Source organism: Myodes glareolus, chromosome 7 (genome assembly GCF_982192425.1).
Source record: "Myodes glareolus chromosome 7, mMyoGla1.1, whole genome shotgun sequence".
NCBI classification, from domain to species: domain Eukaryota; kingdom Metazoa; phylum Chordata; class Mammalia; order Rodentia; family Cricetidae; genus Myodes; species Myodes glareolus.
The window spans coordinates 83,358,230-84,435,060 of record NC_142032.1 but is presented as its reverse complement, the minus strand read 5'-3'; the positions used below and the strand labels follow the sequence as shown (position 1 = coordinate 84,435,060).

Sequence of the window (1,076,831 nt, the reverse complement as noted above, 5' to 3'; positions counted from 1 at the left end):
AAAAAAACACCTAGGTTTTAAGGTGACCAACTAGTAACACTGTTGGAAAGATGGGACAGAGATCTACAATTACAAATCTGGTAGATACTAAATGCTCCAGAGAAAATGAAATAATCTGTCAGTCACAGCTAAAAACCTTGCTTTCTACACTCAGATCCTACAATTCCACCAAAGAACTGAAGATAAGATGCTTGTACAAAAAAGTGCACAAAGTAGATGCCACAGGTTATTACAAAGGAATGAGTGTGCTATGCACGTGTGCCCCTTCTAGTCCCAGCTTTTAAATTGTTGAATTGCTCAATGTAAATTAAATACTATTAGTCCAGGCACAGAGATGCTAGTATCTCATATAAGTATTATTTTGCTTTTTGAGACGGGGCCTCACTATGTCCTAGAACACTATGTAGACCCTGCTGTCCTTAAACTCACAGAGATCCATCTGTCTCTGCCTTCTGGGATCAAAGCCATTTACCACTCCACCTGGCTCTCAGAATTGAGTTCATAGTCATACATGTACATGTGTGTATAGGGCTATAGAACAGTATTATAGTTTTGATTCCTGCCGCGTAGGGGAAATGTACAAAGCTATGCATGGGATTGGAACCAAGCCTGGAATGTTGTGTGCCAAGATGTTAACAGTATTTCTCTCTGATTAGTGGAACTGGCAAATAAAATTTTACAGAATTATTTGATGTAAGGTTCTATTCTAAAAAACATCAAAAAAAAAACAAAAAACCAGGCAGGCTTGGTAGTGGTAGTGCACACACTCTGGAGACAGAGGCAGGTGGATCTGAGTTTGAAAGTCAGGTCAATCTATGTAGTGAGATCCAGGTCACCCAAGGCTACAAACCCTGTTTCCTTAGTAAAAAATAATTCAGAAAATTTGGGGTTGGGCACTTAGGACAGTGTTCAGTCCTTAAATGAAGCATCTGTAAGATTGGCCTGTAAGTGGAACCAAGCACCAGAGTTTGATTTGAGATCAACACACTGCTTCCTAAAGTCCCTCTGTCAGGAGGAAATGTGTGTTGTGCCAACTTGAGCTTCCTTTCCAGCTAAGCTCTAAAGCAGTGGAGCTCAACTGATAGCAACCTTTTGAGGCTCCTGTCCTCAAAGGCAGTTCCTCTAGTGGACATGGACAAGCCTGGGTTACAACTTCAGCTCCTGCTGAGCATTTGGGTCATTCTGAATCCATTTCCATAGCTGTATAAAATGAGGAAATATTTATTTTTAAAAATTATTAGACTTCAAAGATCTAGCTTGTGGAAAATGTCAAGAATAGTAGACTGTGAACTATTTTCCTGAAACCCTGTTTAAAATGGGGAAATCAGTAGTACCTACTTCATGGTTGTTAGGAAGATTAAATTAGCAAAAGTCCAGCATGAATTGTGCTCAGTAAGTGGCAAGCATTAGGGGACTTTGCAAAGTGTTGCAAGAAGCTATTAAGGCTTTCTGAACTCAGCAAGGCTATTTCCTTCATCATGGATGAGGCTTTCCCCCTGGGCCCCAACTGCAGAACTGAAGAAATGAACTGAGCCTTCAAGCCTCACACTTCTGCACACTGTGTTCTTCCAGCTGATGCTCCCACCTTTTGGAAACCAAAGCTGCCAACTTGGCCTCTTGCAAAACACACATTCCATTCATAAGTGCGTTTGTGCATTGTTTCTCCCACACCCTTCTAGGCAGCCAATGCTGAACTGAGCTGCCAAGGCAGCTGCCTGAGGAGCAGTCTTAGGGAAAAGGCAACTGGAGGTTTTTATGGAACTCTTGATTTGGGTTTGGAACTCCTGTGCATACTATATTGGGGTTGCTCAGAACAACACTAAAGCCACATTTGTTTTTATTTCCTTGGACCTCTGAAAATTACCTCTTAAAAAATAAATAGGGAAATCAGTGTAAATTATATCCAACCACCCAGAAGCAATGACTGACAGTATTTTACAAGCTTAGATTTTTCTATCATTATTCAGATTTTTAAAATAGCTACATGATATACTGTCATAACTCATAGTTTTTAAACGATGACTGTTGACTGAACCTTAGACCACGTTCTTGCACATACACACTCAGCAGGCATTTCTAAGAAAGCTACTGTACTGATGCATATTGATACTTAGTTCTTTTAACTACAAAATGATCCCACTGTTTACCAGCGTAATTTGTCTCAAATCTTTAATGCAGCCAGTGTGCTGCTTTAAAGAACATTTTCATATGTTTAATTACTATTTTCTTGAGTACCATTTAGATTGACATCTAACTTAGAAGCTTTTTGGCCAGATTTTCTTCAGCAGGCTGTATATTTCTGTTTTCTGGTGTGTTGGAAAGGTAACTACTTTTCCATGTTGACTTTTTAAGAGCTTCCTGTGGATTAAATGTGTTAGAAACATTTAAAGTATTTCTAGTTTGCTTTTTAAGACATAGAAATCTTGTAATTTAAAGCCCCATTGATCCAAGGATCAATGTAAATTGTCAATGGCAAGGCCTATATATCTCTAATGATTTGACCTCTATACCTCCTGACACCTCGGCATATAGTATTTTTCTCATATGTAGATAAATTTACCCAATTATCTACCTTTGCTTCTTTTATAATTTGGGTCAACACCAAGGGCTAGAGGGATAACTTCTAGAGCCAAGTCAGCTATCTGCTTTGAGGACTTGATAGGAGACAAGAATTGAAGACTCTTCTCTATCCCTCTGAACTCCTTTTTGCATACTTTCTTGGTAGAAGTCCATTCCATATGCAATTATGCTCATCTGGTAACTGTATAAAAACTATTTGCCAATCATATAATTGAAAATGGATTTTATCTGCTTGTAATCCATACAGCGCTGTTAACAGCACCCAAGTTGGCTATCTTCCATTCCACTCTGCTACTCTCCAATCAGTCAGTCCCTATCTGTGCTTAATAGAAGGGACAAAGCCCAGAAGTAGTTAATGGGAGGAGTGTGGAACAAGGGTAAAACTATACAATTTCTAGAGAATATCAAGCTTATTAAGACCTTTCTAACTGAAAAGCCTTTTCTGATCCCTATCCTGCACCTACTACATCTTAGAAGATACCAAGAGGCTAGGAACCTTTAGGAACCATTAGCACTTCCACCAAAGAAATGAGCAAGATGACTAGTCAGTGCCATTGTTGAACAGACAATAACAAGAAAGTACGAGAGAGGGACTAAGGGGCTGAAGTCTAGAAGTTAAGAATAGATGTTCTTGTTAGATTTTTCCTCTCCTGAAGACGGGAAACAAGAACCTTAAGAGATACATAAATGGACACCCCCCCCCAAGGGTAAGTAGACAAGGATCTCCTTAATAAATTGTCAGCATGAGGGGAAAGGGGAGGGTGTTAAGGGTGTGGGGAGAAAGGGAGCAGGGAGGACATGAGGGATTGGGAAGATCTGTTTGGGTAAAGGACAAAGAGGGAGAGCAAGGAAAGAGTTACCTTAAAAGAGGGAACCACTGTGGGGTTAGCAAGAAACCAGGCATTAGGGAAACTCCCAGGAATCCACAAGGATGACCCCAGCTAAGAATCTAAGCAGTCGTGGAGAGGGTACCTAAACTGCCCTTCCTCTGTAATCAGATTGATGACCACCTTAATTGTCATCATAGAACCTTCAGCCAGTAACTGATGGAAGCAGATGAAGAGATCCACAGCTAAGCACTAGGCCGAGCTCCTGGAGTCCAGTCATAGAGAGGGAAGAGCGATACTTATGAACAAAGGGGCCAAGACTATGTTGGGAATATCCACAGAAACAGCGGACTTGAGCCAGTGGGAGCTCACTGACCCCAGACTGACAGCTGGGGAACCAGCATAAGACTGAACTTTTAATGTGGGTGACAGTTGTGTGGCATGGGCAGTTTGTGGGGTCACTAGCAGTGGATCCAGTATTTATCCCTAGTGTGTGAACTGGCTCTTTGGAGCCCATTCCCTATGGAGGGATACCTTGCTTGGCCTATATACAGAGGATGCCCTGGTGTCCTGCCTCAAGTGATATGACAGACTTGACTCCCCATAGGAGGCCTCACCCTGAGGAGTGGATGGGGGAGGAGACGAAAGGTGGGGAGAGTGGAAGGACAGGAGGGAGAGGGAACTGGGACTGGTATATAAAATAAGATTTAAAAAGAAAAAATTCCTCTCCCAATTTGGCACAATAAAAGTTGAGCCCTTTTAGGGAGCTTGAGTGATGAAAGATCAAATGTAAATGCCACACACTAAACTCTGCCCCTGCCCCACAATGTACCTAACATCTTTTTGGAGGGATGGTTGAACACTATGAGGTATCATGGATGTTTCGTAGACCTTTTCTTAAATCCTAACACTGATGGATATGCCTTTAATTTGCAGATGAATAAAAAGTAAACTTAATCACTGCAAGCCTGATTAGACCTAGGGGCATACCTAGGACTCAAGATGGACTTTTTTCATGGGACTTGAGGTAAGAAAGACGATTTCAGTAACAGGGACGGTGCACGGAGATCACCTGTGTTTGGAGCTGGGCTCCTATCCTACATGGGTCATTTTCCCACACAATTAACAGGGCACACAGCATCACTGAAAAAGTCTTATAACTTATGCCTCAGAATAAATTTACTGTTTTTGTTTTCTGCAGAAATATCAATAGTCAGGTAAACAAATTTATTGAATCCAACAGCAGATAACCTTCAAAATAAAAAACAACAACAAAAACAAAAAATACTGTAGACATCAAAGACAAAAATGTGTATATCAAGTTAATATTCAGGGGCTATTTGAAGAGTGCAACAGTGCAGAGAATACAAAAGTATTACCTTTTGTCAAGTTTGTACAACCTCAGACATATGCTGATCACAAACCAAGAGGGATCCACAAAGGTGGAGGGTCACATGAGCAGTGGACTCATCACCTCAGCGGCTTAAGACAGGATATGTGTGATACCAAAATTCAACCAAGCCCTGTTTACCTATTGCTTCAAATTCCCTCTTTGAAACCTTACCCATACTCAGTGCAGCAGGGAAGAGCAGTTAATCAGATTCTGAGGACTGGGGACCAGTATTAGAGGGAAGGTACTTCTTCCATAGCAAATACAGTTGTGCTGAGAGAAAAACAGCAGCTGCTGAATGGCTTCTTCTGGCAATGCATAAGATAGATACATGATAGAATTAGGTATCTGAGAGCAGGCTGGGTTTCCAAGAGAAACAGAACACTCCACTCCAACACTAGAATCAGAACTTGATTACTCAGCTAATCACACCATCTCAGCATCTGCGCCCATTGCTTAGCATCATTCTTTTTTAAAGGTGGGGGGGAGAGGCTGATAATCATTCCCAGCATGTAGTCCTGGGCCAACTGGTATGGACTGCTATTACAGCTTACCATAGGAATGTACTCTGAAGAGGAGTGGCAAGAACTTCCCATCTACATGACCCAGAAGGGAGGATCAATGTCATATGTCCTTTAAAAAGCTCTAACAGACATATTTTGATAATTTTGTTCATTCAAGTATTAAAGCTAAATACTGCTTGAGTCCTTCAAGTAAGACCCTTGTCAGTTACCGAGATGTTCAAGTCATCACTAGCCATCCTAACATACATGGAAAAATAAGTCTAAGAAAGAAGGGGGAGAGGGAGACTTTTAACAGTAGCTTTCTCCTGTCCCTTGTGTAACTGTATAGCCGGGTCTACCTGCTGCACTGAAGACCCCACTTGAAATATAGCAAAACCATACATTCCAATATACAGACCTTTTGCTTCCTTAGTTTTTGGACTAGTCTTTATCTCAGCAACTTCCCACCAATGGTCCAAGTACATAATCTATGGGGTCCCATAACCTGATCTGGTCTGAAGACCAGGCCCTAGGAGACTGTTTCAAGCTAATACTGTGTGCAGCTTAACTCGTTACTTTGTGTCCATCCAATATGAACAATACTGTGTTGCACATTTTCTGTTATCTTTCCCTTAGCCTAAAGCTTTGGCTGAAATTTGAATTTTCAGCCAGCTCTGGAGAGATTTTCTTTTATCAGATGGGTACATACAGGCTTTTGGACCCAACAATACACATGTTGGCACATCTGCCACAGTAAAGAGAGCTGCTGAGACCACCCCTAGAAGTACAGCAAAGTGTCATTAAGAATGATACATTCAAGTTTGGCAAGGCTAGGGGAAAGAATCAATAAAGCAACCCTTTACCTCATACCAGCTTCCTAATAAATTACTAAAGAAATACCATGGGAACTCAAAAAGTCACTTGCCAAAAGTAAGCAATTTTCCAACAGAATCTGTGTAGTAATGTTGCAGAATTCCAAAATGGTACCCACATATCACACCTCCCCACATCACCCCAGTGTCACAAAGCTGGCTTACCTGAGGGGCAAACATTTGGCCTCCAGCCAGTGCTGGAGCAAGCCTATCTGAGGGTGAGTGAAACAGAGGCTTTTGTTTCTCAGAAATGTTAACTACAAACCTTATACCTCACTGTGAAACTCTTGGCAAAACAAACAAAAAACCACTGCACAGAGAACCCCAAGTCCCTCTAAATATCTGGTTTCTCAACAACAGAGCTTTATAAATACAATCACAAATAATTTCTAAATGATGGGTTGGAGAAACTGAGCATCAATCAGAATCTACCCAGAGGGAAAGAAATCTATTTCCTTGAGTCCATGGGGCCCTGACTGCTTCCCTCTCTTGGCACTTCCCTGCCACATTTACCCTTTTTTTACCTGGGACAGAAAGTCTTACCTACAACACTCCACTACTTCTTCCCTCATTGGACTTCCACCTACTCCAGCATTAGGAACGACTGGCTGGGTGAGATCTCCAAAGCCTGCTGTGTAGCTGTGCCCTAGGAAACTGTTGGGCCCCTGGATACTGACTTACTCAAGGACTTTGTCTTACTATGGCTAGAAGAAAGGATCACACCTGGCCACCAGCCTCTTCAGCCTTCCAGGACTATGTTACATCTGGGGCTGATTTTCAGGTTTCTTATCTGTGCCTCAAAAAAGGACAGTTGTCAGGCCTACAAAAACGCTCCGTGTCAATATAGTTTTAAGAAATAGGACTGTCATCACCTTAAATAATCATCTTTATAAAGACAGGAGCCCAGAGCTATAAGACTCATAAAGAACTCAAAGCATGCAACTCTTGCCCATGGTGAGAAACATATACCCAGGATTTGGGGTAGACTAATCAAGGGAGAAAATTCCAAATATTTAATAGACACTTTTCATTGTATCAAGAGTATAAATATTTTTGTAACTTTTATTAAAAGATTCCCTTTTTAATCTGTTCCGAAGTATTGGAAGCGGAACTATACAAGCTCCTACCACCCACCTTCCAGTACAATTTTTTTGAGGATATTTTTTAATAGGAAATTATCAAGAGGGTCCTCTAGTAAACTAAGTAGGACAGAGTCAGCTCCTCAAGCCCTGGTGGCAGCTTGATCAAAGCTGGCCTGGCAGAGTGAACATGTGGAGTCTAGAGAACTGGTTCCTCCTTCCTGTGAGCAAATTCATTCAAGTTTAGTGAAAATGTCCAAATTCATATACAATAGCCTCCATTTATGATGCTCCCTGGCATCTTCTTAACTACAGATCAAAGGCAGCTCCCTCTTTTATGGCCAGTTTTAGCAGACAAATAAAGGAATATAGATACATATATGTGTATATATATATATTTTATAAAGGTAAAATATATACATATCTTATATATGTATATATACAGATCTGGGGGTAAGGGAAGGAGAGGAGGGTCATGTAAACCTAAACAGTCATCACATTACCCCAAATGAGCTTGACATTAACAAAAAGATAATAAATAACTCCTGGGGGTTAAGTGACAACGTGGGCGCAGCAGAGAGGGAAAGGGCATACATTTAATGATTCAATACACTTGGATAATTTGTTTGGCAGAGTTCAGGCCAGCCTCAGGCTTCTGCACTTGCCAGACAAGTAAGCTGATGATACTCAATAAAAACTAAAGGAAAAAAAAAAAAAACAGTTTGAAGCAGAGTTCCATGCCATAGCTTTCTTGGTCAGCTAGCCGGCAGGCATGCTTTTCTCACCACCCAGAACAGAAACTTTGGCTCCAAGGCAAATGAAAAAAAAAAAGAAAAAGAAAGAAAGAAAAAAAAGCATTTCCACTCATGACATGAAAATACAAAACATCAAAGAAAACTATCAAAGAAGTCTACTTCCAGCAAAACTGAGGTAGCACTGCTTTCTCTGCATTCAACGCTTAAGTGGTTTTCAGTACAATGTGTTCTAACAAAACAAAACTGCTCACTTGACTGACAGGTACAGCATGGTGATGGATAAACTAAACATGAAATGCAATAGGTCAAAGAAGGAATGGGCAAGAAGTGAGGGAGGTAAGGGCTTTGGATAAATTAGCTTAAAGGGATGGGTGGGGCGTCAGGCTGCAAATGCTCTTGACTGGCCTTGGCCCTGGCTCTCCAAGAGCTCCAAACTGTCTGGAAATTAATGCAATGTGGCTAACAGTTAACACTGCTATTCATATCTGTGTAAATTTTTTAAAATAATTATTACAACCTAAATTCAACCATGTAAACAGCACTACACACAGTACAGACCTGCCCTGAAAAGTAATATGCAAAACTGAGATCTGGCACTGTGTCATTTGTAATGTTAACTCAACCCAACAGTCCCTCCCCACCCAGGCCTACACCCTCCCCCACAAAACCAAAACAAATCTAATACATTTGTGCAAGAAATGGCAGGCTTATTCTATCTGAAGGCTTCAAAAAAGGTACACAACATGTAGCCAGGTTCAAATATTTTGGGGGATTTCTCACCCAAAAAAGAAATAACCAAAATAACCAAAAAAATGAAGAAAGTGCCTAAAACATGATACAGCATTTTAGAGCCCTTTCAAATACAAGGCAGAGAAAGGTGTAAAGTAGAAAATATCCGGATCTTCAGTAATTTCCAGAAAGGTCCAATTCCTCACTTGGCTGCTGGGCAGCAGGCAGATCCTCAGTGCGGCTCCTCTGGACACAAGCCCTCGGGCCCTGAGCTGAGTGCACCTCTCCCCTCTGCTTCTCTTCTCCTCCGCTCCATTTCCCACTCCACAAAGGTGTCAAAGAGACTCGGCCAGGCCTCGTCTTCACTGTAGTTGCTGAGGTCAGGGCCAATCACCTGAGTGAAGTTGAGAAACATGTTCCAAGTGTCCCGGGAGATGCCCTTGATTCCCGAGGGGTTCTCTGTTAGGAAATTGAGCCATTGGTCCAATACAGGAGGATTGTTCTGGGTAAATACTAGTTTCCACAGGGCAATGGCTATTTCACGATGCAGTGACCGCTGCCCTTCTTCAGAGTCCAGGCCAAACTGAAATGTAAACCGGTAGAGATCCTTGAATTTATCTTCTTGTTTGGCTTCTGTTAAGAGGCTAGGGAACCGTGCACAGATCCCATCAATGCTGTCTGCACTTATTGCTTTACAGCCATCAAAAAACTCCTTCCTGCGACAGGTAGGAAAAGGTATGATTAATAAGTAAAAATGATGCCATATATGATGAGGCAAGACAGCACAGTAACAACAGCACAGTAACCTCCTGCCCTCAGGAGGCAGAGACAGGAGGATCTCTGAGTTTTTGGCCAGCCTGGTCTATACAGTGTTCTACAGCTAAGGCTCAATAGTCAGACCTTGCCTCGAAAATAAAGAGATAGACAGACAGAAAGAAAAAAAACAGAGCTCAAGAGATGGCAAAGTGGATTACACTGACTGCTCTTCCAAAGAAGCCCAGTTCAATTCCTCTAACCCACATGGCAGCTCACAACTACCTGTAACTCCAGTTCTGGGGGATCTCACACACTTTTCTGGCCTCTGAGGGTACCAGAAATGCACACAGCAGAAACATACAATGTAGGCAATACACCCATAAACATAAAATAGAAAGGAAAAAACAATCACATAAATGTGGCTTTGAGGGCCTGACAAGATAGCTCAGCAAGTAAACATACTTGCTACTAAGACCTGAGTTTGATCCCAAGAGCCCATAAGACAGAGAACCAACTCCCTCAAGCTGTCCTTTGGCCCCTCACACTCAAAGCATGGCATGTGTATGCACACACATACAAAACCAAAACTATGTAGTTTTTAAAACCTTTTAACTATATTTTTGTTTGTTTCTGTTGTTTTATGAGATAGGGTAGCCCAAACGAGCCTTGAATTCTTTACCCTTGCACCTCAGCTTCCTGAGGGCTGGGTTTATAGACATGTACCACCACACCCAGGTGTATGTATTTTTTATCATGTATACAGTACTTTGCAGTTTATAACATGGTTTCACACTTATCATCTCAGGGACTGTACAAGTTTCTCAAGTGTGAGGCATCTGATCTACTGAGCAGATCTACTGGCCATATGGATGAGTTTTGAAGTCCGTTCTGCCAGGGCAGGTATGATGGCTCACGCCTTTAATCCCAGCACTCAAGAGGCAGGCAGATCCTGAAGTCTGAGGCCACCTTGGTCTACATATCCAGTTCCAGGCCACTAGAGTTATATAGTGAGACTCCATCTTTAACAACAATAAAAAATAAAGTCAGTTATTATTCATAACCCTGCACTCTTCAAGTCATGGCCTGCCATGATCCTGCCATATCCTTATATACAAACAACCCCAATATGGATACATAACTATGACAATTTGTACAACTCCCTCTTGACAACTGGGGCCAGCTGCCTCGCTGCACACAGGCCTAGCTACAGAGGTATATTCCAGAAGCACTTACTAACTGTGGACACTTAATGCCCGGCAGACTACAGATAAATATCGAATGATTGAACTGACATATAAAGGAGCAAGAGACAAGTTCTGAGCAGCTATCGGTGCGGCTGAGCAGCAGCTTAGCAACAGGCTTCACACTGCTTAGTCCGTTTTAACTTCTGGCAGAGTATTGGCAGCCAGAGTTAGGCTGCCTCTTTGTCCTATGATAAATACAACTGTGACCTATCAATCAGGCAGTGTTTTATTCTATGAGGAAAAAAAACAGGACAGCACATGGTACACGTCTATAAACCCAGCCCTTGGAGGCTGAAGTACAAGGGTAAAGAATTCAAGGCTTAGCCAGGCAGTGGTGGTACATATCTGTATTCCTAGCACCAGGGAAGCAGAGGCAGGTGGATCTCTGTGAGTTCAAGGCCAACTTAGTCTACAAGAGCTAGTTCCAGGACAGCCAGGACTGTTACACAGAGAAACCCTGTCTCAAAAAACAACCCCCCCCAAAAAAAAAGGAATTCAAGGCTTTATGGAGACATAAATCCCTATTGAGAAATCTGTTCAGGAATTATGCCACAGTACCAGATTTGTGGTAAAATAATAATCCTTGGGAGAGTCTAGGGAGTTCTCTGGATCAGAACTACAACTCAGAACACTTAAGCTTTAGAGAAAATGGCCAGAAATGAGGGGAGACTTGCCCCAAACCTTTGAAGTCAGCCCAGTTCCGCCCTAACTGGTACTACTACCCAATGTCACTTTCTTTCCTCTGTTCACCTGCTGATATGGAAGCATCTGTAACTAACCTGGTGAATTTGCACATGGTAGCTGCCTGGAACTTCCAGGCCAAGAGCAGCACTCGAAATTCCGTAGGATCAACACATAGGTCATTGCAAAAGCGCTCCATGCCTTCCTCCAAGATTGCATCCTCCCGCTCGTCTTTGTAGCGCCTGAACAGTTCTTCCAATCTCTGCAGGGAAGACTCCTCAGCATTGATCTTGGACTCCCTCCCAGCATCTCCAGAAGATGTTGGCAGCTGGCAGGTCTCAGTGGCAGCCTCTGCTTTCTTGGTCCCATTGACAAGGATATCCCCAGCTGGTTTGCCACAAGGTGGCACCTGTTCCTCACGGTGGCCAGCTCCCCGCCTGCTGTGTGACTTGCTGCTAGGGTCACGGTCTCCATTCTTGCTGCCCAAGGTTGATGAAGGATTCTTGCACTTGGTGACACACTGGCCCATGGTGGTGATGGCCTGGCCTCTAGAGTGGCCCCCTCTGGATCAGATGCCCTCGTTGCTGCTGGCCCATGTACTTCAACATGCCATCAGTTAGAGGAGCCAGCCAACCTGGAAGGAAATTACATAACAGTCACCTATAGGCAGAGGAGTGGGGTAGATATACTACACTCCAGGACTGTCCACCAAAGACCACTCTATTTCACTTAGCTAACAAGGGAAAGACTGTACCCCACCCCCCACCTCTCCTATAGTTCATCTCCATGGCTTACCCTTGGAAATGGTGGCTAAGGGATGCACGGAGAACCAGCATGGGAAATTCCTAGAATCCTTAAAGTAGCATAGGTTACAAGAGGCTGATTCATTTGCAGAACATCAGAGACTACATTTCTGACAGTGTTCTGGGGATATATGTCTTGTCAACTTTGGCCTCCACATAAGAAAGTTATCTGGACCTGAGTTAAGCCAGAAGTTCATCACCTGGCTCTACACCAAATAACCTATGTGTTCAGATTTTAACAAAGATTGTTACAGTAAGTCTTTTCTTCCCAGCATAACAAAAGCAACACCTTGGAGTATAAATTATCTTGGCCTGGTAGCCATGGCAACTAATTGAGCAGAACAATACAGAAGTGGCTAAGTCTATGATAACAGTAATGGATGGAACTGATGACACTCCTTAGTAGGAGTTGAGGAGAGTTAAAGGAACCTCACAGTAGCCATCTCTTCTCTCTCAGATGCTAGCAGAAATAAGGAGTGAAAAATTAACTGAAAGCAAGACTTCAGTAAGGTACTGGAGCTGCTTTAAGGTCATTCACGCTCCTCAATAAGTCCAATAAAATACACTGTTTGGTTTGTCAGACTGGATTCTGGTGGACAGGGAGAAGAGGCCATATCCAAGCCACCTGTAATCTCATAATGGTCTAATGTTGAGGTAAAGAATTGCGATGTCAAAACTACAAGCAGGGGCCTAGCCAACCAGTCAACTGAAATGTGTCTGATCCTTTGGAGTCACACAGGTGTACCGTCCTAGCTCCGCCCTGCTCCACCCACCTATATGGAGCCTGTAGTCCAGGTACTTTCCCAACCTAGGTGTGTCTCCACACCCAGTACAGTCTCAAAGAGATACAACTGCCAGATTGAAAGGCTACACTGAGCAAATTTTTCAGTTCTTATTATTTGTTATAACTTAATTTTTATATGAACTGCTAGAAATTTGTGACAAAAGCAGAAGCAACTTCTCTAATACAGTCTACTCAGGGCTTGTTCTTAACTGTCAACTAGTTTGCTATAACAGAAAATCCATTTGCAATTTAGTACTTGCGAAACTCTGCCAACTACTAGAACAATGGCGGCCACTGACACTGCACTGTTAAAGTGTGTGGATGCGGAGCCAGAAGTGTAACAAGGAAAGCAGACATCAGACCAAAAAAAAAAAAAAAAAAAAAAAATCAATGTTGGTCTGGCATGGCCCTCCCACTTCTAAGGAGCCTCCATAGCACTTCATGGTGCAAATTCAGAGTTCTTAGGAGTCTGGTAATAGGACAAAGGGCAGTTGTTAAGAAAGGCTGAAAAAATTAAACAGCTTCTATCAACAGTGTCCAGATAAACTGGGAGTTCCCTTTAAGAGGAATTCTCTCTAAAAGGAAGCAGTGAGTGTAGTCATCTAAAAGGACCCACAACCATTCCTGTAGCTAAGGCAGACTCCTATCAGGGTGTGTCCTGTTCTCCACCCTCTGAGACAAAGACATGTCTACACATGCCCTCAAAATAACTGCGGTTTCAACTTGCTTTAAAAGACACACACACACATACACACACACACACACACACACACACACACACACACACACCCTTAAAAGTGTTTTGGCTATGAAAAGTGACAGACCCCAGCATGGTTTCTCACAGGCTGTTCATACTTTGGGCCATGTAGTAAGCCATAAGTGAAACCTATTCAAATTTCAAAAGGCAAGGGGTTAATTCTTGGAAGACCATCATACAAGAGAAGCAACTGTTCCAGCAGAATTCTCTCCAAACAAGGACTGCAGCATGTGGAGGGTCTGGTTTCCAGATTTGTGTTTCTAAAGTCTAGATTGCTGAAAGAAACAAAAGGCCCAAACTTACACAAACCCCACATGCTCACAGACTGGCTGACTCACCAGTGTTTGCTGCTCAGCTCCCGCTGCAGGAGGCCCATCACCCGGTGCGATAAGAGGATTTCCTGCCCTCCGTCTGACCCACCTACCCAGGCCATTCACCCCACCCCCACTGGACAGATGCCTCAGTACAGCAGTTCCTTCCAAAGCCTGGCACCAAGGCCTAAAGGTAAGGGCAGAACAAATGGGGCTACCATAGAGGCCTAAATCCCATTTACTCTGCTGGGTCTTCATGTAAAAGCATCTTTTGATGACCTGATACAGCGGAACTAGTTGAAGCCTGAAGGCTGTTAATATGTTCAGCAGATGAGAAAAAGAGGGGGAAATCAATGTCGGCAGATGATCAATCACCCAGTGACAGAAGGTCGGCTTTCTTCTATCATAGTTCCTTTCTTTGAAAGGTTCCCATTCTAGTGGGATGGAGTAGTGGTCTCAAGTCAGAGCTAGTATTTTCTTGTCTGCTGGTTGATACTGCTCCTGGGTTGCTTTTTGAGTCTCTGGGCTTTTCCAGGCCCAGTCACAGCAACCAGTCCTGTGTTCAAGAGGCTGTCAGAACCTTCTTCAGTCTTTCAAAGCTGAAGGTTTCACTGGCTGTTGGCTAATAGTAGCCATCAATTATAGAGCATTTGATACAGAGCCAAGCTCAATACTAAGTAAGCATTTTAAAAACATTATTAGCTCATGTGATCTCCTCACCACAATGCCATTTAAAGACAGGGAAACTGAGGCTCTGCAAACGTACAGTAAATTTATCCAACATCACAGAACAAACAGAAACTGAAATGTTTAGTTCAAGAAACCATGACCAAAAGGATCATGGGACAGCACAGTGAGTAATGCTCAGGAGCAACAATACAGCAACCTCAGAACTGCAGATCTTAACCATCAGCCACCAGAAAGAACACCACACTGTCTGCATACATACTCAAAGATATTCAGTGCGCTCCCCAGGGCCAGGCCAGCCTAGCTGCCATGGTTCCAAGTATGCTGCCCTTGGGTTCACAGCTCCCCATCCCAGGAAAGGAGGAGATGAACTAGTCCACTTGCCCTAGACCTGCTCCACATCAGTGTGGTGGAAACAACAGCCATGAAACTGAAGCCTAGCTCTGTGACCAACTGAATTTCCTATATCTACTTACATATTGCACATGATCAGTCAGGAAACGTAGATAATAGTACCTGGTACATCCAGTCAGTCCTAGCCCCAAAGTCATTAGCTCAAGTCCATCTAAAAAACAGTCTCACAAGTGCTGCTGAGATGGCTCAGTGATAAAGGTGCCTGCCACCAGGTTAGGGATAACCTGAGGTCAATCCCAAGGACCTATATGGTAGAAGGGAAAGACAGACTTCTGAAAATTGTCCCAGACCACCACACATATGCATGGTACATGAGCACACACGCCTCCCCCTCACGTAATTACAAACAATTTTACAATGTTATTAACAATAGTAATAATAAAAGGCCAGACATAGTGCTTAATCCCAGCACTTGGGAATCCCAACAGAGACAAGTGGACGTCTGTGAGTTCAAGGTCAGCCTGATCTACACAGTGAGACCCAGTCTCAGAAACAAAACCAATCTCATACCACACCACTGACTGGATTAAAAAAGCTCCAAAGCCCCAGCACACAGAGAATCAGGCTCTCCACAGGATGTGATTTCCTTGGGATTGATCCTCAGTAAAAAACAAGTTGTGTCTTGGTGAATCTTTAAATTGTTAGCCATACCCTGTTCCTAACCCGAGACAGGCTTTCCCTTTCCTCTTGCATTCACTTCTGTAGCTCTGCAAAGACAGGATCTCTAGATTTCTAGGCAATTACACTCTGTTAATGGAGGTGTCTTCCCAGGTGGCTCTCCTCTCTCCCACTGCCACCTGCGGACAGCCTCTGTATAATCTAGATACTCTAGTGCCTAGTTTCCAAAAACAACACAATTATTAGTAATGAATATCACTACCTATCTGCTAGCACATTGTAATCACAGTCATATAGAAACATAGCCTTGTGCAATAATTACTGAGTTTCAGGAAATTAAATGGCAGCACACTGAGGTCAAGGAAGCTATCTAGGAAGGGAGAAAGCACAGTAATTCAGAGACTGGTGAATCGGTGATGGCATCTATTGACCAAATCTGTCAGCAGCTCATTCCACTGCACCTCCAAGGGCTGTTGAGCAGAGGAAATGAGATAATCCACGTATTTGGTATATAGAAACATTCAATGAAGTGGCCGCCTCTCTCTGTAATCATTATTATTACTGCTATCACAAAGTCACTGACAGACTTAAGCTTCTTTCACACATAGGAAGTGTTCTTCAGTAGCCAGTCCAGCTCTACCACTGCAAGTCAAGTGTGTCTCATAAGTGACTGCTCTCTTGTTTAGCTATGTGGCACAAATGGATCAAACAGTACCAAGGACAAAGAGAGGTGGGAGAAGGGCTGGAAAAAAAAAATGGGGAGGTGGAACTATCCACATACACACTAACTGAGAAACCTACTCTAAGCCTTTATACTTTGGGTATTTATTTACCAGACAGGAACTTGGTTCAGCTTACACTAGATCAAGATCAGTCCCCAGCCTTTCTCCTTCAACCTTAGCTCCAGCTGTTCCTTACACCCTCCCTCCCTCTCTGCACACCAGCCTCCAGAGTCCTCCTTCCTCTGTGCCAACCCTGGCTGTTGTTCCTGAGCACAGGCTTGGCTGCCTGCCCAGCTCAGCCCAGTCTCAGGCCTGAAGCAGACACTGCTAGGCCCCAAGGGCCATCCTTAGAGGCCTGGAGTCCCTGGAGGTGCTCTAGCTCCAGCTGCGCCTAGCTCACTGGTAGTTCCATGAGGAACAACCAGGCAAGCCTGTCTTCAAGTGACTTACTCTTGGTTGTTGAGCCAACCCATAGTAGGACCAACCAACACTGAGCCCTGGTACGAATGGAGACAGAAAAAAATGGGAGATAAGAGAACAGCAAAGAAAATTTGAGAGGAACTCAGAAAGATAACAGTTTAGGGCCTGGGGCTACAGTTGTACTTTTATAAGATGACTAACAAGTAAATTGCTATAGCTTTTATATTAGGAAACTAGGGCTTCTTAATTGCTACACAATAGGACTACAAAATAAAATCAATCTGTCAGACTTCACTGAGAAGATTTCACAGAGACGTAGATCTTATTTGGGTTCTCAAATGGCAGTAGGCAAGAAATAAAGAAAGAAGACCAATAGGGTTGGTCTGTGTAATTAACATATAGTAATAACTATATTTTAAAAATCATTATAGGGAGTTGGGTAGTAAAGTGCCAGCCACAAAAACATGAGGATTTCAGTTTGGATCCCCAGCATCCATGTAAAAGCTGGGCATGGTAGTCCATGTCTAACCACAGTGCTGGGGAAAGATGGGGAAACTTCCAGGGGCTTCTGGGCCAGTCAGCCTAAGCCAATCAATAAGTTTCAGATTCAGTGATAAATCTTATCTCAGAAAATATATTGAGAATGACACCTGACATTGAAGTCTGACCTTCACACATGCACTTACACAAAGCATTGCATGTATTTATTGAGAATGATGTGAACTGTTACATTTAACTCACTGCATCTCTGTAAGTTAGATAACATTTTCTTCATAAAAGAAAGAAGTAAATAAAATTCAGGGAGTTGGCCTGAGGTAACCAGTCTGACTCCAGGCTCTCAAATTTCTCTTCTGATCTCTATCCTGGCCTTGCTTACTACTCTTCTCTGATATAATGTGTGCCACGGCATGCCACACTAGGATGACAATGCCCAAGAAGAAAATGTCCTTTATCACACTTTAAAGAGTATTCCAGAGGTTAGTATAAATGCAGAAGAAACTAAGGACACCTTGGTGTCTCATTTGGGACTCCCATAAACAATGTATCCCTTCAACAAATGACTAGGCCTCTCTGAGTTTCTGTGACTCCAACATTAAAATAAGAAGTCTAGATTTGTCTTTTCAAAGTATAATATTCTGGGGCTACCTTTGTCTATTTGCCATTTAAAAGAGACTTAAGTTGAAAATCTGGAACCTTCTGAAGACAAGAATTTTTCTCCTTAATGAATGGCTCCCTTGCTTCTTCTTGCTCATACTATCAGAGCCAAGCCCAAAAAAGAAGAACAATGGGTGACTCCAATCTAAACAGTGGAGTGATAGACATCATCAAGTTTGCAGCCTTCCCTTTCCTTCATTACTTTAGTTTGAACTCTTCAGGGTCAGCAATAAGACCCCAACTCATGGTAAGCAGTCGCCATGATAAGCAGCCCAGAGCAAACTGTCTCTTTGATGTAGTTGAGTCAGAAAAGCCTTCTCAGAGGAAGTGTTGGCTGCTGATAGGGACACTGTGAAATGAGAAGCTAAAAAACAGGAGGTAGATGCTATACCAAAAAAGTGTCAGCAAGGTGTGTCTGACCTTCCCAAAGACTGCCTTGACAGAAGGGAACAACCCAATCCTTCTCCATTTTGTTCCCATCTTGAGGCAGATATTCTGCAGCAAGAAGTTACCAGCACACACTGGCATTCTCACCTAATAGCAATACAAAATTCATGTTTCCAACTTCTATCTAAATAGTTTGTAGAGTTAGCTGAGTCCATGGTCTTACTTCTTACTGAATACGCCAGACATTGAAAAACAGAACATGACATCTTCAGTTTTTCATCTATAGCAACCAGAGGCTGAGGCAGCCACGCTGGCAGAAGTCACCCTCCAAGCACTAGGTGGTCTCTAGACAAGACTACAAGAGACAAGACTCCTAGTCCCACTTGGAAGCTACAGGCTCCAAATAACCTTTTCAAAAAAAGATTGAAAAGTGGGCACTGTTCAATTGTAAATTACTTCTAGAAACTTGTAGGGAATGAGGAAAGGTAGGGGACTGCTCCTTACACTTGGAACTTGGGGCTTAAAGGAAGATCACCTTCAGAGAGTAGGTCTTACTAGAGTTACTTAGTGGGGAAAGCAGTTTCCTCCACCAAAACAAACAAAACCTGTTTGTTTCCATGTTCATGTTTTTAAAGGTATCTTTGTCCTAAAAGATAATAATGTGTCCCACATTAGCACACTAAAAATACAGCACTAGTTAGGGTTGGGTAGGACTTGCTACATCAACCAATCTAAAAAATACAAAAATGACAGAGGCATGAGGAAAGGAAAGAGAAAATATTTTTAAAAGGAAATATCACTAGTTATATTTCTAGGAAAAAACCTTGGGTCACATGACTAACACCATCCAGCTTTGCACAAAGTCATTTATTTTTATTAGTCTGTCAATGGTTCTTAGGTGTCACACTTGAAATACAATCACATGCTGTATAATGACATTTTCATCAGTAATGAGCAATGATCACAATGGTGGTCCCATTAGATCACAGAGCAGTTTTTAGGCAACCATAGCCACCTTAACGCTGTGGAGAAACAGTGTTCACTTACTCATGATGTTGGCACAGATAAGTGCCCTATACTGCCAACTGAAAAGTATAGCACATACAATTATGTTCAGTATATGACGTTTAATTAAAAAAGATTACGTTACTGGGCTACATATTCACAATGCTACTTTCTGGTGTTAAAAGACTGCTGTGAAACAGCATGCTGAATGACTGGCAGCAAGCTCATACATGTCACATCTCCCCTTACTGCATCAAGATACTACATGAAGTGAATGACCTATGTGTAAGGACACTCGATGGCATCCACACAATGACAAACTCACTCAGAACCCACCCCTTAAGCAGTCCATAACTAGATACTACTGAGACTGTATATCTATTTAAGGCCCGAGGCTTAAACCGGTGTTGCTGAGGGCTACTTTCCAAATACAAGCAAGTCAACACAGATACACCAAATAAACTTTCCAAAATGAAATAAAGCATTTTGGTCTTTAGGCTTTAGAACTGAGCCACATATTTACCCAAAATAACAAAAACTGGACCTTTTCTCATGTCACTGGCCCACAACTAGGTTTTTGTTTCTTTCCCCCATCACAACTATTCTAAAGCAAAGGGGCCATTGTTAGGAAGGCAGTGGCTTTCTAGGTTGGCCACTCCGTTACTTTTCTAGCTGTTACTTCATACCTAAAGAAGAAACTTAATTGTATGAAAAACTTATTTTGGCTGGTCTAGAAGATATGGTCCACCACATCAGCGGGAGTGTGAGACAGCAGTTCCTCACATGTTGGCAGATGAGGGAATAAAGAGGTTACACTGGAATCCAGAGCACGGATCACCTTGAAGTCTTGCCCTGAGGAACTGCCTTCTGCCAGAGAGGCCACAGTCCCAAAGGCTCCACAACTTCCCTAGTCAGTGCCACCTGCTGGGCACCAAATAATCAAAAACATGACCCTGTTGGGGACAACTATAACAGTCACTCCTCTGTCACCAGCCTCCCCACCTCAGCTTTTTCAATGACATTTCTTGTTTAAAGGCAGAAGGCTGTCTTGGGTTTGTACTCCCTGGTACATAATGAGCTATACTCTGGCTCTATGTATGAAGTTTCCTTCCTTCCTTGGGATTGCACTTCAGTAGACCTCACTGAAGGTGAACTGCTGATTAGACATTAATTCGCTGCTTCCAGGTAGCATACAGATATTTGCCACCCAGGAGGTTAGCAAATCATAGCTAATTAGTCCTCAAACATCCAATTACCACATGAACTTTCTGGTCACCTTCTAAGTTCAGCTGAGAAGATAACTGGAGATGAAAGAAAGGAAATTGTGAAATGAGTCAAAAGATGAGGAAAGAATCTGATACAAAAAAATGATAAATGACTGCCTGCAAATGCCTTATAGGAATACTCGAATGATCACAAATATACCGCTGTGGTTTCTAGAGTTATGTGGTTTCTAAGTAAGCCCCAAGTTCATCACATGGTAACTGAACAATTTCCCAGTGCTTGCTCATTCTTTATAAAGAAAATCTAAATCCATTATAAGACCACACATACCAACTTCCTCCTAGAAGACCATGGTGGAGGCTGACTGCTAATGCACAGCAGACAGGAAGGAGGGACAGATAAGACCTGCACGGCAAAGAATTCTTCCTTTCAACTACATGAGTAACCTGGTCAGAAACATCTATGACTACTGCCAAATTAAAAGTACTATCTACATATTCTAAAAAGTCCAGAAAATGCAGACAAATCTGCACACACACACACACACACACACACACACACACACACACACACTTAACTTGTAAGGCTTATTTGTATCCTACTATTCAGTCTGTCAAAATTCTTGTATTGTACTCCAGAGGGAGCAAAGAGACTGAGACTCGCTGGGCTGAAGTACTGTAAACAGCTTAGTATCTCAATGAACAGGCTCCATGATTTGTTGTTTTAATTTCTTACTCTCAGATGCTAACTTGCTCTCCATAATTCACTATTATAGGCAAACTAGGGTAATAAATAGAAAATAAAGTTAAAAATCAGAACATCAATAATTATTTTGTGAGAATAAATCCCAAGAAGGGAAATTAATGGATCAAAGAATATGCAAAAACATTTATATGAAATCTATTCTAGCAATGGATGCATACTTTTAATATGCTGCATTTGTCAACTAATTCAATTTCCCTTAAAAAAAAAAAAGGCCAAAAAAATCTCCCCACAAAACTTTGCCAAAGCATGAAAGATATATCTAAAGAAAAATATCCAGGCAGCAAGTAAAGCATCAGCCTTATTGTGAGCACAAGGACTTAAGAGAGTTGTTAAATGATGGGACAAGAAACAAGAGGCTCAATATCATCTGAATTTCTCAATGTATTTTTTTTTATTTTTGTATGAGATAAACCTTACCTTTTCTACCCTCCAAAAAGTTAAGATGGTACCACCTGAAAGACTAATGCATCCTCATCCTCAGCACTGGCTGAAAATCTGGCTCTTGACTAAGCAGAGCCAGAGTGACTCATCTGCAGATGGGGCTGCAGAGCCTGGAAGCAGAGAAGGGGCCGCAGTTAGCCCACAGACCTGTCATATGGGCTTTGAGCTATAGACTGAATCAAAGGACATTACAGAACATAACAGAACCATGTATGCTTCCCCACCATCTGGCCTCTTTATCAGATAATTGCCTAAGCTTCACCAAGTAGTTCCCCTCTTCTCTCCCCAATTCCTGGTATAAGGCTGTGTGTATGTGGGATTCATATGGAACATGAGACTTAAACCCGCCACTGCCTCATACATCCCTGGTTCCAATGACTGTTACAAGGGGTACACAGGCACCTAAGCCAACCACTGAAAATGGTCACCATACCACAGTCACTAGAGAAAGTAAAATGTTTACTGAAGAAGGTAGATGTGAAGATTAAACAGACGCTCTTTACCAGGTAAGTTTCAGATCTAATGAATAGAGAACCCAAGAATGAGATTCTTAGGTGGAAGGCAATATTGAGAAATTACAAACTGGGTTTTGAAGACATCATTTATACCCAAAATCCAATAACTTCAAGAATGGAGATCAAAACCTAACCTTCATGAATACACCGATCAGTAAATCCCCTTTTCCATTCCCCAGATGTCAGCTTGTATCACCACTCAAAGAACTCAAAGAGTTCTTATAAAGACAGTTAATGCTTCTCAGATTTCCTTCTTAAGCAGCCCAGAGAGGACAAGCCAATGCTTAAGACTTCCTGATTCATGTTCCTGGACCAGCTTACGGGGCCACAATTTCAATCTAATACGTCATGGGTACTCTCAGCTGAACAACAAGAGCAATGATCCCTGGCCCATGAAAGCTGACAGATTCCATTACAACTAGGTGAGCCATTAGGATACTATTTATATAAGATGGTATGACTAACAAGCTAAAAGAACTATCTTACTCCTCTTCCAAATACACAGTGACAGAGTATTTACCCCTGCTTTCTACTGTAGAAACATTTTCTCTCACCTTCATATTCCCTTCTAATATTCAAAAGCATGTGATGGGACGGAAAGCAAACTCTCCTGGAAACCTTGTACAATAATGACATAGCCAATCTTCTTCCAGCTCAAAGGTATTTGATCTAAACCACATCCTATGAAACTGAAAAACAAGACATGACCAGAATTCTTGATTTCAATTACTATCACCCAAACAAGTTCCCTTTAAGTGCTAAGAGCCAATTTAGGAAGAATCTGGGTTTCTAAAACAGAGACTAGAAATGCTCATGGTTTGTCTGTCTTTATATATACATACAAACATCTACATATCCTATGAGGGTAATATATAGCCATGTGTCTATGTATACATATACATACATACATAAACACACAGATTAAAACTGTTTTGCTTTATTTTCTTAACAGTTATTTATTTTCACAACTGCTTTTAGGGCACATGGATACATTAACATGCATAGAGAAAAACAGATCAAGAGTGTATAACATATGATAGAAAGCAAAAAGCAACATGGTGCTGCAGGCTTTGCAAAGTAAGGTAACGCTTGCTGGTGGTACATGCTTTTAATCCCAGCACTCAGGAGACAGAGGCAGGTGGATCTCTCTGAGTTCAGGCCTAGCCAAGACTACATAGTGAGACCCTATCTCAAACAACAACAACAAAAAAAACAACAAAAAACAAACAAAAAGGAGGCTACTCTGTTCTTGTCTATTTCCTGCCCCAACAGCCATTACTTAAGAGTCAATGCAATGCTGTCTATTTTAGTTACCCTGTCAGGCCCTATTTTAGGAAAATCCAACATGAGAAAACTCCAAAGCAAAGCAGTAGGACCAAAGGCTCTTTCTTATGGTCATCAATATGTTGGACAACCTGAGAGTAGCTACGAACCCAGAATAAATTGTATCTGTGCGTGCACATACATTTTGCACTGAGTAACAGAGGGTTCAATGAGTTGCAAGCAACTTTCTGAACTACCATCAAATTTGCATGTACTTCAAGAACCACATCCAATCCCTTCACTCCTAAAGCCCTGCCTGTGCCTTCCACAAAAAACAGGCCATCTCTGTATGAAAAATAACTAGGCTTACACATCTCTATGGACACCTTGCACCTCATGTTCTCATCTTAAGTTTGAGAAAAAACAAAAGATCATTTTGTACCAGAGGTATCTCAATTCGAATACTGAGATGGACTCAACCAGTCTAAGTGCCATTGTATGCTAATTTGGAGCAACACTTTTGTTTGTTTGTTTTGTCTTAGTTTTCTTCATTTTGATCATTTGGGTTTTTATTTGTTTTGCTTTGTTGCTGTTTGTTTTGTTGTTTCGCTTTTTGAGACAAGGCATCACAATGTAGCCTTGGCTAACCTGAAACTCAAGAGATCTGCATTCCTCTGTCTACCAAGTGCTGGAATTAAAGGTGTGGGCCACCATGCCCAGCGGCTTTTCGGTTTGCTTTTATAGATATTAGAGCTGACCTTGAATTCATGATCCTCCTGCCTCAGCTTTCCAAATCTAAGATTACAGGTCTGCAACACCAGCCTGGTTTCATTCTCTGAGAATCTCATTTGTTGATTTGTCTGATCTCCAAACAGTACAAGTTTTATCCTGGGTACCTCAGTTCCTAGGCACACAGCAAGGGTTTGCTGTATATTTAACCACTGATAGTGTGGTAGTTGAATAAGAATGTCCCTCATAGACTTATATATTTGAATGCTTGGTCCCCAGCTGGTGAGTTATTTAAGAAGGACTAGGAAGTGGGGGTGGGCTTTGATGTTTCAAAACCCCACACCAGGCCCAGTATCTGTCTTTGTCTGTAATCTACAGATCAGATGTCAACTCTCAGCTACTGCTCCAGCAACATGCCTGCCTGCCACTGTGCTCCCTGGCCATGATCAGGGACTAACCCTCTGAAACTGTAAGCAAGTCCCCAATAAAATGCTTTCATAGCTGGGTGGTGGTGGCAGATGCCTTAATCCCAGCACTCGGAAGGCAGAGCCGTGTGGATCTCTGTGAGCTCAAGGCCAGCCTGGTCTACAGAGCAAGTTCCAGCAAGGCTCCAAAACTACACAGAGAAACCCTGTCTCAAAAAAGATAGATAGATAGAGACAAATAAATGAATAAATGCTTTTATCAGTTGCCTTGATCATGATATCTACTCACAGCAATAGAGCAGTAGCTAAGACAGTGAGTGCCCACGATGCACAAGGCACTAAGTCTTGAGATATTTGCTGCCACTATGTTAGTCACAGAAACTCCTTGATGCTGGGCATGGCGGTGAACAGAAAGGCAAGCAGATCTCTGTGAGTTCCACAGCAGCCAGGACTAGAGACAGAGAAAGCTTGTCTCCAAATAAATAAATAAATAAAAATTCCCCTGATGGGTGGTTTTTGACTTATCTTACTAACACATGTAGCCTGTCAAAGACAGGAAGAGACGAGGACAGTACAGTTCTACCTCTGGATTCCCCTAGAGACAATGAGTTATACTGCTTATGGCAGCAAGAAAAGACCAAGAACTATAGTCCTAAACAAAGCTTCCAAAGCCAGACATGCTTGCCAAGAAGCAAAGAGCAGATTCCACCTCCACTGGCTGGCAGGCAGGCCCACACATTCTGCTTAGCCATGTGAAACAGCAGGCTCTTGCTCTCCCCACCCCCAGGCCCACTTAGGATATTTGGGGTAGCAAGAGAATAGCAACACTGGTGACTTTTCTAGATGTTGTATAAAAATAGAGCTTCCAACTTTAGGCCAAAAGTTGAAAAGAAAAATAGCCAGAATTAGACGTTTGTTTTAACACAATACATTGAAAATTCCAAGTATTATAAGTTTAGGTGCTGGTAGCTGGGGAGGAGGTCACACCACCACAGGGCTCCTCAGTGAGTTGGCAAACAGTAAGGCTTGTTTAACAGTGCATATCTACCAGTGACAGAACTAAAAAGTCTACCATGTGGGGAGATGGAAACCAACTGACACACCTCCTGTGGTTGTCCACAGTGGCAGGGCTGACACAAATCAATCTCAGCAGCAACTTACAAGACAAAAACATTAATAAATCTTTTTTGAGGTTGGTCAAAGATGAAATGGTTTAAGCCCTGAATATTTTTCAGAAATTAAGTCAGCATAATGGAGGGGGGGGGCTTCTAAAATAATTTTCTAAACTTCAATCACTAACATTTTTATTTCCGGGTTTTGACACCCATAATTCATCAACACATCTTATGTCGAAGCAAAAGACAAATGCCTACTTTTTACAGCAAGTTGATAGCCCTTCAGGTATGAGAATCACTCAGACCAGGTGGTGGTGGTGCAAGTCTTTAATCCCAGCACTCGGGAGGCAGAGGCAGGTGGAATCTCTGTGAATTCAAGGCCAGCCTGGTCTACAGAGCAGAGCAAGAATCACTCTGGCAGAACTGGTGGAGAACAACAGAAGACCCAGAAAGAGACCATCATGATAATAAAGACTTCCCAAAGGGTTTGTGGGCACCATAAATTACATAACAAATCCATTCTGTGAGGCAGCCAGGATTAACTCCCATTCATCCCCTTATATGATTTACTTCCATGGAGTTCATGGCTCATGACGGTCAAACATAACCAGCCCAGCACTTATGAGGCTATGAGTCTGAGGCCAGTTTAGTATACATGGCAACTTCCAGAATAGCCAGGGCTACATAGGGAGATCTTGTCTTAAAAAAAAAAAGTAAATAAATAAATCGAACAAAAAACATGATCATACTCAGTATGTAGAGAAGAAAGGATACTGTCTTGGTGACAATGTCTTGACTGCAAGCCCCAGAAGGAAGAAGTGTGTGTAGTACATGACCAGGGCCAGCTGACACCCAAACATAGGTTCCTAAAGAATCCAACAGAGAGCTAGAGAGGGGAAGGAGTGGGGAAGAAAAAAAAAAAAACAACAAGAGAATACCTTCATAGAAAGTGTACCCACACATGTGACATAAAAGCACAAAGGAGACTACTTGGAAGGAAGACAGAGGATCAACAAGAGAAGGGGATGAGGGAGAGAGGGCAGATAAGGGGATAAGCAAGAACAAAGTGTAAAATGTAAAATGACATATATGTATGAAAATGCCATAATGAAACCCATTACTTCACATACTAATCCAAAATTAAAGAGGATAGCACTATATAAAAAATGAAGAATAAGTACCTACTATGTATTTGGTGCACTGTATAATCTTCCTGCATGTATTCTAGGTACTCTCCCAAACTGTCCATAAATACTTCCTTAAAGTTCACTAGATACCAAGCACTGTGTGTGAGACTTTTACACACAACTAAACAATGATAGGACACTAACTAGTATCTTGGGTATTATTCTCAGCACTTCACAGATGAGCAGACTGAGGCTCAAATTCTAAGACACTGGCCGAAGGGCCCATGTTTTACTGTTTCTTAAAAATAAGAGTAACAAGCTAGGTGTGGTGACACCTGTCTTTAACCCCAGCAGTGGCAGGTGGCTCTCTGTGCATTCAGGATCAGCATGCTGCACACAGCAAGTTACAGTGTAGCCTGAGCTACACAGTGTGAGACCCTGTCTTCTAAAAAAATAAAGGTTCTTTCACACAAGAGTGGTGTTTTATTTGGGACACCAAAGTCCCTAAGCCTCTGAGGAGAGGAGATTTGAACTTGAAACGGGGCAGCAGCTTTTAAACTTTAACTGCAAACTGCAGCAAGAAATGGATTCTGGGACTAGAGAGATGGCTCAGGGGTTAAGAGCACTGGCTGCTCTTCCAGAGGTCCTAAGTTAGATTCCCAGCACCCACATGGCAGCCTCAAAACTGTCTGCAACTCCAGTTCCAGAGAACCCTACACCCTCTTTTGGCCTCCTTGAGTACAAAGAGCACCACACAAGCAAGCACACATACATATAAATTTAGAAAAAGATTTTTCATCCTGACCTACTATTTACTCTTCTATTTAATCAGATTTTGACAAGTACTAAATAGGGGGACCTAAATTTGTTTGAAGCCAAGTATTGTATGCAAATGGTAGTAAATATGCAAATCAGAAGGGGAGGAGCTTAAGATGTGTTACAGGGAGGATAAAGTTTTCCTATAAATGGGGAGAAGGCAACTGGAAGGTTCTCACCTGTTGCATAACTTTACTAGTACTTTCTGCTTGGTCAGGCAATGACTGAGAGCTAGGTAAATGCTTTGATAAATTAAGCATCTTCTGTTTCTTGGCTAAGTAAGAGTTCAAAGTTAAGTCTTCAATTAATGTTTTTGTCTGATTTGAAACTGTCACAAAAGTTCAAGTATCCAAAATCTTGAAAAGAATTATTTTTAATTCATTTGTTGACCCTGCGGTGGTCAGAGAACAACCTCTGCAGTTGCTTGTCTCTTTCTACCACATCCTCAAAAGGTGGTCTTGTGATTTTTACATCCAACAAAAAGGGCACATTGCCTGATTTGGAATCCAAGTCTAAAATCTGCTCAGGGCTAGAGAGATGGCTCAGTGGTTAGGGCGACTGGCTGCTCTTCCAGAGGACCTGGGTTCAATTCCCGGCACCCACCTGGCAGCTCACAACTGTTTGCACCTCCAGTCCCAGGGGATCTGACACCCTAGCACAAAATATATACAGGCAAAACACTTGTATACATTAAATAAATCTTTTTAAGAGATCAAATCAAATCTGCTCAAAGGACATTTGCTTAGAGTAGATCTTAGTAGAAATGGAGATTTTTAATTCCCCAAACCTACAGCCTAGAGCCAAGGCCCTTTCCCTTTCCTAGCCTGCCTAACACAAGTCACAGCCTTTCAGGAGACAAACCAGTATGAATGACAAAATCAAAATGATATGAAGGTGGGCACCGAGCACTTGACCTCAGCTCAGCTGGGAAACACCAGAGTTTCTCATTATGAAATCATGCAGAGGGCTGCGGACACAATTCAGTGGTGGGGTTCTTGTGTGGCAGCTTGGTTGTTAAGGGCATGTGAGAGCTAATCTTGCCTGTCAACTTGACACACCAGGAAGAAGGAATCTCAATTGAGGAACTGCCTCTATCAAACTGACCTGTGGCATTTTCTTGATTGCTAGTTGATGTGGGAGGGCCCAGTTCACTAGGGGCGTGCCACTCCTGGGCAAGTTGGCCAGGTCTGTACAAGAAAGGTTACTGAAAGCCAGAAACATCTCCAGGGGTTCCTGCCTTAGCTTCCCTAGACATCAGTCTATAAAGTGTAAGATTAAATAAGCCCTTTCCACCTTGAGTTGGTTTTAGTCAGTGCTTTATTTATTACAGCAACAGCTCAAAGTAGACCATGTACTTGCTGCCACGCCTGAGCCTGGTCCCCAGAACTCACATGGTAGGAGACAACTGACTCCTACAAATTGTCCTGACTGTAACATCACACACCCACACACACACACACACAATAAACAAATAAAATGTAAGCTTTTTTAAAAGAACAAGATTGTTTGCAAAATACCAACTACTAAAGGCAGATAATAAAAGATAGTGCTAAAACATAAGAAAAAAGTCAAGGGACTATGGATAATTAAAGCTTTCTAACAAGAAATACAGACTACACCTGGATGGAGCAGCCTTCTCAGCTTCTTCTGAAATTTGAGCTTTATATGAGGTATTACTGTGGCTAAGGGTCAGTACCTTCCACAACAGGCTATGACTTCTTTTCTTTTCTTTCTTCCTTTCTTTCTTCTTTTTTTTTTTTTGAAACAGGGTTTGGAGCCTGTCCTGGAACTCCTGTAGACCAGGCTAGCCTCGAACTTACAGAGATCCGCCACCACCGGGCTCAGGCTATGATTTCTATCACTACTTATCTGCCTCTCAAGATCTGTGTGGAATCGTGAGAATGAGTAAGGTAGGAATTTTAAGTTTTGGTGCTTAACTTTATTTTAGGGCACAGTCACAGTGTCTCCTTAAAGCAGGTGCCAAACACAAGTAATGTACAGGTCACCTCTTAGAAGAGTCTAGACTTTTAAAACCTTAAATCTGGGTGTCAGATCCATGGTCAGGCTTTTTCTCCTTCCCCCAGGTCCAAAACTCACACCTTAAGAGTCCCAACATCAGAGTGAACGATAATGACAATCCTGACGGTGGGGGACCCGCTAAAGTGAAGAGAAAATGGCAATATTCACTTTTTCAAAGTGTAAAAATAAAGGCACCACTTACTAACATCTGTGATATTTAAAATTGTACACAGTGCATCCATGGGATTTGGGCAACATCTTTATTTTTAATTCTGCACAATCTATGGGTATTTCTATCAGATTTGTCAGTGTGCCGGAGTCAGACAAGTCTTTAAGTCTGCACAAACGTGGACCTGCCATTTCCACAAAGACACCATGGAGTAAGTTTTGGCTCTGCACTATACTTACTCAGTCTTTGCAGCCATCCACCCTTATTCTTTTATATGCCCATTTACCAACTGACCACCTGGTATTTTTCTTACAAACTTAAAAAAAAAAAATAGACCTGCTAAGCATAGTGTGTACTTGAGAGACAGAGCAAGTGGATGTCTGTGAATCTGAAGCCAGGCTGGTCTATCTATATACTGAGTTCCAAGCCAGTCAAAATGTGCCTTCCATTGTTCCACAGAAATTCAAGGTTTATTTGGTGGTTTTATTACAGTTGTGGTATAGCATCTCTTAAAAAAAAAAAAAGGAAAAAACATTTTCAACCATTCTTAGCATCTTTATCCATGTAGTCACAAGTGTGGCATGCTAGTTACATTGTCATACTACACATTAGAAAGTAGAACTAATAAATGAAAAGCACTCACCATGTAGTCACCAGAATCATCAGCAGTACAAGAGTACACTACTACAGTTATTTCAGCAACACATGGACATATAACCAGGGCCAGAAGACTCCTCTGCAGGGGAGGGTGCCTGCCTCCAAGCCCAATGACCAGAGTTCAATCCCTGTAACTCCCGTGGTGGAAAGGGACAACCAATTTTCTCAAGTTGTCCTTCCTGAACACACACACAAATAATTTAAAAAAAAAATTAACTAATACACAGACACACACACACACACACAGAGAGAGAGAGAGAGAGAGAGAGAGAGAGAAAATTAATCCTAATCCTTTACATCCCAGTTAAAGAAAGCACAGAGGGGATGTGACCCACATAAAGACACAGCAACGTCCACCAATGGCCCCTAGAACAGACTCTCCAGAGTCTTAGGGACCTGGCCTTACTTCATCAACAAGTGAGTCTGAAGCAGGTCTGGGCTTTTCACTCCCTCCACCCCAAACAACAGGCACAACATGGCACTTAGCAGCTGATCTGCTCAAATAATCTGGATTGGCTGAAACAAATCTGTTTCCATCCAAAGTCTCAAGAAGGTTTGTCCAACTCACTGAACTCCAAGGCATATGGCCAAAGATAAAAATGACTCCTGGATCAGCATCCCAATTTTAGACCCAACAATATCTTAGCCCTTTGTCCCTATTGCTAGATTCACATGGGCTCTAGCTCTGTAGCAACCGTTCTCAACCTATGGGTTGAGACCCTTTTAGGGGTTCAAATGAACTTTTCACCGGTGTCACCTAAAACCATGCTGCATAATCAGATATTTACATTATGATTTATAACAGTAGTAAAATTACAATTATGAAGTAGTAATGTAAACAATTTTATGGTTGGGGTCACCACAACACAAGGAACTGTATTAAAGGGTCACAGCATTAGGAAGGTTGAGAAGCACTGCTCTAGAGGATTTCAGGAGGAAGATTTTCCATATCTAATTTTTAGGGCAGCTTTGGAAACAAGTTGGAAGTTTTCATTAGAGTCACTCATGTATTTATTTCCCAGATACCCAGAGGACAGGTTTTATTTTCAAGGGATGGATAACTGTGGACCTAAGAATGTTTTACATACTCTATGTATGTAAAAGGTACATACATGGGAGGTAGAATGATATAGCCCTGTCTAGGAACTGCAATCCAGGTAAACTAAGCTACATATTCCATGCAGCTAACAACAACAACAACAATAATAATAATGCTTTTTATATGACATGTACTATATTATTCAAATGCACTAACAATCATTCCATCTATTTACTGTGATGAATTTCACCTGACACATGATGGATCTGAGTTCCAATGGCAAGTGAAGTCAGACTGACAACCAGAGTGTAACTCTAGATTTGTGCTTTTAACCAATGGTTATGTGTATCCAAACATTTTTCTTATTAAAAAGTAACATCACTTGGGCAGCAGAAGCAGGCAGAGCTCTTGAGTTCAAGGCTAGCCTAGTCTGAATAACAAGTTCCAGGAAACCCAGGACTACACAGTGAGACCTTGTCTCAAATAAACAAACAAACAAATATAATCAGAATAAGATGAAGGCTGTGCCAGCAAGTTACCTTGTTTCTAACATTAGGGAGGTCTAGCATTAGTGCATCTGTGAACTTCAGGAATACAGCACACTCTAGGAATGCTTTCATACTATACCGAGTCAGCTTCTTATAAGCCAAAACAAAGAATAGCTAGTGTTACTCCAGAATTAGTTATAGCCTACAAAATGGGAGAACAAAGCTAGGTATGGTGGGTCATATCTGTAATCCCAACACTAGTGAGGATGAGGCAGGAAGATTGTTATGTATTTGAGGCTGGACTACATAGAGAGTCTCAGGCGAGCCTAAGATACAGTTTAAAATTCTATTTCAGAAACAACAAAAACACACAATTGGATAATTAAAGTGAAATAATAATAATTGTAGATAGATAGGAGAGAGAGAGAGAGAGAGAGTTAGTTCTCTATCTCTGGTCCCTTCCAGTTTTCAAACCCTGAAGTTTCCTGACATATCTTTCATTACATGGGGGAAAGACACCTTGGACCACACCTGAGTTTAGAGGATGATCTCAGGGTGAGCTCTCAGAGGTTTCAAAGGAGAGGCTAGTTGAGTCAGGAAAACTTAAGCACTGAATTCTATTTTAGGTCCTATTTTCTCAGAGATGGGCAATGAGAGACAAGAGTTCAACCACCCAAGAGCCAATAACCATGCCTATATAATGAAATCTCAAAGGCCAGAGTAATGTCTCTGACCATGCCCAGCTAGGAAACACACACCACCACCACTGCCACCAATCAATGAGGTCTGAGATTTTCCAAGCTGGTGAGCAGAGAGACTTGCTGGGAGAGTGGTGTTACTGGCCTGCCTGGATCCCAAAGAATTAGAATTCCCTTAGGAATCTCTCTCTCTCTTTTTTTTTTTTTTTTCTTAATGGCTCCTAGGAATCTTAAAGGGGTTACCAGAGGGAAAACTTTCAGGCAAAAAAGAAACTTGTTCTAGGGAAAATTTACAACTCTTCATTTGGCTGGAGTATGTAAAAGTGAAGAGGGGACTACAACTCAGCCGGACTGTTTAGTTATGCATATCTCTGGCCTTCTATTTAATTAAAGTTTACCCTCAAATCAGGACCAATTGAACAGGGGAGAGGGGTTTTGCTGAATTTCTTTGTCCCTCTCGCAAGTGTGGCTACATTGACTAAATCTGTTTGTTTTTGTTGTTTTTGATTATTAATTTTGATCGTTTAATTAGTCTATTAGCTTGTGAGGGCACAGAAAATGTTTAAGTCCAGTAATGGTAGCACACGTCTAGAGAGAGCAATAGATACTGCACTTTCTTTCAAGTCATCTACTGCCCTCTGCATCAATGAGGCTGATCTGGAGCACCTGGGCTCAAGTCACCCTTCTGCCTCAGTCTTCTAAGAGAACTGCATAGAGAGACCAAAGCATCTGCCTCTTGCTTTGGAGGGTTGAGGAAAGCATGGGTTCGACCCAGCTTTACTGAGTAAGCAAATAAAAGCTACATCCCCAGTCCAAATTAGGTAGAATAGAAAGACAGTAAAAGTTAAAGGAATATGGAAAGGAGAAGGAGCCCTCACCCCAAAGCTTTGGATTGAGAATCAGAAACAAATAAGTAGCTGAGCTCAGTGGCACTTGCCTGGAATCCCAGTACTCCAGAAGCAAAGGCAGGCAGGAGTGTCTCTATGAGTTCAAGGCCAGCCTGACCTTGGTGAGTTCCAAGGACACCTACAACTACCTAAATAGACTCTATCTCAAAAGCCAAAATAACAATAAATATCTCACAAACTAGATTAGAAACTACATTAAAGTAAAAACATGTCTTATGGTATGTATTGTATACCACATGTTGCCTGTAGAGGTCAGAAGACATAGGATCCCCAGAATTGAAGTTAAAGACAGTTGTGAGCTCCCATATGCATATGAGTGCTGGGAACTGAGCCCTGGTCCTCTGTAAAAGCAACAAGAGCTCTGAACCACTGAGTCAACTCTCCAGCACTGACTGGTCTTTTTTTTTTTTTAATCTATTTTGTTGTTGTTGCTTTAATTTGTTTAAGTGTATGGGTGTTTGCTTGTATGCACATATGAAAACCTGTATGCCTACTGCCCAAAAAGGCAAAACGAGGAAATCAGATCACCTGGAAATGGAGTTGCAAACAGTTGTTAAGTACTAGGAATCAAACCTGGGTTCTCCAAAAGAGCAGTTAATACCCTTAACTGCAAGCTTAACTCAGAATAAGTATACCCAAACATTTTAATTTTTAAATTTTTTGAACAATGTAATTTCAAAACCACCAAAATCATATATACAGCTACTGCTGACACTTTTGGAAGACTCTCAAGAAGTTCATGGCCACACCTGTGTATATACTATCTTCCCCTGTCTCAATGCCAGTTATGGAGTCTATATTAAACTCTGTTAATAATCTAGATCTGCAGCCAGGTGGTGGTGGTACACGCCTTTAATTCCAGCACTCGGGCACCAGGAATAGGTGAATCTCTGTGAGTTTGAGGTCAGCCTGGTCTACAAGAGCTAGTTCCAGGACAGGCTTCAAGTTAACAAAGAAACCCTTTCTCGAAAAACAAAAACAAAACAAAATCTAGATCTGTTTCATACAAAAAATTAAGTTTTTGAAATTCTTTTCTGTAGCACTTGGTTTCGCCTGACCAGAGACTCCTGAAAAGAACCCTCCTGGATGCTACAGGAGCTCGTACAGGGCTGGAGCTGCTACTCCTGCTGCCACTGGCCGGAACATACTTAATTACAAGAACAAAAAACTGAAATCCTGCCAGGCCATGATGGTGGTGGACACCTTTTTAATCCCAGCACTTGGGAAGCAGAGGCAGGCAGATCTCTGTGGGTTCAAGGCCAGCCTGGCCTAGAGTTTCAGGACAGCCAGAGCTGTTATACAGACAAACCCTGCATTGAAAAGCCAAACAGGAAGAGGGGGAATCCTAATTATCATGCACTGCTTGAGTTCTATGCATTGTGCTAGCATAATGTCGAACCTGACAGGGGAGTGGCCGTGGGAACCCCTGAACTTGTAGTCTATAAGAAGTTAGGATAACCTGGGAATATCCACAGCTAGCATCTAAATGGCGCAATCTTGTAAGACTGAGTCACTGGCATGTGGGGTCTGTGCTAATTCCAGTCAGTATCAGAGCTGAGTTGCTGGACACTCAGTTACTGCCAGAAAACTGCTGGAACAATGTAATTAGTAACCTCAGAAACAGATGCACACATTAAAACCAACTTCTCCAGTGCTCACAAGACACTTTACTGCTTGCTGGAATCACAGAATCTATGCTGTCATATAGCTGTCACCAGCTCAAGTGTACTGTTTGCCATTTTCAACACTAGGAAATCAGGTATTTCAGTAAGACCCACAAGTACTGGGTAGAATAAGAAAAAAAACTAGGGCTGGAGACATGGCTCAGTAGTTTAAGAGCGTGTACTGTTTTTCCACAGGACCTGAGTTCATTTCCAACACCCACACTGGGCTACTCAGAACTGCCTGTAACACCAGCTCCAGGGACGCTCTTCCTACGTCCATGGGTGAGTGTGTGCACGCAAATGGACAATTACAGACACACATACATAAATGACAATAAACCATAGGGGGTGGGAAGCACTAAAGAACTATTTGGACCTGTCAAAGAAAACACAGATGTTGTAGAAATACAAAGTTTGAAACGATTTCCTTCAATAGCTTTGGCTGTTACTTTACATTTGTAGTAGTTCCCAGAAGGTCAGTCAGGAATTATCTCAAGTGTTCAAAAGTAACTGTTGCCGCCTCCAGAGGACTGTTGTTAAATAACAATAATCACCATGTAGTGTAGCACAATTAATAAAAACCCAGAGACAGACACTGGGGTTCAACCTGAAGGTCAGAAAATCAAAACGGCCAGCCACTGGCTCTTACCTCTACCTCAGTCTGAAAATGGTGATCCTGCCTCCAGGGATCTCAGAATGAGACTGTGAGAGCTGTCTCCTGGTTTATATTCTTCTCTAGGGCTGGGATAAAAGGCGTGCACCACTACTGCCTGGTTTCTATGGTAATCTAGTATGGCTGCTGGGATTAAAGGTGTGTCTCATCACTGCCTGGTCTGGTAAGGGTGATCAGTGGGGCTGTTTTACTCTCTGATCTTCAGGCAAGCTTTATTTATTAAAATACAAATAAAATATCACTACAACCCAGTGTCTTCTTCATTATGTACTTTATCCAGACTAAGGAGCCCAAACATACTATATATCCCATCTCACCAGCTTCTGATTTGTGAATTCAAGTTTTAAATAATAAAAATCTTTTAAAAAAAAATACATCAAGTCCTAGCCAGGTGGTGGTGGTGCATGCCTTTAATCCCAGCACTCGCCAGGGGGAGGCAGGTGGACCTCTGTGAGTTTGAGGCCAGCCTGGTCTACAGAGAGAGTTCCAGGACAGGCTCCAAAGCTACTGAGAAACTTTGTCTCAGAGGATAGGGGGAGAAAGCAAGTCCTAAATGATAAGCATAAAGGACCCAGAAACAATCCATGGCGAATGCCCAGTCAACTGTGAAGAGTAGCAGTCATGCCGGTCCCTGCGTCCCTACACTCTTCTCCATACATGTTCTCAAGGAGAGCAGGTCCCCAGCCCTCCTGGAGAGTGCTGCTCCCTGGAGTTAGACAATCTCTTCCCCACTATGCCCTTTCCATGACACCCATTTACAACCCTGGCCTCATAAATAAAGGCTTGCAACTTTACCCACCTCAGCTGAGCTATTCAATGGCTCTAGAAAAGCTTGTGGATTTCATAAAGTTAGGAAGTCCAAAGTAGAATTCTTCCCATGTGCACGAGCTTTCCAGCGACAGCTGAGTAAATGACTAGATAAGTGACTACTAATTCCAAATAAAAACTGATTTACAAAGACACAAGAACCATGAAAATACTCATAGAAATTAATAGAACTTTCACTATATAACTCACCACTCCTGAAATCACCACCACAGTTAGAAAAAAAAGTGTGTCTTTAAAGGGCTTAACAGTGTTATCATATTCCTAATCCTGCCTCCAGGACCCACGCTGCTAGTCTCACCATCTTCTCTGAGGTAGCCTGACTTCCTCCTCTTGTTTAAACAGCACCCAGTGGATAGAAAGCAAATGTAAAGGGACAGGAAGGGTATTTGTTTTTTGTGATAAGATTTTACATAGCCCAGACTGACCTCAAAAGTTCTATGTAGCTGAGGATGATCCTGAACTTCTGATCCTCCTGCCTCCACCTGAGTTGAGTACTAAAGACTACTGAACTACAAGTGTGGGATGTGAAGCCAGGTGGAAATGTTCTTGTTTTGTTTGAACAGAGTTGTGCTATATAGCTCTGCCTCCAAGCTGGACTCAAGCTTTCAACAATCCTGCCTCAGCCTCCTGAGCATGGGGATTACAAACTTGTGACACTGTGTTGACCAGAAGTCAAACACTTAACACAAAAATGATAGCTTGTATAAAAAGCATGGCTATTTGCATCAAACTGCTGTCAGGGATACATGGGCTTTCCGTTCAGATTCTACAGTGGGTCACTATATATACAACTATATCCAACTCAGCATTTTGCACAGCTATTATTAAACCATGCCCACTAGTTACATAAGAACTTAAAAGCAGAGCACAGTGATACCATACAATCCCAACATCACTTAGGAATGTGAAAGAGGAGATCATTGAGTTTGAGGTCAGCCTGGGCTACATTTGAAGACTCTGTCTCATTAAACTGAAAGAACTCAGGGTGCTGAAGTCTCCATTCCAATTTGAATATAATTTGGTCCCTTCAGAAAACAGTCTGGGAGAAACTCCAGCTTTCCATTTGAAACATCCACAACCTCTGCTCCAGTGGGAGCCCTCATTCCATTACTGAATCCTGCTTCATATATGCCACATTATAATTCTTTGAACAAAGAATTAAGAATTGGTAACAAGGGGCTGAAAAGTTGGCTCGGTGGTTGAGAGCATTTGTTTCTCTTACAGATGACCCAGGTTTGATTCCTAGCACCAATATAATAGCTCACAATGGACCGAAACTCCAATCGCAGGAGATCTGGCATCCTCTGCTGGCTGCCTCAGACAAGGAAGGGACGTGGTACACATACACACAGGTAAGCAAGACATTCTTAGGCATAAAATAATAAAGTAAATCTTAAAAAAATAAAAAGAATTGGTAACAATGCTTAGAACTAAGAAATACAGAAGGTCAAGTACCAAGAATTTAACTAGACTCAAATTCTACTAAGTGCCTATAAGGACCTAAAAGAAACCATGAAGTCAACTAAGACCAGAGAAAGTGGTCCCATAGATTGCTCTAATTTTCTCAATTTCTGTTTTCCCACTAAAAAATGTGGCCTTTCAACTTACTTTATCCTTAGACTATGAAATCGCATAGTGAAGCCCAACAGTCTTATAGGAATTTTTTGTAAAATGAAGCTTTGGGATAAAGGCAAGGCGGGGGGGAGCAAAAATGTCCTCATTTCTGTTACAGGAATACTTCTGCTTCAGGGGGATTCCTCAAACCTTAGTAAGAAAAAAGGGGGGGCATTGTTGTGGCCAGGTGGTGCATGCTTTTTTTAATCACAGTATTCAGGAGGCAGCGGAAGGTAGATAGATCCCTCTAAGTTCCAGGACAACTGGTCTGCAAACATTTCCAGGCCAAGCCATAGCTACACCAGATATTCTAAAGTTTTGCAGAGGTCAGATTTTTTTTCTTGCATCTTCCCAGACTAGATGCTGTGGGACAATGGTCTGAACCCTGTCACTTGTATTATTTTTAATAAAACGCTGACTGGCCAGTAGCCAGGCAAGTAGTATAGGCAGGGCGACCAGGCAGGAACAGAGGTGGAGCAAAGAGAATTCTGGGAAGAGGGAAGTTTCATTCTGCAGTTGTGACCCAGACGCAGAAGACTGTGACTGCCTCGCTGAAAAGTTACCAAACCACGTGCCTAACATAGACAAGAATAATGGGCTAATAAAAGTTATAAGAGTTAATAAGAAGCCTGAGCTAATGGGCCAATCAGTTTTATAATCAATGTAGACCTCTGTGTGTTTCTTTGGGACTAAATGACCGGGCAGGACAGAAAACCGATCAACAACTAGATGAAGTAGAATTAACTGCATTCAATACAGTAGATGCTTTCACTACTAAAACAAGGAACAGATCTCTCCAACACACCATCTCCTGGACTGACAGGCAGTAAGAGCAATAATGGCTACAAGATGTTAAATATCCCTAAAATGAAGTCCTGCCCTCTGCAGAGCGCTATCAGAGATCTGCCAGTAATCAGAGCTGGTCTAGATCTAACAGTCTCAGTGACAGCATTATTTCCAGTCACTGGGCCCTGAGGTTGAATGCTTCAGCAATGTGCAGCAGGACAGAAAGAGGGCATGATGATGCTTACCGAATGATGCTTACACTGCTGTACAATGTAGGCTCCTATGCTATATCTCAGTCCCAAACCAAACAATTCAAATCACAATTTAAAGAGGTGAGCAAGGTCAAACTCGCAAGGAAGCAAAAGTCATCATTTCACATGTTCCACAGTATGGTGTTTAAATAAAGTCACATTTGCATATATCTTAAGGACTGGGCATCCCCCTTTCTCGGCACAGCCTAGCTCCAGAGACTCAGTTTGCGGCACTGGTGTTATTCTCACCCAAATCTCCTTTTTGGCCTCCAAAGAAATAAAACCTTTCATTGACTAGAAAAAAAAGATACAAGAATTAGTGACACTAGATTTGAACTAAAGGACACTAAGTCAATCGACCTGGTCTGTTACAGAAAGAACTAAGGAAACTGTTCCAACATCAGGAAGAACTGATCCTGGAACACTGGTATGAACATCTGTAGACAGACACAAAGACTAATTGTAAGTTATCAAGAGGTAGGGAAACGGTAGTTACCACATAATTACCATTGTTTCAATCTGAGTTACTACTTCTTCACCTCAAAACAACTGGCAGTGTACAATTAACTCTCCTCACTACAGAACACATACCAAGACAGTAGTAAAATCAGATTAACTTAAGCCATCTAACGCAATGCAAAACAACTGACCCACAATTTCGGAGGCAAGTGGCACCAGCAGGTTTTTAGGTTTTCACCTTTCATTGGAATGTGTCAAAAATCCCCCAAACCTTAAACAAATTGACTGGCACCGTAGGTCAAAAGGCCAACGCAGCTCCAATGCTCCAAATTCACTTAGATTTAGTTCATTTCCCAAACATAATTATTGGTCAATGTAGGGGTTAAGGGCTTCTCCCAGTGTTCAAGTTCCCCCGCTTTCAAAAGGTAGGCTCTAAACTGGCTGATGAAATGTCAGCCTAGACAATATTTATGTACTTGAGTTGTAATAAACCATTGAACTGACCAGAAACAGTGGACTCCTCAACACCAAAAGCACTGCATGCCCAGGAGCAGTGCATGAAGTCAGGGGCAAGCTCTTTAACCTGGGCCTAAGCCAGAGATGTGTACCCATGCCAGGTCCTAACAGTTGCAAGTCAATGACAGTTGACATTAGTCATTTACTCGCAAAGGAGGATTTGCTGTTAGCATTCCAATAACAAGGTGTGTACCTTCCTTACCCTAGGACAACACCAAAAGCTCTACCCAAGTCAGTTCTGAGGGGCCACCGCAGGTAGTAGAGCGCTGGAGCCTAAACTAACTTCACCGTTTCTAATCTGTCTTCAACCAAGAAAAAGTTTCATTTAACATTTGCAAGACTGAGTTTACTACAGTCTAAGCAACATTTCTGTCTCTCGACAGTCTGGCTCAAAGGACTGATTTACTCAAAGAATATTCCCGTCACTTTTGTGAGGCTGAGAAGAAAAAAAAAAAATACTCTTTCCATTTTTGCCTACCGTGCTACAGCTCAGGAGGGCCAAATCAAGGCAGCAACTTGATTAGGCCTCTCAAGTGGACATCTGTCCAAGATAAGGTCGAACTGGAGATGAATGCCCCCAACTGAAAGCAAAAGTACACTACATACCTAAGTTACACGCCAATCAAAAGATGGTGACATAGTGGAAATGGGACACACACACACACACACACAAATCTAATGTGATCCAGAGGGAACTTTTAGCACCAAACTACCTCTCGGAATATTATTACTCACCAAGAGGCCCAGGCAAAAGCGGAACTATTGCAACACAAATGTTGCCTCTCCACAAAAGAAAAAAAAAATGTAAAACTCATATCTAGATGGTCAATTGTAGATCAACACATTATTAACACGTGCCCAATCCTTCAACCTTAAATTCACACAGAGATGGAAGATGTCTACACTAACACACATTTAGAGTACTTATTACACAATTTTAAATAGTAGCACGTACAGCCAAGTATTTTATGGGAACAGGTGTGCCCTCAATTGAACATCCTGCTTATTCCTAAACACATAGCCCAAGTGACCACTGCTGCTCTCTTTATTACTCTCAGCTGGGTGAGCTGCTTTTGTTTTTAATTATAATAGTTGAACAGAAACTACAAAGATAATGATAAAGGCCCCAGGAAAGGCAACAAAATGAGTTTTCTGTTTCTTCCTCCCTATCATATTTTGTCTACCTGAGTCCCGACTTCACTTCTCTGACCCTATTTCATGCAACCTTTCACTCACTGGACTTACACTCCACCCCCAGTCCCTAGAACTTGCCAAGTTCATTCCAGCCAGTTTCCTAAACCGCCAAGAGTTCTCCCTTCATCTTTGCATGGCTGGCTCCTTTTCATTTAAAGTTCTGTTTAAAGCGTCACCTTAGGAAGGTCTCCCTTCACTGCATCCCAGTCACTTTCTAGCCCATCACTCATTTTCTTCAGCATTTAATCAAAATCAGATCTGCTTGTTTATATCTCCCCAACTCCCACTCTGATAAACTCCGTGAGAGTGGAACTTTTGCTTGTGTTCACCTTTGTACATCTGGTGTCTGAAACACTGGCTAGTACTTATAGCCCGTCTTAATTGGATGAATTTTGAATTTTTCATTCAATGGCAAACTAGGTTCCAATGAATTAAAGTAAGACTAGAGGTAATTCTTCTGTTCCTATAAACCATCTAAATACCATAAGTGTACAGTTGAGGCATTAAGTATTCTGTTTGATCAGGCCTGAAGGCCCTCATAAATATGACAGGACTCTCTTCCAGCATCAGAAGAACATCTGTTATGATCACCCGAGTGATACTACACACCCAATTCAGTGACAAGGCAAAACATACGCACTTTCTAGTCAAAAATTTAGCACTATTTCTTAAAACATAAAGTTTCTTAGAAGACAGTTCCATAATCAACAGAGGACTTCTTTTTTAAAAATGTATCAGCTGCAAAAAAGAACACAACACTTCACTCTGAAATCTCTATGACAGGCTAGAAGAGGCACTACTTACTCTGTGGTGGTTTTTTGTTTGTTTTATAAACAACATGAATGAGATCTTTCCAATTATTCTTTCTTCAAACATTTGCATTTGGATTTAAATTCTGCTAAAAACAAAACTACGCACCACACTGTCTCCTATAAGACCACCTATACACAAAGCATTAGCTAAATAAGATAAAAATCAGCACAAGTCCATTGTCACCGAAGATGAGTGTGCCAGACACACAGATGGAGAAAGAGATAAAGAGCTATTGTCCAATTGTAGAAACAACAACAAAAAAAGTAATATGGGGTTTTCTGTTCTCAGAAGTGCATCATGAAGTGTGGGTGGAGAGAAACACAGAAATCCAGAATTAGCCTAACATCAAATCATTTCGGGAAAGAGTTGACAACATGTAAATTCCTCACACATAAAGTATTTGGAGCGAGAGATCTTGATTCCTGGGCTATGATGCCATTTATGCTTCCTTGCAAGAAGTCTGGAATTCCAGTATCCATAAAAGAAAACGCTCATTAGAACCGGGAGCCGGGCGGCGTTGTGAGGTACTCCCCAGTGTGACACAGACCAGAACTGAAGTACTACAAAGCTTGCAGTTAGGAGCTGGGATAGAGGCTGAACACAAAATTCAAAAGAGGTAACCAAGGTACTAAGTGCCACAAAGGGGAGAGGGTGACCAGACTGCCACTCAACCACAGAGAATTAAAGTAGAAACAGGGGTGTGTATGGGGGAGGATAAGAGGTGGGGATGGAAAAAACAATACATTTGTCACCCCGTCCCACTTCCTAAACAGGATATAGGCAAAGCCTCCAGCCCCATTACCTCAGGCACAGATGGTTATCGTTTGTAGCAAAGGTGCACAGAAAGGCCTTCAGGTCTGAGCCCCTTAATTCCAGGGCTGTTAACGATTACAGAGAAGGATGGGGGTGGGGAGGAAAATCAGGGAGGGAGCTGGAGATTCACCCGCCACCTCCCCCTTGGGCTCCTACCTCACGGCTCTTACCCAGGACTTTCAGTTCAGAGTCTGCAGCCCCTCCCCGAGCATCTACGACCCCAGGTCCCCAGGCCTTGGATTGAGGGGTCCTGGCGATGGGCAGGCAGGGACAGTAGGTAAGTTTTCTGAGCCCTGCGCGCTTGACACGCCACAGGCTCCCCTCACAGCCTCTTCTTCCAGAGGGACCAGTCCAGACAAGGCGCTGATTTGCACTCCTCCCCTTCCACCACCACCCCCTTTCTCGAAGGAACCGAACCCCCGCCCCTTCATCTCTCAATGCTCCCCCCTTTTCCTTAGCTCCCTCCCCCCCCTCCAAACTCACAGCTGCTCCAGAGGTTCCTCCAGTCAAACCCTTTCTGGAAACGACGGCGGCCCGGCGGGTCCAAACCACCTACCATCCCCGCTTGCGTTTCCAGGCTCCCTACCCCCGCCGCCGCCGCCTTTTCTGCCACCGCGGCCGCCGCCTCCTCCTCATCTGCGGCCCACCGGCGGCGGCCGCCCCGAAGCCCCGCCCCCTCCATCGCCTCCTGCATCATCACTTCCGGTAACCCCGCCGGCCGCTGGCTCCAGGAGGGAGAGAATGGGAGAGGGGCGGGGACGGGAGCGAGGCGGGTGACGTCACGACGTACACGAAGACGTCCGAAGCCGTCTCCAAGTAAGGGCAAGGAGGGGAGCGGCGGAGGGTGGGCTAGGAGGAGCTGGGCCAGGCCATTTTCTAACTGGAAATGGGGGAAGGGGCTAACGAAGGGGTGAAGGGGAAAGCAGGAAGAAGAGGTTGGCTGTTGTTGAGTGCGGCGGGGAGTGGTCTAGAGCTAGAAGTTTGGGGAGGTTTGAGACGACCTCTGACCTGGGCCTCATGCTCCCACAGCGGTCCGCCCGGTGGTTTGGCCCGGCCTGGCCTACCGGACCGGCTGGATGGAGCTCGGTGTGGCCAAGGCTCGGCAGAGCTCCTGGCACCGCCTTCTCCCAGCCCGCTCCTGTGGGTGGGGGAAGGCAGGACTGACGCAGAGTGAGTGTAAGGATGGGGACGCCGGCTCCAGTCGCGGGGGACTGGGGAAAGGGGTTGGCTCCCCTGGAGCAGAGATGAGGTGAGGGTGTGGGGTTGCTAGGAGACGCGCCTGTGTGACCCCAGCCTCGCGAGGGCGGCTCGGTGTCATCGCTGCTGGCCTCGGGAGACCTGCCTAAGGGAAGTGGCACGTGGGCGAGACCTGGCATGGGACCCTTCAGACTTTTAGAATGTAAATGGAAGGCGACAGGGGCAGTTCTGGGAGGCTGGAGTAGTTCCTGCCTTGTGAAGGGCCACCCAAACGAACCCGGATGTAGGAGTCAGACTTCAGGTGAAATGAAACCTAATTTCATTACAAATGAGCAAACGAGAAAAAGAAGGAAGCTTTGTCCTGAACTTATCCCTAGTAACTAAGTGAGCGCGAAGATAGCAGCTGCCCCGAAGGCTGGATGGAGTGGAGAGAAGGCCTTTTCGGGGTTTAAGAGGGAGAGAGAACGGGAGAAGATGTCTAGGCGGAGAAAACTGCCAAAGGGATAACGCTGGTAACAAAAGGCAGAAGAGATTGAAGCCTTTCTTGGAGTTGCAGAATAGCAAAGGGTTTGGCCTTTGTGTTACCACTTCCTGAAGCATAGTGATTGCCCAGAGCTTATTTACATTTTTTGAAATTGCTGCTGGATAGAGAAGACAATCAAACCTATTAAGAGGCTGTTGCTGATGCCATGGGAGAGGTGGCAGTGGTGTTGGATAAAGAAAATTGATTCAGAATTTATTTGGGAGCTTGCGCATGCCGGACTGACTGCTGGGTTGGATATGAAGTGTGTGGGAGAGGGTGGAACCAGAGATGTCTCCCTAGAGAAAACAGTTTGAAAAGGAATAGCTTAAGCTCTCTTGAACGTATTTCGAAAGTCATTTTACGGCCCGATTAAAGATATCCAGAAATGAGGTACACTCGTTGGAATAAAAGTCATATGAGTGGAGATAACAAATGTAGAGCTAGGAATAGGAAGTAGACAGGAGGGTTCACGACTTCCTTAGGTCTTCTTACATTGAAAGACCACCCAGAAGGGTGGAAGCCAATAGGAAACTCAGCAATAACACCTCAAACAATAGGATCAGCCCTCTCGATCAGTGAGTAATCCCATGAAGGCCTGACTCTATCTTCCTGCTCTCTCAGCTCTCAGTGCTTTTGGACTTGTATTCAAGTAATCCGTGTGCATTATCTGATTTCTTGCTAAACATTGGTTTACACGTTTGTCTTACCAAGACTGCTTCCTTTTTGTATCTTCGTGGCTCCTAACACAGAGACTTGCCCATGGGGCCCAAAAATTTTACTATATCTGGGTAGGAACACCTTATAAGACACTAGTCTCAGAATTCTTTTTTTTTTTTTTTTTTTTTTTTTTTTTGGACAGAGTTCTCTGTAACAGCCCTGGCTGTCCTAGAACTTAACTCTTTGGACCAGACAGGCCTCAAATTCAAAGAGATCCACCTGCCTCTGCCTTGAGAGTGCTGGGATTAAAGGTGTGGGCCACCACAGGTGGCTCTGCTCAACCTTGGAATCCTGTTTGTTTTTACATTCCAACCAAAGTTTCCCCTCTTCCTATTTCCTTCCCCCCACACACACACACCCAGTTTCCCCTTACACCCCATCCACTCCTCTTCTACTGTTTCTTTTCAGATATAGGCAGGCATCCCATGATATATCAAGTGAGACTAGGCCCCTCCTCTTCTATTAAGGATGGATAAGGCACTGCTATAGGAGGAATGGGTCCCAAACGCAGGTAACACAAGAGACATCCCCTACTCTTGCTATTAGGAAGTCTCTCGAGAAAACCAAGCTACACAACTGTCACATATGCAGAAGACCTAGGTCAGTCCCAGGCAGGCTCTCTGGTTGTTAGTTTCATCTCTTTGAGCCCCTATGAGCCCAGGTTTGTTGGGTCTGTGGGTTTTCTTGTGGTGCCTTTATCATCACTGAGTCCTAAAATCCTTCTCCCCCCTTTCTGCAGGATTCCCAGAGTTATGCCTAGTGTTTGGCTGTGGGTCTGCATCTGTTTCCATCAATTGCTGGGTGAAGCCTCTCTATATGAATATAGCAGAATATCCTTAGGGATCATTTTATTGACTCCCCCCCCCCCCCCCAATTGGTTCTATCTTAGATCTCTGGGATATCCCATCTCTGGGTCCTGGCCCTCTGGAAAGAGCTCCCTCTCGGCATGGATGCCAGTCATTAGTAGATCGTTCCCGGTTTCTGTGCACATTTTATAGGCAGGACAAATTGTGGGTCAAAGGGTTAGAGGCCGAGATGGTGTCCCAGCCCCTCTACTGGTTACAGGAGCTGGCTGGTTCACAGCTTTGGAAGTCTTACAAAGGGAGTTCTGTGCCTGCTGCTGCAGATGGCACTACCATTGTAATGAATCCCATTGGAAAGGGCATCAGCAGAATCAGAAGGCCTGGGTTTCTTTCTTGCATCTGCAACTAATAGGGTGGCCTTGGAAAAGGTCCTTCTCTTTGAGCTGATAGGGTTGGCCTAGATTAAAAGTTGCAGGCTGGCAAGACAGATAATGCCTGCAAGCATATTGTTCAATTCGAAGCATGATTTAAATTCTTTGTTTTTTTTTTTTAAATCTGCTTGCCGGTTTTTAAAACTTGAACATCAGAATCCAGATTGTTGGCTTCATTTGAAAAACTGGACAATCTAACACCACCAGTCTGAAGTTCCTAGAGAGCCCTCCACAGCTACAGCCAAAGCTTGCCCTTTGTGTGTGTCTTATGTCCCAAGTCGGCCAGAAGCACCTCTCCTTACTCCCACTCCCAATGTGACATTTGATTTGTAATTGACTTAACTGTGCTATCCATATGTAGCCACTAGTCACGCGTAACTAAATTTAAATAACAGTTCCTTCGACACATATTCCAGATGTCCAGTATTTAAGAACTCTGGGTGCCAATCATTCCACACAAATAAAGCCAGGCAGCCATTGTTCCTGCTCTCGGAACAGCTCAGGAACGAGCTCTTGGACCTCCTGAGTAAACTGGGAGCGTGGGGACTGTGGGAGAGAGTAGAACGGGGGGGGGGGGGGGGGGGGGGGAAGAGGGGGGGAGCGGAGAAAATTATATAGCTCAATAGAAACAATTAATTTAAAAAAAAAGAAGCTCTTGGGTCCTACAAATGAAGCTGCTCATTTGATAACTAGAGCGTCCTTGGAGAGTGCTCTGAAAACGTGGCCCCATGCACAGTACTGTTAGGTTTCTGACAGTTGGTGCAGAGTCAGGTGCGGATCTCCAGCTGTACCCGGTGCTGTCCCCCAAAGCCCTTTTAGTCTGTTTTGCTGCCAGACAAGGTTTCTCTGTGTGGCCTTGGCTGACCTACAGTTTGCTCTGTGAAGGCTGACCTTGAACTTCTGAGTGCTGGGATTAAAGGTGTGCAACACCACACCCTGCATCCACCAAAGCCTTTTTGCAGTTTTCTAATCAGTTTCTTAGAAGAATGTCACAAAGCAGGAATTTCAGTTAGTGCTCGGGCGCTCTGACTTCCCTCCTTGCTATGAAAGGTTGAAGATACTGGCTGGAGTATTATGAATGAGTCTCTAACATTGGCCTGTTCCCAGACCTCCCATATCTCTCTCACAGCTGACTTTGGGTAACTAAAAGACCTCTGGTTAACCCTTGTCTTTCTTCTTAAAATATGTTGGCACATGCCTATAATCCCAGCATTCTGGTGTAACATTTTAGTGAAGAATAATATACCCATTTATTTTGAAATGAGGAACTATAAATTGATTTCCACTTAGAATTTCTGCCTTGAATAGGAAATGGTTGATTACTATATCTCTTGCAATTTTGGGTTGTTCTTATGTGTGCATATAATCTTGGTGAGTGCTCCAGGGCTGTCATGATACACTGATGATTCCCAACATAAAAATAATTTCAATTTTTTAATGATATGAAAATGATACAAACTATACTTTGAATTTTAATCTGTTCCTGAGCTGGAAATAGTCCCAGTGTTGTTCAGCAGGCCCAGGCCGGTCCCAGTAAGGACCCAGCACTATCCGCAAGTCAAAGAACATCTGCCTTTAGGGTGCATGTTTGCCACCTATTGCTTTGTTTGGGGTAGCTCTTTTAGAAATTTTTCTGGTATGAGTATTTTAAATTTCCCCTTTGTTCTGCTGACTTCCCATGTTTTAGGATCTAACCTAAATTTCATTTTCTCTTTGATAAATGTATTATCTACCTCTTTCCCTGGACCCATCTCTTATACACCATATTCTTGTAATTTTTTGTATAAAAAAAATGCTGTTTCAGAGAATTGTTGTGGTATGAAGTACACCGAATGAACATATCCTGAGAATTGCACAACTATGTGGTATCACTTCCCTTTTCAGATTCTAATAACCAAAAGCTAAATCTAGGACAGGAAACAGTCCTCTGTGTGTGTGCGCATGTGCATGTGTGTAGGGGCTGGCAGCTGGGGGACCAGGGACCTGTGGGGCACAGTTTGGCTTGAAGATTGTTCAATTGTGACAGTAAAGTCATTCAGTGTATCAGTGTCTGACAGAAAAGCGGGGACTAGAAAAGCTATAGGAGAAAAGAGCACTGACAGTAAAGCGTTAGAGATAAAGGAAGAGACATGGGAAGGCAAGCTCAGTGTTGGCACCTGCATTGTATTTCCAGTAAGAAGCACACATTGTGGTCTGCAGATAAGCAGTGTCTACAGCAGGGTTATTTACTCATACCTAAGAACAATAGCCCTTTACTGCTCAGGGATTATTAATGATCAGAGGGAAATAGCTTTGGGAAAATCCATTATTACCACAAAGCAACAAATTCACCAACAGGTTACATACTTTTCCATTCTTTCTCTGCAGACAGAGCTTACCATAGATAAAAGGCCTCACTACTCGAATTTCCTCCTATTCAGGTAGCTTGTGTGGTTACTTCCTAGTGCTAAGTGTTTTAATGGAGTAGCTCATAAATAATCCTTACAATTCTGAAAAATGTTCTGTGGTTGCATATTATATTTTTAAGAGACCGAGGCACCAGGCACCAGTAAAGCTTGGTGGTACAAACCCATGATCTCATCTTGAGAAGCAAAAGTTCAGGGCTCTTCTTGGACTCAAGACCAGTTTGGGCAACTAGGTAAGACTGTACCTCAAAATGAAAAGAAAAAGGACACTGAGGGATATAATTCAGTATTGAAGTGTATGCCCTGTGTGTAAGGCTTTGCATATGCAATCCCTACCAAAGAAGAAATTCTTGTACACTCTTAAGAAACTGAGACCCACCGGGCAGTGGTGGCGCATGCCTTTAATCCCAGCACTGGGGAGGCAGAGGCAGGTGAATCACTGGTGAGTTCAAGGCCAGCCTGGTCTACAAGAGCTGGTTCCAGGACAGCTAGGACTGTTACATAGTAGGGAAACCCTGTCTCGAAAAACAAACAAAACAAACAAACAAACAAAAAACCTGTGACCCAGGCTGAACTCAGTGAAAGTGATTATTTGTGCATTGTCAAAACCTTTTCATGGCTGGAAATGGTGCTACACACCTTTGATCACAGCACTCGGGAAGCAGGCAAAGCTAGGGGAATCTCTGAGTTTGAGGCCAGCCAGAACATAGCTTGTTCCAGGACAGCCAAAGCTACATAACAGAGAGACCCTGTCTCAAAACAAACAAACAAAAAACAGCATTTCAGTTTCCCAAATGATAAGTGCTTTAAAGTATAGTTTTCTGGGTTGGTTCTAAAATTAGATGATTGGGTGCAATATACCTTGTAGCACAGTTAATAAAAACCCAGAGTCAGATTGTGGGGTTCAACCTAAAGGTCAGAAAATCAAAATAACCAGCCACTGACTCTTACCTCTACCACACTCCCAAATGGCGATCCTGCCTCCAGGGATCTCAGAACGTGACTGTGTGTGAGAGCTGTCTCCTCCCATCTTATATTCCTCTCTAGGACTGGGATTAAAGGTGTGCACTACTACCGTCCGATTTCTATACCAAACTGATGTGGCTACTGCGGTTAAAGGTGTGTGTCACCACTGTCTGATCTGTAAAGCTGATCAGTGCAGCTGTTTTACTCTCTGAACTTCAGGCAAGCTTTCTTTATTAAAATACAAATGAAATATGACTACAGTACCTTAGTCCCCAAAATGACTAGTTTTTTGAGGGGATAAAACAAACAAATTAACAAAAAACTTCTCCATTTCATTGATTCTAAGCTTCCCTGAAATAAGGCCTTTCAAGCTAGTGACAAACTATGGCTGGCCTTAAGGGTTGTAGCCAGGCAGGTACACACCTTTAATCCCAGCATTCAGGAGGCAGAGGTGGGCAGAGTTCAAACCCAACCTGATCTAAACAGTGAGTTCTAGAACAGCCAGGACAACACAGAGAAACCTTGTCTCAGAAAAAAAAGAGATGAGGGTTATATCATAGGTGTGAGCCTTAAAATACTCTCTTTAGAACTATAAGCCTCCCCCCAAACAGCACTGAATTGTTTTCAGTGCCCTGAAAACTTTTTGTTAAAATTAGTTTACTAGAATGTGGTAGGGCTGGAGTGTATGCAAGCCACAGCACCTATGTGGACACTGGAAGACACTGTGGAGTCAGTTCTCTCCTCTCACCTCGACGGGAGGTCCAGGGATCAGATTTGGGTTGTCAGGCTTGTACAGCAGTGTTCTTACTGCTGAGCCATCTTTCTGGCCCAAGCTCTGGGGCCTTAATTGGGACTGTTCTCCAGATGCTATCGTATATATCTCAGGATGAGAATGAATATTGCTGATGAATCATTCTTTGTCATGTCCCAGTTATGTATCAGGCCTGGAAGTGTAAGGAACGAGACTCTCTCTGGGCCTCTTGCCTTCACTGCCTTTCCCCATACAGTCACAAACAATGAGAGAAGAAAGGTCCATTCAGATAGAAAATTAGCTCAGTGTGCAAAGGCTCCTGCCACCAGCCCCAACAGCCTGAGTATCATCCCTAGGATATACATGGAGGAGAGAATTGGTTCCCACAAGTTGTGCCCTGACTTCCACGTGCACGTCAGTATGTATGTGCTACCACACATGCGTACATACACACAAAATAAATACAATAAAATCAGCTTTTAAAAACTAAAATTAGAGTGTGGTGGGTATCTGCGAGGGATGCGCCCAGGGACATTGCCATAGTCCCTGCATTAGAAAGAGGCAATGATAGGAGGCCAAGAAATAGGCAGAGAAGGCAGCAGGTGAGCAAGAAAGGGGATATTTTGGTTGTGTGATTTGGAGGCTTCACAAGGCACCTAGGGGTGCCATACCTAAAGAGGCAGAGCAGCAGAACTGGTTTTGTCTGGATAAATTTCACAGCCTTCCCTTTCCCCACCCCAAGTTATGGAGAGGGAAGTTTTGATTCTAACGTGCCGTGATGAGGGGGAAAAAAATAAATCCTAGAGTCGGGTCTTTCTTAAAAGAAATGGAATAGGCCAGGCGGTGGTGGCACACGCCTTTAATCCCAGCACTTGGGAGACAGAGGCAGGTGGATTTCTGTGATTTCGAGGCCAACCTGGTCTACAAGAGCTAGTTCAGTAGTTAGGGTTGTGACACACAGAAACCTTGTCTCCAAAAACAAAAGAAAAAGAAAAGAAGAAGAAATGGAATAGACTTTTTCCCTTTACCTCATAGGGCTTGAAAGTTAGGTTGATTGGCCCTTTCTCCTTTTCCTTTTTGTTCCTTCTGTTTGTGCTGCAGCAGTTTTTATTCAGGAGAAAGCAAAGCCTCAGAGAGTCCAGTAGCTGGAATTTTGACATTCTTGAGACCGGAGTCATACTTCTATAAACTTCATCTGCAGAAGGGAAATTGTCTTTTAGACTCCTAAATGGGAATGGAGAGATGATTCGGGTTAAAAGCATTGCTCTTGTAGGGGACCTGGGTTTGCTTCCAGTAGCCACACAACTCACAACCACCCTCAAATCTAGTCCAGGGGATCCCATTCCTCTTCTGACCTTGGGCTCCTGCACTCCCTCTGTGCACACTCACACACTCAGGTGCACACAAACACAGACTCTTTTTAAACTCTTGAATGTTCATGCTGCAGTGAGCTTCCCGAAGTGCTCCAGAGATGAAGGAAACAGCGAAGCTGATGAGACCTTGCACTAACAAACCTGTCTGTAAACTAGATAGGAACACACCCAGGGCCTAGACATGACTCAGAGGATGTTTCTGGAGCCTCCCCAGGTCCCTTGACTGTACTCAAATCCTTTACGGCCAATAGCAAAATGAGCACATGGTTTCAGGTGTTTTGTTTATTTCTTGATTGATCACTGCCCATTGTAAGTCCCCATTACTGACTCCAAAATTAAAACAGAAAAGCTTGTGGTCAGACGAGGAAATAATCACTCAGCTTTTGAGGCTCCTCATCTTGACCCTCCTGTCACTCTGCTGACATTCGGCAAATCTGACATTTCAACCTCTGTAAGAGAGATGGGCCCGGCAGTGGTGGTGCACACCTTTAATCCCAGTACACGGGAGGTGGGGACAGGAGGATCTCTGTGAATTTGAGGCCAGCCTGGTCTGCAGAACTAGTTCCAGGACAGCTAGGGCTGTTACAGAGAGAAACCCTGTCTTGAACAATGAAAAGAGAGCGAGGGACTCCTAAGTAGTTATGATACAGTTTGGCTCCAGCACATGTTTAACAATGTAAAGCAGACCTTGTTGCTCCCATTTGCTTCACATACATCAGTGTCTCCCTTTCTCTTTGACTGCAGACTTCTTCCCAGGCCTGCTCTCCCATCAGTGCTTAACTGTGTTGTCCTATGGCCTCCCAGACAAGCCCTCACTTGTATTCACATTTAACTTTGCCCTTGGCCTATCCCAGGGCCTTGCTCCTGCCACCCCTTCCCTACACCACCCTCCTTAACTTCCTGTTATTAGTCTCCTTCATGCCATTCCGAGCTCTGGCCAAATACATTGACTCCCCAGAGGTCTTCCATTTCTGTTCGTTTCATTCAAAACACATTACTGTATGAAATTATTTAGTTTTCTTGTATATCCTCTGCCTCTATCATAAGAAGATAAGATATCCCCAGACCTACATGGTCATGACATGGTAGGCATATCCAATAAATGCTGAGTGGATCAATAGATGGGATCCTTGGCAGAGGAGACGTAAGGCCTGCAGGATTGGAACAGTGCGGTGAGTCTTCATTTTCCTCTTCTGTGATGCCAGCTTCCCTTGGACTCAGAGGGATCATCACAGAAAACTGAAGAGCAGAACATTTCAACCAGGGGCACAGTCTACTTTTAAGGGAATTGGTGCATAAAAGGCTTTTAAAGAAGTAACGGGCAACTGGATATTTTATAAAACATACTAAGGTCCAAAATACTCACTTCCATGGCTCTTTGTATGGGAAGATTATAGAATTATATGGCTTATTTTAATGGAATTATTTAGCTTCCTTTGTTGTATTGACTAAGCCCTTTAAAACATGCAACAGATATCCAACAATTTATCAAGATCAAGCAGCTTATTTAGTTACTCACAACTTGGGATCTTACTCCAGATTGTAGGGTTTGAATACTGGCCTTCCCTATTTCTAGCTGTATGACTTTGGACACACTTTCCTTTGTAGACTGAGAAGTAACACCTGCCTCCAGAATTGCTATGATGTTCACAGAGTTATATGTAAAGTACCTTGTAGAGGGTGAAGCCATGGTGAATGCAAAACAAATGTAGCTATTGTTACTATAATGAACAGTACAAAGTTCCTGCTCTCCAGGAGTTAGCAGAAAAATCTAGGAAGAAAAAGACACAAAATACTGCAGAAGAGCAATCAGTGGTAACTTCTGCTAGGCCCTAGGGAGAGAGTGCTCTGGGAACATTTGGTAGTGAAGGAGCGATAACTAGCGGAAAAGGGGCATTTGAGTGGACGGGTGAGCCAAGACAGGCTTAACTATGTACCTCTGACTGACCTGGTACTCACACTGTAGCACAGACTGGCCTGAGACTTAGGACAGTCCTCCTGCGTCAGCTTCTGAATGTCAGGATTACAGGTATGCATACAGTGCTCTGGTTGGAATTTTTCTGAATACATTTATTCATAGCCTACCTACATCACACACACAAAAAATCTTTTTCATGGGTGTGTTGGATCATTCCAGTAAATATTAATGACAACTAATAAATTTATTATGTATCTAAAATCACCTCTACAATCAAATTTTTGAGATATGTACATTACGGCCTTCTCTCAACTGAGCACCAGAGGCCAAAACACACTGGCAGCAAAATGTGTGAGACTTGCACTCAATATGCGCTCAGTAGAACACGCACTCAATAATACATTTCATCGTCGTGCTCTGCGTGTGCAGGCAGTATGACTTTTACAAAAGAAGCCACCTTCCGAGTCACAACTACTCCATCACACTTACATTTTTTCCTCTTCCAGCCTGGGATTTGGAAGTTAAAGAGATGAAAAGGAGCAAATGATTTCAAGTAGTGTCAAGAATAAATGCCATAGAACTTAAAGAAATTCCTTAAGAATAATAGCCTTCCTGTCCATTTAAAGTTCTGACTTCTAAACCTTAAGTCCTTAAGGGGAATCCCCACAGACCTCACTACTGTACCCGATCAACCCTTAACCAACCAGAAAGTAAGGATAAAGGCTGCCGTATTGTATTAATCCTGAGAAGGTTGTTGGTCCCAAGCCATTAAGTCCTTGGGTAAGGAAGCCGTCAGGAAGTGGCAACCTGTATCAATGCATTGCTTTCTAAGACCAAAGAGAAAAAAAATCCCAAAGAAAAGCACTTTAATTTTTTTTAAACGTGACTGACTCAGTTTGAGAAGTTAAAGCTTGCTGTAGCATATTTCATGCTTTCAGGAAACATTTGTTGAAGTCCTAGTATGTAAGCTTCCTAGGTGCAGAGAATTCAGCAGTAAATAAGATAGTTGTAATAACTGTCCCCATACAGATTAGAGTCCACTGGAGGAAAATAGACATTACAAAGCAGAACTTGAGTGATGAGGCCTATAAAGATCAACTGTCAGGTTCAGTTCATCCCTAGCCCAGTGTGTGTGCTCAGGAGAGACCAGGGAGCATGCAGGGTTTTCTGAGACATTCGTGTTTCCATGAGGAGCTAAAGAATGAACAGAAATTGGTCAAGAAAAAAAAAAAAAAAAACAGGTCAGGCGTTGTGACACCTGTTTAATCTCAGCACATAAGAAGCAGAGGTGGGTAGAACTCTGAGTCACATGGCAGCCTGGTTTACCTAGGGTGTTTTTCTTGGTATTTTCTCACTAAAGCTGTATAGTGAGACCTTGTCTTTAATTAAAAAAGAAAAGTTAGTGAAGAGGAAGCAACATGAGTATGCCCCAAAGTCAAGAGCATCATAGTTGTCCCTGCAAAGAACTGATAGAAACCCAGTAACAAAATGATGAAAGATGCATTATTCTCTTTTTTTGATTTTCCTTCCAAGACTTAGAAGTGATAGACTAGACCTGTTCACATATTCGGTAGTAAAGACAGCTTTTGACTTTTCTCTCTGGCAGTCTTTGTGACTTGGGTTTTCTGGGTCACCTGATGTTAGAGAATTGTCACCTATCTTTCCGGATTAGTCTTTGCAAAACACACTAATTAAAGTATTTTCAAAATAGTCTTATTAAGTGTCAGTTGTTAGCACTCCTTACCCTGAGTAACCTAATTGCAGGTCTTGTGTGTCATGTTATGGCTTATGATCAGAGTTCTTAGAGTAGTAAAAGAAAACCAATTACAGTCAGGCTTTGAGAAATTTGCTAGGGTTTTAATACGCTTGACCTTCGATTTCCTCTGCCAGCGTCTGAAAGTCAGGGAAGTTTCATCTGTTAATGACAGGGAAGTAAAGTAATCGTTAGTTTGTGCTGCTGCCCCTCACAGGAACTGACTCACGTATTTTCAGATGAAACCATGGAGTTTTCGGGAGAGCCAGAAGCTCAGAAACCTGCTTCCTTACCAGGAAAAATGTCATCATCTCATCTGGGTTTTTATTACCCCACGATGTTCTCACTGGTTTTTATGAATTCCTTTTAAGCCTTTTTTCTGTGAAGCATCACTGATGGTGTTGTGTGTAACTTTGGTTCTTTAAACTTTTGGATCGGGAGAAGTGGTGTTTTCAAGCTTTTCATCAACTGGTTAAACCTTGGTTCACTCCTTGTTGCTCAAGAAAAGTCACCAGGGTCGAGTACAAAAGGAGGGGCAGTCATCTTCAAAGAAGAAATCTCTGTAAGGTGAATTCCTTGAAGGTGCTTGGAATGTCTAGATATACGTACCCAATCCTTCCATCATCTGCGGGGATTCTTAAGAGCCAAGGACCATCCTATTGCATTTCAGCCCCGGGTAGGGAGGAAATGGATTATGTGCCTAAGTGGCAGCCTTCAGCCTCCTCCCCAATCCTGATAAGCCTGTTTGAAAAAAAAATCTCTGGACTCATGGATGTGTCCAAGTACCTGGCTCTGCTGCTTACTCCCAGATCTGTCTTTCCAGCTAGTCCTCCCTTGTGTGTAAGACAACATAGTAGTCATCATTCTAAATCAGACTAAGAATTCCAAGGACTCTTTTTGGTTTTTGTTGTTGTTGTTGTTGTTTTTGGTATTTCTCACTCAATTTTTGCAGATAGAAATATAAAGAAATAGGCTAAAGTTTTGCACAAGTTATAAAAATGCCCATCAAGCCAGGTGGTAATGGCACATGCTGTTAATCCCAGCCCTTGGGAGGCAGAGGCAGGTGAATCTTGGAGTTTGAGGCCAGCTTGGTCTACAGATAGAGTTCAGAGAAACCCTGTCTCAAAAAAAGCCCAACAACAAAACTGCCCATTAACAGAACAGACAAGTGCATTGGGATTTTTTTGTAGAGTGGAGTGACTTGCAGCAATGATGTTCAGTGTGGCAATGTGGATGAATCTTGCAAGTTTAATGGGAAACAAAAACAAAAAACCCACAATTTGAAGAACCTATTATATGAAGTTCTAAACTTGTAAAAAAAAATCTCATGTATAATAAATATAAAGGATTCATAACAATGGCAAGCAGCAGTCAGAATAGTGGTGCTTTCACCAAGAGAGGAAAAGAGGGCGCTGTACATGACATGGTAATACATGCTTTAATCTTAGCACCCTGGGCAGAAGGAGGCAACTTTCTGTGATCAAGGCCAGCCTGGTCTACATAGAGAGTTCCAGGCCAGCCAATGCTAAATAGTGAGATCCTGTCTCAAAAAAAAAAAAAAAAAAAAAAAAAAAGGAAGAAGGAAGGAGAGAGAATTGATTTAGCAGGGGTCCAAGGTGGAGGGGGGCAAGTATTTCCATAATTTGTTCTTCAAGGCTTATTGTATGTAGCTATGACATTATTCTGTCCTTTGTGTCTAAAATACTTCATAAAAATAAAAGTAGCAAGAAGTTACAGAAGGTGTATACTTAGGTCAGTTCTCATTTGGCCACACCACTGGAACTAAAACTGGTGTTCATAGAAAAGGTCAGAGTGGTCAGAAGATCTTCAGCCATAAGAAAAAACTTCAGTTATATAGTTCTTATTGGTCAAGAAGGTAGTTTTGACAAATGTTTTCTAAACTAAGAGAAATTACTGATAAACAGCCTCTGGGTAAAGCTGAGACTTGAGACTGCCCCTATTTGACTTATTTGGTAACCAAGACTTAAAAAATGATAACTGTCATTTTAGGATTTCATATTAGGAAAGCATGAAATGCCACTTTTTCTCTGTAGCTTTGTAGCCTGTCCTGAAACTAGCTCTTGTAGACCAGGCTGGCCTTGAACTCACAGAGATCTACCTGCCTCTGCCTTCCAAGTGCTGGGATTAAAGTGTGCCATCACCACCCAGCAAAATGCCACTATTTTTAAAGATGTATCCCAAGCTAGCTGGAACTCATGGTCTTCCTCAGCCTCCTGAGTGCTGAGATTACAGCACGGGCCCACGCTTCCAGGCCTGGTCCTGCTACCTGCTCAGGAAAGCTGACAGCTCAATGCCCTCCTTTCTAGGTAGCTGCTGCTCAGAGATGAGTAACAAATACTCTCTTTAACTGATGGTGGAGAAGGGAGGTTCCGGGGTTAAAATCCAGTCTAGTTTACACGAGACTCCATCTGTACAAACAAGCAAGTTCTAGGCCAGCCAGGCCACATAGTGAGACCCTGTCTCAACAAAACACACTAAAATCTGCCTTCTAGGCACATAAATTTACCAGAACAGAAGCTAAAATCATTATTTCTGAGGTATTCTGGTCAGTCTGGTTTTAAAAAAATAATAAATGTAAATTTGGTCTTGCTGTGTTTGTAAAAGTGGGCTCATAGCAAAACAACAAATTAGGCAACTTTCAACTGCGGGGACAGATCTATAATCTTGGAATGCAGACGGCTGAGGCAGGATGGTTTTAAGCCAGTCTGGTTACATGTGACATTCCAGGCCAAACAGGGCTAGCTTGTGAGACTCTGTTTCAAAAATCAAAAAGATGGGAGGAGAGAGCAAAAGCGATTGATGTTTCTACTATATCATTTTGGTAATGCTACTCATAGACCTGTAAAGAAGAAACAATTATATAGAGACGAATTAAAAAAATCTTCATTCAAAAACTACATCTGCATGACTGCCCACTATCAAACTGCATTTGTATGTAGATTTTCCTCCTCTTCTGGTGAGTCTGAAGATGACAACAGCAACACGACAAGAAGTCCTTGGCCTCTACCGAAGCATTTTCAGGCTTGCACGGAAATGGCAGGCAGCATCAGGGCAGATGGAAGACACCATCAAAGAAAAACAGTATATATTAAATGAAGCCAGAACACTGTTCCAGAAAAACAAAAATGTAAGTAGGCCCCATCTGGAGAGGGCAAAGAGTAGAGACCCTTCTTGTGCTATGTGTTCATTTCTTTCCTGCCTTAACTGAAGAAGACACATCCAACTCTCAGAGCTGGACAGGGTCCATTCTATAGCTTGGGTGGGCTTGCCAGTGCAGCCAGCTACTAGAAAGTCAAGCTCAGCCCGTGTTTCTTTCTTTGGGATCAACCAGGTCTCAGTCCAGCCAGTAAATGGCTTAGCATCCTCTGAAAACCCAGTGAGCCAGGTGACAGAAGTCATGCCAGTGAAAGCTGTTCCTCACATACCGATGGCCAGCCACGCCCAGGGGTGGTTTGCAGTCAAATGCTTTTTTCTCAATTTATAAACCAATCAAAGCCTTCTGATTATAAACCCATTTATAATATGGAAAAAGACATGGACTCCTTCCATAACTTAGCTATGAACTCTTTGGCCAACAGAGTGGTACCACAGAAAATAGGGTTTCTACTATCTACTTAACACAACCAAATACCCAGACACGAGCCAGCCGCTTACGATTCATCCTGACAAACCGTCCAGCACTGGCTGCTATCCCCTTGAGAAAACTACCTGGCACTAAGGATGGAAGGTAACCGTCAGTACCTGGCTCCTCTTTGCCCACTTCTGCTTGATGCCTTCCAAACAATCTAGTCTTGTGGCCTTTCTCTCGTGTATCCTGTCTTTCTGGTTGTGTTTTCTCCACACCACCTTCCGCCACTTGCCTGCCAACGAAAAGGCAGCCTCTGTGCTGAAGCCACTTTTGAATGCCCAGACTTGACTATCTTTTCTTTCTTTTTTTCCTTTTCTTTCTTTCTTCTTTCTTTTTTTTCTTTTGTGTGTGTATTTTGTTTCTCTTTTGTGTTTTTTTTTTTTTTGAAACAGGTCTGATTAGCACTGGATGTCCTGGAACTCATTATGTAGCTGGGGCTGTCCTTAAACGCAGAGAGATTCCCCTCTGCCTTCTAGTGCTGGGATTAAAAGCTTGCACCACCAGGCCTGGCCCAGGCTTCGTTTCTGATCACCCACCTGAAGGAGCTCACCTTGGCCTAGTGATCCATTTACAAGCCCTGCCTCCTACCTACCTCCCCTTACCTTTCTCTTCCACCTGCTGCCACTGTGAAACCCTTTGTTCTTAGTCCTCATTCAAGTATCCCACTAAGTGCCAAACACTAGATTAGACATTTGGGATATATAGAAATATTAATCAAAATGAGGTTCCTCAGAGAGATTTCGGTTAGATGAAGAGTGGAATTAAAATGAAGACAAACGCCACCAAAGAAGCCCTCATACTATAAAGCACCTTTTCTTCTCGGAAGACCTGAAGCTTCCATGCTTTATTGTTTTGTTTTTAGTGTTTTAATATATTTTTTATTAAATCATATATAGACTCTCTATGTAGTCACAACTGCCCTGCAACTCAAAGAGATCCAATTAGCCTCTTCTCCCAGTGCTATGATTAAAGGTGTGTGCACCACCACACCCGGCCTTTAAAATTTCCATATGTGTACACAATGTATGTTGACAATATCCACCCCTAGCTTTTCCCAGATTCACCCTACCCACCCCAACTTCATGGCTTTTCTTTTTTGTGCTGCCCACGTACTCACGGGTGTAGAGCTGACCTATTCGGGTCACACCCTTAAAGAGAATTGACTCACATTCTGGTAGAAACCTGCCAATAGCTCCTCAGCTAGGGGCAGGGCCTTGTGAGCACCCCTCCCATCTATGCTGGAATGTTGACTGGCTTGATCTGGTTTAGGTCTTACACAGGCAAGGACAGCTGCAGTGAGTTCATGAGTGCCACAGGCCTGGCATATCCAGAAGTCACTGTTTTTAAACTCAAAATTCTTTTGTCTCTGCCTCTGAGTGTTGAAATTTCAAGCATGTGCCACCTGCCTAGCTTCCACCAGGCCTTTTTCTTGGCGTCATGTATCAGAGTTGTTATGCTCAGATAGTGTCTTTGATAGCTGAAGGCAGAGAGGACTCCATGTGTCTACCCTGGTGCTGAGGATACTGTGGCATGTACCCAGTAAACCTGTGCAGGCACAGCTGTCTGAAGACTACTCAAGACTAGGTTTTCATTTATTTCAAAATCATCCTTGAGCTTCAACCTGGATTGGCCAAGGAGGGGACAGAGGGTGGTGTGTGCATGTCACAACATCATGCAGTAGCCCGTGAACGGCTGAACTTGAAGAACTCTAGCCCAAGCTCATTTGGATGATAGCTGGAGTTCTAGAAGCCCAGCTGCGTTAGCCACAGCTTTGTCAGAGGGCTTTTCTCTCCATCCCCCCCACGCCCAGTTCCTCCTGTAGACATAAACAGTTTATTATAACCCTGCTTGCGCTCAAAGTTTAATAATCTAAAGGTATCTTATTAACTGCTATGAATCCCAGCAGACCAATGGCAACACAGATATCCATCCCAGTGTGGGCATAGCTGCTGAGACTACAGAGGTCAGGGAGTTGAGCCTCTGCCCTAAGGGACTCAGCTAAGTTCTCTGTGCTGCTGTTCCTGGAACTCCAAGAAGCACCCGGAGACAAGAACTCCCTTGGAATTTCCAGGCCACATGGGCGCAGACTTCACACTGGGTGTCATCTGAGGATGATGCAATTCTGGCACTGCCTTGAAGCAATCTCACAAACAGAAGATCTGTGTACTGGCTTTTTTATATCCCCTGAATGAAAGTTTCTCCCCTTCCCTGATTTGGCTTTCTGGGGATTTGTTTTTTGTGTCCATCCCCCCCCACACACACACAAATAAACATCTTGCTCTTTTACTTGAAAGTACATTATCACAATTTGACTGATTTGGGATTACAAAACTCCCTTTTCCCCCGTTAAATCATTCTCTGGAGTCTTACCCTTGCTGAAAAGCCAGGTTCCTTCAGAGCAGTGGTCAACCTTCCCAATGCTGTGACCCTTTTTCTCATGTTGTGCTGACCCCAACCATAAAATTATTTTGTTGCTACTTTATAATTTTGCTACTATTATTTATTATAAATATCTGATATGTGACACCCTCAAGAGGGTCGCAACCAGAGACTGAGAACCACTACTTTAGAAAGTCAGTGTTGGCAAGGTGTAACTCTCTTGTTCGGTGTTGGTGTGGGTGTGAATTTGCAGGTTGTTAGTGGGGTCATAAATTGGTGTCACCTATAGACGGTAACTTGGAAATATTGTGAGAATGAAACATGCATGAACCTATATAGCCTCTTTGTCTTAGCATCCTCGCTGTGAGAATTCATCTTAGATACATTGGTATGTGAGCAAAAAACTGCATAAAGATCTGTAGCGCAATTGTTTATGGTAGCAAAAGGCTGGAAGTAGCTGGGATGCCCGTCACTAGCAAAGTGGTTCTGATAGTCTTCAGGAAGAGTGACTCGATGTCTAAATACCCAAAGAGCTCCAAACTATGTTAATGAAGAAGCAAAACTTAGAGATTAAGATATTTGTATGAGAGAAACCTAGGGCCAGTGAGACAGCTCATTGGGTAAAGGAATTGAGCACAGAGGCCTAACAAGTGAATTCCATCCCTAGAACCCACCTAAAGGCAGGAGAAAACCAACTCCAGAAGCACCATAGTATGTGTTCTATGGCACATGCACACCCCCACCATACACACAAAATAATAACATGAGAAATAATTTTAAAAGACTAATTCTCTGTATTTGGGTTTATATATTCATAGACTAACTTTGGAGGGGCACATAAGGAGGTTAACTGGAAGATAAGAGTAGGAGAGAATTTTATTTACCAATATTGAGTTTCCTGGGTAGTGAACTAAAAAGTTTAAGAAAATCTGTACTATATTTTATATACTATTATCAAGATACTAAATGCCTCATTTACTTTTCCCTTACATAGCTCACGGACCCGGACCTGATTAAGCAGTGTATAGATGAGTGCACAGCCAGGATTGAGATTGGACTGCATTACCAGATTCCTTATCCAAGGCCAGTAAGTATGGTTGCAGTGAACAGGTGCTGGATACTTAGCCTTGTCAACCCAGTTATTTCTAAGAATGGATATCATGAGGGCTAATACTTGATGAGGAGCTGGGACCCACTGTAGGAAGCATGTTGGAAGTCAGTTATCCTTGTATGCCTCCAACCCATCACAATAAATCACTATGCCAGTGAACATCTGGTCTCTTCTTGTGCAGCTTCCCACTAGCTGGAAGGGAAAACCAGTGCATGTTTATAAAACTTTACTTTGGGCCTTTACTCATTTTTATGAAATGCTTTTATTTTTCTTATTATAAAAGTTAATATTTTAAAATATTAAAAAAGTAAACAATGCTGGGCGGTGGTGGCGCATGCCTTTAATCCAAGCACTTGGGAGGCAGAGGCAGGTGGATCTCTGTGAGTTCAAGGCCAGCCTGGTCTACAGAGTGAGTTTCTGGATGGTCTCCTAGCTACTGAGACACCCTGTCTCGAAAAACAAAACAAAAGAAAAGTTAACAAAATATTTAAAGGTTACATAACATTGTCAAAAATTCTCACCTCATGGAAGAGATCACTATAAATTTTAAATGACCAGTTTTCAACTCTTTGGCTTAGAAAAGCAGCGATTTGATATTTAATCAGTGCAAGCCAATTATCTGATAATGTATTATTAGTTTTTTGTTTTGTTTTTGTTTTGAGACAGGGTTTCTCTGTGTAACAGCCCTAACTGTCCTGGAACTAGCTCTGTAGACCAGGCTGGCCTCGAACTCACAAAGAACTGCCTGACTCTGCCTCCCAAGTGCTGGGATTAAAGGCATATACTACCACTACCTGGCATATATTTGACACACACATGTGCACACACATTCCTTTATACATGGAATTCTAGGTATTCTGTTTTTATTACCTACTTATTTCCTACATTCTGAGCATCTTTGTGTACAACTCTACCCCAATCCTAAATGTTTGCATTGTGTGATATTATAAGAATGTGCTAGCCAGGCAGTGGTGGTGGCACATGCCTTTAATCCCAGCGCTTGAAAGGCAGAGGCAGGTGAATCTCTGTGAGTTCGAGGCCAGCCTGGTCTATAAAAGGACCAGGACAGAAACCCTGTCTTAAAAAAACCAAAAAAAAAAAAAAGCCATCATTGTACAAGTCAGGGTTCCTCAGAGAAATAGAACTAATAGGAAGGAGGTGAGAAGATACATATGGATGGATGGGTGAGTGGATGGGTGGGTAGATGGGTGGATGAAAGAATAGGGTGAGAGGGTGAGTGGGCAGATGGTGAATAGGGATAGACAGACAGGCTTTATAAGTCTGGATATATAAAGAATGTTTCTTGTAAGGAATTGGCTCATACAGTTATGAAGGCTTAAGATCCAGGAGAATATCAGTGGCACAAGTCAGTCTGAGCCTGAAAGCCAAAGAACCAAAAGGGCTGATGGTAGAAGTCTGTGGAGGAGGCAGGGGAAGATGGAGTGTCTCAGCGCTCAAAGAAGGTGAGCAAGAAGCAAAAGAAGTGAATTTATCCTTTGCCCTTTTTGTTTTCAAACCCTACTAGAATGGAGGATGCCCCTCCACATTGGAGAGGGCAGTGGGTTGAATCCAAGAATTCATATACTGATCTTATCTGGAAATACCCTCACACATATACCCAAAAATGATTGTTAATGGGGGTCAATCAGATTTACTCATAAAATTAGCTGTCACAGCCATAATGTAAGCAACTTTCTACCTCCATGGGCATTTGAGTTGGCACCAATGCCCATCATGCACTGGACAGTTTAGTGGACAAGCAGCTTTTTTCGTCTTTCTTTTTTTGATGCCCATTTTTGCTGAATGGATTTGTAGTTCTTTTCCTATGTCCAGGCACAATGGCATAGATGAGAATAAATTCTAAATTAGATTCTGGCTTCAGATCCAGCTCCATCACTTAATGTGTAACCTCGAACAAGTCAGTGTTTAATTTCTCTAAGCCTCCATTTTTTTCCAACTATAAAAATTGTAATTCCTAATCAGGAATTACAGGTGGTGCATGCCTTTCATCCTAGCATTCGAGAGGGAGAGGCAGGCAGATCTCTGGGAGTTCAAGGCCAGCCTGGTCTACAGAGCAAGTTCCAGGACAGCCAAGGCTAACCCCTGTCTCAAAAAAAAATTATAATTCCTTAAAAAGTTATCATAAGGATAGATTAATGGATGCAGAAATATAAACATTGAGTCTGTGGTAGATTTAGCACTTAGAAATAGTAAATCATCGATGAATATAAGCTGCACTAATAATTATGATTCTTCATGTCATCATTCTCACTCAGATTCATCTGCCTCCAATGGGTCTCACCCCGCTACGAGGCCGGAGACTACAAACCCAGGAGAAACTGAGAAAACTTTCCAAACCAGTGTATCTGCAGTCTCATGATGAAGTTTCCTAATGGAAAGGACAGTTGGCTTTTGAGAAAGGTGAGAGGACTCGGTTTTGAATGTAAATCAGGCAGCTTGCCCTTCTTGATTAGAAGCAAAACCAACACTTCCTTAAGACCTCCGGAGTTGGTCCTCACCTATGGTATGTGGCTGTAAGCATCCCTAGGATTTTTGGTGGCCTTGCTGATGCCTAAGCTGATGATGGCATTGGCTCTAGAAGACATGGACCTTACATCTTCACTGAAGTCATCCTTGGGAGCAAGTCTAAGGCTTGTGGAGGAAGGCTGAAGGCAGTTGCTGGGACCGCCATTCAACACACATCAACTGATCAAAAGGGGTTAACTGGTTGCTGTGAATTCACATGGCTACCAAACTCTGTTGCTCCCAAAAGACTTAGTAGAGGTTTGTCTACAAGTTATTCATTTGCTTAAAAGTGGTTTTTGTATAGGCATTTTGTGGTCTCCTGACTCTCGTAATTTCCATATATACCCCATTAGAAAGGGCAGCTTTGGATTGATCATACTTTGTTTTGTTTGGGTTTTTTTTTTGTTTTGTGGTGGGCGGGTGTTTGAGACAGAGTTTTTCTATGTAACACTTGCTGCGCTAGAATTCCCTATGTAGACCAGACTGGCATTGAACTTGTGTTGTTCCTCCTGCTTCAGCTTCTCAAGTGCTGGAATTACATGATCATATAGTCTTTTTAATGGAAATATGGTATGGCACCCTTCTCCCTGTTGATAATTGGAACTCCATGCCTTAGTTCTGTTTACCTATCTTAAGTGTGATTACTTAAAATGCACTTAGGATCTAAAAGCTTCTTTGACATTTATCCTGCATTTCTTTTATTCTACTTTAACCTAATTTAAAAGCGCAAGGTCTAGCTGACTTCCAAGTTATATGCAGACAGAAATGGGACAGAGAGCATGTGTGGAGTCAGGTGGGAGTTCACAGCAAGCTGTTTGCACACCAGCAGAGAGTGGACCTCACTAATAAAGATAAGTCTCTACTTATTTGGGCCTCTTTGTGTTCTTTTCTGTAATGGGTTTGTGATCCTTAGAAACAGCACAAGGGCTGTGTCTCGTGTGAGGAGAAGCATCCTTCTTATGTTCAAGGAAAGTACTTCAGGGATTGGCAATAGCAGGGAGAACAAATTGTATACTGTGTCAGTCAGTGAAGTAATAAATAGTACGTGCGTATTCAATACAAATACAGTGATAGGCCTTGGCGAGGAAAGAAATGTCAGTGTGTTAGCGGGCGTATTGGCTATTCTGAGGACATACCCCAGACTAGCTTGAACTGGAAGAAAGCAATCTGCCATCTCTTTGGTTCCTCTTCTTCCAGAAAATCTCAGTGTAAAAGCATTGCTCTGATGGAGAATGACTTAATGTTGAAGTATCTCCCATGAAGATGGGGTATGTAAACTCCAGCAATTCAACTTCATGTGGTAATCATTCAGTGGGACATCAGAAGAAAGCTGGGTGTGCTGAACCAAGTGAGACCCAACTTGCCCATCTCCATCATGTGCCCTTTCTAAGTGACTCAAGGAGACAAAGTGATTTTGACTATGTGCAATTTTGCCTTATTCTACTGACCATTAGGAATTACCCTTCCCACCAACCTTTTTTTCAGTGGAACACTGCTTAATTGCTATGCCAACCTTTGAGAATCTTTAACATGACAGGAAGCTTTAATGTGAATTTTTTTATATCTAGCTTCTTTTGCAAAGATGTATATACAATTATATAAAACATCAGTTTGCTCTAATCTACATGGGAAGTAAAAAAAGATAAGATTTCCTGAGTAAAGTGGGAACATGGGGATCATGGGAAAGGGTAGAAGGGGAGGGGGAAGGAAAAGAGGGGAGCAGAGAAAAATGTAGAACTCAATAAAAACAAAAACAAAACAAAAGACTCAGACTCATCTGATGCACCTTGAAAACAATCAATTTGCTGTCAAACTATATAACATGTTTGCATTGATGGATGGATGGATGGAATATGAGGTAGGTTCACTTTGTAGCCCAGACTGCCCTTGATTGAACTCAAGGTCCTCACGCCTGTCCTAAATGCTAGGATTATAGGTGTGCACTACCATGCCCAGATTATATGTCTTATATGTCTTACTCTCAATATCATTTCCCCCGCTTTCTCTCCAAGTTCATTAAATTCTTGCATTCTGTCTCCAAAAGCCAGAAACTACCTCCCTATGTCCCCGCCCTCAATGAAATTCTTTCCTGTCACTAACAGAACTGAATGTAACTGCTCAATAGCTAAAAAATTCTAAGGTCCAGGACTAGCCTGGCGATCAGGTCTGAGATCCATTCTTGGTGTCAGTTTGACCACATCTGGAACGAACTAAACCCAAGCATCTGGGTACCTGTGAGGGAGTTTTCTTTTTCTTTTATTTGGTTTTTTTTTGAGACAGGGTTTCTCTATGTCACCCTGGTTGTCCTAGAACTCACTCTGTAGAGCAGGCCAGCCTGGAACTCAGATCTGCCTGGCTCTATGTCCCAAGTGCTAGGATTAAAGGCATGGGCCACCATACCCAGCTGAGGGATTTTCTTAATTAAATAATTTGAAGTGGAAAGATATTCCTTTTGAGGTGGGAAGATCCACCTTTAATCTGGGCCACACCTTCTTGTAGCAGCCCATGTAGAAGGACATGGAAGAAGAAAGCTTTTACTCTTTGTCTGCTTGCCCTCACTCTTTTTTGCTGGCTTTAGAGCCTATGTCGTTGGGATTCCAGCATATACTGAAGACCATCTGAGACAACCATCCAGCCTCATGGACTGAACAGCTACTGGATTCTCAGACTTTCCATTCATAGACAGTCATTGTTGGGCTAGCTGACCCACAGCCTGTAAACCGCTCTAATAAATACACACAGATATGTGTATATGAGTGTATATACATATGTATATATCTATCTATATACATCTATATATATCTTTATATACATATGTATAGATCTGGATTTATTGTATATACAGAGAGAGATTAATTCATTCTATCAGTATTGTTCCTCTAGAGATCCCTAGCTAATATACCAGGTTTGCCTGATGTCATCTGCTAGCTATTTCTAAGCAGAGCTTACTGCTTCTCAGTGAGTTGAATTCTGACCACCTTTGCCCAAGACTCTAGTCTCTAATTCACCATGATTTCTGAAGGACATTTTCCCTTTCCCAGGAGGAAACATCATTACCACATTGACCCCAACTGAAAGTGACCTCAAATTTAAGGCAATCTTTGTTTTCAAAGCAGAGGAAATATTTTACATTTCAAAAATAATCATCCATCATGCAAAAACATTCTGTCCCTTGACCCCTGAGGAATGAGACAGCCCTTGCCTCTCTTAGCTTTTTGGTGCTGAATAAAGTTGGAGTTGGAGATCTATAATTAAAATTCATTTGTTCTCTTAGCAGTCCCTCGTGCCAGCTCTTCTGCAGCCTGCAATATGGCTGAGCTACCCTCCCAAGAGTTATGGGTTTGGGTCCTAACCATCTTACTGTCTCACATGACCGACTGTATTATTTGGAATGATACAGTCCTAGCTATCAGTTCATTCTGATTTATCTACATATTGGCAAGGATTATACTTCTTTCCTTAAAAATCCCTTTAGTGACCTACTTTGAGTAGGAGTGTACTTTCTCACTTTACGATACACATACTCTTTCTGGGCACTTGGCTAGCTTGCTCATCTCAGAATTTGCTTGGCACCATGAAGAAATTGAAACTAACGTTTTCTGGAGTACCTTTATTTCATTCTCGGAGGCTCGCCACATTCAGGAAAAGTCATAGGGCCTGAATCAAGGCATTTGTTTCTAGCAAAGAGGCAGGAAAGCCACACCATACAACCCACATCTGCTCCACTCTCCTCACCCCGAATAAAGCCACTTAGAGCCTAAAGCTACACGAGAGAGTCAGGGAAGAATATCAGGAATTCGATGTTTTTGTCTCTTTCCAGAGAGAAACTAGGGATGGAAATTCCTTGGACACAGTCATGCGGCTGGAACTAGTCTCTTCCAACTCGTTGGCGTGGAGGCCGCATGTAGCAGTGGAGCAGACATGGATTCAAGAGCCAGGGAACCTCCACCTGGCTGTGCAGTGCGGAAGAGTCGTGTTATTCTTAGGCAGGCTTTGTCCTCTTCCCCAGCAACCAGGTGGTGGGGACAATTATTTCCAGCGCACAGGAGTGAGCAAGTTAGCCAAAGGCGTGGGCACAAAACCTGCACACGATAGGCAAACAACAAATAGGCTACTCTCATCTCTCCGGGGTGAAGTTAGCCCATCCACGTGACTGATAGAAGAGCAGCTGAAGCTTAGCCAGGAACTGGAGTTCAGCAGAGTGCTCACCTAGAGTGATTAAGGCCATGGGCTCCATCCTTGGCACCAAGCAGTAGCTGAACTTCTACCACTGACTGACTGGAACCTAATTTGCACCAGTAAAGTAGAAGTGATGATAATCCTTACCACCTAAGGTCGTTGTAGGGGGTGTGGTTAAAATACAGCAGGTGAAGCCTGGTGTGACTCAGTGGTTAAGAGCACTTGTTGCTCCTGCCGAGGACCTGGGTTCGTTCTCAGAACGCACGGAGCAGCGCTCAAGTGTTTGCCACTCTGTTTCCAGAGATCTGATGCCCTCTTCTGACCTCGAGAAGTGGCACCTGAACTCACATGTACATACCCACATTCAGACACGTCCACACAAAATAGTCTTTACAAAATATACCAAGAGCCTTAAAAAAATATTCAAGCCATTCCAAATCTCTAATGGGGCCTTGATGGCTGTGCAAGTCAGGGAAAGCAGTGACTGAAATTGTGTGACAGTTACAGCCAAACCCAAAGTAAATATTAATAACTCTAAGCAAGCTTAAGTCAAATGACCAAAAGCTTAGGTGGAGAATCACACTACCTGTGTTCCAATGTAGTAAGTCTCTGATATCTGATGTGGAGGAATTACCTATCTTCTCTGCAGCCATAAAAAAAGTAAGAATAATAATGATAATAACCTGCTTTATATGGCTGCTATAAAATTTCCACCTCCATTGATGTAATTATTGCATCATCATCACCTTCATACTATACAGCTGAAGAAAGAAAGGCTGTCTTGTAATGGAGAATAAAATGCCATTTACTCTCGATTTTAAGACCCTTGCCGTCAGTTATCCAGCTGACACAATGAGGCCACGCCTCGGTTTATCCAGTGTTTCTGGGGCAAGTCTGTCGGAAGTTCAATGGACAGGACGTAGTTAGTAGAGTGGCCAGTGGTCGAGAGGGTCCCTCTCCGGGCACTTGTCTTATATACTGGACACACATAAATGTCCTGATGCAGGAATGAGGCACTATCTCCGGGTTTCAGCCAAATGATGGGTAAGGGGTCATAGAGGATTTTGGGGAAAGATTCTCCAATCTGCATCATTTTCCTGTCCCAACGGGCACCTTCAAGGAAAAGCCCTTTGATGTAGGCCCCATCTTCTGGGCTATTCTCCATAGCTGTTTCCTGTGTGGTTACCTGAAAGAATGGCAAGCTGTGAGTTTCATAACCTGCTTGTTTCCATACACATGGTAATAATAAGAACTGCCTAGCTGCCAGGTCCAGCTCTACCAAGAACTGGGGTGTCTGGAATGAATCTTATCAGCTGGAAGCCAAGTTTGGTTCCTAGGCAGCTTCCTGGTGTTCTATATGGTGGGCACAGAGAATGCAATAAAGTCGGAGTCAGGAGGCAACTCCTATTTACTTCATGACCTTCCACAATTGCTTCTCCCTTTGGGGACCTAAATATAGGAAATGCATGGTTAGATTCTGAATCAGAGGCAAGTTGATCAGTTCTGGGGTGAGGTGAAGTGGAGGAATAAATTTTTGATGTACTTTTTAAAAACACTAGTTTCTGTGGTTTAAAGCCTTGCCCCGACTGAGAACCAGCTCCTAGAATACCTGAAAACGCAGAGGACTGGCTCTGAGGGGTTGCTACATTGGGCTGGCCTGTGAGCATGTCTGTGAGGGACTCTATTGTCTTAATAGAGGTGGGAAGGCCACTGAATGCATGCAGCACCATCTTATGGGCTGGGTCCTGGACTGTCGAGAAGACTTCAAACTCAGAGGTCCTCCTGCCTCTGCCTCCCAGGTGTTGGGATTAGTTTGGGGTCAGCCTGGTCTACAGAGTGAGTTCCAGGACAGCCAGGGATACACAGAGAAACCCTGGTTTTTTTCTGGGGGCGGGGGAGGTGGGATAGCAGTGGAGGATCTGAGTACTAGCAAGCAGGCCAGGATCCATGTGTTTCTCTCTGCCCTTGACTGTGGGTGCACTGCTATCAGAATTGCTTAACCTGTGGGTCTCCGCCCCTTTGGGGGGGTCAAACAACCCTTTCACAGGGGTCACCGAAGACCATCAGAAAACACAAATATTTATATTATGATTCATAACTAGCAAAATTGCAGTCTAAGGTAGCAACAAAAATAATTCTATGGTTGGGGGTCACCACAACATGAGGAACTGTGTTAGAGCACTGCAGCATTAGGAAGCTTGAGAGCCACTGTCTTTAAGTTCCTGCCTTGACTTCCTACAGTAATGCACTAGAACTTGGAACTATGAGCCAATCAACCCTTCCTCCGCAAAGCCTGCCTTGCTTGGGGTGTTTTGTCACAGCAACACCTGTGACAGAGAGGTGGTTCCTCAGAGTTCTCCCTGTAGAGCAGAAAGTGGTCCAAGGATAGTAGGGAGTGATGGAGACCAAAATGAACCAGAGGTTTGCAAGCTCCGTCTGTCATCATTCTCAATCTAACTGTAATCGTTTTTGTTGTGAATGGAATGGTTTTTCCATTTCTAGGGTCTATCTAAGGACATTAGCATTCTTCCAAGTGAGGATGCTGAACGGGGAGGGGGGGAGACTTTCATTTTCTTGACATGATGGTGACAGAATTTTCCTTTGGAAAGATGAGTTTTTAAAAAATATGTATTTGTTATTGTGGTGTGTGTATGTGTGTGTGTGTGTGAATGTGGATATCAAAGGCCAACTCTGCAGAGTCGGTTCTCTCCTCTCAGATCCGCTTGGTCTCCAGGAATCAAGCTCAGGTTACCAGGCTTGCACGTAAGCCCCTTTGTCTGCTGAGCCATCTCACTGGCACCAAATTCCTTCCTCTTTGCACAGGACAGCGGCTTGGGAGTGCTGTGACCATGTCAAAAATAGCTTCTGGAGCCACCGTAAGCCATGCTAAACTCTTTACTTGTTCCACTTCCGAAGCATTTGTCCCTCCACACAAACAAGTATTTGCAGATAGATGGGAACCATTTTCTTAGGCTGATCCCTTGAGCTGTCCCAGTTCGCAATATCCCTACCTCAAATTCAAATCCGATGTGGTCAATGGGGATGGTGTATTTCCTGGCATAATTCTGAGAAACTCCCGTCAAGAAAGACTGTGTAAAGTAGAATCCAGAGATCCAAAAGACCACAGGGGGGCCTTTAATGATCCATTCCTATAGAGTCATAGAAATCAAAACTGAGAATCTACAATGCATCAATAATAGGTTAAAATGAGGTAAGCATGGGATGAGAGAGATGGCTCCGAGATTAAGAGCACTCGATGCCCTTGCATAGGACCAGAGTTTAATTTCCAACACCCTGGAACAGTCATCTCCTGGACTGAGTTCCATATTCCAGCACCTGTACACACATATGCGTATCAGACAAACAACACACAACACATACATGTGCATAACAGACACACACACACACAAGTATTAAATCTGTTTTTTTCTTTTCTTTCTTTCTTTTTTTTTCTTCAAGACATTTCTCTGTGTAGCCCAGGCTATCCTGAACTCACTCTGTAGACCAGACTGGCCTTGAACTCAGAGATCCACCTGCCTCTGCCTCCCAAATATGGGAATTAAAGGCATGTACCCCCACAACCTGGCAAAATTTTGTGTATATGGGGGTTTTGGCTGCATGTCTATCTATTTGTGTCCCACACATATGTGACTGGTGCTTGAGGAGACCAGAGAAGGTGTCAGATTCCCTGGTGCTGGAGTAACTGACAGTGTGAGCCACTATGTGGGTGCTAAGAATCAAATGTGGGTCCCCTGGGAGAGCAACTGGTGTTCCTGAACCATCTCTCCAGCCCAATAGAATACATCTTAAAAGAACTAAGAGGAGCATGGAAATGAGCCTCACAAAAAAAATATTCTTTTTCTTTCTTTCTTTCTTTTCTCTTTTTTAAGCAAAGAGTCCTCTTGGATTAACTTACACTTCCCCTCTTCTGAAATGAAGGTACAATGGGTTTCTGCTCTAAACATGGGTCCAAAGCTGATCCTGGGAACACAGTAGGGAGTGGTAAAGACTCTAGCAGGGCAAGCCATGTCACCTCTGTACTGAGCAACAGCGGCCATCCCCACAGTGGCCATGCAGTGACGCTCGTCTTTGACATTTTGCAGGACAAACATCTAGACTTATCCACCCCCACCCCTGCCAGTCTGGTCTTTTTTGTTTGTTGGTTTTTCTTTATTTTTCCCTTACTAGAGATTGAATTTAGACCTCACAAATGCTAAGCAAGTGTTCTACCATAGAGCTATAACCCAGCCCCAATGTGTAAAAAAATCCAATGTTTATGTATCAGTTCAAAAAATTTCGTGCTCCTAGACAGTTTTAATAAGTATATCCATTGGCCAGTTGTGCCCATAGGCCTCCAGCTTGTGATTTTTTTCCCCTAGTTTTTACTCCTACCTCTATAAATAATACCTCCAAGGAAGGACTTGGAAAAGCCTCTCCCTCCCCGCTGACCCAGCTCTGGAAAGGCCAGTCCCAAATATCCAACCCAGGATGCTACACAGCTGCCAACCCTCCTCCCCAACTGCTACCTCAGAATGTCATCTCCACCTGAGTGAACACCCCAGGTAGCCAATTCCCCAGACTCCCAGGTACCTGGAAGAAGGTCAGACGGGCCAATAGGTCAGCCACGTAGCCCCCCAGTGGCTTCAGTGATGGGTAGGACTTGGCTGCCCACATGGCTGGCACTTTACCCACAAGCATACTATTGAAGACTTCCTCCAGCTCTGAGGACATTAGGACTTGTCCTTTGATGGCACGGCCAAGATCAATAAGGCTTCTGCGAACCACTTTGGTCAGCCTGCAAGGATAAAGGAGCAGGCTGAGCCCAGCTTTGCGGGGGTCCTTTCTGCTCAAGTGCACCAAATGCGCTCCTTTTATCATGCTCTCCTTTCAAAGGTCAATGATCCGTAACATTGCCACCTAAAAATAACTTTAGTGTATGCCTTTCTCGTTTTCTTTAGAAACACAAATCAGGTTTTAAATGAAGTCATTCTGTATCATCTTTTGGAATCTGTCTTTTGTTCTTAGTCTTTTGCCTCAGCCTCTCAAGTGCTGGAATTGCAGGCAGGTACCACTACAACACAGTTCTAAGTTGTCCTGTTGCTGTTTTGTGTGTATGTGATGCAGCCCAGGAGTGTGAATGTGCACGCATGTGTAGAAGCTAGAGGCCGACTCTGGGTGCTTTCCCCTATCCCTCTCTACCTTATATTTTTGAAACAGGGTCTCTCACCTGGAGCTCATTGATTGCTTAGACTGCCTGGTCATTGAGCACAGGAAGTCCCTGCTCCCCTGTGCTGGGATTCCAGCTGTCCATCACCAGGCCCAGCTTCTGAGGTACTGGGAATCCAAACACGGGTCCGCATGCTGACACAGAAAGCACTGAGCTATCTCCCCAGCCCCCAAATTATCCTTTTTGTTTGTTTGTTTCGTTTTGTTTTTTTGTTTTTTTTTCAAGACAGGATTTTCTGTAACTACCCTGGCTGGCCTAGAATTCACTTTGTAGACCAGGCTGGTCTCGAATTTACAGAGACTCACCTACCTTTGCCTTCTAACTGCTGGAATTAAAGACGTGAGCCATTATGCTGTCTAAATTGCCCTTCTCAGTGACTGTACAGCGTTATATTTTATTCAACTATTTTCCTTCCATTGAAATATTATTCTTAAGCTGGGCATGGGGCTACACACCTTTAGTTCATAGACTCAGAAGTCAGAGGCAGGTGGATCTCTATGAGTTCAAGGCCAGCCTGGACTACATAGTGATTTCTAGGCAACCAGGGCTACAAAGTGAGATACTGGAGAGAGAGAGAGAGAGAGAGAGAGAGAGAGAGAGAGAGAGAGAGAGAGACAGAGATAGAGACAGAGACAGAGACAGAGACAGGAGGGAGGGAAGAAGGAAAGAAAAAGGAAAGAAATAGTCTTTCGACTATTTGTAGGTTGTTGTCAAAGTTGTCCTTTCTACAAACTATGAGGCGTATACCTGAGAAAGGGCAACTAAAGGGCAGCTTGCAAGTGGGCAAGACCACCTGCCTCTTTCTGACCTCTCCATTCTGAGACCTGGCTCAGCCCGGAGGAGTTCTGTTGAGTGTAAAAAGAAACAAAAAGCAAAACCCTGCCACCATGACTAGCTTGTCGAATCTCAACCCAGCAGGCAAGAGTATGAGCAAATGCAGAATTTCATAGCAGGAGGGAGTCACGATTCAGATCAGATGCACGTGCCTGCCTAGGAGGCAAGAGAGGAACCATTGCCTGAGGGACTGTATCGCCGTCCATAGTACACCTGAAAGACGCAATCACTGTTTTCCTATTGTCCTGTTCTTGCAACTATAACCTTTGTTAGGCTCAAGGTTTTAGTACCTAAGGAATACTTTCCCAAGAAGACACAAGTCACAGACCCTTGAATCAGAAGCTAAACTGTCACCTAACCATTTTGGACTTCCCCTGCCACCAGCTGGATGCACGGAAACAGGGAATGTGGAAGGATGCTAGAATCCTACTGAAAAATGGGGATTTGTTGTTGCCCTGTCCTCTGCCATGGGAACAGCCACTGATAGGGCCAGTGAAGATCCTGGCAGTCATTAAAGAGTGGCCCCAGTGGTCACTGAAACACGAAAGGGAAGGCGCTAGAGCTGGTGTCTGGATCAATGAGGACTTTGCTCATCTCGCTGAGTTTTCTCATCTGTAAAGTGGTGGTAGAAATGAACAATGTCATAGCACGCTCATTGTGTACGGTTCTATTGAGAGCTCTGAATAGCGTTTGGAGCCATACCTGGCATTAGAAGCTCATTCAAAATAGCTCCAATGACTTCTTCCACTATTATCTACGCTTGGCATTGGTTTGAACTTGATAGAGTCATGGGAATGACGGAGAGAGGAGTGGGAGTGATTTAATGCGTGATCAACAATGCTGGGGGCTCTGCTTTTACGGCTCTCTCCGTGGGTAGGACAAACAGCTACCTGCACAGCAGTTATCTTATCAAGTGTCCTTCTTAGTTCCTACTGCACAGGCTCCCACTTTCCAAATTCCCGCCAGATCATTAGGCCCACCTGTTGAATCTGATGAGCTCCTGCCTTAGGACGGTATTCATAGACTCCTCATAGACCACGGGGTACATCTTCATTACCTCTTCAAGGTTAAAGTCGCTAGGAAGCTTGGACAATATATCCTGGGCCAGCTCTTCAACCACTTCCTTTAAGTACAGACAAGAGAGAGCGACTGAGAAGTGATGCCAACAGACAGGATACTTTATTTAGGGACATTCGATGTAAACATTGGCCCTTCCTAGCCTAAGGGCAGCACAGACCCGCTGACCCCTTCAAGGTCACTCCCAGTAAGAATCCCCCACAGCTCCCATAGTTGGGAACTCTTTCTCAATACCAGGGGCACTTGGGAAGGCAGTAGGTCAATCTTTACTGTTGAGCAAGACAAGCCCATGGCACTGGGATTAGCCAAGTAGGGAAGGGAACAAACCCCCAAAGGACAGATTGTGAATATGACAGAGCCGCACAGCTCCCCCACCCAGTGGGGCTGATTTGCTGAAAAGCGGTTCTTCCCCTACCCCTGTATTCGGACACCAACCAGGCTGGTGACCATTCCAATTACCCCTTAGAGTAAATGAACCCAGTTAGCAAGGTCAAATCTGGCAAATGTTGAATGAGGCAGCTCAGAAGGAGGGGGGCAGGGGGGAGATTGAGAGATTCATGGAGTCAGACAAGAGACACAGTTCTGAGTCTGGTTCTCCCATTGATTTTATGAAGGACGTGAAGCCGGCTGGTCACTTTTCTCAAGGTTCGCTGAAGAGAAGGTTTTGTTTGGGTTTTTTGTTTTATTTTTGTCACTTATACACGGACTATCATAGTCTTGGCCGGTGTGTGTACTGGGACTGCTAGAAGAACTATGGTTGTCTCCAGAGCCCAGAATAAACAATCGTCGATTACATGGTGGGAAAATTACTCTTTTCAAGTTTTGATGCCTTTCTCTTTCCATTCCTTTCGAGCAGAAGGTCTCAGATTGGGGCTAATGTGACAGTTCTCTAACCCTCACAGATTCCTCCCTCCCTTTAGCAAGAAGCCACCAAGGCTTCAGCTCTAGGACTTTGGCTAGTAGTATCACTCAGGAAGAACCCACAACATAGTTGGTCTTCTTCTCTTCCTTCCTTTCTTCTGTCCCAATCACAACTTAATGGAAATTATATTAGGTCTCCACTTATGATTTGACTTGCAATTGTTAGAATAAATATTTCTAAGCAAAAGTACATTTAGTAATAGGGGATATATGATATAGAAAAATTTACGAACTTTTTTTTTTACAGAAATAACCAGAATTTTGGAAACTGCTTTTTGTGTTCTGTATTTGAGTACCTGGCAGTAGGCCAAAGTGCCTTACCCCAGAGATCTATGCCGCCAAGGCCTCCATGTTGTTGCCTTTCTGCTTACCACCCACAGTCTCAAAGGCCTGCTAGATGGAAGCCTGGTTACCTGAGGGGACTTTCCACTCCCTCCCGATTGTCTCGGCAGGGTCAACAGCACTCCTTGGAAGAGTTGGTTGGTTTCCTGGTTGTCCTTGGTGATGTCAGCATTCTCATGGAGCCCGAATACTTCCGGGTGTGCTGTGATGGGGAGGGTCCTGAGGTACTCAATGTAGGACTGGAAAGGAAATCTTCAATTGGTATCAGGGCAGGGCCCCTGGGGTCCCGCAGGTGACTCTGCATGGCTAAGCCCATCTCAAAAAGAAATCACATTATTTCAGTGGCATTGCCTTCACTTCCCAGCCAGGACGGCTGAGCAAACCCAGGGCTATTCCTCCTATATGGAGAGTCTCAGAGCAGGCAGGCTTGAGCGTTCTCCTCCCACCTTTGGCCTGCTCTCTGTTCCTAAGGAGCTGACTTTACAGTTACATAGATCTGAGATTGGATCCTAGTTCACCTACAACCCCAATCCCATTATCTGTAAGTGGGGAAAGGACAAGCTCAGAAAGAAGGCTCATAGCAGGGAGTGTAGGGTCTTTTGCATCCTCCCTCCACAGTTCCTGTTTTCACATCTCCTCTTCTTTCCTTATCTAGTTGTTCTGTCCTTCCTCTTTAGCCATTGTTTTTTAAAGATAGGGTCTTAAGATGTAGCCCAAATTGGCCTCTAGCTTTAGAGGTCCTGCTTTAGCGTACTGGGGGCTGGGATTATGGCTTTGCACCACCACGCCTGCCCAACTTTTCTGTTGTCACCTTTTGGGTGGCATTGTTTTATCTTCTTTTTGTTAGCATAATATTTTTTCACTTATTTGGAAATCTCACATAAACACCCCAGTCACCCTCACCTCCCATTCCTCCCAATCCCTCCCATCCTTTTGACCCCCACCCCCCCCAAAAAAAATAGATTTTAAAAAAGTTCAGTTTGTATTGTCCATATAATTACTGGAATGTGGTCAAGTTCTCAGTGGTCAGCCCCCCAAAGAAAAGCGAGTCCCTCCCCACCTACACTCCAATGGTAGCCATCAGTTGTGGAGAGTTACACCCCAGCATCCCTATCCCAGTTTTCAAGAGTTCTCCTTGATGGCTTCCTGTCTAGACTGCTACCCTTTCTCAGGGTGAGGTGGGGGGAGTAGGGGTTGCCACAGAAGCCCTCCATATCTCTCCTCAACTGCTGTTGTTACCTTTCAAATCCTTATTTGAGCTGTATTTATCAACATGTTCACTACTAAGTCTTTAACTTCGTGTGTGTGTGTGTGTGTGTGTGTGTGTGTGTGTGTGTGTGTGTAGCACGTGTGTATGTTTGCATGTAAGTACAGGCATGTATGTGCCATGGAGTGTATGTGGAGGTCAGACAACAATCTTGGGTGTTGGTCCTCATCTTCCACCTTCTTTGAGTCATAGTCTCTTTGTTGTTAATCACTGTACAGCAGGCTTGCTGGTCCACAGGCTTCCAGGGATCTTCCTGTCTCTGCCTCCATCCTGCCCTATGTGTGCTATAGGTCTATGTACACCTTCATATGTAGATTCTGGATGATCCAAACTCTGATCCTTACACTTGCGTGTCAATCTCTTTATCCACCGAGCACTTCCCAGTCCCCACCAGCCTTCATCGTAACTGTCCCTTCCTCCCCGCCACCCACTAATCCAGATAGAATCCATATCTTAAAGACCCTATCTGTCCCAAATACCCAACATTCATTAAACAACATCATTTCTCTCGAAGGCTCCATGGAATAGTAGGAACAGATTATGGACCCAAATAAAGAAGCCCAAGGCTGAATAGCTGGGCTTTCCATGGAAATACTGTAGGCTCTAGCTGTAGTCTGTCTGAGAGCAAAGACAGGGCATCCTTTACCTGGTAGGTGCCAAAGGGAGGGATGTAGTAAGTGTCTCCAGGAGCAATGTAGTAGCGATCCGTCTCAATTTCCTTACAGTAGAATGTGGACAGGAGGGACAGCAGGAGACGCCTGTCTTTGTCGTCAGTCACTCTGCCCCCATAATTACATTCCCCTGGGGACAACATGAGCAGAGAGCGCTGAGCACAGGGAAAGCCGCCGCAAACTTCTGCATTAGCTCTGAGCAGTGGTTTCTTTTAGCCACGCATCCCTATTTTAGCACAGGTGGTCCAGGGACACAGGGTTGCTGACACCATACCCAGCATGGCTGGAAAGGCCTTTTGTGTATTATAGTGGTTATCAAAAGTAATACACATTCCCCATATCGAGAATTAGGAAAGAGAGTCTATCTGGAAGAAACTGATATAATTATTAAAAATTCTACCAAAGATTCATCTTAAAGAATCTTCCAGACAACTCCCCCCGAGTATTTAAATATGTATATATGAAATATGATTTAAGCCAAAGGCTTTGGAATGAGATAGTCATGAGTTCTAATTCCATCTTGACACTTAGTAGCTTTTTCTTAGGTCAGAAGCAATGATAACTGGAGGACCCAGTTTATAAAGCTGTGGATAAGAAGAGGTGGCCCTTACAAATACATACTTCAGAAAGACATTATCTTCTGCACATACTCTTTTGAGGTCTGACTTTCTCAACTCTAAGCCACCTCCTCATCACCATTCTATGGGACCTGCATGTCTGTACACACACACACACACACACACACACGTATATATACACGTATATATATGTGTTATATCATTCACCAGGAATGGTGGTTTGATCCCAGAATTTGGGAGACAGAAGCAGGTGAGTCTCCAAGTTCAAGACCAGCCTGGTCTATATCATGAATTCCAGGACAGCCAGCGTTACACAGAGAGATTGGGTTTCAAAAAATAAATAAGCACACATGTACAAGTGTACGCAGAAAGGTGGGCTCATTTCCAAGTTCATCTATTTCAGGAAAGGAAAATTAGAATGAAGTTAAAGGGGAACGTAAGCAGCCTAAGTTGGAAGAGCCACAGACAGGTAGTTAAAGGAAACTCATACTGAGTAAAGTGAGCCCTACAAGTGCATCTTCGCTGTGAGCCAGTCCCTTTGGATTTCTTTAGTTCTCTATGAACATCCCCAGACCTTCAGCAAAGTTTATTTGGAATACAATGCAGGTGGTTCCAGCTATAAGTAGGTTTATATCAACCTAAAACTACATACAGTATTAAAAAGAACAAGAGAGTGGTCTTTGAGCCAGGTAAGGAGATAGATGTTTTTCACTGTGGAAGCTAAGGCAGGAAGATTGTACATTCAATGTCAGCCTGTTCTGCATAGCAAGACCCAGTCTCATTGCAAACAACCCACTCCTCTCCAGCAAATAAACAGATTCCATCAAATGTCTTCATCAGTGAATTTTCAAGCATGGAAGACACAGGCTCTGGGTTTTATGCTGATTAATGCACGTCCAGTTCTTTATAGCTACATTTTTTTGTGATAAGTATACAAGCTTCTAGAAGAGCTAGTATATACCCCAGTCATCCTCTAAATTCTTTATTGTCATTTCTACAGAGTGTATCAAATTAAGAGTAGACAGCTTCAACCCATCTCATTTAGCCTCTCTGTAGATGAAACCTCCCTTTAGCTAACGTGGGTGGCAAATTCCAATGCTCACTCCCAGCTGGTGCCTGATGATGACTTCTATCCGTCCAGGCCCACAGGAGAGCTACCTTCTTCTGGGCTCCTTGTACTTGGCTAGCCTCAAACGACAAGTTCTTGAGCCTTAATGGCTAGCGTGACCGTATATATGAAACATGTAGATGAAGATGACAGGAAAACGCTGGTAAAGCTGTTGCTGTGTGCCCAATAGAGAAGTGTAACAGCAGAGACCTCCGCTGATGTGCGCAGGGGTGAGCAAGAAGCAGACCGTCGGTGTAATTCACCCTTGAGATCTGGGGACCATTTCCCCAGCCTGGGCTGCTTGTGCTCCAGAGCACAGTTGGAAAGGTGCTGTCCCCAGACTGGCTGGCACAGTGAAGGCAGGCTAACTTAGGCCTCCCAGGCAGTGTTCTACCAAGACTATCTTCCAGGACGATGCTGCACTCAATCTATGGGTGAGGAGCCCTGGGATAGTCTTTCTTGCAAAGCCCGCTTTGCTGAAGAAGTGGGGCTTTTTTCTTGTTTTTTGAGAGTGAGTTTCTCTGTGTAACAGCCCTAGCTGTCCTGGAACTCTGTAGACCAGGCTGACCTTGAACTCACAGAGATCTGCCTATTCTGCCCCCCCTCCAGTGCACGAGCACTCAGGGATCAAAGGTGTGCACCACCACAGGACTAAAGAAGTTTGTTTGTTTTGTTTTGTTTTGTTTTCAGTTTTTCGAGACGGTTTCTCTGTAGCTTTGGAGCCTGTCCTGGAGCTAGCTCTTGTAGACCAGGCTGGCCTCGAACTCACAGAGGATCTGCCTGCCTCTGCCTCCCGAGTGCTGGGATTAAAGGCCTGTGCCACATCACCACTGCCCAGCAGAAGTTCTTTTACTAAACCAAGATCCACTGTTTTGTCTTAGCGAGTTAAAGTCAAGGTAACACCTTAGTACTGAACTGCTCTAATGAAGGGTTCTCAAGTTTTGCATTATTAATATGTTGAACTGGACAGTTCTGTGTTGTGTTGGGATCTGTCCTATGGACATTTTAGAATGTTTAGCAGCATCCCGGGCCTCCACTCATTATATGTGAATAGCATTTCCCTTTTCTTGTGAAAAACCAAAAACACCTCCAGATATTGCCAACTATCCAAGGAGGTATGGCAAAAAAAAAAAAAAAAAAAAAAAAAAAGCCCGGAGCCCGGAGCCCGGAGCCCGGAGTTCAGTATTACTACACCAAGCCTTGGTCTCCTTCACTGCCCAATGTGGTTACTAACATGGAGATTTCAGTTAGTGTATCTGGGGCCTGAGTATAGAGGGTGTGTTAGTACTTGGTGAGAGGATCTGGACACATGTGATCTTGAAGATGCCACAGTCTTTCTAGTGAGCTACGTGTGGACTTTGGCACAGTGCAGCTCATTCCATTTTCTCTCCTGTCCATGGGGTTATATTGTACATTCTTTGAGGGCAGCTAGCAAATTTTATACTTCTGAATGCCTCCATATTGTGAACTAGTAAGTACTAGCTGAGCAGGGTGCAGATCACTGAGGAACTGCTTTGATCTAAACCACTTATGCAGTTCCCACTTCAAGGTACTCTTCCTCCATCCTGCCCTCCCCTCATCCTCCATCCATTTGTAAATTTCCTACTGAGCCCTCACACCCAACTCTTCTTAAATCTGCCAGAAGTCTCCCCCCATCCCGACATGTAATCATGGTATTGTCTTTCTGTTTTAGAAATATTCCTCTTTCTTCAAATGCTTAAGAATTCTTACTTTATGTGCATGGATGTTCTTTCTGCACGTCTGTCTATGTACCATTTATGTGCAGTGTCTGAGGAGGCCAGGAGAAAGCACTGGATCACTGAAACTGTAGTTACAGATAGGTGTTAGCCACCATGTGGGTGTTGGAACTCAAACCCAGGTCCTGTGGGAGCGAGAGTCCCTGCAAGCATCCAATGATCCGTGTGAGGTAAGAAGGAAGCGAGCCAGGGCTGGTTCAGACTTCTGGAGTCTGACACCAGGCCAGTTTATTTTAGACATATTTAAGTCCAGCACAGTTTTAGACAAAAGTTTCCTGATAATTACTATCTCAACCCCATGTACACGATAAAGCTTCAGGTGTGAAGGCTCTTGCAAAGTACATGTGACCTCTACATGAGGATGGGTTCCATAGCTTAAAGGCCTGAGATCTGGCATGGTCTGTAACACGATTAATAAGAACTCAGAGACAGATACTGGGGTTCAGCCTGAAGGTCAGAAAGCCAAACAGCCAACCACTGACTCTTACCTCTACCTCAGTCCGAAATGGCAATCCTGCCTCCAGGGAGCCTCAGGAAATCTGGGTTTTTATTAATGGTGCTACAGTGGTCCCTGACAGAGGTAGCACGGATCACCAGGCTACGAAATAAATGTAACATCTCCCCTCTTCTCCCCTGAGAAACAAAGCTAAAGATAAAGGAGGGAGAGTCTGGAATAAACATTCTGGGGGAGCTGAGTGAGGCCCCACTCTAAAGAGAGCAGAGGTCACCAGGTCATTAGCAACATCTGCCCCTAGCCTTCTGGGGGGAAACAGTATACATTTCCTCCATTGAGGATGTATTCCCGCCATCGAGGAGACAACCCTGCCTGGTTACCATTCCTGGTTTCTCCAGTGCTTGTCTGTGAGCGTCCAAGCCCTCTACAGAACTGCGGGAAAGCAGTCCCTATTCAGCCCTCTTTCTTTTACATGTGCATGTATGTGCACATATGTGTGGAGGTCAGAGGTCAGCCTCAAGTATCATGCCTGCTCAGGCACTGTCCACCTTGTTTTATGAGGCAACACCTCTCACTGGCCTGGTATTTGTCATTTACACCAGGGATTACCAAATTGCCGAACTTTTTATGTGTGAAACAAACACTTGATGGACCACGCGATCTCTGCAGCCCACGCATGTTTCTGTTAGCGTACTTAACACTACATTGTCATTTATTTGTTTACATTTTCTGTCATCTCAGACTAAGCCACCTGGCTGTGGAAGCCTGTATCTTAATTCTGGCTTTGTTTTTATGGTATCCATCATGACAAGAAGCATTGGCAGAAGATGGGTATTTTTTGAATGAATGAGGGAGGGAGTGACTGATGGAGGGTAGGAGCTGAAAAGCAAGAGCGTGGAAAATGGTACCAGAAGACAAGCTCTGTCCATAAGTACCTGTAAGGTAGGTCAGCGCTTCAAAGGGCACCTCCTTGTAATCATTGAGAAACATCTGGATCTGCCGCATGCTAATCCTCAGGTCAGATTCATTGAATTCATAGGGGATGTTCCAACCTGCGAGAGGCAGAGAAGAATTTACAGGCTTCGGAGCTGAGAGCTCTTAATTTCCACTCAGAGACTGGGCATGTAAGGTAAGCATCACTACAGATCAAGAGCCTCCTTCAGCCCTGAGGATCCAGCACCCAGCCGACTATTTGCCTTGATTTATTGCCACCATGGCAGCCATTCTGCCTGAGAAAACATCCATTCTAGAATCGGCTTCCTTATGGGTCTCCCCATTCGTGAAGGAAGATGTTAATGTCCTGGAGTCTGTGAGACAGGATTTATTCAGCCTGCCTGGAAGACCAGGAGAGGACAGGGCTCCAAGACCAACATGGCAGCATAAGAGTAGGAGCTATGGCCAGTGGAACTGCTCTGGAGGCTTCTTCTGGCGCTCTTGCAAGAGGAACAAATGTTATCAAACATTGAACCCTTTTTCAGCCCCTTGCAAAAAAATGTAATTCCCTCCAAAACAATCATATTCAAATTAAGAATACAACTTAATAAAACTCATATGCCGAGAAAAGCACAATGGGACAGTTGCGTAGATTTCTGGAGTTCTGGTGTGAGGAGGAGGATGGGGTGGGGTGGGAAGGATAGGTGTGTGTGGGGGAAATGGAGTAGGGGAGGAGGATGGGGTAGGAGGAGGAGAACAGGGTAGGAAGGGGAAGGGTGGAAGAGGGAGGATAGGAGTTGGAGTGGGAGGGGGATGATGGGGTAGGAAGGGAAGGATAGGGTAGGAGAAGATGATGTGTGAAAGGCAAACCCAGAGCTGTCCCCTCTCTTCCACTCTCAATGGGCAGTCACAGGGCCTGCGGGGCTACCTGGGTTGGAGGAGGGAAATCACCCAGAGGATCCAGAGGAGCAGGTGGGGCAGTCGGGGAAGGAGATGAACAAGAACAAAGCATGAGGTTTGGGTATGGAGATGCCATAACGAGACCATTAATTACTGTGTATACTAACCTTAGAAATTAGTTTTTTAAAAAAGAAGGAAAGGAATAACCAGAAAGAACCACCCCGAGGGCAATTTCCCTCTGGATTGACCTAAAGAACTGCTAGGAGCCCCACAGAGGGTCCTTACAAAGGAACAAGGTCAGAGCAGCCATAGGTGAGACAGGCCATCCACCATGGAAGATAGGAAGACAGTAGTTTGATAGTTTTCTAGCAAGGTTATTCAGTTACTCATTGGTTAGTTTCCATTGATAAATAAGTGCATTATGATTTTTTTAAAGTACAGGCAAGTGCCCAGGTGCAGTCCCGTCTTTCATAACTGTGCACATGTAGGCAATTAACTCAAATGCTGTAGGTTCCTTGGTGACAACTCTCCAGAGAATGGTTATTATGCCTAAAATAAATATGTTCCATTCATTATCTGCTTCACTAGTTGGAGGTCCCCTAATTTTGAAATATCACCTTTGTGTGTGTTCTTGTGTGTGCACGCATATAGAGGCAAGAGATCAACCTTGGATGTTACTCCTCAGATGCCATCACTTAATTTACTTTGAGACAGGATTCTTACTGAAACCTGGAGCTCCCTCAGCTAGCTGTCCAGCAAACCCAGATCACACAGTCCGCCTCCCTAGCACTGAGACCACAGATACATGTCCCCATGCCAGCTGTTTATGGAGACACTGGGACGGAACTCAGGTCCTTGTTCCCGCCTCCCAGTATCATTATTATTATTTTTTGCATTGACTTGGTTATAAGGTTCCCAGATTTAGAGAGGAAAAAGGGGATATTATATGAAAATTTAATCCCAGACAAATAACAATTCATACTTAGCAGAAATATTTGCTAGGTCACTCCTAGAGCATGGGAATTGTCTTTCTGGCCCCACCATCTCAGTGCAAACCTGTAGATTTCACCTGTGTTCCCTCTCCAGGTCGCCTGGACGTGCGGTCATGTCTCACCTAAGGCTCCGTAGTTCCTCCTCTCTTGGACAATAGCGTGGAAGAAGCAAAGCCCAAACAACAGCTTCTGCCACATCACCGGCTTTGTACAGCTTTGAAAGAACACGGGGTCTGAGACCGGGTCATTGAGGTAGGAACGGAGAAGGTTGGCCCTGAGCCCCTTGGGAGGCTCGTTGGTCATTTTGATCCCATTCTGAAGAATGCTGACGGGAAACTTCTCCGACGGATAGCTAGTGAGCCAGAGTCTGGAACAACAAAAACCCAGCTGCTCAGAGTAATGCCATAAGTTACACTGATAAATAATGGCAAAAATAACCGCTACCATTATTAACCATTATCATAAATGACAGAATGAAAAATATTTTAGACTTGGTGGGCTTACATAATGCCTGCCCAAATAACCTAGACATAGATAACATATGAATCTTTATGACTATTTTTCAATAAAACTTTGTGTATGGACAAGATTTGATTTTCATATCATTTTCATGTGTCATGAAATATTATTTTTTAGGTTTTTCTGATATTAAAAAAATTAGAGGGTAAGCCATACCAGAAATGCAACAGGCTGGATTTAGCTCACAAGCCAATCTTATTCCCTGGTCTGGAATAAAACAAACCTGTCTGATTTGAAAATGAATATAAAGCCTGGTTCAATCTATGAATGCAACTGCTATTTCCATTTGACGAGAGCTCCATGAAGTCCAGAAATACAGATCAGAGGAGTATGCAGCAATGCTAGACAACAAGCGATATTTTCAACAATAATTGTTTAAGAAACAGTCTTGCTATGCCTTATCTGGTGACTGAACATAGACCCCAGGGCCCAGGCATAGGAGTGACTTGCCTAATGTTGTGCAGGTAACATGCTCTGGGCAGCTGCCTGAGAGTGGAGGCCTCACAGGCCAGTGTGATTGGTGGAGGAGCTGGTCCTATGACAGGACACTGCATCTGAGTCTGAGGCTACGGGCCCTCAGGACCTCAGTGCAGAACCAGGTGTCCATGCCAGGAGGAGGCGGTGGGCATTCTAAGAGGTGACCCTGAGCCTTCTGTCCAGTTTCGGTGGTCCTGGCTTGCGCCTCACACTCCCGCAGGAAGCACTTTGCTCTCTAGGTGGGCTGGGCAGCAGGGGCACACGCAGAAAGTCTGCTGGTGTGTGAGGCAGAGAAAGCCAATGACATTGCAAACATGACTGATAACAGCTCACACCGAGTGTGAAACTCTGCCTCGAGGCCTGTGCCAATTCTTCCACCCGTGACTCCATAGACAATCCCAGCTTTGTGTCTCTGTGCCGAGCCCATCACTGAGGACACGTCTTCTTGGGTATCCCATGGCTAAGCCTGATTGGCCCTCTGTATATAACAGTTATTCACAATCTGTGGGTCTCAGCCCCTCTGAGGGTCACATATCAGATATGTATCAGATACCCTGCATGTCAGATATTTACATTATGATTCCTAACAGTAACAAAATTACAGTTGCGAAGCAGCAATGACCTATTTTTATAGTTGGGGGTCAACATGAGGAATTGTATTAAAGGGTCACAGCATTAGAGAAGTTGAGAAGTTGAGAACCACCGGTGTATGAGCTTGTCAGGACACCTGGTTATCTGTCTGCCGCTGGCCACGGAGTACTGTGTGAGAGGCTCTCTGCCTGAGAGCCTGGGGCTATGCACAGCAAGCAGGAGCATCAGGTGATCACTGGCCAGATTCCAGGTGGCCCTCTTCTGGCTACCCAGAACCATTCTTCCTCTGCAGCGGTCCTGTGAGAAGTGTCACAGGAATTCCTGCCTATAAATAAAGCCATCTCTTCTACTGAACAGTGTTGACTGCAAGGCTCTTACATGTCGGTGCCTGGATCACGAGGTCCCCCACCCCGGAAACTGAGTCTGCACCGTCTTCTCTAGTGATGGTCGGACTCATTCTGGTCTCCCCTTTCAGCCTCCAAGCTTCATGCTGCTCCCCCATTCTGGCCCCTGTGGGATTGCTGGAGTCTCCCAGGGATGACCTGCTAGGTCTCAACTCTAATGGGTGATTGACGTCTGGGTCACACAGCTCAAGGGTTTTGTCTGGCCTGGAGAGTTCCAAGTTAAGCATTCTAGGGAGAGCCGGTTGGAGTGAAAACGGGTTCGCCATCCGCAGGAGCCCAGGGGGCTATGGGGTGGTTCTGTGACCTTTTCACTGCTCCTGCCCCTGTAGCTGTTGTTGGAGGGGGAGAGGCCAGAGGCTGGAGCTAGCTCAGAACTTCTCAATGAAGTAGGGGATTCTCTGGTGACTGTGGTCTCCCCTCCCCCCAAACTGGAAGTGCTCCTGTTGAACACATCTACCCTCCTTTAACTCTTGACGGCCTGTGATTTCAAACACAAGGGATCCCAGCTGAGCACCATAGAGGGTTGGGGTCTTCTGGGTACATCCTACCCAACACAGGGAAATTGCTTAGAAGATACCACATCATTCATGTGATTCTTTTTTGTTTGTTTTGGGAGGGTCTTGCTATGTAGTTCTGGCTGGTGTGGAATTCACACCATGTGATTCTTAAGCTGCAACACCCCCATGCCCTGCCCAGTGGCCTTTTCCTTGCAGCTTCCATGGCCCAGGCATTCAATGGGCTCCCCTAGTAGAGCCGCTGCAGGTGAACACATATAGAACAGAGGTAGACATGAGTCTTGTGTTCCAGGCTGAGGAAAGGCCTTTGTTGGGGACTTGACAAGACTATGTGGTCACCTTCCTTCTGGAGACATCTGGTTTGCTTTGAAACACTGGGTGCGGGACAATATTATATTCTGTCAATTATATTTTAAATAAATGCTGATTGGCCAGTAGCCAGACAGGAAGTATAGGTGGGAAGTAGAGGTGGGGCAATGAGAACAGAAGTATTCTGGGAAGAAGGAAGCTCTTTCTGCAGTCCTCCCCAGATCATGGAAGAAGCAAGATGTGACTTTCCCCACTGAAAAAGGTACTGAGCCATGTGACTAACATAGATAAGAATAATGGATTAATATAAGTTAAAAGAGTTAATAAGAAGCCTGGGCTAATGGGCCAATCTGTTTATCATTAATATAGACTCTCTGTGTGATTCTTTGGGCTGTGGGAACTAGGCAGGACAGAAACCCCAACAAGCAGGCACATCCTGTTACACACTTGGCTTGGTCTGGTCTCTAACCCACCAGTGAGCAGCAGGTTGGCTTTAGAGTAGGACATGCTATGGCCTCTTAAGCACCTTGGATCCCCCCCTTTGTCTCCTGCCTTGGTTTGAATTTTCCCATCCCTAGGATCCAGGTTCCTTGATGGCTATAAAGTCCCAAGAGGAAATTCAGAATTAAGTAGAAGGAAAAAGGTGGCTCCTCAGTCCCTGGACCAGGCCCTGGCCTGAACATCTTGTGATGATGAACATCTCTGAACAAAAGCATTTTTTAACATCTGAAGTCATGCTCAGTTTTGATCTGTTTAGGTTTCTGTACCAAAACAAACACCAGTGGCATGTAATAACAAATGTTACTAAATCCCAATTGTTACTAAATTCTACTAAAATAAACAAATAAAACCCCAGAACCTTTATGACAGTCAGTCTACCTTCACAGACACATCTGCATCAAGTTCTCTAACCACTTCCTGCCCCATATCTCCCAGAGTCACACAGGCTTAACTTCTCGCTATTCTTCACTTTCAGAAATGCTGTTCCTTCTGACTGGAATGTTCTTCTTGGAGAAATCTTATCCATGTTACAAAATCCCAGACAGTCATCGGTCCTTCATACCTGTCCCAACATTCCCGCTCACTTTCTGTGCCCTGTGGTTCTTGTTCAGTTATGTACGATATGGTGGGCTACTTAGTTTTTACTGGTAATTTGACTTAACCTTGAGATTTGGCAAGAATGACCCTTAACAGAAGAATTGCATCAATCAGATTGGGCTCTGGCTATGTCTGTAAGAGGTTGTCTTAATTGGTGATTGATGTGGAAGCACCCAATTCCACTGAGGGCTATTCCTGGGAGGGGGAGCGGGGGCGGGCTAAGCTGTATCACAAAGCTGGCTGAGCATGAGCCAGAGAGAGTAAGCCAGCGAGCAAAGCCCCTCCACAGTCGCTGCTCCAGTTCCTACCTTGAGTTTCCTGCCTAGAGCTCCTGCCCTGGCTTCTCTCTATGTCAGATTGTTACCTGGAAGTGTAAGCCGAAATAAAGCTCTCTTGTCCAAGCTGGTTTTGGTCATGGTGTTTGCCATAGCAACAGGAAAGCAAAGACGAATACTTGCCAGCAACATGATTCTCCTGTGAGCTGTCTCTGCTAGCTCAGGAGTTTCTCGAGGGCAGGGCTGTCCCTTCCCACGTTTTACGGCTAGCTGCCAGAATGCTGTCTCGTGCTTGAGCTGGGACCCAGAGACTTGGCGAGACGGGACAGCCTCTCACCTGAATTCCGACTTGGTGTTTTCAGGGGTGATAACCTCCTCACAGATCTTCTCCAGCGCAGGCATCCAACTTGTCGCCAGGTGGCAGTTCTGAAGGACCACCCAGGTCCCGTCTTGGATGGCTTTGTGGATCATTTTGGCAGCAATAGGGCCTTGGCCTTGGCCAAGGGAGATGGTCTGTGTTTTGGTGCCTCCCATGCCAACATCATCTGCAAACTTCAGCAGACCTGAGACCAGGAAGAAAGATGATTTTGAAAGAAGAGCCGGCTAAGAGCAGATTAATAGTTATGATGCAGAAGGAGGGGTGCATTGACATTTTAGATACAGAAATAAACTCATTAGCCTCTGTTAATTGCTCTGTCAGTATCTCTCTTGGTGGAACTTTAGATATCTGGGAGGCTTGTGAATGGAGCAGCAACTGGCTCCTATTTGGCATTTTCTCTAAGCACACAGACTATTTATGACTATTATTATTCAGTGTTTCCTGCTATGTAGTCCAGGCTAACTCAAAGGGCTGATCCTTCTCCCTTGGCCTCCCAAGTGCTGAGATTACAAATATGCCCCATGACGCCTGGCTCTTGGCTTTGCGCCCTTAAAGGGCAGGAAGCTGGAGCTAAGACTTAGGTATAAAGTTAAGATCCTCTATGGGCTGTGACTTCAGGCTAAAAAGGTCAAAAATCATGACGCTATTGAACCGAAGCTGGAGTGGAAAAGCGAATAGATCAGTGAGAATCAGAACACCAGGCTCATCCCACGTGGAGATGAGGGACATGAATTCACAGGAGTCTCTAGTTGGGAAGTTCCTAGCTGAGAATTTTTACATAAATTAAATCTCTGGAGCACCAGGATCTGCATGTGCAAACTTGTTCTGTTTGGGGGACCCCTTTTTTTTTTTTTTTTTTTTTGTAACAGGGCTTCTCTGTAGCTTTGGAGCCTGTCCTGGAATTAGCTCTTATAGACCAGGTTGGCCTCGAACTCACAGAGATCCACCTGCCTCCCAAGTGCTAGGATTAAAGGCGTGAGCCACCACCGCCCAGTTGACACTCTTTTTTTTTATAATAAAAAAAACCTAATTCTTTATGGATTCTTAGGAAGGTTCACATCATGCATTCCAATCCTGTTCACCTCCCAGTCCCTCCAACCCCACCCCTCACTCCCGCAGTATGACCCCCCAATTTAATTGAAAAAGAACAAAACAAAAAACCCCACCTTGCTCCTCCATCTTTTCAGCCCCTCTTCATTCATCCTAGTGGCATGGGGTGCTGCAGTATGTCACACAGTGTACCCTTTTGCCCAGTCGGCCCCACCCACAAAATGTTCATTGCAATGAGTCATTGGTCTGGTTCAAGGCCTCTGGTACATCATCATCGCTGGACCCTCACCGAAACTCCTCTCAGACATCCTGTTGCAGCCCTGAATCATGGCAATGCTGTGGCTATTGTTCCACAGGACCAGTACCTTCACACACTCCAGCAGGGCACAGATGGGGTGGACGTTAGGGTGGGCCAACCCAAGGTCCAGGATGTGGGTCTGGGTGGTAGCTGAGCTGTTGGTCTGGACCACTGGGACCATCCCTTAGGCAAGGAGCAGAGCCATCTCTCCTAGACACACCATAGGGGTAATTCTCCCACACCTGTGGTGAAAGGTGGGGCCACCTCTTTTGGGGACACTCTTAAAACTTCAATGAGGTTTCCACAAAGTGACATAAATTTGGTTATGGAGAATTCACTATAAAACTATAAGCCACACTAGGAAGTCTATCATCTATCAGAATAAGGGATAGTCAAAACACAGAACAGCCAGAATTAATGCTCCAAGGGTTAGCTACAGCCTCTGAAGTGGGCCAACAGTGCTCCCTTGACTCATACACTGAAGTGCCAAGCTCAGTTTCTCACAGTGTGCCCCTGACTGGAGGTAGGTCTTGCTAGAGGTGACTAGGTTAAAATAATATCTTTAATTATTAATCCAATATGACTGACCGGTGTCCTTCTAAGAAGTATATGAGAGCAGAGGGGAGGAGGCATGGATGCATAGAGGGGAAACCATGTGAACACAGAGGATGGGCATCAATAAGCCAAAGGGAACTAAGGATGGCTGTGCATGCCTGCAGCCCCAATAGTCTGAAGGCTGAGGCAGAAGTTTCCCAAATTTAGGGCTCGTCTGGGCTACATAGTGAGTGCTAAGGCAGCCTGGGCTGGAAAGACCCTACCTTAAACATCAACAAGCAAAGACCTGGAGAGACTGTTTTAGCAGTTAAGAGCACTGACTGCTCTTCTAAAGGATCCATGTTCAATTCCCAGCATCCACATGGCAGCTCACAACCATCTGTAACTCTAGTTCCAGGGGATCCCATGTCCTCTCTTTTAGCCTCTTCAGTCATAGGCACTGCATTCATGTGGTACACAGCCATGCATGTTGGCAAAACATCCACACACATAAAATAAATATTAAAAAGCAAACAAATACCATCTTAAATAAATTACATTACTTTAAAATAAAAGCAGACACTGGGCATGGTGGTGCACGCCTTTAATCCTAGCACTCAGGAGGAGGCAGAGGCAGGTGGATCTCGGAGGCCAGCCTGGTCTACAAAGAGAGTTCCAGGACAACCTGTCCTATTACTCAGAGAAACTATGTCTCAAAAAACATTTCATAAGAATTTTATAAGAAAAACAATGATCCAAAGAGAGAAGCCTGGAAAGAAATCACCCCAAACACCTTGGTTTCAGACTTGGAGCCTCCATAACTGTAAGAAAATAAGGTTTGTTGTTAGCCCATCAGTTCATTATACTTTTGTTACACAGCCTTAGAGAGCAAGTAGTGCTAGGAGACTCCCATGGAAGAAATACATCTGAAAATAATAAAGATGGCATATTAACCATAATGAAATTCAGAGTTCTATTTTAAATAATTACAAATTTGGGACAAAACAAATGGAACTATCAGGCTGGGCATGGTGGTACACACCTTTAATCCTAGTTCTGGGAAGGCAGAGGTAGGCAGATCTCTGTGTTAGAGGCTAGCCTAATCAACATACTGAATTCCAGGCCAGTCAAACAAACAAACAAACCCCAAACTAACCAGAGAAACAAAAATCAAATAGAACTTTTAGAAGTAGAAAGCACAGTCATTTTGCGATAAAGCTATGATTGACAGAGCGGACTGGATAAGACATAAGTCATCACAGTCCATTTTCAGCATAGGAGTTCAACACGGAGCCACTGATAAGCAGAAGGTTCTAGGCCCGTCGCACTTGTCTAGCCGCAGTGGTACCTGCCTGCCTGGGTGCATTTTAATTTATGTTAGGGTGGAAAAATCACAGAGCATCTGCAACATGACCGAACTGACGTTTCGGGAAAGAGAAGGACGCATTTCGAGACCCCAGAAGGATAGGAATTTGAGGCTGTAACAATACTAGATAAGTGGGGGAAACCATGCATCCCTGAAGTACTCAATGAGGAATTGAGGGGTCAGGGAAATGTGAGGAATAGAAAAGCCCACCGTTTTTTTTTTTTTTCCTATTTTGTTCAGGCTGATGTTTGGCTTCTCCAGAAACAAAAGGAAATACTTTTATTTTGCTATCCTGAACCTCCAGTACCTATATTATGAAGTGTTGTTTCTTGTATTAGGCACAACCTATGAAAGGAGTGGACGGTAAGGTGTGCAGGCAGTGGTTCTTAGGAGTCACGAGCACCTCTGACACTCAGACTGCCGGTCACTGCATACCACTGCCTGCGGAAAGATCTGGGAGTCCTTCAAGAATGGATCCCCAAGCCAGGTGTGGTGGTGCATGCATGCAATCCCAGCACCAGGACAGCTGGGACAGAATGAGCATGCATGGTGGTATATACATGCAATCCCAGCACCAGGACAGCTGAGACAGAATAAGCATGCAACCTGGGCTGTAGAGTGAGCTTGAGGTCAGCCTTGGCCAGAGACTCCATCTAAAACAAAATGTTTCCAGGTCTGAGACCGAAAATATTCCAGATGTGTCTAGAATGTGTGGGAGTTCCAGAAGGCAAGGGGATCAAGATCTGTTTGCCTTATGGGAAAAGTAGGCAGACATGGAGGAACTCCCAGAAGCCATAGAGAGAATCTGAGCACCAGACACAACTGAACAACGTAGAAAAGGAACCATGATGGCAGTGGAGGTGAACACCACCGCCTATGAGATACCCAGTTACACTCTAGATATTCACAGTGGCACCGAAAAAAACCCCCAAATCCTTCCTAGTCCACTGTTCTCTTTGGAGGTTAGCAGGGGGCCGACTCAATATCCAGACTGCTGGTAAAAGAACAAAAGGAATAGAGCATCTGTTTTGCTTGCCTTGTATGAGCCACATTCATAGTAAACCAAAGAGCTGACAGAGGGGAATCCTCTAAAGAAGAGTCTCAGCTAATGAATGTGGAGGGAAGGAAAGAATTAAAACACCACCGTGTTGTAGCGCCTAATGCAACAGTGGATGCTGGGAATGGTTCTTAAAGCTGCTGAAGTCTTTAAAGTCAGTGGTTCCCACCATGGAATTACCCAAAAAGCTTTATAAAACAGCATGCCCGGATTTCACCCTAAATAGGTTCACCTAATTAGCCGAGCTCACACCAAAATTTGTTTTAAAGCTCTCCATGTAACTCAAGGGCAACCAAAATTGAGAGCCAGTCCATGAGATGAAAGGATGAAGGAAACTTTATGAAGGGAGAGGTAGAGGTTTGGAGAGCTGGCTCCTCTGGTCATGCCTGGCCCGCAGATAGCTCATATGACCATTCCTGGCCCTCAAACAGTACATACATAAATATAATGCATATGAGTGTTTTGCCTGCATGTATATAGGTGTTCCACATGTGTGCCTGATATCTAAAGAAGTCAGAAGAAGACATCAGATCCCCAGAACCGAAGTACGGATGGTTATGAGTCACTCTGTTGGTGCTGAGAACCAAACCCATGTCCTCTGTAAGAACAGTAAATGTTCTTCACTGTTGAGCCATCATCGCTGTATCCCCAATATCAATAACAGCAGACACTACCAGCCTGCCCTCTACTTGCAGAATATCACCCCCAGACTCACCCAGCACCACTGCCATCCATTAGACCTTAGACCTTTGCCTTATTTCTCTGCTTCGCTCTCTTGGCTTTACTAGTTCTCTTTATAACAATTACACATAAAGGACTTTTGAGTTAGTTGGAATCATCCTATAATGGATCTATATGGTAACCTGCTAGACACCACAGGCTCACAAATAAATAGTACCAGGAATGGATTACTTCTTCTTTTGGAGCTATTGGCCAGATCCACAGGCCCCCAAACACCAAAGGCTGCCAATGCAATTGATTACCCTCTAGAATTTGGCATCAAGACCCTATTACTCAAACCACCACATGCTTGAGTTATAGACAATAGAAAAAAGCAAGCTAGTACTTACCTGGAAGCTTCTTTCCTACTGGCTACCTTCAATAGTGCTGGAAGGTACTATCTGTAATACCTGAGGTGGTGGTAGTGGTTAGTAATAATAATCTTAGCCAGCTGTGAATCTTGCAAACTTCAATAAAGCCTGGCCGAACAAGGCAAGCCCACTGGTTCATCAGTGACAAAACATTATGGGAGTAACTAACCACTTTTTTAAAACCAGATTTAAGTTCCACTCCACAAATGAAACCCATACCTTGCATCATACCTGATGATTATGAAAAGATCATGGGACCTAAGGAAGAACCCAATATTACTATTTTGCTGAACGGACATGGTATTAAACTGACTCTTAATGATTTATCATTACATACACAGATTAGTGCATCTCTCAACTCTCCTCAAAGAAGCTTCCGTTTGAAGTAGATGGTGATTGAAACAGAGGCAACCAGTCAAGTAGCAGGGAATAAAAGACTGTAGAATACTCACCCCTAAATGGAGCATCTACATCACATCTCCTCCATTTAAGGATCAGGGACCATTTTGGAAGTGGGGTCAGAAAGATTGCAAGAGCCAGAGGTGGTAGATGACCACAAGGAAATCGTCCTTTCTAGACATAGCAGGGCAGGGGCACACATGAGTTCCCAACGGTTGTGATGGCACTTGCAAGAACTCTGTAAGCTCAAACCAGATCAAAGTTCGACATGGAGAGTGGAGGCAGGTGTGCAGTCTCACCCGCAACGGAGGAGCTGCTGGCAACTTAGAGTGTCTGGGAGAGAAAGAGTCAGCTTTCTCTAAGAGTGTAGCTGGTAGTAGTCAATCACTCTTCAGTGGAAGGCCACACACCCAAGAGTATATGGGGAGCGCAAGTTAAACTTGGGTTTATTTACAAAAGAAAGAGGAGTTGGTGGATAGCCTCTAAAAGGAATGGATATGATCAGAACACATTGCATAAAGTTCTCAAAAAAGAAAGAAAAAAAAAGAAAGAAAGAAAGAAAGAAAGGAAGGAAGGAAGGAAGGAAGGAAGGAAGGAAGGAAGAAAAGAAAAGAAAAGAAAACCAGACTTAGGTGATGAAGACAAGGATGCTAGAAAGAGGTTGTGTTGTTCCTGACATGTTTGGTCCACACAGGAACCTGGAACCACTTCACTTCAGCTCCCTCCTCTGTATTCCTCCCGGGCTTGGGGGTGCTAAGTTTTTCCTTGTCAAGGGCACATGTCAAACTCCCCAGCAAACACAGAAAACATCTATTTTGCCCCTTGCACCCTTTCTACTATTTTCTTCATCTGGCAATAGGAAAAGAAGAGTGTGAAAATCTGCCAGGAGAGAAAGCAGTTTAGTTCATGTGAGCAGCTATGAGAGGCCGACCACTTGGACAAACTGTCTCTGGAGAGATATATCCAGCTACTAAGAGGGGTTCACGCTGGGGAGGTCAAGCAGAAAGATGGGCCTTAGACTCCACACTAAGCTTCTGGAACCTCAGCATGATTGACATCCTATGCCGTACCACCTTCTGTTGTCAGAAATGCCCTGTACACTGGAGGATGGCGAGCAGCATCCTTGGTCTCTCTTTCTTGAAGATGCAACATCCTGCATCTTAGCTGTAATCAGGAAATGTCTCCAGACCTTGTTAAATGTGCCTGGAGGAAGCAAAATCCTATCTCTGTTGAATCACAATCTTATAACTTGCTGATTTTTTTTTAAAAAAACTGTATTTAGTGTTATTATTTATTTTATTTATTTTAATTTTTTTTATTTATTAAAAATTTCCACCTCCTCCCCTCCTCCCATTTCCCTCCCACTCTCTCCGCTCCCCCTTCCCCTCCCTCTCCAGTCCTAAGAGCAGTCAGGGTTCCCTGCCCTGTGGGAAGTCCAAGGTCCTCCCACCTCCATCCAGGTCTAGGAAGGTGAGCATCCAAACAGACGAGGCTCCCACAAAGCCAGTCCATGCAGTAGAATCAAAACATTAAAGATGCAATAGAGAAAACAGTTCAAGATAAAGATACATTCAGAGCTAATGTAATTCTGGGCTTGGCCCTTATCATATTAAAAAAAATCTATCTATTTGTCTGTCTGTCTGTCTCTGTCTGTCTGTCTGTCTGTCTGTCTCTCTCTCTCTCTCTCTCTCTCTGTGTGTGTGTGTGTGCGCGCGCACACACACACACACACACACACACAGACGCCAGAGGTTTACCCTTCCCGTTTCAGACAGGACCTCATGCTCACCGGTATTCTCGTCTAGGTGGCCTGTCAGCCTCTGAACATTCTCCCGTCTCTGTCTTCCATCTCTTCATAGGTGCACGGAGTTACAGACACACAGTGCTTACAAGAGGTTTGGTGCATGGCAAGTGTGCTACCCACTGAGTTATTTCCACAGCCGACCCTAGTTGTATTTTAAGGAAAATTTAAAAGAGTCATCAACGTTTACAAATGGCCGAGCTTTCCATCCCTGGCCTCTTTTGAAAAATCAGATAATCTCGTGGTTCTGGGTTCCCAGATGTCATGATCCCTGGGTGCTGACAAGCCACTGTTTTCCTTAAGAGGGAAATGAAGTTTTCACTTGTCTGATTCAGTCAAGCGCTTTGCTTGAGCCAGGCTTGAGGCATATGTCTGTAACCCCAGTACTTGGGAGCCTGAGTCAGGAGGATTATTAGTTTAAGGCTAGCCTTAAAGAAGAGTGTATAGGGAGGAAGGACAGAAGGAACGTCTCAGATGGTTGTTTTTCAACTCAAGGCCCGCTAGCTTTGAGATGCCCTCTGTTAATTACCACAGCTCCAGAGTTCAGTATTTTTTATGCAATACTCCGCCCTTACCTGCCATTGGGTCTGCGCCTGGAGACAGTACAAAAATCAGTGGTGCACAACAACTGGAATCGCCGTAGGATCCCTGGAGATCAAAGGTCGGGGCTTCAATGAATACCTTTCCCATGTTTTCACAAATGAAGTCCTGAATGGCGGGGACCATCTTGTCAGGCCGCAAACACCGTAGGATCGCCATCCTTTCCAGGGTTTGAAGGAACTTCCAAGGCGGAGGGAGAGTCTCCTCGTGGGGCCAGGCTGAGTCATAAATGTGCTTCCATTCCTCGATATTCTGTTCCACGTCTTCCATCAGACCTTTCAGTCTTGGTAAGGAGGAGGCTCGAACAATCTCACCCCAGGACTTCTCCGACAACCATTCAGGAGCTGGGTTGGGGAAGGGGTTATCCAGGGCCACACCTCCAGTTAGAAGGAAGTACCAAACCTCCTCGTTGATGATCTTTTTTTCCTTCAAGAGGCCAACCGTCAGGAGGAGGGAGAAAAGCAGCTTGTCCTTCTCAAACAGGGAGCGGCACACGTTGTTGTAGATGCTCAGGGTGAAATGTTCGATGATGTACTCGATGCGCAGGTCCAGCTCCTCGCTCTTGGTGCTGTTGGCTAGGGACTGCACGTAGAGGTTGATGAACCAAGTCAGAGAGTACTGGTACATCGGCTCGATGTGGGCCAGGTCGGAGATACAGAAGAAGATGGTGGCAGAGTGAAGAGCCACAGGCTTGTAGCCCATCCGCGTCTCGTCGATCTGTGTTTCTGTCACCGAGGCTATCTTCTGCTTCTCAGAGATTTCCTCAGACAGCTCTTTGGAAGAGGACAGAACCTTGATGGCAGTCTCGTCTTCCAGGATGTTGCCCTCGGACAGGGAGAGGACCTCTAGAATCTTATCTTCGATTTCCTTTAGTTGCTTCTTATTCTCGGCACTTTCTAAAATCAGTTTGTTCTTTTTTTCTTCTAGTTCTGGCTTCTCCTTGGCAGCCACGATGCCAAGGAGTTGATCTTGGAGCCCCAAGGGTGTGATCATGAAGTTGAGGAGACAGACTTTCACGGCGATTTCGGGGAGATAATGTGGATTCCTCAGACGAGTGGTGATGTAGAACTTAAAATCCCTTGAGTATTCGATGATATTTTCACCAAGTCTCATGTACTCAACCCCTTGCTGTTTGAATGTTGCCTTGAGCAAGATGGGCTCAATGAAGGCATCCAGCTCCTCCCCAACGTTCTCCAGTAAGACAGGGGTGCCCAACTGCAGGGCGTTTTCCAGAGTCCTCACGTAGTTGGTGTCAGATAACTTGATGACAGAGAGTTTGTTTGTTTTTTCCATGTTCTTCACCCACTTATTGGCCTGTCCCTGAGGGTCAATCATCAAGGGCCAGCGTCTGGAGTTGGACACGATGATGCCATTGTCAACCGAGAAGGAGTCAACAGGAAGCCCGGCAATCTGCCAGGCACGGATTTTTATGGGGTCCCCTAAGGTGTGGCTGAGGCTGAAGTCAGTGGAGCCGGGAATGACCTTATCCTTACAGCAATCCAACCATTCCTTCTGGCACTGAGCCCGATAATCCACCGTGAAGGCACCCAGGTACGCCACAGTCCCAGAGGACAGCAGCACGTCCCCCGTCAGGTTATCATATCGGATCCCCAGCTGCCGGGCTGCTTCTGTCCATCTGTCCTTCTCTCCACCAAGACCACTGATCAGCTTCTCCGCCCTGATCAGCTTCTGGGAGCAGATCTTGATATTCCCCTCCAGTACATTTTTCTTGACGTTCATCTCTTCAAAGTCGTCATTCAGGGCCTGGAGCCTGTCTATCACCAGCTTCAGTTCTGCCCGTTTCTGGTTCAGTTTCTGCATCTGTATCTCCAACTTCCCTTCAGCCTCCTTCAGTCGCTCCCTTTTGGGAGCCACCACCTTGGCCACGCGGTCATATACTTCCATGGCCCTCACCCACTTGCACAGGCCCTCACAGGCGGAGGACACATTTTTAATGACTGCTGGCTGGAAATCAGGGTGGTCGATGAACCTTTCCCGGATTCGCTTCATGATGACCGAAGGGATGTTGTCTTTGTCATACGTCTTAAGACTTTCCAAGAACTTTAGGTCTCCAAGGATCTTTCTTGACACCCCCCAGTAATCTTCTATCATCTTACCTGATCAGCAAAGGAAACGGATATAATGAGACATTCTGGTTGAGATGTAAAATTCTACAGAAGCTCCTACTTAAATGCAGGGGGAGTCAGGAGGGATTCTAAGCTCCTTGTCAGGGAGACCCAGGAAATCTTATCTTTCTCATCTATATTTTGTTCCATGGACTTGGGTCTTGAAGGACTTCAGTTCCTCCATGATCTCAAGTTCTTTTCCACAAACCCTCTGAGACTGGACCAGACTTCTTCATGCTTTGACTATCTATCTATCTATCTATCTATCTATCTATCTATCTATCTATCTACCTACCTACCTATCATCTATCTGTGGGCAGAGTCCTAAGATGTAAGCCCGGGCTGGCCTTGGATTTGTTTGTGTCTCAGCCTATTGGGTGCTGGGATAAGAGCTGGGTAAATACCACTTCTGATTCCTTCAACACTAGAAGGGACCACAGAAGCCACACCCATGGGCCTATGTAGTAAGAGGCTGCTTGTTTGTTTCCAGCTGCTCAGCCCCAAAATAGTCACATAGAAACTGTATTAATTAAATCATTTCTTAGCCTATTATCTTTAGCTTCTTATTGGCTATCTCTTACATCTTAATTTAACCCATTTCTATTTTTATATTTTATCACAAGGCTCGTGGCCTACTGGCAAGGTTTCGGCTAATGGCTTGCATCTTTCTCCTCTGGCAGCTCCATTGCGTTCCTTCACTCCTCCTTCTTTCTCCCAGCATTCAGTTTAGTTTTTCCCACCTGTCCTACTCTGTCCTATCACAGGCCAAATGCAGATTTTTTATTCATTAACCAATAAAAGCAACATATATTCCGACAGGCCTACATTTATTTCCAAGTCTGGGAGGCAGGTTGGATGAAACATAGCTCTCCTACAATAGACAGTGTGGGTGAGTGAGACAGTGGCCTCGGAGAAGGAGTGTGTTCACCACCTATAGCCTGCTCAGAAAAAAAAAAAACCAACAGGCCCTATTCTCCTAAATGCCCTCCCAACCAACAGCTAATCAAGGGATTTTCAATCCTACCCTGAGATTGTGCTCCACTGGCTGACATATTGGGAAAAAATTGAGAGCTTCTTTGGTTTATGACACATCCCAAGCTGCGGCTCACGACAAGAGCCATGTTTGAGACATAGTATGGAGTATAATGTATCCATTCCTAAGTATAAGCTCAGCAACCATCCCAGTATTTTCTACAGAGGACTTGGTTTGCATTCTGGAAAATTATCTGCTCCATTTAAAGTCAAGGCCCTCAAAGCCAACTTAGGTGCTATTTTGTTCCATTGCATTATATTCGCTAGGTTCCAAGGGCTTGGTGAATAATACACATAGTTTAATGGCGAGTTCTGTGCTGATAATTGGAGTTCCACGGTAAGAACTGGCATTCATAACCTAGACATGTTCTATCTCATTGGGTTTCAACCCAACCTATACCTTAGAAACACCAGGAGAACTTTGAAAAATCCTTGGGTTCAGGTTACACCTCAGACTAATGAAATAAATGTTTTTAGAACTGGGATGTGGGTTTCAGCATCCCTCGGGCTCTCACTGTGCCTCTGTACCTCAGAAGCAGCCCTAAAGGCCGCTCGAAAGTCAGCTTCTGATGCTGGGGAGACTGTCCGGTGGGCAAAGTGCTGCTGCATAAACAGAAAGGCGAGAGTTTGGATCCTTGCACTCATGTAAATTCTAGGCATGACAGCAGGTGCCAGGAATCCTAATGCTGGGAATGTGGAGACAAGGAGACTCCGGGAGCTCAATGACCAGCCAGCCCAGCCTAGTCAGCAAGCTCCAGGTTCAATGAGAGACCTGGTTTCAAACAAATAAGGTGAAAGCAGTAGAGGGAAATACCATCAGCTGGCCCCTGGCTTTCACAAGTGTATACAAAGGTGAGTGCATTTGCACGCCGTATGCACATAAGCGTACACACAAAGTCCACTTCTGCTTCGCCGTTTCTCATCATCTATATCTTCTTCAAGCAACTGTTGCCCTGAAGCCAGCCAGACCAGAAGGAATGACAAACAAAGGGAAGCAGGGCCCAGAAGTTGTCAAAGGAGGGGCTAGGGGTTTCTAGCATTTCAGAAGGAATACAGGCTAGCAGGGTTCCTCCAGGACAGGGGCCTTGAAGGACAGGCAGTATTGAAAGTTCATGGGCAGTTTTAAGGCACTAGCTGTGACATAAAGTCCTAAATCAGAACCTCCTTGCTCTCTTCTGAGAAAGTCTCATTATGTAGCCCAGGCTGGCCTCAAACTTCCAGTCCTCCCAGTGCAGTGCTGGGATTAGAGACATGAGCCTGGCCCTCATGTCTGCCCCTCAATTTCTCTCCTCCATTCCTTTGCTATTCTTTTCACTCGATTTTTCTATCTCTGTGCCCTTTTGTTTTTGTCTCTAACTCTCCATTTCCAATTACTGTTTCTTCCCTACTCCAACCATTGTGTGTGTGTGTGTGTGTGCGCGCGCGTGTTCTTCCCACTGTCTCCCTTCTTTTTCCTCACTCACTCTCTTTCTGTGTCTCTGTGGCCACGTGTATGGCTCTGTTTCTTGATCTTCATTTCTCTCTCACCCTCAGCATTTTTGCCTTAATTTTTCTGTTTCTTTTTTCCCTCATGATACCTCTTACCTTTCTGCATCCCCACCTCTTCCTTTCCTTCAGCTCCTTCCTCTCCCTTTCCCTCCCCTGCTGTTTCCTGCCTCTGTCCTCATTCCTTCTCACTTCTTTCCCTTGTGGTCACAAGTTTGACAATTCATTGTGTGTGTGTGTGTGTGTGTGTGTGTGTGTGTGTGTGTGTGCGCGTGTGTGTGTGTGTGTGTATAGGAATGTGCATGAGTGACCATGTCTTAATGATGTCTGGGTCTCTATTTCTCCTCTCTCCTTCCTCCACCTTTTCGGTATGCGTTCTGTTTCTCATTCTGTCAGTTTTTCTACTTTCTCTTGGATGTGATCACTTGCATATCGGCAACACCTGACCTCCATTTTTGCATTTTGCCTTGATGAAGCTCATTTCCACACACAGATAGCTGCATTTTCTCAACAGACTGAGTGATTAAGGACTGGTCAGGAAAGATTAACAAAGGGGCTGGAGATATGGCTCAATCAGCAAGATGCTTGCTGCACAAGCAGGGGGATCCAACACCCATGTAAAAAGCCAGGTATGGAAGTACACACCTGTAGTCTCACATACAGATGGGGAAGCAGATATAGACAGGAGGATTCCTGGAGTTTCCAGGTCTGCCAGTCTAACTGAATTGGTAAGCTCTAGGTTCAGTGAGATTCTGTCTCAAAGACACTCAGTGTCAACCGCTGGCTTATGCACATACACACACACGTAACCATACATACATATGTATACACCCATGTACACACATGAAGCATCACTAAGATCTTTGAACATATATGCACATGCTGATACTTCCAAATTCCTCTAAAACCCAAAGGGTCCAGCACAGGATGGCTTGGAGTGGGAGTGGTTACCTGAGCCACTGGGGTCTGGCTTTCTCTCTGGCTTCAGCCCCTTCATGACGCAAATGCTCTCCATAACCAGCTTGACAGGGCCTGGTGGATTCTGCATGGACTTCACCAAGGTGATGTCAGCCGGGTTCAGGGTGTCAAGGGCAGCGAGTGCAGCCTCCAGTGCTGGCATGGCCTCAGCCAGGTCCCCCTCACATTCATTCTGTAGAGAATAGGGACAAAAAGAATGGGGGATCAGTGCCTGGGACACAGGGCAAGGCAGAAAGGTTCTATGTGACCAGATGCCCATAAGAGTCAGGGCCTTCTCCTGGGAGTTCTGTTCTTGAAGGCCTGATCTTCAGTGCCAGCAGAAGGAGCTGGTGCCTGGCCTCTCATCCTGGAATTTGAGAACCTACCTGGCTCATTAAAAAACAATGAGGCATTGCTCAAATTGGGGCAATAAATATTTATTTCAAATATTTACAAATATTATATTTTTATGTAATGCAAGAAGTTTTACTCTTCTAGGTATTATGAAATATATAAAATTTGTTTTAACTATGGTTACCTTCCTATAAAATCTAGCACTAGAATTCTAGAATTAATTCTTCCTATTGGACTCTGTTTAGTACCTAGGATCTAATTCCTAAAAAAGGATTTGTGTGTGTGTGTGTGTGTGTGTGTGTGTGTACGTTTTTGTACACTCACATCTGTGGGTATGCACGCATACCACCGGCTGTATGTGGAAGTCAATGGACAATCTCTGGGGTAAGTCTCATTTTCCACCTTGTTTGAGCAAGGTCTCCTATACTGATCTGCCCCTGAACTTCTGGGAATCCTCCTGTCTCTGCTTTCCCTTATGTCCTTGGAGTGCCAGGAGTGTTCCTGCATCTGGCTTTACTGCAACCTCAGGAGATTTTATTCTTCTTGCCTTTTTTAAAAAAAAGATTCCTTCCTGAGTATTCAAATTGAACATATCTAGAATGTTTGTTGGTCTTGTTATTTGGTTTAATTTTTATTTTTTCTAGTGTTGGTAATTGAGTTCAGATAATCAGATGGCTGCCGAGCTACACCCCTGACACTTTGGCTATTTTTTAATCGCTACGACTTCGTTAGCACATCTACTCTGTATCCACCACTTTCATTTTAAACCTACAATTTGTGTCTTCAAAAAATTAATCAGTGGTTTTGGACAAGTTCCCCAGAGATAGGAAGTGGCTTCCCATCCATTGGTCAGGATGAGCTGAGAGACAGGGCTCAGGCTTAGGTAAACTAAGGGAAGAGACGAGGCAGGAGGGACAGGAGGCCAGGCTTGGGCGAGGGTCTGGAATGTGCTGCAGAGCCTCAGACAGGAGTCGGACAGAGTAAAGCCTGGGGACAGGGTAGACTGTCAGTCAAGCTAAGGATGGAAAGTGGAGATGGCAATTAGAGCTGCATCGAGTTGAAGATAGAGTTGAGGTCAAGAAAATGGAACAGTGTATGCTTTCGTCATTGTTTGCTAGTTTTCTCTATGCATTAACCTTATCTATCTGGATTTTACTATTTTTAAGTTTGTTTTACATCTTATTGTGTGTGTGTGTGTGTGTGTGTGTGTGTGTGTGTATACCACAGGACTCACAGGAATGTTGGAGGACAACTTAAAGTAATCAGTTCTCTCCATGTTGATCCCACAGATTGAACTTAGATTGTCAGGTTTGACAGCTAGTACCTCACCAGTCTCTATTTGTTAATCTAAACATAAAATCAGTGTAATGTACAGCATGCATCTATTAAGTAAAATGAAGCTCCTATGCTTCCTACAACATAGACGGAGCATATAGACACCGTGCTAAGTGAAAGAAGCCAGACACAAAGCCATCTGTTGTATGTTCCATTTCTTTTCCTTCTTGCTTTTTTCTTAAAATGTATTTTCTTTCTTTCTTTTTTAGTGCCTGGTTCTTCTTTTTTTTCTTATTTAATTCATTTTTTTGAACAATCTGTTCTCATTTTACATCCCTATCCCAGTTCCTACTCTCTCCCCTCCTCCCGCTCCCCGCATCTTCCCTCACCCCAGCCCCCATTCACTCCTCAGAGAGAGTAAGGCTTCCCAAGTGCAGTCGACAAAGTCTGACATATCATTTTGAGGCAGGACCGAGGCCCTTCCTCCTATATCTAGACTGAGCAAGATATTCCTCCAAAAAGAATGGGTTCTAAAAAGTCAGTCCAAGCACTAGGGATAAATCCTGGTCCCACTGCCAGTGGCCCCACAGACTGCCCAAGCCACACAACTGTCACCCACATTCAGTGGGCCTAGTTTGGTCCTAAGCAGGTCCCCCCACTATTATTCCAGAATCAGTGAGCTCTCACTAGTCAGGGCAGCTGTTTCTGTGGGTTTCCCCATTATGGTTCTGACCCCTTTGTTCATATCATTCCTCCCACTCTTGGGATGGTCTCCAGAAGCTCGGTCCAGTGCTTAGCTGTGGATCTCTGCATCTCCTTCCATCAGTTGCTGGATAAAGAAAGGTTCTATGATGACAATTAAGGTAGTCATCAATCTAATTACAGGGGGAAGGCCAGTTCAGACACCCTGTCCACTCTTGCTTAGGGTATTAGCTGGGGTCATCCTTGTGGATTCCTGAGAATTTCCCTAGTGACATGGTTCCATTTCTATAAAGTGTCCAGAATGGGCAGCTCCAGAAGTTGAGGAGAGGAGGAATGGCTGCCAAAGGGAATAGATTTCTTTCTGGGGTGATGAGAATGTTCTAGAATTACACAGTGTTAATGTTCACACAACTCTGTGAATATACAAAAACTTTGAAGTTTTTCAAAGGGAGAACATTAAAGGCAAGGGCATTATACCTCGATTCTCTTAAAAAAAAGGCGCTTGCCGAGATAGAACTTCACAACTACAGGGGCTTTTTTTGGGTTAGTTAGTAACTCAAATCCCATCAAGGAAAAAAAATGCCCAACACCTAAAACTGAGGTAGACAAGGGCATACAGTTGGTGAGTCCTAGAGCTGGGCTCCTAGATGCTCTTTCAGTGAGCTGTCTATTCGAGGGTGATCATGCAGTTATGACTGAAGCAGAACCTCACAATGGTTTGTGGCATGGTCTCTCTCTATCCCCTGATGTCCTCAAATGTGCTGTGTAGCCCAGGCTGGCCTTGGACTCATGAACTTCCTGCCTCTGCCTCCTGAGTACTTGTATTAGAAGCAGAGGAGGTCAGTTCCTAGGCAAATGAAAGCAGCCTGTGTTACAGTCTCTGTAACAATCAAAGTCATTTCACTTCCTCACAGCCAGGGGCCTCTCCACACTTCACACCTTTGCAGAGCCTGCCAGCTCTGCTCCTCAGGGACAGAGCCTGGCTGCAGCTCGGTTTTGCGCCCAGCTGGTTTGTCAGGTGACTCTAAAGGGCTTCTTGCTGTGAAGAATCTGCGGTGGGGATTCTCCACAGCGACTGTGCACCCGTCACCAAGCATTGCCGAGAACATCTCCAGCTGGAGATTCTGAGTCACTCGGTCTAGGTGGGGTCTGGCCATCTGCATTCTTAACTCCATGGGTGACTCTGTCCGTGGCTTTGTCGAGAAATACCACTTGACATTACAGAAACACTGAAATCCAAGATCAGGAGGAGGCAATAGATGCCCATGCCTAACAGAGGAATGGTCACTTGATGTGTGACGTTCCGCCTCCCGGTGGTCCCTGAGATGTCTCTATGAGGGGCTGGGATGACAGCTCAGTTGCTGAAGCGCCCACTGTGAAAGCACAAGGAGCTAAGCTTGTACCCCAGCACCCACATAAAAAGCTGGACACAGTGAGGTAAAACTCATTGTCAGCAGACCTGGATGAATCGGGGACCTCCAGGTTCTGTGAGAGACCTTGACTCAAAAAATAAAGGTAGAGACTGATTGAGCAAAGACATCTGATGTCAACCTTGCCCTCCACACACTCACACAAAGATGGACACACACCCATCATGACAAGTATATACACCACACACACATATACACACATAAATGAGCACACACCCATAAAATAAGTACACACACTGCACATGCACACAGATGTGTATACGCCCACAATAACAAGTATACACACTGCACATACACACCACAAACACAAATACCAAGCACACATACACAAATGTGCACACACACAGAACAAGCACATCCACCACACATACACACAAATATACACATACCCACAATACAAAGTACTGTGAAAATCACAACCATGCTGTATGGAGAGCGACAAGGAGGAAATTTCAAATTAGAGCTGAGACTTGAAAAGGTTTCTAAATTAAACTCTTTAAAAAATTTTATATGTGTTATGACACATGTTTGTATGATTAAAATCTTATAATTAAAAACGGCCCTCGGGTGTCAGCAATGCAGAGATCATCAAGGCTGTCAGATACGGAGCCCATGTGTTTTGATGAACTGAAATCCGTGCTGCGGTAATTATGCAAGATTGTCCTCACTGAGGTGGAAGAAGTGACTTAGTAGTCTGAGAGGAGTTGGCCAGCTGTCCTTGTTTCTTTGTTTGATGGGTGTCTACGGCAGTCCCGGCTAGCCTGCCTCTGCCTCCCAAATGCTGGAACGACAGGTATGTGCCATGACCAGCAAGAACCTGCCAGGTCAGGAAACTGCTGCACTTATGAATTAAGTGTTGGGAGCCCAGCTCCACCTCTTTCAGTTTCCAAATCTCCTCTGCATGAATTCTTGCTTGGTGGGGCCGCTGGTGCACGTTAGGTCAGGTGTCCCATACGCTCCCACGCTGTCATCTTTAGAGGTTAAGAAGAGTAGGGAATCATAGCAGTCTTCTCGCAGAGGAGGACCACAGCCCTGGAAACCTCAGGAAGAGTCTGTGCACAGAAAAGCCTCAGGGGAACTGTGGAGCGAGCTGCGGTTTCTTTCTTCTCCACCCTGGGTGGCTTCCTCCACCTGACTCACCTCCAGGACTCTCAGGATTGGAGCTCAGACGGGCAGCATCAGACCCCGCCCTTCCCACTGAAACCCAAGGAGGCAGCTATTGCCCAGGACGTGGTGAGAAGTCCCTCTCAGCTCTTCATAAACCCCACGTCATTGCTCATCTGTCCTGACCTAGCAGGTTTGCTGCTTCCCCTGACATTCCAGAGCAGAATCCTGGCTGGGGCATTCCCTGCCAGATGATTCCGATACTTGGTGAAAAGTTAGATTCCCACACTGGGCAGAGGGCAAAGAACAGCTGTTTCAGAGGACAACTAATGTGGCCCTCTGGCACATGCTCACACTTTCCACACTACTTACTAATTTGCTTATTTATTTACTTATTTATTAATTTGTATGACTCTTTTGACTACATGTATGCATGTGCAACGCACACATGTCTTGTGCCTGCAGATGCCAGAAAAGCGTGTTGGACCCATTGGAACTGAAGTTACAAATAGTTGTGTGCCCACCATGTACATCCTGGGCACCTAATTCAGGTCCTATGCAAGAGCATCTTGCACTGTTAACCACTGAGAAATCTCTCCAGTCCACGTTTGTTTGTTTGCGTCCTTAGGACCTTCAAGCTGTTGATGTAGAGACTGAGGAAGGGGGAAGAGCTGGCCCTGAGCTCTGGTTGCCTGGCTGCAGTACAGAACCATGAAAGAGTTGTAAAGTCATACACATTCAGGGGCCGTGCTGTGGAGATGAGGGTAGGAACTGAACTGGATGGGGCTTGGTGAGCTAGAACACAGAAGGACAGCATGTTCTTAAGCCTGTGGATGGGTGCAACCCAAGAGAGCAGAGCCAAAGGTTGTTAGAGTCCCAAATTTATTTTCTAAGGAAAAGCAAACATTTCAGAATTTTTAACTGACATTATCTGCATTTTAAATGTGTACTATCTGTGACTTGAAATAAAGCATCACTAAGTGTGGCTGTGACATGGTGTACTTGTAATTCTAGCACTCAGGAGGCTGAGGCAAGAGGACTGTGAGCTCAAGGTCAGTCTGGGAAACATATCAAGACCCTGTCTGAAAAATGAACTGATCAAATATTCTATGCATCCCACGATACATGTGCTCTCTAGCTGCCAGTCTGTAACCCCTGAAATCACGGTCAAATGCTGGGGGGGCGGGGGGCAGTCAAGGAACTTTAGGGTTGAAAGCTGACCATGCCATTTTGTGGCCTTGCTATTTTGAAAAAATCTTGTGTCATGATTGCCTCCTATGCCAACTGGGAATAATTCTGTGTGTGTTGTAGTGTATCGCAGAGTGCTTAGAAGCGTTCAAGATAATGAACATAGTCTCCACGAGGAAAGGAGTTCACTTATTCCATTCATTCCTAGTTTTCCCAGCTAAAAATGTGCCAGTGCATAAAAGATGTTTAATAAATATTTGTTAAAATACTTAGTTAATAAATATTTGTGGCCAGTATAATCATTTTACCACCGAGTGGCAAACCATCCACTAGAATCTGGATCCTGGCATCTGAGAGTGGCTAACTTTTATGGTTTTCATTGTGTCCTCTGCCTTAGCCACCAAGACCGCAAATGAACCAACTTTCACAACCGAGGACTTGGTGTTCATTGTGAATTCTGAGAACGGGGAGGGATCAGACTCTCTGAAAAACATCCAGAAGAGGTCAGGTCTTGGGATTCATTGGAGAAACGCCAATTGGAAGGCCTGTACTTTTTAGGAAAATGACCCATGACCTATCTAGGACAGATGCCAGACAGACCGCCTCTTGCTCAGACTTGTGCTTGAAAGTGGCTGAAGGAATTCCCTAATTCCTTAAGGCGCAGGGATAAATGCCTTAGCCTAAGTGCCCTGAGCCTGGGTTAATATAGATCCTCTTAGTGATCTACACTGCTTTGAGAGACTAATTCACCACCGACCCCAAAGCTAGCTAGCAATTCTCAGGTCCTGACACTAACCATTTGTAAGGTGGCTGTGATCCCCAGATGGAATCACATACTAGGAGTGTTCTGAGACCTATGTAACATCCCAACAATGAGGAGGAGGTTAGCTTCTGCTGTCTGAATGTGTGCTGATTCCTTCTCAGGACTTGTTCTCCAGGATCAGAAGCACCTTCAAAAGGAACCCTCTAGGTTCAATGCTCTGCCAACTAAAAGGCAGTCTTTGTTCTGTATCTACACACACATTTGGCAAAACCAAACAAAACTGTGACAGAGGTGACAAAGACAGCGTGGGGAGAGCTAAAGGCAAAGAGAACAGCGAGTGCAATGGCCCTCAGGAGAGGACAGCCAGAAGGCCATCGTAGCCAGGGCGGAGTGAACGAGGGGAAAGTTAGCAGGCGAGATCAGATCGTGCTGAGCCTTGGTTGGGACTCGGCGTGGGACGGAGCGTATTTGGCCCCAAAGGCTCCTTCATTCATTCCTAACTCGGGATTTAGAAAACTCACCCACCCTTTCTGAGCCTTCTGTGTCTCCCCTGCAAGGTGGGCTCAGCCACATACGTTCGACAGGGTGGGCTCCCTCCGTGACGCTCTGCTGGTCTTACCTTGATGGCTTGAGAGACGGCGGCGGCGGCATTAGCTTCCTTTTCATCTGCCTGCACCAGAAGTTTCTTGGCATCTGCTTCTCTGGTCTCTGCTTCGATTTTCACCATCATCTTCGCGGTCTCCTCAGAGGTGAGAATGAGCTGAGGTTGAAGGGCGGTGAGCTCCACTTGCATGACGGCCACCTAGCAAGGAGAAAGGGACCGAAGAGTCAGTGGTGGCAATGCTGACAATGGAAGGTTCTGGAACACCGGGCCAGTGCAGAAAGAAAGGGTGGCTGATTCTGACGTGGTCCCGGGCACATACTCGTTGGCTGGTTTTATGTTCTTAAGCTTTCAACACCTAGTTACTGAGTCCATTCTGAAGGTTGCAGTTATCAAGAGCTGTGCAAAGCACAGGCATGTGATGTTAAACATATGGTTTCTTCCCTTGAGTTTCTATTCTACTGCTGGGTGCAGGAAGAGAGAGACCAAGTCATAAAATCCATTTAAAGCCACTATGCTTGCATGTGTGCACACGTGTGCCGCACATGTGTGCGCTTGTGGAGGCCAGAAGTTAGCTGTCTTTCTTGACAGACGTATTGAGGAGAGGCCTGACAATTAAACCTGGAACTGCCTATCTGATTAGTCTAGCTAGCCATCTTGTTGCAGAGATGTCTCTGTCTCCTACCTTCCGGGATTATAGGTGGACCATTATGTCCACGTGGCATTTATGTGAGTTCAGGGAATCTGAACTTGCATGGCAAATGTTTTATTCCAGATCCATTTCCACAGCCTGTGGGTCCTAAAGCCACTTTTAATTTGATCCAGTATACTCACTTGCACGCATGCGTGCCCATACATACAAGCACATAATCGGCATCCCAGGCTGACCTTCAATGTCTAGTATAATCAGATTCTTGAGCTCTCAGTTCTCCAGCCCCAGTCTCCAAGAGTCCTGGGATTACAGGGGTGTTCCAGCAGCCCAAGCTAGAAGGAACTTGCAAGGTTACTTTTTCTAGTGCCATGGATTGAATACTTGTCTCCTTCAAATGTATATGCTGGAGCTTAATTTAGAGATAATGATATTTGGCAATGGATCCTTTGGAGGTCATTAGGGTTAGATGAGGTCTGAGGGTGGGAACCTCCTGATGGGATAAATGTCCTTAGTAAGAAGACACGAGAGATCTGTCCTTTCTCTCATGTGAAGACACATCAAGATTACTTTCTGGGCTAGGTGCCTGCTCTGCAGATTGACAGCCTGAGTTGGAGGCCCCAGAATCCACGTAGAGGTGAAAGGAAAGGGATGGCAAGATGCTGCATAGGTGAGATCTTGCGCTACCAAGTCTGACAACCTGAGTTCAAGCCAGGAATCAACGTGGTACAAGGAAAGAAAGTGACTCCTGCGTGTCGTCCTTTGTCCTCTATACACATGCTGTAGCACACGTAACCTTCTCCCTGCTCCCACAGAAATGGAACAGTGAAAAAGGATGAGGGGTTAGGAAGAAAACCCTATTTCAGTAGTTTGTCATCTGACCTCCACAGCATCCTGTGGTGTGTGAATGCTCACACACACACGCACACACACGTATATACATGCACGCATGCACACGCACACACACGCATGCTCACACACATGCACACACGCACGCACACGCACACACATATATACATGCATACATGCATGCACGTGCACAAAAACACACACGCACACACACACATCATTACTGGGAAGAGAACCTCCACCAAACACTGGATCTGCCACCACCTTGCGCTTGACTTCCAGGCCCCTAGAACTCTTAAGAAACATAAGTTTGATGTTCCCAGGCCTCTAGAGAGCTTTCTTCTTATCCAGCCAGTGCTCCTGAGAACATTTCTACCAAGTGCCCCTTGGGGCTGTTTGAACACCTCAGCGATGGGGCCTCAGCACTCTTTGGGAATTGCAACTTTCGAGAAAACAAAATTGGTGAGATTTTTCCCAATGAAGAGTTATAATTCTCTCCATGCACTTTCACCCCTAGGAGCCTGTGTGGAAACCAGGGCACGACAGGCTGGCCTGATTGGGAATTGGCCCGGGGTTGAGACTGTTTGAGTCCTAGTTCTGGTGTGACTACTCACCAGGCTGAATGACCACAGACATGTCTTCTGGCCTCTCTGTGCTGTGGTTTCTTTGTAGCGGGAGACAATGGCAGAACTTTCGGGCACACAGCACCAGGCGTGTGACCCACAAGGCTCAAAGCACACCTTCTCAGGTCTACGCTATCTTTGGTCCCTTTTTGCCTCCCCAGCACCACATGGTTTTCTCATCCTGGTCTAGAGAGACTTTAGCTTTCAACATTAGACCCAGCAGCCCCCAGGACCAGAGCAGCAGAGTGGTCCACGTCTGACGGCCCCACCTGTCCCCATGCCATGGAGTCACAGTGGCAGGTCAGACCACTGTAATTTGGGACCAGGCCTAGCCTTTCGAATCCCCACCTTCTCCTGCCCAAGGCTCACACAGATGCCATAGTCAGGGTTCTAATTAAGGGAGTGCCAGGATTCAGATGAGTGCTGCTAATTACAGACTTTTTTTTTTTTTTTGAGACAAGGTAGTTCTGACTGGTCTGGAACTTACTTTGTTAGAATACGCTGCCCTTGAACTCACAGAGATCCACCTCTGCTTACCAAGCGCGAGGATTAAAGGTATGTACCACCATGTCCTCCTTACTGTGGTACTTTAAGAGACTCAATTAATACCATAAGTAAAAAGTCCACAGTGAACAAGCAAGTGAACTCAAACAGACCTGAAGTTGAGATCCAAATGAATTAAGTGAGGTGAGCTAGGCAAGTGCCAGCCGGATTGTCCATATCTGATGCCCTCTGGCATTCTGGGTCTCGACACACCCAGCCTCTGCCCCCTGTTCTATCAAAGTGCTCACTTGAGAAGATGCAAATTCCAGCTTCTGCAAGCCTGCCAAGTAGCGGTTCCTCATTGTGTCCACCTCTTGTCTCTTGCTATTCAGGAGCGTTTTGAAGGTCAGGATCAGTTCCAGGTAGGAGGTAGGGGTCACATAGTTGTGTCTCAGAAGTGTGTTGTAATAATCAACAGACAGCGCCTTCACGCTCTCCTGGAAGTATTTGCACATGGAGACGACCCTGCCAAGGAGATCAGAGGAGTTACCTGGGACTTTCTACAGAGGAGATCCAGCAACTCTCAGACACGGACATCAGGGCATCAGAGGGTGCGTACCCTGACTGGACTGTTAGAACCAAACAGGCGAACAGAGCCAGGGAGAGAGAAAGAGAGAGGTGGACAGTCTACGGGGACGACTCTGACCCTTTAATGAAGCACCAGGACTTCTGCAGGACTTTCCAGTTTCTGGCATCTGGAGAAGCATCCAGAGCACAGAGCGCTTTTCAATTACATATTACATATTACTTCTTTTCTGTGTCGGTATATGCATGTGCATGCTTGCACCTACCATGACAAACACGTGGAGGTCAGAGGACAGCTTGTGGGGGTCAGTTCTCTCCTTCCACCGCGTGGGTCCTGGGGATCGAACCCAGGCTGTCAGAGGCCTTTACCTTCCAAGCTATCTCACTGGCTCTCACTGCCTTTCTTTCTCAGCGAAGGTGCTGAGCTAAACAGCTAACACAAATTGATTTAAAAATGTAAGCTGTTTTCTACCCGTAAGCTGTAAAAGAGCATGAACAGCCAGCTGGGATTTTAGCTGGAACACCTGGGGTATTGGACTGAAAGGGACGCTTACTCTGTCCGAATGCTGTCATCGAGCTCCACGTCCTCAAGAAATTTGTTGGCCACCAGCTCCAGGGCATCGGTCGGCCAGGCCTGGAACCAGTCAATTGTGCAGCAGTTGATCAGGGAAGGGAACATCCTCAGGCGTGTTCTGAAGGCATCCCCGATCGGACTCATGGCTAGCGACAAATAGGCTTGGTTAGTTCCCTTCCACCAAGGCTTGGAGAAACAAAGGGAAGGGAGAGGTTCTCCAGGGGCCAGTGATGCCTCTGGATGGCACTGTGGAGATGTGGTTGTAAATAACCATGATGAGAGCCTGGGGAACAGAGGAATTCTGGGATATTTTTATGATGGTGTCTCAATGTATTACAGTAGTCTCCCCCCCCCCCCCCCGCCATCTCCTGAACGCACATTTGGGTCCCTTAGTGGGGATACAGCCCTTTGTCCCATCTGTTCTCTCTGTGCTTTCACGTAAGGTACCCAGGTTTAGACACTAACAGAAGTTGTTTATGAATTGGTTCTGATCCCATCTCCATCCAGCCACAGGCTCTTAGTTCTGCAATTCATATTCCATTCACTGTTTATTTGGTGTTCGCAGGAAGCGTGATGCATAGGCAGAAGTATTGAGAGGTCAGTGTGGCTGAAGGGCCAGGAGAGGAATCTGGCTCGAGAGGAGGGTAGAGGATTATGGGGAGCAGTCTGGTGAATGACCTTATAAGACATAGGTAAGAAAGTTTTGTTCTTTGATCCCCATCCTAACAGAAAGTGATTATTTTAATTTGTGTGTTTGTGTATGTGTGTACACGCGTACACATACACACACACACACACACACACACACACACACACACACATACACACACACTTATCCTATCTGCAAAACAGAAAAAAATCCCATTCTGAAACAGAGGATCAGGCAGATCTAGAATGAACAAGAACAGAGACAGGAAGGGATGGTGCAGAGGTGAGATCTGAGAGGCCACAGTGGCTTGGTTAGCATGAGGGAGGCCACAGTGGCTTGGTTAGCATGAGAGAGGCCACAGTGGCTTGGTTAGCATGAGGGAGGCCACAGTAGCTTGGCTAGCGTGAGGGATGTAGGGACCAAGAAAGGTGACCAGGAAAGAACAGTTAAGCACATCTGCTGGGGTTATGGAGAGCTTGTCCAGATCCTTCAAGGAGAACACTTGTGGTCTGCACCAGGCAATGTGCTAAGTTGTCATCTTTCTTGAAGACTTCAGAGAACTGAAGAGACTGGAACAGGCTTAACACAGTTCTTTGGGGCAAGACTGAAAAAAAAAAATTGCCAGAGGAAGCCCAGATTGTGACCGTTGCTGATTAGCGCCTGAATTAGAGCAGTTTTGGGGTCAGTAAAGGAGACAGGATTAGGGAAGACCCTAAAGATGGCAGAGAGCCAAGGGCATGCAGACTTTCCCACTTCACTCACCAAGGACAATGTGAAGGTTCTTCCTCACTCTCTCAATAAAGAAGTTGTACATGGACAGGGGAGTGGCTTCAATCTTCTCTCCCTCCGTCCTGGCTGCCGTCTGCATCTTTTCCACAAGTTCAGCCTTCTCATCCGCCGGGAAGATATTGGGCACATCACCTGTGTTCAGAAGCATGTTGATGTCCTCCACAAATGACTCATCCTTGATCTGGTTATCCGAGAAGAGGAACACGGTGCTCTTGGTGGCCACTCCGGACTGCAGCATTATCTTTTTCAAGTCCTCCCTCCAGTCGTTGCCTGTGTAATTCTTTGTGATTTCGATCTGGTAGAGCTCGTATGAGTTCATGAAGGTGGACAGCTTGGTGGCACTCTGCCGCCCACTGCCCCCAATGCCCACCAGGAGCAAGTGGCCTTTGTTCTGCTTCAGGACTCTACAGATCCTGGAGATGTGTTCGATGGCAAACTTGAACATGACCAAAGACATGGGGGCCTTGCTGACGCTGTTGAACTCTTCCAGATAGTACTCCATGACCCCCGTGAGGAGTTTCAGGTCCGTGATCTCATCATAGATTTTCTGGTCACGGTCCGGCTTCAAAAAATCCCCGAAGAAGAGGCTCCGGATATTATCGTCTACTATCTTCCCGGTGGGAGATAAGTGGATAAGCACCTGTGGGGAAGGCAAGCGTCAGCTGGGCCCTTAGCCTGTGGTCCAGGCTGGCTATGGGGAGGAGGGAGGGAGTGAAAAGGGAGACCCCCCCCCCCCCCCCGTGAACGGAAGCATTTTAAACCATATGTGGATGTGATGGTTGGATAGAAGAATGGTACAGCTGTGTGGGGCTGGCCGAGTGGCTAAGAGCAGGTGCAGCCTCTAGAGGACCCAAGTTCAGGTCCCAGCACCAGCACCAGACAGCTCACACTTGCCTGTAACTTCTTCCATTGGAGAGGAGCCTCTTCTGACCCCGAGGGTACCCATATGCCTATGTACATACCTTCACACAGGGACGTATTCACATATTTTTAATTTTTTTATTTTTGTGTATATGTCACATGTGTGTGGGGGTATGCTCAGAGGTCAGAGTACGCCAGAGGTCTAGGTCCCTTGGAGCTACAGTTACAGGTGGTTGGGAACTGCCTGATGTGGGTGCTGGGAGCCAAACTGGTAGAGCAGCAAGTGCTTTTAACAACTAAGCCAGCTCCCTAGCCCTGACTACCGTTTTCGCTTGTTTGTTCTTAAGCAGGGTCTGCTGGGTAGCCTAGGCTGGCCCGGAACTAGTTATGTAGACTAGGTTGTCCATAGACTCACAGAGATTCTCTCAGAATGAAAGGAGTATGCCACCAAGCTCAGCCTCACAGACACACCTATACCCCATACACACTTCGACTAGTCCCTGAGTTGCTAAATGGTGATTGGCTTGTAAGATCCCACAGAAGGCAGGAGAAGGATGGCATTGTTTTCCCATGTTTGGTTCTGTACCAAACAGAGGTGTGGGCAACAGCCCCACTCTCTGCTCTGCCTAGAGTAGGGTGCTTAAGATGTTTCCCACTCTTGATACAGGGATACAAGGACCTGTCAATCCCTCTGCTCTCAGCCTCAGGATGCAGTGTAAGACACTCCTATGTTTCCCTCGAGGATATAATCACTGCTTGGTAAAGGAAATTCAGAGGCAAATATAGGTTTAAAATCACTTTCAAAATAGGAAGAAGAAAATGGTCATAACTACATGACACTGAATCTTTTGTTTGAATTTTACCAGGTCATATTATAAAAATTTGTGTTTTACTCCCCAGAACCAAATGAATTGACCTTAGAATTTATTTTAAGTTAAATTAGTTTTAATCGTAAAGATTTTCTTTTTTTAGTTATGTGCATTCCTGTGTGTTTGTGTGTATGTGCATGTGTGTTCAAGTGCTTGTGAGATGGGAGTGTAGGGGTCTTTGGAGGCCCTGTTAGAGGTAAAATGTAAGCTGCTCAATGTGTGTGCTAGGAGCCAAACCTGGGTCCTCTGAAACAGCAATACCTGCTCTTAATGGATGAGCCATTTCTCTAGTCCCTTAAATTAATTTAAAATAAGTAACATTAACCATTTTGAGTGAACTGAAACTTACATATTATCATAGAAGTGAAGCAAAGTTGGACCAAGTAAAATATCAACAAATCAAAGACTAATTTTTGGATGGGCCATTTCCCATGATTCAGGGAGAAGAGTGGTCTTTACAGGGAATGAAATCTAGAGTCTGAGACTAACGTGGGCCTGTTTCTGAGGCCAGATGATTCTAGAATAAGATTTGTCTGCCAGGAAGTGGTGGTGCATGCCTTTTATCCCAGCACTCAGGAGGCAGAGGCAGATGGATCTATGAGAGTCCGAGGCCAGCCTTATCTACAAAGCGACTTCCAGGACAGCCAAGGCAGTTACATAGAGAAACCCCGTCTCAAAACAAACAAACAAACAAAAGACCCACCTTCTCCATGGTCTGTTTGAAGCAATTGGAGGTGGTTTCCTTCACCAGGTTGAAGAAAGTCTGTCTGTCCTCATTGTCAATCAGACGGTCATAAAAGACTCGGTAAACCTCATGGATCCAAAGCCGGATAAATTTTTCCAAGTCCTAGAGGCCAAAGGCAGTCATTTGAAGGTGGTGCTTGTGGAGATGGTTCTCAAAAAGTCTCTAAATCGTGGGGTTGGTGTGAGGTATAAATAAGACAAGGGAATGTAAAGTACTGTGTCATGCACACTTTGAAGAATAGTTTGTGATTAGTGGAAGACCACCCAATCAGCCACACTATCAGTACACACCCAGGAATACTGCCAAGAAATTTGCGAGACAGGAACAGTAGTGGCTGACCTGCAGGTGGGTGTGCGGGCACAGCAGTACCCCCTGGATCACCCGTGAAAAATCCCGAAGGTTAAAGACATAGTGTGACTTGGAGGGAGTTGGCAAGAAGTTCTGAACTGCAGCTCTGTAAATCGTCTGAGTCGCTTGGACCAGCATCTTCCCATACCTTGCATGGAAGAGGGAGGCAGACCAGTCACATAGTCAAGCAGAAATGAGGACCACCCCCAGGTCAATAACCAGGAAGCCACAGGAGCTTCTTACCGTAAGAATAGGACATCAAACCCTTTCCCAAAGTGCCAGTCAGAGATAGAACTGAAAATCTTGGTTAAGATGTCATCTTCAAAGGCGTTGATGGAAATGATGTTAAGATGGCGAGTGAATCGTCCTGGGAACACATAGATCTGGAGTTTGCACACATACTTCCCAGACCTGGTGACCCTGGGAAAGAGTCAGTGTCTCCCTGCTCTTGTGCTCTATAGCCCTGACAGCGATGTGTCAGCCCAGCCACGTGCAGTTATTTATACTCAATAGTAACTATAACATCGAGAATGGGCTTCCGCGGTTCCACTGGCTGCATGAAATGTGCTCCGTAGCCATCAGTGGCTGGGGCACCGCTGCTTGCTCAGCATGATTTGCAGAAGTCATATCAACAGTGCCTCCCTCCTCTGGCACACAAGATTGTTTTAAGTTTTAATATTTCATTCTTATTCATCTTATTTATTTTAAAATTTGTTTAGCTAGTTCATGTGTAAGTCTGTGCACCGTGTGCGTTACCCGATGCCCTGGAGACCAAGGGCACAGGATCCCTAGAAATTAGAGTCTCAGAGAGTTGTGAGCAATCATGTCGGTGCTGGGAATCAAAGCTAGATCCTCTGTGAGAGCAGACGATACCCTCCATGGCTCCAGTCCCTCAGTTTTTAATTGTGTATTTCTATGTGTGTCTGTGTATGGGTCTGTGCATGGATGAATGCTGGTGTCTGAGGACTCCAGAAGAGGTCCCCTGGAGCTGCAGTTACAGGCAGTTGTGAACTGCCCAGCAAGGGTCTTGGGAATTGAACCCAGGTCCCTCCACAAGATCAACACATGCTTTTCACTGTTGAGCCATCTCGTCAGCCTCACAACACTATTTTTAGAAACTAAAGGAAATGTCTTGTTCCTGTAGAATAGCCAAATAATTAAAAAAGTGTTTTGTAGCTAGTGTCTCCCTCGCTATCCTCTCTGTTCCCAGGTTAACTCCATTTCCTAATCTGCCCTCTCAGGCCTGTGGAACCCCATTGCTTCCTCCTGCTTTCTTTTGCATATGTGCAGAGCATGGCTTTGTTCCTAGTCATTAACATTTTGGGAATTGGGACTCTGTAAGTTGTTTGCATTGATATATGGATTTGGGAAGAGCCAAGAATTGGAGTTCCATTGCTGCTGTCTTTTCTCCAAAATTCCTCCTTCAGTTTTTCATTTACATATAACACATATATATGTAAATAGGTATTTTCTGTGTTTTCCCACACACATGTATTGTAATTTTATGTATGTGGGCATACATATAAACATGCACATATAGGGGGCTTGAGTGGTTAAGAGCACTGGCTGTTCTTCCAGTGGACCCAGGTTTAATTCTCAGAATCCACATGGGGCTCACAACAATCTGTAACCCCAGACCTAGGGCATCCAACACCCTCTTCTGGACACTATGGATACTGTATGCACAGTGGTACACAGGCAAAACACCATGCATGTAAGAGTAAACAAATAGATTTAAAATACACATATGTACATTTTTCTTGTTAAAAAGTAACAATAGATTGATTTTTGTGTGTCCGTGTGTGCTTGGTATTCATGTGTTCATATATGTGTGTGCATGTGTGTGTTTGTTGGGTATATATGTATTCCTGCATAGGTGTGTGTCTGTGTCTGGTATGAATGTGTTCTTGCATGAGTATGTTTATGTGTGTCTTTGGTATTCATGTATTCATATGTGGGTATGTATATGTGTGTATTTCTGTGTAAACAATAGGTTAATGTTGGTTTTCTTTTTTTAAATCTCTTTGTACCATTGTGTGTGTGTGTATGTGTATGCATGATCTATGTACTTGTATACAGAGGTATATATATATACACATATATATATGTGAATGTTTGTACATGTGTATGTGTATATATATACATGTGGAGGTTGACTGATATTTTATATGTTGTTGATTGGTAGGTATATGAATTTGAGGGCATCACTCAGTATTTTGATGAAAAAAATAGTACTTAACGTAAATTTATGCTTTCTTTGTGCTTGGCAAACATGGACTATTTGTTGCTAAGTTCTCAATCACTGTGCCATCAGTAATCATAATGCATTGCCTTGGACTTCAGTTTCTCCATCTGAATACTAATAACTGGCATTGTAGGCTAGGTTGTTGGTTTCCTACTGAATACCATTTCACTAAACATCAGCACTGGGGGCTAGAGAGATGGCTTAGTGGTTAAGAGTGCTTGTTGCTTTTGGGGAGGACTCAGCACCAGATGGAGGCTTATAACTCTCTATAACCTCAGTTCCAGGGGATCTGGTGCTCTTTTCTAGCCTCCACAGGCACCAGACATACATACAGTACATTATACATACACACACATCATATATAATATATATGTTGGTATACATACATACATGAACACATGCATACCAACATATATAATGCGCTGCATATATACATATAAGCAAAATACTCATACGCATACAATAAGAATAAATCTTTCTAAAGGCATCAACATCAAATGTAATCATTCCCTGACAGTGACAGATTACAATGGAAACAAGATTGCTTTGTCAGCCATGAAAGCGACCCAGTTTCCTCCCCCACAGCTAATACGAGTGACTCAGCTTCTTTACCAAGTGACAGCACTGGGCTCTCTTCATTTTTACAGACTTCAGGATAAAAATTAAGACACTGACTCATCAGATCATCCTGACTTCCTGAGAGGACCCAGTCCAGAGCGGAACACTGTTTCCTTACTCCGCTTAGGTCACCCCACAAACCCACTTAGCTCCCTCCACCTGGCTCTCTCTGAGCCCCCATGGAACATGGGTGCTGCCACTGGGTCCAGTGCTGTGCTTGATATCATGTGACTACAGACATGCTCCTGGCAGTTGTTGAAGACTAGCTTCCATGACAGGCACTTTTCAGAGATCCTGTCTATGGCTGAACTTGAAAACTACCCACTGCTATGTGTTCTGGAAGTGCATTCCTGCTTGAACGAGCTAAAGAAAACAGCAGTATAAAAAACTCCCTATGGCTTCAAGGTTCCCTAGACTTTGCCATGCTCAGATCCAAGGCAAACACAGCCATGTTGCTCTCCTCTTCCTATGGAACCCCCTTTTTGGTGAATACACAAAGACTTCCTCACAGACTCTGGTCATCCTCCCATCCCACCACAGGCAGCTTCCAACTTGAAGTCTGGTGCTAAACCAAACTTTCCCAGCTGTGTGCAAAGGCATACTCCACATTTTCTCCTGTCAGAAGGCCCTGAACCAATTCATCCATGATAGCCCACTCTGCAGGGAACTGGAGAGAGGAATAAATCCTCTTCCTAGACATACCAGTGATATCATTCCTTCCTCCACCAGGGGGGCCCATGGCAGTCACAAGCAGAACATCTACAATGTCCAGCCTGTTTGTGTCTTTTTTGTCAAACCAGTAACCATGGTCAATCCATTGTCTCAGCAGTTCGATGGGGGGCTGGGCTCCATACACCTCTTTGGCTGGCATGTTGAGGTCATCTGTAGAAGGAAATCATAGCCACACATACTGTGAATCCATGGCATCCTCTGGTCTTACAGGGTTAACCAATGACTGCTCCCTTCATGAAAAAGTCTGTTTCCAGTGATCCCACCCCCATTCTAGACCTAGCCAGTAGACATCTTGACCAGATACAAAAGGGTTTTCTTTCTGCCATTTTTCTTAGCCAAAATACACTGCTACTGTGCCATAGACATTTTGTTAATTGCTAAGCATATGACAGTGAAGGACCCGCCAAAAGTTCCCTTTTGTTGTATTTTCTGTCTTGAGACACCCAGGCTTATCTCAAATTGTAACACAAATAATAAAAACCCAGAGACAGATGGTGGGGTTTGATCCAAAAACCAGAAAAGCAAAGTAGTCAAGTCACTAGAGAAATTGTATTTCTACCAAGGCTGGGAAACCATAAACTAAGCCAATTGTCTCTCTTTCCTACCATTTTATATTCCCTCTAGTGCTGGGATTAAAGGCGTTTTACTCCGTAGTACTGGGATTAAAGGTGTGAGCCACCACCACCTGGATTTGATTCTACACTGATTTTGTGTAGCCTGGGGTGGCCTTGAACTCACAAAGATCCAACTCATCTGTCTCCCAAATGCTGGGATTAAAGATGTGTGTCACCATTATCTGACCTTTAGTGGCTTTAGTTTTGTCTCTGGTTTTCAGGCAAAATTTATTTATGAAAATACAAATAATATACCATTACATCTTATACTATAGACATGCTGCCTGCCAGCTAACATAGACATTTTAGTGTGATGGGCATTGAACCCAGAACCTCTATGTGCTAAGCAAGTCCTGGACTACTGAGTAAGAACCCTTTCTCCTGATTGGGCATTGTAATAGCTGAACTCTGTTGGGAGCAAGGCCTTGACTAGGGCTTTTGATGAGGCTCAAAATGGTATACATTTTGAATGGAATACAGGGTCTCTTAAACACAAGGACATTTTCCTCCTGGAACACATGGCTCAGCCTTGGTACATGGGAGACCAAACCCAGCAAAGGCTCTCTTCATTTCTCTTCATCAGTTACTGATAGAATGATCAGTTTGTGTGAGTCAACATTTTAGGAACTTCAGAAAAATAAACTCATGCAAACATGACATTAAAGGACATAGCATTACCTGTGTGTTCGAGGTAAATAATTAAGTCAAACTATACCTAGGTTTGGAAATGATATAGGAACCCAGCTTCGCTTAGCAGCAAGGCTTAAGCTGGTTTTGGATATATCATTAAAAAAAAAAGGGTGAGAGACCTGGATGGAGGGGAAGAAAGGAAGGACAGAAGAGAAAGGAAAACTAAAACAGACAAGATTCTTGCCTTTCAGGAGATGATGTGCGTCCATAGGGATATAAATATAACTATGAAACATGTGTTATTAATACACGAGTTAAAAGTACAGGACTCAAGATGACCCAAGACGGCAGGGGCATTATGAGTACCTCCTGAGTCAGCAGCCAGGCTAGTACAATCATGATGATGATTAATCTCATCGAGGCCTGAGGCCCAAATGGAAAAAGAAAAAAAAAAAGAGGAAGTGCTTTGTACAAAGGTGAACGTTGAGAAAACGTCTCTGTTCTTACTTCACATTTTCTCAGCAACTGTTGGGTTCCTTTACTTAGTGGCTGTCAGCGCCCACTTATCTGCCGTCACTTAGTGATAACTCATGTATCTGAAGCAAGTGAACACAAATGTTACTTCTAGAGGTGTCAGAGTTTAGCGGCCACCACCACAGTCTCCTAGAGATGCTGTTCACTACGAAGAAGGGAAAGGAGAAGCAGAGAGGCTAGGAGAGACAGGAAGGAATGAAGGGAGGGAGGGAGGGAGGGAATGAAGGGAGGGAGGGAGGGAGGGAAGGAGGGAGGAAGGGAGGAACAGAAGGAAGGAATAAAGGAGGGAGGGAAGACAGAAGGAGGTGAGATGGAGGAGTGATGTTGGAAGAAAAGATAAACATTTGCTGGAGAGAGTAAGGAAGCTCTGAGCTGCTGCAGCTTGGGTACAAGGACTTGGTCTACCTAGACCCAAGTCAATGCCTTACCTACAAACACCACCGCCTTCTTCCCTATGGGAGGCCCGAAAAGGCCTTTCCGCCGGCGATCCAGCTTAGCCATGATGATATCTTGGGTCTGGTTGGCTGAAGTTCTGGCAGAGAAATTGATGAAGTTGGGCAAGTAGATATTTTTGGGAAGGTGGAGAAGGAAGTTGTTGGTGATGGCTGATTTGCCAGTGCCTGTAGGACCCACGAACAGTATCGGGATCTCATGGTCCAGGTAGGTTTTTAGGAAGAAGGATTGCCGGGCAGTCTCCATTGTGGGGATGATGAGGTCTGATACCTGTTTTTACAAAGATACAAGAAAATCTTGGTCCTGGACCAGGAAGACTGGGTCTTGGGATTTAGGGGATCTGGGTTTGGACTGTAGCTCCATTTTTTAAATTATCTTTATGACCTTGAACAACCATTTAACCTCCCAAGGGCCCTCAGCTTCAATTTTGAAATGGGGATAAATGACATTCAATACACAGTTGTCAGATATTGAATGGAACCAAACACATAAAGGTGAGAGCTATGGTCCCTGAGGAAGCAGAGGTACAGAAGTTTTCAGTTTGCCCAAGAGACATAGGACCTAAGTAGAAAGGCAGGGATTTGAATCCCAGCTTCTATGATTCCAAAGTCTACATTCTTAATACTAAACTGGCATAAAAAACCATTAACCATAAGGATCAGGATCTAGCTTCTATCTCAGAGACTTCTTTCAAACAAGCCAGATCCCCCTGTCTCCAGCAAGATCCACCTTCCATGTGCCACCGTGACTCAAAGGTTTAGGTGTGTTATGGTTTAGGCCTGGAATGTCATCAAATCCTCTAGTGCTGAAGGTCTGATTTCCAAGGTAGAAATGTTCAGAGGTGAGGTTCTTGTGAAGTAATTGGATCCTGAGGCTCCGACCCCATTAGTAGATTAATCTCTCAGTGGGTTCATGACTTATTGCTTTATTGGAAGCTGGTAAACACTTAAGAAATAAGAACCATTGAAGAGGGTAGAGGGGTCTTTGGAGCACATTTTTCAGGACTTTATCCTGTCGCTGTCTCTTTCTCTCTCTGCTGCCTAGGTATCATGAAGTGAGTAGGTTTTCTCAGTCAAGCCCTCCAGCAGTAATAGTATACCTTAGCACCAGCCGGGTGATGATGGGGCCCAGAGAGTACAATATAAACCCAATAGCCACAGTTGGAATTTCCTCTCTAAGTTGACTCTCCCAGACATTCTACCACAGTGACACAAAGCAAATGCAATATGAGCCCTGGACTTTTCTTATTCCTGACCCACTTTCCCCAACCTTGAGGTCTGTGTCTCGAAACCTGTTCTCAATGAATCCCTCAAGTTGAACATATTCTTCTTGGCTCTGAGGATCCTAAACGGGCTTGGAGACCTCAGTAAAGCTTCTGGAATCTTTATCACTTTGGGTAGAATATCTTACCTAAATTTGAATTCTCTGAGCCCAAAACCTGTTATCAATCATTTTGTCACAGCTAATTCCTTGGTGGGGCAGGGCAAAGGATGGGCAGATAGCGGTCTCATATGTGTAGTTTGAAAAGGAGTCATGAACTTGATCTGCTGTGTGGTGTGGCTCTGGGAAGTACCATTCACACTGTGGTTTGTAAATGTTGCTTCCCAAAACCAAACTTGACCTTGACTTGGGTGTCACCAAATCTATGCAACTTGGAAGCCTTTGCAAACAAAAGTTTGGCTTCTTTTGAGAAACAATTTAGCTAGGTGAAAAGAAATAGATGGATGTATTCACAGAGCAGAGAAGAGAAGGATCAAGTCTAGTAAGAGGATGCATTCAAGGATGTCATGCTTGTAGCATCCTGAAGTCCTCCCTGGGACCCTTTAAGACATGGTAAAAACAGGCTGCAAGTAGGCCAGGATTCTCCATGAAGTCACTCGTCCCCTTTAGCAATGCTGAATGCAGAACCAGGTCCAAAATGCCCATTTTATAGTTGAGACCAGGAACTGGAAGCCAGCTGGCTTTCGCCCAGTGTTATTTTCAGCTACTTGAATGTTTGACAAGGGGAAAATACCCACTGGAGCTGAAAACACTTTCTACCCTGGGCTCCTGTCCATATGAACTTAGTACAATTTCAAATCCACGAAATTCAGACAACAGAGCTGTATAAGGACAATTCGAGCTGAGGATCTCAGTGCTGGGGTTTCTTTCAGCACTAGTCCCTAGAGTGTGGGCCCTGAGCGCAGCAGAGTCTCCCTGCCAAAGGCATCTCTAAGAGCATCTGTGGTCCCGCCTGGTTTATCAATAGCCTCACATTTCCATCTGTTGCCGTCTGTGACCCCACTCAAAAGCGCTGCACAGTCACCTCAGAAAGATCAATAACATCTACTAGGTTGTACTAATAGAGGCACAAGAGTGCTCATTTTGTGTACTCTCTGTGGGACTGAATATATGTGAATTAGCCACTCCCCAGAAAATCCATTGATTAGAACCTGTTTTTTTCTGAGTTCTGCTGGAGGAAATCTTTCTCTGGAGATATAAAGCAGACTTTTAAGGCTTAGATGACCAAGAGGTAATGGTGATGTTATGGATAATGACAATAATCAGAATAGTAACAAACACCTTTCTAACTCCTACTATGTGCCACATGGCTGTGTATACATACTATCTTCAATCTTGGTGATCATCTTTTAGTGTTTTTTCTTCCATTATATGGTTGGGTAAACTGAGGCAAGGAGCTTGAAGCCTACGTAAGGAATTTAGGTCTCTCTGCTTTTAAACTCTATGCTTTTGAGGATTTGATCTTTGCAAAGCTCTTCCTGGAAATGCTCACAGGGAGCTGGTAGTTCTTGATGTGGGAGGTCCTTCTGTATATGTGTTGCTTTTATTGGTTAATAAAGAAGCTGCTTTCGGCCAATGGCTTAACAGAATTTAGCCAGGCTAGCCGAGATATATAGGGAGAGAGTAGGCAGAGTCAGTAAGAAGCCATGTAACTGCCAGAGCAGACAGATGCCAGAACTTTGCTTGGTAAGCCACAGGCACGTGGCGATACACAGATGAATAGAAATGAGTTAATTTAAGATATGAGTTAGCCAGAAATAAGCTTAAGCTATTGGCCAAACAGCATTGCAAATAATACATTATTTCGGGGCTGGGCAACCGGGAAACAAACAAGCGGCCTCCCACCAACAGTTCTTCCTCTCGGAAGGGTACTTGGGAAATTCCGGAAGCCATGGCATTTCTTTTACCTTTGCGTTTGCAGGGATAGTCTCCTCTTCTTTGGTGATATATTCTGTCCATGCATTCCAGTGTCCACCACCTTGTTTGAGGAAGTAAAAATCATAGATGCTTCCTGCACCCAAGGAAACAGAACATGTCATTAGCAGACCAAGGTTAACGTTCGTATTTGAAGAGTTTGACTGCTCTAGCTGTAGGCATCTAAAACACATACCGATCAGGCCCGGAACAATCGCCGTGATGCTTACCTGTCACTGGTAACTACAAACTGGAGCAAAAAGTTTAAAAGACCAGTGCCTTTATTATCCATATAAAATGATAAGTGAAGATTATGTAAAATTTTCTTATTTTTATTCTTTGAGACAGGGATCTGCTCTGTAGTCATGTTCAGTTGCACTGGGCTTGGACTCACTATGTAGCCAAACCTAGCTTACAACTTATTTTTAAAAGTACATGCATTTGTTTAATTACCTGTGGAGAGAGGCAGGTCATAGCATGTGTGTGGAGGTTGGAGAACAATTTATGGAAATCAGTTTTCTCTTTCTACCATGTAGGTCCCAGGGGGTCAAACTCAGGTCGTCACCCTTGGCAGCCGTCTGGCAGCTCCCTAGCTGTGACACTCTTACCTCAGCCTCCCTAGTGCTGGCCTTACACACTCAATTAAATTATTCCTCTCTACCCCCACCTCCCTGTGTGTGTAGTGGATGTACTTGTTAGTATGAACACGTGCATGTGTGTAAGCAGGTGTGTACGCACATATGTACTCATGACTGTGGGAGTCAGAACTGATGTCACAATAGCTCTCTGCCTTTATTATTTGAGACACAGTCGCTCACTGAACCTGAAGCTTGTTGACTCTGATAGACTGGTGGCCCAATGAATTTCAGGGCTCTGCCTGTCTTTGTGGCCCTCAGCACTGGGGTTACAGGCACGCACCATTGTGCTGGCATTTTATGTAGATTTTGGGGATTTGAACTCGGTCCTCATGCTTGGGTGGCAGGCACCTGATTGACTGAGCCATCTCCACAGTCCCTCAAGCCAAATTATTCTTAATAATAAAAACAACACCTTTTAAATAACAAAAGTAATAAATCACTCTAAATCTCTACTTGTATAGCAATTTCCTCCCAGGCAAAACCTCCATCTTGGAGGGAAGGTTAAGAGACAGGATGTTCTAAAGGGAGGTGAAACAGTCCATCCTGCAGGAAAGCTCCTTCAGCTGGGTAAATAAACAACTCAAAGGCCCTGAAACCAGCCAGACACTTTAGTTCTCCCCTTCCCAAGCATATATGAGCGGTGAGGACTGCGGAGAGAGACTCAGACCAACAGCTTCCTGGAAAGGACACTCTCCAGTCTGTTCACTGCTGCACACCGTGCAGTGCGCTCCAGGTCTCCTTGCGCTCAGGTTGGGGTGGCCTTTAGTGATGCAGCTGTCTCTGACACAGTTCTGCTCCCACAAGTAGCCCCTCACCCCTGTTCCTCTCAGTTAACTCAATAAAATGCATTGCTTCACCAGTTTGGACTTTGGTGCTACCCTTACTGTGGTCCATCATTGGCCGCCCATAGGAACAACTCAGTGTCTGTTCCTGTCTCACCAGGAGTAGCGCCACACAATAATCTCACACGGAGAAATAACCTTTTGATGATAGTTCCTGCAGCCCATTCTCCAGGGGCACTAATTATTAGAGATGCAACGACACACTGCTGAGAAATTATTTTACAAGAATGGGATCACATGACACGTGCAATTGTTAAAGAATGATATTAAATTTAGCTATGAATATTGGAAAAGCCTGTAATCCCAATGTTCAGAAAGCTAAGGCAGGAGAGGTACCATTTTGAGGCCAGTCGGCGGTACATGGTAAGATCATGTCTCTCACAAAAGATATTTAATTTAACTTCTCTTCACTGTAGCAGAAGACTGTGAAGCAGAGGAGGCTCTTGAACTTCAGAGATTGATTATTCACTGTAAGGATACTGTTCCCACAAAGGTGTGTGTGTGTGTGTGTGTGTGTGTGTGTGTGTGACTGGTCCTTCAGGGGTCCAGCTGAGAATGCAGCCCCATGCCTGGACAGCCCTTTCCAATGTCCAGTGCACACTCACTTCAAACCTGAGTCTGAATTCCCCCATACTCCCCAGCTCTGACCAGGCTTCTTCTCCCCTCCCCTCCCCTCCCCTCCCCTCCCCTCTCCTCTCCTCTTTCCTTCTCTCCCCCTCCCTCTCCCACTTGTCCACTGCTCTGCAGTGTCTACAGAATTAAATCACAGCTCTTTCTTAAGGCATTGCTTCAGTATTTTTAAAGAATGCTTTTGTTATTGATTTCATCACATATTACGGAGTGCGGCTTCTCATTCCACGTCACCTCCAGCTTTACTCAGAAGTCACTCTGGTATTATGACATTTTTATTTTTATATTTTTGGGTATTTTTTGAGACAGAGTTTCTCTGTGTAACCCGGACTACATAGTAAGAGTTTATCTCAAACACAAGGCAGAATAAACAAAAACAAAAGCAAGGGTTGAGGTTTTAGCTCAGGGATAGAGCACTGGTCTAACATCCCCCAAACCCTGAGTTTGATCCTCCTCACTGCCAAAAAAATAAAAGTAGAGTTTAAAAATTGACATATAGCATTATGGACACTATGTAAAAGGATGTAACAGCAGACAGATCCATAGGAAAAAAGTGTATTTTGAGAGCTAAAATACCTGTTACGGGGTGGTGTGAACTAAGGGCATTTTCTCATCAGTCTTCTTTGAGAGATTTACTTTTATAAAAAAGTAAGAAGAGACATTAAAAACATGTGTCAGCAATATATATTTCTTCTTCTCTTGTGATGTTGGGCTAGTCTGTGGCTTGATTCAGGAACATTTAGGCCAAAGAGCAGAGATTTAACAAACAGTGGGCTACCAGCTATGTAATTTGACCAGCACTACCATTTTGAACATTTGTGAAGCAGATCTGAGTCTAAGCCAGGTCTAGAAAATCACTGTGGAGATGGAGGGAGTCATCGCATCTGTCAAGCATCTGAAGGAACCCTGGGCACACAGGAAGGCATCTGCCGATGCTGTTCCAAGCCTCTGCTTTTCATTAGAGTCGCTTTTGTTTCCTTTGCCTTATGACTGTCATTCAAACTCTGGTCCAGGCGTGAGAGGAGGAAGGAGAACCGAGCAGAGATTGAAGAGAATAAATGCCAATAAAGGCCCAGCACCTCTGCTTCCTTACCCACCTGAAGAATAAAGCAAACTTTTCGACTGATAAGTGACCTTTCAAAGGTCACACAATGATAGCAGACAGAGGGAATGCGACATTATCTGGATAGAAACATCCCTGGCTGATAAACAAGGATCTCTCAATGATGCCAACCCAACCTTGACAGATCACTCCAAAAGTCTGCTTGCTTTCCTTAAAGAATACTCCTAAATGTAGTTGCCTTTGCTCTTATTGGCAATATCCATTCAGCTTCATGATTCCTAGACTGATATGGAATATCCCTCTGTATGCAATGAATGTTTTATTGCCATTGGTTAATAAAGAAGCTGCTTCGGCCAATGGCTTAACAGAATATAGTCAGGCTGGAAGAGAGATATATAGAGAGAGTAGGCAGAGTCAAGGGAGAAGCCATGTAGCCACCACAGGAGACAGATGCCTCTGCTGGAGCCTGCTGAAACTTTGCCAGTAGGCTATGACCTCGTGATGATACACAGATTAACGGAGATGGGTTAGTTTAGGATATAAGAGCTAGCTAGCAATAAGCTTAAGCTATTGACCAAACAGTATGGCAATTAATATAGTTTCTATATGTGATTATTTCTGGTCTGGGTGACTGGGAAATGAACAAGGAACCTCTGTCAACACTAGATCATGAAAATCCAAGAAAACAGCATCCCATGACGTCAGAGTTTGCACATAGAAATTTAGCCCCCATGCTTGTGAAAAGGCTACAAAGGACTTGAAGGGTCTTCGGGGGATAATAAGAAAGCGAGACCAAATCCAGAGGCTATATGTTACATAACTGCATGCACATGAACTACTAAATCCTTAGCTGCCCATGAGTGAGGAGAAGAGAGATGAACTGAAAACGTTCATGAAGGATCTTGCAGTGGTGATAAAGCAGGCCACAGCCGGGTTGTGGTGATGGCTGCACTGGGTCAGTTTCCTAAGTCACTGATTCGTATAATTAACTGGGGGAATCTCAACATGTAAACTATGACTTAATAGAGTTTGTAACATAAGAAGTGCACCCAGCCCTGAAAGGCATACCCCTTTGATGTTTAGTGGGGTCTTGTTAGGAATGTCTTGATTTGCTACTATTTAGGTAGGCAAAAGACAATAAAAGAATGGTGTCTCTGAGCAGAAGGAAAGAGAACATGAGCAAAGAAGGCAAGACCAGAGGGAACCTTCATCCGACGATGGATGGCGATACAGACGGAGACCCACATTGGAGCACCGGACTGAGCCTCCCAAGGTCCAAATGAGGAGTAGAAGGAGGAAGAACATGAAAAAGTAAATCAAGACCACGAGGGGTGCGATCACCCACTGATACAAGGGGACTGATCTAATGAGATTTCACTAAGGCCAGTTGGACTGGGACTGAACGAGCATGTGATCCAACCAGATTCTCTGAATGTGGCCGGATTCTCTGAATGTGGCTGGCCCGGAGTCTTTCTGAAAAGCCATTGACAATGACACTGGGACTTGTTTCCTCTGCAGATACTGGATTTTGCGGATCCAGTCTGTCTGGACACTCACCTTCCTGGACCTGGAGGGAGGGGGGAGGAACTTGAACTTTCCACAGGGCAGGAAACCCTGACTGCTCTTAGGGATGGAGAGGGTGGAGGAGAGGAAGTGGGGGGGAGTGGGAGGGTGGTGGGAGGAGGGGCGGAAATGGAAACTTTTATAATTTAATAAAATTACTTTAAAAAAAATGGTGTCTCTGCGAGGAAACACTGAAAGAATCCTGGTAGACTCTTTTCTAAGTAGAGAGCATATGAACTGGATGAAAAAAAGATGCACCAGTTTGAATAACATTTCCCAAAGGCCTATGTGTTGAACCCTATTGGAAGTGGGTGGAGCCTTTCAGAGTCAGGATCCAGAAGAAGGAAACAAGGCCTTTGGAGACATGTTCCCTCAGATGCCAGCTCTCCCTACTCCTTCTCCCGGTTTCCTGATCACCAGGAGGTGAGCAGCTTTCTGTGCCCTTTGCTGCCTCATCTCAGGCCGCACACCAAATGACTCTGGGCTGAGGTAGCCAAAGCTGTGAGCCTTCTTCTAAGTTAGCCTTCTTCTAAACATCTCAGGCATCTGTAATATCGGTTACGGGAAACCAGGTAGCACAGAGAGGAATCAAGAGATCTCAGGAAGAAAGGAAAGGAAGCCTGGTCTCTTCCCCATGACTGCTCAAAAATGTACTGAAATTTAGGCGGCTATTCTCCTGCTTGTCAGCTACTGTCCGGGAGGATGGTGAAACCATCCCCTTTCTTCCCCCTTCACTCAGCCATTTTCCCATAGTTGAGAAGACAAGAGGGTCATGGGGCACAGTGAGAAAGGGGGATGCGGAGAGTCCTAGCAAATGACACTTTAGATTCAGAGAGGTGGCCTCCAAAGGGCAGAGCCACAGAATCCTTGTGCACAGACCAAACAAACAGAAGAGGCTGTTTCTAACAGATGGCATTAGTTGATCATACGTTGTCACTGGATCCCGGCCAATCGGCTGTTCTTTAATCTAGAGCATACAGTCCCTTGGATTCATTTTAAAGATATCCCATGAATATTATTTATTCAGATCATAATTAAAATCAACGATAAGTTTGAAAACTATCAGGAAGAGAGTAGTTATTTATCATGGGGACCAAAGTAAAGTTAATTTTCTAAACATTTGTTTGCATTGGTTACTTGAGGTGGGTCATTTTAGTTTTGCCAACAGCTTTTTATTGCTTACTTCTTTTATGTATATGTGTGTATGGTGTATATGAATATGTGTGTTCGCATGTGTTTGTCTATACAGGTACATGTGTGCCTGTGGCCCAAAGTTGCTGTTGGAAATCATGCTAGATTTCTTCTTAATGGTTTCGAAGAAAGCTCTCTCAATCAAGCCCAGATATTTTCAATATGACTAGTCTAACTAACCAGCTTGCTCTAGGGATTTGCTGTTTCTACCTTCCGAGGCTGGAACTATAGATGGCCTGCCACACATACTGAGAATTTTATGTAGGTTCTGGGGATCCAATCTTTATTTGCTTGTGTGGCAAATACTTGAAGCACTGAATCATATCCCCAGCCCACTAAAGCCCTTTCTGAATCAAAGCTACTAGGTGGTTTACAACCATGGAGTATGTGAAGAAGCCAGTTGACAGTGTGTGCTGGCAATTCTGGTTTCTTGGGTGTTACACAGTCGACAGGACAAAGAAAGAGGAGATGAGGTCATCAGAGTGCTCATGACATTCTAGAAGGCGTTACCTGGGAAAAGAGTTTATGTCACTGGCCCTCTTGATGCAAAGAAGCAGGGAAGATGTCGTTGCAGAGTGGACCAAGAGTGGAGTCAAAGGCAACTCGTGAATCATGTCTGCAGACACAGAGAATAAACAGACTCGCCTTGAGGGCGGAGGAAAGCAGAAAATAATACATGGAAATGCAGTGCAAATGCAGAGTGGAGGCCAACCTGAGGGGTACATCCCTGAAATGTGTTCAGGATGTGACCTAGCTTCAGGAAATGGCTTGGCATCCTTGGCAAACTGCAAAAGGCATCAGTTAGAAAAATGAAACAGGAACAGAAAATCAGAAGGAGAAAATAAGCTGAGATGAGATGGAAGGGTGCGATCACAAGTGAGATGTCCAGTCTACCCGGAACAATGACAAGGGTGACAGGGGTGCTCAGCAATTGATGACACTTGGGTCATACTATTATATGATACCTATATAAAACTATAGCACAATTATGCTATACTAATTGCTATAGTAATTATATATATTACTATAGCAATATATATACTATATATATAGTATATATATACTATATATATACAATATATATACTATATACTAATGCTATAGTAATTAACGATACTATATAGCATCGTTATACTATAAAGTGTCTTAAGCATTTAATATGCAATTACTCCTTTAATTCTTCCAGGAACATCACAGACATGCTCTATTATTGTTGTACATATTTTAGACTGTGAAAACAGAAAAAGGCTAAGGAATTTGCTTCAAGTATGCCAACTAGTAAGTGTGGGAGCCAGAATCCCAGCCTGGGCTGTTTCATTCTGGGCTCTGCTTTTAATTGTTATGTTAAAAATGGCAGGAAGCAAAATACGCAAAGGTTTGATTAATATTATTCAAGGTGGACAGGAGGATAATTGAAGTTGTGGGTGAATGATATTAAAATGAAAACCTACCACAAAAGGACAAAACAAAAACCAAGGAAATGTGATATAATAGATCAGAAGCCAGAAAATACAGCTTCCCTTGCTGACTAAACAGAGGCATCAAATTCCAGGCAGAATGAATAAAAGGAGACCTATGTCTAGACATAGTCTGTCAAAACAAAAACAAAACACAACCTACAATAGAACATTAAATAAAGAACACATGAACAACAAGCTACCACTATATATAAAATTCAGCCTCACTTCTAGCTAAAGAGAGAAGAAATTTTAATTCCATTCTGTTTGCACATTTCAAATATGAATAGAATGACAAAACACACAAGGAAAAGTGGAGAGTGCTAAGAAGAGACAGGCACATCATATTATAATTGGGACCATTTGAGAGCCTCTATCAGTCATTAACAGTGAGGGGATGAGTGAGAGGTAGTTAAAATGAACATGACCACTGTCAACCAACTGAATGGACATGATACTTATACATCACTTTATCTGAAAACAGCAGATGATACATTCTTCTCAAACTTGCATGGACCAAGATAGGCCACATTCTTGGCTATAAAACATTTAACACATTTAAAATAATAGAAACCATACACTATATACTCCAGGAACACAGTATATTAGAATATAAATTAAATTCTAAGTAAAATAAATTAAATCTAACAGTAAATTAGAATAGAAACCAGTAGGAGAAAGATAGCTTTCTCTTACTTGAAGCCCTTCAAGATTAGATGAAACTGACACGTGGATCAAAAAAGTTCCAAGGGCTAAGGAGAGAGCTCAGGGTTCAGGGGTTAAAACTCTGCTACTGCCTAGCCAGCAATGGTGGAGATCAGAGTTCGGATCCCATGTAATACCAGGTTGGGCTTGGTGGCCTGCCTGTAATTTCAGCACTCAGAAGGTGGAGGTGGGATTCCCACAGCAAGCTGGCTAGACAGACTAGCTATACTTACAAGCTCTGTGTTCAAGTGAGAGACTCTGCCTCCATAGATAAGGTGGAGAGCAACCAAAGACAACCAACACAAACTGTGCATCTCCATGCACACACATGCACAGGTATCCACAGGCATGCACACATGTATACACACAGACACATATTGCATACCCATGAGGAAAATAGTACAAGAGAAATTTAAAAAATATTATGACCTAAATACAAATTAAAATATACTACAATACCTATGGGATGTGGTGGAAGCAATCCTTGAGATTTTTAGCAGAGAGAGAAATATCTAAAAATCATCAATGGAAATACATTTTAGAAAACTAGAAAAATAAGGGCAAACTTAATTCAATATAAATAATGAAATCATAGGAGAAAACAATAAAATTGGCAACAGAAAATTACTTGATAAAAATCCACAAAACCCAAAGCAGTTCATTGCTGTGGGACAATGGTCTGTACCCTGTCACTTGTATTTTAAATAAACGCTGGTTGGCCAGTAGCCAGGCAGAATGTATAGGCAGGGCAATGAGAATTCTGCAAAGAGGAAAGTTTCAGTCTGAAGTTGTCATCCAGACACAGAGGAAGCAAGATGTGACTGCCTTGCCTCTACTTGAACTGCAGGACCGGGTGGGGCAGGAACCTCAGTCAACAGTTAATCTCTGAGAAGGTTAATAAAATTGATACACTCGCAGACCAATTTTATCAAGAACAAAGGAAAAAGACAGTTTGTTCATATCAGGAGTGAAAGAGAGGTCATTGCTACTAATTCCACGGAGATTAAAAGGATAGTGAAGGGATGCATAAACAAGGGTATCCCATAAATTTGATACTTTAAATAAGATAGGCTTAATTCCTTGAGAGATAATCTATCAAAATTAACATAAAAAGAAATAGATAATTTGTATATGTCCTTACTCACTAACAAAAAAACCTGAATCCATAGTTAATGCCTCCAAAACCAACCAAATAAAAAACAATCCAGCAGAAGGGTAGCATGGGTTTATTGGTGTTCTCTACCAAAGATTTCAGAAATGATGCCAAATGTCCATCATCTCTTCTAGGAAACACACCTCTTCCTGTGAGGTCAACATCATTCAAACACTAAAGCCAAAGATCTTACAAAGGATAACTATTTCTCATCCACATACATAGGCCCCGACAAAATTAGCGAATTGACCATGTGGGACTGATTCTAAGCATGCAAAGCTGGCTCAACATTTGGAAATTGACTGTAATTCACGTTATTAACATGCAAAAAAGAAAAAAATCACATGTCATATGATTTTCATAGGTCTTTGATAAATCCAACACAAACAAGAGTCTTCTGAGAGGCAGGAACCGAACCCCAACTGAGAAAATGCCTCCATAATATTGGGCTGTACACAAACCTATGGGGCATTTTTTTTAATTAGTGGTTGATATGAGAGAGCCCAGATCATTGTGGGTGGAGCTGTCCCTGAGCTTGTGGTCCTGGGTTCTATTAGAAAGTGAGGCTGAGCAAGCCATAAGGAGCATGCTAGTAAACAGCCCTGCTCCATGGTCTCTGCATCAGTTCCTGCCTCCAGTTCCTGCCCTGCTTGAGTTCCTGCCCCAAATGTTTTTGATGAAGAACTGTTATATGGAACTGTGAGTGAAATAAACTCTTTACTCTTCAAATGGCTTTTGGTCATGATGCTTCATCACAGCAGTAAAAAGCACCTGAGACAAATTGGTATCAGGAGAGTTGGGTATTGCTGTGACAGACCTACCCATGTTATTTTGGGGAGGACTGTGGAAAGACCTTGGGACTTTGGCCTCGAAAATCCATTGAGGTATTGAGAGCTCAGTGGGCTGTTCTGTAGGAGCTTAGACAATAAGAATGTTGAGGGAAAGGCAGATGATGGAAGCCTGGCTTGTGAAGTTCAGGGGGATGTTTAAAAACTGTCTCAGGGCCATTGTTATTTTTAATAACGAATCTGTGGTATATGCTTAGCTGGGCTGCAGAATCAGCTGTGAGTAACAAGAGACCAGCACCATGAAGTGAAACCTTTGCTCTGTTGGGACAATTGATTCTGGTTAGCTGGAGCTGAGGAATTTGCAATGATTTCTAGGAAGAGACCAGCACCACCGAGGTGAAATCTTCTGGGAAGTGTTTGTTCAGGGTCAATGCATAGAAGCTGTATTCTAGAGGTTGCCTAGGTTTTACCTTGTGCTGGCAGCCAAATTTGTTAATGTGTAAGAGATTTCCAGGTGGTATTCATTTTTACATGAAGGGGTCATTGGAGAGCAGTTGAGGTTTGGCACCATGAAGAGGGCCTAGAAGGGGCTACTGGTGAAAGTGCAGCCTAGTTGTAGTTACAGACCCCAGCATTTTGGAGATGGCAGTATCACAGGAAGGCCTCCAAGAATAGGAGCAGCCATGGAGTAGAGATGGCCCAAGCTGTGTGTACTACAGAGAGGAGAGGCAGGAAAGTGCCTTCGGAGGAGTCCAAAAGATTGTGTACTCACAATCACAGACATTGGGTGTTGTGTTATTTACACTGTTGGAATTTGGTTTTTCTTTGTTTAGATTGTGCCCTGGTTATTCCCTTGTGCAATAAAACATTTAATATTTTTTAATTTACTGTGGCTCAGAGTTGAGAGACTTTGAACTTTGGAAGATACTTTGGAGTTTTACTGTGGTTTTGGATTTTAAAAGTGACTTTGGAGTTTTAAAGACTTTGAATTTGAAAGACTGTGGGACTTTTTAAGTATGTATGTCTTATAATGTTGACATTTATGTGTGATCTTGGGGATAAACAAGAAACGAAAGGTTATAGCTTAACAGCAATGTGTTTATGTGTCAAGCTGACAAGGTATCAATTGCGCTGACTAGTTTTATGTCATCAGACATAAAACTTGACACAAGCTAGAGTCATCAGAGAGGAGGGAGCCTCAGCTGAGAAAATGCCTCCATTAGATCCAGTTGTAGGGCTTTTTCTTAATTAATGATTGATGGGGAGAGCCACCCCACTGTGGTTGATACCATGCCTGGGCTGGTGGTCCTGGATTATCTAAAAAAGCAGACTGAGCAAGCCATAAGAATCAAGTCATTAAGCAGCATTCCTTCATGGCCCCTGCATCATCTCCTTCCTCCAGGTTCCTTCCCTGATTGAGCTGCCTCCTGCCTTGGATTCCCTCAATGGACTGTTGTGGTTTAAAAGAAAATGACTCCCAAAGGGAGTGGTACTATTAGGAGGCATAGCCTTGTTGGAGGAAGTGTGTCACTGTGGAGGTGGACTTTGAGGTCACTTTCTCAAGATTCCCTCAGTATGCCAGCCAGTAAACTTCCTGTTGTCTGCAAGAAGTAACACTCTCAGCTCCAGCACCACATCTGCCTGCATGCTTCCATGCTCCCTGCCATGATCAAAATCAGATCAAAAAACTGAACCTCTGAAACTGTGAGTGAGTCACCCTCAGTTAAATGCTTTCTTTATATGAGTTGCTGTGGTCATTGTGCTTCTTCACAGTAATAGAGAATCCTAAGACAGAAGTTGGTACTGGGAATGGAGTACTGTTGTGATAGGCTGAACCATGTGTTTGTTTGGAGAAATTTGGGCTTTGGTACTTGGGTTATGAAAGCAGTAGAATGTTTTAAGCACTCCTTAATGGGCCATAATAGCAGGAGCATGGAAGACAGGAGGTGATAAGAGCTATTTGAATTGTTGGGGGATTCAATAAAGAAATCTCAGAGAAGAATTTCAATATGTTGCCTAGAGATTGTTCTTGTGATATTTTGATGAAGAGAATGGTTGCCTTTTGTCCTTGACCGAAGAGTCTGCTTGAGGCTCAAGTAAAGAATTTTGGATTAATTTCATTGGCAGAAGAAATCTCAAACAACCTATTACAGACTCTTGTCATGTGAATATTAGTGGTAACTCTAATGAAGATTTGTAATGAAAAGTAGCAAGCTGAGCAGGGTAAATTACAAAAAGTACCTTTTGAGGAGAAAAAGAGCACCAGGAAGTGGAATGGAGAGAAAGTCTAGATTCAAGAAGATAAAAAAAAATTAAATGGAAAAAAGCAAGTAGTAACCTCAGGGTAAGATCCCACCCCACAAATTTTCAACTTGTGGAAAGGAATTAAAGAAAAGTTTAGAGCCAGGTGTGGTGATGCATGCCTTTAATCTTAGCACTGAGAAGACAGAGACTGGCAGATATCTGAGTTTGAGGCCAGCCAGGTCTAAAGATCAAGTTCAAGGACACCCAAACTTTGGCAGTAAAGGAAAATACAAAGCTGGTGAAGATGTAATTAAACAAGGGAGCCATGTTCCAGTTCTAGTAAACAGCTCCTCTTCTTGATCATCATGGACTGAACCTCTGAAACTGTAAGCGAGCCTCCCTCAATTAAATGTTTTCTTTATAAGCGTTGCCACAATCATGGTGTCTCTTTACAACCATAGTAAACCCTAACCAAGACAACTGTGATTCAGGATGTGTAAACCAAATAAATCCTTTCCTCCCAAGTTGCTTTTGGTCGTGGTGTTTCATCACGGCAGCAGAAGAGTAACAGGCACCCACTCATGATAAAAACATCTCAGCAAATTAGGAAAAGGTGGAACATGTTCCAACCAAGCACAGAGGCCATCATACTTAGGACAAGGACTAGATATCTTCTTCCTAGGTTGGGGCTCTTTTCCTTCTAGGAGTCTAAGATTCTCTTTCATCACTCCTATTTAAAGTCATCCTAGAAATTCTAGATAATGGAATGAGACAAAGAGACAAAACATCAGGCAGGAAGAAATGAAGTCATATGACATGGTAAAAGGATGACATGGAGATTCTTCTGGAACTCACTGGTAATACGTCAAGGCTTTCAGGTACAAAGACAACTGCTTTCCTGTCTACCAGAAGTGGACATGTAGAATTTAAAATAGAAAATGTAGGACTTTATCCACTGAGCCATCTTGCTCACACCAAATCAAGTAACTATTAAGTAATTACCTCTCTTTTAGTAAACATTTATGTCAATGAATATTTGTAGCTATTTTGAAGATAATATAGCAAAGTTGCAAATTCTTCAATATATTACATCATAACACAAAGTTAAAAGAAGTACTAACAACAAGGTTGCTAAACAAGAAGAATGTGAATGTGTGGAACGGGGCTAGAAAACAGAAAAACCAAAATGGAGGTACTTCTTATTTTTATTGGGTGGTGAAATGATGGATAATTTTACAAAAATAAAACAATGATTTCCAAAACACCTTCCAAAATAAACTGTCATTGTGGTTTTAAAAAGTAAGTAAATGTCCCATTGAAAGACCTGGATAAATCCAGACCCCCCCCAGCAGCAAAAAATAGAGCCAAAAATCTAAGCAGGGAGAGAAGAATCAGAAATCTAGGATTAGCCAGTTCAGTGCCTCTGTTTCAGGAACTAGCTGAAGATAAAGTTAGATTGTAATCTTGAGAATAATCTTGAGAAACAGGGAGTTACCCCCTATGTGATTATCACTGGTATTTTCGGAATTTTCAATGACGCCCTCCCTACCCCCTTTGGATTACTGGGTTGTGGTTTCTTCCCTTAAAAGCCCCTTCTCCCAGCTACTCGAGGTGGAACTCCTCCCCTGCGTGGGTTATGAGTCTCGGGCCCCAGCGCTGGTACCTGTCAATAAACCTCGTGTGATTGCAGCAAGGACAGTCTCTCCTGAGTTACTGAGGGGAGGTGAGGAGTTGTGTTATCCTGAGACTTGAGAGTCTCCCCACACCGGGGGTCTTTCACCATAAGGCTGTGTTTTAGGACCACTCATGTCTTATGTGGGTCAGCTGTGAAGAAGCTCACTCTCTTACTCCTTAGCTTTTGATAAACGCTTACATGGCCCACACATTAAGTCGTGTTTGGGTCACATACTTTAAACTCATATAACAGGATATAAGTACCTCTTTCTGGAAAGATGTTGTTTTTGGTGAGTTTCACACTTTTGGGCCTTGGGTAACGATCATCTATGCCCATGATCAGGTTGCGGAAAAACACATCAAATTTCTTTCTGCTCTCAGCATTGATGGTACCCGCAACCGTCCACACCAAAGAGAAGAGAAACAGCCCTTGCAGCCAGAGGAAGATCTGCTGACTTGACAGACCTTCAAAGAACTCGCTTTCTTCCTCCTCCATGCTCCTGATCTCATCTGAAAGTGAAAGAAAGGGAAGCTTAGGTCAAGAAGAATGCTCGGTGTGTAAGGGATGAGCTGGTGGGTTCTTGTAACATGACGGCCAGCTTGTTGGGGTTTCTGTCCCACCCGGTACCCCAACAAGCCAGCAAGCCCCAAGGAAAATCAATCACACAGAGATCTCTGTAAGTTATAAAGCTGATTGGCGCATTAGGTCAGGCTACTTATTAGCTCTTATAACATATATTACCCCATTATCCTTATCTATGTTAGCCACACGGCTCAGTACCTTTTTCAGCTGGGCAGGTTACATGCTGTCTCTTCGGTGGTCTGCACAGGAATGGCGGAGGGAGCTTTCTCCTCTCTTCTCTCTAGCCTTCTCCTATTCTCATTGCCCCGCCTCTACTTCCTGTCTGGTTGACCTGCCTATACTTCCTGCCTGACCAATCAGTGTTTTATTAAAATACATGATTGACAGAATACAGACAATTCTCCCACACCAGGTTCTGCCTCTGAGGGGCCTGGAAGGTGACACCGGATCCTTTATCACAAACATGTATTCACACACATAGTGTCTATATACTCATTTAGGTGTGTATGTCTGTGTTCATGTGTGTTCAAATGTCTAAGGGTACAGGTGGAGGTCAGAGGTGATGTTCAGTGTCTGCCTCAATTGCTCTCTACTTCCTTTTTAGAGACAGGGTCTCTCATTGAACCCGAAGCTTTCCAATTTGGCTAGATCAGCTGGCCAGTGGGCTCCAGGGACGTTCTTTCTCTACCTCTGAGTACTGGAATTATAGGCATTAGCTACCATGCTTAGCTTTTTACCTAGGTGCTGGGAATCTGAATTCAGGTCCTCATACATGCATAGTAAGAACTTCATAGACTGAGCTATATCCTTGGCACTTATTTTTTTCTTGTTATTAAACATAACATAAAGTTTGCCATATTAACCGTTAAAGTGCACATTTCAGTAGTTTTCAGTGCATTCACACGGGCAGCATCATTACTATTCATATTCAGTTCTCCTCTATCCAGAACTGGAGCTTGGTACCACTTACAATAACTTGTCCTCTTCTTCTCCACTCCTTACATGGCTAGCATCCTACTTTCTGTCTCCATGTGCGACTACCATAAACACATTATAGAAGTCAGTTATTTTGTGACTGGTTTATTTCACTTACCATAATATCTTCAGGCTTCACCAATTTTGTACTTGTCAATGATTCCTTAATTTATTTTTGTTACATTATAATTTTATTTATTTTATTTTATGTTTAAGGATGCATTGTAGAATAGAATATTTGTTTAACTAAGTAAGGATGTGTTACATTTGTGTTGCAGAATAATTGTTTAACTGTTTAAAGATGTGTTTGATTTGTTTCACCTTGCCTGCCCAAGGCACCTGATTGGTCTAATAAAAAGCTGAAAGGGCCAATAGCTAGGCAGTAGAGGGATAAGCGGGGCTCGTGGGCAGAGAGGATAAGTAGGAGGAGGAATCTAGGTTTCAGAAGAGAGAATAATGGAGAAAGAGAAGGAGCCAGCCAACCAGGCAGCCAACCAGACAGCCAGCCATGGAAGAAGCAGGGAAGTAGGAATACAGAATGAAAGAAAGGAAAAGTCCAGAGGCAAAACATAGATGAAGAGAAACAGATTAAAATAAATTATAGGAACAAGTGAGACAAGACTAAACTAAGGCCAAGCATTCATAACTAATAATACTTCTCTGTGTCATGGTTTGGGGGCTGACAGTCCAAGAAAGCCTGTTACATGGATGTTTTCCCTAGATGTGTGTATGTGCACAGTCCACATGTCTGGTGCCCTTGGAGGTCAGACGAGGGTGTTAGATTCCCTGTAACTGAAGTTATAGATGGTTGTGAGCTGCTATGTGGATGCTAAAACCGGACTCAGGTCCTCTGCAAGAGCAACAAGTGCTCTTAACTGCTGGCCCTTCTCTCCGCCTCCAGGATAGTTTGAATGTTATTGGTCCCTCTAAGCTCCTAGGGAGTGGCGGCATTAGGAGGAGTGGCCTTATTGGAAGAAGTGTGTCACTGTGAGTGCCAGCCTTGAAGTCCCCTTTGCTCAAGCTGTGCCCAGTGTCAGGACACTTCCTGTTTCCTGCAAGTCAAGATGGTAGGACTCTGCTCCTTCTCCAGCACCATGTCTGCCTCCATGTCACCGTGTCCCACCGTGATAACAGTGGACTAAATCTCTGAAAATGTAAGCCCCCCCCCCAATTAAATGTTTTCCTTTGTAAGAGTTGCTGTGGTCATGATGTGTCTTCACAGCAATAGAAACACTAAGACAATCCTCAATATTTACTATACCAAAGCAAATTATGTTTCATTGTGTGATTATACCGCCTTTTTATCCATTCATCTGTTGTTGGAGAGTCTGAATGAGGATGGGCATATAAATATCTGATCAAATTTCTGCTTTCAGTTAATGTGAGTATATATGTAGAAGCTAGAATACTGATCACATATGGAAGGTCTATGTTTTTTTTTTCAAAGAAACCACCAAAATATTGTGACAGACAAGCTGCATTACTTTAGGGTCCCAGCAACAGTCCGCAAGTCCATAAGGGTTCCAATTTCTTCATCCTCTCAGACGCTTGTAGCTTATTTATTTATTTTTATTTGCAGCCATCCTGACAGGCATGAAAAGATATCTCCATCACTGTGGCTTTGATTTACATGTCCCCAGTGGTTAGAGATGACAAACCTTTTCATGTAATTCCTGACCATGTGTAACTTCTTGGAAAAATGTCCGTTCAAGTCCTTTATCTATGTTTGTACTGTTTGTATTTTTGTGCTGAATGAACAAAATATAAAGTGTTTCTTTATACATCCTCTATGTTAATTCTTTGTATGTGCATGTGTGTGTTCCTGTGGCTGTGACTGCACTTATATGTTCTGATGTTTATGCACATACATGATGGAGGTCAACCGTGGCTGACCTTTCTCAGGTGCTACCCACATTGGTTATATATACAATATTATGTATACAATATTCTGTCTGAGTGTATGCCTGCAGGCCAGAAGAGGTCACCAGACCCCATTACAGATGGTTGTGAGCCACCATGTGGTTGCTGGAAATTGAACTCAGGACCTTTGGAAGAGCAGGCAATGTTCTTAACCTCTGAGCCATCTCTCCAGCCCCTCACATTGTGTTCTTGAGACAAGGTCTTTTATTGGTCTGGGCTTGCTGGTGAGGCTGGCCTGGCCCATCAGTGCCCCTGTATTCAGTGTCTCTGCCCCTCCAGCACTGACATTACAAACTCGTGCTGCTATGCCCTGCCTTTCCACATCACTTCTGAAGACTGCACTCAGCTCTTCTTGTTTGTATGGCAAATAGTTTACCAACTGGACAGCTCCCTAGTCCTTGATGCTAATTCTTTTATGATTTTTTAATTTTTGAGTTAGAGTCTTACCATATAGCCCTGGTTTGTCTGGAATTTCATATGTAGAACAGGCTGGTCTTGCACTCACAGAAATCAGACTGGCTCTGCCTCCAAATGCTGGAATTTAAGTCATGAGCTACTATGCCTGGCGCCTGATAGTAATTTTTTATTAGGCATACAATTTGAAAACAATTTTTATTCTGTGTGGCTTGACATTTTACTTGGTAATGCATCTTGATGCAGACAGATTTTAAATTGTAATGACGTACAGTGTGTTTATTCTTTTTATGTTTGGCCCATGTCTTTGATACTACATCCAAGAATTCATTGCCAAGTCAAAAGTCAAGAGCTTTTGCCTCATTTTTTTTTAAAATTCATAATAGGTTTTATTTTCTGTTTAGGTCTTTCATCCATGTTGAGTTGATTTTTGTTTATATTAGGTAATGATCCACTTTGGGGCTTTTTTATTTGCTTATTTCTTTGTTTTTGTTTTGTTTTGTTTTAAGACAGGGTCTCTCTACATAGTCCTGGCTGTCCTGGAACTCACTAAGTAAACCTGAATGGCCTCAAACTCCCAAAGATCTGCCTACCTCTGCCTCCTGAGTGCTGAAATTAAGGGCATGTGCCACCACTCCTGGACTAATTTTTTAAAAATTATTTTGATATTATTTGTGTGTGTATGTGTGTGAGTGTGGGTGTGTGCACATGAGTACAGATGCCCGTGTGTGTGTATGTGTGTGAGTGTGGGTGTGTGCACATGAGTACAGATGCCCATGGAGGCAATAAGAGGGCTTTGGATTCCCTGGGGCTGGAGTTGTAAACAGATGTGAGCCTCTTGACATGGGTGCTGGACCCTGAATTTGCGGGTCCTCCACAGGAACAGCACACGGCAAGTACTCTTAACCACTACGTCATTTTTTCAACCCTGCCAACTTCATTCTTTTGCAGGAAGAATCAAGTTTACCTGGTACTGTTTATTGAAAAAATTGTCCTTTCCCATGGATGGTCTTAACACATATAAGTCAAAATGATTTGGCCATTTATGGGAGGATTTGTTTCTGTGCTTTATATTTCTGCAGGCCCTTTGCTAGTCTTTATGCTAGTACAATACCATTTGGATGACGATAGCTTTTAATACGATTTAAAGTCAGGAGGAGCAAGTTATCTGACTTTGCTCTTCTTCATGAGTGTTTCGGAAGAATGGGGTGGAGGCTATGTGTCTAGAATGTCAGCACTCCAGGGGATCAGGCAGGATGATCATGAATTCAAAGCCAGTTCTGATACATACACACACACACACACATATACACACACACACACACATGCATATAAACATACATAAGTACATACGTATGTATATCTTATTACTTATAATATATAGACATAGGTGCATGTGCAAACATACACACACACACACACACACACATCCCTCTTCCATGACCTTAACTCAAAACACAGAATCTAAATTTAATTATGAGAAAATAACAGTTCAGTGTCAAGAGGCAAAGTTGTCAAGGACAGGAAAAGACAGAAAATGTCCCAGATGGGTGCAAACTGTGGGCATATGTCAATTAAATGCAGTGTGGCATTGATGTATCCAGCAGTACATCACCAGTGCCCTTGCTCATTCTAACAATACCTTGGTCTCTCACTGGCCTGGAAGTTGCTAATTTTGCTAGTCTGGTTGGCCACAGGGACCTGAGGAGGTCCGGGGACAACCTCAGTCCTCACCTTCTACCTCGACACAGCGTTTCTTGTTGCTCACCCCGTATGTTAGTCTAGCCGGCACACAAGCATCCGTAGCTTCTCCCATCATCTCGGTACAAGAGCACTGGGATTGCAGGCGTGCTACATGTCTAGCTTTACGTGGGTCCTGGAGATTTGAACTTGGGTCTCCATATTTATGCAACAAGCACTCTACCCACTGGGCCATCTCTCGAGTACCCAGAGTATAATTTATAAAAGTCAAGCAATATTTGTAAAGTTCCTCACTCCACTGTCAGCTGTGCTATCTTTTTAGTGTACACTTACAATGTTTTTTGGAAAAATAAGCTGAGAAAGTATGTTTGGTACCAGAATCTGTGAAGAAACTCTGTCTGAGTTTGAGTTATCTCATCCCCTGGAAGAGCAGTGGCATCCGGTGAGAGCTCGCCAAATGCACACATCTTCTGTCATCAGCAGTGGATGTCAGTGAAGCCTAACTTACGTGACAGCAGTTATGGAAACATGTGATTGCACCTCAGAGGCACATGATTACAGAACCATTGTCTCCTGGAGAAGGTTCCTGGTTTTGAAATTGGTATGGTAAGCTCTCTCCTAAAGTGTTTGTGCTGGGAATTTATATATCTGTAAATTTTCTTTCTTTGTGTGCATATGTGTGCTTGTGTGCATGTTCCTTTGTGTGTGGGTGCATGCATGTGTGTGGCATGCCTGTGTGTGTGTGTGAATGGAGATCAGAGGTTAACCTTGGGTGTTGTTCCTCAGGTGCCATCCACTTTGTTTTATTGAGGTAGGGCTCTCCTTGGCCTAGAAGTTGCTGATTGGCCAGTGAGACCCGAGGATCCAGCTGTTTACACCTTTCCGGTGCTGGGATTACACTTGCGCACCACCATACCTGACCTTTTTATGTAGTTTCTGGGGATCAAACTAGGATCTTCACGCTATTGTGGTAAGCGTTTTTGAGTAAGCATTCACTGAGCTATCTTCCCAAACCCCATAAGTTTCCTTAACAAAAGAAAAATTTTCTATTTTTCCAGGCAGTTTTTTTTTTCAGAGATACATTCAAATGTGTCATTAAAATCCCCTCGTGGAGGAGAGGCTTCTCTGTGTGGATGAGGAAGCTTAGGTGGGAGAAGGAAGGAAGAGATAAACATTGTGTGATAACAAATCAACAAGACAAAACACAAGGTTCTTTCCATAAGTTCCCGTAAGTTCCGCTATCTACAGCTGAAAGTGCTCACGTTCTTGACAAGTATCTGGTCCCACCTTAACTCGAGGGGAAGAAAAGAGGGATGAGGGTAAAAGCAGGAGCCAAGACACAGCCAGCCCCACATGGACTCAGAATCACGGAGGACACTTACCAAGCAGAGAGGAGTACAGCCGCATCATGGAGAAGGCAAGGTGGATGGGAGACGTTTGCACCACAAACTTGCCATGGAGGCGATTAAAGTCCAGGCAGGGCTGGACAAGCCACGTGAACATGTCCTCCACCTGAGAGGAGAACGGTACGGGAGACTGTGGTGACAGGAGCTTGACCCACCTTGGAGGCTGGAGAGGCGGGTGCAATTGCTGGCTACTTTTGAGGGCTGTTTCAAAATGTGCATCCTTCAGATTTGGTGTTTTGCTCTTTTCCTAGCTACGGGATTCTCTCCCAGGATGCTCTCCCAGGATGCAAGGCTGCAGCAGTGAGTGATGGCTCCTAGGCTATCACGTGACCACCCGGGCAAGCAGCTCATCCTTTAGAGTGCACTGTGGAGCTAACCTATGATATTTGGTACTTTAGATTAAGTGTAGTTTTAAAGTTACGGTATTTTCAATGTGCCCTGAGTTTGCTGAGTTTACCCCACCTTAAATGGGAGAGCGTCTGCATTCATTTAGTGAGCAAATGTTACTGAGCGTCCACTGATTGCACTGTGGTAAATAGTGCTGGGGATAAATAATTAGAGAAGACAGACCCAGCCCCTGCTAGGAGGAGGAGAGACAGACAGTGAACAAAGAACCAAATATATTACAGGTCATGGAGAAACCTCAGCAGGAAACGAAAGTGTTAAGTGGCAAATAACAGGAAGGGCTTAAGATAGTTCAGGGAAGGCTACTTGGAGGTGGAAACTTTTCTCTTTTTCCTCCCTGTGGCAGTGGTAATTGAACCCAGAGATCACACATGCTAGGCAAGCACTCGGTCATTGAACTACATGCCCAGCAAGGAGACAATATAATGAAACCCAGATGACAAAGGCCTGGACCAGGCAAGACGTCTGTGTGAGGAATACAAGGCACAGGGGCTTTGAAGCAGCGAAGGCTGGGTTTCCTGGGAATGGAAACAAGACAGGATGGCCCAGGAATGAGGCAGGACTGGAGAGGGAGCTGCCAGGCTGCACAGGGTGGTGGTGGGGGAAACACAGCAGGACATGGCTCTTCTAAGGTGTTGTCTCTAGAACCGTAGCAATAGACATTTCTGCTAGTGGGCTGGTAGAAGAAAACTCGACACTGTGGTCACCCTCAAAAACACACCTTGATCTGGCAGTCTCCTCTGGGAAGAAGGTGGAGCAGGGATTAAAAATAGACCGTACCATCCCATCCCCACCACATGAGAAAGAAAGTGAAAACTGGCAGGCAGCCCGTGAAGAATATAAAGGGGCTGGCAGGAAAGGAGGAGGATGAAGGTGGAGCTAGGCCTACAAGTCCATGAGATGAGGAGGGAATCCGGGGTGGAAGGAGAGTGCAGAGGGCGTGTCCCAGACTCTTACCAGTTCCTCGTGCTCCTTAGTGAGGCTGGAGGGCAAAGTGTCCATGTACGAGTCCTTCAAGGGCTTCCAGCCCAGCTGGTGGGCCTCCATGTAGATCATCCCACACCTGACGGCACAGACAACTGGGTTTGGTGTCTGCCTGCTCATCGCTAACACTGACTGACATTTATTGACATGACATCAGTAGACTCATGCAGTATTCTAGGCTTTATTGGCTTTGACAATAACCCTCATCCAGTCTTATGTTTCTCAGCTTATTTGCCCTAGGCTAACCACCTTTCCCACAGGAACACAGGAAGAGTGTCATCAGTCTAGGCTTCTTTCCTTTTCAGCCATGCTGTGTTCTATATGCTCATAAGGTGCACATCTGTGCACACACATGCACACATGTACACACGGTTTAAATCTGTATGTCCCCCACAGCATCGTATTTTGAATGTTGTTCCCCAGCTGTTGATAATATCTGAAGGACATGGGTCACTAGGATGGAACCTTTGAAGGCTCTAGCTCTGTCTCTGGTTCCTGCCTTACTCTACTTCCAGGATGTGAACAGCCCCAGCCACACATTTCCATCACTGTGGTATAAACTGCCCCACCATTACCTTCCAGCCATGAAGGACTAAAATCCTAGTAAACTGTGAGCCAAGATGACCTCTCCTTCCTCTTTTTCCTCCTCTCCAATTTGTTTAAAGATTTGCTTTTGTTTTTATTTATGTGTATGTGTGTAATGCCATGTGTGTGCAGGGGTTCAAAAAGGCCAGGGGAGTAGGTTGTGTCCCCTGGATACAGGCAGTTGTGAGCCTCCTGATACGGGTGCTGGGGACTGAACTCAGGTCATCTGGAAGAGGAGCAAGCGCTCATAACCACTGAGTCCAACACTCCAGTTCAGCCCTTTCTTTCTAAGCTATTTTCTCCCCCACCTTCTCTTTCTCCTCCTCCTGTTTAATTTCACTTTATTCAATGTTCCTCCCATGTCCTTATGTTGTTCCTGTCAGGTCTTTTGGTCATAGTGTTGATACAATACCGTATATACACACTCATGTGTGAGCATGCACACACACAATGTATAGAGTGTTTTTGTTCTTAAACCATTTAACAGGGGTACTATATTATAGTCCATTTGTGGTTTTCTTTTAAAATTTGTTTATCTACTGTCGTATGTGTGTATATGATGTGTGAGGACACACATGCCACTGGGAACATGTGGAGATCAGAGGGCAACTCTGTGGGGTCAGTTTTCTTCTTCCACCTTTATATGGGTTCAGGGAATCAACTCAGACCACCAGGCATGGGTAGCAAATGCTTTATGTGCTGAGTCATCTCACTGGTCTGCAGATTCCTTTTATACTTAGTGTTTCCAAAAATTTAGTTGTTCTAAGATTTTTAATCTTTAAGCTAGTTATTAAGATTAGTTTGCATAGGTGCATGCCAACACATCTCATTTATTTTGTGACATACATATAAATATTGTAATTTCAGATATGCCTTATTAATTTATTCCTCTTTGACGGACATTTGGGCTATTTCTACCTGGTTGCTGTTGAGAGCTGTGCTGTGCTGAGTGTTGACAGGTCTCATATTGCTCATCTATAAAAGCTTCTTGGGGGGCATATACTTAGAGGACATGTGCCGCCTAGTGAACAAGGCCAGACTATTCCACCTTCCTGTTGTCCTCTCTGCATCGTCACACATGGGCCCACACAGGTGCGCACACACACACACACGTATGTGCAGTCCTGCTCAAAGAACCATGTGACTCAAAATGAGACAAACAAGCAAAGTGTATTACTAGTTTCCCACGTATGAAGTAGGGGTGAGAACAGTCATGAGAGGGTGGTGGTAATTACCATGGATGTAGTGCCCAGCATCTCAGCCCTTCACAGAAGCTTTGCCAATGGTGGCTGCTGCTATTTCAGTTTTCCTACCTTGAACTATAGCCGGGGTTCTGTGCTCACCCAATGTTCTCAAAGCCTAGCTTGGATGTCTTGTGCAGGGATGGGAAGGGGAGGGGAGGAGAAGGGAGGAAGTGGAAGGACAGGGAAGGGAATTAATGGGAAGGATCTCCTGGGTTCTAGGCAAATCCAGGTTCAACTTCAGGAAATATTCAAACTCTGTCAGAATTCTGGTTTGATAATCAACCCCACTATCCATGTGGGCTTAGGACCGATAATATATAACAGTCTAAATGAACAACACATTGTATGGGTGATCGCACCTGTGGACTTTTAGCCCTCTCCCTCCTGCTTAGGGTGAGTGGCCTCCCACTTCCCCCTGGGTGCCAGAGCACCAGCTCACCTGCTCACGGTGGCAGGGGAGGCCTGCTCCAAGTCTGCTGGCTCAAAGATCAGGCTCATCTTGGGGCTCATCTGTATGATCTCGCCACTCATTAAACACAGCTGGAAGTGCAGTGGGGGCGTGGGGGTGCACAGGGTTAGATGAGCCATCATTAAACAGAGCTGAAGGGCGGGGGGGGGGCAGGGGCAGGCAGCAGGGGTCAGGCAGCAGGGGGCAGGCTGAAATCCCATCTGCAAATGAAGGGTCGCAGTGGAGACAAAGTTGACTCAATGTACCCTACACAGAGGTGTTGGGAACCTATTATGTGCCAGGCATCATTCTAAGTGTTTAGGACAAAGCAGACAATCATTTCTGTCCTCCTGGAGTTGATGAGCAATACACAGAGTGGTGAAAGCCCACTGGTGAAACATGGAGCAGATGGGTGGGGGAGTGCTGGCATGGTTGAAAAACTTGTGTCAAATTGCAGCCCGAGGTAAAAGTGGGGTGTTAAGAGTGCTTATGAAGTGTCTTGGTCTCTTTGTATTTACGATAGGATTGTTATTATTATTATTTTACATTTTGCCTAGAGACGGATCACACTACACTGCCTGTGCTGGCTTTGAACTCACTCTTTAGCCTACACAGACTGGTGATCCTCCTGTCTCAGCCTCCAGAGTAGTTGGGATCACAGGTCAGTACCATTAGGCCCAACTGAACATAGAATTTGCCTGCTTATCTTTGCCTGCATACCTTCAGTCTGTTCTGTTTGCTCAGGTCTCTGACAAAGCACTGTTTTTGAACCTCCCACGTGGTCTAGCCCATGGCTGGGATGACAAGAATTACTCCATAAATCCCTCTTGGGTCAGAAGGAGAAACCACTAGAGGGTCTTGGGTTTACAGACACATCCCTGTAGCATGCAGGGAAGACTGATGAATGAGCCTCAGAACATCCACTCAGAGCAGAACTTGGCAACACGGACTCGAGCGAAACATTTAAATCATGAGACAAAACCTGAGCCCTGGTCGCTCACGGAAAAAGAACAAATGGCAGTCATTCCCATGGTCCATTCAATTTTGTGGTTAAAAGAATCTGCATGTTCCTCAGCCCATGCCACTGTATGCCACCAGAGAGGTCACAGCTGTGAGAGAACTGACCTTCCACCAGCTTATGTCATCTCTAAGTAACAAAGCAAACAGACTCACATCTGGGGCTGCAGTTTGGCTAATTGTTTGGAATCTCCATGACTGGAGATTTCCATAATATTTCTTTCTTTGTGGTGCTGGGGATCGAACCCAGGTCAGTGGGGTAAGTGCTTTGTCATTGAGCTACACCCCCAAGCTTTTCTATTTATACTTTAAATCCCAGAAAGCTTACTGACTACCAGTACAAACTGAAGCACAATTAATGAACTGATAACTATTATTTAAGTGGGGGGCATTTATGCTAGGGCAACAAATCCATGACTTTATATAGTTTTAATTATTCATGAAAGAGTTCCTACGCCACCCACGAACAAGTGATGGGCTTGGTAGCTACCTTTTTGTTGTCATCCAGTACAGTGTTCATATTTTCAATCCAAACAGCATCCACTGGTCCATCAAATATAATCCATTTGCGGTCATCAGTCATGGAAGATGCTTGTTCCCGGAAAGCGTTGGCTAGGACACCGTCCGTCCACTCATGGCTCACTGGGTCAAAACATCCATACAGCTGCCCCATTGTGATGGCCTTGGGGTTGATGATCTTGAACTCCACAGCAAACTCGTCCATCTGGTTGGCTGGGTGAGAAAGTCCAACCCATTACAGTAAACAAAAGACCACCAGCTTGGTGAATATACAGTCTACGGAGAGTCTATAGAATGATGCTCCGTCCTTATAAAGACTGGGATATCTAAATAGATCTTATATTTTGGGTTATCAGAACCATTCATTTGCAACCATATTTTTCTTCTGCGTTTTATTTCAAACTGGGCAAATGTCAGATTCATGACCGAAGAAACCTGGCTTGACTGAGAAGAACTCTAACAGTAAAGGAAAAACAAGACTATTCCAGCACCTTTCCTGTGTGCCTGTGTCACAGATACCCTGGGCTCTGGCCTGGGATGACGAAACCCTGACAGCTGACATGACAGGGGAACCGTCACTTCTCCATCCAAAGGACTAAAGCCCTGCAATCCTCTCAACTACTCATAACTGACGTTTGTCCCCGGGAAATAAACACTACTGTTACCAGGAGCCAAGTGGCTGGCCAATGGCATAGCACATTTATTTAGGGACAGAAAATGGCATTTTTATATGATTTTTTAATGTAAAAATTATTTTATTTATTTATTTTTGTTGTGGCAAAAGGTATTACATAAGACATTCCTTCATCCCCACTGTGGAGCACGCAGTTCTGTGGCGTTCGGTCCAGAACTTTCTCATTGTACGTAATCTTTCATGTAAGGGAAAGTTGGAGTCCACAGGCCAATAAAGAACCAATGACAATGATGTAGGCTCTTAGTTTCTTTTCTCTTTTAAAAGTATTTTTATTATTTATTTATTTATTTGTGTGTGTGCACGTGTGTGTGTGCGCGCGTGTGTGCATGTGCATTGTATGTACCACATGGGTGCAAGTGTCCATGGAAGCCAGAAGAGGGCGTCATATCCCTTAGAACTGGAGCCTCAAGAGGTTTGAGACGTGTGTTAGCAGCCTATCGTAGGCCCTCTGGGAAAGCAACAAACACTTTTAACCTCTGAGCCATCTCTCCAGCTATTTAGATTCATTCAAATGCCCAAACTAGCACTGTACTTACATTTGAAATACCCAAGTTAGTTATTATGATTATCAATAACTATTAAACAAGATGTTAGGTCAATTCTCAAAGCAAAAGCTCCAAAATCCAGTAATAACTTATCATTAAAGTTCATTAGAGAACAGTTTTACTTAGGTGGGGTGGTACATACCTATAATCTCAGCACTTGGAAGGCTGAGGCAGGAGGATCATGAGTTTTAAGACCAGCCTATAATGGTGAGATCCAGTCTTAAAACATTAAATAAAAACTTAAAACCCTCAAGTAAATAATAAGGAAAAGAAAGCATTCTGTTGAGACAGGGTCTGTTTTAGAGATCTGGCTGTCCTAAAACTCACAGAGATCTGCTACCTCTGCCTCTTGAGTGCTGGGATTAGAGGCGTGTGCCACCATGCCTGGCAAGAAAACATTTTAAAATAATGCCTAGGTCCTCTGGAAGTGTGACAATCACTCTTAACCACGGAGTCACTTCTCCAATCCCAAAGGAAACAATTTTAGTTCAAGTTTTTGAATAAACTATGTGCAGCATAGGCATGTTTTTCAAAATTATATGTTTGTATATTCCACAGAAATAAACAAACAACTGGAAGAAAAGAAACTCACATTGTTTGTTTGGTGATAAAACATAGTTTCTGTTTGTTAAGTTGGCACCATGTGTTTACCTACATCAGTGGTTCTCAACCCTCATTCCGCTTCTATCTTATATATCAACACCCAAGCTGGCAAAGCCCATGGCCTAGCATTGTGTCCCCAGAGTCAGACAACTATGCAGAAGTCCTGACCTCCCTGGAAGCCAAGGGTGCAAGCCTTACCTGCATATAAATCACCCAGAGCTGCAGCCAGAACTTTATACGCCGATGTCTTGCCGCCCATAGGATCTCCAACAATCATGTAGCCGTGTCTTACCAGCATCATCTCGTAGATCTGGGAAGAGAAGTCATGCAGGGGTCAATCCTGGCACACTTCCCAGTATGACAACCAAGAGGCCAATGAGGGTGGAGAGCAGATCCTCAAGGTCATTAACTCTTAAGAGCTGCAGCTCTTTTAGTGGTCTATTCTTTAAATAAGTCTTAGTTAAATATAGGCCCTAGATCGCCTACTAAATAGGAAGTACTATTTGTTCTTCACCTGCCTATATGCTAATTACCACATGATGGCTCAGATGGTCTCACTGAATGCCTCCAACCCCCGGCGGAAGGGGAGAGCCAGCTTCTGAAAATTGTCCTCTGACTTCAACGCTGGCATGCCTATGTACACACTAATAATAAATCAACTAAAAAATTTAAAGTTTTAAATTACATTAAATATTTATGCACATTTCAGGGTATACTATAGCCATTTGATATATTTACAGAATGTGTATTGACCAAATCAGGATGATTACATTCCTGTCTCCCAAGACATGGACTCACTAGAATTAAAGAGTAGATAGATGGTGGTCACTAGAGGGAGGATGGGGGGAAGGTTAGATTACTGACACCCCAAAAAATTAGGCTGATAGAATTAGCTGTAGCGTTTTATAGTGGAGCAGGGCCACTATGGCTCACAGAACTTTATTTCTTATATATTTACATAGATACCCCTATTAATCATTTATTAGATAGAACATTTGCCTTTAAAGAGGAAAGAGAAGTGGGGGTCATTTTAGCAACCTGCATTTTCTTTTGGAAATTTCTGGCCAGAAGGTTTACGTACTGTTCTAGCCTCACTGGAGTGCTCAGTTGATAAAGGGTATTTTCTGAGCTGGGCTCCAGCATGTGGATAACACTCCATGTGAATTCAGTCCCTCCTCTGAAGTACTACAGTGATTTGAATGAGAATGTCCTCTGCAGACTATGGTATTTGAACACTGGGTGCCCAGTTGGTGGACTGATTTGGGGAGGATTCAGTGTGGCCTTACTGGAGGAAGTATGTCTCTGGAAGTGACTTAGAGAGTTTAAAGACCAGTGCCACTTTTAGTTCAGTCTCCCTGCTTAGTGCTCGTGATTGACACATGAGGTCGCCTCTTATTCATCCTGCCTCCTGCCGCCACAACTCCTGCCATGATGAGCTCTCATCCCTCTGGGACTGCCAAGCCCAAGTCAGCTCCTTCTTCTGCTGGTTGCTGTATTACAGCGACAGAAAAGTGATTAATTTGATGGCTGGCAGCAGTGGTCATAGAAGCTCATGGCTTTACATTTCCTGATCATTTCTTTCTGCCCGTGACAAGTAGCTCATCCATTTGAACTACAAATACTCCGGTCACTTTTATTTATGTGAAAAGATTTCGCTTTTAGACGGTGAGTCCATCAGAGAGAAGACACACAGGAAGCTTTTTATGTAGAAGGTCAAGTTCTCATTATTTTTCACCTTGGAGGTGAGCGGTAAAGAGAATCAAAGAAGGCAATGATAATGGGGTGGTAGAGGAAGAGAAATATGTGCATCAGCAAATCTGTGCTGAGCACCTACTGCATGCCAGGCATGGCTCTAGGTGCTGTGGACAGAGAAAGGACAAAACAAAAAATTTCCAACCATCAAGAAAGCCTTTTGCCCAAGTAGGTTTGAGAGATATTTAAGTGAATAGGGGCAAAAACAGAACAGAAAGCATTAATGACTAAGGAGCCCTTGCCTTTCCGAAAATGACTTTGCAGATATCAAGACACAAAAAGATGGGTTAGTCTAGATAAAAGATATAACTTTATTTTTGAAAATCAGCACTAAACTAAGTAAAATTTCACCCATGTGCCTGCAAATTGTTTTGGAATACATTAAAAGCAAGACGATGAATGGATGGATGGATGGACGGACGGACGGATGGATGGATAAGTGGGTATATGGTTGAACAGGCGGATGGCTGGGTGGATGGCTGGATAGATGTATGAATGTATATACAGTTGAAGGGATGAATAAGCATGTGGATAATAGTGTGGGTGGCTGGGGGACAGGTGGAGAGTTAGGTTGATAGATGGATGAGTTGATATAGGTGTGGTTGCCTAGGTGAATGACTAGGTGGGTGTATGGATAAGTAGACAACATGCTTGGGTAAATGGATGGTTGATAATGGATGAGAGAGTAATAAAATATAAAATGTTCATTATAAAATCTAGGCGGATGGGGTAAGATTATTAATAATTCTTCATTTCTTGAAGTTTAAAATATTTCATAATAAAATGTTGAAAGTGAAAGCCTAGGCCTAGTGGAAAGGCTAGTCCACCTGTAAAATACAAAAACAAATTCAGATTCAATATCATATTAAATGAAATATTTTTAAAAATGAGCTCAACTGGTGATATACTGGGGAGAAAAATTAATGTTACAAGAAGGCAGTGTGATCTCTGAGTCTGGAGACCTGGGTCCTCCTTTAACCTTTGCTTCAGTTAACATCACAACTTGAGCAATGGCGAAGCTGATAAGGAGCAGGCACAGATATAGCTCTAGGCACTGTCCAGTGCTTTGCCCGCACACTCTCTCAAAAGTCACTCTATACGGAAATTTCTTCTCCTTCCGTTTTACAGGTGAGAAAACTGAGGCCCAAAGAAGTGAGATAATTTGCCTCAGATCCCACAGGGATGAAATTTCAACCTGGGTCTGCATTAATACCAAATCCAGTTCCTCTATGGGCCTCAGGGCTCATGCATGGTCTAGATTAGATGGTATTTGTGGTCTCTGTGACTCTGGTTCATGGGTCAGCAAATATTGTTTGGGCTGTATTTCATTGACTTTATTATTACAAGTTATAAGTCAGTTTTACACAGAGAGTGGTCCCAGAAGGGAACATCAGGACTATCATGAAGCTTCACGGAGGCTCCGCAGGTCAGGGTCGAGGAGAGTCTGTGATTTCTGTCTCACATCCAGTCTGTGGCCTACTGATAGTACAATCCTAGCTGATGTGACGGGGTGGGGCTGGCTTCATCTCTACTTGGTCATGGTCTAGGCTTTATCTCTGTCATTGCTTCCAGATTGGTCATGTGACATCATCAGAGCCATCCAAATGTTGAGACTTTAGTGTGTGTATGTGTATGCATTTGTACACGTGTGTGGACATATATGTGGAGGTCAGAGACTAAAATTGTGTGTCTTCTATTGCCCTCCACTATTTTGGGGTGTCCTTTGGAACCGGGAGCTCCCTTATTCAGATAGACAGCTGCTAGTGGTTCCAAGGTCCACCCATCTCTACCAGCTCCCCACCACTGCTGACGCTACAGATGGTCCCTGTCGGATCTGGCTCTCACACGGGTGCTGAGGAACAGAACTCTGGCCCTTAGATTGTGAAGCAGCCCTTCACCTGCAAAATCACTTCCCCAGCCCTAGCACTGAACATTTATGGAGTCACTTGGAGAGGGGTACTCTTTCTCAGCCCCAACTTTGAGCATTTATGGAGTCACTTGAAGAGGGGTACCCTTTCTCCTTCTGTAACAAAATCAGTTCTGAGGTTACTGAGGTAGAGGGCCGATAACTAGAAAAGGAGTTTAAATGCAGGGAGGGAGGCTGGGTTCACAGACGAAGAACGCAACCTTCCTAGTGAAGTTACCCAGAAACTTGGATCCCACCATGCCCGGGGCTATTTCATTCCTGTGCTTTTCAGGTTAGGCGAGTAAATCCCATTTTAAAGGCTAAGGCAGTCTGAGTTGGAGTTGTGAGTCCAGAGTAACGAAAAATTCAGTGTTCCCGCAGGCTTTTTCTCAAAAAGACGGCCATGGAAAAAGTGCCGGCGTTTATTTTATGTTGCTTTGTTGTTTTTATTGCTTTGAGATAGAGACAGGCTCTCTATTGTAGCCCAGGCTGGCCACCTAGGAATTAAACAAGCATCCCATCACACGCCAAGGTAAAACGCTGGGTTGTAACAAAAGGCTAATGGTATGATAGACTGTCGCATTGGTCTCTTAGCTCTCCTTCTACTCAGGCCTTTATGGTTGCTGTTAGTCCATCTCACATCTGCCCTAGGTCTTTCCCAGTCCCGACTCCAGTGGACCATCGGTACAGTCCCACTTGGACACACGGAACCAACCTGAATAATCTTCCCAATAAACCAAGGCACTGGCTGAAGCTTCATCTTTTTGATGTTGTTGTTCAGGGCTTCCAGGAAAACTTCATAGTCTGGCTTTGGAAGAACAACTCCAGGAAACAGATCTGAGATGATTCCCTGTCAAACGAGAATTCAAGAGAAAGGGGTGGGGGGTAGCAGGTAGGTGAGCTCACCCTTTCCTAAAAGGGGATCTACAAACTAAAGAAATGTTAGAGACTTTGCAAAGCTTGTTTCTTCCTGGACTTAAAATGTCATCTGTGAGTCATGATTTCCCAATTTTAGAAGGCAGAAAATATTTACTAGGTCTATAGGGCTATTGTCTAATCATGCCATAGAGTAGCAAGATGGGCAGTTCCTGACCTTATGACGCTCATAGCCTGATAAGGAAGAGAGAGGTCTTACATGAGTTATAAAAGAAACCTGTTCCATTAGAAAAAAGCCATGACCCAGATCCAAAGCAAGTTGTGAAAAGATTTCTATTGAAATTTGTAACTAAATAGGGAATTTTTGCTTTTTTTTTTTTTACCATTATTAACACAGAGAGGGCTGGACAAAAGGTGCAATAGGCTGGGGAGAAGTCTCGGGCACTAAGTGCCTCCTGTGCAAGCGTTCAGGTCTGGTTTGGATCCTGAACACCCCTGTAAAAACATGGGTGTGGTGACATGTCCCAGTATTCCCAATTCTGAGATGGCAGAGGTTGGTGGGGTCTTGGAGCTTGCTAGCCAGACAAGCTAGCTGATTTTGTGTGCTCTTGGTTCAATGAGAACTACACCGTGAGTTCCAGGCCAGCCAGAGCTCCACAGTGAGAAGCTGTCTTAAAAAGGGAAAGATGGAGAGCGATAGACAATGGAACCTGCGATGAAACTCTAAGTCTCTACATGCTCTCATATGTGCGTGTGTGTGCATGCACACACACACACACACGCTCAAAAGTGGGATGGCTGGAATGAGAAAAGGTGTCAAAAGATGTAAAGAGGTGCTTTCAAAATTATTTCATTCTCCAAAATTGAGCCTGAGTCCTTGGTCAAAGCCCCAAGACAGTGTACCTGAAACAGGGGGACGTCTTGAGCCAGGAACTTGGCCAGGTTGACATCCAGCAAGGCCCGGAGCAGCAAAACACTTTCGTTCTCCTCGGGGTACTTAAGCTTCAGATTGCCGGCCGCTGTGAGCACCGACTTGACAGCCCGCATGCCATAGTCGTAGTGGTGCTGGGATGACAGCTGCTCAGAGCACAGGCGGTAGGTGGCGACAATCTTCTGGGCAAGACTGTGCAAGGGCAAAGACAAGCCCTCAGCCCTCAGCAGCTCCTTCAGATACTAGGCTTGCCCATGGATTTAGTGAGCAAGACTTTTTTTTTTTTTTTTACCAGAACCACCATAGTAAACTAAGGAAGCACAGCTCTCTTTCAAACATAGAATGAAAGCAAGCAAGCACATATATCCAACATACATCCTAAGTGAAATCATGTTATACGCTTTGTGTGTGAATGCATGTGTACATATGCAGGCACACACAAGTTTGAAATAAGACATTGAACTATCAATCCCTGAAGAGTGAGAGTAAGCTTTACCTTTCTCATGTCTGTGACATGACAGTACTGTGTGATATCTGGTTTGTTTTTTTAATTCAAAAAAGCTAATTCAAAAGTGTAATATATACATCATATTATGCATGTCTGTCTACTTAGTCTTTCTGGACACATGACTGAGAACCACATTTCTCAGACTGCTCTATAGCTAGAGGAGGCCAGACTAATGTGTTCTAGCCAGCGTTGGGTGAACAAGTGACATATATCAGGTCCAGGCTGGCCCATAAAAATCTCCTCCATGAGCCATCCCATGCCACATGTTGAAGCCATGCTGTAAGTATCCCATGACTCACCCATTGAGGAGCAATGTCCTGAGCAGAAATGTCTATTTGGAATTCTGAGTGAATATGAAACAAACATTTGTCAAGCTACGCCATTGGGACTCGGGTGTCAGGGTTGCCCTGTCTAATACGCTTGGGTACATTGCTCTTGGGATGATTCCCTTTAGAAAATGTATTCACTTTTAAAAACAAAGATTTCATGCTGTTCACACTTTAGCACAGGGCTTCAGCAGATGGTGAGTTGAATAATCAAACCAATGTGCTCCAGGTCTACCATAGGGGAAAAAATAACCCTATAGCTCAGAGGATGCGTCTTGCCAAGGAAGGGTAATATATTCTGTGAAAAATTCTCTTCGGTTACAAATAAAGAACTCTTATATATTCCCCTGAAGAGATATTTATTGCAGCAACAAAATCTATTGATTACAGGAAAGACAAGGTAAAACAACAATCACAACCACAACCAAATCAAACAGAATAGAAAAAAAAAACCCCAACAAAATCCAACCTAAAACATAAAACAAAAAAGTGTAAAATTTGGGTTGGTCAATATAGGCCATTTTATAGCGTGTGCTGTTTTGAGTATATACAAACACACATAAAGACACTAATTACTGTGTGTTTTGGAAAACTAGGAGTTGCTTGAATCAGAAATAACACCATTAATTGGAGAAATGTTATATTGCCAACAATTTAACTAAATTGTTAAGTTCATTAAATAATACTACATTTTTTCTTGCAGCTTTGGAATCACTTCATGTTTTATAGTCTTGTTTTAAGCCCTTTAGTAGTAATATGGGGGTAAATGAGTTATTGTGAGGGGTGGGAAGGACACGAGTGGCTACTGTTTTTACAGTGTTTGGATGTGTAGAGCAGAGAAGAGCCCCTTTCCTGGACACCTGGTCCTTTTCTCTGTCAGGAATGGGGTCAGGACCAAAGTCGGGGCTATATGTTCTCAAATCAGCAAAATCAAGTTTCTTGAGTGTTGTAGAACATTAGTTAAAGGTATGTTAATTTGTTTACATTGTGGAATGTTTGTTTAATGATGCAAAGATGTGTTGCATTCTTTCATGTGTCATTTGTTTAACTCTGTGAAGCTGTGCTACTTTGCCCGCCTAAAACTCCTGATTGTTCTAATAAAGAGCTGAATGGCCAATAGGTAAGCAGGAGAAAGGATAGGTGGGGCTGACAGGAAAGAGACTAGATAGGAGAAGTTTGGGAAGAAAAGATCAAGCAGTAAGAAAAGGTGAAGGAAAAGGGACTCCAGAGGCCAGCCACCCAGCTATGCAGCACACCGTGGAGTAAGAGTCAAGAAAGGTGTATAGAAAGGCAAAAGCCCAGAGGCAAAGATAGACAGGATAATTCAAGCTAAGAAAAACGGTCAAGAAACAAGTTAAGCTAAGGTTGGGCATTTATAAGTAATAGTAAGACTCTGTGTGTATTTATTTGGGAGCTGGGTGGCAGGCCCCCCCCAAAGAGTCAAAGAGTCAAAACAACCAACAACACTTGAGGTTTTATTCTCCCCCCCTCCACCCCACACACACAAAAGTTGCTCTTTAAGGGCATGCGGAACCCACTGGGAAACAAATGGAACATACCTCCTGGAGTCCAGAAAGCCCATGGAGTAGAGGGAGATTTCTCCAATCAGAGCATAATCTGGCACCATCATGGCCACTGTTCGGAATAAGGCCTGGAAAAAAAAATAACCTATTGGAACCAGAGCATACAAAATGCACACTTAGAGGAGTCACATCTACAGAGACAAAGAGAAGTCACGTGATGAGCCAGTCACCCCCTTGACAATCAAGGGAAGGTCGGCCAGAGGCTAATACAGACAGACAGACAACCTCTGCACTGACTTTGACTAAGTTACATGCGATTACATTGGGTCTCTCAGAGTCCTATGGAAGGTTCTAGGAGCTGGTTTCACAACCATTTTTCACTCTGTGTCAAATGAGGACGTCTTATAGCATCACCCAGCTTCCCAGGATTCAGGAAGTTTTCAGACGCCGTTCAGGAATGCGAGACCAGCGCGGAACATGAGAATCCTGAGATCAGGCAAGAGCTGATTTGATTCCTGCTCAGATACAGACCAGTTTGGACAAGTTCCTTAATCTGAAACCAGTATTTTTCCATCAAAATGAACTACCAGCTTTAGTCCTTTGTAGAAATAGCTGAGACCAAATGATATAGTATCAGTGAAGTGTTCACAAACAAATGTGGCCCATTGTGGTTGTCTGAAAGAAAACGGCCCCCAAAGGAACTGGCACTATTAGGAGGTGTGGCTTTGTTGGAGTAGGTGTGGTCTTGTTGGAGGAAGTGTGTCACTGTGGAGGCGGGCTTTGGGGTCTCATATGTGCTCAAGCCACTCCCAGTATCTCAGTTTACTTCCTGTTACCTTCCGAACAAGATGTAAGAACTCTCAGTTCCTTCTCCAGCACCAAGTCTGCCTGCAGGCTGCCTTGCTTCCTGCCATGTCAATGATGGACTAACGCTCTGAGCTGTAAGTGAGCCACCCCAGTTAAATGTTTTCCCCTATCAGAGTTGCCATGGTCATGGCGTCTCTTCACAGTGATAAAAACCCTAACTAAGACATCCATAGTTAGCAATCAATGAATAACAGCTACTCTTTTTATCTTAGAACATAGAGGAGGGGCTTGCCTTATGCTTACAGTTAGCCAGCTGGATAGCCAGGACTAATGCAGGCTTCCTCACACCATTGCCTTCTGCTTCCTGTAACGTTTGTTTCATGAGTTTTTTGTACAGGTCTAACATGGCTATTGGCTAGGGTGAGTGCAATGAGTCGTGACAACAGCTGGGTTATGAGAAAGGGAAATGGAGTACCAATTCTACTTTGACACCCACTAGCCTATGTCAGTTCACCTAGACCTTGGTAGAGGGGATCTTGATTGAAGGGATGGTGCACTCCTTTAATCCCAGCACTCAGGAGGCAGAGGCAGGCAGATCTCTGTGAGTTTGTAGCCAGCCTGGTCTACAAAGTGAGTTCCAGGACAGCCAGAACTGTTGCACAGAGAAAACCTATCTCAAAAACCAAACCAAACCAAACCAACCAACCAACCAACCAACCAAACAAACAAACAAAAAGCCAAAGAAAAAGAATGGCCTCTATCAGAATGACCTGTGGGCATGACTATGGGGGCATTTCTTGATTTCTGATTGATGGGGAAGGGCCAGCTCACTGGGACAGTGCCATCCTAGCCTGAGCTATAGACAAAAGGTAGCTGAGTGAGCTGGGGGGGGGAGGCAGTAAGTAGTGCTCCTCCAACACTCTCTGCTTCCCTTTCTGTTAGGGTCTTGTTTGAGTTTTTGCCCTGACTTCCTTCAAAGATGGACCATGACTTGGAAGTGTAAGCTAAACAAGTCCTTTCCTACCTGTCTTAGTTAGGTAGGGTTTCAATTGCTGTGAAGAAACACAACAACTCTTATAAAGGAAAACATTTAATTGTGTGGCTCGCTTACAGTTCAGAGGTTTAGTCCATTATCATCATGGTGGGAATCCAGGCAGCGTGCAGGCAGATGTGGTGCTAGAAAAGGAGCTGAGAGTTCTTACATTCTGACTCAGGCAACAGGAAGTAAACTGAGATACTGGGTGTGGCTTGAGCATAAATGAGACCTTAAAGCCTGTCTCTACAGTAACACACCTCTTCCAACAAGGCCACACCTATTCCAATAAGGCCACACCTCCTAACAGTGCCACTCCCCCAAGTTGCTGTGGCCAGTGTTCTATCACAGCAAAAGAAAGCAAACAAGGATATCAACCTACAAGGAAGGAGCACTTGAAAATTCTCTTGCCTGTTTTCTACTCTGAGAGCAAAGTGGTCTATCTGAACAAGCTTTTTTGGATACTAATCATAATCCATTTCCAGTAGGTAGATCAGTGTGTACTAAAGTTGGTGATGTGAGTGTGGTCATATCTCTCCTATCATTTCTCTCTAAGAGGGTGAAGAAATCACAAAGAAGCAGGCCTAGAAGACTCTCACTCTATGGTTGCTCTTTTCAAGCAACTGGGTGTCAGACATTCTTTCCACGGAAGACCTAACCATCTAAAATCCTTTGGACTTGTGCTTCCTTGAAAGCAGCATCCTAAGGCCATCTAGGGCCATCTTTCCTTGTCTTTCTTTTCTGGGGCACTTCCCTTCTTCCTCTAGCGACAGGGCCTGTGGATCTACAGTGTCTGTAGCTCAGGCCAGATCAACAATAGGTACGGGGTACACAGACTCGTGTTTTTCCTCTGGTGTGTCACAACAGTACACTTTAGAAAGGAAATGAGATGGGTTTTACTAGCTTAGTAATAAAGAGGGTTGATCAATATGGCTCAATCTAAGTTTGCCAGAGTTCACTGCATTGAAATTCGGTATTCTCAGCAGAAAAAAACAATGACATCTTGAAGTTTGTGGGCAAATGGATGAATATAGAAAACATCATATTGGGTGAGGTAACCCAGACCCAGAAAGACAAATATCATATGTGCTCAGCCATAAGTGACTTTTAGACATAAAACAAAAAAAAGTCTATAATTCACAATCCCAGAGAACCTAGACAACAAAGAGGACCCTAAGAGAGACATACATGGATCTAATCTACATGAGGAATAGAAAGAGACAAGATCTCCTGAGTAAATTGGGAGCGTGGGGATCACAGGAGAGGGTAGAAGGGGAGAGGAGAGGAAGGGAGGGGAGTGGAGAAAAATGTGCAGTGCAATAAAAACCATTTTAAAAACATATAAAGAAGAAATTTGGTGTTCTTTCATAAATAGATGATCTTTGTTTGGCCCTCAATTATTGTCTTTTTGCAGGATGTGAAGATTAGATGACTTCATGTAACAGCGCTAAATTTTCCATCCTCCCCCGGAAGGAGACAATGTAACAACTCTTTCTTAGCAATAGTCGCTTGGAGGTAAGAGGTGGCTGTTGCCTTAGCATTCAGGATTCTCTACCATGCCTAGCTGACTCCTCTTTATATCAGCTGTCCGACCGCTATAGATAACGAAACACAGACTCTTAATATAGTTTCTCTGCTAGCCATTGCCATTCATCTTATGTATTTGTCCTTCCTCACTGTAAGACCTCATTGGGGAGGTGTTCTCAGATCAAATATTATCTTACCCTGGAAATATGAGCTATTCCTACTATTAGGCTATCTATGAGATCTTCAGCAGCATACTCCTAGAAGTTTCTACATTATAAATACATCTATGCTATATCAAATCAAGGCCAACATTTACCTTGAGGTTATCTGGCAGCTCAGCCCTGCCAGCGTACCCAGGGTTCATGGTGATGAAGACAGCACAGGTTGGGTTCAGCGAGAGCTCAGTGCCTTCAAAGATGAACACTTTCAGCTTCCGGATAATGGCTTGTTGGATGCTGAGAATCTGCTGGGCTACCACTGATAGTACCTCCACCTGTGGAAGGAATATCCTACTGGGGTGTGCTCAGCCAGCCTGCCTCCTCACTCTGCAAGGACGAACCTCAGTCACCTGAGAACTAGACCTTTACGCTCTTAATGACGAGCAAAATTTGGGGGATTTGGCAAGGAAATGTGTGTGTGTCCATGTGTATATGTGGTGTGGTGTGTGTGGATAAGACATTTCCATAGTTTTTCATCTTAGCATGGTGCTTGACACCCAAGAGGTTTTCACTGTCTACCAGTTCAAATTTCACTGCTTACATTTCTGGTTTCCACTCTCTAAACAGATTCAATCAAAATCACTTTTTGTGATGTGTCTTTTTTATGTTTTTTTAACCACTATTGTAGACTTCTATCATATTTTGTTTGTTTAATTTTTATTCTTTCTATTGGGCTGCAACCATTTAAGAGGGAAGATCATCTCTTAGTCATCTTTATCCCCGTGAACTTATGCAGTTACAGACATACACTAGCTGCCACCTAACCTGTGAAGGAGTTAGTGAATGGATGAATACGATCGAGAGGCTGGATGTGTTTAAAATACACATGCTGTCTCCTTGCAGCTGTTTGTGTTTAGTATTTAAGTACCTACTCCATGCAAGGGCCATAGAGAAGATACACAGATGCTATTCTTAAGGGCTGAGAGCTCAGAAAAAAAGTCGCTCCATGTCCAATCCCATTGTCATGTCCCCTAGAAGGAGAGTTACCTCAATCCTGTTGAATTCATCAAAACAGGCCCATGCTCCGGCTTGGGCCAGCCCCTTGAAGAACTTCCCCATGGCTTTGTAATCCAAACCATCAGAGCAGTTGAAGACCACACACTGGAAAGAGGGAGGATTCAGGGTAAATTTCCTCATAGCTGAATAATCAGAACCATAAGCCAGGGGCAAGGCTTCTCTCCCATTCTACCGAATGAACTGGGGTCCCACTTTGCCTGTTAGGCTAAATTGTCTCAAACTTCTTGCTCTTGGGGTCCAGAGAGAGGAAGGAAGAAAGGGTAGGGCTGGGTGGCACTTCCATACCTGCTTAGCCAAAGCTTTAGCCAGATCTTTTGTGGTCTCTGTCTTGCCTGTCCCCGCTGGACCCTCTGGAGCGCCTCCAAGGTTGAGCTTCAGAGCACCCATCAGAGTCCTAAGAGGAAAAGCAAAACAAGCCAAACACAAAACAATATCTCAAATCCTGAGATACAATCCTGGATTTCATTTATTTTGAATTCTGCAAATAGAGGTCTCCGTCAATAATATGGTCAATACATCACCATTGTAAAAAGTTGGTTTTGTTTAGCCTTGTAATTTCAGAGCCTAGCACAGTGCTTGGTGCATGGCAGAGGCTACTTATACGCAGTTGCCTGAAAGAATGACTGGGTGAATAATGGGATGCTTAGGGGTATCTAAATGAACCAAATAATGGAAAGTATTCCAGTCCGACATCCTGAAGCTCACCAACACTGATGGAAGGAAGACAAAAATCCATGTGCCCCGTTGGAGTATGCCCTGAGCTTAGGAACCACCTTTCAGTTCATATCTGCAGAGAGAGAGCAGAGTGCCTGGCAGGCGTTAGAAATGAACGAGGACACGGGCCCCAAAGCCCTTGGAATACGTCTTTAGATGGCAGTGACATGGCAACTTGTTATTTTCTGAACTCGCTTCCACAGCTCTAATTAGATTTCAGGTCAGCCGATGTCATGCATGGTGTACAGGCACATTCGAGCCACGACTCTTCTTCATGACGGCAGCTAATAATAGTGTATGGTAGTCAGGGCTTCTGCTGAATGAGTAGATTAGAGCTGCTCCCAGCACAGGGGGAGCACTGATGGTCATGTCAGATGACGGACATTTCCTTACTGTCATAATCAGCTCTGCCGCGTGTGTCATTTATTACAGCATGCTGAAGACCTGCAGGCTGTGCAATGGATCGCATTTCCAAAAGGAAATTGCTGGATGATGAGCAGAATAAATGAAATATGGATTAAAATCAGAAAATAAGGATTAACAATAAATGGGCAAACGATTTGAATGGACAGTTCTCAAAAGAGGTACAAATGTCAAAGGGGGAGGGGGGTCAGTGCCCATAGTCACTAAGGAAGTCCAAATTCACTCAAGTCAGAATGACTATCCTCAAAAAACCAAACAACAAAAGCAGGCAAGGATAAATGTGGGGATGTGGGGAATTTAACATTCGCACACTGTTGGTAGGAAACGTTAAATCTGTGTGGCCGCTTGAAAGGAGCCTCAAACAAACATGAAAATACTTCTACTGTGATTGAGTTATAGCCCTGCTAAGTATACACCCGGAGGGATCAAAGCCAGTGGACCTCAGAGGTGTTTGCACGCTCATGTTTGCTGTGACACTGTTTATAGAGCCAAGTTAGACATCAGCAGACACGTCCGCCAGTAGATGAATAGATAAAGAAAATGCACCATATACAACAGCGGAGAATTTCACTCTGCCTTAAGAATGGTAGGAAAGTGAAAGGAGCTGGAGATTGTCATATTAAACAAAATAAGCCAGATTCAGATATATAAAGTCATGTTTTTCCCCATGTGTAGAATTTAGATTTGGGAGAGAAAAAGACGTTAAAGTAGAAAAGCACTTCGGGAGAGGAAGTGGAGGTCGTGGGGAGACAAGACAGGGTGTGCACAAATGCAGTGTATCCCGGCTAGTGAAAAGAAAACACGTGACTGGAAAAAGTTAAAGGGTCTTAAAGCATAACACTTGGAAATATTTTTACAGTCTAGATTTGTCCTAAACAAATTAAGAAAAATGTGTATAGTACAATTCAGATGCCTAGAAAATCCGAGTATAAGAACATTGGAAAGTCAACGGACCTAATGTTAGGAGTTGTAAGGAAGGGGGCCCAGCGCTGTGCCACATGAGGAGAAGCTCCTTCTCTGCTCTGGACTTTCTTCGGTGCTGGGAATGGACGGCAGGGCCTTGCCTGCTCGCTAGTCAAATGTTCTCCCTCAGGACCACATGCTTAGCCCTGCTTGTCTGTGTCCTGACCTTCGGGGTCTATCACGTGGCCCTGGGCTCTCCAGACGGGGCACACTGAGTTTTGCTATTGCTGAGCTTTTTCCTTAGCAACATGTGACTATCTCACTCGTACACCAGTGCCCCGCTAACTGGTTCCGGTGTATTTGTCCAAACTGGGGTTCCCACCGGGTTCCCGTTCCCCGCCAATTCCATTTATGGTTGGTGCTGACAACTAAGGGCAGACTTCTGAAATGTGAAATTGAAACGTAGAGGGAAGGAACCTAAGACACTGTGGCCTGCTTGGTGCCTTTCCCTCCTACATTCTCTTCCCGTTCTTTCAACGCGGGGCTCCCCAGCTTACCTGTAGCAGCGGTCTGTGAGAGGAGTGATCACCAGGCGGGGGGAATTGCCCAGGTACTCGTAGCCATACAAGGCTTCTGTGGTTATCATCTGCACACGAACGTCCTTTGCCGCCCAGTAGTACCGCAGCTGTGAAATCCACTGGAAATCATTTAGACTGGTGATCTGATCCTTTGCCAGCTTGGCCACCACGTCACGGGCTAATAGGACACCATGAGGAGACACACGCACACAGAGGTGTCAGAACTGCCCATCCTCACAGACTCCTCGGGCAGAAGAGGATGCTATCCAGACCCTCAGGCCCTATGCTATCTCAGGTTCTAGCATCTTCCTGGTCTACTTCCAGCCTGCAGGTAGCAGGAGCCTTCACAAGCTGGAGTTTGCTTTTTCCTAGGGGCTAGGAAGACTGTGCTGCCTTCTGTCAGGAAGTGGAGGAAAGGTCCTGAATGGGCACCCTGAAATCAGGTGGCCTGGTGGAGGGTACCGACTGCCAGCTTGACTGAGTCTAGAGTCCCTAAAAAGACAAGTTTCTGGGGATGCCTGAAAGGAATGTCTAGATTGAAAGGGGAAGAATATTATTTTAAGGTGTGTTACTTTTGTTTATGCTCTGGAACGTTTGTTTGATTGTGCAGATTGATTGATTCAGTAAAATTCACCTGCAGTCAGGAGGTTGCATTAGCGACTGACAGGAAGTGGAAGGAAGGAGCCAGGTAGAGTGGCGAGGAGCAGCGTAAGAATTTCTTAGGAGACATGAGGAGGTGATCTGAGTGAGCTGCTTGCTATTCAGCCTCTCTGGAGACCAGGCTTCTACCTCAACTTTTGAATCTTGAGTTCTTTAGCGGGACAGACACTTAGATAAGTTCCTGTTGTATCTTAGAAAGAGTCGGTGCCCGAGGGAACAGAATTTCGTCAGGCAGCGGCTCTTGGAGCCAAACTGCCACTGGTAGTGGCGGAGTTTCAGTTGCTGATGAGGATAGCCATAGCGTAAAAGAAAGAAAGCAGCAGGGAAGACCCACACTAGACATGAGGGGCACCATTCCCTGGGATGGGCTCTATCCTGGACTGCATTAAAAAGACCGTCAGCACCAGTGTGTGCTGCTCTCTCCTTCCTGGCTGTGGATGTGACTATTCGGCCCATATTTCCGCTGCTGTACTTTCCCCACCATGGTGGTCTGAACCCTCAAACTGTTGGCATAAACACTTCCTTCTTCAGTTGCTTTGGCCAGATATTTTGTTGTAGATGCAAGGAAAATAACCGATACCTTTGGGTTCAGATTTTGGTTCCACCATGAACTAGCTTTGTGACTTTGGGACAGTTACTCAAACTTCTCTGTCTCTTGGTTGAGCAATCAGTCACCTGGAATAGCTAGGAGGACTCCATGTAAATACACTATGTATGGGTACACAATGTGAGAGAAAGGGCCGGGACCAGAGGGAACTCTCCAACAGATAAAATGTTATAGAAACATTACTTCATGTTACTATTCTGAAATTCATGTGGACAAGGGTGGGGCTGGTCCAGAGACTTTACAAGAGAGTCACCCTGAGTGCTCACACATTCTCAATATGACCTTTTGGGCCCCATCCCAGGCTTCTAAGACACCCTAGGACACTGGTATCATTTTGACCTGAGATGGCATGGAAAAGTACCCCAAAAATGCATGGTTAGAGGTGCTTTCCCTTCTAGCCTCAGGAAGCAGCTGGGTAATACATTTATTGGTTTCCTTTCCTGCTCTCATAGGATTTCGAAGCTAAGTTGCTGACAGTGTTGATTCCTGAAGTCAAAGGGTGACTATAAGCTTGTAGGAATCACTAACTGGTTTGTGGGTGCTCATGGGATGAGAGCTGTTGAGATCTCTGAGTGGACTCTTACAGGTTTGCAAGAGGGACCACGTAGGAGTTGTCCTCACTAAGCAGTGTGCGTCCAAGTGCATGTATGTGCATGCATACATATGTGTTTGTGAACCTAGCCACTCCAGGCGATAATCTCATGCCTGCGCTCATCACCCCCTCCAGGTGGATGTGTGGCCATGTGAAGAAGAGAACCCCCTCCTCTCTTCCTGATCTCTCTGCCTGGTCAGACTGAAGCAAGCACCAGTCCTAAGGGAGTAGATGCTGTGACACACTAGTAAGCTGATCTATGAGCAAGAGAGACCTCGTTCCCAGGCAACAAGCCTGGTCCAGCCCCAGTTTCCTTGGTGATGGTAAAGTAAGGGTGTGGAGGTGGTTTGTTTTCCATCAAGACCCCAGTTCTTCCTCCTTGTCCTCCTCCTTTGTTTCCTTTTGTTTAAAGAAGAGCAGAAGGCGTTGTCTCTCACTACCTCTCCCTGCACAGCTGCCAATTTCCAGCCCCTTGGGTTTGGAAGCAGACAGAGAGAGGCGCCTTTGCCACTTCCAAATGCGGTGTCTCCCAGCATGTTATTTCTTTCTCTAACCATGGGCTCTTAGCCTGGGAAAGGCTTGTGCAAATGAGAAAATGTAAACATGTAGCATAAAGCTCACACCTGGTGAGTCTTCAGCATCATCAGCCGGGCTAATGAGGCCATCATTCACCCAGCTGGTATCTCTGCTTAACGAGTGGCTGTGGTGGGAGGGGCTTTGGCACTGGGTTCTCAGTGCTCTCCAACTAGGAAGCCCTGAGGCATCCCATTCAGGAGACTCAAAAGACGCGCATAGCCAGCTGCCATTCCTGGACAGAGCAACACCAAGTCTGTATTCTTACCATGGACATCGATGACAGTGAGGGCCCCGAGAGTGAGCCTTGCCCCACTGCTCAGCTTCCCGCGCACCAGCTCGACAATCTCTGCGATCTGGTCATTGCTCTTCTTCAGAAAGTCCTGGCCGGGTCACAGGAAGAAACGTTTAGTCAAAGTGGATTCTCCTCCAGCGCTTCCCATCTTGAGGGCTGGCATCCAAAGGTCTAAGCCAGACCTGGATATCCTCCCTCAAACCATTCTTTTCCTCACCCCATATAAGATCCTCAAGATGGAACTTCTTCTAACTAAAAGAAGCCACAGTACCCTGTTTTATTTTATAACAGCGTGGGAAAGATAAAACTTTTGGGGCAGACATGCACAATTGTGTATGCTTAGAGTAAAGGCAGTCTCACTGTGAGGCAGGACGGCATTTTGGGTGACGAAGCGCTGTTCCTCGCTTTGCAGGTGACTGTGCTTACATGATGGTATGCACTTGTCAAGACACAGAACTGTGTGCTAACATGGGTGAGTTTTCCTATATGTGGAGTGCACAGGAGTTCTGAATTAGCAAAAGCAACTTTCTCAGATAAAGGAGACACGGGGAACAAGACAAGCTGGACAGATGAGTGGGACATTCATCTTTACCTATGAATCACAGCCCCTGGGAGAGGGGGGCATAGCCTGGGCTACATAGGAAGACATTACCTCACTTACACAAAGATGAAGAGGAGGAGAAAAAAATGCAGCAAGTAACCCTGGACAGAGTCTTGGCTTAGGAAAAGGTTAGACCTTTAACAGGGCAACAATTCAATCGGCAAATTTAAAAGGTCTATACAGCAATAGATCATTATTGATTTCCTGATTTGGATCATTATATTTTGGTTCTCCCTGATGTTCACATCTGGGGATCTAGATAAAAGGTATATGAGAATTCTTTGTTTTACTTTTGTGACATTATATATACGTCTTGTACTTAAAATGAAGAGGTTAAAAAATAAAAACAAATTTTGAGGCAGGGTTACCCTGTGTATCCCTGGATGTCCTAGAACCCACTCTGCAGACGATTAAAAATTAATTTTAAAAAGAAATATGAGAAAGGGAGACCACTTGAGATCGGCTTCCACCATTTCAATTTTCTCGCAGTGTGCTGTGGAGCCCGTCAAGACTCCAGGGGTGTGAAATTCGTAAGGCTGCAACTAAGCCAGAAAGCTCCCCTGAGGGTTGAGATCAAGCTTTAGAGGCATGGGCACAATGTCTGATATGAATAAAGCACCCCATAAGTGGTGGTGCTATCCTTAGTTATAATGAGCCCGGCATGTAGAAATAAAGAGGTTCCTACTGCTTTCACTGTCCCTGAACTGCTGTCTGAAAAGCCCTTGGAGACAGAGATGCCCCACGGGGCTCCGGAATGCCCCTGCCTGCCGTCCAGCTGTTGTCCTCCAAGCCAGACAACAGGCACACGTCAAGAATCCGAGACTCCTTGCTGCTTGTGAGATGGGTTAGGAACGGATTCAAGACAGAGTCAGCCTTTTCCCAGATAGGTGACGGAGCATCCATCCTCAGGCTTACACAGTGCCAGTGGCGTTGCAGCAACTTACGATCCGGCCTCTTATCAATATGTTAAGTAATTACGTTCCCGCATGTTAAGCTGAATTGTAATATGACTGGATTTTTATGTAAATCATATAGTTTTAATTTGGAATTTGTGCGTAGCCTAAGATAGGATTGCAATCTATAACATTCAGAGTTGAGGCAGTGGAAGGATTTGGAGGAAGAAAAGCTAATCAGTTCATTTATCATTCAGTATTGCTGCTAATGACAACGTATACAGATGTCCTGTCCAGATAAACCTTTCAAGACTTGAATTTCCACTGTTTTTGGGTGGACTGATAATGCTAACATTAAAATAATGTTTAAAAGGTTGCTGCAGTGCACCGCGCCTTCCGTCCTAGTCTCCTGTGCCTTTCATCCTCAGGGCTATGCACATTTCATTCCTCTCTGGACAAGCTTACTTTTTTACTTGGCCACATGTCACTCATAGCTTAAGTCTCTCTTAAACAATAATTTTGCAGGAAATCATCCCCAACCCTAGCCCCTCTCTCAGATTCCCTCTTTCCTCCCATGCCTCTTGTACCTCTCCTCTTCTTTATTACAGTTCCAAGCCAGTGCCTTTTTAGCCCCCTTCCTAGACTGATTCTGAACCCGTGGGAACAGTGACGGTGTGATTACCTTACTTACCTCTCGTTACTTTTTCCTAGTCACAGTCTCAGCACAAAGCCAACACTAAACCAGCATTTATTAAATGAATAATGAATGGATGCAGGGGCAGATGGGTAGAGAGACTGAGAAATGAACAGCTGAAGCAATGGGCATTATGTGGGTAGATGTATGGATGAACAGATGGAGAAAGGGCTGGAGGAACAGATAGGTAAATGGGTGTGTAGACGGATAAATGGAGGGAGGGAGAGAGGAAGGGATGGATAGAAGGATAAATGGATGATAGATAAGTGGATGGATGGTGCATGAATGGACAGACAGGCAGAAGAATAAATAGATGGATAGGCAGACAGACGGATGAAGGAATGAAGAAGTGGATAAATAGATACATAAATGGGTAGGCAGATAGATAATTATTTTGTGTCAGCAACTGATTCCTGTAGAAGATCTCTCAATGTGTGTGTGTGCATATGTGTGTGTGTGTGTGTGTGTGTGTGTGTGTGTGTGTGTGTGTGATGAGAAACTTCCTCTCTGTCTCCTGTCTACAGGTTAAAAACAAACAAATCAGAGCATAGACATGCGGCTATGAAAATCAGACATTTCTATTTCTGAAGTTTGCAACGATGTCATGAATGAAACTTGCATCCATGTATTAGGCATTAGTCACATTGATTTTCATAAATTTTAGCTTTGGGTAGGTACCAATATTTTAATTTTGATATCTAAGCAGATCATAGTAATTTAAAGTATGTTTTGGTCCATAGCCAAGATTCCATAGGCAAATATCAGGGATCTGGTAAGGTAATCATGGGAATTATCTACAGCTAGGGGTGGAGTTGTTACTCATTCACTGAGCATGTATTTAGTGAACATCTACTATGTGCTCAACACTGCATGAAACTACGTAACTGGGAACAGAACAAACATGGCCTCTTCCCTATTGAGTTCACAGCTTAGTATCTAAGCACTGGCTGGTTCATTCACATCTGTTTAATCTTCCTGTCGCACCACGACTCAATGTGACTATTCCTTGAATTTTACAGATGACTGACACTGGGGTTCGTAAGTTGCTCGTGGTCACACAATCAACAAGTAAATGTGTTGGGATGAGATGTCATGTCCACCAGGTCTTGTGCTCTGAAGCCTTGGCATCAGCTGGAAATGGATGTTTGGGTCTGAGAATATGCAGGATGGCACTACACCAGGTCTCCCAGAGAGAGCAGAAGGGAGAGCTGGGGATGGGGGACTTGGTTGGGATTGGGGCTGGAAAGAAGGGGGCAGTAGCAGAAAGAAAGAGGCAAACATGGCCTCCTGTCCCCAGGAGGAGAACTGTTGGAAAGTCTCCCAGGTAACCCCTGCAAGCAAGAGCTGGTTACACTTAGCAGCCTGCTGCTCAGGATTTTTACATAGGGAAAACCCGTGCGGTTAGCAGTATGCTCCAAAGAGATCTCCAGATCCAGATCCACTTCACTGTCTCCATGGCAACTCTGATTTCAGCGATCCCTGTTCTAAATGACCCAAATGACTACTCTATTCTAGCTCATGTTGGCTCTCCTCTGTAAGTTTTAAGGTGTGCTCACTTACCGACAGGGTGTCTTCAACTAGGGCTTGAGACACCTCCTTGGTCCAAAAGATGGAGGAGACACAGATAACCACCTGGCCAGGCCACTGCAAGACCCAAGCGTTACGAGGGACCTGGGAAGGAGCAGTGGGGTTGACTGTAGAATCGGTTCTTCATGTGTGATTTAAATTGACTTTCTACAACTATCCCCTACCCTGCCCACACACTTCATCCTGATAGTAAAGCAAAAATCCCCTTGTACCATTCTAGAACTCACTATGTAGACCAGGCTGGCCCCAAATTTACAGAACTCTGCCTGCCTCTGCCACCAGAATACTGGGATTAAAGGTGTGTGCCACCATGCCAGACCCTCAAGTTTGTGCAAAAGAAAAAAAGAATTTCAACTCTGCATGATTTCACCACTTCAAGACTTTTTTTTTTTTTTAAATGTGACCAAGGTCGTGTTTGGGCAGCACTCACTCCTCGCTTTTTAGTGCCTGTGTTATATCATGGTGCTGGGGCATGCTTTCTTGGCCAAGTACTCCTCCCCTGGTTTTTATTTCCTAAATTTAAGAACAGGGTGCAGTCCCAACACCACATAAACCAGGCTTGGTGGTGCAAGCCTGTAATCCCAGCATAGGGGAGTTGGAGGCAGGAGGATGAGAAGAAGGTCAAGGGTGTCCTTGGCTGCATAGTGAGTTTAAGGCCAGCCTGGGCTCCACGAGACCTTGTGGATCAAGTCTGCTTGAAGTTGTACATAGTTTTATCACAACACGGTCGTGTTTATCATTTCTATCTCGTCTATGATGCTTCTGTGCCATAGAGTACCGCAGCCAGAGTCTGGCTTACAGAGGTGGGGGTGTTCGCTTGGCCTTTAATAGAAAAAGTGTGGACTCATGATAGCTAATTTCACGCTGACAGCTCTGGCTCTGTGACTCGGAATTTATCATGGAAAATGGAATTTATATTTTGAAATCTGCCATGTGGGGCAGCCCGGTTGGTCTTGAGGAACCTTTGTGTAAAGGCGTTAGGTGCACATGTTTGTTTGCTAGATGGAGTCTTACTGTGGGGTAGGGCCTGGCAGTAAGGCACATACTTAAAGAGGGGACAAAACTCAGACACTGCTAACAGGAGCCTGGCTGGAGGCTGGCTGCTGAAGATTTGTCACAATAGGTTATTTTTTTTCTTAGGCTTTGGGTCAGACTTGTTTCCATTAAGGCTTTTGGGGGCTCAGAATGTCACTCACAGGTGATCCTAGTGAATGCCCACCTGGAAGGGGAACTAAATGGAGTCATCAATTCTATGTGACAGGAATCAAAGCCCCTACTCCCATCCTACCCCGATCACCTAGGTAACTCTTCTCTTCCATACCTGCTTCGACCAACTAACTCCACCAGGAAAATGCTCACTGCCCTCGGATTCACAGGTAAAAGGTCCCAGAGAGGCTCAGAGAGGTAGGTTTCCGGAGTACAGTCAAGGTCCAGGTGAACTGGGCCAGCCAGACCACTCCCCCAAGCTTTCTCTACAGTCCCAAAGCCCTGGCATAGCTACGCTATTTCCTGTTTACCTCCACGTATGCTTCAATCCCTTTTCCGATAACTTGCCGCATGCTGGCCAGCATCACTTGCTCCACCTGCTGCAGCCACTTTTCCACCATGCCCTGTGGGGAGATGGAAACAGTAGGAGGCACCAACTGTCAATCAAAGCTGGACAGAGACCGTGGGAGGAGCCCAGATCTCTCTTTGGAGCAGGCTTGGGGATTGCTGCCTTTTCAAGCCAATATTCTTTGACTAATTGCTTTATGCTTATTAACAGCTATCTAGTAAGCGTATCCCCTCTAGGTTCATGCCATCTTCTCAAGCCAGCAGCCTCTCAGGAGGCAAATGAAATCCTTATTTTAATTAATAAATTTCTCCTTTTTATATTTTATTTTAAAATTACGTGTATGCATACATGTCTATGTATGAATATGTACCTGTGAGTGCAAACGCTTGAGGGGACCAGAGGCATGACATCCCTTGGAACTGGAGCTACAGACAGTTGTGAGCCAACTGACAGGGATGCTAGGCACTGAAATCGGGTCCTCTGCAAGAACAGTATTACCGCTTCGGGTGTTGCTCTTTCCCACGGGACTGGCAATCCTTTAAATTTTACTTCTTATCAAATGGCTTGGAGTAGCAGCCCTGACTGTAATCTAGCATCCAGGAAGTTGAAAGAGGAGGACCTCAAGTTTAAGGCGAGCCAGGCCTAAATAAGTTAGACCCTGCATCCCCCCTCTCCAAAGAGTATACATCTGAAAAGACAAGTTAGGTGGTGTGAGATTTCTCATAGATTCTATGTTTTCTCTGAGTGTGTCATTGTTTACCTGGGCTCTGAAAGCATCGCCAGGTCACCTGGAATCTGATTCTTGCTACTGCGTCTGTCATCTTTCGTCAAGATCTTTTCAGTTTTATTTGTCTCGTGGCCTCCAGTATAATCCCCATCTTAGAGATGGGTGAACTGAGGCCCAGAAAGATGGAGTAACTATTAAAAATGATTTAGTTGTTAAGTCTTGGAACCCACATGTTCTACACCACAAACTAGAGCCCAAGAGCTTAGCCCAGGGAACACCCCCCATCTCTAGTTTACTCTGCTGTGAAGAAGAGAGCTCCCCTCAAACACACAAGGGGATTACTTTGGCTTTTGCTGGGTAGATTGTCTGTATGAATGGGACGGTTTCTTTTTCTGAGCTGACCATGCCCGTGATTTCCAGGTCGTCTGTGAACTCCAGCTTGGCAATTCCTTCAAAGCACTTCTTCAAGTGTGGCTGTACACGGAGTGGGTCCTTTGTCTCTGACAAGATCTCCAGAAGTTCATCATTTGACAGGAAGAAGAACCTAGTTCAAGGTAAAGAGAATATTGTCACAAGGAGCTCTTTTGATGGTTCACATTTCCAACAAGGGGATGCTCCTGGCCGGTGGATCCTCCCAGGTGATTATCAGCTGCATCTCAAAGTCTTTCCTAGGCCTGGCTCCTCTCCTCCATCACCCATCTGGTCTATGAAAGATCACTTTGACTCAGAGAGCAAGAGAAAAAATAGGAGTAGGCATGTATGAGCTCATCACTGCGGGGACTGGAATGCTCGGCTGGTGTTCAGCACTGCTTGTACTTCAGAATCGCTTGGGGAGCTCCTAAGAATTCCAGTACTGAGGTCCAAACACCCAGAGAGTCCTATGTATCTGATGTCTGATAAGGTCTGGGGAAATCTTTAATGTCTTAAATCCCAATTGACCCTAGCATACAGTCAGTGTCAAGAACCTCTAGATAAGAGGAGATTATCTTCCTTGTCTCTAGATATGCCAGAAAAAGTTAAAGGTAGAAGTGAAAATGTGTGTGAAGTACATTATATACTTGCATGAACATGCCTTTATGAAATCCAGCACAGCAGATAATGTGTTTGTAATGAACCTATATGCAGCTAGAGACCTCTTTTTAAGTGGAGGTGGTAGCCACTTCCCCACTTTCTCAGGCTCTGAAGATGCAAAACCAAACATCCAAAAACAAATGTTCAAGGCATCAGCCTCTTTTATGAACCTGAGACTGAAAATTCTATAAAGAAAGGGTCCATGGGATTATGGTCTTACTTAGCATGATAGATTACAAATTGTCCATAGCGTTTAGTGAAGACCATGATGCCAGCCCAAGCTAAGGGGAACAATTGATTTTGGCATCTCTTGATCCTAGGCCATTTCTCTGTCTTGCTTTGGCTGGCAGAATCTAGTAAACACAGATGTGTTCAAGGTCCAAACCTTAAACATCAGGAGACCTTATCATTGGCACTCTTGATGCTCCTGTGACCTTGTGAACAAACCTAGGCTAACCTTCCTAGTGCCCAGAAGCAGGAATCCAACCACCAGGCAAAGGATTAGGACCAACTGCCAGTTGGCTGTAGTCACATTGAGTGAGCTCCAACAGACACACTGTTCAGTTAAGCCCAGCCCAATGTGCCATACCATACAACTGTGAACTAAAACAATGGCTGTTGTTTTATGCCTCTAAGTTTTGGAGTGTTTGTTACATAGTAAAACAAACTCATATACTATGGAATTGAGAAGGTAAGAAGGGTTCAGTAACTCCTTTTAGGCTGACTGAATGATCAGAACCTAATGAGGATGTCAGTTCCTACCATTTCTAAGTAACACTCATTTGGGTGATTGATCTCTATTAGTTTATGTTATCTCTATCATGTGCAAGGTCCAAAGACAGAATAACAGTGTAAAATCATTTAGCTTTCTATATTTTTAAGGTAAAACTGGTTCACATGACTATCACCAACAGTTCAAAGTATTCAGTAAAAGTGATTGATTTTATTTTACAAAAAATGCATAAACTCTTGAGATATTTCTGTGAGTGGTAATGTGTGTTTAACTCAGATAGAAATGTATCTCAAAGATATTAAATATTTGAGTATTGTATCAAGACTCCTTGGGTTTGAATTGCAGCTTGGACATCTATCGGTTTTGTCTTTCCTGGGGGGAAATCATTGTTTTCTCACTTAGAAAGTCAAGATAATCATAATGATCCCATTGTTATAGGATTATTCTAAAGAATGACTAAGCATAAATCACTTAGTATGGTGTCCTGGCACAAGATGTAACTGCTGTATTAATGTTGGCTATCACTGTTCTTACTAGGAATGGCAGCAAAAGGCTGGAACTAAAGGCCTTGAGGTTGAAGAGATGGTTCAGTGATTAAGAGTGTGCTCTGCTCTTGCAGAGGACCTGGCTGCTGGCAATTGCCTACATAGTTCCACCTCCAGGGGATCCAGCGCCCTCTTCTGGACACTGTGGACACCTGCACTCATGGGCATGCTCTCACACATGACACATATAAATAAAATAAAAATATTTTTAAAAGCCCAAACCTCAGGAGGTTTCCAGAGTTTAATCTCTTCTCAATGGTGTGCTTCCAAGTTAGAATTTCTTCTACTGTTTGTGTTTGTCTGTGTTGTCTAAAGGAGGAGCCATTGACCACAAGTAGTTCTTTATGTTAAAAAAATAATATTAAATAAATTAAACTTCACTTTCTGAAACACTTTAAAATGTCCAGTGGTGGTCCGGAGAGGTGGCTCAGCAGTTAAGAGCATTGACTGCTCTTCCAAATTCAATTTGATTTCCAGTAGCCACATGGATGCTCACAACTGTACCAGGGGATCTGACACCCTCTTCTGGACTCCTTGGGCAACAGGCATGTAAGGGGTACACAGACACACATGCAGGCCAAACACCCATGCACATAAATTAAAAATAAAAATAACACACAATGGCCCCAAATGGCTATTGACTGTGAGACAGAGCTGAGCAGATACCAAGGGAATTTCTCTCACAGAAAAACCCAAAAGCATCACCAGTGTAGCTGTAAAACCCTATTCTTTCTTCTTGGTGGAAAGGAGAGAACTAAACTTCGTATCCAGCCACATTACAGTTTCTCGTTGGTATCCTCTGAGGCAGAATCTCATGTAGCCCTAGTTGGCCTTCATCTTTGTAGCTGAGAATGACCTTGAACTCTTGGTTTTTTTCCTGCCTCTGCCTACCAAGTACTGGAATTGTAGGCCTGTAAACCTACATCCTAATTCAGTTGAATGACATGGAGTGACCAGCCATGAGAACTTGACAGGGATAGACGTCCAGGAATGAGATCCCTTGGAAGTAGCCCTCTAAAACCACATTGACTTTTATGTAAAGCATTAAATATTTGTCTTTTTTCCCCACAAAAGTTATGAAAATTACTGTACCAGGAGCTATTAAAGTTAATGCTCAAAAACTTAGCTGACATTTCTGAAACATTTCTGTTTTATATGTAGCTCATTGATCTGCACAGAAAATGAAAGAACTAAGAGTCATTTATGTTTATCCTATCTCAGTTTCATCCTGAGAGCCGGAGTCTCAGATAGATTTGCTGAAGGTCTTCCAGTGAATGAATAAAAGATCTTGGATCTCAAGAGATAACTCTTTAGCTCTAAACACTAGGCCTTAATCACAACTATTATGCCCTTTCCTGGACAGAAACAGCAATATTAACTGGCCTAAGTGAAGATGTAACCCCTACAGAATCCGTTCAGCTTCACTCTAGATGGTGGCTAAGGAGGTATGTTAATTCCTAGATGCCATCTCTTGTGGAACAGGGAAGCAGAAATGGAATTTAATTCAAATCTAACATGAAAAATGTAATTCCATCTACATATGGCCTTGGAGGGTAGATCCTAATGAAAGAACAATCCTGCATTGCATACCTCGGGAAAAAGAGTCTCTTCTTTTCCAGGTACTCATTCAACCCCCGTTGGATGTCTTCCAATAGAAGGTTGGCTTCCTGAAGCTTCTCAGTCATTCTTGGCTGGTCGGCTGCCACCAGGACCCTGGTATCTTTCACCTGGGTTACACACACACACACACACACACACACACACACACACACACACACGGTGAGATTCACTATGCATACTTGAAATTGGTCATTGTAATGAATTCGCGATCAACCCACCAACTAGTGATGCTGCCAAGCCAGCTTCCTCCTGATGCTCTCCTAGTCCCACAGGGCTGGCTGCTCAGTGAGCATGGCTGCATTCCTCCAATCATGGTTGACTTGGTTGATTGGCATCACAATCTCGCCAAATCAATTTCATCTGAACATTTTGGAGGTCTAAAACTTAGATCATGGCATTCTGTTCTGGTCTGTGGAGAACCCTTGATCAAGGAACTTTGGGGCCGTGTAAGGATCATCTCCTGCCAGATGTTTTGTGGCCAAGCAGGCTAGTCGGCAGGGGGCACCCCAAGTGGGAAAAGTGGGGAGAGGAGTATGGGCAAGGGATGTACATAGAGTGTTTGTGAGCTCCGGAGGTTTCCTCAACTCTGGTGACACTTTGGAAAGCCGGAATACACTTCTATTCTTGTGTTCTATGAGTCACCCCGTAATTTTTCTTGGCCTACTCTTAGTGAGTTTCTATAGCATGCAACCAAAAAATAATGTCAAATCTGCTCCACTGACTGCTCCATATAACTGCCCTCCATACCTCACCGCCAGAGTCCAGACTACAAGTCAGCTACGCAGATATACTCCACCGAGATAAATTCTCGGATCATGTACCACATTTTTTTTTCAAAAAAGGAAAACTACATCCTCTCAGGAGATGCACCTTACGCATGTGTAACTCATCCTTCAAGGCTTGGTTCTAACGTCACCTGAGCCAGTGTATTACTGGACACTCCCGGGCAAGTGTATTACTCTCTATCATCGATACGCTGTTTGCACACACCACAGCTTGTGTTCAAGCCTGTGTGCCTCCTAACAGAGTTGTGAGAGAGTGGAATTCATGTTCTTCTTAAGTAGCTTCTGACTTCTAAGATTATATCTGAGTCATCACATTTACCAAAAAGAAAATCATTAATAACTGACCATCAATATGCACCACTATTTGAAATCTAAAAGGATTCCTAACCTATGAAAATGGTATTGCATTGCTCTTTAACAAAGCCTTCTATCTCATTAGACATGATAGATAAATAATGTAAACTGCTAAGAACCATCTTCAGGCAGGTAAGATTTCAAAGAACTTCCTCCTTTTCATATACCATATTTCCATACTTGAAGTTTTAATAAATTATGACAATGACATAAAATGTCAATTTGAAATTTTACTTGGTAGTTTCAGGGGACGTAGACACAATGCGCCATGATATTATTTTCTGCTGGTGAGACGCAAGAGATAAAACTCACCGCCTGAGCCATCAGTGACTTCCAGTAACTGTCCACAGTGCCAAATTTCTTGCCCTCTTCTGGCATCTGGGCTATGATGTCCTCCGAGCTAAAGATTGGTTCCAGGTACAGCCAAGTGACTTGGCATTTTAACCAGGCGTCCAAATTTTCCTGTACCCGAACTAGCTTTTCTTCCCATTTCTGTGGATTTAGAATTCCACAACTGAGTCAGTAACGGCAGCACACACCCAGTGAATGCACACAGGGATGGATTCGTTGATTCATTGACTCATTCACTTGTTTAAAAAATATGTATTGAAATGTATCACATGTGGTTACTGTTTCAGGGGCCATGGATATAATGAATCAAAGAGAATCAAGGCTTTTGCCTTGTGGCGCTCACATTTTAGTTAGACAATAATAAAGCTTATTCTTTGATGAGTGATGACCAGGGATATCTATATCTATATATCTATATTTATCTCTCTCTATATATATGAAAGCAATTTAATTCAGCCACCTTATGAGATATTAACACATCTATGTGGGTTGGAGAGATAGCTAAATTGATAAAGTTCTTTCCTCTATACCAGAATTCAGGTTAAAACAAGCAAACAAACAACAACAACGAAACTGGGTGTAGCTGCCTATGCTTGTAATCCCAGTGCTGGCAAAGTGGAGACAGGCAGATCTCTGAGGTTTTCTGACCAGTCAGCCCCGCCTTCCTGACAAGCTCCTGACTGATGAGAGCCCTTGGCTTAAGAACAAAAATGGCAAATTGATTGCTGCCCAAGACTGTCCTCTAGTTCTCTCTCTCTCTCTCTCTCTCTCTCTCTCTCTCTCTCTCACACACACACACACACACACACACACACACACACACAAGATATAATGAAGATATTACCAAACCTCATGTTTACAGATGCAGACCCTGAACACAATCGTTCAGACAGCTTCCCGAGATCACTCAGCTAACAGTAAAGGCAGAACCGGAATACAGACCCGAAGGCCTATGCCACTTTTTCTTTCTCCCTTGAGCTCCAACCCTAAGATATGCCCACCCCTGTGACCTATCCAGCTTCTATAGACAATGATCAAGGGAGGCTAAACTCTTAGGGTCATGTGGCTCGTATTCTAGATTGCTATAGACTATAAGATACTTGGCAAATATATTTTTGTTTGGCGTCTTCAAACTCATCTACTCTTCCGGTAGACTGCGCACTGGTGTCATTATTGCTCCTAGTCTTCTGTTCATTTGTCCTTTTCATTTTTCCATTCAGGGGAAGGAAGTTTAGTTTTTCATTGAACTTGAAACCCCACCCCTCCTCTAAGAAACTGAGAGCCAATGGGCCATAGCAAGATACACAGGGCTATTTTCTTACCCGAGTCTCTGTTTCAATTGGCTTGATGAATGCAGAGCCACACATTGTCTGGGTCTTTATCACGTGATCATCGAGTAGCAGTTGAATGTCATCAACCGCACACAAGATGTTTGTATCCTGCCAATAAAGATGACCATATGTAGTCAAAGTCAAAATCATGAGGTCCCTTTGCCTTGCCTATCCCATGGTCCATGGTGATTCCAGAAGGTTCCAGAAGGCCTTGCAGTATATATTCCCACCTCAGGGAGACAGGAACCTTTGTCTCATAAGGTTTTCTCACAATAAATATTTATTTATTTTGAGACAGGTCTCAATATAGATGTTCCCATGTCAGTCTCCAAAGCATAAGAGCACACGTGTATTACTGACCCATATTGGCTACTAAAAGTGCTTATTGTCGGGCAGGAGCAGCGGGGAAGGTCTGTTATCCCAGCAATCTGAAGGCTGAGGCTGAAGGCACATCATGAGTTTGAGGCCAGCCTGGGCTACTTCACAAGATCCTGTCTCAATAAACACAATGAAACAAAAGAAAAGAAGTAACACTTCCCGTTCAACTTTTTTGCAGAAATCAACCTAACCCAGACTTGCTACTAGAATCTATTAGGGAAGAAGACAGTCCTCTTCCCCAGTTTCCTGCCTCTCTGGGAGCAACAGCTTCCAATCAGTGAGTAAGACCCAGATTCATGTTCTGCAGCCAGACAGAGGGGTTCTTGTGGTTCTTTTAAAATGAAATTTTGAGATTATGTTTTATATCAATTCATGAGCTCTTTTGAAATGTCTGCTAACAGATAGGGCACACTTATTAAGTTAATTACACTTAATCCCCTTGTAAACAAAGCTTTGCTTGCTTGTTTTGTGTATAGTGGTCACATGATAAAAGTACACAGACATGTAAGCCCAGGTTGGAGACTTCTATCTTATACATGCAGAGAGTTCTATCTCGCTCTCATGTAAAGGTATTGTGTCTTCAGTGTTCATGGACGGCACTCTCTTCCCTGACCCACTGTGGCAGATAGACTGCTAAGAGTCTGCCACCTACAGCAAACCTGGTCTTGCTTGCTTTGATTTCAGCTCCTTCAAGCCTGTAGACACAGAAGTGGATGCAGAATGAATGGTGTAATTGTCGAAATGAATTAAATCTGGCTTAGAATATATTCTTCTGTCTATCTTATCTCAGTGTGTCTAGAAAGCATGTCTGGCTAGCTATTCAAAGACTGGCATCTTCGCTGTCATTTTACTATTGCTTCTTGTTGATAGCTACTTCAGTCATCAACTTTGAAGATGGATAAGGAATAATGAACCTGCTCGTAGGCCCATAGCTGAGCTCTGCATTGCAGCCCAGCAGCCTCTGGAGCAGTGTCTGACCCAATCAGAATGTGCAACTCCAAGCTTATTGAAACCGTGAGACCCAGTAATGAACTCATTTGCCTCCAGTTCTCCTGCCTCCGCTCGGCTCATGGGTGGTTCTTATCTAAGGGTGAAACCAAGGCACTGCGACCATCAAAATCAAAGGGAGAAGTCACAGGAGGATGATCTGTTGTTGAGAGAGAAGTGCTCAGATCTTCAGGGTCTGGGTCTATGTTGACTATTCAAAGAATGGAATGCTGGGGGCGGGTGTGGCTATGTGTTAGCGTGCTTTCCCAACAAGATCAAGACTCTGAGTTCAACCTCCAAACTAGGAGAGTGAGTGGAGATGCTCAGGCACCCAGAGGGTAGAGGGCAGGAAAAAAATAAATTGTGATTTTCTTGTCAAGTATCCCAAATGATTCTCCTGTGCAGTTGGCATTTGAGATGCTGTTCTAGGTGCCCATGGGGAGCAGTATGTGGCTATCTGTGCCCTCCACAATATACTGGCAGCCCCCATAGCCACCCTGTTCTTCATCCTAAGAGCAAACTAGACCCCGGGGTTATCTAAGGAATGCACCTCCACATCCATTGCATAGACTCATATGCTATCTGTAGGTACCCATGAAAATCAGGACATTTATATTTGTACAATTGACACTACTGTACATGCCTGGGAACTTGCTAGTATTTGAGAGCCTCAGGCCCCACTCTAATCTCCCCAGTTTAAAGAGAAACTGAAGAAATTCCTATGCACATCAGCGTTCAGGAAGTAGGATGTGTTGTTGTCTGCCTCTGGTATGTTTCTGAAGGCCTTGAGTTGTGTGTGTGTGTGTATGTGTGTGCGCGCGCGCGCGCGCGTGTGTGCGTATGTGTGTGCGTGTGTGCATGCGTGTGTGCGTGCATGTAGTTACACAAGCCAGTGTTTTTCTTGAGACATGCTAATTCAGGAGATGCGCTCCATTCCTTTGCACTAGGTCAACCTTATGATTTGGAGACACACAGCTCCAGCAGCGTGTGAGAGCCAGGACGATGGAGGAGAGGCAGACAGAGGAAACACACAGGCGGAGCGTTATTCTTCTGTGAGGTCTGTTGCAACGCTGGGGGAACCACGTCTAGATCTACTTCACAACACCCAGGGCTGCTTCCAGGGCGTTCCCATTCGTCTGACTCACTGTGTCCCTGTATTTCACGAAACTGAACGTCATGTTGACCCAGTCCATCTTCATCTTCTCCAGGTTTTTCTCCAGAGAATATTCCTTGCTGGCAGCTGCGCTAATGGGCTCCAGCCTGAGGAGAGGACACACCATCAACATCAACAGGGGCTGGCAGAGGAAACCCCGGGAAGCAATTTTAGCACCGTCTTAAAGAGATTTCCAGAAGCTTTCATTTCAACAAGATGTTTTCTCTAAGGTTTGCCATCTCTGTCCAACGTTCTGAGTACAGTTGTCTTTTGGGGGCTGTTATAAGTTGAGTATTTCTCCAAAATTCACACCGCAGTTCTAATCCCCAATCACTCAAATGTGACTATATTCAAAGAGCGTTTAAAGAGGTGATCAATCATATTAAAATAAGACCATGAAGGCTGACCCTAGTAAGCACTCACTGATTCCAGACTGACTTAAAACCAGCATAAGACCAAACTAGGCCCTCTGAATGTGGGTGACAGTTGTGTGGCATGGGCAGTTTGTGGGGTCACTAGCAGTGGATCCAGTATTTATCCCTAGTGCGTGAACTGACTCTTTGGAGCCCATTCCCTATGGAGGGATTCCTTGCTCAGCCTGGATACAGGGGGAGGGCCTTGGTCCTGCCTCAAGTAATATGACAGACTTTGTTGACTCCCCATGGGAGGCCTCACCCTCTCTGAGTGGATGGGGGATGGGGTGGGGAGAAGGCAGGGGGAGCAGAAGAACAGGAGAGAGAGAACTGGGATTGGTATGTAAAATAAGATATTTTTAAAAATAATAAATAAATAAATAGAAAAAGAAGAAAAGCAAGAAAGGAATGAACTAATTGACAATAATTTACTCCATTCAAAATATCATTGGAAAATGAACTAAATTAATTAAAAACTGTTATCTGGCCAGGTGTGCTAGTTAATCTCAACATTTAGAAGGCAAAGGCAGGCAGATGTCTATGAGTTCAAAGTCAGCCTGACAATTCTACCAAAAGCAATCTATAGATTCAATGCAATCCCCATCAAAATCCCATCAAACTTCTTCACAGACCTTGAGAGAACAATAATCAAGTTTATATGGAAAAACAAAAAACCCAGGATAGCCAAAACAATCTTATACAATAAAAGAACTTCTGGAGGCATTACCATCCCTGACTTCAAACTCTATTATAGAGCTACAGTATTGAAAACAGCTTGGTATTGGCATAAGAACAGAGAAGTCGACCTATGGAATCGAATAGAAGACCCAGATATTAACCCACAAACTTATGAACACCTAAGGACACCTAAGGACAAGGGAGCTAAAGGTATACAATGGAAGAAGGAAAGCATCTTTAACAAATGGTGCTGGCATAACTGGATGTCAACCTGTAAAAAAATGAAAGTAGATCCATATCTATCACCATGCACAAAACTCAGGTCCAAATGGATTAAAGACATCAACATTAATCCGTCCACTTTGAACCTGATAGAAGAGAAAGTGGGAAGTAGTCTACAAGATTTAGGCACAGGAGGCCTCTTCCTAAGTAGGACCCCAGCAGCACAGACAATAAGAGAAACAATGAATAAATGGGATCTACTGAAACTGGGAAGCTTCTGTAAAGCAAAGGACACTGTCAGTAGGACAAAAAGGCTGCCTTCTGACTGGGAGAAGATCTTCACCAACCCCTCATCAGACAAAGGCCTGATCTCCAAAATATACAAAGAACTCAAGAAACTAGGCACTAAAACTCTAATTAACCCAATTAAACAATGGGGTACTGAACTTAACAGAGAATTCACAACAGATGAACTTCGAATGGCCAGAAGACACTTAAGGTCATGCTCAACCTCCTTAGTGATCAGGGAAATGCAAATCAAAACCACTTTGAGATACCATCTTACACCTGTCAGAATAGCTAAAGTCAAAAACACCAACGATAGCCTATGCTGGAGAGGATGTGGGGTGAGGGGAACACTCATCCATTGCTGGTGGGAATGCAAACTCGTGCAGCCACTGTGGAAATCAGTGTGGCGGTTTCTCAGGAAACTGGGAGTCAACCTCCCTCAGGACCCAGCAATTCCACTCTTGGGAATATACCCTAAAGATTCCCTAACATACTACAAAAGCATTTGTTCTACTATGTTCATAGCAGCACTATTTGTAATAGCCAGAACCTGGAAACAGCCTAGGTGCCCCTCAATAGAAGAATGGTTAAAAAAGGTGTGGAACATATACACATTAGAGTTTTACTCAGCGGTAAAAAACAATGACATCTTGAATTTTGCATGCAAATGGATGGAAATAGAAAACGTTTTACTGAGTGAGGTAAGCCAGACCCAAAAAGAGGAACACGGTATGTATTCACTCATAAGTGGATTCTAACCATAATTAAAGGTCTTTGAGCCTATTATTCGTGATCCTAGAGAAGCTAAATAAGAAGATGAACCTGATGAAGATTATTTAGCTATCCACCAGGAGGTAGGAAATAGACAAGAGTCCCAGGTAACCTCGGGTGCATGGGGTGGGGTGGGAGGGTCGATGGAAGGGGAGAGGGTTAGAGAGAAGGGAGTAGGGGAGGAACGGGGAAAGCTTGGTGGCCTGGGATGGGGGGGGGGAGGAAGGATGAATATGGGATCAGGGAAGAATATATTTCAACTAAGGGAGCCATTTTAGGGTTTACAGGAGACTTGATTATATATGGGATCCCAGGTCCAAGGAGAGATCCCCCAGATTGCTCTCTGGACAGAGGAGAGGGTGCCTGAATCGGCCGTGGCCCATGACCATACTGATGTATATTTTGCTTATCACCATAGATCCTTCATCTAGCGAAGGACGGCGATACAGTCGGAGGCCCACATTGGAGCACCGGACTGAGCCCCCCCGAGGTCCAAATGAGGAGCAGAAGGAGGAAGAACATGAAAAACGAAATCAGTACTGCGAGGGATGCTATCACCCACTGATACAAGGGAACGGATCTGATGAGAGTTTACCAAGGCCAGCCGGACTGGGACTGAACGAGGACGTGATCTAACCAGATTCTCGGAATTTGGCCGGATTCTCTGACTGTGGCTGGCCCGAAGTCTTTCTGAAAAGCCATTGACTATGATACTGGGACCTGTTTCCTCTGCATATACTGGATTTTGGGGATCCAGTCTGTTTGGACACTCACCTTCCTGGACCTGGAGGGAGGGGGAAGGAACTGGAACTTCCCACAGGGCAGGAAACCCTGACTGCCCTGGGGGACGAAGAGGGAGGAGGAGGGGGAGTGGGGGGAGTGGGAGGGTGTTGGGAGGGGGGGCGGAAATGGAAACTTTCATAATTTAATAAAATTTACTTAAAAAAAAAAAACAAAGTCAGCCTGATCTATACAGCGAGTTCAAGGCCAGGCACAGCTACGAAGTGAGACTGTCTCAAAGCAAAACTGTCCGCCATTTGCATTCTTATTTTCTTGGTAAGCTTTTGAAATCCAGCCTACATTTTTGAGTTCCGTACATTGGATCTAGATTAGCTACATGCCAAGGGCCCAGTAGTAGCCTTTAGCTTGGCTCCTGTCTACAACAGTACTCTAACCTAGAGGATTTAAGCAAGGCAAAACAAAACAAAATACAATAGCCAGGCCTAAAGCCCCAATTTGATCAGCAGGTTGGGTGGGGCCTGAGAACATGCTTTTCTAACTAAATTCCCTATGATGAAGATGCAGTAACTCTAGGTACCAAGCCCTGAGAACCATAAGCATCCATTCCTCAAGGTCCCATCCAAGTTGTCTAGCAGACTTGAACTAATATAAAATCTATTCCTTAAAGGAAGTATGAAAATAGAATTCTGAATATCACTGATTTAAAAAAATAGCATGTGAGGGCCTGGGAGATGGCTAAGTAAGTGTGTGCTTGCCATACAAGCAGGAGAACCTGAGTTAGATCCCCAACACTCAGGTGAAGAATTCTTGTGGTGAGAGGTGGCACACTCTTAGAAACCCAGTACCGAGGAGACAGAGGCCAGAAGATCCCTGAGACTCACTGGCCAGACAGCCTAGCCTACTTGGTGTCTAAGGAAGGACACCCAAGGCTTACCTCTGTCCTCCACTTGCACATACATATACACATATGTGCTCTCTCATATATGTACCCCATTCATAAACACACCTATAGTGCTCCCTCCAAAAACAAATAGAAGTAAAAATAGCCATTCAAATAATGCAAATTCTCACCCTGCAATTCCGGGGCACTTGGGGAAGGAGAAAACAAAGAAGCCTGTTCATCACAGTGTGCTCCATGAGTTTTAGCAGTTGAAGATCACTTCTAGTTTGCTGCTTATTTTAAGAGGAAACAGGTCCATGAAGGCTCAGTGGTTTTGCTCCAAGTTCTAAGAGTTGGGCAGAGTCTCAGGTTCACAGAAGACATTTGTTTTTCATTTCCCATTGAAATAAAACCCCTAACTCTTTCTAGTCCCAACTCTACAGCAGGAAAAGAAACAGCCACTTGGACCAGTCAGCCCAACCGGAGGTCACTAAAATCTTTAATTCGCTTTGACTTAGGAGATCACAGTGACCCCTGAACCAAAACCTGTCTAGAACAAAGGATGAACCTTACTTTTCAACAAATTTGCCAAATCCAAATTCCAGCATGTTCGCTAGGCACGTTGTCTCTGTGGGCTTTACCTCATAGCCAACAATCTCGCTGATCTGCAAAGGAAGGACAGAGATGAGGGGGCGGGGTGGAAGGGAGTGCTGCCCAGTAGAACTTCTATAAGGATGGAAAATTAAATTATCTGTACTGTCCAGAATTGTAGTCACTCGTCCCCGGAGGCTGTTGAGCACTAAAGGTGCTAAGGGGAGTGACGAACTGGACTTTCATGTTCACTTAGTTTTAGCTAAGTCATACTCCATTAAATGACCACACAAGACTGGTGGCTGCTGAGTCTGACATTGTCGGTCTGAGGGTTCGGGAGGCTGTTGCAGAGCCACGCTGCTGCTGGTTTCTCCCAAGTTTGTCTCCCCGTCAATCCACGAACATTCAAAAGACTGGGACAGAACCTCAGCTGTGCTTCCGGGGAAGCTGGGTCTGGGACAAGCTGAGGTGAGTACTTGCTGAGTGAGTCAAACAGACTCTCCAGAGCTCCGAGCTGGGGAACAGCAAGGATTCCCTTCAAAAGAGCATTAAAGCAGGGCTTGTGATCCTGGCTGCTCAAGAGTCTGAGGAAGGAGAGTCATCATTTTTAGCCCTCCAGAGTGAGTTCAAGGCCAGCTCAGCCAGCATAGTGAAACCCTGCCTCAAAATTAAAAGTGAAAGGTAATTAATGGCACAGCACCCACCCAGGTTCAATCCCCCGTACTGCTCAAAACAGAACAAAGAAAAGTCCCCCATCAACTCCAGGGGGTTACTTGTCAGGGTCCCCATCTGGCTGGTGTGACACTGCCTCAGGCTCACGTCTTCAGCACAAACACCCCTAAGGAAGTTCTGCGTGGAGCTTCTGGAAGACCCGGGTAGCACCAAGGCCCCCAGAGATGAGGACTGAAGCAGGAATGGGTGTCTATCTGAAAAAATAATCTGTTGCTGGGATTTTCCTTTACTTGGCTGCCAGAGGATTAGAAAACGTCAGAGCAGAAAGGAGTGTGGGTGCCATGTCACACTCTGTCTTACCCTGTGTCCTTGGCACCTGACACTTGGGAGAGGGCAGTATTTGTGGGGGGAAAGTCTGACTCAATCAGAGAACTCGAATAGCTTCCAGTCTGGGTTCTGGGGACCTCTGGAGGAGCAGTATGGTAATAAACTAAAAATAACGAGCTCTTATTGGGGGCGTATGATGAATGGGATTGTTTCAGGAGCTCCCACACTTACTTTAGTATCCTAGCACCGCGAAGAGCTTGCTAATGTGTTTTCCCTACATTCCATCTAAAGAATCAGAGCTGGAGAAATGATCTTATCTAAGGCCATCCAGATAATACAGAGCAGAATTGGCATCTGGATCCAATTCTGACTCCAACAAATGCTATCCACCAAATGCTAATGTCTGTCACAGGTCCCCTATGTACAGCTGTCTGTGCCATACACTGCACAGCTCTGGACAAAGGGAGCAGTTGGCAGAATTTTACAGAGCACAGTCTGCACAAGTAGATTTGTAGCCTTGACTTTTCATTGATGATTGAAAATATCTGATATCTATCTATCTATCTCTCTACCTACCTACCTATCTTCTATCTATCTATCTATCTATCTATCTATCTATCTATCTATCTATCTACCTATCTATCTTCTATCTATCTATCTATCTATCTATCTATCTATCTATCTATCTATCTATCCATATATCTATGTGTTTGTATGTGCGTGCCACATGCACCTGGATATCGTAGCACACATGTGGAGGTCAGAGAACAATTTGCAGGAACAGGCTTTCTCTTTCTGACATATAGGTCCCGGAGACTGAACTCAGGTTGTCAGGCTTGGGGGCAAGCTCCTTTACCTGCTGACTTGTCTGGTTGCCCCTGTTTATTCTTTTATACATTAAAATACAGCAACACACAGACTCTCTCAGGGGCTAAAGTACACTTACATAAAGCATTCAGCATAGTAATTGGCTCACAGCGAGGGCTTGGAGATTGACGGGACTTTCAGATTATTTTTAAAAATATAAATATTGACAAGGCATTTTTTTCCTCTAATTTTAAGATCCCGGAACAATGCTGTCTACGTAGACGCCAGTCCCTAATGGCCTCTAAGCCTCTCAGACATGCTTGTCTGACTTGAGTCGTGCTCTGGGTATAGGACCAAAGACTTTATACTACTGCTCAAGGTTGATGGATACACAAATGGCAGTATGTACTAGTTTAGGTAGCATATATCTACGAAAATTATTTTACTTATTTCCTTTTATTTTAGAAAACATAGGTGAACTTGGAACAGTGTAATGGAAGGCCACTTGTATCGCCTGTCATGTGCAAGTTACTAGGTTTAAAATCCACTACCACAAGAAAGAAAAGAGAATGCTGCAGTCTTCATGCGTGACTGCAAGAAGCATTAGCACACGTGTACGGCTGGCCATGTGTAGCACATGGTCCTAGGGACAGCACCTTCAGAACTTTAGGGCCAGTTTCAGTTCACAGTACTGACTATATGTTTCCTTGTCTGATCTTGTTTTAAACCCAAACAACAAGACCTCTAAGTTCAGTTGGCCAGAAACCACAGCCCAGCCATCCTGGGATCCCAGTAAACCTGTCTTCAGCCCTCGAGACATCACAGATGGCTTAGATTTTAGAGCCCTTTTTTGCCGGGACCGGAATCTATGTAAATCTCTCCTGAGGGGAGACATTAGGGCAGATTGTAGCTTTGCCTGGCTTGGGGCTGTCACAGGTGTGGGACCCTAAGTGGGGCCGGACCCTAGGACATCTGGTGACCCATGTCCTTTCTTCCTACTCAGCCTGCTGGATATCCACTCTAGAGACTCTTCCTTCCTTCCTTCCTTCCTTCCTTCCTTCCTTCCTTCCTTCCTTCCTTCCTTCCTTCCTTCCTTCCTTCCTTCCTTCCTTCCTTCCTTCCTGGGGCTATGTTCCACTGTCAGTTTTGATCTCCTGCCCTGCCTGCCTTTCTTCCTCACGCCTCATGTGCTCTCTTGACGTTGCTTTATTTAAGCCAAACAGACCTGGATTCCAGTTCCCTCCTGGCCCACTAACTAGCGATATGACAGCTTACTTTTCAACGCTCAGTTATTCTACCTATGAACAGTACCTATTTCAAAGAGTTGTTGAAGATGAAATGGAAGAATTCAAATAAAATGTGCCTTATTTATTATTAAGTGTCTGGGAGCTTGTGTCTGAGCTGAGATCACTACTCGGTTGTAAGTCTAAGGAATGTTCACTTAAGAGGCCTAGGAAAAGACCAGAATGGTGAGAACTAAGAACGCCTGAAGGGGGAGGGGTGGTGCTTACACACAAGGACAGCAAATGACAGAGACAGCGCCCCGAGCAGGCACAGAGACCCCTGGAGTGTTTGCTTTTAAAAAAATCATATTTGATATTTTTGAGTTGCTGGGGCTCAAATTTAGAGGCTTGTGCATGTTGGGCAAGTACCCTATGACTGAGTCACACCCTTGGCCCTAAGGAGTGTTCTTTAAGAGTTGACACAAACACTTTGAATACTGCCATCTCAGTCTGGCACTGTAAGAAGTCACCTGTCCACCCACGTTCTTAGATCCCGACATAGGTTAAAGGTTTGGGTCACTCACATCCATGGGGATAGAAAACCCACGAGCATCTATCTATAAGATCAGAAGCCCTTCACAGATTCCCTTTAGGGGAGAGGCCCACGTGATGACTTATCTATCACGTGCCTTCCTGCACAGCATCCCAACCCTTGCCGGGGTCCCGAGTCTCCTACTTTTCTGTGAAGCTGAAGACGGCTTCTCCCTGCAGACAGACCTTGACCCATTCACATATCAAAACCCCTGTCTTTCTGTGGTTCAATCTCAGGCATAGTTCTTAGAGAAGAATCTGCCCACGTCAAGCTGGCCACCTTGCCACTCCACTTAGCAACTCCCTGGGAGAGGGCACTTCAAGGCCACTTAAATGTGGCCATCACTTCCGAAACACAGCAAACCTTCCTTTTCATGCTTGGTGTTCACACCACACTTGTCACCCTCACACTTTGCTGCTTATTAAAATCCTAACTATTTTTAGGGAGAATAATTTATTGCTCTAATTTATGGGCTTAAAGAACTTAAGGAGAGCAACTTGCTTCTCTGTTTGTCTATTTGTTTGAGACAGGGCCTCATTCTGTAGCCCAGACTAGACTGGAATCTACTCTGTAGTCTGTCTCAGCTTCTCAAATGCTGGGATTATGGGAATGTGCCACCACACCCAACGTATCAAACTTCTTCTAAACCTAGCCTGTTTGACCAGGAAACTCTACACCAAAGATAACCCATACAAGAATCATCTGGGATCATTTTCAAGGTCTCAGAAAGCAGGGGGGGGGACTTTCTTTTTGTGTATGGAGGAGCCAATCACAGCTTTCCTGCTGTGACTATAACCACTGTCTAGAATTTTTTTACACACCATAGTGGAGGCCTAACTAAAAGGATCAACCTGGTCATGAGGCCAAACGTTCATCCCATGATCTACCTATTCCCATCCCGAAGACCAGACAGCCAATTATAAACTCTTTTCCCTCAAGGAGACTTTCATTTCCTGCTTTCCCAGGGAAAAATGGGGCAGGCTGGACCACACTGGGGGTGACAAGAACCTGCTGCCAGTGCCGATCCTTCATGCCGGGGTTGCAGGAGATGTTGAGGACAGGTATGTGCTGCTTGAACTTTTCAATCTTCAACTTAACGTTCTCTGCTAAGCGCCGGGGAGCAGGCACATCTAACAAGGACTTGGTCAACTTGTACGTCGTCCTCCACATGTTCCCAATCTCCTCTGCGATTTCCTCGGCGTTCAATAAAAGGAGGGGGCCTGGAACAAAGAGAAGCCCAGACTACGATGGAGATTCCGGCCACGTGTTAATTCCCTGGATTTGAGAACCGTGCCGGTCCTGATGAAATGGGCTTGGTCTTTGGGGTTAGGCCTGGATCTAAATGGCTGCCTCTGCTTAGCCAGTAGAGCCTCCACATTGTCACCTGCCATTCATGGACTCCGGAAGGGTGGCTGGAAGCAGCGTGAGGCAGTCTAAACAAAATGGCAAATGCCACTCTGGGCACATCACGTATGTACACTCAGGGAGTTAGTCATTCTAATTAGTTTTAAATGCCATGCCAGTAGAATTAAAAGGATCTCAATGTGTTGTAACTTAACAGTCTGGGAATGGGAGCCCTCTAGAATTCTAAGAAGATAATATATAATATTATAATTAATATAAGCTTGAAATTATTGAACAAGGCCAGAAAGAAATACAAAGACTCCAGGCTCAGTGGCTAAAGTGGGGGTTGGAGATTGGATCCCGAGAACCTTGTACAAACAAAACAGCAAACAAACCAAGCCGAGTACAATGTGTGGCTGTAACCTCAGCACTGAGGTGGGGGAGACAGGTAGATTGTGGGGCTCTCTGACCAGTCAGTCTAGTCAAGATGGGGGCTGGGGGTTCAGTGAGAGGCTCCCCCCATATACATACACTTAAATAAATGACATTTCAGTTTTTAAAGTACTTCAAAACATTAGTTTCTTTCTTCTATTTTTTTTGTGTGTCGGGGTTTTTAAGCATTGGCTTTCTCATTCAGTCCAAATCTTCCCTTATTCCCATGGCAACGCATTGCTTCCTGCATTGTGATATAGCTAACTGATTCCTCCTAAGCACCTTCCAACCCTCGGGGCTGCCTAGGCCACATGCAGCTCCCCTCACTAAATAGGCCTCAGTAACTCGAGGCATTTGTGTCAAATCACTAGAAAATTAAATCTTACGAGAAAAAGTAAGGACTAGCAGAATAGTTGGAACCAAAGCCACTTCCATGGTGAGGGGTGGCTCCCACCTGCCAGGTGGACCGGATTAATGGTGACTTTACCAGCAGGGTGAATTTCAGGCTAAGATACAAAGTCACTGTTCCCTCTCAACTACAGAAGAGACCCTCTTCTCTCAGGCAGTGACACAGCCAAGAGCACAGATGAGGCACAGAGGAGGGCTTCATTCAGGAGAGATTCCCAGGGAACCACAGCACAGGGAATTCTGCTTCTTGGTACGCACTCAACTTCAAATGGAAAATGCGAAAAAGCGCCTTTTCTTTTTTAAAGCTGAAAGTAAGGCAATATTTGCAACATCCAATAAGCAAACGCCACTTTCAAAGTTGTCTTCTTCAGGTTGGGAGGAGAGTGGGAGACGGGCACTCTCCCAAATCGCCAGGAGAATGAACGACAGCGTTACTTCTCGGGACGACAACAACGAAAGCCAGGTGTCCCCCGCGAGTCATTTTAAAGATCTTAGCAATTTTCACAACACGCCTTTTGGATCTTAGACATTGTGTACTTAGGAATTCATCTTAAGAAACACAGCCACAGAAGAGAACAGGAGCGATTCTGACCAAAACACACTATGAACACATATGAAATTGTCATAGAATGTATACAAATGTTTTCAAAAGGAAAGTCACCATAATTGCTGCCGAGAACCTCAGCAAAGACGCCCATCCAGCTGGGTTTACTGTGCGGAGCCCTAGAGATGAATGCCAGGCCTCTGATTTTATCCTTTTAACACCTTCCCAGAGACGGCATCCAGGGTCCTAATGAAAATCATCTGCTTCTCAATAAATCGCCTTTCTCCAGACCCATTTTTTAAAACCCATACTGATATAATATCTTGTAGACTAATACAATAATATATTACATATTTACTACATACATACATCATATATTGTAAATTATAATGTACAAAACTAAAATAATATATTCTATTATATATATATATATATAAAACCTATACAATATACTATATCGTAATATAAAATAACCCATACCGAATAACTAATGTTCCCATGTGGATTCTAAGTTGAAGGAGTTTTTCTCCCAGCAAATTTGCCACTTCTCTGTTCAATAAGGCAAAGCCTACCAAACTGCTAGAACCAAAAACCCAGAAGCCACCTAGGGTTTTCCCTTCATTCTCTCTGACTCATGTGTCTTCTATGCTCTGTTGATCCCACCCACACCTTGCTCCCTTGGACTCCAGAGCTGGGTAGTTTCTAGATGCCCATGGCACTCTGGCCCTTCCTAAAGCAGCACTCAGAGGCACTGTTCTCCATCTCTCTCCTCTTGTTGGAATCATCACCGTGACAAAGGCTCTGGGTGCTGATGGAATTTAAACCTTGAAATAGGTCTCTTGCTTTTTGGTTCATCTCCCCTTGTTATTACATCAGAAGATAAAAACTATGACTGTCCTAATCCGGAGTCCTGGAATCCAAAGGACAAAGGTGATTTCAGAGCTGCCTGGGTGGATCCACATCGTCCCCACCTCCATCCCCGCTGCCCAGGCAGGCTTAGAACTTGGCATACCGTTCATCCACTCCTCCGACTTAATGCTGAACTCGTAGGCTGTGACCCACAGCTGCTCATAGGGTATTTTGTTGACCATTAGGGTTTGCAGAAGAGGGAAGGAACTCTTCTCTTTCTCCAACAGTTCTTCCTCCTTGTTGATCAACTGTAAGAAAAAGAGGAGGCCGTCTGTTGGGTAGGTGGATCTCTTGAACCCAGGAAACCTCCAGGACAACTTCCTCAGCACTGAAAAGGCCAGGCGGAGGAGGCCTGCATTCAATGGGGTAGGCTTAGCGGGCAGGTCCTTGTGCTGTCTCTGAGGGCCATGGTACCTGAGATCTAACTGCTGGAAATGGATAATTTGAGTCTTACTGTTTCATCTTTGTTTCTAACATACTCTATTTTCATAGACATCTCCATTTTCATAGTTTCTACATGAAATTTAGTTGCTCATAGGACTGTTTACCAGCCTTCTTACACTCACTTGCTTCAGAGGGAAGAACTTTAGTGTTTTGTTCAGACAACTTGCTAATTGATCTTTGACTTTTGGAGGCTCCAAGCCTTTTCTATTTACAAAAGTGGACATCCATAGGGAAAACAAGCGGCAGAGGTTTGTTCCAGGCACTGAGACAGCTCCATGAAACCCTTCTCAGCACACCATGGATACACAACACACATAAGCGGTTACCTTGCTGTAACTTCTTTGGGTATTTCATGACTTCCAAACACCTGATAAAAATGTAAACACCATGTGGAAAAGGTAGTTGAACATACTCCTGAAAGAATGGGCCAAGCAAACAATGGTGTGTCCCTGACAGGTGTCGTGTTCACAAACTAAGAACCTGAATGACCAGACCTTAGAGTCCCAAGTCCCCATCACAAGGTTCCAAACCTCAAATTCCGTCAGTGCAAGATCTAGGTTCTTGGAGAGTTCATGAAGCTTTTCCACGTTATTCTTCATTTCTTCTGTGGTCATCACTTCACGCTTCCGGAAGGTTTCCAGTTCTTTGCCATAGCCTTCGAGTCTCGACTCAAATTCTGAGCACCTGAAAGTGAACACAGTCCCATCACATCTGAATCTCCATTATTGGTTCTTTCCAGGTTGTCAGCCTGGGAAAGATTTGTTCTTCTGACACCCCCCCAAACTCTGCATCTATCTAAAAGCAAACGAAGAAAGAAAAACACAAAACAAGTTAAGACGCCCACCATCCATCTCCTAGAGGTGCTGCTATGAGCCTATTGGTGACTGAACACTTAAATGGAGACTGCTTGTTTGTTTTCTGACTGCTCAGACCTGAATAATCACACAGAAACTATATTAATTACAACATTGTCCAGCCAATTACTCAGGCATATTTCTAGCTAGCTCTTACATCTTGAATTAATCCATTTCTATTAATCTATGTATTGGCATGAGGTTGTGGCTTACTGGTAAGGATCTGGCATCTTTCTCCTTCAGCAGCTACATGGCGTCTCCTTGACTCCATCTACTTCCTCTCTATATCTCTGTTCAGATTTCCACCTGGCTTTGCTCTGATAAACCATTGGCTGAAACAACTTTATTCATTAACCAATAAAACAATACACATACAGAAGGACTTCCCACATCATGAACATGCCTAGAAATTTTTCCTGCCTGGGGAAGTACATGCTCGAGCATGTGTTTTATGCAGTGTTTCTTCATTCCACTGTTGGATATTTACCATCGAGGACTGATACCTCCCAGAACTAGGCATCGGGAAAGCATCTGTGAAGTGTGCTATTCATCTCTATGCCCTATTGGAACATGTATTTTAGTTGGGAGGGGATTTAGACAATAAGTATGGATGGGTGAGTGGGTGGATGGATGGTTAAATCCAGATTATAGATGGATGAATAAATCCAGAAATATATTTCTGATAGTAACAACTGCCCTAAGGGAAACAAAACAGAGCAAAGTGAACAGCCTGCCTTATGTAATCCACTCCAGTTGGAGAGATTAGAGAGCTTTTCCCAGATCTGAGACTTCACCTATATGAACAACAAATCTAGTCTCCATTTGTTTCTTCCTTTACCCAATTTAAGCAGATGATCTACTGTTGTGTGGGTGAGATCTAGAGACCAGAGTGCTTGACTCAAATGTTTCTGTTGATATTGATTAGCTATGTGGTCTTTGGGCACATCACTTAAATGCTCTATACTTCCATATATGTATACACACACACACACACACACACACACAGCTAAGTAACTAAATAGAAGTTAATATAACATTGTCTAGAATTGAGCTTGGTTATATCTCTTAATAGCTAAGTAACTAATTAGAAGTTAATATAACATTGTCTAGAATTGAGCTTGGTTCATTACAATCTCTATGCAAGAATTTGCTCCCATTGATGACAATCTATATATTTTCTTCATTAATTTCACGCGTTTCTAGCAGTTGCAGACTGTCTGGCATACAGACAGCAATCAATGCTCATTAAAGGAACAAGAGAGCTTGCACAGCATTAGTGACAGTTCGTAGGTTGTGCTCTTATCCTCTTAGAATCTAAATCCTGCTATAACAAGTTTAAATATTCTTTCTTTTCCCTCCTAATAGTACTTTAAGAGAGTTGCTTTGAGAGTGGTTTGGTTTGGGTTTCATCTCTAATTGCGTCATGTGGGAAGCAGTCTCAGCTACGATCCCTACCTCTGGTTCCTACCCTGTATAATTGGCTCCCTCGAGTTTGGGCCATGTGGTAATTCACTTCTTACAAACAAAATTTGGCAAAAGGATGGATTGGCCCCCTCAAGAAAGTTCCCAAGAAAGCCAATTTCTATTTCTTTTGCTCACTCTTCCTCTGAGGGAAAACAGCTCCCCCGTGGAGAGGTTCGTGTGGGGAGAAGCAGAGCCAAGGGCCAGCATGGTACTCAAGCCTGCTAATGACCATGGGAGGAAGCCCAGAACTGGATCATCAGCTAGTGGGACACCCCAGACCAGCCCACAGCCTGGGCTAGCATTCTGACTCCAGCTTCCCAGGAGACCTGGTATCAGAGACATATAGCCAGAAATACAGCTGAGTGGCTCTTGGGAGATCTGACCCAAAGACACTGTGAGAAATCCTCATTGTTTCAAGATGCTATGTTGTATTATGTCACCATAGATACCGAATGTATACAATTATATATTTTCTGTTCCTTCTAATTTTTTGACTCCTGAAACATGGCCATTTTTTAATGAATATCTATGGGCATTTAAAAATAGAGATTTTGTACTGCAGGGTACAGTTTTGGGTGCGCTATTATGAACGGAAGTCACTGGAAAGAGCCTCACCTCTCACTGACCCTTCTCTGCAAAGCTGATTAACTGATTGAAATCTTAGTGATGGTGGAGAGATCGAGAAACGGCAGGTCCAAAGTCTAATTATAATTCCTCCTGGGCTATCTCTGGTTCTCTGCTCACCTCTGTGTCTGACCTAATATCCTTGTGACTAGACCTTTTGGAATGCGTTAGCTTCGCAGAACACTAGATTCCACCATCCAAAATGTTAGGACTCTGTCAGCACCAGGGCTGACAGCACAGGTTTCTCTACTTTCCTGTAAGTCCACCCCCACCACCAACGTATCTGAAGAGAGCCTTGATTTATAACTTTCTTTGCCCTGTCACTGTGAAAACTTCACTGAACTGTTACCACATGGGAGCACAGAGTCTGGGGTACCTCGGGTCTGTGCTCCCCAGCCGTGATCATTCATTTTTGGTTCCAGAATAAACGCTTCTCATCCCACAAGAGGTAGAAGCTGTGTTTTCATGTTGATATTATCAGTGTGGAGAGAGAGTGGGAGACATGCCCTGCCAGTTAGTCAGGATTACCACTTATTCCATTATCTCTGCATCCAAGTTACTCTTCCGTTTGAATTATATGCTGGTTTATGTAATTTACATATAAGAATTGATGTCTGCTCAATTTTCTTTTACATATTTAAGTAGCCATCTTTGATCTCCTGGTTTCCCCAAAGTGTTACTAGCTAACTGGAACAGTAGAGCACCCTCCAGCCCAGGGGAGGTATGGCTTTATCCTGTTCATCGTCACAGCCCCTCTGCCACCTTAGTTCTTCTTATCATTCCTCCTCTTCACATGGCCCGGGCGGCCACTACCATAAGGAGAGCAGAGGGAGAAGTCTATCTTCTGAGAGGCCAGATCGACAATGAAGGGCAGGATGTGTCTTAGTTAGGGTTCCATTGCTGTGAAGAGACAGCATGACCATGGCAACTCTAACAAGGAAAACGTTGAACTGAGGTGGCTTACAGTTGAGAGGTTCAGTCCATGATCATCACGGTGGGGGTATGCAGCATGCAGACAGATGTGATGCTGGAGGAACAGCGACATCTTGCAGGCAACAGGAAGTTCACTGACAGTCACTCTGAGGGAAGCTTGAGCAAAAGAGACCTCACAGCCTGCCACCACAGTATCACCCTTCAAGGCCACATCTCCTAACAGTGCCACTCCCTTCGGGGGCCATTTTCTTCCAGAATACCACAGGAAGTTCACCACCTGTTGTGGGCCCTGATCTGGTGCTGGTGGACAAGCACTCAGATATAGTGGGTAGATTTGGCCCAGTCCGTCTTAAAGACCTGGGCCTGAAGCTGCTTCTCTAAGGAATCCTCAGTCTTCAGGCCCACATATAACCCAGTTTCATCTTTCCTCATCCAGCGCTCCAGTGCTAATGAGTTGCTACAGCAGGGCATTACCTTCAGGAAGACGCCATGGGGCCTATTAGTTCAGTGTCAGGAGCTTCTGGGTGGCTTTGCAGGTCTTGGTCAAGGTAAATTTGAGCCTTCAGACCTCACGTGATGTGGGATTTCCCTCTGTATGCTGTGAATACCATTGAGTAATAAAGAAACTGCTTTGAGCAGAGCAGGGCAGGGCAGAGCAGAGCTAGGCGGAGAGGACTGGACAGAATGCTGGGAGAAAGAGGGCGGAGTCAGGAGAAGCCATGTAGCTCCCCCTGCCAGAGACAGACTCTGGAACTTTACTTGGTAAGCCACAGCCTCGTGGCAATACACAGATTAATAGAAATGGGCTAAATTAAGATGTAAGAGTTAGCCAATGAAGCTAGAGCTGATGGGCCAAGCATTGATTTAAATAATACAGTTTCTGTGTGATTTCTGGAGTCTGGGCATCTGGGAACAAACAAGCGAGCTCCTACTACACTCACGTCTGTTCCAGACTCCATGTTTACTTCTCAGCTTCAGTTTCTGATTGAGATGCAGTTTCTTAAAGGATCTCCATGGGGTCACATAGGTTTTATGACAAAACCAGCATGTTAGTTCCCACTAATATTTTTTTTCTCTTGCTCAGTGCTTCTCAACCTTTCTAATGCTGCAATCCTTTAATACAGTTCCTCATGTTGTGATGGCCCTCAATTATAAAATTATTTTCATTAGTACTTTATAACTGTAATTTTGTCACTGTTATGAATCATAATGTAAATATTGGATATTCAGGCTATCTGTTGTGTGATCCTGTGAAAGTTGACGGAGTTGCACCCATAGGTTGAGAACCACCGCGCTAATTGAATAACATTTTCTTTTTCTTTGTATTATTTTTATTTTCCGTTTTCCTCTGTGTATGGTATACATGTCTGTTGTCATACATGTGCGTGTTCACACGTGTGTGTATGCGCTCATGTATGTGAAAGCCCCGATTCATGTGAGGAATCATCCTTGATTGCCCTTTCACCTTATTCATTTAAGCTGCGTTTCATTATCAACTCCAGAGCTTGACAATTTAGCCAGCCTGTTCTGGAGATCTCTGAGACTGAATAATTAAAGGTGGCTGCCACCCACACCCATCTGATATTTTAAATGGCTTCTGGGGATCCAAAGGTCAGCAAGCATTTTAACCACTCAGACATCTAACTGCAGGTGCTGTGGTGGGCACCAGAAGACAACTTTCAGGAGCTAGTTCTCCCTTTCAGCCATGTCCTCTGGGGACTATACTCAAGTCGTTGGCTCTGGAAGGCAAATGCTCTTACCCACTGACCCATCTTGCCAGTCCATTTTTTTTTTTTGACTGGCATGTGATAGTCTTGGTTATATACAGTTTAGGATTCCTTGATATCGATAGGAACAGAAACTATATTAATAGCAAGATTGAATCAATTTTAAGAAAGCATGAGAAACAAAAGACGGTTGAAGGACGCGGTGAAAATGTTTTAGAGGGGCTATCAGAAAGAAGTCTGCCGCTGTGCCAAGCAACACAGTGTCTTAAAAAAAAATAAATGGAAAGGAGAAAAATAGGGCTTGAAGGGGGCCAGGAGACATAGAATAAAAGAAACTGTCGAGAAATAACGGGGTGCAACGTTGCCCGTTTGTTATTCAGGTTCTCATTAGAGTAAGTGGAACATAAAACATTAACCTTCCTGGTACCAGGCTAAAAGTTTTCAGCAACTTCCTACCATGGTTATAAAATGAAATACACACTCGTGAGTGTGACCCTAAATATACCATCCTCTGATTTATGACCTCAGCGGAACAGCGTTCTCCCAGTCCAAGTCTCCCACCAGGGGGGCCGTTTCCCATGCTGTCTACACTCCACCCAGCTGCGCTCCCCTACTCCACGTCTTCGCTCGTCCAGCTACTTGCTAAGTTTGTTCTGAAAGGAGCCCTCTTGCACCAGGCACAAGCTCTATGCTAGTTCCTGCTTGTCTTCTTCAGAGAGCTTCTCCATGCTCCCACTCTGTTCTCCATCTTCCTGCCAGCCTGTCCCTCACAACAGAAAAGGGACTCTGAGAAGAGGCGTGGCAATGGGACCAGGAAGGGAAGACAAGCCGAGAGCCTTTGCCCCTCTGCTCTTTGCCTGGTTGTCTGAGCGCCCGGGAGAGGCATCCTGCTTTTGTTTCTTCCTGTTGGATTCCTCTTTGCCACCTTTGTTTAGCTTTGCTTTGTAATAAGCTGTCATTTCAGAATGTAGAAAGCATTTAAAATATCCTAATGGTGAACGAATTTCATTCATACACTCTTCAAAACCTCGAGCACCTGCCACTTGGAAAGCACAGTGCTGTGTCTAAATCCTTAAGGCTTTGTACAAATCCACCCCCCTGAGCCATTTTCCCTTCTTTTTCTTGATACCAAAGGATCTTTCATCGCACTCCAGGGGAGAGAACAGCTCCCACACTCATGTCTCGTCTGTCGTTTGTACTGACCACAAAATCTACAACAGGATTGATCAAAATGGGGAGTGGGGCCAAAGCTGACTGTGCAGTCACCTGTACAGGTACATCAGCGACTGTCTTTTTACATTACCAAATGTCTAAACACTGTATCCACATAAAAGAGAAAAATCTACAAAAAGTAGTTATTAATTTCCTAGAGGACAGCAACGCACAGACTTGATGTCCACATTAAAACATTGCCAGTGTCATCTTCTGTGACTTTGCACAACTGCTTAGCACATTATAATGTCTAAGGTATGTTTTAGCACATGTAAAAATCACATAAAATGTATTTCATATGATAATACATTCAGAAAATTATTTTGAGTAATGGAACTGTCCCTGGAACCATTGAAGTCCAAGTGAAGATAATAGAGAAATTTAAAGTGAGCGATTGGCCACAATCCTGGCAGGAAGTAGAATTTACTCTGAAGAACAAAGTAAGAAACTTCAGTTAAAGACTCCTACCAGGAGTAGATACAGGTAGGGTTAAAGGGATTTATAGTTTGGGTCTACAGAGTCCAGCACCAGATGTTTTAAATGCTGATTCTCCAGTTGGTGGCGCTGTTCTGGAATGCGTGGAAACCGTGAATCCTGCCGAACTGATAGAAGTCGGATAGCAGAGGTGGCCTTTGAAGGTCACAGCTCAGCCCTGGGTCCCTGCTTTGTTCTCTTGCTTCCTTGTCTATCATGGCAAGGACAGCTTCTATCACACACCCCTGCCTCTGTGTGAATAGAACGGTTCTGCCACGCCTTGCCCACCACAATTGACTCAAATCCTCTGAAACCACATGCTGAAATAAATCTTTCTCCCCTTACGTTGTTTCTGCCAGACACTGTGGTCATAACGCAAAAGTGACGGGCACAGTCAAACAAACGCAGTGAGGTAGCTAGGTTACGACCCCTGTGACTGAGGGGACAATGTGAACCACGAAGGATCAAGCATTGCCATTCTGAGGGATGCTGATACTGGGGTCCAGGGACAAACACGGCAAGGGAGAAAGAAACTGAATTCAATCATGCTCCAGCCTCCTCCAGGACTCACCATTTGCCAGAGCCCAGCCTGGAGTCAACAGACAAGGGACTGGAAGGAAGCCTCTCAGACAGTGTGGGAGACGAAAGCCGGAGGTGGGGAGGCTAACAGAGAATGCTTGACACTGAAACCCAGAGCTCATATGAATTGGGAAAATGAGGTCCACTACCGTGGAGAGAAAAAAGATTGTTTCCACAGAAGATAGATGAACGCATGGCCGTTCCCCAGCCCTTGTCACTCATGTGGAACAAGGGACAATCAACATTTACCAAAGGGAGGCCTGAGCCAGGGCTGCCTCATTGAGCTCGGGGACTAGTTGATGGGTCCAACTGAGAGTCCCTGCTCGGGGAGGAGAAACCCTGCACTCTTCCCACACTGCAAGTGACAGCTATGGTTTCTCCCAGGGCCAGTCCCTGCACACCCGCACATGCACTGCCTCCATTCATATTTACACTTACAGCAATAACCTCTTTCTCCTCTCTCTCTCTCTCTCTCTCTCTCTCTCTCTCTCTCCCTGTCTCTCTCTCTCTCTCTCCTCTCTCTCTCTCTCTCTCTCTCTCTCTCTCTCTCTCTCTCTCTCTCTCTCTGTCAGGACAGGGTCTCTCTATGTATCTCTGACTGTTCTGGCTGACCTCCATTTCACAGAGACCTTGCCTGCTCTTGCCTGCTAATGCTGAGATTAAGGACCCGTGCCACCACGCCCAGCTATTCCAGTAATATTTTAGCAGTACACCCACAATTCTTTGGAAACTAGGAATACCAAAGAGGTCGCTGTTAGAGGAGGAGGAAGCATGCAGTGTAGGAATGTCCACTCCATGCCCCAGATATGATGTGGGCACAATCAGAATGTCTCATCTCATCCCCTCAGCATGGTGACATTGACTCTAATGTACCCTGCTTTCCAGGTGACAGAGGTGAAGCTCAAAGAAATGTCAAAACAGGCTTGGGGTTTCCATCTGACCATCCAAAACTGGATTTGCTTTCTGGTTTAGCCTGACTTGTCCAGGCCTGAGAGGCTGCATACGCCTGCATGTGGGGCTGTACTGGAATTCCTTGTATTTGCTGCTCGATTTTTATGAAAATCTAAACTGCACTGAATGTAACTTAAAAAGAATCAGCCCACCCATCAGGCTTCACTTGTGGATCTGGAAGACAGTATCTAGTTAAGTAGGGACAAGGCTTTAGGTAGAAAAATATGTCTATTCTTTTTCTGTATTTCTCTGTCAGTGGATTAAAGAATTAATTTTGTAGACAAATACAAATACATATTCATGTCTAGAACACAGCACAGCACGTAGCAAAAGTCCATAATGCGTATCTATGACACACGATGAAGGAACACACGTTTTGCAGCGCGTTAGCACTGAGAAGGAGCAGTGGCAGAACCGGCAGTGGTTCGGTACCCTGTCCTGAAGTTCTACAGCGTCTGCTCTCCAGGGTAAGGCTGACGCTTTTGCTGTTACTACTGTGGAGAATGTTATTACAAGTCAAGCCACTGTTTTTGCCTTTCTTTCTCTGTATCATCACATTCTCACTGTTCAAACCAGAGAGCAGGGAGTGGGGGTTACTACAGTGACACAGTCTAGAGAGATCAGCCCTCTGGGGAACAAAAGAAGTTCCTTCTCCACCAATGACTCCCACCATTGCCCATACACTGCTGAGACAGGCTCTAGACAGAACCAGGCATCTGCAGAGTGGATGGTGTGTAGAAAGCCTGGCCCCATTCCCAAAGTAAGCCCAGACTCCCCCTGTACCTTTTTATTAGGTCCATCTCTGCCTGATCCCTCTTGCTAAGGAGCAGATTTCGGCTGTTTTCAAAGACATCTTCTATCTGGTCAGGCCAGAGGAACAGGGTGCTGTTAAGTTTGATATCGTCATCTGCAAAACACACAGAGTCTGCTGCTGGTCACTGTTCAGGATGTGGGGAATCGATTTAGGAGGTAAAAGATCGTCGTAAGTCCACCTCTGTGGGGTGGTAGTAAATGAATGGAGTCATGGATGAATGAAGGCCAGTGTTCACTGGGTGCTTATTAGAGACCATGTAAGTATGCAGACAGCATTATCACCCTTATTTCACAAATGGGAAGCAGTGAAGTTACGTGGTCAAGGCTGCATTGCTGGAGGTCAGACTTCAGTTCCAAGCCAAACCAATTCCATAGCCTATTTTCTAACTACTCTGCCTTACTGGCTTCTAAGAAGCATCAGAAATGTGGGGTGTAGCTCCTCTTGGATACCTCTCACCCCTTAATCTCATCTGCAACAATGGCAGTAATAGTTTCTGGGTCATCCACGCACCCTGTGCATTATCGCTCTGGTGAGTGAAGATGTGGAGGCCAAATGAGAGTCCAGCCCGTCTCCATGTAGTCAAGGGCACAGCTTCTGATGACTGCTTAGGCAATCACCTTGTGTTCCCAGTCTCTGTCAATGCTCCCCAACACATCCTAGTTTGGAACATGTAGTCCATACGTGTTTCCAGCTGGGAAAAGATTTGTGAAGAACAGAGGGATTTCCCCTTTATAACCTAGCCCTTACTTTAAAACTCCAACTTGATCCAATAAGGCTTTAAGGGACCTAAAGGAGCGGGAACATTTTTTTTCCTTCTAAAGTAGACAGAAACACATTCTAGTCTCTCAAAGACAGGACTCTATTGAGATTAAGGACGAGTGAAACTACCCATTTATCAAAAGATTCTGCATTTGGAACTAGCTGTTCATGAGCCTCAGGGTTAGATGCCAGTATAGGGTGCTGAGAGCCAGAGACAATCCTCTGGGTGTGCACTCACTTAGTCTAACAAGAGTCCCTTTGTGTGACTCAAATCCTGTGGATCAAGGTGTGAATTAGTGCCTCTTGTATATGGGGCATTGGGAAAGCTTTCCCAATACTGTGTAGTGGGGTGCTATGAACCTACTTTCTCCCAAGATTTAATTCCTAAAATATAAAAAACACATTTTAATATTTACATAGGAACACAAGCATGCATATACATACAGATGGTGCAGACTTACGGGGCAAGTCTGCATAATCCATCAGGAACTCGAGTCTCTCACTTGCATCTCTAAGTTGCCTCCTGAGTTTGAACACAGTGACGTCACTGGATTTCCTTAAGTATTCGATGAGGGCCACTAGCTCCGCGGTGTTGGCAGGGATCTCACTGACTTTTTCAGCGATGGTGTTGTACTGATTACAAATGCTACGGAGAAAGAAATGGTCACAGCAACCATCATCACTACCACCACCACCACCACCACCACCATCACCACCATCACCACCATCACCACTACCACCACCACCACCACCACCATCACCACCACCACCACCATCACCACCATCACCACCACCACCACCACCACCATCACCACCATCACCACCATCACCACCATCACCACCACCACTACCACCACTACCACCACTACCACCACCATCACCACTATCTCCACCATCACCATTACTACCATTACCACATCATCATCACCACTACCACCACCACCATCACAGGCACATCTGGTTTTGCATCAACATGGAGGCCCGGGGTTGATGTGAGGAATCATCCTCTATTGCTTTTCTGCCTTCCCAGGCTAAAGGTCCAGGTGGGATACCATACCCGGTTGGCATTTATGTGAGTTCCAGGAATACAAACTCTAGCCCTCACACTTGTGTGGCAAGAGCTTAATCACTAAGCCATCTCCACAGCCCAATTTTTTTTTCTCAGAATTTCTGTACCTGGTATTAGTTTCCCAGTTTACATCCACTTGATACTGAATCAGACGGTCTTTAAGATTTTGGGCTCGCTCACAGAGGTCATGATTTAGGAACAAGGCATTAAGACAGAACATGGCCAAAGGCACGGTGGTGTGCATGGACGCAATTTCATTTCTCCTCTTTTTTATGAGATTGATGCTCTATAGAAAGAAGTACATTCATAGTTCAATCGCAATCAGAGCTCTCCCCATTTCCCCTAGCTTCCCCCTTGGTCGGCACTAGTCCAACACTGAGCTTGTGCTCACTGCAATCCATCGATTGCTCAATGGATTGACTGTACCCCATGTCATCAGGGCATGAAACTCTTAGTGGCATCTCCTACCGTCACAAAATCTTCAATCTCGTGATTTTTATTCAAGAATTCGGTGATGCCTTGCTCTGCCGTGTTATCCAGCAAGTCCTCGTACTTCCTGTACACATTTAGGTATCTTTTGTGTTGGAGAACATAAAACAAAGCACACAAACATAAGTCAATGAGTTGGATAGGCAAGGGCACAGCTAAAATAGGGCACATTTAAAACACAAACTCGAGCCAAGAAAGAGAAATAGAATAGAAATACAGCTGAAAATCCAGGATTTGGGCTTCTGACTCCAATTTTGTGACTTCCTTGTGGCATAAACTTAGAGAAGATACTTAGCTGGTTTTCCTCGACAGGGTTTCTCTGTGTAGGCCTGGCTGTCCTGGAATTCGTTTTGTAGACCAGGCTGGCCTTGAACTCACAGAGATCTGCCTGCCTCTGCTTCCCAAGTGCTGGGATTAAAGGTGTGCACCACCACTGCCTGGTGGGTTTTTTTTTAAGTTGTGTTTTTATTTTAAGTGACTATAATAAGCCAAATTTTATAAGGTTATCATAAACCTTAGTTATAGCAAACTATGTAGACTTGTTACTATCCTGACAAAAATGTGCAACAACCACCAGCACCCTGTCTTCCTTCTAACCCCAAGTTCTGTGCCTAGTTTTAAGATGACAATTTGGAAGTAAGTAATCTGTGGCATATGAAATTAGGTCCATCTGTTTTCAGATCATGTAGGAATGACTGGACAATTTTCTCTAAACTGGAGGATGCATCTAGAATGGTTTGACTTAAATTAAGTTTGAATTAACATCAAGTTGGTACTGAGTAGCTATGAGGAGTGGCTTGGTGGAGCCCCAAGGTACCCAGGCAACCTGGCAGACACTCCGAGACAGCAGAGAGGTCAGGATGCGGTCGGTCTGGAACAAAGTGCATGTATAAGACCCATGAGCAGGGAAGCCCCCCAAATAAAACGCATTGAGGTGATCTTCCAAACACTAGGCTGCTTTCTACACAGATGAATCGATGTTCTCAGCTGAAGTGATTTTGCCCTGCAGGAGGGTTTTGGCCACATCTGGAAACACCTCAGTTGTCACAGTGGGGCAGTTCCTCCTGGCATGCCATGGTCATAGCTCGGGTTCTAGTATACACCCCACCGGGTGTATCCACACAGGGCAGTTCATAGCCCCACAACATAGACTTCTTCCCACTGAAAGTGTGCAGTAAACACATTTTCACCAATTTCATTTGGTGACAAACTGTGATCACATTCACTGGTTTAGAGTGATCTCACAGTGCGCGTGCAAAATTGAATGCCTTTAGAGTTGTGTTGGAAGCTGTCCTACCCTGACCAGAGACTGTTGATTGAAGCAATTCACAGGTTTCTCTCTGGGTGGTGGTACACCATAGTGATATGTCATTTTTGTTTTAATAAATAAAGCTTGCCTGAAGATCAGAGTGCAGAGCTAAGCCACTAGAGGCCAGGGAGTGGTGATACACACCTTTAATCCCAGGACTCAAGGCCACCCTGGGCTACGGGAGATTGTATCTGTCTAAATGAGAAATAGAACTCACACAAAGGTGATCCCAGTACGGAGTCCCACACCTTTAATTCCAGCACTAGGGAGGTAGAGACAGGAGTGATATGGCTGGGGGCGGGGAGGAAACAAGTGCTCAGTGCAGTCATGCTGAGGGCAGGATCTTCTCTTTGTTTGTTTGAGTCTTGATAGAGGTAAGAACTCTCTAGAGGCTTGGCTGCTTTGCTTTTCTAATCTTCACCTTGAACCCCCATATCTGACTCTGAGTTTTTATTAATCCTGCTACAGTATATACCTGCGGTCCTGCTACTCGGGAGGCACAGGCAGGAACAGCATGATTTGGGGGCCAGGTTGAGCTACATGGTGAAAACCTGACTCGAAAACAAATACCTGGAATACACAACAAGTTTCACAGCAGAAATATGACTTTGTTGCCCCGAATATATGCTTGCAGAATATTGTTTTTCTAAATTCTAGAAATATCCAAATATATCTTGGCCTGTGACTTTCAGGGAGCAGAGCAAGATCCGCACCTGAATTGTAATCCGAGCATTTGTATTTATTGCAGCCTAGTGTGGGAAAGTTACACTCTCCTGTCTGTAAAATGGGGATAAAGTCATAAGCAGGGGGGCACTGGCCATTGCTACTCTATGTGCTTTGGGTGTGTGTGGACAGGGATAGCTAAGGACAAACACTCAAAGTCCAACGAGGTGACAAAACTAGAACTAAACCGACTTACTTGTGAGGTCCAACTTGATTTTTCTTAAATACCTCAAAAGTATCATTCACAAAATCAGAAACAAGGTTTTCTTCAGGGTTAACAGTTCCGAGGATCAGGTTATAGCCTTTCAGCTCTGGGAAAAGTATAGATTCCACCTGAAGAGCAGAACACACTCTTAGATGTTGTAAGACACACACAGAAACTAGAAGGCGGAAGGCGGCGGCAAACAGGCTCTCGCGGTGGACTCTTTTCTAGGGACACTGCTTGCATTTATTTTCTCTTGGCTAGTGGTAGAACTAGCCAAGAACACCCTGCTATCCCCAAACTCTCCAACTCTTTCAGTGTCTCTCTCTCTCTCTCTCTCTCTCTCTCTCTCTCTCTCTCTCTCTCTCTCTCTCTGTGTGTGTGTGTTTTCATGGGCTTGGCTCCTGCAGAATCCTTCTGGTACTCACTACCGTATCTCAGGGCCTTCTCTACTTTGCAGATGCTTAGTGACCGGCCTCGGCAAAGACCTTCAGTCTGCCCTCCTAGGCTCCATGCCTTATAAATCACACATCTGCCTTTGACAAGACAGTAGCAGTTGAGGAAGCATGGGAACAGGTGCAAATGACCTTGGTTCTCTTTGGGTGACCCAAAGGCTTTAAATTGACGGGAGGCAACTTCTGTGCTGTGACTGTGTTCATAGACAAAGCCTGAAAGCAAGAGACAAGACTGCCATTGGTCCAGGACCTGGGCAAAAGGGCCTGGGGAAGTATAGCTGATAGCCCAGGTCTTTCGATAGATCCCATGTGGACTGGATTTTGGAGCTTGTGTTGGGAAGAAGTCTCTAGTCAAAAGAGAAGAGAAATTCTTGTGGGGTTGAATGTGGAGGTTCTCCTATGCGGTGTGGACACTGCGAGGTGGAAACAAGAACGAGCCTGTCCTATCCAGGGAACTGTTACTTTCTGCCTCTCCTCCTGGCTCTCTGATTCTGCACTCCTCGGTCTCCCTACCTTGTTCCAGGCTTTCTCCCGTGTGCTTCGCTGGCGTTGGCATTCCCTGCAATGCCGAGTGAGTGGATTCTGCCACAAGGGGAAAGACTGACCCAGCACCCTCTTTCCACAGTCACAAATACACGCTTCTCATTATGAAAGTAATGCGGGAGAGATTCGGGGGAGGGGGCTGGAGAGGGGCAGTTGCGGTGGGTAAATCCTATTTTATTGTATACATATATGAAATTCTCAAAGAATAAAATATTAAAAAGTAAAGGCAATGTAGTGGCATGGCTAAAACACTCATGGAAATTCTATCTATTACATTTCCCCTCTCATTTTATTCAACTTTGATTTCTGCATCTCCTTCACCTCTTTTGTTTCATCCTAGATTACTTCAGCCTTGTCCTCCTGGACGGTACTGTTAAGACCAATGCCCCATAGTATGTATTTTGGTTTCCTTCAGGGCCTCTTTCTCGCTGACAGGCTTCCTTTTTTTTTTTTTTTTTTTTTTTGTAGCTCAAATGCTCTTTATTTTTTATATTATTGCTGGGTCTGAGGAGATGGCTCAGTGGGTAAAATGCTTGCTACACACACACACACATACACACACACACACATACACACACACACACACACACACACACACACACACACACACACAAGGGTCTGAGTTTGAGTCCCCAGAACCCATGTATAAGCAGGGCACAGTGTTGCATCTGTAATTCCAGCACTGGGGAGGCAGATGGGTAGAGTTCATTGGCCCACAGCCCTATCTGCATTGAAGAGCTCCAGATGCAGTGGAGACTCTGTTCCCAAAAAAATAACACGGAGAGAGATGAGGAAGACAGCTGACATTGACCTCTGTCCTCCAGACATGCATACACATGCATGTGTACTTATACATGCAACACACACACACGTACATGCATGCACGCACACACCACGTTTGTAGCTGAGTTTCACCTTGAAATGTTTTCAACTTATTGTATCCATGATGAGGTAAGATATTGGAGACTATTCGTCTGCTGATATTCATATATGTATGTCACAGACATTTAATCCAAGGGACTATGGTTAAAATTTCACAACTCACTTCCGAGAGGAAAGCCCGAGGTTCTGGGGGAGAAAGGGAGTGCCGCAGGCATCCTTAGACGAGAACTCAGCACCCGTGGTGTCTTCCCAAAGTCTAGAACACTATTTGTGTGGAAACAGGGCTACCTTTCCAACCTGGCACAAACTGACCCGTGAGGGTGTCATCTTGGCATTGTAATCCACTCCCTCTAGTACCAGTTCCTGCTGGGCTGTTTGCAGTTCTGGCAGTCTCTCCATCCCCAGCTGCTTGTTAACACTACCATTCTACAGCAGAGAAACAGACTCAGGAAGTATGTACTTCATGTGTCCCCAGCCCCTCACTTATCTCTTCAAACTGTAGTCTTCTCTTTCATTTCCTCGGAGGGATGTTGCTTGTAGGAGAGGCCCCACTTCCCCTCTCATTTTCATGTTAAACCAAGCTTGGCTGACATCAAAACTCCAAGCACAGAGATTACTGGTGAAGGTGGACCCTTGGTGTCACAGATTTTCCTACAAACCTAAGCGCTTTCTCTCTCTCTCTCTCTCTCTCTCTCTCTCTCTCTCTCTCTCTCTGTATGTCTGTGCATGTGTGTCTGTATGTCTGTGTATGTATGCCTGTGTGTGTGTGTGTCTGTGTGTGTTTACATGTGTGTATATGCACACATCTGTCCACTCATGCCATGCATGCACATATTTTTGCATGTGTGTCCCCTTTTCATCCAACTCCATTTCATTTCTGTCTGTGTGGCGCATGCCTGTGTATATGGAGGCCGGTGGTTGAAATCATGGGCGTTCTTCTCTTGCTCTCCACTTCACTTTTTTTGAGACAGGATCTCTCACTGAATCTAGAGCTCACTAGTTCTGTTAGACTGGCTGGCCGGCAAGCCCCAGGCCTTTCTCCACCTCTTCAGTGCCAGGCTGGTAGACACATGGCTGGCACCACACCCAACTTTTAAATAGCTGCTGGTGATTGTATCTAGGTTCTTCTACTTGTTTGACAAATGCCTTACTGACCAAGTACCTCCTCAACCTCAAAGCTCAGCTTCAACTCATGTGTGTGTGCGTGTGTGTGTGTGTGTGTGTGTGTGTGTGTGTGTGTGTGAGAGAGAGAGAGAGAGAGAGAGAGAGAGAGAGAGTCTCATAGACTGATTACCTATGTGGAACTAGCCATGGGTCTCCTTGTCACGTCACCCAACCAAAAGATGTTAGGTCACATGGATATCCGGCCTAGTAGACAAAGTTTACTTTCATGCATCTAATTTGATAAGTAATTCCACTCTGGGAAAAGAAAACTGTGAAGAGCTTGAGCCAGGATATTAAGTTTTCTTTGTTTTTGTATTTTTTGCTTTTCTCTCCCTAGAACCCTATAGTGGTGAATAAACCCATTGAACCTCAAAACAAAATGAAATATATTTTTGTAAAAATTTTTAGCAGATTCATGCCAGCTCATCTGCAATAAATTATTAACCCACATTGGATGACTTGGGAATTATCTATCTTGTGTCAGGTGGCATACAAAGGCAGGGAATTAGGGGGGACACAGAAAAGACCTAGATAATCTTCCTGAGGACAAGGGGGTGTATTGAGGATGCATCCCAAAGTGAAATTGCCTAACTGAACACCACATGGACTGCAATTGCGCAACCAGCCACTTGATTGTTTATTCAGTGCAGAACAAAAATAGAAATGAATGATTAGGCAAATACCATACCTTGGGGATCCCATCAGAATTCTTAATGATTTCCAAGAAGGAATTCTTTATTAATTCCCAGCAATCATCAAAAGTTGGGTTGAAGACAATGATAGGCTCGTGCACTTCAAGTTGAATCATGATTAGCTGAGGTGTAAAGAAATCCATTTCTTGGTAAGGTTCCTTAAAGTCATTTCCATCCTTTGGGAGACAGAAGATACATCAGACCTCACACAGCGCAGCCACCGGAGAGCACAGGCGTGCTGTTATCCATTCATAGTACTCCCTGAGCACCAAGAAAGGGCACCAGTATGCTTAAAATTGAGTCTGTCCTGCCAGGAGCTTATGCTTTCTTTAGTTCCCAAGAACTTTGCGCAAAATGATTTATTTTAATCAGTGACACCTATGCTTCGACTTCTAAATCCCTCCTGCCCTGCAAAACTAGCACAAAAGACATCTCCTCGAGGAAGTCTCCTTCTCTTCTGAATTTCCATCTTTCTACTTCTGTCATGTTATTTTGTCTTTCACTTAGGAGACTTTGTACCCTCCCCTTACCTTGTCTGTTCTAAACTTGAGGGCAGGACCTACGTCTTATTCACCTCTTTTCTTCAAAATATCTATGGCAGCCATCAATACCAAGTAGGTGCTTAATAAAAACATATTGCCTGAATGAATATCTGTGTCCTCTAAAAGACAAGGTCCTTGAGCACATGGTGCATCTCAGTCAACTTCCTCATGACAAAAATATTGCTGAGGAGACACCTTAAGCCTCTGTGAACCCGAGCGGCACAAGATCCCTTTCATAACCGCAGTGCTCAGTCCTCACAGGGCAGCTGCAAAAGCTTGTCCAAGCGGTTGGCTCGAGAGCCTTTCAGACTGTCTGAGGGGAGACAAATATGTCCCTTCTCTCTTCATGTGGGATTTTACAGTGAGATTTCGTCCCTCGCATGGGATGAAGTAAACAGCTCTCTCTTTTCTGCCTCACACAGGAGATGTGCCCATGATTGCTCTGGAATGGTCCTCTCAGGGATCATTGCAGCCCAAATTCAACAGCAGTAGCTTTTAAACCTTTCAAGCAACTAACAGAAGTTTGCCTGCCCATGCTTCTACTTCATGATGCTGGGATAAAAGGCATGAGCCACCACCTTTACTTTACTTGGGAAAATACTTAGGATTTGACCTTTTAATAATTAAGGAATTAAAAAAACATTCATTATATTTTATTATTATTTTTATTTGTGTGTGTTGGTGTTTTGCCTGCATGAGGATGTTGGGTCTTCTGAGACTGAAGGAACAGACAGCTGTGAGCTGCCTGCGTGGGGGCTGGGAATTGAACTTGGGTCCTCTGGAAGAACAGCCCCATCACTCTATTTTTGAAGGTGAAATATGTACACAGCCTGAAATTTTAGACACTCTCCCTTGATCTCTGGGCTGTCTAAATCTAGGGGAGCATTTAATGCTTTGAAAACCAGGGTTTCATGCTTTCTGCTTTTATTTCTCCTCTACTGACACAGTTTCACGAGGCTGTTAACTAATCCAAGCTAAGCCTTGTGAACCTGGAAGATCTCTCTCAGAGACCAAACAACACATCGCTACTAGTAGTAAATGCATAAAACACCTCCTAAATGCTAATCCAAAGGTCAAAAGCAAATAGTCTCAACTCCATTTTTGTAGCAAAAAAGACACAAACAAGTGGTTTTCCCTGCCCTCAAAGAGGTCCGTATTCCATCCTGTGCAGCCACTCGCTCATTTCTTAAAAAAAGTCGCTGAAAATTTGCTTTCAGAGATTTTTTTATATGTAAATTTAGTAGTGGGTCACGATATGACAGATGTTTGTTGTGCATTTAGAAAAGATAAAGTCATAGTCACCCTGTGCGTTCAACTCAGAACTTCACCTTCTGGCCCGGCTTCTTGCCGAGAGCCTACTTGAGCTCTACCTAGGCTCTCTTCCCTGGAGAAGGTTGGGTCTGGACTCCTCCACGTACCTTGTGTATCATGAAGAAGGAAACGAGATCCTCCAGGGATTTAATGACCAACTCCCTGAGCTGGAGGGACATGAAGGAGGCAACGGAAGCAAAATATTCCTCAATGTTTCGAGAGGAGTCATAGTCGCTCTTGGGAGCAAAGCGGACCCAGTGTTCCTTCTGGGAGATAAAAAGCTGGGCACAGGTGGGGATCCACCTACAGGGATTAGAGAATAGCAAGTAAGTGGCTTTCAGAGCTCTCTGGGCCTAGAGGACTTCTAAAGCCCGCCTCTGGCTGGGACTAAGTTTCCAGAGAGGATTGAGGGAAAGAATGAGAATGTGTAATCCCACAGGCTGGAGGCTCAGTTAGCAGAGCGGGAAGGAAGAAGCCTGCTAGCACATTCAGCCTCTCTGCTTCCTGGCCACCATGTTGTGAGCCGCTGGGCTCAAACAGATCCGCCCCATCATGACGGACAGACACCTCTGAAAGCATGAGCTGACATCTTTTCTTCCTGTGTTGATTTTCTCTGGAATTTGTTATAGCAAAAGACCATTTGATTAATAGACTTGCTACCCAGTCATTTCTCTGTTCTAGATATATAGTTCTGTATGCATTTGCTAAAGGAAAGAAGTTCTCTAATATCCGAAGACCCTCTAACTTTGGATCTTGAGGCTATTTGTTTGGGTCATTTCAATACAAGTTATTCGAGCACATTGCCTCATAGCATCCAGAGACTGAGAGAATCTCAAGGAAGAACCAAATGATATACCAAATGTCATAACAAAGCATGGCTCTAAAAGGCAGTGGGAGTGTGGGAGGGAGGGGTAGAGAGAGCAATTGGACATGAGGTTGCTAGAGGATAGAACATGGCAGGAAGGTATCATAGGAAGTCAACAAACTTCATGCCACTCCCGGAGGGAAATCAGCTCTCATTCTGGGGCATTCTCAATCTTTACAAGGCTGGGCTGAAGCCCAGTTCTGCGGGAGATACTGACTTGCTGAGAAGGATCTGCCGTGCCTCCTGGCAGTGCTTCTGAATCACATCCTGGTACTCATTAGGCAGCAGGGGCAGTTTTCCAGCCAGTAAATCTGCTGTTCGAACAAACCTGAGGTCTTTAAATCTGCCAAAAGGGAGGGAGAAATGCCAGCGTGAAAGACTAACCCATGCTGTGGGGCAAGCCAGAGGACATGTGTTCTCATTGTTTGAACCCTTAAGTTAGAAGAGAACCTTCTAGAAATAGTGATGCTGGGCAGTTTCAGGGGGTGGGACGATAGTGGGGGTGGGTAGAGGAGAGCAGAAAGTAATGAAGAACCCCCCACACCCCTCCATTCCTTTTGCCCACCAAAATAAAACATTGGTGTTGGTTGACTAAGAGCACACCTGTCCAATGTTGCTGCATGGAACAATGACAGAGGGCACCATTCACTTCCGCACTATGGGATGGTGTGCTCTGGGGTTGAGCAACATGCAAGAAGCAGAACCTGCCTGCTCATGGACCACTTCTGATTCTGCTCTGCTACAATCCAGCAGGCAGTTAGACCCAAAGCTTCATGACAGCTTTGACGAAGCCCTTTGGAATTCTCTCCTCTCTCCCCTCTCTCCGTCTCTGTCTTCCTCTCTTTCTATGTGAGTATGTGTGTGTGTTTAAGCCAGATGTCAACCATGAGTGTCTTTCCTTGGGTGACATCTTGATTTCTAAGACAAGATCATTCACTGACCTAGAACTCACCCAGTAGGCTAGGCTGACTGGCCAGCAAGCACCAGGGACCGCTCCCCCCACCCCGCCCCAGTCACCCTACCCCATTTCTAGGATTGCAAGCATGTGCCTTCATGCTGTCTTTTTACATGAGTTCTGGAGGATGAACTCAGGTCCTTATGTATGCACTCAGCTGACTAAGCCATCTCCCCAGCCTTGCTGCCTAGCATTAGGTTGAACCATACCGTAACTCGCCCTGCGGGAAGGTTTACCACACTCCCCTTATGTTTCTGTGTTTATACCACGTAGACACTCTGAATGTTTGTTGAATGAATGACTCATCATCTTTCCTACATTGCTCCCTTTTTCCCCCTTCCCCTTCTCTGGATCCAGGGAAGCTCTGCCACTTCCCAAGCCCACAGGTCCACCATTTCTCTTTCCAGTATCCCCTCCTCCATAGGTTGGTCCTTAAGTCATCCCCACTACTTCTCAAACCAGATCTTTGCCCAGGTTCCTAAGCCAACCCCAGGGCTAGCCTCTTGACACCATCATCTGTTTTAACGATCCATCAACCATTCTTCCTTCTAAAACGTCGCCACCTATGGTCCTTTTAGGTGGGAATAGGGAATTTAGACGTGTTAGTGTGCGACTGAATACAAAGCACTTCTAGGGAAGGGTGGGCCTGAGAGCCTGACTCACCACACAGACATCCAACCCTGGTGTGGCTCATGTCTCCACATTACTCGTCTTTAGTTAAATCCTAACAAACTTCTCTCATTGGTGGAACCAGGTTCTCCACTTTTCCCTCAGACCCATCTCATTACAGTTGCCAAATGCACAAACTTTACCAATCACAAAGACATCTTAGCTTACTTCTCTCCTCTTAGGCATTTTCAAGTTGAATAGTTGGGGTCACACAGGAAAACCATGATACAGTTTCCTGGACAAATCTTCCTCCTTGCTGACCTGGTGACCCTGACTTTCTAGTGAGCTGAAGTGAGTCATTAGCCTGTCCTTTCAATGAACTTTCCCTTCTGATTCATGCCCTTTCTTGAGGACCCCATTTTAAAAAAAATCACACACTCTCCTCTCCCCCATATATAACCCACTGAATTGATAAACAAAATATGATATAGCCAAACTATGGAATATTATTCAGTCGTAAAAAGAAATGTCGTTACTGGTGCTTGTTTCTCTGCAAACAGATGTTGAGGACATCGTGTTTAATTCAGACACCAGACACAAAGGAGTACATAATAGTATGTGATTCAGTATCTATTACACATCCAGCACCTGCAGGTCTACTGAGGCAAAGAAGATTAGTGGTTGCCAGGGGCTGAAGGGTGGGCTGAATGTGAATGACAAAAATATCCTTGGATTAGCGGTGCGGGTGGCACAAACTTGTGAAGTACCTCACTGTGCACGTACTTTAAAGGGGTAGGTGGGGCTGTTTGAATGAGAATTTCCTCTATAGGCTCATATATTTGAACACTCGTGCTCGATGGTTTTATGTCAACTTGACACAAGCTAAAGTCATCTGAGAGGAGGGGACCTCAATTAAGAAAATGCCTCCATCATATCTACCTGTAGGGCATTTTCTTATTTAGTGATCAGCAGGGGAGGGCCCAGCCCATTGTGGGTAGTGCCATCCCTTGATTGGTGGTCCTGGGTTCTATAAGAAAACAGGTTGAGCAAGCCATGAGGAGCAAACCAATAAGCAGCACCCTCCATGGCCTCTGCCTCAGCTCTGCCTCCAGGTTCCTGTCCTGTTTGAGTTCCTGCCCTGTCTTCCTTCAATGATAAACAGTGATAGGGAAGTGTAAGCCAAATAAACCCTTTCTTCCCCTACTTGCTTTTTGGTCATATGTTTCACTGCAGCAATAGGAACCCTAAGATGGTCACTATGGACGGACTTTGGGAATCTCTAGCCTCACCCCACTTACTCTTCCCTCTCTTCCCTGTGTGTCTGACATGTGATTGGGTAGTTTCCTAATTGTGCTTACATTCTTCTTTGACTGTGGCCATGTCTTCCCTGCTGTAATAAGCTCTATCCTTCCAGAACCACAAGCCAAAACAAACCCTTTCTTCCTTAAGTTGCTTTCAGTAATGACATCTATCACAGCAACAGAAAAGGAACCAAGACAGTGAGTTTTACAGTCGGTCTTTTATCTCTGTGGGTTCTGTGTGCTTGGATTCAACCAACAGCATGTGGGAAATATTCTGAAAAAAAAACTCTGCTTTTGTACTAAACAGGTACATATTTTATTCTTGAAATTATTTCCTAAGCAACCCCTTATGACAAAGTTTAAGGGAAAGTATGAGACTTATGAAAATACTAGAGTATTTTATATATGAGAGTTCATGAACCATAGTATAGTATCTGGGGTCCCAGAAACAATCTCTATGTATAACAAGAGACAATGGCATATCTCGAGTTTTGAAATTTGAAAGAAAAAAGGGGTCTTCTCATCTAGATTCCTATAATTTGGGGAGTGAATATAATTATTCATAAGTACGATGGAGAGACTGTAGCTTGCCAAATGAATTTCATAAGCAGAAAAAAAGGAACCCAAACCTTCATCCATCTCAGAAGTAGAGGCAGATAAGTAAGCAGAGAGTTGTAATGTAGGGTGACCGTGCTACAAGGCAGGAAATGGGGAATTAATTCTCCTTGGTCTCTTAAGTCGTATCAGGTACTAAGTAAGTACTTTGTGCTGAGTTACTAATACCTCTTACCATCCCTCTGAAGTAGGAACTCTTATTATTTCAAACTTGGAGGACAAGAAAGCAGGACCCAAAGATGGAGTTTGCACACCCATCTACCTACAAAGCAGAGCTAAGATTTTGAACTTAATGGCTCAATATGTACACTGTTACCCACCACGCTCCAGGGCTTTCAGACAGGGGAAATGTATTTTGGGAATGCATAGTAGGGTTCCTTAGACCTGTAGGTAGGTTCACAGTCACAACCCATACACTTTCTGTCTAGGATCTTTGATGTGCCCTCTCCACAGCAGAGCTACCCTCACTGTGCTGTACTGAAGAGGTTCTTTTAGGTACTGAACAATAAAGAAAGGAACCCAAAGGCCAGGGGCCAGATCTTACTCTGCAAACCACAGTTCCTTGAGGTTGTACATCATGGGGTTCACCGTGTGCAAATGCTCCTCGTTCCACTTCTTGGCGCTCTGGTAGACATTGTGCCAGGGCACAGGGGCCCGGATCACTCTGTGAGGAAACAAGCGAGGGATGCTCTCGATGAACAGCCTTTTCTTCTCCATTGGGTCCATGAGGATGTAGTCAACTAGAATGAAGAGAGGACACCCTCTCAGGCAGGGTCTTTACACATCCTATACTCCTAGCTTTCAGACACTTAGAACGGAAGTGAGCATCTGTCCATTTCCACCTGGCAATGCCTCCTCCCTGGCCAGGTCAGGGGCAACCCATGGGTGTGACTTCCCTGGCACCAGTGTGACTTGGCAGTGAAGAGTACTTGGATTCTGAGGGTGAGTCCCACTTTTCCTGACAGTCCGTTAGCATTTCCTGGTCCTCTATTTGTGATTAATTGACTTCACTCACCAGGATAGTTACACAAGTAGGCATCAACACAGCAAGCAGCACCCGATACTTACAAACGGAGATTTAGACAGCAAATGTGTTTTGTTAGGAAAGAAAGATTGGTGGTATCTTGGTAGGGTCACAATTATGCTGCACCATGAAGAAGGCATATGAGCTTCTCAGAGGAAGGACACCGGGGACAGAGGGATAGATGTTGTGTGTAGAGGGAAAGTGTCAGACCGTCTGCTCAAGGAGCTGCGAACTATGCTGTGTAGACACATCGGCCGCAATGGTGGCACTGAAGGTGTATGGCTGGAAAAGCAAGGAGGAGCTAGAAGCCAAAGACCTCACATGTCTATTCTTAGATGGACTCTGTGTGACACCAGACAAGGAGCTATTATACTGACCTCGTTAGAAAGTTAGGAAAACAGAAATAGCTAGACATTTTGGTAAAAGCATAATAACAAGGCAGAAAGACAACAGGGTCACCCTTCCCCTTCCTCTCTTAAATCACCTGCCCTTAAATGCTTCCCAGTGTGGTCTACTGTGTGTACAGGACACTGAGTGGGCTTAAGACAGAGGGAGACAAAGTGATACATCCATCACTCTCCAAAAGCTCACAGTCACAGAAGGAGTCCAAAGTGACAGAGATGAGAAGAGAACAGCAGAGAGACAAAGGCACAGTGGGACGTGCCAGCCAGGATGAGCTGAAAGTCAGGGCGCTAGGACCGCCAAGGATGAAGGGACAACTGAGGGGACAAGAGAAGAGCCACCGAGGAGAAGGGACAGGGTTCCCACAGTGTGATTAATGTCTGTCTGTCACATCTGAGCCTCCTGGAGCTAGCCGTCCATGCTGAATGACCTCCTTGGCTTTACCCAAGATGCACACCTACTAAACCAGAATCTGCTTTTTAACAAGCTCTACACAAGCATGTCTATGCCAAGGTGGTTCGCTCAGAGGGAAGCAGTAGTGATGACAATGAGGATGGGGGGACATTTGAGTTAAAAGTCACATGGTATTTTGGGGTGAGTTCAGTGAAGTTGGGGTGGGGACTGATAAATTGATTGATCATGTGATAGTTTATCCTGATTGTCAGTTTGTTGGGATTGAATGCTGCCTGAGAGATTAGTATGGTATGCTCTCACACCTGGGTGTGTCTGTGAGGATGTTTCCAGAGGTGAATGGCATGCGAGCCAGTAACTAAGGATATAGACAGAGGCTGTCTATTAGGATGGAAGCCTGGATAGAATGAAGGCCAGAGGAAGAAGCCTGTTAGCACACACATGCTCTTTCTCACTCTCTTGGTTTGCTGAGCAGAATGAGCTGAGCAACACACAGATGGCACCACATGCCCCTGCTGGGATGTTCTGCACCGTCACAACCCGGAAGCAATAGAGGCACCTGACCGTGTCCTCAGACCCCTGAAGCCGCAAGACAAAATGAACCATTCCTCCTCTGAGCTCATGCTTTCTGGCTGTCTCGTCACAGCAACAGCAGAGCAACGGGCACAAAGGAAAGGCTGTGCCCTCCACAGGAGCTCCGGGCCCACAAGCCCAGCCTTACCAATGCTTTTCATGAGGCTATAGTAATAGTCTCTTTCCTTCTCAGACCTGAGCGCGACCTGCAGGGGTTCCAGGGCTGGGGTTGCCAGCAGCACCTTAGGAATCAACTTGTAAATTCGCACCATCACCTCCTCGTCCTCGGGGGCAATCATGTCTTTCCGGATGCCGTTGGTCAAGTAGTAATAGTATCTCTTCCATAAACAAAGCAAGAAAAAGGTCATGACCGAGTGGCAGTGCTCACCTGGTCCACCCAACCAGCCAAGCAGCCACCAAGCGGCTGAGGGTCCCGGTTCACACAGCAGCCATCCCCGCCTTTGGTTGCTTGCCACCATGCTTTTGAGGCCAGCCACTTCACACACATTGCACGTGACAAGGCCACAGGCAGGTTCTTCTCCTTGAAGAAGACAACTGCTCAGCTCTGAGTATTTTAGTTTTCTTAAGAAGAGTTGAAGATCTACCTCATTAGCATTTCCTCTATTTTTATAAGACGCACTTACAGGCTGCATTTTGCTGACGGTTGATAGGGTTGCCAGAAAAACTACAGAACACAGCTGGTTTACTCGCGCGCACACACACACAAAACATTGTCTTCATTGTTTATCTGAAATTCATATTTAACTGAGAGTCCTTTCTTGTTTTGCAAGAGTTTGGCCACCTCCCCTGCCCCATGGGCTGCCATGTGCCAAACTATGTGTTAGGGACTCACAAGCCCCAGTTCCTAAAATTTCTGGGCTTCTGTATTCTGTTACCATTCCCCGGGCGACTCTTGTCATTCGCTGCTTCAAATCACTCAGATGCCAAGATGCTATCTCTCAAGTCAGGGGCCACAATAAAAAAGTACCTCCAGGTCTAACTCAGATGGCTTTTTCTCTTTACTTTCTATTTCCATCTCCTCTTGCAACATCACATCCATCTGTTGTTCTGGACTCATGGGTCTGCTTCCCGACTGGACTGCCCACGAGTCCCTGTCACTCTTCCTGGGTGCGGAGGACGAGAGTTTGCAGGCTGGTGGCATCCTGAAAGGTGGGGGCAGTCCACTCTTAGTCCCACCGAGACACTGTATTTGTCAGATCTACTCTCCCAAATCTGAGGATTGCCAGGGACACCTACCCCACCCACTGTGTCATCTAGTGACGTCTGATGTGTGCACCTTGGATGACCCAGATGTGTAGCACATCACATACTGTGAACACTGGCTTTACTCAGCTCATTAACTTTTATACAGACCCTTGAAAGACTGGTGAGGAAAATGAACTCCTGGGTGTCTGGCAATGCTTTGAAGTCAAGAAGTAGAATATGACTTATTATTTTATTTATTTATATTGTTTTTTTAGGTTTTTCAAGACAGGGTTTCTCCATGTAGTCCTGGCTATCCTGGAACTCACTATGTAGAGCAGGCTGGCCTTGAATTCACAGAGAACCACCTGTCTCTGCCTCCTGAATTCTGGGATGAAAGGCGTGTGCCACCACTGCCCAACTTTTCAGAACATGACTTAGCTCAGTCCAATTTCCTCTGTCCCATAGCACCCATAATGACACCTTACCTGGGAGCATCCTCCTTGCATTTCAAGGACAACTTCATTTTCTTCTTAGTGGGCTCTGATGAGACTTTAGATACTGTGTGAGAGTAGAGAAGAAAACCATCAGGGATGGGAAGCCTGGAGCCACTCTCTGTCTGCAAAGATGGGATCCTTGGGAATGGTCTGGGGGAATATTAAGGGGAGTGGACATGGTAGGGCAGGATGCAGAGTACAGTCCTTTGTTTTGTTACTTTGTTCATTTGTTTTTTCCTTTGTTCTAGTTCTTTTGAGAGAGAGAAAAAAATAGAGATTTGGATGAGTAGGCAGGATGGGGGACAAGAAATGATCAAACTGATCCAAATACATTGTATGAAAATTTTTTTAATGGAAAGGAAAAAGAATACGGTGTTTCTAAACCAGGATGAGCCCTCATCATAGACTGAAATTGTTGTCTTTCTTTTTTACTTTAGATTTTCCAATTCCAGAATGTGATTAAAATATTCTCTTGTTTATAAGCTACCAAGACTATGCACTTTGTTATGGAAACTCAAACAGGCTTAAACAAGAATCATGGTATTAGCAATTGTAGCATCAAGCCTAAGTTTCTAGGTGAGATTTTGTACACTGGGTATTTAATGTTTGCTCTATGTCCTTGAGGCAGTAATATGCAAGGTAACATCCTAAGGCCATGCATGTATATTCAATCAACAAGCATCACTGGTGAGAACTCCTTCAAGGATCCCTCCAAATGATATTCTTAGGGCTAGCGCCATAAAAAAGGAGATTAAGAAATTAGGGGGAAAACCACAATAGAAATGATTAAAAATCTGAAAATGGAAAGAAGCCACAGCTGCTGCTCATTAGTTTTAACCGTCCAGGTGATACTGTCAGGAATCACCTGAAGGACATTCTTAGTGGGGAATTATCTAGATCAGGCTGGCCTGTGGACTTGTCTGTGGGGGGTTGTCTTGATTGTTAACAGGGTTGGGAAGACCAGCCCTGAAAGTGGGGAGTCCCAGGACTGGTTCTAACCTGTATAATAGTAGAGAAAGCTAGCTAAGTATGCAGCCTGCAAGGATTCATGTTTTGTTCTCTCTCTGCTCTGACTGTGAATGTTACTGCCTTGACTTCCCCATCATAACGGACTGGAATCAGGAGTCATAAACCAATAAACCTTTTCATCCCCTAAGATCCTTTGTTCAGGGTGTTTTTATCACAGCAACAAAAATAAAACTAGGATCCATGCACACAAAAACCAAACAAACAAACAAAAATCCAACAGCACTTTCTAGTCATGATGTGTTAAAATATTGAGCAAAGTCGAGGAGAAAATTAGTGAGTTGAAAGATAACAGTTGAGGAATTAACTTATAAAACAGAGAGGGGAAAGTGGAAAATATACAGGGGTTTGAGACAGAGAACAGATGGAGGGTCTCCAAAGTGTATCTAATAGAAATCACAGAAGGGTTCTAGAAGCAAATATATGTGTATGTGGTGGGGTGAAATCAGTTCATGTCTGTGAGATGTTGTGGTAAACCGCTTCCAAAATGGATTCCACTCCCCTGATCTGCTCCATGATAGGACTTTGGCATGACACTGGACCTGGAGATTCATTTTTAACAAAGAGACTATGATAAACGTGAGAAGATGTCAGTCCGAAGGTTAATTTTCAAAAAAAAAAACTTTCTGTGGTTTCTGAGGTACTGTCTCTGTCCTGCTCCCTCTTTCGCTGACTCCAGTGGAAGTCAGAAGCCATGGAGAGTCCATGTGGCAAGCCATTGGTAATGATAGCCAGCCATCAACAAGAGCTTAAGAATGTGCACAAGCCTTGAAGAGAATTCCTCCCAGTGTATTTGGATGACTATGGTCTCGGCTGCACCTTGATTGTGTGATTGTGGGAGATCTTGAGCTTGAACTACCCAACTAAGCCAAATGCAGAGATCTCACCTGTAGAAACAGGGAGATGATGAATATGATTTGATTTGATGACATTTTTGGAATAATCTACGGTGCGGACATCAGTAGTTTAAACAGTACTGGTGTTTGCAAGTGATGCGTAAACTTTAGCCATTTTAGGAATTTCCCTTTCATAAGTGGAGTGAGTGAGGCTCTATAAAGATACCAGGTCCAACAAAGGGTGGAGCCAGGATGAAAGAAAACCCAGGAGTAGAAGCCTCATTTCAAGGCCTCATCCTGCACAAGATGTGGCATATTGGTCGCAAGTACCTGGTATTCTCTGTTATTCCTTTGGTCTCTGATCCCTTTAAGGGGCAAGCCACGCCCACTCCCAGCGACCCCACCCCCACCCCTGCCCCACCATCTTGGACTCATTCTTAGTGCTCTCTTCTGGAGGCTGAGGCGCATCTCCCCAACTCTCTCTCTTTCTCTTTCTTTTTCTCTCTCTCTCTCTCTCTTCCTCTCCTTCTCCCCCCTTTCTCTCTCTGCCCCCTCCCTTTCTCTTCCATAACCCCCTGAATAAATATTTCAATCTCACTCTACATGTCCACGTTTCTGTCTCCTGCCCGCCTGCCATGTGTCTGCTTGCCACTGCACTGGCTGTTCCCAGAGCCTGCCGTCTCTCCTGGGGACTGGCTGACATCTCTCCTGGGACTGGCTGCTGCCTGCTGTCTCTCCCAGGGATCTCGGGCAGGGTGCTCGGGAACTGCCCACTAGCATTTCTTAAAGAATATTACCCTTACTGGTCTTGTCCCTAGGGACATTGATGGTGACTGGTTGGTAGACCTTCAACAGGTCTTTCAGCTTCATGTCCCGGGCCGTCAAAGAATAGTTGTTGCCGATGGAGTCACTGGGTCCACGGTGGCAGTCCTGCTCTTTGAAGGGCACGGCCAGGGTCCAGGATGTACGTTGCATCAAGGGGGGATAAAAGCTGTGAGACATGACAGTCTGCAAGGAGAGCAATGTAAAGGAGATGCCGTCAGAGGCATCTCTGTGAGCCTGGGCTCCGCTGCCACGGAGATAGAGTGGCACATACCGGATGCTGTGTGTCTACCCTGCTCAGCCCCGGGGAACTACTTTGTGCATGGCTACCTCTCTGCCCAACGGAAGATTTCTGAAGCCAAGGAAAACAGCTGGCGTTCAACACCACTGTTATTCTTTATGGACCCGGTGGCAAAAGGCATGGAACTGCTCTCCTTTGATGGCTGAAGATGCTGACTTAGAGTTCTATAACACAGCAGGTAGATGGCAGGGCCAGATGCAAACACGCTTTTATTCTAGCACAAAGCTCTGTGCTCATACCGCTGCCATGTCTTCTGGCGACAAAATGACCAGAGTTCTTAGTCCCACTTGCCAAGACTGTTTGCCTTCACTAAAACCCAAAGGAATGCATACACAGGCAAGGTATGTTACCCAGTTCTTCCTCAGCAGAAGAGCCGACAGCCATGGGTACTCACCTCATAGAGTTCTGACGGCTCCTCATTTGCAGACACAGGCAGAGGGGGCAGCTCTGGCCTCGCCTGGGAGTGGCTCATGTGATGTATGGAGTCATTTTTGTCAATCTGTGGGAAACAAAGGTTCTCTTCAGGAACTGGGAGAGATTTCTGGGCCTCTGGAGAGGGTGAGAACTGCAGAGGTTCCCGGGAGTCTGATGCACACAGTGCTGCTCAGGCCCCTCCATCCATTATACATGAATGTTTTGGCTTTTAAATCATTTGTCTGGTCTGCAGCACCTCCTCCTTGTCTTTTCCCCCCAAGACAATCTGTTCATTTTTCCACCCTTCAGAAAAAGCCCAAGCTTTGAGTGTACCTCCTGCCTAACCCTGGGTAGAATTACAAGCGAACTTCCTTTCATTTTTATTCGTAGTAGTTGTATTAGCATTATTAATAATATTATTATTTATAATTAATTCATATATAAATATAACACACAATTATATAATGATGCATGATTATATAAATAATTTAATTAATTATAATATATCTAATTATGATTAATATAATATAATATGTAAATAATGTATTAATATATTAATAATTAATATGATTGATTAGTATTAGTGTTTTATTTGTTTAGTAGTTGTATTAGTATTAGTATTATTGAGTGTGTGCATGGTGTGTATGTGCACGTGCACGCATTATGTGGGCATGTGTGCCATGAAGTGTTGTGTGTTGGAAATCAGTGGACAATTTTGTGAAACTGATTCTCTCCTTCCACTCTTTTTTTATTTATTATGTATACAATATTCTGTCTGTGTGTATGTCTGCAGGCCAGAAGAGGGCACCAGACCTCATTACAGATGGTTGTAAACCATCATGTGGTTGCTGGGAATTGAACTCAGGACCTCTGGAAGAACAATCAGTGCTCTTAACCACTGAGCCATCTCTCCAGCCCCTCTCCTTCCACTTTTATGTGAGGTCTAGGGAGTGAACCTATGTCACCAAGCTTGCAGGACAAGCTCCTTCACCTGCTGAGCCATCTTGTTGGGCCCCCAAAGTGGATAGCTTTTATAGGTTGACTCTTGCATTTCACACATACAGTGTTTTGATTAAAAACTTACTCAGGCAATGGCTTGGCATCTTAGGTATGTTTAACAAGCATATAAGCAACTCCCTGTGATTTATTTTTTAAAAAGGTGGGTGTGGGAGTCACCCTTTCATCGGTGAGTGTACATTTGGGTGTGAGCCTTCCACAGTCTCTCAGTTCCTGTGTGCCTCTCCTGAACGGAGCTGGAAGTGGATGTGGGCTGAACAGTATTGCATGAGGCTTTTGTCTGAAGCCTCAGCCCCATTGCAAAAGACAAGCATTTTGTCTGAGGCTGCGGCAGAGACAGTGCTGGGTTGATGTTTGGGAGGTTCTGCTGTTCTTCACTTTCAAGACGATTTGAAGGATTTTTCAAGAGGCCAATGTCGGCTCTGACTTTAACCCTAGGATGTGACTTTGGACTAGCTCTGGTATCAGTTGAGACACTGTCGCAGAGATTTCTTTACTTGGGTCTGCAAATTATGGCAGGCAAGATTACTGGTGCAGGCTAGGGTGGAAGAGGGACATAGGATTCCCTATTAGCCATGAATCACCAAGCCTGCCTAACCCTTCATTGATAACCCCTAACCCCCATGAACTCCCCTGGAACTCCTGTATTATTAAATAAACAATACTGTCTACCCAAATGCCAAATGATTGCACGTCAGGCATGCAAAACCTTTTTTTTTGGGGGGGGTAGTCCCATTTTAGCTGACCAAACCAAGAGTCAGAATGGTATGTAAAATGCCCCAGGCACACAAGAGGCAGACCTGTCTTCTAGGGCAGTAGCTTTTAAATGTGCATCACCCGTCACCCCAGAAATGTCAGGAATGGCAAGAACCCCTTACATGGCTAATTACTCTAGGTGGGTCATGGGGCCAAAAATTAAATGAGAACAGAAAAAGTCACGATCACAGATGTATTTAAGCTTGAGATCCTTGAAAGCATGGAATGGGTTCACTTATCTCACAGGCCAATCCAGTGTTTTTCAAGGACTGTTACCAATGGTGGGCAGTGGGTACTTATTCAGAGTAGAGCTGCTTGGTCCCCTCCTCAGGCCTGATGCTCCTGAGAACCAAGGACCTCATTATTTTCATCTTATAGAACTTAGTATACTGACGTTTTTATTGTTGAATTATTGATTTTTTTTTTGAGATAGGGACTCATAACCCAGGCTGGTCACAAACTCAAAATCCTCCTGTCTCAGTCTCTGAAGTGTTGGGGTTTCAGTCATGAACCATCATACCCAGCTTTGATATACTGATCTAAACCATTGGCAGCCTCTGTGTTCTCAACCTCGATCTCAAGGACCTGAGAACTAACCAGTTATCTCCAAGAATCGCCTCTTTTATGATTGAAATCCATGCCAGATCTGCATCAGTGAAGGGAACAAAACGGGAATAACCCAGGATCAACTGGAAATGGATCTGGCCATCCAAAGCAGGTACAATACCAACCAAAGCAGAGCAAAGGTGCAAGGATGCTAGCAAGGGTGCTTTCAAGGATATGAAAGCCTTTTCAGGTCCCAGCTACAAGACACGTGTTGACGACGAGGTTAGGGCTGTCAGCATTGTGTCTTTGCAAGCAAGAGGAATCTGTGGTCAGTGGCAATCTCTCCTTTGACCTAGATTTTGAAATCTGTTTTAAATAAAAATCTTCATTCAAACAGCAACAAACAGCACCAAGCCAGAACATCTTGGGTAAGTCCCAACAAGAGCGGGAAGGAGTAATTAAGCCCCAAACCCCCGACTTGTGAAATCATGGAGGATGTTAATCTGGGAGGGGTCTTGGTAATTGTGTTCCTGTTCACAGTGGAGTAAACCTGATCCCAGTGCCAACAGAACCTGGGAAAGCTAATCCTCCCACAAAAGTAGAATACAGTCCTGGTGGGAAAACCCAGCCTACTCCAGTTTCAATCCATGTGGCACACCGTGGCTCTTGCCAGGAGGAACCGGGGAATAGTTTAACAGCTATGCAAAATGGTGTGCTAACAACCTGAATGTCTAAGTATCTTCTTTGGTAAATATTAGGGAGTTTTCATTTCAGAGCATGGGCTTGGCTATGCAGCAGATATAATTTTATTAAGTTTCTATTTTAAATGCTCCTCTGAGTCTTGGCATCTTGGCCTTTTCATCCAAGATGCTTGCATGTGGACTGGGCAGATTACTTTGGGGGCAGTTTGTTTGCTTATCTATTTGTTTTTAAGGTGGCGTCTACTATGCACCTCAGGCTGGTCTCCGCTGCTTGGCTTCCCGAGTGCAGAAGCTACTGGCTTAAACCAGCAGCCCCAGTTCAGTTTATTTCAGATTGCACATGATGGCTTGTGTGGCTCTGCTATGCCAGAACCATTCCACCCTGAGTTAAAAATAGAGCTCTTGGCTCTCCACCATGGCACGCCACATTTGAATCAGAGTCTTGGAGGGTACAGGCCAAGACTCTAGTTTCTGATAAGGTTGTTCTTGTTTCGAGACTATATAGTACAGACTTCCTTGGGATACACAATCTTCTTGCCTCAGTCTCCCAAGTGATAAAATTACAAGGTGACTTTGTGCCTATGTGAGACTGGTTTTTAAATTAAAAATTGTTTTTTAAATTAGCAGTGTCTGTGGGGGTGTGCATGCCCACGTATGGGCAGAAGCCAGAGCAGGTGTTACGTGTCCTGCTCGGTCACTTTCCAGCTTATACCCTTGAGACTGGGTTTATCACTGAACCTAGAGCTAAGCAGATGACAAGCAAGCCCCAGGATTCCTGTCCCTGACCCTCACCTCCACTCAGTACTGGGGTTGCAGCCACATGCGTCCACACCTATTTACACAGAGGTGCTGGGGTATGAATTCAAGTTCTCACGCTTATGCAGTAAGCATTCTTACCCACTGAGCTTTCAGCCTCCTCTGCCAGCCCCAACACTGTGCCAGAATATGCCCCAGAATGCTCTGACGTACAATCCCAAGGTGGGACCTGCATGCTGGAGTGTGTATCTGACGGCATTAGAAGGGAAGGGAAAGGAACGATGGGTTCTACCTCGAAAATTTCAGAGTAAAAAGGTGATTAACATAATTTCCAGGTCAAAGGGATCTACCATGGCAATCTCTCTGTGGGAAAAGTCCCTCCTCCCCAACACTTTCAATTCCCTACATGTTGAAGACACAAGTACAGAAAACCACGCCTTAAACTTCACACCCACCTCCTGAGATGAGCAGTTGTGGTAGCTCATGGTGCCTGTTCTAATTGTTCCGTTGGACGAAAGAATGAGGAGTTCTCAGTTCCTCTGAGGATCAGTCTCTCCCATCCAGCTGCTTTGAAATCTGCGATTCCTTCGAGCAGAACGGGGATGAGAGCAGCAGCGGAGTTTTCGGACCCTCTGGACACTCTGGCACGGAACTGTTTCTCTGAGGTCATAGATGTTGGTATCCCGGGGAGTTCCCTGGCAGAAAGGGAGAGAAGGAAAGACAAAGAATGGAGAGGTAGCGTGGCATTCTGCAGAAATCCTCCTCCACTTTCCACTCTTTGCAGTGTTTGTTCTTTGTTTCTTTTCAGTAGATTTCTTGGAACTTCCTAGAACAGCCTGATGTCTCTGCAGAGGACAAAAATGAAACACAGTCACATATTAATATCCACAAGAGGGAACTTGCTATCCCAGATAACACCCCTGGGAACCTGGGGAGTTCCCTGAGCAGTTTTAACCATAATGGGGTTTGTACCCAGGCACTGTGGTGGATAACCAGGCTTTAGCGTCTGTTGCTAAGAGGAGGGGCCATTTCTATGCTTAAACACAAGACTGGGCTTGACCTGCTGGTTCCCTTGGTAGGAGGCTGAGCTGAGCAGCGGGAAGTATTAGTGACAGAAGGAAAATTGAGAAAGTGTTTAGTAATGGCCCAGGAATGTAACAATAAGAGATGATTATCTTGAAGAGGTCTAAGACACACCAGCTGGTGGTTGAGTCTCTGAAGTCCAGAGTTGGACTCAGATCCTGCGCTTCTCGTTAAGGAATGTGCAGCTTGTATAGAGTGACTGTGTCAGCTTCTGTGTACAAATTCCATACCACTTTCTGGTCGTATTGTGAGTGCCCACTTCATCAGGTCATATTGTGAGTGCCCACTTCGTCAGGTCTGTTTGTGAGTTTGATGAGATAATGCACCTGTAAATTCATCCTAATTTGCCTATGACTTTTACACACACACACACACACACACACACACACACACACACACTTGAGGCAGGGTCTGAAGATAACATTGAACTTCTGATCATTGGCTTCCCCCTCCTTAGTGCTAAGTTTACACAGGACTGAGAGCAGCCCCGGTGTATGCCAGGCAAACACTCTACCAACCGAGCTACAACCCCAGCCTTTCCCTACTTCACCACTGTGGTCTTGCATCTTGAGAACGTCCTCTGTCCAGGACAGGTTGGGATAGTCTTGTCACTCAGTGCAATAGGTTCTTTATGAATGCTGTGGCTAGCACCAGTATTATAGTTACAGGCATGCAAGCACACACACTCTCCCATGGAAGTACTCAAGATTCACCACTGCCCCAACATCCAAAACACTTATCACATGGCTGCTTTTAAAACCAAGTCAGACTTATTAAGCTCTCTCAGAATGCTACAGAGTCTGTCTGTTTCTTCATTCAGTTTCCCCCTTAATTTCCTGACATTCTGTCTCATCAGGAGGAAACCAAGACACAGTTTTTCAACCTTACCTTTCCTTAATCAGAGTGACTACAAAATGAAACATTTTTACTGTTCTTTTCACAGAGCAACTGCCCAGGGCACAAACATTTTCAGCTCCTTTGAAAAGCACCAAGAATTTCAATTTCCTTTTCCTCACTTTACACTCAAGTTTTGGCTCTCTACAAGAGAGTCCTTCTTTGTCCCTTGTGTTAATGTTTCTTATCATAAAGTATGTAGAGGGTCTGGGCTGTGGCTCAAATATAATAGAGCACTTGCCTATCACATACAAGGTCTGGATACGATGCCCAGCACACACACACACACACACACACACACAAATTTGAACTATATAGAGTCAGATATAGTGTAGCAGTGAATTGCACATCAGAGAGACTCTCATCTATGTATGTGAGGAGTAGAAAGAGACGAGCATGGTGCTAATGAGTCCATGGCCTCCTGTGTAGCAAGATAGGCTCTGTCTGAAATTTAATGTACTTTAAACACTAGTTATGTTCAAAGCCATTAAAACAAGAAGACTTTCTGTTTACTGACATGATCTGCTGGTATTCATGTCCACCCTGTAAAGGGCATCTTCTCAACAACACAAGAGAAAAAAAATCTCATTTTTCTAATTTTTATGTTTGGAAATATAGACACCAAACTAACCAACCAACCTTCCAACCAACAAACCAACTAACTAACTAACCAAACAACCTGTCTGTAAGTCACTCCAGAGGGTCAACAGCAAAATTTGGACTTGCATGTGGTTATAGGAAGTGCTCACGGCTTTAGTTATAAACTTATGTGCAGACTGAAGAATGGCGAGAGTCAGACTGGGTTAAAAATGAGACCCTGTTTCCAAAGAGAGAAAAGAGAGAGTGGGGAAAGGAAGAGAGAGGGATGAAAATAGAAGAAGGGGAAGGAGAAGGAAGAGGGGGCGGGGAGAGAGAACTAACCCCCCAGGGTACTTACCTGTTTATTCTTAAGAAATGATGTCAGCCTTAAGACCCTCTTTGTCCTCAACTCCAAAGCCCCAGGATCTCCAGATAAATAAAACTCAGAATGACCAGAATAACTCAGAATTTCAGGTAAGCATTTTGAGGCAAAATATCTTTTAAAACAAATATATCCCGAATACATATGAGACATGCTTATACCAAAAAGTTATAGGTTATTTGCCGCAGAAAGATATCTGAGAGTCTTATAGTTTCAGTTGCTAAATCTGGCAATCTAGGGAGGAGAGGTCAGCTGGGTTCAGGTCATATTCTGGCTCTGACTAGCAACAGAGTCAATGCTTTGCTAAAGAACTGTCCCCCTTCTTATTCTTCTAAGCCAGTGCTCATAGTAGATCTCAGAGGGCTGAAAAAGAATTGCTTACCTAGAATAAGTGTGTTAACTAACTGGGGTTCCTATTACAAAGTGCTGCAGTCTGAGTGGCATATTAAAACAAACGGCAGCCAAACAAAACGAAGAAAAGCAAGAAACCTATTTCTCATAGTTCAAAATAATGGAAGTCTGAATGTGAGCACGGTGAGATTGCAGGAAGGAGTCTAGACTGCCATCTTCTTATTCTGCTCTCTGCTAGTAGAAAGAGGCAAGAAAAACTCTCCCCAGCCCTCCTTTTGTAAAGCATTAATATATTGTGTGTGTGTGTGTGTGTGTGTGTGTGTGTGTTGCGCGTAACCTGAAACTCACTCTTGTAGACCAGGCTGACCTTGAACTCACAGAGATCTGCCTGCCTCTGCTTTCCAAGTGCTGGATTAAAGGTATGCACCACCACTGCCTGCCCTGCATTAATCTTTTCATAAGGGCTTTATCTTCTTGACTAATGGCTTCCCAAAAGCCCCACCTAATACTGTTATACTGGAACACAAAGGATAAAATATTCAGTCTGTTGCTGTAGAAAACCGTGGGAAAGCCTAGGAGAGGCTTCATGTGGGTTTATCAGTCCTTTGAATGCTAACCAAGAGCCAAGTTCTCGGTGGTACAGAGATGCTAGACCCCCAGATGAGAAATACAGGTATTGTCGGAGAGCCAGTGACACTCCAGGAAAAACAAAACCTACTGACCATTTAAAAAAAAAAAAGAAAAGAAAAGAAAGATGCTGGAAGTGGGAGGAGCTAGAGGATTCAAAGAGGTGCCCCTAGATGGCACCCTTCAGCTGAAGCTCCAATTTTTCCAAAGCAATATTTACCAGACCTGATGGTCTAAGGAAAACAAGCCCATTTTTCTTTTCCCTGGGTGGGAAATGTGTCATACTGCAGCTCCAGAAAGTGAAGACAGCCAGACAAGAGTGCTGAGATTAAAAACTTCAGAGACTTGCATGCCCTTATACACCATGCTCCCCATGAGAAGTAAAGACACCGACATCACACAGCCACAGCTAGACTTGGGCCCATAGACGGGGATCCCAGAGCCCCAGCCCACATTTTTTCACTGTAAGCTCAAAGGCAGTGTTTCTGAATACCGGATGATTGCGTCCCATCTCCAACCCCCTTGGAAACATTTTCAGCCATTACAGCTGGTAGGGGCTGCTACGATGTTTGTATTTATTTCGTGGGTGGAACGAGGAATGCTTCCAAGCACCCCACAGTGCGCTCAGAACATCTCAGAAACCGACTCATCCCATCCCAAATGCCAATAGCACTGCCGCTGAATAATCGTGCTCCTCAGGCCTACATTTGGAACCAGGAAACATAGGTCTCTCTACCGTGGATCCTTGAGAAGAGGATTCGAGTTTATCTATAAACCTTATCCCTCTAGCTCTCCGTTTGTTTTTGTCTTTAAATCCGTAATGTGGAGATAATTCTTCTCCGAGATTCCCTGACTGCCAACATTTGCACTTGCTTCATGTCTAGACTTTCCAGTCTAGGAGGCACCTCACTGACTCGTATGACTTGAACTCCGGGAGCGAATCCAGAACTGGATCTGTATCGAGAAGGGGAAACTCTAAATTCCTCTTAAAAAAAAACAAAAACAACAACAACAAAAAACCCAACTTGGGCTGCCAGTCCACCTGAGACTTGGCCCCAAAACTTTCACTCCAAAACATCGCTGTTGGAACTGACTGTTTTTAAGCCTTCGTTTTCTCGTTAGTCCTCCAAAGTCTAGAAGGTTTGTAGGGATTGTTCCTAGAGTGTGTGGGAAGAAGCGAACGCGCCTAGCAAAGATGCCCGCCGCGCGGCTGGGCGCCGGGATACCGGGTTCTTCCTGTTCTGGCTGCGGAGGCGGGGCAGGGACCTGTGCGGGTCCTCGGTGGGGGTGGGGCCTAGGCGAAGGGCGGGACAGAAGGGCGGGGCTTCGTCTGGTTGAAGGAAGAGCGCTCGCCGGTGGGGAGGAGCTGGTCCAGCTCCTGTCCTCAATCAGGCCTGCGTCCCTTTTCTTCTTCCCACTTCTCTTCCCGCCCTCGATGCCTCCAGAGCTGGGTATCGCGGCAGCTAGCACCAGGTGAGAGAGCAAAGCTGTGGGGTGTGGAGTTTAGGGGACCCCGACTGGCTGAATCCTCCAAGTTCGGCCTGGGAAGTGGAGTTCTGGGTCGGCCACGGGGAGAGTGCGCTAGCTTCCTTCCCCTGCAGCTGTTGGCCTCTGGGTTGATTTTGAAGGTGTCTGAAGCCTTGAGTTGCTGGGTGCGGGTGGGAGGTCATGGGGGAGACCCCACCCACCATTTTCAGCCGTCTCCGCTCTTAAACACCGACAGCTAGATTTGTTAAAAAAAAGAAAGAAAGAAAGAAAGAAAGAAAGAAAGAAAATGAAATAAAATAAAATAAAATAAAGAAAAAAAAGGGGAAGTGGACAGTGCCAATCCACGAGCGAGGCCCTGCCTCCTTTTGGGGAACCCTGCATGGGAAGACTTGGAGTCTTGCCTGGGCCTCCACACCTCCTCCCCAGGATTGGTTAACGGGGGTGCCATGCCCTACAGCAGGAGGGAACTGCAGGTGTCAAAGGTGGGTTTGCCCCCGAAGATCAGTGACAGGGTACCCAACTACCCTGAGTTCCCGTCTTGTAGTTTTGGGGCTCCGCGATCCGGGATCAGATCTCCATCTGCATCACACTCTTTTCTTCTCTCTGGATCCCTGGTCTTAGATCGAAACTCTCCACACTCATCTATCTGAAAGGCGATCTGAAGGCCCTGCCCCCAGGTGGATTCGACCCGACCCGCAGCTGGAACGTTCGCGGTGGCGGTTTGCTTGCGGGACACCGGAGTCCGGAGCCAAGGCTTTATGTGGAGCCTTGTAAGGGGCGGGGCCTGTTCTCTGAGAACCTAGCTAGGACCCCCAAGCTCAGAGTAGGCGGGGCGCCCTAGGGTAGCTGGGATGGCGCCTTCTGTCTTGTCTTAAGATGCTGCTTGGATGAACCATAGGAGTAGAGGGTCTGGGAATTGATTGGTGGCTGGGTAGATGCCTGTCCTAACTGCGGTCCTCTGCATTCTTCCCATGCTTGCCTTGTCAGACTCCCCAGATCGGTCCGTTGGCACTTGGATGTTTCCCAGGCCAAAGAAGACTTGTAACGGGGGGCAGCTGGGCTTGTTTTAGCCCGCTATAGAGATGAGATTAGGTGAACTGAAGGACCATCCCAAACTCAACAGTGCAAGCTGTTGCATTAACGACATAAATGTGTGTAGGAGTTGGTTCTCTCTGGCTAAGAGGCGAGAACTCATTTTAGTTGGTGTGATGAAACCGTGTGTACTAGACTCTGTGGTGTAGACAGTGGTAAGGTATGTTTCCTCACTGTAACGCATAGTGGGCAAGTGGGATATTCAATATGGTAAATAAACTGAGGATCTCGGTTATTTTTGGCACGGTGACAGAATCTACTGCGCACAAGTATGTGAGATCAGGGAGTTGGCAGCAAGGAGATATGCACAGATCCCATTCTGTCCAACCCAGACAGATGTTCTGGAAAACCTAAGAGTAACGTTGTAATTTTTTTTTTTTATTTGAAAACTCAGCCAGAGTTAAAAGTGTATCTGATTTGGCTCATTACCTTCATGGAAAATGCATAACAATGTGAAGTGAAGACAGTCTTGCAAATTCCAGGCTGTCGAGTGACAGAAAATAATTGTGCCAAGGCCTTGGGGACAGGTACTGTGAGTGAGGAGAACCTCACCATACATAAATAAAAGGTGGCATTGTGCAAGGTGTTTGGGAGCCAAATAAAGAATAGAAACACCCAATCCCTATTGTAGGAGAAAAGAAAGACTGGGAGGAGTAGGGGCTGGAGACTTGAATTCAGTTTTCTTGTTTGTCATATGCTCTTTTCAACATTCAAGCTAAAAGACATACGCTCTCAGAGATGTATTTCTAGCTCTTTTTCTATACCGTGAGTGTGTTTGTGTGTAAAACAATGAAGTGTTTATAATAAATGGATTTAGCTTCTTCATCTTGCTGGTCATTATATCTTATAAACAGGCGTGTGATACACATCCTCTGAGGATATTTTCATATATCATCTCATTGAGGTTCATGAAAAATAAATTGCTGGATCAAAGTTTATACAGCTTAAAAATTTGATAAATATTGTCAAGTTATGTCCACCTGCATGCCCGCCATCAGTGCATAGGGGATGACACAGGCTCCTTGGGGACTACTAATGATTCAAGACACTTCCTGTTTCCTCCAGCGACAGCAAGAGACAGGCGACATGAGAGATTGGGCTACATGCTCCATCAAGGAACTTACTGGTAGAAGATATATTCTCGAGTGAGACTGGAGGACATTTCAAGATGGCCAAAGACGAGCCGCCAAGTGTCTCCAGAGACTTAGAGGCGCTGCGAAGGAAGCTGTGTTTGCTGCTAGATTCCTTCCAGAGCAACGCAAAGGTCAGCCTCCTATGCCGTATATACTGGGAAGTTAACACTGGTCAGAACAGATCAGTATATGGTCCTTACTTTATGTGTACTTTTGGAAAGATGCATTGAAGTATATAATGCATACTGTTGGCTGTTGGCACTGAACACAGGGCCAGCAGCAGGCTGCTTCATGCCTCAAACCCACACACGTCTTCTTTGTAAGAAACAGTAAAGATACTGATGGCGGTGGTCATGGTACTGTGCATTTTAGATAGTGAGATTGTCAACTCGAAATAAAAACTGTGAACTTTGTGGCATTAAGTAGGCCATGATGTCATAGTTTGGTTCTTCAGTGTCCCAAAGAGGCCCCCATGCTAAAGGCTTGGCCAAGGGTGTAGTTGTGGGGAGGTGGTGAGAATTTCAGGTTCAAACCATAACAAGCTGGGAATATTCCTGTCCCTTGACTCAGTCTTGACATCAGAGTTGCTCAAAGGACTGATTTTAGGTTTCAGATAAATTAGTGAGTAGAAACTCCTCAAACACAGGATTCGCAGATCCTTATTAACTCTTATTAACTGATTGAGCCTTTACTAAACTCCAACCTTGTACCAGGCATTTAGTGCATCTTAGTTAATATTTATACGCACCTTCAAAGCAGATGAACTTCTCATTCTTTCCTTTTGATAACTCAGCAGTAGGCACTGGAGTAGGTTTGGGCTAGGTACTTATCCATCTAGCCTACTCCCAGAAGCATGGGGAAATTGGCAATTCTCTATGGGCGGGTGTTCTCAGATAGTCTTGACATGAAATTATTTCTCTTACAAGTTTTTAGTATATTATGTTAATTGTCCAATTAAAAATATTCATTTTATGTATATGTGTGCACTCAGTGATTTGTGCCTGAATGCATGTATATCACATGTGTGCAGTGCCTGCAGAGGCCAGAAGAGGGCCCTGGATCCTTAGAACTGGAGTTACAGGAAATTGTGGGCTGTCCCATGTGGATTCTGGGAACTGCACTTAAGTGCTCTTCAGAAGCAGTGAGCACTCTTAACTAGCGCTCTCTCCAGCCCGGAGGTCACACTAATGCGAAGTGAGTCTGGAGGGAGGAGGAGAGCCAAGCCCCTGTGACTGCCTCAGTCAGTTTCTGTTACGGAGGATTTTGGTTCGTGGTTTTAGACATCCTGGGTCAGGATAGAACAGAGTAGCTCACTCATATCATGGTAGCCAGTCAGCAGGGGAGTGGGGTGGGGACAGACAGACAGACATACAAACATACACACAGAGATTGCTTCAGGAATACATAGGGTAGAATGTAGCCCCAGGAACATGTTCCCAGTGGTCCTCTTCTGCAGCTAGGCTCTCTCTCCTGTAGTCTCCACAACTGCCAAAACCAGTGTGAGCAGCTAGGGGTCACGTGAGTCTGCAGGAGCCACTTTCTGTTCAGATAGTAACAAAAGCGTCACTAACACACAGTGGTGGTGATCCCCTTGAGTAGTAAAACCCTTCAGTGTGTAATGTTTACATAATAGTGAGTGCAATCACAGCAGAGGTAATTGTGTATTTTTATTTTTGTTTGGCAAGGTGCTGCTTTTTCATACTGAAGTGTGGGTCTTCAGAGTAATTTACACGTGCCACTAGAACATCAACAAAGGACATCCGATTGACATACTGTAATTTATATAGCTGCCCCTTGGCTCTGGGAAATGGAGACAGTTTCTTCCCCCCATGAATCTGTGTTCTTCACTCACAGTTTTAGTGAGCTCTTTGAACTTCAGATGAGGCTAGATTGGCCTCTAGATGGAATGGGCATGAAATTGCTCCAGCCTGTCTGTAGTGCGTGGTCAGTTCTTAGCAGTTTTACTTCTAGAATTCGAGAGACAGGAACCTGCTTAAAATAGTTTAAGCAAGCAAATAGTTAGGGGCTTCCATGGCTTTAGGAGACTTTAAGGCTTCCCCATGAGCCACAGGAGAAGTAGAGAAGGGCTGTCTCATGACTAGAGCCAGGATCAGACTGGTGCCTGGTGCCAGGAGTAGCTCTCAACACGCTCGCTCTCTCCCTTGGGCTGTGTAGCTTCTCACATTAGTCATTCCCAGAGTGCAGCCCACTCCCCTTGGCTTTCCCACTGATGTGGGCAAACACAGTTGTTCGGGCAGGTGCCCTCCTTTCCTCACAGCTCCCTTAGCACCTGTTGAAGATCTAGAAGTTTATTTCCTATTCACAGAAACACCAGTGTGGTTGGCGCCATCACCTGTGGCTATCCAGTGGCTGTTGGACTGGGATCTTTGATTTTGTTTGAAATGCATATGGCTTATCAGATGTCCTCCGGCTAGGGGAGGGAGCAGTTTTCAGGGAAGCAGAAGGAGTGGCTGGGTGACCAGGTTGGCATCTCCTAATGTGAATTATCTGTGATAGATGATTTTCTTCTCATGTTGGACTACTCCTGACATGAGGAAGATTTTAGAGCCCAAAATCCAGGAATTCACATGCCATAAATCATGTGCCAAGATCATGTGCCAGCAGGCACCCAGAGCCTAATCTGGGACAGGCTGTTGTAGCATGGTGCCTCTGACTTGGTATCACTTGTGTGATAATCCTGACTGCTGTCGCTGGCCCCTGCCTACTGGGTCCTTCTCCTCTAAGGCAGGAGAATAGTCTTACATTCTCACAGTGGAGAGTTTTTCTGGCTGTGAATAGCCTCAGGAGGAACCATTGTGTCTCAAACCCTGACCACGTGGGCCTGACTCTCGAAACTCTCACGCCAACCTGCATTTATAAATAAACAGCCCTTGTCCGACCTTGGGTACATTAATTCAATTTGTTTCCAGCTCCTCTTATCTGGAATGAGCAACACCAGGCCTTGGGCTGCTGGGAGGATTATCTGGGATGCCATTTGAGAAGGCATTTGCACTGAGCCTGGCTAATGCTGGTGCCAATCTCTTGAAGTCTGGCGTTTTGGGTTGTTGAGTGCAGCTCACATCTGTAAAGCATGGGTCGAAGGCCCGTCTCTACCTCCAGGTTAGCGATGGAAGATCACAGGGCTTGCCACAGCCTGCTGAGCTCTCTCAATTTCTGTCCTCCCCTTTGCATGCTGTCTGTTGCCAGGAAGATGAAACATGGTGATGTTTGAAGCCTTTGGGCTTGGGCACTGTTACTGCTGGTCTCCATTCTCTGCCCTGCAACTTTGTAGGGAAAAGACATGAAGACATATATGGCAAGTCTGAAATGTCGGACTGAGTCAGACAGGCACCTTCAGAGGAGAAGGCCTTGCCGACATACTTTCAAAGTAGCCTTTGTTTCTCTTCAATTAAAACTTACTGAAGAAAATGGGCCTCGGGGGGTGGGTCAGCAGGTAAGGTGCTTGAGGACTTGAGTTCAATTCTCAGAACTGTCATTAAAGAGGAATACAGGAGTGATGGCTTATACTTATATTCCAGTATTGGGGAGGTGGAATCAGGCGCATCTCTGGGGCTCAGTCGCCTGCCAGTTTAGCCTCCCTGGTGAGTTCCAGGCCAGTGAGCGACAGTCAGATAGACAGAGCCTGAGGACCAGCACCCGAGGGGGTCCTTCGGTCTTCAAATGTGTTGCACACATATGTGCACCCAAGTGAGCATGAGCGCGTGCGTACACACACACACACACACACAGAGTCCCAAAGGAGTTCGTATCACTATTTTGAGTGATGTGAGTTGAGAATGCCCTGAAGTGCTCCTGTGTGCTCTTTTCACCTTTTGAACGTGCGCTTTATGACCTTGAGTTAAGCACGTCCCCAAATCTTTCCTTCTGGAACTCAGCATGCTGAGAGTTCGCTTACCCCTACAGTGTTTTCCTGAATGGATATGTGTAGCTGTCTGGATAAAACCAGCATGCTTCCCTTGCTCGAAGGTGTTGCTTTGGGAATGACTCCTGCGTTCTCCTTACCTGCTGTAGGTAGGAGGTCTTCGTGGCCATGCTTATTTTGATTTTACACTTGGCAAGATGCAAACCCCTTGGGTTAGACTCTTAAATAGGTGCCTGGAACCTGTGCTTAATGAGTATAGATGTTAGGTATGGATGAACCATGCTGTCTCCATGACATTGTGTCCTGACGAAGGTCATTCTTTCCTAGAGAAAGCAATTCCTGGATTGAACTGTTTCGTCTTAGCTACTTTTCTATTGCTGTGATAAAATACCATGGTCAAAGAAACTTGCAGAAGGAAGGGTCTACTTTGGGTTGATGGTTCCAGAGGGCTAAGAGTCCTTTACCATGACCTTGGGGAAGCGTGGCAGCAAGCACCAGGCACAGTGGCAGGAATAGCTGGGAGCTTATGTCTCAAGCACAAGCAGGAAGCAGAAAACAGTCTCATAATGGTGTAAGTCTTTAAACTCTCAAAACTCACCCTCAGTGACACACTTCCTCCAGGAAGGTCAACCTTATAAACCTACCCAATCAGTGCCACAAGCTGGGAACCAGCTATTCAAATATCTGAGCCATTGGGGGCCATTCTCATCAAACCACCACATAGTTTAATGATTGATGATGGGGATTGCTTGCCTGCCTTCCTTCCATTCTTCCTTTCGTCCTTCCTTTCTTTTTAACATGTAGTCTTGGTAGACAGCCCAAGCTGGCCTCAAACACACAATACCCCTGCCTCAGCCTCCCAGGAGCTGAAATTAGAGCTATATCTATGTGCCACCATTCCTACTTTAGTTGATAGACTCTTTAGAAATGGTTTCTTTGCATTCTGAAGGACCTTTGTTTTGGGGGTGTTTAGAGGCCAGACCCAGAAAAGACTCTGAAAGAGGGGGACTCTCTGAGGACTGGAAGTAGGCTAGCCCTACTGTATGCTTTTTGGATTCCCCACACCAGACTGCTCCCAGGTCCCATTGGTTTCTTTTTTGTCATTTAAACTGCAGACTACATCCCTCCCATCCTCCTCTGGCTCAGATGGCCATTTATGCTCTCGCCTGGTTTTCTGCAAATCTCCCCAATTGCCTCTTGCATACCTACCCCAGGTTCCTCTTAGTTAAATTGCTCCTTTGTGTTTGTCACAGCTCCCACCACATGCTCTCAATTTACCCCTTATTTTTTCCCATGAGATAAAACTTTCAAAGTACAATAAACGTATTAGAGTCACATATATAATTTAAATGTTTTTAAAAATTTTTTTCTTTTAAAACAAAATGAGTCAGGGGTGGTGGTTCTTACTTATCATTCTAGCACTCCAGTTATGAGGCAGGAGGATTACAAGTTCAAGGCAATAATGACACTCTGTCTCAAATTAAAAATAAAAAAGGAACCCATGAAATTAATTTTAACAAAATATCTCAAGAAACCCAATATATTCCTGTTGCAAGGAGCCACCCATTCATTCTGACCACCCAGAACTGAAATAATCACACAGAAACTGTATTAATAAAATTGCTACTTGGCCCATTAGCTTTAGCTTCTTATTGGCTAACTCTTACATCTTAATTTAACCCATTTCTATTAATCTGTGCATCACTATAAGGTTGTGCCCTACCAGCAAAGTTCCAGCACGTCTATCTCTGGCGGCGGATCCAGGGCGTCCCCTCTACCTCTGTCCTTCTTTCTCCCAGCATTCAGTTCCGTCTTCCCTGCCTCCCTAAGTTCTGTCCTATCAACAGGTCAAGGCAGTTTTTTTTTAATTCATTAATGGTAATCATAGCACACAGAGGGGACACCCACATCATATCCCAAACCATAATTTAAGACTGTAATTATCATGAGAAATAATTAATGAGCTATCCTAGATTTTTTCCTCTCAGATACATAGAGCATTTCTCATGCAGGTGCTGGATTTCTATGGGAAATAGTTTTTCTCTCTTTAGCATTTACAAAATGTATCTGCCTCCCTCTCACCTCAAATCCTTAATGAAGGATGGCCTCAGAGGCAATTCCTGGTGTGGTTACAGGTTGCTAGGCGGCATGGCTAGAAGACATTGTGTGGTGTGCCAGGAGGTGGAATATGTCATGCTTTAGGAGGCAGTGCTGACGCCCAGGACAATGTCTGTGGCTGCTCTGAAGGACCTTGTCTGTTTAAACAAGGTGAGCCCATGCCTAGTTGCCTTTACCTGAGTTATAGAGACTCCTGTTTCTAACTTGCCCCAAGTTCCCACCCTTACGATTACTTGGCTGGAAATCTGTTGCCAGGAGAAGTATGTGATTTGGAAAGATGCACTTCTGATAATGGCACTTCATTTCAGCCACTGGCCTGCAAGCCCCAAAGGAGGGAGAAACAGGAAAGACCAGTTTTCAATGTAGGAAGCGCTCCGAAATCAGCTTTTTTAATTTTTATGTCACTGCTTTTGTTGTTGTTTTGTTTTGCTTGAAAAAAAATATTTTTCATATAATATATTCCATCCTGGTTTCCTCCTCCTCCTCCTCCTCTTTCCCCTTCCAGAGAGTGGGCACCCACCCAACTCCATGCCCTTTCTTTCTCTCTCTTTAAAATAAACAGGTATCCTGGGCAGTGGTGGTGCACACCTTTAAATGCCAGCATTTGGTAGGCAGAGGCAGGCAAATCTCTGAGTTTGAAGTCAGTCTGGTCTACAAAGTAAGTCCCAGGGCTACATAGAGCAATCCTGTCTCAAAACAAACAAACAAAACAAAGCAAAACAACCAATCCTAGAATAAACAGGCAAACAAAAATCAAAGTATAGTAAACAAAAAGAAAACAACATAAGAAACACACACAATCTATAAAAATACAAAATTGGAAAACAAATAATATACAAGCAAAAGGTCAATCAGATAAAAAACACCCAAACAAAGCAATATGAGACAAAAAGTCTACAAAAATACCACTGAGTTCATTTCTTGTTGGCCATCTACTGCTGGGCGTGGGGGCTACTCATAACCCAGTGAGACTGTCTTGGAGAAAACTCATTTTCCCTTTGTAACTGGATAGCTTCTTAGTTAGGGGTGGAAGTTCATGTGCATCTGACCCTCTCAGTGCTGGGATGCCGTCCTCCTTGAAACTGTGCAGGCCCTGTGCATGCTGCCACAGTCTCTGTGAGTTCACACGTGTGTCAGTCCTGGTGTGTCCGGAAGACACTGTTTCCTTGGAGTCTTTAATCTTTCTGCCTCCTCTTTCACATAGCTCTGTGAACCCTGAGGGAGGGGTTTGGTGAAGGCATCCCATTTAGGACTGAATATTCCCAAATCTCTTATTCTCTGTAATTTTCCAGTTATGTGTCTCTGTATTAGTTCCCATCTGCAGGAAAAAAACGTCTCTGCTGATGACTGAGTGAGGCACTGATCTACGAGTACAGCAGAATGTAGTTAGGAGTCATTTTAATGCTGTTTCTTTAGCAGAAAAATAGTATTTGGTTTTCCCCTAGGCCTATCTAGTCTAGGTTCTTGGCCATGGGAGCAATGTCAAGCATGGGTTCCACCTTGTGGAGCCTTAACTCCAGTCGTGGAGTGGTTACTCACATAGCATTTGTGCCACTATTGCACACGCAGGCAAGGCACAGACTGTTATAGACTGCAGAGTTTATGGCTGGATTGGTGATTACTTTTCTAGAGGAAGGTTTTTGAATGATGGGATCTTTCAGGGAATGGGCTTCAATGCCAGTAATAAGAGGGTGAAGCCCTGAGACCTGAAAACTGAGGGGAAATGCTCATCCTTATGCGTTTAACTAAGACCAGCTCTGCACTAAAGCAGCCTTCTCCATGGAGTGTGGTCTTAACCTGGTGAAGGTGGGTAACCTATTATTAAAGCAACATAAGGTTGCCATCATCAGTCTGTGGCCAACTATAGCATCCAGGCTGGTACCATAAAGGCATTGAGGTTACAAGCCAATGCATGCATTTGGAGTCAAAGATTTTAGCTTTGAATATCTAGGATTTGTCGCTTGGAAACTGGATGACTACAAATTAGCCACTTAATCTGAAACTTGAATGTATACACAAAGCACCTGGGCTCTTGTTGAAAAGCTGAATTGGATGCAACAGATATCAGGTGGAGCCTAAGGCTCCTCATCTCCACTAAGCCCTTGAGAGATGCTGAGTAGCTATGACTTAACTCCTCTGTTCCTTTGCGACCTTAGTTATGAGAACTTTGGCTGCAGAGCGGTAGGCACATTGCACACATAAGAGGGTGCCTTTCAGAGACGGTGTGTGCTGGGCAAGAGAGCAGTGACATGACCTTTCCTCCTCTCACAGATCTTGACACCGGGTGGGAACCTCACCCTTGCCACCCTTCCCACAGCTTTCTTATATTGCTGCCAGGTACCTCACGTCTCGGGAGATGTTTCATATTGATATCTGGGAGCCTCTGACTTGCCCGAGGCCTCTGCCTATGGCCGTACTTCCCACAGCTGAGGCAGATCAGCTCAATCTGAGGTTTGCACACGGCCCTTAACCTTGGCTCTTTGTCTTTTGCCTGCAGGTGGTGGCCTTCATGACGTCCCCGGTGGGTCGGTACCTGGACAGGCATCCTTTCCTGGCTCTCGCCATGCTGATGTTCGTTACCATGTCAGCCGTCCCTGTTGGCGTCTTCCTGCTCATTGTGGTGCTCACCTCCCTGGGCGCCCTCATGGGGGCCGTGTTACTGGAAGGTGCTCTGCCCAAGGCTATTGGGGAGTAACTCAGTAGGGTGGACAGTATTGAACACCTGCCATTTTAATCAAAGACTCCTTTCTGGCGCAAGGCAGCCTGTCAGAGTAGCTAAAACGCGGGCTCTCGTGTTCCATCAGCTGCCCATTTCCACCATTGTGATCTGGGACGTGATTTACTCCTTCTGAACTTTAAATTGGACAGGCAACAAAACAAGCAAGGAGACCCCACGTGTAACATAGTTTGTCAATGGTGGGGGAATGGAAGCAACCAGAGGCCCCACCGGCTGATGCCGGAAGCTGAGGCCTACCCAGGTGTGGAACTTATGCCATTATAATTTTTAATGGGAAATCTCCTGACTTCAAAAATCCGAGTTAGTTGCCATATTTTAAATGCCCTGGCCCAGGGTCCTCTGAGTTTCAGTGATTTCTGATGAAGGCACCTCCTAACCATGGCTTCCTCCTAGGGCTGATTATCTCTGTGTGCGGCCTCTCACTGCTCTGCATCCTCTGTGGCTTGGGCTTCGTGGCGCTTGTCATGTCAGGGATAGCCATGATCTCCTATGTGGTAGTGTCCTGCCTCATGAACTACTGGTTTTCTCCCAGGTAAATGCGTGTCAGTGGAACAATTAACCTTGGGTATTTGGGGGATCCACACAGATAACTCTCTAATCCCACTTGGTGTCCGGCAGTTAAATTATAAGCGGCAGGTGCTCCTCACGGTTGCCCGTAGACATTAGCTGTCAGCTCCACATTTCCAGTAGAGTTTCATACATGCACATGTGCACACAAACATTGCTGCCCTTGTCCATCGCCCATAGAGCTCATTTCACAACTGTAGTAGCTTCGTCAGGCAGTTACTCATTTTTCTACTTACTTTACAAGGTCAAATGGGGGTAGTTTAGGAGGTTTTGGAGAAAGGCTAACCCATCAGGTAGCCATGTTCACCTCCCAGGGTGGTACAGGAGCTGGGATGCTACCTTGGTCTCCTCTGTTTGGTGTGAGCATCTCAGCATAGTGAACATGGCTCATATTTACTCTGTGGAGTCGCCCTGTCCACAGTGTGGCTCCTGGGTCTGGAGGAACAGTGACCTTTTTAGATGCTGGAGGGAAACCCAGCAGTGCTGAAGTGCTAGGGAGATATAATGTGCTACCTCAGCTACTCAGGGCTTTTCAGAGACCGCTTTTTTGATGCATGATTTTTGTGCTGTATATAGATTTTTGATTCTTAAGTTCCCACGTATTGAGTCTCTCTTGTACGTCACTAATTTTCGCTAATTTGGCGACTGTGGCTCAGGTATTTGCTCAGTGCAGAATCTCTGCTGAGCACTTCCCAGCCTCATCTCGTTTAACCCTTGGGGTGAGCCTCATTCTGTGATAGGGAAATGAAAGACAAGTGCACATGCTAAGAACAGCCGAGAAGGAACTTAAATCTAGGTCGGCTGAGTCTGGTAAAAACTCTCAGCCAAAATATAAAGCGGCTATAAAACATAGCCAACAATCTCTGGAAAGCGGCAGATAGTAAAGATTCTAGGGTATTTAGACCATGGTCAGCCTCTCAGCTTGCTGCTGTACCATGAGAGCAGATAATAAGCAAATAAACTGGTCTGGCTGTGTTCCAATAAAACTTTATTTAAACTTTACAAAAACTGATGACTTGCCAAAGTTTGCCCCTATAACCATAATTGATTTGCTAGTCCATGCTCTAAGAAAAATCCACTAGAGCCCATGAACATCTTAACAAAAGACAGCTTTACCACTTGCCTAGCATGTTCAAGGGCCTGGGTTTGATCCCCAGCATTCCTCTTCCCCTTAAAAAGTTTATCCTGTCATTATTTTTTGTTGATGTGTCTGTGATCTTAAATTGCTCAGGGGTTGTTCTCACGAGATTGCTTAGCTGATAATCCCTGGAATGGTACCAGTTTCTCAGAAGTTGCTTTGATCACTATCAGCTTTCAAGGACACACAGTGCCCTATTTGGCTCACTGAGGGCAATGCTTTAGAGCTAAAATCCCTCCCTACCTTTGAACTCTGCTTAAATTAGGCTACGTGCTTAAAAAGCACACTGCAGAAAGTAGCGTAATGAGCTGCTTGGGAGAAGCTCAGGTGGAAGCTACAAGAGTAGGAATCTGAGTTTGGAATCCCACAACCAACATGAAAATGCCAGGCAAGGTATCCACTTGTAATCTCGGCAGAGGGGAGACAGGGATAGTTGGGTGGCTGTGGCTTGCTGGCCAGCCAGCCCAGCCTGTTCAGAGAGTTTCAGGCCAATGGGAGACCACGTCTCAAAGGATGTAGACAGTGTTCTTGAGGATGACACATGTGAAAATGTGCATACACACACACACGCACACGCACGCACACACACACACACACACACACACGCACACACGCACACACGCAGAAAGAGGAAAGAAAAGCACAGAGTGGTGTTTGTCAGTGGCGAGGCTCAACTTGGTTCTTCCTGTCTCCATCCTCTTCCTGAGACATCAGGCTCCCATTTGGGCAGAGATTCTCAACTCGCTGTTCTCAGGAGTCTCTTCACCTTCTCCAAGGCTACTGAGACATCCAGGGAGTGGGTGCAGAGCTTTGATAACAGTCCCACTGCAAGTTACAGCAGCAACCACAGAACCGTCTGCCCATCTAAACAAAAAACATTTGTTGATGAAAAATGGTTATATTTCATAAACAAAATTAATTTAGCCAGGTCACAGGTCACATTGTCTTATATTTTATCAATAGCCTTCTCTGTTTTTTCCCACCTCCTGCTATATGACCAGGGCTGGGCTGGAACTCATGATATAGTTTAGGTTAGCCTCAGTTTCTTGATCCTCCTGCTTCAGCACCCCTTCCTAAGTGCTGAAACTACAGGTGCACAGTGGCACCCCTGGCTATCATAGTTTTCTTAACTATATGTTCTGCTGGAAGTAGCGAGGCTAGTCCTTGTACCTCTGTCTGCGTGGTCTGAGGAAATCTTTGAAGAGGCCTGAGCCTCACAGTGCAGTGGGGGAAGGGGAGCCTTCTCCAGAGGACTGTGGACGTTCTCTGATAGTATAGCTTAACTCTGTAATGATTCTTGCTTCTAATTTAGTGAAAATGTGACATTGTTTTTCACTCATTTACTAACATAGCCTGAGCAGATCTGTACCACGCAGGGTTGTATGACTTGATGCCTTGAGCATGAGGAGTCAGTTCACTGAATCATGTAGCTCTTCCACATGTTAGGTGAAAACTCCCCTGTTCCTCTGTGAGATAGCAAGAATGGAAAGAACATAGGAGGTGTTAGGATAAATTAGATGCTGTATTAGGAAAATCTTTAACACTCAAGATAAAGATAGTCCCTCACTGACTGACCCAAAGCACAAGAGATCAAAGAGGAGCTACCAATTCATTCCATGACCTTATGGGTTTGACCCTAAACTGAAAGATGACATAACATTTTTTTTTTAAGAAAAAGGAAACAAATTCTAATATGGCCGTATTTAGGGAAATATACAGTTTCTCAGCAACACATTGTGATCTTCTCTGTAGATAATCTTAACATCAAAGGTGCTGGAGAGACTTCCTAGGGCCTGCAGGTGGGGTAGGGGAAAGTAAAGGGTAGGGCAGCATGTGCCTTTGTAGACCACACAAATCATTCACCCCACATTACGCTTGGTCTCCCCAAATAGCCAGAGTGTGCCTGACTTCCCCATACCTCACTCCATCCAATTACTGCAGACTGAATTCAGAATTTAGGCTTCTGAGGCAAGCATTCTCTAGGCCTTTAAAGTTATTATTCTTGAGCCAGGTGGTGGTGGTGCACTCCTTTAATCCCAGCACCTGGGAGGCAGAGGCAGGAGGATCTTCATGAGTTTGAGGCCAGCCTGGTCTACAAAGCAAGTTTCAGGACAGCCAGGGCTACACATAGAAACCTTGTCTCAAAAAACCAATATATATCCTTGGATGATATAAAAATCATCCTTAAATTTTGACATAAGCTCTCAAGAAGTTGATCAGGCTGGCCTTAAACTCACTCTGTAGCTCAGGCTTGCCTTGAAACTGCAATGTCCTTCCTGCCCTAGCTTCCCAGACAGCTGGGATAGCAGAGCCTGCCACACTGCCCAGTGCCTCTTCACACACTTGCTTACAAAATGCAAGAAGAGCAGAGCAAAGGTTCCTTGTTTTTTGTCTGTTTGGTTTGGTTTTCTTGCCAAACCAGGTAGAAATGTTTTTGGTGGCAAGTAATTAAAAACAAAATAGCCTGAGGTAGATACTAACTCAAATAAGTTTTTGTTTTTATTGGATAACCAAGAGATGGAGACAGCCCAGGGCTGGTACAACCATAGTATGGTGTCACCAACATACCGAGTGCCTTCTGCCTTTCTTCGCTGCCATCCTTAGCCTGTGAGTTTGCCTCCACAAGGCCATAACTGGTGCAGCTCCAGGTACAAACATGTTCGGGGGAGGGCACCTGTGAGAGAGCTCATGAGCGTGCAAACGAGCCTGAGAGACCCGTTCTCCCAAGTGAAGGCTTTCCCTAGTGCTCTTCCTCATTCTCCCCAAAGACACATCATTTGCTAGACCTTCGTAAGGTGTCAGTCAGCTTGGACAGGGGTTCAGCTTTCTTACCTTCTCTGACAAGAGTTCAGAGAACACACCAGTCAAGAGTGCTGCACACGTGGCTGGGCCATTCTTGGTATTGCTCCTAAACTAACCATTTTGTCTTTTCACACAACAGGCCCCTGACCCAGCAACATGCCAACACCAACTGTCAGCTGGCTATGAAGTCTCCTGACTTTGAGGGGCTCTACCAGGAATGACAGGCCCTACGGAACCAGAGGTTGCTTCCTAAGCATGCCGGGAAAGCTCTTGGCCTCTCTGCCTGGAGCATAGCTCAGAGAGAGGGCTGGATGCTGGCTCTGCTTCGCTGCTCACTGTGTCTAAACTGCAGTGGCCGGGGCCACCTCCCCAGCCCTCCCCACTCCCCAGTATGCAGTCTTGATCTTAGCAGAGTCCCAGGCTTCTAAAACTGGGGAGCTTGACCACCAGGGCCTCTGGGTTGAGTCCTAGGTCCCAACTGGGGTAAGGTCGCTTGTTTTTGAAGTTTAGTTTCATTTTATTGGGAGGGGGGAGGAAGACGAAGAGCGTTCTCTCCAGTCATTTGAAATCAGAGGTAAAAGAAAGAACCCCAAAAGAGTCAGCCTTGAGCCTTTATTGCTTTTCTATCAGAAAGAGCAGCAACATCTGGGTATCGTGGCCTGACTTGAAAAGCACTCTTAACCTTGCAGCCAGGAGTCCTTTAGAAAATGTCTCAAGGCCTAGTTGTTGAGTGCCTTGATCTTTGACATATTCGTACTTGATATGTTTATATTGTTTTTAAAAGAGTTTGCCATGTCAAGCCATTTCTTGACAAACAAACCAAACACATACTGAAGACTACAAAACAAACAAACAAAAAAGCCTATGTGATTTCCTCTTTACAGTTATTAAATATTTATTTGGTTCTTGCTATGCCTTCTCTCCTATTCATTTCCATATGCTAGACATGCATTAATTAGATATTTGCTATCATGACAAAATACCAGAGATAATTATCTTTATAAAGGAAAAACTGTGGCTCACGGTTTAGAAGTTCCAGTACAGAGTCCATTAGTCCTGTGGATTTGAACCTGTAATGGCGCAGCACATGGCTGGGGTTCCTGACGGAGGCCTGCTCACTTCATGGTGGTTAGGGAGCAGAAAGAAGAGCCTGGGGTCCCAATATGTAAGGGCAGTCCCTAGTGACCTAACTTCTTCGCATTGGGCCCTATTCTCTAATGGTTCCTTCTGTCCCTTTAGTACCATGGTCTGGTCACTAAGGCTTTAACACATGGACCTCAGGGCACACATAAAACCGCAGCAATTTCTCTGTTGATTTCAAAGCCCATCCTATGTAATTTGGAGCCCAAGTTACTTTTCAGGTTGTTGTGAGCAAATACCCAACAAGTTGCAGCGTTAGGACGGAAAGGCTCATCTGGCTTATAGTTAATGGCACTGCAGCCCATCATGGCGGGGATGGAATGGCAGCAAGTCACGTTGCACATGTAGTCACGAAGCATTTAGAGGACTGGAAATTGAGCTCAGCTGAGAACCTCAGGGCCTGCCTCTGGCAAGTACCAGGAGCTGAATACATGAGTCTATGAGGGACTTCTCACACTCAGACCACAGTACACAGCTTATTTATTTGCTAGAGACAACACGCAACTCAACGCTGTTTTCAAAGAGGTTGGAGTGATTTAGAGAAGTAGTCATTTCATTCAACCAAAACCCAGTGGGCAGATCTTTGCTATTGTATTTGAGACGGCCTCGCTGTACTCCAGGCTGGCTACAGGATCGTGCATTGTGAAGATCTGGACCTCATATGATTTCACCTCACTTTCCTTCTTGTGCACTGTTTGTTTCAGCAGGTCTCTCCCACACAGCATTCTCTTCAGCTCTTTGTTGCACTCTGCTCGCTTAGAAAAGTTGCTCTGTCCATGCAGATTCCAGGCTTGACTCTGATTGGATAATCTGGGTTGTGTGACCGACCTTGAACCAATCACAGTGACCAGTATAATAGCATCTGCTCAAATGGCACATGTGTACATGCAAGAACTGGGATAGCACCACCTAGGTTCGCCACTTTGGTCCCACAGTTGGTGAGGTTGGCAAGAAGGAAGGAGGCCCCCTAGGGATACCAGAAGAAAAGGAAGTTTCCTGGGAGAAACAAATGATGCCGCTGGCCCCAGTGGGACATAAAGTTCTCAACTTTCCTACATCCTATGCTATCCAGCTTCACTTACCCCTCAAGAGAATCCATCCATTAGAGAACAAGAATTGCCCAAGGCTGTCACACCATGAAGTAGTAGTAGATACAACTCTTTATTGGAAAGCTCCTGACTTCATGCAAGGGTCTGAGCTGTGTGTCCTGCTGTCCAGCTAGCTGGGTTCTGAGACTGCAGTCTTGGCGAACACTGAGGTCCCTGGCCTTGCTCCCAAGATTTACTGTCTAATAGGGAAGCAGTTAACAGTTGTATTTGTGATTGATGTGTTTATCACTGATCAACAATCTTCAGCAGCTAGTGGCATAAAAGTGCATAGGAATATTAACAGGATTGGGTGGGTGGGGCTTCTTCTCTGAGGTGTATCTGGGAAAGATCTAAATCCAAGTGTACCCAGTCATGGGTCACACACAGCTCCTTAACGGTTACAGACTGAGGCCCTAGTTAGTACACACGGTCACTGGTCACACACAGCTCCTTCACGGCTATAGACTGAAGTCCTAGTTAGTACACATGGTCACAGGTCACACACAGCTCCTTCACGACTACAGACTGAGGTCCTAGTTAGTACACACGGTCACTGGTCACACACAGCTCCTTCACGGCTACAGACTGAAGTCCTAGTTAGTACACACGGTCATGGATCACCTACAGTTCCTTCACAGCTACAGACTGAGGCTCTAGTTCTTTACTTCATGTTCCTCTCCTGACATCTAACAAAGAGGCAGTCTGTGTCTTTAAAGCCACCAAGAAAGAGACTTAAGATGAGTGTTACATTTTGAGTAATACAGGGTGTATGCACAATCACATGTATCTTGTCGCGGTGCCTGTTCTTTAGAAACAAGTCTTGGGAATGTTCCACCTGAGGGAGAAAGGGTCACACAAGGGCACAGGAGCCACAGACAGACCATGGGCTCCGCTAGACAGAAGAAAAGTGAAGAGTGATAAACACATGAGGGCCACTGCAGTCATCCAGACTGGGGACTGCTCTGTGATCCAAAGAACGGCGCGCTGTGACTGCAGAGGAAGGTGTCCCTAGAGGAGGGCACAGTGGCCCCAGTCTTCAAAACCAGAAGGAACTTAGTGTGGCTGGTCCCTGTGAGAAGGCACATGGAGAAGGGACAGAGGTTTACCCCAGAACCCAGGGGTGGGGTAGTGCAGAATCTTCCATGGAAAAGAGACGTGGTCGAGCTCCGGGCTTTTCATGTCTATTTCTTCCTTTCTATGTGCCTGCCACCTCCCTTCTTTCTCCTCCCCATTTTCCTTCTCCTCTTTCCCTCCCTCCTTCCTCACTTACTCCTTCTTTCTTCCCCCTTCCGACTTCCTGACCGGGTACCGCTACAATGGACTCGGAGCTCTGTGTAGTCAAATCTGACTTCATACTCTAGCTCCTTCCGCCCCAGCCTCCCAAGGGCTTGGATTATAGGTCTGTAATCTATGCCCAGTTCAGATTGAGGCTGCTTGTGGCTCACAACCAAAGGGATGGGGGCAGGCAGGCCACTTTAAGAGGTCTGCAGAGGCTAGGAACACAGGATGGTTGTGTGTTTGACTTATACTAGGTTGGGGGGGGGATGACGACATTTGTGGACATTTGTTGGTGTGTTGGTGTAGGTAGAGACGGAAAGGGGAAGATGAAGGTGACCCCTAGATATTTAGCTTCAACCAGTGGGTGGCCAATGATGCTATTTCTGGAGATGGGGACTGTGTGGAAAAATTCGCATCCTGAATCGTTATGAGTTCAGCTGTGTCCTTTGACACCGAGAGGATGTGTCAAGTAGATAGCTGGCTTGGAGCAGGGTCTCAGCTGGGACACAAGATTTGGGGGTATTTGCAGTGCTTTGTGTAACCCTTCTGGGGAGGCCTTTCGGCTACCAGGCAAGAGCTTTTCAAAACACACTTCTGATTACATAAACACTCTTGCTTCAAACTCAGCCAAGAGCAAAGTGCTTTCCCACGGCACTCAGAAGCACCAGGCCCTTCTATTCATGGGTAGACCAGTTAGTTTCCCTACCTGTGTTCTTATGCATCGGCTTTTAGATCACCGAGAGGAAGCCCAGGTTTGGAGATGAAATGACTTACTGAATTCATCTGGGGAGCATGACATTGAAATCAAGACCAGGATAATTTAGCCCCATGCCTCAGAAGCTACTGGCCTTTTATACACAGTCCAAAGTTTAGCTCATTGGGTAGGTAATCCACACCCGCACCGTCGACACTGCAGCTTTATGCAGTAATACATTTTGCTTCTTCTTCTGTCCAGAAAGTTTTGTCTCGTTTACTTTTGAGCACTTGTCGTGTGCTGGTTGCTGTCTTCAGTCTGTGCTTCTAGGCAATCCAAACTCTTGTCCATTTTTAAAGTGAGGCAGTGGACAGATTGAGAGCTTAAACTGCCAAGGGCCGTTTAGGAAGTGGGACTCAAACCCAGTTTGCTCGTTTGAAAAACTCACCCCTGTAACTCGTATGTTGTTCAATGAGAGTTCCTCTGCCTGCTTCTGAGGCCTTCTGGGGTCAGCCCTGTTCGCAGGCAGGTGAGGTTCCTAGGCAGTACAGTACCTGTGACCCTTGTTGTTGCGGAGAACGACTCCGGGGGTCACTGGTGTCAGGCTGCAAACGTTCAGCTTCCCATGGAGTAGCAACTATAATAGCAGTGTGTGAAACACCAAATCCTTGTGGCTTCTCTTGAAGCCATGAGCGGCGGGAGTTCCTGTGACAGTTGGATGCAGGAGCTTCCAACCACGCCTGGAAATGTTAAAAACAAACAAACAAACAAACAAAAAACCAAAGGGGGATAAATCAGAAGGGAATGAACTCCTGTTGTGTCCCTCTCCTCCCCCCAAAAAGTTTATTTTTGAGCCACTAGAGGGAGCCAACATCCAGGCCAACTGAACCCTGCGGAACAGAGACCGCAGCATAGAGAGCAAGTGTCAGAAACTTGCGGCTTTGAGCCTGGCAGACAGGACTTGAGCTTCCAGATAAGGCTTCCCACCACACACACCCTAAGCAGCCAGGTAATAGTCATCTTCTCCAAAAGCTATCGTCAACGGCAAATCTGAGGCCCAGAGAGGACAACAGCTTACCCAGAGTCTCACTGTGAGTCGGCAGTAGCCCGTCTCGAACCCAGAACTCCTGTAGCCAGCATTGACTTCATGGGCATGTTTCCTACCTCCTGAATTCAGGGACGAGGACTCCTAAGTGTGGGCAAGAAGCAAGAAACTGCAATATTGTCGGCTCCTTACCATGGTCCTTCTCATAATTGCTCCTTGGATTCAACCAACTACAAGTGAAGAATATTTGAACAACAAACGTGTCTGGGCTGATGCAAGGCCTTTTATTGTTATTTCTTAGTCAGTTCAAGAAGCCTTTATGGAGCACTTGCCTTTATTAGGTGTTAAAACAGTGTAGGGAGGCAGGTGTAGGTTTTATACGGTTTGCTATATAAAGGTGTTGTGCGTCTTTCTGGAGATCCACCAGCAAGAGTCTATTCCTCCAGCTAGAGCACAGCTGCTCTGTTCCAGGGCTCCGGATTGGCTTCGTTTTCTCCACCAGTTAAAGAATTAAAAGGCAGGAAAAAAATCTTGAGCTCAACAGGTGGCAGCAGGGGAAACCTTAGACACAGCAGGCAGAATCAGCCAATGAGGAAAGAATTGTATTAAAGGTGAGAAAACAGGCACGTGCCCATTTACACACATACATGTGCACACACACATACACAAACAGGCATGCACGCACACAGCAAGGCACACAGAGAGAAAGACCCTTTGCAAAGCAGAGGCGGGGACTCAGATGCTAAAACCTTGGCTCTCCTGGAGGGCTGGGGGCTTCAAGGGTCTTTGGTTAGCTGGAATGAGGGGGGGTCTTCTTTTCTCAATTTAGACTTGGTCAGTTTAAACGAAGAAAGGCTCACAACTTTTTCTAACCATGCCCTGAACTTATTGGACTGGTCTGGAAGGGGTGTGTGTGTGTGTGTGTGTGTGTGTGTGTGTGTGTGGCAGGGGGTGGGGCATGGGTGTGCCCACTGACCAGAGAAAAAGCCCTCTAGGCCTTCTCAAGCTGTCAGACACTTTCCTCAGGTTAAGAAGGTAAGAAAGAAGCTGAAAGTTTGCCTTCTTTATCTGTGGCCCCTCCTGTCTGTCTACCTCCTAGTCCCTGACAATCATAGACCAAGAATAATGATTAAAATAGCCATGCTTGGTGAACCCATGAGTTTACTGAGGTTACAGGAGCACAGGTGAGGGATAATTGACAGGAGCATGGGCTACTTAAAGGCAACTTCAGCACGGAAAAGCCCATCCCTGTGTGGATGATGAGTCACCAAAGCTATATCCCTGGAGCTCCCTGTCCAAACTGTCACCTCCACGAGAGTGTCTCTTTCCTCCTGGCAGTTGTTATAATGGTACAGCCTTGGGAAGGGGCCTTGTGTGAGCATAACTTCCTGAGTTTCCTTCAGCTTCCTCTAGGCTGGGATAGCTGTGCTGTGTTTCCCATCATGCCTCTTCCCTGCAGAAATGTCGATGGGGATAAAAAAGATGAACACAGCTAGATATGATCCTTCCAGACTTCGCACAGACTGGAACAAAAGCAAAAGTAGCTCTCATGTTTGGCACATGTTTGCTTATTAATCAGAAGAAACACAAAAACCCAGTGTTATTTGTATTTTAAAAGGTGTGTTAGGTAGGATCTATTGTAAAAACAGACATTCTCTGTTTAACCCTGAGGACAATTTTATTAGTGTTTAAAGAAAAGCAACAAGACAGGCTAGCTGTGCATCTCAGCATCTGCCCAGGGGAGGAGAATGGGGAGAAGGGGCTGGGAGAGCCTGGCTGCTTGAGTTAAGCCAGAATGGAGGCCAGCAGTCACTTGGCAGGGCGGGGGCTTTAGGAAAGAGGGAGGAAGCCCAAAGTACCAGGAAAAGCACACTTAGGTTCTGGCCAGCATCTGAAAGAAGACAAGAGAAGCAAAGAGAATAATTAATCTTTCTGCGCCCAGAAGCTCTGTAAGCCTGACTCAGTGTGAATGCTATTACTTAGAAAAAGCGCTATGCTTCCTTTGAAAATGAAGACTTCCTTCATCTGCTGATAAACATGAAATCCAAAATGAGTGCTTGTTGGGTCGATTTAGGCCCCACAAGGGACTCATTAAGGGTCCAGGTTCTCTGTGTTTCTGTTTCCTCATTCCCAGAGCGTCCCTACTTTTGTTTCCTCTTGGGCACAAGAGGACTGCTCCGATTCCAGGAATCCACAGTGTCCCGCAATCACATTTAAAAGCAGACACAGAAAAAGGGCTAGCTGTACAGGACATGGAGGAAGGACAGAGCCAGCCTGGCCACTTTCCCTTAAATCTCATTACAGGAAACCACAGACCAAACCACCTCGAAGCCTCGGGAAGGGGGGCTTTATCTCGTTATCTTAGACTAGTCAGGAAACGTCCCCCGAGGGATGCTGTACTTAGCCAAAAGACAGACAAGGCTCTCAGGAGAGTCTGGCAGGGAGGAAAAAGGAAAAGAAAAGGCAAGGTCTGTTTTGATTAAACCCTATCCTATCTGCCCCAGGGCTCTTGTGTTTGCTTATGTCCATTCCCAAAGTGCTGTGTGATTGAAGTGCCTCCGAGAGTCCTAAGGCTTAGATATCAGATCTGTTCCTTCTTCAGGGTCTACGAAAGAGACTATTCCTTTACCCCTTTCAGTTTACAGTGTCTACTTCTGGTCTCTGGCTAGCATCAGGCTTTGACTGGTTACTCAGGCCATTCTTACCTGCAGCAGACCCCACCCCCCATCACGGCTGCTATAAAAGGAGACAATAGCCATAATATCGGGACTAACTTAACTCTAACTCTCACTTCCTGGGAAGTTCCTCAGGTAACTGGACCACAGGAAATGACAAGCCCGATGCTGACCTTAAGTCAAAAGGACCAGATCTTTCCCCCTTTGTCTGCTATCCCACTATCAGAGAAAACTGAGGGCACTTAGAAGCCATGAGCTACTCATCTAATGCATGACACAGGCCCTTCCCCACATTCTGAACCTGGAAGAGAGGACACCCCCGCCATCTGTCTCCTTAGTTAGCCCATCACACTGCCTGAATGTTTGTGGTACCAATTTCCATCCTAGCAAGTCTCATACCTAAAAGGACAAACCAAGACAAGCCAAGGACAATCAAGACCTTCCAGTATTCTCTTCCTCCATCTTCAACATGGACGACGCCAATCTTTGCTCCACTCAGCTTGCCTTTCTCCTTAGCCATGGTTCCCTCTTAGAAGATGTGGTTTTATTCATGCCCTACTTCAATAGCCCAGATCATTTCCCTAACTCAATTGTCCAAAGTTTATCTTGACAGCTGAGTCATTCTTGCCATGCAGGGGACATTCACAGGTCCCAAGGAGCAACACACGAATATCCCTGGGGCCATCATTTACACTTCCATGGTCAGACCCAGTCTTTCAAGGGTCAGGGTGAGGTCAGAGCATGTGTACTTAGTAAAATATGCACCTAAGGACCTCTGGTGTACTACTCAGCTTTATTCATCCTGTAGTAATGGCTCATTATATGATCTGAGGTTTCATTTAGGGTTTTATAGTACTGTATTTACGACTTTATTCATCCAGTAGTAATGGCTCATTGTGTGATCTCTGAGGTTTTGTTTAGAGTATTTTAGTAATTATTAACGAATCAATCCCACACCAGTTATGTTTTAAGGGGTTATTTATTTGGCGGGGGGTAAAACTTACATACACCATAAACCGTCAGGAAGGGAGCCTAGTCGCTGGAGCAGGAGCCGGGAGCAGCAGCCGAGACCGAGCACCGGAACCAAGAGCCGGAACCAAGAGAGACCTTATCCGGAACTGCTTCTCTTTTTAAAAGAGAAATATACCACGCCCCAGTGGGCTGGTATTTCAGCAGCTATTGGCTGACGGAGCGGAAGTCGCTCCCCGCTGCACTGTGGGCTCCTGCTTCAGTGATTATTGGTTGAGGCAGCGGAAGTTACTCCCACAACAAGTAATGTTTAGATGATTCAAGTTTGATCATGCAGCTTTGTATCAATACACTGATTATTTCATTGAATTCATCCCTGAATCCCTGCCATGAGATTAAGACGTTGACACGGATCAGGGTGTGGAAACAGGCACAGAAATTGTTCCTTCTGCTCAAGATCACACAGCTAGAGGGTATGCATCCAGAACCCAAACTATATTTTGAAGTTCTTTGTACCCAAGTAAACTACACTAACCACAGAACAAGTCAGGGGAAAAAAAGTAAGTTAGAGGTCTCTTTCCACAGTATACAAGCCCATTCCCAGACCATGCACCCTTCCGCATCAGAACCACCCAAGAGCCTGTATCCCATTCCTGACACCTGTGCCACAAGTGCAACCCATCTCTACCCACTACGGGAAGTCACACATCCAGTTAGGGTGAGGGAGCAGCCTCTTGGGGTTTGAGCTCCACTCCTTGCCCACACAGTTCCTCTCTGAATAGGCTGCCTCCCCCACACACTGTAGGATGTGTGCTTTCAGAAGTTGAGAACCTGACTTGAATCTCCTGCTTCTTGTACTTGATCCAGGCTACCATGGCAACAAGTGTTCATCCCGGCAGCTGCTCCCGGCAAGTTCCACTTTTTACCCTCCAAGTTCGGCTTTGGGACTTGCGGCAAACACTTCAGCAGGGAGTTGTGCTGTAGAGAAGTCTAGAAACCCAGGCAATCTTGATCCCCACACGCATGCACCAAATTGCAGATGAGGGTCCATGAAGGGCTTAGGAGACTGTGACATCCTGAACTATAGCAGGGCTAGAGAATCGCATGGGTAGCATGAACATTTTCACGAATGTGATTTTTTCCAATTTGTGGGTCATGAGTCATTGGAGGGTGGATTGGTTTCCCTTAGCTGCCTCAACAACTGAACACAAACTTAGCCCCATAAAAGAGTACTGCAGTTACAAGTCTAGAGGTCAGAAGTCCAGAATGCAACAGTAGAGCTGTGTGCGTAGTGGCTACCTGGGCTCCTTGGCTTGTGACCCTGTACCACTCAGATTTTGGCTACCGGTGTCGCATCTTCTTGGAGTCCAGGTCTCCTGTGTCCATTCTGATTGGCCCACCTGTATCATCTAACCGTATCAAGACCATCCATCACATCTACGAAGTCCGTGTCTCCATGGCAAGCTACCAATACGAGTACATATGGTTTTACTTTTAGGATTAGGGTGTGGAGATGAGGTACCAGAGCCATTTAAGCAACCAACTTGCTTTTGCATTTGTGATGCAGGCTGCTATTAAATCAGTGTTTGTTTCAGTGCCATTTAAAGGGCACAGCATATAAAAGTTTTATTTCTGGTTCAGGTGTGTAGCAGCATAGAGATATGAAGTTCCACACAGAAAAGTTTGAGTTCAGGATAGATTCTTGCTTTATCGGCAAAGTAGTTCCTTATACCCGTATAAAGCCAGGTCCAAAGAAGGGTTTTGATGACTTGAGTTTTTAACCCCTATCCCTCTGGCCGCACCGGCCCTTCCATACAATCTAAGCACAGCCATTTCCCAGGCCAGGATTTTTACCCTGCAAAACTCTTATCAAAAAGGCTATGGTGTGGTCTGGAGAGTTCGCAGACTCCTGTGAACACCTGCTCCCCCACTGGTAACACTGGGGAGAGGGGGGTTGAGGCCTTGCTGAGCAGAGCAGGGCTGTAAGGAGCACACCTTCAAAGGGTCAAAGGTTACGCTTGGTCCTGGGTTCCTTCACTGTCCCCAATAAGGCCAGCTCTTCCTCTGGTCCCTACTGCCATGACATCCTGCCCAAGTACCAACTTTAACTTTGGAAACTGAGCCCAAATAACTTTGTCCTGTTTTCCCAAGAATGTTGTCACATCTAGCAAAGTCTAACACAGGGTATATTGAAAAAGGACAATTCAGCATAAAGCCTGAGACCTACTATATATTACAAGATAATAGATATTATGTGCTTCAACCTCAAGGTTAGGTTTTGAAAAGCTCGACAGCTTAACTAATCAAAGAGAATAAAAACAAAACAAAACTGTTATGTCCTGGCGAGAAACCAGAGTATTGTGGACTACTATTTCCTCACTCATTGGTTAGTTGTTTTTTTTTTTTTTTCCAACTTGATGCAAGGTAAGAGCCATCTGGGTAGAGAAACTTACTAGAGAGGTGGCTTCTGCCAGACTGGCCTGTCTGTGGGGTCCTTTTCTTGATTGATGTGTGAGGGCCCAGTCCTCTATAGACAGTGCCATCCCTGGCTTGGTGGTCCTGGGTATTGTAATAAAGCCCACTGAGAAAGTCATGGGAGGCAACCAAATAAGTAGTGTTACTCTGTTTCTGCTTCAGTTCTTGTTCTGGCTCTCCTCAATGATGGACTGTGATTAGGAAATGTAAGTCAAATCCATACCCCCTCCCCAAATAATTGTATTTCTATTTGAACCTTACCCCTATATGGAGATTAAGTCTTTTTTTTTTAAAAAAAAAAAAAACAGTTTTCTAGTCAAAGGATACAAATAAATTTTTATACTAGATGTGTAGAAAGTGAGGTTAGGTAAAGATTTGTCATGTGGGCGACTTCTTCCAAGCAGTCTAGGGAAACTAGGGCGTCCCTGAGAAGTGAGCCCCATGAGGAGTAAGGAACTGAGCACAAGCAGAGATGGTCAGCTAGGCTCAGGTCCACTGTAGGGCCTGGACACCAGGGACGTTGTGATTCACTTAAGATGGACCGCGTAGCAATCCTCTTTCTTCTCACGGGGAAGAAACTTTAAACTGGGGCTACAGAGATGCAACTCGATCACTTTAAAGTCCCGGAAGTCTTATTTCAGGGAGTTGAGTTAGGAAATACTCTGCTGTGAACAATTTATTTCATGAAAGGAATACTTTTGGTCAACAATTAAGGATGGTATATTTTGACTGAATATCCTCCAAAGACACTTGTGTTAAACTTTTGGTCTTCAGTGTGGTAGCATTGAGAGGTGCTGTAGACATTTATGGGGTCATTAGACCATATAGGATGTGCTCCTTAAGGGTCTGTGAGGCGTGTCCTCCTGGCTCCAAATATGAATCACTTGCTGGCACAAACACCATCACCCTATACCAAAGGGCCAGATGTGATCACTTGCTAGCAGATACACCCACCATCTCTTTGTACATGGGACTCCTTGTACAAGACGTGAGGGTCCACAATGAGGAGGTGGAAACAATCCCAAAGCCTCTTGATAAACCCCACATTCACTATTTCATTTTTATGATGAAATTAGATACTAGTTTCTTGCCCCCCCCCAACCCCAATCCTGTGTCTTGGAGTGAGGGGCTCAAACACAAAGGACTCATGTATGAGTATTCCTTCAGGTGGGCTGCAGCTAAGCCCCACTGAACTTAAACGACCTATGTCAGGGATAGGGCTAAGGGAGTCACAGAATCCCAAATAGGAAATAAGTCACTAATTTACCTCTTCCTGTCCAAGTCAGTAGATGCCTACACAGGAATCTGAACAGGTCTCAGAACTATTCTGAAGAGTAATGCCTAAAGGAAGCTATTCCTAAATAGATTCTAGTCTTGAAACATAAGGCAAAGGAAGGCCTGGAAAGACGGAGAGATGGCTCAGTCAGGTTAAGCGCTTGCCTTGCAAACATGAGTACCTGAGTTTGAGCTCCACAGTTTGTCGTTAGAGGCCCGTTGCAGTGGCGCACGCTGTATTACTGGTATTAGTATGACGGGCAGATTCCTGTGGCCCACTGGACAGCTAGTCTAGTCTGCTTGGCAAGTGCCAGGCCCCGGAGGCCACTTCTCTTCCTCCTCTCAGGAGAAAAGAGTGGACGGTGCCCGAGGACTGACGCAAGCGTGTCCGGTACACACATGAACACGTAATACACACATGAACATGTAAGACAAGAGTTTTGCTGCAGCCTCTTTATTTGCATGCTCAGTGAGCCAACCTCGCCGTTCTCTCTTTATTCAGGTAACAGATGAAGCCTACAATCACCACTGAACCCACCAACGCAGCCACCACAGCTACTATTTTGACAACAGTGTCCTTGGTAATCTGGCTCCTTTTGGGGACTGTAGCATCTACAAAGAAAGCAAACATTCAAGTCATATGGTTGTGCTGAGGCCTTCTACGGAAGCTAAGCCTCAATCCCTTGCTCTCGGAAGTTTGCAGTAGGCCATACCCGCACCCTCTCACTATTGCCACCTTCACCCTCTGCTCCATACCTCTCCCGGACCCATCATCATCATTTACCCTCCCCCATCTCAAGCTAGATGGACTGATGTCTGGAGATAGCTTCGACCTCTCAGCCTAACTAATGCAATGTCCTGATGATCAGCTAACGCGGGATATGTGAGGTCACAGGGAAATTGGCTAGAGATTTAAGATGGCTTAATTTTACATTCTAGGCCTGGAGTTGAGGCCCTCTGGGGTGAGGCTAGGGATGATTATAGGAACATAATCTATGATTTCAGTTTGGCAGAAGTTAAAGGGATACTCAAGCTTGCCAACCTACCAATCTACTAGCAATGTGCACAGAATTTCTTGGTATGGTAGGTAGCGATCCTCTTAGATATCTAGTGTGGCATTAAGAATCCATTATGACATCCAGCACAAGAGTAAAATTGGGAGTAGTGGGTCATGAACAAGACCACGGCTAAGAGCCAGTCCTACATGGTTCTATCAGGGACTGAGACAGCAAAGCAAGTCTACCAGTAGGTACTGTGCGTGATCTTGCCGGTGATTTTCAGGAGAGCACACAAGTAGTTCAAGCTTCTGTGAGAAGGGAACTTATTCTACTTTATTCTTATTTAGGTTATCATTAAGCATATTATTATTTTTGGCAGAAAAAGCTAAAAGCTTGCATTCAGAAGTACCCCAGACTTTAAATGCATACCTTTAAGTGAAGAATCACCTGGCAACAAGAGAATGGGTCCTGGAAGGCTAACTGTCATTGCGTCTTCTCTGATGGCCTCTGTGGGAGGAGACAGATAATCAAGGTTGTGTTTTGATCTCGGGTGTAGTGTGCCAGAGGCATTAACGGAGTTCCCTAGGAGATGTCCATGGAGTATCCTGTGACGCAAATTCCACCTGCCTGTCATGGGTAGATTCTCAAAGGATGGATGGCTTGGGCTAAACAAGAACCTATGCGTCTTGGGCTCACCACATTGGTAAAGGAAAACTGGGAGACAATGTTCCTTGGGACTAGGTGGAGAACAAGATTATTATCCTAAAATTACTCAATTCTAGAAAACTGAGACTTGCTTTGACCAACAAGAACAGGGAATGAATTTTTACCTCGTTTGCTCCTCGAGGATGCAGGGCAAGTCACAGAACACAGAGGGGAGTCAAGGGACCCTTGGTTGCAGATCAAGGCACTGCAGTGGAAGTAGATCTGGAAGAGGAGGAAGAGAGTCAGGCAGGTTCAGTGCGCTCACCGTCAACCTGCCCCAGGTGACTTCTTGATCACATACCAGGCTAGAGAGGCCCTGTGCCTCTGACACGAAGGCAAAGGTCTTCACGTCAAACCTCTGGTAGTGAGCAGGATGGACCACAGAGGAGCCAGCTGGATGGAAGGTAGTGTGGTAGTTGTCCAGTTCATATTCACAGCTAGGACACAGGCACCAGGATGGGGGCATCAGTCACAGCAATCCACACATGCACATTTGGACAAGGTGAGTCACATGTGACACTCTACGCTACAGCTGTGTCTATATCCTACCAGTACCTCTGTTTTACTTACATCTTTCTGGCTGGACCTCACCGTTAATATTCATGAAGTCCTATGTATAGCACTATGTAATGCAAATACGTATTTGTTTACCAAGTGAATTCATAACAGATTCAAGTTGCGACCATTCTCCTTGGTGTGTGAGCATGTGTTACTTAAGATACCAGCTTACTTGTGCAGAAACAAGTTTCTATTATGTCCTAGGTTGTAAGTGCTTACAATAGAAATAGAGAATTGTTGCCATTCTGTTTTATACACTGGCATTAAGGAGGGAAAGTGCAAAGATATGGAGAATTACAGAGGGTAAGGGGAATCAAGGCTGGCCTCAGAAGGAATACTTGGGTAGATCTCCAAAGGTAAAGACATGGATTGTGTGACTGAGTAAGGCTGTTTTGTGCTCTTGAGGCAGGAGTCCAGCTGGAGTCTAGCTGGAGGTCTGGAGCCTTGTGACACATTCCCACAGAGCCAAGGAAGCTAAAGTATAGCTCCTTGCAGGTAAGGAACCCGGGAGGGGACACTTCAGGCCGAGCTAAGATGACAAACAGCTATTGCCAAAAGCACTTCTAATGTGGGAGTTCTAACCCCAGCTCCACTTACTGTTGAGGTAACATTTAGTAAGTTTGGCTTCCCTCACGAAGGTGACTCATGTTCCTCAGGTGATACTATGGGTACATGGCAGCCAGGCATATGGCAGGTGTCAGTAAATGGGCACTAGACTTCTCCCTCATGGTAAAAATGCACCAGAGGGAGGCCTTTTGGAGAGGAGCCCGTTCCTTAAGAGTTCAGGGTGTTGAAAGCAGCATGAGCTACCCAATTAGACCAAAGACTGAGGACTATGAAACAAAGATCATGTCAGGGAATTCATGACCAAAGTCTCCTTTAGGTCCTAGGAGGATTATTTTCAATAGCTGGTAAGTTTGGATGTTTATCTGGGCAACCTTGTGGTGCAGGGAATACATACCCATCCACGATAATATGCCACTGGGGGAGAGAGGTTGGGTCTACAGAAGGTGTTGCCCAGCAGTCATCCAAGACCAGCTTGATGTCGGAATCATTCCTATTCAAGACAGTCACTTCCATGTAGATTGGCTGGCGGAGGTATCTCACTAGAGGGTACTCACTCTTCCCATAGGGTCGCTGGTAGGATTTGTCTGCAATTAATGGAAACCTCTTCAGGACTGAGGTACAGGCTGGCTGCAAGACACACTAGGCTGGCAGCACTGGATGGAGATTATCCCCTAAAATGCACTAAGTATTTTATCTGTTAACTCGAGTTGCAACACCTCACCTGGGTATGTTTGCAGGACCAGCATCAGTGGACCTGGCTTTACCAAGGCCACTGGAGAAAGGCGGCTTTTGATATTGGCATTTAGGAGCACACTGTCTCTGGCGTAATGACACCTCACTGTCATTCTGGAAAATTTGGGGTAGGGAGAGATATGAATTATGCTAACAAAATCCCTGTAATGTAAACAAAAACTTTAAAATCCCCAAGTAGAATATCACACCTGAACTCACTGTCCCTGAATATGATGCTTGGTGGTAGATTTTTCCAGAGAGCATGTATTTCATTTTCATAGATGACTTTATCACCTTCAAACTTAAATGTTAGACAAAGCAGGTCAAAAAAGCACTTCCTTCAAAAGTCAGTCTTAATTTCTTACCACTGACTACTTACTTTCTGTCGTGTTCCGCATTCGTTCAGAGGTATACGGAAGCGTGCGAGCCCCAGTGCCTCGGCCTTGAAGACAGGCTGACAGGAGGAGTTCCCCACCAGGAGGGTCTCCAGGTTCAGAGCAGGTTTTGTTCGGTGGCTGTGCACCTCGAAGTCCATAAACCCATCCTGTGTACACAGTTCATCTGTAATTGGACAGCAGGAGAGGTTTAGAGAAAATAAGCCCACTCTGTGATAGTCTTCAAGTCCTAGATAAAGCCAGCAACTAAGCTTGTCTTAAGTCTTAAGACAAGTTGTCTTAAGTCTCTGAACAAATACTGATAAGTTACAAGAGGAACGTAAGTCACATGATCAGTGTCAGCAACATACAGACCAGGAGACATGGAAGAAGTGTCACAGAGGCGAGGAGGCCACACCCTGATAAATGATTAAAGTGTCTTAAGGATTCAATCTGGGTTGGCTATAAAGTGCCAGGCTTCACCATGTCCCTTTCTCGAGATTTGAGAAAAATTTCCAGGATTTTTTTTATACCAGGGAAGCCCATATAGGAGGCTATACAGCTATTAAGACAGTCCAGCAGAACTCTGAAACCTACAACTGCAGGTTCCAAACACTTTGGTAAGGGATACTCAGCCTGAACTCACAAAACCCAGGCAATTTAAGGAGAACTGAGAAGATAGCTTTTATTATTGGCCTGTCCTGGTCTAGGTGAGGGAGTAAAGAGAAGCAGGACTCACCTCGAGAAGGTGCCCACTTAGGATTCCTTTCTAGAGTCCATGGGAGTCTTAGGAAAGTCTTAACCTAGAAGTTTGAAGCCTTTATCCCTGGATGGCAGTGGTGAGGCTCTCATGTGTAATTCAGTATAGCCAGGTTACTTAAATTCACTGGTTCCACAGTGATCTACCTGCGTGAGTGTTTGAGAACCGTAGCACACTTGGGTCCCCACCCCAGAACTTAGAGACTGCCGTTTCTGACATGGCTCGTTGAGCCGCAAGTGTGAATCAGAATCTTGATCCGTTACATTTTCCCAGATGCATTAAGAGGACCAAAAAGAGTAAGACAAAAAAACCCAGATAGCTTTGATTTAAAAAAGAAACATTTTTACCTATGGAGACTGGTGACTCACAGGGGCACTCAGGATCTATCACCGTGGTCACAAAGTACGGCTGGAGGTGAAAGGTCAGCTTGAGAGCCGAGAAGTAGAACTGATAATGTGGGCATCCTTCAGAGAGCTGAAACGAGAGCATGTCAGCTAGCCGTCTCCAGCAGCAGGAAGCGGGCGTCCCCAAAGGTTTGCCCAACACACTTTCACTTCGTCAGGTCAGGGTGCTTCTCTAGGCAAGAAGTTCATTGCTTAGACCCACGCACGTTCTAAAGCACCCGGTCCTTCATGCTCTTTGTACTTTTAGTCACTGAAGTTTGAACTAACAAGTTGTAAAGGATAGTGGAGTCTACCCTCGCCAAGCCCAAGAAGGGCTCAAAGAACTCCACAAGGTTACAGAATGCTATGGCTACACACTCCCTGACATTCAATCCCTGGCAACCGCATCCGTCAAGACTAGCCTCAGGACAACAGGAGACCCTTAACCAAAAGGGTGAAGCAAAAATAGACCAAGTCACCCTGTTGTATAACAGACCATGGTGAGCGTTCATCATTAGATGTCCGGTAGGTAGTTTGTACTTGCCAAATGAACTGAGAACAATTTAGGAACGTATCCACATGCAGAAGTTAAGATGGTATTGGAGAGAGCTTTTCTTAAAAATCCGTTCATAGTAAGTGATCAAGGGAGACCTTGCACTATTTAAACCCATCATTCTAGCAAGTAGGCTCTATGGGCAAGCCATGAGCTATCTCACACTACCCACAGAGTACTTCAGAAGGCTCTCGCGGCATTCAGGGAATAACATACTTTTGTTTTCAGGAGAGATTTTCTGAAATGCAGTCTCAAGCCATTTGTTACTTCTTTGTCGATCCCACTGGCGTGCCATTGCCTCTCGGGAATGCGCCTTTCCCCAAAGTCCACAGACTTCAGCTTCCCAGGGAACTCTGGTATGGTGAGAGTCATGTGTGTGGCATTGCAAGCCACAGACAGATCTGCAGGCAACGATTGACAGAAAACCCATTATCAGCCTTGGTTAAGTCCTAAGACCAATGTTTCCCACTGCTGAAGCTGTGGTCTCTCGGGGCCTCACCTGATGCACAGAGAGCTTGTGAGGAGAAGGTAATCCTCTGTCCAGGCATTGAGAACATGAGATTCAGATTCACAGTGTAGAGATGGCTGCTCCCTTGCTGGGGGTTGGGAGGCATATAAGATTTAAGATATTAGTTTGATTCTCTAACCAGTGAGCCAATATGCTCAAGCATTGGGCATCACTTTGGCACAAATGAGAAGTCGATATTTTACTCAATCACTGACAAGGTGCTCTGGTCTTAATCGTGTCTGTTGTAATACCTGAAGACTAGTGCTGTCTGTGGGGATGACCTATTGCTCACCCAGTTCTAGGGAGACAGCAAGAACTGACCATAGTCTAGGATGACCTTATAGCACTGGTTGGAGTGCTTACAGAGCCCAGCCATCCTGTTACGCTCAAGGTGAAACAAAACTGTCTTTTTATTAAAGTAGCCTGTGTTTGAGCACTTGCCAGGACCTGCCTCAAGCACAGCCATGCATGACTTAACAGTGGGGTAGATCCTAAGAGATGCACCATCAGACAGTTGTCCTTGCACAATAGAATATGATGACCACACAAAACCTGCTTTTACCATTATCCACTGTAGAAGGCCGCAGCCACATTCTCCATTATCAAGATGGCGCTGACATCCGGCTTCACCGCCAGGTGAACGCACATGTGCTCGGTAATTTCCCACTGAGTCCCCGCCTACTCCCGAGGCATCACCTGGGACTGGGAACAATGGACCTATCCAAGAGTGACACGTCCAAAGCAGGGTCTGTTTCCTATATAAGGGATGGGTTCCATCTTATCTGGGTCTCCGCCATGTTGGCTGATGCCCGCTCTCCCAAGGGGCATTAAAGCTTTACTGCAGAAGAATCCTGTGTCCCGCGTGGTTCTTGCAGGCGAGAGGAAGCATGGGACATCTGGTGCCGATACCCGGGAAGAAGAAGAAAAAGAAGAACTTTGCACCGCCGGAGACCCCTTGGACACAAGGAGGATTCAGAACTGTAGGCATGCGTGCTCAGAGAGGTACGTTCTAAAGTCCAGAGAGCATATCAGAAACTGAGCAGCAGTGGGAGGTTGTGCGCGCACCCAGATAAGTTAAAAAGGACCCCCCGGTAAAGAATGGGGGAGACAGAAAAGAAAATAAGTTAAAAAGGACCCTCCGGTAAAGAATGGGGGAGACAGAAAAGAAAATAAGTTAAAAAGGACCTCCCGGTGATTTTGGGAGAGTGGAGATGGGGGAGAAGGCTGATTTACAAGGTCAAAAGCTTTATGTTATGTTATATGTGTTGTCTTTTGTGTACTGGATAGGAGAAAGATATTTAAACTTAGAAACTGCTAAGGATATGATGTTTTGGAAAAGAGGTTCTGTTTTCGTCTCCACAGAAAAGGAGAGCCTAAGGGTGTACTTGGGATTTATGTGGTTTGAATCACCGAGACCTCCTGAAATGTTGTAGTGTATACCCCTAAGAATGCAACGGCCCAATAACAGCAGGAAGCAGCAAAGAGACTAAACGACGCCCAAATTCCCTTAAAGATTAAATGAGGTCCTTTCAAGCCTGCTTTTCTGAGTTCAGCTTTGCTCCGTACACCGGTTTGGGCTCGGAATGGGTGCAGCTGGGGCTGGAGGGCGGCTGGAGCGGAGCTTTGCTCTGTGGCTATGGTGGGGAGCACGTTGCGCCGGCTCAGTTGGTGCGGCTCGGTTGGTGCCTGGCCTGGAGGATGTCACAACAATGCCGGGAGTGAGAGCAGTGCCACAGGCAGCCGGGCCAGAAGGCTTACAATGTACCAAAAACTGTGCTGGTCTCTGAGGGTAAAATGGCTCTGATTCCATTTGGCTATGCTAAACGATGCTGACTTCAGGCAGGGCTGGTCGTATTTATCATAATAAAAGCGCAATTAAGGTTTAAATGCAGTAAACAGGCAGTACCGTATTACATCTACATAGTGTGACTTAAGTTTTTAAAAACTGCTTAGCATTTTAAGAACTCAAGTCCTCCTAAAAGATTGCTGTGTATACGCTTGGCTTGTCTGGTGTTTCGGGTTCCGCAGGGAGATGGATGCGAAGGGCCCTTGGACTTCGGGGTGATTGGGTCGTTGGCTGGATCTGTGAGAGTTTACAGCTGCTTTTGCTGTGGCACAGGTGTTGAGAGTTGGCTAGTAGGGAAGCGGCCCTGTTCGCCGCCTCTCCCATCGGCCCCTTGAGCCGCAGCAGCTCTGGCGCGGACCTTGAGTTATTGCCGGCCTGTGCAGCCTTGGTCTGGGTGTCGGCTCCCGCCACACTCCGCCACCAACACAGCCTCAGACCTCAGAGAATGAGGCTAGCCCCGCGGGGAAGGCAGGGGCGCCTGGGGGTGGAGCCGCCACTTCTTGGCTTGGGACACAGGGAGCTGCGCAGCGAGCAGGCCCAGGGCCACACACAGCCCTTGGATGACGGGCGGGCTCTGGAGCCCGAGGCCACCGTACCAGCAAGAAATACGGGAGCCAATAAATCTTAAATCTAATATCAACAAACAGGGCCTGGGTTTTTCCTAGGCGCCACTGGGGCAACACGGCCCATACCGTAAAAAACAGAGATCCCCATATGGGTTCCCCAATGGCCACGTCATCTTAGGACTCCAGGCTGAAAACAGGAAAACGGTTTTCTCATATTTTTAAAACAATAATCTCATCTGTGCCAGATTTAAAATGGTTTAATTCTAAGGCCTACTATAATGACACAGACAAACAAGATTGCTCTTTAAAACAGAGACCTATAGGTCTCTAAATTCAAGACCAGCCTACTTCCAGTACTGACTGTGCTAAATTTTTACACTGAGTTTTTTAATAGCTATAAACAGGCTAATTCAGCTCCACTCCAGTCTTATGGGACTGTTGTCATATGGTCCATCACTGGTCTACACGTTATGCAGAACATGATTATAATATATCAATTTAATGTCTCACAGATGGCCTGAAGACAAGGCCAACGGTGTCACCCCAGCAGAACACCTTCACTCCTAAGACTCTACAAAAGGAGGGAAGAACACATACTAACACATACCAAGGCCCGCGTCTCTTCTCCCCCCTGCATACCTATCATCCAATGCAACACTTGATATTAGAACTTACAGGCTGTTTGTGACAGATTCTCACTATGTAGTCTTGTCTAGGCTATCTTCAAACTCAGTCTCCTGCATCAGCGTCCCATGTACTAGAACTACAAGTCCAGGCCAATCTGCCCACCTAGATATACTTCTTTAATTGGCAATATAGCCCATTTGAAGCCATGATTAATATCATACTTAGGCTTAAGGACATTGGCCATTTCCTTGATGGCGATATAAAAGGGTTTTCACACCTACCACATATTGGGTGACTCCAGTAGCATTGACTGGCACATCAAGGGTTAATTTCTCGCTGTCAATCAGAAGATTAAATCCTTGTCTTAAGGCATCTTTCAGGGGCAGAGTGTGGGTTTTTGTGCCATTGCCAAGCTTAATGGTCCATCCCATCTCAGGTGCATTCTTCAAAAGCCAAAAGACATGAAAATAATTCCAAGTGGTTCTCTGACCTACATGTGCATGCCAATAGCACACCTACTCATGACTGCACATGTACACACATGTATACACACACACACACACACACACACACACACCATTGTTTAAAAGACTGGCACTTAACCCCAAGAATCTAATATTTTATCAGATTAAAGTGACCACGAGCTTTAACGTGAATTTAAATATTAATACAATTCATAAGTGAAGAATTGTATTTTAGGGGTCGGAGAGGTGATGCAGTGAATATTTATTACTCTGCTCTTCCAGAGGACCCAAATTCAGTTTTCATAATCAATATTATACAATTCACAACTGCCGTTAGCTCCAGTTACAGGGCTCTTGACACCTCCTATCCGCTGCAGGCATCCCGTCACATATGGTCCACACGCACGCAGACACACACCCGTGCACAAACAGCACACACCCGTTCAGAAACAAACTGTACTCTTACCGCATTATCATCAGCAATCTTAGAGAAAATATGTGTGAAGGTAAACTGAAAAGGAAAAAAGAAAAAGTTAGAAAATTTCTAAAGTTCTGCCACCTGCTATTTTGCAGAAAACACCCAGATTAATTGACATAAGCTAATTAATATCATTCTTCCAAGAAGCCTGACTGCTGCCACACAGTAGGAAGAGCACATGGCCAGCTGTGTCTTCCAGTCCTGTCCTTGGATTTTACCCCTTTGGGTTTCAAAAGGCATCGGGAAAAGTAAATGAGATCCAATTACAAGCTGAAATACTAGATTCTAAAGCATACAACCTTCTTTATATCCACAGAGCCAAGTAGAGCATCAAGTCATTGCTGCCACGATAAAGTAGGGCCTATTACTTAGTAGTCCATCGTCCACATGAGCCCATAGAGTATAAACACAAAGGCAGAAGGGCTGTTTCATCTGTTTACATGTTTTACTTTGGAGCCAGGACCTGGACCGTGTGGTCAGTCAATCCTGTGACTGTCGGTGTGACTGCAGATTAGAGCCTTTTCTACTGCTAGGCCTGCGGTGCTCGATACTGTGTGTCCACACAGTTCTTAAGCTACCTTGTCAGGTCAATGCTGGTCTTCCACGTTAGCCTTGGAAACAAAGCCTCAGTGTTTGAGAAAAGGCATCATGGTCACACAGTGACTGAAGTAAAAGTGAAATTGAAATCCACCCAGTTATTAAGCCCAGCCACGTCCACACCACCATTCTATTTCCCCTGCTAAAGCCGTAGGAGAGGCAGCCATCCCACTTCACTTACAGATATAAAATCCTTCGTGCAGACTATGGCGTCTGAAAACTCATAGACCTCCTTTGTAATAAGTGGACAGAAGAAATGATGCAGGCCGCCTTTATCTCTTAGGTCAGTGCTGTTGTCCCACACTCTGATGCTCACCTTGTACCCACCAACCTGTGTACAGAGAGTACAAATGAGGAGTTGGCGCCTCAGTGGGACAGGCAATTCTAGAAGACTGAATCTGACAATTAGAGTAGAACATATTTCAGTTAGGCAATACAAGTTCCTGAAGGCACTTCATTCCTTTGCCAGAATACTATATAGCTAGCTCTTTGAGATATCCTTGTAAGACCCACTGGTTGAGAGGAGAGTTCCAACATTAGGGCTAAAGACTGCTTCTGTTATATTTTCTATTATGTTTTGTCTTATGCTATTCCCAGACAACTATCTAGGTTATTCAAATACCTTCCCTCAGCAGCTAGGCAGACGCCCTTGTACAGAGTGGGGTTATCTTTGTTACCTCTGATCTCAGGGAACTTAGACAAAGACAATTGTTATCGAACAATTTTCTGCTAAGTGTTAGAATAGTAACTCTTAGAATTTTATGTCATTTTCACCTTAAAAACTGTTGCTAATTCAAAGACCACCACATTAAGTCTATGAGACTAGGTTTGGCCATTCACAACTTGTAGTTTTAGCAGACACTGGGCCCAGGGAAATGCAGTTCTAAGCTTTTTGAAGTTGGGAAGGCCTGTGTTCATAGGAGGAAGACAAGACATCAAGTTGGAAGGGATATGTGATGGGGAGTCCTGGGAGAAGCTGGAAGGAACAAGGAAGTAAGGGGCGGATATGATGATGGCCACGCACTGCATACATGTATGATGGTGACCACGCACTGCATACATGTATGATGGTGACCACGCACTGCATACATGTATGATGGTGACCACGCACTGCATACATGTATGAAACTTCAAACAATAAAGAGCAGGAAGTTTAAATCAGTACAGATTCCCCCAAAAGATATGTGATTACTTTTCTGGGCCATCACAGAGGGTCTTAGTGGGCTAGGAGACTGCTCAGCAAGCAGAGTCTGAACATACACAAAGCCTATCCCGTGGGGCCAGAGGATGTGGCCTATTAAACCTTCGATTCCCAGGACTCACCCCCCACACCCACATCAGCTGAAATCCTTGAACACACCCAGAACCCCTCGGTGATTCTTTGCACATGGAAGCTTGAGAACTTCTGCCAGGTGGCAGGTTTTTATTCCACCTAATGACCCTAATTGGGCAATCCTGTTGCTTGGCAATAGAGAAACCCTTATTGCTTAGCAACTGTTTGCTTTTTAACACCTGTTCTTAAGCTAGGTTCTCATCTGCTGGCGCCAGAAATAGCCGCCTATCTCACACAGGGTTCTAGTAAAATAGCTCCATGCCCATGCATTTGTTCTAAGCCATGTGCCCTGCTTTCATCTCTATGGTATCATTAGTCTTTATACCCTCTGGAGGTGGCAGCAGCTTTCCAACTTTCTAATACGTGAACAGAGGCTTAGCAAGGTTAGGTAGCTTACTTGAAGTCAAACCTGGGACTAATAACTCCAGCACTGGGATTCTTCAATGCTGATGTTTCAGAGCTTTTCACCTCCCTTGGGCATTATGAGCTATGCGACCATATCTTTGACTTACACCCTTATTTATTCCAGTAATAGAGCCGATCCCATCTCCAGAATGTTTTAGGCATGATCCAAAGTGTCCTCTGGGTATGCTAGCTGCCCAGGAGAACAAGCCAATTTGATTGAGGACTGCTATTCTGTTTCAAAGTCTAAATCCTTAGCCATCAAGTTGAATACCAGTAAATGATTAGGTTCCTATTCCCCAGAACACTCCTCCAAAGCAATTACTTACCAGTCCTGTGGTACAGGTTTCATAAGGGAGCTTCATGGTGAGGTTTTTTGAGTCCAGGGCATAAGTGCAGTTCAAAATCTCAACACCGGAGGTATCTACAGAAGACATAATCAAGAAACACACACTCCAGTGTCAGAGCCAATCGAACATTCTGAGCCAGGACTTCATCCGCATCTAAGGCACTCAAACTCTCTGTTCTGCCTGTGACTTACAGCCAAAGTTTCCCAGTGGATCCCATAGAAGTCAGACTACCCAGGAAAGACAGGTGTTCCCCTCTGGGTAGCATATGGCAAGTCATGGACCCCAAAGTACCAAGGGAGATGGATGCCAATTGTTCTTTAAGTGTTGGGGTCTTGTGTACCCAAATAGAGGCGGTCCTGTTTTCTACAAATTGGAATTAAGATGTAATAGTACAGTGACTGGAGAAATGGTTCAGAGGTTAAATGCTGTGGCTGCTCTTCTTAGAGGATCCCAGTTCAATTCCCAGCACCCATATGACAGCTTACAACAGTCTGTAACTCCAGTTTCAGAGGGTAAGACACCCTCACAGAGACACACATGCAGCCAAAGCACCAATGCACATAAATTTAAAAAGGAATCATTAAAAATTTTTACAAAGCTTAAACAATACATATTACATACCAACAATGGAAGGTTGCCATTTTTCCATGTCAAGACTGCTTGGAAACTCAACTCTCACTCCGTCTTCATCACAAGTAACAGTGCCTGGAGAACAGATGAACTATTTGGAAGACTTCTGAGGTACAGGAAAGAGACTGTTCCTACAGGTAAGTGTAGAAACACCCTCTTCCTCAACAACATGAAAGACTGTTGCCGGTTGGGGAAGGGGAGGGCACTCTTATCCTCAGGGAGTTCACAGATTCAGATTTACAAATGCAACACAAGCTTTAAGGATGTTCCTCATTCAACACCCAGGGCTCCTAGGAGAACCCCAACTTAGGGTTAACATTGCTAAGGGCAGAGCCTAATCAGGGGCTGCCTGCTGTGGGCCGGAGCTGCTGGTTGTGGGGATCGTAGGTCTCTAGAGCAGAAGCTTCCTCTGCTGTCTTCCAAATTAAAGCTTTAAGAAGAAAATCCTGGGTAAGTCCCAGGGAATTTTTTTTTCTCCAAGACCAAACTCTGCCCATGACTGCCTTTCTAAGGCCTCTGGCTCAGGGGAGAATCCCAAACTTTGTTTCAGAGAACAGGTCTGGCTGTGTCTGCTGTAGACGTCTTAAGCTCAGGACATAGATGAAGGCTGCTGGTCTTTATTCATGAAAACATGAGGGCTCAGCTAATGGCCCGAGCTAGGTACCAGGAAATGTAGAGCAGCAAGGGGGTGGGAAGTAGCACAGACGTTATTTTGTTCTCGTGCATCAAGGTGACATAGCAAGCTCACAGACAAGCAGGAGATTTTTTTTTTTTTTATGACTTGACTAAAGTAAGAAGGGTGTGAAGCTAGGCATGAAAACCAGCAGTAGGGAGGTTGGCGCAGGTAGACTGAGGCATTGAACGGAGACCAGACTAGGCTACACAGCAAGTTCCTATCAGCAGGGATGGGGAGGGAGGAAGAGAAGAGAAAACAGGGAGGAGAAAGGGACGGAGAACTGTTCCATCCGCAGCCTGTTCTCTTCGGTAGGAGCGTTCCCTCACCCAAGAGACATACCTGGGAAGGCAGGAGGGTTCTTCGACTGGGGAAGACTGAAGGAGTTGACGGAAGCCACGAGGACAAGTAAGAGAGAAAGCGACCTGCAGAGGCTAAGATAGGAGAGAGAGAAAGAGCTAAGAAGAAGCGAACTTGAACAAATAAAGCCGTTGCATTCCCTACCCCCATTCCCAGACCGCCTCACCTCCTGCAGCATGGAGGACCTACAGGCTCCGTCCTCTGCCTCCACACCATGCTGGAAGACACCACAGAGCACCCAGGCTGAGGCAGCGCAGGCAGCGCTGCAGGCAGCTCTGTGCTGTTATAGCAGAAGGCAGGCTCTGACCCCACCCTCTCACCATTGGGGGCACCTGGATCTCCCAGCCCAGCTGAGGAGGAGGTATTGGGGGGGAAAGTGCCGTCTGCTCTTCCTTACACTTGCCTCCACGTTCTGCCAGTAGCTTTTGAGGGGCAGAAGGAAACCAGGCCCCAGGTGAGTAAATTAGTGGCCCACCCCAGGATTTGGGGCCAGGGGAGTTCAGATCTTTTAAGCAAGGTGTTTACAGTTCCAGTATAGTGATATACTGGGTTCATTAAGGGATGGCACCCATTTATACCACTAAAGCTTTGCTGTAGGTGCAGCAATGAGAGAAAGAGAGAGAGTTAAGAAAGAACAAATTTAAGCAAATAAGGCCATTACAGCTCTACCCTTGCTCCCAGAATGCCTCATTTCTTGTTGTGGAAGAGGCCACTCCGGTGATACTCATGATGTACTTTTAAGAAATAGATTTTTTTAAAAAAAATTATATGGACTCGTGTCCATATATAAAAGTTTAAACTTAATTTAGAAAAAGACACAGGAGTGTAGAAGCCTGGAGTAATTCTTCTGTAATTCCAGCCCTTAGAGGCTGAGGAAGGAGGACCATAAGCTGAAGGTCAGCCATATCCTGAGATCCTACTCTGGAAAACAATCCTTCTCGAAAAGAGAGAAAAGAGACGGTGGCTCTTTTTTTCCCTGTCTCACACAGTTTATAACAATAGGTAATAAGAAATCAAATTTAATAGTCATACAGTGATCCAAAAGTTCATATTTATAAGCAATCAACTTTAATTGAACGATTTACAACAGTTGAGGGTTTGTTTTCTCTTTTCAAGTTTTACAGAAAGCGCACGGTGAGGGGTAGAGTAAGGAAGAAAGCAGGTGAAGAAACCTCGGACATTTGCCTGTTAACAACTGGGGTTGTTTCGTATCCTCTTTTTAAATTTTTTCCTTTGTTAGATATAAAAATAACAAAAGATCTCTCAAGAAACAGAACCACAATATAATACATCAATTTGGCAGCTGTTCCTGTATATTTTGAAAGAGTCATTTTATTTTTAACATGTACAAATTATCTTAATGCTTGAAGTTTTATGTTCTGACTTAGAGAAGAGAAAGTCTTCTGGAGCATACAAGTTGATTTGAGGGGGGGACAGGAGGCTTTTAAAAAAAAAATTTAAAGATTAAACATCTTTGCACCCAGAGAAAAGATTGGTGTGTGTGTGTGTGTGTGTGTGTGTGTGTATTCACCAGTAAATAATAATTATTAATATTACATATTTTCATTAATTTTTAAAAATAATTTAAAAAAATAAGATCTATTGGAGGTGCAAGGCAGGAGCATATGGTTGGCTTTAGGCCTCAGTCACCTCCCAGTGCATACCCGAACCACACACGCAAGGGGGGGAATGGCTGGAGTGACCAGCCATAACAAAAATAAGTTCTTTGTAATCTATTATCCCTCAGGCTCATCTGGCATGTTTGCTTTAAATCACACACAGCGACTGCACAGTTTTTACAGTTTTAAAAGACCAAGGAAAATGGTCTTTTAGCCTAAGAAAGATTCAAAAAAATTGTTTTCAGTACAAAAAGTCTTGTTAAGAGAAAATAATTTTTTTGCTCCCAAAATACTACAAGGTATCTCTAGTGTATGTCTAATGCTCTCTGTGAGGTTTGAACTCAAGTCTTCATTATCAGTGCTCAGTCCCAGATCTGAGGCGTTTGCACCGTGGAGCTTTGCCTTGCCTGGATTGCTAGCAAGCTGTGAGAGCATTGGATTCTGGACTGGGCTGGCAAAATGCCCTTGTTTCATGGGGTTGGCAGTCTGGGCAGTGACCATCCAAGGACGTGGGGAACTGGTCTGTGGAGGAACATGATGTGGAGAAGGCTGAGGCAGCATCCTCAGAGATGGGTTGGAATGGGGGCGCTGAGACTGTGGTTGAGGGTAAGGGACAGCTGGGGAGAATGCACTTGATTGGAGAGAGAATTAGAGATCCGCTGACCTTGTAGGTGCGGGGACTGTGCCTGATTGGGAGCAGATGTTGCTGTGGCATCAATAGGGGTGGGCTGAACAGAAGACCCCTGAAGAAGTCTCTGCTGATATGTCTGCAGACTGGTTCCTGCCTCTGCCCGCAAAGTCTGGGGGAGCTGGCCCATCTGTCCCATGTTCCCTTGCTGCATCTGTTGCATGTGATGCTGCATTCACTGCTGCTGCTGCTTCTGCAGTAGGTGGCCCATTCCTTGGGGCTGCTGGAACTGGCTGTGGTTGACGATTCCAGGTTCAATTTCTGGCCCTGCTCCCTGCTGTTGCATCATCTAACGTCTTAAGATGTCTCGGGACTGTGAAGGCATGGTGTTGTGATTTATGTTCATTTGCTGAGCCTGAGGATACATTCCTCCCCTGGGTGGCTGGAGCTGCTGCCGGGGCTGCTGCTGGGGCAGGCCAGCTCTCTGGACACCGGCCTGTATAGGATTCATGTTCTGCAGGGCTGGGTTGGAGGGACACCTTGCTGACCTGGTATGGTAGGTGACTGCAGCCCTGGACTGTCCCTGAGGCATGCCAGGCTGTCCAGGGAGAGGTCATGGATTAGAGTTGGCATACTTGGCAGCCCGCTGCTTGATAAATGCAGCCAACAACTGGGGGTTGGCATGAAGGATATTCAGCACCTGTTGCTGCTGTAAGGGAGAACTGGGAGACCTGAGAATCTGCAAAAGCTTTTGTAAGGTCTTGAGACACAGTGCCTGGTTGGAGTTGTCTCACACCTCCTTGGCTCAATCCTGGCTGTGGAGCCACGTTCAAGGGCTGACTATCCTGGAGCACTGACATCATGGCTGGCCTCAGCATCCCTGGCTACATCTGCTGTGGCTGAGGTATTCCACCTTGGGCCCAGGGTGGCTGCTGTTGCCTTCCCATGGGACCCATTCCTGGCTCCAAATGACCACCAGGACCACTGGCCATTGGAGGCGGGTTCATGCCCACAGGGGCCATGAGCATCATCTGGGACATCTGGGGCTGGATTGGCCTTTGGAAAATTTGTACATGAGCTCTCTGGTGCTGTTTCCCTACTGCTGTCTGAATGTGCATTACCATTTCTACTGCTGTAGGTGGAGGCCCTGGAAGGGAAGGCTGAGCCTTCTGACTTGATGGGGTCATTGGTCTGTTGCCTTACCCTGGGACACAGGGCCAGTAGTTTAATGAGTCCTGGGTAAGAAGGATGGCAGTTGTTGGGAGGAGTGGGCTGAGGTTGTGATGTGGGTTGGGGCTGGCTGGGGTATCTGTGGGGTGTCTGGCTGTTGACCAGTTGAGGTGGTTGGAGTAGCAGGAGTTGGGGACAGCAGACCCTGCTGCCCCCCCAAAGTACGTTGCATGCTGGCCATCCTCCTGTGGAGCATCTGAGCTTGTTGGAGCTGGAGCTGCAGCTTTTGCTGTCAGGCTTTTTGCTGAATGTCGAGACAGAAAGGGCATCTGTTCTCCTGGCAGTGCTTGGTATGGTGGCAGCAGAGGGTGGTAAGTTGTTTGCAGATGGGGCATCCACCATTGGTCTTCCGTTTGCAGCCTTTGGTGTGATCCATGGCCCTCTTCTTCTGGCAGGAAGGCAGGGAACAGTTGGCATTGCGGCAATGGCAGGCATGCACCAGAGACTGTGTGCAACATTGGGTGCTCAGGCTTTCTTGTGGGTTTTCACCTTTAAAAGCCCTTCCCCATATTCCTCCTTCATGAAGGCTGAGATTCGGCTTTAAGGCTAGCAACTTAGCAACAAATGCTTTAATTATAATTGAATTGTGTCTATGGGCTTTCCCCAAAGGTCACAAACTCCATAATATGTAATTGAAACAAAAGCGAGACCCAGAGATAAAGTTTCAACCCTGTTTTGTAGCCTTCTGTCACCACTTAACAATGTTCTCGTACCACAGTCATTTTCCAGAGCTGTATAGTCACATATAACATAGGCTCATTTATGTGATTGCATCCCATATACTCATTCCCATATCACTGTATACTTACTTTGAAGGGTTACATAGTCAGTGTTTAGATAAACCAGTATTTATTTAACTTCCTTACTGAGAGATACTAAGTGATATCCAGTTTTCCATAGTTTTAAACAACATGATGAATACATTTTTTTTGAAGATGGAGTCTTGCTATGTAACCCAGGCTAGTTTAGAATTAGAGATCTTCCTGCCCCCGCCCCCACATGGTGTGATTACAGGTGTGTGCTACCATACTAGTTAACATGATGGATATTCTTTACATTTGCCTGGCTAACCCTTAGCATAATTCCTAAAGGTGTATCTTGCAGTTCAAGCGGTAAGAGTAAGCTAAATAAGAACAGAATATCTTGCAACACTTAGGTATTTACAGTTTAGGAAACTGAGGCTGAGTAGTCTGCCCAAGCTTTGGTAATTTAGTATCAGTGGAGAATTCAGAATTCCAGAAACCTGTTTGATGGGCCTTTTTGGCATCTCTTATTGCTCTTTGAGACATCTAAATATTTTCAGCTTGTGTTCCCTAACAGGTGAATATACTGGGAAAACTCTGGGCAAGCGTACGGTGACACTTGAAATGACTGGTGTGTATGTTTCTTTCCTGGTGTGACTTCAAGGGTAATCTCTAAGTATCATCGTAGGTTATAATCATATTGTCCCAGGGCCTTTGATCAAAAGAACCACACAGACTTCTCATTAACATCATTCTTGGGACCCACCCAACAGCCACTAAATCAGATCCCAGTGGGTGGAGGCCAGGTGGTTATCTCAACAAGTGTCCCCGGTACTTGCTAAAATCAGAAAAATCAAGAAAATGCCTGGAGGGAGGTAAGCACGGAAATGAAGAGTTGTAGTGCTTAGTCTCTGTGTGGGAATGGATTGAGCAGATTGCGTGGCAGTGCAGGAGGCGAGGGGAGCCAATGCCAACGATCAGGATTAGGCTGGCAGAGATGGGGAAAGGGTTTTGTTTTAAGAGCAGAAGCCCGGTAGCAACAGCAACCCATTCTGAGTGTGTTTCCCCAGTGTGGCGTCTTTCCCACAAATGTGAAAGTGACTGGGTCCCATGGAAGTGAAGACCGTGATGACACAGCCCTAGCGAAAAGGAGCCTGCACCTGGGACTCAGCTCTGTGGAGAAGCCAGTCAGGGAGGTGAAGGGTCAGTATACTCCACCACCCAGGCCTCCCTCTTTCTCAAGGTTGTAGCTTTTCTCCAGAGTGACAGGGAGGGTTTGCCTTAGAAAGAGATCGTGTCTGGAAGTTGTAGGAGATGGAGAGACCCGGTAGAGGACTCGAGAAAGGCTCTCAGTGAAGCCTCGTGGGAGACGGTGAGTGTACCAGAGAGTGAATTCATCTGCCTCACCTGATCCAGACTGATGCTGTGCCCACCTGGTACGGACACTGTCCCTGGGCCTCAGGAACCAACATCTTGGATTTTGCTCTGGAAAAGTCTTGCATCCGTGCACAGTGTAGCCAGTTTCGGGAGGGAGGAGATAGCTGTACCATAGTAAGACGATGCTTCTGTAGGTCAGAAAACCTAGTCTTTACAAAACTGCGGTTCCTAATAGTAAAGTTAGCAAAGCAGGGAGATCTTTCAAGTGTCAATTTTCCGTGCTCTTTTTGATGAGCCTTTCAAAAATTGTTACTCATGCCCACGAAGTCTTCTCCGAATGCCTCCGTTTCCATCTTGAGGGAGTTTTAAGTTGACCCTATGTAAGTGGGGGATGTCTTTAGTTTTATTGTTCCTATCTCTGAGCCAAGGCCCTCCTTGGTATAGTTTGTGTAAGCAATGGTTTCTAACTCTTCAGTATTGAATCTTCTGTCACACTTTCTACACTCACTAAATTGTTCATTGAAGACAGGCTGAAGGGGCAGCCACTTCAACTAGCAAGTGATTCTGTGCATTTATCTGAACCACGAAAGAATGTGTGGAAAGTGGAGTTTCAGAGGTACATATTTGGCACATTTCTCTGGCTCACCTTTATAAGAGGGAAACGGGAGACCTGTGTTTTTCCCTGTAGTCTCCATGGGTCTTGCAGAAAAGTCTAGAAGGGGCTGCCAGTGTGAACAGTGTCACGGGGTGGGGAGGGGAGGAGTGTAGGAGTTTGGTTCGGCAGCTCATACGGCTTCACCGGCCATTTGCAGCTTTGTTTTGTGTTCTTGATTTTCTAGCTTTTGGAGAGGGCATGGTTTTTGTTTGCTTGTCTTGTTGTTGTTGTTGCTGTCTTGGGACAGGTTCTTACTGGATACATCAGGCTGGCCAGGAGGCCACTATGTCACTCAGGGTCTGCTTGAACTCTCATTCCTCTTCCCTCAGCCTGAAGTGATGTCCACAGATGTGAGTCCCCCATGCCTGGCCCTCTTCAGGTTTTAAATATATGTAGTGTTCCTGGGGATAGAAAGAGGCCCGCAGAAAAGCGGGTGGCGCCTCATGTTTTCCTCTTCGGATTGGCTCGTTTGCCATGGTTGCTACCCTCACTTTAAAATCTGGTTTCTATCTGAGTGAGGTAGAGAATCAAAGCCTTATGGGTCGGAGTTCAACAGTGTGGTGGTGTAATGCCCAAGAGAACGGCTATAGACTTGAGGCTTCCAAACAAGTCTAGCTGCCTACCATAGAGGGAAGGCAATGTGTCTGAAGAGGTTTGGTGGCTTGCCTGAGGTCACTTACCCATGCTAGTGTCGGAGGGAGCTCCAGGGGAAGCCTGCTCTCTATATCCTCCATACCCTGTTCTTTCTCTCTCATTCGGAGTTTTAGTTTCTCTTTCTCCCCCACCCCTCTCTACCTCTCTCTCCTTCTCTTTCCCTTTTCCTCTCCACATGAGCTTTTCTTATAGTCCATGTAGTTTCAAAAGTACAAGATGACATTAATTAAAACTTAACAGCATAAGATAAATTAAAAATATAGTTATGCTAATACAGATTAAAATAGCTTTCAAATATCAAATATGAATTTAACTTGGAAAATAAGTCATCGTCAGTGAGAATGTTCTTTCAGATCCTATGGCAGCTCTCCCAACAGCTAGAATGGGATGTTAATTCAGGGTCCACATGGGACCTTTACTAGGTCTGAGTTGAATCAACCTCCAGCCTTGCAGATTCAGAGACAAAGGGGACAAACGTTGACCACCCTCTAAATTAACAGGAGGGTAGCTTTGATAAGTAGACGTCAGAGAAGGCTTAGTCATTTTTCACAAAAGCTCAGTTACAGAGCCAATGAGATGGTTTGGTGGGTAATGGTGCTTGCAGCCAAGCCTGAAGATCTGAGTTCAATCCCTGGATATGTCAGAAGAGCGTGAATTCTGCAAATTGCCCTCTGACCTCCACACTTGTGTCTTGGAACACCCTGGCATACATGCATGTGCTCACGTGTACCACCCCATTAAGAAAAGCTGGTTTATAAACAAAGGTTAACTAAAATCACTTACATAATAAACATTAACTCGACTGTGCTGTTGCTAGTAGCGACAGTGATGGTTAGCGAAGTAAGAGAGGGAAGATTTTTCTTAGCAATGCAGCATATTTCTTTTAGTTCACTGACCATAAAATACAGTTTTCCCTGGGCATCTGTGAGGAATAAGTTCAAGGGCTTCCTGATTACCCCTTTGTGTGTCCCCAAAGATATAGAATTCTTTGGTTGTTCAAGCTCTGCTCCTGCTACAGTGACTCCTCTGCAGCGGTATGATACTCAAGTCTCCCAGTCCTGTGCGCGTGTGTATCAACACCATCTTGTCCCTTGGAGGACAAGCGTTCTTATGTCTGGGAGTCAGGCAGAAATGCAACCGATGGTAACTACACGAATTTCCACACGAATGCACAATATACATGTGTGTGCAGATGGACTGGAACCCAGGGGAACGCAGACCAAGCAGGATGTGATTGGTGTACGAGATATTGAGGGGGCAACATTCAAAAGTCCTCTGAGGCAGCTGGGGAGACGGCTCGGTTGGCAAAGGGCTTGCCTTGCAAACACAAGAACCTGGGTTCAAGTTTCAGAACCTAGGTACAAAGCGAGGTAGGTAACGCTCACTTGTAACCTCAGGTGGATGCCTGGGGCTCAGTGATCAGTAGAACTAGCCTAAGTATCGGGTCTCAGTGAGAGATCTTCTCTCAAAAAGACGAGGTGGATGGCTCCTAAGAAAGGACCCTCAAGGTTGACCTCAGGACTCCATTTGCACACACACCTGCGCCACCCCCACACCCAACACAAGACAGGAGCCACAAGAGCCATCTGGTGCAGGGAAGTACCACAGTGGCAGAACACTTGTCCGGCATTCCACCAGGTCCTTGGTTCAAACCTCAGCACCACCCGAAAAGCAAAAGCTGCTAATTATGTTGTGGCAAGATGACTTAGGCAAAGGCGCTTGCTGTGAGAGCCTAGTAGCCAGCCTGGTCCTTGGAACTGTGGCCGGAGGGAGCTGACTACTGCAAGGTTTCCTCTGAACTCCAGTGTGAGCTCACACTCACCACCTACACAATAATAATAAATACAGGCATTTGAAGATGCTTTACATTATTTTTATGTGTCTGGGATTTTGCCTGCATGTGGCTTGCCTGATGCCCTTACAGGCCAGAAGAGGGTAGGGTGTCAAATCCCCTGGACTGAACTGGAAATGCCTACAGTTGTAGCTGCCATGTGGGTGCTGGGAATTAAACCTAGGTCCTCTAGGAAAGCATCCAGTGCTCTTAAACACTGAGCTTTCTTTCCATCCCCTAAATAAAGTCACTTTTAAAAAAGGCATCCGATCATGCTTCCTGACACCAGGTCGAGTCTGTCTGTATGTGAAGGTGAGCTTGGTGGACGGTCACAGCTTCCATATGCTGAAAAGTGACAGATGACTGACCCACCAGAGTGGGATCCCGGCCCCGGACAGCGGAGGAGGCTGAAAGGGCCTGGGGAGCCCAGGTGCTCTGTTCTTAAAGCTCCACTCAGGCAAAGGTCATCACTATGACCTTCAGCTTTCCGTCTTAAAGTTGAACACCCAGAGGCTATTAAATTTCTCTAATTTAAGGATTAGTGCTTTGCTTGCATAATAAAGTCCAGCACCCATCAAAGCAGACACACCCACAGACATATTTGATTTCCAACACTACGCAGACCACGGGGGCATCGGCATCGTGGTTGGAGACCACGGGGGCCTTGTGGCTGAGCCACTAGTTCAACTTGTTAGCAGCTGCAGTGCCCTGTGGATCCTTCCAGCGTTGCCCATTTCTGAATCAGGTGTGTGTAAGCTGGGTCGCAGGAGGCCAAGGCGTGTACCATGCCGGCCGTCAGCACAGTCACGGGTGAGACCCAGGCGTGCTGCCTTCGCTCTCAGGTTATAGCTGTTTCAGGTTTGGGCCTCTCCATTCTTTGCATTACTTCATGTTCATCTTCTCTTCCTAATGGCAGTCAGATCTAATACCAGGTGGGGAAAAAAAAAAAGAACAGTTGTGGTGGCAACTGCTGCAATTGTGTAAATCTACTCCCACGAATAAATCCCTGCCCTGTTTTCTCCCAGAAGAACTCTGTTTCTGTGCTCATGACTTCAGAACCGTTTGCAAGTCCTGTATTATAGATGTGGAGTCTGCAGACACTCAGAAACGCCGTCTCTCCATCTCTATGCCTTTTACTTGCCTCCCCCCACCCCGCCCCCCCACACAGAGGCTTACTCTGTATTCTAGTAACAGCAGAGTTCTGTTGCGACCCTTTCAGCAGCTCCGTGATCCAGCCTCTTTCTCTTCTGGTCTCCTGTGAGTTTTGTGAGCCGCATTTGAGTCACTACCATCACACACAAGCCGGTTGGGGAGGAGCAAGCAGTGCTCAGAAGCTACAAGAGCTTGTGAATGTGGGAAGAAGCAGAGCATTTTTCTGAAGGCCTGTGTGGGTTTTGTGCTGACACTGAGGCACAAATGATCAAGGGAGGAATCCAAAGAGGAGCTATAGGCTTCTTGACATGAAACCCCCAGTTTGGTAGCTTGCTCACGGAAAGCCGGGATGGGCTGAATGTGCCTCCCCTTGTCAAATTCACATGACAGACTCTCTAGTGTCTTGGATGCTACAGTATCTGGAGAGACAATCTTTACAGGAGTGACTGCATTAAAACAGAGTCTACAGTGAGCCCCAGTCCAATGACTGGTGTCCCAGGTATGTAGGTAGAGCACAAAAAGGCAATCTATGAACCAAGGGGAGGGGTACAGATTAGCTCCCTCTCTGTTTCAGAAGGAACCAACTTTGTTGACCTTAATCTCAGCCTCCAGATTGTGAGATAATTTTCTGTTGTTAAAACATCCCAGTCTCTGGCACTTTATTCCAGGAGTTCTAGCAAAATAAATACAAAATCCCAATTGAGAATCTAGTAACTCTAAGACTGTAAGATATTTATTTTATATCCCAATAAGTAGTTATTGATAAGAAAACTGCAGAAGAAGATGCTCTAGCAAATGCTACGATTGTGATTGACTTCAGCAGGGAGACGTACTTCTTTTGCTAACTTAGACTCAACGAGAACTCACTACAAACCCTAGACAGTGCTCAGTAGTTGTTAAAAGAATCAGTTCAGTGATTACTTCCAATAAGCTGGAAAGCTTACTACTGAGAAGGAAACTGAGGCTCCCAGAGAAGAAATTTGTTCAAGTGCATGGTAAAATCCAGTTTGGGGCCTCAATATCTACCAAATTCTGACTTTAGAGTCGGCCTTCTTGACCACTGCTTCAGGCTGGCTTTATTTCAGCACAGGGTTCAGCATAAGCTTGCTTGCCTTCCCCAGCCCAGCTCTGAAAGCATTGAATGGTTTGGATGTTATTTGGTGGTCTGCTAAAGGGTATTGGAATATCTCCACTGTGGTAAATTCTGCCATCTTGAGATAATTTGGCAGTTAATATTCGTTTTTTTCTTAATACCCATTGTTCCTGCAGTTAGACTTTCAGCTTTGAATGAGGACTCAGGTCACAATTTACACAGGTGACTCGCTCACAGAAGAATTCTCCTGGTCGAAGTCTCTAGGTCACAGGGCCAGTGACAAATGAGGAAGGAGAAGAGCAGGAAGGGAAAGGGGAAATGTGCCCTGCTGACAACGCTGGGCTCAGTCACTGGAAATTAAATTCATAGCCCTTGCTTAGACTAGCCAGTATTCAAATTTTAAAGAATTTGTTTTTTGAAGCCTTTATAAAACTCCCCACTGTTACAATGTATGCCATCTGGGGTTTGGCATTTATAAAAAGTGCTGTTAAGAAATGCCAAGAGATTCCTCATGTAAACCAGATGGTACAATAACAATTCTGTCCTTATTTTTTGTGGCAGAAAAATAGGGCTTCAGTAGCTTGAATCTTATGTGACTAAATTAAGCCCGATCAATACTTCAGGGACATTACAATTTCAATAGGCAACTTACCCACCTAAATATTTCCATCAGTGTTTTTATTTGGAGAAGTAAAAACAAAAGTGCAGACAGTGTTTCCTCTTGCTTGCTTGTGTCTGTGTTTTTGGAGGCAGGGTTTCCAAGAAAAACATTGCCAGTGACCTTCACTTCATGGGATGTATGCGTTTAGATCCGAAGCAGAGATGTTGAAATCCCATTTGAACAGGGAAGTCCCACACCAAATAGTTCAAACAGTCTTGTTGTTATCCTATGGAGAAGGCATCGGCTGTCCTTTTCTCAAGATTTCTCAGAAGGTTCCCGCGGGTTCCTGAGGGTTTTCCACGTGACAACAGAACTTTTATCATCTCTGTTAATCACCTTTCTTTCTGTTATTGTTTCATTTTCATTAAAATTCATAGTATCCTCATTAGGTGGGGTAATCTTGTTAAAAGCTGTGTGCGCCTCCAAACTTTCTTCTTTATTTCATGTGAATGCGCTTCCTCCCAAGGCCCATTTCTTCTATAATTAGTCATGAATAATAATTAGTCATGAATAGCCTCAAAGAACACACTCAGTCTGCTTTGAAAACCAAATCTCTTAGATACAGGGGCCAAACTTGTTACGGAAAATATGTGTTTCTGGGCCACACAGCCCATTTAATTTCTTTCCCAATTAGCCACGAATAGGTTTTCAAAATAACAAAGATGTTCGATTTACATTTGCTAGCAGCTCTCTGTCTTACAATTAGATTGGAAATACCAAACACCACTTGTCTTTGCGTGTGTTTTCTCTCCCATGCACAGGAACAATGGGGCTCTGTTTCCTAGACAGAAGGCTAGGTAACTTCTTCATCCGTGTACTGGCTCGTCTGGGCCAGGATTTTACTCCATGGTAGATGGAGAACCCGAACAGCACAACCCGCTGTCATTGTCAGGCAGCTGCTGGTGCGTTGGGCAAGACAGTTGAAGCCTAAGCCAAGGGCATTTGACAGTGGCCAATGGTTGCCCCCAATGGGGGGTGGGGGCAGGTGCTCAACATGGCAGAGCTTCTTCAGGTGTTGTCTGGCAGGGTGTCTATTAATCCAGTTTCTTTTGGTTGTTAGTAACATGGAATGGTGTCTAGGTAGAAAGTCTTTCAGTCATGGGGGTTCTGGCTAACAGGCCACCTCCCTAGAGTGTTAAGGAGACAAAGGGCAGTGACGGCTAAGGGGACACAGCACACTGGCAGGCAGGACACTTCCCTGAGGTGAGCTGTTCTGGCATCACCGGGGTGTAAAGAGGTGTGACAGGGTGTGGCTCCAATTCAAAAGTAGAAAAGGGCTGTGAACAAAGTCCCTGCCACTCACATCTGACCCTCAGGTCTCTCTACTGTGTGTGTAGGAAGTATTCTTCTCCGGCTCTCCCCAAGCCCTGTGGAGCACAGTTAGGGCAGGAAAGACGCTGCCTTTCTGCTGGCTTGCTGCAAGATCAGGGCAGTCAAGCATGACCAGAGCCCACAGCTCCTCGTTGTTGCAAAGCCTCCGAAGGGGCTGATGCCAACCTAATATGGAAGTCTATGTTTTTGCTTTGGTTTGCTTTTTAATTAACTTCTGTCCACTTAATTTCCCTGCAAAATTTTCAATTTCCCACTCATTTTATTTCCTCCGGGGAATAAGGAAACGGCACCAATCGCTAGACTATAGTTCTCCTCTTTCTGTCTGCTCGTAATATGTAAACCATGCTTGACGTTTTGTAAGGGACGGTTGGTTCTCATTCTGTCTTTACTGCTGTGAAGTTGTTTGCTGGCACTGTGATTATTAGTGACAATCTCATTCACGAGGAAATGGAGACACAGATGGCTGCCACACCACAGGTCTTAGAGCTGCAGGTCTTCCAGCTGAGTTCAGTCTTCCTTAGCCTCACCTCCAGGAGAGGTTAATGAGAAGCAGCTTCACCTTCGGCAGGAGGTGTTTCCGTTGCTTTTCTTCTCCACCCAGTCTCACAAGGAAGTTTGCCTAAGAAATGTCAGGATCTTGGTCATTTAAAACATGAGTTCAGGTGGTTTACCATTCACAGGTGAGTTTAAGTTCAAGTTTAAGAGTGTCTGAAGACAAGCATCGCCCCTACTTCTCATCACCTTTGCACCATTTTCCTCTGTAATTACTTTCTCCTCCTCCCGCTGTTCATCCTCCCTCTTTTCTCTGTTTCATCTCCCTCCTCTCCTTCCTCCTTTTCTTCCTTCTCCTCTTCCTCTTCTTACTTTGAAAATATTTATTGTGTATGTGTGCATGCACATGTTGTGGCGTATTTATTTGTTGAGGTCACATGACAACTTGAAAGAGCCAGTTCTTTCCTTCCGGGGATTGAACCCAGATCATCAGGGATTGAACCCAGGTCATCAGGTTTGGTAGCAAGCACTTTACCCACTGAGCCATCTCGCCAGCCCTCACTCTGCCTTCTTCATTCTCTGCCTTCATTCTCATCTGTATCCTCTTATTTTCTCATTCATTACCATTAGCACCATCTTCTGACAGTCAACTCTTAGAGGATTGACACTTAAGATTATATCATAAATAATTCATTTTTGAGAAGATTTTTCTCTGGTTATATTTTTTCCTATGTTACACTGCACTAATGAATACAATTGTGTCTAATTACAGAGGCTTGTGTGAAACTGAATTTTAAAAATTTGACCTTTTCTTTTTTCTTTTTTTCCTTAAAATATTGTCTGTCTGTCTGTCTCTCTTTCTCTGCTTAAAACAAAACTTGCTTTTTTATTGATTTTATTGAGCTCTACATTTTTCTCTGCTACCCTCTTTGCCTCTCTCCCTTTTAATCCTCTCCTATTCCTCATGCTCCCAATTTACTCAGGAGATCTTGTCTTTTTCTACTTCCCATGTAGATAAGATCTATGTATGTCTCTCTTAGGGCCCTCATTGTTGTCTAGGTTCTCCGGGATTGTGATCTGTAGGCTGTTTTTTTTTCTTTATATTTAAAAACCACTTATGAATGAGTACATATGATAATTGTCTTTCTGGGTCTGGGTTACTTTACTCAATATGATGTTTTCTAGCTCCATCCATTTGCAAGCAAAATTCAAGATGTCATTATTTTTTTCTGCTGTGTAGTACTCCATTGTGTAAGTGTATCACATTTTCCTTATCTATTCTTTGGTTGAGAGGCATTTACGTTGTTTCCAGGTTCTAGCTATGACAAACAAAGCTGCTATGAACATAGTTGAGCGCATGTCCTTGTGGCATGATTGAGCATCCTTTGGATATATACCCAAAAGTGGTGTTGCTGGGTCTTGAGGAAGGTTGTTTCTTAATTTCCTGAGAAATCACCACACTGACATCCAAAGGGGTTGTACCAGCTTGCATTCCCACCAGCAATGCAGGAGTGTTCCCTTTACCCCACAACCTCTCCAGCATAAGCTGTCATCAGTGTTTTTGATCTTGGCCATTCTTATAGGTGTAAGATGGAATCTCAGAGTTGTTTTGATTTGCATTTCTCTGATGACTAAGGATGTTGAACATTTCCTTAAGTGTCTTTCAGCCATTTTAGATTCCTCTGTTGAGAGTTCTCTGTTTAGGTCTGTACTCCATTTTATTTCTTGAGCTCTTTGTATATTTTGGAGATCAGTCCTCTGTCCGATGTGGGGTTAGTGAAGATCTTTTCCCATTCTGTAGGCTGTCGTTTTGTCTTGTTGACTATGTCCTTTGCTTTACAGAAGCTTTTCAGTTTCAGGAGGTCCCATTTATTAATTGCTTCTCTCAGAGTCTGTGCTACTGTGGTTATATTTAGGAAATGGTCTCCTATGCCAATACATTCAAGTGTACTTCCCACTTTCTCTTCTATAAGGTTCAGTGTGACTGGCTTTATGTTGAGGTCTTTGATCCATTTGGATTTGAGTTTTGTGCATGGTGATAGATATGGGTCTATTTTCCTTCTTCTACATGTTGATATCCAGTTATGGCAGCACCATTTGTTAAATATGTTTTCTCTTTTTTATTTGATATTTTTTGACAAAGTTTGTTTTTTATAGCTTGATAGTGGTCCCCTTCAGGTAGCTTGTACAGCTTCCACTGCTATAAAAAAGAAATGGAAAAAGGGGAAAAACTCTAATGACCATTGGAGCAGTCACGGCTGTGAAGAACTTGTATATGGAAGCTGTGCACTCTTGCAGCATAGGCAAACAAATTCTTATGGAATAGAGATTTGAACAAAAAAGAGTTAAACGGAATGCACATTGTTTATTTAAAAAACAGACCATCTTCATATACGTTTAGTGAAGACTTATTTTTTTTAACCGTGTGGGGAAATACAGTGTCTGAAAGAGGGAGAAATGACAAGTAGTACATTTTAAAATGAAAATGGTATAAAAATACACAAGGGGCTATATATGCCTAGATTGCTACTTGTGTGTTCAAAGAGCATATATTTATAAAACTTTTTGTTTGATCAATTTTTATTTTATAAATATTGTGTGTGTGTGTGTGTGTGTGTGAATATCCAGGCATTTTTATTGGGCATATGATCCTATATGTAATTATTTGATAAAGCTTGGCAATTGCATTTAAATCTTTTACATCATCACTATTATTTATTGCCATAATCAAGTACATTAGAAATTTCACCATGGTTATATGCTTGTTTTTTTCTTTAAATTCTGCTTGATTCCTCCTTCTTTGGAGGTTATGTTATTAGATATATATAGTACGTTTTGTTTCTTTGTGTATGGGGGTGCGTGCGCCACACTGTATGTGTGTGAAGGTCAGAGGGCACCCGGCTGGAGTCGCTTCTCTCCATCCTGTGGGTCCCAGGACTCAAACGTCAGTCTTCAGGCTTGGCAGCATGAGCCTCTCCCTGTTCACCCCGTCTTCTTATTGAGTGTCTCAGTTACTTTTCTATTTCTGTGATAAAAAAACCATCACCAAGAAAATTTCCATAAGAAAGAGCTTATTTTGGTTTTATAGTTCCAGAGGCTTAGAGGCTGTGAAGACAGACAGCTGAGCAGCAAAGAGTTCACGTCTCAAACCACACACAGGTGTCTAACTCGAAATGGCGCAGGTCTTTTGAATTTTCAGAGCCCACCCCAGTGACATACTGTCTGCAACAAGGCCACACCTTCTAACCCTCCCCCAAACAGCCACCACTGGGGACCGAGTATTCCAATGCCTCTAAGGCCTGAGACTTGTGAGGTTATGGGGGATATTCAAAACATCACATTAGGTATATAAAAGCTCCAAAATATTGTTTTAAATTAATTTTATTTCCCTCATTAGTATCACCTCTCATTATCTGTACAAACTCTTGGGACTTTTTTTTTGTCTGTTACAAGTTTATCTACAGTATTTTTTATTGGTATTTATTTGATGTAATTTTTCTTTTCAGTCCTTCAACGATTTTATGCCTTAGCTTTGTCTATTTATATAAAGCACGGTTGAGCCTTGTGACTGAGGAATTTGAGGCACTTAATTTTAGGTTGGTTACAGACAAGTTTGCAAGTTAGGTGTTAGAAAGCCCGCAAATGTTCTCCTCAACTCTGCTCCAACTTCCATATTATAAATCTTGATCTGTTTCCCTTTTCATTCTGTTCCAAATAGTTAACAGAAAACTTACATACAGAATATATAAAGGATTCTCACAATCCATTGGTAATAGAATGACAGATGAAAACTTGGGGAAAATGTTTGAAGAGCCGATGTAAGAGTGGCTGAGAGGAGGTTGAAAGGCATTGCTGGGAAAGCGCAAACTAAAGCCATAGTAATGTCACTTCACGCACTGTGATGGCCACGAGAAAAACTGCCTGTAGCAAGAGAGGGCAAGGATGCAGAGAGACCAGAACCCTCAAGTGTAATACCCTCCTAGGATGTGAAATAGTCTCTCTCTCTCTCTCTCTCTCTCTCTCTCTCTCTCTCTCTCGCTCTCCCTCTCCCCCACCCCGTGTGTGTGTGTGTGTGTGTGTGTGTGTGTGTGTGTGTGAGAGAGAGAGAGAGAGAGAGAGAAAGAGAGAGAGAATGTGTACATGCATGCATGTTTTTGTGTGTAAGCATGAGTACTCAAGAGCCAGGGTGCATGTGTGGAGTCAGCCAGCAACCTCAGGTATCAGTCCTTGCTTCTGGAGTCTGAGGCAGAGCCTCCTGTCACTTCTGCATTCCCCGGCTGGCTGGCCTGTGAGCTTCCAGGCCTTCTCCTGTGTCTACCTCGATCTTGACGTAGGTGTTATTACAGACAGGTGCGTCTGTGTCCAGCTTTTTATGTGAGTTCTGGGGTTTCAAATTCAGATCCTTGTGTTTGTGAGGCAAGGACTTTACCTGCTAAGCCAACTCCTACCTCAACACACACACACACACACACACACACACACACACACACACACAATTTCTAATATGGTGCCTTTAAAGTATACATTGTTGTTTGTAGTAAAGTTTTAATACATGTACACATTGATCAAATCATGTATCATCTAAGACATTTATCATTTCTCCGTGAAATGCTCTTCCCGGTCATTCTGAAATATACCATCCATCAGTCCACCATAGTTATCTTGCTGTTCTTACAAATTCTATTTGACAATTCCTTAAAGCTAAATACAAATTAGTATAAAAACCAAAATTCTATGCCTTGCTATATGCCCAATTTTATCCCTTAAAAAATAATGCTGGCGTGACCGCAGCCGCTAGTCCAGGCAGAGACGACTAGAGTGGTGCAGATTCCCACTCGGCGAGCGCAGAGCAGTGGCTCATCCCGGACAGGCTGGTGCTGCCATGCGGGCCGGGAGAGTCACCCAAGTGGGCGGGTGGAGACGGCAGATAAAAGGCTTACAGGACATAGTAAATAGACATAAGGCTGAACATACAGCTGAACATTTATTACTTAAAAGAGAAAGAAAGACAGAAACAGAGAAAGGGAGAAAGGACAGAAAACATGTGTGCACATGCCAAGAGAGGGAACAGAAAAGAGAGAAAGATGGTGAGGAAAGGTCAGAAGTCGCTGGGAGTGGGCGTGGCTTGCCCCTTAAAGGGACCAGAGATCAAAAGGAATAACACCCAAGAGATGTAAAAACATGTGTTTACAAAGAGGCATTATAGGACTGTTCTTAATGACATTTTTCATCATTTCCGAAAGGAAGTAACTTAAATATCAAACCAATACAAGTATTAAATGGATAAAAGATATTTGAAATGTTAGTATAGTGGAATATTATTCAACAATTAAAAGGATGAACTTCAAAACATATTCCTTTTAAATAAGGGCCCCCAAAACTTGTAGCTCAGGATTCCATTGGTACGAAATACTCACAAATGCAACTATAAAAGGAGAAAATCGATACATGGTTTTCTAGGGTTGGGAGTAGGAATTCATTGCTAATAAACACAAGAGATATCTTTTAAAAGTTTTGTTTTTACATTTAATTGCTTATTTAGAATGTGAGAGTCTGAGTTGGTAGGGGTTCCAGGTTTATAGGTTAATGAAGGATGTTTTTAGTGTGGGGAAAATGTTGCAAAATTGAGTTGTAAGAAGGCCATTGGCCAGTATTTGAATTTACAAGACTGGCAAGACTAGAAAGAAATGAATTCATTAAATGCGCTGTAAGTAATCAACAGACAATAGCAGCATGAACAAAAAGATCACCTACACGAAATAGTGGCGTATAGGAGTTGGAAGTGTTGAAGCCGTCCTCTGTGGTTAGGGTGACCCAGGGCAAACACCACTATGTAAAGGAGGGAAGTCATGATTGGTTGATATTTTATTTCCAGAGGCCCTGGGTTTACATAGTGCAGCCTGTGGTTAGGGTTGTACTTGGTTTAGACCGGCTTCACTCGGTTATATCCTTCTGTAGTCAGGAAGCGCTTTGTTTCCTTTGTGTGAGATTTCCTAGACCAGGCTTCTATTGCTGCAGTTCCTGGATGGCAACCTGTTTGTTTCCTTGTCAGGCAGCCGCTCTCCACACTATGGGAGAGGTTTTGCTACTGTAAACTTACCAAAAGCATTCTTTTTATATTTCAAATGCTAAGTTTCAAGTTGTGCAAATTATACCTGTAAAAATCCACAGAAACACTTCTTTTCCCACACCAGTAAACTTAAACAGTTCTGAGTTTATTGAGATTATTTTCTACATTCTGGGCCTGGGTGACCAGTATCACATCTGACACTTGTTAGTGGACACAGTAACAATTAAATGCGCTTCACCACACTCATGACGGACAGGACAGGCCTCAACGCTCATTGTCATGATTGTTCTGAGAGGAAAGGGCTGAGTCTGAGCTTCAGGCCTTCCTGGCTGCCTTCCAAGGAATGAGGCTGGAATGAGCTTTGGCCTGAGGCGCTGGTCCCTGTCACTGATTAACCAGCCCTGTTGGAAGGCTGTACCACCAGCACTGCCCAGACAAAGATACCTACCTGGCCAAGCCCTTGTTGGCAGAAAAAATGGCTACCCGCTATCACCAAGCAGCGAGCGACAGCTACCTGGAACTCCTGAAGGAGGCCACCAAGCGTGATCTGAATCTCTCGGATGATGATGGCATGACACCCACACTCCTGGCAGCCTACCACGGCAACCTCGAGGCCCTGGAAATAATCTGCAGCAGAGGGTGAGCGATTTCTGTCCGGGCAGCCTGGAGGAGTCCACGGCAGAACCAAGAGGCAGGGACATTTGAGTGGACGGTTTGCCTCTTTCTAGGCTCTCTAAGTAGTTGGCTTTCAGAGAAAGAGGAGATTAAGTTAGGTGTGGTTTCTTTCCCTGTGAGAAGAGCCTCCTGGCAGTCACTCAGCCAGGGTATTCTAATTGTATGCATTGGAAATCATTTCCACAGAAGTTAAACAGTTGACTCTTTAAAAAGAGGTCACCATTCTTCTCAGCTCAGTCAATCCCCTTGGTTAGGACACGTTTTTATTTTACTTTTCAACCGTGTCACTAAAATCTACCTCTTCTGAACCCTCAGTTTTGCTGTAAGTTCCTAATTCTTGAATGAAATTTCTGGCTTCACAAGCTATAAAAGGGATCCCCAGGCCACTTCTACTTTATTAGTTTTCTCTCTAGGCAACATATATACACAATACACACAGAAATTAGTGAAGGAGAGGAAAAGAGAGAAACAGACAGACAGACAGACAGACAGAGAGGGAGGAGAGAGAGAAAAAAAACAGACAGAAAGACAGACAGAGAGAAAGTGGAGCGGGGAGACATGGGTGAGTAGTCAGGAGGGGAGACAAACAGACTGACAGACACATACAGAGGGAAGAGGGGGAGAAGGAGAGAAAGACAGACATATGCACACACTACTCCTTAAATTTTAATTCAAGTCTTTGCTAACTCTTATTCTGCTGGTCCTGCCATTGGTTAGAGGGCTAGTCAGAGTTGGCAGCTCTTCCTTAAAGAGATGGAGCAAGAGAGGAATCTGAGGGAGCAGGTAGGGGAAGAGGAAGAGCAGGGGAGGGAAGGAGCCAAGTGAATGTATTCAGTATATTGCATAGCTAACATCTGGTAGGTGACAGTCCTCCCTGTGTTCCTCCTCTTTCTCTTTCTTCCTCTCCCTCCTCCTCTGATTCTTCTTCTCCTTCCTCCTTGGTCCTGTCTAGAGGATGCTGATCAACAAAATGTCCTGGTTTCTGTTGTGGCAATCAGATTTGAGAGGGAAAGACAAGCAAGTGGTTTATAGTAGACATTACCAAGCCTGTTCTAGAGAGGGAACATTCAGCTTGTATTAGAAAGACAACGAGCTGATCAAGGACTGAAGGAAACATCTTTCCCATAAGATGGAGCACTGTGCACTGCAGGGATGGAAGATGTTGAGATTGGCTGGGCATGATTTGCCCAGGGACAAGACCAGCCTAAGTGACAAAACCAGACAACAGGAGCCTTGAAAGTTCTGTTAAGGACATGAGTCTCCAACCACACCCTGTGTTTACAAAGGACGCATCAGATAGATTTACGCTTATGAATATCGTTCTGGTGGTTGCCCGGTGCTTACAGAGAATGTTTAAGGATCTTCAAGGTGAACTGAACTAACATGTAACAAGGGGTATTGGAGGCTTAGGGAGGTTTGAGGTACAATTTGGATATAGAATAGCCGGTGATTAGAAGTGAGTAGATAAAGGGAGAGAGGGTCAACATCCATGTTTGGATTAAACAGATTGCAGATATGGACACTTCATTGAATTGAGGTACATGTCATGAGCATGCCCACAATCTTCACTGAATCTTCTGAAAACTTGTCCAAGATAAATCTTTCTTCTTTCGAGTCAATGCCTCGGTTTTTTGTTATAGCAGCGAGGGATCTCACATTTCCTTGATTTATAAGGACACTTTAGTATTATAATCAGTAAATTTACATCTCAGGTTAGCCCTCTGTTGGATATATTTTTTCTAATTTGCAGTGTTGTGATGATTATTTTTCTACATAAATCTTCATCCATACTTTTTTTTTTAGGGTAAATTCACAGAACTGAAGCTTTTGAATCAGTTGGTGTGAATCTTAGCCCACTGTGCTATGATCAAAGAGTACCACAGGCAAGGTCATTTCCAGAACCTTCCCCATAGTTCTAAGAGCAGCACAGAAGTCCAAGATTAGACTGGCAAGTAGTTCAGTGCCTAGAGCCCCAGTCTCCACTTCCAAGATGTCTACTTATTGCTGTCACCTCAGGAGGAAAGAAAGGTGCAGGCCTCACACAGTAGATGAGGCAAAAGATGGGGTAGCCAAACAAAAAAAGAAACGCAAATTCCCTTCCTTGCTAAGGAATCCCTTTCTCAAGGTGGAAAGCTGGTTCTACTGAGGATGAAAAGTCCGTGCTGAGCAGCCCTTGTCTTTCCACCTTGGTGAGCTGTGTATCTGTAACCCTGCCCCTTTTATGGTGGGGCCCTCAACACTGATTTATAAAACTGATTTTCAAAGATATGTTTGTGTGTGTGTAAAGGGTGAGTGATGGTGTCAGCATGCCACAGTGCACACGTGGAGGTCAGAGGGCAGTTCCATGTGTCAGTCCTCACTGTCCACCATGTCTGAGAGTGGTCTCTAGTTATTCACAGACTGGCTACCCATGAACCTCCAAGGACCCTTCCGTTCCTGCCTCCCCTCTTGCCAGAGAAGCACTGGCGTTAGAGATACCTCTGCATCTGACTTTATATGGATTCTGGGGATCTAAACCCAGGGCCTTTTGCTTGTGTAACAAGCAATTTACCCACTGATTCATCTCCAGCTTTCAAAATGCTTTTAAAGTTAGAAGTATCAACTATTTGTCATATATATTATAAATATGCTTACAATTCATATTTTAACAAATGATATTTTCTAAATAAAATAGAAATATTTGCATACATAATATGCTATATATACTTATCAAATACATGGATATATAATATATATTTTAAGTGCATAAATTTGTCAGCCTCTGCTATATAATTCTAACTTTAAGGTCATTCATTCCAAAATGCTAACCGATAAATATGATCTTCCAAGTTTTTCTTTTGCCCACATGCGCACATGTATGGTTTTCTTTAAAAAGGCAATCATCCAAAGCGTAAGGATAAATTAACAATATGACATTAACAATTTGCCCTTAAAAGCTGATACATATATCATTGCTTTTCATGGCTACATGATAGTCTATGGTATGGTTTAATCATTATTCACTTATTTTAAATTACCAAGTAAAAATTGCACAGCCAAGAATGATGATAGTGCACACCTATATTCCCATCACCGTGAGTCAGAAATGTCATGAGAATGATGCCAGCCTGGACTTCATAGCAAGTCCCTGTCTTCAAAATCATGCATATATTTATTGTATACAGTTTGGTATTTTACATACATTTGCATTATGGAATGACTGGATCATGCTAATCATGTGATACCTTTGCACACTTATCGTTTTTTGTGGTGGCGATATTTAAAATATGTCTTAACAATTTTCAAATATGTTGACACCATATTGTAGAGAGAATTGCTTGAATTTTTCCTTCTTAATGGATATTTTGCATCTTTAAACCTATATCACCACACTTCTCTCCCACTTCCAATCACTGTCTACTCAAAAGACTTCTACAGGTCTTATGTATTTTAGATTCCATATTTAAGTGAAATTGTGAGGTGTTTGTCTTTTTGTGTCTAGCTCATTTCACTGAACATAAGGTGCTCAAGGCTCATCCACATTTCAAAATGTAGGATTGTTTTTTCCTTTAAGGCAAGATAGTATTCCATTGTGTACACACACACACACACACACACATGTGTATGTATATATCTTTTCATTCATTCACTGATGCAGGCAAATTGATTCTGTAATTTATTCAATTAGTTGCCCGTTCATAACACTTAATTCCTTCTCGATTCTTGTTCTGCCCATGAAGACGGTTTGACTTTTGTTGGCTGTTGTAAGTAGAGTTGAAAGGAACAACCTTGTTCATTCAGCTTTGTCCAAGGCCTCATGTTCCCTTGGGATACATTCTTCAAAGTAGAATGGTGGCTTCTGGGGGTGCCCTGGTGTCAGCCTTTTGATCTATATCCTGCCAAGCAATCTGAGCCAGATAATGCTTTTCCAAGCGTGGTACTCACCCTGTGGTCCCACTAAAACCAAACAACCAATACTTTTCAATCATTTTCTGCTGGATAGGCAAACACTGGCAGTGTAATAAATTGGCATTTCCTTCATTATTATAAGTGCAAATAATTCCTTTTTATGTAGAAAAAACCATTTTGATAGAATTATTGTTTTCCAAGAACAGCTTTACACATATTCAAAATCAACTTCAAGAGAAGAAATTGGAGTGGAGCAGATGCTTAGAGTGTCGTAATTTAAGCAAATTACCCACTTAGCAACAATAACAAGCTGCTTTGAAAATTATTGACCAAAATTATTGCTTACTAAAAATCAAGAGCAAAATATGGCTTATTTTAAACTGCTTCTCAGAGAGTTTCTCTTTAGGGAAAAAATATCAACACTAGATTGAATCTATTGTAAAGAATCCATAAGATATTGACACTAGATTCAGTCTATCACACAAAGGTGCTGGTTTGTAGATGGCTGAAGAGATATATGCCTGGTTCTACTAAGAAATGTGAGTCAGAAAACTGGGTTTAGCAACAGGCATTGGAGTCCCAGCACTGGAGAGGCAGGGACAGGAGCATCTCTGGGGCTTGCTGGGCTGGGCAGTCTAGCTAATTGGTGAGCTCTACTTTCAGTGAGAAACTCTGTTTTAAAAAGAATAAAAATGAAGAAGCAATTGAGAAAGACAACCATGTTAACCTCTGCCTTCTATGGGTATGAACTGGAGCGTGCATACGTGTACACACACACACACACACACACACACACACACACACACACATACACACAGACATGTGAGTCAGGCAGCCATGGTGGTGCATGCCTGTAGTCCCAGCAATCAGGAGACTGAGACGGGAGGATTCAGAGTTGAAAGTCAGCCCTAGTTACATAGAAAGATTCCTTATAAACACTTAGAGGCAGAGAAAAGTAGGATTAGGTTTAGAAAGACTTCATGAAGCTTGACAATAATAAAATTAATTTATATTGATTGGAAAGCTGTCCTTAGGTTTTAGACGCACTAGGAAATCCCATGGACCATCTTCCTGAAGACATTTGAAATTTTCTCTAAAGGAGATCCACCTCGGCCCCATCTCAGGCTTTTCTCATGTTCTTTCTTGGATCTTAAAAGCATCACTAGAGCCCCGCTGAGATGGGAAAATTCACTGTTCTGCCTGAAGTCTATGGCCCTAACTCAGACCCTTAACACCCTGTTACTTCCTGCTACAACTCACCCTGCCCAGCTCTTCCTGCTTTAGTTTATCCAATCCAAGGATAATCCAGGCGAATTTAGTCAGTGCGTTTTTGTTTACACCATAGTCACATCTTGGCTGCTTTCCAGTGCTGCTTTGATGTCTAGGGTGCTTAAGGGGTCCTTTGAATATGGTGTTCAGTTAAGTAAATAAAAAGTGAGACCACGTGTTTGGAGATGAGAAACAGTGTTCCCCAAAGATTTGACTGTGCCAAGACTGGAAGAGGGGGTCTCCTTTGATCCAAAATAATTAAATTGGGCTAACTGGCTAGGGCCCTTTTAACGGAGACTCCCTAACAAAAACGGCATTATGTAGCATTTGCTTTCCTTAGATTCAATCTCACTTTCTTTCTTCCTTCTCCCATTCCTTTACCCATAACTCCATCCTATCTGGTCACACTGATGTACACCAGATATGCCACGTGATATCAGCCATCCTTGTCTGTGCCATGCTCTTCTCTGTGTGAAACAGGAGGCCAACCTATGGCTGGATCTAGTCCATAAATGAGCTTTTATTAGATTTCACTGTGGGTTTTTTTTTTTTTTTCATTTAAAATTGATCCAACATTTAAAAGTCCATGAAATTCTGGAGTTCAGCCTTTGTTTGAAAGGCGGATGTGGTAACACTGCTTCTGCTTCGTTAGGGCATAGCCAGAGCTGCCCTGCTACTGAAGTTTCTAGGAGCTTGAACATATCTTGGTCGTTGCTGAGAAAACCAGTTGTGTGTCTTCTTTGGACAGACTTTGAGATATCTGCTAGAAACTACAGATGATAAAATGAGAAAAAAATGCAGGCTTTTCCCTTTTGGGAGAATGAATTGGATAAATGGAGCATAACTACTTGATAAATAAATAAATAAACAAACAAACACTGTAAATACTTAACTACAAGAACTAGACCAGCATGGTGATTAACCCCTGCAACCCTGGTACGTGGGAAGCTGCAGCAAAAGGATCACCATGAGTTTGAGGCAAACTTGGACAACATAGTGAGTTCCTGCTTGTCTGAGAAACAGAGTAAGACGCTGCCTCAAAAACAAACAAGCAAAGGGCTGGGAGATAGTGCATTTGCGACTAAGCCTGATGACCTGCGATTGACCCCTGGGTCCCACAAGGTGAAAGGAGAGAACTGACTGCTGTAAGCTGCCCTCTGACCTCCATGCCTACACACAGAAATCAAATTCATTTAAAATTTGAAAATATTTAAAAATTAAAAACCCCACAAGAGTGCCAGGTGGTGGTGGTGCACACCTTTAATCCCAGCATTTGGGAGGCAGAAGCAAGTGAATCTCTGTGAGCTTGAGGCCAGCCTGGTCTACAAAGTGAGCTCCAGGACAGCCAAAGATACACAGAGAAACACTGTCTCGAAAAACCAAAATAAACAACAAACAAAAACCCCAAAAGTGTGTTGTGGTGGTAGAGTTTACCAAATGGCCATGATAAAAGATAAATATGAGTATGGAGAAGAGAGAGAGATGTTGATAATATGTACTGAATGTATGCATGCATAGTTTGCCACTTTTCTATGTTACATATGTGTATATATATGTCACAGGAAAATCTCTATCAGAGGCATTATCATTCTCAGTTAGCATAGAGTCATACTTAATGGAAATGTTACATTTTAATTATAGGATTTTAGTATGTTGCTTTGTTTCTTTGCTATAATTAAAATGTAACAAACTACTCAAAATAGAATCATTATGGTACATGAGCCTCCTTTGCAAGCGGGTAGATCTTTTCTGTTTCTGTTTTAGCTTTCCTACCAACAGTGGTGAGAACATTTTCAATTCATCCCCCTCCTGTCCTTCAGTAGGGTCTGTATTTGTATCTCAAGGCCTCACAGAAAATAGAAGCTCTTTTTTCCTGGTTGATTTTTTTTGTTGTTTTGTTTTCTGCATTTGACTCATGGGAGGGCTGACGTGTTAGCTAGAATGAACTCTCTCCAAGTCCTCCAAGAATATGCTAAGTTGTCAGGACAATTAAACACAGAAATTATTGAAGTTATATGAACTCACCATTGAACAAATTTTATTAAAATGTTTCTCTTGACTTTCACCACTTCACAATGAGTTCACTGTTCTTGTGTGTGCGCTCTGAAGTGACAGACGGCCATGGATGGTTACGGCAGAAACAAAATAGCATGCTATTGCTTGTTTCGTCTGGTCTCTGTACCCAGTGGGGTGATGTGGTAACATGAAAATTTTCGTGATGTGTAGATTTATACCAACATACACACTATATATCAGGGATTTGATTTTTTTTTCCATGAATGAGCCCATTGTTAAACATTTATAAGTATACTGTTGGATGATACTGTTCTTGGCTTCAGGGAAACTTATAATTGAGCTCAATCAGAATTAGGCATGGTACTATATATATTTCCTTTCTCTGAGTCATGTGACCCAACTCTGGCCAATGTGATATGAAAATGACTCTGCTAGGAAGTTTTTTGGGAAGACTTTTTTTTCTTCTAAAAAGGAGGCATAGCAAGAAGATGGCTCTCCCTGTTTCTGGCCATCTGGTATCTGGCTCTGACATAGCTAAACTCAGCAGCCATCATATGTCAACGTCAAGGCAGGATAAACATGCATTTTGTTGGTTGTTTTTGTTTTTCTTTAGAGACCTCATGTTCAGTAAAAAAAACACTTTAATGTGCATCTTTCATATTTTCTTCTCTAGTGGGGACCCTGATAAGTGTGACATCTGGGGAAATACTCCTCTACATTATGCCGCCTCCAATGGCCACACCCACTGCATCTCATTCCTGGTCAACTTTGGGGCCAACATCTTCGCCCTGGATAACGACTTAAAGTCTCCACTGGATGCTGCTGCCAGCAGGGAGCAGAAAGAATGTGTTGCTCTCCTGGATAAGGCTGCCACCATACAGAACACCACGAACCCCAAGAAGGTCGCCCGACTGAAAGAGCAGGCTCTGAGGAACGCCAGGAAGCAGATGAGAGAATGCGAGCGACTTCAGGAGAAGCACCAAAGCAAGATGGCACGCACCTATAGCAAGGAGGATTCTGGGACTTTTTCTTCTTCCCACGGCGCCTTCTCTGGGTCGTCCCTTTCAAAAGCTTCTACCGGCGGATTTGGGTCGCTGTCTAAAGGGATTAAAGATACCTTCAAGTTAAAATTTAAGAAGAACAAAGATACAGCAGAGCCGGTGGGGCAGGAAGACAGAAACGGGCAGAGGCACGTAATGGAAGTGTTCCGAGAGGAGGAGGAAGATGCATTTCCAGATGACTTCGGAGAGAAGCTCCGTTTCTCAGCAGGGAAAGCCAGCGATGTACAGCATGAATCTATTCTCAACCGTCCAGGCCTAGGGAGTATTGTTCTTAGAAGGAACAGAATACTGGACCTCGAGGACATCTCAGATAGCAAGAGGGAGTTGGGGTTTAAAATGCCCAGTGAGCTCTTCCAAAGACAAGGGGCAGCCGATGAAGAGGAAGATGAAGAGGGAGAGGCAGATGGCACTGCGGGTGATTTTCCCTGGGATGAAGATGAAGTCGAATGGGAGGAGGATGTGGCTGATGCCACTCCCCTGGAAGTGTTTCTGCGGGCTCAGCACCTAGAGGACCTCCTCCCCATTTTCATCAGAGAGCAGATTGATCTAGAAGCCCTGCTGCTTTGCTCCGATGAGGACCTTCAGAATATTCACATGCAGCTGGGCCCCAGAAAGAAAGTCCTTAATGCCATAGACAAGAGGAAGCAAGTGCTCCGACAGCCTGGGCAGCTGGTGGACACCAGCCTCTGATGGAGACCCTTGCTTAACAGGGTGATCTGAGTATGGGGTCATGAACAGTTCCCTTGGGAGCACCACAGGAGGCAGCCTGTACCTGATCTCTGTCCAGTGAAAGACCTCTGGGTGTGAGTGTTAGGATTTTAGAGAGGACCCCAAATATAGAGAGCCAGACTCTGGGAGATACTTTGTGTTCGGGTAAACCATCAATGGGAAAAGCTAGGAGACCTTGGAATAAGAAAACGGTGTTTGTCCTCATGGCTTTGCTTTCTGTGTAGACCAAAGGCTCCACTGGTCTGAAGCATAAAGCCCAACTTAAATGGACCTAATCCTTTAACAGATATTTACAAGCAATAGGGTTGGGTTTACAGTATTCCTATCTAAGAGTCAGGACAGTGTGTAGCACGTAGGGGGATGGCAGAAGGAAAATGTGAGGAGCTTGTTATGGAATACATTTCTAAAGTTCATGTATGAAATACTTTAAAGAGGTATGTAAGATTGTGTAAGATGATAAGGGTGGGCTCTTTATTCCATGTGACTTAAAGGAAAAGAAAGATAAATTAAAGGTGTGCTCACACAGGAAGAAAAAAGAACAGCAGGAGGGCAGCTGTCAATCAGCCAACAAGAGCACCCCCCCAACCTCCCAGGAAAATTGACAATAGTTTGAACTTCCAGCCTCCTGAGATGGGAAAAAATAAATTTGTGTTGTCTAAGCCACTCTGCCTGCAGTGTCTTGTTATGGCAGCCTAGGCTGACAGTGTGATGTGTAAACAAGGGGACCATGAAGGGAGAGAAAAAAGGTTTAGGAAAACAATGCCTGACCATTTCACAGTCTTCCTATGGTTTAAGTGCCTTGTGAGATTTAAAAGGAGATAGAAAAAGTATAGGAAGACTAGTTTTCGGAAGATTGATGGCAAAAGTAAATGTTATACATCCAAGCTTGTTGTGCGTGCCTTCCCTTTGTGAGTGTGTATCGGCAGTGCCGCTGTCTGGGTAAGTGTGCTAAGTTATAGTCTTGATCTTACATGTAGCCCAAAGAACCAAAGGCTAACAGCTTGGTCATCTGCCTGTGGAGCTATTGGGAGGAGGTAGACACCCATCTCCCAAACAGGACTTAGCAAAAGGAAGTCAGGTCATAGAGGTATGCCCTTGAAGTAAGTGGGTATTGAGATTTTAAATACCCCCTTTGCTTTCCATCCACCTTGAAGTGAATGGGGTCCCTCTGTTACATGCTCTAATGGACCACCTAGCCACAGGTCTAAAGCATTGAGACCAAGTAATAATGGAACAAAGCCTCTGGATTAAAAATTCGGTGATAAATTGAAACCATTCTTTTGTAATTATGTTCAAATGTCTATTCTCCCCCCCCGCCCACCACCACACACACACCAAATAGGGCACCAATAACAGATCAAAGAAACAATTCTACCCATGTCTAGCTCAAAACCATGGAGCTGTTGGACTTAAACTCATATGGAAAACTCAAAGGTCACTGTATCAGCCAAAACCCCACCCGTCCCAAGTGTGAGAGATGATTCAGAAAATATGCATCCTGGGAGCTCCCTGCCTGAAGTTGCAGGTGGCTCCACCAGAGAACATTTTTCTCCCCAGCAGCGTTTGCTGCTTTCACAACCTTGGGAGGGGTCTTGTGAATCTCATAGTTTCCATAAGCTTCTTGAGCCTGGAAATTCTCTATAGCTTCTTGAGCCTTCTGAACCTCTCTCCTCTCTCCAATAGGCAATGTTTCAATTTGGAGGAAGTAGCAACACAACAGTTATATTATATAATCTCTATATATTATGTAATGTATAAATAAGTAAATTCCATTTTACTCTATTGTTCCTCACTCTCCATTCTCCATATCTTTAAACTTTTCACAGACCCCTTTCTGCTTACATCACACACACACACACACACACACACACACACACACACACACACACATGTAGACTCTGTATACGAGAAATAAATATGGGGTATTAGTCTTTCTGAGTGGGGCTTATTTTGCTTACCAGTCTTTGATTCCTGAGATCTATTAATTTCATTCTTTACAGTTGAGTAAAGTTCCATTGTGTAACGCACTGCATCTCTTTCCCCATTCATCTGTTGCTGGACATCTCAGCTGGCCCCATTTCCTGGCTATTGTGGACAGGTCTGTGTGGTACATTGAATGGGACAGCTGGGTCACATGATAACTTTGTTTTCAGTTATGGAAGGGCTGCCACGCTGGCTTCCATAGCTTACTTTCCCTCCAGCAATGTGTACAGTTCTTCCCTCAAATGACTTGCATTTTTTTTTTATGCTGACAGTTTTTAGAAGGCAATCTCAAACTGAAACCACTCCTAACCAATACCTAAGTTTTATTGGGATTCTGTAACCAGACTACCACCAGGTAGAATTTACCATTGACTGTGTGTGTGATATTAGAAAGGTTATTTTTGCCTACATAATTTCCATTCACCTCTGAGTTACTTCAGGAGGCTCCATGCAGGATACAGGCGTTCAAAGGTGATAAACTTACTCATTCCTCCCCAGTGAGTGGATCTAGGAAGCATATGGTTTATTGGAGATGCTACATTAGGGGATAGTTGTTTACAAATACTGTGTTTTGTTGTGGAATAAGCTAAAGCTTATTGTCTTCAATAACGTGCAGAGAAGCAGTTGTCATAGGAAGGAATTCAGAGGCTTTGTGTTCACTGCAGATGCCCGGATCCCCTCTAGTTCCCGAGAAACTTCCTGAGACACTATCTCCAGATCCTTCCCAAACTTACACAGTAAGGAGAGGCCATCATATCGGAGGGGAATGAACCTAAATATGAGACTCCTGACACTTTTTTTTTGGATCTATTGGCCATGAGACATGTTCTCTTTATGGGGTCTCTTGGCCTCTTAGTTATAAAGGACCAATGGATCGCTGTCACCATTGATTCACTTAGATTCAATGAATCACAAGTTGTGGTTTCTACCGACCTTGACCAAGGGAGCCTCATTATCTGTGTTTCTTTAAACATTTAAAATAGACACACACAGCTACATGACCCGTGATTGGGTGCATGTGACAATCATTGAAGAGGCAAATCTGCAGCAGTAGAGACCTGAGACTGGGAAGAAGTGGGCAATATACTGTGGGAGGTTTCCTCAGGGGATGACATCATTCTGGACCTGGTTCTACAAACCTCACCCAAACCCAATGAACTGTACACCTTAAAGTTATAAGCTGTGCTAGGGATGTAGCCTACTGGGAGTGTGTTTGCCTAGCATGTGTGAGTCTCTGGGTCTGATCCCCAGACTGATAACACGTAACACACACACACACACACACACACACACACACACACACACACACACACACAGAGAGAGAGAGAGTTTTATGGTAATTTCTACTCAATTAAAATGGAGAAAATATTATTCCACCTCCTTTAAGGATGGAGTGAGCATCTCTGACCACTTCGTTTTCTTTCCACGGGAAGTTATCAAAGGACACACGGAAGAACTGGAAATGCTTTATTTCAGAGACGTACAAAGGTAGTGAGATCAAGGGCAGGTGATGACATCACCTGTGTAACCGAGGACAGAGCTACCTGGTTGAGCTACCCAACTATAAGCATGAGTGAAGAAGTCAGCACTTACAAACGAAACTACTGCAGGCCACAGGGACCAGGCTTCCTCATTTGATCTGGACATTACGAGACAGCCTTGGAGCTGCGATGTTCTGTTCAGTGCACAGCACAGCTCCTTCCTCTCACTTGCCAGATGACCAAGAATCATACACTAGCTTGGCTGCCACCAGGTCTTCCACTGCCATTCCTGTAATGGACAGAAATTTGATTCACTTTTTTTCCCCCGCAGAACAACTTTGTTCCAAAGAACCCTGGCCGTCTTCTGATACCCTGTGTGCAGGTACTGCTAAAGCCCACAGGGACAGCAACTTCTTCATGAGGTGCTTTCAGACTTGGTGTACAAAGGACTGGCCAATAGAAGAAATCCTAAGCAAGAAATACTCTCATTTTATAACCGCCAAGGTCTCATTCAGAGGTCAGCATTTCAATAGAGGCTCAGTGATAGTTTAATCTCTTTAAGTCACATGGTCTGGTACAATGGTCTAGTTCTCCCCTTACAGTGGAAAAGCACCCACAGGTCACAGGCAAGCAAACGAGTCTGCCTGTGTTTTGGTAAGGTTTTATTTATGGACACTAAAACTTGAACTTGCCCCCTCCATCCCCTTCTCGTGTGGTTGATGACTAGATTGATGTTAGCTGTCTTCCTCAACTCAATTGTTCATTTTATTTGTCTTTTATTTTGTTCTGAGATGGGGTCTCTCACTGAGCTGACTGGTTCAGCTAGACTGCTGGCCAGTGAACCCCAGGAGGGTCTTCTGGTTTCTGCTTCCACAATACCAGAATTACAGGCCTATCCATGTACTGCCACATCTGGCACTTTCCATGGGTTCTGGGGATGCCAACTCAGTTTATCCTGTGTGTGTGACAAGCATTCTCCTGACTAAGCGACCTCATCTCCCCCAGTCTCTTCCATATTCCTTATGTGTCTTGAAAGATGTTCTCTATTTAAACAATCCCAATCATTTAAAAATGTAGACACTATTTGTAGCACATAGCTCATACAACTACAGGTAGTTGGCAGGGTTGGACTACATTTCGCTGACCCTGAACTATTACAAATCCTGTATCTTTAGCATCCTCCATTTGTCTTAGAAAGACTGAATATCCCTAATCGAAAAATCTGTAATCTAAAACTCTTTAAAATCATATTGAAATTCATAAGTTTTTCAGTTTGGGATCAATTTTTAATATGGGAGGGTAGTGGGGCAGGGCAGGAGGGAGTTTGTAGATTGTCACCAAATCTACAAACATACAAAAAGGATTCAATATGAAACACTTGTGGGCACAAGAATTTCAGATAAGGCATATTCAACCTGAAGTTTTAAGATATGCACCTTAGGGGCTGGAGAGATGGCTCAGAGGTTAAGAGCACTGCCTGCTCTTCTAAAGGTCCTGAGTTCAATTCCCAGCAACCACATGATGGCTCACAACCATCTGTAATGAGATCTGGATGCCCTCTCCTGGCCTACAGGCACACATGCAGACAGGGTACTGAGATTACTGTATACATAATAAATAAATAAATCTAAAAAAGATATACATCTTAATTTTTGTATGCAGTATATATAGAGAGACTCAGTATATATCAGTTGGAAGAGAGGGTGTATCAATACACCAATCACCCAAGGTGGGAATATAAAACTTGCAAAAGAGATTTCTGCAATATTTGTTTAATGAAGCTAGCTAAAACCCAGATACAACTGGATCGGTAGGATGTCACTGGACCAGGTACTGGATTAAGTTTATTTTATTCATCTTCTAATGATAAAGGAATTAAAAAAATCTTACCTACCTGTCAAGGCCTGGATACTAAGTAGTGGCATAGATGCTGGGTGGCCAGAGTACACGCTATATCATATGATATCATACATGCATACAATGTGTTTTGATCAAATCCTCTCTCCTTTTTCTTGCCCCCAGTTCCTTCCCATCTCCCCAACAATTTCCCCTCCAAAATTCCTGTATTTTTTTTTTAAATTAAGTACCCTTAGTACTGCTTGTATGTGCATGGCAACCTCTCAAGGACCACAACCTTGAAGTTAACTGACTCTTCAATCCCACCCCCACCCCGTCTGCCATCATTTGCCAATAACTTCTAAGCTAGGGTTGAGACTTAATGAGCTCTATTCTCCATCCAAGCTTTTGGTTGGCTTGTCCTTGTACTGGTCTTGTGCAACAGGTCACAACACTGTGTGTTCCTGTGTGCACTTGTCCTGTCATGTCCAAAAAATACTATTTCACTGTAGTGGCTCTACTGGCCAGCATTTTTTTTCTCTCTCCCCCCCCCCACTCTGTGGGGTGTGTGTGTGTGTTGAGATAGGGTCTCTTTGTATAGTCCTGGATGTACTGGGATTTGCTATGTAGATCAGACTAGTTTTGAGCTTACAGAGATCCACCTGCCTCTACCTTCCTAGTGTTGGAATTAAAGGTGTGAGGTGCCATGCCCAACCATCCAGAGTACTCTTAAAATTGTGGTGAACGCTAAAGTTTCTGCTGCTCAGGATGAAGAAGTATAGAAGATGTTGGGCAGTAAGCACTTTTGAGGGGCCCTGGTAGTATCCATTTACTAACCATTTATAATTAAAATTTTTAGTGTAATGGCTGATTATTACTTTCATTACCATAAACATCTATTTGTTTAAATATGAGAGAGTTAACCCAAGGGCAGCCTTTTCTCTGTAAGTCCACCCTTCCTTCATTGCATTTCCATCCATACTATTCTATACAGTTTGGAACTCCTCATGATTGCCCATCATTAACATCATTTGGGAGGGGAGGGGGAAATGAAGGGTCTCAGGCTGTATACTTCCTGTCTCAGTCTCCTTTAGGTCAGGTCTCTGTCACTTCGTTTAGCTATTAACAGTTCTGCTCCCTGCTCTGTTCCTCTGACGGATATCAACCTCTGAATTCATTTATGTCTAACCCAGTAAATCACTACAACACTGGCTCTGTACAATATTTTTTTCTTATATATCTCACTGATGTCATAAGAACTCAAGGTGACAGATGTGAATGGCTCTGAGACATTAGGTCACTTGCCTAAGGTCACATAGCCAGCACGTGCTATAGAAGGAATCTGGAATCTGATCCTGGACGAGCCGACTCCAGAGTTCATAGGCTAAACCGCACCACCCAAATATGTAAATGATTGATCCAAATGAAGGACTCTGCAACGATTTCCTAACCACTCACCCACAGAGCTCAGTAACCCACTCACTTCTCCTTTCACTGCCTTGTGCTCTGGCTGGATCTGTGCCCAGGGAGCAGTTTGTGGGGCTTACCCAAAGACTTGAAAACCGTGGTCTTCTCACAGAGTGCAGGCTTCGCTCCTGACACCACTTCTCCAAGCTCAGCGAAGATGTCAGCCTGTGAAACAAATGCATGCTACCTAGGACTGAGGCGCCAGCCCACGCAGGGCTGGCTTCTGTGGTCAGTGCAGGGTATTCCTGACCTGGAGAGAATAAAAGGTGCTGTTTAAAAAGACCATCTGTGAACTGGATGGTGTTAGGAAGCCTCGGCTCTCTGATATCCTTTTGGGGCAGCATCTGTGTTCTTGACCCCATGGACACAGATCACTGTGTCTGGGTGGTTGCCTGCCAGGTCCCCGTCTGTGAAGAAACTGATGTGCGATTGCCTGACCTTGCACTTTGGCAGCCTCTTGTTGCTTCTCTATCCCGATTATAAGCGGACATGGGCAGTCAGAGATACATCATCTTATTGTACTGTTGTGTCGGAAAGGCTTCCAGGCTACAACAGACTTCCCATCCCACTGCCTTATTGCACAGAAAACTGGGGGAAAAAAATCAACTCTTCCTCCAAGCAGAAGGACAAGAAGACACATGTCATAGCCATATGGCTATGTTTTTCTAGAAAAAGATTAAAAAGTGCTGCAAGATGTTAGGACTGTATTCCTCACCAGAAGGTGAGGTGACCAAGGTCCAGAGGGGAAGACAGTGAAACTCTGAGAACCAGGCCAGGGCCAGCCAATGGTCCTGCCCACAGGAGACTCACCCCTGACAACAGAACATCTCCTGACTCCTTCAGTGCGGCCTCCCGGGAGTCCACATACAGCACCGCTTGCTTCATGAGCTCGTCATCCAGTTCTCGCCAGTCAGGTCTGCTGGCTCCGACGGCTACGAGATAGCAAAACAGACTCTGAGCCCAGGAATATCCTAGGTAGGGTACATCAATAGATAGAGTTGAGCAGAGGACCAGTTGGGATGTTTAGATGAGAATTCGTTCTCATTTCCTAGACCAAGGCCTTCCCAATCAGAAAATAGAATACTTGTTAAATAGAACACCTACCACTTTTCTTTATTCTTTTGAAAATTATTTGTGTGTGTGTTTGTGTGTGTGTGTGTACAGGTGCATGTGTGCATGCAGATGCATGTGCATATATGTGCAGGTACATCTGAAGGTCAGGGGTTAAGGGTATTATTCCACAAAATGGCTATCCACCTTGTTTTGTGAGACAGAGCCCCTCCCTGAGCTTGCTGCTCAGGCCAAGCTGGCTGGCTAGTGAGCCCCAGGGATTTTTTTCCATTTCTGCTTCCCAGCATTGGGATTACAAGCGTACCCCTCCATGTCTGGGGGTTAAACTCAGGCCCTGATGCTCACGGTGAGCCCTTTCTGGGCTGAGCCATCTCCAAAGCCCTTCTTTTCTATCTCACACCCTACTTCATTTTGTAAGATTTCAGGTCACTTAGCAGCACTCAGGTTTTGAAAAGATTTACTTTCGTTATTTTAAATCTACATGTGTGTCTGGTGTGGGTATGTGTGTGTGCAGGTGCCTGAGGAGGCCAGGGGTCAGATGATCTTTAGAATTGGATTTCTAGGCAATTGTGAGCCACCCAACATGGATGGAAGGAGCTGAACTCAGGTCCTCTGCAAGAGCAGGTCACACTCCTAACCTCTGAGCCATCTCTCCAGCACCCTTCACGCATCAGGCAAACACTGTTCATGCTATGTTTTCTATATGTGCTATTCATGGACCCCCACATACGCTTCAGGGTCCGATTCCATTCACAGAGGCACACATCGAAGCTGCGAAGAGTGAAGGGTCCTGTTACCCAGCTCATCAGTAAATCTGGGTCAGAGAGAGCCCTGGGCTTTCACTCAAGAACCCCCTCTTGCTGGGAGTGACAGCTAACTGCAGAAACCACACCACAGAGAACCACCGCTTCTTCTCATCAGTTGGTGTGCTCCCCAGTCATCCCTGCTCCTCACCTGAAACTGTTCTTTTCTGCAGTCACGGCAAAGAGTCCAGTGTTAAGATTACAAGGAAGCCATAACAAAAAGACAACTGGGAAGGCTGTAACTATAGCTCAGTGGCACAGCCTCTGCCCCGCCCCGCCTGTGTGAGCCCCGAAACTCAACCCCCAGTACCGCCATAGGGAGGAGATAAAAAGGAAACCTGGACTTTAGATTGCCTTAGCAAAAACAAAACTGATTGATGATGGGTAAAGGACCTAGTGGCTAAAGCGCATATCATGCACACGTGAGCATCTGAATTGAAATCTCCAGGATCTGCAGAAAGCTGAATGCTACAGTGCACATCTGAAATCCCAGAGGGCCTGTGTAAGGTGGGAGGCAGGAAACAGGGGAACCCCTGGAACCCCCTGGGCCAGTTAGCTTGGAGAACACATAGGTGAACAGCAAGAGATTCTGTCTCAACGTGGGAGCCAGAATGGACAGCCGAACTTGCCCTTTGACTTCCATGTTTGTGTAGCGGCATGCATGTGTGCGCGCACACTTTGTAAAAGAACAGCAAGAGGAGGATAAGGAGGATAAAAACGAGGAGCGGGGAGGAGGAAAAAAAAACCCAAACTAACTAAACACCTCACAAACTGGCCATTAGATCTTGATCATTGGCCTTGTCCCCCTGCAGAGACTGGGGCAATGAATCCAATGTATCACGCCTCCTGTTACAAGGACATAGGATAATGCACAGGCTGCAACCAAAAGCCTGCGGAGTCAGGAGCAAAGGCAACAGAGGGAATGGACATGTTGCATTCCTGGCCACACAGAAGTGAGTGTGCACTTCTCCAGGGGTCTGTCCTTATCCAGCCCCAGCTAACAGCTACTCCATAGGAGAGCATACCTACTGTTACCAGACCGCCCTCCACCCCCACTGTTTCTGAAGAGCAGCAGGAAATCTATTTGCATACGTTATTTCTTGACTTCTCTGTAGTCCAAGCAAAGCAGTCTGCTGTCTGGAGCCAGCACCAGGGTAGCAAGCTAGTCTTTGGAAATATTATAAAGTTTTAGCCAAATCCAAGGCAGCATTTATGTGCTTTCTTGAATTGTTGTCCATTTCCTCGTGTGTTCTCTTTCCTGTCACTCTGAGCTCTGATTTCCAGAGAGCTCATCTTCCAGATTGTAGGAGGGGGAGTCTTCAGAACAAAAGGACTCACTAATGAAGCTTGTAAATAAATCATAAGGTGGTGGGAAAAGCTTCCAATGTCTGGGGCTACTCCCTTACTTTTTACAGACAGTCACTGCCTCCAGCAGGATGAATTCTCAAAGGGCCATGTGAGGCCACTCTGGTGGATGTAAATGCACCAAACCACAAGCCATGAGCCTGACCCAGATCAGAACTTGGCCTTGCTTCAGTGGCGCTAGAAAGAGTGAAGATCTTGGAACACTTGCTGATGGAATGAATGGGATGTGGGCCCAGGAGGAAAGGAGTGTGCTGTCGGGGAGGTTAGAGCCAGGCCTGCCCTTTAGCAGGGCTATGAACAAATGAAATCTGTCCTTGGGGTTCCACTGTTATCACAGATTTTATCTTTTTGAGACTTTAAGCAGAGCACCAGCCTAACCTTGGGCGGATTCTCACTGGTTAGTATTAAGTTTGAAACACAGAACAAAAACCAAGTCAGTCAGCCGCAGCTTCAGTTCTTCCCTGGGAAATACATTTCATCAAGAACTGTCCCTCTGGATGCCTCAAGTCCTTCCAGACAGCTTCGATTCCAAGAGGCACACCTAGATCCACCGTTCACCTGCCAACTAAGCCACCTCTTGGCCTCTTCCTGGACCTATATCCTGGCCTCAGTTTCCTGCAGACAGAGACCTTGACTTCAGTTTGACCTAGTCTTCTAATTGTTGTACTCACTCCCCTCAGGGCCTTGCTTGTAATCTTCTGGCTGGCTGGAGCATCCTATCCTTAGCCTTTGACGTGACTTGCTCTTTCTTATCATTTGGGTTACAGCCCCAAGTCACCTCCCCAGGCGGCTCTTCCAGTAAGTGGATCAGATGGATCTACCTCAACTTCCCCCTTCTGCTTCCACTGCCAGGCTCTTCCAGTGTCCTGTTTGCTGCACAGGCTCCTCACAAGCAGAATAAAGCCAAGAGCAAAGCCTTGACCTCGGATGCTCTGTTTACTGTGGCATCCCCCAGCAGCTTGAACCATGGCTGGTATGTGGAATAGAGGCAGTAAACATTTATGAATGAACACATAATCTCTTGATTTGACTCCTGCCTGCTCATCTGCCTATGTGTGCAGCGCTCTCAGCTTCTGAGATGACAGCATGTTCTTGTCATTTCATGGCGGAGCACTGCTACTATCCCCAATCCTTGGCCGCTTGTCTGCCAGGCAATTGAAGCCAGGCTTCTCATTGGAAGATAATGTTAAGTGCTATTCAGATGTCTGGGCTCTGAGGACAAACTACCTCAGTTCAAACCCAACTTTGCCTCCAAGAATCTCTGACTCTTGAAAGTTACTTAATGTCTCCTTGCCTTGGTTTATCCTCCTATAAACTAGGGGTTATAATAACTATTGTTCCTTATCTTAAAAGGTTGTTGTAAGGGGTAAGTGATTATATATAACAAATATACATTACATATATAACATATGTGTATTATATATACATATAAAATTATGTATCAGAAAGGTTTGGGGAGATATATCAAACAGTAAAGTACTTGTTGTGGAATTCTGTACCCAACATCCATGTAAAAACTGGGGTCATGGCTATACATATCTGTGACATTGTGGGATGGGGGGGCAGTAGACAGAAATGGGTGGTTCCTGGAATTCTCTAGCCAGACAGTCTAGCTAACTAGTGAGTGTCGGATGCTGTGAAAGATCTACCTCAAAAACAAGATGGAAGACATCCAGTATCGGCACACACACACACATACACTGCAAACATTTATGGGTACACATGCACAGGCACGCACACATGCACAGAACTCAGGACAGCATCTATGACTGATAAGTATTTTATATAGCCCATTTCTTACAATGATCTCTAAGGGTATTTGAAGATCTCCAGAGGCCCCAAGTGTCCTTAAGTTGAGAATACTCCTCACTTCACCTCCTGTTCCATACATTAAAAGCACCCATATGTCACATTAAATCCTTTCTGAGCTGTAATTATTTTTGGAAACTGTTTATAGTTCAATATGTTAAGAACAAAGTATTCAGGCCTGTCATGCACATCTTGGGAGGCACAGGAGGGAAGGTGACAAGTTCAAGGGCCACACAGAGGAACTTGGTCTAAAAAAAAAAAACTATTCCAAACAAAACAAAATGAAACACTGTTTGTCCCCTAGGACTTGAAAGTTGTGACATTTAAGAATTAAGTTGTAGCTGACCATTTGTGGCAATATTCCATTCCACAAGACATTAATTAGGGAAATATTTGCCAGTTTTACATTTAATTTTCTTTTCACATTTTGAGAAGCAGTTTTTCAGGCCTACACCATCTTTCCCTTGCCTTTGGCTTTTTGAAACAGGTTCTCTGTAAGTAGCCCAGGCTAGCCTTCAGTTCTTCATCTTCCTGCCTGCACTTCGGGGTAGGCTCATTCATTTCTGATACCCTTAAAAAAAAAGCAGGTACAGACAGGAGTGGGGATAGATACCTATAATCTAAGCACTCAGAAGGCTGAGGCAGGAGGATATCAAGTTTAAAGCTGGGCAAGATGTATAGTGAGACCCTGACTCCAAGAAAATCAAACCAAAGTATTTGGGCATTCTGTATGGTGGAGAAAGCACTTTGGATCCAGTTTGCAAGCATGGAGCCTCTCTACTTACCATTGATGTGAGCTCCCGGCTTCACCCATTCACCAAATAAAATGGGCTCTGTTGCCATGGTGACTGTGATGATGACATCAGCACCCGTCACAGCCTCCTGCACCGATGAACAGACCCGAACATCTCCTTGCACCGTGCTTGCAAACTTCTCTGCATTTTCCCTCGTGCGGTTCCACATTCTCACCTTAGAGTGGGTAACAGAAAGGGACACTGGTGTGTTTCTTCCCTGCTCATGCCACGCCAACCCACGCTGCTCTGAGATGGTGACAGCAGTGTCTTTAAAGAATGAACATTTCATCAAGGTCACAACATTAATCTGAACAGGTATCGTCTCAGCTGAATGGAAACCGCCTCTCCTTTAAAGAAAGTGGACACTTTCCAGTTTCAGGGCAGGATGCAGCCTTGACAGCCTAATGATTACAGAGAAGGGTCTGGAACCACGCAGGCGTGGCACGCATGGCAACTCCTCCTTTACTTTATATCATTCCTGCAATGATTTTTCCCTCATCCAGCCTCAGCCCACATCTGCGAGATGGAAATGACAACCAGGCAAAGACAGCGCGGCACTTAGTCCGAGTTTGGAGGTCTGGATCAAAGTTTCTGCAGATACAGACTCAGGAAAAGACTGCTTTGTCATGGAAGAACTTCATCAATGAAGTATAGAGGAAGGTTGAAAAGCAAACATTTTTAGGAGAATGGTGTAGCTGATAAAAAGACCAATTGTGAAAGCCACGGAATCCTAGAAGGTGCTAGGGTGGAGGCTGACGGGGGCTGGCAGCCTTGAGAGCTGAGCTCACTAACAAGTTTCCATGTCTGGGTCAGAGGCTGAGAGCCTTCAACTAAAAATAAGGCTCAATGACTCTCTCATTGGGAGTCATGGTAAATAGAAAACCAAGCTTTACATCTAAGCTCATCAAGCCGGGCAAACATACCTAGTAATAAATCACTGGTCGGCTGTGCCATCTTTTCTGATAGGAAACGGTGCAAATATTACACAAACGTTAGATAATCTGCATCAGGGACATTGGAAGCATTAATACAAGCACGGGATACACAACTGTGGGCAGCCAACAAGGTTAAAGCTCCTGTAAGCCGTGGGTGAGAGAAGCCCAGAAACTACCTGCCTGTCTGTGAAAACAGCTAACTGGCTTTTTCTTTTTTGCTTCTTATCCCCAGTCTTTATTTTTCAAGACAGCAGTATTATTTTTATCGTAAAAATGCATACTTTGCATTGCTTCCACCTCTCTCACAGGCATACATTAAAATGGAAAAAAATACATCATTAAACATTTCCTGTGAAGCCAGGCCATGATAGGGCAGCAGGGGGAAGGTGGCAAGATCTGCGGATGGCAGCGGAAGGCAGCTGTGCCCTCTGCTCACCAGGCCTCGCCTTGATTCTCAATCCACAGCCCGAAATTCTTAAAGCCTCCCAGAGTCTTGTAAGAGAAGCACGGGAAAGTGCAGCTGATACCCGAGGTGTCAGAGAATCACTTGGGTGGCTGGTGGCACCCCCAGGTGTGGGTCCTGTGAGCCACGAGCCTGAAAAGAGGTCAGGCTTCGTGGGGAAGACGTAAAGGTGAGGGTGATCTACACTGGACTCGCCCACTGTTTGCCCGAGTTGGGTGGTACCTAGAGGCCCCTGTCCCATCTGCCCCCTCCCCAAGCCCCACCCTTACTCACCTCCTTGAAGGAGAACTGTTCTGTGAAGATCTCATAATGACTATATGCCTGGACCCCAGCCCCAAGGATGCACAGCACCTCGCTGTCTCGGGGTTTCAAAAACTGAGAGGAAACAGGGTAGCAAAGGTCAGCAGGTGAAAACAAAAACAAACGAACATCAGGTGGCCAGGAGGCTTCAGCCACCCTCAAAAGCTGGTGGGCACCATGCAGATGCCACTTTGTTTCCATTTACCCTCTGTAGAGAGGGGCAGGAAGGAAGGAGCCTTCACGGAGTGCCTACTGTGTGCCAGTACTCAACTCTCCTGATCTCATTTGGTCTGGACAAGAACCCTATGGGATGAACACTCCTAGTGTGTGTGTGTGTGTGTGTGTGTGTGTGTGTGTGTGTGTGTACATGTGTGCACATGCTTGTGGTGGACAGAGGCCAACCTCAGGTGTTGTTTCTAAATAATATAAACACCTTGCCAATGCTTCCCTGGGTCATGGCACTTCTGCTATGCAAACCAGCATCCTAAACCCTCGTCCTTCTTGAATCCATGAAAAAAAAATTCAGATTCCAATTAGTCCCCCAGAATCCCATTTTTTCTCTACAGCCTTTTGAGATATGGTCTCATTATGTAGTCCAGGCTATACTATAGCTTGTGGCGATCCTCCTGCCTCATCCCCAACTGCTGGGACTGTAGTTGTACACCGTCCTCCCAGATTAACATCCTAGTCTAAACTTCTGTTTTGCAAACGATACCCTCCACAAACCTTTCTCATGGGGATGTCACCATCACCACTTGTTTGACCTTCTGCCTGCAGTGCCCACTCACTGATTTCAGTCCTCTCTCAAATGACACCCTGTCAGGGAGGTCACTTCTGAATTGCTTGGAGCATCATCTTTTTACTCAGAAACAGTGGTGTGTACCTATAGACCTAGCTATGTGGGAGGCTGAGGCAAGTGAACCTAAATATTCAGGTCCAGCATGGGCAACATAGTAAGGCCTTCTTTCAAAAAATAAAGTTACTTCCACTCCAATATTTTTAGCTTTGTTTCATTTTGTCTTCCTTTATTGGGTTTTAAAGGGTATGATTTTTTTCAGCAAACTCTAAACATACAAGCAATTATTCACTAATTAATAAAAAATTATGAAATAGTTAAACATGCAGTAACATTTATTAATAATTAGTATATAGTGCATTAAAGAGCCATTTATTTTTTTTCTAAAGTCAAATCAGTTTCCACTTTGCCTTTTGAGACAGGAAAATGGGGAGCTGTGCATGGAAGGAGGTTGGGACTGTGCGGCACACATTCAATAGCTTTGTGAATTACTGTGCACACGCAATGACCCATGTTTGGTACATGGAGTCTCAGTCATGAACAAGGCAGACAGTATGTTCCACATTCCTCCCTCTGCAGACCTACTCTGGCCAGCACAGCGTAGCCACTGGCCTTACCTTCGTGGCGATGGCAGACACAGCAGCTGTTCTCTTTGCAGTGATGACATTCCCATCCATGACCTTGGAGGAAGGAAAGACAATGAGGAAGGTGCCGTCCTAGGACAGAAACCCAGAGGAGCAGTTCTGAAGGCCGCTCAGGCAACCCTGGAGAACTGCAGTGAATGTGGAGCTTAGGGCCACACTCAGATCTGTTCCCTCCCCTTAGGAGCTCTGCGGCTTTGAAAGCTAGTCTCTATTGACTGGACTCTTCACCTGTAAAAACAAGGTGGGTGCCAACAGCGCAGAGGGCACCGAGAGTGCTAATGACAGACATCTGCGTACAGGGAAGCCACTGCGCACACTAGACATCACCCTTTTTGTTTTCTTGCCCTGGGATTCTCAGATCTCCAAGCTGAGGAGAAATTTCAGGGGTCTGATAGTCACTTCACATCTCAGGAGCTTTGGAAAGACACTCTTCCCAGAGCCACCTTCAGGATGACTTGGGCTTGGGGTACGCAGCTCACTTGTCAAGGTCTTGGGACCCTTTCCTGGTACAAGAAAAGCCAAGAAAATGAAGTCCCCAGGGATGGGTGGAATCAAGCTTTTCTTGGTTTCCAAGGCTCGCCAGGAGGTCCTGATGCCCAGGGAGGAGTGAGCATTTTGCCTGGCTGACAATAACTGCCACCCTTTCACTCCTCTTGGCTGACTCTCAAAAGGCAAGCGTTATTATTTGTTATTATTCTCACTTTACAGGCCAGAAGCTGACTCCTGGAGCTACACAACATTGAGCAAAGCCCCAAAGTCCTGCCATCTAGTGCAAAAAGCAGAAGTCCCAGAAGTGGGGATTCACTGCCATCATTGTTCTAGGTAGCTTAAATGCTGCTGCCACTGGGTGAGCGCAGGCTGGGAAGGAAGAGCTAGATTCTCATCCCTAGTCGGAGTCTGGCCAGACTCCATCAGGACTCATACACTCAGAGAGAAGGAAAGGGGGTTTGAGAGCCCTCTAAGAGTCAGGGTATCACGCCAGTGTCTGTCAGATGGATCAAAAAATGACCTTAACTTACGAGCTGGGTGACATCAAGTCAAGGATCTCTACTGACCTCAACAAAAATGAAAGGGGAAGCAGCAGACTGAGGCAGGAAGATCATGTATGTGAGGCTGGCCTGGGACACAAAGCAAACAGACAGACAGACAGACAGACATCTAGGACTGGCTACACCATTGATTTAGACTGAAGAGGTTGAAGTCCAGCCTTGCTTAGTAGGGGAGAAAGTTGAGCAGTACTGGCAGCACTCCTAGTCTCCGAAGTAGGGGGAAGAATATTATGTACTTCCTGGGTGGTTTTAGCAATACAGGTAATGAGCTTAGAACCCTGCATGTCTCTCTCTCTCCCTCTGTGTCCGTCTCTCTCTCACATACACACAAATCACTCAGTAAATGTGAGCTGTTGCTATTTTCCCACCTCGCTAGATGCTCAAAACAGATGTCAGGGAGACACTAACAGGCTGGGGGATAGTCTTCTGCTCCATGGGTGGGCGGGGGGGGGGGGGGGAGTCGATGAATAAATGTCTCCTTGGCTACCACTTTAGTTCAAGCTATGCGCTTGGTGTGTCTGGACAGGAACAGAAGCAGGAATAACAGGACTGTCATTTCCACAGCCACATTTTGCTAGCCACTGTGGGCTCAAAACGGTCTTAGAAACAGATGCCGTCCAGGTCACCTTTGCTGTCGTCTCATGTTGGTCACGCGTGATCGCATGTCACTTCTCACGGCTTAATTCTGGGCCTAAGGGACACTCTCTACTCCAGGAGGGACTTGCTTTCCCTGCTCTGTCCCAAGGGAGAAGAGCTTGCTTACCGCCAGCAGGGAGCCATTGCTGGGCTCAAAGAGAAGCACCGAAGCCTGGTGGGAGGGGACGGTGGACGTGTTGCTGTGGCCCTCGTAGAAGGTGACTAACTTGGTGGTGAGTGCATCCTCACTTGCACTGTAGGCTGGCATGACTCCCAGGAAGCTGAGGAGTGGGGTGAGGAGAGAGAGAGAGAGTGAAAGAGAGAGAGAGAGAGAGAGAGAGAGAGAGAGAGAGAGAGAAGTTGCAACTCCTTCCAGTCTATGCTAAGTGTTCTGTCAAGTCCCATTCATCTTCCGTCCTCCATCCGTGCTGCTCCGCTGGCACGCCGCTCCCCGTGCCCTCATTCCTGTGCCCTTCTCTGGGGCAGGACTCATAGCCTGGCTTTGGACCAGAAAGCCATCACAGCCCTGGCACTTCTCAGCTGTGTAAGCGCCACTAAATCACTTTTTACCTCTTTGGGTCTCAGTTTTCAACCAGCGGAGTGACTACCTTGGTACCTCCCTCCTTGCTTAGTAAGAGCAGTGTTGAATTACAGCAGGTGGCCCCTGTAAAGCGCCTTCTTGGCACAGTGCCTGTGGGTAGTGCCCCTTAAGCGACAGTTGTCATTAGCAGAGAACAAGCAAGACCTCTCCTCCCCTCTCCCATTGCTTTCCTCGTCTTTCTTTCGAAACCTTTTCTCCCATCACCTTCTGGTCTCTTCTTCACTCACCCTCGGTGCTTGGCCACCGGCACCACGGTGCGCACGGGCTGCATGACCCCTCCATCCGAACCTCTGGAGAAGTTCGCCAGAGCAGTCTCCAAAGGCGGGATGAGGAGGCTGGAGCTGCGGAGGTGGTCCTGCACCTCGTCCGCGCTCAGGAATGCTGGCGCCCGCCTCATCTCGCCGCCTGCCTTCGAACCTGAGCTAGGCACTCACTCCACCTTCCCGAATCCGAGCCCTAAATGAGCGCACCACCCGCGCAGCAACGCTGGGCGGGCTTCCCGGGGCGGAGCATCGTCGCCCCGCCCCTCGATCCCGGCCACGCCCCCTCCACCCACCCCAATTCCTAGGGTTCCCGGAGGCTTCTCCCTAGATTGGAATCAAGGCTGCAGGCTGGAGGAGTAATTCTTGATTCCCATTCCTGTAATTAGCCATCGCCACAGCCCTGGGCACCCTGTGTGTGTGAAGAGGACTTTGGGTTTCCACCTTGTCACTCCACATCAGAGCCACTGGGGCTGGTATTGTGAGAAAGACGGGAGAGATGACAGGGTGCTCGCTCTTAATGCTTGCTTTGGTGAAAAGGGGCTTGGAGGGTTATGTCATACTTTTAATTCTGTCTCCTTCTGGAGTTTCTTCTGTTCCCAATCTCTCTCCCACAACCATTTCTAGACACTAGCTGTCATTTTAAGCGCACAGCTGACTCGACTCAGGTTAAACAAAACAACCTTCACCTTGAAGTCTCGGACAAGGGTAATGAACTCAGTCACATAGACAGCTAAATACAGTTTGTTTTTTTACAAGTTCATGATGTACTTGAAGAACAGACAATATACATAAAATGGAAGGAAACCAGCCACGAGAGTGACAGCTAACCCTCCACCATTGATGGAGTAGTGTGATGCCTAACCCTCGACCAGCGGTAGAGGAAGTGCTTTCGGGAATCCAGAGGGACTTTTCTAACCCAGAGAGGCAAGGTGTCAGTCAGAAAGGAGCAAAGAAAATGAGGGTTCGAAAGAATAAGAACAGCAGCAGCACCCGCTTATCTCATTTGACTACACCAACTGTGGCTGAGGCATGGATGTACTGTTGTTAGCCTTACTAGTGTAGGTTCTGGGATCTGTTCAAGGTATCCACCGAGTCAGCAGCAGTTAGGCTACATTTGGGGTGTGTACGTGTGCATGTGTACATGCCTGTGTGTGTGTGTGTGTGTGTGTGTGTGTGTGTGTGTGTAAGCCGCCACCATGCATGGGTGCATGGGTGCTATGAACTGAATCCCGGTCCACTGAAGAGCAGTAAAAGCTCTTAAGAACAGCATCATCTCTCCTGCTCCTTGTTTTGTTTTGCTTTGAAACAGCATCTCGCCAAGGCCAGACTGGCTTCAAAATCCCTTTGTAGCCAAGACTGGCCTTGAACTCCTGATGCTCCTGCCTCCACTTCCCAGGAGCTAGGACAGCAGGTGTGCAGCCAGAGCCAGCTTTAATTTTTATTATTAAAACAATACAACTGTTACTGAGTGTAGTAATGGCTTGGAGAGAAAGGCTATTAATAAACTCACTAGTAATGTAGGAGAAGCTGCTGTGTCTCTCCCCTGCCCCCTCCTGAGGCCTTGTCTCTGCCGGGGGAAATTCTCTGCTGACCATCTACAGACCTAGGAAGACGCGCGTCCGCTTGCCCCTCCCTGGACTGCTGCCAACACTCTAAAAGTGACAGCAGGGTAGAGTGGTCCCCGGGCTGCAGCAATATTGACTCAACAAAATTTATTGGACACACTCAGTAAATAACAGTCAATACTCAAGAGAAATATTAAAATAAAACAATAAAGTAAAAAATAACCAAAGGAGAACAACAATAAATAAAATATTTAAAAAATTAAATGGAAGTTAGAACAACGGAGTTTCTCTTTTTGCTTTGGACTCTAGGACAGCTCCTTCAAAAAGACTGAAAATATTATATGTATTTATCTGGGCTTCTGAGTTCTGCCGTCGCCTCAGCCGTCTTGCTGGCTTTACTACAAGTCTCTGGTTGTGGACCAGCGAGCGCGCGAGCGGAACTCAGCCGAGTGGAAAAGGCTCCAGGGCGCACGCGTGGGCGACACCCAGGCGGCTTCTTCCGGCGCGCGCCCCCGCGCCCCTTGCGCGTCCCCGTCCGTCCCGACCCGTCCGCGCCGCCAGGCGGTTGGCTGGAGCGTTGAGAGGAGTAGCGGTGCCCGGGCGACGCGCGTCCCCTCGTGGCCGTGGAGGTGACTGTTGAGGGGTCTGAGAGGTGCGTGTCGTGGACCTGTTCTGCTGCCGCTTTTAGACGCCGCAGGAGTCCAGCGTGGGTCCCTGCACACTCGCCTGTCGGGATTGAGGAGCGAATATCATTGTGTATGTGTGTACTGCTGCCTAAAGGAAAGGAGTGACTGTCGGCCAGTGCATGCGGGGGCCACATCCATCTCCAAGGAGATTGAGACGGGACACTTCTAAAGGCAGAAGGCCATCGTGCTGGGTTTTGAAGCAGAGCCTGGGTCTGACCGGGGTTTGTTGCAGGTTTTCACTGCAGTTCAGTAGAGGAGGCTGTCGGGCAAGATGTCCTGGTGACTTCCCTAGCGAGCGGCAGTTTGAGTGGAGCAACTGTAAGTAATCCACACATTGTGGAGGTTGAGGCAGGAGAATAACAAGTGTGAGGACAAACAGGGCTACATAGCGAGACCCTGCCTCAAAAGGAAAACAAAAGGACCCTTCGGCTGTCTTGGGAAAAGTTTTATGATAAGCACGTGTGCAATGCATGCAGTAGGCTTTCCCCTTTTAACCTCCTGACTCTTAGTTTGGTTGGTTTGTTTATGACCCTCCCCTCCCGATCCCCCCTTTCCCTCCTCTCCCCGCAATTATTATTATTGTCCAGGGTTTTGTTGGTCCTTAGACTTACCTGGTCTTGTATGCACTATGTAGCCAAAGCGGTCCTCAAGTTCACACAGTCCCCTTGCCTCAGCCTACCTAGTTCTGTGATTAAGAGCATGCGCCATCCCACCTAGCATCGCTCCATTTTGACATGGACACTTTCCAGTTTAGGGGTTCGAGGGAAGGATTTGGGATCCAGGATCAGTTTTACTCTTAACCTGATTTGACACAAGTCACCTGACTTCTGTGTCTCATCACAAAGAGTTGGGAATAATTCTTTATCAATCTCACGATTCTATTTATTTAAAATATTACTGTAGCACAACATAAGCTTAACCATGTTTTTGAGTCCCCTTTACCACACTCATAAATTCTTCACTAATTCTAGAACATGTCTCACTCTCAAATAAATTTTCTTACTCCCACAATAAATCCTGCATTTATTAAGCAGTCGCTTTCCACGGCCTCCTCCTCGCTGCCCCTGGCAACTGCTGTTCTTTTTTTCTGTCTGAATTAGTGGAGTCTGGAATTTTACATGAATGGAACCATATATGTTCTGCTTAGCATACTGTTTTCAAGGTTCTTGCCTGCTGTAGCAGGTACCATGCATCATTCCTCACCCTCTATGGGCAATCGAGACTCCATCATTGTATGTGTTTGGTCATCAGTTAAATGGACTTTGGGGTTATGAAGGCATCATGAACATTTGTATATATGTCCCATTTGCGTTTATTTATTTATTTAGTATGTGTGCCCATGTGTGGAGGTCAGAGGACAACTTATGGGAGTAAGTGCTCTCCTTCCAGGTTCCAGGGCTCAAACTCAGATCATCGACCTTGACAGCAAGCATCCTCACCTGCTAAGCCAGCTCACTGGTCCTGTACAATTTTTGGTGGGCGGGGGGACAGGGTATGGACATACTTATGTTTTCTAGGAGTGAGATTGGAGAGTCCTATGGAAATTGGGCATTTGGTCTTTGAGAAGCAAGCTGCCAATCTGTTTCCCACTGTGGGCTGCCCCATTCACCACCAGTGGGGAAAGGTTCCTGTTTTCTACCTTCTGGGCACGAATTTTCTATTTTGTTTTTGATGTAGAATGTATAGCATGTGGCAGATTAAGCAGCATCCCACTGAACTTATATTTTTCGTTTTCTTTGAGTAATGATGTGAAATCTTTTAATGCAGTCATTGGCTATCTGTAGGGTTTCCTTGTAGAAATGTCTGTTTAGGACTTGCCCACTATTTAGTTGGGCTGTCCTTTGGCTGTAAGGCTTACTGTATATGTTCAGGATGTGATTTGGCAATGCTCCCTTCCACTCTTTGTCCCAGAGTGCATTGTTGTTGTGATGATTTGAGACTCTGTTTATTCTAAGCATTTGTTTTTGCCACCACATTGCATCCTGATCATTTTGCATACGGCACGGGGTTCAAACCCAGGTCCACTCCTTTGCACAAGGGTCATTAGTTAAGCGCATTTGTTGGAAATTGTGTTCTTTTCCTGGTAAGTGAGCAAGCGTGATGAGCGTCAACCATGGTGCATGGAGCGTTGCCCTACTCTGTGCCTCTGCTTTTCTCAGTTTGCTTCTGTTCTGATGATTGATGCTGTGCAGAAATGTTGATATCATAAAGTACCAGGCTTCCAACTTGATTCCTTGTTCAATATCCTTTAGAATTCCATATGAATTTTAGGACCAGCCTATTCAAGGCATTGAGTTTCTTTTTTTTTTTCTTTTTATTGAGCTATACATTTTTCTCTGCTCCCCTCCCTTTCTTTCCCCTCCCATTCAACTTTCTCCCATGGTCCCCATGCTCCCAATTTACTCAAGAGAAAGATCTTTCTACTTTCCATGTAGACTAGATCTATGTAAGTCTCTCATAGGGTCCTCATTGTTGTCTAGGTTCTCTGGGATTGTGAATTGTAGGCTGGTTTACTTTGCTTTATGTCTAAAAGCCACTTATGAGTGAGTGAGTACATGTGGTAATTGTCTTTCTGTGTCTGGGTTACCTCACTCAAAATAATATTTTCTAGCTCCATTCCTTTGTCTGCAAATCTCAAGGTATTATTATTATTATTATTATTATTATTATTATTATTGCTGTGTAGTACTCCATTATGTAAATGTGCCACATTTTCCTTATCTATTCTTCAGTCAAGGGGCATTTCGGTTATTTTCAGGTTCTGGCTATGACAAATAATGCTGCTATGAACATAGCTGAGCACATTTCCTTATGATACAATTGAGCATCCTTTGGATACATACCCAAAAGTGGTATTGTTGGTTCTTGAGGAAGGTTGTTTCCTAATTTTCTGAGAAATCACCATACTGATATCCAAAGGGGCTGTACCAGTTTGCACCCCCACCAGCAATGCAGTAATGTTCGCTTTATCCATGTCCTCTCCAGCCTAAGTTGTCATCAGTGTTTTTGATCTTGGCCATTCTTACTGGTGTAAGATAGAATCTCAAAGTTGTTTTGATTTGCATTTTCTGATGACTAATGATGCTGAGCATTTGTCAGGGTTTGGGAGGCGTTTCTATTGCAACAGTGGACCTTTCAGCCTTTGAAGGCAGGATGGTCCTTTGTTTCTTTAGGTCTTAACTTTCTTCTCTTTCCTTCCCTTCTTTCCTTTTTAAAAAGGGAATGTTTTATAATTTTTGTTTATACTTCCTTAGCTTAATTTATTAAGTATTTTGCTTTCTGATGCTCTTGAAAATGGAATTGGTTTTTTAAAGATTGTTCATTGCTAGTGTATTGAAGTATAATTAATAAAAACTCAGAGACAGATATTGGGGTTTAACCTGAAGACCAGAAAAGCAAAACAGCCTGCCACTGGCTGTTCCCTCAGTCTGAAAATGGCCATCCTGCCTCCAGGAATCTCAGAATGAGACTGAGACTGAGAGCTGTCTCCTCCTGTTTTAGAACCTCTCTAGTTCTGGGACTAAGGGCATGTTCCCCTGCCACCTGGTTTCTGTGGCATGCTAGTGTGGCTACTGGGATTAAAGGTGTGTGTCGTCACTGCCTGCTCTGTATGGCTTTTCAGTGTGGTGGTTTTACTTTTCTGACCTTAAGGCAAGCTTTATTTATTAAAACACAAATGAACTGCCACTATGTGTACAGAAACAAGGACTTTTGTATGTTGATCTTCAACTTGGTTAAGCTTATTAGCTTGATCTAATACCTTCTTTTGTGGGGTCATTGGGGGTTTTCTATATGGAATACTGCATGTAACATCTCTGAAGAAAGAAAGATTTATTTTCTTTTTGACTTTGATTTCTTTTCCTTCTTCTCTGTGCCCCATTCTTCTTTGTTCTTTTTTGTCTTCTTTCTTCCCCTGTTCTTCTTTAACTTATTTTTTGTCTTGCCCAGTTGCCCTCGTTAGCATTTCCATGCTTATGTGGTGCAGACAGCCTTGTCTTATTTCTAGTCTGAGGAGGTTCTTGTTCAGTTTTTCACAATTGATTATGATGTTTCTGTCATGTTGAGGAACTACATTGCTGTTCTCTCATTTGCCAAGTGTTCTTACCTATTGCCTTTTCCGCTTCAATTGGGATGATCACCAATGAGAGAGGAAGAGAAGTGATGTGTTCAGTGGCGGACTAAAGCCAGGAGAACTAACTCCAAAGACTTCAGTTCTGAGGCTAGTTTGTACGTATTTTATACTCTAAAAACCACAAGGTGGGGTAAGCAGGAAAGCAAGCAGGATTTTGCAGAATCATACTCACACATGGCATTTAACCTTTTATTTTCCAAAGGTATATGTTGCGGTTGCAGGGTGGAAGTGTCTGTGGTAAAGGGCAACGTCTTCTATGGGGCTGGAACTTTTCAACTGCTTTAGCCCCTATTCTGTTTAGGCGACAAAGTGAAGTGATGTCTTCTAATAAGTGATACTTTCATTAAACAAGCCAATAAATCAATAAATCAGTGTCTTATAATTGTTTTTATTTACCTTATTCCACTTCAACATGGCCATAGATTGTATTATATGGATGGACCTGAATTCCTGAGATAAATCCAACTGTCACTTGATAAAAAAAAAACTTAAATATTTTTCTGGCTTCAGTTAGCTAGTATTGTTAATGGTTTTGCATTTATACTCTTAAGTGATACTGGTCTATCGGTTGTTTGTGGTGTTTTTCTCTGGTTTTGGATACAAGTAATGGAATGAGTTAGAGGGTGTTTGACCTTCCTCTGTTTGGTGGAGTTGGAGGTGGCATGTGTGCTTATATACATTTCTCCTGGTTCCTGGCTCAGAGATCTCCCAACCGCTTGAGCCCCTGGTGACAGGAGTATCTTTTGCCATTCTTAACTAGTTGCTTCTGACTTTTCCATGAGTTTATCCTTACGCAGTGACTACTGACATTAGGCTCTAGACTAACTGGATTAACTAGAGCCTGATGCCACGGGAGTAAATTGTGAGGAACAGAGGATTGGGGCTGCCGCCTCTAAGAGAGAAGGAGACTGGAGATGGATTGAATCACCAAGGGCTGTGGACTTCCTCTATCATGATTGCATAATAAACCTGGATCAAGTCCTCAAGAACCAAGAGAGCCTCTGGTGAGCAGGTTGCTGTGCAGGGAGGCACTCGGAAGGGGATGGAAGCCCTGAGCCCCCATCTCTTTGCCCTGTGTGCTCTGTGTGTCTTTTCATGTGCCATTCATCTGTAGCATACCATGACTGTAAGGGCGCAGGTTCCTCAGTCTGTAAACTGCTCTAGTGAATGTGAAGCCAGAAGAAGGGCTGGAGAGGCCCTGTCAGTTGAAGGTTCCCAGGCAGAGGTCCTATTGTGCAATTGCATCTGGAGTGGGGCATTCTTGTGGGCCTGAGTCTTAACCTAGTGGGCTAGCCTATGCTAGTACTGCATACTTAGTGCCAGAGTTGGACTTAATTGTAGGCTACTCAGTTGGAAATTTTGTCATTGCTTGGAAAATCAAATAAGAATCATCATAAATTCTTTCCCACTCCAGATACTATCTGATCCTGGCCTTTTCTGTGCTGCAAAGTTGTTTACATTGTTCATTTGATATAAAAGGTCTTCCACTTGCTCTTAAAATTTGTATATTATTGTGTTTCCAGGAATTAACTTAATCTAGGTTGTCAAATCTGTTAGATTGCAATTGTTCACAGCGTTTTGTTACAATCTCTTTTATTTCTGAAAGGTTGGTAATATCTTCTGATGATATGACTACTCCATGGTATGGTTAAGGGGAAGCTGATTGTTTGTTTGTTTTTGTTTTCTCTTATTGTAGATATAAGGGAGAGCACAGCTAGAGGCGTCTGGAAGAGTTCAGAGCAGAGAGAAAGCAGTAGACTGAACACCGTCAGCAGACTGGACCTGATCATGAGAGATGCAGTAACAGGGTAGAGAGTGAGAGAGAACAAGAGCATAGAACAGCGGGAGAGTGTGGGGGAGCAGAGAGAGGGAGAGAGAGAGGAGAGAGAGAGAGAGAGAGAGAGAGAGAGAGAGAGAGAGAGAGAGAGAGAGGATTGTAGCAGGATTAATAAAAACCCAGAGAGAGAAATTGGGGTTCAACCTGAAGGTCAGAAAAGCAAAGCAGCCGGCCACTGGCTCTTACCTTTACTTCAGTCCAAAATGGCGATCCTGCCTCCAGGGATCTCAGAATGAGACTGTGTGAGAGCTGTCTCCTCCTGCCTTATATTCCTCTCTAGTGCTGGGATTGGAGTGCAGCACTACCGCCTGGTTTCCTTGGCAAACTAGTGTAGCTACTGAGATTAAAGGTGTGTGTCACCACTGCCTGTAAAGTCTGTATGGCTGATCAGTGAGGATGTTTTATTCTCTGAACCTCAAGCAAGCTTTATTTATTAAAATACAAATGAAATATTACAGAGGACAGCCAAAATAGCAGGGTTATAAGGGGAGGGAAGCCCAGGAACTGGAGAAGTTTAGGGTAGGGAGGGAGGGTGAAAAGAGCTAGGTTCTGTGACACTGGGGGAGCCTGGAGGCCAGCCTGCATTTTGGAATGCTAATAACCACCACAGGCAGTCATTTGTCCTTTCTGCCAGGGTTAAGGGAAAAGGCGCCTTTTGGTGGACAGGAACCTGCTTTACGAGTCTGTGAGAAATGCGGGCTTTTGTTTAACTGCTAAAATTTGGGGAAATGGAGTTTCCTTTGAGCCTAATACTCATTGCTTCCAGATTTTAATAATTTGAGTCATCTCCTCATCTTGGTCAGTCAAGAAAAAGTTCTGTCACTTTTGCTGAGTTTCCTTTTTATTTTCTTCTTGCATGTATATTTGTGGTGTGTGTGTGTGTGTGTGTGTGTGCATGCATGTGTGGCATGTATTTATGTAGGTGTGTTCATATGTTTACATCTACATGTGTGTCAAGGACTGACTTTGATGTGGATCTCCCTCAACTGCTCTTTCACCTTGTTCTTTGAGGCTGAGTCTTCCAATCAAACCCAGAGCTCACAGATCGGATTAGTCTTGCTCTCTAACCAGGTTACTCTGGAAATCCTCACCTTTCCCAGGTATTTTTTTTCATCTCTGATAATTCATATCTTCTGATACCATTTCTTTTTTTTCTCTGAAGAGTTAGTAAACTAATTCTTTCGGATCAAACCTACTTGCTGTGAAGTCTCTTATTCCTTCATCTGTGAATGTCTTTATTTTAGACCTTAATTTCTGAAGGATTTCTTTGGAGATTATCCATTTCATGACTAACAGTTAGAAATGTTGGCCAGATGTGGTAGCACACCCCTGTAAGCACAAACACTTGGGAATCAGAGGCAGGAGGATCACAAGATCTAGCTAGGTTAGCCTGGGCTGCATAGCAAGACCCCATCTCAAACAAACAAGCAATAAACTAATGCATATACAGTTGTTATGTCCTCTGGCCTCCCTGATTTCTGCCTTGCTGCTTTCTGAATCTTTGCTTCCTTAAAGATGTTTTATTTTATTCTGTTTTTTTTTGTAAGAGTTTCTCTTTATTATTATTATTGAAATAAAAATATAATTGTATCGTTCTCACCCTTCCCTTCCCTGCCTCCAACCCTTCCCATGTCCCTGACCTACCATATATATTCTTAAATATATAAAGATAACTTAGTTTGTATAATAATGTTACTGTTATTAATAGTCAGGACTGACTATTCGGTATTGAATAATGAACTTAAGGGATCTTCCCTGGGGAAGACTTATTTCTCCTGCTCTCAGCATTCTCTTAGTTGCCTGTGGTCTATAGTTAAGACCTTGTGAGCTTTCTTTGTCTAGAGTTGAGGCACAGTGAGATCCCCCTCTGTGTCAGCATGCCTATTAGTGTTGTCTTTGTTCAGGTCTAGTGTCCTATCTGTTTGATTATGTGTTTCTATCTATATTTCTATCTATAAGTTTTTCTTAGAGTCTTGTATTTCTATCTTCTTTGGCATTTGACACTTTGTGATTGGGTTATTTCATATATTATAAAATATTCTTGAAGGTCCAAACATTGACAAGTATCTGAAATTCCTTCCTGTGTGGCCTCATGGGGCCGCACAAGCACACTAATTACCCCAAGTTATACTTGTCAGGGTGTGGGGGAGATGGCTCACTCTCATTTAAGGAGTCAGAGTTTCAATTCTTGACGTTGAAAATGTTATGGATGGTGGTGTTTGGCTGTAGGACAATGTGATTGACACCCTAAACCAAGAACTACAGAAAAGAATTTTGTGCTATATATGTTTTCTCACAATTTTAAAAATGTGCTGACTAGTCCTCAGTGTCCCCATAGTAGCAGTTAACCCCAAGGGCACGGGAAGTCCCTGTAAGGTAAGTACTGTCCTTTCCTGCTTACAGGTGATAAGTAGCCCCAGGTTAATTATTTCTCTTAGAATTATGTGTATGCAGCATGTTGAAGAGTTGTGTCCTGAGTTAGTGTGCCGTGCTGCCCATGGCTACACAGAAAGGACATGTTGAGAGCTGACCAGATGTTTGGTACAGAACATTGAATATGACGGTGTTAAATAAGCAGGTGCTTAACACTCTAGTTTGTGAGACACGCAGAAGCTTCCCAAATAGTGGTACCTACAGTTATATTTTATATCTCCAGTGTGGAAATGGACCTGCAGTTTGCTTACCTTTCTGTCGCTGTAGGTAGGAAGGTAGAGGAGAGCAGACCAGTACCCCTTCCAAGGGTACTGGCTTTTGTCTGTTTGATCTTGTGGTTGTCTTTCTGTCGATCAGTGGAGCTGTGGAAGAACGAAGTAATAATTTTCTCGATGACATTTAATGTTTTGGCAGGTGGCCTTGGTTGTGTTGCATCTTTGCTTCATAAGCACTGAGCTCTCACACTTTCTCATGAAATGGATTCATTGCGTATGAAGCAGTTTTCAGCCCTCCTGTGGAAAAATTTCCTTTTGAAGGTAAGTGGAGGTATCTGTGGGAGCTAGGTGGAAAGTCTGTGGAGCCAGAGGGGAGCTGACATCTTCTCTGCCACATTTGATTGTAGTTCATTTCCTTGCTTTTGTTCCGAGGCTGACTAGCACTGCTTAGTCTGAAGAACACCCTGGGAATCAGTAGGATAGAATGAACTTTTGAAACGAGCGAGGAAGACAGTCAAGGAAGTCATTCTCACTGTGGAACGAAGCAGAATAGTTTAGGCCTGTGTTGTGTGCCCTTACCTGCACACAGGAGCACACATATGCACGTGTTCATGTATGCACTAACACAGTCCTCTGTTTGATTTTTTGCAGAGGCGGAACGTGGTTGGCTTAGTGGTGGAGATCGTCTTGATATTTCTGTTGTTTGTGTGGACTTTGACTACGCGCAAAATTTCAAAGAAGGCACTTGTTCAGGCTGTGACTTTTAATCCTATCCCCCTGACATTACCCACGTTCCTTAATAAAAATTTTGAATATGAATTGGCTTATGTGCCTTCTGAAAGTGATGCGGCAAGAAATATTACAGAGATGGTGAAAAAAGATTTAAATTTCAACTTTAAAGGTTAGAAATTAAAATACTTGAAGCCCTTCTCTGAAATGTTTTAGTGTGAGTCAGCAGGCCTTCATAAGTCATGCATTAATCTCCCAAAGAGTTTGTTCAAATGTCTTCATGGCATAATCACATTGAGATGTAATATTTAAGATCAGATGACTCAATTAATTTCTGGTTTTAGAATTATAACTATTCTTTGTTTGTGATTCTGCTATGAAAAAGCTTTTGTGTATGTATATATGTGTGTGCATGTGTGTGTGCCTGTGTGTAAGACAGGTGTGGAAGTCAGAGGACATTTTGCAGACACTGGTTCTCTCCTTTAATTGATGCTGTCACCCGGCTTGGCACCAGGTACCTCTGCCCAGTGAGTCATCAGCCCTGTGACTATGCATTCTGACCTAAAAGTATGTGATTTTGTGTTAAGTATTAGGGTATAGCAGACACATTTTTATAGTGTAAAGATTTCATCCACATCCCTAATTTATAAAAATAGTATTTAAGAACAATATATATCTGAAAGGAAATATAGTATAGAATCATAGCAGATAACTCTTTGTTATTTTTTTTAAAAAATTATTTATTTATTATGTATACAATGTTCTGCCTGCATGTATGCCACCAGACCAGAAGAGTGCACTAGGTCTCATTATAGATGGTTGTGAGCCACCATGTGATTGCTGGGAATTGAACTCAGGACCTCTGGAAGAGCAGTCAGTGTTCTTAACCTCTGAGCCATCTCTCCAGCCCCGACTCTCTGTTGTTGTCGTTGTTGTTGTTTTCGAGACAGTTTTGGTGTTTTGCTGTATCTTTGGAGCCTGTCTTCTTGTAGACCAGGCTGACCTCGAACTAACAGAGATCTGCCCGCCTCTGCCTCCCGAGTGCTGGGGTTAAAGGTGTGCACCACCACCACGCAACTAAAGAGACAACTCTTTACCAAACATGTTTCTGCATATTAAATTTTGCTTGTCTCTCACTGCTAGGAGCTTGGCATCTGTGCCTTCAGTCCTGTCATGTGGCTTATGTCACTGTGAATTTATTTTGGTATATACTTTTAAAGCTATGCTATATACAGAATAGTGATGGCAAGGCAGTGGACTAGAGTTCCTCTATTTATATTAAGTACAGCAATAATTTTGCAACCATCTGTGGATAAAAGTGCTATGCAGTTAGGGGCTCATGAGTCCAAGACCTGGAAGAGCCACCTTGAGGGGACGATGCCCAGGAGGCAGACTTACCTACTGTGTTTCTTCCTTCAGAGCTAGAAATTTCCCCTATCCTCTTAGTCTTCCTAGTAGAACTGCCCACTGGGGATTTGGGGTGAAGGGTGCCCACTGTGTCTCCAGTAATAGATTTCCTGACCTCAACTATGGCCTCAGACCAAAAATATCCCTGAGACTCAGTTCTAAGCAGTGATTAGCAGTGACAGGACCCAGTCACCCCTCCACCCCCAGCTCCCCGCCCACACGGTGTGGGGATGGTTTGACTGTAAACTAAAATAGTCCAGGGACTTTGTTTGACTCATTCCAGCTGTCCACTGAGAGCAGTCTCGGTCTCATATACAGAACCAGGAAGGTATTTGTCTGAGTCCCTGAGACACCCTTGTCTCATAGTTACACCAGACCCTGCAGCTGACTGATGTCAGGTTCACGTAGGTGACCTCTGCAGTAGACTGAGATCAGCCCTGTTGGTATACAAGGGGAAAGGTGCCAGTGGGGTTTGCTGACCTCAGTCTTTGCTATGGAATCTGAAGCGGCCCTGCAACTTGGCTTCAGAGCCCTCATCCATGGACCAGAAAAGTATGGAGCTTTCCCAGAGAACTGGGTGAATGAAGCCTGGGTCTGTCTGAATGCCTAGCACATTTTTGAGCTTCTTTGTGGAAGTTAATGAACCAATTCTGAAATTCATACAAAAATGTGACTTACCGTAAGCAAAAATAATATCGAGAAGTTTTGGACACAAGCACACTGATGCGCACACGCATGCACGTGCACACACACTTTTGGTACAAAAGTAGATGTATAGATCAGTGTTTATAGAATTGAGCTTCTAGAAATAGACAGATACTGACATAGTAAATTGATGTTTTGAAATTATTTCAAAACTAAACCATGGAGAAAGAATAGTCTTGAGCTGTTTAGAAACAGAATGCTCCACATACAATAGAATGTTGTTGACTTGTTTACTTGAATTTTATGTAAAAATAATTCAAATTGGGCCAAAAATCTAAATATGAAAGCCCAACTGAAAAGGTCTTTTACGTATAACCAAAACAAACAAACAAACAAAAACCATGAAATGCAATAAAATACTTTGTTTTCAGCAAAATTGGAAATGTTTTCCAAAGGAAGCTATCAAGAAAATGAAAGACAGCTAAAGGTTGAGAGAAAATATTTGTGGACTTATAAAAGAGAAAGTATTATAGTGGGCTTATAAAAGAATTATAAAGCATTATTAATAACCTAATTATGTAAAGACAAATGTCCGATTTGTAAAACAGCAGAAGGTCTGAATAGACACTTTGCTGAAGACTGAAGATGGTATCCAAATGACAAAGGAGTACATGGGAGGATGTACGGCATGCTCACATCAGGGAAATGTAAGGGAAGACACAACGAGACGCCACTCATAGCTGGAACAGAAAGATAATAGCAATGATTAGTGTATGGAGCAGCTGGGACAAACAAAAATAGAGCAAATATTTCAAGTTGATGAATAAAGTATTGATATCATTTTACAAAACTCTAGCTCTTTGGATGAGTATGTGGTGGGATCCTCTTGGCCTTGATTTGTTTTCCTCTGGTTGATGTTTTGTTGTTGCTGTTTCTGAAGGTCCTTCTCAGGACTCTCTTGTGCTAAGCCAACATCACACAGCTGAGCCACAACCCTAACCTACGCTGACTGAACTCAGCCTCCATGTGATTATTGGCTATTTGGGTACTTATTTCCTACGGCAAGCCTGTTGACATATTTTGTTCATTTCCTGTTGAGCTGACTTATTCTCTTCCTTGCTTACAACTGTTACAGATGTATTTGTTTGTTAGACATATTGTGTATCTATTTTGGATTCAGTCTGTGACTTGTCTGTCCACTAAATGGTGATCTTGGAAAATAGTGATTTTTTTAAAAAAATGTCATTAAGCCTAATTTATTCAATTTTTAAAAATTTGTTGCTCTGTCAATGCAACGTTTAGTCAGTGGTTTCCATTGTGTGTGTGTGTGTGTGTGTGTGTGTGTGTGTGTGTGATGGGGGATAGAGGCCTTGTGTTGCATACTAGGCAAGTGCTCTACCACTGAATTACAGGCACAGCCCTTCTCGTTTCTAAAGAACTATTTAAAAACTTCTGTTTTCTCTAAAATCATGAATACAGTCTTTCCATTATCTTATGGAAGAAGGGCTTTTTTTTGTGTGTGTGTCTGTCTTTATACGCTTATGTATGACATATTAGTAATTTGTTTTGTATATTTTTTATTTGTTTTCCATACTCCAGGCATATATTAGGTAGTGGTCTGTCATTGCTTAAGTGGTGTGTTTGGAATTTTCACAGTTGTGACAGGGCTGTGTTTCCTGGTGCCAAGAAAAACGAGCATTAGACCTTTCACGTTTATGTGGGCAACTTGGACTTTTCTCTCCACAGTTCGAGGCTTTTCTTCAGAAAAATCTTTTGAGAAATACATTAAGTATGAAAACAGGTCTGCGTATGTGCTGGCTGCCATTGTGTTTGATCACGTGTTCAAAACCAATGATGAACGATTACCACTTCAGGTGAGAAAGTTTTATTTAAAGACCTGACGGTTATGTTTTTAGCTTTGAGAATTTTTAAATGTGTGTGTGTGTGTGTGTGTGTGTGAATGTGTATGTGTCTCTGTGTGTGTCTATATGCATGTGTATGTCTCTGTGTGTACATGCTTGTGTGTGTATATACATGTGTGTGTCTCTCTGTGTGTACATTCTTGTGTGTGTATATGTATGTGTATTAGTACTGGTATCCAAGTGTGGAGGACAGAGGACAACTTTGGGGCTAATCCTTGCCTTCCATCTTATTTGAGACAGGGTCCTTTGCTCACCAGTATGTATATAGCCCAGGCTAACTGGCCCATAGAGAATCTGCTTCCATTTCACTGTAGGGTCACTGGAATTATGTGTGGGTGCCACATCTGGCTTTATATGGATTCTGGGTATTTAATACAAGACATCATTGAATAGCAGGCATTTGGGTCATTCTTCCAGTCCTCCCTTTTGATTTTTTCACTGTCTATTGCTATTGAAGGATATATTGTTTAGTTTTAAGTTATGCGATTCTTCCTCCTATTGATTTCTGGTTTCCATGCTATAGTTATCAGAAACACTGCTCTATATGATTTTAATCTTCAGATTTACTAAGACTAGCGTTCTGGCCCAGAGTCCTGCAGGCTGTTCCACATGTGCTTGCTTATGGGGAGGATGAGTTGTGGCTATAGGATGGACTGTTGTATGTCCATTCTGTTTACTTGTTCAATGTTTTGTTGAAGGTTAGTGTGTTTCCTTACCAATTTTCTGACTGAGTGAGCAGTCCATTGTTGAAAGTGAAGTTATTGAAGTCTTCAGTCACAACTGCAATATAATCTGTGACTTCTCTTTAGTGTACTCATGTGCAAATGAATCCATGGAGCCTGATATTGCCTGGATACGTATTTACAGTTATTTTATTCTCTTGACACATCAATACGTTTATAATTGTCCAATGTTTATCCCTTTTTACAATTTTTTTGAGTCAGGGCCTCACTATATACATGAGAATGGCCTTGAACTTCTGATCCTCCTGCCTCAGTTCTCAAGTACAGGGGCTAACGGTGGTATGCATCACTGTGCACACTGTATGCTCTTTCTACATCTTTTGATGTAGGTATATCTGAATCTAAGCATGCTCTTTTCTGGTCTACATTTGTCTGCAGTGTCTTTTTCTCATCCCTGCACTTTTGTTTCTGTGCGTTCTTAAAAGTGAAGTGACTCTTAGAGGATCTGGGTCTTGTCTTTTATCTGTCCATGTCCTCCATTTCATTTCTCCCATCTTGATGGAGACATTCTAGTAGATTTGTGTGTGTGTGTGTGTGTGTGTGTGTGTGAAAGAGAGAGAGAGAGAGAGAGAGAGAGAGGGAGAGAGAGAAGTAGAAGAGAGAGAGAGAAGTAGAAGAGAGAGAGAGAGAAAGAGAGAGAGAGCGCGCAGTATGTAACTTTATAAGTATGTGCTTGTGTGTGTGCAAGTACATGCATGTGTGCATACATATGGAGGTGAGGGGCTGACGTTGGGTGTCTTCCTCAGTTGCTTCTATACCTCAATTTTTGAGTCAGGGTCTCTCACTGAACCCAGAATTTGCTATTCAGCTAGACTGTCTGGCTTGCAAGCCTTAGGGATTCTCTTGTCTCAATATCCTCAGTGCTGTGCCCACAGGCTCATGCTACCACACCTAGCTTTTTATATAGATTATGGTGATATGAACTCAGTTAATCACACTTGTGAAACAAGTACTTTACTGACTGAACCAGCTCCCAGCCCCTCCAGTAGATTTTGAAAAATATTTTTATATTTATTTAATCCCTTTTATGTGTATGAATGTTTTGCCTGCATGCTATACGCATGTTGGGGTACACAGCATGTACCCCAATGGTCAGAAGAAGGCAGTAGGCCCCCTAAAATTAAAGTTATGGATGGTTGTGAGCTGCCACGTGGGTACTGAGAACTGAACCAGGTCCTCTACAAGATCAACAAGTGTTCTAAACTCTGAGCCATCTTCCCAGGCTCTCTGGGTTCTTTTTATGCTCACTCAGCAGGCAGAGCAAGGGTGGGACTAGAAACGCTCAGCCACAGTGATGACTCTGGCACCCTTGTTGCCTATGGGAATGATCGAGAGGATCTGTGGAATTTATTTTGCACTTCAGCTGTGGTTATAGCTTTGCAGTGTATTAGTTATTCCGTGCCACGATGATTCTGTCGGTTTTCTGTCCCCAAAACAAACATATTTAACTAAAAGACAAAACTTACCTATCACTGCTAATCATTGGTTTTCAAGACTCACTGGTTTAACATGTTTGTCTTTGACTCTCATTCTAGGTAAAATATAATTTGCGCTTTGGTCGTCTCTATAATCCTTATAATCCCCTAAAGCCGTTTAAGTACCAGAGAGCAAATGACTGGAACACATCGACTCTCTTCCCATCTGTGCCTTCTCTAGGACCCCGGAACTTACTTGAGCATGATGGGGGAAACCCTGGTTAGTTAGCAGATCTTTAAGTGCACTTTATTTTTACTGTGTTTGGGCAGTCATTAGGCGTGAGCTTCCTTTTTTTCCTCTGCATCAACAAGATGACTTATTCATTCATTATAATTTATTGTGGTTTAAATCTTATTTTTTATTAGCAAATATAAAATTTGATACATCAGAAATCTCTTACTATTTCCTTTATTTCTCAAATTAATTTTCTTGTATCTGTGTATTTATATAGTTTTAGTGGATAACTTGTGCCTCTCTTGGCTCAAATATATATGTACATATATACACATCTCCCTACATAAACATATGTATATATGTATGGAATATATATATGTTTCACAAACATATATATCCTGTATATTTATGTTGATGAATATCAGCTTTTTATCAGGTCATGTTGATGAATTTAAATTATTTTTTATTGATAAAAATTACCTTGAAGGAAGAAAAAAAAGTAAGACCTTTGTGTTAAATATCAGGCCCTGAGAATATTTTTCAGTTATTCAATAGGAAGCAAAAACTATGTGTAATGTTATTATTATCAGTAAAATCAAAAGAGTAAAAGTCATCAAAACAAGAACATTGTTCAGAATGTATCAGACTGGGCTGTAGAGATGACTCAGTGGGTAAAGTTCTTGTTTTGGTGCACAAGAATGAGGTTCCAAGTCCAGATCCCATCGCCTGTGAAAAGGCTGGCATGGGTGTACCCATGTCCCCAGTGCTGGAGATGTGGAGACAGGCATGCCACTGAGGCTTGCTGGTCAGCAGTCATAGCCAAAGAGAGGCACTACAGATTGACTGTCTCAAATAAGTGTGGAGAGACGTGAACCCCTGACTTCTGCATACTTGTGCATGTGTGCTCGCACTCGTGCACACACATCGTCTTATCCACCTCCCCCACCCTCAAATAATGTGTCAGCTTGACAGGTTGATGTGGCTATTAAAATAATCACAAACTCTGGTGTGTATATAGAATTAAAACTATAGAAAATATATGTAGATGTCTGCAAAGATTTGAGCAGTTGTCACTTTAGAGTTGAAAGATTGTGAAAGGTAAAAAGACTATTTTATCAAAAACACTGAAAATATTTTTCTAACTATAAATTTAGAATGAGACTAGTCTCTTAAAATTAATACACTGCATCCTAAAGGTTTTCTTTGAGAAGAATATAATAAGAAACGCCACGATATTGGTGGAATAAAAGTAGTTTCACCCAAAATATAGACATGATTTAATAATGATAGTTTTGCTCCATTTATCATCATTTATTGACTTTTTTAGGTAGAATCTGACTATGTAGCCTGATGTGGGATTCCCCTCTGTGTGCTGTGAATATGTTTTATTACCATTGGTTATTAAAGAAGCTGTTTCAGCCAATGGCTTAGCAGAGTAAAGACAGGTGGGAAATCTGAACAGAGATATAGAGAGTAGATGGAGTCAGAGAGACGCCATGTAGCTGCTGAAGGAATAACATACATAGGCTGGTAAACTGCAGCCTAGTGGAAATACACAGATTAATAGAAATGGGTTAATTTAAGATATAAGAGCTAGCTAGGAATGTGCTAGAGTCATTGGCCAAACAGTGTTGTAATAATTTTCTGTGTTATTTTTCTGGTCTGGGTAGTTGGGAAACAAACGAACAGTCTCTGCCTATAGTAGCCCCGACTAGCTGTAAGCTCATTATGTAGCATAGGATGTCCTCAACCTTGGGATGATCTTCCTGCCTAACCCTCCCAAGTGTTAGGATTACAGATATGTGCCACTATCTCCAGACTGAAAAGGTAGTTTTGAAAAGAGTTTTTTTTTCCATTTTAAAAAATAAAAGCTTTTAAAACAAGAAAGAAAGAAGGAAAACCAGACAAATGCAAATTGGAAATGAGCATCTGTAGTAAGTTAATAATTTAAATTGAAATTTCTTTTGCTCTTGTAAGTTGGCCTGCTTTTCTGTTTGTTTATTTGGTTTTGCTTAGATTCTGTTATATGTGTTAAACACTTTGGGTCATGTTTTTTAATCTGATAAAGATTAAGAGAGGAGTCGTAAGCTCCGTATCAGCACTAAAGCGCTGTGACACCAGTTCTTAGGACTTTGATGTTCACCTGTTTTGTGTCACCATGACTGCCTGAGCCTAAGTGATGTTTATCTGGATTGCCGTTCTGGTGACTGGATTGGTTAAGCAGCATGGCCACAGCATTCCTTCCTGTTTTTGTCTCCTCCCAGCTGCACAGCAACATAGTGGAGAAGCAGAAAGTTTTAAATGCTGAAGGGGCGTGCATGCAACCAAGGGGCCAAGGGGCAGTGAGGAGCCAGGCTTACTCATTTTATAATTGAGGCTTCCGGGAATTAATTCACACCCCCAGACTTGTCCACTCCATGAAATCATGAGGCTGTCCCGACGTCAATCATGACCCAGTCATCCCATGTGGCTCCCTCCGCATTGCCACACTGGGGTCCCAGTCTTTGGCAAATGAAGCCCATGAAGCAGCAGACCATATCCAAACAGCAGCTGCCTCCGAGAGGCTGAGAATGGTGGTGGGTGAGAGGAGCAGAGCAGAATTTGCTACGTGAGGTTTTTGTTTTGGCTTGGTTTTTAGTTGCTGGCTGGCCTAGAACATGTTGTGTAGACCAAACTGCCCTTGAACTCACAGAGATCCACATCACGCAGTTTCCCAAGTGCTGGGGTTAAAGGTGTGTGCCACCATGTGCAGTCTTGCTCCATGAACTTTACAGGTGAATGTCAAGCATGATGTCTACCTTTAACGGTGTTTTAAAGTGCACACTACAGTGTTATTAACTATGACTACATTATTATCTGTATGTCTCTACACATAGTCTATGAGATACACTTTTTGGTTACGCTATCATTGTAATGAGTTTTAAAATCAATGCATGTAAAGGCTCCAGCTTTGATCTTTTTTTTTCCCTGTAGATTGCTTTGGTTATTTGTTGTGTTCTTTGAGGTTCCACATAGATGTTCATCTAGTCTGTAGGTCTCCTTAGATATGACCTTTAAATAGTATTTATTTTCCAAACCCCAAAATAGTAGACACCTTTTTGCTTAGGTGTGTTTTTGTCTTCCCAGTGTTTGGGAGTTCTTCGTCTCCTTGGATGTTTATTTGTGTTGGCTCTACTCCTTTTGATGTATTGTAAATGGGATTTACTTCTTGCTTAGAGCTTCCTTCCGATATCATATCTCAGTGTGTAGAATTTTCTTAGCCAATTCCAGGGTGGCATAGCAAAATGCCATGATGTTTATACTAGAAAGTTGTTTCTCACAGTTTTGGAAGCTAGGAAGTCCAAGCTCCCAGTGCCAACAGACTGAGTCTCTGGTAAGGGCTTGCTGTGTGCTTCCCAAGTGGCAACTTTTTGCCCCATCCTTGGAGGGAAGACTGGTTGTTCCATCACATAGTAGAGGGAGAAGTGGGGAAAAGATTAGGCCACTCCCTCCCACCCTTTTTCAGAGCAGTCCGTGCGGGTGGAATACTTAGAACTCAGTCACTTCTGACAGGTCTTACCTTTTAAAAATATGCCAAGTGTTAGATTTCAGCATAGGAATTTTGGAAGGACGCAGGCATAGGAATAAGATTTTTGTTTAATATTTTTAAATTATCATGGTTGATAAAGATCTACATAAAGTTGTAGCATTATTTTCATGCAATATTTTAATTTTGAGAACAGCAGTAAGATTTCATGGTATTCATTACATGTGTCTCAAATCACAATAGGATTTGTAAAATTGTTTTGTTAAGAGTTTTGCATTATCTGAATTGCTACTGCCATCTCCCTGGCCATATGTTAATGCCCTGAAATTGACAGTCATTGTTTTTTGTTTGTTTGTTTGTTTAGGATACATCAGAGAAGGATTTCTTGTTGTGCAACATTCTTTAGATAAAGCCATCATGGTGTATCATAGTGGCAGAGCGGCTGAAGACATGTTTGCTAACACCACCATTTATGCGAACAGATTCCCATACCCTGCTTTCATCCGCGACAAATTCTTGTGGTCTTTCATATCTATGTTTCCTTGGACAATTTTATTTACATTTACTCAAATGGCACTTGTTATTGTTGGGACCATTATGATGGAAAAGGAAAAGCGATTAAAGGTAATTCCGTTTTATTTGTAGTATTGTGGGACAGTAGAACAGGTATGTGCAGAGGGCTGGGTGATTTCTGCGTGCTTCTGCTGATGAATATCCCGTGGGAACAGCATGCAGATATGGACTGGCTGGCGTGCGCAGGATGCCATCAATCAGTTTTCTGTGGTTTTGATTTTTTTAAAAATAAATTCTTGATTTCTCTAAATGAGAGAGAATGTTATGTAAGAAGTCAAATATTAATGCCCCCAAGTTGTCTATGGAATGAGATGAGCAACAAAGAAATAATCAGACAAAGTCTTGAATTAGATAACTTCAAATATCCTTTAACTGCTCATCCTGTGGTCTTCTTTGAGATGGTTTTCAGTATGAAGTAACTCAAGACGGTGTTATCAACAATTGTGGCTACAAAGTCAGAAAGCTGTTAAACCACCTATCTATCCATTAATTTGTTTAATGCTTCCTTACTAATTACCTCCTTTGTTCCAAGGACTCGGGTGGCCTTGTTTAAAACCTGGCTTTATTAGTAACTCGCTCTATGATCATCCTATGTTTCTCTAGAGGTGAACTGAAGACTGCAGTAGCTGCTGTTGTAGTTAGTGTGGTAGTTAAATGAGATATTATTTTTAAAGTGTCTAGAACAGTCCATAATCATCCTACAACTGGTAGTTTAGAAAAGAGAAGACAGACTCTTTGCTTACACATTGTTCAAAGTCTCATAGCGATGTAAGTTAGTATGTGATGTGTCAATCATCCAAGTAGGTGTTTACCAGCTGGACATTAAAGAGAGGGTTAGTGTCTAGAATATGTAAAAAAAACCAAAAAATTAAACATCAAGAAAACTGCCCAATTTAAAAAAAAAAGCAGAGCATGGAACTAAGCAAAATTTCTAGAAGATGAAATATAAATGACTAAAACCATTTTTTTAAAGTTCAATGTTCTTAACTACCAGTGAAATTCAGTTAGAACTGCTCTGAGAATTCATCTTAGTCCTGTTAGAATGGCTAAGATAAAACACACACACACACACACACAAAAATAAAAACTAATGAAAACAAATTTTGCCATGTTTGTGGGGAAAGGAGAACACTTAATCATTATTGGGGGAATGCAAACTGGTACCTCCACTGTGGAAATCAGCATGGAGGTTCCTTAGAATCTGGATCTGCCACAAGAGCTCACTCTACCACCCAAAGGGCTCTATGTCCAACTACAGAGATACTTGCTTTTCCGTGTTCATTGCTGCTCTATTCATAGTAGCCAGGGGAAAGAAGTTATTCTTGAAGTGCAGAGAGGGTTTTGTTCGTTCTGAGCAGTGGAGAATAAAGCGGTTCACTAGGTAGACACTACCGGAGGGAGGGTTTGAAACTAGTCTAGAGGTGAGCCTCCCAGTGTTGCCTCTGGAAAGAGCAGCTGTGGAGAGAGGTGTGCAGGCCTGGCTGACTTGAAGGGAAAGCCAAAATAGTGTGTATTCTAGTTTGTATGCACTACCATTGCACAGTCGTTGCTGCTTCTTTTTACCCACTTCAAAATGCAAAAAGTGTTCTTAGGTCTCAGGATATACAGAAATGACACGAGATTGATTGGTTCATGGGTCATTATCTACTGACAAAGCTTGGCTATTACGGCAAGGCAAGATTAAAGATAAGAAGGTAATTTGAAGGTGATTCTGACCCGGGGAAAGGCAGGGGGAGACTGCCTTAAGTTTGGTTAGTGAATGTACAGACAGACACCGATGCATAGATCTGATCAGGAAGTAGAATTCAAGGATTTTCCCATGCATCAAGTTGTTGTTGAGACACTTGGAGCTGTCAAATGATATCCAGGCTGAGTAAGTCTGTTGATTCCCGCATGAGCAGTGATACTTGGGTTTAATAGAGTCAGATTTCCTGAGGGCATCCATCATCCTCTTCTTCCCTGGCTAAGGGAGTGAATCATGAGGCCCAGTCTTTCATGCTGGAAACCTTAGCTTTACAAGTGTAGCGTAACACATACTGTCTATCCCCACCATTCCTGCTGCTGTAACATAAGGTCTCACTCCTCTGTGCTTCATCTCTGAAATGGAGACAATCATAGTCTGCCATGACCACGCCAGTGCACACTGAGCAAGCCGGTCTTGGTTATTCTCTTTGTCCGTTGGATGTTACCTGTGGGAATGAATGTAAACCCTGTTTCTTCCTGTCCCCTCTTGGCTCCTCTGCCTCTTCCACTTCTGGTAATGCCATCTCCTAGCTGTTCAGGCTTTTGTTAGTGTTTCACCATCTGGCTATGCCAGCAGACTCCCTTCAGTTTTGTCAACTGCTGTCTCTCCCTCATGTTACTTCATGTCTGTCCCTTGCCCCTCAGTGAGAATGGCTCACTTTGAATGGCCTTTTAATTTTCTCTTACTGTATAGCCTTTTTTCCTTCTTTCCTAGCTGGTGAATAATCTTTTTCAAATGTATTTTTAACTATCAGTCGAAACAGCCAGTTTATTATTCCTGTCACAGAAATTTAAACCACCCAGTTTAAGTTACTATTAAATTTGTTTTATTTAATTAAAAATATTTTCATTGGGGCTGGAGAGATGGCTCAGAGGTTAAGAGCATTGCCTGCTCTTCCAAAGGTCCTGAGTTCAATTCCCAGCAACCACATGGTGGCTCACAACCATCTGTAATGGGGTCTGGTGCCCTCTTCTGGTCTGCAAGCACACACACAATATTGTATACATAATAAATAAATAAATATTTTAAAAAATATTTTCATTGCTAGTCATAGGTGGTGCACAGCTTTAATCTCAGTACTTGAGATACAGAGATAGGTGGATCACTGTGAATTCAAGGCTACCCTGGTCTACATAGAGAGACCCTATCTTAAACAAAATAAAATAAAAAAATATTCTTTGAGAATTTCATACATCGTACTTTGGTTATAATTACACCTCCCTATCTTCCAGATCCACAGCCTCTTTTGTACCCACCCAACTTTATGCCTTCATTAAAACAAAGCAAAAAAAAAAAAAACCTAACAAAATCCAATTTGTGCTCCTGCCCCTTTCAAATCATTGTGCTGTCTCTATCCCAAAAGCTAGTGATATTTTAAAGTGTGGAAGCCCATGTTAGTGTTAGCTCACTTTTGGAACATAAAATAGAATTGTGTAATAGTGACTCTCTTGCATCCGATAGTCATTCATATTCTCTTCAGTTGTAATCTATACAAGTTGTTTCAACAGATGGAATGTGGCAACAGCAATGAACCCTTGTGACTGTAATTATATTATACTGCATAATAATTATGTTATACTAAATAATAATTATGATATACCGGATGATAATTATGTTACACTTGATAATGACACTTTGAAACTTCCTCCTTCACTTTATTTGATGCTGCTGCTGTTAGTGTACCTATATGCAATTTGCTCTTTATTCATTATATTTTATTAGACTTATAATAAGGCATGATGTCTTTATCTCATGGTTTCCAGTTTGCCCATTTTCTCATGAGGAGTCCTATTTCTCCTTTGCCATGTAAGACCACTGCACTTAACACATGACACACATTTTTCATCTGTGACTGTGAACAGAATTCAGCTCCTTAAAGTCACAGAACTTGATGTTGGCCAGAGCAACTGGAAAACTCAAAGTGCAGCAGCCTCCTTTATGAGGTCCAGTGTAATTACAGGCACAAGAGTTCACTCTTGGCACGTCCCACTGGCTGGAACAAGTTGTGTAACCCACTTACACCAAAGAGAAGTAACCAGAAAAGAATCTGAGCACCAGAAGACACAAGCAACACAGTCACCCTGGAGGCTGTGTATGAAACATGGTAATTTTAATAGGATTCCAGACATTGTGGTATTTACTTTACTGGGAACCTGATAATGCATCCCTGGATTTATGTTTTATTTTGAGACACTCTTAGGTATCATGGAAAGAGTTTATCCTTTGAGTCCTTCTCTCTCTCTCTTATTTTCAGTGCTAAGGATGGAACTCGGGGCCTTGCATATTCCAGGGTAATACTCTTCCATTGAATTATTGTCCCAAATCTTGATTTTTTTTTAAAACAGGCTTTCAAATATAGCTCAGGTTAACCTTACACATTCTCTACAGCCCAGGATGACCTCAAACTCACAAGCGCCCTGATTCTGTCCCCTAAATTCTGGGATTATAAGCATATGCCATCACATTCAGCTATTACTTTATAGTCTTTTGATAGGTGGAACGGCAGTAGAGTTTATTCTAAAGCTTTGGTTCTCAGTTTGTGGCAGTTTTGCTTCATTGGTCACTTGGCAATGTCTGGAGGGAATTTTCACAACTAGGATAGACATTACTTCCAGCGGGTTGGAAGAAATCATGGATACTGTTGAATATCCTACAGTGCCAACATAGCATCCTGTTATGTGAAACTGAACTGTCAGCATCAAAGTCGAGAAACCTTGATATGCATAAAGGCACAGGACAATATTCTACACAGAAGATCTTCTCAGGAGTATTTAGGTTGAGAAATCCAGGTCTAGGCCTACTAAATTGAATACACTACTTACATAAACTCCATGTCAGTAACCTTGTTTTGACTGTGGTTATTGTGGTTATGATTTGGCCTGGCTAGGGAACTGGATCCCCCCACCCCACCCCCAGCCTCAACCTTGCCTGTGTTGCTGCTGTCCTGGCCTGGGGCATGTTGTCATGAGTTGTAAGATGGAGATGCTGGGAGCACCATCTTAAGGTGTCTGGAGCACTTACCCTGCTAACCTCTGCCTTCTCTGAAGTCTGGCCCTGGAAACTCCAGCTGCTTTGCCCTCTCTGGGCTTACTCTGTCTCTCACCACAGGCTCTGCTGGGCTCTGCTTCAGTGCCCACTCCAGTCAGCAAGGCAGTTACTCACAATTAGCCGAGCACTGGATAGACTCCTCCCAGTTCACCTTGCTCTTTCCTTCTTGTCCTTGCACAAAGAGTGCATGCATGGTTTTCACTGCATATGTGGACTAAATCCAGAGCCCTGGTCATTTGTAGGCACTGATGAGCGTGGGCTATTGGCTAAAACACTGCCAGAACTCCCCCTGCCTCCTCAGTGTGTGCTTATTTTTCTCACCAACGTGACAGAAACAAGGACAGGGTGATTTATTTGGGTTCCTATTTTCACAGCTGTCATTCCATCGTGTGGAATGATGGGGAACTACGGTGCCGTGGTGGAACAAAGCAGCTCACATCACAGGAGAGAGAGAGGGAGGGGGGGTGAGGAGAAGGCCGTCTCATAAGTTCAGCTGAAACTCAACCCAGACATTCTCTATGTCAGTGTCCCGTAATGCTGCCTGCATCCATGGCCAGCAGAGCTTGGTGACTCTTTACCGGTGCAGGGTGGGGCCCTTTTTTTTCTCTTATGAACCATTCTTTCATCAAATGAAAAAAAAAAAAAACTGCCAAACTGAATTGTCCTAAGTTTTTCCTTTGTCACTGGCCACTAGGGAAAAGACACACGGAGGCAGCTGGAAGAGGCAGGAACAGGGAGTCCTCCAGAAGGAGTCAATACTGTTGCGTCTCAGTCTAGCTTTCTAATCTGAAACTGGCTTTATTTTTCCTACATGTTTGTATACATGAGAATGCCTGTTTTCAGCAAAGGCCAGAGAGGGTGTGAGATCCCTGGAATTGGAGTTACAGGTGGTTCCGGCATGGTGTGGGTGCCAGAACTGAATCTGAGTCTTTGGGTCCTCTGCAAGAACAATGTGCTGGTTGGTGTTCTCTCTCTCTCTCTCTCTCTCTCTCTCTCTCTCTCTCTCTCTCTCTCTCTCTCTCTCTCTCTCTCTGTGTGTGTGTGTGTGTGTGTATGTATAACTTGACACAAGCTAAAATTGTTTGGGAAGAGGGACTCCCAACTGAGAAAATGCCTCCATAAGATTGGCCTATAGGCAAATCTCTACTCTGTAGGGTGTTTTCTTAATTGATGATTGATGGGGGAGGGATTGGGAGGACCCAGCCCATTGTGCGTGGTGCCACCTGTGGATAGGAGTCTTGAGTAGTATAAGAAAGCAGGTTGAGCAAGCAATGGGAACAGGCCAGTAAGTAGCACTCAGTAGTTTTTTTTTCTCTTTACTTTTGAGGGGCCTGCCACCCAGCTCCCAAATAAAACACACAAGTCATATTTTTTTCTTAAAAATGCCCGACTTCAGCTTGATTTTTTTCTAGCTAGTTTTTCTTATCTTAAATTATCCCAACTACCATTTGCCTCTGAGCCTTTCCTTTTTGATGTCTGTGTGTCTTACTCTCACACTCTCACCTTACTCACAGCAGCCTGTGGCTGGTTGGGTGGCTTGGCGTCCTGCGGCTGCCCCCACTGTCCTCCTCCTCTTGTTCTCTTGCTCCTCCTTCCTTTCCTCCCCCATTTCTCCTATTTACTCTTTCTGCCCGCCAGCGCCGCGTAGCCTTTCTCCTGCCTCGCTACTGGTTGTTCAGGTCTTTTTTAGATTATTAGGTGTTAACAAATGTAACACATCTTAAAATAATATTCTACACCAGCACCCTCCATGGACTCTGCATCAGCTGTTTCCTCCAATCCTCTCTCTGAATTCCCGCAGTGATCAAAGTATAACCTGAGAGTTGTTAGCTAAAGTAAAACTTTTTCTTCCCTAAGCTGTTTTGGTTGTGGTGTTCTATCACAACACTAGACACCCAGTGCTCCTAACAACTAACTGGAGCGTCCCTCTAGGCCCCTGGGCGCTGTAGGACGAAAGCAGCTTCAGACAATGTTGACTTGAGTAAATGTGGCTTCGTGCCCATAAGACTTTATTTATAAAAATGTAAGGTGATAAATCAACTCACGGGTCATAATCGGCCTAGCCCTGCTCAAGTCTACAATGGAATTGAAATGTATTTACCTTCTGGGTTTATTATTTCCTAGAAGCAGGATATAGTGAAAAGAAGATTAATCTTAGCTTTGCTTATCTGTTTTTTCGAGACAGGGTTTCTCTGTATAGTCCTGGCTGTCCTGAAACTCACTCTGTAGACCAGGCTGGCCTCAAACTCAGAGATCCGCCCGCCTCTGCCTCATCGGCGTTGGGATCAAAGGTGTGCACCACTATGCCCAGCTCATCTTAGTTTTTAATTTTTAGTTTTTAAAAGTGTTTCATATCTCAGAATCAGAACTTGCTAAGTCTTAGGAGAAAACAATAAATTCTGCACCCAGAATTCTGGGTAGAAATTACACCTCTCCTTAGGTACAGAGCTTCAATTAGGTCATTTGGCTACTGTGAGTCCTGGTTTTCTTTGTCCGAAAATGGGGATGTGGGATTCAAGCCGTGGAGGTAATATATGTGTGGAGGCATTTTGAAGTGTGTTTTTCATGACACTTGGCTTTTGTTCCTTCTCCTCCAGGAATACCAACTCATGGTGGGACTCAGTAATGCTATGCTCTGGGTTTCGTATTTCGTCACCTTCTTATTGATGTATATTATTATCATCTGTTTGCTGTGTGGAATTTTATTTCTCAAGGCAAGTATCCATGTGTACGCAGCCCACCACCGCTTTCAGAGGGATGAGAAGTGGAGGTGTGGGCCAAGTGTGTTAGTTTGCCGAAGAGTAAATGCGTTTTGCCCTGACTCCACTGTGGACGTTCAAAAGGTCTAGTTGATCAGAAGGTGAAAAAGAGACTAGGTGACTGTCCCTTCCGTAGGCAGTGACTTCAAAGTCTCTGAGTGGCATGACTCATGCCACTGGGGCCAGCCCTCAGTATTTCCCTTTACTTTTGTGCCTTTTTTCCTCATCACTTTACTTGGGATTAAACCAGCTTTCTAATTATGTCATCAGATTACACACGAGAAAGTCTTTCAGCACAGCGACCCGCTGTTCGTCGCCTTCTATTTCCTGTGTTTTGCCATCTCCTCGCTGTTGCTCGGCTTCATGATGAGCACGCTCTTTAATAAAGGTGGGTCAAAGGCGCCTTCCCTGAGACATCCCGAGAGTTGACTGAGAGGGGCTCTCGTTTGGAAGCTCCCTCAGTTTTAGATGCCACTGGATCAGGTTCAGGAAAACATCTTCTCAGACTATTCATTTAAGTCAGAGTCTCTATGGGACCCCTTCCGTGCACTAGGCACAGTGCAAGATGCCAGTGATGCGGGGGTGGCCGAAAGAGCCCCCTCTTTTGTTTCCAGTGGCTGCAGCTTGTGTGGACTAACCATCGTTTCCTTCTCCCTTTCCAGCGTCTCTGGCCTCTTCCATTGCAGGTTTCCTCCACTTCCTCACATTCTTTCCTTACTTAATCATAGTTCAGACGTATGGTCAGACAAGCCTCAGCGGGAAGCTGGCTCTCAGCCTCATCACAAACACAGCGCTAGCTTTCGGGGCTGACTTAATATGCAAGATGGAAATGAAAGGTGAGTCTCCCCCTGGTGGCAGCACCTTCATTAATTTGCAACCTGGAAGGAAAGGCCAGGACGTACAGGGGTGGGGGAGAGCATGGGTCAAGTGTGTTTGAGTGGTCTCTCATACAGGCTTTATCATAAAGCTTGTGTTGTGTGTGTTAAATGTGTACTTACTATGGACACAAATATACATGTACATGAGAGCTAAAACTTACATAAGCACTATTACAAGTAATATATTAGGTATTTATGTTTGCATGCATATGCATCTCCATGTCTCTTCTAGGGGATAATTTTGTCACCCCAGACAACAGAAGCCCGTCACACAAAAAGGGGTCAGTGTTTCACCACTGATATGAATTTAGCTTTTTCATAGATGAATTTATCCCACTGAGAAAAATCCAGATAGGGGTGTAGTATATCAAAGAATTTACTAAAGCGTTTAGCTTTATTTATAATGATGATAAGCGGTGTTGTGTTCTCATTCTTTGTCACTGTCAGTGCGATGGACTTTGTGTTTTAATCTTGCGTCCTATAACTGGAGAAGTTTCTATGATTCTTTTTGTGATGTCTTTGTTTAATTTGGGTATATTGGTATAATGCTGACCATATATATTGACTGGGAATTATTTCATTCTTCATCTGTTTTCTCTTTGGAAGAGTCTGAGAAAGACTGGTGTTACTTCTCCTTTAAATATTTGGTAAGGCACACAATGAAAACATACATGCTTAGCTGTTTCTTCGCTGAACTTTTTATTGTTCTTCCTCTTTACAGATACAGCCTGTTTTAGTTAGGCTTTTACTGCTATGCTAAGACACCATGGCCAAGACAACTCACAAAAGGAAGCATTCACTGAGTTTGTGATTTCTGAGGGTTAGGGCCCATGAGGGCAGAGCAAAGGCATGCCGGTAGGATGAGAGCTCACATCCTAAAGCTGCAAGCAGAAGGCAGGGAACACACTCAAGATGCTGGGAGGACTTGGAAGCCTCAGAGCCCACCTCTGTGACACACCTCACCCAGCAAGTCACATGTCCTGACTCTTGCCAGTCAGTTCTACCACTGGGGACCAGGCATTCAAACACGAGCCTCTGGGGCCATTCTCATTCAAGCCGCCACATAATCTCTTTGCAGATCTGTTCAACTCTTCTGTTTTGTTTTTATTTTAATTTCTAATAAATATTATTTATATAAATCAATAAGATTGTGATATTTCTATACTTTCATGTATCATTATTTGATGGGCATTGATTTCCTATCCTATCTCAATTTTTCCTGTTGCATAGCTCTTAGTATCTTGTAGCTTTTTTTTTTTTAACTTTCAGGTCATCTTTTTTTCACTGTTCCCACATATTACAAAACATATTGCTTTTACATTTGCGTCTGGCTCATTTTACTTAACAAGATAACTTCTAGCTCCACCCGATTTACTGTGAATGAAGATTTTATTCTTCTTTATTTCAGAATAATATTCTACTGTGCATGTCGGCCAGTGTTCTTTATCCCTTTGTCATGTGACAGGCGTCTACACTTATTTCATATTTTGTATGTTATTAATAGTTTCTCAACAAACAAAGGTGTGCAGGTGTCACATGGACTTCATTTGTATCCGTACCTCTGAGTGGGATTGCTGCTAGTTCTTCCATGTTTCCGTCATTCTGTCCCCTCCCGTCTTCTAGTGTTTCCTCCAAGAAACACGCCTTTACTCCAGTTAGTGTCTCTCTGTGTTACTTGGTCCTTCTCTCGTGCATGTTTTAATATTCTTTATTTGTTCTGGATTTTCAAAGATTTAACTGTAAATCATTTCAGAGATGGTGTGGGAGAATTGTCTGTATTCTGTCAATCATGTATTTTAATAAAACGCTGATTGGCCAGGCAGGAAGTATAGGTGGGTCAACCAAATAGGAAGTGGAGGCAGGGCAATGAGAATAGGAGAAGGCTAGAGAGGAGGAAACTTCCTCAGCCACTCCTGCGCAGACCACTGAAGAGGCAGCATGTAACTTGCCCAGCTGAGAAAGGTACGGAGCTATGCGGCTAATGTAGATAACGATAATGGGGTAACATAAGTTATAAGAGCTAATAAGTAGCCTGACCTAATGGGCCAATCAGTTTATAACCTTACGGAGTCCTGTGTGTGATTTCTCTTTGGGATTTGCCGGTTGTGGGGTACCGGGAGGGACAGAAACCCCAACAAGCCGGCCCTCGTACTACATATGGCGCCCACGTGGATAACTGAATCCACAGAAAGCTTGAGAAAGCTTGGGAAAGAATAGAGTAAAGCATGTTTTCTTGGTGGCAGCAATTTCTCAGGTCTACACTGCTTGCTAGAGGCAAGCAAGCACTCTCATCTAAGAGAGGCTTCCTGACTCAGCTTTAGCTGCAAAACCTTGCAGCTCTTTTAAGAGGTCCTGCCACAAAAAAACTTAAACGGTGTTGATGAAAAGCTGAACGCATGCTTTTCAGTTTTCAGTCGTAGCAGGAAAAAAGCTGCACTGTTTTAAAATGCTGGTTTTCTGGGCTGTCCTGCCAGGGCAAACTCTGACTCTTTTAGGCAGGCAGTCCGATTGAGTGTGGTCTGTGAGGAGACTACTACAGCTTGCTTGCTAGCAAGGACCTTGAAACGTCATAGAGTTGTGGCAGTGAACACAGCTCTGGCTGGTATCTCAGCCATGAGGCTGGAAAGCTAAGGAATGGACTGGATCTAGCCGTCAAAGCCACGACTCTCCATATTGCTTAGTAAATTAAAGGCTCATGTAATCAGAAAAAGAGAGATATACAGTAAAGAGAGATTCAAAGAGGAAGAAAACCTCTAACTGGTTTACAGCATGTTAAAAATATATGCAGGCTAAAGGTTAAAGTCATTAAAAAAAAAGAAAGAAAGAAAGGGAGACATAGGGTGTGGTGGTACACACCTTTAATCCCAGTGCCTGGGGGGCAGAGGTAGATTGACCTCTGTGACTTCAAGGTGTGGTAGTGCACACCTTTAATCCCAGCACTGGGGAGGCAGAGACAGGAGGATCTCTGTGAGTTCAAGGACAGCCTGATCTACAGAGTTATTCCAGGACAAAGTTATATACAGAGAACCTGTCTCAAAAAGCCAAAAGTTAAAAGTAAAAATAAAAGAAATAGAGGTTGAAATAAAGCTGCATAAAGATGGAAAATACACAGAGAATCTTGATACTGTGTGTTATTATGCTCTCTTTGAATTGTTTGAATGTTGAGGAAGGAGCAACAGTTGCTAAAATACTTTTGTTTATAAATGCTGCTGAATTAATCCAAGATAGATATTTTGAAAATACCTTTGCTTCAAAATTGAAGTCAAAAGGTATGCTACTTTGGAGAAGAGATTTTGCTTTTGTTTCCACAGAAAATGAGAGGCTCTGGATTTATTCAGAGTTAAGAAAAATCCAGTTTGAACAAGGGAGACCACCTGAAAAATCTCCGACAGGAATAAATGGCCCAGATGTCTGAGTTCTACATCCAGAACAGATTCAGGACTGCTGCCTGAGATGATCGAGACTCAAAGGATACTCCAGCCAGGACTTGATTATAACTCTAAATTTTCTTTAGGTCCCCATAAGATTATCAGCGCCCCCAACCAGCAGGAAGTAGCCTGAAATACTACGCCCACATTCCCAACAAATGGACTATGGGTATTTTCCTTTGTTTAAAAAAAAAGAGAGGGAAATGGTGCAGGAGAATTATCTGTATTCTGCCAATCATATTTTAATAAAACGCTGATTGGCCAGGCAGGAAGTATAGGTGGGTCAACCAGACAGGAAGTAGAGGTGATGCAATGAGAACAGGAGAATTCTGGGAAGCAGAAAGCTTCCTCTGCCACTCCTGCGCAGACCACCGAAGAGGCAACATGTAAGCTGCCCAGCTGAAAAAGGTACCAAGCCATATGGCTAACATAGATGAGAATAATGGGTTAATATAAGCTATGAAAGTTAACAAGAAACCTGAGCTAATGGGCCAATCAGCTTTATAATCTTATGGAGTCCTGTGTGTGATTTCTCTTTGGGGCATGCCGGTTGTGGGGTACTGGGCGGGACGGAAACCCCAACAAGCCGGCCCTCGTACTACACAGAGAGGTTACTCTGGAGGAGTGTAATTTATTTTTGTTGTTCTAAGTGCTTCCTGCACCTTAAAAAATCCACATTTTTACCAATATTGGGTTGCTTTGGGGTATTATTTCATTGACTAGACCTTCTGTATCCTCAACCTGTAGCCCTTCTCCCCTGGGCATGCTGGTTAGACAGATATTTGGTCATTTGGTGATGTCTTGGAGATCTTGTGTTTTGTTTTCGTTGTTTCTTTTTTAATTTTTCTAGAAGTAGTATTTCAAAGTCTGATACTCTTTCTTCTAACTGATCTATCTGTTGATGCTTTTATGCTTGATTTACAGAGCTTCTAATTTTAAAGATTTCTCTTGCATTCTCTTTCAAAATTGTGAGTCTTTACTAAATTTCTCACTTATATTTTGAATTATCATCCTTAATTCATTTGACTATCTGTATTCATTAGCCTCTTTTAAAATCATTCTATTGAATTCTTCATCTGGCATATCACACGCTTCGGTATCTTTGGAACCTGTTACTGGTTACTCACTTTAAGGAGTGTGCTGTCTCCTATTTTCATTTTTCTTGTGTTCGTCAGTGCAGCTTGTACTTTTACCCAGCAGTAACTTCCAGTGCCCTACACGTTAGCCTGGACTTCTTACTGATGAGTAGAAATTTATATGTGTCCTTGGTTGTTGTCATGGCGATTAGCCTTAGAGAACTGGGTTACTGCTGCCTTGCAACACAGATATTTGCGTTAATGATTCTGTGATTTTGTGTGATTGTTTGTGTCCCTATAACTTTTAGTTGGACTTGGCTAGAAGTCTCCTTTCATTACTGTTTGCTTCCTTTTCCTCCTGGGCAACCTAAATGTAAGGGCATCACCAAATAACAACTCGACAGCATGTGTCTCCAGAATACAAGGGCAATTTCTTCCTTATTTAATCTCAAAGCAGCTGGGAATGGTGGGGTCTCTACAAACACCGTGGCCAGCACAGTGTTGATATGCAAGAGGCAAGATGGCAGTCTGGTTCAACAAGACTCAGTAGCCAATGTTGGTTCAAACTTCAAAAGTCTGACCCTGGCTAGTTTATTTTAGGCATATTTAAGCACAGCAAATTTGGAATATCATTTCCTGGTAATAATGAATTCAATTCCCTGTTCACAAAAAGCCTAAGACATGACTACATTGAAACTGTTGTAAAGTACAAGTGACATCTTCCATATTCCAGGAGAGTTTCTTTAGGCTAACTAAGAAAGCAGACAATGCTCATGAAACAGGTCTGGGGAAGAGAGTGCTATAGATTGACTGAGATAAACAGTCTCAAGATAAGGGTCTGAGGGAGCAGTGTGGGCTGGAGATAATGTATGCCATAGAGACCGCATCCAGGGCACCATGTTAGTAACCATTTCCATTCCTAGCTTTTTGGGAGAAAAATAGGTTATATTTGTTTCTTTGAAGAGTCAATACTGCATGTTTAACATTCCTGGTTTTCCTTGTGTTTATCTGTGAACCCGAGGACCTACATGCCTCGTACATGTTTGCTTCCGCCATTATTGGACATCTGAAAGAACTGTCTTCCATTTTGTTTCAGGGCATGGCGCTCAGTGGTACAACTTCGCTACAAAAGTAAATGCCGATGATGACTTAACTTTGGCTCATATAATAGGAATGTTTTTACTTAGTGCTTTTCTGTATGGCCTTGTGGCCTGGTACATAGATGCTGTCTTTCCAGGGAAGTATGGTGTACCTAAGCCCTGGAACTTTTTCCTGCAGGTGAGTGCACCCGCACACACATTGTTTAGAACCCCTAGTCCTTCTGTGCGTAGTTTGCAAAGAATAAGCAGGATTAAGTCTAACAGTTTAGACCTCCTGTTCCAGTGCAAACAACTGAGAGGGACAAGTTAAAGACTCACTCAGGCTTCAGTCTATGGTCCCACAGCCACGTCGCTTTGAGAAGAGGAGAGGCAGAGCATGAGAGAGCAAAGCCACTCGTCTCAGAAGTCAAGAAACAGAGCTGGGATGGCTTTGCTGGTGGGAGCTGCTCTCTTCACCTTCATTCCGTCAGTGCCTGAGATGCTGGGTGTTGCTGCCCTTAGTCAAGATGGTTTCTTCCCCTTAGTTATTCCTCTCTGGTAAACCCCTCAGAGACATGCTCAGCAATGTGTTTTACTGAGTACCTAGGCAAATCTCAAGGCAATTAAATGGACAGTGAAGATTAACCACCGCACTTCCTCACTCTTGCTGCACTCTAACTCCGTTGTTTGCCATATGTGTTTATGGAATGAAATTATTTTCTGCAGAGAAATCCCGTCTGAATGAATACATGGTAATGTCTGTAGACCCTAGTGAGGAGAGGATAAATTGTGCCCATGTCTATTTTTATTTTTTTATCGATATAAAGCCTGCATATTTATGGAAACTGATATATAATTTTAACACACATATATGATGAATATTTGATTGAATCAGGTTAATTGTCATTTGCATTATCATTTCTTTGTTTTGAAAAACTTTGAATTCCTCTCTTTTAGTCCTATAGAAGATACATTAATAGATTACTGTAAATTAGAGTCACCCTACCATGCTCTGGAGCAGTGGGTCATAGTCCCTCGAAGTTCCTTTTTCCCATTTTCTCCCTCCATTTCCTAGCCTGTAGTGACTGTGTACTTTTTTGTATTTCTAAGAAATCAGCATATTTTAGTTTCCACACATGCATGGGAACATTGCATATACATATATATATGTATATATGTATATATATGTGTGTGTATACATATATACATATGCTTTCTGTATATGGGTTATTTTGTTTAACATCATTTTCTACAGGTATGCATGTCAAGGTAAGCAAATGGCACAGTTTTCTCAGCAACATTTACTGAAGAGACTTTTAAAATTCAATACATTTTTAATATTTGATACCTTGGTCAGAAACCAACTTCCTATACATATATGGACTTATATATGTGGAGTCTATGTTGTGTTCCATTCATCTGTGTATATTGTTATTCCAACTTACCCTGGTTAGACACCACAACTTTACAATACAGGGAAAGACAAGAAATGTTGATTTTATGGTCAGATGTGTGTGTGCACGTGCACACATGTGTGCACATACAAGCACATGCATGTAGTCCAATGGAGGATGCTCAGTGTCTTCCTCTGTCACTCTCCATACTCCTTTGAGACAGGGCCTCTCACTGAACCTGGAAGGAGGCTGATGACCAACAAGCCCTGCATTTTAGTATCTTATTTAATTTCTTCAGAATTTCATAATTTTGTTATGGAAGTCTGGTATTTGATTAAATTTACCCCCAGGCATTTTTTGTAGCTATTGCTATTGTTGGTGTAATTGTTTTCTTGAGTTCTATTTGTTACAATTAGTGTGTTTTTAGTATCTTTCAAAGTCTCTTTGTTTTTGTGGGTTAACTGGTAAAGCTCACTGAATTTTTCAGTTATTGCCTGCAAGCTGAAACCATCTGACTCTTCCTCTCCTATTTGGGTGACCTTTATTTATTTCTCTAACTTAATTGCCTGGCTAAAACTTCCACCACTGTACTAAGTAAGAGTGGTAAAACTATGCACACCCTTGTTCCAGATGTTAGAGGAAACACTTTCAACCTTCTCCAATTTGAGATGATGTTAGCTGTGGGCTTATAATAGTATTTAATGTGTTGAGTAAATTCTTACCATACTTTATTTTTTGAACATATTTATAATGAAGATATTCTGATTTTTACCAAATGCATTTTCCATCTCTGTTGGGATGATGCTGTGTTTTTAAAAATTTTTTGCACTATACATTTTTCTCTGCTCCCCTCCCTTCTACCCCACTCTCCTTCTACCCTTTCCTGTGACCCTCACACTCACAATTTACTCAGGAGATCTTGTTTTCTCCCTCCTTTGTCTATCCATGTATGCCTCTTATAGGGCCCTCTTTGTTGTCTAGGTTCTCTGAGGTTGTGAATTGTAGGTTGTTTTTTCTTTGCTTTATGTCTAAAAGCCACTTGTGAGTGAGTGCATATTATATTTGTCTTTCTGGGTCTGAGTTACCTCACTCCAGATGTTTTTTTCTCTAGATCCATTCATTTGCCTGCAAATTTCAATATGTCAATATTTTTTACTGCTATATAGTACTCCATTGTGTAAATGTACTGCCTTTTCTTTATCCATTCTTTGATTACAGGTCATCTACATTGTTTCCAGGTTCTGATTATTATAATGCTGATTTGAACATAGTTGATTAAATGTCCTTGTGTTATGATTGAACATCCTTTGGGTATATACCCAAAAGTGATATTGCTGTGTCTTGAAGTAGTAGATTGTTTCCTAATTTTATGAGAAATTACCATACTGATTTCCAAAGCAACTGTACAAGTTTGCACTCCCACCAGCAATGAAGAAGTATTTTTCTTACTCTACATCCTCTTCAGCATAAGCTGTCACCAGTGTTTTGATCTTGTCCATTCTTACAGGTGTAAGATGGAATTTCAGAGTTTTGATTTGCATTTCTCTAATGCCTAAGGATGTTTAGCATTTCCTTAAGTGTCTTTTAGCCATTTTAGATTCCTCTGTTGAGAGTTCTCTGTTTAGGTCTGTACTCCATTTTTTTATTGGATTATTTATTCTTTTGATGACCAATTTTGTATATTTTGAGCTCTTTTTATATTTTGGAAATCAGTCCTCTGTCTGATGTGGGGTTGGTAAAGATCTTTTCCCAGTTTTGTCTTGTTGACCATGTCCTTTGCTTTATAGAAGATTTTCAGTTTCAGGAGGTCTCATTTATTAATTGTTTCTCTCAGAGTCTGTGCTACTGGGGTTATATTTAGGAAGTGGTCTCTTGTGCCAGTGCGTTCAAGTGTACATCCCATTTTCTCTTCTCTGAGATTCAGTGTGGTTGGTTTTATGTTGAGATATTTGATCCATTTGCATTTGAGTTTTGTACATGGCAATAGATATGGATCTATTTGCATTTTTCCACATTAGCCTCCAGTTATGCCAAGACCATTTGTTGAAGATGTTCTCTTTTTTCCATTTTGTATTTTTAGCTTCTTTATAAAAAAAATCAGCTATTTATAGGTGTGTGGATTGATATCTGGATCTTCGATTCAATTCCAGTGCTCCTCCTGTCTGTTTTTATGCCAATACCAGGCTGTTTTCAGTACTGCAGATCTATAGTAGAGTTTGAAGTCAGGGCTGGTGATGCCTCCAGAAGTTCCTTCATCGTACAGGATTGTTTTCGCAATCTCACTTTTGATTTTTTTTTCCATATGAAGTTGAGTATTGTTCTTTTGAGCTCTGTGCAGAATTTTGTTGGGCATTGCATTGAATCTATAGATTGCTTTTGGTAAGATTGCCATTTTTACTATGTTAATTCTACCTACCCAAGAGCATGGGAAATCTTTCCATTTTCTGGTGTCTTCTTCAATTTCTTTCTTCAGGGATTTAAATTTCTTGTCATATAGGTTTTTCATTTGTTTGATTAGAGTTACCCAAAGATATTTTATGCTATTTGTGACTATCATGCAGGGTGATCAGAGATGCTATATGTTTTAAGGATCAAAACTTAATAACTTTGTTAAATATATAATTAAGTGGAGCAGGCTTTCCCCTATAAATATTTAAATTGTAAAGAAGACAGGGACTACACAGTACAGTATGTTTTCCTGCTTGGTTTTGACCTGAGATACCATGTACTTGTCTTTCATAACTAACATGAATTCTAATTGTTCTTAATAATAAAAACTTGGAGTCAGATATTAGGGGTGAAAGCTGAAAGGTCAGAGAAGCAAAGTGACCAACCACTAGACAGTCCTTATCTCTACCAGTGCTCAGACCAAAAGGGTGATCCTGTCCTCAGACTGCCTCCTTATACTGACCGCTGCTCAGACTGCACTGAGCTTCTGTCTCCTCCCACCTTATGCTCCTCTCTCCACCCAGTCATATCACTCATGTCTCCACCTCCCTAGTGCTGGGATTACCTTTGTGTGAGCTCTGTTTCTCTTTTAACCTGGATCAATTTCGTGTAGCCCAGGGTGGCCTTAAACTAACAGAGATCCAAATGTCCCCCATATCCTGAGATTAAAGGAGTGTGCCACCACTACCTGGCCTCTAGTGACTTCACTCTGCACTTTGCTCTCCAGGCAAGCTTTATTTGTTAAAACACAAACAAAATATCACTACATATAGCATCAGTAAAAAGGACTGTTTGGAAGAAAAAAAAATCAAAGTGGTTTAATATTTATGAAAATGATTTTATCCATACAGACTCATGAGAAGTTGTAGGATGTCCACAATGTATAGATCAACCGTGCTAGAAAGATCTGACTCAGAGCGAGGCAGTGCTGCTCACTAGGCACTTCTGAGGCAACTTTGTTGACTTTCTTTTTGAAAAGTCGAGCTTTAAGCACAATATGTCTTCTGTGATTGTATGTTAGAAGTTCATATTACAGACAGACAATTTGCTTCACACCATAAAGTCAGCTATTTTAACTCTTCAAAACCAGAGTGGGATGAGCCCGAGAACTTTGAAATCTTTAGAGCACTTAACTTTCCAGTAACACCATGATGATGGTTATTATTTTGGCTGTTGTTGTTATTTTAGAAAACCTACTGGTTTGGAGAACCATCCTCAAGCAAGGAAGAGAGCCAAGTCACTGATCTATCCGCTAATGAGTTTGTTGAGCCTGAACCTCTTGGCTTAGTGGCTGGCGTCCGGATTCAACATTTGTACAAGGTATTTATTCAACAGGTTTCTGTTTCTTGATAGGAGATTATCTATGAAGATTAAATGTTTGACATAGCCACAACTCTACAACTATGCCAATTAAGAGATAAACTTTAGGTGTATACAAGAGAATCATGAGTCTGTGTGTTTGCCTGGGCATGGCGGCACAGGTTTGTCATCCCAGCCCTTTGTAGGGGTCGGGGGAGGCTGAGGCAGAGAAATTGTGAATTTAACTCCCTTGGATTGCATAATGAAAGTCTATCTCTAAACATACTGTTATTTCTCTCCTTCCTTCGAAATGAGATCTACTCCGTGTAGCTAATGGATCCTCCAAGATCCTCCATGGTGGAATCAAGATGCAACGTTTATCAGATATTTGAAAATTATACCCTGATTTGTTTTACAAGTTAGAAATTATACTGTTTGCACTATTTTCTGTGAAAATATTGGCAAATATGAAATGTTAGGTTTTTGTTCATTTCTGATTCTGAAAGGGTGTATTTTTTTGGGGGGGGACTCATACTTGCTGACATTCCCTTGCCTCCCAAAGAGCTATTCCAACTTAATTTGGATGTCTAATTTCATAATTTGTGGCAATTGAATCCTTTTCAGAGTTTCTGCTATTTGCCGGGTTAAGGGCCAGTGGAGGACTGGTCATGTGGCTCCTCTCCCCCACTGAGGTTCCCCCACCTTCTACTTTGATGACATTAGCACAGGTGTCAAACAGCCTTTCCGCTGGTTCTCTTTGGGGATTTACTAACATCGACCTGTTTCCTACGATGGCAGTGCTATAGCGTTGTGCCCTTTTTCTGTTGTCTCTCTTCTCTTCAGCTTTCTTTGCCGCAGAATTGCCCCAGCATGCTCCTCGATTGTTTCAGTGGTTCATTCAAAATCACTCTGACGCACAGTTCTGCTGTTACAGTAGTGCATTTCCCCCAGATCTCTCCTCAAACTTGCACATGGAGTGCCAGGAGTGTTTAGCTGACCCACAGCCCTTTTCTGTAGCATTGATTGTTTACTCAAGACATTCAACAATTGGGTTCTGAGAATTCATTGTTTTGTAGAAGATGATTGCTGTTAGGGATACAGAAATGAGAACATCAGATAAAATTCTTATATTAATTAGACATCTGTAAAATCAACAAGGAACAGAATATTTACAATACCCAAGGATGATAAGCCTTCTAAGCTGAACTTAGAAGTTCTGTATATTTTCCTCCTTGAAGTCATGTGCTAATTATAACCATGAACTGAGCACATCCCCACCACACACACAAAAGAACTCTACTAGAATAATGAGAGGCATATAAAGATTTGGGGGGGGGCGGGAAGAGAGGGAGTCATGACTGGCTGGTATGACAGATTAAAAGCTTGGAGGATCTAGACAGATGGCCGGTCATTTAGCAATCTGTATGGCTGCGTGTGAGATGCTATGGCTCTAAAAGGAAGCATGAAATGGCTATTCTTGGGGTACTCTAAAAACAAAGTCAATTTTGGAGCTTGGAAATAAAACAGACTAAAGAAATAATTCCAAACCCTAGGACAAAAGAAACCGAAGAGATTTAGCTCTGCAAGACAGTCTACCAAGAAGCAAGAGGGCGGCCCGAGCAGAGACGAGCTGGAGGTGAACTGACAAACCCCAAATCCGTCCTTACTCTGCTGAGTCCCAGCTCAGGTGGAAGCGATGCCTCTTCTCTATGTATTTAAGCAAGTGAAGGGTTGCTCTGTGGTGGACGATACCGCTACCACATAGCCATGCTTTTCTCCTAACCAAGTGTATTAAACAACTGAAAACGTGTTAGACATGTGAAAAAGCATGGACTAGTGACCATAACTAGCAGTAAGCATGGACTAGTGACCATAACTAGCAGTAAACATCTCCAGCAGAACAGCGTCATCAGGAACAGGCTATATATGTTAGGATTAGTAGGCACAGATTTTAAAATAATGATTAGTATATTAAAGAAAATAATTTTAAAAATAATAAAAATAGAAAAATAGTAAGACTGTGAGCATAGAAACAGACTAGTCAGTGAGTACATAAACAACTGAAGTCCATAATTCATTTATATGACCCAATAAGCAAATTCAGAAAGCAAGTCCGTGTGGAGAGTTTTCAAAAGATGCCATAAACCCATCGTGATGCAATCTCACCATAAACTGAAACCAGAGTGTTGTTCTCACCAGAGTGGGAAAAAGAGTAAGAGATGAATAATTAGAAAGCCCAGGATGTCAAAGAAAAGAATATAATTCTTATTGCCCCCCAGAACTTCAAAGTAAGATCCTATTGCAGAAGATGCCACACATTTTGGTCCTAGGACTTGGAGAAATTAAGTTGTAATGGACCCGGAAGCCTCCTCCCTCAGGACCAGCTCTTATCCTATCAGACACTGCTGTGAAAGCTGTCTAGAAAGAAAAGCAATAGTTAGTCCTACCCAGCTTAGAGCCTATGAGCCATGGGTGGCCAGCCCCCATCTACGTATCTACAGTGTACCCTTATACCGTATACATGATACTCGGGGACATTGTGGAAAAGCCAGAGAGAAAATTGTAAAAAACCAGAGGAAGAAAATGTCTATTGTGAGATAGTATCGTCTAGACATCAAGGGGAAGTTTCATCTTGAAATAGCAGCACTGTGGGAGGAAGGGAGAGAGGGAGATGACTTAGGAGGGAGGGAGAATATGAATGTACTTCGGTGTGTCTGCAGCAGCAGAGAGGTTTTTAAGGACCTTGGTTCAAGCAGGAGCTAATGTCCAGGTGTTTTTAGCAAGAATTCTTATCTCAGTGTTTGGTGAAAAACTGAGAAAAAAATGGCATTGTGAGTGCCTGGAATTGCTGCAGGTCTGGGTCAGCTTCAAGCCCGCAGCAGGAAGTCTGCAGTATGTGAGTCACAGAGCAGTCAAGGCTGTAGTTCCAAGTTAGGATGGAGAAAGAAGGCGGAAACTGTGGGGGCTGCAGGTGGCTGTAAAGCTGTGAGTGAACCAAAGCCCACCCGGTTACCCGCTCTAGATGGGCTGATGGCACACATTGGGTTTTTATTTTTGTTTAAGACACCACTTAACAAAGGAAAATAGCAGTTCCCCAATTCAGGAAAGAAAAGTTTAACTTTAGGCAAACAAAGAGACTTAAATGGAGAGCACAGTAGACGTTCACCGAGGTGACAAGCGGTTCACGTGCAGTTTGCCCTCCTAGCCCAAGCCCCGTTCCCTTCAGGCGCTGGTGGAGAAAGATGAGTCTAATTAGTCCTTGCAAGTTCCCGTCTGTTGTTAGACATATGGTTTGCACGGTGCCTGCTCCTGTGCTGCCCAGCTGATAAAATGCCTTCCTTCCTTCATTAAGTATCTGACTATATTTACAGGAGCATTGTTCTAAGCTCTCTGTTTGTACCACTGAGGCATACTTTGGCTCATGTTTAGTAAAATGCTAAATCATTCATATGTATATATGCACACATGTTTTTCCGTTCTCCTGTAACAATTTTTCTGTCATGGGGGAAGGTGTCATGTATGGCTTCTTCACAGCTACAGAGTGCATGTGACACCAGTTCTCAGTAAACGATTCCCACCGATTACTGACTAATAAGTTCTTAGTGTGTGAGGGAGATGTCTGAGACCCGTCAGCCCTGCATTTTGGAATGTGTAGCTAGGTAGATAGTTGTGTGGCTCATGCAGATAAGATCATAGGCGAGAGTGTTCTTTTTAGGTGTAACAAGTAGAGTCTGGAGGTCTACAAGCTGGTGAAATGCAATGGGACTTTCAGCAGATCATTCCGAAACATTGGAGAAGGACTGACTGAGGCTAACTAGGCCTGACTGGGCCTGACTGGGCCTTCCTGGGCCTGACTGGGACTGACTGGGGCTGACTGACTGGGTCTGGCTGGGGCTGACTGGGCCTGACTGGGCCTGACTGGGGTTGACTGGGCCTGACTGGGGCTGACTGGGCCTGACTGGGCCTGACTGGGCCTGACTGGGGCTGACTAGGTCTTCCTGGGTCTGACTAGGTCTTCCTGGGTCTGACTAGGTCTTCCTGGGTCTGACTAGGTCTTCCTGGGTCTGACTGGGCCTGACTGGGATGACTGGGCCTTCCTGGGCCTGACTGGGGCTGACTGACTGGGTCTGACTGGGGCTGACTGAGTCTGACTAGATCTGACTGACTGGGTCTGACTGGGGCTGGATGGACTTCTGTCAGCTTTAAAACTGGAACAGAGCAACAACAGGAGATTACTGGGGGGTGGGGGGAGTCCATAGCCTGCCCTGAAACAGCCCTGTATACGGCTTGTAAGCATTGTTTGGTAATTGAATCTCTTTTTGATTTTTTTTTTGTTCCTCTAACCTTGAGATTAATGGCACTTTTCTCCAACTTTGAATAATTACTGAGTCCTGGTTTACAGATGACAGTAATGAAATTAGTCCTTGTTTTCCCTTTACAGAAATTCACATTAAAAAATAGTACCCTGATGGCAGTAAAAGACTTGTCTTTGAACCTGTATGAGGGGCAGATTACTGTTCTTCTGGGACATAACGGGGCAGGAAAGACCACCACCTTATCCATCCTCACAGGTGTGTATCTGGGGTCACACTGGGGACAAGCTCAGTGGACCAAGGGTCAAGTGTGAGGTTTCTGCTGACATTTCTGTAGCCAGCATCATTGCAGTGCAGCTAGCTAATCCACTCGGTTCTTAAGGTGCGGTCACCATCGTACAATCAGGTCAGTGTTTATTTCTGTCTCGGATGCACCAAGCCCCCTTTCTTTCGAGTGCCATTCTGAATGATCGTCCAAGTCCCCACGTTTTTGCCTCACTTCCTGCTGCTCTCTCCACACCGCAGGAAACCACTGCCGTTTTCCTGGTCTGCGAGGCTCTTACTGTGAATGCACAGTATGAATACATACTAATTTTCTGAGAATATTTCAAACACAGCTAAATTGAAGTTTTTGAATTCAAATGTCCCTATATGTGTCACCTCTATTCTACCATTCCAATATTTTACTATACTCTTATATACCTATCAACCCATTTAAAATACTTCAAAGTTATTTTTAGACATTAAATATTTTTTTATTATTTAACCTAGAAATTTTCTTTTGATAAAAATATTTTGTGTGTTTAAAATTTGTTTATTTGCTGACATATGTACACATTTGTGTAGTTCAACAGATGTATCTGAAGATACATAGAAAATTCTCTAATTTCTCAAATAATCTGCTTAAAAATGAACTCCATTCTTATTTATTTATTTTGTGAGTCTGGGGTCTGGGGAGAGGCAGTTTGTGCCATAGTGCACACGTAGAGATCAGAGGACAACCCCGGCAGCTCTGTCTCCTCCCATGGGGCTGGCGAGTGAGCTCGGGCTGGCAGGTGCAGCCTGTGCCTTCACCCACTGGACCATCCTGCCAGCCTAAGAGTTCCACTTTTAATTCCTTTCTACCAATGCATTTCATATGAACCAATAACTTTGTTTATTCCATAGATATAGATTACTAATATGCCAAGTATTGGGATAGAAACTTAAGTGAATGGATAGGTCCAAAGTCCTTACCTCCAGGGATTTTATATTGGGTGGGAATCCTGATGTGTAGACAGGAGTTTTGTAATGTGGCTTGAGAAACAGATAGATCTCAAAGGGAGGGTTCTACCCTGGCCATCTTGACTAATTCCTGCTTAGGGAAGTAGTTTGGTGGGAATGAAATCTGAGTCTGGGGAAAGATTGCAAAAACCATGAACAGAAAGAGTGATGTCTATTATAAGGACATACAAGGCCTGGGAACAAGAGCATGGAGACTGTCACGTGACCAGAGAAGAGAAAAAGAGTGAGGAATGGCAGAAAGAACAGGCCAGGCCTGAGATCTCTAGCGCATGCCAGGTGGGTTGGGCTTCTGTGACAATGACTGAGGCAGACTGAATGTTGTGGAATTTCCCCTGAACCTCAGCTGGAAAACCTCTTCTTAAGGGTATTCTTTCTGAACCACTGTCACATGACTGCAAAGGAATCACTGTCATGGTTGACAGCAGGGTCGGACTGCCTACCACTCACAGAATGTGCCTGTATCTGCTGTCTCGGAACACACTCATGTATTACATGTGCATGATAAGTGTCCACAAAGACATGTCTTTGTCCCAGGACCTGCTCGTTCCTGTTGCTTTATAAGGCAGAGACTTTTCAATGTCCTTAAGGACATGCAGTGGCTAGTGCCTTGTGAGGGCGAGGCAGAGCAGAGAGGGATGCGCAAGAGAGTCGGCGGTGCAACAGCGGCAGCATGGGTTAAACCAAGGGACCAGCGAGGTGGAAGTTGAGAGTAGAATTGTGATTACATGAGTGTGGAGAACAATGAGAAGGGACAGATGGAGACATTGGATTAATGGTTATTGAATTAGTTAAACAAGAATAAGAAGTTCTAGTGTGTTATTGTACAGAAAGAAAGTACCTGTATTGATCACAGTAGTTCCCGTATGTTAAAACGTCTGGAGGAGAGGATTCTGAAAGCTTCCAGCATTATATAATGCATTCATTCATGCATTTGCAGGATCACCATTAACTAATGCAGACAATATTATGTTTTATGTGTTAAAAAATAAGTTTAAACTTAAAAAGATAAATTAATTGCATAATCATATGATATGATAAATACAGAGCTGGAAAAGAAACATGTTTAGACTACTTTCTATTTGGTCTCGATCAGGATCTTTTCAATCTACTTCCTATAAAAATATAAGTAGATGTTATCTACATTTACCAATGATGTAACGTCCCAGGTTCCTGGTGGCTGTACCTGCATCCTCTAGGTACAACTGACCTACACTCCAACTCTCCCAGGAAAGGTAACATTTATTGAATACTTCTCTTAAAAAAAATGGCTTAGGGATGCAACTCAAAAAGTTCAAAAACAAGAACAAACCAAACCCAAACTCACTAGACAGCAGGAAATAATAAAAGTCTGAGCCAAAATCAATGAAACAAAGTAAATAATACAAAAAATCAATAAACCTAAAATCTGGTTCTCTGAAAAAATAAATAAGACTGGCAGGATATTGACCCAATTAGCTAAAAGAATTAGCGGACCCAAATTAACAGAATCAGAAATGAGCAAGGAAACATTACAACAGACTCCACAAAAATACAGAATATCATAACAGGATATTTGAAAACCCTGTACTCTATTAAGCTGTAAAGTCTTTTTAAAAAAGGACAGATTTCTAGATTAAGTCAATCCACCAAAGTTAAACCAGGAAGAAGTCGGCAATATAAACAGACTGAAAGCAAACGAGGAGATTGAGATGGAAATTCAAAGCCCTCCAGCTTAAAAAGAAAAGAAAAAGTAAAATTCAGGATAGATTCACAGAAGAATTCTATTAGACTTTCAAAGAAAATTTACATTCAGTCTTTCTTAAACTATTTTGAAAATTAGAAACAGAAGGAGCCCCCTCAAACTGGCTCTATGAAAGAAATATTACTGTAATACACAAATCAAGTAAAGACACAACAACAAAAGCAAAAGCCACAGACCAATATCCTTGCTTAAATTTAAAATACATAGAATTTAAAATACCCAATAAAATGCTTGCAGACCAAATACACACATACATCAAAAATATTGTACAGCATGACCAAGTTGGATTTAGCTTAGGGATTTGGGGGTAGTTCAACATATGCAAGTCAATAAATATAATAAACCACATAAATGGACTTAAAGACCAAAATCGCATAATCATCTCAGTAGATGCAGAATAAACTTTTAGCAAAATTCAACACAGCTTCATGATAAAATCCTAGGGAGAATAGGACTAGAGAGAACACATTTTTACATAATAAAAACTGTAAATATAACCCCCATAGCACAGACACTGAAAGAAACAGTTAATAAATGGGACCTCCTGAAACTGAAAAGCTTCTGTAAAGCAAAGGTCATGGTCAACAAGACAAAACAAGAGCCTACAGAATGGGAAAAGATCTTCACTAACCCCACATCGGACAGAGGACTGATCTCCAAAATATACAAAGAGCTCAAGAAATTGGTCATCAAAAGAACAAATAATCCAATAAAAAATGGAGTACAGACTTAAACATAGAACTCTCAACAGAGGAATCTAAAATGACTGAAAGACACTTAAGGATATGTTCAACATCCTTAGTCATCAAAGAAATGCAAATCAAAACAACTCTGAGATTCCATCTTACACCTGTAAGAATGGCCAAGATCAAAAACACTGATGACAGCTTATGCTGGAGAGGATGTGGGGTTAAGGGAACACTCCTGCATTGCTGGTGGGAGTGCAAACTGGTACAGCCCCTTTGGATGTCAGTATGGTAATTTCTCAGAAAATTAGGAAACAACCTTCCTCAAGACCTAGTAATACCACTTTTGGGTGTATATCCAGAGGATGCTCAATTGTGTCACAAGGACATGTGCTCAACTATGCTCATAGCAGCATTGTTTGTCATAGCCAGAACCTGGAAACAACTTAAATGCCCCTCGATCAAAGAATGGATAAGGAAAATGTGATACATTTACACAATGGAGTACTACACAGTAGAAAAAAATAACAACGTCTTAAATTTTGCAGGAAAATGGATTGAGCTAGAAAACATCATTTTGAGTGTGGTAACTCAGTCCCAGAAAGAAAATTATCACATATACTCATTCATAAGTGATTTTTAAACATAAAGAAAACCAGCCCACAAATCACAATCCCAGAGAACCTAGACAACAGTGAGGACCCTAAGAGACACATACATAGATCTAATCTACATGGGTAGTAGAAAAAGACAAGATCTCCTGAGTAAATTGAGATGAAGGGGATCTTGGGGGAGAGAGTTGAAGGGGAGGAGAGAGGCAGGGAGGGGAGCAGAGAAAAATGTAGAGCTCAATAAAAATCAATTTTAGAAAGCTGTAAATGAGAAATCTACAACTAACATCATTCCAAATTGGAAAAAAAATTAAATCAATCTCACTGACGTCACGAACAAGACAGAACTTTCAATTATCCTAACTTTTCAATATTGTGCTCAAAGCACTAGCCAGGGAAATAAGAAAAGAGAAGTAAATTAGACAGATAAAAACAGGGGAAAAGGAGTCAAACTGTCTCTACTTACAGATGATATTATATATAAGAGATTCCAAAAATTCTACCAGAAAAATTCTAAAAAGCAATGAACAATTTCAATAGCATGGTAGACACAGACTCAACACACACAAAAGTGGATAGCTTTCCTGTGCCCCAATAAAGAGTAGGAGATCATGGACGCACTCTGATTTACAACAAAGAGTAGGAGATCATGGACGCACTCCGATTTACAAGTAGCAATGAGTAAACCTGACCAAGGAGGTGATGGCCATCTACAATGAAAACCTTAAACCTTGGAATAAAGAGATAAAGACGCCAGAAAATGGAGAGACATCACAGGCTCATGGACTGATAGAATTAATATTGTGAAAATGGCCATTCTACCAAAGCCATTTTCAGATTCAATATAATCTCATTTAAAATTCCCATCTCATTATTCAAAGAAATAGAAAAACTATCCTAAGTAATTTGTATGGAACCACAAAAAATTCTGAATAACTAGAATAATCCTGAGTAAAAAGAACAGTGCTGAAGAGATTTACATTCTAGACATGAAGATATATTACAGAGCCATAGGAAAAAATACGATATGGTACTGACACAAAATCAGACATGTGCCTTTGTGAGAACATGTGAACAAATTTGAAAGTGAACAAAATTGAAGATTCAAACATGAGTACAAGTAGCTACAGCCATCTGATATTTGACAAAGTTGCCAAAAACATGTTAGACCAAAGAAAGTATCTTCAGTGAATGATGCTTAGAAAACTGTATGTCCACATGAAGAAGAATGTAATTAGAGCCTTCACGTATCACCAAGCACAAAAGCTAACTCCAGATGAATCAACCACCTTAGTGCAAAACCTGAAGCTGGCGGAAGAAGACATGGACAGCACCCTACATGATGCAGGTCTAGAGAAGGACTTTCTAAATAGGATTCCATTTGCCCTGGAATTAAGGGCAACAATTGATAAATGGGACATCGTAAAACTAAAACGCTTCTGTATATGAAAGGAAGAAAATCAAGTGAGAAGGATGCCCATAGAGTGGAAAAGAATCTTTTCCAGCTAAACATCTGAAAGAAGACTAATATCCAATTAGTCTCATAACTAGTTTTCTAATTGGATATTGCAAATTGCTTCAGGCACTGTGGAAATCAGAGAATTCTCCAAAGGCTAAACATGAATGTACTGTCTGGCCCAGTTGTTTAACCCCTTGATATATGCTCCAAGGACTCAATGATCTACTCCAAAAATAGTGACACAGTCATGTTTATTGCTGCTTTAACCACAATAGCTAGGAAATAGGAACAAACTAAATATCCTTCAACTGATGAATGGATAATGAAAATACGGCACCTATACCCTATGGAATACTACTCAGCTATAAAAAAAAACCCCTGAAATCATAAATGTTGCACTATACTGAGTGAGGTAACAGAGACCCAGAAAGACGAATGTGGAGTGATGTCTCTCATCTGTGGCTCCTAGCTCCAAATCTTCAGGTGTGGGTAAATACCCTGGAGTAACTGCAGGTGCCAGGAAAGCAAAAAGGGGACTGTGGGGGTGGCAGAGAGGAGAATATCAGCGTGCAAGTGATTTGAAGGGAGAAATGAAAATGGAGGTGGGAAGAGGTCAATACAGGAGGAGAGGGAGCGTGTAAACTAGCAGTGAGCATGTCTGAAAACAACCCCACAAAGAATCATATTGTTTCTAGTTACTTAAAATTATGTACAATATATACAAGTCTACAGGTATACATATAAAGTTTAAATAAAAATTTCCCATCTGGGCTGACAGTGCTCCCCACAAGAGCCATAGACTGTGTAACGGAAACCACTATACCAGATATGAGAAACCCCTTTTCAGATTGTTTGGGCAAATCTAAGAGACTCCCGAAACACCATAGGCTATTGCTGTTGCCAGAAGGTAAATCTCTATTCTTGATGACACCATACACTTCAGACATAGGATTCTGCAGATCTGACCTGGATTTCCCCTGAAAGCATCCTCCCTGAAGACCAACTATCATGATAACAGAAAGTGCCGTGCAATCTTCCACAGGGAAAAGCAATCAACAGTCCTGTCTAACTGTGACACCTCTGTACAGCATACTCACATGGCAAGGTAACCCTAAGGGTGCAGTAGTGGCATGTATGCCTCAGCAGTAACCACAGCTCACTAATTGGACTTAAGGCCTGCTCAACAAGAAGGATGTCATGCCTGGTACTGGAACCTGGTCAAATACCCAGGACTAGTGAGGTGATGGATCTTGGAGGGCAGCTTACACCACAGCTTTACTAAACCTTTACAATCCCTGACTATATTGGAAATATTTACCCTTATAACAACAGATACAGGTAGACCTCTTCCCTTATCAAGAAACATCAATAGATGGAGACCATTCCAGAAAATTACAACTGACCAAAATTCAGAAAACAAGTGTGTGGTGCCTAGCTCAACATCTACAACATAACTCCTGCACCTAAGGCTCAGGGAGCATCAAGGAAGAAGGTGTGGAAAGATTGTAAGAGCCAGAGGGCTAGGGAGTCTACTCTGAGATTGTATCTCCTAGAAATGTCAGGGAAGCTACACCCATGAAATCTCAATGACATGACTGCCCAAAGAAGACCCAAGCAAGGAAAATACTGGTAGACATCCTAATGTGGAAGGGGAATCTCACAGCGCCCCAACCATCCACGAAGAACTTCAGGCAACTAAGGAATGTTGAGAGAGAGAGGAGAGAGAGAATGAGAGAGAGAGAGAGAGACCTCAGGGAAGAGCCTCCTAATTGGCTATACATTATCTGAAATCATATATGTACAAGAAACATTATATGGACTGAGAAGGTTGTATTTATATATTCTGAAATACATATACAGCTACTTATCAACAATTAAAAAAGAGGTCACAAAATTGAGAGTAAAGGGAGGTAAATGGGAGGGGTTGGAGGAAGGAAAGGAAAGGAAGAAAATGCTGTAATTACTTCTTAATTCCAAAACCAAACTATTTTCAATAAAGATATAAAAATTAAAAAGGAAAAGTAATTTCTTTCTCCATCATTGTCAGATCATGGCCATTGACACTGTGTATCTCTGTGGGAGACATTGTTGCTTTTGCATGTTCTATAGACTTTGTAGGCTCGGCTCTAGGGAGCAGCATGTTGTCCTGCGCCCTTGTTGAAGCTAAGCCCTGCCATGTCTTTGCTTAATTCCAGGTTTGTATCTTCCTACCAGAGGAAAGGTCTACATTGGTGGATATGACATCTCATCTGACATGGTTCAAGTTAGGAAAAGCTTGGGCTTGTGTCCCCAGGATGACCTGTTATTCCCGATGCTGACCGTGTCAGAACACCTTAATTTCTACTGTGTGGTAAGTATTTCCTTTCTGCACTCTTCGCATCCTCCAGGCAGTGTGAGCAAGGACCTGCAGCTCTGCCTTTATCAGAAGTTCCTGCTGGAGGCAACAAGAAGGGTGAGCGTATGTAGACAGCTCTGTTAAAGCCCTAATGGAAGGTTGTTCTAAGCACAAAGTTAAAACCACTATATAGACGTTGATTCTTCTTTTTAGATAAAAGGAATACCTTCAAATAAAAGATCCAGAGAAATTCACAGGATGCTCACTGCTTTTGGCCTGCTGCATAAAAGGAATACAATGTCCAAGAATCTGAGTGGAGGGATGAAGCGCAAACTCTCAATCATCATAGCTCTTATAGGGAACACCAAGGTAAATAAATAACAGAACGGGTTCCCGTGGGGCTGGCAAGATGGCTCCAAAGTCCCTGTGGAGCACATGGAGACCTGCTTCAAGATCCCCAGCACCCTGGTAGAAGCCAGGCATGCTTGTGGGTGTCTATAATCTTAAACAAAGCTGGCCTGGAAGCAAGTAGGTCCCCAGAGCTTGCTGTCCAACCAGCCCAGCTCATCGATGGCTTCTGGGTTCAATATGAGACCCTGTCTCAAAAGAGACGATGTAGAGTGATTGAAGAAGACATTGGACATCAATCTCTGACATCCACACATGTAAACACACATAGTAAGAAATAAAATAAAATAAAATAGGTCTTTACTCTTCCAGATTCAAACACAAAAGCAGGCACAAGTCCAACTCTCCCAAATGTAAGGAGTGGGACTTCCTGTTATTAAGGTAGCTGACATAATGTGGTCATAAGTATGACGGTTCATGATTTATCAGTTATCCATCTTAGGGTAGGCTAGAGTCTGTATCTTTGCTTAAATATGTCCCCTATGTACAGTAGGTTATCCCACACCCAGCAAGCATGAAGTAAAAAGAGCCATGGTTACTTATCCTTGTCTCTAGGTGGTGATACTTGATGAGCCAACATCTGGCATGGATCCAGTCTCAAGGAGGGCCATCTGGGACCTCCTTCAGCAATATAAAGAGAACCGTACCATCCTGCTGACCACACACCACATGGACGAAGCTGACGTGCTGGGTGACCGCATTGCCATCCTAGTCATGGGTACCCTGAAGTGCTGTGGTTCTTCACTTTTCCTGAAGAAATTATTTGGTATGTCTATTTGATTCTTTGGGTACTGGTGCTGTAGTGATGTCCTCTTGGCGAGGCATGGTGACACGTGCCTGTGTCTGTAGTGCATGGTAGGCTGAGGCAGGAAAGAATGATGAGTTGAAGGCTCTATATAGGGAGACCTTGCCTCAAAAAACATCTCCAACGTCAATTTCATTCTTTTTTTGTTTTCTCTAAAAAGACCTTTCTAAGTTCTATTGCATTAGATATATTTTGGTCCTCATTTATGATTATAACTCATACATCACCTAGCTATTCAATTTTTTCCATTCTGACCCAATAAGCATATTCTATCTTGGAGGAAAATGCTCCTTATTGAACCAATGAACATAATCATTATATTTATTTCTTCCACGTGGCTGATAATAACTGATAATTTGTCATAGGGACACAGATTTAATACATTGATTGATGGATGCTTATAGGGAAGAAAGTCAATGACCACACTGATATTTGACATTGTTTTCTCATTTGAACCGCTATGTGAGCTAAACCCTTTCTAGTTAATGTTACAAACTATTCCTCAAATGCAGCAGCGCATCAATCAGAACTAAATGGACAAGAAATAAATGAAAAGTAGGGTAAAATAACCTTGACTTGAGTGAGTATGCAGTCTGATTAGTAAGACTCAATTATTGCAAGGCCTAGTGATACAGGCTGTAATTCTAGCAATCCAAGAGACTGAGGCAGGAGAATTGCGAGTTGAATTCTTATCCAGTCTTGACAACTTAGGGGGATGTTGTCTCCAGAAGTACAGAGGACCTGTTCAGTGGGTAGAGTTCGTGCCACGGAAGCATGAGGATCTGGGTTGGGGTCTCCAGTAAAAGGCAGGGCATGATGGTCTGCCCCTGTGACTGCAGTGACAGGAGGGTGGAAGGAGACAGGAGGATCCCTGAGCCTTTTTGACCAGGCAGTCTAGCCAAACTGGGGACTTCTGGGTTCAGTGAGAGACCCTGTTTTGACAAAAATAAGAATATGGAGACCCAATTGAGGAAGACACCTGCAACATCTCCGTATGTTCACACACAAACATCCCATAGCCCCAAACACCCCACACATAATTAAGTACAATTTGCAAAATAAAAAGAGTGTTGGAGATATAGCTCAGTGGTAGAGCACTTGCTTGTCAAGGCAGTAAGATCCTGCGTTTGATCATCTAAATGGAAATTTTCAGGTGTGGGATATCACCTAGTCATGGTGAAGACTCTTGAATGTGATGTTGAAAAAACCTCTGAGTTGATTAGGAATTACATACCAGCCGCAGAGATGGAGATGAATATCGCAGCTGAATTGTCATTCATCCTGCCAAAGGAGTACACACACAGGTAAGGATCCAGAAATGCTGCACAGCGACCATTGGGTCATCAGAAACTGCAGTGACCTTTCTAGGCTTCCTCAGACTTGGCAAATAGATCCTTGCCACTTGCTTTCCGAGACATACTAGTAAGAGCATTTGCTTTCTAAGTTTTCACTAATTATACAGAAGGAAGCCAGAAAAGGTAGTGTCCATAGATCTTTATGTTCAAGCATTGAAACTGGGATTAATTAATGATAAGATAGGGCACTATAATAATGTTTCTTCTTCTTGCTGAGGAGAGACAAGTGAATTTATATTGTTCTATAAAAAGTGTTCTTGGCTGGGCGGTGGTGGCGCACACCTTTAATCCCAACACTCAGGAGGCAGAGGCAGGCGAATCCCTGTGAGTTTGAGGCCAGCCTTGTCTACAAGAGCTAGCTACAAGATAGCTAGGACTGTTACACAGGGAAACCCTGACTCAAACCCCCCCCCAAAAAAGCGGGGGGGTTCTTAATCTTTTCTTATGATTTTTAGTACACATATATAATATATACGTATAATATATAATGTCTAAGGTACATTGTGAAGCTTTGATAAATGCTTATGTTACAGAATGATCAAATAATAAATATATTACCTCATATACTTATTTTTGCAGAAAAAGCATGTAAAAGTGTACAACACATGAAATTTATAGCTGCCCTTCTGTGCTAGGATCAGTGATGCTTGCTGCTCCTATCTAACTGGGAGTTTGTACTTTCTGATCAACAGCCTCATCCCCGCCCCCCCCCCCACCCCGCTCCCCGCAAGGCTCTGATACTTCCATTGTGCTTTCTATTTCTGTGAGTTCTAAGTTGTAGAACTTTATACAGGAAATTATGTGCCATTTGCCTTTCTGTGTCTGTGTTTTTTCACAGATGATAGTGTCTCCTAGACATATGTGGGCTGAAATGGATAATGACCCTCTTCTTATCTTTAAAGACCGCATGGTGTTGCACTGTGCACTTACACAGTGTAGGTCATTTTTTAACCACGTCTCTCCTGTATCTCAGATACTCTGAGTTATGCTGTGATAAACAAAGGTATTTAGAGATGCTGATCTGTTCATTTAGCTCTATAACCAGGAGGTGGTGTCTGGATCATACAACATTTTACTTTTAGTTTTCCGGGATCTTCTCTGTAAGTACTGCTGTACCAAGGACAAATGTAACCATCACCCTTATGTCTCCAGAATGTACTTTGTCTCTCTTTATAGCTGTTCTAGCAGGTCTGATATTTGCTGTGTTTTTAATTTTTTGGGTTTTGGTTAAATTAAAAATTTGCAAATCTTTTGAGAAGTATCTATGAGTTCCACTTTGATTGGATTGTTTGTTTCTTTCATAATTGAGTTCCTTCTACTTCAGATATTTACCCCAAAATATGAGCTGTCTCTTCTGAAAGACCCCTGGAGTGGAGTGGATAACACGACCCCACCCCCCAAGAACTCTCGAGAGACCGTCCTTGCTGCAATCGCACGAGGTTTATTGACAGGAACCAGCACGTTGGGGCTGAAACTCATTTCCCACGCAGGGGTAGAGGAGTTCGACCCCGAGTGGCTGGGAGAGGGAATATTTAGGGGAGGAAACCACAACCCAAAGGGGGTAGGGAGGGCATCATTGGAAAATTCCGAAAATACCAGTGATAATCACAAGGGGGTAACTCCCCGTTTCTCAAGATTTTTCTCAAGATTATAATCTAACTTTATGATCAGCTAGTTCCTGGAACAGAATCACTGAACCAGCTAACCTAGATTTTTGGCTCTATTCTTCCTGCTAGAGGGGTCTGGATTTATCCGGGTCTTTCACTTCATTCTAGCATTAATTTAGAAAGTTTTTAGCTAGTTGTAATCCCTCTTTTTTTTATAAGTAATCTCATTGGCTATGCTTTTGAATTTTATGTAAGAAGAAATACGTGTTCAGATCAGCATCATGGAGGCCCTACTCTGTTTCCTTCTGCTTCTTTTACAGTTTTCAGATTTCATGTTCGATTTAATCCATTTGGGGTGATTTTTAGTTTTTGAAAGAAAATCTTATTATTCAGCCCTTATTGGCATTGTAGGCTGATTATGTCCCATACAATATAAGGTTCAGTTTAATTCTTCTGCGTGTGAGTAACTTCTTTCCTGGTACCGTTTTTGTCTTTGTGGGGCAAAGTTGGGTTTGCTCCTGTGCTACCTACCCCTTGCGTCACATGGCTCAGTATCTGTTGCTGGTGGCCATGTTCGAGGAGCAGCAGATGACAACTGACTTCAGGGTGTCGGCCTACCAAGCGAGTCCTGGTGGGCGAATCTAGGATAGGTAAGACCCCGAAATCACAGACCCCTGTCGTGGTCTGGTGCCAGCCTGGACCCTAAATAATTTCTCCGGACCAGAGGGGAGGTGTGGGAATAATTGAGACAACTCACATGGCTTTATCAGGAGGGAGATTTTAGGTGATCCCTCATGAAATCCTGAGTTCACATCCTGAAAATTCTTTGCATTTACTCTCCAGTCTTATATATCAAAACATAAACTGAGGGGGGAGATTCGTTAGCATTCTGTTTCACGGGTAACTAGGCAGATGTCTGAGGTTCCGTCCACACCTATTCTATGCCCATTTTGTTATGTCTCCCTATCTTCCTGCTCTGTAGGCCAGCTCTGTCATGTAGGCCGAATTAACATCTCTATCCCAGGCATCCTCCAAATTACAAAGAAGGAGCAAAACAATATTAGCATATCCTGATCCTTTTGGGATGGCGGCATCCTGTCTGGAAGGCTATGTGACCACCTTGTGTGTGGCCAGGTATGAACTGACCTGTGATTTTGACCACTATACAATGTAGGGCCTGCATAATATTGTCCCCACAGACCCCGGAATGTCTTTTGCTTCTACTGTGTCGTTACATGTTTGCTGCTGCTGCTGTCTCTGGTATCTGGCATGGTGTTGATGGGTGTGGGGAAATCTTCACCGCCTATAATACAGCATGTTTATCTCATGGATACATCCTCTTCTACAGGACATTTTTATCTGTGAATTATTATGAAGATGATTTCTTCCTAATCTGTACTGTCTAATTGACAATAATAATAATGATGCTAGTTTAGAGTTTTGATGAGGAAAAATAAAGCAAGGAAGTGTCAGCCAGCTGGAACACAGGAGTTTCTATCGAGGAGCTGTATAGACGGTGGCTGAAGTTCATGATTAAGAAGAACAATTGAGTCCCAGTAGCCCAGCTAGTTTAAATTCTTCTAATCTTAATGTTTGGAGATGTGTCCACAGGTTTCAGGGTGTATCATAACCAAAACAAAGTTCTGAAAATAACTTAGACTAGAATGTTTTTGTCAAATAGTTTGAAGGTGAAAAACCCAACAAGATAATCTAAAGTTTTAGATTGGTACACAGTTGAATGAGGAATCGTTAAGGTCAGGGAACAAGAACAAAGCAGCCCAATTATCATTATCTGGCCTGCCTTTCTTGCTAAGATTCACTGATGACCAAAGGTGATGATTAATTCCATATACCCATTTCTGCCCTTAATCTTCTGACATAAAAACTTTTGATGAGTGGGTCTGCATCCTAAAGATTCAAAGCTGACTGATTGTTTCTCATGTATAAAAGTTTGGTTTTGTGATTTCTTTAAGGTTCCTTATAAGATCACCTCTCAAGATAAGAAATAAAGTGACTGGTCTTTTCTTTGTTTTTTTTTTTATTATTAAAAATTTCCACCTCCTCCATTGCCCTCCCTCTCCTCCCCTCCCCCTCCCCCTCCCTCTCCAGTCCAAAGAGCAGTCAGGGTTCCCTGCCCTGTGGGAAGTCCAAGGTCCTCCCGCCTCCATCCAGGCCTAGGAAGGTGAGCTTCCAAACAGGCTAGGCTTCCACAAAGCCAGTACATGCAGTAGAATCAAAACCCAGTGCCATTGTCCTTGGCTTCTCAGTCAGCCCTCATTGTCAGCCATGTTCAGAGTGTCCGGTTTGATCACATGCTCCATCAGTCCCAGTCCAGCTGGCCTTGGTGAGCTCCCATTAGATCAGCCCCACCATCTCAGTGGGTGGGCGCACCCCTCGCATCCTGACTTCCTTGCTCATGTTCTCCCTCCTTCTGCTCCTCATATGGACCTTGGGCGTTCAGTCCAGTGCTCCAATGTGGGTCTCTGTCTCTATCTCCATCCATCGCCAGATGAAGTTTCTATGGTGATATGCAAGATATTCATCAGTGTGGCTATAGGATAAGGCCAGTTCAGGTGCCCTCTCCTCAGCAGCCCAAGGAACAGCTGGGGACATCTCCTTGGACACCTGGAAACCCCTCTAGAGTCAAAATACAGCCTGCCAGTAAAAGAACACCTTGCTTGATACACACTGTCAATCTATAACAAGTTGCTTGGATCTGAATGTATGTGGGTTCTTGGGATAATTTGTTTTCACCTGTAAAATGTTTAATCATGTAAGGGACATGGAATAATGCTGTTTTTTTTATACCTGTATTTATTGTCATCATTTACTTGAAAAACAGAATGCAACCACATTGTAATTTTTATATTGCTTGGAAGATTTTGCCTGGGATATATAAGCTGTAAGGGGAAGGGTAAAAATAGAGTTAGTATGAGTTAGAAGGAAAGCATCAAGAATGAGTGAGAGAAATCACCAGGAAAATAAAGAGTAGAGAATGCAAAAGAAGAATTAAGAAAAAGTCTGAAGGAAACCATTAAGAGTGCATGAGTGTCCTTTTCCCTAACCCCCTCAGATAAAAGTCAAAGTACATGCCAACTCTGTGAATTCCTTTTGAGCCCTGTTCTGCTGGCCTCCCAGGCTGTGATAGTCTGTTTTGGTGACTACAGTTTCTATTAGATTTTGGAGCTATGTTATGTGGTATGTCCAGCTGAGTCTTTTTCTCAGGTCCTTTTCAGTATTTGGAATCTTTATGCTTCCCTGAGAAGTTTTGAATAGTTTTTGCTCTTTCTGTGAAAAGACCAGAAAATGATAATAATAAAAACGACATTTGTAATTTTTGTGGGTTTTTTTCTGACTTTTTCCATTTTTGAGTTAGGTAGTTAACATGTATATGTATAGACAGTCTTTCCTTAGCATTGTATTTTATTTTGAAATCACTTATGTAAAAACTGGAATATTGTTGATAATATGCACACATACACATACCCAGAGGCTTCTCGTTACATGAATGAATGAATTGAATTAAAGGGTTTAAAAATTCATCCTATCTCTCCACAGAATGAACCAGTTCTAACTGCTGGATTTCTAGTCCAACCTGGAAGCTACACTGTGCATTTGTTAATGTGTGCATATGAATACTTATCACTATCTTGAAAAATACATTAAAATGATGTATAAAACTTACCCTTGTTTCTGATGTTGAGAGAAAGGAGTTTGTATCCAACTTTGATTCAAAATATAAGAAACTTGTCTGAGGTTTACACAATGGATTTTGTGTCCTGTGGCCATGCCAGTCCTTAGAGCACAGCGGAGGCTTTCGAGAATGGAAGATTTCCGGGAGTAAGTGGATTCTAAAGAATGAGGTTCTAAGACATTTTCGAGAACCTAGTCTTGCACCATCAGCCTCACGTGTTCGAGACTGCTCAAGATTTCCCTGGTTTGGGAGGACACTTTCCATCTGGTCTCTAACTTCTGAGATTAATTTTTTATTTCTGTTTTAGATATCTTATTAGTTTACGAGTTTCTATCCTGTTGGCGTTAGTGCTTCACAGAAGCCATGTCATGTAGTAAGTAAATTAGATCTAAATAGCAGGGAAAGCAGAAAGCAATATATAAAGGAAGCTGATGGTGGTTTATCAGGGAACTAGGAAGCAGTCTGCTGTAACCACTTGCTGGTGCATCTTCCTTCTGTTTCCCCACATTGTGATTTGCCAGGGACATGGAAACCCACCAACACCAGAAACTTTTCAGGGATGTATTAACCACACTCTTTACACAGCTGAGGGAAATCAGCCCAGAACAGATGCAGACATATGTATGTGTTCACACACCTGTGTACATGGGTATGTGTGTTTTTACAAATGCTGTCTCTGCTATCTTTTAGGTTTGCAGAACTTTTCGTGGAAATAGAAAAAAGACAAGAAGAGCTCGGTATCATTGGCTTTGGTGTCTCCATGACTACCATGGATGAGGTTTTCTTCAAGTGAGTACCTGTGCCCTACCCCCATGTCAGGTGACATCGTTTGCTCTCTGTGATTCCCAGTGACCTCTCTTTGGTCTCACAATTCTGCTTGTTCATCTGTCACGTGGAGGCAGCTTCTAAAGCCCCATTTTGACCCAGAAGCCCTTAATATTTCCTTATACTGTGGTTTCTGTTATTCTTTATAGCATTTCTCCTTTATATTAACACACACACACACACACACACACACACACACACACACTTCTCACATAGAAACCATCAACCAAAGAGAGCATATTGACCATATATTCATTTGCTTTATAAAGTAATCCATACATATATTAGATGTCTATAAAATTAGAAATATAAAATAAAACTGCAATTATCACTGTAATTTTGTAAAATGTAGAACATTTAATAACCATTTTACTCTAAAAACAAGAAATTCATGGTCTTGGAACTTTGTTCATGTTTTGTTTATTTTGTGCCTCAGAGCTGGGGCTGTTGTTTGGTGGCCAAGTGCTTTTCTGATATACACAAAGCCTTGCACCAGAAGTTTTGGGATGCTGGATATTAAACCCCCAGGTCTCAGGCATATTGGACAATTTATTTACCACTGAGATTCAATATTTTCCCTACACCCACACCCAAAGCATGTTTCCCATCATTAATGTTAGCATTGTGTAGAACTGTCATTTAAAAAATATCTTTTTGAAGGGCAGGAGTTAGGGAAATAATATTATAGTTAAAAGTTATTTCTTAATATATATTGACACGTGCGTGTATGTGTGTGTGTTTGTTTGTAGGGTCAGTAATCTGGAAGACTTGAAGCTGAATACTGAGTCTGCCCATTTGACTTCCACAGAGGACCAAAGCACAAATGAATATAACCAGAATATGAATGTGCCCAGAAATTTTGATAGAAAAAATTATCCAAGAAGATACTCTAATTCTTCACTCAATACTGGGGTGAGCATCTTCACCAAGAATACAGTGTTAGTATGTTTGGAAGGAATAAAAGATGACATTTCATTTTATTGGCTGAATTCAGAAAAGTTTTGGAGTACTTAGAGCAATCCCATCCACATAGGGGAAACCATGTAAGGAAAGTCACTTAATTTTCTTACTCAGTTGTGAAATAGTGAAGGGACAAAACTGGTTTATTTTATTTGTTTTATTCCATGTGTTTACTCACTATGTGGGGTGTGTGTGCATGTGTGCACATGTATACATGTACATGTGGAGTCTGCTCTCCTTGCACCGTGTGGGCTCTGGAGCTCCCGCAATGGTCAGCAGGCGGTGCAGCATGCTCTTCTAGCCTCTAAGCCATCTGCAGCCCAGATTTCACCTTCGTAGCTGAGCTTCCTCATAGGGATTACTTCCGCTTTCAGAAGTATTAGCTCATTCAGAGTTGAAGAAGAATGCTGGTACAAATGATTACAATCACTGCCCTCACACACGAAAGACATTTCACTCTAGTGCTGCTGTGCCTCAGGCCCCCGTGTTAGCACTGGGCTGTTGCCCCATTGTCTAACATTGTTTTGTTGCTCTCCTGATTTATCTTCCTTAAAAGTTTTTTTTTTTTGCATAGACATGCAGCAGAGATCTTTAGACCATGGATGTATCTGTCCAAGTTTCCTAGAAACACTTCTTATGTTTTCCCATGGGATTTGGGAGCTTGTGACGTAGGGTATTGTATACAATGAGTGTCTAGAATTTTGAGTCAAAGTTGTGATTCCTCACTGTCATTTACTGGATGATTGTCTTTGATCAAGCCCAGTTAGTGTGGATGAGGCTGTTTCAGGGAGCGGAATATAGTCGTGTGCACTGTGGAATGTCTGACATGAGATGCCACCCTGTGCCACCTCTTCTCCTGCTCTCTCTCTTTCTCTCTTGTGTGCAGATAAACTGTGGGGCATTTCTGTTTCTCTCCTGTTTTTCCTCAGTTTTTGAGGGTGAAGTCGGAGTTTTCAGGTCAGTCCAGAAAGGCTGATCACTGCGTTAAAGCACTTTTTATTTTTCTCATTCTAGAAACACACACACACACACACACACACACACACACACACACACACACACACACTAATCTCCTAAAAGCAGAAGTTGCCTTCTTCCTGTCGGGACCATGATGGGAGCAAAGTGTTCTCCCTCCACACTTTGTCTTACTTCTGGTCAAAGATAGCACCAATGTGGTTTCTTCTACTCAGAACACATTGGTCTACTAGGGATATTGTCCCACTCTGACTTATGTGATATCTATGTGTTAGGGAAAATACAATAATTGTATTTTAAAATTTCAGTATGCTTAGTATGTTCTCCTTTGACTCTCAAGTACCTTTTCTGAAGAGGTATGTATTTAGAGCAAAGGGTTCCATTATTTAACTGAAAAACAAACCCATACTCAACTATACATTGCCCCCAAAGCTTGAAAAGTAGACAAAATTATATATTTATGTACATTTTCTAATTAACCATGGGGGATTGCTTTGAACTTAGAGGTTAAGTAAAAATATACCGGACACATTGTAATCTTAAACTAAGTTATTCTTCTGTTTCCTGGAGCTCTGCAATCCTGCAGACCAGATATTAAAAGGTAGCCATAGAAACTTGATGCAAAAGGTAATGCTGAAAGATGGTGTTTAGCATAAGAGAATGGGCATGTTGTTCTGCAGAGGCTCTATGAACAGTGACTCCCTTCTGGGGACTTCCACAGTAATGAAGTTAGGTGCCAAGTTGTAATGCCTTCAGAAAACATGGTCTGCCAGCCCCACTCTTCCTTCTGTACATCTGTCACCACACAACTGAAAACATTTATGCTACTGACTTCCATCAAAATCTGTGCACACTGCAATGCTGCCTTTTCTCTCTTGCAGTGGGCTCTCTACGCCCAGCAGTTCCGAGCCATGCTCATCAAAAGGGCAGTGTTCTCTTGGCGCCATTGGAAACTGCTGCTATTGCAGCTGCTGGCACTTCTGGGTCTCATGTACCTTCTGATGAGAGGCATAAGCTTCTCAAAGCCTCGAGAACCTGGCAGGGTGATGGATTTGGAGCAGTACGGGGAGACCATTGTGCCCTTCTCAATTTCTGGAGATCCTGATTTGACCAAGAATCTCACCAAAAATCTTGAGATCATGTTAAAGGCTAAAAAACAAGAACTTCATGATGTGCAAGGTAAGTCTCTTACAACCAGAGAAAGAGCCCCAGTAGATGGAGACCTGCTTATAGTAATTTGAAAGGACAGTCTCAGCTGGAATGCTTAGAAATTCGTTCCTCTCCTCTCTTCTCCTCCTCCCCCCTCCTGTCTCATCTCTCCCCATCCCTTCTCTTATTTTGTAATAGGATTCACAAAACCAGCCAATCATAGACAAGAACCATCCTTGAAGGCCAATTGTTGGTGATGGATATACTCTAGATAGAAAGGGTCGTCTACCATACGGAGGAACCAAGATGAGATTTTTAGGGAAATTGAGACATTTAGAAGTAGTCATATCGCAGGAAACTGGAAAAGGGTCTTCAAAGAAGATTGTGAGCCTTCTCACAATTTCGATTGTGAGTGCTCTTCTGACTATAGAGGTTATTTCCCTGAGTAGATGCAGTCCACAAACCCAAGGGAGCATCTTTTTCTCAGCAAAAGATCCAAGTTCCTGAATATGAATCCTGAATATGTATTTCTCCTGAAGGAGCAAATAAATAGCCCCACAATAATAGCAGGGGATTTGAAGCTTTACTTTCAACAATGAGCATATCAGTAGACAGCATTTCAACAATAAATGGTGTACTTAACCAACACAGTAGCATCAAAAAGCCCAACAGGCCTGCACAAAACTGTCCAGTCTAGTCATATATAATTTATAATTTTATCAAGTACACGAGGATAGTTATTCAGGATATATTATATGTAATGTGGTCTAAAATAAGTCTTAAAAAATTTAAAAATCAAAATCACATGAAATATCCCTTAGGATCTTGATGGAATAAAACTGGAAATTAGTAACAGCAAGAAAGTCACAGAATTTATGCATACAGTAGAAATAACATACTCTTCAAGGACTATTGGGGCAAAGAATTTGTAAGGGAACTAAAAGACCCAAATAAAATTGAAATAATAACACATCAAAATGTATCAGGTGTAGTAAAACAATGCTAAGAGAAAAACTTTTAATTGAGAAAAACAGTGGAAAAACCTAACCTTACATTTAAGTAACTAAATGAACAAAATAAACCTCTGCTATCAAAGAAAAGAAAAAAAAATAGAGATTGAGTAAAGAGAAACAAAAGGAAAAAGCCAACAAATCAAAGTTTGCTTCTTTGAAAAGACCCAATTTGAGGCATCTTTAGATATGTTAAAAAGAAAGAAGGCTCAATAGCCTAAAGAGAAGTTAGGGAAAGGGCATTACTTCTCATTTTATAGAAATAAAGATTGTAGGGAGGGTTTGTGGTAATCTGTATAGGAAACAAAATAAGATACCCTCCATGAAATAGACCAAATTTCAGTAATTCACATGCTACTGAGATTCAAACATAAATCAACGCTCACTAGATCTGTGACTGATGGAAAGATTAAGCTGGTAATAGAAAAAAAAATCTTCCCATTAAAAAGCAATCCAAGACCAGATACCTTTATCAGTCTCTACTAAAAATAAAGACAGCTGAGTTCCAACCTCCTCAAAATATTCTGAAAAAAATTGGAAAGGAAAGAAGAGTTCCAAACAAATCCTATGAGGCCAGAATTCTTCTTAATACCCAAGGCAGGAAAAGATATCATAAGGAAATAAATATGATATTCCCAGCGAGTACTGTTACAAAAGTTCATAATAAAAGAGTAGCGAGTAGTTTAGTGGAGCATTTAACAGGGTTATGCTCTACGATCAAGTAGGGCTTCATTCTTGGAGTTAAAGGTAAACTCCATTCAGAATGAGAAAAGACTGGAAGCCTTTCCTCGGACTGGGAACATGACAGACATAGCAAGTGGGGTTTTCTATTTCCTTTCATATAAAACTTTAAGTCCTATCTAGAAAACTTAGACAAAAAATAGAAATAGAAAGACACCCAGCTAGGGTTATAGAGGTGAAACGATTTCTGTTCAGATGTGACCTGATATGCAGAAATACATAAATAACACACGCGCGCGCACGCACACGCGCGCACACACACACACACACACACACACACACTTTGTTACAGCAAGTACATGAATATGCCAATACTAGGTTGTTTATTTTCTTGATGTTTAGTTTTAATTCTTTGTATATCCTAGATATTGGGTATTTGCCAGGTGAATAGCTGTCAGAGATTTTCTCCTGTTCTGGAGAGAGAGTCTCCACTCAGTCATCATCCTTTGGTGCTTCAGAAGGCTTCTGATTTTATAAGATCCAGCCTGTCGAGTGTTTGCTCTGTTTTCTGAGCAACTGCAGTCCTATTCAGAAAACCCTTATCTATGCCTGAATCTTGAAGTATTTTTCCTACTCTTTCCTCTAGCAGTTTCAGAATTTTAGGCCTATGTTAAGATCTTTGATCTATTTGGAGTGAGTTTTTATGCAGGGTGAAAATAAGAGTCTAGTTTCCTTCTCCTGTGTAGATGTCCCCTTTCGCTAACACCATTTGCTAAAAAGAGTTTCTTTTCTCTGACTAATGTTTGGAGAATTTCTGTGAAAATCAGGTGACCGTAGCTACATTGTTTTATTTGTAGACCTTATATTGCATTGATTTAACTGTTTGCTTTTGTGCTAGTACCATGCCCTTGTTTTTGTTACTGTAGCTCCGTAATGTGCCTTGAAGTCAGCTATGGTGATATCTTCAGACTACTTTTTTTTTTAATTTTTACTTAATATTTCTTTGGCTATCTGAGGTCTTTTGCCTTTCCAAATTATTTTTTGTTTGTTTCTGTGACAAGTGACAGTGGTATTTTGGTGAGGACTTCAGTGAATCTCTAGATTGCTTTGGCAAGACAGCCTTTTTGACAATGTTGGTGGTCATTCCAACCCATGAACAAGGGAGACTGTGATGGTCAGTGTTGCTTTTCGGTTGAACAGAATCTGGACTCTGAGACAAGCACCCAGGCACACCTGGGAGAGATTATTTAGCTTCCACGTGAGCACATGAGGGGTTGTGTTAAATTGAGGTAGAAAGACCCATACTAAAGTACGTGGCACCGTTTCCCGGACTTGGGCCTGGTCTGCATACAGAGGAGGTAGGCAGCCTAGTGCCAGCGTTCATCAAACTCCTGCGGGCTGCCCATGTGATGTCATCAGCACTCGGGCTTTGGCTTCCCCTCTATGGTGGACTGCACTTGGCCTCTGAGCCAGAATGAACCCGTTCCCTGTTCAGTTACTTCCAGGGTGTTTGTCACTGCAGCAAGGAATAGTGAGGCAGGGGTATTTCTAGCCAATACTGTTTCTCTGCAATTTGCTGTCGTGTGTTTTCATTTTTCCTGTCTAGATCTTTTACTTCCTTTGTTAAATTAATGTCATGGTATTTTGTAGGCAGTTGTGAAGGGATTGTCTCCCAGGTCCCTTTCTTGGTGTGTGTGTAACTGGTATTTAGGAAGGTCACCACTTTTGCTTCTTCTTATTGAGTGTTAACCTTGTACTTTTCCACTTTGCTAAGTTCCTGTCAGTTCTATTAGTTTTCTGTCAAAGTCAGTATTGTCTTGCATAAAATCATATGATCTGCAGATGAGAACATTCTGATTTATTTTCCTGTCTGTATTCTTTGTATTTGTTTGCCTTATTGTTCTAGCTAAGACTTCCAGAACTATATTTAACAAGAATGAAGAATGTTAACATCCTGGTCTTGTTCCTGATTTTAAAAGCAAAAATACTTTTGAGATTTGCTCAAATAATTTGGCAATATATCTGTTTATCCTGGTTAGTTTTTCCTTAATTTGACACAAGCTAGAGTAATCTGGGAAGAGGGAATATCAGTTGAGAAAATGTCTCTGTAAGATTAGTCTGTGGTCAGGGGAAGCCTGGGAAGCATTTTTTTTTTTTTGATTAATGGTTGATACTGGAGGGCTCAGCTCACTGTAAGTGGTGCCACCTCTGGGAAGGTGGTCCTGAGCTGTGGAAGAGAACAAGCTGAGAAAACCATGAAGAGTTAACCATTAAGTAGTGTTCCTCCGTGGTCTGCCGTGAGTTCCTGACCTGATCTCCCTTAGTGATGGAACTGTGACCTGAGAGCTCTTGGTCATGGTGGTTTATGACAGCAACAGATACCTAACAGTGTTGTATGTAGCTTTTGTTATGTTTAGAGATGCTCCATCAATTCCTAATTTCTTCAGGACTTCTATTGTGAAGACTTGTTGAGTTTTGTCAAGAAGTCTCTTCTGCATCTATTAAGATGATCATGTGGTCTCTACCCTAGAGTCCACATTGGATTTTGTAAAAGGCCTTTTCTACATCTATTGATACAATCATGATTTCTGTAGTTGTGACTGTAGTGATGAATTGGATCATGTATATATGGACCACGCTAACTTGATCGCTATGAATAATCTTGTTAATGCAATCCAGTCTGGCAGTATTTTGTTGAGAGCTTTTGCATCTATGTTCATCAGAAAGTTTGGTATATAATTTTATTTCTTTTTGTTGTATCTTTTTTGGGTTTTGGATAATAGGTAATAGTGGATTCATAAAATCAGTTGCAAGCATTGTTTCCTTTTCTATCTAACGGAATAATTTGAATAGTATTGATATTAGTTCTCTGAAGATGTGGTAGAGATCTGCAGTGAATTGCTCTGGTTCTGATATATTTTTCCTTAGGAAAGTTTTAATTATTAATTCAGTCTCTTTGCTGGTTACACATCTGTTTAAATTGTTTATTTCAACTTGATTTAACTTTGGCAGGTTTTATGTGTTTTGAGATTCATCCATTTAAATTTTTTTTTAATTTTCCAAGAGAATGAAACATGAGTTTTTAAGTTAAGTTTTATTTTCTGATTTTTTTTGTATGTGTTAAACTGGCTCCTTTTCATTTTTAAGTTTATTATTTTTGTTTTCTTTCTTTTTCTTTTGGATAATTTCACTAATGGTTCCCTCCTCTTTCTCTTCTTTTTTTCTATCAGTTGAAGATCTAAAACTTATTTGTAGTTTTGAAGCCATAGGTAATAGCCTCGGCTCATAGTTTTACAAGTCTGGTTTAATATGAATCTTACTTTTAGGAATTTCTCTTTTTAGAGCTTAGATTCTTATTTTGGGGCTATTTGGGCAGATTTGTAGTTCTTAATTTGTGTCTTCTTAGATTCATGGAATCTCTAAAAGTTCTTACAAATTCATAGCTTTTTTTTTTTAAACTTTTTGCTATAATTCTTAGCACCCTGATCTGGTATGCTTTGTTTTTCTACAAGGATGGGACAAGAAGAGTTGTACAGATTTTTGAACTTAGTTCTCTGACTTTTTTTCCTCTTAAATATTTACAATCCCAAGTAACAGTAACTCTCTGTTCCTTCATGTAGACTTATCTTATATTTTTACTTAGCCTTCATATTCTCTGAGGAAGAGTTTGATTTTTTTTATGAGGTAATTTGTAAAAGCCAGAAGCAGGAGTACTTATAAACATTTTCATGTAGAAATGGAAAGATTTGAGAGGAAGAATGAAATTTGAGAGTGTTAATATCACTAGCCTGTGTTTTTTCATTTTTATTTTTTAGTGAAATTAAGCAGGCATAAAATTTGTGTGGCCAAGGGATGGATTTTTGGGGTAAATGGCCAAGATGTGCCGAGGCTGCTGTGAACTGCTGGACACGTAAACTACTGGGTTATTTCTCTTTAAAGCACACCTGGTTGCCAAGTGTGGTGGTCACATCTTTGATCCCAGCACTTGGGAGGCAGAGGCAGGTAGATCCCTGATTTCAAAGTCAGCCTAGTCTACAGAGAGAGTTCCTGGGCAGCCTGGGCTACTCAGAGGAACCCTGTCTCAAAAAACCAAAATCAAAATCAAAACAAAACAAAAAATGCACCCCCCCAAAAAAAAATAACCGTGTAGTCAGTGATATTTATTGCAGTTGCTCTCATGACCACTGTTATCTCCTCCTTCCAGGTGATGTCCAGGGCTACTTGCTGAGAAATAAAAAATGCATTTACTCATGCATCATTGCACTCTCCCTTACCGTTACCAGAGACAAAAAGGAGTTTACCTTCTGGTTCAACAACGAGGCGTACCATTCACCGTCACTATCCTTGTCAGTTTTAGAAAACATTATATTTATGTCTCTCTCTGGCCCGGATGCCACCATTACTGTCTCCAACACGCCTCAGCCTCAACGTGTCACTGAGAACAAATATAATAAGCAGTATGTATAATTTTTTTGCCTGGGATTTGTTAAATTGATCCTTTTCTTCCTGTCTCACTGTGTTTGTGATGAAGTGCTATTGTTAGCGATCAATATTATCATCATACCATTGTGTGTCCTTTATGTATTCTTTTTGTAGATCTACTTCAGCACTTCAGATAGTCTTTAACTTGTTATTTGGAATGAGTATTTTCACCAGTGGCTTTTGCCTTATGACAGTGACTGAGAGAGTTAGTAAAGCAAAGCACATCCAGTTTGTGAGTGGGGTCTACACCTTTAATTTTTGGCTCTCTGCTCTGCTATGGGATCTCATCATCCATTTTGTTGCCTGTGCTCTACTGCTGGTGAGTGTTTCATGGAATGTCTTGAGGGCCACCTCTCATACACTGTGAACATCGTCTGCTTGTCTGACATTTACTAAAATCTAAATGTCTTCAGAAAAGGATAAAAATGGTTTGACTAATCAATCAAGTCAGAGAATCTATTGGGGAATATTTCTCAGAGCAAAAAGAAAATCTTCCTTTTATATGTCTTTTAATGAAAGCATTCTCTGCTGAAACAGTTAACTCCTGACATAGTTGAGCACCAATATGTTCTGCCTTCAAAGCTGTTTTCTGTATGGAAGAATGTGTCCCAGCAGACTAGTGGTACCCTAGCAAACACCACAGACATTTTCCTTTTCCCAGTGATTCTCATTTGCTGGATTATACAAGAGATATTTGGACTCAACTTTTGAAGGTTTCCTTTAGAAATTTGTAAATTATGTCATGTACCATTCAAATTGTGTGTGTGTGTGTGTGTGTGTGTGTGTGTACTCACATATGTGTAAAGTTTTTGCTTTGAAAACAACAGGTAATAGACTAGATATCAAATAGAAGTTGAATATGAGTCTTCCAGAAGCCAAGACCAGGAGAAAAACTTTGGTCTGTTTGCATTTGTTACTTTCTCTTGCTTTTCCCTGTCTGGTGCCCTCTCCACAGCCACATTTATATGGCTAAAGGGAAAATGAGTTTCCATACTCAAAGTTAAAGAGAGCCCATCCATTTCTCTGTATAGAAGAAGGATATTAAAATCACACTGGCTCTGTGGTAATTTCATTTAGTTATATGACTCCATAAAGAATTAAAACGAATACCAGAAGATCAATTGGTCAAAAACTAAGAGAAAATGTAAAAATAGACACATACACCTACCTCAAGGTGCTCCAGATATCAATTTTCTCATAATAAGCTTAGAACACATGCATTTGACATAGCTCTCCGGTTAATAAGAATAGTTACATAGAGAAGTGGGCATGAACGGGATTGCTACAGTGAGTGGTATCTGTTATGTGTTTCAGAAATAGCTACAAGAATGGACCAACACAGACAACCGGTGAAGCGGTGAGGGCTGCGCTGACCACACCGGTCTGATCACTGCATGCTGTATTCCCGTTCCAGAATCACACACTCTACTCCAGATCAGGCACAGCTGTAATGTGCAAATTTGCACAGATAGTAACAGATACAGAGAGCATCCGCTGATAGGCAAATAATTTCACAAGATAATTTACATTTCAAAGAACAACCAGAAATGTTATAGTCAGAGAACAGACATGTGAACCTGAGCAAGTGAGAAGACATAACAAAAAACAAGGTTCATAAAATGGAGGAGCTGCCCACACCCACAGAAACGAGGCAAAGAAATGCTCAATGACAGAGGCAATATAATAGTGTGAGATATGTGGGTGATTTAGAGTAGAAACTTTGTGCATGGTGCTAGGCAATGTCAGGAGATAAGGGCATCAAGTTCAAGTGACTCCTGGCTAAGCATCCAGGGGTGGTCTCTCATGGAACATGAGCACGAGAAATTAAAGTGCTTCATCCCAGCAGAGCAAACACGGAAGGGGCTTGACTGGCGAATTAGGGTTTTAAGGTCTTGAAACTATCAGATAAATTGAGCAACAATAGCTCACATGATAGCAATTAAACACATATGCATATTCATCTTCAGGACAGATATGAAAATAAGGTTTAACACATACTGAGTAGGGAACAGAATGAAAATGAGATGAAAATGAGAGGAACATAAAACAGAACAGTGTGATAATGTAAACCCAACTCTCTCTCTCTCTCTCTCTATATATATATATATATATATATATATATATATATATATATATGAGTGTGTATATATATATATATATATATATATATATATATATATATATATACACACTCTAATTGCAAGGCTCAGGTTGTCAGCCTAAAAAACAAATTAATGCCAAGATGAATGCCAACTTATGAATGATATTTTAAATATGAGGACTTAAGACTGATCAGTCACACGTGTGCAGTTTCCAGGCCACAGGCTGTCCCTGGCTCCACATTCTTTTCACGTGTCTAGTTTGATCAGCCCACCCGTCCATGCCACATCTAAGCTCCAGGTCTTGCTCAGGTTACATATCCCACACTCAGTCTGTTGAGTTCCCTGAACCCTCACCTACCCTATCTTCTCTAATATTCATACCTAGCCCAGGCTGCACATATTACATGGATCCTCAGCCTCGTCAATCCTGCCATTCTCAACCCCAAGGCTGAGTCATGGTCACAAAGCCCCTGGAGCAGTCTAGTCTGGTGATTCCCCAGGACCCCAGATGACTTGCATCAGATCTCTTGTCTATGCCTAGCCCAGTCAGCCAACGAGTCCCTGAAACCTCACCTACCTATGCTATCCCTAACCCTTCTTGGACACGTGGCCTTTATGTAAGACCAGTTTGAGGCAGCTTAGAATTTTGCATTAGACATATGAGTCCACATACTCAGGTCTCACTGCAGAAACACAAATAACATGAAAGGTTAAGTGCATCTTCCCTCAAATCCACCAAACCAATAGAAGTATTCTTCTATGAGAATTACCTAGATGAATCCCAAGACATAGAAGTTAAAAGACAATCATAAACTCCAAAGATTCAAGGAGTTTAAAGAAGATGAGATCAGCCGGGCAGTGGTGGCGCATGCCTTTAATCCCAGCACTCAGGAGGCAGAGGCAGGTGGATCTCTGTGAGTTTGAGGCCAGCCTGTTCTACAAGAGCTAGTTCCAGGACAGGCACCAAAGCTACAGAGAAACCTTGTCTCGAAAAATAAAAAAAAAAAGAAGAAGATGAGACCAAACATTCAAATAATCTTAAAGAAAATAGTAAATTCCTGAGCAATACCTAACATAACACAAATATATGAGTATATGAAATGAGTGCAAACCAGGGTTTGAAAACTGAATTAAGTAAAGAGATGTAAATATTGGCAGAATTAAGCTGAAATGAAGACAGAACTGAAAACACAGTAACCCAACTGGAAAACTCAGGGGGAAGCCTTACAAGTAGAATGGACCAAGTAGGGAAAAAAAGAATATCAGAACTATAAGATAATAACGGATAAAGAAAATGTGACACATTTACACATTAGAGTACTACTCAGTGGTTTAAAGAAATGACATCTTGAATGCAAATGGATAGAAATAGAAAATACCATCCTGAGTGGAGGTAACCCAGAGCCAAAAGGATGAATATAGTATGTACTCACTCATAAGTGGATACTAGCCCTAAACAAAGGATATTGAGCCTATACTTCATGATCCTAGAGAAGCTAAATAACAAGGTGAACCCTAAGAAAAATATATATAGATCTACCTAGAAAGTTGAAACAGACAAGATGGCCTGACAAAACTGGAAATATAGGGGTGGGAGGAGAAGGGAAGAGGGTAGGGGAAAAAGAGGGGAGAAGGGGAGGGGCACGGAGAACTTGAGGGAATGGGAGACTCGAGATGGAGGAAGGACAGAGATGAGAGCAAGGAAAGAGATATCTTGATTGAGGGAGCCATTATGGGGCTAGCGTGAAACCTGGCTCTAGAGAAATTCCCAGGAATCCACAAGTTTGAACCCAGCTAAGACCCTAAGCAATGGAGGAGAGGGTGCCCGAACTGGCCTTGCCCTGTAGTCAGACTGATGACTATCATAAATATCACCAGAGAATCTTCATCCAGAAACTAATGGAAACAGGCAGAGACCAGCAGCAGAGCACTGGACTGAGTTCCCAAACTCCAGTTGAAGAGTAGGAGGAGTGAGAATATGAGCAAAGAGGTCAAGACCATGATGAGGACACTCACTGAAACAGTCTACCTGAGCTAATGGGAGCTCACCAATACCAGCTGGACTGGGAAGGAACAAACATAGGACTAAACTAGTCCGATTGACAGTTGCATGGCTAGGGGAGACTGAGGGGCCACTGGCAGTGGCACCAGGATTTATCTCTACTGTTTGTACTGGCTTTCTGGGAACCTATTCTCTTTGGATGGATACCTTGCTCAGTGTAGATATAGTAGGGAGGACCTTGGACCTTCCCCAAAGCAATGTGCCTTACCGTCTCTGAAGAGTGGATGGGGAGTGTGGTGGGGGAGTAGGCAGAGGGAATGGGAGAAGAGGAGGGAGTGGGAACTGAGATTAGTATGTATAATGAAAAATGATAGTTCATTTTCTTTTTTAAAAAATAATATAATAAAATAAAAATTAAAAAAGATATTAGATCATACATGGCAATAATATAAAAAAAATTAGACAGAGACCCGAAAGGATTACCCAGAACTGTGGGAAGTCATTAAAAGACCAAGTCTTCAAAATTATAGATACAGATGAAGGAGAAAAATTTCAGGTCAACTGCAAAGACCAGATCTTCAACAAGGTCATAGAAAAAAATGCCCCCAAATTTAAGAAACACCTATAGAAATACAAGAAACACACAGAACACCAAATTCTTCACCTATCAGCGGATGCTCTCTGTATCTGTTACTATCTGTGCAAATTTGCACATTACAGCTGTGCCTGCTCTGGAGTAGAGTGTGTGATTCTGGAACGGGAATACAGCATGCAGTGATCAGACCGGTGTGGTCAGCGCAGCCCTCACCGCTTCACCGGTTGTCTGTGTTGGTCCATTCTTGTAGCTATTTCTGAAACACATAACAGATACCACTCACTGTAGCAATCCCGTTCACAACCATTTCTCTATGTAACTATTCTTATTAACTGGAGAGCTATGTCAAATGCATGTGTTCTAAGTTTATTATGAGAAAATTGATATCTGGAGCACTTTGAGGTAGGTATATGTGTCTATTTTTACATTTTCTCTTAGTTTTTGACCAATTGATCTTCTGGTATTCCTTCTGATTCTTTATGGAGTCATTCAGCGAAACAAAATTACCACAGAGTCATCATGGCTTTAATGTCCTTCAGAGTCTTAAGCCATTCCTCCGGCAGCTGATAGCACAGGGTCATCTCCCTCATCCAGTCAGAAGCTGCTGGCAGGAGCCGTGCTGCAGCCGCTCTGATCCCCAGTCTGGGCAAGGGCTGCCCTCTCCCTCCTTCCCCACCAAGTACCTTGAGGAACTTCCCTCAGATTCTCTGTTTTCCCACTCATTCCTCATAATGTTGACTCCATAAAACATTTTTAAAGATTGAAACCTCAGGTTATTTCCTTCACACTTCAGTTTACTAGGAAATATTTGAAAAGTTATTTAAACAATCTGCCCTCTTCGTAGAAATTCAGATGTTGAAAAACTAGCAAAACCCCAAACCCTAAAGTAGAAAATATGGTCTTAATAACTCTGAAATTTGAGAATCCACCCCCCCAAAAAAACCTGTAAGGAATTCTAAAACAAAACCTTATAATGATAAGAAAATTTAAGCTAGCATAATTAACATAACCAACATAAGAACATCATTATTTTAATAATAGTGAATGATGTAATACCTTAGTATTACAATGTAGAGTTATGATCCTTTAGTGTTAACCTTAACAAAAGGAAGGCAATAAAAAGAAGGAAAGGAATAAAGGAAGATTTCTACAAAGTGAGCTGATTTGTAAAAACAGAGATGTTGAGAGTGAGTTTCCTTGGAATTGGGAGTAAAGGAAAAAAATGCAACTTGGTCCCGTAGGAGAATGGAATGAAAGCATTCTCAGTCAAGACAAAGCAGAAGGCAAGAGCTATGGCCACGCTCAGTGGGGAGGAAGTCGCTCACCAACAGAACGATTTGGTTGGTGAAAGTCAGTTCCATCAAAGGGACCTTTTTCCCTTCACTAAGATTCCAGGCTTTTAGGTTAGGTATTGAGTGTTATAGTCAGAATCTGAACTGCCCTACGAAGACTCATAGTTTGATAATTTGTTCACTTCCTGGTAAGGCTGCCTGGGGTCTATGGTACCTTTAGGAGGTGGAGTCTAGTTACTAGAAGTAGGCCATTAGGGGCATTTTTTCTTTTTTTTATTAATTTTTTAAAATTTATTTTACATACCAACCACAGTTTCCCTCCCTCCTCTCCTGTTTTGCCCCCTACTTCCCATCTACCATCCACTCTTCCTTGGTCTCTCTTCAGAAAGGGGCAGGCCTCCCATGAGGGCCAACAAAGCATAGCATATCAAGTTGAGGCAGGATCAAACTCCTCCCCCTGCATCAAGGCGGTGGGAGGCATCCCAGCATGGGGAATAGCTTCCCCAAAACCATTTCATGCACCAGGGACAGGTTCTGATCCCGTTATTAAGGGTCCCACAAACAGACAAAGCTACACAACTGTCACCCACATCCAGAGGGCCTAGGGTGGTCCCATGAAGGCTTTCTAGCTGTTGGTCCAGAGTTTTTGAGCTCCCAGAGCTAGGTAAGCTGTCTCTGTGGGTTTCCCCATCACCACCTGGACCCCCTGGCTTGTACAATCCCTCCTCCCTCTCTTCAGCTAGACTCCTGGAACAAGGCCCAGCGCTTGACTGTGGATACTAAACAGGGGCAGGTTTTTAACATTATCAGCTCAGCCCTTCCAGCAGCTCCTTGCCTCCCTGTCAGCCAAACAGTTGAGCAGCCTCTCCCTAAAGTACCTGCCAGTTGCTATGGCCATGAAACTCAGCAGTGTAGACAGAAGCTAACGCACATCGTTTGCTTTGTGTCTCGGTGTCCGTCTCAGCTGGTGTTCCTAATCACTGATGTGGACATCCTGTTGGAGCAGTACCACTTCCTGGACACGCTGCTCATCCTCCTGCTCTTTGGCTGGTCTGTCATCCCCTTCATCTACCTGCTAAGCTACTTGTACAGCAGTAGCACCAGCGCCTACATCAAGATCTTCGTCCTCAACCACTGCTTAGGGTTTATGAGTATAATTCTGGATGCTGTGGTAAACATCATCCCAGGTAAGGGATTCGCAAACTTTCTTCCCTTCAGGAGCTTCTTGTAAGTAAAGAAAAATGACGTTCTGGAAAAGCAGCACTACGCAGTTCTTTTGTTCTGGCTATCCGAGGAAAATAAATCAGTTAATAAGCTTTATTAAGTGCCTTTAACATTATAACACTAGATTGAGTGAAACATAAGGCCACATTGAGCCGCTAATATCATAAACTAGTCACCTTTTTAAGGCTTTGTTTTCTCGGGCTTCCTCTTTGATCGTGACACTCAAGGACAATGATGATGATCACAAAGAGGGACTCTTGAGACTGAAGGCTGCTGCCGCTCCTTCACCAACGCACAGCGTAAACATTCATGTGCTAAGTTACTTAGCAATATGTGCTGGAGAAACCAGGAGAAAGAAGCTTCTAACAAACCCCTGCCATCAAGTCGTGTCCTCCCACTGGATCTTTGGTTATTTGAGAGTGCTTTAATATTTATGGTGTAACTTTTCAAGGGATGCCACTAAAGGCAGATAAAGGAATTTGTTCTTTAATTTGTAGAAGTTGTTCTTCAGTCTCATTCCCCAAATTAGTCATTTGGCTATCAATTATCAATTGTTAATTATCTCATTCCCCAAATTAGTCACATTGCTATCAGTTATCCTCTGTAGTATTTCCTATTTCTGCTATAACAAATTACCACTAATGTATAATTTATATTGATTTAAATAAGTGCCCTTAAATAAATACAACTACATAATTACCTGTCCCATAAACTTGCCTGACATTTGGGAATCAAGAAGTGAGTCAAGAGTGACTGATTTGAAATGGATTCTTTTATTTGATAGATCATCATTGATAAACAGTTTATAACTTCATTTTTATAAGTTTGCTAAACAGTAGATTTAGAGAAAAGAACTATTCACATAACTGAAAAAGCAGGAAGAATACAAAATACCCTTCAGTCATCATGAAATCAGTATCTGAGTGTGCAGAGCCATTTACATGTTCACCTAAAATGAGAGTTTATTCAGCAGTAACTCTGAGCAGCTGTAGGGACATCTCCTCTCAGGAATCTTTAGAGACGTTCAGAAGTTTCACGTGGAAATAAAGGAGCTAGTCAATGTGTGGAGAATGACTTCATAATGTTCGATCCTAAACAGCAATGTCTGTATCACATTCCCTCCTCCCAAGACTCAGGGATCGTGTCAGAAGAGTGGGCAGAAAGAATGTAAGAGCAGGAGCTGTGGATGGCTACAAGAAAACTGTTTTCTGAACACATCGGGGCAGCTGCAAAGCAACTGAGACAGCATGTGCAAGTGCTGGGCAACTTAAACCAGACACAAGGCCATCTATTGGCAGTTGATAGGCGCTGGGAGAGGAAGAGTCAGTTTTATTTAAGGGTACGGCCCCTAGTGAATTAAGTGTCTTCTAGTGAAGGCCATACATATAAGAGTATATATGCAGCATAAACTGCTTGGATGGTTAAAAATGAGAGAGAGAGAGAAAGAGAGAGAGAGAGAGAGAGAGAGAGAGAGAGAGAGAGAGAGAGAGAGAGAGAGCAAAGTTCTGTGTTTCAGAAAGAAAAGAAAGGGCAGGGTGGTGGTGGCACACACTTTAATCCCAGCACTCTGGAGGCAGAGGCAGTCAGACCTCTGTGAGTTCAGGGCCAGCTTGGTCTACAGAGCGAGTTCCAGGACAGGCTCCAAAACTACAGAGAAACCCTGTCTCAGAGAGACAGAGAAGTAGAGGGGATTTGGTAGGAGGGAGGGTGTAAATATGATAAAATATAGTGTATAGAATTTTCAAAGAATTAAGAATGAGGAAAATGTCATGGGACTATCTCAATGATTTCATGGAGGATTTTTAGAAACTGTACTTACCTTTTTCTGTTTGAAAATTCTACCATAAGATGGAAGTAATAAAGTACTGGGAATATTTAGTTAGGAAGTTTCAGAAAATAGCTGCGTATTGAGCACCAAATGCCCTATCTTCTCAAAAGATCATCAAGAAAATGCAACAGAAACCATCAGAACTGACTCTGACCAAGCTTTACAAAGCGTCAAACATTTATTGGAAATGATTGACTACTGGATCAATATTGAAGCAATGGAAGACGGTAGGGAAGATTAATGGCATACTTGCATGTCTTGCCTACCCCTATGCCAACTTGATGGCAGTCTTGATGTCTTGAAGGAGTTCATGCTCCCAATGTGGAACCCAATCTTTGACTATTGGGAAAGAAGCAGGCTTTCTTCATACGCTTGTATGTTGGTCCATTCTGCTCTTAGCAGGGGTTGCTCAGAGAACTGTGTCTCTGCTTTACTTAGCTCACAATCCAGCTTTTATGGGAAACAGTGTACGATTCAGTAGGATTGTAGATTATGAAATGACTCTTCAGTGTTTGGAAGATGACATTACAGTTAAGATAGAAAACAGATTGTCCAAGGGCAGGAACAACAGCAAACCCCCAAACATGGAAATTATATCATTCAAAGGCATTCGTGTATATAATATAATTTACATCACTTAAAGAATACACTAATAGCTCTTTTAAAGCTATGGAAGTAGATTAGGAGACATTCTGAAAGAGTAAGGGATCGGTGGGAGTGAGGAAAGGAAAGGGTATATGACTAAGGTATATTATATACATGTATAAAATATGATAATTAAACCCATAGTTTGAATAATTAATGAAATATGATCATATATAGAGAAAAATCACAAGAAATCCATAGGAAAGTGACTATAGCTAAGGAACGCTCAGTCAGTTCCAGGGTGACAGAGTAACACACAAGCCTCGGCTTATTTCTCTACATCTGCAACAAACAATCTAAAATGAGCTTAAAGAAATTTAACTCATCATGGGATCTAAAGAAAATATTTCAGAAAACTCCAAGGAGACAAAAGACTTGTCCACTAAAAACTGAAACATCACTGAAAACAAAGCAAATGTAAAGGTGCCCAGTTTCCAGTTCGACTGTATCAACAATGCTAAGATTCTGCCCAAACTGACAGATACACCCAGCATAGTCCCTAGGGAGATTCCGACAGCACTGATTTTCACAGAAATGAGCATGCTCCAGACTCCTGTGGAATCTCAGTGGAACAACGGTGGGCTTCTCACAGGCTCTGCCATCAAAATTTACTGTGAATGTACAGCGCTTCAAGTGGGATTGTCCTGGTGCAATGACAAATGCCTAGGTTGTGTATGGATAATATAATGAATGCACCAGAAAGCCCAGACATTAAAAAAAACCTCCTCACTTATAAGGTCTCTTGATTTGCAATAAGACTCCAAGATCATCCAATGGAATAGGGTCTTTGATAAATAGTACCCCCCCCCCTGAAAATGAGAGACTGCACCCAGAGGAGTGAAGTTGAAACCTGTGTTATACCATTGACAAAAGTGAGTTCAGTGGTCTACATTTCAGAGTTGGGACATAAAGCTAGGAAGGAAATCAGTACGAAGTCTCTCTGAGCTTGGCAAAGGATTCTTAGATGTGACACCAGAAGTACAGGCTGTGGAGGAAAAGGTGTGTGAATTAACTGTCGCCAAAATGAAACCCTTTGTGCATCAGGTATAAAGGAAGGCAAACCGTGTCAGCACAAATAACTCCCAAGTGCATATTCGATAAGGTCAGTTATAATCTAGTCTATAGAAAAGACAATGCTTTTTTACCCATCAAAAACAAAAAGGCAAATATCCCCCCAATAAAATGTATGAAGGGCTTTAAACAAGTGTTTCCCGTGAAATATACATGAATGCCAACTATATGAGATGTTCAGCAGCATTAGATATTAGGAAAGCTACAGGGGAATGTCAAAGGGTGGCACAAATTCTCCGTAGGAACCATGGGAAGACCTCCAGAGCATCCCTGACCTTTGCAGGTTCAGGGTGGAGGATCTTGTGGAGCAGATCCAACAAGAAGGCCTTCCTACTGTGATTGGTACATGGTGTGATTTGTTGGCATTTTGCTCTGACTGGTCAATACTTGGCCACAGAAAGTGGCATGCTTGCTCAGGGATAAATAATTTAATACCTGTGCCTTCACATTGCATTTTTTGTCTATTTTCATCTTGCTCTATACCCCATTATATCCGTTTCTAGCACCTTATCTCCCAAGGAGTCACTTTGCTCTTTAGAAGAAATTGGTATGCTTGGTGACAGATGCCAGGTAACAGCCCTTTAACACTATCCTGTAAGCCCTGACATTGAGAAGTTGATGTCCCAAATTATTTTTTTAAGACTTTATGTACTAACAGCAATTATGACCTTTTTTAATAATCTTGTCATGACATCAGCTACTGAACAAATTATAAATTACATAAGGACTTCTCTCTTTCTCTATCATTTGTTCTTCTCTACTAGTGGCTATCTTTGTTCTTATAAATATAGAAAGAATATAGATTATATATAGTTAAATTAGCACATCAGAATAAAATGTCATAGTGAAACCTATTTTGTATAATTAATTATGCTGTTAGTCTTTTGAGAGCCTCAGCTTTAAATTTGTTCCTTTAAAGATGGATTTTTTCAACTGATCAATCACTTCTAACCCATTCTTTACTGTTGAATATTAAACTAAATTTCCTTTAATTAAGTAATACTTGAGACAGGTCATAGAGTTGTAGGGAAGATTGGCCTAGAACTCTCACTATGTAGCTCAAGCTGCTCTCAAACTCCTGATCTTCCTGCCTCGGCTTCTGAGTTCTAGGACTGCAAGTTCATACCACCATGCCTGATATAACCTTACTTCTTCATGGATCGCACAGCAAAGGAGGTGCAAGAAGTAGCAGCCAATGCTCTTCTGCTCTCTCAGATAGCCGATCATATACACATCAGCTTTCCTTAAAGGATTTTCCCAGACTGTAATCATTGATAAAGTTGTGTTCTAGAACATCAAGCATAGACTAGAATTCCTTGAGAATAATGCTATGCCTTGTCATTTTCTCAGTTTAATTTTGTCAGAGCATGCTAATGTTATCTATTAAATCATAGACATCAGCTCCAGGACTAAGACCTTCATACTTGACTCGCTGCTGTTGTTACCCATGTATAACCTTGGGATGAGCATCTACAAATACTATAACATGCAAGAGTTGAAGAAAATATGTTCTTCAGAATATGCTAAAATCTTGGAAATTTGCCGTGAAAATGGTAAGTATTTGAGGCTCTCTGTGATTCATGAGAGTCAAGAATTATATCACTTTACATGTGAATAATTTTTAGTATCACTGGGTATCTGTGCAGCAGATCAAATTATGCATTGCCATCTACTATTTGAGAGAATATCATGCACTATGTCACAAACACAGCTTAGCTAAGATTCAAAATGTGTACACATTTCCTCTCATGAGAAGGGTCTCCATAGAGAGGAGGTAGTTACTCTCTTCATTGAATTTACATTTCCATCAGGCTGCTCCCCTACATACTAGCGTTTGAAGAAGAGGTGCCAACCAGTGTTAGATTATGTCTTGTCTAACCTGGGGCTGGGCACATGAGAGATGTGTAAAGGTTTGTGAATGCGTAGTTAAAGAGTTACTTTGGTAGTGAGAGAAGAACACAAGCTCAGTGAAGAGGCAGGGGTAAGCATTCCAGCTTGAGAGATGTCTCAGGAGGAGGCCGCACACCTATTGTACACTGTGAAGCCCTCTCACAACGGAAACGGAGAGAAGGCAAGTGCACCTGGGAAGTACAAGCCAGGCTCTAGATGTGACAGTAGATATGAGTGTCTGCGACAGGAGAAAATAGAAGCAGTTGTGCCCCAGATTCCAGTCACGCCGAGAGAGTTCAAATGATGTAGCCGGAGGGGAAGCGAGAGAAGAGGGGGAGTCTGTAAAGTCTGGAGGAAGATACAGTGGGTAACTTCATCAGCCTCGTTTCCAGAATCCAACAAACAGCTTAGGAATAAGTGTGAATGGAAGCACACTAGGTGTATGGCCAAGAAGTCAGATCATTCATCAATTCATAAGAGTTAGGAAATTTCAAGTCAAATTTGAGAGCAACAAGTCAAAAAGTTAAGTCCATCGTGCTGGCTAGAGGTTTGGTGCTCTTTTTTGAACAGAATGAATAGAACAAGGAGTCTAGGGATCAGAAGAGACACATATGAGCTGGAAAATTCTAGCCACCAGCTACATCAAGTTCATGCAGGCTAATCCAACAGCAGCAGAATGCATGTTTTTCATGTGTGTGCACAGAATCCTCATCAAAACAGACTACAGAAGAGTTCTCTTTAATGTGACTAAAGCATACTGTGTCCGTGTGTGCACATGTGTGGGTGTCTATTTTATATTATTTAATGTCCCTCAGTTCCATCCAGGTTGTCACAAGTGCCAAGAGTTCATCCATTTCTATGGATGAGTAGTCCCCTGCTTGTCTGTTATAGAAACCATGTTTTCCCTGGTCCGGTCTTCAGGTGGCAGACATCGTACCTTTTGTTCCTTGGCCGTTGTTCATAGTGTTGCAGTAAACACAGAGACACAGATGTCTCTTTGATTCCATTTCCTTCGGATATAAACACATTACAGTTGCTACCGAGTCATGGTAATTTCACATCTAATGTTTTGAGGAACCTTCGTATATCTTTCATTTTCTGTGCTAATTCACATCCAACCATTAGTGGCCTTTCCTCTGCCCCCACATCCTCATGGCCCTTGTCACCGTCACCCTTCGATCATAAGGAAAGAGGTGATACTGTTGCCGCTCCAAGCTACATGTCACTCTGGGCTACTGATGTTGATTAAAGGACAAAAAGAAAAGAAAAATTCGTATTTTAACTGAGTTCCCCTACCCTGTGTCTGCTTGCCCACACATTTATAGTTTTGAAGGCTCAGTTTGTGCTGTCATTACAGCTGTTTGTTTCTGAGTCCTCCCATCTAGAGATGTGTTTTTCACTCTCCCCGTATGGTGACATTGAAGGTTTTTGCCTGGATGATTAATTTTACTTATGACTTTTGTATTGTTGGATGTTTGTGTCCGTTGTGACTCACTGAAGCTCTTGGGCGTCCACTCTTTCTTACAAGGCAGGTCAAATGATCATAAATTCAGCCTTTACATGTCTTAGAATGTGTTTTTGCCTGTCTCCCTACTTCTTTTGTTTTTTTTTTTTGAATTTTGTTTTATTTTATTTTTTTAATTCTTTCTTTTTTCTTTTTCTTTTCTTTTCCCATTTCCTTCATCCTCATTGCACTCACCCTCCTCTCTTCCCCTCCCTCCTTAAGAATGGGCAGGGCACCCTGCCCTGTGGGAAGTCCAAGTCCCTCCCGCTACATCCAGGCCTAGGAAGCTGTGCATCGAAATAGACTAGAGTCCCAAAAAGCCAGTACATGCAGTAGAAACAAGTCACTGCCATTATCAATGGCTGCTCAGTCAGCCCCCATTGTCAGTCACATTCAGAGAATCTGGTTTGATCACATGCTTGTTCAGTCCTGGTCCAACTGGATTTGGTGAGCTCCCATTAGAACAGGCACACTGTCTCAGGGGGCGGAACAACCCCTCGTGGTCCTGACTTTCTTGCTCATCTTCTCCCTCCTCTGCTCTTCATTTGGACCTTGGGAGCTCAGTCCAGTGCTCTGATGAGGGTCTCTGTCTCTATCTCCATCCATTACCGGACAAAGATTTTGTGGTGATATTCGAGATCAGTGTGATAGTGGGCATGGACAGTTCAGGCACCCTCTCCTCTGCTGTCCAAGGACCTAGCTGGGGACATCCCCATGGACACCTGGGAACCTCTCTAGAGCCAAGTCTCTTGCCAACCCTATAATGGTTCCCTTAATGTAGATATCTTCTTCTCTGCTCCTATATCCTCCATCTCCACCCTCCCACTCCCCTAGGCTCTCCCCAGTCTTTCCCTTCTCCCTTCTCTCTCCCTGTCTCGCCTTCTGTCTCCCTATTTCTAAAGGAGAGTTTGCCTGGCATAGTATTATCAGTTGGCAGGTTTTCATTCTATTTTTGGGGTTGTTTTGTTTTCCCTTCAGTATGTTAAATGTACCATTCCATGTGCTCTTTGTTGTCCCTGTGTCTAGTGAGAAATATGCTGGTTTTTCTGTTAAGACTTTTCATATGTGCTGTATATTTTTTAATATTTTATTTTTAATCGTGTAAATGCATGAGAGCAGGTGCCCGTGTAGGCCAGAAGATGGCATCAGAGCCCAGGGAGCTGGAATAACAAGTGTTTGTGAACTACTCAATGTGGGTAGAGAAAACTAAATTCTGGTCCTCTGGAAGAGCAGTCAGGGCTCTTTACCACTGAGCCAACTCTGCGGCCTGGTGATATAGTTATTTCTTGCTGCTTATACTTTTTATTTATTTATTTTTCATTTATTTTATATACTGACCACAGTTTTCCTTCCCTCCTCTCCTCCAGTTCCCTACCCCAACTCCCATTTCTTGCACCCTCATCCATTCGTCCTCTGTCTCTGTTCAGAAAGGGACAGGACTTCCATAGGAGTAAAGCATGGCACATCAAGTTGAGGCAGGGACAAATTCTTCCCCCTACATCAAGGCTGAGCTAGACAACCTAGCAAAGGAAATAGGCTCCCAAAAGCTAACTCAAGCACCAGGGACAGGTCATAATCTCACTGCTAGGAACCCCACAAACAGACCAAGATACACAACTGTCACACACACATGCAGAGGGCCTAGATTGCTCCCATGAAGGCTCCCTAGCAGTTGGTCCAGAGTCTTTGAGCTCCCAGTAGCTCAGGTCAGATGCCTCTGTGGGTTCCCCCATCATGACCTTGGCGCCCTGGCTTGTACAATCCATTCCCTTTCTTTGACAGGATCCCCCCCTCCCCGTGCTTGCATGTAGATCTCTGCATCCACCTCAATCTGTTACCAGATGAAGGCTCTCTGATGGCAATTAGGGTAGTCACCAGTCTAATTATAGGGGAAGGCCAATTCAGGCACCCTCTCCACTATTGCTAGGAGTCTCAGCTTGAGTCATCCTTTGGACTCCTGGGGGTTTCTCTGGCACCAGGTTTGTCCCTAACCCCAAAATGTACCCTCCAAATCAAGTTATTGCTTTCATTACTCTCTTCCTCCACCCAACCTCCAACCCGCACAACCCAATCTCTCCTGTTCCCATCCCCTCATCTTTTCGCTCACCCTCAGGAGATCTCTTCTGTTTCCCGTTCTCAGGGAAATCCATGATCTCTGGGCCTTCCTTGTTTGTTTTTTTTTAAAGTAATTTTATTAAATTATAAAAGTTTCCATTTCCGCCCCTCCTCCCACCAACCTCCCACTCCCCCTACTCCCTCTCCTCCTCCCTCTCCATCCCTAAGAGCAGTCAGGGTTTCCTGCCCTGTGAGAAGTTCAAGTTCCTCCCCCCACCTCCCTCCAGGTCCAGGAAGGTGAGTGTCCAGACAGACTGGATCCGCAAAATCCAGTATATGCAGAGGAAACAAGTCCCAGTGCCATTGTCAATGGCTTTTCAGAAAGACTCCGGGCCAGCCACATTCAGAGAATCCGGCCACATTCAGAGAATCTGGTTGGATTGCGTCCTCGTTCAGTCCCAGTCCAACTGGCCTTGGTAAACTCTCATTAGATCCGTCCCCTTGTATCAGTGGGTGATCGCATCCCTCGCAGTCCTTATTTCCTTTTTCATTTTCTTCCTCCTTCTGCTTCTCATTTGGACCTGGGGGGCTCAGTCCGGTGCTCCAATGTGGGTCTCCGTCTGTATTGCCATGCATCGTCGGATGAAGGTTCTCTCTGATCTTGCCTTCTTTGCTCATGTTCTCTTTCCTTCTGCTTCTCGTTTGGACCTAGGGAGTTAAGTCCAGTGTTCCGATGTGGGTCTCTGTCTCTATCTGCATCCATCGCCAGATGAAGATTCTATGGTAATAAACAAAATATTCATCAGTATGGTTATGGGCCAAGGCCGTTTCAGGCACCCTCTCCTCTGTCCAGAGAAAAATCTGGGGATCTCTCCTTGGACCTGGGATCCCATTTATAATCAAGTCTCCTGTAAACCCTAAAATGACTCCCTTAGTTGAAATATATTCTTCCCTGATCCCATATCCATCCTTCCTCCCTCCCCCCCATCCCAATCCACCGAGCTTTCCCCATTCCTCCCCTACTCCCTTCTCTCTAACCCTCTCCCCTTCCAACAACCCTCCCACCCCCCCAAGCACCCGAGGTTACCTGGGACTCTTGTCTATTTCCAATCTCCAGGATGATAGCTACATGATTTTCATCAGGTTCACCTTCTTATTTAGCTTCTCTAGGATCACAAATAATAGGCTCAAAGACCTTTAATTATGGTTAGAATCCACTTATGAGTGAATACATACCATATTCCTCTTTTTGGGTCTGGCTTACCTCACTCAGTAAAGCGTTTTCTATTTCCATCCATTTGCATGCAAAATTCAAGATGTCATTGTTTTTTACCGCTGAGTAAAACTCTAATGTGTATATGTTCCACACCTTCTTTAACCATTCTTCTATTGAGGGGCACCTAGGTTGTTTCCAGGTTCTGGCTATTACAAATAGTGCTGCTATGAACATAGTTGAACAAATGCTTTTGTAGTATGTTAGGGCATCTCTTGGGTATATTCCCAAGAGTGGAATTGCTGGATCCTGAGGGAGGTTGACTCCCAGTTTCCTGAGAAAACGCCACACTGATTTCCATAGTGGCTACACAAGTTTGCATTCCCACCAACAATGGACGAGTGTTCCCCTCATTCCACATCCTCTCCAGCATAGGCTATCATTGGTGTTTTTGAGTTTGGCTATTCTGACAGGTAAGATGATACCTCAAAGTTGTTTTGATTTGCGTTTCCCTGATCGCTAAGGAGGTTGAGCATGACCTTAAGTGTCTTTTGGCCATTCGAAGTTCATCTGTTGTGAATTCTCTGTTCAGTTCAGTACCCCATTTTTTAATTGGGTTAATTAGAGTTTTAGTGTCTAGTTTCTTGAGTTCTTTGTATATTTTGGAGATCAGACCTTTGTCTGATGAGGGATTTGTGAAGATCTTCTCCCAGTCGGAAGGTAGCCTTTTTGTCTTACTGACAGTGTCCTTTGCTTTACAGAAGCTTCTCAGTTTCAGTAGGTCTCATTTATTCATTGCTTCTCTTATTGTCTGAGCTCCTGGGGTTCTGCTTAGGAACTGGTCTCCTGTGCCTATATCTTGTAGACTACTTCCCACTTTCTCTTCTATCAGGTTCAAAGTGGTCGGATTAATGTTGATGTCTTTAATCCATTTGGACCTGAGTTTTGTGCATGGTGATAGATATGGATCTATTTTCATTCTTCTACAGGTTGACATCCAGTTATGCCAGCACCATTTGTTAAAGATGCTTTCCTTCTTCCATTGTATACCTTTAGCTCCCTTGTCAAATATCAGGTGTTCATACGTTTGTGGGTTAATACCCGGGTCTTCTATTCGATTCCATAGGTCGACTTCTCTGTTGTTATGCCAATACCAAGCTGTTTTCAATACTGTTGCTCTGTAATAGAGTTTGAAGTCAGGGATGGTAATGCCTCCAGAAGTTCCTTTATTGTATAAGATTGTTTTGGCTATCCTGGGTTTTTTGTTTTTCCATATAAACTTGATTATTGTTCTCTCAAGGTCTGTGAAGATGTTTGATGGGATTTTGATGGGAATTGCATTGAATCTATAGATTGCTTTTGATAGAATTGCCATTTTTACTATGTTGATTCTCCCAATCCAAGAGCAGGGGAGGTCTTTCCATTTTCTGGTATCCTCCTCAATTTCTTTCTTCAAGGACTTAAAGTTCTTGTCAAATAGGCCTTTCACTTCCTTGGTTAGAGTTACCCCAAGATATTTTATGCTATTTGTGGCTATCATGAAAGGTGATGTTTCTCTGATTTCCCTCTCTGCTTCTTTATCCTTTGTGTATAGGAGGGCAACCGATTTTTTGGAGTTGATCTTGTATCCTGCCACATTACTAAAGGTGTTTATCAACTGTAGGAGTTCTTTGGTAGAGTTTTTGGGGTCGCTTATGTACACTATCATATCGTCTGCAAATAACGAAAGTTTAACTTCATCCTTTCCAATTCGAATTCCCTTGATCCCCTTATGTTGTCTTATTGCTATTGCTAGAACTTCAAGCACTATATTGAAGAGGTATGGAGAGAGTGGACAGCCTTGTCATGTTCCTGATTTTAGTGGAATGGCTTTGAGTTTCTCTCCATTCAATTTGATGTTATCTGTCGGCTTACTATATATTGCTTTTATTATATTTAGGTATGATCCTTGTATACCCAATCTCTCCAACACCTTTATCATAAAGGGGTGTTGAATTTTGTCCAATGCTTTTTCAGCATCCAATGAAATGATCATATGGTTTTTTTCTTTTAGTTTATTTATATGATGGATTACATTGATAGATTTGCATATGTTGAACCAGCCCTGCGTCTCTGGGATGAAACCCACTTGATCATAATGGATAATTTTTCTAATGTATTCTTGGATTCGGTTTGCCAGTATTTTATTGAGTATTTTTGTGTCAATGTTCATGAGTGAGATTGGCCTGTAATTCTCTTTCTTGGTTGTGTCTTTGTGTGGTTTTGGTATCAGGGTAACTGTAGCTTCATAAAAAGAGTTTGGCAATGATTCTTCTGTTTCTATATTGTGAAATACATTAAGGAGTATAGATATTAACTCTTCCTGGAAGTTCTGGTAGAATTCTGCATTGAAACCATCTGGTCCTGGGCTTTTTTTGGTCGGGAGGTTTTTGATAACAGCTTCTAATTCTTCGCGACTAACAGGTCTATTTAGATTTCACCTGGTCTTGATTTAACTTTGGCAAATGGTATTTATCTAAAAACCAATCCATTTCTTGTACATTTTCCAACTTTGTGGCATATAAACTCTCGTAGTAAGATCTAATGATTCTCTGAATTTCCACTGTGTCTGTTGTTATGTCCCCCTTTTCATTTCTGATCTTATTAATTTGAGTGTTCTCTCTCTGCCGTTTGATTAGTTTGGCTAGGGGTTTGTCAATCTTGTTGATTTTCTCCAAGAACCAACTTTTTGTTTTGTTGATTTTTTGGATTGTTTTCTGTGTTTCTATTTTGTTGATTTCAGCCCTCAGTTTGATTATTTCCAATCTTCTACTCTTCCTGGGAGAGTCTGCTTCTTTTTTTTCCAGAGCTTTTAGGTGTGCTGTTAAGTCTCCAATATGTGCTTTCTCCGTTTTCTTTAATTGGGCACTTAGTGCTATGAACTTTCCTCTTAGCACTGCTTTCATTGTGTCCCATAGGTTTGAGTATGTTGTGTCTTTATTTTCACTAAATTCAAGGAAGACTTTAATTTCTTTCTTTATTTCTTCCTTGACCCAGGGATGATTCTGTAGTTGACTGTTCAACTTCCATGCGTTTGTAGGCTTTCTGGTGTTTGAATTGTTATTGAATTCTAACTTTATTCCGTGGTGATCCTACAAGACACAGGTGATTACTAATATTTTTTTTGTATCTGTGGAAGTTTGCTTTGTTACCGAGTATGTGGTCAATTTTCGAGAAGGTTCCATGAGCTGCAGTCTTTCCTTTTTGGGTAGAATGTTCTATAGATATCTGTTAAGTCCATTTGATTCATTACCTCTAGGAATTCTCTTATTTCTCTGTTGAGTTTCTGTTTGATTGACCTGTCCATTGGTGAGAGAGGTGTGTTGAAGTCTCCTACTATTAGTGTGTGTGGTTTGATGGCTGCCTTGAGTTCTAAAAGTTTTTCTTTTACATAAGTGGGTGCTTTTATATTAGGGGCGTAGATATTCAGGATTGAGACTTCCTCCTGATTAATTGTTCCTGTTATGAGTATGAAATGTCCATCTCCATCTCTTCTGATTGATTTTAGTTTGAAGTCAATTTTGTTAGATATTAGAATGGCCACACCAGCTTGTTTCTTAGGTCCGTTTGCTTGGAAAACCTTTTCCCAACCCTTTACTCTGAGTAGATGTCTATCTTTGTGGTTGAGGTGTGTTTCTTGTAAACAGCAGAATGTTGGATCCTGTTTTCTTATCCAGTCTCTAAGTCTGTGCCTTTTTATAGGTGAGTTGAGTCCATTAATATTAAGTGATATTAATGACCAGTGGTTGTTGATTCCGATTATTATTTTTTTTCTGTGTGTGTAGTAGAGTTTGTGTGTTTCTCTTCTTTGAGTTGTGGTTGTGAAGGGTCGCTAGATGTCTGGGTTATTGTAGGCAGTGATGGCAATGTTGGATTCCTTGGGTTGCGATTTTCCTTCTATTACTTTCTGTAAGGCTGGATTTGTGGCTACGAACTGTTTAAATTTATTTTTATCCTGGAATATTTTGTTTTCTCCGTTGATAGTGAACGATAGCTTGGCTGGGTATAGTAGTCTGGGTTTGCATCCATGGTCTCTTAGTTTCTGCAGTACCTCTATCCAGGACCTTCTGGCTTTCATGGTTTCCATAGAGAAGTCTGGTGTAAGCCTGATAGGTTTACCTTTATAAGTTACTTGATCTTTTTCCTTTGCAGCTCTTAACATTCTTTCTTTAATCTGTATGTTTTGTGTTTTGATTATTATATGGCGAGGGGACTTTTTTTTTTGATCCAGTCTATTCGGTGTTCTGTATGCTTCTTGAACCTTCATAGGAATATCGTTCTTTAGATTGGGAAAGTTTTCTTCTATAATTTTGTTAAATATATTTTCTGGGCCTTTGATCTGCAGTTCTTCTCCTTCTTCAATCCCTATTATTCTTAGATTTGGTTTTTTTATTGTGTCCCAGATTTCCTGAATGTTTTGTGAAGAGAATTTGTTGGATTTGCCGTTTTCTTTGACCAGAGCATTTATTTTTCTCTATGGTATGTTCAGAATCTGAGATTCGTTCTTCTATCTCTTGTATTCTATTGGTTATGCTTGATTCTGTAGTCTCCGTTCGTTTACCTAGGTTTTCCATATCCAGCCGGTTCTCGGTTTGTGTTTTCTTCATTGCCTCCATTTCAGTTTTCAATTCTTGAACTGTTTCCTTTACTTGTTTGATTGGTTTTTTTCTTGGTTTCTCAGGGTATCATTCACGGATTTACTTATTTCTTCAAACTTTTTGTTATATTTCTCATCCATTTCTATACTCATTTCTTCAAACTTTTTGTTATACTTCTCATCCAATTCTTTAAGGGAGTTATTCATATCCTGTTTAAGGGACTCTATTGCTTTCATAATGGCACTTTTTTCCACTTCTTCTGGGTTAGAGTGTTCAAGTCCTTCTGTTGTAGGGTCGTTGGGACCTTGTGTTTTCATGTTGTTTTTCAGATTGTTGGAGGAGGTCTTGCCTTGGCGTCTGCCCATCTCTTCGTTCAAATGCTCTCTATTGGGACTTCTGGTAGCGAGTCAGGTTCCCTTGTTGGGCAGGGAATTCACTGATAGAATGCCTACCTTTCCTCAGGCAGGCTATTGAAGCACAGGCACTCCCTCTTTCCAGGATGCGCCTACAGAGCAGGCCCAGTGTGCAAGGCAGCTGAGCTGGGGAAATTTTATGGCCCCAGTGGGAAGGGAGAAATATTGGAATTTGTACCTGGATGGAAGCTGGGATGGCAGGTGGGGGAGCTTAGCAGGGTGGAGCCAGCAGTGCAGGGTGACCTGAGAGTCTATGGGGTCGGGGAAAGTCCAAGCTCCTCCTCACCGGGCCCCTGCCGTGGGCCCGAAGCAAACTCACCCCTCCGATGGCCCTCTGGATGGAAGCTGGGATGGCTGGCGGGGGGAGCTTAGCAGGGTGGAGCCAGCAGTGCAGGGTGACCTGGGAGTCTATGGGGTCGGGAAAAGTCCGAGCTCCTCCTCACCAGGCCCCTGCCGTGGGCCCGAAGCAAACTCACCCCTCCGATGGCCCTCTGGATGGAAGCTGGAATCTGGGCCCTCCTTGTTACCTAGCCTCTCCGGGGCTGTGGATTGTAGCATGGTTATCCTTTACTTTATAGCTAATATCCACTTATTAGTGAGGACATTCCATGTTGTTTATACTTTTTTTCTGTCTTTGAAATCTGATAGTTTGATCATCAAGCTTTTTGGTGAGCTCCTGGTTTGGGTTTCATTAGCAATTCCATGCTTCCAGAGGTTAAGTCATTGATGCTTTTCTGGGACATGGGAATTTCCACACAAGTTCTTTAACTATGGTTCTGAGTCTCTCTCTCTTCCTTCTCACCTCTTTAAATTTTATTGCAGGTAGGTTTGATCTCTTGATGATGAGCCAGAAAAATCCTCTAGAGAGCCATCCCTCTTTTTTTATTATTAGCTTTCAAATTTGTTCCTTTGACTGGCAGTCTTTGAATGTTCTGTCTTTGAGTTTGCTGATTGTTTCTTTAGTTTGATAAAGTTTGCTGTTAAAATCTGTTGAGTTTCAGATGGTTGTGAGCTTCCATGGTGGTGCTGGGAACTGAACCTGGGTCTTCTGTAAGAGCAGAAAGTGCTCTTAACTGCTGAGCCATCTCTCTCATATCAAACCTCTTCTGCAAGTCCATTCTTGGAGGTGTCAGTTTGGGGTCTTGTGATCCTTGTGGAAATAGTTGTAAACTCTTTGGCATTTGTATGTTTGTTGAGGCTACCACCTTTTGTTAGATTTAATGTTTTCTTTGACCGATGAGTCTGTTTCCTCTATTGTATCCTCAGCACTTGAGATTCTGTCTCCAGTCTCTCATATTCTGCTGCTCATGCTTGCATTTGTGGTTCCTGATCGTTTCCTCATAGTTTCCATTTCTATCATTCCCTCAGTTTGTGTTTCCTTTATTGTCTCTATCCCAGTTTTCAAGTCTTGAATCATTTCTTTCATCTGTGATTGCTTTTTCTTGATTTTCTTTAAGGGGTTTGTTGATCTCTTCCAGTTTTTTGTTTGTCTTTTCCTCCATTTCTTTGAGGGAATTTTTCATTTCCTCTTTAAGGGCCTCAAACATTCTCCTAAAGTTATTTTTTAGGTCATTTTCTTCTGCTTCACCTATATTTGAGTGTTCAAGTCTTGCTGTGATAGGGCCACTAATTTTTATTGGTGTCGTGTTGCTCTTTGTGGTGTTGAGTGTGATCTTACCTTGCCTACCCATCTTTTCCTCTGATTGGTGTAGTTGGGGCTGTGTCTCTGGTGATCAATCTTCCAGGTGCCAGTGGATCCAAGGCTCAGATGGTTGCTCCTCATGGTGCAGTCAGGGCCACGGTTCCAGTCACCCTGGAGGTTACTCAGTGTTCCCAATGCTCAGTGATCTGAGCATTCGCTCTGCAGTCCCTGGGCTCATTTGGGCCTGCTCCCATGGAGGTTGCTTGCTTGGGGCTGCTCCTGCTGAGGTTCCTGCCATGGGCCTGCTCAGGCAGAGGTCACTGGATCAGGCCTGCTCTGGTGGAGGTCATTGACTTGGCACTGCTCTGGTGAAGGTCGCTGATTTGTGCCCAGTGCTGCAGAGGTCTCTGGCTTGGGCCTGTTAAGGCAAAGGTCTCTGGCTCAGGCCTGTTCCTGCAGATGTTCCTGACTCGGGCCTGCTCCCTCTGAGGTCCCTGACTTGCACCTGGTCCTGCAGAGGTCACTACCTTGGGCCTGCTCCCTCGGTGGGTTGCTCCCTTGTGTCTGCTCCGTAGAGGTCATTGCCTTGGGCCTGCTCCAGCTGAGGTCACAGGCTCAGGTCTGCTCTGGTGGAGGTCACTGGCTCAGGCCCCTCCCACAGATGTCCCTGGCTTGGGCCTGCTCCCTAGGTGGGTGGCTCCCTTGTTCCTGCTCCTGTGAAGGTTGCTCCCTCAGGCCTGCTCTGACTGAAGTCGTTGGCTCAGGGCTGGTCTTGAGGCCACCACCTTTTAAAGAACCAGTAAGTTCTCTCTTAGAATGACACGCTTTCACTATTTTGGTGGGGCCAGCCAGCAATGTCCTTCAGCTAGTAAGCCTTTCCTTCAGGTTCTTAAAGGTCTCTTGGTTACTGGCTGTGCTCTGAATTCAAGTGTAGCCTTGCTTTGGTCCCTTATCTAGAAAGGTCACTAGATATATAATATAACTAGCATAAAATGCCATGAATCTGGCAGAATCAAGGGCCTTTTTTTTCTCCTCATACTGTAGCAGATTCCTCCGGGGGTGGTGGTTAAGGCACATGGCAGGAGATGGAATGATGATATACCTGAAAGCTAGCTCTCTTTGAAATCAATCCAGGTAAGCTCTGCCCACTTCTGGGAGTAGAGAGAGCAGCTAAGCTGAAGAACTGTGTTAGCTGGCCTATACCACTGTTGGCAGGTGCATTTCTCATTCAATAAAATGGTTCTATGGACTCTGTTTTACCTGCTTACTTTCTTTTTATTTGACTTTATGTATGGCCCAACTTTCAGGCTTCTGACAGGGTTTCCAAGAGGGTCTTTAGAATGATATGGAAATGGGAATCTGCTCCCCACCTTCTCTTTTGCCTGGGGGTGTTTCTTCTGTGTGCTGGTAAGCCGTCTACTGGAAAGGGAGCTGAGATACATTCCCTAACAGTACATTTCTCTCAATCTCTCAGTATGGATTTTTATTCAGGCCCACAGAACACAGAGATGTCTCCTCCTTATTTTTGTGTTTTGTGGGTTACTGCAAAACATTTGTGCTAAGAGCTGACAGCTGATCTGCTTGTGAAGGGGGTGAAGGCAGGGATCTCCAACCCGAGCACCTTGGTGACATCTCCTTCTGCTAACACTCTCTGTTGGTCTTCCCGCCATCAGCTGGTATTTCTATATACAGTATGAACCAACACGCAATCGGAAGGCACGTGACTGCCATGGCTGCCATGGGTGCAACTTACCTCTTCCTCATTTTCCTTCTGGAGTTTACCTCATGGAATTTAAAAGCATTCATATATCGCTGTGTTTTCTTTGGAATTTATAAGATATTTAGTAAGGTAAGTAACAGAATATAGACTTTAAGGTACTCGTTTTTAAACATATTTTTTTATTGAAAAACGTTTTTTTCCATATTATATATTCTGATCATTGTTCCCCCAGATCCTCCCCACCGACCCAACTCTATGCCCTTTCTTTCTTTCTCTCTTTAGAAAACAACAGCCAAACAAACAAACCAGAATAGAACAAAAAAGAAGAAACACAAACACACACACAACCCATAAAAATCACAAAATCAGAACCTATATCATACAAACAGAAGGCCATAAGACAAAATATACCTGAACAAAGCAAAAATTGAGACCAAAAAAATCTACAAAATACCTGTGAGTTCATTTTGCGTTAGCTATCCTCTGCCGGGCACGGGGGTCTGCCCCTAAGTGTGGTTTATATACCCAGTGGGACTCCAGTAGAGGAAACCAAGTTTTCCTTTGCAAGTGGGCGTCGGTTGGAGATAGCTTCTTGATTAGGGATGGAGCTCATGTCCACATCCCCCTCTTGGTGCTGGCATGCTGTCTCACATGTGCAGTAGGCCAGGCCCTGTGCATGCTGCCAAGGTCGCTGTGAATTCATATGTGTGTCCATCCTGTTGTGTCTAGAAGGCTTAATTTCCTTGGTGTCATCTATTCCCTTTGTCTCTTACAGTTTTTCTGCCTCCTCTTCCACATAGCTCCCTGCCTTAGTGTTCTATTGCTGTGAAGAGATACTATGACCACAGAAACTCTTATGTAGGAAAACATTTAGTTGGGGTGGCTTGCTTACAGTTCAAAGGTTTAGTCCATTATCATCATGATGGGAAGCCTGTTGGCATCAGGCAAGAAGTAGCTGAGAGTCCTTTATCTTGAAGGCAACAGGAAGTGGTATTAGACACTGTGCAGTATCTTAAGCATATATGAGACCTCAAGTCCCACCTGCACAGTGATATACTTCTTCCATCAAGTATATCCACACCTACTCCAACAAGGCTACAACGCCTAATAATGCCACTCCCTGTGAGTTTATGGGGGCCAGTTACATTAAAATTACCATTTTTATCCAAACCATCATATTCCCTGAGCCCTTAAGGGAGGGGTTTGATGCAGGCATCCTATTTAGGACTGAGTGTTTCAAAAATCTCGCAGTTTGCACATTGTCTTGATGTGGGTTAGCGTTAACTCTTAAAATGAAAAGCGCACTCATACACATTTAATTCCATTACTGGGTTTATTGCTTTCCCATCATTATGACCAGAACACCTGATGGAACAACTGGAGGAAAGACTTGTTTGCTCAGGGCTTCAGAGGCTTCACTCGTGGTTGCTTGTCCCCGTGTGCTCGAGCAGAGCGTCATAGCAGCAGGAGAGTATGGCTGAGGATCCTGATTTGAACCCTAGGATGAAGAAGCCCAGGATGAAACAAAAAAGGGGGCCAAGTCCAAGGACCTACTTCCTTCAGCTCAGTTCTCCTTCTTGGTTTCCAAATAATGCCACATCCTGGGGACCAAACCAGTGGAAAACATTTCATACTCAAATCATGGTAGTGGATCAAGAAAATCAATCTATGTTGACTGGCGTCTACATGAATCAGAAGTCTACATAAAATGTTAATTTTGTGATTTTATTGTAATGCATTGATTATTATTGAAATTTTTCCTTTGAATAATTTGTATGTTAGGTGTACATTTCCTCCCCCATCAGCCCATTTGTCCCAATTTGAATCTGGCTTTTGTAAAAGTTCCCAAGTTGTCAATCCATAGAACACACACGCCAGCGTAAGGCCATGTGATAGGTATTCATCCCACAGCAAGCCTCAGGCGTGTGCACAGGGCTTGTTACACTATAATGTGCTGGTCTCCACCACACCTCCTGTGTTTCTGAGGTAGTAAATTTAGGGTAGGCTTTGAAAATTTGCATATGTAGCATGTCCCCCAGTGGTTCTTTTGCTGCTTATAGAAATGAATATTGGAATTAAGTAAGGAATAGAAGGCAGGAGTTTCCAGGCTGTGTCCTATAGTTTGGGAAGACACAATAACACAGACTCAACCTTGAGGACGCCACTAGAGGCAGCTTGGTGTCCAAAGCTGATGGGAGTTTCCTATTCAGAAGGAAGAAAGAAATACCTAATGGTGGGGCATAGCCTCAGGACTAGGGAATCAGGCCAAATCAGCAAATAGCTGGCCAACACCGGAAGTATTGCTCCTTAGAAGTAAAACCTGATGCTCAATTCCAGGGTTGTAATATATTTCCAATCTATCCCTCAAGTACCTACTGCTGCTCAGTGTTACAGTGCATGCTGCACAGAACTCAGCTTCCTTAGGTCTCGCAGGAGAGGCGAGAGGAGAAGTCCATGGGCAGTCCAAAGAAAGGGCCCCAGGATGGGCACCACATCAGAGATCAGACAGATACCAGTCATGGGAATGAGGTTTTTTATTTTAAAAAGTGTATGATACTGAAACTGTATCTAGTAGGCACTAAACTAAGTTCTGCCGAATGTGTAATACTTAAGGGGGTAAATTCAAGACATGGGGTAGGGGCAGCTCAGGCAGTGAAGCAGTGGCTGTTCAAAGAGCTGCAGATGGGTATCTCAGATCAAGACCCGGGTACAGGGTCAGGGAAATCCTCACAGACGCCAGGAGAAGGACTCATTTGCTTACAATTTATTTTTGTATATTTGATGTTTGTTAGAAATTTGTGGTTTATCCCACCACTTACTCTTTTTTATTATATTTTACTTGATTACCCTTGCTAGAGCCTTGTTAATATCTCTAAAGCACCAAATTTGGGGTTTTTAAATTTTTACCTTTCCTTCCTTTCTTTTTGACATATTTTATCTATTTCATTGATCTCCATTCTGAAATAATCCTCACACCTTCATGAATTCATCCAGTCTAGACCAGATGCCCGAGCAGTATCCACCACCCATTCTCCTCTTCACAATCCAGGCTAGGCTGTCCAGAGAGCTATCCACGGAATCTGAAGATGAAGATGTACAAAATGAAAGGGAAGCTATCCTGCAGCATCCTCAGCAGTTCCTGAATTCTACTGTGCTCATTAAAGAGCTTGTAAAGGTAATGTCTTTCCATAGTCAGCACATGGCTCCATTCCCTAAGATGAGCACCAAGGAATCACCGAGGGCCTTCGGGATCTATGCCTGTTCTCCAAGAAGTGTTCTTATGAAACTGTCTGAAGTACTGTGGTCTGTAAAGGTTTGAAACTGTGTGTCTGACCCATCTGAATTCATAGTTCCATGTATTTTGAATTTTCTTTGTTTTTAAGATATATTTTAAAGTGCCACCTACTCTGGCTGTGAGAAATATCTCTGTCACCATCCAAAAGGAGGAGTGTTTTGGATTGCTTGGATTAAATGGAGCTGGAAAAACTACTACCTTTGAAATTCTGACTGGAGAAGAGGTTGCTACATCTGGTGATGTGTTCATTGAAGGCTACAGCATCACCAAAAATATCCGAAAGGTATGCTAGTATCCAATCTGAAGGTGAGAAGCATGATGCCTTAGGGGTGCAGATGGGAGGCAAATGGCAGGAGCCCCCAGAGAGGACTGGTGACAGGTATGGAGATGATTCAATGCATTCCATCGGATGCTTCTGGAAAGAGAAGGAAAATGTAAGGGGACACATGGAGGTATGAAGGGCAGTGTCCTCTGAGTGAAATGCAACCTCTCAGCAGCTCCTCTAGCACACCACACAATGTGCTTGGTGTGTGTAGACATCCATTAGACTCGGAGTCTCCCATCTAGAGTTTAAGAGGAAACTTGAGGTTACCAGTCCCACCCTAACAAAACTCTGAACGAGATGTGCATGGTGGCACATGCTTTTAATGCGCTCAGGAAGCAGAGGCATGTGGATCTCTGGAGTCCTAGGCCAGCCTTGTCTACACAGTAAGACCTGTCTTACTGGGAACCAGCTGATACCCCAAATTAAGGCACTGGGAAAGTGAAACACGAATCACCACTTAATCTGGCACAAAACTCCAGGGCAGGGCCGAGGAGGTGGCTGTGGTTCAGGTGCTTGCTGTGCAAACCTAACAATCTGAGTTCGGATACCCAGAGCCCGGTAACAGCCAGATATAGCAGGATGCTCCTATGCAGTCCCAGCATTCCTATGACAAGAAGGCAGAGATGGGAGAATGGCAGCTAGCTGAGTGTACACAGTGGTGATATCAAGATAGCCAGCCTCAAATAAGGTAAAAGTTGTCTACTGACCTCCATGCGAATTCCTATACTCGTATGCATGCAAGTACATAGAATAGACATCCTGACCCAGACATAGCAACTTCAGAGTAGGATCTCTGGGAGGACAAATATTGGGGTAGGAAGAACTGCACCTTTAATGATGAATTGCTGGAAGCTTGGGCAGAGCAAATCTTAACACTTACAGAACTTCAACAGGAAACTGGTCATTTGACTGGTACTTCTGTACTTCTATGAATTTTATCTCCTTGGGTTCAATCAGGTTCTTAGTGTGACTGGCAGAGAAAAATCCCTTGGACAGCCTGCAGGAGGAAGGAGACAGGAACCAATACACAGAGTGTTCTGTCCTCAAGAAATTTGCACATAGGTGGAGTTATTCAACCAGAGCCTGAAAGACCAGGACGAAGGAAATGCTCAACTCCAACAAGCTCTAGCCGTTAGCCCCACCTAAAGGAAGGAAAAATCAAGAAGCACCTAATATATCATGCTGATTGATGAAGCTACTACTTCAAGCATTATTTTAAACATAGTTGAAGAGAATAGACACCCTTGCCTTGTCCCTGATTTGAGGATTTGTTGAATTTTTTTTTGTTTTTGAAAGAATGCACCTTTAATAGGATAATTAAAATAATCCATTCTTATCTTGGATATATGACCTAGCTCTCAAATTACAAAATAACTCACTACAAAACAACTCAGCTGAGGTTATTTCCTGCCTCCCTTTCATTATTATGCAGCTGTACTTAACATTTATTGAAAAATTAATGTGAACCAAGAAACTTGTAAAGTACGTTGTTGTGTTGAATGCAATACCTGTTGAAGCAGATATAGAAAGAGCTACAACTGCAGAGGCGTCTTCTAATTCATAATGCTTCGTCAGCTGTAGTTAATCTATGTTAACCTCAGTCTCTATAGTCATCTTTCTAAGTCCCTCCCTAGAACTTCCTATGTCTCTCTCTATGTCCTGGGTCCTCCAAAACCTCTATGGCTAATTCTGTCAGCTAGTAGCTATCTCTGCCCTCTGAGTAAAGGTTTGTTTTATTGTCAGTCTCAGGAGTATCAGAGTGTGGTCAAAATATCCCACAACTCTCCTCTCATCCATTTATCTTCACACATAAGAATTCGGGGTCTTTTTAACCTAGCCTAGATATTGCTAATCTTCCTCTCACCTCTATAGCAGGCTTCAGTCTTGATACCCCGGTGTTCCTTGGGACAGAATAATAAAGCTTTGTTAATAAACAGTGTTCCAAATTTCAAAAGTATTTGTTTAGTTGTTGAGGGTAGTCTTCACACTACTGATTAACCTTACAAAGACTTTAGGTTAAGCAATGGTAGCCAGCCTCGTCCAGGTAAATATACTTGTACTGCTCTAACTCTAATGTCAGGTTATAACAGTTATCCTGGGTACATGCACCTTCATGCATGAAGTTCTTCTTGCCTTAGAGTTCTAATACATGCAGTCACCCCAGCCATGGTGATCCTGTGACCATTGGAAGATACAAAGTTCTTTGCTAGAAGGGCATCAATTTGTTCCCAGGCCATAGGTCAGAAAACTTTGCGGTTTTTTTTAATGTTACTCATATTTACTGAGTGATGCTCAGTGAGGTAGTTGTCTAATCTCTATCAATGTTCTCTTATTTTAGGTAAGGTCAAAAATTGGCTATTGTCCACAGTTTGATGCTTTGCTGGATTTCATGACCCCTCGGGAGATATTGACAATGTATGCCAGGGTGTGGGGGATTCCGGAGGACAATATCCGACCTTATGTGGACAACTTGTTGAAAATGCTGTACCTGCAACCACAGGCTGAGAAGTTTATTTACACCTTGAGGTGAGATCACGTGCTACCGCTCCTGTTGCAGCCGTATTCTGACATCTCTAAGGTTTGGGATCTGACAGCTGTGGGATGGATTGTCACCCGTCTAACCAAGCTCCATAACAGGCAGGCAAGGGCTGCAGTACTCAAGTGTTCTTCTGCAATGAAGCAGACCCTAGGAGCATCACACCTTTTTTTTATTTAAATGATAAACTCCCAGGCCTGGTCCAATTTGAATTCTAGCCAGTGAACTAGACAAATGAGTGTCTTTCTTCCTGCCTTGCAGTGGCTCTTTGTCTCCTCATAAAGGACAAAGATGAGGTTCTCTGTATTGCTCTGACTGACTGCAATGTAGCTCATATGTTAGAAAATCCCAAGGAACTGCAAGAATAAGAATCTGAATTTAACTGATAATATAGCTAAAAATAAATGGAATAAACAAAAGTCACCATTCTGCATTGCAGATGAAAGCGAATTTCTGTGTACAGTTGGGTTTGGTCTCATGTCCTAGTACAGTCACGTGTAATCAGCATTTCTTTTTCCTGTAACTAAAGTCTGAGTGCTAATTGGATATGTTACCTACTAAATTACTGTACTGTAAAGCGATCTGCGCTTCCACTTCTTTTTCCCTCCCTTCCTGACTCTGAAGTGGAGGAAACAAACGCAGGCTGAGCACCGCTGTTGCCATAATGGGGAAGTCGTCCGTCGTCTTCCTAGATGAGCCGTCCACTGGCATGGACCCGTTAGCCCGGCGCATGCTCTGGAACACAGTGATAAGGACACGAGAGAGTGGCAAGGTCATCATCCTAACCTCTCACAGGTGTGGCTCACAAGGGGCGTGCGCAGAATTCTGTGGCTATGAGGAGAAAATGCCTGGATCCAGGAATAGTGTATAGAAAATTTGCCTGCGTATGTGAGCTTCTTAGCATTTGATTCTAAGAAATGTTTGAATATGTCAGGGGAAGATATGTGTGAGCTGTTCCATTTGAAGAGCTGGTCCTCTCCTGTTGTGAATTTTAAAATACCTCCATTCCCTATGGCCGTAATAGCTGGCAAACAAGAATTATCTCTTCAAGAGGCTCACAAAGCATTGGGTATTTGAATGTCCTCTAACAGATAGTTTGCCTTGTGTCCTTCTGGCATCTTGTTTTTCTAGTATGGAGGAGTGTGAAGCTCTCTGTACCAGGCTAGCCATCATGGTGCAGGGAAAGTTCATGTGCCTGGGGAGCCCTCAGCATCTCAAGAACAAGTTTGGCAATGTTTACATCATGAATGTCAAGTTCAAAACTGGCACTGATGACAATGTAAGAAAGAATTTTGAAAGTTTTATCTCCCAGGTTTTCCCAGGTAAGTTGGGTCAGGTTAACTTTGCTGGGCAAGTCATGTCTGTTGTCTGACCATCCGTGCGCTGTCTGTCTCTAACCGTGGTTTCCTGTGAGGCTTTTGTATGTCTGACACCTAATGAGTTCTTTGGAAGAGGTTTGTGCCTGTAGCTGTTTCTGTTTATGCAAGTGTTCAAAAAATGGTAAGAATTTGTCAGTCTCGTGTCTGAACGAGTCAGATGAGCTGGGAATGTGGGCTTGAGAAAGGCCTTAAGTGTAAGCCCTTCCCTATATGATTCTTGAGTGAAGCATGTGTAGATATTAGTCCTTAAAAATAAGAAATAAGCATTAGCCAGAGGGCAGTTGAGTAAGCATTTCCTGTGGGGTTACCACAAGAAAGTGGATGTTTTTAGCATATAAGCTTTATATAAACTCAAGGAAATTTAAATGACCATATTTTTTTCATAAAAAATGTCACAAATAGGATGATTCTTGTCTTCAATATAGATTTTATCTCTGAAAAGCATTGTGGGTAAAATTAATCTAGAATCTTGTAAAATTGTAACAAAAGGTTTTAATGAAATAATAGTATTTCAAAATAAAGTATTTTCCCTCTTAGCCCCAAAGATAAAATAATAATAAAAGGAAGGAAAAAAACACAAAAGAAATAGAACAGAAAAGTAAGCCGTAAGAAAATATAAATCCTAGAAGCTAATGGCCATGCCTTTGCTGGGATCTGAGGTGATGCCTTGGGCTGTCTCTGGGGAGCACATGCTGAGAGGGCCACATAAAGGCAGGGTCTTCTAAGTGGACAAAAGTCAGTCCTCTGCAGCATCTTCTGACTCCAAGCAGAAGAAATCACAGCTCTGCTCTGGAGGAAAGTGCCCCTTATCCAGGCTTGGAATAGGAGACTCAGAAGAGCATGTGGCAGAGCCCCCTTGCTGCTGTTGCTTAATAGATCCTCGAAGATTCTCAGCTGTGAAGCTACAAGCATTTTGCCCTACTCCATTTCTTACATTCCTAAACTACAAGGCAGTTCATCTCCCATAGATTCAAGGAATTGGCAAAGTTGGGGTTGATCTCCACAGGAAGCGCTGCTCGTGAAAAGCAGAAACCCCAGCATGATGGAAGCACAGTGCTATAAAACAGTGAAGCATTACCTCACAACGTGCCCAAGTGGGCTAAATGACAAAGAACAAAGAAACTGGCTGACGAAACAATAGAAGGATCTACAGGACAGCCAATAGCCTTGGAGAGGATTTTCTCAGCAAAGTTTCGTAAATATTTAACTAAAGAACAAACAACGTGCAGTGTGCAAAGGAAATGGATATTGCAGAAGAGAACAATAGGGAAAAACAAACTAATGTATATGTGGATCTGTGGGAAAGTGAAGTAAGGCAGGGACAGGCCGGTGGAAGCCGGTCATATGGGGGTGAAGTCAGCAGAAGAGCAGTACTGAAACTTGTCAGTCATGTTCCTGAAGCCGAAGAAGACAGACCGAGCATGAAAGTCAAGCAGGTACTTGGAAGACAGCACCAAGGCATATTCTAATGAAATCCCTGCCCTTAAATACAGCTCAGTCTGTAGACCAACAACCAAGTCAGTGACAAGCAGAAGAAAAGCAGAATTAGAAAAGATGAACCACGTGTGCACGTGTGTGTGTCTCTCTGTGTGTTCACATGTGTGTATGCATGAGGAAGCCAGAAGAAAACCTCAGATATCCTTCCATTAGAGCCACCCTTCTTACCTACACAGAACACGCAAATGTATGTAGTGTATGGTTTTGTCCTGTGGGTATGTGCTTCTGTACATGCAAGTGTATGTGTATATGTATGTACATATGATTATGGAGGACAGAGGTCAGTGAGGTCCTCAGTTGCTCTATGTTTTTTGAGGCAGTATCTTTTACTCAGTTTGAAGCTCCCCAATTTGGCAAAACTGATTCTGGGAATAACCTGTCTCTGCCCTGCTAGCACTGGGGTTACAGCATAGGCTAACACTCCCAGATTTATGTGGGTCCTGGGGATATTAACTCAGGTCCTCATACTTGGGCAGCTCACATTTTCTTGACTGAGCCATCTCCCCAGACACAGTGTTTTGTTATTGCTATATCATAATCTCTTACTGGTCTAGACTTCACCAAGGAGGCTAGGCTGGCTGGCCAGTGAGTCCCAGAGATCCACCTGTCTCTCTCTTTCCAGCACAGGGATTAGAAGTAAATGCCACCACACCTAGGTTTTTGTGTGGGTTCTGGGATTCAAGTCTAGGTCCGCATGCTTATCCAGCAAGCACTTTACCAACTGAGCCATCCCCTAACCTTTGACAAGAATGTTTTAAGATGGCAGCTTGTAAATATATTTAAGAAATGCAGGGAAGGAAAAATGCAAACAAAAATTTTAACCCCAAAATGATTTTAAGGATTCAGAGTCACAAAAAAAAAATTAATAGAAAGCATCCAGGCACCAGACTGTGGTGGTGCACGCCTGTTATCCCAGCACTTGGGAAGCAGAGACAGGGAGATCTCTGTGAGTTTGAGGCCAGCCTGGTCTACAGATATAGTTCCAGTACAGGCTCCAAAACTACACAGAGAAACTCTGTCTCATAAAAACAAAAACAAAACAAAACAAAAATCCAGGCATTATTTTTCCCATAAGTTCTTTCTGAGGAATATGCAGGTGAAATTTTCACCTCAGTTGAAAATGTTGTTGGAGAAGCATCTGCATAAGAACTAACTGAATATTGGGCTAGGTTTATTAGGTAGTGCACATCTATAATTGAATGCTAGCACTGGGGAGGCTGAGGCAGGAGGATTGGATAGTTCAAGACCAACCTGGCCTACACATTGAGAACCTTCCTCAACCCAAAAAGAAAAAAAAAGCTAGATCAGTGGTTCTCAACCTGAGTCTCCACTCCTTTGAGTATCGCATATCAGACGTCCTGCATATTAGATATTTATATTATGACTCATAACTGAAGATGGATGTTATAAGTAGTCCCGCACTAGCTCATAACTGAGTATAATAAAGAGTTCTTTATTCAGGGATAGACTCACAGATCACAGCTCCCTGCTTGAACAGGGAACAGAAACTGAATCCAGCACTGGAGAGAGGCAGAGCACAGGCAAGCTTTATGGCTGCATTTATAGCATAAGAGACCACACCCAAGTGGGCTGATATCTTAAAGACTATTGGCTGAAGGAATTCTCACAGCACATAACAATAGCAAAATTATAGTTATGAGGTAGCAATGAAAATAGTTTTATAGTTGGGGGTTACCACAACATGAGGAACTGTATTAAAGGGTCTCAGCATTAGGAGGATTGAGAACCACTAGGCTAAATGAATGGTGTCTGCCTGATCACATAGCATATAATTGATAAATGTTTTACTAATACATATGATAATTTTAAATGAAGAATGCAAGCATTATAAAACCCTAGCCCCATATTCTCTCACTAGCCCAATACTTGGCACTTGGGAGTTAATTTTTTTATTTAAGTGCTTGGTTTTGTTCAATCAGTTTGCAGTATCTTCCTGTGTAAACAAATTCTCCTGTCATCTTCCACGGTAGGCACTTGTCTCCACAGATGCCGCCTTAGTCATCTGTTCAGTGTTTGCCCATCAGAGAACACACATAGTCAAGGAAGAGTCTCACTGTGAATGGTGGGGGCAGCATTCTTTGCAGTTCTCTGTATCTTCACATGTAAGCTGAAATTTGACTTAAAAAAATACTGAAAAGAGCAGTGGCCCAGAAATTCCTTGTCCAGAAACAGACTGTAAACATTTAAATCACCTGTGTTAAGGGCTAGATTTAAAAAAAAAAAAAGATAATCGCAACATTCTGATACAAGAAACAACTCCCAGCAGTCAAATGAAAGTAAAGTATGGGATATTAATATGCTAACTGGTGCAGAAAGGGTAATGAGTAAACTATGACGATATGAAACACCATGAATGAACCTTTGAAACCACATTCAATGAAAGAAGGATTAGACACTTTACCCAGCTGTGCTGAAAATGTAGATCGGTGGCAGATGACTTGTCTACCAAGTATAAGGACTAAAATGGGCAAAATGAAACCATTAAGATAAAAACAAAAGAAAATAACGTATAATGGGTTATTTTACTCAGTTGCACTGAAGGCACTGGAGACATTTTATTGAGGCAGAGGCTGGAAGGTGTCATGTGGGGGCAGCTGCTTTGTTATTATTTGACCGGAACGGGAGGCTTCCTGTGTGTTGATTTTAAATAATTAAGTTCTGTGTTTGAAACAGTGTATAATAAAAGAAATCGTGTGGCAATGCATTCTTTAGGGCTGATATTAAAGAAAATCCCACATCGTTATAACTACATATGAGTTACTTTCAATTTTTAAATCCAAGTCAATTTAATCTACAAATACACAATTCAGATATAAACAAGTATATGTTCAAAATTCATTCATACAGGATACTACTATTTTCCTTCTGATTGTACTGGTGAATTCTTACACACTTGTAAAGCAAACTAACAGACTTTGGTGGCCTGTATGCTGTCTGGGTATTTCCTTTCACGTGGCAGCAAGGTTGTATAATCACAAGAATATTGAGGCGGTGTCTTCCCTGCTCCCCTTCAAAGCCTCCATGGGAGGATGCATTACCAGGAGTGCATTGCCCCAGCCCACATTCTCAGCACTGCTTTAGCAGTAAAGACTCATCATTTTAATTTTAGGAGGACCAGTATCTAACATTAGACATGTGAGTTCAGTAACTGCCTTGTACTCCAATACGATTTCCTCAGTAATAAATCTTCTGAAAACAGTAGCCATACTGGCTCTGGTGGCTTGGATGAGAATGTCCCCCATAAGGCTCATGTTTTTGAACTCTTGATCCTATTCACTTATGTCTAGACCCATTAGTTTCTTCGCTGTATATAATACTATGTATATGTAACATTATTTTGGCAGTTTTAAATGAAATCGCTAAGATCACTCACCTGTCCTATTTTCCTGTCCTAGGCAGTAAGCTGAAGCAAGAGAATCAAGGGATCCTTAATTACTACCTTCCCAGCAAGGACAACAGCTGGGGAAAGGTGATGCCCGAAACCATGTACTTGCATGCACTAACGATAGGAGAGGACTAACGATGGGGAGGCTGGGGCCCAGGCCGTGGAATCATGCCTAACATTATGGGGCCGTAGCACATTGATGTTGCTTTTCAAATACCTTTAGAATTTAGTTGCCTTTTATTTCTGCCCCTAAATCCCATGATTAGTCTATGTCCACCGAGAGAACTGGTACAGAGACCTGCCTGCTCTTGGTTTCTCAATTACCTATTCCTCCAGCTTTCCCCTCTGGCCCTTCTGATCCTTCTGTCCTCTAGTGTGAGCCCAGGGGACATTGGGAAGCAGAAGGAGTGACTTCTCTGGGTCGGGGTCTGGAGGGAACTTGTCAATGGTGACTGCATGTTTTCTGTTGCTGCTGAAGGTGTTTGGCATTCTGGAGAAAGCAAAAGAGGAATACAATTTAGAAGACTATTCCATCAGTCAGATGACCCTGGAGCAAGTCTTTCTGACCTTTGGCAACCTAAATAACCCAGAAAGTGATTATGCAAAAGCAAAAGCGGTGCCTTGAGATTCAGTTACAGCCAGCGATTAGGATGTCTTCATTCAACTGTACTTGGGTCTGGACAGGGGCATGTATGTGTATGTGTATATATATATATATATATATATATATATATATATATATATATATATATATAACTTTGTGTAAATATATTCACATAATAAAGATTTCCCTGTTGGAGAACATCTATCCCCTTCATTATAGACTTAGATGAGTCACTTTTGAATTTAGTATGTATGAATTTAAAGCTGTTGGTGAAATATTCCCCTTTCCGTCCTAGAAACAAGAAAGAGCAGCATTTACCAGGGTGGAGACAAGGTCTTAAGTATTCTGAGAACAGAAACACCCAAAAAGAATGGTGGGACAGATAGGACAACGTGAAGAACAGTCACACTGTGTTCTAGAAGCTGGTGTGTATGGGAGGAGGATAAGGCCCCAAGACAGATCATCTTTCCCGGGACGTTCACATATTCACGGAAGCACACAACTGATGACAAACCTTAAACGGCCAGTCGAGTAGTAATTTCCCAAAGTCAAATCAAGCGTCTTCTCACCGAGAACATGCAAAGTCCAAGAACAGAAAGAAAACATTTTTAATAGTGTGTTTTGAGCTACATACACTTATAATTCTATCTTTAAGAAGGACAGGGTTTCCCAGGTCCTCAGCCTCTTATCTAAAGAATTAAAACCAAGGACTCACATAGATTTGCAAAAGTAGGAAGATAAATCATACGAATGCCCAATCACGCATAGGCATAAGATGGAATTAGTGGATTCTCTCTGAAAAAACAACAAACAAAAAACCAGCAACAAAATGCCATCGAGAAGCCAATCTACGTCTTATAGCTGTAGCAACAGTACAGCTTTCTTTGGGTTTCCTCCAAACAGGAACATGAGTGGGTCTTCCACTGTCCACGCTCCATGACTGCATCATCGAATCGTCTCAGGATCAGAAGGTAGGTTTTGCTACTTAATTTTTGTCATTGAGATTGGCAGGTGCTCAAAGATTTGACCAAGGTTTCAGGTGTACCGGTCACTGTTCCCTTTGAGAGAAGATGTCACACTGTAATTTGCACAAAGTTTAAAGAGTTACTAACCCTGACTGTCGCAGAGATTTTTTTCAAACAGGACCACTCCCGAGTGCATGAGCTGCCTAAACTGTGAAAACAGCTGTTGGGTCTGGGTTGTTGGCAGGTTTCCACGGAGAAGCAGGCAGCTGTAGGTGGCTCTGATGATCTTGGACTGTGAGCGCGAGGGAACGTGGTACACACTAATAAGGGCGAGGGAACGTGGTACACACTAATAAGGGCAGGTGCCAGGCCAGAGCCAGAAAATTGCCAAAGAAGACAACCAGAGAGAGACGCTTTCTGCGGTGTTCCCACAGCGCCCTCTGTTGACAAGGCGTAACGTCACGTTAGTTCCTGCTGCTCTGGCGCCAAGACTCAATAATAAATTCCTATTACACACATCAGGGGTAGAGAACTTGCCGTGCTTGCCAGAATTTAGAGCCTGTGACTCTAACATGAAGCTACGCTGGACGAGGGTATCGGGATGGGGTACAGCCAAGAAGAGTGAGCATTCGTGAAATTGCACCGCGGAGTCACGTGCTGATATAGAGGTGGGGTCGGCTGGGTGGTTAACAGGCAAGTTAAATTCCGAGGAAGTGGCTGGGCAGTCTAAGTGCTAGGGCAGCTCCTGCTCACAGGCGCAGGGTTAAGTCAGTGCGGACTCGGGAAGAACTGAGAAATGTGGCAATTGATCCGGTCCTAGGGAGAGCGGGAGAGACCGAGATCGACGTGGGGGAAGGAGCGTGGGAGAGGGGGTGTCAATGGAACCCTATGCTGCTGGGATTATGGACAACCCCACGTTTTGGAAAGGAAGCAAAGGATGATGCGTGGTGGGCTGAGTAAGTAGTGGGTGATGCTGAGAAGGATTTGGAGCAAGCAGAGGTCTGGGCTTGGGCTCCAGGCTCTGAGCTCCAAGCTTGGCTTGCTCGCTCCTCTAGCGCCCCTGCTGGCCCCTCACCCAGCTACTGTGTGTGCCTGCAGCTCCCCACCACCCCTCACATACTGTTTCCCCCAGTGTTGATGAATTTAGGGAGCAGGAGAAACATATGGTCGTGGCATATGCTCCATGGTCCTGTTTTCCTGGTTCCCGCTACTCACAGCCCATCATCCCCTGTTCCTTCTCCAGCTCGTGCCTTGGTCTCCTCCCCCTGCTCCTGACTCTCCTTGACCGTTCACCGGTCACTGTACTTAGCACGTGACTCTGCCCCGCTCCCCCGCCCCCCTACCTGTACTTTTAATTGGTTTGCACGAGGCCAGGTCGCAACCTTGGGAAGGAGAGCACTTCCCTGCAGGACGGTTGGCTAAGGCACTGGGTGCAGGACAATCCTCTCCAACTAGGCGGTCTGGTGCTTTTCAGTGGATAAGGTGCTAGGGGTTAAAGTTGCTAAATTGGAGCCCTGGTGGTGAGTCTTCCTGCCTTCCTTTGTGTCCACTGCTTTCGGATGCCCTGGGAGCTTAATTTTCCTTTTTCTTTGTCTCTCTGTTTTTGTCTGTCTGTCCTTGTTTCTCTATTTCTGTTGCTTCCCATCCCCTGCAATTTCTTATTTAAGGAATGAGGAGAATAATGCCAGGACCAGAGCTCAGGGTACAAGGTCACGGGAGGTTAAAGGCCAAGAGGCAGGATGCTCCATCAGTGCCCACTGAGTTGTAGATCAGCCAGATCTACACGGTGAAGCCCTGTCTCAAAAGAGGGAGAGAGGGAGGAAGAGAAAAAGGAAACTAGCCGCACGTTTTCCCTTCATCTGGAACACAGAATAGAAACGTTTGGACTGTGTAGGGTTTGGATGCAACAGCTCCTGAACTTCACCCTCGTACTCGGTTAGTTTTGTTCGTGCTTTTCTAGTTCCTGGCGTGTTAGCAGGTTGTTTGTTTGAGAGTCTGGGATGTAAATTTCAATCCTCTAAGCTTTCGTGGTAGAGAGATTTTTGCTGCATCTTGTAAGTTTGGTACGTTGTTTCTGTTTTCATTTGTCTCAAGATAGCAGTGATTGCTTTCTAAAAATGTCTTCACTGATACCCTAGTATGCTGTCTAATTTCCATTTGTCTGTGAATTTTCTACAAGTACTTCCTCCTGTTATTTATGTCAAAGTTTCACAGCACTGTAGTGAGAAAAGATACATGATGCAGTGTCCATGAGCGTCTGTCACAGCCTCCTGAGTAGTTAAAATTAAAAGTATGTGTCTGTTTTAACTAACACAGATATTTCTGTACTCTTTTGGTTTCATTTTCTTGGGATATATTTCATTTTTAACTTCTGTTATGGTCATGTGATGTATACACACAAATAATAATAAATAATTATTTGAAAACAGTACCAGAGATTTTTCTAGTAATATGGTGATGTTATATTTGTTGTTGTATTCCAAAATATTAAATAGTTTACTCGAGCATCATTTTTCCAGAGAATATTTGTGTGTGTGTGTGTGTGTGTGTGTGTGTGTGTGCGCGCGTGCGTGCGTGCGTGCATGCACACATGTGGGCTTGCACATGCTGACAAGGTTCCTGATTTGATTGCTGTGCCTGAATTTGGATTACACTTCCTGTAATTGACAGTCTCCCTCAGATTCATCCTCACCTCACTTAAGATTAAATAAAGCTTTAATCGAATGACTCTCTTTTATGACTCTGAACTCCAGCTCTTGGCCTCACGGCTGCCTCCCCCCAAATTTCTGCCAGCTGTGCAAGGCTGTGCTCAGTGGTGGGAATCTGGACCTACACACTGATTTCAGCTAGGAAGAGTAATGATAGTTGCCCAAGTGAATGAAATCCCTGACAAGAAGCTGTGTCTGGCTGTGAGCAACAACAGCAGCAACAAGACCTTCAGGAAGGATTCTTTGTCTGCAGAGACTGATAGACCAACTGGGATTTCAATTCCAAGAGGAGACTGGAATTCTGTAGGTTCAGAAGCTGTACCTTGGTCTGGTGTTAGTCTCCAGGGACCGTCAATAAACTGATACCTTGTGATAATAAATAAAAACCTTTTAGAAGCTATTAACTTAGTGGAACACTAGTTTCCACCAATCCAAGAGCTAAGAATGTCACCAGATAGCATCCAGGGCCTACAAAATAGTTCTCCCCATCTGGTCACACCCACCTGTCTGGTGGACCCACCAACGCATCTTAAAGTTGCCTTGATTTGAGACTTTCATTGTTCTGTAAAATTCTAAAAACCCTGTAATACTGCTTTCACATTGGAACGTGAAATTTGGGGTAACCTAAATCTGTGTTCCTAAGTCCTGGTAACACAAAGTGGCTCCAGATTGAGCTATCTCTTGTTCCTGTTAAGACAAAAGCTGCAGTTTTAACCTTGATACCTGCCGTGTCATCTACTCCATAAGAAATGGATTTCATTTTTCCAAATTATACATATGTACCAGTATAAGCATATAGTAGATATAATATTCATTAAATTTAATAATTAATCTCCTCATAGTTCTTTGGCTGCTACAACAAAATCCACAGGCTATGTGACTTGCAAATGGCAGAAACTTTTGGTGGGTTTTCAGGAGGCTGGAATGTCTGGAACGAAAGTACCAGCAGATCCAGTGTCTTGTGAAGTCTCTTTCCTGACACACAGGGGGCTCTAATGTCTGCATGTACTCACATGACAGATGAGAGGAGAGGCTGTCTCTGGGGCTTCATGTACAGGTAGCAATCCCACTGATATCACCACTCAACATTGCCATTTCTAAATAACATCATCTCTGCTGTTAGGATTTAGCTTATGAGTCTGGTAGGACATAAACATAAATGTTCAGTTCATTGCAAACTTTTCCCCTTAGCACTGCATTGGTGCTAACCTGAATATTGGCGTAAACCTGAATAACAAAGTAATTAATTAATTAATCTTTGTTTAGTGCATGACATTTTGTAGATGTTAGGACCTCCACAGATACTGAATGTATTCTAAATGTAAGAATATATAACTACTCAACTATCCCAAGCAATTATTTTAAAAGTGTATTAGAAAGTGAAATGAGTGTAATTTAGGTAATTTACTTGTCTAAAGGTCACATGCTGCTAGATAATAAATTTTTTTGCTTTAAAACTTTTTATTACTTCTTTGAGAATTTGTGCAATGCATTCTCATCATATTTGCTTCCTCCACCAATTCCTCTTCCTCTAGTCACTCAACATGGTCCTCTTTTAATTTTTTTTTAATTCATTGAGTAGTTTATGCTGCTCATATATGCTTGGGTGTGCAGTCTTCCACTGGAGTGTGGTCGATGTACCAGGGGCCACACCCCTAAAGGGCATATCAATTACCAATACCTAGTTGGATGGGGTGGGACTTTGTGTTCACCTCCCCCCATGTTGGGCTTTGATCTAGCGCTCACTTTCCCAGGTCTTGCGCATGTTGTCATAAATACTATGAGCTCATATGTGTAGATGCCCTGTTGTGCTCCGAAGACACTGTTTACCTGTAGCTGTGCAGCGCCTCTGTTCTTACGCTCTTTCTGTCCCCTCTTCCACAATGTTCCCTGACAGAGATACAGATGTGGTCTCTTATTCTCTGTACTTGGATTAGCTGAATGTCTCTGTGTTAATTCTATTTACAGCAAACAGATCCTTGTCTGATGAAGATCGGGAGATGGATTAACAATCTATTATAATGACAAGCCATTAGTAGTCAGTTTAATACTGTGTCCATTTAGCAGAATAACAGTAGTAGGTTCTCCCTGGGGGGTCCATGATCAGTCTGACCACAGAGTTTTTGGCCATGATAATTATGATAGGTATAGGTTTCATCTTCTGGTGAAAGACTTAAATCAGTCATTGGTTAGTCCCATAACATTTATCATACTCCCATAACATTTATTGTATATAGTATTGCATACAGTATTGTATATGATATTGTACTATACCAGTGGGCATATCTTACCATGCCAGTTATTACTGTAGCTCCCAAAGTTTAGAGCTGGGTGAGACTAGTGATAACTTTTCTTGCTCCAGAGAACCAATAGCGTCTTCCAGCACCACAAAAGCTAGGCAATTCCAGATGAGAACCAACTTGATTCTTTTTTCGGGTTCTCTAGCTCAAGGGTGCAGTGCCTTCAGAATTATGGTTTTACAGTCAAGTTCTGGAGTGTAGCCAATAGCATTGGCAATAACCTTTAATATTTGGAGGGATGTCTATGGGACCTCACTGGCCAACAACTCCAAAAGTTATAATTTCATTCTCTCTCTCTCTCTCTCTCTCTCTCTCTCTCTCTCTCTCTCTCTCTGTGTGTGTGTGTGTGTGTGTGTGTGTGTGTGTGTGTGTATGCTTCTACAGTAGCATGTAGGTCCCCATACAACATTTCTGAGGTCTTTGGAGTTATTTACCTCTCCACTTGTTCCCTCCTCTACCCTGCCCTTCCATCCACTACCCAAATTTAACCCTTCCTAATCCAATATTCCCCTTTTAAGTTTTTATGCCGCCTGGTGCTCTCTCTTGCCTGTTGAAACTCCTCCACTCCCCCCAGATTTCCAGACCTATAATGGGTGTTACAAATGAAGCACCCATATCTGAAGATTCGGGTAATCTTCATTTTCTTTTCTTTAAAAACATGTTTACATCCTCCAGAGTTGAACTCCCACTCCATACAGAAGAATGGCTTCACTGGAGACCAAAAAACTTGTGATTCTTCTGTGGAAGAACTTTACTTTAAAGGTAAGCTGAGCTCTGCATAATGTTTTTGCAGCAGCTCAGAGACGGCCAACGCTAATTCTCCCATCGCAATCACTGCCTTTTAATTTATACAGTTTTATTTTTCTTGGTTCCAGGGCTGGGGCTCCCTATTCCAAACATAGAATCTACACAGAGTGAGGCAATAGCAGAGTGTTACATAGGAGAGAGAAAATGGCAGTCTATTAAATTTTTCTCTCCCAGAGTAAAGCCTTGCTTATTGGTCACGTGAAGTATCTGAACAAAGTATCTTATTAACTCAATGCATACAAATTGCCATTTGTTAAATCAATGACCTCTTAGAAAAGCTAACATAATACTGTTCTTCTTTAATTCTTTTAGAGGCGGAAGTTTGGGACTTTGGTTACTGAAATAGTCCTGATGTTTGTATTCAGTGTTGTGCTTTTGGCAACACGCAAGCTTCTTCCTATAAAAAAGATTGAATCTGTCCATTATCCTCATCAGTCGGTCCGTGATGTTCCTTCCTTCATCCATGTCTTCTCCACTTCTCATCCTTGGGAACTGGCCTATGTGCCTTCCAACAGCACCACGGTACAGACTATTGTTGAAAATGTGAAAAAGGATTTAAACTTCCATATGAAAGGTTAGTTAAGATTTTCATAAAAGCATATTATTCAATTATTTTAGCAAAAACATTATCTTTTTACCTGAACAATTATCTTCCACACAAAACACGACAGGATATCCTCCTAGCCAAGGGTCAGCTTTCTAAGTATGCTATTATAAAATTAGTTAAACTTGAAAGTTAAGTTTCTCTTAACTTTTTTCTTTATACCCCCCCAAAACAAAGTATTGTCTTAACATTAGATGATCAATTGATAGTTTTCCAAATTATTATCCAGCTCTGTGATACTAAGTCTGCATTGTTTCTGAATGAGTTTTAAAACTCTGGGTCGGAATAGCATCAGGAGCATTGCTGTGTTCAGCAGAGACACACAGGATAAACATGTCTTTATTCTGAATTAGTGGTCAATTATTTAAAACAGTATTGCACAATCCATAGAAGGTTATATCTGAGTCCATTTTATATAAGTGTAAAAAGTACCTGACACAGGTGGCATATAAAGAAAAGTTTATTTAACACATAGTTTTGGAAGTGAAAAGAACAAGATTGGTGTCTCCATCTGTATCTTGGCTATCACAGTGTAGTAAATGGCATTGTGGCGGAAGCACATGTCATAGAGAAAGTTCATATGGAGAGACAGGAAGCTACAAGCTATATAGAACAGGCCCAGACCAGCTCTTTTCTAACACACACAGCAGTTAACCTGGGTCCTGCAAAAACTTCATTAGCCTCTCCCCCAGAGAAATCCCTTCAATGACTTAACTACTTCCCACATGCACCCCTTAAAGTTCCTACCTCCTCCAAGTTGTGACTGTAACAATTGAGCTACATGCTCAAAGCATATCCAAACCACAGTGGATATTAAGAAGCTATGTAGAATTGTTTTAAGTTTACAGTTCCTCACTTATCTTCTTCACACTCTTGGATCTATTTTTCCCCAGTTTCTCATGGAGGCAAATACTATTAGAAATTCTGTGGACTTCCCTCTAGTGAAGTCCTCTCTTTGAGTAAGCATACAGTCCAGCTCCTCTGCCTCAGGAGCATCGGGATCAGGGTCAGGTCCTGAGTCCGTGACCTCAATCATCCTTCTTTCTTAGATCATGGCTAGACCTTTGTTGTCTGACCAACACAGGAAATACTTGTTTTTATGCAAGCATAAATGAATACTCAATCATCATAATCACTTGAAGGCAAGTCTTTCAAGGATTGAACCCAACCAAGGTTTCCTATATTACTGGATAGAAAAGAGAGGCTAAAATGATGGGGAATGCTTTAGAATGGACTGTTTTGTTGTTTATGGATTTGTTTACAAAAATGAGTTGCGCAGAGTTGCTGAGGGAACTGGATTCATGATAGTTCTGGTGAGATGCAGAGACAGTGACACCCGGAAGCACAGGTGACAAGTGTGGAGGAGGTTGTTTGAAAGGTGGGAACTCTGAAGCTTGGAGAGCATCTCCAGTGAGAAAGTCAGCACCATCAGTAGTGGTGACGGTGGAACTTTCCTTGTGTGCCTTTGGGAATCAGGGATTTGCTGAAGGGATTTACACTGGCAAAGCCATCTCAGTCTGAAGGGTAAAACTACGTGGAACTTGATTTACACTGCAGCAGCTGTTAAGTCTTTGACATTGTGTTTACATCAACCATGCTTTTGATTCTAGGGAAATCCTTTAGAGTATACAATGTACTGTGTAAAAATGGACTATATATTGAATAACTAAGTTTTTTGATGATGTGGGAGTCCCCTCTGTGTGTTGCTTTTCTTGGTTAATGAATAAAGAAACTGCCTTGGCCTGTTAATAGGGCAGAACTTAGATAGGTGGGGAAGACAGAACTGAATGCTAGAAGAAGGAAAGAGTCAGATGCTATGGATCCGCTGGAGACAGACACTGGGAATTTTACCGGGTAAGCCACTGCCACATGACGATACACAGATTAATAGAAATGGGTTAAATTAAGATGTAAGAATTAGCCAATAAAAAGCTAGAGCTAATGGGCCAAGCAGTGATTTAATTAATATAGTTTCTGTGTGGTTATTTCAGGGCTAAGCTAGCCGGGCTGCCAGGATGAACAAGTGGGCCCTCCTTATAACATTTTGACTTAGGAAAATATAAATTACATATTTTCTAAGGTCAATCAGGTTGCATTTCAAAGTTAAACTCATTGATTGAAAATCTCAATTATTGGAATATGCTCGCTCAAACACTAAAATCATGAGGTGGCTTCATTCCCTAACTTTCACGTATTTTTGATTCAGATAGTAAATATTATAGAACCATGGTAAAACACCTCAAACTGGAAATGCCATAGCACTGGGGCACTTTCATCAGTCAGCTTACTCCAGCAGGTGTTCACGGCTCCCACCCTACAGGCAGGAAGCTCTGTCATTCATTCTGCTGTCATAGATTTTTTTCCTCTCTCTACAGTTACAGGGTTTCCTTCAGAAAGTAATTTTGAAGATTACATTAGGTCATCTGTCAACTCTAGAAATGTGCTGGCTGCTATTGTGTTTGACCACAGCTTCACAAACAGCAACGATCCCCTGCCAAAGAAGGTGAGGAAGTTTTCCATAGAAGCCTATGGCTAAGGGCTGAAGAGGTGGCTCAGTGGAGAACGCATAGGGTAGTATTGCTCTTCCAGAGGACCTGAGTTCAGTTCTTGACACTCACACTGGGCAGCTTATAACTACCTGTAACTCCAGCTCCAAGAGATCTGACACACCCTTGTGCATATTTAGCCCTGCACAGAAACATACAAATATACATAATTAAAAATAAAATAAATATATTAAAAGAGAAACCTTGAAACTATACTTCTGATTTCTGGAGAGTTAATGAACCAGACATATCACTATTGCATTTAATGATGAAGAGAAGAACTTGTTCTTTCATCGTGGCATGGAATTGGATCCAAACCTAACTAATTCTAGGGTCTGTTACTGTGCTAATGAAAGAATTATATTTACTGCCTACTAGACTTTCTCCACAAACTGGAGTCTTGGGAAATATAGACAGCTGTATCTGATGTAGCAGCTTCATGTACCCTGCTGATGCTGCTGAAGTAAGCACATGTTTTCTAGGTCAAAACGTTTACTATGATAAAGTGAGTATATCATCACAAATGCTAAGAATGCCCTTTGCATTGGGTAAAGGTTACAGTGAGATGAAAAAATCTTCAAATGGAGTTTCAAGACAGAAGTTTTAAGAACTTGTTGCATGGTCAAGGACAGACCTCAAGGAACTAAATTGTCGTTGAGAACACATGTATTTTAGTTAGGGTTTCTATTGCTATGAAGAGACACCATAAGCAGGGCAAAGGGAAATGTTTCATTGAAGTGGTGGCTGACAGTTTTAGAGGTTTCATTATTATCATGGCAGGAGGCATAGTAGCACACAGACAGACATGGTGCTGGAGACGTAGCTGAAAATTCTAGATCTTGTAGACAACAGGAAGTGAACTGTCACACTGGATGGTATCTTGAGCATATATGAGACCTCAAAGCCCACCTCCACAATTGACACACTTCCTCCCTCAAGGCCATATCTACTCCAGCAAAGTCATGCCTCCCAATAGGGCCTCTCTTTTAGGGGCCATTTTCTTCCAAACTACCACAACATGCATTTAACAGGCCATGCTGAATCAGAAGCAGGACATCTATAAATACTGGGGATGATTCTGATAACTGTACACAAGAAGGAGAGACAAAGACACTATTTTGAACTTAATGTGCCTAAGATTGAGGAAAATGAACCAAGTATAGAATGTAGATGTGTATAAAGTCAAAATTCTGTGTTCAAGGTACAAGCAGCTGTCCACAGGAGGCAAAGAGAGGTCACAGCTAGGGTCGTCTGTTTCTCTTTATTCTGTCTTGTCACTTTGGTACTTCCATGTGTCACCTACCCTCGGGCTCCTGATGTAGGCTCATCAGTGTATAGAAATGTTTTCAGCGAAGTTTCAAACCTCCGTCTTCTGCCTCCATTCACAGTCTCCCCTGCCCTGTCCTCGCCTTACTCAGGCACTTTACAAGCGTGTTGGGCTGGTGCACATTGTCTCCCAACCATGCAACCTCTTTCCTCGGCCTCCCTTCCATAAATATTCTAGACACATCTTTATCACCAAATTTGAACTTAACATGATTAAATAGATCTTTGACTAGGACTTGAGCTCTCCAAGAAGCAGCAGCTGTTCTTGACCGTACAGGAGCCCATCGAATGTTCCGTGTGTGCCAGCACTTGCTCATCTAACCAGTTTCTCTAGTCTACTTCTTGCAATTATTTGTTTGTCTCAAAGACATTTTTTTTGGCCTAACACAGTGTACCTCGAAGTTTGCTCAGTTCTCTAAGATTAGTGACCTTTTCTTTCAGTAATTATGCAACGTCCCACATTTCTACCTTAGCTCCTTCCTTCTCTGTCCTCCTCAACCATTTTCAAGAGAGGAAGAGATTTGATTTTAGGACTAGTTGGCTAACATAAAAGGAAAGAAATGAATGCTCCCTTTCAGCATATCTCATTTCAGTCTGCATGTCAGATGTCCTCCTGGGGGAAATACTTTCATTATATTCGTCAGTTCCTGCTGTGATTGTTTACTAAAAACCTACAGCAAAAATCCAACTGCCATTGGCACTTCAGAATAGCTCACATGGGATGTGCCTCATGACAGGTTTGCCATTGCCTTATGAAGTCCAGAATCTCCTCAGATACCCATTAAAATACCCTCAGAATTTCATATTCTTGATACACTTTACGAGTTGTTTTGTTTCTGATTCCTTTATATTTTTTTGTTTTAAACATATAATTTGTTTTTATTTCTCCTCCTAGATAAAATATCACCTACGTTTTAGTAATGTTAAAAAGAACATGAATTCTGGGGCATATTTCCAAGGACACAGCTGGTTTACAAATTTTCTCTTTCCACCTGTACGTCTTCTGGGACCTAGAAACCGATACGATGCAGACGGAGGCAGCCCTGGTGAGCAGAGGTTTATGCCGCTTATTTTAGTTTCCCGTTGCATTATAAGATGGATGGATTCATATTTCTTCAGTCCAGTGATAGAAAGTCTTTAACCAATTAATTAGTTAATTAGAATACATTTTAATTAAAATAGAATTACACCACTTTTCCCCTTCCCTTACCTTCCTCCACACTTTTCAGGTAAGCTCCCTCCAACCCCTCCCATTGACCCCACTCTCACACTAATATCTTCTTTTTCTTTGATTATTAATGTTTTAGATATGGGTAGGTAGGTAGGTAAGCAGATAGATAGATAGATAGATAGATAGATAGATAGATAGATAGATAGATAGATAGATAGAGGCAAGTTGGGAAATCCATTTTAATATCTAACAAAATAAACCATCAAAATCAATTAGAAGAGATAAGGAAGGAAACTACATATTCATCAAAGGAAAAATCTATCAAGATGACATTTCAGTTCTTAAAAGTCTCTGCCCCAAATACAAGGGCATCTAAGTTTGTAAATTAAATACTACGATAGCTTAAACCCTCACACACTGATAGTAGGAGACTTCAAGACCCGTCCCACCAATAGACAGGACATCCAGACAAAAACTAAATAGAAATGCTGAAGCTAGCAGACATTGCAAACCAAATGGACCTAGCAGATATTTACAGAACAATTCACCCAAGCACAAAAGGGTATACCTTCCCTGCATCTCATAAAATAGTCTCCAAAATTGACCACATACTCTGATACAAAGCAAATCTCAACAGATACAAGAAAATCAAAGTAACTCCCTGCAGCCTGTCAGACCACCAAGGATTAAAGCCGGACAGCAACAAGCGAAACAACAGAAAGTTAACAAACTCACAGGAACCGAACTACTCTCTACTGAATGAAAAAGTGGGTCCAGATATATAAAGAAATTAAATACTCTTTAGAGTTGAATGAAAATGAATGCACAGTATATCCAAATTTAGGGGACACAATGAAAGCAGGGCTAAGAGGAAAGTCATAAAAATAAGTTCCTACATAAAAAAGTTGGAGAGATCGCACACTAGGAGCTCGGCAGTACATCAGAAATCTCTAGAACAAAGAAGAAAAGGAGAAATCACACACAAAAGGAGTGGATGGCAGGAAATAAACAAACTCAGGACTAAAATCAATAAAATATATACAAAAATACAAAGACTCAACGAAGTAAAGAGTTGGTTCTTTGAGAAAATCAACAGAGCCTGTGGTAGTAACAAACCAATACCTGATTTGACTTAAGACTCATTCCAGGACTGCTTGAGTAACCAAGAACCCATCACTAGATAACCCAGGAACATATGGTAAAACAAAATAATACTCTTCTAAAAATATATATGTAGCAATATAATAACTCCTAATGGCCTCTTGCTGTGCTCATATAGATCATTGCCCTGTTCTGCTATACCAGAGAAACCTCCTACAGCAGATGGGAAGAAATACAGGGAGACCCACAGACATTATGCAGAGAGTAGAGACTTTGGGACGCTCAGCCCTAAATGGGATGTCCCTATCAAGTTCCCCACCTCAGGGCTCAAGGAACTCCATGGAAGAGGAGGTGGAAAGAGTGTAAGAGACAGAGGGGGTGGGGAACACTAAGAAATCAAGGCCCTCTAAATCAACAAGACCGACATACATGTGAGCTCACAGAGACCGTGGCAGCATGCACAGGGCTGCACAGGGCTGCACCAGATGGAGTCTTAGAGAGGAAAGGAGAAATGCACACATGCCTCCAACCCAACCAACAAACAATATCCAATTGATAACCTCTTATGAATGAAAATGTAGTTTTTGGGGGCTGGAAAGATGGCTCAGTGGTTAAGAGCACTGGCTGCTCTTTCAGAGGTCCTGAGTTCAATTCCCAGCAACCACATGATAGCTCACAACCATCTGTAATGAGATCTGGCTCCCTCCTCTGGCATGTGGGCATACATGGAGGCAGAATGTGGTATACATAATAAATACATCTTTAAAGAAAAAAAAAGAAAATTTAGTTTCCTCCAAAAGAGTCCATGGGCAAAACAAATCCTCTTAAGGGTAGGCTGCAGTCCCAGCAGGAAATTAACTCAACAGAATTTTGAAGGTTTTGTCTTATTTTATTTTTTGTCTCCTAATGCCATGTCAGGGCTTTTTCTTTTTTCTAAAATTTTACTCTATTTTCAATTTTTATTTTATATGTACATAGAGGTACATAGTCTTATATATGTATTAGGATATATATAATGGCTTCCAGTTTAGTGGTTTTATTGTATTCTTGAGTGTGTGAATGAGTGTGTCTCTGATTCTAGTACCTTCTCTTGGGTTCTTTCTCTCCTGGTTGTTTTGTTCTGATGTGCTAGTTTTTGTTTTATCTTATTATATTTTATTTTTTACCCCTTAGAAACCTGTTTGTTTTCTAATGAGTGACAGAAAGGAATTTGGATAGGAGGGGAGATGAGGAGTAACTGGTAGGAGTAGAGGGAGGGGAAACAGTAATTGTGGTATTGTCTATGAGGGAAAACTATCTATTTTTGATAAAAGAGGAATAAAAACACACAAACAGTTTCCATAGATTAGAGAAGACCGTGTCAGCTTAATAAGTAAGCCTGGGCACCATTCTGTGCGGGAAACTGGAACGGAAAAGGAACACTGAGGGAAAACACTGGAGAAATGCAAATCAAGTTTATATATTAGAAATAGTATTGCCCCAGTGTTAAGCTCTCAGTTTTGAGACGCGTGCTGTGACAGCATATGAGGCTAAGGAAGCGTGATTCAAGGTCAATAACAGTTTTTCTCAGTCTTTGCATTATTGCCCTTCTAAGAGCCTTTCAGGACTTTTAAAAGCCTAGCCTTCTCTCTCATGAAGTTTCAACATCACAGAGCTATGTCTGATTATGCAGGGTGGTGTGGGGGGTGATCCAGCCCCTCCTCACTTTGTGTGGCATAGAAAATTCCTGTCTACTGCTTTTGTCAATTGCCATCATATTGATTTTTCCAACGTGAAAGCATATTTTTAAAAAACTAACCCCAAACTCCCTAACTCAAAGGTACCAATAAAAGAATATTTTTTCTATCCAATAAAGCACAGCTGTCAAAAATGTGGGGCTTACTAATTCAACACTGTGCATTCCCCTCCTAATGTCAGGAATAAAGCAAATATATTTGTTCTCACCACTTCTGTGTAGTAATTACTCTAAATTCTTGTCTATAGCAGAAAGAGAAGATAGAAAGTCATAACACTTGAGAAAGAAAGTTACACCCTCTTTATTCCCAGCATGAGGGCTCATTCTGTTTGTGTGGAGAAACTGTGGGGGCTTCTCAGGATCTTAGACCAAGAGGAGAACCTGGTTAAAGTTAACTTGGCTCTTTCCCATTGACATACAGTCGTGTGTCACCTAACAAGGGATATGGTCTCAGAAGGACATTGCTAGACAGCTCACCTCCATCTCACCATGTGAGCATCGCAGTGAGTTCATACAAGCTAAGGCGGCTGTCCCGCTTCGTCACAGATGGCAGAGCTATGAGATCACCTTCATGCCAGAAAAGTGATGTATAATACATTGCTGTACATGAATTACCATTTTTCTTTGTTTAGCTCAGATGTCGGTAGTCATTTTACTTAGCAATCTTTGTTTTCTCGCTTAGGGTACATCAGTGAAGGGTTCCTGGCTGTGCAACACGCCTTGGACAAGGCCATCATGCTTCATCATGGCGGTGCTGCTGCCACCGCACTCTTTAATGATACTAGCCTTTTCATTCAGAGGTTTCCATACCCGGCGTATCAGGATGATTACTTCCATACTTTTGCTAATATTTTTATCCCTCTAATATTGGCATGCACCTTCTTTATGAATTATCTTACCCTTGTTCGGTCCATTGTGTGGGAAAAGGAAAACCAATTGAAGGTAACTCTATTTTTCTTGTCGACAGCATTTACATTGAAAATTTTGAACGTGTGGGAGGAATTTACATGGAAGGTTGAATTATCTACTCATGTTCAGAACTGATGGTTCTGTTTCACTTGCAGCCACTCAACACTGGCTTTGTGGCAATTTGCTATAATTTTGCCTTTATTCAAATTTTTTAGTATGACTCTTAGTTTCAGCGCACGGAAAACTACTTTATGAAACATTCCAGATTTAGTTTGAATATCAACTACCCTCAAACCACTCAGTGCATCCAGTCCAGGCTTAGTGATTTACTAGGCGGTTTGTGAGTTCTGATTTGATCTCCTCACTAGTTACAAGTCTGGACAGCTTTTCTGTTCTTCCGTTATCTGATCTCAATAGACATTGTATTCGTTCACATTTCTCCATGTTCTCTCCATTATCCAAAATTTTGTTTGCCACTCAGGAGTCCATAATACTCTCTTGTGTTTCATTTTGGTAAAATCAGAAGTAATGCTCCCGGCCTCTTTTCTGGTTTGAGGAATGCGTTTTCTCACCTTTGTCACGGGAGTCTAACTTCGGCCATTTCAGCTAATTTTGGTGTTGACTTTTCTCTGTTGTTTGCATCTTCTCTGTTTTATTGTCTCAGTCTAGTCTGGGTTAACTTCTCCCTCCGGACCTGTGTCTAGTTTGTCCTTCTTTTCTAGGCTCACGGAGAGTAGCGTTGGGCTGTTTGTGTAGCTGTTTCTTTTTAAACTGAGGCCTCTCTAGCTGTGCACTTCTCTCTCAGCCCCATTTTCACTGCACCCCATAAGCTTTGGGAGGTTGCGTTTCCGTTCTGTACTTTTTGTTATTCTTCAGTGGTTGTTGAAGGACGCAAGGTTAATTTCTACCTGTAAATAATTTTTTTTTCAGTTTTCCTGTTACTGATTTCTGGTTTCATCCCTTTGTGGTAAGAAAAGATACTTCACATAATTTTAGGCTCAAAAAAAATTAAAAGAATAAAATCTAAGATCACAATGGGTAAAGTAAATAAAAATCTAAGAGAAGTAAAAAATAAAATATATTAAGACTTCTTTATAGGCTATTCATTCTGGAGATGGTTCAGGAAGAGATGAGAAGCTATTTTGTTTGATGTCATGTCCTGTCATTTGAGTACAGCTGGGTATAGTGTTGTTTGAAATCCTCCATTTTTCACTGAGCTTCTCTATGTCCAGTTGATTTGCTACTGAAAACGCTGTGTTGAAGCCTCCAGCCATTATTGTAGCACACTCCCTCATTTGATTCTGTTGTGTTTTCCTTCTTGTATTTTGCTGCTGTTGCTTTTGATTCATACATGTTTTTCACTGTAGTATCCTCAGGATAATATGGCCTTTTGCCAAAACACAAAATCCTTGATTTTTATAAGTTTTGCTATAAAATGTTTTTTGCTTGATGTTGCTGCTTACACTTCAACTCTCTTTTGGTGACTATTTCACAGGATATATTTTTGTCTTTCTACTTCAACTCAATTCTGCTGTTAGATATGAGGTAAACCTCAGCAAAACTCACAAATACATTAAATGATACTTATAGGATCTGACACCCAATGGTTCTGGAATATAACACTGTTTGTAAGCACAGTGGGTTTACCAGAAGCCTGACATAACAGAGTATGATCTCTATCCCAAAAGAATTAAATTACATATTTAATAAGAGTCACATAAGTAGGAAAGCACAAACATTTGACCATTAAACCAAAAAAGTCATGAAAAAGTCATGGCACATGACTTGGGAAGCAGAAAAGGCCTGAGTAATAAAAGGCATGCTTTTCTCTGAGAACAGCAGCACGAAGATTAGAACTCACGGTAATTTGGCAGCTAAACAACATATAGATCAAAGAATAAATTCCTGGGAAAACTTGAAAATATTCCAACCTGTTAGTAAATGTGTAGTTCACCAAGATTAGTGGTATACGTCTAGGGTGAACTGTGAGGCACACCCGGAAGTTCTTAGTGAGCTGTGCACAGCAAGCTCAGTGCGGCGTATATTGAAACCAGGTAGCGTTATGGTTTCTTCAAGATTGTTTTGACTACCCTGAGTCTTTTGAATGTCTATAGGAATTTTAATAGCGTTTGTCAATCTCTAAGTTTCTTTTATGTGTCTGCAGATGATGCATATCTGTGTATATGTTTATGTGTGTGAGTGCAGGTGCATACATGCCACACCATGCTTGTCAGAGGACAGCTTTGGTTGTCGGTCTTCATCTCCCATCATGTTTGAGACAGAATCTCTTTGTTGTTAGTGGCTGTGTACACCAGGCTAGCTCATGAGTCTCTGAAAAGTCCCCTGTTGCCACCTCTCATCTCATCACAGGAGAATTAACATCACTGACATGCTACCATCCTGAGTTTTATGTAGGTTCTGGGGTTTCACATAACTCTGTACAAAGATTTTTGGAAAGAGATTGTGAGCAGTTTGTACATAATTTAAGGTATCTTACCATGTTAGCAATATTAAGTGTTCTGGTTCATGAAGCGGGGAGCCTTGCATTTATTCAGACTTTCTGTCATCTCATTCAGTCACGTTTTGCATTTCAATGTACAAATCTTACACTACCTTTGTTAAATATACTTTGTCACTTTAAGTGCTTATTAGAGCTTGCTAAGTAAGGGTCTACAAGATGGCTCACATGTAGAGCACTCGCTCACACACGGGTCTAATGACCTGAATTTTATACCTGGATCCCAGAAGGTGACAGGAAAAAACCAACTTCCCAGAATTGTCTTCTGACTTCCATGTGCACCATGCCACATGCGTACCTGCATGCAAACACACGTGCATGTACACAGACAAATAAATAAATAAATAAATAAATAAATAATACAATTTTGCAGAGTGAATCTGTTTTCAGTATTGAACTGTAAAATCTTAATGGCACCCTTTCTCTTGCTTTTATCTTCTACAGAAGATAAAATAACATGAACCTGTAAGCACTCTAAGGAGGTTTGGATACCATGCATATTATCCTAGATCTTTCCAGTCATGTACTCACTAATTCAAAAGACATTCACTGAGAACCTTGTATGTACCACGCAGGTAGAAACTCAGGGGAGGGGGTTATATTCATAGATTTAAATGTTGACATATTAGTAAAATTCAACAAAAATATTTTAAGTAGATTCTAAATATTCAGACCTCTCAAGTAACTTTTCTTAATCTATACTAATATTATATTTTTGTGAACTGCTTTGAATATGCTTTTTATTAAAACTCGAAATACCTCACATTTCTATAAACAGCTACTCCTGAGGAAAACACGTTGTTCATAAGGATATCGCTAAAGCTGTGGGCCTTTTCTCTTCTCATCTTAAATTTAGTGCTTTCAACCTTTGTAATTGAGTTTAAATACTTTTTTTTGAGACAGGGTTTCTCTGTGTAGCTTTGGAGCCTGTCCTGGAAGTTCTTGTAGACCAGGCTGGCCTCGAACTCACAGAGATCCACCTGCCTCTGCTTTCCAAGTGCTGGGATTAAAGGTGTGTGCCACCACTGCCCAGCAAATTTAAATATTATTATTATATCTTTTTCTAGAAATATAATTGTAAGAAAGATATATTTAAGTGGTTTGTAGCTTTACTTACATGGACTCTATGTCTTTAACAGTATCAGGAAGTTATCGGAGAAATGACCTCTGAGCTTGTAAAATCTACAGGACTCAGTCACTAGCTGAACAACTTTAAATAAATTGCAGGAGATCTTGGGTCAAGTTTTATCCTCTATAACTGGAGATTTGGGCCATAAATATGAGGTTATATAATATGTCAGTATATTTTGAGAACTCTAAGGCAATGTGTGGTTGTGTGTGTGTGTGTGTGTGTGTGTGTGTGTGTGTGTGTGTGTGTGTGTGTGTTCATAATATTGAATTTGTGGTAATTCTCCCACAGGAATACCAGCTCATGATTGGACTGGGCAGCTGGATGCTCTGGGTTGCCTATTTCTTCACGTTCTTCTGTTTGTATGTTATTAACATCGTATTTATATGCGCGGTTTTATTTGTCAAGGCAAGTGTCATTTTGATCCCGGTATGTTGTGGCTAAACTTTAAGAGGGAAACAGAAATATAGAACCAGTCTAACGTCTCTGGTGGCTTGGGAAACAAACATCTTGTGTGGACTTCATTGTAGAATCTCAGAGGCTGCCTCATTTCCCGGCAGACTTTGGTTCAAGCTTGGTGGGTAGATTTTCTGTGAGAAATGAGTCATTTGGTGCTGGAGATGAGGCTTTTTAAAGGTAGTTGCCTAACATGCACAAATCCCTGCAGAGACAGAGAGCAATGGTGCCCGCCTGTGATCCCAGCAGGCGGAGGCAGATCATCACCAGCTACACACTTCAAGGTCAATCTGGGCTCTGTGAGATCCTGTCCAAAATAAGTACTAATTTTTCATCTTCCTGGATGTGTCACTAGCATTGGACAGGAATAATAAAATATTTAAGGATATTTCTTCTCTTATGCCTTGTCATCATAACACATCATCCATGACTAAACTGGATTTCTAATTATTTTGCTAGACTGAGCCTGCACCAATCTTCCAATACAATGACCCAATCCTTGTCTTCGTCTTCTTGTCATTTTATGCCATCTCATCAATATTCTTCAGTTTTATGATTAGTACACTGTTTAATAGAGGTGAGTACGTGGTTCCTCCCAGGAAAGAGCCTCGGCAACAAAACAAACACTGTGTTTGAAAGCTCCTTCTGAATATTACCTCCCGCCACCCCCACCGCCGCTGTGCTCTGAGATGGCCCGTGCCCTTGTAAGTACTTAAAATGGAGTGAGCACAGAGGGGCAGCTCATGCCTGTAGTGCTAGGACTTGGAAGGCAGAAGTGGGGGGATCAGGAGTTTGTGGACATCCTCAACAATAGAGTAAGTTTGAAGCCAGCCTGGACTGCATGAGATTTTGTCTTAAAAAGAAACGGAATAAGGTGAGTGATGAAAATTGATAAGCACAGCATTTGTGTGATGGTATGATCATACTCGATCACATCCGGGTGTTCTTTCTAACCCTGGGCTGCCTCTTGTATCCATCTAGCCCTCCCACCAGCGACTGTTGAGATGCAGACCCTTCTGAACTGGAGGGCACCGAGTCTGCTAGCTCTGATGATGAGAAAAATCATCAACCGCAGAACTGCTCCTTGCACTTAAATGTGTGCTGTTGGTGTGTTACATATTTGAAATGCAGTGCCTGCCCACACAGAACTGGAATTGGCCTCTGGAGTGTGGATATCATATGCACAAAACATAATTGTAGAGTTCTCTAAAGAAGCAGAAACAAAGATAAGGGGGTATTATGATGAATTGGTTTGTTTGGTTATGGAGGTCTAAAATTCCCCCCATCTGAAATCTGTGACCATGGAATTCAGGAAATCCAGTTATTTCTTGTAATGCCTACTTAGTGTACATAAAATAAAAGCCAATTTATGTGTTGTGCTTTTCAAAATTGCTTAAATTGATCATATTTCCTTTTACTTTTGCAGTCAACTTTGCTGTGACCTTAGGAAGTTGCTTTTTTTTCCTCACCTACTTCCCATGTATTACAATGTATTCGAACTATGATCACATGACATTCAAGCAGAAGCTAATTTGGTGCTTCAACTTTAATGCTGGGATGATGTTCGGACTTAAATTCCTGATTGATGCAGAGAGAAGGAGTGAGTAGTGACCACGTAAACTTTCCTATGCTCTCAAAGCTATGGAGCTAATACCTTGCTAGTTATTCAGAGTTTAATTCTTTAGAGTTTGCTAAAATGTCCACCAAAATGTTCTTCTACTTGATACTAAGATATTAGTATATGAGCGACTTCACAGTCTCTCCAAAAATTTGCTGGCTGTCCAGAAAAATAGCAGACATCTATCCTTACAGTTTGGTGATTATGTTTCTCCAAAATTGTGCATTCCTGTGAGATTTTATCATGCAAAGTGGTAAGGAGAGGAATCAACATCCTAGTCCATAGGTCTGTTTATTTTATTAAATTCTACTTTCCTGAATCTTGTGTAGTTCATTTTTATTCAATTCATTTCCAATAGTTTCTGTTTGGGTACAGTGAGAAACAGTTTGGAGTCCTAAATTCTAATGCTAAGAAGGTAATGGACTCACATAGAAACCTCCAGAAAGCACCAGCACGTCACTCAGTTATGATACAGATGAAGAATTTCTTTAGTCCCTCTGGCATCTAATTGAATGTCTCATGCTTTGTCTTAGAAACTGGAATTAAATGGAGTAACATATTCTCACCAGCGGATACCGACAGCTTTTTATTTGCCTATGTGCTAGGAATGCTTTTAGTTGATGCTTTCCTATATGGCCTTGTGGCCTGGTATACAGAAGCTGTCTTTCCAGGAGAGTACGGTGTGCCCAAGCCATGGAACTTTTTCATGACGGTGAGTCTTGGTTCCTTGTTGTTCATAGGTGAATCCTTGTGAATTTGTTCCAAAACATCTTGAAAGAAAAACACTAATCAGTTTTATAATATTACTGAGTCAGTAGAGTAGGTGGAAGAGCCATTCTTATCTATGTTCCTGTCATACTAATCCACTACTGTTTTCCTAATACAGTCTGAGACCTCATATATACATACATACACGATGTAGGTAAGATCTTGGAGTCCTAAATAATTATTTCAGATATCTATAATTTTATGTGAGGAAACATAATCCATGGGTAAGAACTGGAAAAAAAACAAGTGTACAGATTGTGAATGATGAGTCTGCACATTTGCAGGAACGTATTTCAAAAAGGCTGTGCACCCCTTTTGGAGGGGAGAGGGTTGACACAGGGTTTCTCTGTGCAGCTTTGGAGCCTGTCCTGGAACTAGCTCTGTAGACCAGGATGCCTTGGATTCACAGAGATCTGCCTGCCTCTGCCTCTGCCTCCCGAGTGCTGGGATTAAAGGCGTGTGCCACCACTGCCAGCTAAGGCTATGCATTCTTAAACAAGGTACCAACACTGAGACTCTGAACCCTAACACAGAGGAGTTGAACCACACCTGGATCCTCACTGCCTTCTCTTGTCTAGATTCCTTACAGTCAGAGCTCCAGGGAGTAGTATGAAATGTTGCTCAGAGAAGATGTGATAATGATATAGCACTCTCTCTCTATGGTGTCAGTTGGCAGGAGTTACTTTACGCCCCTCAAATAATTACTTTGCAGGGGCAGGTTTTTTTAAGATTATAATTTAATTGTGTTTCTCCTGTCCTTTTTCTCTTTCCACACCCTTCTTTGTACCTCTCTCTATTCTCCTCCAAATTCATATCTCTTTGTAAAAAGACTAATTGTTATTGCAAGTGTATATGTATACACACATATATGTATATGTATATATATCCCTAAATAAAGCCTGTTCAGTCCATATAATGCTACCTGTATATAAATTTTCAGGGCTGACCTCTTAAAACTGGATAACCAATTGGTGTGCTTTCCCTGGGGCAGACCAACTCTCCAGTACCCCACTTTCCTCAGTTGCCTAATGTTCTTTGTGTAGGGCTGAGGACGCATGAGCTCCTCCCTTTCCAGTTTGGCATGAGAGGTATCCATTGGGACTGGGCTCCACGACTCGGTATTTGATTAGTTGTGCTTTTCTGTTATGTTTTCCATCTGTTGCAAAGAGAAATTTCTTTAATGAGGAGTGCAGACTACACATATCTGTGGGTTTAAAGGCAAATGTTTATAGATTGTTGTTAGCAATTATGCTGTTTTAGGAAAGCAGTGGCTGTAGATTCTCCTCTGATAACCATGGCTTCACTAACACTGAGTAGCTAGCTAGGTTTCCAGAACAAGGTGTGGTCTCCTCCTTCTTGTGTTAGTCGTAAGTCCGAGAGAGTTGTTGGTTACCACTAAGTTATGTATGCCACTACTACACCATTAGGGTTATCATGCCAGGCTGGCCATTGGTATGATTTATAAACTGGGTGGGACTGTAGATTATTTCCCTCCTCTGGAAACTTGCATAGTGCTTTCTGGTACCATGAAAGCTGGTTCTCACAGAGGGAGCAGAGAGATCAGTCCCAGCTGAGGGAACTCTGGTCACTGCTTCTGAAATGTGTGGTGTCTTCAGCAATAAGGATTTGCTTTCTACCTCTGGGAGATATCCAAGGGTAATAGCAATAAGCTGTATGTTTGGGGAGACTCTTGGACAGCCCTGGGTAACAACCCAAAAGACAATTTCTCATATCTGGTATTGGGATTTTTTTTATGGGTGATCTTTCACTTTTGAAGAAAGAACCAGTAGTCCAGATGAGAAAATCTCACTAAAACTATACATGCATATTTACATATGGAGTTATGTGTATTATGGATTTTGTTTTTTGGTAAATAATTTATTACTCATGATTCTTTCAGACATCCTTATTATTATTTAACCCAGCTCCCTTTTTCTTTTATATTTATTTCCCTCCCCTTCCATAAAGTGCCCATCCTTTTCCCATTTGTTCTATTGGATCATTTGTATCCAACTCTTCCCCTTTATGCTCCTCCCACTTGTGTATTATCTCCAGCTCCCTCCCTACAGAGCCCCCTCTTTTCCCATTTCCCTGATAAGATCACTTGTATCCTGCTATTCCTCTCTCTGTTGCTCCACAAACCTCCTGTGCTGAAAATGATTCTGTTTTACTTTACTGGTTTCTGTAGTTATTGCAGGCAACGTTATGTGTTTATATCTGGAGATTTGGAACCAGGAGCTTCTGACAAAAGAGAACATGGGACTTTGGGTCTGGGTTACCTCACTCCATCTGATCTTCCCTAAGTTCATCCATTTGTCTGCAGAGTTCATGGCCTAATTCTTCATTACAGCCGAATGATATCCTATGGTGTGCACGTACAATATTTTCACTATCATTTAGATTGTTTCCCTTTCCTACCTGTTGTGAACAGAGCAACTGTGACCAGGGCTAAGCAAGTATCTTCAGAGTAGGACTTTGAGTCTTTGGGCATATGCCAAGGATTGGTATAGCTGTATCATATGGAAGATGTATTTTTAGCTTTTTGAGGATTTCCCACACTGGTTTCCACAGGGCTGCAGCAGTTGGAAGTTGCACCAGCGGTGAATGAGGATTCCCTTTTCCACTCGCATTTGCTGACCTTTATTCCATAGATCTTAATTTCAATTTAATTGCGTAAGTTTTCTTTTTAATTTTTCTGTTCTTTCTATTGATTCCCATTCATCATTTGGTAATGAGTTGTTTAATGTCCTTGAGTTGTTTAATGGCCTAGAGGATTTTTGCCATCAATTTTAAGTTTCATTGGATTGTGGTCAGATAGGATACAAGGAACAATTTCAATCATTTTGAATTTAAAAAGATTTGTTTCGTGTTCCAGGATGTGGTCTGTTTTTGGAACGCTCCCATGTGCTGCAGAGTTGAATGTGAATTCTTTGGTGTTTGAATAGAGAGTAACTACAGATATCCGTTAAGTCCATTTGATGTGTAATGTCAGTTAATCTGGTTTTTCTGTTTATTTTTTGTCCAGATGACCTTTATATTGAAAAAAGTGAGGTATCAAAATCACCTTATATTGATTGATTGGTGTTAATATATGTCTTTATATGTGACTGGACTGGTTTTTTTTTTGCAACTTCCAAAAGTTTTCCTTGTTATATGTACTCAATGTTTTAACTATGATATATCATGGGGATTTTCTTTTCTTGTCTATTTGGTGTTCTGTGTGCTTCTTGTATCTGTATGGGTGTGTCTTTCCTTAGTTTGGGGGAAGTTTTCTATATTCTTCTAAAGGATTTGGTCTCTATGCCATGGACTTGAAATTCTTCTCCTCCATCTATCCCTATGATGTGTAGCTTTAGCCTTTGCATGGTGTCTCACATTCTCCAAGTGTTTCTTTCCATATTTTCCTTTGTTAAAATTTCTTGTTCCTTGCTCATCTTCTCTTGATCCCCTATTTTATCTCTGAGACCTGATGTTCTGCCTTCTGCTGACTCACTCTACTTGCAAAGTTTTCCTTTTAGTTCTGCATTTGTTGTGGACACAACAGGCTGGGGAAGATGAGAGAATGTGGGAGTGGGTTGGACTAGAGGTTGGGAATGTACTGAAATTAAGTCAGGTGGACAGAGGGGACAGCCCTGGCATTTGTGTTGTGTTTCCTGCTCCAAGCCAGACTGTGGGGGTAGGTGGGTCTGAGTGGAAAGGTCAGATATCATGTGAGAGAGTCCTGTGGTTTTGTGGCTAGACGGGGAAGATTCTGACTTAAGCCTAAACCCCTTTGCAGCGAGGCAATGGAAGGCCAGACTAGGCTGGTGCACAGGTGCGAGAAGCCGGCTAAATCTTGTGGGGTTGAGGAAAAGGTGTGGATGAGGACACCATGGGTACTTTCCAGGCTAGGCTCTGGCAGAAGCCAAGAAAGTGGCTACAGCCAGGAGGTGTTGGACTAGCAGTGGTATGGAATGTGAGACCCCGTGGAGGGTCTTGAGGTCCCATGCTGCACAGGTATGCTTGACCAGACTAGGACTGAGCACTTGATATGGACCCAGGATAACTCTGGTGGGCTAAGAAAAAAATAAGAATCTGTTGCTTACCAGGCTAGACCCTGGAGGAGGACGTGGGGAGTCTACAGCTAGCTTGCTCTGAAATCTGCTCTTGAGAACTGTCTGCACCCCACTTCAGTGTAAACGCTGGTGGGTTAACAGATTTTCTAGTGCTCCCCTTTCTATGCCACCAGTTACATCAGTTCTGTTCCTTCTTAGCGCTCTTACTGGTTTGGAGAAACACCTCAAATGAAGCCTGAAATCACCCAACTTCATGAGACAATTCAAAGCAAGTATTTTGAAGCGGAACCAGTTGATCTGATGGCAGGCATCCAGATCAAACACCTGCACAAGGTATTCTTCCACGGCCTCCCTTCCCAACGAAGCTGGAACTTGACAATACTCACAGTGAACCTTCAGTGTAAGAAATACCCAAATACTAATCAAAGGTCAAAGGTCAAAGCCATTGTGTTTACTTCTCCAAAGAAAGATAAAAATGTTATCTGTACAATACTTAATAGTTGATCTTCCCACTAGAAGATAGTCAGATTCCCTTTGGCCTGTGTCACGTAGTCTGTCTGTGCTTCTGTAGGAGTCAGCCATGATAAGCTAGTGTAGGACTCAGCAATCGATAAGTTTAATGGAGGCCTGAGTCTCAGTAGTTTACCCTGCAGCAATACCTGGTTGCAGGAAGAACCACAGACTGAGATTACCCAGGCACCACCCAAGAACAGACCATCCAAAGGAAATGCCTAACGTTCCAACAGTTGTAGATAGGATCACCTGCCAGCACATTCTCCAGGACACCCCTAGACAAATGTCAGCCAATCAGGGGTCCTGAACCTTAGAAATCCCTCACCCCACCTTTACTATTATAAAAACCCAATTCTAATTGAGCTCCAGGCTCTCCGATTATTTCAATATGTTGGACACATGAAGAGACCGAGTTTGCAAACTTGTATAAAATAAAGGCGCTTTGCTTTTTACATATGGGACTTGGTCTCCTTGTTGGATTTTGGGGGAACTTCAGGGATCTGGGCATAACACTGCCATTTTAAAGTGTAGCTAATGGAGGTTTGTGACTTGAATGGATAGACATTAATTTCTGTTTGCTAGTGTTTTCCATTCATCTACTTGTGATCTCTTTTGCTTGGGTGGTATTGTGGGAGGGGGAAGGTGACCCTTGGATCTGTCAGTCTTGGTGGGTTTTCTTTAGACGGGCAGCTCAGAAGATTCATGTTATGTGGGATTTCCTTCTCTCTCAAGGGTCTGCCTAAGCTTGAGGTCTGAACTCCTAACTCTATAGTCTGAAGATACTCAGGAGGGTGGAGAGTGTTTATTTTCCTATAAACCTTCCCCAGCTTCCTAATATTGCAAGAAGTCTATATTTTGCTTTTATCAACCTAGGTGCAAAATTCAGTTTTTTTCCCCAGTCTTCTCCAGCACTCCAAACATTTTAATAAACTTTTTTGTGAGTGTTAATAACCTGTGCTCTAGGTAAATCCAGAGGCCATTGACTCAAGGAGCACACAGGCTGCGACCATTTCCCCAACTGCACTTACCGCAGCCTCCCACAGTTTTCTTTACTTTCCTGCCTTTTGCCCCCAAGAATGTTCTCTAATGCACCCATAGAACACTCCATCCTTTCCATACCTCTCCTGCACTTGCATATCCAGGATCATGACAATATTCAGAAAAATTAAAGGACTTGGATTGTATCCTATTCATTCGTTCAATTTTTTATTCATTCTTGCTCCTGGAGCTCCAGCAGTAAAAACTCAGAAAAAGTCCACACTCTCAAGGAGCTTGCATTCTAGTGTAAGTGAAAGCATCTTAGCAATTAAACAAATAAATTAATTATAATCCACATTAGTGTCGTTGGAGAAATAAAAACTAATAATGATGTAACAAATTAAAAATCAAGTGGGGAGAAGTTCATCAGATTGTTTATGGAAGCCTCTCTGGAAACCTGGCATTGTGGACACTGACTGCTGACTGCCCTACCCAACGGTCATCTCTGTTGAAAAAACCTCTTCAGCCCAGGCTAGGTGCAACTCTCCAGGACTTGTATCAGTGGCTGCTTGAAGTGGAGGCGTGATAGATCAGCTGGCCTCCAGCTTGGCTCTACATCGCCATCTACAGCTTGGAATTGGTACTGGAGAGATTTGCACAGTCTTTCGATATGTGGGTGAGATTCAGTGGCTGGAAGAAATAGATGTTAGCGGGCCAACTCACAGACATTACAGCGACTATAGGACAATCCAGAGTCTGTTTGCTTGGTTCGCTGATTAAGCAGTCCGGAGCTCTACTCTGAATACAAGAACTTAAGACACTTTACTTAGCCTAAATCTTCTGTCTAGGGAGACTGCTTGGGAGAAATCCTCCCACCATTTGGTGAAACCTGCCACAGCATTCTGGTTTCTGCCACACAGAGCACTGTCTGTCCTCATGATCAGTGGGATGTACCAGAATGGCTGCTTTAATTCTGCATGCAGGGCTTGATTCCCGGGCTGTCCAGTTCTGTGTTCCTTGAGTGGTTTGTAAACTCAGCTGTTGTTTTCAAAACTAACCAAAATCTCGTTAAAGGTTTGCACGGCGTCCATATCCCTGCACATCTGAGCCATCTTTCCCGAGAGTCTCTATCATTCCTTAGACTTCAGGCTGGTTTCACCTTGCTGGTGAATCTGAAGAGAAATTGTGGTTTTGGAAATGATTTAGCTTCTACTTGTTGCTAGACCAGAAATGATGCTCTTCCTGGCTGTTTGCCCTCTGAACAGAAACACTGCTCACCTGTGTGAAAGGCATTATGATGAACATCCATGGTGGTTTCCATCTGGCCTTTCTTCAAAGACTCTCTCTCTCTCTCTCTCTCTCTCTCTCTCTCTCTCTCTCTCGTGTGTGCGCACATGCACACACACACATGGATGCTCATGTGAATATCATCGCATGCCATGGCTCACATGTAGAGGTCAGAAGACAGCTGTGTATGTCAGTCCTAGCCCCATACCTTCTTTGAGACAGGGTCTCTGTTGATTTTTGACTGTGTATGACAGATAATGTGACAGATAATACTAGTTTCCAAGTATTCTCCTGTTTCTGCCTCCCATGTCCCTGTTAGAGAATTGTTATCAAGGATGTGTCTGGCTTTATGTGGGTTCGGAGGATTTGAACTCAGATCATTATCCTTGTACAGCAAGTGCTTTTGCCCACTGAGCCATTTCCTCTGTCCCCAAAATAAAGACCGACTAAGATTGTGGCATTGCCAGCTTCAGAGTAGTAATTAAAATTCCAAAGAAATGGATGGGGTTGTTTGTGTAAATATTGAACACCTATTGTGAAATTCTAAAACTCACATTGTATCTTCAAATAGATTTTCCCTCTCTGTCATTCCTCCTTATTACACTCTATTTCCCCATAAGATTAATGTATAGTCTTATTTTTATATAGAGCTGCTGTGTTTACTTGTTCTTCTACACTGCTTATGAAGGCTGCATAGTTAACATGTATGGGCTTCCCCCAACAGGTATTCCAAGAGGGTAACTCCACCAAGATAGCTATTGAGGACTTGACTTTGAACGTGTACGAGGGACAGATCACTGTTCTTCTAGGTCACAATGGAGCAGGAAAGTCCACCACTCTTTCCATCCTCTCGGGTAGGTGTTCAGCTCTGTCGAGAAGGTGTCCTTACCCAGACACCGGGGATAAAGCAATGAAACTCACATGATACGGTATAGTAGTCCACTTTGTTTCCATGTTTGTAAATAATACAAACATTTAAAAGTTGGTGTTCTGGGGGGAGACATTACATAGTGACTAAAAGAGCATGAAGAAGACAGATGTTTCTTAGCGTGGATGTGTCTGGAACAGAGCACCGGAATCCTCAAAGCTCAAACAGAAAGATCTGAAAGACGGCAGACACATTTGCGCTTAGAGACTCCAGCGCCGCTCTTCCAGCCAGGGATGGAGCCAGCAGACAGGGCAGCAATAGGGATGCTGAGGACTTAATCTCCAGGCTCCAGTTCACATTTGTGGAAAGCTGCAGCCCGACAACGGCTAAGCACACATTGTTTACAGCCCCCCATGACCTGGTACATCAGATCCCAGGCTGCTCAGGCAAAGGAGTAAGAGCTAAGGAATGAGAAATGTTCAGGCATGAAGAAAGTAATTCTAAACTGAAACTTGGGTTTTTAACAACTCAAGAGTACCAAACATGGTCAAACCATCGGGACACAGAAGAAATAACCTAAACATTTTTTATATACATTTTCCTTCTGAATCTATACAATATTAAATAAAAACAATACTCAACTTCTAGTTCACTAGACCAACCCCATCTTGAGTGCCCCAGTGACTCTGACACAGCTGGAAAAACAGCAAAAGACCAAACCATTGAGAACAAAAAATCAAGATCACTGGCAGGAGTTCTGCTAGGGTCAAAACAAACCTTGAAGACTTACTTTAAACATATTGCCGCCTCCATGAGACTGCCAGGCAGAGCAATCCCCAGGTTACTGTGGCAAAGGCCAGAAGATCAATCCATAACTAACTGAGCCTAACTATCAGGCATAATCCCCAGTGGACCACGAAAACTTAACTGAGAAAAGAAAGAGACAGCCCAAGAAAGCCAGATGAAAACCACAAATAGCTACTACTTTACAGAATGACACCCAACACTCCACATTGCAGAATAAAGGAAATTTAATGGAATCCTCCAGCTAAATCAGAAATTAAATATACAAACAGACAATAGCCTGGTAAGGATTAAGGCCATCAGTATTTAAAGTCATTACAGTGTGTGTATTTGTGTGCGGTAGCTAGAAACCAACATCCTGATTCACTTTGCCTCTTTATTTGTTTATATATTTTGAGGCGGTTTCTCACTGAAACCAGAGCTTATACTTCCGACTATTATGGCTGCTCTGGGAGCCTCAGGGATGACTTTGTTCCTGCCTCAGCCCCTATTCCTATTCTACCCTTCACTGCCCTTCGGTGCTGAAGTTATAGGTTATACTGCCATACCTGGATTTCATGTGAGTACTAGGAATCCAAACTCAGGGCTTCACGCTTGTACAGCAAGCATGCAAGCGCCTTACTAACTGACCCATTTACCCAGACCTAGGAATCTTAAAGAAGAAAAAAAGGAGGAGGAAGACCAGTAGGAGGGAGAGGGGGAGGAGGAGAAAGAACAGAGGGAGGAAAACCAGAAGAAGAAGGGGACCAGGAGAGGAGCAGGAGAGAGGAAGCGAAGGAGGAGGAGCCAAGTGTGACTTCTAGAAGAAGGGCAGAAACCCGAGTAAAAAGTGCATTATTAAAGATTAACAATGTGAACTGCCAGAAGAAAGAGTCGGTGAATTTGAAGAAAGATTGATAGATACAACATGACTAACACAAAAAGAAAGATGAACAGCATCAGAGAAACACAGGCACCTTTGTGTGCACTAAATGTATGTGTATGATCAGTGTCAGAGGGGGAAGAAAGGGAGAAAGTAGGAGAAAAGTAGTCTAGAAATAAAAGTTGAAAATTGGCCAGATTCATTGAAAATATCAAATGGCTTATTCAAGAAATCAACAAATCTTCAATAAATCAAACTGAAGTCTATACCCCGCATGTTCCAGTAAATCCTGAAAAACAAAGATAGAGAAGATGTTGAACACACCAAGACTATCACTCATCACAGCCCCTGGGAAGCTAAGAGGTGATTTTTTATCAGACACAATACAGGCCAGATGTGAGTGAGGCAACACATTTAGCCGAATGAAAAAATACAGAAATGAGCATGAAGGAATGACATTCCCAGGTGAGCAAAACATTGATTGACATTCCCAGGTGAATTCATTTCAAGAAGACGGCATTCCCAGAAGTACTGAGATGTTCTCAGGCTAAATCTAAGTAAACCCAGGTAGAAATGTACATGCACACACTCCATCATCACTGTTACCACCGTGGTAATGAATTGTAAGAAACGGGGAATTGAAAAGGGTGGTGTTATTTTAGTTAGGGTTTCTGTTGCTGTGAGGAGGCACCATGACCCGGGCAACTATTGTAAAGGAAACATTTAACTGGGCCTGCCTTACAGGTTCACAGGTTTAGTCCATTATCCTCATGGCAGAAAGTATGGCAGTGCACAGGTTCATGGAGCTGGAGAAGGAGCCAAGAGTTCTACATCTGGATCTGAAGACAGCAGGTGGTGGGAGGGGGGAGATTGGATTGAGCCTAGCCTGAACATTTTAGACCTAAAACAAAGCCACACATACTCCAACAAGGCCACACCTCCTAATAGTGCCACTCCCTAGTGACCAAGCATTCAAATCTATGAGCCTATGGAAGCCATTCCTGTTCAAACCACATTTCACTCCCTGGCCCCCATAGGCTTGTAGTCGTAATTCAAAAATGCACTCAGTCCATCTTCAAAAGTCTCAATAGCCTATTACAGTCCTACACTGTTTAAAAGTTCAAAGTCTCTTCTGAGATTCATGCAATCTCTTAACTGTAACCCCCTGTAAAATCAAAACAAAGAAGCAGGTCATATAATTCCAACATGCAATGGCACAAGATATACATTGCCATTCCAAAGGGAAGCTAGTGAGTGAGGTAATACTGGACCAAAGCAAGAAAAACAACAACAACAACAAAACAACTGGGCTCTTTTCAGTTTTGTTGCCTACAACACACTTCTTTCTCTTTGGCTGAGTCTACTCCCTGTTAGCAGAATCCACAGGTATCCCATGGCTCTGGCATCTCCAGCATCTTAAGGTTTCCAAGGCAATCCAGGCTTCATCTTCACAGCTTCACACAATGGCCTCTTTAAGCCTCCATGCGGGGGCACCCCTAGCATACGTCTGGACATAGTGGCTTCCCTTAGTTGTAGAGGAAGAGTCCATTTCTTCTATCCTTGATTCTAAAGTCAGAACATGTGGCCAATGCTGCCAAGTTCTGCTGTTTTCTGGGACTAGAACATGGCCCTCTCATTTAATTACATATTCACCAGCTTTCTGCTTAAGCTTGGCTGTCCTGAAACTGGGTTTGTAGACCTGGCTGGCTTCAAACTTAGAGATCTGCTTGCCTCTGCCTCTGGAGTGCTGGGATTAAAGCTGTGCGCCACCATAGAGGGCCCTACATTTTACTTTCATTCCTTTTCACAAGTTGGAAACCTAGCTGGGTGGGATCTTGCCCGAAGGTCATCACTCCCTTTATTCCATCTAACAACAGATTTTCCTTTAATCTGCTTATCTCCTTCAACACAGGATTTAGCTTCATCCCACTTCCTGGTGTCCCTTTGCTCCTTGAACTGTACTCTTTGTATTTTTCCTTGCTCAACTTGCTCCTTTTCATTAAAGATCTTCATAAGAGTGCACACTAGTAATCACAGACAAAGTCAATACTAGGCTGTCAATACTAGGCTCTGCCAATGAAATTAGTCCAAAACTATTAATTTAGTCTCAAGCAGATTTTTTGGACAAGGGTAGAAAGAAGCCCCACTCTTCACCAAAATATTACAAGACCATTCTCTAGGTGACATACTAATATTCTTCTCTTCTGAAACCTCTTATTCCAGGCCCCCATAGTTCAAATCATCCTCAGCACCACAGTCTCCCATGTCCCTATTAGTATGGCCTGTTAGGCTCCACTTAAAGCATTCCACTGCTTTCCTAACCAAAGTTCCAAAGTCTGCATTCCTCTAAACAAAAGCATGACCATCTCCATCACAGCAATACTCCAGTCCCTGGTACCATCTTCTGTCTTAGTTAAGGTTTCTGTTGAGATGAAGACACCATGGCCATGGAAACTCTCATAAAGGAAAGCATTTAATTGTGGCTGCCTTACAGGTTCAGAGGTTTAGTCCATTAGTCATAATAGAAAGCACAATGGCACACAGGCAGCCATGCTGGAGAAAAAGCCAAGAGTTCTATGTCTGGACCAGCAGGCAGCAGGAAGACAGAAAGAGGCACTGGGCCTGGTTTGAGCATTTGAAACCCTAAAGCCCACTGTCAGTGACACACTTCCTCCAACAAGGCCATATCTACTCTAATAAGGCCACACTTCCTAATAGTGCTAGTCTTGGGTGACCAAGCATTCAAATCTATGAGCCTATGGGAGTCATTCCTATTCAAACTATCACAAGTGTTAAAGAAATGGGGACATGTAACAAGCTCTACTAATATATTTCTACTGTTTTCTTAATAAAAATATACCACTACATCATAGCTAATAATATATAGAGATGCCATGTATAATCAATAGTATCAGAAGGAAGTGGGGGAGAGATATGCAGAGGTCACAATCAGTCAGTTCTCTGGAATTAAATTACTATAAAACTTAAAAAGCTCCAAAACAACTACAAAAATGAACAAAACCTATTGACAGCCGAAAGTGAGGGTGTGTGACTGTGATCCCAGTGTGTAAGAGGCAGAGGCAGATAGATAAGCAGATCAAGGTCATCCTCTCTACACACCAAGTTCAAGGCGTCCAGGACTACGTAAACCCTATCTCAAACAAACAAACAAACAAACAAACAAGCAGATGAGCAATAGCGAGGAAAAAAATAAAAGGACTAAAAATATTGTGATAGAAATGTTTATTCAATGCAAAAGAAGGTACCAGTGGACGTAGAGGACTCAAGAACACAGGCGCAAAAATCTAAAGAAGGTGACAGCTGGAAACTCAACTGCATCAATTGCTGTATTAAACATGGATTATTTGATTCAATCCAGGAGCAACAGCAATGGCCTGTGTTGTTTCAGATGTCTCTTAGACCCCCTGACAACAATGCTGGAGAAGATTGCTCACACCTGATCCTGGGTTTTTCATTATACAGTCTATGGCTCTTGTGGAAGAACATTATTACCCCAAATGACATAACTACTTAAAATAAAGTGATATAAACACATATATCATATATATAATTTTAGACAAATACAAAATATGATTCCCTATGTTTTTCTCAAACATCCTTAGTGTTTTTTCTCACATGCCTCTCTCTTCCCTTACACTTAAATTCTTTCTTCTCTTTTTCCAAATCTCCCCTTCATAGCACTTGCATCAGGCTCTTCCACATTCTGGCATTTCTCCCAACCTTTAATCCCTTTTTACTATCCTGGTTTCTATGGATACTATAGGTTATATATACATATTTGTCTTTCTGGGTTTGGATTGCCTCACTCAGTATAATATTTTTGTTGAAGATACCACACACTTTGGACACAAGATTTGAAGGCAATGAACTGGAACAGACCCATCAGTCCCCTCCTTGGAGACTAGATCTCATAGTTTCAGAAGGGGCTATGCAAGCTGTCAAGAGAGGAAAGCAATAGATAGCCCTCCCAAATGTAAATCATATGAACCATAACAATGGCCATCATGACAAGATATTCCAAGGGTGTAGTAGTGGCCCTTTATTTTGGTAGTGACCAAATGTTGTCTAGTTGAATGTATGGCCTGCACAACAGGGATTCTTGCCTAGTAAACAGACCTAGCCAACTACCCACGCTGGAGAGGCCATGAACACTATAGGAGAACCTACTACTGCCATTTTCATAAACAAACAAAATTTCTAACTGTAGCCTAAATGTGTGTCCTTACACCACAGATAAGGGTAGCTTTCACCACTCACCAAAGAAGATTTTTTTTCTGCAACATGTGGAGACTAGTACAGGATCCCACAACAAAATACATAATAATACATGACTCAGAGGTGTCCAACCCCAGCTGATATACCTGTAGCACAACCCTTACATGTAAGACTCAGGAAATATTGAGGGAAAGGGAGCAGAAAGGTTGTCTAGAGCTGAAGGCCCAGGTAATCAGCTGTTCATGGCTCCTGGACATGACAGGGAAAATGCACCCATGACCCTCAATGACACAGTTACCTGAACAATACTAGCACAATGAGTTGTCATGCTAATGTAAACAGGGGAAATCACACATGGTCCCATTCCTATACAAAAAGCTACAGGTGGTCAATAACTACTGAGAGATGGAAAGAAGAGTTGATAGATCAGTTGTCCAATCCCAAGTGGTCAGTACTGGACACTTATATTTGAACAAAAGCAAAACAGGCTTGGTAGATTATATATACATACACATAGACATAATATATGCATATGTGTGTATGTGCATGTACATGTAACAATAATAAAACACCATGAATTTGGTGTAGACGAGGACTGTTTATTTGTTTCCTGGCTGTTCAGACCTGAATAACCACACAAAAACTATATTAATTATAACACGGTTTGGCCAATAGCTTATGCATATTTCTAGATAACTCTTACATCTTAATTAACCCATTTCTATTAATCTGTGAATCATCATAAGGTTGTAGCCTACCAGTAAGGTTCTGGCTGGTGGCTCATGTCTTTTCTTTGGCAGCTACATGGTGTCTCCTTGATTCTGCCTACTCTCTATTTATATCTCTTTCAGCCTGATGATATTCTGCCTTGCCATAGGCTGATGCAGCTTCTTTATTAGCCAATGGTAATAAAGCATATTCACAGCATACAGAAGGTAACCCCACATCATCTCCTCTTTTCTATCTAAATAAAAAGGAAGGTTTAAACTTTAACATAGTAACATTACATATAACAAAAACATGTATCAAGCAAGATTTACAGCTATAATATTTCTTTATGAGTCTAAAGTTTCATATCCTTCTTTTAGCATAACTAAGGAAAATTATAACTGTCTTCAACTCATCAAAGACCCCAGAGGGATATAATATTACCTAAGAAAACAGGAAGTGCATTGTAAGCAACTTCCAAAACTCTAGAATTGACAGAGACATCTCACTGCCTGGAAAGTCACCCAAAATTCTTCTGTAACCTTGGGGGCATCCATCTTGAGCCTACAGACCCATAGTATCAGGCAAACTTTTCCATAAAGCAGGAAATCTGAAAGACTGATTCACCTCTATTGGTAGTTTGTCAGTCACTTTCTTCTGTGTCCTGCAGAATGCCTGGCAGACTCTTTCACGAAGCAGGCACTCCAAAGGACTGTCTCATCTTTAGACAAGTTCACCAGTCATTTTTCTGTGGGTCCTACATGTCCAGTTCACACAGCATACCAATAAGCAGTTCAGGCAAGAACAGTTTCTTGTGAAAATGGCTAACAAACTCCATAAGGAACCTCTTTGATGCCCATCATTCTCTTGAAGTAGACTGGTGTTGCCAGGAACAGATGTGTCTTATTGTCATGAAAAGTCCTAAGGTCTTAAAACATTTTAAATACCATATTCTATAGGTCTTTGAAGTATTGAAGATTATCTAACTGAAATATATCTCTGTATATCTAGAAAACCTAACATGACTACATTATAGATGACTATCTAGTAATTTGTATTTTTAATTATACATTACATTTTTAAATGAGTTTCTCAAACACATAATACCTTAAACGAGAGTAGAAATATACATATAACAAAATTGACCTTAAGTTTGTATTAATAAACCAAAGTCCATACCAATGTATAAATTTCATTTCTATATCATACCCCTTTTAAAAGAAAACAAACATTTATAAACAATCCTTTAGGGAATTTGGGTGTTGTTCTCTAGACTACTTCCTGATAATTGGGGAACTGTTAATCAGGTCTTTCATGGACTATCTTGTGTGATAGGTCCATCTCAGCCAGCAGTCCTGAAGCTGTCATGAATGTTGGACCATCTGGGCCATTGCTTCAGGGGGTCTTACTTGATCAAACCATATTAGCTGATAAGAAATCTACAGCTTTCTATCCTTTGTGGAAACAAATGCAGAAACACTTTCCCAAAGCAACATATCCTCAGACTAAATTTTGAAGTCAAGATACCTTTAAAATATATAAATTGGCTTAGCTTAGCAGCCTGTACAATGAAATGTCTTTCCGTACTTAGTTCATTCACCGTCAAAAAATTTAAAGAAAACACAATAATATACATAGTCCAGACTCTCTGTATTTTCCATCTTTACATGGCTTTTTTTTACTCTATTACTTTTTAATATTTTATTATCTTTACTCCTTTAATCTATGACTAAATGTACTCTGTCTCTTTAAAGACTTTGTTTCATTTTTTAAAAACTATTTCTTTTTATAATTGTCTATACTCTTTTTCTTCTCTCTCCCAAGCCTATATACATTTTAAACATTCTGTAATCTGTTCAGAGATTTATTTATGTCTGAATCTATCTTTATTGCATACCTGTAATCATTTTCTGACCAGGAGTGCTTTTAAAATGGTAAGCAGCTTGTTTACCGTGGCCCTGGATGCTGACTCCACCTCTCTTGGCCTTTCAGTATGGTGGAGTTACATTTACCGCCAGCTCTGGGACCACCAGGTGGGAGCCACACTCACCACCTCAACTCTGGTAAACAGTTGGCCCATGCTACAACCAAGTAACTTGCGGCATGCTGCTCACAGACCCCATTTAAGTGCTGAACCTTCTAAAAGAACCAGAGCTGTTAGTGCAACTAGCAGGGACCAGGAAGCCTTCTTAAAGAAGCCTCACAGTTTTACTGCTACCGCTGAGTCAGGAAGCCTTTTCTTAAAGGAATCATGCTTCTCCTTGCTTCTAGCAAACAGAGCCCACCTGAGGAAATGCTGCTACCATGAAGCCATGCTTAACTCTGTTTTGTTGTGTCTAGAATTCCTTTCCATGCTCTCTCAGGTTTTATGTGAATGTAGCTGACCCATGTTGCTGCACCATTTTGTAGACAGAGACTGCTTGTTTATTTCCTGACTTCTCAGACTTGAAACTATATTAATTATAACACAGAAACTATATTAATTATAACACCACTTGACTTATTGTCTCGGTCTTCTTCTTAATTAACTCTTATATCTTAAATTAACCCATTTCTATTCATCTGTGTTTTGGCACAAGGTTGTGGCTTACTGGTAAGGATCCGGCATCTGTCTCCTTTGGCAGCCACATGGCATCTCTCTGACTCTGCCTATATCTCTGTTTGGATTTCCCACCTGGCTTTATTCTGTCCTTGCATAAGCCCAAAGTAGCTTCTTTATTAACCAATGGTAATAAAACATATTCACAGCATACAGAGAGGAATCCCACATCAGTTTGGGAGAGGGATATTGGAGGAGTTGGAGAGGTATGGAAGTGATGTATAAAATTACTTTAAAATTCATATTATTAGTCTATACAAAAAGATTATCAGATGGGATAAAATAATAAGCATCATCACCATAATACCTTTAGGAAACATAGGTTTGATTCTAAAATGTAAACACATTGACAGTAAAAAGACAGAAGTTGTATCATACAAATAGCAATGATAAGAAAGTTGGAGTGGAAATCCAAATGTCAGACAAAACAAATTTTTAAACAAAATCTCACTAGAAGCATAGAAACATACTTTATAATTACTAAACCTAGGAGTAAAATGTCCATGATAGAAATGAGATGTCAGAAAATGGTAGAACAACTAAAATTAGGCGAATTTGTTTAATTTGAAAATTTTGCAACAATCATGAAAAGGAATCAGACTCCAGGACAACATGAGTACTTTGTGACTGTGGTCACTCTGACTGTTTTCAAATAGAATTAATTAATAGGGACTCCAGCAAACCTGTAGTCCCAGCTACTTGAGAGACTGGGGTAGGAGGATTTCTTGAGGTCAAGCATTCAACAGATCACTCTGAGCAACATAAGATCCTTCCTCAGAAAAGATATGAGTTATCACATTTAAAGTAACATTTTTCCTTATTAAAATTAACTGCTCATTACAGCTGCCTCAGACTGTACAACCATCTGAACCATTTTGAAATTATTTTAGGTGATTGTGTACTTTTTTATTCCAAACAAAATTTAAGTCTTCAAAGGTAGGAGTTTTATGGTATGGGTTTTCCGATCTAAAAGGTGTGTGCCCAAATCTATTGCAATGAGCAGACTGTACTGTAAATAGTATCTGTTGACAAGTGGCTGGTGGTGGCGCTGGGCTGTTCCTGTGTTACACTTCCATGCTTTTATCACACCAAGTGATTTTCCCTTCTCCACTGAATGTTTAAAAAAATCAAAACATTCACAAAAACTCTGTAAACTATTTCTAATATGGTCCCCAAAGTGGCCAATGAAAAAATTTTGTGGTCTACAACATTAGGGAACAATCCATGTATAGATTTGGCTACAGAACTAATGAGCACATTTCCTCGCCAAAACCGTTCTGTTTCATCATCTACCTGATTCTAGGTCTCTATCCCCCAACCAGAGGAGACGCCTACATCCATGGATACAACATCTCACAGCACATGGCACAAATCAGGACATCCTTGGGCTTGTGTCCTCAGCAGAACCTGTTGTTTGATCACTTGACGGTATCAGAACACCTTTATTTCTACTGTGGGGTGAGCCAAGGATATCTCTTTTCCCTCCTCATTCTGTTCAGGTAGATCACCAACTACGAATATTCTTATTCTTATAAAGTTCAAGAAATGATTTTAATTTTCCTCTAAACTTAAGAAGTGGAAAGGGGGATCTAGCACTCCAGAGCTGATGTAAGGAAGGAGCTGCTGTGAAATATCTCTGTGATTCAGAGGTTGGGAGGACTAGCGTTCCTTTCGGGACAGTGATACACATGAACCCATAGCAGCTGTGGTTGACCGCACAAGATAGAGCCAGTTGACACTCCAGTCCGGGCTGCAGAGGAACTCATAAAGCCTCGCCTAGAGGAAGAGCTTTGGCAGATGATTGCTGCTGAGACAGCTGTTATTGATTGACAGCTGGTCGGCAACTCGTGCTGCAGCGGTAGCCTCACATGCATCCATAGACCGACGGCATGACGGCATCAATGGGACTCAGTGTGTTATGAAAGCCAATGTGAAGTTGGGAGGGAGACATGCCAGGGAGTGTTGAGGCAAGCCAGAAGAGGGGGAGGGATTGATATGACCAAAATACATTATATAAATGTATAAAATTCTTAAAATCAGAAAATGATTTCTAAAAGAAACATCTAAGATGAAACTTGAAAGTCCCATGCAAACTCTGCCTGCTTCTTTTAGGTAAAAGGAATACCTCAAACGACGTGTCTTGAGGAAACTGGCAGCATGCTGTCAGCTTTTAAACTGCTGGAGAAACGTGACACATTTTCAAAGTCGCTGAGTGGTGGCATGAAGCGCAAACTCGCCATCATTATAGCACTGATAGGGGGCTCCAAGGTAAAAGGGACAAACTAAGTCTGTACCACAGCTAGTTTAAAAATCCAAGTGACCCAAATCAGAAAGCTGACTTTGAAAGCAGCTCAGATGGAATTCACATTGTCAACCTTATTGGGATAAAGTGACCATGGGTTTGATTTTAGTATACAGAAGTCTTAGTTTTATATAAACTTATTATCTATGCTCAGCTGGACATTTGGCTTAAAAGTCAAATAAGAACAAGCCCAGTCCTGGGAGGACACCATGGGACCAGTGCATAGTTGTGTAGTCATAGAATTGTTCTGTCTCTAGGTGGTGATACTTGATGAGCCAACATCTGGCATGGATCCAGTCTCAAGGAGGACCACATGGGACCTCCTTCAAGCCTATAAACAGGACCGTACCATCCTGCTGACCACCCACTACATGGATGAAGCTGACGTGCTGGGTGACCGCATTGCTATCATGGTCCAGGGAACCTTGCGGTGCTGCGGCTCTTCTGTGTTCCTGAAAAGACTATATGGTCCATTTCCTTTGCTTATTCTTAGGATGCTGTTGCTTTAATAGTATGCTTTTAACTTAATTCCCATTGGTTTTGTGCATATAGTCAAAACTTGAGTGAACCCTATGCTGTGATGTTATAATTCAGCTCTAAGTCCTTTGAATAGTATTCCATTTTCTTCAAAATGATCTCCCACCCGTGTGTTTGCTGTATTGTCCAATGGTGACACTCATTTCTCTCACATGATTTCTAGAGAAATATGATCTAATGCAATTGTCCATCAGTGAGATTATAGCTAGGTACAGAGGTATAGAAACAGAGATCAGAGGGGGCTAGATGACTTTCTAATTTTTATGTTTCTGATCTATAACTTCATCCTGTTTTTGTCTGAGAAGATACTTTGTCTATCTTTCAAAGCCCACACTTGTTTTGGAGCTCTGTGTTCTACTCTGGAGATGGTCCTGTGATTGCAGAAGAATGGGCCTTCTGCTGGGTTCCCTACTTCTGCTCTTTTGTCAAGTTTCTCTTATTTCAATGTGAAGACCTGTGATACTCCTGTCTAGACACACCTAATGCTTGTGACCTCTCAGATGTTACATACCTGGCAGGCCTTAGTTTCTGGTCCTCTTCTATTTGCTTTTGCCCCTGGGTAGGCATTATCTTATGCTACTTAGATTATCCAGAACCTTTTGATTGGTTGCGAAAGCTTATATGCTAGTTATTGAATATGCAGGCTTTTGTTGAGGAGATGTCTTTCAACAGTACTGTGCTCTTTTCCAACATCCAGCTGGAACATTTTATGCATCATTAAGGCCTGCTTCTTACCTTTGCTAATGTGGGTCTGGGGAACGATTCACTAAATGTATTTCAGTTTTATTGCACAAGCATGAGCCCCATGGAGTCTTCATTAAGTTTCCTGACCGATCATCATGATTCTCCACTTTGGTTTAGTTATGTAAGCTCTAGTCTTTTGTGAGGTGACAAAGGGCTAAAAAGGTAAATCCAACCACATAGAGTTCCTCTTGGTGTTTATATAGCCTGCCACTCAGCAAAGACTAACAGATACACCCTTATGAAGTTTCTGTGGTTACTTCTTTTCATTTTTATTTGAGTGTATGTTTTATGTGTATTGTGTGTGTGCTGGCATGCATGCTCATGTTCTCATATGTAGAGTCCAGAGGAAAACGTTGGGTGTCTTCCTCTAATGCTCTCTGCCTTATTTCACTGAGACAGGGTCTCTCATTGAACCAGAATTGCATCTCCCAGGATCTTCCTGTCTTTTCTCTCCAACTCTGGGGTTATAGGCAGGTGTGCCATGTTGGATGCCTATGTTGGTCCTAGGGATTCACTCAAGTTCTCACACAGGCACAGACAGTGCCCTTGCCCACTAAGCCATTTCTCCAGCTCTGATTTCAGGGTTACCTTGTTGCAGAGCCCTGCACGCAAATTGTCTTCACAACTTGTCGCTGTAGTCTCATTTTTTTCCGACTGTTCAAAGCGAGTGCGGCACTGGAGGCTGCTGGTGCCCCCCTTTGCTACACCTCCAAGCCAAAGCGGTGTGATTGCACATCTCATCTCACTTTCCTCCCACGGGCCTTCCCCCCACCCCCCCCACCCCCCGCGCTGCCTCTTGTCTATAGAACAGGCTGTGCTTTCACATTTGCCTGTTTCTTTCAAATGTTCATGGTGGACGTTCTAGGACATACTGACATTGCCAGGGCCATGAGCTAAACTCATCCTCATTTATTATGAATGTTTTCATTGCATACATAATTTTTGTCTGACAGAATTTTGATAGATTTTCAAGATGTAATTTTACAAGGACATTTTAAAATTTTCAGTTATTTTCTGCTTTATGATAACTGCGATTTTTCACTTGTATTCTGTTTTCTTACACTTCACCTTTTACATTCCCATTTGGGTGACTTTTAGTGATCTTTCTTCGAGGCTATTGATTCTTTCTTTTCCTCTTTCCACTCTGCTGCTAAGATTATTATGTAATTTCTTTATTTGTACTTTTCTGATGTCTTGTTGGCTTTTTTAAAAATAGCTTTCATCAGCCTGGAAAATGTCTGATTGACTCAATACCTTCTTTTTCTATTTCTAGTATATTGCTTAATTATTTATCATGGTATTTTACACCTTTATCCTGTAATGTCTACATCTAGGCCAATCTCTGCTTCTTACTTTCTATCATATATAGTATTACATTTACTATATATGCTTGCTTGCTTTTTTATTGGCATAGTTTATATTTTTATGAAACTGAAGTATTAAATATTTATCTCAAAGAAGTGTATACCCTTATCTCTGTCAGGCCATGTTTATGAACAACAAAGTCAATAGACTGTGTATTTTGGCAATCCTATAATATGGTACAGCTTTCTTTGGATCCTGCTCATCATTGTCTTCAAATGTTGTAGAAAGAAAAGAGAATGTACTGTTAAGAGAGCTTGAGACCTACATATGGACAGAAGGTGCTCTCTTTAGGCGGTGGCCTAATCACAGGCCTTCTGACTCTGGCATGTCTTCTTTGATTTCCACATCCCTCCTCCATTTATTTCATCAGTACTCTGTGCTCACTTGCTGTCTTATACTCTCTCTCTCCGCTCCTTATTTTCCTCCCTTTCCCCTTCCTTTTTCAAAGGACTCTCATCAGGTAATGGACTCAGATACCCCAGAGACACTTCCCTTAATTCTGCTGTCCAAACGTAGGGTACCAGAATGTCATTGCTAGGAGCACAAATCCTAGAGTTCCATGGAGGGACTTCATTCATACCCTACCTCACACCTAGCTTTTGGAAGACCAGTGAAGAAGGAGAAGAAACAAGAGGAGACTAAGGTGGAAGAGAGAGAGGAGAAAAGGAGGAGGTACAGGGTGGTGGGGAAAGATGATGAGAGTGTAAAGACAGAAGATTTTGGGAAGATTTCTCTGATGTGAAGATCTTTAAAAGAAATGACTTTTATTCAATTTATGTAGTTTCTGGTGTGTAATATGGACCCACGAGTTACCTATTTAATGAATCTTAACCTTGATTTCTCTAATTTCAGCATCAGTAGAAAGAGAGGTCAGGTAGCTTTTCATGTTATCTCTGCTCTATCTGGCTTTATAATCTAGATCATTATTAATCTCTTATAGAGCTATTATAATTATATCACTAATTATGATTATAGTACACAATGCTGTGCCTCTTAGAGTTGTAGTCAAATAACTTGTAACATGCTTTATCTTCTTCTAGTTTACACAAACCACAGAAAGCCTCATGAGAAATTGGGAAGCTTAAAACCACTCAATTTGGTCTTCTGAATGCATTTTCTCAGGTGTTGGATACCACATAGTCATGGTGAAGGAACCTCACTGTGACATTGATGAAATCTCAAAACTGATCCATTACTATGCATCAGCAGCCACTCTGGAGACTAATGTTGGAAACGAATTATCTTTTATTCTACCCCAAGAATACACTCACAGGTATGGATCTATAAAATGCTAACCAGTTGATTTTTAAATAGTCAAACATAATTGTTGCTTTTCCTTGTTTCTTCCTGCTTAGCAAATAGAGTTTATTTAAGGAAACAAAACTTCTGTGATTGCTGCCACTTGCACTGAAAAGAGACAGACGTCACCTGCTTATTCTAGCTTCCAAGGGTGAACTGGTGATACTGGGAGTTTTGTTGTTCATGTGCTAAGATAATAACAGGGTAATGGAAAGTGCTTTGCTAGCATGCACAAGGTTCTAAATTCAATCTCAGACCACACATACAAACTCCACCATTACAATAATAATAGCCTTAAAAACTAGGAAAGGTGATACATACCTGCAATCATAGAATGAGATGTGAAACAGGATTATGAGTCTGTAGCCAACATGAGTCAGAAAGAGACATTGACTCAAAAACTATAATGAAAAGTAATTAGGACGGTTTAAGTGATAGGCTTTTTGGAGTACTGATATAATCCACCAGAAATAGGCAGTTGGTGTGTGATCCATGGGCAGCCTTACAGTGGCCATGCCTCAAAAGAATAGTGACTCTTCTTTGTCTGTCAGCCATCAACTGACAGTCTCCTCATAGAGCATCTAAATAGTTTTATTAGAAAATCAAAATATGTATCTAAGAATATCATGTATCTTAAAGTATCATGGGAAGCAATCTACTAAAGTAGTTTGCTGTCGTCTTGCTTTTTCTGTTTGCCTCACCTTTCTGAATCAACAGAACAGAAGCATGACATTATACTAAACCTTGAAGTGTTGATGAGGGGAGATCACTTTCAAATAAAAAGAAGTAAGCATAAAAATCATCTCTTTTAGTCCCAGCCTGTCATCTTCTCCTGTTTGTAGGTTTGAAGCTCTCTTTACTGCTCTGGAAGAGAATCAAGAGAAACTTGGCATTTCTAGTTTTGGCGTCTCTATCACAACGATGGAAGAAGTCTTCCTTAGGTTAGCAAGCGTACACAGGAAAAGGGAAACCCTCAGAGGGAAAGACTCTTGCCAAACTTGGAGAGTGTACACCTTAGAAGCCTAAGCGTGACAAGGGTTGGAGATGTGCTGCTTGGGAACTGATGTCACTCTTACTTAGTGGTCGCCATTGAACATGAGTAATCCAAGGGGCCTTTGGAGTTGGGGGTTGTAACTCACATTCTTCAAGCAAGGGACAGTGGGATGAGGTTGAATGACAGGCTTTGTTTGTTTCTTCATATAGAGTCAATCACATGGAAGATTCAAAACCAGACATCCAAGCTACTCACTCTCCCTCAGTGGGGAGCAAAGAGAGCAAGAATAAGGATGTTCCGAGCAGCATAAGAGGAGGCTTTCCCACCCAGAGTGAAGACGCAACCATTGTGTTTAACACTGGGGTAAGAACCTTTGCTAAGAAACAGGTGTCTGAAGCAAGAGTTAAGATTTAAGAGTTTTGTTTTCTATTAACACATGAACCAAAAGAATGCAGCATTCTCAGCTACTGCAGAACCAACGTGGTGTGAGCAGAGGAATGGACTCCAGAAAAATGCTATCAGCTGTTACTGTCACTATCGCTATTTTGCGTTCTTTTATTTTATTATTTTTCCCAAATTGAGAATCCAGAAAATTATCTGCTTTTTCAAGTAAATGTACTAGGGAGGCTGATTTTTTTCAAATTATCAACTAGCAGTGCGTTCTAAGACTTTCAAGAGGAGTAGTTCCTGTATATGACGACCTCCAAATCAGTGAGGTCCTCATCATGGGAAGCCTGGTTGAGTGCCAAGTATTCTTTCCTTGCTCTTGCATCTATAAAGCATATAGTGGTTACCAGGAGTCAGGAGAAATCATCCTGTTGTCATTTCTAGTATTATACACAACGTTAAACTTAGGCACTTTACATTATATGCTATATCAGAAGTCAGACAACTCGATGTAAAGAGATAACAAATTTTGAAGGTTCGGTAGATCACATGATCTCTGTCACCATCACTCAACTATCATTGTACAGGGAGTAGCCGTGGGGCATAGAAACAGTGTGCTTAGCTGGATTCTAGTAAAGCTATTTACACAAAGGTTGTGGTTTGTTGTCCTTGCCTTAGACTGACAGATGGATAATCATATTATTGGGTGACACACCATAGGTTTGGGGTCTTCTCCAAGAATTTATCTACTTACATAGCTGTGTGTGTTTAACTTGTGTGTATTTAAGCTGTAAGACTTTTATACCACAACCGTTCAGAGCATCGATGTCAATGAATGTCAGTGTGAATTTCAGTGTCAGGGTCTAGAGGCTGTGGTGATGCTGTTTCTCTCTGCTTCTCCTAGTGTTCCCTCTACTGCCAGCAGTTCTGCGCCATGTTCGCGAAGAGGCTGATGCACAGCTGGAGACACTGGAGGGTGCTTTTGGTGCAGACACTGGGATTTGTCATCTCTACTCTCTTCCTCTTGAAGTCTGGTGACCTTAAATATGAAGATGAGAAAACAAGGCAAATGAATTTGGGTGAATATGGTCAAACCATTGTGCCTTTTTCTATTTCTGGGAGATCTAATTTGACGACAAGTCTATTAACACACCTTGAGAATATACTAAAACCAGGCAACCACAAAATTAAGGAAGTACAAGGTAAGGCCAACTTAGAAAGAAGCAGAAAGCTGCCTTTTCAATGATTTCCCTGGGTCACTTCCAAAGAAAGGTCATAACTAAAACATGTTAATTTGCTCCATTCTTTTCCTGATACTTATTATACCACAGAGACAATTAAACAATAGTAATGTCCTTATTAAAGCTATTGGTCTCAAAAGTTAATTGGAATTGGTTGGACTTTGACTGTGAGTATTTACTGCTTATTTCTAGTTAAACACAATGGATGGATGGATAGATAGATAGATAGATAGATAGATAGATAGATAGATAGATAGATAGATAGATGATAGATAGATAATAGATAAAAGGAGGTGCCCAAGTACTTTTTTTATGAAATTGGGCACAATTTTAATTTTTGGCAACAATGAAATACAGTATGGAATTGTGGCCTCCAGTCCTGGCCTTTAATTTTTTCATAGAGATAGCTGTTTGGTTAGAGCCTCCAGTTCACCCCTGCAAAGTTCAGGAAGTCCCATTCCCATCTCTTTCTCTCTTCAAACCTTGCCCACCCAGAGAGTCTACAAATGAAAGATGCCAAAAGCCCAGTTCCACATTCTTGGTGACTATTGCAGCTTCCTCCCCTAATGCCACCAGATGCCCAAGTCCCTGCCTAGCTTGATCAGACTTAGGCACAAACCCAGCTTGTGGCAGACACGTCATCACCCCTCACCTATACTCCATAAAATCTTCCTGCTTTATTTCAGGGTGCAACTTGTCTGGCCTCATTCCTTGAGGTCAGTGAACCCACCCATGAGTTACTTTGCTCCATATATCTGTTATTATACTTCTTCAATCAGTTTGGTCTGGCTTACTGTGTCAGCAGAGAAGCTTACTGTGTGCGTGCGTGCGTGCGTGCGTGCGTGTGTGCGGTGGTTGAGGACAGAAATTTTATTAATACCTAAAACAAGAATCCTGAAAACTTTGGGGGCAGACTACTAAAAACATAGCAATAAAGTTCACATTTGCTCTGCCTAATACTTGTCATTTAAGTTGAACAAGGAAGTCTGAATAAGTACCATTCAGCTGTATTGATTTGCTAATACTTTATTTTGTATAGGTTTATTATGTAGGTTTACAAAATATTGAGAGGCCTTGGGCACTGATGTAATTTCTAGCAAAGTTACAATGTGAGAATGGAATCAGGCTGTTGAAATACAGTTAACACACAGACATTTCCACCACACTTTTCCTTCCTGTTGCCCTTAGTACCACACTAACTTCCTGTCTGTTCCTACCTTTATTCCTGGACACTGAAGTCTCTGTTCTGTTTCTGGGGATTGATCACTTCCAGAGTGGTATAAAAAATGGAATCACACAGTGTGTAACATTTTGGAATGGACATTTTCTCTTAGCGTGATGTTCTAATAATTGTGTATATCCAGTTTTTGTCTCTTTAGTGGCTAACTACTAATCATTCGTGTGGACATAGCACAGTTTATTTAGCCATTCACTCACTGAAGGATGCCTAAGTTCCCCCAGTAAGCACAGCTATCCATAAAGCTGCTGTTAGCATGTGACTGTGCATCTTCATTTCTCCTTCTCATGTAACAATTGCATTATAATCTGAGAAGCCAACTGTTCTTCAGAGTACTCGGTGGTTTTACTTTTCCAATAACAGTGTGTAAGTGACCCAGTTCTTCTGCACCTTAAGCATTTTTCTTCATAGACTTACTTGAGTATGTGATTTTGGTTAGCTGATAGGTATCACGAATAGTGTTTGTTTTCACACATTGAGCCAGCCTTATATTCCTGAGATCCCATTTCTCAGGGTTCATAATTCTGTATAGGTTATGGTTGTGTTTCTTGGATGTTAAGGCAATTCTAGCCTGTAAAATGAGTTAAGAAGTAGCTTGAGAAATAGAAGACAAGTGGTTTGAAAATAATAAGGATAACAAAGTTCTATTATGTGTGCAGACGAATGAGTCTACACATGCCTTGTGGTGAATCTGGTGTCAGTTTGGTTGGGTTAAGGGATTTGCCCATATCTGTAAACCACATTTCCACATGTGCCCATCAGGATGCTTCCAGAATAGATCAGAGTTGCAATCAGGAGACACAGTGAAGTGATTTGCAACTGAAGCCCATGTGGGTAAACATCAACCACCCCGCTGCGGGCTGTGGGAGCCTTATTTGAGGCTGGACATTTATGCAGCTTGGTCTGTCTCCTCCTCACTACTGTACAGGGACCACACCAAGATACTGGAGGCTTAAAGGGCTTTTCCACCATTCAGAAGGGAGTGGAATGTTGGACTCCCCTCAATGCCTTTATTCTTCTCAGGGTCTTGACCCAAAAATGCTGTTGCTTTCTAATCTGGCATATTCTCAAAAGGTGATTTTGAAAAATTTTCACTTAGTTTTTCCATTTTATCAGAGCAGAGTTTTACTCTGTGATGTGAGTAAAATTTCTTACCAGTCTATTAAAGACAGGTAGGTGAGAGTTGGAGGAGTACATCGGGCTGTGTTTTCCTAGGACAACTGTAGTTTGGGTTATTGGAAATCTTCAAAATTAATGATGAAATAAAGTCCCAAGGATAACAACAAAACTTCAAAAAAAACTATCTCCACAAAATTTAAAGTGGTAAGAAGCATAATTATTTGTTCTTGGATGCCATTCGTTAGTGTGGTCTGTATGTTGAAAACACTTACCAGCATTGTGTCTTTGCCCTAGGTGACCTACTCAAATACTTGGAGGGAAATGAAGAATGCATTCATTTATGTATTGTTGCACTTTCCGTCAAGGTGGCTGCAAACAGAACGGAGCTCACTGTTCTCTTCAACAACGAAGCCTACCATTCACCGTCTCTTTCCCTGGCCGTCGTAGACAACATTCTCTTCATGTCACTTTCTGGTGCTGATGCTTCCATAACCGTCTCCAATAAACCTCAGCCGCACCCCCAGGCTAAGGAAAGCCTAGGGTAGGCTTTGTTTTGGTTTTCACTTTTGCACTGGAAATGCCCTCTTCCCAACCTATCCACTTATATTTCTGTGATAAAAGGAGCCTTTGGTGGAAATCTGCATCTTCTGATGGTTCTTCTTTTTGTTCCTTCTGTAGGAGTGCAGAAGGAAAGGTGGTTGCCTTAAAAATCCAACTGGGCATGGCTCTTTTGGTCAGTGGCTTTTGCTTCCTGCCGGTGGCTGAGAGAACCACCAAGGCAAAGCACATGCAGTTTCTGAGTGGGGTCTCTGTCCTTGTGTACTGGCTTTCCGCTCTTGTGTTTGACTTCATCGTCTTCTTGGTTTCTTGCTGCCTACTACTGGTGAGTAACAGACAATGTTTTGAGAGTTTATTTTCCTTTGGTTCCGCAAGGAAAATCCGTCTTCTAATTGATGTTTTCATAAATATAGCTATGCCGATCTTTACTCATTCTCTTATAGAGCACATTACAGCACTGGGAATGGTGGTAACTATCTGGAATTTCAGCACTTGGGAGGTAGAGGCATGAAGGTTAGGAGTTCAAGATCATTCTCAGCTACATACCTAGTTCAAGGTTGGTGGGCATGAGACCCTGCCTAAAATAAAAAAAAAAATCAAGAAGTCTTAAGATAGACTAAGAAAATAACTTCAAAATACTTTATTATGAAAAAAATAACCTTTCTTCTTTGTCATAGCAGAAGTGTATCTCATGGACTAATTAAGAGTTTCCTTTTTAGCTTTGGCTGAATTCTAAAACTATTCAAAGTAAAAACTGTGTTTTCATACTTCACGCTGTACAGCTGTGTTAGATTTTGCCTCCTAGTATTCTCGACTAGACTATTGCCACCTTTCCTAATGTTCAGTCTCCATCAATTTATCTTAGTTTTTAAAAGTATTTGTTAGAATGGCTATTACAAAAAGAAATACTACAAAGTAAGTAGTTTTGGAAAAGTTGGAAACCTTGCCACTTGTTGGTGGGAACCAGAAAGGAGTATGCTATCAGAAACAATGTGGCAGGTTCTCAAGGTATTCAACAGTACTCCTCTGTAATTAAACATCCCACCACTAGAGGTAAGAGATGGAATCAGAATCTCAAAGATACATCATCTTCCTACTCCCCCTATACACAGCAGTCTGTGTATCTATCTGTGACTGACTATCACAGCAGTCAAAATGTGGAGGAGACCTTATGACCGCCAGCAGACTCAGAGAAAGAGAACATGGTATCTGTATGCACTGCAGCATCAGTTAGCCTGAGAAGTTGCTCCTCATATACGCTGCTACTGTAGATGAAGGCAGAGGATATTTATGCAAATATAGCAACCACAAAAATGTAGTAGGAGTCTGCTTGTTCATTTATTTGTCCTTGTTCCCAGCTGTCCAGACTCCCAAAATAACCACACAGAAACTGTATTGGTTAAATCACTGCTTGGCTCTAGATTCTTATTGGCTAGCTCTTACATCTTAATTTAACCCATTTCTATTAATCTGTGTATCGCCACGTGGCTCTGACTTACCAGCAAGGTTCTGGCCTGTCTGTTCCCAGTGGTGGCTACATGGTGTCTCCCTGACTCCACCTTCTTTCTCCCAGCATTCAGTTTAGTTTTCCCCACCTACCTCTATTCTGCCCTGCTATAGATCCAAAGCAGTTTCTTTATTAATCAGTGGTAATCACAACCTACAGAGGGGAATCCCAAATCACACAAAGCCAAACACTGTGTGACTCTACTTCATGAAATATACAAAACAACCAAATTCAGAGAATCAGAGTGTGGAATGGTGGTTTCCAGGACTCTGGAGAAGATTCAGTCAAACAAGATTCCAATTAAGGTCTCCCTAAATGTATGCTTCCTTACCTGGTTTCCCACAAGAATTATAGATAACTAGAATTATCACACTCATTCTGGAGTGAATGTGAGAAGTAGTCTAGACTTACAAAACCTAAATTAAAAGAAAGGGATATCAACGCGAGGAAACTGATGAAATATGAGGAAAACATTTAGAGAAATCATCTATTTTCTGGGAAAGTTGATAGCTGCCACAAGTATGAGAGTCTCTTGGTTCTGTGTAAGAATCTTTAAAAAAACTCTTCCAAAGAGAAAGTCAAAATAAGAAAAGACCATGGTTATGATTCTGCTTGATGGAATATTCTCTAATGAAGAGGAGGTGTGCCTGACCTGAATGCTCATAAGTTGTGGATTCTATTCATTTCAAAGAGGAAGACAATGAAAGTCTTGGTATTTTCTTTTTTCTCTTTCTCTTTTATTTTTTGAGTGTCATGGCATAGGGTGTATGTGTGTGTGTATGTGTGTGTGAGTGAGTGAGAGAGAGAGAGAGAGAGAGAGAGAGAAACAAAGACAGAGAGAGACCCTGGCCTCACTTTTGCCTCTGTCCCCTCTGTTGCAGGTTGTGTTCAAATACTGCAAAATTGACATTTATGTCACAGACTACCACATTCTGGAAACAATGCTGATTCTCACACTGTTCGGATGGTCTGCCATTCCGCTCACATACCTGATGAGCTTCCTGTTCTCTAAAAGCACCTCTGCCTACATCAAACTTATCATGTTCAATTATGTCTCTGGCATTTTAAGCATCTTGATAGATACTGCAATAGCAGCCAGTAAGTGTGAGCACTTCACAAAATGTCCCCTTCCCCAGAAATGGAAATAAATAAATCAATAACAGCAATGGGCCCAAAGAGATGGGCATTGGTAGGCAGTCAAGTTCTAGTCTTGGACATATCTGTATTAGTTATATCTCAACAACCTCTCTTGAGCTTCTGTGGTTATATGCTACCCACAATCCTTGTATTAAAACGCCAAGACCCAATCTGAGCTTCAGTTCCTCAGTGGGACCTCTCTCCCACTTCTTATACCTTAGATTCAGTGATTCTGTAGTAATTTCAGAGCTTTGAGTATTATATTGAGATCTTTGATCCTTTGGAATTGATTTTGATACAGGGTGAGAGATATATATCTAGCTTTATTTTTATCTACGTGTAGATATCTATTTTTCCTAGCACGTTTATTTAAAAATGCTGGTTTTTTTTCTTCACTGTGCACTTTTGACATTTTTGTCAAACCTCACAAGGTTGGTAGCTACATGGACCTTTTTTACCCAATTTCAGAAAATTCAAGATTATTTGACCTGGATAGAAACAAAAATAAACATTTCCCTTAAGATTTATCAGTACTTCCACACATTTTATTCTAAAAGTATAGTAACTATGTGAGGAAAAAGCAAAAAAAAATTGGTAGTTTGTATTATTTAATTTCAGCTGACTGTGGTCCCAGGTGATAGTAAAAAAACATAAACAAATTCCCTAGCTTCCTGATAATCTCAGAGTTAAATTTCATATAAATAAGATTTTAAGTTTTTCATGTTTTTACTTTTATGTGTGTATGCCTGCCTGTGTGTGCACATACCATGTACATACAGACATCTCTGGAGACCAGAAAAAGGCACCAAATCCCCTGGAAATAGAGATACAGATGGTTATTAAGTCACTGTGTGGGTGCTGGTGAACTTAGGTCCTCTGCAAGATTAACCAGTGCTCTTAACTGCTGAACCATCTCTCCATCCCCCTAAAAGATACTGCAGTATCAAAACCAAACCTGAATATGCTTCAAAATTAAACATATAGTATCTACATTAAAATGTACACTGTAATAGAGTCTCTGAGTGTAAACAAATAATAAAACCCTCAAAACAAATAGATCTGAAAGTATTTACAACTAAACCCTTAAATGAAAATAAAAAGTATGGTTAGGCCGGAGGAATCCATTCTAGGGTTATATTGCACATCACGATGATTATTCTTCATAATAATATGTACTTTTAAATCTCTAAGAGATTATTTTAAATGATCTCATGACAAATGAAAATATTTGATGTGATGGGTGTGCTCACTATTCTTATTTGATCAATCCATAGTATGTGCATCTATAACATCATATATTATTATTCCATAAATATGTAATTATCACATGTCAATTAAAATAAATCTAAAACATCTTCTGCAGATTAAAGTTTTAAAATATCATACATAGTTAAAGTAAGAAGTAGTTGATTAAAGATTGACACAAATATACTTAGACAGAAATATACTTAACTATCCCATGACATAGAAACAACAAAAGCATGAAATTTTAAAGTCATTGGAGGATAGAGAGGTTCTAATATACAGTCAAAAAAAGGTTAGAAACAAATTGTAGAAGACAAATAATTAGTGTTTGAAAATTTGAGAGTGTCCAGGCTTGTTCACAGACAGGAATCTATAGGTTCAGAAAGTTTCCCTCTCCTGGTTCTGACAAGGGAAACAGCCACAGCCTGAGAGTGAACCAGAAAGGGACGTATCCAAATGTCCAGTGTCACCACTAGAAGGACATTTTAAAGCATAACTTGCAAAACACAATGTGTCCAGTACAGAAGGAGGAAGTGACGGAGGTGGGAGAATGGAGCAGCAAATATAAACAGAAAGCAATGTGACAGTGATTGTTAGCACAGCACACCAGGGCTAAAGCTAGCTGACAAAACAGGACCATTAGATAATTGACAAGGTTGGTGGAATGAATTCTCCAAGCCCGACTTCTAGCTTCATGCTGTTTACAAGAAACATACGTTCCGAAACTAAGATATACAAGGTATAGTAGTCACAAAAGGTATGTATATAGAAACTAAAACTTGAACCATTATAGTGATGTGATCAAATGTATTTTTCATGTTAAAATTATTGGAGACCCAGAGAATTACAACATGGTGACAGATTTATTTTAGCATAAAGTACTAAGAGTTCTAAAAATTTATATGCTTGACAATATAATCAGGAAGTATACATACTCAAAATTACCAGAATTTCTCCAAGGAGTTGCAAAAATTCATTATCATAAAAGAAGATTTTTATATACCTTTCTTAGAACTCAGTGGCGGGGGGAAGTCGACAAATGATACCTACCGAGCAAACCATTCGCTGGGTGTGAGTTAATGAACACACTGTCTCATGATATCTGAAAAGCTGAGCAGATGGTGCGTTGTCCAGACTAACAGAGCAGGGGAAATGCCATCACCATTATGCTGTTACATTATAAATTAACAGCAGAAGGAAATGGGAATAGAGCACACGCCTGACAGCTTAAGCAGGCGCCAAGGAACAGTAGCAGGAAGTAGGAACTACTTAGGGAGCTGAAGAGCGGCACTCTGTGCAGCCAATTGGCTACTTGGAAAGACTGAATAGCTATCAATTTTAATGCTGTAAAGGCTAAAACACAATGGCCATGCAACTTCAAAGGGAGTAAGATTCAAAGCATGAAAAATTATGGACAAAAAGAAGTAAAAATTAACTGGATAGAAAGTGAACCTACTGTGCAGAGACACTGCCTCCTGCCCCCTGCAGGGCCATCAACTGTTGAAAGGACCTGAGAAATAGATATAATGGCAAGTAGATTAGGAAACAGCAAACAGGTATATACATAGTTGCTGTACCATTGGGAACATCCTTAAAAATGTAAACAAGGAAAGAAGAAAGGAAGGAAGGAGAGAGGAGGGAGGGAGAAAGGGAGGGAAGGAGGGAGGGAGGGAGGAAAGAAGAGAGGGAGGGAAGGAGGGAGGGAAGAAACGAAGAAAAGGAGAGAGAAAAGAAAATGTCCTCTTACACATGACAACCTTGGGTCAACAAACACAAAAACTTGTACTTCTAAAAATACAATTCACTAAACCAGATTTCAAAAAAGGTAGAAAATTGGAAATATACTATAAGCATCAAGTACTTAGCTAAAATTCTTTTCACAGAGGAAATACTAGCCACCGGTAGCTCTACTTCACCAAAAAGACTTTTCAGAATCCTGTAATCATCAGCACAAACCTAAGCTGTAAACGAAGCCAAAACCGATTAGCAAGTAACAGACTGCTGTTCAGAGATCACCATCTGGGTTTCAGTTCCCTGCGCTTGGTTTGATCATTCCTAGGGGACTTCTCATCCTAGAGGTGGTTCGCTTCCTCTTACATAGCCTGTTCTTGTCGTCCTTCTAGAAATACCGCTCACCTTGTCCAACACCACCAAGACGGTCCTGCTCAGCTCGTTGCTGCTCTTCCCCACATACAACCTCGGGAAGTGTATAGGTGACTACACTGTTATTTACCAGAGGAAGATACAGTGCACCCAGCGACAGAATGTTCCCAAATATCTGAACTGTGGCAAAGAAAGTAAGTATATTGGAAATGTCTAAGCCTCTAGGTCAGCTGCCCAGAGCATGGATGGTGGGAGGTATTTCTTAAAACACAAGCCATTTTCACTAGGCAGGCCTGTGGCTGCTTGGAACACTGACATAGGAGGATTGGGAGTTGCAGTCTTAAGCTCAGAATCATCTTAGACAATTTAGCAAGACTGTCACAAAGTAAGAAGAAGGCTGTGGCTGTAACGCAGGGGCAGCATGCATTTCTGGTATACACATGGCTCGAGATTTGGTGCACAGTGTGGGGAGATGAGGGCAGTGAATGTGGTATCAAAATCAAATCAAGTTAAAGGCATGTACCCATACAGGAAAAAGCAGATCTGCTAGGAATTAGCTGTCTATGAGCTTAACATCTTCACAACACACTGTCTTGATGGTTTTCTTCTTCTGCTGGATTCAAAATACACAAAAACACAAAGATTCAATTGCATTTCCACATGCATTGCAAACATTTATGGACTAAGGTTTTGAAAAGAAAAGTTCAGAGCCTACAGTGTCTCAGTAGGGTCAGGGTACTTGTCACACAAGCCTGGTGACCTGAGTTTAGTCCCCAGGACTCACACGAAGACAAAACAAAGTGGTCTTCTAATCTCCACACTCAAGCTATGTTGTATGCTCATGCACACACACACACACACACACACACAAGCACATACACAAGCACACATGCAAGCACACACTAATTAAAAAGCCCATGGAGGAGTCCAAAGACCCAAATGGAGCAATTCGTGCAATAACAGTAGAATTGTATTATAGGTCAACGTGTAGAAAAAGATTATTAGCCTATTTTATGTAAAATGGAAACTCTGATATTTATTTTTTATTTTTTGTTGGTTATATTCAAATGTATTTATCCAAATTTGCTATCTCAATGCTCAGTATGGAGAAGTGGGAGAAGGAAGGGGTTTGCAGCAGAGAAAGCCAACAACATGACATCAAACAGGTACTCAAGTCGATAGCAGTAGAACTAATGCACACTGATAATATGATGAAAGGCACTTTCCTCCAAGGGCTTCCTCTCCAAAGACCGCAACACCAACATAATCATTAATTAGGAATAAAATTGCAGCCAGGAAAATGCAGGGGATGACTGCTAAGGGTGATGTGTCTGGGATTGGGGCATGGGACAGAAAAGGGCATTACATTAAAAGCTAAGAAATGTGAATGAATCCGGTACTTTAAAAATAGTAATAATAATCTGGTAGTTTAATAATAATTATAATCTTGTATTTTACAATAATAACATCTGTGCACTCATGATAACATGCATCATACATAAATAATAAGGGAGACTGGGTGCAGGGCACAGGGAACTCTCAGTATCCTTTTTGCAATTATTTTTGTAAGTATATTTTTCAGTTATTAAGCTGTGGAGATAGTTTAGTCATTAAAGTACCATATAAACATGAAGACCTGAGTTCAATTCCCAAAACCCACATAAAAAAGCCGGGGCTGAAGGCACATGCTTGGAATCTCAGTGCTGGCAAGGTGGAGGAATGTGACCCCCTGAGGCTGGCTGTCTTGGCTTATTGTTAGACAATCAATACCCATGTTGATATTTATATTCTTACTATGTTACTATACAACCTATTAGTGAGAATCAGTCTTAAAAGTTTTTCTTTCAAACTGTTTTTTTTTTCATAGCAGAATATCACTTCCCAAGCTCTGAATACTGTGACTAAGCTTAGCCTAATAGCTCACTTTATCCTGTTTCTTATTTGGTGTTTTAGTAGTTGTTCAAGTGTGATACCCCCATTTTCTCCCCTCCATCCTCAGATACCGAGAAGAATATCTATTCCTTAAAGGAGCATATGATTGGAAAGTATTTAATTGCTATGGCCATCGCAGGCTTAGTCTTCCTTCTCTTCATTTTCTTTTGGGAGAATATTTTCTGGAAATTAAGAACATTTATCCATCAACACATTTACTTTGGTGTCTTCAAGAGATACAAGACAGTAAGTACTTAAGCACGGAATAAACCAAGAAAACAAAAGTTTAGCAGCATTGAAATGAGACAAGGAAAGTAGGTGCTGTGTATGCCACCTCAGTTAACAGACAAAAAGAACAGTGTCTACAGGAATGTTCTTCCTTAAAGTCGTGCTGAGGTACTATCTACAATATACTACACTCTTTTTGATTGTCATTTTGAAGTGCTAGATTTGTCTTTATGAATTTTATCTATTACTGATAACTTTCTCTTGCATTCAGTTTTTTATATTTATTTTTATAATTTCCTTTGTTCTAGTCACTTGCCATTTTTACTTCTCCTTTGTTATTTCCTGATTTTTTTTTTAGCAAGCTTAAAGCCATGGCTCTTAAATCTCTCACTGATTCTAATATGAGTATTGAACAATACATACATCAAACCACATAGGGTGATATGGGTCTATAGTTCCAGCTACTCAGGAGCCTAAGACAAGAGGATCACAAGTTCAAGGCACTCTTGAGCTATAGGGGAGTTCAAGATCAGCCTAGGTAACTTAGACGCTGTCTCAAAAATGGAAGTAATAACATAGTCTTCTAGGTAAGATGACAGAGCTGTTTCCACATGACCAGGGTAAGGAAATGTTGGTGTAAGAGTAGACTGTATTCCAAAGACCAAAAGAAGCAGTTTGAGAAATTCATGAAGGTAATGGCAGGACAGCTAAAGAACGCCCAGGCAAGGATGGGTATCCATGAAAGAGAGTAAGCCAAACCACGGGCAGCTCCAGACACACGGCTTCCTGGTGGGAAAGAGAAACAAGCCAGGTAGTGCAACTGAAAACATAATTCCCAGTAATTTGACTTGAATCAGAACCCTGCAGCTTCCACTCCTGCATGTACAAGATGATGACTGTGCTAAATGGCTCATCCTCAAAGTCCTTCATACATAGCTATCTACAAAAAGCACAGCTGGCCTGGAACGCACATTCTCCTGCCTCTACCTCCCAGGTGATGAGCTTACCAGTGTCCACCACCATGCCCGTCTAAACCCCTTTAGGACCACATTTGAAAATACGTTACTACATTTTCTTTATTGAGACAGGGTCTCACTGCAGCCCCAGCTAGCCTGGAACTCACATGTGGACCAGATCTTGAATTTATGGAGAGTGTCCTGCCTCTGCCTTCCAAGTGCTATGATTAAAGGCATACCTCACCACATCTGGCCCAAAGACTGATTTATTTTTATTTATGTACATGTATGTGCCTGGGTGAATGTATGTGTCCCTCATGTGTGCAGGAACCTGTGGAGGCAAACAGAGGCATTGAATCCCCTAGAACTGGAATTAGAGATGGTTATGAGTTGCCGTGCAGGTCTTGGGAACTGAACCTGGGTCTTTTACAAGAGCAGTAAGTGCTCTTATTGCTGAGCCATCTTTCCATCCCCATTACCGTGTGTTTCAGTTTCCCTAATCTCTTTGGGTTAATTCCATCCTTAGGTCCAAGTGATAAAATAACTTTTCTGATGCTTTTTTTTTTACTAAAAATAGATTTTTTCCCTCACATCATATATCCTGATTGCAATTCCCCTCCCCCTACACCAAGCTCCTTCCCACTTTCCCTCCCATCCAGATCCACCCCCTTTCTGTTTCTCATTAGAAAACAAACAGGCTTTTAAGGGATTATAATACAATATAATATAATACACATAACAAAAACAAACAAATCAGAATAGTATAAAACAAACAACAGAAGGAAAAGAGTCAAAGAAAAGGCACAAGAAACAGAAATAGATGAGGAGATCCATCCATTCATGCCAATAAGTGTTCCAAAGTTTTGAATCATTCTTCAGAGCACACAGATTCATGGTTTCCACCTTGGGAAGCGCTTTTCCCTCTTCTCTGCTCCGCACCTTCATTTCTGTGGTGAACCGTGTGTTACTGCTGGGTGTGACCTCTGAAACAACACTCAGAAAGCCCCTTGGAGTGGTGCAAAGCATCCACTTAGACATGTGCAGTATTATGCCTCAGTTAGTGTTTCACAAACCCACTATACTGAGGACAAGATGTCCACATGCATGATTCTTGTCTTATAAAACACAGGATAGAATTTCCAAGGAATTATCTGGGGAATCTGAAGATAAAGATGTAGAAAATGAGAGAAGGAGAATTCTATACCAGCCTGAAAAGCTTCTGGATTCCCCAGTTCTTATTAAGGAGCTCACAAAGGTAAGGGCACCCGCGCTGCCTTCAGCCCCGTTAGGAGCACCTGGGGGTGTCAGCCTCCTCGTAGCTCTTCATAACCTTTGCAGACTCTTGTAGGAACTTCTTGTGACACTCTCCGAGGGTGTGACTACTTTGCCCACAATATCTATTTATATAACCTACAAATATCTTTTACTAAATTGTGTTTTGCATGTCTTTTTAAAGATATACTTTAAGTGCCCACTAACTCTGGCTGTCAAAAATATCTCCCTGGCTGTCCAAGAGAGGGAGTGCTTTGGATTACTTGGATTCAATGGCGCAGGTAAAACAACTACCTTCCAAATTTTGACCGGAGAAAGGACTCCTACCACCGGGGATGTGTTCGTTGATGGCATTAGCATCACCAAGAACATCCTAAAGGTAAGCTATCTCAGGCTAAGATGCGGACAGAGTGATGGCTCATGGGATGCCGGCAGTAGGCAGACGGCTATGGCTAAGTCATGGCGATGGTGATGGGCACAGATGTTGATGCTGTGGCTTCTGGAGAGGAAAGAAATACATTTGTAAGGAGAAAGTAAGGTCATAAGAGCATAACCTATGACAAGAGTTTCTTTTGAAACCGTATGAGTGGGAGGCAAGTTCTCTCTGCAGTGTGGAAGACATGCATTGCACAGGGCTGGAAGGGTGTAAGGCAACGAAAATGAGCAGAGACTGCATGCAGTTTGGCTGCAACTGGAACCTTGATCCATGTCACTGAGAACTGTAAAACAGGATGGCCTTTCAGAGTGGTTGCACATCAAAGCAAGACTGCCAGCCTTTGTCTCCTGTGCCTGCCACTGGCCACAGGAACTGGAAAAGATGGGTAACTTCGGGCAGAAGTATGGCAAGAGATTCAAGCAGAAAAGAATGTCAAAGTTTCCCATTCCGGGAGTCAGCAGCACTTGTCGGACCCCTGAGGAGACAGAAGGGCAATGGAACTACCCACCTGAGACTGTCAGGTCGCAAAGGGCGTCAGGTGATTTGTCATCAGGGAGCAAAACCTGAATTGAGAGTCTACATCATGGTCCTCTGAGAAAAACAGTCCAGCACCTGCAAGGTGTTAAGGACCATTTTAATACACTAAGAAGATTTTAGGTTGTTACTTCAAACTGAAAGGTTAGACTTTTTTGTTAACAATGTAGAAACTAGCCCAAACCCAGAGAGGACATTGCTGTTGTTTGTACTTAGTGAATCCTCCTTCAAATCACAACCCCCTCTGAGTGGCTTGGGTCAATCCCTTGCAGTAATCCACCAGTCACTACTTTAGGACAACTCTAGCCATGAGCTCAGCGAGACCGAATAATTAGAAATAGCCCCGCACTCTAATTTTACTAAAGTCCCATAAACTGAGATATGATGATTTTCATTTTCACTCATCTCCAAATAATTTCTAAGGTATTTTATGGTTCCTTTCACAATCCACTTAGTGGATAATAAGGTGTTCTTGAACTTCTACACCTTTGGAGCACCCACACCCTGTCCTTACAGCAATGCCTGCCTATTATGTTTCCTTTTGGAGTTTATTTCTCTCTATTAATAATTATGTGCCATGTTTTCTTCACTTTCTCCATGAGCTCCTTTAGTTAATTTAGCATCTAAGATCATTATTTCCAGGTCTTTGCTGAGAAGATTTGCCACCATAACTTTTTTCAGGTTTCTGAGTCCCGCTCCAATGAATGAACTGTATTTTCTACTTCACTGTATGCTTAACATTTTTGCTAAGAACTGGACTGACAATGTGGTAACTCTAGCAATTATAGTTTTTCCCACTCTCTGATGTTGTTTATTGTTTCTGAGGAGTTTAGTTGTTTTTTTCCCATCTCTGTGCTTAGAATCAGCATGAGATAGAAGTTGAGGGTCATCACTCATGTTTTTCTGCTCACATTTGAATTTTTTTCTGTATATCTTTAATATATGAATCCTAAAGATAGATCAAGAGAAAAGTGTGAGCGGAAAACATTATCCTTAAGAGCATTTTAGCCAGAGAGGACAAGATTTGCATCATGCCAACCCTATGAGCATTAATAATCTAGGATCAATATAAATTAAATATTAATTTAAGTTTAAAGCCTTTTTCTCTAGCTAACTAGGTTGTGTGCACCTACTGGAAGCACAGCCACTTCTGAGCTCCTATTTGCAAAGATGAGGGCTGTCTTTGGTTGCGTTCAGTCTCACAAAGAACAGGCATATACAGGGCTGTGTAGGTTGGACAGTAAAGAAAGGATCCACATTGGCCATGTTCCTTGGAGCCCTTGATTAAGAGGAAGACCTGTTGTCTTAACACTGCCACAAACTGAGTGGGGCCTAGGACTTGTTTTCTGACTTCTTTATCCCCATGACGATTAGAACTGTATATGAGAACCAGTCATTCCATTAGACTATAATAGACTTGCCAGCCATAATTTTGTAGCCCTTCAGACATGGTCTGAAGAACTGCAGGCTCCTGCCTCGTCGATGGATGTCCACAGGGCGCTAGATGACTTGAGTTTTCACTTACAGCAATTATTATTATTAGGTGAGGTCAAAAATCGGCTATTGTCCTCAGTTTGATGCTTTGCTGGAATTCATGACTGGTCGGGAAATAATGATCATGTATGCAAGAATATGGGGAGTCCCTGAGCATCAGATTCAGTCCTATGTGGGCAAGAGCTTGAACTCCTTGGATCTAGAGCCCCATGCCAACTATCTCATCAGCACCTACAGGTGAGTCATTATTCCATACTTCTTAACTACTGTTGTCACTGATGCTCATAATGACTAAGCATCCCTTGTTCCTGGTGTTTGACACAAGTGCCCAAAGCTGCACCTAAGTTTCTCTGTCACACAATTACCTGAGTGTGTTACCATCTGTCCTAGCTTCATTCTGATGCTGTAATAAAACACACTGACCAAAAGCAACTCTGGGAGCTGGGCAGTGGTGGGGCACGCCTTTAATCCCAGCACTCGGGAGGCAGAGGCAGGCAGATCTCTGTGAGTTCGAGGCCAGCTTGGTCAACAAGAGCTAGTTCCAGGATAGGCTCCAAAGCTACAGAAAAACCCAATCTCAAGGAAAAAAAATGGGAGAGAGATGCTGGGGAGATAACATGCACCTTTTATCTCAGCCCTTGGGAGGCAGAGGCAGGCGGACTTCTGTGAGTTCCAGGTCAGCCTGGTCTATAAGAGCTAGTTCCAGGACAGGCTCCAAAGCTAAAAAAAAAAAAAAAAAAACCAACAAACACAAATAAACAAACAAAAGCAACTTAGAGTAGAAAAGGATTCATTTGGCTTCCACTTCCAGATCAGAGTCCGTCATCAAAGGAAGTAAGGAAGTCAGGGTCGAGATCTGGACAAGATTGCTTACTGTTCCATGTACCGTTATCTCCACCCGGGGAATTCTCTCATAACCAATGGTGTACAGATAGGATGTAAGGAGGCTGTTGCTTGCTCACTCGCTTGCTAGCGGGCTCTGCTAGCGGGCTCGTGCTTCTTGACCTTTCTTATCTACCTATTCAAGGTCACATCAAGTTGACAGACTATGCTAAGTTGGACACCATCTTACTCTGTTGGGTTTCAGATGCCAGTAACAGTTCCACATTTCAGAAATAAAACTTCATATCCTGATTCTATTTGAACTATGACTTCTGAAACCTGATAGGGCATGTGTTCTTCTCCCTACTATGTTCCTATGAATCTGTCCTGCCACAGATGTAGGCTTTCAAATTAGGGTGGCGGTTATGCACCCTAATAACAAGTAAACAAACGGAGCCAAAACCACACGTGTGAGAGGTTGCCCATCTACATTACATGTGCACATGCGCAGATGTTCTTGGACCTGATGTTGTGTCAAAACCACGCTGAATCTACTTGAGGATGTCTACACTTGGGGCGGTTTGGAACTCTCAGTACTAGGAGTGTCTGTGCTAGGTCTTTCCTGGAAATAACCAATAGATACAGTTTCATTTCTTCCGTGTGTCCCCTTCTTTGATCTGAAGTGGAGGAAACAAACGTCGGCTGAGCACTGCTATCGCCACAATGGGAAAGCCTTCCGTTATCTTACTGGATGAGCCATCAACTGGCATGGACCCAAAAGCGCGGCGCCTTCTCTGGAACACAGTGATAAAGATCCGTGAAAGTGGAAAGGCCGTCATTATAACGTCCCACAGGTGTGGCTCTTTGGAAATCTGGGTTAAGGGTTGGCAAGAATTATGGTAGTTATACTGGCCAATTATTTGGGGGCCAGGACTTGGTTGAACGATGAGTTTATTTTTAGGAATTAAGATTCATATTAATCCTAATAAATGAGATAGCCATGAATCCTCAGTGTGTTTTTAAAGATGAAGTCTAGGTAGAGAACAGGAAGTTAAAGAGATATATGTTTGGTGATTTGGTGTTCTGTTACTTATCCTTTAAAAATACACACTTCTCGGGGCTTGGGGAGATAGCTCAATTAGTGAAATGCTTGCTATTCACATATTCAGACCTGAATTGAATTCCCAGAGCCCACATACAAAAACAAAACAAACAAAGCAAACAGCTGGGTGTGGGGTTGGAGAGTTAAGGGTAGTTAAACTGCTCTTCCAGAGGACCCAGGTTCAATTCCCAGCACCCACACTGCAGTTCATGGCCATCTGTAAATCTAGTCCCAGGGAATCCAATGCTCTCTTCAGGCCTTCATGAGCACTGTGCATACACACACACACACACACACACACACACCCCACAGACATGCATGAAGGCACAACACCCATACACAGACAACTAAAGTGTAAGTATGTTTAAAGGTGGATGTGGTGCTGCACACTTGCAGTTCCAGTGCTGGACAGAAACAGGCAGATCCTTGAGGCTCGCTGATGAGGCAGCCTAGCCTAAATCAGTGACCTGCACCCCAGAGCCCAGGAAGAGACGAGGCAGAAGACGGTGCTTAAGGAATGACACTCGAGTTTGACCTCTGGATACCACAATACACTTCCTAACCATGAATTTGGTCATTGGAAAATACAACTTATGGTTAAGAACAAGATCCTGTTCTTGATGTCTGAATGCACAATGTCTTAGCTTCATGTTGTTCTGCTTCCTTGTTTTGCAAGCATGGAAGAATGTGAAGCCCTCTGCACAAGGCTCTCCATAATGGTGAAAGGGAAGCTCACATGTCTGGGCAGCCCTCAGTACCTCAAGAACAAGTTTGGAAATATTTATATTCTGAAGGCCAAGGTCAAGTCTGTGGAAACATTAAAGGATTTTAAAATTTTCATCACACTGACATTTCCAGGTATGTTCAGGTGTCCCAATGGTGTTAGAAATGTGTTAAATTCCATGTTTTGTTCTCACCACCCATGAGGTTTACGTTTTAAATCCAGTTTCTATGCATTGTTGATGTTCAGTGACCCTCCAAACTTCCTTTATTTCTGCAAACCTAAGAAGTTTCACAGACAGCAGAGACTGCCACCAAACTCTGACATCACCTTCTAGGGCCTCTTCATAATTTGTTGTATCCATACAAGTTACACCTCTAAAGTCATATTTTAACACAATTCTCATTTGTTTTCACACATTATCCATGCAAAGCATTTAAGGGATATTTCCCTTCTCATTAAGTATCTTATTCTGGCTTTTGGCTATGCATGCCAGTATAAGATGGGAAATGCAAGCAAGCTCTAGCAGGCATGTCTCTCTCGACAAAAGTCCTTCTGTGTGTGAGTGACAAACTCAGTAAACACCTCTCTGCCTACAAACTACAATGAAAGCAATAGCAACTATTTTCTTTTTCTCAGTCTCTTTCCCAACCATAAGGCACTGATATAATAACAATTTTTAGCAAACTTTTACAGGAGCTTCTGGTGCATTATAGGTTGCTGAGTTGCAATTTTGTCTTTTGGACAATGAAAAATATTATTTGTTATACTGTAGAAATGCAAACTTGAAAATATATTTTAACAATCAATGGTAGAGCAGACATGGAGAACAGCTGTGAAGAAAACCAAATAATCTCTTTAACATTGACCTCAGTGACTATGATTTCCCCATGAGACCTACAGATGTATGTAACCATAAAGAATTGACCATGCTCCATACCATATCAGTTATGAACAACACAAATTGAACTTTTATCTTCTTTTGGGGGGGCACAAGGGTGGGGGCCAAACCTGGGGAGACTGGGAAGTGAGTGTGATAGGAATGCATGATGTGAAATTCCAAACAACCAAAAATTATGTTGGAAAAATCATTGAATTGTAATATCTTCACATAATAAAACCTTTTACATAAAAAGAATAAAGAATGTACTTGTAATCTTACTAAGCAAAGAAGTTGTGTGTGTTCCTATATGTGGTATGTATGTGTGTGCACACATGTGCACAGGTATAAACCATCTGTGCGTGAATGTGTGGAGGTAAATGTTGAGGTTGGGCATCTTCCTCAATCACTATCCACCTCATGATCTGAGGCAAGAGCTCCCCCTCAGCTTGGACCGGCTGATCTCCTATCTCTGACCTGAGATGTCTCTGACCTGTAATGTGCTTATTGTGGGGGATTTGGGCTCCTCATTTCACTAGTATTCAAAAAACAAAGAGCAGGACCTTCTTAAATCCTTCCCAGCACTAGCCTATAACCTAGCAACCTACTGCTGATTATATATATCCAAAATAAGTAAAAAGAATATGTCCAAGTGGTATATGCACACCTATGTTTGCTGCATTATTCACAATAGCCAAAAATGAAAATGATTTAAGGATCTGTTGAGGATGGGGGATAAAGAAAATATGGGACGCATATGGTAGTTAGCATGCATGCACACGGTAGGGAAACTGATCCTGAAAATGAAGGGAAACCTTCTCATTTGTGGCAACAAGAAAGAAGCTAGATGATATTATATTCAATGAAACATGCCATTGCATAAAAAGACAAATGCCATATGATTTCATTCACCAAGTGATCAACACTTAGATGTTGAATCTAAGGAAGTTACATAGAAGTAGCTGATTGGTAGTTAGTGGGTGCCATGGTGGGGTGAGGTTGGGGAGACTTTGAACACATGATATAGAGGTTTCACAGTCACTATTCTGTGGCTCTGAAGAGACACCATGACCAAGGCAACTCTTATAAAAGAAAGCATTTGATTGGGGGATTGCTTATAGTTTCAGAGGCTTAGTCTATTATCAACATGGCAAGGAGCATGGTGCTGCTGTCATGATGCTGGAGAAGGAGCTAAGATCTCTATCCTAATCTATAGACTGTGAGAAAAAGAGACGCTGGACCTGGTGAGAACTTTTGAAACCTCAAAGCTCAGCCCCAGTGACATACTTCCTCCAACAAGGCCACACCACTTAATCATTTTCGCATAGTTCTACTCCCTGATGACTAAACATTCAAATATATGAGCCTGTGAAGGGGTGACATTCTTATTCAAACCATCACAGGAGAAAAATTGTATGGTGTGAAAAATATAGTTAATATGAAATTATACTATTAGTAATCTTTTATAAACATAAAAGACAGATATTTGATATACCTTTTTAAGATTTGTTTAATTAAATATGTGTGACTGTTTTATTTGCATGTATGTCTGTGTAGCAGATATGTGCCTGGTGTTCACAGAGGTCAGAAGTGGGTGTCAGATCCCTGGAACTGGAATTACAGATGATTGTGAGCTGTCATGTCAGTCATGGGGATTGAGCCTAGGTTCTCTCCAAAACCAACCGCTTCTAGCCATTAAGCCATTGCTTTAGCCCCAAGAGATACTATATTCTTAACTCAATTTAGCCCATCTGCACGCATATATACTTTATTATCACATCAATTGTTACATTAATTTAAATAAATAAGTAGATGAACTGAAAAAATGGAAATGCCTTCAGTATTGATGGAGATACTGCTTATTTTAATGGATTGTAGAACCTGGAACACTGCACCTGACAATGTATAGGTAAATATTACTTTACCTAGATGGATGGTGTTATTAGTGCTTTATATTTGAAATATGCCACAGTAAAAGAGCTCTACATGATCATGCAATAATACATGCATTAAGATTAATACTAATAAAATCCACACACATTTCAAATATGTAAAATTCTATAAAACATTTTAAATTAAAGCATTTAATTAAAATTGTAGTGATTTATAAATTGACATAAGTTACTTATGAATACATCTCTTCCCCCAATTGTGTTTGAAGTGCCTTATCTGTACAAAAAAAACCAAGATCACAGTAGCATGATTGGTACATGATTCCCCCTTACACATGGACGGACATGGTATAATCATGAGAATGAGACACCGTGTTGTCTTAGTTACTTTTCTATTGACATGAAAAAGCATCATGAGCCAGACAACTTATAAAAGAAAGCACTTAATAGGGACTTACTGTTTTAAAGTCCTAGTGTCCGTAACCACCATTGAAGGGGACATGCACACATGGTTGGAATCTGCACACATGGTAACTGAGAGCTTTACATCCTGATTCATAAGCATGAGGCAGAGAGAGAGAGAGAGAGAGAGAGAGAGAGAGAGAGAGAGAGAACTATCTGGGAACTAGTGTGATCTGTTGAAACATCAAGGCCCACCTTTGAGACACACTTCCTCCAACAAGACCACACTTCTTAATCCTTCCCAAACAGTTCCACCAGCTTGGAAGCAAACATTCAAATATATGAACCTATGGCGGTGATTCTCATCACAATCTTCGTACTTTTCCTTCTTTCTCCTCTCTCAAAACTGTGTCCTCATACACACACAACCAGAAATATCTCTATCCATCCTCAGCATTATGCTTAGGAATAAATACGTTTAGTAAATTAAAAGCTCAAACTTTTACACTGGATATATGAGTTGACAATTTACTGAGCTTAAAAGCCTCAACAATTGCTATCAAATCCCTAGAACAATTTACTATATATGCACACCAAAAAGAGTAGGTTTGAGGGGGGCCACATCTCCTCCTGTGTTTACCCAACTCTTAACCTTTGTATGATACCTAACATGAAGCAGATACAGCACTATTTTGATAGTTTAAAAAGAAATCTGTAAGATCACTCACCTGTCCTATTTTCCTGTCCTAGGCAGTAAGCTGAAGCAAGAGAATCAGGGGATCCTTCATTACTACATTCCCAGCAAGGACAACAGCTGGGGAAAGGTGACCAGTGCATGTGAGGGAGCACTTACAAAGGGGGGGACTTCGGGTCCGGGCAGCGGAATTGTTCCTGACATTGTGGAAGCTGTGGAGTGTTTACATTCCTCTTCAAATGACTAGACATTAAATGTCTTTGGTTACTACCCTTAGGTACCATTACTAGTTCATGTCCATCAAAATAATGGAGACAGAAAACTGTCTCCTTCCTTTCTCAACTCCCCATTTCTTTTGCTTTCTGATTGTGTCCTTCTGTGTGTCCTTTCATCTAACTTCATATACTTGACAAACACAGAGGAAGGGAAGAGGCTCTTCTGGGGGCTGGAGGGAGACGGAAATGGCAACTGCATGCTTCTGTTGTTGTTTAAGCTGTTTGGCATTTTGGAGAAAGCAAAGGAACAATTCAATTTAGAAGATTATTCCATCAGTCAGATCACCCTGGAGCAAGTCTTCCTGGCTTTTGCTAATCAAGACAACACAGGAAATGATGATAAAGCAGAGGTGCCTTGAGATTCAGTTATAACCTGTGTTACCGGTTTACTACAGCTGCTACAGCTGGGTAGACGGGAAGGACATCCTGTGCCTGTATATCTTCATGTAAATATATTTGTTTAATAAATATTTCCCTGATAGGAAAAAAAAAGTGTGTCCTCTTCACTGAAGATATAGCTGAATGTCCAAATCTAAAAATATTTCTTAGAGTCATTTTTCTTTCGTAGAAAAACGGAAGTGCAGCAGCATTCCTCTTTGTAGGACCTATTCCTCCATATTCTAAGTACTTGAGCATAAGCATCTAGCAGTGATGGCGCTATCAGATTTGCCCAAGTAGAAATGCATCCCTTTTAGCAGCTGACTATGGATAAGAGGAGCATAAACCTGTAACAAACCAAATTTTCCACAAATATGCACACACACCCCAACATATTCCCCAATATGTGCAAAAGTAAAATCAATATCAAAGCTTGATGTTACTGTTTCCAAAATTCGAAAGTCTTTTTCTTCAATGATAAAAAGAGAAATTGAAGGACATAGACAGAAAAAAAAAAAGGTTCCTTTAAAAGTAATGTACTTTTCTTTCTAGTCTTGCTTCCCCTGTAGTAAAGAATAAGAGTAGAGAGTAAATGGAGTGATACAAAGATTTTTCTCCTGATTCCTGTCTAGGAAGCTGGTGTCCTCTAGAGGGAGTTTGCATCTCTCTGCAGTTCATGAGCAGACAAGAGAGTCTATGAAGCAGCTGTGGGTCAGGGTGGCCTCTTCAGTTTTCAGTCTTTAGGTGGAAAGTTTCAATGATAAAAGAGTATCCAGGGCCAGTGAGACAGCTCAGTGGGTAAAGGCACCTGCTGTCAGTTTGTCGACTTGAGTTTGATCCCCAGGACCCCCATGGTAGAAGGACAGAACTGACTCCAGGTAGTTGTCCTTTGACCTCCACATTCATGTGATAGGCCTCTACCCCAAATAAATAAAATATAATTTAAAATGGTTTTAATTGCACACAGAAGATATTTCTTTGTTCTTTTTACATTAAGAAGGATTTGGTTTTTTATGAAGCTCTAGAACCACGAACACTTTCTAGCTTTTCCTTTGGCACGTGTAGTTTAATGCAAGTCAGCAGAAAGGTATGATTAATTTCTAAAGCAACAGTCATTGCTGTCCTGTTTACTGAGTGGAGAGAGCTATGCTTCTCTTTTGGATTTACAACAACAGATATACACAGAATATAGATTGAGCAATAAAAACACTGTCATGGCGGCCATTATTAGGAAACAAGGTGTGAGCAGCACAACACTCCAATAGGAACTTAGACATGCATATGCTAAACATTGCAACAAATAACAAAATATACATCCTTCTCAAGTGTATATGCAACGTTCTCGAGGATTCACTGACTCTTGAATCTTAAAATAAGCCACAGTAGGGGTGGGTTGGTGATTTGGTTCAATGACAGAGCACTTGCTTAGCAAGCACCTGGGTTCAGTTCACAACTCTGAAAAGACAAAGCAGGCCTCGATCTAACAGTACTGAGATCTTACAGTCTTATCTACCCAAGATGTTTACTAAAACTAGAAATCAATATCAGATGAAACAGTAGAAAAATCACACCTATTTGAAAGTTACATACTACTCATTATGAGTCAAAAAAAGAAAAAAATTACAAAATGTCTTCAGGAAATGAAACAAGATCATAACATACCAAACCTCAAAAAGCAACAGCAGAACAGAGGAAAATGTGTAGCTATAAACAAAGACTTCTAAAAAGAAGATATCTTTTCAAATCAAGAATCAAACTGTACATAGAAAAATAGGGAAAGCATACACTAGCAAATAAACAACCAAAATGAAAACAAGAATTGACAAGAGAGAAAAATTAGTGACAACACATTGACAAATCTGTCTAGAATAAGAAAAACTGAAAACCTGGAATTGCTGCAGTCAGAAATGAGAGCGGAGACATTTAGTGCATGATAAAGTACATCCTCCCTCATCCCAAGCACAGCCTTTGGCTCCTCCGGCTCTACAACCCCCCCTTCCCGTACTTCCGGTTGACCCAAGTGTTAAGAGGAAGTGCCCCGCCCAGCAGACACGTGACGGGGGTTGAGAGGAAGTGCAGCACCTGAAAGACACGCGCCCCTCACAGGAGGAAGCAGGGGCCTGCCGCGGCGGTTGCGAGGACACCTGAGCAGTGAGTGTCGGGGACTCCACAGCTTTCTAAATTCCCCCCTGACAACTAAAACTGTGTGAGGTTAGGAGTACATTTGAGGTCCAGGCTGGGCTGTAGCTTACTGGGGAACAGCTGGAGTCAGTTCTGTCCTTCTACCATGGGGGTCCTGGGGATCAAACTCAGGTCGACAAACTGACAGCAGGTGCCTTTACCCACTGAGCTGTCTCACTGGCCCTGGATACTCTTTTATCATTGAAACTTTCCACCTAAAGACTGAAAACTGAAGAGGCCATCCTGACCCACAGCTGCTTCATAGACTCTCTTGTCTGCTCATGAACTGCAGAGAGATGCAAACTCCCTCTAGAGGACACCAGCTTCCTAGACAGGAATCAGGAGAAAAATCTTTGTATCACTCCATTTACTCTCTACTCTTATTCTTTACTACAGGGGAAGCAAGACTAGAAAGAAAAGTACATTATTTTTAAATTATGGTTCACCATAATTACTCACTCTTTAGTAAAAGGAAGGTTGCTCCTCACCATCTTTTACAAGAGTCAGAAGACTTTGAACTATCCAGTGACATAATGTTGTACTGTAGTTTCATCGGTGTCTGGGCGAAATCTAATTCTAGGTCTTCATTGAATGCTGATAGTTAATGAACCCAGAACTGACCTCGCTAGTCAGTTTTCCTTTTTCTTTCTCTGCACCTTTAAGATGCCTTTTGTCAACACCTATCAATTTTATTGTGTTCAAGATACTGTCTTAAGGAGATGTCAATTTTGTTTCAGAAAATTGCATATGAAAAACACTTCTTATTAGATTTCTTTTAAATTGATTCATAAAATTATACATGTTAAATATTGTGTTATGTTTGATGTCATATGTTGTTGCCTATTAATTAAGCCAGGTTAAATATGCTTGTTGCCTTATTTTTTATGGTGAAATTTTCCAATCTTCTTCTCCAGCTCTGTGAAATATCGAGTGTGTTGTAGTTATCTCTGGACATCCTGTTGTGTAATACCACACCAGAACTTGCTATTTCCATCTGACTGTAGCTAAGTACTCACTAATCAGGATTCCCCACCCTACTCCCATCCCTCACCTCTGTCTTCTGCCTCTGGCAACCACCTCAGCATCCAAGAAATAAACATTTTTTTTTTTGAATCTCACACATAAGAGAACACACAGTGTAACTTATCTTTACTGGGCCTGGCATTTCACCTGATATTTGTTAAATCATGATTATATTATTACTATATATATATATATATATATACATATATATGTACATATATATATGTATATATATATAACATGATTATATTCTTTTTGTTATGGGTCTAGGGGCATTCAGAGATACACCAGTCTATTAATAAATTTTTAACAAATTGAAGACTTTTCATTTAGATACTGACATCAAGACTGCACCTGAAAGTGCTCCTAAGATCCAACATTTAGCCATATCAGTCCAGGGCTTCTAAGACAAAATTCACAAGATTACATGTATTTTGACTACTTGTAGGCAGGGGCTCATTTTAACATGTCTTGTAGTTGTCCTTGTCATCTTTTTGAGCAGAATAAGCAAGCTTAAATTTAAAAACAAACGAACAAACAAATAGGGCTTGAGATATGGCTCAGTGATTAAGAGCACTGGCTGTTCTTTCAGAGTTCCTGAGTTCAACTCCCCACAACCACATGGTGTCTCACAGCCATTTATAGTGGGATCAGATCCCCTCTTCTGGTAGAAAGATGTACATACAGGCAGAGCACTTATAGATATATAAAATAAATAAATAAAACTTTTAAAAGACTGAAATAGCAGTTAACCTTATGACCTATTATCTTACAAGAACAACAAGTTTTACATATCAGTCAACTTTTAGAATAGTGTTCCATTGTCTGAGGGAAAAAGGGAACTGGGCTACTAGAGTACAATTTGTACAAGCTAGGGGCTTACATGTTAGAGGCATTTTTTTTGTTCTTTTTTGATCTCTCAAGAACAGTAATTAAAACCATAAATATAATTAACTATTACATTTTTTAATCAATAAATGGTGGGCATTATGTATATATATATATATATATATATATATATATATTCATTTTATCACCTAATGGAAAAACTTTAACACATTTTAAAATTTTATTTTATTGTGCAGTGATAGTAGAGACCATAATATAATTGTCTCAGGGTTTTATTGCTATGAAGAGATACCATGACCATGGCAGTTCCTATAAAGGAAAACATTTAATTGGACCTGGCTTACAGTTTAAGTTTAGTCCATTGTGGTCATGACAGGAAGCATGGAACCATATAGGCAGACTTGGTGCTAGAGAGGTAGCTAAGAGTTCTACATCTGGAACTGTAGGCAGCAGGAAGTGACTACTAAACTTGGCTTGAACATTTGAGACCTCAAAGCCTGCCCCCCTAGTGACAGACTTTCTCCAACAAAGCCATACCTGTGCCAACAAGACCACACCTCCTAAAAATGACACCCCCCTATGAACCTTTGGAGGCCATTTTCTTTCAAGCCACCACAAAAATTTAAACAATAATAGCATTGCAAGCCAGGCATCGTGTGGCATGCCTTAATCCCAACAGAGGCCGGCAAATCTTTGAGTTCAAGACCAGCCTGGTCTACATAGTGATTTCCAGGACAGCCATTTAGAGAGACCCTGTGTTGGGGGGGGAAAAAAAGTAGCATTGGCGATGTATCACTTGGGTTTGTGAACTCCATGGGCACTTACACCTATTTTGACTAGTTATGGATCCTTGTGATAGTTTCCACTGCTGAACCTATGGACACAATGAGAAAGACCACTGACCACAAATTAAGGCTAAATCAAGGTACGCTTAATTGTGCACACAGGAGCCTGACCAGCAGCTACCACACCCAATACAGGGTTTAGGAGAACAATGCTGAGCCAGTTTCTCAAGCTTTTTATAAGGGAAAAAAATGCAAGGTGGAGAATTTTGCAAACAAGCGTGGTTACGAAGTGAGACAGGCAGTTAAGGCAGAAATCTGGGAACATCAGTTTAAGACCCACATTGTGGCCACATACTGGGGCACAGCCCAATTCCAAGTAAACAGAAACTTCGGTGAAATAGAGTGTCAAATGGCTCCAGATTACAAAAATAGAGTTGGTTTGGTTTCTCACCTGTGTGTTACAAAAAGAAGGTTCTTTGGCGAGGTGTAAGAACTATACTTATCTGTGAGTAAAAGTATTTAGGTTAAAAATTATATTGGCTTAGGAAAATGACAGTAACAGATTCTCCTCCGGGTCTATGTCCACTCCAGCCTCAGGTAGTTGGCTCGGTTTGCAATATCAGGCATAAATTTTCTCCTGATGAGTTGGCCTTCTGGGAAAATCATGGAAGAAAGAACAGAAAAATTATCAAAGTCAGAGGATCAGGATCCCTGCACCTATATAATAACTTATTGACATGATAGGAAAGCTGCACACATGAAACATAAACAATATGGTTGCCCACACAACTGCGCAACACCAATTGACATGCCAACATAGATGAGAGATGTTTTTACAAGACTTCACCACTAGATGAAGAGTTACAAGCAACCAGTGGCTACTGAGAAAGATAATGTATTTCCTCTTGGGCTGAACATCCTGAGAATTTAACTAATTCTAAGTGGTCAGTTATAAGCACATGTATATGAGCAACACTAAATGGACTCAGTAGACTATATATAACATAACTATAAACAACATGCAGAAAAACTACTGAACTAGATCACTCCATGGGTCGAAAGAAAGGTTTGTTGGGAATCAAGTTGCCAAAACCATCTCTCAGGACAGAGAGAAGAGCAAAACTGGCAGAAAAGCAAGCAGATTTTATATGCCAAACAGCAGGGTGAGAATCTGAGTTGATATAGGCTATCCATATTGGCCTAGAAGTAGGTGCCCTTGTCAGAGGTAGTTGACCTTTGGGGGAAGGTTAAGGAAGTGTTCAGAAGAATTAAGATCTCCACCTTATGAGATTTGCTTTTCTGTTTTGTTTTGTTTTGTTTTCCAGACTGGGTTTCTCTGTTGCTTTGGAGCCTGTCCTGGAACAGCTCTTGTAGACCAGGTTGGCCCTGAACTCACAAAGATCCGCTTGCCTCTGCCTCCCAAGTGCTGGGATTAAAAGTGTGTGCCACCACCACCTGGCTGATATTTGCTTTTCTGATCTCCTTATTTACCCAGTAGCAAGTCTTCCATTTACCTGTCCAAAGTCACCAATGCTGCCATTTTGGGAAAAGCAGGGGTTTGGGACCTAACAATAATAATTCAATAAGAAGAAGTCATGAATTTGAGAGGGAAGAAGAGCACTAGAGGAGTTGGAGGGGAGAGATCTGGGTGACAATGATATACAGCACTTATGTATGAAAATCTCAAAAACATAAATTAAAAATTATAGCAAAGCAGGAGATTGCTTACTACACTTTATGAAATAAGGTAATTTCAGGAAGTTGGAGCCACTGAGTAGGCTCCAGTTCAGTCTTAAGCTACAGACATTCCACAGTTTGAAATAATCATTCTCTCCTTTTTGGTATACTTCATGTGATACAGTCTTAATCAGCATAGACTGGAGTTTTGCCTCTTGAACTTTAGATGAATTAGAATTAATGAATGTACTTTATAACATGCTTTTATCTATCAATATTATGTTGAGATTTATTTCTAAATAATAGTAATGGATAGTTGCAGTTCATCATTTTACTTTGTGACATTTCTTTATATGGATATGCTATAATTTCTATGATTAAATTACTGACTTTGGGATTTTAGACTTTACATATTACAAATTATTATTGTAGGTTTATTTGTGTCTACCTTTATTACTGCAAGTGTATTTGTATTTTATTTGGATAAGTATATTATTATAGAATTCATCTCACCACATTTGGTAGACAAAAACTGTGTTTCTAAACGCTCATACCAAATTGTAATTCCCCTGCAGTATTTAAGAGATTCTGGTGCTCAGCATCTTTCAGAGCAACTGAAATTATCTTTTAATGGCCTTCAATTTTATATACTTTTCATTTTTTTTCTTTACAGTTTCTATGGGATTTAAAAGAATGTCCCCTTTTTGTTTTTCATATCCTTTTCTTTCCCTTTTAGTTTTATTAGTTTATCAGATTTTAAATTTGTTGATTATATGTTATATTTATGAATATATTTATATCCTTATATTTTGTTGTTAAAAATTGAAATATAAAATAATTAAGTACAGTGAATAGCTATATGTCCCCACTTAGATTCATGCTTTTTCGTTCCTGTTGTACTGTGTTTCTGTCAGGTTTACTGACTTTACAACTTTGGTACTGTGTCTTTCACAATAGAAGGCTTGTCTGTGATGTCCTCATATGTCACCTTAGTAGAAAATATTGATTTTGATTCCAGGTAGATACAGCGATATAGTCACTATCTTGCTTCTTCAGGTGTAATTGGCATCTGGCAACTCTTGCATATGTCTCCATGGCTAAGTCTGCAGTAATTTGTTGGATAACTCTGCTAGCTAGGATGCAGTTCTGTTAGATAGGGAAGATTAGCCAACAACTCTAAATTTTGTATGTGTTTGCAGTTGCCAGACATTCATTAGTTTCTATAGATGAGATGGATGTAAGACCACTCTGGTGAGCAAAGTCAGCTATGATACAGCATGCTCAGAACTGGAAATAGGACCACTCTTTAAAAAACTGTTTAGAGTTTCTAGTAGATCTGGGCAGGTATTATACAGTATTCCCAGCAATGAAGATGAAGCACTCATTGAATGTGGATGGTTAGCTTATCTTCCACAGTCAAGCCTGTTGGCTGGGGCTAAGAGTCAAATGGGTTGAATGCCTCATCTCCATGATGAGGTGAAGCCACTGTCACTGAGAGCCACCATGCCCTTACTTTGTTCCAACTTTCAGTAAGTGGTCTAGTTGTGATGACTCTATCAATGTTCCACATGAACCATGTTACCCTAAACACTGGAAAAGCTGGGTGTCACCCTCAGCATCTATTTCACTGGAGAAGTCAGAGGCCAAGGACATCCTTCTCAGTAAAGGGATTGATGTGGGATTCCCCTCTGTATGCTGAGAATATCATTGGTGAATAAGAAACTGCCTTAGCCTGTTGATAGAGCAGAACCTAGGTAGGCAGAGAAAACGAAACTGAATGCTGGGAGAAAGAAGACAGAGTCAGAGAGAAGCCATGGAGCAGCTGCCAGAAATAGATATGCTGAAATTTTGCCTGTAAGCCACTGTCATGTGGTGATACACAGATAATAGAGATGGATTAAATTAATATGTAAGAGTTAGTCATTAAGAAGCTAGAACTAATGGACCAAGCAGTGATTTAATTAATACAGTTTCTGTGTGGTTATTTTGGGAGTCTGGGTGGCTGAGAAACAAACAAGCAGCCCCCTTACAACAAGGGATGACATAGAATGAACCATTTTCTTATCTTTTCTAATGTAATTTTCTGCTGTTCTTCTGTTTTACTGGGTGGTAAAAATATGCTCCATTTTCCAGAACTCATTAAGGTTCTTTTAATGTTTCTGTTGGCCATTCATTTTTTTCTTTCCCTTTCTTTTAGTCTGTTGTCAAATTTTTCTTGCTTTTCAAACTGCATAGTATAATTTGACCTAATTTCAAGCTTGCTGATTCTTTTTCCTATTCAACTCTTCCATTAACCTTTTCATGATTTAAGCCTGTAATGTGTATATGCTTGTTAACATGTTAATTTGTTGAAATACCATTGTATTGTTTCCTTTAGCTCTCTGAATCTATTTGAGACAGTTCTATTTGAGAAGCCATATCTAAAGTCTAGTGTCCATGTCCTTGTGTTTATAGACCTGCTGTAACAAAATAGCACAGCCCAAGTGGCTACAACAAAAGTCGATTTTCACACTGTTGGCAATTGGAAGTTTTTTGGGGGGTTGAATGTTTTCTATAATTAACTGTGTGTGGGGGGGTGTGGATTGTTGCTTTCAGCCCTGGGATAGGCTTCCTACTTATTAATGAGGCCTGGATAAAAAGAGAATCCCCAAGTCTCTTATTTATGTTTTAATAATTATTCCTTATTATTGAGAATTTTATACATGTATGCAATGGATATCACATTTTCCCTCCCCACCCCATTTTCACCCTCATCTCATGTATACCCAAGGTAACTCCACTAAGTCACGTTAGTGCTGCTTATATATGTATGGATGTGAAGCCATCTACCAAAGCATGATAAGCTACCAGTGGCCATATTCTCAAAAAAGAAAAATTTCTCCACACCACCCCTGTAGGTGGAGTTTTTCGTCACGACTGCGATCAACACTGTTCCACCAACTGTTTCCCAAATAACCACTCAGAGATTTATTATTAATTATAAATTCTTGGCCCATACCTCAGGCTTATTACTAACTAGCTCTTAAAACTTAAATTAACCCATTTCTTTTCATCTATGTGCTGCCCTGAGGCTCATGGCTGTTACCTCTCCTGCATGTCCTGCCTTATTTCCGTCGGGCTAGAGATTCCGCTGACTCCTCTCTGCTTCTTCCCAGCATTCTTTCTACCTGGAAAATCCTGCCTAGCTTTGGCCAATCAGCTTTTTATTAACAATAAGAGCAATACATATTTACAGTATATAAAGATTGTTCCACAGTACACCCCACAGCTACTAATTGTCAATAGTTCCTTTGTAAAGGGTCTGTTCTGAGAGCTCCTCCCCAAGCTGCCATACTTTTGCCTGGCTTGATCTTTTGCAGGGAACCACAGCTGTTGTGGATTCACATGTGGGATAGCTAGGTTGTGTTCAGAAGATAATATTTCACAGCTCTCCTCCCCAATCTCTGTCTCTTAAAGTCTTTCCACTTCCCTTTTTCCAGTGTTCCCTGACCTTTGTCAGGAAGCTATTACCATTGTTTCTGATTGCTCACCCTGACTATATGGTAAAAAAACCCTATTTCTGAAGAAACCACACACTTTGGATGCAGAACACACAGCAATTAATATCAAATTGTCAAGAACTTCTTTCCTGCTAGCTTTTTTCACATTACTAGAGGGTGCTCTGCAGACTTCAGGGAAGGAAAAAGTTATGATCTTACCCACCACTAAACCCTGTGTGCTACAATACCAACCTGCCAGGTAGCATGTGCCCTTTGGTGCAATAGTAGCACACTGTTAGGGGTTAGTGACCTCTTTCTGATTGAATTGGAGGCCTGCTCCATGGGATGGAATTTTATGCCTGATACTATAACCATGGTCAAAAGTCCTTGACTGGGGAGGTTGTAAGTCCTAGCATAGCACCTGTTATTGTTATCTTGCTAAATGGTCTTGATGTCAAGTTGCCTTCTAAATATTTATATTTATTTTTATGTTCATAGACCTAGGCAGTTCTTGACTTTAGAGGAGTTTATTTTTATGGTATGTAGTAGTTGGTGGAGAGATGCATAATGGATCAAAGTACTGAGAAGAAAGACTGGGCACTCAGCCTAAATGGGGCATCTTCAGTACTCTTCCTCTTATGGGATCAATCATAAAATTAAATCAAGAGGCTTGAAGAGGCCCTCATCTCAATCAGATTTTCCTAGACTAGAATTAACATGGAGTCAGATGGGAAAAGAAGATGAAGGGCCAGAAGGGAGCATGTGTGAGAGATAGTTGAAATGCACTGATTCAATGTTCTTTCCAAGACTTAGTGGATGATCTGAAATAAATGTTTCTCTGTTTTCTAAGTTAATTTTGAAAGTTTTTTTTTGAAACTGGCTCTGCTTTATTCAAAATGAGTAGTCTTGTGCCCCTTTGGCATGGCCAGACCTGTCTTCAGGCTGGCTTTTTTTATTAATTTTTATTGAGCTCTACATTTTTCTCTGCTTCCCTCCCTGCCTCTCCCCTCCTCCTCCAACTCTCCCCCAAGGTCCCCATGCTCCCAATTTACTCAGGAGATCTTGTCTTTTTCTACTTCCTATGTAGATTAGATCTATAAGTCTCTCTTTCTAACCTCATTGTTGTCTAAGTTCTCTGGGATTGTGGTTTGTAGGCTGGTTTTCTTTGCTTTATGTTTAAAAACCACCTATGAGTGAGTACATGTGATATTGTCTTTGTGTGTCTGGGTTACCTCACTCAAAATAATGTTTTCTAGCTCCATTCATTTTGCTGCAAAATTCAAGATGTCATTTTTTTCTGCTGTGTAGTACTCCATTGTGTAAATGTACCACATTTTCCTTATTCATTCTTCGGTCAAGGGGCATTTAGGTTGTTTCCAGGTTCTGGCTATGACAAACAATGCTGCTATGAACATAGTTGAGTGCATTTCCTTGTGGCACAATTGGGCATCCTTTGGATGCCCAAAAGTGGTATTACTGGGTCTTGAAGAAGGTTGTTTCCTAATTTTCTGAGAAATCACCACACTGACATCCAAAGGGGCTATACCAGTTTGCATTCCCACCAGCAATGCAGAAGTGTTCCCTTTTCCCCACAACCTCTCCAGCATAAGTTGTCATCAGTATTTTCGATCTTGGACATTCTTACAGGTGTAAGATGGAATCTCAGAGTTGTTTTGATTTGCATTTCTCTGGTGGCTAAGGATGTAGAACTTTTCTTTAAGTGTCTTATTTTCTTTTTTTTAAAGTAATTTTATTAAATTATAAAAGTTTCCATTTACGCCCCTCTTCCCAACACCCTCCCACTCCCCCCCTCCCTCTCCTCCTCCCTCTTTGTCCCTAAGGGCAGTCAGGGTTTCCAGCCCTGTGGGAAGTTCAAGTTCCTCCCCCCTCCCTCCAGGTCCAGGAAGGTGAGTATCCAAAGAGACTGGATCCCAAAAATCCAGTATATGCAGAGGAAACTAGTCCCAGTGTCATTGTCAATGGCTTCTCAGAAAGACTCCGGGCCAGCCACATTCAGAGAATCCGGCCACATTCAGAGAATCTGGTTGGATCATGTGCTCATTCAGTCACAGTCCAACTGCTCTTGGTAAACTCTCATTAGATCCGACCCCTTGTATCAGTGGGTGATAGCATCCCTCGCAGTCCTTCGTCATTTTCTTCGTCCTTCTGCTCCTCATTTGGACATTGGGAGGTTCAGTCCGGTGCTCCAATGTGGGTCTCCATCTGTATCACTATCCATCGCCAGATGAAGGATCTATGGTGATAAGCAAAATATTCATCAGTATGGTTATGGGCCAAGGCCGGTTCAGGCACCCTCTCCTCTGTCCAGAGAACAATCTGGGGATCTCTCCTTGGACCTGGGATCCCATATATAATCAAGTTTCCTGTAAACCCTAAAATGACTCCCTTAGTTGAAATATATTCTTCCCTGATCCCATATTCATCCTTCCTCCCTTCCCCCCATCCCAGTCAACCGAGCTTTCTCCATTCCTCCCCTACTCCCTTCTCTCTAACCCTCTCCCCTTCCAACAACCCTCACCCCCCCATGCACCCAAGGTTACCTGGGACTCTTGACTATTTCCTACCTCCTGGTGGATAGCTAAATAATCTTCATCAGGTTCGTCTTCTTATTTAGCTTCTCTAGGATCACCAATAATAGGCTCAAAGACCTTTAATTATGGTTAGAATCCACTTATGAGTGAATACATACCGTGTTCCTCTTTTTGGGTCTGGCTTACCTCACTCAGTAAAGCGTTTTCTATGTCCATCCATTTGCATGCAAAATTCAAGATGTCATTATTTTTTACCGCTGAGTAAAATTCTAATGTGTATATGTTCCACACCTTTTTTAACCATTCTTCAATTGAGGGGCACCTAGGCTGTTTCCAGGTTCTGGCTATTACAAATAGTGCTGCTATGAACATAGATGAACAAATGCTTTTGTAGTATGCTAGGGAATCTCTAGGGTATATTCCCAAGAGTGGAATTGCTGGGTCCTGAGGGAGGTTGACTCCCAGTTTCCTGAGAAACCGCCACACTGATTTCCACAGTGGCTGCACAAGTTTGCATTCCCACTAACAATGGATGAGTGTTCCCCTCACCCCACATCCTCTCCAGCATAGGCTATCATTGGTGTTTTTGACTTTAGCTATTCTGACAGGTGTAAGATGGTATCTCAAAGTGGTTTTGATTTGCATTTCCCTGATCGCTAAGGAGGTTGAGCATGACCTTAAGTGTCTTCTGGCCATTCGAAGTTCATCTGTTGTGAATTCTCTGTTCAGTTTAGTACCCCATTTTTTAATTGGGTTAATTAGAGTTTTAGTGCCTAGTTTCTTGAGTTCTTTGTATATTTTGGAGATCAGACCTTTGTCTGATGAGGGGTTGGTGAAGATCTTCTCCCAGTCAGAAGGCAGCCTTTTTGTCTTACTGACAGTGTCCTTTGCTTTACAGAAGCTTCTCAGTTTCAGTAGATCCCATTTATTCATTGTTTCTCTTATTGTCTGTGCTGCTGGGGTCCTACTTAGGAAGAGGCCTCCTGTGCCTATATCTTGTAGACTACTTCCCACTTTCTCTTCTATCAGGTTCAAAGTGGACGGATTAATGTTGATGTCTTTAATCCATTTGGACCTGAGTTTTGTGCATGGTGATTGGTATGGATCTACTTTCATCCTTCTACAGGTTGACATCCAGTTATGCCAGCACCATTTGTTAAAGATGCTTTCCTTTTTCCATTGTATACCTTTAGCTCCCTTTTCAAAAATTAGGTGCTCATAGGTTTGTGGGTTAATATCCGGGTCTTCTATTCGATTCCAAAGGTTGATTTCTCTGTTCTTATGCCAATACCAAGCTGTTTTCAATACTGTAGCTCTGTAATAGAGTTTGAAGTCAGGGATGGTAATGCCTCCTGAAGTTCCTTTATTGTATAAGATTGTTTTGGCTATCCTGGGTTTTTTGTTTTGCCATATAAACTTGATTATTGTTTTCTCAAGGTCTGTGAAGAAGTTTGATGGGATTTTGATGGGGATTGCATTGAATCTATAGATTGCTTTTGGAAGAATTGCCATTTTTACTATGTTGATCCTCCCAATCCAAGAACAAGGGAGATCTTTCCATTTTCTGGTATCCTCCTCAATTTCTTTCTTCAAAGACTTAAAGTTCTTGTCAAATAGGTCTTTCACTTCCTTGGTTAGAGTAACCCCAAGATATTTTATGCTATTTGTGGCTATCGTGAAAGGTGATGTTTCTCTGATTTCCCTCTCTGCTTCTTTATCCTTTGTGTATAGGAGGGCCACTGATTTTTTGGAGTTGATCTTGTATCCTGCCACGTTACTAAAGGTGTTTATCAGCTGTAGGAGTTCTTTGGTAGAGTTTTTGGGGTCACTTATGTACACTATCATATCGTCAGCAAATAACGAAAGTTTCACTTCATCCTTTCTAATTCGAATCCCCTTGATCTCCTTATGTTGTCTTATTGCTATTGCTAGAACTTCAAGCACTATATTGAAGAGGTATGGAGAGAGTGGACAGCATTGTCGTGTTCCTGATTTTAGTGGAAAGGCTTTGAGTTTCTCTCCATTCAATTTGATGTTAGCTGTCGGCTTGCTGTATATTGCTTTTATTATATTTAGGTATGATCCTTGTATCCCCAGTCTCTCCAACACCTTTATCATAAATGGGTGTTGAATTTTGTCAAATGCTTTTTCAGCATCCAATGAAATGATCATATGGTTTTTTTCTTTCAGTTTATTTATATGATGGATTACATTGATAGATTTGCGTATGTTGAACCAGCCCTGCGTCTCTGGGATGAAGCCTACTTGATCATAATGGATAATTTTTCTAATGTGTTCCTGGATTTGGTTTGCCAGGATTTTATTGAGAATTTTCGCGTCGATGTTCATGAGTGAGATTGGCCTGTAATTCTCTTTCTTGGTTGTGTCTTTGTGTGGTTTTGGTATTAAGGTAACTGTAGCTTCATAAAAGGAGTTTGGCAATGACTCTTCTGTTTCTATATTATGGAATACATTAAGGAGTATAGGTATTAGCTCTTCCTGGAAGTTCTGGTAGAATTCTGCATTGAAACCATCTGGTCCTGGGCTTTTTTCGGCAGGGAGATTTCTGATAACAGCTTCTAATTCTTCACGACTAACAGGTCTATTTAGATTGTTTACCTGTTCTTGGTTCAACTTTGGTATATGGTATTTATCTAAAAAAATGTCCATTTCTTTTACATTTTCCAACTTTGTGGCATATAAACTTTCGTAGTAAGATCTAATGATTCTCTGAATTTCCTCTGTGTCTGTGGTTATATCCCCCTTTTCATTTCTGATCCTATTAATTTGCATGTTCTCTCTCTGCCTTTTGATTAGTTTGGATAGGGGTTTGTCAATCTTGTTGATTTTCTCCAAGAACCAGCTTTTGATTCATTGATTCTTTGGATTGTTTTCTCTGTTTCTATTTTGTTGATTTCAGCCCTCAGTTTGATTATTTCCAGTCTTCTACTCCTCCTGGGTGAATCAGTTTCTTTTTTTTCTAGAGCTTTCAAGTGTGCTGTTAGGTCTCCAATGTGTGCTTTCTCCGTTTTCTTTATTTGGGCACCTATTGCTATGAACTTTCCTCTTAGCACTGCTTTCATAGTGTCCCATAGGTTTGAGTATGTTGTGTCTTTGTTTTCATTAAATTCAAGGAAGACTTTAGTTTCTTTCTTAATTTCGTCCTTGACCCAGGGGTGATTTAGTAGTTGACTGTTCAACTTCCATGAGTTTGTTGACTTCCTGGGGGTAGCATTGTTGTTGAATTCTAATTTTAATCCATGGTGATCTGACAAGACACAGGTGGTGACTAATATTTTTTTGTATCTGTGGAAATTTGCTTTGTTACCGAGTATGTGGTCAATCTTCGAGAAGGTTCCATGAACTGCAGAGAAGAAGGTATATTCTTTCCTATTTGGGTGGAGTGTTCTATAGATGTCTGTTAAGTCCATTTGATTCAATACCTCCAATAAATCTCTTAATTCTCTGTTTGGTTTCTGTCTGATTGACCTGTCCATTGGTGAGAGAGGAGTGTTGAAGTCTCCTACTATTAGCGTGTGTGGTTTGATGACTGCCTTGAATTCTAAAAGTTTTTCTTTTACATATGTGGGTGCCTTTACATTAGGGGCATAGATATTCAGGGTTGAGACTTCTTCCTGATGAGTTGTTCCTGTTATGAGTATGAAATGTCCATCTCCATCTCTTCTGATTGATTTTAGTTTGAAGTCGATTTTGTTAGATATTAGAATGGCCACACCTGCTTGTTTCTTAGGTCCATTTGCTTGGAAAACCTTTTCCCAACCCTTTACTCTGAGTAGGTGTCTGTCTTTGTGGTTGAGGTGTGTTTCTTGTAAACAGCAGAATGTTGGATCCTGTTTTCGTATCCAATCTCTAAATCTGTGCCTCTTTATAGGTGAATTGAGTCCATTGATATTAAGAAATATTAATGACCATTGGTTGTTGACTCCAGTCATTTTTGGGGGGGGGGTAATAGAGTGTATGTGTTTTCCTTCTTTGAATTGTGCTAGTGAAGGGTCGCTAGATGTCTGAATTATTGTAGTCAGTGTTGGCAATGTTGGATTCCTTGGGATGCAATTTTCCTTCTAATATTCTCTGTAAGGCTGGATTAGTAGTTACGTATTGTTTAAATTTGTTTTTATCCTGGAATATTTTGTTTTCTCCGTTGATAGTGAAGGAAAGCTTGGCTGGGTAAAGTAGTCTGAGCTTGCATCCATGGTCCCTTAGTTTCTGCAGTACCTCTATCCAGGACCTTCTGGCTTTCATGGTTTCTATAGAGAAGTCTGGTGTAAGTCTGATAGGTTTACTTTTATAGGTTACTTGACCTTTTTCCTTTGCAGCTCTTAATATCCTTTCTTTAATCTGACTGCTTTGTGTTTTGATTATTATATGGCGAGGGGATGTTTTTTTCTGATCCAGTCTATTCGGTGTTCTGTATGCTTCTTGCACCTTCATAGGAATATCTCTCTTTAGGATGGGAAAGTTTTCTTCTATAATTTTGTTGAATATATCTTCTGGACCTTTAATCTGCAATTCTTCTCCTTCTTCTACTCCTATTATTCTTAGATTTGGTTTTTTTTATTATGTCCCATGTTTCCTGAATGTTTTGTGATGAGAATTTGTTGGATTTGCTGTTTTCTTTGGTCAGGGCGTTTATTTTCTCTATGGTGTCTTCATAATCTGAGATTCGTTCTTCTATCTCTTGTATTCTATTGGTTATGCTTGATTCTGTAGTCTCCGTTCGTTTACCTAGATTTTCCATATTCAGCCAGCCCTTGGTTTGTGTTTTCTTCACTGCCTCCATTTCTGTTTTCAACTCTTGAACTGATTCCATTACCTGTTTGATTGTTTTTTCTTGGTTTCCCAGGGTATCATTTACGAATTTACTCAGTTCTTCAAACTTTTTGTTATATTTGTCTTCCATTTCTTTACTCATTTCTTCCATCTTTTTGTTATATTTCTCTTCTATTTCTTTAAGTGAGTTATTCATACCCTGTTTAAGAGACTCTATTGCTTTCATAATGACACTGTTTTCCACTTCTTCCGGAATAGGGCGTTCAAGTCCTTCTGTCATAAGATCGCTGGGATCTGGTGTTTTCATGTTGTTTTTCAGATTGTTGGAGGAATTCTTGCCTTGGCGCCTGCCCATCTCTTCCTTCAGATGCTCTCCGAAGGCTCTTCCCTCCGCTGGGTCTTCTTCTACTGGATTAGTGCCCCTTGCTATTCAGGAATCACTTTGCCTGCAGCCTTAGTTTGCTGCAGGCAGGCTATTAGAACAAAGGGACTTCCTTCCCTTTGCACTCACCACCTGTCCCGACCAGCGGTGCCCACCCTGGCTGAGATGGAGGAATTTAAGCCCGAAAAAGGGAGAGGGGAGGGGAGGGGTTCCAGGCAAAAAGCTGGGATGGCGTATCAGGAGAGAGGGATTAGCTGGGGGAGGCTGCCCCTTTGGAGTAGCCAGGGAGATAAGGATGGCGGGAATATTGTGTGTTCCCTAACGGGACTTGTATGGCGGTCAACAGGTCAACACACTTACCCCTCCACAGGATCAGAGCCTCTCGCTGGTCAGAAGACTCCCTGCCTGCAGTCTTAGCTTGCTGCAGGCCGGCTATCAGAACAAAGGGACTCGCAATCGAGTTTTTTAAAGGCCAATTTGCGTGCAAAGGCTAGCTTCTCGCAAATAGAGATGGAGGTGCAAACAGCAGCACGAAGGCGGGAGGATGGGGGTGGTGGTGCTGGCGAAAGCAGAAGGCCTAGATCTGCTCCACGCAGCTGCCGCTTTCTCCTCCTCAGGCCGAGGAAGGGTCAGAGTCCTCCCACGAGAAGAAGCCGGACTCCCGGGCGCTTGTGCTGCCTCTTTAAATGTCGCTCCAGTCTCCATCAACGTCTAAGCAACTGCCGCCGCCGCCGCCGCCGCCACTATCCTTTAAGTGTCTTTCAGCCATTTTAGATTCCTCTGTTCTGTTTAAGTCTGTACTCCATTTTTTATTGGATTGTGTGTTCTTTTGGTGACCAATTTCTTGAGTTCTTTGTATATTTTGGAGATCAGACCTCTGTCTGATATGAGGTTAGTAAATATCTTTTCCCATTCTGTAGGCTGTCATTTTGTCTTGTTGACCATGTCCTTTGCTTTACAGAAGATTTTCAATTTCAGGAGGTCTCATTTATTAATTGTTTCTCTCAGTGTCTGTGCTGCTGGAGTTATATTTAGGAAGTTGTCTCCTGTACCAGTGTGATCAAGTGTATTTCCCACTTTCTCTTCTATAAGATTCAGTGTGGCTGGCTTTATGTTGAGGTCTTTGATCCATTTGGACTTGAGTTTTGTGCATGGTGATAGATATGGGTCTATTTTCATTCTTCTACACGTTGATATTCAGTTATTCCAGCACCACTTGTTAAATATGCTTTCTTCTTTCCATTTGATATTTTTTTGCTTCTTTGACAAAAATCAGGTGTTCGAAAGTGTAAGGATTGATATCCGGGTCATCTATTCAGTTTGTCCTCCTGTACGTTCTTTTTTTTTTCTTGATAATTTTTTTTTTTATTTTTCCATTCAAAAATTTACACTTCCTCCCCTCCTCCCATTCCCCTTCGCCCCATTCCTCCTCCTCCCTCCTCCTCCCTCCGTAAGAGAGGGCAGGGAACCCTGCCCTGTGTTCTTATGCCAATACCAGGCTGTTTTCAATACTGTAACTTTGTAGTAGAGTTTGAAGTCAGGAATTGTGATGCCTCCAGAAGTTCTTTTATTGTACAGGATTATTTTAGCTATCCTGGGGTTTTTGCTTTTCATATGAAGTTGAGTACTGTTCTTTTAAGGTCTTTGAGGAATTTTTCTGGGATTTTGATGGGCATTGCGTTAAATTTTGTAGATTTCTTTTGGTAAGATTGCATTTTTACTATGTTAATTCTGCCTACCCAGGAGCATGGAAGATTTTTCCACTTTCTGGTGTCTTCTTCAATTTATTTCTTCAATGATTTAAAGTTCTTGTCATATAAGTCTTCTACTTGTTTGGTTCGAGTTACTCCGAGATATTTAATGCTATTTGTGGCTATTGTGAAGGGTGTTGACTCTCTGATTTATTCCCTAGCCCCTTTATCATCTGTGTACAGAAGGGCTACTGATTTTGTTGAGTTAATCTTGTATCCTGCTATATTACTGAAAGTGTTTATGAGTTGTAGAAGTTCCTTGGTAGAATTTTTGGGATCACTTACGTAAACTATCATATCATCAGCAAACAGTGAGAGTTTGACTTCTTCTTTTCTGATTTGTATCCCATTGATCTCCTTTTGGTGTCTTATTGCTCCAGCTAGGACCTCAAGAACTGTATTTAATAGATATGGAGAAAGTGGACAACCTTGTTTTATTCCTGATTTCAGTGGTATCGCTGGGTTTAGTTCGATGTTGGCTGTTGGCTTGCTGTATATTGCCTTTATTATGTTTAGGTATGTTCCTTGTATCCTTGCTCTCTCCAAGACCTTTATCATGAAGGGATGTTGTATTTTGTCAAAAGCTTTTTCAGCATCTAATGAGATGATCATGTGGTTTTTATTTTTCAGCTTGATTATATGGTGGATTACATTGACAAATTTTCATATGTTGAACCATCCTTACATCTGTGGGATGAAGCTGACTTGGTCATTGTGGATGATGGTTCTGATGTGTTCTTGGACTTGATTTGCCAGTGTTTTCTTTAGTATTTTTTCATCAATGTTCATGAGTGAGATTGGTCTGTAATTATTTTTCTTAGTAATGTCTTTCTGTGGTTTGGGTATCAGGGTAATTGTAGCCTCATAAAAATAGTTTGGCAATGTTCCTTCTGTTTCTATTGTGTGGAATAATTTGAGGAGTATTGGTATTAGTTCTTCTTTGAAAGTCTTAATTTAGAATTCTGAGCTGAAACCATCTGGACCTGGGCTTTTTTTTGGTTGGGAGACTTTTGATGACTGTTTCTATTTCTTCAGGAATTATAGGTCTGTTTAATTTGCTTTTCTGGTCTTGATTTAATGTTGGTAAGTGATATTTATTCAGAAAGTTGTCAATTTCCTTTAATTTTTCCAATTTTGTGGAATAGAGATTTTCAAAATATGACCTGATGATTATCTGAATTTCCTCTGTGTCTGTTGTTTTGTCCTCCTTTTCATTTCTGATTGTGTTAATTTGGATATTTTCTCTCTGCCTTTTGGTTAGTTTGGTTGTCTATTTTGTTGACTTTAAGAACCAACTCTTTGTTTCATTGATTCTTTGTGTTTTTTTCTTTGTTTCTATTTTGTTGATTTCAGCTCTCAATTTGATTATTTCTTGCCGTCTAGTTCTCTTAGAGTTTGCTTTTTTTGTTCTAAAGTTTTCAAATGTTCTGTTAATTCACTAGTGTGGGATTTTTCCAGCTTCTTTATGTGGGCATTTAGTGCTATTAACTTTCCTCTTAACACTGCTTTCATTGTGTCTCATAAATTTGGGTTTATTGTGTGGTCATTTTCACTGAATTTTAGAAAGTCTTTAATTTCTCCCTTTATTTCTTCCTTGACCCATTGATGATTCAGGTGAACATTGTTTAATTTCCATATGTTTGTGGGTTTTCTGGAATTAGTATTGCTGTTGACTTCTAGTTTTAAACCATGGTGATCTGATAAGATATGTTGGGTTATTCCAATTTTTTTGTATTTGTTGAGGTTTGTTTTGTTACCGAGTATGTGATCAATTCTTGAGAAGGTTCCATGAGGTGCTGAGAAGAACGTATATTCTTTTCTGTTTGGATGGAATATTCTATAGATGTCTATTAAGTCTACTTGAGACATAACATCTGTTGGTTCTCTTACTTCTCTGTTCATTTTTTGTCTGATTGACCTGCCTAGTCTTGAGAGGGGAATATTGAAGTCTCCCACTATTAGTATGTGGGTTTAATGCATGATTTAAGCTTTAGTATGTGGGGTTTAATTATGATTTAAGCTTTAGAAGTGTTTCTTTTACATATGACAGTGCCCTTGTATTTGGGCATTGTATATATCTTCAGTACTGTGATTTTTCTGTGACTAATATGAAATGACCTTCTTTGTCTCTTTTGACTGATTGTAGCTTGAAGTCTATTTTGTTAGATAGATGTCTTCCAATTTTTTGTTTGTCTTTTCCCCCGTTTCTTTAAGGGAATTTCTTGTTTCCTCTTTAAGAGTTTCAAACATTCTCTTGAAGTTATTTTTTAGGTCATTTTCTTCTGCTTCATCTATGTTTGGTTGTTCAGGCTTGCTGTTGTAGGGTCTTTAGGTTTTACTGGTGTTGTGGTGTTACATGTGTTCTTACCTCTTCTACTCATCCTTTCCTCTAATAGATATGGTTGGGGCTGTCTGAGATTCTGTTGAATAATCTTCTAGGTACCAAAGAATCCAAAGCTCAAATGGTTGTTTCTTGTGGTACAGTCAGTGCCACAGTTCTAGTTACCCCGTTGGTTACTCCATGTTCCTGGAGATAGCTCAGTGCTCCTGTGTTTTGCTCTGCTCCCTTGGAGTTTGCTGTCTCAGACCTAGTTTGGCCTAGGTTACAGGCTTTGACCTGTGTCTGTAAATCCTGGTCTGGATCCCCTCTTGGAGAAGTCCCTGGCTTGGAGTTGGTCCTGCAAAGGTTTCTGGCTCCCGTCTACTGCCTCTGAGTTCCCAGACTCGGGTGTGCCGAGAACCACAGAGGACCTGGTTCAGGCTTATTTCCTCAGAAGTCCCAGACTCAAGCTCCGACCTGCAGAGGTTCCAGGTTCCTGCCTATTTCTTTTGATGTCCCAGTTCAATGCCCAGACCCACAGAGGTCCTGGCTTAGGCCTACTCCCTCTGTAATCCCAGACTCATGCCTGGTCCTGCAGAGATCTCTGGTTCCTGCCTAATCCCTCGGAGGTCCCAGGTTCACTCACGCCCAGACCTAGTTCCTGGGATGTCCTAGACTCATGCCCAGACCCACTGGGATCCTGGCTTAGGTCTACTCCCTTGAAGGTCCCAGATTCATATCCTCCGTGATCTCTGGCTCTGGCTCACTTGCTCAGTGGTTACTCCCCTTTACCTGTTCCAGTAGAGATCCCGGACTCTGAATCTGATCACTGACTCAATCCTGATCCACCAGTGTCCTGGGACTTGGTTGGCTCCCAGGACTGGATTTGCTCCTGGCTTCTTCTGCTCCCAGTGGAGCTTGTTTCCTCCTAAAGGTTTTTTTTTGTTGTTGTTGTTGTTTGTTTGTTTGTTTTTTGGTTTTGGGTTTGTTTGTTTGTTTGTTTGTTTCGAGACAAAGTTTCTCTGTAGCTTTGGTGCCTGTCCTGCAACTAGCTCTTGTAGACCAGACTGGCCTCGAACTTACAGAGATCCACCTACCTCTGTCTCCTGAATGCTGGGATTAAAGATCCACCCACGCTTCCACCACCCAGCTTAATTTTTAAAGGTTTTTAATGACTGTGTTTTTATTTTTATTTTTTTAGACAGGGTGTTACTATGTAGCCCTCATTGACCTAGAACAGATAATGTAGACCAGTCTGACTTTACTCTTTAGTGCTGGTGTTAGAAGTTGTATGCCACCACACCTGGTAATGGTTGTGTTTTTATTTTTCAGCAGTTAAAGAGCTGTTTCGCTGTTACACATAGATACTGACTTTCCCTCACAGTCATGCTAAAAGGTCCACGATAGAGTGAATTTTCAAGCTGATTTCCTTAAAGTTAATACCAACAGAGCTTAAATGGAGTGTGATTTTATATTCAATAGCAGCTAGCATAGAATATATGATGTATAATAAATGTGCAGTAAGTACCATAGGGAATTTAAATATATTTGCACATCAACACTTGGAATGGAGTGTTATTATACTCTGAGCATATGAAAACATACTGATGGATACTTTCCATTGATTTGTTTTTTTAAATTTTTTGCTGTAATAGTGATGATTTACTTATTATGCTTAATATATTAAGAACAGAATATATTTTAAAAAGTCAGATCCTGTTATTATGTTATTTTTACCTGGAAAAAATGGAACCATCTCATACTTACATTTCTCTACTTCCAGTTCCTTCATTAAATATTAAGAATCTTTCTATTAAGAATACTAGTAGAAAAAGTTAGGATCAATACAGTTTGCTTTATTTCAGATATTAATCTTATCAATTTTGAGACTGATTAAAAAGAAAAGTAGTAAAAAGAAATAATCCCATTGTTTGTTGCTCACATTTTAGGTAACTTAACATTATTAAAAAAGAAAAAGAAAAAATGAAGAAGAAAAGAAATAAAAACACCTTTCATCCCTAGAGTTGAGCACACATATTTTTTTTTTGTAGAAGGATGAATCAGTTGATAGTCAAACAATTAACAGTTCTTCTCTGGAAAAATTTTACATTAAAGGTAGGTAAAGGCATCATGGGAATGTTCATAAGAGCCTTTTTGTTATATTTCAGTCTGTGTACACCTGTACATGCACTTTTGAAAAATTCAAAATTGTGGGTAGATCTTCCAAGTATATAAATGCCAAGGAAAGAGTACTGCGGAGTGACCTAAAAAAAAGTTGGGAGAGGGAATAGGTAGTTGATATAGTTCAGGAGAATTTTACAACCCAGGCCTAATGCTTAGAGGTAGTAATATACAAAGACCAGAAGAAAATCTCCAGATAATGCTTTTGTTAAGATCTGCTGCTGCAGAGGAAAAGGAAGGCAACACAAGAGTGTCCTTCATTCCTGCTTGTAGTGTGGAGACTACTTTTTAAGGACATGTGTATTAAAGTAATGGTGAGAGAAGCTAACGAAGGGGAGGGTCATCCTTCTTTTCCAGGAAGACATGGAGAATTTCCTGAAACTCGGGTACTCTTTTCCTTTCTTCTATATATAGTCTCGTGCTTCTGCTCATGCCAACTAGGGGAGAGAGACTAAATCTAGATTTATTTAACCTTGAATTAGAGTTTTGAATGCAGCGTTGCTCAAGTGATCCCTATGTCTACATTCAGTACTGAGTAGATTGACCAAAGATTTAAGAAGCAGAGGTGTAGGACAGAATAGTAAAGCAGAGAGGGCAAAGATTTTCATTTTTTTTCAAGTTACATAAAATATCTGCAGGGTCAGAAAGTCAGTATTTTACCAAAGTAGTCTTCAAGTTCTTAGAAAATAACCTAGGCAACTTGATTATAATCCACATGTCAGAGATGTTATCTAGAGAGCATAACTAATGATATGCTGTCCAACTGGGTATCCTCTAAAATTAGTGATTTTGAAGTCACCACAGAATAAGTGAATCAAGGTATCTTTATTTGAGGTTTTATTTGGTAAAAATTCTGTCCCCTTATTTACTCTCCATTTTGAGATATTTAGGATTTACTAGTGGTCATTCAAGTGGCTATATAAAATCCTAGCAATTATTGGTCTGGTCACAAAGAGCTTCTCCTAGCCTTCTGGCCTAACCTGGTATTTCATGGCAAAACTACTGAAAGAGAAGCACGTACTCTACTTTGGTTGTGTAACAGGCTGAGGATCCAGGAGTTTGTTTGGTTCCGTCTTTTTATGGTTGCCCTATGGCCTCGTTTTCTAAATAGGTTAACAATCAGATTAATTTAGGAGACAGTGTGATAAAAGCATCATGAATTTAGTGATTGTTCTGTCCAGAGAATGACTTATAAGAGCCATAGTTTTAGTTTCAAATGAGTAAGTTTATTAAGCATGTAGCAAGCAAAAGTAAAAGAACAAAAGGAAAGCAGCAGATAGATAGAAAAATTGTGTATTTACAAATTTAGTAGAAATCAAGACAGTCTGCTAGAGTGTGTGACTGAGAATCCCAGAAAGAGCGGTGCTTCACTGGGTGAGGACTCTAAGTAAAATAACAAATGTAAAGCAGCAGGTGGGCAGCAAAGATCCTATCTGCCCTTATAACATCTAGCAGAAGTGACTGGGGAAGCACTGTTTAAACACACGTGCTGTGGTGCCTGACAGAGTCCAAGGCAGAACGTCCTCTGCATGAATGAGCTTCTGGCTTCTCATTCCTAGCATGGGTATATTTATAACTTGAGATAAGCAATAGCAACCTCATTTGGAAATCTTTACTTTCTACCTGTCCTCAAGGCCACCTGTTTTTAATATCATTAGCTGTTTGTTCTTTCCCTTCCTCCTTGTCACAGCATCAGGGGGCCAGTCTTTACCAGAACAAGGAGTCTAGGAGAACTTTTGAGATCTACATGCTCCAGTATGAAGAAGGGGCTCCTTACTCTCATAGTCCACTCTGAACATGGACAAATAGCAATAACAATTTCACCTGTTTTCAATGCTATCTATAAGATTATTATGAGAATTGAATGCATAGAATATATACCATACTTTTAATCACTGACAGATTGTAGGTTCAGGTCCTAAGCATACACCTTCCCTTTATTCCATGGTGGTTCAGAAGTAAAAATATAATAAAACTCTGATGTGCAATGAATATGTACTCTTAAGCTAATCAATAACTCTTTTCCTCCTTTAGAAAAGGCAGATGATTAGTTCAGTAACAGAAATCATGGCAGCTTTGTTGTTTGTAATAATGTTGTTGCTATTCCGTGCATTTACGAATATAACCATTGCTGGACCGTATCATTTCAAACCTCAATCCATTGCTACCATGCCTTCTTTCATCAAAGATGCTAAGGAATGGGAATTGGTTTACATACCTTCTGACATTGATGTGGTAACAGAAATCATTGAGAATGTAAAGAAGAATCTCAACACCACTATAAAAGGTTAGACTTTCAAGTTTTCTAGAAAATCTGTTAAATCTGTAAAACCAAACTAATGCTGAAAGTTAAAGTTGAAGGGGATCCTGTGTCTTACCATTAAGACTTGCATTGTGCTGGTGATACATCGGTCAGTGTGAAATTGTTAGAGACTTAGACAAATCGGTGTAAGAACAGAGAACCCAAAAGTAGATTTATTGCACTGACGATGCCAGAATGACTTTGAGGGTGATGCACCAGAATGTAGTGAAAGAAAATCTATTCAGCAAATAGTAATGGAACAGTTGGACACCAGTAGTTAAGACAACACAAATCCATATCTTCTCTAAAATTAACTGAAACTGGGCCATAGACATAAATGTAAAATGATGAAGCCTTTTGGAGACAGCATGTGAAAAAATCTTTATGACTTAGAACTAGTTGATTGCTTAGGCATGATACAAAATTCATGATCAATAAGAAAGATGTAAGTTATTTGGAGTCCTGTTATATAATATAGAAGTTATTCCTCTTAAAGTTAAAAATCATACTCTGTTTCTTACAGTTGATTTAAAGCTAATATTTTCCTACCTTAATGTAATATCAAAAACAGAGATCCCTCAACATTTTCTCTTTAGGTTATAGTTTTGTGGAGATTGGTATGGTTTGAGGGCTTGCAGCTTGTTGGTTTGTTTGCAGTGCTGGAGATTGAACCTAGGGGTCTTATGCATGCCGGGCAGGCCTTCTACTAAGCTATGTTCTCAGCCCTGGAGCTTTCAGTTCTATATAAATTAGAAACTACACCAGCAATATTATAACTCAAAAAATATATTTTTGAAAGATAAGCAAAGCTAAAGTTTATTCGAAGAGAAAAAATTATTGTAGTTAAAAAGCCAGCATGGAGGTCAGCTATATGGTGGACAGCAGCTACATGGTGGGAAGGGGAGCATTTTTAGAGAAAGAATAAGCAAGCCAAGGTACAAGCAGCAACAGCATCTAAAAGCAGAAAGAAAGAGACAAAACAAGAGAGGATAGAAAGGGAGGGAGGGAAGGATGTGTGTGTGATATATACATGTGTGTATATATATGTGTGTGTGTGTGTGTGTGTGTATACATATATAATACACACACATACATACAGTAGGCTATGGGGGTGAGAATTCTGGAAAGGAAAAGTACATTATCTCATTAAAGAAATAATTATTCCTCTTCCTTCCTTTCTTTCTTTCTTCCTTCCTTCCTTCCTTCCTTTCTTTCTTTTTAAAGCTGGCTTAAAGTGATCCTGCCTTCCTGGGTGGGGTTCCCTTATCCAGGTCAAAAATTTATCAAACTGGATTGACTCTTTTATGTTTTGGGTAACTTGAAATATTAGGTCTCTACCTATGCCAGAGAATTCCATCCTGGTTTCTGTGTCATTCTCCCCTCTGAAGAGGTAACCCTAACATCCTTTAGGATATGGGCTAAAATTTAAAAAATATTTATAACCCATCTTTATGGAAATCTAGAAATCCAGTTCCAAAGATGATACCAATATCTGTACTGGAATTCTAGACCCTTTCCTTCATATAGAAACTTTTAGGCTATGCTCGTTTAGGAGGGGGTGAAAAACTAGAACTCCCTTCTGGTATTCCTGGCCATGCTTTGTGTAGTCCCTGTCCTGAGTGCCCTGTTCAGTTACTGTCACTTGTTCTCATTAACAACCTCTGAAGAGGTGACCATAACTGCCATTAGGGAATAAGGATAATTACTGATCTGGCTTCTTGCAGCTGATTGGGGCATTGAGTATGGCAGTTGGAGTACTTCTCCAGTGAACCTATCTAAAAGGTAACAAAGTGTATCCATGATTTATATATCTTAACTGCCAAATGTAGGAAGGAAAGGAAGTTCTTGACTGACAACCGGGAAGAGACTTGAGGGAGAAGCAAAGGCAAAAGTTATTAGACTTATAAGTCTGAGAATGGGAGGGAGCCAGGAGAGGTCAAAAGAGAAGTATTTTAAAATGTCTACTTCAATCCACTTGAGCCTCTTGATGGGTCCATCCTCTGTGCTCCAGTTTTTGAACATACCATATATTTATTTAACACTTATGAGTCAGTGGACCTCAGTGTACTTGGAGTGGTACAAGCACTATGGCAATCATTAGAGTGTTGTTATTGCCTCTAAAGAAACTGTGCATAATCTCTGAACTCCACCGCATTAGAAAAACACTAGAATACTTTGTTTGAGTAGATTGTTGGATGACATTGTGCTACTTACTGGCTCATCTAACATCATATAAGCTTTTCACTGTAAAATTTATAAACCACCTGTGAGATTTTATACCCATACTGTCTATTAGTTACTCATGTCAACATTTAAGAAAGAAAATCATAAGAGTCACAGATCTCAGTAGATTTTTATCTGTGTAAAGTAGTATCCTACCTCCCAAACAAAATTATGAGATGTTTTTATTTAAGCAGATAATTTTGTTTCCCTGTAGTTCGAGGCTTTGCTTCAGAAGCTGAGTTTGAGAAGTATATTCTGTTTAATTATACATCTCAGAAGGTGCTGGCTGCTATTGTTTTTGACTGTGGCTTCAAAAACAAAAATGATCCTCTGCCACTTAAGGTAAGAAAATTTTACTTTTCATGTAAGGGTTTTCAAGTAAGTTGTGTTCTCATAATAGTACCTTCGTGTCTCGAATTTTTTAATAAATTAATTATTATTAGCCCAATTTTGCAAATGAATAAAGTATCATTCCTGATAACAAATTAGTAATATGTCATAAAGCAAGAATATTAGTCCATCTGTGAGTGACTTAGTACCTTTGTACACATTGCTAATTCTAAGAGACCTTGATTATAAGTCTTCACTATCAGATTGACTAGATTTAGAATCACTTAAGAAATATATAAAGTATTTCAGAAAAGGTCAACTAAGGAAAGAAGACCTATCCTAAATATGAAGAGCAATATCTTGTGGCTGTACAGACAAAATAAAGGGTGAAAGGAAAAAGCCAACAGAATCCTGGCACTTCTCGTTCTTATCTTTCCTGGCTGCAGTGTGAATTACTCTGCTCTGCTGTGCCTTTCTCCAGCCTCTGAAACTGGGTCAAAATAAATCTTTATTCCTTAAAAATTGTTTCTGTCAGATATTGTGATCATAGCAACATAAAACATACAGGAGGGTACTGTAGAATGAGGGGAGACCCTAATTAACCAGCATTTGTCATAGCACATACAGGGTGGTAAAGATGTGCTTTAAGGCAGAGACATTTTATTATTATTATCAGATAACTAACTCAGAAATTCTTTCTTGGAATCAAAGACAGTATAATTCCTTTTATAAATCTCCAAAAAACTTGAAGATTTAGCTGTATCAGTTCAGCCTTGGGATGTGAAGACTGAAGAAGAGCTGGCGGTGTCTGCAGAAAGAAGAGGAAAGAGCAGTGCTTTGATTTTGGAGTCTCTAGCAAAATTTACAAACATCCATCCTGTGGTTATAGAAATAAGTTATCAATCTATAGAATCTAGAGATGGGGCCACACCCACTGTTTTGTTTCTAAGACAGGTGCTTATGGGAAAGCAGGAGTAGAATCCATGTAATCTTATGTGGATCCCATATTTTCAAGGCTCTATTCATCTATGTCAGCTTTCCCTCGTAACATAAAGCTGTATACCTGTGGATGAGGATTTAGGCACATGTACATTTTCTCAATATTTATTGACGCAAAGTGTCTGTGATGGTTTGAAAGAAAATGGCCTCATAGGCCCATAGGGAGTGGCACCTTTAGGAGGTATGGCCTTGTTGGAGTAGGTGTGACTTTGCTGGATGGGGTGTGTCACTAGGGGGCAGACTTTGAGGTCTCAGGTCACACCTAGTGTGTCATTCTTTTCCTGCTGCCTGCAGATTCAGATGTAGAAGTCTCAGTTCCTTCTCTAGCACCATGTCTGCCTGTGTGCCACCATACTTCCCACCATGATGACAATGCACTAAACCTCTGAAATGTAAGCCAGCCCCTGTAGGTGGAGTTTTCCTGTCCCAGCTGCCTGCTTCTAAATAACTGGCAGCTGCTTCCCAAATAGCTGACTCAGAGACTTAATATAAATTATAAATGCTCAGCCAATAGCTCAGGCTTGTTCCTAGCTAACTCTTAGACATAAAGTAACCCATATTTCTTACCTATGCTTTGCCATGTGGCTTGGTACCTTTTCTTAGTATGGCATGCCCATGTTACTTCTCTCTGACTCCTCCTTTCTTCATCCCAGCATCCTTAGTTTGGTTGTCCTGCCTATACTTCCCACCTGGCTATTGGCCACCAGTTTGAGAGACAAATCTTTGCAGTGTACAAGAGGATTATTCCACAGCAAGCCCCAATGAAATGTTTTCCTTTATAAGAGTTGCTGAAGTCATAGTCTCTATTCACGACAATAAAACCCTAAGATAGTATCTTCAAGTTTTATTTTCCCTACCTACAGACTGTTCTCAAATCTTGAATGAAATTCCAAATGTTAAAATTCCCATAAATTTTCTCTAGTACTTAGCCTATTTTGATAATTTTCTTTCTAAAATTTTATTTATTTATTTATTTATTGTGTTTGATGTGTGTGTGAGCACAGGCACTCAGTCACAACCACAGCATACATGTAGAAGTCAGGGGAAAACTTTGGAGACTCAGTTTTCTCGTTCCATTATGGGTTGTGGGAACCAAACTTGGCTCTTCAGGTTTGCACTTTTACTTCAGCCAGTACGTTTACCCTCACAGCCATCTTGCCAGCCTTGTTTTGATGATTTTCTAAATGAATACTATGGTATCTGTTGATGATTTCATTTATAATGTAAACAAATAGATACCAGTTCTCTTTAGTTTATGTTCCTGACAAAATCTTTTGTTTATCCATGTGGATATCACAGTGAACCTTTTCAGCCTTAGATGAGATCATATCCTCATTCTAAGTAAAAGACTGTAATGTGGTGCTTGACATGGCTCTGTAGCTGGAAGTGCTTGCCTTGAAAACCTGACGAGCTGAGGTTAATCCTTGGAGCCCATGGCAGAAGGAGACAACTGACTGCTGAAAGATCTTCACACACAGGCAATGCAATGTATGTACCTGGGTGCTCTCTCCCTCTCTCTCTCTCGCATCATATATACATATACTCACACAGTAATAATAATACATTTGAAAAAATTTAAAAATTCTAGTGGCTTACTTAGGCTTATATACAGTATTTGGCACAAGATTTATGGCCATCCAGAATGTGTCTCTGTTCCCATATCTGGAATTTTTTACTATTTACTCAAGGAGCTCCGTACAGATACCGTATATTTCTACTTCTGGGACTTTGGCATTAATTTTCTTTAGCATGGGGTTGCTCCTGTGAATTTTCATTCAGTGTAGTTGTATCCTCACCCTTTCTGTTCTCTAATAATAATCTATGCATATTTCTAGTAGTCAAACAGCTTTTAGGGAACACAGTTCTGTAGGTTTTCAACAGGGATTTTAATGTAAGGAAATGTTTTATTTATGGTATTTAAGTGTAACTTTAAGTCACTGTTAGCCAACAATGCAACAATGTAGAGTGCCTAGCATGCTTTCCCAGTTAGGTGAACCGTAACTCTCTTGAGCCCTTAGTTGTTAAGCTATTCATTGGTGTGCATTTTCCATTCATCCTACAAGGATTAGATTCAGGTGCCTGATTGTCTGTAGTTCTGCAAACATTTATTGCTCGGCTTTTTAATATGCCAATATAAGTAGAAAAAAGGTAGCTTATGTTTCTGTAGCATAAGTTTACATTTATTTTATTGCATGCCCTTGAGAATCTTTTTATGCATGTCCTGTTGGTGTGGAACAATTGTCTATATTCTGTCAACCATGTTTTAAATAAACGCTGATTGGCCAATAGCCAGGCAGAAAGTATTGGTGGGACAACCAGACAGGAAGTAGAGGTTGGTCAATGAGAACAGGAGTATTCTGGGAAGAGGTAAGCTCCCTCTGCAGCCGTGACCCAGCCACCCAAGAAGCAAGATGTGACTGCCCCGCTAAAAAAGGTAGTGACCCATGTGGCTAACATAGACAAGAATAATGGGCTAATATAAGTTAGAAGAGTTAATAAGAAGCCTGAGCTAATGGACCAATCAGTTTATAGTTAAAAAAATGCAGGAACTGGGCAGGACAGAAACCCCAACCACATCCTGTTTTATATGTTTTCTGTATTTGAGTAGAATTCAAATGTGTCTAATGTGTATACATTCTCTACCTTGCTCATTGTAAATGCTGGGCATTCAGAATATATCAGATTGGTTTCATCCTTAAAAATCACATGTTTTTCTAGTAGGGTGTAACTTTATTGCTAACATTTGTTTTTAAGTTTCTTTTTGACTTTCAGCATACATGACTTCTTATTAATACTTTCAGGTAAAATATCATTTGCGTTTTATTGGTACACAAAGGACCATCTGGTGGCCCGACAAGCTAGGTTGGAAAACAGCATTTCTTTTTCCTAATCATCCTCCTATACAACCCAGGAATCCAAATTTTATTGATGGAGGAAGTCCTGGTAAGAAGATCCTTCAACATGCTTATTTTATCAAAATGGTTGCATGCTAGTGCATACATAGGCTTGTGTTTAAATATTTGTATTTATTTAACAAAAGAGAAATGTTTATTGTTCATGATAACTAAAATTTATATTGTAAAAATACTATTTTTCAGTCTTTACTCTTGATAAACTTACATTTCATATTGTATGCACCTTCAGTTCTTTTATCAATATAAACATATTTTTAAATTTGGCTTTTATTCAGATGTATTTGCTATATATGTGTGGTAGTTTGAAAGAAAATGGCCCCCAAAGTATGTGACACTATTAGGAGGTATGCTTTGCTGACGTAGGGGTGACCTAGTTGGAAGAAGTGTTGGGGTGGATCTTGTTGCCTGCATATCAACATGTAACCACTCCTTCTCCAGCACCAGGTCTGCCTGTGTGCTACCGTACTGCCCACCATGATGATAATGGACTAAACCTCTGAAATGTTTTCCTTTGTAATAGTTGCCATGGTCATAGTGCCTCTTCACAGCAACAGAAACCCCAACTAAGACAATATGTATATATGTCTGGGGTTCAATACATACACATAGTGTGTTGCATCAAATCTTGCTTCTCTTCTACCTCAGATACCATAGTTCAGTGTTTAGATTAATGTTATTTAATTACACTGAGAACACACAATACTAGTTTGCCTATGTGTGTCTTATTTAACTTGACAGGATATAACCCTGGCTATATCCATGTTGCTATAAAGTGCATGATTTTGAAGTAATCCTTGTAAGATAGTTATTGACAACCATGCTGATTAAGTCAGTTAAATGATTTGAGAACTTTTTTATTGATGGCCAGACCAAGAACAGGCTCCTGCCTCTGAAAAGTCTGTTGATGCCTGACCTAGGATACAGCATTTTTAAAGACAAAACCATAATTGCATCAGTACTCAAGGTGTATGTGTGGCAGAGTACATTAATGAGTGATTTAGAGTGGCCTAGTAACATCTGCTTTCTTTTGAGACTCAGTGGTATCTTCTAGACACTTTGTAATATGTTTGGACTATGTTTAAGGTCATGAACTGTCTGTTAAGCATTGGCATGGCAGAGAAGGCTGTTGGTGAGGGGTGGAAAGCCTAAGAAGTGGCTAGGCAAACACAAAGTTGGGATAGGATGCTGTTATCATCATCATTTCTGTTTAATCCTTCCTTATTACGAAATAGTACTCCTCTGTTCTTGCCATCCATTAAGCTACTGATGAATACCTAGGCAGACTCCATTTCTCAACTACTATGAGATAACCTTGTGCATGTGTCTATCTCCTTGCTATACCTTTTATTGAAAATAGATTTTTTTTTTTTCAGGGACCAGCCTCGACAAAACACCTTTTGCCAAGTGTAGGGGCATGGGGATGAGAAATATAAGGAAAGAGTATGAAGATGCAGAAATAATAAAACAGAAGGCATAGAATAGCACCAGGAGGGAGTTCCAGTGAATCCTAAATTTGTCCGCATTTAATTTTCAACACACTTTTATACCACAATACAAAAGGGGGAAGAAGGCGACAAAAGACTTCTTTAACATGATACAAAGGACAAGTCGAACAGTTAATTGCTTTAACACACTGAGACATCAAGTCACTAGCATTCTGTTGTTTAGACAGTGAAGCCACACTAGACCAAGTATCCTGAAGGCAGCACTCCCCAGGTAACCTCATATTACAAAAGAAGGAACAGATATACACTTGCATATTCTGACCATCTGTCAGGATGGAGTGGATCTACTTGTATGAGCCATCTTAATATCAAAAGAACCAAGTAACCACATCCTGAATTAGGATATGTAGCTACACATGTTGTCAACAATTTTGAGCTACCTCCAAACTCTCTATCAGACAAGCTGGAAATAGACTCACATTTTTGGGCCTCCACATCTTTTCTCACATAATATATCCTAATTACAGTTTCCTCTCCCTTCAGTCCTTCCAGTTCCTCCCTACCTCCCTTCCCATCCAATTCACTCCCTTTCTGTCTCTCATTAGAAATGAATAGGCTTCTAAGAGATAACAGCAAAACATAACAAAAAAAAATAAGATAAAACAAAAACCATCACATTGAAGTTGGACAAGGCAAACCAATAGAAGAAAAATAGCCCGAAGAAAAGGCAAAAGAATCAGAAACCCAGTCATTCACACACTCAGGAACCCCACAAAAACACTAATCTCTAAGCCATAATATAATGTGTACACAGAGGACCTGCTGTAGACCATGATAGGCCCTTTGCATGCTGCCTCAGTCTGAGTTCTTATAAGCCTTTATCATGTTGATTTAGAGGGTCTTGGTTTCTTGGTGTCCTCCATCCTCCTTGGTCTTACACTCCTTCCACCTCTTCTTCCATGGAATTCCTTGAGCCCTGAGGGAAAGGATTTGATAGTGATATCCCACTTAGAGTTGAGTGTTCAAAGTCTCTCACTCTGCATAATGTCTGGCTGTGGGTTTCTGTATTTGTTCCCATCTGATGCAGGAGGAAGCTTCTCTGATGAAGGCTGAGCAGGAAACTGATCTGTGAGTACAGCAGAATGTCATAAGGAATCATTTTACTCTTTCTTTCTTTCTTTCTTTCTTTCTTTCTTTCTTTATTCCTTTCTTTCTTCCTTTTTTAAAGAACAGTAGTATTTGATTTTACCCTAGGCCTCTGGGCTATCTAGTCTCTGTTTCTTGGCCATGCAAGTAATATTGTGTATAGATTCCATCTCCTAGAGTGGGCCTTCAGTCAAATTGGTTAGTTACTCCCATAGAGTTTGTGCCACCATTGCCCTAGCATATGTTTCAGATCAAAAGGTTTATGATGGGTTTATGTTCACATTTCTCTTTTGATAACATGCAGAATACCTTTCAGTACCAAAAACTTTAGAACACAGAGGAGAAGGCTCAATGTAGGCAGTAGCTTGACTTCTCCATTTTCAGTGAGTTGTATAGGTGTTGTCTTCAGCCATGGAGCCTTGCTGTCAATTTGTGGTAAGCAACCTATAGTCTTGGCAACAGCCTGAATTTGAGGGTTGTAACACCCAATTCTGTGTTACCCTCGCGGTACAGTTCGCGCGCCTTCATACCGATCATGAGTCCAGGCAAAGGCCTAGAGATTGAAAGAAACACAAGAGACCTGGGTCATTCTAAAGAAGATCAGCCGAAAGCCACTTTATTCAGCTTTTTGCAAAACTAATATACTTTGGCCCCAGTAAAGGAATTTCCTCGCAGCCAAGGGGGGAGCCTTCCCAGGTAGGAATCTTCCCAGGTAGGGGGGAACCTGGTGCCATGTAGGAACTCCTCCCTGGCGGGTGGGAAATTACCATACCAAAGATGAAACAATGCCCTACAGCTAAATCACCAGGCTATGGCAGAGTGAACACAGGGAACTAGCAGGAAGCTTAGCTGGCTGGCCAAAACTGTCCTTGAGACGCACCCCAGGGAGCAAGGGCCCTACAGAGGGTTTTTGTGGAACTCCTTTGGCCAACAACTCAAGAATATGTAACTCACTCCCAGCACTGAACACTTCAGTTGGTGAAAACAGATGTCCAGCTGGGGCTCTGTCTCCACATTATTTGGCGATTTCATTTAAATCACCTCCATATATGTATATATTTTATGAGGCTTCTGCTATCCCTCAAATGACCCTTAACTTTAGCTGTCTCTTCCAATATTCCCTTCCTCATTTCCCTTTTCCTGCTCCCTTCCCACTTGATCCTCCCATCCTAGAACCCATACCCTTCCAGAATTTACCTATTCTATTTCTCTTTTTTAATGAGATTTATATGTATCCTCTAATTTCTTACTATATGCCTAGCCTCTGTTGTTACTGAATGTGTAATTGGTTTAAAAAAAATCCATTCTTAGTTTGCTGCTTTGTCCAAATGATGGTGTCCTTTGCTGTGCCAAAGCTTTTCACTTTTATGAGGTCCTGTTTATTCACTGTTGATCTTATTGCCTGAATGAACAGTGTTCTGTTCAGTCCCAGGTACTCAAGGCTACCCTAATCTTCTGTCAGGTTCAGGTGTCTGGTTTTATGTTGAAGTCTTTGATCTCTTTAAAGTTGAGTCTCGTACAGGGTAATAAGTTTGAACCTGTTTGGATTCTTCTACATACAGCCATCTAGTTTGACCAATACCATTTGTTGAAGATATTGTCTTTTTTCCAAAGTATGTTTCTGGCTTCTTTATCAAAAATCAGGTGTTCATAGGTGTGTAGATTTATGTCTGGGTCTTCAGTTTAACTCTATTGATCAACATGTCTGTTATTTGTGCCAATACCATACTGTTTTTTTGTTACTGTAGCTCTGTAGTAATCAGGGATGGTGGTAACTCTACCAATTCTTTTATCATTCATGATTGTTTTAGTTACTTGGATTTTTATGTTTCCACATGAAGCTAAAAATTTGTCATTTCAATACCTGTGACAAGTTGTGTTGGAATTTTGATAGGGATTGTATTGAATCTATAGATTACTTTGGATAGGTGTTAAGAATATTTTCTAACAGAGCCTCTCCGCTGGTGCAAAGAATTCCAATCAGACCAGATTAAGCCAAATTAAATGTCCGAGTTTAATAGATGGCGGACTCCTGGATGGCTGGGAGCATGGCAGGGGGGAAGACAGAGGGAACAAACTCAAAACTATGTGTTTCTTCTCTGGGCACTGCCTAAATACCCTGTGGGAGGGGTCAATGCTTGGCAGACTGGGAGTTGGAGTTCAAGCACCTGGCAGGCTGGGAATTGGAGTCCAAGCGCTTGGCAGGCTGGGGAGACACTTCCAACTCAATATTACATTCCAGACTCTTTTGGATATAGGGGTGTGACAAGGAGCTGAGGTGATATTTATGACCAACATTTTAGGCTCTCTTTAGATAAATGGGCATTGGCTCAAGTCTGGCTACTTCCTGCAGGCAAGGGGTGACATAGGAGAGGGGAGAGCTGAGAGTTGGTGTGCTCACGCTCACCGAGAGGTGTGGCTGGGGCAGCATCTGGTTTGCTGACATCCTGGAGTTGTTATGCAGCTGCTTTTTGGGGCAAAGATAAGATAGGTGGCTAGGAGGAAAAAAAATATGGTTATTACTGATCCTATGCATTAACTTCCAGAAAGAGTAGAACAGGGAAATGCCCTGGTTGGACAGGTAAGGCTCGGGTGTATCAGATACAACCAGATTTTAGTTGGTAGGAGTCCTTCATCTAGGAGAGTTGGTACCAATGGTGAAGTCCCAGGAGCTGTTGCAGGTCTTATGGTGTTGTCTGGGGAGCACTTTGTAGGTTGGTCCTGGACCATGCAGCAGGAGTGACCTGTAAAATATGCTTGAAGCTGTCTGGGGTTAGCAAAAGGCTCTGGAGACCGTTATTTTTTTTTTTTTAACCAGACCTGACTTTGATACAGCAGAAGAACTTTTCCAGGAACCTGTAAGAGAACTGGAGCAGATTTATAGCTTGGTCATAGCAAAAAAGTTATTGTTTTAGTTAAGACAATTAAAGTAATTGGGAACCCCAGATTTTTAAGATACTCTGGAAACCTGATAGGTACACCTGTTTGTATTTTAGCAGGAAACATTATTAAATGTCATGGATGAAGTAATAAGTTAACAGTACCTAGGTTGTCAAATGCCATTAGACAGATCTGGGAGGGATAAATGAGCAAAAATGAGACAGCATTTTAGCTATGCAGGCAATCCCAAATCCTCTCCTTAGTCCTTGGAGAACCCCAGTCTTAGAAGCAGTGCTTGCCATTAACTGCTGAGTACAAGAGGCCTAAAGATTTTTCCTGTGGGGGGAAAATTTAGTCTACCTGGCTTGGCAGGATGAGAAGATCAGTTCCTGGGTAAAGCATCCAGAAAGCTAGAGAGGTAAAAGGCGGTTTTGGCTGTATGGATGGCTATACCAAACCCAAAGGCAAGGCCTGGAGGCAAAAGGTCTTCTGTCTTCTTGGAGAAGCTGAAGGGTGCAGCGGAATCTGCTTATTTGTGTTAGAGGCTCTTGTTAAAATGCTATGCCCTCAGATCTGTAAAGGCACTTGAGAACTAGGTACCATTACCTATTATTTTAAACTGGGCATATAAGCTAAATTTAGATGTGTATTTTATCCAATTAGTTACAGTTTACCAATGCTAGTAGAATACTAGCACATGTGGAAACTCTTACCAAAGATGGTGGTGAGGTTAAAATGGCGGCTACCCACGTTTGTATTTTTCCAGAGCTGTTGTAATCTGGAAGCACACATGCACACAGAAACATAAATCCACATACTCACGCAGATATATTGTGACCACATCATTCTAATAGACAAATAGGACACTTTTGGAAACCTGTGTCAGCTGACCAACTTAAAAATTCTGGCCCAGTTAGGCCACCCGCTGTCCTTCTCCAATAGAAAGGGAGCTGGGTTTAGATCCCCCAATCTGGAATGGGACAAGAGCTGCTGTGCCTCTGGGCACAGTAGAAGCCCCACTGACTATGGAGGGGTGGAAGTGGAGAGGGCGGGACAAACCACAAGGATCAGCAGAGAAGAAGAGGTGGAAGGGGGCGGAACAAGAGTTCTGGCTGCAAATAAGCAGAGGGTGGCAGGATGAGAGCATGTGTCTAGAAACCATGGACTTTTGGAGCATTGTTAATTTAGGTTAGATAGCCCAATTGAAAAGGATTTTTTGTAAAAGGCCGCTTAAGGACATTTGAATAATCAGCCTGGAATTGTAAGGATTCACTGGAAGCTCATGCCTGTGTGGCTCAAGCCTGTTGCAATGTGTCCACCAAACAAAACCCTTGAGTAACGAACAGGGGTACATAAGAAGTAGATGAGAGACCTCTGCCAGCACCCAAGTCCCATCTCAGCCACATGGATCAGGCTTTTGGCATGGCTGAGACTTCAGTGAAAGCCCGAAAAGCACATGGGTTATCCCAGGGAATCCTACTGGCATAGAGCAAAAGAAGGGGAACTCACCTGAAAGCCAATCTGCAAGGCGGCACTTCACCTGTGGGAAAAACAAACTCATCTCAGTGGGACCTCCAAAATGTTAGGAATATTTTCTAACAGAGCCTCTCCACTGGTGCAAAGTAGTCCAATCAGACCAGATTAAACCAAAGTAAATGCTTGTGTTTAATAGGTGGTCCTGGGAAAAAGCAGGGAAAAGACCGAGGGAGCTCACAAGCAAACCCAAAACCACATGTTCCTCCCCACCCACCCCAGCCTAAATACCCAGTGGGAGTGGTCAGTGCTTGGCAGACTGGGAATTGAAGTCCAAGAGCTTGGCAGGCTGTGATGACACTTACAGTATCTTCAATACCTGAGAGTCTCTCTTCCTTCTCTTGTATTCTGTTGGTAATGCTTGCTTTTGTAGTTCCTATTCATTTTCCCAGATTTTCCATTTCCTGAATTCCTCCCGTTTGTGTTTTCTTTATTGATTCTGTTTGAGTTTTTAAGTCTTGATCTATTTCCTTAACCTGTTTATTTGTTTTTGTCTTTCTTGAAATGATTTATTGATTTCTTCCAATTTTCTGAGTTTTTTTTTTTTTTCAATTTCTTGAAGGGAGTTTTTCATTTCCTTTTTAAGGGCCTCCATCATCTTCACAGTTACTTTTAAGATTGTTTTCTTATGCTTCAGCTGCATTGGAATATTCAGGTCTTACTATAATAGGATCACTGGGTTCTTGTATTGCCATATTGCCTTTTCTGTTTTTGAATGTATCTTCACACTGGTATTTATACATTTAGGCTTGGGATGATTATAAATATGGGTGTCGATTCTTGTGTTGTTTTGGTTGGATGGATGTTTTATTTGTTTCTTAACTTTTTTTATTGCCTCTTGTCCTAAATGGTCTAGGGCTCTGGTGATTGGCAGATTTTCAGGTCTAGTAGGGTTGTCTTAGGTGAGGTTTGTGGGGTTTGGGTGCCTTGATCAACATATCTTCATTTTCTTCTGATTGATATTGACTATACCTGTGCCTATGGAATCTGTTCTTCTGCTGATATGGATTGTGCCTGTGCCTATGTAGTCTGTTGTTGTTCCAGTAGGTGTAGGTTATGTTTGTGCTTATATAATCTGCTGGGGTTTCACGGGAGGATGATCAGGCGGATGGGGTTGGGGGAACAGGATCCAGTGGGCGGCAGTGGTGGTGGTACAGCCTGGAAGGAAATCTCTCACCTGTTAACTGGCTGCTAGGGACTATACCAGAGCAGTGGAGTTCCGCCAGAGTTGAGGGCAGGGCCCAGAAGCTTTACTGTTGGTGAGATGGGAGTGAGCAAGCACAGGATATGCCCTGGGGTTTAGAGTCTGGAAGTTGGACACACTGGTTCTTCCAAGCAGTGTGGGCTGTACCTGTGCCTATGGAGTCTGCTGGGGTTGCAAGGGAGGGCTGACCACCGGGAGGATGATCAGGTGGGTGGGTTTCTCTGGGTAGCAGAATTGGTGTTGGGGGAGTAGAATCTCACTGGTGGTGACAGTGAGGGTGGTGTAGTCTGGAGGCAGATTTCTCACCTGCTGGCTGATTGCTGGGGATTGCAGCTTGCCAGTTTTATGAATGTTAATATTTTAATTTGGATAAGATAAAAATTATATTCAGCCAAAGAAATGTATTTTATGTCAAATCTACGGTAGGTTCTGTAGATTGCAAGCTAAAGATTATTTGTATTATTTGTATCTTCCTATGTCTGAGTTGCTCCTTAGTCTATTTTATTTGACTATGCATTTTCTCACACAGGGTATATCAGGGAAGGATTCCTGGCAGTACAGTATGCCTTGGATGAGAGCATTATGTTGTATCATGAAAACAGTGCTGGGAAAAAGCTATTTGATGAAATTAATGTTCTCATACAGAGATTTCCATACCCAGCTCATCCTCACGATAAATTACTTTGGATCTCCGGCCCTTTCTTCCCCTTGATGTTCATACTTATGTTCTCTTCCATTGTACTCTCCATCATGCGGTCCGTTGTGTTTGAGAAGGAGAAAAGATTGAAGGTAATATGGCTTACTTTCTGAGAGTTAGTGTAAAAGGCACATATGTGTGTGTTATTATGCACACACAGGCTGTGGATATTTTTGGAAAGTTAATTACTGCACTGTAAATATTCAGCATTTACAGATAGTGCTTATGTCCCAGCAAAGCAATTAGAGACACAAATGTAGAAGAGTGAGTCCTGATGATACCAACTTCACAAGCTGGAAGAGTTTCAGAGACAAACTTTAACAGGGAAACAGCAGAGAAGAAAACCTGAAGTCGAGGAGGACAAAAAATATTACTTGAAATTTTTTATACTTAGAGTAGCAATGAATTTCAAATACAGCCCAGTTCAGGGATAAATTAACCTAAGTCTCAATACTACTGATCCATTAACTGATTCACGATTAGTAAAAAAATCAGAGATTTCTATTGCATGGCAACAGTAATTAAAGAAGTAGTCATGAATTTGTGGGTTGGGCACATTAGGAGCTGAAGGGGGGAAGAAAGGGGATGAAAATTATGCAAATATAGTATTCGTATATGGAATTCTCAAAAAATTTAAAAATGCATAGATGATAGAAATATCAGACAGGTATTTTAACTGCTTGATATTCTAAAGACTGTAAGTATTGAATTATCTAAAATTCTTGGGGTTTGTGGGTATTTTTCACGTTTTTAGTGTCTATACCATCCACATGTGCCATAGCAGCTATAGAGGTCTGCGTACAATCTGCAAGAGTGAATTCTCTCGACTACGTGCTCATTAGAAATCATATTCCGGTTGTTAGGCTTGTCAGGCCCCTTTGCCTGCTGAGCCATCTCTGCAGCCTGGGAATTTTTTTTATAGCAATCTTAATTTCTGAGTTTCACTGGAATCATGGAGTTCATATGTAGTTGTAATTAACATGTGTACTATTGCAGTGCAGTAAAGATGGACATAGTCAAATACACTATTTAACTGAATGAAAATAGCCTATGTATTCTCATAAGTGAAATTTTCAAAAGAAAACATCCTAGCAGTACTTAGGAATGCCTTTAACAGGTTTATTCATAGATAAGTAAAATGAGGAAAGAACTAGAAAAAGTGATCTCAAGACAGATGAGATTACAAAAACTGAAATGTAGAGAGAAAAATGTAAAATTCAGGACAAAATCACCCAAAAAGTATAAAACAATATCAAATGACGTAGCACATGAAATTGGATTCCAGAAAAAAAATGAGAAGAGAAAAGAAATTAAAAGCACTGGGGGAATTTTTCAAAATTAATAACATTAAAATGCAGATACAAAAAGCTCAGAGAATTCAAAGATAAATGTTGCATAAAGATGTGTGCACACACCTGTGCATACACACACACACACACACACACACACACACACACACACACACACATACACTGGCTCATTATAGTCAAATTGCTAAAAATTAAAAGCACAGAAAAAAAATCTCAAAAGCAAATGGCAGTAGGGAAAAGATACATAGATACCTTTCTCTTATGCTCTGGAAATGAAGCTTTTATCAGGGTGATTTATCTTCTTTTTCCCTCAGCTATGTATTTTTTAATTTTTTATTTAAATAACTTTTTTCATTTATTTTACATAGTGCTTGATGATTTAATTTGAAAGCCAGTGAAATGATTTATTAGCTAAAAGAGTTTACATCACAAGCCTGGAGACCTGAATTCAATCTCCAGATCCCACAGTGGAAGGAGGGAACCTGCTCAGTGGGTGCTTCCCATGCCTTCTCTTAGTGCTCTTGGGGACTTACTTAGTTAATCTGCAGCCCTTGGGAGCATTGTCATTCCAAGTAACAGCTTTATTCAAACCACACACACACACACACACACACACACACACACACACACACACACACATACAATTTTTTACTTACAAAAGGAGAAGGGTATAAGAGGAATAAATGCCATTAAGGATATGTGAAAAGCCCATAAAATAATTTTAAAGGAATAATTGGAAATGGTTTTTTATTTTGTAAATCCTGGATGTAAAATTGAAAAAGACATCTGAACATACATACATATATTTTTAAGAAAAACATTGAGCTTACTTACTGTATAATTCTGATAGACTTCTAGCCTTGATTTTTTTCTCATTCTTAAAATAGAGATAATATCAACCATTTTTATAGCCTTTGTAGTAAAAAATTCAAATAATGATGTGTGAAAGCATCCTGAATTCCAGACATTTAAAATGCTTAGTTTATGTTGCCTATTCTACAGGAATACCAGCTCATAATTGGGCTTAGAAATTGGATCATCTGGGCTGGCTATTTCTTCACCTTCTTCCCTTTATATGTCGTCATCATCTTTTTGATATGTGCATTACTCTTTGTCCAGGCAAGTATCCAGTGTCACACTGTACAACAGACAAAATTAATCACATATATGATATTGAAACTACCTTACTAATGCTTTTTTTAACATAAGAAGAAGCAGGTAACATTCTTTTAAATGTTTAACTCAATTATTTACAAAATATTATTTTCCAATGTAACTATTTCTAAAATAATTTTATATTCTTTTTATTTTTTCTAAAATCTAGTTTTTTTTGTTACTGTGCATCCCAATTCTGACATTAAGTTTAAATAGAAAATACTTATTCTATTTTTAGCAATGTTGTAGTTTTTATTTAAATTTAAGATGTCTTTTAAAGAACAAAATTGATTCCACAGTCATCCCAGCTCTAATTCAGGTGTTCTACAAGTGCACATGGCAAATGACTACTCCAACAAGCAGGTGAGTTTGGATGAGTTGAATCTACCACACAGTCCAGTAAAAGGCGAGATGCACTGTGGACTTACTGTTTCTAGGTTTCCAGTAGAATAAAATTGTTTTTTGTTTATTTCGTTGTTTCTTTTTCTGATCCTACTAGAAAACTCAGATGCTGCTGAGTCTCTTGGCAAGTCTTAACTTCCTGTCTTTTAAGTCTCGCCAGATGAGTGGGGTGATCTATTTCACTAGGGACCATACTTTTGTTTCTTTCGTTGTGTTTACGTGACACTAGTTATAGTGTTACCTGATCTGATGTCATGATTGTTTTATTGTAGATTGCAGAGGAGCCAGTCTTGCGATACAGTGACAGTAGTTTCATCTTTGTCTTTCTTACATGTTATGCCATCGCGTCTATATGCTTTGCCTTTATGGTTAGCACTTTCTTCAATAAAAGTAAGTCTGTATTTGCAGTTCTCTCTAGCTAACTAGAAACACTGCCTTGCATTCTAACATACAAAGAACATTAAAAATGAATGTGCTCCACTGTACCTATAAAGAAGATGTAAAATGCTGACATTGGAACTAAACAATGCTTTCTGTAGTGGTTTATTTAAATTGCTACTGAAGGCAAGCACTTGCCATGTGACAAGACTCTAGTAAGTGGTTCCTTGTGAAAACTCACATTGGAATAATAGGTGTCTTCAAATCACACCAAAATGGTCAAATTAGACATTCTATAGAAATATATTTAAACAACTCCACAGGAAATGAAAGGAAGTAGAGATATTAAGATAGTATATCTAGTGGCAGAAGAATCAAAATAGTGGCCGACTTAAGCTTACTGTATCAGTAATACCTTAAGTGTTAATCTTCTGAATGCCAAAATTATAAAACATAGCCTTGATGAAGTATCACTGTGCCTAACATGTTTATTTAGGATAATGATTTTTTAAAACTTCGTTGAAACGTTTATCTAATTATTCTTTATCAATTAAAAATTGACAAAAAGTGAATGATCAGAGAAGCTGTGGAGAAGTCACCAGTGACCTCCTAGCTCTTCTGTTCCTTCTTCCAAAAGGAATGAGATCCTCTCTGAGCCATGCCTTACTCCTTCCCCTTTCCTCCAAAACCTCTGTGGTTAATTTTGGTCACCTTCTGATTCAAAACAGATTTTATTATCAATAAAAATATCTTATACCATGATCCCCCATTTGTCTAAATAAAAATGGAAGGTTTTAACTCTGACATAGTAAAACTATATTCAATAAGTACGATAACTGTATACAAGTATATATGGTAAAAATCACATTAACTGTTGTTCAGTCCATTTGCCTTTGGCAAATTCAAAAAAAACTGTATTATCTATCCTATCTTGGTGAATCCAAAGTGTTGTACCTAATTCATTTTCTATCCTAACTTATATTACCAACCCAGAACTATCTTTTATGTTTCTCAAACTTATACATTTTGAACCTTTTTGTGAGTTTCTTTTCTGCATTTGGTAATAAGAAAAACTATAAATATCTAGTCTTTGACTCCATCAGAGACCTGAGAAGGATATAATATCACCTAAGTAAACAGGAAGTGCAGAGCAAACAACTTCCAAAACTGAAAAATTACAGAAATAGTTGGATGCCTGGAAAGTCGTCCATCTACAAAGTTGGGGCATCCATATTTAGCCTACAGGCCTACAACAACTGACAGATCTTCCTGTGAAGCAGGAATTTTGAAGGACTATCCTACCTTGTCTTAGCAAAGTTATACAGTTGTTTCTTTTGTGTCCTGCTTATCCAACCTGGACAACACATTGTCTACAGTTGAATCAAGGAAAATGTCTTGCCCCATAGCTAACTTTTGCCATAAAGAAAATAAATTCCATATGGAATTTTTTGTGCCTATCATCTTCTCTGAAGTATATTGGTGCTTCCAGGAGCAGACAAGTCCCATTGTCATTAAAAAATAACCTTATTTTTAAGAACATCTTAAAAGCCATATTCTGTAGATTTCTGAAGTGTTTGAAGATGGCCTGTCTATCTAAAATATAGTTTGACCTTGAAAACATACCTAAAATGACTACAAGTTTGATTGTAATAGGTGACTAACTACTAACCTATAATTCTTTATTATCCTAAATAGTTTGTAATAATAACTTTCAAGGACTAGAAATTTACATCACATTCTTAAATGATCTGCAAAGGAAAATGAAATTGTATATTTAATGAATGAAACCTGTACAATTTGCCCCTGGGAGAAGGTCATTTTCTGTTGGGTGAGTGCAAGTGAAGCTTGCGTGTAGCTTTATTTGAGTCCTCTCTTCGTCCTCTTGTTGGAGCTATTGCCAACTGCGTGTCTAGTTTTGAGTGCAAATAGAATCAGAAAAAAAAAAAGAAAAAAAAAGAAAAAAAAATAAAATAAAATAAAATAGAATCAGAAAGCCACACTTCTTTTCCCTCCCTCCCCAGTCTTCCGTTTGTTTCTGTAGCAGCAGTGTACACCAACTCTCCTGTGTATATTGCCTTTTTGCTGGAAAATGTATGTTGAATAAACTTTTCTATAGAAATTATAAAAAAGAAATATATGCACAGTAAGTTTTAACAAAAATAACCTTAAATTTGTATCAATATACAAAAATATCTTAGAAGCATATACAGTATAACAAAAAATACCTCAAATTTGTGTCAATATACAAAAATTCATGCCAATTTAAAATATTTAAGACTAGTAGTTAAACTACTTTGGGCTTAAAAGTAGATTCAATAATCTACCCCTTTATCCTCTCATTTCTGTATCCCCTTTGTTCTTTTCAGAATGAGGTCTCTGAATCTATTCTTTTTTGTTCAGCGTTTTTACTGACCATTTCCAATAACAACTTGAACCCAACGCCCACCCAAATGATAACTAATATCCATAACCCATTGAATGACCAAAAACCACCCACCCCACCTCTTGGGAATGTGGGTGATGTTCTTAAAATTACTTCTTGCTGTCTGGGGTGTCGGCATCTCTAGGGGAACCTGAGAAAATTGAAATAATAATCAAGTCTTGAGAGAGCTAGCTGTATCATTTGTTGTCATTCCCTGTGTAATGGGCAAACGCAGGACTTATCTGAAGTCCTGGCTGGAGTAGTGCATGAGGCTGGACCACCTCAGCTAGCCACCTTGAAATTGTCCTAAGCAGTTTTTGTTACTTCTTGCAGGTAGTATAATTTGGTTATACAAAGAACAAGTAGGACATTTCCTTATAATTTCTTTGGTTTGTTGTCAAGTGATGGAAAAATGCTTTTGTAAACCCTTGCTATTGAAATGGTGTTTCTTATGAAATTCTAAGGTTTCTAGCATATTTCCTACCAATAGCTGATAAATTTCATCATTGCCTTGTGCTAGAGGGCCTGCTAGGCCCATGTGGGATCTGATATGTATTATATATAAGGGACAATTTCTATTTCTGATTATTTCTTGTAATTGAATAAATAACAAAGTTAATTCTGCATCATCTGAAATAAGTTCAACAGTTTCAATATATAAAACAACTCTTTCTGCATATGGAGAGTAAGTAACTATATGAGGAAGTTTTGAAAATCTATTAATACCCTGAGAAGAGCATAAAATTATGACTTTTGAACAGATTCATAAGGACTGTGAACCATTTTGCTTTCATTTCCCCTGACTTTTATCCTGCCTTTCCTCATTTTTTGCATCAATATAGAATGTAGGGGCTTTAGAAATTGGTGTTCCCCGTATAATGTGAAGAAGGATCCGATTAGTTCTCTTTATGAATTGAAGTCTCTTCTTTTGGGATATTTGTTGCTAATATCTCCCAAAATCTTACTCCAAGCTCTTTCCCAATGTTCATTTTCTGTTCATAGTAAGGAAATTTAAGCATTAGTAAAAGGTATCACAATTTCTGCTGGGTCTATACCTACTAATTGATAAAGTCTTAATTTTCCTTTCATAATAATTCAGAAGCTTTTTTACATAGGTTTTAAATTTTTTTACTCTGTTTTGTGGATATATATAATATATTATTATATATTATATATATTATATTATATATATTATATATTAATATATATTATTATATATTAATATATATTATTATATATATTCAAAGATATTACCTCTCTGCATTAGAATTCTTGTAGGATAATGCATAGAAGGTAAAATGACCAGAATACAATCAAGCTCTGGATCCAAATGATCCACATATGAATCCTGTAATTTCTTTTCTACCAGAGCCAATTCTCTTTCAGCCTCATCTGATAATTTTCTTCTACTATTTAAGTCCTTATCACCTTGTAATGACTGAAATAAATTACCTAGTTCTTGAGTTGTTAATCCAGTTGTAGGTCATAGCCAGTTAATATCTCCCAGCAATTTTTGAAGATCATTAAAAGTTTATAATTTATCTCTCCTGATTTAAACTTTCTGTGGTTAATTTTTTTGTAATCCTGTCTTAAATCCTAAGTAATTCATAGAATCTCTCTTTGTATTTTTTAAAATACAAAGAACAATTTATAATCCCCAACAAGGCAATTTTTTTTACTTCTTCAAATGTTTTCTCTAAGGTGTCTGCATATGAATCAAATAGTAAGATATCATTCATATGGTAAATTATATATTGAGGAAACTGATTACAAATTATTTCCAATGGCTGCTGTACAAAATATTGACACAAGGTAGGGCTGTTTAACACATTGCTTTTGGACAGACTTTGTATTGATATCCTTTAACAGGCTGTGAATTATTATAAGTGAAATACTTTCTCTATCTGTACTTGCAAAGGTATAGTAAAAAAAAATGCAGTCTTTTAAATCAATCACTATAATAAACCATCCTTTGGGTAACAGAGAAAGCAAGGGAAGTCCAGACTCTAAAGAGCCTATTCACTGAACCACCTTATTAATAGCTCTTAAATCTGTTACTATTCTCCATTTTTCAGATTTCTTTTTAATGGCAAATACAGGAAAATTATGAAGGCTGTTTGGTTTGTTGATATTTTTGAGCCTTTAACTGCTCCTGAACCAGCTGTTCTCGTGCTTTTAATTTTTCTGATGTCAAAAGTCATTATTCCAAGTAGACAGGTTTGTCAATTAACCATTTTAAAGGTAGGGTTATTGCTGCCTCTGAAAGATCAGCAGCTGTTGTGTCCTGTTTATGTATACAGCCTGAGTGATTGGTAACTATTTTTAAACTACTTTTTAATATTTTTCTCAGAAATATATGTTAGCTTATTGTTTGTTTCTGAGATTGGATAATGTTAATCTGGATATTCCATTGCTGTCACAATTCACATCCCCAAAAATTCATTGCTATGTTAGCCACAGATGGCTTTAATTTTCCTCTCTGTCATTCTAGCCCTATACATTTGACCCATCTTACACTTCATTTTACTTGAGATAAAGTTCCAATCCTGAAAGCTTAACATTGATCTCACTAAGAGGCCAATTTGGATGCCAAGACTTTGGTGCAATTGTTGTTACATCTTCCCCTGTGTCTATCAAACCCTCAATTACAATACCATTTATTTGTATTTTTAATTTTGGTCTTTGTTCATTTATAGAAGTTTACCAAAATATTTACTTAATGATTTCTTCTGATATTTCATCTTCTAAAACTGTTCTGTCATCCAGAACAGTATGGTTTTTCATAACAGGTATTAAGTCTTTTAATTGCTCTGTGGAGGAGTTTCCCCAATGCTGACAGGTAATGATTGAACCAAATTTGATATGGGGGCCTGCTAGAGGCCCCCTTTGGAATTTCCCAATGGCAAAGGATTACTTTGTGCCATGTTGATCTGCATTTGTTAGTTCAGCGTTGGTCTTTGCCACACCTTCTGCATATTCCAGAAGGCTAGAGTCTTCTGTTTGGATTCTTTCTAGAAAAAATAAAAACATTGTTCCTAGGAATACCTTGTCTACAATCCCTTTTAAGATGGCCTGGTTTACCACAGCCAGGTTACATCTAACCTTTTGATTTTTCTTAAAATTCTTAGACGTCATTTCTATTATCTAAGTATCATAAGCATGAGATCCATTACCAGCTGTATTTCTAATCCATTTATCTATGGGTGCTGATCTTTCTTTTAAAGGCCAGATCACCCTTTTATATTCTGAGTTATCATTTCCAAAAGCCAAAGATTCAATTATTATTCATATAATTTCTAAATCTGATATTCTATTTACAACTGAAGTCAATCTTTGTTAAAAAACAAAACAAAACACAGTGAGGTCTTCTTTTGGACCTTGTATAATTTTAGTAAATGGCTCAGTCCTTATTTCTGATTATTCAGTTTTATCCCAAGCATTCAGAGCTGCTGTATGGCATAGGGCCAAGGTGTCAACTTTTCCTTTTAGGTCTAGGGCTCCATCTGGTACAGACCCGTGTAGATCCTGTGCATGCTGCCTCAATCTGTGTGTTTATTGTGTGTCCATCATGTTGATTGAAAAGGCGTTTTTGTTTTGTTTTGTTTTGTTTTGGTGTCTTCTATCCCCTATGGCTCCAACACTCTTTCTCCCTCCTCTTCCACAGGGTTTCCTGTGCCCTGAGAGGAAGGATTTGATAGAGATATCTCATTTAGGACTGAGTTCAAAGGTCTCTCATTATTTGCAAAATGTTTGGCTGTGTGTCTCTGCATTTGTTCCTCCCAGAAACAGGAGGAAGCTTCTCTGAATATGACAGAGCAAATCACTGATCTATGAGCAGCGCAGAATGTCATTAGAAGTCATTATAATGCTACTTTTTTTAGAACAATAATGTTTGGTTTTACCTTAGATCCCCCTAGTCTCAGATTATTGTTCACCCAGTGTTAAGTATTGTTTCCATCTCCTGGAGTGAGCCTTAAGTCATGTCAGATATCGGTTGTTACTCCCCCAAGCCTTGTGTCACCATTGCACTAGCATATTTGCAGCCAGGATACCATTGCAAATCAAAGGGCTTTTACATTTTGGTATTTACATTTCTCCTTTGGCAGCTTGCAGAGTATCTTCCTGTACCAAAGATACTATCTTGTAGGGGTGAAGGCACTATGGAGGCACCAGCTGGACTTATGCTGTTCAGTGGGTTGTATAGGTATTGTCTTCGGTCATGGGCCTTGCTGTCAGTTTATAAAGAATAACCTATGATCTTGGAACAGCCTGGGTTGTTTGAGGGTTCTCATGGACCCCTTTAGGCAATAACTCAATTAGATTTAATCCAATCCGGGCACTAGAAGCTTTGTTTGGTGACAAGAGATGTCCAGTTGGGGCCTGTCCTCCCATTATTTGAGGATTTCATTTAGATCACCTTCATGTATGTATATATTTTAGGAAGCTTCCAATGAATTAAATTTTCATATCACCCCTCAAATGGCCCTTAATTTTAGCTGTCTTTCCGCATATTCCCTCCTTCCTCCCGTTACCCCTTTCCACTTGATCTTCCCTTTGCAGTCCCCCACAACCCATAGCTATTCTATTTCCCTTTCCTAATGAGATCTATCTGTAATCTCTACTTCCTTTACTCTATACCTAACTTCTGTTGTTCTGTGGATTTAGTTGCTTATCAATGACTTATTAGCTAACATCTACATAAAAGCAAATACATACCATTTTTGACTTTCTGGATCTGAGTTTCCTCACTCAGGGTGGTAGTTTCTAATTCCTTCCGTTTATCTGCAAATTTCATTTTTAATGGCTGAAAGTAATACTCCATTATGTGAATGTGCCACAATTTCTTAATCCATTCATCTGTTGAGGGACATCTAGGTTGTTTCCAGTGTATAAGCAGAGCAACAATGAACATGGTTGAGCAAGTGTCCTTGTGATATATCCTTTGGGTGTATGCCGAGTGGTGCAGCTGAATCTTGAGGTAAATCTATTCCCAGGTTTCTGAGGAACTGCTGTACCGATTTCCATAGTGTCTGTACAAGCTTGCACTCCCACCAGCAATGGATGAGTGTTCCCCTACTTCACATCCTTGCTAGCATGAGCTGTCACTTATGTTATTGATCTTAGCCATTTTGACAGGTTTAAGATGTAATCATAATCAATTCCCTGAGGGCTATAGATGTTGAGCATTATTTGAAGTGTTTCTGAGCTGTTTTGAGGTTACTCTTTTGAGAATTATATTTAGATTTGTACCCCATTTTTATATTGGGTTGTTTTCTTGATGTCTAGTTTTTTGAGTTCTTTATATATTTTGGATAGTCATTATCAATGGTATGTGTAGTTGGTAAAAATCTTTTCCCATTTTGTAGGCTGCTGCTTTGTCTAAATTGATGTTAGGAAGTAGTGTCTTGCGGTTTTATTGGGTTTTTCATTACTTTCTTCATAACACTGATTTTATGTCTATTAATATTTTGATGAGAATTTATTTCTCTTTTATTTTTAATTCTTCTCTTCTTCACTACATCCTGATCAGTTTCCCCTCCCTTCACTCCTCCCAGTTTTCTTCCACCTCCTCTTTCTCCCAAATCCACACCTCCCCACTCTATTTCTCTTCAGGAAAGAGCAGGTTCAACATAACAAAATCCCATGCTTATGTGCTTAACAACATCCAGTATTTAGCAGTTATCTGTTATCTACATGTTCAGTTATTCTGTCTTGTTTTATAGGTAAGACTGGAAACAGTAAATTTTTGGAAACAATCTTATTAATATTCAACATCGTTAGTACTCTGTTGTAGTATAAAAAGGTAATTGCAGTTTCTTATTTGAAGCTCATGTAGCTGCTTCTGCTGGAAGCCTCCTGTTTTTTGCCAGTTTCTTTCCCTATAACTTCATCTCTGAAAACTATGGAACGTTGGACCTTACTACCAAGGTGACTGCCTGTCTGAGCGCAAATGTTGCATTGGCACTAGGGATTAATATTTTAACCAAGATGGAAATAAAAGGTGAGTATTGGTATTTACTGATTTAATTCTTAGGAAACTGGGTACACAGGAAATAAGAAGGTAAGAAAATGTTATATTTTCTCCAAATTTGTTTACTATATAGGTGGTTATGTAAAATATGAAAAATAGAAAGCTCCCACACCCAGATGTAAAGCTATTGGCAGTTAATAGGCAAAGGGAAAATATCAGTTTTCTTCAGCACTACAGCCCATGATAAGTTGCCCAAGCTTGATGGTGCCCTACACACATGCATGTATGAACAACACTAATTGGATTCAAGGGTTATAAAAGAAAAGGAGACGTAAAATTGAGAAAGGGGTGGGGAGGAAATCAGAATGAGTTAGGGTGGGGGCACAAGGGCTGAATATAACCTAAATGTATGTATTTGTGTATGAAATTATCAATGAACAAAATTTTTAAAAGAAAAATCTAAAGTTCAAATTGTCCCATCTCCTTTTTCTGTGAACTTTTTCTGTGAATTTACACTATCAAATAAATCTTTTAAGAACTTTTATTATTTTTATTCTCTTAAAAAAACCTTAAACTTTTTCCCATTCAAGGATGTACTTTTATTCTTTTTGTAATATTGTTTAGTATTACATCATAAGTTGAATCAACCACTTCTTTTTCCATATATGCTTAGTTGGCTTATGGTTCTTCCTGTTATCCACACAATTTATGTATATGTGGTCATATGTGCATATTAATCTGAAAAAAAATCCTAATTGCAAAAATGCTAACCTATATGAGGCAAGGAGATAATGACTATATTCCAATTACTTTGGAGGCTGAACTGGAACTTGAGTCCAAGAGCTTGAGACCATCCTGTACAACAGACTGTCACAAGAATGTCACAGAATTTTATGACTTGATACTAGTTTTGGGTTTTTGTTGTTGGTTTGGGTTTTGTTTTGTTTTGTTTTGTTTGGCATAGAATCTCACCATTTAGCCTTGGCTGGCCTAGAACTTACAATGTAAACCAGGCTGGTCTCAAACTCATAGAAATCTACTTGACTGTGCTTCCATAGTGTTGAGATTAAAGGTGAGAGCCACATTCCAGGCACATATGAGTTGTTAATGTTAATATTGTGTATCTTGCTGTTCTGTAGCCATTCAGGTTACTTTAAATCTGAATTTTAGGATCAATTTCATTAAGTTCTATGAAAACTATTGTCAGGTGTAGTGATATTTCATTTGTATTTTAATAAATAAAGCTTGTCTGAAGATTGGAGAGTGAAACAATCCCACTGGTCAGCCCTCTAGACCAGGCAGTGGTGACACATACCTTTAATCCCAGTAGCCACACTAGTTGCCATAGAAACATAGAAACTGGGCAGTAGTGGTGCAGGCTTTAAATCCCAGCCCTAGAGAGGAATATAAAACATAAGGAGACCTCTCTGATCCACAGTCTCGTTCTGAGCTTCCTGGAGGCAGGATTGCCATTTAGTACTGAGGTAGAGGTAAGAGCCTCTGGCTGGCTGTTTTGCTCTTCTGACCTTGAGGTTGAACCCCAGTTTCTGTCTCTGGGTTTTTACTAATGGCGCTACAATCAGGACTTAGTGAAATTTTTGTTCTATTTGCCAGTTAATGTAAAAATAAGAATACTTAATTTGCTCATCTGTAAATAAAAACTTCCCAATAAGAAGACTATCAGAGCAATGTGCATGTTGTTTATTATAGATACTTCTATGATTCTTATTTTGCAGGAAGTATTAACAACCCACATTATTTCATGTAGGCGTCATATTTCCATTGGTTTATTGTGGAAGAATACAACCTTTTAGTTTCCAAATCACTTGTTTATATCAGGTTTATCAATTTTATATTAGTTATTGTCTCTTTTCTCTCTATTTTGTTTGAGGCAGGAGGACTTTTTAGCCTACAGGAAGTTTTCTGTGGTGTATATTTAGACTCCTGTTTTTTTGTGATTTCTAATTTATTGTTTATTACCTATCAAAATGGATTAAGTTTTGATAATCATTTTGATTCCACAGAATATTTTTCTCATATTACCATCCTTTCTTTAAAAAAATAAATACAGTGTTCATGGAAGTTTTGATGGGGGGAAAGGGCAGAGTTAAAGAACAGATTAACTTAATGAGGTGTTAGTCTTTTTAACTCTTGCCTTTTGAAGCAGGGTTCTTTGCAAACCTAATTCCTTTCCTGTTATAGAGGCAGGAAAGAAAAAGCATTTTTTCCCTTTTGGTAACTTCCTTTTGGCCCTTCCATTTATGCTAAGCTAAACTCCTTGTTTTTGTCTCACGATTGGAAGGCACTCCATCTTCAGTGCTGTTGAATATTTTTTACACGTCTGTACATTCTTGTTCTTGTTTCTGTGGGAAATTAGCTTGAGGGGAAAGTAACAAGATAGATTCTCTTAAATCTACTTTTCGTTTGCTGTTCTTTTTCTTTGCTTCTTTCAGTGATTCATTTCATTTTAATTGTTCCTAATTGTTCTTAAAAGTTTTGAAGAAAAAAAAGCAGGGGGAAATGTATCCATTATTTTCTGTACTAACACAACTGCTAAGAGTTATCAACAGATAGGTAATCCATAGTATGAAATACCAAGTCACAAAGATTTCATCCATGCCCAATGTCTCCTTTGCATTTCAGAGATTGGTGTTAAATGGCATAACCTTTGGACACCAACCAGTCTTGGGGATAACCTCCTCTTTGGCTATATGTTTGGAATGCTTTTGCTTGATGCTTTCTTATACAGCCTTGTTACCTGGTATGTAGAAACTGTCTTTCCTGGGCAGTATGGTGTGCCTCAACCATGGTACTTTTTCCTTATGGTAAGTTTTTTTCTGTTTTCTTTTTACTGAAAATAATTATTTTCATACAATGTAGTCTGATTATGGTTTCCCCTCCTTCAATTCTCTGAGATCCTCCTACCTCCCTTATTGGTAAGTTTTAATGCTGCTGTTAAATCCTTACAAGGTCATGGTCCTTGTAAACCTATTTCATAAATGGTATAATCAAATTAAAAAGTAAAATTCACATCAACCTAATCTATACACCACTAGTATTGACACATTATTCATTCCTCTGTATATAGTTGCATAACATGTGTGGACAAACACAGAAACATTTCCAACTGTAAACACAATGACCTCTCGGTAATCAGACAGTATAATCCCTTAGATTAGAGGGTAGGGAAACAAAGGAAACCCACACCAAATTACTATGCGATGTTTTTCAGGTTCTAGGAAAGAGAGAACTAAATAATTCTTGTATCTTAGTTTCACCACTTGGTCCCTTTCATGGGGCTGACCATTATTTGTGCAGCGTAGAAAAGTGCTTACTTCTTTTCCTTCAGACTTTTTTATAATGACTGGGTGACCCACAGTGAAGATACTCTGGCCAAGTGTGATGAGCTATGGCTCCACGTTCACTTTCCAAAAATTCACTTCTGTCTTTCTACCTTGGAAACTACTCTCTAACAGTTTTTTCATGAATACTGGAGATTAAAATTGTAGATAATTTGACTAAAAAATATCATGTTTTATGACTAGAAAATACATTGCAGTTTTGTTCTTCATGTAGAATATATAGAGTCAAACTGTTTCCTAGTTCTTAGAAGTCTTCACTTTTTTAGTGAAATACATATGACATAAAATTATCGATTTTTAAATAAAGTCTCTAATACTTGGTATATTTACAATGTACAGTCACAATATGCAACCATGACCTCTCTACTCATAGTTTTTCATCCCCAAGAACTAAAACCATGACCTATAAAGAAGTAATCTCCATTTTTCATATTTAAGGCATCTCTAATTTGCTTAACTTTTCTATGAATTTATATATTCAGAATGTTTTATAAAAATTCAATCACAATTATTTGTGGGTGCTCAAGTGGTTTTTTAGGTTTATCCATGGTATAGTATGAACTGACATGTACTATTCTTGTTGTACGACTGTATAATATTCCATATCTCACTGGAGGACATATAGTTTTTATTTCTTATCTACGGTGAATAGGACTATTTTTAATTATTTTGAGTATGTAGCTAGTGATGTAACTACTAGTTCTTATGGCACTTCTATGTTTAAGGTTTTGGAAACTATCCGAGCATATATTTCTGTTGCACACACACATGCACACACACATGCACACACACTCGACACTCATAAAGTACTAAGGTTCTATTCCTTCACTTCTACTTCTTTTTATAGTAGTTATCCTCATAGGTTTATGTGACACTTAATTGAATTTTCTGATAACTAATCATAGGTATGATATTTATGTGCCTATTGGCCTTTGTATATCCTGTGTGGAGACATAAATTCAGGTTCTGTGCCCATTCGGTAACTGTTGTTTTTTTTTTATGTATCTGATACCCTAAACCCTTCTTTCATATATAATTTGCAAATATTCTCTCCTATTCTATAATTTGTCCTTTTACTCATTATATTCTTTAACACTCAAAAGTTCTTAGTTTTGATGAACTTATTTTTATCTAATTGTTTATATATTTCATATCATTTTTAGGAACCATTGTAAAATACAATATCGTAGAGATTTGTCTTTTTACTTTCTCCTAAGAGTTGAGAGGTTTTTTGCTTTTGTACTTGGATCATTGATTACTTTGAATCAGTTCTGTATGTAGCATGAAGTAGTAGTCTACCCTCTTGCATCTGCACAGATACTCTCATATTCCAGTACCATGCTTTGAAGAAATTACTTACTGCCTATTGAATATGGCCTTGGCACTGTAGATGAAAACAACAAAAAAAATAAATGTATGGGTTTTTTAAAATTGATTCTCAGTCTCAATCCTGTATGTCCTTGATTCAGTATGATATCATTTTGTTATTATAATAATGTTATAAATGTTAAAATCTGCAAGTGTGAGTCATCCACCTTTGTTACTGTTTTCAAAATTGTTTAGGACTAACAAAGCACTGTGTGATTCAGCGTGATCTTGAGGTTCAGCTTTTCTGCAAAAATGGACATTGCAATTGGGATTGGACTGTAGTGGCAGTTAAGATACTGTTGCTATCTTTAAAAGATTATGTTACAATTTATGTGTCTTATGTTTTATTTTGATAGTCTTCAGGTTCTTTCAATAGAGCTTGAAGATTTTCACTGTGGTAGTCTCTTATTTCTTTACCTAACCTATTTATCCTTCAGATTTTATTGGTTTTGAATGCTGCCAAGAATGAAATTGTCAAATTTGGTTTTGGATTTTTTACACTACCATATATATATATATATATATATATATATATATATATATATATATATATATATATATATATACATACACACACACACACACACACATACATATACAATTGTTATATGTTGATCTTGCCCATTGTGTCTTTCTGTTTGCTAGTTCTGGTTGTTTGTAGGTATATGGATGTGTGGGATTGCGCCTTCTTTAAATATAGTTTCACCTCTTCTGTTCCCATTAGTTGTGGTTTTATTTAGTAGCTCACTGCTTTAGCTACCCCTTGTCATACAAAGGTGATGAGTGTTAAAGGTGAAAGCAGACATCTTCTGTGTCTTGTTGATGCTTTAAGAGACAGTTTTCAATCTTTCATCATTGAGTATTGTTATTTGTAAGTTTGGGGGAGTTTCATAAAAACACTTTTCTGTTTCTAGATTCCTAAGTATTTTTATCATGCACAAACTAAAATGATCCTATGATATAATTTTCTTTTATCCTATTAATGTGATACTGCATTGATTGATTATAGTATCTGGAACCATCTCTGAAATACATTTCACTTTGTAATGACATATGATCATGTTAATATACTAGGAGATTCAGTTTGTTGACATTGTATTGAAGATTTTTGCATCCATATTATAAGATCTATAGTTTTCTTCTTTTTCTTTGTCTGGTTTTGGCATCCAGATGATATGGATTTCTCAATGAATTAGGAGGTATTCCCTTATGTTTTTGGAAGAGTTGAATAAAAACTGATAATTTTTGTTTAAATGTTTGAGAAAATTTCCTAATGAAGCTATCTTGTATAGGCTTTGTAGGAATGTTACTGGTCACTGATTCACTTTGTTATGGGTGTATTCAGAGTTCAGTTTCTTTTTTTTTCTACTTAAGATTTTTTTTATTGTATATGTTTTAACCATGTTTTCTTTCTCTCCAAACTCCTCCCAAGCCCTCCCTGTCTCCCTGCCTACCCATCCAACTTTATGTTATCTCCCCCTTTCACAAAACAGTTTTTGTTGTTGTTAATTACATTTTGTTTGTTCATTAATAAAATTGTGTAATACAAGCTCTTTACCCCATCCAAGTGTGCAGTAAAAGATAAACAATAAACCCTGACTAGCACAGACTTATTTGTTTGGCCTGATTTAAACCTTTAGAAACGCAAATTGAAACAAAAGTTTTTAATGCTCATTTTGGTAATGATCTTTTATCTTTTTCTGTAGCGCTCATACTGGTTTGGCAAACCAAAAATTAGAAAGTCTGCAGAAGAGACGAAGTGCTTACCCATAAAACATGACTGTTTTGAGGCTGAACCTACCAACTTGGTGGCAGGTATACAGATCAAATGTTTGCACAAGGTATTGTTTCAAATACTTCTGCAGGAACAAAAAAAAAACCGCTTATGTCCATTGAGATTGTTTATCTTTGGCTACTCCGGAAAAAGAAATGCTTTAATTGATTTATTTGCCTCATAGTAAATATAATTGTCCCCTAAGAACCAGAGCTTGGTTGGAGCTGTGTTTAATAAATCATATAAGTATAGATATATGTTTACAAATGTTTAGTTATTTGCTCCATCTTTATGCTTTACTTTCATTCTTAAATCTGAAACAATATATTTCATCTTCATTTTCTAAGTGTTTTCACTGAATATCAAATTTTATATTAAAGATGTTGCCATACTATTGTTCTGAAATTTATTTTTCCAGATTTAATGGGTTATAATTAGCACATAAAAATTTCATGTATTTTAGGTATACAGTATGATTGATGTGCATGTGTACTGTGGAATTATTTACCACAGTCAGATTTTTAACATCCATTACCATCCATAGGTTTTGATAGTTCATATTAATGAGAAAATTTTAAATTTGCTTTCATCATATTTCAGATAAACAATGCTATATTATGAACTATTATTGTATGTTGTAATTAGGCCCCAAGGTTTATTTATGTACAGCTGAAAGTTGATGCCTTTTAACCAATATCTCTGTTTCCCTCAGTACTTGATAACCACTGATCCACTCTCTCCGGATGTGGCATTTTTAGATTTTTTTTCATGAAGTGGAAATGATAGGTTTTTTCCTGTCTCTCTGGCGTATATCCACTAAAATATTCTCTGGGATTTGTTCATGTGTTACAGATACCAGAATTTCCTTTTTTGTGATCAAATAATATTCCAGCTGTGTCTCACATCTTTATCCATTTATTTATTGATTAACAGGTTTTTTACTTGTCTTGGGCATGCTTCACCAAACATGGAAGTGATTGTTCCTAATCTCAGGAAGGAGATAATCTTAGCATTGTGTCTTTAAGTGTGAGGTTTACTATAGACTTGGATTATTGGATTAAATAACTCGTTTTCTATTATTCTTTTGTTACAAATTTAAAAGTAAAAGCTAAATTATAAATGCTTTTTCTACATTTTATATGTTATGAGAGGGTCTTTCTTTTTCTGTTTTTCTTTTTTTGAGACAGAGTTTCTCTGTAGCTTTGGAGCCTATCTTAGAACAAGCACTTGTAGACCTGACTGGCTCAAACTCACAGAGATCCACCTGCCTTTGCCCCCCCCCCCCCCGTGCTTGGATTAAAGGTGTGCACCACCACTGCCCAGCTGTTTTGTTTTTAACTCTGGTTTTCTCTTGTATGTGTTTGTGCATTGGAGTGTGCACGTGCACATGTGTATGGCTACATTGCTCATTGAGTCCTGTTTCTCCGGCAGAGCTAGAACTCACAAACATGTCTACTCTTGAGAGTCATCTTGCTCCATGGAGCCTGTTTTGCTTTCTCAGGCTGGAATTACAGACAGACCGCCATGGCCCCAGCCGTTTACATGAACTCGGGATCAAACACCTTTCCTTTTGCTTATGCAGGAAGCACTTTAACCACTGAGCTCTTTCCTTGGCCTTCTGGGTTTTTTATATGTGTGTGTGTGTTTTGATTTTTGAGTGAGGTGTTGTTATATAGTTGGGTTAGCATTGAATTCATATTTCTGCCTCTGTCTCCTAAATACTGAGATTATTGGTGTTGTATCTTTTCATAAGCATTGTCTCCAGTGAAAAATTCTCTTTCAGTTCCTATTTTGCTGCCTATAATGTTCTTTTATTTTCTGGCACCTTATAAGAAATTTGTCACTAGTTTTGTACAATTTGGTGATTTTTATTAAAAATGGTTTTCCCTTGGATCTCTTTCTGGCTTTACTATCTCAAGAAAATCTGTACTTCACAGAAGGGAGGGTACTAGGTGTTTTTGTTTGTTTATTTGTTTTGGTTTTTTCAAGACAGGGTTTCTCTGCAGCTTTGGAGCCTGTCCTAGAACTAGCTTTTGTAGACCAGGCTGGCCTCAAACTCATAGAGATCCACCTGCCTCTGCCTCCCGAGTGCTGGGATTAAAGGCTTGTACCACACTGCCTGGCATACTAGATGTTTTTTGTTTCTGTTAAAAATTATTATTAAATATTATTATTTTGCTTTTGAAGCAATTTAATTTCTTAGCAATAGTTTGATTATTTCATATCTGTTTTGTTTAATCAATAGTTGTTTATTCCTCATGATTGAAACACAAACCTTTTTTATAGCCTTTCCAATGCCTGAAAGTTTATTATGTCACAGTCCTTGAACTGTGTAAGATTTGAAAATATCATGGAAGTGATTTTGCCTTTGGTTTCTGGAATTCCTTTTCTTTGATCCCTGATAAAACTTTTGTTTCATATGTAATACTGAAGTATTCCATGTGAGAAAATTCTAAATCACTATACTTTATTAAGCTAATTAAGAGTACGGTAAGTCTTCTAGCCAGCTGACCAAGAGCAGGCTCATGCTGGGGAAGTTTCTTGGTCCCACAAAGGAGTATGGGGATTTGTGGATGTAAGTTTCTGTCCCACCTCTCCCGCAGCTGCTCAGTTCCAAAAAAACACACAGAGGCTTATATTAAATGTAGACTGTTTGGCCTATTAGCTCAGGTTTATTATTAACTAGCTCTTTTTAAAATAATTTATTATGATTTATTTAACTTTATTTTATATGCATTGGTGTGAAGTTGTCAGATCCCCTGGAACAGGAGTTACAGACAGTTGTGAGCTGCCGTGTGGGTGCTGGGCATTGAACCTGGGTCCTCTGGAAGAGCAGTCAGTGCTCTTAACCGCTGAGCCATCTCTCCAGCCCCTTAACTAGCTCTTACAACTTAAATTAACCCATAATTCTTGTCCTGTGTTTAGCCACATGGCTTGTTACCTTTTATCAGTGAGGCATTCTCATCTTGCTTCCTCTGTGTCTGACTGATAACTCACATTCTGCCTTTCCTCTTCCCAGAATTCTCTTAGTCTAGTTGCCCTGCCTGTACTTCCTGCCTTGCTACTGGTCAATCAGCGTTTTATTAAACCAATATGAGGGACTAAATTTTACAATATACAAAAGCATTATCCCACAGCATTTCCCTCTTTTTGCTTTTTAAACAAGACCATGAATCTAATCTCCTTTATCTTTTTTCCTGACCATTATCCATAACAACTTGTAGCCAACACACTAAACAAAAACAAACATCCATAATCCATTTTTTGGGAATATGGGCATAGTTTTCTAAACTACTTCCTGCTGATTAGGGGCACTGATAATCTTATAGAGACCCAAAGAAAATTTAGGATTATGATCAAGTTCTGACTAGAGTATTCTCTGAGGCGGAATCATCTCAGCCAGCAGTCTTGAAGCTGTTCTGGATGTAGAACTCAGAGGAAACTGCAATAGAGGTGCTCTGAAATGTTGGATCATCTGGACTATCTGTTTACATTGGAGATTTTTTTCAGGGGGGGTCTTTCTCCATCAATCCTTATTTTTCCTAACCCAGAATGAATCTGCAGACTTTCATTTCCTGTGAAAACAAAAGCAAAACCATTTTTCCAAAGTGACATTTTTTTAACTTAAATTTTGAATTCAAGACATTTCCTAAATATATAGGTTGGATTAATCCAGCTACATTTATAATCAAATATCTTTTAACAGCTGTTGCTCCTTTCTCAGCAGTCAAACAATTCATAGGCAATACAATAACACACAGTATTCAGATTCTCTGTGTATTTATCACCTTTACATGGCTTTTGTTTCCTTACTGTATTTCTTTTATTTTTATTTTTAATTTCTGGTTTTTTGAGACTTGGTTTCTCTGTATATTTTTGGCTGTTGTGGAACTCACTCTGTAGACCAGGCTGGCCTTGAACTCACAGAGATCCGCCTGCCTCTGCCCCCCAAGTACTGGGATTAAAGGCATGCGCTACCACTCCCAGCTACTCTATTTCTTTTTTAAAGGACTTTTTCTATCCTTTTTCTTTTCTCTTCTAAGCCTATGTATATTTTTTAACACACTATAAACCGTTTAGAGTTTACTGTCTTTACTGTACATATCTATCTTTTACTAAGCATATGAGTCTTTAATCTGCTAGTCAGCATTGCTAGGATTAATAAGCAGCATGGCAAGAATTAAAGTTGTGGCATTGGCAGCTGGCTCTGCCCCATTCCTTAGCTTCCAGAGAGTCTAGCTTCATGGTGGAGATACTGGCACGAACCGGGTTTATTGCTACAACTCTGTGGAGTTTCTAGGTCCATACCACCATCAAGAAGCATGTCACTGACTGCTCATAAATACCATATAAGTGTTTGCTGGCAGAGCCTCCTAAAAGAGCTGCAAGGATTTTGCTGCTAATGCTGGGTCAGGAAGCTTCTCTTAAAGGCGCTGTTCCTCTGCTTGCCACCAGCAAACAGAGCCTACCAGAAAATGGACAGTTGCCAAGAAGCTACACTTGTCTCTGTTCTTGTCTGTCTAGAATCCTTTTTTTTTTTTAAACTTTCTCAGACTTTATGTGGAAATTCTTGCCAAACATTTGGTCATCATTTATGGATCTAAGTTTCTGTTCTGCCTGATCCAACAGCCATTCAGTCCCAAAGAAACACACAAAGGCCTATATTAATTATAAACTGTTTGTCCTTTTAACTCAGGATTATAATTAACTAGCTCTTACAACTTAAATTAACCCATGAAATAAAAATAATAATAATAAAAAAATAACCCATGATTCTTGGTTTTGTTTAGCCATGTGGCTTGGTACCTTTTATCAGTGAGGCATTCTCATCTTGCTTCCTCTGCATCTGGCTTTCCTGCATCACACTCTGCCTTTCCTCTTCCCAGAATTCTCTTAGTCTAGTTGCCCCAAGTATACTTCCTACCTGTCTGCTGGTCAATTATTGTTTTATTAAACTACTCTGAAGGACTAACCTTTACAGTTTACAAATGCATTATCCCACAGCAGGGGTTTTAAAATCTGGAGGCTACAGTTACTTCATACCTGATGCATGCTTGTAAGCTTTGATCTGATAAAGTATCACACAAGGCCATTCCTCTAAAGGAACCAAATTTTTTTTTAACCTCTCAGGACTCTTTCTCAGAAGGGAGGAGAATCCTATTGGTCTTGTGAAAAACTTTTTCAAGGGGAGGAGGTCAGGAGTTATGGCAACCTGGTCTATCTTAAGATATTTCATCATTATCACATCTCTTTATTTTCCTCATAATGTTGATCATATCTGTAATTATTTTGTTTGCCTGAATCTTTTGTCTCATCATGTTTTGTGAAGGCTTCAGTAAAGTAGGATTTATATGTGACTTATGTTAAGGTGTGAGATTATATTTAAGTTTCCCTTTTGGTTTGCATATTGAAGTGTATGGGGACAGTCACTGAGTTAGAAGGAAGAGTTGAATATATTTTCAAAGGATGATGTTGATTTTTAAATTTACTGAAATATATATTAATATTTTAATGCCAGTTGTGAGAAACAGAGAAAATATTTTTCTGGTAACTATTTAGAGATACAAAGTTATGCCCAACCTAGAGGAAAATAGTGACTATATAAACTGATGACAGAACTTCTCCATGGAGTAGATAATAGAGAGAGAACAGCCAGAGACATTGGGTGAGAAAAAGTAGAGTGAATGTGGCTAGCAGTCTGAACCTTGAGAGAAGCAGGGACAGGCAGCGCATGGGAGCAAGAGAAATAGCAGGGTTATATGGAGGAGTGGTGGCTGGAGGGAGTTAAGGGGGGTGGGTGTGAAAAGGCCAAGGGGATAGCAGACTCTTTGGTATGCAAATAAGCTCCACAGAGAGCTTTGTCCCATCTGTAGAGGGGGAACCTGGCTCACAAATTAGTGAGGAATGCTGGCTTTTTTTTTTTTTTTTCCTAACCGCCAGAAATCCTCCTCTGTTTCTGGATATCTGGAATGCCTTTTAGAGTGTGTGGGATCTTTTGGATCTGACAACAGCATCGTCTGTGATTGATAGCATGAGTTTGATGATATAACTATACAGAGGGTATGAATGTTTGTCTTTTCAAATGACAGATAGCAGATTACTCGTTTGTCCCACAGGAATTTAGAAACAAACCTGCAGTAAACAACCTGTCGCTGAACGTGTATGAGGGGCAGGTCACTGTTCTTCTGGGACACAATGGGGCAGGAAAGTCCACAACCTTGTCTGTTCTCACAGGTGTGTATTCATCTCCATTCCGGGCAAAGTTACCTTCCTAAGACTGAAAAACAAGGAGTTTTACTCTTGAGGCCTGGCCACTAATCTCTCCAGACATGACAAAATAGTCATGCTTTTTGGAGCAAAATACTCTTCAAAGAAATTGAGAATTTCATTAAGAATTGCTACTCTGTAAAAACAAAAGAATGAAAAAGGTTGTACCAATCCTGGGGAAGAGAAAATGTGCTGTGTTCCTGTCAACCGTTCCTCGAGATAGTTTAGCTCACAGCCTAGAGGTTTTTTTCATTAGAAGCTTTCTCCCTTAGAGAGGAGAGAGGAAAGAATACACCTTCTACTATGTCTCATGGACTTGAGTTTGCTTTCCAAGGGCCAGAATTCTATTTCATCTCTGCACAGGTGCTGAGAGAGATAGAGTGTGGGCAGCTGAACAGCAGGGAACACAAGATACAGGGCAGGTGTTTTCCCATAGCTTTCACTCTTCTGACATAACAAGAAAGGCTGGAAAACCAAGTAGAGGAGAGTCTTATTCCAGAGTTCCAGTTGAAGGACTGATTTCTAGATCACCTGTGCTGAGTGCTAACAGAACAATAAAACCCAGAAACTAGGACATCCAAGAGCAAGAGAGGGGTGGGGAGGGGCGTGTAGAAGCAGGCATCTTCCTACAGTTGCAACTGCTTTGCAAGTTGAGAAATAAATGCACAGGACCAGTGCTTTTCCTCCATTGGAGACAGAGAAAATAGAGCAAGACTTAAGTCTAAGTCTTTCTGAATTCACCAAAGAATTGACGCCTCTTCCACTTTGTGTTAGACAATGACTTTTGTACAGTATATTTCCTACCATTAACAATATTTTATAAACCACTCCAAACATGTTAAAATGTTCAGTATCATATTAGGTGTTATTCCCTAAAAGCAGATATTGGAGGTATGGATATGATGTGTTTAGCATACTAAATTATACTATATGCATATTTTAAACCCTTCAATATGCATACTTTGAGTGCATGTTATTCTTTATCAAATACACATCAATAAAACTAAAAACTGAAATTATAATATGATCCTTTTCTGGATACATGTCCAGGAATATTGAGAAGAGAATCTTAAGACCTCCTTTCACACTCAAGTTTCTAGCAGTATTTGCCCTAAGTTACAGATGTTTGTCAACAGAGAACTGGTAAGAAAAGTGTAGTGTATTCACATTCATACAATAAAATGCTCAGGCCTAAACCAGAGAGAAATCCTGTTTCATGCTATAACATGGATAAAATTTGGTATTGCTAAGTAAACCAATTATAAAGAGAAAAATCTAGAATGGATTCTACTTATTGAAAGGCCCAGATAAATTCAGACTCCTCTAGCAGAAAGAATAGAGCCAAAAATCTAGCAGGAAGAGAAGAACCAAAAATCTAGGTTAGCCGGTTCAGTGACTCTGTTCCAGGAACTAGCTGACTATAAAGTTAGATTATAATCTCGAAAATAATCTTGAGAAACGGGGAGTTACCCCCTTGTGATTATCACTGGAATTTTTGGAATTTTCCAATGATGCCTTCCCTACCCCCTTTGGGTTGTGGTTTCTTCCCCTAAATATTCCCTCTCCCAGCCACTCGGGGTCGAACTCCTCTACCCCTGCATGGGAAATGAGTTTCGGCCCCAGCGAGCTGGTTCCTATCCTGTCAATAAACCTCGTGTGATTGCAGCAAGGACAGTCTCTCATGAGTTCCTGGGTGGTCGTGTTATCCTGAGACTTGAGTGAGAGTCTCCCCATTCTGGGGGTCTTTCATTATGAAAGGTATTTAAAGTTGCTAACATCATAGAAACAGGTAGAAGGATCATGATTGACAGAGACTGATTTTTTTTTATCACAAACAATGGAATATAGCAGGTAGCACAATGAAGTATTTAAAGAAGGGGAGGGAAGAGATTTTTTTATTATTAATTAAAAATTTCCACCTCTTCCCCGCCTCCCTTTTCCTTCCCCCTCCCACCTCCCCCTCCCCACCTCCTCCTCTTTACCTCCCCCTCCCTCTCTAGTCTTAAGAGCAGTCAGGGTTCCCTGCCCCGTGGGAAGTCCAAGGTCCTCCCCCATCCATACAGGTCTTTAAAGGTGAACATCCAAACAAACCAGGCTCCCACAAAGTTAGTCCATGCAGTAGAATTAAATCCCAATGCCATTGGCTTCTCAGTCAGCCTTCATTGCCAGCCACGTTCAGAGTGTCCATTTTGATCACATGCTCCATCGCTCCCAGTCCAGCTGGCTTTGGTGAGCTCCCATTAGATCAGTCCCACCGTCTCAGTGGGTGGATGCACCCCTTGTGATCCTGACTTCCTTGCTCATGTTCTCCCTCCTTCTGCTCCTCATTTGGACCTAGGGAGCTAAGTCCAGTGCTCCAATGTGGGTCTCTGTCTCTATCTCCATCCATCGCCAGATGAAGGTTCTATGGTGATATGCAAAATATTCATCAGTATGGTTATGGGATGAGGCCAATTCATACACCCTCTCCTCTGCTGCCCGGGGAACAATCTGGGGGTCTCTCCTTGGACCTGGGACCCCTTCTAGAATCAAGTCTCTTACAAACCCTAAAATGGCTCCCTTAGTTGAGATATTTACTTCCCTGTTCCCATATCCATTCTTCCTCCATCCCACCCATCCCATTCCCCCAAACTATCCTGAATCCTCCCCTTCTCCCTTCTCTCTACCCAACTCCCCTTACATCTACCCCCCAACCCCCCACTCTCCAACCTCCCTCCATGCACCCAAGTTTGCCTGGCAATCTTGTCTACTTCCAGTATCCAGGAGGATAACTATATGATTTTCTTCAGGTTCACTTTCTTATTTAGCTTCTCTAGGATCACGAATTATAGGCTCAAAGACCTTTAATTATGACTAGAATCCACTTATGAGTGAGCACATACTATATTCCTCTTTTTGGGTCTGGGTTACCTCACTCAGTAAAGCGTTTTCTATTTCCATCCATTTGCATGCAAAATTCAAGATGTCATTGTTTTTTACAGCTGAGTAAAACTCTAATGTGTATATGTTCCACACCTTCTTTAACCATTCTTCTATTGAGGGGCACCTAGGTTGTTTCCAGGTTCTGGCTATTACAAATAGTGCTGCTATGAACATAGTTGAACAAATGCTTTTGTAGTATGATAGGGCATCTCTTGGGTATATTCCCAAGAGTGGAATTGCTAGGTCCTGAGGTACGTTGACGAGGGAAGAGATTTTTTAACCAAAAGTTTATACCTAACAAGATTATTCTTCAAAAGTTAAAAAAAGAAAGAAAGGAAGAAAGAAAGAAAATTAGACATAAGCATAAAATAGAGACTGAAGGAGTTTATTACTATAGCATTTAGTAGTAGTACAGAAAGTGCCAGGACTCCTTCATGTAATCATGAAAGTAAACTAGAGAGTCACTTAAATCTCCAATGGAAAAGATGCTCAGTTAAAACTGAAGACTCCAGGAATAAGAAAATAAAAATATAGATTCCAAAAATAAGAATGTAGAAATAAAGAAATATAAAGTTATAAGTCTAGGAGAATGAGAACAGACTGTCAGCAGCTTTCTCAGCAGATCAAGGATCATTCATTCACAGTGAGCTATTTTCTCAGATGCTTGGGAAGCGTAGGTCATTTTACAACTGGCTGTTTTATTTACAAGGCCAGAGTGTCTCTCTACAAATTGAGAGTAGTGTCCTGGCCATCCCTGATAAACAACAGATGTGAACTGAGTTAACCTTTAGGAGACAGAGATATGTGACCTCTGGGTTAGATACTGTCTCCGTTATGGAAAACTGACGCCCCCAGAGGAGAGGCATAAGACCCCAGTTTACACCTGGAGGTACCAGGAGACAGTGGACAAATACAAGGGTTTAATTGATGAGCTCTGATAATGGAGGTTGTAAAGTATGGCAGTCAGTATCTTGAGTTTTACCTTGAGATAATGTAAAAAGCTTTCTACTATCTCCAAAGTTCTCAGCCTAAGAACCAGTTAATTCTGATTTATTAACCTTCTAGTATTACAAACAACCCCTTTTCTGACTAATTGCTAAAGATATCTGTTTTCTCGCAATTAGTGACTTTCACTGTAATCTCCCCAGAAACATATTTCATGATAGCTGCCTAATTACCCATTGACATTAGCACTCACTCCCCTCTTTAGGGTTTCCGCTGACCAACCCAAGAGTCAGGGCAAGATTGTAAAACTTCTTTTGTTCAGAGATAATGCCTGGTGCCCATACTATAAAAAGTGGGTTCAGAAACCGGCCTTTTGCCACAGCCTAACAAACACCATCTCTGGCTGTGGTCTCAGCTAGCTGATAAGCTTCTGTGCCCCACGGTGTTTTACTTTTATTTTTTATTTTTAAGTTTGCTTCCGGTTTTCCTAGGATCTGGTTTCTGGAATTAAGTTTGCTTCTGGTTTATTAGACTTGGTGGTGTTCTCATCTTTGCGCAACCACCCTGGACCCAACAAAAACAACTGTATGTACAGATAAGATAACATGTATGATTATAGCTTTGGTTTGTTATATTATTAGAAAGACAAAGGCACAAAAATTGTTACTCTGCTATTGGGGCACATATGATAAAAATGCAATTTGTGATGGCAACATAAAGGAAAGGGGTATAGATCTATAAGAAAAATTTTAGGTTAACTTTTATCCTTGTTTGTTCTTTATTCTGTGGAAAATACCATGATGAGAATAAGTTATGGGAGGGGTGTTTGTTTGGCTCACAGTTCCAGGAGGATACTGTCCATCATGTTGAGGAAGACATGGATGGCACCAGACAGGGAAGGCGTGGTGCAGAAGCAGGAGGCTGGCAGGCCACTTTGCATCTCTACTCAGGAAGCAGATAGTAAACAGGAAGTGAGGCCAGTCTATAAAACATCAAGGCCTACTCCCAGTGACTTCCTCCCTTTATCAGGACGCTCCTCCTAAAAGTCCATAACCTCCTAAACAGCAACACCATCCCATGGAGGGTAGTTCACAGTTAAACCACTGCACTGTCAAAGTTAAGGTGGCATCAGTACAACCAAATTAAAATTAATGTAAATGCTAATTTTTACCATAACTGTAAAAGTTAAATGAAAAAAATCACTAGGAAGTCACCTAAACAAAAATTGAGGCAATAATGAGGGAAATGAGGTACAAACACAAAACATAGAGCAAAATGACAACCCTACCTCCTCCTTATAAGTAATTCCATAATATTTAATTATTTTGGGGAACATGGCTTCTTTTACTATTGCCAATCTCTATGTTCCCTATAAATAATATGATGATATTCATAAATGACACTTTTTAGTTCCCCCTTGATGAGCATGGTAGCCAGACTGCCCTCTCTGTTCTCACTAGCCTCCGGGTAACTAAGGTCAGTCAGAAGTCAGTCTCCTGGGTGGGTAGATGTATCAATAAGCTTAGATACAGTTTTCAGCTGCTGTATCCAAAGGTAGGGAAGGCTGTGGTGGCCCACAGGCTGCCCTCTTCTGCCCTAGATGTCAACTTGCCAATCTGCATTTCAATACTTTTGAAAGGGGGCTTCTACGGGCCTGCTTCCACTTAGGGAAAGAACCTAGCAAGAGTAAAATATGTTTTGGGAGTATGTATTTTTAAAAAGATAAGCAAGTCACAGTGTAACAGCTTTATAGTTGGTTATTCACATATGATAGATAATATGTGAATAAATACCATAGAATTAATTACCAACAGCAGAACATAAATATGATGTATTTAAAATATTTAAATTTCTTGAGGATAATCATCCTATTTTCCCAGTATTTGCTTTTCATAGCATCTACCCAGTATCTAGTATAAGCCCCTCATGGAGCAAGTAGCTAGACCTCACCCTAGACTGCTCTCAGGACAAGGCGTAGCCCCTCAAGGCATAGGAGTTCCAAGGCTCCAACCCAGCCCCTAGACTACTCCAATGACCATAACAGCCATTTCCAGACTCTCAGGTCACAGCTACTCCAGCTCTACCCAGAAGAAACAAAGTCCAAGATCAGGTCACAAAAGCCAGCCAGTCCTTGAGCTTTTCCCAAGATCAGGCCACAGAATTCCACCAATCCTCTAGCTTGCCCCAAGATCAGGCCACAAAGCCCCACCAATCCTAGGCTACTCTGGAAAGCTCTGCCCACAAAGAAACCGTATGTAAAGCCTGCCTCCTCCTGCTCAGTTCTTTGCTACTTCCTCCCCCTTGTGTGAGATTTGTTGTGTGGTGTGATTTTGTGGTATTCCTTGGTTCCTGGCCCCCAGAGCTACAACACTTCCACTGGTGGAAACCTTTTCCTTCTGTGAAACTGTAGACCTTACACTGGGGAAGCCTTTCCCCTCAGAGCTCTAATGCTTGTACCTAGTATTATACAAATGCAGTAACTATCTGATTACAATGATATAAAGCAACTAATCTGAATGTTTTCATAATAAACACCGCTAAATCTATACCTATTATAAAAAGCATGTAAACAAAAAAAAAGAAATAAAACTTAAAAGGACTAATTCTGCCTCACTAAAGGCAATTTCTGGCATTTCTCTTTACCTCTCTGTAGGCAACAATACTAGTTTTCTTAATACTTCAAACGTCTGTAAGAGCTTGCAATTGTATCACTTATATCACATGAAAACTTAGCCTGTTTCATGTCTTCTATATAATTCTAGGTCGTTTTCCTGCTACCAGAGGAGAAGCCTATATTAATGGATATAATATTTCGGATAACATGATTGAAATTCGAAAAGAGTTGAGCTTCTGCCCTCAACATGACCTGTTGTTTGATGACTTGACACTATCAGAACACCTTTTTTTCTACTGGACGGTGAGTCAGAAGTATATCTTATAAAATCACTTAGTAAATTGGCTTTCTTCTTTGATATACAGATCTGTTAATTTTAACTTTTTAAATTAAATTTATTTAACTATTGTGGAAAAAAACATTAAAATTATACCTAGTGTATTACCTGATGTTGATACAGATATACATTGAACAATGCAGAAATCAAATTAAACATAAACCTAACTCTAATCCAAAGTTTCTCCCTTCCATTCTAGAGGAGTTCTGGCTAGGCTTCAGCATATTGTCCTGCAGTACTTGATCCAAGTCTCCTGACAGTATAGGTTACCAAAGGTCTGGGGCTGACTGCCCAGCTCCTGGCTCAGCAAGGGCCTTTCTTAAATAGCTACAATTATGTCAGTACTCAGAGTTGTTTTGTTTTTTCAATCTCTCCCATGTATATAGTATCTGTTGGTCCATCTTACACCAGCAAGAGGTCCAAACACAGTTTTCAGCATTTGCTATTCATCAGTTAGGATTAGATTCAAGTATATAGATGTTGCGATAAGCACACAACTTTGTTGCACAATGTACAACATCATTTTTCTGTTTCTGTTTTCTCTCTGTACTTCCTGCTTTCCCAGATGCTTTTCTCATTTGTTCATTCAGAAATTATCACCTTCCATGACTGTACTGCTACATTCAGCCCGCCAGCAAAGAGGAAGGTGTGAGCCTTCCCTCTGGTGCCACAGTACGTGGGGCTTTGGAAAGGTTTTCTTTTCCTCAGGGTTTGTCTCTTGCAGACTTGCCTTCTTATTTATTCCTGCCACTGTCCCCACCAGGAGAATACCATTACTAGTGTATAAAAGAAACAGAAAAACATTTGGTTCTCTGGATGTCTGTTTTCTTTTCCATTCAAATAAAGCTGTAAGGTTTCTCTTTATTTTCAGTCTGGACCAGGGAGCTCACTTGCAAGGTTGGATTAATTGAATTTCATGCTAAAGGGTATAGAGGAAAGTGGTAAATCACCATTGGCTCAGTGATACTCCAGATTCTAGGGTTCTCCATGACAACTTTACTTTTCACAGTTTTCTGGTTAGCAAGGTCAGTGGACTATAAAGAAGTGTATACATTTCCATAGCATCTAGAGCTCATCACAAATGTGTTTTCTGTCATCTCTTTGTTAATGAGCTACAGATAAATTCTAAATATAAAAGAAAACATAGTTCTTTGGTGATTAAATCCACAGCTCTGTACATATTCTGCCACCAACTTACATCTCTATTCCCTGAAAATTTTTGTTTTAGTAACTGTCCTCTAGATGTGAGGAAAGATGCATTTTTAATTGATGTACATAAAGCTGATGTGAAGTGTTTCTAGGGGTACACCTGCAATACACTTTCATATCTGTAGAATGTCTGATGATCCTTGACTTTGTGATAGTGACACTGTTTTTATGATATAAACCCTAGCTTCTTTTTCCAGGTCAAAGGAAAACCTAAGGACGTATGCTGTAGGGATATTGAGCGTATGATGTCTCTGTTTAACCTGAAAGATAATTACCATTCATTATCTGGCTCAATGAGTGGAGGAATGAGGCGCAAGCTCTCCATCATTATAGCGCTTTCAGAGAGCTCCAAGGTATTAAAAAGAAAGGGGAGCAACCCAGAGTGGGAGGTGAAGCAGGGCCTCTGTATGAGTTTCTGTCAGCTGTATGGAAAGCTCAGTTCTCTCAGAACCTGTTGTTTTGAATATGAAAGGAAACACAACAGTGTAGACAGGGGAATCATTTGCTTAGCTATCATGGCTGATACAATGTTTTGGATTGTTACAGTTTTCTTAGGTTCACATCTATTTTAGTTGTCATTCTGTAGCTTAGCTACAGCGTATCCCTTCACACAGCAAATAAGCCCATGAGGTGCTTAGTATTAATTATCAGTGATCATAGAATTGTTCTTCTGGCTTTTAGGTGGTGATACTTGATGAACCATCATCTGGCATGGACCCAGTATCAAGAAGGGCCACCTGGGATTTCCTTCAGCATCTTAAACGCCGTCGGACCATTTTATTAACCACCCACTACATGGATGAAGCTGACATCCTGGGTGACCGCATTGCTATCATGGTCAGGGGGACCTTGCACTGCTGTGGTTCTTCAGTCTTCCTGAAACAAATATATGGTCTCACTACATTTGATTATTCTTAAACTAGTAATACTATAATAACATTCTAAAATTATTTTCATTGTATTTTGGTTACAGAATTATTATTATTATTATTATTTAAAATTTTTTAGTTCTTTGAGATTTTCATATGTGTTTTGATCGTGGCTCTTTGCGATCTGAAACAAAGTTGCTGTTCCATTTTGTACTTACTGACAACCTTCTTTGTCTCTGGAATACAGTTCTGCATCCAGAGGGTTATTTGGATGATTGAAATGACTGACTGATTCGTTCCTTGAGAAGAGGAGGAACCCTGACTTAAGTTTCTATGTTTCCAAACCAGTATCAAATCCTCACCATAATGATATAAATCTGAAATTTAGTATTGGTAGTAACAATGTAATACAGAATAAATGAATCAGATAAGTGGGGGCTGGAGACGTGGCTCAGTGCTTAAGAACACTTGCTGCTCCTGCAGAGAATCTGGGTTCAATTCTCATTACTGGTATGACAGCTCATAATCATCTAACTCCAAGTGCCAAGAAGTTCATTGCATTCATACAAGCAGGCTAAAATAATTCTTTGATAATTATATCTGTGATAAGTGATAAATTAGTATTTTAAACAGTGAATTATTGTGGGTTAAAATTATAGCAGGATTTTTAATTAGAGGATATAAATGTAAGACATGGTAGAAGAAATCTAAGATTAAAGTATAGCAATGTAAGTAGAAATAAGTAAAGATTAATTAACATAAATTTATTCAGGATTTGAGTTCACTCAGTTCAGTTACTGATCCTTGTACAGAGATCCCTGCCCTGTCCTTTGTATATTAAGTTCAAATCAATAACCTACACTATAGACCTTAAGAATTTCATATATTGTATTTTGATCATATTCCCATATATATTTTTATTAGATTATTTTCTTTTATGTGTAAGGGTGTATTTGCCTGCACATGTGTATTTGCACCACATGTGTGCCTAGTACCCACAAAAGTCAGGGTATTGGAACCCCTGGAGTGCATTATGGGAGGTTGTGAACCACCATGTAGGTGCTAAGAACAAAACCTGGGTCCTCTGCAGAGAGAACAAAGTGATCCTGAACCATCTCTCCAGCTGCCCGCAACCCAAAATACATTTTTTAAAAATATTTTCTCGTGTAAGTTTAGATGCCAATTTTATTTTTCAAAGTTTATGATCACCTTACAGGTTGAAATGTCCTGCAGAAGATACATTTTTATTGATAGTGTTCACTGCTGAATCCTTGGGGTCCAGTTGAGTGTCTGAAACACAATGTACAACTAACAGGGAATGATAATTATAAAGATTTCTATTACAAAATAAGTATTCCAGTAACAGGGGGCTACACTTTGTATGTCAGCTTTGTCTGGTTATATATACTAAATCATTATGGTTCACTAAGGACCATACTGAAATTCTAGAGGTAGCTGCTATTTAGTCAATCCCTTCGAGTGCCATTTGAAAGCATCTGTAATAGCTGCCACATTTTCAGAGCTAAATGTCTATGGCATATTATATCTTTTTCTTTAGAAGAGTAGATAACCTGAAGCATAAAGAGAAAAAATTAGTCTTGCGAGTATTAAAAAATAAGTAGGAAGCATCTTCAATTGTTCATCTAAATGGTTTATTTCAGGTGCTGGATATCGCATAGTGATGGAGAAGGAACCATATTGTGATGTTTACAATATCTTTGCAATGATTCAGCATTATGTTCCAGACGCTGTGTTGGATAATGATTTAGGAAGTGAGTTATCATTTCTCCTACCCAAAAAGTATGTATCAAGGTATGGACCTCAAAAATTCTAGGTGGTTGGATGTGGAGTTACCAGAAACATATTTTCATTTCCTAGGCTTAGTAACCTTAGTGAGTAATAAACCAAGTTTCTCTATTTATTGCCACTATTTACCAAGTAGAATTAGGAAACTCACAGCTCAATATTTCTGTTACTAAACAGAGGATTACCTCATAATTTCAAGTTCACTCAAGGCTCATTTGATGATTTATTTCAAGTTTTCCTACCTAGTGGTCATAGCTTTCTAATATTAGTAATGGATAGTAATGACACTACATATCCATTGTACAAACAGATGCATAGAAATGGAACCCAGAGAAATATTAAGATGGTAAAGAGTAAAATGCAGATTGAGTGGCTACTCTTAGAGAAGCTATAACACATCTGTTTGCCCTCAGATACTAGCCAGATGAGTTATTGAAGGTATTTACCAAGATATTTCATTGTGATTATCATCCCAGCTAAGAAAAATGTACACTAAAGGTGTTTGTTATTCATCTTCAGGGATTGTACTAGATTTGTGTTCTTGTCAAAAGTTATTGTCACCTAGATATCCATCTCTGGTTAATACTGGCCCTCATAGGCTCATGTATTTGAATACTTAGTCTCTAGTTTGTGAACCTATTTGGAAAGGATTAGGAGGTGTGGCCTTCTTGGAAGAGGTGTGTTTCTGGGAGCGAGCTCTAAGGTTTCAAAAGCAGGCACCACTCTCAGCCATCACTTTCTCCCTCTCTCCCCGCTTTTCTGCCTCCTGCTTGTGGCTCAGATGTAAGCTCTCAATTACTCCAACACCATGCCCACCTACTACTACCATGCTCCCTGCCATGATGAACTATAAGCAAGCCCCCAATAAACTCTTTATTCTTAAGTTGGCTTTGATCCTGGTATCTCTTCACAGCAACAGAAAAGCAGCTAATGCATAAATTGGTGCCCAGGCATACAGTGTTGCTGTTGCATGGCCTCATCATGCTGGGTTTTTTTTTTTTTTTTGGAGGGGAGTTGGTTTTAGGGGGCTTTATTTGTTTTGTTTTATTGTTTTCTTTTGTTTTTTGAGGAATATTTTTGAGGAATTTTAGTACTGTGAACCAGAGAAGCAGTTAGCAATCTAAGTGGGGCATAATGGATCATCTAGTAGATCAGAAGACAGGAATGCTGAGAGCAGTGTGGACTAGGGAGGCCCAGCTCAAAAAGTTTCAAAAGGGAGCAATAATTGCAATTGAGTTAGAAACATTCTTACATTTTTGTAAGGAATGTGGCTTCTTTCTGCCCTTGCCCTGGGAATCTGCTAAAACAAAATTGAAATGTTTGGAACTAATTTCATTTGCAGAGTAGATTTCAGGACAGCCTAGTACTGACTCTATTGTATGGTCTTTAGTTATCGCCCTTGTACAGATAGATCTACAATGAAAAAGAGAAAGCAGGGCAAAGAAAAATACAAAATGTGCCATTTGAGGAGAAAAATGTTACCAGAAAATTTAATGTTGATACCTTGGTTCATACTGAAAGAGATGAGGAAAAATAGAATGGAGTGGTCTTTCTTCTGAAGACTAAGAAAACAGTTGGAATGAAGACAATTAAAGACACAAAATTAGAAATAGAATCAAACCTGAACTGCAATAAAACAGGGCACATTTAGGAAGTCATACAGAATTCTCACAAGTAAGCCTCACCAGAGATTATAAGACATGAAAGAGAAATTCTCATGTGTTAAAAAACAAGATAGAAAATATGGATACCTCAGTAAAATAAAATGTTAAACTAAAAGTACAGAACAAAGAAAAAATATTAAAAGCTGTGAGAGGAAAACACCATGTAAAATATAAATATAAGCCCATTAGAATAAACTCTGACTTCTAAGTGAAGATTCTAACAGGTAGAAGGGCACTAAAAGACCACAGATGTCAGCCAGACTACTCTACCCTGAAAAACTATCAATCAAAATGGACAGATAAATAGAAAAGCCCATAATAAAATAAAGCTTAAACAATATCTATCTGCCAGTCAAAATCTACTGAAGGAACTAGAAGGAAAACATCAGTCTGAAGAGGTGAACTATACTCTCTTCTAGGAAAAAGATACAAGAAATAAATAATACTAGAACAGTAAATCAAAGGGAGGGGGACCCACATACAATAGCAAAAAAGAAATCAGTAAACACTGCTCAATGACAGCATTATTAATGATCTCATTACCAATAAAAACACACACACTAACAGATTGTATTAGAAAGCAAGATCCATCCTTCTGCTACATACAAGAAACACACATCACCATCGAGGATAGATATGACTTCGGTGTAGAAGGATGGAAAAAGCTATTCCAAATTAATGGATTAAAAAAGCAGGCATGCATAACTATTTTAATATTTGACAAAATAGACTTCAAACCAAAACTAATCAGAAGAGATAGGAAAGGACACTGTAAGTCATCAAAGGAAAATTTTACTGAGAGACTATAGCAGTTCTAAACACAAGGGCATCCGAGTTCATAAAAGTCATGCTGTCACAGTCAAAATCACATATTGACCTTCATACAGCGATAATGGGTGACTTCCATACCCAGCTTCTACTTATAGACAGGTCATCCAGGCAAAAACTAAACAGAGAAATGCTGAAGTTAAATAATGTTTTAAGTCAAGTGGACCTACCAGATATCTTTAAAACATTTCACCCAAGCACAGAAGAAATTTACCTTCTTTTTAGTAGTTTTGAATATTCTTCTCCAAAATTGACAGAGCAAGTCTCCGCAGATACAGGAAAGTTGAAATTACATCCTGCACTTTATCTGACCACTGTGACGTCAGCAGCAGCAGTAACAGGAAGTATCCAAACTCCTGGATACTGAACAATCATTACTGAAAGAAAAATTGGTCAAAAAGGAAATTTACAATTTTTTTTAGAACAGGATGAAAATAGAGCATATCCAAACCTATTGGACTCATTGATGGCAGATCTAAGAGGCAAGTTCATAACATTAAGTTCCTGCACCAAAAAATTGCAGAAATATCATATTTGTAACAACAACACACATTAAAACTCTATAACAACAAGAATAACAGCCTTCAGAAATTGTTTGAGAAGAAATAAGTTCAAGGTTCAAATCAATGTAGTAAAAACAAAAACAAAGAGTCAGTGAAATTAAGAGTTGGTTCTTTGAGAAAATCAAAAAGATTGACAAACCATTATCCAAATTAACTAAAAGATGGAGAGAAGATCCAAATAAAATTAAAGATGAAGTAGGGAACATTATGACAGACACTAAACCTAGAGAATCCACCAAACGAGAAAATTTGAATGGATTAATTTCTTGATATATATACAACCTGCCAAAGTTAAATGAAGATCAAATAAACAATTTAAAGACCCAGAACCCCTAGAGAAAAAGAAACAGTATGTAAATGTCACCCAACAAAATAAGCTGAGACCCAAATGGATTCAGTGCAGAATTATACCAGACCTTCGGAGAAGAATTAACACTGGTACTGCTCACATTGTTCCACAAAATAGAAACTGAAGGAATATTTTCTAGTTTATAGATACCACTCTTACCTTACCTAAACTACACAAAAAAATGATAAAATTAAAATTATAGACATCTATCATGGACATAGATGGACAATTTCTCAATAAAATAATTGTACGCCAAATCCAAGAACATATCAAAAACGCTATTCACTATGATTAAGTTGGTTTCGTCCCAGAGATGCAGGGATGGTTGAACATGTAAATTAATAAATGTCCACAACGTAAACTGAAAGGCACAAACCACATGGTCATCTAATTACAAGAAGAAAAATCCTCTGACAAAATCCAATACCCCTTGATGATTAAAGTCCTAGAGAAACAAGGGATATAAGGGACATATAAAAATTATGATGAAAACCATTTCACAGTAATTTCAGAGCCAACGTAACCTAGAAAGAAAGAAACTAAGCCTTTCCACTAAAATTGGGAACAAGTCGAAGATGTTCACTCGTCTTCCCTGTTCAATACAGTGCTTGAAGTCTTAACTACAGCAGTAAGACAACTGATACAAATAGAAAGGAAAAAGTCAAAGTGTATTTGCAGATGATATGATTATATACATTAAAGACCCCAAAACTATACCGAAAACTTCTACAGCTTATAAGCACTTTCAGAAAAGAAGTAGGATGTATGGGACATGGGGTCTTTATGCTTACAAACATCCACTAGGGGAGCCTGCAGTGTTAAACACACAGGCTTGTTTCAAGAAATACAAAACCTGTTTTCCATCCAGAAGGCCGAAGTGAACATTGTTTCTGGCCTGGTGACCTTTGCATTATCTGTGTGCATACAGACTTTTCCATCCCTGGACCATCCTCCAGACTCTTATTATAAATGACTTTTCTCAGGGTATAATAAACCTGTTTTTCTCTGTTGATTTATAGAACCTATCTTTATTGACTTTACAAAGAGCTTCAATGTAGTAATGTCTGATTGGTATTTAGAGTACTAACTCAGAGACCCAAAACTAAGCATTGTGCAGAGATTGAGAGATTTTGAAGTACTCGGTCCTTAATGTGAAGAGACAGAAAGATTTTCAGAATCAGAAAGGAATGAGTGACTCCAAGGAAACAGTGTCTTCATTCACAACAGGATCGACACGTGTGACTACAAAGATGCACAGTTTCAAGCCAGATGGGGGTCCAGGCGCTTAGGGAAGTGTGTTCATGGGATACAACCCTAACCAAAAAGCTATCTGCAGTTTACACATGTTTGCAAAGGAAAAAAAGTTTTTACTAATGGAGTCTCAGTGACTATTTTAAGCACATCTGAAGTAGGCCCCATGACCAGCAATAGATGGCCAACACGAAACAAATTCAATGATTTTTTTTTGTCCCATATTGCTTCATTTTGGGCATTTTCTTTTTAATCTTATTAATCTTTTGCTCTTAAATCATGGCTTCTAATTTTGTAGGTTTTGTGTGGTGTATTATGTGTTCCTTTTTGTTTGGTTGGTTTTGTTTTTCTTAAGAAGAAAGAAAGGGCATGGAGTTGGATAGCAGATGATGTAAGATGGATTTAGGCAGGGAGAATGTGGTCAAAATATACAAGAAAAATTTCCAGTTCAAAACAGAAGATACATAGGTGGCTTATAAGCAAATCAAAACATAAAAGTAGCCATTGATGTAAGCATATGGAGATCTAGAACTCTTGTGCAATTCTAGTGGAAATACAAAGTGTATGTTTACAATAAAAAAAACTGGATTTCAACAATAGAACACTTAAAAACTAATGGAAACTGAACAACTGACAGCTGAATTAAATGGGTCAAGACGGGAGTTATAAAGAAACTTAAAAACTTTCTAGAATCAAATGAAAATGAATACACAATATTCCTGTCTGTATTGTTGTGATGAAACACAATGACCAAAAGCAACTTGAGGAGGAAAGGGTTTATTTTGCTCAGGGTTGCAAGCGATAGTTCATCATCAAAAGCACTGAGGGCAGAAACTCATAGGGCAGAAACCTAGAGGCAGGAGCTGATGCAGAGCCCATGGAGGAGTGCTAATTAATGCTTGCTCCACATGGCTTGCTCAGTCGGTTTTTTTTTTTTATAGAACTCAGGACCAACACCACAGGCATGGCACCACCCACAATGGGCTGAGGCTTCTCACATCAATCAGTAATTAAGAAAATGGCCTACAACTGGATGTTATGGGGGCATTTTCTTAATCGAGATTCCCTCCTCTCTAATGACTTTAGTTTGTTTCAAGTTGAAATAATATTATCCAGCACAATACCAAATTTGTGGAACATAAGACAGTTCTAAGACTCATGTTATAGCACTAAATGCCTACTTAAAACAATTAGAGAAATCTCATGTTAGTAACTTAATAACAAATCCAAAAATTCTAGAACCAAATGAATAAATTATACCCAAAAGGAGTAAAAATGATCAAACTCAAGGCTGAAAACAGTAAAGAAGAAACAAAACAAGCACAAAAAATCAATGAGACAAAAACTTAGTTCTTTGATACAGTGTTTTTGTTTTTTGTTTTCCTTGACAGGGTTTCTCTGTGTAACAATCCTAACTGTCTGGAACTAGCTCTTGTAGACCAGGCTGACCAGGTGAACTCACAGAGATCCACCTGCCTCTGCTGGGATTAAAGGTGTGCGCCCCCACCTCCCGGCTACTTGGTTCTTTGAGAATAAGACTGACAAAACCTAATCCAAATTAACAAAAAGGCAGAGAGAGATAATATCCAAATTAACAAAATTAGAGGTGAAAATGAGGACAAATAGAATAGATATGGAGAGAGTAGTAAGCCTTGTTCCTGATTTTAGTGGAATTACTGTGAGTTTCTCTCTATTTAATTTGATGTTGGCTGTGGTTTGTTGTACGTTGCTTTTATTACGTTTAGGTACGTCTCTTATATTCTTGATCTCTCCAAGACCTTTATCATGAAGGGGTGTTGGATTTTGTCAAATGTTTTTCAGCATCTAATGAGATGATCATATGTTTTTTTTTCTTTTATTTATATGGAGGTTTACATTGATAGATATTTATATGTTGAACTGTTCCTGCATCTTTGGGATGAAGCCAACTTGTTCATGGTGGATGATTTTTATTCAAGTGTTCTTGGATTCAGTTTGGCACTATTTTATTGAGTAATTTTGCCTTAATGTTCATGAGAGAGATTGTCTGAAATTCTCTTTCTTAGTTGAGTCTTTGTTTGGTTTGGTTATCAGGGTAACTGTAGTCTCATAAAAAGAGTTTGGCAATGTTCCTTCCTTTTCTATTGTGTGGAACAATTTGAGGAGTATAGGTATTAGCTCTTTGAAGTTTTGGTAGAATTCTGCACTGAAACCATCAGGCCCTGGGCTTCTTTTGATTGGGGGACTTTTGATGAATGCTTTTATTTCCTTAGGGGTTATAGGTCTATTTAAATTGTTCATCTGGTCTTGATTTAACTTTGGTATGTGGTACCTATCCATAAAATTGTCAATTTCTTTTAAATTTTCCAATTTTGTGGTTTAAAAGTTTTCAGAGTATGACCTAATGATTCTCTGGATTTCCTCAGTGTCTGTTGTTATATCCCCTTTTCATTTCTGATGTTGTTCATTTGGATGTTCCCGCTCTGCCTTTTGATTAGCTTGGATAAGGGTTTGTCTATCTTGTTGGTTTTCTCAAAGAACCAACTCTTTGTTTCATTGATTCTTTGTATTGTTTTCTTTGTTTCTATTTTTTTTTTATTTCAGCCCTCAATTTGATTATTTCCTGTCATCTCCTCCTCCTGGTGAGTCTGCTTCTTTTTGTTCTAGAGCTTTCAGGTGTGCTGCTAAGTCCCTAGTGTAAGATTTCTCCACTTTCTCTATGTAGGCACTTCATGTTATGAACTTTCCTCTTAGCACTGCTTTTATAGTGTCCCATAGGTTTGGGTGTGTTGTGCATTCATTCTTTTGAATTCTAGGAAGTCTTTAATTTCTTTATTTCTTTTTTGATCAAGAGACGATTCAATTGAGCACTGTTCAATTTCCATGAGTGTGTATGCTCTCTGCAATTAGTATTGTTGTTGAATTCTAACTTTAAACCATGGTGATCCAATATGATACAGGGGGTTATTCCAATTTTTCTGTATCTTTTGAGGTTTGCTTTGTTACCGAGTATATGGTCAATTTTAGAAAAGGTTCCATGAGGTGCTGAGAAGAAGGTGTATTCTTTTGTGTTTGGATGGAATGTTCTATAGATGTCTATTAAGTTCATTTGCATCATGACATCTGTTAGTTCTCATATTTTTCTGTTAAATTTCTTTCTGCTTGACCGTACATTGGAGAGAGTCGGGTGTTGAATCTCGGGTTTGGTGTGTGATTTCGGCTTTAGTAATGTTTCTTTTACATACGTGGGTGCTCTTGTATTCTGGGCACAGATGTTCAGGATTGACATTTCATCTTGATGGATTTTTCCTGTGATGAGTATAAAGTGTCCTTCTCCATCTCTTTTGGTTGATTTTTGTTTGAAGTCTATTTTGTTAGATATTAGGATAACTATACCCGCTTGTTTCTTAGGTCCAGTTGATTGGAAAACCTTCCCAACACTTTACTCTGAGGTAATTTCTGTCTTTGAAGTTGAGGTTTGTTTCTTGCATACAGCAAAAGGAGGTAGCCTGTGTCTTTTTATAGGTGAATTGGGTCCATTGATGTTAAGAGATATTAATGACCAGTGATTGTTAATTCCTGTTTTTGTTTCAGTTCGGTTCGGTTTGGTTTGGTTTAGTTTTTTTTTTTTGTTTTGTTTTTTTGTTTTGTTTTGTTTTGTTTTGTTTTTAGTGGTAGTGTTTGTATGTTTCCCTTCTTTGGGATTTGCTGGTGTGAGGTTATCTGTTGTCTGTATTTTCATGGGTACAGCTAATTTCCTTGGGTTGGAGTTTTCCTTCTAGTACTTTCTGTAAGGCTGGGTTTGTGGATAGGTATTGTTTAAATCTAGTTTTGTCATGAAATATCTTCTTTTCTCTATCGATGGGGATTGAAAGCTTTGCTGTATATGGTAGTCTGGGCTTGCATCCATAGTCTCTTAGTGTCTGCAGCACATCTGTCCAGGATCTTCTTGCTTTCAGAGTTTCCATTGAGAAATCAGGTGCAATTCTGCCTTTAAATGCTATTGGCCTTTTTCCTTTGCAGCTCTTAGTATTCTTTCTTTATTCTGTATGTTTTATATTTTGTTTATTATATGGTGAGGGGATTTTTTTGGTTCAGTTTATTTGGTGTTCTATAAGCTTCTTGTACTTTCATAGGCATACCCTTCTTTAGGTTGGGAAAGTTTTCTTCCATGGTTTTATTGAATATATTTTCTATGCCTGTGAACTGCAATTCTCTTCCTTCTTCTATCCCTATTATTCTTAGGTTTGGTCTTCTCATGATGTCCCAGATTTCCTGAATGTTTTGTGTTAACAATTTGTTGGATTTAACACTTGCTTTGACCATTAAATCTATTTCTTCAATTATATCTTTAATACTGGAGATTCTCTCTTCCATCTCTTGTATTCTGTTGGTTATGCTTGCATCTGAAGTTCTTGCTCATTTACCCAGATTTTTCATTCCCAGAATTCCCTCGGTCTGTGTTTTCTATATTGCTTCTATTTCAGTTTCAAATCTTGAACTGTTTTCTTCACCTATTTGTTTTTTTCATGGTTTTCTTTGATTTCTTTAAGAGATTTATTGATTTCTTCTGTTTTTTGTTTGTCTTTTCCTCTGTTTCTTTAAGGAAATTTTTCATTTCCTCTTTAAGGGTCTCTATCATCTTCATAAAGTTACATCGAAGGTAATTTTCTTCTGCTTCTTCTGGGTTAGAATGTTCAGGTCTTCCTGTTGTATGTCCACTGGGTTCTGATGTTACCATGTTGCTTTTTAGGCTGTTGAATGTATTCTTGCATTGGCACCTACCCATCTCTTCCTTCAATTGATGCTGGCAGTGTTTTTGCCTTTTGGTCCAATCTTTGCAGTTGGTGTCTGTGTCTCAGGGATCCTCTCTTGAACCAAACATTGCAGTTGCTGTCTGTGTCTTAGGGAGCTGCTGAGGTCTCCAGCAATGGGTGGGTTTGGGGCCAGAGTGGGACTTGTAGATTACAGGGTCCAATCCATATGGGGGTCTTGGAGCAGCCTGGCTGCAGGTGACTTGCCTGCTGGTCAGCTAATGAAGCGAGGCAGGTGGGGGAGGGACCCAGGGTTTTGCCCTGGGGCCTAGAGTCTAGAGACTGGACTGTCCAGCTGCAGAGCTGGTCACTCATCTAGTCTAGGAGTTCCTTCTGTTTGTGTGTTGCTTTCATTGGTTAATAAAGAAACTACCTTGGACTAGTTGATAGGGCAGAACTTAGGTAGATGGAGAAGACAGAACTGAATGCTGGGAAGAAGGGCAGAGTGGGAGAAACCGTGGATCCTCCTGCCTGAGACGGATGCCTGTTAGAATCTTGCCGGTAAGCCACAGTCACATGGCAATACACAGATTAATAGAAATGAGTTAAATTAGGATGTAAGAATTAGTCAATAAGAAACTAGAGCTAATGGGCCAAGCAGTGTTCTAATGAATACAGTTTCTGTGTGGTTATTTCGGGGCTAAGCAAGCTGGGTAGCAGGAATAAACAAGCAGCCCCCTCCTTGCAACACTCATCTCTTGGTCTACACTCAGTAGTCAAAAAAAATAATAATAATCTTAAACTTCATATGGAAATGCAAAATCTCAGGTTAGTTAACACAATATTGAATAATGAAAGAACTGCTGGAAGTACCAACACTTCAAATTTTAAGTTGTACTATATAGATATACTTATCAATAATAGAATGGTATTGGCATTAAAACAGACAGATTTACCAGTGGAATAGAACTGTATATCATGGCATAACCCCTCAACCTGTGGACATCTGATTTTTAACGAAGAATCCAGAAATGCACACTGGAGAAAAGACAGCATCTTCAACAAATGATGCTGGTAAAACTGGATAGATGCATGTGGAAGAATTCAAATGAATCCATATCCATCCCCTGCACAAAACTCTATTCCAAATGGATCAGAGACCTCAAACAAGATATTCTGAATCTGACAACAGACAAAATACAGAATACATTTTAATTTATCAACACAGGAGAGGAATTTCTGATTAGGATCCCTATAGTACAGGAATTAAGAACAACAATAAATAGAACCTCACGAAGCAAATGGATACTGTCATTCAAGCATTCTGTAAGAAAGCTTACAGAATGGCAAAAACATAGTTACCAGTCACTAGTCTATATATAGAAAAACTCCTAATTATGAAAACAACTCAATTTTGAAAATGTAATATAGAATTAAAAAGAGTTCTGTAATGATGAAACACAAATGGCTGAAAAATGCTTTAGAAATGTTCAAAATTCTTAGCCATCGGGAAATGTAAATTAAAACTACTTTGAGTTTTCATCTTACCACAGTCAGAAAGGCCAAGGTGAGTAGGCCAAATGACAGAATATGCTGGCAAGATTGAGGGGAAAGGGGAGCACTTATCTATTTTGCTGGTGCAAGTGAAAATGACTACAGTCACTATGCAAATCAATGTGGAAGATCCTCAAAAATCTGAAAATAGGTCTACCACAAGATCTAGCTATACTGTTCTTGGGCACATACCCAAAGGACTTACTGAAGAGATATTTGCTCATCTATGATCATTGCTGCTCTGTTCATAACAACCAGAAATTAGAAACAACATGTATTAGTCCATCAGCTAATGAATGAGTAGTGAAAATGTGGTACATTTATACAGCGGAATAATTCAGCTGTTAAGAAAATAAAATTATGAAATTTATATGTAAATGGGTGGAGCTAGAAACATCATCCTGAGGGACATAACTTATGACCCAGAAAGACAAACACTACATGTTTGCTCTTCTATGTGCATGTTAGCTTTTAAGATATGTATGTTTCATTTAGAATATCCACAGAGGCTAAGTAGCTAGTAAGGGTCCAGAGGAGAGGAGGGGAATCTCTCAAGGAAATGAAAATAGAATATAGAATTGCAAAGGGATAAAGGGGGAAATAGAGTAGAATTAAAAGGAGAAAGGCATGGAAGAACAGGATAAAGGGGGATTATAGGTAAGGGAAACTAGTAGTAAAGGATGTCTTTAGAAAATCTCTATGGAAACCATCTACCATAAAAACATAAAATATATACATATTAAAGAAATTTAAATGGAGTTACCATATGATGAGGGAGACAATGCTCTAGCTAGACATTTTATGCTACAAGTAAAATACCACTAACAGAAATGGGTTATATCTTATTGAGCCATTGGCCAGAGGGCTCCCATAGCCCTTTCCCCCAAGTTCTGCAGGATTTTGATAATGCTATTTGTTACTGTCCAAAACTAGGTGGAAAATCCTATTGTTGAAGACACCACTTATGTCATTGAACATAAATAGAGGAATCAAGCTGGTGCCCAACTAGAGGCTTCACCAAGTTACAAATCCTGAAAGATATAACATCAACCTGACTACAAGATATGCCCGCTGATGCAGTAGTGGCACAACTGTTACGGGAGTAACTAACCACATTTTCATTGGATTTAAGAACCATTTCATTAGATGGAACGCATACTGCTAAAGTGTCCAGAAACGTGGCTAGATAGGTCATGGGCCCTAAGGGAAAGCATAGTAACCATTATTCTGATAAATGAACATAGGAGTAAAAATGCTCCCAGTTTATATATTTCTATACCAATAGATCAGTGCCTCTCTCAGCCTGCATCGAAAAGCTGCTTGCAGTAGATGGTAAATAACCCAGAGCCACAATTAGACAGTTCAGAGAGTGAGAGACTTTGGAGCACTCAGACCTAATGAGAGGTCTTCATCGAAGCCTTCCCTCAAGGTTCAGAGAACTATTCAGAAGAGGAGATTTCAGAAAGATGATAAGACTCAAAAGTGATAGGTGACTGCAAGGAAGCAGTGTCTTCCAGACACAACAGAACTGACTTACATATAAATTCAAGCAGCATGCTTAAGACCTGCCCAAGTTTAAGCCAAACAAAATCCCTGCACACAAAATGGGCACAAAAATCTCACTCCTAACTTAGAAACTATTTGAAAATGATAATTTCTGGGAGAAGGAAAATCCGTTTTCTACAATGAAGTCACATTGAGTGTATCAACTATGGGTCAGAGCACACTCCATGTTTTTGTGTGGTATTTGTTTGTTTGCTTGGCTTGGTGTTTTTTTGTGTAAGGGGAGCATGTTTCTTTTTTTTTTAATATACTCTTCTTAAGAAAAAGCATGAGGGATGGAGAGATGGCTCAGCCATTAAAGGCTAGGCTCACAACCAAAAATATAAGAAAAACCATGAAATTGGATGTGTGGGCAGGTAGGGAGGATCTAGGAGAAGTTGAAGAGAGAAGATACGATCAAATATATTGTAAGAAAAGATTTTAAGCAAATGAAGAAAGGATTCTTTTTGTTGTTTGTAATGCTGGAATTTGAACTCAAAGCCTTGTTCATGCTAAGAAAGTACTTTTCCACTGCACTCCATCCCTAGTCTTAAGAATTTAAAAAAAGGGAGACATTTATAGTAAATAATATATAATTTAAAATAACAAATAGAGAAAATTGAGGTGCTTACATTTTTATTCCATTTACTGAGAAATAAAATGAATGGAAAATATATAACCAAGCCCAATACCTGCTTTCTTCTTCCTTCTTTCTTTACAGATTTGAAGCTTTGTTTACTACATTGGAAATGAAACAGAAAGCACTGGGAATTGCCAACTTTGGAGCTTCAATCACTACAATGGAAGAGGTTTTCCTTAAGTAAGTTATAACAACCTGTAAAAAAAAGAAAAAAGAAAAATCCCTTTCTACCCCTAAATTTCTATGTTAATTTAAAAACAAATCTCACCCTTTTGCAGCTGAAATAAATTGTCACTAAGTTTTCAAATATACTATTTTATGGAAACATATTTCCATGTATATTTAGCTGAGATGTAAAGATGTTGAACTTGGGCTTTGATACATAACTCTTTTTTAACATTTTTTTCAGAATTTCATGAGTGAATGCTGTATTTATATCATTTCCAGCTCATATTCTCTCTCCTCCAACTCCTCCCATGTCCCCTCTTAAATTCACAACCTCTTCTTCAATTGTTTCATATATATACGTGTGTGTGTGTGTGTGTGTGTGTGTGTGAGAGAGAGAGAGAGAGACAGAGAGAGAGAGAGAGAGAGAGAGAGAGACAGAGAATGTCCTATTGAGTCCATTTAGTGTTTCTCATATTTATATATGCTAGAGATTACCACTCAGGAATGCATAACCTATCAGCGGGCTCATCAGTGGTGAAGACTGATTGATTCTTCCTCTCTTTTCAGTCATTGATTGAATGTAAATCTAAGAGTAGGGTTTTGTGAGATTTCCTCCATCCACAAAGACATGTCAACTGGTGTAGTCATTACACAGGACTTGTTTAGACAGCTGTATATGTTGAGTTTCATGGATACAAGGTTTCCTGTCAAATATAAAATATACTATCTCACAGCAGATATCCTGGTCCTCTGTCTCTTACATTTTTCCACCCATTTTGTGTTCTGTCCCGTGATCCTTAGATGTAGCAGGTGTGCTGTAGCTGTATCAGCTGGAATTGGGTATCCCACAGTCAGTTTGTCCCCTGCATTTTAACCAGCTGTGCATGTCTGTAATGGTTTTTAGCTGCTGGGGAAAACCTTCATTAATGAGGGCTGAGAGCTACACTTATCTGTAGTTGTAAGGAGGGGTATATAGAATGTATTTGGGAATTATATTTGTTTGGTAAAGTGGCTGTAATGAGTTGTCCTCAAGTAGTTGACTAGGTTTCTCAGTACCAGGCATGAATGGCCTCCTATTAAACAGGATTTAAGTCCAATCAAACAGTTTTTGGTTGCCTCCCAAAATATTAGTGCCACTGTTGTACCCCTGGCAACAATTGTTACCGTGATGATCATATGGTTTGTAGCTTATGCAGCTCTTTCCATTACTGTGAGAGCTAGTCCTTGGGAGGAGTCAGTTCCAGCTCAGTTTTCAAAATCCTGTGTCCAAAGTGTGTGGTGTCTTTACCTATAAGGTCTTACTTTCAATTTCTGGGAGGCAATCAAGGGTAATGTCATTAGTCTATATTGTTTTAAAGGCTGGTTTTATATTCTTGAAGAAAAGTAATTTGAGGCTATGAATAAAGAGAAATACCTTGTGTTCTTTTTGTGTATCTACATTATGTGTAGGGTCAATAAGATGGCAGCTCCCCAAAGGAGTATTCAGGATATCAAACCCTATTACTTGAATTATGAAAAGATGAGACAAGATAAGCAGCAGAATGTGAATATACCCAGAAATTATAACAGACAAAATTTTCCCTATTTGAGAGAAATTAATACAATTAAATTTAACACTGGGGTAAGCATGTTATATTGTTTCATTTTTATACTTATTTAAAATATAGTTACATCATCTCCTCCTTTTCTTTCCTCTTTCTAGCCCCTACCAAGTTCCCTTTCATCAGCGCCTTCCATGCCCCTCCACTGTCAAAGTGATAGCATTTTCTTTGGTATATCACACTTTTTAATGTCTAAACTTAGAAGAGGCTTCCAGTGTATACAGCTAGAAATGGACTAGTCTGTGGTACTTGATATGTAAAAAACAGGCTCTAGATAAAGATCCCGGCTGCTACCCTCATCATTGTTATTTCTCAGAACCCCTTTGTGAAAGTTCTCAGTAGAAACTCTCCATTTGCTACACCAAGGAGTTATAAACTGCCACATTCAGAAAATAGTTGTTGCTCAAAGTGAGGGCATTTTCTCTCTGTATTACAGTATGTGTTGCTGTCAAAATAAAATCATTTTGTGAGGAGTATTCAAAATGAAAGAAAAAAAGATTTTACATTGGGAAAAGACAAAAAAAATTTCAACTTTTGTGGTGTTTTATTTGTTTGTTCTGAGATAGGATCTCACTATGTAACTCACATGACCTGGCATTCACTCTGTAAACCAGACTGGCCTCAATCTAAGAGAGGTTCACCTGCTTCTACCTCACAAGCGCTGGAGTTAAAGACATGCACCACCACACCTAGACCAGTTTTCCATTTTTAATCAAAAACTCTTAAACTGTTAATAAAGAAAATCTTGGGATTATGGGTATAACTCAGTGATAGAGTACTTGCCTAGCATGTGTAAGAGTTTGAGTGTAGAACTGCCCTTCTCTCCACGAAAGAAAACAATGTTGGATGAGACCGCTTGTTCGTCCTGGCCACCCAGAACTGAAATAATCACAAAGAAACTATATTATTTAAATCACTGCTTGGCCCATTATCTCTAGCTTTTTATCTGCTAAGTCTTACATCTTAATTTAACCCATTTCTATTAATTTGTGTATGGCCACATGGCAGTGGCTTACCGGATAAAGTTCTGGTGTCCATCTCTGCTGGAGCTACATGGCTTCTCTTTGACTCCGCCTTCCTTCTCCAGCATTCAGTTTAGTTTTTGCCACCTACCTAAGTTCTGCCCTGCTATAGGTCCAAATCAGTTTCTTTATTCATTAATGATAATCATAGCATACAGAGGGGAAATCTCAAATCACCTCCCCTTTTCTGTTTAAATAAAAAGGAAGGTTTTCACTTTAACATAGTAAAATTACATATAACAAAACAGGTGTCCAACAAGAATTACAGTTACAATATTTGTATCTACTTTATCTTTTATCATAACTAAGAAAAACTATAACTATAAATTCTTCAACTCCATCAAAGACTCCAGAAGAATATATTATTACCTAAGAAAACAGGAAGTACATTGTAAGCAACTTCCAAAACTAGATTTGACAGAGACATCTCGCTACCTGGACAGTCACGCAAAGTTCTTCTGTACCATTGGAGCATCCGTCTTCAGCCTACAGGTCCATAGTATCCATCAGACTTTTCCACAAAGCAGGAAATTTTAAAGACATAGCTACCTATATTGGAAGTTTGTCAGTCACTTTCTTTTTGGCCCTACAGAATGTCTGGCAGACTCTTTAATGAAGCAGGACCCCTGAAGGATGGCCTCACCTTTAGGCAAGTTCAGCAGTCATTTCTCTGCAGGTCCTGCATGTCCAGTTCTTTAAGCAGTACAGGCAAGAGCAGTTTCTTGCCCAAATGGCTAACCAACTCCATAAGGAGCCTCTTCAATGCCCATCTTCCTCTTGAAGTAATTGCTGCTGCCAGGAGCAGATGTGTCTCATTATCATGAAAAGTCCTAAATTCTTAAAACACTTTAAATGTTATATTCTATTAGTCTTTGAGAGGTTTGAAGAATAGCTATCCAGGGGGGAGGAGCTTTAACTACCCACAGGGCGGGAGACCCTGACTGCTCTTGGGGATGGAGAAGGAGGAGGGGAGGGACTGGGGGAAGTGGGAGGGTGTTGGGAGGAGGGGCGGAAATGGAGACTTTTGTATTTTAATAAACTTTGAGAAAAAAAAGAATAGCTATCTATCTGAAATATATCTCTGTACATCTAGAAAACCTAACATGACTACAAGCTTGACTATTATTGATGATTATCTCTTAACCTATATTTCTTAATTATGCATTATGTTTTTTAAATGAGATGCACAAACACCGTAATCAAGAGTAGAAAAATACATACAATAAAATTGACCTAAAATTTATATCAATAAACCAAGATCCATACCAATGCAAATCTCTATAGCTTATCCCCCTTTAAATATAAAGAAACATTTATAAACAATATTTGGAAATATAGACGTAGTTCTTCGCCAAACTGCTTCCTGCTGTTTATTGAGTGAAGTAATTTTTGAGGGGTGCTCAAGGCACCCCTTTCAGGGGCTCTTGGTCCATCAAACCATATTAACCTGGAATTAATCCACAGGTTCTCATCCTCTGTGGAAACGAAGGAAGAACCTCTTTTCCAAAGCAACATATCCTTAGGCTCAAATTCTGAAGTCAAGATACCTTTAAAGTATATATGTTGGTTACTTAGCTCCTTCACAGACAAAAATTTCAAAGAAAACACAATAATATATATAATCCAGACTCTTATGTATATTTCATTTTTACATGGCTTATCTATTTTTACTGTATTACTTTTTCTGTACTCTGTCTCTTTAAAGACTTTGTTTTATTTTTTAAAACCATTTATTTACTTTTATAACTGTCCATACTCTTTTTCGTCTCTCTCCCAAGCCTATGTACATTTATCTAACACGGTGACTCATTTAGAGGTCTTTTATGTCTGAATCTGCCCTATTGTGTATCTTTAATTCTTTACTTTACAGGAGTGCTTCTTAAAATGAAAACTTGGAAGCTAGAGCATTACTAGATTATATATGGTACTTCCTGCTGGCTCCACACTGTCCAACATGGAAGAAGTTTGTGCAAGCTGTGCATATTGCCACAGTTTCAAGTTTGCAGCCAGTCTATGTCGAGCCATTAAGCAGGTGTAGGACTCTTCTCACAAACCTCATTTAAATTCTCAGCCTCCTGAAAGAGGTGACACTGGCAGCACAGCCCAGAAATCCTTCATTTAAAACTTAAGCAGCATTTGCTATTACTGAATCAGGAAGACCTCTCATAAAGGAACTGCAGCACACTGCCAGCAAAATACTGGCTACCAAGAAGCATGCTTAATTCTGTTCTTTTGTATCTAGAATTCCTTTTTAAGCTTTCTCAGGTTTTTATGTAGATGTAGTTACCCACGTTGGCACACCAATTTGTTAGATGAGGCCGCTTGTTCGTCCCGGCCACCCCAAACCAAAATAATCACACAGAAACCATATTATTTAAATCACTGCTTGGCTCATTATCTCTAGTTTTTTATCTGCTGAGTCTTACATCTTAATTTAACCCATTTCTATTAATTTGTGTATTGCCATGTGGCAGTAACTTACTGGGTAAAGTTCCAGCGTCCATCTCTGGTGGAACTACATGGCTTCTCTTTGACTCCACTTTCCTTCTCTCAGCATTCAGGTTAGTTTTCGCCATCTACCTAAGTTCTGCCCTGCTATAGGTCCAAAGCAATTTCTTTATTCATTAATAATAATCATATCATACAGAGGGTAAATACTACATTTTCCATTTTTAATCAGAAACTCTTAAAATGTTAATAAAGTATTGGGATTATGGATATAACTCAGTGATAAAGTACTTGCCTAGCATATGTAAGAGTTTGAGTCTAGAACTGCCCTTCTCTCCATGAAAGAAAATGATCTTATGAGTTTTATTCTAATGAGAAACCAGGTATTAATACCCTTAAAATAGTGAATAAATAAACTATTTGCTTTGTTTTCACAGGAGTTAACTAAAATTCATTTTTGTGTTATATCTTATGCACATATTTTTGCATCATAAATTTTTAAGGCATGATGAATGGATTTCATCATGAGTATCCTACTCAAATTTCTAATCATCAAAATATTATTTTTCCTTTCTCTTTATAGTTTCCGCTTTACCGCCAGCAGTTTTGTTCCATGTTTATAAAAAGAGCACTATTCATGTGGCGCAACTGGAAGCTGATGTTACTACAGATCATAGTAATTACGGTTGTCACTACATATCTTTTATTAGCTCTGCGCTTAGAAGATAATGATTTACCTGAAAGGGAATTGGATTTGACTCACTATGGTAGAACCATTGTTCCTTACTCAATTTCAGGGAATTCTGATTTGGCTCTGAATCTCAAAAAGAACCTTAAGATTTTTCTACAGTCAAAGAATCAAAACTTAAGAAAAATAAAAGGTAAGATTCATTTACAAAAAGAAGAGAGTGGTACTCTATAAAGACTTACTTGTCATTTGCAATGGATATAACTCTGGTATTTAACTACCCATTTTTTTTGTCATCCTACTAGTCATTGGTATCATAGAGACTGCTAAATCAAAGGCCAAATATACACTTCAAGACAACTACCCACAAAAGTATTCATGGAGGAGATTTTTTTTCTGTATGTGTCTCTGCTAATTGCATCACCCTTCATAGGGATAAGAAAGATGAAAATATGGTACTTCTGTAAAATTTAGTGTTAGATTTTTGTGTGTTTGTTATTTGAATTTTTTCTTTGAAACAGGGTTTCTCTGTGTAGCTTTGGTGCCTGACATGGAAATAGCTCTTGTAGACCAGGTTGGCCTTGCACTCACAGAGAGCTGCATACCTCTGCCTCCCCAGTGCTAGGATTAAAGGCGTGTGCCACCACCATCCAGCAGCATTGGATGCTTTATTCTCATTGAAAGACTACTGCTTTCTTCCAGAGCTCTCACAAAATAAGTTACTGATTCCTCTGTATGAAGGCTGTCCTTTTTTATATTAGTCATCCTATAAATCAATGACTTCATAACTAATTCCTGAAAATGATAATAGGTAATTACTTTGATTTCTTCAACATATACCCTTGGTAAGAACCATAACTGCATGTGATCTCTATATTATCTTTGTCAGTACTAAAAATGAGCTTAGCTACCTTGTTCAATATCTTTGCTTTGTAACAAGAATAAGACCTAGTCTATGACAAATTTGAACTTTGAGTAAGCAATTTTTAAGTCAAGCATTTTAGTACACTGGGAATTAACCAGAAGCACATATCAAATTAGAGCATGACTATTCAAATAAAATTGTGGGGGTCTCTGTAAGAATAAGATTTATTAGCACTATAGCTGAGGGTTAGCCCTTTTAACCACTCTCACTGACTCAATAAAAGTCAACAAAAGCCACCAGTGGCCTTGAAGCTATAAAAAAGAAGACACAGGGTTGACCAGTAGGAGCCAGGCATAAAGATAACTGCAAGAATTATTTATTAAGTCTAACAGAAATCAGTGACTGTACACTATACAGGATATAGGAATATATTTACAGAGTTCCACATAGGATACTAAACGAATAAGGAGAAGCATTTTTTTAAAAAAGAAAAAATAGTGAAGTCCCTCTCTGCCCGCAAGACCTTCTATCCCCTGCGACCTCAGAGGAACTCTAAAACACAGGCTGCACCTGCACAGAGGACCAAGAGAGGAACTCACAGGCTGTGACTGCACAGAGTGCACCAAGAAAATCAACCAAGTGAGCAGACCATGAGAGTGGGCCAAGAGAGACCTCAGTGGCTCCCTGGGACACAGACAGTGACAGTATAAAATGGACCAAGAACACTTCCCAAAGACACAGACGCCAACTACAAGGATTGGACCAAGAGGCAAAAACATACCAGCATCAGTTGGAGGAAGAGATGAGTAGGCACCAATGCAAGAATACATTGAACAACCTAAAAAGCTACATGGTAACACCAGAACCCAGTGGTCATACAACAGGCAGATTTGATCATCCTAACCCAGAAGAAGCATAAAAAAGATTTTAAATGTAACTTTATGAGAATGAAGGAGACTTTTAAAGAGGAACAGAAAATTTTCCTTAAAGAACTGGAGGAAAAGACAAACAAAAAATTGGAAGAAATCAATAAATCAAAGAAACCAAAGAAAAACAATCAAACAGGTGAAGCAAACAGTTCAAACAGCAGAAGACTTGAAGACTGAAATACAGGCAATGAAGAAAACACAAACTGAGGAAATTCTGGATATGGACAATCTGGGTAAATTAACAGGAACTACAAAGGTAGCATAAGCAACAGAATACAAGAGATGGAAGAGAGAATCTCAAGTGGTGAAGATACTATAGAGGAAATAGATACATCAGTCAAAGAAAACATTAAATCCAACAAATTCTTAACACAAAACATCCAGGAAATATGGGACACCATAAACATAAGAATAATAGAGATAGAAGAAGAAGAACTGCAACTCAAAGGTACAAAAAGTATATTCAACAAGATCATAGAAGAAAACTTTCCCAACCTAAAGAAGGATATCCCTATGAAAGTACAAGAAACTTACAGAACACCAAAAAGACTGAATCAAAAAAATAATCCCCTTACCATATAATAATCAAAACACTAAACATACAGAATAAAGAAATAATAATAAGAGTTGCAAAGGAAAAAGGCCAAGTAACATATAAAGGCAGACCTATCAGAATTATGCCTGAGTACTCAGTAGAAATGATGAAGCCAGAAGGTCCTGGACAGAAGTTCTGCAGACACTAAGAGACAACAGATGCAAGCCCAGATGCCTCCAGCAAAGCTTTCAGTCATCATCAATAGAGAAAATAAGATATTCCATGAGAAAACTAGATTTAAACAATACTCATCCATAAATTTATCCCTACAGAAAGTACTAGAAGGAAAACTCCAACCCAAGGAAACTAACTGACCCACAAAAACACAGACAACAGATAACCTCACACCAGCAAACCCCAAAGAATTGAAACACACAAACACTACCACAAAAAAGTTAACAGAAATTAACAGTCACTGGTCATTAATATATCTTATATAACTGGACTCAATTCATCTTTTAAAAGACACAGACTAATAGAATGGTAATTTAAAAAAAAAAACAGGATCCATCCTGCTTTATACAAGAAACACACCCAAAACTCAAAGACAGAAATTACCTCAGAGTAAAGGGTTGGGAAAATACTTCCAATCAAATGGAACTAAGAAACAAGCAGGTAAGAGCAGACCTGAGGCTGCAAACTCCACAGGATCAGGACTCAGCCAGTGACCTGGACTAGAGCAGGCCTGGTACGGTGAACTCCAGAGGAGCAGGAACAGATCCAGACCAAGGACATTTGAGGGGGCAGGACTGAGCTAGCAACCTGGACTAGAGCAGACCTGAGACAGCAAACTCTACAGGAGCAGATACAGAGGAGCAACTGCTGAGCAAGTAGGCCAGAGCCAGGGACCACTGCAGTCCGGGCATGAATCTGGGACCTCCAAGGGAGTACACCTGAGTCAGAACCTCTGTGGGTATGGCCATGAGTCTGGGACCTCTTAAGGAGGAGGCCTGAGCCAGGTCCTCTGTTGGTCTGGGCACACACAAGTCTGCGACCTCCAAGAGAGTAGATGGGATCCAGAAACCTTTGTAGGACCAGCCCCAACCCAGGGACCTCCACAGGAGCAGATCCAGACCAGGGACATTTATAGAAACAGCTCTGAGTCGGCAACCTAGACCAGAGCCAGCCTCAGACAGAAAACTCCGCGGAAGAGGAGCAAACCCCAGAAGTACTAAGCAACCTCCAGGGACCAATGGGGTAACTAGAACTGTGGCACTGTCTGTACCATGAGGAACAACCATCTGAACCTTGGATCCACAGGCACTTAGAAGATTAATCACCAGAGTCACAGACAGCCCTAAACACACCACTTAGAGGAAAAGATGAGTAGATAAGGTAAGAGCACATGCAATACCACAAAGAGCAACATGACACCAGTAAAATCTAGAGACCCTACAACAGCAAGAGTTGAACAGCCAAATATAGATTAAGCAGAAGAAAATGACCTAAAAAATAACTTCAGGAGAATGTTTGAGACTCTTAAAGAGGAAATGAGAAATTTCCTCAAAGAAATGGAGGAAAAGACAAAAAAAAAAAACTGGAAGATAACAGTAAATCCCTTAAAGAAAACCAAGAAAAAAAACAATCAAACATATGAAAGAAACTATTCAAGACTTGAAAACTGAAATAGAGACAACAATAAAAACACAAGCTGTGGGAATTATAGAAACAGAAATCACGAGAAAGTGATCAGGAGCCACAAATTCAAATATAAATAGTAGAATACAAAGATATGGAAGGGAAAATCACAAGCACTGAAGATACAATAGAGGAAATAAACTCATCAGTCAAAGAAGACATTAAATCTAACAAAAGCTTAACACAAAATATCCAAAAATTTGGGACCATTAAAAGACCAAACCTAAGAATAATAGGTATAGAAGAAGGAGAAGAAGTTCAACTCAAAAGCACAGAAAATATATTCAACAAAATCAAAGAAGAAAACTTTCCCAACCTAAAGATATGCCTATGAAGGTGCAAGAAGTGTACAGAACACCAAACAGACTGAATCAAAAAAAAAGTTCCCTTACTACATAATAATCAAAACACTAAGCATACAGAATAAAGAAAGATAATAAATAAAGAGCTACAAAGAAAAAAGGCCAAGTAACATATGAAGACAGACCTATCAGAATTATACCTGACTTCTCATTGGAGACAATGAAAGCCAGAAGGTCATGGTCAAACGTTGTGCAGACATTAAGAGACCATAGATGTCAGCCCAGACTGCTATACCCAGCAAAACTTTCAATTACCATAGAAGGACAAAAAAAGATATTCCATGACAATACCAGATTTAACCAATACCTAGCCACAAACCTAGCCTTACACAAAGTGCTAGAAAGAAAACTCCAACCTAAGGAAGTTGGCTACATCAACAATAACACAGACAATTGATGATCTCACTGCAACAAATACCAGAGAAGAGGGGAACACACAAATTAACATCACCAACAATGAAAACTAAATTAACAGGAAATAGATAATATCCCTTAATATAACGGGACTCAACTCACCTATAAAAAGACAAGCTAACAGATTGGAAACAAAAACAGAATCCATCCTTCTGCTACATGCAAGAAACACACCTCAACCTCAAAGACAGACATTGCCTCAGAGTAAAGTGTTGGGAAAAAAATTCCAATCAAATGAACCTAAGAAACAAGCTTGTGTAGCTATCCTAATATCTAACAAAATAGACTTCAAACTAAAATCAATCTAAAGAGACAAAGAAGGATATTTCATATTAGTCACAGGAAAGATCCATCAAAAGAAAACCTCAATACTGAACATCTATGTCCCAAACACAAGGGCACCCTCATCTGTAAAAGAAACACTATAAAAACTTAAATCATACATTAAACCCCACACACTAATAGTGGGAGACTTCAACTCTCCACTCTTACAACTGGACAGGTCAGTCAGACAAAAAAATTAAAAGAGAAATAAGGAAACTAACAGATGTTATGACACAAATGGACTTAACAGACATCTATAGAATATTCCATCCAAACAGAAAAGAATATACATTCTTCTTAGCACCTCATGGAACCTTTTCAAAAATTGAACACATACTCACTAACAAAACAAACCTCAAGAGATTAGAATGAAAAATTGAAATAATCACATGTAATTATCAGATTGCCATGGCTTTAAAACTAGAATTCAACAGCAGTACTAATTCCAGAAAGCCCACAAACACATGGAAATCAAACAATGATCACCTGAATCATCAATGGGTCAAGGAAGAAATAAAGGGAGAAATTAAAGACTTCTTAAAATTCAATGAAAATAACTACACAACATACCCAAATTTATAGGACACAATGAAAGCAGTGTTAAGATGAAAGTTCATAGCACTAAATGCCTACATAAAGAAGCTGGAAAAATAGTTGTGCACAGCTTTAATCCCAGCACCTGGGAAGAAGAGGCAGGTGGATATCTATGAGTTTGAGACCAGTGTAGTCTACATAGTGAGTTCCCGGACAGCCAGGAACTGTCTCAAAATATAGTATATTCTTAATCTGTGGTTTGGTTTGTGAATTATACAGTGAGATTATTGTAGGATTGATGATACTGTGAAATTCTTAAAGACAAATATCCATTGTTAGAATTAAAAAAACAAAATGTTAAGTGGAAAAATAAAAAACCACAACTTTTTTGTCCATCCTTTCCAATACAGGTTCTAGGCAATATACTACCTAGAATGGCTCACTGACATTTTCTGTTTTATCCTAGGTGATATAAATGATTACATATTGGGAAGTAAAGAGTGTCGTAACTTCTGCATTATTGCACTTTCTATTAAAGTTGAGAAAAACAAAACAGTGCTCACTCTTTTCTTCAATAATGAGGCATACCATTCATCTGCAATATCCCTGGCAGTATTAGACAACATTCTTTTTAGGACCCTTTCTGGACCTAATGCTTCCATTACTGGCTTCAATAAGCCTCAACCTCACCCTTATTATGGTCCTAACACAGTGTATGTATAATTTTTCTTTTTCTGAAATTGAGTCTTAACATACCTTTGCTGGGGGGCTGGAGTGATGGCTCAGTGGTTAAGAGCATTGCCTGCTCTTCCAAAGGTCCTGAGTTCAATTCCCAGCAACCACATGGTGGCTCACAACCATCTGTAATGAGGTCTGGTGCCCTTTTCTGGCCTGCAGACATAGGACCTTGGACTTCCCACAGGGCAGGGAACCCTGACTGCTCTTTGGACTGGAGAGGGAGGGGGAGGGGGAAGCTAATGCCAGTATTTCCTACCTATATTTCATAGCTTATTTCATATTTTATTTCATCTTTTGTAGGCCTGTAAGTGGATTGCAAATAGTACAGTGTTTGGTTTTTGGCATTTCTGTGGTGGTGGGGACCTTTAGTCTCCAGACAGTGACTGAAAGGATCAGTCAAGCCAAGGACATCCAGTTTCTGAGTGGTGTGTATGTGCTCACGTACTGGCTCTCTGCCCTGTTGTGTGACCTCATCTTCTTCTCCATCCCCTGCTGTGTACTACTGGTGAGTATTAGCTGCAGTTGCATCAAAAGTCACGTCCCTTCTGTTGTTCATACTAATTTCTACTCAAATGATTGTATCCTACAATGAAAGTAATCAAGTAATCTGAAACTACTTTGGATTACCATGTCAGAGATTTACTATAGACCCTCATTAAAAAAAAACAAAAACAAAAACACCACAAACATGCTGCCTCAGATTCTTTCACTGAGGAGAATCATTTTCTGCCATATATTTGTTTAACAATATGCCCTGGTCAAAATCTGCTCTAAAATCTGTTAACTTGCACTGACAAGTTAATTACAACTAGGCCAATGCCTGCTCAGTCCTCTCGGGGCCATCAGGAAAATTGGGGCTGAATGATATAGTTTAGACTCAAGATTTAAGGCCAGCTTCTATTACTGTTCATCCTCCACACTTACAGTCTGTGTTCATCAAGGTTGATCACCAAAGAAGAATGCGTTTTGACTTAGCAGTCATTTTGAAACACTGAGAAAGTGGTCTGGAGAGTGTGTATGCAAGAATTACGCCATCTCTTAATGTAATTATTTTATTCACTAGTAGACAATAGCAACCATTATTTTATTTATGTCTTTTGAGTAAACAGAATGCAAAACTACATAGTTGAGAGTAATGAGGTGTGGAAGACAAATACTGTAAATAATACATTGTCTCAACCCTCACAACATTTACTGTTTCTCAGTTGACACAGAACTGAAAATAGAACATTAGAAAGAATACCAACTACCATTAGGAAAGATGAACTATGGATTGCCAATTGGAGATTATAATTTTTGAAAAAAATACCAGTTTGGTTCCCACAATAAGATGCATATTTATTCATATCATTCATATTATAGTCCAAGAATTATTTCTGAAGATGACTCAGGACCTTAACAGCTATAAGAGGCTCATGAGCACCAGAGTCCAGGAGGAGTGATTGTATGAGAATCAAATAGTGTGTGTTCTGTGTGTTACACAGAGAAGGTTCAAGGTGGAGAGAGGAGCACTTTTTTTTAATATGCAAGGCTAGCTACTATTGCCAATGCCAGTCTCTGGTACATAGTTCATATCCAATAGACATGGGCAAGAGAAGCTCATCATCTTGTTGAGGATCTATTTTCAAATCTTTCACTAATTCAGGTCTGCTACCTAACTTTATAATCTCTCCTCTATGCAAGATGACAGCAGAAACTGTCAACCCTGGTGATCTTAGTTCAATCTCTAGGACCTACATAGTGGAATGAGAGAGCTGGCTCCTGCAAGTTGTCCTCTGATGTCTACATGCCCACACACACACTATAAATTAATGGAAAAATTTAATCTACAATTAATTGAACTTGAATCTTTTCATGTCCATGCTTAGGTATTACTTTTTTTGTGGTTCTTAAAACTTGGCTGACATACTTCTATCATTCCTGGATGGAAGATAAAAAGCAAGATATAAACAAGAGCATATGTTCTCAACATTTATACCAGTATCACTGTTACTTCTCATGTTTGACTTTGTGTGATACCACAAACATTTGACATGACCCATCATATTTATAGACAGAAAACTGAGGCTCAGAGAAGTTACTGCTCTACTTTTAACCACCTAGGACAGTCAGAACTTCAGAGTTACTCTTAAACCCATCCTCACGCATATTCAGAGTCATCCTGAAAAGTATGTTCAGTTTATTTTTGTTGCCATATTCACAATTAGCTCTTTTTTAATTTTTGAGATTATAATTAATGTCAATCCCCCCTTCTCTTTCCTCCCTTGAAACTTTCCCATATATTCCCCCTTACTGTCTTTCAGTTTCATGGCCTTTTTTTTCTTTTTATTGTTGGTATATATGTGCATGTGTGTGTGTGTGTCTGCCTGTCTGTCTGTCTGTATTCCTAAATACATAAATACAACCCTCTCAGTCTGTATACTGTTACTTATGTATTTATGTTTTTAAGACTGACCATTTGGTATTGGATAATGGATTAGCATTCTCTTCCCTGGGGAAGACTATTTCTCTCACTCTTAGCATCCCTTTGTAGTCTGTAGTTCTTTGTCTAGGGATAAGGCCTCTTGAGCTTTCCCTACATCCACTTTAGGATGTCTATTAGTATTGTCCTTATTCAAGTCATGTTTAGGCATTCACGATAGTAAGAATTTGTTGGTTTATGGCTTATGACATTAGTAGGAGACACAATCTCACAGCAAACTCCCTGTTCCTCTGTCTCCTTTCAAAGTGATCCCTGAGCTTTAACTGTGTGAGTTACGTTGTATCATTTGGGACTGGGCTACACATTCTACATTTTGATTGATTGTGGTTTTCTATCATTGTCTCTATCTGTTGGAAAGTTTCCTTGATGAGGGGTTAGGACTATGTTTATCTGTGAATTAAAAGACAAACATTTAGAGTGCAATTAGTTTCATGCTGGTGGCTATTGAAGGCTCTCCTCCAAGATCCTTGACTTCACTAGCCCTGAGTAGTTGGGTACGTTCCCAGCATAAGGTAAGAGTGCCTTCTTTTTTATTTGTTTGTTTGTTTGTTTGTTTGTTTGTTTTGAGAAAGGGTTTCTCTGTGAAACAGTCCTAGATATCCTTCTTGTTGAGTGGGTCTTAAATGCAATTAAAGAGCTGTTGCTTACCACCAAGGTATGCTTGCTAATCTGGTCATTGTTGCAGTTCTTAGGTGTGATAGTTGGGTAGAATTACTGGTTCCTTCCCTCCTTTGGAAGCTTTCATGATACCTTATGGTACATAAAAGCTAGTCTTCAGGGAAGAGCACTGGGTCAGATCCAGTTCAGCACCTCTGGACCTTGTGTCTAAAGTGCGTGATGTCTTTGGGAATAGGGACACACCTTCCACATCTGAAGGGGGATTAGAAGCAATGGCAATAGCAATAAGTTATATAATGTTTTAGGAGTCTCTTGGACAGCCCGGGCCAACAACTCAAAAAGGGCTTTCTCATGCCTAGTGTTAGGTACTTTGATAGGTGGTCTATGGCTATAGGAGGGACTATTGTCAGCCCAGATGAATTTTTTTTAATTATGTATATTTTAAAAATAGTTTAAATAAAAAAAGTTATATATTAACAAAATGTCCTTACTTTTATTTTACCCTCTTTCTTCTGTATCTCCCTCTTGCCTAATTAGAGCCCCTATTTTCCCACTTCACCCTTTAGATAACTCGTGCCCTCCTATTCCCTTCTCTATCCTCCCACACTAAACAGTTGTCCAATTTTACTTTCCTGGTTTCTGTAGTTACTCCATGTTATATATTCACATATAAGTATTTGGAACTATGAACTTCAGATGAGAGAGAACGTATAATATTTGTCTTTCTGTTTCTGGTTTTCCTCATACAATGTAATACTTTCTAGTTCCATCCATTTAACCTACAAATTCCCTTTTTCCTTACAGCTGTATAGTATTCTGTAGTCTGTATGTAACACATTTTCTTTACCTATTAATCAGTTTTAAGACATATAGCTTGTTTCCATTTCCTAGCTGTTGTGAATAGAACAGCATTGAACATGGCTTAGCAAGTAAATGTGAAATAAAATAGCAAGTCCTTTAGGATTGCTGTAGCTAGGTCAGAGGTAGATTTTTTTTCTTTTTTTTTTCTTTTTTTTTTTTTTGTTTTTGGTTTTCCACCCTGATTTCTCAAACAGTTCGCAATCCCTCCAACAGTGGATGAGGGTTTGGTTCTCCCCACATTCCCTCCAGCAGTCCTTGCCATTCTGACTGAGGTAAGAAGAAATCTCAAAGTCATTTTGAGTTGCATTTCCCTAATTAATAGAGATAATGAAATTTCTGTGAGATATTACTTAGCCATTTGTTTGGTTTTTTGTTTGTTGTTCGTTGTTTTGTGTTTGTTTTGTTTTGTTTTCTTCATTTGGATGATTTGTCTGGGTTGTGGTTTTTGGCTCTGTTTTTTTTGAGTTATTTAAATTTCCTTGGTATTAATCCTTTGTTGAATGTACAGCTGACAAAGATTCTTTCCCACTCTCTGGGTTTCCTCTTCACCTGATCATTTCTTAAAAAAAAAATAATAACTTTTTTTTCATTTATTTTACATACCAACCAGTTTCCCCTCCTTCCGTTCCTCCTATCCCCTCTCCTTTCTCATCTATCTACCTCCTCCCCATCCACTCCTTCATCTCCATTCAGAAGGGGACAACCCTCCCATGGGCTTGCACAAAGCATAGCACATCAAGTTGAGGCAGGACCTAGATCCTCCCCTTAGGTCAAGGTGGAGCCAGGTAATACAGCATGGGGAATGTGTTACCAAAAGCCAGCTAGGTCCCAGGGAGAGGTCCTGCCTTCACTGTTAGAAGCCTTACTAAGAGACCAAGCTGCATGGTTGCCACACAACGGTTGTCACACATGTACAGAGAGCCTCGATAGATTCCATTCAGGCTCCCTGACCATTGGTCCAGCATTCACGACTCCCACAAGCTCAGGTCAGCTGTCTCTGTGGGTTCTCCCATCATGATTCCCCTGGCTGGTACAATCCCTCCTCCCTTTCTTCTGCAAAACTCTTGGAGCTCAATGTAGTGCTTGTCTGTGGGTCCTTGCCTCACCTTCCATCAGTTACTGGCTAGATGATCTCTGATGGTAATTAGGGAATTCACCAATCTACTTAGTGGATGGCTAGTTCAGGCATCCTCTCCACCATTGCTAGGAATCTTAATTGGTGTCATCCTTGTGGGTTCCTGTTGTTTCTCTGACCCCAGGTTTCTCCCTAACCCCAAAATGTGCCTCCATCAAGACATCTCTTTTGTTACTCTCCACTTCCATCCTGCTTCCAATCCCCCTACCACACTAGCCCGCCCAACCTGCTCCCTCTAGTTCCTATTTCTCCATCCCCCACAAACCGCTGCCCCTAGTCTACCCAGAAGAACTTTTCTACTTCCCCTTCCCAGGGAAATCCTTGCATACCTTTTTGGACTCTCCTTGTTATCTAACCACTCTGGGGCTGTGGATTGTAGGTTGATTATCCTATACTTTACTCCTAATAACCACGTATAAGTGAGTTCATACCATGTTTGTCTTTCTGGGTCTGGGTTACCTCACTCAGAATGATTTTTTTCTAGTTCCATCCATCTGCCTGCAAATTTCATGAGGTCATCATTTCTTACAGCTGAGTAGTACTCAATTGTGTAAATGTACCACATTCTCTTTATCCATTCTTCAATTGAGGGGCATCTAGGTTGTTTCCAGATTCTGGCTGTTATGAATAATGCTCCTATGAACATGGTTGAGCAAGTTCCCTTGATATATGATTGCGTATCCTTTGGGTGTATGTCTAAAGTTGATATAGCTGGGTCTTGAAGTAGATTGAATAACAATTTTCTAAGAAATCACCTTACCGTTTCTTTATCTGGGCAGATGTTTTTTAGTTTTATAAAGCTTTTTTATAAACTTTAAAAAGTTTTTAAAGTTTAGTTTTACAAAGACTCACATGCCAAAATTCTAGGGCAAATGAAGTCCTGTTCAGAAAGCACTTTTCTACACTTATACATGGAGGGCACTACCTTGGGTTCCTACTAGCAATTTCAGTGTTTCAGGTTTCACACTTAGGTCTTGATCATTTGGAATTAGATTTTGTACAAGGTGATAGATACAGGTCATATCACTCTTCTGCACGTAGGCATTCAGTATTGCAAGCACCATTTGTTGAAGATTTAGTCTTTTCTCTGGTGGTCATTTTTTTGCATCTTTTTCAGATTAAAGTAACTGAAGTTATGTGTCCTCATGTTTGAATATTAAGTTGTGTTCCATTGATATACATGTCTGATTTTGTGCCAATATCATATTGTTTTTATTACTATAGTCCTACAATATATCTGTAATAGTAATCTCACCAGAGTTGTTATGGTTCTTTTTTTTCAGGATTATTTTGGTCATCTGGGCTTTTTGTGGTTCTAAATGAATTTTAGGTGTTTTTTCCTATTTTTGCAAAGAATGAGATGGGAGTTTTTCATTGGGGTTGCATTGAATCTGTAAATAGCTTTTGGTAAAATGGTTATTTTCACAATGTCAATTGTTCCAAATCCATGAGCAAAGAATATCTTTCCATTTTCTAGTGTCTTTCTCTGTATCTTTCTTTGTCTTTGATCATGGCTGTGGGAAGTATGGCCTATTCAAAGAGAAGAAAAATGGAAAGAGGAGCTCAATTACTGTGCTCATTGTAATATTCTCAGTTAGGAAATAGTTCACCTAAGTTCACGCTAAAGGTTAAACATGACCCAAATTGGTAACTAATCATTCTGGCCTAGTTGAAACAGTGTCTCTGCACAGTATCTTTCACCTTGCTTTTACACCTCTATTCTCTGTCCCAGGGTGTATTCAGAGTCTGCCAAGTGGATGCATTTATTGTGAGTTATAACTTTCTGGACATAATGCTGATTTTCATGCTGTATGGCTGGTGTGTTGTTCCTCTCACATATCTTGGAAGCTTCCTGTTCCAGAGCAGCACTACTTCCTACATCAAGCTCACACTTTTTAACTACTTCTCAACTATTTTCAGTATCGTCATTTCTACTATACTGAAATTTTATGGTAAGAACACCATATAATTTTCCCCTTTTCCAGAAAATACATTGAATAAATGGGGATAAAATTACATAGGAATTTAAAAAATAACTGATAAACACTTTTCAATTATCTGAAAACCTATGATTTTGGAAACACCAAATATTTGTTGAGTAGGTATATGGTACTTAGAGATGGAGGAAAAGGAAGAGGAGGAAGAAAGAGAGAAAGGAAAAGGAAAACAAAGAATAAAAAGAAAGGAAAGCAGATGCTAGCAAAAGTCACCTTTATCAGAATCTACTTATTTGTGTGATTAATTCTGTTATTTTTCCACAAGTTATCTAGGTGGGTACATTTAGCAACAAATGCTGTGGTCTTAGGGATTGTCTGATAGTTTGTCTAAGAATGGCTTAATTATTTGAGGGGAAGTTGGTTAGTAGAGCAGGTTCACTACTTTTCTAATATCTGAAGCTAATATATTATTTTTTAATTACAGGTAGTGACGTTCCTGAATTCGTCAGCAACCTCATAAATTCAGCTTTAATGATACTGCCCGGTTACAACTTTGCAATGAGTATCAGCAAGTATTTTGATGACTATGAGGTGAAAACGCTGTGTGCTCAGAAATTTAGAAGGATCCACATGGACTGCAGTGAGTCGTGTGAGTATTGGGAACTCCTCAGGCCCGTAGAAATACTATATTCCTGTTTACTTTCTACACTTCTACTAAGTTTATGTAAAGTAAAAAAAAAAAAAAAACTGGCTTTCTTCCAGTTGAGTAGAATGAACTGAGTAGCAAATTGGAAACATACTAAACCTGTTCAATAAAATGTATGCATAAAGTTTCTCAAATTTTGGGAAACCTATGGACAGAAGAGGGATTTACAAACCTCAAGTAGGCATGACCAGAGAGCACCTCGTGACATCACATTGTAGTTAAACTGTTAAGACTACAGGATAAAGAATATTGAAAACTGCAAGAGAGGATTTCCAAATTACTTACAATGACTAATACATCAGAATTATATCATACATCTCAATAGAAATCCTGGAAGCCGTAAACGTACAATAGACGTGTTTGAAGCACTGGGAGTAAATTAACTGCTAACAAAATTTACTGTATTTTTCCAAGTTAACTTCTACAATCAATAGACATTGAAGACCTTCTAAGACAAAGCAATTCATGGCCCCATAAAAGAGCAGTGTAGAAAATACTTAAATAACCTTTATATATGGGTAAATAAGAAAGGCAGTCATAATCATGGGAACTCAGGAAAGCATTTATTTATGAAAGGAATCATAAATAAATGAGAACTAAGAAAGAAGTAAAAGCCGTCAGATCAGTAAACCATTAAGCTCTAAGATGAATAAGAGAGAAAGAAAAGAATAAACAGTATTAAAACAAACCAGAACAGCAACAATCATAAATGTTAATAGTCTAATTTCTCCAATTAATAGGTTCAATTTAGCTGACTGAAGTTGAAAACAAGATTCAAATGTGTGTTATCACCATGTGCAAGATACATGCAGACTAACAGTGAAGGGATGGGGAAAACATACTGTGAGAGTACAAGTCAGTGGCATGCTTATGGATGGTGTGGACTGTGATCCCAAAGAATTTCAGTTGTAAGTTTACATCAGTATGATAGGTGCCTAAGAGAGCAACTCGGGATTGCCAGTGGTGACCTCTTGGCTCTTTCAGTGTTCTGGCTGCCTTCTGAACAGTTTCAAAAGCATTTAGATTCATATAGTCACCTAGAGTAAGAGTATATATTTTGATTTTTAAAAAGTACATTTTAAATAAAAAGCTAGTCCGTATGTATGTATGTATATAAAGACATCCACTGCATACTCATAAAGAGAGCGTTCAACTCCTACAAGTTACCCTCTGATCTCTACATGTGACATGGTACACATGTTCTTATACATATATACACAGAAACATGCATAATAAGTAAATGTTAGAGTTGTAATTTAAAAACCTGCAACAATGATAAAAACATTTCAACTAAGTACCCAGAGTCCTAAAAACAAACACAATGACAGATTGGTCTAGATTCAACAATAGTGAATGGTTTCAAAACAGTACTATTATTGATAGATAATTTAGGTCCACCCCCTAGAAAAAAAACAATAGACAAATGATTCAGTGACAGTAGACATAAAATGACAATTTCATGAAAAAGCCATAGAATACATATTTTCCTTAGCAGCCAATTGAACCTTCTCTAAAATAAATCACATTACAGTCCATAAAGCAAATACTAAGAAATGTAAGAGAATAAAAACAGTTTCTTGCATTTTAAAATAACAAGTCAACAACAAAAGAACTGTGCAATACGAGGAGATTAGTGCTCTTAAATGATCATTGAGTTATACCATGCTTAAATAATGAGTCCCTGAGAAACTCATAAAGGAAATTTAAAAGTCCTAGAAGCAAATGAAAATACAAGTACAACTTGCCAAAACCTTTGAGATACAGCAAAATCCATTAGAAGTGGAAAGTGTATACCTATGAATAATGTCTGTATTTTTTTATTTATTTTTATTGAGCTGTACATTTTTCTCTGCTCCCCTGCCTGCCTCTCCCCTCCCCTTCAATCCTCTCCCAAGGTCCCCATGCTCCCAGTTTACTCAGAAGATCTTGTCTTTTTCTACTTCTTATGTAGAAGCCTATATTTTTATAAAAAGAAATTAAGAGAATTCTTGAATAAATAACCTAATGGTGTATCTTAAGGTTATAGAAAATCAAAATAAGCCTAACCCCAAGTGAAAGCATAAATAAATAATGAAGATCAGAAATGAAATTAAATGGTAATCAAAAAAATCCAAATTACCCAAAATAGAACATTTAAATTTAGAAATTAAGAGATGAAAAGGGTGATATTACACAGATCACCATTGAGAGCCTAAAGATCTTTAGAAAACACTTTTGAAACTTACATTTCAATAAATTGGAAAACCTAGGATAAGGCTAGAATTATAAACACTTATTATCTAGCAGAATTGAACTGAGTGTATTTTAAAAACATAAACAGATAAATGAAGGACGATATTGAAGCAATAATAGTTTCCAACCAGCAAAATCTAGGCCCGGTAGATTGACTGCTGAATTCTGTCAAACATAAAAGTCAACAGCAGTAATCCTAATGTCATTCCTGATGCTGTGACAGACAGTCTGACAGAGAGCAACTCAGGGAAGGAAGGAAGGGACTAGTATAGTTCACCGACACAGGTTATAGAGCATCATTGCAGGAAAGTCACAGAGGTGCAGCTTGAGGAATCTTGCAGAGACAGACAGATACCTTTGTCCTACACACCTGATTGCTGTCAGCCAGCTTCTTCTCTCTTATAATGCCTAGAACATGGTACCACTTGCAGTGGGCTTGGTATTCCTACATCGGTTAGCCATCAGGCAATACACCATGAAATTAATTACTCACAGGTCAAGCAGATCTAGAGAATTCCTTTTCTAAGACTCTTCACAGGTGATTCTAGGTTGGATCAAGATGACAGTTAAAACCAACCAGCATACTAATTAATCTATTCCCATAAAATAAAAAGGAAAGAGGCACTTGAGAATTGATGTTGTGAAGGCAAGTATTACTCTGATACCATAGCCTGATAAGGACAGGGAGAAAAATAGAGGCTAATTTCCTTGATACAGAAGTTCTTTTAATTGAAAAGTAAATTTTTTTTTCATACTCCCAACCACAGCCTCCTCCCCCTCCTTCAAGCCCTCCCACCTCCCTCTCAGAATCCACACCTCCTTTATTTCCCTTCAGAAAAGAGCAGGCCCCCAAATGATCTCAGCTGAACATGGCATAACAAGATGCAATAGGACTAGATATAAACTCTCATATCCAGGTTGGATAAGGCAACCCAGTAGTGTTGTCAGGGTTTCTGTCCTTCTTGGTTCCCACAATCATTATGTCCCAAAAAAAATCACACAGAAATCTACATTAGTTATAAACTAATTGGCCCATTAGCTCAGGCTTCTTATTAACTCTTATAACTTATATTAGCCCATTATTCTTGTCTATGTTAGCCACGTGGCTTGGTACCTTATTCAGCGAGGCAGTCACATCTTGCTTCTTCTGTGGATGGGTCACAATGACTGCAGACCAAGCTTTCCTCTTCTCAGAAGTCTCTGTTCTCATTGACCTGCCTCTATTTTCTGTCTGGTTGTTCAGCCTATACTTCCTGCCTGGCTACTGACCAATCAGCATTTATTTAAAATATAATTAACAGAATATAGATCATTGTCCCTTAACACAGTAGGATAAAGAAAAGGTCGTATGAGCACACAAAAGACTCAGAAATACCCCCATACTCATTGTTAGGAGTCCCATAAGAACACCAAGCTAAACAACCACAGCATGTATACAGAAGGCCTAGTGTAGACCCATGCAGGCTCCATAGTGCCAGTTTAGTCTCTGTGAGCTCTGCTTAGTTGATTCTGTGTGTGATGTTCTGGTGTTCCTAACCCTCTAACTCCTACAATCCTTCCTCCCCCTCTTCTGTGAGGTTCCCCAAGCTCTACCTAATGTTTGACTGTGAGTCTCTCCATCCACTCCCATCAGCAGCTAGAGAAATCTTCTCTGATAAAGATTGGGCTGGGCACCAGTCCCATGAGTATAGCAGAATACTATTAGGAATCATTTCATTGCTTTTTTGTCAGGTGTGTTCTGTTCTGTCCACAGAGTCTTAGATCTCTGAGCCATCCAGCTTCTAGATAGATCCTGGTCACCATGGGCTCAGCCTTGAACATATCAGCACAGGAAACAATTTTCTAAACAGATTCAGAAATTCTTGACAAAAATCCTTACAAAATGAATTCAACAACACATCAAAAGATCATATATCATGATCAAGTTGGTTTCATTCTGGAATGCAAGTATAATTAGCTGATTAGTTAATAATGCAATACACAGCACATAAGTTTAATCAAATACAAAAATCACAGAATCATTTCAGAAAATGCAGAAAAACTTTGACATAATTCAACATCCCTTTAAGTAGGAAAGTAAGAGTCATAATTCAACCTAATGACGGCTATGTATGGCAAGCCTCCACTGTGCATTTTAACATACGGGGGAAATAGAAAGTAGTTCCTCTAAAAGAGTAACTCAAGGATCAAATATCTTCTCTTGCCATTCTTACTTAATGTGGTGCTTGTAGTCTCGCCAGAATAAGACAAGAGTAGGGAATTTAAAGGCTACTGATAGGAAAATGTGTTGTTATCTCGTAACTGTCAACCCATCCTGTGCTTTAAAACACACCTAGGACTCTACCAAAAGTAGCATACTGCAAAGCTAAAATACAAAAATCATTATTTTTTCTGTACACAAGTAACAAACTCACTAAAAAGGAAATCATGAAACCAATTCTAATCTAATCTACAGGTGCATCACTAGAATACTTAGCAGGAATGTTAAAAATCCATACAAAATATGGTGCAGTGGTCATCTCAAGAATATCACTCACCACCACCACTGAAACAAAATGCAAGATGGCAGTGACTTTAAGAATTAACTTTATTGCAATTCTATAAGCTAATGAACCTTATTAAAAACTTGTTTTTAAAAAAGGAAATATTGGCTGAGCATGGTGGTGCATGCCTTTAATTCCAACACTGGGGAAGCAGGGATAGGCCTGGTCTACAAAGTGAGTTCCAGGACATCCAAGACTATTACACAGAAAAACCTTGATTCCAAAAGAAAAAACAAAACAAACACAAGGAAATATTTAATGAAGAAAGAAGCTGCTGTTAATGTTTGCTAAAAATGTATTATGGACATTTCATCTATCCACTTACTTTTTCTCATTCCTTGTATGGCATTCATGGTTATAGATGGCAGAGAGACAGTATGGACGGTGTTCCCAACAACTGTGGTTTATATAAGTATAGTAAATGCCTAAAAGAGCGACTCAGGGGTTGCCACTGATAAAACCCTGGGGTCTTTCTCAGTGCTGTGAGTGCCTTCTGAACATCTCTAGATGAATTTAAAGATGCAGAGTAACTATAGTCACCGAGGGTAAATGTCAAGACGTAGTCAAGAAAGAAAGAGCACACAAGAGTCTAGGAAGGACTAGTGTGAAGAAGGTGTGATAGGGTGAAAAGGGCCAAGGAAAAAAAAGCCCTACCCCTGACTTGACCCCAGGACCATGTCTTGAAATTGCACCAATCCCTGGGTTTACACCAGAGGCAAACTACAAAAATCCACCAATCCAAATCCACCCTAGAAAGCTCCACCACTCCCTCAAAAGCCTATACCCTGTTGAGTTTGCTGAGACAACCACTCTCTTGGATTCTTTCTTCCCAGTGAATCTCTTTAGTGAGGTTACTTGTGTAATGACATGACATTTTCCCTAGAGCCCCGCTGTAACAACTTCCACCAGCGCAGAGTGGAGGAGCAGAGTGGAGCCAAGCAGAACTGTACCACTCTCACTGGGGAAAATTTCCCTAGTGGAGCATAGCTGTAGCACTTTGACTTGAGCAGAGCTGTACCGCTTCTCCAGAGCAGAATGTAACAGCTTCACTGGGAAAACCCTCCCCTGCCAGAGCAGAACAGTTAGACTTGCACTGGGAAAACTTCTTGTAGCAGGGCTATAAGCTGTGATGTTTATGGCGACTTTGTGGTATTCCTTAGCTCTCAACTGCCAGGATGGAAATCTGAGCTGCAATGCTTACAATAGGAATGGAAGATAATTTGTTAAGGTCCTACTTAAAATGAGAAAGTGCCACATAGATCCAGAATTGGAACCTAATTAATCTTATTTTGATTAGATTATGAGATAGTAAGTTTGGTGTAAGCAAAAAGTAAAGGACCAGAGGATTATACAAAGACTACTTAAGTGTTAGAGGAATGACTTCAACTCACAACTAATTTTAATATGTTAGTGCTTTTTTTCCCCTCCTTTTTTATTGTCCCCAAACATTTGAGATTATACTGTCAGATCAATATCTGACCACTAATATAATGGAATATTCAGTGACGAAACACAATAAAGATAATTTTTTTCAAAAGTAGTTTATAAAGCATTATAAACAAGTAAAACTTAAAGCAGTCAATTACCACCCCACAAAAAAATTAAAAGACCCCAGGTATGGTGGCACATCTCTAATCCCAGCACTCTGGAGGCAGAGGCAGTGGATCTCTGTGAGTCTGAAGCCAGCCTGGTCTACAGAGTGAGTTTCAGGACAGACAGTGCTGTTATACAGAGAAACACTGTCTCAAAAAACAAAACCTGTTGGGGGGTGGGGGAGCTCAAGAGACAAGGGAGACTATCATAAGCATATGATAATTAAACATAATCTTCCTACTTTTCAAAAACGCCTTTGGGTTAAACTAATAAACAACCTTCATAGGTTAAAAATAAATGAACAGAAATTGGACTTATTACAACTTTAAATCAACTGTCTTAAATCAACCCAGAGTTGTATGAAACCATAGGCAAAAATTAAAGGAAAACAGGAGAATGGGCCCTTGCTAAATGTAGACCCCACTATAGGTGAGTACTTATACAAGGACAAACCGCAACCTCAGGATGGAAATGCACAGAACAGAGTCAAAGACTCCACTTGGGGTGTTCAGCAGAATGTTGCAACTGGCAGAAAATGAAGGAGCTTTGTAAGAGGACAAAAAGGAAAAAGAAGGTATATGGAGAGAGCTTTGACAATTTGTGGAACCCTATTAACTGCCTTACACTGTGTATCATCAGAGCACCAAGAAAAGAGAAGAGATCAGGGTAAGAAAACCTTAAAGACATTTAAAAGTATCTAAGATACATTAATGAATTCATCCAAAAGCCTCAACTCCAATCTGAATAAACTCAATATTCCACAATGAAAAATGCTGAAATAACATTATCTGATATCAAAGACAAAACAAAAATTATGAAAGCTGCCACAAGAAATGATGTGATTCCAAGGATCCCCAAAAAAGTACCATCTTATTTCTCACTAGAAACTATGCATAGAGACCAGAAAGCAAAGGCTAGCCCAATTAAAGGAATGGAGGGAAAAAAATCAAAACTTCCATATTCAGCCAGATATGATGGCATACACTTAATCAATTGGGAGGCTGAGGTAGGAGGACCCCAAGTTTGAAGTCAACCTATGATACGTAGCAAAAATGTATCTCAAAAAGTCCAGAACCCCACTGCCAAATGTTCTATATCCAGCAAAGAAAATATTCCAATAAAGAAAGGAAAATTAAGATATTTGAAAATAAATGAAAATGTTATGCTAGTATAATAATCTACCAAAAAATAAAGCTAAATAAAAATCAACTGAAAACAAAAGTTATTAGATAATAAGCAGATTTAATCTACATAGTGCATTCCAGAACAGTCAGGGCTATGTAGAGAGATCCTGTCTCAAAACAAAATAAAATACACACAAAAGCAACTATCAAAATGTTGTTGCATTTTGGAATATATCTGTTTGCTTTCCCTGAAGCGTTTTAGAAAACTGGTACTATAACAGTAAGTAAAGTCTATACTTGTGGTTGCACAGGACCTAAAACTATGATCTGTGAAAACAACACCATAAGGGAAAGTTTTGGTTTTGCTCTCCTTTAAGGCTTTTGTTTGTTTGCTTTCCTTTGCTTTGTTTTTGGTTCTTTGAAGCAGATTATCATGTAGCTCAGGCTGGCAATGACCTCTCTGTGTAGACAAGGATGACCCTGAACTTCCTACCTCCCTAGTGCTGCGATTGCAGGCATGACCTACCATGCCCAGTCATGATGGAAGATTTATAAAACTATGATAACTGAGTGTACATGCTATTGAAGGTAGTTTGAAATTAATTCAAACTAATTTTTTCACATAATTTTTAATGTTAATTGCAACCTGAGCCCTGAGTGATACCCACACTGCTCTTCCAGAGGACGCATCGATGCTTAGCACCCACAATGGACAGCTCACAGCTGCCTCTTTCTCTATCCACCTCCACATGAATCCCGCACTTTACTTCTCTGCAGTTACCTGTAAATGCACACACACAGTCTTTTTTTAAAACGAAAATCATGTTGGTTGCAATTTCCTGTTGGTGATCATTAAGAAAGTAACACACACACACACACATACACACACACACACACAAAAGAAATGAACCAAACTGTTCTACAACAACAAAACAGTAGAAAACGTGACAAAAATTGAAGAACTGAAGAACAAAAAGCATATGGCATAGAAATCAAATGAAAAAATGACAGATACAAGTCACTATCAATACTTTGCATATAAATGAATTGAATTCTCTAATCAAAAGGCATACATATTCAGAATTTAGAGTAGTTCAAGTATATTCTGTCTTTAAGATACTTATATTAGATACAGAGATACAAGTAGGTTAAAAATAAAATGGAATAAAGAATTCTATACAAATAAAAGCTGAGACTTAACTTCATTGAGTACACAAATATAAAGCAAAGTAGATCTTTTCTGAGGTTTTTTTGCTGTTGTTGGGTTTTTCGAGACAGGGTTTCATTGTAGCTTTGGAGCCTGGCCTGAAACTAGCTCTTGTAGACCAGGTTGGCCTCGAACTCACAGAGATCCACCTGCCTCTGCCTCCCGAGTGCTGATAAGGCATGCACTACCACTGCCCAGCTGCAAAATAGATCTTATGTCAAATTTTATGAGATATAAAAGCAAATTTTTATGTAGATAAATATGTCACATCATCAAGAATATATTAAAATTCAACAAAATGTAGAACTAAAGGGAAGATAGTTATATACTAATAGCTGAAGACTTTGGTGCGCCATACTTCTGTTTGCTTGTTTTGGGTTTTGTTTTGTTGTTTTTGTGTCAAGGTCTCACTTTGTAGCTCTGGCTGTCCTGGAACTCACTATGTAGACTAGGCTTGCCTCAATGAAACTCACAGAAATCTGCCTGTCTCTGCCTCTCAAGTGCTGAGTTTAAAGGTGTGCGCCATTATGTCCAGTATTAGTGCCCCATACTGGATGTTAGATAGAAAAGCTACCCAAAAAGGAAACAGAAAGCATGATTAACGCCTTAAACCAATTTGACCTAGCAAGTGTATGTAGCAAGTGTATGACGAGCACCCAACCTAACAATGGCAGAATAAGTCTCACATGCAATATTCCCCAGGATAACAGTTTAATCCATGAGTCTGGATACATTTAAAACACCAAAATTATATAAAATATTGTCTCTAACAGTAATAGAATGAAACTAGAAATTAACACTAAAAGAATGTTAAAAATTAATAAGTATATGGAAATTAAATGCATGCTTAAATAATTATAATTTCAAGGAAATAATCAAAATAGGAAATAGAAAATAGATGAATGAAAACAAAAGCAACATAACAAAAATTATAGCTTGCATTGAAAGAAATTCTCAAGGAGAAACTTATATTGTATATGTATACACCTTAAGAGAAGACTTTTCAAAGAATAATGGTGTTCCATGATATAAGGAGCTGGAGGGAGAGCACCTGCAAAGCTAGGGTGGGACAAGCAATAAGCCTTGCAGAAAAGAATGAGGTCAGATGTTCATCACATGTGAGGGGAGATTGTCTCCCTAACCCTGGCAGAAAGGCCAGAGATGAAGATTAGTGGGAGAGACTGGCTGTATGACTGAGTCCCTGAGTCAATCCTCAGTGTCAAAATGGGGAACAGAAAAGCTAGAGGGAAAATAAATAAAAGATCAATTTTTATAACAACTATAAGTAACCACATCACGGATGATCAAAGAAAATAACAAATTACTTATTTTCTATATACTATAATTCTTAAATCTAACTTAAAATTCATCTTGAGCACATTCACACCTATGAACCTAGTACTTGGGAGGTAAAAAAAGGTCAAGAATTTCAGACCATCTTCAACTCACAGCAGGTTGAAGACCATCCTTGGTTACATGAGTGTCCGAAAATAACCAAAGACAGAAGATCACTTTCTTCCTGTATGTCTTACTGTTTGGCACTGTTTCAAATGCTGTGCTGGCTTTAAGTAAGGCAGCTGTGTCCCTTGTGTCCTCAGATACTCAGAACGATGTGTATGGCTTTGGAGAGCACGGCATTGGGAAGTTTCTGGTCATGCTGGCTGCCATGGGTTTAGTTTTTCTCCTCTTGCTTTTGTGCCTGGAGACGGTTTCATGGAACCTGAAGAACTTGGTCTTTCGTAACATTATTTTTTATTTCTACAACAAATTCAGAAACATCAGGGAAGTAAGTAGCTAATTAGACTTTAAATATAGTTTAAATAAAGTGCAACATTCAGCCAGAAAATAGAAATGTACATTTTCTCATTCCTATTACTTGTTAAAGAAAATGTTATTTGATTACGCTAAAAGAGACCTATGACTTGTTTGAGGGGTAAATATCTTAGCTTGACTTAGTCCTCTAGGAAATAAGTCATTTTTTCCTGGACTAGCGACAACTGAAATTAATTGTCCTTATGCTAGTAAGAACATACTGTTCACTCTAAATATAGAAACTTTTTCATTCTTTGAGAATTTTATACACTGTGTTTTGATGATAATTCCTCCCCTTCCCCAGCTCCACTCAGATCCAGCCCCCACTCCATACACGCCCAGTTTTGTGCCCTCTTTTTATTTTTGAAGCCTACTGGGTCCAATGTGTGCTGCCCAAATACTCTTGGATGTGTAGTCTTCCACTGGAGTCTGGACAACCTACCAGGGCATCTCACCCTTAAAGAAAGTTAATTCTCTCTCTCTCTGAAGCTACCAACAACCAAACGCTCCTCAACTGGAGTTGGGATTTTGCTCCCACTCCACTCCTACTTCCCTCTGGGATTTTGTCTGGATTGAGCTTGCTCAGGCCCTGTGCATATTGTCACACCTGTGTGAGTTCATCTGTGCAGCTGCCCTGCTGTGTGCAGAAATCACTGTTTCTCTGGAGTCCTCCCTGCTCCTGGCTCTTACAGAATGCTCAGAACAATAGTTTCATAGTTTTGTCTTTGACTTTCCTTGACTGCCCTGCTCTTCTAAAATGGAGCCAACCAGAAGTCTGTTTGCATGTGAGAGTTCAGGAAGCGGGGAGAAAGGGTCTTAGAAACTGCTCGAGTATTTCCTCATATCTTAGATATTATACCCACACGTTAGCATTCTTAAATCTGTTGGTTTAAACCAGTTCTCTGTAGAGTGCCCATATGTGTACTCCTTGTCCTGAAAATATAGGCTGTAGAGTCTAACCAAGGAAGCAAAGAAGAGGAGGATGAAGGCATACAGGAAGAAAGAAGGAAAGTCCGCACACTGCTACTCAGGTCCCAGCATACCCCTCTGGTCCTCAATGAAGTTTCAAAGGTAATGCCACTTCCTGATCTTGCAGTTTTAGCTTTTTCCCTGCCTTGAACTGACCAGCAGCAGTACTGGTACACTGCAGCTCTGCAGAGGCCTGGACGGAAGAGGACTCTGGGAGAGTGTCGCTTTGTCAGCTTTCAGCGTCTGAGGGAATAGCTGGAGTTCATGACCAGTGTCTCAGTTCGTTTGTTTTTAACTTTCGCAGATTTATTTTAAGTGTCCTGTTGTTGAGGCTGTGAGAAATATCTCCCTTGTAGTCAGGAAGTCAGAGTGCTTTGGATTGCTTGGATTAAATGGAGCTGGAAAAACTACTACCTTTAAAATGCTGACCGGAATCGAGACTATCACCTCTGGAGTCGCGTTGATCGACGGCCGGAGTGTCACCAAAAATCAAAAAAAGGTATTTCTTTTCTTAGTCCATGACTTCATATCTTGATGGAGGAGACAGACAGGCAAATTATTAAGGAACAGGGGAGGGAAACTAAGAACCATGATCCATAAGTCCTCATTTCTTAGAATTAAAAGACTCCCTGGCCATGCTGAGTCTGAGGGCAGGAAAGTACCCTTTCCGGTGAAACAAAGACTGAGTGTCTACAAATAGATAGACCTGGAGGAGATCAGCTCTTGCAGCTAACCTGCCCTGACATCAATTTTGAAACACAACTAATTAGAAAAAAATGGTTGTGAGAATAGAAAGGACTGAAAGGACTCAGCACTGTGAGGATGCAAGTTTTAAAAAAAGAAAGGAAGATGGTGCCTGAGTTGAATTTCTGAGGGTGAAGACGATAAATATCTTAAGAGAGTATGTTTGGAGGGCATTTGGATCTTGAGCATCTCTGATATGTCTAAGTAGGAGCATGCAATTCACAGTATGAACCTGTGATAGGAAAGTGATATGAATTTGGGGTTTATCAAAGTATGGATGAAATTTAAACTGTGGAAGTAAATGAGATAGTCTGTAAGTAATGTGTACAATAGAAAGAATATGGACTCTGGTGAATTATCAACACTGAAATGCAGAATAAAGGAACTGGAGAAGAAATGAAAAGTTAGAGGGAAAATCTGGATAAAATTTTCTCTCTTGGGGGCTGGAGAGATGGCTCAGAGGTTAAGAGCATTGCCTGCTCTTCCAAAGGTCCTGAGTTCAATTCCCAGCAACCACATGGTGGCTCACAACCATCTGAAATGAGGCCTGGTGCCCTCTTCTGGACTGAAGAAAGAATACTGTATACATAATAAGCAAATAAATAAATATTTAAAAAAAATGTCTCTCTCAAGCAAGGTAAGAATTAAACTTTTGAGAAAGAGATTGACTGGTGTTCTTGGGTGTTTTCAACCCATTAAGTGTCCAGTGAAGTTCTCTGAGGCCTGGCACAGTGGTGTGACACATAGACAAGTCAGGCTGTGGGGATAAAAGCACACACAGGTCTGAAGAAAGCTGCATATGCAACCAAGGGAAAGTGAAGAACTACACCTGGGGTGTCAGTAGAGAACCAAGGCAAAGCTGTAACTCAGCAACTAGAGCATACTTACCTCCAGGCAGGACAGAGAGTCCAGAAATATATACCAACAAAACTGAACAAAGAAGGTATTCATTACTTAAGGACTGGGTGAAACCAATGTAAGTGGTGTACAGTTAGCAAGTCTCGTACCTTCTGTCCCTAACTTTGCTTACGGCCTTCCTGGGTAAAAGCAGTAACCACTGTCATTCTACAAACCCCCTTGACATACAGTCAGCTATAAAGGTTTGTCTTCATTTTATTGGGGATCTGGCTGTGTACCAAACACCATCTTCTCAGCCTTAGCAAACTGCTTCCCCTGGATATGAATACGTACATTGTCTGTTCCCCTGCACTTACCACAACACATTATTTGACCCATCTTTTCAATTTTGTTTTTGGTGTGGTCCATTTTAAAAAATGCTACTTGAGCAGTTTTTTTGTTTTCCTTCTTATGAGTAGAATTAAATAACTTTAGGAAATACTTAAAAGATACCTTTCCTATAAATAGTCTATTTGTGTCTTTTATACATTTCTTAATTGTTAATATTTTCCCTATCGCTTATGATTCTTCAAGTCAGAGACACTCAAAAACAAAAGTACACATTTGCCTGTTTTTCCTGGATCTGTTTCTACATATGCTCATTCCTTTAATCCAGCACCCCAGAGGTCCTGTGACTCTCTTTATTTTCCTACATATTTTCTAGACATACACATGATGATTAGTTTATATTGTTCTCTCTTCAAATTACATCCAACCTCAAGTTAATACTACATGGTAAAGTTTTTATTCCTGACATAATTACTTTATTTTTGTGTACATGTTCATATGAATGTACACGTGTGTGGATACAGATGCATGTTTGTGCTTGGAAAGGTCAGAGGTCAATGTCAAGTATCTTCCCCAGTCATTTCTCTACCTTAATTCTTGAGGCAGTGTCTTATTGAAGCTGGAGCTCACCACTTGGCTAGGTTTCCCGGCCAGAAGCCTTCAGGATCTACCTGGCCCCACTACTGCCATGCCCAGCTTTTTATGTGAGGACTTAGGCGTCTGAACTTCAGTCCTCAGGCTTGGGTAGAAAGCATGTTACCAACTATGCCACCTCCCCAACCCTCAAACATAAGTTTTAGTTCAGAATTTTCCATTTGTTTTTTTATCGTGGTTTTGTTTTCTATGATGTGTTCTTACTCATCTAAATGACAAACTTTTTCATTGTCCTCGTTTAAACATAGTTGTAAGAGTTTCTTCCAAATTTGTATCTGATTATTCCAGTATTATGGCTGTTTGAGTGCCAGTTTCTACTGTGCTCACTGAAGTGTGGGTAATTTGCATACATCTTTTGCCAACTAATTTTAGATTATATCCTGGATATTATTAATAATGCATTGGGAGAGTTTTAATTCTGTTATATTCCTTTAAGTATTTTAACAAGCATTTGAAATGGCTGAATTCACACTCTACATAAATTTTACTACATATTAGTTATGAAGTGATATGTTGGCTTAATTATTTTAGCATTAACTTGGCTAAATACACAAAAATATATACTCCTATATACTTTTTTATATGTATATTGAGAGGCAGCTTATAATTCCTATCTGTGAGAGAGTTGATCTGACAGAAGTTACTGGACCATTACTGTAAACAAAATACTTTTAATAAGGATATTAACAATGCTCACTCTCTCTTAAACACTCAAACAAAGGCCTTTTTGAGGCACATCATAGTAATATGATTTTATATTTATATTTATATATAATATACAGAAATATATAGAGATATGTATAATTCCAGCTAGTGGTGATATTGATACCTTATTTTACTTCATTGAATTCCATCTGTAAAGATGGTGAAGGCAAAAGAGCAAACCATTCTTAGTGGAAGTTGTAGAAGTATCAGATTTCTTAGTAGTGTGAGTTAAATAGCTTCACATCTTATACCTCATCCCTTTGAGATTTAGGCTCCGTAGAATAGCTGACAAGGATCATAATTACCCTCTTGATTCAGATTAGGTCAAGAATTGGTTACTGTCCTCAGTCCGAATCTGTGCTGAACCACATGACAGGCCGGGAACTGCTGATCATGTACTCCAGGCTGTGGGGAGTTCCAGAGCAAAACATTGAAGAGTATGTGGGAACCTTTCTTCATTCAGTGTACCTGGAACCCATTGCTGACCAGCTTATCCACACATACAGGTGAGACGTTGTGTTGTTGCTATAAGTGACCTATCCTTATACGTTTTCTGTTTAGAGTGAATGCCCACAAAGCCCATTTCTACCTCTCTGGCACATGGAGACAGTGACTGTGAAACAACCTGGCTCTCTGCCAAGGCTCAGACATCAGGAAAACAATATATCCCACTTGAATGGTGTTAGCCTTTTGCATGTTTCAGAGCAATCTTTGCATTTAAAAAAAAAGTCCCTGTATCTCCATGGAGATACACACACACACACACACACACACACACACACACACACACACGAATCGTCAGTTTGAATCATATCACAGAATTCTACATGTAAAAACAGTCCTATGAATTAATAACATATATTACTCTTTCTTCTTCACATTATGGAGTGGTGGAAACAAACGTAGGCTAAGTACTGCTATTGCCCTAATGGGAAAGTCTTCAGTTGTCTTACTGGATGAGCCATCTACTGGCATGGACCCAGTAGCTCAGCATCTGCTATGGGACACAGTTACATGGATCTGTAAGACTGGTAAAGCTGTCATCATAACTTCTCACAGGTAAGAGCCATTGGAAGCTTGGTTAGAAACTGGAAGTTGCTACAATTGGTGTGGGATGAAATAAATTTCAGTCAAGACTATGAGTCAGTTAAGCTTACCTAAGAATACATAGGAGCTACAGAGAAACAGCTGTGTGTGAACCTGCTAAATGAGAGCTTAGTTAACTGATGGAATCAAGAACTGAGAGAAAATACTAGTTAGGCAACTTAGTGAGGGCTTGGGTATGTACTGCTGTAAGTTTCCAAATGTCCCTGTCCCATATGATCTTAGTCATGACCACCTGTAATGCCAAGGTTTCCAGTTCTAAGTGTTCCAATCCTAGCTATTTCTATTTATTCCTGAAAGAGTCTCCTCAGAATATTTTCTTTTTCTTTTTAGAATGGAAGAATGTGAGGCACTCTGTACGAGGCTGGCCATCATGGTAAACGGGAGGTTTACATGTCTAGGCAGCCCCCAGCATGTCAGAAAGCGGTTTGGTCATGTGTACACTCTAACAGTAAAGATCAATATTGCTGAGAATGAAGATAAAGTAGCAGAGTTCAAAAAATTCATTGAAACAACTTTCCCAGGTAACATAGCTGTGATGGATTCATGACTATTATATTAAGTCATATTCAATGTCCTGCTACATGTTTTCAGTTATAGATTTCATTGAATTATTCATATTTATTGAACCCTTATACTAAGCTCATTTTAATAATTTCTATGAATTTATCCCTGTTGTTTACTAAGACATTTTCACTGAATAGCGGAGGTTCTCAATAGTTTCTTGAAAAAAATCAATAAGCTAAAGTTGCTAGTATGAATCAATATGTAGAATTAATTTAATTTTTTTATTTTTTCTTTTTATAGAAAATAGATTCTTTTCTCATACAATACATCCTGATTACAGTCTCCCCTCCCTCTACTCTTTCCAGTTCCTTCCCACCTCCCCTCCATCTGGATCCCCCTTTCTGTCTCTCATTAGAAAACATTAGGCTTCTAAGAAATAACAAACATAATAAAATAAAATACAAGGTAAAACAAAAACCATCACATGAAATTTGGACAAGGCAAACCAACAGAGGGAAAAGAACCCCAAGAGAAGGCAAAAGAATCAGAGACCCACTCTTTAACACACTCCAGAGTCCCATAAAAATACTGAATTGGGAACATAACATATATGCAGGCCCTGTACCTACTACCTTAGTTTCTGTGAGTTCATAAGAGCCCTGCTCAGTTGATTCAGAGACCCTTCTCCTGGTGTCCTTACTCCCCTCTGACTCTTACAGTCTTTCCACCTCCTCTTTTGCAGAGTCCCTAAACTCTGCAGGGAAGGATTTGATAGAGACTTCCCATTTTGGGCTGAGTGTTCCAAGGTCTGTCTCTCTCTCTGCATGTCTGCCTGTGGGTCTCTGTATTTGTTCTCATCTGCTGCAGGTGGAAGCTTCTTTGATCATGGCTGAGCAGGGCACTGATCCTTGACTGTAGCAAAATATCAGTATAAGTCATTTTATTGCTACTTTTTTAAGATCAGTAGTATTTGGTTTTGCCCTAAGTCTCTGAGCAACTACTGTCTAGTTCTTGGTCACTCAAGCAATGTCAGGTATGAGTTCTGTCTTAGTAGGATTTCTATTGCTGCAATAGAACACCATGACCAAAAAGCAAGTTGGGGAGGAAAGTGTTTATTTGACTTATACTTCTATAATGTTGTCCATTATTGAAGGAACTCAAGCCAGGAGCTCAGACGGGGCAGGATTCTAGAGGCAGAAGTCAATGCGGAGGCCTTGGAGGGGTGCTGCTTAGTGACTTGCTCCCCATTGCTTGCTCAGCCTGCTCTTATTGAACCCAGGCCCACCACTCCAGAATGGAACCACCCACAACAGACTGGGCCCTCCTCCAATCAATAACTAATTAAGAAAATGCCTTACAGCTGGATCTTGTGGAGGCATTTTCTCAATTACATTTCCCTCCTTTCAGATGACTCTAGTTTGTGTGTCAAGTTGATATCTCATGTAGTGAACCTTAAGTTACTCCATATACTCTGTGCCACCATTGCCCTAGGTGCACTGTAGATCAAAGGTTTTGTGGCTAGGTTGGTGTTTACATTTCTCTTTTGGTAGTCTGCAGAGTACCTTCCTGTACCCAAGACACTAGAACGTGGTGGTGAAGGTTCTATGTAGGCACCAGCCCAACCTCTCCGTGTTTAATGTGTTAAGTGAAGTTTGTCTTCAGCAATGAGGCCTGGCTGTCAGTTTGTAGAGAGCAACCTATTGTCTTGGCAACAGCCTGAGTTGTTTGAAGATTTTCTTGGGACCCTTTTGTCCAAGAACTCAAATGGATATAACCCAGTCCAGGTTCATTTGATTACAGAGATGACCACCTGGGACTTGGTCTCCCTCACTATTTGTGTACTTCATTAGAATCGCCTTCATATATTTTAGAAAGCTTCCTCTGGTTTCCATACCAACCCTCAAATGCCCTTCAATTCTAGCTATCTCTCCCTACATCCTCTTCTTCAACCCTATTTTCCCTCCCTCTCCCGACCTGAACCTCCCTTTCCACACCTCCCACAGCACCCAGTCTACCAATAAAATCTGTGTCCTTCTCCAAGGGAGATCCATGGCCTAGTCCCTTCCTCTGTGCCTAACCTCTCTGGGTCTATAGATTGTAGCTGGGTTATCATTTATTTAAAGGCTAATATCCACATATAAGCGAATACATGTCTTTACCTTTCTGGGTCTGGGTCACTTCATTCAGGACGATCTTTTCTAGTTTCATCAATTTGCCTGCAAATTTCATGATGTTATTTTTTAAACAGTTGAGTAATACTCCATCGTATAAATGGACCACATTTTCTTTCTGTTTTAGGGACATCTAAGTTGTTTCTAATTACTAGCTACTGTAAATAGAGCAACAGCACATGTTGTTGAGAAGTATCCTGGTAGTAGGGTGAGGGGTCCTTTGAATATATGACCAAGAGTGATGTCATTGGATCGCTAGGTAGATCAATTCCCATCTTTCTGAGGAACTACCATACTGATTTCCATATGGATTTCCATAGTGACTGTACATATTTGCACTCCCACCAGAAATGAATAAGTGTCTCCCTTATTCCACATACTCACCAGTATGAGCTGTCATTTGTCTTATTGATTGTAGCCATTCTAACAGGTGTAAGATGGAATGTCAAAGTAGTTTTCATTTGAATTTCCTTGATGGATAAGGATATTGAACGTTGCTTTAAAAATTTCTCAGCCATGTATTTCCTCTCTTAAGAATTCACTGTTTAAATATGTACCCCATTTTAATTGGGTTGTTTGTTTTCTTGCTATCTAGGTTTTCTTAATTCTTTATATACTTTGAATATTAGCCCTCTATAAGATGTGGAGTTGGTAAAAATATTTTTCTATGCTGTAGACTGCTGCTTTGTTCAGATGATTCTGTCCTTTGACTTACAGAAGTGTTTCAGTTTCATGAAAACCCATTTGTTAACTGTTAATTCTAGTGCCTGCCTGTGCTAATGGTGTTCTGTTCAGAAAGTCTTCTCTTGTGTCAGTGAGTCCAAGGGTATTCCCCACTTTCTCTTCTATCAGGTTCATTGTATCTAGTTTTATGTTAAGGTATTTGATCCACTTGGACTTGAGTTGTGCGAGAGCTGATAAGCATGGATCTATGTGCATTATTCTCTATGCAGACATCGAGTTTAACCAACACCATTTGTTGAAGATGCTGGGTTTTTCCAGTGTCTCTGGCTACTTTATCAAAAGTCAGGTTCCATAGATGTGTAGATTTATTTATGTTCGGGGTCTTCAATTCAATTCCATTGATCATGTCTGTTTTTATGCCAATACAGTGCTGTTTTTATTACTATAGTTTTGTAATAGAGCTTCAAATCAGTAATGGTGAGACCTCCAGAAGTTCTTTTATTGTTCAGGATTGTTTTAGCTATCCTACTTTTTTCCATATGAAGCTTAAAATTGTCTTTCAATTTTAAATTGAAAAATTGTATTGGAATTTTGAAGGGGGTTGAACTGAATCTGTAGATTGCTTTTGGTAGGGTGGCCATTTTTACTATATTAATCATAATGATCCATGAAAATGGGAGCTGTTTCCATCTTCTGATATCTTCTTCAATTTCTTTCTTCAAAGTCTTAAAGTTTGTATCATATAAGCCTTTCATTTGCTTGGTTAGTTACCTCAACTATAATATATAAATATAAAATATTATTTGAGGCTTTATATTATTATTATTATTTAAGGCTATTGTGAAAGGTGTCACTTCCCTGATTCCTTTCTCAGACCATTTTTTATTTGTATTAGGAGGGCTATTAATTTTTATGAGTTAATTTTGTATCCAGCTTCTTTGCTGAAAGTGATTCATCAGCTGTAGGAGTTCTCTGAATGGAATTTTTAAGGTTGCTTATGCATACTAGCATATCATCTCCAAATAAAGATGCTTTGACTTCTTTCTGTATAATTTGAATCCCCTGGTCTCCTTCAGTTTTCTGATTACTCTAGCTAAGACATCAAGTACTGTATTGAGTAGGTTTGGAAAGAGTGGACAACCTGGTCATGTTACTGATTTTAGTGGAATTGCTTTGAATTTCTCTCCATTTAAATTGGTGTTGGCTATAGACTTGCTGAAAACTGACTTTATTATGTTTAAGTATGCCTCTTGTATCCCTAGTTTCTCTAGGACTTTTATCATGAAGGAGTATTGGATTTTGTCAAAAGCCTTTTCTGCATCTAACGAAATGATCATGTGTCCTTTTCTTTAAGTTTATATAGTGAATTATATTTATTGATTTTCATATATTGAACCATCCCTGCATCTCTGGGATGAAGCCTACTTGATCATGGCAGATGATCTTTTTGGTGTATTCTTGAATGTAGTTTGCAAATATTTTATTTAGTATTTTTGCATCTAAGTTAATAAATGAAATTGGTCTATAATTCTCTTTGTTTGGTCTTTATATGGTTTCACTTTCAGAGTAACTGTGACCTCATAAAATGAATTGAAAAATGTTCCTTTTGTATCTATTTTGTGGAATAATTTGAGGAGTATTAGCATTAGCTCTTCTTGAAAATATGGTAGAATTCTGTATTAGAACCATATGCCATATGGCCCTGGGCTTTTCGGTTGGGAGACTTTTAATGACTGCTTTCTTTAAATCACTTATCTGATCTTTATTTAACTTTGGTAAGTGGTACCCACTATGAAATTTTCTTTTAGACTTTCCAATTTGGTGAAGTACAGGTTTTTAAAGTATATCCTTAAGATTCTCTGAATTTCCTTTATGTCTCTTGTTATGCCCCCCTTTAATTTCTGATTTTGTTAATTTGGATATTCTCTCTGTATCTTTTAGTTAGTTTGGATAAGGTTTTTTCTATCTTGTTGATTCTCTCAAAGAATCAACTCTTTGTTTCGTTGATTCCTTGTATTGTTCTCTTTGTTTCTATTTTATTGATTTAAGCCCTGGGTTTGATTTTTTTTTCTTGCCATCTACTCCTTTGGGGTGTGATTTCTTATTTATGATCTAAAGCTTTCTGGCATACTATTTAGTTGCTCCTATGAGTTCTTGCTAGATTTTTCTGTAGGTACTCACTGCTATAAACTTTCCTATTAGCACCACACAATGAACTGTATCCCATAAGTTTATGTTTGTTATGCTTTTATTTTCATTGAATTCTAGAAAGTCCTTAATTTCCAGTTTTCATTCAGTAAAAAGTTGTTCAGTTTCCATGAGTCTAAGTTTTCTGTTGTCTCTGTTGTTGCTGTCCAGCTTTAATCCTTGGTGCTCTGACAGGCTGCAGAGAGTTATTTCAGTTTGCTGTATCTGTTGTGATTTGTTTTCTGTGTAAGCGTATGGTCAGTTTTGTAGAAAGTTCCATGAGATGCAGAGGAGAAGATGTATTTGTTTGTGCTCGGGTGAGATGCTCTGTAAATATCCATTAGGTCCATTTTGTTTATAATGTCTGCTAGCTTCAGCATTTCTCTGTAGTTTTTGTCTGGATGACCTGTTGATTGGTGAGAGAGGGATATTGAAGTCTCCCACTAACCGTGTGAGGATCAGTATGTGATTTACAGTGTAGTAGTGTTCCTTTTGCAAATATGGATGCCCTTGTATTTGAGACATAGATGTTAAATCCGTTGATGACTATCCAGTGTCCTACCTATCTTTTGTGATTTTTGGTTTTTTCAACCAAAAAGATTTTTGTCTTTTTATTGGAGAATTGAGACCACTGATATTCAGGGATATCAATGACCAATGTTTGTTGATTCTTGTTATTTTGTTGTTATTTGTAGTGGTGATGGAGAAAGAAAAAGAGAGAAAGTTTCCTTCTGTTGATTTTACTGGTCTGAGATTATTTATTCCCTGTATTTTATGTGCTAGCTTCAGTTAGCACATCACCATCCACATGGTACACACCCTAATACCATCATTTGACCCAGGATTCTGTTTCTTTCTGGTTCCACTACTGTATTCTGATCACTAGGCAGAGATGTGACATGCCATTTAATATTTTTGGCTTGATTAACATCTTAGTCAATTTTCTATTGCTGTGAATAGATGCCTGACATTTAGTAGTTTAGAAGGGAACGAAGTTTGCTTTGCTCATAGTTCTGCATGCTGGAAAGTTAAAGATCCTGCATCCACCCAAGTCTGGAAAACGACCTTCCCTCTCTGTCATAATATGGCACAAGTAGTCACATGGGGAGACAGAACAAACCTGACTGATAACACTCATCTATTTCCCTCTTCTCATAAAGCCATTGATGTCATCCTAGGGGACACATCCCCATGAGCTCATCTAATGACCTCCCAAAGGCTGCACATCTATACGCCATTAAAATGGCAGCTAAACTTCAACATGAGTTCCAAGGGAAAACATTCAAACTATAGCAAAAGGTCTTCAACTTCAGTAGTTACTGTCATCGGTATGGTAAAAGGATCAATTTTGCAAGAATGCATATCAGTCCTTAAAGAGCATTTAAATATGTGAAGCAAAAATTGATAGGACTTAAAGAATGAATTCATTTCTATACCTGGAATCAAGACATAGAAGACTATTAAAAGTATATAAGGAAACCAGGTCTGGTGGTATAAACTTGTAACCAGCTATTCAGGAAGCTGTGGCAGGAGAATCACAAGTTCAAGGCCAGCTTGGGTGACCTGATTCTCAAAACAAAAAGGTAAAAACTGACTATGTAGTATGGCTTGATGGTGCAGTGCTTGTGTAATATGTGTGAAGCCCTGGGTTCGGTTCCGGTACCACAGTTGGACAAAGTTAATAAGGTAGATTATTTGAAATGCTATTCTTTTCCTAAGTTACCATGACTCTTAATTATTTATGAGCATTGAATTTTATAATTACATACTTTTTTCATCTTATTATGGACAGTTACATTGATTTTAAATGTTGGTCAACTTTTTATTCCTAGAATATATCTCACTTGCTTGTGATGTATTCTATTTTTAAGCATTTATAGATTCGAGTTGCTAATATTTGATTAATGTGTGCATCTGTGCTCCGAAGTGTATTGGTCTAATTTTCCTTTCCTGTTACTAGTACTGCTTAATTTGGGAATCAATGTTATCTCCTCTCATAAAATGAATTGTAAAATATGGCCTCTTCTTTTAGGTTCACTAAAATTATGTACAAGACCTTAAAAATATTATTTGTGGCCTGAGTGTAGTATTTGTGGCCTTTAATCCCAGCAGTCAGGATGCAGAGGCAGATGGATTTCTATGAGTGTGATGCCAGCCTGGGCTGCATAGTGAGTTTAAGGCTTATATAGAGAATGCTGGCTCCAAAAAGAAAATTTGTATATGTGATGTTTTGGTAAAGAATTTTTATGAAAAAGGATCAAATACAATTTTCAAAAAAGTAAAAACTTCACAGGTGAAAATTATGTTCACTGAAATTAAAACCAAATGACTATGGTGTGGCAAATGTTTATGGTATCCTAGTATTGAATCTTGAGATTTTACATGTACACACAAAATAGAGCTCATGAATAGAAAGACTGAAAACACACAGACAATGTTATAACAAAAATTGAGTGACAGCGTCTTTCAGGAAGTTCAAAATATAAGCAAGTAGACTGAAACCACTGCCATTAACAAGACTGCACACTCTCCATAGCCAGACTGGACATAGCCAGTGGTCACTTCAGTACTTCAGCAGGCTAGAAGCCGAAGGCTTTGGAGAGTGTGATTTTTACACTGTAAGAAATAACCAAAGTAGTCAGTACACATATAAGGTGTTATTGTCACTTAGGAAATACAAACTAAGCCTTGCAGTGAAATGCAAGTCCATCATTAAGACAGTTAACATGTAGGTGACTAACCACACCAAGAACTAGCACACGAATCTATGGCTGACAGGATAAAAAAAGACTTGAAATTTTTTGTGGTATCTAGCATTGTGCCCCAACAATACATTCTTAGAAATTAATTTCACAAAAATACCAGAATGTAGACAATGTTCAAATCAAATTATATGCATATAATGGTTCCAAACTGGATATATATTTATTGCTGTATAATAAATTACCAAAAAAAAAAAGAAGACAGTAGTCAAACAGTAGTAACCACCTATTATCTCATAATTTCCATGGCTTAGCTGAGTGTTTCTGGTCCAGTGTCTCTCATAGTGTGGAATCATTTGATGTCTCATTGGTCCTGGTGGATCTGCTCTGAAAGAGATTCATCCACATGGCTGTTGACAGTTTGCTGCTACATGGAAATCTTGTTGTCACAATGCGGGTGCTAGCTTCCCTCACATAAAATGACACTGGAAACACTGAGATGAAGAGCGTGTTGCCCTTTATGAACTAAGCTAACAGTCATACGCTGTTATTCTGCAGCTACCTGTTGATACAAGTCCACTGTGTGGTGGGCGCAGTCTGCAAGTCTAGATGCCCTGCTCTGTGCCCACAACCGCAGAAACAACTACACACTAGAAATTAGTAATATATGGCTACAGATTACAATGTATTTGAGTGAAAAATATAGATTAAAAAATATGTGGTGTATGTGTGCTATCATATGAAGCACAGAGAATTCAAAACAAAGCAGTTATATCTAGGAGTTCGTTCTTAAGCAATAATACAATAAAGAAGAGCTAAGAGATGCTTAACCATAGAAGCCAGGGAAAGTGACTGCCTTTAAGGAAAAGAAAATGAGTCACAACACAGATGCCATCGGGAGTGGTGAATGTCAGTTACCTTTAGCTTTACTGTGGGCCACCAAGCTATAAATGTCAGTCATTTTCTGCACTGTGATAAAATACTATAACTAAGGCAGCTTCTAGGAGAAAGATTATTTTCTGTGGTTCAGAGGGGTAAAATCTGTAATGAATGGGACGACATGGGAGCAAACAGCCAAAGCAGGAAGCTGAAAGATTACATCATCAACAGCAACCACAAAGTAAGGAAGGCAAAAGGGAAGGGTGGTGAGGCTGTGAACTCTCAAAACCTGTCTCAATGGCGTACTTCCTCAAAAAAAATAGATTCTTTATAATAATACTCTGATACCCTATTTATGTGTACTTAATATATTTCGCACTAAAAAACTTGAAAACTACTCATAATATTGTGTATGGATTCATTACAAAAGAATTGCTATTCTTATTGACATTTATTCTAGCTTGCCTTTAAAACATTTTAATCCCAGTTGATTCCACTGGTGGTGATTCCCAGGTATATAATAATAAACATGAATGTATCCTACTAACTCGAAGTGGCTGCAGTATTGGTACCAAACACTAGGATTCATATAAATCTCAGGTTTTGTAACTGATCGTGTGAGTTACCAGTTGTTCCAAATGTAATTAGCCAATGCTCTGCAATTTTTCAAGCTATCGATAATAATAATATATAGGTAATAATAATAATAATAATGTCATTATTTTACAAAGTAAATCTATTGAGATCATTACAGTTATTCCTTATAATGATTAAAATCTTGAAGATTGTATCTTTTGTGTTAACTGCACATACTCTCTCTTGCATTTGTGTGAAAAATTAAAATAGAAATTACCTAGGAGTTATTCAAAACTATCAAATAGTAGGATCCAAACCCAGGTGTGGTGATGCATACCTGTAATCCTGGAACTTGAGAGTTAGAGGCAGTTGGATTGCCATAAATTCAAGCTCGGCCTGAGCTAAATAGAAAGTTCCAGACCAGTTTGGACAATATAGCGTGTTTCATGCTAGCCAATACTATAAAACAATGTATTTTTTATTAAAAAGAAATATTATGATCCTCTCCATTACTAATTTGTCAAAAATCTTTCTCTTCTTAGGTAACATCAAAAACCAGGAGTTTCAAGGGATTATTGGCTACTATATTCCAAGCAAGGAAATCTGCTGGGGAAGGGTAAAGTTCATGGCAGTCTAACGTGTTAATAGAGGGCAAATAGAAAACACTGGGACTCTGTCTCTATCTCCATCCATCGCCAGATGAAGGTTCTATGCTGATAAGCAAAATATTCATCAGTATGGTTATGGGCCTAGGCCGTTTCAGGCACCCTCTCTTCTGTTCAGAGAACAATCTGGGGATCTCTTTTTGGACCTGGGATCCCATTTATAATCAAGTCTCCTGTAAACCCTAAAATGACTCCCTTAGTTGAAATGTATTCTTCCCTGATCTCATATCCATCCTTCCTCCCTCCCCCCATCCCAGTCTACCTAGCTTTCCCCATTCCTCCCCTACTCCCTTCTCTCTAACCCTCTCCCCTTCCAACAACCTTCCCACCACCCCCCCCCCATGCACCCGAGGTTACCTGGCACTCTTGTCTATTTCCAATCTCCAGGCAGATAGCTACATGATTTTCATCAGGTTCACCTTCTTATTTAGCTTCTCTAGGATCACGAATTATAGACTCAAAGACCTTTAATTATGGTTAGAATCCACATATGAGTGAATACATACCATATTCCTCTTTTTGGGGTCTGGCTTACCTCACTCAGTAAAGCGTTTTCTATTTCCATCCATTTGCATGCAAAATTCAAGATGTCATTGTTTTTTACCGCTGAGTAGAACTCTAGTGTATATATGTTCCACACCTTTTTTAACCATTCTTCTATTGAGGGGCACCTAGGTTGTTTCCAGGTTCTGGCTATTACAAATAGTGCTGCTATGAACATAGTTGAACAAATGTTTTTGTAGTATGATAGGGCATCTCTTGGGTATATTCCCAAGAGTGGAATTGCTGGGTCCTGAGGGAGGTTGACTCCCAGTTTCCTGAGAAACCGCCACACTGATTTCCACAGTGGCTGCACAAGTTTGCATTCCCACCAACAATGGATGAGTGTTCCCCTCATTCCACATCCTCTCCAGCATAGGCTCTCATTGGTGTTTTTGAGTTTGGTCCAAACGAGAAGCAGAAGGAAAGAGAACGTGAGCAAAGAAGGCAAGATCAGAGAGAACCTTCATCCAACGATGAATGGTGATACAGACGGAGACCCACATTGGAGCACCGGACTGAGCCCCCCAAGGTCCAAATGAGGAGCAGAGGACGAAGAAAATGAAAAAGGAAATAAGGACTGCGAGGGATGCGATCACCCACTGATACAAGGGGACGGATCTAATGAGAGTTTCCCAAGGCCAGTTGGACTGGGACTGAACGAGGACGCAATCCAACCAGATTCTCTGAATGTGGCTGGCCCGGAGTCTTTCTGAAAAGCCATTGACAATGGCACTGGGACTTGTTTCCTCTGCATATACTGGATTTTGCAGATCCAGTCCGTCTGGACACTCACCTTCCTGGACCTGGAGGGAGGCGGGAGGAACTTGAACTTCCCACTGGGCAGGAAACCCTGACTGCTCTTAGGGATGGAGAGGGAGGAGGAGAGGGAGTGGGGGGAGTGGGAGGGTGGTGGGAGGAGGGGCGGAAATGGAAACTTTTATAATTTAATAAAATTACTTTAAAATAAATAAATAAATAAATAAAAAGAAAAAAAGAAAACACTGGGAGTTAAGCATATGGACGAGGATCCGATTATCAGAGAATTAGAAACTTTAAATTATTTTTCCAAGGCCACCTGAATTTAACCGATTGAATCTTCTGACCCCCAAATTATATTATTATGTCATGTTCAGCAAGAGAGTGAGGATAATTGATTAGGTATGCATGGATAGGCCAGCCTACAGTCCCAGTGCTCTGGAGGCTGAGGCAAGGGAATCTCCAATATGAGTCCAGCCTGGGCTCCATGTACAGATTCTGTCTAACAGCATGTGTGAGTAGAAGAGGGAAGGGGTATGCAGGATAGCTGTTTGCTATAGTTTTCAGTCGTCTTTCCTTTTTGTTTTTTAGCTCCTTTTATCTTTGTGTCCTGGTTGGGGAAGGTCAAGTGGGGAGAGGATCACCTAGTGATAGTGCATGCTAATTTTGCCTTTTGTCTGTTTGTTTAAGGTATTTGAAGCTATGGAGGAAGCTAAAGTGCTGTTCAATCTGGAAGACTATTCTGTCAAACAAGTGGCACTGGAGCAAATCTTTCTGACCTTTGCTAACACCGACAGGAGGAGAACTTCTGATGAAATAAATATGCTGTAAGATTGCAGTCCAGCCAGTGCCCTCTGTTCTCAGACTGCTGTCCCCAACTGAATACACAGAAGTCTTTCACACGACTTTACACACATACAAATGAGCACCCAGGGGAAGGGAGTCTGCAGGCTTTGAAAGTTGAGTGAATGACAAGTTATCCAAACCATGAAGATTTCTTTCACTCTAACTTCAAAACTTAAAAGTCCGCAGTGTACCCTTTTGACCAGTTAGCCCCACCCACAAATTATTCTTTGCAATGAGTCATTGGTGTGGTTCAAGACCTCTGGCACACCATCATCGCTGGATCCTCACTGAAACTCTCAGGTATCCTGCAGCTGCCCCAAGTCATGGAGATCCTGTGGCTATTGTTCCACGGGACCAGTCCCTTCACACACTCCAGCAGGTCATAGATGTGGTAGATGTCAGGGTGGACCAACCAAAGGCCCAGGATGTGGCTCTGGGTGGTGTAGTGATATTTCATTTGTATGTTAATAAATAAAGCTTGCCTGGAGATCAGAGAGTAAAACAGTTGCCCTAGTCAGCCTTACAGAGCAGGCAGTGGTGATACACACCTTTGACCCCAGTAGCCACAGTAGTTTGACATAGAAACCAGGTGATAGAAGTACACGCCTTTAATCCCAGCACTAGAGATGAATATAAGATAGGAGGAGACAACTCTCACACAGTCTCATTCTAAGGATTCCGGGAGGCAGGATCACCATTTTGGACTGAGGTAGAGGTAAGAGCCAGTGGCTGGCTGTTTTGTTTTTCTGACCTTCAAGTTGAACACCAATATCTGTCTCTGGGTTTTTATTAATCATGCTATAGGGTTGTAGCTGAACTGGTCAGTCTGGGCCACTGAGACTGCCTACCTCAGGAGAGGTGTGGAGCCAGCACTCCTAGGCCCATGCCATAGGGGTCATGGTGTGGGGAGGGGCCATTTCTCCCAAGTAATCATCTCTCTTATGGGGTGTGAGGCCAGCTCTCCTGCTGCAACGTCCAATGAGAATCAGTGTCAGCTTTCCCAGGGACAGTGATGGGCAGGGCTGACTCAGCACGGCGATTGGATTTCAACATTCATGGTTGCTATGACACCCTGTGGCAAGCATCACATGGACACCATCACATACCCCAGCTGCAGCAGGACCACAGACCCAGACGTGTCCCTCAGCAGCAGTTCATAGACCTAGACTTTTCATCTATGAACCAACTTTTTTTTAGCTATCTTTGACTAGTAAGTCTCTCTTTCCTCTCTAGTCTACCCCACGGTCATTCTGTCATCTCCAGACTCACAGTCCTCAAGACCCATTGCTCTGACTCTACCTGGTGACTCCCTCTTCCTGCTCACCCCATTGTCTCCAAATCTATAAGTGTAGCTGCAGGCCAAGGTTGACTGTGCCTGGCCTAGGTCCAAAACACTCATGCACTAGCTTTTCCTGGCTAATTATAGTCACACAGGCCTTCACAGGCCCAGTCTAAGACAGGCCAGAATGGTGTCTAAGAAGCAACAAATGTACTACTGAACAAAATGACAGAAGTTCGAGATTTAAAGTCAGAATTCAATAAAGAGATAGAAATGTTGATGAGACCTCAGGCTGAAATGAAGCTAGAATTGAAAAAGTCAATAACCCAAGTCGAAAACTCAGAGGAAAGCCTTGCAAGGATAATGGCTCAAGTAGAAAATTGAATACCAAGACTCAGAGGAATTAGACTACACGAGCAAAGCATATATGTTTAAAAAATTAAGCACAGGAAAAAAACATGCAGGGATCGGGGACAGCATGAAAGGACAAACTAGTCTAATTATAGATATAGTCGAGGGAAAAGAACTCCAGGCCAAGAGCAAAAGCTAGATCAATGACATGATCGCAAACGTGAAATGCCCCAAACTCAGTAACAGCATACATATACAAGAGGAGATAAGACCACAGAAGAAACTCCTTACAGCGTATCAGAATATACAGAACAAAGAAAATGTTGAAGCTATAAGATAAAAAAAAATCACATATAAAGGAAAACCCATCAGGATAACAGCTGTTTTGTCAGTGGAAAATTTGAAGCTGGAAGAACTTGGAGCGAAACAAGATCCTACCTGACAAACTAGACTATTGTAGTCAGCAAAACTGTCTGCCATGATTGAAGAAGAAAGAAAACCTTTTCATGAACCAATAAGGCTAAAAGGATTGATACCCAGGAGACAAACCCCACACAAAACACAAGAAACAATATTTCAGGCTGAAGAGAGTAATAAGCATAACCAAGAGAGTGTATAAAGGAAACGAAGCTATAATTACTAAAATACAACTAAGAACACAAACAGCAAAAAGAAAAAACTGCTGTCAACACAAACATTTCAGTTATATCTTTTAATACCCATGTCCTCAGTTCTCCCATTGAAAGACAGAGTTGATGACTTTACTAAGAAACAAAATCTGTCTTTCTGTGGTGTACAAGAAACTCATCTGTATAAATAGGCATCACCATAAAGTAAAAAGATGGAAAAGGAACTCCAAACAGAACCAGAAAGAAAGCAAGCATTGCCATTCTAATATCTGGCAAATAGACTTCAAATTAAAACTAATTAGAAAGATAAAGAAGGGCTCTTCATTCTAATCAAAAAAACTAAAGTTAATAAAGAAGTCATTATAATCCTAAACATAATATGTACCAAACTCTGGAGTGCATAACTTCCTAAAAAGTGTGCCACTGAAATTAAGGACACAGGTTAATCCCAGGACATCCAGGGCTACACAGAGAAACCCTATCTCAAAAAAAAAATAAAAAATAAAAAAAACACCATAGGTTAATTTAAACCCTTTAATAGTAGGTGATTTCAGTATCCTACCTTCTTCAGTAGTCAGGCAGGCTACCTTAACAAAAACAGAATCATCAGAATTAAATGACATTACATAATGGATATAACACATATTTACAAAATATTCTACCCAAACTTGAAACAAAATTCATTCTACTCAGCAGTCCATGGAAACTTCTCTAATATAGAGGACATCCTGGGACACAAAAAAATTCAGAAAAATTAAAATAATTCCATTATTCTACCTGACCATATTGCAATAAAACAAAATGGGCAGCAAGCAATCTCTAGTAAGTACACAAATTCATCAAGATTAAATAATTTTTACAGAATGATGAAAGGGTCAAAGAAAAATCAAAAAAGAATCTTTTTAATTCATGGAATGAAATAAAGATTAAAAATATGAAACAATAAAAAAACTCTAGGACAATTAAAAGCTTTCCTATAAGAGGATTTATAGCTCTAAATGCCTGCATTAAAAAATCAGGAAGTGCACAAATAAACTAATTAATGCAACTCAAGAATTTAGAAAAATAATAGAACAAAACATTCCAATAGACAGAATTTTTTAAAGCAAAAATTAAAAACAAAGAATCAGTGGATCTAAGAGCTGATTCTTTGAGAAAATAAGAGTGATAAGCCCTTGACCCTACTAGAAGAAATTACCTAAGTTAACAGAATCAAAAATGAGCAAGGAAACGTTGAAAATAACACCAAAGAAATTAAGAATCTTTTATAGGAATAGTTTATTTTTATTATTTAAACAAATTTTAAATTTAAATATATTTTGACCATATTCTTCCCCTTCCCCCATTCCTTTCAGGCCCTCTCCTACTCTATACCCAACCAATTTTAGTTCTTTCTTAAATAAACAAAAATACCTCACAAAATCTAATACAAAAAATTTTTTTAGAAACTTTGGAAACAAAATACAGCAAGCAACACCCAAAAAGGAAAAAAAAAACTGTAACCAAATAAAAGCATACACACGAAAACACACACACGCACGCACACATGCACACACACACACAGACGCACACACAGGCACGTGTGAGCACACATAATAAAACCTGTGAAGCTCATTATTTGCTGGTCCACTACTCTTAAAGATGAGACTTGCCCTGGAATGGATGGTAGACCAAACGTCATTCCATTGAAGAAAACTGATATTCCCTCTCCTAGTAGGTATAAACATTCAGTTGTTAACATTTACCCCCCAGTGGCTAAATTTTCAGTCATTCATGCTCTATTTTAAAATATAACAAAATAAGATAAAACAAAAACTATCACATCAAAGTTGGACAGAACAAACCAACAGGGAAAAAAAAAGGAGCCAAAGAGAAAGCACAAGAATGAGAGACCTCTTCTGCTCACTCAGAATCCCACAAAAATACTAAACGGGAAACCATAATACACAGAGCGACCTGCTGCAGATAGACCCTGCGCATGTTGCTTTAGTTTCTGTGCATTTATATGAAGTTCATATGAGCTTTGCTCATGTTGATATGGAGGGATTTGTATTCTTTGTGTCCTCCATCACCTCTGGCTGTTAAAGTCTTTCAACCTCCTCTTCCATGGTTCCCTCATGGTTCCCTGAGCTTTGAGGGGAAGGATTTGATGAACACATCCTGGTTAGAGCTGAATGCTCCAAAGTCTCTTGTTCTCTCTGCAAACATCTTTCTGTGTGTTGCAAGATATTTGGTCACACTGTGAAACCAGAGACTGTGTTACTAAAATCAACCCTGAATCGGGGTAGAGCCAACAAGAAGTTGACAGGAATTAGCCACAGAGTACCAGAGGAGCCAGGAAGCTGGATGAAGAATTGCACAGGAAGGAGTAGGGAGGGACTTGGAGTTTTGCAGTCTTTGTTTGGGATGTCTGGAGAGACTTTTTCTTGCTGGCTCTCAGGCCAAAAAGGAAGGTCAGCTGGTTGCTTCTTGGCCTCTCTGAGTCAGTAGATTTTCACCCCAACGTCTGACTCCCGGTTCTTATTGGTAAGCAGAATGATACTTAATTAAAATTACATTTGGCAGCAGCAACAGAGAGGGTGCCTGCAGGACCAGAAGCCCTGCCAGTCTGAAGCCTGAATGGAGTAGCACTGGGTCATGGGTCTGCAGACAGTAGTTAAAATATCAGTAGATCAGGTGCCGCGGTAAGCAGATGGAAAAACAGCATCTGGCATTCCGACCTGGAGCACAACCACAGAAACTGAGATGCCATGACAGCCGGCACCTGCCACTGGCACTGCTTGCAGGGCTTGTGGGGACTCCCGGGCTCGTGCTTGGGAACTGTGGAAGAGATACCGAGCTTGCCCCTGACATTGTTGCTAGGGACAAACTGAGAGGTCAGCAGATTTGGTGAGACACCTGGGAAACTCTTAAGGAGGGAGTTAAGTAAAATTTAAAAGAAAAATCTTTCCTACGTTAAAAATAAAAAATATCACAATGCAGGGAGTTAGGAATCTGTATAGCACTACTATGGATGACATCCAAATGAAAATATAATAAATGAGTGGATAACCAACTTAGATAGGATTGACATAATGCTGAAGGTAATTACAGTTTGGTAATTCATATTTTATCCTTTAAAAAGTGGTTTGATAATAGTGACAAACATGAAAGTTTGACTGATAAGGTACAAGTCTTAGATTTACTAATAAAAATAAGAAAAATTTGACTGATACAAGCCTTAGAAGAATTTACTATTGTTAAGATATGAGCTTTAGAAAGACTACTGATAGGATACAAGCCTTAGAGAGATTTACTAATGAAAATAAATACTTGACCCCCAAATCACACAGTGATAAATGGTTTAAGATGATATGCCCTTGCCTTCCATGAGGGTTTGTCAAAACTGGTCCTTTAGCCATGACAAGGGTTCACTGCATCAATCAACAAGCGGTAGTCACTGAGATGTTGTGATAGGATGGAGGACCAGTGGATGCTCTAGCGATGGAAGCACAGCAATATCTCCGTTGATGCAGAGTAGACAGAGATTTGGAGAGCCCATGAATCAGACATTCTGTGACATCTTAGAGAATGGATTTGACTGGAGCACCAAAAGTATACAAAGGTGACCTAATAGACCACTGTCAATCTCAGCAGGGCAGATTTATGTCAAGATTAAATATCTAATTAATGAAAAAAAAGAAAGAAAGAAAATAAATACTTGACTGGTAAGATACAAGTCTTAGAAGGACTAACTATTGATAAGATACACGCTTTAGAAAAACTTGCAACTGATAAGATACAAACCTTAGAAAGACTAAGGAAAATAAGTTTGACTCATAAGATACAAGCCTGTCTTAGTTTAGGCTTTTGTTGCTGTGGAGAAACACCATGACCACAACAACTCTTCTAAAGAAAACATTTAATTGAGGGACTCACTTACAGTCAGATGTTCAGTCAACTATCATCATGGCAGGAAGCATGGTAGCATGCAGGTAGAGGTGGTGCTGGAGCTGAGTCTGCTCCCTCTTAAAGGCAACAGGAAATCAACTGACACGCTGGGTGGTATCCTGAGTATAATAACCTCAAAGGCCCTCCCCACCGTGACATACTTCCTCCAAGGCCATACCCACTCCAGCAAAGCCACACCTCCTCATAGTGCCACTCCCTATGAGATGATGGGATTCTGGGGGCCAATTACATTCAGAATACCACAAAGCCTTTGGAAGATTTACTAATGAAAATAAGAAAACATTGACTGATAAGATACAAGCCTTAGAAAGACCTACTAATGAAGCTAAGAAAAATCCTGAGGCACAGACAGAGGAATTTAGGCAGGACCCTACTGCACCACTGCATGATAAAACTGAAGAGGGACCCACAAAACGTTATTAGAAAACCAGCCTTGGTTTATCTAGTTACTATACAAGCACAACCAGCAGACAATAGGCACCCCTACGGTTAAGCAGAAAGTGGAATCCTATAGAAATAGTAGATTTGAGGAGGTTTAAGAAAGCAGTTGTTTCATATGATATGTGTTTACCCTATGGTGAGGCAGATGTTAAATTCATGGGCAACTCAATAGAATTATTGTGCAAGACTGGAAAGTTTTAGCTCCAACAGTGTTGGAAGCTGGTCCTCAGTTACAATGGATAACATGGTGGAGAGAGGAAGATAAGGGTAAGAGAACAATGAAATAAGTATAGAGACATTAATATTTCCCAAGATCAGCTTCTGTGTCAATGTGAATTTGATGATCACACCTTGTAAGGGTAAAAGAGCCAGCCGAAGAAACCAACCAATCCCTGAGCATGAAATCTTGCACCCTGACTCTGAACCCAGAGCCAGTGAAAGAAATACACCCTGGATCTGAGACCCGGGCCAGGGAAAGGAACACTTTATCCCTGAACCTTGAAGAAAAGAAATATGCCCTGACACTGAAACCAGTGCCAGAGAAACACACTTTGTTCCTAGAATCAGAGCCAATGCAAGAAATATGCCCTGGCCCTAAGAATAGAGCCAAAAGGGCTAAAAAGAACCAGTGAAAGAAATATAGTTTGGCTCTGAAATCAGAGCCATATCTGCCCCTGACCAACTAAAATAACCAATCCCTGAGCAGAAAAACTTCTCCAAGGGAAAACTCCACCCTTAAGAAGCCCTATATAAGCCCCACTGCCTGGTCAGTTGAGGGCTATCCTTCACCACCCTAGCAGAGGCAGCCACTCTCCTGGAATCTTCCTTCCCAAAACTTTCTCTAAAGAGTCTTGGGTGAAGATCTTCAATTGCCAGCACAATATAGAAGAACCTGGCTGGGACTTCACTTAAGGGACTGAGTCAAAAAACTTTACTGGGACCCTCCCTTCGGAGGGCTAAGCAAGGCTGAGCAGAAAAGTAACAACTTTTCATCAAAGCCAGAGGAGATTGCTACATTTCTGCTGGGCTTCCAGACTTCCCGGTAAGAAGAGTGTTAGCAGAAATTACATCTTGGACCAGAGAAGAAGCAAATAACTATGCTAGGGTATTCCCTTAAAGGAACAGAGCAGAACTCAGCTGTAGTGGGCCTTGAGGAGAAGAGCAGGATTGCTATATCCTGTGGTGACATCATCCCCCACTGCACCGCAACTGCAGGTAGCCTGGCTTCCTGACAGTGAGGACACCTCTCCTTCTAGAGCTGAGCTGTCCTATTGTGCCTCCAGCCTCCAGGGCTGTCCTATTGCTGTTCTACTCCTCCAGAGCTGTCCTTCTGCTGCTCTAGGTGTAGCCTGGCTTCCCAATAAGACAGAACGTCTTTGCAGTTCCAGAGCTGTAACACTCGCACTTGCCTACACACCTTGGCCCTATATCATTTAGCAGCCTTAAATGCCTGGGTTGAGAATTAGGAAAGGGGTTTTTGAGTCATTGACTGAAATTAAACAAGGCTCAAAAGAAGCCATCAATGATTTTTTACAAAGATTGACTTCTACTATAAAAAGATTAACATCAGATCCAGAATTCAGATGAATTTTTTTAAAATATTTATTTATTTATTTATTCATTTATTTGTTATGTATACAATATTTTGTCTGTGTGTATGCCTGCAGGCCGGAAGAGGGCATCAGATCTCACTACAGATGGTTGTGAGCCACCATGTGGTTGCTGGGAATTGAACTCAGGACCTTTGGAAGAGCAAGCAATGCTCTTAACCTCTGAGTCATCTCTCCAGCCCCAGATGAATTTTTTTTGTTTGTTTTTCAAGACGGTTTCTCTGTAGCTTTGGAGCCTGTCCTGGAACTAGCTCTTGAAGACCAGGCTGGTCTCGAACTCAGAGATCTGCCTGCCTCTGCCTCCCGAGTGTTGGGATTAAAGGCGTGCGCCACCACCACCAACAAGCTGTCAAATATTAATTGAATCTTTGACTTTCAAAATACTAATTCAAAATGTAAAAGGGTAATTGGACCTTTAAAGGCCAAATCATCACCAATAGATGAAGGGATCAGAAATACAGCTGATACTAGATCTACACTTAGGATGCGTCTGTGATAGAAGTAACATCGAGAAATTGTAACAAAAATTTAAGGAAACATCGGAATGTCAGATGTTTTAATTGTGGTAAACAATGTCCTTTGAAAATGAATGTAGGCAAGGAGTTCCTGAAAACAAACTCTTTTCTAGAGATAATCCAAAAAAAATGGCCCTAGTCTTCTAGAGTACACAGAAGGCTGGCATTGAACTAATTAATGCAGATAAACAGAAGAAAAATGGCCAAAAGACATTTAAGGAAATGTTCAACATCCTTAGCCAGTAAGGAAATACAAATCAAAATGACACTGAGATACCATTTTACGCCAGTCAGAATGGCTAAGATCAAAAACACCAATGATAGCTTATGCTGGAGATGATGTGGAGTAAAGGGAACACTTCTCTATTGCTGGTGGGAATGCAAACTTATACAATCACTTTGGAAATCATATGGTGGTTTCTCAGAAAATTGGGAATTGACCTACCTCAGGACCCAGCAATAACAATCTTGGACATATACCCAAAAGATGCTCAATCATACTACAAGGACACTTGTTAATCTATGTTAATAGCAGCATTATTTGTAATAGCCAGAACCTGGAATCAATCTATATACCCTCAACCGAAGAATGGATAAAAAAAAAATGTGGCACATTTACACATTAGAGTACTACACTGCTTTAAAAAGAAAAATGACATCTTAAAATTTGCATGAAAATGGATGGAACTAGAAAAAAAACCATCCTGAGTGAGTTAACCCAGACCCAGAAAGATGAACATGGTATGTACTCACTCATAAGTGGATACTAGCTGTAAAGCAAAGGATGCTGAGCCTATAGTTCATAATCCTAGAGAAGCTAAGTAACAAGGTGAACCTTAAGAAAAACATACACAGATCCTCCTGAACAGGGGAAGCAGACAAAATCTCATGACAAGATCTTCCCAGAGCTGCTCCCTTGCAAGCTGGGCCTGGACTGTGGGCTCAGGCCGGCAGGGGCATTTCCTTTGCTTTGAGAGCCTGCCTGAGGACAGGTAAGCTCTGTCTCAGCTCAGCCACACTCCTGGCATACAAGAGACAGTGATCTTCTAGCAGACATCCATTGGAGGAGGGGTGAGTTTTCTCCTGTCCCGAGGGCTTTGGCTAGGAGGAATTCAGACTTTCCCCGCCCCCCTCGACTTTCTGGTCACCAGGCAGAAGCATACAGAACACCAAATAGACTTGATCAAAAAAAAAAATCCCCTCGCCATATAATAATCAAAACACAAAACATACAGATTAAAGAAAGAATATTAAGAGCTGCAAAGGAAAAAGGTCAAGTAACTTATAAAGGTAAACCTATCAGACTTACACCGGACTTCTCTATGAAAACCATGAAAGCCAGAAGGTCCTGGATAGAGGTACTACAGAAACTAAGAGAGCATGGATGCAAACCCAGACTACTATACCCAGCCAAGCTATCGTTCACTATCAATGGAGAAAACAAAATATTCCAAGATAAGAACAAATTTAAACAATTCGTAGCCACAAACCCAGCCTTAATGAAAGTAATAGAAGGAAAATCGCAACCCAAGGAATCCAACATTGCCAACATTACCTACAATAACTCAGACATCTAGCGACCCTTCACGAGCTTAACTCAAAAAAGGGACTCATACAAACTCTATTAAACAAATAAACAAAAAATAATAATAACCGGAGTCAACAACCACTGGTCATTAATATCACTTAATATTAATGGACTCAATTCACCTATAAAAAGGCACAGACTAAGAGATTGGATTTGAAAACAGGATCCAACATTCTGCTGTTTACAAGAAACACACCTCAAACACAAAGATAGGCATCTACTCAGAGTAAAGGGCTGGGAAAAGGTTTTTCAAGCAAACGGACCTAAGAAACAAGCAGGTGTGGCCATTTTAATTTCCAACAAAATTGACTTCAAACTAAAATCAATCAGAAGAGATGGAGATGGACATTTTATACTCATAACAGGAACAATTCATCAGGAGGAAGTCTCAATCCTGAATATCTACGCCCCTAATATAAAGCCTCCTACTTATGTAAAAGAAACACTTCTAGAACTCAAGGCAGTCATCAAACCACACACACTAATAGTAGGAGATTTCAACACTCCTCTCTCACCAATGGACAGGTCAATCAGACAGAAACCTAACAGAGAAATAAGAGAATTATTGGAGGTATTGAATCAAATGGACTTAACAGACATCTATAGAACGTTCCACTCAAATAGGAAAGAATATACCTTCTTCTCTGCAGCTCATGGAACCTTCTCGAAAATTGACCACATACTGGGTAACAAAGCAAACTTCCACAGATACAAAAAAAATTAGTAACCACCTGTGTCTTGTCAGACCACCATGGATTAAAGTTAGAATTCAACAACAGTGCTACCCCCAGGAAGCCAACAAATTCATGGAAGTTGAAGAGTCAACTACTGAATCACCCCTGGGTCAAGGAAGAAATAAAGAAAGAAATTAAAGTCTTCCTTGAATTTAATGAAAATAAAGACACAACATACTCAAACCTATGGGACACTATGAAAGCAGTGCTAAGAGGAAAGTTCATTGCACTAAGTGCCCAATTAAAGAAAACGGAGAAAGCACACATTGGAGACTTAACAGCACACTTGAAAGCTCTAGAAAAAAAAGAAGCTGATTCACCCAGGAGGAGTAGAAGACTAGAAATAATCAAACTGAGGACTGAAATCAACAAAATAGAAACAGAGAAAACAATCCAAAGAATCAATGAATCAAAAAGCTGGTTCTTGGAGAAAATCAACAAGATCGACAAGCCCCTATCCAAATTAATCAAACGGCAGAGAGAGAACATGCAAATTAATAAGATCAGAAATGAAAAAGGGGACATAACCACAGACGCAGAGGAAATTCAGAGAATCATTAGATCTTACTATGAAAATTTATATGCCACAAAGTTGGAAAATGTACAAGAAATGGACATTTTTTTAGATAAGTACCATATACCAAAGTTGAACCAAGATCAGGTGAACAATCTAAACAGACCTGTCAGTCCTGAAGAATTAGAAGCTGTTATTAAAAATCTCCCTACCAAAAAAAGCCCAGGACCAGATGGTTTCAATGCAGAATTCTACCAGAACTTCCAGGAAGAGCTAATACCTATACTCCTTAATGTATTCCACAATATAGAAACAGAAGAATCATTGCCAAACTCTTTTTATGAGGCTACAGTTACCCTGATACCAAAACCACACAAAGACACGACCAAGAAAGAGAATTACAGACCAATCTCACTCATGAACATTGACGCAAAAATACTCAGTAAAATACTGGCAAACCGAATCCAAGAATACATTAGAAAAATTATCCATTATGATCAAGTGGGCTTTATCCCAGAGATGCAGGGCTGGTTCAACATACGCAAATCTATCAATGTAATCCATCATATAAATAAACTGAAAGAAAAAAACCATATGATCATTTCATTGGATGCTGAAAAAGCATTTGACAAAATTCAACACCCATTTATGATAAAGGTGTTGGAGAGACTGGGGATACAAGGATCATACCTAAATATAATAAAAGCAATATACAGCAAGCCGTCAGCTAACATCAAATTGAATGGAGAGAAACTCAAAGCCTTTCCTCTAAAATCAGGAACACGACAAGGCTGTCCACTCTCTCCATACCTCTTCAATATAGTGCTTGAAGTTCTAACAATAGCAGTAAGACAACATAAGGGGATCAAAGGGATACGAATTGGAAAGGATGAAGTTAAACTTTCATTATTTGCAGACGATATGATAGTGTACATAAGCGATCCCAAAAACTCTACCAAAGAACTCCTACAGTTGATAAACACCTTTAGTAATGTGGCAGGATACAAGATCAACTCCAAAAAATCGGTAGCCCTCCTATACACAAAGGATAAAGAAGCAGAGAGGGAAATCAGAGAAACATCACCTTTCATGATAGCCACAAATAGCATAAAGTATCTTGGGGTAACTCTAACCAAGGAAGTGAATGACCTATTTGATAAGAACTTTAAGTCTTTGAAGAAAGAAATTGAGGAGGATACCAGAAAATGGAAAGACCTCCCCTGCTCTTGGATTGGGAGAATCAACATAGTAAAAATGGCAATTCTACCAAAAGCAATCTATAGATTCAATGCAATTCCCATCAAAATCCCATCAAACTTCTTCACAGACCTTGAGAGAACAATAATCAAGTTTATATGGAAAAACAAAAAACCCAGGATAGCCAAAACAATCTTATACAATAAAGGAACTTCTGGAGGCATTACCATCCCTGACTTCAAACTCTATTACAGAGCAACAGTATTGAAAACAGCTTGGTATTGGCATAACAACAGAGAAGTAGACCTATGGAATCGAATAGAAGACCCACAAATGTATGAACACCTGATTTTTGACAAGGGAGCTAAAGCTATACAATGGAAGAAGGATAGCATCTTTAACAAATGGTGCTGGCATAACTGGATGTCAACCTGTAGAAGAATGAAAATAGATCCATATCTATCACCATGCACAAAACTCAGGTCCAAATGGATTAAAGACATCAACATTAATCCGACCACTTTGAACCTGATAGAAGAGAAAGTAGGAAGTAGTCTACAAGACATAGGCACAGGAGACCACTTCCTAAGCAGATCCCCAGGAGCGCAGGCAATAAGAGAAACAATAAATAAATGGGACCTACTGAAACTGAGAAGCTTCTGTAAAGCAAAGGACACTGTCAGTAAGACAAAAAGGCTACCTTCTGACTGGGAGAAGATCTTCACAAACCCCTCAACAGACAAAGGTCTGATCTCCAAAATATACAAACAACTCAAGAAACTAGACACTAAAACTCTAATTAACCCAATTAAAAAATGGGGTACTGAACTGAACAGAGAATTCACAACAGATGAACTTCGAATGGCTAAAAAGCACTTAAGGTCATGCTCAACCTCCTTAGCAATCAGGAAAATGCAAATCAAAACAACTTTGAGGTATCATCTTACACCTGTCAGAATAGCCAAACTCAAAAACACCAATGATAGCCTATGCTGGAGAGGATGTGTAATGAGGGGAACACTCATCCATTGTTGGTGGAAATGAAAACTTGTGCAGCCACTGTGGAAATCAGTGTGGCGGTTTCTCAGGAAACTGGGAGTCAGCCTCCCTCAGGACCCAGCAATTCCACTCTTGGGAATATACCCAAGAGATGCCCTAACATACTACAAAAGCATTTGTTCAACTATGTTCATAGCAGCACTATTTGTAATAGCCAGAACCTGGAAACAACCTAGGTGCCCCTCAATAGAAGAATGGTTAAAAAAGGTGTGGAGCATATATACATTAGAGTTTTACTCAGCGGTAAAAAACAATGACATCTTGAATTTTGCATGCAAATGGATGGAAATAGAAAACGCTTTACTAAGTGAGGTAAGCCAGACCCAAAAAGAGGAATATGGTATGTATTCACTCATAAGTGGATTCTAACCGTAATTAAAGGTCTTTGAGCCTATTATTCGTGATCCTAGAGAAGCTAAATAAGAAGGTGAACCTGACGAAAATCATGTAGCTATCCTCCTGGAGATTGGAAATAGACAAGAGTGCCAGGTAACCTCGGGTGCATGGGGGGGTGGGGAGGCTGTTGGAAGGGGAGAGGGTTAGAGAGAAGGGGGTAGGGGAGGAATGGGGAAAGATCGGGGGACTGGGATGGGGGGGAGGGAGAATGGATAGATATGGGATCAGGGAAGTATATACCTCAACTAAGGGAGTCATTTTGATGGTTTACAAGAGACTTGAGTATAAAGGGGATCCCAGGTCCAAGGAGAGATCCCCAGATTGTTCTCTGGACAGAGGAGAGGGTGCCTGAACCGGCCTTGGCCCACAACCATACTGATGAACATTTTGCTCCCTAGGTCCAAACGAGAGGCAGAAGGAAGGAGAACGTGAACAAGGAGGGCAAGAGCAGAGGAAACCTTCATCCGACATTGGATGGCGATACAGACGGAGACCCATATTGGAGCACCGGACGGAACCCTCTACGGTCCAAATGAGGAGCAGAAGGATAAAGAAAATGAAAAAAGAAATCAGGACTGCGACGCGCGCCATCACCCACTGATACAAGGAGACTGATCTAATGAGAGTTCACCAAGGCCAGCTGGACTGGAACTGAATGAGCATGTGATCTAACCAGATTCTCTGAATGTTGCCGGATTCCCTGGATATGGCAGGCCCGGAGTCTTTCTGAAAAGCCATTGACAATGACACTGGGACTTGTTTCCTCTGCATATACTGGATTTTGGGGATCCAGTCTGTTTGGATACTCACCTTCCTGGACCTGGAGGGAGGGGGGAGGAATTTGAACTTCCCACAGGGCAGGAAACCCTGACTACTCTTAGGGATGGAGAGGGAGGAGGAGAGGGAGTGGGGAAAGTGGGAGGGTGTTGGGAGGAGGGGCGGAAATGGAAACTTTTATAATTTAATAAACTGAAAAAAAATTAAAAAAATAAAATATTAATTCTAGAAATTGCTAAAAAAAAAAAGATCTCATGACAAAATTGGGAACACAGGGGATGAGGGAAGTAGGGAGGACAGAATGGGAAAATGAGGGGAGTGGGAAGGAGAACTTAAGGGAACAGGATAGTTGAGATGGAGGAAGGAAAGAGATATTTTGAAGGGGGTGGGCATTAAAGGGTTAACAAGAAACCTGGCACTAGAGAAATTCCCAGAAATCCACAAAGATGACCCCAGCTAAGACCCTAATCAATAAAGGAGAGGGGGCCCGAACTTGCCTTGCCCTGAAGTCGGACTGATGAATATCTTAAATATCACCATAGAACCTTCATCCAGCAACTGATTGAAACAGAGGTAGAGACCCAAACCAGAATAATCTAAATGTCCTTCTCATTCCAAATTAATGAGGCCTGGCTGGAGTACACCTCAAGTCATGCTGCGGGTCCCATCGCCATGACAGTATACCAAGACTTCCACCCACCTGGCAGTGAGTCCTGCTCTGGATAGTGTGGAGGCACAACCGGGTGTGAGTGGCTTCCTCCAGCCCCTGCCTGCAGTGCAAGCAGCCCTGGTTGTCGCTCTTATCTGTGCAGATTTTGACCAATGCTCCTGTCTGCTGCTGTGGCCCCCGACAACTACGGCCTGTTTGTCCAAAGTGTACATCTTTATAGTCTGTTTTTCTGCAAAGGGCATTGTCAGGCTCAGTGCTTCCAAAAACCCATGCCCCTTAGTCAAGAGACAGATGAACATCTTGAATTTACTAGCATGCAGGCCGTGTATTACATGCCCCTGCTAACGACAGTATTTTAAGGTCATGGTCGTCTCCAGAGGTCAGGGGTCTCCTGATGCTCTGGGTGATGAGGATTTGGTGGTGATAACCCCCGGCTGTCACTCCATTCCTTTGACTCTCCAGAGATAATGTGGAGATCTGGTTTTGTAATTCAAATTCCTTTGCTTAACTTTGAAAGTAGGGCTTTGGCAGGACCGGAGCTGCATATGCTCACTGAGCACCATTGGCCACTTGGCTGTGACAACTGAGGACCAGAGCAGGTGTGCTCTGGTGTAGCAGAGTTGCTACCCAACCGCACCCGCACCTGCTAACCTTTAAGCAATCCAAAACCATAGAACTTCTCAGTTGGGATTCCGTGGCCACTGCACGCGCTGTGGCTGTTAGCTTCTCCAGAAGCGATCTATCACATTGTTGGGCATCGGGGTCGGGGATGGGACACAGAAGACAGAGGGAAGGGACCTCTGGGTCCAGCAGCCTGGGCCATGTCGAAAGTGGCTAGCTTATCTTACAAGAAAAGCCAGAAACTCTTACAGTCCTTGCGCGACCAGCAACGGCACTCCCTGGGCAAGGGGTTTGAGAGTACCAATATCCTCCTCTCGCCCAAGTATTGCCTCAAAGACAAGGATCTGAGAAAGATCCACAAGGCTGCCCGTGACGGGGATGCATCCAGACTGCAGCAGCTCCTGCTTGGGAAGTGCGGTGTGAACGACAGAGACCAGAAGAAGAGGTGTCAGGGCCCAAGAGGGGAGGGGCTGTGGAGGGGGCGGGGTTTGTGCGCAAGAAAGCCTCCGGACATGAAATATTTACTACTTATGTCTCAAATGGAAAATATATCTTCATCTTATAGGGAACTTTTTCAAGTCAAGGAAAACACTAAACTCTTAATTATTCATACTTATTTATGCTTTGGAAAGCAGCCAGGGCCTTGCCATGCTAGCAAAAACACTCTAAGCCCTAGAATTATAACTAAAAATTGAGTAAAGTAGAGGCTTGGATATCTACAATATCCGAGCTATATGGACATATATGGACATATAGACATAGAAACATATATGGACATATGGACATATGCTATATGGACATAGAAAAATATTTAGTGACCCTGGTAAGAGAAGGGATTTTTTATGTACTTAACCATGTTGAAATATCTTTAGGAAATAATGGAGTGTGCATGCAATTTGTTTATCATCATTATTTAAAAAGGCATGTGTTTAAAAATAACCAACAGAACACATTTTACAAATACACCTCATTGCATCCATAGAATAGAGAAAGATGGAGCTTCGGCAACGGCATAGAAATGGGTCGAGGTTTGCACAGGGGGAAGGTGTACTTGGGGTACGAAGTGAGAAGAACATCACTTTGAAAGGCCACACATACACACAAATATCTGCTCCTGTGCCAGCCAAAGCAATGACAAGTTGCTCTAAAAATTATTTTCATGCATCTAAAACGTACATGCAAATTTCAGCTTTAATTTCTTAGTTATGGTTCCAGTTCTCAGAGGAGTCAGTTCTCTTTCTGTTTGCACGTAGCTTGGTTTCGTAACTAGAAGATACTCCTGCATTAATTCTGTATGTTGGTCTTTGCAGAGTCTTATCCCAGGGACCAGAGCGCAGTGTGCAGTTGATTTTGAAGGAAGTTACCCACACACTTGCTCTTTCCTCCTTACCTTGAATTCTAGAATGAACATGCACTAAAGTTGTAGTAAACACTTATCATTATAGCGACCCTTGGGAAGAACGGGAATAAGAACCCTTCTCAGGCAAGATTCCTCACTTCTCTCAGAGAGTGTGCCATAGGCTTGAATTGATGTTTCTGCTAACACTGTCTTTCAACACAAGGGGAGTATATTTATGGACTTTATGGAGACCACATTGCATGATATGCATGCATGCTTTATATAGAGATTTATTGCATATTTGCAAACAACTCTAGGTTAATAACTCCACTTTAGTTGCATGTTTATGAAAACAAAATCACTACCACCAATCACCACCTCTGCAACAGATCCCAAAGATATCCCTAAAATGTGTTAACTTCCCCATCTGTATTTATTCCATCCCTTCATACATTCGCTCACTGAAAGCATCCTAAACGCCAAATAGGCAGAGGATGTATTTTATCTCTCAGCACACTTTCTTCCTGAGAGCCTTTGAGTTTCCCTGCTGAGGCTGACAAAGTGGAATATGTAAAAGGGAGGTAACAGAGCTCAGCTTAGCCTTTTCTCCTTCCTTCAAATTAAAACATTCTTTCATTGATCATTTGAAATTTGAGGTCAGCATTAAATACCAGCCTAAGTCCTTGGGAATATATGACTTTCATACAACATATTTATCTGAATATTCAAAGGAGGAGCTAGGCCTCCTTTTTTGAGGAGTTTTCTTGGCTTAAAGTTTCTTGAAAAATCAAAGGAAAAATGGTTTTTGTTGTTATTCAGAACTCTTTGCCCATGGTATTTTTAAGAACTAAAATTTATGCAATTGCCAAGCAGATGGCTAGATCTTCCGTGGACCTACGAAAAATACCATATTTCGTCAAGTGTGGGGCACCATGAGCTCCATGAGACCTTTATTCTCTTTATTCTGTGTATTAAGAAACGGTCCAAATGCTACCAGACAAAAGCTACAGCATGTCAGGAGTTATAACTTGAACTCCAGCTCCAGAGACATTCACTGTGAGGAAAGGACACTCTAGACAGAGTCAGTCCTTAAAGCATGCAGGATGGGAGTGACTGCCAGTTCCTGGAAACGCTGTCCTTCTAAGCCGTCGCAGTAGTGATAACTACAGCACCTGACAAGCATCGAGTTGTTGCTTGCGCTGGAAACTTTTCAAACCACTTCATATGGTTCTCATCCAAACATACGAGGGTCTTAGGAAACAGCCACTGCTTCAGTGCCCATTTTACTGATAGAAACGTTGAGGCCTGGAAAGGAAAAAGACATAGTGAGTAACAGAGCTTAAGGCAAGAATCAAACCCAAGTGGAGCTAATTACAAAGGACACCTTTTCTCCTTTCAAGTTATCCACTCTGGGCTGGGACAGAGCTCCATGGGAGAGCGCCTGTCTAACCTGTGTGGCCAGTTAGCTTCCCCTTGGTATGATAAACACCATGACCAAAGGCAATTAGGGGAGGAGAGGGTTTATAACTCCAGGTCCCACTCCATCACTGGGAGGAGTCAGGGCAGGAAGCTGGAGGCAGGAGTCGAAGCAGGGGACAAGGAGGAATACCACTTTCCACAGCTTGCTCAGTCTGTTTTCTTACATCTCCAGGGCCATCTGTCCAGGGGTGGCACCACCCACATCAATCATTAATTAGGGAAGTGCCCCCACAGACTTGACTACAGGCCAATCTACTGGGGACATTTTCTGCATTGAGATTTCTCCTCCAGATAATGCTAGCTTATGCCAAATTAACAAAAACCTAACCTGTACAATGCTTAAAATACACACATACCTGTACACACACACGCACCCCTTTCATCCAAATACACTGTAGTTTCATTGGAATAAGGATCATTAGCAATAAATATAACTTCTGTGGAAGAAAATTAAATATTTAAGCTTTTTTTTTCTTTAAGATGAGGTCTCATGTAGCCCAGGCTGGCCTCAAACTTGCTATGTAGTAAAGGATGCCTGAACTTCTGATCCTCCTGCTTTCACTTCTTCAAGGCTAGCCTGAAGTCATTCACCACCACACCCAGTCTATGTGGCACTGTAGGACAGGGTGCTACCACCACATCTAGTCTATGTGGTACTATATGTCAAGACACTAGGAAAGCACTCCATAAATATTTTATTTGAAGACAGAGGAGTTGCATGTGATTTAATGTCTAAAATCACCTGAGTGGCTGAATTTTTCAGGTCATGCTGTATAATTTCCTAAAAAGCCTTCCCTCCATTTTCACAGGACCGCCCTCCACATTGCCTGCGCTTACGGCCACCCAAAAGTAGTGAAGGCCCTGATCGAAGGAAAGTGTGAGGTGGACGCCATTGACAGTGACAAATGCACAGGTCTGGTGAAGGTACGTAGCAGCTAAGGACCTCAGCATGAGATGGCCTTGATTAAAATGCCTGCAATGGGAAGGACTCTGTGTTCGTTTCAAAAAAACAGACAGTGAATCCTGTAAGATGTTTATCTTCAGTTCTTTGAAGCTGTGATCTGTTTCTTGGTGCAACTCCAACAGGCTGTGCAATGTCAGGAAGAAGAATGTGCCACCATCCTGCTGGAGAACGGTGCCGACCCAAATATTGTGGATGCCCGGGGCAACAGCGCTCTCCACTATGCTGTCTATTATAAGAATACATTCCTTGCTGCAAGACTGCTTGAACATGAAGTGAATATTGAAGAGAAGAATAAGGTAGAGATCATACATAAGAAAGGTGTCCATTGACCCACTGTATCTGTAAAGTGTGTGGAGAAGCCTTGTCTACAGACACACAAGTACCATCTTCCATCTTGAGAAGCTCAAGTGTACCTGGGATGACCTGTCCCCTTCTCAACAAGGTCTCGCTCTATACCTTGACTAGCCTTGAACTCAATGTGTAGACCAGGCTGGCCTCGAACTCAGAAAGAGATCCACCTGCTTCCACATCCTGAGAGCTGAGATGAAGGACATGTGCCACTGCAGTCTGCCTCCAAATATCAGCTCTTTAAGTGTTGATACTTTGAAGGAAGTGTCAGAGGGCACAGTCTTCTTGTATACATTCGTAGTAAATATTTGTGAAAACATTGTACTGTTGAAGGTAAATCTAGCTTTTCTGCCCATTGCAAACCAACGCAGGCAAGCATCGTGTACCTTGCCTATGGGCTTTACCTTAAAACTCAGAGCTAAAGCATTTGACAAGAAGAAATCTTGTAGTTGGACACAAGTTATATCAGAGACTTCTCTCTCTTTGCTAAGGCTAGAAAGGACACATTGGGGTGGGAATGAATCAGAGATGCACAGGTCAGTTCAGAAACAAGGCAACTGAGCGAAAGACCAACATAGTTGCAATTTCCCCAGCTGTGCGTCAAAGGGATGCTCAATCTTGGCACCTCAGTTTGGGAAGAAATTCATGAAGTTCTAACTAGGTGAAGAAGTCAGTTTCAGGATGGTGCTGAGGAAGCCGGGTTGACGACTTGGTGATGATTAAGTAGGAAACCAGGGTGAAGAACTAGTGTTTCCCTGACCTGTTAGACATTTCTGGCAGGAAGAGCCACTGGGATAAAACTGTAAATTCTCAAATATGCAATATCTCTCCAGAATTTACACAATGAAGTGAAGTTTCAATTTGAATTGACCTGTCTCTGTTTAGACCCTGAACAAAAAGACTGAGTGCAATTTCCAGTTAGTGACTTTTTTGTTTTTTTTTTCTCCTTTGAACCAAAACCCCAAAGCAGAAAGGGGAAGCTGTTTGACTGTTTACACCTGTGCTGAGGACACAACGCGCGGCTTGTGTGACTGCACGTATGTGGAGGACACAGCTCTGAGTCCGCGTGACTGTTTTATACCTATGCTGAGGACCTGGCTCCCTGCGTGAGAGGCACACATGTGCCACAGGCTCCAGATGGCCCAGCTCCATGTCACTTGCTCTGCTCCTCCAAGCAAATTTCACTCTACAGCTCTTGATATACACTGTTTTGATAAACAGCACAGTTTCTTAAATAATTAAGTAACAAGATCATCAGTATTTAACATTAGTCTCTTATAAGTGGGATTGAGTTTTAGAATGTAGACATTGCACAGAGATATATGAAAATTCTTGTGAAATATGATCTCAGAATTGTCATTATAGGAATAAAATTTTGTGTTTGGTTTTGAGTATGTATGCACGTGTGTGCACACGTAAAGGCTAGAGTTGCCCACCAGGTGTCTTCCTCTATTGTTTTCCTCCTATTTTTACTGACCAGTGAGCCCCTGGGATCCTCCTGCCTCTCTCTACCTCCCAGTACTGGGATTACAGGCATGTACTGCCACATCTGGATTTTATATGGGCACTGGGGGGTCTGGACACAGGTCCTCACGAACCTTATCCACTGAACCATCTCCCCTTATATTAAGCTTTCTAATAGCAAACCACTTAGTCATAACCAAAGTTTCTTTGAAGCCAAGGTCTTTTAATTCAGAAGCCATTTCTTATGAGCCTCTTGCAGAAGGAATGCCTGATATGTTTGCATCTGGGATCCTGATACCATAAAAGAAGAGAAGCAAACAAGACTCCTTAGCAACCTGGAGTGAACTCCCGCATCATTAGAAAGCTCTCTGCAGTGTATCCAGAAGGCCACACTTCCTCTAAAGCCAATTCCACTTCACAACTGTACTCTTCAAGTAGGGATTGAGCAAAGATAAAAAGATTTTCTTAATACTGGGTGTATAATATACAGTCATATAATAGTTCCCAGAGGAATATTACTACTTTTCTGTGAGACTCTGCATTTCTAGAGAAGTAGATATTCTTTGAAAGGTAAATTTAGAACCCCTGTTCTGGAGATGATGGCATAGCTCACTAACTTCACTACTGTAGTTTAGAATCTGAGGAACATAAACATCTTGTTAACATAAAACAAGATGTGGGTTTACATGGTTTACATGGGAGCAGGCACATGACTGTCTTGGTAAACATCGTAATCAAACACTCTTGGAGACAGAGTGTGTGCATTTGGAGAAGACTGGGGCTCCCATGGTACATGGGGTAGGAGGCACAGTAATTATATTCTCTGTGTCCTCATCATGTGTTTGTATCCAGAGAGCTTTTCTACATTTTTTTTCAACATAACTGACAAATATTTGATTTTTGTGAGTTAAATGCTTTTTGTCATTTTACAGAGTGGCTTCACGCCATTTTTACTGGCTGTCAGTGAAAACAAACTGAAGATGGCAAAATTTTTATCAATGAAGAATGCTAATGTGCATGCAACTGATAACCGGAAAAGGTATTATAATCCTCTAAACCTTAGTGGTAGTGTGCAGTGGTAACAAGTACTCAGAAATATTGAATTAATAGAAAATAGAACAAGTTATAATAATTGAGATTTAATGAGAACCCAACACAAATCATCAGTGCTATACAGAAAAGGAATTATTCAGAAGGGACAGCACAAAGAACCATGTATATTACAGCATATGCCCCTTACATATTTATTGATGTTTGGAAATTAGAAGCTGGAGATTCCATGAATTTTATTCCACTTTGATAACATAAAGACGCAGTTCATTTTTTTGCCTCAATATTGAAATTCTAAATCTTTTCATAGCATTTTTACCTCTGTTTTTTATACACTTTGCTTTTAAAGCCAGAGTAAGCAGAAACAGGAGTTAAAATTGTTTTGTCTTTGGAATGACTCCTTCAAAGAACTGTCCTTTTATAGTCTGAAAAACATTCAACCATATTAACCCTAAATGGCTATTAGTTCTTAGTTCCAGATGTTTTTTATTTTTCTTTATTTTTTTTATTTTTAACATTCCTGGATGTTTTTATTCGGGGTTGGCATTGGCGTGGGGTAGAAAATGAGCTATGCTTGGATAAACCTTTCATGAAGACAAAGAGGTCGTGTAAAAGCAAAGGCGATTGACTGCAGAGTCCCATAAATCTGGGTTCTATTCCTGGCTTCCCCACTTGCCATGTGTGTGACTTTAGGAACACTACTTACCACTAACTAACCATGTCCCCGCTGTGAAGAGCAGGATCAGTGATCCTAAAGTTGCTGATGGAAGGTTTCTGTATGTAGCATTTAGTCTGTGCCTAGCGAGCATCTGCAGCTCAAATCACTGACTGTCACTATGGCAATTATTGCTGTGTTAACTGTTGTTCCTTTGAGACAGGGTCTTACTATGTAGCTCAGGTTGGTCTCACTTTGTTGGCCAAGATTACCTTGAAATTGCAGTGATCCTTCCACACCAGCCTCCTTAGTGCTGGAATGACAAGTGTGTACCGCCATTCATGGATGATATGCTTTGAGGCCGGCAAGTAGCTTTTTCTTATGTGCCCTTCCACTGCCTGGGAAATATATATATAATGCATCTTAGCACATTACACATGAAGTGGAGAAAAGACTGTCTTTGGTGGTTTGCTTTGGTTCATTTGTTAATGAGACAGTCTAGCTTTGTATGGCAGGCTTGCCTAGAACTTCTTACGCAGTCCAAACTGGACTCAACCTCACAATCCTGCCTCAGCCACCTAAGCACTGCGATCCCAGGCATGCACCATCACACCTGATGAGAGTTCTTCATTTAAATTTTACCAACCCCGGACACATGCCCTTGGTGTAGTTATTGCCCACCAAAGGGCTTTAAGTTAGCAGCATCTATGATGAGTTGACACAGGGGTGTGGGAGGCTCCGTACTTTATTTTCTTAAAGTCTCAAGACCTCAAGATGCTTGGCTGTTATCTGTTAATAGCCAATTCTACTTAGACAATAAATAGAAAAAAGTATAGCAAACTAGTCCTTCATTTTGTTCAAGTAGTAAGAGTGGCATTATCTCTCTGCTTTTTCAGAACAGCCCTCATGCATGCTATAAGTCATGACTCAACAGATATAGTCAGATTTATTCTTCAGCAAGGTGTAGACCTCTTTTGGAAAGACGCCTTTGGATTGACTGCAATCGATTATGCTGATAATTTTAAATATTATGCGTAAGTGCTTGCATTAAATGCTAGTTACTATTAAACGGAAGTTCAAAATAAATTACAATAGTGCACCTTATACCTCAGGGCGAGCTTCTGACTCAGTTAGGTAGCTTTAGAAAGACAAGGAGTTAGCCTATATTCGTTAGCAGGTCCCAAGCAAAGGCCACCCTGGAGGTAGCAGGGAGTGACAGATTCATGAGCTTGGGCCTCCATTGTTTTGTTTAGTTTGGTTTTTGTTTTGGCGGTACTGGGAATTGCAAGCATGCCAGGCTCTACATTGAACTTTACCACCAGCCTCTGTCCTAGGACTTTTAAGATCTTTATTCTTGGAAGTCCCAGCACTATTCATCCCAAGTATTCCCCTATAGAACAGAGTAGAAATAGTGCCACAGCTGTGAGCCTCTTGATCCTATTAGATCTATTCTAATGATCGATTTGAGTCTAAAAGGTCGAGTTTAGCATTAAAGTGCTTTTTCCATCAGAATCCATTTTCCACAACCACCTGCTTAAATGTCCCTGGAAGCTAGTGGTTTGCTCAAGACCAATGTCAGATGGAGCAGGGAAGCGGGGGTGGGGGGGGCGCTTGTTTTCATTGAGTCTCCTGCTTCAGGGCTGCCATGAAAGCTGTCACTGAAGTCCAGGAAGACAGCCAGCTGCCAGTTCGTTCCTGCTGATCCAGTCTGGGGTCTTCTCACAGCACACACTTAGACGTAAAGGCTTGGGGTGCTTAGCAGTTGAGGCTTTATGGGGCAATACCATGAAAATTTTAACACACTGAGCAAATGATTTTTACATCGGTATTGACTTTAATTATCATTTTTACAAAGCAATATGAAAATCCTTCTTGAATATAAAGAGAAGAGAGACGAGAAGTCTGAAAGAGTCAGCCTAGGTAAGAGTTACTCCAGGTGTGGCTACCCTAGATTTTAAAAACTAAGAGACCATTTTGATAAGAGCAGGTTTAAAAATACCAATGCATAAAATGCCAGATGTTCTTTGTCTCATTATTGGCAGTACAGAATTCATATGTTTTTTTTGTGTTTTGTTTTTTTGTTTTGTTTTGTTTTGTTTTTGGTGTTGGGATGGGGGTGGGGGGTAGAGACAGGGTTTCTCTGTAGCTTTGGAGCCTGTCCTGGAACTAGTTCTTGTAGACCAGGCTGGTCTAGAACTCACAGAGATCCGCCTGCCTCTGCCTCCCGAGTGCTGGGGTTAAAGGCGTGTGCCACCACTGCCTGGCTCAGAATTCACATGTTTTTAAGAAATTATTTATAAATGTTTCCATCCTGAATAAATATTGTCTGAAGAAAAGTCCATTTAGTTATTCTAGAAACTAAAATTCTGTGTATATGTTTGATTTTTTCTTCTGTGTGTATTTTTATAAATAGAAAACAATTTTCAAATTACTATGTTGCCTAGTTGCTTACTTAGCAGCTCCACTGAAGCAATTGGGCTTATTATAAAAAATCTTCTTTTTAAAAAAAAAAAACACAAGTTTTCCTTTTAACTTTTGAAACAACTAATTTGTAATTACTAGATGAATATTATGAAATAATTGCTGGTGAAACATGACGTATATAATTAAAATTTTAATTAAAATTATTTTATAATTAAAATAATTATCAATTATTTTCTTGCTTAAATGTGCAATTTTAAGTCTTCCTTTCTGATTTCTCCATGGCCCAATGGTGTGTTACTGAATCTTTGTGTTGGTAGAGTCACTCTGGTTTCCCTTGCTATTGACTTCCAGTTTCATTCCTTTATGATTGGATAAGGGATATAAATATTTCAATTCCTTATATTTGTGCAACTTGCTTCATGGCCTAATGTGAAATATATTTCAAAGAATATTTCATTAGATGCTGAGGATAACATGTTTTTCCTAGCTGTTGCATGGATGGATGGAATATTTTGTGAATGTCTTTAAGTACATTTGATCTATGACATAAGTTAACACTGGGGTTGCTTTCCTGGCTTTTGTCTTGTAACCAACCTATTGATAATAATGAGGTATTGAATACCCATGGTATAATGTCATACTTATCTGTTCTTTGCGTCAAATTCTGGTTTATGAAATTAGATATATCAGCGTTTGTGCATATACATTGGCTATCATGTCTTCTTGGTGTAATAGTCCTCCTATTAATATATATAATCATTATCTCCCATGATTATCTAGAGCATGAAAACTAGTATGCCAAACACAAGTATGCCTACTTTTGCTTGTATTATTTTCCATTTACATAGAGTATTGTTTTCAATCCTTTCAGCTCACTCTGTGTATCTGTATTACAGACTACAGTTAGGGTCTGTGTCTTAATCAACCTGCTAATCACCATCTCTTTATGGTCTAGTCAAAACTGTTTACATTTGTGGTTATTGCTGAGAAGTATTTGCTAATTTCTGTTTAAAAAAATCTAATTGGCCCAGATTGTTTCTTTATTTCTTTTTCTCTTATTGATCATAGAGCCTTGCTGGATTTTGAGTTCAAGATGTTTGATTCTTTTCTGGGTCTTATTTGGTTATTTCTCTGCTCATGAAATTTATTCTTCTTGGAAGGTCATGTTTGTAACTGTCTTCTTTCTCCTCTTGTAGGATTCCTTTCGGTATTTCCTGAAAAGCTGATTTACTGTTCATGAGTTGTTAAAGTTTTCAGTTGTATTGAAAGTCTCCAACTATTTTGAAAAAATAACTTGGCAGTATAAAATTACTTAGTTGGGTGGTATCTACTGTAAGGGCTGGAAATATATCATTCCCTACTTCTCTGGATTTTAGTGTTTCTTCTGAGAGGTCTGGTGTTACTGGAATGAACTGACTTAGTGAGGTAAGACTTTTCTCTTGTAGCTTTTGATGTTGTTTCATTGTCCTGGATCCTTAATGCTTTAACTATAATATGATGAGGACAATTTTTTTTCTGGTCACGTCTATTTGAGTTTCTTATTGCTCCTTGTATTTTGTGTCCATATCTTTCCGTAGATTTAAGGAGTTTTCTGCTAAAATGTCATTAGACAGTTTTCTACATCTTGGTTTTCGTCTCACTTCTTTCTACCCCACAGATTCTGAGCCTTGATCTGTTGATCATATCCCAGAGTTTTTTAATATGGTGGTCATTCTCAGTTATCTGTCTTTGTTGTTTATAAGCTGTGTTTTATCACTGATACTATTATTCTGCTTGACCTAATTATGCATGATGTTTTCCTCCGTATTTTTTTTTAATTTGGTTGACTGGACTTCATTTCTAACATTTCTGGGTTCTTTAGTTCCTTTAAAATGTCATTTTTATTGCTGAGTTTTCATCTATGTTGTCAAGTTTCTTATTCAGGACCTGAATTGGCCTCCTTACTTTAGTCATTTGCTTTTTTAAGTCCTCCTTGACGCGGCTGATTATTGTTACCTCTATGCCTTTGAATTCTTAGTTAGGCATGTAAGTCATTATAGTATCTTTGATTTGGGTTATTGAGAAACCATTGGAGATGTTGTATTGCCTTACTTTTTCATATTTCTCTGCTGCTGTGCTATGGTTTATTCATTGGTTGAGATAGATACATTTTTCCCCACTCTTTTTAAATTTTTTTATTTAAAGGCTTTTTTTTCATTTTACATACAAACCACAATTCCCCCTCCCTCTTCTCCTCCCACTGTACCCCCACCTTATCCCATCCAACCCCCCATTCACTCTTCTGAAAGGATAAGGCCTCCTATGGGAAGTCTACAAAGTCTGGCATAATCCAGTTGAGGCAAGACCAAGTTCCTCCCTCCTGTATTGTGCCTGATTAAGGTATCCCTCAATAGGGAATGGGCTCCAAAAAGCCAGTTAATGCACTGGAGATAAATCCTAGCCCCACTGCCAGTGACCCCACAGCTATAATATGACACGAACAGTCTCTAGGACACATACAAATACTTTTCTCCTCTGAAACCTCTTAAGCCAAGCCTCCACAGTTAGAATCACCCTCAGCAATACTATCTCCCAATCTTATACTAATGGGTCTATTAAGCCCCACCAAAGGCATTCAGTTGCTTTTCTAATCCCAAATCCCAAGTCCACACTCCTCCAAATAAAAACATGGTCTGGCCTATCACTGCAATACCCCACTCCTGATATCAACTTCCATCTTAGGGTTTCTGTTGCTGTGAAGAGACCCCTGACAACAACTCTTACAAAGGAAAACATTTAATCAGAACTGGCTTACAGTTTTAGTCCATATTTGTCATGGTGGGGAACAAGCAGACATATATGATACTAGAGAAGGAGCTGAGAATTCTACATCTGGATCCATAGGCAACAGAAAGAGACTGAGGCATACTTTCTCCAACACACCTACTCCAACAAAGTCACACCTCCTAATAGTGCCACTCCCTGTGAGCCTATGGAAATCATTTTATTTCAAACAACCATAGCCCCCCAAACACATCTCCCTATCAACTTCAGGTCTCATCTTTTACTTTTGGAGATTTTTTTTTCAAATTAATCCACCCAGTCCAATTAGTGCTGCCAAAATACACATAGGTATGGGGCCAATTACTAGGGCATGAGCAACCTACCAGTGGGCACATTTCAGAGGAAAAGCAAGTCTCCCTCCCCCAGCAAACATCAGTTGTCAGTAGCTCCTCAACCAAAGCTGGGGCCTCAGGAGTTCCTCACCTTTCCCTGCTGAGATTTTAACTATTTTGCTTGAGGTTGTCACCATGGCAACTAGAAAGTCTTTGCCAGGGTCTTTGTGCCCAATCTGTTTCCTGTGTTTTGACATGCTGCAAAGTACAATTACCCATAGGCCCGGTATCTTTGTGATAGCGTTTCATCCTAAATAAATAGTTTTGATTGAACATTTGAAACAGCTGTGCTGTGTCTTAATAAAATAGCTGCAGTCTTTTAGGAGTGTCCCTGTGTCCTTAGCTCAGAAAGATCACACTATTTGTGGACAGTGTTGGCGTATTGTAGAGATTCTGCTAACGAGACCACTGTTGGTCAGTGCCAGGATGGTATCACGGTTCCTGCACATTGCAGTTTACTTTATGGAACTGAAGTTTCATAGATGCCAATTTTCTTCCTTGCATTTGATAATTACAAAAGAGAAAGCAAGAGAGTTCTTGTGCATTCATGGCCTATAAGTAGTATAGTTAGTACTCATGTTAGACTACTCTTCAGGTTCAGTCTCAAGGAAACACGCCTAATAGAATATGAGAGTCTTACACTTCTAATGTCCCATTGTCCTCTTGAAGCCCATAAATGCATTCTGCTTTTGTCTTTAACAGTGGAGGAAAGGACTGAAGAGGACTCTTCCAGAAGGTAGAATTTCATACATTTATAACTGATTAAACCGCAGAAAATAACGTGATGTTTTGAATGCTTTGCCTTGGAAGGTCATACTGATTTTAAGATTGTTCTGGTCATTACCAGAGCTTTGAAAAGTGTCTTTGTGGTTGTTGTGGGAGCCAGCCATGATAAGCTAAGTATGGGCAGGTCACCCAAAGGAAGTTCTTTCCTTCCAACCATTATCACCTGCCCGAGTAGAACTGGCCATCAAAAAATTTAAATGGAGGCCTGAGTTTCAGTAGTTCACCCTGAAGCTTTATCTGGCTGCAGGAAAAACCACAAACTGAGATTACCTGAGCACCACCCAAGAACAGACCATCCAAAGGAAATGCCTAACATTCCAACCGCTGTAGATAGGACCACCTGCCAGAACACACTCTCCAGGACACTCCTAGACAAATGTCAGCCAATCAGGGGTCCTGAACCTTAGAAACCCCTCAGCCCCACCTTTACTACTATAAAAACCGAGCTCTAACTGAGCTCGGAGCTCTCCGTTTATTCCGATACATTGGACATGCGGAGAGACTGAGCTTGCAAACTTGCATAAGATAAAGGCTCTTTGCTTTTTATATGTGAGACTCGGTCTCCTTGTTGGCTTTTGAGGGGACTTCGCAGATTTGGGCATAACAGTTGTAGTCTATATTATACCAGTTAGGTGGCTGTCATGTCACGCATAAAGGTTGAGTAATTGGCTCGTGACTTCCTAACTGACATACAGCTGACCCAGATTTGACTGTAGTCTGACTGGTTTCTCTGTGCTTTCTCTTATCCCTATACATAGAATGATGTATACATAGAATGTATACATGCTGTATACATGTCCATATCAGTTCAGTTCAAACTACAAAATTCAGTCATGAAGTGCCTGGTTTGGAATTTTCCTGGGCATCCCAGTCCCAGAAAGTGTGCCCATTTTTGACAAATGCAGTGGTACTAAGGCCTTTTTTTCTTTATTATTGGCTTGGTTTTTGGAATATTTTTATTTTTTCTTTGACAATTCCATATAAATATACAATGTGTTTTGACCACATTCACCTCCCTTCATTGTCTCTTATCCCTTCCCACTCCTGCTAAAGTCTCGGGACCTTGTTTTCAACCATGAAAAGCTTTATGGCAGTTCTCACTCAGCCATGGATCCATTGGTTGTATGTAGACAAGATCAGGAAAGTTTTGAGTGGGAATATTTTAACAGACATGAAAAAATCTTAAGTACAGTGTTAATCATATTAAGCATGAGTTTAGTGGATTTTTTTTATTTCTATGCTTACTGTTTCCCCAGTATGGTTTTCCTATGCCATTGCCATGCCTCGCTCCCTGAAGTGTTCCCCTCTGTTATGAAATGCCTTTTATCCCCTCGATGACTAATCTTTTCTTGGTTATTTTTGCTCCGTTCAGCTCTTCTCAACTCTCTTGTTGTGGAGTATTACTTTAACTGTGTAAAGCTGTGTTACCTTTCTTCACGCTGTAGAATATTACTTTAGTTGTGTAAAGCTGTGTCATATGTGTTTATGTTGCATTTGTTTAATGATATAAAGATGTGTTACATTTGTTTATGCTGAGTTTGTTTAATGATGTAAAGTTCTGTTTCTTTGCCTGCCTAAAACACCTGGCTAGTCTAATAAAAAGCCGAACGGCCAATAGCTAGGCAGTAGAGGGGTGGGTGGGGCTGGAAGGCAGAGAGAATAAGGAGGAGGCGGAATCTAGGCTGGGGAAGAAAAGAACAAGAGAGGAGAAAACAAGGGAGAAAGAAAGGTAGATGCCCGGGGCCAGCCAGTCAGGTAGCTGTCAGACAGACAGACATGGAGTAGGACATACAGAATGAAAGAAAGGTAAAAAGCCCTGAGGCAAAATGTAGATGAAGAAAAACTGATTAATTTAAGTTATAAGAGCTAGTGGTGGAAGCAGATACAGAGATCCACAGCTAAGCACTGGGCCGAGGTTCCAGAGAGCAGTGTAAGTGAGGGAAGAGCAAGAATATGAGCAAAGAGGTCAAGACTGTGATGGAGATACACACAGAAATGGCTGACCTGGGCTAGTGAGAGCTCACTGACTCTGGACTGATAGCAAGGGAACCTGTATAGGACCAAACTAGGCCCTCTGAATGTGGTGGACAGTTGTGAGGCTGGGCAGGCTGTGGGGCCACTGGCAGTGAGGCCAGAATTCATCCCTTGTGCTTGAAGTGGCCTTCTGGAGCCCATTCTTTTTGGAGGAATACCTTGCTCAACCTAAACATAGTAGGGAGGGCCTTGGTCCTGCCTCAAAGTAATGTGCCAAACTTGCTGACTTCCCATGGGAAGCCTTATCCTCTGTGAAGAATGGATGGGGAGTGGGGTGGGGGGAAAGTGGAGGGAGTGGGAGGGACGGAGGGAGTGGGAACTGGGATAGGTATATAAAATGAGAAAAGATCATTTAAAAAAATTAAAATTTAAAAAAAAGAGCTAGTGGTACTAGCATAAGTTAAGGCCAAACATTCAAACTAATAATAAGTCTATGCGTCATGATTTGGGAACTTGTTGACAGTCCAGAAGAAAGCCTGCTATACTTTCTAATCCCTTATTTTTCATTTTTGCCAGTTACATATTTCTATTTGTCTGTAGATAGAAGCAAAAGCCCATAGATTTTAAGGATTTTAAATAAACTTACAATCAAAATAAGCTCTGGCACTTCAACCTGTTTTTTTATTACACTTATTCATCTGTTTATTTATTTGGGGAAAGTGCCTGCACATGCCATGGCGTCCAAGTGGAGGCCAGAGGACAACTTCTTTCCTTTCTTTCCTTTCACCATGTGAATTTCAGGAATTGAACTCGCATTATCAGGTTTGGCAGCAGGCACCTTGCCAGCCCGTTGACCTGTTTTTATACCTTACCCAAAATATTGTTTTGATAGCTAACCTGAAACTCACAAATAAGGAAATGACCCGTCTATATCTGGCGAGTAACAGGAAGGAGATTTGATCTTGTGTCCTAGCGTCTAAAGCCCGTCTTCTTTCTTATTTGTCATTCCATAAGTGTCTCGATAATGGAGGAGGAGAGTGGGTACACTGAGTTCAAACGAAGACTAGCCAGCATCCAGAGTGGCTCTCTGCTTCCCAGTTCTTCATCTGACCCAAAAGTAAGGCACCCTAAAAGTAATTCCCCACATGATGCGATAGTGCATCTGTAATGCCAGCACTCAGGAGGCTGAGGCAGAAGGATTGCCATGAGTTTGTGGTTAACCTTGGCTATACAGGAAAAAATAAGCCACCCAACCTATGTAGCAAGACCCTCTCTCAAAACGTGAAAGATTCATTTCATACTTTCTTCGTGAATCGTTTCCTCTGGTGTGCACAATGATAAAGTTTTCAAAGAATAAATCTGTAAATATAAAATATCTGTTTCTATCCTGTCTTCCCACATTACGTTCATATTTGTTACACAACTGGAAAAGTGGCTTCTTACCCACTTATATATAGAATATCCATTACAGGATAAGGGAAATTTATATTCTAGTCCACAAAAAAAAAAATCTTCTGTGGTTGGCCAGGATTCTGTTTGAGCTATCCATGCCATCCCCAGTAACTATATTATAGTTTAAGCACACAGTTTTCATAGCCTGTTTCTCCTCGTTTTCCATGCTTATCTTGTATTCACCCTGCCTTGGTCCAGAAAACAGCCTACACATCTGCCTTCCTCTGACCTTGATAAAAAGCACCCCGTGTTTATAGCATTTCCTGGCTTCAAAGTAACAACTTGATCCTTAGCAACAATCATTTCCAAAGCAAAAATTACAGATAATTCACTTCTGTTCTCATTTGGTAATTTGAAACAGAGTGTGTCTTCTCCATCCAGCTTGATGCAGGATTGCTACCTAGCATTTGAGGACACAGTAAACATTGTGGTTTACTACATAGTAGCATTTTTGGTGAGTGAGTAGGTGAGTTAATGTATTTTCTGAAGTCTTCTTTTTTCTTCTTTCTATTAGGAAGGACCAACAGAGTCAGGGAGTGGAAAAAATGAAAAAGGTGATGTTTCAGGAAAAAGAAATCACAATTTGCTTTGTGTTGAAAGAGGGCATCAGAGCATTAAAAATGATGCTGATGGATGTCTATGAAAATCTTCTAAGCTACAGTGAAAATTTTATGGCAATCAAAGGTGGAATTACACTCGTAATTTCAGGAATTAAGAGACTGAGGTTAGAGGGACAGGAGTTCAAGGACATCCTGGAGCACAGTGTCGGGGCCGCCTTGACAGGACACCAAAGATAGGAAGGGAGGAGGGAGGAGGGAGGGAGGGAGGGGGAGGGAGGGAAGGAAGGAAGGAAGGAAGGAAGGAAGGAAGGAAGGAAGGAAGAAGGGAGGGGAAAGGAAGGGAGGAAGGAGGGAAGGAAGGAAGGAAGGAAGGACGGAAGGAAGGAAGGAAGGAAGAAGGGAAGAAGGGAGGGGAAAGGAAGGGAGGAAGGAGGGAGGGAGGGAGGGAGGGGAAAGGAAGGGAGGGAGGAAGGAAGGAAGGAAGGAAGGAAGAAGGGAGGGGAAAGGAAGGGAGGAAGGAGGGAAGGAAGGAAGGAAGGAAGGAAGGAAGGAAGGAAGGAAGGAAGAAGGGAAGAAGGGAGGGGAAAGGAAGGGAGGAAGGAAGGAAGGAAGGAAGGAAGGAAGGAAGGAAGGAAGGAAGGAAGGAAGAAGGGAAGAAGGGAGGGGAAAGGAAGAGAGGAAGGAGGGAGGGAGGGGAAAGGAAGGGAGGGAGGAAGGAAGGAAGAAAGGAAGAAGGGAGGGGAAAGGAAGGGAGGAAGGAGGGAAGGAAGGAAGGAAGGACGGAAGGAAGGAAGGAAGGAAGAAGGGAAGAAGGGAGGGGAAAGGAAGGGAGGAAGGAAGGAAGGAAGGAAGGAAGGAAGGAAGAAGGGAAGAAGGGAGGGGAAAGGAAGGGAGGAAGGAGGGAGGGAGGGAGGGAGGGGAAAGGGAAGAAGGGAGGGGAAAGGAAGGGAGGAAGGAGGGAGGGAGGGAGGGAGGGAGGGGAAAGGAAGGGAGGAAGGAGGGAGGGAGGGAGGGAAGGAAGGAAGGAAGGAAGGACGGAAGGAAGAAAGGAGGGAAGAAGGGAGGGGAAAGGAAGGGAGGAAGGAGGGAGGGAGGGAAGGAAGGAAGGAAGAAAGGAGGGAAGAAGGGAGGGGAAAGGAAGGGAGGAAGGAGGGAGGGAAGGAAGGAAGGAAGGAAGGAAGGAAAGATTAAATTAAATATAAATTATATAGCTCCAACCATAATCTCCATTTCTTTACAATGTTTGTACCGTTTTACCCCTTTGTGATCTTCATTGCTCACTGAAATTTGGCTTTTCACTATAGAACCTATTGGTTCTTGTTTTCTCTGACTGTTTTACAAAATTGCATCTGGGTAATTTCCAAACTGCCCCAAAAACCTTGTGGAAGAATCTGTTCACTGCCTCATGATAACCAGTGATTCCCTAGATAATTATGGCAAGTTTAGGCAATTCAATCTTTCTTCTCTGGGAGCTGGAGAAGTGGCTCGGTGGCCACTATTGCAGAGGACCAAATTTCAATTTTCAGCATCCATACAGAGTCTCACAACCACTCCAGTTCCAGGGGCCCTGGCACCCTCTACAGGTACCAGGAATGCACACAGTCCACTCATATGCAGTCAAAATACCCACATACATTATATATATATATATATATATTTAAAAGTATATATATTAACTAAGTAAACAAAATTCTCTATTTTCCCGGTATTCTTGTTTATCGTGCTCTATTTTGTAATGTCTCATTTCCCTAAGGAACAGTTCTAGGTAGCGGCCTCTCATTGCATATGTGCATTTGTCAGCAGAGCTGGCTGGAGGGGTGACATCAGTGGAAGAACCGGGGAGGCTCGATGGCAGAGGAGATGACCAGCTCCAGGTCTGTATTAGCTTCTAGCTATATTTCTCTCTAATTCTGTACCTTAAATAAAAGAGACAAATAAAATTACTCTTTATATAGAATACTATAATTATTATCAAAATTTTACATCCAGCATTTATTTTTTTTGTCACTCTGGCTATAAAAGTTAAGCTCACCTTAGAACCTATAGTCACTTATAATAGCTGCCATTGGAATTAGAAGAAGCTTTCTCTGAATCTTTCCTGTTGTTCTGTCTGTGTAACGAGCTCACACGATGAAGATGAGCTGAACTCTGAGCCGTGTTGTTACAGAGTTAGTGCTGAGAGTGGTTGTGTGTCACGGCCACTGGTTAGATTCCTATAGGAGACATGACTCTAGACCTTGTGTTTGTGGTTTTGTGTTAGCGTACTCTAGTGCCCTGTTTACAGAAGTAATCCCTAATTGTGGATTCTGATCATCTTCTGGGGCTGTTTAATTTAAGTAAACATTATTATATGTCAACTCATTTAAATACATTATTTAATATATAAATGTATTGATTTATATTCACTATATGCCCATTGTATGGTATGTAAACATTTCCTTACATGTTGGCTTTGGCAGATGCAAAAATGAATGATAAATATTTTGAAAATTGGGAGCAGAACAGAATTGACAGAAAATTCACAGTGACAAAAATATTTATGAGAAACCTAGATGAATTTCCCTCTTTTTAATAACCACAACCATGAGGACATTTAATATGTAATAAAATGATGATGATAATGATGGCATAAGAATGATGTCATTGTCTTCGTTCTCATCTGGGTTTTGAACCTAAAATTTAACTCATGTTTCCTACTTTTCAGTAAACCAGTATTCATAGTTCTTCAATATTTACATGTAAATTTTCTGTTTTTTCTTACGAAGTTGAGAATCCTGTTGACTCAGATTCCTCCTCTTTTCTTTCTCCTTTTGTGAAACAAAAGTGTCTATGCAGCTCACCCTATTGGTCATGACTGAATTGATTTGTTCAACTAGGAAGTGTAGCTTTTAAATACCAGGTCCTACCTGAAATGTTTGGCTGCCTCACCATGTGTGGGAATAGGAAACCGGTATTGTTGGTATGGTGCTCGTGTGGGGAACTGGAAAATCATTTTCTCGTGTTGTAGCGATCCTTGACCGTGCCTCATTCTATGATCACATAAAAATCTCCTTTCGGCCGAGTAGAGGTGGCACGTGTCTCTCCTCGTGGCGTCCAGGAGGTGGCAGCAGGAGGCTCACCACTCCAAAGCCAGCCTGAGCTGCAGAGCGAGATCCTGTTTCACAACAGCAAGCTTTAGGGGATGGAGTTAGTGTCAGAGCACTTGTCTGCATGTGCAAAGCCTAGGTTTGACCCTTGCCCCTGGAAAGATGCCTTCTGTCCAATAGAAATGCCATGAGCCCTTGCGTTGTTGCCCAGGGAGACCTGAAACCTCTCAGTTCAAGTGTTCTCTGAAAGCCGAGTGCTTGGACAATAGGTACTTGGCATAAGCCTCACTTACAAATGAAATTGAAACTTTTGGAAACACAGTTGAACTAAGGAGCCTTCCTGCAGCATACAGAATTTTTGGTTTACAATAATATATTTTATCTGAAGTACAAATTAGAATAAAGTTCTAAATAAGTAAACATCATGTGTGGTAACACATGACTGTGTATGCAGTTTGCACAGTTGGCATCTGTGGCAGATATCAGGACTCCCTAATATACCCTTTCTCTTTTTGGTGTCAAAATCTCAGCATTCTTGGTTGGTTTCTATCATTCATTTACAGTGTCTTAGTCAGTGCTCTGTTGCTGTGAAAAGCACCATGACCGCGGCAATTCTTATAAAGGAAAGCACTTACCTGGGGCTGGCTTACAGTTTCAGAGGTTTAGTCCATTGTCATCATGATGGGGAGCATGGTGGCATGCAGGCAGGCGTAGTTCAGGAGAGATAGCTTAAAGGGTTAGATCCAGATCTGCAGGCAGCAGGCAGAGAGAGACATTGGGCCTGGCTTGAGTATTTGAAACCCCAAAGCCCACCCCCCCGTGACACACCTGCTCCAACAAGGCCACACCTATTCATCTCTATCAAGCAGCTCCACTCCCTAATGATCAAGCACTCAAATCTATAAGCCTTTGGGGCCTCTTCTTATTCAAGCCACCGCAGCATTTAACTGTTTATGGCAAATAATTCTTTTCCTGAAGTCCATGATGCTTTCCCTGAGTAAGAGTTCAGTTCCTATACTTCACAGATTTATTCTAATTTGTCTTCTAAGTGCCTAGTTGCCTTAATTTAAGAAGTTACCAGGAGAGATATTGACCCGACCCTCTCTGACTCCTCCCAGACTCTCCATTGAGGCATTCTCTGTTTTGTTTCCCCACCCCACACAAGTAGAGCAGAAACAATGAAGCAGAGGGAACACTAGACTCCCTTCTCCCTGACATGGCCTACCTTCTTACTCACAGGCAACTTCTCTTCGTGCTGGATGACAACTCTTCATGCCTTACTTAGGGAATATGCTTTCAAGCCAATAACAAATATACTCTGCCCCTTCTCTCCGGTGAGAGATGAGCTCTCCGGCGTATATTTATGACGGTGGGACTTAGAGTCCAGTCACAGGAATGCAAAAATTTGTAGTGTAGCCTGAAAATGCCTTTTATAAGGCGTGGCTTCAATTCTCTGTCTGAGCTGCCCATCTCACTCCCAGTAACCATGTTCTGGTTCGAACACACCATTCCCTGTTTGCCAAGTTCCTGTGCCTCGTCCCTCTGCTCATGCTCCCCTGGTCCAGAATGGCTGTCACACTTCCCTTTGCTTTCTCTGCTTTGACAAATCACCCTGTGTTTGTAGCATTTCCTGAGCTTCAGAGGTAGGACTGACTTTTCTTTCTTTTTTAATCTTTTAAGTGATTTATTTATTTTTATTCCGTGTGCATTAGTGTACCGCCAAAGTGTAATGTCTTTATAAAGGTGTCAGACCCTTTGGAACTGGAGCTGCAGATAGTTGTGAGCTGCTACATGGGTGCTGGGAGTTGAACCTGGGTCCTCTGGGAGAGTAGTTTGTGTTCTAATGACTGAACCATCTCTCCAGCCCAAACTGACTTTTCTATATGTCCCTCACTATAATCATTTCAGCTGTAGGAATAATGAATGATTCACTTCTGTTCTCAATTGCTAAACATAACTCACCTGAAGCTTGGATGGAAAAGATCATCTTCTGCTTCCAGTTTGAGTAATGGTTGTGGCTTGGTAAACACAGCACTTACTTGTTGTAGTGGGGGAGTAGGCGAGGGAATAAATGTTTTCACAGTTGTGTGTTCCCTTTTCTCATCTTTAATAGGAAGGATTGGCTGAACCCGGAACTGGAAGAGAAGAACAAGGTAGTGTTTCAGGAATCACACACTAATAGCCATACCCAGTAATCACACTCTGCCTTGTGTAAAAAGGGGTCATCAAAGCCATGAAAATAAAGCCAGCAAAAATCTAGGAAAGTCTGCTAAGCTAGGATGCAGTTACGACAGTCCCGGGCGCAGGGTGGAACACTTTTGTAGGATCAGGAGTTAAAAGGATGAAGTAGGAGAACAGTGAGCTCCATGGTGGCCTGGAGTACACAGAGATCCAGTCTCACAGCAACAAAGACAAACAAACAAATGCAAAATAAAGACAAAGTGTGTAGACTCAGGCATGATGCCTTTTTCCCTTCAGCGCACGTCACTCCTTTACCCTCTTTGCAAATTCCAACGCTTCCAACCGACTCCTGGCTAGAAGCCTATTCTTAGTCATGCCCACTCTTCCCCTTGGCTGCAGCTCACAGAGGCCGCTTCTAATCTGCCATCTTACCTATGGAAGAATCTTCCTGATGCTGAATGGTATTGAATGTGTCCCCAAAAAGATGAGACATTTGGACAATTAGAAATATTTTTATTTAAATATATTTATATATTTAGCTAAAATTAACATTGAATTAAACTTTCCCACTTGCAAAGAGAAAATGGAAATGGTCCTTGTTTATCGTGCTCTATTTTGTAATGTCTCATTTCCCTAAGGGACAGTTCTAGGTAGCAGCCTCTCATTGCACATGTGCATTTGTCAGCAGAGCCGGCTGGAGGGGTGACATCAGTACACGAACCAGGGAGGCTCAATGGCAGAGGAGATGACCAGCTCCAGGTCTGTATTAGCTTCTAGCTATATTTCTCGCTAATTAATGTTGTTTCTTTTCATTTTGTTAGCGTAGATCAAAAGGAAATACTTTACCTAACAATCATTATGCCATAATTCCCTATCTAGTATTTATTTTTCATAACTATTAATATATTCTTTCACAATTTCACGCATGTATATAACACATTTGGGTCACACTTACTCCACCCCTTATCCCTTTCATACCACCACCAAACTCCCCCTTCCACTAGCATATCTTTTTGTTTTGTTTCCTTTTTGCTTGTGACACACTGAGTTTAATCAGGACTCTCTGTCTTCATGAGCAAGAATGTGGTGCTATCCCCTGCAGTGTTAGACACCAGTTATAAAACTTAAATATGTCTCAGATTCTACAGCAACCTAGAGCTAAACTTTATTTTAATTGAATTTTTTTTTTCTAAACACATGTGTGGAGCTTCCTCACAGATGAAGATGTTGGGATAAAAATCTGAGCACTGTTATTATGGTTGAAGCTGTGAGTGGATACAAGCCCCTGCATGGGATTCTGATAAGTCATTATTTCATAACCTTGTATGTTAGCAGACCCCAGTGCTCAGTGTACAGAACTAGTTTCTTATTGTGGATTCTGATCACCTTCAATGCCTAACTAAATTAATGTATTGTTCATTTAGTCATTCAGTATTTAATTCACTACAAAAGTCTTAACTAAAATTCAGGAGTTGTCTGTCTACCTTCATTTTATGTGAAGAATGGATCAGGAAAAAGCCATTTTATAGAATTGTGATATGTAGGGTTTTTTTCTTTTCATGTTAACTTTGGCAGATATCAAATGAATGACATATTTTTAAAGAAACAGAAACAGCAAAATCATAACATTAAAAATGTCTTTTGTAGGGCAGGCCAGCATAGTCTACATAGCAAGCTCCAAGATGGTGGAGAAAACACACTGTTGTTTGTGGTTTGTTTATGATTATCTGTCAGCCGCCCATTCTATACCGGTACCATGGTCCAGTTTAAGAATGGATCTTTCACAGCCCTCATTTGGCTTGGGTTGTGCTGCCCTGGCATAGAATGACCTTCTCAGCTCCTGTACCCTCCCTGACTCTGACAACATGACTCTTGTGTGGATAGCATTTCCTCCTGCTTTGCAGGTAGAATTGCCTCTTCCCTTCCACACCCCCTTATGATCATTTCAATTATAGGAACAATGGATAGCTCATCTCATTTTTATCATAACTCTGTTTCAGCTTGAATAGAGAGCAGAATCTGTCTTCTGTCTTCAGCTTCATTGGGCTATGCTTACTGTTGGATAAAACAGAAAATAACTGTAGCCTTAACAACCGATTTATTTTAGTGAGTGACGTCCTTCTTCTTTTGCTTTTAATAGGAAGGTGCAACCGAGCCAAGGACTAGCAAAGAAGATGAAGGTAGAGTTTCATAAAAGCACAATTCACACTTTGTCATACATAGGGGGAGGAGACAAAAACATTAAATGGAACACATCAATATCTATGAAGAATTTCTAAGCTTTAGTGCAATTTTAAGATAATCAAAGGTGGCTGATCAAACACTTGTAATCCCAGAAACCAAAAGGCTGAGTCAGAAGATTATAAGCCCTAGGATATCCTGGGGTACATGGCCGGGTGCAGTATCAAAACTGTAAAGGAAAAAAAATTAGGGCAAGTACAAAAGGACTAATTCTGTGTAAATCCAAATGACACCCATCCACACTCAGTAGCTTTCTTTTGGTCTGCACTTCTTTTGATGACCACCTTAAGTCTCTGAAATTATATTTTTCTTTTGGTTGCCATTTCACTGACATATGAACAATGGTTTAAGATGTATATGCATGTCTTAAATTCACAGTAACACATGTTCTATCTCACATTTCTAGATCTCCCTTTTACAGATATGGCACACACATTAGCCACAGAAAAAGAAGTTAAGGACGAATCATCCTGGGATTCTGAGGTATCACCTGTTCTGTTACTATTTTTTAATGACTATTAAGGGAAGTTAGCACTGAAAGGCATGTTTTGACTTCCTCACTTCCGTCATTCTTACCGGAAACTATCCCCACGTTTTTCACCTGGCATTCATCAGGTCATCATGTGGTATTATGTTATTGCATGGTAGAACAAGTCTGATATTACATGGGATTCATGACATGAAGGCTATGAGTGCAAAGGACTCAGCGTGGCTCTGAATTATATGTTAGACTTGAAGGCGTGCACTGGGTCTATCACGGTTTAGTGATTCTGTTGGATGTAAAAGTCCTAATATGCGGTTAGACCTGTTATACAGAGCTATCCTCTGAGCAGAACTGCCATCACTCTCAGGAGTTACGCTGAATCTGCTCCCAGCACATCACAGCAGGCGCTATTAACGGTCATCATGACTTCATGGAAGGAGGAGGTGGGGAGGGTCACGGAACCCTCACCTGTGTGTTCAGCCACCCCTCTCAGCCAGTTGTGTGCCATTCTTCCCTAATTGCATGTGATTTCGGGGTCCCTGGGAAGGGCTAGATGATATCGGGTGGGATGGATCACAGGAGGGGACTCCATCTGCACAGTCATGGGAGAGCCATTCTCCCTCCTGGGTGTAGGCCTTTCAGTGTGGCTGCTTTAAAGTCAGTCTTGCCCCTGCCCGTAACCTCTTACCCATGACTCCGTAATTAAGCCTAATCAACTCACTGTCGCACAGAGTGGACTTTAGAGGAACTGCACCTTCACTTTCACTGGAACTATTCCAGGAGAAGGTGTTGTTTGCGTCTCCCCAATGGATGGAGGCTTAGCAACAGGACGTTATGTCTTCACAGCTTGGAGTTTCATAGGATCATTCTTGGTCTTGATGTGGCTGATGCTCTTGGTTTTCTGTGTATATGAGAGTATTTCAGGAGAAGGAAAATCAAGGGATCATAAATGTAATGGAGCGTGATACTGATGCCGATGATGATAAATTAACTTCATTTTGTATGCCTGAATAAATTAGTGAAGAGTTTTAAAAGTGAATTGCCTTGCATGTGTTGGTGGCAGCTGCGTTTGTAGTGACCTAGATGCAAACACGGTTTATCATCTGCATAGCTATATCCACACAGTGTTTAAAGTCAAGCATGCTAGACTTTCGTTCTGTCTTTTATTAGCTCTGTATTCTTAGATAAAGTTATTTATCCACTGAAATTCTAGTGGCCTCATTAGTCCACAAAAATGGTACAATATCTTGCCTTGGGTTTATATAATTATATATTTTTAATTATAGAAAAAAATTACCACAGTTTGAAAGTTAAATTCGTTTTAAAATATAAAGCAAACTGACTTCAGTTATAGTTATGGCTTAAGAAATAGCGATGACCGTGGATGCAGCGCTATGAAGGGAAGTTCATTCCGTTCCACCGAGGATGCAGTGCTGTGGATGGACGATCATTCCACCGTGGATGCAGCGCTGCGAAGGGAAGTTCATTCCACTTCGATGACCGTGGATGCAGCACTATGAAGGGAAGTTCATTCCATTCCACCATCGATGCAGTGCTGTGGATAGACGTTCATTCCATTCCAAAGAACATAACCTGGAGGGTAGGAAGGAATGGTCTGAGATGCTGTCTCTTGGACATGACATGGTTGCCTCACTCACGACGTTGCAGCAGCTATGGCTCCCTGCACAAGCTCTGGTCGGAGAGATCGCTCCAAGACTTGCCCCTTCCTGGGGAGCTAGTGGCAATGGACAGGCTCAGCAGGGACAGTCGTTCCTGATTGAGCACGTGGCCACTTGAAGGTTTCCTTCGCTCCAGTGGATGGCCCCACACCCATGCACATTGGCAGGACTAACTGGACTTAATGAGTTACCAAAGAAAAGACATGTCATTGGGAGGGGGCACAGGCTGGGATTTGTGATGGGAATATGGAGGTGTATGTGCTCATATTTTATTATGTACATGCATGAGATTCTTAAAAATAAAAAACAATTTATGATATAAACCCTATCTGCCAAATTCTTCTTCAGTTGAGACATAGATGTTCTTTGTACTTAATAAAAGAACTCATCATTGCTGTTAGGAAGAAAGAAAGAAGAAAGAAAGAAAGAAAGAAAGAAAGAAAGAAAGAAAGAAAGAAAGAAAGAAAGAAAAGAAATAGTGATGACTTTGTCTAACTGAATAAAATGAGTCATGTCGAGACCAAACCTGGAAAGTTGAAAGGCACACCAAAACCTCAAGTTTGGAACATTATAAGTTTGAATAGACTGTTAAAGAAGATATCCAATTGGAATAGAGTAAAGTGGTGTTTGAGTCTTTTCTTATAAGGACTTAAATATTTTGAAATTGAAGAATTTTCTGCCATTGTGTGACAACTGTGTGCTGTGCTTGGCAGGTTGATAGCAAAATTGCTCTAGGACGACAATGCTATAGTAACTGAGGAGAAGATCAAGGTAGCAGCAAACGTCTGCAAGTAACGGGCTGTGGTGTGAGTCACTGGGAGACTTCCCCTTAGCGTCTGTGAGTAACCGGCCCCATCACTAGCAAAAGACAACAAGTAAATACAGAAGTAAAAGTCATCCAAATGGCTTTTATGTCGAAAATATAGACGATTTGGGTTAGAGAATATGGAAGGGCTTTGTATGTAGGATGCCGTGGGAATAAAAGCGTTCTGCAGTCACAGATCTTTCTGAGTAAAGAGGAGTCAGTCTTGGGAAACTGCATTTGAGGAGAATGTTCTGGACAGAAGAGTGTATCCTGTCTGTTCATCATTATGCCTTGAATAACTTGGAATACTTTTGGAGTTGCAGTAGCATTATCATAATCAATTTTTTTTGTTTTGTTTTTTGAGACAGGGTTTCTAGATGTATCTCTAGCTGTCCTGGAGCTCACTCTGTAGACCAGACTAGCCTCAAATTCATAGAGATCTGTAGTGGCATTTCATTTGTATTTTAGTAAATAAAGCTTGCCTGAAGATCAGAGAGTGAAACAGCCCCACTAGTCAGCCTTACAGACCAGGCAGTGGTAAAACACATCTTTAATCCCAGTAGTCACACTAGTTGCCATAGAAACAGGGCAGTGCATGCCTTTAATCCCAGTGGTGCACACCCTAATTCCCAGCACTAGAGAGGAATATAAAACATGAGGAGACAACTCTCACACAGTCTCATTCTGAGATTCTGGGAGGCAGGATCGCCATTTCAGACTGAGGTAGAGGTAAGAACCAGTGGCTGGCTGCTTTGCTTTTCTGACCTTCAGGTTGAACCCCAGTTCCTCTCTCTTAATCTTTATTAATCATGCATCAGAGATCCACCTACCTCTGCCTCCCGAGTGCTGGGATTAAAAGCACACACCACCACCGCCCAGCTCATTTTTTGCCTTGAATTGTGTAGAAGAGAAAATGCATAAGTATTCTTAGACTTCCTTTTAACTATGTCTTGATACTATTTTAATGGTCATGTTTCAGTTGGGACAAAGATGACTAATATATAACATTTTTAAGTATGTATTTTAATATAGCAAGTTATTTTGTACTAACTTGGTATGTTTTTCAAATATTTTTCCTATACAAATACTTTGAAAGTTCTTATTCACTTAGATGAAGGAACTTTTCAGTGTCCCTTTTGTGCCTGTGATCCACTGCAAAGCATCATGTCAGAAGACTTAACATGGGGGATAAATTGCGTGGAAAGATTATAGTATTTCAGTATATAGTTGTACTGTAGCAAGTGTATTTTTAAGAACATGCCCTCTGAGCCGGGCAGTGGTGGTGCATGCCTTTAATCTCAGCACTTGGGAGGCAGAGGCAGGCGGATCTCCATGAGTTCGAGGCCAGCCTGGTCTACAAGAGCTAGTTCCAGGACAGACTCCAAAGCTACACAGAGAAACCCTGTCTTGAAAAACCAAATTAAAAAAAAAAAAAGTCCTCTGACCAGGCGGTTAAGGCTAGCACTCGGCAGAGGCATGCAGATCTCTGAGTTGAAGGCCAGCCTGGTCTATAGAGCTGGTGCCAGGACAGCCAGGACTACACAAAGAAACCCTATCTTGTGGGGGAAAAAAAGACTATGTCCTCTGCTTTGAGGTGAGAGATAGAGGTAGAGTTGCAGCCACTGAAGTTAACCCTGGAGCAGACTGCACATCCGTAAGTATTTCCCATGTAAACACAGTGATGGTGGTCAGGAGCCACTGAAGATAAAAGAGCAGCCGGTCTAAAGAGCATTAATATTGCCCATTAAAAATCTTGGCTTTGGGGGATATGTTTGGTTCGTTTTTATGTCAAATACCTTTTGAAACAGCATTTATATGTTCAGAAAGTGCTCAGTGCAACTCACTCTTGGTGTTAAATTTTGCAGAGTGTCTCTGAGACTCTTCCACTTATTCGCGTTGGTGTTGATGGAATGTTACAAGTAAATGGCCAAGCAGTAGGTAAGAGGTGTGTGGCTAAAACTGCCATTTGACCTGGCAGAATGTTTATTCAAACATGACCACGGGTGTCTACTAGCAATTAAGGGCTGTTTCCTATTGAATGCGCAGAAAGGAAATGGAGAAATGAGATGATACTAAGTCATATATCTCCTCTGGTTTTAGCCATGGGTTCCGTTGAGCGGGGGGACCCTCTAAGAATAATCATTTCCTGTTCGAGATTCTAAGACGAGAGGAATGGGAGGAATTGAGAATATGAAAAGTGGAAATGAAGAATAAAAAAGCCTAGAGTACAGGGGCTAAGTGAGGGAAAGAGGCAAATACATGTAGCATAAGCTATGATGTACCATGTGTGTGTGTGTGTGTGTGTATGCATATTACATAGTCTTCATAAGGTAGCAGATCAATATGACAATATGATAAGTCTAAGGTCTACTGCTCAGTAGACAAGAAGTGGTGGTAGTGATGCCTTTATAATGTATTAGGAACAAACCCACAGCTGTAGAGAACTGTTTGACATGGAGAAGTTTTCAGGGGAGCAGGGCACAAAGGAACCGTATTGTCTGGGTGCTTTCCCAGGGGTAGGGGGTGATGAGCGAGTTGAGATTACTAACATGAGATGGATTCGGTGTGATAAGAGCTCCAGAGAATGTTGGCATCAGAAAGGACTGCTACTGATGGGGACAAGTCTCAGGCACTCATTTTTCCTATCTCATATATCAGTCTTCAAAGCCAGAGATTCACTGATGTTAATCATTTACAAAATTTAATTGAAATATTCAAGCATTGGACTGGTGTTTTAAAAGGCAGCTTATGTTCATTAAGATACTTGCTTCATAAAAAGTCCTTTATTAACAGCATTGTCCAGTCATGGGGGTATTTCCTGTGGATGAGAGGAGGTAGATTGTGTGTAGTCAGAACTCATTGTGTACATGTACAAAATCATCAAAAGACAAGTTTGATTAATAAAAAAATCCTTTAAATTGTCTTATGGCATATTAAACCATAATAATTTCAAGTTAAAAAAAGACATTATGAAGTTACTCACATTCTTTTGACACTTTTGTTGCTTTTATTAAATATGGCACTGATTTTAAAGTATAGAAACTTATTAAGATATGCGTGGGGGAAATGAGTGTATTTTTCCATCTGAAAACTTTATTTATTTCAGTGTTGAAAACATTATCTCCTACTTGTGGCTTAAACACTCTTGCACAGGGTGGATCAAGGAACTTCAGGCCAGGCTCAGTGGCAAACATGGTCATGAAAAAAGGAAATAATTTGGAAGCCTAAAATGAATTCTATCTTAGCCCAAAGCAATAGAAAGCTTCTGGTCCTCCAAATTGCAGGAGAAATAGAATACATGATCCATTTGCGATGCACTAGAGATACATACCATAATATCCCACCATCATCTGTGGCATTTCTCGTCTGAAGGTCATGATTTGCTCTGATGAGAGCTCACTACTCTGTATCAGTGCAGAGCCACACTGGTTTGCATTCTCCCTAGTGGCTGTGGTTACTGGAAACAAAATCCCACTTGTGAAAGGTCATGCGCATGTTTTATTGAACCTACATTCCTATGTCTTTTTCTTTACAATACATATCATGTTACCTGCAAATCTGCAAAAGATGGGAACCCATAATAGCCTTTCTCAAAGGAGTACACAGAGATCTAGTTCTGCCATAGTAGTGCACAGATGTATATCTGGCCTTGTTGTATTTAATAATAGTTGATCTTGTGTCTCTCTTTGCATTTTAGAAAATCCGGAGAAATATCTTCATTGGCTGGTAATAACACTTACCTTTTATCTTGAATTATTAAGGATGTGTGTCATATTACATGCAATATGTATTAACCATCTTGTTTCAAATCTCATCCAGCCTAACAGAAAAGGGAAAGATTCTGTCCCTGATCAAAGGAAAGGAGTCGGGGATGCACAGGCATCCACACCAGGTAACCTTTAAAATAAAAAATACTTTGAAAAGAAATTTATTAAACCAATGGAGAAATCTCTCTTCTTGATTCTAATTCCTTTTTCTCACAAATGGAGTAGAAGGATTAAATTCCCATACCTAGCAGCTCACAGGAACTCAATAATTGTTGAGTACAATAATCTTATACAAGGATGACCTACTGTTTCCTCCAATTCAGTTCAAATGGTGAAGATGCTATGAAGAACTGTTAGGAGATGAAGGCAGCTGCAAAGAAAGAAGCAACTCTTTATCTAGATGTGTTCATTGGTTTTTGTCAGCTGGACACAGCTAGAATCATCTAGAAGTAGGGAACCACAATTGAGAAAATGCCTCCCCAAGACTGCTCTACAGGAAAGTCTTTGGTGCGTTTTCTTGATTAATAATTGATGTGGGAGAGCCCAGCTCACTGTTGGTGGTGCCACTCCTGGGTTTTATAAGGAAGCAGGCTAAGGAGGCTAGAGATGGCGGAGAGTGGGGCAAGCCAGTAAGTAGCATCCTCCATGGCATCTGCATCAGCGCCTGCCTCCAGGTCCCTGCCTTGACTCTCTATCCAGACTTTTTCAGTAATGAACTGTGAGCTGTTCACAGTTTTATTTATGAAAAATAAACCCCTTCTTCCTCAGGTTGTTTTGGATATTTATTACAGCAATGGAAAACTAACTAGTCACCAAAGAAAGAACCATATTCAGTTTATTATATAGTATAGTATAGTATAGTATAGTATAGTATAGTATAGTATTTCATGCTGAATTTAAAAGAAAAGAAATGTTGAATACTAGACAAAACATTTCAGAACCAAGGACGGTTGTTTGTTCACTGGTAAATGCGTGAAAGGAAGAGGAGTGTTGGAAGTCATTTTGATGAGCATTCTGCCTAGGCTGTTTATAAGTTATCATCACAAAGTAGACAAGATTTAATGTGAATTTTTATTTTTTCAATCATATTTTTTAATGTTTTCTGAAAGTAAGTTTCTTTATTAGAGCATTTGTGTCATCTAGTATATCTCCAAAACTGTTAAAATTGTGGACAACTGTAATTATTTCCCAATTTTTGGATAATAAGGTGCCTTTCCTACAAAAGTAACATTTAGCTAAAAATTCTTAATTTGGAAAATAAAAAGAAAAACATTGCTTATCAGTTATTATTTTCTATCAGTTTCATAATATCTATTGCCTTAACCATTTAAGTAATTAATTTTAACTCTACACACGTTTCTCAGCAGAGCCAGGCTTAGAACTGACTTCGGAGGAAGAGCGCAAAGGGCCTGCCAGGAATGAAGAAAAGCTGTGTCGGGTGTGTGGTGCTCGCTCTTACCTGATAGCTGTCTTCTCTGATTTAATTGTGTTTGATGAAGTTTGGAGAATCTTGGAATGTTGGCTTCTCACATGACTCTAACGTTCCCTAAGCAGACACTTGGCACTTGATTCCTAAAGAGAATGCTGAAGTTCTGAGATTTGTTGGTTTGTAAAGATGAACACAAGTCAAGAGATAAGTTCAAAAGTAATGTTAGGTGATGCTTCTTGCCCAAAGAGGCATCAAATAACCTTGTAAAAGTCATACTTTCTAAGTTTTTCTGGTAAATCCAATCACATTATCAAGTAATTTTTTGATCCAAACTTAATTGTATCATATGTTTTGATATCAAAAAGTGTTAGGTTGGGCATGGAGACCTGGCTCAGTGCTTCAGAGTGCCACGAACCGGCTCAGGGGAGCCACTCAGACCGTGGGGAAACAGGACGAAGAACAGGAGTAATCAGGATACGGCGAGGAAATTGACAGACAAACCACTCTCAATGTATTTGAGAATGCTGCTGCGATTTTACTTCTTTTAGTGCAGAATTATATATTTTTTTACAATCAAAGAATTTGGCAAAGGCATACATCATCAAATCATAAAACAGCATAAAACAGTTTACAAAAAGAATCTTTGAAGATGCTTTGACTTAGGCACAAGGACTTCTGCTCTCTCATATTTTGTAAAATAAACTCTTTTTCTTGCCTTCAGAGAGGCCATTGCCCTTGAGCTAGGCTATCTTTATCAGCTTGTACCAGGTGGCTGGCTGGTTTGAGCTAAGTGACCTTGTGTGCCTGGGTGGGAAAGAAGAAGGCTACTATCTTCCTGGGAAAGCTTTCTGCTAGGAAATTTCTAAGACATAGTCTCGAACCTCTCTGAAACTCACTCCATATCACTAACCTCAACTCTCCTCCCTTCTCAATTCTCAGGCTCAGATATTGTCAGCTTAGGTTAGGTCTTTTTCTTCCCACGAGAAAGGTTTCATAGGCCTTCTGTTTACAATTGTACATATTTCCCAGGCAAATGCCTAAGGCTTCTAAGGTTTTTCCTGGTAAAATTAACTCCTTTTGTTCCACATCATCAAGGAATTGTCCTAATGATGACCCTGCCAATTCCTAGAACTGGCTACTTTTAAGGCTTTAATGAATAGTGGGGCAGAGCTCAAAAATGTCCTCAGCAGTCTTGTTTGTATCTGCAACTGCCTGGAATAGTCTGATCTGTTAGCAATATGCAAGGATCACAAAGAACACACAGACAAGGGAAAAGACAGACATATGGCGCCAAGTTGAGTCAGTACAAATGGCGACTCAGGTGGCATTACACCACAAATGATTGCCAAGGGACCGCCCGAAACACAGCTCCAAGAAGCACAGATCTCAATCCTCCAGCAACACCTGCCTGCCTAGTCAACGTTTCTGCTACACTGGCGAGACAGCCGTGGATGTAGCACAGAGAACATCCAGCTCTTCCTGAGGACCCAGTTCAGTTTGGTTCTCAGCATCCACACTGGCAGTTCATAACCACCTGTAACTTGCTCCTGGGATCATGCCCTCTCTTAGCATCTGTATTCATGTGCACATTCCACACACAGGCACACATCTATGCAAAATTTTAAAATAATAAAAATAAATCTTTTTAAAGTTAGATAATAAAATATACTGTGTCACGTAACTGTTGGGGGAGGCTGCTTGTCCATTTCCCGGCCATCCAGACTCCCGAAATAATTACACAGAAACTAAATTATTTGCAATACTGTTTGATCAATAGCTTAAACATATTTCTAGATAGCTCTTACATCCTAAACTGACCCATCTCCATTAATCTGTGCATCACCACGAGGTTGTGGCCTACCAGCAAAGTTTCAGCAGGCACGGGTGGAGACGTCTGTCTCCTGTGGCAGCTACATGGCTTCTCCCTGACTCCGCCTACTCTCTCCTATTCTGTTTGCTTGGAACTCCCCCCTTGCCCTATTTTGCTAAGCCACTGGCTGGAGCAGTTTTATTCACTAACCAAAAGCAACACAAGGACAGAAGGACCTCCATGAAAACTTCGTCTGAAGAAGCATTGCTGATTGTGAAGATGCCTCAGAAGAGGAAAGGTGGCGTTCTGTGCCCCATGGCATGAAGAATTGCTTGGGCACCTGATGGCAAAAAAATTACAGTTAGCCATATGTGTGCAGATATTAAATACCAGAAAAACCAGTCCAAACAGAAAAGATAAAATTTAATTTCAGCTGATCCTGCAGGGAGGTGACACAACTAACTTCCATTTTCCCAGTGGAAGCCCAGAGTGAAAGAGCAGATGCAGTGACGGACCTCCTTCCAGAGCCAAGAGGGGTGCAAAAGTAAGACCCGGAGAGACAAGCAGGATGCTTCAAGAGAATGGTGTTTTATCCTAGCTCTTTGAAGACTTTGTGTGAACCAGGTGATCAGTACTGAGGAATTCTGAGCCCATTGTTTAATGTGACTGCAAAAGATAGTTCTACGTCCAAGCTATTGGCGTTTCTGCTGCTTTCTGGATGCTACCAGAACCCAAACAGATGGTTGTAATGATGGAAATATAATTTAGTTTCTGATATCGAGTCTATATTTAGGGCCTAGCCAGCCGTAAAAATGAAATATGCAGAAAATGTTCAACACAACATGACAGAAAAGGGAAATGGGCCTGTCTCTCCCGGTCCCATTATTTTCACAGGGGCTGACTAAACACGGGGTTCAAGTGTCTTTGCAGAGTGCGCCAAAAAGGTGAACAGCATTTAAAACAATGGTTCCATTTGGAGTAAAAAAAAAAAAATGCTAGATTGGACGGCTTTGGAAGATAAGTGCCCACAGGGACCAGAAGAGGTCAACAGATCTCCTGAGAGGTGAAGGTAATGGAAGTTCTGAGCTGCCCTCTTAGTACTAGGAACCAAGTCGGCTCCCTCTGCGAGTGCTCTTAACCACTGATCCCTGTCTCCAGCCCTCTACTTAGATATTTTACATGCAGAATGAAACAACAAACATCTGGTTCCAGTCCTCAGAAACCTGTTTGTTCCTGAGTCTTCCTTGTTTTTATTTTAAAAACTTTGGCATTTTCCTAGGTAGTATCTTTGAGCCTCCTCCGCTCTTGTTAAGGTTGATCACTTCCCCCTTGTAATTTAAATCTTAACCTGAATGAAACAGCTAATAGAATCTTATCAAATAATTACAAAGTACTCGATATATGCCGTGTGCTGGGGAAGACCAGTGAACAAGAGTAGGCAAGTCACGTGGAACCTACACTTGACTGAGAGAAGACTAGTTGGCAGTTGTTAAATGAATAAGGTAAAAGTAAAATCTTTTTTGAAGGTGCAATTGTGGAGAAAACAGAAAGGGCAATATGACAGATGAATTCCCGGGGCAGGGGTGCTATAGTCAGGCCTTAGAAAGCTGGTCACCTGCCTAGACTCACAGTTGTAGAAAAGATAATGAATCCAAAAGTTGAATTTTTTAAAAAGTTACTTGCACACAAAACAGGCAATACACCTTCAGAGCACTGAGTGAATCACTCTGAGGCCTTATTTGGCGATTCTCTTATTCAGAGAAGGCAGGGAAGGCTGGTGTGGATCATGGCTCCTATTGTTTAAGAGGCACCTTGCTTTCCACAATCCCATACTATCCACTCAGCATTTGCATTTCACTACTTGAAACCAAGAGTCGGGTGATAAAAACGAACTAAAACAGTTGATGCTAATTGTGGAAAAGTCAGCAGCTATCCTTTGTCTCAAGCCTTCCTTAAAGGTTGAAGAAGAAAGGAAGCAGGAATGGGACGGAGGGGAAGCATCAGAGAGCCTGTGTGCTGCTGCTCTTGACCACGGTGACGGTGGATCACCTCTAACAAGGAAGAATGGGACGTCTGGCTCCCTGCGGTCTCCTAGTACCGACATCAAAGAGCAGGATGGGTAAGAATGTGGTGATATTGCACAAGAGGACATTGTTTTGTTCTATAAAATTATAATTTAGATTAACAAACTTTACTTCTATTTGAGATATCTGGGCATTATAAAAGCAAATGATTATAAAAACAAATAAGTAATCATACAGCTTTTCTGATCACATTGATAAGTATTTTGTATAAAAACAATAACTAGGGTTGGAAGATGTGTTAAAAAAAAAGTAATATCACTGTCTCCAAATGAAATGGATAAGTAATTTTTGAAGGTAATATTCATTCGAGGTTTCCTATATTTTTAATCTTAAAACTTGACTTTTTAAAAAATTGAGACAAGGCCCACATTGTCTGTAGCCCACACTGACTTCTAATTTGCAGAAATTCTTCTGTATCAACCTCCCAAGTTCTGTGATTACAGGTGTGAACCACCACACCCAGATTCTACAGAAAATTCTACAGAAAAATGTGACCAGTAATCACACTCATGCACACAATAAAGGACCAGCGAGAGGGCAGAAATCATTGTGGTTACTCTAAATTAAATGCACATATCTAAAGTTTGAAAACTAATATTCACACATAAGAGTTACCAAGCCTGACCTACTTCGCTCAGGATGATTGTTTCTGGTTCCATCCATTTACCTGCAACTTTCATAATTTCATCTTTTAACAGTTGAGTAATATTCCACTGTGTAAGGGTGCCACGTTTTCATTATTTATTCAGCATTGCTGGACATGCTGGCTGTCATGACTAGGGCAGCATTGACCGTGAGTAGGTAGTGCCTCTGTGGTAGAATGTAAGTCCTGTGGGTACACACCCAAAGTGATGTAACTGGATCTGAGGCAGGCTGACCACACTGAGTTCCTTGGTTGCTGTACAAGCTGGCACTGTGCCAGCAACGGATACGAGTTCCTCTTTCTCCACATCCTCACCAACATCTGCTACCGTTTGTTTTGCTAATCTTGGCTATTATGACTTGGGTAAGATGAAATCTTAAAATAGTTTTGATTTGCGTTTCGAAATGTTTCTCAGTCATTTTGTGTTTCATCTTTTGAGAACTCTCCTTTTGGTTCTGTACCCATTTTTTTTAATTGAGTGTTTGTTTCTTGATATTCAGGGTTTTTTAGTTTTTTATATAGTATAAATACTAAATCCTCTATCAGATATATAATTAGAAAGTTTTTTCCACTCTATGAGTATATGAATATTTTAAAAGCAAACTTTTGCACAAGCTATTTCCTTATTATTTCATGTTAAATATTTTATTTTGTTTTTCTTTCACCATTTTTTGTCTGTGGGGGAAGAGTTGCATGCATATATATATATATATATATATATATATGCGCATGTTTTGTACTTGTATCACATATGTGTGGTGATGCTCTTTCTCACAAGTGTCTGTGCTTGAGTATGGAAGCCAGAAATTGGTATCAGAAATCATCCTCAATTGGTAAATAATTTTTGGACATATCTCCCAGTCAAACCCAGAGCTCACGGATATGGCAGATATGGCTAATCTAATTTTCAAGACATCTTTCTCTGGGGCATCCCTGACTCCACCTCCAGCAGCTGGAATTCCAGGCAGCCCTCCATGCCCACCCGGAATTACAGGTTCTAGGGATCTGAGCTGCAGTCCTCGCACGTGCTGGCACACTCCCCAATTCCTCTTTCATGTAATTTTTAAACAACAATTGAATTAATCATATTTTTAAATAATGAAACCAAAATTGTAGCCCCAGTCTAGTTATTTCTTCCATGTCCAAGGGTAATTGCTCGTAGGCCGGGAGGTCGGGCATTCAGTGAAGTATTCAAGGTTAGCGTGCCGTTCATTTCTGGTTACTCACTTTTGTTCCACAAGTTTCCAGAAAATCACTAACTGCCAGTTTGCTTTTTTTCCCTTTTTCTTTTTTTTCTTTTCAAGTATTCATAATCTTTATCAGTTTTCTTTTTTATCTATTCATATATTACATCCCAACTACAGTTTCCCCTCCCTCCTCGCCTCCCAGTCTCTTCCCCCACCTCCCTTCTTCCCCAGATTCACTCCTCCTCCATTTCCCTTTGGAAAAGGGCAGGCCTCCCAGAAATATCAACCAAACATGGTATAACAAGTTACAATAGGACTAGGCACATCCTCTCCTATTAAGGTTGGATGAGGTAACCCAGTAGGAGAAAAGGGTCTCAAAAGCAGGGAAAAGAGTCGGAGACAGCACCTACTTCCACTGTTAGGAGTCCCATGAGAACACCAAGCTGCATGACCATAACTTAGAGGCAGAATGCCTACCACAGACCCGTTCAGGTTCTATAAGTTTTTGCTTTAGTCTCTGCGACCCGCTATGAGCCCTGGTTAGTTGATTCTGTGGGTCATTTCCTTGTGGTGTCTTGACCCTTCCAACTCCTTCCTCCCCCTCTTCCTCAGGTTTCCTCAAGCTCTGCCTAAAGTTTGGCTGTGGGTCTCTACACCCGCTCCCATCAGTTGCTGGGTGAAGCCTCTGATGACAATTGGGCTAGGCTCCATCATAGAAGAATATCATTAGGAATCATTTCATTGACTTGTTTTTATGCCAATCATATTTGATTCTCTCCTTGGTCTCTGGGCTATCCAGACCCCTGGACCTCCAGGCAAAGTCAGACATGGGCTCCTTCTTATATCATGGGCCTCAAGTTGAACCAGTAATTCACTGGCCACTCTAACAATTGCTGTGTCACCTTTAACCCCAGCACATCTTGTAGGCAGGATAGATTGTAGATCAAAGATTTTGTGACTGGGTTGATGTCCCAGTCCGTCCACTGGAAGCCTTACCTGGTTACAGAAGATGGTCATCTCGGGTTCTCTATCCCCATTACTAGGAAACTTCACTGGGGTCAGCCTCATAGGTGCCAGGGAATTTCCATTGCTCTAGGTTTCTCCATTGCCCCTAAAACGCCCCCAATTCCAAACTGAGAGATCTACCTGTTCTTATCTTTGCATTTCCATTCCAGTTAAGAAGTGGTTCTCCCTCGTCTTTTCCTGCTGGGCTCTTCTGTAGTCTGTGTCCCCTGGAAACCCTTCCTTGCTCTCAGACCAGGGTTTTCCTGAGCCAGTTCTTGCATATAGTTCTGCACCAGGCCTGGCTGGCATCTTGTCTTTAAGCAAGGAGGATCCGTTTCCTCATCTTCAGCTACTACTTTATAACTTCTTTCAATTAGTAAAGTAGGATGAGAAGGGTTGGATTTTATAGCATCGTTTTCATAATTTCAGTCCAAAGAATCATTGGAATGTATTATCTTTTATGATTTTTTAATTAGTGGTTTTGCCTCTAATGTAAAAGAAGAAAAGGAAAGAGGGCATGAAAACTGGTCATCTGGAGACTTTGTGACTGAACTGACGGCTGGGGGGTCTGAGTTGGCGGCTCATCTCCTGAGAGTGAAGGATACTTGCAGTTTAAATGACAGCAGCCCTGATAAAGGAAGGTAAAAACTGTAAACTCCCCATGAAGGGGAGGGGGTGGCAGTGGTTTTTTTTTCTGGAAATAGAGCAAGTTGATTTTCTGTTTATACTCGGATGCCTTAAAGAAAATGACTATAAACAACCTGTAACTTCATGATGAGAAGAAATTAATGACAACTGCAGAAACTTTATACAAAAAGACTTTTTGTATTTTGTCTGAAAGGATTCTATGTTCTTCTTTTTTTCAGGTCTTCAAATCAAAAATCAAAGGAAAAGCACAAGGTACTGTAGAACTCAAACCCAGATTTTGATAGTGGGAGCAGAGCACACCCACAGAGCCCTAGGCAGCCATCTACAATGGGCAGCAGCCCACTATCCTTACATCCTCCTGCGAGGAGCCACAGCTTCTGTCCACCAGCATCACCGTCACCTGGCAACCACCCAGTGACACCCTCAGCACTGCCCACCTCAAACCTGGCTCCATGGGCATTCTGCAGGAGGCTGTAGCCTGGGTGGCCTCCCAGAGGCAATGCCCAGTTGTACAGACAAGAAGGACAAAGCAAGGAAGACTTAGGAAACAACACGTTGTGTAAGATAAGAATATGGTTTCACCAAGAGGAGGGACACCCAGAGAGATGTGTTCTGAGAACTAGCAAGAATCAGCCCAGGAAGGCGAATTGCTCTGTAGGAGAAAAGGGTCTGGAGGTAGCAAATTTTCCAGTTCAGGTGGAGATCCCACTGAGGAGAGTAGAAATACCACAGACCTCAACCATTGCAGAGGTTGTTCAGGCCCCAGGACAGGTCCACATTCAACCAACAGTGCAAACAGAGAGAGCAGTGCCCGCAAAGGTTCCAGCCTTGCCGCATGCAGTGCCCTGAACAGCCAGGTGCACAGAATGAGAGCCACAGCATTCCTGCAGGGGTCTCCATTAGCTGAAGACAAGAGAGGAGGTCTAAAGAGAGGATGACGGAACTCAAGGAGATGAAACCCAAGGACAGCAGCCACCTCAGAGCGGGTCCCTCTGTCACTTCAGTTACCAACTCAGGTGCCGGAAATCCACAGACCACATTAATGGAAAAGAGAAAAAACATCAGTGGGGCCGAGTGAAGGCTGCGGCCATTTCTACTAGCACAGGGGTTAGTCACCCTTCACGCAAAAAGGGGTCAAATTCCAGCAACAGACAAACTGAAGATCCAAGCTGAAGACCTTGAGAGACTGGTTCCTCACTCATTTACCTGATAGCTAGACCCATGCAGTATCTATGCCGCACATGGTTTTCAATCTGTAGTCACAGGCGTACATTTAGTCAAAACACTTGGACACATAAAATTAAAATGAAGAAGGAAAAGGGTTAGACCCTTCTGTTTATATAAAGACATTTGCTTAGGAAGAGAGATTAGAACCAGAGGCCAATGATAAAACTACCCTTTGGCAAAAATCAGTCCTTTTCAGAAGTGTCCACATTTCTGCTTAGTCTTTTTTGGCTGTATGCGGTATCCCTATCTGAGGAAAGTGATCTAGTGTAGTGTGTTCTACAGGTCAGAAGAGAAACGAAAGCTGTGGAAGACACTGATGACCTCACTCAGCCATCTGAGCCGTCCCCAGAGGGCGGCAAGTTGCCAGACCCTCATTATCAAGGTACTGTCCAAATATTTTTTTTCCTTTTATTGAAAATAATTTTTTCCTCACATAATTGCATTTTCCCCTCCTTCTCCTCCTAGCTCCTCCCCACTTCCCACCCCATCCCAATCCACTCCTTTTCTGACTTTTATTAGAAAACAAACAGGCTCCCAAGGGATAACAATAAAATAAAATAAAATAAAACAAAATAAAATAAAAGTGTTCCAAGGTCTCTCGCTCTATGCACATTGTCTGACTGTGGTCTCTATATTTGTTCCCATCTGCTGCAGGAGGAAGCTTCTCTAATGATGGCTGAGCCAGGAGTAAAACAGAATATCATTAAGAGTCATTATAATGTTACACTTTTTTGTTTGTTTATTTGTTTGTTTTTAGAACGGTATTATTTGATTTTGCCCTAGATCCCTGGGATATCTAGTCGCAGGTTCTTATTCACCCAAGCAATGTCAATTATGGGTTCCAACTCATGAAGTAGGCCTTAAGTCAAATCATATATTGGTTGGTAAATCACATAAGCTTTGTGCCTCCATTGCCCGAGTGTATCTTGCACGCAGGACACCACCGTAGACCAAATGGTTTGTGCCTGGGTTAGTGTTTACATTTCTTCTCTTGTGACCTGCAGTGTTTACATTTCTTCTTTGATAGCCTTCCTTTGCGACTTTCCTGTACCAAAGGTGCTAGAACAGAAGGGTGAAGGCTCTGTAGAGGCACCAGCTCAACATCTCCAGGTTCAGTGAGTTGTGTAGGTGTTATCTTCAGCATCAGAGCCTTACTTTCAGTCTGTGGAGAGCAACCTATAGTCTCGGCAACAGCCTGGATGTTTAGGGGTTCTCATGGGATCCCTATGACCAACAGCTCAATTAGATGTAACCCATGTAACTGATCCTGCAGTTTTCTCCACCAACCTCAGACTCCACACTCCACCTGTCTCTTCCCCTTTATATTCCTCTCTGCGCCCAGCCATAATCACTCCTGTCTCCACCTCCCTAGTGCTGGGATTAAAAGCCTGTGATCCCAAGTGTTGGGATCACCTTTGTGTGAGCTTTTTTTTCTCTCTTTTAGAGAATATATGGTATTAAAAAAGAAACTGTCTTCAATTTTAAAAGAAAAATGATCACTGTCCATCTTACAGAGGCAGACCTTTGTCCTACCAGACAGCAAACAGAAACGGAAAAGGAGCCCTGGGAGCTACTGAACAGGAAAACTGGAAATGTGGAAAACAGAGAAGCTAAAGAGGAGGGGATGAAAACAGAGCCCGTGAGATCAAGGTTAGACCACAAAGGCCTGGAGAGGAAAGAGCCCTACAGTTCGAGGATGATTGCTTTTGAGACGATGTTAGGGGAGGAGATCCATGGAACTGCTTGCTGACTGTGTAACCACCCCCTCCGGGTTTTGTATGGGAGAAAACTTCCTTGTCTTGTGAAGTATGAAATCCTTGCAAATTCCCTAACCGGCCATTGCCCCTTCATATTTCCAACAATTGGGCGCACATTGTTGCAAGTCATAATTTTAACAGCTCTATAGCGGCCGTCCGCATAGGCTTGCTACTACTCAGCAGTAAGGAGTTGGCCGTCCTTTTCATGTCTTTTTTAAAGGAATGATATAAAAGAAACTCAATGTGAGAGAATTGATGGTATAAAGGATTTGTTGGTAAATTTGCTGAGGAGACATTTAAAAGGGAGAATTTAACTAAGGGAGCACAGACTTCTCAAAATACCCCAAAGGTAAGTAGTCTGCAAACCAGTCCTGTTAGAGATAAACCAAATTTATGATACTTGAATATAAGGGTTTGTTGGCCGGGATTGACCAGTCATTGGGTCCATCCCCTAGGAACAGGCTCAAGGGGGCCGTGTCGGGTCACAACCATCACCAAGTTCTGGTGTGCCTTGAAGTCCTTTGTGCTTTTATTAGGAAAAAACTTAATTCTACCACATAGCCAAGATGGGTAATAACGATTCAAAAAAGACAACTCTAGTGCACATAAGAAATAACTCCAGCAATTGTTTGCTGTGTAAACCTCCCATCTGCCCACATGGCCGGATTTGCAGTCGCCTGGCTCTGTTTAAATTGTTCAGAGGATAGCCTAGGGCCAGGACCTAAAGGAGACTTAAGGATGACAGAGTATGTGAAATGCATAAGCCCATGGTGTATATTAGTTAGTGACATCTTCTGCTCAAGGTCAGCTCTTCCTTGGACGTCAGCCAGAGCCAGACACACTTGTCCTTCATATCTAAGCATGTGGAGTGATTCCTCACTGGGAAAGCATGCTGTTTCTAATACACTGTGTGTGTGTGTGTGTGTGTGTGTGTGTGTGTGTGTGCATGTGTGTGTGGTGTTGTTGTTGTTTTCTGTGTTTTTAATGACTTTTTTAAATACGGAATTATTGTCTTAAATAAATGACTTTAATTAATAAGTTGAGTGTGATGGCTCACGCCCGTAATCTCATCCCTGAGAAGGCTGAGTCAGAAACATAAAGGAAGGTGAAGGCCAGCTTGGGCTACATAGTGTGAGCTCCACCCTGCTCTGCACTGTAGTGTGAGACCCTGTCTCAAAAAATAAAAATAAATAGAAATGTAGAGACAACTTTGATCCATTTGCTTAAGTTGTTCTCACAAAAGCTGTATTAACTTACCGTCCCACCACAAATGTAAGAAGTCATTTTCTCAACAGAAGTTTTAGAATCTATGCAGTGGTGCTGTTTGTTTGTTTTGGTGCTGGAGATTAAACTTCTTCTTTGTGAGTAATGCTAAGTTACACCCAGCTATCCGTTTGTTGTATGTGTATGTATGTATGTATGTGTAGCTATCTGTTTGTTGTGTTATGTATGTATGTATACTACATATATACATTTACATATATGTATGTATACTACATATGCAGGCTGAGAGACCACAAGAGGGCATTGGATTCCCTGGAATTAAAATTATAGACAGTTTTGAAGAGCCATGTGGGTGCTGGCAACCCAATCCAGAATCTCTGCAAGAGACCAGTATTCCTAACCACTGAGCCATCTCTCCAGACCCAACACCTTTGTTCTGAACCTGTGCTAAAGAGAATAGATGACTATTAATTTATTCAAAACCTCTCTCTCTGTCATTGATAAAGTAAATTCAGCTTTCTATGTTGAAAGAACAGTATATTTTTTATTACTGAATCAGTTGATCTTGTATTGATTTTTGAATTGCTTATCAAAATAATAAGATGAATCAAAAACATTAGTAAAAGGTAAAATAGACTCCCTAGTCTTGCCCTAAAAATCTCGTAATGTGCATATGCTTATTGTTTGAAAGCTTTGGAATGGCTCTTTTACATTGTAAATCGTTTGAGGGGTGCATGTCATGTTTTATAAAAAATAAAATTTTATTTCTAACTAACTCACATGATTGTTTGCAGACAATAGTTTTTAGAGATTAACTTTCCATTGCCTGTTTTTATTAGGGGGTTATGTAGAAAATGATATCAAATTATGTACAAACAGTCATATTCCACTTGTCAAATTGTTGAATAGTTTCAAGATGGCTTTTTCAAAATAACTACCAAAGTTTCTCTTAACAGAAACTTATCCATCAAGAAAACATTCTTTCATTATTACCTTCCCAGTATATATGATCTCTGGAAAAGATTAAAATAAGAAATTAAAAACATGGGATCTAGAAAAAACATTGAAACATAGATTAGGATCATGTCTTGTTAGAATAATGAAAAGCAAGATCAAGCTGTGAAAATTTTGTCTTTGAAAAAAATGAATTTTAAGTTAAGTATATTTAATCACAGAGTTGCATTAAAACACAAAGAGAAGAAGAAAGAGAATGAAGGAGTGAAGACCGAGTTACCAGGGAAAGATGGACTTTCCACCAAAGACGCTGAAGACCAGCAATATGCCATGGCTCTGGGGATCCTGCACATGAGAGCAAAGCAGACCTTGTGTCAGGTAAATTAATTGCTTACTATTAATTTTCCTTAATGTGTGTGACTTTATTTTATCAATATTAGTCATACTATCTCTAATTAAAAAGCAGTATATCCTGCATGACTATCATTGTGGGTTTGGTCCCTTGTTGACCAAAATATCGCCATAAGGTCTATAACTCTATCATGTATGTGTTTAACAAAATGTTATTTCAGGATCTGGGTGGGTGGCTCAGTGGTTAAGAGCATGCTGTTCTTCCAAAGGACCAAAGTTCAGTTCCTGGCACTCATGTTGGCCATTTTAAAACCGCATATAACTCCAGCTGCCGAACATCTGGGACCCTCTTCTTGCTTCCAGGGACCCCTGCGCATGCGTGGCATGCACACATAGGCACAGAAACTTGTTTTAATTGAAATCTAAGGAAAATGGAATAATGGCATCTATAGCCAAATAGCTACAGTAAATCCTGGAGGAATGAGTGAGGAGTTTTATCATTGGGCTGTCATAAATGTTAACTGGGGCACTTTTTATGTCAAAATGCAGGCTCATGAGCTTTACAACTGTAAAGAGACTTGTTCTGTGTTTCACAAAGAAATTCCCTTCACAGTCGTGTCTGTGCCTCACTCTGTGATAAGGTTCCCATGTAGAGTGGCAGTCTCTCCCTGGACATTAACCAGCTTTCTTTGCGTATATTTTTGAAAGTTCTGCATTTAATTAAGCTTTCAGGCTTTTTGTCACCAATGATGTGGACTTAAACCTTCATGAAGCGTACCTTTAATGACAAAGAAGAAAACAGCACTCACTGGCAACTCACAGAGAACCAAATGCCAGACTCTTCCGAGGTCGCACTTTGCAAAATCACCATGGCAAGCAAAAGTTAAATGCACAAGAGAAAAACCAGAGTACAGACACTTTCTGTCAGTCATTTGCAGCTGACTGATGTGTTGGTCCGTGAATGTGCACATGTTTTAGAAAGGAAGCTACATGTGTGGTGAAAAACAAAGAGAATTTTTAGATTTTCATCTTTACTTCTATTTTTATTTTATGTGTATGAGTGTTTTTGCTTGCGTGTGTGTGTGTGTGTGTGTGTGTGTGTGTGTGTGTGTGTGTGTGTGTCCCCTACATGCATGCCTGGTGCCCACAGAGGCCATAAAAGAGTATTGAATACTGTTGCTATTACAGATGGTTGGGAGCCACTATGTGGGTGCTGGAAACCGAACCTAGATCCTCTGGAAGAGCAGCAAGTGCTCTTAACCACTGAACCATCTCTGCAGCCAGCTGTGGGCATATGTAAAGCATTTGGGGATGCTCGAGGCAGGTTTTTCCCACTGAACAAGCTGATAGTCTTCAGTGCCCAGTCTGCAGCAGCTAAATAGTAACATCCCTGAGAGCCTTGCCAAAGCAAAGGCTTTAATGTTTCTCAAAGGAGCCAATTTCCCATGACCGTAAACCCCTTGCCACCAATGATAGATTTTCTAGTTTCTGACAGCAATTTCACTCTCTTGCCACGTTCATCTGGAAGGATGCTTCCTACTTTGCTACTGCAACTGCTAAGGAAAGGGGACACATACAGTCAGCAAATACCCTGTTTTTAATTCATCGATTCCTTTATAGAGAAATAATCCCTATTTCAAAACAAGGGGTTTCTGAAAACAACACTGCATCTGATATGCATGCAGCTCCACACTTCACGATGAAGGCATCCGATACATGTGCAGCTCCACGATGCAGGCATCTAATATGCATGCAGCTCCACACTCCACGATGAACGCATTCTGATCCCAGAGTTCTGTGTCCACTGCACAGAAAGGCTATCCCGTCTCTCAGAAAATGAAGCTGGGACCGGAGAGATGATCCAGTGGTTAAGAACACTTGATGTTCTTCTGAAGATTCAAGTTCAGCTGGTCATGGTGGCACATGCCTTTAATCCCAACACTCTGGAGGTGGAGGCAGTTGGTTCTCTGAGTTCAAGGTCAGCCTGATATACAGAGTGAGTTTCAGGAGAAAAAAAACACAGAGAGAGAAAAGAAACAGAAAAAGTAGACAACCCAGGTTCGATTCCTAGCACCCACATAGTGGGTGACTCACAACTGTCTCCAACTCCAGGTCCAGAAGATTCAGTACCCTCTCCTGGCCTCCATGGGCACCAGGCACAGCAAAAACACCTTTATTTTACAATTGTGGAAATTTGAAGTTAAACATTTTCCTTCCATTTTAGACCTAGTGAAAAAGCATAGAAATAGATTACATATATACCATGTATCCAAAAATAGAGAAGAAAGTTTTCTTGTTCCTGTCACTGCTTTTATAGGGAGTTTATGATGAGACACAATGGCCACCATGCCATTTATGGAAACCATTTGAAGGGCAAATTCAAGGTCTCTTAGCATATTCTCAGATCCATGCAATGGTCACGCTATCAATTTCAGAATATTTTCATCACCTTAAAGAATAACTTCAAATCCCCTACCTGCCAACCTCTCCCTAGGTCCTTCTTCTTTCCCAGCCCTTTCCCACCAGTCTAAATTGTTGGCTTTATAATTTCCTCCATTCTTCTAGAAGTTTCCTATAAACATTCAGTCTTTCCTGATGAGCTTCTATCACATGGTGTTTTCAAAGTCATCACCGTTGTATGAAAACTCCGTTTCTTCCTGCTGTTGGCTGGCATTCCGTCACATGGCTGTCCCACGACCTCACTCATCAGCTGAAGGGTCTCAGGGCCACGGTCATTTCTTGCCTTTATTTGTAATGCTGAAATGATTTTGTGGGCATATTTTCATTTCTTTGCTACTGGATTTTACCCTTTGAGTTGAGCGTGCAATTTCACTGTCTCTTAGCTTTTAATCATGATTCCTCTCTTTCCAGATTTTATTCATTTGTAATCATTTATTCAGAACTGGCTTGCAGCTTACTATTTTGTGAAGATTCTTCCAAGTCTCTTTGCCTTGTGTGTACAGAACAATTAAGTCATTTGTTTTGTGGGCTTTCTTCATTTGGTCCTATTTCACTTTGTTTTATGCCTTGATCTTGTCAAAGTATAAAGCTGCCTAGGGGAAGGTAATGTTTGATAAGGATGCCGCTTTTCCACGTAAACACTACAATGTTTTTGCTGAACGGTTAGTAGAGCTTAGTAAGCAAGTGAGGCCCTGGACTCCATCCCAGTGCTGAAAAGACAAAACACAGCAAACAAAACAACATTTGTTAGGACAAAATTAAGTACTTCATACAATACTCACAATTTCCAAAACTGACATAAGAAGAATTTTCATCTAAATATATGTTAAAAGCGTAAACATAAAACTTCATCTACTTTCCTTACAATGGAAAAAGTGAGATCTGCCTGCCTTTACAGCGGAGGCTGTGATTTAGATTTGTAGTGAGTCATCAACAGAGAGGCTCTTGTCGAAGCTCTTTTGATACACCATGTCTTGAATGCCACCCCTGGTAACCACCCTCCGCTCATCAGCATGCTGGCTGACATGGAGGAAGAGAATGTTTATTCACAGTTAGGTCCGCCTCCTACAACCGGAGGCTTCTGTGGACATGCCACCTGCCTCCAGGACAGGATGGTGTGAGAGCAGCAAGGTGCTGATGCTAGCAGCAAATGCTACCTATGACTCCCTATGTCTTTCCCAATTCTTCTAATTACTTTATGTTTATTTTCTAATCTAATCATCCATAAAGTCCGGTGTTAGATGTTGTAATTGCCTCTCTTCTACTGATGAGATAGCCAAGGCCCAGAAAACTAGTTAGTTTAAGACAATAGCTATTAGAACAGGAGCTTGGGCCTCAGACACAGCGTTCTGGCATCTCACTTAGAAGCTGCCTCCCACACTTAGGCATCCTGCTCCTCTGCCGGAGTCTTTTGTTACTTTGTAATCATTGCTTACATAGCTCTAGCTATTTGTCTACATGAATTATTAAAATTATACTTGACTTGGCACTTTGAACATGTAAAAATTCACCATAATAGGATTGCAACTTTTTTTTCATTTGCCAATTTTATCAATTTGAGTATCTGAGAAAATACGATTTCAAAATGAGCATACCATATTTCAGTCAGTCACAGGACAGGTCAGTAACTCAGATCATAGTATTTTAGATTCGTTGGGGATAAGATCCCTTCTGCAATAACTCAGTAAACTCCATAGTGACAGCACAAAGTCCCCTTAGTGTGCAGATAAAGGGATAATGTCTGTGCACTCATAAAAGATTCTAGCATGTGGAGCCTAGAGAGACAGTTCAGCAGTTAAGAGCGCTTGCTTCTCTGCAGAGGATCTGGGTTCTGTTCCCAGCATCCACATTGGGCAGCTCACACTGCCTGTGACTGCCTCTAGCTCCAGGGGATCCTATGCCCACTTCTGGCTTCTACAGGCATCTTCATGCTTGTGGCGCATCTACACATTGAAGCACATATATATAAATACATATAAAATAAATATTTTAAAATAATTTTAGTGTGAAGCATCTGACAGGGAGATTTGTACTAGAGCAATAGTAAAGTTTTCTTTTTAATCCTTTGTTTTAGTTGCAAGCGGCACAGGATCGACAAAGAGAAGTCATACAGAGTTCTCAGAAGATGCAAGATCGCTTGCAGAAGTATGATTTAAAGGAGCATACAATTAACCTGAGTATTTACAAAGCAAATTATCAGTATAATGTGAAAATCATGTCGGTTACAATAAGGATAGCTCTGTGAAAACCAAGTTGTGTTCCTTAGTTCTCGGGGCACAGCTCGGTGGGATGAATAGGGCTTTGTATGCCCACGACCCTGAGTTCCATCACCACACTGGGAATAAAAAAACTTTGTGATATCTGTTCATCTACCTAAAATTTACACATTCTCTGTAAAATACAGCTAGAAAATGAAGCACTATCTACTTTTCAATTTCTTAAGAATTTAAGTCCTTTGTCATTAAGCAGCATGGTAAAAATATTCACCTGTAAGAATAATTGTTTATAAAACACATTTTAGGTTTCAAGTTAAATGTTCTGAGGCAGAAGGTACACTACAAGAACAAGGAGAGAAAATTGCAGAGCTTCAGGAGCTATGGGCAGGCTTGGTGAGTCGGGTCCTTGCTCACCTCTGTGCCACGTTTGCCTGAAAGGAGCATTGCAGGAAATGTGAACAGCCCACTGACACACGTATTTCATGTATGCCTGCTGGTGGTGAAAATCCTCTTTGCCTTATAGGGGATTTGACTGAGTGAATAAGATAATGATTTTTGATAACCTGTCTTAAGGCATAGTTTTTGTTGTTGTTTTGTTTTGTTTTGTTTTTTGTTGTTGTTGTTGTTGAGACAGGGTTTTTCTATGCAGTCCTGGATATCCTAGGACTCACCTCTGTAGACCAGGCTGACCTCAAACTCAGAGATCCACTTGCCTCTACCTCCCAAGTGCTAGGATTAAAGGCATGCACCAACACTGCCCAGCAATAAATAATATTTTAAGAAAGAATAGTTCATACCAAGTTTTATAGGTAATTTTTATATTTTTTCCAAAGATGGGAAACAAAGACGAACAGCTAAAGAAACTCAACAAAATCATACTATGTCTGAAGTGTTCTTTGGACCAAAAGAAGAGTAAAAATGAAGAATTGGAGAGGGAGTTCACTGAGTAAGATTTTAATATTTCAAATCCCTTCACTCACGGTCTTACTTAGCTGATTTTATTAGCACCTAAATATGAATTCATTTTATAACTGTTTTAACAACCAAAAGTTATTGTTTTTTAATTTACTTCAAAAACTCATGAATCAATCTGAAAATTTGGATGCTAAAATATATTTATTTCCTAGTGATCCTGAAAGCAATAATGGAGATGCCTTGGTTATGGCTCTATACATTTCTTCATCTACCTTCAATTTTTCTTTTCTTTCTTTTTTTTTTGTTCTTTGAGTTTTCCTGCATTATCTTGATATTTATCCTCTCTCCTCCTCCCAGATCCATTCTCCCCTTTCCTACTCACTCAACTCTGTACCTTCCTTTTTCACCCATCAATTCTAATCTGTGCTGCTCATAGATTCTTGACTGTGTGGCCTCCCGCTGGCATGTGTTTGACTTCCAGCATCCACACTTTTAAAGAACTCTGACTCTTGTATCCCAGCAGCTATTAATTGCCCTCTCCAGAGTGGGCGGCTTCGTGTCCACCTCCTCTTTCCCTTGCTGAAACAGGTTTGGCTTGATTTGGCTTTTATTTTCTTTCTGCCTTTCTTTTTTTCAATTATGGTATTAAATAGACACATTATTTTTCCATGGGTGTCACCCATTTTTACATGAAGTATACATGTTGCTAAACTTGTTTGTTTCATATCTACATATATAAATATCTGTATGTATCTGTATATGCACAGATACAACTAAAATATTGTCATACCTGGTATCTGCAGAAGTTTGGTTTTAAGACACTCCTCAAATACCAAAGTCTATGGATAGTCAACTCTTGTATGTAAAGTTTTGTGTATGTGTATATAGCTCACACATACCCAACTATTTCTTGTTTACTTTGATTACTGGTCTATGGGTTATTCCTAATTATTAATAATTAGTTAATACTTCATACTATAATACTAAACTAAATGGTTGAAACAATTCGGCCTATGGTTATAGTTTTCATTCTTTATCTGACATAAATACCATAAATTTTTCTTTATATTATTTACCTAAGATTTTAACTTCATTAAAGTACCTTCAATAATTTTAAGTTGAAACAAATAATGTGTACATTCATTTTAAAATAAATAATGTATGTAAAAACATGATAGCTCATACAATCCATTTGAAAAATTGTTAAGCATTTACTATTTGCAAAACTTTCCATACTGACTCTATACACTTTTGCAGAATAAAGAAGCATTTAGAAATAATGAAAAGAAAATTGAATGATCATGAAAACGGAGAATTTAGTTGCCATGGAGATTTAAAATCTAAAGAACTTGAAGTGAATATTTCAGTGGATGTGTTAAAAAATGAGGTAATTTTATTTGTTTAGCGATCAAAAATATAAATCCTCAAATGTTCACACTTGGTGTCAGTGAAAATTAGTTATTTTCCATTGAAATAGTGTTCTGTTGAACACAAGCTGGTACATGCAGCCAAGCAGTACACACCCTCACAAACCACTAAATCATGAATATCAACAATTTTATTTGATTTTATTTGGTTATTTTATTTATGTTGCATGGGACGATCAAAGAAAAGAGGGTCACTCCAAGATGTGATCCAGGCTCTGTGGCAGCAGAGAGGAACAGTTTCAAGAAACGGAACCTCAAACAGCTGTACAAAAGCAAATTTATTGATTGCTACTCAAGAATTGCTTTGGTGGTGAAGCAAGTTCCTCATTCCAAAGCCCCTGATCTAATCTTCATGTTTGTGAAGGAAAACGTCACAGTCCTGCCACTTTAGTCCTTCTGGTGTTCTGTTCGCGGTACCCAGTAATGCAAGACCCTCCAGCTGTCCCAGGATTGCCTTGTGACTAAAGTCACACAAAGGTTGGGAAACTCCTTCAGAAAAACACTCTAAACCACAGGAAACAATGATCTTTTCCGAGGTCTAAGTCAGAAACAACTCTATTACTTAATGTTTGCCCTGGAGACAATGATGCTACTCAGTTTTCGCTCTACATTTGGTAACTGTTTTATTGGGATATAGCTAACGTGGTCATTAACAGAGGCAGGCCAGTAGCATCTGATGCAGTTGCGCGGCTTTCCAAGCACCCTCAGTTGGACCTCACCACCCTCTGAAGGAACCACACACCCTACAGGCTTTGCTCATCCCCCTTCCCTGGTCAGCATATGGAACCACCAATCTGCTGTTCCCATCACTTTGCCTGTTGTGAACTTGTCACATACCTGGATCACAATGTGGTCTTTTTCCTTGGCATTTGGAAAATGCCAAGGTTTGCATTATGTTTCCAGTGTTCATGTCTGTTGTAATTTTACCAATACACCAAAGAGGTGAATAATGGTGAAAAACAGAGAGAGGATATGTAGTCAATGTTCACACTGGGAAGAGGAGTGGATAAAAGGCCGTATGACCCAAGTCCTTCTTCAAACCAGTGACATGACCAAACACTTAGTTTCCTCCTGTTGCTAAGTAGTATCATCCCATTGTGTGGATATACTATACATTTTGTCCATTCCTTAAAGTTGCACTATGAGATGGTTCATGAGCCTTGGGCAAGGGCCTGGAGATTTAAACATACAAACACGCAGAGACACAGGCACATGGGTCATCACTGAAACAAGATTACCCCCATTGCCAGCTTGTATAGGGCTCTGGCCACGCCCTAGCTCTCGGGATCTTTCAGCTGCATGTCCCCTGCCATCAGAGTCTCAGTGCTCAGAGCAGCTGCAGGCTGGTCTGGTGGTCTGCAGTCCCCAATGTTTTAGGTTTCCTTTCATGAATATTTATGAATCAATAGCTGAGTCGTGTGATAACTCTGCTCAGTCTTCTGAGGTGTCAATATTTCCCAAGGTGACAGCAATGGATAAGGGTCACAGTTTCCCCATAGCCTTGCCCATGCTCTTGTTCACCATGTCAAGTGAAAAGCTTTCCATCCTCGTGACATGAAGTGCACATTATGGAGTTTTTGTCTGCACTTACCTATTTACTAAGGGGGTAGTATGAGGATGTGTCTTTTATGTGCTTGCTAGTGATTTATGTATTTTTTTGCATAAATGTCTATGTAGATTCTTTCTCTGGTATAGGAGAAACTGGGAATGGTAAACTAATGTCATAAAGGATCTACCAGTCAGCTTAGGAAGCGTCAAGTCACACAAAGTAGAATTTAGCTGAAGTCACACCCCCAATTCTCTTATCAGGAAGAGCATAGTTCTGCCCAGAAGACAGAACAACCCTGGCAGGGAGCCACCTGGGAGAAGCAAGCCCTGGTCTGTCTAAGGGGAATGTGACAGTATTTTACATTGTAAATCTCCCAGTTTGTCCAGACAGCCAAAGCTTAGAGTTTCCACCACTGTGTAATATGTTTCATTGCCCAAAGTATAACCTGGGGCTGTAAAACTATATAAGCTTAGGGAGTTTCTGTACAGGGTGAGTTCCATCTTGTGTATTAGCCAGAACCAGCTGTGGACTGTTATTAAAGAGGTTTTCCTTGATTGGTCTCTAAGTGCTGGAGTGATATCTCACAAGGAAAGCACTTTCGTTCGTGACGCCTCTAGTTTTAAATTGTGTTTTCTTTTATTTGTAGGAGTCCTTTATTCTGGATATGAATCCCTTATCAAGGGTCTGATTTTCAAGTGCTTTCTTAGGACTTACTATGGTCCCTATGCATAAATGATAACCCCTCATCTGACATACCTCGTCTGTGCTCCCAACTCCCACATCCTGTTTGACGCTGACATGACATGTAATCGAGTATTTTTAAACACATTTCTCACATGCAGGAACACAGATTCCTTTCTTTAAGACATTTGTGTTGGGTTTTCTGAATAGAGTCTCATATTTTAGAAGGAAAAAAAAGGACGGATTATTTTTTTATGTGTATGGATATTTTGCCAACATGTCTGTCTGTGCACCACTTGTGCACCTGGTGACTTTGGAAACCAGGAAAGGGCATCAGCCCCCCTGGAGCTGGAGTTACAGAAGCTTGTGAGCCAGCATAGAAGTGGTAGAAATTGAATTCTGATCCCTGGGAAGAGCAGCCAATGCTTATAACCCTGAACCATCTCTCCAATCCTACCCTTCACTTTCTTCATGGTAGCTTTTCAATCACAACTCTAGCTGCTGTGAGGCCTACTTTATCTGTTTCTGCTTTTGGTGATTACAGACATAAATACCAGTTACAGTCATGACAGTTTTGACAGTGTGCTCAGAAGCACACTGAGAAGCTGTGGGGTTTTGTTTCTTTGACTTTGCAGGTTTAATTTGAGTTCCTTTGTAAGCATGTTATTTAATAGGAGTGCAACTTTATTTTTTGCATGTGGATATCCAAGTGCTTCAGCATTATTTCTTGTTAGAAATACTTTTTTCACACTTGATTTGTGACAGATGCTGAAAATCAATTCCCTTTTATTTGGTGGAAAGATTAAATGACTACAGGATGCTGTTGAATTAAGTCATTCTTGTTTAAAAATGGATGGGTCCGATCACTAGACTTTTGTACTAGGAAATTCTTTCAAAGGCCTTCCTGAAAATCAGTAGTTCTTGTAATGTGGCTGTGATACTCTGGAGAGAATGGCCTCTGTAGGCTCAGATGTTTAAATACTTGCTTCCCGGTGGGTGGAACAGTTTGGGAAGGATTAGGAGGTGTGGCCCTGTTGGAGGTAAACTTAGAGGTTTTGTTCCCAGTCTGCTGCCAGACTCTCCACCATGATGGCCATGGACTCACCCTCTGAAATTGTAGCAAGCCCCCAAAGAAATACTTTCTTTAGTAAATTACCTCTGTCACAATGTCTCTTCACAGCAATGAAAAAATTAAGACAGCCATTCAAATGAGCACAACATCCCCAACTCAGAAAAAGACATGCAACTTTGGACTCCACATTTATCAGATTAATTAATTACAGTCTAATTTCCAAACTCTTGTTCTGGGAGTCTTTGGGATTTTTTTTCTGTTGTTGCTGTTGTTGTTTGACTTTTTGTTGTTGTTTTGTTTTGTTTTTGTTTTTCAAGCCAGGAATTCTCTGTGTAGACCTGGCTGACCTGGAATTAGCTCTGTAGACCAAGCTGATCTCCAACTCAAGAGATATGTCTGCCTCTGCCTCCTGAGTGCTGGGATAAAAGGTGTGCGCCACCACTGCCTGGCTTGGGAGTCACTTATTAATGCAAACCTAAACAACTGAAAACCAGTGTCTCTAAAACTTCCCCATAAATTATCGGCATCAAAGATGGAAGAGGGTGAGATCCTTTACTAAGAGACAATTTTATGAAGGAAAAAAAATGAGACAAATCAGAAGAAAAAAAGCTTGAGGTTCAGTGTAGATATCTTGTAACAAAGACGAGTATTTGTGTGTGTGTGTGTGTGTGTGTGTATGTGAAATGCATCATGGAAGAGGGAGGAGAACACAAACATTCAGTATTAGCTGAGAAGCTATTGGCATTTAATAGCTACTGAAAAAAAGAGAGTCAATTTACTTCCTTTCTTTCTACTTTTAAAGATTTAATTTACTTAATATTATGTGCATGAATGTTTACCTGAGTGTATGTATGTGTACCACATACATGCCTGGTGCCTACATGGATCAGAGGTCATCAGATCCCCTGGAACTGGAATCACAGATGACTGTGAGTCACCAGATAGGTGCTAGGAACCAAACTCGGATCAATTGTAAGAACAACAAGTTCTCTTAACCACTGAACTTTCTGTCCAGACTCAGAGTCAGTTTTCTTTGATGGTGTGACCCCTGGCATATTGACCATGCCCCAGCGCAGGATCCACACTCAAGAGAAGTTGGCCAACACAAACTGGACTCAATGGATTTTACAGGCAGAGAGAGAAAGAATGAGACAGAGAGAGAGAGAGAGAGAGAGAGAGAGAGAGAGAGAGAGAGAGAGAATACCAAGTTGTCTGGGTAGGAAGGTGGGGGTGGAAATGTGAGGACCTAGAGTAAAGTGTATATCCTCAAAATACACTTCATGAACTTCTCAAAGAGTTAATAGAAACATTATTTTTAAAAGCATACTTTTGTGATTCTTTGTGACTTTCACAAACTTCAATGGATTACATTCTAACTCTGCTATTGACTATAATGTATTGCAACTGAGTCAGAGTTTCTCTTATTTTCTATTATTATACTTTTCCAGCCTAAATCCTTTTTATACCACTCTATGTGACTTTCTTTATTCATGTAGATTCATGAATTGAAAGAAAAATGGGGAACTATAAACGCCAAATATCTACCTCTGAATGTACAATTTAAATACATTGAGCAGGAGTTGTTATCAATAAAAATAGCACAAAGGCAATACGAGAAGCTCCACAAGGATCAGAAGATTCTGGAAAGAGAAGTGCTAGAACTGCAGCACCAGCTCCGAGAGAACATGGTAAGTCAGTGTCAGGAGAAAATAGTGCAATGGGGGAGGAGGCTGAAGAGAGAAAGTCATCATTTAGAAGACATATGAGACAGGCAAACACTTTTACATCATAACTGATGGGTGTGTCCTCTGTGTGTCTCATCATAGATAGTGTTGGAGATTTCCAGAAGGCAGGTGACATTGGCTAATTGTAGAGGGAAGTTTCTCTCCTGCCTGGTCCCACAGCCATTCAGTCCCAAATAAACACACAGAGGCTTATATTAATTATAAACTGTTTGGCATATTGCTCAGGCTTATTACTAACTAACTCTTACAACTTAAATTAACCCATAATTCTAATCTATGTTTAGCCACATGGCTTGGTACCTTTTCTCAGCAAGGCATTATCATCTTGCTTCCTCTGTAACTGACTTGTGACTGCATCTCTGCCTTTCCTCCTCCCAGAATTCTAGTCGGACTGCCCTACCTATACTTCCTGGCTATTCTGTTTTACTAAACCAATACGAGTGACAAATCTTTACAGCGTATGAGAACAATATCTCACAGCAGTTAATCCCTTTAATTACTTCAGTTTCCATCATTAAAATGCAATTGATCTCTCAGAATAATCATTTTCAACTTTTTAGGCAATTTAGCATAAAACAAGACCACTGGGAGGGAAAGAGAAACTGGGATATAGAACTTTTACCATGCTTCTGAATTCTTAAATTGCACTGTTCAGGGTTTTTGGAAAGTCGAGTCAATTCTATTCCGTGAACTGTTTGATTATATGAGGGTAAGTCTGCAAATGATTCAGAATCAAGACTTGTAGCTCAGAAAAAGCAGGAGGCCCTGGGTTCATGCTCCAATCGGACCAAACAAGGTTCAGTATTGTTTTATGATTGGATTTAATGGAGTCAGTATTGATAACTCTGGTATCTTATTTCACATATTTAAAATTACTCTGGGAATCAATTACTCAAAACTAAAGCAAGAACAACAAGTATTTTGAGTGTTTAGTGTAATTGTTTTAAAAGTATATCCTTTCAATTTTCCATAGGCAAAATCAGAAGATAAAAAACATGAATTGGCACTAAGAGACAGTAATAATGATTCGATAATGAGTCAAATGGAACTCAGGCTGAAAAATCTTGAATCAGAGCTTGAGAAAATGGAAGCTGAAGGAGAGTCTAATACAAGAAAGGCAGAGAAATACAAGCAGTGTCGTGGCAAAGAAAGGGAGCTCAGCAAGATATTATCACAGAAGCTCAGCAAGTAAGCCAGGAAAGACTCACTTGTCTCTAGTGTGTGATTTTCACAGAAACAGACTTGTAAGATTAAGTAGGATATGTAAGCAAGCTGAAAATTATAACTGGAAAATGATGTCAGGAAATGAACCTACACCTACAGTGTGGCTGCAGAACACTTTCCCCTTTTTAACTTTTAGTTGTATATGTTGTTCCCTCCTAATGATAAATTGGTCTTTCAGCTAATTAAGGCAGTTACAGTGTCAGAAAATTATGCTAACATTTTCTCAAATAGAAACATTAACAATTTAACTACTTTAATACACCCAAAGGGACCACAGCAATGACACTGCCCCTCCAGGCACACTCTGGAACTGCACCCATCGTATCTCTGGCGTCACTGTTAGAGCTACCTATTGAACACTTTACAGTTGTTCTGCTGTACATCAAGGCAGAGACCTAGGGGAGGGCTAACCCAGTGATGGACAAAATACCATTCACAAGGTAGTTAAACATAACCCCTGGGCCAGTGTCATCTCTGAGATGACTTACAATGCTAACTGCTCCAGGAACCACTCATTTTCTTTTTTAAATCCTCAGGAGAACCATCTTCCGTCCCAGAGGCTGCTACTCTGAATTTCCCTCTGTACCAAATGCTTAATTTTCCCCCAAGTTATGGGTAATTGTAGACAGTGAGGGCAAAAACTTGAAAATCTGTTCATCCCATAGCTCTTGAACCCAAAGCTGCTTTTACTGTGCACACTATTTCTAACTAGCTTGTGAGTTTTGTTTTTAAATTGTGGGCATTTTGTACTTTTGCATTCTTTTGCTGTGGATCACCAGACAACTGTTTGTTGTGGTTTCCTGTGGCGCAATTGTTAGTATAGTCAGTGAGACAGGACAGGGTTTCTCTGTCTCTGTGGAGCCTCTCCTGGAACTAGCTCTTGTAGACCAGGCTGGCCTCGAACTCACAGGGATCCGCCTGCCTCTGCCTCTCAAGTGCTGGGATTAAAAGCGTGTGCCACCACCGCCCGACTGCAGGTGTAATTTTTAAGAGGAGAAAAAAGGAAGGTCTGTGTTAGAACGGGCTAACATGCGGTGGGATATTTAGATTGGACATGTTAGTTACGTGAACCAAAGAGGGCTTTTGATTGCTGACCTTTGGTGGTACTCATCCTCAGGAATGAGTCTAGCATAAGAAAGTAACCAAATAGGGGAACAGACCTGGATAGTTAACTTTAGGGGTGTAATCTAACAGTCTTTTAGGAAGGCAGAGGAAATGGAGGAAAAGGGCAAGGACTTGCAGAGTCATATATTCAAGTGGACTAATGTCCCTTCAGTCAAGAATATGAGCATAGCAACATCTCATCATTGGCAGGCATTCGTCTCTCTCCTACTTTGGATTGACTTGTTAGCTTGGGAATAGATGTACTTCTTTAGAACAAATCTAAGTGCCCAAGGTGCACTCCAACACATTTTCAGCTTTAAGACATTAGCAAGTGGAAATATGAAGTACTTTCTAAAGAGCACGACTCATTTAGGGAACAAAAGCATAAGGATTTGCCCTTTTCAATCTTCACAGGACTAACAGTAAACTGAGTAAAGTCAGAGCAGACATTCTGCTGGTGACAGAACAGAACAGAACTATGCAGAGTGCTCTCAGTATGAGAACTGTCCCCAAATGTCCTGATGTCACAAACTGTAATACTTGTGTAAAATGCGACGCTAGCTTCATTACAAGCAGAACCCCAGAGCCTTCTACATCCAGCCTTCAGCCTTCGGAGTCTAGGAGGAGAAGTCTGCTCAAGGTAAGTGGTATTCTCTTCTGTCCTTTGGCCTTCCAACACTGTTATCTGATCATAATGTCAATTCTTTTCGTTTGGTGCAATAGTGAACTGTTTAGTTGACTTATGCGAGTCCAGTACAGATCACAATAGTCAGTGTTCTCTAAGAAGAGAACATTTGTTTACATTTTTATGTGTCTGAGCTGAAGCTGCTGGGCAGCTGTGTGCCGGTCCAGGGCCTGGGGGAACTGGTTAACAGCTGGAGGTACTCGGAGTCACATACAGGGGATGGCCCTTTGCTGCTGCAGCAGGATGTGGTGGAGCCATTTGGCTGAAGCATGTGAGATCTGTTTTGGGCTGGATGTCCTGCCCAATGCCAAAGTTCTTAATTAATAATTTGAGAATTTCATACAATGCAATCAAAGTGTTTGCAAAGACAATGGATATCAAAGTCACTTCCCATTCCTCCCAAGTGCACCTTCCCTCCCTTCTGTCCTCCCCCATAAATAAATAAAATAAAAACATCATGTCCAATTTGTGTTGCCCATATATTCAATGGAGCATGCTCAAACTCCCACTGGCCAGCCCCTTAAAGAAAAATGAGGTCTTCCCCATCACACACACACAGAGAAGCTATCAACTGTGAAGAGCTACATTTCAGCATCCCTTTAGCAATTTTTCAGAACTCTCTTCGATTGCTTCCTATCTAAACTGTTTCTCTTTTTAGGGGGGGAGGGGGTGTCACAAAAGACTTCGATGTTATGAGTCTACAGTCATAGATACCACTGCAAAAGAAGTTTCCTTGGTCATACTAGCTGCAGAAACATAGCTCATAGACTTCCTCGTGGGTTTTGGTCGCCAGAAACCTCCAGTGGCTCATGGACCATGGACACCAACATGGCTCCAGCAGAAGCATGGATCACAGACATCAACATGGCCTCCAACAGCAGCATGGATCATTGACATCAACATGGTTTCCAGCAGCAGCATGGACCACAGGCAAACATTTACATTGCCCCCAGTGGCAACACAGACCATGAACATCAACACGGTCCATGATCAACACAATGGCAGCACATATTATTGTTACTTTCGGTCAGGGTGACTGTGCAGCTGGGAAACAATGTTGGGGCAGGACCCACACAACTCCAGCTGCTGCACAATACTCTGCCTCAGTGCCAGCTGTCCTGCCAGCACCCTGGCACACTGCAATCACCATGCTTGCAGCCCGAAGCCCCAAGTTCTCCCCTACTTATAACATGAGGGGGCCTGCTTGTTTGTGTTTTCTGCCCTGCTCAGTTCCCCCAGCTGTTTAGTCCCAAAGAAAAATCAACCACACAGAGATCTCTATAAGTTATAAAGCTGATTGACCCATTAGGTCAGGCTACTTATTAGTTCTTATGACTTATCTTAACCCATTATTCTGATCTATTTTTGCCATGTGGCTCAGTACCTTTTTCAGTGGGGCAGATCACATCCTGCTGCTTCAGTGATCTGGGCAGAAGTGGGAGGAATCAGCTTCCTCTTTCCCAGAATTCTCCTGCTCTCCTTACATCATTTCCACTTCCTGTCTGGTTTTCCCACCTACACCTCCTGCCTGGCCAATCAGTGTTTATTTAAAACATGATTGACAGAATACAGACAATTCTCCTGCACCACCTACTGCAGTATTTTTAGCTAAGTTGGAGCATAAATAACCCTATCCCAGTAGTTCCAACCTGTAGATCTAGTGTTTCCTGGTGGAGTATTAGTTTTCCATATCATGCTAGAATTAAGAGAATTCCATGCTGAGCAGTGGTGGTGTTTGCCTTTAATCTCAGCACTTGAGAGGCAGAGACAGGCATTTTGAGGTCAGCCTGGTCTACAGAGCTAGTTCCAGAACAGCCAGGGCTACACAAAAAAAACCCTGTCCCAGGAAAACCAGTGGAACTAAATAGAAGACCCAGATATTAATCCACACACCTACGAACACCTGATTTCTGACAAAGAAGCAAAAAAAATATCAAATGAAAAAAAGAAAGCATATTCAACAAATGCTGCTGACATAACTGGATATCAACATGTAGAAGAATGAAAATAGATTCGTATCTGTCACCATGCACAAAACTCAAGTCCAAATGGATCAAAGACCTCAACATAAAGCCAACCACACTGAACCTCATAGAGCAGAAAGTGGGAAGTATACTTGAATGCATTGGCACAGGAGACCACTTCCTAAATATAACCCCAGCAGCACAGACACTGAGAAAAACAATTAATGAATGGGACCTCCTGAAACTGAAAAGCTTCTGTAAAACAAAGGACATGGTCAACAAGACAAAACGGCAGCCTACAGAATGGGAAAAGATCTTCACCAACCCCACATCAGAGAGAGGGCTGATCTCCAAAATATATAAAGAACTCAAGAAATTTATCATCAAAAGAACAAATAATCCAGTAAAAAAAAAGTGGGGGGGGATTATACAGACCTAAACAGAGAACTCTCAACAGAGGAATCTAAAATGGCTGAAAGACACTTAAAGGAAATGTTCAACATCCTTAGCCATCAGAGAAATGCAAATCAAAACAACTCTGAGATTCCATCTTACACCTCTAAGAATGGCCAAGATCAAAAACACTGATGACAACTAAATGCTGGAGAGGTTGTGGGGTAAAGGGAACACTTCTGCATTGCTGGTGGGAGTGCGAACTGGTACAGCCTCTTTGGATGTCAGTATGGCGATTTCTCAGAAAATTCAAGAACAACCTACCTCAAGACCTAGCAATACCACTTTTGGGTATATACCCAAAGATGCTCAATCATAGCACAAGGACATGTACTTAACTATGTTCATAGCCAGAACCTGGAAACAACCTAAATGCCCCTCGACCGAAGAATGGATAAAGAAAATGTGGTACATTTATACAATGGAGTACTACACAGTAGGAAAAAATAATGACATCTTGAAATTTGCAGGCAAATGGATGGATCTAGAAAATATCATACTGAGTGAGGTAACTCAGATCCAGAAAGACAAATATCATATGTGCTCACTCATAAGAGACTTTTAGACATAAATCAAAGAAAACCAGCCCACAAATCACAATCCCAGAGAACCCAGACAACAATGAGGACCTAAGAGAGACATACATGGGTCTAATCTACACGGATAGTAGAAAAAGACAAGATCTCCTGAGTAAATTGAGATCATGGGGACCATAGGAGAGGGTAAAAAGCGGGGGGGACAGGAAGGGAGGAGAGCAGAGAAAAATGTATAGCTCAATAAAATCAATAAAAAAGGGAAGAAAAGAAAGCCTGTCTCTAAAATAAATGACAACAGATCCAAAAAACCTTTCTCTTATCAATACCCAAAGATATGTCTGCATAATCACTGCTGAAAAACTTGAAACAATTGCTGTACTGAAATAATTTCCTTGATTGTTTTGGTTTTTCTTGACACTGGGACTTGCTTATAGATTGCCCAGGCTGTGGCAAACGCTCTATGTAGCCCAGGCTGATCTTGACCTATGATCTCCCTGCCTCTTCCTCCAAAGTGCTAAGATTACAGGTATGTATCATCATACCTGGTTTGTTAAGAGATTCAGTAAAGCTTCCGTTCATCTGGTATTTAGCTGTTCCATTTACAGGACTTGTCACTAATGCTGCTGTCACAGAAATGTCATGGAAAGGAAAGATTAGAAAATCTGTCACTGCACCTGTGACCATGTGGGCATCGAGGGCCACCCTGCACCCGTGACATAGTGATCTGAGTACCCTGCACTATCACCTGGGGCCATGGTATCGTCCAGGCAAGGCTGCTGCAGAGAGCCATGTGTGGGGCAATGACCCTACAGCAGCTAGGGTCTGAGTTGATGTCACAGGCTCCTGTTGTCGCTGAGGGCCACGCTGACGACCAGAGTCTGGTCAGCCACCTTGCACCATGTTAGCGCCCGAGGACCATGCTGCCACCAGGGTCATGCTGATCTGGGTGGCTAGTGCCGCCACCAGGAGCCGGGTCTGGATCCATGGCCCTGGGGAGGCTGAGGTCTAGGATGGTGTCCATGGCTCCAGTTGCCACTGAGAGCTCTGCAGATGCCCGGGGTCTGGCCAGCCAGCTGAGACCATGTTGATGCCCAGGGGCCATGCCCACCTGGCTCATATTGATATGAGTGGCCTGCATTGTCCTACTCCTCAAGGGAGGGGGTCCTCCCTGCTCTTCCCCCCACTCAGGAAAGAAGGCCCCACCATTCACCATAGGTGTGCACCTTTCCTAGGATGCACACCAGAGCTAACCCTGCTGTTAGGGCACAGGTGAGCCAGTCCTGAAGGCACGAGAGCTGGAGAGCTGACTCACCCCCGCTTTTATGCTCCCTACAGCAATCAGGAGAGAGGGCCCTGCAACTTGCCTGGGCAAAACAGTAATGCTGACCTTGGTGATATGAGTAAGGGGTACCCAGATCTAAGGGCCCAAGAGCAGAAGAATTAGCCCTCATACTTGCTGTAAGCTGCATTGGGTGAACTAACCAAGGCAGAGAGTTCCTCCAAGTAGTGATGATAGGGGGAAACTAATAAGCTGACCAGCCCAGCTACCACCCAGGCCCAAAACCAAGGTTATGAGTTGGTCCACCCCAACATCCACTGAATCTGTGAACTGTTGGAGCATGCGAAGGGGATGAACCTACAGATCCAAAACAGCAGGATCTCCATGACACAGAATAACAGGTTGTCCATGAGGACCCCCAGTGAGAGCCCATTATCAGTGGTGTAGCAGAAACCAGTGGTGTCAAGCCAGGACAATGACTCATGACAATGAATACTTTTAAGCAAACATGAATGAACTAAAAGGTAAACTGTTTCAGCAGGGCCGCACTTCAGCTTCCACAACAAGATTCTTCCTCTTCTTTCTTTTCTTTTTTTTTTTTGTTTGTTGTTGTTTTGTTGTTTCTTTGGTTTTTCTTTTAAATTTGGTTTTGATTTGGGGAGGGGAAGGTTGCAATGGCAGAGGGCAGACGCGAAGAGCTGGGGAGAGAAGTGGGATCAGCATGCATGATATAAAAGCCATAAAGAATCAATAAAAGTTTAAAAATATCAAAGAAATCTTCACACCAAAAATTTATAGATGTTACGTATCACTTCCTTATTATCACTACAAAGTATTTACTGTGCTAAGGGTCAGACCCTGGCCATTAATAAGACACCAGCTTCTATCCAAAGATTTAAGTGATAACACTTTAAATTGGGTAATACAATATAGAGTATAGCATCCCACATATTCTGTAATTAAATAGCTAATTATAATTAGTCAGCTATTTTTAAAAATTAGTTCTTATTTTAAACAAATTAGTTATAACTAAAGAATTTTAGGTTTTTGAACTTCTTAAAGACAGGTGTCATGTATCCCAGACTGGCCTGGAACTTATTATGCAGCTGGGGATGACCTTAACTTTTGAACCGCCTCCCTCCACCTCCCCAGTGGTGTGTGGTGCATGCCAACCAAGCACGCTCCCATATGAGTCACAGCCTCTGACCCCAAAGAGTTGCATATTATTTTTCTTGTTTCCAACTCTTGAAAATCATAAATCAGAGAAAGGTAAGTTTGAAAACTGGCCTGAACCACCCTGAACCGCTCAGATCTCATCTGAAAACAGGTTTCAACCTGTCTCCATCCTTGCACTCAAACGACTTTCCTGCAATCTCACGCTAATAACTGATTAGCTGCAATCTAGAGAACATGACTTTTAAACCTCCACCAACCTAACTCTCAGATGTCAAACCATTTCCTCCTTTTCCGTACTCTGAAGTCCGTGCAGACCTTGACAGCGTGAAGCGTGTATTCTTCCTCTCTGCTATCCAAAGCACAGTGGAATATTTAAAGAAAAACCTGCTGAAGTGAAAAAGCTCAGCAAAGTTTCATAAGGCACAGAGTTTTGCTAAGATTCATCAGCTAATCTGTGTAATATAAAGAGCTGGATAATGAAGAGCGTTGTGTTAATAAGACAGAGCATTCTCTTGTAAAATAACATTTAATAGATCGAAGCTTACAGCACTTGTTACCCAGTTATTCTAAACAACATAACACAGATAGTCTGTATGATTTAAGCTTGAAATACATAGGCATTTTATTAACATTTGTTTTTCATAAGTAATATTCAAGTGAAGTCTAGGTTCTAAAATTTTATTTAAATATATCTACATTTAAGTAGACATTTGTTTATTTTTGTTTGTTTGTTTTGAACCTGGGTTCTGTCCCCAGCACCCACACCAGCATAACAGTTGCAACTGTCTGGAATTCCAACATCCTCTTCTGCCCTCCAGACACTGCATGAATGTGGTACCCAGACACAGATGCAGGCAAGACACCCATACACATGTCAAAATTAATAAGTCTAAACATTTTAAAGTAATGGTTGTGAGTTTTTATCCATGATCTTGTTGTTGATCCCCAGTCTTACTGGCTTCACCACACAGTGTCTATGCCCTGGTAATGTCAGGAAACAGAGCACGTTCTCTGTGAGAAACTCTTATTGCTATCACCGTCATCATTTATGTGTATGTGTGTGTGTTTGGGTTTGTCTCTGTAATGACAGTTTGCATACACATATGCTCTTGTACATGAGGACACCAGACATCAACACTGGGGATCTTCCTCAACTAGAGTACTCTTTTTTTTTTTTTTTTTTTTTTTTAGTAAATTTTATTAAATTATAAAAGTTTCCATTTCTGCCCCCCCTCCCAACACCCTCCCACTCCCCCCACTCCCCCCCTCCTTCCCCTCCGTCCCCCAGGGCAGTCAGGGTTTCCTGCCCTGTGGGAAGCTCCAGCTCCCTCCCCCTCCCTCCAAGTCCAGGAAGGCGAGCGTCCAAACAGACTGGATCCCCAAAATCCAGCATATGCAGAGGAAACAGGTCCCAGTGTCATAGTCAATGGCTTTTCAGAAAGACCCCGGGCCAGCCACAGTCAGAGAATCCGGCCAAATTCCGAGAATCTGGCTAGATCACGTCCTCGTTCAGTCCCAGTCCGACTGGCCCTGGTAAATTCTCATCAGATCCGTTCCCTTGTATCAGTGGGTGATAGCATCCCTCGCAGTACTGATTTCGTCTTTCATGTTCCTCCTCCTTCCGCTCCCCCTCCGGACCTCGGGGGGCTCAATCCGTTGCTCCAATGTGGGCCTCCGACTGCATAGCCATCCTTCTCCAGACAAAGGATCTATGGTGATAAGCAAAATATACATCAGTATGGTCATGGGCCACGGCCGATTCAGGCACCCTCTCCTCTGTCCAGAGAGCAATCTGGGGGATTTCTCCTTGGACCAGGATAGCCAAAACAATCTTATACAATAAAAGAACTTCTGGAGGCATTACTATCCCTGACTTCAAACTCTATTATAGAGCTACAGTATTGAAAACAGCTTGGTATTGGCATAAGAACAGAGAAGTCGACATATGGAATCGAATAGAAGACCCAGATATTAACCCACAAACTTATGAACACCTAATTTTCGACAAGGGAGCTAAAGGTATACAATGGAAGAAGGAAAGCATCTTCAACAAATGGTGCTGGCATAACTGGATGTCAACCTGTAAAAAAATGAAAGTAGATCCATTTCTATCACCATGCACAAAAATCAAGTCCAAATGGATTAAAGACATCAACATTAATCCGTCCACTTTGAACCTGATAGAAGAGAAAGTGGGAAGTAGTCTACAAGATTTAGGCACAGGAGGCCTCTTCCTAAGTAGGACCCCAGCAGCACAGACACTAGAGTACTCTTCACCTTATTTTCTGATACAGGGTTTCTTACTGAACCTAGAGCTCTTGATTCTGCTAGGCTGGCTAGCCAATGGACCTCAGGGGTTAACTTATCTTTGCCTTCCCTCCCCTTTATTTTATTTTTATTGAAAATAATTCTTTTCATAAAATATATGCCCCCCGTCATCTCCCAGCTCTCCTTCACCTCTCTAACCATCCATACCCACAACTTCTTCCTCTTTCTTTAGAAATCAAGGAAAATAATAAATAATAATAATATAAAAATTTACAAAGAAGGGCTAGAGAAACAGCTCAAAAGTTAAGGGCACTGGCTGTTCTTTCAGCAGTCCTGACTTCAATTCCCAGGAGCTGCATGGTGTCTCACAACCATCTATAGTGGGATCTGATGTCTTCTTCTGCCATGCGGTCTGTGATAGTTTGAAAGAAAACAACCCCTACAGGGAGTGGCACTATTAGGAGATACAGCCTTGTAGAGGAAATATGTCACTGTGGAGGTAGGCTCTGAGGTCTCCTATGCTCAAATTACTCTCAGTGTGACACTTAGTTCACTTCCTATTGCCTGTGGATCAAGATATAGAACCCTCGGTTCCCTCTCCAGCACCCTGTCTGCCTATCTGCCACCATATCCCACCATGATGATAATAAGCTAAACCTCTGAAACTGTGAGCCACCCCAATTAAATGTTTTCCTTTATAAGAGTTGCCATGGTCATGGTGTCTCTACACAGCAATAGAAATCCTAACTAAAACACAGAACTTATATACAAAAAAAAACTTTTTTAAATTCACAAAGAAAAAAAACATAAGAAGCACACACATCAAAAAAATTCATATACCCACACACACAAATAAGTCACAATATAAATACACAGCAGAAGACTAGGTCAAAAAGAAATGTCCAAAGCAATATAAGACAAAAAAAATCCTACAAAAATACTAGTCAGTTTATTTTGTGTTGCCCATCCCCTAAAGACATGAAGCCTACCCTTAAATGTAGTTTATAAACCCAGTGAGACTCAACTGGAGAAAAGTCATTTTTCCTTTGCAAGCAGCTGTCAATTGGAGATAGCACCTTGGTTAGGGATGGGAGCTTGTGTCAACTTCACTCCCTCTGACTTAGACCTGTGTAGGTCCTGTGCATGCTGTTGTCACAGTCTCTGAGTTCATGTGTGTCAGCCTGCTGTGTTTAGGAGACACTGTTTCCTTGGTGTCCTCCATCCCCTCTGGCTATTACAATCTTACTACCTCCTCTTCTGCATAGCTCCCTGAACCCTGAAGGGAGGAGTTTGATGTAGACCTTCCATTTAGGAAGGAGTGTTCTAAGGCCTCTCACTCTCTGTACATTGTTCATTTATGGGCTTCAGGATTAGCTCCCATTTAATGCAGAAGGAAGCTTGTCTGCTGGTGGCTAGGTGAGGCTCTGATCTATGGGTGTAGCAGAATGTTGTTAGGAGTCATTTTATTTCTAAGCTCCTCTAGTAGAACAACAGTATTTGGTTTTCCCAGGAGTCTCGGGTTCTTGGCCACCAAAGCAGTGTCAGGCTTGGGTTCTGTCCTAGCTAGTTTTATGACAAACTGACACAACCTAGAGTCATCTAAAAGGAGGGAATCTCAGTTAAGAAAAATGCCTTCATAAGATCCAGCTGGAGGGAATTTTCTTAATTAGTGATTGATGAGGGAAAGCCCTGCAAATTATGGGTTGTACTATCCCTGGGCTCCTGGAATCTATAAGCAATCGGAGCAAGTCATGATGAACAAGCCAGTAAGCGGCACCCCTCCATGGCCTCTGCATTATCTCCTGTCCCCAGGTAGGTTCCTGCCCTGCTTGAGTTCCTGTCCTGAGTTCCTCTAATGATGAGCAGCAATGTGGAAGTATGAGCCTAATAAACCCTTTCCTACCCAATTTGCTTTCAGTCATGGTGTTTCATCACAGCAATAATAACTAGGACAGGTTCGATCCCATTGAGCAGAACTTAAATCTAATCAGATAGTAGTTGGTTACTCCCATAACATTTATGCCACTATTGCACCAGCTTATCTTGCAGACCCATCACCATTGATGGGTTTGCAGCTGAGTTAGTGTTTACTTTTCTCCTCTAGTAGCATGCAGAGTACCTTCCAATGCCATGAACACTAGTCAGTAGAGGTAAAGGCTCTAGTTAGGGACCAGCTTCTCCATGATTCTCATTCTTCAATGAGATATGTAGGTATTGTCTTCAGCAATCAGGCCTTACCATCAGTTTGTAGAGAACAATAATAGTTTGGGGAGTAGCCTGAGTTATTTGGAGGTTTCCTTGAGACCCCTCTGATCAACAACTCAATTATCTGTAACCCATTCCTGGCATTGGAGGTTTCACTTGGTGGCAAGAGATGTGTAGTTGGGGCTTTATCTCCCCCATTATTTAGTGATTCCATTTCTATTTCTTTCATACATGTATATACTTTAAGAAGCTTCTTGTTTAATAGGTTTTATGACCTCAAGAGGGGTCATAAAAGATATATTTTAAGCAATATGTCATTCCCACAATATAACTTGTTTGATTTTAATGTTATAAAATCTGACATTTCAGAAGCAGCAGAAAATGGTAAAAGACATAACTGAAGAGGTAGATAAAGGTATGTTGCCAATGTGTATGTGTGCAATGTAGAGTAAATTTACAAAACAAATTTAAGAAGCAAATGGAATCTTGTCCCTTGGTTTGTAAATTCTACACTAAAAGCATACAAAAGCAGGCATCCCGAGTGAGTACTGTCCATCCTGCATTTCTGTAGCTCCATGGCTTTTCAAAACCTTTTTTTATTCCTCCTCAACAATTCATTCACTTCTGTATTCAACCTCCCCCAAAACTACAAGAACCATCTATTGATACTTAGTCAATCAATCACACTTCCTAAGTAGTCCTTGACAAGTATCATCTGAAATCCCATTACTTCTCATCGGCTTACCTTTAGTCTGGAAGAGGAAGTACCAATTCCCTTATGCAGACTGGAAATACACAACTCAGAATGACTGTTGTCAAGTTATGCTGCCCTTTCTCACACCACTCACCTACTCTGGCCAACTGCTCCTGCTTTTAGTGTCCATGGATTAGTCATATTCTTCCTCACCTCCGCTTGCATGGCTTTCTCCGCTATTCCCCCAACATCAGCTTCTGGAATTCCTCCACCAGAGAGCTCCGATATCAACACAACCCTGGCATGGAAGTCCCTCTGAGTGCTCCAGTGTGTCCTCCTGTACTTCACCTGTCAAAAAAATCTATGGCTCTGTATAGAAACTGCAAGTTCGTCTGACGCAGGGATATAATGCAACAGGATGATCACTGAGAGCTGAAACATATATGCTCTCACCGTCTCGGGGCTCGTCACAGTAGCTCAGTACACAAGTGAAGAAGGGGAGTGCGTGCTGACACTCAGCCCTGATGACAATCAACTCAGTGTATATATGAGCGATTCTATTTCGGTTTTGTACTGTAGTGATACACACGTATTTGTCATTTTTATCTATTCTGATAAGGTTCTCAACCTTTTTTTTTTTCTGACTCTCGCTGTTAACTGTGAAGTCTCTGAGGAAAAGATTCTAATTCTTACTTTTTTTTTCTAGCTGCAGCTGAACTTGAGTGTTGGTCCTTAGAAGCTTATCCTTCAGGATCTAAATAACAAGATCTACTTTAGGAAGACAACAAAAATACATACAGATTGAAAATAAATATGGTTTTCTGAAAGACATTTTAGTGACCTGTTCATTTAACATTTTAGTAGTTTCCCATTAAATATATTATGTGATAACTTTATTGAAGGAACATGTTTTGTGTCATATATGTATGATTAAAATCCTATATTTAGAGGCTGGAGAGACCACTCAGGGGTTAAGAGCACTTGCTGTTCTTGCAGAAGATAAAAGAATTCAATTCCCGGTACCCACAAGTCAGGTGGCTCACAACTGCCGGTAACTCCAGCTCAAGAGCTCTAACACCCTCTTCTAGCCTCCAGGCATACCTGTATATAAGTGCATCCATGTACACACACACACACACACACACACACACACACACACTATTTTAATCCTATTTTAAGGTATTTCTTGGCATAAACTAATTTTTAGTATATTTTACAAGTGAAAGTATGTATTACATACCCCAAATGCCCAATTTCCAGCTACTTAAACAGAATCCAAACAGCCAGGTTGTCATTCATCATTTACTAGAATTAAAAATCATTTTGACGGTGGTTTCTTTTCTTTTCTCAGTATTTACCAGCATGATCGTACCTGCAGATGTGGGCATCACTCCACCCAGTCAGTGCTTTGATGTGTTACAGTCATTACACCTCCATCAAACTCAGAGAATTTTTCAAGTCTTATGCTTTTAAACACTGATTTATAGCCCTTTCCTCAAAAAAAAAAAAAGTCTTAAAATTCGGGCACTTGGGTAGTTTGCCCTGGGCAGGCAGGTAGAATCTAAGGGCCTGCCTGGTGCCACAAGGCACTGGTGGTAAGGTGTCATTATGGTGAGCAAATATATGGAGGGGTACAGGAGCGAGAGAGAGGTACAGAGGTTCATGTCCTGTGGAGAGAGGTGGGTCTGACGAGGGACAGGCTTGTGTAGGATGCCTGCTTGCCATCTGGGGTCATGGTAACATCCAGTAATAGGCTGCTGCTAAAGCCATGTCTAGGTCCATGGCCCCGCAGCAGCCAGGGTCTGTGCTGAGGTCTGTGGCTCAGGCTACCACCGAAGGCAGTGCAGGTGCCTGGGGTCTGGGCTGACACCTGACAACATATCTGTGCCCAAGGATCGTGCTGCCATGCAGAAAGGGGTAACCTGCACTGCCACTAGGGTCATGCTGACATGCAGGCTGAGCTGTGGCCAGGGGCCATATCTGGGTCCATGGTCCTACCACAGCCAGAGTCTATGGCTCCTGCTGCCATCAGGGGCCACGTGACTGGCCATGTGAATGCTTAGGGTCTCTACCACCACCTGGGACCGTGTTGGAGTCTGGGGACCATAGTGCTGCTGGGCCCATGCCAATCTGAGAAGCCTAGCTGCCACCAGGGGCCATGGTGACATCCAGGCCCAAGATGTTGCTGATGGCCAAGTCTGGGTCCATTAACCTGCTATAGCTGGAGTCTGTGTTGACGTCTGTTTCTGTTGCCCATGTTACCCAAGTGGCCCATACAAACCATGTGTTGAACCATGAGTTGAAATACAAGGGCCTCACTGAGCTGGTTCAGCTCTTCACGGACCCAGGGAGAGCTCCCCTACCCCAAGCCCACAGGAGAGCAGACCCTGTCCACACTTGGGAAAGATGGCCCCACTTGGGTATGGGAGAGCTGGCCCTGCCCCTTACCTGAGGGGGTGGTCCCAGTGGCACAGACTAACTCAGCAGCCCCCCAGGTACCCAGGGCTTTGAGCTGGCACACCCCAACACCTACTCCATCTGAGCTGCTGGAGTAAGTGAAGGGACTGGCCCTGCAGAGCCACGGCTGCAGTATCTACATGACTTGGGGTAACAGCAGGATGTTTGCGCAGTTTCCATGGGGGCCTGGTGTTGATGGTGTACTGGAGGCCAGAGGCCTTGAACCAGACCAACAAGACATTAGACAATGAACACTTGCAAGCAAAGCTGTTTAGACAAAAGGGTCTACTGCATGACACACAGCAGCTCCCAGTGCCGCTAAGACGAATGAAGAGGCAATGGAGAAGCAGAGACAGAGGAGCAAAGTGGGGTTTTTGTTATTGTTTTGTTTATTTGCTTGTTGGTTTGTTTGGCTTTTTGAAATTGATATTCTGTTGTAAAGAGAGAGGCAGACCTTTGTTTGTCCCGGTTAGCTTACACCCAAAATAACCACACAGAAATTGCATTAATCAAATCACTGCTTGGCCCATCAGCTCCAGTTTCTCATTGGCTAATTCTCACATCTTGAGTTAACCCATTTCTATTAATCTGTATATTGCCACGCAGAAGTGGCTTACCAGGAAAGATTCTAACCAGCGTCTGTCTCAGGCAGAGGATCCATGGTTTCTCTGACTCTGCCCTTCTTCCCAGCATTCAGTTCTGTTTTCTCTACCTACCTAAGTTCTGCCCTATCAACTAGGCCAAGGCAGTTTCTTTATTCATTAACCAATGAAAGCAACACACAAAGAGAAGGAACTCCTACACTAATATTCTTTTTATATTTTTTATCATTATTATTATTATTTATTTCTTTTTTTTAAATCTTTATCTTGTTTTTATTATTTCTTTTTTAGTTTTCCTGTGAGAGGAACACCACAAGGGTAAGCGACAGATGAGGAAGGACCAAGAGATAGGTGGGGTTGGGGTACATGATGTAAAATTTCCAAAGAAATATATATATATATATATATATATATATATATATATATATATATATATATCACAAATGCTATCACAAAAAACCTTCTGCAGGGTAATCCTACTACGTTGGGCACTAAGAAATACAATACAGCTGAAGCACAGGACAAGGACTTCAAAATAGCTATTATAAATATGCTTAAGGACTTCAAAGACAACGTGAATAAACTCTGATTCACCAACAGAGTACAAGAGGAAGAGAGAATCTCAAGAACTGAAGATAAGACAGAAGAAATGGATACCTCAGTCAAAGAAAATGTTAAGTGTAAAAGAATTCAGGCATAAAAAACATCTAGAAAATCGGGCACGAAGAAAGACCAGATCTATGGGTAGTAGGAATAGTGGAAGAAGAAGCCCAGCTCAAAGGTACAGGAAATATTTTCAACAAAATTACTGAAAGAAATTTCCCTAATCTGAAGAAGGAGGTGCCAACTGGGCATGGTGGCGCACTCATTTAAACCCAGACAAAGGCAGGTGGATCTCTGGAAGTTCAAGGTAAACCTGGTCTACAAAGCAAATTCCAGGACAGTCAGAGCTGTTACACAGAGAAATCCTGTGTTGGGGAGGTGGGGAGGGTGCCTATCAAGGTACAAGAAACATAGAGAATACCAAATAGTCAGGACCAGAAAAGAAATTCCCCACAACACATAATAATCAAACACTAAATGTATAGAATAAAGAAAGAATATTAAAAGCTGCAAAGGAAAAAGACCAAGTAATATATAAAGGCAGACCTATCAGAATTACACCTGACTTAATGGAGACTCTAAAAGCCACAAGGACCTGGACAGATGCCAGTCCAAACTACTATACCCAGCAAAACTTTCAATCACAATAAATAGAGAAAGAAAAACATTCCACAATAAAACCAAATTTAAGCAGTATCTATATACAAGTTGAGCCTTATGGAAGGTGCTAGAAAAAAATTCGACCTAAAGAGGCTAACCACACCCAAGAAAACACAAGGAATAAACAATCCCAGATCAGCAAATCAAAAGGAGGGGAAAACCCGCACCACAAGAAGAAAATATCAGGAATCAACAAATGCTGCTCATTGTTAATTCTCAATTCCCAAATAAAAAGACAAAAGCTAACAGACTAGATTCAAAAAACAGGATCCATCCTGCAGCTGCATCTAAGAAATACAACTTAACATTAAAGATAGCTATCTCTTCAGAGTAAAAGGATGGAAAAAGATATTTCAATCAAATGTACCCAAGAAGCAAGCCAGTATAGCCATTTTAATATCTGACACAATAGACTTCAAATCAAAACTAATAAAAAGAGATAAGGAAGAACACTACATACCCATCAAAGGAAAATCCACCAAGAGGATATTGCAGTTCTACACATTCATGCACCAGAGAAACACTACCACAGCTAAAATCACATAGTGACCTTCACAGTGACAACAGGTGACTTCAATATCTGATTCCAGCCAATAGACAGGTCATCCAGGCAAAAACTAAAGAGAGAAACTCTGGAGGTAAATTATATAGTAAACCAAATTTACCTGGCAAGTAGTCACAGAACATTTCACCCAAACACAAAAGAATATACCTTCTCAGAAGTTCATGAAACTTTCTCCAAAACTGACCACATCCTGGGACACAAAGCAAGTCTCAACAGATATAAGAAAACTGAAATAACACCCTGTAGCCTATCTGACCTCCAGAGATTTCACAACACTGAATATCAACAACAGAAAGCTTACAAATTCATGGAAACTGAACAATTCACTACTGATGAAAATGTGTCAAGAAAAAAATAAAATAACTTTTTATAATTGAATGAAAATAAATATACCACATACTCAAACCTGTAGGACGCAATGAAGGTGGTCTCACAGTCATAGTACTAAGTGCCTACAGAGAAACAGACTTAATGGTACACCTGGAAGCTCTAGAACAAAAAGAAGAAATAATACTTAGGAGTAGTTGGCAAGAAATAATCAAACTCAGCACTGAAATCAATAAAACAGAAAAGCAAAGAATCAGTGAAAGGTGCTTTGCCTGTAGATCTAGCAGCAGGAAAGGAAATCAATCTCTTCCTGCAGTGTGTCTGGAAACCCGGCTAGGATAAAAGACAAAGACAACTCAGCCATGAAGGTCAGGGCTTTCAGATTCTATGCTGAAAGAATTTTACCTGCAATACAATGCTAAGAGTTTACGGCATAAACCTCCCCGTATAAGCAGTTTAACAATATTGTGTAGGGCTTGGAAAGTGGTACATCTGTGTAGAACACAGACGGTAACGTCCCTTTCCCAATCACGCAAGTAGCATAGTACGAGTCTCTGTCTCTCTCGGTGTCTGTCTGTCTCCCTCTTTCCCTCCCTCCCTTCTCTCTTTCATAGGATTTCTTTTTCTGCGTGGGTACCCAGCCTGGGACGCAAATTCCACGAGCTGGAGCACTCGCTGGCGACGATCCCCCGGAGTCGACCTCTCAGCCGGGGCACTCGTCTCGCCAGTCCCGACGGTCACCGAGTTCACAGGTCGCCGGGGACAACAGTGCAGGTGGCGAAGGTGGACCTCCAGGGAACAGTAAGTGCCGACCGGTCTCACGGTCAGGTCCAGGACGACAGTCCAGCGAGGCTAGGGTGACCGTGAAGGTTGCTGACGTAGTCGGGGGCATGTTGTTTCAGGAAGAGAAACACAGAAAGCGACGTTCCACGCAGCGCGCTGGCCCAGGAGCCCGCTAGCCTATCACCGGCAGGAGCGGAACCCGTCCCGCCTCCGGGAGCAGTGGAGCACCGTGTGCGCAGAGAGTCGCCTGACCAAGGGGGCGTGGGCAAGCTCGCAGGGCACGCCGGGAAACTCGATCCTCCGACACCATCTTTCTTCGCTCCTGGCGGCGGTGACCGTGGGAAAGGGCACACGCTAGAGCCATGAAGTTCCTCAGCCGGGCCGGGTCCTTCTCGGTGAGCACGAAGACGCGCGTGGGGCAGGTCGGGGGAGACTTGTCGGCCACTCGGGGACTGGGGGCGAGGTATGCGGCCCTGGCCTCGGGCCTGGGTCTGCCCTTCAGGTGAACCCGGCGGAGAAGCGGACTGTCTGCGGGCTGGGGCCCGGGGGAAGCTCAGCAGGTCCTGTGAGCTGGAGAGAGCTAACGCGGGAAAACCGCAGAGAAGGGTGGCCTTGAGAGTGGCGCCGAAGCGACCCTCGGGAGACTCCTGAAGGTCACTCGAGAAGCAGGTGGGGCGGAGGCCGACGACACCCAGCCCTCTGCTTTCCCAGGTGCGGCGTCTGCTCCCGAGTTTGTCCTGGAGCATCAGTTTCCCCGATGCAAGTGTTAGAAACACCGATGCGTCCTTCCTTCCTGACAGTACTTAGTCCCGGCATTCGTAACACGCTATATTCTCAGTCTCTTGTCTAAAGACTTTTCTCCGGAAGGGGCTCTTGGTCGTTCCTCAAGGCTCCTTCCTAACCCGAAATTATGTAGTTGCCACTCGGAGAGGGGGACTAAGTACCTCCTGTTGTCAGGACGTTATCACAGAAACAGCGGCTATCGAGAGATGAAAACGGGGGCATTTGAATTTCAGCAAGGGCTAACTTGCCCCTGCCTAGCTGGTTACATGTGGAGCTTGATCTAACATTGCTTTGGGAGGGTGCTCCTGGCATCTAGAGGTCAGAGGTGTTGCTAAACATCTAACTGTACAGCAGCAGCCCGTACAGCATAGAATTACCAATGCCAAAATGCCAGTAGTGTCTGTGTTGAGAGACCTAGACGGTGATACGAAAGTCCAGGCCTGGAAATGGTGTTTCCTTGTTCTTTGTACTTACATAAATGTCTTGTAGAATTGTACAAACTTAGGCTATAGTTGTGTTCCTTGTGCATAGACCAACCAATTGCTAACAGTCCTTTGAGGGCAAGACTGTCTTACTTTCCATGGGGATAAATTGACATGTGTTATTTAAACAAAATAAATATTATATGACAATTGACCGGATAAGTCTTTCCTGAAAGGAACCCCCCAAAAAGTGCAGAATTTTTGAAATGTCACTATACAGAAGCACCTATATCTTCCTTGGTAATGGAACTGTGGGTTATTCATATGTGGGCTGCTATACTTGGATACTGCGGGATTATATATTGGGAAATCACAGCCGAAAACCACAAGTGGCTATATACACCTTATCCTAGAAAACTAAATTGATAATGACAAAGAGCTCATTTTGATTCATAATTAAAATGCAGGACTGAAGGAAAAGTAGTAATACTGGGAGCAAATGAAGACCAGCAGCCAGATTAGCCCAGCGCTAGGGCAGAACAGAGTAGGAGCACTGTAGACCTTTACAGCGGCCTTTGCCAAATGACAGCAGCGTGTTTATTGGGGCTTAGCAGAGTGAAGATGTATTTGCTTGCATGTCCATTAGTAACTCTGTGAACCCTAGATGTAATTGGAATGTCAGAATAACTTTATGTTCTTATGTATAACTTTTAAATATATTTCATATAAAGTCAATGCATTTTAGATCCATCATCCAAGTTATTACATATTATACTGAGAATCTGCTGTTGATTTAATCCCTTGTTGAGTTTAGGATGCTGTAGATATTTGGCCAAAAAGCTAAGACCCTTTCTTGGTTGAATGTGCTCAGTATAACACGTCAGAAGATGGAAATGCAGTGAATATGTTAGGGGCTTTGAGAAAGGCCCTTAAAATGACCAAGGAGATGGAAGGTTTTTAGCTGGGAAATAAAGAGACTGGCGAGTTGAGGAAGCAGTAGTGCTGAAATCTGCTTTTTAAAATGTTGACATAACAATGCATTTGTTCAAAAACTTTGAAAACATTACAAGTAGAAGAAAACACTAGAAACTTTAATGAAACAATTAAAAAGTAAGAAAATGCATGATTTTTTTTAAAAAAAGATTGTAGAGAACTCAGTATTCTCTATAAATCACAAATAGGATAGGTAGAAGTTAAAAAAATGACTTAGAACAGGCGTAGTAGAAACCTGTAGTCCCAGAGGAATTGTGAGCTTGAGGTCATCCTGGGCTACATTTTAGAAGGTTTTCAAAAATAATGGAAGAGAAGAAAAGCTATATACAGGGGGGAAGAATTGACTCAGGTAGACTGAATGGCAAATAAACTTATTAGTGAAATACTTGTGGAACTTCCAATGAAGGTGGTGGTTCTTCCCATGAAGATGAGATCACTGTGTTGTGTGGCATTGCTAATGGAGTGCTTTTACATGTAAAGGACTGGTCTTGTGATACCATACATAACCTGTCTTTGTTGTTTTTAGAGATTTTATTCCCTCAAAGTTGCCCCGAAGGTTAAAACTTCAGCCGCCCCTGGAGGAGTGGCTCTGCAGCCCGAGGATCTTGAGGTGAGTCCCACTGCTTACAGGAGAGCACATCTGCTTTACATAACTTGTTGGTAAAAGACAGGCATTGCTCACATCTCTATTCTGTCTTAACTACAGTTTACCAAGTTACCTAATGGTTTGGTGATTGCTTCTCTGGAAAACTATGCTCCTCTATCAAGAATTGGCTTATTTGTTAAAGCAGGAAGTAGATATGAGGACTCCAACAACTTAGGAACCACTCATTTACTACGTCTTGCATCTAGTTTGGTAAGGATCTTTAATACCTTGTTGTTTGGAAATGGTGTGTGATCTTGGGCCTGTAGGGAATTTAAAAAACAAAGGGATGAGGAGATGATTTAGTAAAGCCCTTGCTGTGTAAGTATTAGAACCCTAGTTCAAACATCAGCACCAGCCAGGCGGTGATGCCGCATGCCTTTAGTCCTAGCACTCAGGAGGCAGAGATAGGCAGATCTCTGAGTTTGAGGACAGCCTCATTTACAGAGCTAGTTCTAGGACACCCAGGCTACACAGAGAAACCCTGTCTCTAAACAAAACAAAAAAGAAAAAACGTTTGCACCCTTGTAAAGAAACCAGTCATAGCCAAGCATCCCTATGCCCCTAGCAGAGATAGGCAGACCCTTTGAGGTTGCTGTCTACCAGCCAGGACAAAAAGCTAGTTTCAGGTTCACTGAGAGAAGAACTTGTCTCAAGGAACTAAGGCAGAGAGCAACAAAAAACATGCCACTAATTTCTCTGGCCTGTGAACATACATAAAAGCAACCCAGGCATCAAGATTAACTCCTGTAATCCACTGGGGAGATGGAGACAGGAGGATCAAGAGTTTGAGACTAGCCTGAGCTACACCAAACCTTGTTTTGATAAAACAGCAGCAGAAGCCTGAAAGCAGTGCCCTGCATTTGTTTCCTTAAGCTGTTGTCTTATTTACACAGACTGGTTGCCTTAACGTAAAGTAATTTTATCCTCTTACAGTTTGAAAGGCTAGGCATTAAAGTCACAGTGTTATAGTAAGTCACGGCATTAGGTCCATGCTTCCATAGGGAAGATTCCTTCCTTGCCACTTTCTAGCTTCTGGTCTGCATCACTCTAGTACCCACCTGTCTTGTCACTTAACCGACCTTCTGTCTGTCCTTATGTCCAGATGTCCTCTTATACCTATCATAATGGGCTTAGCACTCCTGCTAATCCAGGATTAATTCTTTACAATGACCCTGTTCCTAATAAAGTCACATATCCAGGTTCTGAGTGGACATGAACAGGGCTGCTGTTGAACCCTGTAAAATCCCATCAGATAACATGTGAAACCACAGGATATTGGCCACAAACTATAATTGTTATTATCCAGTTGGATGCTGGTATTGAAATGTAAGAAATCAATAGGGGGGGAAAACAACAGTTTTTCCATAGAACGTGACAAAAGTTTAAAAAATAAACTTTCCCATATTTAAGCCTTCCTATCCTCTTTCCCTTGAAGTTGTAATATTTCTCTCTTCCCTTTCCTATCTCCAAACTCTCCCATGTACCCTCCCGGATCTCCTTCAAATTCATGGCCTCTTTTATTTTATTAATTGTTACTACATGCATGTGTATATATATATATACATATATTCTTAAATATGATCTGCTCAGTCTGTACACTATATGCATGTTTTCAAAGCTGACCGTGTGTCACTAGACATCCAGTTGGTATGCTGTATGTCTGGGGAAGAGTGCCTGCTCCACTGCCAGCCTTCTTCAGCTGCCTGTAGCTCTTTCTTTCTTTAGACTTTGACTTGGCAGTTAGAGTCATGCTTGTTGGATACATTACAAAACACCCCTGCACCTAAGGCTAAGGAGGTATTGTAGAAGAAGCATCGGAAAGACTGTAAGAGCCAGAGGATCAGGGAATTTGCTGTGAGATTGTGTCTCCTAGGAATGTCAGAAGCTACACCCATAAAGTCTCACCAATCTACAAGTCTAGTAAGCTTGTATTTGCTAATGGAATTTTTACACAATTGTATTTTATATTAAAATCTAAACCGGATGTGGTGGCATGTGGCTTGTAATTGTAGTACTTAGGGAAACTGAGATAGTAAAGTCCATTCTAGAGTTTGAGATAAACCAAACCTACATAAAAGTTATAGGACAGCCTGAACTGTGTAAGGAGACTTTGTCTCAGAAATACAAAACAGAAATACACATGTATGTGTACTGCATGCAGTGTGCTTTGTTGAATCTCATAACTCTTATTAAAAGGTACCTGCTAGTTAGGACCCACTTAGTAAAATTTTTTTGGATCTGCTAATAACAGTTAAGACCATAGATTTTATTATAGTGTAATGTATGGCAGACCTGGCATTGAACAACTATTAAGAAAAGCATCCTTTCTTTTTCAAGACTACCAAAGGAGCTTCATCTTTCAAGATAACCCGTGGAATTGAAGCAGTTGGTGGTACATTAAGGTTTGTTAAATAGTAACAAGAAGTAGCCAGGGCTGGAGTGATGGCTCAGGGGTTAAAAGGGTACATTGTTGTTGCAGAGGACCCCAGTTTGGTTTCCAGCACTCATGTCAGACAGCTCACAGCTACTATAACTCCAGTTCCAGGGCTCCAACACCTTCTGGCCACTGCAGTCAGTTACATTCATGTGCACATAGCCCCTCACAGACACATACTTATACACATAATTGAAAATAAAGGCCCTGTTGTGGAGGGAGCTGAACACGGTGGCTTATGTCTTTACAGCAGCATTTGGGAGGCAGAGACAGGTGAATCTCTGTCAGATCCAGGCTTACAGAAAGCCAGGACTGCACAGTGAGTCCCTGTCTCAAAGCGGGTGGGAGACTCAGAAATATCCAATTGTAGGGTAACTCTTCTTTGTTACCAAAGGGGCTGGAGATTTCTTAGACAGGGAAAGTTGTTGAATCATCATCAAAAATGTGAAGCATACCTGTGCATATGGTAGATATGTGACTAATTGGGAGTAGATGTTTATAGTATACACAATATGCAAAGACATCTGATTGGAAAAGTAAAAATTGTAAATCAGGGAAAAAGGAAAAAAAAAACTAAAAGGAAAGGGGACAAAAGGTGGAAAATGGCTGTACCCCCAGGAGGAAACCAGGAGTCGTATCAGCAGTGTGGTGCTGTGTTCCCACACCTGCGCTGTTCTCTAAAGACTAGAAACTAAAAGTTCAGTTCAGAGAAATGGGTAAAGAATGGTAGCCGTGATAGAACTATGAAGAACTGGTGGTGTGGGCTAGAAGTAGCTCTGTGGTTAAGGACGCATATTGCTCCTCCAGGGGACCTGTAACACCAGCTCCAGGGGTCTCACACTAGCATCATGCCTCTGTAGGCACCTGCACTTACATGGCACATGCACACATAAAAATGGAATGATCTTTTTTGAACAACGAACTAATGGTTCACTTCCTAACTACAGAGCAGTTAGGAAGTGAAATAAATCTGTATATCTACATAAAGAGTTTAAAGACAAAATACTAGAATTAGGGAGAATAAGACAATTGTTATCATAGTTAAGTTAAGGACGTCTTGAATAGGTCCCTTTTGTTTTTCATTGTAAAGTGTGTAGAACATAAACTTGCCGCTTTAAATGTATATGCGGTCCCATGACATTAAGTAGCATTTGAGAATCATTATCACTTTCCACCTCTGGAACTTCATTATTTTCCTTAGTTGAAACTTCGTCCAATAACCTGTGACTTCCTATTCCCTTCATCCTTGGCCACCATCATATTTTCTTTGATTTTGACTGCCTTTTTTGTTGGAGGGTTAGCTTTACATTTTGCTGTCATTTGTTCTTCATATGAATAAATTATTTAAAATATGTCCATTGTAACTTACTTAATATAAGGTCCTCGATGGTTCATCCATTTTGTAGCATGTGTTAAAACTTGATTATTTTTTAAGGTGGATTTATTTGCCATTTTTTAAAAATTACTTTAAAATTTTAGTTGAATAGATATTATTTTCACTGGTAGTACAAAGAATTGGGTGCTTTAGCAAAGAATATTTAAGAAGAGCTATTTTCTGACTCAGATTATTTACTGCTATTTATTTTCAATTCAGTGTGACTGCAACAAGGGAAACCATGGCTTACACTGTAGAAGGCATGCGAAATGATATGTAAGTACTTGCATGTATTAGAGTGTCTGCTTTATGGGGATACTATTATTAATAAAAAAAAATCAGTTGGAAAAAGATTTATGAACCAGAGAGATAGTTTAGTGGTTAAGAGTGCATAACTGCTCTTGCAGAGAACCTAAATATGTTCCTAATATCCACATCTGGAGACTAAGAACTGGTTGTAACTGCAGCACGAGGGACTCCAATGCCCTCTTTTGACCTCCATGGGTACCTATACTCAAATTTATTAACCTATACACAGGCGCGTATATGCATAATAAAACTTTAAAATCTAAAGATGAAAGTTTATAATAAAATTAGACATCACATCTGCTTTTTTAGGAAATTCCAAACTTGGTCTGTTTGTAGGGCTCCTAGCAATGAGATCAGGACCTGTCCTTGGTACTTGAACTGGCTTTTGGGAACCTATTACCCGTGCCCAGCCTTGATGCAGGGGGCGAGCTTGATCCTGCCTCAACTTGATGCCCCATGCTTTATTGATGCCCAGGGGAGGCCTGCCCCTTTCTGAACAGAGATGAACAAGGAGTGGATGGGGAGGGAGGTAGATTGAAGGCAAGGAAAGGGAGCAGAAGCAGAGAAAGTAGGGGAAAGTGGTCAGTATGTAAAATAAGTGGAAACAAAATGTAATTTTTAAAAAGTACCAAACTTGTATTAAACAAGGTGACCTAGATGCAGACAAATACCATATTCTCTCATCAGGTCCTAGCTTTTAATGTGTGTGTGGATGCAGTTAATGACACTAGAAAGGGAACCATACGATGTTAAAGAAGGCAAGGAAGACAGTAAACCATGTGTGGCATGAAAGGAGAAAGGAAGCCACAGTCTGGAAAAGTGCAAGTGGAGAGGGACAGAGAAATAGAGCAGAGGATGAGGGGGCGGATCAATAAAAATGTGTTAAAAATGCCATGATGAAACCTAATATTTTTGTATACTAACTTACAAAATAAAACAAAGACTAAGCTACTACCTAGTTGACTTTGTCACTGTGACCTTAGACTTTGATTCTGGAATATTATTCACAAGCCTGGTATTGATTAGGCTTCTAGACACAAATGAGATTGCAGTTTATTATCTTAAATGGTGTATTCACATTTTGTTGTGGTCCTGGAGATCATCTAGGGCAGTGGTCCTCAAACCCATGGGTCATGACCCATTTGGGGGTCAAACAACCGTTTCACAGGGGTCACCTAAGACCATTGGAAAACAGACATTTATTTACATTATAGTTCAAAACAGTAGCAAAATTACAGTTAAGAAGTAGCAACAAAAATAACTTCATGGCTGGGAGTCACCACTGCATTAAAGGTTGCAGCATTAGGAAGGCTGGTAACCACTGACCTGGAGCGTTGGGCATGCCAAGCAAGCATTCTGTTCTGGAGCTCCCACCCAAGGCCTTGATTTTTCAGAACAGAGTATTACTTCATAGCTCAGGCTAGCCTGGAGACAAAGTTCTCCAGCCTCCACCCACCAGATGTCGGGTTAAAGTATGTGTCATAACACCAGCATAAATTTTTAACCTGTACCTCTTCACTTATTTTCTGTAGTGAAATCCTGATGGAGTTTCTGCTCAATGTCACCACAGCACCAGAATTTCGCCGTTGGGAAGTAGCTGACCTTCAGTCTCAGCTAAAGATTGACAAAGCTGTTGCCTTTCAGAATTCACAGACTCGTAAGTTCTTTTGCTGATCCCACTTCATTACTTCTAGGTTTTGAAAAGATGTATTTGTGAAGAAAATCCCATATGGGCATAGAAATATCTCCAAAATATGTTCCATTATTTAAGAGTCTTGTTTGTTTTGTTATTATTAAACATTTGTATTGTTTTCTCCAGTAGAATCCTGCATGCTCTCCCTGTTCCCTGACTGTGTGATGTTTTTGTTGTTGTTTTGCTGAGAACAACCCAGCAGCAGTTTCTTTTACTGCTTCTACTGTTGTATTTTACTGTTACATGTTGCTGTTGTCACATAACTCATCCTTGGAGGATCCTTCCAAAGTCCACCCCACATTTTTTGTCTTATTGATCTTTTGCTTATTTTAATTTCTGTTTTTGTAGAAGTGGTATGTGTGTTTCTTGGGTTTGGTTTGTATTTAAAGAGGGAAGAGGGAAAACAGAAAGTTGGGTGGAAAAAACATGAACTTTTAAAATATAGTGTGTGAAAATTTTTGACAATAAAAAATTAGAAAAAACAGTCTCCATAATTCTTAAAATAACTTTTTGTGTTGATATTTGTAAAGTTTCATTATGGAATCTTTGTATTTGGCAAAATTGGAGAAATTTTTCTATTACCTATTTTGTCTTTGTGATGCTAAAGTTTTATACCTAGTTTATTTTCTATCATAACTAAGGAAAACTGTAACTGTGATTATCTAGTCTTCAACTCCATCATAGACCCCCAGAAGGGTGAAATGTTGCCTAATGATAGGGACATCTGGCTCCTAAACTATCACCCTAAGTTACTCTGCAACATTGTGGCATCCATCTTTGGCCTACAGACCTAGAATATCTGACAGACTTTTCTCTAAGCAGGAAATTTTGAAGAACTGTCCTACCCTGGCTTGGCAAAGTTTGGCAGTCTCTTTTCTTTGTGACCTGCTTATACAGTTTGGACAACATACTGTCAGCAGTTGAGGCAAGGGTAATTTTTTTGCTCAGATGGCTAGCTTTTGCCATAAGGAGGGAAAGCTCCATATGGAGTTTCTTCAGTGCCCATTATCTTCTCTGAAGTAAATTGATGCTGCCAGGAGCAAACATGTCTCGCTGTCATGAACAGCTTTAGGTTATTAAGCATATTAAATGCCATATTCTGTAGGTCTTTGAAGTATTTGAAGACCATCTGTCTATCTAAACATCTGTGTACGACCTTGAAAACATACCTAATATGACTATAAGTTTGACTATTATATATGACTATTAATTTGTATTTCTTAATTATATATTACATTTTTAAATGAGTTGCCAAAGCACAATACCTCAGACAAGAATAGAAATAAACACAGTATACAAAATTAACTTTTAATTTATTTATTATGTATACAATATTCTGTCTGTGTGTATGCCTGAAGGCCAGAAGAGGGCACCAGACCTCATTACAGATGGTTGTGAGCCACCATGTGGTTGCTGGGAATTGAACTCAGGACCTTTGGAAGAGCAGGCAATGCTCTTAACCACTGAGCCATCTCTCCAGCCCAACAAAATTAACTTTTAATTTGTATCACTATACCAAGATCCATACCAGTGTGAAATATTTAAGACTAGTAGTTTTTTGTTTTTGTTTTGTTTTGTCCTTGGTTTAAAAGTAGATTCAATGATCTGCCCTTTTATCCTATCATTTCTGTATCCCCACCCACCCCCCTTGTCAGGGAGCAGCCTTAACAAAAATACCACTTGTCAGGGTAGGAGCGTGGGGATTAGAAATACAAATAAAGAGTATGAAGATGCATTTATAATAAAACAGAAAACAGACTAGTACCAGGAGGGAGTTCCAGTGAATACTGAAATTGCCCATATTTAGTTTCCAATTGCTTAAAATATCCTGACCTGAAGAGGTAGGAGTGAGATAAAAAAAACTACATTAATGTGATACAAGGAAATGAACAGACAGTTAAAGGTCGCAGGCTACAGCCACAGTTAAACATTCTGTTGCTAGAACAAAACAAGTCACACTCACACCCTAGACCAAAACATTCTGTAGGCAAACCATTACCTAGGTGGAATCCATTGTTATTTTCTTAAGGGAATTGGAACCTTAGTTGGATGTTTAGAATTTTGTTTGAGGTAGAAACGCCCTTCTCTTTTCAGAATGAGATCCCTGGGATCTAATCTCTAGTTTAGTTTTTTGATTTTTGCTTTTTCCATTATCAATAACAACTTGTAACCAATCCCCCTTAAGTGATAAAAAAAATCTACAAACCATCTTTGGGGAATGTGAGAGTCTTTCTCTAGACTGTTCCCTGTTGTTTGGGGGCACTGGTAGTCTCTGGACCCTGAGAAAATTTGGGATAATGGTTAAGTCTTGGCTATAGTATTCTGAGAGGTTAGATCATCTCAGTCGGCAGCTGTGAAACTGTCCTGGATGTTGAATCATTTGGGCCATCAGTTTTTATTGGTATCTGGTCCCTTGTTCTGAAAACATATAAACTTTTAATGATACATTAAATTAATATAAGTATTAATATATTAATATAAATTAATATTAGTATTAATATAGGTATAGACTTACATTGTATATATCAACAAAAGATGTTTTTTGCTTTATATTTGAGCACATAAAATTTCTTTATGTTTATAACCAGGATTTCAGGGTGTCTTCCTTGATGAAACCTGATCATCTTTAACCTTGAATGAATCCACAGCCTCATGTTTCCTCTGGAAATAAAACTTTGGCCTCTTCCCCAAAGTAATATAACTTTTGACTTCCATTTTGAAGTCAAGACATTTTTAAAACATATAGGTTGGTTTAATCTAGTACCTTTTTTAAATCCAGTATCTCTTAGCAACCAAAAATGACAACACAATAACATATAGGATCTAGACACTGCGTACTTTTCATCTTTACATGACTTGTTTCTTTTATGTTACTTTGCTCTTTTTTAAGTGCTTTATTATTTTAAAACTATATTTTTTTAATCTATGTATATCCTCTTTGTCTTCCCTCTCCCAAACCCTTGTATATTTTTAAACACACTGTAACCTGTTTAGAATTGGTGTTTTTTGTTTGTTGGTTGGTTGTTTTGTTGTTGTTTTGTTTTGTTTTGTTTTTCTATCTGCATCTGTTTTACCAAGCATCTAAATTGTTTTGGTTTTTTTTTCTCGCATGAGGCAAATCTTAAACTGGTATGTCAGCTCCGGGCATTGCTTAGCTTGGCACATGGCAGCAGTGCATGGCAGTTTGCAGCTGACTCCCTCCTGCAAGCAGTTGCGAGAAGACACTTTTCTGTACAATGGCCAGTGTGAGAGACTGGGAACCTGCCACTCAGCTTAGCTCAGCTGGGGTGCTGGCAGCTCACGTCTGCAGGCAACAGCCAGGGGACACTCCCTATACCTCGGCCTCCCTGTACCTTAGCCGGCAGGAGAGACACGAGACTAGGAAGTTACTCTTGGGTTCATATCAGTGTGTCTAGAACCCTTTTCCAAGCTCTCAAGCTTTATGTGGATGCAGTTGCCAAATGTTTGGGTGCCATTTGTAGGCAGATTTTTCCTGTCCCAGCAGCACTCCCAAATAACACACGAAAACTTAATTGTAAATGTGTGATCAGTAGCTCAGGCTTGTTACTAGCTAGCTCTTAACACTTTAACCTGTATTTCTTATCTACCCTCTGCCATGTGGCTCATGGCTTGTGACCTCATTTTTTATGTATCCTGCTTTCTCTGCATCTGCTGGCATCTCTCTGACTCTGCCCTTCCTTTTCCTAGCATCCCAAATCAACCCAGTTTGGTTGCCCTGCCTATACTTCCTGCCTGGCTACCGACCAGTCAGCATTTTAGTAAACTGATTTTAGTGTCAGACTTCCCCCATCCCCAAATTTTCTGTCTGTTTCCTCTGCATCTTGTGCTATTCACATATTATTCACCCAGGAATTACTCATCATTCTAGAAGACTTCCCAGAGTTTCTTTCTTTCACTCTTTTCTATTTCCTGCTGTTGTTTCATGTGCCTGGCTGCACACTTCCTGCTAACATTGTACTCATAACAATTTTATAATTTTCTCCTTCAAGATTTTGAGATTGACCATTATACCTGACTTGTCTCTGTGTTTCCGGTAATTAGCACAGTGCCTGGCATCTGAAGGTGTACCCAAATAATGAACAGATATAGGAAATATAGTTCCAGAGAAGGCACAGAAGCCAGAAGGCAGGGACAGCAGTAAAGAGTAAGTCCAGGTCAATGGTAGCTCTTGACTCCCCAAAACTAGTGATTAACCTAAGTTTGCCACTTTCATGGCTCCATGTGTTCTGGAAACTTCCTCCTTACCCAGGACGGAAATCTGGAAGTCAAGTCAGACTCAGATTGGATGGGTTTTATTATCTTAGAGACAACTACTTGCAGTCTCCTTTTTTCTGTTCATTTTACAGGCAGCACTATAAAAATTACTAGAGGTTGTGTAGTCACAAATTTCAAATCTCTGAAAATTTGAATCTCAAATTTGTATAGACTTATTGCTGACTTTTAAAAATACCGTAGTCATCCATACATTTGGGGGCCTGTTGCTCTTCTGTCTTTCAGGTGTCATTGAGAAGTTGCATGATGCTGCCTACAAAAATGCCTTGGCTAACCCCTTGTATTGTCCTGACTATAGGATGGGGAAAGTTACATCAGAGGAGGTAAATGATGAACTACATTTTATAATTGTTAACTCCTAGACACCAGACCATGTTATATTAAACTTTCTGTTTCAGGATGTTTGTTTTACCTCCTAATTTTAAGAAATATATCCAGGCAGTGGTGGTTCATACCTTTAATCCCAGCACCGAGAAGGCAGAGGCAGGTGGATCTCTGATTTGAAGACCAGTCTGGTCTACAGAGTGAGATCCAGGACAGCCAGAGCTACACAAAGACCCTATCTTGGAAAACTGAGAAAAGAAAGAAATCATGCTTTTTTTTTTTCATGTATGTGTGTGAGAGAGAGAACTAAAAAGTTTTTATGGCCAAAGGAATCATAAAATGAAAATTGAAAACAAACAAAATGAAGGACAGTTGTCTCAATGGGTCTAGAGGCAGCTCAGTGTGTAAGAGCTTTTGCTGCATAGACATGAGGACCTGAGTTTGGATTTGAACACTCATGTAAAAAGCCAGGAGTGACTGTGTATACCTGCAACCCCAATGTTGTGAAGTGGAGACAGGAAAATCACCAGGGCTAGCTGCTGACCTAGCTCCAGATTTAGTGCAACACCCTATTTCTAAGGAATAAGACAGTGAATGCTAGAACAGGACATCTGATATCTTCCTCTGGACTCTGTACATGTGTGTATACTGTGTGTGTGTGCGCACGCACGCGCACTGGGAGAAGACAGTTCTAAGCAGAGGAAACACCAAGAATAAAGACTTGAGCCAAAAACTATCTTAGATACCTAAAGGCACTTAATGTTAATACCTGATGTACTTTCTTCTATAAACTTTTTCTGTGTATATGGATATTGTATTTTTAAAATAATTTAATGGTTAAGTATCATAGTAAATTACTTGATGGTTATATTTGGTGCCTCAGATGACATGTATGGAATGAACCCCACTTCCTTACTTCCTAGTCTGGAGCCCAGCACTGCTTATTTACCTTTTCTAGTGCACCAGCGTTCCCGGGTCAGCAGGCCAGATTCATCACAAGTCACAGAAAAACGTATGCCCAAAATAAGAAACATTGACTTTTGGAACTGGAGAGCCGACTCAGAGATTAAGAGCACTGGCTACTCTTCCAGAAGACTCAGGTTTAATTCCCAGCACCCACATGGTAGCTTCTGTCTGTCTATAATTCCAGGGGATCCAGTGCCCTTTACTGGCTTCTATAGTGTCATGCATGTATCTGGTGCACAGGTGTACATACTGTAAGTGTAGATAGGTGAATATAATCTTAATTGCCTACTTTTACCCCAGCTATCCCCTTCCAATCTTTTTATCAGAAAATTTGGAAGCCTGGAGAGATGAGTTAATGGGTAAAGGCACTTGTCACACAAGCTTGGTGACCTGAGTTTGATCTCCAGGAGCCATGTAAAGGTCGAAAGAGAAAACCAATTTCACTGGGTTCTCCTCTGCCTTTAACTTTCATGTATGTTTGCAATATTATTAATGCCTTCTAAGTATTGACTCAAGTATTGAGATTTTTTTTTCTCATTTCTAGGTGAATTAGAAAAGTGTTTAGTACCTTCTCGTTTAACCTGCCAATCTGTAATCTGAAGTGCCATTCTGTGGCACTTATTCAAAAACTGTAATTTGTAAAAAGCAAATCTGTAATCCCAACACATGCATTGCTGAGTTGAAAGAATTACCTCGAGCTACTCTGAGATACTGAGTGAAGACTTGTCTAGGGAGAAACCATAGTTCACATCATGGGATTAGAATTAGCAACACTTTTCATATGATTAGCTTCTAATGAGTTTTGAATAATTTTTTTTCAGAAGTCAGATTCCCTTTTGTGAAGAAATGTCATGGGTAGCTATAGTGTTTCACAGGAAAACACTGCCCTCAAGGATGTCTAGTCAGCATTACTGTATAATGGTATAAATTAGAAACAAATTAACATCCAGCATTAGGAGATTAGTTACATAAACTCCCAGTTGTAGAATGGCACCATTGTTTATACATTGAGAAATTTAGCTAGGGCTGGTGAGGTAACTAGCAATTAAAAGCTCTTCCCACACAAATCCAGTGACCTTAGTTTGATCCCACATCCCATCATGAAAGAAGAGAACCAACTCCTCAAAATTATTTTTTGGCCGCTATACATTCACATGACGCAGTCATACCTGTACTCATATACCCAATAATTAATGCAATTAATGTTTAAAAAGAAAACAATATGTGAACATTCCATAGCATATTTTAAATAAAGGCGGTTTATAAATTTGGATAGATCAAAAAGTCACATTTAAAACAATAAACTATTCATAGACAAATACTAGGATGTTAACTTTGATAAACAAAGGTCATTTGTTTTGATTTTTTTGTTTTTGTCTTAATGTATTCTTAGGCTAAGGAAAGGCTAAGGAAATTGGCATAATATACTTTAGCAATTCAATAAGAAAACATCCATAGAAAGATAATAGTTTTGCCGGGCAGTGGTGGCACATGCGTTTAATCCCAGCACTCGGGAGGCAGAGACAGGCGGATCTCTGAGTTCGATGCCAGCCTGGTCTACAAGAGTGAGTTCCAGGACAGGCTCCAAAGCCACAGAGAAACCCTGTCTCGAAAAACCAAAAAAAGAAAGATAATAGTTTGGCCATCTAAGGTGACTCCACAGGTGTTTACCAGCTTCTTGACAAACTGGTGCATGTTGACCAATGTCTCTCGCCAGTAACACTTTCAGGCACTCTGAAACCCTACAGGAGATACTGTGTCTCTGCAGTACAGAACAGTGTCTCTGCTTAGAAACTGGAGCATGTGTTTTTCTATAAAATGAGGGAGTTTTCCAGGCTGCAAAACAAATCTTCAACCCCTTGAGGGTAGTATTACTTCTAATAGGATAGATGGTAGCTAGTCCTGCTCTTTGCTTAGCCTAAGGTAGTCATATAAATTAAGTTTCCCAAATTTCACTGATTTTTGACAACCATATGTAGCTAGTTAGATGAAGGAGTAGTTGGGTTTGCTTCTCTGTATAATAACCTAGTCTGACCTCATACTCAGTCCTCTACCTTGGCCCCTTACATGCCAGAACCACAGAGGTGTGCGCCACTGCATCCAGCTTCAGTTGATTTTGAGTATAAAGATACAGTAAATTAGATGTGCTGTTTAATGCTACATTATAATGCTAAGGGCATGAATTTTGTTTCATTCTTGATTTCAAGCCTGTGTGTGTGTGTGTGTGTGTGTGTGTGTGTGTGTGTACATATATGCATGTTTTCACTCATTTTTATGTTCCATTTTTGTATCTGTGGTATGATGTCTATATATGTGTGCATGTTTTGTATGCATGTAGAGATATACATATGAAAGTTCAAGACAGAAGTCAAGAGTCATCTGCAGTCACTCTTCCACACTGAGCTCTGGGATTGCCCGTCTCTGCCTTCCATGGCTGGAATTACAGGCAGGCCACCATGCCGCCTGGCTTTTACATGGATTCTCTTACACCTTTTGTTCTGTTTAAAATCAATGGTTTTATTAGAGTTTTCATGAGAGTTGTAGAGCATAAGTACAATGGAGGTCTTGTTCTTCTAAGCTATAGTTTTTAGGGATAAAGTCACAGTGCAGTGAGCACCTAGTCCTCCATAGTCCATTATGTCCACATTCATAATGGGAATTTGTTTCCTGCCGTGCTGCACTTGCACATTTGTAGCTTTTGTGCTTACATTAAATATGACCTAATCGCTCTTCTTTACTTCCTCAGTTACATTTCTTTGTTCAGAACCACTTCACAAGTGCAAGAATGGCTTTGGTTGGACTTGGTAAGTCTGAAATTGCCTGCATGTGCATAACAGTTTGCTTCCCAAAAGCAAACCCTTAAACTGTATGTCATATGCATGGGATTGAGCATTTTGAAACTCTTAAGAAGTCGATATAAATAGGGTTTTGCTAGTTGTTTGGGAAACAAATATATTTTGCTACTCTTCTTATAGACTTGACAGTATTTGCAAAATTTGTGACAAAGGTAAATTTTTATAAGCAAAGAATATCACTAATAACTAAGAAAATTTTAATCTGAGATTGGCAAAAATTAAAAGACTAACATTTCCCAGTGTTACCTAGGATTTGGAGAAATATATGCTGTCAACAGTTATTGGTACGCTGAGCATGGTAGCTCATATTTTAACACAGCGCTCCAGAAGCAGGTAAATCTCTCTGAGTTTGAGGCCAGCTTTTTCTACATAGTGAATTCCAGACCCAACTAGAGCCACATATTAAAAGTCCATCTCAAAAAGAAAAAGAAATTATTGAAGTATAAATTGACACTCTTTGAATATCTCTATTAAAGGTTCTTTCTCTCGGATACTATATAGCCCCTTATCAAGAATGTGGCTTGCAGATGCCTTCTATCACATGTTCACTCTTGGTTGTCCTTTGATGCAAAAGACAATATTCTAACAGCTATTAGAAACATACTAATGTCAATTAGAATTATATTAATTAAATAAATGATTCATCCATAGAGTGAAATATTTTATAGCCATTTCTAACCACTTAGATATAAATTATGAAAGACAAGTTAGAAACATTAAAGAGATAATAACACTTTTATAATATGGTCTTGGTTTGTAAGTGGTAGAGCGTGTGTTTATCTTATTGGATGCCTTAGATTCAGTAACTAGCACTGATTTAAAGGCAGGTGGATCTCTGAGGCCAGCCTGGTCTGCAGAGTGAGTCCCAGGACAGCAAGGGCTACAGAGAGAAGCCCTATCTTGAAAAATAAAGAATAAAAGGGAAAGAAAATGAGCATATGCTATTAACTATACAGAAAAACATCTAGATGAATAGAATAGTTAATAACAAATCGCAAATTGTTACCAGGAAGAGTGGTATTTTGGCAAGAAGATTCATGTTTTCTTTGTTATTTATTTCTATAGTATTTATCAACTTTTGGGTTTAAAATATAATTTATTAGTATGTATGTTATATTATTGTATATTATATATTATAATAAATATGCATACATAAATACATATGTACGTATATATAATTAGCAGCTGAGTACATGCCACCAGCACCACATGTGTGGAGGTCAAAGATATCTTTGTAGAGGTGATTCTTTCCATCCACCCTCAGGTGGGTTCCAGGAATCCAGCTCTGGTCTCAAAACTAATGCAGTGCCTTTGCCTGCTGAGCTGTCTTGAGGCCTATATGTGCATTTAATGATTACATATTTTAAAACAAGGAAACACATATGTTTTATAATTATAGAAATATTGACTCTAACTTTGTTTTTGCTTCCATTGAAACAGGTGTGAGTCATTCTGTCCTAAAACAAGTTGCTGAACAATTTCTCAACATGAGGGGTGGCCTTGGTTTAGCTGGTGCAAAAGCCAAATACCGTGGAGGTAAGTATTCTTTCTCCTAGATTTAACATATGCCAGTAGCATTTCTCTGCAGAAATAGCATATTGGGGCAGTATTGGCTTGATTGTTACCACCAAACCATATCAGTACAAAAAAAAAAAAAAACGCTAGATGACTAAGTATTATGTTAAACATGCTTTGAGTGGGAAAGACCAGATAAAGCACAGACCCTAATCTTAATTCATTAGTGCTGTGTCATAGAAAATGCTGGTGAATAAAACCAATGTAATAAAGCTACTTTTCTTACTCCTTCCTCCTTACATGATCCCAGGTGAAATTCGAGAGCAAACTGGAGACAACCTGGTCCACGCTGCTATTGTAGCAGAAGGTGCTGCCATTGGAAGTACAGAAGCAAATGCATTCAGTGTACTTCAGCATCTTCTTGGTGCTGGACCACATATCAAGAGGGGCAACAATACCACCAGCCTCCTAAGCCAGAGTGTTGCCAAAGGAAGTCAGCAGCCTTTTGATGTGAGTCCAGGCAGTCAGTATTTCTGTTTTAGCTTTCAGAAATATGTTACTTTGATATAATTTTGTTTGTCTATTAATGATGGTCTGATTTTAAAATTTTAAATGAACAATTATAAGCTTGATTGGGTGGCTCAAACCTGGTATTCCAACAGAAGGAAAGGGAGGAATAAAATGCTTACTTCACAAGCATAAAGACCCAAATTCAATCTCCAGAAACCATGTATGAAGGTTAAAGTGGTGGCACACTTTATAATCCTAGTGCTGGGAGGTGGAGACAGGTAGGTCTGCCTTTCCTACTGCATGAGTTCCAGGCCAGTAGGAGACCTAGTCTCAAAAAACAAGGTAGTCATTGTCTGGCAGATGATACCCAACTTTGTTGTCCAGCCTCTACACACATACACACAAGCATATATGCACAGTTACATACAAATACATTAGATATATAAAGAACAAAAATGATTATAAAAGAAAGACTTTATTTTCCTTATTTCCCTAGATTCTAATTGTTATCTTCCTTTCTGTTTCTGTTCCTGAGGCTGCTTTCTCTTTTTTGCTGATCTTTGTTTTCCAAGCAAGTCGGGGGGGGGGGGGGTAAGAAACAATGAATTGTTTACAGACATAGCCCTCCGGCTTGAGATTAAATTTACAAGAATGATGACAGTAAGAACAGAAGGCTCAGGGCCAGAGAGATTACTCAGTGGTTAAGAGCACTGGCTACTAAGAGGACCTGGGTTCAATTCCTAGCATCTCCATGGCAGTTCACAACTGATTGTAACTCCATCTAGGGGATCTGACAACCTCACACAGGCATACGTGTAGGAAAAACATCAATGCATATAAGATAAGAATAAATAAATGATTTTTTAAAAAATGTTTTAAAGGGGCCTGGAGACATGGCTCAGCAGTTAAGAGCACTGGCTACTCTTCCAGAGGTCCCAGCGACCTCATGGTTGCTTACAACCGTCTGTAATGAGACCTGGCGCCCTCTTCTGGTGTGTAGGCATACATGCAGACAGAGCACTATATACATAATAAATTTTTTAAAATCTTTAAAAAAACAGAAGGCTCATGATAATGTTCTGGTGGAGGGGTTTGGGGGGAGGACATGGTTTCATGTGTCCCACACCAGTCTCAAAACTTGCTATGTAACTGAAGATGGCCTTGACCACCTAATATTCATGCCTCCACCTACCAAATAGAAGGATTACAGGTGTACCATCATGGTATGTTAACTTTGACATTTTCATGACAGGAAAATGCTTTCAGAATGTGATATTTGCATCAGGAATGTATGAAATGTCAACCAGGCATGGTAGCATACACTTGTAATCTCTTGAAAGGTGAGGCAGGAGGATCAGGAGTTCAATGCTAGCCTACACTACATACTAAGACCCTGCCTCAATTATAATTATAATTAAACTTAAAGTATATTTCTTTTTATGCTTTACATAAACTGAATCAATGGTTTTCAAACTTCATTGTGCATAAGAATCATCTAGAACACAGGCTTGAAATGTGGGCTTTTCAGGCTGCATTCGCAGGGACATGAATTAGTAAATCTGTTTCAAGAATCTGAAAGTCTGTATTTCTTAACAACTTAGGTGAGATATTACTGAGGGAAGTCAAATGATTACCATTTATTTACAAGTGAAATCTGTGTACAGTTATAAAATAGAATGGAGAATCCACACCGACTCACAAGCTGCTATGCCACGTCTGCTGCCACTTCCTTTCTCCAAAAGAGCCCTCGTATCCCTCTGCTCCACCCTATCTTTGGGTCACACCTTCCCAATAAAAACTCTGCCCCTAGGATCCAAATGCTCCCTTCAGTAGACTAGCAGACCGGTGACGGGATTCCTGTAACATTTTTCCCCTTTTGTCTAATTAAGAGGAAAAGGTTTACATATTAAAATTATATACAGTAAGAATTATTGTCAGGTATTGTCCATAAGGAAAAAAAGTAATAATAACCTAAACAAAAATGAGACTACATACAAGAGCTATTATTAAGTAAGAAATATTCAGTGTCCAGACTATTAAGTAATTGGCAAATTTATGCAGATTACTCCAATAGCTGTCCTCTCATGAAGAATCTAAAGTTTTGTACTTAATATGTCCTTAGCTAACCAAGTGATGGTAGCACACAAGCCTTTAATCCCAGCAGTGGGGAGGCAGAGGCAGTTGAATCTCAGTGAATTTGAGACCAGCCTGATCTACAAAGTGAGTTCCAGGACAGCCAGGGCTGTAACATAGAGAAAACCTGTCTTGAAAAGCAAAAACAAAAAAATAAGTCCTTAGCTAAGATTCGGGAGATCTGTAACTAACTATCTAGTTTTCAACCCCATCAAAGACCTGAGATAGGAAATATTACTTGAGTAAACAGGAAAGTGCAAGCAAGCAACTTCTAAAAATGTAAGAAATGACAGAAACAGCTGGCAGCCTGGACAGTACCCAAAGTTCCTCTACAACGTTGGGGTATCCATTTTTGGCTTATGGACCTTGCATATCTGACAGATTCTTCTGTGAAGCAGGGAATTTTTGAATGACTGTCCCGCCTTGTCTTGGCAAAGCTTGGCAATTGCCTTTCTTGTGTCCTGCTGGTCCAGTTTGGACGGTAACTATTATTAGTTGAAGCAAAGGCAGTTTCTTTATCCACATGACTAGCTTTTTCCATAAAGAAAATAAACTCCATACAGAGTTTCTTTGATGCCCATTGTCTTTTCTGGAGTACATTGGTGCTGTCAGGAGCAGACATGTCTCACTGTTTAAGTTATTAAAATATTTTAAATGCCATATTTTGTAGAGCTTTGAAATGTTTGAAGATTATCTTTCCATCTGAAATATATCTTTGTGAGGCTAGAAAACCTAACATGACTATAAGTTTGACTATTATAGATAATTAACTGTATTTCTGGAAATCTGTATTTCTTAAATATACATTACATTTTTAATTGAGCTGTATAAGCACAATAATTTAAACAAGAGTAGAAGTAGACATACAGTATAACGAAATTAACTTTAAATTTCTATCAATAAACTAAGATCCATATCAGTGTAAAATATTTTGAGATTAACAGTTGTTTTGGGGTTAAAATATATTCAGTAATCTACCCTTTTCTGATCATTTTTCTATCATATTCCCCTTTCTTCTAGAGAGATTGACTATTACCAATAGCAATTTATAACCAACCCCCATTAAATGAAAACAAACATTTATAACCATTATTTTGGGAACATAGGCATAGTTTTCTAGACTACTTCCTGCTGATTGGGTTGGGGGACCCTGAAAAAATTTAAGAAAATTGTTAAGTCTTGGCTGTAGTGTTTTGTGAGGCTAGATCATCTCAGCCATCAGCCTGGAAGCTGTTCTGGATGCTGGATCATCTGGGCCATCATTTTCATTGGTGTCTGGTCCCTTTGCTCTGAAAATATATAAACTTTTAGAAGTAATCTACACATCTGTATTAGTACAAGTATAGATTGGGCATTGTACACAAGTCAGTCAAAGATGATTTTTGTTGTAGTTACGTGTTTGAGCAGGTAAAAATATACATCATGTTTCTTGTAGTTCTTTCTGGTTTATTTGTTTGTAGCCAGGATTTTCAAGGAGGTCTTCCTCAGTCAAACCTGATTTTTCTTAACCCAGAATGAATCAAGAGCCTCTCATTTCCTGTGGAAGGAATAACCTCTCCCCCAAAATAATATAGCTTTTGACTTAAATTTTGAAGTCTATGGCCATTAGGCAAAATTTGTATCTAACCCTTGCCTTTGTTTATAGGAGAAGTAAAGTAAATTGGTGAGACAGTGTTGGTACCAACAACAGGATAAATCAAGCCTATCATGCGCTGTAGTCTTTGACTTGACTATATTGTGTGCTTAATTATGTTTGTGCCGTCTTTAGTCATCAAGAGAAGCTTGGAGAAGCCCAAAAAGAGCAAGATGAGCAGTTGTTTTAGGAAGGCTTAAGTGACACAAAACTTAGTAAATCTTTGCAGTTCTGAAAAGGGTAATTTATGTAGAGCTTCTCAGCCCGTACCAGAACGAGTCAGTTATTATCTGTCTTGCTTATAAGACAGAGGTATAAGTTTTTATCAAACCACATTGGAAAAATATTATAAAGTTCCATTATATTTCAGGTTTCTGCATTTAATGCCAACTACTCAGATTCTGGGCTCTTTGGAATCTACACTATTTCCCAAGCTGCAGCTGCTGGAGATGTAAGTACAAGCTCATAACTCCCAGAGCTTTTCTCCCATTGCCTTGTCTTTAGTTAAATGTGAAATGTCCTAACACCATGGCTTATCACAGATGTCTATGGTATGATATCATTGGATAATCTGTTATAGGGAAAACTTTTAAAAATGTATATTAATGATTAGAGGAAGAGAAAATGCATACTGTGGTTCTGACATCTGTATTTCAGAACCCGGAAATGGTCAAGTCTAAGATGCATATTTATGGGTCTTCATTGTAAATATGGTGTTAGTAAAAAAGCTAGGGTGTAGCTCAATTTGTAGAATGCTTTCTTATAACATATGCGGCCCTGGGTTTAGCATCATCACATAAACTGGGTGTAGTGGCTCATGCCTATAATCCAGTACTTTTTATCCCAGTACTAGGCAGGTGGAGGCAGAAAGATCAAAAGTTCAAGGTCAGTGTCAGCTACATGGTGAGTTCTGGGCCATTCCTGGGCTACATGAATCCTTGTCTTGAAAAAAGAAAACAAAAAAAAAAAAAAAAAAAAAGAAGGAAAAGAAAACAAGTTGAGGTTTTGGGAAGCAACACGATTTTGGGGTATGGAAGGAATAGCAAGAGAAGAGAAAATGGTATTGAGTGCAAAAGAATGAAAGGTTGGAAGAATTATAGAGCAATTTTTACACTAAGAGTTTTAAGTTGAAGGAACTGTAAGGATATATTTGAGCAGATACAGAAATTAGAAAATGATAAATGGCTCAGATTTGGAAGGCAGCTATGCTCACCACTATACCACCAACGCCGCACTGCTGGTTCAAATTTGGGAAGAGAGCAAGTATAATCTAGAACACAGAACAATTTAGTTCAGCAACAAAAGCTAATGTTGGAAGGCAGTACTAAGTCACGCATAGAGGGTAAGAGAACTTGAAAGTATGAGACTTGGGGAAGTGAATGGTTTAAAGCAGGGAACACCTGCAGCATGTCAGAGTCTCTTTTACAGTGACCATGGACTCTTAGTATAATCATCCCGGTTTGGTTTGTAAGCTTTCTTCATTGGCATTTACTCCCCTAATAGGAAAACAAAGGAAGTAGGTAATAGGATTCATGCCAGGTCAGGGTCATGAAAGTGGGCAAGTTAGAACAAGGAAGAAGATCAGAAGTTGAAAAGATTGTCAAGAGTTACTGAAGGGATGGTTTGTGAATGTGGGCCAGTTGGAGAAGCCAGGCACCAACGGATTGGGAGGAAATGGGCAAATTGAGGCATTAGTGGGAGGGTGAGGACAAGATGACTAAAGGGTGAGGCCAGAGCTTTGGAATTGGAGACTCTGAGGGAATTGTGTGACCTTGGCCATTCTAGGTTAGAACATAAGTGCTTACAGAGAATAAGCCACAGGTCCAGAGTGGTCAGGATTGAGGTGTAAAAAAATCCTGGATCAGATCCTAATATATTTGGTCAGCATGTGCAAGCTTTCCAGGTTAATGTTTGCATGTGTTCCTAGTCAATAGTAACATGGAGTCTGTTCTGTCTTCTCGAGGAAGAGGCATCCTCTTCAGCCAGTTTCCGCCTATGCCACTTAAGGTTTGTAAGAAGCTTGGCTGCATGGAGACTTATCAGTTGTGCCTTTATATATTATGTATGTGTGTATAAGTGCGGCTTCATTTCTCAATGTTGTGACAGAGTCAGCATCTAAAGGAAAAGGCTTTATTTTGGCTCAGTTTGAGTTTGTCATAGAAAGAAAGGTGTAGTGAAGGAGTTCACAGAGGCAGCTCCTCACATCCTCTGGATTAAGGTGCAGTAAACAGAAACAGAAGCAGAAGGCCCAGCTCCAGTAGCCATGTCTGTTCCCTGTGCAGTGTCCCAAATGCTCCCAGAGTAGCACCACCAGCTGGGTCCAGGTTCAGACATAGGAGCATCAGGAGGACATTTCACATTGAATCCCACAAATCTGTATAAACAGTGACTTTAAGGAGCACATGGTGACCACAGAATTCACAGTGGATACTAGACTTTCCTGTTGTGTTTTTGCCTCATTACAGGCACACTGATTACCTTGGGAGCCCCAGGCTCTGTCCACCGATGACCAGTTTTCACTTGTGTACCATAGGTTATCAAGGCTGCCTACAACCAAGTAAAAGCAGTTGCTCAAGGAAACCTTTCCAGTGCAGATGTCCAAGCTGCCAAGTAAGTTTCTATATTAATTATGTATGTCATGCTTCAATTACTTAAAAGCTGATTAAAAAGACAATACTATCTACTCATAAGAATTGAAAAGTAAAGAATTGTATTAAAAAGGAAAGGTTATAATTTAGTGGTGGAGACTTGGCTTGCATGTACAGGACATGGGTTCTATTCCCAGCACTGCAGAAATGACCCTTTTTTTCCTTTCTGATGGTTTTTTTTTTTTATATTTAGGTTTTTTTATTTCATGTCTATGAGTTTTTGCCTGCGTGTATATGCATAACATGCATGCCTGATGCCCTCAGGTCAGGAAAGGGTGTCGGATCCCCTGGATCCAATGGTTGTGAACCATTATGTGGGTGCTGGGAACCAAACCCATTTCCTCTGCAAGAACAACAAGTTTTCTTAATCATTGGGCCATTTCTCCAGCCCCATCCTTTTTTCTTTTTTGTATGCATGGGCTCACCATGCCAACGCACGTGTGTGGAGGTCAGGCGATAACATGGAGGAGCTGTTCCCTCCTTCCGCTGTGTGGGTTTCAGGGACTGAGTTTGGGTCATTATGTCTGGCAGCAAGCACCTTTACCCCCAATAATTCATTTCCATTATAGACAACTCAGATGCCTTTTGAAGATGTTTTTAAGGAATAGCAATTTCTTTATGGCATAATTATGAATTGAGCCTGTCTGTTTTATTAAAAAATGAAGCTTTTGTATCCATATTTAAGCTGTGGAGCCTAGAAGTCATCATATTGCACCATACTTCCCTTCCTGCTGTCTCCTTCATACCCTTCCCTCATTGAGATAAATCCTGGTGGAGTAATGGGATCTAGTGGGGTGTGTGTGTGTGTAATTATCAGTCAAGTGGATGGTGCATTAAGAATAAACATACGTAGATATTTTCCTTATTATAAATGCCTGGAAAAAATAAAATTAAAATAACTAAATAAAAATATAATCATAGCCAGACATGAAGTTCACACCTTTAATCCTAATGCTTGAGAAGAAGAGGCAGGCAGGTCTCTTTAGTACAAAACCAGCCATAGTGAGTGCCAGACAAGGCTATGTAGGAACCCTATCTAAACGATAAATGAATGAATGAATGAATGAATAAATAAATAAATAAATAAATAAATGGCAGCAACAACAAATACATTCTTTTTCATAAGTTAAAAGTTGCTCCAGGGTCAAAACTCACCTTAAAGTTTTACATAGATGTAAGCTATACTCCAGAATCAAAAGGCAGCCTGTTGAGCGTGAGTGATGTTTTGTGTTGACAGCTTTCCTGTTGATTAATGATGTGAGTGAAGCCCTTGCTGAACTAAGAAGTACAGCATGCTTTTAGTCTGTTTGAAGTACATTTACTCTCTTGCTGTTAAAATATAAAACTGATTCCTGCCTTGTATTGGACAGGAACAAGCTGAAAGCTGGATACCTGATGTCTGTGGAGACTTCAGAGGGTTTCCTGAGTGAGATTGGGTCACAAGCTCTAGTTGCTGACTCTTACATTTCACCACCCACCTTCCTTCAACAAATTGACTCTGTGGCTGATGCTGATATCATAAAGGTAAGCAAATGACCCACTTTCAGAAGAACCGCATAAGCTTCCTTGGAACAAGAGAACTCTTTGCATCATATCTACAGTCAGCCTCCCTAGTAACGTGGGTGTGTGTCTTCTTATTCAAGGAAATTCCCATTAGGTTGAGCCATTTTAAACTGTTGGTGGTCAGGAGGAGTCAGATAATCAACCTCACAGGTTTCATGACTGTTTGCTGCTCCTTCACCCCCAAGAAGCACCTTGCCAGTCCTTTACCATACAGGGTCTCATGGTTTTCTACAGCCTAAGACCTTCTATTGCTAGTTTTCCTTGCCCCCTCTTAAATATTATTTTTCCCTACAAGATTGAGTTGTTTGTTACAACCAGGCATGGTGGTGCATGCTTTTGATCCCAGTACTTGAGAAGTAGAGTCAGGTAGATCTCTGAGTTCAAGGCCAACCTGCTCTACAGAGCAAATTCTAGGACAATTAGGGTAACACAGAGAAACCCTTCTCGAAAAATCAAAAAAACCACCAAGGTGAACTCCAGTATACATCATCTACAGTAAGGATATCACTCCCTTTTCCACTGTAGCTGTCTTAGCATCTTCTCACCATTGTGTGCTGACAGTGGGATAGAAGAGACAGGCTATTTGTAGATGCTGACCCTGCCTGCATTTCAGTTGGCCCCAGACTCATCTGAACATAATCAAAAAAGTATACTTATGTGTAAGGGCTGTGTGAATCCCTGTTCGCCCACTTCCACCACCTCTCTTGCATCAGAAAAGCTAACCAGGGTAACATAGGAGCTTCTGCTCCACCCAGTCCTGCCCTGTGCTAGTATACTTAATATAACCTTTGAATTTGAAATAATGACATGGAGAACACCAGGGCAGCCAGGCATGGGAACAGATGCCTGGAGCCCTCCCACATTCTGGAGGCTAAAGCAAGAAGATGGTGAGCTTCAAGCAACTTGGACTACGTCCTCTCAATACCACCACCAACAGCCCCTCTTCCAAAATAAAAAGAACCCCAAGACATATATTTTACTTTTCTGTCAGCAGTGAGGTTATTTTGGTCGACCCAAGCCTTTGCTGTCATAATACAGAACAAAGTGCAGCCTAGCAGCAGCCATTCTGTCCCGGTTTTGACTGTCAGTGGGTTTTTTTATTATTTTTCAGAACTCTCCTCATTTGGAGATCTCCTGCTTGCTTAGTTGGGCACGTGATGTTGTTCACATTCAGAATAAAACACTGACCATCTCAGTGTTTATTTATTGATAGTCTTAAGAGGCTGTGTTATAGAATTGCAGACTTAGAATGTCTTGTTTCTAAACTCAAAATACATGGTGTACTACTTGATAATAGCATGATTTAACTTTCTGTGTTTTGTTTAAGGCTGCAAAAAAATTTGTTTCTGGCAAGAAGTCAATGGCTGCAAGTGGAAACTTGGGACACACACCTTTTCTTGACGAGCTCTAACAGCTGTTTTCTCAGCCCAGACCAGCAAACACATCAAAGTCGGGTCTCTTAATTTAACATTCGACATTTTTCTCAATGAAGTACTTAAGAGTATAAATATGGATAGTTATTCCCAGCTTCCCTAAAACAAATAAAGCATTGTGTGTAAGTGTTTTCTTGCATTCTTTCTAGGCAGTCAGCAGTTATTTATTATATGCTGAGATCTTTGTTTTCAGTGCTTTAAGAAAGACAGTAGTACAATAATTGAGTTTACCAATTCCATCAGTTAAGAAACTATTGAGGCTAAGCAGCTCTGAAAGTAAAAATTCAAGATTATTGGTCTCTTTTTAAAATAAAAACAAGTTTAAAATTGCTCATTTGTGGCTAACAACAATCGGAACGATCTGGGTTTTGCCCCCCTTTGTGAAGGTATTTTTCTAAGAAACATCTTCATTTATGTCTGACTTTCCTTCTCTGTGACAGTGTTTTTCTCTCTGCCTCTAGCTCACCTGTTTCAGTCTTATCTCATTTAAATAATTCTCAGCTCGATATACCAAGTAAAAGTGTCACTGAAAGGTTGGGAATGGGATTGTAAAGTAAACAAACCAGCCCAGAAACATGCAAAGAAAACTTCACCTTAAAAGACAAATGGTCAGCATTCTGGTGATTGAGTTTGTACTTGATGTTAAAAACAATGATGTGATTCTGGGAACCACAGGGAAGGAGTCCTAAGCAGTTAACTGAAGAAAGTCTAGGAAGGTTTTTCCTACTGTCCTGGAAGAGCTGTAGGAATTCTACAAACCTATACATAGTAAGGCACAAAAATTGGATATTTAAAAATAAAAATTCCTGTGGCCACAGATTTGCAAACCAATGCCTAACCAAACTTTGATACCTGCTGACCTTCACCCTGCTCAACCTGTGCACAGTCTTCCAGCCAGAAGGCATCTGAGTTGGAGGAAGCTGCGGAGGATGAGGAGGAGGTGACTTTGTCGTGCTCCACCATTGTCCAGTATGGAGAAGGGGCCCTCGGTTTTGTCTTGTCTTCTTTGTGAATAACTACATCACAATTAACATCTTTGCCAACACTAAAAGTGTTGTCCTTCTTTTTATATCTATGCCATTCTGTGGAGATTGATATCGGTGTCCTCACAGGGTGATTCCAGACTGACCGAGGATATCTGTAATACTTCAGTCTTTTATCTAAAACGACATCTTCATGGTCATCTGTGCTTGCAAAAGGCTCATCTTTTGCCTGCTCCTTTGTTTTCTTTGGTGTGCTGAAATGAAGAGTGAGTGCAATATATTGTTAATGTTTTAACAGAATCCCCTGACAGAATCTTATAAACTACTTTCTCTTGTAAATTTAAAAAATAAAATATTTGGGGCTGGAGAGATGACTCAGATAAGGCAGCTCACAACTGTCTGTAACTAGTTCTGGGGTGACCCTGTGCCGCCTTCTCACTTCTGTAGACACTGTGCTCACCTTGCACGCACGCACACACACACAATCAGAAAAAAAGCCATTGTTTTCTTTTTTGTGAAAACCTAAAGATAGAAATTACCTTCATTACTTTCTGTATCATTAAGTGTTGACTAAATGGATTCTGGGTGCTTGAATACTTTCAGGTTCATTTATGTGTATGAGTGTTTTACCTCATGTATATATGTGTGCCTTGTGTATCCTGCTGTCCATGGATGTCAATTGAAGTTGTCATGTCTGCTGGAATTGGAGTGATAGATAGTAGGTACTTAAACATTTAAAGTCGCCTAACAAAACATTTTCTAGCTTTGATAATCTACAGACATAAGTCAGTACTTTCTTATTCATTGACAAGGCTGCCCACACACACACATACCTCCCCCACTACTGTAGAGCTCACCCCATCCTATCTTTGGCTTAAAACACTCAGATCTGCCTACCTCTCCCTCCCAGGTGTTGGGAAGTTTCTCTCTTTTTAGAAATACTCTTTGACCTGGAGAGATGTCTGTTAAAGGCATCTTTTAATTTTTTTCCCCAATCATAAATAAAATTCCTGCCTTAAATTACTTCACACTACTTTAAAAGAAAACGTTAAGGGTTTTTTTGGGGTGGGGGAGAAGGGTTAAGACAGGGTTTCTCTGTAACTTTGGAGCCTGTTCTGGAACTAGCTCTTGTAGACCAAGCTGGCCTTGAACTCACAGAGATCCACCTGCCTCTGCCTCTCAAGGGCTGGGATTAAAGGCGTGCACCACCACTGCCCTGCTGAAAACATTAAGATTTAAACTAAACCACTGACTAGACTAGAATGAGGCTTTAAAGGATGAACTAATTTCATTGTGCCTTGAGTGGCAGGTTCAACCTGGCCCTCTAGACCAGAACTCTGTTCTCATGGGTTATATGGCAATAACGAAAGATAACCCACTACGGGGGAGTCAGGCGATGGTGAGCTCTTCAGCATGCTAGCCATTAGTAATTCCGGGGTTTCTTTTCCCCTAGACAGTACTGCACGTGCTGCCACCCTCCCTTTTTGTTCTGAGTCACAGATAGGGCTTATACAGCACTTTTTAAGATTTATTGTGTATACAGTGCTCTGCTTGAATGTATGCTTGCACACCAGATCTCATGACAGATGGCTGTGAGCCACCATGTGGTTGCTGGGAATTGAACTCAGGACCTCTGGAAGAGCAGCCAGGACTCTTAACCTCTGAGCCATCTCTCCAGCCCTTGTACATCTGCTGTCACCAAGTTTTCAAGACTTTCCTTCTCTAACTCGCTCCTGGCTGTGGCTTGACTGTTGAAACCTGGATGATGCTTGGACTCTGCTATCTCACTTTGCTGTTAGGCCCTAGTAACTCTTATTCATCCTGGCGCTCCTGCTCCTGTGGTTATATCTCTGTTTCTAAGAATTTAAGCAACTTTTCGCCGGGCTATGGTGGCCTTTAATCCCAGCATTCGGGAGGCAGAGACAGGTGAATCCTTATTACACAGGGAAACTAAGTCTCGGGGAAAAAAAAAAAAAGAAAGAAAGAAAGAAAAAGGAAAAAAAAAGAATTTAAGCAACTTTTCCTAAAGTTTATCTCTTATAATAATAATGGGGTTGAGTGGAGTTTTATTACACACAGCTAGTCTTAAAGGTGTGAAAGTAATTCTAAAGATCTCGGGACTACAGCTGTCTGTCTCTGCCACACACACAGATCTTCCTGAACAGCCTAGGAATGGAGGTCAAAAACAATCCGTGTTAACTTTTTTTCAGATTCAATATGTATCCTTGGTTAGACAGTAGCCAAGGGTACATGATAGGTCTAGGCTCTTATTAACTTGGCACTAGATGATAAAAAAAGGTCCAACCAGCAATTCAGGGTTAGCTGGAAACAATTGACCTCTACAGAGTATAGATGAGAGGAGTAGCCTTTACCATGTGCACACACCCATTTGCCCTGAACAGTCTACTGACTGAAAGACCCTTTCCTACCTCTGTCCTTCCCTCTCCCCATCATATATGTTACTAAGATTCTTTAAGTGTCCTTTGTCCAATTGAGGAAGAAATTCAGAATGTGCATGGTATTGTTTAGGGGCATCAGCCATCTAAAAAGTTCCTGTTCTTAAATTTTGATACTCTGACTTCAAATTCTTCAGTATGATACAAATACTTAAGAGTTGCTGGGCCATGGTGGCGCACACCTTTAATCCCAGCACGTGCAAGGCAGAGACAGACAGATCTCTGTGAGTTCGAGGACAGCCTCATCTGCAAGGGCTAGTTCCAGGACAGGCGCCAAAATTACAGAGAAACCCTGTCTCAGGGAAAGAAACAATAAAAATACTTAAAAGTAATACTCTCCAGTGTGAGGGTTTTCAGCATGTGGCTATTGATTTTAAATTAATTACATTTGGAGAAAATTTTAAATTCCTTAATTGCATATCTAAGTGCTTAATAGCCACATTTGTGGCAAGTTTATGCATATGTCTGGGGTCTTCATTTCTTCTAAAGTGAGGGTAAGAAGGGTGACAAGAGCAGGGTGTGGTGGAACACACATGCCTTTAATCCAAGCACTGTCTTTAATCCTAGCAGAAATGGGCAGATCTATATCAATTCAAGGCCATGCTGGTCTACGTAGTTCTAGGACAGCCCGCCGCTCCTTATGCTACAGTCATGTATGATTATAGTCAAATACTGACTTTAAAAAGATTTTCCCAGTCTGCTTCATCTGAAGGGCAGCTGCTCTCCCACTCGGGCCTGCACTGCCCCCACACTGGAACACAGGTCCATCTGATTTTTCAGGAGAAATCAAAGATACTGATTCTTTCTATGGAATATTTGCAGATTTGGCATATAATTCAGATACTTTTCACTTTTAAATTTTTGAAATATGCAGAAAAAAATAATTTTTAAAAATCAACAAACCCTTTCATGGCTACCACTCATGTCAAGAAATACCGTTCTAGCTACTGGTTGAACCTTCCATACATCTTCCTTGCTATGTCACTGCTCTTTCTAGGTGAGGAGCTAAGCAAATCACACCTGTGGGCTACATCGGAGCCTTGGGGCCCAAGTTTGGGCATATGAAGTAAGGCTAATATGTAAAGGTCATTTATTTTTTGTTTGTGTGTGTGTGAATAATTTCCTAACCTTTTTTTAAAAGTTTTTATTCATTTTACATACTAACCACAGCTTGCGCTCCCTCCTCCATCTCTTTCCCAACCTAACCCCAATCTACTCCTCAAAAAGGGTAAAGCCTCCTCCCATAGGGAGTCAAACAAAGCCTGGCACATTAAGTTGAGGCTGGACCAAGCCCCTCCCCTCTGCATCAAGGCTGAGCAATGCATCCTACCATAGGGAATGGGTGCCAAAAAACCAGCTCATGTACCATTGTCAGGGGCCCCACAAACAGACCAAGCTATACAACTGTCACCCACATACTGAGGGCCTAGTTCAATCCCATGCAGGCTCCCCAGCTGTCAGTCTAGAGCTAAAGGTCATTTTCTAGTCTTGGTCTTTAGCCATATTTCTGAGCAATGCACAGCTACAGAAACCAGCTCTTGAGAAATCCTTAAGGATCAAGAGCTGCTCTTGTAGCAAAGCACAGGATTTACACTGAAGAAAGAGCCTCATGTTCTAAACACCCCTGGCACACCTCTTCTGGAAGGGCCCCTGTGTTCCTGTTAGAGACAGGATATCAGGGGGTTAGTTAGGAAGTTGGTCACTTCTTCATTATGGGAAAGTTCCATGGTAGTTTAAGAAAACAAGACCAATTCGTGTCTTCATGGAGTTTCCATTTTCCTAGAGAAACAGTCAACAACTGATCATGTCGATTTAATTAAAATTGGAATCACTGGAGAGAACGGTGCTGTGAACACAGATGACAGGTGGCTCTGGCTGTACCAACGCTCCTGGTAAGAAGGTCTCCCAAAGTTTGCACTGAGCCTTGTAGCAATGAACAGCAGTGTAAGCATGGCATACAGAAGCGCAGCGAGTGTGAAAAGCCGAAAGCCCAGAGAACTAGAGGGATGGGAGGGCCTAATGAGAGGAACGTGGACTGGTACCCATGCAGGCCACAGAACGGCATTAACGGTGGAAGGACTTTGGTATTTATCCTAAGAACAAGAGATCCTAAATTTCTTAATCTGGAATATGCCGTGGTCATATTTGCATTGTAAAAGGGTCATCCTGGGTAAAAAAGTGAACCAGAATCAAGGACAGGAGTAGAGAGATCAAATGGTGACTTTGGAACAATGGTAGCAGGGGGAGCAGGCGGGGGGCAGATAGTGAGTATTGTGATGAGATATCAAATAGTGGCAAGTCTTAGTGCTTGTTTGAGGGGCTGATAGGAGAGACAGAAGAATTAAGCATAACCCTAAAATTTAGACTTCTTGACTAGGCAGAATATCCCATTAGAATCCCAATGGGCTTGTGGTTTGGGTGTGAAATTACCCTAAGAGCTCTGGGCTGAGCAGTTGGTCCAAGCTGCTGGTGGTATTTGGGTAGTTGGAACTTTTGGGAGTAAAGCCTGACTGGAGGGAATAGGTTCTCGGAGAGATGCTGTCCCTCGCCCTTCCCTGCCTCTGCCATCATGAAGGGAAGCTCTTCAGCCACACATGTCTCACCATTACCATGTTCTGCCAAAGCACATGAGAACAAATAACTATTGACAAAACTCTCTGAAATCAAGAATGAAAATAAATTCTTAAGTTATTCTGGCATGTCTTTTGGTCACATAAATGGAGAGAGAAAAAATAATACAACTGGCTTTTGATTTCAAGGATAAATTTGGGGGGTGACATACATCTAAATGGAGATAGGTGGGTGATCTAAGGTGAGTGGAAATATGCAAGTGCTCAGTGAATGGGTAGTAACAGAAACCACAGGCCCTGAGACGGCCTAGGAAACAGCAGAGCCAAAGACAGCTTTGAGGAACTCGAGTGGGTTAAAACACCAAGGGGAAGAACCCAGAGGTAAAAGGAAAAGAGGGAAGACTGGTCTCACAGAAAACTGGGGAATAGGCTGGGTGATGGTGTCACATGCCTTTAATCCCAGCACTCAGGAGGCAGAGGCAGGCAGATCTCTGAGTTTGAGAGCAGCCTGGTCTACAGAGCTAGTTCCAAGAGAAGTTCCAAAGCTACAGAGAACAAACAAGCAAACAAAAAACTGGGACTATATGGCATGGACAGGAATAAAAGAATTGGGTAGTTGTGAAGAGTCTGATGCTGCTTAAAAGGCAAGCAAAATAAAGGTAAGTTCCATCGGAACTGCCATCTGAAGGCAGCAGATGACCTGGGAAGAGATAAGAAGCAAAGCCTATCTTGGAGTGCCTGAGATGTGTGTCTCCAGAGGAAAAGGAGAGCTCTGTGGGCTTTTTCATCAGATTAGAACAGGAAGAGGAGGGGAGTTAGTGTTTACTAAGAAGGGAGTCTTATAAAAGGGCATTGTGCTAGCTGGGTGTTGTCAGCTTGACACCAACTTAGGCATATCTAGAAAGAGGGTCTCTCATTGAGAAAAATGTCTCCATAAGGTTGGGTATTGCCTTGGTATGGGAGGGCCTAGGCCACTGTGGGTGGTGCCACCCCTGGGCAGATGTTCTAGATGGTATAAGCAAACTGCGAAAGCCAGTAAGCAGCATTCTTCTACGTCCTCTTCTTCAGTTCCTGCCCTGACTTCCTTTGAACGATGGACTGTGATGTGGCAGTATAAGCAAAATAAGTCATTTTCTCTACAGATTGCTTTTGGTCATGGTGTTTTATCATAGCAATAGACACCGTACCTAAGACAGGTACAACTGCTATTGAGAAGGATCCAGACATTAACGCAAGAGAGAGAAGGAAGTGCAATTCTCAGTTCTGTGTGTGTGCATGCCCCTATGGAGGACAGGCTGATGGCAGGTATCCTCTATCACGCTCCACCTTTCTGAGAAAGGGTCTCTCACTGAACTGGCAGCTCACCAATTGGGCTAGACTGGCTGGCTGACCAACAAGCTCTGAGGGCCCTCTTTTGTCCTCCCTGCTGCCTTTGGAATTAGACCTATTCCACCACACTCAGCTTTTCCATGGGTGCCAGGGTCTAGGCACGAGCCTTTATGCTCTCACGGAGAGCTCTTTACCTACTAAGCCGGTTCTCGGTTCATCTCAACCTGTGCTTTAGGGCTGACTAGACAGACTGCAGGGACAGTGCAGATAGTTTTGGGGACAGAGTACCCAATCACTGACTGCTGACTGGGCTCCTAGCTCTAGTTGCCTTTATAAGTAGCATTCCCTCACAAGAGGTCCTGCAGACTGTTCTCTGCAGAATGTAGTTCGCTAAGGCCTGGCAGTGTCACCAACCCTCCTCCCATTTCATGATTCCCACATTAAACCAGCACCCTGCTCGTCACAGGCCTGGGTTTCATAGCATCGCTCGAAAGTAAACTACTTACTGTGGGACTGGAAATTTGGTCTCGGGGATTAAATCATACACATCTTGCCACTCCTGGGGTATGTCAATGAAGTCTCGGTAAGCCTTGATTTGTAGCACTGTTCCTATGGTGATATTTTGCAAAAGCTTTAACAATTCACGGAGGGTATAGCCTAACACGTTGGCATGCCCAACACTAACCAGAACATCACCTGAAAAAGGAAAAACAGTTCAATTAAGATAGTGGGTTGAAAAGGGTCATGCTGATCAGTGGCTTTATTGAAATATTTTATGGATTCATATGATGGTTTATTCTGACCAAAGCCTGTCTTCCATCTTAATTTACTAAGGACATTCTCCTCCAGTATAAATGTTCTCAGCATGAGAACATTCCCTAATTTTTAATAGGCATTTAATAGTATTTTTGAGACACTTCTGAAGTTCTTAGCTAGTAAGTTCTTAGCCTCTGGGAAAGAGGCTAAAACCATTTAAAACCCAAACCATTTAGATTTAAGATTCTAAACACAGTCAAATGAGCAGCTATAACTAGTAAAAAGCAAGCCATTCCACCTGCCTGGGATCACCAAGCCCTCCACAGCAAATATCCTAAATTAAGCATGAAGGTTTCTCTTGGAGTTTTCTGCCCCTGTCCTAAAGTAAACTAACCAAATAACTGTATGTTATAGTAGATAATTAGCTTGTGTTGATTATGCTTATGATATGTAATGTAGAAATCTAAGCTTGTGCTCCTCTTGCCTCTACCTCTTCAGCATATCCCACTACAACCTGCAGAACTGGTTCAGAACACTGAGAGCAGGACCCCCTCGTGTAAAACACGCTGTGTGGAGAATTGTGATGGTCGACCAGAGGACTTCTGGTCACTCAGCAGGCAGAAAGAGATAAATATCCTAGCAACAAAAACCTAGGTCCCCAAAATGAAAACTAAAGGGATCAATTATTCACTTGTATGGACCTAACCCATCCCACCCCTAACTCCCACCAGCTACAATAAAGATCTGTAAACTCAACTGGGTCACCCAGCAGTCCTGTCTGGGTCTGAACCTGCATTGGGATGACTGGAACACCCAGATCTCTGGATCCTTTGGTCTCTCCCTGTTTTCCAAGCTTGGTTTTCCAGATTTTTGGGCAATCCAATCAGATGCTGTCCTAAATTAATTGCCTTAACAATACTGTTTCCTGTTGCTTGCAATAGGGAGCATGAATACTAGCATTCAGCCAAGCTCAGAAGGAGGAATATAGAAGGCTTGCACTTCAAGGACAGATTCAGTCTGGGGAAGTCTTATCAGTACGTCTCAGTGGGAGCAGATGAAGTCCTGAGTGTACGGTTGACATGGGTAAGGCTTTGACAAGGACCCCAATACAGGCAAGACCTTGTCAAGGACCCCAATACCCATGGAAGTGGCAAAGCCTTCCTTTGGTCCAGGTCTGAGTGTTTTGACCAGTGTGCAAACACTAGCACCTGCAGCTTCCCCTTGGATGACTGCAGCCTGGCACTCCTCCTTTACAGAGACCTCCTACTGATAGGAACTAACTTCTTCTCCTTGTGATGTACCCTCCATCACAGCGAGCACAGCCCACCCAATCCCGGCTTCTCTGTGTGTCTGTGGTTCCTTCAGTGTTGGCATGTCCTCATACCTGTATTGCTGTCAGGACTTTATAACTGATACAGGATAGCAGATTATCTGTATGTGCATGTGAGGTTAGGAGCCCTCAGTAACCCTCATTCCAAGACAGGCAAACTCAAACTGGAAGAGAGGGTGAGGGAGAGGCTGGTGCTGGGTCCCATTGCAGGCTAGCCAGGAGTTACACGGGTCCTGAGGCGTGTCCAAGCACGGCTGGGGGCCACATTTCTTTAGGTAAGATCCCAGTAGAAACGCGTTTCCACTGTTCTAGAAAGTAAGCACTTAGAAAATCTGAGGAATCCTTCTGCATTGGTTTTGAGAAGCAGATGAAGATAAAGCCAGTCACATATTGAGCCGGACACACTAGCACATGTGCCTGTAAAACTGGTATTCAAAAGCCTGGAGGGGGGCAGCAGGCAGGGGGCGGTGGCGCAGGCCTTTAATCCCAGCACCTGGAGGCAGAGGCCAGGCGATCTCTAAGAGTTTGAGGGCAGCCTGGTCTACAAAGTGAGTTCCAGGACAGCCAGGGCTACACATGGAAACACTGTCTCACAAAAACAAAAACCGAAAGGGCTGAGGCAGGAAGAAGGACAGTTCAAGGCCAGCCTGGGCTACACAGTGAGACTCTGTCTCAAAAAATCAAGGCAAACAAAAACAAAAGCTGTACTGAGACTGGCTTCAGAAAGGTTTCCCTCAGAGCTACCTGCAGCCTGCGCTGTTGAAACAGCTGCTCTTCCTGCTGGGTTAATGACAGTAACAAAGTTACCCTCTTAGGATGAGCTCATGGGCCTGATGTTAAAAGGGTGTTTATAGCTGAGAACTATGGCTTGACATTCTGCTTAATTATGCTGTAAGAGGGTGACTTTTATCAAGAGAATAGAAATTAAACAGTTCAATTCCCTCACCATTCTGGCTTTAAGCCAAATATGTCGGGGTAGTAATGTGATTGCTCTGGCAGGAGATATTAACACCGCCTTTCATCAACACCAATTTGGTATTTATGAACAATAACCTCATAATGCATCTTTTTTTTCCCTGCTTTAATAGGCTGTAGGAATGACACTGTATAAGCCTGTTTAGACTGCCCGTATTAAATCAACTATGCAGCAGCCACACCACTGCTGGAAGATAGGTTTTCTTTTTCTCTGTTCCTTCCAACTAGGATGGAAGCTATATGCATCTTGTGTGGTTAGGATCACATTCATTTAGCTCTCCGCTGTTAGGAAACACAGGACCTGGACATGGGAAGGAATTAAGGAAATGCAGAATGAATGAATGAATGAATGAGCTAACTAAATGTATGAAGCTAGTTCATGGCCGCTGTCCCCTGTCAAAGCTGTATTAATATTTTAAAGCTGTAGTCGTGTCTTAAGACTTTGTACATCAGACAACCACAGAAAACTAATACCAAATTAGCAAATCAAGATAAAACACCAAAGACAAAGAACTTTAGAACACGTGAATGAGAAATAATACAACTCCCATGATTGCTGTTAAAAATGATGGAAAAGCAAATTTTGAAACCTAGACACTGAATAGTAACTGGTTTTTATGAAAAGATTTGGTGCCCAGAATATCTGCATTGAAATCTCACTTCTTTCCAGGTGAGGCAGGCTAGCTACACAGAGACACAGAGAAATCCAGTTGTCAAAAAAAAAGCAAAAAACAAACAAACAAACAAACAAAAGAAAACAAAGAGGGAAAACAAAGAAATTACACTTCTGCTCATTAGGCCATTGGCAACATGGTATGGGTTTTCTAGGAGGTCATGGATTCAAATCTTACCTTTGTCCACAATCCTTATGCTATATATATGAGGTAGAGAATGATCAAGGAAGACCCCCCCACATCAGTCTGTGGCCTCTATATATTCCTCACACACACATATGCAGAAAAGCTAATCTCTAAAAGACAACTAGTTATATAGAAGCCATAAGAATATTTCTAGAGTACTTGTTTTCAAAGCTCTTCACAATATTTTACCACATCCCAACAACCTAGAACAGAGACGAGATTCTCCCAATGTAGAAATGAAGTCACTGAGGCTGCAAAGATTGACTTTGCCAAGGTCAGAGAAAGAAAGTGACAGATCTCAGAACAAATGGCCTGGAGTAATTTTCCCTCATGATTTCATCCCAGAGTCTCCCCCACTGCTAGGCACAGCACCAGGGCCCAAGGCAGATGTGGGGAAACATGTCTTGCATTAGATAGAAAATGCACCCGCCCAGTGACCTCAGAAGTTAGGTGATCTTGATGAAAGCCTTGGCCTTGGAATCTGAGAGGGAGAGTTTTAAATTCTGACTCCTAGGTATAACACGACAAGCTCCTAGGTAGCTACATAGTTGCATAGTGGCTTAGTGCAGAATATTCTCCTGGGGCTATTGAGAAGGTGAAAGGAGATCACGTGTCTCCACGTTAGTTGTGATCAGCACCTCCCAGGAAAGACGGGATCTTGATGCTCAGTCACGACCTGGGGAGAGACGCCTGGTCTGTGAGAGAGAACCTGGCCAGGAAGGCTCTGCCACTAAGCTCCAGTTTCCTCACCTGCAAAAGAGTGAGAACATGCCTGCCTAGGGTGTTACTAAAAACCAAATGAATAGCGGGTAACTGATGAGTATACAAGTGGCAGCAACTGAAATTCTCAGACAATGTCATAGTCTCATGCTGAGTCCCTGAAGGCAGGTGGGAAGGAGGCGTGTGGAGACCACAGTCACCTGGCTGGAGTATCCCGTCACTGGCTGCAGCCCCTTTATTGATGAGGTGACTAATCTGGAGGTAAGGCCCATTCTGGATGATGATCAGGCCCAATCCCAGGCTGCCCACAGTGAGTTTGGTCTGCCTCATTTTGTTCAAGCTGTGTACAGACGTCTTGACCTTCAAGCTGGATCCTTTTTCTAACAGAACAAGAGGAACTTGTTTCAGTCATTTCTCAAGACAGTGGCAGGGCAGCGGTGCTGTGCAGTTCTGAAACTAGACTTTGGGGGCACTTACGTAGTCATCCTAGTCTTCAGTTTCCTTCGGGAAAATGAGTGGTGTAAAGGGTATGGAAATGAGATGGGACAGTTACAGGGCTACTGTACAGTATAGGACATCACGGGTGCTTAAATCAGTTACTATCTTCCGTTCACTTGACAAATGTTTATTGATGCAAACCGTGTACTCTGTGGCCCTGGGTTTACTACAGTGGACTAGATGGGCTCACTGCCCTTGTGGGTCTTACAGCTAGTAGAGGACACAGCTGTCTGGCAGTTGTGTCAACACAAATTAGACGCTAAATAGGAAGGCAGAACGCTCTGAGGTTAAACAACAGGGAACCTAGGTTTCACAGGGATAGAGACCAGGTTTCTCTGAAGGAATAAATATAGATCAGGCTGAGAGAACCAACAAGCTAGATGTGAGGGAGCAAATAGCATCAAGGTTCTAAGACAGGAAGGCTGGTTCCAGCCCCCCTTGATGGGGACACAAAGGAGCAGCACCGGGCAGGTGGTGGGAGGGGCACTGCTTGGCAGATGGGCTGCCCGCCAGGTTCACCTTAAGGAAATCTTGGAAGTAATTTAAACTGGACATGCTCAGGTTGTCATTGTTTTAAATAAAATCACCATGCTGGCTGCTGTGTGATACGGAGATGAGGAAGGAAGAGCAGACGGTAGTCACTCAACATGTCACAGCCCTGGGAACAGAAATGGACAGTAGTAGATCCGCACAGCATCTGGGAGAAAATGCACCATTCCACACACGGGCCAGCGGTGCTCTGACATTCACCAGACCAAGGCCGAGTCTGTGTGATTGTGGTGTGTCTAGGATCACTGCTGAGACGGGCTTCCCCAGGAGGCTCATGACTGTCCTCAAAGCCAATGTCCTTGCTAGACAACTCTAACCAACTTCAGTTGGAGAACTGAAGCTTACAAATTAAATGTGCTACTAATACAGTAATAATATCAGTGCTACTAATAAAATAAATGTGTTACTAATCAAGTAATCTTGTTTTAAAAGATAGCAGTGGTGTGGACAGGATGGCTCAGCAGGTAAAGGTGCTTGCGGCTAAGCCTGACAGCCTGAATTCACTCTACGGTATCCACATGGAAGAGAGAACTGACTCCCACAATGCCCCCCAAACATACAAATAGAATTTTTAAAAATTTAAAGACAGCAGAGTGAAAGGAATTACTAAAAAATTTCTATACATGATTCCACATTTAGCCATTCTCCCTGGGAAAAGCAAAATTTTAGAAAACATTGAAAGTACAAGAAATCGGGGTGGAGAAAGGTCAGGGAGGTGGACACGTTTCCTCACTTGATTGTGGCAGGGGTTAAGAGTGGTATATACTTGTCGAAACTTACGGAGATGTCCACTAAAAAAAGGAGAATCGTGTTCTATCTTGATGAACAACCAATGGTGAGAGATTCCCATGTGTAACTGCCACTTTACAGGAGAGGCAGATCAAGGAAGGCTTGGAACCCAAGGCATCATCTTTATCCTATTTAGACATTTACCATTTTTGCTTTTGACGGGGGCCTTCTCCATTGCCCAGGGCGGGGTCTGTCGATCCTCCCGGGAGCCCAGGCTGGAATCTGTCCAACTTCCAACAGTTTGGAATCCTGGAGGCGGAAGATCAGGAAGAACCACAGGCCACCGGCAAAGATTGGCGCCGCCCGTCCCCCTAAATGGCCGCCAGGGTGCGCTGTAAGGCTGCTTCCCAGATTTGGGGCAGCCAGACAGTGGTTTCAAGGCTTCAGCAGACCCTAAAAAAGTGCGGCACAAACGGAAACTACTCCACTGTAGAGTGTGAAAATTTATGCCGGGGGGAGGGGGGAGGAAATTTCTGCAGGACCGAGCAGAGTGCTGCTTCAAGGCTCTTCATTCATTGGTGGGAAAACAATGGGGACAGAGCAAGAGCATAGAGGGGAGAGGGCCTCCAAATGTGAGCAGCAACATTACTGGGGGACCATAGACCATCCCATAATTCCCTAAATAGTGGCATTAAAATATTGTTACATCAACAACGCTAACTGCCTTGCCAGTGCACTTTACTCATGCCTGTTTTAGACAGGAAAGGGCCAAGAGTGGCCCAAAAACAATGAGTCACTATTAGAAAATGATTATTGCTCCTTCGTTTTCCTGAAATAATCCTTCCTCCCCGTCACATTCACTCATACAACAAAAATTCACTGGAAGCCAGTCTGTGGCTTCTGGGGATGCTGAAGACATGAGAGTATATGAGACAAACATGGACTTTACCCTCTTGAAACACACACACACACACACACACTTTCCCCAAACAGGGTATCTCTGTGTAGCCCTGGCTGTTCAGGAACTCACTCTATAGACATGGCTGGGTTCCAACTCAGAGATCCACCGGTGTCTGCCTCCTGAGTGCTGGGGTTAAAGATGTGAAAACCCACTGCAGGGCCAGAACTTGCATTTTTAACACAGATGGAGGGGAGAATTTTAGGAAACTATAAATCATGAAAAATCAATTCTAGAAGAAAGAGAAAATACTGAAATAATGTGGGTCGCCACTCTCATGAGAGAAAAAGCAATCCCCTTGCCGCAGGGCATCCAGCCCTTCAGCAAACAGCAAGCAGCGCCCACTGAAAGCCAGGCTGTGCCAAGATTTTTAGGGTGAACCTGGAAAGGTCTCAGTCTCGTCTTCTGTTTCTCTAGCTCTGGCCAAACAATATACCAGGACGAATTTTCATTGAGTAGTGCCCATCTTCTAGAGTTTTGTGCAAAGGATACCTCCTGCTGAATGCCTCATAGGAGAGACAGGCTGCCTCTTCCAGTCTGGCTGGGATCTACTCGGGCGCTAAGGGTACTTAGTCACAACATGCATCCTTTACCTCCACTTTCCTGACGGTGGGAGAAGGATGGGCAAATGTGGGGGTGATGCATATTCGCCTTATGGTGGGAAAAGTTTCTTCCGAGTAGATCCCAAGGGCACACTGTCTAGAAGGAATGCGTGACACAAAGTCTCAAGTCTACTGTGTGGACTTCCTTGCAAAGCTAAATAACTTGACCATCCCCCATGTCCCCTCCAGCTCCTGCTGCTGTTTTTGAGAGTGCTTTACCCAGGATCCCACGTCCCTAGAGCAGCTAACAGGGAGTGGCCAGTGCCAGGTCATCCCAGAGCTCCCAGCAAGCCTAGCTGTGGCCCTGCTGTGGCTGCCCTATAATCTGACTCTCTGTGTAGCCCTGTTTCTTTTTCTCCACCCAGAGATATGGAGCCTGAAAGCATTCTCTAGTAACTCCTTGCAACTCAGCCTCTTCTCTAGAGAAGCCAACCCCCAGCGTCAAGTGCTAGAGATTGCTCGAAGTGGAGCTGCTAAGAAGGGATTCAGGAGCTGAACCACCCAGTAGAAGGAGGACCAAGCAGGAGAACTCGGGCAGTCTCGGGCACAGGGAAGCCCTAGAATGCAAAATGTTTTCTTATAAATGGGATGGAGTAACAAAGGAAGAAAATGTACTGACCTGGATCATGAACACATGATAAGACAGCCCTCGGGCCAGGAGCAACCTCCAGAAAAGCCGCAGACTGCTGTACTGACGGAGGGTGGGGGCAATGCTTGGCACTCAACTAATCCGTCTTGCCACAGTACTCTCCTATCCTGCTTCTCACAGTAAATGGACAAATGTAACAAGTGCATAGCCACAAACATTTGGGGAAATGAGAGTCTAAGTCACCACAACGAATAAGTCACAGCAGAGGTTCTGATAAGAGATAAGAGGAATTGTGAGTATGAGAGGGAAATGATGAGAGGATTAGTTTTGTCTCAGAGCAGTGCCCCCCCACCCCATAAGAGGGCCACCATGGTCCTGTGGGAGCTGCTCTCAGACCTTAAAAGAAGCAAATCAAAATTGAGAACAAAGCCATAAAAAGAAATGACAAGCTTCTTGTTTCTTTTTTGAGAGTCTCTCTAGGTAACCTAGGCTGATCTTAGAACTCACAGTCCTCCTACCTCAGCCTGACATAGACAAGGATTGCAGGCATGTGCCGCTACACCTAGCCTTGTATATACTTTGCAAAACTTTTCTTAGTTTGGTATGTAGGTATACATCTTTAATTCCAGTACTCAAGAGGCAGAGGCAGGTGGATCTCTCTGAGTTTGAAGCTAGCCTGGTCTACAAAGTGAAATTTGAGGTCTGAATTCCATACCAGACTGGGTTATATAAGATCCCATCAGAAGGCAGGCAGTGGTGGTACATCCCTTTAATCCCAGCACTCAGAAGGCAGAGGCAGGCAGATCTCTGCATTCAAGCCCAGCCTAGTCTAGAGTTCTAAACTGAGTTCCGGGACAGCCAGAGCTTTACAGAGAAAGCCTGTCTCAAAAATCAAAAAAACAAAAACACTTTATGATTACAGAGATACAGAATACATTGCCAAATGCACCTGTGGAGCAAATGCTGGCCTGCACAGCTCAGGTGCCCCTCACAGTGGGCACTGGTTCTCGGCTATGGGGATGGCTGTAGATCAACTGATCTCAGCTATGTGTCTTTTTTTAAAATATTTATTTATTATGTATACAATATTCTGTCTGTGTGTATGTCTGCAGGCCAGAAGAGGGCACCAGACCCCATTACAGATAGTTGTGAGCCACCATGTGGTTGCCGGGAATTGAACTCAGGACCTTTGGAAGAGCAGGCAATGCTCTTAACCACTGAGCCATCTCTCCAGCCCCAGTTATGTGTCTTTTAAGGGTGTTTGTGCATGTTTACTTGCATGGGCACATGTAGGACAGAGGACAGTGCCACTCTCCACCTTTTTTTTTAAACAAAACAAAAACACAAAAGCCAAGCAGGGTCCTTCACTGAACCTAGAGCTCATCAATTTGGCTAGACTATCTGGTCCACGAGTCCCAGGGACCCTCCTGGCTCCACGTCTCCCAGCAGGGGGGTCGCAGGTGCCGTGCCTGGGCTCCGTGGGTTCTAAGCAAGTCCTCACACTTGCACAGTAAGCACCTCACCGCCTGAGCCATCTCCCCAGCCCTCTGCTGGTCTTCTTGGCTGAGTGGGCTGCCTTCCCCCAGGCTACACCCATCCCCTAGGGTGGCACCTCATGCCTGGTCAGTACTAGAAGACTTCATCGCTTTGTCCTGACAGAACTAAAACACCCACCTTAGCTTGAGACTCTTTCAGTCTGCCAAAGCCTCCTGTGCCTGCCGCTGATTTCTGCCCAATCCCACTTCCTCTTCCCCTCACGGGAAATAGTCCTGAAAGAGTTTCCTATAAACTTCCTACATACCACCGATCAATAACTTTTCATCTCAGAGGCACGTCCAAGAGAACCAACCTACAAGACAAACTGTCCTTTGAGCCTTGGGTATAAAATAAGATCCCCCTTCACCTCTGGATTCGACATTTGTTTCTCTAACCCTAAGAATCCCATGTACACATATGCAACATATCTACCTACCACACTCTTGGCCCATGTAGTGAACTTGACCCCCAGAGAGAAAGCGTGTTCATTATCCTGTCGGAGCAAAGATGCTCCTTCAGGCACAGAGTAATGGCCCAATGTCTCCCAGTTCTCCCTGAAGTCCCATCTAGAGTCAGCCTCTTCTGGGCTGAGTCCTGCCATCCGTCACAATAAAGCACACCATATTTACAGTCCTTTAACAGCCACAGTGTGGCTATTTATGTCTTCGGGCTGCCTGCATAGATCCCTCCTGGGGCCCTCTAGGATCTTATGGGTCCCCAAGGAGTTCTACCATAAAGAGTATGGTGGCTCGTGTCTCAATAGAAAGATCCCAGCTGTTTTGTGCAGGTGAGTGCTGCGATACTTCTATCATGGAGAGAAGAGTCTGTTGGGGGAGAGGGGAGAAAAAGGCCCAAAGAAAGGACATGGATTTTTCAAGTTCAAGTCAGCAGCAGAGCTGGGATTAGAACATATTTCTGCATGCTTTTTGTTTTACCTCACCCCTTCCTCCCAAGGACCTCAGGTTTGCTTCTACTAAAATCCAGAGAGAGCTGCAGGGAAGGGAGCTGCTTTGCCCTATAAGCCTCAGAGGCATAGAACTCTGAATTATCAGCGCTATTGGAAAACAAGAACACAGCGCAGTACAAAAATGGAAGAGAGTGGAAATTCCGTGAAAAGTATATTCAGGTCCTTATAACCACGCCCCCATCCTAGTTGGCAGGAAAAGATCAGGCATATCACTGATACCTACAATGATATGCAGCCACTAGCTGATAGGAAAGGATGTTTTAATCCTTCTCTCTCTCTCTCTCTCACACACACACACACACACACACACACACACACTTTAATCTGTGGTCTAGAATCTTGGGTGGAGGAATACACACTAAGAAGTTCTGGAAAATACTGTTAAGGTAAAAGGAAGAGTTTAGACTTATTATCTTTTAAACACCATAATTAAGGCAGCCTCATCCCACTGAGCTGGAGTCAGAACAGCTGCAAACTGTCCCAACACTCAACCTTGGCCAGTTACGGTGAAGAATTCATCACTGTATCATTATTATTCTTTTATCCTGGGCAATCAAAACAGCAGATAAGAAGCCAAAACTTCCCCAGTCCTTCAAACTTCCCCAGTACTCAAAATGAAAGGGAAGAGCCATTGCAATAAACTGGTATGCATTCTATCTGAATCCCCAAAACATATGAATTAGCTATGTCAGTATCTATGGCAGCGGAAAAATAAATTATGTAATTAAAAAAATTACTTGCCCCCAAGAGACCAATGTTTGGGTTGCAAAGTCTTAAACCACCCATCAGATCCTTTCTCCCTAACCGCTGTGGTGCACTGATATCATAGCGGCACATTTCTGCAAGGATGCTGGATTTGGTGGAATTTGAAACCTGCTGAGTTTTGTGGACATGTAGGCACTCCAAAAATAGAATCAGATGTCACCCTTCTAGGTCTTTCTAGAGATAGCTTAGGTGGCACATAAGAAGAAAAATCATCTCCACTTGCTCTGTGCGGTGCTGAGAAAGAGATGGATCTAAAGCCAGGGTTAATGGTGATTTAGCAGAGAGCCCTGGTGGAAAGAAACCTCCGGGGCATAGCAAAACCATAGACAAATCCTCTCTATTATTGTAACAATTTATATTACCATTTCCTGTTTTATGTACCCAATCGAAGGCTCTCCCCACACCTCACTCTGTAAATGGTATCAATAAACCTCTGGCTGGCAAAAGCTAACAAGCACTTCAGGTTCTCCTTCCGTTATCACCAAGTCTTCCCCTCTGCAAAATACGCACATCTGGCCGCCCATTTTTCTCTATCTTGACTACTCTAGCTAAAAGCCACAATTCTGTCTTAGACTACTCATACACTTCTGCTGTCCCTGTATTCACTGCCCCTCATCCACTATAATCTATTTACACGATAGATCTTCACAAACTAAAGTCACGCCACTCTCCTTGCCTCCCGTTCCTTCACATTGCGTGTGGAATAAAATCCAAACACCACACATTTGGGTGGTTAGGGAATTTAAAGGCAGGATCTCACTATTTAGTCCAGGCTGCCATAGAACTGATGGCTCTCCAGTTTCCGCTTCCTCAGGGTTGGGATTTACGGGCGCGTGCCCTCCCGAATCCCACCTCTGGCCTCTGGCTACCTTTCCTCAAACCACTGTAGTCCCACGGGCCATTTAGCAGGTCCCTGAACACGACAATCTTTCCGCTTTCTCTCTCCCCAGTGCCCGTTTCCTGACTCTGGAAGAGTCTGCACCTGAACCTCGAAGGACAAATCTTTAAGATCTCAGTGGCCTATGTCTTGAACCACCACTGAGCCCACAGTCGCCCACAGCACCGGGCTGAGCCGACGCCCCCTCAGGAAGACTCTGCAGAGCAGTCCTGGGCGCCGCCGGCCGGCGCGCGGTTTCGCTTCCGGGTGAGGGGCGGGCGGGCCGAGCAGTTCCGGGGCGGGCGGCGGCTGCGGGTCCCGGCGCGGAGGGCGCGAGCGCGCGGCGCGGGCCGAGGGCCGAGGGCGGCGGCGCGGGGACCCCGGGGCCCGGCGGCCCATGGGGCGCGAGGCGTGAAGCCGCGGCCTGCCCTGCGGTGGGGGGTGGGGGGAGCGGGGCGGGGCGATGGATAAACTGACCATCATCTCAGGATGTCTCTTTCTGGCCGCCGATATCTTCGCCATCGCCAGCATCGCCAACCCGGACTGGATCAACACCGGGGAGTCGGCGGGTGAGCGGCTTGCGCGGGCCGGGAGGGCGGCCGTCCCCCGGGTCGGCGGTCCCGAGGGTTAAAGGGGTGGGGGCGGGCGGAGGCTGCTTAGCTGTGGCTCCCCCTTTCCCCTCTGAAGTGTACGTGGTTTTAATCTTTGCCTTATTTTTAGGCCCCGGAGCTATAATAATACTAATAATAAACTTCATTTTATGGAGCATCTTTTATTCCAGCGTATCTCACGCGCGCGCGCGCGCACACACACACACACACACACACACACACACACACACGCTGGAGCTTTCTTAATAGTAGTTAGAAAATTAAATAACACATTCGAGTCGCAGACAGCCCCAGCGCGGCACTGCCTGCTGGAACACTGGAGCTGGAGGCGGGGGCGTGTGTGGGGGGGTGCCCTCCAGAAAGAGGCGGGCATCTTTCCGAAGGGTATCCCAGGTGAATGCGCTGGCAAGGTTCTCAGCTCCAGCCCTCTTTGCTCGCTCGCTCTCTCTCTCTCTCTCTCTCTCTCTCTCTCTCTCTCTCTCTCTCTCTCTCTCTCTCACTCACACACACACAGACATGCGAGACCAAACCTTTAATTAACGTAAACAGTTATTAGGAGAGCCGCTCAGAATTAAGGAACCGTCTTATTTTTGAACTGTTTGTTCAGTGCAGGTGAAGGGAACGAGGAGCGGGAATATCAAGGCTCCTTCACATGACTTGTTATAAAATGTATCGCCATGCTGTCAAACTTCTTAACTGTCACTTAGGGTTCTCAGTTTATCCAGCAATATTTTTAGCTCTTAAAAAAAAAAAAAAGCTGTAGCTGGGACATTTGTTGCTTCCTCCTCCCTCACCTCCCTAATCTAGACCTGGCATCACAAAGTCATCCCGTCAGATTTGCTGGTTATAAAATAACACTAAAGAATTCAACGGCACTCTTAATGTAATGAGTAGAAAGGGAGTTTTGGAATCATGTGGAATTTGGTAATACCTGTGGGCTGTTTCTAAAAGTGCTGCTGACTCCAGACAGTTTTTTCAGCAGTATGTGTGACATTCAGTTCATGACCAGTTTTTTTTTCTCTAAATGTGTGTGTAGTGATTCCTTTGTTAAGACTTTCTTTGCGGCTTTACATACGTAGGAGCAAAGGGTCACACTGTTGAGTAGGGAGATCCTTATTGAAAAGAGATTTTTAGGTGGAATCCCTGTGGGTGGTGGATGAACTGTCGGTGAGCGAGACAGACTCAGGAAGGGAGCTGTTACTATACATTATATAAGAGAAGAGAGCGGTAGTGGTGCAGCGGTCTGAGATGCTGTTGCAGAGGCCACGCACATCCGACAGAAAGCAAGAGCGGAATGAGTACGACGCCTTCCGCCTTCCGATTCGGAGGTAAAGTCTTCGGCCGCGAGTTGGCAAAGGCAGTAGTCTAAAGTTTGGAGACAGTAGAAAATGCTTGAAAAAAAGAAATAGCTGCGGAGAGCATGCCAGATGGGAGGACAGTCAGACAGCACTGAAGCTTTGTGGATGTCTGGTTAGGAGTGGGCAGTGTGGCAACCTTGCTGCCCCGCTGACCTTGTCGTGGCCAGCTGTTTTGAGACTGGTGTGGCTTAGGTGATGAATTTTCTGAATGCCCTTGGAAGTAAGAAAACATCAAAATGCTAATGTAAAATTGAATAGATGCCTTATCAAGCTTGGAGGTTTTCCTATGCAGTGGGGAGGGGAGAGAAAGCAGCTGAGGTGTTGAGGGTATTGACCAAGTAACTATGTGTGATATTTCACAGTAAACGTTAAAGGTGAAGGAAAAAGCTGATGGATTGGTCAGCCAGACAGCAGGTGATGAGATTGACGACCAAAGTGGGAATGGTTGCTGTAGCAGAGCGGGGTGGCGGGGATGGTGGGCGTAAGACCAGAGTGTCTGTGAGGGTCTGTGTCCAAATGAAGTGTTACACTCTAGAGATGATTTTTGTCCACCTAATCATTTCTCTCGCTACCTCAGGGTATCTATCCTTCAGTTAAGTATTCTGTGGCTAAAAGAGGACTAATGAAAGACAACAGGAAAAGGTTTCAGAGTTCTCCTAGTTCTTACCTTAAGGGGGGTCAAGAAATAGATCCCCTAAAAGTTAAAAATTAAAGATGGGTTGCAGGTTCTTGTTAAGCACCTGCCTAGAGTGCCCGAGCCCCCGGGTTTTGTGGGCAGCTGGTGGGGGTGGGGATGGACCAGAGTCCTCCTCTGTTCACTGTGCTCTCTGATAAGGCACACTTCAACTGGGTATTCATTTGGATGCTAATTGAACAGTTTTACCCAAGCAGACAGATGTTGTCTTAAGTTTAAAAGCAACCCTCAAAAATTAAATTAAAAATCAAAAAATAATAGTTACATAGTTACATCTTTTCAAATCAAAACAATTACAAGAAGTACAAATAGGATGTGGGCCTGGCCTCACTCCAAGGTCTCCACAAGAATGACTTCACTTGGTAGCAAAAAATTAGCAATTTCCCTTCAATGTATTGTATTTAGTCTATATACATTTTGATTGTGATGGTTTATATATTTTTTAAATTTTTCAAAATTTTATAAATTTTTCAAAATTTATTTTATTTTATAACTGTGGATGTTTTGCCTACATGTATGTCTGTGTACTGTGTGCATGCCTGGTACTGGATGAGGCCAGAAGAGGTTGTCCTGAAACTGAAGGAACAGAGGGTTGTGAGCTACTATGTGGGTGCTGGGAATCAGATCAGGGTCATTTGGAAGAGCAGCCCGCGCTCTTAACTGCTATGCCATCTCTCCAGCCATCTTATAACAAATTTTAAATGATTTTTAAAAAAATACATCTCCAGCAGAACTCTTAGAACTCAGGTGATCTGTACAATGTAGTTTGAAAACCGCTGTAGTGAACTGAGGAAAGCTCAGGACTCAGATCAATTTGCTGGCATTGTGGCACTAGATCAAGTCCTGTCGCCTCTCCATCTCTGCTTCCTTCTCTGTGAAACAAGGACATTGGCCACCTGCTTGGCTTCTAGTGATGGCAAACGCATTAATCCATGAGAAGAATTTAAAATGGTGCCCGAACCGGGTAGTGGCACATGCCTTTAATCTCAGCACCCAGGAGACAGAGACAGGCAGGTCTCTATGAGTTCAAGACCAGTTTGGTCGACAGAGAGAATCCCATGACAGCAAGGGCTACAGAGAGAAACGCTTTATTGAATAACCCAAACCAACCAAACAAACAAAAGTGGTACCTAATATTCGTATTGCTGCTTTGCACTCATCTTTAAACTTTTTCTGTGGGAAATGACTTCATTAGATGTTCTTGGAAATAGTAGGCATCAAGAATAACCAGACCGTCTTGTTTTGTGTTTTCTCCGTCACTCTGTAGTGCTTCACTCACTGCATTTCTCATCCCCATACTCTAGCCTTGGTGCTCTGCAGTGTCTGCCACACAACTACCCCAGCTGATAAGCTGGGTTACCAGACTGGGGACCACACTTTGAAGTGGCCGAGTTTTAAGTTTCTGTGTACTGGTCCAACACAGGAAGGGTACATTGTGCGTAGTTTTGCCTAGCTATGAGAACCTTTCCTGCATTTGTTCTGATAGCTGTGGCTTCTCTAGATATAATGAAACTGTTTGCAAGGGAAAGTGCCTGGGGAAGGCACTTTAAGAAGGACTCTTGGCATTGGCCATTAGTACACCCAGGAACGTTTAATGCTAGGTGGGTATAATGACACAGTTACGTACTCTGTTCTGCGGAGGGCAGATTCCTGCAGCCTAGTGGACTCAGCATCAACAACGGTGTTGCTTATGTGGTATCTGAAGCCCAGGGACGAGGACTGCTTGCTTCGATCCCTTTGGCTTCATGTATTTGGCAGGTATGGAATTGTTGTTTCCACATTCCCCTGTTTTTCATCCTTGTATGTGGCATGTTCATGTCATTGTGACCAGGGTTCCTTTTAAGAAAACTTTGCTGGGGCTGTGGTATAAAGGTTGTGGTAGTGTACTTGCCCAGTATGCAGGTCAAGTTTGAGTACAGGGAAGGAATCTCTTCCTTCAAGTGTTACCTACAGTTCTCATTTGTCTTAAATGAGGTTTAAATTAAATTCTTTAGAGATTCAAATTTCTGTCAGATTACAGAATAGGAAAGAGGCAGATTTGAGTTTCAGTCTTCAAATTTTGGTTTTAGATTTTGTTTGTTTGTTTGTTTGTTTTTCAAGACAGGGTTTCTCTGTATAACATAGTGCCTGAGAGAGCACTCTCTCTGTAGACTAGGCTGCCTCTGTCTCCTGAGTTCTGGAATTAAAGGCATGCGCCACCACCACTTGGCCCCATAGACATTTCTTAACCTCACTGTCACTCTTTCCTTTGGTCCCTAAAGAAACTTACTTTTTATGTGGTGGGGGGAACCTGTACATTTTAACATGATCCGCAGTTAAGCTATTTCAGATCTCTAGATTCCTGTATGGGGGTATCATCCCTCTACAGCAAGCGTTTGGTACTTCCCTAAACAGACCTGCCTACTGTTTGCTGTGAAGGTTGCTGGAGCTTCTCCCCTCCATCTAACCAAAGTCTCTCCAGTGGGCATGTAAGGAAAGGCTACTGCGTTTGCTCCTGAGCGTGTTTGCATTCTTCTTTCTGTTCTGATGGATGTTGGTGTTTGAAGAGGGAACTCAGACATTGACACCCTCATCCCTGCTATTCTTTCTGGTTTTTGAGACAGGGTCCATTTCAGATTGGCCCTGAGTTCATTGTAGGAATGAAGGTTCTCTAACGGGACAGAACCAATACTGTGTATATATATATTAAAAGGGAGGATGTCCTAGGCTGGCTTACAGCCAACAGGGTGTTCTTCAGTGGCCGTCTGCATGCTAGAGAGGCTGAGAAGCTGCTTGGTCCAGGATTAGATGCCTCAGCAGCCCAGACTGACAATAGTGGTCTGGAAGGCCCGAGGCTGGATTCCCATGGCCGCGGCAGCAACAGGATAGACAGTGGTAAGAAGCCAGACAGGCAGGCAGCACTGTTTTCCTCTGATCTGATCTGTCTGAATGTGGGCTGCCCTCCAGGTATCACCTTCTCTGAGGAGCGTCTATCCTTTCTGGAAATACATTCACAGACCACCCCCAAGATGTGTCCCTTGGCTGTTTCTAGAACTGGTCAAGCTGATAAGATTATCACATTCTCTGTGTAGCCCAAGCAGATAAGCCCACTGCCCTGCCTCTGCATCCTGGTTACTGGGATTGCAAGGCATGTGCCAACATGACCACCAGCTTTATCCCTGTTCCTATTTTAAATTCATTGAGGGGGAGATAAGTAGGAGCTAAAATGTGATGTTAGTACTTATAAAGAGGATATTGACGACTGTCTTATTTGGAGATGAGTACTCTCCTATTACTGGACCCCAAATTACTATTACTAGACCTAACTCTCTGGTCCTAAGCAGAAGTGGAAACCTGTGCCTGTAGGACCTCCAGAGGGAAAGAACCAAGGTGTGTTTTCACAGGCAACAGCCCGGCCTACATATGCCTGGTTTTGTCTTTTATACTAACAGATTGTCACTCAATCCCTTCTCCCTGCCCTCCCTGCTGCCCCTGTCTTTCATGGATAGAAACTTGCTTGTTTATACTCAGAAAATGTTCAGCGTTTCATGAAGATATATTTCCTTTTTTCTCAAATCTGCAGACTGGAAGATACTTGGGAAAAGAGGTATCATTTTCCTTCTGATTCCTGCTATCTTCACCAAAGGAAGCAGTTAAGTCTCATCTAGGCGACTGTGGCATAGCGGGCAGTTCTCTGAGACTGGTGCAACCTCCACATGTTGGTCCTGGCCTATATACCAGTTTAAAACATTAAAATACATCTACCCAAGCAGACTCACTTATTAAGCATGGGGAAATTATTATTGAGTAATATAGCAAAGCCAGCAATAACTCCAGTGTTCACAGACATCTGGCACGAAACAGCTCTGTGATGTCGTTGCTAAAGCCAACTTACTCAGAACTTACTTGCCCTGTCAGTCCCATGGGGACTTGTCAAGAGAGACAAGGTCTGATCACCAAGAGAGCAGAAGCTCTCAAGATGTGTTCTCATGATGTGTTCTCTGCTTTAGAAAGCACCCACAATATTTCTTCATCAGTCTTTTGAGTCTTTCTCCAATAGAATCTTTTCCGACAACTTTACTGAGGTACAATTTACATCATAAAGTTTACTCAATTTGTGTATACAAGTCAGCGGTTTTAGTTTATTCACAGAGTGGTGTACCAGTATTACCACATCGATTTTAGAGTGCTTTCATTATTCTAAAAAGCAAGTTCATCCCTCTTAGCCATCATCCTGAACGTCCCAGCCTTAAGGAACCACTAGTTTTTCTGCTGAGAGAGTTGCAGGTTCAGGATACTTTAGATGAGTGGAATTTTGTGATTGGCGTTTTCATATCTATTTTCAAAGTTAATCAATATTGAACTTTTAAAATACTTGTGGTTATTAAGTAATATTCCATTATAGCAATAAACTACTTTTTATTTACCCATTCATTAGTTGATAGAAGGAAATTCTGAAATGATAAAGTAATCCACCAGTGTTCTTTTTTAAAGTAAAATGATGGAGCTAGAGAGGTGGCTCAGTGGTTCTAAGCACTTGCTGTTTCTGTGAAAGACCCAAGTTCAGTTCCCAGCACCTGTAACTCTAGCTTCAGGGGATCCAACACCTTCTTTTGGCCTCCGCAGGCATCTGCACTCATGTGTATACCCACATGCAGATATACACATGTATACATAAGTAAAAATAATCTTTTTTTAAGTGATATTATCAGAACATATATATAGTAATAAGAACTGTGGGTGAAGTTTAAAGACAAGTCTTTTATAGTAATCACAGGGTATGCCCAAAGCTTGAAATCATTTGATGCTGCATTTCACAGTGTAAACCAGATTTCCTAATAAGAGATTAAAGTTCCTGAACAAAGCATTGATTTTCCTTTTATGGCCTTCCAGAATTCATTTTTTATCAGTACCGACAGGGATGTAATAGGTCTGAAAGTTTTGTAGCAAAAATTGGTACTAAGAGCATGAACAGAAAAGAAGTAACTAGAAATCATTAAAAGAAGAAATTCAGGCCGAGTGGTGGCGGCACACTCCTTTAATCCCAACACTCAGGAGGCAGAGGCAGGAGGATCTCTGTGAGTTGGAGGCCAGCCTGGTCTACAAGAGCTAGTTCCAGGACAGGCTCCAAAGTTTACAGAGAAACCCTGTCACGGGAAAAAAAAAGAAAAAAGAAAAGAAGAAGAAGAAGAAATTCAGAAAAGGAAATTACCAAGTGCCAAGTGATGGCTGATTGTGTATTCATTAGGTTGGTGACACCTGCCATAGTCCCACTTAAAACTGATTTAATAATAGTCACAAGAATCAGTCCTTTACTATTTAGAGTGACCAAACCAGTGTCGTTGTTTGACTCATTGCCTGATAAGTGAGGGTTTGTTTTAGAGCTACCTTGTAGTAAGATGGCTCAGTAAGATTTGGAGGCAGGCAGATTTTAGTTCTGATTCTTGGAGTCTCTATTAGTTCCATGATTTGAGGCATGCAATATCTCTCAGCTATAAAACAGAGGTGATATACTTGGCTTAAAAGATGATTTTTGTTTTGTTTTATTTTTCAAGACAGAGTTTCTGTGTAGCCCTGGCTATCCTGAAACTTGCTCTGTAGACCAGGCTGGCCTCCAACTCAAGTCCACCTGCTTTTGCCTCCCAAATGTTGGATTAAAGGTGTGAGACATCTCTGCCTTGCTCAAAAGATGGTCATTAAGAAAAAATATGCAGCAGTGAGGGATCAGCATATTGTCTGATACACAGCAAACGCCTGGATATTATCATAGTTAGTACTATTATAGAGAAAGCCAGACACCTGGCTTTTTGAGGATTTCTCTTTCTGTCGTATTTGTTTACTTATGTCCTTCCTTGTTGCAAAAGAAGATTTAAGACAGCTTGGTATGTCTGCAGTTGAGTATTCTTGAAACCCATCTGGGTCCAATCTGGGCAGAACTGCACAGTAATGTAGTGGCAATATAAACTAATGGGACACATGTAAGAACCCAAACAGGAGTGCCTTGGGTTCATGTCTATCTAGAACAGAGTGAAAATTTTTCCAAGTGAGAGGTATCCAAACATCGTATGAGAAATGCACAGGTTTGGAACAAAGCAACATATAGTTATATCCCATTGTCAGTATATTAGCCATGTTATATTTTTAGATGGATTACAGGATTTTGTTTTTAAAAAAGGGTTTCATGTATTCCAGTCTGAGGATGACCTTCCAGGTGCTGAATTACAAGTGTGGCCATGACTCTGGCTGAGATAGCTCTTTGAGTATTTCTTTTGGTTGTCCACAGCTTTTGTAATACTCATGTGAGTTTATTTTCCCCACGCTTCACTGCATATACTTAGCCAGTGGGCATCATATATAACATTATGGGGGACATTGGGTACATAGTGAAATGCTGCTGTCTGTGGAAATTGTTATTGCATCATAAATCAGAACTTAAGTAACCTGTGGGTTTTTATAGACTGAACTTATGCCCTCCCATCTCTTCCCCAGGAGCTCATGCCACACATTGGCAGCATGGAGGTGTCAGTTCATAGTCATGCATGGAGGTGTCAGTTCATAGTCGTGCATGGAGGTGTCAGTTCATACTCGTGCATGGAGGTGTCAGTTCATAGTCATGCATGGAGGTATCAGTTCATACTCATGCATGGAGGTGTCAGTTTATACTCACAGCTTTACCTGCTTATAATGCTTTGGTTATCAGAATGTTTTCTTTCAAACTGGTGCTACTGAGGTTTTTTGTTTGGTTGGTTCTTAAGTACTTTCTAGATTTTCCTTGTCCTGCTAAGCAACTAGCCCCTAAAAAGTTTAGTAATTACAGAAGCCATTCTACTTTGTAACAGCAAATTAGGGTAGTTTCATGTTTACACCATAGTCTAATAAAGAAGTACCTGACTAGGAGTCACTCCTCAGTAATGTCCCTAATACTGGCCTTGCTGTGTGCTTTGTTGTTAACTGTAAGTTACACTGAGTACTTGCCAGCTTTTCATAGAGCAAGGAGAATTATGATGTCCCTCTGAGACTGACTGCTCCAGAATTGACAGAAGAGACTGTATCTGTGTGTACATATGTCTGTGAGCATGCACCAGCCAGCATGTATGATTTACTTCCATATGTTTCAGTGTATGACCACAGTTCAGTTTTGAGGTAGACATCTCTTTGAATTACTCCTTTAATTGACTTATTTTTAATTAGAAACGTGCTGCACTTTTTAATGTGATTCTTTATGTGAGTCAGCTATAAATAAAATGTCACATTTGGCATTTTGACACTTGCTGCTGTATATATTGAGCAGAAAGGCAGCTGCTGACTTTTAATATAGATCTGCTCAGCTAAGGCCCTTATCCTATAGCTGGAGATTAAACAGGAGCAAAGGAAAGTGCTGTTGGATGACTCATGTAAGAAAAGGGAAGAGCACTTTGTTTCGGTTTTTTGTTTGCAAGATACTGTTTACTTTGTAGCCTCATGGGGTCAGCTTTCACCTATGATGATAGAAGTTCTCTTTAAAAATAGACCATGTTCAGGTCACTTACATTAATCAGTTCACTAACTTGCAATGGGGAGTCTCAAGCCCCTTGTAGGTGATGCAAAATGTGACTATTTTCTTTATTAATTTTCATCATTTTAATAAAGCAAATCTTTATCTTACTACGAATGTTCCTTGCTGTTCCCACAGGTATTCCCTCAATCATTGGACTTATTTCCATTCTCACAACAAAAGATACAGAAGTGCTTTGGTTCAAAAGGAGCTTGTATTGAATACTCAGGAGAATTTTTAAATTTAAAAATGATTTCATTTATTTTATGTGTATGGTGTTTTGCCTGCTTGTATATTGATGTACTTTCTGTGAGTCTGGTGCTTATGGAGACCTGAAGAGGGTGTTGATTCCCTGGAACTAGAAGTTACATATGGCTGTAGGCTGCCATGTAGAAACTGAGAATCAAATCAGATCTTCTCAAAAAGCAACCAGTGCTCTTCTTAATCACTGATCTATCTTTCCAGCCCTGAATTTTTTGATTTATTTATTTGATATATATGAATGTTTCTTGCTTACATCTTTATATGTATACCACTTACATGGCTAGTGTCTACTGAGGTCAGAAGACAACTCCAGATACAGTGGAACTAAGAGTTACAGAGTGTTATGAGCCACTAGGTGATGCTGAGAATTGAACCCAGTCTTCTGCATGAACAACAGGTACTTTCAACTGCCAAGCTAGCTCCACCTTCTATTCGGAAGGATTATATTTAAGCACATAAAAAAAATTATCCTTGAAGTACCTGTACTCCGCAAAGATAAAATAGTCCAGATGGTCCAGATGATTGAAAAGGAAGTAGGTTTTGAACATAACAGGTGACACATTTAATAATGTGTATTTAAATAATCAGGAGGTCTTCTGCAGTACTTCCCCTTGAAGGTGGAACTGCATGGGTAAAGGAGGTACAGCAAAGAAATTTCTGTACATTGCTGCTAATTTTATCTTTTCAGAGTACAAGTATAATCATAGTAAATACTTAGCATAGCACTTTGTGACAGATACTGTTCCAGGCTTTATCTGTGTTAACTAATTTAATCCTCACAATATCCTTATATAAGTACTATTTTCACCATGCAGAGAGATGAAAGAGTTATGGGTTTTGCCTACAGAGCTGATCCTAGCCTTTAACCACTGCATGTGTACTTGGACAGACACTGTAGTAAGGAGCTGCAGGCAGGCCTGCTTTTCGCCTCACCCGGCTCCCGCACGGCTAGCTTAGTCCCAGAAATAACAACACACAAATTGTATTCATTTAAGCACTGCCTGGCCCATTATCTCTAGAGAGTTAGTTACTGACTAACTCTCATATCTTGATATTAACCCATTTCTATTAATCTGTATCACACCACGAGGTGTGGTTTACCGGGAAAGATTCAGCATGTCTGACCTGGTGGCTGGCTCCATGGCATCTGCCTCATAGCCCTCTTCCCAGCATTCTGTTCTGTTTACTCCGCCTACCTAATTTTCTGTCCTATCAAGGGGCCAAGGCAGTCTCTTTATTGACCAATGAAAATAACACAATAGACAGATAACCCTCCTCCATCAAGACACCACAAATAAAACAAAAGGCACTTGGCAGTTATGAGTGTGGCTCCCCTCTCTCCTCAGTCCTTGGTCCCATTTTCTTCTTAAAGAGCTCTGTATTCTAACATCACTTCATTACTATGTTCCAAGCGCAGCTCTCTTCTTATCTCAGATATTTTACTTACATTTTCTCAGCCTGCAAAGCCCTCATATTCATTATGATCACTATTTTATCTGCATCCTGCCCATCTGGCAAGCATCTTCAACTGGCTTCTCTATAAAGCCTATGTGATTTCACCTTAACAACTTGCACATTTCTTGAGGTGCCATGCCTGTGTTGTGATTATTTGTGTGTTTCTTGCAATATGTGTGTGTGTGTGTGTGTGTGTGTGTGTAGATAGATTCATGTGTTTCTTTCAATATATGTATGTATGTATGTATGTATAGATAGGTAGGTAGGTAGATAGATAGATAGATAGATAGATAGATAGATAGATTTTTCTTGTTTTGTTTTTTTGCTTTGGTTTCTTTTGAGACAAGGTCTTAAACAGTAGCCATGTAAGTTACAAGCTGGACTTGAACTTAATATAATTTTCCTTCTTCAGCTTGCCTAGTGCTGGGATTTCAGATGTGAGCCACCATACCCAGCTATTACAATACAGAATTTTTAAAAAGTTCTTTGAGAAAGGGGATATGATGTGTTATTCTCTGTATATTAGGTAGTGTTCAGCCTAAGATTGCAGGTGGCAGGATAAAAGGAAGTGTCATGGTTGACACAAAGGTTTTGAACCAGAGTTGAAGAGTAGGAGTAGGTGTGTGCAGAGTGCAGTGGTTGAGTGAGGAGTTTGTTTTAGATGTGTTCTGTATGAAGGAAGGGTAAGAATGCCCAAGGGGAAAGAGGCTGGGATTCAGGAGAGAGGACTGTTCATGTATATATATGATATATATGCATATATATCAAGTTATTCAGTAGTTATGTATTCATAGACTAATTTTTTGATGCACCAGTTGGTTTTCATTTTAAAAATAAAGTATAGCTACCCTATATCATTCACAACTTTAAAACAATATAAGATGAAATATATATATATATATATATATATATATATTAATTATACTATAGAGGTTGATCGGTTACCTTGATCAATACTAGTTAGATTCCTAAACTAGTTCTTAAGATCATCCTGTAGCTCTTTTATAGTAAAAAGAGCGGCGGGCCATGGCCCAGCTCCCGGCTAGTTTACACCCAACATAATTACACGGAAACTGTATTCATTTAAACACTTCCTGGCCCATTAGTTCCAACCTCTTATTGGCTAACTCTTACATATTCGTTTAACCCATCTCCATTAATGTGTATCACCACTTGACTGTGGCTTACTGGCATGAGTCTAACCAGCGTCCATCTTGGAGAGGAGAGCCATGGCGTCTGCTTGACTCTGCTTTCTTTCTCCCAGCATTCTGTTCGGTCTACTCCGCCTATCTAAGCTGCTGTCCTATCAAAAGGCCAAGGCAGTTTCTTTATTTGACCAATGAAAGCAACACATACCCAAAAGGCCCTCCTACTCCACTCTTTACTTCTGTAAATAAACACAATGCAATGTTTTAATTCTTCCTTTTTTTCATGTCAGAAAGGTAATGTGCCAACCTCCCAATAAGGTTTGCAAGAGTCACATGTCACACAGTGGCATGAGCACTCAGTGTTGACTTTCATGAACCAAAAAAGCAACCACATTTAGCATTTTAAAAAGAATAGGGGATAGTAGCTTGTTTGTCTTCAGTTTATTCTTTAATCTACGGGTTTGATTTCAGAGCTTGAAACATTTGTTCTCATTGTGCATATATTTCACTGAGGTTTTGGTTTGGCTCAGTTTTTGTTTTCCAAACAGGGTCTCACTATGTAGCTCTGGCTATTCTAGAACTTACTAGGTAGGTAGATCAGGATAGCCTTGAACTCATAGAGATCTGCTTGCCTTTGCCAAGTGCTGGAATTAAGGGTGTGCACTACTATGCCTAGCTTGAGGTTTTTTGTTTTTGTTTTGTTTTGTTTTGTTCCAAGTTAACTCCCCCCCATACACATACACTTGTTTTTTTTTTAATGTGTGCAGAGACAGGGTTTTGTAACCCAGCTTGGTTTTAGACTCACTATAACCAAGGATGACTTTGAAATCATCTTAACAAACTCATTTTAAAAAATATTTTTAATTATACGTATGTGCACATGAGTGCAGGCGCTTGTGAAGAGCAGAGGCACTAGATCCTGTTGGAAATAGAATTAGTGATGATCATAAGCCACCCAACATGAGTGCTAGATTTGAACTTGAGCCCTCTGCAAAAGCAGTGCATGCTCTTATTCACTGAGCTGTCTCTCCAGCCCTGTAGTGACACTGTGGACCATAGAATGGGCTCCTCTTAGAACCCCACTCTAGAAAAGACTTCAATGGATTTTAGACTAGAAGTCAAGCCCTCCTTGTATGTCAGATCGCCCTGGGAAATTGAGAAGACTATTTCTAATATCCACCTATAACCATTTACAATCACAGTGGTACTCAGTGTACAGTGTCTGCTTTAAATGAAACAACTTGCACTTAAGATTTAACATTCCTGTTATCAGAGATGGTAGGTGCATTGTGCTATTTCTTTTATTTATTTTTTGCCTCTGGAAGTGGTTGACAATACTTTTGTCCCTTTTTAGCCCAGAGTTAACTATAATAGCGTGTTTATTCTCCTTCATGGCTCGCTGTTCTCTGCCCTCTTTCTTAAGAGCCAGTTGCAGCAAGTTCCCAACCTGACTGTTCAAGCAATTCATACCCAGTTGGGAAGTGCTGTTCTCAGTGCTCAGTTCCCACTGACTTGATGCACAGCCTGTTCCTGAACTCAGCTGCTGTTTTTCTGACCTGGTGGTTTTGCTGGGTGTTTTTGGAGAATCCATTCACTACTGTAATAAAAGTGACCATCTTTTGCCCATATTGATACAGGGACAGTAGCTCCCTTTCTGTTAGTCTGCTTCTCTTTTAGACATCCCAGAAACTTATTAACTGTGTGCTTTTCTGACAAGTTCTTGCCCTTTCCCCATTCTAATTTGTCTGTCTGTCTGAATTTTCAGTCACTTCAATGGGACTTGAAGGAGGTTTTTTAAATAAATGTTGATTGAATTTATTGACTAATGCAATTGGTTTTGGACTAATATTCATACATGCATAGACACAGAAGAGATTCAGGGCACATTTATCTAGTATCTTTGAAAATTGTATTAATCATGGGAAAGTATGATATAGTGGTTTTCCTAAGGATGCATATTTCTTGGTTGCTCCATAGAAGTTTTATGTCCTGTGACACCCATTTATAGCAAGAAGTATATGGTTAGCTAGGAATGCAAGGGAAAAGCATAGGAGAGCACACCGTAGTCCCAGCATAGGCAAGGAGGAGCAGTACAAGTAAGAGTTACCCTGGACTGCACAGCCCAGGACAGCTAGGGGTTCAAAGCGAAACCCTGTATTTGGGGATTGAGGGAGGGTAGATTGCTCATGTTTACACTCCAATAGCAACCCCATTGCACCAGGACCCACGGATGTAGATGTATGTGTTAATTTTCCTCATTGCTTTAACAAAATACCTGACAAATGCAGCTTAAGATAGGAGAGGTTTGTTTTGACTACAGTTTGAGGGTCAGTCTGTCATGGCAGGGAAGGTAAAAGCAGGCAGCATTTTGTATCTGCAAAATGTTTTCAATTTTATTTTATTTTATTTTGTATTTGCATCAGAGCCAGATGAATTGGTTCGTAGCTCCCCTTCTCTTTATTCAGTCAAGGACCTTTGCCCCTGGAATGGTGTCGCTCACATTTAGGATGAGTCTTCTGACATCAATTAATCCTTTCTAAAACTCCTTATAGACATGCCTGAGATTTATCTCATAGGTGGTTCTAGACCCTGTCGAGTGGACAGTATTAAGCATCATAGTAGGCTTGTGGAAGAAGTGTGCAACTAAACATTCAATTGTAATTAGTCACACTTACTCTAAGATTTATGTTTTTAATTGTGTATGTGTGTATATGTGTGTCCACACATGAGTGCAGTGTCCACAGAGACCAGGAGTGGGTGTGGCATCCCCTGAAGCTGGAGTTACAGGCAATTATGAGCTACCAGACAAGTGTGCTGGAAACTAAACCCATGCTCTCATATTCAACCACTAAGCTATCTTTCCATCCCCAAGAAATTTATTTTTAAAATAACCAATTAGTATACATATAATTTTACTGTATAACAAAGACAAAGGCAAATTTACATATTGATGAGAAGGACATACTTACTTTGCATGGAGAATTCTATCTTGGCTGAATATTTGCCACTGTAAGGCATAGAGAGTCATCGACATTTTCCAGTTATCAGTATTTGGTTTGATGATTGTCAGTGCTGAGAATGCTACTTCACATAATACACAGTACAAAATGGCAGATGAAGGTTCTGCATTGCAGGAGTGCTTGGCAATTCTGTCCTAATCCCAAGCCAGAATTCATTTAATGACTTTTCATTAATGAAACTGAAGTCAGCATCTCAAACAGTTTTTAAAATCAAACATTTTTGACATAATGTAATCCAAAGATAACTTAGTTTGATAATTGCTGAAGAATGATAACAGGAAAACACTGAAAGTCTTTGTTTTCTGTATGTTCAGAAATGTCTGTGTACAATAAAAACACCACAGTTCACAACATAGAGGAGTCTCAAACCTGAACTGAGTTATCTCAGCCAGTGGTCTTCGCTTTGCATGGAAAGACAGCATTTAATGCTAATGTGTTTAGAAACAAGGGTGCAGAACACAAGCCAGCATGACTGAAAACACCTCAGGGTTGTTGTCTGATTTTCGTTTATTGAGTTTTCAGAAACCTTTTACTATGACCAAAAAATTTAAGGCCCCGAAATTCAGTTCCCTACATCATACAAAGCTGGTATCTGGAGCTTGAGCTCAGATTCTGCCTGGGCCATTCCTTAGCATGTGTTCATGGGCAACATAACTCAAAGGTCTGTTTGAGGATTCCAAGTGTGTACACATACAAAATTTATGGGGCTAACTCTTGAAGAACTTTTTTTTTTTGGTTTTGGTTTTGAAACTGGGTTTCCCTATGCAGCTCTGACTGTCTTAGAACTCACTCTGTAGACCAGGCTGGCCTTGAACTCACAGAGATCCACCTGTCTCTGCCTCTTAAGTTCTGGGATTAAAGGCGTGTGCCACCATAGCTATAGTCTTTTTAGTAGCTACAAGCAGCTGTCTTAGAGTTGACTATAAATACTGTGTACTTTTATGTTGTAAGTGTAGATGTCATCACACTTATATGAGAACAGAGCCGCCACTTTAGTGAATTAGGAGTTCTTTCTGTTTGAATTATAATTATGTACATGTTTCATATATTCAAAAACATACAAAAAGTAAATTCTAATACTAAATACAAATTAAAATTGGGTAACAAATATATACCAAATTGATAATATGACTATTAAGGAAAAAAGTTAATTCATTTAGCTTACAAAAAACCTTTATTACAAGGCTAGCCTGGTCTACATAGTGAATTTCAGGACTGCCAGGGCTACATAGAGAGACCCTGTCTCCAAATAAAAACAACAAACACTTAATTACAAGTTCTTCTGTTATTTGTGTGTGGGGGGGTGGCGTGCATGTGGTGAGAGAGAGCACAGCTGTGGGAATCCATCCTCTGCTTACACTACCACGTGGGTCCTGGGAACCAGACTAGCTTGTCCCGCTTGGCAGCAAGAGCCTTTCGTTACCTGCTCAGGTGACCTGTAGCGTTTGGACAGAGAACTTTGGTTGTGTTCCCTTAATGAGATACAGCCTGAGGACAAGAAGAATTTCAGAGAAACACTGCCCCCTGTAGGTGCAGTCCTCCTAGAGCCGCCCATGCTCAGAGAAGGAATCTATGGCGTTGTTTCAGGTGAGTCCTGCCCCAGCACCCTAGTCTGTTTAGTACTCCCCTTCCTTTACTGGGAGCATTCGAACCACAGTTTTGAACCTTCTCTAAAGGCATGGTGGCGCAAGCCTTTAATCCCAGCTCTTGGGAGGCAGAGGCAGGTGCAGATTTCTGAGTTCAAGTTCAGTCTCATCTACAGAGTGAGTTCCAAGATAGCCAGGGCTATATACAGAGAAACCCTGTGCCCCTACCCTCCCACAAAAGAATTTCATTCTCTGCAACTGTACCCACCTTTTACAACTCTGCCTTCTCAAATTAAAGAGCAGTTGATAAATTTAAGATTACCTAACAGTTTTGGTCTACATTCTCATTCCTTCTACTTCACCAGCAACGAGTTTCCTGAGTTTTAACTGGTGCCAGGATCATTTAATTTCAGATCTATCTGATACCAATAACTAAGTAATTTTATGTGATGGAGCTGCATTCTCATAGACACTGATTTATTGATAATTTGTTTGTGTGAGACAATGTAGAGACAGGAAGAGAGTGGTAATGAATGCAGTTGGTGGATCTGTTCTCATCGCCCCGCCTCTACTTCCTGTCTGATTGACCCACCTATACTTCCTGCCTGACCAATCAGCGTTTTATTAAAATACATGATTGACAGAATACAGACAATTCTCCCGCACCATTTCAGTATTCGCGTTTTAAGGTAGAATTGAGGACAGAACTAGTTTTTTTTTTTTTCTGAACTGAAACACTTGAGATCCCATTTGAGAAGTGAGAAAGAAAACTGCTAAACACCTACTCCATTGTGCAATCCCAAGAAGACTGAATCTCTAATTTGTTTCTTGCCCTAGTCCTTGCCTTCAGCAACTCTGCCTCAGTATGAAAATGTCTCTGTCCTTTGCAGATAATTGACAGGCTAAGCCAACAGATCATCTCCAGGGCCTTTATTGTGGCTCGTTAACCATAACCCTGAGTAGAACATCTGAATACAGTTTTCATTTTGAAGTCATTATACCTGCACGTTTCTAGATTCACAGTGAGTTGTTATTTTCCTAGGTGCTACCATCCAATTCAAGAAATACATAGTTTCTCACCCAGAAAACAAAATTATATTTTAAGTGATAATAGAAATGTTTACTTTTAATTAAACTATCCAGATTTTCTAAAGTGAGAGATAATGCAAGAGTTACAAATTGTCTTTATTATGGGACACAAAAGGAAATGGGAATTCAAAGGGAAACAGACTCACAAAACACAAAACAAGCGGAAGCTGCTGTGTCCCGCCGCTTTACCAGAGAGATGTGAACAGCTGCACAAGCTTCTGTTTCCTCCTCCCAAGAGAGCAAGAGACCCTCCTCTCCTTCATAAGAGATCATATTCTCACACAGAAACCTTACCCTAAGGCTGGTATCCAAAAAACTATTAGCAGAAAGGAATTCCCACAGCAATTTTTCATTCTTGTTTTCTAGTTTCCAGAATAGAATCATTATACTGAGCGTTTATATACATGTATGTATGCATTCATTCTTCAGTGCCCAGGGATGATTGGGTTCAGGAGCCACTGCCATGATGCCCAAGTCTGTTATGTAATACTGAATACTATCTGCTAATAAACCAGACTGTCCTTCTGTTTGCTTTTTCATCTCAATTATTTATGATGCATAATACAGTGAAAAAGCTCTGTGAATGGTTGTGCATTGTAATGTTTTAGGGGTTAATGGCAAGGAAAAATATAAACTGTTAGTATCTTCAGTGTAGGTGTAGTTTTGTTCCCTTCCCTTACCCCTTGAATGTTTTCAATATGGGACTGGTTGAATCCTAGGTGGTGGAACATGTGGATACTATACACATTTTCATGCAAATGTATGTGTATTCATGTGTGTACAGATGTGTTTGTGTACCTGTACATGTGTGTGGAGACCTGAAGTTGAAGTTGAAAGTCTTTCTCAATCACTGTCCACCCTATTCATTGAGTCAGAGTTTCAACTGAACCCTGAGAGCTCCTATACAGCTAGTCTCTCTAGCCATCTTGCTCCTGAGATCCCCTGTCTTCTCCTTCAAAATGCTGGAATTAGTTTGGCCACTATGGCCACATGGCATTAAATCCTATAACTACTGCACACATAACTATAAATGTGCCTTTTTATTGTAATTATTTAGTTGCATGCAGTAGAAGTTTTAGTGTATGTGTTGTAATCATTGCAGCCCCATTATCGATAAAAACTCTGGGATTGAGAAAGGGTTTTTTAACATCAGAAGCACACAATTGAATACTCAAAAAAAAATCAAAGTTTATTTTAAGCTTATTTCTGAAACAAGTGCTTCCTTTTTAACTGACCTATTAGCATACTGAATCTGCTTTTGGAATTGCTATATATAATTTACTTCGTGGTATTTCTTTTAAGTTTGATGTTTCAAAAACTTTGCTTCTCAGAAAACTATAGATCACACAGCTCTTGCTCTGCGTTTACCCTTCAGTTAGCTTTCCTCCCCTGAGAACTTGAGTGAGCACACGTCACCAGAGCATTTCTTCTCCGCCCTTCTGTAGTGTTCATGCTTTAAAAAGCCACAAAGGCGAATTGTTTAATGCACATTCCTGACATTTGAAATACCTCTGATTCTGAAAGCTTGCTTTCTCTGAGCTGTTAGATGTAAGCATGATTCATAAGATGAAAGAGGGTTCCTGTAGTTCCTCCTCGCTTGAGTTGCCATTTAGTCTACTGGCCCTGTCACCTGCCTGGAGGTGAGAAATCAGCTCACCTTAATGTCCTGTGCATTATTGCTAGTTTGTGGTTTAAGGAAAGCTGCTTTACCTTTGTTTAGAACTCTTCTGTTTTCAACTTTTATTTTTCCATTAATTTAGACTTCAAAATATGATATTTAGCATCAGCTGGTCTGGAACTCTACACACTGAGATCTGTTCAAAAGAAAATATGCTATTGCATTTTTCAGAGGCTTTTAGGCAGGTGTTTGGTCCTCTGGAAGGGGGTTTCTTAATTATCAAATTGCTGAGCATCTTCACAAAAACTACTGATAGTGTAGAAAGACGATTTCCTCAGCTTCCTTCTGCCATAAGCTCATGCTTCTATCCTACGCCCAAAATCTGAAATTTTCCTGGCAAAATGCTTTTCAAGTCCATTAACCATGACGAAAATCTATACAAAGGCCATCACATGTTATTTCAGACTCTAGATGGAATCTATACTAACTGTCCTGATCCATCATTGGTAAGAATGCACCAAGCTAGTATTCTCTTGGGCTTCATTTTACAGACCTTCCCGTAAGTAGATATTTACAACCTGTCATGCATCACTGCAGGATAAGATTCAAATATGAAGAAGTATTTGAGAATCAAAGCTGTATTTTTCTGCTGTCTTTTGGGCATGATATAGCTGTTGCAGTCTGGAGTTCACTGCAGCTGTGGTCACCTGCACAAGGTCAAACCAACAAGATCAGTCCACATTCCAACAGGCAATATCAGTTGGACTCATTGGATCACAACAAACATGGGCAGGGAGGTTGGTGGGGATACACATGAAAGTGGGGAGGGATATATTAGAAGTAGGAAGAGAGTGGGAATGGGGAGGTGGAAGTGATCGAAATATATTGTGTGGTGGTTTGAATGAAAATGACCCCCATAGGGCATAGGGAGTGGCATTATTGGGAAGCATGGCCTTGTTGAAGTAGGTATGGCCTTGTGTGTCACGTGTCACTCACTGACTGTGAGACTCAGTTTCAGATGCTCAAGCCAAGCCCTGCCTCTCCCAGCTGCCTGCCAATTCAGACGTAGAACTCTCAGCTCCTTCTCTAGCACCATGTCTACCAGTGCACCCGCCATTCATTGTGCTTCATACCATGATGATAATAGACGAAACCCTGAACTGTAAGCCAGCTCCAGTTAAATGTTTTCCTTTATGAGTTGCAGTGGTCATCATGTCTCTTAACAGCAATAGAAACCCTAATAAGACACACTGTATACGTGTTATAAAATTGTCAAAGAATAAATAAGAGACTTACTTAAAAATCTCTATTTTCCTGTCAATTTAAACATGGATATATCTGAAAAATGCTTATCCACATAAGACAGATCATTATTTTGCCATTTCAGAATTTGCTTAGCATATCTGAACATTAACTACTTCATGTATTTTGTTAGTTAAATTATGTGTCAGTACTTTTTTTCTTTACCATTAAATATTTCCAGTATTATGTGACTCTTCTTAGAAGGGGACTTTTTTTTTTTTAACCCTTATTATGAGATGGCAGAGGTTCACAAAACAGATGATTGGTTTATCCTAATCTTCAAAAAGTACTTGTCATTTACTTTCTGTAGGCCCAGGCACAAGAAAATAGGCTGAGTCTAGTGGGTGATCCACACAACTAAACGGGTCATTGGAAAGCCATTGAGGAAAGCACTGAGACAGCTCCAGGTGCTCTTTGCTGTGGAAGCTCACTGATTGCCTCTGAGACATGGAAGATTAGCAACGACTACAAGACAAATGACAATTTCCCCTCCTTTTAAAAAGTTAAATGTGTATATTTATTTTAAATTAAAATAGTTGCATCATTTCTTACCTCTCCTCCCTGCCACCCTTTTCATATATCCACCCTCCCAAATTCATGGCCTCTTTTTCTTTAATTGTTGTTATTACGAAAATTTTTGAAGTTGTTTTTTTTTTAATGATTGATTTTATTTTATTATATGTGCATTGGTGTTTTGCCTGTGTGTATGTCTGTGTGAGGGTGACAGATCCCTGGAACTGGAGTTACAGGCAGTTGTGAGCTGCCATGTGGGAATTGAACCCGGGTCCTCTGGAAGTGTACTCAGTGCTCTTAACTACTAAACCGTCTCTCCAGCCCCATGTAAATGGTTTTTTGGTTGTTTGGCTTGGTTTGGTTTGATTCTGTTTTTTGAGATGGTGTTTATTTGTGTATCTCTGGCTGTCCTGGAACTTGCCCTGTAGACTAGGCTGGCTTCAAACTCACCACCTGCCTCTGCCTCCCAAATACTGGAATTAAAGGGATGTGCCACCATGCCTGGCTTCTACATTTATATATAGATTCTTGAATAAAGTAATATCTAAAGATCATGTATGAGTTGGCCTAAGAAAGAAGGGACCTGAGTGTCCTGGGTAGATGGAAACATGCATGCAAGGCTGTAGAGGCCTCTCCACTCCCCACTACATTTTCATGTAGGAAGCTTGTGTGTTGCTGAACTGCACTATGAAGGCTGGCATCAGTGACAGTGGACAGGGATACAGGCCCTGAACCATGAAGGGCATGGTTTTATTGTAAGAGATTTCCTGAGATACATTTGTATGCCTTTCAACCCACACCTTACAATGTACGGTTTGTGTTCTCTGGTTGGTGTAGTCACAGATACACATCCAGCATCGGTTTAGATTTAGCCGATTGTAGAGCTCTTAGTCATCACCCCCACCTACCCCGGCCTTAGGAAGCTATTTAATCTACTTTCTGACTCTCTGTTTTCTACCTTGTATAGTTCATAGAAAGGGAATCATGTGCTCTTTTATCATTGGTATTTTGCATAACATTTTCAGGTAGTGACAATATAGTAGCATACATGAAAATTTAATTCCCCTTGATTGCTATTCATGGATACATTCTATAGTTTTCTTATTCTAACTGGTACCTTGTTGTTGATGGATAGTTGGGTTATTTCCATCTTTTGTGGCCATTATAATGATCCTGTTATGAAAATTCGTATCCATTACACATTTTCATATGAACAGAGATTTTTATTTCTCATGCATATATAACTAGCAGTGATATTGCTGAGTAGGGTAGTAATTCTCTGGCTGTTCAGGGAGCAGCAGGCCTGTTTCGGTGTGGTTCCAGTCACTCTTATGTAGGTGAAGACTGCTCGTTCATTTCCTGGCCGCCCAGACCTGAATAATCACATAGAAACTAATAATATTAATTACAACACTGCTTGGCCAATGACTCTAGCATATTCCTAACTAACTCTTACATCTTAAATTAACCCATTCTTATTATTTTGTATTTTACCATGAGGCTTGTGGTTTACCGGTAAATTTCCTGGGTGTCTGTCTCCTTTGACGACTACATGGTATCTCTTGATTCCACCTACATCTTTTTCAGTCTGGCTATATTCTGCCCTGCTGTAGGCCAAAGCAACTTTATTCATTAACCAATAAAAGTGGTTAAATATTCATTAACCACTTAATACAGAAGGACTTCCCACACCACTCTTATACTTGCCTATGAGTAATGTGGGAAGTTGCCAGTTTCTTTTTGATGTTCTGCAGTTTGACTATATGTATAGACTTGGTCCTCCTTTATTTCTGTGGGTTTTAAGGACTTTTAAAGATTTGTCATGTTTTATTTTTTTTCTTTAATGTGTCTGTGTTTGTGCTCATATTCATATGAGTGGCCAGAGGAAGATGTTGGAGGCCAGATGAGGACAATAGAGACCTTTGGAGCTGCAGTTAGCAGGCAGTTCTGAGATGCCTGACATGGGTACTGGAAACTAAGCTCTGATCTCCTGCAATAGCAGCAAGTGCTGTCGGTTTAGTGTGCCATCCCGTCATCTGCTAGAGACTTCTTAAATAAGGCCTGAGAGCTGCTGTTCTCTACGTTATGGCCTGTAGGAGCCCTATGATGACAGAGGGCATAGAAGCATCCTGTGATCCCATAATTAGGTCACAGTCTCAGGAATGTCTGTGTTCTGGGTTGTGGCCCTCACAGGTGTTTCCTGATCCTTTTCCCTCTGAGACAGGAGGCTGGAAGAACTGGCTATCCAGTTAAGGTGTGCTAAAGTGCCTTCTTTTTTGAAATGGGTACCTAGTTAGGTTCCAGTGAAAAGATTTCTTTTCAGTCAGTTTGTTTGTTTGTTGTTGTTTGTTTAAGAACAGATATTCTGGGCTTATTTCAGTACGGTTCCCTTTCACCAGTTGTATGTATGAGGCAATACCTTGTTGATCATCACTGTGAGGGCCCTAAAAAGCTGCTAGACACAAACTCAAGGAAGTTGGCTCCTCCCACCACAGGCTGGGCCCTCTTGGAATTTCCTACTCTCAGACCTTGAACACACAGCCCTCAGGAGCCTATCAGGTTACACTCGGGTTTTTCTTCTCCACGACCAGCTTCTCGCCCCGATTTTGTTTGTTTTATGAGATGGGTTCTTGTCTTGTAGCCTGGAACTAACTTGTGATTCACTTGCCTCAGTCTTTCTACTTCCAAGATTATAGATGTTTGCCACCACAAAGAAATATTAACGTTTCTGTCTTAGTAAACTCATTGCATCTGTCTGTCTGTCCAGTTTTACAGGTGATGATTTGTCCCATAACCCCGGTTCTCCAATGAATTTAAGAACTGTTGGCATTTAGTTTGTTCAGCACTCTCCTTGTTCTGTGAGTGGATGACACTTCTCAGCCCTTCCATGCTGACTGGAAATGAGAAGTTACTACTTACTTTGTATAGTTTATACCATGTGTTTTCCTTGTGGTTTGGAAGAATTACTGCTATAAAGGCATTAGTTTCTTAAATATTGGCATATTAATTGCTCATATAGAGGAATATACTTTGTTTTGTGCGTTAATCTTGCTTCCTGTGAGTTTATTACTTCTGATAGTATTTTAAATGATTTAATTTCCTTTCTTGAAATTCCTGCTAGAACTTCATTGCAAACATCCTTGTCTTACTCTTGGTCTTAGAAAATGTTTATTCTCTCTACATTAAACATATTAGATAGGGGTTGGTTGGTTAGTTAGTTTGAGACAGGGTCTTGCCATAAAGCCCAGGTTGGCCTTAAACTTCTGGTTATCCTCCTGTCTCAGTCGTCCAAATCTCTTTTGGTTTGGTTTGTTGTTGTTGTTTGTATGATGTTTATTTGATTGAGCAGGTTCATTTCTCTGCCAGACAAAATGATAACATTTTTATAACTCTACATTAGCTGACAAGTGTGTGTATAACATCAAACATATAACCAAGTGAAAGAAAAGAGTCCATTCTGTTATGGTCTTGTTAATTCATAGTGTGGCATTTAGGTATTTTAAAACATTCTTTCAAATGCTGCTTCAAAAGAGAGGAAAAGGCATAAGGAAGGTAGCATTATGGGGTGCTGAGAAGATGGCTCCATCAGTTAGGTGCCTGCTGCACAAACCAGAGCACTTGAGCTTGGATCTCCAACACCCTCATGAGAGGCTGGGTATTGTGCGGTGTGTCTTTAACCTCTGTGCTGGGGGCCATGGAGACAGGGGATGCCTGAACTCACTCATCAGCCAGCCTAACCAAATCTATGAGCTGCAGGGCCAGTGAGAGACCCTGTCTCAAAAAGTAAGGTGGAGAACATTGAAAGCACTTGATATCCATCCCTGGCCTCCATGTGCACACACCCACACAAACGTGGATAAGCTTGTATTACTCAGGGTTCTCTAGAATCACAGAACTCATAGAATGAACCTCTCTCTCTCTCTCTCTCTCTCTCCCTCTCTCTCTCTCTCTCTCTATATATATATATACACACACACACACACACACACACATACACACACACACACACACACACACACACACTAAGTAGCCACAGAGGGGAAATAAGATGTTGACAAATTAAGGCAGGAGGTATAGCTCAGCAGTAGAGCACTTGCCTAGGATGCTTAAGGGCTTTCTTGGGTTCAGTCCCCAGCACTGGAGAGAGAAGTCAAGAAAGGAGGGTGATAGAGAATTGACCAATTTAAAACTGTTCATCCTTCAAAAACAGTGTTAAGAACATTTAAATTCAAATATAAGTGGTGAGTATTTGTTTTTGTTTTTTAGTTTTTTTTTTTTTTTCCCCTAGACAGAGTTTCTCTGTGTAGCCCTAGCTGTCCTGGAATTAGATCTTGTAGACCAGGTAGGCCTCAAACTCACAGAGATTCGCCTGCCTCTGTTTCCCAAATGCTAGGATTACAGGTGTGCACAACCCCCGCCCAGCTGTGGTGTTTGTAAACCACATGCTAGGCACTGAACAACTTAGTCAGAATATGTAAATAATTCTTAGATTCAACAGTATATTTTGATTTTTAAAAAATAAACAAAAGATTTGAGTAGATCAAAGATGTCAGGTAAGTACAAGAACATATATCATTCTGTCATTGGACATTAGAGGGACATAAAACCACAATGAATTCTCTATGTAACCTCTGCAGGCTTACCAGGCTGATGATACCAAGCATTAGGGACAGCTAGAATTCTCATTGCTGATGAGAATGCAGAAGGTGCAGTACTTAGAAACCACTGCTTTGTACCTTTTTAAAGATGTATTTTATGTGCATGAGTGTTTGCCTGCATGTATGTGTGTGTAGCACATGTGTGCCTGTGCTGACAAAGGCTACAAGAGGGCACGCATCCCTGGAACTGGAGTTACAGACGGCTGTAAGACTCTGTGGGTGCTGGGAATTGAACACTGGTCCTGTGCTAGAGCAGCCAGTGCTCTTAACTGCTGAGCTGTCTTTAGTTTCTTTTCTTATGAACTTAAATATACATTTGTGACCGAGCATTTCCACCCCTGTGTCTAACACAAGAAAGATAAAAACATGTAAGTACATAGTGAGCTGTATACAAATGTTTATTCATAGTAGCAAATAATATATGATTTCATTATGCAGAGTTGTAGAGGGAGAAAACTATGTTGATAGAAAGCAGATTTAGGTGTGATGACCAGTGATATAGAATGCAGGCCCGGGCCAAACTCATTGAATTGTACTGTATTTTCATTGTTTAGGGAACACTCCATTACATTTTTTTTCTATTAACTTTCAAATCCATAATCAAGTTCATGTAGATAAGACTCTGCTACTCTTGGAATTTTCCCTTTTTATTTTATTTTATCTTTGAGACAAGGTCTCTCTACATAGTCCAGGCTATCCTAAAACCCATTATGTAGACTGGGCTGTCCTGGGACTCATCCACCTGTCTCCTCCTGAGTTGTTGAGACCTTTGAAGGTATGTGTACCCAGCCCAAAATTGTGCATTTTTAATGATGAATTTTATTAACTCTAAATTATACCCCAGTAAAGCTTTAGGAAATACCTCATTTGCATAAAAGGGCATGAAAATATGAAGTTATTTTCTCAATTACATGGACAGTGTGCTTTGTGGTTGTTACCTCTCGATTCCCAATCCCACTACTAACTGTGTCTTGACACTCAAAACTCTTGAAATAAAGAAATGAAACCTGTGTTCTTTTTGTTTTTGTTTTTGTTGTTTTGTTTTGTTTTGTTTTTGTTTTTTGAGACAGGGTTTCTCTGTAGCTTTGGAGCCTGTCCTGGAACTTGCTCTTATAGATCAGGCTGGTCCCGAACTCACAGAGATCCACCTGCCTCTGCCTCCCAGTGAAGCCTGTGTTCTCAAGACTTCCCGTATTGTTTTGCATAGAATGTGTGCTCAGTGAGTCTTTGCTGATGGTGTGCGAGGTGGCACACTGTGCCTAGCTGACTCAGGCAGAACAATCAGACATGGTTCATGGTTTGGTTTCAGATTTCTGAAATTCATCAGACTGTCTTTAACAAACGGTTTCCCTACACCACTGTCTCTTTTCTCAAGAGATCACATCTCCCATAAATATAAGATAATTAACGAGGAATTAATTTCTTCCTACAAAAGTTTAAGAAGCGTTTCTGATGTTGAAAATGGAAGGCGTTATCATCTTACATTTTAATCCGAAGCCAAATATAACTGCAGTAAAAGCACAGGTTCCTCTTTAAGTAGAACAGCTGTCAGAATTAGAACTCACAGCTTTCTCCAAAGTGCTCCACTCTAAATCCGTCCTCTTCTATAATGGAGGGACCATACAAATGGCCCAGAATAAACACTCATCTTGGTGTTAAACATACTTTTCTTGCATCTGCAGGGTTCCAAGTTTTTATGGTTATTATTTATTTTTAAATACTGTTTAGCACTAATGGGTTAAGAGTAAGACTCTGTGTGAAATATTTGAGTGCTTATATACATGTCTGTCTTATTCCACATAGTACTGTAATATCACTGTGTTATCTCTATTTAGTCAAGGAAACTGAGGTCCACAGAGTAAATAGCCTTGCCCAGTTCTGGTGTCTGGTAGGCGTAGATATAGATTTTATTTTTAATCCAGGGACTGAACTCTAACCACTAATATTCTGCTTTCCTGATAATATGATGGATATATGAAACTACATAGTTTAGAATTTGGTTTGCTATCAGTGTTACTCTACTTAAAGAAATTAAGGAAGTATATAATGTACGAGAGAAGTAATTTAGAACTGTTTAATACTGAGGTATAAACGAGTTTAAAAACAACCCAATAGTGGTCTTGACGAACCTGGACATTGTAACATGAGCCTTTGCTAAATCTAGGAAAGTTGCTTATTTTGATTATGCATTCACTTTAAAAATAAAATATATGCTTTGCCAGTGCCATACATGATTATATTTTGATCATATTCACCTCCCCTTCCCCTCTTTTATGTCCTTCATTCTTCCAACAGCTATTAAATGCCAGTAGCTCCTCAACCAGGAGTGGGCATTTTGGCCTTCAGCTATCCATGCTGGAATGTTGATGCATTCCAACTTGGGCAGGTTTATGCAGGTACACGCTGCTGTAAGATCACAAGTGCAGCAGCCACGCCATGTCCAGAAGAAGCAGTTCATAGCACTCTTCACCAGCCTCCGGCTCCTACGTTCTTACCACCACATGATGTTCCCTGAGCCTCAGCAGGCCGTGTGTGTGTGTGTGTGTGTGTGTGTGTCCGTGTGTCCCCGTCCGTCTGTCTGTGTCTTAGGGTTTTTATTGCTGTGATAAAACACCATGACTGAATGCAACTTGGGGAGGAAAGGGTTTAATTTATAACTCACAGGTCACATCCATCACTGAGGGAAGTCAGGGCAGAAATCTGGAGGCAGAAAATCAAGCAGAGGCTATGGAGGAATGCTGTTCACTGGTATGTTTCTCTGGACTTTCTCAGTTTTCTTAATGGCCCCAGTACAACCTGCCTAGGAATAGCACCACCCACCTTGGACTGAACTCTGTCACGTCAATCTCTCTCTTCCTCCTTCCTTCCTTCCTTCCTTCCTTCCTTCCTTCCTTTCTTTTTTTTGTGTGGGGGGAATGGTTTCGAGACAGGGTTTCTCTGTAGCTTTGGAACCTGTCCTAGAACTCACTCTGTAGACCAACCTGGCCTCAAACTCACAGAGACCCACCTGCTCTGCCTCCCAAGTGCTGGGATAAAGGTGTGCGCCACCATCAGCTGGCAATCTTTAATCAAGAAAATGTCCCACAGACTTTCCTCTGATCTTATAGAGGTATTTTCTCAATTAAGATTTCTTTTGTCTCAACTTGACAAGAAAAGAAAAAAAAAACCTAGCCAGCGTAGTGGTTTATATTATAAATGTCCTTTTTAGGGCTAAGCACTTAGTAGTCACTTATTCTTAGCACTTTGACCAGTTATTGGCCTTTGCATTAATCTCTGCCCACTCCTACAAGAAGTTTCTCTTCTTGTGAAAGCATGCTAATCTGTGGTTATAATACATTCCTTTTTGAGGAGAAAGTGGTCCACAATTTCTGGACGATAGAAACTAAGGCAAATATGAATGCTCACTTGGTTTTGAAGATAAGCAAAGTCATAAAGTTGATCCAAGGCATCTTTGTTCTTGAGGCAGTGACCTATAGATAGTTCTTTAAGGACGAGAGGCTAGGCGTTTGGACATTGATTGGTGAGGAAGAGTGAAGGGAGTGGGAGGCCACATTTCAGAGAGAGAAAGCCAAGCACAGTCTTCCTCTTAGTGTGCCGTTTTTCACTTACACTATCACTGCATTTACGAAACTGTAATTAACTCGGCTCTGCTAGAAACTTGAATGTTCATGGAGATATTTTAGGACTCCTATTCATTTTCTTTACTCAATGAATAGTGTACTTGGAAGGTAGTGTCATGTGGTAGGGATTATTTTGAAGTACTTGGTTGAAAACCTGACTTTTGATGGGCAGTGGAGGTGTACATCTTTAATCCCAGCACTCAGGAGGCAGAGACAGGTAGATTTCTTGAGTTCAAGATCAGCCTAGTCTGTAGAGGAAGTTGCAGAACAACCAGGGATACACAGAGAAACACTGTCTTGAAAAATAAAAGAAAGAGAGTGAGAGAAAGAAGAAGAAGAAAATATCTGACTTTTGGAAGTGTTGGGTGGGAGCGAGAGAAATGATTTAGCAATTAAAAGTGCATAATGCCCCTACAGAAGACCCAAGTTAAGGTCCCAACACCCACATCGGGCAGTTTCAGTGTCCTTTCTGGCCTATGCAAGTACCTATACTCACAAGCACACGTCAGAGACAAACACGCATGTACACATAATTTTTTGTTCGTTCCTTTGTTTGTTCGAGACAGAGTTTCTCTGTAGCTTTGGAGCCTGTCCTGGAACTAACTCTGTAAACCATGCTGGTCTGGCACTCACAGAGATCCACCTGCCTCCTGAGTGCTGGAATTAAAGGTGTGCGCTACCAGTGCCTGGCTTTACACATAATTTAAAAATAATAATAATTTAAAAAAGAAAATCTGTTATTTTAGCCTCAGAACTACCAGTTACTTTGGAACTCTTTGATCCTTTAGTATCTGAACTTGAGTGTCCTTGGAGCCCCGCTTCAAGGTCACTAGGACAGGGGTGGTCTATGCAACTCTGCCTGACCCTAAGTTCCCTAATCATATGACTCCTTTTGACTAGGAGCTGCTTATGACCAAGCCCGTCTTTCCTCCCTTCCCTTCCTCCTACCTTCCTTCCTTCTTTGGACAAGAGAAGTAGGCAACGGTTTCATATGCCCAGGCTTCTATCACAGTTCGGACCCCCTTACTCAGAGCTCTTCCGTTAAAGAGAGAACTGGGAGGCAGTTTGAATTGCAGGTATGCCACCATGCTGGCAGCTAAGAGCTGAACCCTTGGAGATTGGAGGCCACTGGTATTAACATTCAGCCTTTTTGTCTGTAGCGTTCTGGCTGCACAAACTGTTTGACCAGATTTGTTGCACTCTTTGTCAGCATCACCCCGCTCAGTCTCACATGGAAGGTCTTCATCTAGGTGAAACAATTGGGTTACTTCTGCCAAAGCCGTCTAAAGCCAGTGTACAGTGTGACCTTACGACTTCCCCACAGAGTTGTCTCAAGATGTGATGTAAACACTGAAATTTAAAGTCTACCTCTCTGTCCGAATAACTTCAGCTTAGTCTTATTTCTATGGTGAGATCATAATTTCTCTACTTTTTTTTTCCTGGTTTTCCTTTTGTACTCATATTTTCTTCTAGATCCACAGCATCTGTTCATATCCATGAATAATTAGAACATTTCACATTATGTAATATAGATACAATTTGATCCATTTTACAATTTGTAATACTCTATAGACATTTTAGAAGTTAAAATATTAGACAAGTACTCTTTGTCTAAGGATAAATTATATGAATATATCTACATTCAAATAGAGAGCATAAAAAGTATAATTTTTTTTGTTTTCTTTTAGTTTTTTTTTTTGTTGTTGTTGTTGTTGTTGTTTATCAAGACAGGGTTTCTCTGTGTATCAGCCCTGACTATCTTGGAATTATCACTGTAGACCAGTCCTGGCTTGGTCTCACAGAGATTCACCTGCCTCTTCCTCCCAAGTGCTGGGATTAAAAGCATGTGTCACCACTGCCTGGCTAAAGGTGTAATTACTTCTTAACTCACTGCCAACATCACCTCTCAGTCCTGTTCAGCTAATGTAAACCATCCTTAGGAAGATGACCAGCATCTCTGCACATATAGTACACACAGTGTATGAGCTCTGAAGGCATACAGGCTAAGCCTTTCTTTAGTCAGTTCTTTGTGTGTTACATGCTAAGAGCTTCAAGGACTGGTACTCCTCAGTGAAGACAGGTTCTCACACCATGTTGTACTTACCAGGAATGCAAGTTTAACTCATTTTTCTTGAATGGCTCCAGTTATTTTGTTGACATGAGTTCTCGGGCTTTAACCTCATTGATCACACAGCTCAGTGCCTTTTCCTTACCCATAGTCACAGGACTTTTCCTGTTGAGAAAGCCAAAGCACTTTTCTTTAACATTTAAACATCGTATGAGAATTTCATATATGCGTATATATTTTGATCAAGCCAACTCGCCATTTTTTCCTCCAATTCCTTCCCCATTCATCTATACCACCTACAGTGTTCTAGCTCTCCTCCTTTGAAAGCTCCACCTCTCCCTGCTGCTGTTTATTAGTGTCTTCACTTCTAAGCTGGCATCCATGTATGAGAAAAAAACATTTCTGAGTCTAGGCTACCTCATTCAGAATACTCTAGTTCCATCCATTTATTTGCTAATTTCACTTTCTTAACAGCTGAATGATACTCCATTGTGTAAATGTACCACATTGTCATTACCCATTCATCATTGGTTGACCTCTATTTGCATTTCCTGGCTGTGTTGTGAACACAGCAGCAGTGAGCATGGATGAGTCATATCTCTGTCGTAGGATACAGCATCCTTTGGGTGTGGCCCAAGAGTGCTGGAACTAGACCACATGGTGGTCTTTCTGGCGTTCTGAGGAGCCTGCACACTGATGTCCATAGTGGCCGCACCAGTTTGCACGCTGTCGGCAGCTAGTAAGCCTTCCACTTTCCCCGCGTGCACACCAGTGTTTGTCGTCAGGTCTTTGTTCTTAGCGACTCTGACTGGTGTGAGGTGAGTGAAGTAGTTTTAATTTGTTTTTCTTTGTGGTTAAGGATGGTGAACTTTTTTCTTTTTTTTTTTTCATATTCTCATCCATCTCTCTTTCTTCTTTTGAGAACTCTGTTTGGGTCTGTGTCCCAATATTTAATTGGATTGTTTGTTTTCTTGATGTTTAGTATTTTAGGTCTTTTTTTAATTCTAGACACCTGTCTTCTCTGTCAGATCTATAGCTGGAAAAGATTTGTTTCCCATCTGTCAGCTGCCTCTCCGCCTGAGCGATATAGTGTCCTTTGCTGTATAGAAGGGATTTTGTTGCTGTTGTTTCATGAGGACCCGCTTATTAAATGTTGCCTTAATTCCTACGCTATAGGGGTCCTGTTCAGAAGGTTTTTCCTGTGTCTGTAAGTTGAAATGTATCCCCTAGAAGATCCAGTATATCAGGTCATATATTGAGGTCCTTGATCCATTTGGAATTTAGTTTCATTCTTCTTCGTGAAGATATATAGTTAACCAGAACCACTTGTTGAAGATGCTGTGTTTTTCTAGTGTGTATTTTTTTTTATCTCTTTTTCCGAAACTAAGTTGCCGTAGGAGTGTGGGCTTATGTCTGAGTCCTCGGTTTGATCCCATTGATCAGTGGTCTGTCTTTACGCCAGCAATGTGCTGCTGTTATTCTTTTCACTGTGCTGTAGAGTAACTTGAAACGAGGCGTGGTGATGCCTCAGACGATTTTTGCTATTCAGCATTGTTTTAGCTGTCTTGTGTTTCCATATGAAGTTTAAGATTATTACTTCACTTTCTTTAAAGAATTGCTTTGGAATTTTGATGGAATAGTGTTGAATCTGTAGATTGCTTTTAGTAGGATGACCATTTTCATAGTACTAATCCTGCTAATTCATGAATGTGAGAAGTCTTCCCATTTTCCGTTATTTTTTAATATTTCCTGCTTTCTTCAGTGTCTTAAATTTTTCATTATACTTTCACATCCTTGATTAGGGTTAGGGTTGTTGTTTAGTTTTGAGCTATTGTAACTATATTACCTCCCTGATGTATTTCATGGAATGTTTTGTTTGTTGTTAGTTTATGGAAAGGCTACTGATTTTTGTATGTTAATTTTGTACAAAGTAATCCTGCTGCTTTGCTGAATGTGTTTTATCAGCTGTATCAGATTTCTGATGGAGTCTTTAGGGTCTTTCATGTATAGAATCATATCTGCAAATGAGGATGACTTGACTTCTTCCTTTCCTATTTGTATCCTTTTTTATCACCTTCACTTTTTTTTTTTTTTACTGCTATAGCTAGGATTTCAAGTGTTGTATTGAGCAAGAGGGAAGAAAGTGAATTTCCTGATCTTATTCTTGATTTTAGTGGAAGTGCATTGAGTTTTTCTCTGTTAACATCATAGCGGCTGTGGACTTGTGAGATGGTAGTGCTAAAATGCCTTCCCTTGGGAAGACAAGCTCTATCTACCTGTTCCTTCTACAGTCCCGAATGACAAGCCAAGGTGCAAATTCACCAAACTTACCCTGGGGAAACAATAAAGTTATTAGGCTTACTTACAAAGAGAGCAGTCATTGGGTTAGGGGTTTGGAGTAGGAGCATGGGTGACTTTAAAGTAGCTACATTGGAAAGCTTCCACGCAGCATGGATGTTGACTCTCCCATGACAATATAAATGGAGTCCTCTCCCCTAAGCCTTCCCAGAGACCCTGAGGACACGCACGCTTAGGGAGAGGTAGCCGAATACTCTAGTGAGAGTCCCATGGTTCTTGGTCCCTCCGTCATAGTCAGCGAGCCCAGATACTGTTTGGTGAGCAGAGTCAACGAAACTCCTGAAGGTGGCAGTTTGACTCAGAACAGTCCTGTACAGCAGTTACCTTTACTGTTGAGATGTGTCCCTTGTAGTTCTAGATTCTCTAGGACGTGTGTCATGAAGGATGTTAAATTTTGCCAGAAGCCTTTCTGCATCCTGTCTTGAACCCTCTTTGCCTCTCTGTTATGAAACTGACTTGATCATAGTGAATGATCTTTATAATGTGTTTTTGAATTTATCTTATAAAATTTGTCTTTTATTGAGAATTTTTATATCAGAGAGATAGGCCTATAATTTTCTTTTTTTGCTTGGCCTTTTTTCTGGTTTTACTATCAGGGTAACACTGGTTTATAAAAGAACTTTCAAGTGTTCCTTTTCTTTTTATGGAGTAATCTGAGGAGTGTTGGAGTTGGTTCTTGGAAGGTGTGGTAGAGTTCTCTGCTGAAGCCATCTGGTCCTGTGCTTTTTTTAGTGGGGAAATTTTTTATTACTGCTTCTATCTCATTGGTTGTTATGGGTTTAAATTATTTCAAACTCATTTAGTTTTGACTGGTCATATACATTTAGAAATTTATCCATTTCTCTTAGATTTTTTTTTTCAGTAAATAGAATAGGGATTTGTTTTGTTCTGTTTTGTTGAGACAAGGTCTCAATTTGTTTCCCTTTTTGGCCTGGAATTCACAGAGATCACAGTCTCTTGCCTTCTGAGTATGGAGGTTAAAGATATGAACACCTTGCCTGACCTTGGAGTAGAGTTTTTTGTTTGTTTGTTTGTTTGTTTGTCTTTTAAATGCCCTAAGTGTCTGTTGTGTGATGATTTCCATTTCACCTTTAATTTCATTAACTTGGCTTTTCTCTCTGTGTTGGTTATTTGGCTAAAGGTTTGTCAATCATGTTAATATTTTAAAAGAACCAACTCTTTGTTTCATTGATTCCTTGTATTGTTTTTGTTTGTGTGTTGTTTCTATTTCACTAGTTTGAGCCCTGATTTTATTGATCTCTTGTTGTCATCTGTTTGGGGGTGGATGGGTGTTCTTGTGTTCTCAAGCCTTCAAATGCACCATTAAGTTATTAGTTGGAGATCTCTTCAAATATGTTTAAGATTTAAGTGCTTTGTCTGCACGTATGTATGTATATATGTATGTATGTATGTGCTGCCTTCATGTGCTGCTGAAGTCAGAAAGGGGTGTTGGATCTTTTGCAACTGGAGTTACATACAATTGTGAGCTGCCGTGTGGGTGCTGACTGTACTTGAGTCCTCTACAGGGGCAGCCAGTGTTCTTAACTGCTGAGCTGTCTCTCTAGCCACTCAAGTTTTTGATGTAGATAATGTTATAAACTTCCTCTTAGAATACCTTCATTGTGTCCCATTGATTTTCATATGTTGTGTTTTCATTTTCTTTCTAAAATTTTCTTCTTGCTTGCTTTTTTTTGATGCAGTTATCATTCTAATTATGTGTTGTTTAGTCTCCATGGACTAATGGGTGGAATGTTCAGTAGATGTCTATTAGATCCATTCAGGTTGTGATATCATTTAACTGTAATGTTTATGTCTTTAGTTTTTGACTGGATGTCCTATTTATTGGTGAAAGAGGGTCTTGGGTTTACCAGTGTCAATTTTTTGAAATTAATCTGTGGTTTAAAATCATATTATGTTTATTTCATACACCTGTGTTTAGTACATGTAACTTTAGAATTGTAATATCCTCTTGGTGATTTTTTTTTTGACCTTTTCCTGGCTAGTTTTGGTTTGTAGTCTCTTTTGTTTGATACTAGAATAGTTAGTTATGCCTGTTTATTTCTTAGTTCTATTTACTGGAAACACTTATTTCATCCTTTTACCCCAAGATGGTGTTTATCATTGATGGTGAGGTGTGTTTCTTAGAGGAAAAAAAAAAAAAGATGGGTTCTATTTTCTAATCCAATCTGTTAGTTTGTGCTCTTTATTGGAGAATTGTGTCCGCTGCTGTTAAGAATTATTATTGGACAGTGTGTACTGATTCCCATCATGTTGTTGTTTTTTATTTATTTTTAATTTTTTAAATATTTATTTATTATGTACACAATATTCTTTCTGTGTGTATGCCTGAAGGCCAGAAGAGGGCACCAGACCTCATTACAGATGGTTGTGAGCCACCATGTGGTTGCTGGGAATTGAACTCAGGACCTTTGGAAGAGCAGGCAATGCTCTTAACCTCTGAGCCATCTCTCCAGCCCCATGTTGTTGTTTTGTAGTATTTTCTTAGACCTCTTTTGATGAACTGTTCTGGGGTTATTGTTCCCTGTTCCCTTTTGAATGTGTTTATCCTTCTCTTTAGGCCAAAGTATTCCTTTTATTATTCTTTGTAAAGCTGCCTTAGTGGTTGTAAATTTCTTTAATCTATTATGTTCCTAAATACAACCTGTTGGGTTCATACAATGCTACATGTCTGTATGCTTTCAGGACTGGCCATTTAGCACTGGACAACCAACTGGTTTGCTCTTCCCTGGGGAGGGCACCTTTCTTACTCCTAGCTTTCCCAGCTTTCACTGGACAGAGACAGAGACAGGCACATAAGGCCTTGACCCTACACAAAGAAATTCTCTTTTTACTTCTTGCACTTACGTACATTTACTTAGGTCAGTATGGAGTTTTCTTTACTGGTGCTTTCCAAAGCTTGTAGACAGGTTCCAGCTCATCCCCTGAGTTCAGTACCAACAATATTGTCTCTATAATTTTGATTTCTTTGTTACTGTTATTTTCAAAAAAATGATTTGTAGGAAGAATCTTCTGCAAAGGATCCATAGTTTCAGAAAAATAAATATGCTTTTTATTATGTAAAAAAATTCTTCAGTCTATTTTTATGATAGTTTTTCTTTCTCCTTTGATCATGATGGATAACTTTTCTTGGTGTGATAGCCTGGGCTGACTGGCATCTGGGTCTTTCAGAACTTGTAGAATATTAGTCCAAGCCCTTCTGGTTTTTAAACTCTCCACTGAAAAATAAAGTGGTATTCTGATGACCCTGTCTTTACGTGTGACTTGGTCTTTTTCTCTTGCAGCTTTCAAAATCCTTTGTTCTGTGCATTTTGATATTTGAATGTTATATGATGTGGGGAGTTTCTTTTCTGTTTGATGTTCTATGTGCCTCTTATGTCTTGATAGGCATCTGATACCTTAGATTCTGGGACATTTTCTTCTATGATTTTCCTTAAAATATTTTACATGGCTTTGGGTTTCTTCTCCTCCTTCTGTACTAGTGATTCATGGATTTGGTCTTTTTATGCTGTCCCAGAGTTCTTGAACGTTTCATCAAAGGGTTTTGTTGTCCTTTTTGTTTTGATTTAACATTGGCTGAGTGACCCAAATCCTTTACTTATCTTCTCACCCTGACACTCTCTTCCACAATAGTGATCTGTACTATTGGTGAGGCTTTCCATTGAACTTTTAATTTGACTTACTCTATTTTTCACTTTACGTTTTATTCTTTTTGATTTTTCTTCAGAAATTATTTTGATTAAATTCTGTTTATCTTGAATTGTTTTTTTATTTCATTCTGCTATGTGTTTGTGTTTTTGTCATCTTCATTCCAGCACATATTCATATCTTCTTTGAGTTCCTTAGACATTGATTCCTGTATAGTCTTCAACCTGAGTGATACAGCAGAGTAGTTAGAATAGGAGTATAGCTGGCTTCTTTTTAATGACTAGCAATTTTAACAACCGTCATATGGCCAATTTTTTATCTTGGAATGCTAGTTTCCTAAGTAAACGGCTATGTTAAATTAGGATGTCTGCTGCCTGTTATGTTTGTGGGAGGTATGTGTGTGTATAAAATAACCCAAACAAAAGTTTACCTAATTCCCTGACCCCAGTAAGTTTTCAGTCCTTACAATTTCATTTGCTTCGTGGCTATTATTTGTTGTTTAATTCTCACACAAACTGAATGGTAAGTTGTGTTCCTTTGCTGCAAAAACAGGCTTACAAAAAGATTAAATAATTTGTCCAACCAACAGCAAAGCTTAGGTTCCAGTTGTGATCAGCTTGGGTCTAACTCCAGAACAGTTGAGTAAGGACCTTTAAAAAGCTGTTTCTCTATAAAAGCAACAAAACCAATGGCTAAGTCAGTGAATAAAATCAGAACGTCAGGTTTGGAACTCTGGACATTAAGGTCTTGAAGCAGCCCTAGCTTTCTCAGTAAGAACAGCAAGCTCTGGGGCAGTCAGCGCTCGCCCTCTCCCTGTCAGCTCCCTGTGGCTCTGAAGGTAGCCTCCCTCTGTGAGCTGAGCGAGCTTGGCCACACTTCCAGACCCTTCTCCAGGGACCTGAACTGTTCTCATTTGTCTGCTGGCCCCCTGAGCATCTCCATTCTCAGAATTTCTCTTTATTTGACCACATGACACTTATAAGGTACAATCAACAGCCAAGTTATTTGAAACACAGGAGGTACCTAAAGTTCTTTGACCAGTTGAAGATCTCAGAAGGCTGACAGAAAGGAAGAAAGAAAAGACAGGCAGGCATGAGGGGAAAACCATGTCCATGGAGTCTCTGAAGAGCTCGCACAGAGTCCTCCAGGTCTAGATGACCACAGACATCATCAGGCTGCCCTCGTGCCCAGAAAGGAGGTGCAGACAGCTCCTCACATTCTTCACCCCTAGCTCACCTTCCACTTCCGCTCAGTCAGAGTTGTAAATTACCTTCTGTACACGTCCTCAACACAGGCTGAGATGTCTCTGCTGATAAATTCAAGGGTTTAATGGATGAGAGACTTCAAAGGCCACACAGGGCAAAAAGATGCAGACTTTATGTAATTATCCCAGCAGGGTTGTGAGCCAACCAGTAACAAGAATAAATCACAGAAAGGGAGGGAGATGACCCCATCCTGGTATAAGTGGCACATTGTGTGCTATGCAAAATCGCCTTTCCTGGTTTTGTTGTTGTTGTTTTGTTTTTTCTTTTTTTCTTTTTAAGGCAGGATCTTTCTATGTAGCCCTGGCTGTCCTCAAACTTGCTAGGTATAAACCAGGCTCTCTGTCTCTTAAGTACTGGAATTAAAAGTGTACACCACCACACGTGGCTAAAATTTCCAATTTTTAACTGAAAACTCTAAGACACTCAAGGACATAAATAATGACTTATAAAGAGGAAATAAGTAAAAGCAGCCAGTCTGAGGAATCCGTCTTTGACTCTCTAGTTGGAGCAGTGGTCCTCAACCTTCCTATGCTGCAGCCCTTTAATATAGTTCCTCATGTTATGGTGGCCCCCAACCATAAAATTATTTCGTTGCTATTTCATAATGCTAGTTTTTTTCCTATTATGAATTGTAATATAAATATCTGATATTCAGGATATCCAGTAAGTGACCCCTGTGGGGCTTGCAGCCACAGGTTGAGAACTGCTGAGGTAGAGATTAAATCAAATATTGTAAGTATATCCCCAAAGTGAGCAGTGACCTGATAAAGAGAAAACCTTAAAGTAGAAAGTCTGGAGTGGAAAAGTTCAGTATCCAAAATGAAAATCAGCAGAAGGAAGTATCAGTAGTATGTTGATTGATTGTGAGCTTCCATTGCAAGGGGCAGAAATCAAGATAATGAAAATGAACAGAGCATTAGAGATGAGTAAAGTAGTAGTACCACGTACGCAAAGTACACACAGTGGGGTTCCAGAGAGAGAGAGAGGAGCTGTAAGGGCACTAGGGAAAAAATGTGGGGAAGATCCCCCACTTTAGTCAGTGCCTTATCAGCAAACCCAAAATAGGACAAATTTAAAACTACCCGCACTTAAACACATCCTAAATAGTTGAAAGACTTAAAGGGAATCTTGAAAGTAGCAAGATTTTTCTCACATGCAAGGAATCCTCGCTACTATTAAGAACTGACTTCTCTCAAAACAGGCCAGTCCCAGCCAAGCATGAGAGAGAGAATGGTATGTGCATGTGAGTATGGGTGCCTGAAGAGGCCGGAAGTGGGGCCTCTGGAGCTGGAGTTGGTTGTGAGCTGCCTGAGGGGGGTGCTGAGAACCAAACTGTTGCCCCCTGAAAGAGGAACCACAGGAGCCGTCTCCCCAGTCCCGCCTTTTCTCTTGTAAAAAAAGACAATAAAACTGTCGATGGGGACAGGATTTGCCTAGTGCAGAAACTATAGAGGAAATGTAATTACACAGGGCAGGGGGAAGTTTTGGCATGCTATTGAGTTCAATAGAAGTCCAAACTAGACTGAGGAGTGTGGTAAAATTACCTTTTCAAAATGTATATATAGTTCAGGGCCTGGAGAGACAGCTCCGTGGTTAAAAGCACAGGCTGCTCTTCCTGAGGACACAAGTTCAATTCCCAGCACCACATGGTGGCTTACTACTGCCTGTAACTACAGTTCTAGGAGATCCATGCCTTCTGGTCTCCATGGTAGCTAGCCACACATGCAGTCATGTGGTACACAGAAATACATGCAGGAAAAGCACTCATACACTAAAATAATAAAAATTATTTTTAAAAATGCTAGAAAGTAAGCTTTCTCCAGCACCCCTCAGTTCGTCCGTTTCTGCTGGTAGCCCCAGATCTGCTTCCTGCCTCTTGGGAGTTGCCTAATGGGGAGTTGACTTAAGAGCCACCATACCGTATGCAGCCTTTCATGTCTCATTTCTCTCATTTAGCATCATGCTTTCTGGGTTCATCTATCATGTATCAGTACTCTTATTATTGTTTTAATGGGGAGAGGTTTATTATGGTTTGCAGCCTCCTCCATTGCCCTGAGCTTGTGGCGACACAAACATTATAGCAGCAATGGTGGAGCAGGGTTGCTCAACTTATGACTCAAGGCAGAGAGAAGCAGGAGGAGGCTTGTACTGAGCTCTGTCTTTCAAAGGCATGTCTGGGAACCCATTCCCTCCAGCCAAGTTCTACACCTCTTGAGGGTCTTTCCAATTAAGCCATTGATGAGAGGCCTCATGATCTAGTTGTCTCTATAACTCCCCTCACAGATGGATCCAGAAATGTGCTTTATTAATCTGCTGGGTGCCTCACAATTTGGCGCCAGGCAGTGGTGGCACATGCCTTTAATCCCTGCATTCAGTAAGCAAAGGCAGGTGAATCTCTGAGTTTAAGGTTAGCCTGGTCTAAGGGCTATACAGAGAAACTTTGTCTCTGGAGGGTAAAACAAAACAATACACAGTAGCACAGTGTAAGCAGGTGTAGAATGGAACAGGGGCAAAGACCGAAACTCAGCAGGGGGTGTTTTAAACCATAACTTGGGCATGGTGAGTGCCAATGGACTTGGCAGCTCCACCCCTATGGCCTCTCTGCTGGGCTAGTTTCTCCTTTCCTGTGGCTTTCCCTGGCAGACAGTCCATGCTCCTGTCTTCTCCAGCTTCCTGTGGTTTCTGTGTCATCTTCAACTTCACTGTCACAATTTCAAGTGCCCTCCCACAAGTTTCCCACAAGGATCTGACCTTGCTACACATTGACTGGCTGCCAGGCTTTCTTTTGAAACCTGAATGAAAGCATTAGTGATCTTGTAAATTGTTTCAATTTTGCACGCTTGCAAAACCAGCATCCCATGAACAAGCACTAAGTTAAGGAGTAGTTTTGGTCCCTTGGTTTATAGCCGCAGTGGTTTCTGGGTGCATTAACAACTGAACTTGAATCATTTCCTTAGGTAGCCTTGTTCAAGCAGCTCTTACAGGAAAGCCTTCTAGCTGTTCATACTTTGATACCCTTAACCCTGTGGTAGGTGTCCTTACAGTTTCTGCAGTATCGTCAAGATATCTCTTCCGGAACCATAGCTTGTAGTCATTTTCTTCTGCTACTTCTGTGTTTATGCTAGGACACAGAAGTTTATAAAAGGTGAACTGACCAAAAAGCAAATAGGCCAAGGAGACAATTTAATGAGCGGCATATTAGGATATCTGAAATCCTGGGTAACATATGAGGGTGATGCTAAGTGCTCTGTCCACATTGGTGTCAGTGACCAGGCTAAGTGCTGTGTCCACGTTGGTGTCAGTGGCCAGGCTAAGTGCTATGCCCACGTTGGTATCAGTGACCAGGCTAAGCACTGTGTCCACGTTGGTATCAGTAACCAGGCTAAGCACTGTGTCCACGTTGGTGTCAGTGGCCAGGCTAAGTGCTATGCCCACGTTGGTATCAGTGGCCAGGCTAAGCACTGTGTCCATGTTGGTGTCAGTGGCCAGGCTAAGCGCTGTGTCCACGTTGGTGCAGTGACCAGGCTAAACACTGAGTCCACGTTTGTGTCAGTGGCCAGGATAAGCACTGTGTCCACTTTAGTGTCAGCAGCCAGATCCCTGAGCTTCCTGACATGGATTCTGGGAATTGAACCCTTGTTGGCAAGTGTTAGAGCTTCTCTACCTGTGCTTCCACTCGTTCGGCATCTGAGCTGTCAGGATGGAATGGGTAAAGAAGTCACTGACTGGAGAAAGGAAAGTAACAGCTGAGAGGAAAGTTCAGGGTTGGAGACTAGAAGTCCCAGTGACAGGGGAGCACACTGTGTGCGCATCCCTAGCTGCCTTAGCCACCCCCAACCGCCTCTGTCCAAACTTGCCCTGAGTTCTGTTAAATTTCCTTACCCAAGCTGTCTGTAAAATGAGAATCTCCATCCTTTCAGTTAATATTGGAGTGGTGTCACTTGCTTAAACACCACTGCTGTTAGAAGAACAGAAAGTGAACCTTTATCAGTCATTAAGACATTTGTGGTGAAGCATTTGTTTGGTGTGTGTAACCAATAAACAGCTTGCCAAGGATACGCTTTCTGGTAGAAAGCCAGAAATCACATTGATGGCAGGGATAAGGTCCAGATTGGTGAGCACGTCACATGATTTGCCTGTAACAGGCTCTGGTGGGCGTGTGTGCTGCTGCACAGCTCTGGGTTACATATTTTCTGTGGCAGTGCCTTTAACCCAGTGATGACACACCTCCTCCGTCTCCAGTGAAGATGGTCACGGTGGCAGCAGACATGCTCAGACTGTGTCAGTTTTAGTTACGGTCCCACGCTCAGTAGAGCGGGACTCCTGTGACTCTCCGTGTGGATGGTGCACAGGCGCGAGCAGTCCTGTGAGGCTCGTGCAAGGCTGGAGCCTCTAGTTTGGTTTCCTTTTTTCTGTTGTGTATAAATCTCTTGTTTGGATGGATTGGTTACCCGGGCAACAACTGTAGGGTAAAGATAGATTGGCTGCTTGGGGAATGCAGTCACAGGCCCCTTCAAAAGACAAAAACCCTGTTGTGTAAAGCAAAAATTAGTAAATGGTTGGACTTTTGCTTAACCTGACGTGCTGCAAGAAGCCACACTGAACTACAGTTTTCCCAGAGAACCTCTGGGATGCGGCATGGTTCTAATTGTAGCTTGTTTTTAATCCATTTGATTCCTGCTGTGTGTCCACTGCTACAGGCCATTTCATGATTCTCCAATGAAGCACAAAGTATCATTTTTTTCTCAGAAAAGATGACAATCTTTTTTTGTTTGTTTGTGGGCTTTTTGTTTGTTTTTGTTTTGTTTGATTGGTTTTTCTGGTTTTTCAAGACAAGGTTTCTCTATGTAGCCCTGGCTGTCCTGGAACTAACTTTGCAGACTAGACTGGCCTCGAACTCAGATCTGCCTGCCTCTGCCTCCTGAATGCTGGGGTTAAAGGCGTGCGCCGCCATGCTGTGTTCTGTTATTTTTTTTTTTAATCCCCACTTCTGAGGGTAGACAATCCCTGGGCTCAATACTCAGGACCACCACTACCTTCAAAGCTGCTTTTTAACATCAGCTGTTTGTACGATGCAGACAGAGTGTGTTAGAAAATCTAGAGGCAGTAAAAGATGGGCCAAAGATAATTCATTGAAATAAAGATGAAATTTAAAGCCCTGTTCAAAGTGTGGGCGCTAACAAAATCTAAATCTCCAAGCAATTGGCTGTGCAGACTCTCCCAGTTAGCCCATAGAATATGTGTGAGTACATCATAAATATTACTGAATTACAGTCTTACTCCAGAGGGCAAAGTATAACAACATTAACTGACTACTGTTAGTACTAACCCCTCTCTATTGTAGGAAAATCTGTTTTCACTGGAAACATGAGAGTATTGTTTTGGGAATCTCATTCTCTAATAGCTGAGCATTTGAGAACCTTGCAGGAATCCTCTGTGGGATGTAGAGATGGGACCCAGGACCTCATGCATTTAAGCACACATCACTTATCACAAACCCAACGCACAGAAAGCTATTTGGGTATTAGTGTTCTTTTGCGCAGTATACCATCTAATTGCTGATTAAAATTAGCTGACCTTTCCTGCAGACAGCTACAGAGCAGCTCCAGGGTAGAGTGAGTGACATTATTGTAAATGTTTGCTTGCTTTGCCCCCCTTCAGAAGTGCTGAGTATTTGGTCTTGCTTTGTTGTGATACGGAATTTTAGAAATACAGGAGCAGAGGCTCTCTACAGCTGAACAGCCACTGGGTTTTTTTCCAGTTTGTTTATAGCCATCATTTTCATTTCCTTGCTTGTTCGTGCTGTGGTTTGCTAGGCAGAAGAGGCGGCAAAAAGAAGTCTTACTCTGAAAGCCTTGACAGTTGGCAGGCACAACTGTCTTCCTGAAGCACAAGGGCTTCCTTGCCCTGTTCTTAACCAGAGTCAGAGGGGGAACACGGCAATACTCAGAAATATTCTCAAGGAAAGAGAGCTTTCCCTCTAATGCTCGGGACAGGGTTTGAATGTTTGGACACACAAGATAATCCTCAGTGCAGATCTCATCAGTGGGTGTGTGCAGCTGCCAGCCAGGCTTCCTTTGTCTGTTGCGTTGTGAAGACAGTTGCCTCCATAATGGGAATCCAGTGTTGCATTTGGGCAAGTGTCTTTCATCACTACAGTTCAGCTTTTATAAAGGGAACCACGACTCCGAGAGGGTAGTTTGTTAGAAGTCTTTCTGCCGAATGATCAGGAGTGGTTTCCTGTTAGGAGTTCGTGGGCACAGCTGTGAATGCCTTCTTTATTTCCAGAATTACAGTATAATGCTTTATCATAGTGAGGCTCTGCCCTGCCTCAACTTAGCATCCAGAGGAAACTTGGACTGTTTGAGAAGTCATGTAACCTCCGGTGCCTACTCTGTGAGTCTCTAGGTTCCACACAGCAGCTGGGGACACAGTGGATGACAGTTCCATAAGAGTTTGCTCACTTTGGTCTCCATGCTGCCTGTGACAGTCTCCATATTGTGCCTGTGTTTCTTGCACCTGTGCAGGATTCATCAGCTGGACCTGATTATTTGATTTAAAAGAAAAGGTACAGCTTGTTTATCATCTCAGAGTTCTGGCCAGGGAGAATTAGCATTGGAGAAGAGGGGAGACCATAACTTTTTTTTTAAAGATTTATTTATTTCTTATGTGAGTACTCTATCTGCAAGTATGGCATTAGGCTAGAAGAGGGCATCAGACCCCACTGTAGATGTTTGTGAGCCACCATGTGGTTGCTGGGAATTGAACTCAGGACCTCTGGAAGAACAGCCAGTGCTCTTAACCACTCACCCATCTCTCCCGCCCCCATAATTCATTTTTCAGAGAACTTTTTTTTAATTATCCTTCTTTTCTAAATCTTTTTTAGTATTTGGTTTTTTTTTTTTTAATCGTGTGCACAGTGTGGAAAAGGTACATCTGAGTTTGCAAGTGTTTTCAGACAGGCTCTCTCACTGAGGCGGTCACAGCTTGAGCTAGGCTGTGGGCAGCAAGGCAGCAGAATCCCCTGGTCTCCACCTCCCCACACTAGGATCGCAGCTGGTACTGTTTTGTCCCTAGTGGGAGCTTGGGAACCCAAAACCCATGCTTGCTCAGAAATCACTTTACCTACTGAGCCCCTTCCCAAAACCTACTTTACTGTACTCTTTAAGATCTTTATAGTGTATGTGTATGTGTTGTCTTTCTAGGAGCGAATGCCGTTATCCACAGAGATCAGAAGAGGGCTTCAGATCTTGAACCTGGAGTTACAGACAATTGTGAGCCCCCTACAGTGGGTGCTGGGAATTAAACTTGGGTTTTCTGCAAGAACAGTAGATACTCTTGACAACTGAGCTGTCTCTCCAACCCATTTTTCTCTTTCTTTTTTAACACATGCTTTATTTCTAAAATGGGATTGATGGAAAGATGCAAGTTGTACCAAGCACTCCTTCCATAGAAACCTACCTACCCTCCCACTCTGCACAGACAGACCCAGCCCTGGTCTGCTGCTCCCATTCTGTTGCCAGTCCTTAAGAAGGCCGTTCCTGCCAAATGCCATGGTTCTGAGGGAGTGTTGCTGTGAACTAGGGGGAAGGGACTGTTCGTATTAGAAACAAAAGGCCAGCCAAGAAAGACACCCCCTCCCTAGAAAGAGGCAGAAATCTGCTGTCTTCAGCCGCTCTCAAGGTTTACGCTTGTGTTTTAGTAGTTGCTCCCTATTTGCAGTCGTTCTTGCAGAGGGGACAGCTTTTGTTTGAAAGTAAATTGTAATTCTTTGTGTGGAAAACAGAAAATAGTCTCTTGCCTTCCTAATCTGGGTTTCTCTAAAGTAATAACATCCAAATGGCACTTGGTGCTTCAGAGAAATCAGTTCACGAACAGGAAAAGGGCTCACAGGCAAGCTGCACACAAGCTCAACCGCCTGAGTGTGATCCTCGGAACCCAGGGAAACAGAAAGGAGAGCTCACTCCACAGCTGACTTCAGCCTCCCTGCCCATGCATACACACACACACACACACACACACACACACACAAACACAAACACACACGTATCACTTTCTCTCTCACACTGCCCTACAGGTTGATAATAATAAAATAATAAAGTTTTGAAAATTAATGATAGTGGGGTACTTTACAGTTGGCCTTTGTCACTTTTGTTTTCCTGCTGACACCTGCCGTAAGGCTGCAGCAGTGTTCTTACATAGTGATAAAAGTAGTGAGCCACACCTCTTACTTTCGGTGAGTTCACCTTAGTGTTTAATGCATTGTATAGTTTTAGATATTATCATTAAGTATATTCCAAGTTTGCATTCAATTTCTTATACATACTTCTTCCTCAGCCAAAGTAAAGTATTATACAGACTTGAATCCAGAAAGAGAAAAATGCAGTTCTTGCTGCCAGTGTGCAAGATCAAGAAGGGCAGGAGCCTCAGGCAGCAATTTTGCTGATGTTTCCTTGGAGCCCGATCAGTGCCTGACACAAGTCCTCTGAGAAGAGCATTTAGGATGCAGACTCCTGGTGGTGTCCAGGTGTCCAGTTAGCCTGGGCTGTGGTCTAGTCTCTAGAAAAGCGGCCACGACAGAGAGAAGTGCTTTTGTTCAAGAAATGACTGGACTGACTGCTTTACAGCTCTTGGGGCTTGTTCTCATTGCTTATGTTCATTTTCTACATTAATCCAAGCATTGCCACGTTATAAACAGCTTCAGACTGCTGAAGACAGCTTCCGAATTAAATGCTTGGATTACCCACCCAGGTACCAACAAGATGTAAGTGTGAAAGAGATTTTGTGGGAATACTCTCGGGTGTCCAGACTTACTAAAGTGTTCCACCTTTGCATCTTCCCAGGAGCGCTCACTGTGGGCCTAGTGCGCCAGTGTCAAACCATCCATGGACGAGACCGGACCTGCATCCCTCCCCGGCTTCCCCCAGAGTGGGTCACCACCCTGTTTTTTATCATCATGGGAATCATTTCCTTGACTGTCACATGTGGTTTGCTGGTGGCTTCCCACTGGCGAAGAGAAGCTACAAAATATGCTCGATGGATAGCATTCACTGGAAGTAAGTAGCCCTGCTTACTAAGTTGGTCTAGAAGGCACACACAGTGGCGTTTGTACGAAGATATCAAGATCAGTCCTAAGGACTCAGTAAATCTTCCTGGAGCACCACTCACGTGGCCGTGAGCTAGACCGCACAGTCCCACAGCTCATCAGCGTTCCCACTGCAGAACCAGGACCCCACAGCTGTCACTGCTCTGTGTGAATGCTCTTTTAACGAGGCTCACTTTTATTCTCTGTAACGTAGTGTTTTAGGTTTGTGACTCGGAGCTACCACTAGTCTGAGTGGTTTCCACTTCCTGAAGGTACTGGTATCCTCTATCAAAATAAAGATAAATCTAGGAAAATATATAACTTAGGTGAAGGCAATGATTTGCTTTTTAATATTGTTGATTTTTGTTTCTACTGGGTTGGATTACCATTGAAAAATCAACACATTTAGTTTTTTAGTAACTGTTTGTCACAGTTTCTTATTCTACTGTTCTTTCTGTTCTTTTATTATTCTTATTCTATTTGCAGTGGTGTCATGAATTTATTTATTTCATATAGTATTCACTTATAATTTTCAAAACTGGTTTAATTACTGAACACTTTAGAAACTTATCACAAGTTTAAGGAAAATACATACACACACACATACACAAGAACATTTCTGTGATTCTGCTTTCTTTGTCGCTAAAATAGTTTTTCACCACAGGGTATATTTGGCAATATTTGGAAACGTTTTTTATAATGACAGCTAGTGGGCAGAGGCCAAATGTGCTGCTGAACATCCCCCACAGAGAGAAGTGTCTGGTGCACAGTAGCCATGGTCTGCAGTCATAGGATGAAGACGTGTGCAGAACACTGAGGTCTCCAGTGCAGAGTCTTGGGCTCATCTCAGGTTGCATACGTTTGCAAAGATGGTTTTAACATAGCTCACTAACGACTATAACCAGAGTAAAAGATAACTTCCGGTAACCCTATTAACATTAAAACTAAGTTTATCTCAGCTAGACATGTAACTGAGTTAGAGCACTGCTAACTCTATGTGAGGCCTTGGGTGCTGTCCCTACCCCCAGAGGACAGTCCAAATATACACCATGTCTTTAGAGCTGAGGGTAGTGCTGTTCCTCCGGGACTCCATCTCTCCAACTGCCTTGGAACTTTGTTTCCAACTATGTTCATTTTTGTCTTACCATCTTCTGAATCTGAACAGTAGATTCTAGATCAAATTGCCTTTGAGGTAAGCAACTCCTCATTGCCCTTATTAAAAGTGAGGAACAATTTGATGATCTGTTCTTGTCAGAGACCTAAGACAACTCTTCTAGAGAGTGAGGCCGGAGGCAATTGTAGCGAGGAGACTGCTAACTGAAAGCATGTTGATGAGGAAGGACTTAAATAAAGAGAATCTAATCTTGTATCTTGTACTCACAGACACACTCATTTATCCAGGTGTGATTCACTCACTAATGAGTAAAATAATATTAGAGACCAAAAACCTAAACTGCAACGTGACAAATTTACATGGGGCCAGGAAAGGAGAGGAACTAGGGCTTATCTTTGTTTTTCATTGTCCTTCAACAAAAAGGTCTTTGTGTATAGTCGACTCCAAAATGCAATGTGTTTTTCTTTTATTTTTGAAATTGTGTGTGCATATGGGAGTGATTCAAGTTGATGGATGGTAACTAAGTGAAGTCTCATTCATCACTGCCACCAGCCTTCAGAGCCTCTTTGCCGGAGGCACTTGCTGTTTCCAGCAGTTTCTAAAGAGTAGTGTTGTATACACAGAAACCCATATCTACTCTAAAAAATACATACTTATACTAAAAACCTTTCCATTCTCTACCTCTATTCTTTAACGTAAAATGGCTTGGAGTAAATTTAAGTTGACATTTAGTCTGTGCTTGCTGGCTGGGGAGGAGTTCAGGGGGAAATTGAGCTCCCCCTAGTGGTTCAGCTATGAAGATGTATTTGAGCCCTGCTGTATATAGAGTTTTGTTTGTTTTTGAATTTTTGAGATAGGGTTTCTCTGTGTAGCCCTGGCTGTCCTAGAACTCACTCTGTAGACCAGGTTGGCCTTGAACTCAGAGATCCACCTGCCTCTGCCTCCCAGTGCTGGGATTAAAGGCATGCTCCACCACTGCCCATGTGTATTTAGTTTTTCATTAGTTAGGTAGTAGTTTTTGTAATAATGTGAGAGTAGCTTTCTAATGACAGATCCTCTGTCAGGAGAACCCCATGAGAAGCAAAGATGAGTTCTTTTCTTTAATTCTGACCCTGTTCTTTTATCACACGTGTGTGTGTGTGTGTGTGTGTGTGTGTGTGTACACCCACAAGTGAGTGTGTGCTCATGTGGAGGCCAAAGGTTTTTATCAGGTGTCCTCCTATTACTCTCCAACTTAATTTTTGAGACAAGGTCTCTTACTAGACTTGGTACTCACCATTGGCTAGACTGGACATCCAGCAAACCCTGGAGAGCCATCTGTCTCCACCAGCGCCTGTCATACCCAGTGGTTTGTGTGGTGCTGGAGATCTGAACTTGTACCTCTCTATACACAGCTGGTACTTCACCTACTGAGCCTTTTCCACAGCCCCCTTTTTACCACTCTTGATTATAGCCTCAGGTACAGGTGCTCCTGTTGTCACTACCAAGAAATCTGTCCCGTGGCCGAGACGATGCTGGCTCTGTGAGCTTGCCTGAGACCAGAGCTTGATCATCACATGTGATAGCTGCTGTTATAAACACTAATGATGATTTAGGATCTGAAGTAACTTCACAGTTCTCGATAGCTTAAAACAAAAATTCTAACTACATAAATCTGGACCATAGAAAGTATAGAGAACCAGATTCCTAGGCCTTAAAATCAGAATAGGAAGCTGTTACTTTCCCAAATTATGTTGAACTATTCATAACCAGTTTGGAAAATACTCTTCAAATTTTTATCTATAATTGTAGCTGTTAAATGAGTGGTATTTATTGTCCATTAATAAAGAACAGAATTTTTTTCAGTAGAGAAAATTGGTACAGTAACATAAACTAATGTTTATATATTACTAAAGTGTTTCTGAATTATTTTACTGTTTCCTAAGTTGCTCAATATCAGAAAAAAAATACTTTAAAAATAGTCTTGCCCCCAGTGGACAAGTAAGTGTGTGTGTGTGTGTGTGTGTGTGTGTGTGTGTTTATACAGTGTGTTGGTGCAGGCTCTCATGTGTATAATTCAAGCTAGCCTGCTGCTTGAGTTCTTGCCTGCACCCCCAAGAGCTGCACTTGGTTCACACACACCTCCCTCAACCCCATGGCTCCTATTAGACTGGTTTCATTCACTCACTCCCACTGATAAGTGGATGTTTACAGCACATATAAAGTTGTTAATTGGTTACTAGTCAAAAGGGCCAAAACCCTAATGGAATCTGACGCCTACATTTTTCTTTTGTAGAAGGAAAATACAAAAAATTCAGATTTGCTTGTATGATATTGTTTTGTGCAGTCATTTGTCTAAAGTGAAATAGGTTTTCTGTCTGTATAGTATAGAATAATCTACCAAAGTGATACAGAGCATAAAAGAATACTGATATGTCTGGGCACTGGTGGCACAAGCCTTTAATCCCAGTACTCAAGAGGCAGAGGCAGGTGGATCTCTGTGAGTTCGAGGCCAGCCTGGTTTACAAGAGCTAGTTCCAAGACAGGATCCAGAGCTACAGAGAAACCCTGTCTCAAAAACCAAAAACAAACAAACAAAAAACACATAAAAAAGAATACTGAAATGTTTCTTAAGTGATATTACTTAAGCAAGCTTTGCCGTTTAATGTATTATTGGTAATTCATCCAGGAAATGATTGCATTAAGTTCTTCTGATTGATTAACCCACCAAGAAAATTTTAGAGCTATTGTCAACTGATATATTTGTCCAGGGTTCTCTTGATATTCCTAGGGATAGGTTTGTCTTGGGAAAGGTTTCACATTCTATTAATGAGAAAGTTTTGGATCGTCATACCTAGCAGCTAGTTCATCTGTTCAGAGAGCCTTCTGAGCTGGGCGGTGTTGGCGCACACCTTTAATCCCAGCACTTAGGAGGCAGAGGCAGGTGGATCTCTGTGAGTTCAAGGCCAGCCTGGTCTACAAGAGCTAGTTCCAGGACAGGCTCCAAAGTTACAGAGAAGCCCAGTCTCAAAAAAAAAAAAGTCAGCCTTCTGTCCCAAGAAGTTCAAGGGATGATGAAAACTTGACTACTACCTTCAAGAAACAAAAATAACTTCTCAGAAAAGCTAACCTACCTGTGGGTAATTTATGTTTACTAGGAAGATCATTTCTTTGGTAGCACTGGAAATACACTATTTGGTAAAAGATTAGACAGGTATTACTTCTGCCCAGATACTGGGTTTTCTGTAACCTTTCTAGAAACATTTTAATGAAAAATGTATTTTATTGTGTTTATATATAAAACCCAAAGGAGGTTTCTTACCCTTCCTGACTTTGTTGTCTATGTATTTAGAACCCTGATAGAAACATTACTGTTTTAGAACATTATCCTGGAGAGATAACCACTCTCACAGTGTGCTAACCATCCCAGAGATCAGATGATCTCTCTCCAGTTGGTTGGAAATCAGAGTAAGAGAAGTGGTGTTTATGTTTGTGCACCTTTTCCCTAGGTTCCCTCTACCACTGTGAGGAGGACCGGCAGTGACAGCGTCTACTCAGCCCTTCTGTCAGCCCGGTGCTTTGCCAGGAGCTTGACATGTTTCATTTATCCTGTTAATATTTCTCCTATTTTAAGGAAGAAAACAGGCCGGCTAATATTAGGGCAGAACATCACCCCTAGCTCTGCCCTTAATTATAAATGTTAAGATAGACAGACAGACAGACAGACACACACACACACAAATGCTCATAATTCAAAACCATCTAAAGACTTGTATAAAGAACTGTAACTCAGCGTCTACTGTGTTTGATTTGTTAGACTTCAGGGAATTGTGTGCCCTGTAGTGCATACGAGTCTTTTGACAAAGAGTTCATGTTTTCACAGGTGTGACCTTGTTATCTACAGGTCATATAAACTGCTTTGTACCAAATCTTCATTGTTGTTTTTGTTTTTTGGTTTTTTTTCCATCACCAAAGCATGTTACTAATGTTGTATTTTGGTTTGTTTTACAGTGATCCTTTTCTGTATGGCTGCCCTAATATTTCCAATAGGATTTTACATCAATGAAGTCGGAGGTCAACCTTATAAGTTACCCAACAACACAGTAGTTGGGTCGTCATATGTACTTTTTGTCTTATCGATTTTCTTCACAATAGTAGGACTTCTCTTTGCTGGCAAAGTCTGTTTACCAGGCTGACGAATGTCTAAATGGCTTAACTTGCTTTTATTTTTAATTTTATTTTTTATTTTTAGAGGTTGGGAGGACAAGAAGAAGGCATCTGGGCAGTCCTCTCATAGGAAGATGCTTAGATGAACCTGATGCTGAAAAGAAAAAAAAAATGTTTTGATTTGTTCTCACTATGCACTTTGGATTTTAAAAGAGAATGAGAGCCTTTTCCATAACCAAATACAATATTGACTAAATCTCCTGAGCATATTCAGGCAGGCAGTCTGCACTGTGATAGTGACCTAGTGAAGGAGAGTGCTTTATACTGAAAGCATGTGGCCCTTGTGACTCTGGTGATCTGTTTTTAATGTCTAATGATTCATGGGGGGGGGGAGCCTAGTATTTATGAATCATGATGGACCAGAGGGGTGCTGGAGGTTCGTGTGGGGCTGGCCTCACCTCCTAAGACATTAGTGTTCTCAACTTCTTTGTCATGTTATGAGCCTTTGGCACCACAATGGATTGCCATTGCATTACTGCACCGAGAAGCCAATAGATCAAAACTTGTTTGCTAAAATGTATGTAAAAATTCTAAAACTCCCTAATCTCTGTGTACAAATGAAAAAAAGAAAACACTAAGAAACAAGTTTGGGGTGGGTGGGGGAAATCTTCCTTATATTTATATAAATATATATATAATATATATATTTTGCTGATGCAGTATACAGTGTGTATATGTGTGTGTGTGTATGTGTGTGTACATTTATATATGCACACATGCAAACAGTTCCTGGAAGAGAACTCTGAATGCTTGCTAGCAAAACACTGTGGTGTGCAACCTAGAACTCAATAGAAAAAAGCCATTTATCTGAAGGCTGCATAGTGGAGAGAGTCTTCAGTTTACCTCATTCTTTGTAGTAGCCCTTGATTTTGACAGGTTTCTGTAATAGGTACAAATAACTCCATACCTTTCTAGGTGCAATTTTAAGTTAAGCTAAAGATTCTTTCTAGGTTTAATTTATTTGTATATGATAGTAAAGGTAAGGTCATGTCAAACCTTATAGGTTGGGGAATCTGACACTGTTGAAATGATTGGCAACTGTCATCTGTTGTATTATAGAGAATTGTTTTTTCCCACTGGCTCAGTCTTCTACATTAATAATGTATTGTATATGTTCAAGCACACAACTTCATGTAAACATAAGTTCACTAGCAAATATCTGGCTGTTTGGCCTATTTACAACACTAATTCTACTCTACCATAAAAATGACATTTAGTCTGTAAGCATTGTTAATACATCTTTCCCAAACACTTGAGCAATACACTATTTCCTTTATAGGCTTCGCACCTTTGTTTGCTTGAAAAGCTGACACCCTTGCATTTGTTTCGAAGGCTGCATTAAACCCACGGCCTTAAGGATTTTTCTAGAAGCAACAGTACAGCTTACCCTGAATTCATGAATACTTTAAACACAGTCCATTCTTCTCTACGTGTCCATGTCTGTGTCAGCACCTAGATTTCTCCTGGTGAACCTTATCTAATGCCGTTTGGAGCTCGTCACGAGGGTGCTTCATGGCAGTGGAGCTGAGTTTGTAATCTCTATAGTGAATGGCAATCTAGATGTCCCTGTTGGTGAACAGAACGGAGCCGCACGCAGCCTGGGCTTCATACAAGCTGGAATGATTTCTAAGAAGCTTGACTATTCCTCAGAATAATTCCTCAGAGGTGGAGTTACCTCCTCAGAGACAGTTCAGAACGGAGCTTCATTTCCTTCCCGCCAGCTTGTTCTTCACCGCTTCACAGTATTAAGTTGTGGATGAAAACCCAGTGTTTGGGCTCACCCAGGAAGTCTGGGGGAGACCCTTCTGTGTGAAGCCTATAGTAAATCAGGAAGGACATTTCCACCAAGTATTACATCAAGTCATTCTGAGGCCACCACTAGACAAGTTTGTTGTGTGCACACTGTGGATTGTACTCTGATGATCCCTTAGTCAGATGGGTCACTTTGAAGGAAAGCTTTGGTAGTTGGCATAATACCACTGATATGAAGTATTAGCAACATACAGTTCAAATTAACTGACATGACCAAGAGCTTTTCTCTTTCAAAAGATGGGTTTTATTGTAAATAGTTTCTCAAGATATCTTTAACTGGATCATGAGCATGGGGAGAGAAAGTTTCTCAGCTGCTATGAATTTCCCCACTGTTTACTTCTCTCAATTACAGTGGTATTGCATTTAAGATTACAAAATTTTAGGTTTTATTTGTATCTATTACCAAACCATTAAATTGTCTTTAATTTCATCATTGTCTTGGAGGACCGGTGCATGACGAGCTGGTGGGAAACATCTCTCTAGCCACTCAGCGCTCTAACCCAGGATTAAACCATCCCATCTAGTAGTGTGTGAAGTCCTGTCCTTGGAAACTCTCCCAGACCAAATGTTGCTGAAGTGGGCTCATCCGTATAATCTGTCCTGTAAGTGGAAGGACGCCCAGCTGCCAGCAGCTGCTTTTAAAAGGTCACTATGAGCACTACATAGCACAGTATTAATTTATAGCAGGAGTCATATCTTGTAAAATGTATATAAAACACTTATGGTGCAATCATTTGTCAAATTTTTGTCTGTTACATTGTTCTTAGAGTGTACGTTCTCCTCATGCCTAAGAGTATCACTGTAAAATCTGCTGAAAACTATTTTTAGGTTTTATTTGCACAAGACTGAATTAGTTTGAGTTTTGGGGAAGCTCCTATTGAACAAACCTAAACATCTGTAAGATAAAAATCTCCAATTCATTAAAAGCAAACATTTCAGTACGATCCTTTCCAAAGGTAACCCATGTTCTGTGTTGTTCGTGTGTGGGTGTGATGTTGCCGACTCTTCATCTCTCACAAACCTAGTTTCTGTTCCATCTGTTTTGTTTTTGAAGGATGCCTTTTTTTCCTTTGTAATGTTCTAGATGACCAAAACAAATTGGTTTTTATCCTTTTGCCTACAGCTTTGATTTCTCTCTGTGGTGTTCTGTGAGTTCACTGTTTAATCTCTTCAGTGAAATAGCAGATAGTCCTGGTGACAGGCAATCTATTGATTTAGAAGAAAGGTCCTGAAAAGGTGTGGAAAACTAACTTTGGATCTATTCTTAGCTATGATTTTGCATCATGGGCTTCATTAGAAGAACGTGTTGCATTTATTTTGTCTTTATTAAAAGACTACTAGTCACTGGTTACTCTGGTTACAGTAACTGTTTTATCAACCCACTTTGATTTCTTTTAAATTTTCACTCACAAGTCAAAACAGTAAGCTTTCAGAAAATTTTTGAAGGATAAAAATATATGAAGGAAAAAGGTGGCCTGTGTAGAATTACCTACACGGAAATTTTAGTTGTATTGCCTTGAGAGGTTTTAGCTTGTGGTCAAGATCTGTATATTATCCCAACTTTATTGAGAATTGTTTTCTAATTGGTTATAACATTTTTTCAATTAATAGTTTGAAAACAAATTGTTAATACGACTGTATAAAGTGAACATAATTTTCTTCACTTGTATTTTTGTTATTGAGCAAGTTTATCAAAATAAATTGTCTACTAAAGAAACTAAAAAGGCTTCTATTACTTTTAATAAGCTTCGATTTTAAATGTTTACTCCTAGGGATGTAGCTCTCCCAGGCCATGTGTTCAATCCCCAGCACTGAATAAACCAGGTGTCATGGTACTTGCCTATAATTCTAGTGCCCAGGCGGTAGAGGCATGAGGATCAGAAGTTCAAGGTAATCCTCAGCTACATGGGAAGTTTGAGGCCAGCCTGTCTTAAAGCCACCAGAACAGTCTCACAGCACTTGTGCACATTCGCAGAGACCTCGCCTTTTGGGTGGTGTTGTTAGCACCACATGTGAAGGAGCCTCCCTTCCACTCCTCGCTCTGCTGTCTTTAGACAAGAACAGTTGCGATTTGAAAGGGAATGTCCCCTTTAGCCTCAGGTTTTCATAGTTTATTCAGACATTTGAATACTTGGTCCCTAGTTGGTGGCTGTCTGGGAAGTTTAAGAAGAGGTGTGGCCTCGTGGAAGAATTAGGTCTCTGGGGTGGGGTGGGTTTTGAGATTTCAAAGCCACATGCCATTCCCAGTTCTCTGTTCCATGCTTGCAGTTCAAGAAGTGAGCCCCCAGCTTCTGCTCCTGCTGTGTCTGCTGCCGTGCTTCCCCACCATGCCTATTACCCCTCTGAAACCAGAAGCCAAACAAGCCCTTCCTTCTGTAAGTTGCTTTAGTCGTTACGTTGTAGCACAGCAACAGAAAAATAACAGTGCGCTTATTATTAGTATTCCAAGACATGGATGGATTAGGCCAGTTTTCTAGTAAAATAATGTGCCCCTTTCTCTGGCACTTCTTCACATTATTTAAATATTTAATAGTAGTTGTATAAGACAGATTTATTCACCCATTAAAGCAACTCTATCCTCTTACATTGCCTTGTTTTGTTGAAATGCAGTTGAAGAACCAAAGATCTTTTGGGTCATCCATAATTGTCGTGGGGTAAAAGTTACTCTGTACATCTAAGATCTGACCAGCTCACCTCCTACATACTTGACTTACTAATGTGGTCAGTGACTAGCAGGATGAGCTTACTAGTTGGAATGCCACCTTCGGCTAACCGCTCTAACACCACTGTTTGGACCTTCAGCAACGTCTGCGCAAGTGCTATTATAACGACAGTTTTCACAAGTATAAGCTGGCATAAAAGGATTTTCTTTTTAACAAAGTGTATGCATGCATGTTTAACAAAACATTCCAAGGGTCTGAAGAGGTTAAGAGCAAGAGCACTGACTGCTTTTGCAAAGGTCCCCAGCACCCACGTCGGATAGCTTACAACCACCTGCAACTTCAGATCCAGGAGATCTGATGCCTTCTCCTGACCTCCGTGGGCACTGTACACATGTGCATACTCACAGACACTGCATACATGTGCATACTCCATGGGCACTGTACACATGTGCATACTCACAGGCACACACATTTACAAAAATAAAAATACTTTTTAAAGCCCAGGAGTATTGAACATGATAAGTGCCCACTCATAACCCACTTTCCTGTGAACCATTGTTAATAGCTTATTGAGTATTCTTTTTTCTTTTAAAAAGTTTATTTTTAAATAGTTACTCTTAGATAGTTTCTTACATATATACAGTATATCTTGATCCTACCCACTCCTAATTCCCCCCACTCTCCCAGACCCCTCCCAGGTAACCCTCGCACCTTGACATCTTTGTAAATTTTTCTTGCAGCCCATCAAATCCAATCACTGCTGCCTGTGTCACAAGGGCAGCCTACCAGCAGCCACACCCCTGATGAAAATTGCTACCCATCCCCCACAACCATCACTTGCCAGTAACTCCTCAGCTAAAATAAAAGGGTTTTCTTTTCCCAGATATATTCACCTCATGACTTAGTAGGTATTCCAACAGGCATTTTACAGCTGTTCATCTTAATAAGGTGATTTATTTTTTGTTTTGTTTTGGTTGGTTGCTTGGTTTGGGTTTTGGCGGGGAGGTGATTGTTTTGTTTTTTGTGTAGCCCCGACTGTCCTGGAACTCTCTCTGTAGACCAGGCTGGCCTCCAACTGAGAGATTAGCCTGCCTCTGCCTCCCAAGTACTGGAGTTAAAGTTGTACGTCACTACTCCCATATAAGAGATATTTTACACAAGCACACATATGCACACATCTGCCAAGGCTTTTCTAGGTGGCATTCCATCTTATAAATAATACCTGTGTGAACACATAATTTCCTCTGCAGGTTATTTCTCCCTTGAGAGATTTGGGGGGGGCTTTTGTTGTTCTTGAGTGATTTTTGAGGCTTTTCGTCTGAGCTAGTGAGAGCTCACTGACTCTGGACTGATAGTGGGGGAACCTGCATAGGACCACTGAATGTGGGGGACAGTTGTGAGGCTTGGGCAGACTGGGGGGCCCCTGGCAGCGGGACCAGAATTAATCCCTACTGCTTGAATTGGCACATTCTCTTTGGAGGAATACCTTGTTCAGCCTAGATATAGGAGGGAGGGCATTGGTCTTGCCTCAAAGAGAAGTGTCAGACTTCGGTGATTCCCCTTGGGAAGCCTTACCCTTTCTGAGGAGAGAATGGGGGGCTAGGGAGGAAGGGTGAAGCTGGAGGAGGGGAGGGAGTGGAAATGGATGTTGTAATTTAGAAAAAGTGGCATGAGAAAGACACCATGCACTGGAGCTCAGTGGAGCTCAGGTGGAGAGGATTTTATTGGGAGAAAGTGAATGGGAAAATGGGGGAAGGAAGAGGGGATACTGGCCTCTGGGGACAGAAGAGAAAGGGGTCAGATGGACAGGCAGATGGAGACAGATGGAGGGATGGGAGGTGGATATGGCTCTTAAAAGGGACCATAGTGATTGTGCACAGTTGGTGCTCTTAGTGGCTGCAGCTGAGGACGCACATCCCAAGTGTAGCAGAGCTCCCTGACCCTATCCACCTGCTCCACCCTCAACAGACCTGCTCTCTCCTTCACTGGTAGCTTTGCCTTCCATTCAAAATTGTCAGTTTGGTCTCTGGTGGGGCTGCTGCATAGAGGCTTGAATACTAGCATGCTTCCCTTTTCATTTATTTTTAAAAGGTGAGGAGTTAGAAAGGGGTAGCAGGTAAGGCAGGGATGAGGACGCCATGTTCTCAGGACTACTTCCTGCTGACTTGGGCGTTTTTCATCTTTGGGGGACCTGGGAATGCTGGGGTGCTGGCCACATCCTGGAGTAGCTAACTGTTTTCACTTCACTGTTCATGCTCTGTGGAACTGTCAGGTGCTGCTTGGATCTGGCAAAATGCTGTCCAACGTGGATCCAAATCAACTCCCGAGGGCTCAAAGCACCTGATCCTTTCCCATCACCACACATCACCTGGACATGTTTGATGGTCCTTGCACCTCCAGCTCTTTGGCCAGCAGCTGGTAGTCCTGCAACACTAGCTGATTAGGAATGGTCAGTGGGTCTCCAAAAACATCCCAATGGGAGCAAGGAGGTATCAGAAGACCCAAAGGTCTGCAATTCTCAGTGTTCCAGGAATTCAGAGAGGGTCAGTTTCGAGATAGGCACACAAAGGGTGGGGACCAAGGGCTCTGAGCCTGAGAGACACACGGTCACCTGGTCCCAGGACTTCAAGAAAAGCCAGAAGGTGAGGAGAAGACTGTGCTTGGGAAAGGAAGCCTCGGGAAAGGTCAGAGGCGGGTAGCCCCACCAGAGACCCAAATGACAATATTGAATGGAAGACGGAGCCACCCGTAAACAAGAAAGCAGATTTGTTGCAGGTGGAAAAGAACAGATCTGTTGGGGGTGGGGCAGGTGGGTAGGGTCCCAGGGTGAAGTGATTACCTTTCAGTGAGCTCTGCTATTGAGCAAACATGCCTCCTGCAACAGAGATCAGTATAGCTGGCAGAATATTGCAAAGGTCCCGTAAAATATCACGATAGAAGAGTGTTAGGAAGCAGATTTTCTGGTAGACTTATTCCCATGCGTGAAGCAGAACAAGATCCAATGGCTTTTTAATCAAGCAGGATCGCTAGAAAGGCACAAGCTGCCTGGTGATCGGTCAAGAGGAAGGGGCCGAAGGACTGGGTCTGAGAAATGCGACTGGCACAGGCCATCTAGAGGGTCGTCAGGCCAAGGGCTCTGAGCCCGAAAGGGTCATGGTTGCCTGGTACCAGTACTTAATGAAGCCAAAAGGCGAGAAAACTCATCCGAGAGACTAGAAGATCCCTCACCCGTGCGAAATACCCAAAGGTGGAGAAAGAGGAGCGGCTCACCAGTCGTGCCGGTTTGGGATGGAGGGACCAGCGATCCTGAGAAGCGAGGCTGTCTGTCGTATGTGGACCGGGTTCCTGGATCCTGGTGTGCCTTGAATTGCCTATGGGCAGAAGGAAACTCCAGAAGAACCTTCCTGACCAGGGAACCAATGTTGTAATTTAGAAAAAGTAGTGGGCAGAGAAAGAGACCCTGTAACAGCTCTTTTTTTTTTTTTCTTTTTTCTTTTTTAACTGGGGGAAACTGGATGCGGGAGCGAAGACCAGCCTCTGGGTACAGAAGAGAAGCGGGGAGGGAGGGAGGAAGGGATGGGAGGTGGGCAGGGGCTTTAAAAGGGAACGTATTGAATGTGCATGGGTGTTGCTCTTAGTGACTGTGGCTGAGGACATATACCCCAAGGTCAAGCCAGTATAGATGCTTGAATACTAAAAACAGGGATAGCTATGTAAAATGAGAAAAGATTGTATAAAAAAAATTCTTAATAAAAAAAAGGAACGCTGCTGTAAATTCCAATTACAAAACAATTTACCAAATACCAAAATAACTACAGTCTACCTGTCTATTAAGGCAGTTCATATTTTACAGAGTGCTGTGGCTGAATAATGGCACTCGGAATGTTTAGGAAAAGAAAGTAGCATTAAATCATGCGGTTTGTTTTTTTCTGTGTCACCTTTACCCTCTCCTGCGCAGTAAGACGAGGGTCTCTCTAGACTGAGAACTGAGGGTCAGAACAATGAAAGTTGTCCAAGCTCTATAAAAGGAGTAATTGGTATAAATCTGGGTTTCAAATCCAGGTTCCCTGGCTTCAGATTTAGGACTCCTGCTGTCTCACATTGCCAGTTTGGCTAGTCTAAAGGAAACAAAAATAGCTTGTCCCAGTTGCATGATTCCTTGGCTCTAGCATTAGAAGCTAAATCTATGGCTTGTTTCTAGATGCAGAATGCAGAGAACCACAAAAGTTGGCCCCCATGAAGAAGCTGCTCCCTACTAAGAGCACCTGGTGAATATTGTCTACTTTGTTCAAAGAAAAATGGAATAATATGCTAAAATTGTCTTTAGTATCTCAATATCTATTTCTTGCCAAGGCTTCTCTTTGCAGTCACTGTTCAGTGGTATTGTACAATGCTGACACCCTTAATTGGTGACGCTAAATAAGACCACCCATTGGTTTCTAGGGCTTTTTCAGGATTTGAACCCCCAGGAAAATACCTTCAAATCAGTTGCCCCCATTTGTAAAGCTGCACCGGTTCTGTTCCGCGCTCCACTCACTATGTGCTACAGGAACTAGGCTGAAAATTTAAAAACACAACAGAGACAGACAAACAGAAGGGACCACGGGGACATCCTTGATACAAGAGTGCCCACTTTATGCTCAGAGGCAGCTTATCTAGGGCTCTGACCACGCCCCAGCTCTCGGGATCTTTCAGCTGCAGGTCCACCAGCCTGCCATCAGGGTCTCGGGCTCTGAGCAGTGTGCTCAGAGCAGAGGAAACAAGTTGTTTACAAGAAAGTCAGAGTCTGGTGGTCTGCAGTCCCCAACACCCATGTGCTGCAAGGGGACTTAAAAATTAACCACATTCTTCTTCCCTAGAGGTGGGCATGCGTTCGTTCCTGAGGTTTACAAATCATGTGACATCCCTGGGTCTCTGAACTGTTTGTCATCTGTCCACACATACTGAGGCTTCAGTTGACCCATGCCGGGTCGTGCAGTGTCTCTCTTGTGCCCAGCCCACACATGGGGTGTGACAAACTAGTGCTAGGAACTCCCATGACTCTGGACCATCCCTGGTACCCCGAGGACTCATCTCCTCTTAGGTCTTCCCATCTCACAAAGGTGTGCTGCCAAGCACGGAGCATGCCTCTACCCCTTCTCATTTTCGTACTCTGGTTTCTCGGTGTGTGCCTTCCAGAGAAGTTCCTCTACCTACGGCTTCCCTCAGAGACGTTTGAACCTCCCACTCATAGTTAAGGAGCAAAGGACAGAGAAGGAACAGTTGGCTCTAGTCAAGAGCTCCTGCGCGGCCGTGAGGACCAGAGCTCAGTTCTCAGTGCCCAGGAAACAAGCCAAGTGTGCTGTCGTGTGTGCCTGGAACCCTAGCACTGTGGGGGGCAGACAGAAGGACTGCTAGGTCGTGTTGGCTGCCAGCCTAGCCCAAAGAAAAGAGGTCTGGGTTCAAGGGCAGACCTTACCTTAAAGGAGGAAAGTAGAGAGTGATAGAGGAAGACGGGGTGTGTGTGCGTGTCCACCTGACTGCAGAGCTGGCCCACAGCCTCTCTGACAGTACAGTCAGTCATACGCTTGGTTCTGGAAGCATAATGGTGTGGACCAAGGAGCCAAGCTTGGGACTTAGCCGGACCTCCTGGGAAGAAAGCTCTTTCACTGTTGGCTAGTGGGGAGAGATTGGTACCACTGTATCCAGATTTTCCAGGCACACTTGAGGAGCCGGCCTGAGAATTGAGCCATTACAGAAGAAAGGGAGCTGAGCCATGAAGACAGTTTTGTTAGCCTCGTAGTAGCCAAAGCCAGACTATCTGGACTTGTGTGTTACTTACACAAATAAGTCCCCCACCCCCAGCCAGTTTGCGTTAGTTTCTGTCTCTGAATTGAAAGCGTCTTGATGTTCTCCCGCCTTCCTCTTGACTTTAGGACCTTCTTCACTTCCCCTCCCTTAGCACGTCACTCTTTTAGCAGCTCTGGCTTTTACAAAACCGAGTGAGGGCTGGAGAGATGGCTCAGTGGTTAAGAGCACTGACTGCTTTTCCAGAGGTCCTGAGTTCAATTTCCCGGAAACCACATGGTGGCTCACAACCATCTGTAATGAGATCTGATGCCCTCTTCTGGTGTGCAGGAAAACATGCTGTAGATAACCAATAAATAAATATTTAAAAAAAAAAAAAAAGAAAAAAAAAACCCTGAATCTCAGAAGCAAGGGACATGAAAAGTAGATTACCTCATGTTTCAAAATATGATGCTGCGAAATTACCCAGCTTCCTCCCAGGATTTTTCTTTATTTCCTCCTGCATGCCCCACCCCACCTCCAGCATTTTGAGACAGGGTCTCACTGTGTACAAGCTGGCCTTGAACTTGAAATTCTGTAACCTTGGCCTCCACCTAGGATTCTCCTGAAGGTGGGTGGCTGGGCCCTCTCACCTCTGTCCATGTCATAGCCCTCTGGGTGCTCTATGGCTCTGCAAGCTCCTCACCCTCCCCTCACCTGCCTTGTTGGTGTCAACAGAGCGCTGCATGCCCTAAATTTACACAGGGTGGTTGCAACCCGGAGAACCTGACAATCAGTCAACAACTTCTGTTTGGGAAGTTTGGTTGTTGCTGGCCCAACACCTGAAAGATAAGCCCCAAGTAGCAGGAGTTCCAACTTCCGAAGTGAAAGGTTCTAGCAATGAAGACCGACTAACAAGTGACTGGGATCAAAGAGCTTAGCTACTCACTAGCTGCTGGGCGCGGGGTAAACCCCCTCACCTCCATCTGCCTCTGTCGAAGGACTCAGAGGCGGCTGACACCGTGTGCCAAGAGCCGGTTACATCACAATCACTTGAGGCCCTTGTTAAAGGGCCCGTTGCCACACTGGAGCACGGTTCTGGGCCACTCTCCTAAATGAGATCGGACAAACCAGGTGATTCCTCTGAGTCCCTGGCTTTAGGAGCCGCGGGAGAGAATGACCCCGGCAGCAACTCGCCCTGGAGTCACTGGCCTGCTGTCCACAGTTGACTGCGGGTGGGGCTGGGCCTGGTGTGGGCGGAGACTGCCAAATCCCTCTCGCTGGGCTTGCTCCCAGTTCCCTGGGGGAACTGAAGAGGAAAGCTTCCGGTGTATCTTTCCTCCAGTCCTACCACAAGAAGGCAGCAGGGCTCTACTAGCCTAAACCATAGACTGGGCTGACCCAGAGGGGAAGAAATGCAGGTTAACCTGCCAGGGAAGCTTGCAACAGCCTAGGAGCCCCTTCTTCGCTGGGGGAGCAAGCTCTTTGCCATTCCTGGCCCCAAGCTGCCGTGGTGCAGCTTGTTACCTTGGAGACAGCTAACACTTATCTCACAGGCAAGTGGCACCGTAGAGTTGTTTGGAGGAGCTTGGAGCAAGAAGTGGGAGCCAGGAGAAGAGGCGTCCTGCTGTGCCTTCTCCCAAAGATGAGGACATAAATGAAGAAATGCAGATAGAGGTGAGTGTCACAAGGGTTGGCAAATGGAAAGAGAGAGTGGTTGATTATGCATTGGCCAAATGGGAGAGATTGATGTATTAGGTGCTGGGGCTCTGGCAGATGCCAAGGCAGCTGGGTATGTGTGAGCGCAGGGAAAGCAGGACTTCCAGGGTTTCCACTTTGGGGCTCAGGGTAACAGATAGGATTCTGGGGTTTCTTGGCAGACCCGCGGGAGTAAAGGATGTTTATGGAAACAAGCATGGCTTAAGGATGCTAGGGAACAGGAAAGTGTGTGAGCAGCGGCTGCCAGGAACAGAGAAGGGCGAATGGGGAGGAGACAAGCAAGGAATGGATTCTGAAGGAACGGAAGGCTTTGAGTTTCTGCACCAAGGAACTCGGCAGGGTTCTGTGCAAGCACTGTGGGATTTGCATACGGCTCACTCTGAATTGCACGGCAACATTAGGAGTAATTGTAATCTTAAAAAATAGCTCTGGGCACTGGAGAGGGCTCAGCAGGTAAGAGCACTGGCTGCTCTTCCAGAGGACCCAGGTTCAGTTCCCAGCACCCACATGGAAGCTCACAATTGTAACTCCAGTTCCAGGGATCCACGCCCTTTTTTGACCTCCTTCAGGACCAGGTGCACACATACAGGGCAAGCAAAATGTTCAAACCAATAAAATAAATCTTTTAAAAAATTAAACCATATGAACTGGGTGGTGGTGACACATATCTGTAATCCCAGCACTCAGGAGGCAGAGGCAGGTGAATCTCTTGAGTTCAAGGCCAGCCTGATCTTCTATATAGGGAGTTCCAGGACAGCCAGAACTGTTACACAGAGAAACCCTGTCTTGAAAACGAAGCAAATTAAATCATATGCACAAAGTAAAAGTAAACATCTTAATCTACAGCAATAGCAAAACAAACTCTGAGCCAATAAGATTGCTCAGCAGATAAAGGCATTTGCCACCAACCCGACAACCTAAGCTAGATTCCTGGGACCTACATGGTGGAAGGAAAGAACTCCAAGTTGTCCCTTGACCGCAGGTACACACATATTCACACACATCTGCACACATTGATATACACTAAATAAAAACATAGATAAGTGTAAAAATGTCAGCCCTCCAGATGGCCTTTCATGAATAAATATTTGGGAGCATCCTAGCTTCAGCTGTTAACCACCTGGGAAGTTAGCCCCAAGCCTTCTTTTATACAGTAACAATGTGCTTTGACCAAAATGTTAATCTGCCCAAGGGATCGGTTCAGACTCTCCTCTGGGCCCAGCATTGAAGATGATCACAGTGATTGGGAAATGGATGCTGAGACTGATTGGACCCTCAGACAACAGCCTGAACTGGAGGAGAAAGGGGTAGATGCTGAGTAGGGGAGACCCCGCACCCGCGGAGAGAGGGAAGATGCTGACCGGGGGAGACCCCACATCCGCGGAGAGAGGGAAGATGCTGACGGGGGAGACCCCGCATCCGCGGAGAGAGGAATAGGCATTTCATCAGGCTGTCAAGAGCGGCTCTAGGTCCTCATGAGTTATGAGGATAGCATTATTTTATTTTTACTAACACAGGGTCTCACGATGTAGCTCTGGCCTTCTTGGCCCACTATGTAAATCAGGCTAGCCTCTAATTCACAGATACCTGCCTGCCTCTGTCCACCAATTGGTGGGATTAAAGACATGTGTCCCTATGCCCAAGGAGGATAGCATTTTTTTAAAGTTTTTTTTTCCTCGTGGATTAAAGATGTTTTCTTATAAAAAGTACACTTCAGTGGCCAGTTTGTCCTGGGGGACATCCTGACATTCTCCTGTATCGGGTGGGTTTTCTCCTTGGGTAAGATTTGGAGCCAAGAGACAGCACATTACGTGCACTGACAACAGGGGAGCCGAGGGACCCAGAGGGCAGCAGGCTCTGTAGATTAAGGGTGAGAACAGAGGGCTCAGCAGGTAAGAGCACTGGCTGCTCTTCCCGAGGACCCAGGTTCAGTTCCCAGCACCCACATGGAAGCTCACAACTGTGACTCCAGTTCCAGGGGTCCACTGCCCTCTTCTGACCTCCTTCAGGACCAGGCGCACACATACAGGGCAAGCAAAATGTTCAAATCAATAAAATAAATCTTTTTAAAAATTAAAGCGCGTGAGCCCCAAGCTCACTCCCTAGGGCTGTGCTACTCTTTGCTCATTGAGGCTTGCTGAGCAGCTGCGGCGTGCTAGGCACTGTTTATGCACAACAGTCTAGTGGTGAACATTTCAGCGCTCCTGCCTCAAGTGTCTCCAGGGGGAGAAAGGGAGCCGACAGTAAACACGGAGAAGGTGAGATACAGACACAGGCTACAGTAAGGAGAGCGACATTGCAGCGGTGTGCGGCTCCAGTTAGGGCCTCAGACAAGCCTATGGGAAGGCAGTCCTTCGTTTCCGTCTCCCAGGACCAGCGCTCTCTGGCCCCCAAGAGGCACACTACGGAAGTACAAGCGGTGAATGGCTGCTTCCAACTCCACACTGAAGTGCCCCAAGGTGCAGCTCCTGGTTTAGCAACTGCGCTGGTTGGCTCTCATCAGCCTGTCACAAACTCCAGTTATCTGGGAAAAAGAGACCTTGTGAGAAAATGCCTCAATCGCTTTCTTGATCTTTTTAAAATATTTATTTGTTTATTATGTATACAGCATTCCTTTCATGTATGCCTGCAGGCCAGAAGAGGGCACCAGACCTCATTACAGATGGTTGTGAGCCACTATATGGTTGCTGGGAATTGAACTCAGGAACTTGGAAGAGCAGGCAGTGCTCTTACCCTCTGAGCCATCTCTCCAGCCCCTCGCTTTCTTGATTAAGTGATGTAAGAGGGCCCGGCCCACTGTGGGTGGTACCACCTCTGGACAGGTGGTCCTGGACTGGATAAAAAAGCTATGGGGAGCAAGCCAGTAAGGAGTGTGCCTTCATGGCCCCTGCTTCAGTTCCCACCTCTGGATTCCTGCCTTGGCTTCTCTGGTTGATGGGCTGGAACCCGGAAACAAGCAAAGCTAAAACAAACCCTTTCCTCCCCCAGCTTGGTTTTGTTCGTTTGTATGAAAAAAGACCATTTTTCCCTTTTATGAAACAGATTCTTTTCTCATACAATATAGTCCAAACACTTTCCCTCCCTCTGCTCCTCCGAGTTCCTCCCTGGTCCTTGTTTTTACAAGGACCTGGTCCTTGTTGTTTTTACAACAGCAAAGGGGCAAACTAGGAACCATGGTGTTCTACATTTCTGTCATCTTTGGCATTTGGCTGTGCAATTTCACAATGTCCCCTCCCTCCCTCCCTCTCTCCATCAGTCTGCCCCCCACCCCCCGCCACCTTTGCTTTTGACAGTGGAGTTAATGGGCAGGGTGGTGAGTACAATTCCCATCCAGTTCTCAGCTGAAAAACCAAAAGTTCAGGGCTCTTTCTAACACTGCTCTGGTAGCTTTATGTGGTCAGACCTCCATTTGCCCCCAAGTCACCCAGAATCCAGGGGGTTAGGCCTGTTAATTCACTGAAAACTGTTAATCACTCCCCAAGGAAAAGGGACCAAGACCCTGGGGTTGCAGGTGCCGGTGTTCTGGGAGGTTTTCACCGTCAGTGCCACGGAAATGATCTCCGAGGAAATCTAGCTGAGGAAAAGCTGCTTTGGCCTGGTGACAAAGCAACCTAAAAACAAGCAACCGCTAAGTGGAAGTCATAGAACCAAAAGGAACTAACAGCTGCCAACTGGCATAAGCTAAGGAGCCCTGAGTTCACGGTGACGCCTCAGCCCTGTTCAGCCTCTCCCAGCCTGTGTCTTAGAGTTTGGTGGGGAGGGAGAGATGCAAGTGACAGACATGTTAATGAGCCAGCGTGCTTACTGGGGAGGGGAGGGGATTGAAATGAGTCAGCTATCTCACAGGACCTAAAAGTAGACGGTGAGTGAGGTCTACAAGTTCCTGGGATAAATAGGAATCCAAGAAGCAAGACCCGCCTGTCCCTTCTGTCCTTGTCTTTTCCCTGGAGATGGTGCCACACACCTGTAACCCCAGCACTCACAAGGCTGAGGCAGGAAAACTCGCACTGTCAAAGCCAGGACTGTCACCTGACTCTGTCTCCAAAACAACAAACACAATCCTTGTCTCATCTTCCACTCTCATGCAGTGTGCCGTATAAAGGGAGGGAACGGTGCCCGATTGTTTGTTTTGCTTTGGTTAGTTGGTTAGTTGGGATGTTTTTGTTTGTTTGTTTTTCAAGACAGGATTTCTCTGTGTAGTCCTGACTGTCCTGAAATTCTGTAGACCAGACTGGCCTTGAACTCACAGAGATCAGCCTGCCTCTGCCTCCCAAGTGCTAGGATTAAAGTTGTGCGCCACCACCATCCAGCTACAATGCCGGTTTTCAAATGTCATACTAGTGATTGTGAGTCCAGGCTAAAATGAATGTTCTCAAAGGGAGGGACATAGGCATATGTATATGAAAATCCACATAGAAGGAAGGATCCTGAGCCAGAAAGGAAGGCTGGAGAGTTTCTTAGAGGCCATGGTGGCTTAGCTGAAACATCAAAGGCAAGGAATGTGTGGGGACAGGAGAAGAATGTTCTGGAGTGCAGACAATAATAAGTGAAAAGGTCCCATGGTTAAAGGAACTGCACAGCATTGCGGGACCTCCCATGGCCATGGTGGGAGAGCAGTGATAGGGTGGGAGCTCTGGAGAGGTCAGTGGCCAGCAGCCCAACCATGTGGGGTCTGGAAAGCCATCTTAAGGGTGTTACACTCTACCCTAGAACTAGAGGAAAGCCTTTGGACAGTGAAAGTGGGTGCTAACCATGAATTCACAAGCTTTTGTTTGTTTTTTGAGACAGGTTTTCTCTGTGTAATGAGACCTCTGTCAGCTAGGTTGAGGTGAAACACACCTTTAATATCAACACTCAAAAGGGAGAGGCAGGCAGATCTCTGAGTTTGAGGCTAGCCTGGTCTACAGAGCAAGTTCCAGGGCAGCCAGGGCTACTCAGGAAACCCTGTTTCAAACAAACAAAAATTTCTCTACCTAATAAAGTGAATCAATTGGGTAGGCAACCTGAGGGGGTGCAGCCAGGCCAGTCACAGTACCCTGCAGCTACCTGTGACCCGGACATGAGAGGACTTCCACTGCTCGAAGAACACCACAGACAAGGAGGCAAAAAGAATATGGGAGGTGGAGGAGGTGGGGAAGGTTGTGGAGGATTTTCTCTCAGGTATGACGTGGCTATTGCAACTCTTGAATGCCGCAACTGCAGTTATTAGTGCAAGACTCCACAAGCTTGGGCCCCTCAGCTCCATAAGGTGTCCCTTTTCCTGTAAGCAACTCTGATTAAACACACTGGGTTATCAGAATTTTTGGGGGGAAAAAGATGAAGAAAAAGTAAAGGCAAATAGGAGGCAGAGGCAGGCGGATCTCTGTGAGTTTGAGGCCAGCCTGGTCTACAAAATGAGTTCCAGGACAGCCAGGGCTGTTGCACAGAGAAACCCTGTCTCAACAATTAATTAATTAGTTGATTGATTGATTAAAAATAAAGACAAGACAATTGGACTGGTTGGAGCTTTTGGGGGGACCTCTGTTTGACAGTTTCAAGCAGAAGGGGGAAGATAATTACCAAAGTACATTATATAACTGGGTATGGTAGCTCACGTCTTTAATCCCAGCACTCAGGTGGATCTTTGTGAGTTCAAAGCCAGCCTGGTCTATATAGTGAGTTCCAAGACAACCACGGCTACACAGTGAGACCCTGTCTCAAAAAACCAAAACAAATTATATACATGTGCAAAACTGTCAAAAATCAAACCCATTATCATATGTAACTAATACATACTATTGAAAACATGTGAAAATAGTGGGAAGGGGCAGAAAATGCCTAGGAACACCACGGTGGATGGAGACATTTGGGAGAAGTAAGATTAATGGGATCAGAGAATGGATTATGTATCGGGAATGAGCATCAAGAACAGGTTGTAGGTTTTGACTCAAGGAGGGTGGCTTCTCTAAGCCAGAGAGCTGGAGAAGGGGGCAGGTCTATATGGAATATTACAGCTTCCATCTTAAGTGAGGCAAGTTTGAATTCTCCAGCAGAAAGAACCAGTGCCAGTGAACACTGGATTCAAGATACAGCTCCCGACTAAAAGGGAGCGCAAGATGGCTTCTTCTGAGCTGCTGGGAGTGACCATGGCCCAGGAACAAAATTCCTGTGTGTTAAGTGGTGTGTGAACTTTCATAATCAAAGAATAAGAGTCTTGAGCTAAGGCATTTTACAATGGTATTGGTCCATCAGGTAGGTTACAAGTACATGAGGGAAACCTATAAATGTTATTAGATAACAGTCTTAGGTTTAGGTTTGTGGAAGCTGTGTTGATCCCACCAAATGAGAGTAAAGGGCATCACTCAAATTAGCCAAATTTATAGCAAACTTTATTATATGTACACAATATTGCTGGGCCGGTGACTGTCTCTCCGTAGCTGTGGGATTGAGAAGTTGGCCCCAAACATAGGAGAAGTGGAGTTTTGTAGCCCCAAAACTGCAAGGCTTGGGAGTTTCCAAGAGTCGAGATTTTCAGACGAATTTAGTTACATAGGAGTTTGGCAGAACATCTCAAAATTATTTGACAGATATTTTTATTTTATCAGGGTAGAGGTCAGAATATAGTCAAGGATTGAGTCAAATTCCAGAAAATGGGTCAAGACATGATTCTAACTTTTTACAGAAAACAGGAATGACTTATTTTGCCCTTGTAACAAGAGGGCTTCTAATCTTAAAATGGAGTTAGGTTAGTTCATCAGCTAGGAGTCTCTTAATACATTCATTCTAAGGATTTGCCTGGCAGTTCAAAGAATGTTAGATCAGACACAGCGGTGGAGAATTAAGTGAATTAAAGACTGTTCCAAATAATTTAATTTTAAATCTCAACCATTCTAATTCTCCACAGTCACAAAGTTGTGATCAGTCCAATCCACCCTGGAAAGTCTCTTAACAAGGGTGTGGCTTGGGGGATGATGGATGGGAGCGGAGGATGGAGCTGGCGGGGAGTGTAGAAGAAGCTGCGGGCAGGCCTGCTTTTCATCCCGCCCGGCTCCCGCACGGCTAGCTTAGCCCCAGAAATAACACACAAATTGTATTCATTTAAACACTGCCTGGCCCATTATCTCTAGAGAGTTAGTTACTGGCTAACTCTCACATCTTGATTGACCCATTTCTAATAATCTGTGTAGCACCACGAGGTGGTGGCTTACTGGGAAAGATTCAGCATGTCTGACCCGGTGGCTGGCTCCATGGCATCTGCCTCATTGCCCTCTTCCCAGCATTCTGTTCTGTTTACTCCGCCTACCTAATTTTCTGTCCTATCAAAGGGCCAAGGCAGTCTCTTTATTAGCCAATGAAAATAACACATAACAGAAGGCCCACCTACATCAGGGGAGGGGTGGCTCTTCAGCTCAGAATACAAGATCTGGAATCATAGATGTCTGAGTTCTTGATGAGAGTTGCCGATGGTGGCCACTGTTGAAATCTTAAGCATGTGTAAGATTGCCCCGGAAGAGCAGAGGCAAGAGAAGAAGATTCTCCTCATTAGTTTTATGTCTGCACAGCACAAACTAGAATCATCTGGGAAGGACTCTAAACTGAGGAAAGGCCCCCATAAGATCTGCCTGAAGGCACGTGTGTAGTACAGGCAGGTGATCCTATATAGTATAAGACAGCAGGCTGAACAAGCCGTGGGGAGCCACCTGGTAAACAGTGTCCCTCCATGGCCTCTGCTTTAGTTCCTGCTTCCAGGTTCCTGCCCTGACTTCCTGCCCTGACTTCCCTCAGTGATGGATTATGATCTGAGAGTTGTAAGGTGAAACACACCCTTTCCTCCCCGGGCTGCTTTTGATCGTGGTGTTGTGTCACAGCAATAGGACCCTATAGCAAGGACGGTGCGCACTATTTAGCCTCAGAGAACATCACTTAGGAGGGACAGAGAGAGATGAGCCTGACAGTGGGGCAGGGAAGGAGTGAAGACGCTCCAGAGAACGGCTCCATTGAAGCCAGGAGACGGAATGGCCACCCACCCACTTTCCTGTGCATCTTTCTGGTCTGACTGCACATGCTCAGCCCTCCATTCTGAAGCCCAAATTCCCTGAGAAAGGATCTGTTTGCTCTGCCTTAGATAATGCCATCAATCCCTTACTAAGAAAATTCCCTGTAGGCTCGCCTAGAGCCTGACCTTATGGAGTCATATTCTCCATTGAGGTTCCCTCCTCTCAAATAACTTCAGCTCGTGTCAAGTCGACATCAAACTATCCAGCAGGCAATCCAACTGGAGTTTGCACCCTTCAGGGATTCACTCTTTGAGCCCAGAGCATGGCTTCCTCTGGCTGCTTCCTCTTCCTCCCTCTTGAAATCCCTGTATTCTGGCCCAGCAGTCTTGAGTCCCGTCCCTGTAGAGGCTGAGCCCTTCCCGTGCAGGATCTTGTTGCTCCCGTCTCCTCCAGCTTTTAGCATGTCATCCTTCCAGAAGGCCTGAGCTCAGAAGACACCCCCCTTGGAGGATCCTATTCCTGGTGGCTTGTTCTTTCCTTTGTAGCATTTGCTAGTTTGTAACTACTGCTTTTTTAAATGTGATTTTAATGGATATGGAATCAAATCACTTTCCCCTTCCCTTTCCCATTCTAGCCCCTCAGCTTTCACCCATCCAACCCTTTCTATGTCCCCATCAAGTTGATAGTTTCTTTTATTATTATTGGTGTGCATGTGTGTGTGTGCATAAATATATAAATAACAACTGACTGAATCTGGTTTTGCTGTGTGTGTGTAATGTTTCAGGTCTGACTCCACATTGGCTGGCCAATAAGGAGGCTCATCCCTGTAACTGTTAGCTTTCTGATATTAATTTATTTGTGTGTGAATGTGTATGTACACATACTAACGTGCGTGCATGCATGCATGCATATCAGTGCACATGCATGTGGAGGTCAGAGGACAACTTTCAGGGTCTGATCTCTCCTCCCATGTACGTTCTGAAAATTGAACTCAGGTTGTCAGACTTGGTGGCTAATCCTCTACCTGCTAGCCCATCTCAGCCCGCTACTAATGCTTTTAATTGCAGCTTCCTCATCAAGAATACAAGCTCTGGGACTGGAGAGATAACTCAAAGTTTAAATACACTTGTTGCTGTTACAGTATATGGGTTCAGTGCCCAGCACCCACATACAGCCTGCAATCACCCGTAATTCTAGTTGTTGGGAATCCAGGCCTCGATGGGCACCAAGGATGTATGCAGGTCACCTGTGTTTATGCAGGCAAAACACTCAGACACATAAAGCAAATCTCTCTCTCTCTCTCTCTCTCTCTCTCTCTCTCTCTCTCTCTCTCTCACACACACACACACACACACACACACACAAGGAATAGAACCTGCAAGAACAAAGGCAATGTCTATCTCTGTGATTTTCAACTGGGAACAATTGTGACCCCAGGGGACATGTCTAGGGCATTTGGGGTTGTCAAAATAAAGGCAACAAGGTCCACTTGGCTGGTAGAGACCAGAGATGTCATCGAACACCCTTTGGTGCACAGGGCAGCCCCACAACAGAACTATTCACCCAAATACCAGAAATACCAAGGGTAGCTGACCATGGTGGCACACGCCTTTAATTCCAGCATCCAGGAGGCAGAGGTAGACCTCTGAGGCCAGCCTAGTCTATGTAATGTGTCCTAGAACAGCCAGGGCTACACAGAGAGACCCTGTCTCGGAAGAAATGAAGTGCAAAGGGAGTAGCTGTCACCTTGTTGACTGCTGTGCCCTCGGCATGGAGCACAGAGCCGCACAGCCGGCAGGTGCCTGAGGGGTCTCCCGTGCACTCCGGAGTGGGGGGGGTAGGCATTGTCTAAAGGTTGTTTCCTATTCTCACAGCAGTCTGAGAGGAAGGTTAAGGGGTTTCATAATGAGAGGTCAAACCAGTCATATCTTCCATAGTCAGGGTAATACATTTCTAGGAAATACCTAATAAATATGATTCTCTGGAGTTCTAAATGAGAATAGCAGCAAGAGTTTGCTCATGAGAATTGAGGGGGAACGAATCCTGAAGAGAGGCCAGATAAATGGTCATTGCAACAACTTATATAGACCAGGGCCTTTGAGATCAACCTAAATTGTAAAAACAACCCCCCCCAAAAAAACCCTCATTTTTTATCAAAGCTCTGTAGTAATCCTTTCGATTTCCACACAGAACTAAAAATGTTTCTGGGTCCTTTTAGAAGCCAGGGGCTGGAGTGGGGGTGGGGAGAGACACTCATGGCAGAGAGGTGACTCTGTGTTGAGCACTGATCACATCACTTTGTTTTGTAGCATGGACAGAAACACCGACAGAGATCCACAGAAGCAACTGGACCAGAAGGCCATGAATGCGCTTGCCCAAAATCCAGATGATGGATTGCTGGTTACACACATTAACCAGACCCAGGACCTACTGGTAACAACCATAGTGCTTGCGTTCACCAGTGATGCTTCCAAATCCTCAGGGGATGTGAGATGAACTGAACCCTTCCTTCAGTAGGAATGTGAATGTCATTAAGCATTCCTCTCTAGCCCCTAGGTTTCTATACAGAAACAGGGAGTTTCTGTACTGGCCATAGAGCCCTTCAGCCTCCAGGAACATTGTTAGGTCTTTAGGAGCCTGTGAGAATTCTGGTTTCGTTATCAAAGCCTGAAGCATTTGATTTGAAAGCTTCCCTTGCTGAGATTTCCTTGTAGGACCCCATAAGAGTCAAGTCCTGAAGTCCACTTCAGGAAGCCCTGTGGGAACGGGAGAGTCAGGGCAGAAGGCTTAACTTAAGGAAAGAAAGCAAAAGCTCCATGCTGGTTTTAGGCTCACTCTGAGTAGAAGTGAACTGTCTTCCTACAATCACACACGACTCAGAATTCTCTCTCCCATGGAAGCCATTGTCCTTCCAAGTTATGAGTGCAAGGCAGGCAGCAGCCACCTACTAATCCACACTAGACTACAAAAACACCAGTCAAAGGACATCCAGCTCTATAGTTATGCCAGCGACTAAGCAACCAGAAAAGGAGCCAGCGTCTACCTTTCTCAAGTAATAGAAACAAGGAAACCAAGCACGGTGGCACTGACCTAAAACCCCAACACTCTAGAGGTGGAGGCAAGAGGATCAGGAATCCGAGGCCAGCCTCGGCTCTGCAGCAGAGTGAGTTTGAGGCCAGCCTGGGTTACATGAGACCATTTCTAAAAAGGAAAAAGAAAAAAGAAATGAGGATCTATGGGTAGTTCTAAGAAGAAATCACTCAGTGACATCAGCTGACAGTGACGTGGATCTTTGTTTCATCTGATTTCATACCAGAGCAACTCACTTTCCTGTCCCACACCTGACTTTGTCAGATACAGTCTCTCATTTCTCCTCTCAGCAATGGGAGAGTTCTGATTGCCCAACTCTGAGCCCGTATTGTTCTCCATACAAAGTGTCCACTTCAGACACAAGGTCTCACCCCAGCCAAGAACCTATTTGCAGCTGATACCCACTGGCAAAGGGAAAATCAGTTTCTCCAATGGAATGTCACTGGGCATATCAACCACACTCCTGGGCAGGCCCCAGACCTAAGTGTAATTGGACAACACGAAAGGAACTTAATTATTTTAATTACTTGTAGAATTTTGTGTTTTGTTTGGGCATGTTTTTTGTCTTTGTGGTTTCTTGTTTTGATTTTCATTTTTGTAGTTTTTCTGAGAGCGAGAATAAAGTTGGAGGAAGATCTGGGAGGAGTTCGGGCATGGGAAAAACATGATGAAGATATATTATATTGGCTGGGAATGGTGGCACATGCCTTTAATCCCAGCACTCAGGAGGCATAGGCAGTCGTATCTCTGAGTTCAAGGCCAGCCTGGTGTACAAAGCAAGTTCCAGGATAGACAGGGCTGCACATAGAGACCCTGTCTAGAATAACCAATATATAGATTTTATAATAAACAAGTAAATATAGTACTGAAAGATATATATATATATATATATATATATATATATATATATATATACACACACATATATATGCATATGCATACACGCACATTTTAAAATGAAAAGTGTGCACTTTAGCAGAATAGCAGCAGGGCCCTCAGTCATAAACAATGTATGTAGGGATGGACTTTCAGGTATCTGCAGGGCAAAAGCCACAGCCTAAAACATGGCACACCATTTCAAGTGCAAGAAGGAAAAAGGGTGCATGATCGGTGGCATATGCAAGGTGTCCTGGAAGGGAACAGTGCCACCTAGTGGTCACAGGATACAGAGCCTGGTTTCCTAAAGCGTATGTGATCTCTGGCACCCAGCCTCTCAAAGGCAGGAGGGGCTTCCTTGGGGTTGAATCCCACAATGAGAAGAACTTTCGTGCAGACACCGAGTTTATGTCCAGAGAAGCCGTGAAGTGTGCTGGCTACAAGCTTGACTTTATAGAGCTTTCCAATGAATTCCAGCTCCGCCACCCTCATTAGCTGTGTGACCTTGGGCAAACGAAAACGACTTCAGTTCTCTGCCTCAGCTTGCTTGTCAGAAAAGTGACGCTCTCCTGGGATTCCTTAACTTTATTAAATAGAGAGTGCGCCGCACATCCTAGGCGAGGTATTAGTGTTTGCAGTCATTAGGAGTGTGTTTTCACACATCCTGAGAGCACTTGCTAATTTCTTTTTGGAACTAAACGGGTCTTGGGAAAGGATGCAAGGTGAGCGACACCAGGGAGCTGGAATGTGCTAACAGCCTTTTATTTTCGCTGTCTTTGTTTGGTGCCAGCCCTCCGCTGACAGCCAAATCTGAGTGCATAGAACCCCCCCTTTGAGAACTAGGTTCGGAGGAGCTCGGAGTCACTCACAGTCTGTGCTCTAGCCTCACACAGCTAAGGAGAAGGGGCACTGCTTCGCAAGAAAGCGGAGACACGGAGCTGCCTGTGTGCTGTGTTCCTCCTATGTCCTCTGTCCTCTGCAGAGTGGCTCATTCCTCTGCAGTAGACAGATTTCAGCCTCGGACCAGCACCTTGCCCACTCCACTGAGAGCCCTGATATATGCAAGTCCAATGACAGACCACCAAGGTCAAGTATATACCCAGAAGGGACCTTTGAGCTGAATTCAGGCCATCTCCATTTCACATAATGTGTATGTGTGCATATGTGTGTGCGTGTGTATGTGTGGTATGTGTGTGTGTATAAGTGTAACAAGTCTTTACCTGGACTGCCAGCTCCCAAATAATGACATGGAGGAGACTTATTATTAATGATGAGATATTGACCTTAGCTTAGGCTCGTCCCGCTAGCTTTTATAATTTAAATTAACCCATTTATTTTAGTCTACGTTCTGTGTGTAACTTGTTACCTCATCTCTCCATACTGCTCATGCCACTTCCTCCACATCTGGTTGGCGACTCTGCCTTCTTCCTGGAGTTCCCTCTATCTCCAGAAGTCCTGCCTATACCTCCCGCCGATTAACCATTCAGATTTTTATTAAACCAATCACAGTAATACATTTTCAAACAGTGTACAAATATCCCACAATATTTCCCCCCTTTGTCTAAATAAAAAGGAAAGGTTTTAACTCAAACACAGTAAGACTATATACAATAAGAATAATTGTCAGGAAGGGATTACATTCACGATGTCTAGTTCATTTGTATTTGGCATGTTTGGGGGAAATACTCTATTATCTATCTTATCTTGATGAATTTAAAGTTTTAGGCCTAAACCATTTTCCATCATAACTTGTATTACCATCCTAAAACTATCATTTTAGACCTCAAAACATTTTCTTTTTTTAAAACTTTTTATTTTTGTTTTATGTGCATTGGTATTTTGCCCACATGTCTGTATGAGGGTGCCCCTGGAACTAGTGTTACAGACAGTTGCAAGCTGCCATGTGGGTGCTGGGAGTTGAACCTGGGTCCTCAGCTCTTACCTGCTGAGTACCATCTCTCTAGCCCCCTCAAAACATTTTCTTAAACAGTTTAAGCTTTTATATCCTTCAACCTTATATACTTTATACCTCTTTTGTGAGCTTCTTTTCTGAATTTGGTAGTAAAAGAAACTAACTATCTTGTCTTCAACTCCACCAGAGACCTAAGAGGGATATAATATTACTTGAGTAAACAGTAAGTGCAAATAACTTCCATAACGATAAAAATGACAGAGACATCTGACTGCCTGGACAGTCACCCAACACTCCTCTGCAATGTCGGCAGCATCCTTCTTCAGCCTACAGGCTTATAATATCTAACAAAACATTTTTGTGAATCAAGAATTTTGAAGGACTGTCCTACCTTGTCTTGGCAAAGTTCAGCAGTTGCCTTCTTTTGTGTCCTGCTGGTCCAGTTTGAACAGCATTCTGTCAGCAGTTGAGGCAAGGACAGTTTCTTGCCAGGTGGTTAACTTTGCCACAGTGAAAACAAACTCCATATGGAGGTTCTTCGATGCCCATCATCCTTTTTGGAAATAAATTGGTGCTACCAGGAGCAGACATATCTCACTCTCATGAACAACCTTAGGTTATTAAAACATTTTAAGTACCATATTCCGTAGGTCTCTGAAGACCACCTATCTATCAAAAGTATAAATCTGTTTAACCTTGAAAACATACCTAACATAACTACAAGTTCAATCATTATAAATGGCTAACTACTAACCTATATTTCTTAATTATACATTATATTTTTAAATGAGCTACATAGGTACAGTACCTTAAACAAGAGTAGAAACATAAATGCAGTATAGAAAAAAACCTTAAATTTATATCAATATATAAAAATCCATACCAGTGTCAAATATTTGAGACGAGTGTTATTGAAAGTAGACTCAATAATCCACTCTTTTATCCCATCATTCTGTATCTTCCTTTTCCCTTCAGAAAGAGATGCCTGAATATAATCTTTGTTCAGCTTTTTTCCTGATCATGACCAATAACAACTTTTAATGACCCCACACACACACACACAAAAGGATGAGGAACATCCATAATCCACCTAAACACCAAAAACCACCCATCCCACCTATTGGGATGTGGTTATTGTGTTCTCTAGACTTTTTTTGTTATCTGGAGGTAATAGCACCTTTAGAGGACCCTGATAAAATTGGGTTAATGATCAAGTCCTGGGAGAGCTAGCTGTATCCTTTGTTGTCCAGTCTCTATGAAATGGGAAAGTGCAGGACTTATCTGAAGTCCTGGCTGGAGTAATGAGTAAGGCTGGACCATCTCATCTAGGAGCTTTGAAGTTGTTCTGGATGCAAAATTTTGAGGAGCCTACAATGGAGGCATTCTGAGAGGCTGAATCACCTGGGCTACTTGTCTTCATTGGTGTCTGGTCCTTTTTTTTCTGAAAACACACAAACTTTTAAAGGTAACATGTATATCTGCATTAACACAAGTATGGGACGGGCAGTGTGCACAAGTCATCTAAAGGTGATTTGTTGTTGTTGTTCTGTGTTTGAACAATGAAAAGGCATTTGTCAACTTTATAAGTTCTATCTGGACTTTATAACCATAACTATATAACTTTAATATAACCATAACTTTATAACTATAATATAAATCTCTATCTATGCCATATGAAAGGATGTCATGTAATAATAAGTCATGAGAACTCTGTAGCCAGCAAGATCTATCATGTCTCTTCCAGTCTCAGAGCTGTTCCTATGACAAGGGATCAACTTATACACCACCTGTCCTGTAGTGTTTCTTGGCTTTTTCCTTCATGTCTGTATCTAAGATCCTCAGGAAGTCTCCCCCAATCAAATCTTATCTTTGTTAGTTTTGAAGCAATCCGTAGTTTTTTGTTTCCTGTGTAAACAAGAGCACATCCTCTCCCCCAAAAGAACACAGATACTGATTTCCATTCTAAAGTTAAGACATTTCTAAATTATATAAGCTGATTTAATTCAGCAGTTTCTTCGTGAGAGACAATCCAGTATCTCTCAGCAGCTGCCATTCACTCATCAGCATGCAAAAAATTCAAAGTCAACATAGTACCATACAGGATCCAGATACCCTGTGTATTTCCTGTATTTATGTGGCTTATTCTTTTCATATTATTTTACTCTGTCTTTAAACATTTTATTATTTTAAATTATTTTTATGACTGTCTATACCCTTTTTTTACTGTATGTGTTTAAAGGGGTTTTTTGGTCTGGTCTGTTTTCCTCCGCCTTCTCTCACCACAAGCCAAGCTTTAAACCCACCCTGCCACTCTGCTTAGCACATGGTTGACTGGCTGCCCACTCTTTCGTCCATGAGAGCCAGCCTCAAGCCTGTAGTACGGTTGGGAGCTGTGCTTAACCAGGAGCTGCATTTAACCACCCCATCTCCGGGAAGTTGGAGGGATGTGGCAAGTGTCTTGACTTAGCACGCTGCCTCTACTTAGCACGTGAGCTACTCAAGTGCTCGCTATACAGCAGAGCTGTGCCTCTGTGGACTACGGGCACCAGGTTACTAAGAAACCATGTTTGCTTGCTTGTTTCAGCTTTCTCAGAACCTTTGTGAGAATGGGTGCCTAGATGTTGGGCGCCATATGTAATTGCCATATGTAGCTGCGCCATATATAACTGTGACATATGTAACTATGACATATATAACTGCCCTCTCCATACTGCCCGTACTTTTTCCTCTGTATCTGACAGGCAACTCTGCCTTCTTTCCAAGTCCTCTTTCTGCCTCAGAGTCCCACCTGTTCCTCCTGCCTAGCTATTCACCAGTCAGCTTTTTATTATGCCAATCACAACAATACGTTTTCATAGATTGTACAAATATTCCACAACACATATATATATATGTCTGTTTAAATATATGTCTGTGTGTATGGTGTGTGTCTGCATCTCTGTGTGGTGTGTGTGTGTGTATGTGTGATCTGTATGCATCTTTATGGTGTGTGTATATGTATCTGTGTCTGTGGTGTGTGTGTGTGTGTGTCTGTGTGGTACGTATGTGTCTGTGTGGTGTATACGCATGTATATGTATCTTTGTCTGTGTGGTATGTGTGTGTGTCTGTGTGGTATGTATGCATCTTTATGTTGTGTGTATATGTATCTGCCTATATGGTGTGTGTGTGTGTCTGTGTGGTATGTGTGCATCTGTGTGGTGTGTGTATATGTATCTGCCTATATGGTGTGTATGTGTCTGTGTGGTATGTATGTGTCTGTGTGGTGTGTGTATATGTATCTGCCTATATGGTGTGTGTGTGTGTCTGTGTGGTATGTATGCATCTGTGTGGTGTGTGTATATGTATCTGCCTATATGGTGTGTATGTGTCTGTGTGGTGTGTGTATATGTGTCTGTGTCTGTATGGTGTGTGTATATGTGTCTGTGTCTGTATGGTGTGTGCATATGTGTCTGTGTCTGTATGGTGTGTGTATATGTGTCTGTGTCTATATGGTGTGTGTATATGTATCTGTGTCTGTATGGTGTGTGTATGTGTCTGTGTGGTATGTATGTGTCTGTGAGGTATGTATGTGTCTGTGTGGTGTGTGTATATGTGTCTGTGTCTGTATGGTGTGTGTATGTGTCTGTGTGGTATGTATGTGTCTGTGTGGTATGTATGTGTCTGTGTGGTGTGTGTATATGTGTGTATTTATATCTGTGGTGTGTGTGTGTGTGTGGTATGTATGTGTCTGTGTGGTGTGTGTATTTGTATCTGTGTGGTGTATGTGTGTGTGTGTGTTTTGTATATGTCTCACTGTGTGTCTCAAAGTGGGACTGAGCTGGATTCCAGACCCTTAGTGAACAACAGCTTCTCAGCCTTTTGCCTGAGATGAGGTGAAGTGAATTATGTCCAACTCCATCAGTCTTTGAGACCCTGCTGTAGCCCATAGGCATCCGTTGTTACACAGGGGGCTCTTGCTGACCCTGCCTTGCATGCGCTCTTGTGCAGCTTGTACCCGTGCGGTCTGGACTTTTATCACACTACTTCTTCTTTCCCACTTTCTGTTGCCATGACGAAACACCGTGACCATGGTAACTTATAAAAGAAAGCATTTAATTGTGAGCTTGCTTACAGAGGGCCCATGACCCTCGTGACAGACAGCATGGCAGCAGGCAAGCAGTCATGGTGCTAGAACAGCAACTGAGAGCTTTGCGTGCAGAGGCTACAGCTACCACAAGACAGAGAAGAGAGCCAACTAGCATGGCCTGCACCTTTGAGACCTCAAAGCTCACCCCCAGTGACACACCTCCTCCAACAAGGTCACACCTCCCAATCCTTCCCAAACAGTTCACCAGTTGGGGACCAAGCATTCAAACATATAAGCTTATGGGAACCATAATCACTCAAACCACAACTACACCCCAACACTTGGTTGCCCCCCTCACCTTCACACATTCCAGCCCCTCATACCTCCATGGCTGCGGTTGGAATGTGTCTCTCTGGCTGTGTGCAGGGCTGGCTCCTTCTTAGCCTTCAGTGCCTGGCTCAGAGGCCTTGTTTGACTGCTGCTCAGTCAGGCGGCCTCCCAAACCACCCTACTCATTTTCTGACCACTTTCCCTGCTGCTTAGCAGAAATGTTCCTTTCTGACACTCTCCTGCATGCTGATTTCATTTCTTTTTCACTGACCACCTATCCACACTAGAGCACAGACTGTGAGTAGACAAGAATATTCTCACTTGCACTGTAGGATGGGACCAGTTCAAAGCAATGACTCAGAAATACCCCAGAAGAAAGAGATGAGGGAAGGCAGACTCAGTTTTAAGTCAAGACTGTCTACATGCTGGCTCTGAAAAACATCATCAGTGCTAAGTGCTTGTCACTACCAGGACCACACACACATCCTGAGCTTAGTGCTGAATGACGCAGATGTCACTAGGCACAAGATGCCATTATGCATTTGACGGCTGAGTCCTGTGATGAACAGAACCCACTCACTCACTGCTCCGGTTCTGGTCTCTGGGGTGGAGCTAGAACGGCCCGGTCTCTGCTGGAACAGTTAGTGTTTGCTGAGGCTCTGTTAGAATGAATTTACCTGGAAAGATCTAGAGTACATGACTGTGGAAATAAACAAGATCATCCCACTGAGAACAAACCAGAAGTATATCCAGACCTCTCCCCCCACGAGGGAGGCAGACCCCATGACCAGTAGGATAGGCTCTCGGCGTGGGAGAGCAGGAAGAAGACTCAACAGAAGAAGGCATCTTCCTTGATTGGTTCTGGAAACATATTTTACTTTCTCCAGATGATCCTGGGTTGGAAGCAGGGGCACAAAACCATGAGAAGCTAACAGTCGTAGATGAAATCCCAGCCATTCTGGGCCTTTTTTTTTTTTCAGTTGTGATTCTACTATCCAGTTGTCTGGTCATTGTGTTTGTCTGATCACGCACACAGAGCTGCCCTTGACTCTGTGATCCCCCTTTGGGCCTGATATGAAGGTGGTGTTTCCAGAGTTACCAGCCTCATGCTCACAAGCACTCTCAGCAAGGAGATTAGCTTTGTTGTTGCTGTGTTGTTGGTGTTTGGAGAAAGGGTCTTGCTCTGTAGCACAGGCTGGCTTTGAACTTCAGATCAGCATCCCAAGTGCTGTGATTACTGGTATGTACCACTGTTTCCAGTTGGCAGGGAGAAGTTTTTAGAATACTTTGAGACAGAGGCTCCCAGAGTTGGCAGCCCTTGGGTGTCCGTGTGAGGGAACCAAGAGCACCCATGTCCATGTCCCCAATTCTCACCGTTTACTGTGTGACTCTGGCTTGTGCATTGCAGAGGTTGCGGGAAAATGAAACTCAGGCCTCAGATCTGGAAGACTCTGAAGACTGGCTCTCAACTCACAGTTTAAAGTCTGAGAAACTCACCTTGCCTGACCTGATGAGCCATGGCACAGTTGATCTGTAAGTCTGACATCCTCCCATCCTTCCCCCCAAGCACCCCAAGGCTGCAGTGGCGCATCCGGCCCTGAGCCTGAGAAACCCCAAATAAAGCTTTGCTCTTCCAGGGACGAGCGTGGCAGTGCCGTGCCCAAAGTGCATTTCTCCACCCAGACCGTCCGCCACTTTGAATCAAGGCTTTCCGAGTAAGTTTCCCAGAGCCCTCCAGCGCCCCTGTGTGTGAGGCCTTTCCTCATCTCACGGCCTGCACACGACTGGGACCAATCAGCAATTTCAGTGGTAGACAAGCTCATCTCATCTACCTCGAATTTGCCCTTCTCGAACGAAAACTTTGGACTAGATCAGCATCTCCCAGGTGCCCTTGGATGAATGCCCCAGATGTCCCAGCTTCATCCGCTGGTTAACGGCCGAGGGCTCTGCCAGACTGGTGTGGCTCCCACCTTTGCAGATATGTGTCAGACAGGCATGTGCCCAACTCCCAAACCAATTATTTTTATTTTATGTGTGTGGGTGTCTTGTCTACATGTATGTGAGTGCACACATAAGTGCCTGGTATCCACAGAGTCCAGAAGAAAGTGCTGTTTTCCCCCAGAACTGGAGTTTCAGATGATGTGAGCTGCCTGGTGGGTGCTGGGAACTGAACCTGGATCCTCTACAAGATCACCAAGTGCTCTTAACTGAGGAGCCATTTCCCCAACCCCACCCAAACCAAACTGCATAGCACAAGTAGCATACACACACACTTGAGTGCACACACACATAAACACACACACTCACAAACATCTTCCCATAATCAGCACACAGAATAGTCTTAAGGTTCCATCTCACTCTGGGTGGTGGTGGTGCATATCTTTAATCCCAGCATTCAGGAGGCAAAGGCAAGTGGATCTCTGTGAGTTCAAGGCCAACCTGGTCTTCAGAGTGAGTTCCAGGATATCCAGGACTATTACACAGAAAAACCCTGTCTTGAAAGATACAAAAGAGGGCTGGAGAGGTGGCTCAGTGGTTAAAAGCACTCACTGCTCTTCCAGAGGTCCTGAGTTCAATTCCCAGCAACCACATGGTGGCTCACAACCATCTGTAATGAGATCTGGTGCCCTCTTCTAGCATGTGGGCATACATGGAGGCAGAATGTTGTATACATAATAAATAAATAAATCTTTTAAAAAAAGGATTATGCTTTATAAAAAAAAGAAAAATACAAAAGAAAAGAAAAAAAAGATTCCATCCCAGCTGTAGCTGCAGTAATCTGTGATCTATAATTACTGCTGCCTAAGGTTTCCCAAAAGGTTATGATGATAATTAATAGCTAACATTTATTAATGTGCCAGAAACTCTGCTAAGGGCTGCCTAAAAAATCTTATTTCATCTTTACAACTGCCCAAAACACTGCATTATTCTCAAACTAATTATCAAAAGTCAAACCAGTTTTAACCAAAAGTCAGTTGCTCAATGATGATCCCTACAGCACCCAATTAGTGGGGTTTATCCAAATGCTTTAACGATAAATTTTATAGAAAGTTTTGGGGGTCAGAATGTTTGAAAGGTTTTAAATAATTACATGATGTTCAGTTAGTTCGTTCTTTCGTTTGTGACAGGATCAGACCAGCCGTCAACTTGAGATCCTCCTGCCTCAGCCTCCCAAGTTACTGGATTACAGTATGTGTCCCTGAACATATGTAAAGTTATATAATATTTGGCTCTGTTGTTTTGAATCATAAATGCAACATTTTGTTTTATTTGTTCTTTGATAATTTAATACATGTATACCATTAAATATGGCCATATCTGCCCTTCTTTTCCTCCCAGATCCTTCCCCTAACACCCTCTCCCAACTTCATGTCATAGCTCCTCCTCTTCTTCCTTTCGATATGTCACTAAGTCCAGTCAGTTTTGTCCATATGTGCATACGTGTGGGGCCACCCACTGGAGCACGGGTAATGCACCAGTCACCATCCTGACAAAGAAAGACAGGAATCCAACATCCCTAAGGATTAGTCGAATCTGCTTAACTAATCAGGCATTTGGCACATTGACTTGGACAGACTCCTGGGATTATCTTTACATAGATGATGATGAACCTTTGGGATTCGGTGAGGCTGCTACACCTTCCAAAGCTCACGCAGTTCATAAATGGCAAAGCAAAGTCTCAAACATAAGCATGTCTCAGTGTGAGGCTCTGTGTCTTAGCCATATATTCACACTCATGTCTCCATCATGATTCTGCCTGCTGCTCCAGCCTCATGAATGCATGCCCATTAACCTCCGGCCTCCCATGCTCTTCTCTCCCAGCTGCCGTCTGTGAGGCAGCTCAGTAAGATTCAAGTGACTGAGGCTTCCCATGAGCACCTGTCACCTGCTGGGGTCCACCCCATCAAGGCAGTATTGGCATTTCTGTAGGCACCGTGGTCAATACATCCTCTTGGCTTCTTTTTAGGAACTGATATTCTGTTAATCAATCCAAGAAATGGCTGCTCCCTGCCACTGTCCCTGTGGCCAGTCCCCAGGAGACTTGGAACCGTGTCTTCTGTAAGACCCATGTCTGAGGGGTCCCAGAGAAGGCTCAGTGGCTAAGAGCCTTCATTGCCCTTACAGAGGACCTGAGTTTGAATCCCAGTGGTCTCACGAATGCTCGCAGCTACCCATAACCCCAGTTCCAGAAGGTCTGATACCATCTTCCACTTCTCTCTTCCTTGGGCACCAGGCACACACGTGGTGTGGACACATCCAGGGAAAACACCCGAAAACACACAAAATAATTTTTTAAAAGACTGACATCTGAGTAAGAGCAGGCTTGTCCCTCCACCTTCTGCACAAGAACACTGCCCCCGTCCTCCCAGGCTGGGGTCCCAGGAGCTCACCCATAATCATTAGTACCCTGCCTCACTTCATAGGAGAGCTGCAGCTAAATCCTGGTCCCTGCACAGGTGCCACCCGCCCTCCCCGGCTCCCTCGCTGCTGCCGCTGCACCATGGTGCCTTGGCAAACACATACCTTTAGCTCTCTCTCTATTACGTTTGCCTTATATTCTCCACAAGGTCTTAAAAATCAAAAATTCTGCCAGGCATTATTGGCGCACGCCTTTAATCCCAGCACTCAGGAGGCAGAGGCAGGCGGGTCTCTGTGAGTTCGAGGCCAGCCTGGTCTACAGAGCAAGTTCCAGGTCAGGCCCCAAAGCTACACAGAGAAACCCTGTCTCAAAAGAGAAAAAAATTAAAAATTCAGCCAACGAGGTAGCTCATGCCTCTGATTCCAGAGTGGGGAGGCTGAGGCAAAAGACCTAGAGCCTGAGGTTTGACCGGTGTCTGAGGTTGGACTGGTGTCTGAGGTTGGATGGGTGAGAAGTCTCCATGAGTAAAGGCTGCTGTTGAAAGTAAAGTACAGGTCTGAGTTGCTGAGCTGAATTCCTGAACTCCAGAAGGTGGTGATGGGAGCTGACTCCTCCCACTGACACATTTGCACCAGAATACACACTCTTCCTCCCTCCTCCTCCCTCCTCCTCCTCTCCTCTCCCCCAACATGCATGCACACAAGCACACACAAAGTAATTAAGTTTTAGAAAGAAAAAACAATAAAAGAGAGAGTCTGAGACCAACCTGGGCTTCAGAATAAGATTCTCCCTCAGAGATGTAGAAAAGGCCAGGCATGGTGGTGCACACCTTTAACCCAGCAACCAACAAGGAGGCAGAGGCAGACTGCATTTGGCGAGTTTGAAGCCAGACTGATCTACATAGCAAGTTCTCGGCCAGCCAGAGCTATACAGTGACACTCTTTCTCAAAAATAAATAAAAAATAAAGTAAAAGAGAAAGTTTTTAATTAAAAATTTAGATAACCAGAACTTGTACTATCCTAGCCCCTTTCCCCTGTACGTGACAGTGCCCGGTGATGAGTCTCTTCCGTGTCTCCCCAGCACTATTGAACTCTATCAGCAGAGGATGCGGTGGCTCACAGAAAACAGCAAGAAGGTAATGGCACACGTGGGGCTCCTCGCGGCATCCTCAGCCCAGCTGCTTGGGTGGAGCGCTTTGCCCTGCAGACGATGGCGTTACAACTAAAGTTGGAGTCCACTAAAACAAAGACTTCCTAACCGGCAAGCATGGAATCCACAGACACAACTATGTTCCTCGTCTTCAAAGGATGAAGCATGCCAGCTGGCTAGGCCTGAGGCAGTGCTCATGATTGGGGAAACAAAGGCGGGAGGGCGGAGTAAACAAGGAGGGCTGGGAGGAGAGAGCTTAGCGCTTCCAGACATCGTGGACTGAGAAGACAGATGGAAAGGCAGAGTGGGCTCCCAGATGGGAAAGAGTTTATGTGTGCATCTGGGCGGGGGGTGGGGGTGGGGGGGCATCTGAGGGGGCGGGGTTAAAGCAGGGTCGTAAGCTAGCCGTGTGCAGCCTCCTGCAGGTCCTCTCCAAAGTTCTCACCTTAATTGTCCAGAGTTCAAAATCTTCCTAGTTTACTTTGGGACCTGTTTTCTGACTTCCCTAGAAAAAGGAAACTGTCTCGTACCACTGGGCTCTGGCTCCTCAGATGCACTTACAGCTATTTTATGAGGAAAATCCTACAATTTTGATAGTGTATTTTCAGACTCTTATGATAGCACTTGTACATTTAAAAGATTTATTCTCTCTCTCTCTCTCTCTCTCTGTGTGTGTGTGTGTATGTGTATGTGTGTTTGAAAGAAAGAAAGAAAGGAAAGAAGGAGAGAGAGAAAAAAAGAAGAAAGGAAACAGGGGTCTGGAGAGATGGCTCAGGGGGTAAGAGCACTGCCTGCTCTTCCAGAGGTCCTGAGTTCAATTCCCAGCAACCACATGGTGACTCATAACCATCCATAATGAGATCTGGTGCCCTCTTCTGGCGTGCAGACATACATGCATGTAGAACACTGTATATATGATAAATAAATCTTAAAAATAAAAACAAAAAATTATAAGGAATGGGCATAGAACAGTGGTTTTCAACTGATGTGTGTGTAGTGGTGACTTAGCTGTCACAGGTGCCGTTTGGCAAGACCTGAAGACACTTTAGGTTGTCACAGCTGGTACTATGGAGGTGCTCCTGGCATCTAGTTCAGAAATACTCAGGGTACTGTTAAACACATTGAAATGTTCAGGGCAGCTTGCCACAGCCGAGACCCATCCAGCCTCAAACCTCCACCGTGCCAAAGCCCAAGAGCCCTGATGTAGGTCGAGTTGAGAGTGAATGGTGCATCGCTGTGACTAAAACCTTTCACATCGCTGTCATTGTGAAGGGAACTCAGAGCAGGAACGTGGAGGCAGGAACTGATGCAAAGACCATGGCGGAGTGCTGCCTACTGGCTAGCTCCTCATGGTTTGTCCTGCCTGCTCTTTTATAGCACTGAGGATCACCAGCCCAGGGGCGGCACAGCTCACAGTGAGCCCTTCCATGTCAATCACTTGTTTAAAAAATGTCCCACAGGCTTTCCTTCAGCCAGATCTTATGGAGGCATTTTCTTAGTTGAGGCTCCCTCATCTCAGAAGACTCTGTGTCAAGTGACATAAAAACCAGCCAGCACACCAACTTAAAAATCAGCATTACGGGCTGGATAGATGGCACAGCAGTTAAGAGCACTGGCTGCTCTTCCAGAGGTCTGAGTTTGAGTCCCAGCAACCACACGGTGGCTCACAGTCATCTACAGTGGGATCTGATGCCCTCTTCTGGCATAAGAAGTGCTATGGCCGCTGTTGAGCTTCAAGAGTCTCTTTCACAGAGAAGACAAACATAAATAAATAGGGACAGAAAGGAATTAGGTAAAACAACCTGATAGTATTAGTCATCAGGCATCGCATCCACCAAAGTATGCTTTCCCATAAATTTTCTGTAAAAATGCATGTCATTGTATGAAACTGTTGTAACAATGTGTGTTACTGTATGAGACTGATGTAACAATGCATGTTACTGTATGAGGCTGATGTAGCAATGCGTGTTATTGTATGAGGCTGATGTAACAATGCATGTTATTGTATGAGACTGATGTAACAATGCGTGTTATTGTATGAGGCTGATGTAACAATGTGTGTTATTGTATGAGGCTGATGTGACAATGTGTGTTACTGTATGAGGCTGATGTAGCAATGTGTGTTACTGTATGAGGCTGATGTGATAATGTGTGTTATTGTATGAGGCTGATGTAGCAATGCGTGTTATTGTATGAGGCTGATGTAACAATGCGTGTTATTGTATGAGGTTGATGTAACAATGCATGTTATTGTATGAGGCTGATGTAACAATGCATGCTATTGTATGAGGCTGATGTAACAATGCATGTTATTGTATGAGGTTAATGTAACAATGTGTGTTATTGTATGAGGCTGATGTAACAATGCATGTTATTGTATGAGGCTGATTTAACAATGCGTGTTATTGTATGAGGCTGATGTGACAATGCGTGTTACTGTATGAGGCTGATGTGACAATGTGTGTTACTGTATGAGGCTGATGTAGCAATGTGTGTTACTGTATGAGGCTGATGTAGCAATGCGTGTTATTGTATGAGGCTGATGTAGCAATGTGTGTTATTATATGAGGCTGATGTAGCAATGTGTGTTATTGTATGAGGCTGATGTAACAATGTGTGTTATTGTTATGAGGCTGATGTAACAATCCGTGTTATTGTATGAGGCTGATGTAGCAATGCGTGTTATTGTATGAGGCTGATGTAACAATGCGTGTTATGTATGAGGCTGATGTAACAATGCGTGTTATTGTATGAGGCTGATGTAACAATCCGTGTTATTGTATGAGGCTGATGTAACAATGCGTGTTATTGTATGAGGCTGATGTAACAATCCGTGTTATTGTATGAGGCTGATGTAACAATGCGTGTTATTGTATGAGGCTGATGTAACAATGCGTGTTATTGTATGAGGCTGATGTAACAATGCGTGTTATGTATGAGGCTGATGTAGCAATGCGTGTTATTGTATGAGGCTGATGTGACAATGCGTGTTATTGTATGAGGCTGATGTAACAATCCGTGTTATTGTATGAGGTTGATGTAACAATGCGTGTTATTATATGAGGCTGATGTAACAATCCGTGTTATTTTATGAGGCTGATGTAACAATGCGTGTTATTGTATGAGGCTGATGTAACAATGCGTGTTATTGTTATGAGGCTGATGTAACAATGTGTGTTATTGTATGAGGCTGATGTAACAATGTGTGTTATTGTATGAGGCTGATGTAACAATGCGTGTTATTGTATGAGGCTGATGTAACAATGCGTGTTATTGTATGAGGCTGATGTAGCAATGTGTGTTATTGTATGAGGCTGATGTAACAATGCGTGTTATTGTATGAGACTGATGTAACAATGCGTGTTATTATATGAGGCTGATGTAGCAATGCGTGTTATTGTATGAGGCTGATGTAACAATCCGTGTTATTGTATGAGGCTGATGTAACAATGTGTGTTATTGTATGAGGCTGATGTAACAATGCGTGTTATTGTATGAGGCTGATGTAACAATCCGTGTTATTGTATGAGGCTGATGTAGCAATGCGTGTTATTGTATGAGGCTGATGTAGCAATGCGTGTTATTGTATGAGGCTGATGTAGCAATGCGTGTTATTGTATGAGGCTGATGTAGCAATGTGTGTTATTGTATGAGGCTGATGTAACAATGCGTGTTATTGTATGAGGCTGATGTAACAATGCGTGTTATTGTATGAGGCTGATGTAGCAATGCGTGTTATTGTATGAGGCTGATGTGACAATGCGTGTTATTGTATGAGGCTGATGTAACAATCCGTGTTATTGTATGAGGTTGATGTAACAATGCGTGTTATTATATGAGGCTGATGTAACAATCCGTGTTATTGTATGAGGCTGATGTAGCAATGCGTGTTATTGTATGAGGCTGATGTAACAATGCGTGTTATTATATGAGGCTGATGTAACAATGCGTGTTATTGTATGAGGCTGATGTAGCAATGCGTGTTATTGTATGAGGCTGATGTAACAATGTGTGTTATTGTATGAGACTGATGTAACAATGCGTGTTATTATATGAGGCTGATGTAACATTGTGTGTTACTGTATGAGGCTGATGTAGCAATGTGTGTTACTGTATGAGGCTGATGTAGCAATGTGTGTTATTGTATGAGGCTGATGTAGCAATGTGTGTTATTGTATGAGGCTGATGTGATAATGTGTGTTATTGTATGAGGCTGATGTAGCAATGTGTGTTATTGTATGAGGCTGATGTGATAATGTGTGTTATTGTATGAGGCTGATGTAGCAATGTGTGTTATTGTGTGAGGCTGATGTAGCAATGTGTGTTATTGTATGAGGCTGATGTGATAATGTATGTTATTGTATGAGGCTGATGTAGCAATGTGTGTTATTGTGTGAGGCTGATGTAGCAATGTGTGTTATTGTATGAGGCTGATGTGACAGTGTGTGTTATTATATGAGGCTGATGTGACAGTGTGTGTTATTATATGAGGCTGATGTGACAGTGTGTGTTATTGTATGAGACTGGCCAATAGCTTCAGGAAGAGAAGGCACCTAGAAAGAATAGGCTGCCATCAGCCAGATCAGACAGCACCTGGAGCCCAGCAGGACCTGGGGTCTTGTTCTTTCTCTTGTAGAATGGGGCTCCCACTTGCCACATCTTTCTGTTGCAGTGAGAGTGTTGTTCACACTTCTGCCTCAAAAGTGCAGGGCTGGGCTGTTTGCACATTTCCTCTTTGGTTTTAGGCATTTGGCCTCATCAAGGGAACAAGAGTGGGACTCCTCATCGGTGCGTCCCAGGTTAGCAGTGATGCTCAGAAAAAAGAATTCGAAAATGACCTCACAGTGAGTCTCCTGCATGAGGGGCACCTCCCCAGCCTTCCACTTCTCCACCCTCCCCCGCCCGCTGCACAACCTTACTTTGTTTATAGCAGATGCAAACCAGGGCCATTCAGGAAGAACAGTTCCTCACTCAATTAGCACCTCCAGGGGAAGAAATGTGTTGAATTCTGTAAAACTTCCCCACAGACTCATTCTCACTTACAGTGTGAACTTCTAGTATTCTCCCCACAACAGAACCTCCTCGAGAGACACCCCACCCCTGTAAAACCCAAGTTCCCTCAAGGGGATGTAGACTGGAGTCTGTTCCGTCCTCGTTCATCTGTCCGGGGACGGCTGCAGCATAGAACCACACAGCACTGGGCTCCTGGCCTTTTCCGGATGCTGAAGCTGCACTGGCTTCTTTGGACATCTCCGAAACAGAAATATGGAGCCAGATCCCGGCTCCCTCCACCCCTTCCAGGCTATGACCCTGCTATTTCTGCTCTGTAAAGCAAGTGGGGAGGACAATATGGCCACCTCACACAGCTGCCATAGGATGAACCCCTAGGACTACATCCGGCTAGGACAGACACGTGAGGCAATGTGGAAGGGCATGTCTCCATGGAAATGCTTATAGATTGGGGTAGGCACCAACTACATAACAGCAGCTTGTATTTTATGGAGGTTGAGCAGAGCCTAAAGGCTCCATGTGGGACAGCCATCCTCATTCAGCACTGGTTAGCACAGCGCAACTCCCCACCCACGAGGGCAGGCTATACTAGGTGTAGCTGTGTAGCCAAGGTCCACAGAACCCTGACTCTGTGAACAGCTCACCTCCTTTTGTTCACAGAGTCTCATTGACGAACAGCTGAGCCTCAAGGAAAAGTTGTATGTCCTGTTCTTCGGTGTCACCACCAAAACCCTCTGGCCTGACCCTATGGAAGTCAGCACCTCCACGTGAGTGACTGCCAGCTCTCCACCAGGATGTTCCCTTCTCCATCCAGTGGAATGTTGCGTTTGTGTTTGTTCATTCATTTGAATTAAGGCCTACTGTGGCCCAGGCTGGCCTCAAGCTTGCTGTGTCACTGAGGATGGCCTTGAGCTTCTGATCTTCTTGCTTCCACCTCCTTAGTGCTAGGGTCATAAGTGTGCACCTAGTTTATGAGATGCTGGGGATGGAGGCCATGGCTGCATACGTGTGATGGCTGCACACATGCTGATGACTGCATACTTGCTGATGACTGCATACATGCTGATGACTGCATACATGCTGATGGCTGCACACATGCTGATGACTGTACACATGCTGATGACTGCATACATGCTGATGGCTGCATACATGCTGATGACTGCATACATGCTGATGGCTGCACACATGCTGATGACTGCATATATGCTGATGACTGCACACATGCTGATGACTGCATACATGCTGATGACTGCATACGTGCTGATGACTGCATACGTGCTGATGGCTGCACACATGCTGATGACTGCGTATATGCTGATGACTGCATACATGCTGATGACTGCATACATGCTGATGACTGCATACATGCTGATGACTGCATACATGCTGATGACTGCATACATGCTGATGATTGCATACATGCTGATGGCCACACACATGCTGATGACTGCGTACTTGCTGGTGGCTGATATTTGCTGATGACTGCATATCCACCCCACCCTTCCGATCCTAGGGGTGGGACCCAGGACTTCATGCATGCCAGGCAAAACCTCTCCTAACTGAACTTCTTCCCCTGTCCCTAGTTCGTGCTTTTAGTTAGTTTCAGAGAGAACCCGTTCTATGTATAACAAAGGTTTGTTGTAAAACAGTAGGTAGCAGGCTCTCTTGAACTGCCAGCCTCCAGATCATGACATGGAGACTTTTTTGTTTGTTTGATTTTCTTTTTTTAATTGTTTTTATTGAGCTGTACATTTTCCCCGCTCCCCTCCCTTCCTCCACCTCCCTTTCTATCTTCTCCCGTGATCCCCATGCTCCCAATTTACTCAGGAGATCTTGTCTTTTTCTCCTTCCTATGTAGATCCATGCGTGCCTCTCTTAGGATCCTCTTTGTTGCCTAGGTTGTCTGGGGTTGTGGCCTGTAGGTTATTTTTTTGCTTTGCTTTATGTCTAGAAGCCACTTGTGAGTACATGTTATGTTTGTCCTTCTGGGTCTGGGTTACCTCACTAAATATTTTTTTTCTAAATCCTTTCATTTCAAGATGCCATTATCTTTAAGTGCTGTGTAGAACTCCATTGTGTAAATGTGTTTTCTTCATCCACTTTTCTGTTGAGTGGGGTTGTTTCTAGGTTTGGGTTATTACAAATAATACTGCTATGAACATAGTTGAGCACAATGACACGGAGACTTATTATTGATTATGAATGCCCGGCTTTAGCTTAGGCTTCTTTCTAGCCAGCTGCTTTTTAGCTTAAATTAACACATTTGTATTAATCTGTGTGCTCCCCTAAGGCTTGTTTAGCCCATCCACAAACTGTCCATCCTCTGCTTTCCCGCTTCCTCTCTGTTTATCTGGCTGCTCCCCTTTTCTCTCTGCCCGCCGGCCCCACCTCTCCCTCCTCTCCTTAGGCAGGCAAGGTAAAAAGCACCCATCTTTCCATAGTCAGACAAACGCAGCATAAACAAATACAACGTATCTTTACATAGTCAGACAAATATTCTATTCCCCAACAGCACCCATCTCCTATTCGCCTCATCTCCTTTGTTGGCTTATTTCCCCTCATGCTTGCTTCAATCTCCTGTCGTTCAGTACCACGGACTATGGAGAGTCGGCTCCTAGACCACACCTAGGGTACTGGAAGAAGCCCAGAGTCGGCAGGAGCTAAGACGATTCTGTCTGAGGGGTATGGGAAAAGAAAGACAGACACTCCTATTCTGATGGTCTCTCTTTATTCTCTCAAGCTGAAAAATACCAGCTCTCTTTGTTCCTCACAGTTTTTCGAGATCCACAAAATCTCTCAGACATTACACCTGAGGCCACATACTATTTCTCAAACAAATGATAAGGAGCAGAGTCGTTCTAACGGCTCACAGTGCAATAGATCCAGATAACTGGTCACAGAGCGAGGGAGGAGCACTTGCTCTCCGTCGATCCCTGATTGGTGGGCTTAACTTGCAGCTGTTGAAAGGGCTTTAAAGGAGCTAAAAACTACTAAGGGGGACAAAGGAAATTGTGCGCTATGTCCTATACTTCTACGTGTATAAACATTTGAAACTAACCTTTTGTGATCAACAGCGTAGAAATGTCGGGGAGAGGTGTGTCATCAGGGAGAGTGCCGCACTGAGCAACCGCCAGAGCCCCCCACACACCCTGAGCTGCGGGGCAGAGCACAGATAAACTGCTCGCTGGGCAATCTCCAAGGCACAGTGACATTAAAAACGTTTTCATTTGCATTTCTCTAATGACTAAGGATGTTGAACATTTCATTAAGTGTCTCTCGGCCATTTTAGATTCCTCTGTTGAGAGTTCTCTGTTTAGGACTGTACTCCATTTTTTTTTTACTGGATTATTTGTTCTTTTGATGACCAATTTCTTGAGTTCTTTGTATATTTTCGAGATCAGACCTCTGTCTGATGTGGGGTTAGTGAAGATCTTTTCCCATCCTGTAGGCTGTTGTTTTGTCTTGTTGACCGTGTCCTTTGCTTTACAGAAGCTTTTCAGTTTCAGGAGGTCCCATTTATTAATTGTTTCTCTCAGTGTCTGTGCTGCTGGGGTTATATTTAGGAAGTGGTCTCCTGTGCCAATGCATTCAAGTGTACTTCCCACTTTCTCTTCTATAAGGTTCAGTGTGGCTGGCTTTATGTTAAGGTCTTTGATCCATTGGGCTTGAGTTTTGTGTATGGTGATAAATATGGGTCTATTTTCATTCTTCTACATGTTGACATCCAGTTATGCCAGCACCATTTGTTAAATCTTACACCTGTAAGAATGGCCAAGATCAAAAACACTGATGACAACTTATGCTGGAGAGGTTGTGGAAAAAGGGAACACTTCTGCATTGCTGGTGGGAATGCAAGCTGGTACAGCCCCTTTGGATGTCAGTGTGGCGATTCCTCAGAAAATTAGGAAACAACCTTTCTCAAGACCCAGTAATACCATTTTGGGGTGTATTTCCAAAGGGTGCTCAGTTGTGCCACAAGGAAATGTGTTCAACTATATGTTCATAGCAGCATTGTTTGTCATAGCCAGAACCTGGAAATAACTTAAATGCCCCTTGATCGAAGATATTGAATGGATAAGGAAAATGTGGTACATTTACACGATGAAGTACTACACAGCAGGAAAAAAAAAATGACATCTTGAATTTTATAGGAAAATGGATGGAGCTAGAAAATATTATTTTGAGTGAGGTAACCAAAACACAGAAAGACAGTACTCACTCATAAGTGGTTTTTAAACATAAAGCAAAGAAAACCAGCCTACAAACCACAATCCCAGAGAACCTAGACAACAATGAGGACCCTAAAAGAGACATACATGGATCTAATCTACATGGGAAGTAGAAAAAGACAAGGTCTCCTGAGTAAACTGGGAGCATGGGGACCTTGGGGAAAGGTTGAAGGGTGGAGGGGAGAGGCAGGGAAGGGAACAGAGAAAAATGTAGAGCTCAATAAAAATCAATTTTAAAAGTTTTATATCGTAAAATATATTTTTCTGTCCTGCATGTAAGCCATAAAACGGAGGTTAGGAATTTGTGCAGAGAGTTCATCACTGTCCTGGATTTTCAGCCAGACCTCGCAGAGAGACTGGCGCTGCAATTTGCTTCTGGACAGCTGACTGTATGTCCTTATAAATAAGATTGTGTTTTTCTGGGAATAGTTTATCTTAAAACCCATTGGCAAGGCACCTGGTCTAATCTAAAACTGCTTTGAAGTTTTAAGTCAGCTCTCTTGGCAGCTGGAAAAATACGGCTGTTTTCTTAATGTCAGGCTAAACTATAATTCAAGACACCGTTTAATGGGAATTTATAACCCCTGACTTGGGTGGCATTTCTTTGTGTCCATTTTTAATCATCAAAACTCTGTATCAGCTAACATTATTAATATCAACTAGATAATATAGCTTGAGGAGGAGTCACCTTCTTGACAACTCACAAATAAAAATGCCCAGTAGATCAGGATGAAATTATGCAATAAACGCAGTACAATACAGATAGTGGGGGACTCTCCACATTATAAATACAGCATATCAGAAACCAGAGAAGAGCATGTAGCGGCAACAATATGAAGGCACAGCATGAGCAAAAGACCTTCTGGACTCTATATTCCCGCAAGCCTTGTTTGGACGAGACATTCCTGTCAGAGAGTTGAGCTTCTGGTGAGCTGGCACCTGAATATTAATTTATCTGCTGTATTAAGTGGTAATGGCCGCTGGCAGTTCAGTGCATCATGGCTCTAGAACCAATAGGCTATACCACATTTATACCCGTATAGCTCAGGTATGTGGTAGGCTATGCCATCTAAGTTTGTATAAGTATATTCAGTGACGTCACAGGACAGCAAAATCACCCAGAGACATTTCTTAGAATAGGTCCTGGTCTATTATCCAAGCATAGGATCTCAAAGGCTATCGCCAAGTCAAAGGGAACCTTGGGGAAAGGAAAAGTACTGCCTCAGGACTCCCAAGACTAAATTCTCAACACAAAGGGGATTTATTTGCTCCAGAGGGACAAAGGGCAGGGATAAGAGATAAAGACAGGAGATAGAAGGGGGAGAGGCGGAAGGAAACAAGAGAGGGGAGAAAGGGGGCAAGGGAGAGGGGGGAAGGAAAATTTGCCCCACAGGGACAAATATTTGCCTCTGGATAGAGAGGAAACAGAAGTGAGAGACAAATATTTGCCTCTGAATAGAGAGGAAACAGACGTGACACACGGGAAAGTAGCAGTTTGTAAGGTAAAATGGGAAACCCTGTGTAGAATGATGTGTTTTAACTTTAACTGGGCGTGTTAATTAGGTGAGCCAAAGGGGGCTTTTGATTGCTGGACTTCAATACTTTGATTACTGGACCTTGGTAGTCAGCTCAGGAGGAGAAAGTGGCCAAATAAGAGAATGGACCTGGGGGCTAGCTTCAGAAGGGTAAGGCTTGCTGGAGCCACATGCTCAAGTGGGCTAGAGCCCTTCACTTGGAAAACCAGGTCGTTAAGCTGCACATGACTGTAGTTAGGTTGCTGTGTCTCCTTCCAGCCTCCAGGAACTCAAGCTCTGGGTAAAGAAGCTGCAGCCTGAGGGAAGCAGCAACCTGCTACAAGCCTTGAAGAAAGTCTTTGCTCACAAGGAGCTGAATTCTCTGGTGGTCATTTTGAGAAGCTGGTAGGTCTCCTTTCTTACTAAGCAAGTAATAGACTCCATGAAGGAAGTTGATAACCCAAGCCATGTCTGAGAAAAAAACATCGCCAAGCATGATGCTTCACGCACACTTAGAATAATTCTCTTCCTAGGTTACCTGTGTATACTTGTGGCAGGGCAGCCAGGGCTGGCTAGGGCTGCCATCCACCCAGCTCTGCATCTTAACCCAGGTGACCCAGGACATAGGTGATCAGTCAAGGATGAGTAGAGGGGGTGCAAAAGTTGCTCAGCCAGTAAAGTGCCTGCAGGCATGAGGACCTACGTTCAGATCTCCAGCAACCACATAAAAAAGCACTGAATGCCTGTAATGTTAGCCCTGGGGAGGTGGAGACAGGGACACTGGTGCTTACTGATCAGCCAGACTAGTCAATCGATGAGTTCCAGGTTCAGTGAGAAGCCCTAGCTCGAAAATAATATAGACAATAATGATGAAAGACACAAGAAATGGATTACTGGCCTCCTCGTGCACACATGCATGTGTGTACAATCACATACAAGAACACTTGCACATACAAATACACACACAATGAGATGTTCTCTGGGAATTCCATTTTGGCCCGGGTTGTTCACAGTCTAGTCTCAGGAATGCCCATGCCTCCTCTTCCGTCTGCTCCCCAGTCCAGATCAGTCTTCTGAACTCCTGTCTGACTACATCCAGCAGTCCACCATAGGGCGGGACCTCTTCATTCATGTCACCACCTACAAATGCGATGATCACATGCCCTCTGTGAGTACCTGAACTTCTCCAAAGCTCCCCTTTTTCAGTTGGCACTAGTGACCTGGGCTGGCCTTGGAGACTGTGCCTGAGCAGGGCGCCCACGCTGTGGACTAGAACATACCTCTCTTGTTCCCGCTTCTCCCATTGGCAAACAGGAAGTGTGGGAGAGTCTGAAAGCTCAGACTAGGAAAGGTTTGTTAGAACATTGATGTAGCCTCTCCAGGGCTGACTCTGTCACCATCCCCCAGGCTGTTCTGAAGAACCTCACAGATGCACTTGGGGGTTCCTACCACTGCTACAGCCCAGAATCCGAGGTAAGCCTTCTGAAGCCCAGCTGTACCTACCACCCGGGGCTGTACCTGGGGATCTGGCCAGGACAGACTCTGCCACATGCTTGCTCCCCCCACATCATCATGCTTGCTCTCCAGGCTCAGTGACTTCACACGGGCAAATCACATGACGTTGAAAATGTGGAAAGAACAGGGACCTGCCAAAGTCATAAGCTGTTGGTAGCTTGTCTGATGAGCTGGCCACACACTTGTGAATCTAAGCCCGTTCAACCGAATCCTCCATCGCTTTCTATGAATATGAACACAACCCAGGCTCATTTCAACTCCCACCAGAGCCTCCAGACTAAGATGGTGGCTCCAAATGTCTTCCCTAAATAAGCCCCTGCTATTGGGAGAGACTCACAGAAAGGCAGAAGGGGGGCTCCACTCCTTAGCAGTCCACTCATTGGTGTCCTTGTCCCTGTAACAGCTAAGCACCGCCTACTCTGCGTTGTCAGAGGAGGCCATAGTTAACACAGCCCCAGCTGGTGGCTCCCCTGGCTGATGGAGGATTCAGCTAAAGTCAAACTTCAGGTCCATGGTAACTCCAGGCTTGACTTCTGTTATTGAAGATGTGCTTTTTGTTTTTGTTCATTTGGTTCTTGTTGTTTGTTTTTTAAGACAAGATCTAAAACTAAATCCATGGCTCGGTGGTTAAGAGTACTGACTGCTTTTCCAGAGGACCTGGGTAGCTCATCACTGTCTGCACCTCCAGCTCCAGTGGATCTGATACCCTATTCTAGCTGCCAAAATCACCAGGCACAGATGTGGTGCACAGACATACATGCAGGCAAATCACCTATATACATAAAATAAAACCTTAAAAGACGCGGTCTCACACTATAGCCCAGGCTAGCCTCAAACTCATAGCCATCCTCCTGACTCTGGCTCCTGATTGCTGCGATCGCAGGCAGATACCACCAGATACAGCTCTTTGCAGCTTTTGAAAGACAGTCTTACTGTATAGCCCAGGCAGGCCTTGAACTTAGCAATCTCCTTGCCTCTGCCTCCCAAGGGCTGCAATTACAGATTTTTTTTTGAGAAAGCACAACAGCAATACCAACCCACATTCTCACCCACACTACACAAGTGTTCTAATTCCTCACTTTCCCACCAATATTTATTATTTTAAATTATTATTAGTGTGTGTATGTGCATGCATATAGTGCTCATCTACCAAGGCATATATGTGAGGGTCAGAAGACAACACTGTAGAGTTAATTCTTTCCTTTCGCCTTTAAATGAGTTCCAGGGATCAGATTCAGGCTTACACAGCAAGCCCCTTTCCCCACTCAACTATCTTGCTCTAGCAATTTTTTATAATTGCTCTTAATTTCATCCTTGTCATCCCAGAGGATGTAAAATGTTCCTTTTTGTGAGACTCCATCTTTCTATGTAGTCCTGACAGTTCTGAAACTTGCTATGTAGACCAGGCTGGCCTCAGACTCACAGAGATCCTCCTACTGTTGCCCTCCATGTGCTGGGATTAAAGGTGTGCACTATAGCCGGGCACTGGTGGCACGCACCTTTAATCCCAGCACTTGAAAGGCGGAAGCAGGTGGATCTCTATGAGTTCAAGGCCAGCCTGGTCTACAAGAGTTAGTTCCAAGACAGCTATAACTGTTACAAAAAGAAAGCCTGTCTTGAAAACCGCACACACATACACACACACACACACACACACACACACACACAAAGAGGGTGCACTGCATCTGGCTTAAAAATGTTCCTTTGTAAAGTTAGAATTTTGCGAGTTAATACTGTACATAAGACAAATACATTGGTGGGTCCTGTCTACTTTATGGACCTCAGTCTATTACCCTAGTTTTAAATAGACAGCCACCTAGCCTTGGGAATTGACTTGGATGCTTGCCTTTTCCTACACTGACATCTCCCGTCATCCAGTGACTTCTGGATGACTCATTGCTGCCATCACCCCAGCTCTATACCAACAGGGACGTGGATGAGCTCCGAGCAGAAACCCAGAAGGCTCACGCCCTCCTCAGCCAGGTGCAAGGCCTGTATCACAGCAGCCCGAGTGAGGAGCTGACCTGCATGATCAAGGAAGTAGGTGGTGCTCCACTGCTGATGTCTGGGCTGGCCTTTCTGTTGCTGACACATTCGCTATGAGTTAACCTCTCGGGGTCTCATTTGTGCACTCTAAATCTGTGCCTAGCAGGAGGTGGGGCCAGGCCAAGGCTTCCTCGGTGGCATGGTGAACTTGTCACTTGAGTTTCCAGAAACCTTGTGACCTAAGCCTGTGGACAGATAGCTTGTCATCTTGGACCTTGGGTGAGGGGGAGAGGTGAACACATGGAAGAGAAACAGGTTTCTGGGGGCCTTTTCCTGTCCCCTGAAAATTCAGAAGAACTGCCTTCAAGCCACCTGTGAATGTTTTGAAAACCTTCACGTGGGCGGGGTTAGAGGAGAGGTGTGTGTGAGTGAGGAAGGACTTCTGAGCTCTGAAGCGTGATTGTGTAAGGAGAGTTTTTAAATTGCATGTAGATCTCTACAGAGATTGCCAAAGGACCATTCATCAGTCTCTTGCCTAAACCCCCGAGGCACGAAGCTCCTCTCACCATCAAGTTCCCAGACTTGGACAAGACTTCCGCGGAATGGCTGAAGATCAATGGCCTAAAAGGTATCTAATCCCTGGAGAGGGCGGAGCCAGGTGGCTGACCAGGCTTGGACCCTTCAAGGCCTCCCAGGCAATGCCTCACAGCTAATGTATTTTTTTTCAGCTAAGAAGTTAAACCTTTATCAGATTCTGGCACCCAACACCTTCAATCCTGTGGAAGAATTTGTGCCCATTCTCCAGAAAACAGTATCAGCTACTATCCATGAGGTAATTTCAGGTCGGGCTTCTCTCCAGTCCTCTGCAGGAGTGCTCCCTTACGCTACTTCCCGTCTCTTATGTTATATTCGGATTCTCTTCAGCCCTCTGCAGGAGTGCTCCCTTACTGTACTTGCTGTCTTATGTTATATTCGGATTCTCTCCAACCCTCTGCAGGAGTGCTCCCTTACTGTACTTGCTGTCTTATGTTATATTCAGATTCTCTCCAACCCTCTGCAGGAGTGCTCCCTTACTGTACTTGCTGTCTTATGTTGTATTCAGATTCTCTCCAACCCTCTGCAAGAGTGCTCCCTTATGCTACTTCGCATCTTATGTTATATTCGGATTCTCTCCAGTCCTCTGCAGGAGTGCTCCCTTACGCTACATCCCATATTACATTATAATTGAACAGTGAAAGTTTAAAGCATAGCATGGATGTGAGGGCCTGGGTGGGATTCAGGTTTTCCCTCCGGGACTCCTTATAAAATCTAGAGTAATGAGGCTGGAGATGCAGCTTAAGGATGGAGTATATTCAACACGCATGAGGCCCTGGGTTCAATACCCAGAATCAAAGTATAAACAAGCAAACCAAGAAATCTACCAAAACTGTTGATTTTCAAAGATCTGAAATGGGGACTGGGACAATAGCCCAGTCTATAGAATGTTTGCTTTGCAAGCATAGAAGATTTGGTCTTCAGTCCCATGTAGAAATGCTGGACATAGTAGTACATACATACATACAAACATATGTACTACTGTGTCGTACAGGAGAGATGGAGATAGGAGGTTCCCTGGGGCTCACTGACAAACCAATCTGTCCTACTTCATGAGCGCCAGGTTCAGTGATACTGTCTCAAAGGAGGTGAGTGGGGTTCCCGAGGAAGATTGTCTTTTTTACCATGGTCATCTCCATGATTGTTGTCTTCCACCCCATTCAAACAGGACAGACTTGTTTTCTTGTTGCCCCCACTGCCTTGTATTCATTTGCACGATGGCTGCAATAACATATTCCTGCATGTAGAGTCCTACATAATATGAACCATTTAAAAGACTCTCTTCTCTGACTCAGTGGCCCCAGGTCTGGTACAAGTACAGTCAATGAATGTTCCCTGGATTGCTGAGTGACAGGCAGATGGAAAGGAAGTTGGAAAGAAAGATGAGAATGATGTGTATTTGGATGAATGAAATATTGGTGAATATTCATAGAAAAGTGGATGGTTAGATAGATGAATAGATAAAAAGCTGAATGGATGGATGGATAAATGGGTAGATAAATTGCCAAATGGAAATAATGATGAATAAATGGAAATGTAGATGGATGGATGGATGAATAGATAGATGAATGGATGGATGGATGGATGGATGGATGGATGGATGGATGGATAATAGATGGATGGATGGGTTGGTGGGTGGATGGATGGATGGGTTGGTAGATGGACGGATGGGTGGATGGACAGATGGATGGGTGGGTTGGTGGGTGGATGGATGGATGGGTTGGTAGATGGATGGATGGGTGGATGGACAGATGGATGGGTGGGTTGGTAGATGAATGGATGAATGGGTTGGTAGATGGATGGATGGGTGGATGGACGGATGGGTGGGTTGGTAGATGAATGGATGGATGGGTGGGTGAGTGGGTAGATGGATGGATGGATGGATGGGTGGATGGATGGATGATTTGGTGGGTGGATGGATGGATGGATGGGTGGGTGGATGAATGGATGGATGGATGGATGGATGGATGGATGGATGGATGGATGGATAGGTGGATGGATGGATGGGTGGGTGGGTTGGTGGATGGATGGGTTGGTGGATGGATGGATGGGTGGATGGGTGGATGGATGGATGGATGGATGGATGGATGGGTAGATGGATGGATGGATGGGTGGGTGGGTTGGTGGATGGATGGGTTGGTGGATGGATGGATGGATGGATGGATGGATGGATGGATGGGTTGGTGGATGGATGGGTTGGTGGATGGATGGATGGATGGATGGATGGATGGATGGATGGACGGATGGATCAATGGATGGATCGATGGGTGGGTGGATAGATGGATGGAAATGCTGATGAATGAGTAGGAATGTAAGTAAGTGGCTGGATGGAAATTGGAACAGATGGAAGGACTGAAGGGAAAATGGGAAGATAGATTAACAGGAAGGAATAAAGAAAATACAAAATGATGAAAGAAAAATTCAAGAAAGGATAGAAAAATGGCCAAGTAGAAGAATGAGAAGAGATGAGACTACAAAGATGAGAATGAGACTAGAAGAGTGATTGGAAAGATGGAAGGTGAAAGGAAAGGGGGAGATGTGGAAGGTGGGCAATACTAGCAGTGCAAAAATGACTACCTCAGTGACTGAAGCCACAGATGCAGCGACACCTCAAGGCACACGAACAAACAGGATAACAAATAGGAGTGTCTGAAAGGCTTGTCTGGATTCCCAAATGTAAGAAACCGTAGCTGGTATGGGTTTTTGTTTGGTTTTTGAGACAGGGTCTTACTGTATAGCCTGGCTAGCCTGGAACTTGCTTTTGTCCGCCTGCCTCTGCCTCCTGACTGCTGGGATTAGAGGCATGTGTCACCACTCCTAGGTGTCAGTAGGTTTTAATATCCCTGATTCTCACCTGCATTACCACAACACTTGATCCATGCCTTGGTGGCTTTGGTGTACAGAGGATCCCCCAAGAAGGCACGTGGCTTGCTGTCAGGCACAACTCATAGAGGACCCTTCTCCTGAAGGTTTCAGACAAAGCCAAGGGGTGGTATGTGTGGGAGTAGGTAGGGAATCTGACTCGGGATGTGCTCAGAACCTGTTTCTCTCATGCATATGAGCCGGAGAGCCCAAATGTAATATTTCCCATTCATGCCTCTGCTTACCTGTTCTCCATTCTCTCCGTGTCTGAGTACAGAAAGCAATGGTACAATTTGAATGGCATGATGGGACAGTGAAGAATATCCATGTGGAACCACCCTTCCTCTACGAGTACCAGGTCAGTAATGGGTCCAATCCATTAAAATATGGGTTGCAGGAAGGTGCTATGGGCTATATAGACAATGAGCCATTGACCAGTTTCCCTGTGTGTCCTATGGGCCCCTTCCTCTACAGGACATAGATGCCACAAACAAGAATCTCTGCCTTTGGGGCAATATCTGCCTGTCCCACATTTGAAGGAAATACTTAGGTTCTTCCTTCCCTAGTTTTGTGATGGACTGTCACGATGAACTTGCACCTGACCTAGCTAAATATTTATACTGCCTGTGGGTACCATTTCCAGAAGTCATCTGGAGTATGTCCCCGCCTCACAACCCCAGGCTTTAATCGCCACTCTTGGCGCACTTGCTCATGGTAGCTCGTGTGTTTCCAGAAGCAACTCGGGAAAGCGGTGCAGATGTACGAAGAGCGGCTCCAGTGGCTCTCCCTGGGCAGCAGAGGAATCTGGGGAACGGTCTGCCAAAGGAGGTATTTATCCTGCAAAGTGTGCTCTCGTTCCCCGTGGGGTCTGCTGTGTGACCCAGCGTTTCTCCAGCTCATCGTTCCCTGTGGGCAGCCTCAGAGCCGTCGTCTTCCACACCAACCATCATCATTGTATCTCGGGATTCGTACAGTTAGAAGCAGCAGAGAGATGGGCGTGGTTGTACACACCTGCGTTCCCAGCTCCTGGGAGGTTGAGGCAAGGGGCTTAAGAATGTGAGGCTAGCCTGGGTTACATGGTTAAGACCTGGCAATTCTATCACACACACACACACACACACACACACACACACACACAACTGAAGCGCAAAATGAGCTTGGAAGGTAGCAGGCTGATGTAACTGAGAATGCTAGCCCAGGCTTGTGAGCCGTGTGACTGCACCCAGAAGGTCAGTCTTGTCAAGCATCCCCCAGCCCTGCTCTCCTCTCTGTGGGCTTTGTTTTCAGATAGGGTTTTCCCTGCAGGTCGTAATTATAGCCATGGAACTACTTTCTACTATTGCATTTCCAGGGCTCGAGCATCCATGGGCTATCAGACTGGCCAGGGAGACATGATATTCTGAATTCCCAGGGTCAAATGCCCACTCCTTAAGCATGGCATGTGCCAGCTCCACCCAGCTCACACGAACTGATAGAGATAATGTTGTTCCTGAGAAGAAATGAGGATGCCATTGGCAGAAGAGATGACAGATGCTGAACTGGGTGGCATGTGGGGGAGGCGGGACATCCCAATATGCCTTATTTGATTTGTTATAATTGATTATAAGGAATCGTTTGGCAAAGGCTTTGTAGTGGCACTCCAACAGAAAGAGAGACCTTCTGACTTGAATGTCACCACGGGCAGTCCTCAGCACTTAAACTGCCTTCATACGTTTCACCACAGCAGAAAGACACAAGGTCCCACAGTGCACCTCGATTACTATTCTAAGCCTACTTCTGCTGGGCTCGGACCACAGAGACGCTTGGCCATCTATGAGTCTGGCATGCAAAATCTCCCTGGAAAAATCTTTAAATAGTAAAATGGAATGGAACAAACATTATCTGAGCGATTCAGGTTGCCTCTTGAAGCTTGTGTTTCCCTACAGGGTTGTTATACTGCTGGATGTCTCGGTGACCAATTCCGTGTACATTATTCATATCCAGCACTCCCTGCGACTGCTGCTGGAGGAGCAGATGTCCAACAAAGACCACTTCAACATCATCGCGTAAGTCCCCGGAGTCCCCACGGGCGTGGGGGGAGAGGCTGTGTGTGGATGCCGCCACCAGGCTGAGGTCGGGCAGACAGCAGTGTTATGAGGGCCCAGCACCCTAGGATGCTCATCAGTTTATCTGATTCAGGTGATCTTGTTTGGGGTCTTAAATAATTGAATGGCCGCAGGGCTATCCCACTGGGGCAAAGGGGGTAAGCGGCCCCAAAACACATGATTTAATCAGCCAGGGTGATGTAATTCAGCCCATTGCCCCATTTGGCTTTTAAGCTAGTAAACACAGCAGAGAGGGACCCAGCCATGCCCTGGCCTTAATCTTAGGCTGGTTCTAGCAAGCACTGCAAATACTTTATGCTCCAATTCTAAATTAAATTTTAATTTTGATCTATAGATAAATAGTATACAAAATTTGAATCTATATATGGCTTAGTTATACTTTTAAAAAACTATGTATCATTTCAAAATAATTTATGTAGTTTCTAAAACATATTTATTTTTTAAATTATATATATGTTTTATTTTACATGTTATATGGGTAACTTTAAAGTTGCAAATGGTATATAGTTTGAAATTGCATGTGCTATCATGGTGGCCTTTAATTCCAGCACTTGAGAGGCTGAGGCAAGAGAATCTCTGTGAGTTGGAGGCCTGCCTGGTCTACATAGTGAGTTCCAGAACAGCCAAAACTACATAGACAGACCCTGTCTCAATAAAAGAAAAAAAAATCAAATAAATGCTGTATTTATGTGTAATTATATATCATATATAGAAATTATTAAATTTAAATAAGATACTATGTGTCAGGTGTGGTGGCATAAATCTGTAACTCCAGCATTTGGGAAGCGAGGTGTGGTAGTTCATGTCCATAATCATGGCATTGGGAGCTACAATTCTGAGGCCAGCCTGGTTTGCATAGTAAATACCAGGTCAGCCATGGATGCATAGCAAGACTCTGTTTTGAAGACAGAAAATACACCTTTTTTTAAATTGCATACAATTTTAACTAGAGAAGGCCTAATATGAGCTCACAGGGTATGTCCTCAGTCTATTAAGTCAGCAGATAGTATTAAATAATAGGTCAGGGTCTAATCTTTCCTTAATAAAATCTAATAAAAAAAACAAAAGAAATGCTTAGGCCAACATTTTCCTTTTTTATTAGCACATACCAATTACATAAAATAATGGGCTGTATTATGACATTGTTTTATATATATATATATATATATATATACATACATACACACATGCACATACACACACACACACACATTTCTATATACCCAACCCTATTGTCCTCTTTTACCCCTCTCCCTTGCTCCCTTCCTTGGAGAAACATTTTATACAGTATTTTCGTCTGTTTAGTCTACCTATCAATTCTACAAGGTTTCCTCGAGAGCCTGCTGTGTGCAAGGCAGTATACTGGCACTGGGATCCAGAAATGAGTGTAAACAGAGCCTGTCCTCAAGGAACTTAAGGCCTAGTAAGGAAGACCCAGGAAGAGATGGGTGCTGTGAGCCATTCCTATGAGGAGGTAGAAGGGTCCACGGACTGTGAAGGGTGGAAGGCAGGCTCAGCCCATTCTGGCTGGGCCCAGGACCAAGAAGCATGTCACTGGCTGCTCATGAACACCATTTAAGTGTTTAGTGTCAGGACCTCTTAAAAGAGTTGCACAGTTTCGGCTGCTAACAATGAGTCAGAAAGCCTTTCTTAAAGGAGCCATGCCTCTGCTACCCACCAGCAAACAGAGCCTATCTGAAAAAAAAAATGCAGCTACCAAACAGTTCCAGTTGACTCCCATTTTTGTAGGTCTAAAAACCTTTTTTAAAAAGTTTTTTGAGGCTTTATGTGGATGTACATTGCCAAACATTTGGGCACCATTTGTAGACACAAGTTTCTGTCCCACCTGGTCCCATAGTCAGTCAGTCCCCAAGAAACTCACAGCGGCTTATGTTAATTATAAGCTGTTTGGCCTATTATCTCAGGCTTATTATTAACGAACTCTTATAACTTAAATTAACCCATAATTCTTATCTATGTCTGGCCACATGGCTTGGTACCTTTTCTCAGATCAGTGTTTTCATCTTGCTTCTTCTGTGTCTGAGTGACAACTGCAGACTGATCCTTTCCTCTTCCCAGAATCCTCCTAGTCTGGTTGCCCCGCTTTACTTCCTGCCTGGCTACTGGTCAGTCAGCATTTTATTAAACCAATACAAGTGACAAATCTTTACAGGGTGCAAGAGCATTCTCCCACAGCTCCCAAGGGCCATAGAAGTTTTGTGAACTGACTCCTAGAGACGCACGGCTGCAGGTGGCAGGAAGAAGGCAAGAGTGCCTTCCCAGGCAGAAGCGTGAGGGCAATGGGCTGAAGCAGGAACCATGGTGGTGCATCTTCCAGGGAACTTGTCCATCATGTCAAAGGGAAGAGAGAGGAGTTCCTGGGGGACAGAGTAGCTTCCCAGGGTTCTAAAGAGTGGAGGGTCACCACTGTATGGGGCGATGGGAAAGGGCATGGCGTGTGTCTACTAAGGAGGAGTTTTATGGGATTCCCAGAAGAGACTGACACAGAGGCGGCCTGGGTTCAGCATGAGAGATCCATCCTGACCCAGAGAAAGGTACATTGTTTTCCTAAAGGGATAAATTTTCCTCTTGGGAATCCTAAATTCTGTCTTATAAAGAAAATGAGATCATGCATATTTATACAAAAAAAAAGTCCAAAGTTCAACCTGAGCAGGACAGTGCTGTGAGGGGGATCAGGCTCCAAGAGTCTTAAAGAAACAATGAATTGTTCCCTGTGGGGAAAAGGAAGTTCCTACACAGAAGGGAGACCTCATAGCATCAGACGGCAGGGCAGCAGCCAAAGCTGGCCTGCACTGTCCCTGCTTGAGAACTCTGGCACTGTCCCACAGGGAGTTGGCGTTGATGTGTTATGAGGAGCAAGAAAATTTAGTGACTACCCTGGGCCAGCAACATTCCAACATTTGAGGGGTTATTGCCAGAATTCCATCTCCCTAAAGGCCTGTAAAGCCCAAAGAACAGGCGCACAGAATGAACGCACGTCCGAGAAACAAGCCCCCTTTGCTTCCTCGAAGGTTTGGAAGCACAGTTGAGAGTTGGAGGCCAGAGCTGGTTCCCGTGAGCCATGACAACTTACAGAGCGCCTGGCGGTAGGTGATGGAGGCAGAGCCTTCTGTTGCTGTACCTTCGCTGCCCTGTGGCATTGCCTTCCCTGTCCCCCTCTCTACCTGGATGTAGCCCTCGGCAGCCCCGCCCTCCCGCAGCCAAGAGCAGATGTCAGAAAACAACTTTCTTCTCTCTGTCCTTGGGACCTCAAGGCCTTACATCCCTGCCTCCCCAGGTGGGCCCTGGGCCTACAATGTCAAGGAAGCAGAAATGTCCTCGGTGCCCTGCAGAAGGCCATAGAAGTGGACTTCAAGGATAAAGGCAAACATGAGTCTCAGGGCATCTACCTCTTCACAGGGGGTGTCCCTGACCAAGATGTGGTAAGTAGCCTCCCTCCTAGACATCCGCTGTCTTTTTCGTTGTTGAGACAGGGTCTCCCTGTGTGCCCTGGCTGGCCCAAAACTTGCTTATGTAAACCAGGCTAGTTTCAAACTTACAGAGATCTGTCTGCCCCTGCCCCCTGCCTTCTTTTCTTTTTCTTTCTTTCTTTCTTTCTTTCTTTCTTTCTTTCTTTCTTTCTTTCTTTCCTTCCTTCCTTCCTTCCTTCCTTCCTTCCTTCCTTCCTTCCTTTCTTTCTTTAACTTTCTGCAGTGTACAGACTCCAGGCCCTCCCTTGCTTTTGCTAGGTAATCGTTCTGCCACCGAGCCACACCTCTCAACCCAGCACAAGTATCTAAACTACCTCTTCTCATGCTTTAGCACAGACAAGAACCTAGGGATACAGTCACAACACAGCTCCCGCCCGGCTCAGCGGGTTTCAGTCAGGGAATGAGAATCTCATCACTAACAGGCTCCCGGCTTGTCCGTGCTGCTGCTTACAGACCCCACATGGCATCATCAAGCATTCAGACCCCAATCTCTGCCATACCATATTAAAACATGAGAAGAAATTGTATCTCGGGTCCATGTCTTTCTGTTTGTACACAGCACTGGACCAAGCACACAGTAGGCCTCAGAAAAAAATGTCAGAGGGTTAGAAAGATGGCTCAGTAGTTAAAAGCATCTACTACTTTTGTAGAAGGCCAAATTCAATTCCCGGCACCCATGTCGGGTGGCACACAACTGTCTATAATTCCAACTCCAGAGACTCTAATACCCTCTTCTGGCCTCCATGGAAACCTGTGCTCACATACATGTATACCCACCACACACACACACACCCGACACACACAATCAGAAGATGACCAGCTAAGCTATTGGAAGATCAGCAGCTCCCGGGCCCTTGGGTGTGGACTTCCTGTCTCTCTTCCCCGCAGTCCTTGCTCAGCGCCTATGTGGCAGAGGCCTGTGGCGGTTGCGACCTCCAGCTGAATGTCTGTCTCTTCTACGTGGGAGAACCACAACTGGACGCCACGCCCCCTGCCTGCTATGCCAGCCGGACCGACACAGCTGCTGCTTACAAAGAGATCACCCGCGCTGCCAGAGGTCGGCTCCACTGGTTTGGGGAAACAGGTGTGTAGGTGTTCCCTGGTCCCTTGCCTCTTTCTTTCCAGATGTCTCAGCACTGGTTCCCTTTGACACTGAAATAGTCCCAAGAAACAACATATGAAAGTCACATTTATTAAATCAGGAGGGCCGGAGAGGTGGTTCAGCTGTTAAGAGCACTGATTGCTCTTCCAGAGGACCCAAGTTAGAGTCCCAGCACCCACAGGGTAATTCATACCATATGTAACTCCAGTTCCAGGGGATTCAACACCTTCGTCTGGTCTTCCAAGGTATCTATCACTAATATGGTACACAGTCACACACACAGGCAAAACGTTCATACACGTAAGATAGAACAATCCTAAAAATTAAAATTAGGAGGCCAGAGACATGGTTCAGTGGGCAAAGGGGCTTGCCCTCAAGTCTGAGTTCAATCCCTGGATTACACATGGTAGAAGAAGAGAATCAAATCCCACAACTGGTTCTATGACCTTAACACACATGTTACAGCATGCACGTGTATGTATGTGTATACACACACATAAAAATATTAAACTTGAGACTATATTGAAATGAGATATATATTGAAATGAGAAACTAGGGACATAGCTTCATGGTCAAAGGCACACTTAGCATTTGTAGGCCATGGGTTCCATCCTCAACCCTCAAGTGTTAAGCTAATGTTCTGGAAATGACTACTGATGTTGGGTGTGCAATAGCATGGATGCGCTTAGTGTCACTGAACCACAGAGTTAAAGTGGCCATGAGCAGATGGTGCAGCTAAGTGGTGGGGTTAGTCCTTTGTATGCCTAGGTTCAATACCAACCCCCCAAAAGTAGATGGTGAAGTTTATGTCGGATATATTTCACTGAGGGTGACCTCAGTGGTAGAGTGTTTACCTAGCATGCACAAAGCCCCATGAAAGATGCCTCACGTTGACATGTGTGTGTTATATGTGTTTGTGTGTATGTGTATAGTACATGTTGGGAATTATAGTACGTACACACATCAGATCTAGAACACATTGTAAAGATCCTTTAGAATTAGAGTTCCCAAAGTGTGGTATATTCATAAGGAACCCATAAAAATATCTGTACATGGTGCATAGAGCAAGGCCATGCTCTCTCTCTCTCTCTCTCTCTCTCTATATATATATATATATATATATATATATATATATATATTACTCTGTGTGTCTGTGTGTTTGTGTAATAGTTGTGATAATTAAGATGCATGTTTTCACATTTTAGAAAAACACTGACTTTGTTGGCTATAATGAACTTTTCATTTTTAAAGTACTCTTAAAAACACAAGAAGTAAATGAAATTAAAATATATGAAATCAGTGACGGCTTAGGTGGTGTGCATATGGAAAAATCCTTACAATGTGGGAGGGATTGAGCCTAGGACGCACTAATTTCTTCCAAACTCTGTGACTCACAGATGCAGTGACTTAGAGGCAGGACGTGCCTGGGGTCAGAGCTCTGGAGCAGTTTGCAGATCTTTTGGGCTATGAATTTGCTGGCTGTGTTCATTGACATTCCCAGCAATGATTACTAGTAATACAAACGCGGAGCAGCTATGAGATGCCAGGCACAGCTTAAGCGTCTTATGGACACTAGCTAGCCGGATCTTCACCACAACCCCGTGAAGCAGGTGACTATCTGCCCTGCTCAGCAGATGAGTAGCTAAGGCAGAGCCTAAAGGACAGAAGCTGAACCCAGACAGGTCAGCATCAATGCCCGGTGTACTTGTCAGATACTAGAGTCCCGCTCAAGAGCGACATTGCTATGCTCACTGCAAATGTTAGTCTCCATAAATAGTTACCATGTCAGTAATTATTTCTCGTTCCTTAGAGTAGCAAAAACCTTTGAGCCTAGCTTGCCCTTCCTGCGAGGGCCGGGACACTGAGTCCCATGGTCGGTTACACTCTTGGTGACAACATACCACCGGATGATACGGGGTTGGGGCTGGTGGGGTCAGTCCACTACGGTTCCATCTCGTCCTGTGGGCGTGTCACTTCCGCATGGCCTTCCTGTGTGCAGAGGTTGACACGTGCCCAGTGCCACACCCTCACCTATAGCTCAAGGTGTGCTTTGTTTCCAGGTATTTACGAGAGTGATGACATCAGTGCCATCGTAGCGGAGATAGAAAAAGCCCTCAACTACTCCCAGAAGGTATGCCTTGGGCTCAGGTTTAATACATGTATGGTCCTTGTGTCTAACTGCCGTGGCTGTTGCAACAAAATACTACAAGCAGAATAGTTTGGACCAAAAAGAAACGTTTATGCTTCTGTGTTTCCAGGGGCTAGAAGTCTGAAATCAAGCCAGCAGCAGGGCCATGTTTCTTCTGTTGGCTTTGGGTAGTACCTTTCGTTATTGCATCCCTCTAGTTTTGACAAAAAACAAGTATGCTGGATGCTTATTATAAATGGCCTGGAAGGTTTCTGAGACTATTGCCATAGGGGAGACAACTCACACACAAAACCCCAAACACAGCAGAAGTAGCGGGGATTTGTAGCCAGCGAGCAGTCAATGGATGGAAAATCACTAAAAGGGAGTTGATTAGGCTTCAAGCCCAAGGATCTAGGACTCAAGCAGGGGTGATAAGTCTACCAAGGGGAGAGCGACCCTGCTGAACTCACTAAGCCAATTCTTTGCTAAAGCTGAGCCGAGATAGACTACCTAGTCAAGAAGGTGTCTCCAAAGTTTGGTCCATTCGTGGGCCTTCCTCAGCTGTATAATCATAATTCCGACCTATGCTCCCACCTGCACATGGCTCTCTACCCTCTGTGTGTCCGTCTTTTCTCTCTCACGAGAACACTAGTCATATGAAATTGAAAGGCCTGCCCTACTCCGATATGACATCATCTTGACTTAGATTTTAATTTCAGCTGCAGAGACATTGTTTTTAAGGTCATATTTGCAGTTACCATTTGCAACATATCTTAGGAGACACAAATCAGCTCACCCCAGCTTCCCTCTCCATGTCTAGATCCGCTGACAGCCAAGATTTCAGAGGGAATGTGGACCCTTCCTGTCTTTCATTGAATCTTGATTTATATGCTGTAGATTCTGGCCGCCTATGAGTTCCTTCATCACACCCAGCCCCTTCCCAATCTCAGCCTCTGTGTTTGTGTGTGTGTGTTTGTGTGTGTGTGTGTGTGTGTGTGTGTGGTTTTTGAGACAGCGTTTCTCTATGTAGTGGTCCTTGCTGGAACTTGCTTTCTAGACCAGAGATCCTCCTGCCTTTGCCTCCCAAGTGCTGGGATTAAAGGCATGTACCACTGCCACCCAGCTCTAAACTCAGTCTTTGCAACCGCTGTATTCTCTGCCTGCTATCCCTTCCTTGATTATCCATGGCCTGCACTTTATTATTCAAAATTCATTTTAAAAACTACTTCCCCAAAGGAGATTTTAGTAGTACCTGTGCAACTAGAAAGCTGGGAAGGATCATGCCAGGAGCAGTGAGAATATGGGAATAAATAAAGGTTTTACATGCTGGCTTGCTCAGGCCCCTGGAGGTGACTTGAAGTTCCTCCATTATTGGAAAAGAACCTTGTGCTCACAGATTTTTGGTTTCCTGTTCTGTAAAGCAGTATCTTGGCTTCTTCATCGATGTGACAAATATTTGAGAAAAAACAAGTTAAGGAAGGGGGGAATTATTTCAGCTCCTAGTTTCAGAGATTTCAACCCAAGCTGGTTCCTTGGCTATTGACTTGAGGTGAGGCTGAGCATCATGGCTGGGGACATAGATGATGGTGAGCACCATTGTGGGAACATAGGTGATGGTGAGCATCATTGTGGAGACATAGGTGAGACTGAGTGTCATGGCTGGGGACATAGGTGATGGTGAGCACCATGGCAGGGACATAGGTGATGGTGAGCACCATGGCTGGGGACATAGGTGATGGTGAGCACCATGGTGGGGACATAGGTGAGACTGAGTGTCATGGCTGGAGACATAGATGATGGTGAGCATCATGGCGGGGACATAGGTGAGACTGAGTGTCATGGCTGGGACATAGGTGATGGTGAGCACCATGGCTGGGGACATAGGTGATGGTGAGCACCATGGCGGGGACATAGGTGAGACTGAGTGTCATGGCTGGAGACATAGATGATGGTGAGCATCATGGCGGGGACATAGGTGAGACTGAGTGTCATGGCTGGGACATAGGTGATGGTGAGCATCATGGTGGGGACATAGGTGAGACTGAGTGTCATGGCTGGGACATAGGTGATGGTGAGCACCATGGCTGGGGACATAGGTGATGGTGAGCACCATGGCTGGGGACATAGGTGATGGTGAGCACCATGGCGGGAACATAGGTGATGGTGAGCATCATGGCGGGGACATAGGTGATGGTGAGCACCATGGCGGGGACATAGGTGATGGTGAGCACCATGGCGGGGACATAGGTGAGACTGAGTGTCATGGCTGGGGACATAGGTGATGGTGAGCATCATGGCGGGGACATAGGTGAGACTGATCGCCATGGCAGGGTCATGTCCTGGAACAGAGAAGCTGAATTTATGGCAGTCAAGAAGCAGAGAGGGTGGGACAGAGAGAGGCCTAGTTCCCACGGATCTGCCTCCCGATGACCTTCTTCCAGCGAGGCTCCTCTTCCTATAGTTTCTAGAACCTCTCAGAGCAGTGCAAAGGACCAAGCATTCCATACATGAGCCAGCTGAAGACTTTATATATTCAGACCATAAGACTTGGTTATAAAGTGGAATTAGCAAGTCTTGTTGGCCTGAGGGCTTGAGACCCCAAACATTAATTTGCCCAGTGTCCAATACAATAAAGGAGTCCTTATTCTTCATAAGATTAATCCACAGCCCCAAACTGCATTCTCTGGGCAGAAAGAAGCCTCCAGAGGACTCTGTCCTGCTGTGCATGTGTGTCTGTCTACCCACGATGGCCAGTGTGTTGCTCACCACCCACCCCCATTGCAGTGTGCCTTCCTCGTGGCTTCCCTGAAGAACCACTCCGGAAAAGAATTGCAAAACGCAGCCCTCCAGAAAGACAAGCCAAGGATGCTCAAGCAAAGTCCAGCCAAGAATCTCTCTCCTCCCAAGCCCACAGCCCCCTCGGTGGCCAGAATGGTTTGACTCCCTTCCCTAATAACACACAGAGGATTTGTTTCCAGTTTGTCTCCTTGTCTTTCCTAGATCTTAGAAGGACTGGGCCAGGCCCCAGAGCTAGCACTGGTGGGGGCAGAGACACAGGGAGGGACATCCCCCTGGGGTTCCCTGGGAAGTGGACCTGCCTCTTAGCTTAGAGGGGTACCTATGGTTCCCCTACTCCCCTGTACTTTGGTTATGCCTACTTCAGTTTCATTTCATAGTTCAGTTCTAGCATGTCCATGGAACTACACCTTCCTCCTCTACATGTGATAGCTCAGCCTGGAGGGTTTGTGGGGGAAAGAGTAAGGTCACTAATAGAATCTAAGTTGCTGCATACCAAGCTTAGTGGGGGTATGACGGGGCTCTGAGACAACCTCAGCCTGCTGGGGATTGATTTCATTCATGGCCATCAAATGTGTCCTACATAAAACACTCACTGTTCACCTAAGTGGTCAGAGGACCTCTTAGAGGGGAGACCTTCACAAACCAGTGCTGTCTGTGCTCAGAGGAGCCAGTGAGACATGGAGACTGCCCAGCAGGTGGCTGACCAGGGAGCACACACATTTCAGAGTGGGGAAGTCTATCCCAGGGAGGTATAGCTTATCCACGAGGCTGCATCCCAGACTCATTCCCACCCCTTTTACTATTTCCCCGTTCTGGGAGAACCCCAGCATCTCAGGGCCTTTATGTGGGACCTTCAGTGGGCGATGAGCTGACTCAGGATGAGGAGGTCTAGGCTGCACCATGGCCTCTATTGGGTCATCTTGACAGGCTGAGCATTCCCTGGCGTGATGGTATCTAGGCCCTTCTCACCACAGCTCACGTAAGGGTCCCTTGCTGGCCTGGGGCCTTGGCTGACCTTATTAAACTATTTCTACATTCTACTTATGCCAAGTAAGAAAGACTTCCTCTAAAACTGAGGCTCCCATGAGGACATAGAAACGTCAGGCGCATGCCTTTAATTCCAACACTTGGGAGGTCGAGGCAGGCAGATCTCTATGAATTCAAGACCAGACTGGTCAATACAGCAAGCTCCAGGCCAGCAAAGGCTACATAGTGAGACCCTGTCTCAAAACAGCAACAAAAACAGAGAATAGAAGGTACCTACATGCATACTGGAGGCCCAGAAAATCTAGTCTAGTAGGAAGAGAATCAGGAGACTAGGAAAGAACATTCTAGCAAACACACAGTTCTCCTGTAGTGCTCTTCATACTACATGCATGAATGCACACATTCAGCCACTTTTTCCCTCCCAAACCCAGAGTGAAATCTGCTACGGAAGGTAGGCTAAACGTGCCCGAGGTGCTAACTCCCTTAGATCCCTCCCTGGAAACCTCCTTGATTGACAGGTTGAGGTCAGGGTGACTGGGGAACTGCCTACCACAGGCAGCAGGCCTCTGATGGGAAAGACGGCCTGTTTTCTAGAGCGTTAAAGACGCCCCGGATGGAGAAAAGAGAAATGAAAACCCGAAAGCTCTGAAGGGTCACCCCCTCGGTGGTAAAGGAAGCACCTCTCCAGGTAAGGCATGGTGGGGAGAGGCGGGGATGGAGGGTCAGCTCAGGCAACACTGAGGCGTGAATTAATAATGAAAGGGACTGAATGGTGGTGATGCTTGACTGGCTGCCAGGCCATCCTCTAAGATGCTTCTCGTGAGACCTGCAGCCCTCAGCCCTCAGCAGCCAGCTCCCTGTTTGGTGATTTTACTCACCGGGTTCAGGCCCACGGGGTTCATCAAGAGAAGCCATAACTGTCTCTATGAAAGCACGCACTTCATAAACCTGAGACTATGTATCTTCATTTTGAAGAAAAAGATTTATAGTCCACTCTGTTTCTCATCAGCCCATGTGTAACCTGGGGGACCACGAGGAAATGGCACAGGCACACTAAGCCCTTCACACTGTATCCAGGAAACCTGAGGACCCGGGGATGGTAGCTCCAGCTATTGCCAGTCCAGACAAGGGCAAGGAGCCTGAGATGGGAGCCAGGAGCCCGAGCATCCCATGTCCGGGGTAGATCGTAGCTGAAGTTGAGATAGCCAAGCAGCATGGCTCCATCAGTGGGACCTACAGAGTAGCCCAACCAACAACTCAAATGTCTTTCAGCCGCAGCCCATCCTGGGAAAGAAGGGATGATGGAACAGAAGAGGAAGGGCAAGCCCAGGTCAGAGGAGCCAGCTCTCTCTCTCTTCTACACAGACTCAGGGAATAGTGTGGGTAAGCTGAAGCCGGTCCTGGGCAACCTGCTGAGGATAGTAGCCCCGTCCAGCTCCCTCAGGACTCAGCCTCTGAAGCAGGCCTGACCTTAAACAACCTTAAACAGTTCTCCCAGCCAAAGCAATGGACTTGAGTGGGTGGGCTCTCTCGCTGTCTTTGGACACACTGGTGCCTTCTGGGACAGGCATTTCTCTGAGCCGTGAGGACAGTAAGGAGAGGGATGAAGATTTCCCTAGACCCGCCTTTGGGTCACTATGAACCGGCGCCTGTATTAGTTACTTTTATTCTTCATGTTACCAAATGCAAACAAAAACAACAAAAGGAAGGCTGTCTTGGGGCTCACAATTTGACGAGCTATAGGACATCCTAGTGGGAAAGTTGTGGAGGAAGAAGCTGCGGCAGCAGAGACACAAGGACGCTGGTCATACCATGTCCACAGCCAGGAAGCAGAAAAACTGAATGCTGATTCTTCCCCCCTTTTTTCCCCATTTATTCTATCCAGAACTCAAGTTCATGCAGTGACGCCACCCACATTCAGAGCGGGTTTTTTCCCCCTCAGTTAAATCTCTCCAGATATTCCCTCACAGAGGCCAGTCTTCTGTGGCTCTACATCCACACAATTCAACAATAAAGATGAGCTGGCACAGTGCCCATCTAGCTGGATTCCCTGCTAAATGGAGAAGGGGAGCCCTGCGTGGCCCAGCCCTACCCTCATAATTTACTTTCTATATCTCCAGCAAGTTATACCTATATAATTGGCAGAGAATTTGACTTCAGGGAAATTGACATGAGAAAGGGAGGAAGGAAGAGGCAGATCCATGGTAATACTGCTGTGTTTCTCCTAGGCTCTGTGTACAAGAGGTACCCTCAAGGGAAGTCGGTTAGGAGGACCAACTCTTCTATTGAGCTGCCCAGGAAGGATACCGTTTGCTCAAGTCAAGAGGTATTCAGTTGTATACAAGAGGTATTACATCAGCACACGCCCCTTAGTAATTGCTTCTGCCAACCATGGCATTTAGGAGGGTGGGCATGCTTGGTATCTTAAGAGGGCAAACCTCTTAAGAATGATTGCTCACTGTGACACACACAGTAATGGCCGTAAGATCAGAGTCTCCTACTTCCTAGCTGGGTAGCCTTGGGATGTCACATAACTGCGCTCAGTCTCACTGTGTAAATGAAAATAAGCTGGTTCTAGTGGGGTACACTTTTAATCCCAACACTTACGAGGCAAAGACAGGTGCATCTCTATGAGTTCAAGGCCAGCCTGATCTACATAGCAAGTCACATGACAACCGGGACTAATAAAGAGACCCCTATCTCAAAAAAAGAAAAAAGAAAAACCCAAAAATAAATAAAATGAAGATGTGCCTATCTCATAAGGTTGGTATGAGGAATGATTAAAGTGTATTTTGTCATAGTCCTTATTGATGTCAGTTCCTTCGGAATATAAGCAACAGAAATCCCCCTCTGGTTCAAACCATCACTCTCCACACAACCATTCAATGAGGCCAATGGTCTGGCCTTGGTTCTGCTGGGGCTGACCCCGGAGGTCAGGCTCAAATGGATTGGCGCCTACATCCTGGCATCTCTCCATTGGATGAAGAGGCTGAGGTTATCCTGATTGGCTTTAGAGTCTGGACTTTAGACCATTTAACTCTGATCATTAGAGTAGATTATACTGGGTGCTAAACAATCAACAATATCTTCCAGAATCAACAAGGCCAAGTATATGTTCAATGCACTGGGTTTTCTGTCGGCCATTCTTGTGTATCTCTCTCCCAGAGCTGGGAGGAGAATCTGCAAGCAATAGATGCTCCAGGAGGACCAGGAGCATATTTCAGACAAGAGCTTTTGACGCGTGAGTCAGCTGCTCCCATAGGCCTGACTTACCCACGTTACCTGTTTGTTCTAAAGTGGATAGCCACCTGTGGGCTGAAGAAACTGAAGCTGAAACTCTCCAAAAGCCTCGGCCCCAGCTGTAGACTTCAGAAGTCAGCACACAGGGCAGCATCAGCCAAACACTGCTGTGCCATCCCCAGTGTGGAGATCAACGTAAGTCACATGTGGTGTTCCTCACCTTCCAGTTCCTTTCAGTTCCTTGTCAGTTGCTAGTGGCAGCGAGAAGGTCAGGGGGCACTGACATCTATTCCTGCTTCTATAGTCTCACTCCCTAAAGTAGGGCTTTGCTCGGCTGATGGCAGATATAGAGTTCTGGTAGAAAAAAAAATAAGCGAAGCCCCCCCCCCCCGGTCTGAGATCACATTCTGGAGTAGATAGTAAGACCTAGAAGCAGATGCTAAGCGCACAGCAGTGACTGATGTAGCCACTCCAAAGCACTTGGTACCTGTCTTATTTTTCTGTCACTGTGATTTAAAAAAAAAAATCCATGACCAAGGCAACTTGTAGAGAAAAGAGTCTATTTGGGACTTATCATTTGAGAAGGTTAGAGTCCGTGACTCTTGTGGTGGGAAGCATGATGACATGCAGGCAGGCATGGCAGTAGCTTAGAGTTTACAGAAAGGCTGACTGGGAATGGCATGGGCTTTTGAAACCTCAGAGCCCACCCCAAGGATGCAACTTCTCCAACAAGGTCACACCTCCTGATCCTTCCCAAACAGTTCTCCCAACTGGGGACCCAGTATTCAAACATATGATCCCCTGGGGGCTGTTCTCACTCAAATCATCACAGGACCCTAACACTGGCCATGGCTCTGGTAGGGATGGCAGGAGGGAGCAGGTTCCTTCTCTGCTTTCTATTTGGGAGGTGTTTTTCTCATTATTCTGGGGTTGCAATAAGTGCATTCAGTACAACGTAAAAATTGGCTTCTTTTCCTCTTTGCCCTTTGATACCATGTTATCAACATCAGAGGAAACTAAAAATAGCCTAAAAATTATCTACTTAATGTGGGGTCCTTTTCACACGCTGACCCTCTCTGCCTGAGGTTAGACTTCCATTTGAAATGTATGGCCCTTCTAGCCCTCGATTAAGGATTTTCTGTTTTAAAACTTGGAGATGATGTGACTTTCACTGTTCCAGTGATTTTGTTTGACATGGCACCATTACCCTAGTTCCCACTCCTTCACAGAATCATGAAAGCTGGCAGTACATCTGAATAAAAATAACTTTTCAATAAATAAAACTGACCCAAACATGGTGCTCTATGTCCGCAATGCCAGGACTCGGGAGCAAAAAAAAAGATGATAAATTCAAGGCTCGCGTGGGCCACATGGTGAGACCCTGCTTCAAGATCAAGCATACAAACATGTATATAAAGATATGTGGAGAGTTGTTTATTGCAATGGTATGAAATCTTTTGAGGGTACTGAGGCTATGAACCAACACTGATGGGGTGTATTGGCCTCTGCGTGCCTTCCCCAGGGAGTAGTGAGACACATCCAGTGGACACTGTGGGAAATGGAGATGTATATCACATCCATGGAGAAGGTGATGAAGGGCTACGTGCAGAGGCTGCAATGGCTGCTGTCTGGTAAGGAGGAGCCTGAGAGGAAGTGGGAAGGCTAATCCCAGAAATTCAAGGTCAGTACTTCAAGGCCAACTCCTCAAGAACTGTCAGGCCAGTGGGTTTATCCAAGCCAAGTCTTGTACTGAATAAGCAAACTCTGGGTCCAGGGATCAGGCAAAGTGCTAGGTGACAGAAGTGTGGGACGGGAACCAGAGGGAGTTTCTGCCTGTCCTACAAAGCTGGCTGCTTCCTTTGCCTCTCTGTACATGACTGAGGATGTCCCAGTTCTGACCACAGCTGTTGGGTGGTAGGAAATGACGTTATGAGAGAAGCAAGGCATGTGTATTAATGGGACCTACTTGAATACATTTGTGAAGGTAGACATGGAAGAGGTTCCAACCCAGAAGATATCTTCTGTACTCTTTCTATTGTAGGAGGCCACTTGTTTGTTCCCAGCTGCCCAGACTCAAAATAACCACATAGAAACTATATTAATTAAATTACTGCTTGACCTATTAGCTCTAACTTCTTATTGGCTAGCTCTTACATCTTAATTTAACCCATTTCTGTTAATCTGTGTATTGCCACGTGGCTGTGGCTTACCAGCAAGGTTCTGGCTCATCTGTTCCTGATGGCTGCCTGGCATCTTTTTAGTTTCCCCCGCCTAGCTCAATTCTACCCTATCACAGGACCAAAACAACTTCTTTATTAACCAATGGAATTCACAGCATATAGAGGGGAATCCCACATCTTTCTTCCCTGGGGTACCAAGGTGCCTCCAAGAAAGATGCATGAATAGGACAGGATGAGGAGGACCAGGCTCATATTCCAGAAGAGGGCTTACTATAATTACAGGTGTGGTGGTCCTTACCTGTAACCCCAGTACTTGTGAGGTAGAGGCCAGAAGACCAGGAGTCCAGGGCAAGCCTTGGTTGAGCATCAAGGCCAAGAGGTCAGGCATTTTGAAGTAGAAAGAAAATGAAATAGATAGGAAACAATTTAGCTTTGGGATCTGGAGAGCTTCAAGTAACAGGAGGAGAGAGCCTTATGGGCCCTCAGGCAGCCTTTTTTGTCATGTAGTGTCCTGTGGAGTTCATTAGGTTGAGTCTCCCGCAGGAAAGCCTGCTCTAAATAGTCTGTGTCATAGAGTGTGGTCATGACAGCCGCTTTCCAAAGCCTCTCTTCCAAGCTCCAGAAGTGATTGACAGGTCATGGGTTAGGGCAGCTCAAAGGGGAAGTAGAGTTACCTGTTCTCAACTCACACCAGCCACTTTTAAAAGCTGATGATGGAACGCCTTCACCTCACACACAGGTCCACATCCAAACCCCTGTACTTCAAACTGAGAGCCAAGGATATAGCTTAGTGGCAGAGTGCTCGGCTAGCATGTACAAAGCACACGTTCGGTCCCCAGGACTCCCACATACAAATTCGCCTGGGGGATACTTCATTCATATGTTCACTCACTCATTCAATGAAGAAGTGTTGGACTCCTGCCAGGTGTGTGGGAGAGGGTAGAAGGCAAGTCCCAATAGGGTCCCTGAGCTCATGGAGCTTGTGGTCCAGGAGAGAAATATTAACCAAAGAGTCACAAACGATGGCATGGACAGAGCATGAGAGATTTTGTAAGTGACAATGGGCAGGGCATGGTGTCTTACACTACATTCCTACCATCGGGTTCTAAATGGGGTGTTTGTGGTTGAGATCCTTGGAGGGCTGACTAGTCCCATAGAGCACACTGTCAGCTTCAGACCAACTTTCCTCTTATTCTTCCTGTGACAGCCAAGTGAATCCTGGAAGACCCTGGGCAACAAGGTCTAACAGACTTGGTCCACTTATCATGGAGAGTGACTAGCTGATAGTCTAGCCGTTTGTTAGTTTTCTTCTGCTGTCCCAGTGAGCACCAGGGTTCATGACACTGGTCACATCAAATATTTGCTGAGCTTCCTCGCTGCAATCTCTCTTCAGCCTTGTACAATCAAAGACCAAAGTTAGGGGATTCCTGACCGAAGTGTGGATTAGGGGACCAAGACAGAACGTAGGCTCTACACTGTGGGTCCTGGACAAGTTGCTAGCCCTCTAGAGCTCCCCTTGAACTGAGTCTCCAGGCCTTGAAAGTATGTCTCGCCCATCCTCCATGGGTGTCTCCCTGTAGTCCCTCACCCTAGCTTTCTCTCGGTCCCCCAGAGCTGAAATCTTGATCTCCCAAACCTTGTATAGCTGACTATCTCTGCCCTTGGACAGCTGGCTCCCCCAGCACTGCCACAGGGCCATTTCCCAGGGGAAAGCTTGTGACCAATTATCAGGGAGGCAGTAGGTGCTTCACGACTCTGTATTTTGTGGATACCATGAGGAAAACTAACATCTTACCCCTTCCCTGCCTCTACCACCCACCATGGAGCAGGGAGCCGCAGGCTGTTTGGCACCATCTTGGAAAGCAATGTGTGCATTGTACTGGACACGTCAGGATCCATGAGCCCCTACTTGCAGTGGATGAAGACAGAGATGGTCCTGCTGATTTGGGAGCAGCTGAGGAAGCACTGTGACAGGTAGATGCCTGGGCTAGGGCAGGTAGGATCAGGAAGATCAACTGCAGGCCCCTGGTGTCCCAGGCTGAGCATCCTTGTCCTCTTGAATCATCTGTTAAGAAGGAAAGAAAGAACACTGTATTTTGTACTTCTTCAGCGTTTTAAACTGCTTACATATGCATCTAGCATCTTCAGGGGGTACCTTCGCCCCTCTCGGTGTCTGGACTCACTGTAGAGTCCCCAAGCGAACAATCCTCACAGAGATGACTTCTACAACATCAGCACAAACTGGCCTGTTTTCACCAGTCGTTTCTCTCTCTCTCTCTCTCTCTCTCTCTCTCTGCCCCTGCTCTTTCTTCCTCCCCAGCTTTAACCTGCTGAGCTTCGCAAAGGACCTGAAGCCATGGCAGAACACTCTGGTGGAGACCACAGATGCAGCGTGTCACGAGGCTATGCATTGGGTGACCCACTTGCAAGCCCAGGGGAACACCTCGTTCTTATCAGCTTTAATGGCAAGTGCTGCCTCTGACCCCCCCCATCCTGTAGCATTGCAGAAACAGTGCACCCCACACTGGTAGCCCACGGAGCTTTGGGATTTGCAGCGTGTAGCTTCGTTTCATCCTCCTAACAGCCAGGAGATACAAGGCTCTCGCTTTCAGAAGAAGACCCAGAGGCTTAGGGCAGTTGGGTGGCTTGTCTGGGATTAATAAAATAGGAAGCGGTCCATGCTCCCACTCCTGGCCCTCAGCAGCTCCTTTGCTCTCTATCTTAGGCTGAAAGTGGAATTTCAATCTTTTTTTTTTCAAGACAGGGTTTCTCTGTGTAGACCTGGCTGTCCTGGAACTCTCTCTGTAGACCAGGCCAGCCTCAAACTCATAGAGAATCACCTGCCTCTGCCTCCCTAGTGCTAGGATTAAAGGTATGTGCCACCACCACCGGGCCCCAATCTTTTTTAAAATTTATTTTCAGTGTGTGTGTGTGTGTGTGTGTGTGTGTGTGTGTGTGTGGTATGATTTGTGTGGGACATACATGGTCTGGCATATGTGTGGAACTTCACAGAGTTAGTTCTCTCCTTTCAACTTCATTTGGGCTGCAGGAACCAAATTCAGGTTGCCAGACTTGTCCAGAAAGCAATTAACACATCGAACTGTCTTGGGGGCCCAGAATCTCAATCTTAATAGGCAGTTTTAGAATCCTGTCAGACACATTTACCCTGGGGACAGAGTCTCCTCCCTTGAGCTGTTTCTGTCCTTCCTAGAGAACCTCCCTCCCCACGCCTGACTTTGCTTCCCTGTACTCTCTTAGAAAGCTTTTAGCTTTCAGGGCACGCAAGGCCTGTATCTCCTAACGGACGGGGAGCCAGACACAAGCTGCAGCCTTATTCTCAACGCTGTCCAGAGGCTCCACAAGGAGAGAGACGTGAAGGTGCATACAATCTCCCTGAGCAGCACAGACAGGTGAGCGGCAGGAGTAAGCTGAGCTAGCTTCTCCTGAGCTACAGGTCCGAAGGCCTGAGAGCCTCTACTAACCCAGGTCTACTAACTTAGACACAGGAATTAGGAAATGCGTTGCTTTAATTCATGGCCTGGACACTGCAAAGCAGGAGCCCTCTCCCCACCCCAGGCTGACCAAGCAACAAACCGTTCTTACGTCACTCTGCACCGTTGAGCTGATGCACCCAGTTGGTGAATCTTGTTACTGTCTCCCTTCTAGCCTTCTTTTCTTGGGAAAGCATGCATGAATACCTGGGGAAACTAGAAAAGAAAGCCTCATCATAGCACTCTTTTTAATGTTTTTATTTATTCTTTGAAAATTTCATTGATGTATACATGAATGATTACACCTGCCCCCAACTCCAACCTCCAACTTCCCTTAGGCCCACCGCAGTATCTCCCTCTCAGTTTTCAAGGCTTTTCTTCCTTTTTAAAAGTTACTATTGATTTTATTTTATATACATGAATAGTTTGTCTGCATGTAGGTATGTATGCCAATGAGTGCCTGGTACCTTCATAAGTCAGAAGAGGGGTTCATACACCCTGGAACTGGAGTTATAGGTGGTTGTAGATCTTAGGACTCAAACCAGGTCCTCTGCAAGGGCAACAAGTGTTCTTAACCACTGAGCCATTTCTCCAGTCCCATCTTTCTTTTTTTTAATTTTATTTTTTTCCAAATTTATTTATTTGTTTATAAAAATTTCCACTTCCTCCCCTCCTCCCCATATCCTCCCATTCCCCCCACTCCCTCTCCTCCTCCCCCCCCACTCCCTCTCCTCCTCCCTCTCCAGTCCTAAGAGCAGTCAGGGTTTCCTGCCTTGTGGGAAGTTCAAGTTCCTCCCCTCTCCCTCCAGGTCTAGGAAGGTGAGCATCCAACCAGACTAGGATCCCAAAAAGCCAGTACATGCAGACAAAACAAGACCCAGTGCCATTGTCAATGGCTTCTCAGTCAGCCCCCATGTCAGCCACATTCAGAGACTCCGGTTTGATCACATGCTCATTCAGTCCCAGTCCAGCTGGCCTTGGTGAGCTCTCATTCGATCAGTCCCCTTGTATCAGCGGGTGAACGCACCCCTCGCGGTCCTGATTTCCTTTTTCATGGTCTCCCTCCTTCTGCTCCTCATTTGGACCTTGGGGACTCAGTCCAGTGCTCCAATGTGGGTCTCCGTCTCTATCTCCATCTATCGTCAGATGAAGGTTCCCTCTGGTCCTGCCTTTCTTGCTCATATTCTCCCTCCTTCTGCTTCTCATTTGGACCTAGGGAGTTAAGTCCAGTGTTCCAATATGTGTCTCTGTCTCTATCTCCATCCATCGCCAGATGAAGGTTCTATGGTGATATGCAAAATATTCATCAGTGTGGTTATGGGCCAAGGCCAGTTCAGGCACCTTCTTCTCTGCTGCCCAGGGAACAATCTAGGGACCTCTCCTTGGGCCTGGGAGCCCCTCTAGAATCAAGTCTCTTGCAAACCCTAAAATGACTCCCTTAGTTGATATATATACTTCCCTGCTTCCATATCCATCCTTGCTCCCTCCCCCCATCCCATTCACCCAAGCCATCCCCAATCCTCCCCCTCTCCCTTCTCTCTAACCATCTCCCCTTACTTCCACCCCCCACACCCCGTGCACCCAAGTTTGCCTGACAATCTTGTCTACTTCCAATATCCAGAAGGATAACCATATGATTTTCTTCAGGTGTTGGAGAGATTGGGGATACGAGGATCATACCTAAATATAATAAAAGCAATATATAGCAAGCCGACAGCTAACATCAAATTGAATGGAGAGAAACTCAAAGCCATTCCACTAAAATCAGGAACACGACAAGGCTGTCCACTCTCTCCATACCTCTTCAATATAGTGCTTGAAGTTCTAGCAATAGCAATAAGACAACATAAGGGGATCAAGGGGATCCGAATTGGAAAGGATGAAGTTAAACTTTCGTTATTTGCAGACGATATGATAGTGTACATAAGCGACCCCAAAAACTCTACCAAAGAACTCCTACAGCTGATAAACACCTTTAGTAATGTGTCAGGATACAAGATCAACTCCAAAAAATCGGTTGCCCTCCTATACACAAAGGATAAAGAAGTAGAGAGGGAAATCAGAGAAACATCACCTTTCACGATAGCCACAAATAGCATAAAATATCTTCGGGTAACTCTAACCAAGGAAGTGAAAGACCTATTTGACGAGAACTTTAAGTCTTTGAAGAAAGAAATTGAGGAGGTTACCAGAAAATGGAAAGACCTCCCCTGCTCTTGGATTGGGAGAATCAACATAGTAAAAATGGCAATTCTACCAAAAGCAATCTATAGATTCAATGCAATCCCCATCAAAATCCCATCAAATTTCTTCACAGACCTTGAGAGAACAATAGTCAAGTTTATATGGCAAAACAAAAAACTCAGGATAGCCAAAACAATCTTATACAATAAAGGAACTTCTGGAGGCATTACCATCCCTGACTTCAAACTCTATTACAGAGCAACAGTATTGAAAACAGCTTGGTATTGGCATAAGAACAGAGAACCCATCTTTCTTTTTTATTAATAGAGCACTCAGTCCAATTTGTGCTGCCTGTCTGTACATGGATATAGGGCCCATCTGCTGGGGCGTGAGCAACCCACCAATGGCCACACACCCAGAGAAAGGCTACTCTCCCTCTCTGCCTTGCCACCAACTCTCACTAGCTCCTCGGCCAGTAGTAGGCCTTCTGGAACCCCTCCCCCTCCGTGCTGGTGTTTTAACTGGCTTGATCTTGACAGAACAATTATTATTACAGATGGTCACTTAGAAGAACATGTGTTAGACAAGATGCAGCCCCTTCAAAAAACTCTTTATCATGAGGGCTAAAGGCATGGCTCAGTAATAGAGTACATGAGGCCCTGAATTCAATCCCCAATAACATGATAAACTTTATTTATTAATAAAATTGATTGCTTGGGTACCTATTTTCTCTCTCTGGCTGAACTATGAACTCAATTAGGGCCATATTTGTGTCCCTGTAGACCCATCACACAGCAGACACTGGTGGTGGATGTGCGTCCCCCGGCTGAGAGCATACTTGATGGTGCTAACAATGATCTGGATGTCATAAGCCCAGGCCCTTTTGCCAGGCCGCTTTCCCTTAAGCCCCACAAGACTTCAGTTCCACTGTGGGCCTGGGACTCTGCTTGCCTCTCCTGTGAGTCTCTGAGCCTCTCTTCCTCCTCCAGAGCAGCAGTTGAGTTCCTGAGGAAACTGGCTTCCCTCAGCGGGGGACGTTACCACTGTCCTGTTAGTGATGATACCCTCAGTGGGATTCAAGGCTTGCTCACCAGAGGCTTCATCGAGGAAAAGGTAGGTCACCAGTCATCAGTGTGAGTCTCAGAGCCCCCACGAGTACTGGTTTCCTTCTACCCGAGAGTTCTGCTTCTCTTGTAACAAACAATGCTGACCAAGAAGGACGTGTCTCCCGTGGCTGTCCCTCTGGGCCAGTTCCCCTTGAAGGTGGAAACAGACTGGAGATGCTATGGTTAGGTCCGACCGACTTCCGCCTGGTGAGCATTTACAATGTGCAAAGGAATCGATGACCTCTTTGGATCAGCCACTCTTACATCCTCATCCCTACACAGACAAACAGCTCAAGAAGCTGAAGTGTGTGTCCAAAGTCAGCGGGTGAAGCTGAGCCCTGTGACAAGGTTCAGACCCACTGTGCTTTAGTCCTTTGGATTCCTGTGTTCTTTCTCTGAAACACGGACATGCATTTCATCTAAGTACCATGTAATGAAGTCACTGGTTAGCTACTACACAACAAAACTGAGGAGCCAACAATTCTAAGGGGCCCTTTCCATTTAGCAGGAAAAAAAATGGTACACATATTTAACTTTTCTTTGTTTTGATATAGTTTTTTTGAGACAGTGTTTTGCTGCGTAGCCCCAGCTAGCCTTGATCTCTCGAGTCTCCTGCCTCCACTTTCCCAGTACAGAGATGACAGGTGTGTGCCATCAGGCCTGGCTTTAACTTCTGCCTCTGTTGGAAGTTGAGCTCAGGGCCTGGCTATGTTCTTCCATTGAACTACATCTGCAGAGTCCCAGGCCTTGGTTGTTTGAGAAGGGTCTCACATAGCCTAGGCTGGCCTCAAATTCACTACGTAATTGAGACAGGCCTTGAACTCATGATCCTCCTGCTTCCCTCCCCCTAGTGCTGGGTTTATAGATGGGCTCCACCACACAGATCCGAGGGGTTCTGCCTGCAGAGTAGGAACAGCTGGTGTCACGCTGCTGCCAGGCTGATGGCAGCTTCCTCTCTGTCTCGGAGCTCTGTTTCACTGGGAGTCTGTTTAGAACCAGGCTCTGGAGTTTTAGTGGCTACTGTCTTCGGAAAAATTTCCATGAAGCTCTATTTTACTAGAAGAAATGGAGAAAGGGCAAAAGGTACTTTACCGTCTGACCAGCAGTTTAGATACAGCACATACCACTTTCATCTCACGGACGCAGGGAAGAGCCAAATTCACTGAAATTTGGGCACTACTTGGTCCCTCCCCTCCTCTGCCCCACCCCACACACTGACTCTCAGGCATCTAATCTCAAGCTATCTCATGTATAGAGCGGCTGCCTGGATGGCAGAGATGGGTGAGCTGCGGCCACAAGGATGCCCTGCCTCTGGTGAGAGGGTACATCTGATGTGCTCTAACCATCTTCTGGGGCCTTAGATCGTCAGGTCTCATCTTGTCTGTTTACTGTATTGAATTTTACCGTCATTCCTCTTCCCCAGGATCCTAAATTGCCACTGTTTGAAGGGGATGACTTAAAGATCCTGGGCCAGGAGGTCACCAGGGCTAGGAGCCTCCTCAAGCAAGCCCAGGTCTTCAGGTAGGTTTCTCTAGCTGCCCCTTCCACCTGTCCGACCACCTAGATGGACACGCCTTTAATCCCAGCACTTGGGAGACAGTGGCAGGTGAGTCTGAAGCCACCCTGCCTTACTTAGCTCCTGGGCACCATAGTAAGACCTCGTCTCAAAGAAAAATCCACATACAGAAAAAAAGCATACGGTATTTGTCTTTCCCCGCCCCGCCATCTCATTACCCACTCCCAGGGAACCGTTTTTCTTTGTCTTCTGCCTTCTAGATCCCAGCTTCTGAAGAAAAATAACGTGAAACCAAAAGTCACTCTTTGCTAGAGACGTGTTCTCAGGTAAGAAAAGGAGTGGATGCCACACCTACCCAGTGCCCACCAAAGGCACCAAAGGGCTAGGCATATGCTGCATTACACACAAGTGTAACTGCGAGGAAGGATCAAACATTGTGATTTCTCTGACCTGAAAAGCTGTTCCACCAGAGACCACCCACCGAGCGCCCCACCTGAAGAGTAAACTGACAGAGAAAGCTGTGACTCCCAGATTACCTGCAGGAAATAAAATGTTTAGCGCTAGGGCACTGGGAAGGCCGAGGGCAGGGAGGCTCTTTTACTTGTATATGGGGCCTCCCGGACCTCCCTCCCTCCCCTGCCATGTCCCTCCACACACCCTATGCTCTAGACCAAGCTCACTAAGAGGTTTCTCTTGCCACCCTCTGCCTAGTGACTCCTGCTTATCTGTCAAAGCACAACTCAGATGGCATTGGCTCCACTGTGAAGATGGCCCTGGTACCCGTCTAGAGCTAAGGACCTCCAGGCACATCTGGATGCTTCTGGCCTTCCTCTTCTGGCTTTCCTGACTGACTGTGCCTCTTGCAACATTCAGCACTGCAGGCCATGATGCCCTGCTCAATGTCCTAACTCGTCTTGACCATGGTTCTCCCCCCGCCCCAAGAAGCTGCTGTCTTAACTATCCATGGATCCCAGAACCTGCCAGATGGCAGTCGCGTGGTAAGCAGTGAGCACCCAGCTCTAGATAGCAGCCCAATGAGGCTGCTTCTCCTGGTTTCTCCCTATACTTTTTACCATCTGGATCTATGGGCCAAAGCAGCCACTAGCAGCCTCGCTTGGGGGAAGACACAGCCAAGAGTCAAGCCCCATCATCACCTCTATCACCTGCTAACCAGGGGCTACTATGGACCCAGTATGGCCTCTGAAAAGGCAGATACATGCTTTGAATCCCGCTATCCTATGTACACATGAATGGAAGCATCATGTGTTAGATGATCTGGTATCTTTTCCTAAGATGAGAAAATTGCTTTTACTAATAGAGGTAAAATGACTTCAAATGCTTGAGTGCTGGAAATACTTGAGTACTGGTAATGAGGTGTCGGGGTGTGTGGGTGTGTGTGAATTTTGAATAAGATAAAACTTTATTAAATGCTGGTGTTGGTGGTCTGTGTCTTTAATTCCAGTGCTCAGGAGGCAGAGGCAGGAAGATCTCTGAATTCAAGGCCAGCCTGGTCTACAGAGTGAGGTCCTAGATAGCCAGAGCTACACAGAGAAACCCTGTCTGGAAAAACAAAGAACAAAAAACAAAACCTCATTTAGATTATCTAGAGTATCTAAGTTCAATATGAAAAAGATAAATATACTTATTTTTAAAAATGAACAGCAACTCAGACAAACACAAATGGAAATGCATAAGCAAAAATGCTTAACCTCTAGAGGTATGACTCACTTGCCCAGCATGCCCAAGGTTCTAGATTCAATCCTCAGTAACACAAAACATACACACACAGACACAGACACAGACACACACACACACGCATGCACAAATGCACACATGCACACATATGTTGACAGAGGTTTCTGTCCTGCCCAGTCTTGATTCAGTCATTCAGTCGCAATGAAACACACAGAGGCCTGCATTAATTATAAACTAGTTGGCCTATTAGCTCAAGCTTCTTATTAACTAACTCTTACATCTTAAAATAAATCATAATTCTTGTCTGTGTTAGCCACGTGGCTTGGTACCTTTTATCAGTGAGGCATTCTCATCTTGCTTCTTCTGCATCTGGGTGACAACTGCAGACTGAGCCTTTCCTCTTCCCAGAATTCTCCTATTCTGGTTGTCCTGCCTATACTTCCTGCCTGGCTACTGGCCAATCAGCATTTTATTAAACCAATACAAGTGACAAACCTTTACAGGGTACAAGACCATTGTCCCACAGTACACACACACACACACACACACACACACAGAGTTGAACCAGACATGGTAATGCATAAACATCATTTCAGTGCTTGAGAATTGGAGGCAGAAGAATCAAAGGTTCCAGGCCAGGTTTGGGCTACTTAAGACTTTTTCTCAAAAAAAAAAAAAAAAAAAAAAAAAAAAAAAAAAAAAAACAACCCCCATCACTCCTCATAAAAGAATGATGGAAAGGCAGGCGCTCAGCAACCTCATCTGTCATGGAAATACAAACTAAAGTCACAACGAAATGCAGCCACATACTCAGTAGCATGGCTCCACACACGACGACTGTCACTCTCAGACACTGGAGCGACTGGAAGGCTCCTGCTGCTGGAATGGGGCTCGGTGAAAGGAAATGTAAGTTTTCACCACTTTGAAAATTTGACAGTTTCTATTAAAGCAGAGCACATCTGTTGTTTGGCCCAACAATCCGTCTCCAGGGGAAATGAGTGTGTGGATGCAAGAATGTGTACAATAGCTCAATTTGTAAAGGCCCCACATTGGAAACTACCCAGTGTCCAACCATGGTGCAGTGTGCAAACACATCATGACATATCCGTATATTGCCAAGATATGAATCAATGGAAAGAGCATGAAATATAGTCACTGTGTTCAGTAAGATGTATCACACTCATAAACAGTGGGTAGGAAAAAGCCTAACATATGCTAGAGAGGTGCAGCTCAGTTGGTAGCGAGCTTGCTAGGCATGCATAAAGTCTTGGGTTCTTGATATCCTGACCTGCATAAAAAGGAGGTAAGGAGGCAGGAGGGTCAGGAGTTCAATGTCATCCTTGGCTACAGCAAGTTCAAGGCCAGTCTGGGCTATTGGGGAAAAGGAGGAAGGAGGAGGAGGAGAAGGAGGAGGAAGAAGAGGAGGAGGAGAAAGAAGAAGAAGGAGGAGGAGGAAGAGGAAGAAAAGGAAGAGGAAGAGGAAGAAGGAATTAAACCTAAGAGTATGTGCTTACTATTCTCTATGAAATTCAAGAGCAGGTGTATTTGTCACTAAGACAGAAATCACAGTAATAGCTGCCGTGGGGAGTACAGAGTGAATGTCCGGGGTGCTGGGAACTGACAAAGCTCTGTCTTTGCCTAAGAAATATTTCATTAGGATGCTGCTGTGGTTTAGATGGGATTTGAACATGCCATTCAAACATTTGCACATTAAATATGCTATGGTGTTCAGAGATGGAGCTTTGGGGAGGTGACTAGGGTTAGACAAGGTTCTGAGGCTGTATCCCCCAAGACTGAGTCCTATAGAAGGAGCAGCGGGCTACGTTCCTGCCGCCTGGCTCCCTGGCTAGTTTACGCCTGAAGTAATTACACAGAAACTGTATTCTTTTAAACACTGCCTGGCCCATTATATCTAGCCTCTTCTTGGCTAACTCTCACATCTTAATTAACTCATTTCTAATAATCTGTATATCACCACGTGACTGTGGCTTACCAGTAAGATTCTAACCCACGTCCATCTTGGGCTGGAGTTTTATGGCATCTGCCTGGCTCTGCTTTCTTTTTCCCAGCACCCTGTTCTATCTACTATACCCACCTAAGGGCTGGCCTATCAAAAGGCCAAGGCAGCTTCTTTAACCAATGAAAGTAACACATAGACAGAAGGCCCACCTACACCAGAGTCCTGGTGACTTTATATAGGAAGGGAAAGAGAAGTCAAAAGAGACACACATACACATGTCCTGTGCCCTGTGCCACCCAGAACTCTGCCAGGAAGAAGGCATCTTAACTGTGCACCCTGAGAACTTTGAGCTGGGGCTGGAGAGAAATCTCTGTGGTTAGGATCAGTTTGCTGCTCTTGTAGAGAATCTGGGTTCAGTTCCCAGCACCAGCATGGCAACTCACAATCATGTTTAACTCCAGTTCTGGGGGATCTGGTGCTCTCTTTTGGCCTCTGGAGCATCAAGCACCTCCTGCACATGTAGATACATACAAGCAAAACACTCACACACATGAAATTAATATAAATAAAAGTTTTCAAAAGTTTAAGCCCAAACAAATGTCTTATTTATAGAATTACCCAGTTTCAGGAGGCAGGAGAATAGATGTCAACTAGAGCCAACCTGGCCTACATTGAGAGTTCGAGACCAGCCTGAAACCCAAACAGAGCAAAACTCTGTCTTGGAAAAAAATAATCATTAAGTTATTTAATTTTTTTTAAAAGATTTTATTTTATGGTTTTGAGTGTTTTGTGGGCATGTGTATATGTATATGCACCATTGTGTTTAATGCCCCAGGAGGTTGTTGAATCCCCTGGAACTGGAGTCATGGATGGTCATAAGCCCCTATGTATGCTGGAAACCAAACCTTGGTGTGCAAGTGTCCTTAACCACAGAGCAATCTCTCCAGCCCCCACTCCGTATAAATTTATTATCTCACAGTTTTGGAGCCTGGCGATCCAGAATCCAGGTCTTGGCAAAGCTGGCTCCCAGGAGGCCCTGAGAAGGATCTGCCCCAGGCTCCTAACTTCCCACAGCTGCTGTGCTTCCGCAGTACAGCTCCGTTCTCCGCTTGACGTCTCCCGGTGGGCGTGTCTGCGCCCGGATTACGCCCTCATCAATGGACATCGGTTGTACTGGAATGAGAGTTTTCGCTACTGAACCCCGTTGGAAGTAATCCCATATTTAATGACCCAATCTGAAGTACTAGTGGTTGGGGCTTCAACGTATGGTGTGGGACACGATTCGTGGCAGTTGTGAGTGGCGATGCTCCTCGAGAGGCAGCCGACACGGGCAGCTAGCTGCCTGAGGGACGTGAGCTCTGTGGTCCAGCTGGTCTTGTGAATGAGGGTTAGGGAAGACACGAGCTTGGGAAGTGGTGATGGAGAACAAATGAGTTTGCATGCAACCTTCTCAGATAGGGATAGCAGCTACTGTTGAGAGCCAGCTGAGTAGCTGGCTACTGTGTTCCGGGATTTGCGCATGCTCTATCACATCAGCGATAGGCTTTGACTACACTACATAACATTCCCAGTCTGTGAGTGAGGAAACGAAGCCTTGTGACTGCCCAAAAAATACAGCAAGAAAGTAGCAAAAGACCAGTAAGAGAACTCAGCAGGTAAAGGTGCCTGCCACCAAGGCTGATGACCTAAATTCAATCCCAGGAACACACATGATGGAAGGAGAGCCACTTCCTGCAAGTTGTCTTCTGCCTTCCACAGTGTGTACTATGGCTCATACATGCACTCAGGTACACATAAATAAATGTAACAAAAACGAAGAAAGTCAGACAGTGGTGTCACATATATTTAATCCCAGCACTCTGGAGGCAGAGGCAAGCCGATCACTGTGAGTTTGAGGCCAGCCTGGTCTACCAAGTAAAACCCTGTCTCAAAAGAAAAGAAGCAAAGCCAAGATCTCAGAACCCCAAGGCCTCTCCCTGAGCCTCCTTTCTGAATCTGTTTCTCTACCTCTAAAATGAGGCTGAAACAGAAATCACGGAGATTGAATGGGACACTCTTCCACCTGCCACACGGCAGGAGCAGGCCAAAGTTTGGGATTTGCCTCCTTCACCTGATGTTCATTTGTGGCCCTTCTCAGAGTAAAGGAAGCAGCACGCTCCCTACTCTGAACCGGGTTGCTTCATTGTAACATGTACAGAAGGCTGGACACAAGCCAGCCCTTTGGCTACTGTCTCTCAAATAGTTTTCCAGAGATTGGAAAAGCCCTTCTGCTCCCCAGCACAGAGGAAAGGTAAAGATAAAGGAAAGGAAAGATAAAGAAGCATCCATTAAAATGGAATGGTGGAATCAAGCCTGGAGGCACAGGCTTTATTCCTGCTCTCTAGGTGGCTGAGACAGGAGGGTCACAACTTCAATGCCTGCTTGGGCTACAGAGGAAGTAAATTAAAATAAAAAAAAAGTGTGGGAGGTGGAGGCAAGGATGTGGCTCCATTCCATAGTAGGACAGTTGTCCAGCATGTGTGAGGCCCTAGGTTCAACCTCTAGCACCACAGGGAAGAAAGGGGGGAAAGGAACGTAAGAATATTCTGAGATAGATAGGTAGATAGGTGGATGGATGGATGGAAGGAAAATAGGCGTGTAAATGGATGGAAATTGGCTTTGGGTAGATGGAAGGTTGGATGGACAAGTGAACCATAAGAGTAGGTTGAAGAAAAGACAAACTTATGTATGTATGGGTGAGTTTGAAAGGACAGATACAGAGAAATAAAACTGACAGGAAACTAGATGGATGGACAAGGGGGTATACATCTAATCATACACGCGCGCATGTGCGCGCACACACACACACACACACACACACACACACACACACGATGGCTGATGAGCTAGAAGGGGGAATATGATGCAATATGATGAAGAAAGTGGAATAAAAAACGGTGTGGAAGAACGGTGCCTGGTGAGTAGACAGGACAGGGCAGGCTCGCAGTTCCTTTTCTCTACCAGAAACGCAGCCCTGGCACCACTTGCTCACTCTCAGGTGAGTGGAGCTGCAGGACAGCTGGGGCGGAGGCAGAGGGCGGGGCCGTCCCAGGACCAGCCCAATTCGAGCTGCGGTCCCGCTGGCGGTGCTGGCTTTGGCGCCGAGACCTAAGAGGCTCAGGAAGCACGCAGCGCTGTGGGAGCCCGAGCCAGGTGAGTGCGGAGTGGAGTGTGGTGGCTGGGGAAGGAGGGCAAAGACTACCGGGATGGGGACCCGCCCCATCCATTAGCTGTGTGGGACGTGCTCAGTCCGCCACCAGGAGGCTCGGTCCCTGCCACTCCCAAACCCTTTCATCAAACCCAGCGTTGGTGTCTCCATGGACCTGGATTAAGGACTGAGACTTTTAACTATCTTCATTTTTGTTAGTTTTTAATATTCCTACTACTATGACAATGACAACTACTACTACTATTCCTATTCCTATTCCTATTCCTATTCCTATTACTATTACTATTACTGTGTGGTGTGTGTGTGTGTGTGGTATGGAGGGGTGTGCATGTGTGTGGTATATGTGGGGGGGGGGCGTGCGTGTGGTGTGGAGGGGTGGGAGGGTATGCATGTGTGTGTGTGTATGTGTGTGTGTGTGTGGTGGAGTGTGTGCATGTGGGGGTGTGATGTGTATTTTCACGTGTGTGTGTGTGTGTGTGTGTGTGTGTGTGTGTGTGTGTGTGATGGAGGCACACTTGCCATGAGGCATGTGTGGAGGTCAGAGAACAACTGGTCAATTCTTTCTATTCTCCTCATGAATCAGACTCACATAGTCAAGCTTGCAGAGATGAGCCATCTGGTTGGCCATGTTACATTTTTTGAGACATATCCAATGCTGGCCTCGAACTCATAGTGATCGTCCTGTGTAGGTCTTTGAAGTTCTGATGTTATTCTGTGCATCAGCACAGCCAACCTTTAATTATAATTTGTTCTCATTCCTCTGATATTTTCTGGGCCTCAGTTTCCACTTCTGAGTAATGGGAAGAGTAGTTATGCTTCCTGAGATTGCCAGGAGAGTTTAACACTGCCTTATCCAGGTTCAGTCCTGACTTAGCCATAATGGTCCCCTGAGGAGCAGGCCCCTGTTTATTCTCCTAGCAGTTAGCCAGGCAGTGTTCCAGGCACGGGAAATGCCAGTCAGCAAACCCTCCATGCAGCCTGCATTGAGGTGTTCTGCAAAGACTTTGATATCTGCTCTCTCCGGACCCCTGTGTAAGGACTTTGGGGCAGCCATGATGATCTGGACCCATTTCACAGCTGTGTGTACTGAGGTGCTGTGAAGTTCTCAGCATTTCACTCAAGGGCACACCCAGCCCTTGCCACCATAAACACCCAGATACCTTTCCCAGAAGAGTCATTTCCTCTGAAACTGCATCCTGTCTCCTGATTGGTGACTGGTGGGGTAGGGGAAGTAGATATCCTCCATAACAACTCTAGTTTAGATGTCCCTCACCACCACTTATGTGGGACATGACGGCATTCCTGTCCCAAAATGAACAATAATAATGAGAGAAGACATAGTCATTTCTTATGACTGCCAGGGTCCCTGTCCTATGATCATCAGGAGCAACAGCTCATTGGCCAAAATCGCCTGCTCTTTTGTGCAGCCGTTATGCACCATGCAGGGCATAGCCTGGGACACAGAAGGCCTGCAGTACAGTCGCTGCATCTACACAGTGGTCCAGCCTGATGCTCAGGTAGACGAGGGTAGGAAAGACCACGACCGTGGACTGAGCCCGAGCGAGCAATAGGTCTAGAATGGTCCCTGGGGCCCACCCACCTGACCCAGAAGGCTGCAGGGGATGGGCAGATCATGTGGTGTCAGCCAGCTGCTCCTGGGGCACCTGGTATCAGGAGTGGCTTTAACTTGGAGATCACAGCCAAGTTTCCAGGTGCTGAGCCCTTTAAGGCCCACGTGGTTCCTTCTCTCTCTCCTCCTCCTCTTCACCCTTCTCCTTGTCCTCTCCTTCCTCATCCTTCTGCTCCTTCTCCCTTCTTCCCTTCCCCTCTTTCCTTCTCCTCTTCCTTTCCTTCCTCCTCTCCTTCCTCCTCCTTTCCCTCTTCCCCCTCTCCTCCTCCTCCTTTCCCTCTCTCTCTCCCCTTCTCTCTCCCCTTCTCCCTCCTTCCTCTCATCTTCCTCTCTGTCCTCTTACTTTTCTCTCCCTTCTAATCCTTTCTCCTCTCTCCCCCTCTTCTTCCTCCAACTTTTCCTCCCCTCCTCCTCCTCCTCCTTGCCCTCCTGATTCCTGGTCAGATAACACCACACCCAGTATGTGAGGCCCCCCTAGGCATGACTGACTCTGCCTTCCTCTGGTACTACATGGAGCCTGTGGGGAAATCAGGGGTGCTTAGTGTACATCTGAGTCATACAACATGATTTTGAGCCTCAGTTTCCCCAGCTATGACGTCAAAGGACAGGGTGCCTTCTCCAGCTCTCTAAGAAACCAGCAGTCACATGGAGGTTCTTGGGGCTCTGAAAGAGTCTGGGGCTCAGAGAGATCTATGAGGCTCCAGTCTTCCTGAAGTTTCACTTTGCCTTGGGATGACCTAGAACATTCTTCTGGTTTTTTTTTTTCACAGGTGGACAATCTCTAGGCTGCATGGCTTCATAGAGGATGAAGACCAACCCTGCCAGCTCCTCACTAGAAACCTGTCGAGTTGCAGGACAGGAAGAGAAAGGCTGCCCTGTCTGTCAGGCCTGTGGAGGGGCCTCAGGCCTGGGGTCTGCTTTGGGGTCAGGGTCAGGTTTTAGACCTGGTCCTGAGACTGTTCCAGGGTCTGGGCCAGGATCTAAAGCTGTTTCTGTGACTGGTGCTACTTCAGGGCCTACTCTGGGACCCACACTAGGAGCAGGATCATTACCTGGACTGGGAGCTAGGTCTGGACCCAGGCAAGGAGCTGAGACAGTACCTGGATCAGTACCTCAGCCAGGAACTGGGTCAGTACCTCAGTCAGGAGCTGGGTCAGTACCTCAGTCAGGAGTTGGGTCAGTACCTGAGCTAGTAAGTGTGTCGGTACCTAGACCAGGAGCTGTACCATTACCTGGGCTGAGGCTAGAGCCTGGGACCAGACGAGGTTCTGGGACTGGTTCTAACCCCAGTGAATCAGTGGCAACCCCAGAACCAGCGCTGCAGCAGAAGACTGGGGCCAAATCCACACAGGCCCCCAGACAGAAGGTTCTGGTGACCGGAGGAGGAGGCTACTTGGGGTTCAGCCTGGGCTCCAGCCTGGCCAAGAGAGGCACTTCTGTCGTCTTGCTTGACCTTCGCAGACCCCAGTGGCCGCTACCCCCAGGAACCGAGTTTGTCCAGGTACAGAGCTGGGAATCATGGAGGGGACTGCTGCTGAAGGTCAGTGTGGCGGTGACGGTGGTGGTGGCAGAGCTCAGATGGACAAATACGGTATGGACAGGAAGTGGAGTTTGAGATCTCGGGCTCTGGAGCCAGATTTAGCCCTCATTGTTTATTATTTTTAGAGAAACAAGTGTCCTAAAACTCACTCTATAGACCAGGCAGGCCTTGAACTCACAGTGTTCCTCCTGCCTCTGCCTCCCGAGTGCTGAGATTAGAGGCATGCGCTACCACCACCTGGCTTTATTTTTAGATTTTGTTATCAATGCTTGTGCGCATGTGTGTGTATTTGTGTGATGTGAGTTTGTAGGGGATAAGTGTGTGATGTGTTTGTGTTTGTTTGTGATGTGCATGCATGTGTTATATATGTGTGTGATTTGTTTGTTTATATGAATGGTGTATGCAATGTATGTGTGAGCATATGTGTGGTGTGTGCGATGTGTGTGTGTGTGTGTGTGTGTGCGCACGTGGTGTGTGTGAGAGTGCAGTAGTCATACATTTGCCAGAGGAAACCTTTCTGGAGTCGATTCCCTCCCTCCACCATGGTGAGGCAGGCCTCTCTTGTTTCCGCTTCCATTGCACACACTCCGGCCGGGCTAGCCTAGAACTTCCATTGCGCACACTCCGCCTGGCTGGCCTAGAGCTTCCATTGCGCACACTCCGCCTGGCTAGACTAGAGCTTCCATTGCGCACACTCCGGCCGGGCTAGCCTAGAGCTTCCAGGCACTTTTCTTGTCTCCAGCTCCCATCTCACCATAGGAGGGCTAGGATTGCAGATGCAAGCCACTTCATCCAGCTTCCTGTGAATCCCAGGAGTCAAACTCGGGTCTTCCCGTTTGCTGGAAAGCGTTCGCTCTCTCCTAGCCTCTTTGCCGTCCTCAACTCCAGCTCTTATACTTCAAGGCTGTAGTCACACCCCCGTGAGCCCCAGTCTTTACCCACAGAAGAGACAGCAATCACGTGTATTTTACAAGGAGCTCAAAAGGGAGTCGGTAAGATAGTGCATATGAAACCCAGGCCAGCCCTGGACCCAGAACAGAAGGAATAGGGGCCGATGCTCTGTGGGGTTGGTAAAGGCTGGTCCTCCAGGTGCTTGGCCTGGGTCACTGCCTTGTACCTGAACCTCTTCCTTCTGTTTCAGGCTGATGTCCGAGATGAAGAAGCCCTGTACCAAGCCTTCCAGGGGGTGGACTGTGTTTTTCACGTGGCCTCCTACGGCATGTCTGGGACTGAGAAGGTGAGACTCCCACACACGTACAGAGCTGGGCACAGTAGTGTTCAAGTCCTGCCCCAGCCACCACCCTCTGAGACCCAAGTATTTATTCCTGATTGTTCTTCACCTCTCCAAAGAAGCACTAGGAATCCATGGCCTCAAACACCAGTTCTGGTACCTCCCACCTGGGTGACCCAGGGCAGGTCACCTCTCAGAGTTGTTCCTTCCTCTGGAAAGGAAGAACATCACTGCAATTTAGGTTACAAACTCTTTAGGGAACACTGTAGCGGTGTCTACAAAAATGCCTTCCGCTTGACTCAAATTATACTTATTTATATTCTCATCACATCGCTTTTAATAATAAAGCACCAGCAATAATGCAGTGGTTCATTAGTTATGTATAGCAGGTATATCATGAAACTCTGCAGCCTTTCAAAAGACTGAAAAGACTCAGAAGTGTTGATAACCTGGCGGTCTCCAAAGCTCAAAATAGCGCTTGGGATCCCCTATTTACCTTTAAAAAGTAGAGAAAAGAAAAGTTAAGATAACTCAACCAACTGTCTTTAATCCCAGCACTCAGGATGCAGAAGCAGGAATATCTCTGTGAGTTTGAGGCCAGCCTGGTCTCAATAACAAATTCTAAGTAACAAATAACAAATTCTAGGACAGTCAGGGCTACATATAGAGACTCTCATCTCAGAAAAAAAAAGAAGGAAAGAAAGAAAGAAAGAAAGAAAGAAAGAAAGAAAGAAAGAAAGAGAAAAAGAAAAGAAAAGTACCCATTCTGCCAAGCTTGGTGACCTCAGTTTGACCCCCAGGACCCATATGGTGGAAAGAAAGAATTGACTCCCACAAGCTCTAACTTCCACCTGTGTACCATGGTCCACACACACGCATGTGCAAAACAAATGAAAACGTGCTAAAAATTTTAAAGTTAGGCCAAATGTTTATTAAATGCACATGGGCATATGATGATGTTAAATACAGGTTCTCTGTACAAACATCCAGAGCCATTAACAGCAGCTCCCTCTGGAGAGGGCAAAGGAAGCTTTGGAATCAGGAATGTGAAGAAACTTTCCTCTTCATTAGATAGATTTTTTTTTTAAGTTTTATGTGTATGAGCGTTTTGCCTGCATGTATGTGTGTGCATCACATGTGTGCCTGGTGCTTGAGGGAGTAAAAAGAGGACATCACATCCCTTGGATCTGTGAGCTGCCGTGTGGGTGCTTGGACCAGAATCCAGAACTCTGGGAGAGTAGCCAGTTCTCTTGACCACTGGGCCATCTCTGCAGCTCCTGGGCATACTTTTTACTTTGAATCATTTCTAACCTTGTAGCTGTTTCCCCATTAAACGAAAAACACCCTGATAAGAATAAACATAGTTTCGGCTGGGCAGATGGCTCAGTAGGTCGAATGCTTGCTCAGCAAGCACCCTGTCTTGGATCCCCAGTACCAACAAACCAGACATGGTGACCCAGACCTATAATCCCTGCACTTGGGAGCTGGAAGCAAGAGGATCAGAAAGTTCAAGGTTATCCTTGTCTATATAGCTTGTTTAAGGCCAGCCTGGGTGATGTGAGATACACTGTCTCAAAGAAAAATAAATAAATGCAGTTTGAAAATACAGCCCTTCACATTTCCCAGTGATGTTGAGTGAGGTCTGGATCTTACTCTTTGCTGGGTGAGTGGCATGCAAGAATCTACAATTGCAGACCAGTTCTTTGTTTACGTTCCACTGCTTTTTCAGGGGCATGGCCCTGTCACCACATCTGTCTCAGCTAAGGACAGATTTGGGGAGGCAGAAAATGAGCCAACGTGTTTGAAATCACTTATCTGTGCCAAACTCTATACCAGCCCCGGCAGCCTACACCCTTGCCACCTTCAGCAAGAATCCTGCTGATCCTGAGGCCACAGGACAGAAGGCAACACGTGACTTCCCATTTCCCTCTTGTCTCTTAGCTACAGAAACAGCAGATTGAGTCTATAAATGTCGGAGGCACCAGACTAGTGATTAATGGTAGGCCCCTCAGAGTGGAGTGTGACCTGCAGTGTGATTCCTCCTCTTCTTTCTCCTGCCACTGGCCTGGGAGTGGGAGCTGGAGGTGGGAGCAACAGAGGCAGGACCCCTCTGCCCTACCTAGACTGTACCAACCGAGGCCAGTGGGAGGCAGAGCCTCTTCTCAGGGCCCTGTAGGGGCATCAGCTGTCTCAGCATGTCTGGGGACTCGGGACTAGGGGCTGAGGAAGGTCACTGAACCATCAGATAGAAGATTCCTGTTGGGCCCTCTGGGTGTACCAGCTTCTCCAGTTCTAGACCATCTTTTCTCTCTGTTCCAACAACTGAGCCTTCTCTTCTTACCTGCCCCTGACGGTGTGGCTAGGGGGCCAAAGCCTTGGCCCCCACATCCCAAGTTGAGGATGGAGGCTTTTCCCCTTCCAGGCAGCTCTGGATTCTGGGAGATCCCTAACGGTGTGGGGAGGGGCCTTAAAGCTGAGTAGAAATGGGTGGATTTGCCCACAGAGGCCTTTTCCGAGCCCATCCTTAACCAGCCCCTTGCCACAGTCTGACTATGGTGTATGTGTGTCTCCTGCAGTCTGTGTCCGTCGGCGGGTTCCAAGGCTCGTGTACACCAGCACAGTCAACGTGACATTTGGTGGGAAGCCCATAGAGCAGGGCAATGAGGACTCTGTCCCATACTTCCCCCTGGACAAGGTACCAATTTCTGGGAGAGACGGGGCAGGGTGGCAGGCTTGGGAGTGACTGCCCAAAAGGAAGGTATGGATAGAGCCAGATCCGTCTTATAACTCAGGGTGTATCCCAGTAGGATGGACTCCTAAACTGAGTGGTGCAAACTGTCTCCTATTCCCGCTTGCCTTGCCCTTGGAGGCTTTGAAATTAGATAGGCCTGACCTTGAGCCCCACCCAGCCTGGCACCTTTCACCTCTGTGACGGTGTGAGCTGTCATACACTCTGAACCTCTGTTTCTTCGTCTAAGCCTGGTAACACCATGGAGGGAGTTTGTAGAGAGCAGGAAATGAGATTGCATGCAAAGATGTCACAGGAACATTGAAGGATGACCTACGACCATTTCATCCAACCTATATGTGATATCAGTGTCGCGGGGCAGATGTCACAGACTGGCAGGTACCCTGCCCCGAGTCAGGACTATGCAGCCATGGGGTAGACCAAGCCCAGATGGACCAGCACTGCCAACAACATTATCGAGCTCATTTGGTGACTGTGTTCTTCTTGTCCCCTGTCAGCACATGGACCACTACTCTCGAACCAAAGCCATTGCTGACCAGTTGACTCTCATGGCCAATGGGACACCTCTCCTAGGTGAGTACCGTGGGACCTCCTTGTAACAAAAATGCCTGGCCACTGCCGCCTCTCTGCATTGTGTGTCTGAGTCATCTCCATACGGCCTGGGTCTTTGTTCTTCAGTGTATTCTGAGCACCAGCGTATGTCTCCCCGACCCAGGACACAGCCTGGATAGTCAGAATCCTGCTTGCAGTCTGGTGAGGAAAAGATTTGGACAGCCTGACACTTGCTCTCTTTGCTGTCTTATGGGAATGGATTTAGTTTTGGTAGTCTTCTTTAGCATTAGGAATATGTACGGAGCTATAGGTCTTCGGAAGGGACCATGCAAGTGAGAGATTTCTGTACTCAATCTTCAGTACCTTCACAGAAAACCCTACCTCAGCTGCCTCCCTGCATCCTCTCCTCTGGCTTACAGAGAACAATATTGAAATAGGAACTGTCCACATGTATGTGTATTCTTCATGCCAGGCCTTGTTTTGCATGCTAACTTCATATGCAAAGGTTCATTTGCTCCATATTATTCCTGAATGGAGTGTGGGTTTTAGGTGTCCCTGGTCTTCCACCCATTCAGACAATTTGCTTGCCAGACATCATGGTTACTGTCTTTCTAAAATGTAGACGCTAAAAGAAATCAGCCAACATGACTTCCCTTTATGGTCAAAATTATCTATCTAGGCCAGGTGTGGTGGCACCATGTCCTAGCATTGGGGAGGCAGAGGCAGGCAGATCTTAAGTACAAGGCCAGCTTTGTCTACATAGTGAGTTCCAGGCCAGCCAGGACCACATAGATAGACCCTGCCGAGAGAGAGAGAGAGAGAGAGAGAGAGAGAGAGAGAGAGAGATCTCAGCAGCCAGGACTACATCGAGAGACCTGTCTCCAAAAAGAAAGAAGGAAGGAAGGAAGGAAGGAAGGAAGGAAGGAAGGAAGGAAGGAAGGAAGGAAGGAAGAAAGGAAGGAAGGAAGGAAGGAAGGAAAAAGAAATGAAAAAAGAAAGGAAGAGAGGGAGAAATTTATCTGCCTGGGTCTGGTAGCAAAGTCCCTACATACTAGCTACTCAGGAGGTTGAGGTAGGAAGATTACAAATTTAAGGCTTGCCTTGGCTACAGAGTGAGTTCAAGGCCAGCCTGAGCTATATAGCAAGACCCTGCCTTGAAAGGAAAAAAAAAGCAAAAATAAATAAATAAATGAGTGAGTGATTTATAAAATAAATAAAAATAAAATAAAAAGATTTTTTATTTATAATAAAAGGATGTAGCTCAGAGGTACAGAGCCCCATGTTCAGCCCTTCTAGTAACACTGAAGAAGACAAGCAAACGTGGGAACCAATGGGATCTGGAGAACGAGAGAGACTTGAAACTGCAGTCTTCAGTTTACACATAAGGAAACAGAGGCGGGGAGCTGGCTTTGCTCAAAGTCACACAGCGCGGGCTGGAGAGATGGCTCAGTGGTTAAGAGCACTGCTTGTTCTTCCAAAAGTCCTGAGTTCAATTCCCTGGTGCCCTCTTCTGGCCTGCAGACATACACACAGACAGAATATTGTATAAAATATTTAAAAAAAAAAAAAGTCACACAGCGCTGAACAGTAGAGTTGGACGTCAAAGCCAGGGGAGTCTTAGCCCCGGAATCTAGGCCTTCCCCACCGTGCTACTCCAGAGGCAGCCAACCAGGTCCTTATCTGAGGACTCATGTCCCTACAGTACCCCTGCTCTTCACTGTCAGCCCTTGACCCCTGGCCCTGGTGGGCACAGCCGCTGTGTTCCCCCAGGGTTTGATCTGATGCAGGTGAATTCCCTTCTCTGCCAGGGCATAGCCCTCTTCACCTACCGCCAGGCCAGACACCCAATCCTCCGGCTGGGGATTATTTATATGCACACCCCCAGCTTTCAACGCTCCAAAGAGTCATGGATACCTTAGGCCTGCCCGTCTCTGACGTGGCTACCCAGTGTCCCACTCACCATCGACTGCAACTTGACCTCCCTCCGCCATGCCCCTAGGGACCTAGGGTTTAAACTTAGCTATAGGCTACAGAGAAGCTCAGCTGACACCTGCCTTCCAGGAGGCTGACCATGGTCACCAGGAATGATTACGGTAGCCTGAGATCCAGGCTAGTCTGAGACAGCCCTCACTTGAGCTGGGCGCCAGAGTCCTAATATGTAGATCACAGTGCCTTGTCAGGTGCTGCGTCCTCTTACGCCTGCTTGTGTTAGTGTCCTGCAACTCCGTAGTGGTTTAGAACAGTCTCTTACCATCTAAAAGCCAGAGCCTGGGATCCTGGTGTTAACTGGTATAAGCAGGTAGAACTCTCTCAGAAGGTTCTGAAGAAGGGGCCCTCTGTCTCCTCCAGCCTCAGGTGGCCCCAGGTGACCCTTGGCTCGTGACTGTAAAACTCCAGCCCTTGCTTCCACCTTCATGTGGCTCCTTTCTCCGGGGTTGGTCTCTCTCAGACACTTGTAATTGGATTAGACCCAGCTGAAAATCTCTGATGACGTCAGCTCACCAATATCCCTAATTACAAGCTTGAAAGCCCTTTTCCAAGCAGCCACATTGGCAGATTCTAGAATGTAGATGTGACTTTTGGGGACCACCCTATTATCTGTGACTCTGGACTCCATTGTAATGGGAGGGGTGTTTGGCAAAGATGGAAACCTCTGGGCCTGGCTTATTCATGGGGAAAGGGAACATACAGTGGAGGTGCCTGGAAGACAGGTTTGCAGAAAAACAGCCAACTGGTTTGGAAAACGCTGGCCCTGAATAGTTCAAGGGCCCTGGCTGGCAGGAGCTTGTGGTCAGTACCTTCAGTGTTTGTGGTCCTAATTCTGATAATGCTGAGAGTCACTTCCAGGTGAGAACATCTAAGGACACCACGTATAAACCACCTCTGCAGGGGAAGGGGGATCCCCAAAGAAATTGGGTTGCTAGCAGCACAGAGTATCTATACTGGAACTTCCTTGCCAGATAAGGAGCAGGAGGTGTGGTTGACCTTGAGCTCCCATCCCCGAGTGCTGTGGGCTCCCGAGCTCCATGTGCCACTCTACTGCAGCCCCCCCCCCCCCGACCACCCTTTCTTGTGTCCTAGGAGGAGGCACCCTGCGCACCTGTGTGCTCCGCCCCCCAGGGATCTATGGCCCTGAAGAACAGAGACACCTACCCCGGGTTGCGGTAAGTCCTCCCAGCCTTCCTAGGACCAGAGGCAGAAGGAGTCAGGTTGATGTGTTGTGCATGCTGATTGGACCATGGCCTCTGTCTAGGGGCAGTGTCTGGGCCAGAGACTCTCTATGCTGGAAGGCCACCCGGACACCTACCAGTTCATCGTCCTCAGACCTATGAGGGTCAAAGCTCTCAGTGTGCCATCCAGGCCTCTGTTCAAGTCAGGGAGAAAGAGAGCTATGACCCCAGAGAGACCCCAAGGTACCCCAAGGCAGCAGTTTATCCCAGGCTGCCAGTGAAGGTTCTTCACGCCAGAAAACTGTAGAAAAATCTGGGTACTGAGAAATCCAGCTGCTCTAGGTCCCAGTGTCCTCACAGCCTGGTCAGGGGGACAGACCACTGAGTAGAGAGAAAGACGCAAGAGAAAATGGGCCTGGCAGGGAAGACCCCGGGAGGACTTCCTGGAGGGAGGGATGCCTGGAGTGTCTGGAAGGAGGAAAAGGGATTTTCTGATGAGCCGTGATGACTAGAGAAAACCAATGCCAAGTGAATGAGCCACTTGAGATGGACCTAGATGTGAGCAAGGTCACGGCTAGCGCAGCAAGAGATCCAAGCTGGAACTATGGACAGTGCAAGGCCATGAGCACCGCCGGAGGTCATCTGGGGAGAGCCGCTTCAGATATCCCTTTGTCGCCTTCTTACCTGATACTGGTAAACTACAGTGGCTCTTCCCCCCCCCTTAAATACTTAATTGAACTACTACTGTGTGCTTAGTACTGTTCAGAGCAGCAAACAAAACAGACAGTCCCTGCTTTTGTGTGGCCTCTGTTCTCATGCCAGGAACGAAATTAAAACGGATTCATGTGCTGAATTATAAAAAGGGTTGGAAGGTGCCAGGCACAAAAGGAGAAAAGAAAAGGTGGGTGGGATAAGGGTTTTGGGCTCCCAGGGAAGTTGGGTAAATCCCTTGGAGAAGGCTGGGTTTTAAGCCTCTAGAGGGGGAAGGAGCCAAGCATGTCAAGCAGGCTTTTGGAGGAAGAGCCGCCAGACAGGGGGCAACTCTCCAAAAATCCCAAGATTGCCCAGGAGTGCCCAGACAGCCCTGGGGTCATGGCAGCACAAGCCGGAGAGGAGGTCAGTAGGAGGGGAAGCTGCGGAGTAGCTGGGCCAGGTCTAGAAGGGCTGTGGGGCAGGCAGTGCCAACATTTCTGTGTTCATCATCACAGCCCATGTGACTCTGTAGTCATCAGGGCCAGGTGGCTGGGTAGATGGACGGTTAAGAAGCTGCTGTGGTCTCTAAGGTGAGAGAGGGGCCGGTGGCACTGGGGGAGAAAAGCGGTCGAATTCTGAAGAGATGTGATAGTCGGGGCAACTGGGTTTGCAAGTGTTTTGAAGGAGAGGTGTGAGAGAAGTTAGGAAGATCAAAGGTGGCCCAAGGTCATCTGTGAGACAAGCGGAGATGTCCAGAGGACTTGGGATGTGGAGTTGGAGTCTAGCCCGTTGCTGATTGGAAGCTGGGAGTGTGTCAATAGAGGGTAAAGCACCCCAGTGAGCCTTCATTGTCCTCTCCCCTGCACCAGAGCCACATCAAGAAGAGACTTTTCATGTTCCGGTTTGGGGATCGCAGGACACGCATGAACTGGGTCCACGTGCAGAATCTGGTGCAGGCGCACATGCTGGCCGCTGAGGCTCTCACCATGGCTAAGGGCTATGTGGCTGTGAGTGTCCTCTGACATCCCTGCCCCCACCTCTACTCCCCCCCACCCCTGCATGCTGCAAGCAAGGAGAATCAGACCTCAGGAGTCCCAGGGTCACTGGGTTGGGTAGAAGCTTCCGTGAGCATAATTAGCTCTTCACAGTGACCCGGTGACAACACAGCTTCAAACGGAAGTGTGTCACACTCGTCACAATAGTTCTCCTCTTGCTGAAGAAACTGAAGTACAATGAGGTTAAATGAGTCCATCAGTCACACAGCTTGTCAGTGTGGTGACCCCGTTACCAAACTTGGGTCCACAATCTGTACCCCAAGAATCCAAGTTCAATCACTCCTTTAGGAGTCAATTAAATTGGGAGGAGGGGTGGAAGTGGAAATTTTTATAAATTAATAAAAAAAATCAAAAAAAAAAGAAGTCCAATTAAAAGAGTCAAATTAGGGGCTGGAGAGATGGCTCAGAGCTTAAGAGCATTGCCTGCTCTTCCAAAGGTCCAGAGTTCAATTCCCAGCAACCACATGGTGACATCTGTAATGAGGTCTGGTGCCCTCTTCTGGCCTGCAAGCATACACCAGACAGACTACTGTATACATAATAAGTAAATAAATAAATATAAAAAAAATAGAGTCAAATTAGGCCGGGCAATGGTGGAGTCTGCCTTTAATCCCAGCGCTCAGGCAGAGGCAGGTGGATCTCTGTGAGTTCGAGGCCAGCCCACTCTACAGAACAAGTTCCGGGACCAGGCCATGTAGAGAAACCCTGTCTCGAAAAACAAACAAACAAAAGTCAAATTAATAGTAAAAATAAAAAGAAGGACAAAAGAACCCAGTCTTTCTTGGAATCCTAAAGTGAGATTAAACTTTAATAGAGTTCTGGTCAAGGAAGGTATGGTCCTGTCCACCACCGATTCATTCCCAAGCCGTCTTGGCTCTCGTCCTGTAAACTGTGGAGATAAGTGCCCCTATGGCTGCAGCCCTTTGGTTTTTCCAGCGTGAGATTCCTGTAGAAATCCCCGTTTTTCCGGGGGTCCGTTGTTTCAGTAGTCTGCTGGTCAGATTGACAGACACCTGGCCCAGTGTCAGCATCTCTCTAGAGGATCGTCATTTCTGCCACACCAGTCACAGCCCTTACTAAGGTGTACCTAGGTGTCCCCAGAACTGCTCAAGAGAACAAGAGACCTGCAGCAACAGCTGGGAGTCAGGAGTCAGGCTGCGGGCAGACATCTGACTGCACCCTTCTCTCCTGTCTCCCTCAGAGCGGGCAGGCATACTACATCAACGACGGGGAGAGCGTCAACCTCTTTGAGTGGATGGCCCCACTGGTGAGTGTTCTGGTCCCCTAGCCCAGAGCGAGTCTCTAAAATCCCCTCTGTCCTTGCTTCCTTTCCTACCACCAAACCCCATCTCTGAAAACTGTGTCCTCTCTCAACAACCTACAGTCTCCTTAGGACCAGGCCTATGTGTAAGTGAGCACAGAACCCAGGTCTAATGGCAGAGGGGCTATCTTGTACCGCTGTGCCAATGGCAGTTCCGGTTTGTTCCCCTTAAAGAACACTGCCAGGGGCTGGAGAGACAGCTCAAGTGACTGTGAGCACCGGCTGCCCTTCCAGAGGACCTGGGTTCAAGTCCCGGCACCCACACGGCAGCTCACAACTGTCTGTAACTTCAGTTCCAGAGGATCTGATGCACTCTTCCGGGATACAGAAGCACCAGTCGTACATACAAGCAAAACACTCATATGTGTAAAAAAAAAAAATTAAGTTTCTAAATTAAAAGGCACGTTTATTGAGATGTAACTTACAAGCTATGCAGCTCACTCTATAGAAAGGATACAATTCAATATGGTTTTCCTTTTTACATCATATTCAGAGTTATACAACCGTCACTATAATGAACTTTAAAGCAGGTCTTTGTCTTCAAATAAGCAAAACAAACCTGTGCCTGTTAGTAACTTGACCTTGTGTACCCCACCCCACCTCTATCCCAGCCCACCCCACCCCAGACAACCAGGAATCTCCCTCTGCCGTCATCTGTCCCTCTTGACAATTTTATATGAATGAACTCATAGGATAAGTGGCCTTTTGTGTCTGGCTTCTTCCCCACTTAGTTCTCAAGGTTGATCTGTGTTGTGGCATGTATCAGGTCAAAACTTCGTTCCTCTTGTTCCCTTTAATGTATATGTGTATGTGCACACCAGTGTATACGAGTGCACATGTATGTGAGTACACAGGCTTGTGGAAGTCAGAGGACAACCCTGGATGCTGTCCCTCAAGCGCTGTTTACCTGTCTTTTGAGACAGGTCTCTCACTATCTAGAGCTCACCACGTAGACTAGGCTGACTGGCCAGCGAGCCCCGCTGCTGGGATTACATTATTGTGTGCTTGCATGGAGTCTCTGGCTAACTGGCTACTCCAGGTTTAACTTTCAATTGAAGAACTGCCGGATTGTTTTCCAGGGATGTGGGATTCCTGTCTCCCCAGCAGTGGGGGAGTGCTCCAGCCTGAGCCTTTGTTGGTGTGGCTTTGGTCTGAAGAGGTTTTACGCAGGTGGGCAGGTCCACTCATCCCCTGCCAGCCTGTTTCTTCCTGAGTTTCCTTCTGCCTTCCATCCACTCGCTGGGTTCTATCTATTTTTCTTTAATAATGCAGTCAATTCCAGAAGAAAAACGAATCAAATTCGGGGCTGGAGAGACGGCTCAACGGTTAAAAGCACTGATTGTTCTTCCAAAGGACCTGGGTTCAATTCCCAGCATCCACATATTAGCTCACAACTGTCTGTAACTCCAGTTTCAGGGGACCCGACACCCTCACACAGACATACAGGCAGGCAAACACCAATGCACATAAAAATAAATAAATTATTTTAAAATATCAGATTCTACTTAAGGACTTGGGACCATGTTCAGGTAGGGGTGGATATAGTAAAAATTAAATGATGTGAAATAGTCTAAGTTTAAAAAAAAAAAAAACCTGCCCTAGAGGCTGGCAAGAGATGGTTTTGCAAGTAAGCTTGACAGCCTGAGTTTGATCCCAGGACCCACATGGTGAAAGAAAAAAACTGATTGTAGCAAGCTGTCCTCTGACCTCCAAAACACACACACTCCCACGCATGTACGCACACGCACACGCGCACGCACACACACACACACATGCTCACACGCACGCATGCACACATGTGCATGCACACACATGCAGGAAAAAAAAGATTTGCCTTATGTTTTCAACTACTTGAGTGATCCCGACCAAAGAGTGGATCTCACTTCAAGACTGGTGTGCAAAATGCTTATCACCATCATGCCAGGCAGAGTATGAATACCTTTGATTCCAGCACCCAGGAGATAGAGGCAGGCAGATCTCTGTGATCTGAGGCCAGCCTGGTCTATAGGGAGAGAGACCCTGTCTCAAAAAATAAGACTGGTGTGGGCTTGGGGGGTCTGTCTGTGCTGGTGGGGTCCTCTGCCAGCCAGGATCTGGGATTTCCTCACTAGCCAGTCCCTGCACAACCCATTCTCACCTCAGACCATGTTCCCTTGCAGTTTGAGAAGCTGGGGTACAGTCAGCCCTGGATCCAGGTACCAACTTTCTGCGTTTATCTGGCAGGTAAGGGACAGCATGGTGTGTCGGGTACACACACAACATGTGTGTTTTACATTATCGGAAACCCAGGGCTGGGACTATGATGAGGCCAGGAGGCACACAGTGGGTGAGGGTAATGGAATTCAATAGGTTGTATAAGTGTACCCAGCCTGACCCAGCACTCAGGGGAGCAAGTGTTCTATCTGCTCCCTATTGGCCCGCCTGCAAGGCTGGTAGGATTGTAACTAATGGAGAGGAAGAGGCTGAGGTTCTGAGACCCGCTTGAAGTAGTGCGGAGAGCGGGGAGAAGCAACTTTGACAATGAGTCCTGTGCTGGAAGGCGTGATGCCTGGCCAGGCAGAGGGAGCCCTGAGGCTCCCCTTCTCCCAAGGTCACGCTGATGGCAGGGCTTCTTGGGGTGTATGGAGACTTGGACCTTGGATTCTCCCCTTTCCCCTGAAGGTCAGTATCTGCTCCCATTCCCTGGTCCCACCCCACCAAGACAGTGTGTCCTGCTGCTGCCCTCTGCTGGCCCCCTTCCAGCAAGAATGCAAGTAGGCATGAGGCTTGGGGTGAGCCAGCCAAGGGAACAGGTGGCCCCCAAATCACAGAGGGCTGCGCTCCTGCCACATCAGAGGCTGGCCCTGCTCTTTTAAATGCATTGGGAGTGTTTGCTATTGAAATCAAAGACTTGCAAACTCCTGACCCAGGTGAGTGACTCCTGCACAGCACTGTCAGCACTGATTGACAGGCCTTACCTGTGGCCCAGGGGATGGCAGTTTGGGAGGACTGTATACAAACATGCAGTTCTCTGTAAACTGGCTGCAGCTTGGTGTGTCTTCACACCGGCTGCACACTAGAACCACCCACACATGTCAAACTCGCCAATTCTCAGCCACACCTCAAAGAAATGATGTCAGAAGGAGTAACGGGGACGCAGCAGTGTCTCTTAGGGTGAGAAGCAACTCCGCCCTCCCCTCCCCAAGTCAGTATATCAAAGGAGGAGAACAGGGCAGTGGTGGTGCATGTCTTTAATCCCAGCACTCGGGAGGCAGAGACAGGTGGATCCCTGTGAGTTCGAGGCCAGCCTGGTCTACAAAAGCTAGTTCCAGGACAGGATCCAAAGCTACAGAGAAACCCGGTCTCAAAAAAAAAAAAAAAATTGGGGCTGGAGAGATGGCTCAGAGGTTAAGAGCATTGTCTGCTCTTCTAAAGGTCCTGAGTTCAATTCCCAGCAACCACATGGTGGCTCACAACCATCTGTAATGAGGTCTGGTGCCCTCTTCTGGCCTGCAGGCAGACACACAGACAGAATATTGTATACATAATAAATAAATAAATTTTTTAAAAAAATCCAAAATAGGAGAGAGATGCCAGGTGGTGGTGACACGCACCCTTTATCCCAGCACTCGGGAGGCAGAGGCAAGCGGATCTCTGTGAATTTAAGACCAGCCAGTCTACAGAGCTAGTTCCAGAACACCCGTGACTACAACAAAGAAATATTAGGAGAGAGAGGCAGGTGTGGTGGCACACCTGTGATTCCAGCATGTGGGACGCTGAGACAGGAGGATCATGAGTTCAAGGCCAGCTTGAGCTTCGTAGAGAGTGCTATGCCAGTCTGGTCTACATATAAGATCTGCCTCAAAAGAGAGGCTTGAAGACCAGCAAGATGGTTCAGTGGGTAAAGGCGCTACCACTAAGCCTGACACCCCCGCCCCAAGTCCAATCCTTGAGACCCACATGGTAGAAGGGAAGACTCAGCCCCAAGTGTCCTGCAACTTCCACACATGCACCAACCCATATAAACACACACACACACAAAGTACGTAAATGAAACATAATTTAAAAGAGGTTGCAAGAATAAAACCACCTTCGCGTCTTCTCAGATTCATTTGTACTCTTTGGTCCTTCAGTATTACTCGGTGTCAACTTATTGTGACAGGCCCTCAAGCAAGGGCTGCTGACCTAAAAGAATCCAGTGGCCTCTGTAAAGGGATCCCCTAGCAAAGCAAACAGTGCCCCCAGCAGCACTGGGGGTCCTGAGAGTCCCTCTCTCCTGACCTCTCCACAGCTGCAGTGATGGAGTACCTGCACCTGGCCCTGAGGCCCATCTGCATCATCCCCCCACTACTTACCCGCAGTGAGGTAAGTGTCCGGGAGCCCCAACCCTGAACCTTCCCCCTCCCCTCCACATAGCCACTGCTGCAGGACACCTCTGGACAGGATACTTCTCTGAGGTCTCAGAACCTTCCACGCAGGCCAGAGCTACAGCCTGTCCCTTTACAATGCTCCCTACCAAGTAAGATTTTGTGTTGTAGGCTGGAAGCTGGACCACTCCAAGCAAACTTCATAGCTGTTATTCCAGTCAGAGGTGGTTTATTTTCTATCCAGGTCTGAGGTTCCCAAAGGCAGGCTCCATAGCAGGCAATTTTTTGAGCCCCAACTCTGAATAGACACATGTGCACGTTCACAAAATCCCCAGCGGCTCTAGGTGTGTCATTCACGCTTACTTAACAGTAAGTATGTATTGTCTTCTACGTACAGAACATTAATACTGTTCCCAAAGTTATGATGCGTAGTTGATTGGGGTGGTGTGTGTGTTTGAGACAGGATCTCACTATGTAGTTCTGGCTGTCCTGGAACTCACTATGTAGAGCAAGCTGGCCTCGAACTCACAGAGCTCCCCTTGCCTCTGCCTCCTTAGTGCTGGGATGGAATGTATGCACCATCACACCCAGCCGATGCGTAGTTTTACATTTGCTTAGCACGTACCATTCGAAAAGAGGCTGGAGAGATGGCTCATCGGTTTGGAGCACTCATTGCTCTTCAGAGGACCCAAGTTTGATTTCCATCCTCCACATGCTGGCTCACAACCACCCATAGCTCCAGCCCAAGGGATCTGACACCCTCTTCTGGCATGCAAACAAGGCATTAACACATATAAAATAAACAAATATTAAAAGCTCTTTTCAAAGAGGATGTCTTAAGTAGACTGTAACCAGACAGTAGGTGGTATTTAGGGGCTCTCTCATCTGACTGTGCCTAGTGCTACATTAGGAAGGGCACAGAGATGAGGTTCTCCGCTTTGTTTTGAGAAACTGGGCACTAGAGAACCCAGTGGCCTATCCAAGATCACACCACATTGGAACTGACCCTGGGATTTCAAGTGCTCGTCAAGCTGAAAGGAAGTGGGAGGGTGGGGAATGTTCCGCAGAAGCCGCTGCCTACCATTGTTCCTTTGAGCACCCAGATTGATGGAGGATAATGACAGTCCTCTAGGAGCATTTGATAGTCCCTGCTGCTGAAAATTATTGCCCTGCCCACGAAAAGAGAAGAAAATTAGATCCATAGTGAAGTTGCCTACCCAGGATCACTCACTCACAAGGCACTGATGGGATGCGAACCCTGACCTAAAGCTCCACCACCAACTTGGAAAACATATTGGGAAAGAAAGGGCACAGCCGCTGCCAGGAGTGCTGCAGGCCACCCTTCCTCTTGTTGGCTCCAGGGCGTAGCATCGCCCTCTGCTGGTCAGTCTGGGAGACAGTCTGGGAGACACCAGTTAGCGCGCTAGGTTTTTTGTTGGTTTTTTTTTTAAAAAAAAAAAAAACAAACAAAAAACATAACAGTTCTCTAGCTTTTTTTTTTTTTTTTTTTTTGAGACAGGGTTTCTCTGTAGCTTTGGAGCCTGTCCTGGAACTAGCTCTTGTAGACCAGGCTGGCCTCGAACTCACAAAGATCCACCTGCTTCTGCCTCCGGAGTGCTGGGATTAAAGGCGTGCGCCGCCACCACCACCCGGCAGTTCTCTAGCTTTTAAGGAAGATGTTTCAGAAACCGGGCAACTCAACAAGGTGATGAGAGCGGAGGACTTTCCCAGCATGCAGGAGAGGCACCATAACCCTGAGGTCACTGTTAAGCCTGACCTCTGAGAACACTGTGCCAGAACCTGCTTGTGTAGCTCAACGGCTATGTCTCTCTGCAAGGGGCTGGTTCCAGGATATTTACTAACCTGCACTCCTCCCAGCCCTGAAGGTTCTATCTGGGGCAAGAAGTGGTCCCTCCGCTTCCCTCACTGGGGTCTCTGAGACAGTGCTTGACTCCAAGGGCCTGTCTGTGCCATGTGAGAACCACATAGCCATTGTCCAGCTGGAGAAGAATAAAAAGCCAGGTGGGAGGGCATCTCCAGACCCCAGTGAGACAAAGAATATGGCCTAGGAAGTGGCTCTTCTCTGTGGCCCTATGCAAGTCACTTAACCTCTGGTCTTCAATTTCCAATTTATGCAAAGAGGAAATAGTGCCATCGCAGAGGACAAAAGTATATAAAGGGCCTACACCAAGCATACAGTGGGAGTTCTATAATCGATAGCTGTCATTTATTATCCTAGAAGCAGGCCAACTGGAGGCAGGGGAAATGCAGCCTCAGATGTGGAGAGGAATCACTGTGCTGTGCGTAACTGAATTCCTCTATTAGGGACACTTAATTAAGCAGCTAGGAGGGCTGGAAGGCTGCTCTGGAGGCCCTGCCGGCTACAATTGGTATTGGGCCAGCAACAGGAAGCCAACATCCTTCCTTGGAGTGTTCTGGAGAGCCGCACTCTACTGCAGGCAGGAGGCCTTAGGCCTCTCCTGGTTCAAGAATGCATCTAAGACCTCCAGAGGTTCAGAACGGCGCTAGGCTGGAAAGAGAAGCAGAGACGGGTATTAAACTGGATGAGAATTTAGCAGGGCTGAAGGATGAGATGCAGAAAAGGCATCCAGGAGGCGGCGCCCTCCAGGAAAAAGATCTTAGAAAGGATGGTCGTCCCCACCCCGCCCCAGGAAGGCATCTCAGGCACAAGACGCAGCGACCAGTCTTTTTAAATCCCAGTGTTGACCAAGAAACAAGCTGCCCTCCCTTATACATTTGGTCCACAAGACACAGGGTGTTCTCCTCCCCCCGCCCCACCCCACTAGCCCGGCCTTCTCGGCTCCGCCTCTCCCACAGGTGCTCAGCGTGGCCGTGACGCACACCTTCCAGATTGCCAAGGCCCGCGCTCAGCTTGGCTACGCTCCGGACAAGTTCAGCTTCGCCGACGCAGTGGAGCGATATGTGCAGGCCACGACCCCGCAACGCCGTGGCTTCACCATGCTGACGCTCCTGAGGCTGCTGCTCCTGCTGCTGTTACTGCTCAGCCTGCTAGGCCTTGCCCTGCACTTCCTAGGGCTGCAGCCTTTGCAAGGTGCAGTGCAGCTCCTCTGACCCCGCCCCTAATCCCGGGCTCTCTGAGTTTATACCTGGCTTTGAACTCCTGATTCAGACACGCCCCTGATTCTTGACCCCGCCCCTTTATCTGGCCACGCCCTGCCCCCATCTTGTTTTCAGGCTTGTATTCGTCCTCCACTCACTTTCTTTACCCCGCCCCCTGAGTCTCAGCCACATTTCCTCGCCCTTGGCTTCCTTACTCAGCGTTTTACACTTCTCCGAGGCCGGGTGAGGCGGTTAATGAGGTCCCAGCCTCCCAGCTAGCTTCTCCTTCCCAGTCATTTCCAGACTCCTAACAAATCCAGCCCTCTCCTCCCTATTCCTCCCCGTTTTTTCTGCTCTGGTTTCGCCCTTCCTGCCTCCACCTGTCCGCTGAAGTTCCAGCATGCTTGCTTATTTAGGGACAGGTCCTCTTGCTCGGTCCCCTTCCAGCCCCGCCTGCGCCATTGGTCTAAGTGAATGAGTTCTGGCTGGTGGAATCTGGAATTGGACCAGTCTTCTGCTGCTTCTGGGAACAGTGGGGCCACCTCCCTGCTATGGCTTTTCTGAGTTTGCCCAATCTTGACATAGATCTGTGTGTTGATTAGCAGGGGAAGGATACCCAGCCCAACTTGGTATCTTTGGGTTCTCAGTTAACTCAGCACAGTAAAAAGTTTTTGTACCAGAAGGGGCAAGGAAAAAAAAAAAAACTTTGCAAAAGAAAATTGAATGTCTCATAAAAGTACTAATTTAATAGACAAAATAAATTGTCTAATTTAATAGACAAAAAAAATACTGATCGTATTTTATGATTTAGTTTGTGTGTACTTGTGTGTGGAATCAGAGGATGCCGTTCCTTATTTTTGCAGACAGCATCTCTCTCACTGGTTTGGAGCTTGGAGTGGCGAGGCTGGTCAGGAAACCCTAGGGATCCACCCTGTCTCTTCTTTCCACCACACCCCGCCTTTTATGTGGGTGCAGGAAGTCGAATTCAGGTCCCCATCCTTTGTGGCAAACACTTTACTCACTGAGCCATCTCCCCAGCCTCCATATTCTATTATTTAATATCTTTTGTGTTTTTCCTCCCTTTAAAAATTTATTAATTACATTTCTTTTCATTTATCTTGCATCCAGACAGCAGTTTCCCCGCCCTCCTCTCGTTCCTTTCCCCCTGGCCTTCCCTCTGCCCCTCCTCCCCCCATCACTCCTCTGTCTCTGTTCAAAACAGGGCTGGCCTCCAATGGGCTCCAACAAAGCCGGGCACTTCAAGTTGAGGCTAGCCCAAGCTCCTCCCCCTGCATCAAGGCTGGATGAGGCAAGCAGGCATGAGGAATAGGTTCCCAATCATTTGTGTTTCTTGATGGGTAGTGAGGCTCATCTTGATGAGTTTAAGGCCACCGTCCTGCTCTCCACAGAAACTGCACCTCCCTGCCACAGTGCTGTGGATCCCAGAAGAGCATGGGTAAACGATCCATGTCTGTCTGTCCCCTGGTGCACACGTGGCATTAGCTGGGCACATACTATGAACCATAGCAGGGAGCAAAGTAACCGTAGTGGACGGAGGAGGAGGGTACTAGTCCCTCACAGCGCGTGTCCCCGTCTGGTAAATAAGGAAGACAATGTAAGAGTTCTAAAATATGCGAGGCAACATTTTATGTGTGTGCATAATTGTATTTAATCACCAGTAGTCAGGCCATGGTGGCCCACGTCTTTAGTCCCAGCCCTCACGAGGCAGAACTCTGTGAGTTCGAGGCCAGCCTGGTCTACAGAGCTAGTCCCAGGACAGCTAGGACTGTTACACAGAGACCCCCTGTCTCAACCACTACCCCCCCCCCTCCCCGCCCAAAAAAAAATCACTGGTAATCATTTCTGTTTAGTGCCTGGTGTTGTGGGAGTAACTTCCGCTGCCTCAACCAATAGCCGCTAAAATACGAGCCCACAGTGCCGCGGGGAGCGACTTCCGCTCCGTCAGCCAATAGCTGCTAAAATACCAGCCCACTGGGGCGTGGTATATTTCTCTTTTAAAAAGAGAAACATATCCGGAATAGGCTCTCTTGGTTCCGGTGCTTGCTCCTGGCTCCTGCTCCCGGCTCCTGCGACTAGGCTCCCTTCCTGACGGTTTATGGTGTATATAAGTTTTACCCCCCAAAATAAATAACCCCTTAAAACATAACTGGTGTGGGATTGATTCGCCGATAGCCTGGCACCTGCAGGAACTTGCATTCGTCTGGCCTTGCTTCATTAGTAGAGCCAGCCCTACAGTAGGATTTGTCACTGTCGATTTAAAGGCGAGGCTGTGACTAGCTTCACATCAGGGGTAATGGTTCCTGCCTTGTAGTGGAGTTTCCCAAGCCCAGTGGGAAAGGTGACACAAGTTATGTCCATAGCAGTCGGACTGTTCCAGAGTTTGGGGTTGAACTCTGAGGTCTACCTCCCTACAAATCTCAGGCCATCTGAGGTGGCCGTCATACCTGCTCTTCCTGCTGCTATGGTAAAATACTCTGACAACAACTTAAGGAAGGATTTATTCTGGCTCACAGTTCGAGGGTCCTTCCATTGTGCCGGGACGGTCAGTGTCAGGAACTTGAAGCAGCCGGTCATACTGTGTCTGCAGTCAGGAAGAAGATCGTACCTGCCCAAGACCGCTACTAGAGTGGGTCTTCCCACCTCAACCCTATTGAGAGACTCCATCACATAATCCATCATGGCATGCTCAGAGGCTAACCTAACCTAATCCCGACAGCTGTGCCTGACGGTTGGTTTCCCAAGTGGTTCTAGACTCTGTCAAGCTGACAGCCAATGCTAACCTTTGCAACTGACAATTGGACTCCTTCCTTCTCTGTATTTATCTGCATCATCTAAATGCATAGCCTTTTCTCTAAACTCCTGCTTTCTACCTTCCCTTCCTGAGAAATATGCTCTTAGGGCAGGAGAAGCAGTCTTCCATGTTCACATTACTGTCTAGCCAAGAATTAGTTTACTTGTTTTCTGGACTTCTCCATATCCCCCCCCCCACCCACCCACCCAAGGCTCTGAACATAATAAGACCAAGGCCTGAGCATGGGGATGGGGAGCAACATGGATCTCTATCCCAAGAATTCTTCCTCCCTCTCTTTACCATGTGGAAAAGGGGTGTGGCACCCCGCCCAAGACACAAATTAAACCCCTGGAGGATTTAGATGCTGCCCCAATTAACCAGCCCTGTGAGGCTCTCACAGGAAGGGCTGGCTCATGTAAAGACCCTAAAGGAGGAGGCATGGGTGCAGAAGAATGACCACTGTAGACCAAGGTGGCACAGCCCATCAGAATGGTGCAGCCAGTGAGACATGTTTATAAGCTTCCCATTATAAGCCATTCCCAACTATGGACCAATGCCAGCCGTGCAAGAGGGCCTCGAGGCTCAGCTTTATGTCTCCCCGAGGTGATGAGATGGCTCAGTGGGCAAAGGTGCTTGCCTGGTGTCCTGAGTTCAATTCCTGGGGCCCACATTGGAGAAGGAGAGAACAGACTCCTACAAATTGTTTTCTGAACTCCACACATACACACATTGCAGGTGAGGTGTATCTCTTCTAGGGAGAATGGTGTGGTTCAGCAGTGGAGTGTTTTCCTAAGATGTGTAAGGCCCTGGGTTCTACCTTCAGCACTGCCAATAGAAAGAGAGAGCTGAACCTGTATCTATTTTCCACTATCATTCCTCAGGCTTGCCCCTCTTCAGAATAAAAATGTGTAATGAGTTGTCTACTCTCCTTTTCAGCCCATTCTCCTCCTCTTCCTCTTCCTCCTCCTCTTCCTCCTCCTTTTCCTCCTCTTCTTTTTCCTTTTTCTCTTCCTTCTTCCTCTTTCTTTTTCTCTTCCTTCTTCTTCCTCTTTTTCTCCTCCTCCTCCTTCTTCAAGACAGGGTTTCCCTGTATAGCTCTAATTGTCCTGGAACTCATTCTGTGGACCAGGCTGCCCTCAAACTCAGAAATCCACCTGCCTCTGCCACCGCAAAGTACTGGGACAAAAGGCATGTGCCACCATGACCAGCTCCAATGTGACTTTACTTAAAGTCATCAATGACCTTGTTCGTGAGTCATATGCCCAATGGATATTTTGTTTTATTTTATTCTGTGTATGTATGCATGTGTGCGTATGTGCAGGTCAGAAGAGCACTCAGGCGTTCCCGCCTGCCGCTTTGTGGGATCCTAAACTCAGACTCAGGTTATCAGGCCTAGACACAAATGCCTCTACCAGCTGAGCTGTCCTGCTGACGCCGGGTGGATGTTTTCAGTCTTGATCTTGCCAAGTCTCCTAGCAGTATGCATGGCTCCCTGCCCTCGTTCTCAAATCCCCTTTGATCTCTGTGACACCATGCTGTGTTTCTTGTCTGGTTCCCTCCCTGGTGCGTCCCCATTTTAAGACTACATCCCTCTCCTAGGTGAGTCCTTCCCTTCCCACCACCTCATTCGCCAGGGCCTCCACATCTGTGTCATCTGCTCCGAGTGTGCCCTTGACCTGCAGACTTCTGTGTCCACCTGCCCACCCGACCTCTTGTTCTGCAGCATCTTAGACTCTGAGTGAACGGTACTGACCTTCTCACCTTCCCCCACACCTGCCACTGGTGGCCCAAACCCAAGCCTGAGCATCACTTTTGACATGTTTCTCTTCTTCAAAACATTTTCAGCCCTGCGTTTTGTGATATCTACTTCCAAAGCATCTCTTTCTCACGCCTTTGATTCTAACCGCCATCACCATGCTACAAACCACTGAACGCGCCTGCTGGATTTTACGAATCCCAAACTAGAATGTGCCACTCACCAGCCTGAAACCCGTACATGGTTTCCCATTGCCCTCTGAGTTCAAAGCCTGAACAAGGCGTTCATGGCCCGGTGTGCTCACCTCTTCCGCCTCATCTCCTGCTCTCAATCCGCTCTTCAGCGACCCCTGATTGCCCCCACATCACTTCCAGCTCTTCAGGGTCTCGCTCACCTCTGGGGTCTCCATTTCTCTGGAAACCTTCCCCCCACCCCCCTCCCCGCGCACTTCAGTGTCCAATTTCAGGTTCAGCTAAATGCCACCTCTTTGTCCCCAGAGTCAGGTAAGAACACTGCAGTGCAGAACTGCACTGTTACTAGAGACGTGTGTAATTAAATAAACACACACGACTCGTGCTCTGAATCCAACGGGTTCAGCATACCTGTCTTGTTCATCCCAAAACCTCACTGTGAGCTGGCTTTCTGGCCCAGAGTAGGATCTTCATAAATAATTGTTGGATAATAAAGCTTTGAGGGACCACAATATCAAGCCTATAGACTACGTTGGAGAATGAATAAAGCTGAGACCTCAAGATGGCATTTCTACGTGCGACTCTACCCCAGCAACCCAGCCCTCCGTAGTCACCTGACATAGTCACCACCAATAGAGGTTGTCAGCCAGCCCCGGGAAGGGACTTTCTCTACCTCAGGTCATAACCGGAATCACCCACAACCGTCTTTACCTTTGGCGGAGACCCACAAAGTGTGAACTAAGACCCAGACCTCCTGTTGGCAATTTGCAAAGTGCCCCAGAACCACTGCCTGAAAGCGGAGAGGTATTTCGTTTTGTTTTGTGTTTTGTTTTTAGGGAAGAAAATTGGTCAAGAAAGAGGTTTGTGTACAAGGCTAGAGAGAGAGAGAGAGAGAGAGATGAACCTCTTCGTACCTTTTTTCTTTTCTTCATCTTATGTTTTTAAAAGCGAGCTTCATAGGAATCGAAACAGAGGACAGAACCAGGAACATACACGTTGAGAAAAATAAAACCAAAGGATGTGGCAGCGGTGGGATTCGAACCCACGCCATCGAAATGACTGGAGCCTAAATCCAGCGCCTTAGACCACTCGGCCACGCTACCTCCTGCCCTTAGTCACAACCATTCAGAGTATATCAGTGTGATGACGTGGTGTATTTCACTTGCAAGCCCCGCCCCTGGGTGTTTCTGAGCCTAATGTGAGCTCACTCTTTCTGCATGTAGTGACATCCGCCACTGGCTTGCCGATGCTCTGGTTTCCGGCACGGGCAGCAAGCAGGACCGTACCACTAAACAGGAAAGAACAGTTTCTACGTGTCAACCAGGAACACTTGATTGTAGCGTGGGAGAATATGAGTTTTGCATTTTCCATGGACGTGATGCTGCCTGAGGCCACCTGGGGGCAGTGCTGCGCTGCCGCGTGCCCGCTCAAGTGGGCGGGGCAGTCGCCTAGAAACCCGGTTTGAACCAAACTGATCCTGCGGCCTCCGGGCAGAGTCACGGCCGCGCGGCAGCGTTATCACGGATCTTTTGTTGCTGTGGGCTCCTTCGTTCTTATCAGTTTCACAGAGTGGGGAAAAGACCTGGTCATTTGTGCCAGGCTAGCGTTCTTCCGTCTCTCAAGCCCCACTCCGATGCAGACTATTTTCAGTTTTTAGGAAAACGAAGTAATTAGAGAGTGTCTTCTAGTAAACCTTCGTTTTCTGCCGTTTCAGATTTTGAAGATCAGCTTGAAATATTTAAAACAAAATATATAGTTTAAATTTTTCGTCTCCTCTGATATCCCCAAGTTTTATATCTCTTTTTTAGCAGTTTTAAATCCTCCAAGTTTACTTTGCATACTTAAATAGGGTCATCCATTTCCTTGCAGTGTTTATGGACGATAACAAACTTTTAAAACCACCATAACGACGGGTGTGTGGATATGATAGTTAATGCCTCCCACATCACACAGCACCAACCCAGAGCAGTGTTCACACCCAAATCCCCGCTGTTGTTAGTTGCTGTATGGGGCAAAAAAGATTTTTTTTTTTCAGCTATGATTAAATTACAGAACTTCATGAGTGGAGAGTAGATTCAGCTGTGTAGATTCACAAACCTGCAATTCCCCTACACGGGTGAGGACAGTTAACGGGGTAGCAACAATAGCAGCCACCTGAGAATTCTGCGTTTTTTTAAAATACTTATTCATTTATTATGCATACAATATCTGCCTACATGTGTGCCTGCAGACCAGAGAGGGCACCAGATCTCATTACAGATGTTGTGAGCTCAGAATTGAACTCAGGACCTTTGGAAGAGCAGGAAATGCTCTTAACCACTGAGCCATCTCTCCAGCCCCCAGAATTCTGCACTTTGGTTCCACCCACTATTTCACTGACCCACAATGTGTCAGACACCCATCTGGTCCTCTCAGAATGAAGCCGTGCACGTGTGTGCATCTGTGTGTGCCCTAACCAGAGGTCGGTATTGGGTGTCTTCCTCTGGCATTTTCCTGCTGAGACAAGGCCTCCCCCTGAACCTGGACAAGGCTAGCCAGTGAGCGCCCGGGATCCTCCCTGCCTCCATCACTAGGCTTACACTCACCTGCCACAGTTGGGCCTTCTACAAGAGCCTTGTAAAACAAGCACTGGACTGATTGCCCCTGACCCTGAATCTACCCAGACCCTGAAGAAGTTTTTGTCTTTTCTTTTTGTTGTTCTTGTTGTTTGGTTGTTTGCTCTTTTGTTTAAGACCCCAGCTTTCCCGGAAATTAGTCTGTAGAGCAAGCTGACCTTAAACTCAGAGATCTGCCTCCTAAGTGCTGGGAGTAAGGGGTGTGCCACTACTGCCATTTAATTGTTTTTAATTATGTGTGTTGTGTGTCTCTGTGTGGGTTTATGTGTGTTGTGTGTCCCTGTGTGGGTTTATGTGTGTTTGTGTGTCCCTGTGTGGGTTTATGTGTGTTGTGTGTCTCTGTGTGGGTTTATGTGTGTTGTGTGTCCCTGTGTGGGTTTATGTGTGTTTGTGTGTCCCTGTGTGGGTTTATGTGTGTTTGTGTGTCCCTGTGTGGGTTTATGTGTGTTGTGTGTCTCTGTGTGGGTTTATGTGTGTTGTGTGTCCCTGTGTGGGTTTATGTGTGTTTGTGTGTCCCTGTGTGGGTTTATGTGTGTTTGTGTGTCCCTGTGTGGGTTTATGTGTGTTGTATGTCTCTGTGTGGGTTTATGTGTGTTTGTGTGTCCCTGTGTGGGTTTATGTGTGTTGTGTGTCCCTGTGTGGGTTTATGTGTGTTGTGTGTCCCTGTGTGGGTTTATGTGTATTTGTGTGTCCCTGTGTGGGTTTATGTGTGTTTGTGTGTCTCTGTGTGGGTTTATGTGTGTTGTGTGTCCCTGTGTGGGTTTATGTGTGTTTGTGTGTCCCTGTGTGGGTTTATGTGTGTTTGTGTGTCCCTGTGTGGGTTTATGTGTGTTGTGTGTCCCTGTGTGGGTTTATGTGTGTTTGTGTGTCCCTGTGTGGGTTTATGTGTGTTGTGTGTCCCTGTGTGGGTTTATGTGTGTTTGTGTGTCCCTGTGTGGGTTTATGTGTGCGGATGAAGGTGTCTGCAGACTCCAGAAACAGGCACCGGATTCCCCTAGAGCTGGTGTTCCAGGCTGTTGTGAGCTGCCTGACGTGGGTCCTGGGAACTGAACTCTGGTTCTCTGCAAGAACAGTATGTGCTCTTAACCACGGAGTCATGTCTTCTGCCTCCCTGAGGATGTTTTTAAAGATCAAATGTGGCAACATAAGTCAAGCACTGAGAGGAATCCCCATCCCGGGAATCTGAGCCATCCTTTGCCAACTGCACCTCAAGATCCTCACCACAGTTCTGGGGGGTTCTATGAATACCTTCTCTACTCACTGCTCTATAAGGTACTCATAGGCCTCTCCTCCCAGGAAGAAACTGGACACTAATGTGTCAGCTTGTATGATTCCAGGATGCCCATTCTAGGAAAACAAACGATAGTTTTTAGTAGCCCAATACCGTATGTTCAGGACCGAGGACAGTGTTGACTAAGAGAATAGAGAAAAAAAATGGTTTTGCTTTTTTTTTTGAGACAGTGTTTCTGTGTAGCCCTGAATGTCCTAGAACTTGCTCTGTAGATCAGGCTGGCCTCAAACTCACAGAGATCCACCTGTCTCTGCTTCACAAGTGCTGGGATTAAAGGCATGCACCATGCCAGGAGGTATTTGTTTGTTTTGTTCATTTGTTTTGGGGAGTATTGCTTTTTTAAATGTGTGTGTATGCTGAGGATCAAACCGAGGGTCTCTTATAGGTTAAACACGCAATTTATCACTAAGCTACAACATCCCTACCCTGGTTTTTATTCTTGGGGAAGACCAATCCATCTGAATCCATTGACCCTTGAGCTCAAAGACAGAGGCAAACATTTCTACCCAGAGCTGTCTACCCTAAGCACTAACACAATTACTGCCTGGGCATGGCCAGGCCCTGGCCTGCCCTTCTGGAAGATCATCCTCTTCTCAGTCACAGGAAGGCACAGAGCTCTCTTTATGTAGGCTCTCTCCCCAAAATAATGCTGAGCACATTTACACACACACACACACACACACACACACACACACACAGAGAGAGAGAGAGAGAGAGAGAGAGAGAGAGAGAGAGAGAGAGAGAGAGTTATAATTTCAATCAAGTCAGAGATTATTCTATACCCCTTAGACCGGATCTTACAAAAACAGACCTTAGGGAGGGGCATAGCTGTTTCTCCAGGTGTTCAGGACCTGCCTGCCTCCACCTCCAACCCCAGAGAGGCCAAGACTTCCATTTGCTCCCCCGAGCCTCTCTCCAGCATCCTTGTCTCCCAGCTGACCTCCCCCACGCCTGCTGACCATGCTTCTCTGGTGATTTGTGCCTTGGGTGATGCAGCGAGGGCAGATCAAATGCAAAGCCAGCCACAGCCAAGGAAGGGTGGGGAGGCCACAGAAGTCAGAGCAACCAGGCTCTGTTTAGTTTTGTGGGAGTTTCTGTCTTTAAGTGACATTTAAGAATAACTGTTGAAAAAGCAGTACGTGTTCTTTAGTGAAACTGGAGCAAAGAAAGAAAAGCACAAACAAGATCAAGCTATTGTTTATTTCCCTACCGCATGCATTTGCCTCCTCTTCCATATAAGGGAAGCTGGTTTCTAAGTTGGAGCTGTACTGCAGGTGTGATCCTAAGTTTTAAAAATGTCTAATCCTACGTGTACAGTGAAAAGAGTAAAAAAGAAAGCCTTCCTTTACTGGCGAGGACCTTCCCACCACCACCAAAAACAAAACAAAGAACTTGGTTTGGATTCTTCCAGATCTTTTCCTATTCAAATATTTAGCAAATAGAGCTAGAAGCCCCACCCCGAAAACTCCCTCAGACAGGAGAGGAGTCATTTCATGGACTCTGCAAGTCTTTTATGAAAACTGTCTCAGGGCTCTCCAGAGAGCTGGCTCGACTCTTAAGAACACCTGTAAGTTCAGTCCCCAGCACCCATGTGGGTGTTCACAACTTTCGAAAACTCTAGTCCAAGAGGCCCAACACTATCTTCTGACCTCTCCAGATAATAGGCATGCATGTGGTACATACAGGCAAAACATTCACTCATAAAGTAATTAATGTTTAAAAAGTTCAAAATCTGTGTCTCACTATGTAGCCAACCATCCCAGGCTGGTCTTGAACTAGCAATCCTCCTGCTTCAGCTACCCCCACCCCTACTTTCTCCTATTTATTTATTTGTATTTGTGTTTGGGCATTTTCTACAGACTGAGACACCATTTTTAAACTTTCATTTTTAAGTATACTTTTACTTTATATGTATGTTTTGTCTGCATGTCTGCCTGCGTAGCACAGTGCATGTCTGGTGCCAGCAGGGGACATCAGATCCTCTGGGACTGGAGGTAGAGTTGTCAGCCACCATGTGGTTGCTGGGAAACTGAACCTAGATCCTGTGAAGGAGCAGCCAGTGTTCGTAATGGCTGAACCATCTCCTCAGCCCCCTGCCTCAGCTTCTTGAGTTCTGGAATTACAGACACATGCAGTCACACCCAGCTCCATACATAGTTGGGGTTTGTTTTGTTTTTTCAGGTGGGCATCTATTCTAATTTTTTAAATTACAGTAATTTGCTGTGTGTGTATGCATGTATGTGTAGATGCATACATGTTCTAGTGTGTATGTTGAAGCCAGAGGATATCCGGCAGAAGCTAGTTCTCTCCCACCATGTGAGTCCCAGCATTGATCCAGGCTAATTTTTCAGGCTTGGCAAATGCCTTTTCCTCCTAAGCCACCTGCGGGCCCCACAGTTTCTTTGGTGTGGTGCATATTCCCTTTACCCTTAGGCACAGAACAGAGAGCGACTGCTAGGCTCTATAGTGACATCCAAATATCTAAGGAGCACCTGAAAACATGCTCGATCTCATTATTTATTTGGAAAGTTGCAATCAAAAGTGTGAGTCCTGCTCCCTGTGGCTACAGAAGCTGATCTTTCAGGAGGGCAGGCCAGACTGGGGCAAAAGTGCTGTGGCCTGTCATGTTGGGCAGCTTCAAGCAGAAGCATTTGCCTCTCTGAGTTCATGTGGCAACATGGGGTCTTAATCAAGAAAGTCAAACTTTGTAGAGCATGCCTTTAGTCCCAGTATTCAGAAGCCAGTCTGGTCAACACAGTGAATTCCAGAACAGTCAGAGCTATATAGAGAGAGTCCATCTCAAAAGAAGAAACAAAGAAAAAATGAAAAAAAAAAAAGTCCAACTTACCTCTATCACTGTGTAAGCCTGGAAAAGTCCCATTGGTAGCCTCAGTGTTCTATGTACAAAATGGAATCCAAAAAGAAGGTTGTGATGAGAATTCTAAGAGGTACTTCTGCCTGTGTGTCAGGTCCCTTTCCGTTACCAGTACCGCAATACCCCGGGCTGTCCTAGCTGGGTTTCTGTGGCTGTAATAAAACACCATGACCAAAAGCAACCTGGGCAGGAATGGGTTTATTTCAGCTTACAGCAAACAGTCCATCATGAAGGGAAGTCAGGGCAGGAACCTGGAGGCAGGAACTGAAGCAGATGCCACGGAGGAATGCTGCCCAGTGCTTTCTCTGCCAAGGCTTGCTCAGTCATTCTTATAGCACCAGGACCACCTGCCCAGGGGTAACACTGCCCAAAAGGAACCGGGCCCTTCCAAATCGATCATTCAGTTAGGAAAATGATCTACGGGTCATCTGGTGCAGGTATTTTCTCGGTTGCGGGCTCCTCTTTTCGGAAGAAGCATGTTTGTGTTGCATAGACAAATCTAAACAGCACAGACTGGTGATTAACAAAGACAGAAGGTTTATCCAGATGGCAGCCCGGCACACAGAGGCAGGAAGTTTACTGGGAGATAGAGGCCAGGGTGTCTGAAATAACAACAAAATATGTGTATGTGGGGTGGGTGGAGAGATGGCTTAGCAGTTAAGAGCACTGGCTGAGCTTCCGGAGGACCTGGGTTTGATTCCCAGCATCCACACTGCAGCTCACAGCTGTCTGTAACTCCAGTTCTGGAGGATCAGATATTCTTAGACACACACAGAGACAAAACAACCGCTGTCCACGGTCGCAAGGATCCTGACTTAGCCTACCACACATTTGGATTCATCATGGCATTTTTCAACAAAATTTTTGTTTCTCCCTCTCCTTCACCCCCCACCTCCCTCCTTGTGAAGTGTCTGAAGTTTCTTCAAAGCAGAAGTCAGAAAACTCAAAGAAGTTCTGATAAAAGTATTTTAGGTTATGCTCGGTGCACTGTGCCACCGAGCCCCGTCCTGGGCCTGAAAGACAAAGAGACTCACACAGCTGAGTAACCGGGCTTTAGACCCAGACTCTATGGAAGCGTTTAACAGGCGGGGAGCCAGGAGACTAGCGGCAGCTGCAGGGAGGTGGTGGCCACCCCTAGGCGGTCACGTGAGCCCAGGCGTGCGGCCCGTGCGTCAGTCCCGCCCCTGCTCGGGTACTCGCTCCGGATCCAGCCCCACTTCCAGCTGCAGCCCCATCCCTAGGTCCAGTTCGCGCTCCTGAGCTCGGACGTCTCCACGCGTCCCACTGCGGCTCCCGGAGCGTGGCTCTCTGTTGCCTGCGCTCGTGCCCCGGGATCATCCACAGCCCTGCACTCTGGAGCGCCCGGCCACGAGCCTCTGCAAGCTACTCTGGATCCTTGCGACCGTGGGCAGCGGCTGCCGCGCCTGTCCCCCTGCAGGAGGTAGGTGACGCTGTGGTTCGAGGCTGGATGGGGAGCCGGGCCTGCGCGCCCCCTGCAGCGGCGCCCCGAAAGGCGATTGGGGAGCTTCTCTGGTTGCCAAGCTCCTTTGGGGCGCAGTGTTTGTGCCTGTAAAGTAAGGGGTGAAAGACTGGCAAGCGACCGGCGCCGTTCTGGCTGCACCAGGCAGTGCATGCGGGCCTCAACCCTAGTCTCCTCTATGTCCCGGGGAGCCTACCTGTCCCCTGCAGCACCCAAGCGGCATTCCCCTCACCCGCTTTCCTAAACCGGAGGCCTGTGCAGTCCTCAATTCGTGGAACGTCCAGGTTTGTGCAGTATATGCCCTTGCTGGTTGGAGGAGTTGGGGTGTTGGCAGGCGCTGGAGACGTGTGCGCCAAGGGGCTGAGCGTTAATGTGCAGTTGGTGGCGCGGGGGCGGGGACCTCCCGGGTAAGCCCCGCCAAGATTAGCAAGTGTTAGCCAGGGAGGTTGCGGGAAACCTGCCCAGCTGCGCCCTGAGTGTAACCGATCGCATGTGTTGCGGAGGAGATCTGACTTGGGGATGCTGTTCCCTGGGGACGTATTTCTGGTTCCTCCGTGATGGGGCACTCCCTGTCTTGGGGCCACAAAACTAAGAAAACTGATTTTACGGAGGAGAAAACCGAGGTCCGGAAAGATTTCTAGACCTCCAAAGTCTAGGTAGGGAATGTAGAGTGGGTAGACAAGGACCGTGCGTGTAGGGGATTAAAAATGAAGTTTTGGGAAGACTTTCCTAAGGAGGTGGCGTTTGAGCTGTGTGGAGAAAAGAGAGGGCCCAGGCTGTCTTCAAAGCTCGACTTTAAACACTGCTCTTCTTTCTATGCAGAGCCAAGAGAGCCTCAGAGAGGAAGGCAGGCGGTAGTTGTGTGTTGGGGGGGGGGGCGCTTCCATTTATCCCAGGCGTCTTTGTCTGTTCCAAAGAATGGGACCCCACTCAGTTCTTAACAGGGTCTGAGCGCCTTAACGGTGCCTTTCCTCAATGGCCCTGCCATGCTGTCCACACATAGGATATTTTTCAGCCTCTTATCTTGCCCTGGCCAGACTAGAACCAGAAGGTCTTGACTTCACCGGGCTGGCGGCTGTGTTAATTCCCACTTGGGAACTGCATGGAGGAACTTGGGGGTGCACAGCGGGATTGAGGACCAGGCTCCTTCTCTGCTCTAATTCCTGTTGTGAAGGAGAAAAACTTCAGGATCCGGGCAGGGAAACCAAGTAGGAACAGCTGGACAGACTGATAAAGAAAGAAGGCTTCAGGTGGAGATGAGGCGCCCTGTCGAGGCAGCTGCAGGAATCAGTTGAACCCAGGAGGATCCCAGGTTACCATCGGGTCTACGCCTGGGGTGACCGTGGGTTTGAGCCCTAAAGCTTGTTGGAGAGGGCCTGTGTGGGGGAGGGGAGCACGGCTGACTCTGGTTGAGAGCACTTGCCCCTGAAATGAAGGGGGGGAGGACCACCATGAGGACTAGGTCGCCTTCACCACACATCTAGTGGCTCACCCATGCCTGTGGCAGCATCTCCAGGGAATCCAGTGCTCTCTTCTGGCTTCCACAGTCACCTGTATATACACACACACACACACACACACACACACACACACCACATACATACATACATACATACATACATACATGAAAGAGTATTTGATTAAGCTCTTGCAGCCAGGACCTATAGATACAGACTACAAGGCTCCAGAGGAAGGGAAGGGTGAGTCACTAACACAATACCATAGTAAAGCGCCGAGAAGCGTTTCACAGGCTGGAGAGTCTGAGGTGAGTGTGGGCTGTGATTCTAACCGCTGGGCACATCATTGGCTCTCTGCAGGGCTCGCCTGCCTCTGATTGCTGAGCCACTGGAGTTTCATTTAGTAGGTCTGGAGTGAGGGTCCAGTTTGCATTTCTTTCCCAGGGGTGGCTGCTGGGCGCCGCTGGGTTTGCTGGTTGAGGGAATGAAGAGTACATCAAAAGTCCCTGAATCTGGCCAGCATCGGTTTCAAACCCACCTTCCCAGCTTTCTGGCTGTGTGATTATAGGCAAGTCGTTAAATCTCTCTCTCCCTCAGCTTTCTCACCTGCAGAATGAAGCAAATAGCGCCTGCCAGCCTGCCACCTGGGAGTCGGAGGCAGCGCTGAGGAGGGGCTATATTCTTAGATCTGATAGAAGAGTGTATCGCTTGGCCAGGAGACAGGTTGGTGATGGATTGCGTAAGGAGAAGAGCTTGGGACAGGTGCCTGATGGAGTCAAGTGTGCTGTGCAGTTGTGCAATTCCAGTGTGCTAGAATTCTGTGTGGGGAGGGAGCCGGTGTCCTCCCTGAAGCTCAGAGAAGGTATACAGCAGGCGCTCTGTAATGGCACGGAAGTGACATCAGCCTGCTCTTGCCAGGGTGTGGAAAATGAGCAGCTGAGTGGGCCTGGATGCGGTGCAGAGTTATTTAGGCTACTTTTCGTTGGCCCGAGGGCTATCACATGGTCTCACCAAGGTGCAGCAGATGCTGGGAGACACAGTCACTGGCTGGGCCAATGGAGCCAGCGCTAGGCAGCACCTAGCTTGTCCGTGATGTCTTGAGCACTGGGCTCATTTCTCAGTTTCTTTGGAACAGAAAACAAGCAAAAACAAAATACAGGCCTAGGGAGGTAGCCCAGGTGGTAGAGTGCTTGCCAAACAGGCACAAAGCCCTTAGCCCTCATAAAACCAAGTATGGTGGTGCATGCCCATTAATCCCAGAATTCAGGAGACAGAGGCAGAAGAATCAGAAGTTCAAAGTCAGTCTCCTTCATAGGGGACTGTAGGCCAGCCTCAGTACGAAGGACCCTGTCTCTAAAGAAAAACCAGCCACAGACAGAGTCATCATTGAAAGCTCAAGATCGGCTGTGCTGTGTATGCCTTGGCCAGGGCTTTGCAATGGAGTTCTGCTTTCAGGAGTGGACCTTGTCCTGAACAAGAGACTTAATGGAGGAGGCTATGACTGGCTGTGCCTGGACCCCCTACCCCTGTGGCACCTTTACTGTGCAGTACCTGCCGTGACTCACACACTTTCCTGCTTTGTTCTATTTCTGAGTGGGGGAGGGGCGTAGGATCGGGAACCAGCAGTAAAGCATCAAATAAGGGGCTCTCGTTAATATCCAGAGCCTTGGCATGTACTAAGGACTCGCAGATGAACTGTTAACTATTAAGAGCAACAGTGCTTTATGTCAGCGTGGAAGGACCAGGATGTCCACACTGGCTTCCTCCATCAGATTGCCTGTCTCCCATCTTCCAGGCCCAGATCAGTCAGCTTCCACATGAGTTTGCCTTCGCCCTGACCTCACACCTCCTCAGGTTCTGCTGCTTGGAGTGCCTTGCCCACGGGACCCAAAGCTGTCTGTCCAATTCGGGATCAAGCTCTCAGCTCTCACCTCCCCCAGAGGGCCTTCCTTTCCTGAAAATCAGCAGACAGCAAACAGTAGGGGTGACTAGCTCCCCAGCCCCTATGCCTAGCATAGAATTGGTGCTGGGACATACCAACTGCTATTCCATCCTGACCACCCCGACTTTCCTCTACACCCCCACCCTGCACTACTTCTTCCCAGGTCCCATTACACCCAGGGGCCCAACAATAACAACCCCTCTAAAAATGTCCATATCCTCATCCTGAGAATCTGAGTGTGTGTGGCCTTATACAGCAGCAGGGCCTTCTGAGAGATGAGTAGTAGGGACATTGTCCTGAGTGGTTACTGATAAAGCAGAGGTAGAAGCCAGGCATGGTCACACAAACCTTTAGTCTCAGCACTTTGGACGTATAGGCAGGCGGACCCCTGAGTTTGAGGCCAGTCTGGTCTATAGAGCAAGTTCCAGGAAAGCCAGGACTACACAGAGAGACCCTGTCTCACAAACAACAGCAACAACAAAAAGCGATAGATAGATAGATAGATAGATAGATAGATAGATAGATAGATAGATAGATAGGAAGAGAAAGAAAGAAAGGAAGGAAGGAAGAAAGGAAGGAAGAAGACATGATCAAGAAAGCAGGAATATTTAGGATTAGGTGTTAGCTCAGGGTTAGAACTCCATTCTCACCACTGGGAAGGAAGGAGGGAGGAAGAAGGATGAGGAGGAGAACTGAGGGAAGGGAAGAAGTCTGGGAAGACAAGAAAGAAAGGAAGCAGGCATAGACCATTGAACCCTGCCCCCCAGCTGTGAGACAGGAGCTTGGGTCATTTGCATCAGCAGCTACCAGTTGCCACGTGACTGGAACAGGCTCCAGCCTGGCGCTGGTCCACTCCACCTGGCTCAGGGCAACATCTGGAGTTTCAGTTGTTCTGATTCAAATGCAATGGACATTTAGTAGGTAGAGACCACTGATGCTGCTAAATGTTTGACTTCCCACATGACCTGTTGCCCCTGTGAGTAAGAACTGTACTAGCTCATTGTCAATAACACAGAGGCAGAGACACCATACTTCCTGGGGAAGAGAGCCTGCTGTGTCAGGACTGAGTTCAGGCCCCAGCACCTACACTGGGATGTAGCCAGGTGACAGAATTCCTGGGACTTGCTGGCTGTTGGCCTCGCTCCAGCCTCATTGAGATATACCCCATCTCAAAGGAATAAGGTAGTGTATGATAGAGTAGGAGACTCAATGACCTCTGCTGTGTGTGTGTGTGTGTGTGTGTATGTGTATGTGTATGTGTATGTGTGTGTGTACCCTCCCCGCCCCCCCCCCCCCCCCCGTCTCCATACATTACACAGGGGCACAGGCATCAGCTTCCTGCCTGGCAGGCACAGCAGCCTGTTTGGAAAGCCAAAGGCTAAGTCAACGTTCCTTCTGCTGAAATGCAAGCGCTGCAGCCTGGACCCTGCTCACACAGATTTGTCGTTGTGCAAGAGTTATTTGTTTCAAAATCAGCAAATGACATTTTAGAGTACAAAGCAGAAAAAGATTGCCCTTATAGCTCCAATGAACAACATGCACAAGGAGGCTTTGGATTTGGGTTTTAATGTTTAATCGTCTTCTTTGTACTGGCTTTTGTGTCCCCAGGACTTGGTGTCCTCCTGGCTGGTCACACCAGGGCTACAGTGTGCCTCGCTTCTCGGGACGTGCTCTGTGTTTACACAGGCCAGACTGTGTGAATGTTCACACAACAGGAATGGTGTCTCACTCTTCCAACTACCGCCCAGAGGAGAGTGCCAAGCCTGGCACAAACCATGTGTGCAGGTCGCAGGAATGAACTACAGAAAAAGCCAGCCATCTCCGGCTGGCATATGGGACACTGAGGTGTTGCCACCTGGGAAGTCAGTGGCTCGGTGACATGGGTGAAACCCCAAGAAGGAAAACCAAGTTGTGAAAAAATCAAAGACTATAAGGTGGCCTGACGAGACCTTTGAGACAAACAGATCTAAGTTCAAGTCCTAATTTTGCCATGGCCAGCTGGACAACCTTGGGCTAGTTACTAAATTCTTCTGCTCTTTATTTTCTCTATGAAATTTATTCATCTCTTAGAGGGAAGCAGAGCAGGGTGGGCAAGGGGTGACAGTGGCTCCTGTCATCGTCACACACATACAAACATGCCGAGTGGAGCACCTGGCATGCAGCCAGCCCTTCACATGTCTGATTTGTCTTGTTTCTAGAAAAATCCTCTCAGGTGGAGGGCCACTGGAGCCCAGGTCTTTGCATCTTATCCACCTACAGCAGCAAAGTCCCATTATCCCTCTGTCTCTTGGTGGCAGGAACTCATGCTAGACTCTGAGGAAGGTGCTGCCGATTCTGCTGGGCAGAAAGGTCCTGCCTGGCACCTGATGGCTCAGGCAGAGCCACCAGTGGGGGTGGAGTGGGGCTAAGCCTTGATGATCATACCAAGAAACCCACGCAATCTTAGGGCGTAGAAGTCGGGTGTGATGGTACACCCCGAGCCCAGCCCTGAGGACCGTGTGAGGCAGGGTGATGCAGAGTTGGAGAAGTAGATTTAATAGGAAACAACAAGGACAGGAAAAGTATGTGATTTTTGACTTAGGTGATACCCAGCAAGAGGGCCCGGGGATAGTGGGAAACATTGTAGCAGCATCTGAGTGTGGGAAGCTCGCTCTATGCGCAGTTGCAAAGGTTGTTCACAAGAGTTGAGAAATACGAGATGACCTGTGTGGCATTACAAGTGGCCCTGACAGGAAAGGGGGTGTTATTTTTTAACCATGTGCTTTCCTTTTTCCTAGTGCTGAGATAGAGCCCAGACCTTGCATATACTAACTAGGCAAGGGTTCTGTCATTGAGCTACAGCCCCAGCGCTCAAAATAGTTGTTTTTTCTTCCTCCTCTCCCCTTCGCCACTGGTCTCAGGCCCACATTATACACAGTAGGTGGATACTATATCCCCAGCTCTGCCTTGTATGTTTAGGAATTTTTATTGCTGTTGTTTATTAGTACTCTGAGTGTTCATGCATGCATGCATGCATGTATGTATGTGTGCCATGTGAGTGCCTAGTGCCCTTGGAGTTCAGAAGAGGGTGTCAGATCCCCCTGGAACTGGAGTTATAGACAGTTAATGAGCCACATGACCTCTGAAACAATCACTGTGATTGAGCCATAATGATGCTAACCAATGATGATCAATCGTAGAACACAGAAGCACAGATAGATGTATTGAAACAGCTTGGATCCCAGCTGGAACCACATGTTCCGGGGTAGAAGCAAGTACATCTTGAAAGCAAGGTGTTTATAGTTGTCTGCATGCCCTGGGCTGTGGGCAAAGGCTTCTGGGCATATCCTACATGGGCACTAGTCAGAGCAGGACAGTAGTAGCAGTGGCTCTGAGGTGCTGCAACTTTTGCTGCCCCAGAAAGGCAATCCCGAGCACTGAGGGTGAGCCCCGAGGAGATCCAGCGGCCACTGTGGTTTGCCCCTTGACCTGTAGGCCTTGCTTTGGGCATTCCAAGCATGGTGTCTTACGTCCACAGCTGCCACAGGATTCCAGCATAGCAAGACACCGAAAGAGGGGGTCCTGGTTTCCAGAGAACAGCTGTTTCCTCTAGATCCCTGAGGAAGCCTGGTTTTGCTGCTTCCCAGACATCCAGGTCTCCGTCTGGCTGGGACCTAAGGCTCAGCCTCCCAATTTACACAGGTGAAGATGATTGTCATCCCCGCATCTTGGCCTGTACTTGTGTGTGCTGACTGACGGTTACAATTCTCCATCCCAGGCTGATGACGACGAGAGAGGCAGGGACAGAATTTGAGCTGCTTCTCTGAAGAAACTTCTCCCCAGGTGTGTCAGGCTGGGAGGGGGAAGTTGTGAGTGCCTAAGTGAGCAGCTTCTGGAAAATTCTCATGTCTTGTGAACTAGGGTCTCTCTCCTTCCTTGGATTTGGGAGCCCACAATAGATGGAGTTTGCTATGGGACGGGGGTGGGGGGGCTAGAACTGGAGTTGGAAGCTGAGGTAAGGCCTGCTGGAGTTTCTTAGTATCTGGAGAAATCTGACTTGCCCCAGGTGCCTGTCTTCATGTGCCGAGGGAAGATGAGGCCGCAAAGTGAAACCGCCAAGTTAGAACTCTGCATTGTGCCTAATTTTCCTCATGTCTCCCCAGCCAGGCATCTAGGCATAAGGAATGAGACCGATTTATGCTATGGAAGTGTGGCTGGAACCAATATGATTAGCAACTTGTAGTAAGGGAAAAAGAAACAGTGCAATAGATTATGATCTTACAGGTTTTGATACCAAAGTATGGCGTGCACGAGCCCATGACTAGGATGCTGTCCCACAATGAGACCTGTGTGTTGTGCGTCTGCCAGCTGTGGGGTGTGGCTTGACCTCATGGCCTAACAGAGCTGCCTAAACTCAAGCAACCACACCTGCATTCTAGCCAGAGGGACACATTCTCTCTCTGCCTTTAAACATCTTTCCCTAAGGGGCCAAGGAGATGGCTCATAATGTAGAGGCGCCTGCAGCCAAGCCTGTATTCGGTTTCTGGAACCCGCGTGGTAGGAGACTCCCGCCAGTGTTCTCTGACTTCCACATGAACTTTGTAGCACGCCCCCAACCCCAGCTAAGCAAATCAAATCAATGTTCAAAACAACAACCAACCCTTCCCTAAAGTTATATACGGCCTGCTGCTTCTGAGTCAGTAAGCTCAACTTGGGTGTATGGTGTTGTGAAAACATTTCCACAGAACTGAAACTTCCCCTCTGGAGGGAGAAGCTCAGAACGACTAATCGGGCTCCGCCTGCAGTTGTGTAGACAGCGAGCAGCTGCTGGGGAACAGTCACTCTGCAGCCAGTAGAGCGGCCCACAAGGTAGGCACGGAGCTCCAGGTTGCAGCTTTCTGAGTCCTCACCGTGCTGGGGCGGGCTGTAGACGATGGGCTGCCTCTGAGTCACCCCTGCTCCTGTTAGTAAGTAGCCCCTTCGGTTCGCCAAGCTGGACTTGGAGGGACATTTCTCTTTTGTCTGTCATCGCTGCCCTGTTAGGAGAGAAAGGACAGTTAGTTGTTTGTGTCTCCCCAGGAGAAGTCTCCCAGGTCATGGTCTTGCCTGGCTGTAGTCTGGAAAATGCAGCCCTTATCTGAGAGACTATGTGTTTAGCTCTGTGGGAGCCAACAGCTTTGACAGTTGACAGGTGCTGCCTCAGCTTCCTTAAGAGCAGATTCGTAACACATTGAAATTCGCCACACCGGGTTCACTCGGTTCTGGATGCGTACCAAGCGCCTGCTGGGTGTAAGGCATAGTGCCAGGCAGTCACAGGTGCTGTCAGCGGCGGTTCCTGGTCCCCGGGGTCAGGAGGGTGTTTATCTGTGTTCTGTCTCAGGGCTTCTGTGAGCTAGCTGTGGAAGCACAGACAGACCACTTCCCCTCACAGCGGCTGCCACTGTCAAACAGTGGGGGAGGGTTGGGCAGGTAGGGGCTGGGAGCTGAGTATGACCACAGAGCCCTGATCTGTGCCAGTGGCCAAGTTCTGCATCTCAACTCCGAGCCACACTTCTTGGTGTCGCAGCTGCCGCTGTGGGTGTGGCACCATCCTAGCTCCCAGGGCCATTGACCTGGTTGAGTCTGTTGGCTTTATGGATAGCACACTGTCCGAGTCTGTAAGACTGACTGGGACAGAGCAGGCTCTGGTTTTAGGAGCTTCAAGCCCCAAAGAGGATCAGGTGGCCCTGGCATCTGTCCCAGGCTGGTGACTCTCCTGCTCTGAGGGTAAGAAACAAACTTGGCAGCTGACATGAAGTTTTCAGACTGGGAGCAGAGACATCAGTGTGTGGCCAGCACGCTAAGGAATCGAATACAAAGAAGATAAGTAGAAGATCACTGAATGCATTTTATCAAGGAAGGCTAAGGACAGGGTTTTGAGATTTTAATTTCCATTTTAGGAGTTTGTACTGAGTTAGAATGCAAATGTGTGTCCTGTTTCAGTAGCTGCCAAGAAAGTGCCAAGGCTTCGGAAGAAAGAGATGGCTGGGAAAAAAAGCTAAACACTAGACCAGACAGTGACACTGTGAACATTTGTGCAAAGGTTATAAACATTTGCTTAATTGTGCGTGTACAAACATAATGTGTATTCAGGGACACACGTGCCTCGGTGTGCTTGTGGAGGTCAGAGGACTCTTTGAGGATTCAGCTCTCTTTCTGTCATATGGGTTCTGATGAATTCTCATTGCCAGACTTGTGCAGCAAGCACCTTTGCCCACTAAGCCTCTGGCAACCCCTCTCCCTCTCTGTGTGTGTGGGACAGGGTCTTCCTGTGTAGCCTAGGTGAGCCTGTTTGGAACTCACTCTGTAGTCCAGGCTGGACTTGAACTTGCAATCCTCTCACCTCAGCCTTCAGAATACTGGGATTACAGATGTGAGCCACACGCCCAGCTTGTTTGCAAGTGACTGTTAAGGACATGTTTTCATTTCTTTTGAGGTGCATCCTGGGAGCAGAATTGCTGGACCATGAGGAACTGTCCGGCTTTTCCATAGCATGGGACCATTTTGCAGGTTCACTAGCAACTGTGAGTTCCAGTTCCTGAACGTCCTTGCTGACTTTTATTATGGCCCAGCTTTAAAATTATATCCTAGTGGGGTGTGACTTTTACTCGTATTTCCCTAATGGCACCTTTCCATGTGTACACCAGCTATTTGTGTGGGCAAAAATTCTTTTTGCTTTCTCTCTCTCTGTGCATATGTGCACGTGTGTATACATATATGCACATGTATATACATATGCTTGTGGAGGCCAGATGAGGGTGTCAGATCACTGAACCTGGAGTTACAGACAAGTGTGAGCCACCCAAAATGGGTACTGGCTGGAAACTGAACTTAAGTCCTCCAAGAGAGATTGTTGCTGTTTTGTTTTGTTTTGTTTTGTTTTGTTTTGTTTTGTTTTGTTTGACAATATCCCATTCTCTAGCCCAGCTAGTCTTACGCCTATGATCTCATTGCCTCGGTTTCTAGAGAGATTTCTAGAGGCATGCGCTAGCACACCCAGCTCCAGACAAATGACTGTTCAAACCCTTTGGTTGTTTTTATTGTGTTTATTGATTGTAAGAGGTCTTTGTTGAGTCCCTTATCGAGTTTATGATTTGAAAACCTTTTTTTCTTTTCATTTTTGTTGTTTATTTGTGTGTGTGTGTGTGTGTGTCTGTGTGTCTGTGTGTCTGTGTATCTGTGTGTGTCTGTGTTTTTCTCTGCCATGAGCACCCAACATAGGCCAGGGAAGAACATCAGCTATTCCCTGCATGCCTTTGCCTTACTCCTCTCTCTCTCAGGTTTTCTCTTTCTTTCTTTCTTTCCTTCCTTCCTTCCTTTCTTCCTTCCTTCCTTCCTTCCTTCCTTCCTTCCTTCCTTCCTTCCTTCCTTATTTTTTGAGGCAGGGTTTCTCTAGCCTGTCCTGGAACTCACTCTGTAGACCAGGCTGGCCTCAAACTCACAGAGATCCGCCTGCCTCAGCCTCCAGAGTGCTGGAATTAAAGGCGTGCGCCACCACCACCACCCGGCTACTTTTTATGAGTATTTTGCCTGCCTGTGAGTATGCATACCCCATGTGTGTCTGGCCAGAAGAGTGTCAGGTCCCCTGGAATTGGAATCATGAATGTTTGTGAGCTCCCATATGGATGCTGAGAGCTGAACCCCGGTGCTCTGCAGGAGGAAGAAATGCTCCTACCCACTGAGCCATCTCTCCAACTCCCCTCTTATATGACAGTGTCCTTCATCACACACAAGCTTTTTATTTTAATTACTTATTCTTTTGTTACTGGTACCTTGGCCGCCATGTTGAAGAAATCCCATTGATTATAGTCACAAATTACCTATAGTCTAGGCACCTGAGAGGTGGTGACAGCATGTGCAAGTCCTGGGCTCCATCCCCAGTACCACCCCTACTGCCTGCACCCGAGTCTCTGCTTGATCCAAGGTTCTGAAGATGTCCTGTATTACCTCAGGTTAGCTCTTATGCCGCACTCTCTTTCCATGGAACATTTGCATGCAATGTAGGAAGGGATTCAGGGTCTCTCCAGCCCCGTGTGTTGAAGATTATTTTTGACGGATTCAGTCACTTTAGTATCTGGCTGGAAGTCAGTTAACCCTGTGAGTGTGGGGCTTCTTTCTTACAGTCTTGCCTCGTGGTCCCCTGGCCATGTTGGTGTGTCCCTGGGTGCTGGACCTCCCCACTTCTAGCCATCACACAGTACCTCATTGTGTAGAAAGAAATACTGTCATTTATATAACAGGCCTTCGCTGATGGACATTTGGGGACACTAGCAATTTCTTGCTGTTATTGAGTTATTGGAGTTCCAGGGGACAATTGCAAGGGTGTTGGTTTACTGAGGGGAAACACATCAAATGTCTGTGCCAGGCACTTCTAGACCAATCAGTGGGCGTGTAGCTAACAGAAGGAAAAGGACCTGCAAGGCGGCTCAGCAGGTAAAGTCATCCACTGCAAAGCCTGATGGGAGTTTGTCAGCCTCTGCAATTTGTTCTCTGGCCTCTGTGCCTGCTCTGTGACTGGCACATATCTGTACATGTACACATATGCACACATATCTGTACATGTACACATATGCACACACAAAATAAGTAAAAGATTTATTCCATGAGGTGGAACCCATACCCTTCACTGCTTGGGTGACCAAGAACCTGAGACTAGGTAGCTCAGGGACCTAGAGCAAAGCCAAATACTACTATTCTTTAAAATAATAATAATAATAATAAAAAAGACTCCTAATGGCATTCTGCTATACTCATGGGCCAGTGCCTGGCTTAGCCATCATCAGAGAAGCTTCCTCCGGCACCAGATGCGAACAAATACAGAGATCCACAGGCAGACATGCAGAGAGTGAGAGACCTTGGAACACTCAGCCCTAAATGGAATGTCTCCATTGTATCCCTCCCTTCGGATAGAGGATAGAGGACACCAAGAAAACAAGGCCCTCTGAATCAACGTGAGCTCACAGAGCGAGGCAGCGTGCCCAGGGCCTGCACCAGGTACTCAGTGTGTAGATTGTGGCTTCCAGATTAGTGATTCTATGGGATTGCTGGGTGTGCGAGTGAGTGTCTCTGATTCTTGTGCCTTCTTTTCGGCTCTTTTCCTTCTGTTTGTCTTATCCAACTTTTATGTAATAGTTTTGGTTATATTATATTTTATTTTGTTAATATTTTATTATTATCCCTTAGAAACATTTTCTTTCCTAATGAGGGACAGAAAGGAAGTGAATCCACGTAGGAGGAGAGGTGGGAAGGAACTGGGCGGAGTAGAGGGAGGGGAAGCCTGTAATCAGGATATATTATGTAAAAAAAAAAAAAAAAAAGAAAGAATATTTTTAATAGGAAAAAAGTGTAAGAAAAGGAATCTGGAGTTCTCTAAAGTGTCATCCTTTGGACTACAGCCCCAATAATGAGAAATGAGACAGTTAGACGGCTGCTCTGGGCTCAGGGAAAGAGTCCAAAGGCCTTGGGGTGGGGACTCCCTCGATGTGCTCACTGAGTGGGAAGAAACCAGTGTCCCCGGAAGAGCAGCTAAGGCCCAAGGATGATGGACGGGGTTCCAGGGGCCCAGCTGGTGTAGCTTAGAAAGATCTGAGTTCTAGTCCTGCTGTGAGGGAGTTGCTGGAGGGTGGTAAGGGGAGGAGAGATCCGATACAGTTTATGTGATAGCAGGACTGTCTGCGAGGCACTTCTGGTTCCCAAGCGTTCAGAGTTCTCTGAAGTGAAAGGACTGAGCCAGCAGGCTTGGACATTTGAAATGTTCCCCCCTTATTGCCAGCTTGTTGCTAACAGCCTCTCCACATGATTGCTCTGGGTTTCAACTCTGCAGGCATGGCCATCTTCAGCAGCATGCGGGTACCCAGACAACCCTCACGCCCTCCACTCTGCTTCCCCCGCAGGACTGTCCTTGCTGCTCCTGCGCAGTAACTCTGGCTGCACAGCAGACCCCTCGAGTAACACGGGCTCCACTGAAACATGGCAGACGAAGACCTCATCTTCCGCCTGGAAGGTGTTGACCGTGGCGGGTCTTCCCGAGCTGGCCCCAATGGGGAGTCTGACACAGACAGCGACGATGATGAGGACTACTTCATCTGCCCCATCACTGATGACCGCATGTCCAACCAGAATGTCAGCTCCAAGGCCCAGAACTACAGCAACCGAGTGAAACCAGAGTGTAGCTCCATAGGGTCACCAGCCAGTTCCTTCCACTTCAAGGTGAGTGGCCACCCGTTCTGCGCCTGTGTCCAGCTCACCTATTATGAGGGATGGGGAGCTGGGGTGTCTTAACTGATGTCATAATCATCTTCAAACCCTGGCAGTGCATCTCATTCTGTGGACATTATACCTGTGTGCATGAATCTGGTGAGCTTATCAATAGCTTAGGGACAGCATCTCAGCAGTCAAGAAAGAATGGAGCAGGGTACAGTGAAAAACATGGAAGAGCATTAGAAAGTATAAGGATCTTATATTATAGCTCATGGTTTGCTGTTGTTGCTGAGATAGGGTCTCACTAATAGTCAAGCTGATAATGAACTCATCATGATCCTCCTGCCTTAGCCTTAGGGGTGCTGGGATTACAGGTCTGTGCCTGGCTCAAGATAGATTATTTCAGCCAGGCAGTGGTGGTGCACACCTTTAATCCCAGCACTTGGGAGGCAGAGGCAGGATCTCTGTGAGTTTGAGGCCAGCCTGGTCTACAGAGCTAGTTCCAGGACAGGCTCCAAAGCTACAGAGAAACCGTGTCTCAAAAAACAAAAAACAAAAAAAACAAAAAAACAAAACAAACAAACAAAAAAAGATTATTTCCCTTTTTTCTGTCTTCCTTCCTTCCTTCCTTCCTTCCTTCCTTTCTTCATTATTATTTATTGAGACAGAGTCTCATGAAAATCAGCCTCATTATGTTGCCAAGGGATGACTCTGAACTCTTTTTTGTTATTGTTGTTGTTTTGTTTTGTCGTTTGAGGCAGGGTTTCTTTCCTCTGTGAAACAGTCCTGACTGTCTTGGAACTCACTCTGTAGATCAGGCTGGCTGTGAGCTCACAGAGATCCTGCCGGCCTCTCCCTCCCAAGTGCTGGGATTAAAGGCGTGCACCACCACTGCTGCATGGCTCTGAACTCTATCCTCCCACTTCCGTCTCGCAAATGCTGAGATCATAGAGCCACCAGGCCTGGCTAAGACCTCTCTTAGAGCATATGTACAGGAATTCATCCTTATCCGTGAGCAGTGCGTTCTAAGGCTGCCCGGGATGTGTGAGACATGACGAGTGCCCAGTCCTCTGTGTGCTGTTTCCCCTTGTACACACGTGCCTACGATAAAGGTTTGACTCATAAATTAGACACATTAAGAGATTAACAGTCACTAATACTGTAACAATATAGTATAATAAAAGCTGTGTGCTAGGAGGTGTGGCTCAGTGGTAAGTTCTTGCTGCCCGTACACAAGGCCCTGGGCACCCTCTCTAGCACTGCAAAGAACCAAACCGGAACAAACAAACTGTAAAGTTGTGGACGTGGGATCCCTCTCCTTCTCAAGATAACGTACTGTGTACATGCAGATACGTCCGTGCTCTCTCTCATTGGCCATGAGTAACTGAAACCACAGAATGGGAAGCCACAGATAAGGGGACCACTGGCCCCACCCTTCACAAATACAATGATACAGTGGCTTGGTTTTGGTATGAGCTTCCAGTAAAGCATTCGTTATTTTTTTCAAGTCTGGAGATCCTCAGTTGGTAGAGTGCTTGCTGGCACACATCAGGCCCTGGGGGCCGTCCCTGGCATCAGTAAACATCCCAGCACCTGTGAGGTGGTGGCGGCAGGATGGTCAGAAGTTCAAGGTCACCAACCTGGGATATGAGACCCTTTCTAAAAAAGACAAGCGGGCTGGAAAGTAGCTCACCCGGTGAGAGCGCATACGGCTCTTCTGCGCTTGCAAACAACTCAGGTTTGAGTCCTGGCACCCTCTTCAGCTGGCTCATTGCCATTACCGTCTGTAACTCCAGCTCTAAGGGGTGTAATGCTGTCTTCTGACTTCCCTGGACACCCTTATCCACACTGGCATACACACACATGCACACGCGCGCACACACACATATATGTTTATGTATATGAAATTTTTGAAAATCTTAAAAGACACATTTTTTGAGACAGAACAGAAAAGAAACCTGTATCGAACCCCATGCTTTTATTGAGGTATTATCTAACAGGTATGAACTTAGATACTGAATTATGTGTTTTAATTGAGTTGCACTTGTATATGGCCTACTAGCATTTCTGATTATAGGTAACCACCAAAGACAGCGAGGCAAACTGTTGTGTGCCTTTCTCTTTGTGGCTTCCCCTGTGAGGGACAGGCTGAGTTCTTGTTAAGCATTGTTTTTGAAACAGTACCCGAGATTGTGTGCACACTGGAGGTGTTTAGTACGTACCACTCGGCTTTGGGATGTGACCGCCACGTCCCAGCATATGGCCTTAGCCATTTACTACTGATGGAAAAATAAAGGCTTTTATAAAAGAACTTTTACATGCTGGAGGTAGAGCGCATGCTGGGCACGTCCAGGGCCCTAGGTTCCGTTCCCAGCACCACCACTCACAAAAATCCTTTGCAGTAATTAATGCCCCTCCCCTACATTTATTCTCTGCCTTGGATGTTGTCAGTGATTGAAGGTACAGACATTTTCACTGTCACTCGCGGTCTCAGCAATCCCCTAGTCCTTAAGGACCTTAGCTCATGAGTCATGGCTTCAACGCAGAGCGGAATGCCAGGACTAACCAGTTCATGAAGCAGGGTCGTTTGTTTCCTTGTCTTTAGAGAGGGTCTCACCGTGTAGCTCTGGCTGGTCTAGAATTTACTGTGTAGACCAGGCTGGCCTCAAACTCACAGATCTCAGACCACCTCTGTCTTTCCTGTGTTGGGATTAAAGGTGTGTGCCCCCACCATGCCAGCTAAGTTAGGGTTTAATAAAGGGTTTTTTGTTTTGTTTTGCATATATATGTGTGGTATACATGTGTGTGATTTTTTTTTGTTTGTTTGTTTTGGTTTTTTCGAGACAGGGTTTCTCTGTGTAACAGCCCTAGATGTCCTGGAACTCACTCTGTAGACCAGGCTGGCTTTGAACTCACAGAGATCCACCTGTCTCTGCCTTCGGTGTGCTGGAATTAAAGGCATGTGTCACCACTGCCCAGCACATGTGTGTGATTGTATGTGTGTGTAGTGTGTGGAAACCAGAAGTTGATGTCTTCCTCCATCACTGGCCACTTTGTCTATTGAGGCAGGGTCTCTTTATGGAGTCTGCTGATTTCTGGCTAGCCCGGTGGCCCTGAGGATCCTGAGTTCTGGGATTACAGGTGGCGGCCATGCCTGCATGGTCTTTGACGTGAGTGCCGGGGGTCCAGCTCTCACCCTCCTACACTTTGTCTCTGAGCCCTATCTCCAGACCCAGTCGAGAGAACTGAACGTAGGCTTCAGCAGAAGGGTTGAGAGAAAGAGAGGTGCTCAGAAGGACAGACAAGACACCACTGAGAGCATGTGTGTAGGCGTGCTTCTTAGAACAGACCATATGGACAGATGGGGTGCACACCCTGCTGCAGGCATCAGCTGCTTGGCTCCTGCTTTTGGTTTTTTGTTTGTTTGTTTTGTGTAGATTTTGGTGAGGTTTGAAGGGTTGGTTGCTGAGAAATGTGAGGTTCCTGGGTGTTCCCTGAGGGGTACCTGCAGGATTACAGTTGATAACGTAGAAATGTCTCACAGGGGTACAGAAGATGGGCATCATTGTAAACAAAGTTTTATTGGGGATCTTTAGGTGATGGTTGGGGGAAAAATGGAGGCACTAGTCAAGGTTCTCTGCATTCAGGCCTAAGCCTGGGACATTGTTACTTACTACAAACTATCTATGGAGGCTGGGTGGTGACGGGATTAAAGGTGTGAGCCACTACCAACCTGCCTGAGTGACTTTATTTTAACCTAACTCCTGAGTGAGGGCTCCTTTCCCTTCCCATGTCCCATAGTTTCCCTGTCTTTCTAGACTACCTCAAAATCTGTATATTTCTAGTTTTTAAAAAGTACTTTAATAATGTGTTACATGTGTGTATTTAGGTGAGGGGATTTGTTTTTTATTTTTTATTATTTTTGTTTGTTTTTTGGTTTTGGTTTTTTTTTTGTTTTTTTCTTTTTTTGTTTTTTTTTTTGAGACAGGTTTTTCTCTGTAGCCCTGGCTGTCCTTGAACTCACTCTGGATGGACACCAGGCTGGCCTCTAACTCAGAGATCCACCTGACTCTGCCTCCTGATTGCTGGCATTAAAGGCATACGCTACCACACTCGGCTAGGTGAGGAGATTTGTGATGTCAAACGTAGTTCTTTATTTGTTTTGCTCAGAAAGTCATTACCTTAGGGTTTGGCTGAGGAAGAGAGCGTTTGTCTTAGGGGCTCTGCACACCCTGGCGGTGCAGTTGTAAAGGAGAGGGAGGAAGGTGAGCGTTATTGGGCTTTGTCTAATAGCGTGGAGGGAAAGTTAAAACACAGTGCTGTTATCCTTGTTTAATTTGGTCTTTACAGACAGTGACTTAGCATTATAAACAAAATACCTGTTGCTATATTGAGATTTAATATTAAAGCCGTCCTCCATGCCTTCAGAATTTGTCTGAGAAAATTAGTAATTTTAGTTATTGCAGTCACTGGGTTAGGTTGTTATTTTTTCCTTCCCAGGCTAGAGTTCTACCTTATCTTGTTCTCCATCACCTAACTCCAGAAATAACTCAGTCTCCTCTGGGTCTGTGGGGACCCTGAAGGGCAGGTTCCAGTTTATCTTGCTTGCCATGGAGAGGCAGCTGTGGAGCATACTCCCAATACCCCGAGCTCCCTCTTTTCCCAGCTTCCATCTCCAGAGACAGCTGGAAGGACTCAGTATACAAACAGCTCCAGAGCACATTCAGAGATCTCTTTAAATGGCACGTCGTGATTCTAACAGAGACATTTTTACACTAAAATGAGAGATGTTGCTGGGTAATTAAAAAAAAAAAACAAAAAAAAAAAACCAATGTCTATAACTATTCCAGGGCCTGGGGATATGGCTCAAAGGAAGAATGCTTTCCTAGTATGGTACGGTCCTGGGTTTCATCTCCCACACCACACACTGTCTCATGAGCTTGACAGGTTAGGCTAAGCCACAGTCCATTCTTAATACACCAGTTAGAGAGAAAAGTAATAACAAAATGCCAAGGAAAAATAGTCACTCGGTGCAGCCACACAGTACAGAGGAACAAATTAGAGGTCCGGTGGCCCCGAAGTCTGCCTCTGGGGCACTGACACGTGAGGCTAGGCAGAAGGCTAGAGGTAGGCATAACTGCAGTCCTGGTCAGGTCAAGGGTCACCCCTCCCATCACTGGGCCACTGTGTCTCTGATGTCAGAGCTGTGTGAACTCTCTTCCTGGGAAGCAGCCCCTCCCCCGGCTGGCACCTGGAACTTAACCTTTCCCTTTTCCCAGCATGGGATTCCTGGGAAGTTTTAATTCTTTGGAGTTCATTGTTTAGATAATCTGAAAGCACAGCATCTCTCCCTGAATTATCTTCCCTCCCTCCAGGACAGAGCCGCTAGCTTGGCTTAGGAAGCACACTCTTCAGCTGAGTTCTGGCCTCCGTCCCCAAATGCAGTGTCACCAGGTCACATTACCCCCCTCAAGTACAAATCTCCAAACACTGAGCTCAGAACCCTGGGAGAGGAGCTGGGAGCAGCTCCTGGCATAGGCAGCCTCCCTTCATATGCCTCTGCCTAAAGCTTCTTCCCGTTGAGGCCTTACTCAAGGAAACCGCCAGTCTAAACTCTGTGGGGGCTCCCTCGGTATTCCCTTGGGCTCCGAGCAGACTCCTCATGTACCTGTCACTGTTCAGCGTCACCCCAGGAGCCAGCTCCTCACTGCAGGCTGGGGGCTATCGATGACCCCCACCATTCCTTTAACTTACATATAAATAAGAAGCAGTTGGTAAAATATTGAACCAGGCATGAGGTGGTTCAAGTCTTCATTGCTCACCGTCGGACCTCATTGAAAGCAGGCTCTGCTAGGCTGTGGCCACAGGAGTGGGTCCAGAGAAAAGACTGTAGGTTAGTTTCCAACCTAATTTCCTTTGGCACATTATATATATATATATATATATATATATATATATATATATATATATATATATATAAATTTATTGTTGACATGGTAACCTGAGTTGTTGAACCAAAATGGCCATTTGGCCTTCCTCCAAAAAACAGGCCCCAGCAGTTCTGAGTATGTATTGTGAAATGTCAGGTTCTGCCGGCACCGTTTTTCCCAAGGAATTGGGCAGAATCACTGAGAAGGGTCTCAGTAGATACCAGCCTTCCGCTCAGAGAAAGTTTGCCCTTTGTGAGAAAGGGCCTCAGTAAAGTGTTGAAACACATGACAGGGAGAGAGGTTTTGAGGTGGATTGATTGAGGAAGAGTGTCACCATCAGGGATCGTTTTAGGACAGGATCAGATGGGGTGACTGTTCTTTTCTTACACTTTGGACAGTTGTACAGTTTTTGGTTTGGTTGGTTTGGTTTTGAACTTTTCATTCTTTGAAAATTTCATGCATATCAGTAATTTTGGTCATAGTTATGCCCCCTCTCCCTACCATCGCCTTCCAGGTAATCTCGTCTGCCATTCCTCCCCACCTCGGTTTGAGCTTTTGTTTCTGTTGCTTTTTTGGAGACAGGGTTTCTCTTTGTGGCCCTAGCTGCCCTGGGACTCACTCTGTAGACCAGGCTGGCCTTGAACTCAGAGATCTGCCTGTCTCTGCCTCCTGAGTGCTGGGATTCAAGGTATGCATTGCCATCACCCAGGCTTGATTGGGTTTATAGCTCAGGCTGGCCTCAAACTAACTCTGCAGTGAATGACCTCGAACTCCTGATCTTTCCATCTCCCTAGTGCTAGAACCGCAAGCGTGTGCCACCACCCTGGGCCCTTCTACATTTTCCTCTCCCTTCCCCCATTATAAATTTTATTTATTCTTAGTTTTACATTTACTTATTTGTTCATGTATTGTGTGTGTGTGTGTGTGTGTCTGTGTGTGTGTGTGTGTCTGTGTGTGTGTGTGTGTCCTGGCACTGGCATGGAGATCAGAGGACAACTTTCCCGCAGTGGGTTCTCTCCTTCCGCCTCTGAGGTCCAGGAATTATTTTGCTTGCATGCAAAGCACAACCTTGCTCACTTAGCCATCTCACCAGCCCTGCTCAGCCCTTTTGGAAGGACTGGTTTTTCTTGCTCAGGATTGGAACCCAAAGACCTATATAGATTCCAGGGCAGTTGAGCAACAACCCCAGCCCTTTGAGAACATTGTTGATGAATTTCTTCTCCCTAACTGCAAATAGCATACATAATGCAGCCTTTAATATATATGTAAATATGTTCACAAGCTATATAAATATATGCAAATGTATTGTATATATATAGCAGACTCACATATATAAACTTTATTTTTTTAATTTCATATGTATGAGTGTCTTACCTGCACATATGTCTGTACGTCACTTCTGTGCCTGGCACACCCAGAGGATAGAAGAGGGTGTTGGCTCCCCTAAAACTCAAGCTAGTTTTAGTTTTGTTTGTTTTGTTTTTCAAGACAGGGTAGCTGTCCTGTCTGGAGCCTGTCCTGGAACTAGCCCTTGTAGACCAGGCTGGCCTCGAACTCACAGAAATCCGCCTGCCTCTGCCTCCCGAGTGCTGGGATTAAAGGTGTGCGCCACCATTGCCCGGCTTCGAGCTAGTTTTGAGCTACCATGTGCATGCTGGGAATCAAACATGGGTCCATTGCAAGTGCAGCCAGTGATCTTAACCGCTGAGCCTGTCTCTGCAGCTCCTACATATATAAATTCAAAAAATAAATCTTTATAATATGTATAATAAGTGCTTAATGTATGTCCAGATAAAACAAATCTCAACTGTAGACAAGTGAAAATGTGCGCCCCCCCCTTCTCCCGTCTCAGCACAGAGCACACTCTCCAGAAAGGTCTGTTGCTTAGGCCAGAGTATGTTCACACGCCCTGATTTTCTTTCTTTAGTTTTTGTGGAGACGCTACAAGCTGGTTTCCACCCTTATCCATCATCCCTTATGCCCTTGGGAGCTGACATGAACTCTAGCTTCCGTGGCTTGGCTGTGGTCTGGGCAGGCTCTGCCGTACGTGGCTTACTCAGTACGGTGTACACAGTGATCCCGATAGCCCCAGACAGTGGGCAGTTTGCCAGATGGTAAATTGAAGTCGTGTTCCTGCGAAGCGACAGGACTATGTTCCCTCCCTGGAGATCCTATCTCAGAGTGGTGCTGTTAATGACTGTAATTTGGATCTCACTATATTTTGTGGGTTTTTTTTTTCATTCTTTGTGGTCAAGCCCAGGGCCTTGTGCATACGATCTTTCATTTGTTTGTTTGTTGTCTTTAAAGGCTGAATTTAATCTCATTGGAGGACAGTGTTTCCCTGTACATATATGGCTTGCCTGCGCGGGGATACACTTGCCCGAGAATGGACTAACTAGCAATGGAGTGGCTTGGGCAGAACCTGGAATTTCAAATCTTGTGGTAATGGCTGATTGCACCAACAAACTGCCCTGCTATATGGGGTACCTGGCTTCCCACATCCCATCTCCAGTTGCGGAAGTGCTGGTCGTGCTGTTAATGTTCTAACAGCTTGGTTTAAAAAACAAAAAAACTAGTCACTCCAGAATGAGACTGGAGAGCCAAGGTGTGATGACTCACTGAGTGGAGACGTGTCCCTGCCTCCTGAGCCTGTGAGGCTCCACCCTGGCACCTCAGGCTTCAGACCCATGACCATAGGAAGTAAGCCAGAGGCAGTTAACTGTTTTGTGTGTGTGTGTGTGTGTGTGTGTGCGCGCGCGCGTGCGCGTGCGCGCGCTTTGAGAATGCAGTCAGAAAGCAAGATTTACGGGCCTGGTCTGGCTTGATCAGTGGCTCAGTGGCTAGAGTGTTTTCCTAGCGAGCCTGCCAACCTGGGTTCAGTCTCTAGCATCTTAAAATAATAAAAAGAAGGATACCTAAGACGCTTTGGTCTCCTGCAAGATGAAAGCCTGTTGGCCAGTTGAAAAAGAGTCCTGCTGGCATAGGAAGGGAAGTTGTCTGGTGACATGGGGTTGTGGCCCACAGGAGGATTTAAGAGGTTGTAACCCTACTGCAGGGGCTCACACTTACCGAGGAATGTGCTGAAATGGTTTGGTGCAGTGTGCAAGGGTGTTGATTGACAAGGGCTTCCCCCTCCCCTACTTTCTCTTATTTTCATTTTTTTTCCTAGCAATTTTATGAAAATATAACCCGCATACCATACAGCTTACCCATTTAAATATAGTGTCTTTCAGTATAATCATAAAATTACGCAGCCACCTCTATAGCTTTGTCGAAAGGCACCGCTTCCATCTCTGCTCTACCCAGCCCTCGGGACCACTAATCTACTCTCTGTCTCCGTGCGTTTGCCTTTTCTAGACTGAAGACGTTTTTGTTTATTTGTGTATCACACTATGCATATAGAAGTCAGGACAGCTTGCGGGAATTGGTGGAAGGGGGGATCCTAAGATCAAACTCGGGTCATCAAGGTGGATGGCAAATGCCTCTACCCCCCCCTCTCCGAGCCATCTCGTTGTCCCATAGACGCTTTGTGTGCATAGATCCATTCTTAGGAGTGGCCTGGGAAGGTCTCGTAGTGGCTGAGTTTAGCTCCTTTTGCCAGCCAGGGCAAAGCTTCCTTTCCACATATCCAAAGTTTTCCTGTTCTCTGAACCTGGACCTCTCCCACTTACCTCTCTGTCCTCCCAAATTTCCGTGAGACGCCAGTAGAATGCAGTGTGGGCAGAGGCTCCCAAGAGGCCCGGTGTTGTTACCCTGGTGTTATGTCACCCCAGCGAATGCTGCCGCCTGGATTTTTATTATCCCCATCTTTACCTTTCTTCCTAACCAGGGCTTTGAACCCCCAAAGTTACAGTTGTAGCTACTTCTGCAAACAGAATTTTCTTATGGAGTTTTGGTTTGATTGATTGCTTTATCTTGAGACAGAGCCTCTCTATGTAGCATTGACTGGCCATGAGCTTGCTATGTAAACCAAGCTGTCCTTGAACTCACAGCCTTTTGAGCGATGGAATTAAAGGCATCTGCTACCTCTTTCAATTATTTTACTTTTTAAACATTGTTTGTATATAAACATGCATATTTGTTTATATATGTTTGTGTATGTGTATATATGTGTGTGTGTATGTATCTACTGTAGGGGGTGGGCACATACTCTGTGGCACGTGTGTGAGGTCAGAGAATAACTTGACTCATTTCTTCTCTTCTACCACATGGGTCCCGGGAATCACACTCCTATTGGCAGGCTTGGGCGAGCACACACAGAGAGAAGGCTAGGGATATATAGTTCAGTGGCAGAATGCTTCCCTAGCACACAGGAAGCCCCAGGTTCAATCCCCGGTACTAGAAGAAGAAAGAGTCCCCTTTCTGCTCTGTGGTGGCCTGTCACATGGATGTGCTTTAATATTGTAGTTGCTTTGGTTTCTTGGGATTTGTGTGTTGCTTTGATGGTCTCTGGTATTTCGTAACTATATGGAGTGCTGGAGTCCACGGATGAACATAGAAAGCTGCTGAGTGTGTGTGGCAGGGTGTGAGGCAGCCACACAGCACTGTGGGTCTCCTCCCATCCGTGTTTGGCTGTGATCCTTCACTTCTTCCTGCTTTTTGTGTTTTCCCATGAAGTCTGGTATGAAACCTCTGTTTTCTCCAGGAAGGAAAGCCTGGACTGACTCAAAATTGTATTTCTTGGACTCTCCAGAACAACAGAGAGACAAAACATTTGTAATGGAACAGTTGGTCGTTGAAGGAGGGCTCGTTTGGTCCCTGGATGCTTCATAAAAGGCTATAATTGCTGCGATCATGGAAATAATAATAATGTTAAAACAAGGGCTGTAGCTGCAGCTCAGAAGGCAGAGTACTTGCCTAGCAGCTGTGAAGTCCTGGCTTCAAGCCCAGCATTAACCCAGTGTGGTAATAATCCCAGCACTTGGGGAGGTAGAGATGAGATGGTCAGAAGTTTAAGGTCATCCTGGACTATAACAAGTTTGAGCTTAGCCTGGATTACATGAGATTCTGTCTCAAAAACCAAACCAAAACAAGAACAAAAACTTAACACCGTTATCACTTGTACCAAGGGCCTCAAAGACACTTTACATTTTTTCTAGTGTTACCCCCTGCATCTTCCAGGAAATGTGTTCATATTGTTGAGATTCTGTTTATTTATTTTATTTTGTATTCTTTGACTTAGAAGAATCAACCCTCTCTCTATTCCCTTTTTAGCTTTGCTCTGTGTGGGGTTGGGCATGCTCTGTGTGTATGTGTGTGGGCTTGGGCGTGCTCTCTGTGTGTGGGCTTGGGTGTTCTGTCGTCACACGCGTGTGGAGGCCAGAGGATAGTTTGTGGGAATCCGTTTTCCCCTTCTACAGTGTGGGTCCCAAAGATTGAACCTACATTGTCAGGCTTGGTGTCAAGTACCTTCACCCATTGAGCCATCTATTCTGTCCCCCTCTTTTAAAAAAAGATTTATGTTCTTTATGTGTATGAGTGTTTTGTCTATTGTACATCTGTACCATATGCATGCCGTGCCTGCAGAAGTCTAAAAAGAACATTGGATCCCCTTGGAACTGGAGTCACACAGACGGTTGTGAGCTACCAATGTGGGTGCTGAGAATCGAGCCCAAGACCTCGGGAAGAGCACTCAGTGCTCTTAATCTCTGGGCCTCTCAGAGCCGAGGACTTGCCATGCCGCTAGCTGCCTTTGAACTCAGTAGACTCCTGCTAAGGAGCTGGAGCTCAGTTTGTCTGCCATGGATCCTGGTTCTTTCCTCTCATTTAAGACAAACCAGCAGAATCAGCTCACCTACTCAGCAGCGGAGATTTAAAATCATTTGAACTGGAGACTATTGAGCTGGTAGAGATTTAAGAATCTTCTGACTGCTGGGAGTGTCACTCAGTGGTAGAACATGTGCCAGCATGTGTGAGGCCCTAGCAGTATCAACAAAGACTCATTTACAATGGTGATTTTGGTTTGCTGACTTTGGTTTACACTTTCAGAGCTGAGACTATAGTTCATTGGTAGAATACTTGCCTAGCTTGCATGAGACCCTAAGTTCAATCTCCAGCAACACACACACACACATGCAGTCCTAGAGTATGTTCTCATTGTAAGACATATGTAGGTAGTTTTCCGACCTAATGGTAAAATATCACAACAGTGACAGTGAGCTCCAATGGAGTCACCTCTGATGTGCATTGCCATCTCAAAGAGCTACTTTCTGGTGGGAGCATCTGTCCTGTGTGCAGAGACCACGAAAAACACTGGGAACCAGTCCCCAAAACCTTTATTCTCATTTGTCAACGAAAGTGTGAATTCCACAAAGCCAGCAGTGATGGGACCAGGATTAAGGGCCCAGATGTTAGTGATAGATCACATTCATTTGTTTGTTTGGTTTGGTTTTTCAAGACAAGGTTTCTTTTTTGTTTTGGTTTTCCAAACAGGGTTTCTCTGTGTAGCCACAGCCACCCTGGAAATCGCTCTGTGGACCAGGCTGGCCTGTGCCATCACCACCCAGCAGGCTTTTTTTAAACTTAATTTTTATTTACTTATTTTGTGTGTACCTAGCATTTATGTGGAGGTGAGAAGACAGTTTGCCAACGTGAGGGAGCTCTTTCTCTCCTTGTACCAGGTGGGTCCCAGGGATCGAACTCAGGTTGTCAGAATTGGCAGTAGCGGCTCCTGCTGAGCGATCACCCCAGCCCAGTATTAGAGTTTTTATACTGTGCTTTAAAAAGGGAAAGCCAGTTGCAGCTCTGTATGGTGGTCAGCAACTATAATCCCAGCCCATGAGAAGCTGAGGCAGTAGGGTAATCAGCTTGGGGCCAGCTTTACGTAGCAAGACCCTGTCTTAGAAACAAGCCAGTTGCGTTAAAGCCATCTGCAGCTGGTAAGGTGTGGAGTGACTCCTGAGTTTGGAAAAGGTGATTTTTGTCCCCCTGCCCCCATGCCATTCCCTCACCTATAAAGTACTTTCTTCCTTGTCTGCTGTTTGTTTTCGTTCTTAGTGGTATTGGGGATGGAACTCGGGACCTCGGTGTGCTAGGCAAGCAGTGTACCGATTTTCTACAGCCCCAACTCTTTAACTGTGGTTTTGGCTGGAGCTCCTGAGTCTAGCCAGATGACCTCTGTTGATAATTCATGACCTCCTACACACAGAGGGATAGCCCTTGTCGCTGGTACTAGGCAGTAGTGGGGTCATCCTTCGAGACAGACACAGCCAGAGAACCGTGTCTCCACAGGTACAGACATGCGCAGAAGGACCGGCAGCCTCCACCTCCCCAGACAGACAGATGAGCCATTCCCAGCGGCTGGAGTATAAGACAGTGATGTGCCTTTTGAAGTACAGGGATTGAGATTCCGAAGCTATTCTGGACGTCCATATCTGCCGGGGAGTCATTCATAAGAGGGGGAAAGATGAGCACAAGCCAGTTCTGTAGTAATAAACTCACATAGTTTATTACTCTGTACTGTTGCAAATGTGTAAATTCTATACTTCCTTGACATAATCTCCCACTAAAACGTGAATGACATATTTACTGCTGCTTGGAGTATAACTTACAAGAACATTCTGGGTCAGTTTCTGATATTTTTTTGTATCACTGCTAAGAACTGAACCCAGGGCCGAGCACTCTGCCACACTGACCTTTTTCCCAGGCCCCTAGACTTTAAATCTGGTCCAGCAATTACATTGAAAAAAAGAAGCAAAAATTTCTCCTCCTGAGATTGTGCACAGTATGCAGAGTTGTAGAGACAAAAATACTAGAGTCAGCACTGTGTGTTCTGGGAGGGACTGGAAGGCATCCAAGTATGATCTCCTGGGGGCACATGAGTAGGGTATACCTACACAGTTCTCTATCCCACGGCCCTGGGAAGGATGTGGTCTGTACACACAAGCCAGAGGGCTGTCGAAGACCGAGTGTTGCGTGCAGAAAGTAGGATTCAGAAGAGAAGCAAGGCGTGCCGCTCCTGAGGCACATCTTTTAACAGGCAGGGAAAACTTGCTCCTTGTCTGCAGCAAGCATCAGCCCAGGAAGGGCTGTTGGGAGGACTCCACTTTCTCGTTCAGAATTCTTCAGTGTGCGTGGTTTTCATGGGAAGCAGATGATCCTTTTGGAGCATGGTTAGGGCCACTAAAGCATGAAGTCCCAGGGATCTGCTCCCCCAAAAGGATGTAATGTGTGTGATTCCAACCATATTTGTTAAAGTGCATGGAACAGAACTCCCTGAAGTCATGCACGGGCAGTGGCTGCTGGGGTCTTTTCTGTATTGGCCTGGTAGGGTCACTAATCATGAATTAGCTTCCATACTGGAAGAAAAAAAAATACGGGCTTTGCAGAGATTGGAAAGCCTCCTGCAAGGGAGCTCAGGCTTGTTCTTTCTGTCTCTGTCTCTTTGAGTGTGTGTAAGAGGCGGGGGAGGGGGGGTCTTAGCTCCTTTCCCTGGTGACTTCTATTTTTAACAGGGTCCCAGTGAGGGGTCCATGCTAGGAGGGTGGGCACTGGGCAGCTCTGCTGAGCCTGGGAAGCTGGACTTTTTCCAAGGTTGGCTGGGGCACTGAAGGACACTGGTGGTATAGAGGTGATCTGAAATTGCTGTCCCTCGACTGCCCCTTCCCTGATCCAGAACTACTCTTAGCCTGTCTCACCCAGATGATGCACAGTCCCCTACCAATTAATTATCTTCCCCACAGGGGAAGATCTACAGGTCTGGAAGGGAGTTTGAAACTTGGTGATTCTGGAGCAAAGATTTAAGTTCCTCTGGGGCAAAGATTTGAGTTTCTTAGGAAGAAAGCAAAAGGGTAGTGAAGATTCAGAGTGCCGTGGGCTAAGGATATTGGTTCGGAAAGGGCAGGGAAGTTTCTGCTTTGGTCTCTTCAAAGCATACAACAGACTGAAGACAGCTAAAATGGGAAGCTGCTGAGTCGGTCTGTTTTCTTTTGCTGTGACAACACAAACAAGAATGGATAGTTTGTAAAGAATAGTTGCTGGATGGGTGTCTTGGCACACACCTCTAATCGCAGCACTAGGGAGGATCTTTGTGAGTTTGAGGCCAGCCTAATCTGCATAGTGAATTCTAGAACGGCCAGGACTATACTGTGAAACCCTGACTCAAAAGGAGAAAGGTGGGGGGGGGAGGGGCACAATGACAAATAATTAACTGAAAAATTCTTATTAAATAGAAGCTTATTTAGTTTGTAAGAACGGATCCTGTGTAGTCCAAGAGCACTGTCTGGTATCTTCTGGGCATCTGGTGAGAGCCTCAGTCGGCTGAGTCATAGCATGGCAGAGGGCATCATGTGATGTGATACAGTGACTGTATCAACCCTGTTCTCGTCTCGTAACACCACCAGTGCCATCATGGGGCTGGGAGGGGGCTCCATCTCCCTGGCCTCCTCTGCTCCTAATCAGCTCCCAAGAATCCCATCTCTGAATACCATCCGCATGGGAGTCCAGGGGTTGAGTTTCCAACACATGAGACTTGAGGGACTCAGACCAAAGCACATACCACAAAGCCATTTAGCAACCTTCCTTCCTCTTCCTTCCCTTCTCTTATTCTTCCTCCTCCTCCTCTTCTTCCTCCTCCTTCTTCTCCTTCTCCTCCTTCTCCTTCTTCTCCTCCTCCTCCTTCTCATTCTTCTTGCTTTGAGCCAGATCTTTGTATTCCTGTCCACCCTGGCACTTTCTATGTAACCCAGGCTGACCTCAAACTCTTGGTAATCTACCTGCCTCAGCTTCCCAAGACTGGGACTCCAGGTTGTACCGCAATGCCTAGCTTCCTTAGCTATGAAGATAAGAATGTGTTTAAGCAGTCCTTGCCTTCGTGCTTAGGTTGGGTTCGTTTTTGCCAGATGGTGGGATGGATCTTGAATTAGTGTGAGAGTGACCTTAGTTCTCTTTCTGTGGGGTTGGTTCCTGGATGCAGGAGCTGCTGGGTGAAGTTAAGGAATGAGGGCTTTGTTGTTGGTTCCCCCCCATTATAGCTCTTTAGCAGATTGCCTTGTGCACAAAGTGTTTGCAGTGGTGCTGCATTAGGAAGTCAGTGTCCTGGCAGGCACTCACTAAAAAATGCTTAAACTTGTTTAAATGGGAGAAAGGAGCATTTCTGGGCGCCAGACCTAGGGCCTTGGGTATACTAGGCAAGCACTCTATCACTGAGCTATACTCCCAGCCCAATATCATGTTTTATTTTTAATTTTTTTGAGACAGAGTCTCACTGTGTAGTTCTGGCTGACCCCAAACTCACAGAAGTCAGCCTACCCAACACTCATATATTTTTTTTTAAAGAAAACTATCTTTTTTTTCCCTTTGAGCCTGTCCTGAAACTCGCTCTGTAGACCATGCTGGCCTCGAACTCACAGAAACCTGCCTGCCTCTGCCTCCCAAGTGCTGGGATTAAAGGCCTGCACCATCACTTCCTGGCTCAAAAAACTTTGTGTGTGTGTACGCGTACGTGTGTATGTGCGTGCACACATGTACACACACACAGGCTTCAGTGCCTGAAGAAGCAGGAAGAGGGCAAGAGATCCCTTGGAGCTGGAGTTACAGGCAGCTGTGAACTGTGAAATATGGATGTGTCTGTTCATCAAACCAAACTCAGGTCCTCTGCAAAAATAGTACATGCTCTTGACCACTGAACCATCGCTCCATCCCTCAGAAGTCTTATTTTCACTTTCAACTTTTTGGCAGCAAGTGGAGAATTATATAATTAGCATGTCAGTGACTTCTATCTTTAGGCGAAGCCCATGAGAATACTCTGGGTCCCTCCAGGACTGTTCTTGGGAGGACAGCGGGTGGGAATCCTTTCTTTTGGATGCTATGGTCCTCCCCTGGGGACATAACTGGAGAAGAGGCGGCTGGCTGCCCCTGACCTGGGCCTAATGCTCCCTTTGCCTTCTGCAGGAAGCCTGGAAGCATGCAATTAAGAAAGCCAAGGGTATGCCTGACCCCTGGGCCGAGTTCCATCTCGAGGACATCGCCACAGAACACGCTACCCGGCACAGGTTAGCAGTTAGTCCCAGGGGCTTTGAGGGGTCCTTGTGGGTTAGTGGTGGGGGTGTCATGGGTCCTGCTTCTGGCTAAAGAAAGAGAACTAATACAGTGTCTAAAGCAGGTGGGAATGTCAGAGAGGCCCAACCAGCTAAGTCTATACTAACGTTCAAAACTGGGAACAATCTGAATCGTGAAAAACTTTTGGTCCTAGGTGTCTTAGATAAGGAAGGGGGAGCATTTCATGCAGCAAAGGTGCCTTTCTCCTCCATTTGAAGTGGGTGGAGAGTTGAGCAGCTCCTTCTGACTTGGGACACCATCCTCCCAGGACTGTCCTTGCAAACAGCAGTAGAGGCAGACAGTATTGAGACAGAGCAGCCGGTTTGATATATGATCACTGACTGTGACATTTTTCTCTGGCTAACACATCCCGCCCTCTTCCGTGTTTCTACTCCTGTCCTTCAAGGAGACGGCTGCAGAGCCCCTCGTGTGCCTCTCTTCTCCTCAGCCGTAGGTCTGTATCCCAGGGTTGGGGCAAGATAGCTCAGCATGGTCTGGATCCCAGTCCGTGAGGTCTAAGTAGGTCCTACCTCTGTCTACCTGCAAGAGCACTAGGTTAGTAAGCTGAAGACACAGTGTCCGGGCCCTACACTGAGCTGGCTGTGTGTCTTGAAGCCCAGCCGGGATCTTAGACCAGGCTGAACTGTTTATTTCTCATGGTTGAGTTTATTCTACCCAGGCTGCCAGTAAGAGGATGCCAAGCATGGTTGTCTAGAACATTCTGATTGCTGGAGGCCAAGCCTGGCTGTCTGAAATCTGAAACATTCTGATTCCTGGAAGCCGAGCATGGCTGTCTGAAACATTCTGAATTTTCTAAACCTGACACTTCTTTCTCTGGCCGTAGCCTTTTAAGATTAAAAGCCTTGCTACAAGCTGGCCCTCTGTTTAGGGCAGTTTTTTCCTGACCCTCTGAACTTTCCAGGGTGGTTAAGAGCTAGATTCTGCTTTAAACATGCCTGAGTTTGAATCCTGCTGCTCAGGTAGGAGACCTCACCTCTGAGCCGGTTTCTGTAAAACAGGCACAGTAATGGTCACCATCTCAGGGTCTCTGTAAAGATTAAATGAAGCCCGCTGCTTCAGAACCCAGCATTATAGTGAACTCCATGAACTTTGGGCATGCTGGGCATTCATTCATTTTCTTACCATGTTACTGGGGATTGAGCCCAGGGCTTCCTAGATACTAGACAAGTGTTCTGCCTGTGAGTTATGTTCCCAGCCTTCATTTCATTTTTGTTGTGAGATAGGGTCCCTCCCAGGTTGGCCTAGGCTGACTTTGAACTTACTATATAGCCCAGACTCACCTTTGAAAATAGTTGGGGTTATAGGTCTGTGCCACCAGTTCTGGCTGGCTCTTGCCTTTATGGTGTTAGTGGTTGCTAGCAGCAAGCGAGACCCTTTCAAGGTTGCACACTGGACCCCTGCCCCTGCCTCTGAGTGCCTCTCAGAATGGAGGGGAGGGAGTGGTCCATCTCTCTATGTGGAACGTAGTGCTTGCCTCCCACTGGCTGCAGCCAAACTGATAGCCTGGCCTGAGCCCTCCTCCTCCTCTGAGCCTGGGGAGGTAACCTGCCAGGCTCCTGTTGGTTCCTGACAAACCTGTTTTCCCAGGTCTGGTGTTCTGAGTGAGGAGGCTGCTGGCCAGAGATAAGGGTTGATTCCTGCCATAGTGACTCACTGCAGGCCTGGGGCTGCCAGAGGTGCTCTGGGAAGAGTGGGACACTCTGGGACCACCAGCTCTTCTGTCATCTGTTGTTCTGTCACTCACTGTCTTCCTGTCTTCCCTTACCGTGCTCTCTTCATCTCCCTCTCTCGTGCAGCCCGACTCCCCGATTTTCTCTCCGCCTGTCTCTTACACTCTCAATCTGTCTCTCAGTCTCTCTCCACCCATCACTTCCTCCACGTTTCCTCCACATTCCTATCTCACCTCACAGGCAACTCTTCCCTTCCCTCTACGTGCACTGTGACAGTCCTTACCTCTTGGGAGCTGTATCTACCTGTGTGGGCTGTGCCTGGTCCAAGTACTTGGCAAAGTTGAGACTGCTACCTCCCTCCCTCCCTCGCTCTCTGGGACCTGCTGTTTGCTACTGTTAGGTCTCGGGCAGCCCATCTATCCAGAGATCCTGCTATCGCTCTATAGGGTGTATGGACTGCCTGAGACTTCAAAGTTATAGATCAATTATAAGGATATTTATATTTTCATCCAATGTGTGTTTATTAAGCATCTCCACACACTAGGCCCTGTGGTGAGCAAGACAGACACGGGCCTGCTTTGTGGAGCTGTGGCCTGATAACAGAGCGGACAAGAGTCCAGTAGGGAGTGCTGATCTTGGCAAGACCACACAGAAGGAATAAGTGTGTCTGAGGAAAACCAAGCCCCCTGAAGGTCATGCATGGGTAGAGCCTGGGAGGGAGGGAGGAAGATATCCACAGCCCACCCCAAGACTCAGCAAGCTGTTGGCCTAGGTGCAGAACAGGCTGGGTTGTGAGGCCTATAGAGAGCCCAGGAGAGTTTGAGCTAGTGAGGGGTAGGACCAGGATGCTCTAGGTGGGCTCTGATCTCTGTAGGTACAACGCTGTCACCGGGGAATGGCTGCAAGACGAGGTTCTCATCAAGATGGCATCTCAGGTAAGCAGGGGCCTGAGCTCTGAGGGGACAGGGCTGAGTAGGGACTTTCCCAAGCCATTGCTAGTGCCCTCTTTCCATTTCTGTTTTATTTAATTTTGTTTTTTATTTTCACCCATTTATTTATTGTGTGTTTGAAAGAGGAAAGACAGACAGACAGACAGAGTCATCCTTTGCAGGCCAGGCTAAGCAGCATCACGTTCACTGTGGCTGGTCTCAAACTTACAACTTCCTGCCTCGGCCTCCTACGTGCTGTGGCTGTGAATCCACTTAAATTGTGTGTGTGTGTATGTGTATGTGTGTGTGTGTGTGTGTGTGTGTGGTTTGTGGAGGTCAAAGGACAACTTGTTTTCTATTTTTATCATGTGGATCCCAGGGGTCAAATCCATGTTGTCAGGCTAGGTGACAAGCACTTTTCCTTGCTGAGCCATCCACTGGCCCTATCTTATATTTTTAAATTATTATTATTAGTATTATTACATTTTTTTTATTTGTGTGTGAGGACATGCAGGCTGCAGTGCACCTGGTGGGGTCCGAGGACAACTTGTGGCATTAGGCTTTGTTTTTGTCACGTGGGTCCTGGATGCTCATTTTGTCAGGCTCAGCTGCAAGCAGTGCTGCTCACTGAGCCATCTCACCAGCCCATGTTTTGTGTTTTTAAATACTTGCTCATTAACATGTATTTCACATAGCATACACATGCTCACTGCATTTACACAGGTCAGGCTTGGGATGCAGGTCAGTGGTAGCATGCTTGCCTAGCATGCACAAGACCTTGGTATCCACCCCCAGCATTGCAAAAGGAAAGAAAAATGCATACAATGCAATGGATTTTAGCTGTCTAACAGTCACCATTCAGTTCCAGAACTACCCCCCACCCCTGTTTTAAATTTATTGTTTTAGAATTTCATATATGCACATATGTGTTTTGGTCATCTCCCCCCACTAATCCTCCCGTGTCATCACCCCTGCACACAGGCACAGCTTCATACCCTCCTTTTAAATCCCTGGAGCCCACTAGGGTTCTGTCCTGCAGTGCGCTCACACCCTCACACGTCCGCATGTCCTGCTCTAGGTCAAGCCAACCCAGATCCCAGCCTGGGTTGGGGATGGCCCAGGAAGACCCACCCCTGGCTGATGAGCTGTTGAGCTGTTGTCAGAACATTTTACCCTTCCTGCCACCCCATTCCTTCATCACCCTAACTCCTGGAAACCCCTGGCCACTTTCTGTACTGTAGATTGCTCACCTCTAGGCACGTCCTGTGCAAAGAGGTCATGAAGACTTCTCAGTGGGTCGCCACCAATGGACTGACTGACTTGGCATTACCCTCTGGGTTTTGTTTGTTTTCTTTTAGCTACTAAACACATTCAGTGGCTGCAACCGCGTCCTGCAAACAAAAAAAGAAAGCAGGACTGGAAAAAGGGGCTCTTCCTGCAGAGTGAGGGGACCTTTTACAATGTAACACACTCATAGAAGAACAGGAAAGGAGCTGTCCCTCACTGGTGTGGGAGGCGCTGAGTTCCATCCCCACACCAGGAAGCAAGCGAAGCATACATCTTGATGGATGTCCCCAGGGCAGACACACGGGCAAGGACCCAGAGAAGCAGAACATAGCCAGTGTTCCCATAGACTCTCTCAGCCACTGCTCACCCACCACAGCTCGACACTGTCCCAGACCCTGTCCTGAGACTTTCATTCATCTCTCATTGTGTTGTCTGAGTGTGGCTTCTTTTACTTGACATTTTCCATTTTTTTAATAATTAAAAAATTTTATTTTATGTGCATTAGTGTTTTGCCATGGATTTTTGGTCCCTTGGAAACTAGAGTTGTAGACAGTTAGGAGCTGCCATGTGGGTGCTGGGAATTGAACCCAGGTCCTCTGGAAAAACAGCCAGTGCTCTTAACTTCTGAGCCATCTTTCCAGCCCCAATATTTTCTATTTTTTTCCCTTTGCTGTGTAAATACTTCACTGAACGAATAGACCTTGTGCTTTGTGTGGCAACATTACTGATGGACATTTAGGTGGCCTCCTCTCTCTTCCTTTCTCTCAGTTTTTACTGTTTTTTTTCTTTATTTATCTTTGTTTTTGAGCTTTTTGTTTTGTTCTGTTTTGGTTTTTTGGTTTTTCCAGATGAGACAGGGTTTTTCTGTGTAGCCTTGGCTGTCCTGGAACCACTCTGTAGAGCAGGCTGGCCTCGAACTTACGGAGCTTTATCTGCCTCTGCCTCCTGAGTGCTGGCATTAAAGGTGTGCGTCACCACTGCCTGGCTTGTCTTCATATTTTTTTAAAGATTTATTTATTTATTATGTATGTAACATTCCTTCCATGTATGCTTGCATGCCAGAAGAAGACACCAGATTCTAGATGGCTGTGAGCCACCATGTGGTTGCTGGGAATTGAACTCAGGACCTCTGGAAGAACAGCCAGTGCTCTTAACCTTTGAGCCATCTCTCCAGCCCCTTATCTTCATATTTTTAAGTGTGTGTGTATGTGTGTGCATGTGTGCACGCAAGTGTGCATGTGTACAAGTGTGCAAATGAGTACAGTGCCCCTAGAGGCCAGAAGAGGGCCCTGGAGCTGGAGCTCCAGGTGGTTGTGAGCCCAAAATAGATGATGCGAGCTGAACGCAGGTCCTCTCAAGGCAGAAAGTGTTCTTAAGTAACTGCTGAGGGGGCTGGAGAGATGGCTCGGTGGTTAAGAGCACTGACTGCCCTTCCAAAGGACCCAGGTTCGATTCCCAGCACCCATCTGGCAGCTCACAACTGTGTGAAGATCCAGTTATAGGGGAACTGACACCTTCACACCAATGCACATAAAATAAAGTTAAATAAATCATAAAAAATATTAAATAAAAGTAACTGCTGAGCCATTTTTTCCTTCCTTCTGTTTTGAGACAGCTTTATTCAGCTTTTCATACCTGTGGCACAATTCCCTACACAGTCATCTTGTTGTTGTTGTTGTTTTAAGACAGAGTCTTTCTATCTAGCCCTAGCTGTCCTGAAGCACTCACAGAGACCCTCCTGCCTTTGTCCTAGGGCCTAGATGGTGCCCGGATCAAAGGCATGGGTCACCACACCCAGCTTTTCATAATCACCTTAAAGATAAAAGGTTTATTTTGGCTCGTGGTTTCAGAACTTGGAGTTGGTGGTCTGTTAGCCCTGTTGCTTTGGGCCTGTGTGGGTGCAGTACATCCCAGCAGGAGCATGTGGCAGAGGAAGGCTTTTAGCCTGATGGTGGACAGGAAGCAAAGACTGAAAAACAGCCTTTGCCATGCACTTCCCCTCCCAGCATCATGGCCCCACAATGGTTCATCCATGGGTTTGAGATGAGGTATGGAATCCCCCTCATCCTAGCAATCTCCAGGCTGAAAAGTCTGTCTGACTTTGGTGCTGAGGCCCAGGAGGGACAGCCTAGGGTTATTAGGATTGAGGTAATGTATGGGACACCTTGCTGGGTAGGCAGTAACAGAGGGGCTCATGGGTTGCGGGTACTGATGACTCTGTCCTTTCTTTCAGCCCTTCGGCCGTGGAGCAATGAGGGAGTGCTTCAGGACGTAAGTGGCTTGGCCCGAGGCTTCTGCCAAGACTCCTAACAGCTAGGACTTTGGGGTATTTTCAACCAAAGGCTCACGACAAGTAATCTGTGCCTCCATGTAGCCAGGTTCTTTTCTACCTGGTGTTGGACCCACGCTGACCCAGTTGTAGGATTCTTTAAGGAAAGGGACTGACCACTCGCCTGCTTGGGATGGGGGGTCACAGACATTGATCCTTAGCCCTTCTGGCTCTGGCTGGAGGAGTGGGTTTGTTGCCTTTCCTCCAGCTCCTGTACCCTGTTCCTTCTCCATCTAGCCGTCCACGCCAAACAGGGCCTAGTTGTTCTGAGATCTCACGGTTGTGTCTGCTGTGAACCTGCTGAGTTGTAGACGGGCTCCCCCTTGTCTTTCTCCCCAGGAAGAAACTCTCCAACTTTTTGCACACCCAGCAATGGAAGGGCGCCTCCAACTACGTGGCCAAATGCTACCTCGAGCCGGTGGACAGGAGCGTGTACTTTGAGGATGTCCAGCTCCAGATGGAGGCGAAGCTCTGGGGGGAGGAGTACAATCGCCACAAGCCCCCTAAGCAGGTGTGTGTGCCTCCTTCCCACACCACTGGCCAGCTGTGAGGGTGGTGGGGAAACATGGAGTCCTGTCTTCACCTCTTCTTTGCAGTACTGGGGACTAAAACCAGAGCTTTGCCTATGCCAGGCAAGTGCTGGACCATGGAGCACACCTCAAGCCCCTGATGTTTTGAGACAGGGTCTTTCTTACTCTGGCATTGAACTTATGCTCCTCCTCCCCCAGGCTCTGGAATTTGGGATTAAAGGTATGCACCACCATGTCTAACCCTTTACCGTCTTACCAGTTGCCAGTAATGATCACTTTTTTTTTGACATGCTAAGCCGTGTACTTCATATGCAGTGAATTTATTTCTATAAAACCAGGAGCTCTGTGATTGGAGTGTTCTTATCTCTGTTGATAAATGGGATCTGTTTGTTAAGATCTTTATAAAATATTTTTAATAACGTTTCTATTTTGTGGTGTAGCTGGTACACACATGCCGTATCACATGTACGGAGGTCAGATGACAGCGTTGGAGAGTTGGTGCTCTCCCTTTGTCATGCAGGGCCCAGGGACTTGATGAGCTCAAGTCATCAGCTTGGTGGCAAGCTCCTTTATCTGCCGAGCCATCTCATTGTCCCCTTCGTGAGTTTTGTTTGCAGGTGATAGAATCCCATCTAGACTGGCTTGATCCAAAAAGGGAAGTTCTTGTTTCATGCACTTGACAACTAGATCCAGCTCTAGGCACGGCTGGCACTGGCCATGTTGGGGTTATTAGGAATCATCTACTCTGGCCTGAGTATCTGGGTTGGTACCACTCTTCCATGGGCCCTTTTAGTTCAGTAGCTACAGGCTCATTTCTCACCAGCCTTATTGGAACGACAATGCCTTGCTTCTTTTCTTTCTTTTTGTTTGTTTGTTTTTTTTGTTTTGTTTTGTTTTTTGAGATATGGTTTCTCAGTGTCATAGCCCTGGATGTTCTGGAACTCACTCTGTAGACCAGGCTGGCCTCAAACTGACAGAGATTCACCTGCCTCTGCCTCTTGAGTGCTGGGATTAAAGGTGTGTGCCCCACTGCCCAGCTAACAGTTCTGATGAAAGTGTCAGAACTAGGTGTCATTGGCTCTGATTATCAAGTGCATATGTCTGAACCAAAGTGTTCGGGGGCGGAGGGAGTATGTGGATGGGGGAGCCTGAGCCCTGTGCTGGTCTTTGCAGTCAGAATTGAAAGGCCTTCCACCCAGGCCATATGGACTTGGACTGGGTGCACGATGACTTCCAAGCAGTGGCAGCAGGTTTGGGCTGGATGTGGGCTTCCTGAGGATCTGGGCTCAGTGAGGTTAACCAACCTGACCACCCAGGCAGGGATGGAGCCTGTGCTCCACCCCAGGCCTGACTGTCCTCCACCAAATTGCCTCTTCCTATTGACTTCTACGTTATTATATGACCTGGTGCTAGCCAAAACCTCTTGTTATCTATGGGCATTTGAGCAAACGGGCTCTCTGCCTCTGTCCCAAATCCCTGGTTCCTCAGGAAAGCTGTCCTTCCAGGCCGCCAAAGGATTAGTCAGTCATCTGCTCATTAGGCCCTTGGTTACACATGCTCAAGAAACCAGAATCTGCTGGATGTGGTAGCGCATGCCTTTTATCGCAGCACTCAGGAGGCAGAGGCAGGTGAATCTGTAAAAGTTTTAGGCCAGCCTGGTCTACATAGTAAGTTCCAGATCAGCCAGGGCTGCATTGTGAGACCCTGCCCCAAAAACAAAAGAGGCTCCAGCCCCCACAGCCTCAGCAATTTAGCTCGCTCTGGTCTGGCCTCCCTTCTCTTGCTTCCAGGCTTATTTCCTGCCCCAGGACCTTTGTTCCGGCTGTGCCTTCAAATCTTTATCACTTCCATAATCTTTGTATGGAGGGCTTCTTCTCGCAGTCTGGGGCTCAACTCACCCATCAGTCATCCCATCAGACATGAGATCTCCCTTCTACCCAGTGAACCTTTGTCATTTTATTCTGCGCTCTGCTTTCCTTTCTTTGAAGTGATGTGATCTAGAAAGGACCTATCCACTTAGTTCATATTTTAATGCCACCACCCCCACCCCAGGGATTTTGTGTCTTGCTTGTTTCTGTCCCCTAGTTCCTGGGTATCAGGTAAGGAATGACAAAGCTAAACTGAAGACAACAGATGGATATGGTTATCTGAGCGGGTGTTGGTGGCCCGCTCAACTGTGCACTGCCTCTTACCCAGCAAGCCCTCTAGCTAGCCCTGCCAGCCACACTGTCTGCGTGGAGACAGGACCCTTCCTGGGACTGTCTGCTCTTCCCCCCAGGTTCGTTCTCAGAACTGCAGCTGTCTTTGCTCAAGGTCTCAGCTGGCACATCTGGGCTCAGGTTGCTTCTGCAGTTGCTGCCTGCCTGTCTGGTGACCCTCTTCCCTAGAGGGTCATTGCTTTTGAAGTTCAAACCTGATTTCTTTCCATGTTTTGGGTCGTACTGAGAGAGACAGGTGCCATGCAGAACCCTCAGAAGTTAAAAGCCACAGGTCTATTACTGCAGTTTAGAAACCATACATAGGGCCTATATTAGCACCTGTGTATTACATGCCATACATAGGGCCTATATTAGCACCTGTGTATTTCATGCCATACGTAGGGCCTATTATACCACCTGTGTATTACGTGCCATACATAGGGCCTATATTAGCACCTGTGTATTACATGCCATACATAGGGCCTATATTAGCACCTGTGTATTACATGCCATACATAGGGCCTATTATACCACCTGTGTATTACATGCCATACATAGGGCCTATATTAGCACCTGTGTATTATATGCCATACATAGGGCCTATTATACCACCTGTGTATTACATGTCATACATAGGGCTTATATTAGCACCTGTGTATTATATGCCATATATAGGGCCTATATTGGCATCTGTGTATTACATGCCATACATAGGGCCTATATTAGCACCTGTGTATTACATGCCATACATAGGGCCTATATTAGCATCTGTGTATTACATGCCATACATAGGGCCTATATTAGCACCTGTGTATTACATGCCATACATAGGGCCTATATTGGCACCTGTGTATTACATGCCATACATAGGGCCTATATTAGCACCTGTGTATTACATGCCATACATAGGGCCTATTATACCACCTGTGTATTACATGTCATACATAGGCTATATTAGCACCTGTGTGTTACATGCCATACATAGGGCCTATATTAGCACCTGTGTATTACATGCCATACATATGCTATAAAAATCTAGCCAGGCACAGTAGCATGCACCTTTAATTCCAGCACTCAGGAAACAGAGGCAGGCAAATCTCTGTAAGTTTGAGGCCAACCTGGTCTACATAGTTCCGGGACAGCCAGAACTACATAGTAAGACCCTATTCTCGAAATCCCCCAACCAAAATAAATTAATTTTTAAGAAATTCAAAAAATGTTGGCATTTCTTGTAATTCCCCATTGCAGAGAAAAAAAAAAAAAACTACGTTTCTTGTTGGGGCCAAACTTAAGGAAAAGGATTAATTTTTGTTCACAGTTGGTAGGAAAGGCCTGTCAGTAGGAACATAAGGCAGATGGTCAAGCAGATAGATAATTGGACCAGGCTATAAAACCCCAAGGACTGCCTCAGTGACTCACTTCCTTTGGTGAGACTTCACTTCCTAAAGGTTCAGCGGCATCACCAGTTTAGAACACATGTCTAACCACAACTTAATAATAGCATGAACAGCGATGCCTTTGTGTATCAATAAATTTCATCTTGATGCCAAGTCCGACATCCCTCTATCTGCATCAAGAAAACTAAAACACGGTGACATAAAATAACTTGCTCAAACTTGCAATATTAGTGCCAGGCCCCATCTGAGTTGCTAGCAAAGAGATCCATAAGTTTACACAGACATAAAATGGTCCCTTTCTGATTTGTATAAAAATAGCTCTAAGCAGGCTAATAATCTCTGTCTTTGAAGTCATCCAGAGAGTTCCTGGTTCCTTCTGTCCTGTTACTCTCTCACCTCCTAGGGCCACATTGACCATGGTTCCAGTTATGGTTCCCAAGCCATCCACCTTACAGGGCAAGCTGCAGTAATGGCATTGCTGGTGGTCATTTCCCACTGGCTAGGTATGGTCACATGGTCACACCTAGCTGAAAGAGAGTCTAATCAGTGTGATTCCCTTTGTGATCCTGCCTAATATCTTGCTAAAATCCAGAGATGGGAATCTTCATATTTAAAGGAAAGGAGGAGAGTGAATTCCAGGTTCAGTTAGCAGTTCTACTGGATGGTGAGACCCGGGTCTGTGCCCAGGGGAGCAATGTGCTCCCAGCCCAGCCCTTCCTCTTGACCATACGCCCTGCTCTTCCACCAGGTGGATATCATGCAGATGTGCATCATTGAGCTAAAGGACAGACAAGGCCAGCCCCTCTTCCACCTGGAGCACTACATTGAGGGCAAGTACATCAAGTACAATTCCAACTCAGGCTTTGTCCGCGACGACAACATCCGACTAACACCGCAGGTGAGATCCTGAGCTTTCTCTGTTCGCATTTTCGTCCTCCATCCACTTGAGAAGGCTCAATCCTAGACAGGGAGATTCCTGTGGGTGGAGTCTTACACCCTCATACTCCTTGGAACATATGTGAACCCAGGGCTCCAACATGCTAGGCACCTGTCCCACCACACAGCAGTATTCCCAGTCCCCCACCCCTTTCCATGTATTTTCATGTCTGTAGTGTACAAGTTTGTGTGTACCTGTGTGTGTCTGCACCCGTGTGTGTCCCTATATGATGTTGGGGATCATTTTTGATCACTCTTACTCAGAGTCTCTCATTCAAACCCAGGGCTCACTGATAAGGCTAGTCTTTCTAGCCAGCTTGCTCTGGGAATCCCATCTCCACCTTCTAAAACTGGACTTAGGGGCGGACCTACATCTGCACCCGACATTTACATGAGTTCTGGGGATCCAAGTTCTGGTTCTCATGTTTGCATAGCAAATGGTTTAACCACTAAGTCATCTCCCAAGGTTTTTTTTTTTTTAAAGCTATTCACCTGCCTCCCTGTGCTGGTTTCTTTCAGCAGCCCTAAGATGGAAAGCTATAACCCTAAGGGCTTTGCAGAGTTGAGCATACCCTTCTTTTGTCTTTTACTCTACAAAACTCTGCTTGAAGAGACTGCCTTTACCAGGGCAACCCGAGTCTTACAGCCTCCGGCCCAGCATCAGGCCAGCATCTACCTGGTCCACAATCTGGTCTGTTACAACTTCTTCTCTTCCTGCCCCGAAATAGGCCTTCAGCCACTTCACATTTGAGCGTTCTGGTCATCAGCTGATTGTGGTGGACATCCAGGGTGTGGGGGACCTTTACACTGACCCCCAGATCCACACTGAGAAAGGCACCGACTTTGGAGACGGCAATCTCGGTAAGTAGGGAGAGCCAGCCCATGTCCACAGAAACCGTGCTCCCCTAAAATCTTAGTTTTTTTCTCCATCCGAGGGAACACACTGAGACACTGTTGGGCCTTCCCTGAGGTGGTGGGGCGGGAACTTGGTTTGTCTGATCGACCACCCCTCCAGTTGCCCTCGCTCTCCTTTGTCACTAGGCAGAAATAAGTTCCCAGACACCCTTGTTCTGCCTGCAGGTGTCCGGGGAATGGCTCTCTTCTTCTATTCTCATGCCTGCAACCGGATTTGCCAGAGCATGGGCCTTACGCCCTTCGACCTCTCACCGCGGGAGCAGGCTGTGATAAATCAGAGCACCAAGCTGTTGGTGAGTACCCGGCGGTGATCAGGCTCAGCTTCCTGTGGGATGGCGTTTGCTTGGCTTTGACCTGTCTGTGACCAGAGTGAAGAAAATGGAGAGAAACAGAACTGACAGAAATCATGTGTGCCCATGTACACGAACAGCCTTCTGGGCCTGCCAAGTATGGACAGTGGGACCAGCCAGCTCACTCTTCTCACAGGAACCAATTCAGGAGACTGTTGGCAAAGACAAATGTTGGCCCTCTGGGTGTACATTGGGTGTACTTCCAGCTCAAGCCTGTGGAGCATGGCCAACGCTAAAGCGTTGTATTTCCTAAAGGAAATACAGACTAGTAGCCCCTTTGAGCTCCATCCATGTACCCCTTCTTGGATGCCATAGGGTTAATCCTGAACTGCTTTTTCAATAAGATTCTGTCTTAGGCATGTATGAAAGCCATGGATGAAAAGGTTTCAGGGTTCAAAGGAACCCTCCATTCCCTACAGAGTGCTTGCATGACGTGACTATTCCCATTACTGTCCCCAGCAATCAGCCAAGACTGTCCTGAGGGGGACAGAGGAGAAGTGTGGGAGTCCCCGCATGAGGACGTTCTCTGGCAGCCGGCCTCCCTTGCACGTTCGCCTTTCAGAGAACTCCGGGGATGAGAACATGAGCGATGTGACTTTTGACTCTCTACCTTCCTCCCCGTCTTCAGCCACGCCACACAGCCAGAAATTGGACCCCCTCCGTAAGTCCCGGATATAGAGATCACGGGGGTGGGCACCAGGTAGAGCAGAGCTAAACCAGTTTCATTCATGGTAGAAAATGAGACAGTTTAGCCCGGGTGGCGTTCCTGGTGAATTCATAGGGCAAACTTCCAAGATGCAGCCATCCAGTATATGAAAACAGCCTCTGTGGTAGAAAACGAGACAACCCACCTCGGTGTCTGTGAAGCTAGCAAACTGGCATCTGACAAAACACAGAAGAGAACATTCCATCTCAGCATCATTACAGTCACAGTGTACAAACAGTGAATAAGCCAGGGATGGTGGTCCATGGCAGAGGCAGGGAGAGCTCTGAATTGGAGGCCGGCCTGGTTTATGTAGCAAGTTCCAGGCTGGCCAGGGCTCAGGGCTACCTAGTCAGTCTCTTTCTCTCTCTCTCTCTCTCTCTCTCTCTCTCTCTCAAAAACTAAAACAAAACAACTACACCTCTCATAAGACAATCTTTAAAAAAAAAAAAAAAGTACTAGCAAATAAAAACTACTGTCCCATCTTGGTGGAATCTGAGAATCATTCAGCATTAGGAAACCTATCAATATCATAGCAATAAGTCAAAAGAGTAAAGCAGAGGCTGGCAGATGTCTCACTGGATAGGGGCACTTGCCATAAAATGACTTTTTGTGTTTTAAAATAGGTTTTCTTTGTGTAGCTTTGGAGCCTGTCCTTGGACTCACTCTGTAGACCAGGCTGGCCTCGAACTCACAGAGATCACCTGCCTCTGCCTCCTGAGTGCTGGGATTAGAGGTGTGTGCCACCACAACCCAGCAAACCATAAAATACTTTTTTTAAAAAAGATTGATTTATTTATTATGTATACAGTGTTCTGTCTGTATATGTGCCTACAGACCAGAAGAGGGCACCAGATCTCATTATAGATGGTTGTGAGCCACCATGTGGTTGCTGGGAATTGAACTCAGGACCTCTGGAAGAATAGTCAGTGTTCTTAACCTCTGAGCCTCCTCTCCAGCCCCATAAAATACTTTTAAAAAATATTAAAAGCTATTGAAAAATGGGAAAACCATTTTTGTGAACTGTGTTGATGTGGATGTGTGCTGGGGGTTGAACACAGGCTTCATTCTTGCTTAGCTTATTCTCTCTCTACCACTGAGATCTCCTCAGCCCGCACTGTTACAGACTTCATAAAACTGGTCAGGCTGTTGAGTGTGGGGGCCACCTGTTTATTCCAGCACTCGAGAGACTGAAGCAGGTGGATCTCTGTGAGTTCAAGACCAGCCTGGTCTTCAGAGTGAGTTCCACAACAGCCAGGGCTACATAATGAGATCCTATCTGAAACAGCAGCAACAAAAAGGTCGACCAGTTGGGTCAGGCTGCAGCTTGCTTAGGACAGGAGAGAGAGAGAGAGCGATGACTGTCAGGAGACAGCTGGCTTGAAAGTCGTATTGCGACCCACACTGTAAGCTCCACATAGACAGGTGGCTTCTCTTCCGTCAAATCTGTACTTTCTTCAGAGCTACTCAGCACGTTAATTACATGTACCGCTAGCTATGTTTGTGATAGACACACATCCATGGCTATCAAGTGGCAGACTTGGAACGAACTGAGAAAGAAGTGTAGCTCTTCAGGGTGACAGTATCTTTTCCCCATGGGGTGCTTCTCTTTAAGAACTAAAAGTAACCAGGTGGTGGTGGCTCACACCTTTAATCCCAGCACTCGGGAGGCAGAGGCAGGTGGATCTCTGTGAGTTCGAGGCCAGCATGGTCTACAGAGCTAGTTCCAGGACAATCAAAGCTTTATAGTCAAACTCTACCTCAAAATAAATAACTATTTAATTAATAATGTATAATAAATATCAAATAAGATATATTATTTATTAAATAAATAATATATTTTATTATATATATATATTTATATTTAAAATGCTGGGCATGATAGTACACAACTGTAACCCTGGCTCTTGGGAGCCTGAGGCGGCAGGATTGCCAGGAGTTGGGCTGCAGAGTGAGGTTTGGTGTGGGTTCCGTGTGCTGTAGGCGGGCTATGTGCGGCTCTTGGGTATGTCCTACATCACCTTTGCTTGTCCCTGCTCAGATTGGCCAGTGTTTGGTGATCTTGATAACATGGGCCCTAGAGACCATGACCACATGGACAATCACCGGGTGAGTGGAAAGGAGAGGAGGGGGGTTGCTGGCTGCCATCCCCAGGGTGGTGTGAAAGAGGGTGTTTAGTTGAGGGAGGCAGGCAGCCCAGCCCAGGTCTGCTTGGAGCATCTCTCAGATTGTCCCGCGGGTTCAAGTTCATTTGGGGCTGCTGTTTGGAATCATCATCTTGGCCAGATGGTATTTTAAAGAGCTTTAATTTCTCGCTTAACTCTCAACATGTATGAGATAGACTTTTTCTTGCTCCCACTACGGTAGATTTTACTCCTAGTGCTAGACGGGAGCTGGGGATGGTATAGTACTTGCCTAGCAAGCATGAATCCCTGAGTTCAATTCCCAGAACCCCAGAAACTGGGTGTAACAGTGCACACCTGTAATCCTAACACTTGTGGATGCAAGAGGATCAAGATCATCCCTGGGGATATAGTGAGTGTGAGGCTAGCCTGGGCTACATGAGCCCTTGTCTCAAAACACTTATTACACTCACTGTTTCCTAGGTTTCAGCCCTGTGTTATTTGGCTCCTTTAGTAATGTGTGATGAGGCAGAACCTAATAGCAGAAGGGTGTGGCAGAAGCTGCTCGCCTCATGTGTTCAGCAAACAGGGCAGCAAGGAGACCAGAGGGTCTGGGGATAAAAGGTATTCAAAGATGTGCTCCAGTAACCTGCTTCCTCCAGCCAGGCCCCACGTCCTGATAACCCAGTCAGCTGTGAACTCATTGCTGGGTTACCCCATGGATGAGGTTAGCACTCTCGTGATACACTCACCTCTCATAAGTACATCTAACTGGGAACCTTGGGGGGCGCATTTTGTACCAAATTGTAACAGTCCTTCAGGTACCAGAATGGATCCCATAGCCAAGAAAACCAAAGCTCAGATAAGTTGAGCAGTTGCCTAGGTCTTGGCTGATGAGTATCAAAGCCAGGGCTTGTGTTCGGGCATCCAGTTCCAGGGCCTAAGTTCTTTGCCACTACTTTGTAGTGCTTCCTGGTCTCTCCACCAGCAGGAGGCAGGAAGACTGTTGAGTGAACTGATAAGTCAAAGGAGCGAACAGATGGCTAGGATGTCAGGTGTCGTCTCCACCAGGCACCACTAGAACTCCTGTCCTCTTTCTCCAGGACTCAGAGAACAGTGGGGACAGCGGATACCCAAGTGAGAAGCGAAGTGACCTGGATGATCCTGAGCCCCGAGAACACGTGAGCAACCCCAGACCCTGAGACTGGAGACCTTTGTTGCTTCATCTGTTATTCATCTGTTATCCATAGAAAGCTAACAGGCAAATAAGAACGGGTCCTGAGAACAAGAAAGATTAAGACAGCAAACCAGACTTCAGACAGCGGCAAATGCAGGAGAGACGGTGAAGCGGACAGGGATGATGAAGGGGAGGAAGGGGAAGAGAGAGGATTGGCTGTAAAGTTGACAATAACAAGCGGTTGGGTGTGGTGACACACTTGAGAGGGTTATGTTCAGGACCAGCCTGGGCTAAGGATACCCTGTCTCTAAAAGAACAACCACCATAGAACAATGACAAGAAAATGGCAGGGAAACCTTTGAAGCTGGAACGTTTGGCTGCTGAGCCAGGAGGATGCTGGATAATGGGCTTCACTGGTGCTGATGTAGCTGGGGAAGTTCAGGGTACAACCCTGGCATCCCTGGGAGGGTCTCAAGCCTGCTTCCTCCATCTCCCTCCCTGCACTCTCTGGGTGGAGGTGGCTTCCATCCTCTCGGCCCTTCAGAAACTTCCCCGTGCACAGAAATAGAACCAGCCCAGTAAGGCCTGTTGCATGAAGGCCCTGGTCTCAGCTGTATAATTATGAACATGAAGCATAAAGGAGGAAGCTAGGCCAGAGGAAGAACTAACCACCATTTCTCCAGTGGCCTCATGCCGACTCTGGTACCCTGGGGTCAGTCCAATCTGTTCACACAGGTCTCTGTGTGACTGTGAACTCATCAGCTCAGCAGACGGTGCTTCCAGCTTCACCTGGGGAGTGGTGGACTGGTGTCCCTAGAGCAGGGACCCCGGGAGGCCTGGTCCTGCTCCCCAGGAATTGGTTTCTGGAAGGAAAGTCTCCCTCTACAATACTCATTTTCTGTTCCCTCGCAGGGCCACTCCAATGGCAACCGAATGCATGAATCTGATGAGGACAGCTTGGGCAGCTATGGACGGGTATGTGCCCATATAAACAGGCGGGCATCTATGGACGGGTATGTGCCCATAGGAACAGGCGGGCAGCTATGGACAGGTATGTGCCCATAGGAACAGGCGGGCAGCTATGGACGGGTATGTGCCCATAGGAACAGGTGGGCAGCTATGGACGGGTATGTGCCCATAAGAACAGGCCTGCCTCTTTGGGCTCTTGTGTTCTGCCCTCCTCCTGACTCACTGCCCACTCCTCCACCTTGTGCATGTCCATTTTGCAAAGGGCAGGTTGGAGGTCATGTCCCTGGCAGAGTGCCAAGAGACTCCTGGGGAAGGGGAAAGAGATGGTTGTGGATAAAGGTCACCAGGACAGCCTCATGGTTAGAGAGTTTGACCAGAAGGTCACAGCATCTGCCTCTTGCTCCTTGCCGCCACCCAATGGGACATTTGCTGAGTTGCTCATCACCTCTTTTATGTGAGAAAACTGGAGTCCTGGGCAGCTTTTCCCCACTTTCCTGGCTACTCCAGGATGTATTCCTTATTTGAAATGCTTGGGCTCAGAAATACTTTGGATTTCAGATTATTTCTCCATTTTTGTCCTATGTATGTGCATGCATGTGTGTGGGTACGCGTGTTTGGCCATGCACGTGGAACCCAAGTTTGATAATGGGATCATCCTTTATTGCTCTTGTACCTTAGTCTTCAAGGCAGGGCCTCTCAATCAAACCCAGAGCACATTGATCTGGCTCATTTTACTGGTCAGCTTGCTCTGGGGATCACACCTCTGCCTTCTAGGGCTGTAATTACGGGTTGGCTGCCACTCCTATTAGGCTTCTGGGGATAGGAACCTCACCCCTCATACTTGTATAGCAGATGTTTTAACCAGTAAGCCAGCATCCCGATCTCATAGTTTAGATTAAAAGAAAAAAAAATGGTATATACACAATTAGACAATTTGAGAGGGGCCCAAAGTCTAACCATGAGATTCATCACATATGTTTCATATACACTTAAAACATGAGCTGAGGGTAATTTTACCTACTGCTTTGAATGTGCTTGTCCTTTGGCCGCGGTGTAAATGACAAGTGTCTCAGTGGTGGCGGCTGTCAGGCATGCTTAGGAAAGGCTGGCCCTACTGCCTCGTTATTCTCCAATTCTCAAACACAGTGTGAACGCCACACCTCTCACTATTTGCTAAACTGAGTCCCTCCTGCCTGCAGAATCCTCCTTCTGAAGCCTGTTGCCCTTATCTGGAGCCCAGAGACACTTTCTAACCCGGCCACCCCAGCTGGCTGGACTCTTTTTCCTCTGCTGGTGGTCAGATGAAGGCTTCTCAGCCTCCGGAGCAGGACAGAGTTGCTCGGCTGAGTCACTGCTGGCGCTCTGGGCTGGGTCCTTCTTGCTCCAGGGCTGCAGAGAATTTAGCTGCCTGTGCTTCCTGAAATACCTCGTGGCATTGCTCACGTTATCTTGGTTGACTCACAGAGAAAGCCAGTGTGTTTGTGGGAGTCAGTCTTTGCTTGGGGCCTGGCATGAAGAAGCTAGGAGAGAAGGCTTAGCGTCAAACCTCAGCTGCAGCTTCGGGCTGATAAGCGAGGGGAAGTGTTTCTCGGGGCCGCTGTGGTCTGTTCCGCGGATCATTGTGTCTGTGGCTGCCCTCTGTCAGTACCCATGAGCTGGTGGCAACTGGGCATGAATTTAAGGCCAGACTGATAGTCAAGGCTACACAGAGAAACTGTATCCTGAAAAACAAAAACAAAAGTTTTTAAAAAAGAAAGAAAAAGAATTGGAGCCCTGGGGATGGGGGTTGCTTCATTGTAATCCTAGCACTTGAGAGTCTGAGGAAGGGAGATCATGAATACAAAGCAGCCTAAGATACATAGTGAGTTCAGAGTCTTTCTGGACTACATAACAAGGCTCTTGTTCAAATTGTCAGGAACAAATCCAAAGAATTGGGGGCCACTCTTGTCCAGTAAAGTTGGATGCCATTGTGGTTCCTTCCCCTCGCTTGCCAGCCAGCCTCCTGTTTTATGGTGGCTTACTTCTGAGACAGCACACCCAGTCCTAGCCCCTCACTTCTCTGGCCTTTAAACTCCATCCACCTGGTCTCTCCCATCAGGTCTCTGTGGAGACGTGGAACCTGCTCAATTCCTCCCGCCTGCACCTGCCGCGGCCCTCGGCTGTGGCCCTCGAAGTGCAAAGGCTAAATGCTCTGGACCTTGAAAGGAAAATTGGGAAGTCTGTTCTGGGGAAGGTATGAAGGATACCCGTTCCGGAGCCCACGCAGGGCTCGCTCCGCTCCTCCACTAATTGCTTCTTGCAGGCTGGCTGGGCTGCCCTTGGGCATGGCTTTGGCCTCCTAGGCAGCCAGACCAACACTGCTGTCTCTGTGGCAGGTCCATCTGGCCATGGTACGATACCACGAGGGTGGGCGATTCTGTGAGAAGGATGAGGAATGGGACCGAGAGTCAGCCATCTTCCACCTGGAGCATGCAGCTGACCTGGGAGAACTGGAGGCCATCGTGGGCCTGGGACTTATGTACTCTCAGCTACCCCACCACATCCTGGCTGATGTCTCTCTGAAGGTGAGGAGATGTGTGGCCCCAACCTAAAGTGGGGTGCTCAGCCAGTCCATCTCTTACTACCGTGGACATGAACTTCCCAGCCCAGAACTCTCACAACGACTTAAGAAACTGGAGGTTGACAAAGGAGCCCTTGCGGTCTCCCTCAGACACTGTCTGTGTCCTTTCCCTTTGACAGGACACAGAGGAGAACAAGACAAAAGGCTTTGATTACTTACTGAAGGCGGCAGAAGCTGGTGACAGGCACTCCATGATCCTAGTGGCCCGAGCTTTTGACACCGGCCTGAACCTCAGCCCAGACAGGTACTATGGCTGTCACGTGGTTAATGTTGGGGTAATCTGGACCACACAGGTTGCTTTTTCTTTATTTCTTTCTTTCTTTCTTTCTTTCTTTCTTTCTTTCTTTCTTTTCTTTTTTTTTTTTAAATAATTCATTATGTATAGTGTTCTGCCCGTATGTATGTTTGGACGCCAGAAGAGGGCACCGGATCTCATTACAGATGGTTGTGAGCCACCGTGTGGTTGCTGGGAATTGAACTCAGGACCTCTGGAAGAGAAGCCAGTGCTCCTAACCTCTGAGCCCTCTCTCCAGCTGGCAGGTCACTTTTCTTTGGTTCAGGACAGACAGACATGGGTTCTGGCCTTAGCTCTGAGTCCAGCTCAGTGACTTTCAGCGAGTTACTTTACCTCTCTGGCCTCAGTTTCTTCATTTGGTGAAATCGGAATAATGATCTCACACACAAAACATGCAATAGACGGCAATCATTTTGTCCGCAAATGTAAAGATTTGATTGGGGGGAACACAGGAACGTTTATGCAGTTTAGTATGATTGTCCCTAGAAAACAGAATTTTGGGTGATTACGACTGCTTTTCCCTACTCTTGTTTTAATTTGTATTCTTATGATGCAGTGTTGAAGATTAAACCTAGGACCTCAGCCTGGTCTACAGAGCTAGTTCCAGGACAGCCAGGGCTGCACAGAGAAACCCTGTCTCAAAAAACCAAGGGGGAGGGGATACATTCTTCAGCAGGCACACCCTCTCTTTAGTATCAAGAATTCATCTCCTTTGCTGGGGAGGTAGCTCGGTCAATAAATTGTTTGCCTGGCACATAAAGACTTGACTTTGTTTTCCAGAACTGATTTAGAAAAAGTTGAACAGAAATCAGCAGGCCCCTGGGGTCGTTGGCAAGTTTCAGACCAGTGAGAGAAAAAAAATGAAAGTGGCTGGCACCTAAGGAATGACACTCACTGGCCCTCTGCCATCTGGCTTTCCTCACGCCTTCCCCAAGGAGTTCTCCTTCCTTGGTGAAGGGCTTGTCCTACTGTACCAATTGCGTTAAGGAAAGATCCCTTCGAAATAAAAATAGAAACTGAGCCAGGCGGTGGTGGTGACGCACGCCTTTAATCCCAGCACTCAGGAGGCAGAAGCAGAGGCAGACGGCTCTCTGAGTTTGAAGCCAGAACAGCCAGGACGACACAGAGAAACTTGTCTTGGTTTGGGTGGGAGAGAAATCGTCTATATAGGGGCTGGAGAGATCACTCCATGGTGAAGAGCGTTTGCTGCTCTGCCAAAGGACCTGAGTTCGGTCCCCAGCACCCGCAACAGGAAATTCACAACCGCTTGTAGCTCCAGCTCTGTGGATCCCTTTCCTCCTTTGGCTTCCTTGGACATGTGCACACATGTGGCATACACACTCAGGGACACATAAATTGAATTTTTCAAAAATGAAACAGAAACATAGGAAGCCTGCCACATGAAGGTGTCCCTTAGATGTGGTGGCCATTGGTGCTGTAGTTTGTGGACCAGAGGTGGTGTTCCCACTGGGGTCCCAGGCTTGCCTCCCCACACCATGCCACGGTGACGTCCTTCTCCCCTCCGTGTCGCCTGGCAAGGTGCCGAGACTGGTCAGAGGCTCTCCACTGGTACAACACGGCCCTGGAGACAACGGACTGTGACGAGGGCGGGGAGTACGACGGAGTACAGGACGAGCCCCAGTACGCGCTGCTGGCCAGGCAGGCTGAGATGCTGCTCGCCGGAGGGCTCGGGCTGGACAAGAACCCCCAAAGATCAGGTGAGGCCCACAGACCTTCCCTGGGGTAAGATGGGGCTAGGGAAGGTCTATAGTTCCCATCCCTCTGGAATTAGGAGAAGTGCCCAGATGAGCCCCTTTCCCCAGTAGGGGTCTTTATAGAGATGGTATGCAGACAAAAATTTTATTTTTACTTTATCATATTTTATATGTATGAGTGTTTACCTACATGCGTGTATGTCGTGTGTGTGTGTGTGTGTGCCTGGTACTCTCAGAGGCCAGAAGAGAGTTGGATCTCATGGAGTTACAGGTGGTCATGAGCTGCTATGTAGGTGCTGGGGATTTACTTTATTTTTAGTTGTGTGTGTAATATTTCTGATCCCCGGAGCTGAGGTTACAGGTGGTTGGCAACTGCCCAGCATGGGTGCTGGGAACTGAACTCTAGTCCTTTAATATTAACCCCTGAATCATTTTTCCAGTCCCGCACATTTTTATCTTAATTTTATATTGTTCTCTGTTTCCTTTTTAATTGTTTACTTTTAAAAGCAGGATGTGATATTCATACGTATAATCCCCGTCTTGGGATGGCAAAGACAGTGGCTCCTGAGGGCTTGCTGGTCGGCCAGGCTGCCTTAAATAACAATCTCTAGGTTCAGTGGGAGAGACCTTGCCTCAGAAAATAAGGGGACAACAAAAAGGGGTTTGTTAGGCCACCCTGATAACCTAAGTTTGATCATCAGAACCCGTGTAAAGGTGGAAGACCTGACCCCACAGAGTTGCCCCCTGACTTCCACACCTATGCCCTGGCCCATGTACCTCCTCCCAGTACTTAAAAAAAAATAAGGGGGGCAGAGAGACAGAAGAAAGCATCAAAATTTATATATATGAATCAAATAAGGATACAGCCAGTCCTCCCAATTTATGAATTTTGCATCCTTAGACAAAAAGGCTTAGTACCTTTATTTATCTTGTGCGTTTGTGAATGCATGCACACACCATTGCATATGTGGGAGTCGGTTCTTTCTTCTACCACGTGGGACCCAGCCAGCAAGCTCGGGCCAGCAGGTTTGACAGCAGATGCCTTTACCTGCTGAGCCCTCTCACCGGACTCCACCATTGCACCTGTAAAGCTGCTGTGGTAGTGTACACCTGTGACCCCAGCATTGAGGAGGCTGATGAGGAAATTCCAAGTTTCAGGCTAGTCTGGGCTACAGAGACCCTGTCTCAAAAAAGGAAACATTTACCTCTGTCACTGAGTAATCTTCTCCATGTTTGTTACTTTTCTGTTGCTATGCTAAGAGTTCCTCAACAGAAAACAACTTAAAGAAGGAAGAATTGATTTTGGTTTACTTGTCCAGAAGGGATTTGGGCTTAGAGTCTGTTATGGTGGGAAAGCTTGGCATCGAGAGCCAGAGCCTGACATAGCAGTCAGGAAGGAAGAGAACCAGATTTCACCCCCCACACAATGTCTTGGTCAGGGTTTCTACTGCTGTGAAGAGACACCATGACCGCTGCAAATATTACAAAGGAAAACATTTAATTGGGGCTGGCTGTCTGTTTCAGAGGTTTAGTCCGTTGTTGATGGCAGGAAACATGGCAGCCTGCAGGCAGAGATGGTGCTGGAGAGATAGCTGAGAGTTCTACACCTGAATCTGAAGGCTGCAGGAAGAGAATGCTACACTGAGCCTGGTCGGAGCATTTGAGACGTCAAAGCCAGTGATACACACTTCCTCCAGCAAGGCCACACCTCATAGTGCTACTCCCTATGGGCCTCTGGGGGCCATTTATTCAAACTACCACACACACAGGAAGCAGAGAGGGAAAACAGGAAGTGGGGCAAGCTATAAAACTTAAAAGCTGATAGTACTTCCTCTTGTAAGGCTTTGCCTTCTCAAAGTTCTATGCCTTTCCCAAGTAGCATCACCAGCTGAGGACCAAGAGTTCAAACATGTGAGCCTCTGAGGGCATTCCACATCCAAACCACAGCATGCATTGAATGGTACAGCAGGGCACCATACGTGATATCTCGAGTGATCTAGAGATGATTAAAGCAAAAGGGAGGAGATGCATAGGCCATATGCAAATATGACACACTCACCCAGGGGACTCATTGATGGATCCTGGAACCAACCTCCCATGAGGGACAATTATATATTAGAATTTATGGGCAGGTTTTGCAATTTGAAAAAAATTGAGCTGAAATTTTAATAGCATTTCATCTTCCTTCACTATTGCCTAGCTTTAAACCTTTGCACACTTGAAAAGAAATCCTATGCTAGTTAGCCATCACTTCCAGCCTCCCATCCCTTCCCAATAATTGCTAATCTACTGTCTTTAAGAATTGACCTGTTCAGCCCGGCCATGGTGGCACACACCTTTAATCCCAGCACTTGGGAGGCAGAGGCGGGCGGATCTTTATGAGTTCGAGGCCAACCTCATCTACAAGAGCTAGTTCCAGGACAGCCTCCAAAGCTACAGAGAAACCGTCTCAAAAAATCAAAATAAATAGATAAATAAATAAAATGTCCTGTTCTGGACTCAGTTTACAAGTAGAATCTCACAATATGTGGCCTTTTCTGTCTGGCTTCCTTTAGTTGGGGTAGAATTTACAGCCTTTCATCCTCCCTCTGTTTTGAGACGAGGTCTTGTATAATTCAGCTGGTTACAAACACATCTCAGCTTGTACCGTGACTGCAGACATCACTATCTTACCTTATAAAAGAAAAACAAATTTTTTTTTCAAGACAGGATATCACTATGTAGCCCTTGCTGTCCTGAAACTCACTCTGTAGACCAGGCTGGCCTCGAACTCACAGAGATCCGCCTGCCTCTGCCTCCCGAGTGCTGGTGAAAGACTCCCATGGGCGTCTTCCCTCGGGGGAGACCCCATGCCCAAAGATCAGTCGAAAACACACAGCCGGATGCAAATAGCAAGAGGTTTATTGGGGATACACGGGTACCCGGGGCAACCAAGTCTCTCAGAGGACTTGCGCGCTGCAGGTTGGGGGTGAGGGATTCTTATAGGAGAGCAAAAAGCGAGGTTTACAGAAGCAAGATGCAGGGTGGTAAATTTTTAACCTAAATAACAATGAGGGGACCTACTCAGTGGTTTACTGTTCCTCCTATCCTGCCCCCTCCTTTCCTGGCTGGCGACCAGATGTCTGATTGCACAGCCCCTGACTCGTGAGAGCCCCGCTTTATACGTGACTCAGGCCTCGCAATCCTCTCTTTGTTTCTATGACCAGTTCATAAATCCCTGTCTTGCAGCCAGATAAGGCTGTCCTCAGGTATCTTTGCTCAGCATTCCGGAGGCCCTGAGCCTGTTATTTGCTCAGCATTCTGGAGGTCCTGAGCCTGTTATTTGCTCAGCATTCCGGAGGCCCTGAGCTGAGCTTGTTACTGTGAATCCTTTGCAAAACAGTATAACTATGGTTAAAACTAGTTGGGGTCCTTCACTGGGATTAAAGATGCACGCCCCTGCGCCCAGCTAAAAGAAAATATTCTCATCATCTATGTATGCGTGCATGTGGAGATTAGAGGACAACCTTTGGGGATTGGTTCTCTCATTCCACCCGTCACTCCTAGGGGTGGAACTTACGTCATCAGTGTCTTTACACACTGAGCTTCTTTGTTTCTTTTATTATTGAATAATATACTGCATTTTTCAAGTATAATATGATGGACATGAAAGATTTCTTAAAACTTTAAAAATGTTACTGTTTTTTATGTGTGTATATGTGTGAATGTATGCTGTGTGTGTATATATACCTGTGACCAGAACAGGGTGTTGGATCCCCAGAAGGAGTTACAGGCAGTTGTGAGCTGCCCAGTGTGGCTACTGGGAACTGAGCTAGGATCTTCTTGAAGAGGAGCACTTTTTCTTTTTTTAAAGAGTAATTTATTATGTGTATAGTGTTCTATGTACATGTATGACTGCATACCAGAAGAGGGCTCCAGATCTCATTACAGATGGTTTTGAGCCACCATGTGGTTGCTGGGAATTGACCTCAAAACCTATGGAAGAGCAGCCAGTGCTCTTAACCTCTGAGCCATCTCTCTAACCCAAGAAACGAGCACTCTTAACTGCTGAGCCATCTCTCTAGCCCCCAATTTAGATACTACTTATCAGTTTTGAGCTGCCATATAGACTGATTGCCTTGGACTTCAGGTTGGGGGTGTGGCTCAGCGGTAGACCTGTTGCCTGGCATGCAGGCTCTCGAGTTCCACAGCAATACCAGAGAATCGAAGAGTACTCTGACTGGCCAGGTTGCTGTAGAAACCTCAGATGCTCTTTTGGGTGAGATGAAATTTGCTTGCTTGATGAAGACAAATGGCTCACCTCTTTGTGCCCACTTTGCTGTCTTTCAGGAGACTTGTACACCCAAGCAGCCGAAGCCGCGATGGAAGCCATGAAGGGCCGGCTAGCCAATCAGTACTATGAAAAGGCAGAAGAGGCCTGGGCCCAGATGGAGGAATAACTGTCCCAAAAGATCACTGCCGGCTGGTCCCAAGCAAAAGGGCTGGGGATGGGGAGAATGGGCCGATTTCTTTTGGAAGGGGAAAAGCAGTTTTAACTATGCTATAAATTCACTTTTGTATTTGACTCTTGACACAGTCTTTGCACCTGGCAGAGACACTATAACTGCCCTTTTGGGGTGATATTTTGAGGGAGTGGGAGTTGACTATGCAGCCTAATGAATCACCTTATTTTTTTGAGGTTCCGTTTTTTCTTTTTTTTCCCCCATTTTTTTTGTCATGAGATATAAGAGCATGTCTTTCTGTCGGAATGAACAGACAGTATCAGGGCTGAGCCTGTGCAGTCTGGACTCACCTCAGTGTCTCCAGGAATCCGCATGGAGAGCTTTCTGTTAACTCCCCATGGATATCTGTCTTTAAGTTTTGAGAGGTGTATGGATTTTTTTTCAGCAGGTGAGAGATCACTCAATCCCAGGTTCCTTTGCACCCTAGGGAGATTATAAGGTTTTTCATTTGATGTCCTTCCACTGCGCACTTGATTTCTTGATGTCCAGCCAAATTCCATTTTTAAAAAGCATACTTCCTACTGTAGACTTTACAAAATAGGTTTGTTTTTTGAACACACATATTTGCTACCTCTGAGTTGTGCATTGGTGGATGCGGAAGCAGATGAACCTCAGAGCTTTCCCAGGAAGACCTTGGCTTAGGAGCTGGGCAGCTTTTCCTCCGAACAGAAGTGCCTCTGCGCCCCCATGGCCACATCCACAATGGGACTGAAGCATCCTTGTGCAGATCCCACGGTCATTTCTTGATGTGGTGACATTTTATAAACTCTGCTCTCAGCCTACTGTCCTTGGCATTTTCTGCTTGAAGCTGGAGTTTTCTGGTCATCTGCAGCAAGTGACTTTCAGCTGCAGCCCTTTAGGAAATGTCTAAGATGTTTGAGAACAAGGCAAGAGTGTAAACACTCATTAGCTCTGGGTGTTTCCCCAGTGCCAGGTTGTGACTTAATGAGCTTTTTCTTTAAAAAGAGTTCTGATTTAATGTGCCTGTGATTTCTGTTGGTGTTTCAAATCGCCAAGGGAACGGCCTGCTGTGGTCTACCATAGATGTTAGAGCGCCCTCTATCTTTGCTTTAAAGAACAGAAAAGCAGAGTGCAACATACAAGTCATTCTCACCTATCCTTAAAACAGGCCTTTTAAACCAGGTGGTGGTGGCGCTTACCTTTAATCCCAGCACTTAGGAGTGGGAGGTGGCAGAGGCAAGTGGATCTCTGAAGTTCCATCTGCTCTACAGAGCAAGTTCAGGACAGCCAGGGCTACACAGAGAAACAGGCAGGGTGGCAGGGGCTGGGGGAGGGGCACAACAAAAACAATAACAACAACCCAGGCCTTTTTAGGATTTTCCTCTTGAGCCTGCCCAGTGAGGAACTTGTAGAAGCACTAGTTTCTAAAGTCTAGAGTATAGGTACTTTGAGGGATAAGCAGAACCAATTTAACCCTGTGCACTCAGACTGATGGTGCATTATCTGTAGTTCCAGCATCCAAGTGGTAGCGGCACAGGTGACCCAGGTTTGAGGTTAGCCTGGGCTCTATAGTGAGACCTTGACCCAAAACAAAAAAACAAAAACAAAAACAAAACAAAACAAAAAGCTAAAATAGAGCTGGTGTTGGTGTGGTGCTCGGATGACTCAGTGGGTAAAGGTTCCTGCCCAGCCTAGCCTAATAACCGAAGGCCAGCCCCTGGACCCAACTCCTGCAAGTTACCCTCTGCCCTTCGCCTGTGTGGTGTGGCACGGGTGAGCCCACAAACACATGCACGCGTGCACGCACACATCGATAAAAGTGTAAAAGAAGTGGAAAAGCAAGAATTATCCTCGACAGCTCCTTTTCACCGCAGGTTGTGAAGCCCTGGGGTTTGCATTTGACAACATCACAGCTGGTTTTCTCTGAGAGGCTGGTGCTTGTCAGTTTCTTGTCAATACCAGAACAGTCTCTGGCTTGCACTGTCCTGCAGATGTTTTAAATTAGTGCATTTGTTAGCTAGCAGAAGCAGTTTATTGTGACAGTCTCTCGAGGTAACTGTCCTTTAAGTCTGGAGTGTGTGCGTTGTCAGCAGACAACCTCAGAGTTGTTCCTCAGGTGCTAGCCACCTTTTGCTTTTGAGATGGGGCCTCTCGCTGGCCTAGAACTCGCCAAATAGGCTATGCTGGCTGACCAGTGAACTCCAGGTATCTGTCTGTCTTACCCTTCCTAATTCTGAGATTTCAAACTCACATCCTCTACCCATTGATTGGTCCCTGTCTGGATCACTTACACTCTCAGGCCTGCAGTTGCTCCACCCACATGGCCTTAATGCCAGGAAGTTGTCTCTTTTTCTCCAGAAGGCTGAGCTAGCCTGGAGCACAGCTGAGCAAATGCTCTAAGGCCTTGCAAATAAAAAGCGAGCTGTAAGAGCCTGGTGTGTAATACCTGCACTTGGAGATTGAGGCCAAAGTATTATGAGTTTGAGCCAGCCTGAACTGAACTATGTACTAAGACTCTGTCTCTTTAAAAAAAAAAAAAAAGGCCTGGAAAGATGGCTCAGCAGTAACGGGCACTGGCTGCTCTTCCAGAGAACTGGGGTTCAATTCCCAGCACCCACATGACAGTTCACAGCTGTCTGTGACTCCAGTTCTAGGGGATCCAACACTCTCACACAAACATGCAAATACCAATGCACATAAAATAAAAATAAATCGGTTAAAAAAAAAACAAAAACCAAGATGGCTCAAAGCTGTAATCATAGCACAGCTCAGGAGGCTGAGGTGGAAAGGGTCACTGTGAGTCTCATGCCAGCTTGGGCTACGTGATGATTTCCAGTCCAGCCTGGGTTACAGAATGAGATTTTTAAAAAAATAAGGTGGTGGTGCACGCCTTTAATCCCAGCACTTGTGAGGCAGAGGCGGACAGATCTCTGTGAGTCTGAGGCCAGCCTGGTCTGCAAGAACTAGTTCCAGGACAGGCTCCAAAGCTACAGAGAAACCCTGTCTCGAAAAACCAAAAAAAAAAAAAAAAGATAAAATATGAAACAGCTTGCAGAAATGGTTATTTCTCCTCCCAAGCCCAGTCTATGTCTTCAAAAGCTGGTGAGGGTATCTTCTCTCTCCCCGTGTGCTGAGTCCAGCTCAGGGAGAGTTAACACCAGTGCCCGGCACTTGTAGTCAGTTCTGTCTTTCGGTGCACGAAGTGGATTAACTGATCATGTGGTACCTTCATCTCAAAGACAGGAGCAAGGGCTTCAGAAGATTCCAGTGGCACTGCTAGCTAGGTGCTCAGCTGGAGCTAGGGCCCGGAGGGCTGCTGTTTTCCAGAGGGTCCTGGGAATAAAAGCATTTAACTGTGATGTGACGGTCCATTCAACCTTGCTATAGGTGACAGACTTAAATGAAACAGGGTTGGGGTGAGTATGCAGATATCATGGAGTCGAGGTCTTGGGTTTGGGCCCCAGCACTGCAAGTCATACACAATGCAGGATTTATGGATGTAAGAAAGAACCTTCTCAGGCTTCAGTGCTTCAGAATGATCCCGCTCCCTGCCCTCTGGACCAGCTCACCCACTGAGCTATTTCTCCAATCCTTGCTGTCCCACATCCCAGCACCTTTGAATCACTAAGTGATTTGAATATTCGCAGATGTTTACACAAGTGTATGCAGCTTGAGATGAATGGGAAAGGGAAGCGAGGAGACCGTGCCATTCCCTGCAAACCACCTCTTACATTTCACCTCTGCCCGTCACAAGGCAGCTGGCTGGAGCCACAGGTACAGTTTGGGTATACTCCAGGTTCCAGCTTGCCTCTCCCAGTTTTTTTTTTCTCTACTCTCTCAAATTCACACTTGAAAGACTCCCTCAGGGCGTCTTCCCTCAGGAGAGGCCCCGTGCCCAAAGATCAGTCGAAAACACGCAGCCGGATGCAAACAGCAGGAGGTTTATTGGTGGATACACAGGTACCTGGGCGACAAGTCTCTCGAAGATCTTGCGCCCTGCAGGTTGGGGATGAGGGGTTCTTATAGGGGAGCAAAAGCGCGGGTACAGAAGCAGAAAAACTTTCATTTCATTGGTCAATTTAAATAAGGCTAAGCTGAGTGGCACATTCCTGACCTTTTACCTAAATACCAAGGAGGGGGTTGTCCAGACCCACCTGGATACCAAAGAGGGGGTTGTCCTACCTGTTTTTCTTATCTCTTCCTGCCTTCCTAGCTTGGCTGGCGACTAGATGTCTGATTTGCACAGCCCCGAGCCCTGCTTTCTACGTGACTCAGGCCTCGCAATCTTCTCTTTCTTTGTTTCTATGGCCAGTTCATAAATTCCCTGTTTTGCAGCCCGATAAGGCTGTCCTTGCTCTAACCTCAGGTATCTTTGTTCAGCGGAGGCCTTTAATGGAGCCCGTTATTTGCTCAGCATTCCAGGAGGTCCTGAGTTAGTTATCTATGAACCTTTGCAGAACGACATAACTGTGGGGGGAGACGAGTTGGGGTCCTTCACACTCACTCTCAAATTATCCCTCCCCATGGAAACATACAAATCAAAAATTAGCCACACGCAATTTCTCAGAAAATTAAGAAACAACCTTCCGGGCTGGAGAAATGGCTCGGCGGTTGAGAGCACTGACTGCTCTTCCAGAGTACCCGGGTTCAATTCCCAGCACCCACATGGCAGCTCACAACTGTCTGAAAATCTGGTTCCAGGGGATCTGACACCTTCACACCAATGCACATAAAATTAAAAAAAGATAAATAAATCATAAAAATAAAAAAAAATTAAAAAAAAAGAAACAACCTTCCTCAAGACCCGGTAATACCACTTTTGGGTATATATCCAAAGGATTCTCAATCGTGCCACATGGACATGTGCTCAACTATAGTCATAGCAGCTTTGTTTGTCATAGCCAGAACCTGGAAACAACCTAATACTTCTTGACCAAAGAATGGATGAGGAAAATGTGGTACATTTACACAATGGAATACTACACAGCAGAAAAAAATGATGGCAGCTTGAATTTTTCAGGAAAATGGATGGAGCTAGAAAACATCATTTTGAGTGAGGTAACCCAGACACAGAAAGACAATTATCACATGTACTCACTCATAGGTAGTTTTTAAACATAAAGCAAAGAAAGCCAGCCTACAAACCACAATCCCAGAGAACTTAGACAACAATGCGGATACTAAGGGAGACATACATATATCTAATCTACATGGGAAGTAGAAAGTATAAAAAGACAAGATCTCCTGAGTAAATTGGGAGCATGGAGACCTTGGGGGAGGATTGAAGAGGGGAGGGGAGAAGCAGAGAGGGGAGCAGAGAAAAATGTAGAGCTCAATAAATATCAATAATAAAAATAAATAAATAAATTAGCCACACGGAGGCTGAAGCAAGCCACAGGCTTACTGGTGGAAGGGCAGAGCTTCTCCACCTTCAACATGAGCTGCATCACCTGGAATGTGGGCCCAATGTGGCTCCATGCTGGTTTTTCACATGGGAAAAAATGCGATCGATCCTGATTTTTAACATTTGTAATAAGTTCTAATAAAGCAAGCCTTCCGGATCTGGCCCATACACTATCTGTTTTAGATAAAATCTATGAATGCTTTTGATTTGCCCATCCGTCAAACAATGATCATTGCCCCTCAGAGTTGTCCTCAGCTTCTGAGAAGACTGCATGAATTGGGTGCTCCTTTATGTAGGGCTTTAGAAGTGTCTGGTGTAAGTATTTGGACTCGAGATCATAGTGTTTGGGTTTTAAAAAAATTGAACGTTAGCTGGGAGGCACACGCCTTTAACCCCAGCACTTGGGAAGCAGAGGCAGGTATATCCCTGTGAGTTCAAGGCCACCCTGATCTACAAAGCAAGTTTCAAGATAATCAGGGTTGTTATACAGAGAAACCATGTCTCAAAAAACAGTATTTTGGAACTTTATCCTAACACTGCATGGCAGTAGATTGATCAGGTATATTTGGTATATTTAAGTCATCCTGACTCTTCATCTACAATGATAGGGGGCTTTTAAATGTTTTATTGTATGTTTTTGGGATAAACTCATTAGGACAGTGACAAAGGAGTCAACCGCAAGAGTCTGGAGACTGGAAAAATGTATGGGTTGCCGCCAAGTCGGCAGACCCAAGGAGGCTGGATCCCAAATCCACAGGCTGGATAGGGTGGTTCATGTATGTAACCCCAGCACTTGAGAAGCTGGGGCAAGAGGATTCTGAGTTTAAAGCCAATCTCAACCACACAGAGTGTCACAAAAGCCCTTTTAAAAATGACTTTAAAGCAGTGGATCAGTGGAATGAACACTGAATCATCAAATCATCATCAATCAAACCTGTTTGCCTGTAGCCGTTGTGTTGGGGACCAGTGTCCTCAGTATCCTCCTGGGATACAAGGACAGCAGAGTGAAGTCCTTCACTGTGGGGAATTGTGGCTGTTGGAATGTATTTGGCACCCATAAGATCATAGGGAGTGGCATTATTCGGGGTGTGGCCTTTTGGTGAAGTGTGGTCCTGATAGAGGAGGCTGGGTGATACATGCCTTTAATCCAGATTTTGACTCTAGAGGGCACACCTTTTTTTTTCCCCCAAAGTTTATTAAATTATGAAAGTTTCCATTTCCGCCCCTCCTCCCAACACTCTCCCACTCCCCCCCTCCCCCTCCTCCTCCCTCTGTATCCCTAAGAGCAGTCAGGGCTTCCAGCCCTGTGGGAAGTTCAAGTTCCTCCCCCCTCCCTCCAGGTCCAGGAAGGTGAGTATCCAAACAGACTGGATCCCAAAAATCCAGTATATGCAGAGGAAACAAGTCCCAGTGTCATTGTCAATGGCTTTTCAGGAAGGCTCCGGGCCAGCCACATTCAGAGAATCCGGCCACATTCAGAAAATCTGGTTGGATCACATGCTCATTCAGTCCCAGTCCAACTGGCCTTGGTGAACTCTCATTAGATCAGTCCCCTTGTATCAGTGGGTGATCGCACCCCTCGCGCTCCTGAGTTTTTTTTCATGTTCTTCCTCCTTCTGCTCCTCATTTGGACCATGGGGGACTCAGTCCAGTGCTCCAATGTGGGTCTCCGACTGTATCGCCATCCATCGTCAGATGAAGGATCTATGGTGATAGGCAAAATCTTCATCAGTATGGTTATAGGCCAAGGCTGGTTCAGGCACCCTCTCCTCTGTCCAGAGAACAATCTGGGGATCTCTCCTTGGACCTGGGACCCCATTTATAATCAAGTCTCTTGTAAACCCTAAAATGACTCCCCTAGTTGAGATATATTCTTCCCTGATCCCATATCCATCCTTCCTCCCTCCCCCCATCTCAGTCCCCCGAGTTTTCCCCATTCCTCCCCTACTCCCTTCTCTCCAACCCTCTCCCCTTCCAACAACCCTCCCACCCACCCCCCCATGCACCCGAGGTTACCTGGGACTTTTGTCTATTTCCAATCTCCAGGAGGATAAGTACATGATTTTCTTCAGGTTCACCTTCTTATTTAGCTTCTCTAGGATCTCGAATAATAGGCTCAAAGACCTTTAATTATGGCTAGAATTCACTTATGAGTGAATACATACCATATTCCTCTTTTTGGGTTTGGCTTACCTCACTCAGTAAAGCGTTTTCTATGTCCATCCATTTGCATGCAAAATTCAAGATGTCATTGTTTTTTACCGCTGAGTAAAACTCTAGTGTATATATGTTCCACACCTTCTTTAACCATTCTTCTATTGAGGGGCACCTAGGTTGTTTCCAGGTTCTGGCTATTACAGATAGTGCTGCTATGAACATAGTTGAACAAATGCTTTTGTAGTATGATAGGGCATCTCTTGGGTATATTCCCAAGAGTGGAATTGCTGGGTCTTGAGGGAGGTTGACTCCCAGAACACTTGATTTTCGGCAAGGGGGCTAAAGGTATGCAATGGAAGAAGGAAAGCATCTTTAATAAATGGTGCTGGCATAACTGGATGTCAACCTGTAGAAGAATGAAAGTAGATCCATATCTATCACCATGCACAAAAATCAAGTCCAAATGGATTAAAGATCTCAACATTAATCTGACCACTTTGAACCAGATAGAAGAGAAAGTGGGAAGTAGTCTACAAGACATAGGCACAGGAGACCACTTCCTAGGTAGAACCCCAGTAGCACAGACAATAAGAGAATCAATGAATAAATGGGACCTCCTGAAACTGAGAAGCTTCTGTAAAGCAAAGGACACCGTCAGTAAGACAAAAAGGCTACCTTCTGACTGGGAGAAGATCTTCACGAACCCCTTATCAGATAAAGGTCTGATCTCCAAAATATACAAAGAACTCAAGAAACTAGACAATAAAACTCTAATTAACCCAATTAAAAAATGGGGTGCTGATCTGAACAGAGAATTCTCAACAGAAGAACTCCGAATGGCCAAAAGACACTTGAGGTCATGCTCAACATCCTTAGCGATCAGGGAAATGCAAATCAAAACAACTATGAGATACCATTTTACACCGGTCAGATTAGCTAAAGTCAAAAACACCAATGATAGCTTATGCTGGAGAGGATGTGGAGAGAGGGGAACTCTCATCCATTGTTGGTGGGAATGCAAACTTGTACAGCCACTGTGGAAATCAGTGTGGCGGTTTCTTAGAGGGCACACCTTTAATCTGAGCCACCTTCTGTTGGAAGTGTGTTACTGTGCAGGACAGGCTTTGAAGTATTTTTCTCAAGCTTCTCCCCATGCAACAGTTGACTTCTTGTTGCTTTTGAGTCTAGAGGTAGCGCTCTCAGCTCCAGCACCATGTCTGTCTGCACACTGCCGTGTTCCCTGTCATGATCATAATGGACTGAACCCCTGAACTGTAAACAAGTCCCCCTCGACCCTCAGTTACAAGTTTTCTTTATAAGAGTTGCTGTGGTCATGGTGTCTCTTCACAGCAATAAAAACCTAAGACAGAAATTAATAGAAATTTCCAGAGTTAATATAAAAAATGCTCTATCAGCCTTTTCTGCATGCTAGGCCTTGTGTAACTTCCAACTTAATGGTAGAAAGCAACTGTAGGAACCTCTGAGAGTATCTGACTAATTAAAATTAACGAAGGTCCTGACCCCTAAGGAAGGCCACAGCCACAACCCTCCCACACTCAGAACTCCCCAGACAATTTAGAACCCCATTCGCAATCTCTCTCTTTGTTTTTGTTTTGTTTTCCGAGACAGGGTTTCTCTGTAGCTTTGGAGCCTGTCCCGGAACTAGCTCTTGTAGACCAGGCTGGCCGCGAACTCACAGAGATCCGCCTGCCTCTGCCTCCCGAGTGCTGAGATTAAGGGCGTGTGCCACCACCAACTGGTGAAAGCCCCATTTTCAACCTGAGCAGATAGCTAACGACCAACATGTGAAAGTCACACTGAAATTCTGGACAGTGGGCTCCTCAGCCAAGAGCATCTGTTGGTTTTGCAGAGAACCCAGATTCAATACCCAGCACTCATGTGATGGCTCACAACCATCTATAACTCTAATTCCACAGAATTCAAGGCCTTTTGGGTACCAGGCACACGGGTGATGCACATGCTTGTAAAACACTCATATATATAAAATACATCTTTTAAAAAAGTGTTTTTTAGGGCAGATGGCAGCGCAATCGGGGCTAGGGTGCGAATATTATGGAGCTATGACCATGGCTGTCAGCGGCGCTGCTGCTGCTGCTGCTGCTGCTTGGGCAGCTGAGCCGCACCGCCAGGTTCTATGCCAAGATCAGCCTCTGCTGTGTGGTCTGCCTGTCCTTCTCTGTCGCGGCCTCGATCGTCTGCCTGCTGTGCCACAGTATGGGGATAACACGAGCAACATCAGCTGGTTCGTGCGGTCCTTCAAGTACGTGTATGGCCTTCACTTTGCGGTCAGAGGCCAGAAGAAGCAGGAGGTGGATGGGCCATGCGCCATCATTTCTAGTCACCAGAATACCCTGGACATGATGGGCCTCATGGAGATACTCCCTAAGCGCTGTGTGCAGATCGCCAAGCGTAAGCTGCTGTTCACGGGGTCTAATCTTTAAGTACCACTGGGGTGTCTACTTTATCAACCGCCAACGTGCCAAAACTGCCACGATCCTGGTGGTCGACCTGGGTGACCTCACGGTCAAGGACAATCTCAAAGTGTGGATCTACCCAGAGGGTACACACAGTGACAATGGGGACCGGTAACACTTTTAAAAAGGTGCTGTAAGACTTTAAGACAATTCTTGAAGCCATTTCTGACAATTCCAAACCCTCTCAGCCTCTGTGCCTCAGTGCTTCCCCTCCTCCCCTGGGAACCAAGGACCTAACAGCTACACATGCACCTACTCAGTTCCTGAACAATTACCCATCCATGTATGTTTTGACTCAGTTCCCTGGGAAACGGGGTCAAAATGACCTCTTACCTCATCTGATCTGACAATAGCTCTCCAGCCAATTATTGGTATTAGCCCTTTTCGAATAAGCCAATCATAATGGTCAAGGAACAACCCCTCTTGTTTCTATGGGGCCTCCTCCTTTAAAAACAGACTGTACCAGCTATTTGAGGTCTCTCGGCTTCCCGAATGCTGAGGGGCCCTATCATGACAGAATTAATAAAATCCTCATGCTTTTGCATCAGCTGTGGTATATGAGATGGTCTCTGGGGGCGACTCCTCGGTTTGGACACTAGAGTCCAACAGTGCCTTGCACTTGGCCATCCAGGCCCAGGTGCGCATCATCCCCGGCGTGTACTCACCCTTTTCTTCCTCCTACAATGTCAAGGCAAAACTCGTCACCTCAGGAACAATCAGGGTACAAGGTCTGGATGCTGTCCCTACCAGCGGGTTTCCAGAAGCTGATGTCACCACGCTTGTGGATGCTTGCTACCAGTCCATGAGGGACACCTTTCTACAAATTTCCCAGATACCTCAGAACTCTGCCATTAAGGAGCCTGGGGTTGTGCCAGCCCAGTAGCCCAGGCCACAGGGGTAGGGGAGCTGGGGGAAGGCAGGTGGGAATCAGAGGCTGAAGGATGAACAGAGGCCACACCCTTTGAAGTGTATGGCAAAAGTTTGTTTAATCTGAAGCTAAATATGAGTACCCATGAACACAGGTGTAGGCCATCCCAAATCCCAGCACTCAAAAGGCAAAGGCAAGTAGGTCTCTGTGAGTTCGAAACTAGCCTAGTCTACATAGTGAATGCCAGGCCAGGACGAGAGATAGAGATAGAGATAGAGAGAGAGAGAGAGAGAGAGAGAGAGAGAGAGAGATTATAAAATTTAAGGGCTGGATAAATGGCTCAGAGGTTAAGAATAAGAACACTGTCTATTCTTCCAAAAACAAAAAAAGCAAAACTTAGCTCAGTTAATGGAGCATTTGCATAGCATAAATCAAGCCCATAGTTTGATCTCCAGCAACAAACAAACCCAGGTGGGCAAAATGACACGTCTTTAATCCCAGCACTTGGAGGCAGATGCAGGGAGATCCGTGAGTTCAAGAACAGCCTGGTCTATGTAAAGAGTCCCAGAACAGCCAGGGCTATTAGAGAGACCCTGTCTCCACCACCCCCCACAAAAGAAAACAGGTGTAGTGGAGACAGGAGGATCAAAGGTCATTCTTAGCTACATGTGGAGTTCAAGGCCAGCTTGGGCGGCACGAGAACACTAATACTAATAATGATAATAGAGAATATATATAAACATTGTCCATGTTGAGTCTTGTGTTCAGGATATATGTATATGCAAATATTCCAAAATCCAAAACCTAAAACACTTAGTTCCAAGTGGATAAAGGGTATTCAGTCTGTGAACTGGAAATGGAATGGATGCCAGGAAGGGAAAAGGACAGATCTCGGAAGGGGAAGGGCCCCAAAGATTAGAGAGAAGCGGTAAACTTTGCAGGTATGCTTTATTACATACATCAAAATTCTATTACAGTTTTGCTGCAAGTGAGGGCCTCCTGGGAGAACAGTTCATTGATAACGACCGAGGAGACCAACCTCTGGGGCTTGTCCGTGAGCGAGTTCCTAGATAGGGATTGTAGAGCTAGGGCCTCCAAGCAAAGCAAGTCATCATCAGATCAGCTGTACTTGCTTCCAAGAGGGACTTCTGATTGACGTCCCTTCCCCCGGAAGATGGAGCAGGTGGAGAAGGTCTTGAACCCACGCCTGAGATTCCAGTCTCTCATCCCAGCATTTGTATGCAATTCTGTCCTAATTGCATGTGGTCTTGGGGTCTGGGGAGGTGCTAGAGCTTACAGACTGGGGGAGGTTAGGGGAGGAGGCAGTTGTGGGAAAAGCCATCTTTGGGGTGAAGACTTTCTGCCGTGGCAGCCTCAGACTTACCAAAGGTCTTCAGAGCAATCCCTCACCCTTGCTCTGTAAATTATGCCTAGTGAACTCCCTGATTCCCAGTGTGAGCTTTGGTGAAATTATACTTCGGATTGTTCTTCTAAGAGTTGGTAAACTGAGGCGGGAATATTCATCCTAACTGTGGGCAGCACCATCCCATGGGCTGGGGTCCTGGGCTGAATAACAAGGAGAAAGTGAGCTGCGTGCCAGCATTCATCTCTTGGCCCCTGGGATGTGGGTGGCTCACACTCCTGCCCCCAGCCTGTTCCAGCCTTGATGGACTGTGAATCAGACTCAAACTGTGAATCAAAATAAATTCCTCTTTAAGTTGATTATGCCATGTATTCTAGCCCAGCCACAAGAAGAGGGACTATTGCAGGTGCCTCCCAGGCAAAGTGCCCTGTGTAAGCTGGACAACCACTTTTCTCACCTCTGACTGGGTAGAGACATTATGTAGGACAAGAACATGATTAGTCATTGTTAGACGAGGCTGGACAGAGCGCTTTATTGAAGGTCACTGCAACTCTGTCCACCCTGTGCGGTCCAAGGTACTGGTGTGAATCCTGCTGCTCCTGCCTGTTGGTTTTGCGTTTGATTGTCGCAGGAGTCTGTGTAATGGACTGCAGGACTGTAAGGAAACACTCTCTGACTTCAGAGGGGCCATTCCATACCCTTCCTAATTCTTGCTCAGTGTGTGCTGGTAAATACAGACCTGACTTACTCCAGAGAGCCTTGGCAGGAATATTTCCAGCTTCCCTTGGTTAGACGGATTATTGGGGTATAATTGACAGCTACTGGGTATGCCTAACTTGGCAGAAGAGGGAACTGTGTTGATAGAGGTCTGTCTCCAAGAAGACTGGGGGTAGGAGCAGGAAAACTGTCAGGATTTCTCTAGGGTGCTGCTCTTTGTTCTTGCCCTCTTAAAATCTAATTTAATTAATTTCTTTATTGTTTTTCAAGACACTGTTTCTCTATTTCACTGTTTCCCTGGCTGTCCTGAAACTTGCTCTGTAGACCAAGATGTCTTGGAACTCAGAGATCTGCCTGCCTCTTCCTTCTGAGTGCTAGGACTAAAGGTGTGTGCCACCGTCCCCAGTGGGCCACCGTCCCCAGTGGGCCACCGCAGCCAGTGTTCTCTGTTCATGTGTGCTGGCTTTCTTGGTTCCTGCAGTCCTGTCCCAGTATATAGCTGTAGCATGAGGGCCGACTTGTTGGGGTTTCCGTCCCGCCCGGTACCCCAACAGCCGGCAACTCCCAAAGAGAAATTACACACAGGACTCCATAAGGTTATGAACTGATTGGCCCATTAGGTCAGGCTTCTTGTTAACTCTTATAACATATATTACCCCATTATCCTTATCTACGTTACCCACATGGGCTCAGTACCTTTCTCAGTGTGACAGCTTACATGTTGCCTCTTCGGTGGTCTGTGCAGGAGTGGCTGAGGGAGTTTTCTCCTCTCTAGCCTTATCCTATTCTCATTGCCCCGCCTCTACTTCCTGTCTGGTTGACCCACCTATACTTCCTGCCTGGCCAATCAGCGTTTTATTAAAATATATGATTGACAGAATACAGACAATTCTCCAGCACCATATAGCCACCCCCCCAAATCTCCTTTCTAGTTTCAGAGACTAATTCCAACTCAACTCAGAATTACTCATGTCTTAATTCATATTCTTATGAGAAAGTACAGTTTGTGCAACTTGAATTCTGAATCTTATGTCTCCCATAAACCACATTAACCAGTTGAGGGACTGGGAGCCTGGGGCTGGGGAGGGGTTTGTAGGATGTTTAGCACAAATGTGCCACCAAGGACAATTTCTGAGGTCTTACTAATGCCTTTAAGAGCAGACCTGGACTCAGATTCCTGCAGGTCTCCTGCTCTAGGGACACATTTCCAGTCTGAAAGCCAGGTATGTAGCTCACAAGCAGTCTTTCCAGGCAATGACATGTCCTGAGCAGCTGGCGGCTAAGTCTCCACTCAGCCCCGCACTTCTGCATGCTTGACCCATTTCCTCAATAGATAGCTGCTTTATTTTTAAAAGCAACAAACTCTCCCAGAACCATGAAATCTTTGTACCAGCTGTTAGAGGCGGAAGGATAGAAAGGAAACAAAATAAAACAAAACCTCAAGAATCTAAAGAGGATTTAGGGAAAGAAAACTTAAAATGCCCAAATATTAGGATTGTGCCGACTTCAAATGAGGTCTGTGTGGCTTTCTAGGGGCATGTGTAGAAAACCGAGTGGAGCTACGGAAGGATTACTCCGGTGACTCAGACTAAGCAATGTCTGGGTTCATTGTATCGTGCTGGGGAAAGGAGAAGGGAAATAGAAGAGGAAAAGACACGTGCTGTAGAAGAAGGAAAGGCACAAGGGATGTGGGGAAGATTTCAGACTTTCACGGTAACGAATGTGAAAAACCAAATGGATGGCTTTGTTTTTTCCCCAAAACTGACTTAGTAAGAATTAATAACCTGTTGGGTGTTGTGCAGAGTGAGTTCCAGGACAGTCAGAGTTACTTAGTGTAACACCCAATTCTGTGTTACCCCCTTGGTATAGTTCGCCATGCGCCACTGTACCGTCCGTGTGTCGGACAAGGGCCTGGAGATTGAAAGAACACACAAAGAGACCTGGGTCATTTGAAATTCGAGATCAGCCGAATGCCGTTTATTCAACTTTGGGGAAACCCTTAAATACCTCGCTGCTGCACAAGGATTTCCCCACAGGCAGGCGGGAAATTACCATACCAAAGATGAAACAATGCCCTACACCTAATCACCAGGTGGGGCAGAGGGAGCACAAGAACAAACAGAATGTTTTAGCTGACTGACCAGAAACTGTCCTCAAGATGAACCTCAGGAACAAGGGCAGACCCGGGCCCTACAACTTAGAAAGACCCTATTTCAACTCCTTCACTTGCCTTCAGCCAAGAAAAGAAAATGTATATATGATTCAACAATTTTAGTTCTGGGAGAAAACATGGAGGAATGTCCATGCATAGACTAGAAGCTATGTACAGAGATAGTTCCCACAATACTGCCCAGAAAACTTAAAAACAAATATTGCTTATTTATAGTGTGGGATGAGTCAGTATAATAGATCTCAAAAACACAGTAATGGGGTGGAAAAGGCATGGTGTTGGTATCCTTTGAGAACACAGAAGAGCATTCTGTATATTGCTCATGGATTTACATATGTAAGAACTTGAGACGTTATTGGAAAGATACATATCAAATTTATATTAGTTATAATATAAACACGCGGTGTAACAGACCTGGCTGTCCTGGAATTTGATTCGTAGATCAGGTTGGCCTCGAACTCACAGAGATCCAGATCCAGCTGCCTCTGCCTCCCAACTGCTAGGATTAAAGGTGTGCACCACCACACCTGACTAAGAGGACCTTCTAAATTGTAGTGTTTTTAACTTCTCATAGTCCAGTATATTTTTTAAATATTTTAATCATTTTTGTTTTGAGACAGAGTATCTCTATGTAGTCCAGGCTGTCCTGAAACATGCTCTGTCACAGTGTAGACCAGGCTGGCCCTTAAAGCTGAGAATATTCCTGCATTTGCCTCCTGAGTACTGGGGCCACGGATGTGCACCATTATGCTCAGCCCATTTTTTAAGATATAGTGTTACACTTGGTAGGCAGAGGCAGGTGGATCTTTGTGAGTTCAAAGACAGCCTGCTACAGAGTGAGTTCCAGGACAGACAGGACTATTACACAGAGAAACCCTCTTGAAAAACAAACAAAAAGTATATTGAATTATATTAACTTAAGTTTATTCATTTATTTATTGTATGGGTATGTGTGTCAAAGGACAATTTGTGGGATTATTTTCTTCTTCTACCACCTTATGGGTCCCAGGGATTGAACTCAGGTTCTCAGACTTAGTGACAAGCACCCCTACCCGCTGAGGCATCTAAGAGTCCTTACTTATTTAACTTTTAATGAAAATTATATACATGAGAAAATAATTGGAAGCAAAACGCCATATTAACAGTAATTAGTCAGGTGCAGATTGGGACCAGTGTAGAATCAGAAGTTCAAACACATCTTTAACAATATAGCAAGTTCAAAACCAGCCTGGGCCCAATGAGTCTTGACTCAAAACAACAAATACATGTGTATGTGTGTGCAAATGTGTATGCAGAAATGAGTTTAATTCTAGATGATGGAAATATGGGTCTTTTTCACGGTGCTTTTTTTCAGTCTTTTAAAGTATCTGGGGCTGGTGAGATGTTTCAATGGGTAAAGATACTTGCCTCCAAGGTTGACAATCTAAGCTGCCCCCACATGGTGGAAAGAGAGAATAGACTCCAGAAAATTGCCCTCTGACCTCCGCGATATGCCGCCCCCCATAAACAAATAAAATAAATGTAAAAGTCTGTATGTATACATTAACGTGCACAGATATGTAAGAAACAAAGTCTGGTAAAAGCAAAAGAAAAAATAAAAAGTCTGGTGGAAAAGCTAGCCAGCTGTGTATACGTTAGCATGTTAATAAATATTTATCTACCAACCCGTACACAATATGAACGAAACTGTTTTTCATGGAGATAAACATCCATAGAAATTGACAGCAAAAGATCTGAAAGGATGTATAATCAGCCGATAATGGTGGTTACGAGGAAACTAGAGCGAGTCAAAGGTTAAAGAATACTATTTAAAATATTACAAAGATTTTATTTTATTATTTTATTTTTTTTTATTTATTTATTTTTTTAACAGACTTGATTCACTTTTATTTTTCTTGTATAAAAACCCTTATGTGGTGGCCACAGCTGGAGCCTGGGTCCTCTGAACAGAGACTCTGGTGTGGGTTTTCACTAGGTGGTCAGTGAATTCCTGATAAGGAGACTTGGTGAACACAGTCTCTTTCCAGAGGTCGGGGGTCAGGTAGCTGTAGGTCTTAGAGATGGCATCAAAGGTGGCCTTGGCAAAGTTGCCCAGGGTGGCAGTGCAGCCCCTGGCTGATGTGTAGCAGTCATCAATGCCAGCCATCATCAGTAGCTTCTTGGGCACAGGAGCGGAGACTATGCCAGTGCCTCTGGGGGCAGGAATGAGACGCACCAGCACAGAACCACAACGGCCTGTCACTTTGCAAGGCACAGTGTGGGGCTTGCCAATCTTGTTCCCCCAGTAGCCTCTCCGCACAGGGACAATGGAAAGCTTGGCCAAGATGATGGCCCCTCGGATGGCAGTGGCTACCTCCTTGGAGCATTTAACACCGAGACCTACGTGACCATTGTAGTCCCCAATAGCGACGAAAGCCTTGAACCTGGTCCGCTGGCCTGCCCTAGTCTGCTTCTGCACGGGCATGATCTTCAGAACCTCATCCTTTAGGGATGCTCCCAGGAAAAAGTCAATGATCTCGGACTCCTTAATGGGCAGGGAGAACAGGTAGATCTCCTCCAGGGACTTGATCTTCATGTCCTTAACCAGGCAGCCCAGCTTGGTGACGGGAATCCACTCCTTGTCTTCAGCTTTACCTCCGCGAGCCCCGCGGCCTCGGCCACGGCCACGGCCTCGACCACGGCCGCGGCCCCTCAGACCGCTACCGAATCCTCCGCGGAAGCCGCCACGGCCTCCTAATCCTGGGCCCCCGGGGCCCCCGGGCCCTCCTGCTGCACCGGCGTCATCCGCCATTGGTGTCTTCCAGAAGAAGAAGAAGCTATTTTATTTTTTTTAATCTGCAAAGTTTTTATAGGAGTTGTGCATTAAAAATTTAAGCATGTGACTTTTCAGCTATACCTGGGCAGACCTGGGGTCATGTTTCGGCTCTCGGAGCTCGGGTGAGAGCTACTTCTAGGATCAGTCACCTAATTCGGGTTATGTGGGTGCCAGAGAGGCTTAATCGAACGCGTTAACCCTTGACTCTGAACGCAAATTAAACTGTTTGTTGCTTTAAAACTTATTCGGAACAAGCTTGGATTTAAATAATTTTCTTTCAATAGCTGGTCTTTTAACAATATTGTTTAAGACGATCTCTGTTAGGAGTAGAAAAAACACAAATCCAACTTCTAAAAAATCCAAACAAAAATTCAAAAAAAAAAAAAAAGGACGATATACATGTGTAAGTGCATTAAGTAGCTTCTTAGAAAGCTACACTGACAGCTGGGTAGCGTGGCCGAGCGGTCTAAGGCGCTGGATTAAGGCTCCAGTCTCTTCGGGGGCGTGGGTTCGAATCCCACCGCTGCCAGGATCAGTGTTCCTTTTTGCCTTCGATCTTGGCTCCTTTTTTGCGGCCGCAGCGGCGACCCCTGCAGACGGTCTGCGCTCTCTGCACCACGAGCAGCTCGCCGAAGGGGCGGGTCCGCGCGCGTCGGGGCGGGGCATTGTGGGTAAGAGGAAGCGCGAGGGCCGGCCCCGCTCCCCCCACGTGTCCGCCGGAGTTTCTCCAGGAGCAATATGGCCGCTGCCTAATAGAAGACCCGGCCGCCACCGTCTCCGCAGCCCACAGGTCCCCGGGCCGTTCCTGCCGCTCGCTCTCGGCCCTGGCGGAAAGGTGAGTGCTGACTCTGCAGCCCCGCCATTCCGGCCGCGGCCGTCGCCCTCACGCGGAGGTCTGGGCCGCTCTGCCGAGTAGGCCGGAGAGGCCCGCGCCGCTGCGTGCCGAGGGGCCGCGGCTTCCCGGGACCCGGGCCGGGCGTCCGGGCTACTGCCCGGTTTTCCCAGCCTCCTCCCGGGCTCGGGTCGCTCCGCACAGCTGATCGTCGGGGAGGCGACGGCCGTGGGGCCCACGCTGACTCAGGCCTCGGCCGCGCTGCCCCGCCCGGGCCTGGCTCCGGGGCCGCACCTGCGAGGGCACTGGTGCCCGGTGGCGTGGCGGCTCTTGGAGGTGCGGGAAGGGCGTCTGAGCACCGGCGACACCGGGGCCCTCCGCATGGCGGGCCCTAACTGTGCCCTAGCCGAACCGGGTCAATTCTTCCTGGTTCTGCCGGGCCGGGCACCTCATTCATTGATCTGTGCTTAACCAGGGTCGGCGTCTCCTGCGCGAACCCTGGCACCCTTCAGTCATAGACAGGTGGTCCTGGAATTTTACCTTTAGGGTTGCTGGGTGTTGTAGTGAAAAGATAAGATCTTCCCCTTATCTGTGAAATGGGGATAATAGGATTCTTGTTACAAGGTTTAAAGAGGGTAAGGTGGGTGACACTCGTGCCTCTTTCATTTGTGGCTGTCTTCGTTCCATCTTACGTTGGAAGAAAACATGTTGCCACGTAGCAACAGCCCTTCCTATAGGTTCCACTTACCCCCTTTGAAGTCGGTGCTTTTTTTTTTTTTATTGTCGGTTTAGGGATGAAAATAGGAAAGGACCCAAGGTTATGCAATTCATGCCTCTAATCAGCTGGTACATTGCCGAGGTGGGATTTGAACCTGTAAGGTTTCGCACGGGAGTCCAACCTCTTACCCACTATACCATACTGCCTTTTATCAAAGATGTGTGCAGCATAGTGGTTAAGAATAAAAATGAAGGCTCTTTGACATCAACTAGACAGATTTCCTGATTATTCGCTTCCCTGGGACTGTGCCCTTGGGCAAATCATTTCTAAGTTGGGCGCTAAATTTTGACTTGGCACAGCTAATGAGAAGGTTAAATATTTTTTGGTACTATATTGGTGCCAGGCGGCATTAGGGTTTAGAAGAGCTATGAAGTTTTTTAATTTTAAAAGCAATGCTCCTAGAACATCGATGAAGTATAATTACCGTGTCCACTTTATGGTTGAGGAATCTGAAGCATAGAGAAGCCTTCCTGGAGTTTAAAGTCTAGTGCAGAGGACAGCCAACACCCGAGCCGCAGATGGAGAAGTTCCAGGTTAGGAGCATTTGGGAAACAAGGACTTGTGCTAATGATGGAAAGCGTTGGAAGCAGCTGCTCATGTTGGGTTTTCAGGGAAGCTGTCTAGTCCTGGAGGAAGTGGCAGTGGTTACATCTAAGGAAAATGAGCATCCCGGGAATGACCTGGGGTTCTTGTGCAGAGGTCCTCAAGGTGCTAGGGGCTTGGCCTGTTGGAGGCTCAGTGATAGATCCCTAGGGCCCGTGGAGTTGGTTATGTGGAGGCAGAGGCAAGATCATGTGAGGTCTTAGAGACCCATGGAAGGGAGTTTGGATTTTGTTTTTATGGGGCAGTTGAAGGGTTGGGCGAAGGCAGCGTTGTGAGAATTGGAGATAGGGAAGGATGACCCTGGGGAAGCTTTTTTGTTTGTTTTGTGTCTGTTAGTTTTTTCAGATGAGGCCTTGCTATATAATAGCCCGGGATGGCCTCAAACTTAGCTTCCTCCCTCATCCTCCCTAGAGCTGGTATTACAGGTATGGACCTCTACAGCTGCCTCAGGAGGCTTCTTGGATTGTTGACTATGAAGATCTCAGGTCAAGATTTATTAGTGAATGATGGATTGGCTTGGGAGGGGGATCTTGCCACTTTTTATTTTGCACGGGCAAGGGTAGAAAACGTAGCTGTGTGGCATGTAACAATCATGTCACAGAGAACTGCTTCAGTGGCATTTCATGTGTCTTCTGCATCATTGATGGGAAAAGGTTATTGTTGGGCATAGGCCTTTGAAAGCCACTGAATTGGATCCTGTTGGCTGGGAGGTAACCCAGTCAGGTGTGGTGTCCAGAGGGAGGAGCCTCTGTCATTCCCCAGAGAGGGCCTGATTCCAGGACTGGGCAGAATCTCAGCCATGAAAGAGTAACTAGGACTTGAGACTCTCTTAGGCCACAGTCTCCTTTTGCATGTGCTGTGTTTCCTTGATCCCCCCTGAAGTCCTTTTTCAGTTGGTCACCAAGTACAGCTGCCTGGAGGGCAAGTACTTGATGGACACATACCTGTGACACTTGGCAGCCAGTGAAGATGCACAGTGGCAGCTGCTGAGAACGTAAATGGTTCGGGCCGTCTGCCCTCCATGGTCCCCATTTTGTTGTGTTGGCCCATTTTCTACCAGCCTGTCTGTCTCTCCACCTCAGCTCTTTGCTTGGAAACCTTCCGGAGCCCCGTTCCGCAGACTCCTTGCAGTGCACGTGTTTAGGTGCCAAGAGGCTAAACTGCATCTTCTGGGTTCTAGGGGACAGGGGTAAGCAAGTCACAAAGTAGTAGCTTTGTGTGTAGCTTACAGTTTAATGGCATGAAGGACAGATACAGCATAAACTGTCTCATAAACTGTGATAATGTGCTGTGGAGGCCAGAGAAAGGAAAGGAGTTGGGGGGCAGGACTTTTCAACTTTGAAAAGTAGAAGAGAGTCCATTTTAGAAATGAGGTGACATTTGAACAAAACCCTGAAAAGGGCACAGGATGGAACCTGAAGTTAGGTAGAACAGTCCCAGATGGATTGGGAAGGGACAGGAAGGTCAGAGGTGGCGGGGAATGGGGCCAAGGTTAAGGGTTGGGTCTGTTTATGTTCACTGGAAGGCTGAAGACTCTTTGAAGAAGATGGGGGACACTGGGAAGTATCACTTAGCTTGATGTCATCTGAGGTTTGAATAGTGATTGTGGGGCAGGAAGAACCCAGGAAATCAGCCTGGAGACTGAGCTGACCCAGAAGGTCAGGTTCTGGCTTCCTTTGAAGGCAGAACCAACAGGATTAGCGGTAAAAAGTAAGAAGAGAGATGCCAGATGCCAAGGATAGGGCATGTGTTGGTACTTGGACAGTCCAAGTGTGGGTAGTATCTGCAACAAGCAAATTTGCATGGGGCCTTGACTGGCTCTGAACTCTGGGTTGAAGGAACTGCTATGTACCTTTAAATCTTTGTGATTTTTTTTGTTTGTTTGTTTAAAAACAAAAAACCCAGAGTCTCACTGTATTGCCCTAGCTGCCCCAGAATTTGCTTTATAGGCCAGGCTGGCCTTGAACTCATTGAGATCTTCCTGCCTCTGCCTCCCAAATGGCATTAAAGGCACCACCATGCCCAGCTAAGTCTTTGGTTTCTTTGGTTTTTTTTTTTGTTGTTGTTGTTGTTGTTTTGTTTTGTTTTGTTTTGAGACAGGGTATCCAGACTTGCCACCAACTCTGTGAAGCTGAGGTTGGCCTTGAACTAATGATTCTCCTGCCTCTACCTCCCAAGTGCTAGGCTCACAGTCATTCATTGGCTCACCTAGAATCTTTTTAAATCTTAAGTCATTCAGATGTGAGATGGATTGGTGTGGAACAATGGTCTGTATTCTGTCAATTATATTTTAAATAAACGCTTATTGGCCAGTAGCCAGGCAGGAAGTATAGGCAGTCCTAGTAGGAAGTAGAGGCAGGGTGACAAGAACAGGAGAATTCTGGGAAGAATTCTGCTTATTCTGCAGTCCTGATCCTGCCACAGAGCAAGCAAGATGTGACTGCCTTGCCAAAAAAGGTATCAAGCCACATGGCTAGCATAGACAAGAATAATGGGCTAATATAAGTTAACAGTTAATAAGAAGCCTGAGCTAAAGGCCAATCAGTTTATAACAAATGTAGACCTCTGTGTGATTTCTTGGGACTAAATGACTGGGGGACTAGGCGAGACAAAAAACATCGGTCAACAGTGGATAAAGTTGGGGTGCTCTTACTCAGGAGCAGAGGAGTGGCAACAGCTGGAGTCTGTGGGTGCTCAGCTCTTTTCTTAGCCAGGAGCACCTCTGCCCTTGGGTGCAGAAGAGCTGGAAGACTGCAGGTGTTCCTCTCGTCGTCACCCCCCCCCCCCCATGTTGTCAGGCTCCTGTTCTTTCCATCCTTTAACCACATCCACATAACTGGGGGGTCTCACTCTCCACTGAACTTCCCCAATCATAACTGTCACCCAAATCCCAAGGCCTGGATTTGAAATCCAGGGTTGTCTCAATGTGCTGTGACTTTGGGTAAGGCCCTATAACTTGTCTCTGAATTCAGTCTCTTTTTTTGTAAGATAGGGACAGTCATATCACTCAGAGCCTAGTGCCTTGTAAACCCGAGAGAAAAATACTCAGAGAGGGTCATTTTGTCACCAGAGCACAGAAAATGAGCTCATGGGATTAGGATAAGAGTCTTGACAGTCTGAAGAGACCCTTGGGAAGTCTTTGGATCATGTGACAGCTGGCTTTCATCTTATTTCAGGACCTCAGTGTTTCAACTCTGGCTGTGGAATGTCAGCTTCCTCAGGCCTGGCTGGGAGTTCTTTTTGAGTGGGCAAGAAGTCTATAAAACTCACTAACTTTCCCCCGGTGGTGCAGTTGACATGCGTTGGCTTGGGTCACTTGCTTGTACCCTTTGCTGGCATTGCCTCCCCCCTCAATGCTGCCTCCACCACAGACACAGAAAGCAGGTCATGTCTTCATCTTGGGCTCCCCTTCCTTGCTCCTGTGGAGGAATCGGTGCCTCAGAAAGGTTGATTAAATGACTTGCTGATTGCCCAGGTCTCTTGCTGTCTTTGCAGATCGAGTTCGGTGCCTCAGAAAGGTTGATTGAATGACTTGCTGATTGCCCAGGTCTCTTGCTGTCTTTGCAGATCGAGTTGAGGACTGTGACAGGCTCTCCCTAGTATGGCCAATGAAGAAGATGACCCAGTCATACAGGAGGTAACTGCCGCTGTCAACTCTCTATTGGACCACAAGCCATGGGTCTTTCTACAAGACCAAGACCCTTCTACGTGTCTATAGGCCAGTCTAGGGCCTGTTGATGATCTAGGGACCCTAGACCTTGCCTCTGTTGTCCCCCAGATACCTGTGCGACTGACTTTCTCCTTCAGGGCTGTGACCCAGCGGCCCCTGATTTTGAGACCTTACCCAATGTGCCTAGATTTTAGCTTATTTGCTCTCTGTCTGTTTCACTTTCTGCAAAGCCAACTGCAGGGCTTGACACTGAACAGATGCAGGTGGCTGAAAGGAGATTGGTGGTTGCCATGTGTAGGTTTATCCGATGTGTCATTCAGCAGTTCTTTACTCCGTTCACTGTACCAGGGGCAATGATATAGTAGCAACCAGGCTGTGTCCTTGTCTCTAGGCCTATGGAGGAGACAGGCTAGGAGCCTCAGAATATAAACTGTGAGCAGAAAGGTTTCCAGACTCCTCACAGAAAGACAAAATTGTTCATTATTATAATTACTCCTCAGGATCCTTCCAGTTCAGGCCATAGAGTTTTTGGAAAGCAAATGGTGAAACCTGACTGTTTTGGCCCCTGGCCTTCGTAGGTGTATTTGGAACCCACCCTGAGTCTGAAGGCATGGGCCACAAGACCATCTCTAGACAGGCAGAGTGGTTCCTATTTTGTGGGATACTGAGCTTTCAGGTTTGCGTTATTTAAATATACTTAAGCTATAGCTGTACCAGAGATACTGAGTTAGCATAGGGGAATTGGAGACAGCACAAATGGAGCCCCCCCTGCAGCCAGGCAGCCCCAGCCAGCTTCTGCTCAAGTGGTGAGTCCCCTAGTTCCTAAGGCTGAGTTTGTTGTCAAACGCCTATGTGAAGGACATTCCAGGCAGAAGAAAGCATGGGTGCAAAGGCCCATGGGCAGGAGGGAATGCAGTTTGTGTGCAGAGCCTGGGAGTCGGGAGTGCAGAGTAGTCAGCATCGGGCAGGAAAAAGGAGACAGGTAGGTCACACAGAGCCTTGCAGATCTTCTTAAAATAGGGTGACATGTAGGTGCCAGAGTGGCAATGTAGAAGGAAGCAGAGAGAAGAAATGTATATAGGTAGAGGGAATCCCCTCCCCGCTCTCCCAGAAAGCACTTTCCCTAGCTTTGGGAGGCATCCCAATCTCAGTGCCCAGGCACGTGTGCTCTCTCCAGGTTAGAGTGACTTTAGGGGCCAAGCAGATACCCTGTCTTGGTTCCCTGGTATCTGTTGAGAGGGAGTGCTAGATGTGCCTGACTTGGAGGCCTGCCCTGCTTACCTCTGTTCTTAGTATAAGCTGAGCTTTTCTTCTTCCCTAAGCTACCTCTGTGACCTGCTGATCCTATCTGAGTGCCTGGGCCTGGTTTAAATATCTTGTGTCCTGGTTAAGTCTTCTCCTCTTGTTCCCAGATCGACGTATACTTGGCCAAAAGTCTGGCAGAGAAGCTGTATCTGTTTCAGGTAATGACGGGACTTGCAGGTAAAGGGGAAAGCCAATGTTGAGGGAGTGGTGGAACTGGGTAGGAGGCAGACAGGGCTTACCTACTAAGATGAACAAGCAGGACAACATATGGGATGCAGAGTGAGCAGCTGGGGTGCTGGACCAGACCAGCCAGTTCCAGCTCCATCAAGCTCAGCTTCCAGACATGAGTACTTCATGTCTGTGCCTCAGTCACTGCCTGCCTCATAGAGATTCTGTGAAGGTTGAATGATCTACTTTGAAAGGCCTAGGTCACTGCCTAGGGAAGAGTTAGTGCTGACAGGGGCCACTGCTGCTGGGTGGAACTCAAGGATGCTTCCAGAACATCCTTGTGGCCGTGTGCAAGCCTGGGCCTGTTCCTTGTGCGCCCCAAGTTAGCCTTTCACTCCCCTCCTTACTATGATTAGCATGAATTGAGCACCTCCTGTCTTCCAGCACTGCTCTTCTAAGTTAGCAATCCTGTGACAATGCTGCACTGTACTGCACTTCTACATCAGCTTTACTGAAGTACAGTTCATACACCATCCTTCTAAAGTGAACCCTGCTTAAGACTTTAACCTATTTAGGGGCTGTACAGCCAGCACCACAATCTATTTTAGTATGTTTTTGTCCCTCTGAAAGAAATCTTATGTTTAGTCACTCAGCACTGACTCTAGTCTCATTTTGAGCCCTAGGCAACCATTACTTTTGTTTCTATGGATTTCCCTATTTGGGATTTCTCATGTAGATAAAATAGCATGTGCGGGCTTTAGTACTAGTCTTTTTTATGTAGATCCCATTCATATTTTAGCCTGGATCAGTGTTTCATTTTTATGGCTACAGAATATCTCTGTGGGGCTGGAGAGAGCTCAGTCAGTAAAGTGACTGTGTAGGTTGAAGACCTAAGTTTGGTCCCCAGAACCCACCTCAAAAGCTGAATGTGATGATGTGTGCTTGTATGTGGTTGTGTGCGGTTGTAATCCCAGTACTGGGGAGGCAGAGACAAGTGGATAACCTGGGATTCACTGGCAAGCCAGCCTAACCTACTTAGTGAGTGTCTTAGTTTGAGTTTTTATTGCTGTGAAGAAACACCATGACCACAGCAACTCTTATAAAGGAAAAACATTTAATTGGGGTAGTGGTTTACAGTTCAGAGGTTTAGTCCATTATCATCATGGTGGGGAGCTTGGTGGCATGCAGGCAGACATGGTACCAGAGTTGAGAGTGCTATATCTTGCAGGCAACAGGAAGTCAACCAAAAATCAAACTAAGGGAGGCTTGAGTAAAAGAGGCCTCAAAGCTAGCCCCACTATGACACAGTTCCTCCAGTAATACCACACCTCCTAATAGTACCACTCCCTTCTGGAGGCCATTTTCTTTGAAACCACCACAGTGAGCTCCAGGCCAGTGAGAGACCCTGTTTCAAAAAACAAAGTGGATGGCTCCTGAGGAATGACATCTGAGGTTGTTCTCTGCTGCCACAGGCACATACAGCCGTACACACAAAAGTATCCATTGTGGATGCAGTACGCTTTGTTCACCCATTCATTCATCAGTTGATGGCATTTGGGTTGTCTACACTTTGGCTATTGTATTGGATAATGCTCTTCAGACATCTGTGTTTGTGTTTTTATGAACCTGTGTTTTCACCTCTTGGGTGTACATCTAGAAATAGATTGGCTGGATCATACTGCATTTAACTTTTTGAGGACAACTGGACTGTTTTATACCACTCTACATTCTCCGTAGAAGGTGGTTATTAGAAGCACTTTAATTTTGTGTTGCACATAAGAGAGTGAGTTGGAGACTTCGGAGCTCTCCAGGGCCTGGGGTTAGTGGAGGAGTGGCAGCAGTGCTCTGCGCTTTTGCAGAGAAGAGGCTGTCCGCAGGGTTACCTGCTTCCTTAACTGACTGCAGAGTCTCTCTGACAGTGGATCCATGTGTGCCCACTGTGTGCTAGGCTCTGCTGGTGCTTATTCTGTCTGCGTTGTTCACAGTGTTGGCAGCTTTGGAAGGAAGTGGCAGAGTCAGTACTATTGCCCAGATCTGTAGCTCACTACCAGCCCTCTCAGCCTGGAGTAGGGCAAGTTCAGAGCTCCGGGTCTTAGCACAGGCACCTCAGTGCTTTGTGAGCTATTGCAGGAGGGCAGTCTCACCTAGTGGAGCAGTTGTGTTCCAGGCTGTTCCTCCCACCAAAGCTTACCCCTGCTTCACGGCTACTACAGAGGAGTTTTTAGAAAGTGACGACTTACCCCCTGGGCTAATTGTAGCTGACCTGAAGTGGTTCCAAAAGTTGAGCTTCAGCCCAAGCTGCTGCACCCTGAAAGTACACTGTTGGGTACTAGGCATTTATGGCTTGAGCTGAGGATTCGGGGGACCAATTTGGGGTTCATCCATCAGTAGTTTTCATGGAAGACGAGAGAAAAAGCATTTCTGTAGGAACTCTAAGGAAAGGTGCTGTGTGTTCAGAACCAGGACTAGGCTTTCAGAAGAGGCCTAGAGTTAAAAGTAGCATATCCAGGAGGGACCTACCTCCCTGACCCCTCTCCAGAGGATGTGTGGAAAGGACAAACACATTGCTAATGAGAGAGAATGGAGTCACACATTTCTGTGTCCAATGTCCAGATCAGCCTCTAGCATTCTTAGGCCAGCCCTGTTTTCCCTCTTGGCCTCCTCTTGTCTCACCTCTCACCTCAGTGACCTCCAGAGTGTCAGTGTGTCCTTGGGCCCCCCACTGCTGTAAGTTCCCATAGCCCTGCTCTAGAGCTTCAGGGTGCTAAGGGAATTAGCCGTCCTTCCTCGAAAGACAAGACAACCTAAAGTGGTCCAACAGCATGAGGCTCAAGAGGACCCAGGGTGAATCAGACTACAGATGAAAGCTGTAGGGTACCTCTTGGTAGAGTAGATTGGGACCTGGGTACTCTGCTCTCTGGTGGGGTGGGAACAATATGAATGGGTTGAGTCTTTCACTGGAACCCTTGATGCCTGCCCCAGCTTGTGTTGGGCACAGTGGACTGATGGATGCCTTTCTGTCTCTAGTACCCTGTGCGTCCAGCTTCCATGACCTATGATGACATTCCACATCTCTCAGCCAAGATCAAGCCCAAGCAGCAGAAGGTGGGGTTATCCTCCAAGATGGAAGTGGGGTACAGAGGATAAATGGGGGTTGAGGGAAACAAGAATACAGATACTTTTGGGAGCAGAAGCCCAGAGAAGGAGCGATGCAGGGATTAGGATAACAGCAGGATGTGGGTCTTGAAAGCCAAAGGAAAAAAGTATATCCAGGTTCAGGGTTGCTTGAAAGGTAGGCTGGGTGGGGGAAGCCTGGGTACTGAGGTGTGGGCAGGGTTAGATAGAGGAAGATCCAGTACCTATACAGGATGGCGTGGGGGGACAAGGAGAAACCAAGACAAATTTCCCATCTGTCTTGATCTCTGTAATCACAGGGAGATGCTGAAGTTGGAGATGACATTTTAGTTTCAAGATTTCTCATTTTGATTTTGGGGTGTGGAGGAGTAGGGGACAAATATGACTGTGTCTGTACTCCTAAAACATATTGTGACTTTTCTGTTGGAAATTTCATTGGTGACCTCAGTGTGGCCTTAAACCCAGGGTCCCAGAGGGAGGGACACTGGTCAGTCTTGCTGCTGGGTAGGGACCTGGCTGGGAGTGTTCCTGGGAGTATGCCATGGCACCTTCTGAGTTGGGTGGTACTTTGTACCTCCAGGTAGAGCTTGAGATGGCCATTGACACTCTGAATCCCAACTACTGCCGCAGCAAAGGGGAGCAGATTGCATTGAACGTGGACGGTGCCTGTGCTGATGAGACCAGCACGTATTCCTCGTGAGTCCCTGCCCCTAAGTTTCCACTGCAGGAAAAGGTTAAGAGGAGTCTACAGAGGCCTCAGGGGCACTGGCCCTCTCTCTTCTTTTACTGGGATCTTTATCATGTCAGGTCTCTACCTTAAACCAAGAGTGTTGTAGACCTTACCTCCCAAGTTGCCTTCTCATGCCAGGTACTTCTGGGCTGCAGGGGAAACAGGCCTCTGGAGCCCCTGTCCATTATTCATCTCCTGCTACACAGACAAAACTATGAATTTTTTCATCCCTTAACCCTAGCTAGTGTACTTTGAGGATGTTGGGATGGGATGGTATGGGGTTGGCTAGCTTCTCTGGAGTGTCCTAGTCCTTCACACTAGCTCTCCTTGTGCTCCTAGGAAGCTGATGGACAAGCAGACCTTCTGCTCCTCCCAGACCACCAGCAACACAGCCCGTTATGCAGCTGCACTCTACAGGCAAGGTACCTGGGTCTGGCTATACCCTGGGGAGAGCACAAGGTGGGCTGGGCCTGGAGATCTCACCCAGCCTAGGTATCCTCAGCTTTATGAGTGGTTTTGGTCTCTACTGAACACCAAACCATGCAGGATCAAGGCAGTGTGGAAATGACAAAGTGTGGAAACAGAGTACCACAACGGGGACTTTGTTGGGCACTCCCAAGTTAGAGTTGGACCTTCAAGTCAGTTTGCTTCTGGGAACACATAATACAACATAGCATAGTACTGGGGACAGGTGGCAGAATTTTGTCCTTTAAAGTACAGGATATTTAGAGTCCAGCAATCCTATCATAGGCAGCACCTACTGAGGGCGGATGAGAATATGTCCGCATAAAATTTTGGACACAGATGTCCACAGGGCCTTTATTTATGAGAGTTAAAGAATGTCAGCAATCCATGCCCCATTAAGTGATGTTGCATAAACAAAATGTGACATATCCATGCAACAACCTTACCTGGTTGTGTGGAGGAGTGATCCCTGATGAATGTGCGCTTCCGCAAGGATGACCCTTATAAAATCATGGAAGAAACCAGGCTTAAAAGACTACAAATGGCCAGGCATGGTACACACTTTTAATCTCAGCACACCTTTAATCCCAGTGCTTGGGAGCAGATGAAGGTGAATTTCTGAGTTGTGGGTTAGCTTGGTCTACATAGTAAGTTCCGGGGTAATCAGGGCTATGTAGAGAGACCTTGTCTCGAAAAATAAATAAAAAGACTGCATGCTTCCACGTTTTAGTTGTCTTTCTGTTGCTGTGATAAAATACCCCAGCAAAAGCAACTGAGAGGAGAAAGGGTTTATTTGGCTCACAGTTCCCGGTTCCAGACCATTGTGGGAGGTCGCAGCAGCTGGAAGTAATCACTTTACATCTACAGTCAAGATGAGAACAGTGAATGAGTATGCACATGCTAGTGCTTAGCTTGCTTTCGCCAGTCCAGGATCCCTGGCTCGCAGTGGGTGGGCCTCCCCATAGTCAAGACAAGAACCCACAGATGCTCCCGCTGATAACTTAATCTAGACAGTCCCTCACTGAGACTTTTTCTAGGTGTTTCCAAACTGTGTCAGGTTGACAGAACTAACCATTGTACCACATGATCCCATTTTATGAGCTTCAGAATAAGCACATCTGTAAATCATAGAGCTGACTGGAGGTCCCCAGGGGCAGAGGGAGGGCGATGTGGGGAGTGGTAGGTTTGTTTGGGGATGACGAAAATGTGCTGAAGTTGAGGGTGTGAGTTCAAGGCCAGTCTGATGTACAGTGAGGTCAGGACAGCCATGGCTTTTACACAGACCCTGTATTAAAACAATAACAAAAAAGTCTTTTCCTTAGCTGGGTGGTGGTGGCACACACCTTTATGGGGGCAGAGGCAAGCAGATCTCTGAGTTTGAGAACAGCCTGGTCTACCTAGTAAATTCTAGGACAGTAAGGGCTACAGAGAGAAACCCTGTTTTGAAAAACCAAACAGGCAAAAAACAAGTAATGGCCCATAGCTACTGTGTCATGTTTTCAAGGCTGTATCTCTTAGAAGCTACATTTCTTTTTCTTTCTTTGTTTCTTTTTTGTTTGTGGTTTTGTTTTTGTTTTTGTTTTTTTTTTTTTTGTGACAGATTTCTCTGTAGTTTTGGGGCCTGTTCTGTAACTTGCTCTTGTAGACCAGGCTGGCCTTGAACTCACAGAGATCCACCTGCCTCTGTCTCCTGAGTGCTGGGATTAAAGGTGTGCACTGCCGCCACCTGGCTCAGAGCTATATTTCTTTTACAGTTTTTTAGATTTATGCGTGTGTTTATGTGCATCATGTGTGTGCCTGGTGCCTGAGGAGTTCAGAAGAGGGCATTGAGTCCCCTGCAGCTAGAGTTACAGATGGCTGTCTGCTACCATAAGGATGCTGGGGATCAGACTGGGGTCCTCTTCAATAGCAACAAGTGCTCTTAACCACCGAGCTTGCTCTCCAGCCCTAGAGCTATAATTCTTAGAGCTAGAGGCAGGCCATAGTTAGAGACCAGATTGTCCTCTGATGAACTGCAGTAGGGCTTCTGGCAGCAGCAGTGTGGCAGAGGGGAAGAGGGTGAGCTGTTCATTGTGGCTGGAGGGAACAGTAGCCGTGAGGAGAGGAGACCTGACTTGGGTGCTGGGGGAGTGTAGGGAGGTAAGTCTGAAGTGTCTGAGCAGAGTTAGGCTCCTGTTCTGGGGTGTGCTTGTAGTGCCTGGCAGGATCAGATAAGAGTTAGAAATAACTCCTGGCCTGATATTCCTGAAGCGTCTAGATTGGGACTCGAGTAGAATCGGTGGTTTGTTGGTGGACATGGGCCTTCAGGGGATTTGAGGATTCCTTTGAGTAAGCTGGCTATGGCAGCTTCGGCTCATAGGGGCAGGTTCAAGCCCTTCTTCCTTTGCCAGGTGAACTCCACCTGACACCTTTACATGGCATCCTACAGCTTCGACCCAGCTTCTCCTACCTGGACAAGGCAGATGCCAGGCACCGAGAGAGGGAGGCAGCCAATGAGGGTGAGCCTGCTGACTAATTGTCTGGGTGTGGTCTAGGTGGGTCAACCTGAGAAAATGGTCAGATTATTGGATGATTGCTGGCATCCCAGGCTCCTACCTACTAAATGCTCCTAAGTTCACATTTGGGACAACTGAAAAATGTCCTCACAGATTGCTAGGCATTGCCTGAGGGTTAAATTGGCCCAGTTAGTACCACTGTCCTTAAGTCACAGGCCCCACGTTGGCCTTCCTGAGGAGAGGGTGGTGTTGGGGCGGAATGAGCAATCCCAGCAGAGGCTGAACTGACAGCTTGCTTTACAGCAGGGGATTCTTCGCAGGATGAGGCAGAAGAGGACGTTAAGCAGATCACGGTGAGCTCTGGCCCTGGGCAGGAGGGGGCAGCATGGATGGCAAAAGACAGCAAGGGGCTGCAGGGTCTGAGCAGAAAGGGCTCTTCCGTTTCTGAGAGTAACAGATGCAAAGCATGGTTGAGCCCCCTTGTCTGATGTCCCCCTCCATCCAGCCTGACTCCTGTTGTAAATGGGATAGCTTTGTTCTGTGTAACAGCTGGGATCCTGGGGTGTGGCAGGTGGTGCCCCATGAAGCCACATAGGCTCACAAAGTCCCTTGTTAATTAGCTGTGTGATTCTGCCTTTTTGATGCGTACAGAAGAGTGGTTAGCATGCTGATCTTGATTTTGAAAGATTTAGAAGAATGTTGTCTTAGAAATATGATTATGAGGGTCCTCCTAATTATGCATTATTTATGTATATGTAGCTCACAGTGAACAGGGAAAGAAAAATGCTAGTGTCACAGCTGGCATGGAAATGGCTGTAGAGTTTGCACATCCTAGTGGACTGTCCGCCACTAGTGATGGGGCAGAGTTTAAGTCTTAGAGACTTGTCCTCTTCTCTGCAGCTTGTTGGGTGGTCTTTAAAACCTCTTGGGTAAACACTCTTGTCTGAAAAGGTATGCTTTGGTACCCTTGGGCCCAGGTGGAAGCCTTGGCCAGGGTTGGCTGAAGAAAGAAAACACCACTTTCAGCTCACAGACTGAAGACTGAATTTCAGAAGTGGGGAGGGAGGTGGAGTGCGAGTGCTGTCACACATACGCACGCCCGCATGCACGGATGCAAGCTGTTGATCTGGCAAAAACTGTGGGGTCACAGACCTGAGGGTGTTACCTTTTCCCTCTCCACAGGTGCGGTTTTCACGGCCAGAGTCGGAGCAGGCCCGCCAGCGCCGCGTGCAGTCCTATGAGTTCCTGCAGAAGAAGCATGCAGAGGAACCCTGGGTCCACCTGCACTACTATGGCATGAGGGTGAGCCAGGGCAGGACTTGGGAAGAGCCCTGAGGCCTGGAAGCCTCTTGGCTCACTTCTAGCTTCACACCTTTAGCTCCACAGTGATTCTGTAGAGAGCCATTTGCGTCTGATGCGCCCGCTCAGCAGGTATCATAGAGTGGGAAGCAGAACTCCTCTGTTAGAATTTAGGGGTCTTAGTCCACTAAGCTGTGCGTGCAGTGGGGCTGCTGTTTGGTTAGTTTTGCACACACCATGAATGTTGATTGCAGACTAGACTCTTCATCTGGGGTTGCACTGGAGAATCTACTATCATGCTCTGCCTAGCCAGGATGGTTTTCAGGGCTTTGCAGCCTAGTACCTGATGATACACCGAATAAAAGAAACAGTTGAACATTAACTCCCTGGTTCCTGGACTAGAGTTCCCTGGTGTTTGTGGGAAGGACCAAGTGAAACCGTCCAGGAGATTAGTATTGGGGAGCCTTAGATTCAGGGTCAGACTTAGAGATGCACTACAGCTTCTTCCCATGTGGCCTTGGGTTGAAAATTGCCTTTCCTTTTTGAATCTCAGTTTTCCTGTCTATGAAACAAGAATAGTAAGAGCCCTATAGACTTAGTGCTGTGTAGATAAGCATTGGTACAGAGCCTGGCACATGGCAGGTGCTTGGTGAATGCTAGCTCACGTCCTGACAGGTGTTTCTACACTATAGACAGCACTAGGGCTGGGGTCCTAAAGCCAGGGGGTAGATGGTTGAGACCACATTGCAGATGCTTTGTGTGTGCTGTTCATGACACTGCAAGTGAGCCTGTGGCTGGAGTGGGGGTCATCTGTCCTGCCTTTTCCCCATAGGATAGCCGTTCGGAGCATGAACGCCAGTACCTGCTGTGCCAGGGATCCAGTGGGGTGGAGAACACAGAGCTCGTCAAGTCACCCAGGTGGGACTGGCTGGTGCTGACTAGAAACTCCGGGGAAGTGCCTGTTAGGACTGTGGACAGGGTGAAGGAGGGACACTGCCCCTACCCCTGGAGAGGTCCCAGGAGGGTAGCATGGGATAGGTGACTCAGGTTTATAGATAGGGCTGTTGTCTAGGAGCTGGGGACTATTGGGGATGGGGAGGGTGGGCCTCTGCTTATACCTCCCCAAGTTGTGGTCTGAGCTCACATGCAGGGGTGAGACAGAGCCTCTGATACCCCTCACCCCTACCTCTTACAGCGAATACCTCATGATGCTCATGCCACCCAGCCCGGAGGAGGAGAAGTGAGTAAGGGCCGTCCCCCACAGTACCTCCCACTATCTCCCACTGACTTCCTCTAACTACTCACCCCTGCTTCCAACAGAGACAAGCCTGTGGCTCCCAGCAATGTCCTGTCCATGGCCCAGCTGCGCACGTTGCCCCTGGCTGAACAAATTAAGGTCCTGATGAAGAATGGTGAGTGCTGCTGTCTGTCTCCAGGACCAAAGCCAGCAGTCACTACGCCCCAGAATCTGCCCAGCTTGGTAGCTCCATTCTTGTCTGGGCAGATCAGATAATGCACGGCTGTGTCAGGTCACCCAGGTGGTACTGCCCCTTCAGGTGGACTTTTGTAGCCCTCTGCTGCAGGAGCCTGAGCAGATTGGCCTGAACTTTGGTCTGTCTTTAAAAGACTAGTGGGGTTCCTGGACACTGATGGGGCTGAGCATAGTCTTGTATGGGATGTGACGTAGGACTTGCTCTTGATGCCTTACTGGGCTTCATACAGTAAGGACTAGCTCCTTTTTCTCTTAGGCGGAGGCAGAGAGCCTTTGAGGACCAGTCGAGTCCCAAGCTCGCCCAGAGCCCATTCTCTGAGAAGTCAATGTAAGGCCTAAGAAGGCCTTAGGCCTAGATTGGGTGGGGGCTCTCTGCTAGGCCATACTTGCCTTGTTCCTGGACTTCTATAGGGGACTCTGGGCCTTCCCTAGGCTTCGCCCTGGACTCCCTGATGCATCACAGGTGGTCTAGGTTCAAATCCTGACTCTACCTTTTGTAACTAGCTGAAAGTGGGGAGTTCTAACTCTTTTTTGGACCTAGTAGTGACAGAATTTTTTCCGTGCTCCTTGGATATGTAGTTGAACATGTAGTTCCTCGTGTTTGTTCAGTGAGAGACACAGGTCTGGTCTCTCACTGATAGTCCGCTACCAGCTAAGACTACAGCGGGCGCTGTTGTTACTACTCCCATTCCGAGGAGCTGGGAACTTGAAGCTGTGCGAGTACATGGTGGGGAAGATAGAAAGGTCAGGGCTCTTCACTTGACCAGTGAGTTGTGTCCTTTGTCCACCTCAGTGAAAGTCATGCCTTTTGCCAATCTCATGAGCCTCCTGGGCCCCTCCGTGGACTCTGTGGCTGTTCTGCGTGGAATCCAGAAGGTGGCGATGTTAGTTCAAGGGAACTGGGTGGTGAAAAGGTAAGCTGCTTGAGTCTGTAAATTTAATTACATTATTGATGTTGTTCTGCCTAGTTGCATTTTACGTTTCCAGAACTGTTTCTCTTTTCTCATACTAATTTGGAGGTTAGTGTCTTGACTCTGCCAGTTGCCCACAGTTTGGACGTGCACCTGTGACAGCTCGGCTGCTCATGGTTTGTCTTTTATTCCCTTCTGAGACAGTTCAGAGTCTTAGAATATTTTAGTTATTTCCTCCCACGTGTATATTTTAATTCTGTCTATATTTTCAGACCCATAAGACTTTGTTCAGTGTTCTTAGACTTACTCACATGTCTGCCTCTTGTATCATGCTTTCATTCCTGTGTGCATCTGAGTTCCCATCTGGGATAACTTCAGTCTGCCTAATGAGTGCGTTTAGTGCAGATCTGCAAGTAATAGTTTTTAAGTTGGTGATTATTCTCCCTTCATGCATTGGTATGATTCTCTATGTATCTGTCATACATGTATGTATGTATTCATGTGTGGGTATGGGCCCAATGTTGATATCAAGTGTCTTTCTTGATTGGACTTCACTTTACTTATTGAGGCAGAATCTCCACTGAACCTGGAGTTCCTTCATCCTTGTTAATTTAGCTAGCCACCTTGCCATGGGGGTCTCTTATCTGCCTCCCAAGTGCTGGGATTATACATAGCTATCCTTAATTTTGTGTGTGTGTGTGTGTGTGTCTGTGTCTGTGTAGTTGTAGGTGAGAGTGTAGGTACCTTGGAGGCCAGGGGCTGGGAAACAAACTCAGATCCTCCTCTACAATAGTGCATGCTTTGACTTTTACTTTACTTTTGACAGGGTTTCTCTGTAGATTTGGAGCCTGTCCTGGAACTCTGTATCAGACTGTCCTCAAACTCACAGAAATCAGCCTGCCTCTGCCTCCGTGCTTTTTTTGTGTGTGAGCTCTAAGGATCTGAATTCTGGTGCACTGCTTGTGCGGCAGGGGCTTTATGACCATCTCCCCAGCCTGAATTGACTGTGTTCTGACGTTAGTTGTGATTGAAGAGTCGCCTGTTGGCCTGGTTCTTGTTCCTCTATTGTATTATTTGTTTTCCTCTGGCTGCTCTGAAGCACTTCTCTTTGTTTTGGCTTTCCTCTATAGCATTAAGAAGTGTCTAAGTGGGGTTTTCTTTGTACATTGCCTGTTGGGGTTCACAGGTCATGGCTTTGCGACTCAGTGTGTTCAGTAGCTTCTTTTCTCCTGATTCTTCTGCCAGACTTCAGACTGTCAGTTCTAAGGGAGGAGAGATAGTCTGTTCTTTTATCCCATAAGTTTCTAGCTCTCAATGCAATGCCTGGAACATGTCAAGCCAACTCTGGTAATGCATACTTTAATTAGAATAAGATGGTGTAGCTACATTAGCACAGCCCACCCTATGAGCAGTGTAGTGTGAAGTGAATAATATGAAATGGGAATAGCTCTAAAACTCAAAGTATTTTTTTTTAACATTAATGTCATTACTTAATTGCCAACCTGATGGTAAAGTGTATTCCTCTTACTGCCACATGGTGGCGCCCTTTGCTGGATAATAGACCTTGTTGTTGGGTTATCCAGTTTTATTTTCAAAACAATCTTATTTTACATACTAATCTCAGTTCCCTCTCCCTCCTGTCCTCCCCCTCCTCCCACCTTCTACCCACCCCACACCCCATCCATTCCTCAGAGAGGGTGAGACCTCCCATGGGGAGTCAACAAAGTCTATCATAACACTTAAGCCAGAACCAATCCCCTTCCCCCATGTAGGCTGAGCAAGGAATCCCTTCATAGGGAATGGACTCCAAAGAGCCAGATCATATGCACTAGGGAATAAATCCTGGTTTCACTGCTAGTGGCCCCACAAACTGTCCATGCCACACAACTGTCACCCACATTCAGAGGGCCTAGTTTGGTCTTAAGAAGGTTCCCCAGCTGTCAGTTCGGGGTCAGTGAGCCCCACTAGCTCAAGTCAGCTGTTTCTGTGGGTATTCCCATTGTGGTCTTGGCCCCCTGGCTCATGATATCACTCCTCCCTTTCTGACTGGACTCCAACCCAGTTTTCTTTATGGAAGAATTGATCACGGCACACTGCTTGTTCAATGTGAGCATGAGTACTGTGTGTATTTGGACTGTGAACACGTAGGAGCCAGGAGGGGCTGTCGAATCACACACACACACCTGAAGACACTAAGAGAGACTGAGAGCTGGTTTTGAATGGGAGCTCTGAACCAGCCTGGCTTCTACCTGTACTGTTGTGCCCTTGAGAGACCTAGCTCTAGTATGGCCTGTCTTATCAGCCTGCGTTTTTTAAAAGTCTTCTCTCAGGTAGTGAGGCCTTTATGGGGTTATGATTCTTCCAGCCAGGTCTGTCTTTGTGTCTATGTGAGATTACAAAAACTCACTGTGATTCAAACATGTCTTATTTGTGTGTTGTGTGCTGTGCATTCCACCATTCAGTGTCTCTCTCTATCCTCAAAGCACAGGGGTCCACAGCATGTGCCCGACAAGGTTCAGGTCACAGTGGGACCTTTCTCTGTGTGGCAGCCAAGAACACTTTGCCTGATCTATGCCCATGGAGCCTAACCTTGGAGCATGAGTTGCTCAGGACTAGCAGATGTGACTGGAAGGCCTCCAGCAGGGGAGCCGTAAAACTGGCCTGGGGCTATAGGGTGGGAGTCATGTTGTGGGAACTGCATTGTATGCTGGGTAGTACTCCGGTCTCTTAAAACCACAGACATCTAATCTGTGGGATACTGGTCTTCTCAAGAGACTGGGCTCCCATGAGGTCCCAAGCTTATGTGTCTTTGAGTCCCTAACTCCTCCTTGAGGTTGGGTTAGTATGGGATAAGGTGATTTGGGAAGGGTTGCTCTTCCTGGGCCTGGGAGGAGGGCTGCAGACTCACGCCTGTTGCCTGTGAAAGGTGACCTGGACTAGCTGGACTGTGAGCGCTGGGCTCCCAGAGTCGGGCGTGGTGGTGATAGGACTGCGGTCAGGGACTGACCAGCTGTCTCTGCTTGACTTGTCAGTGACATCCTGTATCCCAAGGATTCTTCCAGCCCTCACAGTGGCATGCCTGCCGAGGTGCTCTGCAGGGGCCGGGACTTTGTTGTAAGTATCTAGGCTCTGGCCACGACTGGGGGTGGAGGGATGAAATCCAGAACAGGTGTTGACTTTCAGCAGGGCAGTCTTTGTGAGCAGGCCGCCAAGGGGTTCCACATAGTAATCATTCTCTGGGCATTCTGGGCTGATAACATCCTGCTGTCCTTCCAGGGGCTCTGCTTATCCCATGGGTGATGCTCATGTGGTTGAGTGATGTATTACAAAGCTCATGGTGGTTACAGACTTAAATCAGGATTTTCAGTTGTCGTGAATGACTGACAGTCCTTAGCCCTGCCCAGCACCTACTTTGGATGGGTCCAGTAGTTCCCTTTTACCATAGTCTGGCACTTATTACATATCTAGAGTTTGTGACTTCTGAGCCAGCTCATTCCTCCTTCCTCTCACCCTGCTTATATCCAGAGCTTAAGTCTCTCCCCAGGTCTTAAGCTCATGTCTCTGGAGTCTGCACTGCCCCATAAACCTTGGCGTTTACACTTTAAATTGCTTAATGTGGCTGCTTAGATCTGTCTATGATGGCCCTTTGTGCTTGTGCACAGGTTTGTCATGAAAGGACCGGGCCTTACATGGAAGACAGTGGGGAAGTTAGTGTTGAGGGACCTCAGCAGTATGTTAGATCTGGGACATCAGAATGTTGCTTCCACCTGGCCGCATTCACTTGTGCCCAGGTGTTGGCATCTGCTAGGTCTGTGTAAGACATGTTGCTATAGATGACAACCAGTCCTCCTTTCCTCTTGGCTCTCAGTCATTCACACTCTCTTCTTTTGAGTACAATGAGAGAGTTGTAGGGAGCCGGAGCCTCTGGGAAGCCCCGCCAACTATCGGCAGCCACCACACTGGAGTGTTGCCATCCATAGGGCAGCACCCTGTTGCTGAATCCTCATAGCACCCTTAGGAGGCCCTGGGGATGCGATAGGAAACCAAAGGAGAAAGGCTCTGTCCGTTGAACACTTTGTTTTGGATGGAATGGTGTGGCCCAGCCATCCTGAAGGAGAGGACACGTGTGTAAAGGCTAAAAGTGGCTTAAAGAGGCTTCCCCAGTGCACATACTAAGAAGAGTAGAGCAGGAGCCCCATTTTGGCCTGTTGCCCAGGCTCTGTGTCCCTTTTGTACCTTTGCCCAGGCCTCTCACAGGCCCATTGCTGCTTCCTAGAACATGGCGCTTTTTTTCCTCAGATGTGGAAGTTCACACAGAGCCGATGGGTGGTGAGGAAGGAGGTGGCAGCAGTGACCAAAGTAAGTGGTGTTCTTCATGACCCTTGCCCAGGGCTTGTTACAGGAGGGAGCTTGGGGTTGGTGATGCCTTACCCTCCACCTCCCTTCAGCTCTGTGCAGAGGATGTGAAGGACTTTCTGGAGCACATGGCTGTCGTGAGGATCAACAAAGGCTGGGAGTTCTCACTACCCTACGACCTGGAGTTTATCAAGAAGCATCCGGATGTGGTCCAGCGGCAACACATGCTGTGGTCAGGCATTCAGGCCAAGTAAGGGCTTGTTGGGTGAAGGGTGTAGTAGGTGGCCCTGGACCTACCTTCTGGGAGCAGCACAGTTGAGCTGGATCTGGGCAGTGAGGAACACTTGGGGTGGGACTGTGTGCACTTCTGTACTGCTTTTCACCAAGATGGAGATCGTTAAATGACCCCAAGTCCTCCACAGGGCTTGATGGCAGCGACGACACCCGCTGCTTGTCAGAGCTACTCTGTTGAGGGGCTAGAGAGGAGAAAGACAGGGTGGTCGCTCTCCTCACACTGCCTCTTCTGGTCTCTGGCTAGGGGCATGTGTACAACCAGAGGGCTCAGGGGAGAAGGCCTGTCTAAACCCTGTGTGTATGGTGTTTCAGTGGCCCAGTATAATGGCCTTGGGGATTTCTTCCTATGGCGAGGTAGGCAGCACAGCATATAGGTTAGAGTTTAAAGGGTTTGTTCTTTTTTTCAGATTAGAAAAAGTCTATAATCTTGTAAAAGAAACCATGCCAAAGAAGCCGGATGGACAATCAGGTGTGTGACTTCAGCCTGGTCCCTGGCCCAAGAGGGGTCCTTTTCAGGAATCAAGCCCAGAGAAGGACCATGTGGTTCTTATAGTTCACGTTTTCTGTGGTGTCCTCCCTTCCACCCCACCCGCCCCCAGACCCCCAAGTTTGCCTAATGCTGTGCAGCAGGGCAGCATCAGCAGCCCCCCACACCCACCTAGGGAGGGGCTGTGTCTTTCAGGGCGGAGTGGATTCTGAGACCTGATGGCTCAACAGGTGGTGTGAGAGGAGCTGCTAGCAGCAGGTACTCAGCAGGGCTTGAATTCTGTTGTGCCCAGTTTGATGTCTTCCCTCAGTATTAGGTAGCCCAGCTCCACTGCAGCCAGAAAGGGTGAAGACCGCACTTGGTTTCCTGCATCAGGAGCTGTCTTCGTCTCCTCTGCTTCACCTCTTTTCATACTTTGTCTGCCTGGGACCTATGCCATTCTGAGCCATACTGCCTCTCCACACAGGGCCTGCTGGGCTGCTCTCTGGGGAACAGCGGGTCCAGACAGCCAAAACCAAGGCCCAGCAGAACCATGCTTTCCTGGAGCGTGAGCTGCAGCGACGGAAGGAACAGATGCAGGCAGCTACAGTCCTGCCCAGTGTGCAGATCAAGGAGGAACCCCTGAGTGAGGAGGAAGCAGATGGGGAAGAGCTGGAGGCTGAGGAGGAGCCCATGGACACTACACCCAGCAGCTGCCTCAGCACCAAGTTGGCCAATGGGCTGCCTGCTGGGCGGGCAGTGGGTGGGGACAACCTAAATGGGCACCCAATACCAGGCTGTGCCAGCAGCCCTGCGGCCCGGGAACTGAAGGCTTTCGTGAAAGCCACCTTTCAAAGACAGTTTGTGCTCACCCTGAGCGAACTCAAGCGCCTCTTCAACCTGCACCTGGCAGGCCTGCCCCCGGGCCACACACTCTTCAGTGGCATCTCAGACCGCATGCTACAGGATACGGTGCTGGCCGCTGGCTGCAAGCAGATACTGGTGCCTGTAAGTAAAGCCTGCGCCTGCCAGAACAAGCAGAGAGCCCCTCAGAACCCTTCAGGAGGGTAGCTGGGCAGTCTGCACATACTTTCTCAGAAATCAAGAAGCATGGGGAGACACCGTGTGTCTTTGCAACTGCCCCAGCTGACTTCATGTGGATAGGGAATATGTTACATCGGATGGCTGTGAGCCCTCGTGTTCCCTGTCATCATCTCAAGTGGATGTGTTGAGTTTTCTACCACAGGAGAGAAAGATACCTAAGGGCTCTAACCAATATACCAAGGCCTCAGTAAACACAAGCCCTCTACTTGGTTAATATTTAGTTCCTATGACATAAATGGTACAGCTGGAATTTGAACCTTAGTATAGAGACTATCTGGTCTGCTGTCACAGAGATCAGCTGAGCACTTCCCCACAGTTTGGGGATTGGTGACTTCCCTGGCTTTTGGGCCAGCTGACTCTATACTCTCTGGCCTCTGTACATTTCTGGCACTAGGTGTGGTGGTGGAATGAGCCTCTTCTACCTCAGTTCTTTCCTGCCCATGGAGTAGGTTCCACAGTGGGAGCAGACTATTGCCCTTTTCTGGAAAGGAGTACCTGGCTATTGCCTGAGAGAAGCTGTTAGGGCTCTTTCCTAGACTCTGCTCAGCCTGGGGAGCAAAATGGGGTGTGTGTGGGGGTGCAGCCGTGCAGGCTCTTAACTAGGGAGTATGCCATGTGCATTGCCAAGCTCATACGCACCTGTGACCTAGGATGATGCCCGGGCCCTTGCCTCTGTATGTAAGGAAGAGGACAGGAAGCCCTGTGTTCTCTGCTGGCAGAGCCTACTTTCTGAGGTCTGCTTTAGAAGGTTCTGGGATTGGGTCCCTGGCCACTCAGCAAGTGGGGCCAGTTTTCTGCAAGCCTGCTTTTCTGTGTATGTACGGGTGGTAGTGAGATTGCCTAGGCCATCTGCATGGACAGAGCTTAGGGGTCTACTCTGGATGCCCATGCTCCTTTCTCATAGAAGTGCTGGCATCTAGAGGACACCCGAAGTCCTGTCTGGAGCACTTTGACTCCGGGACCATATTCATAGCATGTCCAAGACAAAAGGCCTTGAGTCATCCTGCCGTCTGTGTTTTCATACAAAGGAGATGAGGCTTAGGGAGAGCAAGTAGACGTATAGTCTCAAGTTCAACTTGTGGTTTGCTGCTATGAGCTGAGTAGCTGTAGACTGAGTGAACAGCACTGAACTTGCTTTTCCTTTTGGCAAATGGGCAGGGCAACACCTCAGTGCTGCTCGGTTTCCCATGATCAGGTGAGATTACATCAAGTCCTATGTCAGATGTAGGATAGATTGGAACCCACGATAGATTGGACCCTCTTCCCTGACCTTTCCAGGTATCAGGGTTGTGTCGTCCTCTTCTGGTTGACCTCTGAAGCTAGTGACTTGGAAAGCTTGGGAATCTGGCAAGGCCTGGCTTGAGCCACACTTTATATGCTGTCCTTATGGGAAACAGCTATACGGGAAGCTCTAAGGAGAGACTGGGGGCAGGGAGCTTTAGAACATACGCCCCAGTAGACACCTCAGGGCAGCATTCCACTAATGCTGTCCCAAACACCTTGTTTAACAGGTGGCTTGGAGTCCTCTCTCCAGTTCCAGTAGGAGGAACTAGCTTGGACCACACTTCTAGGGACTAGGCTACAGGCTCGGTGGGGTGAAGTGGGCAGGGAAGTGGGTTTACAAGACAGAAAATGACCAACTCATGCTTGGGCCAGTTTCCCCCACAGACTGCTGCTTCTCCGGACGAGCAGAAGGTGTTTGCCCTCTGGGAGTCTGGCGACATGAGCGACCAGGTGAGATCCTTGTTCTGTTTGTGTCGTCTTTCTCAGGAGGGGAGTCCTGGAGGGCTGAGGCCTCTGCTGGACACCTCAGGTTCTGACTACTCCACACCCGCCAAGACAGACAGGGTGTGTCAGGTTTGGACCTGAACTTGGGGGTTTGCTGCAACAAACAGAATCACTATTGGAAAGATGACTGGTTTCCAAAGTATAGTGGCGTCACTATGCGGTTTCTGTCGAGTTTCCATGGGGATAGACATGCCAGGCAGGCTTCCCATGTACAAAATTGATTCTCAGTGTCCCTGACAGCAGGAATCAAAAGACTTTATTACTAGCTGTCTCAGCCCTGATTTTGGGTTATTTTGTCCAGTCACCCTCTGGCAGACAGGGTACCAGGTCTCCTGTGTTTGTGTAGTTCTGGTAGCTGAGATCCAGATGCTTTTAAATCATGAACTTGCCTGGACTCCAAAGTTGGGTTTTACTTTTTTTTTTTTTTTTTTTTTTTTTTTTTAAAGCAGAAGTGCCAGTTAAGCTAAGACAAGGAATAGACCCTACTGAAGTCTCCCTTTTCCCTGCAGAGGAGCAGGAAGGCTGGGAGCAAGAGTAGGCATGGAACCTAGCTTCCACCCGGACTCCTGAGTGACCCTGGGCTCTTGGCTAGGAAAGGTAGCTCAGGCTTTCCTACTTGATTACTGAGGAGAAAGAAAAAGGTCATAAGTTCAATTTAAAATCAAAATAAAATTCAAGACCAAAAACCTTTGTGGGGCATTTGACTCCACTCTGCTGGACCCACTTGTCCTCCTTGGAGGTGATGGCTCACAGCTGTTGATCTGTTGCGTTCCCGTCACTAAGGCACAGGTGTGCCCATGCTCAGGTTCTCAGGTGCTGAGCCATCTCAGCTGCTCTCTTCCTCTTTGTACCTCTGAGTTCCTTCATTGCAGTCTGAAACACTGATAAGTGTCTAGACTCGCTAGACACTGCAAGGTGGGTTAGGGCCATCATTTTGGGTCTTTTGTTTGGGGATAGTTCACATTTGGATACTATTTCTCATAGTAATACATTGTTTTTCTATTAAAGCATCGGCAAGTTTTGCTTGAAATATTTTCCAAAAATTACCGAGTACGCCGGAACATGATCCAGTCTCGGCTGATTCAGGAATGTGGAGAAGAGCTAAGCAAACAGGATGTAGATAAAGTGCTAAAGGTATGTCCATTATTCACAGGACTCCACTCAGAGTGTGCGTCTAGGTTGTGGTTCTGACCTGTCTTTTTAAGGATGCTCATGTGTGTGGAAAGGACTTGGGTCTGGTACCTTTATTCTTGTTCCATAAATACATAGCAGTAAATCACCAGTCTGATGGGCACTGTCTGGTAATGACTAGTATTGGTATATTGGCAAGAGAGTGAACCTTTTCACAGCAGAGTTTGGGTGGAGTGGTTGTGGGAGGTGTACATCATCTTCACCTAATAAAAGACAGGCTTAACCTAGATACTGCCCTGGTGAATCTTGTGCCACTTAGGCAACTTTCAATACAATCCATTTTTTAATTTAAAAAGGAGTACTATTTGCTTAATGTGAAAATACTTTAAATGCATTTCTAAACTGTGGTACATTTGTAGAATTGAGCACAGAAAGCCACCGACATGTTCCCTGTTATCTTAGTCATGTAGGTGATAGGCCTTATTAATCCCTTTGTCTTGGTCAACTTGAAGAATATTTATGTTTTCTGTTTATGCAACACATCTATTTTATAATACCTCTTAAACGGCTGGGCGGTGGTGGCGCACGCCTTTAATCCCAGCACTTGGGAGGCAGAAGCAGGTGGATCTCTGTGAGTTCAAGGACAGCTTGGTCTACAAGAGCTAGTTCAGGACAGGCTCCAAAGCCACAGAGGAACCCTGTCTCGAAAAAATCAAAAATAATAATACCTCTTAAACTATTCTTGAGGGATGGTGGCTCAATCCTTTAGGGACCAACAGCTAGCTACTCAGCAGCATACTCAGTTTCTGATGGACTATTTGTATTTTCTTGTAAACTAAATTGTGATAGTAATAGTTATCTTTCCTGTTTTCTTAATTTCTAGGACTGTTGTGTAAGCTATGGTGGCATGTGGTACCTTAAGGGGACAGTACAATCTTGACAATAGTAGCAAACCACTAATTCAGCGAATCTAAGCCCAGGGAAGGATGGCAGAGCCAGTAGTCTCGACTTGCCTCAAGACAGAGCAAGAGGATCTGCCCACCTCGTGGCCTGCGGCACTGCCTGGCCCTGAGGACAGAGGGGCTCATACTCGGCCAGTGACAGGGTCAGCGTAAGTGAGATCGCTCCCAGCAGAGACCAGCCAGGCCTTCTTTGAAGTACAATTTGAAATTCCTGATGTATTTTGCTTATTTGGTTTCATTCTCATAATAAAGAGAGTGTACACTGACATCGACAGGATTATGAAAATCATGGTTTAATATTTTCCTTTTTAAAAAGAATGCCAACAAAGTTATGTTTACATGATGAAGAGAACCTTATGGTTTTTAATATTTAAAATGCCTACAAGCCAATAACTAGTCTTAGAGTCTCTCTCTGCTAAGACTTCTGCCAATTTTACTAAACCAAATTGAATTCTTTTACTGTTGGGTTTCTGAGGCCACTTTACCTTTTACAACAGCCTACTTTCTACAGTGGTCTCTACTGTTTACACGAACCATAACAAAACATTAGATCAACTCCATCTTCTCCTAATGTTCGCATAAAGGTGCAAACTGAACCAGGTAAGTGTGGAACAGTGTGAAAGCGAGGTTATCACTGTTTGATGAATTGATGTAAAAAATTATATTTTGTGTATTTTTAAAATAAATGCTAACACTAAACTGGCATCATGGTGCTACTGTCCTCAAGTAGTTGCAGGAAGAAAATGTCATCTGTACTCTCAAAACGTTAAGTACTAAAGAGAGAAGGAAGTCCATGACGCCATCGCAGCAGCTCATGAACCCACTTGTTGCTCACCTTGATGTTGTGAGGCTGGTCTTAGAGAGTGCCCACAGGTCCTGAAGACTGGTCTTCCGCTCATACTGCTCAGGCTACCAAGCTGATAGGTACAGCCTCTGAGTGGTCTTAGCTGAAGACATGGAAACAGAAGGAAAGAAGGATGGAAAAAGTGAACACAAGGTTTTTAAGGAGGGAAGGGAGCTAGGGGGACAAACTCCTCCCATGGATGTGAGCGCAGTTTAAGTTTTAAGGTTTTAGTGGCGACCTTAAAATAGTTTTAAAAATATGTACTTCAGACCCAAATATTTAAAATCAAATGTAATAAAAGTATTTTTTTTTTTGTACTAAGTCTT

General features: G+C 43.1%; 18 protein-coding genes, 3 long non-coding RNA genes, 3 other non-coding genes and 2 pseudogenes across 55 annotated transcripts; 15 read left to right on the top strand and 11 right to left on the bottom strand.

Annotated features, from left to right (window-relative positions):
- Positions 1-4,620: 4,620 nt before the first annotated feature.
- Positions 4,621-44,515, bottom strand: Dcun1d3 (defective in cullin neddylation 1 domain containing 3). 4 transcript variants are annotated; one of them, XM_048460165.3, is made up of 3 exons: positions 44,497-44,515; positions 11,515-12,050; positions 4,621-9,451 (listed from the first exon to the last, which is right to left on the bottom strand). In XM_048460165.3, exons 2-3 carry the CDS (start codon positions 11,943-11,945, stop codon positions 8,968-8,970), a joined length of 915 nt encoding a protein of 304 aa, XP_048316122.1. In that variant the 5' UTR covers positions 11,946-12,050; positions 44,497-44,515; the 3' UTR covers positions 4,621-8,967. The 4 variants fall into 4 exon arrangements, with proteins under 4 accessions (XP_048316122.1, XP_048316117.1, XP_048316120.1 ...); XM_048460160.3 differs by lacking the exon at positions 44,497-44,515 and adding an exon at positions 43,972-44,146; XM_048460163.3 differs by lacking the exon at positions 44,497-44,515 and adding an exon at positions 44,045-44,136.
- On the top strand, positions 44,175-66,856 carry Lyrm1 (LYR motif containing 1). 5 transcript variants are annotated; one of them, XM_048460168.3, is made up of 4 exons: positions 44,175-44,304; positions 59,286-59,473; positions 63,348-63,440; positions 65,741-66,856. In XM_048460168.3, the coding sequence occupies exons 2-4, from the start codon at positions 59,315-59,317 to the stop codon at positions 65,855-65,857; spliced, it is 369 nt and encodes a 122-aa protein (XP_048316125.1). In that variant the 5' UTR covers positions 44,175-44,304; positions 59,286-59,314; the 3' UTR covers positions 65,858-66,856. The 5 variants fall into 5 exon arrangements, with proteins under 5 accessions (XP_048316125.1, XP_048316123.1, XP_048316124.1 ...); XM_048460166.3 differs by lacking the exon at positions 44,175-44,304 and adding an exon at positions 44,517-44,664; XM_048460167.3 differs by lacking the exon at positions 44,175-44,304 and adding an exon at positions 44,530-44,658.
- A 4,100-nt stretch (positions 66,857-70,956) lies between these two features.
- On the bottom strand, positions 70,957-240,173 carry Dnah3 (dynein axonemal heavy chain 3). 4 transcript variants are annotated; one of them, XM_048460341.3, is made up of 61 exons: positions 239,324-240,170; positions 235,073-235,177; positions 234,353-234,563; positions 231,685-231,757; positions 230,982-231,156; positions 230,142-230,331; positions 228,128-228,323; positions 224,321-224,446; positions 223,346-223,541; positions 221,382-221,561; positions 217,644-217,780; positions 215,395-215,500; positions 215,034-215,212; positions 214,319-214,503; positions 213,068-213,191; positions 203,997-204,150; positions 203,126-203,270; positions 200,394-200,605; positions 195,747-195,838; positions 191,173-191,287; positions 188,654-188,770; positions 187,293-187,472; positions 185,812-185,948; positions 182,215-182,416; positions 181,108-181,200; positions 179,564-179,674; positions 175,789-175,903; positions 173,068-173,266; positions 170,756-170,864; positions 170,441-170,554; positions 169,552-169,728; positions 165,905-165,996; positions 163,484-163,703; positions 162,420-162,554; positions 158,245-158,356; positions 156,176-156,417; positions 154,660-154,760; positions 152,365-152,470; positions 150,979-151,108; positions 144,268-144,513; positions 130,049-130,152; positions 126,836-127,130; positions 124,600-124,779; positions 121,278-121,401; positions 121,026-121,182; positions 120,645-120,788; positions 118,185-118,851; positions 116,754-116,919; positions 115,923-116,139; positions 113,029-113,211; positions 105,588-105,786; positions 99,969-102,110; positions 91,756-91,981; positions 87,353-87,597; positions 85,341-85,457; positions 80,484-80,638; positions 78,642-78,809; positions 77,211-77,353; positions 74,760-74,964; positions 73,181-73,318; positions 70,957-71,355 (listed from the first exon to the last, which is right to left on the bottom strand). In XM_048460341.3, exons 1-61 carry the CDS (start codon positions 239,351-239,353, stop codon positions 71,002-71,004), a joined length of 12,198 nt encoding a protein of 4,065 aa, XP_048316298.3. In that variant the 5' UTR covers positions 239,354-240,170; the 3' UTR covers positions 70,957-71,001. The 4 variants fall into 4 exon arrangements, 3 of the variants coding, with proteins under 3 accessions (XP_048316298.3, XP_085549127.2, XP_085549126.2); XM_085693001.2 differs by having other exon boundaries at positions 182,275-182,416; XM_085693000.2 differs by having other exon boundaries at positions 234,359-234,563.
- Positions 240,174-240,562: 389 nt separating this feature from the next.
- LOC148121486 (uncharacterized) lies at positions 240,563-244,980 on the bottom strand. Its single transcript, XR_015738441.1, has 2 exons — positions 244,797-244,980; positions 240,563-244,507 (listed from the first exon to the last, which is right to left on the bottom strand). It is a non-coding gene; the product is annotated as an uncharacterized LOC148121486 (long non-coding RNA).
- On the top strand, positions 244,099-260,654 carry Ldaf1 (lipid droplet assembly factor 1). 2 transcript variants are annotated; one of them, XM_087908515.1, is made up of 6 exons: positions 244,117-244,257; positions 244,894-245,042; positions 246,430-246,628; positions 254,996-255,164; positions 255,629-255,767; positions 259,882-260,654. In XM_087908515.1, the coding sequence occupies exons 3-6, from the start codon at positions 246,533-246,535 to the stop codon at positions 259,961-259,963; spliced, it is 486 nt and encodes a 161-aa protein (XP_087764641.1). In that variant the 5' UTR covers positions 244,117-244,257; positions 244,894-245,042; positions 246,430-246,532; the 3' UTR covers positions 259,964-260,654. The 2 variants fall into 2 exon arrangements, with proteins under 2 accessions (XP_087764640.1, XP_087764641.1); XM_087908514.1 differs by lacking the exon at positions 244,894-245,042 and having other exon boundaries at positions 244,099-244,257.
- Positions 260,655-272,819: 12,165 nt separating this feature from the next.
- On the bottom strand, positions 272,820-287,116 carry Zp2 (zona pellucida glycoprotein 2). Its single transcript, XM_085693010.1, has 18 exons — positions 287,012-287,116; positions 286,828-286,919; positions 285,804-285,887; positions 285,162-285,256; positions 283,279-283,428; positions 282,489-282,533; positions 281,840-282,001; positions 278,511-278,607; positions 278,228-278,412; positions 277,423-277,549; positions 276,321-276,502; positions 276,151-276,242; positions 275,931-276,055; positions 275,604-275,793; positions 274,386-274,521; positions 274,210-274,306; positions 273,809-273,886; positions 272,820-272,993 (listed from the first exon to the last, which is right to left on the bottom strand). The coding sequence occupies exons 1-18, from the start codon at positions 287,059-287,061 to the stop codon at positions 272,848-272,850; spliced, it is 2,133 nt and encodes a 710-aa protein (XP_085549136.1). The 5' UTR covers positions 287,062-287,116; the 3' UTR covers positions 272,820-272,847.
- A 19,679-nt stretch (positions 287,117-306,795) lies between these two features.
- Positions 306,796-316,683, top strand: Anks4b (ankyrin repeat and sterile alpha motif domain containing 4B). Its single transcript, XM_048460400.3, has 2 exons — positions 306,796-307,021; positions 314,904-316,683. Exons 1-2 carry the CDS (start codon positions 306,858-306,860, stop codon positions 315,979-315,981), a joined length of 1,242 nt encoding a protein of 413 aa, XP_048316357.1. The 5' UTR covers positions 306,796-306,857; the 3' UTR covers positions 315,982-316,683.
- A 2,773-nt stretch (positions 316,684-319,456) lies between these two features.
- On the bottom strand, positions 319,457-334,521 carry Crym (crystallin mu). The gene is made up of 8 exons (XM_048460380.3): positions 334,281-334,521; positions 333,580-333,733; positions 331,741-331,803; positions 330,301-330,402; positions 328,621-328,804; positions 323,598-323,719; positions 322,868-322,952; positions 319,457-319,773 (listed from the first exon to the last, which is right to left on the bottom strand). The coding sequence occupies exons 1-8, from the start codon at positions 334,448-334,450 to the stop codon at positions 319,709-319,711; spliced, it is 945 nt and encodes a 314-aa protein (XP_048316337.3). The 5' UTR covers positions 334,451-334,521; the 3' UTR covers positions 319,457-319,708.
- Positions 334,522-336,441: 1,920 nt separating this feature from the next.
- LOC125417124 (phospholipid-transporting ATPase ABCA3-like) lies at positions 336,442-444,872 on the top strand. 3 transcript variants are annotated; one of them, XM_085693012.2, is made up of 31 exons: positions 336,442-336,533; positions 345,384-345,505; positions 345,836-346,085; positions 349,622-349,839; positions 352,166-352,325; positions 356,171-356,430; positions 363,769-363,885; positions 364,201-364,318; positions 364,593-364,766; positions 370,409-370,590; positions 375,422-375,553; positions 379,974-380,103; positions 387,822-387,976; positions 388,175-388,330; positions 388,925-389,135; positions 390,328-390,478; positions 396,521-396,619; positions 397,405-397,567; positions 399,472-399,769; positions 405,635-405,887; positions 406,027-406,231; positions 412,868-413,090; positions 418,066-418,224; positions 431,699-431,874; positions 434,795-434,920; positions 435,129-435,323; positions 437,704-437,891; positions 438,526-438,696; positions 439,033-439,223; positions 444,194-444,267; positions 444,662-444,872. In XM_085693012.2, exons 2-31 carry the CDS (start codon positions 345,446-345,448, stop codon positions 444,806-444,808), a joined length of 5,142 nt encoding a protein of 1,713 aa, XP_085549138.2. In that variant the 5' UTR covers positions 336,442-336,533; positions 345,384-345,445; the 3' UTR covers positions 444,809-444,872. The 3 variants fall into 3 exon arrangements, with proteins under 3 accessions (XP_085549138.2, XP_085549137.2, XP_085549139.2); XM_085693011.2 differs by having other exon boundaries at positions 336,469-336,885; XM_085693013.2 differs by having other exon boundaries at positions 336,470-336,885; positions 349,712-349,839.
- A 494-nt stretch (positions 444,873-445,366) lies between these two features.
- On the bottom strand, positions 445,367-447,045 carry LOC148121485 (uncharacterized). The gene is made up of 2 exons (XR_015738440.1): positions 446,968-447,045; positions 445,367-445,865 (listed from the first exon to the last, which is right to left on the bottom strand). It is a non-coding gene; the product is annotated as an uncharacterized LOC148121485 (long non-coding RNA).
- On the top strand, positions 446,603-516,210 carry LOC125417125 (phospholipid-transporting ATPase ABCA3-like). Its single transcript, XM_087908513.1, has 31 exons — positions 446,603-447,272; positions 451,436-451,522; positions 451,880-452,141; positions 454,547-454,674; positions 456,939-457,089; positions 460,733-460,992; positions 464,898-465,014; positions 465,522-465,639; positions 466,489-466,662; positions 467,214-467,392; positions 471,702-471,836; positions 475,006-475,135; positions 485,662-485,816; positions 486,471-486,626; positions 486,918-487,128; positions 490,429-490,579; positions 491,448-491,546; positions 491,809-491,962; positions 492,891-493,188; positions 495,878-496,124; positions 496,262-496,466; positions 498,530-498,746; positions 502,154-502,327; positions 504,133-504,311; positions 506,379-506,504; positions 506,706-506,900; positions 509,035-509,222; positions 510,491-510,661; positions 511,586-511,767; positions 515,555-515,628; positions 515,992-516,210. The coding sequence occupies exons 2-31, from the start codon at positions 451,463-451,465 to the stop codon at positions 516,130-516,132; spliced, it is 5,037 nt and encodes a 1,678-aa protein (XP_087764639.1). The 5' UTR covers positions 446,603-447,272; positions 451,436-451,462; the 3' UTR covers positions 516,133-516,210.
- A 2,005-nt stretch (positions 516,211-518,215) lies between these two features.
- Positions 518,216-654,476, top strand: LOC125417186 (phospholipid-transporting ATPase ABCA3-like). 2 transcript variants are annotated; one of them, XM_048460507.2, is made up of 31 exons: positions 518,216-518,302; positions 539,891-540,056; positions 542,157-542,409; positions 544,862-544,989; positions 548,778-548,919; positions 557,629-557,888; positions 560,109-560,225; positions 560,936-561,053; positions 569,291-569,464; positions 572,078-572,259; positions 575,871-576,005; positions 582,055-582,172; positions 588,835-588,989; positions 590,430-590,585; positions 590,914-591,124; positions 592,763-592,913; positions 606,113-606,211; positions 607,649-607,820; positions 611,854-612,151; positions 618,086-618,332; positions 618,658-618,862; positions 625,186-625,405; positions 625,875-626,039; positions 636,394-636,581; positions 637,553-637,678; positions 637,881-638,075; positions 641,183-641,370; positions 641,753-641,923; positions 642,302-642,492; positions 652,217-652,290; positions 654,329-654,476. In XM_048460507.2, the coding sequence occupies exons 2-31, from the start codon at positions 539,997-539,999 to the stop codon at positions 654,467-654,469; spliced, it is 5,040 nt and encodes a 1,679-aa protein (XP_048316464.1). In that variant the 5' UTR covers positions 518,216-518,302; positions 539,891-539,996; the 3' UTR covers positions 654,470-654,476. The 2 variants fall into 2 exon arrangements, with proteins under 2 accessions (XP_048316464.1, XP_048316466.1); XM_048460509.3 differs by lacking the exons at positions 518,216-518,302; positions 539,891-540,056; positions 542,157-542,409; positions 544,862-544,989 and adding an exon at positions 547,321-547,464.
- Positions 654,477-670,936: 16,460 nt separating this feature from the next.
- On the top strand, positions 670,937-743,510 carry LOC125417162 (uncharacterized). 3 transcript variants are annotated; one of them, XM_087908510.1, is made up of 33 exons: positions 670,937-671,261; positions 674,444-674,558; positions 674,721-674,894; positions 677,343-677,449; positions 679,012-679,149; positions 679,971-680,035; positions 684,397-684,430; positions 687,469-687,571; positions 688,421-688,460; positions 690,270-690,340; positions 693,666-693,705; positions 694,422-694,492; positions 695,874-695,913; positions 696,381-696,457; positions 700,808-700,880; positions 702,640-702,668; positions 702,762-702,834; positions 704,074-704,147; positions 707,895-708,067; positions 711,344-711,508; positions 711,734-711,767; positions 713,025-713,124; positions 714,257-714,392; positions 716,899-717,055; positions 721,563-721,633; positions 722,010-722,097; positions 722,538-722,650; positions 723,877-724,006; positions 728,845-729,036; positions 730,067-730,281; positions 731,836-732,061; positions 742,357-742,402; positions 743,388-743,510. In XM_087908510.1, exons 1-33 carry the CDS (start codon positions 671,017-671,019, stop codon positions 743,441-743,443), a joined length of 3,471 nt encoding a protein of 1,156 aa, XP_087764636.1. In that variant the 5' UTR covers positions 670,937-671,016; the 3' UTR covers positions 743,444-743,510. The 3 variants fall into 3 exon arrangements, with proteins under 3 accessions (XP_087764636.1, XP_087764637.1, XP_087764635.1); XM_087908511.1 differs by having other exon boundaries at positions 694,419-694,492; positions 704,077-704,147; XM_087908509.1 differs by having other exon boundaries at positions 694,419-694,492.
- A 5,405-nt stretch (positions 743,511-748,915) lies between these two features.
- On the top strand, positions 748,916-777,332 carry Uqcrc2 (ubiquinol-cytochrome c reductase core protein 2). The gene is made up of 14 exons (XM_087908512.1): positions 748,916-749,073; positions 751,403-751,486; positions 751,583-751,732; positions 753,860-753,924; positions 755,551-755,607; positions 757,173-757,297; positions 761,852-761,949; positions 765,663-765,720; positions 767,212-767,307; positions 767,597-767,796; positions 771,933-772,013; positions 774,096-774,172; positions 775,581-775,734; positions 777,101-777,332. Exons 1-14 carry the CDS (start codon positions 749,041-749,043, stop codon positions 777,182-777,184), a joined length of 1,362 nt encoding a protein of 453 aa, XP_087764638.1. The 5' UTR covers positions 748,916-749,040; the 3' UTR covers positions 777,185-777,332.
- On the bottom strand, positions 777,180-791,436 carry Pdzd9 (PDZ domain containing 9). 3 transcript variants are annotated; one of them, XM_048460231.3, is made up of 4 exons: positions 791,166-791,436; positions 789,386-789,565; positions 785,051-785,240; positions 777,180-778,443 (listed from the first exon to the last, which is right to left on the bottom strand). In XM_048460231.3, exons 1-4 carry the CDS (start codon positions 791,194-791,196, stop codon positions 778,041-778,043), a joined length of 804 nt encoding a protein of 267 aa, XP_048316188.2. In that variant the 5' UTR covers positions 791,197-791,436; the 3' UTR covers positions 777,180-778,040. The 3 variants fall into 3 exon arrangements, with proteins under 3 accessions (XP_048316188.2, XP_085549144.1, XP_048316190.2); XM_085693018.2 differs by lacking the exon at positions 789,386-789,565 and having other exon boundaries at positions 791,166-791,435; XM_048460233.2 differs by lacking the exon at positions 791,166-791,436 and having other exon boundaries at positions 785,051-785,103; positions 789,386-789,560.
- A 6,240-nt stretch (positions 791,437-797,676) lies between these two features.
- Mosmo (modulator of smoothened) lies at positions 797,677-855,002 on the top strand. The gene is made up of 3 exons (XM_085693020.2): positions 797,677-797,824; positions 845,905-846,117; positions 851,251-855,002. Exons 1-3 carry the CDS (start codon positions 797,719-797,721, stop codon positions 851,433-851,435), a joined length of 504 nt encoding a protein of 167 aa, XP_085549146.1. The 5' UTR covers positions 797,677-797,718; the 3' UTR covers positions 851,436-855,002.
- LOC125417243 (small nucleolar RNA U13) lies at positions 810,583-810,686 on the bottom strand. The gene has a single exon (XR_007237091.1). It is a non-coding gene; the product is annotated as a small nucleolar RNA U13 (small nucleolar RNA).
- Positions 855,003-856,603: 1,601 nt separating the features above from the next.
- LOC148121484 (uncharacterized) lies at positions 856,604-862,760 on the bottom strand. 3 transcript variants are annotated; one of them, XR_015738439.1, is made up of 4 exons: positions 862,657-862,760; positions 860,419-860,498; positions 858,781-859,312; positions 856,604-858,365 (listed from the first exon to the last, which is right to left on the bottom strand). It is a non-coding gene; the product is annotated as an uncharacterized LOC148121484 (long non-coding RNA). The 3 variants fall into 3 exon arrangements; XR_015738438.1 differs by having other exon boundaries at positions 856,604-858,967; positions 859,212-859,312; positions 862,657-862,759; XR_015738437.1 differs by having other exon boundaries at positions 856,604-859,312; positions 862,657-862,754.
- Positions 862,752-932,658, top strand: Vwa3a (von Willebrand factor A domain containing 3A). Of its 7 annotated transcripts, XM_087908508.1 has the most exons (34): positions 862,903-863,384; positions 873,712-873,835; positions 883,086-883,210; positions 883,315-883,392; positions 887,119-887,173; positions 891,933-892,031; positions 892,858-892,964; positions 898,220-898,345; positions 899,000-899,108; positions 899,348-899,413; positions 901,370-901,495; positions 901,934-902,069; positions 902,170-902,273; positions 905,175-905,255; positions 905,631-905,725; positions 906,823-906,942; positions 910,035-910,109; positions 910,301-910,445; positions 911,382-911,577; positions 913,656-913,726; positions 916,508-916,657; positions 916,900-916,980; positions 918,104-918,197; positions 918,782-918,892; positions 919,738-919,835; positions 920,807-920,944; positions 922,272-922,380; positions 924,759-924,903; positions 925,250-925,394; positions 926,188-926,339; positions 929,594-929,717; positions 931,134-931,231; positions 931,487-931,552; positions 931,938-932,658. In XM_087908508.1, exons 2-33 carry the CDS (start codon positions 873,713-873,715, stop codon positions 931,536-931,538), a joined length of 3,534 nt encoding a protein of 1,177 aa, XP_087764634.1. In that variant the 5' UTR covers positions 862,903-863,384; position 873,712; the 3' UTR covers positions 931,539-931,552; positions 931,938-932,658. The 7 variants fall into 7 exon arrangements, with proteins under 7 accessions (XP_087764632.1, XP_087764634.1, XP_087764633.1 ...); XM_087908506.1 differs by lacking the exons at positions 873,712-873,835; positions 916,900-916,980 and adding an exon at positions 862,752-862,841 and having other exon boundaries at positions 863,264-863,384; XM_087908503.1 differs by lacking the exon at positions 916,900-916,980 and having other exon boundaries at positions 862,904-863,384; positions 891,933-891,986.
- A 7,866-nt stretch (positions 932,659-940,524) lies between these two features.
- On the top strand, positions 940,525-960,100 carry Sdr42e2 (short chain dehydrogenase/reductase family 42E, member 2). Of its 2 annotated transcripts, XM_085692609.2 has the most exons (12): positions 940,525-940,588; positions 941,036-941,220; positions 942,401-942,496; positions 944,432-944,489; positions 945,067-945,185; positions 945,737-945,812; positions 948,873-948,955; positions 950,524-950,661; positions 951,911-951,976; positions 954,190-954,253; positions 956,301-956,374; positions 959,215-960,100. In XM_085692609.2, the coding sequence occupies exons 1-12, from the start codon at positions 940,525-940,527 to the stop codon at positions 959,467-959,469; spliced, it is 1,278 nt and encodes a 425-aa protein (XP_085548735.2). In that variant the 3' UTR covers positions 959,470-960,100. The 2 variants fall into 2 exon arrangements, with proteins under 2 accessions (XP_085548735.2, XP_048316490.3); XM_048460533.3 differs by having other exon boundaries at positions 940,525-941,220.
- A 5,137-nt stretch (positions 960,101-965,237) lies between these two features.
- Trnal-uag (transfer RNA leucine (anticodon UAG)) lies at positions 965,238-965,319 on the bottom strand. The gene has a single exon. It is a non-coding gene; the product is annotated as a tRNA-Leu (tRNA).
- A 6,858-nt stretch (positions 965,320-972,177) lies between these two features.
- Eef2k (eukaryotic elongation factor 2 kinase) lies at positions 972,178-1,030,706 on the top strand. 4 transcript variants are annotated; one of them, XM_048460180.3, is made up of 18 exons: positions 972,178-972,438; positions 985,788-986,103; positions 1,002,915-1,003,015; positions 1,005,627-1,005,687; positions 1,009,202-1,009,239; positions 1,009,637-1,009,808; positions 1,014,171-1,014,320; positions 1,015,087-1,015,219; positions 1,015,439-1,015,566; positions 1,016,083-1,016,284; positions 1,018,368-1,018,435; positions 1,019,553-1,019,630; positions 1,020,539-1,020,601; positions 1,022,694-1,022,828; positions 1,022,971-1,023,159; positions 1,023,335-1,023,459; positions 1,025,050-1,025,228; positions 1,029,555-1,030,706. In XM_048460180.3, exons 2-18 carry the CDS (start codon positions 985,864-985,866, stop codon positions 1,029,662-1,029,664), a joined length of 2,172 nt encoding a protein of 723 aa, XP_048316137.3. In that variant the 5' UTR covers positions 972,178-972,438; positions 985,788-985,863; the 3' UTR covers positions 1,029,665-1,030,706. The 4 variants fall into 4 exon arrangements, with proteins under 4 accessions (XP_048316137.3, XP_087764627.1, XP_087764626.1 ...); XM_087908501.1 differs by lacking the exon at positions 972,178-972,438 and adding an exon at positions 980,597-980,724; XM_087908500.1 differs by lacking the exon at positions 972,178-972,438 and adding an exon at positions 980,696-980,822.
- Positions 1,030,707-1,039,322: 8,616 nt separating this feature from the next.
- LOC148121483 (1-acyl-sn-glycerol-3-phosphate acyltransferase beta-like) lies at positions 1,039,323-1,040,634 on the top strand (annotated as a pseudogene).
- Positions 1,040,635-1,046,740: 6,106 nt separating this feature from the next.
- LOC148121482 (small ribosomal subunit protein uS5 pseudogene) lies at positions 1,046,741-1,047,658 on the bottom strand (annotated as a pseudogene).
- A 466-nt stretch (positions 1,047,659-1,048,124) lies between these two features.
- Trnal-aag (transfer RNA leucine (anticodon AAG)) lies at positions 1,048,125-1,048,206 on the top strand. Its single transcript has one exon. It is a non-coding gene; the product is annotated as a tRNA-Leu (tRNA).
- A 159-nt stretch (positions 1,048,207-1,048,365) lies between these two features.
- Positions 1,048,366-1,075,947, top strand: Polr3e (RNA polymerase III subunit E). 2 transcript variants are annotated; one of them, XM_085693023.2, is made up of 21 exons: positions 1,048,366-1,048,512; positions 1,053,458-1,053,527; positions 1,054,973-1,055,023; positions 1,058,061-1,058,138; positions 1,058,749-1,058,864; positions 1,059,238-1,059,320; positions 1,061,754-1,061,861; positions 1,062,165-1,062,211; positions 1,063,041-1,063,160; positions 1,063,990-1,064,075; positions 1,064,353-1,064,397; positions 1,064,478-1,064,569; positions 1,065,443-1,065,563; positions 1,068,593-1,068,674; positions 1,069,860-1,069,919; positions 1,070,009-1,070,166; positions 1,070,618-1,070,679; positions 1,071,164-1,071,684; positions 1,073,437-1,073,514; positions 1,074,577-1,074,702; positions 1,075,583-1,075,947. In XM_085693023.2, exons 2-21 carry the CDS (start codon positions 1,053,492-1,053,494, stop codon positions 1,075,637-1,075,639), a joined length of 2,127 nt encoding a protein of 708 aa, XP_085549149.1. In that variant the 5' UTR covers positions 1,048,366-1,048,512; positions 1,053,458-1,053,491; the 3' UTR covers positions 1,075,640-1,075,947. The 2 variants fall into 2 exon arrangements, with proteins under 2 accessions (XP_085549149.1, XP_085549148.1); XM_085693022.2 differs by having other exon boundaries at positions 1,062,162-1,062,211.
- Positions 1,075,948-1,076,831: the final 884 nt, after the last annotated feature.

Coding starts and splice junctions, on each gene's coding strand:
- Dcun1d3 (XM_048460165.3), bottom strand. CDS start 11,945: ATGGGCCAGTGTGTCACCAAGTGCAAGAATCCTTCATCAACCTTGGGC. Junction 9,452..11,514: donor ACCATGTGCAAATTCACCAG/GTTAGTTACAGA, acceptor TACCTGTCGCAG/GAAGGAGTTTTTTGATGGCT.
- Lyrm1 (XM_048460166.3), top strand. CDS start 44,565: ATGGAGCTCGGTGTGGCCAAGGCTCGGCAGAGCTCCTGGCACCGCCTT. Junction 44,665..59,285: donor AGGACTGACGCAGAGTGAGT/GTAAGGATGGGG, acceptor ATTTGTATGTAG/ATTTTCCTCCTCTTCTGGTG. Junction 59,474..63,347: donor TGTTCCAGAAAAACAAAAAT/GTAAGTAGGCCC, acceptor TCCCTTACATAG/CTCACGGACCCGGACCTGAT.
- Dnah3 (XM_048460341.3), bottom strand. CDS start 239,353: ATGAGCTACCACAACTGCTCATCTCAGGAG. Junction 231,758..234,352: donor TAGGGACAAGACCAGTAAGG/GTAATATTCTTT, acceptor ACTCTCACACAG/TATCTAAAGTCTCATCAGAG. Junction 223,542..224,320: donor CGGCAGATCCTTCTCAGCAA/GTCAGTATCTCC, acceptor TAATCCCTGTAG/GTGGATCCCCACCTGTGCCC.
- Ldaf1 (XM_087908514.1), top strand. CDS start 246,533: ATGGCCAAAGACGAGCCGCCAAGTGTCTCCAGAGACTTAGAGGCGCTG. Junction 246,629..254,995: donor CCTTCCAGAGCAACGCAAAG/GTCAGCCTCCTA, acceptor TTTTGCCTGCAG/GTGGTGGCCTTCATGACGTC. Junction 255,165..255,628: donor GGGGGCCGTGTTACTGGAAG/GTGCTCTGCCCA, acceptor GCTTCCTCCTAG/GGCTGATTATCTCTGTGTGC.
- Zp2 (XM_085693010.1), bottom strand. CDS start 287,061: ATGGTGTGGAGGCAGAGGACGGAGCCTGTAGGTCCTCCATGCTGCAGG. Junction 285,257..285,803: donor ATGGCAACCTTCCATTGTTG/GTATGTAATATG, acceptor TGTCTTCTGTAG/ATACCTCCGGTGTTGAGATT. Junction 276,056..276,150: donor TTCAGGGACAGTGAGTTCAG/GTGTGATATTCT, acceptor CAAATTTTCCAG/AATGACAGTGAGGTGTCATT.
- Anks4b (XM_048460400.3), top strand. CDS start 306,858: ATGGCTACCCGCTATCACCAAGCAGCGAGCGACAGCTACCTGGAACTC. Junction 307,022..314,903: donor GAAATAATCTGCAGCAGAGG/GTGAGCGATTTC, acceptor TTTCTTCTCTAG/TGGGGACCCTGATAAGTGTG.
- Crym (XM_048460380.3), bottom strand. CDS start 334,450: ATGAGGCGGGCGCCAGCATTCCTGAGCGCGGACGAGGTGCAGGACCAC. Junction 322,953..323,597: donor GAGATGTTCTGTTGTCAGGG/GTGAGTCTCCTG, acceptor TTTGTTTCACAG/GCTGACATCTTCGCTGAGCT. Junction 319,774..322,867: donor CACGGTTTTCAAGTCTTTGG/GTAAGCCCCACA, acceptor TGTCCATTACAG/GAATGGCAGTGGAAGACCTG.
- LOC125417124 (XM_085693012.2), top strand. CDS start 345,446: ATGGATTCATTGCGTATGAAGCAGTTTTCAGCCCTCCTGTGGAAAAAT. Junction 370,591..375,421: donor CCTGGAACTTTTTCCTGCAG/GTGAGTGCACCC, acceptor TTGTTATTTTAG/AAAACCTACTGGTTTGGAGA. Junction 388,331..388,924: donor CTCTTATAGGGAACACCAAG/GTAAATAAATAA, acceptor CCTTGTCTCTAG/GTGGTGATACTTGATGAGCC.
- LOC125417125 (XM_087908513.1), top strand. CDS start 451,463: ATGGCTTCACTGGAGACCAAAAAACTTGTGATTCTTCTGTGGAAGAAC. Junction 451,523..451,879: donor GGAAGAACTTTACTTTAAAG/GTAAGCTGAGCT, acceptor TAATTCTTTTAG/AGGCGGAAGTTTGGGACTTT. Junction 510,662..511,585: donor GTCATTATAACGTCCCACAG/GTGTGGCTCTTT, acceptor TTGTTTTGCAAG/CATGGAAGAATGTGAAGCCC.
- LOC125417186 (XM_048460507.2), top strand. CDS start 539,997: ATGAATCAGTTGATAGTCAAACAATTAACAGTTCTTCTCTGGAAAAAT. Junction 618,863..625,185: donor TCCCCTGCTGTGTACTACTG/GTGAGTATTAGC, acceptor TCTCTGTCCCAG/GGTGTATTCAGAGTCTGCCA. Junction 636,582..637,552: donor AATTCAGAAACATCAGGGAA/GTAAGTAGCTAA, acceptor CTGAAAATATAG/GCTGTAGAGTCTAACCAAGG.
- LOC125417162 (XM_087908509.1), top strand. CDS start 671,017: ATGTCGAAAGTGGCTAGCTTATCTTACAAGAAAAGCCAGAAACTCTTA. Junction 711,768..713,024: donor AATCAAAGGAAAAGCACAAG/GTACTGTAGAAC, acceptor TGTGTTCTACAG/GTCAGAAGAGAAACGAAAGC. Junction 729,037..730,066: donor ACCAGCTCCGAGAGAACATG/GTAAGTCAGTGT, acceptor AATTTTCCATAG/GCAAAATCAGAAGATAAAAA.
- Uqcrc2 (XM_087908512.1), top strand. CDS start 749,041: ATGAAGTTCCTCAGCCGGGCCGGGTCCTTCTCG. Junction 749,074..751,402: donor GCCGGGCCGGGTCCTTCTCG/GTGAGCACGAAG, acceptor TGTTGTTTTTAG/AGATTTTATTCCCTCAAAGT. Junction 767,797..771,932: donor GAAGTCAGCAGCCTTTTGAT/GTGAGTCCAGGC, acceptor ATTATATTTCAG/GTTTCTGCATTTAATGCCAA.
- Pdzd9 (XM_048460231.3), bottom strand. CDS start 791,196: ATGGAGAAGGCCCCCGTCAAAAGCAAAAATG. Junction 785,241..789,385: donor TGACGGGATACTCCAGCCAG/GTGACTGTGGTC, acceptor TTCCTTTTTCAG/GTGATGTTCTGGTTAGTGTT. Junction 778,444..785,050: donor ACCAAATTTCCAGTCCCACA/GTAAGTAGTTTA, acceptor TCTTCATTTCAG/CACACCAAAGAAAACAAAGG.
- Mosmo (XM_085693020.2), top strand. CDS start 797,719: ATGGATAAACTGACCATCATCTCAGGATGTCTCTTTCTGGCCGCCGAT. Junction 797,825..845,904: donor CAACACCGGGGAGTCGGCGG/GTGAGCGGCTTG, acceptor GCATCTTCCCAG/GAGCGCTCACTGTGGGCCTA. Junction 846,118..851,250: donor ATGGATAGCATTCACTGGAA/GTAAGTAGCCCT, acceptor TTTGTTTTACAG/TGATCCTTTTCTGTATGGCT.
- Vwa3a (XM_087908508.1), top strand. CDS start 873,713: ATGGACAGAAACACCGACAGAGATCCACAGAAGCAACTGGACCAGAAG. Junction 918,198..918,781: donor TAAAGGAAGCACCTCTCCAG/GTAAGGCATGGT, acceptor AATGTCTTTCAG/CCGCAGCCCATCCTGGGAAA. Junction 918,893..919,737: donor AGACTCAGGGAATAGTGTGG/GTAAGCTGAAGC, acceptor TGTTTCTCCTAG/GCTCTGTGTACAAGAGGTAC.
- Sdr42e2 (XM_048460533.3), top strand. CDS start 940,525: ATGAAGACCAACCCTGCCAGCTCCTCACTAGAAACCTGTCGAGTTGCA. Junction 944,490..945,066: donor CACCAGACTAGTGATTAATG/GTAGGCCCCTCA, acceptor TGTCTCCTGCAG/TCTGTGTCCGTCGGCGGGTT. Junction 954,254..956,300: donor TTTCTGCGTTTATCTGGCAG/GTAAGGGACAGC, acceptor ACCTCTCCACAG/CTGCAGTGATGGAGTACCTG.
- Eef2k (XM_048460180.3), top strand. CDS start 985,864: ATGGCAGACGAAGACCTCATCTTCCGCCTGGAAGGTGTTGACCGTGGC. Junction 1,014,321..1,015,086: donor ACATCCGACTAACACCGCAG/GTGAGATCCTGA, acceptor GCCCCGAAATAG/GCCTTCAGCCACTTCACATT. Junction 1,022,829..1,022,970: donor GGAAGTCTGTTCTGGGGAAG/GTATGAAGGATA, acceptor TCTCTGTGGCAG/GTCCATCTGGCCATGGTACG.
- Polr3e (XM_085693022.2), top strand. CDS start 1,053,492: ATGGCCAATGAAGAAGATGACCCAGTCATACAGGAG. Junction 1,064,398..1,064,477: donor CCCAGCCCGGAGGAGGAGAA/GTGAGTAAGGGC, acceptor TGCTTCCAACAG/AGACAAGCCTGTGGCTCCCA. Junction 1,074,703..1,075,582: donor ATGTAGATAAAGTGCTAAAG/GTATGTCCATTA, acceptor CTTAATTTCTAG/GACTGTTGTGTAAGCTATGG.